Genomic DNA, 1,061,027 nt, shown 5'->3' on the forward strand with positions numbered 1-1,061,027 from the left:
TACTTTCCCAAAATAAAAAGAAAAATGTGAGAAGGAAAATAAGATTTACGTTTCCAAAGTAAAAAAGTAAAAAGAAAGGTATCATTATGGAAATAAAATTTCTTTTGTAAAATGAGTTAAATATGTGAGAAAAGATACCAAAATAAAAGTTGTAAAGTAAAAATGTGAAAAGAAAAAATTAAATTATGAAGAGTGGAAGTTATGACTGAAAAGAGAATGAAACAGCAAGGAACGCAAAAAATAAATTTAAAGAAGACTTAACACCAGTCTAGTACCAAGATAAAATTTATGTATAATCCTCCAATTACTCAGAGAAAAAACCGCAAATCCTTTCCTGAGATTATGGTTGTTTCTACGAAAGGTGATCAGGTCACATTATTTTAACAACCCGACAAACACTTACGACTGCACTAAATTCATTGCAATTAAGTTTCTATCATCGTAATTAAAATATAGTTACGTATTAAATAATTGTACAGTTGCATATTCTTAACTATTCAATTAAAATTAATATAATATAAAAAATTATGGGGATTCATAGCGCGTGATGACATCTTTTCTAAACAGAGTGGCTCAAAATGGCATATACTGCTGGTTACTTCAAAAGGAAAACGAAGCTTGAAGAGCGGTGGAAAAGAAACATACACTTCCTACTTCAAACCGCCCAGACGGAGAAAGTGGTTAGTAACTCATTCTGACTGCCATACTGAAGGGCCCGGGTTCGAATCCCAGAGTGTGCGGAAAAAATGTCACCCGGAAAAAAAGGAAACGGAAAGAATGTCCTCGGAAAATAAGGAACGGAAAAAATGTCACTAGGAAAATAAGGAACGGAAAAAACGGAACTCTAAAATCTCGCCAAATAATGTCGCCGATTGGAGTTGGGGAAACCTGCCAAATTCTAATTTAACGGGCAGGGTTATAGCAGGCTCTCTTGAGGGAGGTTTTAAGGGTAAGACGTTGAGCTGGCTGCAGCTGAGCAAGGTCATGTCGATGGCAGGTTTATCCAACTTGCCTGCGGGAAAATCGTATGTTCTCCCCCGTTTCTTGCTTCACCCGTTTCCTTTAGGAAACCGACCCACGTCACCCGGAAGGCAAAAATTCACGGGGAGCAAATGTTTCTCTTCTGTTAAATACCAATAATTGCCGGCCTTGAAACTAAATTTCATCCATCCCTAACTGGAAGCTAACAGTTTGTTCACAGTAAAGTGTTGATAAATGACGAATTGTCAGTAAAGACGGCACGCGAAAGCTGCTTGTTTGAAGGACTAAATAGCTTAATAATTTGATAAGCTGTAAAAATTTAAACAGAACTATTGGCGTAGTATAGTCTGTTATTTTTTATTACGGTTTAACGAATCTAGCAATAATATTATATTATGCATTCCGTTATTATTTAATCTATCCGTAATAGGAAATATAATTTTCTAAACATTAACGGTTTATCATCAGTTAATTTATAAAACGATAGGTATTTTATAGTGTCATTTTTTTTTACATTTTAACGGTTTATCATTAGGTGTTTTTTTTTTTTTTTTTTTAGTCCAAAGGGATTTCAGTCCCGAAGGACTATTGCTTTCGTTTTGGCATTTTGCGTCGGACTCATAAATGTCGGTTCACTTTTCAAACTGTTGCCACAAAATGTTAGAGTCCTGCATTATATTTGAAGAAATTAAATAATGAAAATTCTGCATAAATGTATGTATATTTCTCGTATTGTGATAAAACAACGGTACATAGAGTCATCGAATTTTGAATAACGTAATCCTCCAACGAATATGAGCATGTGGAAGACCAAATTTGAAATTTGAAATTTGTTTTACGATCGATTTCCTATTTTTTAAAACTTTGACGAATTTTTGATTAACAAACTCAAGGATTTCAAAGCGAGCAATGGCAACGTTATATAGAAAAAAAAATACTTTTATCTCCAGCTCGCGAGACTGTGTATATGGGAAATTCTAAAGATATGCTTAATTTAACATTATTTTGCGATATTGCTCTTGAACTGAATTTTATGGTTTAAGTGCAAAGAAAATGATATTTAATAAATAAAGGTAACACTCAAAACGTTAAAAAAACGCCCCTTTGGACGTAATTTAAAATCTGAAAAATTTCAGATTTTTTTTTTTTTTTTTTTTTTTTAATATTTATCTATTATTATATTATATCAGTATTCATTACTAAGTGTTTATTTTACTAATAAAAGTGAACATATTATAGGAGAAGATGAAAACTGCTCAGGAATCTACAGGATGAAAGTCTTAGTAAAACTAAATGGTTAACTGGAATTCTATCAGATTGTAGAGACATTAGGTTATTTTTCTTTCTTTTTTTTTTTTTTTTTTTAAGTCCAAAGAGACTTTGATCCTGGAGGACTATTCTTTTTGTTTTGCGATTTTGCGTTGAATCGCTATAAACGGCGAATCACTTTTCAAACTGTTGCCACCCAATGTTAGAGTCCTGCATTATATTTGAAGAAATTAAATAATGAAAAATCTGCATAAATATATGCATATTTCTCGCATTGTGATAAAACAACGGTACATAGAGCCATCGAATTTTGAATGACGTAATCCTCCTGCGAATATGGGCATCTGGAAGCCCAAATTTGAAATTTGTTTTATTATCTATTTCATATTTTGTAAAACTTTAACGAATTTTTGATTAACAAACTCAACGATTTAAAAGCGAGGAATGGCAACACTATACGAAAAAAGAATTATCTCCAGCGCGCGGAACTGTGTATCGGAAATTCTTCTAAAGATATGCTCTTTTTTAAATTCTTTTGCGACATTGCTATTTAAATGAATTTTATGGTTTAAGTGCAAAGAACATGATATTTAATAAATAAAGGTAGCACACAAAACGTTAAAAAAAAGTCCCCTTTGGACGTAGTTTAAAACCTGAAACCTTTAAGATTTTTTTTGTTTGTTATTAAGTTTTTTTTTTTTTTTTTTTTTTTTTTTTTTTTTTTTAATATGAATGATGGTCTCTCAGCCGACTTCGACTTGACCAGAAGCAGTTGTCACTTTATTATGCAGTCACCTAATAGGTGGGCCACCTTCGCCTACTCTGAAGGGACGGGCAATTAGAACTATGCATTCCCCTGGATTCGAACCCAAGACGTAAGGTATCGCAATTGGCTCCCCCAATCACTACACCGTCTGGGCGGCATTTATCATTAGTTAGTTTATAGAATATGATATTCTATACTAATTAATATAGTTATTTTAAAATAATTAGCTAAACCGGCTTGGCTAGTTCCCCCCCCCCCGCCAAATATTTATTTATTTGAGGAAATAACTTAATTATACGCTTTAACGGTAACATATATTTTACACTATATTTATTTTATATTAAAATTTTTCCTATATATAAATAAATACGGGCATACACGCAATCGAATCGGCTTAATGTACTTTCATTTATACAATAATGCACTTCAGAATGTGAACAGTGAACTTTCTTCTGGTGATTATCTTCCTATGATGATCAGTATTTCTGAGAACTTGGACATCGGTGCTGAGAGCTATTTCTCTAATTCGCAAAAGCCCAAAATCTTATAAACCTGTGGTCATCTTAGAAAGGGTTTACTGTACTTTCTGTCTCTAACTGTGGCAATTTATTGGTATGAAAAAATTTCTTGTAGTAGAATATAATCCATTCATGCAAGCCCTGTTATAAGAATAATTTAATAAAAGAAGCAAAATTATCATTTTATTCAAAATTGCATTTTTCGACCAAGGTAGTAAGGAGTTCTATCGGTTAAATGTTGCTATTTTCGATTTTTAACTTGCTAATTTAACATTTATTTATTTATTTATTTTTAGCCCAAAGGGGCGTTAGTCCCAAAGGGCTATTAGTCTCAAAACGAGATTTTGCGTGGTTTCACTTTCTGCGTTGATTCATTTTTCAAACTGTTGCTACAAAATATTATTGCCATGCATTATTTTTAAAGAAACTAAATAATGAAGATTCTGCATAAATGCATGAATGTTTCCGCATTTTCAAAAAATAACAGTACCTAGAGCCATCCAATTTTGAATAACGTAGTACTCCAACCAAACATGAGCACTTGAAATTCCGAATTTGGAATTTGTTTTATTAGCTATTCCCAATTCTGTAAAACTTTAACGAATTTTTTAATTAACAAACTCATCGATTTAAAAGCGTGCAATGGGAACACTGTACAAAAAAAGAAATGTATCTCCAGCGCCCGAAACTGTGTATCGGAAATTCTTAAATTTTGCGCTTTTTAAATATTTTGTGATATTGCTGTGGAATTGAATTTTATGGTAAAGTGCGAAGAACATTATATTTAATAAGTAAAGGTACCACACAAAACGTTAAAAAAAATCCTTTTGGGCGCAATATGAAATATGAAAGCTTTCAGATTTTCCTTTAAATAATGAAAAATAAATAAATGTATGTATATTTCTCGCATTGTGATAAAGCAACGGTACATAGAGCCATCGAATTTTGAATGACGTAATCCTCCTACGAATATGGGCATGTGGAAGACCAAATTTGAAATTTGGAATTTGATTTATTATCGATTTTATATTTTGCAAAACTTTAACGAATTTTTGAGTAACAAACTCAGCGATTTAAAAGGGAGCAATGGCAACACTCTACGGGTGGGAAAAACCTTTTTGTCTCCATCGCGCGGAACTGTGTATCGGAAATTCTAAAGATATGCTGCGGCATTGCTATTGAATTGAATTTTATGGTTTAAGTGCAAAAAACATGATATTTAATAAATAAAGGTAACACACAAAACATTAAAAACACGCCCTTTGGACGTACTTGAAAATCTGAAAACTCAGATATTTTTTTTTTTCCCCAGTGGCGTGGTAAAATGAATCATTAAAAACGAAGCTGAGCTTCTTAATTACATTTTGCAGCTTTAGAATGATACCGCTAATTTGATTATCCAGAACTCGAAGTATTGAATAAATTTGAGTTAAATAAAATTCAAAATTAATGCGAAAGAATTTGTTTTAGCAAATTTCGTGAGATAGATTATGTTCTGCTGTTCTGTAATTTTTAATTAGGACCGTAAAAGAAATGTTTCTTGACGAAGAGGTGAAAACTGTTGAAAACAGTCAATTTCCTATTTATGAGAAAATATTATAACTTTGGAGATTAAAAAGTACATATAAATATTATAGTTCTCATTTTTCGTGTTTAAATAATTAGTAAGAAATATGGATTCTAACGCAGCAGTTGTAGTGTATTCTAAATGAACTATTTATAACATTGTTATCAATGAAGCAACAATCGTATAATTAAAAAAAATGAATGCAAAATTCTATCATTATTGTTTTGAGCTCAAGTTCTATGTTTCAAGAGCTTTCAAGTCTGAATTAATTACTTTTCAGACTTAAAATTGCAGTATAACTTTTGTATTTAAAATTTTGTTAGCAGTTTCTTAGCAGTTCTAAAACAAATATCATGCAGAATTTTAGCAGTATTAGAAAAGGACTCAAAAAGAGCTGACAAGGAAACTTCCTATCCTTTGGCTTTTTTAATTCTTTAAGTATATGGAGTCAAAATTAAAGCTACTAACCAGTTTTTAAGGTTGTTATTAATTAAAACATCTGTAATTTTTAATAAGCATCATGTTTATGAGGAAATGGCAATTCAGATAATAAGTATTATCTGAATTATCGTTTCCTAGTCATTCCTAGTATCACCAGGGCCGGTGCCAGAGCATACGCAATCGGCGCGGCCGCACCGGGCGGCAGAATTGAGAGAACGCAAAATTTTTAGAACTTTGGAAAGAGCTGGGCGGCAGAATTTTGAAGTTCTAAAGCAGGCACCGTGCGGCAAAACGTCTAGCGCAGGCCTTGAGCATCATTCCAAGTCTTAGTAAATCAGCTTAGAAACTTAGTAAATCGGAACTTACTAAAATAGTCGATTTGTATAATTCCGCTAAGAGCGAGTATTGCTTAACTTAAAACAGTATAAAACTTGTTCTTTTCCTGCAGTGATAATTTTAAAAGTATAAATGAATTATTTTGTACACTTAAATAGAATTGGTGCTCGTTGATTGAACACGTTAACTTATTTTGTTATTACACATTGTACTGTAATTAATTTAAACTTTTGTTACCATCAATGCTTAAGTTAACTATAATGTTACTGTACTGAAATTAATTGCTTTTTCGTAGTCTGTTGTTGCATCTGCACTGCATTGTTAATATAATTAAATAATTTATTGTGCCTTTCTTTCTTAAATGAAATCTAATTCCATTGCATTATATTTTTTCTACGTGAATTCCTTTGCATTTCAAAAGCCTTATATTTTATTTCTTTTTGTAATAGACAGAGTTTTATGGATTTTTTATGGTAAGCCTGACTGGCTCTAAATCTCAGCGTGTGATGAATTTTGTAAGAAAAATGCTACTTTAAAAACAGGCAAAACTTAAACGAGAAAGGTCTGAGTTTAGTAGTAAAATTGTATGCATTTCAAAGAAATATAGATTAACTGTTGTAATATAGAGTACATAAAGTTATTGGATTCTACACTTTAACTAGTAATTTTATAGAATAACGATTTCCTAATCGTTAAAGAATTAGAAAAGACCCTTCGTCAAATTGTTAGTAAATGCCTAATCGTAAGTAAAGATGGTGTTAAAGCGTTAGTAAATGACGAATTGTTAATAAAGATGGCACGGGAAAGCCGCTAGCTAATGTAGCAATAATATTATATGTTCTGTTTTTCTTTATTATTTATAAATTATTCTATTCGTAATATGAAATATATTTTTGGAGAGAATTTTCCGCTTACCATTAGTTAATTTATCAAATAACGAACTTATTTTAATCTCAAATTTTTTATTTTTCACTTTACCGGTCTATCATTTGTTAGTTATAGTAGTATAACTAATTAAAGTGTGAAATTATTTATCAATTACATACTTTAACCGATTGGCTAGTTATTTCATTAAAAATCAAGTTTTTCTATGAAACAACTGAACTATACGCTTTAAGGGTAACATATATTTGTAAAGTTGCATCATTGATAACGTCCACTGGTAAGACAAGATTCATGATGCGAAACTTAGTTGAAAATATACTAGTCCTATCTATTTTCATGGTTTAAAATTTTAGCCATTTATGGTGGAATATTTTCAATTATAATGTATTCTTGGCAGTTATTAATTATGAATGAAATAAATCCTAATAAGCAGATTTCGTAGCATTGCCCGCTTTTGTATTTGAATACAAATACGAAAGTGTTTCATTAGGCAAATATTTGATTAAAGGTATAATTTACAACTAAGTGAGAACCCATGAATCAAAAGTAATGTTATACAATGTCGCTTCTCAGAAATTATAAGTAGAACACAATGATTTCTGAAAAATCAATCAAATTTCAAGTTATTCTGAAAATGTTTTCTACAACAAAATTTACTTGACAGAGCCATCGCATAAATGCTGCTTATTATTATTAAATCGTCATTTTGAGGAACTGGATTAGAATTTCATACTTCTTTTCATCAGTGGCATTTTGTTGTTCACCTTATGTCATTTGATGAACCGTACACAACTGTCCAGAAGTAATTTAGTCAGGTATTTTTTTTAAATGTTAATATGCAAAATATAGAATTAATACTAAATATGCATAAATTTTAGACTTGAGCCTTCTTGACGTGCTTTCGTGGTGTAGTGGTCTGCACGCTGGGCGCGTATTCCAGAGATCCGCGGTTCGATTCCCGGAGAGGGGGTTGCTCATTTTTCAAGTCTCCCGCTTCCATAAAATATCGAATGTCTCTGCAATCTAAGTGAAGAAATATTCGACATAACAGACATTTAACTTTTTCTTATAATATAAATTTTGGGTGGGAACAGTTTTACATTGAGCTGAAAATAAGTTTATGTATTCTGCAGTAAAAATTTACATTCATTCAATTAATTATTTATGTGTACTGAAAATTGTTTTTTCATTTTATGTAAAATTTATCTGGCGAAATTGAATTTAGAAATTTTCTGCATTGGCTATAATTTTCTTCCTTCTGCAAAGATTGGTATATACGTAAACGAGACATATTTTGTCGAATGCCGTTACAGCACTGCTGTATCCTTTTGTGTGAATATATTCAAAAATTTTAAATGCTATTACGTAAATTACAGCATTATATGTTACATGAAGGGGATTAAATTGAATCCAAATTCAAAATATTTACATGTCTTTTCACTCATATTTCTAACAATTTTATTTTCATAGGGAAAGTTACCAAACACTGATGATATAATAATATTCACAGTAATTTGTGGGCAAGGGGGGCATCTGTCCCTGGGCGCAGAATCCAAGGGGCGCCAAACTGATGTTACGACATTGTAGAATTAAATGTTTTCCATCCTCGGCAAGCAGTAAGGGGCGCGAAATCTTCAGTTGTCCCTGGGCGCTGAAAACCCTAGCTACGACTCTGGCGGTCGCTTAACACTGATAGTTCGACAGGGGCTCAAATCCCAGCAAACAAGCTGGTTGCAAGATAATTTAGTTATTTCTTCATGTGTAAGGTAAATACAATCAAGTTTCCCTTTCTCATACTTCGTTAACTCCTTCACGAAGGCATGCCTTCTCTTAGACAGACAGTTCCCGTGCTTTGCCATGATTAAAATAACCACCAAAGAAGAAATGAGGAGAAAATACAGTAGGTACTAGCTATTCAAGGGATAGAACAATTATTAATAGATGTAGAAGAGCATTTTTGAAATCATTTCTTGAGTACCAATTCCGGGGAGTTCTAAATCACCGAGAGTTCTTAAATGTTAAATAACTTCAGTGCCTTTAATTGAGTCTGAAAATTGGATTGATGGAGTTGAATTTTTTGAATTTTAAAATTAGCAAATTGCTAGAAAAGACGAATTTTCTGCTCAAGTGCTTGCAACAATATTGAAAATTCTAAATTTGCGAATCTATGGGCGACGTAGATCATTAATTACATCAAATGCTTCTAATAATTCTTCTAATAACTATTTTAGAGTTTAAGGACAGGTTGCGGAGACTGTAAATAATCTAAAGATATTTAGAAATACAACAAGATTTGACAGTTGAGGAAATTTGAAAAATACACTAATTATCATAAAAGATGAACTGAAAATAATTATAATGTAAGAAAGAAAAATTTTCTCCTTTATTTTTGTTAATTTTCACAATTTTAAAAAAAATGATATAAATCTAAAATTTGGTTACTTAGGGAAATTGCTATAAATTAAGCATAAAACAAATCAGTGCGAGAATGGTTTTGCATACGAACTGCGACTGCAACACATTTCAACCAGTTTTAACCAACCCATGCAGCCAGCCTATTTGACGGTTTTCGAAATTTGGATCGAACTACCAGTGTTCTGCGCCGGCTTATTCACGTATGCATCCACAGGATACTTCATAAACGTTAGAAATGCAGAAAATCTCAAAAACACACATGTAGTCAGCCCGTTCGCCGTTATTCGAAAGTTGGACCGAACTACCAGTTTTCAGCATTTTGCGATGGCTGCGCCCGCTATATTCACATATTCATCCAGAAGATACTCCATACACGATACACTTGCGTAAAATCACGAAAACACCCATGCTGCCAGCCCGCTCGCCGGGATTCGAAAGTTGGTCCGAACTACCAGTGTTCAGTGCTTTTGCGCTGGCTGCGCGCGCTTTATTAACGTATGCGTCCCCAATATCATGCATACACGATACACGTGTGGAAAAGCACGAAAACATCCATGCAGGCAGTCCATGGGCCTGGATTCGAAAGTTGGACCGAACTACCAGTGTTCAGCGACTCAGCCGCTAATGGGCCATTGTACGAAATATAATCACGAATATTTTCTGGTTTATTATTCCAAGAGTAGATCGCCGGGATCGAACTACCAGTGTTCTGCGGTTTTGCGCGCGCTGCGCCCGCTTTATTCACATATGCATCCTGAAGACGCTGCATACACGATACACATGCGGAAAATCACGAAAACACCCATGCAATCATCCCGCTCACCGGGATTCGAAAGTTGGACCGAATTACCAGTGTTCTGCGGATTTGGGTGGGCTGCGCCCGCTTTATTCACGTATGCGACCAGAATATACTGCATACGCGATACATATGCCTAAAATTACAAAACCACCCATGCAGCCAGCCCATTCGCGGGTATACAAAAGTTAGACCGAACTACCAGTGTTCAGCGGGCTGCGCCCGCTTTATTCACCTAGGAATCCAGAAAATACTGCATGCACTATACACATGCGGAATATCCCCAAAACATCCATGCAGCCAGGCCGTCCACCGGGATTTGAAAGTTGGACCGAACTACCGGTTTACATCGATTTTACCTGAACTGATCCCGCTTTATTTTGGTATGAAGGCATAAGATACTGCATACACGTTACACATGCGTAAAATCAAGAATACACCCCTCCAGCCAGCCCGCCGTCCGGGATTCGAAAGTTGGACCGAACTACCATTTTTCAGCGGTTTTGCGCGTGCTGTGCCCGCTTTATTCAGGTATGCATGCAGAAGATAGTGCATAAACGATACACATGCGTAAAATGAAGAAAACACCCATGGAGTCAGCCCGTTCGCCGGGATCGAAAGTTGAACCGAACTACCAGTGTTCATCGGTTTTGCGCGTGCTGCGACCGCTTTATTCACATATGCATCCAGAAGTCACTGCATAGACGATACACATGCAGAAAATCACGAAAACACCCATGCATTCAGCCCGCTCGCAGGGGCTTCGAAAGTTGGACCCAACTACCAGTGTTCAGCGGTTTTGCGCGGACTGCGCCCGCTATATTCAGGTATGCATCCAAAAGATACTGCATACATTATGCATATGTGGAAAATCACGAAAACACTCATGCAGCCAGCCCGCTCGCCGGGATTCGAAAGTTGGACCGAACTACCAGTGTTCAGCGGTTTAGCGCCCGCTTTATTCACGTATGCAAGCAGAAGATACTGCATACGCGTTACACAGACAGAAAATAACGAAAACACCCATACAGCCAGACCGTTCGCCGGGAATCGAAAGTTTGACCGAACTACCAGTGTTCCGTGACTTTACCGCTCAGCCGCTAATGTGCCGTTGTATAAAGTGCAATCTCGAAAATTTTCGCATTTATTATTCAAACAGTAGATTCGTTATTAAAATTCCTATATTTTTTATAAACTTCAATATAATCACACACAAAATTGTATCAATATATATATTAATGCAATTAATAATTCATAATTATTTATAATAAGAAAAGTTTCCATATACCATCTCCAAGCAACATATATTCAATTTAAAACCCTGAACGGAACTACCAGTGTTCAGTGACTTTACCACTCAGCCGCTAATGGGCCGTTGTAGAAAGTGTAATCGCGAAAATTTTCGGGTTTGTTTATTAAAACACTATATTCGTTATTAAAATTCCTTTACTTTTTATAACTTCAACAGAATCACACACAATACTATATTAATGCAATTAATAATTCGTAATTATTTCTAATAAGAAAAGTTTCCATATATCGCGTGGTTATAGGATCCATTTTAATTAGATTTTAAAATTTTAGTAAAATAAAAAATCTGAAAGGTTTCAGATTTTGAATTACGTCCAAAGGGGCCTTTTTTTTAACATTTTGTGTGTTACCTTTATTTATTAAATATCATATTCTTCGCAAACCATAAAATTCATTTCAAGAGCAGTATCGCAAAATAATTTTAAATTGAGCACATTTTTAGAATTTCCGATTCACAGTCTCACGCGCTGGAGATAAAAATGTTTCTTCTGTACAACGTTGCCATGGCTCGCTTTGAAATTCTTGAGTTTGTTAATCAAAAATTCGTTACAAAATATAAAATCGATAATAAAACAAATTCCAAATTTGGGCTTCCAGTTGCCCATATTCGCAGTAGGATTACGTCATTCAAAACTCGATGGCTCTAGGTACCGTTGTTTTATCCCAATATTTGGTGGCAACAGTTTGAAAAGTGAAACGGACTTTCAGAGTGATTCGACGCAAAATCGCAAAATGAAAACAATACTCCCTCAGGGACTAATAATTTTGAAATAAACCTCTTAATTTTAATAACTGTGGTATTCTTGTTTTCAAACTTAAGTGCAAAATTAAACAATTGTTTCCTGTGCAGATACGTTACTTTTAATTAAAATCAAATGAGAAAAAAAATTATGCGAAAATTAATTAGCTAAAAAATTTAGTACTATTCTTATCGCAAACCGTAACTTGAAATTGCATCTACAACTGTTTCTTATACCAAAGCTGAGGATGAATTCGTTTTCTGTTGTGCGTCAATAAATGTTTCACTAAACCGCAGCTTAAGGCTATAACTACATGCGGTGCCAGGAGAGTAATTACTAAAGACCTGACAATGACCGACGCTGGACAACCCACCTTTCCCCCTGGCTTCCATCGCGAAAGCTTTCCGCTCTTAAACAACCCTCTATTTTTAACCTTAACGAAGAAACCATGGAGGTAGGCTCCATGGAAGAAACAAGCAGCCAACACATCTTCTTGCTTCTACTCGCACATGTTTCCGGTCATCCGAAGTTACGGTTGTTGAGATAAAACTTTTATCACCCAGCTTGGCGATCTTTCTAAACATGCCTTATATTTCCCATTGCAAACGAAGGGTGACATTTATTCCGTTCCTTATTTTCCGGGGACATTCTTTCCGTTTCCCTTTTTTCCGGGTGACATTTTTTCCTACAACCCGAATCCCAGAGATGGCCACCGTTTCCGGCCTTTGTAGTGGTCAACGCCTATAAACGGCTGTAACCCACTATTGGGAAGGGGGAGGAAACTTCTACTTCCATCTCAATATAGCTGTTGTCATGTCACTTCCAGTTATAATCTGACTAACCAATATACTTGTGCTTCCGGTAATATCACTTCTGCTACATGGAGGCAAGGTCTTCCTATTTCTTTAGATAAAGCGTCATCGAGACCTATCATTCAAATTTCTATCCCGGCGCCATAGAAATAAGTAAAAAAAAAAAAAAAAAAACAGTTGGATAAAAAAACAAAATCTGAAATGTTTCAGATTTTAAATTACGTCCAAAGGGGCGTTTTTTAACATTTTGTGTGTTACCTTTCTTTATTAAATATCATGTTCCTCGCACTTAAACCATAAGATCCAGTGCAACAGCAATATCGCAAAATAGTTTTAAAACGAGCATATCTTTAGAATTTCCGATACAGAGACTCACGCGCTGGAGATAAAAATGTTTTTTCTGCACAACGTTGCCATTGCTCGCTTTGAAATCCTTGAGTTTGTTAATCAAAAATTCGTCAAAGTTTTAAAAAATAGGAAATCGATCATAAAACAAATTTCAAATTTCAAATTTGGTCTTCCACATGCTCATATTCGTTGGAGGATTACGTTATTCAAAATTCGATGACTCTATGTACCGTTGTTTTATCACAATACGAGAAATATACATACATTTATGCAGATTTTTCATTATTTAATTTCTTCAAATATAATGCAGGACTCTAACATTTTGTGGCAACAGTTTGAAAAGTGAACCGACATTTATGAGTCCGACGCAAAATGCCAAAACGAAACTAATAGTCCTTCGGGATTCAAATCCCTTTGGACTAAAAATCTGAAATGTTTCACATTTTAAATTACGTCCAAACGGACTTTTTTTTTAACATTTTTTTTTAGCATTTTTAACATTGTAACACTTTTATTTATTAAATATTACGTTCTTTGCACTTAAACCATAAAATTCAGTTCAACAGCAATGTCGCAAAATAATTTTAAAATGAGCATAGCTTTAGAATTTTCGATACGCAGTTCCGTGCGCTGGAGATAAAAAAAGAAAAAAGGTTCCCCCCCCCCGTACACTGTTGCCATTGCTGGCTCTTAAATCGTCGAGTTTGTTAATCAAAAAATTCGTTAAAGTTTTACAAAATATGAAATCGATCATAAAACTAATTTCAAATTCAAATTACGGCTTCCACATGCCCATACTCTATGGAAGATTACGTTATTCAAATTTGGAAGACTCTAGGTGCGGTGCCGCTGTTTTATCACAATGCGAAAAACATACATACATTTATGCAGATTCTTCATTATTTAATTTCTTTAAATATAATATAGAGCTGTAACACTTGGTGGCAACAATTTGAAAAGTGATACGCCGTTTATAGTGATTCGACGCAGAATTGTAAAACGAAAACAATAGTCCTTCAGGGAGAAAGCCCTTTTGGATTAATAAAAACTAAAAGAAACAAAAGGCAGTATGAAACGAACAAAATTCAACAGCAGGTTAAACAAAATTCAACAGCAACAAATAACTAAAATGTTTTAGGGGTAAATATTGCTATTGTAAGCAACAACAACAACAAAAAGGGGGGAATATCAATTAAATAATTAAATAAAATATTAGGCTAAATACAGTAAATTAAAAGCAATTAATTGAAATTCATTTAGGGAGCTCTTAAATTATAATTTAATTGCTACCGTTAAAATTCGGTACTAATTTAACTGATTAATAGAATTTCCAAATAATAATGGTATTCGCTAAGAAAATCATTGAAAAATTCTAAGCTCTTGCATTATTTGGAGTAAAATGAAATGAAAGAAAAACCAACTGAATACTTTCGTATGAAAAACTTGCATGCTGCATTTGAAATATTATCAAAAACATTAAAAATCAGAAAAAATATCTGCTAGCAATCATTTGAAAGAATAACATATTGTCGCGTAGATGAGGGGATTCATATCATAGATGTTGTTTAGAATTGATTTAGTAAGCTAAACCTTATCTCTACATTCTCCATAATCTAATTTGAGCGCCGCTAAGTTCCGAAACATTTAAAACGACTGAAGGAAAAAAAAAAGTTAAGATAAAAATAAAATAAAAGTTCAGTGGGAAGAAAACGTCTGTCATTAATTCAATGCCACAGCTATTTAGTCCACAGATGCTTGAACGATCGAAACAGCTGTACAAAATGCTAATTCGAACAAGTAACTTTCACCGAATCTCCGAATCATTCATCAAATTATGCACGCTCCGGATGACAACGAGGAGACCGACCAATGATGTTGTGCGGGCAAGAAAATTCCTCGAATCCCACTGTTGCTAAACCAAAATTAGACCATATCCCATCCGTAGCTTTCAGCTTTTAATTGAAGACCCACCTTACTCGTTTTACACCGAATCCGTCCTGTCTCTAATGGGTTTTAACATTACATGGTTGTTAAAGTTATTCTCGTTTATCTACGTCGACTATGAGTTTCAGAACACTTTTTCTTATCGTCCATGACATTAAAGAAGTAAAAAAAAAAAAAAAAATTCTTCCTGCACCTTTTCTGCTTTCCCATCATGTGTTTCGTGTACGCAACGGAGAAGGGGGTCTAAAATGAGATTTGAAAGGAAGCTGTAGAAGACTTGTCTCCAACTGGTTTTGGATGGTTGAAAATGTGATGAATGTGTTGTTTAGCGACGAGATAGCTTGCAGTATCATTGTGCAGAAGTTCTAAAGCTACCTTTGTGAGTGTTCCCAAAAAGAAAATGATACTCTTCGAAATGAAAACTCCGGCGGAAGTTAGGTTTCTTTCGCCATGTCAGCGTTTACTAAAGAATCTTTCTTAATTTATCATTTGTGTAAAGTGGGGACTTACTACATTATTTCCGGAAAGATAATAGCTTAATTCTGAATTTATTTTCTGTAGACTTTTTAACCAAATTTCATTGCTTTTAGTAATCCTAAATTCACATATATATTACTACCTTCAATAAGAAACAGGAATTTTTTTGCAAACACAGATATAATTACAGCGTCAGTGTTCAACATAGTTTATCACACACAAGACAGTAGTGGACTAATGCAATTACATAATAACCGAAATTCATTGTCACGGCCAAACTTAAAATCGATTCCTAAGTGTATTCAACTTATTTACAAGAGACGAAAACATACAGAAATATTCATTAGTATTACGCCAACGAGGAAACTCTTAGAAAGCACAGAAAAGTCTCTATTTAAGCCTTCGTGTATCCTTCTTTCCCCGATGAATCTTTCACGAGATTCATGGGACTTAAGAATTCAAATGCTCAGTTTTCCTGCTCTTTTCTTCCCCCCCTTCCCATCCTTCTTCACTCTCTCTCTACTTTTTTTTTTTTTTTTTTGCATGAAGTTTTTAATTTTAATATTTTCCTACTTGAATAAACCACTATTAGTTATTAAAAAAAAAAAAAAGCTGTGAGAAAACTTGCAGTTCAGGTGTTTACTTATTCATAAAGTATTTTCATATATGTTGTATTAATAAACGACTTCCGATGGATTTTTTTAGCCCAAAGCGGCAATTTGCCCAGAAGGACTATTAACTTTGTTTTGGTATTTTGCGTCGTCCACTATAAAACAGGGGCGTTTCACTTGTCAAATTGTTGCAACCAAATATTAGAGTCCTGCATCATATTTAAAGAAATTAAACAATCAAGAATCTGCATGAATGTATGTATGTTTTCGCACTGTGAAAAGACAACGGTACCTAGGACGTCAAATTCTGAATAACGTACTCCTCCACTAGAATATGGGTATCTGGAAGCCAAAATTTGGAATTTGTTTTATTATCTATTTCATATTTTGTAAAACTTTAACGAATTTTTAATTAACAAACTCAAAGATAACAAAACGAGTTGTGGCAACATCGTAGGGGGGTAATTAATTTCCAGAACGCGATACTCTGTATCGGAAACTTGAAAGATATGCTCTGTTTAAATATTTGTGATACTTCTGTTGAATTTAATTTTATGGTTTAAGTACGAAGCACACGGTATTTAATAAATAAAGGCAATATAAAAACTAAACTAAACTCAGTGGCGTAACAGCCCTAATGGGCCAAGGCCTGCAGTGCCGAAATCTGCTTTCTTGACAGTGGGCCCGGGATGCGTAAACATATGCCCTGAACAAATGGTCAGCTTGTCGCAGGACCCCCAGTGTTTAGTTCCCAAGCGAACTTAATACTCATTTTATCGACCCAAGTGATGGAAATCAAGGGATGAAAGGCTGAGTCGACCTTGCCCAGCCCGGGAATCGAACCCCGGACCTCTGGTGCTGCTGCGCGATGCGCAAGCGATTGCGCCACCGGGCCTTAAAAAAAAAAGGTAATATAGAAAACGTTTATATATATATAATCGCACTTAAACCATAAAATTCAGTTCAAGAGCAACATCGGAAAATAATATTAAATTTAGCAGATCTTTAGAATTTCTGATACGCATTCTCACGCGTTGGAGATAAAAATGTTTTTTTTTTTTTTTTTTTTTTTTTTTTTTTGTACAACGTTGCCATTGCTCGCTTTGAAATCCTTGAGTTTGATAATAAAAAATTTGTTAAAGATTTACAAAATATGAAATTAATAATAAAACAAATTCCAAATTTCAAATTTCGGCTTCCACATTTCCATATTCGCAGTAGGATTACGTCATTAAAAATTCGGTGGCTCTATGTGCCGTTCTTTTATCACAATGGAGAAATATACATACATTTATGCACATTTTTCATTAATTAATTTCTTCAAATATAATGCAGGACTCTAACATTTGGTGACAACAATCTTTAAAGTGATACGCCGTTTATAGCGAAACGACGCAAAATGCCATTTCAAGACTAATAATCCCTTTGGGGATTACAAAAAGTAAATATAAATTAATTTGAAAAAAACTTTCAGTGAAATATGTTTCGTCTTTTCTGCACAAAAGGCAGCCTCAAACATAAGAAAAAAGGTCCATTGTTTCAGTAAAATATTATAGAAGGCTCTAGAAATTTGTTTTCAGCAAGCAATGTATTTTATGAACGTAAGTATAGGAAGGAGGAACATTGTAGCTTGAAATCCACATTTAATTCAACAGAAATGTGAGACAATTTTATGAGTGTGTACGACTTTGTAATTAGAATTTACCTTCATCGTATGTAAGAACACCGTCTGTCTGTAAGTCCTATCTGGTCTTGTATCGCATATCTTGGTTCTTACACGGGCGTCCCAGGTTCAATTTCCGCGTTGTCACGTTGGACTCTGAATCCAGCGATCAGAACGTTATATTGCACTTTTATATCGCTCTCTCTTGAGGCTCATAGCCCTAGAGCAGGGATTCCCATTGGGATCGGTATTGACTCCCTGAAAGTTGATGAAATTTTAAAGGGGATCAATGATGATCAAAGATTCGACTGTGTGTCAGTAGTGGAAAATGCACTTGCAAATGAACGGCGAAACTAAGATTCCCATTGATAAAAAAAAAAAATTATTAATAAATCTGATAATTATTTGCTTATTGATATAAATCGTGTAGTAAGGATGAAATAAAATATACATGTAAGTGAAAAAATACGCAAAAATTATTTTATATATTGTTAAGTGCGTACGGGTTCGTAATAGACTGAATACACAGAACCCTTGAGAGCTTTGACCCACAAAAGCACTTGTACAACATTTCTCAGTGTCACAGAACACAATCAATAGTTACCACTTCAAACTATTAAGAAAGTTAAATCTTTGCAATGCAAAGCGGCATTTAAAGAGCAAAGTTAGCACGGAGATTTGCACTACTCCGAAGTGAACTCCGAACTAATACTCCAAAACAATACCAATACCCGAACTAAAAACTGAGAAGTGACGCTCTCTCCGGTCTTATATAGTTCCCCCGTCCGCCGAGAAATTTCCAGCACCTTCCGTTTCTCGAAATTACTCGAAGGCATATACTGTTAAAGTTACATATAAGAGCCGGATACGGTTACAGATACATAGAGGGATCAATCACAGTTATACAGGGATCTGACCAAAATGTCACCCAATAGCGGCCAAATTTGGCTACTTTTAAAGATTTCTCGCCAAATTCGGAGAGAAAAATTAGTCGCCGAAACCACTACCAGCTTGGCGATATCTCTCGCCAATTTAGCGAGACAGCTATTTACCCCAATGTTAAATACCCCTGTAATCTAATTCCCCCCCCCTGTAAAATGATACCCCAGTAATCTAATTTTTCCGGCAAAGCTTCGAGTTCATTGAGTCCGTTTATGTTACATTATACGATATTCGTAACAATATTTTTAAATTCTGTACTTTTATCGAATAAATAAAGCTTTTAAGCGCGTTGAAAGAAGATGCTTGGAAGTTCAAGCACGTCTTATAGGGTAGCTAAGTTTTGGAATTTAAAAGTCATCTGAGAGAAATATTTAAAATAAAAGTTTTTCCGAACAAACATTATTTTTCCTTTTTCTTACCTAGTGGAAGCTGGCTTTAGTCAAAGCAATATTTTACTACGCAAAGCAAGAAACAGGTTGAATATTTTTGGGTGAGGTGATTTAGAAATAAATTTAAGCAAGTTTATGCTAAATATAAGACAAAAGCTGCACCAACACACTGAACATAGCCATTATATTAATTAAAATCGAACATTTGTGCAATTAGAATCTGTGGTTTCATTTCTGCAACCTGTTTCTGTCTGTAAAATTAAAAAAAGAATGAAACATATATTAAAAAACTTTTTTTTTTTCTAAAAACTGTTGTTTATATTCTAGTCTAATAATTATCTTTTAATTCGTTTTGTTCAATTATTTGAATCATGATTACGTTGTATATTATAGAGCAAAATCTTTGAAAATCAATGAAGAAAACCATTCTTTTAAAACGATCATTGAAAGAAAAGGTCCTTGCCCAAGAGTTTTCTGCAAAGTACGTATTTTCGCAAAAAGCAGCAAGGCATTAAAAAATTAAGGTAAAGCAAAGTGGACATATAGGTGGCTATTTTGGTACGAATAAGAACTACAAAATTTTTTGAAACCTTGTGAGTGTTGGAATATATTAGTGAACAATTTAATTACTTCTATTTGCTCAATTTTGTTGTTTAATTATTTTTCATTAAGATATTTACTGTGTAGTTCAGAAACATGACTGATTTCTTACGTTTTGACGTAGCATCAGATCTTTCAAAAATGTTATGAAATATGAAACATATAGCCGTGAACATCGTTTTATTTTATTTTTTATTTTTATTTATTTCTTTATTTTGAAATCTTTTGATTTATTCTGTTCTCTCCTACGAATATATAATATCGAAGTATTAAGTTTCTGCTGTTCTGATAAGATTATGAATTTGTACAATTTATTTATATTACCATTGTTGCTGCGGATTTAACTATCATTAAAAGGTTACCAATCTCTAAGCAAAATTCAGGAACACATTATGCATATGGCTGCATTCAGCTCAACCGAATATTTAAAGGTACAAAAACAAGCTCGCCCGAACAGGGACTCGAACCCTGGACCGTTAGGTTAAAAGCCTAACGCTCTACCGACTGAGCTATCCGGGCTCGGAGAGAAACGTTTCAAAACTGCTTTTTCACTCAGTATGCTGGGTAAATGCCACTGCAAATTAGAAAAGATTGTTATAATGATCTTATCAGCGCACACCTGTTCTTTTTCTAAAAGTTTCTGATCGTATTCTTCGTTTGTTCTTATGTAAGTAAGGTTGATAAAAATGGTGTCGTAGAAACCATAGTAATATATTAAAAGTCAAATAATGGTTCCCCTCTCCGGGGGAAATGGTACACAAGCAATAAAGCAGAGGAATTACGTTTCCTGTTTTTTTAAAAAAATTTACAAAATTTAAGCAGGAAGTAAAATCATAGTTACTGCGTGTTCAACGTTATGTAAAATTAAGGAATAGCTATATGCTTATCATTTAAAACATAAAAAATTGTTTTGTTTTGCAACATCCTCTATATTTTTGACTCTGTACTTTTCTACGGAATATTTTTTTTCTTCGGTCGTTGTTGTTTTAAGGTAATTCTTTATATTTAAATATTTTGCATCATTTCGCTATGACACTTTGCACCTTTCTTTTGCATCATCTCTGAAGACATTTTGTTCATAATCGCCTTTTGTTGTTGCTTCTGAAGTTCTTTCAGTTCTTTTGATATGGTCCTTTAGAAATTCCTCTACGTGTTTCTTATTAATTCATAAGCCCAAGCCTAAGGATATTTAGATAACACAAAATTCCTCATTGTCAAAGTTCTTAGATTATATAGCTGGCGAATTCTTGATCCTGTAAATCAGTGGTTTCAATCTGGCAAGGTACATAAAGATGCATGGATAAGAGATTTGGCACTTTTTGTTGACTTAACCAAGCAATTAAATATTCTTCATAAAGAGCTGTAAGCAGAGAATAAATTTATCATTGGCATGTATGCGTGTATTAAAACTTTTAAATTGCTGGTTACGGGAAACACAATTTGAATCAAAATATTTAGCACATTTGCTATTCCTTAAATGTTATCCTATTGTTTCAAGTGGAATTGTCTCAAGTAAATGTTATCCTATTGTTCCTAATCTCAAAATTATGCAATAAAACAGCATTACTACAAATTTGAAGAAAGACGTATTGATTTTAATTATATGTAGTTTGATTTGGCATTATTTTCATTATTATTACAATAAACCTGAATAGAGTATTAAAAAATCCGCAAATGAAGATAATTAATTTGCCTGAATTATACAAATCTTATTCAGGCAATTAACCTGAATAATACAAATCTTATTCAGGTATTTAAAGATTTCATTAAGTTTTATTCATACTTAGGAATTTTTGCAATAAGTTTCATTTTTGCATTTTTGGAGTACATTTATGTGAACGTGTTATTCGCAGTTAAAAATTAATAAGTGTGAGGGAAAAAAACCCAATTGATCGATGAGCATCTGCAACCCGTGATGAAGATAATTTTTAATGTTTCTCCAAGGCTACAAACTTTTTCAGAACCGAAATGCCATCAAGCGCCAAGTTACAGTAAGAAATAAAGAGGTATATAATTCTTTACCTACAAATATATTCTTTACCTACAATTTTTTCTGTATATATATAAAAAAATATAATATATACATATACGATATATGTGATATTTCAGAGGTTCGCAGTTGTGATACGTGTATAGAATTACCCGGAGAGCTGCTTAGAGAAGATGAAACCAATCAACTTATTCATCATGGTCGAAGTGGTAATAGATGTGACATATATGCAGGTAGCGTAGTAAATGCCTTGAACTCTTAGAAGAATTATAAAATCCTTGGATAATCACAATATATCTTTATTACTTAACGATTATGCTGTTCAAATATCATATTGAGTCGCGCAGCCTAATGGGGGCAATCTGCTCCACAAGATTTTTAAATACGCACTCACTCTTTTAAAATAATAGAGAAAATAGACGAAACGAGAGACGTTTATTCAAGCAGCAGCAGGCTAGAAAAGGTGATGCGTACTAACTGCGGTCATATTTATAAGCCGGAAAGTCTTTGTTTGAATATTGAGCAGCGACTAGACTAAAGATTTCGCAGTGTAAAGAAATTGCGGGGAAAGAGTGATATTGCGTAAAAAGCTTGTGCACTCATTAGAAATTTTTTTTTTTTTTTTTTTTTTTTTTTTTTTTATATATATGGGAGACGAGAAAAATAAGCAGTAATAAAAAGCTCACTGAGACTCGAACATGGACCTCTCGAATATGCACCGAGTTTGCTACCGTTACACCACGAAGGCATGCAGAAAGGAGGGGGAAAATATAATCTTTCAGAAACGTTCCTTTAACAAATATGATTATATGGACCACAAAATACAAAATGCAATATTGTCAATACAAAATGGGGAGAGAAATACAAAATGGAATATTGCCAAGAAACGAAAAATCTCCTCATTCTCACTCTCTTTTTATTTTTATTTGTTACTTTTCCTTTATTTTTACTATTATTTTACGAGTATCCACTATTAAAATAACTCAACACGTCAAGTCACTTCAAAAGGTGAAAAAAAATCTTTTGCTTTCAATTGTCCATTTCACACCTGTGGAACCCCCCGGCTGTAATTGCCTGTTGTCGACGGGGCTTCCGATGTCTGTTAAAAAGAAGCCGCTTTAACACCCCCTGGGGTTAGGGGGTTCCTCTCCGCGTGAAGTGACAGCAAATAGCCCAATGAATGAATACTATCAAGAGGAGGAAATTGAATAAAATGCGCAATTTCGCTCACTGTATAATTATGCAGGTTTCTTCTGTATCTGTGCTCTTTGGGCCGATTTAAAGAGCTGTTTAAATTTCCTGCAGTACATTTTTTATCCCACTGAGGTTAATAAAATTAGGAAAATAATTATACATCTAAATTTGTTATTAAAATGATTTCTGAAGAAGTGTTTGTGCTTCAAATGAATGCGAATTAGATGAATCCGCTTTGTGCCTCAAATGAATGAACAGATTATTTCTTCTGGATTAACGGAAATTACTGTATTAACGAAAAGAGAGCATTCTGTAAAACCTTTAGTACAGCATTAACGAAAATAGAGCATTCTGTAAAACCTTTAGTAAACCGAAGAGGTTTGATTTTTATTTAAATGTTAACGCTTTTCTAAAGCACCTTCGAATAACAAATAATACAAGGAATTCAAAATAATACTAATGTGTAATAAAATTAAAATATTATAATAAATAAAGAGTTTCTGAATAAATATTATAATAAATAAATAGCTTTGTTGTTTGACTTCTGAATTAAATAAATAGCTGTTTATAAAGCAGATATAATGTATGTGCAGCGTGTTTGCATTTTCTAGGATCGAAGAAACCCAGAACTCATTGAAAAATTAAAATATGATGATGCTGCATTAAGCTAAGTTTTCGGAGACTCAACGTAAACAAAAAAGTATTAAGTAAAGTAATATTTTATTGTAGTTTCAGTTCATCGAATCTCGGCATCTACAACTTTTATATCTCTTTTCCTACAGCCTTTATATCTGCTTGCCTTACTATCAACCTTGTCGAATGTCGAGATTTGCGCTCTGCAATGATTGATTTAAAAGGCTCAAAATACAATGGTTGCTTGACTATTTTGAGTTACCTAAAATATCTATTAAAACTGTATTAAATCTGTGCAGTCTTTCGGCATTGAACTCTCACACACGGGACGGGTCTCCAAGGTGTTCGATACAGATGCGCAGGAATCGATGCAGCATTTAATAATCGATCTCATCGATAAGGGATTGATGGAAAGAGGTACCGTGTTTACTCGCATAATAGTCCCACTTTTCTTGCCAGTTTTCCATTGCGATAGTCTAGTTGCGACTATTATGTGACTATTATTTATTTCTACGATATTCTGTATTTTCAATTCAGAGACTTTATTATTTTTTCATTTTCGACAAACTAAAGTAGAATTTTCAACATTAGGATGAAGTGTATGTAATCCAAAAAACAACAAATACTAAAAAACAAATAGTCTAAAAGTCATATTAGCATTTTTTTTTCGTCCTTTCGTAATATCTCATTAAAGTCGAAGAAGTTCACAAAAAGTTAAGAGATTCTTGAAGGAATTGACTGTCAAAAAAAGTAGAGAAATCTTTGTGTAGTTTGTCCTCCCCCCCCCTTGAAGGAAGATTATCGAAAACCATATTTATTTGATTCCTCCGTAAACGTTAAAAATCGTTAAATAAACTTTTATGTAAAGTCTTGAGTACACATCTATATAGAGTTTATAGCGAGTGAAAGAGATTTCAGCAAGTTGCTTGAAAACGCACCCTATGGGTCTTTGTTCAGGAGTTGATGACTTTTGAAACAATTTCTTTTGATTTATTTCAGATAAAATTTACTTTTGTGATGGGGTCGTTTTAGATAGGGTCATAGAATAGTCCTGTATAGTGTAAAAAGTATATATTAACAGGTTTAAGTTACACACGGACATGACATTTAACTTTAAGAAAATTACAGAGCAAGAGTGTGATACAACCTATCAGGTTAGACACTTGCCTTTTACTAAGTCCTTCTCTGGCTACTCACCAGAGGGCACCCTCTGGTGGTTAGTCCAACAGTTTATGTTAAAGGATTGGTTACACTTTCTTTTAAAAGAGTTTCATAAAAGTGAACATTAACCGAAAATGGAAGTATCGAGATTTTGGCAGATTCAATGCGATTAGTACTACTGTAGATTCCAAATGTATTTTTGCCATTATATGAGGAAATTTTTTAGCAACTAATAATGCTAACAGTATTCTAGAAGAGAATTTTTGAAACTAGAGCTTTAAGGCTATTTATAAAATGACAGCCTTTTCACCCCCCTTTTTTTGGGGTGATGATTTTCCCCTTTGTACATATACATGCAGTTGAAGCATGTATATGTACAAAGGGTACATATACATGCTTCAACTACATACAGGTATATACATGCTTTAACTACATACAGTTAAAGTAAATTCGCTCTTATACTGAATTTCTCCAACTGCATGCACAGATAAAATAGAAAATGTCAGTTAGAAATCTGGAGGGAGGGGGAAGAAAAGTTTCGAAAAGGAACGAAGAAAATCCCTGTCGAAAAACGAGGAACCGGCACAAAAAGTACTTACACAGGACACAATTTCGTAATTCATTTGTTTATCTATTTTTATGACCTGTGCATTGAGCCCCTCCCTGTCTGGCGACCACATCTAAAAATGACCGATATTTCTGAGAACTAAGGGATATAAACACTGAGCACTAAGACGACCATATCCACAAGTGACTAAAAGCGCCTGGAATAATGGGTGGTTGTCTTAGAGAGTATTCATATATACAGCCAATCGTCTCGTGGCGATCGCCTCTCTAAGACGCATATATTCAAATGCGACCAGTATATCCGAGCACATAAACACTAGTATTGAATAACATCCTTTCAAAACAATCACTCCCCAAAGATCAAAATCGTAGACAATTTTGTTTTTCTGTGGAAGTGTTCGCATTAGAGAGGTGATATTCAATACGTCTGTTTATCTGTGCTTTCGGAAAGCTAAGAACATAAGGTTGCGTTCAGACGGCGGCGTAAGGCGTAGTCATAAGGGCATAAAATACGGGAATTCCGTTAACACTTACGAGAACGGGGTGTAAGCCGTGGCCAATGAGAGAAGCTAAATTTGCGCATGTGTGGATGTGTCTACAACTTTCCGGCGCTGTTCTCCTGCTGGATTGATTTCCCGCGTTCGCTCTGCTTGTTTTGTGACAAAATCTTCTGTAGAACGTCGCTTAGTTTTAGCTTCGCTCTGATTTGTCGACTCTTATCGCAAACTCGGCGTAAAGTTGAAAACTTTGAACCCTATGCCACGAGCACTAAACCAGATTTTGTGACGTAGTACAGACTGTTTGCCTTGGCAACGGAGCTCGGCTTTAACCACTTATGCCCTTTACACCCCCGTCTGAACGAAGCTTCGATGTTCCTTTTGCCGAGGCACATATCTCGACGCAGAGTAATTTGTACAACCCCGTATAAAAGCTGTTTAGAAGGAAATAAGTGAAATATTACATTGTGGCCTTTGATAAAGTATGGGTTTATCTAAAAAAATATTAGTTTTACCCGTAAAAAAAACTGGTTCCGACAATGTAAATAAAGTTTCAGTAAAGGTTTATGATTGCTGCAGGATTTTCTTACAATGGGAAATTAAAAATAAGAAAAGTGGGGGAAAAATGTTAAAATCAATTCAAAATACTATCAAGAGAAAGGTTTGCATCCAAGATTTACAGAAGATATTCCATTAAATAAATGACTTTCAAAGAGTGTAACTTCATCAAGACAAAGCAAAAGTCATATTTGAAAAAGTACCATGCATTTCTTAAAAAAAATGACAAGACCAATACAAGTATTGCACATGTACCTTTTAAAAGTATTCATGCGAAATCCCTTGACGTTTCACCTGTGGACTATTGTGTCTTTGATCTGAGAAGAGCTCTTTCTAAGCGCAAACCTATCACGATTCATGAACTCTAAGAAGTTGTGGAAGAAGAATGAAAATCAATAGCGCCAGAAATTTTACACACACAAAAAAAGGCTTCTGTGACGGAAATCATGATGCAGTCTCAGTCACGATCCCGAAAAAAGGCTAACAAATCGAACATTTAAAAAATGCCCATTACATTTTAAACTGAATTAACCCTCTGGCTGATCATCCCGCGATTTCCACAGCAACTCAAATGTAGCAAAATTTGCTCATCCCGCGATTTCCGCGGGCATATGTTTTTCTTCCTTTGTGGAGGAGCGCATCCCGTTTTTTTCCCGTTTAACCATTGAAATAAATTATATACAGTATTAGGTGTTTAGTTTACATTTTGGCCAACAAATATCGTTAGTTGTCCACTAAATTGCGGCATTTGAAGGCACGTGGTATTAGCGCTATTTAATTAAATTATTGAGTTATTGATTAGATTAATAATTAGATTGATTATTAATTAGATTTATTGAATCTGGTGCAAAGACTGTGAAGTTTGAACTCTATCATACTAAACTGCATTTTTACGGTATTTTCCCCTCAGCGCTTTATATTTTCTTAAATTTTATGCATTTTACTTTTTTATATTATGCAATAAATAGAAATTAACTGTAATTCGACTGAAATTTATTTCAAAGAAAGTTTTTTTTTTTTTTTTTTTTTTTTTTTTTTTTTTGATAACATCTCAAATTGGTTTTTCTGGCAACTTAGTTTCTCATGATAAAAATCTATATAAAAAGTATTTTCTAGAAAGAAAAAGTGCATTTTTCAATTCTGCTATATATATAGATTTAAAATAAGAAAGAAAAAAAAAAAAAAACGCAATTTTGGAAGCTATTTCGGTCTACAAATTGAGCAGTCAGAGGGTTAAACCTGTTCTGAAATGGTTCTAAATATGTGAAAACATCCTCTGTATCTAGGGTTTTATTTTACCAGGACTCGTATCTGTTAGTACTCGGGGAAAAAAAATCCTTCGAAATACACAAATTTTATGAAAAAAAAAAAAAAATATTACAGAACTCTTGAAAATATTCCATCGAACGTAGTCTGAATATCCTTGCTTTACACAGAATTTCAAACCCTTCGAGAAATGCTGATGATTTTGAGCATTCTGTGGCGTCTCTTTCAGCGCCGAAACATATAAAAGAGAGCATAAAGATTATTTAAAAAAAATAGGCACGTGATCGGGCATTCATCTTTGTTGTTAATACTAGTGTTAAGACCACACACACACATAGAAGAAAGCTCAGTGCAAATATGGCTTTTGCAACAGAGCCAGGTACTAGGCTATATCAATAGGCAGGTTGTTACCCCACCTCTGATCGACCCTCTCTGTTCTTTTAAGACTTTTATGATGGATTGCTCCTTTGGCTTGCAAAAGACCTGCCTCCCTCTCTTTGCGTTGCTGCTTTGTAAATGTATATAATGAATATAGAGCAGTTGTTATTATGTAGTAAGACACCTCCCCCCTTCCCGATTACCGGAGGTAATACGGCCGATATTATCTCGAATAAATGAAAAACTAAGATGAAACAGAAGGAACTCCGAATTGAAACCGGAGTACTCCTATTTATATATATTTGTTGTTAATGTTTATTAATAACTATAGCATACAAATTTTAAAGAAATTAGTTTAAGTAGTTTATTTCTTTGAAATAACTAGTAATAAAAAAATAAAAAAAAAGAACTGAAAGACGTTTAAAGGGGCTTTTTTTTTTCAACATTTTGTCTGTTATCTTTATTTATTAAATATCACGTTCTTCGCACTTAAACCATAAAATTCAGTTCAACAGCAATGTCGCAAAATAATTTTAAAATGAGCCTATCTTTAAACCGATACAGAGACTCACGCCCTGGAGATAAAAAAGTTCCCCCCCCCCTTAGAGTGTTGCCATTGCTCGCTTTGAAATCGTTGAGTTTTTTAATCAAAAATTCGTTAAAGTTTTACAAAATAAAAAATCGGTAATAAAACAAATTCCAAATTTGAAATTTTTACTTCTAGATGCCCATATTCGCAGTAGGATTACGTCATTCAAAATCGGATGGCTCTAGGTACCGCTGTTTTATCGCAATGCGAGAAACATACATCATTTATGCAGATTCTTCATTATTTTATTTCTTAAAATATAATACAAGGAGATAGTATTTGGTGGCAACAGTTTGAAAAGTGATACCGTCTTTTAAAATTTTCAATTCAAAATCGAGAAATGAAAACAATAGTCCTTCAGGAACAAAGGCCCTTTGGACTAAAAAAAAAAAAAAAAAAACTACCTCGAGCCTAAGACGTATTCCGCGTCTATTTATTATCCGATTATTTAATCTGTCTGTCCGATTTTATCTTGGAAGGAGGGAGGAAGCGGGCTTCAGATTCGAGTAAATAATCTGTTGTATAAAGGTTAGGTTATTTCATTACGGCAAAGCCTCGAGGGCTATCTGCCTAAGGGGAGGGATGCCTTCGTGGAGGACTTTCTAAGGGAACTGGCTCGTATACACGTTACACATGGGGAAAACCACGAAAACACCCATGCAGCCAGCCCGTTCGCGGGATTTGAACCTCGGACCGAACTACCAGTGTTCAGCGACTTTACCGCTCGGCCGCTGGTGGGCCTGTTGTATAAAGAACATGACTGTAGCTGGAATACTTACATAACAACACAAGTGAAACGGAAGTCTTTTACCGAATAAAAATGATGAACTTGCAAACCATAACTGTAGCTGGAATGGAACAATAATGGAACATATACACATATACATAATCCAAAATGGAACTGTACCTGCAATATTCCTAAACTAGCATCCGAATCGTATTCTATTCTTCTCACGCTTTTCTGCGCTACTCAGATGTCGTCTACTACATCGCTTCTGTAGCTATATATATAAAGAATTCTGTCAACATGTGAAAAACCAACGCCTTTAAAGTGTTGCGTTATGTTTATCTACGAATTTAGCTCCAATAAGGGTAATCTGTGAAAATTTCATCACGCATTTACTTCATTATCATCTTCACGTCAATGCTCCAAAAATGTTCACTATACACTGAAGTGACAAAAGTCATGGGATAGCAATATGAAATATACAGATGGCAGTAGTATCGCGTAGAAAATGTATAAATGCGAAGTGCTTTGGCAGGGCTTTCATTTGTGTTCAAGTTATTCATGTGAAGAGGCTTTGACGTGATTATGGCCGCACGACGAGAATTAACAGACTTTGAAAGCGGAATGGTTAGTTGGAGCTATACGCATGGGTCATTCCATTTCGGATATCGTTAGGGAATTCAACACTCCGAGATCCACAGTGTCAAGAGTGTGATGAGAGTATCTAATTTCAGGCATAACATCCCACCATGGGCAACGCAGTGGCCGACCACCTGCACTTAACGACCGAGACCAGCGACGTCTGCGTAGAGTTGTCAATGTTCACAGACAAGCAACACTGCGTCAAATAACCGCAGAAATTAATGTGGGACGTACGAGGGACATGTCCGTTAGGACAGTGCGGCGAAATTTGTCTTCCTTGGGCTATGCCAGCAGAAGACCGACTCGAGTGCCTTTACTGACAGCACGATATAGCCTGAAGCGACTCTCGTGGCTCGTGAGCATATCGGTTGGTCCCTAAACGAATGGAAAACCGTGGCTTGGTCAGATGAGTTCAGTTGGTAAGAGCTGATGGTAGAGTTCGAGTGTGGCGCAGACCCCACGAAGCCATGGACCCAAGTTGCCAACAAGGCACTGTTCAAGATGGTGGTGGTTCCATAATGGTCTGGGCTGTTTTTACATGGCATGGACTCGGTCCTCTGGTGCAACTGAACCGATCATTGACTGGAAATGGATACCTTCAGCTACTTGGAGATCACTTACAGCCATTCATGGACTTCACGTACTCAAACAACGATGGGATTTTTATGGATGACAATGCGCCATGTCACAGGGCCACAATTGTTCGCGATTGGTTAGAAGAACATTCTGGACAATTCCAGCGAATGATCTAGCTACCTAGATCGCCCGGCATGAATCCCATCGAACATTTATGGGACATCATCGAGAGGTCAGTTCGTGCCCGAAACCCTGCACCGTCAACACTTTCACAATTATGGACGTCTATAGAGGCAGCATGGCTCAATATTTCTGCAGGGGACTTCCAACGACTTGTTGAGTCCTTGCCACGTCGAGTTGCTGCACTTCGCCGGGCAAAAGGAGGACCGACAAAATATTAGGAGATATCCCATGACTTTTGTCACTTCAGTGTATATATCGGATAAAAATTTTTTATTTTTATCTGCAGATAATGATTCTGAATGCGCTGGAGACGTTTTTCTGTTAGATGCTGTCTTGGCCATATGACTAGACAATTTTAGGAATAAAATACAATTAAAATAATGGATAAATTAGTTTAAATTAAGAACTAATAAAAAAAATTTTGAAAGTTTCCAGATTTTACATTACGCCCAAAGCTTATTTTATCACAATGCGAGAAACATACATACGTTTATGCAGATTCTTCATTACTTAATTTCGTTAAATGTAATACAGGGCTGTAATATTTGGTAGCAACAGTTTGAAAAGTGAATCAACGCAGAAAGTGAATCGACGAAAAATGCCAAAACGAAATTAATAGCCTTTCTGAGCTAACGTTTCTTTGGGCTAAAATTTTTTTTTTTTATGTAAAGTTTTTATTTAAAATGGATATGATAATAAATGCACTAAAAGGAGAAAAACAATTTACGATAATGTTTAATGGGAATAATAGATTAAATAATTCTACTTACAGAATTCATCTAGAATTGTATATCGCAAATAATAAAAGCGGGGTGGGGAAGGCCTGAAAAATTTAAAAAGATAAAGTCTTACATTTGACAATGCAATTAAGTGAATAGAAAATTTTAAAAGATAATGGCTGTTGACGCCAAAGGGGCCATCTTTGAAAAATATGTAATATTTGTGTTCTAAAACGATGACGCTGATGTTTGTTTATAGCGCCTCCTTACGGCCACTTGTATTGAGTCAGTGTCTTCTGAGACGCCACCGAGAGATGTAAACTAACTATGCGGCTTTTTGAGTAATTAATAAATTTTAGTATAGAGTCCATTTTTGAGTTCTGGTATAAAAGGATTTATTTAATTATGAGTTTTACTGAGCTATTGACGGGCCCAATGGCTTATACACTTGGTAATGCAATTAATTTACAGAAATACGTTATTTAGGCGCCCAAGGATTTTATTATTCGATGCACAAAATTGTAGATGAATTCTGTAAAATGAGTAATTTAATCTATTATACTCTTTAAACTATGTGATAAATTATTTTTCTCCGTTTAGCCCATTATTTATCATATCCATTTTAAATAATAACTTATTGTATGAAAAGCTTCTTTTAATTATATTTTATTTTCTCTTGTTTAGTCTCAATTACACGTTATCAATAATAAAATTTTTAGTCGTTATTAAATCCCAAGCAATAAATTATAAGAAAATTATGAAATTAAAAAAAATAGCTGATCACCAAGAAGTCGCTTTGAATATTCTGTTTAGGAAACCGAATATAATAACATTGTTTCAATAAGCATTTTACTTGAAGCAAAATTGAAAAACAGAGAATCACCAATTCGTCAATAGATGCGCCAAGATAGCAAACTTTGTTATTAAATGCGCGAAGATCGCAAACTCAAAACACTTTTTTCTCCCGTCTGCTTTAGACTGTAACTCACTTTTTTTAGAGAAAAAGTAGAAAATCATTCAAATAATATATATATATATATATATATATATTTTATTATTATTATTATTATTATTTTTTTTTTTTTTTTTTTTTTTTTTTTTTTTTTACCATTCCTGCTTTAATAGAAGGCGAAACGTTTGTTTTATAATCTGCGAAAATTTCAAAATTTTATATCGGAGACATTTTTTAGATGTTCCAAATTTTAAAATTATAAATGTCAAATAATATAAAAAATCAGGAAATTTTAAAGTATTCGCCAAAAATTCAGAAATTAAGTTATGATTGTTATACAAATTTCATTGAAAAGATAATTTTTCCTCTGTATTCGATGGTGCAAACAGTAAAAACAAAATCGCTTGAGCACCTTATATTGTCATCAGCAAACTGTGTATACAAAATTTGAACTCGATGGCTTATCATGAAGTAAGTTAAAAATCAATGACAAAATTCCATCTATAGTGAAACATCATGAGTGAACTAAATAAAAGCTTGACAATGCCTTTATTTTCAGCAGTATTCGTAGAATAAGCTACGCTAAAGCAATACAAGTGCAGGTTACACATATTGATAGAATTGTCGAAAAAGGAGGCAGCAGACGAATTGTTCGTAGGGGGAACAGCTAGCGACTGAGAAGTACGAAGGTTACGTCATGGCTAGCGAATTCAGAATAGTAGAGTTACGTTCCGCTTTATTTCTTACTAGCTGGTTAAATGTTTGGTTTGTAAATTTACCATTGCTATTACATAAAAGACTTAGGTTTTTATCTTTCGTGTTATGTAAGTATATACGTCATTAGTACTATATAAGAATTATATGTACATTTCTATTGGGGGATAGAAAGAGGAAATAATAACTAAAGTAAAAACGGTCTTGAAAGATAGTTATAAATTAAAAATCCAAATTTTATCTTACATATATTCATGCTTACTTTGTGGTCTTTTATGCAGCTAATATGCACAAAACAAAAATGTGTTTGATTTTTGTAGTTACATTTTAAACATGAATGATTTCTGTGATTATCTTTCTTTCAAAAACTTGCAAATTGGATACTGCTCCTTTTCTAACAAGGTACGCATATATGAGTATATTTATGTGCTTATTTTTTAAAAAAGCTCCAAATGATTATTATTCTCAGTTCATTGATTTCGTACCCTGTAAAAATAGGAAATATTCCCATATGGAGGAAAGCAATTCCTGCAGGCCTCACGCGCAAGTCATCTTGTGAAATTGAACAAACTGTTTCCTTCATTAAATAAGTCCACAGATCTCCACGTGGCATTGATTTGCAATGAAATAATGTTATAGAGAATTTTTTTTGTCTACCATTTGGCATCATTTTAAATATATTTTTTTTTTTCCCCAGTTATTTAATTTCTAGAAGACTAACCTTTAAACTAGCAGGTCAATTATTACGGCTTGGCTTAAAATTGTTTCAGTTATTAAATTGAAATCTGCATGATAAGATCAAATTGCAGCTTCTTTTAAATCTTTGTATTTCTAAGCAACATTTTGAAGCTTAAGTGATAAGTACTTCAAAGAGATAAATAAATTAATATTGTAGTCATTATTACTTTCAAAATCTAATTTCCCTTTCTTTGTCTTCTTTCTTTCTCTATCTTTCTTTCTCTATCTTTCTTTCCCCCTTTTTTGTTTGTTTTATGTATGTGTGTGTCATCAAATATTTTTTTTTAACTTTAATTATATTTGCCATATAAGCTAGATTTTAAGTTTTGTTGCTTCCAATAACAACATTTTTTAATAAGCTTTCTACAGGCACATATATATTGCTCATTCTAAAAGCTGCATAGTAGCCACTTCCAAGAAACAAAATTAACAATACTTATTAGTGACCAAAAATATTAAGTGAATAAAATTAAATAGAAGTACGAATAAAATACAAACTACGCATCATCTAATGTTGCTATCATGGCAATGTGCTGAAGGAAAGTAATTATTTTTGAGAAGGATTTTTTGAGGAAAACTGACTCGTATTTTGTCTAACTATTAATGAACTAGATTTGTCATCTTTCCATCTGTTATACTTCGCTTTACGTACGAATATTCAGTTTGAATATATACCCCTCATCTTTTCTGTAAACGATGGATCAATACGTCTGTCATAATGAAGAGCACCCAATTAGATATAGTCACTGAAAGTGAATGAAAGTGGCAAATTAATCCATTTAGATCACAATACTTTCAAATAAATATTCAATTGACATTATCTATTCCATGGATTATTTTGAACTACTAACTTTTATTTATTAATTGCGGCCGTGCTTGGGAAATATACTCTTTCTGTTGCTAAGCTTGTTAACTTGTTTCTAAGGGTTATTTTCACCACTTCGATTGAAAATAAGGTAGTTAAGGTTTCACAATTCTTATTTGTCTGTGGGATTAAACATTATTTTAAACATCGTCTTAAATATTTTTCTTTACTAAGTCATTTTTTGTAAATGCTAGGCGTTTAACTCATAAACCGTTATAAACAGGACAGCCGTTTAATTTCATAATATTTTTGAACAATGCATAAATCCGTTTAAAATCATTCCGACTCATTATAATAAAATGCTTTTAAGAAGTCATAATGCAAAATGTAAGTTAAAGGAAGACAATTACAAATATAGGCACAAATTCAATTTTATATCGATATCAGTTTTTATAGAAAGCATGTATTTTGAGACAAGAAAACAAAGGGATTCTTCATCAAGAAGCGAAAATGCTTTACGCAGTGAGCGATATATATACATCGCCCCCCTATATATATATCACTTAAATAGATCACATAAAATAAGAAAGTAACAAAAACAAACAAGTAATATAAAAAATATTAAATTCCTAGTTAGGTCAACAAAGTAAAATTTTATTTTAGTTACTCTTTATTAACGTTATTAACATATTTTAGTTTCTAATATATGAGTATATATGAGTATATTTATGTGCTTATTTTTTAAAAAAGCTCGAAATGATTATTATTCAAGAATAACAGAAGCTGATAATGGTCTATAATTTCTCATTGTATCCATCTCTTGCAATGCTTCATTATTGCAAGGAACCTTTACAGCGAGTTTCAAGCAGTCCAGTTCTTCAATTAATATTCCATCTAACGATTTCATACGACTCAAGGCGACATACGCTTGACCTGCTGCGAAGAGTTTTCGTTCTAGATACATTACTGCATAATCTACAGTGCTATTTATTTATTTTAATAAGCAAGGAACATTTTAAAGGGTTATATTTTAAACATATATTATTATCACGATAATATAGAAATATGGGGAGAATTTTCGCTACATAATGGGATATAACATCCGTTTCATCCCACTCTATAAAACTACAGTTCTTTAACTACACTTAAAAAATCTTTAAAACTCAGTCTTACTGTTACTACTCATTTTTTGTTAAATATTACAATCCCATTTATCACAGTCATGTACTATTTATTACTTGTAAGTTGTTATAAAATTAATTTTTTACAGTACGTGAGAATTCCTAATAAATTATCATTATTTGTAAGTCTTTATAATATATTTAAAAAACAGCATATCTTTAGTTCCGATAAACAGGAATAAATAAGTAGAAAGTGACTTTAATATGTGAAAAAACTGTATTAACATCAAGTGTCATCCAGTACAAGTTTAAAAAAATGTATTTGAACATGAGAGAATGATTAAAAAGTATTTTATTAACGTTTGAAAAAGATATAGGGATAGCGTGAGCTAATAGTAGGAATTTAAAAAAAGAAAACAACAATCATTGCTTCATCTAGTCAGCAAAATAGAAAATAAAAAAGATTTAAAAAAATTTAATTTCAAAATAAAATTCTGAAAAATTTTGGAAAAACTAGACTGAAACTAAAAAACCATTCACTAAATCTCAGAAATTTTCTAATTAATTATAAACTGATAAAAAATGTTATTGTTTTATTTGAAAATTTATTTTGCAAAAAAATAATCTCTATAAAGTTGACAAAATATTCCACAAATAGGGGTCCTAGAAAATACAATAAAACAATTCGTTAGAAAATAAGGATCACTTTTTAGAACCAAATCTTTCTACATCGTTTCTAGAAAAACATTCTTCTTTTTCCAAGCGATTTTAGTCAGGACAACATAGATAGAGATGTTGTTTCTAATAATTATTTTGTGTTGCCAACATATTGGTTTCTTTTTTTTTTTTTAAACTTTATGCTGATAAGTAACATTGATGCTGTTGGGATACAACTATTTTTTGGACAAAATATAAAATGTTCTTTTTATTTTATTTCAAAATTTACTTTGCAGAATTCAAGGAAATTTTGAATAAATATTAAAAAACTATTTTAAAATATTTTATTCAAATGCACCATATATCTTTGCTGAAATCACTATATGCACAAAGGCAGAAATAACATACTGATTATGTATTTTGGAATACTGGAAGGTAAAATACATTTGAAGACTTTAGTATTTCTTGTTTTTACATTTACATAACCCGATAAGCAATGAAGATTTACTGATTGCATTTGCTTTTTCGCTTAATAGCAATTAATACTTTTTATTTTTTTATTTATTTATTTTTATTATTATTATTATTATTTCCAACGGCATGGCAAAAAGTTACAGACTTATAGTAGTTAATATATACTTATAGTACTTATAGTACTTACTTATAGTAGTAACTTTTTAGTTAGTATAGTAGTTAATATAACATGTAAAATATAAAATAAGATTGTCCTAACGGTTTTCTGTTTATAACCACATATTTTGTAAAAACGAAGACGTTAGTATGAATATAGAATTTAAATTGACATAGACAATTATATATATATTTACTATACACGTTATAAGATTAATCTAAATATGTCATTAAATTCAAATATTGTTGCTAAATTATTCATGGACTCTATCATTTGTATCTTGAGCGAGTCAGATTCAGTAATTCACGGTTAAAGGAATAGAAATGAAATCTTTTAGAAACTGCCGAAAAATGCAATAATTCTTATTTTAATTGAGAATATAAACGAAGAGCATTTAAAACGATAAAGTAGATGAAGTACTTTTAACTTTGCTAATTTTTTAAATATAAAAGAGTTAATCTTGAATTAAGATTTTATAATCGTGTTTCATTTCGTTTGATTGCAATGCAAAAACTAAATTTAATGTATGACAATTATGCCAGAAATCGTCTTAAATGATTAAAGAAAGAAATTGAGTTCACAGATAATATAACATTCCATGTGATAAGCTGATGCAAAAAAACCCGCCCGAACAGGGACTCGAACCCTGGACCGTTAGGTTAAAAGCCTAACGCTCTACCGACTGAGCTATCCGGGCTCAAAAACTTTTACTTATTTTTGCATCCACAGCACAGAAGCCTCTTTGTAGGGTATATATTGCTGAAAAACAAAATAAGAATGTTTTACAGTTTATTTATTTATTTAATTAATTTAATTAAATAGTATTCTATGTTATTTGAAATTATTTTTTAATAAATGGTATGATTATTTTCATGTTGTGTAAATGCTATATGAATAAATTTCTGTAGTATAAAATGCTATAAAAATAATTTGTTGTAAGCATTAAAATTATTTTGAAGTATTCATTCGCATTTTTCAAGTAAGCTAGAAATTACGCCTTGTGTCAAAATTGCATAACTATAAGAAATCGAAATGCGCTTAAGGCGCGAAAAGAAATTTGTAATATTTAAATCCGTCTTTACCTATATTTCACAAATTTTATTTTTTGATATAATTTTAATTTATGATATACAATAAGTTAGATTAACGCTTTCATAAATATATAACTGACAAGATGATTTAAAAATTCGAGTCTTCTGAAAGTCTTACGTACATTAATCTTTACTTATAATTACCTAATGATCGAATAAAAAATGTCTCTAGTGTCCTTCAGCGCTAGGCAAATAGCTTATTAATATTAATTTTTGACACATTTGATTCTCCATTATCATTAGTGTTCCAGCTAGTAGTTCGTCTGCTGGACCTTTTCTTAACAGTTCTTTAATTTTTTTTTTTTTTTAATATTCCAATCATGTAATTACTAAAATACATTTTGCTAAATTTAGAACAATATTTGGTATTTCCATCTGCAGTTTTTGTGTTGGAAACTTCGGAACTGTACAACTAATAATTTAACCAAGTCTTTAATTGTATGAAAGGTAATTCAGTCCATTCCCCAATAAGGGATTTAGTCAATTCCAGTTGTCAAACGTTGCTGTTAGAACGATTGGATTGAATGGAATGCAAATAACGATAATTATAAAGTTAACAAATAAAAATAAGAATTAAAAAACTTGATAAAAATATAGTATAGATGTTCAAAATAGTACAAACAAAGCAATATAATAATTTTAAAAAACAAACCTAACAAAGCTCATGAAATACTGAAAGCTATTAGTATCAAAAACGAATACTAGATGGCGCCGCATGTTATTAGTAGAAATAGTCTTGCCGCTAATCGTTGATCGTTCGGAAAAAAAGAAAATTTCGGAGTTTTGTGTAAAACAATTTTATTCCCTCCACTAATTAATAATGTTAACGGCCGGCTTACAGTTTTCAGCCTATAAAAAAGTCGGGAAAATATTTAAGCGCGTATAAAAGCGCGTAGCATGTAAAAGAGTGAAGAAAAAAATAAAACACTAAAATAAGAAAAAATACAATTACCTTGCCAGATTTCTCAGTTATCCACATAAAACGACAAATAATATATCAATAACAATAGCGAGCAAATTTTCAAATAAATCAAATAGTCAATTAAGTTGATCCAGAGAGCCAAGTAGTCAATTTAAAATATAAGAAGTATGAGAAAATCAAAATGAAAGAAATAAACTTTCAGATTTACAAGCACTTCTTTAAAAAAATAAATTCCGAACCTTAAAAACTGAAAATAAAATATGTAGAAAATGGAAAAAAAAAAACTGTCCTATTTTTTTTTTTTTTTTTTTTTTTTTTTGTCACAAGAAACAGTCAGTTTAACCAACAGTAGTAGTACTTAATTTCAAGAGCTGAAACATGATTAGTAGAAATGAAAAACCACTATAATTCAATTAAATCCATATATAAATAATTTAATAATCTAATTTATAAAACAGTTGCTACATAATCATAAGGAGTATGTAACATCATCAACAACATATATCCTGACTCTCACAATAACGAAGTTAGTTTATCTCATACACAATACTTATTTAATCAAAAAAGCCAACTTATATTGGTGTAGATATTTTTAATAAAACTCTGTCGATTTCGACGGCGATCAAATGTATGTCCTTCTTCTTCAGACTAAAAAAAAATTTTTTTGCCTATTCTGTACACATGTGACAGAATTTTTCAGAATCTCATTTTAATACTTAATTCATATAAAAAATAAAAAAAAAAAAAGATGATGAAAGGGGAAAAAAAAAAGCTAAAAAAAATCTGAAAGCTTTCAGATTTTATATTACGCTTAAAGGGGCGTTTTTTTTAAATGTTTTGTGTGTTACCTTTATTTATTAAATATCATGTTTTTCGCACTTAAACCATAAAATTCAATTCAACAGCAATATCGCAAAATAATTTTAAAATGAGCATATCTTATGAATTTTCGACATACAGTCTCGCGCGCTGGAAATAAAAATGTTTTTTCTGTACAACATTGCCATTGCTCGCTTTGAAACCGTTGAGTTTCTTAATCAAAAACTCATAAATGCTTTGCAAAATATGAAATAGATAAAACAAATTCAAAATTTGGGCTTCAGGTGGAGAAGTAAGTTATTCAAAATTTGATGGCTCTAGGTACCATTGTTATACCACAGCGCGAGAAACATACGTACATTTATGCAGATTTCATTATTTAATTAAGTGTAATACAGGGCTCTGATATTTGGTAGCAAGAAAGTGATGGACCGTTTACAGTGAATCAGTGCAAAATGCCAAAATGAAATTAATAGTCCTTCTGGGTAAATTGTCCCTTTGGGCTAAAAACTTATTTTTTTTATATTGTCAGTGCTCTTTTTTGTTGAATTTACGAACTGTTTATAATGTTGACCTTATTAATAACAACAAAAAGTATCGAAAATGTAGATAAATATCAAAATCGTAATAAAAATATTTTTTTACAACTAAATACTTAACAGTTAAACGGAAGGCTAACTGCATTCCACCTGGAAACTATGAAATTCCCTTTCCCAGAAAATCCCTCCTTATTGAGAACCAATATCTAAGTTTCAGGCAGCATATTTCACCGAAAATATCAATTTTGACAGCTGTCAAATGCAATATAACGATATTTTTGCCTGAAATCTGTACATAAGGACAGAATAAAAGACTCTTTTCCTCCAAAAAAATTATAAAACTGTTTTAAAATGAATTCTGAAGAGAATTTTTCGTGGTGTCTGTACGTATCTCGCATAGCTCAAAAACAACTAGCCTCATTACTTTGAAATTTTGTATATAGGACTGCTATAACATGTAGATGTGCACCTCGTATTTTGTTTGTAATCGACCGCATCAAACGCATATAAATATATTTATATATATATATACTCTGTTAACCGGCTCAGTGATCTCAGTTTCTTTACTCTTATATGTTTGTAAATTGTGCATTTTTTTCTTTAAAAATGATTGAATTATGTTGTTATTATCTTCCGGTTAAGGTTTTTATGCCTTTAGGAAATCTGCAAGAAATATTTGTAGAATTATCAACAATTTAAAAGCTGTTTAAGTGCGGTTAAGCCTAATTTTTAAATAACATGGCGGACATGTTTCTTTACATTTGAAACAGCAGAATAGTAGATTTGACCAACTACATTCTTCTCAACTTTTATTGCTCTCATAGAATATATCAACAGTTGTTGAATGTTTCATAGAATGTATCAACAGTTGTTGAATGTTTCATAGAATGTATCAACAGTTGTTGAATGTTTCATAGAATGTATCAACAGTTGAGAAGAATGTATCAACTACATTCTTCTCAATTGTTGATACATTCTATAATACATTTCATTCTACTTTTTCAAATCAGTCAATATTCTTTAAACAGGAATATTCAGGAAAGGGTCCATTTAAACCTGAGGGATCAACAAAAGTGAATATCTTTTGGTTTCCAGTCCTTCAGGATGTGTTAATCTTTAAAAAAAAATTTCATTACAGTAGATAATTAATTAAAATAATGCAATCCTTTCATCCTTTCAGTTTCAAATTTCGAATACAATCTGAGCTTAATAATATACAGTAAAACCCCGCTTAACGCGGGGGTTACTTTCCATGAAAGTAGAGCGTTATACGAAATAGCATTAAACGAGGTCATCTTATCATATAAATTATCGGATTAGGGGAGAATGGGTATAGAATTTAAAAAAAAAAAAAAAAAATATTCAAGTATTTTGTTATTTAAGTTCATTAGATATGTTTCGTATGACAACGCAAAATAAAAACATATTTCTTAGAAATATTGAAATATAACAAATAAATATATAGAAATAAGTAAAATTTAAAGCCAACATTTATATTTTAGATCAGTCACATTTTTCGGCGTTTCTAATTTTCTGTTTTTAGTCCAAAGGGATTTGAATCCCGAAGGACTATTAGTTTCGTTTTGGCATTTTGCGTCGGACGGATAAATGTCGGTTCACTTTTCAAACTGTTGCCATAAAATGTTAGAGTCCTGCATTATATTTGAAGAAATTAAATAATGAAAATCTGCGTAAATGTATGTATATTTCTCACATTGTCATAAAATAACGGTATATAGAGTCATCGAATTTTGAATAACGTAATCCTCCAACGAATATGAGCATGTGGAAGACCAAATTTGAAATTTGAAATTTGTTTTATGATCGATTTCCTATTTTTTAAAACTTTGACGAATTTTTGATTAACAAACTCAAGGATTTCAAAGCGAGCAATGGCAACATTGTGCAGAAAAAACATTTTTATCTCCAGCGCGTGAGTCTCTGTATCGGAAATTCTAAAGATATACATACTTGTTTTAAAACTATTTTGCGATATTGCTGTTGCACTGGATCTTATGGTTTAAGTGCGAGGAACATGATATTTAATAAAGAAAGGTAACACACAAAATGTTAAAAAAACGCCCCTTTGGACGTAATTTAAAATCTGAAACATTTCAGATTTTTTTTTTTTTTTTTTTTTTTTTTTTTTTTTTAAATCAAGAAAGTATCTATTGTCATTTGCATTTTTCTTTTGCAATCCGTAAGAAGTTGTCGATAAGGGGGACAAGGCATCCAAGACATCCCATCTTGCCTTTGAACTCCTATCAATCTCTGCGTTATTTTCAATAAATAAATCCATAATTTCCGTTATGGAAGATGAATATTAACTGATTTTTAAAAATGCCATAGAAAGTTCTTTTAGGTCTTCTTCAGAATAGCTATTTTTAATATTATTGTTTTCTTGATCCGCTAATTCCTTGAGCTCATCACCAGAAAGGCTTTCTCCTGTTTCTTGCAAAATTTCTTTGAGATCTTCCACATTTACTTCATCTAAACCTGTTTGTTTAGCTAATTCCACTATTTCTTTCTTATCAACAACAGAATCTCTAGTGTTTCGTCCTTGTTTGTTAATCGTCCTTGTTTAAATCTGGCAAAATATTTTTCCACACTTCTTTCAAGCATTTTTCCGTTACCTCATTCCAAGAAAAATTTATCTTTTCTATAGCATCCATGGTAATACACTTCCTCCAAAAATATCTTATTGATTGTTAATCATCATCGTCTGTTTTTTCAAACATTTGTCTAAGTGTTCACCGCAGGTAATAAATAAGCTTTAAAATTTGATATAACACCTTGATTCATCGGCTGGATTTAAGCAGTTGTGTTAGGCGGCAAGAAAACCACTTTGGCTGGAATGCATGTTATTAAGTCAGATAAATTCGTTGGGCGATTTGGAGCATTATCCATTAATATTATCACTTTTGGTTCAAGATTTTTGATTTCGCAATAGCATTTAACAGACGAGCAAAAATGTTCAATGAACGAACTCTAGAAAATTTTCATAGCTATCTATGATTTTTCATTAGACTCCTAAATTACACGTAAGGAAAATTTTGATATTCCTTTCATCGCTCTTGGGTTTTTGGAATGATAGACAAGAAATCTCCATTCGCGTTAGGACCCAGGAAAAGTTTTAAGCCATCTTTCGCAGTTTTAAATCCTTTTTTTTTTTTCCTTCACTGGATAGAAATGTATGTTTTGGAATTTTTTTAAAAAATAGGCCCGTTTCATCGACATTAAAAACTAATTCTGGAGGATACTTTACTCGTTCAATTATTGTTCTTAATGTCGCTGGCAATTCATCCGCCGCTTTTATATCTCCACGTGCTGCTTCCTCTGTAATCTGTATGTTATGAAGAATATTTCGATGTTTAAATCTATTAAACCATAGTTTTTGTAGTTGCAGTTGCTAATGACACTATTTTTTCTTTATTCTTGAGAACTGTCCTTATTGTTGAGTTTGACAAGTCCAATGAACACCAATTTGACTCTGATGTTCACCATTTCTAAGCTCTTGCATTTTAGTTTCTAGCAAAATGCTTTTTTTTTTTTTTTTTTTTTTTTTTGGTCGCTTTTTTTTTTTTCGTGTTTCTTATTATCACACATATTAAAAACTAAAAATTATATTTATCACTATATTAATCATTATATTACATAAATTTATGCTTACAATAACAGAAACAAGTGTTTGAAATAATAAAAATACCCTTGTGTAACATTACAGAGAAGAAGTAATACAGATAAATTACTTTCGATTACAGAAAAGACAATACTGCGCGCAGTTTCCAGGGAATCCCATTATTGCAATAAAAAGCGTTAAACAGCAATAGCGTTAAAAGGACCAGCGTTAAGCGGGATCTTACTGTAGTTTTAAAATTAAATATAAAATCTTAAATAAACGTGGTGCCACTGAGTGAGCAATAACGCTGAAAGTCTTCATGGCGGCACAGCTGCTCATTCAGTGATCTCCTGTCTTCTGTAGTTTTAAAATATGCAATCTGAAAATTTCAAATTACAGAAGCTTCATAAAAGAGTTAATTTTTTAAATTTGAAATAAATAAATAATAGAAAAAAATAATACAAATATTTGGCTTCTATTTTTGGGCAAACTTAATACCAGTTCTTCCCAGTTCTTAAAATTATATCTTTACTGAACTAAATCAAACCTAAACTTTAGAATGAAGGAGAACAACTCGGAATTTGTTTCTGCATTTCTTTTTTGAATAAAAAATAGTATAAACAGAAGAGTATTAAAATATTCAAAACGTATATTACAGTTTCAAGAAAATTTAAAAACGTAATAAGCTTGCAACTAATTATTACAATCAAATTTCGTCACAACCATTTTATTTCAAATGCAGATGACAGTACACAAAGATTAGACTTTTTCCTGTCAACTTCTTATATTGTGCAAAAGCGAGTCTTATACGTACATGTAGTATAACACTTGTGAAATATTGCTTGGAAATTCATATAAAATATTTTTTAAATGATTAATTTTATGTTCCATTCTGTTTTATTTATTGAAGTAGCAAGAAATATTTTATCCGTCCTTTATTAACAACACACTTAATCAACCACGGACGTTATTTTTAAAAAAACTGAAGCAAATAACACCTTAAAGACGACGTATTAATAAATCTTATCTTCGACGTATTGATAAATAACGTGTTTTCATTCAAATTCAGATTTAATTTTTATACTTCAAGTTGATAATGGCATTCTATTTTCGCTAACAGTATTTCAGGAAGCGACATATAGCGGATTAACAAGGAAACTCAACTTTTAATAATTGCTTAAAACTAGAGCTGAAACTAAAATTTCATCTTGCTGTAACTTAGTACACGTGATCTCTGTCCCCTATAATACATCATCAATTTCTAAGATATCAAAATTCTAGGAAAGTGACAGCACAGTGTACGAGATAAATGGGCTCTAACCTTCATATGTCAACCATATTAAACCTTACTCTGTACCACCTTACAGTACCTGATTCATTAGTGTGTCGAAACGCAAACTGCGATGAAAAAGAGCTAATAAGGAGACCTGTTTCACGGTCATTTCCACGGTCATTCCCGAGTACAAAAAGCTCAACAAAGACCCGCTTTGTGGACTTCAATCTGCCAGGACCCATCTGTCACGTGACGCTCCTGAACCGATGTGACCTATGGGACATCATTAGGACGCTGTCGAAGGCAAAGAACGTGGTTGACCTTTCATCTCATTCACTTCTCATAATACATAAGATGAGAAATATTCCCGCAAATAAATCAAGTGAGCATCTTTACACGTGCGAGTGCGAGTTCGCCTTACAATGAATCGTCTGTTGTGAATAAGCAAATAATGCCATTAAAAAATGAACGTTGTTCAATAATGTCTTGAACAGACTTGGTGTTTTAATAAAGTAATAACATTTAGTCAGAGGAGAGAGCAATAAAAAATTTTCAAGAAGTCTCTAACTAATTTGGGAAATAAACTCTCTTGTAATATTTCTCTTCAGTGTTTTAAAAATAATATTGAATAATTACTATGTAATAATTAATAATTCATGATAATAATAATTATTTATTAAATTTTCAACATTACTTTATTAGTAAAATTTATTTAATTAAAACTACATCAATAATATTTATTCATGTAAAATTAAAACTGTGAGTATATTTAAGTAACTGTTATTAAGAATTCATTTGTATTTAAAAATATAATTAAATGATATTTATGTAACGTTCATCGATTTTTATCCAAACATTTTATTTTTAAACTATATCTTACAACAAATTGGTTTTTCATTAAGTAACTCCATTTTTACTTGCTTGTACGAAGTAAAAAGGAAGTATTATAATCGCGAAAAATTTCAGGCATCATATTTTAAAGCAAATATCCATTTTCACCGCTATCGAATGCAATTTAACGATGTTTTTGCTTGACATTTGTACGTAAGGACAGAATAAAGGACTCTTTTCAACCAAAAAAGAATTGAAAAACTAATTTAAAATGAATTCTGATGAAATGTTTCGTGACATCTGTGCGTACGTACGTATCTCGCAGAACTCAAAAACGAGTAGCCTCAGAACGTTGAAATTTTGTATATAAAACTCCTATAACATGTAGATGCGCACCTCGTATTTTGGTTGCAATCGGCAACACCAGAAGTATATAAATATATGTATATATCCACTCTGTAACTCGGCTCAGTGATCTGCTTCTTTATTCTTATACGTTTGTAACTTGTGCATTTTTTGCTCTAAAAATGATTGAATTATGTTGTTCGTATCTTTAGGTTAAGGTTTTTATTCCTTTAGTAAATCTGTATGCAATATTTTTAGAATTATCAACAATTTAAAAGTTGTTTAAGTGCCGCTAAGCCTAATAATTTTTGCCATGATGGCCATTGCTTGTTTACATTTGAAACAGCAGAATAATAGATTTTTTTGCCAATCTAGAGAAAGTAAGCTTCGCAATAACAAAGATAACGACTCCTTTTATTATTGCGAATTAAATCATGCTTAATCCATTCTCTAATTTATTTGAGGAAATAAATTTTTAAGATTTACTTCATAATTTTCAATACCGACATTTTAAGTTTTATGCATTTTTGCCTTGTCGCGAAATGAGAACTGAATTAATTGAAAGAGAAATACTGAATCGTTTGCAAAAAACTGTTTTTCTTCTTCTTCTTCTTTTTTTTTTTTTTTTTTTTTTTCCCATATTTTTTTCTAAAACTTTAACGAATTTTTGAGTAACAACTCGACGATTTAAATTCAAGCAATGGCAACACTCTACGAGGGAAAAAAAGATCTTTTTATCTCCAGCGCGCGGAACTGTGTATCGGAAATTCTAAAGATATTCTCATTTTAAAATTATTTTGCGACATTGCTATTGAACTGAATTTTATGGTTTAAGTGCAAAGAACATAATATTTAATAAATAAAGGTAACTCACAAAACGTTAAAAAAGCGCCCCTTTAGACGTAATTTAAAAATCTGAAGCATTTCAGATTTGTTTTTTATTTCTTTTTCTTGGGGGGGGGTTGTTATTCTTTGCTTAATATCTTTTATACATCGTTTTACATTTATTACGGTATTTGAATAGAACATGTGGCAACGATTAGATAATTCTTAAGATGATATAAATTTCGATCATTTTGAGTTACAAAATGCATGAAATGTAACGCTGTTAAGTGAACCTAGGGCCAGAGTGTCGTTATGGTAAACAAATACAGTGAATTTTAAAGAATGCATTTATTCTATTGTGGTTTATGCGCTATCGACGAAGTAGATTTAATTCAATCCAATAAGTTTAAATAAAATGCAAGAAAAAATGCGTATAATTTAATATTCAAGGTACAAGGAAGTCATGTGGTGCACACATCAGATTTTTTTCTTTAGAATTCTAAATTTCTTTTGGAAAATGAACTAAAAATGTTTTCATTGCATATTATAGCCGTGGCATTAGATTTCATTTTACCATTATATAAGAATAAAAATCTGATGTGGACACCACATGACTTTATTGCAGGGCCTATTAAATTATGCACATTTTTGCTTCATTTCATTTAAACGTGTTTCACTTAATTTCATCAGAGATATATTTCTCATTCAATTAATTTAGTCCTCACTTCGCGGCAAGGAAAAAAAAAAACATAAAAGCTCAAAACACCTTCATTAAAAATTGTAAAATACGGAAAAACCTAAAACGACAAATTCAGTTAAAAATCTTTAAAAAAATTTTTTTACAATTAAAATTAGAGTTAAATTAATTAAAATTAGGCAGAAAGACAGAATTTTGGTGCACAAAACTTTTGGCCCCACTGAAAGGACACTGAAATTGGTGTAAAAACTGAATTGATTATGCTACTAAGTTTCAAATGTAAACAATGCGTCGTTAGGCTTAGTAGAACTTGAAAAAAATTAAATTGTTGATAATTCTACAACTATTGCATGCATATTAACTAAGGGCATTGGCTACCTTAACCGGAACATAAAACAATATAATTCTATCACTTTTAAAGCAAAAAAGGCACAATTCACCACCATATAAGAATAAAAATTTAGCTCACCGAGTGGGGTAACAGAGTGGATATATATCCTTCTATTACATACATACATATATATCTTTTTATTATTCGTCAGTTTACAAATTTATAAACATTAAATGTTTTATTCGAAAAACTAACTACTTTTTTCTGTTGTTCCCACAAATATTATAATCTTGTTTAAAAGCTTTAATTGAATGTTTACATCAGTAATCTTTATTTTTTAATGTTTATCAGTGCGTCAATTTATGTTCATGTCTCATATATATACAAATATATGAGCACAGACTTCTATAAATCAGAATATTTTTTTAATAATCTTAAATTCACGAAATGTATTTATAATGTAGTTTAATTTTGCTCTATAATAATGAGAGTTTTGTGAGTGAAATTGATTGCCTTTGTGATTTGAAGTATGGACAAGTTTTTCGCAGTTCGAGTAATAGATGATTTTCCAATTAAATAGACTCATATTAACAGTACATTCAAGAAAAAAATCCATACAACCAAACAAATTCTTCTAAAAAAAATTCCAACCCAAATTAAGCTGAATGTGTTTTTACGACTAAACAACTTGTTGTTGTTATCCCTATAAAAAATATTATTTGAGATTATTATGTGTTCTTATTCATTTTTAACACATAAATCATTTATTACGATTAGAAGAAACTTTAGGTCCGCGTTAGACTTACCATTGTTTATTTTACAGAATTTATAATAGCGCCTTTCTTTTAACAAGTTTATTCACAATACATTCTTTAAGGTAAAATGCTTTATGATTCACTAAAGTAAATTAATATAATTTCTAAAAGAACTACATTTAAACTCTGCATAATTTATATAAAGCAATAGTGTCTCTCCTTAATGTGTGTCCTATTACTGTCACCAAATACTTCAGTACATGAATATATATCAGACGTAAAATAGTTTTCCAGACCGCACAGCAACAAATTCAATGAGTGCTATAAGATTATTTTAAGATCTGTCTAAAAAAATGAAAGAACTTATTAGTGTATCTCTACGTACATTTCAGGATACATAATCGCGCTGAAAACTGCCCCAAAACACGCTGGAGGAGATTTTGAATTTTATTTCAAAGTTCAGTTTTTTTCTAATATTCCTTTATTTACTAATTCAGAAGTCAAACAACAAAAATCAGCGTTAATTTACAAAATTTTCACAAGACTAGTTTCGATAGTTTTACCGAACCATCATCTTCAGCTGCAAAACCGCAAATGAACAAGATAGGAAATAATGTTTAGATAAGATAAGAAAGCCTGGACAAGAATAAGCAAGTGGCGCCATCTGTTGGTGAAACCAGAACTAAAACATAATTTCTCTAAAAGCCGAAGGCAAATTTGGATTGGAATTAGGATCGTTAACTAGAACAGAAAGATTTTCATGAATGTGAAATGCCTCTAGAAAATCCAGTTCTCCAATGGAAGATGTTTTTTGAATAATTTTGGCAGCAAAAAAATTGAAAGTGTGATTTTCGGACCAACAATGTTGAGCAACAGAAGACTTCTGTGTTTCCTTTTTTCTAACATATGCCTCATGTTCTTTGACGCGAAATTTTAAGGCTCTCTTAGTTTGGCCAATGTAAATTAAACCGCACTGGCAAGGAATCCTATAAATACCCCAGGATTTCATTTCTGGAATGGGGTCCTTGAGTATAGAAGTTGGAATTTTATTGATGGGAGAGTAAACAACCCGAAAGTTAAATTTCTGCAAAATATGTGCAACTTTATAGCTAATTGATGGAAAGAAGGGAATGACAACAGAATTTTTATAATCTCCTAAAATAAGAGTGTGGCTTTTAGTGTGTTGAGATGAGAATTTTTTAACTGCTTGATTAATAATGTTGGGTGAAAAGCCCCTGTCAATAGCTATTGCTTTTAAATAATTTAGTTCTTCATCAAGGGCTAGTTTGGAGGAGCAAACTTGAAGAGCACGGAAAACATAGGAATAAAATGAAGCTAACTTTTGTTTAGTCGGATGACATGATTTAAAGTGTGGTGGAAGGCAAACCGATGAAGGTTTACGGTAAACTGTAGTACTGAAGTTGGATGTGTTACGTGTGACCAGAATGTCGAGAAACGGAAAAGAATTGCAAGTCTCAAGTTCAAAAGTGAACTGAATAGCAGGATCAATAGAATTCATTGTTGAAAGAACTCTATTTAAATCATCTTTATTACCTTCAAACAGGGTAAAAGTATCGTCTACGTAGCGGAACCATGCCGGGAAGTTTAAAGTTTCAAACAATTTTGATTCATAATAATGCATGTAGATATCAGCCAGGATGGGACTGAGGGGGCTTCCCATGGCTAATCCCTCAGTTTGCTTGTAATATTTATTTTGGAAAACAAAATGTGTTTGTTTCAAACAGAGTTGAGTGAGAGAAATTAGCTCATCAATTTCGATGCAAGAGAAAAGAAATTCGCGAAGTCTGGTTTCTAGACATCTTAATGCACCCTCCACTGGGACATTGGTGAATAATGATTTTACATCAAAAGAAACCATGAGTAAATTACGAGGAGATATGTTTTTAACCTTTTTTACAAACTCTATTGAATTTTTTATGGTGTAAATGTTATTGTCTAATAGAGTGGAAAATCTAGAAACTAAATATTTAGCTAATGGATACGAGGCAGTACCTAAATTTGATACAATAGGGCGGAAAGGAATACCACTTTTATGAATTTTGGGAAGAGCATATAATCTGGCACAATTCGCAACAGATGGGATAAGCGAATGTTTTAAGTTGCTTGAAATGATTTGCGAAGATTTGATCGCAGTTTTTATTTTGGATAAGTCCGAAGGTGAAGGATCTTTAGGGATCGGATTATATGGTCCTTCGTTTAAGAGTTTAGTGACACCATCGATGTAAGTGTTCTTATCCATGACGACTATCTGGCCACCTTTGTCGGCCTTTGAAATGACAATATCCGGGTTAGAATGAATCTCGCGCATTGTAGCTCTTTCTCTCGCAGTTAGATTTGGTTTCAAAGGTTTATTATTGAATTTCACATTATGAGCGATAAGATGCCTAATCATTTCTTTCTGTGAATCTGAAACTTTACTGAACTTGAAAGCTTTTTCGATAGGAGCCAAAATCTTTGGAATCGAGGGTTTACAGGTTTGTGAGAAGTTAAAATTATATTTTAGAATTCTCTCTTGTTCTTCTGAAAGACTAACATTAGAAATATTAACTATTGGCTTGATGTTTACAATGGGAAGATTTTTTGAACTACTTGAACTGGAAGACTGTAAAAGAAGTTTTTCGAATTTAACTGCAAGGGTGTTTTTATGACGGTTAACTGCATTCTCCGCTCTAGACCAAGACTTTTGTTCAAGGGCAGTGAATTTTGGATATGTTTTAGCGAGTTCCAGATGAAGCTTATAGAGTTCATGTTCAATTTTGGACCATTGTTGACGTGTATCCCTTATCACGGACCGAAGTAAGACAAGTTTGCAATTTAACAGAATTCTTGAAACGCGACTCGAAGGTTTTTGATTAGATTTGATTTGAATAAAATTGGGGATCAATTTTTTACATTTACATTTAAGTAAAAAGTCAAGATGATTCAAGAATTTTTGCCGTTTCAGGCGTAATTTAGTGAAACGATTAACGGATGAAGGCATGATAAACAATGCAGAAAATCAAACTAAATTAAGAGCAATAATAAAGTACACACAAAATAGCAGAAAAATCCCTCACTGAAATGAATAGAAAACAAAATGTTTGTAAGCAAAATGCATGAAATCAGACAAGCAAAGCACAATATCCAAATGTACAAAACATAAACATAACTTGAAAATTGCAAAAATGTACTCACCGAAACTAGTCCTGTGAAAATTTTGTAAATTAACGCTGATTTTTGTTGTTTGACTTCTGAATTAGTATTTATTCGGCGTGTTATTGTGTCTTAATTATAGAAGCCCCAAACAGGCTTACATTTTGCTTTCTTTTTTGCACGTTGTGTGGCCGCCATTTTGTGATTGTAGGAGTTTCGGTGAGTACATTTTTGCAATTTTCAAGTTATGTTTATGTTTTGTACATTTGGATATTGTGCTTTGCTTGTCTGATTTCATGCATTTTGCTTACAAACATTTTGTTTTCTATTCATTTCAGTGAGGGATTTTTCTGCTATTTTGTGTGTACTTTATTATTGCTCTTAATTTAGTTTGATTTTCTGCATTGTTTATCATGCCTTCATCCGTTAATCGTTTCACTAAATTACGCCTGAAACGGCAAAAATTCTTGAATCATCTTGACTTTTTACTTAAATGTAAATGTAAAAAATTGATCCCCAATTTTATTCAAATCAAATCTAATCAAAAACCTTCGAGTCGCGTTTCAAGAATTCTGTTAAATTGCAAACTTGCCTTACTTCGGTCCGTGATAAGGGATACACGTCAACAATTGTCCAAAATTGAACATGAACTCTATAAGCTTCATCTGGAACTCGCTAAAACATATCCAAAATTCACTGCCCTTGAACAAAAGTCTTGGTCTAGAGCGGAGAATGCAGTTAACCGTCATAAAAACACCCTTGCAGTTAAATTCGAAAAACTTCTTTTACAGTCTTCCAGTTCAAGTAGTTCAAAAAATCTTCCCATTGTAAACATCAAGCCAATAGTTAATATTTCTAATGTTAGTCTTTCAGAAGAACAAGAGAGAATTCTAAAATATAATTTTAACTTCTCACAAACCTGTAAACCCTCGATTCCAAAGATTTTGGCTCCTATCGAAAAAGCTTTCAAGTTCAGTAAAGTTTCAGATTCACAGAAAGAAATGATTAGGCATCTTATCGCTCATAATGTGAAATTCAATAATAAACCTTTGAAACCAAATCTAACTGCGAGAGAAAGAGCTACAATGCGCGAGATTCATTCTAACCCGGATATTGTCATTTCAAAGGCCGACAAAGGTGGCCAGATAGTCGTCATGGATAAGAACACTTACATCGATGGTGTCACTAAACTCTTAAACGAAGGACCATATAATCCGATCCCTAAAGATCCTTCACCTTCGGACTTATCCAAAATAAAAACTGCGATCAAATCTTCGCAAATCATTTCAAGCAACTTAAAACATTCGCTTATCCCATCTGTTGCGAATTGTGCCAGATTATATGCTCTTCCCAAAATTCATAAAAGTGGTATTCCTTTCCGCCCTATTGTATCAAATTTAGGTACTGCCTCGTATCCATTAGCTAAATATTTAGTTTCTAGATTTTCCACTCTATTAGACAATAACATTTACACCATAAAAAATTCAATAGAGTTTGTAAAAAAGGTTAAAAACATATCTCCTCGTAATTTACTCATGGTTTCTTTTGATGTAAAATCATTATTCACCAATGTCCCAGTGGAGGGTGCATTAAGATGTCTAGAAACCAGACTTCGTGAATTTCATTTCTCTTGCATCGAAATTGATGAGCTAATTTCTCTCACTCAACTCTGTTTGAAACAAACACATTTTGTTTTCCAAAATAAATATTACAAGCAAACTGAGGGATTAGCCATGGGAAGCCCCCTCAGTCCCATCCTGGCTGATATCTACATGCATTATTATGAATCAAAATTGTTTGAAACTTTAAACTTCCCGGCATGGTTCCGCTACGTAGACGATACTTTTACCCTGTTTGAAGGTAATAAAGATGATTTAAATAGAGTTCTTTCAACAATGAATTCTATTGATCCTGCTATTCAGTTCACTTTTGAACTTGAGACTTGCAATTCTCTTCCGTTTCTCGACATTCTGGTCACACGTAACACATCCAACTTCAGTACTACAGTTTACCGTAAACCTTCATCGGTTTGCCTTCCACCACACTTTAAATCATGTCATCCGACTAAACAAAAGTTAGCTTCATTTTATTCCTATGTTTTCCGTGCTCTTCAAGTTTGCTCCTCCAAACTAGCCCTTGATGAAGAACTAAATTATTTAAAAGCAATAGCTATTGACAGGGGCTTTTCACCCAACATTATTAATCAAGCAGTTAAAAAATTCTCATCTCAACACACTAAAAGCCACACTCTTATTTTAGGAGATTATAAAAATTCTGTTGTCATTCCCTTCTTTCCATCAATTAGCTATAAAGTTGCACATATTTTGCAGAAATTTAACTTTCGGGTTGTTTACTCTCCCATCAATAAAATTCCAACTTCTATACTCAAGGACCCCATTCCGGAAATGAATTCCTGGGGTATTTATAGGATTCCTTGCCAGTGCGGTTTAATTTACATTGGCCAAACTAAGAGAGCCTTAAAATTTCGCGTCAAAGAACATGAGTTATATGTTAGAAAAAAGGAAACACAGAAGTCTTCTGTTGCTCAACATTGTTGGTCCGAAAATCACACTTTCAATTTTTTTGCTGCCAAAATTATTCAAAAAACATCTTCCATTGGAGAACTGGATTTTCTAGAGGCATTTCACATTCATGAAAATCTTTCTGTTCTAGTTAACGATCCTAATTCCAATCCAAATTTGCCTTCGGCTTTTAGAGAAATTATGTTTTAGTTCTGGTTTCACCAACAGATGGCGCCACTTGCTTATTCTTGTCCAGGCTTTCTTATCTTATCTAAACATTATTTCCTATCTTGTTCATTTGCGGTTTTGCAGCTGAAGATGATGGTTCGGTAAAACCATCGAAACTAGTCCTGTGAAAATTTTGTAAATTAACGCTGATTTTTGTTGTTTGACTTCTGAATTAGTATTTATTCGGCGTGTTATTGTGTCTTAATTCCTTTATTTGTTTAAATTAATGAGCTATGGAAATGTACACAATAAATTCTTTCTAACAGAAATAACGAAAAGGTGCACATACTGTTTCCATGTAAACACTTTTCTTTCAAAACAATTACCGTACTTTTAAAAGTTTTAATTCATTCTCTAATCAAATACAAATAAACTATTAATATGATCCGTAGGTTGTTTAAAATACACGGGTGTTTATAAAGACCCGGATCCATTTTCATGTTTAATAACTCATAAAATAATGAAGATATAAACAAATTTATGGCATTTATTGATGGAATAACTTATATATTTTCCTTTTCAGGTTTGAATATCTTTTGTAAATATCGTCTGCGCGTGTGGTTAATTTCAGATAATTTCATTTTCCAGTCTAAATATCGTCTGCTTGTTAATTGCATTTTTCTCTCTTTTGTTTTTGGCAACTATTGCAATGTTATGTGTACTTTTGATGTGTTTGCTCTAGTACTTTTGTATGTGATGTTTTATTCGACCGGATATTAAGGAGAATGCATACACCACAAGAGAAAGCACAGATTTTATGGTGGTTCATGGAAACGAAATTCATAATGCAAACTTGGAGAAATTGCAGAAGAATTTACCAAAAAGATCCTCCATCCAAAAGCAGCATCTTGCGGTGGAAAAAGAATTTTCTAGAAACTGGAAGTATCGCAGATAAGAAACGTTCCGGACGTTCCTGCACAAGTGATTTTGATGTTGAGCGCGTCAGAGAGACATTTTTACACAATCCTAGAAGATCTGTGAAATCAGCGGCAAGAGAAATCGATATGCCAATTTCGATGGTGTACAAGGTTATTCAGAAAAAATTAAGACTGCATGCATATAAAGTTCAAATTGTTCAAGGTTTGGAACCGGACGATACGCCTAGGAGGAGGGCCTTTGCGACAGATATGCTAAGGAGGATAGAAGATGATGCTGAATTTCTGAAGCGCATAATGTTCTTCGACGAAGCATCCTTTCATCTTTCTGGCATTGTTAATCGCCATAATGTGCGCATATGGGGGTCTGAAAACCCTCATGAATACCGTGAGGCACAAAGGGATTCCCCAAAGGTTAATGTGTGGTGTGGACTAATGCACGACCGAGTCATTGGGCCTTTCTTTTTTACAGAAAAGATGGTCTCATCAATCGTATACTTAGACATGTTAGAAAACTTTATATTTCCACAATTAGAAGAGCTTCAGCCGCATGTCTTTTTGCAACAAGATGGTGCACCACCTCATTTGGTGCAAAGAACTACGAGCGATGGTACCCCAATGAGATGGTGCACCACCTTCATTGGGGTACCATCGCTCGTAGTTCTTTGAATTACCATTTTACGGGAAGATAGATTTGGTGAGGAAGTCCAATTCCTTGGCCACTCAGATCACCTGATATAACGCCGCTGGACTTTTTCCTTTGGGGATTTGTAAAGGACAACGTTTACAGGAGGAGAGTGTCGAACATTGATGACCTAAAAGCCGGAATTACAACCGCAATAGCCTCTGTGGATGCCGACATGCTTGCTGGTACCTGGCGTGAAATTGAATATCGACTTGATATTCTCCGTGCGAAGAAGGGGGGCACATGTGGAAGTTCATTGACAAGGGTCATGAAACTTTTTGAGTCTATCTAACCATTTATGTTATTAATTTTAATCTGTCTTTATTATTTTATGAGTTGTTAAACATGAAAATGGGCCAGGGACTTTATAAACATCCTGTATATTCCACACAATTCCGCTTAGCTTCCATTCATAAAATAAAAATTAATCTAATAAAGCAAACGCTGTTTCTCTTCGCTCTACTGAAAGCCTACAAGGTGTGTTTGATGTTCGTTACAAAGCCTACAGGGCGATAACTCGCCATTCCAAATATGACCGGCAAAGAGATATTTTATTCAACCGTAGAAGAGAAGATCTGTAGGCTTTGTGAATATGCTGCATGCATGGCATGTGTTGCGTTGGGAGTAAGGGTATATCGTTCACACAAAGTGGGAAGACTATCGGGCCAAGGATTGACCCTTGTGGAACACCAACTTTAATTTTGCCGGATTGTAGAATATGTATTTCGCAGACAAATAACAGTGTCTATCAGTAAAATAGGAATTAATTGTCTATGTTATGCAATCTGGAAAACCCAGAGTTATAAGTTTGTATATGATTCCCTGCAGCCAAAAACGATAAGAGGCCTTTGAAATATCAAGGAAGAGTCCCTCGGTTGATTTATGATTATTGAGTCCCTCCTAGATGCCATCAACAACCCGTAGGAACTGGTGGATCATTGAGTGCTTTGGTCGAAACCCACGTTGTTCCGGGATGATGATATTTGGCTCTCCAGCGAAGTCCAAAATGAGCTTGTGTATTACACATTCTGCAATTTTATTAAGACCGGATAGCAAGCTGATTGGCCGGTAGGAGCCTGGCTCTTCCCCAATGGTTTACCAGGTTTAGAAATAGGCGATACGACAGCAGTTTTTCAGACGAGGAAAATGAAGCCTTCTCCGTGATAAGATTAATAATGTTGGTAAATCTGCAGGTCATAATTACTCCCGTGTGCTTAAGCATCTTGTTGATGGTGCGATCGTTTCCAGGGCTTTTCTTGGTCTTTCTCTTCTCAGTAAAACTCAGAACCTCTGATCGCTTGACTGGGGCGGTGTTGTTTGTAGGTGGTTTTGAAAAGTATTCTGTAAGTGTATATGAAACAGTTTGTTGTTAAGTCTAGTATGTTATTTATGGTGAACTGAAAAGCATAGTAATTAGCTGGGGACTCAGCTGTCTCAATTCGGTGCATGCGATCCCATTTTGTTCTTTTAAAGTGGGAATAATAGTGTGGCATCATTTGTACCTAGAAACTGCTTCCCAGATCGAATTATTGTCCTGTGATAACGACTCTAGATATTTTGTCCCATTCTCCTGTACATGTTTTCTGGTAAGAGCCCTGACTTCATTGTGAAGTCGATTCATCAGAATTTTGTCATTTGAGCACTTCTTGCGTTGCCCGTACAGCGAGCTGTGTGTGTACAAAAATTATAAAAAAATAAAAATAATTATAAAATCATAAAACACATAAAAAATTATAAAAATCTTTAAAATACAAAAAAATATCAAAATTTATGGTATTAATTATTTTTTTCTACAGCTAATCTTTCTGGAGCTCCCTCTAGCTTTTTCATTTAATTTATTCTAATGTATTTTTCCTATTTCTGCTCACTCTTTAGATTTTTCTGATATGGAGGTAAATAGTCTTGAGCCGTAGGCACTCCATAAACTATAATCCATGGCCTTGTTCGTCACCTCGCCACGTATTTTTCTTCAATACAGAAATGCTTATCGTTACTTCACTTCGAACTTTATTTCTTCTGTTTTGTAACGTTAAACGTGTCGTTCCTACATATTTCATAGTCTGGGATAGGGATGCTGTCCAAGAACTCGTGACTTGTGGCCTGTAGCCACCTAAGTAGAGTAGCAAGCTTCTTTGGAAAATGGCTCAAATTTCGCTATAAATGGATGATTAGGTACTAACACTAGGACACCTAGGCCGGTTCATTTTTACAATTTTAATGTATAGGTCGATAAAGCCAGAAAAGCACATGTAGAGATTCTTGGGTAAAAGTTTACAATTGGGTGCCCCTTGTTTTTTTTGGCGATTCTTTTTTGACGCCAAAATTGGCGCCAAGAAAGCACAATTTCAAAATGGCCGCTACACAAAACCAAAATAAGTCAAAGAAACAAGTCAAAAAGAATTATACAAACAAGGTGTCCATCTACACATCAATTTATTTTCACTTAAAAAAACATCAGAGAATTGCACAAACTAGGCATTGCGCGCTCTGCCTTGATTTTGTTCATGTGCACCTCGATCTATTTTCACTTTAAAAAAATCAGAAAGCTAAAACCATGGTTACCAGAAATGGGGTTCATTTCCAAAACTGAACAAAATTTCTCGCTAATCGAAAGGAAAACCAATTCTACACTAGAGCTTGTGTCAAATGTATAGTAAAAATCCAATAAATAAATAAAAAAATTTAAAAAAAAAAAAAATCGAATTCATTTGCGAAATTTGGGGGGTGGTATTTACTATCACAGTTTTTAAATCTTACCTATAAAGAATAAACCATTTGAATACATTACGATTTTAAATATAAAAAAATAAGCATAATGGATGCACTCCTTCTCACTTGAGATTCTATTGCAAGTCCTGCAATCAAAGCCGTTTCTTTGAACCTTTTTTTAACTGACAACGCCCCTTTTTTCAAATATTTGTAAAAACGTTAACATTGAACGTTCTAAACACTTATATAGTGTTAATTAAATTTTTCCTTTGTTTTCAGTAGCATCATAGGCTAAAATTTTTGAATAATCTAAATATACATGCTCTGTATTCCGAAAAAATGGTCCATTATATCAAACTTAAGAGACACATTATTTCTAAACCCCGCCTACTAGCGCACTGTATTGTGTTGGATGTACAATTTGAACTTTTAGTAAAGTGAAAACTTTTGTTGGATGTACAATGTGTTGAACTTTTACTGAATTATTTTGAACTGAAATTCGATGGTGCATACTTTGTAAATTATAAAGTGATAAAAGTAAAAGCATAATATTTTTTTTTTTCTAATTACTTTTTAAGTATGTGCTGTTTTTCGAAAATTCTGAAACATTTTTTAGTATAAATACAGTGTAATAATTTGAGAAAATTATTTTTAAATTGCTTAAATAATGATTTCAACACGCGAGGTTAATTTTATGGTAGATGCAAATTTGTTAAGTTTAATAAATATCTATGTACTCATTACATTTATATAGCAACGATTTGGTTTATTAGTTTATATTCATCCTTAAACTAAATTTAATTTTAAAAAGGTTATTTTTTTTATATAAAATTACAGAAAGTAACTGTAAAGTTAAGTATAAATAAAGGATGACAGTGGAATATGGTGCTTTGATGCTTGTTCTGTACACTGGCTTGCAGCAGGAGATAGTTTACCCTTTGCAATACGATCGTGGATCTTCACTCATAGTGGAGTATTCGAACTGATGTATATTTCACATACATATTTCAAGCATAGTTATGTTGTTTCATAAAATCCAACAGTCTGGAAATACTTATGCACTGAGAGTGCAGTAAACTCACGAAGAGAAATAAAGTTTTACAGTTTTCTCTACAAGTGCTGCCATCTGCTGGTGAGAGAAATCATCATTTAGAACAATCGTGAGCGATAACAATTCGCAATTATAAGCATTGTTGTAACCCGATACATCACTATTTCATCCTTCTACGTACAAAATTTTTCATTCAAATCTGTCTTGGTCTTCATAATTCATTTGGTAACTTACTTTCTGCTTCATAATATATTTGGTAACTTCTTAATTTTTTACCGCATTTATTTATGATTATATTTTTCACATACATATATTTCTTGAATACAATTCTTGAGACTGCATACTGTACTTTAAGAAAGGAGAGTTACCAAGAGACACGCCAGGTGGCAGCACATTTGCCGTATCTAATAAGTGAGATTGTATTAGAGTTGTGTCTTTGTGAATTTTTCTAACCACTCCCCTTTTTGTCAGATATTCCTAAAAACTTTAGCATTGAAAGAACTAAACACCTCTATAATATAAATAAAATATTTTTCATTATTTTCGTAGCATTGTAGACTCAGAATTTTGTACAATAAATCTGCATCCTCAGTATTTCTCCCAAACGGTTCATGATATCAAACTTTAGCACCACTTTATTTCTAAACCACGCCTACTGTTCGCTGTGATCACCCCCAACAGCCGCCGGGGCCAGGTCGCCAAGAGCCGGTTATCCGAAAACTGCCGTAAAGGCGTAATATTTTGTTTTCCTAATTACTTTTTAAGTATCTCGTTACCGTTGAGAAAATTATTTTTGTAGTTCAAAATTTAACTGATAAATCTAATTTGCTTAAATAATGATTTTAATAAACGAGCTTAATTTTGCAGTAATTCTTGTTACAAATTTATCACTAACAAATTGTAAGAATTAAATGAAATCTTTAAATTTATATAGTTAGAATTTGGTTTGTTAGTTAATATCTTCAAATTAAATTTTTTTATAAAAAAGTAAATTTTTTTTTAAACATAAAAATGCGGAATGTAGTGAAAAGTAATAATAAATAAAGTATGACGTTGATAGACATTTAAAAATAATTTTAGGTCTATTCTTCCCCCTCCTCCTCGACAAATTTTTTTTCTCCCCCCTTCATTCTTTTGTTTCGTATTATTTCGCCTTTAGATCTATCTCAACTATCAGATTTATGATTAATAATATGATGAGAAATTTTGGGCGTAGTTATCCCTTACTTTGTACATTTTCCTCAGACAGAAGTTGAGAGTATTTTTATCTGTACACTGTCCCACCACTTCAGCCTTCTAGGTCTCATCTGGATGCATGAAACGCCAGCGAGCGTACGTACTTCTTTTCTCAGACCACTGCTTCGCCTTAATCAGGTTCCACAGTTTTATTGAGATTCTCGGAGATTCAATGACACCAAAAAAGTGCAAAATATTAATTCAGTATGACATATATGTGGGAAAAACATGGTGGGCAACATTCAGATAATAAGTTTTTATTAAATTGTACAAGATTTCGTTAGTAAATTTCATTATTTTCTTCTGGATAACTTGTTTCCGAAAATTCCATGAGCTGTCCCTCTCCGGTTTATTGGAAGCTAGAGATGCTGATGATAATTCAGAAATTTACATTTGAGCAATCTCCATGTTCGGAGATACAGTATCGAAACTATATAAATATTCATTCACAGAAATGGAAACACTACAACTCGAAAATCATGCGGATGATATTTTGTTACTTTCATTTTTGCCGGCGTCAGCATGAAATACACTGTTAGTGCGAACGGGTTCGTAATGGATTGAATGGACATAAAATCGATGACAGCTTGATAAAATTTGTTTTTACCAAAAGAAACACTTTAAGTCCTTGTCCAGTAGTAAATGCCGTCTTTTCTCAGTGATCAGACTGTATTTTTACCAGCCAATATCAGCTTTAGAAGTAAATCGTCGAAAACCACATACTTCCAGAAAGTTTTCAGTTCTAGAAAAAGGGTTTCTGTCTTTCTTCGTAATCTCGTTCAACGGGCGACAGTCAAAGCAAAATCTACTCTGACCATGGAGGTAGGAAAGGCTTACTTCCTACCTCCATGACTCTGACCAACCTTCTTTGAGACCAGAATGGTAGGAGAGACCAAAGACTTATTGATGGCTCGATAACGTCGCGCTCTTGTATGTCCTTTAGAAATTTTCTTATCTAATCTTATTTAGCAATCGTTGCCATCCAAAGAAATATAGATATTAATATTAGCAAAATGTTAATTTTATGAAATAATTAAACGCGAACAAAAATGAAAGTATTTGAAATTAAAAAGAATTATTACTCGCGCAATAATTGAGCCACTATACATCCTATAAAACAGTACAACCAAAACTTTGTTAATGAGAAGAGTTTGAAAAGAAGCGGCAAACAAGATACTTATTTCAAGAGAATCTGAAATAAATTCAGTATAACGAGATTTTAAATTTTAGCAAAAAGTGCCTTCCCGACTGAAGGAATTTTTCTTTTAAACATTCAAACAGAAGAAATCACATTTCTCTAACAGATTGTTGCTTGTTTCAGAAAGGAAGAAGAATGAACTGACTTTCATCCTTATCTCAGACCTCTCACTTCATCCATAACTTATTATATTTTAGCCGTGCATTCACTTTTTTTTTTACGGGGAACATTTGCAATGAAAAAGTATATTTCGCTAAAACGTGTCACTGCTTGCTATAGTATTATAGAATGGTGGCTGCAATTCAAAACACATGAAAAATAAAAAAGTGTACTTCCATAAATTTCCATTCGCAGAAACTCTGAAAGAAATATGCACCAAGAATATACGCCGAAAAGTATATTACTACTATTTAATCATTAGTAATTGAAATTGGATGAAAATTATGTTTTGATAAAAGTGTGTTATACATCTTTTGAACTTTTCGCATTTCTTTTGCTAATTGAATAATTGCATAGTTGTATATTTGGCCTCCCTATAGCCAAAGTTAGAATCCACCTCGCCTTCAAAGTTAAGCCAAAACAAGGCGGAAAGCATGCTCTTAGTAATCGGGGCTTAGTAGTATGCCTAATTGTACAACTACATCTTAGAAAAATACAATTTGAATTTAGCAAATATTCTCTCATTCTTATAAAGCTAATTTAAATTTAGATTTTAAATTATGAATATTAAATTGTATACAAATAAAAGATTAATTATTGCCGCGAACTAATTTGCAATATCATTTGAAGTAAGACAGCATGTGTAAATTAAGTGCAAATATCTAAAACCATGAAAAAATATTTAATAATCCAAAAAATTAATCCTAAAAATTTAGAGAATTTTTAAGACATTTAATTTGCATAAAATGAATAATTATTGAGCAGGCAGGAGACAGATCTTTTCAAGGGGAAGTTGCCTCGAAGCCTAACTCTTCAATTACTCAATTCGTGTTTCGTCATCCATATAGGCATGGGTAAAGTATTAATCAAACCAAAAGTAAAAACCGTATGTAATGAATTGCTTAAATAAGTAGTTACAATAGTAGTAGTTAAGTTTGCTTAAATAAGTTATAAATATGAAATTACAAAGTAAGTTAAATTGAAACTTACTATTTACTTGCCTTTTTATTTGCTTACTAAATTTCTCGAAATTCTTTAATAGTTAAAATTTCTTATTTAAGCAATTCACAACATTTGGTTTTTTTGGTTTTGAATAATACTTGACTCATGCCTATATGGATGACGAAACACGAATTGAGTAATTGAAGAGTTAAGTTTGGAGGCAACTTCCCCTTGAAAAGATCTGTCTCCTGCCTCCTCAACAATTATTCACTTTTATTAAATATTTCATGGTTTTAGATACTTAATTTACGTATACTCTCTGAATTTAAATAATATTGCAAATTAGTTCGCAGCAATAACTAATCTTTTATTTGTATGCAATTTAATATTCATGATTTAAAGTTTAAATTTAAATTAGCTTTACACGAATTTGTTAAATTCAAATTTCATTCCTTGCAGCAATGGCGCAAGAGAATTAATTATTTAAATTTAATTTAACTTTACTATTGTTTATAGAAAAATAGAATATATAATTGCGTGCGTTAGGGTCATAAATGCATCAACAGATGATAGGAGGAAGACCCTATAACAGGCAGCCGGTGCATTCGTCCATTTTTAATCTATAGCTACGCAATCTTGAAAAAGATCTTAGAAAATATCATTTTAATTTCCCTTGTCAAGGTTAAACATAAAAAAAACTTTCAGGCGCACTTGAGAAATTAACGGCTAATTTGCATTGAAATTTCTAAAATTTTATTAATAAACAACAACAGCATTAATTAAGTGTAATACTTTGATTAATTAAAAGGCTGATAAGCATCTACGGCAATTCTTCTCATCTCCATAGATTCGGTTTATCTGATTACGGCGGAAAACACCAGGGCTATCTGCGTATCTGCCTCAGTGGAGGACATTCTATAAGCAACTGGGTCCTGCAATTTTTGGACTTGAAAACTTTCAGTAGCTCAGGAGTCATAGGACTGCCGCCACACCCCTGATAGGACAATGCTAGTCTTCTGTCATCGCATCCTCACCCGCCAGTGAGATTTCAGAGTCTATGCGTCTCATTGTTTTCTTATTTTGACCATATGTCATCTTAAGATACACATTTTTGGACCAATCTGATGAGCCCTTATGTGTGAGACCCCTCGTGGGATTCTCTGATAAGTTGTGGTAAGAGCGGAATTAATTCCCGCTGTAAACCAGAATACGCAACCAAAGCAACTGGCTCATGTACGCGTTATACATATGGAAAACGATGAAAACACCTATGCAGTTAGCCCGTTCGCCTGGAATCGAACCCAGGTCAGAACTACCAATGTTCAGCGATTTTACCGCTCGGCGGCTCATGTCCATGGGATTACAAACGTTAGGATCGGACACGCTTTATCTTACTCTCTTTTATTGACCACGCTTCTTGCTCAACAGATTGCTCTCAAAAGTTAGAACTGTAACGACAAAACTATTATATAATGCTAATTAAAATTAAGAAAAAATTATTTTTATTGTTGTCATTAAAACTGTAACATGAAATTTTGCGAAAACTAAATCTACACGACTTGCATTTAGGAAAAGTGCTGTAATATTAAGCTCTGGTACTTATAAACTACACATATTTTGAACCCTGTTTTCAGGGATCTTCACACCATGTGTCTGCTTTTAGAGAAATTCAATGATGCATGTAAATTACAAATTGGTCATAACCTAGAGTAATTCTTCTTCTTTCTAATTGTTTTCATTGACGATTAGGTATTAGTTATGAGATTTCAAGCCGTAAGTTGCTGCAATATACTTTGTTTGATATCTAATATTTTTAATTTGAACAGCCATCGAATAAAAAATTGTAACCAAAAGCAAAACATTCCAATAATTATTAATATTAAAATTAAGCCAACAAATAACTTTAATTTCGAGTTTTATTCAAATCATGTTTTAAACTATTGTTTCCAAACTGTTGTGTATTTCCGTAACAATTGTAGAGTTTACTTTGAATATCACTAGCGTCATATTTACTATTCAGAGCTCTAAGTTTGTTTCATTTAAACATTTTTTTAAAATTTCCTAAAACGCTTATTTCTTTATATACATATTTTAAAGATTAAGAAAAAAAGCGCTTAATTAGCATTTGAAATCAAATGTCTTTTAGAAATATTTCTTTTAGTCTTGTACAGAGACATATAAATTTTTTGTCTATTAAATTTTTATTATGGGAGTAATTAAATGTGTGTGTTGTGCAATGAACTGGAGTAATAACTGGCGCGAGGCGCTGCTGTTCGTGACGTCAGCCTGCATGCTGAGTGTTTCGAATGGTTTGCTTGTAGATGAAACGAAAGCTGATCTCGGAAGAGTGATACTGTTTTGATGAAAATAAAGAATGGCTTATTAAGAATTTTTTGTCTTTATTCATAATGCACCCAACCTCGGGTAGAGGCAGCCCGCAACTGAACGAACTGTTTTGAATATATTTGATTTATATATTTTCTGTGTTCTTCGTAACATAGTGGTACCTTCGGCGGGACCGGGTGCTATGAATTAGAATTATCCGATTGAACTTTTGATTTTGAATTACGATTTTGAATATACTTTGAAGATGGATTTGATCGCTTTAAAGGCCCAAAGAAGAGGACTTAGAATTGCGTTTTCGCAAACCTCAAGGAAAACCGAAAGTGAATTAACTAAAGAAGTAAGTGATTTAAAAATAATTTCGATTTTGAAGCGTCAACTTTGTGATAAGTTCCAAAGACTTCACGTATGCCAGAGTGCTATATCGCAGCAGATTTTGCAGACTGAAGATGGAGAAAAATTATTTAGTGATGATTTTTAAGAAGCAGAGGATTACCGAGATAAGTTTCTAGAACAGTGTGCACAAATAGATGCGGAAATACAAGCCTCCTCTCTTCCAAGTAACTCCGAATCTAGGAAATTTAAATTGCCTAAAATTGAGCTTAAAAAATTCAGTATTGAAACTAAAGATTACCTGACTTTTTGGAGTCAGTTCCAGAAAATCCACGACGACAAAAGTATCGCTGATGAAGATAAGATGCAGTATCTGTTGCAGGCCATGGAACCCAAATCGAAAGCAGAACGCCTAGTCCTTAGCTTCCCGGCAACGGCAGCTAATTATCCCAAAGCGATCGAATAACTAAGAGAGCGCTTTGGACGTGAAGATTTACTTGTGCAAATCTATGTGAGAGACTTGTTAAGCCTAGTGATGAAGAACGCTGTAACCGGAAGAAGAGAAACTGATCTACCCTCCCTGTATGATGAACTAGAAGGAAAATTGCGAGCGTTGGAGAGTTTTGGGGAGAACCCAAGAAAAATATGGGGATTTTTTGACTCCCTTAGTGGAAAGTTGCTTACCAGAAGAAGTACTGATGGCATGGGAAAGAAGCAGAAATCACGACTTCATTGAAACTAAAGGGACTCGATCCTTGCAACATTTAATGAATTTCTTAAAACAGGAAGTTAAGGGGTAAGAGATGCTTCAACTCGCAAGAATTGGTTTCGCTTCCCAACGGAACCATCGGAAGAAAGACTTTAACCACGAACAGATAAAGCAAAATGAACCCGTAACAGCGTCAGCTCTAGTAAGTCTTGAGAATTCAGGTAAGAGTGTTCCGAACTGTAATTTTTGTGAAAAGAAACATTTCAGTGAAAAATGTTACTCCGCAAAAAAAATGACTTTAGCTGAAAAACAACAAATATTGTTGAAAAAAGGTGCTTGTTTTTCTTGTCTGAAAAGAGCGAGTCACATCAGTAAATTTTGTTCTTTGAAAGGTAAATTAAGTCGTTCTATTTGCAAAAGTTGTAATCATTTTGATGTAATGTGTAATCAAAAGCTAAAAAATAACGATTAGATACATATTTCAAAAGAGAGTTCTCTTTCTAACTGTGGCAGAAGCGAAACTGTATTTTTGCAAACGCTTTGCGTTCGAATTCGGTGTCAAGGTCGCGAGAAAATTATTCGCTGCATAATTGATAGCGGAAGCCAAAGTAGCTACGTTAGTGAAAGTATGATAAGTCAGCTTAAAAAGCATCTCCACTTTGGGAGGAGACAGTTATACATGCACTGTTTGGGGGGGGGACGAAACGAAACCTAAACAACATGAAGTGTTTTCGGTCGAGGTCAGCAATTTAAAAGGAACGTTTGCATGTAGTTTTGAAGCACTTTCTGAGAAACGGATTTGCGGTATTATTCCTAAGGTTAAAGATAAAGAGATTTTGAATGAATTACGTAAAAGAAAAAGAAATCGAATTTTCTGATCCATTGCGAAAGGAAACTGAAATTAACCTTTTAATCGGAGCAGATGTTATAGGAAAATTATTAACGGGAAATTCTATTGAATTACAGTCCGGTGTAACGGCTGTCGAAACGTGTGGACGGTATTTGGAAAACGAAATTCGGGTGAAAAGGATAATATTTTGAAAACATTTTCAATGCATGTCAGGAGAATTCCTCTGAATGAGTTATGGGAACTTGAAAAAATAGGAATATGCGCTCCAAACGAAACTGTTAAAATGAATGAAAGATTTAATTTATCTGAATTTGAGAATAAAATGAAAATTCTTCCAGATGGAAGATATGAAGTAGAACTAGTAGAACTTCCGTGGAAATGTGATACGACACATTTAACCGATAATAGAAAATTATCCTGGAAAAGGTATCAAAAGATGATCTATAAACTCAGATCTAGTAAATTTTTCGATGATTATAAAAATGTGTTCAAGGAATGGGAAAGGTTGAATATTATTGAACGCGTACCAGAAACCGAACTGAATAATGAATGTCATTATTTGCCGCATAGGCCTGTAATCAAATTAGGAAGTGAAACCACGAAAATTCGTCCTGTTTTTGACGCTTCTGCATCTGAGAAAGGGAAACTCTCTTTGAACGAATGTTTGTGTAAAGGAATAAATCTTATTGAATTAATACTTGATATTATAGATGTATCCGATAGGTATTAGTGCCGATATTGAAAAAGCTTTTTTAATGTAATCCGTCGCATCTAAAGATAGAGATTTTCTCAGATTATTTTTCCCATGCAATGAAGGGCAATTAATTTATAGGCATTGCAGAGTAGTGTTTGGAGTTTCTTCGAGCCCCTACTTGTTGAACGCATCTATAATGCATCTATTAGAAAACTGTCCACGTCAATATAGTGAAGTTCCTCAAAAATTAAAATCGTCATTTTATGTGGATAATTGTTTATCTAGTGTTTTTAGTATTGATGAAGAGTTTACGTTTATTGAACATTCCAAATTAATCATGTCAAATGGATGTTTTAACTTGCGCGGTTTTGAAAGTAATGTGGCTGGTACAAATGTTGACATTCAGGGGATACTTCCGTTTTGGGGGTAATTTGGAATTTGGATAATGATACGCTGAGGTGCTGCACAGATACAGATACATTGACCTGTGATACGAAAATCACAAAGAGGACAATTTTGGCAATTGTGCAGACAATTTTTGATCTTATTGGTTTATTAACGCCAACTACATTGCTTCCGAAACTGTTGTTGCAAAAATTGTGCAAAGTGAAAATTGCATGGGAAAATGAATTGTCTCCAAATGATGTAAATATATTTTTGAACTGGTTTAAAGAACTTAATGTTTTGAAAGATGTTACTTTGCCTCGATACTTGTTTATCAATGACACGTCTGAACTACATGTATTTGTGGATGCTTGCAAGGGGGCATATGCAGCGTGCGTCTTTGTTCGATCAGTATTTAATTCTGAAGTAAAAATAAATCTCGTAAGGGCGAAGTCTAGAGTATCGCCTTTGAAACCTTTAAGCATCCCTCGCTTAGAATTAATGGCCTGTTGTATAAGTTCTAGACTTGCAAATTCTATTATCGAGGCTCTCAGTTTGCCCAACTTAAAAGTTACCTTCTGGTCTGATTCCACCACTGCCCTTTGGTGGATAACAGAGCAAGGCAATTGGTCCGTTTTCGTCGAAAATAGGGTTCAAGAGATTCGAGAGTTGACGCGAGGTCATTCATGAGTCTATAGTTAGAAGTCTAGAAAGTCTAGAGTATCGCCTTTGAAACCTTTAAGCATCCCTCGCTTAGAATTAATGGCCTGTTGTATAAGTTCTAGACTTGCAAATTCTATTATCGAGGCTCTCAGTTTGCCCAACTTAAAAGTTACCTTCTGGTCTGATTCCACCACTGCCCTTTGGTGGATAACAGAGCAAGGCAATTGGTCCGTTTTCGTCGAAAATAGGGTTCAAGAGATTCGAGAGTTGACGCGAGGTCATTCATGGAGACATGTCCCAGGGAAACTGAATATTGACGACTTGTTATCGCGCGGATGTTTTGCGAAGCAAATGCTTCGGTCAAGATGGTGGGAAGGCCTCTGGTGGTTGCGAGAAGGCCCTGAAAACTGGCCCACTGGTGAGATTATTTGTTTGCATGAAGAAACCCCCAGGGCAGGGTTGACTCAGGAGGCGTCCTGGGAAGTACTGGTTAGCATCTGTACCTAGGCAGTCTCAACTACTGGGGTACATAAACACTCTTCACAGGACTAGAACCCGAGTATTGTACTCAGGTAGGTTCGGGTTGGCAGGGACCGTACTGGTACTGTCATGTCCGTTCTCTCGGCTGTTGTAGAGCAGATATGTAGATTTAAGTGGGGCTCTTTTTTGGGGGTTCAGCCCTCATAGTTCCCGTGACGGGGACTGACGACGCAAGGTAAGGCACCGAATGACAACTCGATGCTGAGGGAGTGGTGCCCCAAGGCAAAGATGACTTAGCGATTTTTATTTGTATTAAGACTTTCGTCCTTACTGAGGCTTAGTATAAAGCCGGGCAGGGACTGTGGGGCCTGCGCCTCCACTAATGAGTCCCTTCTGGAGCCCGTTTCATCTAACTCTGCAAGGAAATTCTGGGACTGAGGTTCGGTCTCCAGCGCACTGTTTGCATGAAGAAGTAGAATTGGAGAGGAAAAAGATAAAAATAGTGAATATTGATCTATCAAAAGACGCACCCCCTTGGCATCGAATCAGTGCATCCAATTATGATAAAATGATTAGAATATTTGCATGGATATTTAGATTTGTAAATAATTGTAAAGGTGGTTCTGAAAAGAATAGAAACATTTAACTTTCATAGTATGAAATTGAAAATTCTGAGAAAATTTTAATTCGTTTGTTTCAAAATTATTATCTGACTGATAATAAATCATATAATTTTATTGAAACTCTCATTGATGATGATGGTATTCTCTGAGAGTTAAAACGAGAATACTAAACAGAGATGACCATGAATCTTTTCTGTATCCAATACTGTTACCAGAAAAATGTGATTTCACTAAGTTATTAATCAGAAATGTACATAATAAGAACTGTCATGCTGGTCTTCAGATGATGCAATGTATATTACGAGAAAGATTTTGGATAGTCAGAGCTAGAAAGGCCATTAAAAATGTCCTCTTTAACTATATCGTTTGTAAAAGATTTAAAACTAAGGCTATGTCAAGCGAACCGACACCTCTGCCACCAGACCGAGTTACGGATTGTGCGCCGTTTGAAATCATAGGGATTGATTTGGCTGGACCCCTGTTTTTAAAAAATGGAGGAAAGGTGTAGATCGCGCTGTTCACCTGCGCTGTGTACCGTGCCATTCACCTTGAACTTGTAAATTCTCTTTCTAGTGATGCGTTTCTCCTGCCGCTTTGACGATTTGTTGCTAGGCGCGGACGCCCTAAAATAATCTATAGTGATAACAGGACAAATTTTCGGGGTGCATATAATGATTTATCAAAACTGAATTGGGCTAAAGTATTAAAGGGAACGGGAACTGAAAGGATACTCTGGAAATTTATTCCACCTACTGCAGCTTGGTGGATCGGCTGGTGAGAGAGGTTGGTTAGTACAGTAAAAGAATTGCTGAAACGTAATTTAGGTAAATCAGTGTTATCATATGAAGAACTTTATACTATTATTTGTGATTGTAAAACTATAATTAATTGTAGACCTTAACGTATGTTTCTGAAGATCCGCAGGAATTAGTCCCTCTGACACCCGCCATGTTTCTTATCGAGAAGAGAAATTCCAATATTGAAGATCTTGATAAATTAAATTCGTCAAGTCTTAATAAGAGATTAAAGCATAGAACTAAATTGTTAAATGATCTGAGACAACGATTTAGAAAAGAATACCTTAGTCAACTGGTTCAAAAGCATAATGAAAAACGGTCTCGGGAACCTGTAGTTGGAGAAATAGTACTGACGGGGAATGATAACAAAAACGTTTATTTTGGCCCTTAGCCCGAATTACAGAATTGATCCCTGGACGTGATGGAAAGATTCGCACGGTTAACCCGACATGGAATAGTTGAACGACCAATACAACGCATCTTTCCCCTGGAGATACAGGCCAATGATAGAAACATAATTCCTGATAAGAAACTGGGTGCAGAGAAATCTAATTCTAGTGCTGGATGTACGTTAGAAAGGGGAATTGCACTTGATAAAATGGTGATGCAACAATATTCCTCCTCTGGACGACTTGTGAAAGCTCCAAAAAAAACTTGATCTTTTAAAAGCGGGGGGGGGGGATGTTGTGAAATGAACTGAAGTAATAACTGGCGCGAGGAGCTGCTGTTCGTGACGTCAGCCTGCGTGCTGAGTGTTTCGAATGGTTTCCTTGTAGATGAAACGAAAGCTGATCTCGGAACAGTGATACTGTTTTGATGAAAATAAAGAATGGCTTATTAAGAATTTTTTGTCTTTATTCATAATGCACCCAGCCTCGGTTAGAGGCAGTCCGCTACTGAACGAACTGTTTTGAATATATTTGATTTATATATTTTCTGTGTTCTTCGTAACAGTGTGCTTAAAATAAAATAAATATATCTGATAAATGCAATTCAGAACAGCTGATACTTAAATGTGGGAATTAAAAGTGGAATGCAATATTTGTAGAATGAAAAAAAGAAGGAAAACTTGAAATTTCATGAATCTGAAAAGAGCAAGGATAGGAATTTCCTGCTGCATGCCAGAATTATAACAGTAGTATCAAAGTATCTTATTAAATAAAAGGATTTCTATTAAAACGAAACGCACAGTTTTTGTCTTCTAGGGATTAATCTTTTTTTTCAGTAGGAAGTTTACAGAAGGGACCTAAAACACAAAAATATTTTTTTTGAGTTTGTACGATAGACCTAGTTTACATGAGGAAACTATATTGTGCTGCCATCTGTTATTTATAGTTAACACTAAATGCTTCTCAATTTGAAAAAAAAAAAAAGTTTACATATATTCTGTATCAAAAATATAATTGATTTATGTAATATGTAACTTTTAATGAAGCTAATTCAGAAATAAGCTTAATAATTGTTAATTATCATTTACAGTAGTAAAAATTAAAAAGATTAATTCATTCCTACATATTTTAGTACTTGAAAACTAGCCAAAAGAAGGCAAATACATGGCATCTGTATTTAGGAATAAGGTTTTATCTCATTCGTCACTGTTGAGCAATAGTGTAATAGACGTTGACCGATAAGTGGTTGCAGAAGTTTGGAAAAGGGAAAAACCCGCGATAAATTTTGCAGAATAAATAAGAAGATATAACTATTGCTGGCGCCGCTTTTGTGATAAAAATTTCATTGATTGATTAGAAGAGAAAGTTCTTGGAAATTTTACTACTGTTTCTTCTAATATCTAGCATCAGAACATTCTAGAAAATTTGTTGCAATTTATATTTCATATTCAGATACTTTATATAATAAAATCTTCTTTGTACAAAACTTAAATCTGTTGTGAAGTAAGTTTTTAATAACAAAAGTAAAATAAGTTATAATTAACTCGAAATGCAAAAATAGTTTTTTGAAATTAAAAATAAATCGTAAGTGACATTATAAACTCTTAAAAAAAACAAGTGGAAATATTAACGAACGATAACTGATATTTAAAAAAAAATTAAATTTAATAGTAAATAAAACTAATTTACTTTGGTTATATAAAAATAGGTTGTAATAAACAGCAAAATCTTTACTTAACGTTAAGAAAACTGCTCAGCTTGAATATGGAAAATAAAGGCAATAATTTCAGACGTAGCAAAAGTAATTAATAAGGTACATTTGCGTAAAGTTAGCCACATATACCCATTTAGCTAACAGCTGCATGCTGCAGAAGTTGGATTGAAAGAATCGCAGTAGAACTTGAATTCCTCATACGTTGAAAGAATCAGAAACTAGACATTGCTATAATTAATCTCAATGCATTCTACTGTAACTGCATACTTAAAAATTATTTTCAATTTATTATTTTTTCGAAATATAACAAATAAGTTTAAAAAGTACTTTAAGTATTAAAAGTAGAGATAAACCATCTCCCTTATAAAAATGTATTTGAATAATTCACAATATTAGAATGAATATAAAAAGTAATCGTAATAAATATTTTTATAACAGCGGAACGCTGAAATGTTCGATAACTGTTAAAAACATTTTGATTGAAAAATACAGGTTCCACCGAGATTTGAACTCGGATCGCTGGATTCAGAGTCCAGAGTGCTAACCATTACACCATGGAACCTTACTTCCCATGCCGGGAATCGAACCCGGGCCGCCTGGGTGAAAGCCAGGAATCCTAACCACTAGACCACATGGGACTTATCAATTGTGAGCTCAAAAGCGTACAGGTAGAAAAATCCGAAGTGTTATACCTCAGTTCAAATTCTTGTTCTTTAAATCTTGTATTCTAAAATATTACACGATATTCAGTAGATTAAGAAGTAAAACTCCCATTTCCGATCGTCATTTAGATTTAAAGTATTTGAGCTACGAACTAATCTAATATTAAAAACTGATTAGAAATTATTTTATTCAAATTTATCTTCCGAAATTTGCATAAATGCACATAATTAGGAGAAATCTATTGGTATGTTTGATTCTAAGACGAAAAAAGAGATATATTCTCTAAGATGCATACTATCCTGCCAAGTAATTCTTAAATAAAATTCGGAAGTCAATTTTGATCAAAGCTTTACGTTTTACGAGTAAGTTTGCATTTCTTGAAACAACTATTTTGCAGATTCGCGAATTTGGCGTGTTGTTGGTATTATCATCATTTAATTTGTAACAGAAATGAAGTTCTCATAATACAGTTTTCCAAAACGACAATTTTCGTACACACAGGAACATGATATAGTAATTCAAATGGAATTCAGTTAAAATTACTTGATATAATTTTCATTCATTTTCAATTAATTAATGATCATGTATTTTATGCAAAGACTGAATTTTTAATTATAATTTATATGATTTAAATTAGTAAATTCTTTTACTGAAATAAATTTTGCCAAATTGTAGGTAATTAACATTGTAAAATTCTTTTAGAACGTGCATTTTTAATTAATAATTTGAACAAATTTTTGATGAAACAACTGATAATATCACTCACTCTCTGATATTAACTAAGAAACTACGCATCAAATTACTTAAAACTATTTTGTTCAATTTTTAATCAATTTTTAATATAAATATATATTTGTGACTACTAATTTAAATAAATTTTAATATAAATATATATTTGTGACTACTAATTTAAATAAATTTTAAATTAACTGACGGGAAACTTCTTGATTTAAACTAGGAAACAGTTTGCATTCACAGAAATTATTTTTCCTAGAATTAATAAATACATATATTTGCACAAAACATACATTAACAATTATTTATATGAGTTTCTACAACAATACGTCTATATAGCGGAGTCATTTCATTGTCTAAGGGCTGTGACATAACCAAATTCTGAAAGACAAGATTTTCCGTAGCAAAATGTCACTTGACACAGTTGAAATTGTTGTCGCTAACTGAGGCGATTTAAAAGCAGCAAACGTACTTCTTGCTAGTTCATATCTTTGCTCTATTTTTTAAATAATATGGATTTGTATAATTTTATAATACATTTAATTAATGCAATTACTAATACTTTGGAACGCATTTTTGCAGTTCTTGCGATTAATAAAAAAGCTTTTATGCTATTGTATGCAAATAATAACATCTGCGTTACACTTTTTAACATATTTAAGATAAAATTTACCTGTCATAAACAATAAATTAGTTGGTAATATGGTGTCTTTCTTTGATTCGGTAATGTTTCTGGGAATTTTGTTAAGCGTCGGAGAATGTTTATCAACGAAGTTTTTTCAGTCATAACCCTCTCATCACCACATAAGAAATTTAAAATAATAATAATAATAAATATCTGAATGTTATCAGATTTTATATTATGCCTAAAGGGGCTATTTTTTCTTAGACAATGAAGTTTTGTGTGTTACGTTTATTTATTAAATATGCTATTCGCGCTTGAACCATAAAATTCAATTCAACAGCAATATTACAAAATAATTTAAAAAGAGCATATCTTTAGAATTTCGAGTACACATTCTCGCAGGCTGAGTAAAATTCTCGTTCAGATATTTTTTTTTCCCCCGTACAGTTCTCGCTTTGAAATTGTTGAGTTTGTTAATCAAAAATTCGTTAATGTTTTACAAAATATTAAATAGATAATAAAACAAATTCCAAATTCTAAGTTTAGGCTTCCAGATGTCCATATTCGGGTGGATGATTACGTTATTCAAAATTTGATGGCTCTAGGTACCGTTATTTTATCACAATGGAGAAGCATACATACATTTATGCAGATTCTTTATTATTTAATTTCTTTAAATATAAAGTAGAGCGCTGACATTTGGTGGCAAAAATTTGAAAAAGTGATACGTCGTTTATGGTGATTCGACGCAAAATGTCAAAACGAAATTAATACTCTTCTGGGCTAACGCCCTTTGGCCTAAAAATTAGAAAGTTTTTATAAAATAAGCTTTTATTTCAAATTCATGAAACAATTAATAATATAAAAAAATATTATACAATTTAATGGAGGAAAGAGACCAAGTACTTCTTTATACGAAATTCATTTGCAAATTTATATCAGGAGCAATAAAAGCATGAAAGCCTAAAACTCTACCCATTAAATTATATAATAATTTTTTGTCCTTTCTGATCATCAATTATTTGAGTTTTAAATAAAAGCTTGATTTATAAAAGCTTTTAAAATTTTTTGTTCTCATCTTTTTACTCTCATTGATACATTATCACTCAAATTATTCAATTGAAAAATCGCTTTTCAGCTATGAAAAGTCAATCTTTTATTTCCAAGACTTCTGTTACGTCAAATGGTCGAAAACGTCCAGCGATTTTGCCCTCCCCCCACCCCCCCCCCCAAAAAAAAATTCAGTTCAAGAGCAGTATCGTAAAATAGTTTTAAATTGAGCATATCTTTAGAATTTCCCTTACAGAGTCTCGCGCGTTGGAGATAAAAATGTTTTTTCTGTACAACGTTGCCATTGCTCACTTCGAAATCTTTGAGTTTCTTAATCAAAAATTCGTTAAAGTTTTACAGAATATGACATCGATAATAAAACTAATTCCAAATTTCAAATTTGGGCGTCCACATGCCCATATTCGCAGTAGGATTACGTTACTCAAAATTCGATGGCTCTGTGTACCGCTGTTGTATCACAATGCGAGAAATATATATACATTTATGCAGATTTTTCATTATTTCATTTCTTCAATTATAATGCAGACTCTAACATTTGGTGGCAACAGTTTGAAAAGTGAAATGGATATTTATAGTGAACCAACGAAAAACCGCAAATCGAAAACAATGGTCCTTCGGGGACAAAGAAACCCCTTTGGACTAAAAAAAATCAACATTAAAATCGCATGTAAACTTCACTAAAAAGACTTGTTCTGCTCCATCTGATGGTTCAAAGAACAACATTCTGAGAGCTTTGGTTCGTTGATTAAACGAAGATACCTGCGTAAAATATTTTAACATTAAATTTAAAAAAACAAACAAAAGGAAGTCTGAAAGTCCTCAGATTTTACTTTACGCCCAAAGGGGTGCTTTTTTAACATTTATTTATTAAATATCATGTTCTTCGCACTTAAACCATAAAATTCAATTCAACAGCAATATCGCAAAATAATTTTAAAATGAGAATAGCTTTAGAATTTCCGATACACAGTCTCGCCCGCTGAAGATAATTTTTTGCCCCCCACTTGCAGTATTGCCATTCCTCGCTTTGAAATTGTTGAGTTTGTTAATCAAAAATTTTTTAATGTGTGACCAAATATGAAATAGATAATAAAACAAATTCCAAATTCGGGCTTCCAGATGCCTATATTCGGTGAAGGATTACGTTATTGAAAATTGGATGGCTTGTTAAGTATAGCATTGTTCATCTACATTCAACCAGTGTAATATTTTCTTTTTAGTTTTGCTTGAGTGGCAACAGCTGTAAAATGTTATTAAGTTGGTAGAATAAACATGTTTGGTTGTGTTTAAATTTTTGAAAGATTATTTAGGTAGAAATAAGTTGATGAATGGATAAAATGATATACATTTACTGTCGTATCTAACATTTGGTGACCCGGACGTGATTTGAACACGCAACCTTCTGATATGTTCTGAATGTTAGATACGACAGTAAATGTATACCATTTTGTCCATTCATCAACTTATTTCTACCTAAATAATCTCTCAAAAATTTAAACACAACCAAACATGTTTATTCTACCAACTTAATAACATTTTACAACTGTTGCCACTCAAGCAAAACTAAAAAGGAAATATTACACTGGTTAGATGTAGATGAACAATGCTGTACTTAACATGGCTCTAGGTACTGTTGTTTTATCACAATGCGAGAAACATACGTACGTTTATGCAGATTCTTCATTATTTAATTTATTTAAATATAATATAGGGCTGTAATATATGGTGGCAAAGTGAATCAAAGCAGAAAGTGAATCGACGCAAAATGCTAAAACGAAATTAATAGCCCTTCTGGGCTAACGTCCTTTGGGTTAAAAAAACTCTAAATGAGATTCCGAAAAATCAAATTACTAAATCGTTTGATTTTGATCCACCACATTATATTGTGATTCACAATAAGTGAGTGTTCAAAATTCAAGCTCGGTAGTTTATCAGGGAACAATTTAAAAATACACGACAGTGTTTTGACCACACTGGCAGATACCACGAGCGAGTTAGATAAAAGTTATGAAAACTCAGCTAGTTTTTAAAAAATTCTCAGTTCCAGCTACGACCCCATCAGCGACAGATGCCGCTACTGGAGCTCCCGAATCATCACAAGAAAAATGCATTAACTTCACCTAAATTCTTATCGTAAAATACAGATTCTTTACTCTCAATCAACTTGATCATCATGCGTATTATTATCAACTAGTTCTCTAAACAAATCGAATAATGCTCTAAATTAAAATGACCAACCAAAGTAGTTTCCTGTTCAACGTTCAACCCTTGTTTTCGATCCCCAGTGATCTATAGCAATTAATATTTTTGATGTGTTAATAATATTCATGTAATTCCTCCATTGTACGGAGGAACTAAAGTTTTTTGACTGCTGAATGTTGATGTAAACGCAACAAGCGCACGGAGAGAACTAAAATTTTTTTACTACTTAAATTATTTCTCTCGGATTATTTTTTATTACTTTCGAAAATATTACTTGTAAATGTAATCATTTTCTCGTTACTTCCACAGATTAAATTCTGCCACGGATATTTCCTCGCTATTACCTGTAACAACGCTAATTTCTGATTTTACATCCAAGGATCTGTGTGTTTACTCCTGTGACCAAGGAGGTTATTAATCTTAATCGCTTCTCTATTCGCTTTTAACTTTAATGTCACATTTATGTTACAAAATTCAAAAATGTGTGCGTTCTACTAAGTGGTTAGCGCTTTAGTCCAGCACTTCCTGGATTTAGCACCCCCTGGTTAGTTCCATGGAGGTAGGAAAGGAAGGAGGAGCCAACCGGCGCTAGAAGTGAAGCACTGCTTTGAAGCTTGGGTCCAACGACTTCATATAACATATAACTTCATATACTATCTCGTTGCTTGGGTCACCAGATGGGGGTGTTCTTTGTTTACATTCAGAAGCTCGCTTGACAGGGTTCTGATAGTATTTCGACACACGACAGTTCCATAAAAATCGAAAAAGAGACACTTTCGCATGAAAGAAACATTCATAGTGTGATGGATAATAGCAATTTGTATAGTTTAGTGACATTTACGCAAAAATCACATCTTGGTTATTTTTCGATAACTAACAACAGCGATTTTGATTATGAATTTGTTTTATAAAATTCTAAGCTGTTGAACTACAAAAATATATATTTTAAGAAAAATGTTATGCTTAAAGAATGAAAAACACCTTAAGGTACATTTAAAATTGTATACGTCTTTCGATACCCTTTATAGAGTATTCGCTACTTTTATTTTATTTTCCAAACGGCAAAATGTTTTAAATAAAACAAATTTTTTTTCACATCCATATATTATTTAACATGTACATCTTAAAATTTTTTAGAGGAGAGGCTTTACTGCTGCCCATTTTAAAACCATCGTTTTAATTTTATATATTTGAAAAATAATCACTTTGCGCTTACACGTTTTACTTATTTGAGTTAATTAAAAGTAAAATTACCATCAAATGCTGCAATCCTCGTCAAAATTAATAAATATACACACAAATATGCCAATAAGTTAGCTTTCCCTTGATTTGGAACCACACATTTGTGTAAAATTATGTACAGTTTTACACAAATGTGTGGAACAGAAGAGGGATACATTTTCGAATATGGCGGAAGTACCATGTGCGGTCAAGATGATGTGACCATGCGAACGTGCTACAAAATCAAGACAGCTTATTCAGAATTTGAAAATAGGGTAATTGACGGAGGTGAAAACATTTGTATATTCTGCCAAAGGAGGTCCGATCATGAATGGTCCTCTTATTGATTCCAGATTGTTAAATGTTTCCCACGCAAGTCTTTTTTTCTGGGAAATCCGAGTTTTATGCTGGCTTCTTAACGTACGCAGGTCATTAAATTGTTTATAAATGTATTTGAAATGAAGAATTTATTCACTTATAAACAACTGTGAAAGTACTGTGAAGAAATTTAATTATTAAATGTATCTAATTTATAATGATTATAAATGTTATCTAAATATATAATAACCTTAATATTGAATTGTAAACATAAATTGAAATCCTGTTGACAAATACGTTATAAAACTATTTAAGCATGAATTGTTCGTATTGGAAAGCAATCTGTTAAAAGGTATTATAAAGCAAATGCTATGAGATGCGCACTTAAGAACGTAATAAAGAGTTTTGGAATATGTATTGTTGAAATGAAGGGTAAAAAAAATGTGATAAGTATAATTAAAAAAATTATTCCCCTTACATTTTATAATAATTCAGTTGCAAGTTTTAAATAATACTTTAAAAAAAAAAAGTATTTTATTAACTTTCATAAATCTTCAGAGAAAGTTAAGTACTATTTAAAGTATTTCGCTAATTCCGAATAATTCTCTAATTTAAAATGAACCGAATAGAGCATTAATTATAAATTGACTTACATTTTTCGATTTAAAAGATGCCTCAGAAGCCACAAAATCATGTCATATTTAAGAAAGTATTTTAGGAAGAAGCTCTATAAATAGAAAAGAAATAATGCATAATTTTAATATTAATAATACAATAAACTTTGATCTTAATTTTTGTACCTTAACTGAATAAAATCGAATTACCTTAATTTTTTTTTCTAATGTAATTAACGAAAACTTGTGAAAATATTTCATTCAAATTAAACCATTCTGAGAAAACTGTCCTGTGAAAAGTATAGCGTTTACTTCCGTTCAGAATGAAATGCTGTTTAAAAATATGTTGTTTTCATATACTTAGGACTCTGAAGTGTTGTAGAAAAAGAAAATATATACATTTATATGTATATTTACGACGTAATAACAAAATATTTACATCCGAACGCGTCAAATCCCATTGAACTCAATGGTAAATGACCCAATGTTTTGGTCACCACGTAGGGATCGCCAGTGCTTCAGAGCAGGGTACGGGAGAAACTTGTTTAGGGCGACTCCATCTTACTTCCTACCTCCATGGTTAGTTCTAGGGGGTGTTGGTTAGTCTCGCGAAAGCTGGGTCCCAGGATTTCGCACACTACTCGCTATTTTTCAAAACTTTTAATATTCTTTAAAGTTTATTTTTTTCTCTTAAATTTTTGAAGTCATGTTGACGTTCTGTTTTATTTCTCCTAAACGCCAGTCGTATATTTTTACCTAATTCTGTTCACTATTTATACTTATTATGATGTGGAGATAGTTGGTACTCTACCAAAAGCACTTCGAAATAATTAGTCCTTGGATCCTTGGAACTAATGTTTTTATTATTGTTGTTCTTGTTTTAAAAGTAGGTAAAGCGTTTGTTTCATATTTTTCGAAAATTTCAAATCTTTATAAGAGATACATCTTTGGATGTTAGAATTTAGAATTTTAAAAGTCTCATAAAAGAATATTGTACTACCAACTAAAATAAAAGTTAGAAATTCAATTTTTAAAATGAAATATTGAGAAAAATATATATAAAATTATGAAATGGAAAAAAATTTAAAATAACGAGATAGGTTTCATTGTAAATAATTTTAAACGCTGTTGTTTTTGAGATTAAGGGCAATCTATCTATAAAAAAAGAGGGGATATAGCATTTATAAAATGGGGAAAACTTCTAGACTAGAAGATTTCTAGATTTTTGGAAGTAATTCTTTGTAGTATGAGCTGGCGAAATTAATTATAATAATAATAATAATAAATAAATAAAAATCTGAAAGCTTTCAGATTTTATATTACGCCCAGACGGATCTTTTCTATTTTTTTTCTTTTTATTTACAGACACATACGCATTTCGAGAGCATTTGGGTAACGCCAGTTTGGGCTACAAATATTTAAAAACAGCCTATCTTTAGAATTTCCGTTAGACAGTGTCGCACGCTGGAGATAAAATGTTTCATTCCCTACAGTGTTACCACTGCTCGAGTTGAAACTGTTGAGTTTTGTAATAAAAAATTCCTTACAATTTTACAAAATATGAAATAGACAATAAAACAAATTCCAAATTCGGGCTCCCAGGTGCCCATGTTCAAGTGAAGGATTATGTTATTCAAAATTTGATGAATATAGGTACCCTTATTTTTTCCACAATGAGAGAAACATACATACATTCATGCAAATTTTTCATTAATTACTTTCTTTAAATACAATACAAGGTGATAAAATTTGTGACAGCAATCTGAAAAGTGATTCGGACATTTAAAACAATTCGATGCAAAGTGCCTTTTCGAGAATAATAGCCCTTCTGGAATAATAAATAAAAATATCAATTTCTAAACGGAAGCAATGTATACGGAGGACGGTGGGGGCCGACTAGTGTGAGGAAAAGCCATCATAAACTTGAAAATATTTTTACTAGCAAAGCACATAGAAGAAATGATATTTCCCCTTCTGTTTCATATTGTAGCACACTTTTATGTTAAATGCAGATAATTGTTCAGTTAATAACGTTTTATAACTCTTGTTTTAAAATAGGTCGAAGAGTTTATTTTATAATCCGCGAAAAAATCAAAACTTTGTAACGGATGCATTTTTAGATGTTGAAATTTTAAAGTCAAAGAGTCGAAAAAAATTCAAGGGTTTTCGAAAATTCACCAAAAAGATCAGAAACTATATTAAAATATTGATAAAAATTTCATTAAAAAGAGTTTTTACCGCTCTATCTGGAAAGTGCAAATAGTAAATTTCAAAGATTTTTTAGGTTGTTTATTAAACGAAAATATGTGCGAAAACCATTTAGCCATCCATTTAAAAAATCTAAAACGAATTTTGAAGCAATCGCTTCATCACAATGCACTTTCATTCCCAAAAAGTGTGTAAAGAAAACTTGAGCTTGATAACTAGGAAGTAGGCTAAAAATTGATAGCACACTTTTGATCACAGCGTCAAACACTATGAGTGAACTAAAAGGCTTATAAAAATGTCTATAGCTTATATATAATATCAGTCATAGCTCACGGCAGTCCGGCTCTAGTATTCTTTTATTTCCCCAGTGAATCAAAATTTTTATCTCGGTATACAGTACTAGACCTTCAAGATTTTAGCGCAGTATTCCATTTCAAGATATGTCTTACACAATTTGTTATCTGAATTCTATAAATATTTCCCGACTTTATAAACAATTGACATGAGTTTTGTTATTGGCTCTCCAAACAAAAACTGAAATGTTTTATGGGATCAGAAATATGTTCAACAGCTTCACATTCTATATGCACAATTTAGGAAACTTAAGAAACCACAAAAATGAATGCGAAAAAATTTATGAATTTCTGTTCCAGCTGCATTTTCTTTTAGACAAATAGACAGTGAAATTTATAGAATTTAAATGCATCACATTTGGAAACAACTGTAGAATGACAACTCAAGGAGATTCTGGATTCGAAAAGACGTATAATAGCTATAAAATTAATAAACCGCCTGAATAAAAATCTGATATTTAATAAAATAAGCAAAGATTTTTCCTTTTTCAGCATATTCACGTCTCTTTCAAATTTATATCATTAATAGCTGATCTCTGCTTACTGCAGATAAGGGTAGCCACAGAGCATTTATAACACATATAACGAAAAAAAAAAAAAAAAAAAAAGAATGGCTACTATTAAAAACTGGAGAATTAGAAACGAACAAACGAAACATTTACTATGCGAACGGCATAACTATCACACTACAGTAAAATGCTTCGCAATCGACGACGATAAATACTAAAGCTGTTGCCAAATTTAAGTTAATTAGAGTAAACGTTTCTTCTTTATACGTTGCCTGGCCCACCAGCGGCCGAGCGGTATAGTCGCTGAACACTGGTAGTTCGGTCCGAGGTTCGAATCCCGCAACGGGCCGGCTGCATGGCCGTTTTCGTGGTTTTCACCATGTGTAACGTGTATACGAGTCAGTTCCCCTTAGAAAGTCCTCCACGAAGGCATCCCTCCCCTTAAGCAGATAGCCATCGAGGCATTGCCACATTTCAATAGTGAAAAGCGCAGTTTTAAATTGCAATACTATTCAGTTGATAGTCATACAATTATAATCTCTCTGAAACTTCGATTTTTTTCTTCTTCTAATAACTACAAGCGATTTTAGAACACTGACAGAAAACTTTCATGTTCATTTAGGTCTTCAACAGAGACTTAAGCCGAAATCGACAATATTGTAATATCTTTGGGAAAATCAATAGTTTTGGAACATTCCTGTAGAGAATAAATTTTATGAAATAATTTTAAATTATTTCCTTGAGATATTCTTAATTTTGTGATTCCGCAAATTCAATCACTGTCTGTATACGCCCTCAAAATAATATACCAAGCTGCCAGTTTATGCGTTTTGTAGAATTGTCTCCTTATATGAAGCTGTGCTAATTTCGGCTAAAGCATTTGCCAGTATCTGTACTCCGAAACATATTATTCTTAATTCTGAAGTCAATAATGACTAAACGTATTAGCGCATTGAAAATCTATAATAATTTGATTGATTATTTCAAATGCATTCCCAAAGTGGTTAATCCAATCGGATGAAAATGTCTTAAAGAGACCAAGAAATAATAGTCATAAAGGACGATACATAGTAGCAACAAGCTGTAACGTATTTTCTCTCTCCCCTTCCAGCATGCCTTTGTGGTGTAACGATAGCACACTCGCCGCATATTCGAGAGGCCCGGGTTCGAGTCCTGACGAGGGCACTGAAAATTTTCCCCTTTCCTGCTTTTTTTTTTTTTTTTTTTTTTAAAGACCTACTGACTCTACAAAGTAAATAAATAAATTTGCGAAAAAAGGTACCATTTCGAGTAAGGAAAAAAAAATTATTTAATATAGGAAATTAAAATAGTTTAAAACAAAGATGCTTTAAGTTTTATACTATGTGTTTAATCAAAGATTATTTATTTTTCTACCTGTTACTGGATTATACTAACGTCTTACTGGACTATACTAACGTAGTATATAGCTCAGGTGGTTTATATTTCAAATTTCCTGACCGTGCCCCCACCAGCGGCCGAGCAGTAAAGTCACTGAACACTGGTAGTTCGGTCCGAGGTTCGAATCCCGCGAACGGGCTGGCTGCATGAGTGTTTTCGTATTTTTCCCCATGTGTAACACGTGTATACGAGCCAGTTGCCTTTAGAAAATCCTCCACGAAGGCATCCCTCCCCTTAAGCAGATAGCCCTCGAGGCTTTGCCATAATTAAATAACCTAACCTAACCTTCCTGACCGGGTCCATAACGTATTTATTTGGGTAAAATTACAGAATTGCCCGTGTTTTTAGCTAATAACGTAATTATGACTTCAGCAACTAATAAAATAAAGAAATATAATGCTGATGTCATAGGTGATGGCAACAGGTAACTAAGTAAAGACTAAGCAGTCGTCGACCAACCCAGCCCGAGCATTGTGAGCAGCACCACCTAGCGGCGTACGATGATATTTGCGGTTACGGGGCGCTATACAGTCAACAATCCTTTTGATGTGCCCTATCTGTCCTTAAAAATCTTTACCAATATTTACGGGACACCCTGTATAGTTTAAACTCTAAGGCTACAAAGATTCTTAAAAAGTATTACTTAGAAACAAAAATCTCATAATAAAAAAAAAGCTAGAAATATAAATAAAAATGTTAGAGGGCAGAGAAAACAGATAAAACTACCGCTTATACAAAATTATAAAAAGATTACTAATTATAATACAAGAATATTTAATGAACACATAGTGTTCGCAAATATGCATGAAGTGTTACTGCTCAGCTATCTTTTCTTACTTTCTTTTGGAAGTGATTATTAAATCAAATGTACAGGTATTCCCTGTTTCTGCAGTAAGAATAGATGAACAAAGAAATTTTGAGTTTGCAGACTTAGTAGAAACTGCTGTGTCACGCAGGACTGAATGGCTTTTAGTTCTGTACCCTGCTCTGGTAATGTTTGTTGGCTGTATACAGTAAATAACGTTATGGCTCTCTACCTGAAAAGTATGTCTTCATGAATTATTTTTAAACCATACTTCTTCGTATTCATGTTACTTAAGGCGAAAGCAAAGGAAGTACTGCACAAGCCCCATTCAAAGGGAACCGAACTTTAGTTGAAATACGAGTGTTCATCAGTTTTATCCGCTTGTGTCAGCAGTCTGATTCGATAGTGGGCCAGTCTGCAAAGAACTCTTTCTTCCTTTTTTAAAATTTGGGTAGAATAAAATTCTACTAATTTTCATAATTATTGCCGTAAACTAATCAAAAACATATTTGAAACTTCATTCAGTCAATTAATAATTTGATTTACTCGTAGTAGCTTTCAGTTTTCAAGAAAATGTATCACCTTTTGAGGGGGGGGGAGATCGGATATAGAAATTGCTTTGAATAACAAAGAATTTATAAATTAAACTCCAAGAACACACACTTTTTAAGCAAAATGCATTCTTTTCCCAAAATTCTTCTTTTATTCTGGTAGAATTAAATTGAATAAATATTCATTTGACGATCAATGCTTTTTTTGGGGGGGGGATGAGTTTTTATCTTTTTATTTGTATTTTGCTTTTAAGGCAGAGGTAATCCTTGTAATTATCCTCTAATAAAAATAATACTTAAAAATAAGTAATGTACATCTCATCATATAGGAGCTGTGTTTAAAGTAGAATTCCACGGTAATCCTTGTAATTATCATCTAATGTAGGTATTCCTTGTAATTATCATCTAATGTAGGTAATCCTTGTAATTTTCATCTAATAAAAATAATACTTAAAAATAAGTAATGCGTATCTCATCATATAGGAGCTGTGTTTAAAATAGAATCCCACGGTAATGTATAGCCCTCAGCTGCCTTATTTGAACAAGCTAACTCTAGGGTTTTATTTTTCAAAGAACAGCATCTACCTAGCAGACATTTCAAAAATAGACCACTTGACATTTTTAGTGTGCAGTATGTGAAAGACTCTAATACTGCAGTTTGGACTTGGGCTTGATGTGCAATATCAAATATGGTTCATAAATATGAGCCATTCATCTGTTCCCTTTGTTCGTACAATTTCGGATGCAGTTTTTTTAGTTATTAGAATTTTATGTTCTATTTTGCATTTTATAACTAAATAGGGTATAAAACGTAGGTTAAGGTTAGACCTATAAAAAATACTACTAAATTTTTATTACTTTTTTTAATGAAAAATAAGTAAAATATACCACTGAATTTACATGTACAGGAAAACGCAATAACTCAAATACAAATCAATATATTCATATTTTCAAACTTGATAACATTGCAGTGATCTTTTTATGGGAATATACTATTTTTATTTTTTTTAATATTATATTATCCAGTAAGCTGCGATAATTAAAATACAATACTATAAAATGTTTCTTAAAGAATTTATATAATTTAGTTGAGTGAAACTTATCATGAGCGTGTAGTCTATTCAAATATATCTGCAAACTTTGATGGCATTTCTGTTATAATGTTTGATGGCATTTATGTTATAATGTTTCATTTCAAATAGAAAATTTTCACTTAAAGATAAAGAATATTCAGTCCAGTTATGGCAAAGCACACGAGGGCTATCTGCCTAAAGGGAGGGATGCCTTTCGTGGAGGACTTTCTAAGGGAAACTGGCTCGTATACACGTTACACATGGGGAAAACCACGAAAACGCCCATGCAGCCAGCTCGTTCGCGGGATTCGAACCTCAGACCGAACTACCAGTGTTCAGCGTCCTTACCGCTCGGCCGCTGGTGGGCCCGAATAAAGAATAAATAGAAATAAATAAAGAATCATTTTCAATGCTTTTACTATTGATATATTTTACCTGAAGTAATAAACTGCTCCAGTTTTAAAAATTCATTTTCTTTCCTATTTGAAAATACATTTTTGTTTTCTTCTTGAATGATTTAAAAATTTTCCCGCACATTTTTACGTGAGCGGTAGAATAATCTAGATAAACCGGATTCGAATGTCTGTAAAAATTCAAACATAATTTTTTAACTTTCCTGAGAACTTAAAGAATTGTTGTTAAATTGTATAGCAGCGTCATTTGTTACTCGTTTCTAAGTTTAAAAGGCAAACAAGTAACTCTTGTTTATACTTTTATGCCATATACAATTGCATTTTCTTTAATACGATCCTATGGAAGAGCAACTTCGGAAGCTGAGAAGGGAAAATATTTCATAAAATTTGTAAGATTCCAGCTAAAACAAAATTGAGGCCAGATCTTTTCTTGAACTGTGAAGCGACTTCAACTTGTATCAATAAGTGTACGTAAAAAGGATGGGAAGACACTTTTATGCATCTCAAGAACAATATGCACAGATGGCACTCCTGATGCGTACAGGGCCTCACCGATACTTTTGGCGCCAACTCAAAATAGAAAACGTAAAATTAAAACTAATTCCAGAGCTTAATTTCTAAAATCTGATGAGCTGGAGTCCTATGGAAGGTTGTCAGGATGAAGGGAAAAAATAAATAAAATTATCAAATGACTAATAATTAAAGTAATTAAATAATTAAATTAAATTAAAATTAAGTAAAATATAAAGATATAAATAAAATATAATAAGTTATTAAATTCATGATAAATAGTTAAATAAAAGAAATAAAATACTGGGCCTCATCTCACTCGGAGCGCCGGCTGGACTTACAATATCATTTAGAAACTAAGCAATAGCTTAGCCGGCCTCCAGCTGAGTTCGAGTCCTGAATATACGGTATTACGGTATAATGTACTATTTCAAGGGATAAGAGAAACAAAAACCATTCTTTTTCCAGCACAGTAATGGAAAAAATTAAAACAATTAAAGCGCCTCCAATGACAATAAAGTGAATGCTAGAAATAATATGAAAAAAAAAAAAAAAATTAATGAAGAAGTTTAGCTTCGGAAACAGAAAATAGTCCTACGCTGTATGACCTACGCTGCGTTGTTTGTCCTACTCTGTGTGACCTCGCGATATATTTTTAGTTGTCAAGAAGAATGCGATTGAGCAAAAAATAGTTTCCTTCGAATCCGATACGATAACAGTATGAGAACAAATGACAATGTTTGTCTTTCGTATTTGATTACATGTTCTGCATAGTTCTTCAATGAGAGGTCATTAGCGCTGAACGTACACGACCAAGATAATAAGTAGTTTCGAGAGCAAAACATTTTACCACGCTCTCATAAATTCATTTCACTACCCAGAGAATAAGCCTTTAACATGTGAATGGGGGAATTTCTTTCCTTAAAAGTATTAACACCTCCATTCATTTTTCCCCCCAGAGAAAAACAGGCACGCTTTTGGAAGTTATGATCGATTTTTAACATATGTTTATTTTTAAAATAAAAATTTTCATCTGAATCTGTGTTCCATTTATAAGGTATTTCTCCCGCCTTCTTAGCATGCCTTCGTGGTATAGTGGTCAGAATGCTCAAGGCGAATTTGAGAGGTCCGTGGTTCGAATCCCGGCGAGACCATTGCTCATTTTTCACATCTCCCGCTTCGAAATAACCTAATGTCTCTACACGTTTACATAAGCACAGTGCCTTTTATCTACAGGCTTCGATCAAGGCCTACTAGAATCATCATTTACCTCAGAAACTGAGCGCAATTTAAGCTCTGACTAATCGCAAGTTGAGTAATAAGCTATAGCTGCGCAGAGATAATTTAACGCGTAGTTGGCTCTTGGCTAATGCCACCGACGTAGACTAACCGGCAATTAATATGCTAGGTCGTAAAATAGCGAACTTAAGTAGCAGAGAAACAACATATTGAAAGGCAGAACACGTTCTGTCTGAAGTTACTCAGACACTGGCCTAAACAATAACCTTCTACCTTATTTTGCATAATGCACGAAAAATCTCATTCTGGCAAGAAAGCGTGGATTGAAAATTGTAGCTTATAGGAAAGGTTGCTTCCAAAATAAAACTAACTGTTAATAAAATTAAATGAAACCCCACAAATTTCTAAATCATAAATTTAGTTCATATTTGTTTGTTATTATTTATCAGTTTTGAAGAACAAGCAGAAAGCGTTTCATCACCTTCAATACTAAATGGTTTTTCATAAAACTGGACTTTTCTCCCGGTGTATTTTATTATTTTGTTTTTGAAAAGACAATTATATGACATAATTTGTAACATATCAGTGTCTTATAAGATGATAATTCAAATCAAAAAGCATGACCCAAGATTCAGAGCATATATATTATATAGTTGCCATGCTTCAAATAAGATTAACAAACAAAAATAAAGATACAAATCTCAATTTAAAAGTTAATAAAAGCCAACATATATTAAGTATAAATATTTCTCGAACTTAAATTTTTGCACTAATATTTCATGATATTTTTTAGAAATATTTGTTTTTTCCCCTTCGAAAGTAAAGAAAGAGATAAATAATCCTTCTATTTATACGTTAATGCAACACAACAAAGCATACTATCTACCCAAAGAGAGTGAGATTATGTAAAGGGCTTTCTAATATCAGTTGTATTTACGGCAGACACAAAGAAAAACACGAAAACTTTTATGAGTTCTCGGATCTTCAAACTCAATTTAATTCATTTATTAAAAGTAAAATTTCACACTGAATGGTACCTGTGCGAAATTTAAGTGTGCTTACTAAATGAATTAATTAAAGTTCGAACTTCCGTGTTGAGTTTTAAATTAATTAAACTGAGTTTAGAAATTTTAAAGAGATTTGCTATTATTTTCAGCATACAGCAGGGATTTGTCATTTGATACCTTATAAATTCGATGCACTTATAGAAATACCAAACAATGATATCGGACTGAAATGTATGTAAAACATGTGAATTTAAGTATAATTTTCTATATCATTCAAAATATTAAACAATTTTAAATCGTTAATAATCCAAAAACAGTTTTGGATTTAGTTTGGTTATAAATATGATTAAGGAAAAGTGTGATGATTAAGGATTATGATGAAGGAAGTATTATGATTAAGGAAAAGTGCATAAGGATGCTTTCATAATAGATTTATCGAGAGAAACCGATTAATATTTATATCATACAAAGTTTGGTGTTGTTTGGTTTATGTGATTCAACAAAGCTTCGAGGGCTATCTGGCTAAGGCGAGGGATAGCTTCGTGGAAGACTTTCTAAGGGAAACTGACTCGTATATACGTTGCACCTGGGGAAAACCACGAAAACGCCCATGCAGTTAACCCATTCGCTGGACTCGAACCCAGGTTGGAGCTACCCGTGTTCAGCGACTTACCGCTCGGCTGCTGATGGGCCTATATTATGTAAGGAAAAAATCATGAATCACCTATACAGTCTATCCGTTCGTCGGAAACCCAGGTCGAACGAGTAGGATTCAGCGGTCTTAGGCACTCGATCAATGGTAGGCAAAGTATTTTCCGATTACAATAATTTCTTTAAAATCTTTATTATTACATAGTATTACAGTTTTTTTAATCCTATTTTGTAGTTTAATTAATATGTTAATAGAGAAAATTTTATTCTGTTTTCCATTACTTTTCAATATATTTCAATATTTTCATTTTTTTTATACCATCATTAGGATTATTTCTTCGTTTATTTTTCTTTTCTTTCTTTCTTTCTTTCAAGAATCTAAACCTTCTTTTTCATGGCTTTGCTAAAAGAATTCATATTACTATTTCATTATAAACTTTAGAGTAGCTTAGAAAACACGAAATACACGCATGTTTTCTCTTTAGTAAGACATGTCTTATTTATCTATTATTGTCTTATTTATTTTATTTTAGCATTTCAGACTTGATAGACAACGAAATTCGTACCAATTTCCTTAATGCCTCTAGCATTGGTTACGCATTGGTTAGCTATTACGAGAATAATCGTAACTCATTATAAAAATGGAGCAAATACGATATATTTCATTTTCAGATATCTTCATAGAATAAACTAATGCTGTTTCAGTAGACTTTTGTGCTTCAGATATGCTGAAACAAATTCTAGACAATCCCAGCTCCCCCTAGAATCATTTCACGAACTCTAGAAATTCTCTAATGACGAATTTAAACCTTTTTGAGCTTCATCGGAATTTTTGAGCTTGAAAAATGAGGTAAGAACACTACACAATCCTGATAACAATGATAACAGGACATTTCCTAGTAAAATTCAGTTCATAAATTGAACGGCATGTATGGAGTTCTATACCATAAACGTAAACCAACGTAAATATGTCATTTTACTTTTAATGTTAGAAATTTTAAATTTTAATGCCGTAAAAGAATAACAGCATTGTAATATTACAGTTCTTTCAAAAACAGTATGCAATGTCCCATAAATCATTTTTAGAGTAAATTTTTAGCATTTTAGAAGAAGTTTTGAGCATTTTAAGCGCATAAATGCAGAATTTTTCGGAATAAATGTTCTTTGTTTTTCTCTTAATTCATGTGGATTATTTATAACACAATACTTTAACACCTTTCTGAGAATTAATGAAGATCTCACACTTAAAAATATACGTTAATGAAACTTCATCTCAGGAAGAAATCAAGTAAATCGGTTGATCTGTATTCAGATTACTTTGTTGCTCAGGTATGGAGATTCACAGATGTGCAGGTACAGGTAGAAGTTAGGACATCCCTTCTGTAGTACCACAGAATTCTAGTAGTACCAGAGAACCTTCTAGGTATTGTCGAACCTAGTTAACTGTTAGGCTTCCGCCCCGATTTTGAGGGCAAACATCCCGGGAGAGGTGTCCGAAGGTCTGTCATTCCTTTTTCCCTAGCACCAAGCTCTTGCTGTGTAAAGCCTCATTGCCGCATAGACACTATACGCTAACAGGTGTTACTAGCTACAGATAACAAGTGATACTTCCGCACCGCCTGTGAGAAACAATCATTCAGTCTCATGATTTACTGATAAGATTTTTTTTTTTTTCCGTTCTTGCTCTGTCGGTCGTTTTGAATGTTCCTTCTCTATTATTAATTTTTTTTCCAGTTCTTTTAGAATATTAAAAATAATAATAATAATAATTTCTTTCTTACTGTCAGCTAAAAGCGAACCATGCACAATATATTATAAGCACTATATTGGTATCGTCAAGTTTCGATTTAATATAAATTCTAAAGTGATAACGTGGAGTAAAATAAAAAGTGAAGTGAAAGAAATAAAAATGAAGGATGCAAAGGGTGGATAATAGCGCGCAATGAAGTAGTTTTGAAGGTTACGGAACATATCTGTAACTATGACTGACCTAAAGAGAAGTTATTATTAAAGTTCATTTGCCGAATGAGTGTAAAACGAGCAAGAAAAGAAGATGGCTCGATAACAAAAATACATAATTATGCGTGTTATGATTATATTATGCATTTATAATTATATTTTTGCAATGTATAGTTATACATATTTACAAACTTTTATTTATAATTATATTTTTATATTTCTTTACTAAGAGAATAATGTGCATTTACAGGATTTTAAGGTAATTGTATCTTTAAGTTAAGATTTCTCATAACTATATTTTTTTTACTAATATGCCTCTCGCTTTCAGCTTTCAGAAATTATCTTTAATTATGTTAAAAATATTCGATTTTTGCGTTACAAAAATTTAAAAAAATTATTATTTAAGAAAATATAAGTCTATTCTTTTTAACGAGAGTCATTTTAATTCTACAACACCTTTCTATTTCGAGGGGAAAAAAAATCGGCTAAAAATACTGATTTGTTTATAAAACGTTGCAAGGAGTACATAATATTATGTGGATGACAAAAAAAGATATTTATGTAAAATATTTTAATATTAAGAATATAAAATAAAAGCAGCAAATACATTATTAATGATATTGAAATAAGTATGCAAAATTTCACTGTCCTAAACCATTTTATAAGATACTGAGCTTTAGTAAAATGTGCTGCATTTGGGGGATATTTTGACATTTTAAAGGTAACTAACTGACTCCTTAAAGTATTTATCATTCTTTACACGTTGATACATATATAATATAAACATTTTCTGAAAATCTATGTTTGGACAGTACAGCAGCTTTAAATTTTGTAAAGCAAATTAATAATCCAAGTTATTGAAAGATAATCAAAGAGACGCGGTTTTGTAGGAAACTGCCATTAAATTGTACAAGCTATTATTATCCAACCAGCAATGAATGTTTTTTATGCCCTGCTTTTCCCTGATGTGTTCCTACTTTTTGATTTTTGCGCAAATGCCACTAAACCCTATACCCATTGAGCGGCTTGCAAATGTACAAAATGCAAAAACAATTATCTTAATTTTGGTATTTTTCACTTTCATTTTCAGCTCAGTCGTTAAGAATCACTAATGACCTTTGCACTTTGCGCCACTGAAAGGGCTTCCGACCTAAGGTTATAAGGTTTTTCTCCCGCCTTCTTAGCGTGCCTTCGTGGTATAATGGTTAGCACGCTCGGCGCGTATTCGAGAGGTCCATGGTTCGAGTACCGGAGAAGCCGTTGCTAATTTTTCACATTTCTTGCTTCCGAAAAATCCTAATGATTCTTCAGGGTGATACCTAACGGAAATAGCCCACCCAGTGGAAATTATTTATTGAATAGATACTTTTTACAGAGTTTGAATATTTTTGCAGGACAGTGATATTTTTACATGACTTTTACATGACAGCGAAAAATTATTTGCAATCTTTGCATTTGCATGCTACGGTAGTTCAGTGTTTCAAATGATCCATGTTACATTAGTAAATGTTTCAGATGATCTTGGTTGAGGTCTTGGTTGATTGATCAGAGGGTTTTGGTTGGTTGATATAAAACATCAATTATAGTTTCAATTTAGATCTTAGGTCGAATATTGTAGTCTTTTTTATAAATGATTTTTGATTTAAATTAATTTTAGTAATATACTAAATAAATAATAAAAATAAATAATGGATTCTATTGTTTAATATTAGAATCCAAAAAAAGAAATTAGTTGATGAAAATAACTGTTGAGATTATTTGTTAAGATTAATACAGTATTCTATTGTTTTTGAAAGTTTAATAATATAAAGCAGGATGTTTTAATAAATGTTGGGTCCATTCTTTCCAGTACTGATTTGAGGGTTTATTTAAGTGATGCTCATTTGTATATTCACATTCAAAAACATAATGGCCGAGACATCCTATTTTACCACAATTACAAATGTCAGTATCTTTGAGTTTGAATCTATTTAAATATGTTAGAAATGGACCATGTCCAGTTAAAAATGTTGTAATAGTAAAGGACGATGATAATAATTTAGTTGAAACATTTGGTATAAATTTTAAAGTTCTTTGTCCTGTTTTAGTATTAGTGCATCTTGACTGCCACTGTAATAATAGATCTTTGAATGTGATATGTTTAAGATGTGATTTGGAAAGGGTATTGTAAATTCTGGTAGATTTAATCCTATTGCTGCTTGATTAGCAAGCGAATCTGCTAGTTCATTACCTGACATACCTGCATGGGCTGGAACCCAATTTAGCATTGGTCTCAGTACTATTGTCAATCACTTATGACCATTGATTTGAACGAAGTTCTCGGAGTGTCCGAACGAAAGATCTTATTTCATGCAACTGTTTCCTGTTTTGACAGGATGCGAAGTTTGCGCGTGCTAGCAAAACTACCAGTTGTAAAAAATGCAAATACAAAAATCAACAAAAGTAAAAAAGTTACGTATGAAAAGTAAAATAATAATAATAATAATAATAATAATAATAATAATTTGAGACTGTTTAATTAGGGCCATTGTTATTAAATTTTACTACAATGTTACTTATATTATTTAAGAATTTTGACATTCATTTTCCTGTTAACAGAAGTGGAGTTCCTACAGGTTAGGAATTTCCAATTGAAAATTAGCACATTGTGGGCAAAAAACTGTTTTTCTAATCTGCAAGAATTTCAGTTGTGTGTGTAACCATGGACGAAGTCAGGACAGAAGATAAGTATACCGAACACGTTGAGTATCGCTAACTCTCATCATTTCGAAACTGGATAATTCGAAATTTCAATTAATTCAAACAAAAGTAACTGAAAGCTCAAAAATCTCAATTACGAAAAAAATATTTATAAATTTCTTTAATTCAAAATTATTTCTTTTCCACTTCGGAATACAAGAGTTTAAAGCCTAATTATGCATTAATTTTCGTCACTAATCAGGCCGGATTCCGAGCATAATGGCCTAGAAAGCCGATTATGGAAGAATGCTAGTCATGTTCTCAAAAGTTACAATGTTCTGGTGCAGAGTCATGGGTAAAGTACGTAGTATAAAGTACTGTGCCGTTTTGAGACTCGGAGGACTTATTTTTGAATACTCTTGTATAACAATTTACAGTTAATTCGACTTTCAAAAAAAGATAAGGAAAATTTCTTAATTCGTTACAATACTGCAGATTTAAAGAAGTTATGTTGAAAGCCTGAAATTGGTGGAAACATTAAATATTCAGTCTGTATTTCAAAACCATTAGAATTCATCAAATAAAACGAATGTTTGGAAATGGAAATGAATGTTGGAGCTCCAGTAGATTTAGAAAAGCAGTTTCAAAACATTTCTTCGAACCATTAGCACATCAAGCACTTTTCTTCAAAGAAGAAACATTTGAGCAGCTTAGCATGGTGTATATCAGTACGATTTTGTGAGGTATAGCCATTTCTTTATGATCCAGCTGTGACCAAATGGTTAAGACCTCTGTGAAACCAGGTTTATAAAAGCCAGTTTCCGTTTAAAAGTTCTCCATGAAGGCTTCGTAATGGTAGATGGCCCTTATTTGCTTTGCCGCATTTAAGCAAACAAACAAAAAAGCATTTTAACTCGACAATTTACAAGATTTCATTATCAGAGCGTCAAAAACATAAAATGAAGGTGTTCTCTGTATTTATACTAGCTAAAGCATCCGAGCTTTTTGCAAAGTGAAGGAGCTTCATTTAGAGAGATTTTCGAAATCTCAGGTATTCAGTGATTACCCTGTTAAGTGTAAGGCGAACTGGGCAAAATTTTACCAAACTCAAATAAAACTCTAGAACAGTATAGAACTGAAAATACACCATGTAATGGTTTTTAATAAGAACTGGTATTTGGTTTGTTATCAGTTATTTCTCTTTTCAGAAACGAGCTTTTGGAAAATCACCATCTATTTCGGCCGACTTCTTCGCTATTTCTCGGAAATATTCGCGAAAAAAATGTCAGAAAGCGTATTTAAAAAACACAAATCCCTCAAACACGACATTCCGTATAACTCAACAACATTTTAGGAACTTTTTTAAGCTATCTCAAGGGCAAACAGAGCAAATATTACATACAGTACACTGCGGAAAAAAAAGAGGGGGGGGACAGATTTATATATCTCGTTCTACTGGGACGATTGACGAAATTCAAATTGCGTTTTTCCATTGCTTTTCCAGGATATATATTAGATTTATATATAGCTTTGTTCTAATATAGGTATATTGACACAAAATGGGACTTTTCTGAAATAACACACCAATTTTTTCCATATTTCGATTCTACGACTGCAATTATGCCTAAATATTAGATTTTGTAAAATTTGGTGCGAAATTTAGGGAGAAATTCAAAAATGTAACTTGGCGTATTTTTTCAGTTTGAGCCAAGAATAATTCATTTGGCGAATTTCTTAATATATGGCAACCTATTTTCCTTTCCCTTCCATTGTTGTAGCAGCGGAAAAAAGTCATATCGTTCCTACCTTTTTACATTGTGGATGAGCGGGAAAAAAGTCACATTGTTTCTACTTTAAAATAATTTTGACAAAGTGCGTAAACATATTTTCGTTATTATCGCTTTCAACAAACATAACAAATTCCAAAACTTGCAAATATAATAAATTCAAGTATATCTTCGGAAATTCTAAATAAAAATCTCTAATTTTTTGTAGGTATGCTTAGAAATACACTTAGAAATAAGATTATTGTAAAAATTTTATAGGTTATAAATCAAAATTTTTTTCGAAAAATTTATAAAAATTATTTTAAAAATACAAATTTTAAAAATAAATAATAAAAAAATGGGTGAATTTTATTTGGAATGAACCTAAATTTCAAACTGTGTAGGAAGGAATCGAATAAGTTTAATAATAAAAAAGAGATATTAATAAATACATACCAAATTGAATTAACACTGAAAAGCTAAAATTTTGAGAGCTAACTTTTTAAAAACTACTCTAGTAATTTTTAAAAAACTTGGGGTTTTTTTCATAAAACTTGAGGATGTCGTAGAATCGAAATATGGAAAAAAAAATTGGTATGTTATTTCAGAAAAAGTACCATTTTGTGTCAAAATACCAATATTTGAACAATGTCGTAAGTCGCGCTTTCGAGACATGAAAGACGCAAGTTGAATTTCGCCAATCGGCCCTGTAGAACAGGAGATATTATTATTATTATTATTATTATTTTAGGAGTGTACATATAATTATTATTTTGTAGTACAAGGGAGAAACCTCAGAGAACAAGATACATGTGCGAAACGTGCAATGTGAGTCTATGCGTGTACCAAAAACGCAAAAGAAGCTTTGAACAGTGTCACAAAAAATTTGTTCTTTGACATTTAAAAAAAAAATCCATTTATCGGAACGTCCTTAATATGTATGTTCTTTATGTTTTCACTGCTATAGAAAATTTACACAAATGTTTATTTTTTTTTTTTTTTCATTTTTTCTGACGATGTACTTTGTAAACTAATGTAAAAAATTTATATATAATGCAAATCTTAAATACATTTTTTTTTAATTCGCGAATTTCGTCATTTATTGGAAATGCGCACGGGAAAAAGGTCAATTTGTTATTCCTACTACCACCGTAAGTTTCAAAGTCCTAGACGCGCCCTGGTGTCAGAATGCAACCACCATCCACAGATAAATGGGCAAGAGTAGATTTTTTAAAATTTATATATTATTTGTCTCTAGGATCATAATATTCTATTTCTAGAGTTTTTTAGTTAAAACGTTGTTAAAAAATATCGTGCGCATCAAAGGGTTAAATATTAAGAGTTCTGAAAAACCCACCACTTTATCTGTAAAACTCAACTTTTCGGAAATTCGACAGTCTCTCAGTTCACATTATGTCGAGTTTGCGGGACTCTGCTGTTTCAGCAAGAACTGAGAGAGAGAGAGAGAGAGAGCACAATAACGGCCACTAATTTCAAAACTGAAATGCGTAGAAATATTAAAATTTACTTTTTGTGAAAAAAACAATTATAAACTCTTTGTTTAGCATGTACGATTTCCGCTGATAAGGAAAAAGCAACAACAGAAATGTGAAACTAAGAGCGGTGATGTGAACGCAACGTTCTAAAACAAATGATTTTTCGAATCTTACGAAAACAGCGACCTTCCTTTTGTTTTGAACGTCAAGTGTGAAAATTTCATCAACATCGGAATAAAACTGTAGATGTGTGCGAAATAAATCAACATACATACCAAACAAACGGACACTTTATTCATAGACGATTTTAACGAATCCATTTAATGCAACTTCACGAGCCCTATTAGTAATTAATAACAACTGAAATAAATCTGGGCTTATTGCTTTTAAATCGCTTAGCTTGTTAATTAATAACAGAATAAATTTAAAAGAAAGATTTAACATCTAACGCTTTGCTGATTAACAGAACACCGCCGTGTGGAAGATAAAATTATCTTAATTCGTCGGGCAGTGGCAACACATTTCTTTAAAACCGCTTAGTTATTACGAGTATCAATACACTTCTACAAAGGCTGTACGCACATTTTTTATATAATTTTCATCGTATTTACAGAAACATTCTACCTAAAATTTTTGTGTTTTAAATATTTCATTTGATAACCCTTATTCTTCATTATCTTTCTACACCGTAATTTCCAAGACAATAAAGCTTTTTTAATAGCAGAAGAGTTATTTTATCTCATTCCTCTTGAGCAGCTTTCAAAGTCCAAGGAGTATTTAAGTCGACGTTTGGACAATCTGCTTGACACTTCAGGAGAATTAGTAGAGACCTGTTTCTTGTCCCCCCCTTTTTTTTAATCCCAGAAGTTAACAGCGGAATTTCACGGGCTTTATATATTTGTAAAATATGGCTTTTTGCGGGAAACTCAAAATTTTTCTGTTTGCCATTTGTTTACTTACTTATATAAGATCATACATGGCCTATCTGCCTAAGTAAGGAGGCCATTCTAAGGGAAACAGCTCGTATTCACGTTATACTACTAGGTGACAGAAAATTAATAAAACATTATGCGGCTACATACATAGCAGGGATTCGAACCAGGTTCTAAATTTATCTTTTGAAGAGAAAGTAGAATTTGTTAATTAGAAAACACAGTTAAGCTAATTAAAGCCAGAAAATTCAACTATATACGAATTTAAAAATGATATCAGTATGCTAAAAATTCATAATCCGCCCCGGATAAAAAACGCATGAAGCTAAAATGTGAGCAAAAATTGTGACCTACTTTTATTTCGTTTTTTTTTTCAGTAAATCTCTTTTCAAACTGAATTTCCAGACTATTAGTCCAAAGGCGAAATTTGCCCAGAAGGGCTATTAATTTCGTTTTGGCATTTTGCGTCGTCCACTATAAAACGACATTTCACTTTTTAAATTGTTGCCACCAAATAGTTGAGAACTACACTATATTTAATGATATTAAGTAATGAAGAATCTGCATGAATGTATGTACGTTTCTCGCACTGGGAAAAAACAGCGGCACCTAGAGACATCAAATTTTGAATAACGTAGTCCTCCACTCGAATATGGGTATCTGGAAGCTGAAATTTGGAATTTGTTTTATTATTGATTTCTTATTTTGTAAAACTTGAACGAATTTTTAATTAACAAACGCAACGATTTCAAAGCGAGCAACGGCAACACTATAAGGAAAAAAAAAAAAAAAAAAAAACATTTTTATCTCCAGTGGCGAGAGACTGTCTATCGAAAATTCTAAAGATGCTGTTTTTAAATGTTTTGTGATGTTGCTATTGACTTGAAATTTAATTTTTATATTTTTGAATTTTATATTTATTTATTGAATTTTATGGTTTAAATGCAGAAAACAGGATATTTAATAAATAAAGGTAACACACAAAGCGTTGGAAAAACGGCCCTTCAAGTGTAATATAAAATTTGAAAGCTTTTCAGATTTTTATTTTTTATTTAAAATTTTTTTTTAATAATTTGAATTGCTTTGCTGGTTTCTGTGCATTTGAATTAACGAAAATACATGAGATATTTATGTAATTACAAGCTCATATATTATATCTTCATCCCTATTTAGTTTTTCCTTCGAAACTATGTTTCTTCTAAACTAATTTCGGGCAATTACAAGCTTAAGGTTGAAATTAAGGGGGAAATATACTTTCTCAGCGTTTGATTTTAGATTGCCTTTTCACAGGATTTTAAAGCCACTTAACTCTATAAACCCCATTTTTATCAAGTATTAGTTATTGCAAAATTATTACATCAATTTCCTCCTTCCTTCAGTTTTCTAGTTCGCTTAGATCGTTTTTTAATGATGCAAAGAGTTGTAGTTTTAAGTCCGAAAAGCCATTATGACGTATTTCCTTGTTCAGGTAGATGATTTTACTCTCTTTTTTCAAAGGCTTTTACTTTCCCAGTTACTATGACTTTCCTATAAGAAAATATGAAAATAAAGCACACCGACAATTTCTTTCATTTCCTTAAATGACGTGAAGCATGTTTTTAATTATGATTAAGGAAACTCAAAATCTACATAAGGAATGAACTTCGATTTTTTCCTTCACGCAACCTAAAATGAACCTAGAACTAAAAATTGAATATCTTAGCAGACTCTTCATTGACAATTTTTCGAAAACTGGAATTCGATTAATTTTACTTTTTAATAAAAGATTACAGCTTTAGGAAATTATCTTTTCAGAAAATCAATTAATAGAAGATATTTTTATATGACGATTTCAGAAATCGAAAATCGATTTAAGACACTTCAAACAGCGATTTTAGAATTTAAACTTTTGACAGATGTGATTGCCAGCTGTTGACTTGAAACTTGTAGCTAATAACAGATAAACGGGACAGGTGCGGAATAACAACCGCCACTGCGAGCAAAGCGTGTGAATGTCTGTACATCATTCTACATTTTTGCTATAACGTTCTTAAAAGCGTCGAGCGATAAAGAGGAAAATCAATGCGCAGAAAATAATGCAGAAGCTTCTCTTGTTACTAAATTATCCCCCCCCCCCCCCCCCCGCATGGATCATGTCATTTCGAAGTGCGCATTGATTTTCTCTGAGTTTTCAGATTCCAGAGGTGTTGCGTTACAATCAAACTCCATGAGAAGTAAGTTTCTCTGTTACCGAATGGCAACGAGAGACAGATTGTTGTTCGAAAAGATAGATGGCGGCAGAATTCAGTTATAACGATTATTTTGTGGATATTGCGTATTGTAAATGAACCTATTACATCGTACTAAAGAGTAATCCAATTTTTAACAAACCGCTCATTATTTTCGCTTAAACTAACGATGTTTCACGACAAGAGGCGTACTTATTTTATTTGCGCTTTCTGCTTTCATATCTTTTTGCTCTAAATTTTTCATATTTAAATAACTGCTTAATAAATTACACTTATTTAATGCTTTCTAAACTCAAGTTTAATTCCTTATTTTTATTAGCAATTTCTATTTAAATAATTTTCAATTTAAATTCCATTATCTGAACTCCAGTCGAAATATTATATGAACTGAAATGAAATTATTAACTATTTCTCAAACTAATCTCATATGTTAAAAAACGAGTTATGTTCTAATAATTATTAGCTTGTGAATAGCAAAATGTTCAAATTTTGTATTTAAGGGCACAAATATACTACCAAGAAAACGGAAATTACTGACAATTCAACCTTTAATCATTCTTGGTCATTTAACCAATCTTTTAATATAATTTTCGTTAAAATATGCGAATTCTCCCACCTCCATTCTAAGTTAGATTCCTTTGAAGCTTTCCACATTCGTCAGAAATTCGTCAATTTAATGATTGCAATTTTAGAGCATTGATACATAACACAAAAGTCAATACAAGGTTTCTAATAAGGTTCGATCATTACCAACCTTGTTAGAAAGTCCTACGCTACTCTACCCCTCAAAAGTTCTCACTCTTCTCTTTTATTTACTGTGAAGAAATTTCAAAATATTTTTACCGCGATTATTCTTTATAAAACTTTTTATCTCATCATTCAAATATTTCATGTTTGCTAGATTAGATAATAACACCAATGGCATTAATGTTGTATCTAAAAGCGAAATTCAAGGGGTAGAAGTCATTGTTGTAATTTCATAAATATTTCAATCACGTGACTTCTGATCGCGTTTTCGGATCTAGAGAGGCTGAAATGGGACTATTTTCAGAATAGCCTCATATAAAAGAGCCTGAAATGGAAACATAAGCATCAGTTTACAGCTGTTAAAACTGTCATTTTTCACTTTTTTGTATTTTTCATTGCATTCTGAATTTTGTAATTAGTTTACAATTCTTAAAAAACTTATTTTTCACTTTTTTGTATTTTCTATCGCATTCTGCATTTTGTAATTAGTAAAAGGTAACATAATGTGAAAAATATAATTTTTCGCTTTATTTGTAGCCCACCAGCGGCCAAGCGGTAAAGTCGCTGAACACTGGTAGTTCGGTCCGAGGTTCGAATCCCGCGAACGGGCTGGCTGCACGGGCGTTTTCGTGGTTTTCCCCATGTGTAACGTGTATACGAGCCAGTTTCCCTTAGAAAGTCCTCCACGAAGGCATCCCTCCCCTTAGGCAGATAGCCCTCGAGGCTTTGCCATAATCACACACACGCTTTATTTGTAAGTCATATATTGCAAGTACGCATTTAACTACTGTAACGATCAGCTGTGTTGTGTTATATCACTTCAGGAAATAAGCATAAAAAATTAGAAAAACATAAAAAACTATTGTAGTTTAGTTCTAGTTTTTGCAATAGTTATGGAGATGGTAACAAAAAAAATCATACTATTTTAGACTTTCTTATTCCTTCTACAGGTGATAGCGTCAAAAATATGCAGTCTTGGCCTTTCTTTCGCACTGTAGAAAATTATTTTTTCTTTCTTTTTTTTTTTTCGCTCATAATTTAAAATGTATTGCGTGCGCAACAGACTGAATTCACAGACTCTGTATTAGATATATTCTCTTCCTGTCCATCGAATATTTATTACTGAGAAAAACCTCTCGTTGTTTCCTTTAAAAGCAGAAATTCAAAAATAAAAATCACATGTTTTAAAAAACCCGAAATAAATTGTGCGTGGAGCAAGAAAAATACGGAAAAAAGGGAAGTTGTTTTAAAGATTTATAGAGAACACTTATTTCAGCTGGAAAATCCTTTATTTGAACACTGTAACAAATCCTTTACTCGAATACATGTCATTTGCTTGAGTACATATCTTTCATACTAAATCCCTATAAATATCTTGTACATACCTTTATTTGAATATTATACTATAAGGACTGGCAGATGATTGTAAAAAAAATCCATTTCCCTTTCCCATCTTATAGATCAGTGCTTCTCAACCATTTTTGGGCCGTAGACCGGTAAAACTTAACGAAAAAATTTCCCGGACCGGTGGTTCCCCCCTTCCTCTCCCCAAAAACTTTACAAGGTATTCAAGAATTACTACATAAGTTAATTGTAATATTCTTTTTACCATTTGCCCACAATCATATTTAAATATAAAGTAAATATTGTAATTATTACATGTAAGTATAATTATCATATACAAGTAAATAAACCTTTGAGAAAAATCACACAATATTACAAAAAAATAATCTCAAAAACCCTTGCATATAAAAACGGATCAGTGACGGTCCCTGGAAAAGCGAATGAGGATCCCTTATCTACTATACCTGAAACACCACTTGTCAACCTCTTCTCGTCCTGAAGCGGCAACAACTCAAATACTCGGATTTCATAATAATGCTTTCGTTGGAAAGAACCTCTTTACAAACAACACATTCAGGTCTTGGACAATTTTCTTCTGGCTGTGGCCAAAGGGCGAAACCATATTTCAAATAGTCTGCGATATAGTGCCTTACAAAGCTTTTTCTTTTTTTCCAGATTGTGGTCTATATTCACCTTCATCTGTATCACGACGTACTTGGTTCTGGAGAATCCTCTCTTTGCTCAAAATTTAGTAATGTGCCTTAGGTTTCATTCTTACTCATCCTGGTTACTGATTTTTAATCTACCTAAGAAATAGTAGTTATAGCACAGTATTAAATTCAGTGGTTATTAAAAACTTACGCTGATGTATAGTTTTCAGTTGTCCAAGCGTGCAGAAGAATGCAAGCAAGATAAAAAGCGAAACCTAACCTAAGACGCCTTAAACACTACGATAGATATTCAGCGTTCAAGTAATCAGCGATACTCAAGGCAGACAGGGGCTAACTAACTGGTGTACTAAGTGTACAGCACGGCAATTTATAAAGGGCGATTAAGTACATAGTTGCCAGTTTGTTATATTTTTCATCATCGATCATATTATTTTCTAAGCTAGTAAACTATAGTTATTGTAATGGAGGCGATGCTGTAATATCGGTTATCGGCCGATGACACTTTGGGTTTTGGACAGATAGCTGGATATTTCGTGGACCGGCAAATATTTCTTACCGACCGGCGGTTGAGAAACACTGTTATAGATGAAACGCATAGTTAAAAAAAATTGTCAATAAAATAACTAATATATTTTATTAAAAACTGTGGTAGTAGTATCATTTAGGATTTTTATGAGCCCTTTGGAGCACTAATTAGATTTGACTCCAGGGATTCTTAACCTTTTTCTTGCATCGACGTCTTTTAAAGGAATACTTTTCTTAATTAACCTTTTACATTTTTTTCTATAATATGTAATATACAACATTATGATAATGCAAATAATTGCACATAAATAACTTAAAAATAGCAAAAAATCAGATTAAGAATAGGAATAAAAGCTTTGAAAAAATAATTTGTTAGATATGTGGTAAGTTATTTTTAGTCCAAAGGCGCAATTTACCCAGAAGGACTATTCATTTCTTTTTGGCATTTTGCGTAGATTCACAACAAGCGTTGTTTCATTTTTCAAATTGTTGCCATCAAATATTATCGCCCTAATTCAGAAGTCGAACAACAAAAATCAGCGTTATATTTTCAAAATTTTCACAGGACTAGTTTCGATGGTTTTACCGAACCACTATCCTCAGCTGCAAAATCTCAAATTAACAAAATAGGAAATAATGATTAGATAAGATAAGAAAGCATGGACAGAAAATAAGCTAGTGGCGCCATTTGTTGATGAAACCAGAACTAAAACATAATTTCTTTAAAGGCCGAAGGCAAAGATGGATTGGAATAATGTTGGGTGAAAAGCCCCTGTCAATAGCTATTGCTTTTAAATAATTTAGTTCTTCATCAAGGGATAGTTTGGAGGAGCAAACTTGAAGAGCACGGAAAACATAGGAATAAAATGAAGCTAACTTTTGTTTAGTCGGATGACATGATTTAAAGTGTGGTGGAAGGCAAACCGATGAAGGTTTACGGTAAACAGTAGTACTGAAGTTGGATGTGTTACGTGTGACCAGAATGTCGAGAAACGGAGGAGAATTGCAAGTCTCAAGTTCAAAAGTGAACTGAATAGCAGGATCAATAGAATTCATTGTTGAAAGAACTTTTTATTTAAATCATCTTTATTACCTTCAAACAGGGTAAAAGTATCGTCTACGTAGAGGAACCATACCGGGAAGTTTAAAGTTTGAAACAATTTTGATTCATAATAATGCATGTAGATATCAGCCAGGATCGGACTGAGGGGGCTTCCCATGGCTAATCCCTCAGTTTGCTTGTAATACTTATTTCGGAAAACAAAATGTGTTTGTTTCAAACAGAGTTGAGTGAGAGAAATTAGCTCATCAATTTCGATGCAAGAGAAATGAAATTCGTGAAGTCTGGTTTCTAGACATCTTAATACACCCTCCACTGGAACATTGGTGAATTATGATTTTACATCAAAAGAAACCATGAGTAAATTTCTAGGAGAAATGTTTTTAACCTTTTTTACAAACTCTATTGAATTTTTTATGGTGTAGATGTTATTGTCTAATAGAGTTGAAAATCTAGAAACTAAATATTTAGCTAAAGGATACGAGGCAGTACCTAAATTTGATACAATAGGGCGAAAAGGAATACCACTTTTATGAATTTTGGGAAGAGCATATAATCTGGCACAATTCGCAACAGATGGGATAAGTGAATGTTTTAAGTTGCTTGAAATGATTTGTGAAGATTTGATCGCAGTTTTTATTTTTGACAGGTCCGAAGGTGAAGGATCTTTAGGGATCGGATTATAGGGTCCTTCGTTTAATAGTGACACCATCGATGTAAGTGTTCTTATCCATGACGACTATCTGGCCACCTTTGTCGGCCTTTGAAATGATAATATTCGGGTTAGAATGAATTTCGCGCATTGTAGCTCTTTCTCTCGCAGTTAGATTTGGTTTCAAAGGTTTATTATTGAATTTCACATTATGAGCGATAAGATGTCTAATCATTTCTTTCTGTGAATATGAAACTTTACTGAACTTGAAAGCTTTTTCGATAGGAGCCAAAATCTTTGCAATCGAAGCTTTACAGGTTTGTGAGAAGTTAAAATCATATTTTAGAATTCCCTCTTGTTCTTCTGATAAACTAACATTAGAAATATTAACTATTGGCTTAATATTTACAATGGGAAGATTTTTTGAACTACTTGAACTAGAAGACTGTAAAAGAAGTTTTTCGAATTTAACTGCAAGTGTGTTTTTATGACGGCTAACTGCATTCTCCGTTTTAGACCAAGACTTTTGTTCAAGGGCAGTGAATTTTGGATATGAATTAGCGAGTTCCAGATTAAGCTTATAGAGCTCATGTTCAATTTTGGACAACTGTTGACGTTTATTCCTTATTATGGACCGAAGTAAGGCAAGCTTGCAATTTAACAGAATTCTTGAAACGCGACTGGAAGATTTTTGATTAGATTTGAGCTGAATGAAATTGGGTATCAATTTTTTACATTCACACTTGAGTAAAAAGTCAAGATGATTCAGGAATTTTTGACGTTTCAGGCGTAATTTAGTGAAACGATTAATGATGAAGGCATGATAACGAATGATGAAGGCATGATAAACAATGCAGAAAATCAAACTAAATCAACTAACCAATAATAAAGCACGCACAAAACCGCAGTGAGGGATTTTTCTGCAGTCCTAGGCAGGTCCAGTCATCACCAAGCCTAACTTGAAAAGATCTAGGATTATTTTAAAATCATACATCGCGATATATTTATTTGCTTTAGTACAAAGGCTATTATTTATTTAGAAGTAGTATCGGATTTGTCTATTGAAGCATTTCTAGCATGTCTTAGATGGTTTATTGCCAGATGATCCAAACCATCCATTGTTTGGAATGGTAATGCTACGAACTTCAAGGGAACGAAGAATGTTCTTCATAAACTCCTTAGAATTTGTAGATCGGATTCTATTCAGCGCTTTACTTCCGAAGAAGGTATAACATGGAGATTTATTCCTCCTTCTTTCCCCGCATTTTGGCGGATTATGGGAGGCTAATATAAAATCAGTGAATAGAATTTTGACAAAGGTCGCAAAAACAACAATCTTGAACTGTATACTGAAGAGCTGTATGCATTAATTACACAAAAAGAAGCTTGTTTGAACTCTCGATCTCTGTCACCTATTTCGGCTGATCCAACAGATCTTCAGCCTTTGACTCCAGGTCATTTCCTAATAGGAGCTCCACTTTTGTCGCTACCAGAACCGAATAATTCTGTAGATTCTTTGTCCTTGTCTTCTAGATGGACCTTAATTCAAAAACTTAGAGCTAATTTCTGGAACCGTTGGAGCGTGGAATATCTTAATCATTTGCAGACCCGTTCAAAATGAAATCAAGTGAATTCCAATCTCAAAGCAGGACAACTAGTCTTACTAAAGGATAAAAACAAGACACCTATGAAGTGGATACTAGTTCGCACTGAGGAGACCTTTCTTTTTCCAGGTGGACTAGTACGAATCGTAGACGTCAGAATTTCAGAAGGGATCTTTCTTCGAGCCGTCTCCAATATCAGTCCACTCCAATTTCCAAATGATGTTGGACAATCGTTCAACGGGGGCCGGCATGTTCCGGCTCGACTAGAAACTTGCCGATGTTCCGGTTTGATTAGAAACAAACTTTTCTCTGCCTCGGAATGGCAACAGTGAGAACTTGACTTTCGATTTGTTATGACGCAGTTGGAACGCTACTCATGAGATGTAACATTAGATTTGATTCTAGATTAGATTAATTTGTTTAGTATTTTAATAAATCCTTTTTAAAACTAGATTGAGTATTTTGATCATAGAATCATAACTGAACTACCACTTATAGAAATTTAGATGCTATGACGCAGCATAACATCACTTATAGAAATTTATAGAAATTTAGATGTGGCATTTAGATTAATAGTTAGATGCGTAGGCAGCGCCATTCGTCTATTCGATTAGTGTACATTAGTGCGTACAAGATCATTGTGGTAATCTCTCACATATATACCAAATATGTGACCTCTGATCGCATTTTCGGATCCAGAGAGGCTGAAATGGGACTATTTTTAAAATGACATCATATGGGAAAACCTGAAATGGGAGCGTAACTATCAGCTCCCAGTTGTTAAAAACTGTTATTTTAATTTTTTTTATTTTAATTTTAATTTTTATTGCATTTTGCATTTTGTAACTGGTAAAAGGTAACAATACGAAAAGCATAATTTTACGCTTTTTTTCTAAGTCATGTAATGGAGGTATTACACTTAATTTTTCTAAATTATCAAATGCCCTCTCTTCCATTTGAACCCAAAACATACAATTATTATGTTAGTTTGTTAATTGCACTTTGGCCACATCGTCTACCTAATGCTAAAAGTAGCCGGCCACTTCGTCTTCGGTTTTTGGCTGTGAACAGGGTTTAATAGAAGTGATTGAGTCACAACTTAAAGGGATGATAAAACATGGCAAAAGTAACAATTTTCGCAATGCAGTGTGGGATGGAATGTGAAATGTGAAAGCAGAAGCACAATATGTACGAAGACAGAGAACGAAAAGAAGTTTTAATCACCGACATTTACCACAAATAATATTTGATAGTTACAAAAATTGTTCACATGAACGATCAGTAACTGCAATTTATGTATCGCAATGAAGACAAATCTCGTTAATGAGACACATGTTGACTCTCGTTAAGATTCTGCAATCAGAAATACCGTCACAGTTACAGAAGTACTTGTCATGACGGGCATCTTACAAAGTATACTCCAGTGACTTCGTCGTTGCTGTGATGCAGCTGTTTTGTCGTCCATTTCAACAGTTCTTTTAAATATCAAACATTATGATTTGCAAATATTCATGATTAAAACGACGTTTAGTTCTCCTCATTCTTCGAACTAACTGCGTTTCTGGGTTCACATTGTAGCGTATATACGGGCTCGTGATTAATTGAATGCACACAGGTCCGATGATAGGTTGAAAAAATTTATTTTATCAAAAGAAATACTCCAGAGTTCAGAAACTTACCACAAAAACAGTCGTACAACTCTTTAAACTATCACAGAGAACAATCATAGTTACACTTTAAATTACTAAGAACGTTAAACAGAACGCAATGCAAAGCGAATAAAATCGCATTAAAGAGCAATAAAGAGCGAAGAGAACCAGGAGATAACTTAATATTCCAAACTCACGCTGAAGTAACAATTAACAGCTGAGAGCAGATACTTTCACAAGCCTTATACAGTTTTCACACGTCCCCCAAGAAATGTATAGTACTTCTTGAAATTATTGGAAGGCGTATGAGGACCGAGTACGGTTACGGTTGCATATGAAATCAATTACAATACCTATTAGAGTGATACAGGGAATGATATCAAAATGTCGCCAAAATGGTTTGGTGATTTCGCTCCAAATAGTCGACAAAAGTTAGTCGCCAAAATATTTGAAAGCTTAGCTATATCTCGTGAAATTAGAGAAATAGCCATTTACTCAAAGTTAAATAGCATTGCATCTCTATTCTTATTTTTCCGGCAGAGCACCATCTCTCTAGATTTTTCATGTTACATTATACAAAATATCGCAACATTTCCGCATATAATTGCACCAAAATCATCTATCTATGTAACAAAATTTGTAACAACATTATACAGTGCACTAACATTGTGCTACAAAAATTGTTACTTTTTCCATTCTCTATCGCCCTTTAAAGCTGTGACAGTGAGAAATTCTGCTCTTGATTTGTGCAGATATTAAAAGCAGAGAAAAGTCAAAACACTTATTTCCGCTGCTTGAATATATAGGGTACGGTTACACAAATGTGTCACAACTGTTTTTTTTTCTTCTTCTTCTTTTTTGTTTTGTTTTGTTTAAAGAAAAACTGTTCAAGTACGACACGATGATTGCTTCAGTGAGTTAAAAAAACCCATCTCTGAAGGTCACTTCCTGTTTAGTTTTATGAAAAATGTAGATGTAACCCTGCGACGAAACTCTTATGATTCCTTTCCTAGAGAGTTCCGTTCATGTGATGATTATGTCATGCTGTGATTATATTTTGTAAAGAACGAAGTGTGCGAATTCTGAACCAATGCCTTAACAAACAGGATTTACTACTTGCCACTAATTAACGATTAAATCTGAAGTACCGATAATATGCTTTATTTACTCTAATTTTAATTAACTTTTATTGTTATTTAATTGAATGTTAGGTATGCATTCAAAAGGAATTTTAAATAGAGGCTTGGTAATACTTACTGGTTTGGTGAGCAAAGTACGTTACCCGTGTGTTTGTGCTGCTATTAAGTCATTCGTATATTTAAATGACGCATTTCTGCGAAAAGACGCAAAATGATTTTGCTCTTTGATGAACAGGGATATTTATTAAAATCCCTCGGAATATATGTAATGAACTATTGAGCAGACGTAGAAGATATATGATGCGCCTTTCACAGATTACCTTAATTGAAGCTAAATTTCGTAGACAAGCATATTGAAGCATTGCAGACCGAGATTTGTTTCACGCTTTACCCAATTATGGATAGTGATAAAAGAGAACAAGTGGACGACATTTTAAAATCACAAAAGATTTGATGTGGACACTGCAAATTTCTTATGTACCATATTAAATTATACACATTTTTGGCTGCACTTTATCTAAACATATTCCCTTGAATTATTTTAACTTGAATAACCAAGTTGAAAATGACATCAAAAACACAAATTTTGAAATTAAATATCCGGTTAATTTTTGTGGTAAGAAAGTCAAACATCTTACAATTTTATTTTTTCCTAACTAGTATAAAACTTTCCCTAATATAAGTGTGGGAAATGGGACACAGCATTAAAAATTAGATTTCGTTATCTATCGAAAATTATTTTTTAAATTGTTTAATTATTTATTAATTCAATACACTGCCAAAGAATAAATTTCTTTCGTCATTTAAAACATTTTTATAACTAGAAATATACGATTACGATCAGAGATTGCGAAAATAAAGGCCCGGTTAAAGATTTTTAAGCGAGTGTTCGAGAGGTCCAGGTTCGAGTCCCGGCGACGGAATTGCAGAATTTTCACATCCCCTGCTTAAGTAGCCTAATAAAATCTACAATGCGCCCTAACTAAAAGGTGGTGGACAATAATTCGTCACCACCAGTATTTGGCGATTGGGTACCCTAACTCCAGTCGCCCTTTAAAACGGAGAGTATATAAAGTATTTTCTGCCTCCTCTAATCATGTCTTCGTGATGTAACCAAAGAACGTCTATGTAAAGAAGGACCGGCTCGTTGACGTAATGTAAAACAGTTTGTCTTCTACTCCGCTAGAAAAAAGAGGGAAAATTCACCAAGGGATTTGGTGACGGAACCTGTTGGCGAGAATTTCTCCCTCTGTGATGTACCGGACTTGGCCGAGATTTTCTTCCTGCGCGACGTGTACAGGAAATTGAGGAACACGAGTTAAGATGAATAAGAAAATTAGGTGAAGCTTCACTTTCACTGGCTGTTGAACTTGCACTATCCATATCGCAGTTTGATATCTGATTTTAGATATATCCGTCAGTATTGAGGGGGAAAAATGAAGTCACACAGCTTTAAACTCTTGATAAACGTGACTATCGAACCTGTTCGAACTTCGACATCAGCTTCGAGCTTTGGCGCTTTTTGGCGACAGATATTTCGCGCATGCGCAGCTTTTTCCCTTTTCTTTCGAAGGGAACCACTCCTGCTTCTGCGAAGTTTTCCTTTTTAACAATACATATTCTTTGGTGTAATGGTAGCACACTCGACGCGTATTCGAGAGGTCCCGGTTCGAGTCCAGGAGAGGGCATTGAACATTTTTCACATGTCCTGCTTCAAAATAACTTAATGATTCTACAGCAGCGCCCGAACTAAAAGATGGTGGACAAATTCGTTAAAAATTCGTTACCACCAGGTTTTGGCTATTGGGTCGCTCTTTAAAACAGAGCTGCTAGTGGGTACTAAGGGGAGAAAGGAGTTTGAGTTTAAGGGAAACCTCAGATACATAAATTTGAATGTTAAACGGCTCTAAAAGAATATTAATTAAATGATCTAAATGCCGTAGTCTTAGAACTTAAGCAAATATGCTTCCTTTTGACATATAAACAAAGAAATTAGAGGTAAACTATCTTAATATACACTCACTTCCAAAAGTTAAGCACGGAGAGGAAAATGCTAATTTCCGGAAGCCAATCATAATTGAAGAGGATGCAATTCGCTGCAGAGGTAGATGGAAGTATGCAAATATGTTAGCCAATCGCGCTTTCATGTCAAGAAGTATGCAAAAAAGGCAGTCTTGTAAGAAGCCAGCTTTATGAAGGGTTACAGAAGTTGATTGTAAGTGCTGATAGAAGGTGTTTAAAACTTTCGTACAATTTGTTTTCAAGAGATACGTGTTTCTATGACTTCCAGAAGACGAATGGAAGATTCTGAGCGCTTCCGTGCTGTGGGGAGCATTGAAGCAGGACAGTCGATCACAGATGTTGCTCTGTTCTTCTGAGTTCAGCATTCTGTAATTTCACGTTTATGAAAACAATTTCAAACCACACAGACAGTTGTTCGAAAGCCCGTAGCCGGTCGCCCAAGGGTTACAACCCGCGGAAGATCGATATATTGCTACTGTAGCCAAGCGGAATCGCAAAGCGACCTCCATACGTGTGACATCTATGATTACAGCGTCAATTGGTAAGGCGATATCTGCAGCTAATGTACGCCGAAGATTACATATGAGTGGACTGTACGCCCGGGTACCTCGAGTTTGTGTTCCTCTATTCGTCCAATCAAGAGGGGCACGATTACAGTGGTGCCGGGAACATGTCAATTGAAATGTCTCTGACTGGAGCAATGTCATGTTTACTGATGAGTCAAGATTTGCTCTGGAGCCAGATGACAAGCGTATAAGGATATGACGTGAACAACGAACACGCAATCAGTCCCAAAACATCACCGAACATCACGCATTCCGAGGTGGAAGCATTGTGGTGTGGGTAGGGATTTCATTAGGATACTGCACCGACCTGCACATCCTTAAACGGGGTTCTTTGACGGCTGTCCGGTATCGAGATGAAGTCCTAGAACCCATTGTGAGATTGTACGCTGCATCAGTTGGCCCTACTTTTGTTTTAATGGACGATAACGCACGTCCCCATAGATCTGACATCGTCAATGACTACCGGGAGAGTGAAGGGATTGCGCGTATGGCGTGGCCAGCATGTTCGCCTGACCTTAATCCCATTGAAAATCTTTGGGATGCTCTCGGCCGTGCTGTATCTTCCCGTTTCCCACCTCCAGACACTCTTATTGAGCTGGAAACTGCTCTACAAGAAGAATGGCGATTGCTTAATTCTGCGGTGGTTGACCACTTAATTGAAAGCATGGTCACAAGGTGTAAACTTTGTATACAGATGAGGGGGATCACTTACCCTATTAATGTCCATTTTCATTTTATGCTGTTTATTTTCACTTTATACATAATTTTGTTTAAGTCTCCAGTATATCATTATCTGATAACTTACAAAAATTTAATATCGTTTTCATTTCTGTATATAATTATTGATTTTGTTTTATGCATAAATATATATGCTACTTTCCTGCCGAAGTTTGTGTCAATCAAAGCAGTATTTGTTGATTTTTTTGCATTTTACTTCTTCGTGCTTAACTTTTGGAAGTGAGTGTATTTTATAAATCCTAAATCACATATATATACTACATATATATTTTTCAATATGGCACATTTTTCAGATGGATTTAGTTTCCAGTATGGCAATTTAAGGTGGGAAATTGTTTTATATTCCGATTAGTAGGGGAATACTATAAGCTCATCGGACCTTTTTCAGATAATTTTTTGAATGATTATCGTATTTTCCTGCGTCTAAACGCGCATCTGTAATTTCAAGCTAATTTTTTTTTTATTTTTAGGTATATTCGCCTTATAACGCGCACCTAACCGAACAGTGGTATACCGAATTGACAAGCGATAAGGGGAATAATATGTGTGTGGGTTAAATGCTTGAAGCAGGAAATATTCCAAAGAGGGTGGATTGAATTCAGTTCATATATCCAAAAGAATGCTATTGTAGGGTTTCGAGAAAAAAAGGGAACTATATCTTGGAGTAAGAATGCACTTCCAACCTGAATGAATTCATGGAATTAGGAATTTTCTCTTTGTGTAGTCATACGAAGCAGTGATTTTGAAGTAAAAACGAAGGCTTTAGTAAATCGCATTTGCTTTAGTTGAAATGCGGTTGATCTACTGTTTCTTTTAGTAGAACTAAATATGGCTAGTAAATATGGCTTCCGCAAAAAGAAGCAAACATAGTGCTAGTTTCAAATGCAAAACTATTCATTTTGGGAAAGAAAATGGAAATCGTGCTGCAGCAAGGGCGTTTGGTGTTTCTGAAAGATGGCGTGGATGATGATGATGATTTATTCATGGGTCAGAGTAACAACAATGATGAAGATGAAACAGAATTCGATGATTTGCCTGAAGATATAGCGAAAGACGAAGATGACGAACTTTTCACTTTATATCGATAATGAAAACTTTTAAATAAACAACATTTAGATACATGTAGAAATCTAATTTTTTGTATGCTCATTCCTTATTTTTAAATCTACCATTCTTATACCTGGCGTAAACGCGCACCCGTAAATTTTGATCTCATTTTTTTGGTATTGAAATTGCGCGTTATATGCCGGAATATATACGGTAAATTTAAATATAAACAGCTGTTTTAAATACATTATAGTTCGAAAAAATCAGATCACAGCTCACCACTTCCGAAAATATTTATCACCAAAAAATTATGAAAAATCATAAATACAATTCGCTTTTTCCTTAAATATTTCTAGTTGGTAATTCATAAAACTAGACCTCGGTAGAATAAAACTAAAATTCATATATAAAGAAATAATTGAAATTTTAAAAGATCCAGAATTTGTTTTTATCGAAATCTTAAAGAAATATATTACCATTTGAAAATAATAATAATAATAATAATAATAAAATTGGGTGCAGACCATAACGAATACAAATTAGAAATTTTGCAATCGACCTTTTACAGACTGTTAGAAAAGTTACTTTGTTCCCGATTTTTATACTATAAAATTATACTTGTTGCAAACTGTAATAAAATTGATTTTTAAAGGGTTACTTTAAGCTGTGTTCGGCAGCATACTTTTATAATATTGAAAGTAAGAGACAAATTTTACATACTGCCGACTGGCATCAACACCCTCTATTTATCGCGAACAAAACTGAAATTTGATTGAGATTTTTTGTTGGAGGAGTGAAAAGAAAAGAGTCTCAAAATTGAGAAAATATTTTTATATGTTTTAAGAACCGTCATAATCCTGATAAGTAATAGTGTAAGCTAAAACTGGTTCCCTTTTTAATCTTGTAGTTATGAAGCATGTTTGGAGCAGTTTGCGAGACTTGACTGTGATAAAATGACGGCTTCTTTTCTTTACTATTCTAGCCATTTTATTTTACTTCTTCAATTTGTTTACATTAAACTCCCTGTATGCTTCCATCATGTCTGGTTTTAATCGCTTGTAACCGCAACATTGCTTTCGTCAGTGTCGCAAAATTAGTCAGCATCAAGCAAATTATGACCTTGCTTCCGACTCGTTTATCTGTATATCACGTACCGGCAAGTGATTATTCGAAAGTGGAGTAGTCGATCGTCCTCGAACTCAGGAATAGGCAGGGAAAAGTCCAAACAAGGGAAAGCGAAAACGTTGAACTAATTATTTGCGTTTGACAATTACAGCTTTTAAAGAATGTCCCCTCCTCAAGCAGTAAGGTATTGGCGGTGTTGTAAAGTTTTCTTAATTAGCTGCGTGCCCTTTGATGGAAGTTTAACTATTATTAAATAATTGTTTAATTATTTTAGAGGAAAATTTATTTCGTGGTCATAAAAACTCACATTTAGCATAAATCAGAGTAGTAGTGCTTTAAAGTTAACACTTCTGGTTTTAACAGCTTTGGAAGAGGGAAAAAGCTATCAGTGTGAAAATTACAAATTATACTCTAACACTTCGAATAAAAATTTCCGATAAAAAAAATTTCTAACCAAAGAACGTATCGTATTTTAAAGCCCCTACTACTCCTTACAGGTAGCGAGAATCAGGTGTAATAATTAACAGCGCGATGTCAGTAAAGAATATTTAAATTTTCCTTTGAGTGAAAGACGGCAAAATTCTGCCTTGAAAGTGATGCTTATTGTTACAAAAGAAAAATATTAGCTGGGTACGCGGGATTTTGTTGAGGTCGTGGTTCGTGATGTTGAATGGAAACTATTGTGCTTTAAGAATATTTAAATACCGTAGTAAAAACTGTGAGCAGTTTTGGAAATGAATTCTTTTTTATGGTTTTGAGAGCAGAAAAATATCGAAAAAAATTAAAAATATATATTACTTTCTGAGTGAAATTTTAAAAAGGAAAGCTTACAATCTACATATTGTTTAAAATTTCATCACAGACATTGGATTATATTATGAGAGTGAACACAAATTAGAAATATTGCAGTTGACATTTTAGAGATTATAAGAAATCTATTTTATTTATGACACTCATAGTATAAAATAATAATTAGCACACAATAAGAACTTTTTGAAATATCCCTTTAAATAACTGACACTTTTTGCAAAATGTTGTTGAGGAATCCGGTGCCAGATGTCAGAACCCGTAAATTCTTTTATTCATGCTAATTCAAGCCCTATCGGTGTCAAAACATTTAAGCTTCTTGAATACTGGTAGTTTGTCCCAAGTTGAAACAGAGACGAACGGGCTGACTGCGTGGTTGGTTTTCCTGGATTTTCGCATATGTAACGCGAATACGAGTCAGTTTCCATTAAATATCTTTCACGAAGACATCCCTCCGCATAGGCAAATACCCCTTTATTCAAATAACCTTACCTAACATACCCACTGTATCCAATGGAGAATTCTAGAAGTTAGAACTTTAGGTAATTCTATTTTAAAGACTAAAATCTTGTACGCTTTCCTTTTTGTGTGAGAAGAGTTACGGTTTCTTATAATTCCTCTGTGGGCAGCATTCATATTTTCCCACTTTTCGTTTTCTTTAACTGAAATGTTATAAATTAGAGCATTTTAGAAAGAGGCTTAGTGAAACATGAAGAGTTAAACACTTTAGTCCATCTCCTCTCGTTGAATTTTTGAATAGGAAAAACGTATTCAGTTATTTTATTTCATTTTACAATTTTTAAAGATTGTAATAATTTATATATTTTTTCTGTGCAGTTTTTTCTTTTTTTTTTTAGCTCACGGGGGGGGGCGTTAGACATAAAACTTCACTTTCTGCGTCGGTTCACTTTATTTTTTCTGTGCAGTTTTATTTTTTATTACCCCCTTCTCCTCTTTTTTATTTTATTTATTTATTTATTTTATTTTTAAAGCCCACGGAGGGGGGGGGGTTAGACCCAAAGGACTATTAGTCTCAAAACTTCACTTTCTGCGTCGGTTCACTTTACAAACTGTTGCCATCAAATATTATCTCCATGTATTATATTTAAAGAAACTATGTAATGAAGAATCTGGAAAAATGTTTCTTGCTAAAGACATCAAATTTTGATAACTAGTCCTACAACCGAACATGGGCACTTGAAAGATCGAATTTTGAATTTCGAATTTGTTTTATTATCGATTTCAAATTTTGCAAAACTTTAACCAAGCAACGGCAGCACTGTACGGAATAAAGCATTTTTATCTCCAATGTATGAGACTGTTTATCGGCAATTCTAAAGATAGATTGTTTTAATAAGGTAGTTTCTTTTTTTTTTTTTTAAGCGTTAGTATGGGAAGGCATTACCAGTTGACCTATGGTACATCGCTGGTATCCCCCATTACTTTTATCTGTACCTGTGCCTGTTTTTAAATATTTTGTGGTATTGTTGTTGAACTGAATTTTATGTGGCTTAAGTGCAAAGAAGATGATATTTAATAAAGAAAGGTAACACACAAATTATTAAAAAACACCCTTTAGGGCGTAATATAAAATTTGAAAAGCTGTCAGATTTTCTTTCTTTCTTTTCTTTTCTTTTCTTTCTTTTTTTTTTTTTTTTTAAAGCCCAAAGGGCGTTAGCCCAGAAGGGCTATTAATTTCGTTTGGTATTTTGCGTTGTAAACATTAATGCGTTGAATCTTTTTTCAAATTGTTGCCACCAAATATTATCGCCCTGTATTATAGTTAAAGAAATTAAATAATGAAGAATCTGCGTGAATGTGTGTATGTTTCTCGCACTGTGAAAAATCAACGGTACCTAGAGCCATTAAATTTTAAATACCGTAGTCCTCTATTCGAATATGGTCATTTGAAAGCCCGAATTTGGAATTTGTTTTAGTTCATATTTTATAAATTTCGTTTTCGCATTTTGCGTACGTTCACTATAAATGTGTGTTCAATTTTCAAATTATTGCCACCAAATATTAGGGCCCTGCCTTATATTTAAGGAAATTAAATAATGAAAAATCTGAATGAATATATGTCCGTTTCTCGCTGTGTGAAAAAAAGCGGTACCTAGAGACATCAAATTTTGAATAACATAGTCCTCCATTCGAATATAGACATCTGGAAGCCCAAATTTGGAATTTATTTTAGTATCCATTTTATATTTCGTAAATCTTTATGATCTTTTGATTAAGAAACTCAACGATTTCAAAGCAAGCAATAGCAACACTGTACGGGAAAAAAAAAAAAAAAAAAAAAAAAAAACAATCTCCAGTGCGAGAGACTGTGTATCGGAAATGCTAAGGATATGCTCTTTTTAAATTATTTTCCCTATTGCTGTTGAATTGAATTTCATGGTTTAAGAGCGAAGAACATATTTTATAAAGGTAACACACAAAATGTTAAAAAAATCTTCTTTTGGCGTAATATAAAATCTGAAAACTTCCAGATTTTTATTTATTGATTGATTTATTTTAGCTAAAAGGGACGCTAACCCAGAAGGGCTATTAGTCTGGAAACGGCATTTTGCGTCGGTTCACTATAAATGTCCGTTTCATTTCTCAGTTTTCAAATTTTTGCCACCAAATATTATCGCCTTGTATTATATTTAAAGAAATAAAATAATGAAGAATATGCATGAATGTATGTATATTTCCCGCACTGTGAAAAACGTATGGTATCTAGGGCCATCAAAATTCGAATAACGTAGTCCTCCACCCGAATATGAGCACCCGGAAGCCCGAATTCGGAATTTGTTTTATTGTCTATTTCATATCTGTAAACGTTTTAGAAATTTTTAACTAAAAACTCAATTATTTCAAAGTGAGTGTGGCAACATTGTATGGAATAAAATAACTTTTATATCCAGCGCGCGAAACTATTTATGGAAAATTCTAGAAATATGCTGTTTTTAAATATTTTAAGGGGCATTAGCCCAAATGCTCTCGAAATATATAATGCATGTGTGTAAGTGTGTATGTGTGAGGTGGGGACGTCTCTGTGGCCGTAATATAAAATCTAAAAGCTTTCAGCTTTTTTTTTTTTTTTTTTTTTGTGCTTTGTTGTGTCTCTACCAAATCTTTAAAATATTTAATATTGTGTCTAAGGACAAGATTAAAAGACGGCATTAAAGGGAAACAAGATAATTAAGTTTCAGGAAAGAGCGTTCATAGCAAAGGCAGTTTCTGCTTTGGCCTCACCAAGGTCTCTTTAACCCTTAATGTTATTTTTAAGAATAAATTATTAAACATTGCGCAAAATAATTCCCATACCGAATTTCGATGGATTCAAAGCATCACCGAGTCAATGTTTTAAACAAGCAAATACTAGTTTCTAATTTTCGAAAGCCTTTCAGAAGTAACTCGTGTAGCCAAAAGTTGAAATGATGGCCTTTTTTAAATATGTACGAATTGTACATAAGTAAATAAGATGGTTCTTTCTTAAAATTAAATAGAGTTTAAGTATTCAATTTTTTATAAATTTAAATATTTTTTTAATTGATTTCAGATATCACTCGACTAAAACGTCACATTTTGATCAGTCCGAATAGGAATGTACTATCGACATTAATTTGACTTCTCAGTAGTACATCAACTGACTACAAGGCTGTCAAATATTTGAAGGCCAAGTTTTAAGGGTAATTTCTTATCCACAAAACTTCTTCCTTTACCCCCCCCCCCCCCGTCTATTGAGAATTCGTCCCCGACTGGCTGCGTGGTTAGTTTTCGTCGTTTTCTCCACGTGTAACGTGAATACGAACTAGTTTCCTTTACAAAGTCAGCCCACCAGCGGCCGAGCGGTAAAGACGCTGAACACTGGTAGTTCGGTGCGAGGTTCGAATCCCGCGAACGGGCTGGTTGCATGGGCGTTTTCGTGGTTTTCCCCATGTGTAACGTGTATACGAGCCAGTTTCCCTTAGAAAGTCCTCCACGAAAGGCATCCCTCCCCTTAGGCAGATAGCCCTAGTGTACTTTGCCATAATTAAATACACCACACCACACCTTTACAAAGTCCTTCATGAAGGCATCCATCCCCTTTGATTAACAAACATTCTATGCTTTGACACATTCAAATAACCTAACCGTTTTTTTTCCTCGTCACTTACGTAATTTTCCGGTTGCTTTTCTTTTTTTCAATTATTTTTTTACTAAACAAATTATAGCTTCCCAAACCTATATCTATCCACCCAAAATAAGAGCGATTCAACCGACTGAAATAATTATTAATCATTCTCTGCTGCATATTGCTTGTAAATATCGCTACACACATTTGATGAACTTGTGATAGTGCGTTTTAAGGAAAAAAAATGAATAACTTTTAATTAAAAATTGGTTTAAAATAATTATTTTAATATACCTCTTTTTGTACAGAAAGGGGTTTCAAGAGCAAGCACGTTTTGGCATTGGAGCGAATGGGAAGAATAATTTTAGCTTGAAGATCTTACGCCTAAATAAAGCAAAGGATTAAATTTTTTAATTTAACTTCATTTTTAAAAGCAATTTCTTTAACATTCGCCATTATTAAGATATATTGCAACAAAAATTAAGCACAATTAATAGAAAATTTAAGCTACAGTTTAATATTTAATAAACATAAATGCTTGCAGCTCTTAAGTGGATAGCGACACTGAATTTACGATCCAACAAAAGGCTGTTTCTTCTTGTTTTCATTGCTCACAAATCAAAGGAAAAAGGAAATGAATGATAGTAAACTTCCCCGTCTGGTATGTCAGCTTTTCAACCTTTAAAAAAAAAAAAAAAAAAAAAAAAAAACCTGAGCATGAGAACGATAAATGGCACCTTACAATAAATACTTGAACTTCTTAACAATAATGTTATCAACAACGCTTTAGTATTATCACTGAAATTCTTCGAAAACGAAACGGGCAATGTTTGTTTATTGACATTACGGTTGAAATGATATCTGCAGTAAGACTGATAAGTTTTATAATTTTCGACAATAATTATACTTAATTTTAGCATTAAAAAAAAACTTAAAAGCGTTTTAAATATAATATACTATGCAGAGGCTTGCCGATATATGTTAACAGAGATCCAATATATGTTAACAGAGATGTTAACTAAAGAAGTAGTCTGTAAAACGTAAGCATCTGCATATTCAACCCTTTTTATCATTATTATTTTATTTTATTGCCGATACTACAATCTACTATAACGATAAATACAGTCTTTTTTTTTTTTTCAAATTCCACATCTAATTTTAGAATACAGATTTTCACATAGCTAAATCTTACATGAAGTAAATGGTGTATAATCTGGCAAACTATGTATATGGTAATTGCACGAGGGAACAGCAATCGACATCGAGCATCGATCAAGTGTATATCATTTAAAAATTTATTTTATTTCATTACACAGCATTAATTTCAATTCAGACGTTCAAAAGTCCAATTATAAAATAATTAATAAAATCTTTGTACTAGGTACGTAATCGTTTTCTTTTCGTTATTATAAAATAATTATAAATTAAAACTGATTCCGACAGCGTTTGTTTTGCACTATTTTCCATAGTTGTTACCGCTTCTCTGGATACCTTAGATAAATTATACAGGCAGTCCTCAATACACTATCTGCACTCTGATTTCAGTGCCCAGGTTGCTCCTTCCATCATCGCAAGAGATGGTCCTGTTTCGTACTTATTACTCTATATAATTGATCGCTGCATTGAATTATTGTTTTTTTTTTTAAAATTCAGATGACTTATTTATATGGGGATTCTGTTTCTTTTTGTCAGTTTTCATAGCATTCTATTCAAACTTTCTTCTAAACAAACAAACAGGTGTGTCTTTAAGAACTGTAATAAGTGTAAAACACGGCTAAGTAAATTTGTTTCATACGGAATTGTACACCTAGATTTTTTTTGTTAGAAAACAGGTCTCCGTTTAGAACTTTCTAAAAGAAAGTGGCTCGGATGAGCGTGATACATAGGGAAAACCCCCAATTCTAAGCAATCAGTCTTCTCCCTCACCATGAATTGATCTTGAAATTGAATGTTAGTATTCAGAAACTTAAATTCCTCTGCCACTTGTGTGGGGAAGGGGGCGCAAAATGTTAGTAACAACCAAACAGCAACATTGTTCTTTTAGAAAAATACCCCTCTGCTGTGGGTGACATTTGATACTTAAGTTTAGAAGTGTTAAGTTGATGGAATGAAACTCAACATATTATATGTTGATAAATTTTTTTGAAATGTATATCTAACGACCAGTGCAGGATTTGCGTATAAGCTGCACAAGATATGGCTTAGGGTCCCCCCCCAAAAAAAATTAAAATATAGTAAATATAGCATTAAATATAGTAACACAGACTTATAAGGGACCCCATATCTCAAATAGCTTAAGACCTTATCAAGCCTAAATCCGGCTCTGCTAACGTCAGAAATTTCAGAAGCATCAGATGACAAAAACAAAAGTGTTCTTGCACTTTTTTCGGAGGGGAGACTGTATTTTCTTTTTCTTTTTCTTTTTTTTCATTACTTTACTTTATGGTTTATGTTTTATACATATCTGGCCATTGAATTTATTTTACTGTATGATTATGGAAGAGAAGAAAACTAAAATGCAGAGCTTAGGGACCACTTTTTAAATTTTACATAAAGCCTTCAGCTGGTGTAGCAGTGTACGTTTAAAATACATCTCCGCGATGTTACATTTTTCTATACTAAGTGAACGGAGAAAAGTACGCCTATTGGAGGGTTAATCCTGAATTCAGTCAATATTAGTTGTTATTTGCAGTAGTCATTTGTATATTGTGGAGCGTATTTTGATCTTTATTTAAGTCATTGCAGCTTTTTTCTAGGATTGATTATTGCCATTGCCGTGTGGCTGTTTTTTATGTCTATAGAAAAGTATCAAAGATGTATTCGATACAAAAGAGAACAGATATAAATCTTGGATCCTAATGATGCACGTTATTAAATTTCCTGCCAACATAATGTCTTGGTCAACATAATATCAAGGTAATATTTCTTGCACGATTTGTATATAATTCAGCTTTTGAAAATTCCCCAAATTTGTCTACTACAGAGGAACTGAACCATTGTCTGAAATAAATAATAATTAGAGTATAACAAATTCTGGAATTCTCAAGCTGAGGAAGAACTCGATTCTATTCAATAAACCCATATTTTTCATGGATTAAGCGTACTTTAAAGTTATCCCTTTACACCTGCCGAAAATTTCGAATATATAGATCTGATTTACTTGCTTCGTTGAAAGGAGACCTCAGCCAGGAGTTTCATTTTCATGCAATTGTATGGACTAAGGAAATATTGGCCATATACGGTCGTTCAGCCGGTATAGTGATTAGTGACGCTGACTGCCACAGCCTGGTTTCGAATCCTGGAGAACTGTCCGTCCCTTCGTGGAAGGCAACAGTGGCCACCTATTTGGTGCTTCTATAATGAAATGGTCACCACTTCCGGCCCTTGTAATAACGCAAGGCTATTAAATAAATCTCCAGGCCAGTTTTTTTTTAAAGTTGGCCATAAAGGAACAAACTTGCTATTGGTAGTAGTACAAAAGGTGATGTTTAATTCAATTTTAACCGCAGGTTGTTCTTGACTCAATGTCAACTCGAGAAACAATTTTATTTTAGATAAATGATTTTAAACATTATCGATTTTCATTTTCCGTACCTGAGACGAAAATTCCAATGATACATAAAAATATTTTATGGGATTGCATTTTGGATTATAAAACTTCTGTATAATTAATTTTACTCAAACTCGATTTCTGTTTTGCACATTTACAAGATTGTCTCAGCTTCTCATTATAGGAATGAAAAGGAGTAGAAATGTTTAAATGAAATTTAATGCTGTATTAATACTGACTGTATTAGGAAAACTCATAGGGTACTGTCAAGGAGGTTAGAATACATTTGTCCTGTTTTTTGTCTTAGTCTATTCAAACAGTCTTCTAGAACACCTGCTTTCAACGGATTTAGATATCACATTTGTTATCTGTTTGTGTTATATGAGCCCTCATGTAATAGTCATATACAACTGTCTTTCTACTTAGGTTTGTTATTTCTCGTCTTTGGAATACAGTTTGTACATCTTGACACTCGAGAATACGATCTGTGTGTATGTAGGCGAAAAGTTATCGTTTTTTTTTTGGTTGACAAATTAACGTCATAACTTCAACTACTACTATACACAACATTCTGCATACTGAAATTTTCTTCCAATAGTTGTTAATCGTCGGCCAGTTGCTTATTCTTTCATCTTATATGCTATTGCGTTCCGTTTCTTTCAAAATGATTATATTAGTGTTTACTTAAAAGTGTATTATTTTCTATGACAATGGTATCCACTATACCAGTGGCAGGTACAGTGTCTATTTTTAATACGCACGAAGATTCGAAGGATCAGATATTGTTTACACTTCAAATAGCAGTAAAACAGGTCAGTAATGCAGAATATGCAGTGTTGTTATTGTTTGTAAACAATTCACTGATGTAACTGGAATACAGTTATTAAATGTGGGTGCTTTCATATTTATCTCTTCAGAAATTAAGCGCGTATATAATGAGTTTACTCTAAACATGTTACATTATTGGATTATTTTATTTGTTCTTTTTGTCTGTTAAAGCGTTCTTTCTTATTACGGCAAAAATAAACTGTAAATAAAAATTACCTATCAATATGATTATATAAAAACTTTTATTTGTAATTAAAGCTTAAAATCTCAGTTTCTTGACGAGTGTCTAGAAATGAATCCGTAATTTTTTTACTCGGTTGTGTCTCATCAAAATTTGTATTTTCCTTCGTTCATTCCTTATATGGTATAGTAAATATTAGTTGTAAATTGGAGAGGGAATGTTTATAATATTGACCTTTTATTCTTGTATGCTGCATGTGTTGTATGTTTTGCTGTCTACTTGTTTATGATTGTTGCTGGGAGAATAATATGAAACATGATAAATTTATATGTATAACATATTAAAATTCATTTTGGTTGATCTTTACAATATGGTAACTGGTAGTTTGGCGACATTTTGGAGGCGATAAAGGTTACTACCTGGGACTTTGGTAATAATGTGAGCAGTACTCAGTTCCGATTACGCATTATTTTGTGTGAGGGAAATGAGAGATCATGGGATATGTCATGTGATATTAATGGACAAATTACGGTTCTTTAATCGGAAAAGGGGGGAAATCCGGAAAAAATCTGGAAATTTTGTATTTGACTTTATTCTGTGTTGTGTGAAACAGTGTTCGTGAATTTTTGGATCCCATGGCTGTAACTAAAGTGAATTCGAAATGGGTATTTATGTATATATTAATTTAATGTATGTGCTCATTTATATTTTAAGTAGTGTTTTTGAATTTAATTATATTTTAATTAAATGATAAGTAGTGTTTTTGAATTTAATTATATTTTAATTAAATGATAGTTATTTTGTGAATTTTATGTTTGTAGGAATTTGGTATACGTTTTAGTTGAAGTAAACGTACATGGAAATAATTTAAATATCTTACACTAAGTATTTGTAATGGTTGCGGTATGAATTCGTTGGTGACGTGTATAATGTAATAGATGATTTAGAGGTAAAAGTTTTTGGATATTTTATTTATTTTATATGTGGAAATGTTCATATTTGGAAAGGGTAAATACTTTTTCGCGATCAGGTAATTTCATATATGTTCTTTTTACCGGGTTTAAAGATTGAGAAAATTGTCATGTATTTTCGTGAAATTTTTCTAATTTATGAGAAAAAAGCAGTGTACATGGATATAGTGAAGAGTGTGCGCAATGCCATTTTTGTGCAATTCTGGGATTTTTTTTAAGTAAAAATAAGTCGGCATGTACATGGTTTATGTGTATGTGTTATTTTGAAAAACGCGTAAGGAGTATGGTATTGTGCACTCTTTCCCAATTTTGCAGTGAATATTTGTCATGATTAAGCAGTTTTGTTAGATAAAATTTCTAGCATAAGTGTAATTCGGCTAGTAGATTGTTGGAAGAAGTGTTCAGTAGATAAAAAGAAAAGAAACATGTCTTTACTTCGTGAAGACAAAATGGCGGCGGGAAAAAAAAATAGAGGGTTGCTGTAGGAGAGTTGGTCGCCAAAAAAACGCCAAGTTACCATAATGTAAAGATCAACCTTTTTTATTTTAATTTTTAATTTTTATTAAAAAATAATATATAAAACTGTAACATGAAAATAAAAATTATAAATATGTATGTCTGTACATATGAAATAATAGAATTAGGGATTTATTTTTCTTTATTTCATAATTTTTTCTTAAAGGACATTTTGTATTGTACAAAAGAGTGTAAATGATTGCTGAAAAATATTTTAAAATGAATTTATCACCAGAAGTCTGTAAGTTTAATAAATACTGCAGACAATAAACATTTGAATTCTGTATTAGGACAAACCCAGAACAAAATATTGTCATTAGTTTTTTCTAGAACACTGAAGAATATCTGTTGTAAAAGATTGGAAATAATATAAAATCATTATATATTGTAATCTTAAGAACCCACAATTGTTATTAAATTTTTAGCTGAGTAAAGAACTCCCAAGAAAACTTTGTGTGAAGAGTGCATTTTTTTTAATTGATAGAGAAACAATCTACAGTGGTTTTGATACAAAAAAAGGTGACTGTTGTACTGTGCTGTCATAAAGTTGTTACATTCAAGCTGCAAATTTTTAAAGTAGTAGTATTGTTTTATTTATATCATTATAAATTTTTAATAGCAAATTGTTTTATTTATATCATTATGAATTTTTAATAGCAAATTAATTGTTTTATTTATATCATTATGAATTTTTAATAGCAAATTAATTGTTATAACATTAGTATTAATTTTTTAATTTAAACTCTTAGTAGGATATAAGGTTAATCTTCGGATTATGGTAACTTGGCGAAAATTTGGCGACCAACCCTACTACAGCAACCTGCTAGTTTGTTTTTGGACGCCATTTTGTTTTCACGAAGTAAAGGCATTTTTTTTTTTATTCAACATTTTTTTTCAACAATCTGCTAGCCGAATTATACTTATGCTAGAACTTTCATGGAACAAAAGTGCTTAATCATGACGAAGATTAGGTGCGAAATTGGGAGAAAGTGCAGAATCGCCCACTGCTTGCCGCGTTTTTAAGAATTGCACATACACGGTATCCATGTACACGTTGATCTATTTTCACTTAAAAAAACATCCCAGAATTGTACAAAAATGGCGTTACGCACACTCTTGACTTTATCCACGTACACTGCTAAAGTCCTAGCTAGTAACCTTTATCGCCTTACCAATATGTCGCCAAACTACCTGTTACCATATTCTAAAGATTAGCCGAATATAATGTTATTATTTAGTTGATGCTTCTAATTTTGTCGAGAAGAATTTACAGAAGCATTACTTTATAGATTCAGCATTACAGTTGTCTTCAAAATCAAGACGATGGACTTTCAGCTGATGTGAAGGAAGTAAAACAACTTTGTGAAAGTCTTGATAAAGCACTTCTACATGGGTAAGTTTTTGAATTTCATAATTTAAGTACAAAATACAGCAAAACAAAGAAAGAAAAGCTGTCTATAAAATAACATTTACTTACCCTGATTAAGTGCTGGTGACTGTTGTTTGTCATGCAGTTAGCATTAGGCCCTGTCCAATTCCACTTTTGAACTTTTGATGTGTATTTTTGTTTCTCTTTATATCTGTGAAGCTGAAAATTGATTTCTGTAATTTTTTAATATGGTTAAGAAATTCTCAGAAGTTGCTGCATAACAAGCAGAAAGTACCTTGTACTAGTGTGCTGTGTATGCAATGAGTATTGCATAGGTAACTTATTACTGACTGACTAAATTTTTCCTTTTCTTTTTTACTAATAAAGGTATATGCTTATACAGTAACTTAAAGAAACAGTTTTGTGGTTTTGTATTAGGGATTATAGGAAATAAATGAAAATCTGCGAAGTTAAAATAGGGTACTTTTCCGTTTTGCCGGCGCAAGCGATAAAGTCGCCAATAATGGTACAACCGATGTCAAACGGAATATTCTGGCTGGTAACCTTTTACGCCTCATTTTCAAAACAAGTCGCAGCTTTTTCTAATCAGATTGATTGGTTCTTTCAATACTGGCATATAATTACATAGAATTTTTATCAGATAGTTCAGTTTTATGTCTAAGGCCATTTTCGGTAATTAAGTCAATTAGGATGCAATCACAGCTCTTACCCGAGCCGAAAATATAGAAAAGGGAATTCAAGGGTTAAATTCGTCAATTCTAATGAGAATGCATTAGTGAAGTAAAGCACTGCAGTTTTACATAATTTCTGAGTAAGCTATTCGTACGCATTGAAATATTTCTTGCATTTAAACTTGTGTTCCAAATTAAGATTTAACTTGAAATTAATGTAGATAATTACTGAGAGCATTAGATTTTTGTAGAGTAGTTTACGTGAGATGAGATCGCTTGGGGTCACGTGATATGAACCGGCGAATTAGGATGTTGAACCATGAAAGCATAGTAAATTCTTAAATTGAACGCATAGTAAATTCTTAAATTAATGTCTTTTTACAAATTTATTGTCTTTATTTATTGTCTTTTTATAAAGTTTTAAGCGATATTAAAATGTTTATGCCTTCAAAAAAAAAAAAAAAAAAATCTTAGAACTAAAATTTTTTTAATATTTTTTATGTGTATACTGTATGTTGTCGCCAATAAAGTCTGCTTGGCGAGATTTGCGCCGGCGAAATGGAAAAGTACCTAAAATAGTTTTAACATAAAGTATTTTAGTACCTGAACATAGAATCATACTTAAATTACATAAGAAAGAAACTTCACTAATTTTTGGTCAGGTTAGTTTTATATGGCTAAAGCATTGTCTGTTTTTAGTCGTACCTCGATAATGAGCTATATTTGTTATTTTTAAAAATTTGTATATAAATTTAATTTCTGTATTTTTTTTTTTTTTTTTTTTAATGCTTTGAATCTTTTCAGGTTAAAATATTTTGACAAAGGCTACTGGGCTTTTGTAAAAGAATTTACGCACAGTAACAATGTAAAGTTCCTAGAAAAGCTAGAGAATGTGGATACTGATGTTCAGTGTGGAAGAGCCTGGTTAAGTCTTGCTTTGAACGAAGCAAGTTTGGAGAGTTATTTTCGTTCATTTACACAAAACTTGCGTGTTGTCAAAAAGCACTATGAATCTCTAGCATTATTATGTGATGAACAGGTAATCAGTAAAAAAATTATTGGTTATGCTTTATTTTAATAACCTCTCATTAACTGTTTGGTAACTTATCCATGTAAACATTGTCAAGTCTATGAAACAAAAGCTTTACTGCAGTGTTGGATATTTTTTGCGAGATCATATTATATTTATAAAAAGTATCTGTTCAAGATTCACCTTGTCAACTCTGAAATCTGGCATAGAGTTAATATGCCGTATCTTGCAGTAAATAGCCATTTCTTTTGCAGCAACCCAATATCTACTATTTTCTACTCTGTTCACTAAACAACTAAAACAAGCATATATCCAAATTTTAATCATTCATTCATTTTATATTGAGCTCAACACTGGATTTGATAACGACTTTTTTAAAGAAATGATTTAAATTTTCTTTGTCTGAATTTATAACATATCAAGAGAGGCTCTGCCCACAAGTGAGAATTTAATTGTGATATTAAGTGTGGTTTTATTCCTTTTCTTTATATTTGCATCACGATAGCTGTGAAATATAAAAAGCTGTAATGTGATATATCTAGCTCTCTCTCTTTCTATGTAAAACCATGAAACTTCTCTATTCAGACAGTGAATATTTTATTAACAATTGTGTTGCCATATAAAAATATTTCGCTTGTGCTGTTAAGTTATATAGTATATAATTTGAAATATATGAAAATATCAGGTAGTTAGGAATAATTCTTCACCTTCTAATGCTACTTTATTTATTTATTTCTTCTGTTGCAGAAGCATTTTTTAAAAATTTTATAGTATAATTATAAAAACATATATATATGCTAAAAATACAGAAGTATGAATATTAATAATCATAAGTGTTTTTCCCAAAGCTCCAAATTAGAATTTAACCAATAGAAAAATTAAAAAAAGTTTATAGGAGCAAAATATAACAGTCATACAGTTAAAAATATGAAAACATTCGTAAGTAATAAATGGTAAAATGATCACGTGACATGAGAGACCTCGGTAACTTCGAGTGAGTACCGTATACGTTCATGTAATATCCGCACTCATGTAATGTCCATACCCCAAATTTACAGAAAAAATTTGTGTAAAAAAAATGTGATCCGTACAATGTCTGTACCCCAAAAACTAAAGAATTTCTTACTTTAAAATATATTTTCTTAATATCGCCTCTTTTCCCTTCAGTCAATAACATTAGTCAATAAACATCTTTAATGATAGAATATGCATTTGTTTTGTCTTTGGTAGGTGCCAGGAGGGAAAGCAAAGACTTTCCTTGCATTCTAGTGCAGCTGTTATTCAGTCATAACATCGGTGCCAGCAATCCACTGGGCAGACATGATAATAAATAAAGGCAGTCCAAACAAGTTTTCACCTCACTGGCTTCTAAGAAATACTGTTTTGTAATGAAATTACTTTCTCCTCCTTTCTCCTTGGAGTATTTGCACATCACTTTTCTCAGAATACACTTTTTAGATCCTGGAGGGTCAGGGAAGGCATTTGCATTTATAATTTGGTGTCCTAAGGCATCCCACACAGCCTCATTTGGGTTAAATTGGATGATTAAGCTAGCCAGTCCATTTGAATAGTATCTTCTGTTTTCAGGTATTCCGACAACAGAGGTGTTTGATGTATACTGTCATTATTATCTATAAGTAAAAGGTCGGGGTGAACAGCATCCATAAATTGCCTTACATGAGGTTCCAAGACCTTGCTGACATATCCATGACTGATTACAAAAGCTACATGAAAGCTATATAGGTGTTTGTATTAATTCAGTTTCAAACCATGGAAATGTTTCCATGAACGTTGAAAGGCAAGCTATGTGTTCTTATCCCCTATGGATCAGAAATATATCTAGGTTTCTAGATTCACAATTCAGGCTATATCTGGATTTGTCTGTAAACAGCAGATGGTCTCATTCCTTTTAGCTGCACTGAGCATGATTATGACATTTCCTTAAACAAGTCTTTTTCTTAATATGTTTATCTTCCTATTGTTTCCTATACTTTTCACTACACACAAGCATAGAGAATATCAAAAATGCTTCTAATCTTATCACATGGACAGGCATTTATAGAAAGGAATTTTTCTATTAATAAAAAAATGAAAACTGACAATTTAAAAGATTCATCTTGTATGTCTCAATGCATCATCAGTGGCATAGCAAAGTTGGGGCAAAGGAAGGCATGTGTCCCCGGGCGCAGCATTCATGGGCTGCCAAATTGATGTTGCAAAATTTTAGAATGAAATATTTTTCATTCTTGGCATACAGAAGGGGGTTGCAAAATCTTCATTTGTACCTGGGCGCTGAAAACCCCAGCTACATATTCGTGCATCATACACATGGCTGGCACTATACATTTTCCCACCTGATTCAATATCTGTAGATCCTAAATTCGAAAATTTTGCCATTTCTAAATTTTGTTCGTTGGTGTATCACTAAATTCTAAAACTTCTACTATGCTGGCTCTATAACCATCCCTTAGCATATATCATTTCATATTTATTCCAAATGTTCACATTACTAAAGAAATAAAATTAGCACCTTTTCCTATACAATCCACGTGCATTTAGTTTTTTAGAATAAGTAGATCCAAAAATTCTAAAATGAAGAGAAAACATCATGAAGAAAGAAACCAAATGCATAAAGAGAAAGAAAATTATTCTTCAAAGATATGTACAGTTATTATTATGTAAATTAAGCAGTCGTTTATAATTTCAGCCTTTGCTATAATTTTCTCTTTCCGTTTCCTCACCAGAATGAAAATCACTTAGACAGTTTTTTTAAACTAAGGTTTGGGAGCTGTAAGACAGAATTTGTTTCTGGCCTTCTCTTGCACCCTGCATTAGTTCCTATGAGCTCTGGTAATTTGTAATTATTTGTGTTTGCATTATCGCTGCCGATATTTGAATTTGTTAGGCGATAACTACGTTATTATGAGCTGAATTGCTTATGACGTGTTACTGAGCCAGCTTATATTAAAATTAAATTGTGTGGTCTTTGACTATTTGTCCACATTTGTAGTTTGAATTTGACTGTTTCTGTTTAATTAGATCACCATTAAGCTGTAGCTGATTTTGTTAGCATAAGAACATGCCTTTATGTTCTAAGGTCTATTTAAATAGGAGGTAGGTTTTTTTTTTAAACCTTTATCTGACTTTGTAGTTATTTTTAGACATAGTGATAATTTGCTTCATCTCTATCAGGGGTTTTTGACTATTTAACTCTTACCAGATCAAGTAAAACCTCATAGGTACTTTGTCGAGAGATTGCCATGTTAGGAGACAAAACACGCAGAAACTAGTGGGAATATTGGATTGCATATTGAAACAAATTTCTAATAGTTAGAAAAGATGCTTGAAGCGAAGGAAATTACAATAAATTAGCCAAAATGTCTGGAAAGGCTTGAAATTAAAAAGATGCATGAATATTTTGTTCTGTTGGTACAATATGTAAATGTTTTGTAGCTTTTAATGTGTAGTTATCGTAATATAATTTAAGAATCAGTGCCATAAATAATGTGTATTTTAAAATGCGACATGTTAATTATTTGCTATTTTAATAGTGCTTTTTAACAAATATTTTTAAAAAATAAATTTAATAGTGGCCATGTAAATCTGTGATGACTAAGGTTATTTGTAACGAGATAATTTAATTACTTGTAACTATCTGGTCACCCTTTAAAGTTATGTTTGCATATCAAAGTGAGTTATTACCTTTTATTAATCTTTACCATGGTCACAAGATACAGCACAAAAGTGTAAAAACTAACATGAAACTTAATTCTTTGCATCTAGTGAGATTTAAATTAATACAAAAGAGCGTATCACCTCTGGTGATTTAGTGGCTTTTTGGAACCTTAAAATATATTAACTGGGTTACAGCCCCAGGAACTCTACACGAAGTTATGACTGCGTCAGACAAGCAGAGCACAACTAACTTTCAAAACTTGCCAACCGTGCCTACATAAGGCTTTCAGGTTTATTCTGATCAGTAGGCCTCTCTCTAGGTAAGCAGCAGTGGTAGCAACAGCCAGTCTTCTGTAACGAATCATGCTGATTCTGACTTTGTTTCTCATTTTAACCTATGCCATTTGACATAAAATCTATCTGTTATTTACTAAATCTCTAAACTGAGCAAGTACATGACAAAATGAGACATAAAAGGAAAAAAAATCAACATAAAGCTAACTGTTAGTAAAACATTTAAAATGTCACTAATCGTCTTTCAAATATGACCAATTATTATAAGGGCAAAATACTTAATGCTACCTGATAAATTTTATAAAGTTTATTTTATACTCAAATTTGCCTTATAATTATGTTTATTAAATTATGTTTAATAATAATGTATTCTACTTGTGGATCTGTTTTATTCTTAAGATGGTATCACAAAAGTGATGTTCAGGCATAGCTGATATTTTTAATTGAATTTATTCAGTTCAGATTTGTTGATGAGCCCTTAATTTTTTTCAGTAATGGTCCTTAAAAGTATTTAATTTTCATGTGCAGAAATCTGTATGAACCCTGCTAAATCCAGCTTTCATGCAGTCAGTTTATGGTTTCTTTGAGCCAAAAAAGACAGAAAACATGTCTTCAGATGCAGTTATTGTTTTTATCATCTTTGACTAGGCTGTCTAGTAACTGATTTACTGGTTTAAAAAGTGGTTTCAAGTTCTTAACTCTTTGAAGAAACTTTTTTAATAAGAGGAAACTTCAAATCGTTGGATGATCTCCATTTGCAGTTGCTTCCACCCTTTCTGAGTATACTAGTATTCCACCACTTTTGCTCTTCACTTAAATGTGATTTTTGAGTCATAACTAATGAATATTGATCACTTTCAGAAACCATTTTAACTTTAAATAAAACTATGCATTCAAATTTCAACATACATCCATTGCACAATCCATTGTTTGTCACTTAATTTGCATGTTTCATTCTAATCTTTGCACAGCAGTCCAAATTTGCATTCACCTTACAGGTATTAAACATAAATAATTACATTGGTGGGTACTGAGTGAAAAGTTTTGTGTGAGTATATTAATTTAAATAGTTCTTTAGTTTTTGTCAACAATGTATAAACATGTGATTTCTTTGCTAAAAAAAAGTTCAGATAAAAAAAGTTACAGCAAAAAGCCAATGCCAGTTGTAAAATATATCACATATTGTAAACTATATCACACATTTGCAATATTTTTAAATCTGTAGAATTATAAATTATGTACATTGTGCTTCCCAGAATTGAAATGTACATTCTGTAGTTTACATCTATGTTACTTAGTTGTTTGAACCAAATATTTAATTATCATGTATGTAATAAATTTCAAATAAAACAAAAATGTAAAAAATTCTGATCTCTGTGATTGAATATAGAATAACTTTTTTTAGAGAATGCAGTTAGTTTTAATGCTGATGGCTGGATTGGAATATGTACCGATTAACATCAATGTAGTAAGTGCAACAAATATAAATACTCTATGATACTTTTAGCAGACTGCTGTTTGAAAATAAGTATTTAAAATATTTAACCTTTTTCAGGGGAAAATTAGTTATGGAACTGGTGTATCTTTCTTTGAAAACCAGCCAAATTTTCAAAATTCTGATATCTATGGATATTATAAAGTAAGTTTAAAAATTTCTTAATACATCAATTTATCATAGCACAGTAAAAGGATTACAGAGAATTTTCCTTGTAAGAAATATCTGAAATAATGAATATGAATGAAAGGTTTTTGTTGTTTTTTGATACTGTTGGTTAGCATGTGTTTTTAAAATAGAATTTTTAAATCATTAAACAAATATAAAAATCTGAAAGCTTTCAGATTTTACATTATGCCCGAGGGGGGTGTTTTTTAACATTTTGTATGTTACCTTTATTTATTAAATATCATGTTCTTCACCCTTGAACCATAAATTTCAGTTCAATAGCAATATCGCAAAATAATTTTAAAATAAGTATATCATTAGAATTTCTGATATACAGTCTCGCACACTGGAGATAAAAATGTATTTTCTCTACAACGTCACCATTGCTGCCCTTGAAATCCTTAAGTTTGTTAATCAAAAATTCATTAAAGCATTAAAAAATATGAAATCGATAATGAAACAAATTCCAAATTTGGGCTTCCAGATGCCCATATTTGGGTGGAAATGAATGTTATTCAAAATTTGCTGGCTCTAGGTACTGTTGTTTTATCACAATGCAAAAAACATACATACATTTAAGCAGATTCTTCATTATTTAATTTCTTTAAGTATAATACAGGCCTCTAATATTTTGTGGCAACAATTTGAAAAGTGATTCAACGTTTATAGTGAATCAACACAAAATGCCAAAATGAAATTAATAGCCCTTCTGGGCTTTAAAAAAAAAAAAAAAAAAAACCTTTATTTAACCCTTTTTTTAATTACTTACCATCTACATTAATCTAAAGGAACCTTAGATTAATGTAGATTTTTTATGCACCTTGTAAAGAGGGATCCATGCTAAATTGCCCTTGAAATTGATAGAGTTTATCCAAAATCAGTGCCAATCTAAGATAGCTATTTTTACTTAATATAAAATTGTTTTATATTGACATAATCAGTACAAGATTTTATACCTATATATAATTCTACATTTTTGCTTTTCCTATTGCACAATTATACTTGTTATCTAATGAGTGTTATGTATGCTGTTTTCTTTTTGGTGTCAAATGTTAAGTTTTTAAATAAAGATTAGAAATTTAAGGTTATAAAGTGTAAATATGCATTTTTTAAATATTTGTGTAAAATTTTTAATATGCATTTTAAAAATGAGTTTTTTTAAAACTCTTTTAATTTCTTAAACACTTTTATAAAATTTAAGTCTTTGGGCAATTCATTTTTTCTAGTGTTATTTTTTTATGCATGTTTATTTTTCCCTTTTATTTAGTGTAATTTTTTCCCCCATTTCCTTTTAAGAATTCACCTAACAAGGTACCTAAAAATAGTTTTCCAAGTGACGATACAGAACTTGCTGCATATGACAGTGCTGTTGAAGTAACGACAGATTTTGTAGCTTCAGGTGATGCAAGTCCAGAAAATCAAAAGTCAACTTTTGATATAGAAAATTCATTGCACAAACAAAATTCTGGTTTTGTAGAGAGTATTGCATGTCAAAACTTACCACAACAGGATTTAGAAAGAATTTCTCACTATATTAACATTGACACCAAAAATGAAACTAAAGTGACTGAAGATTTAGAAGTTATTCGCACAAAAGTGGTGAGGAGAGCAAAGAGGTCATGTCAAAAGTCATTTTCGGACAATGATAAAAGTGAGAATTCATTAACTAATCCAACAGGTAATGAAAAGAAAAGTCATTCATTACAAGAATATGATAATTCTCTCGATCATCGTTTGAGTAAAGCTACAAATGATTCAGGCCTTTGTCTTGAAACGCCATGCACATCTGATAGTGAGTCAAATGATTTTGCTGATGAAGCTGGAACTTCAGATGTTTGTCATTCAACATCTTTTAATGTTGGGGAATTTCATCCTGATTTGAATGTTACATTTTCCATTCCATTAAGAAATGAAATTGAACTTCATGAAATATCTACTCAAATGGCAGAGAACAGTAAACCTTCACTTGAAGAGAGAGGAATCCCAGAAGGTCAAGAGGATCCTATTAAAAACACATGCAAAATTCAAAATGTATCAAATCGTTTGCCCCTGCAGGTTGGTGACGATGGAGCGGAGGATAATGCAGAAGAGGAGGAAGAGGAAGAGATATCAATTTATGATATGTCTAAAATATCATATTTTACTCCGACTCCAAGTTCACCAAAAATTATTGACATTTCCAATGATGCCGAAGAAAAGCCTTGCCCAGGTACTTGTAAAGGAAATTCAGAAACTAAAGATATTGTTTTAGATGAAATCGAGAAGTTAGCTAAAGAGAAGCCTGAGGATTTAGATATAAAGTAAGAAGAGAGATTTATATTCTTTAAATTATTAAATTTCTTATATTTTTAAATTAAAGTCACTTGTGTAATTACTAATACAGTACAAAGTCTTTAATCTGGACGTCTGTAATCCGGAATGATCTATAATCCGGACCTCAAAGCTACAAACTTTCTGACAATGTGTAGCATTTACGCATGCGCATAATATATTTATGCATGCACGTTTAATGTATAACAGACAATATAAGCTAGGATAAATTATCTAATTATCTATTTCAGTTAATGTTGCAGATTGCGTTGTTCCTTAATCTTCTAATTGGATATGGCTTATTATTTTTTGCAGACTGTTAGAACAATTTTATAAAAAATAAGCTTGAACTGGCAAATCTTTGGAATATGGGAACAGGTAGTTTGGCGACATTTTGGTAAGGCGATAAAGGTTACTAGCTAGGACTTTAGCAGTGTACATGGATAAAGTCAAGAGTGTGCGCAATGCCATTTTTGTGCAATTCTGGGATGTTTTTTTAAGTAAAAATAGGTTGACATGTACATGGATAACGTGTATGTGCAATTCTTAAAAACGTGGCAAGCAGTTTGCGATTCTGCACTTTCTCCAATTTCGCACCTAATCTTTGTCATAATTAAGCACTTTTGTTCCATAAAAGTTCTAGCATAAGCGTAATTCGGCTAGCAGATTGTTAGAAAAAATGTTGAGTTAAAAAAAAAAAATGTCGTCCAAACAAAAACTAGCAGGTTGCTGTAGCAGGGTTGGTCGGCAAATTTTCGCCAAAAAGTCGCCAAGTTACCATAATCCAAAGATTAACCCTTGAACTTTCGATTATGTCAAAAAGAGTTTCCAATTCTGGAGCTGCCAAAGGATCTACAAAGTGAAAGCATGTTTCGATGTCCATCAAACAAAAAGTGGAATTGCTTCAAAAATGGATAAAGGCATGAAGAAAGTGACAGAGCGGTTAGTGAGAACGAAAAAATTTTGATTGACAAGTTAGTCGGTATTCTCGGCACAGCAATTAGAGGACTTGAACAGCGGAACTTTGTAACTGAACAAGCAATTATGTCTGTTTTTAAAATTAAAGAGAAAGTATTAGCACATAAAACAAAGCAATTTAAACAACTTACATTGAAAGAAATGTTTAATAAAGTAAACAAACAAATATTAAGCTTTTTTTTTTAGTAAATTTTGATACCCTTTATATCATAATTGCCCTTTATTTCATAAATTATGGTTTCATATTTTTAATTTTATAACTTCTGCGTGCCATCTTACCAGATTTAAATTGATGATTTATAATCTGGAAAAACCCCTAATCTGGAATTGCCGAAGTCCCAAAGAGTCCGGATTAAAGACTTTGTACTGTATATGTTTGATACATACTTGCATAATTTTGATACTCTATTAATTGTTTAATACAGTTTCTTTTGTTTTTGCGACTTTAAATTTTTAAAGATCAAATTAAAGACATAATTTCAAAGAGAAAAATTTTATATTGATTAGAAAGATCTAATTTTAATAATTAAAAAAATGGTGAATGCTAAATAACTTTAGAAGCATTTTAGGTCCATAACATATCTATTTACTTTGTATGTATATGTGTGTATATACCATTATTCATCATCATCATCTGTATCAGACCCAAAATTTTCTCTTTGCCTTATGAATCATATGGACACATCCTCATAAAAGTACGTAAGCAATTTTTTTTTTTTTTTTGTATTTTCCATTATAAGAAGACAGGCATCAAACAGTTTTCTTTCGAAAGATGTGGGTTAGTTGGATACTTAGTCGTATGTTAATTTATTCTTGCTTCTGTGAATTCATATGAAGACAGTAGAATAAAGGCTAAAAATTTGATTGAGCTTAATTGATATTGTTGCTTGTTGGCAACCTTTAAATTAAATATGTAACTTTTATCTTTTATAATGGCATTCTTGTTTTCAAGCTGTGCATTCCCAGTAAAACTTTTAAAACCAGTTTAGTATGTAACTGAATTTCAGTTCTCTGTATATTGAAATAATTAATCTATGAGACATATTTCTACTATATAATATAAATATACTAATAATTCAGATCAATTTATAATAAGAAATATTATATTAGTATATATATATTATGTACTATATATACTAATATATATATACATACTATATATTTTTCTACTACTGATTTTAAAAAAATTACTACTATGACATTGTGTAATGGGAAAGATCTAATTATTTATATGTCAATTTTTTTAAATTTTACATTGAGCGGCAGTAAATAGTATATAGTGCAAAGCTCAAAATCAAGAATCAACAAGACTTTGGCAATTTTGGAAATTTTCAAATTTTTTAAATCATCAATTAAAATTTAGTTAGATTATATATAAAAAATATAAAATTAAAAAAAGGAAAGATAAGTTGTGAAAAAAAAGTAAAGATAAGTTACAGTTTTTCACAACTTGATTGTTCAAATCTTGCAACTACTGTGTCAAGAATTCCCATTAAATAGTCAGTTGGAACCTTTTTCACAAATGCTTTGTCGCTTTTTCATAAATGATGGCAATATTTTCAGGATTTCAAACCGTACTACAGGTTTTGCTGTTCATTAATTGAATGATGACTGGGGCATTGTCATCTTAATAAAGATTTCAGCTCTCTTCTCTTCATTTAGCAGTTTTTCATGTAATCCATTAATTGGAAAATTTCATGTTCCTTTTGTCAAAACCACTTACTTGCCTCTTTTTTTGTTTGCAGTATTTCCTCACTGTTAGACGTCGTCAGTCTAGGTTTCTTTCCTGACACAGCCATGTTTTTCATGCAATCTAAGTTTACCCCTGCTAATTGAAATGAATTTTTATAATTTGGAATTTTACAAGAGATGGACTTGTGCTGTTAAATTGCTGTTATTCAATTATTTTTCAAGAAAGAGGCATGCTGCTCAAAGAAAGATTGTGTTTGAATAACTACTTCATGAAATTTAAATTTGATTCCAAGCTGAATAATGTATAAATAATGTATTTTCTGCCATTTTGTCTTATTGCAGATTTTGCTCTCCATTAATCAATTGATCGCTGTTGAATAATCTCAATGGATAATTTCAGTTTTATCATTTTCATTTTGCACTTTTTATATATTCCACTAATTAAAATTTTGCTTTTTGCTTATGAATTATCTAAAAATTTTCAAATAAACAGCTGTCATTAATATGAAATATGGTAGCTTGATTATTGACAGGTCCGGCTGCAGCATTTTGCGCTGCTGAAGGCGATTATTAAGTTTGATGCCTTGTAAAAATAAAGCATTTTCAAAATTCAAATTGAAATGTACATTGAATTTAATTGGCTTTTGTGAGACTAACTTAAATGGCATCTTTTAAATGTTGATACTGTAGGCAACTGCCTTCTTGTTATACCTGTGTAAGCATTAAAAAATTTATCTGCATACTTGTCCTCTCATGATCATGCAATGCTCTATAAATTCTGATTTTACATTGAGATATTCCAAGAATTCTTGGATGGTTTTATTGCTGTGTCAGTTATAAAAGGCTATTTTATATCTCCATTTCAATGCTGGCAGAATTCCAGTATTCATTGGTTGATTGATGGATATATAGTTTCTTGGGAAGATTAAAACAATAATATTTTAATAAAAGTGTAATTTTTATTTGATTAACAGTAATAGTAACAGTTTGAACAAAATAAAAAGATGAATAAAATAAAAAAGTTAATGAAAAGTGCAATTTGCAGAGCTAATTGAGCTTAAGTTAATTGGAATCTAATTTTTTATTTTCTTCCATAATATGCCTGCAAAAGGAAACCAATCCATATACACTGCCCCCCCAAGAAAAGGACAATTTGAATATTAGAATAAAATCAAAAGGAAAAATTATTAAAAAATGCTTTTCTTTAAATCCCCTTCCTCAAGTTTTTTTGTTTGTTTTAGTCAAAGATTACTGATTTCTTTCTAAGTTTCGTCTTCCAGATGTGGCTAGTAAGTTTAATATTCAATTAATTATGCAATATATAGTCAGTATTTATATCATTTATGTAAACTATATATATATACAGTACAAAGTCTTTAATCAGGATGCCCATAATCGGGAATGATCTATAATCCAGACCTCAAAGCTACAAACTTTCTGCGCATGCGTAAATGCATAATGCGTTTATGCATGCGCATATGCGTTTACACATGTGCATAATACCTTTATGCATGCACATATGCGTTTATGCATGTGCCATAATAAGTTTACGCATGCATGTTTAATGTATAACGGACGGTATAAGCTAGGCTAATATTATATAATTTACTATTCCTGTTAATGTTGCAGATTGCATTTTCCTTAATCTTCTAATTGGATCCGGCTTATTATTTTTTGCAGACTGTTAGAACAATTTTTAAAAAGTAAGCTTGAACTTTCGATTATATCACAAAGAGTTTCCGATTCTGGAGCTGCCAAAGGATCTACAAAGCAAAAGCGTGTTTCGATGTTCATCAAACAAAAAGTGGAATTGCTGCAAAAAATAGATAAAGGCAAGAAAGTGACAGAGAGGTTAGTGAAAACGAAAAAATTTCAATTGACAAGTTAGTCGGTATTCTCAGCACAGCAATTACAGTACTTGAACAGTGGAATTTTGTAACTGAACAAGAAATTATGTCAGTTCATAAAATTAAAGAGAAAGTATTAGCACATAAAACGAAGCAACTTGAACAACTTACATTGAAAGAAATGTTTAATAAAGTAAACAAATAAATATTAAGCTTTTTTTTTTTTTCTAAATTTTGATACCCTTTAGATCATAATTGCTCCTTATTTCATAAATTAAGGTTTCATAATTTAATTTTATAATTTCTGCGTGCCATCTTACCAGATTTAAACTGATGATCTATAATCTGGAAAAACCCCTAATCCGGAATCGCCGAAGTACTCGCGAGTCCGGATTAAAGAATAATTAGATAATTTTACCTATTGTCCAGAGATTTCTGGGATGTTATTTTATTAGCAGGCAGAGATAGTAATCGTCAACCAACTAGAAAATGAGAAGGTGTTAGTGGAGAAGGTTCATTGGGATCGGTAAACACGTAGGTAATTGGTCTACAATTAATCATTGCCTCGATTTCAATGAGCACTGTTTCAAGCTCTTTCACAGTAAGGGATGATCGACCAATAATTTTTCGCAAGCTGGATTTTATGGTTCGTACCATACGCTCCCAAAACCCTCCCCACCATGGACCCCTCTCAATAATAAATTTCCAATTTATGCCTCTAGCAGAAAATAATTCTTTCACGGATGAGTCATTCAAAGTTTTGAAAATATGTTTTAGTTCTTTGTCAGCTCTTTTAAAAGTCTTGGCATTATCGGAGTACATGGTGGTACACAGTCCTCGGCGAGCTAAAAATCTTTGGAAAGCTAGCAAAAAACTTTCAGTGCTGAGATCAGTTACTATCTCTATATGTAAGGCACAAGTGACCGCACACATTAACAACAGCATGTAAACTTTACCTTGCCCGTCTTTCGTAAAAAATGGACCGGCGAAGTCCAACCCGATCACAGCAAATGGAGGCAACTCTTGGATTCTGTCTGGAGGAAGTGGAGCGATATCCTGTATTTCTGTAACACGATTGTCGATAAATGGTTTCCAATTATTTGGCGAACCTTTAATCCAAGTAATGCCGATTTTGGAATCACTCCAAAAATAAACATCCTCAATTAAATCACCAAACACTTTTTTCAAATATTTATACATTCGAGCAGCCACGAGTGCTCCCATTAACTCTAAACGAGGAAGCGTGATTGATCTTAAAGGTGCAACTCTGCATTTCGACATAATAAAGGAAGTTTTAATTTCAGAATCACTCGTACGGTATCTGAAATATGCGATGGCCCCATATGCTTTAAGACTAGCGTCCGAAAATAGGTGAAGGCTTATATTCATTGGATCGTCATTAAAGAAATTTCGCTGTATCGATATTTCAGTTAAATCATTAAGTTCCTCCCGCCAAATGTTGAATTTGTTCTTAATCTCTGCAGGAAGGACCTCATCCCAGTCAGAACGGAACACCAGATTTCTTGCATAATAATTTTTGCCCGAATAACAAAGGGTGCAATAAATCCAAAAGGATCGTATATTTGGGCGATACTTTGCAAAAGTTTTCTCTTTGTAGTAAAATCGTTTCCAGTAGAAAAATCAATTAAATTTTTTAAATTTAACTTCATATTGGCCTCAATGGAATTCCAAATCATGCCTAAGAAATTCGATTCACTAGTTAATTTGTTATCTGGTTCCTTAATCCCATTTGAGACCCATAAATCGTTTAATGCTTTAGAATTAGTTCTTAATTTTCTGAAATTCATCCTAGCATCCTTAAATATGTTAACCGCATCTACAGATAACCGATATGCATCTTCAACTGTTCCTGCTCCAAAATATAGGTCGTCGACATAGACAGAAGAATTCAACATTTGGAAACTGTCCGGCATTTTATCTTTATATTTCCGAATGTGATATTTTATAGTGGCGGCCAAAATGAAAGGAGATACACTCAAACCGAAAGCTACGCGACACATTTGCATAATCTTAAAGGAGTCATTCTTTTCATTAAACCAAAGAAATTTTAGAAATTGTCTATCACCGTCAGCAATTCCTATCATCAAAAAGGCTTTTTCAACATCTCCACAAAACGCTATCTTAAACTTGCGAAAATTTAACATAATGTCTAGTATATTTTGGATTTAGATTAGGTCCCGATTCAAGGCAGTCATTTAACGAATTCGTGTCCTCTGTCCTTGAGCAAGCATTGTACACAATTCTTACCTTAGTAGTTTCACTAGGTCATATCACTGCTCGGTGCGGCATAAAATATCCCAAATTTGTATCATTATTCAGACATTCCTCCACAATTCCTTCTAATATCTGGTTCTCAATTATATTTTTATATTCCTGAAAAATCTCCGGAGTTTTACTTAGTTTATTGTGAAGGTTTGCGAATTGTTGCTTAGCTACCTTAAAATTATTTCCTAGATTACTGTATTTCCAGATTAAATTTGCCTCATGTCTACCGTTTTTAAACTGCAAATTTCTTTCAAACTGGTCTACTATTTCGCAGTCAATATCGGAATAATCATCAGAATCATTAATTCCCATATGTTCTAATTCCCAAAAACCTCTTAAATCTTTCAACACAATAGTGTTTGTCATTACCGCTAAATTTTCAGAACAATATTTGTTTTATTTTTTTCGATTCCTGCAGCAACCCAACCAAACACAGAACTGACTGCATACAACCCTTCAGATATTTTAATTCTTTCTGAATAAACTACATTCCAGAATTCATCCCTGCCAATTAATATCTTAACATATATGTTATTTTTTCTTGAGCAATCAGCGATCTGCAAACCCAGATGCTCCATGAAGTCTGCAATTTGTTTACTAGGCACACTGATGGGCGCCAAGGAAATAACATCAGAGATCAAACATTCAATTTTTATTTTATTATTTTGTTTCCAATTCTGAATTTCGCTTTCAACGACCAGATAGGAAAGTTAAATAGTCGGCCAATTTTTTCGTTGTAAAGGATCTGTGACTGCCTTGATCAAGAATTAATCTAGTTAATTTTGATTTATACTTAGAACAAGCATAAACTGTACAAGTTTGTAATAATATTTCCCTGGCATTACAGTCATTATTATTATCACCTTGAGGAACAGAAGCAATCAATTTTAAGTTTTGAACTTTATTTCTTCCCTCAGAATTCAAAGTCGGAGATTCAGTTTCATTTTCGGAGTAACCTTGTTCCGACTTTTTGTTTACAGGGGATTTATTAGTACAAATCAATTCATTGTGATACATACCGCCACATTGATTACATTTAGTTTTATTTCTACACTTTTTTGATGTATGAAATTTTTTAAAACAAGAATAGCAGCGGTTTTCGGATCTTAGTTTCTTTAATTTATCAGAAACATTCACTTCGCATTTAAATGACTTGTGCAAATTATCACAAAAGATGCATTTTCAGTTAACTGCAATATGAAATGCAGCTGTGGGTGTATTTTTTACATATTTTCTAGTTTCATATTTTGATTGATCGACTCGCGGAGGCACAGGATTTTTCCTTTCATCTAATACTAGATTTGAAACTTCCCTGTATTCTATTTCAGTTTTAATAAATTGTGTTAATTCCGAAACTTCAACTTTATCTTTCGATCTTCTTTGCCGATTAAATTCCAAAACTAAATCGTCCGGAATTAATTTTAATAATATTGGAATTAGTAAATGTCTATATGAGCCAGAAGTTACTTCTAAAGTTTCCAAATTACGAAACAATTTACGTAAAGCCTTTACGTAAGCAGAATTTAACGGCTTCTAAATTGAGAATTTTATTCATGAATGAATTAATGATCAGGTCTTTTCGACCATATCTGTCCTTTAGTGATGCTACACAACTATCATAATTACTTTCTGTTAACTCAAAGCCTGAAACAACATTCGTAGCTTGTCCCATTAAGAGTGTTTTTAAGTATGCAAATTTTTGTATTTTTGAAAGCGTTTCGTTTTTATCTATCGAATTTTCGAAACTATTCCAAAATTCATTCCATTGTTTGAGGTCTCCCCAAAATTTATCAATTATTAATTTTGGTAATTTCAGTGTACTACTTACTCCCTCTAGAACTGTAACTTACATGCAAAATTCCATTACCACTGGACTGGTTTAAATCAGAACTTTGGGGATTCCCCGCTGGCGGTACTGCTTTAACTGCACCTAGAAACTGCTTAATTTGACTACAAGCAATTATACATTTGTCATTGTATTTTTCGCTTATACTATAATCTTCTTCAATTAAGTTAACATCAATTAACTCTTGCATTTCATCATCAAGCGTTCTCAAATTATTTTTCTTTTCGGTTAATAATTCAAACAATTCCTGTAATTCTTTAATCGAATTTTCCTCCCCTTCAATTTTTAATTTATCTTCAACCACTTTAATTAACTTAGTAACAGACAATCTCAATGTGGAACGTTTACGTTTCAACCTATCTAACTTATCTTCCATTTTATTTAATTTAAATACACCCACAACAGCAATAATAAATACTTACTAATTTACTACAAATAATCACTAAATAATTAATTTAAGATTTCCCTACCTTTATTTGGAATTCCATTGTCCCTTGAATATGAAATATCTATTGTTAAATTCAAATCGAAACACTTAGATTGAACACCTAAAATCTTCACAAAGCCTTAATTTACGCCAATGCACCATCTAATAATTTTGTGCATTTCCAAATCAGATAATGGTGGATCAGTGAGTTCATTAATTTTAACACTTTTACAATTTTAACATTATTTTTATTCACTATATACAGAGTGTATTCTTAGGCCGTCGCCTTCAACATGAACTTTATTCTCTTTTAACTATGCGAGCAACAGCACCCTCTAGCCTTTTCCTTCAAATTACACAATAGTAGCTGGCCATAAATTATGCCAAGCATTTTTTAACGTATCTGGAGACACATCTTCCCACGATCTTGCGATGCTCCACAGAGCAGATTTTATGCTAAATAATTTCAAAAAGTCTTGAATAGTCTTGCCATTGTTCAAGAAATTTAACGTAGATTTTAAAAATGCTACTTTATATTTCCATTTCAGCACGTGCACTATTTCCATATCCATAGGCTGAATGATAGACGTACAATTTGGAGTGAAGAATAATATGGATACATTATCTTTCACAAAAACTTTAAGTGAAGTATTTGCCGAACAGTTGTCAACAATCAGGACTATTTTTGAGTCATCAGGTAAACCAACCGAATTCAAATGTCGCCGAGCCTCGGGTATAAAATAATTTTCAAACCAATCATTCATCAACGCTTGTGTCATCCATGCTCTTTTATTTGTGCGATATATAATGGAGAAAATCATTACTCCTTTAAATGCTCGAGGTCGTACATGTTTTCGATTACGAAAAGTTTGCACTTGTGTGTTCCTGCAGCATTTGCACACGCTAAAATTGTTAGTCTCGCCTTGGAATCTTTGACACCAGTTGAAGCCTTTTCAGTAGAGTTTGCCAAGGTATTTCGCGGTACTTATTGCCAGAAAAGACCAGTTTCATCAGCGTTGTCAATTTGTTCTGGAGATAATTGTTCACTAGTAATGAGTTCAATGAATTCATCTGAAAATTTTCAGCTGAAGCTTTTTCACCTGAAATTTTTAATTGTCTTATACCATGGCGATTTTTTAATTTTGTTAACCAACCTGTCGAATATGTGCATTCAGAGTTTAAGTTCATTTCTTCATGAAATATTTTGGCTTGAGCCATTAGCATTGAACCCGTCAATGGCACACCCTCACTGCGATGCTGTCTGACCCATTCAATCATCACTTTGTCATGATTGTCACTTTTAGCATAACGAACCCTTTTTCTGTTATTCATTGCAAGTGGGTGTCGGAATCCACAAAAAATTCAAAAAGTTCGTTTTTGTTTTTGCTTATGTCGTATACAGTTGACTTTTCAATGTCATACTCCTCGCATAAATTTGAGACGGATATGTCTTTATCCATTTTTTGCAGCAATTCCACTTTTTGTTTGATGGACACCGAAACATGCTTTCGCTTTGTAGATCCTTTGGCAGCTCCAGAATTGGAAACTCTTTTTGACATAATCGGAAGTTCAAGCTTAATTTTTTATAAAATTGCTCTAACAGTCCGCAAAAAAATAATAAGCCGGATCCAATTAGAAGATTAAGGAACAGCACAGTCTGCAATATTAATGGAAATGCCTTAGAATCAGTAAAGATAATTTTAGCCTACCTTATACCGTCCGTTATACATTAAACACACATGTGTAAAACATAAAAAAAAAAAAAAAAAAGTTTGTAGCTTTGAGGCCCATATTATAGATCATTCCAGATAATGGACATCCAGATTACGGACTTTGTACTGTATATCTAAGGTCTCTTTAATTCAGGTTGTCTTGCTAATTTCGTATATATATATATATATACACACATATATTTTCGTTTTTAAGAAACACGAATTTGAAGAAATTCTGTTAAATTGTTATTCTATATAATAGTGGTCAGAATTAGAAAAGAATTAGAATTTTATCATTAAATATCAAAATTTTTTAATGCTTGATTTAAAATTAATTTAACCTTCTGTTATAGCCAAATGAAGTAAAATGCTAGGAATAAAATCTCTTGAGATGATTAAAAACTTGTAAAATCATATACTGTATACTTCTGTGAACAGTTTTTTTTAGAGTTATTATTTTAGTCCAAAGAAATAACCTATAAATTAGTGACAGAAGTTGATTTCCTTTTTTTTTCTTTTTTTGAAGGGTTGCAAATAATATCATCTTATACTTTGTTGTTGAAGTATTTGAACACGAAGAAGAAAGTTTTTATAAGGTAATTATAATGCAGCATTTTATCTTTATTCTCTTTTGTTTTTATACGTTTTTTTGATTTAATTTATTTTTCTTGCAGCTATATTGTGGATATTCAAATTTTCCAGAAGGTTCAAGTCAAAGAATTTATTTCCTTTTGACTAATAAAGGTGTTTATTTTTTGAAGTCTGGGAACAAGCAGCAGAAGTTCTTCAAATCTCATAGCCTTAGATATAGCAGTATTGATTACATTGTGGTAAGTTTGTATTTATAAAATTTTCTTATTTTGCTATTTTATAAAAGAGAGATAAGTACATGGTCTACATCTTTTTCTAGGTGGATTTAAATTATCAAGGATTTAAAGTGGTGTCAAGAAATAAAGAAAGTTTTCCATTGTATACAGCTGATGAAGAATTAACTAGGTAAGGGTATGATGGGATTAATGTTAATTATTAGTATGATAGTGAATGTAAGAGATGTTTTTTCCAAAATCAAAGAATGTTCAGCAGTGAAACTGCCAGCTTCATTTTTGCATTCTTAAGTCTATATGAGAACTCGCAAATACCGTTAAATGCATGTTTTCATTTCCCCCCCCTTGCCACAAACCAGGGTATGTGAATCCAATAGTATTTTTTTTTAATTCAAATACACAGTTAGAAATTTCTTTGTTATACTAAGATTTTTTTTTTAATGACATGTAGTTAAAGTTGATATGTTTGATGGGCATTAAACAGGCCGATCAGCTGCACATTTGGCCTAAAGAACATCTTTCTTTTGGGCATATACTAAACTTCCCTGGCTCTGTTATCCTTTGTCAGTTTCAGAAATTTCCAGATTTCCCAGTGCTCATCAGTCATAGCTTTAAAACTGTAAAAAATAAAGAAATCAGTTTGGAAATGCAGAATGGGAAGTTTAAGGATATGTTGTATCCCACGACGTTTTGAGATCATCTGTTATTTGATAGTTCTATATCAACAGTTTACATATTTTTGAATATATTTAACTCTCGTGATATCATGTGCAGAACATATTATTAGTATGTTTGTAAACTGTTTCAGTGAAATAAGAGGACTGATAGCCTATCAAAATGAAAAACATTTACAGTGTAACGTAAATATTGTTCATTTAACGTAAGGCCACATTCCTTTCAGAGTGTCCGAAAAGAGTAACTTCAAAACATGTCCAACAAGAGCAATTTGTTATTTCTGACATAATTTCTGTCCTGTGAAAGGAACAGCACATCTCCAGAATATTGTTAACGAGCGTTTGTTGTATGCAGATTTCCATTGAAAAGAAATAGTTTTGTCAGGTGCAACTGATCGCTTATAAAATCCAATAAAATGCCATTTAAGCAAATATTGTTCTTTAAAAGAGTCGCATCCTCAGTGGTTCAGATTATTACCGTGATAACATCATCTGTAACAACTGCATGAGTGCCATGTTAGAATTAGCAGATATGCATCTATTATATGGTAATGGAAACAAATTGTAAATGGAAACAGACAGGAAGCACAATAATTGTAACATGAGTAATTTTTATGTTTCATATTCCATATTCTGTTTTTGCCAGTGTTGATTGATATAACGTGAAGCCAATTTATTCACTTTCCCAAAGAGAAATATGGTGTGTTAGTGAACTGTATGGATGCTAGAAATGGAAGAGTATGCATATCCTGAAGATATACAGCAATTTTTTCCACGGGTATGTGAGCAGTGGCATCTGACATTGGTATTTGTCATAATGCAATGTGAAATTTTGTATATGAGATATGCATGCACCTCCTTCATACAGAATTTCATTCTTTAAATTCAGATAACTGTATCTGCTGGCTAGAGTTCGTGATGTGGATGCTTCAGATGATAACTAACAATCTGCATTAATATTATTCAGTGATGAAGCTTCATTTACCAAAAAATATATTTTCAACACTTGCAGCAGAACATATTGGGCCCCTCATAAACACCAGTAGAGATTTGCTGTGAGCATCTGGGCAAGTATCTTTGGTGATTTCATGGTGATCCATACCAGTTTCTAAAATGTCTGATTGATGCAGCATACTGTGCCTTCTTGGAGCAAGCACTTCCTGGTTTGTTAAGGCTATTTTGCTCAGCACAGTGCTGGGCATATGGTTCATACGGGATATGGAAACTTTTGAGCAGTTATTTCAACAATAAGTGCTAACTTACATGCTTCATTCAAAGATTGTGAAATTTAAATTATCGAATGAGTGGGAGAGTGTGTTAGGATATTAATTCATGAAATAAACTTGTGCTTTACCCCTTATAACATACCTTTTCATGTAAAATCATATCCTTTTTGTAATACGTATGTCTCCAATAAAGTCTTACAAAATGTTTCAGCTTCTGATTGGTAATCTGATTTAAATTAAATGCAAATAAAAACTGAAAATTCTTTTTACATAGTGATGACATTGCCTGCTAGTATTGCTCAGGTTTAAAGAATATTCTCCTGTTTCTCATTTGAAAATGAAATATTCTGGGATTTAAAACAGCAGTGAAATTGGTCAGCTATTGTAAACTTCTTTGTGGAAGAGGTCAAGCTAAAGTGGAAGATGTATCTGCTGCTGTATGACCTTTAAATAAATAATGTTGGGGCTGCACTTGTTTAACTGTAAAAGAAATTTCTATGTTTTACTTACATCTCATAAAATAACCAAAAGCTTATTGTGATATTTATAGTGCTGCAATAAGTTTTTAGTTATTTACAAGTTTCTGTGAGTGGAAATTGACCAGCTGTGATTTTGAATGCCATGGCAAAATTTCTAAATATTTAATGTAATAACTTTTTTTAGGAGGGGAAAGGGTCTAATTTTGTTTTTATAATATTTGTTATTTTATTCAGTGCTGAGATATTTTCTTAACTTTGATATTATAAAATATGTCTTTTATTGCAGTTCTCTCTCTTATTTTTTTCTCTTTTATTTTTTTTTATTTTTTATTTATTTATTTATTTTTTTTTTTATTTTAGTAACACATGTTTATACAATTTAAAAAAAAATATCTCTTATATTCTTCAGTTTTACTAAATACAATTTGTAATATCTTTTTTCAGAGAAATACTCTCTAATTTTGAATTAGGAATTAGAAGGTTTATCCCAAAGTTGCCACTTCCTTCTGTTTACACTGATGCTTGTATTCAAAAGATTATCTTATCAAAGTTTGTAGCTTCACAGCTTAATTTAGAAGTATGTGGAACTCTTTTAATGCTTAAGTATATTTTATTTTTTTAGCATGTTTTTAGAAACTTGTTTTATTGTTGTTTTCTTTCTGAAGAAATTTTTTTTTTTTTTCTTTTCATAAGTTTTCCTGTTAGCAATTTGAATCATTTTTAAATGCACAGATGTCATCAAATTCTGTTTGTTGGTGTATCTATTTATGATTGTGTTTATATAATGTAATTTGTCATTTGTATGGCTAAAACTTATAAAACTGTATAATTAAATATATATATATAATTTATTTCTTAAACAGTATTGATTAATTGATTATATTATCTCCTAAGTTTAATTAAAGTAGAATTATTTGAAAAGTGTGAATCCATACTGGTAAGTTATATTTTGAAAGATGTTTTGAAGTAATTTGAAAGCAAAATGTTAATAATGTTTTAACGGGGACTGGAGTTAAATCATCATGAAGAATAAAATTTCAATTGTAAAAAAAATTTCAATTGTAAAAGGAAAAATTAAAACATGTAATCATTGTCATTGATCGGAAATTAGTTGACTTTTCAAGGGGAACAAACCAACTCCCATTCAATGAACAATAATTGATAAAAATACGTAAATACGAAAGTGTTTCGTCTTTACTATATTGATGACCTTATTACAATTAATAATTTTGGTAAAATTGAACACTCCGAGATTTATCCGAATTGTCTTACACTTAATAAAACTAATAATTCACAAAATAGCATAGACTTTCTAGATCTTCAAATCATTAACTGCAAAAAAATTTTACTTTTTGACAAAACAAGAAACTTCAATTTCAATACTAACAAATTAATAAATTGGAACTCCAACATATCCAAAAAAGTAATTAACAATACTATAATTAATCAAATACAACGAATTAAAACTATATGCACAGATACAATAGATTTACAATGCGAAATTTTGATCCTTATTAAAATTCTCAAAAATAATCTAATTCCCATTCAATTTATCAACCATTGCCTTAAAAGAGCAGGCATTAAATACTCACTCTAAATCATTTAACTGATAGGGATATGATAATTTATTCCTAAACCTGAGAAGGCGGTATAAGTTGGATGACTGTCAGTTGGAAAATTTGTATATAGTGTAATTATTCAATTGTATATATTGTAAAAAGCTAATTGTCTTCAGACATATACTGTTACTAAAAAAATGGGCCAATTTCATGCCTTTAGTCTGTCTATTAGCTCTTGGACAGTGAAAATTCCTTTTTCCTTTCTTAAATTCTTAATCATTGCGACACGACAATTAGCCAGAAATTAATTAGTTTCCATTCACTGGTATTTTCAAAAAAATCTTAACAGACAGTCTCACTCAGATAAGAACTCCACAAAATACATCCCTCAAGAATTCCAAGTCCCACCCACTACCATAAATTACTTCACCCAAGTCTTACCGACTGATATTATTCAAAGCCCCTACTGCCGCTAAGAATTTTCGGACGCCCTACACTTATGAGTCAGACACGAAGAGAACACTTTGCCAACTCCCCCACTAGAAAGAATGTAAGTTACTTAATACATTTTCTGGCCTTTATATCTTCATGTACATTCACTGATCTTATTTATATTATTTTCTATATTATTTTTATATTGTCTTTGATTTGTTTTTACAAAGTTTGCATTATTTATCTTATTTTGTAATCTTCTATGTTTATTTCAACTTTATTTTAACTCTACTTTGAATTCGATTTCATAATGATAATTTCCAATGTTTACTTTATACAAATAATATAGTACTCAAATGCGTAACGATGAAAGTGTCGGGGACGGTTACTCGAGTTTTACAGGATTTCTCTACAGTAATTGATTTTTACTCCAAATTGAATTGACTAAAATGCTTCATAAGAATAAGTTCTGTGAGTATCAGCATTGGTTCATAATTCCTTCTATTCGCGGAAATATTTGGCCTGACTAGAATTGCCGGTTTGGCTTTAACTTATAACTCGAGTAAAGACGAAACACTTTCGTATATACGTATTTTTATCAATTATTGTTCATTGAATGGGAGTTGGTTTGTTCCCCTTAAAAAGTCAACTAATTTCCGATCAATGACAATGATTACATGTTTTAATTTTTCCTTTTACAATTGAAATTTTTTTTACAATTGAAATTTTATTCTTCATGAGGATTTAACTCCAGTCCCCGTTAAAACATTATTAACATTTTGCTTTCAAATTACTTCAAAACATCTTTCAAAATATAACTTACCAGTATGGATTCACACTTTTCAAATAATTCTACTTTAATTAAACTTAGGAGCTAATATAATCAATTAATCAATACTGTTTAGGAAATAAATTATTATTAACTAACTTTGCAGCAATTGCGCAAGTAGCAATAACTTGTATTCACACTAAATGGATTTAAGATCATACAACATATATATATATATAATCAGTGCATTTTGTCTTGTATGGCTATACAAAAAGCATATATATATGTATATTGTGTATTCAAATACTATAATAGCATGTTTAAATTCTGAATCTCAAAAAAGCAGAAACATTTGTGTTAATATTTTCCCTGAATTCCAGGCAATGTAAGATATGATACATGTGAAGGTAGGTGTAAATGGACTGTTGCAGATAGGTGGCCAGTGAACTGTGTAATCATTTTAGTTTTTTCAAACACATGATTTGCAATATCAGTTATATGTACTTGGTCAGTATAGATGCTTCTATTGCATTTTTGACTGTGGTTCATTTGGCTTTATGACATTCTTGATGCAGTAATGTAGAAACAGCCAGCATATGCAGTTATTTTTAAAAATAAGAATTAGTGCTTCTGCTGGCTATCAGATTTCCTTGTTACTGTCAGATTTTAAACAGTAATATGCAGATTATTAGTATATACAATTTATAGTATGGCACCTTCTTAACGCTCTTCTTAACTTATTACTGATATAAGTAGATGTAACGTGGTAGTAGGTAAATCAAGTCTTGTAACACTGAACCCACATTTGAATTCTAGAAAAGCTATGATTATATGTAATGGTCAATCTCCCTTCCTTGTAGATGTAAAGTAAGTCACCCTTGTGGAACAACCTTGCAAAGTTCTTAATGATGAGACAGCATAAAAGACTGATGGGTCCAACCATTTTAGATGAATGCTTGAACTAGCAAATATCTGGCCATTAGATTAAAAACAATGTATAGTAGCTGCTTGTGACATTGATATCATGTTTCTAGTTAAAGATATATAAAAGTATTCTTAATGCTAAGCTATATTATTTATGAGCAGCATATATTATTTGTAAATGCATCTGAACTTAAGTAACATTTAATTCAAAATGAAATCATGTTTAAATTTGTGAAATTTGATGAAAGGAGTTAAATGCGAATAAGTTATGCATCAAATGTGTAAGTTCTGATAATAGATGAAAAACTGTAAAACAGAGGAATGCCTACATGAATATTATTTTTGCATTCTTCAATATTGAATTTATAGCAGTGATTAAGAACATAAATTGAAATTGATTGTTATTTTGTTCATTTAGAAGTTTCAAATTTTGTTTATAATTCCAATGTATAATCACAGTTCAAAATTTTTCTTGTAATTGAATTGAGATTATAGCTGGCAGTAAACACTTAAATCTATCTCAGCAATTAATAACAGAAAATACACTATGCTTATACTTTGCAAAAGCAGTTTATATGAGTTTATAATTTAAATTAAAGGACAATTACCGATAAGTCACTTAATACAAAATAAACCTCAAAATTAGTTCTCTCATTTAATATTTCATTCTTCATTTGAAGCAAAAAATTATTTTAGCTTTCAACTCCCAAAAATTCAGAGTAGAAAAAATATCAAAAACTTTTTTGCATATTTCTTGGTTGTAGAAGATTGAAAAGCTGAGCATTATTAATGGATAAAGCCAGTCATATTTCGAACTTTTCACCTGTTATTTTTAACTAATAACTCTGTAATGGATTTAAAATTAGGGAAGAAGGAGAAAACCTTAGTTCAGCATAGATTTTGAAAAAAACCGTATATTTTAAAAGTGATCAGACATAGATTCCTCAGGAGAAAAAAAATTTTGAAAACATTTTGCTTCTGAAAAAGAGGATTCTATCTCTTATTGACGTTGAAACTGATAGAATTTTATTCAAAATTATGACAAAATTTACATTGCCATGTTTTTCTCATTCAGTTAATATTTTTTTGTTATTAGCCAACATTTTTTAGGTAAAAATAGTTTAGAATCTATGATTTTATTCTTTGTTTATATTATTTTATTCAAAATAAAAAAAAAGTTTGTAAGTTTAAAAGTGCTGATCTGGAAGTAAATAAATAGATGAAAACAATAGTTATTCATTTATCTATCGGAGAAAAACTTCAGGAATTTCCTCCCTTCCACAAAAGCAGTTATGATATAGCTTACTTTAATAAAGTATGGAAGTGTGGAGGAAGAAATTGAAACTGATAGATTTAGAATCTAGTCATCTGATTATATTGAATTAAAACTAAGAATTGACTGCCACCCAAATAAGAAAAGTGAATTAATTGAATATATTACTGTAATCTAGTAGCAGACATTATATGACACATACATTAAAGAGAGGCTCATGCATATGCTTCTTATATAAATGTTGCTTTTGATTTATTTATGTAAAAATCTTTGGTTATTGCATCATAATGAACTGTTAAAAATAGAATGCACCAAGTGAATGCTTAAAATAGGGTACTTTCACATTATTCACCCAGTGTTTCCCTCAAAGTCAGCAATTGTTGATGACTAATTTTTCAGCAACCTGACATGTGGAAAACAGTAGCCATTTTTAAAAAAAAAGGATGGCAAGCTGAAAGTTGCATAAAACAACTTATGAATTAACGAAATTAAAAACGCAAAAAATATCGATAGTTAAACAGTGAGAATTACACAAAACAAATATCCATAACAAAACACTGAAAATGTCATAAAACAGTAACAGATTAACTAAATTAAAAATCTGACAAGCATCCATAATAAAACACTTGACTTTCTGTTTTCTCAGTCTGTGTATGCAGTCTTCTATTTTAACATAGGAAAAAAAATCAGAGAATTGGAGAATTCTTGGCATCGCAGAGCAACTTGGCACTACTTGCACCTTGATCTGTTTTAACTTAAAAAAAATTCAGAGAATAGAATTTATTAAGAGAAATCTATTATCACAGATGGGAACTACAAATATAATTTTCCATTTCCAAAGCAGGGTGCATTATGAACTGGCATAATGTATTGGCATAGTACATTATGTGGTTTGTAGCATCTTTAATGGTTTGTCAGATAAAATATATGTTCAATATATCCAGGGTTGCTTGTTCTAAGTGACACAGCACTTTGCTTGGTGATTCTTCTCAGTGCTGGGCAGAAGTGTCAAGAATAATTTTAATATTTGTAAAGTTTGAGTATTATGAATAAATTTTTTATCAGATGCAACAGAGAAATCATATATCTTATTTAAATCATTAATATGTACCTCATTAAAATCTTATCAGTGCCTTTTTTACTGAATTTACATTTTTATTTCATGTATTCTCCTGTGGATGGAAGTTAATTTTAAAGTGCAAGTATGCTATATTGGAGTAATTGATTTTCATTCGCTTTGTTTTATTTTATGGAATTTTTTTATTTCAAAGTGGTTTTGAATTAATATGCATGTGGTGACTTGCCTACTACAACTCAACGCTGCCAGTCTGGTAAGCCATAGCAACAAAAGACAAAATAATATTTTATTCTATTCTATTGTTATGATTTATTAACGATCCATCTCAATTATTGTACTACCATAATAAAAATTGTATTACTACAATTGGTGACCTGGACGTGATCAACACGAGCTTATAACTCGTGCTTCCCGGGAATTCCTCATTCAAGGGGAACAATTACAAGCCCCTATCCCCAGCATGAAGGAGGTTCAATGGGTTACCCAGTCCTGTTGGACAGGGAAAGCACACGCTGATTCCTTCAATGTAACGCGCGTGCGGCCCTGAACATCTAAGGGCATCTAAGGACATCTCAATTATTATACTACCGTAATAAAAATTGTATTACTACAATGCAAGTGAAAAGTTTTGTATTTCATAATTTCATTTCTCCTTTATAGAAATCAGATGTAAACCTGTGCCATTATGTGTTAGCTAGGTGGGAAGATTACACATCATCTTCTATAACTCCAACTGGACCTATTTACTATGATTACCTAATGTATAGACACAAATTTGCAAAAGATAATACGGCCACATCATGGACACCTGGATATTTTCTCTTGAAGTAATTTTGTTTTAATTATTTTTTCCAGTTTCCTGTTTATTACTTTTTCAGTTTCATTTGGACATTTTTTGAATAATATTTTGTTTCTTATCATCTTATTATCAGTATGACAATTTAAAAATGTTCAAAAATTTGCAAATAATCCTGACATGAGATAATTTATTTTTTTCCTGTAATATATCATTAAAATTGTTATCTTCTAATTAAAACCCATTGTTTAAGCAAATTGAATGTAAAAGATATTCACTTGCAAAAGATTGAAAAATATTGGGTAAAGTATTCAAACTGTTGTTATTAATGCTTTTGCAACAGAATTTTTGTTAGTGCTTGTATAAAATAAGTTCCTGTTTTCTCAGAGCTGGTGTATTATATTGCATGGATGACGAGAAGAGCAAACCTAACTTTGATATCCCTATGTGGTAAGCATATTTATTTATATGATACGTCAGTTTTTAATCTTTTATGAAATTGTTAAACATACTGGAATCTCTCATTTAATATATTTTTGAACTACAGTAGAAGTCCGATAATCCGGCACATTCGGGACCGGCTCGGTGCCGGACTACCGAAAATTCCGGTCTATCGGGCGGTAATTATAAGAACAATTAGGTTAATAATTAAACTAAAAATACAGTATGCAAATACATACAACAAAGTTTATTTTACATTTCATATAATGTATGTACACGTACTGTAAAACATATTTCACTTAGATTTAAAAAAGTCACGAATGTCTTTTTGTTTTCTTGACTTTTGGCGTTTAGTATAAAATTTATTTCTAATGATATGGAAATCAATAATTTCTGAAGCACTGTAGCTAGTACTAGCCTCGGCAAAAGAGATAAACTTATTTAGTGATTCTGCAGCTTCTGCCCAGCTGATTTTTTCCTTTTCTTCCGTTTCGGCATCTGAGTCATTTTCTTCAAGATTTTGAGTAGGCTGAGGGTTTACTACAATGTTGATAATGTCCTCATCGGTTAGTTCTTGTTCAACAGGCTCATTCTCGTCGATTAAAAGCCACTCCTCTACCTCATCTTCAGGCAGGTTTTTCAAGGGATTGTCAGTACTTCTAACGACATCCAAAACTTTGGTCAGAGCGTCTTGATGGTTTTCTTCCTCATCAGTCTGTAGAGTTAGGTCAGATGCAGGGTTTGCAGCTGGCCAAAGTTTTCTCCAGCATTTTTGGAGTGTTGTATTTTTTACCTGGTTCCAAGACTGTGCAATAGCATAGATGGCATCTTTTACTGTAAACTTTTTTTGAAAATCAGTCACGTCACAGTCGGCATGTAACAGGCTTTGAATAAAAGACCTTCTATAAAAGCATTTAAAATTTTGAATAACCCTTTGGTCCATGGGTTGAATCAAAGATGTTACGTTAGGTGGGAGCAGAGTAGCAACAATATTTTCAGAAACTAACTCATCTACTGGCGGATGGGCTTTGCAATTGTCCAAAAGAAGGATGGCTTTAGTATCTTCTGGTAGACCAAGGCTTTTGAAGGATTCCTTGACCTCAGGCACAAAGTGGTGAAAAAACCAGTCTTTAAAGAGGGCGGTAGTTATCCACGCATTTGATTGAGCATCGTATTGGACAGGCAAGTGTGTAACATTCTTAAAAGCCCTGGGTTTTGCAGATTTACCTATCACAAAAGGGGTCACTTGGTGGTTTCCAGACGCATTAGCACATAGCAAAATGGTTAATCTGTCTTTGTTTTTTTTTTAAAACCCTTGGCTGCTTTTTCTCCTCCCCCAGCTAGTGTAGATGTTGGTAAACATCGCCACAATAGCCCTGTTTCATCAGTATTGTAAATCTGTTCAGGTGTTAAATCATTATCAGCCATGATTTTCTCAAACTCATCTTTGTATTTTTCTGCAGAGTTTTGGTTTGCTGAAAGAGTTTCTCCAGTTACATCAAGTCTTCGAATTCCATGCCGAAACTTAAAGTTTCTGAGCCAACCATCAGAATAATTACATTCACTTTCAGCAACTCCTAAATCTTGGCCGAATTTCTTTGCCTTTTCAACAATCATTGGCCCTGTTACCAGCTTTCCTTCAGAACGTACTGCACTAAACCATTTGAACAATACACTATCTAGCTGTTCCAGTTTTGGTTTTTTTAATGTTTGTCTAGAAGCCAATTTTTCAGTTGTTATCGATTGAGAAGCAAACTTCATTAGTTCATCTTTTTGTTTTTTAATGTCATAAATAGTTGATGAGCCAATATTAAACTCATTCATTAAAACGTTTCTATTTTCGCCTTTTTCTAGCTGTTTGATGATTTCTAGTTTCTGATTGAGAGTCAGTGTTACGTGTTTTCGTTTCTCTCCTTTTGAACTCAAAGGCTTAGGTTTTGAAAACATGGTCACTGTACAGTTAGAACGAAAATCACTTTTTTTATAAACAGTTTCAAAAGTTACGTTTACTGCGATGTGAAAGGACACAAAACAACAACGCACAAAAAAATGGCGAAGACGCTTCGTGATTGATTAACGGAGCTGCACTGCACCTGAATTTGTTGTGACAGCTGAGACTAGCCGGCCGCCAATTGTTTCCGAACAATAACGAGCGCTTCCGGATGATCTCGAAGTACCCCGAAAACTTCCAAATAGCTCTCGAGCGGTTTTATTTGCTTTAAAGACACACTTTTGGAGAAAACCAAAATTTTTACAATTTTCCAGAGCGATGCCGGACTATCGGGCATTCCGGACTGTTGGATGTCGGACTAATGGACTTCTACTGTACCATGATTTATTATTTGCAACTTGTTTTTTACTTAACATGGCTCAAATAGTATTTTTGTAGAGTTATGATTGTAAAGAATAGTACATTTTTGATTCAAGGCTTAATCTCAAGAATCTTTTTCTATGCCTTTTTAAAGTAAGTTGCAGAGAACACAAAGATTTTCTAAGCTCAGACGTCCTTCTATAGATCTTTGTATACTGCCTTTGTAGACAATCAGTGAAATGGTCATTTAGCCTCTTTTTATTAAGATGAGTATTCAGTGAAGGTGGGAAGGAGTAACTTCTCTCCTTCACTGAGTATTCCAGTATAACCATGCAGTGTATTACTCCTTCACTGAGTAGTACACTGCATGGCTTTAAGGAAAAGTATGAAGAGAAAAAACAAAAATTGCTAAAGATAATTTTTTGTCAAAAAGGACAAAATCTTGTGTTAAAAAAATATTATTTAAATTTATTTATTTATTTATTTTTTATTTTGTATGAGAAATGAAAGAGAAATATAAAAATAGATATTAAGAACTGGTTAGGTGTATTACTGTATTTTATTTTGTGCATATTTGTATATTTGTTAAGGTGTTTTTGCTTAACATGCACTTCAAGGATTAATAAACTGAGAGATTCCTTTATTTCATACAAAGTGAAATGGAACATAAATATGTGCACATAAAATAAGTTTTATTTAGTTATTTATTTTTATTTTATATGCATTTAACATATATGTACAAATAGATAATTTTGAAATTTGTGGTCTCTTAATTTCTTTTTTAGTTGTTTTATATATTTTTTGTTTTGTTTTTATAAGGTTTTTTAATTTCTAATTTCGGTATTATAATTTTTCACAACAAAGTGAAGGAAGTAATTAAGGAGTTGTTTTTTTCTACTAGATGATTTAATAAGAGATAGTTTAAATAATCTGTATAAAGGAATGTTTATAAATGATTAAATACTGATAACTGTGGTTTTAACAATCTGTTGCAGATTTTGATAGTTTAAAAAAGTTGTTGAAATGAATTTAAAGGTAGCAGCTATTTTACTTTTTGAAGAATTTATATTGAATAAAATTAAATATGCAAAATATTAATATATCAGTTATCTGGTTTGAATTGTAGTGTCACCTAATTTTGAACTTCTGTGCTTTTATACAACACTTTAATGACTCTGTAATATTCTGTATAATAAGAGAAATAAGTGTATTGAAAAATAAAACTATTTCCTTTTATTTCTTTAAGTACTCCTCATTGCCAAGGATGTCGAAGAATTCATCTTTTGGATAGGCCGTATGCTTTTGAAATTATTCGCTCAAATTCAGCTTCTCTGCAATTAGCTGCAGCTGACACAGTTGAAGCTTCAAAATGGTTGCAGTGTTTTTTAGAAACTGTTTCGTTGGCAGGTCATGTAAGTATTTGCATGAAGTTTAAGTAATTAATTGAACTTTTGTGATATATTTGAATATAATAATTAATTGAGATTTTGTTATTTCATTAATAAATACTGAAATTTTATTGCATTAGAAATTTTAGGTCAGTTTATAAATTTTGTTTGTATGACTGATAATCTGAATCATAAAAAAAAAGGGATTTGCATTAAGAATTTTAAGTCATATAAATTTTGTTTATATGTGATAAATCTGAATAATTTAAAAAAATTTTAGTGATCTTATCTGAACATTTAGATAAGTTAACATAATGCTTTACTGGACTGTAATTGTCCTTTATTGATCTTACAATTATAAATGTAGAAACTCAAGGCTTCTGAGGAGCCATTTTACAGTCGCGGCTAATAAACATTATGGGCTTACATTGGGGAGATGCAGCATACCAACACGCCAGCTAGCTTTGCTATGCTTTAACCTTTTGATGGTCATCAATGAGCTCAGCTGAGCAATGAGTCGGCCACTAAGAATAAAAATTTAAGGCATTAATAAAATAAAATATTTATTATTTTCGAATTACTTTTATTTATTTGTTTGCAGAGTTTAGTATTTTTATAATGTTATGCTATTTTATTTTTGCAATTTAAAAATAGAAAATTGATATTTTAACAAACTAAATGTAGGATGATAAAATTATGTAAAGCAGTGGCACAGTAATATAAAACCATGGAATATTGTTTGTTTGCATATCTTTCTAAATTAAAATATATGTTAACTTTCTTATTTGTATATCTTTTCTGAACAGAGCCTATAAAGACATATTAATCATGCTTTACAGTATTTTCTCTTTTAATGCAGAATGTAGTTTTCAAAGGCATTGTGATGAATACTTGGTGACAAAGTATTCTTTCGGAAGAAATGCTATTTGAATAAATAAAATCAAATTAAAAAAATGAATAAACATGTTTAAAGTACACAATGTGAATGATTAAATAGAAATTTTTAAAATAACTGTTTGAAGAACTGTAAAACCATTCAACTCAAATAATGAAAGTGAAATTCTAAAATGATATAAATGTCTATGAATAGCAATCGTGATTAAAATATGTAGTATTAAGTGAATGTATGCAAGAAAAAAAGAAGAAAGAGGGGGAGGGGAAAGATACTTTTTCCACATAGAGAATGAAATAGAAATTAAAATAGGTTGTTGTAAACTGAGAAGGTTGCTAAGTGAATTATTCTTAGCACAAGGTAAAAAAAGTGTGCAAAGCTAAATTTCTGAATTACTGATTAAATTTCACTCTAAATTTTTTAAAATTGAGTTTTTAGGCATAATTACATGTTGTTCTGGATTCCAGAAGCCTGATTTTGTGTTGAAATAAGTATGTAAGAATATCACAATATATAATTCTAATGTGTATCTCAAGTCACGCTTTTGAGACTTATAAAACACAGGTTGAATTTCATGAAGTGCCCTTGTGGAACGGGAGATAGACTCGTCCCAATTTTTTTTTTTTAGACGTGTTTAAGTATTTGAGTGTACATTAAGTATTAATTTTATTTTCATCATGTTTAAAAGTACTTTAATAAATCAGAGCTTTCCTAGGCTACTCAGGATTTTCTCAGTATTAAAGTGTGAAAGAATTACAAAATGGAATTAGCCAAATAATACAAGATTTAGGTTTTCTAATTAAATATTAATATATTTTGCATCAAAATCATATTATACATAGTTGAATAATCTAAATGAGACATCATAAAGCAAATTTAGCTAATTTAGAGTTCTTTTGAAATGGTGCTGCTGTGCTGCATGAAAATCTTTTGGAAACTTCTGGCTTTTCATATTTCAAGGTAGGGAACTATGGTTATGTAAAACCTTTCTTTTGCCAGGATAATAAGTGAAAATTTCATTTTAAATGTAGTATAGTCTGAGAAGGAAAATGTATAATTATAACAAAACAATTAAAAAAAAACATAAATGCAATTTTTCAATTTCGGAATGCTACAGAGACAGATTTGAGGAACTCATGTGGTGTTGAAGATAGTTTATATATAATTTTATGGGTTGTGAGTATAGTTCTAGATATTTTTAAAGATTTAGAATACAGTTTTTTAAAGGGTATAACTTATACAGTTTTTCTTCTTTTGGTAAGCAGCATCATTTGGCTTTCTTTGCAATGATATAACACTTCCTAATTGTTCATTTGACTGCATGTACATCGTTTGGTTGTTAAAATTTCCGAACCACTGATTTTGTTTCCCCCGTTCCTACTTCTTTCTAAAATATGAATATTGATGTTATGTAATTATTTTAATCTTGCAAATTTATGCACCATCTGTACTGCTACTTTGTAGAATTTAGCTAATGCTAGCACCTTACTGCTGCAATAAATGGAAAGTATTGTCTTCATGTATGGTACTATTTAATTTAAACTAGCTTTGAACATGCAGTCTCACAGTTTGTCAGTATTTATACTGATTTCCATAAAATGCTATCTTTCGTAATATACAACCTCATTTGACGAAAATTAGTGCATTCTCGAGTGTTTAGCATAGTTTTGGAAAAACTGGATGGTTTTAGTTTCATCACTAGATATTGCCAAAATCTCATAATTATATGAGAAATAACTGTGTGAAAGTATGTATTATCTTTAACAGAACTCCTGTAGAGAGATGGAGTAAGTGGTCCATAAAGATTTTAAAGTGTAGGCAAATGCTAGTTATGATTTGCATGGGTGAAAGCAGATTGCAATTTTAAACATGCACATTCCATTTGAGAATACCAAAGAATTTTTTATAAAAAATTTCATAATGGTCGAAGATAAATTTGGTACGTAAGTACCAGGTGTATTTATGCAGTGAAGTAAATACCAGTTTAGTATGTAGCATAATATAAACAAAACAGCATAAGGTAAAATTTACAGACTTGTTTGTGTAGGAAATATTTAATCAATTAAACTTGTATTGTTTAGAAATTTAAATTCAGAGATTAAAAAATTTACCAGCACCAGATAAATTTACCCACAGTCATCATAAATTGCTTACACTAGGATATATTCACTAATTGAGGTTTTATTGTATTTATAAAAAGTAAATATTTAATATTTTTTGTTTGAATTCATATTTATGTGATATTTATTTCTGAGTGAATAAATAAGCTCTTGGCAAAGTATTCGATAAAATGCTACAGGAATTCACATATTATGAATAAATTTGTCGGACTATAGTTTCGAAATTTTATTTCTTTTATTACATTCTTTGAAAAGCTGCTTCATTGTTATTAAAGAGAAACAAAGTATGAGGATCTGCTTCTATTTAAGGTTGCATTTAATTATTGGATAATGATAAAATGATAGTCTACATTTGATTACTTAAATCATTAATTATATAAAATATTTATAAATTAAATTTTTCCTCCTTCCAGTACATTGATTCAGAAAAAAACGTGCAAAAACCTTGCTATGTTCTTCTGTCTAATGATAGCATTATTGTTGCAATGGATGAACCTCGCAAAAGTAGCTTGAAACCATTTGGAAAAGCAAAACTGTGTGATCTTGTAACAGTGTTCATTGATCCTCTGGCATCTACTTTTATTATGTTGGTATGTATTTTATTTTGGGGGAAGTTTATTATTTAAGATTGCATAGTCATAAGCTACAATATCTCGTGTTTATAGCTGTTATGTTTGTCAGTGTAATTCTGCATAACTGAGTGAAATTCTGCATAACTGAGTACTTTGAATTTAATTATATACATGGCATATATGCTACTTAAAAATTATTTATCTACTCTTTATTAAAGATAATAAGTAGTTTGAGAAGGCATTGTTTTCTATTAACTTATCATACTTAATCTTATCCTATTATCAGAAACTATTAAATTTACAAGCATGAAATTTTTATTGTATTTCAATGAAAATGTTTTAAATACTTTAGTGTTCTTTGTATTTTACTCATACAGTCAAAAGTCCTGGATACCCATAATCCGAAATGATCTATAATCCGGACCTCTAAGCTACAAACATTCTGCACGCATGCGCGTTTAATGTATAACGGATGGTATAAGCTAAGCTAAAATTATCTATTTCAGTTAATGTTGCAGATTGCGTTGTTCCTTAGTCTTCGAATTGGATCCGGCTTATTATTTTTTGCAGACTGTTAGGGCAATTTTATAAAAGTAAGCTTGAACTTTCGATTATGTCAAATAGAATTTCCGATGCTGGATACTGCCAAAGGAAGGATCTACAAAGCGAAAGCATGTTTCGATGTCCATCAAACAAAAAGTGGAATTACTGCAAAAAATGGGTAAAGGCATATCCTTTGTTTCTCTAACCATTCCAAAATCTTTTTATCAATTTCACGTTGCTCTGGGGGGGGGGAACGTCGAGGCGTGCAATGAACTGGAAGTTGATCTGTTAGCACTATCCTTATCTTCAGGGCAGATGTTTTTATTTTATTTGGCTTATAGTTCATTACTAAATGTAGTATTTCATCTGGATGTACTCTGTCTTTGATATGATTTAAATCAAATTCATTATAAATATCACGAATACACATCAAATAGTTTTCTGGTTGCAATTTTTGAATTTCGACTATGCGTAATGTATTCTTTACGCATACGCGCATTGAAAGAAATGTTTAATAAAGTAAACAAATAAATGTTAAGCTTTTTTTTATAAATTTTGATACCCTTTAGATCATAATTGTTCTTTATTTCATAAATTATGGTTTCATATTTTTAATTTTATAATTTCTGCATGCCATCTTACCGGATTTAAACTGATGATCTATAATCCAGAAAAATCGATAAACCAGAATCGCCGAAGTCCCAACGAGTCCGGATTAAAGACTTTTGACTGTAGTTGAAAAACATTATAAACAGAAAATTTGTATTTAATTATATTTTGAATTAAAGGAAACAAAATTACCTAGCATGTTAGCATGATTATACTATATGTCATAATTTTTAAATGCAACAAATATATTAATAAAGAGAAATATGGAGCTTTGTAAATCTTCTTACGAATTTGAAACTTATGTAAAATATTGTGCTTTACTGATTTTAGAATTTTTCTCTTGCTGTAGGAATTTGAAATTGCTGAAGCTAGCAAAAGTAGTGGAGAGTGGATAATTTATTTTGAAACTATTGCTGAAAAAGAAAAGTTCTTAGATATAATCAATCAGAAGTGGTCAGAAATGTTTCAGGTAATATAATTTAAATATCACAATGTGTGATTAACTGAAACAGTGCAACAGACAAATATTGAAATGATGTTTTTTTTTCCTTGAAATTCATTCCCGAAAGCTAAACATATTTATATATATGTTGCAGTATAAAGAAAAGTATATTTAAATAGTAATATAATAAGTAATATAATTTGCATTTCACTATGTCTTGACAATGTGCGGCAGTCAGTTGAAAAGTGCATACAGACAAAATATTTAGATAAGTTTTTTTCTCTTGAAATGCATGACTGAGAGTCAAACCGATTTTGTATATTGCAGCCTAATATTAAAATAGGGTACTGAATATATTATCCTGTTGGCTATGAAACTTTCACAAAGCATTATGATTTTGCACTAATTATGGATAAACATGATGTCACGACACACTCATAAACATCTGCGTTTTAATTTGATGCTGATTGATTCTTGATAATCCACCTTTTGTTTTTATGAAAAAGAATATAAATTATATGCTAATGCTGTATTTTTTTCTTCCATTTTGAAAAAATGAGTTCAAGATTTGTAGAATCATTTTTGTGATTGCACTTCGATTCATTTACCTCTGCTCAAGAGAATTAACCTTTGTTGAATATGAAAAAAAAAAAAAAAAAAAAAAAAGAGCTGCATATGGCCCACAAAAAGATAATGGATTGGAACAATCATATGCAAAAAGTTTTATACTGCTAGCATTTTAACTGAGATTCTGGTAAAATTAAAATCGATGGGACTATAGTAGCAATTCACAAAAGCTTTTTTATGAAGCTCAAAAATAAAGTCGGTTGAGTACTTTTCAACAGTGGCTATTTGTTAGATTATGCAGTGGGGCTTAATGAATGTTTTATTAAAAAATTGTAGATAGAAGTGTGGCTCATAATTCCTGAGACACAACTGCTGCATCTTTGATGACATCTTCACCAACTTTCAATGTTTTATAATAGCCAGTTTTCGGTTTGATAGGTAAATACCTAAAATAGTTTAACATTTATCCCTTAATTTTTACTATAAAAGGAATTATGTCTATTTAGTTTTACTTAGAATCTGACAGTGCCATCTTTATGCAAAATTACGCTTCCTTAAAACAAAATTTGAGAATCAAAATAAAGCCAATGTCAAGAACAGGTTATTTATTTGGTTCATAAAGTATGGTATAAATATTTTTATGTATATTATACAAAGAATAAAAATTTTTAGTATAATAACTAAAAAGAAAGGTAAAAAGCATAACAGAAAGTATATTTTGGACTTTGGTATTTGATGCCAATTATAACACTTTTAATTTTTCTCGGCAGAATTCTTAGTTTACATGTTGATTATCTGTTCCTTCATTGACATCATTCATGTATTGATAAGGACACTGTTGATCACAAATGGTTTTTTTATTATAACTTAAAAAAACATTTAGTTATAAACCTTCTAAAGATGCAAATACATAATTTATGGTAGCATTTGGATATGTATCAGTTAAACTGTTTTATATAAATATTTCAAAATGTCAAAGAAATATGCAATTTTATGAATTCTGTAAAATTTAAAAAAAAAAAAAAAAAAAGAAAGAAAAAAAAAAAAAATATTAGAACTTTTTTTTTAGCAAGAATTTTGACACTGTAACCAAAATAAATTCAATAAACTAAATTATATTTCATTAAAACCCTTTTAAATGTTAGATTTTTTTTTGATTAACTAAGTTTCAGTTAAAATGAATGCACATTGTAATTTAGAGGTAAACCCAAAATGCCGTAATGTTAATGTTAAACCCTTTTTATTGAACACACTAAGTTTTATATATCTGGTCATCTTATATGCAAGAGCTTTGGTACTGCAATTATTGAAGTTAATGCATTCAGAAATTTATCTTATTGAGTTCATTTCCTAAAGGGAAATATGAATTTATGATAAACTATTTGAAATCATGCCCTTTTTGGTTAGCTATATAATTTGTTATTTTTAGCTATAGTTAGTTGTAGTAGTTATATAATTTTTTTTAACACTGTGTGTAAAATGCATTTATGTATACGTATATCACATAAGAGAAGACTGCAATAAGCAGTGTTACCATGTATACAAGTTTGTATTGCTTACATATTGTAAAACAGTAGCTGCTGTCACTTAAAACTTGCTGAATTGAGGCTCCCCTGTAATAACATTTAGATTTTCGGTATTGTAGTTTTCACAGATTCATTGATTTGTAGTTCTTAATTCAGATTTATTGTGTTTCTACCACTGAATCCTAAATGGAGTAGGGATAAATTAAAATGAATTTATAAAATTCATTTAACTTGACATCTTGAATCAGGCCGCAACTGCTCAACTTGTCTACACATTAAATTTTGATTGAACAAGTCGAGCCATTTATGAATATTTTCAGAATAAGCACGATTGAGTGTGACATGTTGCACATACAGCTGAGTATTTCCTTAACATTTGTATATTTCAAATTATATAATAATTTCAAATTCAGAATTCAGCACTGATAATTCAGATTCATGTCATGTTTTTTATTATCACTGATAACATTATTACTAAACCAACTAGTGTTATAATTTACTAAATAAAATAATTAAAAATTTCAGATTTTCCTAGTGTTCCTTTTTATTATTTTTCATAAACCATGAAATGGTTACCACATGTGTTCAAATTTTGTGTTTAGAGTGTGAAATTCTGATGGAGTAAAAGAGGTGAAATTAATTTTAATCTGTGTGTTTTTTTATCCTTTTTCTCTATAGCCTGTGGGTTGGGTTATTTTCCATCTGCTGCATCAATGTATTTGTAACAGTTGGGCATGTAAAGCATTTATATCTGAATATGAATATTCAGCCGCTCTGTATATTTGTGACACTTTAAGAGTCTATCCTTGTGATCATGGTATGATTTTTCAGTGTTGAATGTTCAGTTCCAAATTTCCAGCACTATTAAATAATTCTTGATCAGTTAAAAAATATATTTTTAAGTATTTGCCTGTGATGCTGAGATGATTTTTCATGCTCATAAATTTTTGAGCTAAGAAACATTGCTTAAATCCTTCGCAAAACAACTTATTTGATACATTTTTTTAAATGTGTAAATATCTGTATAACGAGTAAAAAGTTTTAACCATTTTTCTCAGTATAAATTGTAGTTGAATTTTTCTTGCATTCTATCTACTTGAATAGTTGCCCATTGAGGTAGATTATGTAGGTTGACTTACTATAGGTTTAATTTAAGTATGTTTCTTTTATGTAATAATAAATATGCTTATTTTGTATTATATGAATAAACATGTTTATATAAATGCACTCTTAAAAAAAAAAAAAAAAAAAAAAAAAAAAAAATATCGAAGCACCAAGAAGGATTTTTGCAATTGTGATGAAATTTGGTATGGAAAAACATCTTGATCGAACATGCAAATGATCAAAGTTTCAAGGCAAATGAACAGTAATTGCAATCATAGCATGCATTTCTAGTGCACGATTCACAGAGTATAAATCCAGTAACAGAGGCGGAAAATTTATCCTTTTTTGTTGCTGCCATCGTAATTCCGTAAGGAAGCAACTAAAGATGCCATTATGATGATATTGAAGACCTTACAGACTACTAAATCACTTCGAACATGGTTGCTTTGTAGGGTCGTGTGAGGCTGGGTGGTCGTACTGAAAGCCGCCACCTACAGCGTACAGACACTGCTGTGCAAAGATGTTGGCAGCATTGCTACAAGGAAATTGCCGATGAAATGAAGACTCTGGAAGGACAAGGAGCACAAATGCGAGGCAAGATAGGATGACTTTAAACCAGGTTGTCCAGGCCCAAACCGCCGCAACGGTATCGTTGTCAACAATTCAACGCACTACAGCCATGTCTATACCTCCCGTGGTACTGTTCACCATCTCACAGCACTTGTCTGAGGCGGGGTTACACTCACAGAGGCCTTTAAAACGTTTGCCTTTGACCCCACAACATCGGCGGAGTCGTGTGAAGTGGTGTCATAGCCGACCATCATGGCTGCCATCAGATTGGCATCGTATAGTGTTCAGCGATGAATCCCACTTCACTCTTGAAACAGATGACCACCATGTTCGCTTCTGGAGAGGACAGAACCAGCGGTCCCAATCAGCCTTTGTTTTACAAAGGCATACAGCTATAACCCCTGGTGTGATGGTGCGGGCCACTATTTCTTATGACAGCAGACTATCTTTAGTCATCCTCCATACATCTTTTTAACAGCTCAACGATATGTTGATACCATCCTGTTGCTGGTTACATTACCTTTCATGGCACGTCATCCTGGGGTATTTTCCAACAAATAATATCAATATACCCGGACTGTCTCCGTGCGGTTGATACTCTTCCTTGGCCAGCAAGGTCTCCAGACCTTTCACCAATCGAGTGTGTCTGGGGCATGGTAGGCCGCCAGATGCGGGGACCACAAAATATCGCAGGTCTGGAGTGACGACTGATGAATGACAGGCAGAATGTGCCGCAGGATGACATTAGGAACCTCTACCACTCCTTGCCTCGACAAATTCAAGCATGCATTGCTGCCAGGGGCGGTTCGACCAACTACTAATTTGAACACTCATTGGGTGATTGTGAGCCATGAACAGGTACTATGACCTTGATTTTTTTAATCATTTTATTATCTGTGTAAGAGCTATGCACATATTCAGTATCATTAAAAACAACCACTTCCTTCGTGGTGCTTTGATTTTTTTGAAAAAGAGTGTATGTTTCTTTTGAAATATATTTTTGTTTTGTTTTATGCTTTTATGTGGTTCCTTCTATTATTTATTGATTTATTTGAAAATATTAAATATTCTGATTTACAGAAAATCTCATCAGAAGTATTTGCTACATTTATGTTTTACTGCAAATTCATGAATTCTTTTTTGAGAAAATACCAATCAATTTCTTTCAGATGAGCCTTACTGTAGAAAATATCAAAGACTTATATTTATTGAAACAGTGTCGGCAAGTGTCCGAAGAACTGAGAACTGAAAAATTAGCTTTACATGAGTATTGCGTTTGAAAATTGTCATGTATATATATGACTGAATTTTTTAATTCTTGTTTGTACCAAAGATTATGGTTATCTAGGTCATTAAAAGGTGGAATGTACAGTTATTGCCAGCGCTTCCTGAAATCATCACTGTATTTGTATGTTAATATAGTTGCTATGTACTGCTTTAGTTGTATTAATGTAAAGTGGAAAGAAGTTTAATTGGTAACCTTTAAGTATTTGCATATGGATCACTGATTAAATAGGCTTTTTTTTATTTTAAAGCAAGTTTAATTAAATAATTTATATCTATAGAAGTGAGATTCTAATTCTATAAAATATACTATACAATAATTTTTTGTTAGGCAAGTTATGTGGTGAATATTTTTTTCAGAAAAATTTATTTTTGAAAGTTTGCTGATTTTTTGAAAGTCTATGACTTGAGTTTTCATATGCTAGTCAATATTTTTTTTGTAATTTTTGTGCATATATGGGCTTCTTTTTTCTTTTTTTTTTTATCAGTGGTAGATTTTTAATGTTGCTATCCTAAGAAATTTGTGTGTTAATATAAGCAGTAGCTTTAAAATAAAGCAAATGGAATTGAAGATCATGAGATTTAGTTTAGTTGGAAATTAATATTTTCAAACTTAAGTTATTTTGTTTATTTTGAATAGGAAGCTTAGTGTTTATAAATACTGCTAAAAGTAAAGGTTACCAATTACTATTTCAAAATGCTTATTTATACTTCTGTATAAATCTGTTTTTATTGTTTGTTAACTAGGATTCAAATTATATCTTATCTTGACTTATACTAAATGCTTTATTGAGTCATGTAAAATTATTATATGTAGGTTTAAAGTTTTAAGTGTCAAGTTTATTGTTACTAGAATACGTATGTGATAAAATCAAAATCCCCTTAGTTTTACCTTGTTTGATATTCATGTTAAAAGGTTAAAAGGTAAAAACTTTTTACTTGTGTTGTCATTCATATGAAGTTTGTTTATTAAAATTGTGTGTAAAATGTTTTATCTTGAACAGTTTTATATTGCTGCTGAGAGTGCCTTTTGTGAAAAGTGTACATAAATTTGAAACTGCATTTTTAAGTGGGATTTTTGCAACTTTTTAAGGGTGCATTAATGGCTATTAGGGAATTAATTTTGAAAATCGTTCCTAGTTCTAAAAAAAAAAAAAAAAAATTATTTTAATTTGATTTTGAAGCATCTGATGAATTTTTAAAAAATAGTAGATCATTAAAAAAAATCTTACATGATTCTTGGTTTAGTCTTAACTGAATATATTTTATTGAAGTTCATATGTTTTACTCTGGAAGAACTCTTAATTGGAGAAATTTTTTTTCACATATTTCTTTGATTTTTTTTTCACATTTTGCATTTGAATACACATTAAAGTAAAGCTGTGTGGGAGATTCTGATCTACTGCAGCAGTGCCTTCATTTGGGAATGGTAAGAATATTGTCATTGTACTGCTTGTAGAGTTGCTTCCTGTATTTTGTAAATATCACCCTGAAGACTACATGAAACATTTCACTTAGAGATAGCTGATATTCTGTCTGCTTGAAAAATAAGTAACATTTTTATGTTTAAGTTATGTAAGTTCAAAAACTTATTTTAAAAAACTGTATTGCATAATTCAAAATTTAACATTCCTACTCTGAAATTTTAATGTATTAGAATTATTGCTGTCTTCCTTCTTCTTCTTCTTTCTTTTCTTTTCTTTTTTTTTTTTTTTTAACTAGATCATAAATCAAGTAAATGTTGTGAATTTTATTTTACTCATTTTTCTTTTTATACATTAATCAATAAATCAAATTTGTATAAAATTTTTATAATATATATATGTTTGTGCGTAAAAATTCATGTGCTTTAAAGAGAATAACAGTTAGAATTATTAGTCCCCAATCAATAATAGTATTTTATAATATAATACAGTAATATGATATTTTTCAGTGTCATTCAAGCACTTGATAGGTTAAAGCAAATTCATTCATCACTAGTACCATAATTGTAGTTTTCAGATTTTTGAAAAAGACAAAATTATGCAATAGTTAAATATTAATCTAGAAAATTAATATTTTTATTGTATGCAGTGAAATATCATTAAATAATATTTATAATTTGTTCAAGACAGAACTAATTAAAAGAAGTCAAATTCCACTTATATGCGTAGAAGATGAGAGAGATATACCTTTATGTAGGCTGACTATTTGTATTGCTAAAGCAGCTAAGCTAGCATTAAAAACAAGACCTTTAAAAGGAGTAGGATAATGATATGATTAGGAGTTTTGGATAAATGATCTGCTGAAACAAATGAAACAAACCACAGTGATTTTTTTAAAAATTATTATAAAAGAAAGTTTTTTTTTTAAACATCATTTGTAACACACTTATTTGAAAAGGCAAGCAAGGTTTTGAAACAGTACTTTATGAACAGGTAAAAACAGTACTTTGAAATAGATGGTTTTACTTTTTTAACTTTTGATATTTCTTGCAAATGAATTTGCAGGAAACTAATTAAAAGAAAGGACCAAATTGTGTTTTTTAAAATAGAATTCTTTTATATCAGTCCATTTTTTAGTCTCTTATTTAAAAAGCCATTGCAGTTTCAAGAACAAATGGAGTATTTAAATTCAGGAAAAAAAAAAAAAAAATGTATGGATGGTGGGTGATAAAATGATGAAAAGGGAGAGCATATGTATATATGTACAGAATTACTGCAAAAAGAAATTTGTCATAAAAATGCAGTTTATTTTAATAGTACTTAAAGTTGGAACTAGAGTAATTCATTAAGTAGACTTGCTATTGTATTAAATGGAAACCAGAATAATGCTGTTTTACATAATCAACAATTAAAAGTAGATGGTCTTTGTGATGAGGTTTATTTAATCATTAGTTAGTCACTGTTTCTGGGAACAGTCACTCATTCTGGAAACTGTCAAAAACAAATACTAAATTTTTAATGAAATTGTATGAAAATTTTGATGCTACTAAGATTGTAGATTAATTAAATGTAAAATTCTTGAGTTTAATTTCAGCTTTGGATAACATATCTGTTGACAAATTTTGGTGAGAAAATTTTAATATATGAATAATCTTTTTTATTATTATTATTAAAATAGGATTGTAAAGCTTATGTGATAAGATGACAATATGCTTGTATTTGGCATTATTTTTCAGTCATTTTCTTATGAATAATATATATATATACTATATGTAATGTAATTTAAAAAGGAAAGTATGCTTTTTTTTGGGAGCAAAATTATTAGTTTAGAGTTGCAGCTTAGATTTTATAGAACTTGCAGCTAATTTTCTTGCAGCTAAGATCAGAATTTATTTTATATGTGTATAAAATTCATGGTAGCATCGGCAACATTTTTGGCTGTGGGTCAAAAGCAACCAAAATGTGTGAAATTTTGGGTCAGTAATATTTTCATTTTAGCTCAGTCTTTCGTGTGAATAATAAAATAAGTTTTCTTAAAAAAATAATTATAATATTCTTTAAACATAAAATTATAGTTCTAAATGTTATATTTTCCTTTTCGGTATCAATGGCTACCATAATGCTGAAATTGTGGTGGGAATTGAGTTAAGTCTGTCTTATAGTTAGTTCTTTTAAGACAAATTCAAGCATCTAAATTTTTGGTTGTTAAGCTGCTTCTGTTCTTACTTAAAATAAATTTCATGTGGGAAAATATTTGTTCCCATTTACAAGTCGAAGCGAATGCAGACAGCCAGTTTTTTGGAATTCTGGATTGTGGATCGATGTTGCCAAACTTATAATTATTTCCTTGAAAGTATGTGACAGTTTTTATTTTTTAAAAATAAAAATGCATGTTCGTTACAGAAACTGTAATCAAACAAAAATGTTATGGTTATTATTTATTTTCAGTTTATGTTTTTATGTATTTGAGTGCTTGTTTTATATTTATGTTTTTTGATTTATTTTTATATTTTGTCCTTTATTTTTGGAACTCAAGTAATTCGCTTGAAATTATGAAATGGATCACTTGGTGACTCATAGGTCATAGGTTGCCGAGGCTTGGTTTTATGGTGCAAGTTTTTATGCAAGAGACCCTTTGATCGTCTAATGAGCTCATTAGATGATTGTAAAGGTTCATGGTGGTTATTGCATTGCATAGATATTTATTTGCATTTATATAATTATTATTATCATAATTGTCAACATTCAGTTGAGTATTATTAAGTAGAAAAATCTCATATTGGTAGCTAAAAGGTTAATTCTGTGTGTGCAGTGAAGGACTTATGTTAATTTTTTTTAAAGCCAAACATACCAAAAAATGAATTTCATAATTCAAAAAACAAGGAATATTTATTCTGTAAATTTTGTACTTTTCTCTAACATTTTTATAATTTTTGTTACCGTTAATTAAATTATTCATTTTAAGTTTATAAATGCTATTTCATAGATTTTAAAATATTAATTTATTAGAAATTCTCTCAGTGTTTTCAAGCTGTTGAAAAGTATATGTTTTTTAAAAGTGTGATCTGGTAAAGAAAAAGTAAGTTGTAAGCATTGTAAGAAACAATCATCTTGTGAATTCCATGTAAATGAGGTGTTAATTGTAACATTTAATGGAAGTGTGTTTGTTTTAAAACATTCTTAATAAACTGTCAATATCTATAATGCTTTTAAAGCTGTTTTATTTTTTTAAATTAGAAAACTGAAACTTGCAAATCAGTTAATATACATGATTTCAAAAATACATTTTGCATACTTTTAAAATTCTTGCTTGGAAAAGAAATATTTCATATTGCTAGCTTATAGTTCTAAAAATAATTTACTTATTTATTTTCATTCGTTCAGTATTATGTTTATCTGTCATTTTATAGAAAGACCAGAAAATCAGCCTTATCAATTATTCTAATAATAATTTCAAATAATTTATTCCACTTCCCTTATTTATACAACAGTAAGAAACAGTGATTTCATGCACAACACATATTTTGTTGCAAGAATGAAGAAGCTTTATAATATTTAAATTTTATGTAATAAAGCATTTTGACATTTTAAACATTTCTCATAATCTTCTAAAATAAAGTACTTGTAATATTCTTGAAAGTGTTCATTCATGTTTGCCCCTCCCATTTAAGCCTTTTTATAATGTTTAAAAATACTCATTGCAAAAGCTTTTATTTTTCATAATGAATGTGAAAGTACATAATGTAGACTTTCTATGTTAATTTTTTTACATCATTAAAATAAATTCCAGTTTAAAGGTGCTTTTCTTTCACAATGTTTTTGATAATTGTTTTGGTTTCTGATATTACACATATTTATTTTCCTTCATAAAGAGCTTGTTACAAACATTTTTGAAAAGCAAATTAGCATTAAATTTTAATTTGTGGGACTTGCAGCATCATGAGGAAAAATGCCATGAAAATACGAGGACTGTATTTTCATGACTTTTCAAAACTGTATTTATTATTTCAAACTGTATTTTTTAAATATCAATATTTTTTTGGAAATGTATGGAATCATACTGCAGGCAACAAAAATTTTTAAATAAGTGTTTTAATGAGTGCTCAAATTTTTAATTACAGGATAATTTTTGCTGTAATTGTTGTTTATGTGTGGAAGATTGTGTTTTAGGTATTCTATAAAATGGGAATCGTTACATTTTAGAAATATTTTTATCAACCAGAGTTTTGCTTAACTAAAGAATGTTATTGTATTTATAAATTGGAAAAATACTTGAAAATTTAATGGTTGATGTCTCAAGAATCTAAAACATTAGTTTTTAGTATGAAGTTGCTAAATATTTTTTTGATAATGATGATGTTTGTGGTTGGGAAAATAAGGTAATGTTGAAAAGTAAATGACATAGTTCATAAGTAACAAAAGCTCTTCTTTATGGTTTGGGCATATTTTTTTTAGGTTTAAGTTTTTAATAAAAGTGTTTAGTACATGCTTAAAGATAACTGATTTTGATGTGTTAGGTGAAAAGTGTAGCTAATTTTCTCTTTCTTGAAATGTATCTATGTTGGTCCAGTTGACACTTGCTATAACAAATGTTTAATATACTCTGATCAATTAAATTATTTTATGTTGGTTTTCATAATGGAATAGTCACTGTAATGCATTGTTTTTTCAAGGTATACTTACAGCAGTACATTATTGAAACACGAAAGTCAGTACCTGTATAGAAATAAATTTTTAATTCCCATAATCAATGCAATTATTCAATTTATTATATATTTACTGATTCCTTGTATATTATGCTTTCTTATTTTAAAATTAACACATATTGAAAATGAAATGTTCTGTTTTTATTAAAACAAAGCAGTGGAAAATAAATCAAACTGTAAACACGAATTTTAGTAAATTTTATTTTGTCTCATGCTTTCCATAAGTATGAGTAATGCTTTTTTGAACAATTTTATTCCTTTAATGAAAAATGCTAATACTAAAATATATTGTCCTGTATTTTTCCTTTTAAAATTAGATTTAAAAAATAAAATTATTGAGGTAAGACACTCAATTGTGCATATCATGGAAGAGGAAGGATTCCATATATCTTGTTTGTAATATAATATATGGCATCAGTTTTCTTAGCTGAAGCATATTGATATTACTTAAGATGTGTATATTATTTGTGGAAGATTACAATTCCTTCAGTACTCACTGTTCATATCTATTTTTTGTCATTCACCTTTTAAAAATGTCATTTGGTTATTATCTAAATTTATAAGGAATATAATTAAAATGCTTTTAAATATAAAGATATTTTTATAATTTGTTTTATGATTATTTCTATATATATCTTTAATAGATTAAATATTTTTATTTTCATCATACATGAAAATTATAAATATATATTTTCAGTTTTATTATAGATTTTTATCAAAATTTTGAACAAGTTACGAGATAAATTACAAATCCTGTGGTATATTATAGGAACAAATATTAGATCTATCTTACTACAAGTCCTTTTATAGTAAATTATGAGAAGCTTAAAATTATGCTTAAAAATTGTTGCACCGGGTAAACAAAAATGTTCTTGCCATTTTGGACAGTCAAAGGAAAGGTCATAAAACAAATAATAATCACCACTAACCCTCAAAGTAATCACCATCGGCATCCAGTGCCTTTTGCCAACGAGTGCCTAGCTATGCGATGCCATCACGGTAAAACTCAGGAGTCTTGGACGCAAAGAAGTCCCTGAAGGATTTCTCGAGGTCTGCCTGGCTGAAAAATTTCTCACAAAGATGATTGTCCAGGGAAAAGGTGGTAGTCTGTTGGCATGAGGTCTGGGGAGTATGATGGATGGGTAGCCCAGTCACTGGATGGTGTCCCTGGCTTCCCGAGCCACATGGAGGAGGAGTACACCCTTATGATTGACCAATGCTGGCTCTTTATGCAACAGTGCCTGATGCACACATTCTAACTGCTGTGAGTACAGGCCTGCCATGATGGTTTGGCCCACTGGCAGGAGCTCATAGGGCTCCACCTGGAGACTAGTCCACCAGATACAGAGCATGATCTTGCATGGGTGAAGAGAAGGTCTTGCAGTGTGATAGGGTCCTGTGGTGACAACCAATGTCTGGAACGCCTGGGTGTGTCATACTGGACCCACTTTCATCACTGGTGAGTACTTGATCAAATATAGGTGCAGTTCGGTGCCGAGTAAGCAATGACAAACAGGCAGTGACACACTGTTGCTTGTTTACATCAGGCAGTGAGTGGGGTACCCACTTGCTCAGCTTGTATGCCTTTCCTATGCAGTGTAAATGGAGTCTGATCATTTAATCAGATGGAAGTGTGCAGTAAGCTTACCACATCTTTGGCTACTGTCACTCTCTATGGCTGCTTTCAGGGCCTCATCGTCCAGCGTTTGTGTTGACCACCATGTGGTGCATTTCTAAGAGATATATTCCCTGACCTGAACATTTGGAATCCTTGTCTAGCAGTTCATTCATTAACGGCATCATCCCCAAAGGCCTGGCAAATTCGGCGGCTTCATTCTGCTGCTGAAGGGCCCACTTTAAAATCATACAGTAACAACTCTGAACGAGCGGCTTTGATGCATTCATTTCAATCAGTCGCTGTGTAAGGTATGTTTGAAGTACCGATGCAACACGCATGTATCGGTACTTCAAACATACCTTACACAGCGACTGATTGAAATGAATGCCCGGACTCCCATCCTAACCACTTCATCTCCAGGTTTGGCGACTGATTTTATGTTGGGGTTCACTCTTCCAATGTCATATCAGAAATGGCAAGAACTTTTTTGGTTGCCTTGTATATTATTGGCAGTAACAAGAAAATATGTTCTCTTAATCATAGAACTAAATAATTATGCTATCACAGCCATAATAAATATTTCCTTTATGGTCACTGAAGATTTTCATTGGAGATTCTTAGGACAGATGACTCAAATAACCTAAAATGATATTTATTCATTTTATGGCAGTAAGTTTGCAGCTAGAAGAAAATTTATTTCTTTTGTCAAAATTAGACTATGCAGCGGACACTTACACAGTGAATTTAAATATTGCTCTATGTTTCAAATGTTCTTTTAATAAGCAGTTTGAATTTTCTCTATGTGAACTGTTTTAAGAAATGTTTAAGTAAAATTTTCAGACTAAACTTTAAATACTTGTATACAGAGTGCATGAATTCCCTTCTCCGAAGCTGCTCTGAAGCTATATAGATGAAAACAATGGAGCAATTCAATCTGGTTATGCTTGACAAACCTTTAAAAAGTAACTAAGTAGGCTCCATAACTTTTATCTAATAAAGAAAACAGCAGATATCTTAACCTTTTGCTACAGATCCCTTGCCCCCTTTTTGTCTTTTTTTGATCGTATCGCAAAATTTGCCTAAATTTCTTGATTGTTATAATCATTTATTTGAAAACATTATCATCATTTCTCAAAGTAATGTTAATTTTCATTTGGATTTTCTTTCCTGGGTTATATCTTTCCAAAATTTATATATATAAAAATTATTTGAAGAGTTAAAAAAGGGGAAGAATATGCTAAAGTTTGTTTTGTGTATAACAAACTATTTGGTAGACTCTTAATATGCATATAGTAAAAGATAGTTGTATTTAGACTATGTAACACATGTTTCTATGTAATATGAGATGTAAATAAATTTTTTAGTAAATATATATTTTGAATTTTCTTGAAAATTTAATTGTATTAATATCTCATCTTCCTGTAGCAATGAAAGGGAAAAACATGCCCTTTTTGTTTAATTGAATCATATTATCTGTGAATGAATTTCTCAAAACCAGAATTTATGCAAAATATCAAGTTTCAAACTGCAGCTTTGTAGGATAGCATTTATTTCGTGTTTTTGGTGATTAGTCTGCAAGAATACATTTATATCACTGAATTAGATTTGATAATTTTTAAATGAGTTTCTTAAGTGAACAATTCTTAGCATAGGTTAATGAGTTACTGGAAAGATGTGAAGTTTTTTAAAGTTGAATTTTTAGCATTGTGATAGCATGGGTAGATTATAAATTTTTAACTCTTGTTATTTATTATATTTGGTCTGTACCTTCTAGTTTTTTTTTTCCCATGATGACCGTCTGAAATGTTTTTTTTATTTTTTTATTCTTGTATTAAATTTGAATATGATTATATTTATAATTTTTGTACGTTAAACTTAAAAAAAATGCTTTAGTAACTTTTTTATGTTTTTGAATAACTTAATTATTTATTTTAAAAGTGGTTTGTTAGGCGTTCCATTTGGGCATTTCAGACAAACAAAAATATCCCTAACCATTGTGTATGTGTACTATAAGCTTTTGTAAAAAAAAGTGTTTTAATTTATGTATGAAATTTGTGTATAAAGCAAAAATGTAGTTTTTATAGTCGGCTAATTTTTTTTTTTTTTTTTAACTTTTCTTTTTTTGTAGAAAAGTCTTGTGTTTCAAATGAGAGGCTTTAAAGTAGTTGTGTTTAATAGTAAAAGAAAACAAATAAATCTTAAATTACCTATTATATATTCTGTGTTTTTTCATCTTGTTAATTTTAATGAGTGTGTACAGCCGCATATCTCATCTCGTCCATTAATTTATTGCTTTCTATGAAAAGTTTAAAACTTCAGTGCACAAAAAAAGTCTTATGTTTTTAAAATGAAAAATTTTTTCATTGAAATAGTAAATTTCTTCTTGAAAATCAAATTAATTTGTTGCTTATTAAACTGTTGTAAATTTTATAGTGCAGAACGTTTGCTCACATGAATTACATTTCGAAAATTTAATACAGTGAAATGAATTTAATACTGCATTACCAATAATCCAAAATGCAACGCCATGAAGGAAGCATATAGTAGGTTTAAAACTACCATGCATTGACCTATGCAAGATAAACAAATGAAGAGCACTGCAGCACATATATAAAATTCTTTAAAACTCGAAAAATAATAGGAATGATAATAAAATCCCCTGCACCCCTCGCCTGATGCATTGCAAATCTGTAAAATTTAAAGGAAAAAGACATGGTGTTCTTAAAGAGATCAGTGCGAAACAAAAGAGTTTTGCAAAGCTGTGCCAGAATAACTTTAGGGTGGTGGTGGCAGATAAATAAAATAAATTAATTAAATAATTGCAATTCCTGTTGCATAGCCAAACATAAGGAAGCAGTATTGTTCTTATTTGAAAGATTTTTATGAATCAATGGTCTCATTGATTAATCATATAGTGGCTAGAAGACATAATATATTGGAATCTTAAAAAAGCATGTTAAACTGAAGGAAAAATTAAGTCAAAGAAAAGTTAATTTGTTGACTGCTAAGGGGCTTGGTATATTTTTTATTCAACGCTTATAAAAATGTTTTAGATATTATCAATAACCCATTAACTAATTTAATGACAAAAATGGAAAAACGAGGTGTTCTGTGCAGTTCTTTACTAAAACTCCATTAAGATTTTGAAAAACTAGAGAAAGAAAATGATTCCGTCAAGAAAACGTTTAAAAATAACAAATATGGCAGACGTATTATTATTAATAGATTATATAGTAATGGTAATTTCGATCGTGCTCTTTCATCTGTTTCAACAAATGCTGCTGTGAGTGTTGATGCTCAAGAAGTTTTAAATTTATCCCGATAGTAAGGCAAATCAGTTCACCAAAGCTTAACATCTGTTATACAGAGGGTGTTTACAGATTTTTAGTGTAATTCGGGACCGTTTAATTAACGTGAAATATAAAGAGTATTTTTTTAAATGTTCGCTTTGATAGCCTTTTTTTCTGGACTATACATCTGCACCGTGACTTCCACGATATAAGGGTTTTTCGTAAAGTTTTTAGCGGTATTTTCCCGAGTCCGTCAATCGTAGTGGGTTTGAGCTTACATGGCGGTTAGCTCTTTTCAAGAAACCAGGGGCACCATTGTGCATTGGTGAAGAGTCATTGAACTTCGCAAGAATACGCTGGAAAGGCACATTTGCTGTATCACTATACCACTTTATCAGTCTTCATGTTTTTATGGAATGCAATAGTACTTTTCGAAGTATGACTTGTTGCATTGTTTTGATGACATTTCAATCTTTAAAAGTCACCAGAATAAAGAACTAGAATTTCTTCCATAAACATCGGACGTAAAACTTTCTCTTGATAGTACATTCAGTTGATTTTAACATTTTTTCCCACTCTTCTTAATTTTAATCTCCCATTGTAAGAGAATCCTGCGGCAATAAAAGAAAAAAAACCCTTTACTAAAACTTTCTCTGCATTAACAAAACTAGATTTATAGAATTTTTTCCTCTTCGTTTTAGATAGTAAATAGCTGTGTTTTTGTTGCAGTCATTTTAAGTAAATCCAGGCTTCATCAAAGGTCACAATGTATTTCCATTTATCTCCTGTTAAATATATTTCAGACATGGACACACAAATTGTTCTGCTTGGGGCCACATGCCTTGGCAAGAGCTAGTGAACATTATGCTTTTTAACCTATATAAGTTGTAAATTTTGGTTTATTATTTTATTTATTGTTTCCACAGATGTTTTAAAGACTTTGCAGTTGGTTTTTGCCTAGGCGAATTTTTCTCTTGTCAAAGATTTAACTTTAGAAACATTAGGAATAGCTCGTACCTTTTCGAATATCCATTTGGAATCTTCTTTTGATATAAAAATAATGATTGACGTTTTTCCCCTTTCCGATTATTAATATTACTTATTTTGCTCGTAGAAATTTTAATACCATGCATTTCACAATGTTTTTGAATTATGGAATACTCATCTGAAACTGTAAGAACACATTCCTTTAATTTACAGCATGTTTATGTGCGGCATTTTGAAAGAAGAATGAATTTAAAAATAGCAGACGACGGTATTTCTCATTTGAAATAAAGAGCCAAAAATTTTTATATCAAAACATTCGTTTTTTTTTTTTTTTTTTTTTTTTTTAAATAAAGAAATTCTGTATCGAAATCATTCTAAAAATGTGTAAATACCTTCTGTTTTATCGAGAATCGTTTCAGTTCATTAAGGCGATAAATATTTGTAAGACATTTTTCAAAATAACTTCAAATTTAAAATGCTGGTGTCCGCACAAAATGAGAAGAATAATTTAAGTTGACACAGTTTTACCGAGATATTTAGCATACAAATAAATATATTCTGTATGTTGAAGGACTGTATTAATAACAATTGTCAATAATTGTATAACAAGTGCTATTTCTTTTTGCCCAACATAAATGAAAGAATTTATTAAAGTAATTTAAGCAGTTTATAAAACAACTCTACTTGTGTATTTTTCGTTTATTATTTTGCATGATTTTTTATCCTACCTCATTTTGTTTTTAACAAATCTTTAGTAAATTAAGCAATTTTTTTTTAAGAATTCCGAGATTCTTGAGAATTTTTGAATCTGGAATCTCAGAAATCAATTAATTATTGATCCAGAAATTTCGGAATCGTGTGAGAAAAGCTGAAGTTTGGGAAACTGTAATTACTATCCTTATCGGGCGCCGATATATCCGTCGTTGTCCCTAAGTAATGCGTGCCATCCTTTTAAAAGCTATTTGGTCGAATGACGCTATAAGGGAGTCTTACATTATCACATTGGGGATGGTGGCCGAAAAAGGATAAATAACCTAGATCAGCGTTTCCCAAATTTTGGGTCGCGATAAGACCTTGAATATGTATTTCTCTTTCATACAGTTTACAAAAATGAGATGTAGGCTTTAAAATCTTGATCAAAATCTTATATGGTAGCAACACGATTAAAAAAATAGCACTATACGAAAATAAGCGTCTGATGTCGAACCACAAGAAATGAAGAAGCAAAACAAACGTCTTTTTAGAAAACGTCAAATAGAAGATGAACTTTTAAAATGTCCTATAAATGAATATCAGAACAAAAATTTAAGGGAATATTTGATGCTATTTTAAGTTCCTGATTTACCTTGGTATAAAGCTGGAACAGATTTATTTGAGATTAAGAAAGATGTATACTTGTTAATTGTAAATTATTTTTCCAACTTTTTATACCATCCGTAGTTGAGTGGATTAGCAGAGCGTTCAGTACAAACGGCAAAGAAATTGCTAAAGAAAGCTCGTGAAGATCAAGTTGATCCTTAATTAGTGTTATTAGCTCACAGGAACGCTTCAGCTAATCAGATGTTAAGATTACCAAGTCGGTGACTTAATGAGTAGAACAATTGTTCGTACGTCAGAAGAATTATTAAAACTTCAAGTTGTGGAAAATGTAAGAGAAAAAAATCATCCAAAAGGAGTTAAGCAGAAGTCATATTATGATCGTCATACAGAAATATTACCATCGTAAAACAAAGGAGATTAGGTTAGGGTATATCAAGATAATCACTGGAAATTAGCATTTGTAGAAGAAGTATATAAGAAAACTCGATCGTATATACTGAGGTGAGAAGGAAAAGTATTTAGAAGAAATAGACATTAGAGACACTAAAGAAAACAGTTCAGCTACTGAAAAGAATATCAGAGGAACAGAACAAGGCGTTGATGCACAGAAAACAGATGTAGAAAAAGTATTATCCTAGATATTCTCAAGAGTAAAGTTTAGTAGATCCAACTACCAAGCTCTGCTAACTCTGAAACAAGGGATGGTGAGCAACGAACCAGAAGTGGAAGAGTGATTAGAAAGCCGACTAGTTATTTGGACTGATTTTGAACCCTTTAAAGAAAATTTTTGAACTGTTAAAAAAAGAACATATAACATTTAATATTTGGTAATCCATAAATGGAAACATTTAACATTTAGTATTTAGTTACTTGTGAATGGTAACAGTTTGGATTATATGTCAAAATAGAATTATGTTAGCATTGCAGTGCTCTGTAATATATAATATTCTAGGCTTATAACAAATAATTTAAACAGTTAAATGTGTACCTTCTTTATTTTATAAGCTACAATCCTAATCTTGTTAGCAACATAGTTAATGTGAGTGCTCCATGTGGGCCAATGATCGAGATAAAGCACCAGTTAATTAACCTAGTCTACTATCGGCGCTTGTTGAGCGAAAAGACTGCACTATCACATTTCGTACCTGTTTCTTCCGAATTAGAAGAAGTTTTGATTTGGCTATGTAAATTGAAATTTTCCACTTGAAATATCAGTCTTCGGTCGCAATAATAAAGCTGTAAGGTGTGTTGATGGCTCGATTTGGCTGACTTGACCTGACAGCTACCCCCGTATCATCTGCTTAATATGTCAACGTCGTATTATTGGTAAGGTTTTCCTGAAGAAAGTTTGCGGCATAAAAAAAGTAATCCCCTTCCCCCAAGGTACGAATCTTGAGGAATACCAGTAGAAATTGTCCTATATACTGAGCAGGAATCATCACAGTTGAGCGAGAAATACCTGTTTCTGAGGTAGGAGTTGACGAGCAGAATCAGTTCCCTGGAGAGTTAATTTGTAGGGAAATTTCTCATACTGTACGCGGTCGAAGGCTTGCATCGTATATAGGACCAGGAGAGTTGTACAACACTTGTACACGGTGGAACTTGCAAACTCGACGAATCGAATTGGTTGTTTAGAGATATACAGTTCGCTCCTGAATCCATACTGATCATCTGGCCGTAGGTGCATTTGGATCAGGATGATCCTCTGAATATTTTATTTCAGATGGGATGCAAACTAATCGGTATGTGTTTCTTCACCTTGGTGTTGTTTTGATTTGGTTTTGGGAGAATGTGTTAGCAAGCTTTCACTGCATTGAGTTATAGACGCATTGAAGATTGCTTCTAAGTTTGGTTATGGCATTCCTAGATAACTCATGTATCATCACATTCGAAAACTATCGATAACAGGAGCTTTCTTACTGTTAAGCTTTATAATGACAGTAGTAACTTCATTAAGTGAAGAGAGCTCGCTAGCATTTAGTGCTGCTGGAGTAAGGAGCCATTCTTGAAAGTGATTTTCATCCTATCGCACTAAGTTTGTATCCACAGGCATAATGTTCGGCATGAATTACTTCTCTTGGTGGGATGCAAAGACGTGACGTTTTTCTAGATAAGCGTATGCTGTAGCTTCATTTGAAACAATGGGCTTGGCATATTCATGCATCTTGTTCAATATTTTTGTTTACAGAAGCCATCATTGTTCATTTTTAGTTCGGCAATTTTGTATTTCATAATTCCTTTCTATGGGCTTGAATACTCTGTGTAATCATTTTACTAACTGTTAAATTCCGTTTTGATAAGAGGATCGAAAGTAATATTCCATCATCTGGGAAGCTTATTTCTTTCAGTAACTAGCTCCTTGATGAGTTTTGAGAATCTTGTGGAACTGTTGTCGTGGCTTCTTGATAAGCGTTATTTAGATTAGATCAGGAATCTGTCTATTTCAGCATCAGTATCGATAAGGTTTTTCAGCTGTGTTATTCGTGGCTGATATATTTTCGTTAGATTAGGATACAATCTCTTATCCGTGAACGTTTTAAATTTGACAGTAATCTCTCTAGAGATTCCCGATGTAGGCAGGAGAGGAATATCATCAGGGATAAGTTCTTCAGGTACATCTCGAATAATATTAATTCCAGTACCAGGTAGTATTGTATATAAAATGTTGGGCATGTGGCCACTTGTGAGCAGCCTATGCGTGGGTGCAACATTCCATCTGTTCTCCGAAACTGTTACGTAACATTTTTCCATTTGCATTAGTGCTTTTGCAGCTCCACTCTCTATACTTCTGTTGAAATCCCCATCAACATTCACTGATAGGAGTCAGAAGGATATTCGTGAGAGTCGGTCAGCTTGCGGGGTTGTAGAAGATTGCGAAGAGCGTGTACCCAAGTCTTCACATTGTTGTGAGAAGATCACAATCTCATAACAGTTAGCTCTATCAAAGGAAACCAAGCAGGGTGATAATTTACAGTGCACATGCACGATTATGCTTCCCTCTTCCAGGGCTACAAACAATCATATCGGTAGGATTTGTAATTTTTGATTCTAAAATTGTCTTCGGGGCAGGCGAAAGACTTTTATTAAGTGAACTATGTCTGTTTATCTTAAATTCCGTATTTATGATAGGCCCATTAACAGACAAATTGTAAAGTCGCTGAACACTAGTATTCCGACCGTGGTTCGATTCCAGGCTAACGGGCTGACTGCATGACATTTTCGTGGTTTTCTCTCTATATATACGAGTCAGTTTTTCTTAGAAAGTTCTCCACGAAGGCATCCGTTTTCTTAGTCGGATAGCCTCGCATGCTTTGCCATAATTAAATAAACTAAACCAAACCTTATTTCTAATAATAAGTGCCCTTCGAACGTGCGGATGACGAATGTAAAGAATCGTCGTCTTGCACATATTACATCTGTTACGCTGCCTGTTGCTCCAATCTGTGGCTTCGCTTAAGGTTACGTTTCCATGCTTAACTCCATGCATTCCTCTGATCCCGCCTACGCTACGAACGTTAAATTCAATTGCGGTTCATTATTATTTTTGTTACTCGTTGTGTTTATTTTTCTTTGTTCTTTCATCTGTCGTATTGCACCTGTATTAGGGATAAATGTTTAATAAAGACGTCGCCGATTGCAGACGAAAGCAAAACTTTAAACTCAAACTCAAGGAGACCGAAATGAAGAAAAGTGGTAAGGAAGTAATATGAATCTGTTTACTTACAGGATCTGTCCATAAAGTAACAAGATTGAATTTTTCGCGCCAAGCAAAAGGCCAAAGGGGTGGCGTTTGAGGGCGTACGGGCGGTGGAGGCTTTAAGCTACAAAGTGTGGCCAGTCAGTTGTCCTTGAGCCGTTGCAGGGCACAACTTGCTTGTGAAGTAGACACGCGTTTGAAAGTGGCCTTAGGTCTTCAAGAATGCAGTGGATTATGAAGCAGCGATACGCCATAAAGTTTTGTGTAGAAACTAAAGAAATCCGCTAATGAGACGCTTGCCATGTTACAAGAGGCCTATGGGAAGGATTCTTTAGTGTGTAGTTTAGGTGGCACAAAGCCTTCAAAGACAGATGAGAGGACGTTGATGACGAACAACGCACTTAGCATCCATCATGTTCTCGAACTTCGGACAATGTGGCTAAAATAGAAGCACTTTTAAACTCTGATCGTCGGAGTGTTCGAATGATTGTGTTGTTGCAACTTACACAATCGACTGTGCATCAGATCGCCAGGGAAGATGAAAAAAGGAAGAATTCAAAGGAAATATGCGTAGAAAATCAGAATGCAGAAATTTGTGCCAAGCTGGTTCCAAGTATTTTGACTGATGGACAGAAAGAAAACCGTGAGTCGATTTCGCATGAGTTGTTGGAGTGTAGTATATGATCTTAAGTTTTTGAAGCGAGGTGAAGAAACGTGCGTTTTTCAGTTTGTTCCTAAAACAAAGATACAGCCTGCACATACCCCAATCTCCTCGTCAAAAGAAGGCTCTAGTGAGTAAATTAAAATGAAGTCCTTGCTCATTGCCTTCTTGGCCAACAAGGAAATAGTGCACAAAGAGTTCGTAACCCCCGCACAAACGGTTAACGCAGATTTTTACAAGGGAGTGCTTTACAGGTTGAGGAATGAAAACGCGCGCGTCCGCTGGGAGTTCACAAACAATTGGATTCTGCACCACTCTAATGCACCGGTTCATACATCCTTCAAAAGAACTCACTTCCTTCCAAAAACAACGTCACAACGCTGCCCCAACAATCGTACAGCCCCGATCTGCCACCGCCAGATTTCTCCTGTTCCCTGTGTTAAAATCCATCTTAAAAAAGTAATCGTTTTGACATCTTGAGAAAAACGTAACACGTGTTCTGAACAGCATTTCAGTTGAAGAAGTACAAGCGGGCATAAATAGGTGCAAGAGGCGTTGGCAAAGTTTTATTACTGCAGCAGGAGACTATTTTGAAGAATATTAAGTAAATTATCTTCAAATAAAAATTGTTTCAAATAAAAGAATTTTATGGAATCAGTTTCATTACTTTTTTGACAGACGCTGTATCATTAAGGTTTTTCATCGAATGAAGATGAAGATAATCCCAAACCTGAGTGTTATTTGCAGTGAAGTATTTTCAAACGAAATTTTGAGCCCAAGTAAATTACATCGACACCTAAAGGTAAATCATCTCGATTTAAAAAAAAATCAAGCTTAAAATTTTCAAAATAAATGTAAATATGTTGAAAATATCAAAAACAGAACGTTTTCATTTAACCAAGATCACCGAAAACACTGCGCACGCTTCATATCTGATTAGTTATAGAATTACGAAAACTGGTAAACCGTACATAATTTATGCTCTCGGCGATAAAGGATGCAGCTTGAAAGTAAAAAGTGCTTATAAGAAGTCGAAACAATACGATTTTCAAACAAAACAGCAGCTCGCAGAATTGATGAAATGTCCCAGTGAGTAAGAAATCAACTGATACAAAAAGTACTGGAAGTAAATTTTCCTCAGTGCAAATGGAAAAATCTACTGATATACAAGATTTGTCTTGTACAAGATTTGTTTTCATGCTTTAGGTTTGGAACCACAAATTGCATTAAGATATGTTATTTTGTGAACCAGTTGTTCGAGGAGTGAAGAAATATTTAAGACTCTCGACTCTGATATAAAGTGCAAAGATTGGATAAAATATGTCAGCATATGTGCAGATGATGCTATGTGTATAGCCGAAACATCTCCATCAAAGGCTGTTCGAAAACTTTCAATAGAGAAATAAAAAATGAACAGGCCACAAAAAGATTCTCGCTCCAGTATTCGGTTGGTCATTAGAAAACGAGCCATCAGTATAGATACTTAGCTAGTCAAAGTTCAGAGTGCCTGTTGTTTAAAGTCTCCAGAGCAAGGTTGCGAAGAACCTCAGGAGTAGTATATCATTTTTAGAACGGAGTATTGAAGATTTAATTTCGTCCTTATTTCATGCGTTAGTCAAGGAATACGTTCTTTCAAAAACCTACTGTTACAGGGAGAAAAAGAGAACTCCTACAGTTCAGGACTCTCTGAATAAAACCCCTTTGTGTTTTAAGATTATAAGGAAAGTTCTGATAGTTTTTCCCAAAGACATCATAAAGATGTAATAATTCTTCGTATAAAATGATAGCTGTTTCTCCTCAAAGACTGTCTTCAATGATTTAATATTTGTCAGTAATAACATGGAGTCAATAGGCGTAGTTTTAACCGCGCCAGTAATAAGCCTGAGGGCTTGATTTTGTATGATCTCCAGCTTGTTATCAGACTTTCGGACATAGTTATTAGTGGTTCACAAGCGTACACTGACAGAATAAAAGCACCGTAATTAGTAACGTATATTGAACACGCACATCCCCAAAGATTCCATAAATAATTAAAAATAGACAGTAATCTTTCCAATGCACAATCCCCAAAGTGCCTCAGAAAATCAGCATGAATACCATCTTCTTCAGGGGATTTTCCTATTTTTAGACCTCTAAGAGCAAGCAGTAATTTCTATTTACGAAAAGGAATTTCAAAGACCAAGATTTTTGGTAGTCTCATTCGTTGATGCTAATTCAGCTTTTTACCATTTCTTCGTAATAAAAGCTTGACAGTCTCCCAGCAAATAGTTGTTTCCTTTGGGATTTAGAATAAAACTTTCCAAAAGCGTTAGCGATTTCACTGTCATTATGTAGAGTTCAATTATTCGAATGTATTGGCTGTTATAAGGGATTGGAAACCTTATTTTGAATATTAGAAAGGAATCTATATGTTTTTAAACTGTCGTTCACAGGTTATTTATGAAAGTATCAAACTTTTTTTTTTTCTCTTTTCAGGCAAAAGAGTCTTCCTCAAAACCACCGACTGTTTCCTCCAAGCAGTTACATCCATAGATCGAACATTAAGCACATCCTTTTTCCTAAAGCGATCTATCTTGGCCTTAGTCAGTTTAAGTTCAGAGGTCCAGAAACATTTATAAGTCTTTTGATTTCCTCTGGAGATATTTCTTTTGCCACAACGGAGGAAGATTTCACACAAGATATCAATTAGTTTAGAGGAGCGTTTTCAGAAGTCTAGCTTCTTAAGGGCTAAGTCTTCCTCAAGTTAGGGAAATGACTCCATTTAGCCCTGCGAAAATTCCATGACATCCTATTATAGACAACAAAGCTAGATTTAGGTATTTGTAAGCAGACGCAGGCACTAACCTGTGTCTATGGCCCGATCTTGATTCTAATTTCAATGACCATCCTCTTCGCAGATACTCCCATATCAGCAGAAACACAAAAGAGGTCAGGAGTTGTGAGAGTTTCATTATAAAGAAGAAATAATTTAGGGTCGGATATATTGTAAATAAGCATAAGAGTACTCAGTTCAGTAAATCCTCGACCTCTTTTCCAGCTGCATTAGACCCCATTGTTTGACATACAAAATTTAATGAATTAAATTCCTACCTACAGGGCATGGAAGATGCTGATATATTTGCAGCGCATGACAAAATTCGAAGATTCCTCAAAAATTTACTTTTATGGGGGAAAAATTTGAAGACTACAAAAATGAGAGCTTTGAAACATATCAGATTTTTATTATCGAAAATAATGCAAAATAATGCTTTCTGATAGCAAAATTACCAAGATCTCAAAATATTTGAATGTATTGAGAGAAAATTTTAATTTTTACTTTGCTGAAGAAATGATGAACTGCTAAGAGAACTGGATTCCGCATCCCTTCCATGGTAACATTTACTACTGGCATATTGTCGAAAGCTAATGAGTTTATCAACTTATTCGAAAATACATTATTGAAACTGAATTTTAATAGTTGTATACTGACATAGTTTTGGTTAATTGTCCCACAAATTTATCCTTATTTTTTCTATGATGATTTGAAGGTGTTACGGCTATTTGCATTTTCATACCTTAGTGAAGTTGACTTTTTGATAATGGTGGAAATTAAACCACGTATCCAAACACGATGTAGTTGTCGAAATCCTTGCGTCTGAAAATGAGCTGATCTGGACATTATTGCCACCATGAACAGCAGTCGAAAAATTAGCGCACCCTTCACGCATGCCTCATTAGCCAAAAGGGCCAACATTCCCGGAAGGGCTATTAATTCCTTTCTGGCATTTTGCGTTGATTCATTATAAACGGAGAATCACTTTTTAAATTGTTGCCACCAAATATTAGAGCCCTGTGTTATATTTAAAGAAATTAATTAATATAGAATCTGCATAAATGTATGTATGTTTCTCGCATAATGATAAGATAACGATACCTAGAGCCATCAAATTTTCAATAAAGTTCGTCTCCATCGGAATATGGGCATCTGGAAGCCCAAGTTTGAAATTTGTTTTATTATCTATTTCATATTTTGTAAAGCATTTATGAGTTTTTGATTAAGAAACTCAGCGATTTCAAAGCGAGCAACGGCAGCACTGTACGGGGGAAAATTAATAAATAAATAAAAATAAGAACAAAAACCCCGCTTTTATCTCCATCGCGTGAGACTATGTATCGGAAATTCTAAAGATATACTCTTTTAAGTATTTTGTGATATTGCTGTTGAATTGAATTTTATGGTTTAAGTGCGAAGAACATGATATTTAATAAATAAAGATAACACAAACATTAAAAAAAAAACACCCCTTTGGGCCTAATATAAAATCTGAAAGCTTTCACATCTTTTTAGTTTATATATATATATATATATATATTTGTAAAATTATATTTAATAATAAAGATTTTTTCCTTTACAAAATTTCCTTTTTGACCCATAAAACTTCTTTCCGAAAGAACGTGTTGTTTGCCCCTGAAAAATTTCAGTGCGCCGAGGATGAAGTGGCTCGCTATAAATTGGGTTTTTTCTAAAACGTGGGTGGTAAAGTTTAAAAGTTTCGGTACTAGCTGAGCTAGATTATTGCTTTGCTTCTTGAATTTTTTTAAACGCAATTTCGTTACTTGCAATTATTACACATATTATAACAAGTAAAAAAAAAAGAGTGCCTTAGCTGTATAATTATTGCTTAGTAATTGAAACATGAAAAATTACAAGAACTAAGAAAAGTATTTTTATTTTACAAAGAAAGGTAAATTGCAGATAAATGACTTTTCATACAAGAGAAAAGGAATTTCCCAAGATTCACACTAGATGGCAGCACTAGGAGAATTCCTTTTAAGAAAAATTTTATACAATCCAGCTATTTTACACATACATATATTGCACAACATATAAATATCATCACTGAAAATAAAAAGAAGCTGCATAGAAATTATTTCAGTTAGATGAATAATAAATAGGATAACCGTGTGTTATAGCGACAGACACTGAAAGAAAATCCCCCCCCCCCCCATCCGCGATTAATTGCTGACTGACAATACACCGTATTAAGCCCATCGTGCAGACAATATTATACTACTTAACAGTTATTTCACCGATTTTTAACTGTTTCTTACACCATTTAAAGGACGGGAGTTCTTCGCAAAAATATGTACACCACAATGTTTTTAGAAATGATAACCGGGTCAATTTATAATAAGAAAGCTTTTCTTCTCTCTCCAACTTTTAACAATGCACCTCCAAATGCTTTCACCACTGATATCTATGTGCATTTTATGAACATTTTCTCCTGTTCTGCTAAGGGTAGGCTCACAATATTTCCATAAGGCAAAACGGGATAATGGGAAACATAAACAGGGCGAAGATTAATCATGACAAAGAAAGATCACAAACTTTTATGATATAAAGATGTCAAATTTACTATTATTTTTTTCACTAAGAAAACTTTTTAATAATAAAAATTTAGATACGTTTAGAGATAGATGGATTATATCTTGCCACGACTGATTACAAATATTCTCGTATGCTTACTTTGCGTATGCCTTTCTACACTTTGTTATATACTTTTCATACTCCATGATAAATTTTTATATAAAAATTTCACATAACTTTCATACCCTAATGGTTGACATGAACTTCTCCCAGTTTCATTCCGGAAAGAATGAATTCCATAGCATTGCGAAAAATTTTGAAAACACTGGCAACTGTCGCTTAGTTCAAAAACATTCTGTACTCATCTCAAATACAAGAATGTTACGAATGGTATTTTTATTCCATAGAATCAATTACCTCTCATTTTTTAATAATTCTCTGAATACTGTGGACGTCAGAACAAACTATCTACACACTAGCTCAAGTGTCATGAAACACAGTTGATTCGTTAGCGCATATTTATAATTTTTACTGCAAACGGGACAAAGCTGTCATTTTAATAAAAATGTGGGTGAAGCTTATGAAATGCCGGAAAAAACAGTACGTGTGGTTAGCCTAACTACATGATGTAATGCCTTTTACTTGAAAGGTTACTAGTTGAAAGAAGAGTTCAGCTTGAGCCGTATTTAACAGAATTTATGTGCCGCCAGTGCATAGGATATAAAAAGCTTTCTAAGTCGCATTAACAACAACTGCAGAAATTACATGCGCTAAATTTTATGCTAGAAATAAATATAAGCGTGGTTTTATTACATATTACTCTTTTTCAGTACTTTCTTATAAATTACTTTTTTAAAAATCTGAAATTAAATACTTTTCAAAACTAATTTATTGAAATTAGTTTACAGTTTTTGTTATTTTTGTGCTTTCTATGTTGGCGATTTTTTTTCATGCCACACAGTTTGTGCTTGGCGATTTTCTTTCACAGTGGCCGCTACAACATAGACGTTCCAATAATGCATATAAGTATACAAAGAGAAGATCAGTTCTGGCATTGATTTAAATTCATAACTTCACGAAATGTATTCATATTTGTACATTGGTTACGATCGAAATGTAACTATAGCTTATGACTTAAGTGAAAATAATATAGACATGAAGCTCAGTGAAATTTTCCAACAGCGTGGTACAGTGAATTTAGCAAAGTTGTTGTTATACCGATTTCGATATAAATAACCTTGCAGTAAAACTAATTATTTCAGAAATGTATATACTTTTTAAAGAGTTTAAAAAGAAAATAAAAGAGACACAGATTTGTACAATGTGCTGCAAGATTTGAAAATAATAAATTAAATACTCAAAAATAGGAACGGAAAAGAGAGTGCCGTATTAAATGTTTAAAGGTTAATCCCATTTTCTCCGCGTTACAAGATAAACTGGTAAACGAAAATTAAAGAAAATTAAAAAATAGTAATAAAAAATCTTCACTTCAAAAAGGAAAAATATAAAAAAATTATAAATATGTACATATCAAAACGAAAACAATAAAAAATATTTTTTAAAAAAATCTCCTTAGTTTAGCTCTTTAAAGAGAACTTGAGGATTAACCTTCAAATATTTAATACGGCATTTTCTTTTTCGTTTCGACTTTTGAGCATTTAATTTATTATATATATCTATATAAGTACTAATACAATAAAAGTAAGAAGATATTGAAGAAAATACTAATACCTTACGCAATGGACAGTTAAAAGTGTTGATACAAAACTTTCCTAAGTAAAATTAACTTATAGTTTTTTCTTATGGGTAGAGAATGTAAAATCTTGCATATGCATGTAAAAAAAGTACATACTAATTATATTATGCATAATTCTTTGAACAGAACGATTTAAAGTACTGTAACGCGAATTTGTTGTTATAATAGATGTTTTTTGAAGTCATGAAATTAAGCGATTACAAGTTATAAAAATGCAAAGCATAAATTAAAGTTTTTAAAACCGAAAGAATATCTTGTTGTTTATTCGCTTAATAATGAATAAATAAGTAGGGATAAAACATAGGTGATAAGATATAGAATATAGATATCATTTAAACTGTTATGTCAGAGAGACTAAAAAATTACGAACAAATGTACAAACAAACCAAAGGAGGTGAAATCAAGCCAAACCGAGAAACAAATGGATCAAAAAGCTAACGAACAAAATAAAATCTTGCGGGGGTGGGGGAGAGATCCTTAACGAATAAATTCGCGAAAAATTAGAAAGCAAACAAACTAGCTGTCGAACGTAATTTTTTTGAAATTTTATAAACATGAAATAATTTTGGTAATTGAAATTTTCAGCTAAATATTTAAAGGAGTTGAAGAGCAAAATTTATTCTAGCCAAATAACATTATTATATAAATAATTTATTATGATAAATTTTGTATTTAAGTACAAAAAATAACGATACAATTAATTTTGATTTGTTTGCATAATGATAATTGAGAATACTATTTTGAAGTAAATGATTCAGGTAAAGTTTATGGGAATTTTGTGTAATAGAAAATCGAAGAAAATTAACAAAATCAAGTAATAATAAACAATAATTTTATTTACACTAATAAATAAGATTTCCATCTTCATCTGTTCTTTATAATTCTTTGTTAGATTATTGAAATTATGGTATCAAAAAATTCTGACTCGTGTAACGGTTGTCGATTAAAAGAAAAAGGTGAATTTAAAAATTTCCATAAATTAAACTTTTAACTATTATGTGATACTGAAACTGTAATATAAAATTAAGAAACTAACAATCTAGAATGAGAAAATAAAATTTAATGATGATTAGAATAAAAAGCGTTATCGATCGCTTCTTAATAGTGTGTGCTGAAAATTACAATGAATTTCTTTTTGATATCCTTCAATTTTTAAGAAAAAGTATAGCAGCATCGCCATTCTATATGCAGAATACTTTTTTTCAATTTAATTTTGAAAAGAAAATGAAGGATTTCTTTATAAAGTTATTTATTCATCCATTTCCTTGTAATTTTCCTTATTATTCAAAATTATTTAAATGATAAAATTTTGATAAAAATAAAATAATAAAAGGCCTGAATTTTGCCATTTTTTTAAAGTTCAAATCGCTTCGAGTCTAACGAACAGAAACAACATTTACTCTGTTCAAATTATAAATTCATAACATACTACAGTTTATGTGTATAATTCTATATAACAATTAAAATGTATTTTAAATTAAAAACCAGTTATTAAGATATGTATTGCATTATTTGAATTTTAAAAAATAGCACACCATTTTCGAAATTCCGATATACACACATATACATAAATACATATTTCACAAAAGTTAGGATATCATAATATGTGACAGAAATTTACATATTTACAACATATTTTATGTACATGTGTTGGTAATTAATTCTGCCTCATTTTGCTGTCTTTAATTTCTTTCAGCCATATTTACAATTATAGTGGGTATTTGAATTTGAATATATGTAGATATATATGTCATAAAGTTTTCTGTACATCTAAATATTATTTCTATTCGAAGACTGGTTATTACATCTTAACAGGGCGGAAATTCTCGTTAAATTTATCTAGAAATTTTTACGCTTTGGTAATAAGCAAGTCTCAACATGTCTGATTATCGAAATCGGTAATTCCACAACTTACTAATTAATTATTATTATTATTATTATTATCATGAAAGGTCCAAACATTTCAAGTAATAGTGTGTAGTTAAAGCAAAAATTTTCTTTGAAAGTTCAAAGGAAACTTTATAGATATAGGTTTTATATTTAGAATATTTCGTTCTTTAAGGCAGAACATATTTTCCTCCAATCGTATTGCTTGTAGATTTTGTAGACGATTCACCAGACAGAGCACTTTTTGCTTGGATTCATTCTGCTACCCGGTGGGCAGTTGTACGTTCGGGCGAAGTCATAGGAGTTAGAGAGTGGTCCTAAAACTCTAAAAAATATACAAATCGTATTATTAATAAATTATTATAAAAACAGTGTGTTATTAATAAATAATATTAATAGTAACAAATAATATAGAAATATACAAATACTATAAGGTAAATCTGATTCGAGATGTTGAGAAACTAGGGCCTCAGTTGAGATATAACTTGAAACCTAGCATTGAGTTGTAAAACTGTGTAACTTTAGGTTGGTATAACATACATTTTTAAGGAAAATGTAAATTATTAAGCATTTTTGAGCATAGTAACTAAGCTGCCTCTTAAATTTCTGTAATAAAGATTCTGTTAAAAAGAAAAGACCAGTCACTTGTTTGCAAAAATGCGTGTCTTTCACTCACTATGTGCTATCCTAACTATGACGTTCATGCGCCCGTTTCTTACGCACTCGGTCTTACGTTTAAAAGCAACACCAATTTTAACACCAATTAAAGCAACACCAATTTCAGATCTTTATGTATATGATTCATACCGATTAAAGTGATTCTATACAGTTTTACATCAGTATGTTTAGTCCTGTAGTCCGGAAATGCTTCCGTTTGCAGGTAAGTGTTGTTTCCTGCTTCAGTAGGCTGTTATTGATAGAAAATTATCATTGGCTGCTTTTGTTGCCCATGGAAGATCTTGACGAAACCTTCTACGGATATCCTTAGTAGTTTGGAACTGGTTACAAAGTCGAGAAACTGCATTTTGAGAGAAAAAGAAATTCATTACTTACGTTAGAGATTTATCCATTTCCAAGTGATCAGTTGCTGACCAACTCATTGATTCTTGTAAACCATGATTTGAGACATTTCTCGGATTCTTTCAGCAAAAGAACGTTAAACCTCATGCTGGTGCAAATGAAAACAACATAATATAGGATCTTCAATTCACCGTCGTATTCTTGAATTCTGACAATTACTTATTTCGAAATTACTGATGCTACTTTGCTAAGTCATCTTCTTCAAATATCTGAGCACTTACGTTCGTATTTAGTGGATTTTAATGTGAAAAAAAGAGCCGATCATTTAATAGATTTTTTGAGCATTGAAGAACGTGATGATGGTTTTTAGTGGGGTTTGTGGGAGTTGATCATATATCTTTAGAAATGCCGTGGTCAGTCCTTTCAGAATTTTCAATCTTAATGCTTGTGTTACTGTGATTTCTGTCATCTGCCGTTTTTCAGAATCGGTACATTCATTTCGTTTTGTAGGATATTTGTAGCAGTCGTTTGGAAATCAAATCAATCCCTCTAATTCTCATCTTAATTCAGCTGGATCTTTTATAATATAAAATTATTATTAACCCCTATATAGGAATTAATGGAACAATAAAAGTAAGTATAAAAAAGAAAACCCGAGAAGCTTCAGATTTTAAATTACGTCTAAAGGGGCGTTTTTTTAACATTTTGTCTGTTATCTTTATTTATTAAATATCATGTTCTTCGCACTTAAACCATAAAATTCAGTTCAAGAGCAATATCGCAAAATAATTTTAAAATGAGATTATCTTTAAGAATTTCCGATACACAGTTCGACGCCCAGGAGATTGTAGGGTTTATATTTATTTTAACTAACATTTATTTTAAGTTTAAACTATCTTTCCTGTCAAGCCTTACTTTCCCCTGGAACTGCCAATGCCAGAGTATGTAAATTTTTAGTAGAACGCGCAAGGATTCAAATTATCAGTGGAAGTATTCTGAGTTAAATAGAAAGGAAACGAGTTCGAAGTGTGCTTTTCTTACTTCACGAGCGCGGAGGTAGTCAGTCAGAAATTGAAGAACCACGCGTTTCGGCCTGTGTGCTTGCCTAGGCAAATTGTTAAACTTTCAACGTAATATTCAGAGTTTGCTGAAGTATCAGCGGTATTGTAAAACGCGGTGAGGTTAGTTACGTTTAGAGAGCCTCGTAGTTAGTGACTTGTTAGTATCTCTTTTAGTTTCTTATTTTTATTTTACCGCTGGGTCGGCGTAGTTTGTGAGAGTCAAGAGCACGCATTTGTAATTTCTAAAGTTGAATAAAAAGGGACTTAAACCCTTCTCAAGACTCTGTCTAATTCCCAGTTTCAGCAGTCACCACTTTGTTGCGTGCAGGTTGGAGGCGCGCAACTCTACAAGATAAAAAGGTTCCCCCCCCCCCGTAGAGTGTTGCCATTGCTCGATTTTAAATCGTTGAGTTTGTTACTCAAAAATTCGTTAAAGTTTTACAAAATAGGAAATCGATAATAAAACAAATTCCGAATTTCAAATTTGGGATTTCAGATGCCCATATTCGCAGTAGGATTACGTCATTCAAAATTGGATGGCTCTAGTTACCGTTGTTTTATCACAATGCAAGAAATATACATACATTTACGCAGGGTTTTCATTAGTTAATTTCTTCAAATGTAATGCAGGACTCTAACATTTTCTGGCAACAGTTTGAAGAGTGAACTGACATTTATAGGAGTCCGACGCCAAATGCCAAAACGAAAGTAATAGTCCTCTGGGGACTCAAATCCCTTTGGCCTAACAATAAAAGTATGTGTTAAAGAAACCTGATTGCAGTAAAGTAAAAGTGAATCAATTAACTCCCATTTAAATAATCTTGTTGCTTATTATGGGGTTAAAATACTAGGCTACGTTAAAAGGTGAACTCAGAGGAGTCATCCTGACTGAGAAGATTGCTACGAAAAGAATGTATGATGGAAATAATATAGGCACCCTTTATATATAGGAAAGAAGCATTAAGAATGCAGTGTTTTTTTTTATCATAAATAATGCTGATAAAATTTTGTTACTTTAAATACGATTTAAAAGCAAGTCTTTTTGATGTGTTTCGAAGTTAAGAACTAACAATCCTTTCTTAAAGTTTCCTTTCTTAAAAGGAATTTATAATTTTTAATAGCTAATTTTGGCGGACCCTTCTAATTTTTCACCCGATGCAGCTGCCTCACTCACCTCTGCCTTGTAACTAGCTTGCTTAGAAATATTTAGCTAAAGTTTTTGCAGTATCACGTTTTAGTCAGTTCATCGAACTTTTTAAATCTTAGGTTCACTAAAAAATTAGTATGAAACTTTATTTTTTAGAACACGTTTTCTTCTTATCCTTAACATTCATTGTATGTCAGTTAGTTTAAGGAAAATAAAAAAAATATTAAGTGTATATTGTTTCTCACCTGATGGGGCCTGGACTGTGAACTGAAGATCTTACTTTACTCAGTGCATCTTCTGGCCTCATGGATCCACACCAAATCTATATACGATATAAGTAATAAGTACTTTACATAAAAAAAAATTAAAAGCTTTTTTGTGTCCGAAACTAATTTATGATGAGTATAAAAACTTCACAAATAATAAATTTTCACTACTAAAAAATTTCCGAAACTTGTTTAAAACGTAACACTGATAGAATTTGTTTGTGTTCAATTATTAACTTTTAAGATTGCCGATTTCTAAGAAGAATACCTTTTTAGTTTTTTAATAGCCAAGCTTTAATAATGCAAGAACAAAATGAATTTTGGAAAAGAAAATATTACTGTTTTTTTTTTTTTTTTTTTTATAAAAATATCACGACGAGTATTCTGTTTGACAACTTAGTATTACGGAAGAGGAATATGAGAGCAGATGATCAGACACGCTTATGTTGTAAATATTTCTATAACATTACCATGTGTACAACAGTTTAAGCTATTAATTATCTATTACATGTTCGTTTAGTGATAAAAATATGTTCCTGCCATGTCTGTTACACAGTGTCCCAAAAGGTCGTTTACAAACTTTAACGTACTGCTGTGTCAGACCATGACAAACAAATTTTATACAGGGACTCAAAATCAAACAGTGAGGTGCTACAGCAACGTTATCGACACGCAAAGAAAGGGGAACGATAGTGTCGTGAACATGCACATGCTTCACAGCGTCTATGCATGGATTCACGGACTTATTCAATTTGTTCAGGAGTGTCATGGACACTTGCCGACCCTTCCATGATCTTGACAACGAGGTCGAAGCCAGATGTTAGAGTGTTTAGTATATCAGGTGCTTCATGTAACTTCATATGAAGAAACCTACAGGAGTAACCTGAGGGGATTATGGTGGCCTCTCAGTTTTCCCTAGCATAGCTTTCCTTACGGCAGATGGGCGCGTAGTATGTTGTCGGCTACAGCAAAAGAAAAGCAGTGGGCTTTAATGTGGCTGCTTACTCGAAAAGCTCTTGCCTCACTTAATCTGCGGTGCAATTGTCCAAACAATGGGCGATTTGGCAGACGTCTGTCTCTCTTTGGGAACAGTTCTCGGCATATGCGTTTCACAGCTTGTCCGTTTCTATTCACGGCACCATAAACATAATTCATATCAGCCAATGGCCGACCATCGGTCGCGTGGTAAAGTCACTAAACGCTGGTAGTTTGGCCCAGGTTTCAGATCCCAGCGAACAGGCTGGCTGCATGGGTTTTTCCTAATGTGTGAGGTGTATACGAGACAGATTTCCTTAGGATGTCTGCCATGAAGGCATTCCTATTCTTAGGCACATAGCCCTCCAGTGCTTTGCCATAATTAAATATACCATACCATATCAACCAATTCCTTTTTATTGAACAGATACATCCTTCTTCTGCAACTTACCTGAAATGATCCCTTTTTTTGCTTCCCAGTATGCCCGTGAACATCGCTCTCTGCGGCGGCTGGTCACAGTTTGACATAATTTCCTATGTAAAACTTGTTTTTCATGGTCTGACAGATAAGCCCGTAAAGTTTGTGAACAATCTTTTGAGATACCCAGTAGAGATTCCTCAAAATAAGACACTATGCTATTTTACGAACAGAAGGACTCATTACTGTCTCTTCTGTTGATGTCAACTATAATTAATGCAGTGATTTTATCGCAAAAAATATAGGCAAAATTTTTCCACAGTCGTGAAGTAAATCGTGAAATATCGCGGCCTAAGATTTACAACAATAATTTCATGATCGAGGACTGTCATATTTAAAAAATGGGTATATACTGAATTATGTATTTTAAATTCGATACTTGCATTATAGACTGCCAAATTCTGCCAATGATTTGAATCTGTTATATGAAATAAAAGTCTTCGTAAAGGTATTTTGATGCATTATACTGCATGAAGAGAATTTGTATTTTCTAAGATTATGCCAATGTCAGATAACACCATTTTAAATTAAAAACAAAAAGAATCATTCGATTGTTTGTATTGTTTGTACACTAGGTAATGGAGGGCAAGTCAGCTTTATATCCTAAAAGAATCAGCATCCGGCATTTAAGAGCACAGAAGCAAATGAAGGGCCAATTTATTTAATACTATTACTTAATTATGGCTAATTACAACAATTAGTAAATTTAGTTGCTTGCTATGCTGCTTAATTTGCAGAAATTAGTAAATCTGCGTTACTGTTGTTATTATGATTTATTTAGTTATTTACCGTTTCTATTATGATTTAAATCAAATAAGTCCGAAAGTTTAATTCAAGATTTCAGACTATAAATTTGTAGTGTTCTGCGGTACTCTAAATGTCAACATTCAGAACCATAAAGGCAGATAGATGACTTACCTTCTGAAGTACTATAAATACAAACTCAGATGAAGATTTAAAACAAGCCTATTTATTAATACGCCAGAGGGAACCAACAAATGTTCCTGTCAAACTAAAATATAAAGTAATACGCCTTTGAATAAGCTTTGGCTCTTCCCTAAATATTCATGAAGCAAATGCGGCTAGCGAAATTGATAAACCAATTCAGTAGCTAAAAGTATTATGAAGTAACCGGTCAGCAATAGCTGCCAAAAGTTGTTTTTGCAAGAATTTTGCTTTTATATACACTCTGGTGGGAGATGACGAATGTAGAAGTGGTAATAGAAATAAAATAATGAGATAAATGGGTTACCTAACATAAAACGCTGTAAATTAACAGTGGAAAATTACTACAATAATTTTTCATATTCTTTTTTCTCACTAGTTTTGTCTCCACTAATTTTAGCAAAGCAGACACTATGTATTCATGTAAAGAATGAATTTTGCTTAGGATATTCTCTCCTCTTTCTCCCTCCCCCCCCCAAATACTGTAATAAGATGTTAAATTATTTGAGGCTATACTGAGGCTTGCGACATTTATTAAAGTAATTTCAACAACACAGTCACCAAAATCAATAAGTACCTGAGCATAATTGAGGAAAAATAATTGATCATGAGTTAGATTCAGTCCCGGAAGTAAAGGTTCCTCTCCATGTCTCTTAACCCATTTTTTGTATGCCTAAGGAGGAAAGAGGATAAAATAAATAACTTAATAATGCAATGTAGACGTACAGACAATATAAAATATGAACTATTTTTCACAGAATTTAATTTCATGGACATGCTGGAGTACTTTGAAAGAATTTTTAATCAGGAATTCATTGCTTTTTAAGACTTTTTCCATCTAATTTATATTGAATATATTGTCAACACCATGCCTAAAATGCAAATCTGTGTTTTTTGCTATTCTCATCAAACGCGTCCAATCGGAGAGATAGCTATTCTCTGAAATTCATGAGTAAGAGTTATCATGATGTTATTACTGTTTATTTTCACAGAATGTAATTTTCTACTTCTAGAGAGAACAATAACTTCTGCTTTTAGGTGTTAATAAGGTAATACGTATGAATTTTATGATAGATTTCAACAATAACTTATTAATTACATTAATTCAAAGACTTGAAACTTGAATGAAAAACTACTAAAATGATATCCATAAATTTCTCTTTTCAGCTGAATCATTTGCTGGCTTTCAGGCATTTTTAAAATTCTTTTTGGAAGGTAAAGAACGTGCTTATCGCTCATGACACTAATTGCATATAGTAATTAATACACTAATTTCTTTATTTTGTTATGTTGTTTGTATTTTTCGGATTATGCGAAATAGTAATAGAAATACTATTTAATAATATTACAGTTTCATTCAATTATGTCTATAAAATAAAAGCAATCTTCTCAAATTCTGCCTTACCCGATAAGCTTGCTTCAGACCTCCGTTGTCTGCAATGTTTTCCCCTTGCGTCATTTTCCCATTGATCTAATGGATGCAAAAGAACAAATTTTTTTTTTTTTGCATTAAATATCTTTAGAGAATTAAACAAAGTTAACCATATCACTATAATTAGACACTGAAATTTCATTTAAATCTTTTGTATCAATAATAGTATATAGTATATATATATATATATATATGATTTAAATCTTGATGACATGTTGAAGTATAATGCAGTCATGGGCGATTTTTAATAATTCTTCTTATTCTTGTTGACTGACATTTAAGTCAACACAAATAAAGTGACGCAATAAGCTTCTGTTCTAGAACTTTTACATTTTCGAAGATGTGGCCGCAGAAGCGATAGCGATCTAATTAGCAAGACAAGCGGAGAGCAAATGCGACGTGTGGAAAAGATCTTGGTTCGAAAGGCTTAGCTGCAATTTACACTACCCGAAATTGAACATGCAACACCAAGAACGAGTGGCCCTAACATTATTATTCAAATTTCAAGGTACACTTTCATCACCGAGTTATGGGAATGATGTGAAACGCACAGCTCTCCAGCGCACGTTGAAAAAGATATAAGGGAAGAAACCTGCAGAATGTTCAATTTGCGTGCCGTTATTTCTGCTATGGAAATCATCGTAAAAATTTTGCTTTTGTGTCAGAGGACGCGTGTAATAGCAGAGAATGTCAGACCGTCGTCAACGGAGGCAGTTCCAGCAGACAGATGATTTTACAAGGGCCATGGTGATCTGACTGGGAAGGGCAGGTTGATCCATATGGCAAATCTCAGCTAGTGCACCTGCTGGGGCGACGATGGTTGGAACAAGGAAATAGGCAAGTTCGAGGGGTGCGAGTGCAACCAGAGCGACGTCAGCACTCATGGATCGCCGCATCCGCCGACAAGTGGTGGCGCATCCAAAGCCAATTCTTCCTCCATGCTGCAGCATGTTCAAGACACCCTGGATGTTCCCATATCGACCAGAACCATTTGCCGACGATTGGTGGCTAGTGGCCTCCACTCGTCCATTAAGAAGGCTGCCATTGACCCCACATCATAGACGCCAATATCTGCAATGGTGCAGGGCTCGAGCGATATGGAAGACGGAATGGTACATGGTTGTATTCTCAGATGATTTACGCTTCTGTTTCTCCAATGATAATCGCCACGCACGAGTGTGGCGTCGATGTGGAGACAGGTCCAATCCGGCACCAATTTTGGAAAGCCCTACCGCGCGACAATGCGGCATCATGTTTTGGGCGCTATTGCGTACGATTCCAGGTACCCTCTAGTTCGTATTCAGGGCACTATCACGATACGTTGACGATGTGCAGCAGCCGATGACAATTCCCTATCTTCAAGGAATGCCTAGTGTCGTTTATCAGCAGCATAACGCTCAGCCACACACTATTCGCATCAGCCAACGTGTTCTGCAGTGTGTGCAGATGCTTCCCTGGCCACCGTTCTCTCTTGATCTCTCACCAATCGAACACATTTGGGATGTGACTGAACGCCATTTGCAGACTCTGCCGTTGCCGCATTCAGAAGACGAGCTGTGGCAAATGGTTGACAGGGAATGTAGAGCCATTTCTCAGGACACCTTCCGTAGTCTCATTGATTCTGTACCTAAAAGTGTTGCTTCGTGTATCGCCGTTTACGATGGTCTTACTCTTACTATCTAGTGAGCCAATTAACCGCCATGGTAGAGGGATGGTGCCCGCGTCCTCCATAACTAAACTAAACTAAGCCGATGTTGTTCTCGCTCTATATTATGCATATTATTTCGAAATAAAGATAACTTATTGTTCGTTTCTCTCTCTGTTTGAGGAGTTTCATAATTTTCTGGCCGCTCCTTATTGGTGTTGCACTTTCAATGTCGGCTAGTGTAATTGGCTAACATTAACTGTCTGAAATTGTTATTAGTTGTCTGAGTTGAGGGCCAGATTAAGAGTGTTAGAGGTTTTAAGCACTTAACAGATTTTATTGCTCCCACATACTTTTACACTAGCTTCCCCCAAATGACTTCTCTCTAGGTCTTATTTAGCTGCACCACGATAAAAATGAAAATGGGAAATTTTTATGGTTCCTCTTTTCTTGAGACCCTAAGCACCTTTTTGCAGGGCCTTCTTTCCTCAGTGCCCTAACCACGTGCTAATTTTGCTTAACTGTTAATCCAATCCTGTTTGAGTTTCACTTTGCAAAATTATCTGCGTTATTAGCGTTATGTAAGAATCGTAGGGCAGCAATTAATTTTGAAATGATGCAGTTTAGAGAGGTCTAACATGAGCAGATACCATTTTTAGAATGGAAAACAGAAATATCCAATTAAAACGGAGAGTTAAGGGAATGTTGAAAATTTAACTTAGTGTTCTAATTTACATATTTTTTATTTTATATACATTTATTATTTATACATGTATATTTGTGAATAATTAATATATATATATATGTAATAATAAAAACACAAGGGAAAGGAAAAGCCGGAACACTGTGGATGCGTGATTAGACCCATATTGAAGAAGATTTTGATTGCGTAGTATGCTAGTAATGCTAACTTGGTAACATTTAAAGAACTTGGCAGTCGAGGCAGTTTTAATTCCATTTTTATTTCCAATTGATATTTGTGGCCACAATCACTTGGCACTCTAGTCGTGCCTTTCCACAGAAGATTTACATTTTTGATATTGTTGGGATAGAAAGCAAGCCAGCGAAATCACATCTTAGCACAGTAGCAAGCAAAAGCTGAAGTGCGTAGTTATGAAAGATGGAAGCACGCGAAGAGAAAAGTTTTGGTTTACAATTCGGTGATTGGTTGTCAAGAGGCATCTGGTATTAACGGTTACGTAAGATCGCATGATTAATTTGAATGACGCAATGCAGATAAGTTATTACGATTTTAGAATAGAGAGGAAGAATTAATGTTTATATTATAATAACACATAATAGTTATATTATAATTCTGATTCATACATTTTTATCTTACATATTTCCCCCCTTCAAAAAGAAAAAGGCGTAGCGACAGAGAAGCCTTTTTAAAGAGAAAGAGTTAAAGCACTAGCAAATAAAAAAGAAAAACATAAATCATAAAATTTTGATTCTATAAAAGTATAATTTATAAATATCAATTTTTTTAAAATAAATTTTTAATTTTTAGAGTCCTATTGAATTTTTCAACATTTCAGTCCAAAAGTCTTTTTGTTTGAGAATTCACATAATCATAATTCTTCAGGGAAGGTTCTTGATATCACAGAATATCACAAAATAAACTTATACATAATTATTGCTTATAATTAAACGTAATGCACATAAATATTTATGATACTTATCCATACTGATAAATTATAATTTAACATCATAAATAATAGGATTAAGATTTTCAGAATTTACGGTTTCACCTTTATCATCTTTCATTTACAATTCCTTTATTTTACCATACTGGAAGGCCTCGCAATACTTCTAAACAAACATATCCATCAATAAAGCTGTCCTCTTGAGCTAACCAGTGTGTTCTCTGCACTGGTGGCCCACGGTGCCTACACAGTTACTTGAATAGGCCTCCGTTCCTTGCATTAAGGTAACTGGCTTTTGAGAACTGCACTAATACATTCCATAATAAAAAAATATAATAATAATATAAAAAAAATTACAAACACTCATAAAATGAGAGCCTCCAACATTATCTTGCATGAAGAGGGTAAAAGGAACAACTGTACAGAGGTAATAACAAGCCTCTGTTGAAGGAACCAATACTCCCTCGACATACACTATACTTAACATACAATCACCCATAAATTTAACATGCATTTACCATAATTTCATATTACGTATCTGTAATAATTTTACTTATTTTTTACACCTACTTCATTTTTAGAATAATTATAAAATTAGTATTCAAAATTCTCAACAAAATTTCAAAAACATAAAAACTTATCTTAATATCCTTCCCTATGAATAATTTAAATAGCTTAAAATTAATTACTTAATTTGCTCACACATAACTATGAAAAATTAGAAAAATTAATGAACAAGAATTTCAGATTTTCTCAAAACAAATTGCAGAAATTGTTAACCAAAGTTGAAATGAAAACTATAGAATCCAAAGCACATTAAATAATTTAGTTCCTGAGCTAGATTCACACGAATGTAATAATTTTTGAGCTGTTGAAAAAGCAGAAGTGCAAATAATTTTCTGTCACACATACTTGCAAACACTAACTCGGATCGACCTTGAACCCGCTGTAATGCTGAATTCCTAAACGGTAATTCACTGATGATTTAAAGCACTTTTTTTCTAAATATTGTAGAGATCGGCGAAGCAAATTAAATATTCCTTTTCACTAGGCATTCGAACTTCTCAATTTATCGAGAGATTACTTTCAATCTGTAAACACTACGCGTGATTATTTTTTTGAAGCACTTGCAAAACACGACAGCAGAAGAATGATCTGTTATTTTTTAAACACTGAAAAAACAAATTTGATGATTCACTTCTCTCACATTATCTTGAATTTATCACAAAACGATGATTTGAAGAGCTGAATTAAATTTTCCATTGAGGTTTCAGTCTGCAGGAAACTATCCTGCCGACTTAATTGTCATAATAAAAGCACAAGGAAAAGACGGGGCACTGTAGATGCGTAGTTATCCTATATTGAAGAGGGAGTAATCTGATTGCGTCGTAAGCTAATGTGTTGACTTCGTAAATAAAACTTGGCAGTAGAAGCGATTTTAATTCCATTTTTATTTCCAATTGATATTTGTGGCCACAATCACTTGGCACTCTAGTCGTGCCTTTCCACAGAACATTTACATTTTTGATATTTTTGTTATAGAAAGCAAGCCAGCGAAATCACAGCACAGTAGCGAGCAAAAGCTGAAGTGCGTAGTTATGAAAGATGGAAGCACGCGAAGAGAAAAGTTTTGGTTTACAATTCGGTGATTGGTTGTCAAGAGGCATCTGGTATTAACGGTTACGTAAGATCGCATGATTAATTTGAATGACGCAATGCAGATAAGTTATTACGATTTTAGAATAGAGAGGAAGAATTAATGTTTATATTATAATAACACATAATAGTTATATTATAATTCTGATTCATACATTTTTATCTTACATATATATATTATTTGTATATATTATACACACATTTCAAATATATATATATATATATATTATATGTACACACATATTTCAAATATATGTAAATTAGAACATGAAATTGTCATTTTTTTAAAAAGAAATTTGTATTTTCTTTTGCTTTCTTTCTTATGTGAATTTTTATTGAAATGAAAACCAGTTTTACAAACCTTGTTTCTAGCACGCTTCTTAAACTTCAAAATTTGTGCTTTAAAAATCAGGGCAAATGATTTAAACATTTCAGTTTGTGATCCTTAGAATGTCTGAAGCAGGACTTAATTTTTAAAATTAAAAGCCTTGGAACTCTGTGGAAGGCCATCAAGACAGAAGAATGACAGTAAATAAATAAAATAATTAGTAAGTTATAAGGTATTTCTCCCGATTTCCTAGCGTGCCTTCGTGGTGTAGTGGTCAGCACACTAAGCCGGAATTTCAGAGGTCCGTGGTTCGATTCCTGGCGAAGGCTGTTGCTAATTTTTCATCTCTCTGGCTTCCAAAACATCTTAATGTCTCTACAGTGGCGACCGAACTAAAAGGGTGTTGGATGATGACTCTCCTCACCCAGGATTTGGCGACTGGGTCCCCTAAATACCCCAGTCGCCCTTTAAAAGGGGGAGTATATAAGGTATTTCTCCCGCCTCTCTAGCGTGCCTTCGTGGTGTTGTTGTCAGCACACTGGGCTGGTATTCCAGAGGTCCGTGGTTCCATTCCCGGCGAAGGCAGTTGCTAATTTTTCATCTTGCCTGCTTCAAAAAATACCTAATGTCTCTACAAAGTAATTAAAATTCAATAAAATGTAAATAGATAAAAGATTAATACATTATAAAATTAATGGTAAATAATTAAAAAAATACATAAAATAGGATTACATCTCATTTGGAACTCCGCCTGGAATACAATTCCACTCAACTAAGATATAGCTTTAGCTGGGTCCTCACTGAATTTAAACCCTATTAAATATAATATACTGTTTCAAGAGGTGACAAAAATAAAACCCATTTTTTTTTTCCAGCATGTCTATGGGGGAAATGGTTAAAGCACCTCTAGTAAGAATAGAGAGAATGCTAGAAACAGTATGAGGGTACGAAAAGCAATTTTAACAGAGATCTATCGATATGAAAACAAAAGAGATAACACTTACACTTTCTTACCGCGATCTCCTTCCGATATAGTTCTAGCAGACAAGCAAATTGTGACTGAGGCAAAATATTAGCCTCAAATACGAGAGAAGACACTAGCATTGAACTTGCAGGACCAAATGGTCATTTCGGGTACTTTTGGGAACGAAGAATTTACCCATTGTTATAAATTCAGTAGACATTCTAAAGAAAAACATATTTGATATGTGGGAGAGGGAAAGGACTTCCCTTTCCTCAAAAATCTCAACCTCTGTCAAGGGGTTTGTTTTCCAGTGAAACGCAGGCATGCATTTAGAAGTTAGAATCGACTTTTAAGGCTTATTTTATCATTAAAATACAATTATCGAGATACGAGCAATTTTCTGTGGAAATTGTGGTTCCGTTACGCATAAGAAAAGCCACAGTCCTCTTATTTAGGGTTTCGATGCTCTCCGGCTAGAATTACGATTTATGTGGAAAACTGAGAAGTACCAGAGCCAAGCTCCGGCGAAGTTTAAAATCTGCTCAATTACAATTTCACTCAATTGAAGAATAGCTGTGCCAGGCTCAGGTTGAATTTAAGGCCTAAATATACAATATAACGTAATATTTCAAGGGATGATAGAAACAAAGACTATTGTATTTCCAGCACTCCTATAAAATAAGTAAAATGGTCAAAAGCATCTCTAGAGAATACAGAGAATGCTAGATAGAATGAGCATGAGACCGGAAACTGGCCCTGAAATTCGACCTAAATTTGAAAGTCTTTAAACGTAAGCTCTTTCTTATACTGATTAACTCACTGGCGCAGTCCTGGAGGACATACAGAAATATCTCAGGAAACGAATAAAGAATTTTAGGTTTATAAGACCCTTAAGAGTATATGCAGCACAGACGTAAGGATTTGGGCAATATCATTTTTAAACGTACTGATACGGTTCGGTTTTAATGTTTCCATTATGTGATAACTGCCTGTATTGATACGAGATCACTCGAGCTTAGTGATAATAAAATCCTACATCGGCCACAGCAAATGATATACCATATTTCGTTTAGTAATGAAACCAGTGTCAAATTTTCTCGAAATGCATCGAGAATTTTAATAAAATTCACATCAGTGTAAAGATTGAATTTTACTTGATGTTATTAGTTTAATTTTAAATGAAGAAAATATCAGCTTGGTAAGGTGAAAAAGGTGAGACTTATATTTTGTTTTGATAAATAATTTTTTCGTTTTAAATATCAATCTTGACAACGCTTTATTTCTGAATAATCAACCAATGGGGATTATAATACAGACTTTCAAATTTAGACAAGCTATTTAAGGTTTTGGGCAACTTTGTTGTTTGGGCATGTTTGGAAACAAGGTTTTTAAATCATTTACTTCTAAATTGCTTTCCAGTTAATTTAGATTAAAATAACACGTCGAATAATGATTATTAGAGAGGTCAAACAACAAGAATCAGTGTTATATTTGTAAATTTTATTGGACTAGTTTAGATGGTTTAACTACAGAACCATCTTCCTCAGCTGTCAAAGTACAATTTGCACTTCGGCAGCTGTTGTGCATATTGAGACATGGGCTCACGATATTTCGCAATATTTTATTTGAAGCTATAAGCATGTGCTTGCTCTCTGAAATCTAAGTGTGTGCTGACTTTAGTTTCGATTACGTAACAATTTAGCTTCACTTAAGTAACGTGAACAAAATTTAGGAATTTGAAGTCTGTTGCATGGTCGCGACTTTCGGAAGGCTTCGCGCTTTTCCGTTCCAGTAATGCTCCTATATTCTTTTATATATATACAGAGGAGCCTTGCGCTCTAGTATGCGAGACGTCTTTGTCGTCTCCAGATGTTGGTCAGGCAGGATTAGGCGTTCCGGTCGCTGGATGGTTGCTACCGCCCAACATGAAAGCTGAAACGTCCACTAGTGGGCCGTAGGGACCAGGTTGACTATCACTGCTTTACAATGTTATCAACAGTTGTTGCACTTATCGGCTTATAATTGGATAAGGTTTTAAAGAGATTTTTTTCATTACGTATATATGGGTGCGCGTGTGTTGAAAAAATATCCTGACACTATTATTAATCAAACCAAAAGAATAAAAAATATTTGTAATAGCAGCAATGGTTTTAAAGTTTAGTATATTGATTAAAATGTTAAAAGATTATAAAATTCCCATTAAATTCACCAAAAAACAGCTAATTAAATTACTGCAGTTTTTCATGACCTAACCCTTATAGCGGTATAGTCTGGATGTTCTAAACACAGCTGTATTAGGCATTCCTGTCAAAATTCTTACATTAATACTTTTTCATTAGACTGCGTAATTTATTAGCAATTTCTTTAATTAACAAAATGGGGCTACTTCTGTTTCCAAGTCTAAAGAAAGCCCTCTTGAATGAGTTTTGTATTCTCTAAACAAATGAGAACTTATTTAAGTTTCTACATTTTTTTCTCTTTTATAGACACTGTCCTACATTCTTTATGTTTTAATACCATTTAGTACTTTTTCTTTAAATTTGTCTTTAATCCCTACACTAATTTTTAACTTCTTCAAAATGATTTTTTCATAACTTTTCCGGAAATATATTTATACTTAGCTCTACAAATTTTTTCGATGGCTGAAATTAAAAGTCTAATTAATTTTGATAGTAAGCATCACAACATTTTTCGCTCGTGGAACTGAGGCGAACTGAAACTTCACTTGAGCTTAATTTTTCGGCGGGATGCATTTGACTTTTATGGTTGTATTCAAGATTTTTAAGGTAATTCGATGATTTTTCCTATTACAGATTATTAATTTTTACTAATTTAATTAATTTATTAGTTTAATTAATTATTTTAATGTAATATTACATTAAAAGTTTTTGCAATTACTTTTTATATTATTAATCACTTAACAGAATTACCATTATTTTATGTAACAATTTATTTATTATTTCGGCTTTACTATCACTTCTCCTTTCAATTTTCTCACCAGAATACAAATCAGTTTGAGAGTATTTAAATCGGGAATTTTGGATTGTCATGTGTTGTATTACTTGTGTTTATTTTCTTTGTATTATAGACTCAGTCTAATAAAAACGTTTTTTTAGATTTTTAAATTTTTTAAAGCTTATGTTTAGGTTTTATGGTTTTAATGCTGTATTTTTACGCTACTTACGCCCTGTAGGGGTTGGACTGATAAAGGCACAAATAACTTTAATCAATTTTCCGAGAAGATTTTAAGTATTAAACTCTAATTTATAGTTTATGTCGTTGTCAGTTCAGAAACAGGATGCAGTTTTTACTTCATTCGCTGCAGCAACCTCTTAATGATGATAGAGCCAAAGATGTGAATAACTTTTCTCCTTTTTTCATTTTTTGTTTTAATATATTTTACACTTTTCATGCAATTTGCTACTGTGCTTCTGGTCGTTTATTATTGCACATGATTTGTTCCAAATTAAATATACGATGGATTTTAAACGGATTTACTTAATTTATTTTGCATTATTACCACCACTTGTTGCTGTTTGTAAGCGATTGGATTAGATTTTTGAAATGATTTTTACTTTTTATTTATTCTTTATATATCTATGAGTTGGAAAAGATCTTAATACTCACGTTGAGTCCTATATCTTCGAGAACGTAACTGGAGTATTGGTCTATGATGCACTGCGCTCTTTCGCGGAATCGGCGAACAGTAGCTTCGTTCCACCACTGCTTCAAGTTACCTTCTTTATCGAACTGACGTCCTAGGAAAAATATAACAAACGAACAAAATAAAGATGCATTTGTAATAATGTTTTTATACCTGATTTTTTCATTAATATTATATTTGTTAGGAATATTATATAGGTTGGAATTTTAGCGGAAATATTGCTATATATATATATACTATGAAACGGAAGCTGGTGTTGCTCATTATTTATATCCCATATAAGTTCATTACCTAACTTAATTCAGACTCTTTTTTACGATATTAAGTGTATGTGATGAAAAAATAAAGTTTCATGTGAGCTGAGGGTCTAAATTTGTATAGCTGCGATGTTCTCGGAAAAGATAGCCGTGCTGTTGGAAATATAAAAGTGGTTTCGATAAGATTACGCTCAAACATACTTGGAGCTCTATGAATGCGAATGTGAGGCTTGTATGATATGTCATATCAACAGCCTTGATAAGATATTGGCCGGATCGTAGGACCTGAAGTTGCGAACTTCGCAGTTTAAAACAATTAGAAGATCAAAAAAATTTCGAAAATTCAAAGCATCGCGGTAAGAAATAAAGCAGCTGCATGTCATTGTATGATGATCATCATATCATCTCAGACTTTCTGACTGTAAAATTTTAAAGTAAATTTTCGTGTATGATTCGTGAGCACAAGAAGGAGTTAGTAATATTTTCATTTCTAAATGTTTTACAAGCTTATCGAATTTCAGTTTAAGAGGAAGTTTTGGCACGCGTTCTATCCTAGATAAAAGAAATTTCACCGAGTGGCAATGGATTCATTTTTTTTTTTGCATTATCAAAACTATTCAAATTAGACAGCCAGAGAATTTATCATTTACATATTCTATAAATTTGAAACTTTTTCTCATATCCTATTTATCTCATTTTTTGTTAGTTTAACGGTACAACAGCCCTAATCCACAAATCTTGGAATCCTAATAACCTGTAATAAAACACTTTTACAAGATAAGAACTTAAAGAAAAAAAATTGTTGCCGCTGAAAAGTTCACATCAACCTAAATAAATTCCTCGTACTTGTGATTTTCAGATTAACAACTGAAAGACTTATTATGAAGGTATTTATTATTTACCAAGAAAATTCTTTTAAGTTACAAAATCTATTTAGCTCCAGTTATCAATAAAAAATTGAGTCTGGAACGAGTCATTTCCAAATCCTAGGGACTATTAACAAATTCAAGCATCTTAATGACAAAACTTCAAGCTTAAAGCTAAATCTTAAAAGTATTAGATTAATCTTGATTCGCAATATAGAGGATTTCAACTGGCATCGGGAAACGACTATTTGTTTGTCCGTTCTAATTTCAGACAGGCAGTCCCGGCGGGTGCTCTCATCTCCATAAATAGCATTAAAAAGTTACGTATACACTGTACTTTCGATTATGCGGGCTAATACCGGAGAAGTAGGTCACTGATAGTTGAAAAACAAAGATAATTCGAACTATTAATTTTCCTGCATATTAGATGTGTTTATTTCTTGAAAAAACAGTTATTTGTAATATTACTTTCTTTTTGAGAACGTTTAAATATTTTTCGTCTTTCGCAGCGTATTTTTCGTAGTGCTATTTTATCACTGTATTCGAATCCCATTTGGTCGACGAATTCCAATAGACTTTCAACAGAAGTCATTGCTGTTTCGCGACTAATGCAATTCTCAGTTTCTTCTTCACTCTCTCCATATGTGTTCTTGTGATGTTTCAAACTATATCCGTATCACTCGAGCCCGGTTAAAAGCCCGGTTGAGTTGAATCGCCATCGAACCATTCTTTGATGTTTTCCCAATCGAGATTTTCGAAAAATTTTATACTTTTAGTTTTTTGGCATACAACTTCAGGTATTGCCTCGAAATCTTTACAAATAGATAAATCTCCGAGTTCTATGTTAAGAAGAATCTTTCTACTTAATTGAACTTATACATGATTGGTTTTTACACACTCGTGAGCATAACGTTGAGTGTGTCCGAATAGTCGACAGTACACTGTATACCATATGAAATGAGATTTGGAGCATCAATGGACAATGTATTATATGACACCAGGAACAAACACTTGACAACAATTTTAGTGTCAGAATACCAGGAACAAGGAGTTGGCAACTATGGGCGACTCCAACAAACATAGGAGTAGAAACCTTCGCCTGTGAAACGCTGAAATTTGGATATGTTGCTGAGATCTTAATGAATAAACGTAAGTTCTTTTTTAGAGATGTGCGCAACGATTTTGTCAAACATTCGGAAATCAACAGAATTTCAAATATCTGAACTAATTGAGACCACAGCTCATCTGGATATCTGCTTAAGTGCAGTTCCCTCTATGGGCGATTTTGATTGCCATTGGGGAATAGGTATATAAAAAAAACACTTAAGATCTAAAAATCTGAAAATAGGCTACATTGCTACTATTTTTTGAATTTTAAAAGGAATTCTTTTACAATGCTTATTGGCATGTTTTTCTTAAGAATTTAAGCAACAGTAGAGTTTTAAACAACCAGACTAACAAGGACAACGGCCAGTTTGAATAATTCGGTCATCTTTTTCCTTCAGGTTTCATACGCATTTACGTTAATGCAAATAAAGGGAATTTCTTTTCTTCTAATACTATTTTATTTTAACAAAAATAATATAACATTTTTACTTCCATAAAACTAAAAATGCACTTCTTGAGACCAAGTATAACAATGAAATTATTTTCTATACAAGCCCGTAATTTCAACTAAATTACTATAAAGTTTTTATTTACGTAGAGACCGTAAAAGGAAACATTTATTTCATTAGCGCAGTAAAAAAAAATAAACTTTACTTTTATATTTACTATATTTGATGTTAAACAAAGAAATTTTATATTTGCATAAATAAAACGATGCAAAATGCTTTTCTGTTCAGTTGAAATTAAGCATTATATATTATTTATATAAAAATAATAAAATTAACAATATAGTACATATTATTGTCTTTTAATAGAAGAAACAAAAAAGCTGCTTTTCTATTAGCATTTATAGTCTGTATATGTTCTGAATTAACGTTTATAAGTTAATATAAACTGTTGTACATATCGTATGCATTCATTCATCTAAATTAATCTTAATAACATGTATTTTTTATCTCGATTAAATTAGCGAAAGAAATTAAGACACGTTAATAATTTAAGAAAGGGTTTAACTTTACTTTGGATAGAAGGAGCACTTTAGGTTACGGAGTTCAAGTGTACTAATTTATCAAACTAACAAATGTCTATTTTTTACGACCTAACTGCACAATTTTAGAAAGTATATAGAGTTTCAAAAATATTTCTTTTTATGTACTGTGAGTACTTAAGCCATAGGGTTTTCCTCACGTGTTTTATGCATGGAGAAGTAAAAGTAATGACACTTTAAGTATACTCATTATAACACATGAAATAAAAGCTTCATAACTTCTAAAATTTGAATTCCACGGTCTCTTTCAGAAAGGAGAAAAATATACTTAACTTGCGCTTAGGTAAGGTATTACGAACCACACGGCTTGATACATTTATTTGCTTATTCAGAAATAATATATCGTTCGTTTAAGATAGTTTCAAAATAATATTGTTTTAGAAAGCTAAGATTTAGTTTCTAATTTGATAAGAATCTTACCTTTGTCATCAAATCCATGAGTCATCTCATGACCAATTACAACTCCTATGCCCCCGTAGTTTAAAGACCTGGAAAAGGTTACGTGATTATTAGTTATTTCCTATTCATAACGTACCTGGTAATCTTGGCGAAAAATATTTCCTTATGAATATATTAAAATGCATTTTAATCAATACATTAAAAAAAAAGAGTTTTTAACTCAGAAGTTTTAAAGTAAATTAAATAAAAAATTAATAATGCATGCTAAAAATTATACATTTTTTAGTTCTAGAAAAGCATAAAACGCTGTATCATGAAACATGTGATTAATAAATTTTTGTTCAAATAAATATGAAAAACAATGTTAATTTGGAATACACTCTTTGCTGGCGTGAATGTAGACTTTGCACCTGTTATCCACTTTTGTAAACTAAATTGTCAGCTACTTCAAACTGAAGAAAGACACAGAAAATCATAACCGCCCCCCCCCCATTGCAGCTGATTTAAAGATCTTAGAAATTAACTTTTAACGTCGCCTAAACTTGGGTAGCATAAACGAACGAGACCTAGAAGACTGTGTGGAGAATTACCCTCAAGTCTTAAATATAACAAGTGAGTCACTTATATTAAGTGAATGAAAGGTATAAAGAACCCTTCATTCACTCAATATATGTTACTGATTTCCCCAGTTGGGGACATCAGTAATATATATTGAGACAGCGTTATAGTCCATTAAAAGAGAAGATTTGCTGGTTGCGGCGGCATAAGTATTGAGGAGGCCGTCCGTAAATGTCTGAACTGTATCAGGTTCTTCAGGAAACACTCGCAGCCTTGTGTAATCACCTAAACTGATTTTTGTTTAAACAAAGATTCCACAGCTTTATTAATTGCAACACAGTACCAGTTTCCTCCAGAATATTCTATACAGAAGGATAGCTTTCTAGGTAAATAATGCATGAAATATTTTGCTGCAGTTTATAAGCCAATCAACCATAAGCCATATGAAACTTAGCTTCACCGTACATTTATGTGCTCGAAAAAAGTAGCTTATGTTAAATTTTCGGCACTTACGCATTATCGCAGCCTCTTTTATAGAAGTCGCCAAATTTTCAGAATGTGCCAAACTCTGGCAACCATGCTGATAATAAGCGCTTCTGTCAAGCAACGTCACCATTTTCGTTTGCTTCCTTTTTATTACATTCAAAGTTCCAAAAGTTATTATAAGCAAATCACGGTATTTTTTTTTTTTTTTTTGCATTAAATTCATTTTTAAAATTTTGCTTGTGAAATTTGCCAGCAACGGGAACAACTGCAGCAAAATTTCTGCAGGAATACAATATTTTGAAGCAAAATCACTAAGGTGGAGAATGATGAGCTGCGTTTGTAGTTAGTTAACTGGTGCACATTGCCGAGTTGTGAAATTCTCTGGTTTTCTTTAGGTGAAAATGGACTTCTGTATACATCGAGGGAGGAAAAGCGTTAAAAAATGAGAAAGATTTCCCGGAAATGTGCTTTATTTACTTTTTAATGTATTTTACAATCTTTTAACAACCGAAGTTTGTACTTAGAAATTTCTAAGATTTGTTTACTTTTTATATGTTGATAATATTTGCCGACTTATTTGTTGTTTAATAATGTTTGCCGGTAAATATCGATAAGTCGGGAATATTTAAAAAAAAGCTTCGAAAACCACCAATTTGCATTTGATAAGTAACTTTTCATCTGTAAAAGATAGCCAAATCGCGCCAAGGAGATTGCGTCAGTATGTAAGTACCAATTTTGTTTTTAATGTTTATTGCAGGCGTATTCTTCCGTTTACTAACGTTCTTTAACGTGTAAGTCATTAGGATGTTTTGCAAGCAAGAGATGTGAAAAAATGAGCAATGTCCTCCCCGGAACTCGAACCACGGACCTCTCGAATTCGCGTCGAGCGTGCTGACCACTACACTACGAAGGCATGCTAAGAAGGCGGGAGAAATACCTTATAAATGTCAGTTCTTCATATTGTATATAGTAAAATTTCAGCTAGTAAAACAATCATTATTTTTTAAATAATTAAAAAAACAAAACTTCCCTACCTTCACTTGAAGAATTCACACAGACATTTAAGACCAAATGCACTTTTAGTCATTTTTTTCTGCATATTACTGGATTAAATTTAATGCTATAGGGTACAAATTTATAGAGTATCCATAAAATAAAAGTCGCTTATTTTGATGATCAACGGTCTTGTCTTGAATAAAAGAAAACTTCTAACCATCCTCTTTTATTCTTTTTTGAAATATTTATAACGTTCAGTTTCATAAACTTTGTGCATAAAAATATAGAATTTTTTCAATTTTTATCTCCTAAAGCAGCCTACAAAATATTCTGTTAAGTGGAATTTTTATTCTAAGGGACTATATTTTAAGGCAGTGGTCTCCAAAGTAGGATACGTCAAATGATACTTGACGATACGCCAAAGAAGTAAGTTCACGACCAGTTGCGAATATATGATCAGTTTTTAAGCGATCGTTGTGTTTGCTTTCATTTAGCATCTGAATAGTTTAACATCTTAACTGCATCAGCTATAAAGCGCATTACATGCATTACATTATATTACATTAGACTTCCTTATATTACATTATATTATGCTGTGTTATAGTATAATACATTATATTACATTGCGTTACATTATACTATATGATATGGTGTGCAACTTATAATTAAAAGGTTTGGAGATCGCAGTTCTAAGGGTCTATGATATACCTTTTTCTTAAGCATTTTCAATCTTGAAACTGCTTTTATGAAATTCTGCATGGTTTAAAGAAATTTTGAAATTAGAAGCATATGTTTATGATCAATATATAATTAAACAAAGCTTGCAATAACTATTTTCGAGAATTTACATGTAAACCTAAAAAAATATTAGCTAATTAATGTCCTTATCTTTATTACTCAATTAACCCCTCAGATATGAAACTGGTTTTTAGGTTTTACAAAATAAATGTGTAAAAATTCTTTATTTACGTTGTTACACTTAAGAGTTCTCCAGTAAAACTGTATTTACCAGCAATATCGAAACACAATGGGTTTTTGTAAATTAAAATCGAGAGAGATATGATAACGTTTAAGGATCACGCACTATTACTGTTCCGCCCATGTGTCTTCTCTAGATATGCTCTCTTCAGTTAAACAAAACTAAGTGTTGATAATGTAAAGTCTTTCTTTATTTCTGATTCAATATCATTTTTGAAGGAACAGTACTCGAAATAAAACAATGCAGCAGTTATCTGAAAGTTATCAACTGCAATAACAAAAAATTTAAGTGTAAGACAAGAAAAGGGATAAGAATTTAATTTTCTCCAGCCTTTTGTTTTTCAAAATAAAATACTATTAAATAAACAGAAGGCAAGAAAATCATCTTGTATTATTTTAAACCAATTAAAATTTCTTAATTAAGAAACTAATCTGTAAGTTACCAGTATGCTAAGACCCTAACAGCGGCCAACCGGTTAAGACGGCTGAATACTGTTAGTTCGTATGGGTTCGAATCCATGTGAACATCTTTCGAGTTGGCTACATAAGAGTGTTTCGTGGATTTCCCCAGATTTAACGTGAATACGAGTCAATTTTCTTTAAAACATCTTCCACGAAGGCGTTTCTCACTTTAGGCAGATAGCCTTCAAGTGCTTTGCCATATTCAAATAGTCGAACTTATCCTAGTCAATAATTAAATATTATCCCAGTTTTAAAAAGCGGAAATACATAATCATTTTTGTAAGAACAAGTCTATTTTAGTAGATGAGTCAATGATAAACCAATATGATAGGTATGACGTTTTCAGTAATATATTAATTAGTTGATTAATGAAGTTAAGAATTACTATATTAATACCTCTTTTGAATTTTATTTTGAATAAAGTAGAAAAGATATGCTTTTCGATGAATGTTTTTATACAAAGTTTCCAATTCAGTTTTAATTTAATTAAAAAAGATAAATATTCAAATTAAATGGAGTTAAATTTATTAAAAAACAAATGATGCTATCTCAATCCAAATGCTAACTAGACTTTAAATACGTTGTTTAAAGTCTAGAGTATTTGGATTGTTATTTAGTTCACTAAATGTTATGGTTCTTTTAATTTTAAATAAAGTAAGAAATTCTTTTAGTTTCAGGTGGCAACATGACAGCATTCTATTACCTTCTGCAAAGAAAATTTTCATTTTCAAGTGAACAATTTTTTTTTTTCTTTTTAAATTCTCTGCAACTATTCCTGTTTTAACCCTTTGCGGCACACCTAAAAATTTCCTTTTGTACGTACAAAAAAAATTGAGTGAAAAAGGATTTATAGGTTACTCTGAACCTTCTTTATTTGTAGTAGATGGCAGCTCAACACAAACCAGTCCATATATTTTAGCAATGTTTAGTTTTTTTAAGACCCTCAGTTTTCAAAGAAATTTTCCAGATTTTTTTAGGGTGTAAAAGGAATTGTTTGAAAAGAAATTTCTATGTTATTTTTTGGCTGTATGCTAATGTCCTTATTCTATATTGGTTTTAAATTTTTACCTTGAAATCTTGCCTAAAATCAAACAGCGAACCCTAAGTGTGCCCAGACCGGGCTCACCGATAATCTAGGACAACTGAGAGTCTGTATTCTTTGTTTCTCCGCATCTCATCGGTCACTTCATTGACAAAAATGCTCTTTTCAGCACTCTTTTCGAAGCTCTATTCAATCAGTGTGCCACTTTGGGCACACGCATAGAATTAAAACGATAAGTGCTATCTTCAAAAAATTTTACTTCTCTACTCCTCTAGGCCTAATTAAACTGCTTACTTTTATTTTTTATTTATCAAAACTCCGACTTTAAAAGATAGCGTGCCGGAAAGGGTTAAGAGCACAAAAATAGGAAGGATAAACTATCAGTCTGATTTTTAATGAATAGTCTTATTAAAGTAATAATCAGTTCTTGCTTCAAGGAAAGTTAAAAATTCTATTTTATTTCTTAGAAATATGATTTCAGATACCTGATTAATTACCTTTCTTTAAAAAAAGCGTAGGTTTCCAACGGTTTTTAGCTTAATTACCGTCCATGTCGATGCATTTCTTCAGAAGTCGGATTTGTTGTTCTTGTGCGTAACAGTCTCGGCAAATTTAATTCTATTCACTGCAGCCTTGGGCTTCAAGATGCTGCAAAATCTTTCCTACTCTATTGATCTGGCACTAGTTGATTATTGGCTTTTACGAATTTTGAGACTATTATGGATGTGAAAAAGATAACTAGAACCATCCTATTTTCATCTCGACAGTGAAGGAATAACTTGATAATTAATTATGACGATTATCGGGAATTATGAACAAAAAATCCGAGACCTGAATTCATACATTGAGATTTAAGATGATTACATAAAAAGGTTTCCAATAACTATGCTATCAATTAAAAAGTAGTTTACTACTTTTTAATTTAATTTTTTTTTTAAAATTAAGCGCACTTCTAAAGAGAAAAACAAGAACGCATATTGGCTGCAAAATTTAAAAATCGGATATCTTTTGGGACTGCAGCAGTCGGAAGTGTATCTGAATATATTTCAATATTGGTAATACTAATCGGAAAGTTATTGCCAGAGAAAAAATATAATTCTTTTTCCTTGGTATTATCCCGTAAGAATACAAAGCCTCTTCTAAATGTAATTAATTTAAATTATAACAACTCAAGATGTCTAAATACTTCTAACGGACTATTCACCTTTATAAGTTACCCCTATGTGTTGGCGAGTCCTCACTTTTCCTTAACTGTAGACCCGAGAACAACTCAAAAGGTAAAAGTTAACAAAAAATTTTATTTCTAAAAAATTGTGAGGATTTATAATAATGCAAAATAAATTAATCGCTTCTTGCAAACAGTGGCTAGCTGGAACTCTATTAGCTGGGTTGTAATTCTAGTAACTCTGATCGAAACTACAGCACTAATTGGATCGAACAGACAAAGTGCAACCAACTAAGCACTTGACTCTGAAAACGTCAGGCGTTCCCGTCCCCTCGGATCAGCCACTTTCTAGGCAAGCAGCAGCAGCTCCTACTCCGAAACTTCTATTCTGAATCATTTTAGGTTAAGATTTCTTTCTCATTTTAATTTACTCCGTTCGCTATAAAAGTCTGAAACTTCTAGACTGAGCAATTACATGGATTTGAACTCCGTAATTTATAATCATTGGCGTTGGCAGACTGAGCAAAACTGTGTTCTCTCTGGATGCTCCCGCCACTGCTGACACCGCCACGAAGTGTACTCTTCACGGTAGCTCATGGTTACCCATCTTCGCCTTTGTCACCACTTCTCCGCTCTCGTGGATCTCCATTGCCACAGACAGGGCAAAATCAAGTGTCGTTTGCGGCAGTAATTTCAACTGAGCTCGTAACATCACCCTTCGCATGAGAATTCAGCAATAGTTCAATACTGGTATTGGTAGACTGAGCAAGTATGTGACGAAAGAAACACAATGAAAAGATTCAACTTATGTTAGCTTAGTAAAACTTAAATCAAATGTCACAAAGTTTTTTTTTTCTTTAAAAGTTTTGAACTGAATCATAGCTTGTTATTTAATTGCGTATTTACTAGTTTTGCGGTCATTAGGAAAGAAACAGAAGTTAAAAAATTCAGAACAGCCCTAGTATATAAATATTTCGGCTATTAAAATTGGCGGCGAAAGTATTCTAATAGTGCTCCTACAAAGTTTCAGAATTTAATTCATCAAAACCCAGTGTTTAAAGTAAACTGCTATTGTTTAACTTTCTACATTTATTGCTTCTAATGCTGAATTTCTAGTGGGTACGTTCAAAGAACTTCCTATTTAGCCTTTTGTAGAAGCTAATTTTCGGAATGCTATTTCGTTCTCTTTTTGCGTCTCCTACAGATAGTTATTGTTTTACTCTAGTTTATAAATAAAATATTAATTTTCGTCTAGTAACGCTTGTTTACAAAAATTCGAGATTACTGTCTGTCATTTTATTTAAATCTTCACAGCATTGCATTTCACATTCTTTGAATTCGTACTACATATCGGCAATATAAACTCAAACCAAAAATTCCGTTGAAACATTGTGCATAAGAAGACGATATTTTAAAGTAGAAAAGTTAAGAGATAACTGCCCCCAATTACTACGTCTACCGGGATTAATTGAAATATCCATTCTTTAAAACTTCGTAAATTCATTGTTTGTTTGTTTGTTAATTTATTATATGAATTTCACAGTAAAACTTGCCAGGCGATAGATACTACTATCATATTAGCTTACAATTTCGGGTATGATCTTTTGTAAAACTTTCACATAAATAAAGGATTTCAGAACCTTTGTCCTGAACATACAGTCATTCGTAGATTAGCTATTTCGTTGTGGTTTTAAAATAGCTAATGTGCTTTGATTTTAGAACAAGTTATTTAGAAAATTAATTGATTAAAATAAAATTTGTTTGCATAAATCTTTGACTGCAAATACCCAATTACATGTATATGTATATAAAAACATCTACATGTACACTGCTCAAAAAAAAAAAAAAAAAAAAAAAGGGAAAGTGCTATATCTCCCGTTTTATTGGGCCGATTGACAAAATTCGAACTGCGTTTTTCATGTCTCGAAAGCGCGACTTAGGATATATATTAGATTTATATATAGCACTATTCTAACATAGGTATTTTGACACAAAATCGGACTTTTTCTGAAATAACATACCAATTTTTTTACATATTTCGATTTTACGACTCAAATTATGCCAGAATACCAAGTTTTGTAAAAATCGTACGAATAGTTTTTAAAATATTAGCTCTCAAAATTTTAGCTCCTCAATATTAATTGAATTTGGCAAATATTTATTAATATCTCTTTTTTTATTAAACTTTTTTGATTTTTTCTCTCACATTTCGAAATTTTGGTTCATTCCAAATAAAATTTACCCCTTTTTTGCGTTTTATTTTTTAAATTTCTATTTTTAAATAATTTCTATAGATTTTTCGAAAAAAATTTTGAATTGTAACCTATAAAATTTTTACCATCATCTTAAAGTAGGTGTATTTTTAAGCATATCTGCAAAAAATTAGACTTTTTTATTCAAAATTTTCTAAGATATACACGAATTTACATAATTTCGCGTTTTGAAATTTGGCACCTTTTTTTTGAGCGATAATAACGCCAAATGTGGTCTATGGATTTTTGCTACACTGAATTGCCACAGCTATTTTTAACCTTAAACTTCAAGTAAAATTTTACGGAGAATTAATTATATGACATTTTTTCCCTCAATGAAGCGTAATAAATATTTATTAATACTTTATGAAAAGCTATTTTTTTTTAAATTATAGATGATATTATTCAAATTTTTAACTATTTTTTTTTTAAATTTCTCTCTATCTTTCTTTTTTAAAAAAAATAAGAGTAAATTTTTGTAAGAGTAAAATTTACCTTCGGCGTTTTATCGTCTGCTACTTTACTTCGTTTAAATCGAATTGTTTAAAACTGAGAATTTTCGTTTGATATTTATTTGAATTTTATGACATTAACTGCATAATTTATTTCTAAACAAATTGTTGCTTTTGAAGTGGCTGAAAGAGCGGCTGATACTATCATCCACATTTTTAAAGCACAGTATATTTTTATAGAAACATAATATTTAGAATAATCATTTTTATAAAAGTCAAATTATGATATAAACATACAGCCCTCTAGAGACTGAATTAATGGAAGTTCAATGGTTATGTAGAAATGATCTGCAGCTACTTAATGGCTGGATAAGTCAGCAGATTCTGTGGACAAGTAAGAATAATTATATAAACGACACCAACATTCTGGATTCAATAAACAACGAGGATACGATGTTTACTAAATGAATTTAAGAAGTTTTAAAACATAAAAAATCAACTCATTTTTTTTCCTAAAATGTATTTTTGTGCGTAGCGTATTTTCATTATATCCTTAAAATTCTAATTTAGAATGTAATTGTCAAGAACTGAATCCTAATCATCAGTAATATAATAAGTAATTATTACGGTTATTAATAAATCCTTCTTATAAAGTAATTGCAAATATTTCAAAAAACTTTCTGTCTGAATGCAAACATTTTTCTATGCAAATATTTTTAATTTTATATTAATCAAGATTGCACACCATATTACTTATTTCCACTTCAATTCTTACCGTCAGTTCTAGTAGAATTTACCAATCAATTATATTTAATTAAGGATTGGATTGGATTATTTAATTATGGCAAAGCACACGAGGGCTATCTGCCTAAAGGGAGGGATGCCTTCGTGGAGGACTTTCTAAGGGAACTGGCTCGTATACACGTTACACATGGGGAAAACCACGAAACCGCCCATGCGGCCAGTTCGTTCGCGGGATTCGAACCTGGGACTGAACTACCAGTGTTCAGCGTCTTTACCGCTCGGCCGTTGGTGGGCTATTTAATTAAGGAATGACCATCAAGTTAAGAAACAGCGTACTGTAACAAAATTTCAATTATTGGCGCCGTATCTTTTATGTTACTCCCGATTGGCTAGCTACATGATTTTTAATGAGTATTCGGATTTTACTAGTAACTTCACTTGGAAATCGCGCTTAAACTAGGTTAGTTGGTTATTGGAACATAGAAAGAACATGGGAGCTATTTGATTAAGATGCTTTCATAGAGAATCTTTGTAAAGAGAACCTAAAAAACTACGAAAACCAACCATGCAGCCTGGGTTAGACTGAGCAGCAAAGAATTAGTATTTAACAATCTTTTTTTTTTTTTTTTCAAATGCTAGGCAACTGATGAGGCTCCAATTTAATATTTTATTTGTAAATATTTAAAATATTGTTGTATTCTTAAACACAAAAAGCAGAATTTAAGTTTTGTTAACTCGTTAGTAAACTACCAAGCCGTAGTGCAAATGAATATTCAATTTCTTTGGCAATAATTGTATTCACTTAATATTTTTGGAATATGAGCTAAAGAAGGAACGTTCTCGGAAGATTAAAGAAGTGTTTAAATCCAGTAATATTAGGTTTGTCTTACAAGCTCAGGATCAAAACGATTCTGCAATTGCCCGAGTAGTTGACTTGTAAATGGATGTGAATTAAGCAGATGACTTTTAATCTTACGTTATTCAGCCAGAAAACGTATTCCAAATGTTTTGTATTGCATGACAATGCATCTTTTCATTATTCAATAACCAGTCGGAGAACCGCTTGTGTTCCGAAAATAAGTATGTGTACTCAATCGTCTTGCATGTTCTTCAAATTTGTCTTCTTGTGATTTTTTTTCTTTCCCAAAAACTAAAATTGCCTCTCAAAGGAAAGTTTTTTGACATTGAAGAGACAAAATTAATATGACATCTACTTTTAGAGGCATGTCAAAAACAGATCTCTACAAACCTTCTCTTCCATTACATGTTGTGCAGTCAGACAAAAAGTTACATCAGCGTAAATTCTATAATCTATTTTTATTACACTCTGATTACTTTATTAACATACAGTGAATATATACTAAATCTTTTACTTTAGCTTAAGTAATTCGGAATTTTTAACGGAATTGTTGTCGGAACTAGGACTTAGAAGATAAGTCAAATTAAATATTTCGATAACCCAATAAATTCAAGTTCGAAATTTCAATATTTTATTTTCGGAGGGAGGGGAAATGTTTTCAGTTTTGGTCCATTATATTAAGTATATTTGCTTCGATTTTTTATTTTTCCATAAAAGCGAAAATTTTACGCATGGTATACATATAACGCATAGCTTCAAATTAAAATTTAATAATATACAGAGTGGTTATAATTAAAGTTCTACATTGAAACGGTCATAAAAGGAAAACTACTGGATCAAATGTTATAAAACTTGGAAATCGTGTAAAGGAGGTCATGGGAATTTATTTTCCGCGAAAAAAAGGAAGTTCGAAACCTCACCACCAGGGGGGGAAATGGCGCTGTATGCAATATTGTTAAACGAAATATGGGTCGGAATCTAACTTAACCTTTTGTTAAACGGGTTTAATATGTTGTATACCCTTAAGAAACTTTGAAGTAGGCAAATTACCATTTAAAGACGTTAAATTCGATAAATGTCGAGTGCGCCATCCCTGTAAATGAGAATTTCGTCCGTGAAAACCACGAATTAGCGATTAGAAAATGTGAGATCGCAAATCACTCTCACAAGTGCGTACAATCTGGAAATCGTTTTCTTACAGATCGCTAATTTGTAATTTTTTAAGCCTGAATTCGGCACTAAAACATGAAGATACTGATTCAAAACGCTTTTAATCGATTTGGGCCAAAGAAATCTCTCATGTTATCTATCTAGTTCCATTGCATTCTCCTACTGCATTCGATTGCATAACAGTCATTTCACACCGTTTACTGTTGAATGACAGCTAGTTTTATAACAGAACCATTTTTTTCTGAAGAGCAGTCGACAGCTGGACCACTGCGATTGCAGCTCACTTAGAGTCAATATTAAAATGTTTCGTGATACATGAACTGCAGTAACGTGGAATTTTAGATACTATGATTTTTATGCAGGGCTGGGCACCACCTCAAGAGTGTCGCATAGTTACTTAGGCAACATTTCACGAATGAACGTCTTATAGGCCAACACTTCCCCTCTTCCCACCAGACCTCAACCTCTGTGACTTTTGTCTATGAGGTTATCTCAAAAGCACTGTTTATGGTGATAATCTAAACAATTTGGCAGAAATGAAAAATGTGATACACTGATAACATTCCTCCTGATATGCTATGTGTAACGTATATACGAGCCAGTTTCCCTTAAAAAGTCCTCTACGAAGGCATCCCTCCCTTAAGGCAGATAGCCCTCGAGTGCTTTGCCGTAATCTAATAAACCAAACCAAAACCAAACCTGATATGCTAAGAGCTGCTGTTGAGAATGCAGTAACATGATTTAACTTGCTTTCGGAAAATGCTGGACGCTACATTGAACATGCTTTGTAACACGTTTCGGAAAATATTAAACACATTTTAAACAGATGTTTTCGTGTCTTATTTCATTTAACAATATTGTATACAGCGCCATTTTTCCCCTGATGGTGAGTTTTTGAACTCTTTTTTTTTCCGCCGAAAATAAATTTCCATAACCTCCTTTACACGATTCCCAAGTTTGATAACATTTGGTCGGGTAGTTTTCCTTTTATGACCATTTCAATTTGAAACTTTAATTATAACCACCATGTAAATTAAACTTTAAAAGTTTGACAGTTTGGTTCAAGTCCCAGCTTTAAAAATATATATATATAAATATAATCTTTTATATTAATCCTCTTAGAAAGAATGTTCTAAGAAGCTAATTTTTCTCTCGCGTTAGAGACTGTATAAAAAAAAACATGATCTTTAGTATGATTTAGATTGTTTCAGCCGATATAAGAATCGGGTCACTCGGTGGTACAGAATAAACCCTGCTGGACTGTTTTATTTCTTTGTCATTTAGCAAAAATCTTTTAATTAAAATATTTATCCTTTGGACTTCGCTTTAAACTTTATTTATAGCTAAAATGACTAGAAAATGAAAAGCTGTCTTTAGCTGAAACGCAATTCATATAATTGATATTTTAAAAAATTGACAAGAATGCAAAATGTATGGAAGTCTAGCAGTCGAAAAATCTTAATTTTCTTGTGTGAGCACTGAAAATAACTGTAGAAGGAAAGAAGAAAATTAGGAAGAAAAGTAAGCAAAAATTTGCAGGGAAATTTGGCTGTCAGACATACCAAGATGTTCAAAAAGTTGGACGCTTTCGAATATACTTACAGGATAATTCAAAGAATTTAAGTGTTCAAAGAGAAAACACTTGGACGTGTACACCAGCAAATACCATCAATTGAGCTTGTGTTAACAGAAAAGACAAAACGATATCATTGCAGATTAAAGTGAAGAGTGACTGGTGTTAAACTATATGGTTGTGTAAATTACGTTATAGAACATCATATCGTATCATAAATGGTGAATCCCATGATTTTCTCAGTCGAATTATTTGAAGATTCAGGAGTTTATCCATGATGTATGTGGATGTCACCTAAAGATGTTTTTTTTCCCTTCCTGATGAAACAGCGGCCGAGCACTAAAGTCGCTGAACACTGGTAGTTCTGTCCGAGGTTCGAATCCCGCGAACGGGCTGGCTGCATGGGCGTTTTCGTGGTTTTCCCCATGTGTAACGTGTATGCGAGCCAGTTTCCCTTAGAAAGTCCTCCACGAAGGCAACCCTCCCCTTAGGCAGATAGCCGTAGTGTGCTTTGTCATAATAAAATAAACCAAAACCTTTTGATGAAACCAGTCTTTACTTTCATCTCATACCTTCAAAATGTTTAGCCTCTAAAGACTGATAAAGGCTCTGACGAAATACTTCGTGAAGAACTTTCTAAGGGAAACCAGCTGTCATACGTGGTACACATGAGAAAATCCACGAAAACGCCCATGCAACCAGCCCGTTTACCGGGGTTCGAACCCCGGAGTAAACTACCAGTGTTCAGCAACTTTACCGCTCGGCCGTTTGTGGGCCTTTATGAAATGGAAGGCGATAACTTTATTTAAAATGATTGTCAGAAATACCAAAATGTTTCGAAAAGTTGGATACTTTTCAATATACTTTCAGAATGCTTAAAGAAAAAGAAAAGAAAAGAAATTTTTTCGTAAAATTTAGTATTCGTATTTTTTTAAATTTTAAACTTTTCAATCTTATGATATTTGATTCTTGCGATTTCAAAAATAAAATATTTGACTAAAATATGAATAACATTTTAAGAAACCAAATGTAGGATAAAATTGTGTAAAGCAATGGGCACAATGATAAAACTGTTTAAAGCAGTGTATGCAAGTCATCCTAAGTTAAAATATCGGTTATACATCTCTCTTATTTATATATATTTTTTCTGAACGGAACATTGAAAGGCGTGTAAAACTGTGCTTTACTGTATTTTCTCTTTTAATATAGTATGCAGTTTTCAAACGCATCGTAGTCTGGGTTGCAAAGTATTCTTCCGAAAGAAACGCAGTTCAAATAAATAAAATCAAATTTTGGAAAATTGATACTAATAAATATATTTAAAATGCTCAGTTCGAAGGAATAAATAGAAAATTTTAAAACAATTATCTGAAGAGACAATGCAACACAAACAATTAAAATAAAAGTATAAAAATTTAAAAATGACCTAAAATAATAACTATGACGAAAAATATATATAAAGAAAACTATTTGAAAAAAAAATAATAATAATAAACGCTGCACCTTTATTTACGCAGTTCGAATAGGTAAATAGAAATTTTTAAAACAGTTATTCGAAAAAAAAAAAAAAAAAAACCGTGCAACTTAAACAATTAAAATGAAATTCGAAAAAGAAAAAATTACTTAAAATAATAAGTTATAATTAAAAATATAATATAAAGAATATTATTTGGAAAAAAGGAACGATGGTGACTTTTTTTCCTCTCACGGGAAAGGAAACTAGGTTGCCATATATTAAGAAGTTCGCCAAGTAAAGTATTCTTGGCGCAAACTGACAAAAAAGTGCCAACATAAATTTGTGAATTTCTCCGTAAATTTCGCTCCAAATTTTACAAAATTTCATATTTAGGCGTAATTTGAGTCGTAGAATCGAAATATGTAAAAAAAATTGGTCTGTTATTTCAGATAAAGTCCGATTTTGCGTCAAAATACCTATTTTAGAATAGTGCTATATATAAATCTAATATATATCCTAAGTCGCGCTTTCGAGACATGAAGAACGCAATTTGAATTTTGTCAATCGGCCCAGTAGATCGGGAGATATAGGACTGTCCCATTTTTTTTTTGAGCAGTGTACATATGTTTGAGTTGTTGCTAAGCTGTTTGGCACAAGCTCATTTTTTGTTGTTGGTAGTTTTATAGAATTTAATTCTCAGGATTCAAATAAATCCTGAGCTTAAATATTATTTACTTTTTTTTTATTTCCTTGTGTGAAGATTATAATCGTGAAAAATTTCGGTAATCATATTTCAGAAGAAATATGCGTTCCTGAATCCATCTGGACAATTTTTTAATATATATATATATATATATATATATCGATATATATATATATATATATATAATAGGAAGAAATATTGTAGAGAGCTCGCTAAAAAGTTATCAGGAGCTGTGGCTCCAAGAAATAGTTCAACGCAGTATTTTTTTTTTTTTATATATATACACATACATATCCCCTTACTCAGCTTAAAAGTCCTTACCCAGCCTTTATTTACGCAGTCGTTGGTCACAGTCATATACTTACTCTTACAGAAGTGTTTTAAATAACGAAAATATTCATGTTTTAACAATGCCTAGAATTAAAACTAAAATAATTAAAAAAAATAACGAAATTTAACTTTTAATGCAGTCTCCTGGTTCCCATGATTATATCTGGAAACATTTTATACTCGATATGAAAAAATAAAATTATAAGAAGTTTGACTCTCTTCCGACAAAAAATGGCAGGGATGTTTAATTTCAAAATCTGCAGTTTTGTCATTTTCAATTTGTCTCGAGAAATTATTCCAAGTTCGAATAATTCCAGGAAATAAATTTAAATGAAGTGCGGGAAAAAGTGTGCATAATTTAACAAGTCGTACAAGGTCACGTGATGTTCCCTTCAGATTTTTTTTTTTTTTTGGGGGGGGGGATCATTCCAACCACGTAAGTTACTCTTATTTCTTCTGGTCGAGGTCTTGAATTACGAAACTCTCGAATTATCATATTAGCAGTAGTTCAATGGCAAGTCTCAACAATTTTTAATCTTAAAGGATTCTTATGCATTTGATTCAGCTATACATTAAAGCTTATTATTTATGAATAAAATTTCAGCTTAGAAATACATTTTAAATAAAGTAAATACGTAAATGGACGATTCTGTGTTAAGAGACGCTATTTCTCCTTAATGAAAACTACTATGAAAAGGAATGAAAATAATTTCCTTTCGCTACAAACGACATTGTTGTAGCACTTTTACAAACATTCTCGTTCCTTGATTTAATTCCTCACAAGTTTGTGACTTTTTATCTATTTAGTTAATTATGTCCAAGATCACGAAACAGCCAGGAATACTTCTGTGAAAAGTTTTTTAAAGGAAGCTGATTCATATCCACATTACAGATGGGGAAAACCATGAAAACGCTCATGCAGCCAAACTTTTCGCCAGGATTTGAATCCACCAAAGTCTATGATTTATTTACTTGTTAATTGTAGAAGTCAAGATTAAAACTGTGTAAACATTTTCATTGCAAATTCTAATTTACTATAACATTTTTTTTAAAAAGAGGGATTAGTTTTGAGACAAACAGAAGTACTAAACTCGAATACTTCTATTATTAAGTTATTAAATTAAAGAATACAATAATTATGTAAAGGTTTCGAAGAAATATATACAATGAAGAAAAGGAAATATAAGCTCTGTTCTTGCCTCGAGACATTGTTGAACGAGAAAATGTAACATTCGAGCTCTTTTATTTATTGAGAGTAACGTTTCGGTGAACAATTCCATCTGATGGAAGTGTGTTCAGCAAAGATTTAAATTTTTTAATACAGTTATAGATTTACACATTTAATTCTCATAGATGAGTTTTTTTGCTTATATTTTTGAAATACATATACAGAAGGAGAAATAAACTGGCTGTGTTGATATAGATAACATTACCTGAAGCTTTGTATTCCGTGAAAATCTTGTGTATCTTCCACAGAGTATGTCCATTAATTCATCTTCAAGCATTTAGTAAAATTCGTTAAACAGATCATATAAAAATGATCGTGTGCAAAATTAAAAGAATTTACAATTTTTTTCTGTTTTTACGAAAAGTATTGAACCCAAAGCACTAATTGTGCTGCCGAAGAATTATACAAATATTCAGAGTCGAATACGTAAGCGACACATACATGTCCTTCGAAGCTGTGATTGTGGATGGGATATAAGCGTACGAGGAGGGTTTTGGGCAGTTTGTATGTTCGTACTTCTTTACGACATTCGCCATGTTTCTCGCAAGAATAGTGTAAAATTTATAAGTTACCAAGTAAAAATGAGTAGCCACGAACGTAATGGATGACGAAATGAGATGGAGAATCAATCACAAGTTACACCAGGCCATTTAATCACCAGGTAAATCACAAGGGCTGGTGGCTGTAGAGCTCATTGTAACTCCCACCGTTATCTGCAGTTTGAGGAAACAGTTTCAGGACACCTACATGGAGAAGACCTGGATAAGGTCAACCAAGCTCCGCAACGACTAACGAGGATCGTTATTTGGCACTTTTAGTGTAGGGGACACAGGAATGCTATAGCTTTACAACTCTCACGTGAGCTGTATGCTGCCACTGGAACTCGAGTTTCACGGTCTGCAGTTGCCCGAAAGCTTTATGACGTAGGGCTGTACACCAGAAGACCCTTTGTTTGCGTCATGCTCACTGAAGCATACAAGAGAGTGAGCTTAGCATAGTGCAGACAAAATACACTTTAGACGAGACTTCAGCTGAGCACCGTACTTTTTACAGATGATTCGAGATTCAGCCTGGACATTGACCCTAGGTGCACCTGCATCTGGAGAGAGCCTGGGACATTATACTATCCGTCGTTCATCAGAGTAAAGATTATTGTGGTGGAGGTGTAATGGTTGGGTAGGGATTATGCGGACGGCCGCACACTCCTGTATGTGTTTAACAAAGGCTACCTCTTAGCAGTCATGCTAAGAAGTATAGACAGTAGATCTTAGAGCCTTATGGTCGGCTGTTCAGAGGCGCAGTTGGTCTTAGGTTTAATTAGTTGGTCTTAATTAATGGACTAAAACTCTAGTCCACATAGAGCGTAGTTGGTCGGCGATTACCTCAAAAGTGAGGATAATCGCAACATGAATTTGCCAGCCAGATCTCCTGACCTTAAACATATACAGTATGTCTGGGACTTTCTTGAGAAGCAAATTCAAGAACCATTCTGGAGTTGAAAACTGTGATTTTGCAGGAGCGAGATCAACTGCGAATCACGCTGTGCCATCTGTCTGGCTCTAAGAGGGGGACCATACCTCATATTAAACTCATTTTTAATTCGATATCACAACGTAGATTTTGAACATTCCTCTACTATGAGTTTTACTGATAATTATGTGTACACAAAATTGCTTTGGAATAGTACATCCTTTTTTTTGTTTTAAAGGTTTATTTACCATTAAAATCTGTTCATTAGTTTTTCTGAAATTCTACACAATGTGGAAATCGTTTTATTTTTGCACACTAGTGTGTGTACCTGTAGCATATATTCGCAAAATTTGGAGTTCAATATCTTCATGATTTCAAAATTTTATCACGGTCTGTACGACCCTTAGTTATTAGCACATTTAAACTTGATGTTCGTAAAGGAATCCCATACGGGAATTCATTTTTTATTTCAGCCATTGTATGTTCACTTATAATTATCTGATGTGAGAAACTATATAAGGAGCTGATAAGAGGTAAATTGAATGGAAGACATTCAATAAAATACAATAGTTTGATACAAGAGGTAAACTGAATGAAAGACATTTAATAAAATACAATAGTTTGATATAAGAGGTAAATTGAATGGAAGACATTTAATAAAATACAGTAGTTTGATATAAGAGGAAAAACTTACTTTGGAAAGTAATGACTATAAAACAAAGGTTGCAATATACCGGCCGGGAAGACTATGTCATTTTTGTTAGGATTATAAAAGGCATTCACAACAGCTGGCTCTGTAGTCCACCTTTAAAAAAATTACTTTTAGAAAATTTTTATATAACAATCGGTTCTTATTGTAAAGACATTTGCAAACTGAACTGTGGTATTGTGAAACGAAAGAGAGAAAGTTAATATGCATCAAGTAAGAAAATTTATCCGTGAAGCAGATTATTAGTTAAGCTCTTTGAAGTTGATCATTTGCCGGTAACAACTGAAGACTAGCTTGTTAACGGTAAAGCTAGGGGCATAATGCTAAGGTCCAGTCCTTGAAAATTTTCCTAGGCAACGATAACTATGGCTGGACTGAGATAGTCCAGGAATTGAGAACATATACCTATATATATACGTATATGCTTATATACAAAGTAAAAATGAGTTCAAAATCTAATCCAGTTGCATAAAACAAATAATGGTAATATTTCATAATAAATTAAATTAAAAATTTAAAATCCGTCCCATATTAAATTCAGAATAAATCAATGACTCAGAATGCAAAACCTATCAATGATTCAATCATATCAATTGATATCTGGATCAATATGTAGCAATTATATATTAAATTGATATCTGAATCAATATGTAGCAATTATATATTAAATTGATATCTGAATCAATAATTCAGATATGCAAAATATATATGAAAAGCATAGTTACTAAATGTATGAAAGGTGTGAAAACAGTTAAACAAAATATGAGGGAAAAACAATAGAAAACGGAAAGGTAATTTACATCTTTCGCCGTATCCTCAGCAGAGAGTTCTTTCGTTGAACCAAGTCCTGATGACGATGCGACGTAAGATGTCAATTACTTTTTACTTTTCCTAATCTGTTTTCACAATCGTATTTTTCGGGTACAGAAAAGCAGTTTAAATCATTTAATGAGTAAAGTCATTAAACAAGAAAGTGGAGGTAAAGCCTGTGTTATTAAGAGTCTAACAGCAAAGCTTGTTGGATGAAAAGATGCGACGACAATCTTTGTATATCCTAGAAATGATTTAAATTTTGCTTTTATTTTTATATTTATAGTAATGTTTAATATCGCAATATTATGCTTCAATTTTCATACATCGTGGCATAATTTTTAAAAAAGTTCTTGAGAAGTATAAATATATGTCTGTTTCCTTTGTTTTAGAAAGCGAGCACAAATTAGCCACCCTATATTTGGAGGAGCAAATACAACGAGGCTCCTCCAAATATAGCTATTTCTAGCAGATCTAGAAATTAAGTATTGATATCTAAAAATTAACATTATTGGAATATTTTTACACAGTGGAGGCTACAGTTGCATCAAAATAATAAACTTTTATCTGGCACTGTTTGGCGGAACACATGCTTGACACATAACACATCCCTTTGGCATAACACATCCCTTTCTGTTACTTGGCAAACATCAATGGAGCAACCTAGTTCGGATCAGATTTTCTACAGATTATTCGGGATAGTCCAATTTACAACTTCAGACATACTTTTCTGCGCCTCCTCTAGGATTATGGGTAATGGAGGTACGAACAGCCCAAAAGGAGCCTTAATGTCTCTCAAAAGGAATAAGTCACGAGCTCTTCAGTTCAGTGACCATGGAGACCATTTGCAGAACGCGCAATCATTTTATTCAGCTCGACATGTTCATCTGATTGGATGGTGCGAGCTGAGTAATTCGAGGACGGTGAGATGTTCTGCGCTGACTAATCTTGTTAAAAAAAAGTGCGAAAAAAGTCAAAAGTAATCACCCTTATTAGGCAAAATAGCCACCTTAGATTTGAATAAAAATCTATAGATTTCGAAAGCGATCTGACGTAGGTTCCTATTTTCAGGAGCAAAATATTTTTGATAAAAATTGCTTTTGCTTCTGAAGAAGTATCTATATCTGATAAAGCTAATAAAAAGGCCTATGGCAATAAAAGATTGCTTTTTGCCTAATTTAACATTTTAAATTGGAGCGTTTCTTTTCCAGTTACGTAAACCATTTGATTTACATTTCCAGGAAGTTTAAGTCGGTGACAGTTTGTCCTTCAAAGATAAACGCGCAATGCACAATCTGCTCTAATTCGACAAAAAACATGTTAGTTATAGTAAGATAGTCAAGTCCAACACCATACTGATTGTGAAACTTCTCATATCACAATGTGGCTGTTGATTTTAGAGTTAAGTGGAAGGTCTCTCCATATTTAAAATTAACTTTGACAGCAAGTTATCATCATTTTTCATTAACCTGGATATTTCTTCAAATTTCAAATTATATTTTATTGCCTTTCGGGAGTAAGTTTTGGGTTAAAGTTTGCGTATGATCTTGCTTATTGTGATTTGCGGGACATGTAACTTCCAGCTAGTTCTTTACATAAAGATCTTGGAGCTACGGAAAAGGCTTTCATTTACCTGAAGCTACGGAAAAGGCTTTTCTGACTCGAGACTGGGATAGCGCTTCGGCCCAGGAATATGCAGCTCGTTGGCTGCTGCCAGCGAACAGATCAATATCTTGCTCGAAACCGATGGATCTAACGGTTTGAATATCCCTTTCTCTAATCGCAAATGTAGAATTTATCTATGAAATTGTTGTAGCACTTCAAACTGGGTTTGTAAGCAGGAGAATATTCTACATTTAATTTGCTTCTTAAAGGCACACTGCAGAGTCATTAGCATATTCAAATTCTACCAGCAGCGTTGCTGGGGGGGGGACGCCAGCTTGAATTCTGCTGCCTTCTGATGGCAGGGGCAGTGTACAGAGATATTAGACAGGGAAATTTTTTTTTAAGTCAATCTACCTGAAATTACTCTTTATAAGAGTATTCTAATACGATTTAACTTTATAACTATTTGAAATCGAGGACTGTTTCTGTGCTTAGATCATACTTCTTTTTTCATCTAAAGATACTTAGTCGTCCATCATCTTTTGGATTTCCTGCTTCCGCAGAAAATGATTCGGGTTCAGCCTTCAATATGCTTATATTTAAAATGGCTTGTATTCAAATCCTGGTTTATTACAGTTCGGAAAGTAGTATTTTTTGAGTTGAATCACACAAACAGTTTACTGTAAGCAGAGAAAAATGGCAACCATAGAATTGCGATTTGCTAGGTTTGAAAAAGGAGTTGTCGCCACTAAGTTTTGCATTTTGTATATTAGTGTAAGTAGTCTCACTGAATTGCATGAATTTATAGATGAAAAATTGGATTATGGTATTCGTAATTAAACTTGGAAGCCTTGTTAGTCAAATGGAAACTGAGTATTAATCTTGTAGTTTGCAATACTTTTAAAATTTTTTATTTAAATAAAATAATTAAATATTTTGGCATATTTCAAAGTTCTTTCAATATATAATATTAACGTAATATTTGAAAAGAAATAAACATTTACCTGTCCTTGTTGACTGGTTGTCTTAGCTTCTTAAGGTTCTTGATTGCTTCGAACTCAAAAACATTAAGTATGTTCACCAGGAATAAGTCGTCATGAATAACCAACTGAAAATATATACAAATGGTTTTGCTAAACTATTAAACTGTACAATAACTTAAGTTCCTTAAAATGAAAATGAATGTATGCCATAAGCTTTATTATTAAGCTTTTAAAAATAACTCAAATTTTAGCATGTAATAATAAAGTTTTTTCACTATAACACTTAAAAATATATAATAACACACTATTTTTCCAAACCCTAAAATTAATCTCAATTTTAATATATGGTTACGATTTTTGTGTATATGTAAACAATTTTAATGAAATTATGCTTAAAATCGTAGTATGCCATGTATAATGTAACATGAAATGCCTCGTAAGCTCGCACAATATTTCGAAAGCAACTCTAAACTAAAAACTCAGAACTTTCAAGTTCTGAGTTCCGCTATAGACCGATAATATCGCACAGATGGTGTGACTTATTCCGACTCGGTTGAAATGGTGACCCTTGCGCTCGTGACGGTGAAGTCTCTGGACTGCGATTCTCCAAGGAGAGAGGCATTGACAATGCAGGAGAGGACCTTTACATCGCAGGTTTAAGAAATTATTATAGCATTTCATCCTAAGTTGTTATGCAATGACATTCAATGAAGATACAAATAAAGTAAATAAAAGATGAAAACGCTATAAGTCTAGATTGCAGATGCAAAGTATTTACAAAATAATTACATTTGACATAGGTGTGCACGTGACAAGCGGGACGTCATCATAAACTGAGAACTCTGTGCCCTCTCCGGTCTTAACTCCAGGATTGATTTCTCGAAATTGCTGGAAGACGTTAACAGTTGCAGTTACATATAGGGCCGGATACAGTTACAGCTACACAGGCATTTAGGACAATTACAGTTATACAGGAATCGGACCAAAATGTCGCCAAATGGTCGCCTATTTTTATCACTTTTATCAGTTTCTTGCTAAAATTTCCACCTTGACGATTGGTGATTTAGCCATTTACCTAAATGTTAAACGGACCTGCCCCTGTCTTTTGGATGCAACTTCGCTTTCTCGAAGCATTTCATATTACAATATACATGAAATATTACATTTTTACACATACTTTCACTAAAACTATTTACATATATACAAAATTCTTAACAGTAAACTATCGCATTTTAATCAGAAATGAAGTTACCTTATTATTTACTACTTCAACACATTTGAGAAAAAATATTTTGCCGATTAGAATATTTTTCTTATTTATTACTTCATTTAAATGTTTTGCACATATAAAGCTGAAATTTAAAGAAAAGCAAAAAGAAATTATACTTGTAATTACAACTATTTCTTAAAATTTCTGGCACCAGAATTTATATATTAGTAATTAAAGATAAAATTATTTAAATAATTGCTCAAAACTTGAGAGCATATTTTTAGAACTTTCTTTTAAGGCAGAAGAAAATTCAGTTAAAAAGCAATTTCGGAGCAAAATGCATAAAGATAAATGAAATGAAATAGGAAAAATTTTTAATGTTGAAAACAATGTAGTAGCTTTTTTGCTGTAATTCTCACAAGAGAATTCAATTCAAAATCTTTCATTTAAATCAGAAAACGCACAAACCACACAAATGCCTTACGTCAAATTAGTAGACTCCCCACCCCTTTTAAAAATATACATTTAATTTTTACTTCCCTCAGTTATTTAACATTTATTCTTTGAATTTAACTCTTATCATAGCAGGTACTGAAATCAATGGCTGTTAAATAAATAAGTTACAGAATTTTACGTATAGAGGGAACGTTTATCTGCTTAAAAATCGCTACGTGAAACATTTTCTTTTTTGGGCTGAAATTAGAGCAACTGCCAGTTTCGTTTTGATAAATTATTTTTTGTTTTTCAATGAATATTCGCAAGGTCAGTAGTCAGACACCAGAACGTTAAACCTTGAATAACTTCATCCCACTTGCTGTATTATGTACGGGTATTTTTTGACTTACAGGATGTGTAGGCGTGAGCCTAATTATTTCATATGGTTGAAGAGTGGGTATTAGTAATATAAATAAATTATGTATCTGAGTATCGATACTTATCCATTCATGCAAACGGTCACCTTTGGAATTATGGGATTAAAAAACTTCGTTCGAAATGAAACTTCATCCCCGTCTTTAGGTGTTCTGATTAACTTGCATTGCATTTTAAGGCTTAAGATTTAACAGCACAAATATTTCCCTGTAAAACATATTCCAAAAGGCATTTTTTTTTTTATCTATTTTTACATTTGGTCTCGGTACCGTCTTATATAGGAAACTGCCTGCATAGATTATTTTAAATGAATATTACAAAAAGTACGCAGTCTTTCTTATCCCAGGTTATATTTGTAAATATTTGCTAAACATAATAAACTGCAGCCCATAGCTCGACGTCACACCTTAAGATTGGGCCTCAGCGATACAGAAGATAGCAGGTACTGCTCTCACTAAAAACTAACACCCTCCCCCCCCAAAGTAAACCTTCAAAATATTTGCATTTTAACGGTTGGCCAAATATGGTTTATCAGTAGAGATTATCAATAAAAATGATCCAGGTTAAATAGAGAATAATTTTGAATATACATTTAATAATAACATGGGAACATTCTATTCTTCTGTATATTTGAAAAGTGAAAGCATATATAATGCGTTTCTATAAAAAAATTAAAATTAGATTTATCATGAATTAAATGCAGTTTTATTTAAAACAATCAGACAGAAAAGTAAAAAAATAATATTCTCAGTAACTGCATCTATCGCTCTTAAATAGCTTAGTTTGTTTATCAGTAGAAGTCTGATTAAATTTGATGGATCCATTCTGCCGAAGGCAACAGTGACTCGAATAAAAAGTGAAGCAACGGATTTACAGTAGACGACATTTAAAGTGAATCAACGAAAAACTGTGTTGCGAGACAAATACCCTTTTTATGCATTTGAAAATATTTCCAAAAAGCAATTAAACATAAAATCTATTGTTACGGATGTAACATGAACGGCCCTAAGAAATGTGAGGCTTTGCAGGAGAAATAAGATTACAGACATAAGTCTATTTAACATGAGCTAAATGCCTATCTCGTTAAATTGGCAAGATATCGCGAAGCTGGAGATGGCTTTTGCGACTAACTTAATCGCCCAAAGTCGCCATAGGCTGCATTTGGATGCGGTCGCTGTATAGCTGTAATTGGCACTGTGACTGAATAAGTAATTTATCCCTATATGTAACTGAAACCGTATCCGGCCCTTACATCTAACTTTAACCGTGTATGCTTTCCGGTAATTTCGAGAAATGGCAATCACTAGAAATTTCTCGACAGCATTGGAAAAACTACCTAAGAGCGGATAGAGCATCAGCTCTCAGGTTTTAATTCAGAGTTGAATTCGGAATATTGAGCGATCTCCGTGCGAGCTTCGCCCTTTAGGTAAGCTTTGCATTGTGTTGTACTTAACGTTCTTAGTAATTTGATGTGTAGCTGCCCACCCTGTATAGTGGTTAGTGACCTTGACTGCTGTAGCGATGGGCCCGAGTTCGAATCCCGGAGAAGGCATGAATATAACTGTCCGTCCCTTCATAGGAACAACTGTGGCTACCTATTAAGTGCTTCCATAATGAAATGGCCACCACTTCCAGCTCTTGCAGTAGCGCAAGGCTAAGAATAAAGCACACGGCAGTTAAAAAAAAAATGAAGTGTAAATACTGATTATGGTGTGGGATATTGAGAAGAGCTGTACGAGTACGTTTGTGAAAAATTCCGAAACGTGTTTCTTTTGGGAAAATAAATTTTACCAGGCTATCATCAATTGCCTATGCATTGAATCGATTACGAATCCGTACGCACGTAACACTAGTTAAAAAAAAAAAAAAAAAAAAAAAAACCTCAGCAAAAGGAGCTAAGAAAGAAAATAAATTATCATGCTTGGTTATGAAACCAAGCAATTATACCTCATTCCGTTTCCAGTATGATTATCACTGTAAATACACGGGTGGATGCAATAGTAGCCAAAAGAACAAAACAATGTAGAAATTTTATATCCTTAAATTAAGATCTGAGACTTTGTTGGTGCTTTTCCTTTATGCACCTGCCACTCTTTTTGGCGCTGTGAAAGAAATGCCAAATACATGTCAAGACCCTACGACAACGCCACCTAGGGAATAAATCATTTGTCGATTCAAGCACACACACAAGTATGTGGCGGGTGCATAACGGAAAATACCGCGTATATATGTAATAGCTGTAATGGATTGGTATTGTATTAACTTATATTGGTATTGTATTAACAGCATTGTATTGCTGCGTAGATAAAAGGATGGCACCTGAAGATAAATGTGACCGTAGATTCACCTCGTAATTTTTATTTTTACTAAAGCAATTCTGTAGATGCAATATCTGATTCACATCCTTATGGATGCTCCATCAATCCAGCAGTTTTGAAAATTTAGCCCATTTTCAGACAATGAACGATACAGAGAAAAAAAAAAAAAAAAAAAGGCGCGTACTAGAAAGAGCAAAGGCAAAACGGAAGAAGGGACTGCTGATTTAGAAAAAGCGTGAGATACAAATTTTCAGTTCTCGAAAAATTGATTTACTATAACATACCTGCATTGCTGTGCATTACGTAAGACGGCATGAAACGGATTGATTTTGAAATAATGCAGTTCATAAAATGTTCTTATAAACAATTACTATTTTTAGAATAGAGAGGAGAAATACCCCAATTACAGTTAAGAACTGGGAAGTTATTATTAATTTAAGCTATATTTTTGTTTTAATTATTTTTATTATATGTATATGCTTAAGTATTAATTTTTGTATCGGAAAAACAATTCTATATATTTATTACATCCTTCCAATGATATATTGCTCTCCTTTAATATACAATTTAGTCTCGTTTTATGATAATTCAAATATGCGTTGCGACCTAATTAAACAAACTGAGAAGTAAAAGAGCAAAAGCGTCAGGAAGTATTTAATTTTTTATGGCAAGTAAAAACATTTTCTACATAAAATTCCCCTAACTTAAATTTACTGAATTTAAAAATATTTTGATAATTAATTTTTAATCGCTTATGTGAAGTTCGTTGTCATTATCGTCTTTTTATAACCGACATATTTTATTTTACAAAAATTTAATACTTATGATGACTTCCCTACTCGTAAAGCAGGCTTGATAGCTATCAACTATGAAAATAGGTACACCTCAAAATGTAGTATAATTAACTTAAATGCTTATATAGAGAATACAAGTGCCTATTTTGAGTAAGCAATTGGGCAGGTTTAAAGTATGCGCAAAATTTCACCTGGAAGGGAAACGAACGGATTAAACATGCTTTGTTTTGATGAAAGTTCGCGTACACGTTTCATACCTTAATTACTTATTGAAAATCTTACGAACACCTTCACTACTGATCTTTCTTAACGAAGAATATCGACTATAAAGTAAAAAAATTCTCCCAGTTCCGATATATTCCTTTCCTTCTCCCCCCCGGCACTGTCTTCTGGGGCGAATTTTCACCTTATGTACTTTCGCGGCCATTGGAAAATTCCCTGTGCCACTTATTCTCAGCAGGGCGCGTTTTTCTTATGCCTGTGCCATTTTCACGTCCATCTGTGTTGCGCTCTACCAAATGTCACGCAAAATTTGATCGCATAACGTTTTCGGAAATTTCGTCGTTCTAATTTTACAATATGTCAGAAATAATCACATTGATTTAAATCACTATGAACTAACAATTTTTAGAAGTTTACCATTGCATTAGCGGACAATCAAAATTGTCTGTGGCTGGAATATCAACATATTTTGCTAAACTTAGTTTTTCGAGAAATAGTGTCATTACATTCTTTGTGCAAACAACATTTTTTCACTAAGATGGCATTATATTTTTACTTACCCCTTCATACTCTTTGGATAATTCTACAGGATTAGTCAACAAGTCTGGATAACCTATTCTTTCATTCATGGCATTTGCCTAAAACAATTAAAATTAAGTTCGTTTAATTAATAGAAATCCACCTAAGTTAATATAGATAAAGACAATGTTATAGTCAATACATAAAAAAAAAATTGTTCTTATCAGCTTCTTCAAATCTACGCAACTAACTGACAACAATTTTCTATTAATCTTAGAGGATTTTTTTTCCCGCTTTATCTCGTCAAAGAGCTAAAACGAAACTTTCTGATTAAAAATGGAATATGGGAATACCTTGTCTCTGGCAACTTCTCGTGTCTCTTTATCCATCCAAGCATTTTCTTCTAGAAGTTCGTTAAAAGCTTCCCGAATATTGAGAATCATTTCTTGAGCCTAAAAAGAGCAATTAGAATTCAGAACGCATTTTAGTTTTGGAAAGGTACAATAAACGTTTAAACAGTTGTTAATTTTATGAATTCCGTATCTATATTAAGAAATATTATTTATAAAGATACGTTATATAAAGTACTTAACAAAAATTTATAATAATATTGTTTCATTTCGCACTTAAAACTGTGAAATTTGTTTTAAAATTAAGCAAACAAAGCAATTTTAGTTTAGTGTAGATTTCTACGATTTTAAAAATCTACGTCAAATTAAGGTTTTCTTTTTTTTGGGGGGGGGAGCTAATTTTAAGTTTAAAATTAGGTTGTTTTCTTCCAATTGATCACGAAATTCGACATTTTGTTTTCCATTTCCATTTTAAATACTTTTATACTATGCGCATCACGTATTTATTTTATTTCAAATTTGTTTATTTCATATAAATTAAAATCTTATTTTAACTTAATAGGAAATAGTTGAAAGTTTTCGTTAATATTATTTGAATCCATTTTACAGGTTGGCGTAGTATTACAACATTTGTTTTTCTTAGTTTACCCTTATGATTTATGTAAAGTAACACAAAGCTAAAAATCTCTTTTCCTTTCATTTTTACATTTCATATTTTCTACAAATTTACTATATATGTTGTATGCATTCAATATGCCAGAAAAGTAGGAAAATATACACATTAGAAAATTTGATTGGTTATAACTGTCAGTAATCTAGCTTGCTTGGATCCTGTTTTCGAGTCTGGATCTCTTTCTCAGATTTTTCACGTCTATTAAACTATCGTCAGTCTACTAGTGGAGAAGAAACATGAATAAAACTAAGTGGTATGACCGCTTTTGTTCCACGATAGGCTTTGACGCGATTTAGCATGCATCATTTTGTTATATAAAATATTTCGTTCTTCTATTTACTTTAATGATCTAGCTGTTATCCTAATGAATGGAAGAGAATGAAAACACAGTAAAGAATAAGTTAATGATAAAAAATTATGTAATTCATGCTAATACAGCTGGCTATTCGTGAACAGGTCTAAACTCGGCTAAACTTGTCGCTCAGAGCGTTTATCAGAAAAAGACCTATCACTCGTATAGGATCTAATTTCAGTGTTGCTGCGCAAACTGGCAACATTGTTATTAATTCCCAACCGTCAAGGTTGTGAATTCAAAGCATTTAGTACAGAGCTAACCATACACCGTGTCTTCAAAAATCCTTACTCAGCTTTTATTTTCGCAAACTTTGGTCGTAGCCATGTATTTTCTCTTACAAAAATGTTTTAAATAACGCAAAAGTTCTTAATTTGGTATTTTAAGACTCAACTGTAAAAATTACGAAATCTAATATTTAAATATACCTCTATACTTATATTCAAGAAGATTTTGTATTCGCTATATAAAATGAAACACAAAATGTTTGATTCTCGTACTACCAAAATTGACCAATATATTTAATTTGAGAACTTACGAATTTTGACATCATCTTCAATTTGCATTGAGGGGTTGGTTAATAAATAATTTATACAAAATTACAGATTAATTTTCTCCTCTTAAATACCATTCAATGATAATGCTTTGTGATTTACTAGCATCTTTAATTTAAAATTTTGTTGGATTGCGTATACCGAAAGAATTTTCACAAAAGTAATTTAAAACTTTTCAGTCTGAAAATACGTTATTAATATTCTCATGAAGTTTTATTACTTTAGAATGATGACCTGGTGATCGTACAAAATTCATTAAGTAAAAATATTTTTCGTTTTAGTTCAAAAAATTTTAAAAGTTGCTAGTGTATTCTAGAACATGAATTCTCGAAAGTTCTGTGAATAAAATTTCTATTTTGACAAAAAAAAAAAAAAAAAAAAAAAAAAAAAAAAAAAAAAAAAATAAAATAAAAAAAATAAATAAATAAATAAATAAAATGAAAGCTTTTAGATTTTATATTTCAGTTTTTTTTTTTTTTTTCATTTACATACACACACATGTTTCGAGAGCATTTCACCTTACGTTCCTTTGGGCTAAAAATATTTAAAAACAGACTACTTTTACAAGTTCCAATAAACACTCTCGTGCGCTGAAGATAAAAATGTTCCCCCCCCCCGTACAGTGTTGCCATTGCTCGCTTTGAAATCATTCAGTTTGTTAATAAAAAAGTTTTACAAAATATGAAATACACAATAAATTAAATTCGAAATTCAAAATCTCTCGGCTTGCAGTTGTTTATATTCGGGTGGAGGACTACGTTATTCAAACTTTGGTGGCTCTGGGTACCGTTGTTTTTTGAAAAACGAAAAACCTGCATACATTCATGCAAATTCTTCATTATTTAATTTCTTTAAATATAATACAGGGCTCTAATATTTGGTGGCAATAATTTGAGAAGTGATTCAAACTTTTATAATGATTCACGCAAAATCCCATTTTGAGACTAATAGCCCTTCTGAACTAATGGCTCCCATTTTGAGACTAATGGCTCCTTTGGGCTAAAAAAAACACTGATCAATATTTTTCATAATAAAATGCATAGAAATGGTCTTCACGTAATATCTTAACGTCGAAGAGCTTTTTTTAGACGATATTTTATTTTTAGCTGCGTACAAATGCAAACATTTCGCCCTTCAAATTGTGTATGGCCGCAAATGTGATCTTTGATTTTAATATTAAATATCTCGGTCAGCTTTTGTCATACGGGAGTAAACTTTTTTTGTGTTTAAGGAGTACAACATTTTCTTAAAGGTCTCATGTCTAAATCTTTCTAAGTATAGGAACCGGAGGAACGTATAAAAAGTTAGATTTCACAGTCTTCACAAAACTTATTTTTTTAAATTTAAATATGCTGAAAATTAGATTGTTAAAACTAGCCCATTTTGTTTTAGGCTTGAGGCTCTTTTTTAGGCTTTATGTATAGGTATATAAATGTCAGACTGAATCTACAATTTTGCCAGTGGAAAAAGTGAAGATTTATCAAACTGTCCTATCAAATGATGATTGTGTTGTTAAATGAGATGATTGTGTTGTTAATTGTGTGTCGAATTTAAGCACAAGATCTGTAATACATGTGCTGTTTGCCATCTTGTGCTTTTTGTCCGTAACAAGCTGTTACTCAAGAATAACGAATATCGTACATTATATGCAAGGGACGTATAAACGTTTCGCGAGTACACTTTGTGATTTATCACTCATGAGTAGCAACCGCGCTGAGTGATGGCCATAATAATCTGAATCGATCCTGTATATCTTATACCTTTCTTACGTCATAATTTGAATTTTTGACTTTCAAGCAATATGCATGAACATTCTTTTAGTCTTTAACGGTGCTGAAAGCAATTTTTATTAGATATGTTTTTAAATTATGTGTGAGTTCAATATGTATATAACTGCAGCAATCTACTAATAATAAATGAAAATACCACCTAATATATAGTATAATGAATCTGGATTATTTTTAAATTTATAATGTAGAAATATCATTTTTGAATGCTTTCAAGTTTGTGTACTCACCGTTTCTTTACTTTTAGGATCAAAATTGTCCCGGATGAAGAGGGCGCCGACTGCCATACCCATTTTCTTGTTAACTAGATCAACGCACTGGTTCCAACGTTCCCTTTCTGCAGATATCCCTAGCAGAACTTTCTTGAACTCGGTCCGTTTTTGACTATATTCACCATCCAGAAACGGAATCATATGCTTAATGAGTCTCCAGATGGCATAGTTGTGGATTGTCCTGCGAAAAGGAAACAAATTGTTTAAAAATGATCAGGTACGAAAATACGAATGATCAGGTACAAAGTGCTCATTCTGCATCACCAAAAGTCACTGTTTTTTAATGGCGATACGTTTGACTACTATATTATCGCTTCTATTCTGCTTTTGTGTGTTTTTATGAGTTAATCTCAGGCCTTCAAAAAAGCTATATGCCAATTTTTTAGAACATTATGAACTAAAAGAGTTTTGTATGAACCAAAGAATCAATGAAAACCTACACGCTTTTTGTCTTTAGGTTATTTAGGTAAAATATTAATTTCTTTCAAAATATTACAATTATTTTAAAAGAAATGTAACATTATTTATTATCTATATCGTTTTGGGATTATTGTAACAAATACGGGAAAAATGCAAGTGACAATAAGAGTTGTACTTATAATAATAGGAGAGTTCGCATGCATGCGTACATATAATTATTACATATTACCAATAAAGCTGCATCCAGTGCAATGATTATGACTGTCTTTTACATATTAGAGAGTATTTAATCAATTTATATTATCAAATGTCATTCTACAGATAATGATTTTCCAGCACTATAGATTGAGTATGATATTTTAGGAAATCACTGTTTCTTAATGGTGATGCATTTGACTACCATTATGGCATCTTAAATGTTGCTTGTTGTACAGGAAACTAAAATTTAGATAATTATACTATTAAGAAGGCAAATTATATTATATGAAGTTGAAGTCGATGTGTATATTTTAAAATTAATATTTTCGTTCGAAAAATATAATTTTGAGAATTGTTTTCTCCATGTGTATTTTATAGTTAAAGGTACATCTTGAATAATAACGTCACACGCATAATGTTTTTTTATTATCTGATAAAATGATTAACTAAAAATCTGTAGAATTTTCAACTTTAATAGTATAAGAAAGTTCTGCCTTCCAAAATAGCAATATGGGGACTTCTTTCTATTTTGATGAATAAAAAATGGACGACATATCTATCTTATTGTTCATATGAAAGCAATAATAGTCTTTGTGTGTATGACAACTACCCATGACCCGCTGCTAAGATTACATTACAGGTGTATAAATGTCAGACTGAATCTACAATTTTTGTAATAGCTTTGAATGTAATAACATTAGGTGACTTCATAACGAGATACATTCCTCAAGAGAAGAAGAGAAAGAATGATCGTGTTTGCTTACATTAGCTATACATAAGTCACGTGATCTCCGAGGTCGTCTATCTTGTTTATTTAAATTAGTTAAGCATAAGTCACGTGGTCTCCGAGGTCATCAAACTGTATCTCATTAAGGACCATTAACTATACAGTAAATATGCACAAATAATTTCATCAGTTCAATAGAAGCAATAGGATCGGTCGATATATAAAAAAAGCGTGTTAATGTAGTTGCGGAATGCATTAAGAGGCTCTTGTAAAATACAAAGGAAAGCTGCAAGTATAGGTCCAGTATAGACTCGAAGATAGCTATAAAGTTCTTTGAAGATTATAGCAATAATGTAAAGAAACGTTTTGGTTTCACAATAATAAATGATGCAGTGTATTTTGGGATTTAATATATGAGGTACATTGAAAATCTTTTACAATCAAATCACTCACCGTCGGTTAGCTTGAGAGATAATCTGCCCCATCTCCTGCAGATATGGTAGAGCATAAACCACCACTGGCTCCTGGTCGTCAATTTTTGTGGGAAGAAATGTATTCAGATAGTAAACCCAGTCAAACTGAGAGAAAAATGCAAAGAAGATCGTGAACAAATTTACATAAATTATGAAAAGCAAATTTAGAAAAAGGGACAATTAATCATCCTATAGAACAATTTTATGATTTTTAATCTTGATATAATTTCCTGTGTTTAAATTAATTAGTAAATGCTGAATATTATGTAATACTATCATGTAATAGGATTCAACAAATATGCTATTGATGAAGTACTATAAGGCTAAAAGGTACTCTTCTGTTATCGGGACCGGACTTAGAAATGTATGTATGTATGTATACGTATGCGTATATGTGTGTCTACACATACCATACGTACACACATCTATACATGCATACATGTACACATACATCGATACATGCATGCATATGTAGATTTCTGAATCCGGTCTCGATAACAGAAGAGTACCTGCTAAAAACAACTTAGCAATGAAATAAATAATACAAATATATACATGGTCTTTCCGGAAAAACTAAGTCTTGGCGGAAAGTGAGAAAGGAAAGAAAATTTATCCAAAATAAGACAAGGACTGAAGACATCAAAATATGAGATTAGAAATTTAAAAAAACATGAAAGGTTTGCTAGTCTCAAAACTGGATTTTTCGCTGTCCACTATAAACGACAAATCACTTTTCAAATTGATGTAACCAAATATTATCAGCCTGTATTATTTTTAAAGAAATTAAATAAGGAAGAATTTGCATGTATGTTCCTCGCCTTCCTATGCATGTTCAAATGCAATGTTCCTATGCATGCACTGTGTAAAAACAACGGTACCTAAGGCCGTCAAGTTTTGAATGACGTAGTCCTCTACCCGAACATGGGAACCTGAAAGCCCAGTTTTTTAATTTCTAATTTTAATGAATTTTTGATTAACAAATTCAAGGATTTGAAAGCGAGCAGTGGCAACATTGTACGGAATGAAACATTTTTTACCTCCAGGGCGCGAGACTATCTATCGGAAATTCTGAATATACGCTGTTTTTAAATGTTTTCAGATTTTCCTCTCGAACTGGATTTTATGTGGTTCAAGTGCAAAAAACGTGGTATTTATTAAGTAAAGTTAACGCACAGAACGCTAATAATTAAAAGATAAAAAAATATTTTGCAAGCCATCTTAGTAAGTATCGTCTGAATACTATTATGATGAACTGAGAAAAGACTCAAAAAGTAGAAAAATGTATGCCAACACTTAACACTGCATAATTGAATTCTAAACATATGCTGCTATGCTGCTTTTAAAATTTTTGTAGTTTTACCGTTGAACTGGATATGACGAAGGAAATGATGCTTAATAATAAAGGTAAAATGACAAAAAGAAATCGATTAGCAGGAGTGCGTTTCATAGAAAACTGGTAGATTGCGAGCTCAACGAGGGCTTAAAAAACTTTTAACAAACGCTTTTGAACGACAGTTAAAATCTGAAATCTTTCAGATTTATTATTTTCAGGTTCATTTATTTATTTATTTTTATCCCTTTAACTTTATTATTAAGCACCGTTTTTTTTTTTCGCAGTTTAACAACAAATCACAAGATGTTTAAAAGCTGTAATTGTTTAGAATTCCCGTTATAGTGCTAAGTTTTGGCATACATAATAAATATTTAAATATAAAAGTATTTTCTCAGTCTTTTCCTGGTTCATAATATTAATATTCAGCTTTCTTACTAAGATGGCTAACAAAGAGTATCTTTTTGTGTTTTTTTTAATATTAAGTCTTTATCTGTTAACCTTATTTATTAAATATCACCCTCTTTTCACTTACACCACATCAAATTCAATTCAACAGCAAAATCCACAATATTTGAAAACATATATATTTGCAAAGAAGAGGAAAGTTTAAAAGCTAATGCTAAAAAATACATTTGACACTGTAGTTCCTGTGCAAAATAATTACATCATGTAAAAACAACTAACAATACTAAAGAAGTCTAAATTATCGTGTAAAAACTTAATATAAAAATTACGAAACGAGATAACTTCAAAATCAAAAAGGGATGAGGAAAAGCATTTCAAATACACAGTAAATATGTACAAAGAATTGCAAAAAGTGATAAATTAGCCCAACCCGAGGTTTGAATCGGACTTATCAAGGAAAAAGCGGCTCAAAACTCAAATTAAGTTAACACTGTTAGCGCGTTTTTTCAAACGATAAAAATTTTGACTGAAAGCGTAATTTCATTAATAGAAAAATCAAACTTAATTATCTTAATAAAGTAAGTCTCAATTCTATTGTTTCTTTTCCCGACGCGCTTGCAATTTAAATTGTAAATGTAAAACTTGTAACTATTTTGCACAAGAACTACAGTGTCAAATGTACTTTTTAGCATTAGCTTTTAAACTTTCCTCTTCTTTGCAAATATTTTTAAAATTTTGCAGCTCAATATATATATATATATATATATATATATATATACACTCACTAAAATCATTATATATATATCTCCTGATTTGAATACATGTTTATTTAAAACAAGCATATTAAAAAATAGAAAAAAAATTCCTAATAGCTCTATTTACTGGTTTTAAATCACTTAGTTTATTACTCAATAACCTTCCAGATTAAATTTGAAAATATCGTAGGTTTTAGTGAATGGCAACACATTGGTGGGTGGGAAATAAAGTTCTTTTATTTCCGGCCGCTGCAACAAGTTGCTTTCATAGAGCCAAAGTTTTTAATAAAAACTGAAAGATAAATATCTTACATTTTTCCGAACGGCAACAGTTTCGCGTGCTGGAGATAAAAGTGTTTTATTTCCAGCAGTTTTCCAAATCATCGAGTTTTTATTCGAAAATTCATAACAGTTTTACAAAGTACGAAATAAATTCATAAAACAAATTTAAAATTTAAAACTCGGACTTAAAGTTTTTTACATTTTCGGGTGGAGGAATACGTTATCCAGTATTTGATAGCTCTAAGTACAGTCGTCTTTTCACAAGGCGAGGAACATATATACACAGATTCTTCATTATTTAATTCCTTCAAAAATTCAAAAATAATACTACATCGGCTGTAGCATTTGGTGGCAACAATTTGGAAAAAGATTCGTCTTAAAGAGTAAGCCTGACGCAAAAATGGAACCAAGGAAATGTCAGCAACACGAAGTCAAGACTATAAACGGCAGTGCTAAGACTATGAAACATATTATTATATAAAATTACACTGAATTTGAAGGCAAATGTAAAGTCTGCAGGCTCAGTAACGTGTTTTAGGCATAATTTGTATAAAATACCATTGAAACACCCACTGACTTTCTTAGGTGTTACCACATATACATTTGCGTTACAGTTATCATTTACACATTTTCATGTTCTCAGATTTTATTAAATTTGAAAGCGTTATTTGCAGTCCTTGTGATTTTTCTATATGCTAAGCAGAAAATCATTTATATTAAGTATTAAAATTAGAAAGGGAGATTTATAAACATTTAATGATGAAAGCTAACACGTAGACAACACTGATTAGTAAGTAGAATGTAAAGAAAATCAACCAGTGACTCCTGTTTTCCTGTGACAACGGCCATGATAAGTCATGACATCATACCGTGACGTTTCATGGCTTCTTATCATTGCACGGGACATACGCAGGAGGCTTACTCTATCTGTTCTAGCCTCCTTGAGTGAACCGATGCAAATTCCATTTCGAGACTATTATCCCTTTTGGGATAATAAAAGTAAAACAAGATGTTACACATCGCGTTTTGTTTATTTTTGAATTATTTTATTTATTTTTTTCCTCTTATATTTTGATGCATCGAGTTCTTGTTTCTTTTTTGAATTCTTCTGTTTTGTTTTTACTTTGATTTGTTAAATTCTAGCAAGTCAACATTTTATTGATGGAAACTGTTATGAAGTTTTCATCAGATTAACAACTAGGTAGCAAATAAAATTTTTAAAATATTTAGGCATAATACATCAATAAAAAAGTATTGCTGGATGAAGGTCATGCTAACTGGAACTATCTGTGAATAAAGAATGCTGAGACTACACAATAAGGCGTAATATTTTATGTCACGTGAAGCTGGTAGCACTAAATATCCAATATAATATTTTAGCCTGTTTTGAAAAAACTTGAAAAAACTTCTTAGAAAATATTCCGCAAACGACCCATCCCAACGCAGATTATTCCCGTGTATTTTGCATAATCGATTTATTCATAGACACATCACTACTGCACTTAAATAGATGTCACTGAAATTGAATTTAGTAGTATCTCGAGGTTTGGTCAAAAAAACGACGTTACGATTTACAGCCTCCTGTTATTTTTCAGAATTGTTTTGTAAAAAATTCTTATTATCGTCTGGTATTTAAAACTGTACTCTGCTTGTGCAATACATAATAATTTTACAAAACATGGATAGTTCTTAATTCTACAATTTAGGGGCTAGCAATAGTCTGAAATGTATTACCCAATTACGAAAATAACTAAGGTTAACTAACTATAATGTTAAATGTTAGACATAATGTTTCGTATTTAATATTTGCCCTAAACTTATTTATCTCCATTTGGTTTTAACTTATTTGTCTTTTATTATCATAATAAATGTACTCTGAATCTTCATTATTAAATTTACCCTTATCCTGATACTGATAACACTGCTTAACATGATTGTGTTTTTGCACGTACCATGAATAAAAATTAGTTTTACAGTTATGATAACATTTTCTATTTTTCGTTTATAGTTTTGGTTTCCTATTTTTCATCTTTTTATTATTTATTTTTTATTAAGACTTAACATTAATTTTAATATTTTGATTCCGTTTGTTTTCAAATGTACAGATGTATTTTATTGCATATTTCATAAATAAACTATTAAATTGAGGCCACAGGTTAAAATTTTTAAACCTATTTTTGTAGACTAGAAAATAACTATTTTCCTATTAAACCTATTTTTTGTAGCTTATTATTCAAGTTTAGAATGACCATCGTTTCAGAGAACATCTCTATATAGTTCAAGGTAAACGGGTGCATCTCAATTTAACATGTCCTCATGCATTCTGAGAAATTCTGAGACGTAATAAAAAGAGATAAACGATTTCTTCTTTTCAATAATAAAATTATTCTCATTTATTTTTGCACAAAATATATTTCAATGCAATGTATTTATGTACTTATTATGATAGAGATAATCTGTCATAACAATAATAATCATAACATTTAAAATTTGGTTATTCGGATTTTTAATAATATTTGAATGCTGATATAAACTTGAAATTTTTCAGTGGGAAACGTATGGTTAGAAACTGAAATTAATTTTTCTAATAATGAGAAATAGTCACTCATATATATAATATATACAATCTTAAGGAAATAAGACTTTTTGATAAAAGAAGAGAATTTAATTTTTCTACAATGAAACTTATAAATTTGTACTCCAACATCTCTAAAAACGTTATAGCAAATACAGTTATTAATTAAATTAACAGAATTAAAAAAGTTTGCACTGAAATAGAACAACAAGAAGAAACTGTAATTCTCAGCAAAATTTTAAAAGATGAAATTGCAATTAATTTCATTAACAATCTTTAAAAAAAATTTGGAGTAGCCTAAACGTTATAAAATTTTTTGAAAGTATGAATTTTTATCTTGAAAGCTCAAATATTAAACTCTCCTTTTAGGAGATTTCTAACTTGTCTTCGCCAATGAAGCCAACAAGCAACCTTTTGGCGTTAATTTTGAATCTAACGGTTCTCCTCATTGTTGCGAAATTTAATTACGGTGTTCTTGCTTCATTTCTAGTAGATTCTATTTCTACATTTTAAATTTATTCAATTTTAATCTTACATTGTGTAAAAAATTTCTTAACTATTTATTTATTCAAATTTGAGATTTCCTTCAGTTGGATCTTGTTTACTATTATTTTACTTCCATATTTCTACTTCTTCCTCTAAGTAAGTTTTAAATTCATGTTCTCGGTTTATTTTTGTTATTTTTATTTCAATTTTAAATTCAGTGAAAAAGTCTAATTTTATTCATTTTCTTGAAATGACATTGAATTTTTCCTTGCGCCGAGGAGAACTTCAGAATTTTCGGATGAACTATTGCAATTAAAGAACTTTGAATAGTTCATCAGCTAATTTTGAATAAACGTAAGGGTTTTCAAGAAGAAGGGGTTTGTAACTGAGTCTCATGTATCCTCCTTTTAATAATGTTACGTCGGATTTAATTGAATTACTGTTCTTTATTTATTTTACTAGTATTGGTTTTGGTATATTTTTTCAGGTATTTACAATTTTAAGTTTTAAATTCACATTTCTTTAATTTTTATTTTTATATTTATAGGATATTTTGAAATTTATAGGTATTGAATTTCACTTCTTTTTTTTGGCGGGGGAGGCCTTTTGTAAAATGGGTTCTAAATTTCTTATTTTTTATTTATACTCATCAATTTTCAGCAGCATATTGCGCGAAAACACTTTGAATAATTATGTTTTTAATAAAAATATATATGTAAATAAAAACAAACTTTGAAGTACTGATGTAGGAATACTGAGAAGTAGAAACGCAGAAATACAAATGGCGCAGCATGTAGACAGCATTAGAACGTAGATCCATATTGAAGAGGAAGAATTCTGATTGCGCAGAATGCTAAAATATTAAATTCGTAATGACTAGGACACTTGGCAGCCGATTAGAGATTCATTTTTATTTCAATTGACTTTTGGGCTAAAATTCATTTGGCACTCTAATCGTGCCTATTTCCCTAACACTTAAATTTTTAATACTGTTATGACAGGAAAAGAGCACAGAGAAATAGCGTCTAAGCAGCAACTCAGCAGAACAGAAGTGAGCAATTATCTAATACAGAAGCTCACCAAAAACTGGTTTTGGCTTAGATTAGGAAGATTTCATTTCTTAAAATTTTGAGTTCAAGTTCCGAATTAGCTAGGTCATGAGCGTTACGCAAGCCACGTGACGTAGATTAATCTAGAAATGATGCAGTCCAGAAAAGTTATTACTACTTTTAGAATACAGAGAAGAAATACCCAAATTAAAAATGAGGAATAAAGAGGCTATTGCTAAATTAAATTATAAAGCTAATTTACATATTTTTATCTTACATGTATATGAGTGACTGTATAGAGAGTGACTCGTCCTTCGAGTCTTGGTTCTTTTAAATGGGCATTCATTGTACTAAGGAGCTTCCACACAAAACTTTGGAAATTTATATGTTCATTTTTATTAACACTACACAAAAGGAAAACTTATATTTTACATTTTATACTTTATACAGTGTACATAAATACCTTTTTTTTTCTTTATACAGTGTACATAAATACATTTTTTTTCTAGCTATTCTCGCGCACACATACCTTCTCGCCCGTTCTCTTCCCATTTCTCTGCTAGCCCCACCAGCTTTTCTGACTAATTTTCCCTGTCGCTACGTTACTTCCTCTCCCCAGAAGTTTTTTCTTCGTCACGAAGAAAAAGTTCTCGAAAGGGTGTTCCCTTATAGAGAATTTTACTCAGGGTGATTCAAAAGTAGAGGAACAAACTTCTAGGAGGGGTAGGCTACACCTAGATGATTTGGAATCCCGTAGCAATGCAGGATCGGAAATGCAATCCTAATGAGATAAGGGGGTGTCAGGGACTGTCGCAAGAAAACCGTCGACAGCCACCCGCAGAGGTATTATGATGGAAAACACTCTGAATACTTCGTGACGAAAACTGCCATTTTATGACCATAAGCTTAATATAAGTCACTCCTTTCGTAGTAATGAAGTTGTCTGAAGTTCTGTAACATAGACACCAAACGGAATCTCAGACATTTTGATATACGCCGGGCATTCGTTGATGTACGCGGTAGCCACAAAGATGCGCCATTTCAAAACACACGGTATATACCAAAACGTCTGAGATAATGGCGTTATACATCATGTAAACAAAATGTCGGGCAATTTTTTTCATCAGGAAAGTCAGGACTTATTATGATGAAAATCAAGGTCAGAAATGGGTGCAATGTTGTGGCTCTTGTTCATCCTGCTTCTAATGAGGAATGCGTCGAGTTAGAGAGTGACTCCTTCTATTATAATGAGTGTAGCGTATGATACAAGTCATCATTAAGAATTGTTGTTCATTAAGTTTGTAATAATTTGTGTTAACTTAATAGTTTACCTGATTTTCACTATTCAATTATTTATAACTTATAGATTAAAAACTTGGACATTTTTTTTTTGTTATACAGTTTGTTCAATAACAAAAGTTTAGTTTTAGTTCTTATCATTTGCCAAACAAATTGTATAAAAATGCATTTTTGTTTGGAAAAGGTAAATGTAGAGACGACAGTTTTTCTCATCTTTTTAATAATGCAACCTGCCCATATTTCCGGAAATTGTGCCTATATTACCTAAAGTATTAGTCAAATATGGACAACTGCAGAATTTGTTGCGGAGCTTCTTAATACACATAGCAATAAGAGTTAGAGATGTTTTCATATACCATTAAAGTTTGAAATGTATTAATTTCAGAGAAATGGAAAATGTTTTAGTGTAGTATATTTTCAAATTAAGTGTTTTGATGGTGCCCATATTTTTCAAGTTTACCTTACTCCTGGAAATTTTACCCAAAGTCTCCCTGTCGTGAAAATCAGGATGCACACTTATAGTGCAGAAACGGAAAGGCTATCAGACTGAATATTTAAATAAAAATAGTATTGCCAAGCATTAAATATATTATTATTATAAAAATCCTGAAAGCCTTCAGATTTCATATTATGCCCAAAGGGGCGTTTTTTAGCGTTTTGTGTGTTACCTTTATTTATTAAATATCATGTTCTTCGCACTTACACCACATAAAATTCAATTCAACAGCAATATCGCTATTTAAAAGCAGCATATTTTTAGAATTTCCGACACACAGTCTTGCGCGCTGGAGATAAAAATGTGTTTTTTTCCCTGTACAGTGTTGCCTTTACTGGCTTTGAAGTCGTTGAGTTTGTTAATCAAAAATTCGTTAAAGTTTTACAAAATGTAAGATAAATAATAAAGCAAATTCGAAATTCAAAATTTGGGCTTCCAGGTGACCATGTTCCGGAGGAATAATACGTTATTCAAAATTTAATGGCTCTAGGTACCGTCGTTTTTTCACAATGCGAGAAACATGATTACATTAATACACATTCTCCTTTATTTAATTTCTTTTAAAATAAAACAAGAGGATTATATTTGGTGGCAACAATTTGACAAGTGATTCAGTCTTTTAAAGGGAGTTAACGCAAAATCCTGTTTCGAGACTAATCGCCCTTCTGAGCTAACTCTCGACTGGGCTGAAAATACTTTTTACATTTTAAACATTGATTCAACGGCTTCAAAATCGTTCTAAATATGTGTAAAGCTCCTTCTGTAATTGAGATTCTGATGATTGCGAAGATCAAAGCTCTGTTAGTTCTCTTTAAAACAAAAGAAAAACTGTTTCTCGAAAATTGGGTATATTTAAATAAAAGAAAGCTTGAGATTATTGGTATGTGATGATAATGCTAAATGAAAGCAACCTTGGAGCAAATAAAAGGGGTGTCTCTGGTCAAAAAGACATTCATGTAAAACTTTAATACGGCAACTTTTCATACAGCTAATTGTTTTAGTTTAAAAATTATGCCGAAATTGAATATAGAACACAAAATATTATGTTTAAAACGAGAATAAATTAGTATTACATATTTCTAAATTTATAACGTGTAAAATTTAGAGCCGAGAAAATACTGATAAATTTCTCAATTTTTAGTTGGATACCTGTACATTTATTTTATATGTAAATAAATTTAAAGTGCTAATATATAAATTTTTTGGGTACTTGTTTTAATTAAATGCTTACATGACGTGTAATGATAATTTCTTACACAAATAAGTTGAGAGGATCAAACAATAATAGATAATGAGAATTTAATGTCTGATTATTCAAGCGTTCAGATGCAATAATTTCATCATTTATTATCTTAAATACCATCTGTCAAATAAAACTTATATAATTTTTTTTAATAAAATAACTTTTAAACTACATTCTTAATTATGCGCCCATGTTGTTAAAATTACTTTTTATAAAAGGATTTCTGAGAAATATAGAATAGATTTTAGAAAAATACATAATCTTTCCTTTAGGAAAAAATATATCAAAATGTTATAAACCTTAGGTAAATACAAAGAAAGTGAACCTTTCTTAAAATTATCATCCAGGTTTAGTGTGATTTTGGTCATCTGTGAAGACAGTCATTATTAATAATATTATCATAACAATTGTTATTTCCAGTTATCAAGGGCTCATTCTTAGGTTTCATAAAATGCATGTTGCTGAACACTATATATAAAAAAAGGATTTATGAATGTAAGTTAGAATTACATGTATTCGAATGTTGCCTGTAATATTTGCGTATTAATATTAAATATTGAGCAGCATGTAAAATAGTGAAATACACAAAGTAAAAATTAAAAATTCATTAGATTTAAAGTCTGAAATGCTGATACGTAATTTTTTTTTTATATAAAACTTGAGGACAGTTTTATTCTAGAGTCATAATTCAGTTTTACTTGATTGATCCATATCGCGCAATAATTTATTTCCAAGTAAAATCAGGAAATAAATTATGCTAATCAGTCATCAGTTTATCATCCTAGCGCCAGATAAAAGCTGAATACTGGTACAGTTAATGCTGATATCAGCACCACTGCACAAAAACACACTGAATTTGGTGCACCAACTGACTTAATTCACTAATTTTAGAGTTTAAAATTTAAACGAATGGGCACCTCATTAAGCTTACTGCCACTAAAATTTTTAAATTGTTGATAATTCTACAACTATTGTATGCAGATTAATTAAAGACATAAAAACCCTAACTGGAACGTAAGAATAATATAATTCAACCACTTTTAAAATAAAAATGCACAATTTAGAAACGTGTAAGAATACAAATAAGCTCACTGAGCTGGGTAATAGGGTGGGAATATGTATATATAAAAAATAAATAACACACATATACACGCGCACACACACACACATATATATATATACAATCCATTTCGACGTACAATCCATTTCGGTTTTACAATCCATTTTGGCAAAAGGAGTCCTTTATTTTGTCCTTACGTATAGCTGTTACGCAAAAAAATATTCAAATTCGGGAACGATAAAAATGGATATTTTCTTTAAAATATGGTTTCCCAATTTTTTTTGTGATTATAATTATAAGGTATTTCTCCCGCCTTCTTAGCATGCCTTCGTGGTGTAGTGGTCGACGCGTATGCGAGAGGTCCGTGGTTTGAGTCCCGGCGAGGGCATTGCTTATTTTTCATCTCTCTTGCTTCCAAATAACCTATTGTCTCTACACTATGCTCTCTTTGCTTTGTGCAAGGAAGTAAATACGGGTTTTTCTTGATTAGGATAATATTTTCGCTTCACTATGCAAAAGTATCATTTATTCCTATTTCAAAAAATGTGAAATATGTTCTTATCATGTGTATTTAACTAAACCATAGATTGTGTAATCCTGCATGAGATATTTTCGTAATTTACAGAAAAACATTCCTGATAAGCTCTGGTTATGAAAGTCTTAGAAAATAATGGCACTGTATTGTTTGAGCACGAAAGTGGTTATTTCTGATACTCATTTTTGTGGTACAAACGTTCATTGAACACTTCGCTGCTCATAAAATTTTACCTTTTAATATCTTAGCTACCATCTATCTAAAAAATATAATTTTTTTTGGTAGCAAATGTCTTTTTAAACTACATTCCTTAATGATGTCCTTATCTGGCTAAAAAGTGTTTTTTAAGTGGAAGCAAAATGCTCTAAAAGGTATTCCTTTTGAACAACGAAGAACTGATTAAAACTTCAGAGAAAACTCCAGTAATTACGTTCACATAAAAGAAATTTTTTAATGAGGATGCTGTGCAATTAATCTTCTTTGCTAAAAGGATGCTTAATAAAACTAGAGAGCGTCTAATGTACCTTAGAAAGGACACAATATTGTTCATATTCTTTTCGTGCAGTTTCCAAGTTAAAAGACTAAGTTTCTTGGAAAATTACTTAGAATTCACACTTCCGATACAATCCAGTTATAATGGAAATTTAGTCTGACAGAGCTCCGATAAGGGAATATACCTTGATAAAAATCGGTATAATTTTTTTCCGAGTTAATACACACTCATATGTGTGAGAAAGTTGGAAAAATGCTAAGAAAATTAAATTAAAGAAAAATTTTAATATAAGAAAAGTAAGTTAGTACAAAAAGTAAAGTAAAAAAGTAATTTAGTAAAAAAGCTTTTAGTTTTTCATAATCAGCTGTAGTCGCATTTACAGCCGTAGTCGTAGCCGTATTTTTAAAACAGTAACGCAATGGATAATATATAAATCATTACAGAAAATATTCGTTATTCATAAATCATGCAGAATTATAAAGTATATAATTACGTTAATTCTCGGTAAGTGCAAAGTAAATGAGTATTACAACAATCGTGTCCGACCAAAACGTGAAAAAGGGTAATATTATTGTTTTACTGTTATAAAATCCTAGAGAAGTATTCATAAGTATTTATTTTAAATTTATGCGGATACAAGGTTATTTTTAATTAACTTCCGAAGAGGTTCGGGGAGTGGATGAATTTTCTACTTGATTAGATTCTAACAACTCAAAAAAAAAAAAAAAAAAAAAAAAAAAAAAAAAAAAAAATCTTCTAAAGCGTTTCATACTTTTAAAAACAAATAAAAAATATGAAAAACTCAAAACCATACATATATTTCGCTTTTTAAATACGAAAATCCTGTTGAGAGTTTATGAATATTAGTAACTGATTTCTTGAATAATATTAAATATAAATTATATATTATATAATAATATAGTTATAATATTAATAATTAACTACATATTGTTACGAAATGTACAGGTACGGTAAGATAGCTTCCCCGCAAGTTTAGGGTTGCCATAAAATGGCAAGGGAAGGCATGGTTGCAACATATGGCGAGAAATCGCCCATTTGGCGACAAAAGTGGCGATATGCCAGGGACGGATGGAGAATCTTCTGGAATGAATTCTTACCGGTTTAGCCCAGAATGGTCTCGAACACAAGCCAAAAACTATAAAAACCCTGCTGGTACGCGGAGAGAGAGAGTGTGCCTCGTCTAGCGAGCTGATAGTCACTGAGAGAGTGTCTCGAAGTCTAGTGCCGAGTTAATCGTCGAGTGCATCGAAAAGTCTCTTAGTGCATCGCCAAGAGAGTGTGTTTAAGCTTCGGGAACGACAGAACCGAAGAGTCGGGAACTGTGCTCTGTGTCGAGTGCATCGCGAGTTACAGCGTGGAGATTCTCGAGAGTACGTGGAGTTCCGAGAACGACCGAGCAGAGTCGGGAGCTATACTCTGGTGCTTTGCAGTGAAGCTGTCTCCACCGTTATTCCCCGACAGTGTGAAGGCTATGTCTCTGATTGTTCCAGCGTGTTTATAGTAGTTCTTCGACGATTGTAAAAAGTGACTTTGGAGCTGTCCTGATTAATATTGTCTAAATAATGTGTGTTTCGATACTTCATCAAGTGTCGTCAATATTCACTCCAAATCTGCACGAACCCGTGAAGAAAAAAAAACGTAACAATATTATATATCTATATATTATATAATAATGTAGTTAAAATATTAATAATTAACTACATATCATATAGATATTATAGTATAATAATACAGTTATAATATTAATAATTAATTACGTATTATATTAAAATTATACATTATAGATATTTTATTACATATATTACATTAAAACACAGTACAAAGAGCATTTTCGCTTTAAAATCCTCATTTATTTTGGAATTTTTTTATGTATGTAAAAGTGGTGTATAATCTATCAGAATGTTAAAAAGGTATATTACCGTTTGAATAAAATTAAAAACAGAAAGCTATCTCTGTGTTATTAAAATATCTCTCAAGGATAGTTAGAAATTTTATAAACAGGATTCCTCGAGTTAAAAATTTATTTTATTTTCATGGGAAAAGAAAAACGTTTGTATTAAAATATTGCTAAAATATTCATGGGAAAAAAAGGTTTGTATTAAAATATTGCTAAAAATTCAAGTAATATATATTTTGAATGCTCAACTTAAATGTTATGTAGAGCTAAAGCACTTTCCTGCTACTAGAGGGAAAAATGTTATGCGTCAAAAAAAGGAAAAAAAAAAAAAAAAAACACGTCTATATTAAAGACGGCAGGAAAAAATAAGCAAGAAGAGGAAGAGGTTCTTTTTGCAGCATGCTTAAAAATAAATATGAAGAATATTTTAATGTTTGCAAAAGTTAGATATGTATGCGGTATATCGTTTTTTACAAGCGGTTTATCATTCCTCTCGTTTCGTAAATGTTAAATGGCGAAAGGATACTCTCGTCAGGTACAGAATTCATCATTTATTAGAAGATGTCTTCAAATTCATGGCCAAAATACAGCTAGAACTCATCACAGATTGTTTAACATCAATGAATTAAAAGAATTGATGATTCAATAATGTTATACTCAAATGAAATTTGAAATTTTAAGAGATACGAATTATGTGGTTTGTTGGCTAAATGACCAGACTGAACGGTTCTGGGCAACAAAGCATACAAGAAAACTGATAATGAATTGCAGAAAGTATTTTAATTTTATAAATTAAAATGTGAGAAAAAATATAATTAGTATATATATCTTACTTTTGCATACATTAAAACATTTTTAGTCCAAAGTGGCTTTGTCCCTGAGGGACCATTGTTTCCGTTTTGCGATTTTGCGTCGAATCACTCTGAATGTCCGTTTCACTTTTCAAACTGTTGTCACCAAATATTATCGCCCTGTATTATATTTGAAGAAATTAAATAAAGAAGAATCTGCATAAATGAATTTCTGAAAATTGGAAATTAAAGTAATAGATGCACACGCGTCAAATACCCACAATCTTCTAAAAACTCCATCTTCGTTCATTATCTCGAACAAAGAAGAGCAAGATTAGCTAGGGTAGGTGCAGCTGAGTTTACGCTTAGTTCGGTGAAAGAATCCTTGCCTTATTGTGCCAGATTAGTAGTGCGTTATATAAGTCACATTTATATTTGAATTACAAAATACTTTTCGCGCTTATTTGTCTACCAAATTATTACGTTTCATTGCCTATATTTCGAGCAAAAGATATGGAATTTATTCGCACAGATTTAAATAGATATGAGTGGAGATACTAAAACCAAATGCTGCTCTTGTAATTGCAATGCTTCAAAGCAGTGGTCTCAATCTTAAATTGCCAATCGGAAAACAGCTGACAAATTTGTTTCACAAAATGAAAATAAAATTATAAAGACAATAAAAGCTTTTTAACTAAATTTGAAATTTCACTTACTAATTTAGTCATTTAACTAATTATTAGTAAGTCATTTAACTAAGTATTCAAAGTATTCCAGTAAAATGAGAAAGCCACTCAAAAGCCTGATTAAGCTTTGAGCTCAAAAGCCCAATAAAAGTATGTTTCTTAGGGATAAGATTGACTTATCTTTCTAAATATTTTGCAGTGAAATTCAGTTTTGATAGTTATGCGTTTTGTACTGATCTAAGAGTATAATAATTGTTTCTGAAATGAAATTTGATGTTATACTTGCTGTTAAAAGATCACCTTTTAAAGAATACGTTTTTAGCAGTTTAACTTATTTTTTAAATTTTATTATTACGCATTCCTGTCCTTGAGGATTTCTTTGAAATAATTTTAAGCTCTATAAAAGTTCAGCATTCTCGCTATACTTTTTAGAAGAAATGGGATATTTGTTATATCTGACTCCGAAAACGCTTTGTGGAGCAGTTATTAAGCGCGTTGGAAATATTGTTTCCAATTATCCAACTGGCATAGTTTTTGATACACTTCCGCTAGCCCTTACCGACACGGGTTCCCAAAGCAACAGTAGATGAAACACTACATCATTCAAAAGCTTTGGCTGTATTTTACCTGCAACTTGTTTTGAATTTGGAAATACTGGACTGTTAGTTGCCAAAAAGTGTTTAATAGAACAATATTACACAAATTTAATTTATCCTGGCTGGTACATTTCTTTGTTTAAAAATAATATCTGAGACTAGCTGCAGAATTTCTTCCAAATCGAGAGACTAGCAGACGTTTTGCACGAAAATGAACAATGACTCAGATTTAACTATTTGCAATTTTTTCTGTGAGGGTGATTCAAAAAAGATGATGAACACTGATAATGCGACCCGAATTCGAATCTTAACGAAATGGTTGTTACATGGACGAAGGCACTCGTTCTCTTAAATTGAATGCCCTCCTGTGCTTTGCCAGACTCAATTAACTAACGACAATAAGCTAACTTAGGAAAAGGTATGCCAATGAAAACCACGGCATCTTGAATAAAAATAATACTTTCCAATGGATTTAATAATCTTCCGGAAAGGTTTCTGGTAACTGACAGTAACAAATGTCCGATGAGTTCGCCTAAGGAAGTATCTCGAAAACTCTGAAGTTAAAACAGATCTTTTAGATTGTGAAAACAAAAACTTCAAAACGTGTTTACAGGGCTTGTGCCAGAGGCATTTCAGTCGGTGCAGCAGCACGAATGGCAGAATTTAAGGGCGAAATAATTTTTAGAATTTAGAAAAGCACTGAACATAGTGAACAACATAATTTAGACATGGCAAAACGCTTAGAATTTAGGGAAGACACCGGAGCAGAATTTAGGACCATCAGAAATTGCACCGGGCGCCAAAAGATTTAGCTCCAGCTCTGTGTGAGCAAAATAATGTTACATTAACAAAATCGATTAAAAACGGTGTTAACATTCAAAATTAGTGAATAACTTTGTAAGGTATATCCTAATTTTATAACAGTTATTTTGAGTTTATGAACCTTTCCTATCTCTTTAAGCTTCAGCTTACAATTCTTTACTAGAATGAGTTTTTAAAATCGCGTTAAATGCAAATGAGAAGTAGAAGTAGAAAGTCTCTAAGTCAAAGTTTCACTGACTTCAAGAAAGAGAGTTACGATTCCTGAATAGTGTGCGTTTGCCTTTTGGCTACGTCTCTCTAACTGTTACTACGTTCAGCCGTATTACATGCCTTTTGATAGCTTTGCTGGATAATTTAATATTACGGGCCGATTTGTTTAGAATAGTGTTAGCTTCGGCCAAATCTCTTTAGTTAGTCATTAGTTAGTTCTTATTTCTTACATTTTGAGTTTAAGCCTAAGTGGAGGCTTTGCTGTACGTCCTGAGAAAGGGGACGAATGAATATCATTATTTGGAGCAAATAAAGGGTAATTAAACCTTGAGTTTACGTTTCTGTTCTTGGATTTAAGCAATTATTCACTCAGCAATTCTCTAGGTCCTCGACAATTACATTTAACAAGATAAAAGTGAGGAACCATAAAACTTGTTGCTGAAAATTTATGATCTGTATTTAATTTTCTAATTAATTATCTAGTATATGTTTTAGAAAATCTCGTATATATGTATTTTATTACATCAATGATAAATTTAAAAAATAGTCTAAAAATATTTAGTAAGAAAATGTCATAATTATTTTGTTTATTAGAAAAACCATCAATTATTTATTCATTTATTTAAAACTCTCGTTAAAAAATAATGAAAAATATTCTTTTCTTACCTCTGGTACAATTTCGGAAAGCTCTTGTAAAGACATTTTGTTGTATATTGCTCCAGTATCATGCCGGTCAGCTTCTGGTGTTGAAGCCTGAAAGAAGAAATGAAGATAGCTGCTTTTTTTTTTTTTTACTTATCAACCAGAAACACTTCACAAATACCTCAGCCGATAGTTCAATATATTTTTAAAGCCTGAAAACAGGTTTCCACTACTCGAAAATCACATCACAGCAAAACTCGCATCCTGTGAGGTTACATTAGATTATTTTGATTATGGTAAAGGGCATTATAATCTGCTTGTGGGAAAGGATGGCTTCCTAAAGAACTAGTTAAGGGAACCGGTCTACCAGCACTCCGTGGTTTTAGCCACATGTTTCTCTACCGGCTGTTGTCAATGTAGGCAGCATTTTTATTTCAAGCTCTATATCTATAAATAAGAAAATTTTTAAATTTTACCGATTATCATTTGTCTCATAATAACTGTCAGCCAACACTTCATAATTTTTAACGACATACTACAGATATGTAGGCGCAGCTCTTACGGGAAAGTGGTTAGTGACTCTAACTGTTGTATCGAAGGGCCCAGGTTCGAATCTCGGAGAAGGTATAGATGCAAATTGTCTGTCCCTTCCTAAGAGGTAACGGTGATCGCCTATTAGTTGCCTCCATAATAAAACGACCTCTGGCCTTATTAGTGCCTAAGCCCAAAATGACTAGTGCCAGCCATTTAAAAAATATGTATGTGGGAGCAAAGGTGCCATGTTGCTAAAAAAATAATATCAATTACTTGATGAGACTTTTTCAGTGCAGAGGTACAAATTTTGCCAACTTTCGGGCGTTACGTTGGTAATGTTTGTTTTCTGAATTTAAAGAGAATAGACAAATTTAAAGACTGTTTTAAATTGAATTTAAAGAATGTAAGCTGTAATTCTTAACTCTGGCAGATATCAAATTTATATCAGGTATTTAATAGTACCTGAAATCAACACAATTTGCTTTTAAAAAAGTGCAACTTTAAGTTCATCAACAATTAGTTTTTAACAATCAAGTTAGAAATCAAAATAAATCTTATAATTTATGTAAAAAAAATAAATCGTATAATTTATGTATGTTTTTATAAACCAAATGATTTATACTTAATGTTTATATATACAATATTAGCATAAATGTGATATATAAATTGAAAGTAGGTAGTTTATATAGAACTAAAGACAACTTATTCTTTCACAAATAAAAAATTATAATTATTATTCATTTTTAAGCAGAGTTTTAAAAAATGGCTAAAATATATATTTCATTTACTAATCTTAATTTGCTTGTATTAACGATCTAACTTAAAATTTTCTTAAATATTCCTGTAAAATGTTTAGTTTATTAAAAGTATCTTTATTCATCTCACTTCTTGGAAATAAGAACAAGAAAGAACCTTGATAACACATCTTATCTGGTTCTGCTTCAAAACCTATCTACATTTCTAATTCATTAAGTGGGTTATAGTTGATCCCCCTGAGCAATTAAGAATATTCGCGTAACTTTAAAGATGAATCAATATAATAAAGTCTCGAAAGATGAATCAGTATAATAAAGTCTCGAAAAAATATGATTCATCGTGAAGAAAGAGTGAAAAATTAAGGTTATTATAATGTTTTGTTAATTATAATCATTATTTGAAAACCAACAGATGTTCAAATTCCCCTGTTATAAAAAAAACAATAAATAAACCTTAAACTGGTGTTAACTGATAATGACAACTGAATTCTAGTTAGACATGCAATGTTAATGTTCAAGTTTTTTTTTTTTTTTTTTTTTTTTACAAATACTGTCTTTATTTCATATTTCAGCTTGTCTTTGTCACATAGACACAGGCTAAATTAAGAAACCGACGAGTCACATGTGAAGTTTCAGCACTTCATCTTTCAGTCTAATTTTAGAAAAAGGGAAATTTTCCCGTCTTTCTCTTCTTCTCTACTTGTAAAGACAGCTTCAATCAGAGACAGTCGAAACTTCTGAGGCTTGCTGCGATGTTCACTTTTATCTGCAGCTGTGTAAATCTGAGACACGTAATGGAAAATTCGCTTGGCATGTGCAGTGCATTTACTCGTACATTGTTCACATTACGCATTTTAGCTCGAGTACAAATGTAACATGAGTCTGTGCAATAGTATTAGACTACGAAACGAGTGAAGAAGAATGGCTGAAACTCAGTGGACTGTTATTCATACGAGAACGCAACGAAAATATGGTCCTCCGCATGACTGGACAGGTCCACCTCCATCAAAAAGCGCTGAGGTATATTACGGAAAAGTTCCGAGCAGTGTTTCTGAAAAAGATTTACTTCCTTTGTTTGAGAACGTTGGAAAGATTTATGAATTCCAGTTAATGATGAAATCCAAAAGTTCTCATCGTGGTTTTGGCTTTGTAACATATTCCAACAAAGCAGATGCTGAAAGTGCAGTAAACACTTTGAACAATTTTGAAATCAGGCCGAATCAGAGACTGATTGTGCAAAAATCCCTTGATGCTTCCAAGTTATACATTGGTGGTGTACCAATTTCGAAAACTAAAAAAGAGATTTTCGATGAAATTTCTAAGTATACTGAAAATATTGTGGATGTTATCATGCAGGACAGAGAACTTTGTGAGAACAGAGGATTTGTGTTTGTGAAATATGAAAGCCATCAAGCCGCTGCAGTAGCTAAACAAATATTGCTTCAAGGGAATATAAAGTTATTCAATCGAAACTTCACAGTGCAGTGGGTTGATTCAGAATATGAGTGTGAGACAGGAAGTAAGAAAGAGGTAAGATTTCATTTAATTATTTAAATTTCTGTTATAAAACTATATTTTAATTTTTAATTCGTCGTCTATGCTATTTTTTATAAGTTATCTTTTTTTTTGAGAGAAAGAAAGCTAAACTGTCTTAAGTGAATTATTAGTGAAACGGGGGGTGTTAGAAATGTTTACTGCCAAAATTGTGTTCCAAAATTAAAACCAAAATTATATTACGTTATAATTTGGAAATTAAATTATGAAATATCCTTAATGTTTACCATTTTTTTCTGTTACTTTTAAAAGAAGAGAAATAATTACGAAATATCAGTCTTATATTTTTCAGGATATGAGTGTTTTAATACCTTAGTTCTTTTAAGGGATATCAGAAATCCCTATACCGACAATGTTAAATTGGCCATTTTCGATGTACCTTTTCTCAAAATCTGCTGCAGATACAAGCTTGAAATTTTTTCTGTAATTAAAGTATACCTATCTGATTATACTGAAATGAACTTTTGAAACATTTTGAATTTTAGAGTAAATTACAGGATATTTTGTTATGCATAGTAAAATTTAGCACTTTTTTCAAACAAAAAAATTAAAAAAAAAGTTTTTTATAAGTTTATTACAAAAAGCTCATTTCAATAAATATTAGGGAACCTAATAAATAAGCCATAAAAAGTTTAGACATCTGTGAGCAGTAGTTCTTGAGAAAAAGTACATCGAGTATAAAAAAATCACGTTTGGAGAAAAACGCGTTTTTATGTAAAAATCCTCATTGATCAAAGCAGTTGATGACAAATTAAAACTAGATTTTTTTACACTTCTAATTTTCATAAAGATTAAAGAATGGTATTTTTAGAAAGATAAAAGTGTAGAGAATTTGAAAATGCAAAAATCCGAAATCACAATTTTTTGAAGATTTTGGGTTTCCAACTCCCCTTAAGTTTCTTTTGATGTAATTTTCTGTCTTTATATATATTATCACGTAATAAACCTAATGGTTTCATCTGATAGCGTTTATACCCAATAATCAAATCACCTTTTCTTAAATTTATTATTTTATTGTAGAAATAAATGACATTTAAAATTTATTTTAAAAATATCATTATTTATGACTTATTAAAATTGGGTTTTTGGATATTTTCCATTACTTTTAGATTTCTCGGCAAGAAAATTACACATGGCGAAAATACTCTTTTCTATCGAGACTTTGAAATAATTATTTAGCAATTACTTACAACATTCTAGAGATTATAATTATAAATGTGAAATGAAAATAAATTTGATTCGTGAAAGAGTATGGGTATGAGCTAAACGTACGTGTTCCCAAACTTGAACATACCAAGAAATTATGCAGAAATTTATTCCTCATAATAATTGTATGGTAATTCATTGAAAACGTTCTTATATCATTGAATTTTACACACAAATGATTCAAAATTACAGAAATTTAAGGTTTATGAAGACATATTTATTTTAACAGCTAATGTTCTTGGTGACATCTTTATCTTTTCATGCCCTTTCTATTTATCTCCCCATAATGAAATAATATTAATAGGCAATAATATTATACGGCAATTATAAGTAAAACCTCTGAAGACCTGAAGATGAATTTCAGGTTTAGTTTAGGATGTAGTTAGAGCCGAATAAATGAATAATCTACCAGCTTCCGAACGACAAAATCGCTTGAGCATTAGTAGTGCGACCAAGTTCAGATTACAGTCAACGTGTTAACTATAAAGGAGTTCTCATAGGTTTTTCTCTATAACTCGAATACGAGCCATTTCCCTCAGGAAGTCCTCCACGGAGGCATCCCTTCCCTTGGGCAGACAGTCCTTGTGCAATTTGCCAAAACTCAAATAGTCCAGTCCAGTCCAGTTCTATGCGTTTATCCGGGAGAGAAGGAAGACTTGTTTATAAGATCTCTCGATAACCCACTGCATTTTTCAGAAATTAGAATATATTCGTATCTGGAAATATTACTAATTCGTATATTGCGTTTGTTTTAAACACATCAATTAAAATTTTTTAATTATTTAACACCCAAACCTAGTTTATGAATTGACTTAAAATATTTTAGCCTGTGGACTTACTGCTATTTAATCTTGATCTGAATGCAGCAAAATATTTTTTATTGCTTTACCTATTCATAACATTAATAATGAATAAATTTCACTGAGAAGGTCCTCCTCGAAAGGCACATCTTATGCACGTGGTATAATTATTTGGTTTAAGATAATCTAATAAGAGCTATGTAACAGAAAATAAAAATATCTAAATTATGTAAAAAGGTTTGCTTACAATTTTGGTTAAAATCATTGAGAAAACTGCTTTAAGTTGTCACTTACGTTGTTGGACTTGTATGGCTTTTGACTTGCTTTGGAAATATTATGTACCCTAAATAGGAACAGGGAGCTTACTAAAGCTATGTTCAAGTATGTGTGGAATAGACGACACAAGCAGGAAGGGTGTACTGAACCCTTTATTCTCTATTAATTTATAGGTACTCCCGTACTTCGGGATACAGAGACCAACCACTTGTGGTCTGAACGTAAAAAATATAAAACTACTAACTAAAACTCTAACTAGAAGCTAACTTTAATTAGGTTACAAATGTCTGACACTAGACTGGCCTTTTTAAAAGGCTACGTAGGTAGCACCCAAACTGCCGAAACTACAATACGTTTTAAATATCAAGAGGACTAAACCTCTGGCCTTAAAGGTAAGCAGCAACTGATTGAAAACTCGTAAGAATGCAGTGGCGGCTCACTTCCTCTCTCTTTCTAACTCTTGGCAAAAAGCCACAATTTAAATACTTGGGTGTTAGCAAGTACAATTTGCATGAAAAACTTAAAGCAGTTAGTTCTGACCGGAAATGGAAAATAAGAAAAGATAGTAAAGGTTTAAAATAAAATAAATGTTAGTAAAATTTAAGATCTTTACAAAGTTTCGTAAATATTAAAGATCAATGGATTCATGATAGTATAAAGAAAACATATTTTTTTGTATAGGCAATATTACATATACTAACACTTGTATACTTGCCAGCTACAGTAGCCGAAGTAAGAGATGTGATATCTAATTTTTATTATAGACTATGATAAATTAAAAACAATAATTTGGGATCATTGAAATATTACTTACACAATACATTAGTTTGTTAAAATTATCAAGATAAAATTCGGTCTGCATTTTTGAACGGCTTGAGATTTTGAACTTATTCCTGCGTCATATTAAAAATTCATTTTCATGGTGACAGAGTACAGTGCATTCCACATAATTTGTTCTGTTAGTATGTTTATTAGGTCTAATTCACAAATTGTTATGTTGATTGCAATAATTCATGTCAAAGTTTTAAATATCATATTTGGTATATAGCTAGGCCATACGTGAACTCAAGTTGAATTACTAGAATAAAGCCATTTTACCTCTTGACCGTTGGTGGATCACGAAGTGTTATAGAAATTACCCTGAATCTTTTGATAAATTTTCTTACATTACTTTTTTCAACATTAAATACTTAAAATTACAGTTACTGATGCAAGCATATTTTTTAAGGAAAGTCTTAATTAATTATGCTGAAACATAATGAGAATCATTTTATGCTTTCCCAAAACAAATTAAATAAACGAAATATACAAAATTGGAAAATATTTTCCATTTGAAGAAGCACTATTTTAAAATTTCATTTTATTTCGAAAAATCAGATTTAGTGTCAGGTAAATATCAAATTTTTATCTTCATAAAACGAAATGACTTTAGAATTAGTTTTTAAAGACTATAATGAATTCAGTGGTTGATAGAAAAGTTAATAAGATGCAAATTAGCTAGAATTTTAGAATTATGAGAAATTGTGTAATTAAGTATTTTTTAATTAATATTTATCGACATTAAAGGGCAATAAATTCCACTCAGAATTAGTTGAAAAGAGTAATACACAAATATTTTTCAACAATAAGCAGCCTCACTTTGAAAGGCAAACATGTAAAATTGTAATAATAATTGGTATAAACCTAAATCGGAATCAAATTTGATACAAATGGTAGCATTAAGAATTCTTTTTTGCCTTACTATCTCATAGAATGCCATTTGAATACATTCGGCCTAATTAAAGAGTGTTTACGTATTTTTAGAGTGATTTCTGGGCCATTTTAATTATTAAAATGTTCCACCTGATAGCTTATTTTGTGGGCTATAAGTCTGCATCGGGATTTCTATGATAGAATGGGTGTTTGAAAAATTTTCAGGGATATTGATTTCATTCCGTTTATTAATGTTGTTGAGGAATTAACTTGCTTTGATTCCAATTTAATATTGACTTTAAATTCTTTAAGTTTATTTTACTTCAATCCTGCAGCTATAGCGCAGGACGGGTCATTGGTCGTAGTCATGTACTTTCAGTTACAGAAATGTTTTAAATGTTGAAAATATTCATGTTTGGGCAGAGTCAAATTTTAAAAAAGAATTATTTTCGACAAATAACAAAATCTAACTTTTAATGCCAATTGCAATTTCTTATAGTCATATATGGGAAAGTTTTATACTTGTTATGAAAAATAAAATTTTGAAAAGTACTCCAATACGACAAAAATTGACTCTAGTACAACAAAAATTGACCGGGATATTTAATTCCAAAATTCGCAATTTTTTATGTCATTTTTAGTCTGTCCTAAAAGAATAGGTTAATAAAGCTAGTATAATTTGAGAAAATAAGTTTAAATGAAGTGCAGCCCAAAAAAGTGTAATTTTTTAATAGGCTGTACAAAGAACTCATGGAGTGTCCACATTATGTTTTTTTTTCTGTTCGTTTTCAGGTATAAATAAAATTATTCGCTGTAATTATTTTAGCCTTTTTCTTTGATGCAGTCATTAACGTAAATCCTTCATCAAGGGTCACAATGTATTTCTACTTATCACCTAAAAACAGATTTCATAAAGGATTCTACAAATTGTTCATCTGCGTTGGGCTACATCCCTCTTCAAAAGCTGGTAAACATTATGTAATTTAGCTTTTTTACGTTCTAAATCTTGGTTGCGTATTTTATTTATTATTACTACAGATATATTTAGAGACTTTGAAATACTGTATTGGCGGGTATTCTCTTGTTACCAACAATTTAACTTTAGAAACGTTAGAAACAGTACGTACATTTTTCGGTTATCCGTTTGTAATCTTCTTTCCATGTAAAAGTAATGATTGACGGGTTTTTTCGTTTCAGGTTAATTATATTGTTTATTTTACATTTAGCAATTTTAATACCATGCATGTCACAACGTTTTTTAATTATGGAACGGGAATATTTCTCTTCGGAAAGCGCGAAAACAAAGCCTTCAATCCACAGCTTGTTTACATGCAGTGCCAGACGATATTTTTGATTTCAAACACTAAGCTATTGCTAGAAATTTTTATTTCAAAAGATTTGCTTATTTTTAATTTTTCATCGAAATCATTCTAAAAGTGCGTAAACATCCTCTGTAAATGCCTCTTTTTAATTTAATTTTAGTGCGAGTAATATTTAGTTAGTAGTTTTTGTTGAATAGTATCCTGTATTTCATTTTACTAATTTAGTCAAAAAAGCAATATGTGAAGAGTACAGATAATTATATACATACGTTTGCAAGTCGTATTTCAAGATCTAAGACATCTGACATGTCTATTTCTGCTGTTTCTCTCTCAGCACCGTAGAGTGTTGCAATTTCCACCATCAGTTTCAAGTATGCTTTTCTTTCACGTTCGCTGCTGTCCTTTAAAAAATATTCTCGACTTGGGAGACCGAACGTCATCTGGTCCAACTTAAAGATGAAAAAAAAAATTTATTAATATTTTATTGAAATTTTAATATTTACTAAACATGTAACTAAGTACGATAATAAAATGGAGAAATAGTAAGATATCACTAAACTATTTATTGCATTCTGGAAAAGCAAAGCGGAAAGAATTTTAAATTCGATTGGCAATTTTTGTTTTTTTTTTTTAATCTAATGGCCAGCACTTTCCTATTCAGCACTGACAGCTCCTAAAGCCAGAAGTGCTGGCCATTGTATTTTGGAGGCACCTAATAGGCTCCATCGTTGCCTCCTATGAAGGGACGGGCAGTTAAAATCCTGCCTTAATAGGCTCCCCTAACCAGTTTACCATGGGCGGCACTGACCACATTGAATCTGGAAATCAGTGGACTACTCTAAGGTACATATAAAATTATATATATATAATATACTCTAAGGTACATAAGAGAACATATAAAATTTAAGAACACTCAGGGGCTTTTATGATACCTGTTTGGATTTTCTGTCAATATCTTTCAAATAAAATATCTTTTTCTCGTACTGTAAATATCTTGGGCATAAAATATTTTGTGCAGATAAATTTTATTTATTGTTTCTTAAATATCGTTTCATTAAGCACATGCATAATTTTAGGTTTAAAAATTTAATGGTTTTTATGTATAAAACATTGTAGCAGGTTTTTGAGAATAATATTCTTTAAAATATCTTTAAATGTGAAAAGATTTGATAAATTTAATACCAATTTTTACATTTTATTTCTAAGAAACGATTTATTTGTTATTTTTATGCTAATTCAGCTTATTAATCGATACAAAAAACTTTAATATCACCTGACTTCATGAAGGTATTATTGAAGCAAAAGGAGATTTTCTAAGAATTTTTTTAAAGAACGTTTATCCTAAACGAATTAACAAAATAAGAATTGTTTTCTAAATTTGGGAAATTTTTGAGAGATGACATAACAGGTTTGTTTAGCAAAAGCATTACTGTTAGCTAAAATCATTATTTAAAAATACAAAATATGCTAAAATAGTACTTAGAAAATTATAATAAAATAGAAGCTGTAGAAAATTGCTGAATTAACAAACATGGAAATTTAACATATGAAGTTATGCTTATGTTCATAACTTATTTTTAGAACGAAAAATTAAAATTTTGAAAAGTCTGTTATGGATTTGTGTTTGGATGTCCACATTTGTGAAAGCATAAGTAAATACAATTTTTATTTGTTCTGTTATTAATTTTTCCGAAACTAAAACACATGAATTATTTTTCATTGCATTACTACATAGCAATCTAAATGCCAGAAAAATATTAGATCCCACATGAGTTTATAATATCCTGTATTTCATCATTAAGTGCTTCATCCATTTTTGTAAACTTTCTTGATGGAGTCATGAGACACAAGCAGTGTTTTGCGCTTTACATCTTGCTTTAGTAACTACACACAACATACACAGTTTTCTAGTAGCATCATAGACACATATTTCTATCTTAGCTCTTGTATATGAGTTTTCTGGATATTTTTTTTTTCAATACGAAACAATGAACATTGGGCAAGGTGCATAAATCTTCAGGTTTTATTTTTTGTATTACAGCTTTGAACATTTCTTGTTAAGAGGCATTTTATTTTTCTCATTTTTAAGGTTTTCTGCATGTTATTATTCTCATTTTTAAGGTTTTCTGCATGTTATTCCCATCACATTTAAGGGTTTTTTAAAGTCTTATTTTGGTAAGTGATGGTTAGATAAAAGAAAGTGCAATGGTGAAGGTTGGGACTCAAATTTTAGACAAAACTTGAAGGTTTATGACTATCGTGCCTATTGGGATAATGCAAGATCTGTGGATGTGAAAGACTTTTCATGCGGCTGGAGCAAAGGAAAATGTTTGAGATAGCCAGACACCGTTACTGGGTGCTCTTTGTTAAAACTGTGATAATATTTTGTAGCTGAAAGTTACATAATATACTGATTAACTTGTGATTGAGATGAGGTGTTTATGTTGTGCTTTCATTTGCCTACATCCCATCAGTAGCAGAACGGATAAAACTGCTGAGGACTGACTCTTCTTCCTAAATTTGATTCAAGGCTAATGGGGTCGCTGCAAAGCCTTTTCATGGTTTTCACGTGAGGTGAATGTTATCTAGTTTCCCTTAAAATATTCTAAAATGTATTCTTCCCTTACTATGTTTACATTTCTACTTTAGAACGTAAAGGAACTTATTATTTTCCAAATATTTTTGGAAAAACTAATTATTTAAAAGACTCAGTACCTAAGTAATATTCAGTATTAGTTTAGAAGTCAAACAACAAAAATCAGCGTTATATTTTCAAATTTTCACAGAATTTCGATGGTTTTACCGAACCATCCATCATCCTCAGCTGCAAAAGCGCAAATGAACGAGATAAGGTATAGTGATTAGATAAGATAAGCAAGACTGGACAGGAATTAAGCTTCTGGCGCCAACTGTTATATTTTCAAATTTTTCACAGGACTAAATTCGATGATTTTACCGAACCATCCATCATACTCAGTTGCAAAAGCGCAAATGAACGAGATAAGGTATAGTGATTAGATAAGATAAGATAAGAAAGACTGGACAGGAGTTAAGCTTCTGGCGCCAACTGCTGATGAAACGAGAACTAAAACATAATTTCCTTAAAGGCTGAAGGCAAAGGTGGATTGGAATTAAGGTCGTAAACTTGAACAGAAAAATTTTTTTAAATGTGAAATGCCTCTAGAAAATCTAATTCACCAATGGAAGATGTTGTTTGAATAATTTTGGCTGCAGAAAAATTGAAAGTGTGATTTTCGGACCAACAATGTTGGCCAACAGAAGACCTGTGTTTCCTTTTTTTCTAACATATGACTCATGTTCCTTATATGTTAGAAAATATGCATATGTTAGAAAAATTTTAGTTGCGTATGTTATTATATTTTAGTTTCCGTTTCATCTACTGATGGCGCCAGTTGCTTAACTCCTGTCCAGTCTTTCTTATCTTATCTAATCACTATATTTTATCTCGTTCATTTGCGCTTTTACGTTATGGTTCTGTAAAACCATCGAAACTGGTCTTGTCAAAATTTGAAAATATAACGCTGACTTTTGTTGTTTGACTGCTAAATTAATGCTTGTTCGGCATGTTATTGTACCTTAATTAATATTCAGTAATCACGGGATAGTATTATTCAGATTCATCGATGTGTTATATTGTTACAAAATATAATAACAGCATAGAATTTACATAACTTCGAAACAGAACATCAGAATAACAGTCACGGTTTCAGACTAGCATAAATTCCAAATACGTGCATTCGTAAAGTACGTTTTGTATATTATTGCTTAGTATTTTTCTCTATTTATATATAAGCACAGAATGTTGCATGGAACAATTGAAGGTTATAAAGCAGGAAAGCTAAGAAGTTTTTAACTCATGTCGAAATGCTAATTTAAGATACATATTACCTGTTGAGTACTAAGTGGGACCATAAAAGAAATATTATAGTGGCACTGTAAAATATAGTAACATTTAATACGAAAAAATTAGATCTAGATCATTCTCATCTGAAAGTAAGAGATCGCTATCTTAAACTCTTAAGTTTGAAACAACCGAAGAAGGTGGTTTCAGTAAAAGAGTGCTAATGCATGTTAAATCCAGCAGAATACCAAAGCGGGAAAAGCTACACATCTTGAAATTAAAACCGTGTACTCTTTTAAACGCAAAGTTTTCTGTTTCTCAAAGTTTTCGAACGAGAGTTTTTTTTTCACTCATGTCCTGCGCGTTCGCTTATTTGCAGTGCATTTTTGGAATCCGAAGAATTATCCTCTTTTAGTCCAAGAGGTTTAATTCTAAAATAGTGGTTCGTTACAAATATTATCCAGAGCTTTACGTAGCTCGTACCTGAATGACGTTGACAGAAGAGTTCTTGTCGTCAGGTCCCACCCATTGCTCGATGATGATTCCTTGATTGTAGTCGCCTCGTAACTGACCGAGAAGATGCTCAAGTGGCCATTCTGGTTCAACCCAATCTCTTTCTGCCACCGGCCATCCTCCAAGTTCTTTAACGACGTCACGGAGAGGCTTATCGCCGATAGCATCTATTTGAGCTGGGGAAAAAATTGAAGATCTATTATTAATTCAGGCTCCCTTTAATTTTATGTGAAGGCATTTGAAGCATTTAAATAATTACAATATGGGCAAGGATATAATACGGACCCAAAGAAAATACGTATTACATGTAGTTCAATTAATAAAATAAAACAGAATCACTTATTTATTTAAGAAAAGTAAAAGAAACGAAATGATTCGCTACAGAGAATACGTAATATGGGTGAGAAATAATTCTTTTTAAAAGAGTGTTTAAGCTACCAAAATAAATATATATCCTAGAATTTATTTTTTGAAAAAATATCCTCGAGATATCTGTTTTCAGGTGCATTCTTGCAACCAAGCATTTAAGTATTATAAAACACGCTGACACACGGCAGGTGGAATTACGGTTTTTTAATCACGAATATTTTATTTCATCTGTGTTATTGTTATGCATTTAGTTTCGTATAACGGCTTTTAAAATATTCTTATCAGAAACCTTGGCGAAGAAAGATCCAGATTTTTCGGAGGCCAAAATATAAAACTAATAAACTGGTTTCTCATTGCGGAAACTTCTTTACCCACAGGTGCGGTCACGTTTAAGATATGACATACAGCACCATCCTGCTGCATCCAGGTCATCGAAATCATCCAGGTCATTACCTTCAAATTCTAACAGCTCTGCCTAACACAGCATGTTTTGCTTCTTTTCGCCTTTCTGCTTGTTTCAGATTTATAATGAACCGGTTTATTCGAATTTTCTGATCTACGATTTAACTGAATTAACTCTAAGACTGTGAATCATTGGGGTGACTGCTATAGGACCGTACATCTCCATAAGAATCGCTGTTTGTGTTTTGCATAAAAAGCGCGCTGTTCACCTGTAAAGTGTTCCATGGTGACTTAAGTCCCAAGACTGACGTATCAGCGTCTACCGAAAACATCACGGATTGAAACGTCGCAGAGAAAACAAAGAAAAGAAGAACGTTGGCGCACAAAACATAAGTGTGAAGAAGTGTTTCAAGTGCCACTATTATTTTCTTTTTCTTTCTTTGCCAAGAGACCTCCACCCCACCCCCTAAAGACTGTTAAGGAAAGTCACTACTCATCTTTTTATTTTGGAATAAAGAGAATTTTGGTGTGCACGCTTTAAACTTATTTCTAGAAAGATGGGCACACCGAACAAAATAAGAGTGATTCTAGCGCATTAAAGCAGAAAATTAAGTAATTATTACATCTAACTCTGTAATGAATCCAGAGGAAAAGAAAATATCAATTAGAAAAATGTCCGTTAACTAATTACTATCAATCGTTACAGAGAAACTCACTAATGTTGAATAATTATCTGTCCACCTTCATGGAATATAAACCGATTACGGAATAATGGCGAATGTAAGAGAATACGGAATATAAGCGATTACGGAATTCGTCAAATATAAGTGATTACATAGAATACTGCAATACTGCAGGGTCATTCTGGGCATCTACTATTAAAGCAATAGTCTACTAAAGTGGTGGGGATGTGTATTCCCCCCTAACTGTGAGAGCCGCGTCAGCAGCCAGGTGACTGTGTTCAATCCAGACAACACACGAGACAGGAATAAAATAATTTACATCATGAAGTGTAACACGTAATTCTGCTATGTGTAGGTGAGAGGTAAAACCACATACCAGGTAACAAATCCTTATCGCCGTAGAAAATGTGCAGCGTACAGACGAATGAAAAAAATCGTCCACTAAGATTTCATAATTTAAAAATGCAGCCAAGTTTGCAGAAGTATATTAACTGCTGCCTTGTTGTAGAATTTCAGCTTAAGCTCCTTTAGGTATAATCGGGTACATTATCAAATTATGATGTAAATTTTTATTTTGGATGAAGTAAGGGGCACCAGTAGTAATCCGCAACAACTTGTTTTGCAGGAGTTGCAATCTCTCGAGTTCATTTTCTTTCGCATTTGCCCAATTTGGTGACGCGTAAATAAAGATCGGGCAGATTATGGCTTTATAAAGACGTAATTTACGGGCACGAATTGAGTCCTGAGTCACTTGAGAGTGATGGAAAAAGTTTGCAAATGATAACTTATGCCTTTCCATGTACACTATTATGTATATAAACAAGTGATTAATCTATTGAACCGAAGTCCTAAGTATTTAGCCGAACATACAGACAGGACTTGCTTTCCGAAAAAAGTCACTTTACAGTCCGGTTTAACTTGAACTTTATACTTTTTGATAAATAAGATTTAGAGTTTTTTTGGTTTGATTGTTATCTTCCATTTCTGGCACCATATTTATGTCCCCAGAATCTTATCCTGACATAGGATCGGAAACTTTGGAACAGTGTGGTTACAGAGATTAACTTCTGTAATATTTGATATTTTTTCTGTATGCAATAATACGTAATAAATACTTTGCTTACACAAAATTTGCCGTAAGTATAGAGGGGACACGCACGGCACTGAAGTTTTGTTACAGGCTAATATGTGTACCTTGTTTCCGTGCATAGAATGGCAAAATGGATAGTTCAATACACTAGGCACTGGAATTACTTGAATACCTGAAAATCTAAGCTTCCCCAGTCGAAGATCCTATTAGCCATCTAGGTGATAAAGCAAGTGCAAGGTACTAGTATGGTATCTGCTAATCATTTCATATCTTCTTATGACGTACAGTTTATGCTATCAGTATTGAGAAATGAAAATACTTAACGGCGAATGTAATCGTAAATATAAGAGTCGCTTGTAAACGATATGCGTAAAGGTTTCAATCCAGTTAACGTTCATCTGACAAAGCCATGAAAAATTTTGTATTTAGGTCAGATTACAATTTTCCAATTTATGCAAGTCCATCGTAAATTCACTGTAAATCGGTCTCATAGCAAGGCCTAAAAGCAAAACGTACAAAGCACTAAAATTAGTGCAAGTAGAAATTAAAGTTTCCAATGCTTAGTTAAATTAATTTATAATGTTTGCTGGAGAACTATGCAAAATGTAAGAGGCACTCATATGGGGAGCCACCTAACTGTAATGCTCTTAGCATGTGTTAGCAAAGTCCAAACTAGACCTTAACCCTCTGAGCGGTCAGGGTTTCGCTAAGAAAGCACAAATTTCCCAAAACTACTTCGAGAACAAATTATTTTTTTATTTTAATGTAAAAACTCTCCTGGTATTTCATACCTGGATTTGTTTTCTTTCGATATATTTCCTTAATTTCTTTAACATATTTTAATATGCACGTATACCTTCTTACAGATATTACAAAAAGTATTCTAGGCCATATATATACGGCCTTGCCGCTTTTAAGAAGCATTAGTCAATGTAGTGGACTACTAGTGCCCTCCTACGGCGGTAGTCAGTATATGCAAAGTGATTTTTTTCTTCCCTCCTATCTAGTCGTGTTTTGTTCCTCGTTTTGTGATCCAGCCGTGTATTCCGCTAGCCCTCCTGAGGCGGCGGTGTAGCAGTAGTAGATAGCTTCTGCAAAGAGGATTTTAATGCTGTGAGGCTAAAATCTTAAAGGCCAGGGGCAGCAGTCCTTTTCTGCAGCGCACAACAAGAATATTTTGTGCCCTCAGTAAACACCACCGTCTGAATTTTATCAGGTCTAGATGTTCAGGCATTCGAGTTCTTTTCTGCCCACCAGCGGCCAAGCGGTAAAGTCGCTGAACACTGGTAGTTCGGTTCGAGGTTCAAATCCCGCGAACGGGCTGGATGCATGGGTGCTTTCGTGGTTTTGTCCGTGTGTAACGTGTATACGAGCCAGTTTCCCTTAGAAAGTCCTCCACGAAGGCATCCCTCAGGCAGATAGCCCTCGAAGCTTTCTACCTAAGGGGGGATAATCACACACACACACTCGAGTTCAAGCTTGAGCAAGGTAAAAGCACGTGAATCAATTCTTCAACGAGTGTGGTAAATTTTGAATACTCTGCTTCATAGAAAAATTAGATTAGTTAACTTCTTAATTTTATACTCCAACACTGCAGTTACTTTCTCTTCGAATATGTGTAGAGTTAATCGGAGGCTTATTACATGCAATTTGGAATCATTTGTTCCGAAATAAAAGCGACGCATATAGATTTTCCACCTGTGGACTGTGTAAATGCAGTAAATTTTATGACTATAATAAGTTTTATACCTAAGCATTTAACTAGAAGTTCCACCCTGTTAAAACTTTGCCAATTTATTAGATGAAATATTCGAGCTCTGCGCAAGAATTTTAACTCTCTCTATCCCCTTTTAAGAACAAAGAAGCCACGTCAATGTTATAGTTTCCGAATACTTAAAAGTAAATGTTTTGCATATTAAGATCGAAATATTTATTAAATAAAGAGCTAGATCAAACGTACCTCATTAAAATAATTTACTCCAAACCAGGAAGGTTGTAAAATCTCGAAGCAGTTTCTTATTTCTTAGAATTGTAAAAATAAGCCTCCTTTCCCTAAATCCGAACTTAAACCATCAAGATGAAGGAGAACTTGCCCTTTTAAGTTTGAAATAGCTTTCATTATCTCTCCAAATAAAATACGATGCGAAGGAGGAAAGTTCAAAGAATAATTTACGTTACTTAACACTCGAGAACGGATATTTCCAAAGTATTTATATTTCATTCCTTTCTTTCAGTTGAAATATAAGGTACAAGATAATTAACCCTTTGTAACAAAGCTTTCTGTAGATAATAAATCAACTTTTATTTCGTTGTATTTTTGTATGCAAATTATTAATATTTTAGAAAAGTTATTTGAAGTGCGTGAATGTCATTTCCAGAGCAAACATAAACAACTTTATCTTCGGAAATATTTATCATCTTTTGTCTCTGAAAAAGGAAGTCAAATAATAAAATCCCTTAACTACGGAAAATGACGAAACTATTCATATTTTAATTAAACAAGACGCAAATTAACAATGTTTGTAGTCTGTTAAATGCTCATAATCTGAATTAAAAGTTCCACTTCTTGTGGATGGTAGTTTATTACACACAATAAATGATATTACAGCTAATATTTAATACGTTAATTATGGTTGTTTATATAATTTATAAAAACTTAAGTTTAAATTTTTACATTTGATTTTATCTATAAATTAGAGCATTTCTTTTTATTTAGTTATGTAACTACAGTTCTTATAGCTAAATTTAATTTGTTTCATTTCCACTTGTGCGTTTTTGAAAGTTCTGTAAAGCTAATAACTTCGTTACAAACTTTTGTTTTATATAAGTAAGTCGTTTATAAAAAGACTAAAGGCATTAATTGCATTAATTAACAGTTATAAATTAATTAAAGTAATTAAAATTATAAATGACTCAGTTTTCTTTTATAAACAACTTAGCAATGAAAAGTGTCTAATAAACTGTAGATACAAGAGAAAATATGTAGTTTCTGTCTGAAATATAAAATTATTCCCCTATATAAAATTTCCATCAAGTCATTTGCGAGTACGAGCCAATTTCTTTTGAATGTCCTTCACAAAAGCATCCATCTCCTTAGGCAGCTAGCCCTCGTATGCTTTGCCATATTTAAATAAATTAACCTAACCCAGCCGTAAAGTCAGCTACTTAAAAGTATGAAATGCATTTTTCAGCAAAATCCTTCTTGCTATTTAAAAAATTAATTAAGAAAATTAAAATTGAATTAAGCAAAATCCATTGGGGGGAAAACACTCACTAAAGATCGTTGTTTGTCGTTTTCATCCAGGCGCTAGTTATATATAGTTCTCTCTAGTCTATATAGTTCTCTCTAGTCTATATAGTTCTCTCGTAAGCTTTCTGTTGTCACTGGAATCGTAATTTCAAGAGTTAGTGTTTCCCAAAGGCTTCACGAGAAAAAGCTTTTTGGCAGAAGACCAATGATTTGCGTCTCGCTCGCTACACAGCAGAGCGCTTTTGGTACAGTGCAAAGAACATCAGCCTTGGACCTATCTTCAGTGGCTCAATGATGCATCTAGATTAATCCTAGAACTGATTCACGATATACTCTTCATCTGGAAAGAACCTGGTTTTCAATACCATTACTGCAACTACACAGAAAGGACCATTACGTCAGAGGAAGTGTAATGGTAGAGCAAGCAACTACTAGTTTATACATTCAAAAACCACTCCATGCATTTGCAGGGACTCTCTGACTTGCAGAAGTATACAGAGGACATTACAGAATCATGTATGCGACGTTTCAGAGGTGCAGTTATTCTCAATTTATTTTTGTAGAAGACAACGCTTATCCACTAAGGTCTCAACTGATGGATGAATATTTTCGAAGAGAGGTTATTCGGCAGATGGATTGGACAGCCAAATCTCCAGATCTGAACTCGATTGAATATATCTGGGATGCACTGGGAAGAACAACCCCAATTCGCCAATTACCTACAAAAGACATCCAAAAAGCTAACTGGTTTGGTATAGGAGTGAGTACGGCTACTTCAGGAATTCATCAGCTGTTTTTTTAATAATATGAAGACTCGCTGTGTGATATGTGTGTCTGTTAGAGATACCCTTTGCTGTTTGTTGGCCTCATTTTAGGTGCCATTTTGAATCTTAGGTTTGTATTTTCTTCCTGTAATTAGCATTATCGCGATCATGAGTGGTAGTTTGATTTTGTATGGTTAATGCTGTCTTAAAATACTTTGTATCCATACCAACTTTCATCAAATTCTGTAAAAATCTGCACATTAGAAGACAAAGGTTGTTGATAACGAGGGTGATTATATTATTGATTAAAAATAAAAACTTGTTAAAAATTTATTCGTTTGAATTTAATGTAAGGAAGCGACATTACATTTCGGTCCCCCTATTATTTACTAACAATACGATATATAACAGCTCAGGTTTTAATAATTTTCTCGCATTCTTTGTTTTTTCTTTCTCTGCCATTGAGAAAAAGGTAAATCTAGGTTTCACGTATATTTTGTTCAAGCTTTATGATAAGAAATGTTCATTTTATTAGATTTTTTTACCGTATACAGTTTTGTTATATTTTGTTTTCCCTTCAAGATATACAGATTCCGTAGCAAAATCTTCTGCATGCACTTAATGTGCCAACAAGTGTGCCATATAAAATTCAGTCAGTCTCGTGAAAATTAAAGTTGTCGACACTCAATTACAGTTTGTTACTTAAATGCAGTCCAGTCTTGATTTAAACTATACCCCTGATTTAATGATTGCTTTTAAAGATCAAGACCCATAAAATGAATGTAAAATTATTCTACATTAACCTTTTTAAAAAACGAATGCTCTTTCTCTAGACTTATGACTTAAAATTCAAAACGACTGTATAATTAGCTATTGCAAATAAGTATTTTAACGTAATAAACACCACATTTAAAATTAAATAGAGATGATCTATTCATTTAATAGTAATTTTCAGTAGTTACTTGACAATTTTTAAATCGGAATTTGACTTTAGTGAGAAAAATGTGTCCATTTTGAAATAGTTTCATTCAGAAGAAATGCATTTTTAATTCTCTTTTAGCTTTCTTACATTGAGACTGTATTTCTTGGACGCATAGAACTCGATGCATGTAATAATTCATGAGAATTTTAAACGCTTCTGAGATTCCCATGACTTTTGTTTTAACTTTGATTAAACCTAGGAAGACTGAACTTATAGTACTAGGACTTATAACTGGACTTAGAAACTGGACTTAGAAATACTGGACTTAGAAAACGTTTAGAAAGACTAAACTAAACATTCCCATCATTTTTTCTTTATCCCTGCTTAACCTGGAGAGTTTAGAATTGCTCTGTCTTGTTTGCTAAATTTCCAATATTAGCTAATTTACTGTTTCTTTGGATTAGCCCCTTGCCCCCAGTAACAAATTTAATTCATAGTCATTTTATCCGAATTTTAACTCAATAAATAGAATAGTTGTAGGATAACTTATTCATCGTTTCAAAAAGTTAAATTGCTTCGACAAGTCTGAAAATTAGATAATAGTTTCATACCTTAGCTACTTAGCTTTTAATGAATAAAAATACTTGTATTCAGAGATGAAAAATAATTCTTTTGAAATATGTTTTAACTTCTGTTGCTTATTTTTTTTACATTAAACTTTACTTTGCAGGGGAAATAATTATGAAGAATTTTGCTTTTTTATTTCGCTGAGTTCGGAAGTTCCGTATCTCTAATGCACATTTTTCTCTTTTGATGTGCTAAAAAAAAGAAACAAAAACAGAAACATTCCGTTCAAAAATCAGCCTGTAAAGCCCAAAATATTCCATTTTCTAGCAATTTGAATTCCATTTGCGAGAAAAGTACTTTGCGGTTGTAGGGGATTTTGCTATGCACTCAAACGAGTTCCTCTCTTTGATCGATTTCTTTACTTTCTTGAAAGAACAAAATGGATATCGAACTTTTTTATCGTGAGTTTACATTTCAGTAGAGTAGCTTTGTGCACTAGGTATCTTTGCGAGTGCATCGATTAATGCTCTGGGAATCGAAGTAGCATTTTCATTTCATCATTATCGAATGAGTTTCTCAATTTCTGAAGGTTTTCGAAGACAGTGGATTTATTTCTAATATTACTGTGAAGGTAAAATTAGCTTCAAATATGATGCATAGATTTACTTTGATAGTAAAAAAATATATCAGATATAAAATATAAAGTTAAGTGTTAGGTTAAAGCAAGAAAGAAAGACATGGTAATTTTGAATGAGAAAACCTTTGCACATGTTGCCAAAGATGTCTGAATCCAACATGATTATAAACGTGAGGTGTTCCTTTCAAATCCAAATTGCAAATTTATTCGAATCCTAATATATTCAATATATGATCTTCCTATGTCCAACATATTTCTCAATTTCGACTAAAATGGTTTATGATACCAGCTGATAGTTCTCCAGCGTTCATCCCAACAATTGCATGATTTGAATTCATGCTAAAATTCCTCATAATCGTGTTTTTAACTCATAAAAGGTGCAGAAAGTAAAATTTCTGGGACTTTGAAAGAGCACTGTGCCTAAGCCAACACACAGAAGTTATTCGCCTCTGCCCCCCCCGAAATCCTCAAAAATAATAATAACAGAATTTTAAATATAGTGAGTATTACTACCTAAAGTATACAATATTCTTTTTTATATTAATGGCATATAAATCATACGGAACATCATTATATAATTTACAAATATATTAAAACTAGCGGAAATACCTGATGCCAGTTAAGTTAGATCGAGAGTGATGTATCTAACAACAGACAGAACGATACCGCTGTAATCCTTCTCTAATAAGGATGCAAAAAATACGATTCATAGTCATACATTTTTCAGTCTGATGCGATAGAACCCACATAAAATATTTCGATAGAAAAGTAAACTAATTATCTCTCATTATATCAGCAACAATGGCACGCAGCTTTTAATGATTTTCATCTTTCTAATTAAATGGTCGCAAAAGCTCAAGTTCTACTCAATTTTTCACCTATGTTCAAGTTTAGTTGATTAAATGTGGCAAAACAATTGATCATAATTGATCAGAAATCAATAACGCGAACTAACAAACAAACAAATAAACAGGCATTCTTCTTTATATATAGAGATTTTATAAAACATATAAATTTTTGAATAACAAATTCTACGATTTGAAAGCGAGCAGTAGCAATACGTTTCGAAATAAAGCATTTTTATCTCCAACGCGCGAAACTGTTGCCACTCGGAAAACAGAGTGCGAAAATTAATGTTCAGAGTTTTTAATTAATGTCTCGGCTGACTAAAGTCGTACGAAGATGGGAATAGTCGAAATGGTTTCCCACGAATTTTTGGAATCGGGAATAATATTTAATGTTTGGCAATGTTATCTTTATTTCATATTTTGTAAAATTTACAAATTTTTTATTAACAAACTCTAGGATTTGAAAGCGAGCAGTGGCAACAACTTTCGAAATAAAGCAGATTTCATTTCCAGCTTGCGAAACTGTTGCCACACGGAAAAATGAGGGCGAAAATTATCGTTTTTAATTAATATCTCTGATTTTAGTTACTTTGTTTTTGGAAAAGAGTGGACATCAACCTTTTCCAAGACCCAGAAATTAGTTGGAGAAAGTTTGGTGACGATAGCTATAATAGTAACTGAGTTATTAGAGGGCAAACAAACAGACTTTCTTCTTTATGTAGATAATGAACAGATTTAAATTGACACCAAAATGTCAATGCGCGTGCGTTTAACTCATCTCAGAAATTCTGAACAGATTTTCTTGTCATTTGCTTTCAATTAATCTTTTGAACTAATTTTCCAATTTAAATATTTTCGGTCATTTGTTGCAAAGATACGGACACGAGAAACTTCAAACTTGGGAACTTTCATACTGAGTATAGTGAAACTCAGTCTTTAGAAGTTTCGTAAAATTCCTGATTCATTAATCTTTCTAATTTAAGTTGAAAGGTATACTAATCTACAACAGAGATTAAAATAAAGAAATCATAATTAGTTAGAGAAAAGTAGGGATTGCGGCAGGAAAATTATTTAAAATAAATTTTTATTTAATTTCATATGTTAATGAATATTAACTATAGAACCAAGATTTCACTATTATCATTTTAAAATTGTTTTCGGAATTTGACATTTCTGATAATATAATCAAATACTGAAAAACAAGGACTTTTTTTTCATCTGTAATTTTTCGTGTAGTAGTTGAATACAGTTCTGCATGTCAAATACGATTAAAAAATGTCAAGTAAAAATTGAAAATATCAAGTGAAAATTAAATTATCTGTAAATAGATTTCAAGCTCAACTATACTTAGAAAGACATTTAAATTATTCTTAAAAATATATTTAAATCATTCTGCGACAGCAAGACCTCCATTTCCATACAGCATTTTAAAATCATTCTTTGTAGAAAAGCAAATTTAAATGGGAAGGAATTATGAGAGATTGAAACAATGGTGTTTCGATCTTAAAACAGTCTTATCAAATGTTTCGAATTAAATTTTAATTTGTTGTTAGTAATTTTATTTTTGTATTAACAGCTAACAACTATTGTATGAAATGAAATTTAGAGTAGCACTGCAAATTTTCTAAAATAGAGGAATGGGAAGTCACATGAACATTAAATCGTAACTTATGTTTCATATACATCCTGCCTTCTTCAACGGTATGAAGGTTAGCGGAGGCTGACATATGTATTGTTTGGTTCGATTTCGAATTGTGAGTAAGGTATGAAAGCTTGATTTTAGTATCTTAATGATATGAGGACACTGAAAATCAGTTGTTTGGAAAGTCTGTTCAAGATGCTGGCGGTAGGAGGCGTAGAATGAGAGACTTTTTGATTTCATTCTCTGAAAATATGGGTGTAGTTTTATAGGGTTGTTATTATTATTTTAATCAACCATTTATTATAATTTGGACGTTTACTATAACTTCTCCTTTTCCGTTTTCCCCAGCCAGAAATGTAAATCAATTAGAGAGTATCTAAGATAAGGTGTTTGGATTGCTAAGACATAACGTGTTTCTGCCTGTCGAGGCCACGTTACTACGTTTCGTCAGCTCTGATAAGATTGTGATTATTCGGCTTTGTGTTTAGTTACCGTCATTTAAATTGTTACTCCGGATGAAGTACTAAGCCAATTTAGATTAGCCTTAATTGCGTACTCTTTGACTACTAGCTTACGTTTTAATTTTGAATTTAACTGTTACTTCGCCACAAGTGGTGGCTGATTTTGTCAAGCACGAGAAGTGAGCTTATGTTCAAGTTCTGATTTGAATAAAAAAGTTACTTTTTTAGTTACTTTAACCTTTTCAAGACTCTGTAATTCATTTCAGGCACAGCGATAATTCGCTTAACTTCTGTTAGGAGTTTTATACTAGTTTATGATCGCAAAGAAATCAAACTCTACAGATTAAGCAAACAACAATCGTATTTACGATAATTAATTCAAGCCAACCTATGCCGATCCATACCATTCTATTGATACATTACGTACCTGTTTGTATAACATCATTATCAAGTAAATCTAGAATTGTACGATATTAATAATAACTATAAAGCTCTGAAAATTGCATGCATTCATGTTATCAGACAGGAAACAGAGGTAAATAATAAATAAATAAATAAATAAATAAAAAGACGAGTCAATGAAAAAGTATGTTTTATACGAATGAAAATATTCTTTCCCCTTGATTATATTATGCTGATGCATGTGCTCAAGGAAACTGTAAAAGTGTTTCCTACACCTTTTTTCCTACACTTGGGAAACCTCACATACCGTAATATCGCATATGAATAAAATATGTGAAATTTAAGATCTGAATAAGTTAAATATTTAATTAAAAATGTGTCATTCAGGGCACGTAGAATATTATTTTTCTATCTGAATCTCTTGTTTTGAAAACAACAGGCAAGGAAAGTTTCCTCATTTTCATTTTTGAAACATCAGATATTTATTCCTAGAGCATCATCCTTAAATCTAATAATCCCTTTCGGTTACAGCTGAACGTAGTCCTGAAAAGTACAACTTGGCGAAACATCCTTTAACATTTGAGCATTTTAATTTAAAAAAAAAAAATAGTTTTCTTCCTAAGATCACTAATGAGGCTAACAGCTGTAGTAAATTCTAAGTTGTTAAACTAGTTGCACTGCTTGCCATACCATCCTTAAAAGTGGCACGTATAATTGAGTCATGCATAGTGACGTTACGAATATGTAGGAGCTAAGTGACCCATTTTTAAAGATTTTTTTAATGCAGATATTTATTCCATCAATCTTTCCATAAATCTTCAAGCAACTTAAACAATTACATCAAGCTTTTTACTTTTCTTTGTCTCTGCGATGAATCATTCCAGTATCATAAGGTTATCTACTTATTTATCGATCTCAGTAACATATTTACGTACTTAGAATATGTAACAAAGTGAATAAAAAGGAAACGCACAGGAAAAAAACGATTAAAAAGGGAAGACTTGCAGAATGAAAAGTATTGTTTTCAGATTACTCGTATTTCCTTAAAATGAAAAATGAAACGTTTTTTTAAGAATTTCGTTTCTCACTGGCAATGGAAAGAATCTTACGCTACAATTAGAAACTTTACCTTAGTTTTTTTAAAAAAACTTACTATAAATAAATAAATAAACAAAATAAAGTAAAATAAAATAAAAAATCTGAAAGGCTTCAGATTTTAACGGTCCCCAACAGGATTTGTTAAAGTTTCTTTGCTTTCTCGTTGAGTTCGCAGTCTACTTAGTCTGCTGTTGCACTCTCTTAGCTTCATAATAAAGCATAATTTTCTACACACTTACGCCATACCCAATTCGACAGCAAAATCACAAAATTTGTATTTAACAAAATTTAGAATTACCAATACAGTGATAAGTGACGGCATATATATTTATATATTTTCCACTCTTTTTTTCAGTTCATCATATCAGTGTTCAGGGTTCTTAGTAAGATGGCTAGAAAAAATGTTTAAACGTCATAAACGTTATTGCGTTTCTGTCATAAACGTTATTGCGTTAACTTTATTTATTAAATATCACGATCTTCGCACTAACGCCACATAAAATTCAGTTGAACAGTTAAAATCACCAGATATTTAAAAGCAGAATATCTTTAGAGTTTTCGATAGACAGTCTTGAGCGCTGGAGATAAAAATGTTTTATTCCGCACAGTGTTGCAACTGCTCGCTTTTAAATCTTCGAATTTGTTAATCAAAAAATCGTTAAAGTTTTACAAAATATGAAATAAATAGAAAAGCATTTCGAAATTCAGAGTTCGAGCTTCCAAGGTGCACATATTCGGGTAGAGAACTAACTGTGTTATTCAAAATTTGATAGCTCTATGTATGAAAGTTTTTCGCATTGCGAAAAACTTTCATACATTCATGCAGATTCTTCATTATTTAATTTATTTAAAATAATACAAGGTCATAACATTTGGTAACAATAATTTGAAAAGTGATGTGCCGGTTATATGAATTCAACGGAAAATTCCATTTCGAAATTTATAATCCATTTAGGCTTACGTTCCTTTTGAACTTAAAAAAAAAAAAAAAAAAAAAAAAAAAAAAAAAAAAATGAAGAAAAGAAGAATAAATTAGTCTTATAAAAGTTGAATTGTTAGTTAAAATCTTATAAATAATTTTTTAAACAACCATATGGATTTCATTCTTGTTTGAAGATTGAATTTAACAGGATCCCTGCTTTGATACTTTACAGATTTTCAGTAAACTGTAATTCCGGCAAAAGCACACTGAAGCCCCAAATAAGATGAGCTGCAGTACTTTGTCGTATAACTGAACAGCAATATTAATAAAAAAATTCTATTATTAATGCAGCATTTTGTTTAGTTGTTAGTAAAGGTGCTATTGACATCAGCTAGTGAATGCGTACTTTACTTACTGAATACTAGCTGATTTCCGTAGGAAGATCAAAGTGCACTGGAGGAAAGAATTCTTTAGGTTGATGTTGATGTTGATGTTGATGTATTTAATTATGGCAAAGCACACTAGGGCTATCTGCCTAAGGGAAGGGATGCCTTTCGTGGAGGACTTTCTAAGGGAAACTGGCTCGTATACACGTTACACATGGGGAAAACCACAGAATTCTTTAGGAAGAAGAATATTTATGGATTATATGTATCTGGTTGAGAAGACTTGAATTGAAAACTAAAATAAATAAAGTAGTTTATCTCCCCTGTAAGAGCACCATTCAAATTGTTTATTTCTGTTTACCAATAGCACCCCATCCTCTTTTCACTAATTTACCCACTTCTTTTTTTTATTATATCATTACATTTTTATGATACATTATTTTAATTTATAAATATTCTTATCTATCTATACATATGTTATATAATTTGTATTACTTATTCTTTATTGTTTTAGTTATTACGATTTTATATATTTTTAGTTAAGAACATAGCCCAAAATAACTCGGATTTCAATAGGGCCTGAATAGTTTTGAAAATTGATCCCTAGAATATGCAAATGCTGTTGTTTTAAATTTTCCTTCAATATTCCACCGAGAACAGGGAGCAGTGAAAGTTCTGCATTTTATGAATTTTTTCCTTCTCTTCCAATCAATAATTGAAAGCAGAATATCGATTTAACAAATATTTTTACCTCAGTTTGATGAAATGTGAACGATTCTACTTCCTGAAGTTTCAGTTTTTTTAATAAAGAATACTTCTATAGAGTTATAACGTATTTTCTCCATCCTTTCTGCATGCCTTCGTGGTGTAGCGGTAGCACACTCGGCGCGTATTCGAGAGATCCAGGTTCGAGTCCCGGCAAGAGCACTGCTCACTTTTACCGGCTCCAGCATCAAAAAAACCTAATGACTCTACAGTGATGCTCGAACTAAAAAAAAGTTGATGAATGATGATTCTTCACCATCAGAATTTGGTGGTTGTGTCCCCTAATTACCGTTCGCCCTATGAAAGGGGGGTTAAATATGGTATTTTCGCCATCCATTCTGCATGCCTTCGTGGTGTAGCGGTAGCACACTCGGCGCTTATTCGAGAGGTCCAGGTTTGAGTTCCAGCGAGGGCATTTCTCATTTTTCACCTCTCCAGCACCAAAATAACTAGATGAGTAAGCTCGATTAATTGTTATAATCAAATTACAAATGAGCACTGCTCACATGCAATTCGGAATAGCAATTACTCTTGTTTGCATTGGGGTAATAAATTAATATCGAGACTTTCTTCTAGATAATATTCTAACAACGACAAAATTCTTTATTGACCATTGACGAAATGAAGTGATATCAAACACTATTTCATAACCTTTAACGATGATGGACGTATGTCAGATATAAAATGTTAAGAAAAAATATTAAAATATTCATCACATTCTAAAACTTCCTTCATGCTATTGCTATAGAAAATTTTAGAATTTAACATCTTGATAAATTTACGATAAAAAATCTTACAAATATTCGCTTTTTTGTTAACTAAAAATAATACGTACTGTTGACAATTCATAAAATTAAACTGTTGAATAAAACTGAAACTAAGCTGGAAAAAAATTTCAGTGTCTTAACCCCATATTTTTAAACTCGTATTTCTGCGTTATTTTTCATAAACGGAAAACTATCGAAATATAAACATTAGTTATAAAAAACATTAGACATTTTTCTGTTTATAGCATTCACTATTACAGGAAAATTAGATATAGATGTTTGCGATCTGTATGTTACTAGAAAATTTCATCACAAACTGTTAGTCTTTATGTTGGATGCAGACAACGGCAGAGCTTAAATCAAACCGGAGTTTACCGGAGCCTGGCTGGGTCGTTTATCAATTTTTAAGGTAAATCGTAATTCTAGCCGAAGCGAAACGGGTCCCTAAATAAAAGGGCTCCGGCTCTTCTTTTAAATAAGTGAAACACAGTTTCAGTAAATAAAATTTAATTTTAATCCAAAATATGCCTAAAAATTTGATTACAACCCGACGCTAGTGACCTAACCAACTCCAGCCGTAGCCCCAAATAAGGGACGAGGTGCGATATTTTATGTCTTTTATTTGTTACAATTTATCAAGAATTTAAAAATTTCATAAATTGTTATTCATATCTTGGTATTTTGTTAATTTTCAATTTTAATTTAATTATTTAATTAATTTAATTATTCGTTATTCTATTACTTTGTTTGTTATTTTATTTATGTTTTCCCTTCTTCCTGATCACCTTACATAGGGCTCTGTTATTTCTGATTTAAGAAATTAAGCGGTGGATGACGGTATATATTAAAAGAAGCTTTACACATTTTGCAGAAAACTATTTACACGGCATTTAAACCTGCTTTATTTATGGCATACCTAGTATAAAATAATATTTGTTTAAAATGTTGCAAAGAATTTCAAATAAAAAGGCATTTTAAAGGGTTAATTTATACTCCATTCGACAACGCACTTTTATAAATCGAAGATAATTAGAAGATCTCATTCTTCATCGACTGGCAACAACAATCATTTACAACAGATAGAATTTGATCGCAGATTCTGAATAATAGCCATTCTTCGAAGTGCTTGAAGGAAAGCATAAAATGGTAGATGGAATATGACACGCTTTAAAAAAATTAAAAATTAAAAAGAAATAAAGGCTAAAAAAAGAAGTATAGAGAATAAAAGTTTTGAAGGAATATAGATTTAATTACACTTTCTTTCTTTTCTAAATAATTAATTATTACTTTAAATGATTTTTTAAAATTCCATTATCTTAACATTTAAGCCCAAAATGATGCCAGTTACAATTTATTTAATTTGTATGCAAAATATTTTTTATAAATTTATTTTTATCAGGTTCTACACGCAGAAAAGTTTATAATTTTTAAGTTTATTATAGGATTTTAGGCCTATTTTAGTCTTTTCTGATTTAACAAATTTTACAGTAGATTCCGAAAGTTTCGCTAAATCCGAACTTAATTGTATAGTAAAAGAACATAAAGTTACTTATTTTAAATTATCTAAAGACGTAAATTTTAATAAAATTAGAGCTTTTTAAAATAAAACAGTTTTTATGTCTTCCATTCAGAATAGACAACACTTGAAATGAATGCGGAGAAAATGCATGGTAATTTTTGTTATGTAAATGAAAAAATATGATAATTGCAAATTCAAGCCTTAATAAAAATAAAAATACCTTTAAATTACAAATAATAAGATTAACTTTAACTGCTTTGGAAATAAAACTGCAACTCGTATTCGGTATTACTTAGAAATTAGGTAATTGTTATTGAAATTTATTTGACAGTTTTTACATTTTTACAGCAGTTCAAAATTGATACTAATTAAATTCGAAATATGTTTTTGGAAAAATATTTATTTCATTGCATTCTTACTTAAATTATTTTATTAATTTAATTCATATAATACTAATAATTCGATCCGGTCTTTGTTTTCGATGGTTAAAACGGCTGATTGAGTTTCTTGATTATCCATACATGCAACGTAAAGATGAGGCAACTTCAGACCTCCACGAAGGTATCCCTTCATTAGGTTTATAATAATTCAATATTCTTTAATTCATATAACGCAAATATAAACATATCTGTCTAAATTTATACTACCGATTGCAGAGCATAAAACGCAGATTTAGAGCAAATATATCCATAAATATATCTGTTTAGATTTATCCTCCAGTTGTGGGGCTTATAAAGCCTTAGTTTTAATATTCCATAAAAAGCACAAATATAGTTGTAAATATGTTTGAAAATGTGATATTACCTGTTGATATGCAGGATTTGTAAAAGGTCTTTGCCTTGATTGTGGCACTGTTGTCGTGATTGTTAGCAGGTTCTTCCAGTAAACCTGGAAAAAGAAATTTACTGTTTCAATTTGAACAGAAATATTCTTACATAAAAAATTATACATGTACGGGAATTACACGCTATTTGTATGAATAAATAAACATAAAAAGGTGTCAGGTTGTTGGAATGTTGATAGGATTGCGCATTACTGCTGGTTGTTGCCTGAGAAAACCAAAAAGCATCACAGAATAAAAAATAAAAAATTCGATTTTATTTCAAAAGATTAAAGCAATATCAAACTCTTTGAACAAAATTCCTAATATATATACTTGTACTTTAATCTTTTATAAATATCTATATACAAGTTATTTTATAGTGAAATATATGCAGCGCGTTCTACTGAAGTCATTTTATTTGATTAACTAAGTTCAACAGGCTATGTGAGTGCATATGACCATCAGAAAGGGATTAATATTAATCCCTCCGGAAGTGCACTTCAGTGGAGAAGGGATGGATGGATAAGGTATTTTTTTTCCAAATTCAAAATCTGCAAAAGTTATAAACTTGGTATAGATTTTTTAAAAAGTTTTCACAAACTTCTCGGATCTATGTTACTGTTAATAATAATTAAAAGCCAGATTTAAATTTATTAAAATCTGAGGAACTCACCTTTCAATATAACTTGGAGGTCATCTGCCATGACCTCGAAGGTACTAATGCTACTCCTGTCTTGGGGAATCATGTGTAATTTATTCCATGTCCCACAGGCATATTGGAAAAAGTCGTCGCACGGATCTGAACTTTGGTCCATTGCATTTAGAAGCGAAGCCGCTAGCAATACAAAGCAACAGTTGTAACAGATCCAACGTTGTGGAAAAGTTATTGATCATAAATATGTTTTTATTTCGTATATGCACGTATTCAAAACTTTTTCCATATGTCTAAATTATGCTTACCTCTGAATTATTTCCATTTAACGTCATTGCATATAAATGCTTACTTATGCTATAAAAATGCGAATTACGTTGTAAGGTATATCCTAATTTTATAACAGTTTTTTTAAAGCTCCTTTCCTGTCTCTTCTAGCTTCAGATTACAATTCCTTACCAACATGAGTTTTTATAATCGCGTTAAATGCAAAAGAGAAGTAGAAAGTATTTAAGTTCACTGACTTGGACAGAGCGAATTAGATTTCCTGAATAACGCGTTTGCCTTTTGGCTACGTCTAAGCTATTACTACGCTGGGCCGTATTACGGGCCCTTGATAGCTTCGCTAACTAATCTAATATTAGGAGCGAAGTAGTTTAGAAATTGTGTTAGCTTCGGCTAAATCTCTTTAGTTAGTCATTAGTTAAGTTCTTATTTCTTACATTTTTGAGTTTAAGCCCAAGTGGAAGTTTTGTTGTACGTTCTGAGAAAGGAACCATCTGTCAATGTTTATTTTGAGCCATAAAGGGTAATTAACCCTTCTTGAGTTTGCGTTTTCTGTTTTTGGACCTAAGCGATTATTCGATTCCGCAACACTTAGTCAATAGAGATAAAAGTGAGGATTCCTACAACATGAAATAAAGCTAATGGAATCGTGTTTATGCCATTTTGGAATTATAAAATACTGCTCTAACAGTCTTAGTTATTGATACATTTACTTCACAATGAAAAGTAATCCTAAATTTCCGAAATGAAACTAATAGCTGACCAAATACACCACTTTTTATTCTACGTCATGTCAATATCTTTCAGTGCATATTGACAGACAAAATATATTTCTTCTTCGACAGCAAATTATTTTTTGCTAGTTAACTTTTGTTCTTTGTTTCCCGAGAAAAGTAAGGAAAAAAAATAAAAGTGAGGGGGAATAAACATTTAAGATAATTAAAACTTGTAAATAGGAATTTGACTTATGGACAGACAAAACTCTTGAAGAAGGTAGATCACTACCTTTTCAATTAAAATTTCGTATTTAGTGATTTTAGTCAGTGTCATGAAGCATAAATGAATTTTACATGTTATTAAAATCCATGGCTGTTAAAGATACAATCTGATGATAACATTCGCATTTATTTATATATGCCTTGCAAATGTATTTAAATCATTGTTATAGGTGTTTGTTTTATTCAGCCTGCTCTAAATTTTAGTATTATAAATTTCATTTAGTAAACATATCGCAGAAATTTAACACATTAAGTAACAACTGAATTCTAAAAGGCAAAAGTAAAACTAACTCACCTGTTTTTACACATTCTTGCGTCAGGCAAATATTCAGACCTAAAAGATGAAATTTAACAATATATTCGATTAAGCATAGATTTTTAAAGAAGTCATAAATTACTTCTAGAAAAAAAATCTGATAATGTTTCACGCTGTAATATATCCTTTGGCAGCAGCATTAATTTATTAGTTTGATCGTCCTTTTCATATAGAACGCGTTTCACGTTCGCTATCTTTAACAGAACGAAGACGCAAATTAGCAACGATTATGTGAAAAGTATGTAAATCTAGTAAAACTTGCACAATTTGATTTTTATTCGTCCCATTCTAAATTCTAAATGCTACTTCTATGATTTCTTCCTCAATTGGCAAAATACATTTATAAATGATATTATTATTTAGTCATAATTCTTTACATTATATTATTGTTTTATTTTTCGTTATATTTTGCATCTTTTCTCTTGGATACTACGCAACTTTCTTAAAATAAATCTAAACTAAGACTATCACGCTGTAATGAAATAGCATTTCAAAATTAGTGTTAGGTACTTTCTTCCATATCAAACTGTTATTTCTTCCGTGTCTTTTAGAAACCGAGCTGCGAAAGAAACGTTACACGTACGTGTAATTCAACTCTTTTTATGTCAGAATCGTTTCTCGTGTTCGATTACTATTTCATTTTGCAACAATTTCCTAAAACCGCTGACGTTAAACATTAGGAAGATTTGTTGCTTTATAACAATTCGCAAACATCAGAGTTGTTTTTAGATTATCCATGTCAGCAAATTGACCTGCCTGTCACTTAACGTAGGGAGACCACTTAATGATGTTCGGCAGGAAATGGTAAACAGACTGTTTTTACTTAATTCTGCTTAAATTCTATACCATCTAATTTTACACGAATTAATTAAAACTTATTTTTTATAGTTCTGATTTATTTCAAATCCTTACTTATGTTAGGAATGAATTCAATAATATTACTATAGATTATTTCAAGAGACCGAACCAAAGTAACTTTTCCTTTTTACACCTATAGTAATTTCATTAAGTATGTATATTTCCATCGATTCAAATTTTCATAGAATATTTTTAGAAGAAAAGTGTTATGTACAGTTTCCTTTCGATGCATTTTATTCAAGTTTTGTGTTACTTAAGTAAGTATTTAAATATAGTTAATCAATTCAAAAAGAATCTGCAGTCGAAAGATGTATATTAACTATCTAATTATTAATTATTTTAATAGTTTTAAGTTTTGTGGATTTAATTTAAAATTGCACCGAAACCAATTTATTGATTAATCTTTCCTCTCCCGTTATTACCTATCTTCTTTTCTTTCTGTTTCTTTCTTAATCTGATTGCCAATCAGTGCAATGTAATTGTTTAGTTTTGACTTGGGACGTTTTTGTAAACTTATCACAAAATTCGTGCTTCATAGGATCTCATTTTTTCAAAAACGTTTATTTGAAATTTATTGAGTGCATTTCTAATATAAAACGAACAATATATTTTATACTCTGCTATTCAAACGCACTGTAGCTCGTAAAATGAACCCTTTACCATATAGGGCCACAGAAGCAAATTATGGGTCGAAATGGAGAAGTTATAGTAAGGCACCCAGAATCTCTAATATTAAATCTAAATCCGCTACGTAGTGAGAAAATCCAAAAGAAAAGTAATACCATTGTTTAACATAACCAACCAGTCAGTGAACTCCTTCTCAGTTGGACAGGCAATCACGCGAACAAAAGCAATCAATAGCTTTGCTCGATTACGATTCCTAACAAATGAATGGAGGTGTGAACTTAATGACCAGTCCTAAGGAAACCATGCGGAAATGGCATCATTCAAGATCAGCCCGGGCAGACTTCAGATTGTTACCGCCAATAATGCTAGTGACCGCCCGCAACTAATTTCTTCGCAGAAAGCAATTATTTGATGGAAAGGGTTGACGAATAAAATGGAAAGGGCGGCGGCGGCAGGAAATGGGACATTGAAGCGGGTGATTACTCAGCGAGAAATCGATGCTTTGATCGTTGGTGAAAAGAAAATATTTGTCGAGAAAATGCTTAAAAGGGAATGATTTAGATCCTTCTAGACCAGTTTAAGGAATGTGGTAAAGTTGAAGCCAAAGTTCTTTCAAGCAATCTAAATTAGAATCAGAAATATTTTTTTTTTCTTTTGTTAATAGATGCACGCCAAGAAGTGAACTGATGGTATTTGAAACCATATAATGTAAACACTTCCCAGTTTCTTACACAGTTTGGAATTTATCCTAGAATTTATTATGGATCGATTCAGAATAGTATTACTAAAAAATGTCTTCTTGATATTCTTTAAATCCCGTCATTGCCGGAGACTAGATATCAGAGGTGTCTGTGTCGACTATAACTCATTATATTATTGCAATGAAAAGAACGTAAATAATTCGATCCAGGCTTAAACTCACGCGAACGGGCTGGTAGCATGACTAGTTTTCATAGTTCCCCCCCCCCCCCCGTATAACTTGAAAACGAAAATTCGCTTAGAAAGTCCTCTATGAAGGTATCCCGTCTTTTAAGCAGATAGCCCTCATGTGCTTTCCCATAATCAAATAACAAGTTGTAACAAAAAATTCCACAAATTAAAGCGCAATATTATTATTTGATAGTTTGCAAAGAATGAAAGGGCAATTATTGGACCAAAAGAAGTGAAACGAGTAAGATTTTTCGGTAGTCCGTGTTCAGTTAGAATTATTTAGATTGTAGCAAAGCCCATAAGAGCAATCTGCTTTAAAGAATTAATACCTTCGTGTGGTAAAAACCGATTCGTATTCAGATTACACATACGGAAAACCACGAAAACGTGTATGGGGGCAGCCAGTTAGCCGAGTTTGAAGACGGGTTGAATTACGGATATTCAGTGGTTTTATCACTCGACCATTGGTAGGCATGTTACACACTCGAACTACAGAAACTAGAATTGAAAATTAGACGATGAAAGATCGACAGGTTTCAAGGGTTTTTGAACTTTTTTTTAGTGAGCAAAACTATTCTGTTATTTGAAGTATGATACCTTCAGAATGCATAGAATTATTTTCTAGAGCGAACATCAAATTAAAATTAAATTTTAATCAAAATTGATTAAAAATTTAATCTTAATCAAGGGGATAGTTCTACGTATTCCGTTATACTAGGCCGAGTTGAAGAAATTCAACTTGCGGCGTTTTTTATGTCTCGAAAGCGCGACTTAGAATATGTATTAAATTTATACATAGCATTGTTCTAATATTGGTATTTTGACATTAAATGGGACTTTTTATGAAATGATATCAGAACTTTTATATTTCGATTCTACGACTCAAATTATGCCAAACTGCCAAGTTTTGTAAAAATCGCAAGAGTAGTTTTTAAAAAATTAGCTCTCAAAATTTTAGCTTCTCCATGTTAATTGAATTTGGTTATTAATCGCTCTTTTTTTTAATTAAACGTATTTGATTCATCTTTTCACATTTTAAAATTTAGGTTCATTTCAAATAAAATTGGCCCATTTTTTATGATTTATTTTTAAAACTTGTATTTTAAAATAATTTTTATAAATATTTTGAAAAACATTTTGAAATATAGCCTATAAAATTTCTACCATCATCATAAAGCAGATGTATTTCTAAGCATACCTGCATAAAATTAAGAGTTTTTTATTCAAAATTTCCTAAGATCTACGTAAATTTACATATTGGCGCATTTTGAAATTTGGCATATTTGTTATAAGATAAATGCGGTTGTGTTTTGGTTATAAGCTAAATGAAATAACGTCAAATGTGGTTTACGCTTTCTTTTAAAATTAGTCTAAATTATGAACGATGAGATTTTTTTTCCGCTCGTGTACAATGAAATAAAGGAAAGAAAAATACGTTGTCATTAATTAAGAAGTTCGCCATGTGAATTGTTCTTGGCACGAACTGAAAAAAATGAACCACGATAATATTTTGAATTTCTTCGTAAATTTCGCAGCAAATTTTACAAAATTTAATATTTAGGCATAATTTGAGTTGTAGAATCGAAACATGGAAAAAAATTGGCATGTCATTTCAGAGAAAATCCGATTTTGTGTAAAAATACCTGTACAATGCTATACCTGAGCAATGCTATGTACAAATCTAATATATAATCTTAAGTTGCGGTTTCGAGACACGAAAAACGCAGTTTGAATTTTGTCAATCGGACCAGTAGAACGGGGAGGTATAGAACCTTTTTTTTTTTTTTTTCTTCTTTTTTTTTCTTTTTCTTTTTTTTTTTTTTTGTGCAGCGTACGTGTCAAGTGTAAGTAAAATAAATAAAATCTAATCTCTATCCTATTAGAAGGCATAACAAAAAAGAAAGTTCATTTATAAACTTAGAAATGATTTCATTGATATAAATTAAAAAGCAAAACACTCGCGTTAATTCGCATAATATTAAGAGCATCTTTTAAATATCAAATTAATGTAATGAAAATTTTTCACATATTTCAGTATATTACCATCAACTCATCTTAAAATCAGTATTACAGAAGTTTCTCAGAGTCCAAATCACTCATTATCATGTACAGTGTAATAAAATCGAGGTTTAGAATTTATTCTATGTTAGATATCTGCAAAATTTCGTTGGATTAAAAATAAGCTGAAGATCAAGTTTTTTACTGAGCTCCGTGCATTTAAGAAGGTACTTATTCGTGGCCTCAAAATTTTCTTTTGGCTTCTTTAAAAATATGTAACCTCATTTTTGATTGAAAATATTATCAGATAAAAGTTCATCTATGCCACAGTAAGCGTTTTCAAAATCAAACAAACAACTGTCCCCCACCCCCCGAAAAAAAGAAAATAGAACTACGGGAAATAAATCCTCTGCGATACGTTTAGGAGAAAAGTTGTATCTACCATTGCAATGATAAATGTAGTTTAAAAGGTTTAGAACAGAGGCGGCCAACAAGTTGGTGCGATCGAATGGTTGGTCATGAAGCGACATTTGGTTGATTACAGCCGATAGAAGACAAATTCATCACTTAGCTGTAACTCAAAGAAATAAACGGTAGTCTCTTCTTTAGTATCATAGTTGATGCTGACGATTCGTTTTCCGCTCCAGCTGTCAAGAGAAAGGAGAATACGTCTTATTAACAAGCAATGCATCCGTAGCCGTTACTAAAAAAAGAGTAATCTAGAGAAATTTCTGTTTTTTAACTTTAAAAACACACACCAAAAGATTATCCATAAAAAGACACTTGAGAAAAAATCAAATTAGAGGTCTTAATGCTCAATTAAAAGCTCAATAAAAGGTTTTTGAAATGCCCATTCTGAAATCACGTGCAGTGACTATTGCATCATTCAAAATAAGCCGTACATTGGCAAAAAATGCAAAACATTTATGGGCGTGGAATTTCTAAAAGAAACTTTTATGAGTCATTAGGTTTATTTCGGAAGGCGAAACGCAAACAATCAGCAGTGCACTGCTTGGGAATCGATCTCCGAGCCCCTGCTCCCATTGTTAACCAATTACATCCCTAAACAATCATTGCAAGGAAGGAGAAATTTACTTATTATTTTCGTGGATATGTCAAAATAAATCTTTTTAAAATCTATAGTTGTCTCGAAATACTATAATGCGGCGGACTGAGAAAATGAACGAAAATATAAGAGAACAACATAATAAATGCTCCTGTAACAAGTGCGGCAGTGAAACGGGCGATTTGGCAACCCATTAAAAATCAAGTTACATTAAAAATCAGAAAGAGGGTTTGGTGCCATCTGGACAACAAATCTTTGCCATTAACCCTGATATCGGTATTCAGTCGAGATGGCGTCCAGAACCGCTGAACAACGCGCTTTTGCCATGAAGGCATTTTACAAAAACAATGATAGCTACGTGGCCGCGCAGCGTGTATTTTGTGCAATTTCGCAGACCATGCCCCAGTCCCGTCGGCGCATGCTAAAAAATTGTGGGTTTTGAACTTTGAGGAAACGGACTGATACGGTGAGAAAGAGGGGTAGAATTGCGAAACGCATGTGCACACCAGAGAATGTTGCAAACATGAAAGAAGCCTTCAGCCGAAGTCCCAGGCGTTCTGCCCAAAACATGCGTGTAGTATTGCACAAGGAACTGCAATACCACCCTTACAAAATACAGATAGTGCAAAAATTAAATGCGGATGAACCCCAAATAGATTACGCTTTTTTCGGGAATTGTTGGTACTCGTGAATGCCAACCCAGACCTGTACGACAATCTGATCACGAGCGATGAGGCCAATTTTTACTTGTCAAGCTTTGTTAACAATCAAAACTTCAGTTACTAGTCACGCGAAAATCGTGAAATGCTTTATGAAAAGACACTTCCCAGTCAGAAAGCTGTAGTGTAATCATCATTTGGAACCATTGGACCGTATTTTGTTTTAGATGATAGCGGCAAAGCTGTTACGATGAATACAGAACGTTATGCTCATATTTTGAACCTAGTGCGACAGCTTGCCGATCTTACTGTAACTGCAAACACATTATTCCAACAAGACGGGGCCACATGCCATACCTCGCGGATTTCCATTAACGCGCTGCAGAATATCTTTTCTAGTTATCTCATCTCCAAGAACGGGATATTTTCTGGCCTCCAATATCCCCTGAACTTTCAGCGTATGATTTCTTCCTTTGAACGTCATTTGAAATCTGATATTTTCGGGTGTGACTCACACCATCCAGAAACTGAAGAATCAAACTCGCGAGAAATTTAATAGAATTCCGGTGCCAGTCCTTCAAGATGTGATGTCTAATTTCTGTTAAAAGACTTGGAACGTGTGTGAAGGAAGATGGAGGCCACGTAAGTGATATCATTTTCAAGGGATGGACATTTTGTACCGTGGCATGTCTGTGAAAGATGTGCAAGGTGTTCAGAAAAATTCCTTACAAACTGCAAGCATTGTAAATTCATGCTGTATTTCTTTGATATCGCTGTGAATAAAAGCTATATTGTAATCGAATGCTGAAGAACTGAATGACAACGGACGAAGCATCATATTGTAGGAGGATCGCGATTTATTGAAACCCACAGAAGGACGGTAAGAGTACATATATTCTCTTAATTTCTTATAGCTCACTGTTTCTCCTTTGCTAAGTCAATTTCTCAGTTCCCACACAGAAGTACTAATCGGATGATACTAGTCAGCTGTTCAAATGGTGCAAAGTATATTTTGTCCAACGGAGATCCCTAGTTATTTACCGATTCTACATTTCTGCGCAAGATTGAACCTCTTACTAGAATTTAATGGACATCATTGATAAATTGCAGGATATCTAACGGGGGTGACCAAAATGCGGCTCGCGAACCTGATATGGCTCTCGCAGTCAATTTATGTGGCTCGTGCATATAAAATATATGTATGAAATATGGTAAACTAAAACTATTCAGTGTCCAAAAAGAAGTAATTAATTAGTTTAGACTCTTTTTACAAAGTTATTAGGGATTTCTTTCTATTTAAAACCTCCTCCACTACTTCCATAATGATGTAAATATGAACTTGTGGCTATTAGAAAATCTAGATGCGGCTCTCGAACATTCCTGAATTCAAACGTGCGGCTCTTACTGACATGACGGTTGGCCAACTCCATGGAGGTAGGAAGTAAGATGGAGTAGCCCTAAACAGGATTCTCCCGTACCCTGCTCTGAAGCACTGGCGATCCCTACGTGGTGACCAAAACATTGGGTCCTTTACCATTAAGTTCAATGGGTTGTGACGCGATCGGATGTAAATATTTTGTAATTACGTCATAAATATACATATAAATGTATATATTTTCTTTTTCTACAATACTTCAGAGTCCTAAGTATATGAAAACAACATATTTTTAAACAGCATTTCATTCTGAATGGAATTAAATGCTATACTTTTCTCAGAACAGTTTTCTCAGAATGGTTTAATTTGAATGAAATATTTTCACAAGTTTTCGTTAATTATATTAGAAAAAAATTTAAGGTAATTCGATTTTATTCGGTTAAGGTACAAAAATTAAGATCAAAGTTTATTGTATTATTAATATTAAAATTATGCATTATTTCTTTTCTATTTATAGAGCTTCTTCCTAAAATACTTTCTTAAATATGACATGATTTTTTGGCTTCTGAGGCATCTTTTAAATCGAAAAATATAAGTCAATTTATAATTAATGCTCTATTCGGTTCATTTTAAATTAGAGAATAATTTGAAATTAGCGAAATACTTTAAATAGTACTTAACTTTCTCTGAACATTTCTGAAAGGGAATAAAATAAGGATTTTTTTAAAGTATTATAAAATGTAAATTATAAAATTATTATAAAATGTAAGGAGAATAATTCTTTTAATTATACTTATCAGATTTTTTTTTACCATTAATTTCAACAATACATATACCAAAACTTTTTATTACTTTCTCAAGTGCGCATCTCATAGCATTTGCTTTACAATGCCTTTTAACAGATTGCTCTCCAGTACGAACAATTCTTGCTTAAATAGTTTTATAACGTGTTTGTCAACAGGATTTCAATTTATGTTTACAATTCAATATTAAGGTTATTATATATTTAGATAACATTTATAATCATTATAAATTAGATACATTTATAATCATTATGAATTAGATACATTTAATAATCAGATTTCTTCACAGTTGTTTATAAATGAATAAATTCTTCATTTCAAATACATTTATAAATAATTTAATTAATATTTATGCATTTTGTTAAACGCAGATACATGCTTTTTGCAAGCACATGCATAAATACCCATACATATTTCCTATTTTTCATTTCCGGCATGTGCAAATTTTTAATTTCTGTGCATTCACTATATTTTTCGAGTAAAGTAATTTACACTAATTTAGCATACACCCGAAAGTTTTACATAAAAAATATATATGAATATAATTTGAATGACGGATTGCAGCATTTGATGGTAATTTTATTTTTAATTAACCCAAATAAGTAAAACGTGTAAGCCCAAAGTGATTATTTTTCAGATATATAAAATTAAAACAATGAGTTTAAAATGAGCAGCAGTAAAGCCTCTCTTCTAAAAAATTTAAAAGGTACATGTTACAATAATATATAGATGTGAAAAAAATTTATTTTATTTAAAACATTTTGTCGTTTGGAACATAAAATAAAAGTAGCGAATACTCTATCAAGGATATCCAAAGACGTATACAATTTTAAAGGTACCGTAAGGTATTTTTCATTCTTTAAGCATAACATTTTTGTTAAAATCTATATTTTTGTAGTTCATAGCTTAGAATTTTATAAAACAAATTCATAATCAAAATCGCTGTTGTTAGTTATCGAAAAATAACCAAGATGTGATTTTTGCGTAAATGTCACTAAACTATACAAATTGCTATTATCCATCACACTATGAACGTTTCTTTCATGCGAAAGTGTCCCTTTTTCGATTTGTATGAAACTGTCGTATGTCGAAATACTATCAGAACACTGACAAGCGAGCTTCTGAATGTAAACAAAGAACACCCCATCTGGTGACCGAAGCTTCGAAGCAGTGCTTCACTTCTAGTGGCGGTTGGCCACTCCTTCCTTTCTTACCTCCATGGCCAACCCTGATATATAACTTTTCCAAATAACTATTCTTTTAATCCAATTATTTTTAGAAGTCTTACAATATATTTCCTTTATTTACACTACATGGTGGTCATCATGTAAAATATAGTTAAATTTAGATGTTCTTCTAAATTTCTAATCAGCTAAAATAATTGGAATAGAGAGAAAAAAATGGCAATTTGAAATTACTTTCATTCTTCCCCCATAGATTACGAAACCACGTAAAACGAATAGTACACAAACTGATTCAGCTAAGCGTGCGCAAACTTCTGAGACGGGAAGGTTGCACAAAAGCAAATCGTATTTACCTAGTAGTGCAAGATCACTCCTATGTATAGGGAATCACGCGTATGTATACATGAAAGTACGAAAGCTCCATGTATGTACAGAGGGAAGCCAGAATCCCTATATATTATACAAATACGTGCAGCAAGTTGGGTTTCTGCTGATATTAAATGCTAATGGGCCAGCATTATCGGGGACCACTCATCCTCATCCTTCTTCATATGGGCAGAATGAATTACCGGTTGTTTCCAGAGGACATCTTTTGAGAGCTATTCAATGACCAACAGTTCCTTTAGTAGCTGCTCCTTGCAGTGTAGCTCGTGAACGATTAAGTCCCGCTCATCTTAATAATGGCAATTACCATTACCTAAACATAGCACTTTAGTGAGTGAATCGGGCTTAGTGGTTTTGTTCATAACCTGTACTGTTGTTAAAGTATAAATTACTTATTTACTTCTTTTTAGGAAACATCAAAGGACTGGCAAACGGCACTTTCATTGAAGTGGATGAAGAACTTGTAGCAAACATTTCTGTAACTATTTCCGAAGTCCGAGACACGTCAAGAATTTTCCAAAATGTGTGTGATTCCTTGCGCGACTAATCTAATGCAACTCAGGTCTAAAAAAACTATAAGGCAACTCAAGTTAAGTGTATGTTCGCAGTTCATTGTAATTCTTTTTTTAACGGGACCACCAGCGGCCGAGCAGTAAGTCGCTGAACACTGATAGCTCGGTTCGAGGTTCCAAATCCCATGAACGGGATGGCTGCACGGGTGCTTTCGTGGTTTTCCCATGTGTAACGTGCATACGAGAAGTTTCCCTTAGAAAGTTCTTTTCAAAGGCATCTCTTCCCTTAGGCAGATAGCCCTCGAGGCTATGCAATAATCACATAAACCAAACCAAAACTTTCTTTAACACAGATATCTTGAGAGTAATAAAAAGTAGTTGTTTTCTCACATGCTGCTCTTTGTTTTCTCATGCTGTGACACATGAAGATGACATTTCCGACCTTGTACTGCTATAAGATTCCAGTTCATCTTTGTACCATATACCCGTTTCAAACGTTTGTACATGCTTTAGCTTTACATCTACTTATATTCTTGTAATCAACTTTTTCATCTCTTTACTTTGCTTAAACCGAAAGATTTTTGTTTGCTTCTTTACATTTTTTAACTATTGTATTCTAATAATTCACATGAAACTGACATTGAAAACGCATTGCTTATCAAATTTTGAACATTTTTTTTACTTGTTTTCGAGTATTACTTATCGCAAAACTATAGTATCATGTAATACCTGATTTTTGGCATTATAAAACATCTCTGAACAAAGTTTCGTCAAATATTTGAAATTTATGATTGCCGAACTGAATAAGCATGTGTTTAACTTTCAATCTTTATGTTATTTGGTGAAATATTTACCTATATCAAGTATTTGTATACGATTTTTATGCATTAAAGTTAATTGAAATTACAAGATTAACATATGAATAATATATAAGCGTGAAATAAATTGCAGCATTATATTTTCACGGAAACATAAAATATTTTTTCTTTTTTTTTATTATGAATGTAAACGATAAGCATAGTAGTAAGAAATGGAGAATTCATATTTCTTCACAATATTTTCCCCTTTCTGTTTTACCAGTTTGCTGGATGTATTATGCCATTTACTCTCGAATGAAGTTATAGAAGCCTTTATATGACAGGTCCGTAAATCAACTTCGTGCTGGAAACGAAGACTTACAAGAAAAATATGAAAGATTAAGGAATATAATTAAAAACAATAAACAATGTTTTTATTCGAAGTAAAATTAAACACTTTTCTATAAGCACAAAAAAGAAAACTAATTTAAAGTATTAGCAATTAAATTAATTAGCAGTTAAAGTATTACTTTTCAGCGACAAATCAAGCTGAAATTCTTTCTCTGAAGCTAACAAAGAACCATGTTCTTCATAATTTCGTACGATAACAGCTGGAGAGTTTCTAATGCAGCTCAGGATAGTTCACAATACAGCTGAATAATTTCATTTACAATTCATTTTTGGTCTTAATTTTATACATTAAATAATTCAAAATAATTATGATGTAAACTTGTTTCACAACTTTATTCAATACACTGATTAACTTAATTAATTTATCACGTTAACTAGCGATATATAATGCTGCCAGTTACTGGTAGCTCATAATTAAGGGTTTGACGACCACTGGTCTGCATTAACATGAAGATTATTCTAACTGCATCAGCAAGTGTAACTTACTAGGTCGGCCTGCTTGCAAGAAAATCATATAGAACAAAGCGCAGCAAGTTAATCCTAGTACTGCTATGGTCAGACTCAAGAAAAGTTCGAATGTTGTTCTGTAACCTGCCCGGAATCGTGATCCACATCTGGATTCACCTTTCTCTATACGTAGTTGTACCATATCATTTGGTAGAGGTGGCTTCTCCGTGTTCAGTTCAGCCAGAGGGTTTTCCTGGATCCTAACGACTGTTTTCTTTGGATCAAGTTCAGGTTTCTTTCCCGGATTGCCATTTGCTAGCATCTCGTATTCCGGGAGATTGTCTGTATGTCCGTTTGGAGAGTGTGTGCCTTTCAGGGCCATCGTCATTAAGGGCTGGCTAAAATTGGATGGAAAACCATGTTTTCCCTAGAAAAAGAAAGAGAAACATTTAATGAGTTTCACGTGTTTATTAAAAATTCTTTTCTTAATATGGGAAGAAACAACATACATTTTTGAAATAGTTTTACAGTATTCTTTAACAAAAAGTACGAGAAAAGTAAATAATAAATAATTAGACAAAATAATTCGATATAAATTCGTCTTCCCATTTCCCCTTTCATTACACAAGACTTGCCCGGCCGTTTATTACAAGACTTACAAGAAAAATATGAAATATTAAGGAATATAATTAAAAACAATAAACAATGTTTTTATTCGAAGCAAAATTAAACACTTTTCTATAAGCACAAAAAAGAAAACTAATTTAAAGTATTAGCAATTAAATTAATTAGCAGTTAAAGTATTACTTTTAATCGTTTATTAACTGCATAGCGAGGCAAATTGCCAGATGTCAGTGATGTGACTATTATGGTTTTCTTTGAAAGTCATTCATTTCTTAAATAAAAACGGCTAATTTTAAATTAAGTTAAAACAGGAAAACAAATTAAAAGGGTCCAACTAACATATATAACTTATTTAAAATTATAATATTATACTAGCTTATTGATCTGTATGACAGTATAGTGAACAGTTATGGTAATGATCCGTATGATACTGAATGGAGGTATTTAGCTCCTTGATGGACTGGTTTCGAGTTACTGGTAAGTATCGAATGTTTATAATCATCGCCTCCATGCAAAATGTCTTTCACAAAATCTGTCGGTGCATTTGTTTAGTTTATATACGAAATTAAACGTAAGAGGTAACCCAAATAAGTGTAGAAAGTACAGAATATAGTTTATCTAACCGTAAATTAAAATTTTTACCGTGATCGTGTTACAAAGTAAGATTGACTAGATTAGCGATTTTATCAATAGAAAGACGCGATACTACAGATAATATTGATTTTCTCATTTAATAAAATATTTTACGAACAAAATTATACGCAAAATTAACTTTGAATTATTAATAAAAATTTATTTAAGTTTTTTACCTTAAGTTATAGGGATTAGACGTTCTTTTCTTTTCTTTTTTAACAAATAAATGCAATGAGATTTTAACGCCAAAATTTTCGATTGACCCACAGAATAAAAACAGTCTACATTATAAATTATGTACTTAATTATGACATTTCCAAGAAGTTCTAATACTGTCTTCCTATCATTGATTTTAAAACGCTTTAAAACATTTCTCAGTCAGGGTAATAATTGTACTCAAGCTCTACTTCCCCATGATATTTTTGACAAAAAATTAGATTCTAGATGCGTTGAGAAAAGTCATAATATCACTACGGGTGCCCATAGATAAGCAATTAATGACAGATGCTGATTTTTCATAGGCATTTTTCAATAATGGATATGATATAAGCATGAACAGAAAAGGACTGCGTATTAACAATGTATTTTATTTACACTACTGAACATTTTCAAAATACAGATTATGTTTATCTAAATTTTTTCTTTTGATCTTTATGACAGTATTCGTTGAAGTGCTCCAGGAAGAGTATATGACAGTTATCTAAGCAGATATTTTTTCTTTTGATCCGTGTACTGGTTAAAGTATGATCTTATTTCTTTTCAAGAATCGAAATAGGTTTTATGGTATCACTTATGAAAGTTTATTATTTCTCTACCTTTTGCTATGTTATTACTACTCATTACTTTTTCTTCATCTTTATTTTCTTCGCTATATTTAAATGGAAACCCACAGCTTAGACAGTTTAACACCTCTCATCTCCTACAATTGTTCATGCGGGTAAATTCAAGAGTTTTATATCTCGGATCGACCGTTGGTCTGTGCTAAGGCAGGAAAAGAGATAATACGTTTTATCTCTTCTTTCTCTGTATCTTAGTACTTAAGAGCAAAATATTGTATTTTATGTTTCCGTTTCAAGCTCTTCCCGATTTAAAGTTCGTTTAGGAATTCATTTTTCCTTGAAAACGCTTTGTTTCACTGACTCGTTTGGGATTTTATTTAGATTTTTTTTATCCTATATTTTTTGGTTGATTAATTCTGCCAATAGGATGCTGGTATCAATAACAATAAACTTTTTTTTTTGTTTATTCTATTAAACATTCATTCTGATGATCATTTGTAACTTTAGAAATCAGATCATCTCACTGCATGGAAGCTAACTAGTTATTGCGTCTGCCTTATTGATGGAAAAAAAAGATAACAATTTTCCATTTTTAAAAAATATTTTTTTAAATGCTTTCATTTTAATATTTTTGAAACTGTACAACGCTACGACTTTTTCTGTTCTTTGATATATATTTGAAAATTAATTCAAAATTCTCCTTTTAGTTTTTTTATTGCATTTCAGTTTAATTTTTCTCTTTCTCTTATCCCTTCCCCTGCAAATTTATATTTTGCTTAGTTTGGTTACTTATTTTGGCTTTCATTCATTCCTTTACTAGTAACTGTCTGTAACTATTCGTAACCTGTATATATTTTCTTCATTGCTGGACACGGTCCCTGATAAATACTACAAGGTATTTGTATTTATATTTAGTTTTTAATTATTCTACCTTTACCCATCTTCTTAATATAATTCGTATTTTCATTATTAGATTATTAATTATTAGACTTAATTATTCTATCTGGATTCATCTACATAACCTAATTCTTATTTTGATTATTAGATTATTAATTATTAGATTTAATTATTCTATTTGAATCCGTCTACTCAATATAATTCTTATTTTGAGTATTAGATTATTAATTATTAGATGTAATTATTCTATCTGGATTCATCTACGTGCCAATTTACCTAGACACGAGTATCAAAGGATCTACCGGTGGTTAAGTGGCTTAAACTGAAGAGCACTTTTATTTCATTTCAAGTTCTCCTGCTTAAGACCGAACTGGCTGACTGCATGAGAATTCAGTAGTGTTTTATCTCCCACATATAACGTGAATACAAGACAGTTACACTTAGAAAATTCTTCGTGAAAATATCTTTTATCTTCAAAAGTTTGATCTGACATGTTTTGCGATATAATTATTAAACCAAATTTGATTAAATTAAAAAGTTTATGTTGCAGCAAATAAAATATTGTTGCGTTCTACGGGTTAGTGGATTTAGATTGATTGATGACAACCCTTGATGAAGAATCAAAACATAATTTATTCTTCAGTATTATACAAAACAGTTCCACTCTCCGAAAAATTACGAGAAACACGCTGAAACAATCAGTAACACAGCCTCCTAGCTATCACGGTTAAGACAGCTTCACAGCAAAGCACTCTCCGCGTACGGGCTTATATAGCGTATACGTAGACCTTTCGACCTGCCTTCGAGAACATTTTCGGGAAAACCGGTAAGAATTCGTTCTAGAATATTCTCACTCCGTCTATGACAAACCCCAAATGGGCGATTTAACGCCACATCTGGCAATTCTGCCTTTCCTTGCCACATTCTTGCAACCCTAACCCCGTTTTGCAGGGAAGCCATCTTACCGTAGTTGGGCATTTCGTAACAAAATGCCAGACTTACCGAAAGCGATCAGTTTGAAGGAAAGTCAGAAATTTAGATAGGAAGAAGATACAACTTTTCATTACAAAAGGGAAGAAAAGTCAGCAGGTAAAGAAAGGAATAAAAATTTCCTATTAAGTTAAATGCTTATTTTTAGGTAATTTATTAATTATTAAGTTATTTAATCCTAATATAAAACTGAAATTTTGAAAAAAATTGAATTTATCTTTTCCGAGATTTACTATTCCACAGGATACCCTTCATAGCATTAGAATATCTGCATCTTCTAACGTATCTGTTGCGATGTTTAATATCATCTTGTTTAAAGCATTGGGAAAATTTTATGCATCCTGTGCACATACGTTAAACTTATGGTTCTGTTCGTAATTGTAATTAACAGAACTTTCCTGTTGTAACTAAACGCCTACCAGCGACCGCGTGGCAATTTCGCTGAAATACTGGCAGTTCGGTGCGGTGTTCTAATCCTAGCAAACGGGTCAGCTGCATGGGAGTTTTCGTGGGTTTTCCCATGTGTAACGTGTATACGAACTAGTTTACCTTGGAAAGCCCTCCACAAAGGTATCCCTCCTTTTAGGCAGATAACTCTCGAGCGCTTTGCCAAGCCAAATAATAAATAAACCAAGCATATGGTAACTGAAGACGAACAGTTCTCATATACCTTACTAGTTATATTTCTTCAAATAATATTTGCTTTCAATGCCAGATGCTTTTGGCTTTTTTCAATGCTTTTGGCTTGACCTAGAAAAAATTTCAGTTGGATTTCGTATCTGATGAAATCTTAAATAATGTCACTTAAAGATTTTATAATACGGAATACAAGTAATATTAAATTAGTAATCAGGCCCGGATCAAATAGGTGCGGGGCCCGATTGGATTTTTTTTTTTTTGCGGGGCCCTCTCTATATATTAAATATTTAAATAAAATTCAAATTCAGTATATATATATATAAATATATTAAATGTCATGGATCATCAGACAGGTAAACTTCTACATAAATTAAAAAATAAAAATGTTCAAAATACAAAAACATTTATTGAATATAAATTTACATCACCGAATATGAATGCATGAATTTACATATTTCTAAGTTTTTGTTCTGTAAATTCTTCTAAAATTGTTTGAAAATCTAATTACCTTGCGTCTTCACTTTCAATCGACATAACTGCTAAACTATTTAATCTATTCTGATTCATTGTCGATCTCAGATAGATTTTATTAATAGCCTGGAAAATGATCTCTCTCCAGAAGCAACGCTTACTGGAATTGTTAAGAATATTCTGAGAGCCATAAACAAGTTTGGAAATGCCGTTGCCCTATCATTATCCGATGAAAATTTGAACATTTTAAATGGATTTTCGAAATATTTTGAAGGAAAAATAGATTTCAAAGCTTCCATTTCTACTAGCTATACATCCATCACTGGCTGGTACGGTTGCGCAGCTAGTTGCGCGTGCATATACCTGTGTAGTAGTTTACATACGTAAAGTAGTTCACATACGTAGTGCAAAATCTCTCTAATATAGGAATATCCCGATTAAATTCAATACATTTGACATGAACTTTTACGGGTATCAGTTTTCTATATTATAAAGTATACATTACATAATAATAAACACATTAATACATTTCATCCAGCAATGCGAACCTAAAATGAATAAATATTTAATTATTTGAATAATTCATAATTTAACCATTATCGTCAAAAGCAATTTGCGTTAAATTTCAATTTTTTTTTGTTCATTTTGATGGCAACGTGGGGCCCTTTCAAATGCGAGGCCCGATTGGACCCAATCGCTCCAATCGCCCTTTATCCGGCCCTGCTAGTAATTATATAAAAAAAAAATTTCTAGTATAAAGGAAAAATATACATAATTATCGTCATTAATCAACCTTCAAAAATTAAATTTTTATTTTCAGATTTCATTTCAGAAAATGATGAATAATATACTGGTAGTATCTTTTTTCATAGCAAGGACTTTTAAAGACCCTAATCTTTTCTGAATTTCGCAAATAACTTTCATTTCAATTTAAATCACAAAAAGATCTCTCCTCCGTTGCATGTTCATTTAAACTATTGATGTCCGTGCAATATTTAGAACACGGTATGTAGAATAATTAGGGTTTTATCGCTGCAGAAGAGGAGAAAAATATTCAGATCTCTCTTCGGGATTCGAACTCCAGACTCCCTAAATACGTGTCGAATGTGCTTTCAGTTACACTACGAATACATGCGGAATAGAGGAAGAAAATATTTTGAAGTACGTACATAGAGCTATTTAGATCTATACAAAGGCTGTTCGCACATATTTTAGGCGAATTTGGTAAGCGGTAATAAAAAATTCGTTTGCTACAAAAGAAGTAATTGCAATTGTACTATGTTTTTAAAAGTCAAAATTATCGTCTGTGGCTTGAAATTTTTGTTTTTATTCAAAATGGCGAATTTAACAAAGCAGTGGTTCAAAGGCTACATTTACCGCTTTTTCCGAAGAGAAATATGCATACTCCGTTATCCAAAAACGATGTGAGAGTCATGGTTTTGTGATATCTAAAGCGTCGATAGGTAATATCATTAACAAGAAAGGGAAAAAAAAAAAAAAAAAAACCCTCAAATTGGAGCCTCAAGTGGGACAAAAATTCCAAACAAGTATCCAAGGAAAAAAACGGATATCTTCGACTATTGCAAAGGTACGTTGCTTAATGTTAAAAGAAAATCCCCTATTCAAAGGACAGTAGCAGAATCATTAAAATGCTCGGTGTCCACTGTAAAAAAAATGATAAACGTTGATTTAAATCTTAAGAAAGCGAAAAAACGCAGTGTGCATCGTCTTCTTCCAAAGCATATCGCTCAACGCAGGACACGCTGCAGAATTCTATATGAGAAACACTTATCCAAAGAAAAATGGAAAACAATTGTCACAATAGATGAAGCATGGGTGTATTTAAACGATTGTAACAAGAAAAGAGCCATTTATTATCATAAAAGGGGAGAAAAAAATTAAGTACATGGTTCAAAGAATCGAAGGAAAGTTTTTCGAAGGGATTCATGATTGTTGCTGGTTTTTCTTATAATGGCAAGTTAAAAATAAAGAGAGTGCAAAAAAATGTCAAGATTAACTCCAAATACTATCAGGAACATATTTTATCGCCAATTTTTCTGAATGAAATACCATCGCTTTACCCACAGTGCCATCAATCTCTGAGACTCCATCAGGACAAAGCTTCAAAAGTCACACATGAAAATCCACTGTAAATTTCCTAAAAGAAATGGAACAAAAAACTGGTATCAAGGCTGATATCCCTACTAAATCCCTTCACTGATATCCCTACTAAATCTCCCGATGTGTCACCTATGGATTTTTGTGCTTTCGGACTTTTAAAAACTGCATTATCCAAACGTTGTCCCAAAACCCTAACAGGACTCTGGAAAGCTGTTCGGGAGGAATGGGATAGAATACCTCTTCTGCCACTTCAAAAGGCATTATTATCCTGGAAATTGCGGTATCGAAAGATAGTTCAGAATAAGGGATGTCATTATGTAATTTAGTTTTGTGAATACAATATACATCGTCTAAAAAATGTGTGAACAGCTTCTGTAGTTATGCCAACAGTACTTTTACTGAATAATATATCACTTTAGCTTTCAAAACATAATCATAATCAGTCTCCGAGAAAAGCAACTTCCAACTATTTATGATATTACAGGTAAAAAGTTTTCATTAGCATCAAGCTTCGGCATTCTCTCAAAATCCATCTTTTCGAATTTATAGTTAATTTTTCCTCTGAATTCAATATTAAAGATTAGAATTAAAGAAAAGGTAGAGAAAAAGAGTACTCTGTGAACTTTTATTTGGGAAGCACCAGTGGTGAGCTATACACATTTTAACAAAAGGCACACTTTATCATAAGCGCAAGGCCTTTATTAAAATCTAGTGTCAAACAAAGTATCAAATTCTAATTAAATGTTTTACTTTTTAAAAATTCGAAAATACCAAAAGTGCATGAACAATAAAATATTTAAAAGTATAATAATAATAATAATAATTCAAGCAAAAATAAGGAAAATCTTAAGATCCGGCAGAAATTACATTAAATAAAGATTATATTCAAACGCGCGGCACAATTTATGCTGGAAGCTGCCATACTTATTTTCATTTTTCACTTCAGTTTACTTTCCGAGAGATTCTAAGTGGAAGCGATGACTTTCAAAAAATTTTTTACATTTCGCATCTAAGAATATCATCATTAAATATAAAATATGTTGTTGAGTCAAAAATCTTATTTTGGAAATACTGTTCATTGAGCTGCACGGTCTTTCATTTTCAGTGACAATGATACAATTTCAAGTCTTTTACAAGGTCCTAGCCAACATCTTCTATATTCTCGAAGACTTTAATTCAGCCGAATACTACGATCGACCAGTAAAATCGCTGGACTCTAGTATTTTGAGCTGAGTTCAAGTCCCGTCAAACAAGTTGACTGCGTGGATGTTTTAGTGCTTTTCTCAATGTGTAACATGAGTACAAGCCAATTTTCCTTCGAAAGTCGTCCACGAAAGTATTTTTGCTTTTAGACAGAAAATCAGCTTGTTTTGCCGTAACCTAAGTAGTCAACATAGACTCTTCGGAACGGTGTTGACTAATAGTCTTACTGACTTTAGCTTTTTTTTTTTTTACTCTATCAAAACATCGTTAAGCTGTTTTCCTGTTAAAACCAAAGAGCCCTGAACAATGATATTTTATCCCAGGTTCGAATACAGGCGAATGGGCTAGCTGCACGTTTGGTGAGCAATAACACAATAAGGAAGTACTTTAAAGAAAGTCTCCTAAACTTAAGGAAACTTATTAACCCGATGTTGTAATGTGAGTATGAGCCAGTTTTTTTAGAAAGTCCATCACAGAGCCATGCTTCCTCTTAAACAAATACTATTCGTGTGCTCTGCTGTACTGAAGTAACCTAACCTAACCTAACTTGTGAAAGTCATTTGAGTGAAATTCGAGAAAAATAATATATTTATTTCATGTTTTACTATAAAATTGATGTTTGTCAAATTATGATTATGACAAGTTATAGTTTTCGCCGAGCCCCTTCTAGCTCACTATTGGGAACCACTTTCGTACGTGTAGGAAAAACTTGAAACTGCCTGAAACTTAATTTCATAAAAATTGTTTTCGAACAAAGTGAAGTATTACAGTTATGGATGATACTAGTTTGCATATGACACTGTATTATTCTGACACAGGAAAAAAACGCAGGAAATAAGTAATATTTCTTAGCTCAGTTAATTACAGCCATCTCTGTTTATTTTTCTGATATTATTTACTACCTCGATTTTCCCCATGAAATTTAAACTCCGAGATATAAGAAATATCTCAGAATTCAACAGTACTCAATTGGCCGAAACAACTTTATACGGTACCGATAATAGCTTTGTTAGGCACAGGATTATATCGTATCTTTAATTAGTTATGATTGTTCTGCTATGGGCATTTGATTACGATGCAAATGTACAAGGTGGCCAGAAAGTTCCTTTACATGTGCAATTAATTCATCGTAACTTTAATAAGTCTTACAGTTATTTGTCTAAAACTTCCGTAAACTTTATCCTGCACAATGTTGCCATTGTTCGCTTTAAAATAGTTGATTTTTTTAATAAAAAAAAATTCGTCAAAGTTTTGCAATATATGAAATAGATAATAAAACAAATTCCAAATTTCAAGTTCGGGCTTCCAGATGCCCATATTCTAGTGGTGCACTACTAATTGAAAATTTGATGCCTCTAGGTACCATTGTTTTTCCATAATACGAGAAACATACATACATTCATGCAGATTCTTCATTATTTACTTTCTTTAAATATAATGCCGGGCTCTAATATTTGGTGGCAACAATTTGTAAAGCAAACCGACATTTATAGTGAACCGAGGCAAAATGCCAAAACGAAGTTAATAGTTGTTCTGGGCTAACGCCCTTTGGGCTACAAAAAAAAGTTCATAATTCCAAATGCTACAAACATTCTTCATCAACTATGAGGCGGGTGGTTTATGAAGTCAAATTCATTTAAACTCTTGGCAAGTAGTCAGTTTAAGACATTTGAGGGTATTTACTGCTTCTTTTAATTGAGAAGTTGTTAAGTGGCCCTTGAAATGTTAGGCCATTTCTTGATAGCGATTTGTACATCCGCATAAATCCACCTATGGCAGTCAATAATTTTTGCATTAAATTAGAAGTTTTTGCGTTTTTTACGGAAAGGATTTGAATCACTCACGAAAAAAGAAAAATTATAATTAATTTAAGGGATGTTATGATGTTTGAAATGAGTCACACTTAACATTAAAGTTAATTCTAAGCCGCACATGCGCAGAAGCTGGCATCTTCATCTGCGCGCTTCTTGCTTCGAAGAGAAGAGTGCCGATCAATGACTCCACCTTTTAGCTGCAGCATTCGTTCTGTTTGCCCATCTAAGGATAAATTTATGACTCAAAGCAAGATATATGGATTATTTAAATTTTTCTGTTGCAATTCCCTTCATATCTTAAAATATGTTAATACTCATAAGTTATCTGAAGAGCCACAGAGTATATGTATAATGAAAGGTGTAATGAATTGGAAAATATATCATATCAGATAACCGTAACTGATATTTTCAGCGCGTTTAGGAAAATCAAACAAAATAATCAAAGGTAAGTAATTTTGCCACTTTCATATTTTTTCTTTTAATAGGAATAAATTGAATTTCATCAACATTTGAAGTTACTGTGCATGTATTTCATATAGGAATGATGAGTTGGGCAGTTGCGAGTAATTATGAACATCAATTTTTTAATATTTGTTATGTGCGCAAAAGTTGAAGCGAGAAGTGGTTATTACCTTCTTGTGATTTAGAGGTATAGTGAGTTTTTTTTTTAACATATGAAAGTACTTTGAGGCAGAATTGTCAGTGATATTTTTAAAAATATTTTATTTCTATCCCAGATCCTTCGGCTATACTCTTCGTATGTGGGAAACGTTAACTGTTTTATGAATGAATGTTTTTACTTTAAACAAAATCACTTTAAAAGCTCCACTCCTTAATATTTCTGTCGGTTCCGAATAATGTGAAATTACAGATACGCATGTTTTATGGCATTCACGAATTGACTGCATTTTATGACTATTAAAACAGCAAAATGTAATAGGCACAAAACTGTATTAAACATGAATTGTGATAGTATAATTTATTTATTTTAAACTGAACAATTTCTTTCATACATGCAAAGAAGTAGAATTTACGTAAACAAGTTTCAGTTTTATATAGAAGCAATTATGCAGTAACATAACCACCTTGGCACAATTTGGTGATTTTTACAGTTAAAAAGGTGAAAGCTACTTATAAGCTGCAAGTTGCTGGTTTTCTCATTTCTTTTTAGAAAGATTCCCAAACTATTGATATTCATCATGAGTCGGTGAACATTATCAACCTGTAAAAGGAAAACTGCTAAAGTGCAGAATCGTCCACTTATATGGCACATATTGATGTGTATATGGACAAAGTCAAAGGAGCGTGCAGTGGCAAGTTTGTACAATTCTCAGATTTTTTTTAAGTGAAAATATGTCGATGTGTACATGTATACTAAGTTTGTGCAGTTCTTTCACCAGTTATTTTCAAGTTGGCGATTTAGAGAAACGTGTGAAGCAGTGGGTGATTCTGTACTTTCCCCAAAGAAAACATATTTAAGCAATTTAAAGTACAATTTGAATTATTAAATAAGGTTTATGTGCTACATTAAAAAAATAAAACACTAAAATCCTTCTTCAAATCTCTCTGTAATTTTTCCTGTCATTCTTCTCCCAAGAAAAGAGCAATCTGTTTTTTTCTTTAAAAAAAAAAAAAAACAGAATTGTGGACACTTGACAACAGCAACTGTCTAGAAAATGCATTTTCTCAGTATTCCCTTTAGAAAATTGTCAGTGAAATTCTGTATTTCTGCAGGAATTTTACCACAGTTTCTTTCATTGCTGGCACAGTGGCTAGCATGTCACACAGCAGCATCATGGGCTGGGCAAAGTTGATTTACCCTTTCATCCCTTGAGTGGTTCAATAAAATGAGTGCTAAGTTCATTTGCGAACTAAACATGGGAGGTTCTGTGACAACTGTACACTTATCCAGGTAGATGGTCATCCTCCCTAGGCCGTGGCTCGCTGAGGGCTGTTGCACCATTAAGTTTAGTTTTCTTTCATTGCTGGCAAATTATTCAAGCTCATATTTTAAAACTAAGTTTAAGGTAAAAAATATCATGATTTGTTTATGAAAGCTATATGAACTTGGAATGCAGTGAAAATAAATATTACATATGAAAATGGTGGCATTGCTTGACAAACGATTGTTATGAGCATAGTTAGTGGAAGAATGGTTATGTGCATGGTTGCCAGAGTTTATCACAATCTGAAAATTTGGTGACTTCTACTAAGGTTGTTAGGTTATTGCATTAATACATAAGTACCAAGAAATAAAATTTGCTCACTGTTTTTTTTTTTTTATGAAAAAGTATTTTTTAAAGTTATAGAATTTATGGCCTAGTTTTTTTATTTAACTATTGTTGACTGTAGGCACATTTCTATCTCTTAATTCTCACTCCAGACAAGCAATAAAAAAGTAACAATTTATTATGAAAATTCAATACTTTTCTGTTATGTTTTATTTCAAAAAGTGCTGCCACTGTTCGCTTTCAAAGTTTGTAAATCAGAAATTTGTAAGTTTTACGAAATATGAAATGAAAATACCATTGTCAAGCATTAAACATATTACTTTTGGTTGATCTTTGGATTATGGTAACTTGGCGGAAATTTGGTGACCAACTCTGCTACAGCAACCCTCTATTTTTTTTTCGCCGCCATTTTGTCTTCACAAAGTAAAGACATGTTTCTTTTCTTTTTATTTACTGAACACTTTTTCCAGCAATCTACTAGCCGAATTACACTTATGCTAGAAATTTTATGTAACAAAACTGCTTAATCATGACAAATATTAACTGCAAAATTGGGAAAAAGTGCACAATCGCAAACTCCTTGCGCATTTTTCAGAATAGCACATACACATAAACCATTTACACATCGACTTATTTTTACTTAAAAAAAATCCCAGAATTGCACAAAAATGGCTCTTCACTATATCAATGTACACTGCTTTTTTCTCATAAATTAGAAAAACTTCACGAAAATGCATGAAAATTTTGTGAATCTTTAATATCATATATGAAATCGCCTGATCGCGAAAAAGTATAGGTAAAATCCTAGTATACGATGCAGTCTTGGCGCGAATTTGAAAATTATCGCCAACACCAAAAATGATCCAAAGAATGTTTATATATACACTATATACTATGTGTGTATATACATAGTATATATACTATATACATAGTATATACTATGTTTAACTATATATTTTCTTTGAATGACTCGTTAACTGCTCATCGCAATGTCCGGTTTTAACTGCTTAACATAATGTCGCCAAATCCCGTGTGCACCGGAACTAGGATTAAACCGAAGGATATACACTTTCCAAGGATGAACATTTCCATGTATAAAATAAATAAAATATCCAAAGACTTTTACCTCTAAATTATCTATTATATTATAAACATCACCAACGAATTCATACCTCAAACATTACAAATGGTTACATATACTTAGTGTCAAATATTTAAATTATTTCCATGCACATTTACTTTCACTGAAACGTATACCACATTCCTACAAACATATAATTCACAAAATAACTATCATTTAATTAAAATATAATTAAATTCAAAAATACTACTTAAAATATAAAAATCATTGCTAATAAGAATTTTCCAATAATACCATATTATTTTATTTACTCCTTACATTTAGAACAATGCATAAAAATAATATCCTCAAATAATTAAAAATATCAACTTATCTAATCTTCTTCAGAATCTTGATTACGTGGCCGATAAACTTTTCTTATTTCTTCCGCTAAATAAAAAGCAAGCGTATGTGCGCCTGTTTCAGGATCTATAAAATCATACTTATAGTTCACAGCAAGGTACCAGGTAAAATAAATAACTTAATAAAGCATCTTTACTTCTATCTTGCACAACCTTAAAAAAACACTTATTACTACCCCTTTCAATCTCACTAAATACCCATTTCGAATTCACTTTAGTTAGGGCCATGGGATCCAAAAATTAACCAAAACTGTTTCACACAACACAGAATAAAGCTAAATACAAGATTTCCAGATTTTTTCCTGATTTCCCCCCTTTTCCGAGTAAAGAACTGTAATTCGTCCGTTAATGTCACATGACATATCTCATGATCTCTCATTTCCCTCACACAAAATAATGCGTAATCGAAACAGTACTTCTCACATTATAACCAAAGTCCTAGGTAGTAACCTTTATTGCCTCCAAAGTGTCGCCAAACTACCAGTTACCATATTCCAAAGATCAGCCTTATTTTTATGTAAGGTCATATTCTGATGTTGAAGAGAGCACGCCATTGCATGTGACGTCATTGTATGTGGAAAATGTTTTTATTAATGTCAGCATTTTAAATAAATAACTGTTATTGGCAACTTTTTGTTTCAGGTTAAAATGATTGGCATGATATATTTTATTGATATTGAGAAAAATTTTTTATATTACATTAAATCATTATGGCATATGTATACATATTAACCTAAAGTGTTTAAAGTTTTTGTTTCTTGGTTTGGCAATAAAAAAATTACTGATAAAAATATATTTACTGGAGCCCCTTGGCGATAATTGGTGATTTTTGATGGTACATGGACATGACATCCACAAATTATATTTTTAGCAGAAATTTTAACTTTTCCACGGAATTTCATTTTACTTCATTTTTTTATTATTTCCTATAAAATAGTCTTTCATTTGAAAAAAAAAAAAAATGTCTTGACTTCATGCCAAATAGCTGTGCAGTTTATGGTTGAGTAGTATTTTTTTGCAAAAGAGTGGTAAAATTTGCTGGGGTACAGTAGTTGCTGCTTGATGTGATCATATTTGTCCAGAACTATTTTTATAACATTAACTGTATGATCAGAGCTAGGTTAACCATTAATTAAGTGCTAAGGGTTCTTAGGAATTGAGGAAAAGGCTTCTTAGGTTTACAGAAAGATTTTCAGGAACTCGCGAAGGAAAGCACCATAAAAATTTCCCATTTCCAGTTTTATTGTGGAATATATGATGTGGGTAAACCAAGACTGAGAGAGAAGGAGTGGGGAAACAGACGTAAATTTTTGGAAGGGGGGGCAGCAAAACCTTTTAAGTGCTTTGAGTCTTAATCTGGCCCTACAAATAATAACATTAAATTATGAGAAAAATATCCTTCAAAATATCTATAGAAATGAACTAATTTAATACAAATATAATTAATACTTGTAGGGTGTCCATCTTCTCGCCATTTGTAGGCAGTGCACCAACTTTATCGTTTTCTTCTGAAAGTATATCATCTGGCATACTTGGATTTCTTTCAGAAGACTACCAGCAGATACTTTCCTCTGTGATTGATGCAGCAACTTGACTTTTTTTCAAATTTTTTTACATGAAAAAGCAAGGTCATGTGTAATTCCATTCGTTATTCACTAATTGGGATTAATCTTTGTAAAAGTTGGAAAACAGACTAACCTTATGTTTGTCCTAAATCAAAACCAAGCTACTTGGCAATTTAACTCTTTGGAGGGTGGTGGTTACCTACAGTAACCATTTTTTCTATTGAACGTCTTACTCGTATGAGTGGTTTTCAAGACTGACCGTTTCTGAAGTTCCCTTGTAGCTCACTAGACGGCAATCAAAAAACATAAGCCAGTAGTTTATGCAACATTTCGTCTTCAAGAAAATAAGCATCAGCCATCAGGACTTTAAATTTTCATTTATTACACAAGAAATACTATATTTTATTGCATCATTGTTACTTTTTTACTTCCTTGTTCGAAGTAAAAAGTATTGTAATCGCGAAAAGTTTCAGGCAGCATATTTCAACGAAAATATCCATTCTGACCGCTATCGAATGCAATTTAACAATGTTTTTGCGTGATATCTGTATGTAAGGACAGAATAAAATACTCTTTTCCTTCAAAAAATTATAAAACTGCTTTAAATTAATTGTGAAGAGAATTTTCCTTGGCGTCTGTGCGAACGTATGTACTTATCTCGCATAACTTAAAAACGAGTAGCCTTAGAACGTTGAAATTTTGTATATAGGACTGCTATAACATGCAGATGTGCACTTCGTATTTTGGTTACAGTCGGCTGCACCAAACGTGTATAAATATATTTATATATATATCCACTCTGTTACCCAGCTCAGTGATCTCAGTTTCTTTACTCTTATATAATTGTAAATTGTACATTTTTTGCTTTAAAAATGACTGTATTATGTTGTTTTTATCTTCCGGTTGAGGTTTTTATGCCTTTAGTAAATCTGTATGCAATATTTTTAGAATTATCAATAAATTTAAAGTTGTCTAAATACCGCTAAGCCTTTTTTTTTTTGTGGCGGCCGTTGATGTTTACATTTGAAACAGGAGACTAGTGGATTTGTTGCCAATCTAGAGAAACTTAGCTTCGCAACAACAAAGATAATGCATTCATTTATTATTGCCAATTAAATCGTGCTTAATTCTTTCTGGAATTTTTTCAAGGACATAAGTGTTTAAAGTTTACTTTGTAATTTTTAATATAGATATTTTGAGTTTTTATGTATTTTTGCCTTCTCGCGAAGTGAGAACTGAATTAATTAAATGAGAAATACTCAATCGTCTGTGAAAAACTGTTTCTTTTTTATTTTGTTTGCTTAATTTCTTTTGTACATCATTCTAGCTTTATTATAGTATTTCAACAGAACATGTGGCAACGATTAGATAATTCTATTCTTTAAATGATATAAATTTTGTGCATTATGAGTTAGAATATGAACAAAATATATAAGTTAACTGTTATATAATTATTGGATTGTATAACAGTTAACTTAGTTTCTGTTATATAATTACTATATAAGTTAACTGTTATATAATTATTAATACTGTTAAGTGAATCTAGCGCCAGAGTGTCGCTATGGGAAACAAATACTAGAGTGAATTTTAAAGAATGCATTTATTCTATTGTGGTTTATGCGCTGTCGGCGAAGTAGATTTAATTCAATCCAATAAGTTTAAATGAAATGCAAGAAAAAATGCGTATAATTTAATATTTCGTACAAGGAAGTCACATCAGTACTGTGGTGTACACATCAGATTTTTATATCAAATAAAAGACTGTGTTTTCATCAAAATTACTGCAAGTCATGCCATTGCTCTCATTTATTTGTAAAACTTTGAATTAATGCTTACCTTGGCACCTCCAATAAGAACGTGACTTTTAGTCACATGACACTTTATCTAGCTACTCTCATGTATTTCTGCTCATTTCAGTCAGCGAGGAATCTCCAAACAGGCTGGACGTCTTTTCACAACGCTCCGAAGCACTAACTCTTTCTGTGCATCATTATTTAATCTTCTGCTTATTAGATCAAATGCATAACTAGTATTTATACCTGTGTATGCCTACCCTAATGCCTTTGTCACCTCGACCATTTTTCGCCTTCGGGTGAGGCGCTCACATGCCACTGAGTTAAGAAAAATAAATGCGAATGGCCTATGCCACAATAATTATAGGTTAAAACCCCTGGTGGTTGATACCTAATGTTAGAAAGGTGATTCTGATTCTGAAGCATCAGCTGTCGAAGATAACATTACAACGATGTGCACTCTGCAGCAGCAAGAAAAAGGCCTGTAAGAACAGTGTGGGAATGCAGCACATGCGAAGTTGCACTCTGCTTGAAAAAGAAAAACTGTTTCCATGAGTATCATAGACACTGATTTGTAGGGATTTGTTCGGGTGAGGCGCTCACGTGCCACAGAGTTAAGAAAAATAAATGCGAATGGCCTATGCCACAATAATTATAGGTTAAAACCCCTGGTGGTTGATACCTAATGTTAGAAAGGTGATTCTGATTCTGAAGCATCAGCTGTCGAAGATAACATTACAACGATGAGCACTCTGCAGCAGCAAGAAAAAGGCCTGTAAGAACAGTGTGGGAATGCAGCACATGCGAAGTTGCACTCTGCTTGAAAAAGAAAAACTGTTTCCATGAGTATCATAGACACTGATTTGTAGGGATTTGTTCTGTGGGTGGTGGTCACTGACACCAACCACCAGAAGTGGTCATTTTTTTCATGCGTCTTTGACAAAATACATGTAATTGTCGCAAATAATTTCATTGTAACACCTGGTATAGTAAATAAAAAAAAGAGTTTTACTGAAAAAGTTAATTGCCTTTTCCCACCTTTCAAAGAGTTAATCCCTTACTTAGCGACATGTCTATGCCATTTGGCAATTTCTTTACTGTATTTTGATCGTATTTGGCAATTTGACTTCACTTTAAAAAATTTATTCTATAGTGTTTTGAGAACATTAACCGAATTGTTGATCACAATAAGTGTTTCCTATGTTTTTGTATACAAATTGGCGAGATCACTTTTTTGATAACATTAACAGGAGTTGCATTAACCCGCACCTACTATAATGGAATTTTGCAAAATTTTTATGGCCTGGAGTCAAGCCCATGCCAAGCCTAATTGCCGTCATCGTGCAAATGTTTAGTGAGTGCCTTTATGCAGTGCCGATATTATAATGACATTGCTTATGATTAACATTTAAAATGAAGCATTATTAACATAGTAATATGAAAATAAAAAAAATTTACATTTTATCTTTTAATTTGTCTAAATATGCAAACACTTCGTGCTTTGTTAAAACCCACACTCAAGCATATTTATTGAAGAATGATACATACATTTATGTTATAAAAAGCTGCTCAACTGGTATAGTGGTTAGCGTTGCTGACTGCCGTGCCAAAGGGCCCGTGTTCGAATCTCGGAGAAGGTATGGATATTGGTAAATGCATTGTGTCCATGTGATGTGGTCCTCTTGTAGGTTGGTGGCAGGGGAAGAGGGGTGGGAGAAGCTTGAACCCGTCCCGCCAGGATGCTCTCCATCAAAATTGGAGTCAAAACTGAGCTAAATCGCACTGTCACCTGTAAGGTGCTCAAGGCTGTTGCCAACGACAGGCATATCTTGTGCTCCTTGCCACGAGGAATTTTGTGGGCTTGGGCGGACTATAAATCAGACAAGTGAGCATTAGTCAACAACAACAACATGTTATAAAAACGTAACACTGCAAGCGAAGCAAAATAATATACTAAACGCATTGGTTACCAAATATATTGCTGAACACTATTTACTATCTTAAAATTAAAAACAAATTAACTTAGATATGTGATAAGTTTGTACTGAATAAATTTTTGCTCGCGTAGTTTACAACAAGGTTCAAACTGGGATTACAACAGGGCACAAAAAATGCTCTAGGGCTGGGAATTTTATTTTTATTGATCATATTTTATCACATCTGTGTATACACTTAAGAATGTTATCCAGTATACTAAAAAAAGTACCATAATTTATGGAAGAAACACTGTTGCATTTACGTGTTAAAAACTTAATTTTCAGCGGGTGCAATGTTTCTAACCATGCGGTGCTTAGGTGCACTTAAAAAAGTATTTCCTATGATGTAGTTGTACGTAGTTTCGATGACCTTGTCATTGCACATAGTTTGGTGGTATTCCCACACAAAAGACCACTCAGTTGCTTTCTGTGAACTTTATTTTGTTTACATTCTTTCCCTTGAACGGACCTACATGCCATATTCACCCTAAATGGGATCTCAGAACAATAACATTCTTCCCTCTTTCAAATCAACATTCTCATCAGTTTGAATAGTGTCTTTTCCCTGCCATTGCATGAATCTTCCAGGACCCATCCTGTACCCTTCCCTGCCTTTTCCACTGTAAATCTACTGCAATTTTTTTCAGAGGTGCACACGACTATCGTTATTTTTAATATAGTATGAGTATTTAAAAATATGGGCTTCTTTAGTGGGTTCATGAACGTAAGTATAGTTTCAAAAATTTTTTACCCATAATTTATTTTTGAGTTATGGTTTCATTTCATGCATTTTTCTTAACTGATGTGCCATATTTCAGGACATAGGTCAAGATTTTGTGTCTATAAGGTCCATAATGATGTCACCCGCAATTTAATTTACTGCGGCATTTCTTCCAGAAATTATAGTAGATCACTTTATGCTTAGAAAAGGGGGGGATTGGGGGAAGAATAGTGTACTTATATATGGTATGTAATTGCTTTTCCTTTAATGTTTTTTTGGCTGAATATTTGCCACACAATACAGGTATATATTATATGTATTTATTACATTGCACACGTTTGTCAAAATTAATGTTTTAAGTTGTTAAAAAGATCTGCATTCTATTATATCTACCGTATCTTTTGACATTACTGTAACTTTTTATGTTGTAATATTATAGCTTTTTACATTATTTTCATCAATGAGAACATTATAAACATATAAATCAGTAAACTGTTGAGTTTTACTTGGCCTAGAAAGAACAAGCAGTCTAAATGGTTAGAGTTCTAGTACGCTTATGAAGCAAGTATATTGTACTTTAAAATCTACCATGCTTTGAAACAAAATTTGTTTTTTGTATTATTATATGGATTTTTTTTAATTGTTACATTATTCTGTGTTTAGATGGAGAATAAAGGTCAGTTATCAAGCTGTAAAAACAATTCCAATCAGGAGACTGTTAATAAACACTCAGGAACTGAAACAAGCTTTGCTGCTCAGAGTGCAGATGAACAATTTACAGTATCAGATACAATGCAGAGAACTGTTTGTAACTTAAGGGAAGTAAAAGACTTCATGCAGTCATCAAAATATTTAGACTTAGAAAGCTATACAAATCAGCGATATCATTCTATAGGCACAGGACTCTACTTAACAGATGAATTAGAAGATTTACCTCCTCGTTTCCGTGACAAGGTTAAATTAGCTTTTGAGAAGGCACTTGCATCAGCTCTTGCTTTAGCATCAGATATTTCTAAAAATATCCCTCCTCAGATGGCTACAAACATTTCAAAACCACCAGAATTTTCCAGCTTGTTTATTGATGCAATGAAAAGTGTAGAAGAAACTGGTTCTGTACCATCAGATATAGTGAGCTATTGTTTAAATAAGTTAACATCACCATTGTCCAGAAGTAATAATACAATTGAAAGACATAATTCTAACGAGCGTAACAGATGCTTATCCTCCTCCTCTTCCTCATCATCACATCAAAATAGTTCCTTTCATGACAACTATCATAATTATCCAATCCACAGTTATGAAAAGCAAAGTAATAAATTTGGTAAAAATCGACAAAGTCCTGATCATAAGCCAATTTATGACAATATTTCGGAAAAAGCAGATTCTGAAACTAATAGTATGTCTGATGTTTCTTCAAATTTTTCTAATGATCTTAACAAGGGGTGTAAAAGAGTTTTCAAGAAAAATAATTCTGGGAACTTTCAACACTTCAAAGATGAACAATTTTCTTCTATTGATTCTGGTACTGAAATATACCAGAACCGTTTTCAAAAAGCTACACATGATCATAATTGTAGCCCATCTAGTAACAAAGTGTTTCGTGGTGCTTCACATAAATTTGTTACACTACACGAGGAATATAACCATAATGATGCACTTAAAAGAGAGAGAACTAAATTTGACAAAAAGTATTCTATGAAAGGTCATAGGAATAAAAGAAACTCTTTTAATGAACTTACTGATAAACATTTAAATTTAGCCAGTAAAGATATATCTTTAGATTCCGTTAAATGTAGCACCACATCTGTACAGGTTAGTGATGAGATATTCTTAAAATCAGCGAAAAACAATGTCTTGAGGGGTGATAGTGAAAAGGATTATACTTCTAAGGGAAGTGAGAAGTGTTCTTATAGGCATGCTGGGGATTCAAAGACTATTACTGAACCAAATAATTCAGCTAAAGATGTTACAAACTCTTTTACTAAGCCAAATAATATGTTTGAAATTATTCCAAAAAAGATAGGAAAAAATATTAATGATGTATCAGAATATATTGGTAATATATGTAGAATAGCTAGTGAGAATGGTAGTGCAGTAAATGAAGAGAATATAGAAAATGACACATCTTCTAAAGTGCTGAATGAACAACAAAATTATAATAAATCTAATGTTCTTCAAACCCAATGTCACTTTCAAAGTATTTTAGCAGAAAATGACTCTGAGATTCAAGAAAATGTTAGGAAGAAAGACAATTTAAGTAATATTAATGAATCTCTTAAAGGTAAATCTGTAAAATTTCCACATAAATCATTAAAAGCTAATAAAAAACATACAGCATCTTATAATACCCCAAATTCTGGACACAATTTTCATTACTCAGGAAATCAACAGTTCTTAAAAAGCCGCTTTAGAGACTCGACAAAACCACAAATAAGAAGTTCTGACTGTGTGACACGTGTGAAGGATAATATTTCAGATAGTTCATCATATAAGTCTGATTTAACAGATTGTAGTGACTCGTCAGACTTAAAATTTCGAAAGAATTTTAAAGAATGTCATTTTTTAAATAAAAAAAGCAAGAAGTCAGACTTTCACAGAAATGCACAAAATTCTGCTTCTTTAAATAATTTTAAATCATTCAACAAGGAGAAGCCAGAAAAGACTGCAATACAAGAGTCATCAGGGAATGATAAATCATTGAATTCTCCAAAATGTTCTAATAATTTAGTTAATGAAGGGCTGGGTGCAGTTTTGGATGTTATCAATAAGAAGCAAGGAGAGTGTCCATTAAAATCTAGCAAAGACAAGGAAAAGGTAAATGTCAGTAATCCTGAGTTTCAAAATAAGAACAAGCAGCAAACTATAAGGTCTGAGGTAGCTGAGATCGAAACTTCAGTATTTGGCAGAAATGAAAATACAAGCATGAAGAGTAAAGAAATAAGCAACCCAATTCCGATTGAAAGCGAGTCAAATAATGCTAGACCATATCAGAAAAATGAGGGAAAACGTAAGGAACAACATAAGAATATCAAGCAAAATTTTAAAAACTGCATGCATGGAGAAGAAAAGCAAAACAATTATAGCATGGTTGGATCTGAATTACATTTTACTAAATCTGCTGTAAATGAGTTTGACAAGATAAAAAACAAGTGTCTTGAAGTAGGATTTTTCATTAAAATTAATGTATCAGAAAATGCTGCAGATTTAAAGCACTGGAAATATCTTTTAACAAATGCTTTTGAACATGATCGATTTACTATTGAACCTTGTTGCCAATTTACTGGTACTTTAATTTTAGAATTTAATTCGAAAAAGGATGCTCTTAATGCCAGAAATATCCTTAATGATTTAAAAACTCGGTCTAAAAAAATTAAAGTGCCACATGTGGTATATGTATCTACTTTACTGTGGCATTTGAAAAGACCGTGTGATTGTGAAGAAAAAATTATAAGTGATTGCCAAAAATATGTGTCTACATGTTCTAAGAAATATATAGCTGAACATGAGAAAAAAATTAAAAGTTTTACAGAACAGCTGAACAAATTAAAGGGGCCTCATAAATTGATTTCTGAACATAAATTAACATTAAGAGAGAAAGTAAATACTCTAATAGAAATGAAAGATGTTTTTAAAAAATTTGTTGATGACACGATGTCAAAATTAAGCAAAGCGAGTAACATGTTAGAAATCCAAAAGCTTAAAATTCATTTTAGCCGGGAATGCAATAGTCTCCAAAGATGTCTTCCAATTTATTCTAGAAAAACTGAGATTTTGAGGTTATTACGATATTATTCAGTTTCTGTTGTTGTTGCAGAAACTGGTTCTGGTAAAAGTACTCAATTAGTTGAATATTTCTTACAGTCAAATGCAGCAGAAAGAGGCACCATCATTTGTACACAACCAAGAAAAATTGCTGCTTTGAGTCTTACGGAGTTTGTAAGTGGTCAAATAGGATCAGCCGTGGGGCAGGTTGTTGGTTATGATATTGGAACTGAGAAAAAATATTGTTATAAAACAAAGATCATATTTATGACTGATTACAGCTTATTAAAAATGTGTCTAAGAAACAGGCATTTAAAGGGTATCTCATGTGTTGTTATTGATGAAGCTCATGAACGAACCCTATACACTGATTTATTACTTGGAATGATAAAAAACTGTGTTCAGATGAGACCTGATTTTAGAGTGGTTATCACTTCTGCCACTATAAATCCAGATGTTTTCAAGACATATTTCAACTTACCACATGAAGCGATCATTAGTGTTCCTGGACGAATGTACCCTGTTCAAGTTGTTTGGATGAAGAATGATGTGAGTGTTGGATGGGATCATGTTGAAGCATGTGTAAAAAAGGCACATGGTATCCACACAGAAAAGGGGCCAGGGGATATTTTAGTGTTTTTAACCTCTCCAAGTGAAATTGGGGAAGCAATTTCTATGTTTAAAGAATTATGCTCAAGTGACGATAAAACTGCAACGTTACTGTGTTTGCATGGGAAATGTGATATACAAGAACAAGTGAAAGTATTTCAGACTTCTACTGATGGTTCGCGAAAAATAATATTTGCAACTAATTCTGCAGAAACTTCGTTGACTATTCCAGGAATAAAGTATGTTGTTGATAGTGGCATGGCCAAAGAAATGGTCTTTTTACCTGAAAAGAAGAAAAATGCATTGGTGTTGTCTTTCATTAACAAAAGCTCTGCTGAACAGCGTAAAGGGCGAGCTGGTCGGACTCAGCCAGGAATATGTTATCGTATGTATAGTGAAGAAAATTATAAAGTGAATATGCCAGCTAGATCCCTACCGGAACTGCTGAGAACAAATTTACAAAAAGCATTATTAAAAATACTAGAATTTGGTATTCAACCTGAATGCTTTGAGTTCATTGAATCACCCCCCAAAGAAGCAATACTGACATCTTTAGACTCTTTGGAGCATTTAGGTGCTATAAAAGATAATAAATTAACGAATTTGGGTAAACAACTAGCCCAGCTTCCAATAGAACCTCGATTTGCAAAGCTTATAATACGAGGCATTGATATGGGTATTGGTTATGAAGCTGCAATAATTGCAGCTATTGCTTCTGAGACAGGAAAACTATTTATGAGGCCTATTGATAATAAAATAGAAGCTGATAATAAGAAAAGGGAATTTTGTTTAGAAGAAGGTGATCTGTGTACTTATTTAGATATCTATAAACGATGGCTTGCAGAACCAAGGGACAGAAGATATCAGTGGTGTATAGAAAATTTTATCAATTCCAAAGCATTAAATGTTGCTGCAAAAGTGCTAAATGATATTGTCATGAATCTGCGTAAAGAGTTGTGCATTAATCTGCTTAAGAGATATAATAATTTAGCATTTAAATCTCATTATGAAGCAATTATTTTTGAATGTTTTTCTGAAAACTTGTGCATTTTTTCTGGACATCCACAAACTGGATATTTATCTCCATACCTCTCAGAGATGTTTTTCCTGCATCCATCTTCATCTCTTTGTTATTTGGGAAAGGATAATCCTGAATTTTTAGTATATACTACCTTAATGGAGACGTCACGTAATTACCTTATGGATGTCACACCAATAAGTGAGGAAACTGTAAGAAAGGCTTATCAAAAAGGTATTTTTAAATTGCAGGTTGATATTCTGAAATATCTCCAAATGCATCAAATGATTTTGGGTCCATTTGGAGAATCAGTTTTGGTAAGGCATGTTCTTGGAAAAGGAGGTTGTAAAATTATGGATATAGAAAATCAAATTGAAAAATGTACCAGAACTAAAAATTTCAGAGTTGATGTCAAAGTGGATAAAGGATTGGTGGTAATATATATAGAAAAAAGATTTCATGTGAAAGTCAGTGACCTTATTAATGAGATTATTCAAGAGGCCCATCTTAATATGATGAATGAGGAAGATGCCATTCAAATTATGGGAAGTACAACATATTTTTGTTTGGGTGCTGGAGGTATTATCAGTGATATCATAATGCCAGGAGAATTTAAAGAAGTAATAATTGAAAATTGTCATAAAAATAAATCTGAACATTTTATTGATTTTCTAAAAAAATTTGGGCTTGTGCAGTCAGTAAAAATTGTAAAAAATATAAATAATACTGTTCGAATCAGTGTCACTTTTTTTAAGGCTGCTGATGCAGAAACAGCTTTGTTAGGCTTGCGTCAGCAAGAAGCAACACTATCTGTCCGGTCAACTGTTTGTCACCCCAGAAACAAGGATAAATCTAAACCCTTGTTTCGAGTACTTGTTACTTGGTGTCGTATTCCATCGAGTGGAACTGGATGGATTGAATTTTATACCCAAGAAGATTGTATAGCTGCATCTGGTAAACTGACAAATGCCTCTTTTTACATTGGTGATAATTATATACAGTTTACACCATCTCGCCATAATGTAAAAGAATTATATATGAAAAATTTACCACCATTTGTGACTGAAAAAGATATACGAGTTAAACTTTTAGAACGTCTTCCTGGTTTTCTGAAAGTGAGAGATGTAACTATTAAGAGAGAAAAGTCTGCTGAAGTCTCAAAAAAAGATATTGATTTTATAAAGCAAGATCTGTTGAAATTATTCAGTCATTTTACATCACCTAAAAATCTTTTAATTGATGTTAAGTTACCAAAAGCACAAGATACACAATGGAATGCTTCAGTTTATTTTGAATGTATAGATGATGGAGAAAGGGCTTTGAGAGAACTTGCTGGCAAAGCTAAGCTTGGTCAGCATTTGCTTCACATGCAGCAAATTCTCAAGTCTCATCTCAACTGCAAAATACTGGTTTATGAAGCACTTGAAAAAAATATTGCAGAGTTGGCTAAGGATTATAAACAAAGAAAAATATGCCAAGAATTTTCAGTCATCCCAAATGTAAAAGAAGGTACGATGCATATTACATTTGGATGCAAAAACATATCAGAGCTTGGTGATTTAAGGCGAAAACTTATGAAACTACTTCAAGGACGTGTTATAGAATGGTTTGGCAATCCTAACGCGTTTTTCATTTTTACAAAATATGGCCAAGTATTAATTGACAAAGTTGGAAACTCCACAAAAACATATATAGTTCTTAATAACATGCGAAAGTCAATATCAATTTATGGATCTGTGGATGAATGTAAAAATGCTGAAAGAATGATTCGTGACCTTGTAAACAATCAGAGTCAGTCAAATACCAAAGTTTTTGATTTGAATAACTCAAACATCCCATCTGGCTTTATTAAATGCTTATTTAATAAATATGGACTTGATTTACATGGCTTAATAGATGATTTTAATTTGAAAGCAGCACATTTGGATGTTTACCGTAAAAAATTAATGTTAGAAGGCCAATCAATAAAATTAAAAAAAGTAAGTTGGATTTTGTTTATATATTTTAACTGTTTATATTGATAATGTAGTTTATATTATGTTTATATTAATAATGCAGTGTTTTCATCATTTTTCTTCTGACTGCTTAATAGAATACAAATCTTCTGATACTGTGAAATTTTGTATTATTAATTGATATGAATATTGTTTAATATTCATAATATTTCATAATTTTTTAAATTATTGATATCTTATTTGAAATTTTCCTTATTATATTGGGATAGTATGTTAAACATAAATGTTATACAGTCAAAAGTCTTTAATCCGGACTCGTCAGGACTTCGGCGATTCCGGATTATCGATTTTTCCGGATTATAGATCATCAACTTAAATTTGGTAAGATGGCATGCAGAAATTATAAAATTAAAAATATGAAACTGTAATTTATGAAATAAGGAGCAATTATGATCTAAAGCGTATCAAAATTTACGAAAAAAAAAAAAAAAAGAGCTTAATATTTATTTGTTTACTTTATTAAACATTTCTTTCAATGTAAGTTGTTTAAGTTGCTTCGTTTTATGTGCTAATACTTTCTCTTTTATTCTATAAACAGACATAATTTCTTGTTCAGTTACAAAGTTCTGCCGTTCAAGTCCTGTAATTGCTGTGCCGAGAATACCGACTAACTTGTCAATCGAAATTTTTTCGTTTTCACTAACCTCTCTGTCACTTTCTTCATGCCTTTATCCATTTTTTGCAGCAATTCCACTTTTTGTTTGATGGACATCGAAACATACTTTTCCTTTGTAGATCCTGTGGCAGCTCCAGAATCAAAAATTCTTTTTGACATAATCGAAAGTTCAAGCTTACTTTCTATAAAACTGCTCTAACAGTCTGCAAAAAGTAACAAGCTGGAAAAGTAATAATCTGCGACATTAACTGAAATAGATAATTAGATAATTTTAGCCTAGCTTATACCGTCTGTCATACATTAAACGCATGTGACGAACCTGCATTTATCCATGGCGGCCCGTAGAGCAATCACAAAACATCCGGTGGTTCAGTTTTCTAATGCTATTTATTATTCGTTATATTTACAACTGTCCTATTGTTAGGTGGACTACCTTCGCAGAAATCATGTTGCCTAATCAAACGACATTTCGTTTCTACTTACATGCATTGCGCTACTGCCAAGCAGCGCCCTCTACTTCTCTCTTTACAACACTCCCCACTTGTGAACTCTTTAAGTTCACAGAAACCGAATACAAAATAAACCATAATTTCTAAATCAAACACAACATTTGAATACTATATAAACTACATCAAATTACAAATAACAATTAAGTAATGTTTAAACACGTTAAATCAACTTATAAAGTAATTACTAAATAAGAAACATTATACTAAATCAAAATTCCCAATAATTATATAAACTAAACTACATTTAGCAACAATCAATAAAGATATTCAGAAGATGATATATGTGCAAACAACAAATTAGATTATTACACTGTAACTCCTTACTACTAATTATGCACTTCAAAGTTGTACAGCAATTGTACTGGTCTCTTTAGATTACCTGTTTGAGTTTTAATGAGACAAGATCGAACCTGACCATCTCTGCCAGGATAAGTTTCTATTATCTTACCTAGTGTCCACAAATTCCTAGGTAAACGGTCGTCATGTACAAGGACTACATCATTAACATTAAACTGACCAGACACTTTAGTAGGTGGACATAAATTCACAGATCTTAAAGAAAGCAAGTAATCCTTCCTCCACCTATTCCAAAAGTGGTTTAACAAGGTTTGTTGATGTTTATACCTTTTGATCAAGGAATGTCTAGACCCAATCAGGTCTTCTCTGCACACTCTTGTAACTGGAAGAGAAAGTAAACGTTTACCAATTAAGAAATGAGCAGGAGTTAGAGGTGAGGGTTCTGAAGGGTCATTGTAGACATACGTTATGGGTCTTGAATTAATTATGGCTTCGATTTCTACGAAGACTGTTTGTAGCTCATTCAAACAGAGACTAGAACGTCCAACTATTTTCCTTAAACAAGTTTTGATCATTCTAAAATGCCTTTCCCAGAACCCTCCCCACCATGCTCCTTTTTCCACAATAAACTTCCATGTTATACTGTGGGAAGAAAACAAATTTTGTACAGATGGATGTTGAATACACTTCCAAATTTTTGCAACTCGAGATCAGCACATTTGAATGTCTTGGCATTGTCAGAATATATCGTTGAGCACAATCCATGACGAGAAATAAACCTGCGAAACGCTAGCATGAAATTCTCCACGCTCATAGAAGGGACAAGTTCCAGATGTAAAGCTCGAGTTGTAGCACATGTAAACAAAAGCAGATAATGTTTACTCTTGCTGTCCTTTGTAAAAAAGGGACCAGCATAATCCAGCCCTGTGACAGAAAATGGAGATGATTGAAGAACACGATCAGGTGGTAAAGGAGCGGTTTCCTGTGTATCGGCACGCACCTTGTATCGTTTACACAAAAAGCACTTACTTAACGTGGACTTGACGAATTGGCGTCCTTTTATGATCCAAAACTTTTCTCTAATATCAGCTAAGGTAGCTTCGACTCCAGCATGAAACAATTTGTTATGAGACTCAAAAATTACTAGTTCACTGTATCTATCTTTATAAGGTAACAGCCATGGGTGTTTTTCTTCGAAAGCAAAGTCGGAGAATTGAAGTCTGCCCTTTAAACGCAGAAGACCATGGGTATCCAATTCTGGGTTCAGTGAGTAAATCGACGATGTCTTTTCTAAGCATTTTCCACTTGATAAATCTAGAATCTCCCTCGCAAAGTATTTTCGCTGTGTAACTTTTACCCAATAGAGCTCAGCTCGCGAAATCTCAACAGAGCTTAATGGACCTTTGACTTTCACTGAATTTCGTTTTATATTGTTGGTAAACCGCATAACATAAGCCGTAATTCGATACACCTTCAGCAGCCTGCTGAATCGCGTTAATTCTAGTAATGCCGAAGATTCTACGTCTTGAACAGAAACGTGAAGAGATGTTTGTTGCACCCTTGCTTCGTTCTGAACGCTCTCCTCGTCGATGTTGGTCTGTTTATTTACTCGCCAAACACTTTCAGGTTGAGACAGCCAGCTAGGTCCCTGTAACCAAAGGGAACTTCTCACAAGATTAAAGGCATTTTCTCCTCGAGATAAAAGGTCAGCAGGGTTTTCACTCCCACTGCAGTGAAACCAGCATTCAGGATCCGTGAGTGACTGAATATCAGAAACTCTGTTTGATACAAAGGGTTTCCAGTTTCTTGCACATCCCTTTATCCAGTAGATAGTTATTTGGCTATCACTCCAAAGAAACTTTTGATGACACAGTTCAGGAAACAGCTTTGTCAAATACATAGACAATTTGGTGGCTACTAAAGCAGCCATCAACTCCAAACGAGGTAAAGTCATAGTCTTGAGTGGAGCTACGCGACCCTTTGCAGTAATGAAACTGGTGCAAATAATGTTTTCTGAATCAAGGTATCTAAAGTATGCTACTGCGCCATACGCTTTAGGGCTAGCGTCAGCAAATACATGAAGACTAACATTAGATTTTTCACTACTACCAAAATATTTTCTCGGAAGAGAAAAATCCTCCAACACCTGTAATTCAGCTTGCCAGCGACTCCAGTCCTTAACTATTTCTAATGGAAGGGTATCATCCCAGTCCACACCTAATGTCCAAATTTTTTGTAACAGAATTTTCATTTTCATCACAAAGGGTTGAAACACACCAATTGGATCGTAAACTTTGGCCACCATTTGGAGAATAGTCCTTTTTGTGGCCTCAGCACTGTCATGGGATAAATTTCCTAAAAATTCGCAATTCAACTTGATCTTATCTGCTTCAGAGTTCCAGATCATGCCCAAAAATTTTGACTCTTTAGCTGGTTCTATGTTATAACCTTTTCCAATCCACCAGGAATTAAGTTCCTCGGAATTTGACCTTAATTTTCTCAAATTCATCTCAGCGTCTTTAAAAATCTTAACCGCGTCTGAGGATAATCGACACGCATCTTCAATAGTGTCTGCACCGTAGTATAAATCGTCTACATATAACGAGGAATCTAACATATCATAACTTTCTGGATTTGTGCTTTTATATTTTTTAATGTGGAATTTTATCGTCATCGCTAAAATTGCTGGACTACAGCAGAGTCCGAATGGAAGATGTTTAAACCTTAAAACTTTATATTTTTCCTCACTATTCCCGAACCAAAGAAATTTTAAATATTCCCTATCCTTTTCTAAGATTCCTATCATTAAAAAGGCCTTAGCTAAATCTCCGCTGAAAGCAATTTCATATTTCCGAAATTTTAAAATTATGTCCAAAACCACGGGGATCAAACGAGGTCCAATGTCTAAAAAATCATTTAAGGACTTTACACCTTTAGTTTTAGAAGAGCTCGCGCCGTAAACAATCCTACAACTTGTGGTTTCCTTAGGTTTTATTATTTCCCTGTGCGGCATAAAATACGATGCCTCTGTTATTTCCTGTGAACACTTCTCAACTATACCCTCCTTCATTTGCTCTTCAATTACGGATTTATACTACTGATAAATCTCAGGATTTCTAATAAGTCTATTTTTAAGACTTTCAAATCGTCTTAATGCTACTCCGAAATTATTTTCTAATTGCCCTGCTTCCGATTTCCATAATAAACTGACATAGTACCTATTACCTTCTACCCATATTTCCTTTTCAAAGCTTTGAATCATTTCTCTCACCTCGTTAGAAATCGCTGAGTCATCGGTAAGGCCCATCAAATCTAAAGTCCATAACGATCTCAATGAATCAGTTACGCAAGAAGAAAGGTTTACTATTGCCATGTTTTGAGATACTATTTCGCTCTCTTTATCTTGAAGGCCAACTGGGACCCATCCAAACATAGTAGAAATCGCATAAATTTCCTTTCCTAATTGAATCTTTTCCCCCCTTACCATCTTCCAGTAATAATCCACACCTATTAGAATTCCAACGCTTCCTTTACATAAACAAGCGATTCGCAATCCGCACTCATTTATCATTTTTAGTGTTTGTTTTGACGGCACTAAAAATGATAAATGGTAATGACTAAAAATGATAATGACTGGTGGTCATATGCGCAGCCGTTATGGCGTCAGTGACGAGACAGCTGATTTTTATTTTGTTCTTTTGCTTCGCATCCGAAACACAGAATTCGACAACCTTATATGTTTTAGGTACTGCGTATTTCATTCCGAAAGAATAAATAGACAATGTTTCTTCTCCAACAAATTTTAAGTTTAATTTCTTAACTACACTAATATGAACAAAACTTCGTGTAGCACCACAATCGAAAATTAAATTAGTTAACTCCGACTTTCCGTCATAATGAGCTAACACTGAACAGGTTTGCAATAAAGCGTTTTTATTCAATGATTTATCACAAGGAACAACAGAAAGCGTGTGTTCTTTCGGAGAGTTTTGTATTTCATCTACTGAATTGTCTCGCGAGCTTTCGCACAATTCATTTATGTTTTGATTTGAAGTTCACGCTTTGTTAGGATTTGAACTACTCGTACATAGTGACTCATGATGCGACTTAAACCCGCATTTTAAGCAGTTAGTTTTATTTCTGCACGATTTCCAAATGTGATATTTTCGAAAACAAATAAAGCATCTATTTTCAGTACGTAACTTACACAATTTTTCTTTAATGCTTTTATCACAAGAAAATGAATTATGGGACTTTTCGCAGAAGATGCATGCACGATTATCAACAGCATTAAAACTGGCAGCCGTAGGTACATTTCTGTGAATTTTTTTATAATCAGACTTAGCATGTTTGAAACGTGGAGGCAAGGTATTTCTTTTATCTCGCGTCAATAAACTCGACGCTTCACGACATTCAATTTCCCGCTTTATGAAGTCCAACAAGTCTGAAACATTAATTTCTTCATTTGGGTTTTTCCCTCGATTAAATTCCAGAACGAACTCTTCTGGAATAGCTTTTAACAACACAGGTATTAATAACTGACCAAATGAACCTTTCGTAACTCCTTGCGCTTCCAAATTCCGAACTGCAATTTCGATTTCATCATATAACCTACGTAAAGCTTTAATATTATTTGAATTCCTTACTGGTTCTAAATTTAACAGTTTGTTCATGAATTGACTAATTATTATTTCTTTTTTCCCGAATCTATCCTTTAAAGATTTTATACTCTCATCGTAATTTTTTGCATTTAATTCTAATGAAGATACTACATTACTCGCGGCACCTGTAAGTAATGTTTTCAAGTATGCGAATTTTTCTATCTTACTAAGACTTTCGTTTTTGTCTATAGTGCTTTCGTAACTGTTCCAAAACTCCATAAATTTTTCAGGATCACCTGAATATTTCTCTAAAACTAGTTTTGGAAGTTTTACTGTACTTTGTACATTTTGCAGTCTAACCAAGTTTTGTTCAGGATCTTTAATACTTATTTTATCCTCTTCAACATTCGATTAATTCGTTTAATACCTCGAGAACATTTTTCCTGATATTCCTCAGAACTAACTACATCCGCTTCTAGAGAATCTTATCTCAATTACGGAATGAATTGCCCCGTCTAATTCTTTCAAATTACTTTTCTTTTCTATTAATAATTCAAGCACTTCGAATAATTCAACTGTATCTTTCTTTGCTAAGCTATCCTCGACTTTCTTTAGTAGTTTAGATACTACCGTTCTCAATGCGGTTCTCTTTTGTTTTAATCTATCTAGTTCTGCCATTATTTCGCATTAATACACAAATGTACCCAAGACTGCAAATTACCAAAATTCAAATCAAACACGTTCAAAATTTAATAATAATCATGCTCTTACCTAGGGCATGGTCTGGACACATACTTCCTCGTGAAGTTCACTTTAACAAATCCAAACTTTCCGTAAGATGCACCATTGTGACGAACCTGCATTTATCCATGGCGGCCCGTAGAGCAATCACAAAACATCCGGTGGTTCAGTTTTCTAATGCTATTTATTATTCGTTATATTTACAACTGTCCTATTGTTAGGTGGACTACCTTCGCAGAAATCATGTTGCCTAATCAAACGACATTTCGTTTCTACTTACATGCATTGCGCTACTGCCAAGCAGCGCCCTCTACTTCTCTCTTTACAACAACGCACATGGATAAATGTATTATGCGCATGCGTAAAGGTATTATGTGCATGCGTAGAAAGTTTTTAACTTTGAGGTCCAGATTATAGATCATTCCGGATTATGGACGTCCAGATTAAAAGACTTTGTACTGTAATATATTTGCAAATTGTGGGGTAGGTAGGTGAAATCTGTATTGGTGAGATAAAAGTCATTCAAATCCCACATCTCGAAAGTTATTTGGCCTAAAATGTTTCTTCTCACCTGTTTGTTTGCTTATGCTTTTTCTAGAGGCAATCTAAATATTGTGACAGAGTGCTAGTCAAAGTTATGTTCACAATGATTTAATGTATTATGTTCTTCAGTGTCAAATTTTAAAGTTGAACTGATTTGACCTTTATATAATGTATGTTGCTTAAGAAAATATTACCAGGTCCATAAAACTGAGCCAACACTTTTTAAAAAAACATTTATTTTTTATACCATTTCTTGTTCTACAAATTTTTAAATGCAACTATTTTTAAAACAGAAAACAATACTTAGACATTATGTCTCTGTGCACGTACTCCTCGTGAAAGGTAAATTCATTCTGGTTGCCACATTTCTCTCACCTTTTGAGTGGGTAGCTACACACTCAAAACATAAAACTTATAATACAAATCAGAATTATAGAACAAAAAGAAGTATCTAATACTTCAATCTCATTACTCAAAAAACAAAATTAATATTGAGGAGTAATAATACAAATAATACAGTACAATAAATTAAATTGGAGCAACTCAAATACATTAATTACACTAATTGTGGTTTCACAACTCTGCTACTACTGGAGGCGAAAGGAATTTGATCATCTTTAGTATTATCTATTACATTATCCAGTTCCGGTCTAAACAATCTCTGTTGTGGTCTCAAGGACTCAGAATTACTGGTTTTTACAAGAGCAACTCTTATGTGGCCATCTTGACTAGGGACCACACGTGCTAAGTTCCAATATGCACAGTTTTTATTCTGATCTTTCAGCAGGATAATTTGTCCTATGGAGAGATTTATTTTTTAAATTTTTGACAGATGGCCTTAAGTTTTGGCCTTAATTGCCCTAGATAGTCAGAGTGAAATCTCACTCTTAACATTTCTCTCATTCTCTGAAGATATTTTGCTCTTTTACTTAGTTTTTCCTTATCCACATTTTGTCAATGTCAGGCACACCAGACTGCAGATTTTGTGTGAAAATGATTCACTTGTTAAAGATGTAATGAATTCCATGTGGATTGTATGATAAACTGCACAGCTAAAAAGTGCAATATATGATTTTTTTCCACCCTTTAATTGCAAGGGTCCTGCAAAATCACATCCCACAATTTCAAAGATGGCTGAATCACAAACTCTGTCATTTGGTAAAATGCCTGGGATTGTGTAACTTCTTTTGCCTTGAATCTCTGACATGTTACACATTTTGTTATACAGTTAATTGTAGTTTTATTCAATTTTAAAATCCAATAATACCTTTCTTCTAAATGCGATATTAACATGTAGTACCTCCATGTAACAACTCTTTGTGTGCAATTAGTATCAATAATTTGACTACTAGATGCTCATTAGGTAATGTAGAGTTGCCAAATCTCCCGATTTAGGTGGGAGACTCCCAATTTTCGACCGCCCTCCCACCAACCCGATTTACAATATATTTCTCCCGACTTTTTCTTATTCTTAATATTTCTCACAATTTTTATGGAACTTGGATTAATACTTCGTTGTATGAACAACAACAACAACAACAACAACAAAAAAAAAAAAAAAAAAAAAAAAAAAAAAAAAAAAAGTGATTTTGGACGTCTGAAAGCAACTGAATTTTCTCTAGATTATATCTAAAACAAAACCTTGCGAATCAGATGAGAATTTCTGCTTTGTGAGTGACAGCATACGTATCCAGAAACGTCGTTCTCCAGTTCTCCAATGGGCATCAAGCTCCACTGCGTGTCATCTTACATATATTAGCCAATGAGCACAAAGCAAGCTCAAGGCCGTTATTTGGATGTTCTTTAGTTATTTCGTTCATCTTGTCCTGAGTTGTGTGAGTACACGTACCTTCGGGAAATAGTTTTAGAAATTATCATCTTTTGTGATGTTTGTGAGAAAGGTGAAATACTCGTGTACGTTTCAAAAATCGTACACAGTTGACTTTCCTTCCATTATTTCCTCAAGGAAATGTAATAAATTTGCAATGTGTACCATCTGTCGTTGCGATTTTTCGATTTCACATAGTGGAAGGGCGGATGTTCTCAAACATGTGCGTACACAAAAACACAAAGACAACATGAGTTGTTTTGAAAAAAACGAAAAATTAAATTTCTCTTTCGAAACAAAAGACCAAAAAGTGATTAATGCAGAATGTCTGTTCTCTGCCTTTTTACTGGAGCACAACCTGCCACTGAATGCATCGGATCACGCTGCAGCTTTATTTAGAAAAATGTTTCCTGATAGTGAAATCGCTAAGAAATACTTACGTGCAAGGACCAAAACAGATGCAATTGTTAAAGAAATGAGTTTGAAAAATAAATCTTTAGTTATTGATTGCATTAAAACAGCTCCATCCTGCCTCTTTATGAATGGAAGCAATAATACCGATTCAAAACTGTATCCATTTGTTGTTTCTTTTTTTTAATCTAGAGTCTTCCGAAACTGAGTGAAGTTTACTTTCTGTCCCCACTTTAGAAGGACATTCGACAGGCTTTAATATAGCAGAGCTAATTATTAAAACTTTAAAAGGAAATGCAGTCCCTCTGGATAATTTGCTTAGCACTTGGTGCCGATAATGCACCAGTAATGGTAGGCTTGAAGACTGGTGTTGCAGGCATATTAAGAAAGGCAAATTCAGATTTGCAGATTATGAGGTGCACCTGTCACCTCTTAAATTTAGCAGCTGAAAAAGGGGCAGTTTCTTTACCAATAAATGTGGATAAACACATTGTTGATATTTATTATTATCTTGAAAGGAGTTCTAAGAAAGGAAAAATTGAAATAGTTTCAACAGCTGCATAATACTGAAATGAGAAATAATTTTGAAACATGTGTGAACATGCTGGCTGTCTTTAAAGCGTAAAGAAATGCTTATCTTGAATCCTCGATCAGTGGAACCCACTTCTTGCATGTTTTCAAGAAGTAAATGCTTCGAGAGTTAAGATAAAAGGCTCTATTGAAAGTTAAATACCTAAAGTAAATGGAGATGTAGTTACTACTTCCATTGTTAAAAATAGGTTTGAGAAAAATAAATTTCTGCATCATTCAGCAATTCAACTGGCAGTTCTCAAAGTAATACTGCAAAATATAAGCGTAAACCTGATACAAATTTCTCTGAAAATAAAAAAATTGCTCAACACACAAAACATTTTCCGATTACTGTAAGTTTATCTTCTGAAGAACGAATATTTATGTTTTTTCTTCGGATCTTAACAAAGCTTTTTGCTTTTTTTTTAGAATTCATTTTGCCATCATTCGATGTTCTTAACACAATTCTACAAAGCAGAATTCCATTAATTCATGTTTTGCAATCAATGATTTATGATCTGTTTAAAGACATTTTATCAAAGTTTGTAAAAACAGTCTGTGTTTTGTCTTATAATTCTATATATGATGTGATTTATGGTGAAATAGAAAATCAGAAGAAAGATGAAGATTTGGTAATAGGAGCTGCCACTACAAAAGTAGTGGAAGAACTTTCAGAAGAAGACAAAAATAAGTTTTATCTTCATGTTAGAAGTTACTTCTGTTGAGTATGTGATTAGATACTACATAAATTTCCAATCAATGATGAAGTGATTTTGCATGCTAAAGTTTGTGATGTTTCTGCTCTAGCAAATGCATCTTTTTCTGATATAAGGTACTTTCTGAACAGATTTCCTGTGTTACATTTAGTCATGAAAGATGATGATATTGATGTTGCTACTGATATACTGCAGTTGCAATTTTGCAGTTTACAATTAGAAAACTTGGATAAAGTTATAAAATCAGCTAGGATTGACACCCAGTGGAGTTTAATTGGGAAACTGAAAGGTGCTGATGGAATTTTAAAATATAGTGAACTGTCTAGAATTATGTTGGCCATCATGACAGTTCCCCATAGTAATGCGGATTGTGAGAGGATTTTCAGTGTTGTTGCGAAAACGAGGACTAAATTTAGATCTAATATTGGTGATGACACATTAGAAAAACTTTTATTAGCGAAAACAGGCCTACGTGGCAATTTTTATGAACAAAATTATGAAGTTTCTTTCTTAACGAAAGCAAAATCTGCCACTGTTCATAACATTTGTACAAAACCTGATTAAAGTGTCTTTTTTTTTTTTTTAAACGATGCAAGCAATAAAAATGTTTTTTCTGTCTAAAGTATTTTTGTGTTGCTTGCATTTAAGACTTAGTAACTATTTAAAGTTAATTCATTATTAAAAACTATATTTTTATCATTTAAAAAGTCTTTTTAACATTGTCAAAAAACTGATTTCTTAAAAAAATCTCCTGATATTTGAGTGTTATAGGTTGGTAAGTATGGTAATGTAATTGGTAACTTAAAGCTGCTAGTCATCACAATAAGCAACATTAGACTTGTTTCTTATTAGACCTTGGCTATCAGCAAGTGGCTCGAGTTGTTTTAATTTATCATCTGTTTCACTAGTGAACATTGTTGTATTAACAACATTAAAGCTACTTCTCACTTTTCTCTTTCAGATATCGTCAAATCCTTAACAAGGTTGTCTTTATTATCCTTACATACATTATTATAAAATCTAAATATCCATGCTAATATTCTTACAATTTTCTTAAATTTTGAGAAATACTTATAGTACCAGTCAGTAGAATTATTATTTTTTGTCAGCGTAACAAATAACTGTATTGCATATTTCTGAGTGAACCAAATCTTCATCTGGTTCGTCATTAGATTTAGGCCAATTTGCCCCATCTTCCAGTAACCAAACAGTTCCTGTCACCATTTTTGTCCTATTAATTGATCCATAGAACAACTTCTAGAAAGTATATCTGCTGCATTGAGACTACTTGGGACATGACGTCGTAGGGTAAGTCATGATGCTGTAGAGTAGGTCAAAGACCTGATTTCCTGTGCACGATTAAAAACAAATACTCTCCATTGTCGATCTCGCCATATTCAACACAAAGCCATCGAGGAGTCAGTCCAACAGTGTATACTAACTTTATGCATTAATTAATGTGGTATCATGAAAAACTGAGGACAATAACCTAGCACCTATACTACAAGCAAGAAGTTCTAAGCAAGGAATGGGTTTTAAAAGTGCCTCTCTAGATCGTGTGTGTGTGAAATAAACCTTTATCTTTACCATTTTCGACTCTTAAAAAGACGCATGCACCATATGCACATTTACTACTATTACAAAAGAGATGTATACTTACAAATTCATTTATAGATTTGAGATCTACCCATCTAGATATTGAATACTAGAAAGCAAGTACAGATTTTGATGCCAGAATCTAAATTTTTTGTCTAAATCATCAGCAAGTGCATCGTCCCATTTAAGCCTTAAATTTCAAGTTTTCTATGAAAACAGTTTCGGAATCAACATTCCAGGAGCTGTGTTCTATAACATAAAATACTTGGTGAGCTATAACTAAAACATTTTTTTAGTAACTGGGTTATCCAATTTTAGATCTTGATGTATTTTACGAGTAAGGTATTTGTATCTGTATGTATCATACTTGTATTTGTATCACACAAGGCCCAAAACAGGCACATCTTCTCCTGTAGAGGAAACTTCCTCAGATACAATGTTTCTTATATTGGATTTCCAAAACCTTAAATTAAAATGACCTGAAGCCATTATCATTTGTGATTCATTTACAAACTTCCTCATTTCTATTTCCGAATCCATACTGGCTGCACAGTTATCTACGTAAAGGGAGGTTTTCAAAATCTCTTCTGTATGTCTTGAGTTTTTAGGAACCACACTTTAAATGATATTATATTGTAGTGGCTAATAAATATAGACTACACATAGTTCAAAAAACTATTCCTGTATGCTAATGCTGATACAATTCAACTTGTTCCTGATTATCCCTACTGAACCACATAAATCTTAAAAAGTTTCAATCTTTCCCCTTTACAGATATTTAAAAGAACGCTTTTTTTTATATCTGAAGTGACACCAACGTTGTTCTTGCCAAATTGAATCGGAATCAAAAGTATCATTTCAATCAAATTTGGTCCAGTAGATAAACAGTCATTCAGCAATGGGTAACCAGGTGAATGAAAACTTGCGTTAAACACTGTACTACTGTTTTCTTTTACAACTGCCCTACGAGGCAAATTATGGACACCCTTGAATTTATACTTACCTGGGACTTCTTCAATTATACCAAGAACCAACCATTTCTTGAAAACATCTCCATAAGCATCAAAATTTCCATAGTCACTAATTTTCTTTTAGTTTTTACAAGACATTTTTCTGCTATCACTTCGTTTTCGGGAAAAAACAAGTTATTGTAATGCGACTTCGTACCTCTCATCAGAATTTATTGCAAGAGTTTCTTCAAATTATTTTTTTGCATCTTCCTGCAACTGAGTTTTGATTTTACTCATGGAAGGGTTATTAATTCCTAAAACATCTAACTTCCACAGATCACTAATACGCTGGTCATTCACTAACAGAGAAGAAATACAAAAGAAGTAGTATTTACTGCAGTTGACTTATTGTTAGAATTGCAATTAAATTTGCCCATAATAGTCCAGTTTAACTGGGTATACACAGTGCTGACGCAACACATAAGAGGAACAATTTTCCCAGTTAACAACTTACCAGCAAATAATTCGGCACCAATTTACAATTTTATCTCTTTATCAGCGTAGCATGAACTATTTTTTAAATAACTTATTTGGATACCACATGACCATGAACTAAATGAGAGTTGTTTAATTTTGGAACAAATTTTGTTTTGCCCAAGTACCTCTGATTCGCACTTATATTTACCATCTGTTCTGCTTACTTAAATAACATAGTTTTTATATACATTTTCTGTAGTCTTGACTCCACAAAATAGAGATTGCTTAATTTTTGATTCATCAGTACACTTACAATTCAATTTCTGAGCAATGCCATTACAGAAATATGATTTCATAAAACCACTGTCATAAATTCCTCGTAGAAACATTTCGTTAGAACCATTTTCAATTTTTAAGGTGTACAAATGATATTTTAACATGATTATTTAGAGTGCTTGTTTTGCTTTCAGCATTTTTTTGAATTTGTTATGTTATTTATTTTATTAGAAGGCAAATCAGGACACATAATCACAAAATGTTGGTTTTTACATAGGAGAGACACTTATGTTAGACTTGCATTGATTTGCTTTGTGATTTCTCTCAAGACATAGAAAATAAAAATAAAAAATTCCTTAATGATATCTTTTTTATGCATCATTGCAATTATCAGACATATACAATTTTTCACAAAAAGTATAATATTTTTTATACTTTTGAAATTTTTTATTATTTATACATGCAGTTGAAACAACAGATTTCGTCTCAAAAAACTTATTTTTCTTATTACTTACTTTTTCGGAATCTCAAATATCATGGTATATTTAACTGTAAATTCAGTTTCTACTTTTTTTTTTTTTTTAAATTAATGAATCTAAATCGCTCTTGCCTGTTGTTCCAGTAGATGCACTTCATGGTCTTTCCCAACTTTTTATTAAATCGGTAGGAAGTGCTGATTCCACTTAAGGAAGAAAAACGCATGCAAATTGGTTTTTAGTTAAACCAAGGGATTCCAGTGAACGTAGTTGAGTTTATAGCTTGTCATAAAGAATTACTAAGTCTCTTTTCTGTTTGTCATTGATTACCAGTTTTTCAGTAGCATTTTCCAAAAGTTTCTCCTTTCTTAAAGTTTGTTTTCTTGTTCAGACTTTCATTCTATTATTAAATTTCTAAAATCTGTCAAGAGAGATTGTCTGTGCAAAATGAGGTTAGTACCATTCTAATACATGCAAAATTGGAATGGTATCCTAATTGTTTTGTATGGCAGTTTTGTTGTTGATATGTTTATTTTCTTGCTGAGTTGGCTATGAAGGATTATTTTAGTAATAAATTTAAGGATTTTAGTTTAATAATACTGCTAATAAAAATTTTTAAAATTTTATTAGCAATATTATTGAACAAAACTACATACAGTCAAAAGTCGTTAATCCGGACTCGTCGGGACTTCGGTGATTCCGGATTATTGATTTCTCCGGATTATAGATCATCAGTTTAAATCTGGTAAGATGACATGCAGAAATTATAAAATTAAAAATATGAAACCATAATTTATGAAATAAAGAACAATTATGATCTAAAGGGTATCCAAATTTACCAAAAAAAAAAAAGCTTAATATTTATTAGTTTACTTTATGAAACATTTCTTTCAATGTAAGTTAAGTTGTTTCGTTTTTTATGTGATAATACATTCTCTTTAATTCTATAAACAGACATAATTTCTTCAGTTACAAAGTTCCGCTGTTCAAGTTCAATAATTGCTGTGTCGAGAATGCCGACTAATTTGTCAATCGAAATTTTTTCGTTTTCAATAACCTCTGTCACTTTTTTCGCTATCGGATGCGAATTATAATGACGAGGAATTTGATTTAAATCATATCAAAGACGGAGTACATCGAGATGAAATACTACATTTAGTAAGGAGTTATAAGCCAAATAAAAACATCTGCCCTGAAGATAAGGATTGTGCTGACAGATCAACTTCCAATTCATCGCACGCCGAGCCCAAAATTGCTCTAACAGTCTGCAAAAAATAATAAGCCGAATCTAATTCGAAGATTAAGGAACAACGCAATCTGCAACATTAACTGAATTAGATAATTTTAGCTTAGCTTATACCGTCCATTATACATTAAACGCGCATTCGTAAACGTATTTTGCGCACGCGCACATGTATATTCGCAGTCGTAAAGGTCTTATGCGCATGTGTCAACGTTACGCATGTGCAGAAAGTTTGTAGCTTTGAGGTCCGGATTATGGGTGTCCGAATTAACGACTTTTGACTGTATTTTTGATGAATTTTTAGAACTATTTCTTATGAAGTGATAGTTTATGTATAATTAAAATAATTTGTTAAGGCTGAAGAAAACCTGGAAAAAATCTGTGCTGAGCTTTATGCGAAATATACAGCTTCTGAAGATAATCCAGAAGAAACCTGCCCAATCTGTCTGGATCCAATTTCATATGATTTCCAAAGACTTGAAAACTGTGGTCATGTTTTTTGCAAGAGTTGTCTTCTGTTACAAGTCAAATCCAAAAGCATACCTTTAATTTGTGTCAAACAGGTAATATTTATTCTTTTTTCAACTATTCTTTTGTAGATAACATTTTAATTAAAAATGAATTGATAATGCATGCATTCATCCACTCTTTTTATTAAAAAAATGTTCTTTTGACTATTAATTTGTGATTTTTTTAAAATTTCAACTGAAACGGAGACATCATATAGGATGTGAGCTCCAACTTCCAGCATTTCAGCTGGAAATTAGTAACACTGGGAACAATTCATTATCTCCTCCTTTCCATAATACACTTGTTAGATGCAATCCAGTATTTGCTTCTTCATCATGTGAATTTGTTACTTATGAAAATCATACCAGAGTCCTCATTGTCTGAAATGTCCTTTTTCTATTTTAAACAATGAAAGCCAAACAAATGCTCCTCACTTGGATTAGAATAACACTTGTATATATTATTAACTGTCTCTAACAACAGTCTGATTTTGAAATCATGGTCAAAATTCATATTAGCCTTATTCCCAACTTAGAAAATGCACTTCAAGATATTTTCTTATCTACCATCTGTAGTGAAAGCCAAGACATTCGGCAGTGGCACCCATACTGATTTCTTTTACTCTTGCAGCTATTCAAACTACTGCACATCATGATGTGAAATAGAGTATTCTGGTTCAACCAACTATAATATTATTTTCAAGAATGTAACTACAGTATCAAACATCGTGTGGCTCAGAGCCCATATTGCCTATAATGCGATCTAACTCACCTTATGAACATGGAATGACTACTGGTATTCGAAGAAATGTCAAAGTTTTGCTTTTTTTTTTAATTAATGTTCTATGGGACTGCATTATTATATGAGTGGTAATATTTGAACCAACACATTATTTCCAGTAGCGATGTGATTTGTGAACATATCTAGGCTTTTTTAAAATGCTGTCTTGTGCACTGCTGCGTGCAGAAACTATTGTTGAATTGAGGCATGTTACAGTGAGTATGAGATGATTTTGAATATCATTTCTAGTTTGTTATTGTCACTAAAGAATGCCATTTACAGCATTTTAAAAGAGAACTGCAAAACTTTGGCAAATTTTCCTTTTGATGTACTGCTGACAACTTTTTTTAAAAATTCTAACGTCTAATATTATTTTACGTTTTGGATATGTTGGGCTATGCGGAAAGCTCTGCAGTTTTCAAATCAAAGTGCAGTTTCTTCGAATTATTTTGCTACTGCTGATAAGGAGTGACCTCGATTGAAGTGGATGTTTAAGTACTGTGTTTTCTGCTACTGTTATGTAATTCTAGTATGTGTTATGACATGTTTTGTTGCAGTGCTAAACATGGAAAAAAGTTCATTTTCATTATATTATGCTATTTTATTTTAAAAAGGGAAAAATGCTAGTTGGCCTGCTCATAAAATTTATGCTATATATGGACATAATCTGTTTCTGATGACACAGTTTGAAAGTGCTTTGAGAAATATAGAAATTTCAGCCTCAAAGATTATGCCTGCTTTGGACAATCATCCTCTGTAAACAAGGAGCCGTTAAAAGGTGCTATCATGGAAAATAAGTATTATACAGTGCAGGAACTATTAGGCAGACAAAATATTCCCAAAAATACAATACATGATCATTTAAAGAAGACTGGACAGCTGAGGTGTATGAGTAGCCTATACTTTAACAGATCAAAGCATGTGATTCTTTGTGGAAAATAAATAAGGAAGCTTATTATTTTTAAACTGTTCATTATTGGAGATGAAACTGGATACTACTCAGAAATGTCAAAAAAAAATAGATCATGGGATAAGCGAAAAGAATCTGCTTTATAAACTTTGAGAAGGGGAACTGCATCTGAAAAAGATAATGCTTTGTGTATCATAGAACTACAAAAAATTTGTATACTGTGAATTGTTGCTATCACGCAGTAAATTCTGAAATATACTGTTTCCAAATGACATTTTTAAAAGTGGAAAGCAAGGCAATGTGCCTAGAAGTGACAATCATTAAGGTGTTGTCTTCCATCCAGACAATGCTTGGTCCCATATTTCAAGGAAATCAAAAGATTGAGTATGTTGGAATGTTATATATTACCTCCCGATATTCATTAGATCATGCCCTGTCAGACTTTCATGACTTCAAATCACTTCTTTTTTACGGATAAACCTAAGGATTTAAAAAAGGAATTTTCCAGCTGTCCGAGAAATGACAAAAACATCATGGAGAGAAATGTTGCTTATATTATTAAATGAGATTAAAAAAAATTTTTTTTAGTACTGTTTCATGTTATATATACACTGGTTATCATAAATTAAGGAAAAATCACAAAAATCACGATTACTGAAAAAGTGAAACTTACCCACAATATAGAACACATAGTAAGGTATCAAGTAACATAAAAATAAATTACCAGACTATTATGGTAGTATAGAAATTAGCACATGTATAAAATGAACAAATTGAAGGTGTCAGTTTGCTATAGGAAAAGTACCTTCAATAGGGAATATGGTCGCCTCTAGAAGCAATACAGCACATACAGTGATGCGTGATGCTTTCAATTATGCGGTCTATCAGTTCTATAGGAAGCGAGAGCCATTGCTCTTGCTTGCTGTTGCAACTGTGGCAAGGGTCTGAGGGGGCAGACTGAGAGCAGCTAGACGTCTCTCTAAATCATCTCAAACGTGCTCTATAGGATTCAAATCCGGGGATCAAGCTGGCCACTCCATGCGCATAATTGTTTCCTGTTGAAGATAATCATCCACGATGCGACCCCTGTGTGGTCTTGAGTTATCGTTCTGTAACAGGAAAGCATCACCTATTGCCCCAGCACATGGGTGCACATAAGCATCAATGATGCCATCTCTATAAACCGGAGCATTCACGGTTTCCGTTGGAAAGACATGGAGATCTGTGCGTCCATCAAAAGAGATGCCACCCAAAACACAGACACTGCCTCTTCCGTATGCATCTCTTTAACAGATGTTTGATGGATGATAATGGGTTCCAGGTTCTCTCCATCTCAAATAACACTTACTATTTTGCTTTCTAGACTAAACCCGGACTCATCCATAAGAACAATCCTCCATTGATGATCAGACATCCAGTGGACATATTGTCATGCCCACTGCAAACGGTCCCTCCTATGGCGTGACGTGAGTGGCACGCAAATGGCTGGTCGCCTCGCAATACAGACCACCTTTGTAAAGTCTTCTATGTACAATTGACGTTGACACCAACCTTCCGGTGGCTGCAGCAAGGGAGGATCTAAGAAGAGTCGGAGTAGCGGTTCTATTCCTGCGTGCACATGATGTCAAATATCGGTCAACAGCGCTCGTCGTAGCAGTTGCCCGTCCTTGGCTGAACCTCCTAGAGGCCGTATTTGTGGTTTGAAATCGCCTCCAAAGTCTATGAGCCACAGAAGGACTCACATTTAGCCATTTGGTCACTTCTGTTTGACTTTATCCTGCTTCTAGTCTTCCAATGGCTCTCCATCGTAGTTCAGCAGGCAAATGATGCCTGGAGGTCATTGTTACGAATTGGCTATCTCAGATTTCTGATGTTACTATCACAGTGAAATATGTGGGCTTGCTCTCAAACATGCACTTTTATTCTCCTTGCAGATGACGTATTCCGAGTGCAGCGCCACTAATTTGCATATTGCAGTTTTACTCAGCTACTCTTACTTGGCAACATATTCAGATTTTTTATGGTTTGGCTTATTTTTGAGGGAGTTATAGCTATTTTTGTGATTTTTCATTAATTTATGGTAACCAGTGTATATTAAATTGGCACGAAAGTAATTTCAGTTTGCACAAATAGATAGTGTTATGTTTTTTTTAATTCTCTTGTGGATCTTATAATTTTTTTCTTTTGAGATATGACAGCTGACATTATTAGGTTGCTATGGAAATGAATTCTGCATAGTATATTTTTTACAACTGTTAGTTTACAGTGAATTTAAATATGGGGGGAGGGTGCAAAATTAAACATTTTCGACATATTTCACTTTTTAGTTTCATAAAGGCAAAAAAGCAGCGGAGGCTCACAAAATGATATGTGAGGGTTATAGTGTTGATTGCAAAACAGAATGTATGTGTCAGAATTGATTTAAAAAATCTTTTTCTGGAGGTTTTTTGCTTGAATTTGACCAGTGTTCAGGCTGGCCTCCTGAAGCTGATGGCAATAAAATTAAAGCCTTAACTGAATTGACTTGTCATATAACAGTACAAGAGATTGCAAAAAGTTATATGTATTACGCACAACATTTGAAAGTCACATAAGATGTCTTCTGACTTGTTAAGAAGTTCAGTATTGGGGTTTTGCATGACTTGAAAGAAATTCACTTAATATGATTCAATATTTGCAATACGCATTCAATATGCAGAGTTGCCAACTCTCCCGATTTTCAACCACTCTCCCACCAACCCGATTTACAATATATTTCTCCCGACTTTTTCTTATTCTTAATATTTTTCACAATTTTTATGGAACTTGGATTAATACTTTGTTATATGAACAAAAAAAAAAAAAAAAAAAAAAAAAAAAAAAAAAAAAGTGATTTTGGACGTCTGAAAGCAACTGAATTTTTTCTAGATTATATCTAAAACAAAACCTTGCGAATCAGATGAGAATTTCTGCTTTGTGAGTGACAGCATACGTATCCAGAAACGTCGTTCTCCAGTTTTCCAATGGGCATCAAGCTCCACTGTGTGTCATCTTACATATATTAGCCAATGAGCACAAAGCAAGCTCAAGGCCGTTATTTGGATGTTCTTTAGTTATTTCGTTCATCTTGTCCTCAGTTGTGTGAGTACACGTACCTTCGGGAAATAGTTTTAGAAATTATCATCTTTTGTGATGTTTGTGAGAAAGGTGAAATACTCGTGTACGTTTCAAAAATCGTACACAGTTGACTTTCCTTCCATTATTTCCTCAAGGAAATGTAATAAATTTGCAATGTGTACCATCTGTCGTTGCGATTTTTCGATTTCACATAGTGGAAGGGCGGATGTTCTCAAACATGTGCGTACACAAAAACACAAAGACAACATGAGTTGTTTTGAAAAAAACGAAAAATTAAATTTCTCTTTCGAAACAAAAGACCAAAAAGTGATTAATGCAGAATGTCTGTTCTCTGCCTTTTTACTGGAGCACAACCTGCCACTGAATGCATCGGATCACGCTGCAGCTTTATTTAGAAAAATGTTTCCTGATGGTGAAATCGCTAAGAAATACTTAAGTGCAAGGACCAAAACAGATGCAATTGTTAAAGAAATGAGTTTGAAAAATAAATCTTTAGTTATTGATTGCATTAAAACAGCTCCATCCTGCCTCTTTATGAATGGAAGCAATAATACCGATTCAAAACTGTATCCATTTGTTGTTTCTTTTTTTTAATCTAGAGTCTTCCGAAACTGAGTGAAGTTTACTTTCTGTTCCCACTTTAGAAGGACATTCGACAGGCTTTAATATAGCAGAGCTAATTATTAAAACTTTAAAAGGAAATGCAGTCCCTCTGGATAATTTGCTTAGCACTTGGTGCCGATAATGCACCAGTAATAATAGGCTTGAAGACTGTTTTTGGAGGCATATTAAGAAAGGCAAATTCAAATTTGCAGATTATAAGGTGCACCTGTCACCTCTTAAATTTAGCAGCTAAAAAAGAGGCAGCTTCTTTACCAATAAATGTGGATAAACACATTGTTGATATTTATTATTATCTTAAAAAGAGTTCTAAAAGGAAGGAAAAATTGAAACAGTTCCAACAGCTGCATAACTAATATTAATGATGACGCATTAGAAAAACTTTTATTAGTGAAAGCAGGCCTACGTGGCAATTGATATGAACAAAATTAGGAAGTTTCTTTCTTAACAAAAGCAAAATCTGCCACTGTTCATAACATTTGTACGAAAACTGATTAAATTGTCTTTTTTTTTTCCTTAAACGATGCAAGTAATAAAAATGTTTTTTATGTGTAAGGTATTTTTGTGTTGCTTGCATTTAAGAATTAGTAACTATTTAAAGTTAATTCGTTATTAAAAACTATATTTTTATCATTTAAAAAGTCTTTTTAACATTGTGAAAAATCTCCTGATTTTTGAGTGTCATAGGTTGGCAAGTATGCATATGTAATGCAACTGACCCAGTTGCAGTTTTTAAAACGAATTCCCACTGGTGATGAAAAATGGATCCTTTACAGTAATATTAATGAAAAAAGGATCATGAACCAAGTATGATGAAAATTTGCATTAGAAAAAGATTATGCTGTCAGTTTGGTGGGTGACAAAGGTGTTGTGTATTTTGAACTGCTTCCAAGCAACCAAACTATTAACTCAGATGTTTATTGCCAACAACCTTTGAAATTAGAGGAGGCAATGAAAAAGAAAAGACCATAATTGGCAAAGGAATTGTGTTTCAACATGCGAGGCCTTGCACATTTTTAGCAATACATACGAAATTATTGGAGCTTGATTGATAAGTGATGTTTTATTCCCATATAGCCTTGACTTTGCATCATCAGATTATCATTTATTTCAAAGTTTAGAACTTCTTAAGTGTTAAAAATTTCAGTGATAATGATGATCTCAAGTTGCAGTTGTTTGAGTTTTTTGCTGATAAAGACCATGAGTGCAGAATCATGATGTTACCAAAAAGATGGCAAAACGTCAGTGAACAGAATTGAAAGTGTTTGACTGATTCAAGTTCATTTTTTTGTGTAAAAAAAATGTAGCCTTGTTTCACACTGAAAAAATGGAATTACTTTCTTGCCAACAAGATACAAACTGCCTAACTTTCTTAATGATCCAATATTTATAATAGCTTCATATTTTTGTAAACATCAAAAATATAATTATTTCAAATTGGATAAATTCTACTGTCCCTTACTTTGCTGAGTTAGGCATATTTGGAAAAGCCATGAATACTTGCATAATTGTTATGTATGTGCTACCATTTAATGTACGATATAGTTATGTTTACCTGTTGATAGCATGCCATAAAATAGTTTAAAAAAATTAATTTACATTTAAAATATAACATTTTTGCAGTGTATTATCATTGTTATGTTTCATTTCTATTATATTTTCAACTTTCATTTATTACTTTTTGTATGTATATTATTGTAGTTTTCTCAGGGATTTAGTAAATGAATTATTTAAGGCATTTGGCTCATTTTCTTATTAAAAGATATTTTTTTATTTCCAGAACTGTGAAAAGCCACTTTTTTTGGAAGATATCAAAAGAATTCTATCTGTGGGTGGAGAAGATGTTAAGAAGCAGTTTTATGATGCAGCTGTGCAATATCATGTGAAGTCTAACATGGGAAAAATTAGCTATTGTCCTACTCCAGATTGCCCAACTGTTTTCCGAGTTTCGAAAGGAGAAAATTCTGAATTCTTGTGTCCAGCTTGTGAAAATGTGATTTGTACACAGTAAGTTCCTTGTTTCCCCAGCAAAATTAGTAATTTTTTAATTTTAATATTTACCATTAAGTATGAGGATTTGTCATTAGAAATGGCAAAACTAGAAGCCTTTTTTTTAAAAAAAAAATTATAAGAAAGCTATTGCTGTTTTCTATATTTTAAAACTTATTGCTTAGGACAGGGATCGGCAACCTTTGACCTACCATTGCAAAAGCCCATATGTTAATAAGGCTTATGCGGCTTGCAGGCCATAGGTTGCCGATCTCTGCCTTAGGACAACAACTTTGTCAAGAGTTGATTAAGACAGCTCTGTAACGCTAAGCACAGCATTCTTAGCAAGCCTTCCAGTATCTTTTTTTTTTTTTTGGTCATTATTTGAATCCCCCCCCCCCCATTATGAGGAATTTAATAGGATCCTTTTGAGGTTTCCCTAAAATCTCAGCTTCTAGATCTGGGCTAGATGTTAGGGCCTATTTGAGTTAACTTTTTTCTGTAATAACTCAATTCGACTGCAGAATATTTCCCTTTCATAATAGATTGAACTAAATTTTCTAATCTTAAAAAAGTTTTATTAGATTTTGACTGCACACTTAGCTGTATTTTTGGTTGCTAGGAGGTACCTCTTACAGTAAAGTAGTTAAGTTTGATTGTGTACTGCTTTGGTTTTTGTGTTTTCTCTCAGTAGGTTGTTCACTTTTAAAAGTGTTCCCCTATGTTATCCCTTTTATGGCAAAATAACCCTGAAGTGTTTTTACTGTAACAAATAATTAACCTATGTTTTCTGAGGAACATTAGTTGAGTATAAAAATCAATGTCTCATTCATGTAATTTAACATAGATATCGTAACACATTGATAAGGTCAATTTTGGCCAAAAATGCCAATTTTTCTTTTATTCATTCATGGTACAGATTGTTTATTTAACTTTCCAAATGAGACTAGCCTTTCTTTTTGCATTAATTAGAAACCAAGGTATCTAGCATTTCACAAAGATGCAAAAATGGATAGTGGGTATTTAAATCGCTTCAAGTGTGCATTTAAAGAGCAGAAAAGTGTTAAAAATTTTACATAGTAAATAAATAAAACAGTAATAAACATAAAATAAACAGTTCCCTTCCCTTGAAATATAATTTAAAAGTTCTTCAAAGAGGCGGAATTTAGAAGGATAGTATTTGTAAATCTCTAATCAGTCTATTAACATGAAATTACTTCGAATAAAATGCAATGCTATTATTATTTACGTGTTGAAACAGATGTTTCAAACTAGTATGTATGTATGAATTTGATTCAAATCATTATACACTCTTTTGCAAAAAAATTGAAGCCCCAAGGACTTTTGCGATCGTGATAAAATTTAGTATGCAAAAACATCTAAATCGAACATGAAAATGATCGAAGTTTCAAGGCAAATGAACTGGAATTGTGATTATAGTGAGCATATCTAATGCATAATTCGCAAAGTATAAAACCAGTAACAGATGTGGAAAATTTATCTTTTTTTGTTGCTGCAATTGTAATTCCTTAAAGAAGCAACTAAAGATGCTATTACGATGATATTGAAGACTTTACAGACAACTAAATGACTTTGAATGTGATCGCATTGTAGGGTTGTGTGAAGCTGGGTGGTCATACCGAGCAATAGGCTGCCACTTGCAGCATATAGACATTGCTGAGCAAAGATGTTGGTAGCAATGGTTGCTATAAGGAAATTGCCGACGAAATGAAGCCTTTGGAAGGCCAAGGTGCACAAATGCAAGGCAAGATAGGATGACTGTTCGCCAGGCTCGAACCGCCCCAACAGTATCGATTATTCAATGCACTACAGCCACGTCTATACCTCCCGTGGTACCGTCCACCATTACACAGTGCTTGTCTGAGGCGGGGTTACGATCACAGAGGCCTTTAAGGCGTTTGCCTTGGACCCCACAACATCAGTGGAGTTGTCTGGAATGGTGTTGCAATCGATCATCATGGCTGCCATCAGACACTGGCATCGTATAGTGTTTAGCGATGAAACCCGCTTCACTCTAGAAGCAGATGACCACCGTGTTCGTTTCTGGAGAGGAAGTGGCCAGTGGTCCCAGTCAGCCTTTGTTTTACAAAGGCATACAGCCATAACCTCTGGTGTGATGGTGTGGGGCGCTATTTCTTATGACAGCAAGTCACCTTTAGTCATTCTCTGTACATCTTTAACAGCTGAACGATATATTGATACCATCCTTTGGCCGGTTGCATTACCCTTCATGGCACGTCATCCTGGGAATTCCAACAAGGTAATGCCAGGTCACATATCGCTCGCATATCTCTGGACTGTCTCCGTGTGGCTGATACTCTTCATTAGCTGGCAAGGTCACCAGACCTTTCACCAATCGAGTATGTCTGGGGCATGGTAGGCCGCCAGATTCCGGCACCACAAAATATTGCAGATCTGGAGCGACAACTGATGAATGCCTGGCAGAATGTGTTGCAGGGGGACATTAGGAACCTCTGTCACTCCTTGCCTCAATGAATTCAAGCATGCATTTCTGCCAGGGGCGTTTCAGTTACTAATTTGAACACTCAATGGGTGATTGTGAGCTGTGAACAGGTACTATGACCTTGATTTTTTTATTCATTGTATTATCTGTGTATGAGCTATACACATATTCAATTTCATCAAAAACAACCATTTCCTTCATGATGCTTTGATTTTTTTTTTTTTTTTTTTTGCAAAAGAGTGTATATTGCAATTAGATTTATATCATTCTTTGATTATTTTTAATAATACTGGAGTGAAAAGTTATAAAGTTATAAATGGAAAAGTTATAAAGAGAGTTGGAAATGTACTTGTGAATGTAAATGTGTAAGGAACAAATTTATGAAACAGGGTTACAAAGAAAATGAAAAATAATGCTAATAAAGCAGTTCTTACATTGAATGAACCAAAACTAAAAAAAACTGCTCATCAGCAGGAGAATTTTTGAAAGCGATTTATGATGTGAAAGATATTTGTGTTGTAAATTGTGTCTCCCAATAAGAATGCATAAGTCATATACAAAAGTGCCATTCAGGTTCAGAAAATTGAAGGGAAAACAAAAAGGTCTTTGGGGACCTGTCAGTGTTGCTCACTAATGAATGTCTTTATTGATTTGTTTAAAAATTACTGTAATCAGGAACAATGCATATAACTTACAGGGAATGCAAATTGCAGTAATTGCTCCATTTGTTAAAACCTGCTCTGGTGTGTGTGTGTGTGTGGGGGGAACTAATGCATGGCCAGTGCCTATTTCAAGCAGACAGCTGGTGTAAATACAGTCAAAAGTCGTTAATCCGGACTCGTCGGGACTTCGGCGATTCCGGATTATCGATTTTTCCGGATTATAGATCATCAGTTTAAATCTGGTAAGATGGCATGCAGAAATTACAAAATTAAAAATATGAAAACGTAATTTATGAAATAAAGAACAATTATGATCTAAAGGGTATCAAAATTTACAAAAAGAAAAAGCTTAATATTTATTTGTTTACTTTATTAAACATTTCCTTCAATGTAAGTTGCTTCGTTTCATGTGATAATACTTTCTCTTTAATTCTATTAAACAGACATAATTTCTTGTTTAGTTACAAAGTTCCACTGTTCAAGTCCTATAATTGCTGTGTTGAGAATACCCACTAATTTGTCAATCGAAATGTTTTCATTTTCAATAACCTCTGGGTCACTTTCTTCACTATCGGAAGCGAATTATAATGAGGAGGAACTTGATTTAAATCATATCAAAGACAGAGTATATCGAGATGAAATACTACACTTAGTACGGAATTATAAACCAAATAAAATAAAAACGTCTGAAGATAAGGATAGTGTTGACAGATCAACTTCCAATCCGCAGCCTGAAATTGATAAACAGATTTCGGATTTCAAAACATACTTTCACTTTGTAGATACAAATTACATATTAGTAAATATATATCGGAAATTCTATTTGACATAATCTTTCTAATCTATCATAATCTAATAATGACGTTTCTGCCCCCCCCCCTCTGCTGCAGAGCAGGGGGAAATTGATAAACAGATTTCGGATTTCAAAACATACTTTGGCTTTGTAGTAAATATATATCGGAAATTCTATTTGACATAATCGAAAGTTCAAGCTTACTTTTATAAAACTGCTCTAACAGTCTGCAAAAAATAATAAGCCGGATCCAATTCGAAGATTAAGGAACAACGCAATCTGCAACATTAACTGAATTAGATAACTTTAGCTTAGCGTATAACTCCGTTACACATTAAACGCGCATGCGCACAAACATATTCGCAGCTGTAAGGGTCTTATGCGCTCTCGAAAACGCCTGTGCGCATGCGTGAAAGCGACGCATGCGCAGAAAGTTTGTAGCTTTGAGGTCCGGATTATAGATCATTCCGGATTATGGGTGTCCGAATTAACGACTTTTGACTGTATCAGCATGCTGCATCAGTTGGAAAAATGTACATAGACAAATCCAAAGAATGTTATTAATATTCTCAAGCCTGTATTCTATATGAGACTATATGAGCAAAAGCTCTTATTAAAGTGTTTACATGGAAAGATGTAAAATGCAAACAAATGTTTTAATGACATTTTGTGGAAATTTATACTGATGGTTGTGCTTGCGGAATTACAAACTTTTAAATTTTGGCATAAAAGGCTGTTACACAATTTAACAGATGTTTCTTTATTCTTATTAGATATTTTAAATTGTATAGCTATATGGCATGGCAAATTTGCAATCGAAAGGTTTAGTAAAGCGAATAAGTGTATCACAATGTCACTGACTACCCAGACTTTAAATTGCAAGAAAAAACAAATAGGTTTACTGTAAAAAGCAAAACAGATAAAGCTGAGCAAAAGGAAAGTATTACCTATAGATTTGAGATTTCTAGGTATCTGGCATGAAGATTTAATAATATAAATGTAACGTTTTAAATTTTAAATCTTCTTTTCTCATTTATTTTTTCTCAAAATTTTTTTACTTAATGCAATATAGATAAAATTATTATTATTTTATTTTTACGAAACATAGTGTTCTTAATTTATGTATAGTTATCTAGAGAATGACATACTAGAATATACATATATTATGAACATTTTTGAAATCATGGCCTGTTATTAAAAAAAATGTTATCACAAATTTATTGAAAATCTCATAAACTTCAATAAACCAAAACATTTTTGTTTTAATCAATCCTAAAAATTTTATGTCATTCTCTAGATAACAGCATGTAATTTATTGTTGTATGACTTTTTTAAATTTGATTTTAAACTAGATGTTTTAAAAAATTTGCTTAAAATGCCATGTATATTTAATATATTTGCAAGATAATAATAGTATATATTAACTCTCGATATTCCACAATGAATCTTTTAAAAAATAAATGAAAAAGTTTTTTTAAAATACATATACTGTATTTTTTAAAAATATATGTTCTGAATATATTCGGATACCATAGTTTTAAAATCTATTTTGTTTTAGATTTTGTTGCAGTCCATTGTAAATGTGAATATTTTCCTTATATGCACATTATTTCGAATTTTAATTTTGAAATTCAGAACCCCCCCCCCCCCCCCAAAATGGAAAATAATATTTCTAGCCAAAAAAAGTGTATTATTAAATTTTTGAATAACTTTATTATTTAGAATCAAGTTAAAAAATTAATGGTATTTAATTATTAGTAAAAATTAATGATATTCAATTTTAAAACTGTTTACATGTAAATCATGTAGAATATCTTCTTAAAAAATTCATTTAAGTTTATAGAATTTTCAGAAATTCTATATTGGTAGGGTAATTTTGTTGTTTTTTTTTTTTTTTTTTATAGACGAAATTTCTTCTTCTTCTTCTTCTTCTTCTTTTTTTTTTTTTTTTTTTTTTTTTGCTTTGTTTGGTACTTACTTATATTCATCAAAATTACATATGTAAATCATCATTTTCAAAGATTTAGCATTTAATTTTAGATTTAAATATTTCTAAATTTCATTCTCAAACAGTTTGAAACTTCTTTTTAAAGATAATATATTTTTAATAATGTGTGTCTCTATGTGTATTGTGGTTTGTCTATTTATATACGCATAGGTATGAATCTGATTTCAAATTTACTCTCTTAATTTTTTTCGATTTATTTTATAGCTGCCAGACAATTTACCACTATGGAATATCCTGTGATATGTTTCAGAATTCTGAAAAGGATGAAGATTATTCATTAAAGGTTTGAAGCAATATATTAATTCAAGTTAATTTTATGTATATTAAGTATATAAATGATAATAGAATTCTTAAGCTTCCACATAAAGTAAAAAATTGGAATTGAATATATTTTTAAAACTGCCCCTTTTCTTTAATTCTTCAGATTTGTATGATGAAATTTTAAAAAAAGTTTTAAAAACTATCATTATGCCAGATATTCAGATTTTGCTCTCTTTTTTATTATTGAATTTTAAAGTAGTATATCAGAGAACATACTCTTTAGCAGCATCTCAATGTGGGTGCTATTAATGCATGTAATCAATGTGTTTTTATCCTAAACTGTAATTGAGAACTAGTTTTTGTAAAAGATTCAAGATTGAATAATTATTTTACGTATTTTGTAAAATTAATCTAACAAGCTGTATTTTCAGCTTTGGTAATATGATGAAGATTTATTGAGAAATAGGTTTTCTTTTTGTTGTCATTAATTTCCAAGAAAAAAGTAGATGCATAGGAATTTAATGCCTTTTAAGGATTTGAATCATATTTGGAATATATGTAGACATCGTAGCATTTTGTAAAACCACTTTTTTAAGTTTCAGTTCTTAAAAAAGTAAAATAAATTTTTGGTTGAGAGACATAATCATTCCTTTTAAATTGGTTTCTGATTTAAGAAAATTTTAATGGAATCTTATTTTCATATTTTAATGCATGTTGCCTATGTATTGTCTGCAAAGTGTGAATTGTACTCAGATAGTATTGTGATTAGTGGAGGTTGATTGCCGAGAGTGGGTCTAGATCTTGAATGAGACATTAGTGTTTGTGACTGCAATGAAATTTTTTTTCCTAATGGCGGGCACTTGCCTCTCCCAGTGTCGTCTATTCCTAAGGGGCCAGGTCGGTGGTCTCTTTAATATGGAGGTCCTCTTTCCTTAGTACCTTAATACCTCTTTCCTTAGTTTAATAGGTGGGCCACTATTGCCTCCTATGAAGGGACAGACAATTTTTACATCCATGCCTTCTCCAGGATTCGAACCCGGGCCCTTCAGTATCACAGTCAGGCTCCCCTAACCACTATACCGTCTGGGCGGTGTGACTGTAATGAATGTCTTTACAATATACGGGCATTTAAAAAATTCTGTTGGTGTGAAAGGTCTTTAGTGGCTTGGTACTAAGGAAAGAGGGATATGACACAGTTAACATTCAGTTATACAAAATCAGAATTGATTTTAGGCAGCTAGTTCCTGTGTGATTTTGCTTATTTCATTAATTCAGTCCATGCATATGCAATAATATCATTTCAGATTTTAACCAAGGCAATCAATTTCAATTTTTTTTTAAAATTGGTTTATGAGCTGTATCTGATTGGTTAAGAACATTTAAGTGTCACTCTTGTTTTTAAATCAATGCATAATAAAAGTTTTCTTTAAAAAATTTTGTTAAAAATGAAAATATGTAATGAAAATACAGGTGATGAAGTTTGTTTGGTCTGTTTTTTCATAATATATCTTATCTTATGTGTGATTCATTTAATAGCTAAAGGAGCTTTAATTTAAAAATTATGGTATGTTATGTATTTGAAAGTAAAATGCTATTGGATAATAAATATTTTGCAATTTTGTAAAATTTTGCTATGAACTGTAAAATTAGTTTTAAAAATTCCTTTCTCATTTATTTTATTTATACTCATCCTTTTAAATAATAAACTAATTTGAAATATTTGCATAGCAGTTTGAGTTTTAATTAATTGAAATTCTGCCATGATTTGTTGTTCCATTCATTTTGATAGGCATTTGTACAGGCATGCTAAAAGTAACTGTACTGGAAAACCACTGTCCATCATATTCAGGAGTAAAAATCCAGCTATAAAAAGTGAAAAAAATCTAGTTGTTCAGGAGCAAAATTTTTTGGAGTTTAAATGTACAGGTGCCTCTTTTAAGCAGAATTTTGTATTTGGAAATACAGATGAACTTTATTACCCCCTCGAAAACAAACAAAAAAAAAAAAAAATTCTGTAGGGAAGAGAGGGAAGTCTAGAATATTTTTTTAAAAATTTCTGGTGTAAAAATCTGCAATAGAAAGCAAAGAACCACCTTCTTTAGGTGTATCCAAAGACATATCAATTTATCTTTGCTTTGGATGTGTTTTAAGCAAAGACATTCTGATCAAGTTATATCCGGTTGTGTCTCAGTACATGTTATAAAAGTATCTACTGCATATTATGACCCAAAATAAGTTTGTGAAAATTAACTTTCTTTTTCACATGCCATGGAACTCACTTAAAATATTAGAATATTTGAGTGAACTTTGCCATTCAAGTATTTATGCAGTATATTTTTTAATAGTAAATGCAAAAACTAACATTAAGCAATATTAAGACACAATAACACACCGAACAAATACTAATTCAGAAGTCAAACTACAAAAATCAGCGTTATATTTTCAAATTTTCACAGACTAGTTTCGATGGTTTTACCGAACCACCATTGTCAGCTGCAAAAGCACAAATGAACGAGATAGGATATAATGATCAGATAAGATAAGAAAGCCCGGACAGAAAATAAGCTAGTGGGCACCATCTCTTGATGAAACCAGAACTAAAACATAATTTCTTTAAAGGCCAAAGGCAAAGATGGATTGGAATTAGGATTGTTAACTAGAACAGAAAGATTTTTTTGAATGTGAAATGCCTCTAGAAAATCCAGTTCTCCAATGGAAGATGTTTTTTGAATAATTTTGGCAGCAGAAAAATTGAAAGTGTGATTTTCGGACCAACAATGTTGGGCAACAGAAGACTTCTGTGTTTCCTTTTTTCTAACATATGCCTCATGTTCCTTGGCGTGAAATTTAAAGGCTCTCTTAGTTTGGCCAATGTAAATTAAACCACACTGGCAAGGAATTCTATAAATACCCCAGGAATTCATATCCGGAATAGGGTCCTTGAGTGTGGAACTCAGAATTTTATTGATTTGAGAATAAACGACCCGAAAGTTAAATTTCTGCAAAATATGTGCAACTTTATAGCTAATTGATGGAAAGAAGGGAATGACAACAGAATTTTTATAATCTAAAACAAGAGTGTGCCTTATAGTGTGTTGAAATGAGAATTTTTTAACTGCTTGATTAATAATGTTGGGTGAAAAAGCTTATTTTCTGTCCATTATCTTATCTGATCATTATATCCTATCTCGTTCATTTGCGCTTTTGCAGCTGACGATGGTGGTTCGGCAAAAACCATAGAAACTAATCTGTGAAATTTGAAAATGTAATGCTGATTTTTGTTGTTTGACTTCTAAATTAGTATTAAGCAATATATTTCTATTTTGTTTATGTTTCTTCCTAATGCAGTACATTTTAATTTAACTTCATTATCTTTCCAAAAATTTAATTTGCTTATTTTTCTTATTTATATCATTGGTTATGTTTTGCTTCACAATGATGCTAGTCCATTTTTAAGTCTAAACTTTTCTTCATTCCTTGAAACTGCATATGATATTGCATGGTTCTGTGCAGTGTTTTATCACTCTGTTGTCTGTTAATAAGCTAAATTTCAGAATTCTTTATGTGTATGTGTAAAAATGCATTACAAATACTAACATAGCATGCAGTACATTTTGTTATTATTTTAATATCAGTAGTCTTGTAATGCTGTATGCAAACATAATAAAATGTATGCATTCATAATTTATCTATTGAATTTCATCATATGAGGGTGAATCAAATATAGACAAGCCTTTTGTTTAATTTATGTTATAGAAAATATCTACATTTCTCCAAATTAATTTTCTAAATAATCTCCTACTTTCAAGATACATTTTCCTCAGCGCTTTGGTAATTTTTTATTCCATTCTCTTAGAATGAAGTTTGGTGGATATCTAACCAGTTGTGTATGAATGTTTCCACTTGATCTTTGGACTCAAATTGCATGTTTCCAAGTGCTTCTTTGAGGTGTCCATACATGTGGACATCGCATGGCAATAAGTTTAGGCTGTAAGGTGTATGATCAAGCATTTTCCAGTGCATTTCCATTAGTTTCTGCTGTGTTACACCTTCTATGTGAGGCCGGGCGTTATCATGAAAAATCAGCACTTCATGGATGGGACAATCTTGTCTTTTCCATCGATATTGGTCCAAGAGACCGTAGTAGTAGGTTGCATTGATTGTCTTATGTTTTTATAAGAAATCCACCATTAAGAACTCCCTCGAGTCCCAAAACGCTGTGGCCAACATTTTCCACGCTGACAATCGAGTTTTGTCTTTCACTGGGTGTCTTTCGCCTTTCCTTTTCCAATCCATGCTTGCATGCTTTGATTGAGGGGTGTAATAATGCACCCATGTCTCATCACAGATGAGAGTTTTATGCAAAAAGGCTACCCTTTCTTCAAATGAAGTTTCAAGCAATTGAGAAATATGAACTTGTTCAGCTTTTTTTTATCATCATTCAGTGACTTTTTAAACCAATGAGCTGAAACTCTTCTGATCCCCAAATGCTTTCTGATGAGTGGCTGGACACTTCCATAGCTGACTCCAAGTTCTTCCGAAATTTGAAGCTCTGTACAGCATAGATCCTGTCCAATAAGCTCACAAGCATATGCAATGTTTTCATTAGTCTCAGTGGTGCGAGGATGACAGGGATGACCTTGATTCGAATACATTCCCGCTCTTATATGAATTCATTGCACCAAACCTTCACTCTTGACCATGAAAGGGCACTCTAAAACCCAAGCATACAAGTCATTTTCGAGTTCTGGAAAAGGAACTTTTCCATGTCGCGATGCCTTTTTCGATTTCGGGATTTTTTGTAACTTTACTTTATTCTTGCGCCAAACGCGAATAAATTTTTCGTCAACCCCAAACTGACGAGAAGCAGCACAGTTATTAGTCTCTTCCGCGAAAGAAATAACTTTTAACTTAATTCCAGCAGCGTATGACTGACGTTTCTGTTTAACTACCAATAAATCAGCCATATCAACAACATTTTTTATTGCTCGATATTGATCAGTTGTTCGGGGGCCAAAAATTCTTTGGTTTAATTGAAACTTACTCTAGTTAAAGTATGAAACTCTGTGACTAGTTCGTCACATAATTTAAGTCATGAAATTACTTCAAGTGACTTATTTGATAAGTCGTCCGATTTGAGTGAGGGAGAAAACAACTGCATTACATAAAAAAATTTTTGAACTTCCGATTCTTTTAATTTTTTATGGCCCCACATATAAGTTTCAATCATACTACAGTTTGCAATCATACTACAGCATTACAAGACTACTGATATTAAAATAATAATAAAATGTACTGCATGCTATGTTAGTATTTGTAATGCATTTTTACACATACACATAAAGAATTCTGAAATTTAGCTTATTAACAGATAACAGAGTGATAAAACACTGCACAGAACCATGCAATATCATATGCAGTTTCAAGGAATGAAGAAAAGTTCAGACTTAAAAATGGACTAGCATCATTGCGAAGCACAACATAACCAATGATATAAATAAGAAAAATAAGCAAATTAAATTTGACACTTTGAAGTCTTTTTTTTGTCCAAAATATTTCGACTTATACACGGGTATATACGGTACTTTAAATTACAAAATTTTTCAAAATAAAGTACAGAATTTTATGTAAAGAACTTCATAACTTTGTCTAGAAGTTCACTAAGACAGAATTCATTTTTTTTATAATTTATAATATATTTTATATAATCTTTTTTTATATATAATCTCTCTTTATATAATCTAAAAAAATAGCATCGTTAAAACATTCATTATGCTCTAATTAATTAAAACAACTTCCACATATTTATGTATATAATTTGAAATATTCAAGAAGAAATTTTATGACTTTTCTTCAGTTTAAATTTGATGAAAGCTACAGATTTTCACTCAGTGGTTTTACTTTGTTTATTAAATTTTTAACTGGCAGTTTTGGTTTAGTTTAAATTATTTATTATTAAATTTGTAACTGACTCCTTGAATATTCTCCTCAACTCTAACATTTTTGCCTTAATCAATTAGCCAATGCTGCAAATATTGCACATTTGCAATTTTTACATTTCAAAGATCATATAGAAAATCAGAATTTTTTATGCTTGGAGATGTTATTTTTTCCACCTAACATTTTTGGCAAAATAAAATCCATAGACATGATGATGTCTCAAAAATTGACAGATAAAGAAAAAAAAAAAAAGAAAAAAAAAAAAAAAAACTAGATGTAGTGTTTATCATTTATTCACCAACAACTGAAACATATCAGGTCGTACATTTCACTTACTGGCTCCTCCACCTCCTGAATGTATCTTTACAAATACAGCCAGTAAACCAATTAGCCAATAAGATCCATACACCATTGTGTGACACCCAAATCTCGTTGTTTCCATTCTGTGAAACATAAGATCTTTATTTTATCTTAAGATTTAATTAATCTGTTATTTTAAAAACACAAGGTATGGCTATTAATATACAGGACTGACGTCACAGCATGAAACCGATCACTCGCCCGAGAGAGGTGCTGCTGGTATCTGGAAAGTAGTACATCTGCACATGCTCCCCACAGCGCGTGTCAGTTCTTGGCTGGGAAAGACGCGTGGAAATGTATTTGGTGAAGTGTTGTTGTCGAAGTGGGAAAGTGGTGTTGCGAAAGTGCTGAAATGGAACATAGGGTGAACATCAAATTCTGCTTTAAACTGGGCAAAAGTGTGACAGAAACACATGCAATGTTGAAGCAAGTGTATGCTGAGCAAGCATTATCCTGTTCTCACACATTTGAATGATATAGACGTTTTCGGGACGGCAATGAAAGTGTTGAAGATGACGGCCACACCAGGAGGCCGATTTCCATGTGTACGCCTGAAACAATTGAGAAAGTTCACGAGCTTGTAACAGTGGATCGGCGACTGACTATTAGAATGCTGGTCAGAATATCGACAACGAGGTGGTTCGTCAAATTCTGCCACAAGACCTAGGGAAATGCAAAGTGTGTTCCAGATTTGTTTCGCACTGTTTATCGGGCGATTAGAAGCAAGTCAGAATGGACACGTGTGGTGAACTCATCAACATGGATTCGATAGTGATGGGTGACGAATCGTGGTGCTATCAATACGACCCTGAAACCAAGAGATAGAGCACGGAATGGCATCCTCCCAGCTCCCCTAAACAAAAAAAATTTCGATTTCAAAAATCAAAGGTCAAAGTCATGTTAATTGCTTTCTTCGATATTGAAGGACTTATTTACCATTAATTTATCCCAACAGGCACTACTATTACAGGACAGTTTTATGCAAAAGTTCTTGCCCGACTCCGACAAAGAATTCACAGAGTACGTCCCCGTTTTCGACATAATGGGAGTTGATTTCTGGTGCATGACAATGCCCGCACCCACAATGTGTTGCCAGTGAAGAGGTTTTTTGCCAAGCATGAGGTCATGGAGCTGCATCATCCACCATACTCTCCTGACTTGGCCCCCACAGATTTCTTTTTGTTTCTCAGACTCAAAACTGTGATCAAAGGAACACGCTTTGTAGATGTTGAAGACATCAAGAACAACGTGACGTCGATATTGAAGAGCCTTTTGAAAGAGGACTTTAAAAGTTGTTTCCACAACTTATACAGCTGAGCACAGAAGTGTATTATGGCAGATGGGAATTACTTCGAAACATATTAAGAGGTTACTTTTTCACATCATCTGTTCTGGTGTTGTTAGAGCAGTCCTGGAAATTAATAGCCACACCTTGTACTTAGCAATTTAAAAGCAATAAGCTTATTTTGTAATAATTTAAATCTGTATATAACTTATTTAATAATGTGTTTATGAGGTACACTGCGCAAAAAAAGGGGTGGCAGTTCTATATCTCCCATTTTACTGGGCCGATTGACAAAATTCAAATTGCATTTTTCATGTCTCGAAAGTGCGACTTAGGATATATATTAAGTTTTTATATAGTATTGTTTTAACATAGGTATTTTAACACAAAATAGGACTTTTTCTGAAATAACATACACATTTTTTTCCATATTTTGATTCAGCGACTCAAATTATGTTTTGATATTAAATTTTGTAAAATTTGGTGCGAAATTTACGGAGAAATTCAAAAATTTATCTTGGCACAATTTTTTCAGTTTGCACCAAGAATAATTCTCTTAGCAAACTTCTTAATATATGGCAACCAATTTTCCTTTCCTTTCCATTAGGCCGGAGCGGAAAAAAAAGGCACCTTGTTGTTACCTTTTAACATTGCGCATGAGCGGGAAAAAAGTTATATCTTTTCTACTTTCAGATAACTTTAGCAAGGTGTCTAAACAGCATTTGGTGTTTTATCGCTTTCAACAAATATGTGAAATTTCAAAACACACCAATATATAAATTCACGTAGATCTTCGGAAATTTTGAATAAAAAGCTAATTTTTTGCAGGCATGCTTCAAAATACGTCTACTTTAAGATGATGGTAAAAATTTTATAGGTTATAATTCAAAATGTTTTCAAAATTTCTAAAAATTATTTAAAAATACGAATTTTAAAATTAATCACAAACAATAGGGGAATTATTTGGAATGAACCTAAGTTTTGAAATGTGAAAGGAAGAATAAAATAAGTTTAATAACAAAAGCGATATTAACAAATATATACCAAATTCAATTAACATTGAGGAGCAAAAATTGTATGAGCTAATTTTATAAATTTCTGTGATGGAAAAACTTGGATCAGTTGTCCTTTTTTGTATTTATTTTAAAACTGAACATAGACTTTCTTAATTAATTAGAAAGTAATGTTACAGCATTAATACAGAAGGGGAAAGACATCAGCTATCTCAATGCGTGATACATCTTACGTGTTTGGCAAAAAAAAAAAGCTATCATTGTCCTGTGTGTCAGTCCTCGTTTTAAATTATTCCACACACAGCAGAACTATTAAATTGAAATTTAATTACCTTCAGATAATTATTGCTTAATTTTCTTTTAAATTTCATATTTGTAATTTTGTTTTCATGTGTATAGTTATAATTTTGGTATTTTGCATGTTTCATTTATTTCTATTAATGTGATATTCTTTATATTAGTACATATTAAGAATTGGTATATTAAATACGTAACTTCAAAAATTGAGGTCATTATATTAACATGCTTATTTTATATGAATATTTTTGTAAAATTAGGCTAAGTACTGAAAATGTTTTGGTCGGTGTTGACGTTTCATTTCAGGGAGGTTCGGTCCTGTGATTGCATATCGTTCTCTGCACACTGGTCCTCAAGGTTTTAATGGTGTAACACAAAATTTTGGTAAACATTTTAGCTAAGGTGTATCTTATGCCAACAAAATTGCATATCTATGATCTTTAGGTGCAAATCACACTCTGATACAAATATTTTATATGCTTCTTTAAAAAGTGTTCAAATTAGTGAGACATTTGGTATTCAGTTAGTCTTTTTTTAAAGAGAATCCTCCTGTCCATGATATTGAAAGTGTTTTCATAACATTCTCTATTGTTTAAAAATTTACTGTTGGAAGTACATTTTATGATCTGTAATCAAGGAAACAGATCCAACTGTTAACTTTTTCAAATAGTGTGTATAGCATTATGTGCAATTAGCATTCTCTTAAAAAATACTGATTATTGTATGGCCCTCAATACAATTTAAGGAAGATTTTGATATTGTAAAGGTTAATTAAATGTGTTTTCTTCTTAGCAATTTAATGACTGGTCGTATATTTTAGGTTTGGATCAAGGAAAATGAATCTGCACGAAAACATTGCCCAAAGTGTAATATGGTTATTGAAAAGGAAAGTGGGTGTAATCATATGGAATGTGTAAACTGTAATTCTCATATGTGTTGGTTGTGTCTGAAAATCTTTCCTACTGGTCCAGATGTATATGACCATTTACCATATTGTCCTGAAAATCAGAATCCATCACTTGACGATGTAATGTAATTTCTAGTAATATGTAAAGTAAATGGAGATATATTATAAATCCAAATTAAAATGTTACTTTCAATTGAAATTTGGTACCAATTTCTAATCTATTTTTATAATTAAAAGTATTTATTTATTTCTCAAATTTAATTAATTTAATAAAAGTATGATTTTATTGTATGAAAATTTTTTTGGGGATTTAATTATTTGGAATTGATTAAATATTGCAGTGTGATTTCTGTTCATCATATATTACATCTGTACTTTACTTTCAGAAGATATTAAGGTAAAATGCAGCTACAGTGTACAATAGATTGCGTTCTGAAATTTTATTTTCAAATCAAATTTGTTACCAGCTTTTTAAGTTGTTTTTGTTCTTAAAAGATATTAATTTCTTTCAGATTGTATTTTAATGCATTTAGTGAAAGTATGTGATATTATTGGCTTCATATGTAATAATTTTTTTATATGCAGTTACATAGAATTAAATAACTACTAAAGGATTTTATAGAAACGGAAAAAGTCTTAAAAGCAAATGATAAAAAATTGTGTTGATTCATATCCATTACTCATAAAGCATATTTAATTTTTATATACCAAAATGAACCTGACAGGAATTTCTAGGATCGAAATGCTCAAAATAAGTAATATAGAATTTTTAAGAATTAAAAATTTTATATGAACTTACTACAGAATAGAATAGAATAGAGAAATTACCTTAGTATAATCCTTCAGTGTGAATGTGTAGCGACGCTGGATAAAACTTTCAAGACTTTATAATTAGTTTAATTTTTTAAATTTAATATTAAAGTAAATTTTAGCAGATATTTTATCCCTATTTGTGCATTTTAAGACCTTTTTGAGATAAAAGAGGTATTTCATATTTCTATAGTTATTATTTATAAAGGAAGTTATTTGTTTATCTTATTACAGCATGAAAGTTATTATCTTTATTTTTGAAATGTTATAAGTAAGTTTTACTTGTTAATATTTTGTAAACGATCACAAAAATTTTTTTTTTGACATTGTTTATCATATTTACAATTTACTGTACATGCTAAGCATCATAGATAGTCAAAATTGGAAACTTAAGCAGCTCTGTGTAACAAAAAGAGTTGATTATGCAAGTACAGAATTCTCTGTTTTGTACTTATGATTTCATTTTTTTAAATTACCAGAATCAACAAACATATCTCACTTTAATTGTTAATTTGTGTAGAAAAGCAAATGAATCTCTTTAAATTTTTTTTTTTTTATTAAAGTTAATGCTTGAACTCCTACCTACTTTTAATTTTATTATAGAAAAACATTTAAAAAAAATGCTTGTTATACTTACTCTTGTATCTGTTTTTATTTCTTGTGAAAAGTTTGTAAGTCTAATCCCCGCCTATCATTTCAGTGAAGGAAAAGTATTTCAGTTTTTATTAATTCTCTTGAGTTATTATTTTTTAAGTTACAGAATTCTTTTTTAGTTATATTTTGAATTGCATAATTTATAGGCTGTGACAGCAGACACTTTTGAGAATAGAGTTCTTTCACTTCTGATCATAATTATAAGCAAATATTTTTTCATCATTGCAAATTCAAAGTACACCTGAATGTCAGTTTATTTTAAGAATTTACTTTATTGATTTTGCTTTCATTGTTCTTTTTATGTATGTTTGAGGAAAATTTGTAAAATGGTCATGTGCATTAAATTCTTGTCTTATTAGCGAGCTTGTTAGCATTAAAATGAAAGAAATTGTTTTTGGTAGTTACTCACATTTTGAGGGCATTCATATATAGCAAACAAATGAGTCAATTGTTCATAACATGATCATCTGCCTAGATTGGAGAAGCTGAGACAGATGTTTCCCTTGTACATCTTCAGGCCTGCTTGCAATCTAAGAAGTTTTGGAAGAATCCATTTTCTAGGAAATTCTGGTTTCAGTCTAGAAATTCGAGAATATACCATTTCTTCAAATACGCTGTTCTGAAGGAATCTATTTTTTAAGCCATATTTCATCTTTATTTATCTTTGTTGAAATTGTATATTTGTACACTGATCTACATTTTCTGTTAATGGTCTTCAAGATAAGAAATTTAATTTAATGATCTAACTTATGTGTGCGATTGTTGATTCTAAGCTGTACCATTCACGCTGTTTGTTGTACTTCTGTCATTCTTATTGTCTTTCAGTTGTATACTAGTCTATATTTACATTTATTATACATAAACTTAAATTTTTTGAGTTCCATTTTATGTTTTTTCTATTTGCTCTTTTATCTTCACGCTTAGTATAGCTTGCAACATTCACAATATAACTTTTCTAATTCTTACTATTTGATTCTTCTTGATATCTCAGTTGTATATTGGACCGCGCTATCTGGACCTTCTGTTTTGTATGTTTTAGTTTGTTTGATATTATTTTACTGTATTACACGTATCTAAATGGAAGATTTCGGTATTTTTAGTTAACAATTCATTATAAATACGCATTGCATCTCTTGGAAGTTTTATTGTGAGCTTCTGACATGAGTATTATACAAAGTTAGTGTTATGTTTAGGCACCTCATTTATTTAGTAATTAATCAACATATATTAACTAAGAAGATAGTATATAAGATGGATCTATATTTGTATATAAACTTCTTGTACATTTCATGTAGTTATTGAAATGGAATTATATTTCTTTCTATGATATATAATTAATTTGTATATAACTTTGTACTTAATGTGAAATAAGTGTTGACTGTGATGTTGAGTTCCAGTGCTGCTCGGCATTTTATATTTTTATTTATTGTTATGGTTCTATGTAAATATGTTAAGAAGCAAGATATTCTAGTTCAATAAACTTTTATATAAATAGTGAAATCCATGTGTTGGCATTCACTTCATTTTGAATGAATTACATAGTTTAAAGATGTATGATATAATTAATATTGTCATATAGGTAAGTGAATTCAATGCTGATTAAATAAAACTAACACTATAGGTTATTTAGGGCAGAAGAAATTGAGAGAAGAAAAAAGCTGGTAATGTACAAGCAGATACATAATTACCCAACTGAAAACATTTTAATTCAGAAGAGTACAAATGCATTGTCCAAATTTTTTCGCCTTAAGTGCCTAATACTTTATCAGAATACCTAGTATTGCATTAGGTAACAAAAGAATACAAATTAAAATAGATTGCTGCCATTCAAATTAAAAATTAGAGGTACAAAGGCAGGGATAATCCAAAAGTTAATATATATATCCTGAATTTAGCAATATATAACAAAAATATTTATTTATTGGCAAAAGAAGATGTTTGAAAGATTTTTACAGTCATTTTTGTATTAACATGTTTTGGGTGCAGTTTATATGAAGTTTTTTTTATTTAACACAAAGGGAATTTTCCTTAATAGCGTTCAATTTTATTTAGCATGCCAAGAAATATATCAATGATAACTAAATTTTAGTAGATGAATTCTTGAAATTTACCTTCCTCTTAAAATAAGATCTCCCCTTCTTTTGCTACACTTTTGTTCTAAAATTTGGTAGGATCTTATAATTGCAGAATGAGAGGAAGAAGTTCACTATATAAAAGGAGTTAACTACTGCTAAATATAATAGCCTTGTCTAGTTGAAAACTGGTTACTGGTCTGCCTGAAAACAAATAGGTAATAATGTATAGTTAATTTCTTTTTATACCTTGACAATGTATTGTATTTAATTAGGTAATGTGGCCTTAATTCTAATAAAAAGCAAATGAATTTAAACAGAACCATGCTGTCATAAAATATTCACTTGTATATATTTTCCCTTAAAATTTACCCTGTAGTGTAAGGTGGTCTTATATTTGAGGGGATCTTGTTTTTTTTAGTAAATATGGTATATTTTGTCTGAAATTATTTGAGAACAGTGGGAGAAAAGGCTACAAACAGTGTGAGATTTGTATGAAAATAACTTCTGTTGTATAGGGCGTGCCAGAATTCATAATATCTTAGTATAGTATATTATTCATAGTATCTTGGGAAAGTATAAACAAAAAATTTTTTTATTTATTATATTTTATGCCAAATCATTATTATAGGAATGCCTTTTGTTATTTAGGACTTGATCTCGGTCAAATGGCAGTCCCACTACACCACATTGGCTGTGGAAGTTGCCCATTGCTTGTAATATATTAGTAGAAATATCAATGATGGACTTGTAATATGGTCCTTTAGCTACAATTTTATGGCATAATTTATTTGGAAAAATTTTCCTTGAAATACCTTCTGTATGAAAAAATTCGCTGATGTTGAATGGGGGACTTAATACAAGTTGATTGCCACCATAATGAGAAACATTTCTGGTATGAAAAGTCTCTGTATACCTTGGGCGTTCATGTAGTTGTTAGATGGTATATATTCATGCTCAGAATACATACTTGCGGTCACTGTTATCGCAGGCAATATGTTTTCTCAAGTTATTCACAGCTTCTAATGCTGCTTGGAAGAATGATCAGTGCATCAGGGATATGCTGTATTCAAATACTGTCTGATAAATGGCATTCCTGTAATACTATTTGACACAGAGAATGATGAATAGAAAGCAGTTGGTTATGCATGATTTTATTAATATGCTATGAAGTCTACCATATCCTGTAAAATGAATTTGTTGGGATTAGCCAGCAGCTGATTCCAGTCACTGAAGTTACGTTATGAAGAAATAGCAACAATCTTAATAACAGTGATTTTTGTCTAGCATGTAAATGTTTCTTCTTAAGTTTGGACTTCTGAAGAATTAAAATGATAGCTAATGATTTTTAAGGGGTGTCAGATACCCCTATACCGACAATGTTAAATTGGCCATTTTTGATGTACCCTTTCTCAAAATCTGGTGTAGATACACGCTTGAAATTTTTTGTGTAATTAAAGTATACCTATCTGATTATGCGGAAATGAGCTTTTGAAACATTTTGAATTTTAACATAATTTGCAGAATATTTTGTTAGACATAGTAAAATTTAGCACTTTTCTCACACAAAAAATTAAAAAAAAATTTTTTTTCTTAGTTTATCACAAAAAGCTCATTTCAGTAAATATTAGGAAACCTAATAAATAAGCCTAAAAAGTTTAGATACCTGTGAGCAGTAGTTGTTGATACATTTAAAAATGATTTTATTTTATTCGCTTTTAATTTGATAAGGGTTTGCAATATATTAGACCATTTACAACATATAATGTAATTATTTATATACAATTTAATTAGCATAGAAAGATATAAATTTATAATTATAAATATTTTTAATTACAAATATATCCATTAGGTGGCATTGTATCTTGTAATCCTGAATATGTGACTTTAGAACAGCAGTTTTTATAATCGGCAAGAGATTAAACATTGAATTTTGTGGAATTTTTCTGGAAGGAGAATCATTCTCTGCTCTTTCCCCAGTCAATAATGCGGAGAAACTTATGCGGAGAAATTAAAATAAATAACGTTATAAATTTTAGTATGAAGGATCACACATATCTCTAGATTTGATATTTTCATTTTTTTTGATTGGGGAGCTTCCTGAAGTTCAGTATACAGAGGACATACAGGTGAGTAACACTAAAAAAGAAGTTATCTGACCATAAAAATGATGTTTTATACAGTTCATATATTTCAATAGCTTGTTTCCAGACAATGAATGTTCATTAATGGTAGCTGCTACATTCAGCATTAAACATGATTCTAAAGTCGCAACTATCTAACTTTCAAAAACTGAGGAAATTTCAGAATGGGTATTAATGGCAAATAGTTTCAAAGGATGACATTCCTATTCTGTTACAATTAATGTTTCACTTGAAATTTCATTTCCAGTTTAAAAGCTATTTATTTGGTACAAGATGGAAATGAATTTTTTTCGAATTCTTATGATTCCTTCGGGAAAATACTAATTTTATTTAAGATTACTACTCATTTTTGTCTGTTTTAAAAATTATCTGTCTCATGAACTCTTTCTCTCCTAAGAATACCATATTATTTCAATACATTTCATGCTCTGTTTCTGTTAGTTCCTGCAATATTTAAAACTTTTCCACCAACATTTTGTTGAAATTATGAATAATAATCGCACAGTTGCCTCTTAAACGCTGAAATGAACAGAAGAATCGCACTTTTCGCGTTATAAATAAAAAGATTTTTTTTATCATAATCTGTTGTGAACTATGACTTCCTTGTACAGTCTATTAAATTAAACACAATTTTTGCTGCTCTTTTAAAATTAGTCTCGAATTATTTTAGCTTAATTAACCAACCCATTCTTCAAGACAAGTTGAAAATTACATAAAAAATTGCGAATTTTGAAAAATATCCCGGTCAATTTTTGTTGAACGGGAGTCCCATCATCTTATGATTTTATTTTTTCATTATAACCTTCATATATTCATATAAGGATTCATATTCATATTCTATATATACTTTCATATAAACATTCACTCTATATATTCATAAAACTTTCTCAAATGTTAGTATAGGAACTGAGAGACAAGCATTAAAAGTTGGATTTTGTTCCTTTTCTTTTTTTTTTAATTTGACATTGCCAAAACATAAATGTATTCGTCATTTAAACACTTCTGTAAGTGGAAATATATATTACAACCAACGATTGTGAAAATAAAAGTCTGTTAAGGGGATGAGTAACATATACATATATATATATATATATACATTGCGAAAAAAAGGGGGGGGGAACAGTTCTATATCCCTCGTTCTACTGGGCCGATTGATGAAATTCAAGTTGCGTTTTTCATGTCTTGAAAGCGCGACTTATGATAGGTATTAGATTTATATATAACATTGCTGTAATATAGTATTTTGACACAAAATCGGACTTTTTCTGAAATGACATTCCATTTTTTTCCATATTTCATCCGCTATTTTTTTCATATTCCATATATAAAATCTGATTTTGTGTCAAAATACCTTTATTAGAACAATGCTATATGTAAATCTAATACCTATCATAAGTCGCGATTTCGAGACATGAAAACGAAAGTTGAATTTCGTCAATCGGCCCAGTAGAACGGGAGATATAGAACTGTCTCATTTTATTTTGCGCAGTGTACATATACACTATTATAGAAATTTTTTACAGTAAAAATATTTCAATAACTTTGTGGTAATAGTTTGAAATTTATTACTATTTTATCTGGTAAATTTTGTAGGTTTTTTTGCAGCCCCATATACAAAATTTCAACGTTTTACGGCTAATCGTTTTTGAGCTATGTGAGATTTGTAGAAACATACATGCGACACAAAACAGTTCCTTATGAATCCACCGTTTTAAAAAAAAAGTTCCTTTATTCTGTCCGTAAGCACACACAAAAAGTTGTCTAAACGGCCAAAATTGATATTTCCGTTTAAATATGATACATAAAAGTTTTCAGAATTACAATACACGAGGAAAAGTGTCGAACTCTGAAGCCAAACTAACCCAAGCCAAAAGTTAACCCTTTTATATGAAGCAGAGGAATTTTGAATATAAAGGTTCTTGAAGGAAATTAAATGTTCTGCTACAGCAAAAAACAAATGGGAACAAGCTAAAGAGCCATGTTATTTTATATGCAATAATATGTAAATTGCCAGCATAACCCTTTTATGCACAGGGAAAACTATAAAATTCGCATGGCTTCTTTTATTCTAATATTCACATTTAAATGGTAGATAATGACCGAATACACAGTCAAGGCTAACAGCATAGAATTAATAAATTTACCGCATGTAATATGGAAACATTAATGGGAAAGAATTACGTACTGTATGTAGGCAAACTGTTCTTTGCATACTTCATGAATCATGGCTTAAGCTAGAAAATAGGCTAAGCAAACGTGGAAATGTTTTATCAATTTCTTCTCCATCCAAAGTGTTTTTATCTCGCAACAGTATGCAGCGTTTACACAAAATAAAGAACAATTAATTGCTTTATTAGAGCAGCAAAAGTAAAGACAACTATACTTTTATGTTCTATATTAATAAAGTTAAATTTCTTGTTTTATACTGATTGAAATATAAACGGTTTATATATTTGAGAAAATTAAATATAATTTTTGAAATTTGAAAAAAAAATAAATAAAATCTGAAAGCTTTCACATTTTATACTACGCTCAAGCAGGCGTTTTTTTTGTTTCATTTACAGACACATACACGTTGTGCTAAAAATATTTAAAAACAGCATGCCTTTAGAATTTCCGATAGACAGTCTCGCGCGCTGTAGATAAAAACGTTTTACTTCCTAAAGTGTTGCCACTGCTTGCTTTAAAATTGTTGAGTTTCTTAATTAAAAATTTTTTAAAGTTTTACAAAATATGAAATAGAGAATAAAACAGATTCAAAAGTCCAAATTCGGGCTTCCGGATGCCCATAGGTAGAGGACTAAGCTATTTAAAATTTGATGGTCCTAGGTACCATTGGTTTTTCACAGTGCAAGAAACGTACATACGTTCATGTAGATTCTTTATATTTAGTTTCTTTAAATGTAATACAAGGCGATATTTGATGGCAAAAATTTGAAAAGTGATTCGGACATTTAAAATGATTCGAAGCAAAATACCGTTTTAGACTGTGCGTAGAAAACGAACAAAAAAATTACAAAGCACATTTTTTTGTTCGTTTTCTACGCTAAAAACGAACAAAAAAATTTGCTTTGTATTTTCTTTTATGGAAGTAACAATTAATTTGTTTAACCGCATAATTGTTGAAATAAAATACAAGCCAAAAAATAAAATTTTCTTTCCGCTAGAACTAGACGGATTTTTTTAGTTGGGACGATTTAATTTAATTGGAGAAAAGTTTTCAAACATAACTTTTTCAATTCCTTTATAGTTACATATATTTATTTATAACTATTTGTAACTAATTTAGAAATATTAATTAATTGTTAATAGTTGTACAGACTTATTTATTATTATTGCACTATTACAATATTTTCCTTCTATTTCCTACTCTCTGAGCTATTTGTTTTTTGCAGTTATTATTTTCATATGATTCGCAAATGTTAATTTGCTTACGAAACACTGAAGTAAATACATGTTTAGTCTAAAGAAAATAGCAACCTAATTATTCGGATGATCTGTCATCTGGATAATCTCGATAATCGGAGATCAGATGAATGAACTATAACAAAGTAAATGTGAAAGTTTCAGAAGAAATAATAGATATTGCGGATATTAAATAAGTAGCATTGCCTGCCTTTCCTGACTTCTTTTAAACATAAACACACTATGGCTAGAAATACAGTATTTTCCACTGCGTGAAGGGGGGACATAAAGTCTTTAGCCACGACATGGCACACAAAATTTTTATTCCATTTCCTGTCATCGAACAGCGAGAGAGCAAAGTGAGAGGGGGCCAACGATCGCTTCTTTCCCAAATCCTTTGAAAACGGAGCTGCCGTCTTGATTTAAAGCTCGGCCGTTACCTTGATTCTCCCCCAGAAACAGAGAAACACGTCTTGTTTTCCCAGATCCCAATTTCTCTTATTGCATGGGAAGAAAGATCGCGAGAAAAAATCAGCTTTTGTTGTGGCACAGTACATAGTATATAGGCTTACTTTTCCAAAGAGAAAATGGGTTAGGCTTAAGTAAAAGAGGGAAATCTATAGCTTCGAAAAAAGAAAAGTGGACAAAAGCTTTTGGGAAGTAAATTTCCATTAATGGCTTGAGGAAATCTGATGAAATATAACCATTTTTGCAAAAGGCATAAAAATAATTATTTTTTATTTTTTATTTGCATCTTACAGACCTTAGGAGAGAGAAAAATTTCCTAAATCTATATTAGTAGACAGAAAAAATTTTTTTGATTATTTAATCGAAGACACCATTCTAGTTATGCTTTAGATGGGTGAGGAAAATATATTTAGTTTATTAAACAGAAAGCAGTGATTTTAATTTCCCTTCAGATGATAAAACATGATAAATAAGAAAAAATTTAACAGTAAGAGAGAAACACAGCAATACATGTTTTTAAAATTAAGCAAAATTTAACTTTAGACTGGCAGAAAAACTTTTATGTATTACGAGTGAGTATGATACAAATCCTTCATCTTCAAAGAGCAAAAATATTCTGTGTGATTTTTTCAGAAATGCATAGTTTAAATAGATCGAACAGGGGTTCTCAACCAGAGGGGTATGACAAACATCAGGTTTGACAAAACATCAGGTTTATAACAGAGAACTTCGTCTTCTCGGAACGTACAGTATGCGCTACAAAGGAATCAAGGAAAAGACACGTTAAAGACACCCCGCTTCGGCGGTTTCCGCATCACACGACGTGAAAGCTTCTCCTTCTGTAATTGTGCTGATATTTTACTTTTTATTTACACAAGAGAATTTGTGTTAAGTTTCAAAATAAATATTAAAAATGACAACTGGTCTCAGTATTTCGGCAACGTTACAGGGAAATTCCCCCCTAGAGGCGAATTCATAGTTTAAGGGGTGAGATAGCGGTCAGGCTTTTATTTATCTTTCAAGGGTTTAATTTTAGTGTACGAATATAAAAAAAACAAAAACAAAACTGTTTTTATTCGGTTTTTGGTACTTATCAACCTTTTTATATCCTTTTCCTCGTTTAATTTATGAAACACATTAAAAAACCATAAATTTAAATAAACGTATATGTATTTTTAGAATTTTAGAAGGAGGATTTAAGAGAATTATCGTCTAGCGATAGTGAACGGGTGCATGGGGCAAAAATTGTTGAGAACCTCTGAAATAAAATAAAGTAAGTAAGTAATAAAGAAAGTGACCTAGGGAAAAAAAAAAAAAAAAAAAAAAAAAAAAAAAACAGAAAATTGCCATCTATGAGAAAAAATAGAAAGAAAAGTTTTACAATTAAAAGATACTGGTTTTAAAATCGTTTGGAGAAATAGGTTTGGATTTAATATCAGAATTAAAAGTTGGTAGATTTTGAGAGAGGCTTCAGCGAATCTAAAAAGGAAGGAGTTTGACGGACGAATTTAGGTTGGAGAATACTTAGATGGTCTTACGTTAGAAAAGAAGATGAATTACTTCTCCACTAATGTAAAATTCTCCTTTTTGAAGGAAGAAGAATTTTCTATACAAGGGGCTTAAGGAGACTCTAATTCATTAACTGAAGTAACCTTTAGGAGTTTTTAATAGAACTGGGGATGGAAGAGAAAAGGTTTAAAGAACCAACATCTTTTCAGTTTAGAAGAATTATAAATTTCTCTTTTTCTCATTAAGATTTATATACTTTTAAGCAAAATTTTTGAGTCCATTATATTTGCCTTATATTTGCTAAGCGTGCTGGAACAAGGAATGTTATAAAATTTTCAAGAAATAATATTCGATAATTTTTCAACCAGCAGAAGGAGAAAAATGATATGATAATAAGATTAACTTAATGTTCTGAATAAAATGATATCAGTATGAAACTCAGTTGAACCTCCAATACGGAAAGATCTTGACTGTTCAGACTATAGCATCTTATAGGCTACAGCAACTGGGTGGAAAAACCGTGCACCGTCTTAGTTAAAATAAAAACTGAAAGCAACAAGCATTATTGTCATTTATATCAGGAAATACGTCAAAAACATCATTTTATGGCTATTTACTTCTTCCTTCGATTACTAAGCTACTAACGTGTTGGCATATTTGGGCATTTCATCTCTAAGGCACTCTTTTGCCACGCGCTCGACTCGAGTAATTCACTTGATCTTTGATGTAGCGACCTTGAAAAACTTGAAATCTTGACTCTTAAAAAGTCTCGATCGATCTTTCTCAAGCTCATTTTTTCATCTGATATAAGAATCCCTATGTACAAGGTCCCCGATATATGAATGGCCTATCCGCTCAACCAATCGCAATGAAATTTCAGATATTGTTGTTTGAAAATATGCGCCCGAGATTGTGATGATTTGAACCAACAGAGCTCTCACGGATATTGTTACAGTGAAAACATTTCGAAATTTTTGAATGGCAACATCCATTTTTTACCTGCGCAAATTGATCACCTCAGTAAAAAACCATAAATGACGTTAAAGTGATATGCGTATGATGAAAATTGGCGTAAAACATTTGCAAAGAACAATACTGGGAAGTACCAGTGAGAACACAGAGATGATGTACATTGCATAATTCACAAGGGTAAATAGTACAAGCATCAATCACAGAACACCATATGCAAAGCATTGCTTGCGGAAAACCTGCAATAAGCTGTGTCTGAAAACTGGTTCTTAACCTGGAGACTAGCAACAACGTATCGACTTTGCGAAAGTAATATATTATATTAAATAATAATAATACGAAATAATAAAGAAAATATTACAGATGGACAAGGTGCATTCTTGCTTAATTGGGAACATAAACTCCAAGAATTACATTCACTGGGCTGACGAAAATCCTCACGATGTGGCACTAGCGCCTTTTCACGAAGCTTAAGATATTGTGTGGGGCGACATGGGGTACCCAATCGTTCTGGAGCAGGTTTTTTCGAAGAAGTCTCTTCCATATGTATGAGAGTGTGCTCTACCACAAGTGCTCGGTATGCATCAATCCAGAGTTACATAATTCCAAAATTGCAGCTTCGACATGTCGTTAATAACATTCTATGGATGAAAGATGGTGTTCATCCACACGTCGCCCCAAGTGTTCAGCAAGCACTTTGGATATGGGATCATCTCCCGTAACATTGAAGTTTCGTGGATACTGTGATCTCCCGACCTCATTCTGGTGGATTTCTGGTTCTGAAATCTAAGGTTTACACATCAAATCAACGAAATTTGTGAGAATTGAAAAAGGCCATAAAATGTAAAGTGATACAGATTCCTCCTGCGATGTTACATTGGTTATTGTTGTCAACAATTTCCCGCATGCATTGCGTTATCTTCTGTGAAGGTGGGCATGTTGAAAACTTGTAATTCCAAAAAAATGTTTTTTTCTCTCTCCTTTCCTGAGTTGTCATTGGTCGTTTACAACGCTGTTCTTTGCAAATGTTTTACATAAGCAATTTTCGTCGCACATGTATGGCTTATGGTTTTTCAATCGGCATATCAACTGGCACAGGAAAATAAATGAGTTCTGTGTTTCGAAAATTACGAAATTCTTCATTGTAACTGTAATTGTGAGAGCTCTATTGTTTTATCATCGCAGTCTCGAGCGCATAACTTGAAATAACAATACCTGAAATTTCATTTCGATTCGTTGAGCGGATAAGCCGCTCAACGTTTCGAAGCGAACGTGTTAATTCCGCACCATTTAATTTCGCTGGAATCAGTAGAGCTTGGTGCTGTTACATGTCAGGTTATTACAAAAGAGGTATACAATTTCAATAATTTGCAAGAAAAACGCACTCAAAGAAATTACGATGGAACTTAAAGCGGAATGTTGCATACAGTTATGAAATTTTTTTCTTACGTTCTCTGCGGCGGTGCAGGTAGTCACTGTTTGTGACATGTCTTAGTAGACATAATTTTTTTTCACTAGAGAAAGCTTGCTTTATTATCGTCAAGAACGTTTAAATGCCGTTACAACTGCTGTTTATATAGAATGAATTTTCAGACACTTTTGTAAAATTTAGGTCATGAAATCTGATGTTCAATACTCGCCCTTGTTTCTGATTTGCCCAAACTTTGAACACGTTCTGTTTGTTCTGTAGACAGGTGAGCTCACCCAGTAAATTTGTCTTTGACCAAATAGCCCGTATTTAATTAAAAAAATGCATAAATTATGGATAAACTATTTTCTACGAAATGATTTTCCGAAGTTTAATTGAAATTTATGTTGGACCGTTAAAGCAATTTCTGTTTCGTTGAATTTTAAAACACAAAAAATATTTTTCTCTGTAGACATCGCCATTTTGCCTATACCGAGTAACGTGATACATTGGCGACCACCTACATTATCACATGAAATATCAGAAGAAACAAGTTACATCGCGATATTTTTCATGGTTTTTCTTTTCTTTCTTTCTTTTTTGTATAAATTATTGAAACAATATACTTTTTTTGTTACACTCTTGAATTTCAAGGGCAGAATAATATTTTTTAATTTAATGTTCAACATTATGATTCAGCTCAACATATATAACACATAAATTATTAAAAATAAGTATCAATATACTCCTTTAACTATTTTGAGGGATAAATTAAATGAGAAAAAAGAGTAATGAGGTATTCTTTTGTATTACTTTCATACATAACATTGTAAGGTTAAATATGAATAGTTTTCTAACTGCTTTATCTAGTTATCTAATTTCCTTGTTTCGAAGAATCGTCTTTACGGCTGAACAGAAATTTAACTAAACAAAAGGTAAATCTTAACTGAAAGGTTTATTAAATTCCTCATCATTGTTTACTCCAATACTAATCCTAATCCTATTCCTCATGAAGTACATGTCGTTAATTTTTTTTCAGAGTCTTCCGATTTATTTGAGAGGGAAGATTACATTCAGTTCATTTAAATTTCTGTTTAATTTTAAAATACTTTTTTTATCTCTTAATATCACGTAATTGCTATTAAATCTATAAGCTATTTTCTCCTTCCTTTCCGCATGCCTTCGTAGCGTAACTGGAAGCAAAATCTACGCGTATGCGAGAGATCCAAGGTTCAAGTCCCAGCGATGCCACTGCACATTTTTAACCTCTCTTGCTTCAAAAAGTTAATGACTCTGCATTGGCCCCCGAACTAAAGGAGGAGTTGGATTGTAATTCGTCATGACCAAGATTTGAGGATTGGGTACCCTAATCCCCAGTTGCCCTCTAAAAGGAGGAGCACATAAAAGGTATTTTCTTCCTCCTTCCCGTGTGACTTCGTGGTGTAACTGGAAGTATACTCGACGCGTATTCGAAAGGTGCAGGGTTCCAGTCCCGGCGAGAGCTTTGTACATTTTTCACGTACCCTGCTTCAAATATCCTAATGATTTTACAAGTGGCGGCCGAACTATAAGGTGGTGGACGATAATTCGTCACCAGCAGGATTTTGCGACAACGTCGCCTCATCCTCAGTCGCCTTTTAAAGGGGGAGGGATTATATAAGGTATTTTCTCCCTGCTTTCAATATGCCTTCGTGGTATAATCGTAGCACGCTCGGCCCGTATTCGAGAGGTTCAGGGTTCGAGTCCTGACGAGGTCATTGCTCATTTTTCACGTCTCCTGTTTCAAAGGAAAAAAAACCAAAACTCTACAAATTTTCTATTAAAAAATAATCTGCCATTTTCAGCAGCCATTATGGTTGCTAAAAAATTTGATCGATTTTAGAAAACTTTAAAATTAATTAGATATTTAGAAAAAAAAAATTCTATTGGGAAATAATTTTCTATCTACTTGACAATGCAAAGAGCGAAATTTTACGATGTAGTCTGATCTTAAACAAGGAAAGACAGAGAAATTCAACATTAAATCGGAGGATGCAGAACTATATCGAATAAAAAAAAACTCTGCACAATATTGCACTGTTCATCATAAATTCATAAGATTTAAACTTTCCCTCCCCCTGCAAATATAAGTTCGGTAAAAAGTGTAGTAAAAAGTTCATATCAAGATTTGACCGAAGCAAACACAGAAACCAAGCCAAATGTAACCGCAGAATAATTTTAAGGCTTACATAAATACAAATTAATTTCACGACATTATTTTTATTCATATGGAAAAAGATTATACATTTACTCAAATAAAAATAATTTCGTTATTTTATTTTGCCTAGAAAAGGATACATTTTATGGAATTTGTTTTAAAGCTTTGTATAGTTCTGGTTGAAATTAAGGAAAGATAAAATTCCCTCACTTGCTTTATAATAAGTAAGTATTCAGATTATGTTTGGGGGGGGGATAATCTTAATTATCCGGATTTTCTAAATATCTGGATGGTTTATGATCTCATTTAGCTTGAATATTTGTAGTTCTATTCAACTCTTATCTAATGAAGAGCGATAAAGCCAAGCTGTTCCTTAATAATCATTTTCCTTAGCAGATCAACCAAGTTTACCTCTCGTAATACAATCTCCTTGCTATGATCGTCGTACATGTAAATATATCCCCAAACATTCTCTTATAATGAAAGCAGGTTTAAGAGCCAGTTATAACCGTAAATTGTGTGTCACCAAATGAGGAAGAAGTAAGAGGCTATTTCTCCATGTGATATATTGCCGCTGGTGATAAATCTCCCGTGGACCTTCTGGTAAGAGGATTTGCTGTAAACGTGACCTGCATTTTGTTGCCGGAACAGCAGTGTTGAATAATTAAGAGGGGATCAACAACTAGGAAATCCAGTTCTCATGGCTGTAACTATGTGCACTGTTTTGAAAATCGTTATGAATAGGTAAATTAACAATCACTAGATCTATTCATGTGCTATTCTACACTAAAAATTTAAAAGTTACCAAGACTTTTTATTACAATTAGCACATAAAATATAATTATTCATTTTAAACCGCTACCCGCAAGCTAAAATTTAAAACCCCTTTTTTTGGGTGCTGGAAAAGTTTTTGCCTAAAATTTTTGTACCCATGAATGTCACATAAAAAATTTCAATTTTTTTTCCAAAACACTTGCACTCTATAAGGTATTTCTCCCGCCTTCTTCTCAGGGCTTCGTAGTGTGGAGGTCTGCCCGCTGGGAGCGTATTCCAAAGATCCGTGGTTCGATTCCCGGCGAAGGCTTTGCTCATTTTTCATCTTTCCTGCTATAAAAAGATCCTAATGATTCTGCAGTGGCTCCCGAACTAAAAGGGCGGTGGATGATGATTCTTCACACCCAGGATTTGGCGATTGGGTCCCCTAAATCCCCAGTCGCCCTTTAAAAGGGAGAGTATATAAGATATTTCTCCCGCCTTCGTAGTGTAGTGGTCAGCACGTTGGGCACGTATTCGAGAAGTCCGTAGTTCGAGTCCTGGCGAGGGCATTGCTCATTTTTCAACTCTCCTGCTTTCAAAAATTACCTAATGAATCTACAACTCTTCATTTGCTTTCCAATTTCAACTGATAGACATTAAAGTAATGGTTATGATAAAATAGTTATAATTTATATAAATTCTAAAACGTGTATTATTTCTTTTACGCTATTTAAACAGAAATAAAAGCTATGAAATTCAGTTTTTCGTGTTTGTATCGGACAAAATGTATTAAAAATAATGTAATTTAATTTTTTTTAAATGAAAATGAGCTTGATCTGAGTTATTCGGAAAAATAGGTAAATATAAAAAACTAAATTTACGTTTCCGGAAACGAATTCGACCCGATCAATATAACTTCTGGCCACTTTTCAAATGAGCCTGATAATACAAATTCTAAAGCTTTATTTGAAACAGACTGCACTTCAGTATAAACAGTTATAATAGAGAAGTGTATTACTCTGAACAGCAGTTTCTCTCCATTGAGGTCTTTCTCTGAAACGAATAAGATTTTTCGTAATATTACTTTCTGTGAATTCTATTAGTTTTATCTCTAAGTTATCAAGTGCTTTAGACATATTAATCAGCTGTTGTTAAAAGGGATTTCAAGCGTGAAATTGTGTTCCAGGAAATAAGCAAACATTTTGTTGTGTCTTTCAATCTAAAACAGCTGTATGGTCTTTTAAGTCACACTTCTTTAATTTTTTATGCTGTTTATTAATTACTTCTTCCAGTTCAGGAAATAGTTCCATCAAAATTCCTAACCAATAAGCAAACTTCGTATGCTAATCAACATTTCTCAAAATAGTTTAGAAGTAAATATAGTAATTTTAATAATGTTTTGCAGAATTTATTGAACTTTTATGGAAATAACGACAACAAAATTGGAGATTTGCTTAAAATTTGGTAAAAGAAATATTTCTCAGTAATTAACCCGAAAGGGACGTTAGTCCCTTAGTCACGAAACAGCATTTTGCGTTGAATCACTATAAAAGGCGTATCACCTTTTAAATTGTTACTACCAAAAATTATCGCTCTGTATTATATTTAAGAAATTAAATAATGAAGATTCTGCATTACTCGCATTGTGAAAAAACAACAATGGCACTTAGCCATCAAATTTTGAATAACATAGTCCTCCACCGGAAGAAAAAAATATTCTGCAACATGGAAACCGGAATTTTGAATTTCGAATTTGTTTACCATTTATTTCATATTTTTTAAAACAATAATGATTTTTTGATTAACACACTCGGCAATTTCAAAGCGAGCTGTGGCAACACTATACGAAAAAGAACATTTTTATCTCCAGCGTGCGGGACTATCCATCGGAAATTCTAAAGATATGCTGTTTTTAAATATTCTGTGATTTAGTTTTCGAATTGAATTTTATGTGGCGTAAACCCCAAGAACGTGATATTTAATAAATAAAATAAACACATAAAACGCTAATAATAAAAAGATTAAAAAAAAGTTTTGTGAAGCCACCCTAGTAAGAAAACTGAACATCGATATGATAAACTGAGAAAAGACTGAAGCAGAAAAATGTGTGCCAAAATTTGAAGCTGCATCGGGAATTCTAAATGTATACTGCTATGCTGCTTTTAAAATTTTTATAATTATGTTCTTAAATGTATTTGGTATAAGTGCGAAGAAAATGATGCTTAATAATAAAGCTAAAAAGACAACAAATAAAAAATGTTAGGAAGAGTGAGTGTAACAGCAGCCTGGTATACTGCTAGCTCAACGAGAACGTAAAAAAACCTTAACAAACCCTTTTGGGCGATCGTTAAAATCTGAAACCTTTCAGATTTATTTATTCATTTTTAAAAATTTGAGTCTGTTTTTAAACCCGTGCTAAGTTTTGTTTACCAAGTAATGTCGATTGATAATGAAAAATATTACTGGTAAATTCTGTTGTGCGTTTGAATATAAATGTGTATAAGAACGTTAAAAGTCAGATATTAATTGTATTTAGAGAAAATCTGCAAGAGTGAGAAAATATAATAAATTTCTTTTAGAAGAAATATATGGGAAACACATTAACCGTATTAAACGGGTCATTCTCCGCCTTAAATTACCTTCTTGAATGTCATTTTGGTCTTAAATGTGCAGCCGAGACCTCAAAAACATTTAAAAATATAATGGCAATTCATAAGCTTTTAAGTTATGAGAAAACGCAATTGATTACTTAGTTTTATCCGAGAGTATAGTGTTTAGACGCATACGTTTTATATAGAATATTATATAAACTCATGTAGGTAAAGCCATCTGTTATGCAGTCCTTTCACCAGTCCTTGGGAAATATATTTGTTTTAAATTTCAGTTATACAGAAAGCTATCTTATACTGGAGCTGGGATTATGAGCGAAAATATGTATACATGTTAAAGCTATGAAAATTCAGTTCTTGGAGTTCACCTTTAAAAAACACTTGAGAAGCATACATCAGTGTACCTTGAAAGTACATTGATCTTACCTTTAAAGTGTTCCACTTTTGCACATTTATACACTGATTCATATGCTTTCATATTTTTAGAAGCAGGCCTGCAACTGAGTTGAATACCTCTGCGGCATTCTACTGGATATTAGTTATATTAGAAAATATTTGTTCTTTCAGCATAGTTTTGAATTTTCGAAAGTAGCCAAAAATCGTTTTGAAGCTAAGTCAAGTGAATAGGGAGGATAATGTAATTGCATAATCGCTTTTTTTTTAGCTAGAAGTTTTGTCACAGGAAGCAGACTGCGTATGTCAGGCGCAAACTTCACAAAAATATTAAGCTCAAAATCTCTAGTTAAAATTGGCCTAACTATTTACCGATTATCTGTCATTCTTATCTCTCAATTTTATACTCATTTGTGGACCCCACAACATCTCACACTTTATTAATATTCGAGAACTATTAATATTAATATCCATCAGCCATTATTTTCAGGTCTCTACTTCCGTCTTCATCTACCATACCTTATTACTCATTTTAACATTTTTTAAATTCAAAAACACACATTCTTTTCGCATCTTCATCAAATGATACATGGTTTTAATGTCTGAATAGCAACTATTCAGATTATTCACACAGAGTTTAATGTTAGAACGCTGCTGTAACTTTCGATCGCTCATTATGTAGTGATGATAATTGCTTCAAATACTATCAAATTATTAAGTTTGAGAGGGTTTATGAGGACTGTAGTTTTGTACTGTGTTAGGATAAACTAATATTATTACAAGTTAACACTGGAAATTAAATCCGAAAGTTTTCAGATCTCTGGATCAGAGGCCATCTGTCACATTTTCTTCCCCATTTTTAAATTCCTTTATCCGCTCAAAAACAAACAACGTGTTCATGGTATTTTCCCCGAATATACTATAATCGTTTTTTGCGTTTCAGTAGCATATTTCCATATTCAATTCTCCATACAGAGTTTAATATTAAAATACTGCTCTAAATTTTAATCGTCTTTATGCCAGAGCTCACGCTATGATACCTATTACCTTCCCAGTTATTAATTAACCTCTACTTCTGTTGGTTTCCGAATTTTGGCAGTAGATTAAACATGTTCAAACACGAATGCTCGTGTGATTTGAGAAGATTACATCAAGGGCGACACTGTATGATTACTCCGGTAATCAATAATGTGCTTATATCTTAAATTCCTAAAGTGTTATGGACTCTGAACACAAAATAACACCTGAAATTTTTCATATTCTATGTATCCTTAACATTTTGTGCAAATAAAATGACTCTTAAGTACTGAAATTTCTATTATCTTTGTTTCAGAACTGTATTTTAATTTTAATTCTTCATTATCTTTAGAGCGGAAACATTTATTGAAAAATGCTTAAAAAATGTACCAATTGAAGCGCACCAATTATTATTATGCAATGGAATTAAAACCTTCAAGAAATTCCGCTCTGTTTAAACAATAGCTTTCTTAAACAACAAACCTCACGATATTAAGTAAATTCTTTTGAATATTCTCCCTGAAGTGTTGCTATTCATAACATCGCTGCTTTTTCTTTATATTCGCAAGATATACAAAAGCGTGAATTTTTCTTCTCGAATTCTAACCCGAGTATCCAACTGCCTTAAGGGACAGGAATCCAATTGACAATCAGAATCATGAGATATTCCTTCCTTTAACGTTTTTTCGGGCCCACATGGAGGGAAGAATTTTTCTTTGTTATGACTCTGTAGGAAGTCGTTTTGATTAATGGTTTGTCGCCACGAACTGGACATGAATATCGATGTCCTACTTGGAGAATTTGGGCAGAAGTGGCATGACGCAAAATTTTAAGGTGCACTGAAAATAGTATTCAATTTTTGAATGCCATAGTTCCAGCGTGTGGCCTGTAATTTTTCTCTTTTCATCTGAATGAAATTTTTAGGTTTCTTTTAATACTTGATTTCATGCCTAAAGATATAGATATATATTCTCTGAGATTCACGTGAAAAAATAATAGAGTATTGTTATCGCTTTTTGTATTAGCCATACAGATAACCATCGTAAAATCATTATTTTGCTCCGTCATCAGTTCCAGCTGCCTTTCAGAAGTCAAAGGAGTATTGTCACGTCTGGCGTTGTCAGTTTTAACGAAAACAATCCGTAGTTGGAATCTTAGAACCTTGCATCTCTTTTCTCATTTTTGTTATTTTGTGTTGATTGTTGGGCAGTCAGTTTCTGCCTTGATTACTGCCTCACTACCTTGATTAAAAATATTCCCTGAGATGGAATTCGAGTGTCTCATTTCCTTATTTAGCAACTTGTTGAGAAGAATTTTGAAATGATTATTTTAAGCGTTCTATTTCACAAAGAAAGTAAGGTGGTTATAAACATATCTACCTTATATGACTTTTGTGAGGAGAAGCACCCAGCGGACCAAACGGCCGGAGCCGAGAATCAAAGATCATAATTCCTTTTTCCCAAAGTGTTAAATTAATAAATGCGCTTTTCTGAAAACAACAGCCTTGCTTATTGGTGGTTTTAGTATCATACTGGAGATTGGTAAATTTCTTTGAGCAAACACATTTTGCTGTGCATATGCATTTGTAACTCTGGAAAGGGGCCACGGCCCCTTTCCAGAGTATTTCTGTAAAAGGGTATTTGTCTCATCTAACCTCTGTGCAGTGAAGCTGGTACTCCAGACCATTACATAGCACCATGCCCACACACAGAGACGTGGCACATGCGGCTACCAGTTGATGATGCACCATTCATGCGCTTCTTCATTAAGCAGCCTGCTCTGCTCAGAAAACTAAAACTCATAATGGAAAAACTGCAGGCTTTGGAACAGGACAATTGTCATGTCACCTAGTGCACTATAGATTCCTGCCCAGTTTTCAGTACTTACTGCCTTATTCCTGAGTGTCTCGTTGAATGGTACTACTGCTCTTGTGCGGTATGCTAGTGTGCTATTTAGTGTGTGTATGACAGAGCCCAGTACTTGAACATTCTAAAGTAACTAATCTATCCACAGCTAATATATATGTAAAATGCACCAGGGGGACTTATGTGTGTTTATTTATTCTGGTGTTATTAAAGTATAATATTTATGTAACAGATCCAGTGTGTGGATCAGTATACAATTATTGTATTGTAAATTACAATTATTGTAAAATGTTTAAATATCAGTTTAAAATGCTCAAATCTCAATATACAGCACCAACAAAAGTTTCTATTAAGCTCCTGACGCTGCGCTTCTGGGGCGCCAAAGAATTATCTCGTTGTACAGTTGCGGATTCCGGACGATACCCGAATAGTCCTAGTAAGCCGCCCCGGGTGTCCGAATCCGCTCTAACCTGCCACCTGTATATATATATGCATGCTCTTATATGCTGAACGTACACCTTAAAATCATTCAACAGAAAGCTTATTAGTCCAAAGGGGCTTTGTCCCTGAGGGACTATTGTTTTCATTTTGGCATTTTGCGTTGAAATCTTTAAAAAGCTGTACAACTTTTGCCACCAAATATTATCGCCTGTATTATATTTGAAGAAATTAAATAATGAGGAATCTGCATAAATTTATGTATGCTTCTCGCATTGTGATAAAACAAAGCAAAATGATTAACTAGAGCCATTCAGTTTTGCGCAACGCTCTTCTTCCAATCCAATTTTGAATCCAATCCTTCTGCGAATATGCGCATCTGGAAGCCCAAATTTGAAATTAGGAATTTGTTTTATGATCGACTTCATATTTTGTAAAAACTTTAAAGAATTTCTGATTAACAAACTCAAGGAATTCAGAGCGAGCAATGCCAACGTTGCACAGAAAAAAACATTTTTTATCTCTAGCGCGTGAGACTGAATTTTATAGTTTAGATGCAAAGAACATGATATTTAATAAATAAAGGTAATACACAAAATGTTAAGAAACGCTGCTTTGGACGTAATTTAAAAACTGAAACCTTTCAAATTTTCTTTTTTCTTAAAATTGTCTTTATTTTTATATTGTGATATTCCATCATTCTAATTTTTTATTCAGATCGAATACTTCAAACGGATGCAAACATTGGAGAAAATGTGAGAACTAAAGTTAGCTAATGCCAGTATTAACGTGCTCGGTTAGCATTATTATGATTAGCAAGCATTACTGTGACTTTACCACTTTGGTTAATATTGTTGATTTTCTTGTGAATTTGCTTAATTGTGTTGAGTAGGCGAAGAACAAATTGATATTAAGTTAACACTGGAATTAACACTAAATTCCTAGGAGGAACTTAATGACAGTAAATTTAGTCTGGAATGCCCCTTACGGCTATTTTGTGCTATTGTTATTTCGACTATGTTCAGTTAGGCGTCATCTACGTTTAAGCACAACTGATTTCAAACAGAACGATATTTTTTTAATTATAAATAAAAAGCATTTATAAATATTTATTTTGTAACAACATCAGTGTTGAATGTCCTTGAAATATTTATTTACTGTTTTAAGTATTTGCAGTTGAAAACTATCAAAATAGTGAGGACGACTAAATACATTTCTCAGTTCCAGACCAAGTAAGTCCCACAAGTTCATAGAATTGGTTTGTTCAACTATCTTGGGCAATATTATCTGGTTGCTGGTTAGTTTAGAAGACAGGTTTCCTTTTTTATCACCTAACATCAGAATCCTTTTCAGAGAAAACTGTCGGATTTTGTCATCAAATATGTCTAGGTTTGGTACAGCAGTTGTTTGTAACACATCGTGTTCGAAAATTTGGGATCAAGCATTCCAACACTCTGTAGAAAATTTTATTTTATCGAATCGTTTATTAACTCCAACTCACATTCAACCTGAATGGCATAATATATCATTCCAGTTTTAGAATATACCATATCGTGTAGAGCTAAGCCAAATTGTTATGTGCGAGTTAAGCCAAATTAAAATGTTCTAAGCTCTGTTCTGGTAAATGCAAGAAAAACAAGAATGTTGAGATTCTAGAATCTGTAAACATTTACACAAGCATGTTTCATAATTTTAAGTATTAAATACCCATTTGGGATAGGAAATAAGTGGATAGGATTAATTCAATACTTCCATTTGGGATGGGATTAATTCAATACTTCCATGGCAAATAATTTATGCAGTTAGAACGAAAATAATATAATGAAATATTACCAAATACAAAGTAAGTCGTCTGTGAAAGAAACGAGTTAGTATATATTGCAAGAATCATTAATAATAATATAAGAAATATAATCGTATAATAAAAGACGAGACAATGGATACAATGATACATGGAATAAAAATTAACGGATAATTAGATATTACATTGCTAGTTAAATAGGATTAACAGCATAATAAAAAAGTATGAATATTCTGAAAGATGTTATAAACATTTAAACGTAAATCAACGTTGATAAATATAGAAGATAATGTTTAAGAAGAATGCTGAAATGATGTATAGTTTTCAAATGTAGGCCAAACCTTTTGAAAATGAATGACATTACAGTCTTACCAAATGCAAAGGAAATTGCTTAGAAAGGATTGATGGGATAGAGGGTTGCCAAATATAGGCTAAAAAAGTCTGCGATTTTGTAAGAGGAATCGAATAAAATAGTTTTCAGGTTTAGAACACTGAAAGCTTTTAAAGTGCAAAGAATGTAGAATATAACGGATTACTTTTAGTTTCTAAATTTTACATCAGATTTTCCGTTTTAATATAGAATTTATTTTATACTGATTTATAGTTAAACTGCAATACTTCTTTATACCGTTAGCTTACCATTTATTTACACCTTATAACATACTTATAAATGATTATTTAAAATATTTATTTGCCGGTTATATGTGATTTTAATCTAATCTATTTACTATGGGTATTTCATTTTTACAAAATTTTATTGTTTTTGCAATGGTAGGTTTTAAGCCATTTCTAAACTGCTCTTTTTTTAGTTTGAAAATAAATTTTACTTGATGCTGTTTTTTGATCTGATAAAGAGCAGTATAAATATAATGATTACTTCTATGTGCTTGATGCTGTTTTTTGATCTGATAAAGAGCAGTATAAATATAATGATTACTTCTATGTACTAATAATTTTCTTTAAAACGTTGAATTATATATCATAAAACAAGATATCTCGATGGAGAGGGATTAAAATAATATCACAGCGCTTCTTAGTCTATATTTAAAAGAGAGTACTGAATATAACTAAGCAATTATTCACTTAATGTAAAAAAAAGGCGAAAGACTTAGGTGCAATAATGTCATTCCTTTTCTATTTATTCTTATAGGTAACATAGTTGCCAAGCATTCTAGGCCAGTTCTCGCAGATCTTTCATTTAATAGTTTTTTTTAAATTAAGCTGAAATTTATTATCATTTTGTAGAAATTAAATTAATGAAAAAAATCAGAAATCTGAGAATAATTTAATAATAAACTTTATTTTACTTGGCTTAAAAAGAAAACAAACGATTTGGACAGTTGGAGTTCCAGATATCTTTAGTCAGCAGAATTATACTATATGCTATATGTTTATCAGTATGTAAAGTTAAAAAAATCCTATTTGGAAAGATCCCGCTCAAAACTCATCTCTAAATCTACTTATCAGATAAGTCTTAGATATTTGTAATTTGGTTGCTTAACAAGACCCTTCATTCATGAATCATAATCTGGCATAGAGTTAAGCTGCAAGATATGGAAACTCTTAATAGGCAGATCACGTTCTATATGAATAATCACTCACTGAAAGTACTAGATTTAAAGTGCTTTTCTTCTTCTAAATGAATTTGCATTTTTTAGAGACAGGGTGAAGATGAAGGAAGGAAGAGGAATGAGATGGGTGGGAGAGAGTCTGAAAGATTTCAGATTTTAACGCTCGTCCAAAGGGTTTGTTAAGGGTTTTTTTACGCTTTCGCTTAGTTCGCTGTCTATCACTCTGATCTCGCACTCACTTCTTCTAATTCTAATATGTTTATTATTATTATTAAATATCGTTTTCTTCGCGCTTACGCCGCATACACGCAGTTCAACCACAAAATTTTTAAAAGCTGCATAGCAGTATATATTTAGAATTCCCGGTGCAGTGTTAAGTGTTGACATATATTTTTATATTTCTTTTTAGCCTTTTATCAGTTCATTATATCAATATTTAGTTTTCTTAGTAAGATGGCTAACAAAAAATGTTTTCCTGTCTTTTTATTTAAATTTTTTTTTGTGTTAACTTTATTTATTAAATATCACGTTCTTTTCATTTAAATTCAATTCAACAGCAAAATGGCAAAACATTTAAAACATAGAATATCTTTAGAATTCTCGACAGATTGTTAGAGGTTGCCATACCTATTTTTATATCTGCTACTTTAATTATTTAAGAACTAGTCGCCTAAAATAGTTATCACAAGAAAAGAAAAAGAATATAACGATTTTATGGAATCCAACTAATGTAAGTTCATAAAAATATTGAATATTTCTAATGAGACATTTCATGGTTTTAATACATGTTTATTTAAATAAATCACATTAAAAAGTAGGAAAAATATTCTTCAGATTGTGTTTATTGCTTTTAAATCGCTTAGTTTATTACTCAATAATCTTCGAGATTAAATTTGAAAGAAACTTAGGCTTCACTGAATTCCGACACGCTGGAGCGTGGAAGATAAAGCATTTTATTTCCGGCCGCGGCAACACATTGCTTTGGTAGAACTACATTTGTTAATTAAAATTGAAAGATAAATATCTTACATTTTCCTGGAATGGCAAAGGTCTCGCTCGCTGGAAGTAAAAATGTTTTATTTCGAAAAGTGTTGCCATTGCTAGCTCTCAAATCGTTGAGTTTGTTAATGAAAAATTCATTAATGTTTAACAAAATAATAATAAAATAAATAAATAAAAAAAACAACTTTATCAAAAAAATTCTGAAAGGTTTCAGATTTTAAATGAAGTCCAAAGGGGCGTTTTTTTAACGTTTTGTGTGCTACCTTTATTTATTAAATATCAGGTTTGCACTTTAAAATACAGTTCAATAGCAATGTCGCAAAATAATTTTAAAGTGAGCATATCTTTATAATTTCCGATACACAGTTTCGCCACCGCTGAAGATAAAAAGTCCCCCCCCCCCCGCCATAGATTGTTGCCATTGCTCGCTTTTAAATCGTTGAGTTTGTTACTCAAAAATTCGTTGAAGCTTTATAAAATATGAAATCTCATTCAATGGCTCTATGTACCGTTGTTTTATCACAATGCGAGAAATATACATACATTTATGCAGATTTTTCATTATTTAATTTCTTCAAATATAATGCAGAACTCTAACATTTGGTGGCTACAGTTTGAAAAGTGAAACAGACATTTATAGTGATTCAACGCAAAATTGCAAAACGAAAAACAATAGTCCTTCAGGGACAAAGCCCCTTTAGACTAAAAACTAAAAATTTTGAGATTTTACATTACGCCCAAAGGGGTGTTTTTTTAACGTTTTGTGTGTTACCTTTATTTATTAAATATCGTGTTCTTCGCACTTAAACCATAAAAATTCAATTCAACAACACTATCGCAGAATAATTTTAAAATAAGCATATCTTTAAAATTTCCGATATACAATGTTTTATGCTGGAGATGAAACTGTCTCTTTTTTCCATACAGCGTTGCCATTGCTCGCTTTGAAATTGTCGAGTTTGTTAATCAAAAATTCGTTAAAGTGTCATAAAATATGAAATTGATAATAAAACAAATTCCATATTAGGGCTTTTAGATGCGCATATTCGGTGGAGGATCACGTTATTAAGAATTTGATGGTTCTAGGCAGCGTTGTTTTACCACAATGCGAGAAACATATATACATTTATGCAGATTCTTCATTATTTAATTGATTTAAATATAACACAGAGCGATAATATTTGGTGGCAACAATTTGAAAAGTGAAACGGGCATTTGAAGATTTCAATTCAAAACGTCAAAACGAAACTAATAGCCCTTTTGGGCTAACGCCCTTTGAGCTAATAATAAAAGTTGGAGTTCCAGATATCTTTAGTCAGCAGAATTATACTATATGCTATATGTTTATCAGTATGTAAAGTTAAAAAAATCCTATTTGGAAAGATCCCGCTCAAAACTCATCTCTAAATCTACTTATCAGATAAGTCTTAGATATTTGTAATTTGGTTGCTTAACAAGACCCTTCATTCATGAATCATAATCTGGCATAGAGTTAAGCTGCAAGATATGGAAACTCTTAATAGGCAGATCACGTTCTATATGAATAATCACTCACTGAAAGTACTAGATTTAAAGTGCTTTTCTTCTTCTAAATGAATTTGCATTTTTTAGAGACAGGGTGAAGATGAAGGAAGGAAGAGGAATGAGATGGGTGGGAGAGAGTCTGAAAGATTTCAGATTTTAACGCTCGTCCAAAGGGTTTGTTAAGGGTTTTTTTACGCTTTCGCTTAGTTCGCTGTCTATCACTCTGATCTCGCACTCACTTCTTCTAATTCTAATATGTTTATTATTATTATTAAATATCGTTTTCTTCGCGCTTACGCCGCATACACGCAGTTCAACCACAAAATTTTTAAAAGCTGCATAGCAGTATATATTTAGAATTCCCGGTGCAGTGTTAAGTGTTGACATATATTTTTATATTTCTTTTTAGCCTTTTATCAGTTCATTATATCAATATTTAGTTTTCTTAGTAAGATGGCTAACAAAAAATGTTTTCCTGTCTTTTTATTTAAATTTTTTTTTGTGTTAACTTTATTTATTAAATATCACGTTCTTTTCATTTAAATTCAATTCAACAGCAAAATGGCAAAACATTTAAAACATAGAATATCTTTAGAATTCTCGACAGATTGTTAGAGGTTGCCATACCTATTTTTATATCTGCTACTTTAATTATTTAAGAACTAGTCGCCTAAAATAGTTATCACAAGAAAAGAAAAAGAATATAACGATTTTATGGAATCCAACTAATGTAAGTTCATAAAAATATTGAATATTTCTAATGAGACATTTCATGGTTTTAATACATGTTTATTTAAATAAATCACATTAAAAAGTAGGAAAAATATTCTTCAGATTGTGTTTATTGCTTTTAAATCGCTTAGTTTATTACTCAATAATCTTCGAGATTAAATTTGAAAGAAACTTAGGCTTCACTGAATTCCGACACGCTGGAGCGTGGAAGATAAAGCATTTTATTTCCGGCCGCGGCAACACATTGCTTTGGTAGAACTACATTTGTTAATTAAAATTGAAAGATAAATATCTTACATTTTCCTGGAATGGCAAAGGTCTCGCTCGCTGGAAGTAAAAATGTTTTATTTCGAAAAGTGTTGCCATTGCTAGCTCTCAAATCGTTGAGTTTGTTAATGAAAAATTCATTAATGTTTAACAAAATAATAATAAAATAAATAAATAAAAAAAACAACTTTATCAAAAAAATTCTGAAAGGTTTCAGATTTTAAATGAAGTCCAAAGGGGCGTTTTTTTAACGTTTTGTGTGCTACCTTTATTTATTAAATATCAGGTTTGCACTTTAAAATACAGTTCAATAGCAATGTCGCAAAATAATTTTAAAGTGAGCATATCTTTATAATTTCCGATACACAGTTTCGCCACCGCTGAAGATAAAAAGTCCCCCCCCCCCGCCATAGATTGTTGCCATTGCTCGCTTTTAAATCGTTGAGTTTGTTACTCAAAAATTCGTTGAAGCTTTATAAAATATGAAATCTCATTCAATGGCTCTATGTACCGTTGTTTTATCACAATGCGAGAAATATACATACATTTATGCAGATTTTTCATTATTTAATTTCTTCAAATATAATGCAGAACTCTAACATTTGGTGGCTACAGTTTGAAAAGTGAAACAGACATTTATAGTGATTCAACGCAAAATTGCAAAACGAAAAACAATAGTCCTTCAGGGACAAAGCCCCTTTAGACTAAAAACTAAAAATTTTGAGATTTTACATTACGCCCAAAGGGGTGTTTTTTTAACGTTTTGTGTGTTACCTTTATTTATTAAATATCGTGTTCTTCGCACTTAAACCATAAAAATTCAATTCAACAACACTATCGCAGAATAATTTTAAAATAAGCATATCTTTAAAATTTCCGATATACAATGTTTTATGCTGGAGATGAAACTGTCTCTTTTTTCCATACAGCGTTGCCATTGCTCGCTTTGAAATTGTCGAGTTTGTTAATCAAAAATTCGTTAAAGTGTCATAAAATATGAAATTGATAATAAAACAAATTCCATATTAGGGCTTTTAGATGCGCATATTCGGTGGAGGATCACGTTATTAAGAATTTGATGGTTCTAGGCAGCGTTGTTTTACCACAATGCGAGAAACATATATACATTTATGCAGATTCTTCATTATTTAATTGATTTAAATATAACACAGAGCGATAATATTTGGTGGCAACAATTTGAAAAGTGAAACGGGCATTTGAAGATTTCAATTCAAAACGTCAAAACGAAACTAATAGCCCTTTTGGGCTAACGCCCTTTGAGCTAATAATAAAACACTCAAAATTGAAAATACAGGCTTCCAGGTGTACATGTTCGGGTGGAGGACTACGATATTTAAAATTTGTTAAACCTAGTTACCATCGTATTTTACATTGCGAGTAACATACATACGTCCATGAAGATTTTTCATTATTTAATTTCTCGAAAAGTAATACAGGGCGATAATATTTGGTGGCAACAATTTGAAATATGATGTGCTGTTTAAAGTGAACCGATGCTAAATCTTATTTCGAGACTAATAAACTTTTTTTTGCTAAGACGTTGAACTAAAACCGTATTTTTAGTACAAATTATAATACCATTTCAGATAAATCGAAAAAGAATTAATTCGTATACAAAAATTTCGGAAGTCTGATGACTAATAATAATAATGATAACTATGCTTTTCTTTAAATATTACATTCAGAATTATAAGAAAATCTCGTAAAATGATTATTTATATGCATTAAGAATTAGTTACAGAAACTGTTAGAATGAAAGAATATTTAAATTTTCATTGACTAAAAACAAAGAAACTGTCCCTTGAAAAAATATCTGCAAGTTTAAACGTCACAATTGCGAACTTATAGAACAGTATTCAGAAACAAAATTAATGTGCAGCAATCTAAAATTCCTTTGAAATTAAATTATTTATTCAAAAGTGCAGTACTTTTTTAAAATGAATAATTACTTTCTTTATTTACCTTCCAGTTAATAGTTTTATATATTTTTACGGTACAAGATTTAATTTTTATTTCCCCTTTAATTTCCGCATTAAAAGTAACGTTAAATTAGAAATGTAGTTTGATTTAGAGATAGGTAGTCGTAACTAAAAAACTGAAATTTCTTTGCTTTTTTGCTTTTAAATTACTTGGGGCTGCGTTATATCTAACTTATCAGGAACTATTTTATCAAATTTAAAGAAAGGATGCCTCTGCATTTCTTTCAATGCCTTCACTAATATTGGCCTTTCCGATACTTTTTAACCTCAGGCATTATTTCATATCAAACTTTATATAAATTTATTTGCTTCAATATTCGATTATTGAGAAATTAATGATGCTGTTATCTTTTGAAGGATTTCAACGTAATATTCATTCAGTTATGATAATAGTGTCTATTCATAAGAATCGAAATGCTGCAGAATATTTGCGTTGTCATGATAAAGGCAACATGTGCGATCGCCTGCGTCAGAATATTTAAATGTCAGAATCGTAAAGAGTATGAAAGATTACTTGTATAGTATTGAACTACGACACAAGACTCCGAGGCTTCTAAATTTAATTTAAAAATTATTTACAAATGTGATCATAGGTATTATAACGGCTACAAAATATGTTTCATAGGTATTAGACTAATGGGACTACAAGTATCAGAGTAGAATGTGAATGGAATTCATAGCTATCAGAATCAATTAAAAAGACAAAGTAAAAAAACCGTGAAGGATTTCAGATTTTTATATTACGTCCAAAGGAGCGTTTTTTTAATATTTTGTCTGTTACCTTTATTTATTAAATATCATGTTCTTCGCACTTAAAGCAGTATCACAAAATAATTTAAAAAGAACATATCTATAGAATATCCGATACACAGTCTTGCGCGCAGGAGATAAAAATGTTGTTTTTTTTTTCGTACAGTGTTGCCGCTGCTCGTTTGAAATCGTTGAATTTGTTAATGAAAAATTCGTTTAAGATATACAAAATATGAAATAGGTCATAAAAAATTCCAAATTTGGAATTCCAGATACCCATATTCGAGTGAAGGCCTACGTTATTCAAAATTTGATGTCTCTAGGTACCGTTGTTTTTTCACAATGCGATAAACATACGTTAATTCATGCAGACTCCTCATTATTTAATTTCGTTGAATATAATGCATGGCTCTAAAATTTGCTGGCAACAATTTTAAAAGTGAAACGCCGTTTATAGTGAACCAACGCAAAATGTCAGAACCAAATTAATAGCCCTTCTGGACTAACTGTCCCTTTGGGCTCATAATTTTTTTCATATCCTAAATTATGGATCTCCAAGCTTTGATTATTTATATGCAGTTTTCTTAATTTTCATAACATATTTTGGAATTAGCAAGCAAGATAATTCCGATAGTTCTCTTGGCATCGTTATTCTTCAGCCTTTACTGAGAGGTAAAAAATTTACACCTACACTATTAACTTATTGAGGTTGCAGCGGTGGATAAAGTTTGAAAACTATGCTAATTTTCTACTATCGTGCATCAAAAATCAATAAATACTTTTCGAATAGAAATAAAGTTTTTGAGGTCTAATTAATATCTTATTGCTAATAGCCATAATTTGGAAATTTTTGCATTCATCTATTTTTCTTATTTTATATAAAGTTTTGAGAAAGTTTTTTGAGTCTATATGTAAGATTAAATATGATGTAAGATTTAATAATAATATGAAGTATACGGATAATTTATAAATATCTTTTAGATTTCATATTAAATATAAATGATGCATATACATGAAACCGATAATATAACTCATATTTAATGTATTGATGCCAATGCGTTCGACAGCTTTAATGAGAAGAAATCATCAGATTTAATTCTAATGATAGTTCGGTGTTATGAATATTGTTATACCCTGACTGAATGATATTATAATGTTTAAGTTCTATCTAATTATTTAAAATTTTTGCTCTGTTCTGTCTCTTTTGTTTTGGTATGGGCAAAAATTCATGCCGGAAGCTGTAAATTAGTACGGGGCATTGATTAGGAACACATATATATCTGGTTACAGCCGAAAACATCGCGGCAAAAACATCGCAGACGAAAACAATGCGGAGAAAACTACGCAAGGCGAAAACGTCGTGATACAAAACATCGTGGGAGAAAACATCGCAAAGAGAAAACATCGCAGTTCTAAAACATCGTGATACAAAATATCGTCGTCCAAAATAAAGCGGATCAAAAAATTCGCAGTTTAAAAACATCGTCGTCGAAAATATCGTGGTAAAAAAAAAGTATCGACAAATCATCGCAGGACGATAATATCGCAGACCTGCTTTTTTCAGGCTTTAATAATTGTAAATGGATATTTCCATAATGATTTGTGAGCGCAAAATGGAAAGAAGGATAATCTTTACTTTCATATTTTTTATTAACTAATAAATTTTTGCTCAAAACGTAAGAAGGAAATTTTAGCATAGAAAATTAAGGCAACTTATAGCACTTAATAGAATTTTAAACTGACACAGTTAACTAACAAAGATCATTAATAAATAATTTTTTATAAAGTTTTTACTGGTAATTTTTCATTAAAAGTATAATCTAAAAATGTTTAGAAAAAGGAAGCTACGTAACCTCGTACATGACCTTATCTATAAAAATTGCTAATTGTGGATTATTTTCTTTACTTTTGTCAATCTAATGCTCTTATAATGAAAATTATTTCTTGTTCTGCTTCAGTTTATTGTTAAGTATTAAGTTTCCTTCTTAATTTTTCAGAAAAAAATTATTAATTAATAAAAAATATGAAAGTAAAAATTATCTTTCTTTCCATCTCGCGCTCACAAATCATTATGGGAATATCGATTTACAATTATTAAAGCCTGAAGAAAGCAGGTCTGCGATGTTATCGTCCTGCGATGATTTGTCGATACTTTATTTTTTACCGCGATATTTTCGACGACGATGTTTTTAAACTGCGAAGTTTTTGAACCGCTTTATTTTCGACGACGATATTTTATTCCACGATGTTTTAGAACTGCAATGTTTTCTCTTTGCGATGTTTTCTCCCACGATGTTTTCTCTTTGCGATGTTTTCTCCCACGATGTTCTGTAGCACGACGTTTTCGCCTTGCGTTGTTTTCTCCGCGACGTTTTCGCCCGCGATGTTATCGGCGGACACCATATATCTATGGTAACTCAGATTAATGAACGAATTTGTGTTGATACGAACTGTTGTCGTGAATGCAATACTCCTCCCCTTTCTGCTGATTAAGTCTGATAGATTTCAAGTTAATTGCATCTTGCATGAAAAATGCAATAAATATTAGATAAATAGCCGTAAATTAGAGATTTATAATAGTTAGTTAAGAATAATACGCAGTAGAGTTTTAGGTGTTGAAATCTAAGAAGTCTGGTCTATTATTTCATTGATTATATATGGGTGTAAAGAATAGTATACTTTCATAGATGCTTTTGTAAGAGAAACTGGCTAATATCAATTTAAATGTGAAGAGAATCACGAAAACATTATGCAGGTAGCTTGGTTACGCCATCGAAAATAGTGGTTAACTATATATATCCCTTTGTCTTATGCACTTGAGCTCAAATGAACAAGTAAGAAAGATAATTTGTTGAGACAGAACGTTTAAAATGTACATTTGATTTTATAGGAGCTATGTCTATTAAATTTCTGTAAGATGCAAGTCCTAATGGTAACCAGAAACTCATATTTCATTTAGGTGCTACTTCATAACTCGACGTCATTTTAATAGAGTCATTTTAATAGAGCCATTGAGTCATATTTCAGCAGGCCGTTAGAATAATGTATGCTATCAGTTGCTTAAGGCTAGTCCAGTGATTCCAACCTCTTACTTGCAACGATCCCTTAAAAAGAATCTCATGTCGACACCACATAACGTCCTTGGACTGCCTGTTAAATTATACACTATTTTTGCTGAACTTCATTCAAATTTATTTCGTCGAATTATTAACTTATCCCTCAAGGCAAGTTGAGAAAGGCATCAAAAATTGCAAATTTTGAAATTAAATATCCTTGTCAGTTTTGTTATGCTGGAGTCCAACTTCTTATAATTTTATTTTTCCATTACGAGAATAAATCGTTTTCGAAATATTAGTATAGGAACCGGGACACTGCATTAAAAGCTAGATATCGTAATTTGTGAAATATATAGATACTGCCGATGTGAAATATATAGATACTGCCGTTTGGTACTGCCGATTGCAATATATGGTAATAAAAAAGGGACGGGTACAACTAGATTTTATAGCAGTCCCATGTACAAAATTTCAACTTTCTAAGGCTAATCTTTTTTTATGTGAGATACCTGTACATACATACGTACATACCTACAGAAGTCACCAGAAAATAATTTTTGAACTCATTTTATAATCTATATTGAAAAAAAAAAAATCATTTAATCTGTCCGTTATCGGTAAATTGAATTTCTTAAATTCGAAGAGTTAACTTAATTGACCTATTTTAGAATGATGCTAAAACCGCTTTCATTAACTCAAATTGTTTTTTCTGTTGAATATTCTTTTCTGGTTGGTTCAAATTCCGCTTTCAAAATTAAGCTGTACATCTCACCTCAAGTGATCAAAAACGTAATTAATAAATGATTAAAATTTTTTATCTTTAAGAAAAATATAATCCATTTCTCTGCAATAATTTACAATAACTTACACATCTTTAAAGGAAAAGATAAATTTCTAAAGTCTCCTTTGTATGTTATGTGGAGGACTTGATACCCTTGGACCACTTTTACAGACAAACTACAGCATCTACAGCTGGAGTTCGCCATTATACAGCCAGATGCAGCGTACCGTACATTAATGCTTCTGAAACACAAATAAATAGGCTAGGAAAATATAAAGTATTTGATGTATTGCCGACACTCCTGCTCTTCGTGAGCACGTATATTTTAAAAAAAAAATGCAGTACGTGAGCTGGAAGTTATAAAAGAGGTTGAGAATGTATGTAAGTCTCTAGGGAGTTTTCTGTAAATTAATTGTATTCCATTTTGGAATAGCAGAATTCCCTCTCCTTGGAGAAAAGTCGTTGTTTTTATCTTTATTTTAGCTAACGTCTTTGGAGGTTTTAGATTTTTCAATGCTACCTTGTTTTGTGAGTTGAATAGTAATCGTAGTTTTTATTGAATTGAGTGAAGTATTTTTATTCAGTTTAGTTACGGTTACAGCTACGAAAGTTAAGCGAAGAGAAATAGCATGGAATTATAAATTGAAGCTGAAGTTTTTGAAAAGGGAATTCTAATTCACATTTCACCTGAAACACTGATAACGCTGTCTATTATTACGTCAAAATATGTTATATGTAAAATATAATACTATAATTTAGTTTCGAAGTGTCGCTAGAAATTTTGCCTACGTTTCTGAGAAAATGCAGAAAAATTGTTTAACTAAATAATAGGAATAAGACGAATCTGTAAGTGTAAAAAATATGTTTTATTAAGATTATAATTAGCGTGAAAAAAGCAAAAATTGTCTTACAGTTTGGAAAAGGATGAAAATTTACGAAAAGTTCATTGTCTCGGATTTACGTCTATAACTTTCTGAAACTTTAGAAAAATTACTCAATGAAATGGAAAATTTGTAGAAGGGTTTATATTTATAAAATTACGCTAGTGCTTTTACAACAGTCTAATGTTTAGAAATAGGTTTTCAGATAACTATGACGTAATTAATCAGCGTTGTTTTACGTGTATAGTGAAGTGAAATATATCACTAAAATTCTTGTAATATTACATAATGCCGTTATATGAGTTTTTTTCTTTAAATGGACAGAATTTCGATAAATCATATTGTATACATGCTCAGAGTTTTTGCTTTAATTGAATTCTTCATAATTTATAACACTTATATAAATTCAGTGCAGGATTATTCAGTGATCGATGTTATTTTTTGGCTTCGGTTCTACTGAAAGAAGACTTTGCGTATCTTAAGCGAAGAATCCTTTTCTGTGTTCCAAAGTGTAGCAAACGTTACTTAATATGGAATTATTTACACTTGTTTCGTATGAAAAATACTGACGTATTGGTTTTCCTAGTCTTCAAACGTAAGCATGAAATAGGAATGCAGTGCATAGCAATGTGGCCAAAATCAATCAAAATAATTGTGGACATCTGAGGTAGTTGTCAAAGAATTTAGATCAAACAATAAAATATACGTTTTGAAAATATTCGTGGCTGGCTCACAACACAAGCACTTTTAATTCTCAAATAAAAACTCACAATGATTTCAACAAGTGAACAGAACTCAGACTAGACTCAAATCCCTTTAGTAGATCCGTCTAAAGTCTTGTGGTTTATAGCTCAAAGTTACTGATTTCATTTTGGAGTAGAAATACTTGGCAATGTATATTCTTCTCACAACTTGCAATAAATGTTACTATATTAATATTAATTAATTTAATTGCTATAAATAATAAATGTATTTAACTGTAAAAAATTCAGTAATTATAACTGGAAAAACGTATGAAATTCGAGGGTAAAATCCTAGTATACGGTGCAGCCTTGGCGCGATTTTGAAAATTGTTGCCAACACCAAAAATGACCCAAAGAACGTCTATGTATATACTATACACTATATACTATCACGATATACATAGCATATACTATGTATAACTATATATATTCTTTGAATACCCGTCAAAGAGAGTTTTTCTTATTAACTTTCATCATTTTATTTTTAACTTCAGAGCAAAACGACTCATTCACATTATAATTCAATTGTAACAGAAATATTTTTATTTTTTCAACTGTTGTAGTTATTAAACTATTTAATAAATTATAAAGCGTGTATTTTTTCTTTGATTTTAATTAAACATTAAATTTATTAATATGTAAAAGGAAATTTGAGTATACTAGATCACATGAAATTGCAAAAGATTTTATGTTCATAAATTGTTTAACGAAATAATGGCAATTTTACATTTTTCAGCTATTCGAAATAATAGCAGTTCAGAGTACTTTCTTTGATAAGGGTTCTTTGGTGTTATCAAAATAAAATTAATGAAAGGTAATTGAACAGAATAATCAAGACCTGGAGCAGACATACTTTTCTTTTGCCTCTCGAAATGTATTGTATCTTTACCCTTGCAGTGAAAGCCAAACAAAAACTAAATGTTACGAGTTATTAATATTAATCCTGGTGAGCAACTATTAATTTAAGGTTATTAAAAATTGACTCGTCAAAAGTATCTAAAGAGGAATAAAATTACTCATCAAATTTAATCATTCAAGAAAGGAATTAATTCATTGCTACGGACTTAATACAAACACTTAAACTGAAGGAAAATAAAACTAATCTGAGTCATGTATCGCAGTGAAGCAACCTTTCCCCATACTTCAAATGACAAATCTTTTTATTTTGCAAAAGCTATTTTTATTCCAGAAATTGAATTAAATCTATCCACTTTTCTTACTTTTTTATTTTAATACTTTTGCTATTGGAAGCATTTTGGAAAAGACTGTAGTTTTACCTTTGCAAGTTTTTATATTGAATTGAATTAATCAATTAAGATCTGATCTTGCTCTGTCTTTTCACCTTTTTATTCTTTCAGATTCATAGAATCACTCCTGGATTACGAAAATTAGATGGAAATAAGAGAATCCCAGGTTAAAACACAAAGGCTTCAAAGAGCTGTAGCACTGACCTTCGTTAGCACCATACATTACACAACATGTTGTACTGGAATCGGCTAACTGCTGAAGATGAACTTACATAAAGAACTATTTCTCCGTGAAAATTTAAGTTAATCTTCAGCGAGATCAGACGTTAACAAATTATACACAGTAATTAGTGGTTACTAGATTAAAAATAACACTTATCAAACAGTAAGTAACAAAAACATTTTTGTTATTATTATTTTAGTTACGTGATTATATGCTACCAGTTACTAATAAATGTTTTATTAGTTAGTTATTTAATATTTTAGAATTTACGAAAATTGAATCTTGTTTATATTGTGTGTGTTTGTGTGTTTATGTGTTCGATATTTTTAGTTTTGTGACGTTGAAAATTCCTGCGATCCAAATAGGTGACAGGCAAGCTAGAATACCAGGCAGATACAGGTAAAAATGGGCGGGGCACTAAAATTTCACCATTGTTCATACAGGTGCATTTCCACCGCCAGCACCACCCCTAATGTTTATGGAAACTACTCCAAGGGGAGTTCCGAGGATCTCCCACTCTTCTTTCCTTACCCGCAGTGAAGATCGCCAAATTTTAAGTGCACACATGTCGCACAGATATCACACGCTTACAGACATCCATACCTTCTCTGGAATTTGAATTCAGGTCCAACTATAGCTAGCAGCGCTAACCACTATACAAATTGTTGGCACCAATTGGAGTGCCAGTAAGAAGAGAGGATTAAGAGTAGGTAATATCATCTTCTTTCAAAAGAATAATTATTTATTTTAATGTTGCAAATAGTAAATGCTCTAAAATTTATAATCATGTAATTAATTTAATTAACTGGAAAATTTAATAACTAACAAATTTACGAGAAAAAAGCTTTCAAATAATGTACAAATTTCTAAATTTCCACCCTCCAGCGCCGAATGGTAAAAGCTGCAGAACACTGGTAGTTCGGTCCAGGGTTCCATTCTGGGTGAATGGGCTGGCTGTACGGACCTTTTGTCGTTTTCCCCTTGTGTAACGTGGGTACGATCCAGTTTTCTTTGAAAAATACTCCGTGGGGCATCCATCCATTTACGTTCTAATAGCGGAACACGTATAAATAAAAACTTCTAATTCTTCAGAAATTACATATATTAAATTTATTTATACAAAGCAATTTGGCCTATTTTACGAAGACTTGCTTTGGCTACCCTCATGCACACTTGCATTGTTTCTACAGAAATTATATTTTATTGTCAAAAGTAAACTTTCTTGAATTGAATCAAAGTTTCAAGTTGCTCTTTTTCAATAGAATATTTGCTATCATAATGTTTTAAAAACCTTGCGATATCCCATGCCTTCGAAACGCTGCAGCGTTACGAATTTGGAAAAAATAATCACGTTTCCGGTTATTAAAATAGCTAAGAACATCTTTCGGATTATGACTAGTAACTAAAATAGTTTCATTTTGAGATATTGTTTGATGAAATGAAATAAACCTTTCCCTTCCATGCCCAGATGTACTAAATAAAAAATCTGATGTGGACAACACATGACTTTCTTTTATGGTCTAATAAATTATACACATTTTTTGATGCATTTCATTTAAACTTATTCCTTTTCTTCGAATTTCATAAGAAATATATTTCTACTTCTATTAATTCAGTTCACAATTCACGGCAAAGCAAAAATACATAAAATCCTCAGAAATCTTCAGTAAAAATTGCAAAATACCCCCAAAACCCCCCAGCTATTACAATTAAAACAGTTAAAAGACAATTTTTACAATTAAATTAGTTTCTACGCAAAAGCAAACAATCCGGTCAGCTGGCAAGAAGGCAGAAGTTTCGGTGCACAGAACTGAAAATTTACTCCGTCTCACTCGGCAAAAAGACACTGGTGGTGCAGAAACTGACTTAATCCACTAGTCTACTGCCTTTCAAATGTAAACAAATGCTGATTTGTTAGGCTTAACTCGACACTTAAGCTTTTAAATTCTGGATAATATTACAACTATTCCATGCAGATTAATTAAAGGCATTAAAACCTTAACCACAACATAAAAAATGCATAATTCAGTCAAGCACAAAATGCACAATTTACCAAGATATATGAACATTTGAACGCCCTACCACTATTTGTTCTTGAGTTATGCGAGGTACATACATACGTACGAACATACAGATGTCACGCAAAAATTGCTCAAAAAATTTTGAGAGCGGTTGAAATTTATATTTCCGTTGAAATATGGTAACCGAAATTTTTCGCGGTTACAGTACTTCCTTTACTTCGTACAAGGAATTAGAAAGATCATTTAGATTCCTCTGATCGGGGGAACTAGTTTAAGAGCATTGCTTTCTTCCTTTATCGCTTGATATACCATTATTTTCTTGCAATGTTTTCCTTTAGATTTTATTTTGAAGTGTAAATGGATGGAGTTATAGAATGCTAAATGATAATACTTAGAGCCATAGCTGAGAATAGGTTCAAACAGAAATTATGAATCGTCATCTATGATGATACCTTTCCACCTACATCTTGACGTCATAAAATGAGAGTAAATTTTAAAGCATTTTAGTGCTCAGTTTCTTGACTTTTTTTATGCATTTTTATTTATTATTCTATATATTTTTATGCTTTTACGTAAGAACTCAAGACAGAATTTACTTTATTCTCGTTTAATTACTAATTTTAATATTTTTGATTTTTGATGAACTTTTCGAAGAGAAATTTTGTTTAAATATTTTCTTTAATTCTTTACTTCTTTTTCGGACCCCTTTTTCAAAATGTTTTTTGATATCAACTTTCAGTACTCTTCATAGAGTTTTAAAACTCGATAAATCATTGTTTTTATATTTGATTACTTCTATAATATTTAAATACAAGAAATTGCTCCTGTTGGCATCAGAATTATAAATTAAGTTATAGTTGAAATATATTTAGTTCTTAATAGCTTTCATTAAATGAGCTGTTATTTTATAAATTGTTTTAGCATTCAGCTAAAATTGCTGTAGAAGAAAAAATACCGCTGTTACTCTAGCAGTTTTCAAAAATATCGATAGCTATTTTGTATATCTCTGGCTTAACAAATGCAGTTGTCTTCTTTTTATTCGGGGCATTCCTGTACAAAATATTCCCTCTTTAATTAGAATGCAGTTCAATTCTTGAAATAAGATTAATCCTGTTAAACGGGTTTCTTTACGCGGCTAATAATCTAATAATATTGCAAAGAAACTAACTTTACAGTTGCAGAAAATGGGAGAGGAATGGAGTGGATATCACATTTCCAATGCTGGAAATTTTAATATACAGCTTATATGCCAGCCCGCGTTCTTTCAATTTACCAGACCACTTACGATCAATCGTTTAGTTGGATGCTGAATATCAATGATACATTCGAATGCAGTTTTTATTTCTAATTTAAACTGAAATAATAGTTTATTGATCTGCTGTTGAATGGATTTAAATAACTCATGCACCAAAAACTGAAGATTAAGCATCTTTTTTATAATACACAAGGTGATTTATGTTGTATTTCCTGTTTGCACGCTTCTACTTGTAGAGCCTTCTTGTGTGTTCTTGTGTGTGTGTCAACTGGCATGACCCTACTGAAAAACTGGATAGCGAATTCTCACTAGCTCTTGAAAGAACAGATAACTGCAGAAGAAGGTTATAATAACATTTTTTATTTTAACTAAACTGAACAAAAATATTCACTCGGTGCTAACAATTTAACCACTATTTTGTGGCTAATTAACATGAATAGAAAATAAGATGTACAATCACATTAAAGTAAGACTGCTTCCTTCTTTATCTAAAGCGCTAAAACGGCTGCATACAACAAAGCCAAGCCTAGAATATCAATATAATCTAAGGAATTTGCTAGCACCAACTATGCAACTACAAGATTGCTAAATTAACCACGCAGCATAAACTCAGAGCTAACCCTCCTATAGCAAACTCTTAAAACTCTACTTAAGTACTGTTTTCAACCCTCTTAAATTTGCACACACATCATTAAATTTAGATTCTGACAGGAAATTGAAATCAGAAGGGAAAGGAAAGTTTCTTTAAACTAAAAATAATTGGTTAGAATAAAATAAGGTCTTTACATACTTTTATATTCTAGTTCTGTAGGCGTTATTATTTTTTTGTAATATTAAAAACATCAGTCCATAGTTTATAAAGGCCCTAAAATAATATTGTATATAAAAAGGGTGACATTATTTAAATTTTCGAAATTGTTCGATAAGTAATATTTATAAGGATTTATCAGTAGCTTCTGATTACTGGTGTTTGATCTTGGTTAGAGTGCCAATCGCGAACTAAATGTTGAAAGCGTAACGCGTAAAGATTAGTTAAAATTTGTGGTTCCTCTTAGAAAAATATTCAAGTGTGAATTTTAGCATAGTCTAATGGACTGTTATCTGTGTATGTTTTGTTAATTTTCAAGTGGAGGTTCATGAATGGTTTAAGTTAAATGATACTGAGTTTTTGTCTGCATAGAAGCATCACTTCTCTGTAGATCACTCGGGGAAGGAAATCAGTGTCATCTGATAAGTAAAATCCACAGAGCTAGCTGTAATGGTCACAATAACCTCAACAAAGCTAAATAGCAGATGCCATAATTGAATACGTCAGGACATTTTAATGAAAAGCTTGATTAAGTTGCTGAAGCCAAAATAGCATACAGAGCTCATTATATAGTTAAAAGCATTAACTCGTTTCTTCGTTATCTGTATAATAAATAATTCAAGATGTGGAAGCCAAAATAGCGTATAATGCTCATTATATAGTTAAATAATAACTGTTTTGACTGATGTCATCTGTGTAATAAATATACTTTAAGTAGCTTTATCTTAAATGTTCCATTTTCAGTGGTGGATAATGCAACGTGTAAAAGCTTTAATTGTATTTCATGAAATAAAACTATTGCAATAAATGAACACAATATTTTGTTCCATGAAATTTTTATAGAAGGTTTTCGATATCAAATTTAAATCTCTTCAAAGTTGCAAAGAGATTGAATTTTACAGTTACAAGAATTCCTCCATATTTTTAACTTGAATAAATTATCTTGTAAAACCTGAACGAAGAATTCTTATTACCAACATAAAGAGCAGAAATTCATACCAAGATATGCCGTAATCAATGGAAAAAATTGCGGACCGAAATGGACCAATGGCAGAAATGCGAATACAGATGTTAAAACTCATATTTAAAACACAGTTTCCATTTAGTTCAGCGAATAATTACTCCATGTAATCATGAATGCATGGCAATCCTATAAACTCCTAACATATTGTTTTGCCATAGCACTTACAGAAAAAAAAATAATAATAAAAAAAGAAACAGAAAAAAACAAAGCTACGAATATTCACAAGAATTATCAATGGGAGATATTACGAATCACATGTATTTTCGTCTATGTAAACTCGGAGAATTAGAAAAGTAAAATAAGCATTTAAATCACGAGATGGAATTATTGTTTTTAAATAACTCAATTTGTTAATCAATAACAGAGAAATCAGAAAGCTAACGCAAAGATCTTTGTCAAATGGTAACATAAAACACATCTCTCTGTGCGCGAGGTTGAGCGGAAGATAAATTTAACGTCTTATGTTTCATGTAGGGGTAACATTTGCCAAGAGGTTCCATTAAATTCCTTCCCTTACTTTCACCCGTAAATTTCCGAGGCGTGATCACGTTTACAGTTTTATTTTGCTAAGACAGGATTTTATATATTTAATACATATAATACACCTTCTTCAAAGTGTAAAATAATAATAATTACTAGCGCAATATTCCGTTTATCACGTGTTTATACACTGATATGAAAAATTCAGGGAATAATTACAAAAACTAATGTAACTTGAATGATTCAATAACTATGAACATGGAACTTGGCAGAAAAGTTATTGGTACAACGTTTTAGAGATACATAGAAAAATTAATAACGTACCTAACCACTCCTGATCAAAATAGGATTTTTCATGCTGCGTATTAGATTGACTAATAGTTTATATGGTCGCAAAGTGTGTTCATTATGAACCTTGAAGCACTGCACCACATTCATGCACCTTGAAGCTCTGCAGAATGATAGGCGGAGTAGTACAATAATGCAAGTCGGATTCTTAGTGTGTCCAACACGTGTTCTATCGGGTTTAAATACGCAGAATTATGGGATCCAGTCCATTTGATGGTTTAAGATAATAGAGTAGCGCATTGGGAGCGAGCATTGTCGTCCATCAGAAGAAAGTTATTATCGATTGCACCCCTAAACAACTTGGAATAAGGATCAAGAACATCATCTATGTATACTTCCGCATTCACAATTGCACTGGTCAAATATAAAGGATTTAAATTTTATTTTTAATTAAGAATTTTCAACGATACCTTATTTTGTGAATAGCATTCGCAATTTTTATTGGATCAAGGAAGGTATTCTGTCTCAGTTTAGTTACGGTAGTAGTTGTCGAACTCAAATGAAGTGAAACACCATGGCATTTTAAATTGAAGCTGAAGTTTTTGAGAAGGGAATTTCTAATTGACATTTCGCCTGAAAAACGATAGCGTTGCTTATTATGATTTCAAAATGTAGTTACCTTTAAAATAAAATACTGCAATTTAGGCTCAAAACGTCGCTTATTTAAGAACAGAGTTCTCGAAAGTTTAGGCAAACAGCTTTGGCAGTGACTTTGATCGTCATAATATTTCCTGAGCAACACTGAGAATTACTTTAGACCAGCGTAGGCATACTGCTAGGTGAGTTTACCCGTACATGTAGAATAATTTAAGCCAAAGCTTAATGGGTTTTATTGGGTGGCTGAATTTCCAGAGTTAAATTACCTAATTTTATTTTAGATTTTATGTTAGCTTAAAATTCCGCAAGTAGTTGAGACTGAATTCTAGCACGAGCTGTGTGAATTTTTAAGTTTGTGGTTTTAATAAAAAGGTTGTTTAAGCCTTTTTTTTTGTTTGTTTTTGTTTTGAAAGACGAGGCGATAAACGCCTGGCAATCATCACAAGGAGCTCTAGTTAAGTTTATCAAATGACTGGTTCCTGTAACTTTGCATACTCTGCTTCTTTTTTACAATTAATTTTCTAGAAGTTTATGATGAAGTAGTTAGCAGTCATTGATGCATTTTTCAGTTACCATTTCCTAAAACGGCATAAGCTGTCTTTTCTTAATTAACCAAGCTTTCTTAAGAACGAAGAGGTGTTGCAATGTTTAGATATGGCTTTCGGGTATTTTAGCAATGTCAAATTCACTTTCCGCTGTATTGTACTGTGTCATAAAACAAGAGTTTTCCTGAACACATTCTTCATGTTCTAGTAATAGAATCATCAAGTTTGCAAACAAAAATCAATGACATATGATCCTTCTTCCGAATGATTCACGAAATCTAATTTCGTGAATCATTTGAAAGAAAGAGTTTAGAAGGAAAAGTAATCCTTCAAAGGAATCCTCGATTTCGACTTCAATATAGTTTAGGAAAGAACTTCTATCTCTTGCATTTCTGTAAAGTCTTTCTTGTCAAGGGCGATTTCTCTTCTTTGTATTATTTTCTGGCTTACTATACTAGTAATACGTTTGATATGTTACTTTTGAATCATTTTATTCTAGTACTGCAGGTTCTTGCAGTTGATTTATATTGTGTTATTATATTGAAACGGAAAGAAAAGATAGCAAATTTAGAAATAAATATTTTTGATAGTTTCCATAGCATATTTTTAGAAGTCCCTTCATTTTTTTTTGTTTTTATTTGCAAGTGAAAATATTTTTATGACATATTTTTGACTAACTTTACATAAAGTTCTGATATTTCTTGGATAATGTTTAGTAGTAGCCTCTTTCTTGAATAAATAACTTTATTACCAAAGTGATTTTGAAAGGATTTTTATTATTAATTGAAGGATTTATAGGAATCAAAATACCTTAATTGTAACAGGTGTATTAACGTTTTAAGTAAATACTTACAATAGAAATATGTTAAATTCAGCTACTAACGTTAAGAATTTAGAATTTTATTTAATGATTTAGTTCTAAATGAATGGTAAAAACAAGAATTCAGAGTTATTTAGTTTCTTCATGTATGTTGTATATCAGGACAAACACTGCTAACGGTACAAACACGCACGTTCGACCTTAACTAATGTATTTATTAAACATGAATAATGCTCACGATTTTCATAACAAAAATCTTTTGTGATTTTTTTCCACCCTTAAAACAATATAACTTAGTAAAAGAAAGACATTTTTATACGATAACTACTAAAAAATTCACAAAACTTTTAAAGCCATGCAATTGAACAAATCAACTGGCAACATCGCCCAACTGGCAACATTGAATTTTTTTTAATCGTCACGTTTTCTAATAAATGGATATAATGTTAGGAAAAATTCTGGCAATCTGCCATCGAGGGTCGATGGTCTTTAGTTGAACATTATAATTCATTAGTATTTATGTCATTATTGTACACATCTGATTCTCCTTAACGTTTCAGAATTCCGTAACCGTAACTTTTCAGAATTAACTAATTGCGTAACTTTTCAAAATTGTATTTGGATATTTTAGATTGTAGCAAAGTACACCATCTCTCTAACGTAGGGTTTCTTAAACATTTTTTAGTCGCGACCCCTTTTTATCACTGAGATTTTTTCGCGACCCCCAGGACCCCATACTATTTTATTTACGAAAATTTTGTGGGACACCATAAATATTGCGCAAATCCGACAAACGCGTGAGTGAAATTGTCAATTGTTTTCACTTGTACTGTAATATACTATTAATTATTAATTTTAATTTCTAATTTTAAGACATAGAACAATGTGAAAATTTTAAATAAGTAACAGACGAAATGACAGCTGCGTAAAAATATTTGGTAATTGTAAAATTATTATAAAAAGACATAAAAAACTGACCCCCTGCTGTAGGTTACGCGACCCACAGTTTAAGAAACCCTGCTCTAAGGGAAGGAATGTATTCTTGGATGACGTGGTATTATTCATGAGGAAACACCAAACTAACTTTTGGGAATAGAAAACTTTAAAGTTCAGTTTGAAAGCTGTAAATAAACGATACTAATACTAAACATTTTTATTTACGGCTACATGAGGAAAGCTGAATAAAGTTAACTATAAAACTTGAATTTAAACAAGTAAATGAACTTTCCAAGTAGCAGTTGCTCTCATCAATTTGATTCCTAATTCCTGGTAAATCCTAACTTCCCAACTGCCTGACTACGCAATTTTAGGCTCTTGTTGACTGCTAGTTAATGCTTGGTATTTGTTGCCAGTATTAAACTAACTAAATGGCATCTACGTAGTTTGCCTAATCTGCATTTTAGTTAGTTCTGAGATTAGCCACGCAGACAGACTTAACGGAGAAATCCTTTTACACCTCGTATTCGTCATAGACCTCAAGGGCCTGTGGTGACAGAATGACGTTCCTCTTTTACAAGCTTAACAAATAACACCCTGTAGGATCCCTTCCAGAGAGCAGAGAGGGTCTTAATGCAGCGGATTTTAAATTCTCTCATTTTGTATAAATATTACAATACAAAATTTTATGCGTTGTTCGAGACTTGAATCCAAGTTACTTGGAATGGCCAGGCAGGGTAGCTTAATCGAAGGGATACTGTGTCATAGTTTGAGCCTTTTCAGCAGTGTTTAAAATAAGTATATCCAAAAGTTCAGCTACGTTTAAAGTTATGTATTTATTTATTAAAACCTGCGCCAGATTGTAAATTAAATTTGTTTCTTTTTTCGAAACTGCCTCTAAATAAAAATGCTTATATTTATTTAAATGCAATTCAAAATTTCGCGATAAAATGTGTAAGTGTGCGTTCCATCCAAGCATGCGATGTTTTATAAACGTCCCCTTGGGGCACAAAAAAATTCTCTAATGTCTTTAACCAAAGTACCTAACATTCTTTATTCAAATTTTACTGCACTCACCTGAAATACAGGAAAAGCACATCCAAGGAAAATATAGTTTTAAGTGGTCGTTGAAATATGCATGAGCGCTTGGGCAATAAAATCACACAAGAATTGTGGATTTTGCTCGGTTTTATTTCTCGAAAATCTTTTTTCCCTCCTACGGTATAAAAACAAACCAAGTGACGTGGGGAAAGAATTTGAAATCGAGATAGTGTGTATTGCGGATGTTGGTATGCTGATGCTATCGAAGCAGTTTATTTTCCTTTTATTGTATTTTATTTAAAAGCAGTCAGTTTGAAATAATTCGCCAGAACCTTTTCTTTTCTGGTTTATTTATTTTATGAATATTGTTCGTTTCAGCGCAGAGAAACATTAGGCGAGAAAAGATAATCTCTGTTCTTTATGAGGTGTTACTGGCGCATTTCTTATTGGATTTTCAAAAGAGGGGAATTCCGCTTCCGTCTTTTTTCCATTAATTTTTGTGGGTAGAGAAACTATAGGAGAGTTAATACTTTTTATCTTTTAAATTCAAACTATTTGTATTGTTATTGCTTTTAACGTTATGTTTTTAAAGGTTTGAAAATGTGTAATATTGAATTTCATATGTGTTGATTTTGAAAACGCTGTTTCATATCAAATATTTAAAACATTAATATTTATGATTGATTTTATATTGTAAACTTTAATGTATTTAATATTTTGTACAGTAATTTATCAGTCTAATTAATTCTAAATGTACTTCTACAAAATCAAGTTTATGTTATTGATTGTCGAGTCCTTTCCCAAAGAATGGGTAATTTGCTAGCTAAGATTGCGTCGAGAAAGATAAAACCCATCGGTCATTTAGCGATCGCATCAACGAGAATGTTGCCCAGAGTGCACCACAGGGGACGCCCGAATCGCATCCAAGAGAAAGAGGAAATTAAGCCCATTTTTGTTAGATAACAATCCAAGTGATAGATTCGAGAGTCTTTACTTTTCTTCTTCTACCACCAATTTTTCAAGAGGTATTTCAGCTCGAAAATACTTTAAATGCCCTATTCCGCAAAAACGTTTCTTGCTTACAAACACCCTTTGCATCCCTAGAGAACCTAAGACCAAAGCCTAAGACTGTGCCAGCGGTCTAGCACCACACTAACAGGGCGGCATATTAAAAAAAATGAATTTCGGATTAGCTGATTAATTTACTAATTATTAAGTAAACATACACCTTATCGAAACTAAAAATATTACTACACATTTTTATATACATTGACTACCAATAAGTATTTGGACACCTATGCAAATGACGATATCTGCGGTTCTAAGGCACGTCACGGACTACGTCGGTATATATCGTGTAGGAAACAGCATCGGCTTTAGTCGCATGCAAGATGCCTCGCAGTTTGGAGCTCTCTGATTTCGAGAAAGGTATAATTATCGGGTATCACAAATGTGGCCGATCCTTAAGGGATATATCTAGTGATTTGAATTACCCAAAATCCACAGTGGCCTATGTGATTAAGAAGTGGAAGGTGAACGGTGATTGTCGGAATGTGCCCCGAGTCGGCAGACCAACGAAACTGGGAGATAGAGTGCTGTTCAGAGAAATTCGGAAGAACCGCACCCAACCGATGGCCCTCATCCGCGAGGAGTTTCAACAGGCATCCGGGAGTATTGTTTCAATGAATACCTTCCGTAAGGAAGCACATCTGCTTGGTTTTCATGGTCGTGCTGCTGCCCATAAGCCTTTGATCACAAAGTCCAACCGCGCTGCTCGGTTAATGTGGTGCAAAGCACATCAAAATTGGACCGCAGATCAGTGGAAACGGGCTCTTTGGAGTGATGAATCAAGGTTCACCCTTTACAGTTCGAATGGCAGGGTCTGGGTCTGGCGTCTATCTGGAGAACGTCTCCTGCCAGAATGCATTGTGCCAACAGTGAAGTTCGGCGGAGGTGGAATTATGGTCTGAGGGTGTTTCTCCTGGTATGGGCTGAGACCCTTGGTCTCCATTCATGGTAAGCTCAACTCCGATGGCTAATGCACTATTTTGGATGACAATGTGCTTCCTACGTTGTGGCAGTTTTACGGGTTGGACCCCTGTTACTTTCAGGACGACAATGCCAGTTGTCATGTTTCGACGTTAACCAAGGCTTGGTATGGTGCCAATGGAGTTCATCGAATGCACTGGCCTGCCCAGAGTCCGGACTTGAACCCTATCGAGAACCTCTGGGACGAGTTGCATCGCCGAATTTAGGGGTGCACTACCCGTGCAAAATCGGTGAAGGAACTTCTATGTCTTCTCCAAGCCGAGTGGAAGAAAATACCACTAGCTGTCATACAAAGACTTGTGGAAAGTATACCCCGGAGGGTCCACGCTGTAATTACCTCTCGTGGAGGCTCTACCAACTATTGATTTTGAATAAAGTTAGTTTTTCTTTTCTATCACATGTGTCCAAATACTTATTGGTAGTCAGTGTATATGTAAATAGTTTTAGTGAAATTACATGTAAAATTGAGTATCTAATGTGTAATGTAACATGAAAGGTTTAAGCGAGAGAAAGCTCGCTGGAAAAATATGGTTACAGGGGAAAGTCCCTCCAACATTGAGGCAAATGACTATCTCGTTAAACTAGTGACGAAACCCCAAGCTAGCGATGGTTTTGGGCGACTAAGTTTTGTCTCCAAATATGTCAAGAAACCCTCAAAACTCGCCAAACTTAATCATCTTTCGGCTACATTTGGGTTCGACCTCTGTGTAAATATAACCGGTATTATCACTATGCAACTATAACCGTATCCGGCATTATGTAACTGTAAAACAGCGAATGTCTTCCAACAATTTAGAGAAATCGAAGATTTTAGAAATTTCTGGGTAGCTGAGGAAAACCTATATAAAATAGGAGAGAGCATCATTTCTCAGTTTTTTAATTTAGAGTTAATTTTGTGTAGTACTGAGAGATCTCTGCGCGAGCTTCGCCTTTTAGATGGGCTTTGTTTTGCGTTGTGTTTAATGTTCTTAGTAGTTTAAAGTGGTAACTACTGATTGTGCTTTGCTATAATGAGAAGAGCTGTACGAGTACTTTTGTGAAAATTTCCAGAATAGTAAAGTGTTTCTTTTCGGGAAATAAGATTTATCAAGCTATCATTGATTCTATTGTAGAGTCATTAGGCTAATTGGAAGCAGAAAAGGTGAAAAATATGCAACCGCCTTCGCCGGGAATCGAATCACGGACCTCTGGAATACCGGCCTAGCGTGCTACCGTTACACCACGAAGGCACGCTAGGAAAGTGGGAGAAATACCTTCTACTGTGTGCATTCAGTCTATTATGAACCCATACGCTCTTAATAATATCTTAAACAGCTGAACATTCCATATCCAACAGTTAGAGTTTCCTGAGCAAATGGCTTTTATTTTTACCTTTCTGTACGTTTACACACTACATAATTTACTATGCCTTATAAAAATCACTTTCACTACTAGGAAAGCTCATAAACTATCTCTCACTCATGTAAATGTACATTGTCATAAGTCATGAAAACCTGTGAGATAAAATTAATAGTTTCTTTCTGTCAATAAAAAAGTTCTAAATTATCTGGTATAAACGAAATAAATAACATAGATACATTTATAATGATGCAAGATTTATTTTTACTTCGGTTGTTAGCATTTTTGGTTTTCTGTTTTGTTACATGTACTTGCCATTTAATTTCACTTGATCCATAAAAACACGTAAATTAGTGATTAAGGGAAATGAGTTTGGAAAAAGACGTGAAATGATTTGATTTTACCAGGCGACGACAAAGCTTCAGCCAAAATTTGCTGTATTTTCTTTTCCCTTGTGACCCACAGAGAAATAATTTTAGCTCATTTGCTGTGCAATATTAATAAGTGATCCAGAGGAGGTTGAAATAAGCAGATACAGGCAGATTTAATCAAGATTATTTCATTTATTAGTTTAGATGGACTGAATATCCAGTCAGATCTTAGTCTTCCAACACCTAATGTACGCTTGCAATTGCAGATACAGTCACTTTGGAATAATAAAAACCATTTTATACGGACTTTTTAACATTATTTTGAATCATGAGCATCATAAATAAAATAGGTTTTAAATAACCTATAAAAAGTAGTGTATTAAATTTATAATTTCTGCTCACTATCGTATGCATCCAAAATAAAATCTAATCGTTGTGATAAAATTTTATTACAGAAGTCTCTATATAACCTTTTATACTTTTGTTTATTCAAACGGCTATATGCTATTAGGAAACAAACTTTTAATGTATATGCTATTATAAAATGAAATTTTGTAATAGCAAAAAGATTACTATTAGCCCAAAGGGGCAATTTGGCCAGAAAAAACTATTAATTTCGTTTTGGCATTTTGCGTTGATTCATTAGAAGCGTTGTTTCACTTTCGAATTGTTGCCACCAAATATTATCGCCCTGTATTATATTTAAGAAATTAAATAATAAAGAATCTGCATAAATATATGTATGTTTCAAATTTTGAATAACGTAATCTTCCTGCGAGTATGGGAATCTAAAACTATGAAATATTATAATATATATTAGCTAACCCAAGGATTTCAAAGCGAGCAATGGCAACGTTGTACAAAAAAAAAAAAAAAAAAAAAAAAAAAAAAAAAAAAAAAAAAAAATTTCCAGCGCGCGAGACTGTGTTTCGGAAATTCTAAAGATATGCTCATTTTAAAATTATTTTGCGATATTGCTCTTGAACTGAATTTTATGGTTTAAGCGCGAAGAATATGATATTTAATAAATAAAGGTAACACACAAAATGTTAAAAAACGCCCCTTTGGACGTTATTTAAAATTTGAAATCTTTCAGATTTTTTATAATATTTTAATTTTTTTCTACATTGCTTTCATGGCTTTATTTAGACAATAATATCATTTATTTAATCAATTAACAATTTTCTTTTTACACGATTTTGCATCAAAAATAAGAAATGCAGCAACAAGCCAGAAGCTTTAGAAATTGAAGCATTCTTTTAGAAAAGTTTTAATGTTGTTTGTTAAATGATATATATTTAATCAATTATGCGTTTTCTACAGATAATGTTATTTTTATTTAAAGCGAGAAGCAAAATATTTGAATGATTTTTTTGTGTTTTAAATTTTATTATTGACTTTATAAGTTATTTTCTCCACCCTTTCCGCATGCCTTCATGGTGTAGATTGGAGGACGTCCGTCGCGTAATTGGAAGGTCCAGAATTCGAATCCTGGTGAAGGTATTGCGGATTTCTTCGAAAAATTTTGAAAAAGACTCTATAAATAGACTTCCAATTAGAAGGTGGTAGACTAGAATTTGTCACTACCAGAATTTGGCGAATGTGTCTCCTCATTCTCAGTCACCTTTTAGAAAAGATGAAATATATAAAGCATTTTCTCTCTTCTTTCCGCATTCCTTGATGAAAATGGAAGATGTCCGAAGCATAATCGAAAGATCCTGGGATTTAAATTCGAATCCGGCGGGACTCGGGCACATTTTTTATGTTTCCTGCATCGATGAAACATAATTACTACAATTTAAAATTTTAAAACATTTTAGCGCTGAACTTTTTAAGGTATTACTTTTCAGATTTAATTTTCTCTGTTGTTGTTTTAGTCTATACATAAAACAGTATTCTGTAACAAATCGTCTTATATAAATGTTTAGATTCATTTTGAACTGTTTAGTATATGAAGAAAAAGCCATATGTCAATAAGAACTTGGGAAAAATAAAGAGTCAAGCGTATTATTCTAGTTATGAAAATAGCTACCAGATAAATCTTTTAGGTAAATATCAACAATGAAATGAAAAGATAAATAGTACCATCCTTTGTCTCAGGAAGAAAAGCAAAAAATATAATTTTTTTTATATTTATCGGAATTTTAAGGTAACTTTACAGGGTATTTTCTCCCTCCATTCCGTATGCCATCGTGGTGTTATTGGAAGCATAATTGACGCGTATTCGAGAGGTCCAAGGTTCGAGACCTGCACATTTTTCACATCTCCAGCTTAATAATAATAATAATAATAATAATAATAATAATAATAATAATAATAATAATAATAAACCTAATGACACTACAAGTGGCGCTCAAACTAAAAGGTGGGGGAAGATAATTCGTCTCCACCAGGATTTTGCAATTGAGTCCTCTAATCCCCAGTCGCCCTTTAAAATGCGAAATATATAAGGTATTTTCTCCTTCCTTTTTCGCATGCCTTCGTGGTCTAATTGGAAGCATACTCAACGCGCATTCGATAGGTCCAGGGTTCAAGTCCCTGAGAGGGCACTGCAGATTTTTCACGTCTTTTGCTTCCTCTCCAGAAAAAAAAAAAAAAAAGAAAAAAGAAAAAAAAAAATCATTCTACAAATTTTGAATTTTTATAAAATATATGCATAAATATATTTTATCAAATGCAAATGTGGTATCACTCATTTATGCAATATGGATTTCATACATATTGCATAAATGTGTGAGACCACATTCTTGCTCTGAACTGATAGAAATGGACTAGGAGCTAACCCTCTATCACCAAAATTTTCCGAGAGAAAAAGTATGGTTTCAGGAAACTTAAAAAGTAAATTATATTTTTACTGGAAATCGAATTAGTAGTCTTCCAAATGATCTAGACGCTAGATTCTATGTGCTAGATGGATCTGCTAACTACACGAGAGGGATCATCCGAGGAAAGACACGAGTTTGTTATATTTTTCTATGACAGCGGTGATTGGTTCATTCCCTTAAGCAAACTGTATGAATTTTTTGCATTATTATATACTCCATTATGAATCCTTTTCATCATTACTAAACTGTTCTGAAAAAAAAAAAAAAAAAAAAAAGAATCTTTTTTGTTAAGTTTCTTGGTACCTTGATTTAAAAAATCAGAGGAAACGAAAAGTTAAATGCAAAGATGGGTCACTTCATCAGTAAATTTATCTCGATTTTAATTTTTTTCCCGTTCTAAATAAAATAGGGAATTGTACATAATTCGAATAGATTAATTACTGTACACATATTAGATAGGGTTTCATTAAAAATAATTATTCACCAAAGAGGGAACCTTATTTTCTGCTTCCTATAAGCTTTAAGGAAATTGGTATAATTCCTTTTTATGTCAATAGATTAAAAAATTTCAGTGCTCGAGAATCATAAATAGTCTAGATGTATTAGAAAATATCACTTTGATTTATAAAAGATAACTAATTTAGTAATATTTTGGTATTTATCTATAATTCTTTTGCTTTCAAATAATATACCAGATCATCTAAATTAATGAAACAGGTTATTAATTTATAAAGAAATGCAAAACATGTATTCGGCAGAGGAAACAACGAAGAAAAAGAATTAAAAAAACTTTTTACTTCAAGAGGATCTGCAATGGTGAAGTTGATAACATTACTGTAAACGGTAAAACATGTTGAGTGTTCGAGCATTTCAACCCTAGAGAGTTTTACCCGTACTAAGAATATTACGAAGTCTTTGGCATGTTGTATACAAACAGGCTCACTTGTGGCATCGAAACAACGGAGGGATATTTAGGACCTGTTCAAGCAAGGGAAACAAAATCCATTGCTGTCAAAAATGGATTGACAATATCAAGTTTGACTCTGGGTAGAAAGAGATTGGTTGTATACAAGTCTTTAGTTTTTTGCATTTATAACATAATACTAAAATATCTTTTAAAAACCTCTTTCAGGAAGACATATTTCTCAGTCAAGTTATAATTTTGTATATATTTTTAAGTGTTTAGAGTCATTGATTAAGTGTATTTAATTTTACTTATTATTGTATTTAATTAAGATGAATTCCAAGACTTTAACCAGTCCCAGAAGAAATACTCTCAATTTGATATTTTTAAATAAGATAGGATTGAGTAAGGCCTTAGCAGTATGCATTAATATCATGTTGAATGCATAAGAATTAATCCAATTTATTATATATTTATGTTATTACTAAAATTCAGTTCGAATAAATGGAGACGTAAAATGTAACTAAAATGTGTTAAATACCAAATGGGCACATTAGCGAAAGAATACATATTAAACGGATGCAAACATTTTTCTAATAAGATTTATTAATTATTTTCAAAGAATAAATTTTGCTCCATAGGAAACGCGAACCTAATATACTCCAGGGCCACATCGCCTATCATATTAAAATTTTTTTCATTAGTAAATTTCAGTTTTCGACCAAGCATAAGAGGAAAAAAGTGTCTTTTTGGTTTTGAAGCATAACAATACTTTCTATCTTTATCTATGAGTTTCCTATCAACCAGAAGAGAAATTAGCATAACATTTATTAAAATATAACAGCATGCTGTCTCTGTGGTTATAATATTATTAATTGAGTTCCCTACATTCTTGCATAAACTAAAAGGAGCTTAGTATTCATAATTTGAAAATAAATCTTTTAAAGCCATGTGCGAATTTGCCGAAACTGTTGATTGTTGCTCCACATGAGCATACTGGGAAGAATACTTTTAGTTTCTTACATACTCAGCCCTCAACCTAAAAAGAAATTCGGAAGACATAATAACGTCAAACTAAGAGATGCAAGCTGACGAACTATCTTTTGTTTCTTTAATTCGGACGCCAGAGATATTGAACTAGGAGCGCAAAAGCTATAAAAATTTGAAAAGAAACTTTGTCTTTACTCGAAGCCTACAGCAAGATCTGTAATGTGGTGAACTTGTATGCTAACTATGCCCATGTGCAACTATGCATGTAACTATGCCATGTAAACTGCTTGCATACCCATGTGCCACAGAGATACAAATTTTTGTAGCACATGGGAACGATATATTCAGTTCTTCATGCTTACGATTAAGAAACTGCTACAAAGCGATAAAAATATGGTTCTGTTCTGCAGGTATCGACATCCCAACGCTTCGCGTGTAGAAAATATAGATTTTAAGTAATTATTCTGCTTTGAATCATACAATAGTATATTTCAGGATTGATGTCGGCTATGAACAAGCTCATCAAAATGTTGACGAGTTTTTTAATAATATCTTAATGATTACCTTTGAGTTGATGTGTACCCAATATTCAAAATTGCGTGATTACATTTTTTAAAACGACTTTCATTATAGTATTGCCATTGTGTGGGAAACATATTTGTCAAATAAGCAGCGACAGGTTCATAGTTACCAGTTGTGTACATGTCAAACAGTGAATGCTGCTATGTGATTCATATATGCAGCTGTTTTAACCGCGGCACACAGGAATAATGCCATCTGAAAGAATACATTCCAATAAACAGTGTTCTTATCGTAATCATACCCATACTTGATCATTAGACCGATGTACACTTGTTCTTAGATTGCCACAGTGCCAATTTCCATTGCTCCCATACATAAGAAACATGAAAATACCGAGTTCATTAGAGAAACCGCATAAAGAACAGCTTTAAAATACAGATACAAAATGTCTATTACAGATTTCCATGAAATGCAAGACTCCATGAAACTATGGAATAACGTTCTAGGAATATAATGCTTGTGAACTTCGAAGTTTTAGAAGTGTTATTCATTTATATGCTTAGCTTTTATGCAGGAACTCATAGAATACACGTCACAATTTTCCTTCATTTTTGAACTCTCCTATCCGCATAGCATTTTGGCCTATTCGACATGAGTTTCTGGTCTAGCATTTCGCTTGTTTTGATGGTTAAAATGTAATATTCTTCTACTAGAAATGAAATACCCCCACAACTATTAATCTGCTTGTATATAAATGCTATGTATAATGTTATTTAAATGCCAATTTTCAAATATTTACCTTGCGTAAGAAACAGATTACAAATTCTCTTATAGTACAACAATGCACATTGTCACTTAGATGATTAATGTGCTTTGTTAACGGTAACATATTTTCTCCAATGATAATTCTCATCTTTCACGAGTTCATCCTTTGGCATCAGCAATAAATTTATTCTAGAAAGAGATAGCTTATATTATTCTGCAACATAAATCGAAATAACAACTCATTTTAAGATTGCACTCCATTCGCAATTCTTTCCTGAAACATGAAACCGTTCAACAATATATCATAATGTCATTTTGTATATCTCTTCTGGACGAGAATTCTGAGCAATCGATACTCTTTCAAGCACATGCATAACAATAATTTTCTAATCGATACGATCCACTCTATCAATCAGATGGTTCTAGAAGACTTAACTATTATCATCATATCATCGGATTAACCGGTTGGTTCCAGGGAGCTGACTGATGAGGCATATTACCGATAATCTCCTTCACCTTTGGAAAGCTTATCGAACTACTACATGATCGATGATTCAAAGTTGTCATTAATGCTGGAAGATGGTTTTATTTATTTTGTTCTTGAAAAGTATGGCTTCTTTTTCGTTTCCGTAGTTGCTTTTCAGCTTTACTTTTTCGTTTATTCTTTACGATTAGAGTTAAATCATGAAGTTTACGAATACAAAATGTGGAATGTTTGGCATTTACATTGCTAATGATTTTGCAGTTTTAGTCTTGGAAAATGTAAGCTCGTTTCTTGGTGAAATATGCATTTTTCGAAAAATCATGTATTGAAATTACAGCAAAGAAATTCGAATTATACTCATTTGCTTATTTACGAATTTCTTTAATTTGTACCAGTATTTAGAAGACGGTGAGCATTTAAAAGAAAATTAGACAAAGAGAAATTTTTACGATATTTAAAATTTTTATTTAAGGAATTACAGGAAATTCTGGACATAAGAAAACGCTATTCATGTATCTATATAATTGATTAAGCAAAATTGAACTTCTGCTTAGAATTAAGTTTTAAAAAGGGCTCAATGAAGTTCATAAAACGAGGTAATAATGGCTCTCTTTTAAAAAGAAATAATTTTGCTGTACATGCTATCATTTTATAATTTCTTAATGAAGATCTTTATTGTTTTCTAAGTGCTCTTTATAAAGTACCAGAACTGGGCGCAGTCACACCCACGTAAACAAACAAGCTGGTCTTATGGACGTAACAGGCCACACCCAGTTCTTTATAAGGTATTTTCTCCCTTTTTTGCTGCATGCCTTCATGGTGAAACGGTTAGCACACTCGGCGCGTATCCGAGAAGTCCAGGTTCGAGTCCCGGTGACGGCGTTGCTCATGTTTCATGTCTCCAGCTAAAAAAATATCTAATGACTCTACAATGGCGATCAAACTAAAAGAGGGTGGATGATGATTCTTCACCATCAGGATTTGGAGATTGGGTCCCCTAATCCCCAGTCGCCCTTTAAAAGGGGAAGTATATAAGTCATTTGCTTCCGTCATTTTGCGTGCCTTCATGGCGTAACAGGTAGCACACTCGGCGCGTATTTGAGATGTTCGAGTCTCGGCGAGGGCACTGCTCACTTTTCATGTCTTCTGCTTCAAAATAACTTAATGTTTCTACAACGTCTTTGCTACAATGTTCCGCAATCACTCATTTCCCTAAAAATATAAACAGGTGTAGAGTTTCCTTTGTGATGAATAAGCAAATGCACTTAATGGTGCTTAGGTGAACTGTGGAAGAAAAATTGTCTGGATTCTTTGTGACCTCAATATAATATTTATGGCAAAGTTCTGTTATTTCTATGATTGTTATAAGAAAATGGTATTTCGCACATACAAAATCACTTCATAATGCGAAAATTGGGTTAACTAAGTTCTACTCTGTTTCGTTTTGAAGAAAAATGTCATTAATTGAAATAAACATAATTGTTTAGAAAGAAACTTCCATAATATCTCATTTGTTTATATTTGTGAATATATTATCATTTCCCAACCAGCTGTTATCAATGTGTTATACATATGCATGTAATGGTGAATAAAACTGGGATAATCCCAACAGAGTCTCTGCAGTGATATCACGGTATCAATCGATCAATGAAGCATTACACCGCTTCCACTACAAGTCGAAAGGAGCTTAAAATGTGAAGAATACCTTGAGATCTCCAGTTAATGGACATATTTCTTCCGAAATCTCTTTTATTATAGTAAAAGGTTGCTGAATTTAATCCTGCTGTAATCCTTTTCGAGTAGGAATAAACTCCAATTGCTGAAATATATTGATCGTAAGTTTTTTTTAATCTCCGGAGAATGCCAATGATATGTTGTTAGACTTAATCTCTTTTTTAGTAGTTCTTATTAGGGTTTAAACCTATAGTAGAATTTTTTCTCAACCGTCATGATCATTTAAAAGAAGAGGAATAAGTTTTAATTATTATTATTACTATTTTTTGTTAAAACCTGTACATAATGTTATTGTGCAAAAACTATAAGTTTTAAGACGATGCTTCTACGGCATTTAATTTCCGGTTTTACGAATGTTTCACATCCGCTCGAACTCCCTTTTGTTAGTGAAAATTTACAAATATAGATAATGCATAAAATTGTTAAAAAAAACTATAATTTATAGGATTCGGATTTTCTTTTGTTGCGAATTCTTGTTTGGAGTTAGTTGTAACAGATTTTATAATTGTTCTCTTTGTTTAGTTTTTAGGTGGTCTAGCCGTTCAATACATATACTTTGTGAAAGTTCCTATCGTAGTAAAATGATTGCACAGAACATCTTAAATATCCTCAAGTGCTGTCCCGAATTTGAGGCAATTTGTTTTCGGAGGGCTTTCGGAACATATTTTCATAAATTATTAGTCCAAAGGGGCAATTTGCCCAGAAGGACTATTAATTTCGTTTTGGCTTTTTGCGTTGATTCAGTAAAAGTGTTGTTTCACTTAAACCTAAAATCACTTAAACTTAAAATTCACTTAAACTTAAAATGATTATAGTGAATCAACGCAGTTTAAAATTGTTGCCACGAAATATTATCGCCCTATATTGTATTTAAAGAAATTAAATAATAAAGAATCAGCATAAATTTATGTATGTTTTTAGCATTACGATAAAACAAGGGTACCTAGAGCCATCAAATTTTGAATAAAGTAATTCTCCTGCGAATATGGGCATTTGGAAGCCCAAATTTAAATTTGGAATTTGTTTTATTACCGAGTTCATATTTTGTAGGCCCACCAGCGGCCGAGCGTAAAGTCGCTGAACACTGATAGTTCGGCCCAAGGTTCGAATCCCGCGAACAGGCTGGCTGAATGGGCGTTTTTGTGGTTTTCCCCATGTGTAACGAGTATACGAGCCAGTTTCCCTTAGAAAGTACTCGACGAAGGCATCCCTCCCTTTAGGCAGATAGCCCTCGAGGCTTTGCCATAATCACACATACATACATACATATTTGTAACACTTCAACGAATTGATGATTGACGAACTCAAGGATTTCAAAGCAAGCAATGGCAACGCTGTACAGAAAAAAAAAATATCTCCAGCGCTTTGTGGCATTGTTCTTGAACCGAATTTTATGGTTTAAGTGCCAAGAACATGATATTTAATAAATAAAATGTTAGAATATTATTTTAATAAACAAAATTTAAAAAAAAAACGCTCCTTTGGACGCAATTTAAAATTTATTTTTATTTATTTTTTTATGAATATTGCTTTTATATTTTGTTCTTACTTAATTTGTACTATGGTACATGTGTTTATTATCTTGCAAATGTATATATATTTCTTTTGAATTTTTCATAATTTAAATTTATGCATAATTACCCTTTGTTTATTTGCATAGTTATTTGATTATATTCTGGTGTCGAAAGTTCTGTGCTGGTTTCAACCGCCCCAAAAAGACTTAGGACAATCTTTTCAAATCTTCCGAGCTTGAGGACCGTTGTATTAAAAAGGATTTTAAAAATTTTATGCTCATTCGAATTATGAAGACGTTCAGGAAATCTTTTCTCCAGCTACTTCCTTATTTAAAAGTTTAGAATACATTATTTTCTTCATACCAAGGCTAATCCGCCTTCATACCAAAGCTAATCCAACTAATGAGTGGTAGTTGAACTGGCTATAAAGCACGGGGTTTCCTGTGTTGTCCTATGTACAACATAATTATGTAAAGGCTTCCTTTAAATGCATTCTGTCTCTTCGTGAGAGAATATTTGACAATAATTACTTAACCAAGTGATTGATCAATTTTCGCTAGTTTCGTCATCTTTCGCGTTGGTGCTAAATCAAATTCAAATTTACTTAATGATTTGCATATGTATTAAAACTTTGCCTCAGTTTGTTACACTTGAAATTTTCTTCTACTAGAGCACCAGTTTGTCAAAACAGAAAATATAGATATATACTATAAAAAACTAAAATATTTTATAAATTTGAAAAGTATGTAGCAATTATTTTTGGCTATGTTAACACGTTATCTTTAAGCTGGCAGTTCTGCCTTCTTTTGGCTTTTGTCACAAACATTCCTTAGACCAAAAAGTTATGCATATTTAAATGAAGAAAAAGTGAGTTAAATACAAACGATTTTAATTGAAACTCATGGAACTTAGAGAATTGAACTTCCATCTATGTTTTAGGAAAATTATGATCTAGCCAATTGTGAAGTGTCCAGATGTTTTTTGGATCTTCTAGATATGAATTTTGTGATAGACAAGTAGTTTAACTGTAAATTTAGTGTCGCCAGAAGCAGATCCCTAGATGCAGGTTAAGTCTTGTAGTAGAAGCCGTGGTTTAATAAATTTCGTGTTGATTTAAACGTATAGCCGTAAAAGTCTTACATTCGATTAAAACAAAGATAAATTAGGGAGGCCTCATTATTATAACTTTAGAATAGAAGTGTATGGAAATTCAGTATAAGAGCATAAGTATAGTAGTGGAATTTAACAAGTTTAAAAAATACAGCTTTCTAAAGAGGATTTGCAACTGATATAAATAAAACACGAATTTTAGAAAATAACGTTACTGAAACACAATGAAATATAAATCTAGTATCATTAATCGATATATCAGTAATTAAATAATAATGATTTCTGTTAACGACAACTTTTTTTAAATATCCTTTAGCATTGATAAACATAAAATGACATTTATAATTTTACAATCAGACTAAGGAATCAAAAGGAATTTGCATATAAAAAATGAAAGCCTTTTCAAAAATCCATTTTGTATCCAGCTACTTTGTATAAATACGCATTGAAGGTATTTTTAACAAAGTTCAAGGTTTTTTAAATAAGACTTCAAGAGCCTTACTAATGGACTTGCTACCTGAAAAATAATAAATGCACCTCGTAATTACTTCAAAATCAATAGATAAAAGGCTCCGACAGGGAAACTTTATGAGAGATTTTTACAATGCCATAATACACTCAACCTTTAATTAGTATGCAAGCTCGTTTTCCTCAGTATCAGTCAATAATTAAGCACTTTTATCCAAATTTATGTAAACTTACTTTAATGCAGCTGTCAGTCTTCATTAGAGAGTTCTTGGCTTGACTGGCATGTTAATCCATATTATTTAAGTAATATTATCAAACACTAGATTTATGAAATAAAGGAAATTATGTTTTTCTTTTATTTTCCCTTCTTTCTGAGTTTAAAGTTTCTTTATTTCAGAAATGTTTACTCAAGTTTTTCTGATGTAGTTTCAAAGATGCAATTATAGTATTATCATGTTTGGAATCTTTAAATAACTTAATATTAAAAATGGAAAAGGCATCCTTGGCTTAGAAGTGTATAAAACGTTATCTATTTCGAAGGCGATTAAACATAAAAGTGTACTCTTTAACAGCAAAAACACTTTTTTGCCAATTTAAGGTTACTTTTTTTGCGTGATTTTTAATTTTACTGGCATGTGTTATTTCCAGTTAAAGTTGGTTTGGCTTTGTTTAGTTAGGGCAAAGAATTCGAGGTTTATCTGCGTAAGGGAAAGGATGCCTTCGTGGAGTACTTTCTAAGAAAAACTGGGTCATATACACGTTACACATGGGAAAAACAATGACACCGCCCTTTTGCCGGGATTCGAATCCCGTATCAAGCAAGACGTTCAGCAACTTTATCACTCGCCGCTTATAAGTCTTTCCAGTTAAAGAAAAAATAATTACCTCAGAACAAAAATGAAGTATTAAGCAAGGAAGAATGGGGTTTAGCTAAACTAAATCTGTGCTATTATTATCTATTTGTGTAAGTCACTAATGTAGACTACGTGATTTAGTTATATACATTTTACAGCGTACAAGAAAATTTCGGGAGCACCTAAAATTATTGTTGCGAAAAGATTAGCATTACAAAATAACGAAGCACATCATTTCAAAGACTAAACTTGTATGATTTTTTTTCTCATTGCTGTTTTAAGTATTTCAGAGTCATCTGGGTTATTGTAACCACTACAGCTAGCTCTATGGGTTCTAATTATTAGGTGCTTCTGATTTTCCTTACACGAGTTATCGTAATAGAAATGATATTTCCAGGTTCACTCAGACGAAGAACACGAAAAATATGTAACTTAAATTAATCTTTACATGAGAATTAAGATAAAAATGCAGATAAGAGGCCAGTTGACTATGCTAAAATACACACTTCTCTTTTACTCTAAGAGGCACCATACTTATAATTTTAACATGCCAGGCTTCCAACCATAGCTTACCGTTTTGGACAGGACTTCTCTGGAATCAGATAAATTTGCCAAGATTTAAGCATCAACAAACACCAGGTACTGCTTTCTCTCGGTTCTGTCCTCCAGCATGGTTGCCACACCGGAGCCCGGATTCCGACTGACGCTCTGCAGATAGCAGCCAACTTCAAATATCAGACAAATCTCTGGCTTGAGTCAAGCTACACCTACACTCGTCTCAAAAATCTGCATAACCATCTGGAGGGAACTAGCTGTGGACTAAGTCAATTATCATAGAAAAGATGCAAATTAAAAAAAAAAATGTTAGTTGAAAGTAAACTAAATTGCCACAAGATGTAGTTCCGTGAATCATTGCAAAGTGGTGTCATAATGAAGATTATGGTTTCCGAAATTGAGAAGGCTTTCTGTGTGCTAGAATGTGATATAATAAAGAGTACAATGAATGTCCAGCTAAAATTTAGGACGAAGTAAGAGAAAGGAGGACTATCTAATAAGGCAATATAGTACAACTGGCATATAAAGTTTCTTGGAAACTGGATGTTTGTGTGTCAAAAAGAAAAGTGGGCGGTCAGGTGGGAGTGCAAATGACACTGAACTTCTGAGAGAAGTTTTCACAAGAAGTCAAGAAAATCTATACCCAGAGCTTTACGTGAGTTGGAAATGCCAACACCGACTGTCTTGTTTAGAGCAAAAAAAAAAATTAAACTTAAAACCCTACCTTAATTACATGCTAAAGACAAAACCAGTTATTTATTCCTAAAGTTTTATCCTAAAAACAAAAAACAACGGTTCCAATTTTGCTTGGCATTGCAGAGGTCAAAGATGATCTTTTGGGAATTTGATAATTTTTTCGAACAAAGCAATATTTCATGCAAATCGAAAGGGAAAAAGGCGCAATTACAGAATTTAGAGTAAACCCATATAAAATTGTTAAACATGACAGAGATTCTTCAAAAGTCGTTTTTTGTGCCATGTCTTACCAAAAATTTTATAGGATAAAGATGTAACTGTAAAGTTCTTCCTTCAGATGTTGAAGAACTGATTAATGGCATTGTTGCACAGTGAGTCAGAGAACGTTTCTTTTGGTTAAACACCCCTACATATTTTCATCGTGATGTTAGGCATATTTGAATACAGAGCTCCCAAGTCTTTGGATTGGTCGTGGTGAAGCAACCGATCAATGTGTGCTAAAATGGCCTAAGTCCCTGGATATCGTCCCTTGTAACTTTTTATGCGGATGTATATGTCCCGTTTGTTCCACATGTCGTAGAACTCAAAAGAAAATTACTCAAGTAACAGCCATAGTTTCAGAAGACATGTTCGGCCATGTGTAGGGAAGAGTTCGATTATCGCTTTGACATATGTCGAGTCACATATGGCTCCCACATAGAGCATTTGCAAAGTTAGAGTTGTTGAAGGAATCTTGCAACTTTACCCTTTAAAATTATATAATTTGTTACATTGCAACGGTACTTCTTTGGCTACAATACAAGTTTTAAAAGCTCCCCTAATTTTGTTACATGCTGTGCTTATTTGTATATATTTGTTTCAATATAAATCACCATTTCCCAATTTTTACCTCACGCCAATATATACAGATAGGTAAAACGTGTAAAACGTGTTTGGTAATACCCGCCTCCGGTGATTTGAGAATTGCCTGTAATAATATATTCAGTAGTGACCGTAAAACAAATAAACAGTAAAACTATAACAAAATTAAATATATGTAAATTAAATGCAATCAATTTTTTCCAAGTACTTTTATTCAGATTTTAGCTTTTATTTCGCGTAAAAGTTATTACTTGGCCTTTGTTTCAGCAGTCGATGGTTGAAAAAATTAATTTTGTAAAAGTTACGAAATTTAACTTCTTATATTCTCTATAAAAATGAAATATTTTAGGAAAAGTTCCTCATGTCATTTGATAAAGTGAGGGGCATTGTTATACAAATTGTGGCGGACAGCACAGATCAACATAACTGTAGCCTTTTTCAGAAAGGGAAATCATATTGAAAGAATCTCACAGAATTCGAGTTCTAGAAAACCCTGAGAGATCTCAGTATTGCACATAGCTAACTAATAATATTGTTGCGGATTTGGTATTTGAATAGTTAATGTTAGTAGAATTATAAATAAAATTGTTTTATTCCCCCGCGCAATGCAGCGCGTGAGGAATATTATGAGAAAGCTAAGCCGGAAAAATAAAAAATACAGGAGCACGCGCATTTAACATGTAATAAATAAACATCTCTTTTTGATTTCAAGAAAGGTCCAGAAAATTCTCGCGCGCAATTTAAAATCTTATAAAAGGAAGAAAACCTCTCAGTTCGTGTGATTTTAGTTAGTTTGTTGTTGTTTTAAGAGTTTGTTTAGAAAACTGCTCTTGTTGATTGTAGCGAATTCGCGGATTAGCTTTCTTTAGCTCTTTTGAATTAACTTCTGTTGAACGTTTGAGTAGTTAAAAAATAACTACTGTGAGCTATTGTAATACTGAAAGAATATCTGAGGAAATTTAAGCGTGTTTGTTCGATAATAATAAATTTTGTCCATTTCTCATCGGACTTGTACATTCAATTCAACCGAAGCGGTACGCACGCAACAATATAATTCGCATAGATAAAATATGAAAAATATTTCTAGCTTAGTGATTTTTCTAGTGTGATTATTCCATTCGATGTTTTTTATTCAATGGCGAGCACTTGCCTTTTCAGTACTGACCACTCCTAAAGCCAAAAGTGGTGGACCTCTTATTATGTAGGCACCTATGCTTCCTATGAAAAAACGGACACTAACAACCCTGCCTTCTCCGAAATTCGAACACTAGCTTTTTGGTACCGCAATAGGTTTCCCTAACCAATATGCCATCCGAGCGGCGTACTCGATTATGGTTCTAAAATATTTTTACTATTTTAGAATATTAATAGCATTTTTTTAGAGTTTGAAAAGCTTATAAATTGCTTGTTTGTAAATTCTTTCGGTATACAAATTTTAATAAATTAATAAATTAAGGAATGGTACGCACTAATAAATTACAAAGTGCAACTGAATAGAATTCAGTAGGAAATAATGAACTTTGAGTTTTTCTAACTTATTTATTAACCTACCCCTTAAGGCATCAAACATCCAAAATTATGAAATTAAACATGTAGACTGATTTTTATCGTGGAGAATAAAATGTTTTGCGTTTTATTCTTTATAATGAATGTAAAGTTTTTCTAAATGTAAAAGTAAGTATAACGCATAAAATAATTTTCTTAATTTTATGAAATTGGTGTTTTAAAAAATACCACAACAAGAATATTTTCGTCATTTAAGACATGACATTTTTGTCGTTAAAATTATATGTGTACGTCCAACGGTTGTGAGTATAATGGCTGGGTGAGGATTTTTATGGATACAACGTATATTCGATACCAAGGAAACATAGAGTAATATTTATTTACTATTTAAATAATAGTGAATTTTTTTCCAATTTCAGAAGTTAGAGAAATTGCAAAGGGATATATCACATTTAGTCATAATTTTCAAACATTAAATCGTAATTTGAGTTAAGAAAACTTTAATTTAGCTTTCGCATGATCATTTTATTGCTAAATTGCCCTTATAATTGCATAATATTATAGAGTGTACGAAAGGAAATGTGATAGAAATTCAATTTATTTCCATAATCATGTTCAAAAATAAATTTAGTTTTAGAACCTCTTATAGGTTAAAAGCTTTTGAATTATTTTTTAGAGTTAATTAAAGTAGAATAAAAGTGCTAAGCGAAGCGCATAAACGAGAAAAAAATCACAAGAAAGTTTTTTCAGCTGATTTGCTAGTTAAGTGAAACACTTCGCTAAATGAGAGGAAATCAAAAGAGAAAAAACTTGAAGAAGCTAAAAAAATCCTTCAACTTGAACAAGCTCAATGAACCTGAAATAACGTCCTTAGAAAAGTATAACTTTTCTAATTTCCATTGAGAGCTTCCGAATCGTAATGCGTTCCCAACACTTCAAATTGTAATTAAGGAACGAAACATGGTTTACTTTTGACTTAATGACTTCAACTTTCACTTCATTTTGCTTTTCTACGTTAATTAAAGCTTTGAAAAAACCCTAGATGTTATAATTCATTCTGAAAAAATTCTTTCTGTGCCAATTTATTAATATTTCAAGAATGTGCCTTTTCGAGCGTCTGAATTATAATGAATTAAGTTGAAAAGAAAGGTACAAAGGTAGTATCTCAATACATATTATAAAAATTAAACAAAGGCTATTTTTGAAAATGAATGTTGGGTAAATTACTTGTTGTAACAGATACTATCTTCGCTAATCAACTCGGAGAAAAGCATGTTTTTATATCATTTCTACTTTATGTTGTGAGATTAGAACGACAAATACTACTCATTTTCCAAAGAACACAAAGTGGCTTATTCCCACTTGCCAGTATCGATTTTCGTTTGGGTATCGATGACAGAAGAAAATATTTTTGTAAGGTGAATAACTTTCTTACCCAAATCGCATTGCTGCAGAGAATCGAGAAAATGTCTATTTGAATCCAAACAGAACTGGAAGGGAGCGAACGAAGAAATAAAATTTTCTTTAAGCTAAATACAGTTTGGTATAAAATACAACGATAATATGATAATTTGGTATAAAATACAACGATAAAACACAATAAAATAAAATCCACAACAAATTAAGGGATAAGTAGTTTAAATCATTTTAAGGCATTTTTTAGCCCCGCTTAAAGCTACGTACAACTGTGGTGGCCGTCCAGACGATATAGTGATTAATGACGCTGGCTACCATACCAGTGGTTCGAATGTTTGTAAGTGTATAATGTTTGTAATGCATAATTTGTAAATATATAGCGGTATGGAAGCACTCAAAATATACGGTAAGCCGAAAATTCTCTGGAGCGCTTTGGTGGTAGGGAAAGAGCGGCTGCAGACTTTCGGATCCGTCCTTCAAAATTGGAGCAGAAATTTATAAAACCATAATATCATCTATATGGTGCTCAAGGCTCATGTCAACGGCACAGGCAATCGTGAGCTCCTTACTCCGATAAAATTAATGAATTGTTCTGATTAGGTCAGGCAAGTGAAATGAGAACATAAAATCCAAGTACAGTTAAGCCTCTCTAAGATGATTCCCCGTGGTTATAGATGATTTTAACCTTCGATATTCATAAAAAACCTAATGTCGGTAATGTGAAATACTGTTTTTTAATTACGTTCTCAACAATACTGATCGCTTTTCAGAAAAGATCACCTTGAAAAATTTTTATTACAGTTTGATAATCCGGAATTTATGCCGCCTGATCTGTAAGGTACTAGAAAAGGCAGTTCGCACGTAGGTAGGTTGGATTTTAAATAACAGTTGAGGTATGGTCACATGGGATAATAATGCAAGGATGTAAGCTCCGTTTGTACAAAAATCCTCACTAGAGTCTGGGGGTAAATGAATGGATATATACTGTACCCTAGTATAAGGTGTAATATACCCTCACACCAGCCACTTTGTGTGTCTTAATTGAAATTGGGATAATACTGGGCAGGAATAATATTGTCATCACTGATGCGTAAGATACTCAATGACGTAATGCATTCATTTCGTCATCCACTAACTTGGGCTCATGGATACGATTATCAACAGACATCTACTACCAGCATTTAGAGTGCTTAGAGAATCAAAATTTACGTCATGAAAATTACCTTAGCTTTGAGTTAAATATGAAGTTTAACCTATTTTCTAACACCTAACAAAAGTTATGCTCTTTATCAACATTATTCAATAGATACTCTTTTATTTCGATAGTTGACACATGATAAAATCAAATCGATGCATATTTTATTACGTATCTTTCATTTACTGGACTAGATTTCTATAAGCCATAACAATATTATTCATACCTCATTGCAGACTATGAATATAGCCATAAAGATGGAATCATCTAAATGACATGATCGAGATTTTATAAAGGATTAGGAATCATTTAACGACTTCACGCGAGGTAGAATGCTAAGAAGCCGGAGGAAAGATCCAGGCTGAGGAGCGTGGCTGCCGAATTTGAGATTATGCCTTGCACGGTCTCTCAGGTGTGGGCGACTTTCGGAACAACACGTACAACGTTTCAAGGACTGGTGGTAGATGCTCATAAACAACAATGCCAAGGAATCCCAATTTTATAGTCTTATAGGCAAAAAGTGCTAAACAGTTGGCAACATAAATCATTGCAAGCCAGCTGCACAGAAACAGTGGAGCCAAAATATTCTGGTTTACTGTGATCAAAAGGCTCCTCAAAGATAAATTATTTTCATAGCAACTAAAATTCTTAACGACTATCCTTCGGCCATCCAATTCTAACATCTATCCATCAGCCATGCAATTTTTTAACATTTAAACTTTGCCTTCACCGGGGCAGAGATTTCACAAGAATAAAAGTACAGGAAGACAATATAGTAGGGTAAGATACTATTTATTTATGAGATTAGGCTCTGCCTCAGCACTAATTTTGGAAAATAACTAATTTGGGGGGAGGTTGGCATACAATATCACTTTGTAAATATTACGGAAACTTCATTGATCTGTTGAACATCATTGACTAATATGCAATGCGATGTGGTCTGATCCGGGACGGCTTAAGCTGGATGAATATACAAAGCTGCATATGCGGGAATTAATCATTGAACGCTAAAGTAAGGTAATAATCGTGCCTTATATGTACATCTTTCAAGGCGTCACTGGCCTCAAGTTTATATTTATGAACGATAACAAGACATAGTAATAAATTCCATCCGCTCAGACGGTGTAGTGGTTAGGAGAGCCTACTGCGGTACCGAAGGGCCCGGCTGCCTAAGAAGGCATGGATGTTTGTAAATTTATAGTTTCTTTGCGGCATGGGGGCGCTCTAAATATGCGGCGAGCCAAAAGTTCTTTCGAGAGGTTGGTGATAGGAAAAGAGGGGTAAGTGTCCGTCCCTTTTGGGTGCTCTCCATCTGAATTGGGGGCGAAAGTGAGCGAAGTCGCACTGCCACCTGTACGGTGCTGAAGAGTGTTGGCAGTGATAGGCTCATTCCGCACTTCTTTGTCACGATGAATTTCGTGGGTTTGTTTTGATGCTACTTTTCGGCATGAGGGCATTGTAAATATATGTCTAGCCGAACGTCCTCTCGAGAGGTTGGTAGTAGGGGAAGAGAGGTGGGAAACTTTCGGATTCATCCTTTTCCCCGGGAGCTGTCCATCAAAATTGGGGGCGGAACTGAGCGAAGTCGTACTGTCACCTGTACGATGCTCAAGGCTCTTGCCAACGACATGCGCAATCATGCTCTCCTGGCCACGATGAATTTTGTGGTCTTTTACTGACGTTAGACAAGTGAGATATGTCACAACTAATAAATTCCAGCTGTTAAAATGCGAATGAGAAATCAAGAAAAATATTGCTCGATTTTATTAATATTGTTCGATGTTTTTGATAGATTTGGAGATATATTGCTCATTTGCTCTTTTTCATTCTCGTAATTTAAATCTGATTTAATACACTTAAGGCACCTTCTAAATAGTCAGCAGGCACCTTGTAATACGTTCTCATCTACCAGCAACAATTCAACAGGTGGAAACAATGTTGACAGGAGAACAGACAATGCTACTACAAGAATATGCCAACAACTTCCCTTTTAAGTATGTTTTTGTGGTGCAAAACATGCATAACCCCTCGAAATGATTATACCTTATACTGAAGACTATTTCGTTTCTCTGTTTAATATGCTCGCTGTCTTTTACGATAATATTCGTAGTTGGCTAACTGAGTTTACTTGCCAAGTACGAGATAACTCGTTATTAATCTTCTTACCTAAATCACCGAGTATTGCTATAGCAAGTGCATGCAAAGTTTAGGTGCTTGACCTATAAGAAGGAATTAAATAATACACTTGAAATGCTGAAATGGATAATTTATTTCTTGAAACTTAGATGCAGCAATTAAGTGTTTAGAACGCCGAAATTTCCCTTGGGAACTACTATAAACTCAACTTCTCAAATTCTTGTTCATCGATTCGTTTAAGACTAATGGAAAATAATGTACCGGACATACAGGAGTTTTGCGTGAACGCGCAGAACGGTTGAGTATTGTTTACCTAGTTCTGAATATCTCGTAGCTATTTTTTATATTACTTCATATGCAAATGCGAGTGCACCCGTGTGAATTTGTTTACTGCTAAAACTAATCTGTTACATCTATATTTAAATAAACACACACAAAAAAGAAACAATTTAAAAGCGTAAAAATATAAACAGCATTTTGGCACATGTGAACGGGACGCAACATATCAGTTTTGACAATTAATGTATTAAATTCTGTCTGTGAATAGGAAATCTATGCAAATAATACAAAACAATCACTTTTGAATAACGTGTTTTTACTTGTTTTATATTTATTATTGCTACTGTGCTGACCTCCACAGCAGTTCAGTATCATTTGAAATACTTATTATGGCTTTCAGTATTCAGGTCGCTTTAAAACTGCTGATGAAATCCTGATTGCTCCTTAAATTTTATATGGCAGTATATTTTAAGAATTTTTGGTACTTTTCTGTTATCGGGATCAGAGTCAGAAACGTATGTATGTGTGTATATACTATTATACATCTTACTGTACCCAACTATTACTGATTTAGTTGTAACTGAGAATCGAATCAAGATTACTAGACCTACATATATCATGGTTAAAAAGCATTTGAAAGCAGCCATTAGCCTGTATTTGTTTTAATAGTGCAATAGGACACGGGTTCATGCACAGGTTTGAGCTCTAGATACAGTACTAGTAGTTTGTCACTCTAAAGAGGACCAGATTAAACCATTGTAGAATCCTAAGCATGCACAACGTATCTTCAGATGCTCCAATACTTGCTTGCCTGTTTCTAGGAGGAAACAATACGAGAAATTGCAAAATGATCTTAGGGCCTTTTAAAATCTTTGGCCTTAGGCCAAGCTTAGGTGATAATTAAATTCTAGACCTAGTTGTTATTTAAATACCAAAATATATTTGCAAACAGAGCTTGCTGTTACTGTTTCTGAGATAATTTTAAATTAAAATCTGATGTGGACACCACGTGACTTCCTTTTGCGGCCTTTTAAATTATGCATATTTTTTGCTGCATTTCATTCAAGAGAGATATTCCCCCATTCAATTAATTCAGTTCTCACTTCGCGGCGAATCAAAAATACATGAAAACTGAAAACATCTTCATTAAAAACTATAAATTACAGAAAAACATAAAACATTTGAAACAAATTTGAACTGTTTCAAATGTATTTGAAACAGTTATAAAACACTTTACTTTGAAGGCGCAGAAACTGACTTAATTCACTTTTCAACTAAGTTTCAAAGGTTAACAAATAGCGATTCGTTAGGCTGAGCTCGTCACTTAAAGTTTTAAATTGTGGGTAATTCTATAGCTATTACATACAGACTAAATAAATGCATAATAACCTTACCCGGAACATAAAAATAACGTATTTCAATTACTTTTAAAACAAAAAATGCACAAGAAGGTAATAGTTGGATGACGTTTTACAAGTGATTTAATGTGAAAAATATGTAATTAAAAGTCTCTTCTTTCTTTTAGTATATATGCTAGGCTTTAATGAACATACTACTCTCTTTACGGCATTTTTGTCCTTTCTCTAACGAAACAAGGGCCTTTTTAGATTTTTAAGACATATTATAGTTCTATTGTATGAAGAATTTTGCCTTTTTTTAAACCCGGTGTTTCGTTTTCCTGAACTTTTAGCCAATATAAAAATTTTAAATTGTGAAATTACGTCGCCATATGTATACGATTGATGCAGCCGATTGCAACAAGGAGGTGCATAACTACATGTTATAGCAGTCCTATATACAAAATTTCCATGTTCTACGTCTAGTCGTTCTTGAGCTATGTAAGATCATACATACGTACGTTTTTATGTACGTACAGACGAGAAGAGAAAAAAAAATCTCTTCTGAAGTCATTTTAAAAACATTTTACAATCTTTTGGGAAAAAACAGTCCTTTGTTCTGTCCGTACTTACAGATGTCACACACAAGAACGTCGTTCGGTTTCGAGAGCGGTCGAAATGGATATTTCCGTTGACTTTATGATAACCGAAATTTTACGCCATTACAACACTTCCTTTAATTCGTATAAGGAAGTAAAAATACAAGTAAACCACCACAACAGAAAAGTAGGCAGGGAGGTTTTTTAAATTGTGATAAAAATTTTATTTAGTAGCTCAAAGATGACAGACATGAATAAATGTCATGTTTAAATTATTGATGTTTAGAACATGATGGATTAAATTAATCACACATTCTTCCAGCAAATCTTTTAGCAATTTTATACATTTTTTATACTGTCAAATATATAGATTAGCGTTCATTGGTTTTTAGGGAAAGAAATTAATATATTCAACTGAAGTCAAGAAATCTGATTTGCTTAAAATAAAATATTGGCATATTCTGACGTGTCGTATGTCAGTATTTGAGGGTATATTCTGAGACGAAATTTCTCATAGGGCATAGTTTCAGTAATTTAACACTATTATTGTTTGTTTACTTTTTCTTGCACTCCAAAGCAATGAACCGAAAGATAGTTTATTCCTTTTTTAAACGAGTGTATTTTAATGCAATGTTAATAATTATTTTCAATATATTCAATGAATTATAAATGAAACTGTGTTCAATAAGCTTCGAATTACAATTTATTGAATTGCAAAAATAACAATTATAAGAATAACAATTATGAGAATAACAATTATACAACAGAATAACAATATAATAGTTATTACAAGAATAAAAATTTATTGATATACTCAAGTGTAGGTTTACTGCAGTAAAGCAGTATGTAAAATGTTAAATAAATTATGCAGGATACATATATGGCATAATAGATTACCCTGTAATATAAATTAGGCAATTATATAAAATTTTAAATAATTTATGCATGGAACTTTTATGACAAACAGAGTAAATATTAATTAATTTATATTGTAAAGTAAATTAGATTTGTATTGCAAGTATTCTGTATAAAGATACTAAAATAAGAGTGTAATGGAATACAGTGAATTTTGAAGCCAATGTTATTTGTAAATTGAAAATTACACAATTAAATTCGGAGATGACGAACAATTAAATTCGGAGATGACGAACAATTAAATTCGGAGATGACGTCAGAGGCACAGTTGTCGCAGAGAACTCGATTCAGCTCTCACAGCCGCCTTTGGAGTAGGAGGCAAACTAGTTATGTTGTAGAGAAATTAGGTTATTTCGAAGCAGGAGGGATGGAAAACGAGCAACACCTTCGCCGGGACACGAACCATGGGCCTCTCAAATACGCGCCGAGCGTGCTGACCACTACACTACGAAGACATGCTAAGAGGCGGGAGAAATTCCTTATAATGTGAGACCTATCATGCTGGTCAGTATACCAAACGACCAGCTGCTTGCATTCCTCTCACGCCTGTGCATAAACGCGATTCTCTAAGCTGTAGTTTGAAACATCAACACCGAAGTTTGCAAGAGTGGGCCAATGTGATGTTCAGTGACGAATTTTAGTTTACTCTGAACACTGATTCTCGTCGGATAACTATATGATGAGAACGTGAAACTCTTGAATATGAGAAAAGTTGATTTTTCAATCATTATTATAATCAATAAAATATTAAAGAATGTGGTAGAATAGTGAAAGTTGTAGAAAGGGAATTAAAAAAAGTATCAAATCCTAATTCTGTTTTCTTTTTTTAAAGGCTAAACTTCAAAAAAGCCAAGTTACTCCATTTTTTATCTAAGGTGAATAACTGAAAATGCAATATATCTTGCTCAAAGTAATGGGTGCGCGCAAAATGAAATTTTAATTTGTATCAATAAATACAATATACTATACAGCAACATTAAGAAAAGCAACTATGAAAATGCATCGATTAATTAAAGTCAATCTGGCAATTTTAATTATTTTGTGATAACGTTTTCGCAATTGATTTTTTGGCGACTGTTTTCTTCAGCTGCAGCCATAGAATTACACTGGTGTCCAAAAAATAAGCATAATTCATACGTGGAAGAACAAGAGTAAATATTAATTAAATTGTTCAGAATCACTTGTGGAGAATAATTGTTTGAAGGTGAAACGGTGTGCGGTGAAAGGTTAGCGGCATATGCGAGACATTTCAGTCGACTGTGCGCACGTCAGAAGAAGTATAAATTCACATGCCCATACGGAATCAGGCAGGTTCTGACGAGGGATGGTACAAAGACCCCAAATGGACATGTTTTTGAATTACTGCAATGCAATGCTGGAGTGAGGGCGATCTCAAACCGAAGTGTCTCAAATTCTGAATGTGCTTCAGTGTGTGATCCTTGGCAGAGGTTTCACAGTACGGGAAATATTACTCGACGAACAGTACAAGGTCGATCAAGTGTAACAACCCCTCGTCAAGACCGATATTTGGCAATAAGTGCGCTACGTCAGAGGCACAGTTGTCGCAGAGAACTCGGTTCAGCTCTCACAGCCGCCTTTGGAGAACGAGGCAAACTAGTTATGTTGTAGAGAAATTAGGTTATTTCGAAGCAGGAGGGATGGAAAACGAGCAACGCCTTCGCCGGGACACGAACCATGAGCCTCTCAAATACGCACCGAGCGTGCTGACCACTACACTACGAAGACATGCTAAGAGGCGGGAGAAATTCCTTATAATGTGAGACCTATCATGCTGGTCAGTATACCAAACGACCAGCTGCTTGAATTCCTCTCAAGCCTGTGCATAAACGCGATTCTCTAAGCTGTAGTTTGAAACATCAACACCGAAGTTTGCAAGAGTGGGCCAATGTGATGTTTGACGAATTTTAGTTTACTCTGAACACTGATTCTCGTCGGATAACTATAAACTCGTTTTCACCTAAGAAACTTAGAGATGTCATTTTCCTTCAAATTTCTTTGAAAGAAAAATAAAAAGATCTTGAGCTAGTCGAAAATCGCAGCTGTCTGAGATCTAGCTATCTCCCAGGTCGCGTGAAAGATCTTATCGTTCGTGCAAGAATAACTTTTGCAAGGTCACGTGTATGAAACATTCTCTAGTAGCACAGCCGTAATATAATGTATGGGGCTAGCCAATTGGAAATATTAAGTCATAGACACTTCTAACAGGAGGAGAAAAATGATATGGTGGATTTTAAAGTAATGAATTATGATTGTATGTTTCCACCAAGAAGTAGAGATGGAAGTGAATTTAATATGAAAACTCAAAAGAGTTACGTACAATACGCAAATAATATACAATTATATCTTAAATATGTTACATATTCAAAAACATGTCACTTGCATTTAACACACATAGCTTAAATAATCTTGAAGTACTCGTTCTAAATGATTTTTTATTCCTAAAATGAAGTTATATACGAGAAAATCGTTACAAAGAATATTTAAAAAGTATAGCTTGTTTGGAAATATCTAAAGTGGTCAAAACAATAAATAAATTATAAAATATTTTGAAACTCACTTAATCACTGTTCAGGATATCTTAAATTTAATGAAAAATGCACAAGACAACATTTTATAAGTGTCAGCATTTCCATTAAAATATTTAGATCTTAAATCTACGTTTAGTTTGGCGTAAAAACACGTCAGTGTAAAATTTAAAATTAGGCAATATGTAATTATGATTTGGCGTAAATGTGAACAATACATAAACATGACTGATTTTGAGTGTGACCAAAAGCAAGTCCTTTGTCTTCAGAAACAAAAGTGTTTTTTCTAAATTTATTTTTTTTTTTCCGTAGTAAAAAAAATCTGCTCCTGAAAAAGAGAGATCTGTATCTCATTGCCCTCGAAATAGAGAGAATTTTACGCAAACTCAATTCCAAGGGAAGGTTGCTTGTGTGTAATTTTAACATCTATTTATTCATTTTCCATTGATCAATTTGAGAATCACTCAGATAAAAAAACATAAGGATATTACGCTAGCAAAAATGTTTTTTTGCTTAGAACTGGATAACAAATTTTGCATTGTAAACTTATGAAAAACGCACACTTAAAAGCATTAGTTCATGAGTTATACATCAGTTTTACCGAAATTCGATATCAGTTACACACTTTTAGCTTTTGCGAATCAAAAAGTACTATCACACGAAAAAGTTTGAAGAGGACTTTGGTGATGTCCATTAGACCTATCAGCACTTTGGAAATTTTCCACCGACAGCTATTCATATTCTGTAATGGATGAGGAAAGTGGTTATTCAAGGTTACGCTCCTATCATTTCTCAACCTATTTCTTGAGAAAATGCTGCGAATATAACCTTGAAAGGGAGAGAAAGAGGGCGAGAGAGAAATTTCTTGAATGGGTTTGGGACTCATTTATAAGAAGTGATCGATTACGGTGTTTGACATAATTTCTCATTCTTAAAAGCAAAGATTGATAAATTGCTTAAAAGCTTTCGTCCAAATGTTGAATAGGCAAGGGTATTCATATACATGGAAATGTTGTTTAATAATGCCTTATAATCTCCACGTTTATTACATGTATTAATTTCACTTTAAAATAGACCACGTTTGATTTTGATATATTCAATCGAAAACGACTTTCCCTTTACGCGACGTTATTTAGAAATACGCCATCAACCCGAAGAGCATAATCCTGAAGCATTATTGACTCAGTTATGAGCTTGCAATATTGCTGAGTCTGTTAGCGATAAACAATGTTATATTTGTCGTTCGGATGAAGCTAGCACTTAAATAATTAACAAATATTAGTGTTAACTGTTTGGCAACAGTGGCATCGAAAGCACTGTTTGCTTTTGCATTAGGCTCTCTGTTATTCGCTGTCGAATTATCTGCTTGGAATATTAAGTGCAGATTTCAGTAAATCGCTAATGAGTTTCTAATGATTAATAAAGATCCCAAATTATCCGGCCAAATAATGTTTGTACAGAATGATTCTAATTACTTAGTGGCAGATAAAACCATTTAAATATCCGTTACAGCGTTGTGCTGACATTTTGTTTGAGTATTTAAGTCAGTAGAATTCTAATTATGACATATTTACAAATGCAATAATGCAACGTGGGATCAAAAAGAAGCCCTGAATTCAAAAAGAAATTTACAGCATTTGGGTAAACAATGATTTAGGAAAAGTGCATATATTACTGCATAACGAAGTAATTTATTTACTTAGCTATCCTAGATATATACGTTTATTAATAGTATTATATTTTTAATAGAAGATTTCATTCATATTTGTAATTTATATCGTAAAAAGAACTCTTTAAGCTTAGCTGCCATTTTTGGGATTTTGTTACCTTTTGATGATAAAATTATAGTGTTTTGATATTGAGTAAAACTGGCGATTTAGGGAATGCTTTAAAAATTTTCATGTAATATATATATATATATAGTTCAAAGCCAAAAAATTCGAGCTGATGTACACTTACCTCGCGTACAGAAAATATAAAAGAAAATGTCGTTCAGTTATGCCTCAATTGCAACAAAGTCAGTATTAATTAACTTGGCTCCCATTATGAAAAAAATTAATGCTGCATTTTTAAGTTAAATAGAAATAATATGGCAATTATTGTTTTAAATGACACGTGATAGCGAACATCTAATGTTAATTTTTTATCATTATAAACTTCCCTGTTTTTCGCAGACGTTTTGGCTTTGGGTTATTTAATTATGGCAAAGCACTCGAGGGTTATCTGTCTAAAGAAAGGGAGGGTTTCGTGGAGGACTTTCTAAAGGAAAATAGCTCGTACACACGTTATACATAGGAAAAATCACGAAAACGCCCATGCAGCCAGCCCATCGACGGGATTCGAACCCCAGGCCAAACTACCTGTGCTCAGAGACTTTACCGCTCGTCCGCTGGTGGGCGGACTGACTTTACTGACTTTTATAGGTTCTTTATAATTAATGGTCTCTTTATAACATTTCTGATACTTCATATATTTCTAGAATGTGATTAATATTTCTGACTTCCCATTCTTATATCCTAGGTCGAAAGGACATTTTTTTCCAATCGCAGATTCTTATCTTCAGCTTTTTCCAGCTTGTGCATTACATATTTTTACAGTCTTCATTCTAGCAAACACGACGAATTTATCTGCTTAATACCGATCGCGACTCTAGGCTATTCATAGATTACCAACAGGAGACACGTTTATCAATGGGAAAATATCGATTACTAAATAACAAGACTTAAAAAATATTTTTGAGATACGATACAACAACAGTAATTATTAAATTTCAGAATCCCAAACTAAGAAAAACTGAGGGGGGGAATGCACGGTTTTAGTGATAATAGAAAATTCAGAACTTTAATAGTTTTAAGCAAGTTGTAATTTATAGTATTATTTTCAGCAGTATGAAGGTGCCTTTGGAACTTATATCGTGGAATAAACTTCTATATGAATGTAGTTTAAGCAGATAACCGTTTTTAATTATTTTTAATCCAACAACCTTTTGCAATATACTATTTATCAGCAGCGAACCCAAGGGTTGAAACACGGATAAAACTCCTTTTCTTTTGTTTTACACAGAAAAGAAAAAGTTAGATTCAATTCCCTTTGAAAGCTCTTCGAATTTCTGTCGGCGCTTTCTAGGGTTAGAAACGATTTCTGCTCATTTGCCTTGACAGTAGACACCCCCAGCGGACAGACAAAAGGCAATGTTTATCGATGCTGCGATATTGATTATCAACCGACAACTTCTCATAGATAACTTTGACATGAATAAGCTTCGTAACTATGTATCAGCTCCCCAATTATTGAATTTCGAAAGCTGAGAGAATATGAGTGGAACTAGAGCGTACAATTTCAATAATGCTCCAGTCTGAGTCCGAAGGAGTTTGAAGAATGCTATTGTTCTGGATATATGCGTTAAGTGTGTATTCAAAAAGGAAGCTAGAGAAGTCTCACAGAAGAGGCATTCGCATAGAAGTATTATAAAGTAAGGATACGAAAATTCGCCTTTTTTTATTTCGATAATGTGTATTTATATTTTTTTTGATGTGAGATAGCTAGCGAGAACTATATGTCAATGAAACTAACTGTCTTGCTTATTGTCCTTAAGTTAAGAGTAATAAGGCTTATTCGAAACACACGGCAAAGTTATTTAATTTGAACTAAATATGTCAAACCAAACAGCTTTAATGCTACTAATTCTTAAAGGGTTTATTTACAAAAGAATAGGGACTTTAAAGAAACTTTTAGTATTTATGTATAAGGTATTTTCTTCCTACTTTCCGCATGCTTTCGAAGTACAGCTGGAAGCATACTTGACGCGTATTCGAGAGATCAAATTTTCGAGTCCCGGGGAAGGCACTGCACTTTTTCACGTTAAAGAAAACCTAATGACTCTACAAGTGGCGCCCTAACTAAAAGGTAGTGGGCGGTAATTCGTCTCCACTGGCGAATGCGTCCCCTAATGCCTTTAAAAGGGATTTCTTCAAGAAAACCTAATGATTCTACATATCAATCATAACAACACATTGAAAAGCTATTTGTATAAAGAGAGCCTTCTTCGAGGATTTTCTGAAAGGAACTCTCTCGAAATCAAATCAAAATACCCTATAGTTTTAGTATTTATATTTTTAGAGTTTCTTTAGTCTATAATAAGTTGCCACAGCATTTGTAACCTGTCTAATGCCACATTTTGGAGTGTCGCCTTGAAACGTGGTATAAGACATTTATCTTTGAAATTAAAATAATGCATCTTTTAATATAGTAATTTGTAAACATTTATTCCTCATATTCATAAAGATTTCAAAAAAGGAGCATAAAAGACAGCATTCCTCAGTCTTTTATGATTTAAGGCTTCTGGAAATGTGTATGCGGCTGTCAAACACCTCTTTGTATCTACTAAATAAAATTATGTAAGTTTTGTATGGTAATAAAAATAAAATAAACTTATCTGTTTATCTCTTTCTCTCTCTCTCTCTATATATATACTCGCGCAAATACTAAATTTGGGTTTCGCAATATATGCGTATCGATACATATAAAAATGGCATTAACAGTTAAATGAGATTACTAAAATTATACAATAAAAAGTGTGTAATCAATGAGGTAGTTGCTGTAATTGCACTTATTAGTACCTGCACAGTTCATCAATTTGTGTATTGTCTTATTAAGAGAGTCTCCCAAGTAATCTTCAGTATGCAATCTGTTACTGTATTTCGTATTTTTCTACGAAAAGCGATTAAATATTAAAAGCAATTAAATATTAAAAGAAAATATCACGCAAATAACTGTTTTGCGTAAATTAACAAATATTTGATTGAAATTATTTACAAAGCTGGATATGTTTTTTCAACCAATAAACATTAATAAATGAGAATTTGGGAATGAATTCTACTTAAACAAAAGTTTTACCAGCAAGCTTATTTTTAGTGGTCAATGAAGGCTTATACGTTTTAAAGGACATACAAAGACGTCTCAGATGAAATTTTGTGTTTCATCAGAGTGTTGGAATATTGCCTGATAAAAATATAAAGAGTATTTAACAGTGGTCTCACACTGGCTGCCCGCAGGCCCCATGCGACTTCCGAAACAGTTTTATGCAGTTCTGGAATACATTTCAGTTATGCATTTGCTGCAAATACGGTGTTGCAAAGATTTCAAGATTTTATTTATTGGAAGTCCGAATTTACATTATAACAATTTACATGAATAACGCACGAGAAAATCTATTAAAGACGTAAATTTTACAAATTTTTATTCGCACTTGTCAAAAACAAATAAGCTCAGCTACAAATCTTTGAACAAAAATAAATCATTTGTGAAATACATATCACCCAGAAAAATCCATCTCAATGTTATTATACTACAAGGTTTGTTCCTTCGAACTCTTTTGAGCACGGGACATCACCGAGTTACAGTCTAGTCCAAAATCACTATACCTACATCCTTTGTGTCTGGGGTTTTCTTACTTCTAAGTGACGTCATTGAAGTCAAGCGTTGGGAAGAGCATATTTTATCTGTTCACCATTGTTCCATCTTACATTTACATACCTTCTTCACCGTAGCGTTCGCTTTTCTGGATGCTAAAGGGATCACAAAGTGGCAAAAGTCAGTTCAGGGTAGATATCGAGGGTTAGTTTATACGCTGTCGCAACTAATGAGAGTGCAGAACAGAAGCACATTGCTGTTGTGTCCAAGATTGTCACTTATGCCACCTTTAAAGACACACCCTTTTGTGAAAGAAGATATAGAGGATACATACTATTGGCCTTTGAATATAAAGCTTCTTCTCTACAAATCTTACGTATGCAGGATGTCTTGATTATATCTTTTCAAACGCAGAGGCAAACTTTGCAAACTGAAGACCTATCTGATTGTTATCTACTTATGAAGCTTACGTCTAGCTCATGATTCTGATAAACTCTCCGTGCAGTTGGGTGATTCTGATCTGATACACTGCAGTATTGATAGATCATTTATGTTGGTTCCATATTAACGCGCGTTCAGGACTCTCAGTGAGTTAAGATTATTGTTGACTTAAGGGGACAATGGGTTTACTACAAACGTATTTAAAACGAAGCTCATTTTAACAGTGGTCTTGGTGTTCAGGGTCCTTTGCATTTCTGAGAGACGTGCTATATCATACGATTTGAGTATTTGTTGCAAAATTTGTAAATCGAAAGAATTTAATTTTCTGCTTATATTTTGTATAGCTAAATTAATCCATTATGTTTCTAAGTATTCATATACAAATACTATTGCAGTTCGCCAAGTATTCTAAGATATTATGAAATTTATGCTTGTTACTTTATGTGTGAACGCCAATCTAATATGAAAACGTTAAAAAAATTAAAATGCAAATATATCTTTAATGTATTTAAAAAGAATGAAAGCAAATAACTTGAAAATATGATTTTTATTAAAGGCTTGTTAAAACTAGCTAACAGAATTATTCACTTCAAATTCTCTATTTAAGTAGCGTAACATTTTTTCTCTTGGAAAAGAAATGAGTGGAAATGTAACAGTCGATTTGCTTAAAAAATCGATTTTTATTCCTATTTTTGTTTCAAATGTAAAAGAAAAAAAGTAATCCAGTCATTTTCTAGAATTGGAAGTGACGTCATTTATAATGTCACATGACCGACTTACTTCATTCATCTATGTAAGCGAGAATGCCAAGTTTTATTCAATGATCTTTAACCGTTAGAATTCTGTATAGAAGTATCATCTTGAAATTTTTAGATTCAATAAATTAAGGGAACATTTTAAGCAGTTCTTGCAGGGGAAAGAATGTAAAAAAAAAAGAGGCATTTTTAAACTATACATTTATTCTTGAAATAGAAGCTGGATGAAATCCAGATATGTAGGAAACCAAACAGACATCTTGGTGAAAAAAATGAAAGAAAAAAATGCTTTATGGAATTTAGTAATCTCGAAACAAAAGGAGAGAGCGATTGAAAAAGAAGGAAAAAAAGAAATAAAGTGACACTAGATAGAGAAATAAAGATTAGTCTGAGGAAAAGAATGGAGAAGGAAACTAGGTTGTAAGACTTGGATACATTTTTAAAAGATTGTGGCTCAGTTCGCCTGAGGTTTTAGAAAGAATTTTCTTTCTGCGGATTGCTGTTGAAATGTTAACTAGTACAAAGAGTTTTGCTCATGACTTTTTTAATCTTTTTGTGCTACAAAAAAACTGAGATTTGTAACAAAAGTTTCGTTCATCGTTGTCTTTTCTTGAAAGTAGTTTTTTACCTTGATGAATAAAAGCCGATATCTTGAAAAACAACGTTTTAATTATTATTTTGTTTTACTCCAAAGCATTATGTCAAACAATGTTGTTAACATTTAGGCTTTTAATAAACAGAAAATTATCTTACCTATTTATTAAGAGCAAAAAGAATTGAGTTTACTTCATTGGCAACAAAAACATTCATCCTGGCGAGTCAACTATTTTGCATAAAGGATTAAGCATGTAGACAACAAGAAAAATATCGAATTCGGTGTATGAAGCATGTTATTTTTGTTATTTGTCATTTTATACTAGAAATGTAAATCATTTAGCACTTGATTTTTGTTCTCAAAATTACTTTGAAAAATTAATTACTGTTATTGCTTGCCATACATAAAATATAAATATTAACCACTTTAATGCATTTTAAAATAGTTTATATTGAGGCCCGTTTCTCTGTTTTTTTACGTCTTAGGTCAAATAGTTTGGCCTTCTCCTACAAAACCGAATTTCTTGAAATTTTTTTATATATGTATTTGTGATGAAAAAACAGAGTTTCATAGTTTCAATAGATACTGATTGCCTAAAATTATACGTTGAAGCAATTTTTTACGGAGTTTGTATATATCTTTGCTTAATCATAAAACTAATCATCGCTGAATTTCGGAATTTACATTGGCGAATGTATAAGAAATTAACCTTCCAAATGAAATGCTGTTTGAAAATTTTATTATAACTTACCAGTTTCCATACTTCTTCCATGAGTTTTTAAAAATCATAGATTTTCATACTGATCATATTCCTGTTAACTGTGACGTAGTTTTAAATAACGATTATGAAAGAGAAATTCAGTTGAATTTAATGTAGTCTTATAAACACTGTTAGATCTTCGGAACAGCAAACGAGCAAAATGAATTATAACCCTCTCCGGGATTCGAAGAACAGATTATGTAGTTTCTATCTGCTCATATTACCAGGCGCGCAGACGGTATAATGGTTAGAAGAGGCTACGGTGGTGCAAAAGAGTACGAGTTCGAGTCCCGGAGAAGGCATGGATATTTGTAAATGTATAGTGTCCGTGTGGCATATGTGCATTTTGAATATGCAGCGAGCCAAAAGTCCTCTCGAAAGATTCGTGGTAGGAGAAGAGGGGGTGGGAGATCCTCGGACCCGTTCCCATGGGTACTCTCCGTCAAAATGAAGGCGAAACTGAGCGAAGTAGTTCTGTCACCTACATGGTGCTCAAGACTCTTGCCAACGACAAGCGCAGTCTTGCACCTCTTGCCACGATGAACTTCTTGGGTTTGTTCTGATATTACTGTCGGGCAAGTGAGATAAGTCACAACAACACATAACAACACGTATTACCACTTACACCGCGAAAGAAGGGTTAAAGCCTCTGAATACGGAGCCACATCTGGTTGGATTCCAACGAACGAGGGCGATGCATGGTGTCTCCACATGTAAGATGAGAACGAGTCAGTTTGCTTAAAGAAGGTCATCTATCACGGTATCCTTTAAACAGATATTGCATTAAGACAGATCGTATATTCCCTGCCCTAACCAAATAAATAAATCAAAATAACCGGACTGGAATTTCGTTACTCATTCATTAACAGGAATTTTATTCCTCGTCCATGACCTTAAACGAAATATGTAAAGAACATTTTTCAAGCTACACGATTTTAACGAAATATATTAAAAATATTTTTTTTAAAGGATCGCAATATTTTTGGTCAAACACTACTAAAATTGAAATTATAGGATATCCATAAAAGAAATACAACGGGACATCAATATCATTTTAAATAATTAGAGTATATAGAAATGAAATATATAGAAATGATTATATTAAATTTCCCAATTTTTATTTAAAATCTGCAGTTGTTGGAAGCCTAAGATTTTATCTTTAGTCACATACGACCAAGAATGTTGTGATACCTAAAAAATTATTTATGTTCTTTAGAGCATTTGATAAGAATCGATTAATATAATTTCAGTTTTCAAATTTCCTTTTTAACAACGTACATAATTGCTTTGTTTCTTAAATACCAAAAAGGAAATATCAATGATTTGAGCCGGTAATTTCTCAAAAAGATATTTAGATAATACTATATGATGAATTTTAATTCCCTTTATTCCAAATTTCTGGAGTTTGATTTTTTTGGTAAATTAGTTAAATTGAAAGTATTTAATTTAGTTAATTAATAATACTTTTATTAATAATTAACTTAGTCGATTGATAAGTATTTTCGTTAGTAAATTTAAATTTCTTACTATTAGGCGTGCTTTCTTAAGAGTTTAAACTTAGTTTTTGATTTTTCGTAATTACCTGAGAGATGCTTTCTTAAACAAACGATGCTTTCTTAAATTACTGCAAATGCCTTTCACATCGCTCCTTTTGGAGAAATGATATGGCTGCTGTTTTTGGCAGGGTGGTCTTGAGAAACGAATTCAGAAAATATCCTTTTATGTTAGTTTCGTATGAAACGAATTTGCATTTGATTTTTCACCATAGGGATCTTCTCATAAAACGTACGTGAGTACATCAGGAATATGTGGTTAGTCAAATTCACTTTTCTTCCACTTTTTGCATATTTGTAAAGGTTCGAGTAGTTGTAGTTCCCCAGGCGGCCACTTTTTGAGTTCGTTCGTTGGTCTTAAGGTCAGTTTTGATTTTTGTTATGTTTCAGTTTGTTAGCCTTCAAAGTCCGCGGTCCCGTGAGATTGACTTAAAAACTGAACGTATATTGTCGATTTAATGGCGTTTAATCCCTTTGTTTATTTTCGAGGGTGTAGGCTGAACAGGAAGAATCGATGTTTAGTCAGCGGATAATATATTTTTGCGTTCCCTCCATCTGTTTCGCTTTTTAGATATTCGCCGAAATGAAATTACAGTCAATTCAGTCTGATACTTTCGATTTACATCTTATTAAAGTGTTGATCGGAAAATCATCTTTCCATTACGCTAATTGCCACAAGTTTCGCTTCACCATCATTGGTTAATTTCTTACTTTGTGCTTATCATACGTTCTACAGTTGAGCTTTTTTGAATATCCATCCACATTTTTCGTCATAAAATCTTAAAAAAGATTTTTCTAATTTTCTTGTTATTCGCAATAACCTAAGAAATGTTGCGCTCTCACACGAACAACATTTTTATTTAACGCTTTTTCCAAGGAATAATTTATATGTTAAGAAAATCCAAATTGATCTTTATATTTATATTTATTTATTTTTGCCTTTTCGTTAATTGTATTGTACAGAATAATGAATTAAATCAGTAAGCTGCTTGGTTTTTAATAACAACAAAAGTAGTAAGAAAACGAAAGTCAGAATAAAATTTACATAACTTACAATCAAAAGGAAAAAGAGAAAATAGGAAACAAATTGATGTTTTCATTTGTTTTACGTGATTTATCTCATGGGAGATTTTTATTATGCATTTATCTTAATGAGAAATGCCTCTAGTGGACAAAATAAAGTAATATTATTTCGTGTACTCATGTTTATGATATAGTATTTAGCTCTACCCAATCTGTTGATCAGAGTCATTTAGTTTAATACTTTAACATATTACATAAACGACACTGAATAAGATTTTAAAATTTAAACATACTATGGTATAATATACTGTGGTGTAATATGGTGAGGTTTCTATTTTAAACGCTTTCGAATTTTAAATAGCATATTATCCTAAAAAGTTAATTTTTTAAAGTCCTATTTACGTTTGGACTTGAACTCATTAAATTAATTTCGCTTGTTTTAGCTCATCAAACCCGCTGTGGATAAATATTAAATAGGCTAAATTTTAGAAATTTCATTAGATATTATAAATCCAGTATTTTTATACTGTTTTATTTTGTCTCTGCTGAGTTTTATAATTCATATCAGTCATTCAAGAATGCATGCAGATTTAGTGAGAACAAAAAAATCTCAAGGCGGGTGAGGTCAATACAGCAATTATCTAGGATCCTTATTTCGCTCGACTGCTAATGGTTCTTTTGCGATTTCACCTAACAATGCCGACTAGTCGAAAAAAAACCCGGACTCTTCGTTGTAAGTGAGCTGCAATTAAGTTTAATTCTAATTAAACTCGTTGAGAATAAAGTAAGTCACCCTTTAGTTCAGGGTTATTTTACGTAATTGTTATCTCGATGATTATTTAGTTCGATATCACTCATGACTCTCAGGAGCCACTCAGTTTGAGTTACTTTAATTTTGCGCTGTGGCTATGGGTAGTTATTTTCAATGAATAGTTTAATTACTAGTAATTTCCGCGTTTTGTTACTTTTTGACCAATTGCTGTCCCACATATTACCTGATGTCTTACCTGATGAGAATCAACACATTCAGGTAGATTTGGATTATTTAATTACACCAAAATACACAAGGAGTATTTGTCTAAGTAAAAGGATATCTTCGCAAAGACGTTTTCCAGAAAACTTCCGCACATTTTCGTTACATGTGGGTGAAAACACGGAACATCCATGCAGCCATCTCTGGGAATTTAAGACAGTTTGAAGGCAAGATAAATTTCTTAAGCCAAATTATAGAAACAAGTTTAACCCTTTGTAAATTTGGTTTTATTCTGCCTTCTAGTTTGTTAGTTATTAAACAGAAATCCAGTTTAATGGTTCGATATTCGCAGAAATTCTTAATTAGAGTCATTTATAAATCTTTAAGTCTATATAAGCATTCTTAATCTATCAAATTGCGGCTCTTTGATGAAATTGCTATGAAATGTACTTGGAAATTTTTATAACTTACGAGGCATCTTTCGATTACTATATTTAATCAATATTTATTCCCGTATTAAATTCTTTCAATACCTGTGAACTTCATTAACTTATAATATTTGTGTCCAATACTCTCTTTTGGAAAAAAATGTGAGAATAAAGAAGAAGAAGTAGAAAAAGAAACAGAAACACCATGAAAAAAGTGACTGTTTTCATTGAAATTAAATATGCATAAAGCTCATACGCAGGCACTGAAATGATTGAAAATTCAAGGCTATAGGGCTCGTCAGTGGCTAGCAATTTGCTCATTAAATGTTAAAATCAGTGATTGGTGGAACCCTTTCTCTGGCGGTGATGCATGCTTCTAAACGTTGAGATAAAGAGTGATAAAGTTTCCTAATCTCATGTTGCGATACATTCTGCCTGACATTTCTCAACTGTTCCTCCAAATCTGTGACATTTTGGAGTATCATAATCCTGCGACCTACTATATTCGATATATGTTTGATTGGCGAAAGGTCTAGTGACCTTGCTGGGCAAGGATAGAATCAAAGACAGTTCAGAGATATGCGAGGCAGGGGGCGGGCTCTAGCATTATTATGTTGGAAAATAGGCGTGCCATGGAGGATAACGCAAGCGGCCGCGAGACATCAACTACATAGTATCATTGAGCTGTTAAAGTTATATGCAGGAGGGCCAACGGTGACCAGCTGTTATAAGAGATAACACCTCATACCATCACATCAGTGTTAATGGTTGTGAGTCTCTATAAAACAGACTTACTGAGACCATTGGCTTGGCTCTCCACACACGGGAACGATGATCATCTGTTCAATCTGCTGACACTATGCGATGCCGTTCGGCTAGAAGATATGATGATCGGCCAAGACACCATTCCAGACGACACTGCCGATGTTATAAGTTTAAAGGCATACGTCTTAAAGATAGCTATGAGCGCAACCCCGTCTCAGCCGAATGTCGTGAGATGGTGGAAAGTACCATGAGTAGTATAAAAGAGGCTGTAGGGGCGCGTTGGATAATGGACAATGATGCCGTTGAAGCAGTTACGGCCTGTCGCACAATCGTCTAATCTTGCCTCGAATCCATGTACCATCGCCTTCCAGAGTATTGATTATGCCAATGAGTACCTTGCAGTAACTATTGTTGCCAGCACTTTGCCCATCCGTATTCGTGCGGTGCAGGTCAGGCCTATTCTTCGCTATGATTAGCCTGTTTCATACATATCTACTGTGTGACCTCGTTCGAATTCGTCCAGTTGTGTATGAAATCTTCGGCAACGGAAGTGCATTGTTGTGTCTCCAGGAAACTGCTGGGGCGGCAACGAGGAAAGATAAACCGTCCGCAGCTGTTCCCTGTTTTATATGATGTTAATAGCGCAGTAGAAACGCGCACTATGTCCAATATTAACATTCATTGAACTTGAAAATTTAATCATTTGCATATTTGATACAAAGGAATTTGCGTACAAAATTTACAGATCATCGGATTATTTTTAAAAGCGCTTCTTTTTCCTTTTATTTTTTAAAGAGCGTACATTCTGATTATCCCTTTATTGATGCTGAATAAAATATATTCAAAGCTGAATAAAATATATCGCCAAAATGGAGACTGTTTGGGCGACTAATTTTTGTCGCCAAATGTGGTAAAAAAACCTCAAAATTCGCCAAACTTGCCGATCATTGGCGACATTTGGGCCCGGTCCATGTATAACTGTAATTGGTATTGTGACTGAATAAATGCAATTGATTCTATATGTAGCTGTAACCGTAATATAATGTAATTTACGAGTGTACTGCAACCCTCCTGGCCGATAATAATCGGCCTCACGGTTAACGCAGCACACCTAACACAGATTAAAACAAAAATACAGCTAAAATACATCAAACCAAAATTAGCAATATTATTCTATTGGCATTTATAAAGTTCATAAAATGGCAAAAGCTGTAAGCATATCTTGATCTCATGTGCATTCCAGTAATTTTTAGAAGTGGAAGGTACTAGCGATTTATCGGCGGCAGTGGGAAAATTACATAAGACCGAGAAGAGCATCAGTTTCTGAGAAACTGTTTAGTTCAACGTGAGTTCGAAGTACTGAAATATCTCAGTGTTAGCTTCGCTCCTTAGATGCGCTCTACATTGCGTTGTGTTTAATGTTCTTAGTAGTTTGAAGCGTAAGTACTGACTATACTCGGTAATACTGTGAGAGCTGTACGAGTATATTTGTGGAAAGTTCCAGAACTGTAAAATGCTTCTCTTGGTAAAATAAATTTTGCCAAGCTATCATCGGTTTTGTATGCATTCAATATATTACGAACTCGTACTCACATAACAAGACTAATTTATGATATACCGTCGAAACTCAAACTATAACTGGACGTGATTCATCTTCAGTCTGTGTTTCTTTCTGTTCCTATCACTTATTTCCTCTAAGATAAGTAAAATGCGTAGTTTCTAAGTTTGAGGTGAACTTTGTCAGGTGAACAGGATCTTTACAATGCTCAACGTCACTCGAAATGAAAAAAATCGAAAAATTTCCTCCCTGCACAAAGTCGTTTTTTTAAATCTTTAAATAATAAACTTTTCGTCCTATATCGTCAAGCACTTATCCACTTCAAATGCAATGCAGTTGTCAAGTTTTGAACACTAGAAGACGGTAATGAAATTATTTATATAAATTCTGATTTAAAATAACATTAAACAATGATTAAAAGCTATGAAATTTAGGTCAAATATATACAAATATTTACCTCACTATGCTGCTAAAAATACCGGTTTTACAGTGCAACAAATATGTTTAATTTAGGAGGCAAAGTATTTCTACAAATACATTTTAAATGTTCAAAATACTTTTCTGCTACATCTTTCGTTCAAAATGCAGGAAAGCGCTATTAGTAGAAAATTTTATTGGTAATTTTAAAAATCTACCGCTTCCTTAAATCCCAGTTTGATATAAATTTTTACATGTGGTCCACAATCATAACATTCCACTCAGCAAACACATTTCAATTTTCAACTCACAGAATGAGATTTACATAGCATTAAATGCGCTGCAGATTTTGTCGAGTTCCCTTGTCTTCGGAAACTATTTTCATAATACCTCAGAGCCCTGTTTCCACTTTATAGCCCTTGAAACAAACCCTTTGGTCGTATTTAGGAAACATTAAGCTGATTCTGTGCATTTGTAATGGTTGCTTAAATTTAAAGGTAATGGTAATGATTATCAAGACAAGTCTTTTATGTCCGACATGTTTGACCACGGTAATTTTAACAAAGGATACCAAATAATAAAGTTAGAGACAAACAGTGATTATTTTCTATGTCCACAAGGCCTGGGTCTACTTCTCAAAATTTTAGGCCTTTGAATATTAAGCACAATAATTAATAATAAGAATAATAATAAGAACGTGTTATTAACTGAAATTTTGGAACATTTTCTTTTCTCATATACTCTTAAAGTTTACTTAAAGCTCATTGCACAATATTAGTACTCCCTCAGTGTAGGTTTCCAAAATTCAAAGTATTATTCTGACTTAGAAGTATTGCTTCATACCACAAATTCCTAACTGCTTATATTTCAGATATACGTTTTATGAATGATTTTTAACATATTTTACTCTTTGGTAGCATAAACTAAAGTAGAGACTGTGGAAGACGTAAACGAATTATCCCGTCCTGGAAATTACAACAGAGACTTTGAAAAGAGTGTAAAAGACCCTTTTATTAAAATCAGTAACTTCACAGGAAGCACTGTTCGTGCTTACAGAATCAGCCAGCATTTATGGAGTAACTCAAAATGAAGAATTTAAATTTCCTAAGTAAATCGTATCTTAACCCAAAGGTCACACCGGCAGAATGCGCGCAAGTCGGCTCAGATCTGAAATCGGCGTGACAAACCTAATAGCGAAAATAAAGCAACGCAGCGGAGAAACTGCTATCAAGAGAATCAACTAGTAATGTGGCTTTCAACATGCGAAACACGCTTTAATTCTACAATCTAAAACCTTCCTTTAAATACTATCTCTTTCTACCTCATTTGGATACGCGGAAACTAAAAATTAGAATTCTGCAGGAAAATGGAATGCGAGAAGATCAGTAACGCTAATTAACATAAAAAAATACCTTTGCCAAGCTTCTTGCGTACCAATTTCTTAAGTTTGTCAATAACCGTTAGTCTATCCTTGAACATGTATCAATGGATAAAATTCTGCGATTCTGTTATTTATCTTAGCTTTCGTATTTAAGATAATAAATAAATAAAATTCATTAGTGTGTGCATGTTTACCTGTTCTTAATTATGGAGGTTTAGAACTAGGATTGACAGTGTTATTTTACCATAATCATTCTATTTTAATACAGAGATGGATAATATTCTGAGAATGGAGTTCCAGGTTCTGGTATTTCTCTTATCTTCATGCTCTCAAGAGGGCTTTCAGAGTCTACTGTACAAAGACTATGCTTGCGCAAATATACTTGCCTTAACCGAGATTCAGACTGAGTTTATAGGATTAGTCCTCGCTTATCATCATACTAAAATCTTTGGTAAAGAAAATATTCATATAGTTATATCCAAGGAAAAAGTCTAATACGCCTGTCGTAAGCCAGTAAAATCTCGCACTGAATTTAAGTTCAAAAGCTGTACAGAATTAAAATAAAATTTAGGCTTTGGAAGACGGGATCATTTAAAAGACAGAAAAAGTTAAAAGAATATTTCTGTTTATTGTATACTAGAATGCATTTAAATTACAGAACCACATATATAGAAATTAAAGTTATCTTAAGATAAGTAAAGTAGCAAATGGTTGAGAGATTCGATTTCGTTTTGGTTATTTACAATACAAAACCATTATACCATACTTTGATAGACGACGAGATAAAAAAATGTGGAAAACGGATTGCGGAGTACATTTTGTTCCGGAAATGCATTATGCATGAAGATAAATGCAATTCCACTGGTGTTGTTCTTGTAGCATTTGACAGAATATTAACAACCATTCGCGTTGAAAATTGCCCCGAAGAAATCTGAATAAAATTCCTAAAATAGAACCGAAAACTGTAAACACAAAGATAGATTTCTTGCAATAGACGTCGAAGAATGGATAAGTATCTCTGGGATTTGTTTCCGGTTGGAATGCTTTCCTTGTGTATAATTGTAGGAGTATCTTCTGTTCTTCGGAGTAAAGTCTAAGAAAATGCATTTAAAACAATGACGGAAAAAGAATGTTGCTCCTGGGTATTTTCAACTTTTGTGTATTTAAATATGTTTCTTATATCTACATTCTGAAATATATTCAGGTTAAATTATTCCAGATTTAAATATTAAAAATTTTGAATGAAAGAATCAGGAAATCTTTGTTTCGAATTCAATGAACCGAATGCACATGTTTCCAGAAAATGGAGGTACAGGAAATCGTGTTTCAAAAGCTAAGAGCTATTGTTTAACTCTTAGAATGTAATGAATAAAATATTTTATTTTTCTAGCTAAGCTGGAAATTAGCCTCATGCTTCTAGTGGTTTAAGTAATGAGTGAAAAAGAATCTGGCATACTCAAAATATGCTAATCTCTCATCAGGTCTAATGTTTATTTATTTACGAAAGGAATTCCATTTCTAACTGAAAATCTTCTATGAACGGTACATGAAGACCTTGCACAATTTCTATCAGCCGTAACTATAAACGACGATTTTTTTAGCAAATTTTATTTTGTAATTGTTACAAGTAGACATTTCACACAAAAATTTATGCCTTGTCTGAGATTCGAAATCCAAACAAGCCCACAAGCGGCTGAACGGTATAGCCCCTGAATAATGGTAGTTCCAAAGAATTTCGAATTTCCGCGAACTGATTGGCTGCATGGGCGGTTTCGCTTCCCCATGTGAAACCTCAATACCAACCAATTTCCCTTAGAAAGGCCTCCATGAGGATATGCCTTCCCTTAGAAAGATAGCCCTTCGTATGTTTTGCCGTAATCAAGAAAACAAAAATCAAAACAAGACAGTGATGTTTGTGTATCTCTCCTACACAATGCTTGGGTAGCAAAACCAATCCATCTATAACCAAGCTGTTTGAGTCGAGTATTTTTACTCTATTCGAATTAAATATGCCGTGTCTGTTCTGTGCTGGTAGACGAATGACAAAGTAAGTTTCGAAAAATGTATGGTGAGTGGTAGGCGGAGAAAGTGAACTCTCCTTCAACAATGGTTTTAAAGATTTTTCTAAAATAACGCTTGAGCAGACTTGCAAATGAAAACGATAACACAGTTAAACTTCTTTAACAGTTAAACGTGGATAAAATATCACTCCGCGGTTATGGTCTTTGCTAAAGATCTAAAGTAGTTCAACTACTATACATATAACCTGTCTTTTCCCTTTGTCGACCTAATAACAGTAGTGAACCTAAACAACCCTAAAATGTATACGTATTAAAAATTACTAAAATGTATACGTACTCTGGTATTAAAAAAATGAGTAAAAAATCCAATTCTCTTTCTTTTGACATGGTGCGTGTTTTTTGAATTAGTTTCTGATTCTTTTTACTTTATTGAAGTTGCTAACGTAGATCGATTTAGAAGCAACTTTAGTTTTACAAACGGGGAAATTTAAGAAGGATTTGTTGATTAATCCCTCTTTTCAGATTGCGGGCTTATCAAGAAAGAGTTTATTCAGTTAAGAAATTTAAGCATGTAATGTTTTATTTGATTTTATAGAAGATCCTGCTCTAAGACATCTTTCTGCACAAGCTAGCATTATGTGCACCCATGCCCAAAATTATGCTTACATGCATGGAATCACGGATTTCTCAGAAACTGTGAATTATAATTTTATGAACATGTGTGGAATGGTATACAACACCAGGATACATAAATGCAAAGAAAACATTTGATTGGACTGCATATGATATAAAACTACAGCATGAAATAATTAAAATGGTAATAATGCATTACAAGGAGAGTTAAGAAAAAATTAACGTTTATGAAAATTTAATATGGAATAAGATCTAGCCTGTCTTGTACACACATATCACAATAACATTGTTAACAATGTAATAAAATGTATTATTGCATGCAATAAAGTTATAGTTTAGGAAATTAAGTTCCCATCCTCCAGCAATTCGATCTTCAGAACATTTATTTACATGTCTATTAACGGGAATCTCCCTGTAGCTGCTTTTACAAGGTATTGTCGTAAATTTTCTATCGGGCTAAAATCAGAAGATTTTGTTGGCCACGATATTAACTTTCAACAAATTCATAAACGAGGTTTGCTTGATGTGGACAACGATTATCATCTACAATTAAAACATTGCATACATATGCGCCTCTGGAAAATTTTATCTAAAATTCTAAAATCTCATCCCGTTAACTGTGGCTGCTGGCAGTTCCGCTGTTGAAAACGGGTAGGGACGTTACTTTCGTCGATCATTATTTCTCTTGATATCATCACACTTGCATTATCGATACACTCGCATTCCCATAATGATCGAAGGGAGATTTCGTGTTAATGACTCCTTCTACATGTAAACATGTTAGTATTAGATGTTAAACTAAACATGGACTCATCACTATGGGACCGCTGGTATGTTTACTCCATTTTTGATGTTCTTTACACCAATTGAAGCAATGCCGTTTTTATTGTGAAGACAGTGAAACACTTCTGGCATAAAGCCCTTTTTCATTAAGCCTCTTGTATACAGTTTGCTGTGATACAACTCTTCCAGTGGCAGCTGCAAGCTCAGCACTTAACTCCTGAACAGCAGACAACCTGTTGCCTTGATGTGCATATCAGAAACCGGTTGATCACTTTTGATTAGATAATGCTAATAAAACTTGTCTTTCACACATTCGAAGAAAAAATGGATTACATCGACTGGATATTTCATGGAATATTATAATTTTTGGATACGTAAAGATAAATTTGGACATGAATATATAGATATATATTTAAGAAAAAGATAGCTACCCGAGACACTGAAAGAAAAAAGAAATGCTCATGTCTTAGCAAAAGTGCTTTTTGTTAATGATGAGAAATAATAACAAAAAATGCTTTCACTTTAAGATCAACTCCGCTTAATACGTGATTGAATCAGTTTCGCGAGTGACATTATAAAGAGATCGGACTGTAATAAATAATAATAATTATAAATATAACTCATTAAGGTTTTAAAAGAAATTAACAAGTTCGTAATTTTAATGCTGATATTTGCTTTTCGGAAACTGTTATCTCTAACCCCGAAGTCACAGAAAAAACTTATCACATACCTAAATGTTAACTAAGATCTAAATAAAGATTTCCTGAGATTTAAAGGATTTAAAAGGGTGAATTAGGTGAAAAACATCAATCATATATGTTCAAATTTGCCGTTCACATAAGAATCCTACGTTGTGCCAATACCCTGCGTACAATATAATATGTACATTAAAAAATTATTTTTTATAATTCAAATTATTCTTTAATATTTTTTTACATTTATAATTTAACTCATATTAAGAAGCATAATAATACCTGAGTAATTAAAATGGATAACGATAGCTAATTTAAAGCATATTGGTAAATAGTGCACAACTATGTGTTAAATGTTAATCATCGTATTCTACTCCACGTTTTCCCGTAGATCTGAAAAACATAATGAAACAGTGGTCATAAATTGTGCTGGTATATGAATCATTCTGCTGTCATTTGTTCCACACAATCAGATGTTTATCTGTTATTATGCTGAAGATAATTAAACTGGAAATTAATAACATACGGGTATGTTGATAAATACGGAATATAAACTATCAAAACTATCAAACTGTATTTTATGAGGTTTAAAATATTTCATTTATGTATGCGAATTTAATTTCTTATTAATATGATAGCGAATTATTTAAATATAGGCTGAAATTTTCAGACCTGTTGTAAGGATCTTAAGTTTTACTAACGTTTATTTTATTTTAAATCTTTACTATCACTTCTTATTTTCTACTTCCGGCCAGAATTATAAGCGTTAAGGTTTTTATGCAAAGTTTGTCTGCCGAACGCCAAGTATTTAAGTTGTGGCTTTTTTGCCAAGCGAGAGAGAGGAAGCAGAGAGTCGAAGCAGGCCGCTTACCTTAGAAGTTACGCAGTTGCTTGTTGCCTTCCAGGCCAGAGGTTTTAATCCTCTTGATAAATTTTAAACGTATTGTAGTGTTCACAGTTCTCTGTACTACATACGCTTCCTGTTAATATAAGGCCAATCTTCCACGTTTATTATTCCAAAGTTAAATTAGAGTTTAGTTTTATTTTTATACTTTTACGTTTTGACCCCAAGTAGCGGGTCGGTGTATTCCGAAGTACGGAAGTCATTGTAAATAGAGAAAAATAAAGGGTTTTGTATACCCTTCTTGTGTATCCTGTTTACTTCCCACAGTTTTGAACATAGCTTTAGTAAGCTCTCTGTTCCGAGTCAGGTCCTTGCATGTTCCCGAAGAAGGTTAGAAGGAACATTGACCCTGATAGTGGCGCCCAACGAAGAAGAATAACCATGGCCGAGTTTCAAGAAGAACCTGTGCTGCCTGCAGAAACGGCTCAGAATCCAGAAATGCCAGCTGCCGCCCTGGAAGGATTTGGTTACATCGTCCAGACCATGCGCGCTTCGATGAAACCAGAAGCAACATTTAATGGAAACTCACCGGTAACCAGTTTTTTGGAAAAATTGGATGACCACTTCATGCTCTACCCCGTGCACGAATTTCAAAAAGTTACCTTAGCTACCAGCGCTTTGAGGGGCCAAGCGCTTAACTGGTTCAAATGTATAGGCAGAAGTCTCTTGGGTCAAGCAGGAAGTCCCACCTATACTTACGAGAATTTCAAGACTGCCCTACTAAAAAGCCTTCCCTGTTGTAAGGGATCGTGAGAAATTAGAAACGGAACTTTTCAGTATATATCAACAAAGAATCGAAAACCTCTCAAGCTTTATTTTAAGAAAAATTCATGTCTTCAAACTCTTGTATGGAAACCGTCCGGATCCTGAAATAATTCAAGTGATTTTGCCGAGGTTACTGCCCCAAGTGCAAGACTTTATTGAATTAAGAAATCCGACTACACTGGAAAAGTTATTTGAGCTAGCAATCCAGTTTGAAAGTAGAAGAACGGCGGACGTCGAAAGAAGACGCCAATATCAACAGCGAAACCAATTTGGTGCGCCAAGACTACAGCAAACTCAAGCACACGGCTACGGAAGCAAAGCGAATCAGTGGGCAAGGAAACCCGAGCATTCAAAAACAGCCGGCGAACGTCGACAGTTCAATAGCAACCCAGGAAAAAAGTCTCAAGGCCAGTGGAAAAAGAAGGAAAGCATGGAAAGGAAAAATAATTTAAACTAAAACGGATTTCTGCTGACGGGAGGGTGCGGAAATCCGAAGGCCACGAAAATCCCTCTTCCTACAAGTTAAATACAGTAATGGTGAAAAATTTGACTCTTCCGAAGATTGAAGTGTTGATGAATAATATCCCAGCCACCGCACTCTTGGATACAGGCGCGCAGTGTTCCTGTGTGGCAGAAGATTTTTTTAGGAAGTATTTTCGTAAATATCGCATATATAATTCGGATAATACGACAGTGTTAGCTGCGCAAGGAGAAAAATGTAAGTGCATAGGTAAAGTACCTTTGTATATCCGTATCAAGGACGAACAAGTAAAGGTGATGTTTTTTATACTAAAGAATCTGCAAGCACATTTAATCTTAGGAATAGATTTTCTTTCAGACGCACAAGCAACACTGGATTTTAATGAAGCGTCCCTTAAGCTGACAATGAAACCAGTTCTTGCAGAAAAGGCTGAACCGCCGATGTTAAAACTTGACCACCTCCCTAATGACGAGCAAGGAAGAATCCGACAAGTGGTAAGTGAATTTGCTTCGTTATTTAGTGATATTCCAGGTTTTACTCAGGCTACTAACCATAGTATTGACACCGGAGATGCAATGCCAGTTCGCCAAAAACCATACCGGTATGATAAGAATAAGGAAAAAATTATAGAATGGCATATTACCGATATGCTACGTAAAAAGATCATAACGCCCATCTCAAGTAGTTATGCTAGCCCGGTAGTTTTATGTAAGAGAAATAATGACTATCCTTTGACGCATCCAAAAAGGTGGAGATTCGCTATTGATTACCGTAAATTAAACTCCATAACTAAATATCCGGTATATCCGTTACCGATCATTGAAGAAATTCTAAGGAACATAAAATCAACCAAATTTATGACGACTTTAGACTTAACGACTGGTTATTTTCAAATAGGGGTTATACCTGAGGACGTGCCTAAGACTGCTTTTATAACCAAGTCTGGCACTTATGCATTTTTGCGTATGCCGTTTGGCCTTTCAGGGGCCCCGGCAACATTTCAGCGATGCATGGACATTGTGTTAAGACCTGTTCTTGGAAAGTCCACATTTATCTATTTAGACGATATCATTATTACTAGTGATAATCTCGACCAACATGTACAGGATTTAAGACAGGTGTTTTCTTTATTAAATGAGGCCGGTCTAAAAATTAATGTCGAAAAGTGCAAATTTGCAGCCCCTGAATTAAAATATTTAGGTTACAAAATATCTCAAAAAGGAATCGAGACAGACGAATCAAAAATAATTGCTGTACAAAAGTATCCGACTCCAACCACGGCGAAGAAGCTCTCTTCTTTTCTAGGACTTTGTTCATATTATAGGTCCTTTATAAAAAATTTTGCAGCTATTGCTGAACCATTGTTAAAATTAAAAAGGAAAAAGGCAAGATTCTCGTGGACGGCCGAAGCCAATAGTGCTTTCGAAAAATTAAAACAAGCATTAACGCAAGCCCCTGTGTTGAAATTTCCTGAAAAGGATGAGAATTTAGAAATTTCAGCGGATGCTTCGGATTATGCGGTAGGAGCGGTACTTTCGCAAAATCAGCAGCCCGTGGCATTTTTTAGCCGAACTTTAAATCAAACACAAAGAAACTATTCCGCGACCGAGAGAGAGGCACTTGCAGTTCTGTTAGCAGTGCAAAAGTTCCGAGTCTATTTTGGAAAGGCGCCGATAACAGTGTACTCTGATCATGCGGCGGTAACTAGATTGTACTCAGGGAAAAATTTATCCCCAAGGTTAATAAGATGGGCACCCAAGCTGCAAGAATATAATCTGGTAATCAAGCATACCCCCGGAAAGGAAAATATCGTAGCAGATGCCCTATCAAGAATTAAAATAGATGAACAAGGTAATACCGCAAAGGTGGCAATGCTCACAGCATGTACAATAAATTCCCGAGAAACGGTAATAACCGAACTGGGTAATGGAAGCATTTATGAGTATTTGAAGGATCCTGAAAATTTTAGCCACCAAGATATTGTGGCGATACGATATAGGGCGGCCCATTACGAACTAATAGATGGTCTGTTATTCTATACAAAAACTACGAATTCCAACAACGAATTTCGACCTGTTATCCCAGCTAGTCTTAGATTAAATATCCTGCAGGAGCTCCATGACAGCCCTTTAGCTTCTCATGCTGGTATTCGAAAAACTATCCAACGCGTACGCGAGGCAGTCTACTTTCCTGAACTGCAAAAATTAACAAGGGCGTATGTCCAGTCCTGCCCAACATGTCAAACAGTTAATTATATTAATTTCCGCCCGGCCGGGTTTCTAAATAGTATTAAATCCGAATTTCCAAATGAAATAATTGGCATCGATTTATTGGGCCCTTTCCCAAAAAGTCAGCTAAATAAAAGTCGCTATCTCCTTGTTATGGTTGATCATTTTAGTAAATGGACCGAAATTGGTCCCTTAAAACGAGCCTCCGCGAAATTAGTTACTGATTCTATTTTAAATAAATATATTTTAAAATACGGGGCGCCCCTAAAAGTTATATCGGATAATGGTCCTCAATTTGTAAGTAATATATTTGAAGACATGTGCCAAAAACTGGGCATACGTCATTTAAAAATGGTCCCGTATCGGCCGCAATCAAATATAGCGGAACGGGTCAATAGAAATATAGTGAAAATTATCCGTAGTTATGTTAAAAATTTTCATAAAAGCTGGGATAACTATGTCAATGAATTTGCTTCCGCCCTTAGGACCGCAAAACATGATACAACGGGCAAAACTCTTGCTGAGTTATTTCTAGGCAGAAAGATTATAACGCCGTTAGATAAATTATTTTATGTGCAACAAAGAGCCCCAGAATTTAAAATGGGTGATATAGAAAAACTAATTAAGGAAGCAAAGAAGAATACGGAAGTAGCACAAAGAAAACAGAAGCTCTATTATGATTTGAAACGACGGGGAGTAACTTATAAAGTAGGGGATGAAGTTTTAAAAATTAAGCATTCACTTTCTTCAGCACCAGAAGATAAAACTGCCAAATTTTTTCCACGATTTGAAGGACCATATGTTATAAAAAAATAACTCACGCTGTAGTAGTGTTAAAAGCCAGAAATGGTGAAACCTTCTCCGCAAACATTGATCAAATCAAACCCTACTTTGATCGTAATAAAATGCAAATATTTTCAGATCTTTTGCAGGATCCGGCACGGCAGACACCGCAGGCACAAGCTCCAGAGGTGGAAAAACGACAAGTACAAGGGCAAGCCATTAAGAGGCAGGAGCAAGTGAAAAGAAAATTTCCCCGCGGAAAAATTGAAGGTAGCAAGAATAAGAAGCCGTTCCACCGTCCAGAAAAGAGAGTTCACGAACACCCCCAGAATGAAGAAGGGAGAAGGACGACGTATGTGAAGAGAACCAGGAGAAATGACGGCAACTATAACCCGGCTCTAAAACGGAAGATCTACTCATCCGACAGGACTCTCCGCAGCAAATGTCGCCGAACTGCGGAAGGGCCATCAGCAGCGGAGGAAAAGTTACAAGAAAAATTTTAACGGCCAGCAACGAGGTCCAAGCAGGAACACGACAGAAGTTTCCCGGTTCCGCCAAGACCAGCTGCCATCAAACGGCCAAGACCACAAGCAGAGGAGAAAAAGAAGGTATTCAAGGGTGACCGAACTGGTGAAAAAAGGAAGCTTCCAGAGGAAGGCACTGAAGGGCGAGCCCGTACAAGAAGGAGGATAAATCAAACAACTGTCTGCAATACCTTTAAGGACTGGGCCCAGAAAAGGATGTCCGAATATCACAAAGATAAGTAAAATTTTATGTTACTTTGCAAACATTAAGTTAATCTTTCATTCTTACTGCAAGTGGCAGATTTCAAGAAGTTTTACCTCATGCGAGGTCTACCTTTATCGCCAAAAGGGCGAGAAATGAGTTGTGACCGATTTTGGTATTATGTTTTTCAACTACTCGCGCGTAAAACTAAAGTTGATGTATAATAGCGTTGTGTAAAGACTTAAATATTGTAAAAAGTTATTGTATAAATTTTATTTAAAACATTCTACCAAGAAAGAAGTTTTAGTCTGAAAGACTTTTTGAAATGTAGTATTATTTCAATGTAGAAAGAATTGGCACTTGCTTTGAAAAGAATAGAAGTTAACAATGTACTACTAATGTATGTTTTCAAATGTGTAAAATTAACGGCATGTTGATATGTTCTTATATACAATGTGAACTGTTATTTTAAATGTTAAGAAATACCGTGATATGGTAAAAGTGAATGTTAAAATTTTTTTTATTCGTGTGACTGTAAAAAGACTAAAGCATGGCGAATATGTGTTAAAGGTTGAATGATGTAGTTAGGCTCTCTGACGCTACACTTTAGAGTTAGCCACTTTTAGAATAGTACCTCAGGGTTTAGAGTTGAAATTAGGGTGTGTTAAGAGGTCTTGTTATGTTGAATTTTAACACGTTAGTGTTTTGATTGTAGGAGGAAGTGTTGAACACGTAGACAGAAACACATTCGTGTTTGGTGTTCTTTTACAACACATGTCAGAGAGCACGGGGAGAGATAATTAAAATAGTCATGAATGAAATAAGAATGTTAAGAGAAATATGCATGTTACTTGCCATTTCATTGTGTAACATTTCATTAAACTAGTTGTCCTTCCAGATCTCTGAAAGGAAACAGATTTGAATAAAAGCTCCTGTTTAGATGCAGTACAGATGAAAAAAATTGTGTATCCTGGGAGCTGCTATTGTAAAAACAAATTTCTTTCTTTTAAATTTCTAGTTTCTAGCGAAGTATATTTGTAAAAGATTGGCCTCGCGTTAGATTCTAGAGCTAAAAGTTTTCAACAAGGTCGTTTTAGACCTCAGTTTCAAACTAATTAACTCTGGCGGGAAGTATGTAAGGATCTTAAGTTTTACTAACGTTTATTTTATTTTAAATCTTTACTATCACTTCTTATTTTCTACTTCCGGCCAGAATTATAAGCGTTAAGGTTTTTATGCAAAGTTTGTCTGCCGAACGCCAAGTATTTAAGTTGTGGCTTTTTTGCCAAGCGAGAGAGAGGAAGCAGAGAGTCGAAGCAGGCCGCTTACCTTAGAAGTTACGCAGTTGCTTGTTGCCTTCCAGGCCAGAGGTTTTAATCCTCTTGATAAATTTTAAACGTATTGTAGTGTTCACAGTTCTCTGTACTACATACGCTTCCTGTTAATATAAGGCCAATCTTCCACGTTTATTATTCCAAAGTTAAATTAGAGTTTAGTTTTATTTTTATACTTTTACGTTTTGACCCCAAGTAGCGGGTCGGTGTATTCCGAAGTACGGAAGTCATTGTAAATAGAGAAAAATAAAGGGTTTTGTATACCCTTCTTGTGTATCCTGTTTACTTCCCACAGTTTTGAACATAGCTTTAGTAAGCTCTCTGTTCCGAGTCAGGTCCTTGCATGTTCCCGAAGAAGGTTAGAAGGAACATTGACCCTGATACTGTAACCATTAGATTTTATTAATGATTCTGAGTTTAAATGTATGAAGTCTAGACTTTAATTATATCTCTAAGTAATTTATACCATTTAATCTATTAAACAAATAACATTTTGCAGACAAAAATTGGAATAAAAACTTTAAAATTTTTTCTTTCATTTCGGTTAATCAGCTATTTTGGGATGTTTCTAATCCAGTCTAGTATTAGCAACCCAACCCATATTAGCAAGTATTAGCAGCCCGGTATTAGCAACAGAGTAATAGCAACCCAACTCTGATACAGTCTGCAGTCTTTTGAGAGTTTTTATATAATTATATACTGTTGAGATATATATGAAAAATAATGCATTTTTAAAGGTAAGCGTTCAAGGTATAAAATACCAGCTTCTTTTTGGTACTAAAGGGGGAAGAAAGGATAATGCTATTTACACATTTTAGTCTGCTGCCAGGCATTATTTTAGTCTAGCAAAAGTTTCTGGATGCCAAAACATAGGCATACGCTGAGGAATTCGAATGTATAGGTTTTTTATTTGGAGACAATTATTTAGTAGGTACTTGAGTTAAGTCTGAGAATGAGTTTAATCAAGTTATTTAACGAGAGACTAAATATAAATTAGAACAATGATTAAACATTTATTGCCAGAAGCAATATCAGTATAACTACGTTATTATCCTCATATGTGTTCGCCTTAAGATGGCTCAAGCCATCTTCTTTTAATTATTTTACGCTAGTTCCTGTCTCTCATTGCATTATTTACTCAATTTTGGAATTGTTCACATTCACCAGATGATAATTTGTTTTTACGATTAAAATACGAAATTAGTAGTTGAAAAACGTGCAGATGAATAATAATAACTAAAAAATTCACTGCTCGCCAATAATAATTAAATATAGGACTAAAAACAATCTATTAAAAAATCTGCTACTTGGAAAGAGACGAAACATTATGCGCAGCTGGTATTCAGTAGATATTAACTTTTAGTTTCCAAATATCTAACTGATCAAAAAATGAATTTTCTTAACAAAACTATAATCTAGGAGGATTGATTTTAATTCATTTGGTGTCGAAGATCGATAACTTCTTATCTGTAATAATTTCCACTGGAATTAGACTCCAAATAGTCAGGTTGTTATACTGTATTGAGTCAATGCTAAAAGACCAAGCGATAAAAAAGGAAAACTGCCCTTTTCTTGTGCATAATAGGAAATACTAGCTCATAATAACATCTCATAATACAGCTTTTCCATACCTGCGGAGAAAGTCACGGATTCTGAGAAATGAGAGAGAAAAAAACAGAGCAAACTAAAACTTAAATAATTTGCTGAACGTAAACCAAGAAGAAGCAAATGGATTTTCTGTTTTGAACTTTGCCTTAATAAAAACGGTTAATTTTTGCCAAAACGTATCATCGGCTTCTGATAAAGGGCTCAGTGCTTCATTCGTACGTCTATTCCTGTATTAATAATAAATTTTTATAAGAAATATGTGTATTCACGAGGTTTATCGGAGCAGACCACGTCAAAAAAGTGCAGTGCGCTTGACCAGGCTCGAAATCCATTCGATTGTCAGCCAAACGTGTTTCAATTACACCAAGAAGGCACGCGGTAAGCAGGGAGATTTCTTCCCCTTTAAAGGGCGGCCGGCGAGCGGGAGACCCAATCACTAAATCCTTACAGTGAACCTGAATTATCATATACCGCATTTTATTTAGAGCGCCATCTGTAGAGTCAGTTTTTAGAGTTTTGAAGTCTGGTTCATGACAAATCAGCAATTCCCTTGTCTTTGTATCTGCCGATTGCTAGCCAGACTTGCTTTTAGTTACACCACGAAAACGTGCCAAAAGAGGGGATACTTTATAACTGAAATAAAAATTTTGATTGTATGCAAATGAGCCTTTATTTCTTAGTAGCTCATCCATTACCTGCTTCACGAATGAAAGTTACTACTACTATGAAAGTTACTACTAAGTTCTTTCACTCCAAAGTTTTCTCGGAAAACTCAGTGTCACCTTCAATAGACCAGACTATCTGGTATCAGCTTAAACTGGTTCTTTTAAGTTTGAATTTGTGAGGAATCGGTCAAATCGAATAGCAAGATAATATTCAAGCATTAGAAACTACACTATCCTTATAAAAACTTTAAGAAATATAAAGAAGAAGTAAGCGAATTCAATGACATGAATGTAGTGGTTTTCCTATACGCATGAATGCAAAATGCGAATCAGAACTATCATTAAAATTTACAACAATAGGATTAAACATTCAAAAGATTCTGATACATTAAGAAGTAACTCTTTACATTGAACATGCTTTCTAAAACATTTTATAGGTTTTCTTTCTTGGGTGTTTTTGACCGAAAAGCTTGATTTCAGGAGCATACTCTTCGATTATTTTGTATCGTGTTTTAAAACTACCCATGAAAACGTTTTTTCTTAGACACCCCACATTTCTTTGCTATTAGTATATCCAAATATAACTAATGATTTTTAACTTTACAGTTACTATTCCAGACATTTTAAGAATGAACATTTTATAATCTTTACTCAAAATGGATAGAATGTTTTAAGGAATTATTTGGATTCAAAACTTACATTGCATATAATAGTGATATTGAAACAAACTTTTATAAATGCATTTCTATTCAAGGAAAGACGATAGAAGTATTTTTGTTATTAACATGCCTTTTTACTGAGACGGTCAATGCAGACATTTTTCTTGTTCATTCTTACCACCGTAAATGGTATCAAGAGGAGTGAGATTAACAACGAGGGCATTTAAGACCAGAAATAATAGCATACGGAGAAGGAAAATACCATGCTTTGTGCTTTGAGAATAAATCGTTTTGAAGTTATAAAATAAAATCCAGACAATAATCTGAAAAGCATGCCATAGGGAACTAGGAATGAATATATATTCCAGACACATGACGACAAATACATTATCATGATTAAAAACAAAACTTCTGCCATTGCAGTTCTATTCTTTCAATGAATTGCGAAGAAATATATTGGCACTAAATGAAACCATTTTTCATGAAACAGAATTCTAAGGCTTTTCTTATTGTAGGAAAGTTGTATCTGAAAAAAAAAAAAAAAAAAAAAAAAAAAAAAAAAAAAAAAAAAAAATGCACAACTATTATCCCCTAAGCGGCCTTCAGCTTTAAATATGTTCAATAAAATTACTGTTGATCGAAAAATAATTAAATAAACAAATGAAATTAGTATAATATTTACAAAGTAGATACATTAAGTATTACTACAGAGCAACCATTGATTCTCACGTTTTCAGCAACAAGCAGCAAGTGAACCGACAGAGAATTAAATTTCAGCTGCTTCATTAAATTACAACAGTTTATTGTGCTTCTTTTATCATTATTTCATTTTTCTGTACGGAATATCATTTTTAATTTTTAAATATCGGCTATTTATAAGACTGAGTGTAAGGAAGGATATCGAAGAGTAATGTATGCTATTTTTTGCAGCCAATAAATGGATTGAATAACATCAAACACATATACACTGGAATTTAAAATGCTTGAGACGACCTGCCGCTTCAATATCAGTATATCTTGTTTATAAGCGATTGGTTTCCTTCGGAAGACTGGTTGGACATTTTTTCAGCTGAATCGAAGGTTTCACCGTGTGGAAAATGTGGACTTGCGTAAATTGCGAATTTCTCTTGCGTTTCTTGATGTTCCTTTCTATAAAAAATTACAAATTATATGTTTTAGCTGCAAGACAGTAAAAACAAATGGGACAGTATCCCGTTTGTCCCGTTCTCTAGGATGACATTAGATTCTCTAAAAGCAGGCTTTAGTGCTATAGGCAGAGTAATGTTTGAGGAATTTGTGTACTGAAGTATATCGTTCTGTGTTTAAGTATGCAAACATGTTACATCTTGGCTGTGCAAAAATAAGTGACGTCTGAAATCACACCTTGAGCACAAATTATAGAATGAAGTGGATTATAAAGTTACTCAATCCAGACACAATTTAAAGTTTTCTTCTTTGTGATATAAAGGTAAATTTGTTACAGAATCATTTAAGATATTTTATTTGCAGAAGTTGTCTCACAATAAATCTCAGAAAAAAGATCGTCTTAAGGACTTATAATGATAAAAGACAAATACGTTTGAACTAAAAGTTCCAAACTTGAACATGGGTTGATGAATTGTTTGCAAAGTTTTTAAACAAGTGGTCTTTAGGTACAATGTAGGAATTTACGAATTATAAATTTTAAAGTACCAGATATTTCTATGAAAATTCATTAATTAGTGGTGGCACACATATTTACATACCTTACGCCAAATATTTAGGCCAAAAGTTTATGTTAAGTTTATAATGCCTTCTATTTAAGGGAACTTTCAAATTTGCAAGAGCTGATATGAAAAGGATATGCTACTAGTTGAACCAGAGAGAACAGCTCACATTCAAGGCACCTGGACATTATACCGTGAAGTAAGAAATCAATATTATATTAATTTTGTTTTAAGTTCTGTTCAAGTGCACTTTCCTTTTGATTCTAAATTAATATTTTGTTGGAAGCTACTTTTAAGTTATTCCTTGAATCAGTTTGAAATCTGAAGTTTTTATTCAGTATCAAAACGCGTATTTTTTGGTGTAGAGTGATAGTCTCAAAAGTTCATTAGATTAGAAGGAGGATTATTTTCCTATTAATCTCCTAAAGTTATCGTCTTTTTTCAAACTGCTTGTGAATGCAGAAGCTATATAGTAGCAGATTTGAAAATTTCTCGGGACATTTGGTTATGTATTTCTTCACGTCTTGCTGGCTGACAATAATGATATTTGCTAACATCATTATTAACAAAAGTAATAGCAATACTTTGCCTAAATTATGTTATCATCCTTTCGTTACTTAAATTTCTATTATTTCTGTAATAACGGTGATAATTTATTCTTGGTAACAATAATTTATAGTTAACAGCTCAATCCTTCTGCTAATAAGGACCACCAGCGGCGAGTGGTAAAGTCGCTGAACACTGGTAATTCGGTCCGAGGTTCGAATCCCGCGAACGGGCTGGCTGCATGGACGTTTTCGTGGTTTTCCCCGTGTGTAGCGTGTATACGAGCCAGTTTCCGTTAGAAAGTTCTCCACGAAGGCATCCCTCCCTTTAGGCAGATAGCCCTCGTGTGCTTTGCCATAATTAAATAAACCAAACCAAACCAAACCTTCTGCTAATAAGAAATATTAAAATCTGATCGTTTTTACAATGAAATCTAACAAGCAACAGCTAAGTTACCTTAGGGGGTATGAAAGTTTTTTCACGAAGAAAAAAAGATCTACTGTGCTTAAGAAGAGATAAATTAACAGTTTGTCACTCAAAACAGTCCATTAATTCTCGAATTTAAAGAGAAAGGGTAATGTTTTTCGAATATTTCTTTAATGCCTGTTTTTATTGTTACAGTTAATTGGAGAGAACACATTATGCAGAACAGTCCCGCATCTCACTGAAGTGTTTTACTGCGGGATATTCCCTGAAAAATATCATGAATTCTGTAAATATTTCCGAATTTTTTGGTAAGCATAGTGGACGGCTATTGAGCGTCGCTTTTATAAAATCACGATGATGTTTTTGTGGGATAAGAAATATATTCAATAATAAAATATTCATGCTTTGTAGATATATGTTAAAGGTAACTCACGAGGTCTATTGGAAGAAAACACGGATTTGTGAAAGAATTTCTGAATTTATTGTAGCTGCGATTCATGCATGAAAAAAAAAAAAAAAAAAGAACGAAATTAAATCAGCTGAAGGAATAGGAATGGATCATCTTTTGTAAAGATTGTAAAATACTTACAAAAGATATTATAAGGTATATATATATACATAGAAGAAATTTAGCTTTGAAGAGAAATTCATTTGACAAAGAATAATAACTGATACTAAATTATTTAATAAACTTTTGCATTTAGAAACATATAAAACACCGAAAATACCCGTATGTAAAACTAAAGATAAATAAAATGATGCAGAAAGTTTCCTTTAATAATAATAAAAAAAACACATTCCTTTAAATTTGCAACGTGAATAATTAAACTTCGCTTATTGGGAACAATTTCATTATTCTATTTTTGACATCCTGCATAAGTACACAGGGAGCCTCAAAGATATCTGGCAAAAATGTAAAGACAGGTAGAGGAGATCGAAACATTTAGGTTTTGTAATGGAACGTGTGCGCTAAAATGGCGCATGAATGGGGTACAAGACTCTTCTGAGTGAAAGATCAAGTTCATGTAACGTAAACTGTCATTCTTCAAGCGAGTTCCAGAGGTATGCATGGCTACGCGAACGCGAATTTCTCATTTAAACAACTTCTCCGTTTCTAGCTGCAGCCGTATAGATAAGATGTATGTCGGCAAGTTCAGTTCGATAATGATGCAGATCACTCGAAATCCACACGTGGAATGGCAATTAATATCAGCAGAATGCTTTTACATATCGTTATATAACGTCCTATATCCTATATCATCTTAGTGCACCATTTGGGTACACACATTTCGATACAAAATCTATTTATTTCGGTTTGTTCTACCTGCCCTTACATGTTTGCCAGCTATTTTCGAACGTCGTATATCTATAACCGTTTTATTGAATACACTGATAGTCATATTCTCGAAGGCGAGCATCGTCAGAGAAGAAATATATGATTGGAAGTTGTCGGGTCTGCTTGAATAAGCTCATTGTTACATATTAGTAACTGAAAAACTAAACTAAGAGTATTAGTTTATTTTCTCTTTCAAATGGCCCGATACCTGCTCGTCAAACATTTGCCGGCAATAGCAGAATTCATCCGTCATTTAGCTATCTCATCAATAAGCAAGCTTCTCAGCGTATTCAGCTGGGTAAAAGCCGATATTACACACGCAAGAAGTAGAATACACATGCAAGAAGTAGAATACACACTTTCCCATCAATTCCGGTCCAACGATAAAGCATCTAGCATCTCTAACTATCATACTGAGCAGAGTAACTGGGCATTAATCGTTTGAAATAACAAAATTCAAACAAAATGTTGTCTTTCATAGTTGTTAAAAATGTTTTTTAGATATTGACTTATAAGGTACTTCTCCAGTCTTCTTAGCATGCATGCCTTCGTAGTGTCAGCACGCTCGGTACTTATTCCGAGGTCCGTGGTTAGATTCCCGACGAGGACGTTACTCATTTTTCATCACATTTACCTCCAAAATACCTAATGTCTCTACAGACTAATATAGGAAATGTCTAGACGGAGTTAACGGTTAACTTCTTACCAGGTTTAAGTTCATTTTTACATTTACCCTTATGTCTACAAATTTACCATTTGCTAAAATTAGTAAAGGCTTCTTTCTTTGTTTGCGTAAGCCTATAGGTTTTCAGTTTAAGTTTGTGCAGGCAAGCCTCCACATTATTCAGCGTTAGGTATGTTAACTCGATCGCCGAATGACAAGGCAAAAAGATTGCAACAACCGGTTTCTCCCTCTTCAGCTGCTGGGGTCCAAAGGTGTAGGACGGCCACTGGCTGTCCTCACCCTGGTCGATACGATGTGCTATTTTCCTGTTCCTCGTTGCGGTTCATTCGATGCAGTCTGCTAATACATGAAACTCCTTTCCAGTGAGATGTCTTCAGATGAAGATGTTGAATAATTGTTCCAGTTTTCTATACATCGTTGCTGAAAACAATTTTTGTTCTACTTCTTCCTCCTTTCGAGAACTCTTCGCGCACACGTGTTTATAAGATCTGAAATTTACGGATTTAAAGAAGATAGCCCAATAATACTATGCTTATTCAAGGACGCTTAATGACTGCCATCAAAATTTGATTGTTCCTTTCATAACGAGTGTTTCGCGCAGATGGAAAAAGATTAACTTTATTCTGCGTGCTACGTTGTTCTGGTGTTACGCATCATTCGTGCTTGATATTCAGATTCTGATATACTCGTCTGTCTGGTTGATAATTTTTATTATTTTATTATTTATGTTAATGCTTATTTCAGTAACGAAGATGAAGAAATAAATTTAATTGATTTGGTAATATCTGTTTGTCATCTTTGGGGGGTAAGTTAACTTTAATTTCATATTCCCTTTTAGATCACACACTTTATTATAACATTTGGTGTCTGCATTATCTACACATTTTATTATTACACTTTTCAAGTATTATGGGTTATTGCGGTTCACATTTGGCCCTGTAATACTATTATATCCTTACATTTTGGATATTATAATATTTGGTGCCCACACATTTCTATCTCCACATTTTTGTCTACATTTAGTGCCGTATTTTCTCACATTTGGTGCCGTGCCACATTTCTATCTCCACATTTTTCTCTACATTGGGTGCCGTATTTTCTCACGAAGTTATACTTCAGTTTACTGTGCATAAAGTATACAAGAGAAAAGTTAACCATTATACAGCGAGCAGATTGATAAATAATCAATAATTTGTACAGATGACTAAAAATAGATATTTTTACGTAAATACCGTTGATTATCAATTGTGTTAAGGAATAAATGATAATTATTCTTACTTTGAAACTTAAACTTTTGGCTTTAAAATCGCTTGAAGTGTTTTTAAAAATTATATAAATAATTATATTTTTATCAAAATTGTGTCAAATGCAGATAGTGAGATTATTTTTAGCCCTTGATAAAAACGTAAACGCAGCCTCACAGAAATTTTTATTAAAAAGCTCTATATTTCTTACAGCAAAATTTATTGATTTGGACTTTTAATTAAAAACTGTTCACTAAACTAATTACCGACATCTCCCTTCATTATTAATTTAACATTTTACAAATTTTTGAGCAAAAAGTTTAATCGAGTTATAAGAAAATCATTAGAGAGACAGAAGAGGTTTAGGATATTGAGCTGGGATTATTTTGGGAAATTCTTCATTTATAGTTTAATTAAGTAGACTAGATATTTAATTACTTGTCTTATAAACAGCAATAGCTGACATGGTGTCTATCAATTTCCTCAGAGATAAACAAAAAATGCTTTGTTGCATAAATTTACGATGAAATAGATATATAGAGGATTTAATAGCATTTTGAAACTTATTTTGTAGAGCTATCAATAACTTACAGATCGTTGAATCTTGAATGATTTTGATTCTCTAGAATTTATGATGCAATATTTTAATTTGGGGCACCGAAAACATAGCCTTTTAAATTTTATAATTTAAAGAACGCTTTCTTTTTATATTTTCATTTAAATCGGCTTATATGAGTAAATGGAAAATACAGTTTCTTCCAGTTTTCTTGCTTTTGAAAAATATATGATTATTCATTTTTTTCATTGAATCGACAGGAAAATATAATCCATTTAATGTGACCAATAATGCTTAAAAGTTCCTGAGAGTAATAAAAGGTAGCAAAGCTTTATGTAAGATTCTTTAATGAATATGCGCAATATACAATATAGGGGCTTGAAAACAATTGTTATTAGTTATAATAGTTATGCAAGTGTTCATAAAACATATTACTACCAAAATTCTCAAAATAATTCTAAGAAATAGGTAAATTTTTTTGAATCTGGCACTTTGTTATACAAATCTGACACTTCGTTACACTTTGTTCAATGTAGATTCTCCTTTCGACGTCAGACGGTTTGGTTGTATTATAAGGTGTTTCTTCCCTCCTTCTAGCATGTCTTCGTGGTGTAACGGTAGCACACTGGGCGCGTATTCGAGAGGTTCAAGAGTCGAGTCCTGGTGAGGGCGCTGCTCATTTTCCCCTGCTTTACAATACCAAATGACTCTACAGTGGCGCCCGAACTAAAAGATAGTGGACGATAATTCGTCACCACCAGGATATGGCGAATGGGTTTCCTAATCTCCAATCGCACTTGTAAGAAAGAAAGCGTATTAGAAAAGAGTATATAAGGTATTTCCTCCTTCTTTACAGCATACCTTCGTTGTGTAACGGTAGCACACTTGGCGCATACTCGAGAGTTCCAGGTTCGAGTCCCAGGGAAGGGCATTGCACATTTTCCACTTCCCATTTGAAAAAAAAAAAAAAAATTAAATAATAACCCAAGCCATCTGCTTACTCTGGCTGTCGCCTTTCAAATTTAATTTTACTCAACACACATTTAAAATAAATAAATGAATAATAATAAAAAAATCTGAAAGCTTTCCGATTTTTTATTACGTCGACCTGCTTTTAACGTTTTGTGTGTTACCTTTATTTATTAAACATCATGTTCTTCGAACTTAAACCATAAAATTAAATTCAACAGAAATATCACAAAACATTTAAAAGAGCATACCTTTAGAATTTACGATGCACAGTCTCGCGCGCTGGAGCTAAAATTGTTTTTTTTCGCACAGTGTTCCCATTGCTCGCTTTGAAATCGTTGAGTTTCTTAATGAAAAACTCATAAATGCGTTACAAAATATGAAATTGATAATAAAACAAATTCCATATTCGGCCTCCAGATGCTCATATTCGGGTAGAGACGTATGTTATTCAAAATTTGATGGCTCTAGGTACTGTTATTTTATCACAATGCGAGAAACATACATACATTTATGTAGATTCTTTATTATTTAATTTCCTTAAATATAATACATGAAATAACCAAGTCAGATGTATTGTTATATTTTGAAAGATGGATTAAATAGTATGATGCTTAATCAGAAATATTTCTGCCAAGATGGTGTCACATGAGTTTGCAATTTATCGATTACCTGAATGTGGTGTGCGTAGAATAATGTCACGTAATTGTTTTAGAAAGGAAAGCTGCAGACGTTTGGAAAAATTAAAATAAAAAATCCAATTTATTTGCAGGAGCTATATTCAAATACTAAAGCTATATACCTTATACTATATTCAAAGCCGGGTCATAAACTCAGTTTGTAAGTGTACCGATCCTCGAAGTTTTTTCTAACATAATTGACGCCCAGGTCGTTATACTCTTCTGAATTTCTTCCCAAAGACAAACTTCCTGTAAAACGGTCCACCACAAGCCTTTTATAGTAATAAAATAGCCACTTATTTATTATCTATTTATCAGCATACTGGTAGAAGCTTTAAGTTGTGACTGTGTCCAGATATGGCGGTTAGCTCTTTCCTTGCTTTATCCGCCCATCCATCTTAAACGCCGTATTTTGGTATAATGGAATGCGCACTTGAGACCCCCCGAACACCCAATTCCAGCCCGTCATTCAGCGTAACTCGGGAAGTGACACTCATTTCGAGGAAGTATCACTTTTATGACTAAGGAATTGCAAGGATATAAGTGTCCAAAGGTAAGCGTGTGCGAAGTTGTGATAACACAGAGCCTCTATTCTCTCTGGACTCTAACCCTGTGAGTGTAAACAAACTGTAATTGCTTTTCTGAGGGGTTTATGAAAATAAGTGCCACTGGCCCCCGTCAGGAAATTGCTTACGGATGATTCTGGAACCCGCATCAGGACTTAGAGGAAGCTGTAATGAAGACCGTGACGGTGACGCTAAGTCGCAAGGACAAGAATCTTAACACATGCAAGGGTTTTCGATTAAAACAGCAAACGTTATTTTAATTAATATACGGAGTCAACGTTTGAAGTGTTTGCTTAGCACGGAGGAGAGAAATTTCTTCTAGTTATTCGAGTTTCCTGGGTAATGTAAGGGTTGCGAAGATTAGGTAAAGCCGAGAGATATGGGAAGTTAAATAGAAAGGGAAATTTGTAAAAGATTTGTGTTTGCTGCTCATTGGAAACATTGATTAAATATTAAATTGTAAACAATAAATAAGTAAATTGAAGGGATTATTTTCTAACGGACTGCGATGGCAAATATTGTTTGGAATCTGAAATATTTTGCGTATTTTTATTGCTTTTGGTCAGTTCAGTTTTCAGAAGTTTGCGTAGTCAATATTTTTATGATATTAAAGTTTGGTTTATTTTCACCTGAGTTATATTTTAGAAATATGTTTATCACTTCGCATTTTTATATGTTTTCTGAAAAGAAACAACCTCAATATGAAATTAAAAGCCGTCGAAAATGTGCTAAACGCGTGCTAATCTCATGTGTTTTCTTAATACGCTTTGTTTCTTACAAGTTATTTAAGAAATATACATATCCAGCATTACAAAATATTCATGCCTTATTGTTATCGCGGAACCTTTTGCGTTTCGGCACCTTAAATTGCTGCAAAGAAAAGAATTTCACATTTACAATAAAATTTTACAAAGTATTCACAAACATAAGGGTAATAGTCAAGTTAATTAAAATGTCTGCTCAGGCGCAACACATTTAAGAGTTACATTGTAGAAAATAAAATTGCTATAGCTATTATTTAATGTCGTAAAGAAGTACTATCCAGAATTATCTAAAGAAGTATTATCCAGAATTATCTAAAGAAGTATTATTCAGAATTATCTAAAAAAGTATTATCCAGAATTAATTTTCTATTATATTTTATACTGCTAATGTCGTAAAAAAGTATTTTCCAGAATTTATTTTTTATTACATTATATAACGCTAACTATTTTAACTACTATAATTATGCTGCATCTAAAGAAGCTTTCGTCGTTATGAGAATGCGGAACTACTTTATTTCTTATATACATATTACTACCAACAATGTCAGAAAATTAAGGAAATCTTACTGCTTGCCTTTGCGTATGAAAAATATGAGAAATCTTCGTGTACTATAACGATCCATTTTGAGGCAAATATTACTTCGCAAAATGAGATGCATTGTCATTTTGTTCTTTCAATGCTGTCAACAATTTTTATGTTACATTATAATTGTTACATTTGTTATGAAATAAGATTACAATTGATGGTACATTTTAAGGCAATTCATTGAAATTTCAGGCGGTAATTATAATATATAATTCCCTTAACCCCCTCCCTCAAAATGATAATTTGATAATTAAACACGTTATAAAATGAGAATGGAAGTGACTGGCTCTGTTTTATTAATTTATTTATTCACATCAAAATATAGATTTTGATTATTAAATTATGTTGCAAAAGCCCATATTGTATGGTATTAGAAATTGCTTCTGATAATTAAACTGCAATTAAAGGTTTTAGCATGTTTATGTGTTTTCCGACACAAAAATTCAGAAAATGTGTTGCAAATAATCAATATATTATTTCAATAATGTGAGAAGAACTCAGCCTTTTTATCACTTCCACCTGGCTTGTTAAGTTACATTAAGGAATTTAATATTGTGTTAACGCGAATCACAAAGTCTAGTGAGTGAAAAAATTGTCAACAACTGCGATGCGTTCAACCAAGGTAATTTGAATTAGTATTACTACCAATTTCAGAAATACAAAAGCAGTTGAATGGAACTGCTGAATCTTCAGAATAGAAAGGAAAAGTGTCCAAATTAAAAAAGAGGAATTAAAGGGCTATTGATAATTTTAAGTATAATTCAGAGTTAGATATTTTTTATCTTACATATATATAATGCAAAATAAATTAAAATAAAACAATACGTTTAAAATTCATCTCATATTCATTTCGGAACAAACTGTATGGAAAACAATGTAGAAGCACAGTAGCAAACTGCATGAAAGGCGCAAAAATGCCAAAACCAAAAATGAAAATGGAAAAAAAAATTGCATCTTTCGCTGCATCGTCATCAGGGGGTTGGTGGAAAGAAAGAAGTAAATACAACTTATTTCTGAACCAACAAAAACACAATTTAAAGTTTAATACTTAATAATCTCCAAAAAATAAGCGAAGTAATATGCATCTTTAAAAGTCTCAGCCTTACAGGCCGTAGCAAGTAGGCCAAAAAAAAATTCAAAATTATAGCATCAAAATCATATACAAGTTTAAAAAAGCTTAAATATAAATATTTATTTTTTAAAATTTTGAGCAGACCGAATCCGATAAACAAAAGATGTTAATATAAGTAATCCAACGCATGAAAAAAAAATAGAATATGAAAATTTGAAAACTGTACAGGCCGGAGGGAAAAATTGCAAAATCAGTAACAAGCAAAAAAAAAAAAAAAAAAAAAAAAAAAAAAAAAAAAAAAAAAAAAAGGTTTAAAAAAATCTAATAAAAATAAATATCTATTACGTAATTAGAAGCAGTTCAACATATGAAAAAATAATAAAAATGAAAATTTGATCCAAAAAACATAAACGAAAAAGAAAAAGAAGATATGAAAAGAAAAGCTAATTTCTAAAATCTGTATCATTAGAGAAACAAATGTTTAGAAATGAAAAAAATATTAATTCGACATGCCCCGTAGCAAAAGATTGTTGCTAAACTTAACTTGTGTCAAGTAATAAATTTAGATTAACTAAGAATTTTAAACTGATTAATAATTGTAAAGATAATTAGAAAAACTTTCGTTGTAATATTAAATATAATGAAGTAAAAATGAATTAACTGTAGAAGGGGAAAACATTAAATTATCTGGATTATAAACCCGAAATGGAACTCTAACTGTTATCCGCCGCTCTTTGTAATATATATATATATATATTATAATTTATTTTCTAGCAGATTATTTAATATATTATCTTCTCTATATACATTTTTACCGCACGATCAATTGTTATATTAACGATGATATTCTCCTCTGCTAAAAAAGAACAATGATGCTAAAATTAGCGTTATATGTAGCAGCATAATATGTTTGCCCCTGTAATTAATACCTAAAGCATTTTTGCAGCTTATAGCTACCATTGCGTTCTGGGAGTTTTCTATTTTTTTATTAGTAAAATGCGCAAAACACCGCTCGAATTCTATTGTTATGCATTTTCACTTTTTTCCAACTTGAAATATTCCGCTATAGAAATTACTAATGGGAATGAGCTATGAAAGCTTGTAGGGTTTACCTTAGTTTAACCTATTATTAAAATTTTTTTATCTTTCCTGAACTCCTCAACTTCCCATCGCATTTATTCGTCAGGATGTAAATTTAATGTTAGTTGAAGTGAGAATTTAAGCGGATGAATCTTGGAATTTATTCACAGCGTGTTTTCGCCAGCCAGCGCACGTTTCGTTTCTGATCTTGCTGTTATTCTGATACGCCTTTTAGCCATTTGAATAATTATCACTCCTGTTAGGTTGTCGTGTTAACTTAGTTTTGCCGTAACTTAAAATGCTGGACTAAAAGCACTATTCTTTTTAGTCTTGAACTGATTTGTGTAACAAGGCGTAAGTTCCACCGCAGGTTGTCGGTGTTATTGTAAACCACAAAGTACGTACACTGCGAAAAGAAAAAAAAAAAAAAAAGAGTGGGGGGCGCAGTTCTATATTTCCCGTTCTACTGGGCCGATTGGCGTAATTCAACTTGCATTTTTCATGTCTCGAAAGCTCGAATTAGGATATGTAGTAGATTTATATATAGCATTGTTCTAATATAGGTTTTTTGACACAAAATCGGACTTTTTCATAAATGACATGCCAATTGTTTTTCTATATTTCGATTCTACGGCTCATATTATGACAAACTGCCAAATTTTGTAAAAATCGCAAGAATAGTTTTTAAAAAAATTAGCTCTCAAAATTTTAGTTCCTCAATGTTAATTGAATTTGATATATACTTATTAATATCTCTTTTTTATTAAAGTTATTTGATTCTTCCTTTGATATTTCGAAAGTTAAGCTCATTCCAAATACAATTCGCCTATCTTTTACGATTTATTTTTGAAATTTGTATTTAAAAATAATTTTTATAAATTTTGCCAAAACATTTTGAACTATAATCTATAAAATGTTCCCCATCATCTTAAATTGAATGTATTTCTAAGCATACCTGCAAAAAATTGCAGTTTTTTATTCAAAATTTCCGAAGATATACGTGAAATTATATATTGGCGCGTTTTGAAATTTGGCATATTTGTTGAAAGCGATAACAACATCAAATGTGGTTTAGGCGCTTTGTTAAAATTATTTGAAATTAGAGACGATGTGTCTTTTTTCCGCTCATGCGTGATGTGAAAATAGGAACGCAGTGGTTTTTTTTCCCCTCTCCCGCACAATGGAAGGGAAAGGAAAATAGGTTGCCATATATTAAGAAGTTAACCAAGTGAATTATTCTGTGAGCCAAGTGAAGAAAAATGCGCCAAGTTAAATGTTTAAATTTCTCCGTGAATTTCGCAGCAAATTTGACATTTAATATTTAGGCATAATTTGAGTTGCAGAATCGAAATATGAAAAAATTGGTATGCTATTTCAGAAAAAGTCCGATTTCGTGTCAGATTACCTATGTTAGAACAATGCTGTATATAAATCTAATGTATGACGCTTTCGAGACATGAAATACGCTTTCGAGACATGAAAAACGCAATTTGAATTTTGTCAATCGGCCCATTAGAGCGGAAGATATACAACTGTCCCCCCTTTTTTTTTCGCAGCGTACTTGAAATGTGTATCTGAAATATGTTTTGACTTTAATACAAATTAAATCATTTAAATTAAGTGAGAGAATTTTGTGGTTTTATCGCCACTGGAGGACAGCTTATTTGCATCAAAACCAAGTACCTTCACAAGCCCCTACAGTAGTAATTCATTAATATTAACATAATACTGAGCTAGCGCAGAACTGCAAATGGTAATAATTGGTTCCATAGTTATACATAAAATTACGCAACCAAATACTTTAAATGGGCATCAGTCAAGAAACAGAACATTTTAATTTGAATTTCGTCAATCGGCCCAGTAGAACGAGAGATATAGAAATGTCCTTTTTGTTTGGCGCAGTGTACCTTTCTGTTCACAGTTGAAATTAATAAGGGGTTATTTTCTCCCTTCTTCTGTGCTGGTATTATTTCACGCCTGTGCGAGACGTCACCAGGTTCATTAGTAGGATCTAGATTAGTTTATGTGGCCAAAAAGACTTAAATCCTATAAGCTTAAGAAAGAATGTCGTAAGAGTTACTATCTTTCTTGTACTATCTTATAGCTTTCTTTGCTCTAAAATTAACACAGTTTATTTTAATTCTGATAAAGTTTGTGTAATGACTTAAAAGTCAAATGAATCTCTACCTGAAGAAAGAAGTAGCTCTCTTCATCCTGCATAACCGTTTTAATTTATCAGTAAAATTATTAACCTGTATGATTTAGGGGTCTAAAATATCAAATATTTCAGCTGCTAATCGCACAGATCCTTATGTATTGCTTTAGTCCAATAGTATATATCTTATTCAGTTAATTCCTTAACCAGACAAGAGATATATTATAGCTCGGAATGGATTAGATACATTAGGTTCCAAGAATATCAGTTCAGTACTCGATAACGCGTTTCCATAGTAGACACAACCTTCCGCCACGTCATCATCGAGGTCTAAGTCAATTTGGAGTAGCATAGGATCTTCATTCATGTGTCGTGCACCGTGCAGCAGTTAATGAAGGGTACCTGGAGATCAGAGAGAATATATAATCAACTGTGATTATACCGCGTTGATGAAGGTATGTCAGTAAAGATAGTTTGTCCGATATTGTAGTGGGTTAGAATATAAAATAGCTACAAAAGTGAAACATTGGTAAAATGAATATTTGAATTACAAAATTATGATGCCAGTTAACCAGTTAGTTACAGAAAGCTGAATAATTGATTATCGATAAAAGTTTTAAGTAAGCTATCCAAAAATATGTTTGTTTTGTAGACTCTAACTGGTATAAGTAATTTTGACGCATTTGCATATTATTTGGATATTTTGATATTATCACCAGCTACAGCCCACTATTTTTAATCCAAAGGGGCTTTGCTCCTAAGAGACTATTGTTTTCGTTTTGCGATTTTGCGTCGAATCACTTTGAATAACCGTTTCACTTTTCAAACTTTTGCCACCAAATATTATCCCCCTGTATTATTATATTTGAAGAAATTAAATGATGATGAATCTGCATGAATGCATGTATGTTTCTCGCATGGTGATAAAACAACGGTACCTAAAGCTATCAAATTTTGAATGACGTAATCCTACTGAGAATATGGACATCTGGAAGCCCAAATTTGAAATTTGTTTTATTATCGTATTTTGTAAAATTGTAACGAATTTTCGAGCAACAAACTCAAGGATTTCAAAACAAGCGATGACAACGTTGTACAGGAAAAACATTTTTATCTTCAGTCCGTGAGACTGTATCGGAAATTCTAAAGATATGCTCAATTTAAAATTATTTTGCGATATTGCTCTTGAACTGAATTTTATTGTTTAAGTGCGAAGAACATGATATTTAATAAATAAAGGTAACACACAAAATGTTAAAAAAACGCCCCTTTGGACGTAGTTCAAAATCTGAAACCTTTCAGATTTTCTTTTTTTTTTTCTTTTTAATTTTTGGCAGCGCTGTTTTTTTCTACGAAGACATTTATTATCAACGAGGAGAAGCAGATATTGTCATTCCAATATAAGTCAAGTAATATAAGATTTTTAATTTATGCCGGGAAAAAGACGGGAAAAAAGCAAGTTCACTCAGCCGGGAAAAAAGCAAGTTTGCATATTGTTTATATTTAATATTGAATAAGATATTCAAATTATCTTTCAAATTTTAACCGCAGTTGTTTAGCTAATTGAGGGATTTAAAATAAGTAAAATTAGATCTTAAGAAGTTAAAGCTTTACTTTTAAATAATACTATCGAATTTTCCTTAACACACCTTTAACTTTAGCGGATATTCGCTATTAACGGCTATTCTTGAATATCTGAACACTCTAAGCAGATGGATCAACGCAGACGTTATTGGATGCGGACAAAAGTCTTGTCCCGTATAGGTCTTCTAACAAAAGGTTCAAATGTGGTATTTAAAGTATACAATACATACTATATTTGACTAATGTAATTTATGCTAAAACTGAACTCATGTCCTTATAATGTATTTATTTAATATCTTTCATAAAACGTTTCGCCTTTTCGATCAGTAAAAGCTTTTTGCTTGTACTGATCACTTATCATGCATTTTGGTAACGAATAGTCATTTGCGTTCCTATTGGCAATAAATTTTCATATATTTTCGCCTAATATTTTTTTGGTAATATATAAAAACCAATTCTATATGATTAGAAAGAAAATGAAAAGAAAGAAAAATTCTGTATTCGGGTACTATTAAAGATTTGCATAAATGTGAAGAACAGGTGTCCAGAGAAGTGCAACGCAAGTACAATAAAACTGAAATGTTATGCTATTTTTCACTAGATGGGTAAGATTATAAGGTATTTCTCCCGCCTTCTTAGCATGCCTTCGTGGTGTAATGGGCAGCACACTCGACGCGTATTCGAAAGGTCCAAGGTTCGAGTTCCCGCAAAGGACATTGCTCATTTTTCATGTCTCCTGCTTCGAAATAATCTAATGTCTCTTCAATATAGGTTACACAAATAAATCTAAGAGCAGCAATCTGGAATAAAATAAAATAAAATCTGACTTTACAGTTCTCGGGTGTTTTAGTTCAAATTAGGGGTTGAAATTGTTTGCTCATATATTCTTGATTACTTGTACAATTCGGCAATTTGAAGTCACGTACTAAACCACATTCATCAAATTAAAAATAACTAAATATTTTATGTTTCACCTTGAACGTTTACGAAGGCGAAAGCCTGAATCCGTTTGCCATGAGTATGCATAATTAATTTAACCATAAATGAAGGTGATTTGAAGAAGAAAAGCCTACTTTAACACAGTTTGCTTCTTTTAACTTTTTTTATCATTCATTATTATTATTATCATTAGCGCAAAAGGGACGTTAGTCTCGAATGGGATATTAGTCTTGAAATGCCGTTTTGCGTTGAATCACTTTAAACGGCGCATCACATTTTGAATTGTAGCCACCAAATATTATCGCTTTTCATATTTAAAGAAATTACAAAAAATAAAGGTACCTACAGCTACTAAATTTTGAATAACGCAGTCGTCCACCCGAAAATGGGAACCTGGAAGCCTGAATTTTGAATTTCGAATTTGTTTTATTTCATATTTTGTAAAACTGTAACGGATTTTCGATTAGCAAATTCAGCCATTTCAAAGCCAGCAGTGGCAACACGCTCCGCAAAGAAACATTTTTATCTCCAGCGTGCGTGACACTCTATTGCAAAATCTAAAGATATTCTGATTTTAAAATTTTGTGATTTTGCTGCTGAATCGAATTTTATGTGGCGTAAGTGCCAACAGCGTAATATTTAATAAATAAAGTAAAAACAAACTGAGAAAAGATTGAAAAGAAATAGAAAAATAAAGCTAAATAAATATAAGAAATAAGGAAAATAAAGCAGCTCTAAGTATACCAGCACTTAACGCTGCATCGGGAATTCTAAACGTATGCAGCTAAGCTGCTTTTTAAGTTTTTGTAACTTGGCTGTTGCGCTGTATATAGCCTGATTGCGAAGAAAATGTCGCTTAATAATAAAGCTAAAAAGACAAAAAAGAATGGGTTTGTAGAAGTGAGTGTAACAGCAGAGTGGTAGATTGCGAGCTCACGTATAAAAACCTTAACAAACCCTTTTGGGTTTCACATTAACCTTTAAAAGTTCACATTAACCTTTAAAATGTGAAACCTTTCAGATAATAATAATAATAATAATAATAATAATAATAATAATAATAATAATAATATATTCGACTAGTCGCTGAATTATGCCAGTTCGTATATCACGTGGCTTTCTTGTGTGTATTTTAAATTGCAGTTTTGTTTAAAATGCAGATTTTCCAGATTATTTGCGCAATGCTGTATTTATTTAACATTAGGTAAAAATAGTGAAGAAATAGTTTAATTTTACATGGTTCAACATTCCAAAGATTTGCTTTTATAACAGAAAGTGACGACAGATGACATTATTTACTGGCCACATTAAAAAATTTTTACAAAATTATTCTTCCAGTAAATTCTGGTCCTTTATCCTATCATAATATCTGCATGTTTAACATGGTCTTTAGGGTTTAATATCTTTTTTGAAACTTAATTCATTATTAACCATCCTAAGAAAGTAAAATCTAATTTATCTCTATTATCCTTAAAAGTATGTTAAAGAATATGTTTAGGAAGTGCTAAAAAAACTTAAAAAGCTTGCGATATAAAAGATAATCTTGCAAAGAAAGCAATGAACGGGAAGGAATTTGCGAGGTTAAGATATTGAGGATGAACACTCTAGAGAAGGAAATGGATTATTTAATTATGGTTAAGCACTAAAGCGATCTGTTCAGAAAGAACTAAAAATAACCAGTAAAGGAATTTATTGAGGAATTAAGTAGATAAAATGAAAAAGAAGGAAATTGAGAACATAATTAGTAGAGAATCATTAAAAGGAAAAAAAATCAAAAGTGTAATTTCTACTAAAATTCTTGTGGATCTTTATTTATATTTAAAAGAATGGCAACAATTAGAAATAGAACATAATACTTAGAAAATGGAACATCATACTTAATTTCTACTTAAATAATGAGGAACTTCGATTAATTAATATGAGATCAAAAATTAGAGATTCTGTTATTTTCAGAAAGAATTGCGAAGCGTAAAACTCAACTGCATTTTTTCTGCTGTAAAACTTTCCGTTGTTAAACACCTGATTTATATTAAGATAAATCTGAGTTTTAATCAGTTCAAATTATATTGAATTTCAGTGTTAAAATTTCTCAAAAGCATCAATCAGTTTTACATTATATCCATTAGACAGAAGAAACTAATTTCTGAGACTAAGCAGATACTAAATTTAAATATCTCTGTCATTCTCTTTTAGTATGGTCTTGTGGTTAGCACGCCTGGTTAACAACTGGAACATCTAGTGTTCGATATCTGACTAAAACTGAATTGATTCTTCACAAATTTTAGTACGCCTCTAAAGGCCGAATAGTAATTACAGTGTAATAACCTATTACACAGTTTTATATAATATTAGAATCGTAATAAAATATTCCACTTTTAAAAATTTTTGATTTTTTATCATCTCTTTCCTATATACAAGTATAAATAGAGACAGCAAATCAGAAATCAGTGAATGAAACTTAAAAACTCTTAAAATTTGCTACTCTGACAATATATAATATTATTAATCTTTTTACGATTATTTCGTTAAAAAAATTTCGAATCTGATTTTTTAAAAAATTGATCTTATAATCTGAAAAAAAAAATCTTGTTGATCTGATGATGATTGATCTGAAAAAAAATCTGATGTTTGTATCGAACTCACATGCTAATAATTTTTAGCCTTCTCAAATTTGTTCCATCCTCTATCAATACACAACTGCCAGCATTTCTACAGCAGTGAGGGAAAATCGCTTGTCTACGGTCAGGGATACCTTTGTGGAAGACTGTCTCATATTCAAGTTACACATAGGGAAAATCACGAAAACGCCTATGAATTTAACCCGTTCCTGGTGATTTGAATCCCAGACCGAAATATCAGTGTTCAGTGGCTTAACCGATCGGCTTCTGGTAAGCCGAGAATCTACTCGTATGATAACATAAAAGGAGAGGCACATGGTTGTGCGGATATTCTTTTACCTAAATAACAGATGAATGCCCACAAATGACACTGCCAGGATCAAATTGTTTGAACAAGCATTTCAGTACCTCATTATCTGCCCTTGAAGCAGAAATTCATGGTGCGCTCCACATTTTGTATAAAAAAATGCGATCAACATTGGCTTTGTTTTCAATGGTTGTCGCTTCATTTTCTTCCAGCTTGAGAAGCCATAACTAATCGATTTAATATTTGCTGCTTCATTTGAGGGTTCCACTTGTAGCAGTAACGTTCTACTCCGAAAGTATGTAGAAGACAAATTATGGGATAGTTTCTAACTTTTTCCAACAGTTCGACTGCAATTTTTCTGGTTTCTACTCATTCGTTTGTCAATGTAAAAGGGATTATTTTCGCATTAATCTTCCGTTTTTTAAAATCATTTCGTAGAATCAGTTGACAGACATCTGTAATAAAGTTGAGTAGATCAAAAGAACAGTATTAAAACGCTGTTATTGACTTAGGTTTCTAACGCATTTGACATTCTTGAGCAATATGGGTTATTCAACGCTGATTTGATCGTGCATAGCCTTCTACTGATACCTTGTCTCTCCGAAAGTTCTTTTGCCATTCAAACACGAAGCCGCTTCAAAATGCCTGGTTAGTATAAGCCTGCTGTATCGCGTTTCAGGTTTCTGTAGATGGGTTACCTAGCTTATTACAGACTTTAATATTAATTGTCTGCTCCAGTTCTGCTTCAGTCAATATCACTCATGTAGCTCCAACTAAATGCGCATTATAACAAACAGAATATTTAGGCACAGTCCTGTTACTTCTTACGTTTATGTGGAACCACATTAAAGACCCAGTAAATGCACAGCACATATAAAGAGACTAAACAACATCCATTTTATATATTTTTAATATCATATTTAAATATCATTCCTGGAATTGCTTCTGCATAGTATTATTTTATTATAACCAAATCTGTAAGGGTCATTATAACTGTCTCAAATATGTAGCAACTGAAGTTAATATGTAGCCATAAAATTCTAATCGCAGACTAAAATGAAATATACTCGTAGATTTCGCAAAACGCACCAGAACAGCTTTTGCGAAAAATCAGTAAAAGAATTAGAATTTTAAAAGACAATACAACGTAGTAAAATAATGTCATCAGTAGGTTTAGAATTTATCAATGTAAGTTGAAAGAGAGAATTAAAATATGCAAATTTTTTTAGAAGGATAAAATATGTCTTCAGGCTGACATGGCTTTAAATTTAAACTTGTTACCATCTGTCTACTTGTTACTATAGACAGATAGTAACAAGTTACTACTATATAACAAGTTACACTAATATGACAGATAGTAACAAGTTACTACCAAACTTGTTACTATCTGTCTACCAACGAGGGTTAAAACCCTCGTTGGTAGACAGATGTGTGTTTTGATAACACTATGGTGATTCCGACCTTTTCAATCAAGAATTTAATATAGATTACTCTAATAAATATCTCCAGTGTAGTACTATTAGAGTGGGAATGCAAGTTGGAGATTATAGTGTGAAATAATTTATACTGTGTCTTCCGCTCTTAAGCTTATCTTTCATTGACAGTTTGCGCAGTCATATATGCAAGCGTATAATGAGCGACAGGCTATGTCTAATCTATATCGTCGAAAAGAGAAGTGAGAACCATAACACACAGTGAGATGCTCAAATGCAAAACATATTCCCATCACAAAATATTCACAGTATTATACTGAAAGGATAAATATATAAATATATATAAATGTTAAACACCTCTTTCCATTTTTAGAAATTAAGAAAAACTTCATATTATGCCCTTTCTTAAAATTTTAACTTCTGAAACCTAGTTAAATACACACGAATTAAAGTTTTTAGGAAACCTCAGGTAATAGTTGCACACTTAAAACTTTAATGCTTGAAAAATTATCTCTTTGCAATTTGGTTTCAGTTTTGTAAAACTTTTGCGATCGTTATGGAGAAATATACATATCTTAACCAACAGTGTTAGTAGCGGTGGATCATATAGATCACTTAAACTCGCAACCCTGTCTCCAGAATGCATAGTTTGCATGACATGTATTACTAAGACAGTCTCAATGAAATTATTATTAAGCTTTGTCAGCAAAAAATACTAGAATTAAAAAACTTCACGGAATAAGTAATCAGAGCCCTACTCGAGTGCATTTAAAAATGCTCGGAGTGCAAAGAATTAATTAGATGAAATGGGTTTAATTAAATCATTACCAGTGAAATTAAATCATCTCCATGGGAACTAATTTACAAGTGACGCAGACGCGCGCGTACACACACACACACGCAAAAAAAGAAAAAACCCTGAATTATATTTTTCAGGCAAGAGCAAGGTTGAGTTTTTTTCCCTTTCTCCCAGGCTTAAATGATTTTTATCTACTTAAGACTCCCTCAAATCAAAGTCACCCTTTTCTTTTTCTTTTAACTTCTTAAAATTAGATTTGCAGTTTTTTTTTCTTCTACTATTTTGGCAATTCATTTTCCCACAAATTAAAATTGGACCAAAGGAAATGACATATACATATGTCAATTTACTAAAAAACTTCTAAATTTTTTATTTATTATACAATTCTTAATTTTTTTGTTATAACTTTTAAAAAAGAAAACGAATGTTTGACGAAGATAAAATATGCATGATAAAATTAATAGATGGGGAAACGCATAATAAATATAAATAGTACTACTGATAATGCATAATATTTAATAATGCAGCTTTAAAAGCATGTAATAATAAGCAGCTTCAAAAGAGTGATATTAAAACATAATTAGCCATAAATAAACACATTTAGAAACATTGTTCTGCAGGATGTTGAGGATAGGCCCAACATCATTTAAAGATATAAACATGTTTTTCCCAAATAACTGTGGGGAAGCGGAAACATGAGCATGTGCATCTGAGGTCAGAATGTTCTGAATAGCCTGATACATTGTTCTGAATAGCCTGATACATAAAAGTGTTGCGTTATTGCAACTAGAGTTCACAGAGAAAAGTTCTCATTTGTGATTTTATTTTGAATTGTATTTTTATTTAAGTTTCAATAAATGCTTTCTTGAAACATTAACACGTCCTTTATTTATTAAGAATAGTGTAACCTCTTTAAACACACAGTTCTATGCGTAAAACAAATTCATTTTCAGAATGCTTTGTATTGTTTAAAAATGATTCTAGATTTATTGGAGTTTTTCATAAACTTTCTACCTTTTTGGTTTTTTTCATTTTCATTTTTGATCTTTTAAGGAGACCTAATTTTTAATTAATATAGTCTATTAACAAAAGAAAATATTTATTTAAAATTGGCATAAGTAAGGCAGAAATTTTATCTCGTCGCATTGCAAATTATCAAAATTTTCAGGTCAAAATTTATTTAACAGTTTCAAAATGCTTTCTAAATATTTTCGGAAAAAATTGCTAAACCGTAACGTAAACTATTACTTTATGAAATAAATTTGGTCTTGCTACTATTTTTAAAAGCTGACAGGTGAAACCTGGCGATCTTATGTTATTGAAGTAAGCGAAATTTTATCGAATTGCTGTCGTGTAGGATACATTTATAGAGCTGTATTGGAATCTTTATGACAACTGAAGGCTTAAGGTTTTAATTTAAATTTTGGAGTAGGAATACTTTGCTTTATATTTTACGTTTAAATTTTAATGAACATATGTACAAGGGGTGATCAAATGAAAAGGTACGAAACGATACGGTGGGTATAAATGTAGACTTTATTCAAAATATACACCATAGGCCTGAGCACAACCATCCCACCTGATGAACAAACCGCAGAATTCATGTGGCCGTGACGAGACCCATGTCTTCACAGCGTCATTGAGCACGTCGTCCGAGTTGAAGCGCTTCCCTTTCAGGTGTTTCTTTAGTGGACCAAACACATGGAAATCGCAGGGCGACATGTCCGGACTGTAGGGTGGATTGTCCAACGTCTCCCACTTGAACTGGGCCAGTTCCATGTGTGCGACTATGGAGACGTGTGGAAGCGCCTTATCATGGAGCAGAGCCCCACCCTCCGTGAGCAGCTCCGGTCTTTTGTTTTTGATGGACCTGCGTAGCAGTCGGAGTGTCTCACAGTACACATCGGAGTTATTGGGCTTTCTGTGCTCGAGGAATTCCAAAAGTAGCGGACCTTGAACGTCGAAAAAGACGGTGAGCAACACCTTGCTTGCTGACGGCACGGCTTTGAACTTTTTAGGGGGAGGTGACGACGCATGCTTCCACTGCATGCTGTCCCGCTTTCTCTCTGGCTCGTAGTGATGGCACCAGGTTTCATCACCTATGACGATCCGCTCCATGAAAGCGGGGTCTTCCTGATACCGAAACAGATGTTGCAGTGCTAGCCATATACGCAGCTCCTTTTGCTGGTCGGTGAGCTGCTACGGAACCCAAGCGGCACACACCTTCCGATATCGCAACCTGTCGTGAACAATTGTCCATACGGCTCCATAGACATCCACCTTCACCGCCAACATTCGGAATGTGACACGCCGATCACTTCTCACTAGGTCGTCCACCTTGTCGATGAGATCGCTCGTGATGACAGTGTTTGCCTGGCCTGGTCTTGGGTCATCACTCACACTCTCACGGCCTGCACGGAAACGGGCACTCCATTTTCTGACAGACTTGTCAGAGACACATTTCTCCTTGTAAACCGTCTCCGTCCAGCGATGAATAGCTGCCAGTTTCTCACTTCCGCTGCCAGGAATCGGATAACACCTCGCTGCTCCTCAGTCGCCGAATTTTGCAACGCGAACGATATCCTGTCCTCATACGAACTGCCGCATCATTTGGCCGCCGCTTTTGATAAGAGCCTCTGCTCTCTCCTGCGCATGCGGACGCCCGCCTATGCTCCGATCCCAATCAGAGACTCCAATCGCATCCCGAGATGCCAAACCTCGCCCTTGATCATCAAATTACAACAACTTTTACATCGCAACCCGCAGAAACATCTCTCCTTAACATGGATCAAGGCACATGCAGAAAATGAGGGGAATGAAGCAGCTGATAGCCTGGCCAAGCAAGCAGCCACTGATCCAGAAGCTGAAAAAATCACAATCCCAGCCCCTCCTTCCTACCTCAAAGGGCTATTACGGGGTCAAGGCCTAAATCTTTGGCAGGAAGACTGGACGCACTGCACAACTGGAAGACGTACATACAGCTATCTCCCGAAAGTCAGCACTGAACGCAATATTGCAATAGCTCCTCTTACGGCTTATATTACGGGACACGGCCCATTCCCGACCTACTTCAATAGACATGGCATAACAACCACGGACATATGCGCCTGCGGAGTGGAAGGCTCCCCAGACCACTATGTTTTTGAATGCCATCTGACAGCAGGAAATCACCTCCCTCTTCCTATCAACAATAGTGAAGCTTATCACCGCTTCCTTATAAAGCACAAACCGGCAGTAAATACAATTTGCAAAGTTGTTAACAAGCTCAAGAGAATGGGCCAAGATTTGTGCTCTCCTCATTAACCAAAACTCTCAAGACATGATACACTAACTAAGTCAGCATGCAGTTCCACATTCTCAGACACATAAGACTACTCCTAAAATTTACATAAGTCCCTATTACAGACACCTTTCAAATAATGCACAATCAAATGTATTTAACATTTCCTCTTCTGTATATGCATAATACTAATTTTTTTTTAATTTTTATTTATTTATTTTATTTTATTTTATTTTATTTTTTTTATTATTTATTTATTTATTTATTTATTTTTTTATTATTATTATTAATTTTTTTTCCCTATGAGCCTGTATTTTGATCCTATTATTTTGTAACTGTATTTTTGTATCTGTATATTTAATTTGTATTTTATTAGAATTTTATTGTGAATGTGCAAAATTACCATAGCAAATTGCAACAACAAATGTCAAAACGGTAAAACAAATGCAATCTGCCCTTGTATGGCCATGTAAATGATCTTGTTAACATCCTAAAAAGCTCCCGAGGCGGCCTCTTGAGGCCCCAGGGAGTTGTTCCTGGTTAGTGGAGGGCGCGGGACACATGCCTGTTTACCTCTGTTAGACATCAGGCGTCCCCGTCCTCCGTTACCAACCAACCAACCATCCCGAGATGTCTCGCTACGTTCTTCCATGGCGGAATATGCAAATATTTAACTGTTACGTTTTTACGTCGTTTCGTACCTTTTCATTTGATCACCCCTTGTAGTACTACATTTATTTAGTTAGAAAAATGTTTTAGTGAAGGTAATAGACATTGAAAAGTTGTCTTCAAATGTCTGAAATTTGCTAATTTATTACTTATTTGAGAAATCCTAGAAAATTTCCTTAAGTTCGTAAAAATAATCATATAAATTCATTTATTAATCTTATCACAAAAGAATTAGATGCTTTAGGAATCAACAGAAATTTGACAGTTGAGTACTTCGGCCTATAATATTGTTACGGATTTTGTATTTAGTTGACTATTTTTAGTAGAATTGTAATTAAAATTGTTTTATTCCCCCGTGCAATGCAGTACGTGACACTTAAAATTAGTGTAAGCTACGCCGGAACAGTAAAAATAAAAGAGCACGTGCATTTAACATTTAATAAAAGTTTATCTCCGTAACTGATATTTAATTTGAATAAATGTAATTTAATTTGGTTAACTGCAACTGTAATTCTACGCTTTTTGCTTTCCAGAAATTGCTAGAACTCTCTCGTGCGACCGACTTAAAAAGCTATAAAAGCCAGAGTAAGAACATCTCAGCTCAGTAATTGTTTACTTAGCTGCTGTAATTTTGAGATCGGATTAGCTTTCTATGCGCTTTGGATTGCGTTTCTATTTAACGTTTTAGTAGTTTAAAATATAACTACTGTGTGATATTGTGATATTGTACAAATATCTTTGAGGGATAAAAACATAGCGCTTTGTTACATGTCTTGTGATAAGAATAAATTTTATTTACTTTTTATCGGACGTTTGCATTCAATCTGTTACGAACCGGTACGTACGCAACAATATATAGAAATAAACAGTTTTGTTATACTTTTTATTTTAAGAAATGAAAGTTTTCTCTTTAAAATTATGTACTAAATATTTATTTATGCTAGATTTTATGACGCTGGGGTAATCTAATGATTTATTTGGGTATACGGGTGTACATAATGTATGCATTTTTCATTTTTCTATTTCAATTTCCATTTTATTTCTATCTTTAAATGCTCAAAAGGACATGCATAATGAAACTGTGATACTGTTCTCTCGGATTATTCAGGTTTTGATGTTTCAGATTATTACCCCTTGAGAAGTCAGTCTGGAACATAAAAATGTGAATAATCTATAAATAAATAAATTATTTAAATATAGTAAGGGATCTTCTTTAATTTATTTAAAAAAAGTAATAGGTTTCTTTACAGTTTTAGCACCTTCCTCGGATGGTTTAATCAATTTCTATTAAATTATTAATTGCTATATTAGACAGATTTCGAAAATAAACTGGAAGTGGGTGCTTTTAGAATTCACAGATAAGATTCGTATGCATAATTCTATACGAATTTTTGCTAGACGTTATAGTAATTATAAGATCTAAATTTAAACTAAATACACCAGGTAATCAAAAAAGTAATTTAATTTAAAACACTAATTTATTGTTGAAAAAGCAAATTTCTACAATATGCTATAATACAAAAATAATATTTCTAAATTAAGTTGAAAATCTGATTATACTCTGGAAAATATAACAGAATTGCCGATTTTGAAAAAGCTTAATTGGGAAGTTTCATTTTTATTTAGAAACTAATCATTAAATTTTTGAAGCACATTCTTTCAGGTATTTGCTATATGTTCTTATATAGATATATGTATACTAGTGGGCAAGACTGCTTCAGAGAGTTGGCTGCAGCCAAAGCAAAATTTATAAGTTCTATGTACATCTGAAAAGAAAATGTATAAAAACCTTTAAATATGAATGAAAATTATTCAGTCTTTACAAGCAACAACCAATTCATAGATATTTTTAGTCCAAAGGGATTCAGTCCCGAAGGACTATTGCTTTCGTTTTGGCATTTTGCGTCGGACTCATAAACGTCGGTTCACTTTTCAAACTGTTGCCACAAACTGTTAGAGTCCTGCATTATATTTGAAGAAATTAAATAATGAAAAATCTGCATAAATGATTGTCTATTTCTCGCATTGTGATAAAACAATGGTACATAGAGCCATCGAATTTTGAATGACGAAATCCTACTGCGAATATGGGCATCTGAAATCCCAAATTTGGAATTTGTTTTATTATAGATTTTATATTTTGTAAAACTTTAACGTATTTTTGATTTACAAACTCAATGCTTTAAAAGCGAGAAATGGCAACGTTATATAGAAAAAAAAATACTTTTATCTCCAGCTTGCGAGACTGTGTATATCGGAAATTCTAAAGATATGCTTAATTTAACATTATTTTGCGATATTGCTCTTGAACTGAATTTTATGGTTTAAGTGCAAAGAACATGATATTTAATAAATAAAGGTAACACTCAAAACGTTAAAAAAACGCCCCTTTGGACGTAATTTAAAATCTGAAAAATTTCAGATTTTGATTTTTTTTATCTTTTTTTTTGTTTGTTTCCAAACCAAATAATGAAACGTTTTGACACATTAGGTTAATACGTATGCATATGACGTCAGGATTTAAATTTAATGTAATATAACACCTTCTTCTCAATATAAATAAAAGGATTAACGTGGTACTAAAAGATCGTGTTTATTATCCTAACCTGAAACAGAAAAGTTGCCAACAACAACAATTTATTTAAAATGCTGTCATTAGTGAAGCATTTTTTTTATATAAAATGACGTTGCTTGTAATCGCGTGCTTCCTTGAACCTCAGAATATGATCCCAAAATATGTTTAGTGTTTGGTAATGCTATTTTTATTTCATATATTGTAACACAAATTTTTTATTAAAAATGTACCATTTGAAAGCGAGCAGTGGCAACACTTTTCGAATTAAAGCAGATTTTTAAATCCAGCGTTGAAGATTTTTAGATCCAGCAAGAACGTTGCCACTCGGAAAAAATGAATGCGAAAATTTGCGTTTTCAGAGTTTTTAATTACTATATCGGCTAATTAAAGTTGGACAAAGATGAGAATGGTGGAAATGGCTTCCTACAAAGTTTTGTAATCCAGGGGGTACCTCTCTCGAAATTGAATTCCCCGACGTTCCGGAGGGGATGATGTCATAAACAAACCAACAGACAGACGGGCGCCGATTTTAATAGAATAGATTTTCATATGTCGAAGATACTTTTTAATAATTTAAATAGATACAGAAAATAAGTGTTCCCTTTTAGAGAATAATAATATAATGTAGTATAATAATTTAATGTAGTACAGTAGATTATCTATGAAATTACAATAATAATCTCTAATGTATGACTTTTTATGTCTCCTTCGGTACGAAAGAAATTTAATCGCTCAGGAAATTTTAAAAATGATACACTGTAACAAGAAACACTCAATGTCTTCCCTTTATATTGGGTTGTGGTGTTGAAAATGTGACGGCTAGCTAATTTTATGCAGACATGATTGGTATTTGATACTCCTAGTATCACATCAGATTAGGAAGTCACATTTTCAATAGCATATAGGTGTAAATAGGTGTAGAATAATATTGCAGTTTAACGCAAGTAATTATATTTACGATAACGCGTAAATTCTTGAAACTGAAGTACCAAATACAATGGTACCTCAGTATACAACCGCTTTGAAATGCGTCCAGTTCGGTATACGTCCTGTTTGGAGGTGAAAAGGTTTGTTTGGTGAACTCTGTTTGTTTGGAATACAATTCGAGTTTGATGAATCACAATTCCGTGCTCTATATTTGTTTACCTCTTTTGAAACAATGCTACGGCAGCCCATGAGGTTGGTACGCCCGTTTCTTTTATTCAATAAACAATTCGAACTTTAGCTCTGAATTTTCAAGTGATTTTGTGCTATTTCTCATAAATATTTTATAAATTCATTAAAATTGAGTTTTAGGAAAATTAATAAGAAAAGTCAAGCAACAAAGAAATATTTAGGATAACAACGGAGATGAAGAAAAAGAAATTGTTGAAAAGTATGAAAAGGGCATGCGCATTTTGGACCTGACTATTGTGAACCGTATGCGGAGTACGGTAGTGTCTAAGACTGGGAAAAACAAAGATGCAGTTAGATCGGCTAACGTTGCGAAGAAGGTGGAGTTCATTACGAAACCAAAATCAGAGACAGGATAGGAGAAAAAACATTTATGTATCGTATTATGTGCAGTGCTTCATTTGTAGACATTATATATTTCACTACTGCATTTGTATTTTGGTATTAAACAGTGATATAATAATAACAGTGGGCTTTTTTTATATAAGAACGGATTAATTACATTCCTTTTATTTCGTATTGGAAATGCTAGCTTAGTATACATCCAAGGCTCTGGAATGGATTAATTACGTATACGGAGGTGTCATTGTACCAGTAAAAATCACCAAGTTCAGACTATAACTTAATATGCACACTATATTAAATTCAACTAATTCAAGTCTGAAACTTTTGCCTCATCTGTAATTCAATTAAAATGTGCATAAATTCGAGTAGCGAAGCGAAATCACATTAATCCACGTTATGCCCTTTAAAGGACTCATTCTTTCAGTATTCTCGCCTTGCTATCGCTATAGTTTTACTAGACCGTTAAAATTTAACGCACCAAAGACTACACAAGTAGCTGGCATATCTGATTCAAGTGGATTTATCATTTGCAGCACAGCCACGAAGAAGGGCGAAAGGATAAATTTAGAGACGGAAAGATCTTCCTCTGTCCCGTCCACAGATAAAGAGCTTCTAGAGCAAGTCCCTCTGAAATCAATCAAGCGAGGGGTAAATCGGCTTACGATGCATCTTGAGAGAGTTGGTAAGGTCAAGAACGGTTTAACTATCAGACTAATGGCTATCGCTCTGGGAGACTTCTATTATACCGTACCAGATTCCTCGGGTTTAATTCATTGCAGCAAGCTTCTAAGGTGATAACTTCCAATTGCTGCATTCGAAATCCATCGAAATGTTTATTACCTTTCCTAAAGGGTAGATAGAATACAAGATAAGGATAGATAGAACACGCAAGGATCCTTTGATCAATATGAAATAGCAGCATTAGCATTATTTAGTCTCAATAATAGATGCATTTTAGCTTTCGTAGGTCTTAAATGTATAAACTTTTGAAATTAATCGAAAGAGAGATTTTGACACCTTTAAAATAATATTTGATGGAAAAATTTATAAAATGTTTTATCAAACTTTTACGTACTTTATGATGTAAGGCAGGCTTCTTTTACAATGTAATGTTTCCCAACGAGCAAATACTTTTAACTGCATTTCAAGAAACCAAGATAAAATAAATGAACATGCAAGTTAGAACGTAGAAATAATTTTTGTTTTCAATTCATATTTCTGTTACTGGTACTATGAACGCACTAAAATGTATTAAATAGAGCACATGATTTTAAAGCCAAAATACATAATACTGCACCTCAGGTATTTCTAACTTGTGCTTACCTGCTGGTTAGTACTGATCTTCTAAATGGTTATATGTTTATTTTTTGAAGCGACACAATATATGACTTCTAACAGTAAAAGAAAAAAAAACTTAACGTAAGATAAAAAAAACTTAAATTTGAATTTCAGCTTTTAAAAAAGTTCGCAGAATTTTTTGAGAATCCGTGAAGTTTGTCGTAGATCTGGGACAAGTACATTTCAGAATTGATTTTAAAAGTTTAAAACTTTTACTTAAATTTAATTTTCACTGCATTTTATAATTTGCCATGTTAGTGTCATATTTATTTTACTTAGGGATAACATAGATTTCCTTATTTTCACGGACCAAAGTATTTTAAAGAAAGGCAGGGCATTTTTAATGTACTAGGCTTTTGTATTGCATTTATGGTCTGTATAACTGCAGAGTAAGATTTCTGAAATCTTACTCGTGTAGTTTCTAATGTGAGATTTCAAAGAAATCTCACAATAGAAATACACGCTTTACAATGTACTCTTTCGAAATTTAAGTAAAATCGAACACTTAAACTATTTTGCAAGGACGTCCAACAGGTTTGGCACTGGACGCTTTACCAAATTTCCATAGTTTCTTTTAGTATGATAACGAAACACTACAAGGAAGCTTATTGAAAGAGTGTGTGTGTGTGTGATCATGGCAAAGCCTCGAGGGCTATCTGCCTAAGGGGAGGGATGCCTTCGTGGAGGACTTTCTAAGGGAAACTGGCTCGTATACACATTACACATGGGGAAAACCACGAAAACGCCCATGCAGCCAGCCCGTTCGCGGGATTCGAACCTTGGACCGAACTACCAGTGTTCAGCGACTTTACCGCTCGGCCGCTGGTGGGCCCCTTATTGAAAGAAAAAAGAATGTTACAGAAATGTAAATGGTTTATTCACTTTCAAAATTAAAGTAAAATCGGAAATGTGTGAACTACTTTGGAGTGATGTTCGACATGTCCGACTCTGGAAGCTTTCCCAAATCTCTCTAAATAAGATAACGAAATATTATAAGAAAACTTAAAGAAAGAAAGCGAATATTGCAGAAATGGAAAATGGAAAAAACGTCACTACGTCATATATTATTAAAATGTTACATATTAAAGTCAACATACCGATATTTTGAGGGAGGTTAATAATTGAACAGAATTGAAAAGATAATATAAAAAGAAATTGTATTTGTTAACCTATAATACACTCTTTTACAGAAAAATCGAAGCACCATGAAGGAAGTGGTTGTTTTCGATGAAATTAAATATGTGTATAGCTCACACACAGATAATAAAATGATTAAAAGAAATTAAGGCCATACTGTTCATGGCTCACAATAACCCATTGAGTGTTCAAATTAGTAGCTGGTCGAACCGCCTCTGACGGCAATACTTGGATTCATCGAGGCAAGGAGTGGTAGATGTTCCTAATGTCCTCCTGCGACACATTCTGCCAGGCATTCATCAGTTGTAGCTATATTTTGTGGATCTGCTATATTTTGTGGTGCCCGAATCTGGCGGCCTACCATGTCCCAGACATGCTCGATTGGTGAAAGGTCTGGCGTCCTTGTTGGCAAAGGAAGAGTATTAACCGTACGGAGATAGTCCAGAGATATGCGAGCGGTATGTGGCTTGGCATTATCTTGTTGGAAAATGGCCCCAGGATGACGTGCCTTAAAAGTTAAATGCAACCGGCCGCAGGATGTTATCAACATATCGTTGAGCTGTTAAAGATGACTAAAGATGATCTGCTGTCATAAGAAATAGCGCCCCATAACATCACACCAGGGATTATTGGCTGCATGCCTTCGTAAAACAAAGGAAATTGATTGGGACACGAACACGGTGGTCATCTGCTTTAAGAGTGAAGCGGGATTCATTGCTGAACACTATACTTTACCAGTCTGATGGCAGCCATGATGATGGGCTGCGACACCACTTCAGACGACTCTGCCGATGTTGTGGGGTCAAAGGCAAACGTTTTAAAGGCATCTTTGATAGTAACCCCGCCTCAGACAAGCGCCGGTAGCACGAGAAATGTAGACATGGCTGTAGTGTAGTGCTTTGAATAGTCGACAATGATACCGTTGGGGCGGTTCGGGCTGGCGAACAATCATCCTGTCTTCCCTCGCATTTGTGCTTCTTGGCCATCCAGAACCTTCATTTCGTGGGCAATTTCCTTGTAGCAACCATTGCTGCCATCTTTGTATAGTGTTTTTACGCTGCAGGTGGCTGCATATTGCTGGGTATGACTACCCAGTTTCACGCAACCCTACAATGCGACCGCGCTCGAAGTCGTTTAGTTGTCTGTAAGGTCTTCGATATCGTCGAAATGGCATCTTTAGTTGCCTCTTTACAGAATTACAATGGCAGCAACAAAAAGATAAATTTTCCGCCTCTGTTACTGGTTTTATACTCTGCGAATTGCGCACTAGAAATGCTCGCTATGATCGCAATTCCTTTTCATTTGCCTTGAAACTTTGACTATTTACATGTTCGATCAAGATAGTTTTGCATACCAAATTTCGTCACAATCGCAAAATTCCTTCTTGGTGCTTCTTGTGCAAAAACGTGTAATTTAAAATGCAGCTAAGCAAGTTAAAAGCAATAAGCACACGTGATAATAATATAAATTTTTATTTGGTTTTTAATAATGTATCTAATTTTATCATTCAAAACACATTTACTTTGTAATATTCACGCTGGGTAATTTTTCCTAATGACTTGAGCGTTACTGGGATTAACAAAATATGTTTGCAGCTCTGTATATGTCCTTCGAATTTACCTCCTTGAATGTAAATCTTAGAATTATTTATACTATTCTTCTTCTCTAAAACCTTGGCATCGTTTTCAAATCAATTTATTTTACATCTGAAATTTAACAAGTTCGCTGAAAAAAAGCCAAGTTATTTTTTAACGTTATTTTTACAAGTTATTTTTACAAAGTGCAACTTTGGTGCCAAATTTGAGTGTCAAAGAATGTCGAGAACGTTATATGTACTTTGTCATTGCGGATTAAACTTTATATTTTTTCTTGTACTTGTAATTAGTAACTCGAATTGTTTTAACAAATTCAACTAATACAATGAGCCAAATTAATCGGCTGTTGGGAAGAATGTTGGTTGCAGAAAGATCACCTATAGGAAATATTCCGACGTCATTTGATTTCTGTGAATTTAATTCTTACTTATTGAAGTTATTAGATTCAGGGTACTGTTCGATGGTAACTGTTATGTAAATGCAAAAAGTAAATTTTAAAAATAAGGCTACGTTCTATAACTACTTTTTGTGCAATATGTATTTCAAAATTTCCATTTCCTTCAAAAGTTTCATTATACTAAAAGTTTTCACTTCGTTTTAAAGCAAAGCTAAATTAGGAAAAAATTTCTTCTCATGCACTTAAAAGTTTATTTTTATATTTAATTTCAATACATGCATTTAAAATTGATCAAGTTTTAAAGTGATGTAACATTTTATTCTGAAGTATTAAAAAATTCTTTTAAGTATTTTAATGTAACTAATTCTTAAAAATATTATTTGAATTTGAATCCTAATTTTTATACTTTTTATTTCAAAATTTTTTATGCCTTGTTTTACATGTTTTTTAATACTTATGTGTTTTCATAATTTCATATGATAAACGACGATAATTATTTTAATTTATTTCTGTATTAATATTAATAAGTGCAAAGATTTTCAAATATTTTTCGAGTTATAAGTGTTTGAATCGCTTAAAATATTGAAAAATATAATAAAGAAAACTTAATTTAAATTTTGAAAACTATTAGCTTTATTAGCTGTAGACATTTAATCGGAAAACGTTGTAAAATTTATATTAGTTTTAATATTGATAAACTACTTGTCGATTAGATTTTATAATATATAAACAAAAGGTTCTCTGCTGCTATCGGGATCGGATTCAGAAATGTGTTCAAGTATGCACGAATGCTTGGATATAAGTGCGTGTATGTGAATACACACACGTGTATACGTACGTACATATATACATGCATGCAGGGACACACACATCTATACATTCATGCATACCTACATACCTTTCTTAATCCGGTCCGATAACAGAAGAGTACTAAACAAAATAGAACCCCGAAATTGAAAATTTAGGAAGTTTTTAAAAATATCAAAATTTCGAGATCTTCCCCTTTCTTTTAAACACTTTTAAAGTGTAACCGCTTATGAATATATGCTTAAATACAATAAACCAGCGAACTATTCAAATTTGCATCCTCTGTTTCCACACTTATTTCATTTAAATTAAAGAATACTGTAAGAAAATTCATAACCTCTTAATTAGCATGTGCTTTCATCGCTGACATGGCACACCTCCTTAGAAAGCTTAAAAGATTGTTACACAGAAAGAAAACGGATGATAAAAGACTCGGAAAAAAATTCCTAAAATAACACCTTGACAAATGTATTTCAGTCACGTGACCATTTTCTTTCCTTTCCAAGAAACGACAGGAAGTACAAAAGACGAATTCTTTCAACCTTCCTATATTTCTTCTTCCTATATTTTAGTCACGAACCTTCGGCACTTTTTCATATCTAAAAGCAGACGTCTAGGAAACGAGCAACAGGACGACGTTATACGCAATGGAGCCATCCTGTTTAAAATCGCTAGAAGGTTGAACTGGGAAAGATAAAATTTTTGAGTAATGATATTGAAAATATTTCATTATCAGATAATTATTGTAGTTCTACATAAGCTCACAGCAAACTGCTCGTTGATTTTTAGAAAAAATATTTCCTCTGAATTTATAGGAGCACGAGTTCTTACCAAACAGCATTTTGGTTTTCGATTTGCATAAAAATTAGCATCCTAGTAAAGCAATGACCTTGTACAGCTCCGCTTTCATTAAAACAAAGTGAAGAGGCTGCTGCAACATAGTGATCTTATTAATATTTTGATACCTTTCAGCAGATGCAAGATTTCTTAAGAAAATATTTGTTAGAGTTATCTGCTACTTGACGTGATGCCTTTGGGATTATTTCCTACCCAGTATTAAGATACATACTTATATATAAGTGTGGTAAGGTTAATTGTGCTTAGTTTGTGAAATACTTCATTTAAACATTTGCAGCACTATTGGAAATAACAGAAGATATTATAAACAGCACTCGAACCAAATCGTATGATTTTTATCGCTGATATTTTCAAACAGTTTATAAGGTATTTCTCCAATCTTCTTAGCGTGCCTTCATGTTGAAGTGGTCAGCACGCTCGACGCGTATTCGAGAGGTCCCGGCGTGGGCATTGCTCATTTTTCATAAGTGGCACCCGAACTAAAAAAAGGTGGTGGATGCTGATTCTCCATCCTCAGGATTTGGCGATTGGATCCCCTAATCCCCAGTCGTCTTTTAATATAAGTATATAAGTATATAAGGTATTTTTCCCGAATTCTTAGCATGTCTTCGTGGTGTAGTAGTCAGCACGCTCGAGCATTGCTTTTTTTTTCAAATCTCCTCCTTCTAAATAACCCAAGTTTACCTAGTTTATATTTGTATTAAAAATGAAACCTAATAACACTAACAAAATCTTACTGAATTTGTTTCGATTAGCTTTAGGGTTTTTATTCAAAATTACTTAAAAGAGAAATTTTAATTTCCCGTAGATTCTGAATAAAGCTCTCTTAGTTTCGAGGGCAGTTAGACACAGATCGCTCTTTTTACGGAGCGAAGAAAAATTTCACGAAGTCAAATCGAAATCTACTAAAAATTAAAATTTCATTTTTGCCGAATTTAAAACTTCGCTTTATTATTACGTGATTTTATTAGATGATGCATTTTGTTTAAAAACAGAAACGAAATATTTACATTATTTCTGTTTGTATTTCAGTAAAGCAAATTTTAATGATGCTTTGTTCATCTATATACAGAATATATATACAAAAATGCATCATTTCTGTAAGCAGATGCTAAACTAGATTAGGATTACAGATTATGGTTTTACCGTTTATAGAGATAGGTATACCAGTCTATAAATAAGAAACCGTTATAAATTTAATGTTATATTTTCTAAGAAAATGCTAAAAAAGTCAATTCTTGAATCCATATCTTTTCTATTTAAAATCCCGACGCGTCACAATTGAATATACTTTTGGAACATCGGATGAGTTATGAAGGACACTGGATACGCAGCGGAACACAATTTCGCTGCAAGCGAAAAATAATTAAAAATTATTTTAAAAAATAAATTTTTAAAAATAATCAATGATTAAAAAATAAGCATTTTTAATTTTAACATTATTCGCCTTAAAATGTTTTAAACAGCTGTTTAAATGTTTTAAACAGTTGTTCTATTTAAATACAGTTTGTAATAGAAGCTCAAACGTATGTAAACTGGATTATTGTCAAAAGCCTCTTCCAGTTGTCATAGAAAACTGCAGTGAGAAAGAAACCTCACCTTAACCTTACATTGAGCTTTAATGAGCTATACGGGAAGAGAATAGTCAAAGTTATGATTATGGCTTTTCGTACAGAAAAGTACACGAGGGCTATCTGCCTAACGTAATGAAAGACTCCCTAAAGGTCACTTGCCCGCATTCACATTACACATAGGGAAATCTATGAAAACCAGCCTCACAGCCAATCTGTTCTCCAAGAATTAAAACCGAGACGAACTATCATTATTCAACAGTATACGTTAGACCACTGGTAAGCGAAATAATCAAGGAAAGTCGACGTCATGTACTACAGCTGTTTGTTAGGTTTTCGTGACAGGTTACAACGGCAGCACCATCTATCGATTAGAGTTAGAAGAGCCGTAGTTCCCGTACTGGACCATAGACCTCTTTGTCTTCGAGGCGAATATTATATTTTCATTAAAAACACGCATGCATTCCGGGTGTTACATACGCCATGTCTTTTTTTTTCCTGAAAGCAAACAAGATTATTACAGAATGAAGAAAATCTACACATTTAGAATTTGACTCAATTTCGAAAAATCCCCGTATCCTTTTGAGTGATCTTAACGTATATATTTTGGATTTTCTGAATATTAATTTCATATTACCGCTATATCTTTACATTTAAATATTTAGATTTATATATTTTAGTTCTGAATAGCATTCGTAATTTGATGAGTCAAATTATCTTATCTTGTCAAATTTACTATTTACTTAATGTCCAACATTTTAATCTTTCATTAATTTGGGGCAGGATCCATATCATCGATTTTAATGCTAAAACAGGAATGTAAAGATTAAATATTCCAGGCAAAGTAGCATTAATTTAATCTCATAAATTAATATTTTGGAAGTCCCTTTTACGTTTCATTGCGTAAACATTAAATTCAGTTGCGTGGTTCGAATCATTGTGATTGGGCAACTTGTCCACAATGAGACAATTCGTCTGGAAAGATTAGCAGAGAATAATGGTATTCTTTTGTTGTTCCCTTGTAAAGATTATTTGAGGCTTAGGAAAAATATGAGTAAACGTAGACGGATAATAAAAAAGCGTTAGAAATAGGGATAAATGAGAGTTTTAAATATTAGAATTTAATTTCTAATTATACTTCTTCCTCTGCCTGCGCTAATTAAGAATTCATTTCTGTCCAATTTGTCCCGCATATGTATCCATCGGAGTGTGAATACAAAATCTGGTTAATTTAAGCTAGAAACGAATCCAGTTAAAGTGGAATTTAAAAGTGAGTTTAAATATTTTAATTCAGAATACGACCAAGCTGTGATGCTTGTAAATAACCTGTGAAATGATTTTTGTAGTATGCATACTATGATTTGACTGGAGAGGTATCTGTTTTAAGTGATTTAGAAATATAAGCAAAGTAAATTCATTAAGTGGATTTTAACTTTTATTTGTTCATTTATTCTGTCCCTAATTTTCAAGATAACCTGTTGCACATAGAGATGCTTAGTTTGATACCTTATATTACATTTAGAATCGAAGTGGAAAGCTTACTAAATCTTATTGCTTACTTTTAAAAGTATTTGTCGAATTACACGCAATATTCTTCTTTTAATATTTAAGTATGATATTGTAAAATATCGTTTAAAAATCATATTGTATATGTTATGCTGACACTTATGCTTAGGAGAGCCATTATCTGTATTTATTTCTTATTCTATACTGAAAAGAATTGTTTTGCTTCAAGGAGACAAAACCTTCTTAAACGTTTTATTCACTAAAAGGAATGGTACTTACGTACTATCGAAACCATCTCAGTAGAGACAGTCAAATTTTCAGAAAGTGCTAAACTCTGGCAACCATGCGCATAACCATTGTTTTGGTAACCATGCTCACAACAGTCGTTTTAGTCAAGCAACACGCCATTTTTGTTGTTGTATTCCAATTTCCAACGGTTTTTATAGAGTTTTGTGGAACTCGCCAGCAATGTAAGAAACTACGATAAAATTTCGGCAGTAATACATAATTTTGGTGAAATTTTTCTAAAGGGAAATGCGTATTTGGTTAATCTTTGGATTATGGTAACTTGGCGATTTTTTGGCGAAAATTTGGCGACCAACCCTGCTACAGCAATCTGCTAGTTTTTTTTTTTTGGACGCCATTTTGTTTTCACGAAGTAAAGGCATTTTTTTTTTTTTTTAACTACTCAACATTTTTTTCCAACAATCTGCTATCCGAATTACGCTTATGCTAGAACTTTTATGAAACAAAAGTGCTTAATCATGACGAAGATTAGGTGCGAATCAAAATCGTAAAAAACAACCTTATATTTAGCGTAGGTATAATAAAACACTCAATCGATTTCGAGGGCAGCTAAAGGTCCCTCCTCATCAGGAGAAAGAAATACATAGAAAGAAGAAAATAGGAATCACAGAAACACGTGGTGCTTATCAGCACTGCACGTGGTTATAACTAGATTTTTAATCAGAGTTGCACTGGCCGCCTACTTTTACTGAGCCAGGCTGTCTGATCAAGCATAAAGAAATATTAGCGAAGTTAAAATAGGGAGCGAGGGGCAAATGCACATTACGCTCAAAATCTGAACTTCAAATAATGGAAAGCAACCACTGAACGGATTTTTATACCCTCTGGTAGTACCAAGTGCGAGGAGGTAACGCCATCTATCGGCAAAAATAATTGAATTAAGACAGTAGAATTTTAAAGGCATTAGGAAGGACTGGATTGGACTTCAAATCATTAACTAAACTTTCTAAATCTTTGTGAATGTGAAAAGCCTCAAGAAAATCCAATTCGCCTATGGAAGAAGCCTTTTGGATGATTTTTGCAGACCCAAAATCAAAATTGTGGTTAAAAGTCCAGCTATGATACGCTATTGAAGACTTGTTAATTTCCCCTTTTTTGACATAAGATCCATGTTCCTTGATACGAAACTTCAACGCTCTTTTTGTTTGGCCAATATATCTTAAACCACACTGACATGATATACTATAAATTCCCCAAGAATTCAAGACAGAAACGCAATCTTTTAGAATCGAAGGGTGAATTTTATTAATAGGGGAGAAACCGACTTGAAAATTGAATTTCTGGAGAATCCGTGCAATTTTATAGCTAACAGAAGGATAAAATGGAAGCACGACAAGGTCATTGATATTATTTCTAACAGTGGAATACCCCCCCCCCCATCAAAGATTCCCATCAAAGAAGACATTCCACTGTTAGAAATAATATCAATGACCTTGTCGTGCTTCCATTTTATCCTTCTGTTAGCTATAAAATTGCACGGATTCTCCCGAAATTCAATTTTCAAGTCGGTTTCTCCCCTATTAATAAAATTCACCCTTCGATTCTAAAAGATTGCGTTTCTGTCTTGAATTCTTGGGGAATTTATAGTATATCATGTCAGTGTGGTTTAAGATATATTGGCCAAACAAAAAGAGCGTTGAAGTTTCGTATCAAGGAACATGGATCTTATGTCAAAAAAGGGGAAATTAACAAGTCTTCAATAGCGTATCATAGCTGGACTTTTAACCACAATTTTGATTTTGGGTCTGCAAAAATCATCCAAAAGGCTTCTTCCATAGGCGAATTGGATTTTCTTGAGGCTTTTCACATTCACAAAGATTTAGAAAGTTTAGTTAATGATTTGAAGTCCAATCCAGTCCTTCCTAATGCCTTTAAAATTCTACTGTCTTAATTCAATTATTTTTGCCGATAGATGGCGTTACCTCCTCGCACTTGGTACTACCAGAGGGTATAAAAATCCGTTCAGTGGTTGCTTTCCATTATTTGAAGTTCAGATTTTGAGCGTAATGTGCATTTGCCCCTCGCTCCCTATTTTAACTTCGCTAATATTTCTTTATGCTTGATCAGACAGCCTGGCTCAGTAAAAGTAGGCGGCCAGTGCAACTCTGATTAAAAATCTAGTTATAACCACGTGCAGTGCTGATAAGCACCACGTGTTTCTGTGATTCCTATTTTCTTCTTTCTATGTATTTCTTTCTCCTGATGAGGAGGGACCTTTAGCTGCCCTCGAAATCGATTGAGTGTTTCATTATACCTACGCTAAATATAAGGTTGTTTTTTACGATTTTGATTGTCACATTAGCGTGTTTCTCTTCTAGTCTATTAGGTGCGAAATTGGGAGAAAGTGCAGAATCGTCCACTGCTTGCCGCGTTTTTAAGAATTGCACATACACGGTATCCATGTACACGTCGATCTATTTTCACTTAAAAAAACATCCCAGAATTGCACAAAAATGGCATTGCGCACACTCTTGACTTTATCCATGTACACTGCTAAAGTCCTAGCTAGTAACCTTTATCGCCTTACCAAAATGTCCCGAAACTACCTGTTACCATATTCCAAAGATTAGCCGCGTATTCTAGATAGCCATTGTTGCTGAAGATTACACGAAGCCGAGTCTCCTCAATTTTCTGATTTTTTAAAGTGAAAATAGATCGCTGTGTACTTGGGGAGAAGAATAACGGAAAAAAATTACAAAATGATTCGAAGAAGTATGTAAGTTTTTTATTTTTTAATGTATGACATAATCCTTATTTAATAATTCAAGTTTGTATTTTAAATTGCTAAAGTATATTTTCTCTTCCTATGTGTATATTGTTTACTAAACGTACTATAAATTTCGATAATTTGGGAATTTTTCCAAAAAAGAAGGTGCGAAAACCACCAACTTGCACTTTACATTTTCATACGTAAAAAACGCGAAACTACGCCAAGATGTTTGCAATAGTACGCAAGTGCCAGAGGAATTCCTTAGATACTCAGTAAGTATTTTAAATTTTAATCTACGGTTCACAAAACTGTCAACAAATCATGCTGATTATGTACAAATGCATTTTATTTTGTGACAATAATGCTTTACTAACAGCTAGATATGAGTCTATGGAATCCTTCTTGGCTTTTGTCACAATATTTACTCAAAATTATGTAACTTTTATAGTAAATGGCGTAATTTGAAAATAAAGTTAATTTTAGCCGTAAGCTTACTGGAGCTTGAGACAAAACGTTCTGTTTGATTAAATGTAATTACCTGCTGTGTGTGTGCAAGCGGGTTAAGGGTAGTTAGTCGCTTTAGTGTTATTACGTTGTTTCACGAATTTATATTTGACTTATCCAATCTAGGTGTTGAAGTCTTTGAAATTAGTACTGTATCAGTTGAAACTTATCAAAAAGTGGTAAGTTGTCTCATCTTTTACCTTTTTGTATAGCAGTTTATAATCGTTTTAATTTGTATTACGCTTTAGATTTTAAACCAATAAATATTTATTTGATTTTAAATTTAAATTTGTGTCTGTGTTATCACTTATACAGTTGTGAAGGTCTGGTCAAACTAGCCAGAACTCCGTGGTTGTCTCTTAGGCTAGAAGTCCAATTTAAGTTAATTCCACCATAGAAGTTATAACTTATTTTTTCGAGTTCTTTATATGCATACTTCTTATCAGCGTTTACATAATCCCTTACTTAATTTATAAAAAATTAATCTTGAAAAGAATAAAAAAAATCTTGAATCTTACTCAAAATGTAAATTACTAAAGCACGAACACACATTAAGGCACGAAATTCTGTATAAATGTTTTGGTAATTCCCAAATCCTCTGTATTACGGTGCATGTATACACTAATATATATTTGTATATGCAGAAATGTTAGTATGCACATATACAGGTTTATGCAGTAATGTATGAATTTGTTATAATTGAAAGAATTAGATAAACAACGCATTAAATGTGGATATATTTTAAGTCAAAATAGTCAGTGTGGCAATATTGACTACTTTGACTGTCCAAAAATTGGAGTATCATTTTAATTTTGAAATGACAACAGCCCGAGTACCTCAAGGTTAACTTTAGCAAAGACTTACAGCGTATATTTTATGTATTTTAGTGAAACAGACAATGCAATCGGAAGAAAACATTATCTAAAGTAATGTCTAAAGTAGCAAAATTTAAAAAGGATTTACTAGTTTACGAGGACTTTCATCCTATATTTTAAAGCTCTGGATTAATTAAAGTGGCAAACATAATATTTAAGAATATTATATAAATTCTGAACTTACTTCTATCTTTTAATTCGTGGCCATATGCCAGAATATAGAAGGGGAATTAAATTAAAAGATACAATAATCTTAAGGACAGTTGCTGTGTTTGTTCATCAATTACCGTCATATATACGATACTTTAACAAATAAGTTATCATAAAACTTGTATTATTTCAAAGTTATTCTTAAATAATAAAAGATAACTGCAATAAATTAACTATTGCTAGCTATTCGATATTTTAGTCAAAGTAGCTACCACAAGCTTTGCGCAGTTTTAAACTTTCACTCACTTCTGGCTGAGAAATGTAAAACAGAGGAGCAAGCCCTCCTTAACTGATGTCAAAAAGCCAATGTTTCTGTCACCTGTAATTAGCTCTGACACGAGAACATAAATTAGCATAATTGTTAAGAGGAGGAATTCGTAATTGCATTTACTTCGCTATCATAATTGCTTTCCTCCTCTTTCATACTCTGCAAGACATAACTCCTTTCAAGATTGTCATACCTTTTGTTGTAAAATATTCCCTCTAGGGTATTAAGTAAAGATTAATGAGAAAAGATCAAGAAGCCGTTTTTTGGACTTCGGAATAATTCATTGATAGCTGAGATGCAATATTGTATGTCTCCCATTTTAAGAATTTATATCTCTTCTTATTCGAGATCCATCCATTATTTAGTAATTAAGAAATTCGTAACTTGATAATCACAATGTTGTGTAGGGTATTTCTTTATCTAATATTGTATTTCTGGTGACATTTGACTTATAATTGCTTATCAGTTATTGAAAAGGCTACATTTATGTTTAAATCTTACAAGTTAATATAGGCTACTGTAAGAATAATAATTTGAAAAATTAACTGTTATAAGAATAAAAGGATTGTAAATTGGATTTAAGATGGATTCAGAAGAGATTTTTTACCTTGACATCTGCACGTACATAAGTATGTATGTATCTCGCAAAACTCAAGAACGATTGTCCGTAGAACGTTGAAATTTTGTATATGGAACTATTATAACATGTAGTTATGCACCTCCCCTTTAGTTGCAATCGGCTGCACCAATTGAGTGTAAATATGTATATATATATTGCATTCTGTTACCTGTCTCGGTGAGCTTAGTATTTTTATTCTTACGTATTAGTAGATTGTGTATTTTTTGCTTTAAAAGTGATTGAATTATGTTGTTTTTGTTTTTATGTTCCACTTAAGGTTTTTTTTACCTTTAATTTATCTGAATGCAATAGTTTTACAATTATCAACAATTTAAAAGCTTAAGTGGGGAGTAAAGCTTAATAAACCGTCATTTGTTTACATTTGAAACTCGGTAGAATAGTGAATTATGTCAATTTCTGCACCTTCATTGTCTTTTTGCGGAGTGGGACCAAAAGTAAAATTTCAGTTTTATAAAACGTAAAATCTGATTTCTTGACCCACTGGCTGAACTGAATGAGAATATATTTCTAATGAAATTCTAGGAAATAAGTTTAAACGAAATGCAGCAAAAAATGTGTGTAATGTAATAGGCCATACATTTGGTGTCCACATCAGATTTTTTTGTAAGACTTCTAGATCTTTTTTAGAAGCATTACACCAAGAAGATCAAAAGCGTTTTTTTTTCAGACACACCTGTTAAATGGAATTATAATAGCAGAATTGTAAACTGAATTATGGAATGTAAAAAAAGAATTGAAACTTTTGTTGCTTAATATGATTACTCAGCAGACAAATGAAATTCTGATACAACAACCTAGATTATACGAATCAGATTTTGATAGCCATTTTTTTGCTAATAGTTTTTCATCAAATATGTGCACAGTCAGCTGTCCTATTTGATATATATTGCAAAGAAAAAGGGAATTTTAATATAGCATACATACTGTAGTACAAGAAAAAAATCAGTTTATAGATTTTTTACAATAGAAAAGAAACGATTTTGATTTGATTTGGCATGCTTTGGAAGAAGATCAAAATTTTCCAGAAATGCAGCAGCAATAACAACAGCAATAAAAAAGAATAAGCCTTACCGATATTGGATCTGAAAAGGAGTCATATAGACGTCTGTTTTATGAAATAATGGATACATTGATACGAAACTGCATTGACACAATTTTAGATAAAAGATCTTTAGGACTTTTATCTCATATGGATGTTAATAATTTTAGAGATTACAAAAATTAATTTCCCGAAAGGAGTTTTAATTCTTTAAGTAAATTTTATGGAGAATGTTTTTGATTTATGGTAAATGCACAATGAACTGCAGTATTTATATTCATGTCAAGACTGTATTGGCATATCATTCTCAAACATAAAAATATTATAATTAATGCCGATCTGAACAAAGATGTAGTGAAAGAATCATGTAATTTAATATAACTGATTTTTATGTTTCCATAGACGATTGCATCTGCTGAGTGCAATTTTTCAACACAGAAGCATAACAATTCATACATTCACAAGGAACACCTATTCAGAGGAAAGATATTCATCACTAGCTTTGCTTTCAATAGAAAAAGGGCTTTTAAATTACTTTGGTGCAATGAATGTAAAGCGATTTTTATGATAAAGTAATAAATGACTTTGCTGTAAAAAATCGCCCTATCGAGTTATAAAAAATAATAAATATAAGTTCTTATATTTTGCTTCATGTAACTGTAGCTGTTTCAGAATCAAAATATATGAACTGTTTATTTTTGTTATTTTCAGTATTTATTTTTAGTTTTTATGGAAACAGAGCTCTGTAGCTCATGCTTTCCATTTTTCTATCCCCTTTAGATTACATTACGCTACGCTTCCAGAGTATTTATCTTCCACAGAGTTTCAGTTTGCCACAGAGACCGAAAACTGTTACCATTTCACATAATATAAGGTATTCAGTTTATCTTCCTTGAGGCCTGCCAAATAGCTAGGTTTGACAGGGTTATAATTCAAAGTAGCATAAAAGTAATAATTGTTTCTCAAATCACAACTGCTACTGAGTAACAAACTGAGAAATTTAAAAATTATAACCTCTTAAAATATTTTAAATTTATTTTTAATAACGTATTTAATCATATGTTTTGTAAAATATTTAATTGACATAGTTTTGTTATTATTCGCAGAATAATCAAATATTTTTATGTCATCGTTGAATAATATGCCACTTTATCAACATCCCAAAACTTTAATTTGCCTATCTATGTAGCTTTCTCCGTTTTATCGTCAGGATTCAAAAGAAGAATTCCGTTTACTACGTCTTTTTGAGCTTAAACTTTAACTCCATTATTATTTTCCTTTTTCGTAAAACCTATTCAACTGATTTGTTTTGATAAGTCATGAAACCAAGATGTTGTAGCACCATATTATGCATGTCTTGGTATAGTATAATAATTTTCTTGCTGACAGATAGCGAGTATTTAATACGCAGTCTTCTTAAGGAAATATATGTAACATATATTTCTTTAAAAAGGAAATGCAATTTTTAAAATCTCTTCTTTCTTATATGGTTGCCGTAATTCTATGCTTTACATAAACTTTAATTTCTACATAACTTAGGGTATTACTGCGATTAGAAAATATGTTATTCTAAGATATACATAATCTTTTCCAAATAGTATAAAATATATAACATGTATTTTAGTTACGAAGAGAGTTTTAAATCTTGTTCACAAAATATAGTCCCACCTTTTCAAATAGGTTTACAGTTGTTATCTAAGGACTTTTCAATGGCATTTCATTTTCCATTTAAGTAAGGAAAGAGAATCACGATTCATTTTATAAATGTCGGAAATGCTCCAGTTATTTGAAAGCTTTGACAGACTTCCCAGACCAATTCCGTGCCGTGCGCTAAATAAAGCGTAAGATTGGCCTTAGAGCTGTCATTTTACTGGAGATAACATCGAATCGTTTCCACAAATGAAATGTCACAATGCATCGTCTTTCGAGTTGATGTGCTTTAAACAAACTCTTTTCCATTTCTCTGGACGATATTTGTCGTCCTTTGTAGGGAGATATAATAGAAGAATGGTGAAATATGGCTTCAATAGAATTCGCATATTTGATAAGAAGTTGAAGCTGTAAAGAAATTTGAAGAAAGAAGTTTAAAACAGCCATGTATGAGAAACTACAGCTGCCAAATAATTTTAAAAAGTGTTGGTAGAATATTCTGTATTCATTTTCAATGAAAATGCACTAGTAAGAATATAGGATATTAAAATTCTTCATTACTCATTTATTATATTACCTGAGGGCTGCATAAGTTTGCAGCTCAATGCATTGTCACTGTACAGAGGTGCTCTTACCAGTTAAGCTATGCGAAACCAATAATCAGTTTCCGCTGCTTTTTACTTGATTATTAATACTTAATTAACCTTTATTTGACCGTGGTATCGTAAGTTGTTCTTTTGAAAAATCTCTTTTATTTAGGGTGAGATGAATCTTGGACAAGGCATTCTGCTCCTCAATTTATTTAAGTCAAACGCAATTGTCATGACCTTAGCTCCCGCTGGACTTGAAACCACAATTTCCTTTCCGCGGCTGATTAATTGATTACGGTAGAGTATGGGAGGTCTATCTGTTTCGGGAAGAGAATCTTCCTACAGGAAGTTGTAGGAAAACCTGGTTAATAGTAATGTTACGTACAGAAATATCCAAAAAATCCCATGCAGCTAGCATATTCGCCTGTTCAATCTGCCAAAAATCAGTTGTCACTTGTCCAGTTCTGAGATGTCAATTCAGCTGTCAAGTGTTCTCATAAATCGAGTTATTCGGAGGAGATAGGCAGATGGAACAATTCCGTTTTAACCATAACAAATCATGATATTTGACTTTGACTGTTTGCTAATCTGACAACTATGTCACCATTGTTTTGAAATCACCATCATTTAAATTTACTTTCAAAAGAGAAGAGAATTTTACTTGGGTCTAAGAAGTGATTCAAATAAAATTAAGGAGATGCTTGCCTATTTATGACAGAACTGGAATGTCTGAAACAATATTAAACTTAGGATAATTTTATTTATACGTTTAAATTCAAAAATTGTTCGATGGGCATTTTAAACATTTTTCACCCGAAATATTTAGCAGTGTGTTCATAGATTTAACTAACAGAGCACAATTAATTTCGAAATTTATGTTAAAATTTGTAACTTAGTATTCATGTTAAAACTATGAAAAAGAATAGTTTAGATTAATGTGCTAGTTAGTACAACGGAGTTCTATTTATATATCCTTACGAGACAACTAGGATTTGATTAAATGAAAAGTAATCCATTAAAAATTAAAGAGAATACGAATAACAATTTAAGGATTAGATGAGATATTAAAAGTTAATTCTCATTATACATGAAATTTAATTAAAAAAATTTTACACGAAATGATGCTGACGTATATTTAATCCTTAATACTGATTCGTTTCATGTTTTCAAGGTAACTGAAAATATGTTTAAATTCCTAACAATAATGATTTACTTGGTAAAGTACAAGAAGATTATGTTATTTTATAGAATATATGAAAAGTATTAGGAAACAAAACTACATGTACCCAGTTAATATAATGTAATTTGTTGTTTTGTTGGTCCAGTTTATTCCAATCCATTTAGACGTTTACATAATTCTGGAAGATGCCTTAATAATCATCGAAAATTCCGAAAAGATAACTGCAAGATAGATTCGGAAAGGTAACACATCTGAAATTTAAAAATAACTGATGAAAATTGTTTTTGATACGGGAGAATGGATTTTAGCGAATAGCAAGTGTACTTTACATACGCGAAAGAAGCATCCATAACTTGTGTTTCATTATTAACATTCGCATAGTTTTCTTCTGTTCGATACAAAGTCATTCAACTTTGAATCGTAATTTGTTCCAAAAAATTGTCTACCAATCTACTTATCTGAAATGTATAATAATAAAAAATTAGCTGTTAATATTCTGTAAAAAATCCTCCCAAATATATTAAATTTGAAGTTTTTGAACACAAATACCAAACTTTTGATGAATTTGATCACCAATAGCGAACTTTCTGATGAAAGTTTAATAGTTTGAGAAATCTTCAAAACAGCGTCGCATAGCCAAATAGAGTTAGATTTGTACATTTTCAATTTTTTACTCACACTGAATTAGCAGTTAATTTTTAAATATTATGCTTGTAAATAATCAAAAACACTTGATATTTTGGGCATTGCTTTTTTCCAACAATTCAAAAGTTTTATCGAAACCGCTGCCTTATGTTTTGTTCCCAAAAGCGGCCGTGGGATAAAGTCCTTGAACATCGGTAGTTCAGTTTGGGGTTGGAATCCTTGCGAACGGGTTGTCTGCATGAGCCCTTACGTGGTTTTACCCATGTGTAACCTGTATACGAGCCACTTTGTCTTAGAACGTCCTCCAGAAAGGCATCCTTCCCATTAGGTTAATAACACTCGAGTCTTTTGCTACAATCAAATAAACCAAACCATACCCAAACTCAAGATTTCAATAAAAATTACATTATGCACCTTCTTGAAATTTAAATGGATTTGAGGAGGAGAAAGAATTAATTCTATAACCTCGAAAGAAAATTAATTTTGTTAACTGCTGAAATTCTGTATAATAAACAAAAATGAAGAAATAAAAAGCTTTTAGTCACTAAAGGTAAATTATTTTTAAGGATTTACTCCACTTCAAGAACTCCTTCCTTCCGATAGTCGATTCCTTGTGATTCTTTGGTCAAGAAAATATTCTTACGAAGTTTCATCTTTCAAAACTTTGCGATCTGTCTTTTGAAGCTAATTATAATCAAATTCTTTACACTTTGTTTATGCTACTTTACACATATTTTATTAAAAGGTAAACTGCTGTCACTGTTCTGTAAATAATTTTTTCAGAGTGCAAATAACTTAATTTTAACTTGCAGTGAAGATGAATGCCTAAAATAAAACAAAATTAACGAATCACACTAAATTAAACTTTAAATTTTAAACAATATCTTTAGCTGAAAGCATTAAATATAGTCAATGTGGTTTTCCCGTTGTTTCAAGATTATTTAGTTGGACGTTTGACGTTAACAACGAAAAGATATGAAGCTGGAAATTCTGGCTTTTGTGGTTTTAAAATGATATGAAAGTCAAAGAAAATATGGTTGATGAAGTAATAGAAAATACTGTCGTGTCATCAGCTAAAGAGACTGACAGTGAATCACATTTAAAAGTCAATTAAGAGATGTTTCATCTAATAATGAATCTATAAACAGCCAAAATCTCCGGCGCATGATGGGATTATAAAAAAGCCGTAAAATTCTGGTGTACTATAAAACTGAAGAAGAAAGAAAATGTAACTTGCGATGTGTTTCTTCAAAATATATTTAAGCAAAATTTTGCAGCACAAATCTGGCACAAAAAATAAATAAATAAAAATGTCTGAAAGGTTTCAGATTTTAAATTAAGTACAAAGAGGCGTTTTTTTAACGCTTTTTGTGTTACCTTTATTTATTAAATATCATGTTCTTTGCACTTAAACCATAAAATTCAGTTCAATAGCAATGTCGCAAACTAATTTTAAAGTGAGCATATCTTTAGAATTTTCGATACACAGCTCTTTGCGCTGGAGATAAAAAGGTTTTTCTTCTCCCGTAGAGTGTTGCCATTGCTCGCTTTTAAACCGTTGAGTTTATTAATCAAAAATTCGTTAAAGTTTTACAAAATACGAAATGATAATAAAACAAATTCCTAATTTTAAATTTGGGTCTTCATATGCCCATATTCGCAGTAGGGTTACTTCATTCAAAATTGGATGGCTCTAGGTACCGTTGTTTTATCACAATGCTAGAAACATACAAAGATTTCTGCAGATTCTTCATTATTTAATTTCTTCAAATATAATACATTGCGATGGTATTTGGTGGCAATGATTTGAAAAGTGATATAGCCTTTTAAAGGTTTCAACGCAAAATTTCAAAACGAAAACAATAGTCCTTCAGGAACAAGTGCCCTTTGGACTATAAATAAATAAAAGAAACGAAGAATATTTTAAGAGATGGCTACAATAACTCCGATGCTAACTCGTCAGTTTACCGCAATTTTATCTCATGGAAAACAACCTGCATATAGGAATTTTACCATTCGGCCACCGATGGTCTTGCATTTCGGAAATTTGTAATTCGATTACGCTAAGTGCAACTGATGTAAAACGGATTACTGCTTGCTAATCCTCTTCTATGCTACACATTTAAATTCGTACTCAGCGTATTTCATATCACAGAAATTATGCATTATCTGTATCGTGTTTAAATGGCTACACTATGTGGCACCTTTCCGAAGTAAAATGATTTCCTGAATTTCTTGCATTCTGATCTAATTTTCCGAAGAGTATAAATTTCCAACAGTTCTATTTAACTTTCCCTTTTAAACTACTGTGCATTCATAGCCAAAATATTTAGCTTTTAATTTTTGTCTCTTTATTTATTATTTTACAATTTCCTTGCGTGAATCGATCAGTTTGATGACATTCCAAATTTTCAAAATGCATTTTTCCAGATAGGATTGTAGTGCCAAATTTTATTATTTTACACATTTTTATTGCATGTTTGTGCAATATTAGCAATTAATGTCTTTACTAGCTCTCAGCCAGCATAGTGGTTAGCGACGCTGACTGCAGTACCGATAAGACCGGGTTCGAATTCCGGAGAAGACATGGATGTTTGTAAGCGTACAATGTCTCAGAATGTTTTTTTACCAATGGCGGGCTTTCAGTCGACTTCGGCTTGGCCGCTACTAAGGCCAGAAGTTGTGGGTCACTTTATTATGGAGGCACCTAATAGGTGGGCCACTTATGCATCCTATAAAGGGTAACCATACCTTGTCTTCTCAGGGGATTCGAACCCGGTCACTTTGACATCGCACTCAGCTCTCTTAACCACTGTACAGTCTGGACGCCATTTCTTAAAATATACTGCGTACCGAAAGTCCTCACTAGAGGTTAATAATAAGTCAAGAGGGCAGACCCTCAGACCGGCTCCCGGGACATTCTCTCTCAAAACGTGAGCGGAAGATTACACTTTGCTACATTCAGCAATATCTCAGTCACTTGTGGTACTACAGATGTGATAATCTAGCTTCTTCCTATATTTGTTATGCATGTTTAAGCGAATTGATTCATATGTATGTTTTACAGAAAACTTTAAAATTCAAGGCTAGAGGACATTTTTCGTCACTAAGCGTTGAGGTTAATGCTTAACTAGTCAGGAACACTCAAGATCGACGTTTCGGAAGAACAGCATTCGTTGTACGTTAGGATAATTAAAAGTCGTGGGGATAATTAAAATTTTCACAGATATTTCAATAATAATAATATGAGATTTTCATTTATACTTCATTAATTCTTATTATTCGGGATGCAGGTTTTGATATTCGAAGTTTTTCTGCTGAGCAGAAGAATCTGTTGTTACTATTATACTCAGAATTTTACGAGGCTAATAGATTATTAAATTATAAGTAAATATTAAATGACAGAATAATACTGCCAAAACACTAAAGAAAATACTAGAATTAGGGCTTTTCCAACCCGCCTGGTAATCATCAGAAGTAATTTCTAAGTAAAGTTTAAAGAAGCCATCGTGATTTCTTTGTATAGAAACGCTCCCATCAGCGGCCGAGAGGTAAAATCGCTGTGACATTACCTTTACGTAACGTATGCACGAGCCGAGTTTCGTTTAGAGAGCCTTCTACGAAGCCATATAGGCAAATAACATTCGATGCTTTGTCATAATGAAATAAGCCAGACCAAACTCTGTGTGGAACCTTCGACTAGTCGACGCATTCATTGCCGTTATTTTATTATCGCTATTGTAAGTTCGTAGGATCTTGCCGAGTTCGTAAGTGAATGTAAATGATTAATTCTTTGCTTTTTCATATACAATAGAATGCTAGTCAACCAAATTACAATTCTTCAAATTTTCCAAATAACTATACAAAGTTTCATTCCAAAATAAAATGCAAATATGAATGATTTAGACATTCCAATCCAAATGACACAAAGCTCATGTTTTTCAGATAGGAGGGAAAGGATTCTGTATACTGTAGTTTTGAGTAAAAGCGGCTGCAATGTAATATGCTTTCAACAAAGTTTACACTGGTGGATATGTAAATCAGAATAAAAATATAATTAATGAGTCGTTAAATGTGGATACTGATGAGCTTTCAGTATTAAGTCGGAATAAAGTCAGTCCCAAATCACCATTAAATCAAGGGAATGAGAAAAACATGATATGATAATGAACAAAGTTTTGAAATACAAAAGTCTGTAAAAGCTTAGAAGTAATTATGAGTGGTTTCTTCTAAATAAACGAGCTCGTATTATAGTCACATAAAATAATTTCTCCATCAAAACGAACAATACATTGAGTTTTATTATGGATAACTGAAACAAAATTGAACGAAAATGATATTACTTGAGACTGCCCTGCACCTGTAACCAATGTAACACTGCTTGTCCATATATCATAACCATATAAGGTTATATATTCATATTTGGAAATTTCGCTGTTTTTGAAGACGTAAGGAGAAAGGGATTCATTAATGGGCATCTTTATTATTCGTCTCATGTACTCTTATGTATCTATTATCACTCGATTCGTCTAGTAATAGAGAACTATTATGGGCTATCGAAATGCTCAAAATTTCTGTAGAATATTTAGACGATGGTTACAGAGATATCTGAAGAGTCTCTGTGAAGTAATTGATTTCTTAAAAGCGATAGTGGTAAATTTTCGTAAGAATTTTTTAACAATTTATAAGGTTGTTTTAAATCTGAAAAACCATAAAAAATTTGTTATTTTATACATTTTATTAAAGTGTCTTAATATGAAAGTTATTTTACATTTGGTTTTACTTCTCCGTCTTTCTGTTGAATAATAGATGTTTCAGAAACAATGTATTATGAAACCAAACCCGTATTCAATTTGAAACTTTTGATTACTGCAAGGAAACCGAAGCAAATCGAACAAAAGCAAATATAATTTTTTTATAACATCCGGACACAAAAATTGGATAATAAAACATTGACATTTTTTACCTTAGAAAAATTTTAGATCTAAAGTCATCAAGTAACCGACCTGTTACGCAGTGGTTACAATCAGTTCCATTTTAAAACTTTGTCTATATTAATAATGTGTAGCTTGTATCATTCATCCACATTTAAGTTTCTTAGTAAGATTTAAAATTTAGGTCATTATAAAAGTCAGATATACATTTCGATAGCTTTTTAAATTTCTAGTTTTTAAATTTAAGTCTGAAAAAATGAGTGAATCTAAGTGTGAAAAATTTCTTTTTTCTTAAATGAATGAATAAATAAGTATGACCATATTTGTTGCAAATGAAAATAAATAAACAGACAAAATTTAATAAATAAGCAAATAAATACACAGAATATAAAATAAACTATGAATGTTTGTCTAGACCTAGTCTAATTTTAATACCAAATGGTTAAAAGTGTCTAATCAAATTAGATTTGATTTCCTCATGACATAAAATTCAATAACCGAGTAGAATAGGTTAAATTTCTGTCACTTTGTGATAGTTGTTGAGTTCATTCTGAAATTTAAATGAATCAGGTCAATTTAAAACACTTACTGGAGATGATTTATTGCCTTACTTCCTTTTAATGAAATACATTTTCACTAAAAGAAAATTAAATACAGAAAATTCTCATAAATGAATATTCGATATACTTAACGTTGTTTTTCAATGTTAATTAAGAACTTCTGATTTAATAAACATTCGGTTACTGGTAGCTGATTTAACTAAGACGCACAATTTTTCACAGTGTAATGCCATATCAAAATATTGCCATAATTTAAATGCATTTCATATATTCGTATTTTTTTGTTTGTTTATGGTTTAATATTTTTTTTTCAAGATTTTACTTAAATCGCAGTTTTGAAATTGAGGTCTGATAAAATTTATTATTAAATGCTAAATTTGGTTACTGATGTTATGATATCTGTTAAAGTTTCAAGGATGTTCGTTAAATTTCTCAAAATACCCGTACCTGTTTCTTAGAGTACACTGTGCCTACTCTGATATTGTATAATATTTGCCGGGCGATTAATACGCATATTAGGAAAGTAGGAACTAATATATTTCCTAATTTTTATTTTGACTCAAAATATATAATTATTCAAACATTAAAAAGTAAAAAGTATATTAGACCACCCTTGATCTTTTAATCGGGAATTTATGATTATCTCTTACAGAATGTTAAATGTTTTTATCACAAGCTTGAGCTGTCCAGACAGTGTAGTGGCTGGGGTACCAGAGTAGGACTCTGGTACCGAAGGACCCGTAGTGGGCATGGATGTTTGTAAATGTATGGTGCCTTTGTGGCATGGGGGATCTCTAAATGTATGGCTAACCGAAGCTCTAGAGAAGTTGCTGGTAGGCGAAGACAGGTGGGAGACTCTTGGTGCTGTCCATCACCTATACTGTATTCTGTATAAATGGTGGTAAATTTTCAACTTAAGTAACAATTCTCTAAATATTTATGTTATGAGCTTTATTGTAAACATTGCCATTTATGTAAACACCACAAGACCTGTGTAATATGTCTCTGTATGTCATATGTATATTTGCACAATTGTAACTTTGTAAAATTTTATTTCAAATAAATACCACTGATAGCGGATGGTAGATAGTTTCCATCAATAGAGCACAAAAGCTGAAAGTCGTAATGATGATGCAGTTGCTCTGTTGATGGTCTCCTGTCCTGTATAAATGGTGCTTAAGGCTCTTGGCAACGGCAAACCCAGTCTTGCTCTCCTTGCCACAACGAATTTCGTGGTCTTGTTCTGATTTTAATATCAAACGGGTGAGATAAGTCGCAACACAAAAAAACATTACCGACCTTTTTCTCATGCCTTGACATGTTGATTCCTTAAAGCTTTCCCTTTTATGATATCACACGTGATACACTTTTGTTCTTCTATAGCAAGTATGATACTGAACATAAGAGTTGCTATTGGTCCGTTGCATATGGTTTGATATGCTACAATGACATGTTCCATTTAAAATTTCAAAAGCTGATAGTTGGGGTTAGAATAATAAGAAACTTTGTTGAATGAAATACTCTGAGCATTAGCCTTAATACTGTAAGTATCATTTAATATTTTAGTATACGAATGTAAATGTGGTCTGAACACAGATTATTTTGAAATATATCCCATAGTGATAAAATATATGTCATAGTTTGAGATATATTTACCTTTATTTTTTAATTCTTTATGTTAGTTTTCTAGGTTTTCTGCTTCATTTGAACAGGTAAGCATATTATTAATCATAATGTTTTCTGTTTAGCTGTGGATTTTTACTACAAATTACGATTTTATGTTTGTGTATAAAATAATAAAATTTAAATAATTACATGTTTTTTATATAAACCATTATTTTTACGGCAATTCTTTCCTACTTCTCCATCAGTCGTCACCAAAAAGTAAATCAAGTACTATAGCTTAAAAGCATGTGCAGTTGTTACTTAATTAATTTGTTTTGGCAACTGATGTAGAATATTTATTTCGGGCAGAACGCTGCCGCTGTTTTAGACCGTAAACGGGGCGCAAGCTGTGTAAGATTTTATCTTTTAAATTTCAATTGATAAATGAACCCTCTTTGCTTAGAGGCGCTGCAATACTGAACATATTCCCCTTTTTTTCCCTTTTATTTTTTTGTTTTTCTTCTAATTTGAGGTAAGATAAATTTACATTCGCGATAAACATTCAGGATAATTAAGATACAGCCTTTCAAGAGATTATTGGCTGTCTCTATTGTTACGAATTGTACAGCCGCTGTAAGATAGCTTTCCCGCAAGGCTGTTTTAGGGTAGCCAGAAAATGGTAAGGAAGGCCAAGGTTGCCACATTTAGTGAGAAATCGCACATTTGGTTACATTTGGCGACTGAATTGGCGATATGCGAACGAATTCGGGAACGAATTCTTACTGGTTTAGCCCAGAATGTTCTCGAACACAAGCCAAAAGCTATATAAACCCTACTGGTACGCGAAGAATTAGTCCGCACGGAGTCGATCGAGTTGGTAGTCGGTCAGCGAGCGAGTGTCTCGTAGTCTAGTGCCGAGTTGGTCGTCGAGTGCATTGAGAGAGGCTCTTATAGTGTATCGCGAGTTAGTGCATCGTCGAGTTTGATCTTAGAAAGTGCTGAGTTCCGGGAACGACTGAACCGAAGAGTCGGGAGGTGTACACTAGTGTATCGTCGAATGCGAGTTGTAGTGTGGAGAGTCTCGAGAGAACGTAGAGTTCCGAGAACGACCGAGCAGAGTCGTGAGCTTTACTCTCGTGCTTTGCCGTAAAGCTCTCTTCCCCGTGATAGCCTAAAGGCTGTGTCGCTGATCGTTTCAGCGTGTTTATAGTAGATCATCGACGACTGTAAAACGTGATTCTGGAACTGGCCAATAAAGTAATACTGGACTGGCCAATAAAGTGTGTTTTTGGGTACTTCATCAAGTGTCGTCGTTATTCACTCCAAATCGCACGAACCCCTTAACGTACGTGAAGAAAACCACGTTGAAGAAAAAAAAAGTAACACTCTAAAGGATTTTACTCCGTTTTAGTTTAATCTTAGTCGGATACTACTTTCTTCTACTTTACGGCAAGATGCATTTGTATCCGTGATATACGTCCAAAATGATTACATTTCAACCTTTCAAGAGATGGGTGCTCCTATAAAGTGCTTTACTTCATTTAATTTTTCTTTCTTTTTTTTTTTTTTTCCTTCTGGGAATCGAGCTCATAAATTCTTAAGAGAAAGTAGTACCTAAGTCCTGTGACACCTAAACTTTGGAAACCATTCCGTGTTCCCATTTGAGACATGAGAAAAAAGAATATTTTTTATAACTTGGAGGTCAGTTCTAGAAATTAAAGCAATTAATATTGAATTGAGCTAAAAAGTAATCTTTTAAGTATATTTAATAACATTATGCATCTTTAACGACAGAAAAATGTGACGATGCACATCACTATTGATTCTTTCTGAGAGTATATACCTACCCGTTCCTAAGATTCTCTTTCCTCTGTGACTGTAAAAAAAAAAAAAAAAAAAAAAAATTCTTATAAATAGATCTTTTGACTAAAGCTTTAAAAGTTTTCAGCTCTGTAGTACGACCAACTGCTATTCCACACATATTAGATTTTGATTTTATTTCAAATACGTTATCATGTTACATATATTGCAAGTAATATGGATTCAAGATAAAAACACCTGAGACATAAAGCAAATATAGAAAAAGAATAATCCTAGTGTTTACAAGATCATAGTGTCAACGAATTTTTACAAGATTGTGAATTATTGCAAAGCATGCGAGGGAAATTTGCCTATGAGAAGGGATGCCTTCGTGGAGGATTTTCTAAAAGAAACTGGCTTCTATTGACTTTACATACAAAGAAAACAACAAAAGGGCTTATGCAAATAGATCTTTCTCTGGGATTTTTAACTCGGGTCAAACTACCAACGTTCAGCGATTTTTCCGCTTGGGCGATGGTGGGTATGGTTTCTTACAGAACAGAAGTTTAAAAGAAAGTAAAGTAAGATATTATCTTTTACTTATTTTCTTTTTTGTAACATCCTGAATGGTCCTAATCGCATATTATTTGAAAAAAATATTTTCGAAGTACCACTTTTTGGTGTCATATTCTGAAAGATAAAACGATACAATTTGGTTTTGGATTTGTAAACATATTTCATCACATATAGGTTAACAAAAGTCAATTTCTGAGAAGCGTCTATTGTGCATCTCCGAGCTCCTTTCATTTTATATGGCGGCAACCATTACATTAATTACGAGATAGCCACAATTAGTTAAATATTTAAAAGCATGTTTATAAACTAACCAAGTTCATTTCAGGAAATATTACAATTTTCTGTAACCATGATTTTTAACGATATTCTAATCAGAATTATTTATTATTTCTTGAATGTCTTTTAAACTTAACGATCTTTGTGAGAATTCTTGCAGCTGCGAGCTTAAACAAGCAAAAATAAACTTAATTAGAACACCACGATAGAAAATGTCTCTGTTTCTCATAAAGCCTGCGTGCGTTGCTGCAGTTAATTAATGGGTGTGATTACTCTCATGTGTTCTAATTTTATCGTTTGTTGGAGGTTGTTGGGAAAATACAGCGTCAAAATTCAGCGCAACTGCATGTCAGTTGTATCAGATGTTAGCAGGGAAAAGCATATAATGTTTTAATTAAACTGTTCACGATGGAGGTATTTTCTTATGCCTGAATGGTTTTCTAGTGTTTCTTTTGATTTCAGTATTTGTAAGCTACCATTATAGGTAGCCAAGTGCTCAATGACAGATTATATATAAGAGATAATTCAATATTGAAATCGTTTTAAAGAAATGTGTACGATTTTATGAGTGCAAAACCTGTGTTTAGGTATACGATTATAGTTTTAACATTTCTGGACTTAACATTATTCATTTTAGAGCAAGTAAGTTTAAAGGAAAACGTAGTGCGGTTGAGGTATATAAGTATCATCTGCTTTATGAAAATGCACTTAAAAATATTTCGCTTTTATGGGAGTTCTGTTTTGGCACATGGTTTCAATAACTTTAAAAAAATATAATTTCCTTTTTACGAAAACAGGATCACACATCAGCTGCAACAGATGGCTTCCTATATTGAGGTAGCTAGCCAAATCAGGTAGACACCACAGTGATTTGCCTTCTGATGAACTTAAGTGTCTTTGCGATATTGATGGTTAATCCTCTCCTTATCTATATTTACATCCGAATCTTTTATACATGTTACTAACTCATCTCTATTGACTCAATCTAACACATTTTCACCACGGTGAAAATAACTAGTATCAACAAAACTCAACATGGTGAATACGTCACTAGCGAAACAACACTAACACACAAAGAATGAAACGATAAAATGTCAATGCAAAGAATTTTTATCTCTGCATGAGGAATACTTCTGCAAAGTTCTATAACAGCTTTGTTTTTACCATGTTGTTTTGGTCGATGGGATTTTGAAATCTCGGAGTTTTGGTTTACGTTTTATTTTGACTTTTCAACACCATTAATTTACTGTCCCATCTCCCAATATTTACTTTGTGATGTCTTCCTCTGGCGTTGTTTCATCCATGATTTATTTACCTTGGATCACCAGCTACTATTTCGTTTTTAGAGTAAGCTTTTTATCATTGATTAAATGAGATAACATTCACAGATTATTTTAACTGCATGTAAGCTGTATATTTATCGAGGAGATTCAGGCTCTATACAGGAGATAAACAGCCAATGGCAGTTATTCCAAACAAAGGAAAAGAGCTATACATTATAAAATGAATAAATTAAAATTAAAAAACAATTTTTTTGTGGGAGTTTGTTAATTTAGGAATTGCATCCAATTTTAGCTAAGGCAGTGATTTCAGCATAGCTCTCCCTGAAACAATTTTATATCGGCCGCGAAGACATTTCAGTTTTCTATTTTTTGCAAATTACTTTGTAAAGATTTCGAGATTTTTGTTACATAAGTCCGAATTTATGATACTTTCTCTTCTGTTAAAATCAAACATGAATAACGTAATAGATAATAATGTAAAATGGAAGTAATTAAATTATGAAATGATATAAATCTTATTCAATGACTTGAGGATACAGATTTTATTAACTTTTTCTCATACTTATCAAAAATTAACTCAGTTACGAATATTTGAATTGAGAACAATCGTTTAGTTTGGGAATGCATTAATACGTGAATAACTTTTTCTACAATTGAAAATTAATAAGAAAAGAACACGATTAACTAACAATCATGTACATTCCGCAATGAAAATAATTCCTGAATGTTTCTGCCCAAGGCTACAAACTTTATCAGTATCAAAGCGCCATCAAGTGTTAAGCTGTAGCGATAGAGAATAAATTTTACATTTGAATTTTTTCCCTTTGAGATACGATTATTTTGGTCATATATTATAAGGCATTTTATACCTCCTTCTAGCATACCTTCGTAGTGTAACGGTTGCACTCTCGGCGCGTATTTACTTGGCGAGAGGTCCAGGTTCGAATCCCGGCGAGGCCAATGCATATTTTTCACGTCTCCTTCTTGAGGAAAAATAATAGTTCTATAGTATGTTTTAATAAATATTTAGTGAGTGAAATTTAAAATTATCTGAAATATTATTATTTAGCTAATATTTTTTAATATTAAAAAAAGAAAATTGCTGTCCTTCAGCCCTTTTTTAGATCATGGATTCGGCCCGCTTGCAATTTGTGTTTGAGATCACTGATGTAAGGTAGTACAAATTTTCCCAAATTTATGTATAAAGATTAATAGTTCTTAAATTATGTTAAGTTTTCTGTCTTATTTAAAAAAATCTATTTTAGAATATTTCACTATATAATTATGATTATTTTTAATTACAAATAATAATTAATCGTAAATTAATCAGATAAATGACTGATTATTCAATACAAATTCATTAATTGATTGGTTTGTTCGTCAAATATTCGAATTTTTATTGGGTTGAAAAAGTATATGCCCTTTTAGCTTTGCGAAACAGTAGATTTTAATTAAATAATTTCAATTAAATAATTGAGCTAAGAAGAATTTCAAGATGTGTATTTTTTAACATAAAGCTTAAAAATTTTAAAGCTTATTTATGCATAATTGCGCCCTTGCATTGAAACAACCAGTTTATTTATCTTACTTAAAATAGCTGCCAAAGAAGACTGCTCCAAATGGCAATGATTACTTATATAATATATTAATTTTCATTTTGTTTTAAAAAAGAAAGCTTTCACATCTTTGAGTTGGAGCAGGTGGTTTATTCTAAAGCCTCGCTATAACCAATTTATTTCTGTGTGTGCAATAACAAAAAAGATGCAAGTTGTATCATCTTCCCGACATAGCTGTTCAAAATTCCTGCAATTCAAAGCTTATATAAATTTGGTGCTGTCTACCGTTTTCGCAACCAGTCTGAAAACCGCAGGAATATCGTAACAACGCATTTTTGCAACTAAAGCTTTTCTTAAAAAATATGGAGAAGCAGTTAAGACCATTGAATACTAGTAATTTGACCTGATTGGAATCCAGCTAAATGGTCTAGCTGTGTGTTGTTATATTTCGTGTTTTTTCCCATGTGTAATGAAGTAGTTTACCTTAAAACATTCATCACGCCCTTCCCTTTGGTAGATAACCTTCATTTGCTGTGCCATAATCTGTAAAAAAGTAGCGAGTTATTAAAATGAATGAACTTTCATCGAGAATTCGCGCAGTAAAAGATTTAAATTACCACACATCAATGGTTTTGGAAATATAAAGTTGAGTGATCAATATATATATATGTACAAAACAATTCATTTTATGAAAAGTTTTGCTCATTGAAATGGAAAGTAACATTTTTGTATGAGAATTCATGCTTTGTTGTAAAACGCTGCTTCAAACTATTAGGCATCATGGCCTGATTGCTGAATGTTTATTCAGAAAATGCATGCACAGGAAAAGGATTTTTTTTCAACCCTTTTCCCACGAAAATGTATACACTAAATTATTTCCTAGGTATGTTAGTTTCTTTCCTTTTCTTGATTTATACTGTTTTACTGAAGCTGATAGTTTAGTATAGACTATAAGATTAGACTTGAAACAAGCAGAAGAACCCTACTATTCTCTTTCACTATCCTGAAGTTTACGTTTGAGAAGGAGTATATTCAAAGCGAATGCATCGAAAAATCACTATGAAACATAAAAACAAAAGTCGTGTCGGAAATTTGCAAAGCTAATTTCTAAAGAGAAATTAGAGTCATGTCTAATTTCTATTTAGAAATGAGCTTTGCGACATTTCTATTATGTTCCTATATACGATTCCGACATTTCCATATACCATATCAACAAAACTCACATAAACTGTATCTCTTAAGCTATTAAATCGTATATAGAAATGTTGGCTATTCCGACATTTCTATATACGTTCAGTCGAAATCTCTCGAGAATTTTCTTGAGATCGAGTCCAGTGAATCGTTGTCGGCAATATTTCCGAGGGACTGGTTGTACTGTCACCTGTTGGATGAAAATGTTAATTAGTCTACCCTCAGAAATCATCTATCGAAATCATCAATGCATCTATCGGAATCACCAACTCTCTTGCAGGAGAGTAATTAATTCGACTTGATAAATTTATTTTAAGTAAAGTCAGAAAAATATTTTCTACCTTTATCTCAATATATCTCGTTAAAGATTTGATCATTTAATTGTTATTAGATAAATTAAGCTTCTTATAAACGATATAATCAACCTTTATCTCTGCACGCATGCTTAACTGATAAATCTAGATTCTGCAGTGTTCTGTCTTTGAAATGACAGTATAAGGAGCAGAAAAAAAATCTATGTAAATTTTTGAAAGCTGGAATAATAAATTCCCTACAAGTTTAGCTACCAAAGCACCCACAAAGAAGTTTCTTTTCGAGCGTGAAACAAAGTTTTTAGAATTTTTGCATTTTGATTTTTGAAGAAAAAGTCTAAAGTAGTCAGTATTTTGAATGGTTTGTTACTCGAAAATCCTGATTGTATGCCTGCATATTTTTAGAGCGTGAAAATATATCGTAGAATTGACTGTATTTGGCTTGTGTACTCAAATACGAAATCGAAAAGTCAAAGAATTTTTATTCAGAAGTAGAAAAGTTCATGTCGAAAGCAACGTGGTTTGATCGATGATGATGTTTCATAGAAGAAGAACAGGCGTTATTCTAGCTTAAAATGATCCAACCACTGAAATGTAGTACCCCCAGAATTTCTATTTGATGATGATATGTTTTCTGATGTATGAATATATGATATGTGATTTATATACAATGATTTTAAAGATTTTTGAGAGACATTGTACTCATTTTAAAAATTCTTTTCACAGATTTATTTTCACATATAATCTCTGTCAAATTAAACACAAAGAAAGCTGAATATTTATTTGTTTGTTTTATTTAACATTTCTTTCAGAGGTAAGTTGTTTGAACTGTTGCGTTTTTTTGTGCTGATGCTTTAATTTTATAGGTAGATATAATTTAATTTTATAGGTAGATATAATTTAATTTTAATTTAATTAATTTTTAATTTTAATTAATTTAATTTTCTGTGAGTTAGAAAGTTTCATTGCACCATTGTACCAGGTTGAGTGTACCAGGTTGAGTCAATCGAAATCGTTTTCACTATCAGTAGAGTACATAACATATAATTTTTTAATAATTATTTTGATTTTATATCGATTGTAACACACTGTCTTACAAGACTTTCAGTGACGATAAAATTCATGATGAATTTTCAAGATTCTTCTCAAGAAATCTGAACATTTGCAATGGTTGATACTCCAGATTCAAGTCATCTGGAGAGAATGCTTCAACATTATTTCAAGAACTTTACAAACTTATGTCCTAAACACTTCAAAATTCAACTTTAAGTTAATTTCTGCATTTCATTTTCAAACTGTATTATATTAGCTCGTCTGGGCATCTCCAAAAAGAAGAGAATTAGGGCTATTGATAATTCGAAAAATTTCTCTAGACGCCTGTACTTGTGGCTTAGTTTTCCTGCTAGTATGACGTTTATAAAAAAAGAAATTTGTGAAAGAACATTGTGGTGTTCCCTCATTAATTCTCTACATTATGTCATCATGCATCCTTCTATTGCATCATGACATCATCTTTTCATGTGAGTGACGATAGAAAATATTCAAGGAGACTCAAAGTATAGTAATAGTTAATATCCAGTGTCTAGAATTATCTGTAGACTTTTATATCCACTGGTAGTGAAAAATTAATCTAAATTTTATATGAAAGTATAAACATTTACTGAAAATAAACAAAGTTAGAAAATTTTCGAATGCTTCTAAGAAAATGTGCTTATAATATAAGTAAAGGAGTACGAGAAAAGAATGAATGCAAAGTCTTAAGGCACAACAGGATATTCGAAATGCTAGATATTACACTGGAGAGATGAATGGAGCACGTAAAGATAAGCATTTTAGCTATAAAACATAACCTTTAGAACTTTAAGTATGTATTAGTTAATTATTATTTTGTTCAAACATGCAAAAGAGACAGTGCTCTTTATTCCCCCTTTTGATGACGGTCGCGTTACTTTCATTTCGGGAGTGTTAGAATCAATTTGTGGGAATATTTAAGTTTTTGTATGGCAGGGAATGGTTATTTGCACAAAAAGTGTCTTTTCTGTCAGATCACGATAAATTACATTTAGGAAGAATTCGCTATTCTTTAAGCGTGATAAAAAGAGAGAATAACAGTTTTGAACTTTTCATAGCTAATTTATATATTAATTGTTATTGGTATCTATAGCTATACCTATCTCTCTTTATATATACTGATTAAAAGGTATTGATTGATTGTATATATATTGATTAAAATTAATTCAGTGAATCTGAAATAGAATAATGTTACAATAAATTTTGTCAGCAAATACCTACGTAACATGTATATCTTCAGATGTAAAAACATTACAAAATTTAACAAATGAATGTTGTTATGTATTAATCTATCAAGCAAAAATAAGTGCTTCGCTTCAAATTTAAATTTAGAAGAATTAAATAATAGAAAATTATTATTATTTTTCTTTGCTTTTTCTGGAAGTGCGTGTTTTAAAATCACCAATTATTTGACTTTTTTTAAAGACAGAAGATATGAATACCATGACATTTTCTTTATTAAGCCAACCCTTCCTTAAAACAACTCAGATTGATGTAGATTTGCTAAAAGTTTCAGTGATTTCGAGATATAAATCCCTCTTCTTCAAAAGCAAAAATATTTTGATATAAAGGAGCAAAGGAGTTTGCTTCTGAACAAAAGAGATGATATCCGGTTGTTCTCAAAACCAATAGAGTTTCAGTGGATGATGTATGGACGGTTATTGAGAATTTTCAAGAGGGTTCTGTTATAATAGTTGAAATGAACCAAGTGCTTATAAAAGGTGGGTTTGAGACCCGAAAATGGTCTACAGATGAGACGTCAATGACAGCAAACTGAAATATAAAATTCGAATTAATGATAAACCTCATATGGCTGTGGAAATCAAAGTTATAACGATATTTGGCCTTCATTGGCACTCTAATAAAGATGAATGTTTTTGTAATTCTGGGATATCAAATTGTCAAGGCATACAAACAAAACGTACTTAATTATCATTGGTAGTAATAATCGATCCTTTGGGGTTGAATTGCTCCGTTTATCATATGAACGAAAATTCTTCTTCAAGAACTTTGGAAATTTAAACTTTCCCGGAATGATCTAATTCCAGAAGAAATTGAGAAACAGTGGAGGAAATAATGTGAAAAGAAATTCAATTCGCATTAATTTTGCAAAATCTGTTAAAAATAAAGAATAAACGCTCCTAGTGATTTTCCTGAATGTAAGAAAGATTGTAATTAGCATATTAAATAAATGAAATATCTGCGTGTAAACAGTATATGACTTTTCAGTAATATCTATGTAACATGTATGTAAACAAAACATACATGTTACATAGATATTACTGAAAAGATGTTGAAACACAATGATACTTTACGATACTGAATAATTTCGAAGACACTTTGCAAATCATGAAAGAGCTACGTATCATAAGTTTTACATGGCTTACAAAGTGAATTTCTGTTAAATTGTTGAAGTTGCTGAACTTCGAGTTCGAAGCAATCCATATGCATTGCCATTATGAATGGTTATTTATGCCTCTCATTAGTCACAGTATATTTATTAAAAAAACTATTCTAAGTATGACATATTCTTAAAATGTTTTTACATTTTTGTGCGCTTATACAGTCCTAACTTTTAAAACAGAAATGTTGAAACAGAGTTTTTAAAACTGAAACTCTCATTCACTTCTTTCGTCATGACATATTTATCGAACATATTTTAATTTTTTTAATTCATCTTTGATGATAAGACAGCAATATCGTTGCATGTTCTAAAAAGAACCTGAGACAAAAGCAAATATAAATTTAATACTTTTTTCCGAAATCTAATACCTCTTTCATGCTAAGTTAATACGATATAATTTTAATGTATAATTAATTTGGTAATAGGTCTTAGAACGTATAACTGATGGTAATGGAGCCCCCGTATGATTTTTACAATAGTATATTGTTTAAAGGGCAACTAAGCAAACTACCAATACTTTTAAGACCAAATTGCAAATAAATGACAATGGTTCTTTTTTGTTTGTTCAAGTGAGCGAAAATAAAAAATTTTTCTTTCGGGTTCGACTTTTTATTTTATGTATTTCTTATGTCCATCCTTTCTGTTTTCTTTTCCGATATTTTTCGTAATTCGTTCTGTTGTTATGTTTTCTGGGTAACGTAACAAGGCAATACTGTACCGAATTTTTTCCCTTTTCGTTTTGAGTGTTGTTTCACGCCTCATTTTCCTCAGTTGGCTTTCTCTTTCATAGATGAAGCGAAGCGAAGACTGCAGAGCCAAAAACTTCTGCCCTCTTGCCCAACGAACCATATTTTCTCACTCTCTTGTTTTATATATTTATTTGTATTTCTGTAGTAGTCTTAAAGGGAGAACTGATGCCTGCTTGAGTCTTATGAGAACTTTGACTGGGAAAAAGTTTCTGGAACATGAGTCATGAAAATATGTTTCAGTTTCTTGTCCAGAAAATTTAACTGAGTGCAATCGAGAAAATTTCTATACTTGAGAAATGTAATACAAAATTACGGGATATTTTCTGCATCTCCCATGCCGAATAAATTTTAAGTGATTAAAAGTTTGCAGACTTAAATGACCATTTCGTCTAAAAATGTATGTGTTGCGGTTTAAACTTTTTCAAACAAAGTTTCTTTTTATATTTGCTAACAGTTCACAAAGCAACATAATGCTGCAGCAGTCCTGACGTAGGTCATGAGATCAATGAAATTAAGCTGAAAAGTTAGTTATAAGACCTCAACAAGGTACAGGGCCATATGGTTAACATTGCATTAGACCACAAATGCATCATTGCTGCTCATTAATTAGGGATTGAGTGGGCTCAAACGGGCTAATCCTGATGGAAATCCTCATAGAAAACAATCGTTCTGTTACAACTAACTGACATATATGCAGTTTAGTTTATCTATTTTGTTTCTTTTTATTTTACTACGTTCGATTTCACAGGAAACGTAAGTTGTATAAAGGAACTCAAAATTATAATTTCGAATATCGCATATTGTGAATTATTTCTGCTATTAAGAAGTTATAATAGTAATAGAACCTAAAATTTAGATAAATACATGTTAACAAAAACAAAACATACATGTTACATAGATATTACTGAAAAGATGTTGAAACACAATGATACTTTACGATACTGAATAATTTCGAAGACACTTTGCAAATCATGAAAGAGCTACGTATCATAAGTTTTACATGGCTTACAAAGTGAATTTCTGTTAAATTGTTGAAGTTGCTGAACTTCGAGTTCGAAGCAATCCATATGCATTGCCATTATGAATGGTTATTTATGCCTCTCATTAGTCACAGTATATTTATTAAAAAAACTATTCTAAGTATGACATATTCTTAAAATGTTTTTACATTTTTGTGCGCTTATACAGTCCTAACTTTTAAAACAGAAATGTTGAAACAGAGTTTTTAAAACTGAAACTCTCATTCACTTCTATTGTTATACAATATTAAGGATAGTGCTTTATAAACACGAGACAGTACATATTATTTCAACTTAAGAAGGAAAGGGAAATATTTGCATGATATTCTATATATTTTGAATATTAAAATGTAGTATAGTAAAGTATAATGTTGATAGTAAAGTATAATGTGAATGCTTCGAACAACAAGTTTGTTTATGACTGCATTTCATAAAAATGGTAGGAAATCCTTTTGGAATGATGTAGCAGATGTTGTGTGATCTGTTTTCTTCCGAAATGCTGAAATACTATAATTAGATAAATTATACAAGATCTAAAGATGTAAATATCATAGTAAAAAACGTTCATGAAGCGAAAACAATTTTAGCTAAAGATTCCAATAATGAGAAAATTGTAATACATTCAAATGAGTAAGCATCAGAAACTCATAAATATTAGGCAAAAAAATGGAACTTAACAATGCAAGTTTTATTACATATTATATAAAAACATCTGACACCATACCTTAATTAAATAAACAGAGAAAAAAGAAACCTATGTTATATCTTTAAAAATATCACACTTAAAAATGTAGGATATCTTATTCCATCGTGAAGGGAAAGAAGTAATAAATAGGAACTCAAGGCAAAAATTATCAATAAAATGCTAATAATCTTGCAACTTTAAAAGAAACACGTCAGGGGAATATCTCAGATTTCAGAGTCAAATATTCAGAGTTTAATTATCCTAAATTTATCGAACATTCATGGAGAAGAAAACAAATATTTCATTTCCAAACCTCATGCTCTATTTCATAATTTTCGAGCAAAGAGTATTGGAAAGCAATTCCTTATGATATCAAATACGCTTTTCAACGTCTTTCACAATTTTCTTTCAGATGGAACGTTTGGGGAGGGATTATTATTCGAAAATTAGATTCTCTCCCCTCTATCGAATCATAGTCGAACACTTAATGGGTATTTAATCGCCTCTTTTCTCCCTCTCAAATTCTGAACCAGTTTAGATGTTTTATTTCCTTCCCCTTACTTCATTTTCCTATCTATTCATGGGAAATCTCCTTTTTCATAATTTAAGGAGGGGGAAAATTATTCTCTGTAGGAAAGCATTGATTCTTTATGCTTCTTAAGCATTTCGAAATTATGTGTTTTTCATGGTAAATCCGAGGGGAAGCTGTGTTAATTCTAAGGAAAGATTTAAAAGAAAGTACTTCAAGTTCTAATGAAATGCGCTTAGGGCGCAATGTGTGAAAAACATTTCCGTGCCTGATTCTCCGGCTAACTTTATCGACCCGTTAAAATGCGCCGCAAACTCACTCCCAGTTCATTTCTTTAAATTAGAGACACTTTTTTCTAGAAATTAAATGCATTTTCAATAAAATGTCTTTGTGTTGGTGTATCCTCTGATTCGTGTTTCGCAGAAAAGTGGAGTATTGCAGTTAAAGTTTATGTTTTGACGTGAATGAAGTGTTTATACAATGACTGTTTTAGTTCTGTAATGGAATAATGTGGAAATAAAAGATACAGCTAATTATAAGCATGCACTTAATTAATATCTTACATCAATTTGAGTTATATGTATCGATTAGTGTATTATGTTGCATTTTTTGATGTTATTGATATCTCGTCTGTTCGAAGAATAGACGTATTTAGGGAAACAAAACATATTTAAGGCGTGATGTTGGATAATGCTTTTAGTTCAATCTCTAAAATACTCTAGTACGAGCTGAAAAATCTGAGGTTCGGTACTAGACAATGGCAATTACGTACCTTCCAACTTTCATCGACAGAGGAAGCCACCATTATAATCCATTATAAAATCATACGTAATGTATCTACACTGTCATCGGCCCAAATTCACGAATTTACAGAACCATTGTTTCAAGAGTGATCCATTAAATTTGGGATCTATTAAAATGTCGATGTTGGGATAAAAACTTATTTTCTCTAAATATGTAATGAATTGAAATATTTTTTGTTACTCTTGTGGATAAATGGTTAACGCATCGAATAGTCCATTAGAAGATCTTATGTTCAACTTTACCTGGAAACAGGTTTTACTTTCAGAATTATTCCGACAAAAACTGCAATCATAATTATGCGAACTACGTATTCGTATTGAAAACGTAGTAATTCTTTTATATTTATTCCCTCTTTTAATTTACTGTTAACAAAAACAAAACAAAAGTTACAGTGAAAAGTTACAGTATTTCAGTGAAAACGAAGCATACCGAATCTCAATTGTTTACAGAGTGAAATAAATTTATACAAAATAAAATATTATATCTGAATATCATACTTATCATTAGTCACAAAAAAGGAAAGTAGGTACTTTGTCTTTAACAGAGCTTTAAATATGATTTATTTGTTCGTATATGGCAAAGCACGCAAGGACTGTTTGTCTTTCAGAGACACTCTCTTGGAGGATTTTGAATAGAAAGTCGATCATATTTGCGCTGCACGTACAGAAATTTATTAAAACTAGTCCATTATATGGAATTCAAATCCGGATCAAACTATAGTGTTTGGCAACTTTTAATCATTACTCCACTGGTGGGTTCATTATACTTAATTTAATCTTAAATAATGCTAATAGGCTAAATGAAGGATGTCTAAAGAACATTTCTAATGTAATGTTTTTATGAAATTCAAAATAAAATAAGAAAAATATCTTCAGGTATGCTATTTTCCAAAGTGAAGCAAAGCTTGAACAACCTAAGCCTGTAACAGAAGAAAAATAAAAACTCCAAAAAGTGTAGCATGTTTAATCATAACATGCTGTGACGAAAGCCTATGACCATTATATACTATTACATTACTTCAGATAAATAAATATATGCATATTAAATTTATCCAAATGCTATTATTTCCTTCAAAGAGAAACTTTTTGCCTCTGAAGCTAGCCCCAAGTTTACCATAGGGATTGTTCTTTTCCCCCCTTTCACCAGCTGTCAAGACCATTCCGAGCTAAATCAACTTGAACTTCCTATTTTTTACACTTGAGGATAAGTTTTAACTATATAAAAATGAAAATTTTTGTGTAAATATTTTGTCGCTCAATTACGCAAATCCCAGCCGACTTGAAATCTTGTCTACGGATCGGTAATAAGAGCATTTAGAACAAAGCTATAGAAGCATCTCAAACTTCAATCCTGTTTCAGAGATATACTCGAGAACGAACACAGTTAATGCTAAAAACGTCCATGAATTCCTAATAAGGATAAAAAATGATTCATAAGCTCTATATTTATTACAGGCAAAGCTAATGCAACATTTAACCATCAGAAACAGTATTTAGCACGTAAAACACTGTGCTAGTTCGAAAGCACTGGCCTTAGATTTAAAAAAACCTGGTGTTTAATGTATTAAGTATAAACGTAAAATATGTATTTCATACTATTATCAGAATTTAGTGGCTACAACCTGAAAAATACCTGAAAATATTTAAGAGCAAAAAGAATGCTTAAATCGTAAAATCTTTAAATGATTAATGAATGGCATTCATAAAAATTATAGAGTTAAACTTTTATTCTTAATTTTGCTTCTACCATTTTATATTATTCGCTCTATCATATTTATCCGACCGGAACCGGATAATATAATTAATATACTTACAGTATGATGCAGTGTGAACATTAAAGAGAGTTGCTGATAGAGAGCAATAATGGGTTAAACTTGGAAAAAAATAAAGAACTTATAAAAGGCTTTAAAATTAGAAAATTGTATATCTCTAGGTGGAAATGAAGCCAAAAATATGACTCAAGAAGCAAACTCAAAGTAACCGTAGAATAAAAATAATCAGAGATTCTTACGTTGCCTTCAAGTTTTTTCACTGCTATGGGTCCAAAACTTAATATTTAAACTTTTTATATCCAACTATAATTTACTTCTTTTAAATATAGCTCGTGAGTTTTACGACAGGGTATAAATGAAGCAAATGTGACACATTTTTATTATTAAATTTCTTTAGAATTTTCATTGGTGGATGCAATCTTTCAGTTTCTCCTCGAGCGGGGTTAAAATTCCAAATGAAACAACTTATGTGTTAATCCAACACAAAATGTTTGCCAGCATGCAAAATTTTGAGCTGATTCATGAAGTGCTGTTTGAGTGATAGCATAGCCAAAACTCTCAATAGTACATTGCTAAAGATTTCTTTATTTTAAATAGAAAACTATTGATTTTCAAACTGCAGATATAGATTTAGGTGTAATTCATGTTAATTAGTTCTGATAATATTTGTTAGGCTTAATAAACTAAAAGAAAATGTTTTATGCACACTAAAAAGAATCCATCACTGTCATTTTCAATAGTTTTTTGGAGAATTTTATCCATTAATTCTTATTTATGATCAAGCAAGCTGTTAATTAAAACTGTAAAGGTAGCTAATAAAAAGTATAATAACCTTCTATGCATTTTTTTGGTCAACATGAATATTTGTCATATATTTTATGCGTTAAATCTGTGTATAGTGCGCTGCGTTAATATACTTCATGGCACTTCGAATATTCTGCAATGTGGTATGTTTTCAGTATCAATTATACCTTAAAGGTAGTTGCATTATGTGCAGAGTGTTCATAAAGTTTTCACAGTAAGATAGATAAAAAACCTTTCCTATAATAAGCATTTCAAAACAAAGTTCGTATTGTTCTCGTTCTCAGTAAACCTTCACAAGAAGACAGTGTTTTGTAGGTGACTTCGCTGCTTTCATTAGCAATAGCATACCACTGTAATAGTTGACCATATGATTTCAGAAGTTTCAGAAGATATTAATCTTAATGACAATATGCTTTTAGCGAGTTTTCAAAGGTTTTTTTCAAATAGTTTCAAGTTCAGGCACATGTGGTTTGCTCACCAATAAGGAACAGTTTTGATTCTATGCGGAAGTTTAAAATGTTACGGTCTTTTCGAAATTGAAGGGCAAAATAAATAATTGCGAATGACATAGTTGTCGCATGGAATGAATTCATAAACAGACTAAAATCTGAAATCTATGCAAGATGACTATATAGAGATCTCTTGATCAAGAGAAAATGGGCACATGTCTTTTTCCTAAAACATACTCTGCATTAAAGTCATTTAAATACCTTAAATAAAGAAATAATCTATAGACATAAAGTTTCCATTTATACTAACTAAAGTGAATATTTGAAAATTCTTTAATGAATAAATTTTGGATTTGAAGAAACTTTAAATGGATGTACTATTTCACTTCACCTTTGAAGGGAAACGAAGTTTAAAATCTGCTAATATTTCTTCTAAAACTTCCATTAAGATCAAAGCCGAAGTAAGATGAGGACGGGGAATTTATGAATTTGCATAACTGAAAGAGTGTCTTTTTTTATTTTGAATCTCATGCCATTACCTTTCTCTTTCTTTGTTACAAGAGCGGAATAATATTTTTTACACCAAACAATGAATGCCATTAGCGAAATAATGTATCATACATCACAATTAAGTATGTGAGGAAATGCCATTAAATTTGTATTATTTAGAGAAAGAATTTGTTTTGTGCTACTCCCATTATTCAAGTATCATGCATTTCTATTAATGTAAATAATCTGTATTCATAAGCAAATATATTTTCTTATTATGAGAAACCTTTTAAAGCAGTAAATTAAATACAATCAAAAATTTTCCGAGAAACTAAAACTTTTCCCAAGTGCCAAACAAAGTATTCAGAAATTAAATTGTGCTGGAATTGAACTATTATTTGTAATACAAAAGAAGCATAGTTAATGCTCAGGACGTACGTAATGTAACAATCTAGCAATATTATTTAATATTTAAAACAAAACAGAATGCATCATTAGACTTAAAAATACTTTATGCATGTTTTTAGAAATGAGGTACGGATAATAATTTAATATGTTTTATACATAAAGTGTTAGATAAAATAAAATAATATTTTGTGCATTTCTTGTGAAGATTTGCTTCCAGTTTATTTCAAAGCACAACTAAAGTACATAACTTTATTCTATATTAACATGAAAACTATGATTGTTTAATAATTTTATTAATTTTTGAAAGACATGGCAAATATCAACATAGTTTCCTACACGAATAGTGTGCTTCCGCTTGCTTTCTCCATTAGTTTCTAGAAGAATATCTGAACGGTAATCTGTTTCAATCCATGTATGTTGCAGAATATGCGAAATTACATATAGGAAAGTTGCGGTAATGTGGTCCTTGATCACAACGAAAGACTTAACTTCTGTATTGTAGGTAACTTCGTTAACAAAGTTCCAGAGAAAAACTGCGTAAGGTGATCTTTATATTGAGACATCCATAATTTGAAAATTTACCTTTTTATTAGACTCCACCAGTACTGCCGTTTTCGGTATTTGAAAAAGTAAAAACTTGATAACCTGGAGATAAAATGTTTTTTTTTTTTTTTTGTCCCGTACAATGTTGCCTTTTTTCGAGTTTCTTAATCAAAAATTCGATAAAGTTTTACAAAATATAAAATAGATAATGAAATAAATTTGAAATTATGAAGTAGGGCTTCCAAGTGCCCATATTCGGATGGAGGACTGCGTTATTCAACATTTTATGGCTCAAGGAGCCGTTATTTTTCCACAGTGCGAGAAACGTACATACATTCGTGCAGATTCTTCCCTATCTTGTTTCTTTAAATACAATACGGTGTCATAAGATTTGGTGGCAATAATTTGAAAAGCCATTTAAAGCTTTTAGTGATTGGACGCAAAATGCCGTTTCGAAACTTATAGCCCTTTAGGACTCACGCCACGCTGGGCTAAAAATTTTAAGTTGGAAGTATGTCTAGAGTAAATATATAATGAAATAAAGTCTATAGTCTGCTTTATCAAATACCTTATGTAAAGGATTGTGGATCTGATAATATTTGCATTCAACTAAAAGGTGGAAGTTATAAATATTTTTTTCAAATTTTCCCCCCATAAATATTGTTCTTTAAATAGCATATGTTTGTTTGCAGTTTCGAAGTTGTCCCCCAAAACCTGGAATTCTCAGTTATTAAATCTTATAATACATAACCTAATGTAAAGAAAAACTGTAACTCACACCACTCTTCTATGAAGCTTGTTAAATAATAGGTTTCGTTGTTTCACAAAGGATAAAGAAAAAACATAATTTTCCATCGCATTTCAAGCATAATATCCGTTTAAAAACTTTATTTCCTTTTTTTTCTATTATAAATGCAAATTGGTCATTAAGCGTTTTTTCCACTCTTTCCTTTTATCACTCTTTTTTTGAAGAGAACAGACAAAAATTAGCAGCATGGTTAAACACAGATCTTTTTTTCTGGCCCTTTTTGTGCTTTTTGTGTGGTCTGGGAACACTTCGGATAATTTACCAACTTATTAAATATGTGCTGATGGGAATTCATGCTCCCCTTCCGCGTTTTTCCTTTTTTAGATACAATTCCTTAACGAGCAAGGAGCTTGTTTCGTTGGAGCGCAGTTTTTGCCCTCAAAGAAATTTTATTGCTCCAGAACGCAGCTTTAGCAGATTTATTGTGCCTCTAATAAGTTGGAAGTTTTCGTGTGACCGCTATTTTGGAAGTTTTTATGGAATAGAATGCTGACAGCAGCCGGCTTTGCTTCGCAGTCTATTGTTTCTTCAAGGTCTTTTATTAGAGCAAATTCCGAAACTCTTGGGTATTTGATCCCGAAATTGCAAATTATTGAGCATAAAAGAATATCTAGGAATATAAGAAGAAAAGTTAGAAAAGCCATTTTTCGCAGTTACTCATTAATATACAGCTTTAAGATCAGATTTCATGAGTCAAAACTGATATCCATGAAATGTTTGTACAGTTCTCCCTTTCAATACTAGGGTAAATTATTTAGAGAGTCTATACTTTCCATGGGCATATTTTAGCGTTTTACCTAATGCAATTTCTCACATTTCAAACTTTATTCCTGTAATCGTAAAACTGTTTCTTTTAGGAGTTCGCTCAAGACGAATTAATTATTCTAATTCGCCTTTGAAGAAAATAAATTCAATACTGTAGTAAAGGGCTGAAGTGGAACTTTGCTTTGGCGATAGCCATGCGAGGTTGGTGAGAAAATCGCGATTTATATTGCAAAATATTCAGCAGATCAAATTAGTAATAAGATGGAAACAACTACAAAGAAAAGTGATCAAAATAATGTTTGTGCTGTTTCTAATTGTATTTATGATCACAAGCACGCGTGGGCGATTTGTATAGAGTTATTTACAAAACGGAGTAGTCAGAAAGATTTGTAAGATACATTTTTTAGAAATTTTATTATCTTTTTAATTTGATTATAATTTAGTAAAAAAAGTGAAAATGATGCGATAACGATTGCATGCAAAATTAGCAATAAATACGTCATACCTGAACACATTCTTGAACCCCTTAGGATGCGCGCTTTTATGTTGTTTGTATCAAAGCTTTCGTCTGAAGCTTTCGTCTTGTCTCAGATAGCAATAAAAAATGTAAGGAATTTCTGAAAATTCTCATTATGCCAGAAAAGAAGAATCGGAGTAGCTATGTTGTCATGGTAAGCTACTTCTTGAATTCCAGAAGGTAATTACAAGAACAAAAGAATCACGTCAAAAATGCAGAAAACTAGTAAAAGTCTTTTGCGAAATGAGCTTCAGACGTGATAACGTGATGAAATGAGCTTCACATCGATAAACTCAAAAAACTCTCACATGAGCATTACAAATGCGTGCACCAGAAGGTTACAGCCGAAAACAACGCGGCAAAAACATCGCGGACGAAAACGTCGCGGAGAAAACAACGCAAGGCGAAAACGTCGTGCTACAAAACATCGTGGGAGAAAACATCGCAAAGAGAAAACATCGCAGTTCTAAAACATCGTGGTACAAAATATCGTCGTCGAAAATAAAGCGGTTCAAAAACTTCGCAGTTTAAAAACATCGTCGTCGAAAATATCGTGGTTAAAAATAAAGTATCTACAAATCATCGCATGACGATAAAATCGCAGACATGCTTTTTTCAGGCTTTAATAACTGTAAATGAATATTCCTATAATGATTTGTGAGCGCAAGATGGAAAGAAGGATAATTTTTACTTTCATATTTTTATTCACTAATAAATTGTTGCTGAGAAAATAAGAAGGAAACTTAATCATAGAAAATTAATGCAACTTATAGCACTCAATAGAATTTTAAACCGACATAGTTAACTAACAAAAGCCATTAATAAATCATTTTTATAAAGTTTTTACTGGTACATTTTCATGAAAAGTATAATCTATAAGTTGCATTTAACTAATTAATGCAATAATGTAACTTTTTCAGCAAAAATTTATTAGTCAATAAAAAACTGTGAAAGTAAAAACTATCCTTCTTTACATCTTGCGCTTACAAATCCTTATGAGAACCATATTTCCATTTACAGTTATTAAAGCCTGAAAAAAGCATGTGTGCGATGTTAGCGTCATGCGATGATTTGTAGATACTTTATTTTTTACAACGATATTTTCGACGACGATGTTTTTAAAGTGCGAAGTTTTTTAACCGCTTTATTTTCAACGACGATGTTTTGTACCACGATGTTTTAGAGCTGCGATGTTTTCTCTTTGCGATGTTTTCTCCCACGATGTTTTGTAGCACGACGTTTTCGTCTTGCGTTGTTTTCTCCGCGACGTTTTCGTCCGCGATGTTCTCGGCGGACACCCCACCAGAATGTACTGACATTTGAAAATTATAACCAAGGAAAAATACCGAAATTATGATAGAAAACAACGTTCCATGGCTATCAAATAAAAAAAAATTTGAAAGATTTCAGATTTTAACAGTCGTCCAAAAAAGAATGCTAAGGTTTTTTACGCTTTCAACTGATTTTGCAGTCTACCAAATCTGCTGATAAACTCACTCCTACTAACCCATTTTTTGCCTTTTAGCTTTTTTATTAGGCATAATTTTTTTCGTATTTTCTCCATACACAATTCAACAGCAAAATCACAAAAATTTTAAAAGCAGCATAGCAGTACACATTTAGAATTCCCGATGCAGCGTTAAGTGTTGCCATACGTTTTTCTGTTTTTCAGTCTTTTCTCAGTTCATCATATCAGTGTTCAGTTTCTTACTACGATGGCTTGTCTTTTTATTATTAAAGTTTTGTAGGTTTATTTTCTTTATTAAATATCATGTTTTGGGCGCTTATGCCTCATACAATTCTATTCAAAGGTAAAATCACAAAACATTTAAATACAGCGTATATATAGAAATTCCAGTATAAAGTCTCTTGCACTGGAGATAAATTTTTTTTCGTACACTCTTGCCACCGCTCTCTTAGAAATCATTGACTTTTTTTAATAAAAAATTCTTTTTTATAAAGTATGTTAAAAGTTTTATAAAGTATGAAATAGATAATAAACAAGTTCAAAATTCGGGCTTCCAAATGCCCATGTTCGGGCGGAGGACTAATTAAAAATTTGATGGCTCTAGGAACCATTGTTCAGAGCATGCAATTCAAGGCGATTATATTTGGTGGCGCCAATTTGGAAAGTGATACAACGTATTTGTTTCGACGTAAAATGCTGTTTCTAGTCTAATATCCTATTCAGGGCTAATATCTCTTTTGGGCTAGAAATGACTTCCTATAAAAAAGTAATACATTTCAAAATTTCTTCTATACTCATTGCCAAAGAAACGCGACCAGCCCGTCTTGTTGCTTTAGCGTACCTAGTGCAGTAGAAATACATTTAATATAAAAATTATAAATGTAACATAAAATGTATATTAATTTCATGTATGAATATTTCTTGTATGCTATCTGATTATAAAAAAGCAATAAAAGTTTTTTCTCTTCGCTATTTATAAGCACATATCGAACGATAAATCAGATCCACAAGTGCTTTAAACCTCTAAAATTCTGATGATCCTGCCAAGCGTAACACCAGTGATAATACTTTACGCCGTTTAAACTGAGAAAGAATTGTCATTTAGAAGTAAAAGGTAACAAACATGCGTACAGTTTAACTGCTTTCAGATGCATAATACTTTACAAATAGGTGAAATGCATAATACTTCCTGATGCATAATACAAGGTTAGCAAGAAATAAGTTCCCCACTTCAAAGAATCTGGAATGTGTTCTGTTGGTCCAAATGACATAAAATTTGAACGACAGATAATTCAAATGATGAATTTAGCACTTATTAAATAAAACGCTTCGACAAAAATCCACTTATAGGTGGCGCTGTAGTACACATAAAAATTAACATGCTTTTTAAGTTAAATAATAGAAAAAAAATAGCTCAATATGTCCCGATTCATGTTCAACAATGTGCTCTTATCGCAGAAGCATACTTTCCACATCTGACTGGATTGAGTCTGCAGGAATATCAAAAACATAGCGCTAAATGCTGTCCTTCAGATCTGGCACAGATGCCGTCCTTACACTGTAGATCTTCTCCTTTAGGAGACTCCACAACCAAAAATCGCAGAGGAGTGATAGAAAATGCCGGATGATCACCCTTCTATCTGGAAATGCTGTTTTAGCAATTACTTTATACGAGGATTAATGTGATGAGCGGCGCCATCCTGCAAGGAGATGATGTCCTGAAGGCATCCACGCTGTTGAAAGTTGTGGTATTACAAAATTTCTCATCATATCACGGTATCGTTGTCCTGTAATGGAAAATGTTTGGATTCCATTTCCAGTTATCTTTTACTAAAGTTACTAAACATTAATCTCACTTAATGCAGTTACTACATCGCGCTTACTTACTACACTTACTTACTTACTTACACCAGTTACTAAAAATACGGTCCAATGATAAAAGTAGCCATAAAACCACCACAGGTGACAGTAATCACCTTTTCAAGATGCAAGGCTATTCCTGAGAAGAGTGAGGGTTTTCCACTTCGACAATTCGGGGTGTTAACTTGCCCATTGAGGCAAAAGAGTTCTTCATCAGTCCACAGAATGTTTCATAGCTAAGTGACTTCAACCACGATTCGAGCATGGAACAGAAGTGCAAAATTTTTACTAACCTGTGCAAGTCCCCATCTTGCACAGGCTTGATTTTGTGGGGATAAAATTCAATATCTGCCGTAAGATGTTTCGTACAGTGGAATATGGCATACCCAATTTCTACGAGAAACAACTGGTACATTCACACTACCATGCGATGACTGAGTGCTGGCTTCAACGACCGCTGCGACCACATTTTCGAAGCTTAAGAAGACTGGATTAGCATTCTCCTTCTAACAGAAAGAATGCCAAGTTGCCCAGTTGTTTCAAATTTTATCATCTTGCGTAGGGTACATGCAGACACTGAACCTTTTTGTATTTGCTTCGTAAGACGGAATTCTTTTACAGCTGCACAGATGTTCTATAGGTTGTTATAGAACAATTGTATGAGGAGCGCTTTTCTTGCAACATAGGCATGACGCGCAGAGAAGTAACTAATGCTCCTGTAGAATCCGCCTTCTTTTTATCCAAAGAATAATGCTAACGGGCATGCGCTGTAACTTAAAGGATATTTCACATTTTTAATATATACAAGTGTTACAACGCCACCTATCGCTAATTTGTACTAAACGTTTTTATTTAATAAATTTCAAGCGCATTATTTGAATTATCTCTAGTTCTCATTTTATCTCATTTGGATCAATAGAAAGTATTCTAGAGCAGAGCCCCCTGAAGTGGGAAACTTATTTCGTGTTAACCATGTACTTAAATGATACCTTAATACGAATTATATCAGCTGATTGATATATTTTTCTTTAATTTTGTAACGCTACAGAATATTTACTAAAGTCATACAATTACCATATGGAGTTAAAAATATTTTCTACGTATATGTTCGTAATTCAAAATCTAACACATACTTAAATTTTCTAAAATTACCGTTACTGTTGAAATTCAAGTTACATTAAAAATGGAAACGACAAAAATGGCATTAATTAATCACATTTCGGAAAGAAAGGGAGTATTTTCCGAAAGCTGTATTTTCCATTTATTAAACAAAAATATTTTCAAAGCTTAGCGATTAACTATTTTCAAAGTCAGTTTTTTAAATTATTTCTTTGAATTTACTATGATGATCCCGTAAAAATATTAACTTGCCAATGTTTTAGAATAAAATATTTCCACATTTTCAGTTATCCGCCTTATGATATATTTGTAATAATAATAACAAATTTTACTTGGATATTTTTTAACTTAACGGATATACAAACCAGTTGCAATGATTTCTGAAAAATCCCTAAAAAATCCCCTTATTTCTACTAAGAAATTTCTGTTGAATAGCAAAATCTATTCGGTTACTTAGTATCATGGCCAATGAATTTAGATCTTAGTATAATAGTCAGTGGGAACGGTTCGAACTATCAATGTTTGGTGGTTATATGTGTCAACTGCTGAATGTTCTGGATTCGAATCCTTTGTAAGCATAGATTCTGGTGATTTTGTGCCTCTCCAGAGAAAGGATGCTTAAAAATCTTTAGTCTTATAACAAGAAAATAGTAAAAAAATAGCTGGTCGAGAAAACAGCGGAATGGCTTGCTAAACTCTTGTATCCCAGCTCCTTGGTGTGTTACGAGTATACAACTGATGTCATACTTTCACTAATCACTTATCTATGTGCCAAACGTCCTGGTCTCATCACTGGAATTCAATGTCTGTTATCAGATAGATGCACTCTGTCTCTATGATTCTTCATAAATCATGATCTATGATTCTATCATCATGATCTGCTTTCAAAGATTCAGAAAACAGGAAAACGGAAATTCATTAGCTCAGAGATTTATCGCTCTAGTCGGGCAGCCGCAGGATTTGCTTTAAATTGACTGGAGCTGCCAATCCTTAATTTTCTAAATTAGAGTTTTCTTATCTTATGCTTATTCTGGTGGAAACAGACGAAACAGCGGGACTGTAGGATAGATTTTAGCAAAGCAAAACGTGGTTTTTCAATGGTTACTTTACTTTAAAATATATTTCTGTTAAAACAAGGTCTTATAATATAATATTATAATACTAGAAATCGTATATTATCTTAATCTAATGTAATTTTGTAATATTAAAATATCTTATAATACTAATAATACTTATAATAGTATTTTACTTAACAACTTTTGTGTTAATCGTTTTTGCCCTGATCGATATAATGGTTAGTGTTCCTGGCTGTCTTAACTTTAGGCACGGGTTTGAATCCCAGAGAAGGCTTGGATGTTTGTTTCAAAAACCAAGCACTGAACAGGTTCCCAGAGAACTCCTTCAAAACTGGCGTGGAATTCGTGCTGTCGTCTAGGTATAAGGTTCGCAAGACCCATGTCAGTGATAAGTGCAATTCTGCCTTCCTAGTCACGATAAATTCGTAGATTTATAGATTATATTCGTATTTATAGATTATTCGTAGATTCTTAGACTGTCAGACAAGTCAGTAAGTCGCAGCAACAAAAGTGTTCATCTTGAAATATAATGAATATAAACAAATTTTCATCTAATGCGCAATGAAAACAATGGCATGAAGGCCAGATTATACAAATGTAAGACATATGCATATAATGGCACATATAAAATGGCATTTATGTTATGTAAAAATAGTGCAGATGTATAATGTTATTAGGTTTTGTAAAAGTAATGCACATGCAATGCTTCGTTTTTCTACTCCTCCCTTTTACGATTTCAGTGCCATTTGCAACAAATTACACAAATATAATGTTATTAGGTTTTGTAAAAGTAATGCACATGCAATGCTTCGTTTTTCTACTCCTCCCTTTTACGATTTCAGTGCCATTTGCAACAAATTACACAAATATATCGCATTAAAAACGCATTTAGTTCTTTTATCTTTCAATATAAAACAATCTAGGGTATTTATACACCTTTCATCAATCATACATACTCATTACCAAAATGAGGAAAATATTGCTCAAATTTCTCAGTTATTTTCCAATTTTCATTTAAAGAAATTTATAACAAATTTACTTTCACGTATAAATTAAAGAGATACACGCAAAAGCTCAATTAATGTTGCTTTGAATTAAGAATACTATAAATGAAGAGAAAATTGGAAGTGCTTCCCGGGCTCTCCAGCAGAATGTTTGTTTAACAGATTTCAAAAAGGAAAACATGTACTGCATAGTAAATATCTTTTAGTTAGTGCATTTAATATAGCAAAAGATTTAATAAAACTTTTCCTCCGTTTTCGATAATCTTCTCTTTCATAATTCGGTCTTTTATTTTCATTTATAACCAGATCACATGTGTAAAATTGAGGAAAAAGAAAAATCTCAGTTTGATGAGGAATTTAAATGAAACTCTTTCGATTTCGATACAAAATGACATAAATCTCTCTTCTTTAGGAGCAAAAAGGGGCTTGGTTTACGGAAAAGTTGGCAATTAGGTTTTTTGCTACTGCAGAATTTCTTTTCTTTTCCTTTATTGTTGGTTAAAAATTGTCATAACAGTATTTTAAATTTACTAAAACTACATAACCCGTGATCATGCGTCAACAAATCAGCTATCTAATCGGTCAGTCAATGAGTTTCTTAAAATGACTGAACTCATTTTTTTTTCCAAATTGGACTAAGCATTACCAAGGTTATTAAGATCATGCTTGAAACATTTTCCTGGAACAATGGTCTCATTGAACATTCCTTTTATTATTTACTAAAATTCAGCTACTTAGAGACACTACGGATCATTTTATTATATCTTGTGTCAGTGTTTCGTTTCAGTAAAGCTAATATATGTAACAGGAAAACGATAGTAATTTACTATCGTAAAAGAGGTTTCCAAGAAATGTGCTTGCAAAAGCTGAAAAGAGTTAATAATTTAATAAGTATAACATTTGTGTTATTCCATACTATCTATAATGATGGAAATACATATGTTTCTGTTTTTAGCTACACATGCTTACACTGTTATAATGATATACTCAGCGTATTGCTTTAAACTAAGCATGATTTAAAGCATGGGATTAATATCATATCTAAGAAAGATGGCGGAGGTAAAGTGTAAGGCACGGTAAAACTGGATAGTTTAAAACAATACATCAATAAATTTCAGTCATAAACTTTAAAGACTTGTAGAGATATTAGGCATTTTTGGAAGCAGGCAGGATGAAAAATTAGCAAACGCTTTCGCCGGGAATCGAACCACGGACCCCTGGAATAGCGGCCCAGCGTGCAGAACCACTACACCACGAAGGCACGCAAGGAAGGCCGGAGAAAAAACTTATATACTCCCCCTTTTAAACGACGACTGGGGTTTTAATGGACCCAATCGCCAAATCCTGGGTGTGGAGAATCCTCATCCAACACCCTTTCAGTTCGGGCGCCACTGTAGGGTCATTAGGTATTTTTCGGAAGCAGATAAGATGAAAAATTAGCAATGCTTTCCCCGGGAATCGAGCCACAGACCTCTGGAATACCGGCCAAGCTTGCAGAATCACTGCACCACGAAGGCGGGAGAGATACCTTATAGACTCACGACTTCTTTCAACTGTCGAGAAATTAATGAATATTTCAGTGCTGCATGCAAACATTTATATTATATTTTACCTAAATATTTGTATTTATTTTTTTATATTTTGTAAATATTGATACTAATATTGAATTTTACGCATTTTGTATTTTGCATTTCCTTCCATGTATTTATTCAGAACATATTTAAAGCAATTTTATGTTCTGTAATTTTGAATTTTTTATCATTTTATGATTATTTTGCATGCTTTTATTTTTTAAATTATTCTATAGAGCTTGTAATTCGCAGTAAATTACCTTTACATTGTAAAAATTGGTCTACAGGACACTAAGACAAAAACATAAGAATCTACCGGATGCACAGTTACCTAAGTACACATAAGTACGGCTACCAATAGAGGAGATTCGAATGCGGACCAATGGGCATCTACTGCTCTTATGTTGAATCTACAAAAACTGTTGTTTACATCTTATTTCGTGCTTGCGTCTCAGTTATCTGCCGTTTCCTGCATGCATATGTATTAATATCAAAATTATTTAAACCAGGCAGTGAAATTTCCATAATTATGCGTTGGAAATTTTCACACGAAATCCACGATGTATTTATTAACAGTTTTGTAGACATAGAAATTGCTACTTGCAGCCCATTGGTCAGTTCCAGAGCTACCTCCCTCATTTTTGGTTTGGTTAGTTGATTATGGCAAAGCACACTAGGGCTACCGATCTAAGTGGGTAAGATGCCTTTGTGGAGGACTTTCTAAGAAACATTTTCTTGTATACACGTTACACATGAGAAAAGCCACGAAAACGCCCATGCAACCAGCCCGTTCACCTAGAATCGAACCCAGGTTAGAACGACCACTTTAAGCAATTTTCCGTTCTGCCGCTGGCGGGCCTCCCTCATTTGTGATACGATATATACTTACGAATTATCCTACTGGATCTTAAAGACAAATTTTCACTGCCAAATTGACCAAATCTGGTAACTTTTCACCAAGTTAAGGACAATTTAGCACTTCTTGCAAATTATCTTTTGGAAAGCTAGGAGCAATTTTTATGGTTGTCAATAATATCATCCTTCTTTCGCTATGGCATAACATAAAGCTGTGATAGCCGATAGGCGGAGACAAAAAATGCAACAGGTTTTAGACGCCTGTTGTTGATCATTTTTGCTATTTGCTATTAGGCACTGAACAAAAAATTTGGGATTTATGTGTAAATAATCATAGCCATTAGATGATCAGAATACAAATGATGCACATAAGACTGCTTATCGTAAATTGTTTATGATTCGAACGGAACTTTGTTAAAAATAAAAAATACATAAAGAAATTTACAATTTACTCTTTCAATAATAATGAATTAGTCATTTCAACAGCTGAATTCTTAAATTTAAGCGAACGAAATAAAAAAGAATTAAAACACCGCTAGAGCCTATTGTATGATTTATAACTAAAGGACCGTAAATTTTATCAGCATTTTCAATACAAGTTTTTAGAAATATTTTTCTTAAGGACAAGATTGCGAAACATTTCATCCGATTACAAGAGGACATCAGTGAAAGAGTTCGAGAATTTCTATCTTAGACAATGAATAACAAGAATTATTTGCGTGTAAAACTCTTCACTATCCTATAATATTCAATTCATATAAAATGTTGTACAATCTAAAAGGTATGAAGCTCTTTTCTTATCATAAAATTAATCACGAGCCCTCCAAACACGTAACTAAATGTGTCTTTTAGCAAGCTTAAACAGCATGAACATTAATTCAGAAGACAAACAACAAAAATACAGCGTTATATTTACAAAATTTTCACAGGACTAGTTTCGATGGTTTTACCGAACCACCATCCTCAGCTGCAAAATCGCAAATGAACAAGATAGGAAAAAATGATTAGATAAGATAAGAAAGTCTGGACAAGAATAAGCAAGTGGCGTCATCTGTTGGTGAAACCAGAACTAAAACATAATTTCTTTAAAGGCCGAAGGCAAATTTGGATTGGAATTAGGATCGTTAACTAGAACAGAAAGATTTTTATGAATGTGAAATGTCTCTAGAAAATCCAGTCCAATTCTCTCACTCTGTTTAAAACAAACACATTTTGTTTTCCAAAATAAATATTACAAGCAAACTGAGGGATTAGCCGTGGGAAGCTCCCTCAGTCCCATCCTGGCTGATATCTACATGTATTATTATGAATCAAAATTGTTTGAAACTTTAAACTTCCCGGCATGTTTCCGCAACGTAGACGATACTTTTACCCTGTTTGAAGGTAATAAAGATGATTTAAATAAAGTTCTTTCAAAAATGATTTCTATTGATCCTGCTATTCAGTTAACTTTTGAACTTGAGACTTGCAATTCTCTTCCGTTTCTCGACATTCTGGTCACACGTAACACATCCAACTTCAGTACTACGGTTTACCGTAAACCTTCGTCGGTTTGCCTTCCACCACACTTTAAATCATGTCATCCGACTAAACAAAAGTTAGCTTCATTTTATTCCTATGTTTTCCTTGCTCTTCAAGTTTGCTCCTTCAAACTAGCCCTTGATGAGGAACTAAATTATTTAAAAGTAATAGCTATTGACAGGGGCTTTTCACCCAACATTATTAATCAAGCAGTTAAAAAATTCTCATCTCAACACACTAAAAAGCACACTCTTGTTTTAGGAGATTATAAAAATTCTGTTGTCATTCCCTTCTTTCCATCAATTAGCTATAAAGTTGCACATATTTTGCAGAAATTTAACTTTCGGGTTGTTTATTCTCCCATCAATAAAATTCCGAGTTCTATACTTAAGGACCCCATTCCGGATATGAATTCCTGGGGTATTTATAGGATTCCTTGCCAGTGCGGTTTAATTTACATTGGCCAACTAAGAGAGCCTTTAAATCTCGCGTCAAGGAACATGAGGCATATGTTAGAAAAAAGGAAACACAGAAGTCTTCTGTTGCGCAACATTGTTGGTCCGAAAATCACACTTTCAATTTTGCTGCTGCCAAAATTATTCAAAAAACATCTTCCATTGGAGAACTGGATTTTCTACAGGCATTTCACATTCATAAAAATCTTTCTGTTCTAGTTAACAATCCTAATTCCAATCCAAATTTGCCTTCGGCCTTTAAAGAAATTATGTTTTAGTTCTGGTTTCACCAGCAGATGGCGCCACTTGCTTATTATTGTCCAGGCTTTCTTATCTTATCTGATCATTATATCCTATCTCGTTCATTTGTGCTTTTGCAGCTGAGGATGGTGGTTCGGTAAAACCATCCAAACTAGTCCTGTGAAAATTTTGTAAATATAACGCTGTATTTTTGTTGTTTGTCTTCTGAATTAGTATTTATTCGGCGTGTTATTGTGTCTTAAGCATGAACATTTTCTATTTCTTTATAATAACTTCGGATTATAGAGCGTTTGTTTGCTTTTAAAACTCAGCTGACAAAAAATGAAACTTTTATAATACTACAGAAACTGAAGATGCAATATATTCTCTTATTTATATCCTTTTGGCACGGGAGGTTTCAAAACTTTTCACCATCGTTCTCATAAACTATGCTGTCAATTTTTTATAGCGCGCCTTGTGTTATGCCTTAAAAAATGAGACTGGACAAAGAACCGATCCAATGAGGGGTTTAGAATGTTATCATATATCCTGGCAAGTGAAAACACATTATTATTAAAAAATATCTGAAGCCAAGAGGGAGTAAAAAATGCTTTTGTAAAAACGGAAAAGGTTACTATCTGCGTGATTCATGAACACGATCAGGAAAAGCAACTTCTTCGCACCTCCATCCTTCATACAACACGCCATTTTCTGCTCTGTTTTCCTTCAACCACTTCCCCTTCTTACCTCCTTGCTATCAGGTAAAAAAACTCCCCTCGGAACCATTACCCGCATTTCGTTGAGTTGTATTCTTCCTTGCCTGTTGTAACTAAAGAAAGCTTAGACAAGGTAAAATTTATTTTCACTTGGAAAAGAGTACTTCACCTCCTTTGCTAGAAACTGTACTTATCTGGGTTATTTTCTTTCTCTCCTGTTAGTATCTCGTTAAGAGCGTGTGTGTGCGCTTTCTTCTTTTGTAAAGATTCCAAAATTCGTTATAGTTCTTTTTTATCCTGAAGTTTTTATCTCTAACCGCTGTTTAGGAACTTCAGAATGGTCTTGTAACAGCGATACTATTTAGCTAAGAAATAATGACTAATTTGATCTTCAAAAGCGGAGGGTATTTTTTATATTCCCTTTTTACAGTCACCCGTCTTCCAATAAGCTCATACATAAGATTCACACTAAAAAGTGTCAATTAACAGAAAAGAAGCAGCAAAAAATTATTATTATTGGCCTATAGTTATAATTTGTGATAACCTTGCATATAAGCCTGCAAAAAGAACTGAAAGTATTAAAGTAATAATTACTGTTTTTTAAAACGAAAGTCGTAATCTCAATGGTTACGCATATTGAGTACTCAGAATATTCCACAGAATTCCCAATACTAGGCATGAAAGGTTACTTGGAAGGTTTTGTAATCTTTACTATACACGGTACTAAATATTTCCTTGTTAAGTTTTCCACGAAAAGTTAAACATGCAATTTTGTGTACTTTTCTGTAAAGCAATCTGCATATTCAGAAACCTTTTTGCTAATACAGAAAAAGAGTTTGCTGATATACAGAGTTTCCAAGTAAGCCATGTTCGAAAACGGTAATGCCAACATAGTATAAAAACTTTTCAAATATTACAGTTATAACATCTCAGGTGAAATCGTAAAATGAAAGTTCATTCCAATGGTTAGCCATAGAAGTACCCTAAACCAGTGATTCTCAGCCGGTGGTACGCAAGAGAAAAATAGGTGGTGCCCAAAGAAATAAAGTATTTTTAACTATTAAATTCAAAAATCTCGTGAAGAAAAGGAACAATTGATAGAAATTTCTATGATCGAACTCTTAACTGAAGATTTCAAAAATAACACACTTCTTAACTTAAGGCTGAACAGAAAAAAAGAATTTTAAATAAAGCTATTAACTTTTTATCCCCTTTTTGCACAACCTACTTGTGTGAATAAGGATTTTCTACCATGTTATATTTAAAAAAATACAGAACAAAATTAAAAGTGGATCCTAATTTACGGTTAAAGTTAAGTGAAATATGACGAGACATTAAGAAATTGATCTCTCTTAAACAGGCCCAAATTTCCCAAATTTTAGAATTAAAGTATTATAACTAAAATTTTGATAATTAAAATGCTTATTAATTTTTAATCTAATATTTTTATGTGCATATTTAAAACAAATAACCAATAGGTTGTGTTAAATGGCAATATATATATATATATTTAATATTTCTATTCAGAAATTGAAAAATAATTATTGTAAAAATCTAGTGGTGGTACTAAAGTTTTGAAATTTTTGTTTAGATGGTTCGCTTTAGTCAAAAGGTTGAAAACCGCTGCCCTAAACTGCTGGTGAACTGTCTTCTTTAACAACTACTGAGTTGTCAACATAAAGAAATCCAAATGAAAATCAAGTAAATACTTTTTATCTCTTCTTTGTGAGTTACAACTAATATGACAATGCAAATAAAAGCGCTGACTTATCGTAAACGCATAATTACAACATCAGACTATTTGATCTATCTGATTATCTATACTAGGTTAAATTCGAAAAACACTTACCACTGCACAACGACTAATTAATGCACGAACAATTGCAGGAAATAATATTTAGCGAGATATAGCAGTGAGATCACAAAAGCTTCCATCATCTTATGGTTAAGATTAATCTTTTACCTTGTAAGGATTATGTTAATTTTATTAACAGTTAAATTTTAAGTTAAAGTTCCTTTCCTGTCAAATTATTAACTTCAACTTACTACTTCCGGCTAGAACGTAGTTTTGGAATTTGCTGAATATTTAATGAGAAGGAGCGGTATTTAAACCACGAAGTTACTTACTGAGACAGAGAGAGAATCAGAGTTTCTGAACTACGCGCGTCTGCCTTTTTGGACGCTCTCTCTCTCAAAGCTGTTTTTACGCTCGGCCGTACTCAGGCCTTTGCTAAGCTTCGCAGTAAAATAAGTTAAGGGGCCAACTCTCATTGAACCTTGATAGCTTTGGCTATACTTATTTAGTTAATCTTATTTTTAGTTTAATTCTTAGCCTTTTAAGTTCAAGTGCAAAGTGTGGACTTTACTTGTACACTCCCAGGCGGAGTTTTGTTAAATCTTATCGAAATAATAAAGAGTAAGCTACCCTTCTCTCTTGTTGTTTCTTGTCATCGAACTCTAGCGATTATTCGCTTATCAGTTCTTAGGTTCCTCACTTCCAACATTAACTTAGAATTCCAAAGTGAGGTACCTTACAACCTTTTTACTTAGCTGTATAACATAGCATTTGCATAATTTCTCGTTTGAGCGAATATAGTGACAACAATCAATATGGATAGGATAGAGTTAAAATTTTAAATCTAACTGTTGGTAAAACTTAAGATTAATTGTCACACAATGTTCTAGTAGCTACTTTAATTTTGCTCCAAATATCAGGTTATTAGACATAATAAAATCCTTTCTAAATTAAAGTGCAGAAAAATTTAGGTACATTATAAATCAGTGTTGAGAGCTATTTATCTTTGAAGACTACTTTTTTGGAGGGATAATTTTAATAAAATTTGGCTTCTCTATGCAAAATAATGATAATACACGAACATGAAATCGGATTCTCAGGAATGAAACTGTGAGCGAAAATTCAATTCCAATTCATTTCGTTTTAGTAGGTTTGAACTACTAGTGGCGTAGGACACATTATAACACTTAATTTGAAGTCTATTTTGTAAAAATCTAGCAGGTATCTTCTTTGTCACATTGACCAAAATTAAAGATGTCTTTTTCTAACAAAAGCATTGAGATTTGTGAAACAAAGTTACAGTAGCGAGTTTTTTTAAATAAAAAAATTTTGACGATACTTTAAAATTTTGCAAATCCCAGAAAAGTAGTCTTGCAGATCTATAGGAAATCGACGATATATATATGCCAGAAGAGTTGGTCTCTTAAAAGCTAATGGAGTTCGAGAGTATAAAGGTGAAAGATCGATACCTCATGGGGTATCTCCTGGGAAGTCACCTAAACATAGAAATGCAGGATTTCCATATCTAGAGAATAATGTTTTCTTTTCTTCGCATACAGCTTGTAAGTTACTTTCAGTTACAAGAAGTTCTTTAACACTTTCTTGAAGAATTTAATGAGCCTTCTTATGGAATTTCTTAAAATCTGTCCAAACATTTTCTTTCTGATTTCAAAATAATTATTGGAATGACCTATAGTGTTTTTGTCAGCAGTCTACGCTGACGACTGAAGTTCTCTTCTTTTATTATTGATGTAACCATTTAAAATTTTAACTAAGTAGTCACATGATTTTATTTCTATTAGAAATTATCAACAGTTTCAGGTAAGTAAACGTATGGGGTATACTAGCGGTGTACCATGGGTTAACCGGTAATGCCTTCTTATACTAATTAGCCCTAAAAATTGCAAGCTTTATAAGAATTGACAAAAAAAGTTGAGAAGATGAGCACTTAAAGTTTTCTAAATGGTATACCTATTATGCTATATCGTGCAATCCCAGTTAGTTCTTTCTCCAAATAATAATAATGTTGCAAATTTTTCATCTGTTTAAATTTATTTTGAACGCATTGCAAACTATATTCCTAGCTATATGAGGTTTCTCCTAGCCGGTTTTACTTGAAGTGCTTTTAATAGGGTGACGAAATTTATTCTTGCACCAGTTTAAAGCTCAGTATCAAAGTATCAAAGCTGTTTTCCAGTCTTCCAGATATCTTTGCTTCTGATGAAGAGAGAACCCGTATCTGTTTGCCTTCGAAATCGATAAGGTTCTTATCTAAATCTGCGTCATACACAGGACTACTACTTTGCTAATTTTAAATAACTTCATCTCACTCTCTCTATATATGTATAAATGTAGATATATATGTGTGTGTGTATTGGTGTGTAAACTGAGAGTTCAAAACTGGAAGACGTTACTTCTTAGATTGCTTCCATTCCTAAACTTGAGGTCGGACCTCGAAAGTAAGAGTATAAAGTAACTTCAGCAGAAGTGAACTGTGTATTAGGCAATTAGAAAAAGATGCAGTTTACGCAGAATTTGCAGTCCATTAAATCTCTTCTTCACATCAGTTAATTTCCTGGCGAGATTTCTAATTGTGCGCTAGAAATTTGATTTGGATAAGACAGAGCGAAAAATAGTGGTAAGGAGTTCATAGTAAACATTACGAAAGAATAATAATATTCTTTGTAAAATATTCTTAGAGTTACAATATTAAAAGGCTAGGTAACACTCCTAAAATGATTTATCATACATCAATCATGACTTGCTGTACATAGAACCTTGGAGGTTTAGAGATATGTTTCATATATAATTAAAATATGTACTATTTTCCTCTAGAAAATTCTGCAGGGCAACTATTCTAATGTAGATTGTATGTTATTTAATATTTTGTCATAATTAATATCTAACTCTTCAAAATTAAAAAAAAAAATGAATTTATTGTATGGTTTGAATTTTATGGTACTAGAAACCACTAACTTTATGTCAAAATTAAAGAAATTAGTAAACTTTTCATTGTTTTCTAATTTACATCAATACTAGTTCAAAGTTTCTTCTTATAAAATAATCCAGAAAACTTCATTAATTAAAAACACTCTTTGAAGTTTTTTTATTTTGATGTAAACTTTGGTATAAAGCCAAATATTACTCTTAATAGATCAGTAAAACTTTGAATATATTTCTTATACCATCTTTATTTGACAGAGGTCCAGATCTCAACTATCATTCTTCTTCCTACTGTAACAAGAAGAATCGATTACGTAAAATGTATCAAGTAAGAAGTTGAAAGGATAATGAAGCGGTCATACGAGTGTCTACATTTTCATAATAACATTAGAAAGATTCAAATATAATTAATGTAAATCGTGCCTTTTGAACACATCTTATACAAGAAAACTAGTTTTTCACTACAGCATTATTAACTTTGGTTATCAAATGTGTAACAACAAATTTGCCGAAAAATATCCTCATTGTCTGTTTGTGACATTATGAAGCATTCACAGAGACTTGGATGTCTTCGTAACAGGATAACTCTTCATTCTGAATCTTGATTTGATAACCATTTCATACAAGACTGATCTTGTTTAATAAGAGCAAAGCACGGGAGAGCAATCTGCCTAAGAAGAAGGATGCCTTAATGAAGGATTTTTAAAGGGGAACTTGCTTATATTCATGCTGCACATGGGTAAAAGATCGAAATCTCTCATGCAGCCAGACCGTTTGCCAAAATTTAAACCTTGGTTGAATTACCAGTGCGCAGAAATTCTATTGATCAGTCGTTGTTGGGCTTTGCTGAAAACCCATGATATTTTAAGAATTAAAAGATTTCAAATTCACCAGCACTTCTTTTTACAGGTGAGATTTATTTTCACATATAACTAAACAAAAGAGTAACTTTAGAAGAAAAAAACAAATATCCGAAATTGATGTATATATTTTCGTATGAAATAAAAAAAAAAATCAAAAACAAAATGTTTGAATAACTTTCATTGACCCCAACTAAATAATGAAAAACGCTTGATACCAGAATTTGACCAAACACGCTAATCTGCAATATTATATAACTGGTGCATTAGATTTCTTTGAGTCTATTTGCATTCATCTAAATCAATCTACTATATAAAAGTTACTCACCATTTTTCTAGTTATATATATTAACCTATTTAGGAGGAAAATATTTTTGCAATCCTTTTCTTTGCAGTAGATATCATTTAAATATTTGTTGATTTATTTTTGTAGCATTTTTACAAGTGAACATATGCAGAGTGATTTTTTGTTCTTTCTCCAAAAATGTGACGTCTTTTCCGCGTTGAAGTCAAATACAGAAATGACCAGCTGTAACTACGGAAAATAGCAATAGTCCCGTTATAACCCGGGAAACACTGTTCATCACAACTGAAATGCTTCAATTAAATTTATTATCATTTATAAAATGTGGCCTCGTGTTTACTATAAAGAAACACAGCAAATTCATGTAAATACACTTCATCATATTTTCTCGCATCCTTTGTTTTTATGTGTTTAACTAATTTGCTCCATATGCACGTTTCTCTGGGGGGAAAAAAGCTCTTCTCGCACAAACTGGTATCAGATTTGGTTAGCGGCGAAAATTGCTTCCCGTTTCTCTTTTTGGCGAAATAATTCTCATTAAAAGAGAGGGTCTGCAGATTCTCATTTGGTTCTCGTCTTCCCTCGAGGTGTGTTCAATCCTAGCGCCCAGCGTAACTGATTTATCGAGATCCATACGAATTAAATTTCTGGGCAGAATTGCCTCGTTGGGATTGCTGGACGGCGAGCAATTTTCCACTGTGTAAATCCTTTTGGGGAGTTGGTGGGTAGGTGAGTAATTTAGTTTGAGGTTCGCGTTGGCTGGTGAAGCCTCTAACGTGAAATTGCTTCGTTTTTGATAGATGGAGATACAGTGATTCAAATCATCACCTTCATGAGATGCAAATTTGATGTAGGAGTAATTGTGTGATAAAAAATTGTAAAGTTCGAAGCAAAAACGATTTAGTTTTCAAGTTTGATTAAAATAATAGCTTAGAGAATGATACAAACTTGGGGTCTTCAACCTTTCACGCCCGAGGGCCGCATCAATAAATTTTCAAAGATCCGCGAGCCGCATGTTGTTAAAAATGGTGTAGTCAGAAAATTTATGTAAAAGAGAGAGGTTTGTTTTACAAGACTACAGTTGATCCTAAGCAAAGAGATAGTGTTAACGGTTTGCACACACACACACATATATATATATATATACATTGGTTCCAAAAAGTCGAATTAAAATGTTTTAAACTTTTTTTAAGTATCAAAAAAAAGTATGAAGATGATTGTACAGAACGATGTTAAAAATGCATTTACAATAGAAAAGAAAAAAAACTTACATTACTGGTGGGACATGGTAGTTACTTTAGTTTTAATGTGAAATTTGACATTGTGTTTGCTTGATTAAAGCTTCAATATCTGGTTTAATCTGTGTTGTTGCAATTCGTAAGGTTTTCTTCAAATGTCTATCTGTCAGCCATGTTCTTGGTTTTGATTTTAGGATTTTCATTTTACTGAAACGAAGTTCACATATGTAGATACTACCAAAGACAGAAGACATGAAGAGTGCATGTTCACGAATTTCTGGATACTTGTCTTCGTTTACATACTTCGAATAAAATTGAATTAATGCAGGATTTTCAAGGAACTTGCATTTTACTGCAGAGTCACACTGTAGATCTATAAATTCTAATTGAAGTTCAGGTGGAACATATATTACATAAGATAAAGTGAAATTTTTCAAAATTCGTCATTTTCAAAATATATTATCTCAAATAATATCAGACACGTCAATAAAATGTTTTAAATATCAAGAATAAGAGAAAAAAAGTTTTTTTTTCGATAAAAGCTGACAAGGCAATTTTTCTTAAAATCAATTTTTTTTTAAATTCTTCAAATTCAAATATGAGGCCACTAAAATTTCTACAGAGGGTCACGGGTTGACTCCTAATATAAACTAACAAGTTAGGGCTATGTTACGCATTTCAGATCTAATGTTAATTTCTTTAAAGTCAACACCAAAATACTACTCAATTCAAATATAAAAATACATGACAACATTACATGACTTTAAAAAAGTCCAAAATTCTGATTGTTCTGGCTCTTATTTAAAGTAAAAAAAACTAATGGGTTTGGAGAAACACTCTCATGTATAGGGTATTTACATATTTTACAACGATTTGGGGGCCATTTAATTAGTGTTTAAATTGTACTTTTCAGGAACATTTAAAACAATACTTTTTTAAATGTTCCTGCTTTCTGGACTATAAGTCTGCATCATAACTTCCATGATAGAAGAACGTTTCATAGAATTTCCAGAGGTATTGATTTCCATTCTTCATTTACTACTTTCGGATTCCCGAGATACTAAAGGAACAATAATCCATAGGTAAATCGTCAGAGGACTTCGTAGAAATGAAATAAAAATGTATATATGAAACAGCTACACCAGTCTTAATTGTTTTCAAGGAATATAGTGGTACTTTTCGAAGTAAGACTTGTTACTTTGTCTTGATGAAGTCTCTGTGACAGAAAAATGAGAAATTTCTTCTGTAAATATCGAACGTAAAACTTTCTCTTGATAGTACGTTGATTTGATTTTGATATTTTCCCCCAGTTTTTCAATTATGGAATAGAAATATTTCTCTTTTGAAAGATAAAAAACATATCCTTCAATCCACAGTTTGTTTAGAGCAGAATTTTGAAAGAATAAATTTTAAAATTAGCAGACGATATTTCTTATTAGCTCAAAGGGCGTTAGCCCAGAAGGGCTATTAATTTCGTTTTGAAATTTTGCGCTGAAAAATTTAAACGTCCGTTTCACTTTTCAGATTGTTGCCACCAAACATTATCGCCCTGTGGTATACTTAAAGAAATTAAATAATGAAAAATCTGCTTTAATGTGCGTATGTTTCTCGCTGTTGTACCTCTCATCATACAGCGAGGATAAGTCTGGCAACAGCGGATGATATTCTATAGATTTTAATATTTTGATTTTGAGTCGACGTTTTCTTTTGCGATACTATTGCGTTAAAACATTTGAGTTTTGTGTGAATGAAATGAATCCGCTGTCCCGCTGCAGATATTAGTAAAATATATTTAGAAAACTAGCTGCGTTGGAAAGGAAAAAACCTTGTGGTTGAATTTGCGGTAATTTTCCTCCTAAAGTTGCGTCGAGTTCAGAATATTATGCCAGGCTTATTCACGCTGGTGCAGATAAGTTCAAATTTTGTTATTGTGTTTATAGTGTATAACATGCAAATATATGAATAGAATTCTATTAAATAAACATTTAAAATTCTGGAATGGTGTTTTAAAATTTTAGATGTAGAGTATTCACATTGCTATGTCGGAGCCAGTGGCAGTCAGGTGTAAAGTAAAATTGTTTTTGCTCCACGACATAACACTCGCATTGTGAAGAATGAACGGTACCTAGAGATTTCAGATTTTGAATAACGTAGTCCTCCACTCGAATATGGGCATCTGGAAGCCCTAACGTGGAATTTGGATATTGTTTTATTATCGATTTCGTATATTTTAACACTTTAACGAATTTTTGATTAACAAATTCAACGATTTCAATGGGAGCAATGGCAACTCTACGGAAAAAAAGACAGTTTTAACACCAGCTCTCGAGAGTGGTATCGGAAATTCTAAAGATATGCTCATTTTAAAATTATTTTGCGATATTGCTGATGAATTGAATTTTATGATTTAAGTGCGAAGAACGTGATATTTAATAAATAAAGATAACACACAAAATGTTAAAAAAAAACCCTTCGGGCGTAATGTAAAATTGGAAAGCTTTGAGATTTTGTAATTTTTTCCAAATAATAAACTCGTCAGAACATTTTAATTCCAAGCCATTTGCTTTTCTAAAATTCTGTATCGAAATCGGTTTATATCTAACATACATCTACAACTTCTATACATCCTAGGTTAAATAGGGGCAGTTTATTATTAACTTGCAAATTCTCTCACCCTAAGTATGACGGATTTATTTCTATTATTGAACGAAATTGAAGGTTAAATGGAGTAAAATTCAGCAGAAATTATGGGATGAAAGAGGTAATGAAAGAGTACACTAAAGTTACACTAAAGAAATTAGGTAATGAAAGAGTACACTAAAGTTGCTTTATCCAGGAGATCTTCCTTGTTTGTTTTCTACCATTTCTGATTTTAATCGTCTTTGATGAAAGGTTAGTGCTGACGTAGTACGTTTTTCAATCCTACAAAAAATAAATTTTTTCATGAGGAATTATATATAAAAATTGTCATCACTATGCATCCAATTGTCATTATTCTCTTTGTTAGTAATAATTTCTATTTACTTTCAGTATTTCTCAGTAAGTTTTCAATAACACAAATCGATCACCCTAGTATTCATTGATATAAACTCTTTAAATTTATAGTACTAACTCTTTATATATACATGAGCCAAACTTTTATGAAACAAAATAAACTCATAAGTAACAGGAATTAAACTGCATGCAACACTAAAATGATTTCATAACCTTTTAAGGTCTTAATTGTGTTTGTGTAAGTATTGCTCACGGGTATGTGACGAATAATTTGACAAAATTTTCTATTCATACCATCAAACCTCAAAACAATTTTATAACAAAGCGTTTCTTATTATTGGTTTTGTTAGCTACGTATTATGTCATGCCAGAGATGATTGATTTCAGTACAATTGATAGTAATGCATAAATTAAACTACCTGGATTTAAATTTTAAACATTGGAAAAATCTAAGATATATTACGTTTAATTTAAACATAAAAGTCTAAATTACATTTGCAATCCCTTTCTGAGTTGAGTATATTTAACATTTAACTAAATATCAAAGTGACCGGTTTCTCTTTGCAACAGCAAAATGAGTTCCTCAAAGCAGTTTGTTTTAAACTAATTTAACATTGCTTTTTACAAAATTTTTAAAGCTATGAATGTTAACTGTTTGTATTTTTAAGTGGAATTTGTAACAAATTTGACTTAATTTACAATTAATTTAATCAGAATAAAGAAGGATATTGTATTAAAATTGTCATAGCATTGCCCCAAGACTCTTCAGGTTATTAAAAATCTTTCATATTTATTTAAATGAATGTTTATTAATAATTTAAATGTAACAAATGGATCCATTTAAGCTGCAATTTTTATTCTATTTTACTTGTTTCTATTTTCCTTCACTACCTAAATATGCATAATGTTGCTCAATAGGAGATGACTCTATCTTAATAAAGCTGTCATTTTAAGATTGTAAAATTAAGCATTTACCAAGAAGGAAAAAAGAAAACTCGCTATAAGAAATGAATAGTTTTTGAGGTTTTTTAATTTACTGCTGATAGAGGAACCTAAACTAATTGAAACAAATGATAAAAAGCACTCTGATGAGTCAAAAGCTCTAATATTGCTTGGGGACGAGGAATGTAAACACTGCATCTAAAAACAATTCATAAATTTTTCATAAATATGATCATTTAATCATTATTCAAATTTATGCTCTTAGAATTGTCAAAATTTGATTTTCAAACTAAGACTTCTTGAAAGTTAAACTAAGACTTATTCACCAAAATCTTACAGTTTTATAGAATAATTCAAATTCCAGTTTCGTAACGTTTTGCTGAGAAAGATATGACTTTCTTGACGAAATATGTTAAGTCCTTTTCATTCTAAATTTAAAATCACTTACACGTTTTTATATTCATATGTTTATTTTAAATTATGTTATTATTACTGTTATGTCGTGCATTTAACACGGTTAAAACATTTTAGAACACTGTTCTCTAATTACCACAGTTTTATTAAAGAATCATAAGTTTGACTAACTACGAAATCTTTATTTAACAAGGTAGAGTATAGAAGCATTAGGTATATATTTTTGATAGCATTAAAGATGAAAAATAGCAACCGCCTTCGCGCGAATCGAGCCACGGACCTCTGGAATACTGGCTCCATTGTGCAGAACCACCACCACGAAGGCCCGCTAGGAAGATGGGAGAAATACCTTATAAGAGTGTTTGCTTAATTCAAGTAGAACACAAATAGAATACAAATCAAAGTTAAAAGTCTTTACAAACATTTAAATCAAAATATTGAAATGAAGAACTTACAAAATCTCATTTATAAATTTTAAATATCTCCTGATGATATTGCCAAATAATTTAAATATACGAGTATTAAGCAATATCATCAGGAGTATATTCAATAAAAGAAGGTAACATGCTAAAAAGAATGAAGCACAAAAAATAAATAATGACAGTACAAAATCTTTTCAAGACTTCTGCATAAGAACATAGATAGAATCCTCTCTCGCGAATATATCGTTTGGCGCTCGTTTGTTTTTGACTTTGCCGAGTTTCATTATGAAAAATTGATACTAATTTATTCTAACAATTAAATACAACAATTTTTTGCACTTAAATGAGTGTATTTATCAATAACGTAATTTTTAGTACTTGGCATCATTTTAATTCTATCTTTCTTGATTTGAATATTTATTTAAAAAACCAGTGTTACCAGATTATAAAATTTGTCGGCAGTCAGAATTTCTACATCTGTTACAGATGGCTTTTGGCCGAGTCTAACACATCAATAAATTTCTAGCTGCGAAGAAGCTAATAATAAATGGATTTCTTTCTCTCTTTTCCGGTATGCCTCTTCAATATCTGTTCTTTTCTTCTTCTCTTTTATTAGCTTTTTATCCGTGACAGAGAAATGATGTATTGATTTCTAGGGCTTAATATATGAAAGCTTGCAAGTTACGTTGAGTCCTAAAGTAAATATCTTCTTGATGCTGGATTCGAAAAGTGATAAATTAGTTGAGCGGAAGGTGAAAAAATATAAATATTGTCTTAGAGTAATGATGCGAGAAAGCGGTTACGATTAATGTAAATTTAAGAATATTTTTATCAATACATTTTGCACTATAAAGTAAATGGATATACGTATACGATAATAGATTATTAATAATCTTGTGAAAGTAGAATTAACTCCAACCGTATCTAAATTAACTAGAATTAAATAATGAATAGTTAAAAGTACAAAAGCAATGTAATAGACTCACAGTGATACAATCTTTTTGTTATCTGGATTTATAAAAGCATTTTAGACACATATTGGTGAATATTCTAGAAGTAAGACACAGGTATAACACGAAATTCTTCGAATATTTTTCCGAAATCTCGTTTTATGCTACTTCATAGTTTAGCTTTGGATTGCTTTAGCTCTTTTCGCAAACAGAAGTTTTAAATTTCTAACTGATATATCTAGAGAGAAAAACATTGCTTTGTGTACTATTATTTCTAGTTACGACATCTGAATGTAAAAGGATTGTGATATAATCGAGGTAGGTTAACAGTTATGCACTGTTATAAAATGCTGCAAAAAATTTAATTAATAGCTACACGCTATGTTATGAGAAACTAAAAAATTTCGTTTTTTATATCGCAAGTGTTAAAATAATTTTTTTTTCGTTTCAATGAAGCATGAAACCTAAGGACGAAATTAAATAAACTGTTCGTACATTTTTAGATGATTTTGCTTTGCTATAAAAAGTCGCCTGACAGGAAAATTTTTTTAACTGCAACTAAATTTTGGAAAGTATAAGTTATGGTCTGTTATTTGACAATTTTGATTTCATTCAAAATGGCGCTTTTAATGAAGCAATGAATGGGAGGCAAATTTATAAGTAAATTATACTTATTAGGTTACTAAACAATTCTGTGAAAGCCATGATTTTTCGATATTAAAGCAACGATAGATAATATTGTCTCTAAGAAAGGAAAAAGTCAAAGTTTGTCTTCAAGGTTAAATATTGTTCAAACTACATACCCTAAAAAAAAAAAACGGAATGTTTAGGATGTTGCAAAAGTAAGAAACTTAATGGCAGAAGAAAATCTTCGAAGTCAAAGCACAGTTACATTATCATTAAAATGCTGAGTGTCAACTGTAAACAAAGTGATTAATACTGATTTGAATCTTATAAAGGCTAAAAAGCTTAATGTGCATCGTATTTCTCCACGACATATCGCCGAACGCAGAACGCGCTACAGAATTCTCTACGTGAAACAATTATTTGGACAAAAATGGAAAAATAATGTCACAGTAAGTGATTCTCGGATATATTTAAATGACCGAAATAAAAAAGGGATACATTTATTATATTCAAAGAGAAGAACAAAATTTTCGAATATGCTTTAGAGAATCTAAAGAAAGTTCTTCAAAGGGATTTATGATTGTTCCTGGTTTTTATATAACGACAAATACGAATTAAAGCGAGTGCAGAAAACTGTTAAGGTCAACTTCACATAAAGAACATATTTTATACCCAGTTTTCAAATATGAAATACTTTCTCTTTACCCACAGTAGGCCCCCGGGGGTCGATGCAGAGAGCTCTGTGCAGTACTGGCTAGGATTTGTACCTAGGCAGTCTCGGCCACGGGGGTATAAAATTTATGAACTTAAGGGTTCCCGATGGTCCATGGGGTGGGTCCTATACTCACTCTTCATGGGCCGGGAGGTGTAAGTCCTCATCCACCAGGGTATTTGTAGCCAAATAGCAAACTGGACCATTGAGAATCTGGTCACTGCTGTTCTTGGCATTCCACGTAAAGCCTAAGGAGAGGAGCATCCCGCGTAGTGCTGGCAGGTAGCCAAAATGAACGGCCAGTCATCGCTCCAAGTTGTCATCAGCCCACTCCATCGTGGTCTCGGTCCGGCTGGGACGGTGGTTCTGACTGGCCCGTGTTTAGCGGTGGTTTAGCTAAACTTGAGTGTTTAGATGGATGGAGCTTAAAATTTGTTGGTGTCTCGGGGATGTGGGACCCCGGGCACAGCAAGAGTGTTTGACCATTCTTAGGGTAGCTCTGACTGATTTATCAGTCCCTGTAGTGCTATTAAGTTAGCGAGGCAGGTATAAATTTAGTTGATTAGTTACCCACAGTACCACCAATTAATAGAACTGCATCAAGATAAAGCAATTAGCCGCACATCAAAACCCACTGTTAATTTCCTAGAAAAAATGGAAGAAGAAACGTGTCATACTCTTCATTCATATCCCCACTAAATCTCCTGATGTATTATCCACGCAGTTTTGTGCTTTTGGATGTTTAAAACGTGGATTGATCAGACGTCGACTTAGAATCCTCCTTGGACTTTGGAAAGCTGTTCAAGAGGAATGGGTTAAAATATCTCTTCTACTACTAAAAAGAGCTTTATTGTCTTGGAAAATTATGGTGTAGAAAGATAGTTAGGAATAAGGGTTATCAAATGGAACATTTAAAACACTATAAAAGTCGTCTAAAAATGTGAGAACAGCCTTAGTTCATAAAGCTAAAATATAAATTTTGTTTTCATTTAGGTTGTAAATAAATACTATAATAAAATGACTTATTTTTTATTACAAAAACCAATTCTTAGAGCAATCATAGCCCCATTCATTTCGAAAAATCAAGCCCCTGCTGATGTAAAAACTATTTTTGGAAAAAAAAAAAAAATCTGAAAGGTTTCAAATTTTAACGGTCGCCCAATAGTAGTTTGTTAAAATTTTTTACGTTCTCTCTGAGCTCGCAGTCTACCACCCTACTGTTACACTGACTTCTACTAACGCACATTTTTCGTTTTTTAAGCTTTATTATTAAGCATTATTTTCTTCGCATTTACGCCATACACAATTCTACAGCAAAATTACAAAAATTTTAAAAGCAGTATAGCAGTATACGTTTAGAATTCCCGATTTTTCGTAAAGTGTCGGCATTTTTTTTTTTTTTTTCAATATTTTCTCAGTTTATCATATCAATGATCAGTTTTCTTACTAAGATAGATTTACAAAACACTTTTTGTCTTTTTATTACTAATGTTTTGTATGTTTGCTTCATTTATTAAACATCTCGTTCTTAGCGCTTACCCCACATAAAATTCGATTCAACAGCAAAATCACAGAATATTTAAAAACAGCATATCTTTAGAGTTTGTGACAGAAAGTCTCGCGAGCGGGAGGTAATTTGTTTTATTCCGTACAAGTTGCCACCGATCTCTTTGAAATCGTTGAGTTTGTTAGTCAAAAATTTGTTAAAGATTTGAAAAATATGAAACAGATAATAGAAAATAAACAAATATGAAATTCAAAATTAGGGCTTCCAGGTGCCTAAGTTCGGGCGGAGGACTACTTTTTTAAAATTTGATGGTTCTAGTTTATGCTGTTTATCGACAATGCGAGAAACATGCATTAAAAGATTCATTGCCGTTTCGAGACTTAAATCCCCTTCGGGCCTTTCGAGACTTAAATCTGCTTTGGACTGAAAAAAATAACCCCAAAATCAACTATTCGTAAAGCATTCTATATTTGCTTTTGTTTTTCTCCTTTTGTCTTTAGAGCTGATATTTTAGAGCTTAGCGTTACTGACTTGAAAATATCTAAACAGTCAATTAATTTGGCAAATTGAAAATAGTGGAATGAATACATATTTATAAGCTAGAATTACTCTGTAGTGATCATTTTTAAAATCCACCCATGGATTAAAATTTTATAAATATTCCAGAAACGAAATTTTTCGCAACGTTATTTTTGCCATTCTCATAAACATCTTATGTTACGAAGTAGAGAGAGGAAGAATTATGTAACATCACCAATGCTTCTAAACAGAAACAAATTGGGAGCCTTAATTGATCGATGATGTGATACAAAAATAGATAAGGCTGTAGAAAAGAAAGACTGGAAAGATTTAAAGCTAAATAACTTCCAAAAATATGATTATAATTTATATTGAATTTGAAAATAAAAGATGAAGATTGATACTGAAAATATCTTACATTAATCCTAATATTAACAGCAGTATTTTTGTCGCAACATACACATTTAAACCGACATCTTATTTTTCTGATGAAACTGCTTTTAGATTGAGTTCAGTAAACATTTTAATGTGGTGATTTAATCGTTATTTCAATGCGCATTGAATTAAAAATTAAAAAAATATAGGAAAATATATTAAAAAAATCTGAAAGTAATCGGATTTTATATTACGTCCAAAGGGGCTTTTTTTTTAACGTTTTGTGTGTTACTTTTATTTTTTAAATATCATGTTCTTCGCACTTAAAACATAAAACTGAATTAAACAGCAATATCACAAAATATTTAAAAGAGCATATCTTTAGAATTTTCGATACACAGTCTCGCGCAGAACATTTATTCCTGTTGAATGCGTGTATCCTAATTTCGTAACTATAGACAAAACGATCACTACTATCAAATGGCTACAACCGCAAAGCACAGAATCTTTATAAAGGTTTTGAATTCCTAAAGTTGGACAAGCCTCTCGTATGAAAGTTCGTGTTTTTCATCACATGTAACGTAATAACATTTTTACAACAGCAAAACACTGAACCCAAGATATCATGTTAAGTTCAGAGCACCACTTGACAGCTTTTTAATGGAATTCGTCTCATGCGTTGAGGAAATAGTTTACTCTTGAAATTTCGCATGACGTTATCGCCTAGACTGGTTATTTGTCTATTTATTTGACAAAAAGAGTGGGAGTCTTTTTTTTTTACCTCTCTTCAACCAATAGACCTACATACAAGGGAGTTAATGTTTTCGGTCCAAAAGTTCGATAGTGAGTTTTAAGTAAATAAGCAAAACTTACGGTCCTCACAAAAGGTTTTAATATTTTTAGAATGATGGCTGCTTGCATGTGTGTATGTATGTGATAATTTTGCTTCCACGCTAGCTCTTTTATCAAACTTTCAACAATTTCTTCTTTTCAGTTTTTAAGTTTCCAGCATTCACATAAAGAGCTGATTAAATTTAGAGTGAAACTGGGCAACCAGAAGTGGTATTTACTTGAAGCCCATATGAGTTTTTAATGGACAACCAGAAGTGGTTACATTAATGGAAGCCCATAACAGTTTCTAATCCAAAACTATATTGAAATGTAATTAAAAAATTTACTTTTAGTATTTAACATTTTTATATCAATGCGAATAACATATCATATTTTGTTGATAATCGGTGAAGTTTATTTTATGTTAATTAACTGACTATTTTATGTTCTGAATCTGTCACTTCTCTCTTTCCTTTTTCCTTCTAGAATGCAAATCAGTTCGCATATTTAAGCGAGAGTTTGAGATTGTTTAGACAGAGCATGTTCAGCCTGCTGAAAGGCCACGTTACTAGTTTGTTATTCTAGGATAAGAGATCTTGTCTTCAGCGTTGTTGTATTTTTGCCGATAATGCTTTCACGTCGGTGTATGCTTAACAACCAACTTTCGAGGTAATTTACTCTATGTAAGCTTTGGCTACTTGATGCTTAGATTTAGAATTAAATTTAAAATTCTGTTTTGGTTATTGCCATAATTGCTAGCGGATTTGTAAGCACCAGATGTGCCTTATTTTCTAAGTTTAGAGTTTTAAATAAGAGTCTCTTATGGCCTTTTCCAGTCTATGTAATATTTAAGACATATCGATGAGCCGCTTACAGTCTTATTAAGTTACTTTTAGTAAACTGAATATCTCTTGATTCAGACATTGTGGCTATGTTAGTCAGTATACCTAGGAATAAATATTGATCAAAACCAAACAAAATATGAATAGGAAGAATCCTACACGAATGACCATATGAAAGAAATATTTATAGAAAAAAAGATACAAAAAAAATGTAAATAACATACTTTTTTCCTCTTGGATTTATTTAATGAGATTAACTGTGATAAATACAGCGTGCACTCAACAAATAAATTTTAGATATTATGAAAATTACTATTCTTAAGGTCTGAAGCATAAAAAGTTTAATTTAATTTATTGTAGATAAATATAATTTTTCAGTTCATAAAAATGTCCGTTTTCCTAATATTTTACTGTAACTTCTTTATAATTCTTTTCCTTTTACATAATGGAAGCTAAAGTGTTTTAAAAAATAGAAGGCACACCATTGAAAGCAATAGACCTTCAACCACAAGCAACTGAAAAGTAAAGAAAATAAATATAACACACCGCCACTATATAAAAAAAGATTCCATCAACCGATCTTTCTGTAAAGAGCCTATAAATACAGTGTTTCAGTGCACTGTAACAGACAAAGTAATCCGTTAATCAACCCATCACTATTCAAGAGGTCCAAAGAAAAGATAGTTTTTCTGCTTCTTTGATCTTCCAGACCAGCTGGCGGCCTCCGCGCTCATTGAACTGTACTGGCTGCTATGGAATTAAGAGAAGAAAACCTAGTAAGCCCGCAATAAATAAGGAGTATATCAGAAAACGATAATGATGTTCGAGATAAGATTCGATCAAAGAAAGATAGTGCTATTGAAGTTTGTGCTGAAAATTCATGACAGAAAATTTTGTTCTAGAAAACATCCTACAATAGATCCTATTTCTCGTATTTTCGTACATATAGTTTTCACTCATGACACTTTTGTTTTGTGGGAACAAGAATATCTGTGTATTTCTCAAGAAAATTACAAGACTATATACATTAGTGTAAACCATCTAAATGGGAAAGCAACGAAGCTTTGCTTAAAAAGGATGAAAGAATGAGAATATGGTTACTGGTGGTTTAACTTCAATCTTTCTTTCATTAAAGAAATTTAACAATTTTACTCCTTGAAATAAGCATGACTTCATGTTAAGAGATTTTTGACATTATTACTAGTTTAGACTAAATTAGGTTGTTGTGATTATGACAACACACACGAGGCCTACCTATTTGTCTGTGGAGAGGAGGCTTTCACGAAGGCCGTTTTAAGGAAACTCTTGAGTGTTCATATTAAACTATGCGAAAAATACGAAACGTCCAACGTAACTAGCCCATTCCAGAAATGGTGACAGAAATGGGCAACTTATTCCATGCTGCTTCAAGTCTATGGCGCACTTCATCAACTGTATTAGCTGGAGAGGGGTGGCGGGCCAGTCTCTTCGCAGCCTATGACCAGATGTTTTCAATGACTGACAGATCTGGAGACCGTTCAGGCCAGAAAAATAATCGAATACTCTGTGTATCGAGGAAGGTCAGAACACGACGTGCAAGTTGTGGTCTTGCATTATCTTGCTGGAACATGGCGTTTGGGGGCCTCGAAGATAGAGCACAAACAAATACACTATACAACCTTTATGCAGTGCTTCAGATGTCGTTTATCCCTCCTGCGTCGTCTAAATGCGCTGAAATACTAATCATTCGCATATCCCAACTTCTTCCTTTCATGTTATTTTGACGTTCGCAAGATCATTCCTTTTTGGTGTTGCAATTTTAATGGCCAGCAGTGTAAATAGATAACTGTATAAAAATAATGCATTTTTATGTATTTTAACAAAAAATACCAATCTTATTTTGTTTCAAGAACGTTTGTTTTCTTTCAAGTTGAATACTTGTATTAATTATGTATTACAGAATGCCTAGAAGTCATAAATAACTAAATAACATAACCAAAACTATCGTGCATAGTTTCTTTTGTACTTTTAAAATTTCCTATTTATTTTAAGAAAATTTATATTTTAAAATAAACACCAATGTCAGATGTGTACTGTGAAATACTAAAATTAACAGTAAAAACTCATGTACTTATTATTAACGTAATTAACTGAGTAACAAACGTATTTTTCATAACATTCAGTACAGTGTCACGTTTCCCATTTTGTTTTATTTACTTTATCTTAATGAAATTTATTTTTAATGGTACCTGCATACGTCAGATATATATTATTATTAATTACTACAACTGAGTATTTTTCTAGCATATTTTTCAATTTTACTTTAAGGAAAATTCTTTTGTTATGAATTAGATGTACGTATCTTGTATGCATATCGCGTATTACTATCTTCCTTTTCTTTTTTTCTTAGAATTACAGCATTTATAATGCCTGTGTCACCATATGAGAAAATAATTATTTCCTTGAAGCTTCTTCTTGTCCTGTCCTGCATAGTTATTATAATCATTATTAATACATTTAATTCTTTAAATTTAATTTGTGTGGAAATAAAGTAGAGCTTCTAAGGAAAAATATTTTTCTACTTCCTGATGTTCTTATATTATTGTGGTTATATAATACCATGTAAATATTAAAATTAAGCAAAACTTGTAAAATATCCATGAATGCGGCTGAAAAAAACTAACCACCTGCCTTTCCATAAATATTCATGAATCTCTGTGCACTTAAAGACTCAAGATATGTAAAAACAACAAGAAAAATTCATTGGTTAGTAAGTTGCTTTTTATTTTAATTTAATGTACTTCTTGTTGATGAAGTTGGAATTCTTCTGTCTTTTTTAAATCTTCCAAAGTATTATTTAAATTCTCAAAGAAGTATTAGAAAAGGTTTTGTAGAATATTAGAATAAATTTGACAGCTATAAATATTAATTTTTCATTAAAAAAATTACACATTTTAAATGATGTTGCATGAATTTGAGTTAGGCCCAAGGCTCGAGTTCATTCTTTATTTTCTACAGATGAGCTCGCTACTGGTCAATCATTTAATCCTGAAACCCGGTGTCTCCTAATGTTCGTATACTAAATTTATCATCACGCTCATGCTATATAAGGTATAATCATGTCTTGACTACAAACAATGTGGATATTCAATTTTCTGTCAATGAGCAAAGAGTCTACTAATGCTCAAGTATCACTGCGGTATAATTTGGATAGCAGCTGTGATTCGAAGTTTGTATAGCTGGGTCATATAAAACTGTGCCTAAGTCTCTTAAGACTTACCTGAGATTTCATCAGCAGGCTACGCTTTCCTTCTCGTGTTTGAGTAAAGGGTCTTGCTAAAGCCTTGTAGAAGTCTTAATAATTGATCGTCTACTCATGAAGGCATTTACTTTACTTTGAGTTCCATGGCAAAAATCTGGCTTCGGACTACGACCCAAACGCAGAACTTTATTGGACAAGTGTAGCATGTCCAAATCAAAGCAGTATATGGTAGTAAGAGTTTTCTATTACCTTCTTGAACGCTTATTGACTGACTGATTTTCTACGATGTAACTATAAAGTTATTATAAGGGTTTTTGTCATTCTTTAATATGCATGAAGTTTTTATTTTTTTACATTATTCTTTATGAAGCTTTCATGAAGCCGATGTTGTCGTCATGCGAAGATTTTGTAGGTGCTTTAATTTTACCACGGTATTTTCGACGGCAATGTTTTTAAACTGCGAAATTTTTGAGCCGCTTTATTTTCGACCGCGATATTTTGTACCACGATGTTTTAGAACTGCGATGTTTTCTCTTTCCGATGTTATTTTTTCTCCCATGATGTTTTGTACCACCACAACGTTTTTGCCTTGCGTTGTTTTCTCCGCGACGTTATCGTCTGCGATATTTTTACCGCCATGTTTTCGGCTGCTAGCTGAACAACAGGGTAAACACACACTGATAGCCGAGATGCAGGCAGGTTCGTGCATGTGACATCACAATGTTCCATGTCACTCATTCTAAGGAATATTGCTCTCATTAAGGGAATCTTTTTTTTTTTTTTTTTTTTTTTTTTTTTTTTTTCCATATATATATTTTTTTGTTCATTATGAGAATCAGTCGTTAAGGGAGGTACTTGTTAAGCATGGTTTAACTGTAATTGTAGAACTCTCTTGACTGTTATGTTCTTACGTAATAATATTAATTACATTTAATTTTAAAATAAAATTAATTAAATTCATAATAATATTAATTATATGTAAATTTTATTCATAGTTAATCATCATTTTTATTTTGAGAACAAAAGTTTATTTATTTAAGGCAGTAAAAAATACAATATCCGAGCATTCAAAGCCGTAAATACATTTCAAACCATAGAAAAATTCTGTATAAAAATTTTCTACTCATGCATACTGTGCATCAATTAAAATTTTACTAATTGGAAATTAATGGTTATGACAAATGTGCTCCATTTTTTAATTACGTTAAAACGAAATCAAAGCGTAAAAGAAATGTAAAAATAATTATTTGTTCTGTACTTTTCTTTCAAACATTTATAATAAATTGAACGCCGATAAAATTTCTGACGTATGTCAAAAACATATTTGGAGTACATTATTAGAAAATTAATTAAATTTTTCGAAGTTATAATTTTGTTCATAAAAAGGACATTTTGATTACAAAAAATTCTAAAGCAAAGGATTATTTAGAAATAAACGTTGAAGATTTAAGCATGTGCTTTTAAGAAAATGACTATTAACGTCATTTGATTCGCCAAAGCAGAATCATTAAAACTTTTATTTGGTATCTTTGTTATTTGCGAACATTGTTGGAGTACAGAATAAAAATATTCTCAATAGAAAAGGAAAAAAATCGCATATTTATCTTTTAGCAGAGTAAAGTAAATTCTTTGTACTCGTTATGAGTTACATTCTAGAAAGCTGAACATATGAAAACCGTAAATACCATGTTATGTTTCTTTAGACAATGTAATGTATAATGTAGCTAAAATCTGATAGAAATTTCTGATCATTTAGTCAGTGCGTAACTGTATTTAAATTTAATTAATTAGGTTGTTTTATGAATTAATAATTTATTTAGCCTAAAAAGCTATGTTTTAATGCAAAATGTTTACCAAATGTCACATAAATAATAAGTTACTAAATTATTGTTATTAATGAATAACAAATTTAAAATCATTACGTAGCAATTTACCTACCGTCTCCCCCCCCCCCAAAAAAAAAAAAAAGGCGAGCGGCACCTAAAATAAGTAAATTATTACTTACCACATGATATCTTTAATATAATTTTCCAGTTTTGATAGAAATATAGGTACAAGTATAAGTGAACAGTAGGTATGCACGGTATGAAGGCAAGTATGATTTCCGCATTCCAGCCACGAATATCTAGGAAACAAAAAAGCATGGGGCATCATGTCAGCTCACTAACAGATTCAGATTAGTTTCAAGATACTTATGCAATCAGCACTAATGCGCATCAGAATCCTCCAATGGATAACCAGTCCCTCCTCCTCGGCTCTCAGAATTGCTTTTTTATTTAATCTTTGGACTTGACAAACTTATATTTCAAGCAAAACTCACTGAGCGTCTTTTGAATTGCTCTTGCCTGGGGTTAAGGATGTTCGAGGTGAACTCGTTGGAAAATTTTAGGACTGTAATAAACTGTAAGAGTGATACACCTCACAGTCGGTATAATAGTTAGTGACGCTGACGACCGTACTGATGGGCCCAGGCTCGAATCTCGGAAAAGACATAGATATTTGTAAGTATATCGTGCCCGTACACTGTGAGCCGAAAAACCTCCCGAAAGCTAGGTAGTAGAAGGAGAGGTGTAGAAAACCTTCTGACCGTCTCGAATGTTTTCTGTAAAAATGGCGGGAAGAAAGTTTAACAGTTAGCTAGATTCAGCAATACCTCAGTCACTTGTGGTAATAGAGAGATGTTGGCCTAGCTACTACTTGTAAAAGTGATGCTAAGTTCTGTGAATCTGAAAGTACATACCATGGAAATAGATTTATAATTTGAAAGCAAACTCTGATTAACAAAAGAGACAAGAACATGCACAAATTCGCACAATCGCGGAAAGAATAAATCGTAACAACATGGCACGATAACTGCATAATTGCAGCTTCTCAAGTTAGTGTATATGCTTATGTAAGAAGACTTGATAATCAAAATTTGTGAACAACTCATAAACAAATAAGAACAAGGGGAAATATACATAACAACAGCATTATGATGATAATATTTAATAACATACCAGAAACAGAAGGCATAGGAGGACAAAAAAGTGGATATAGAAATGTGTATAAGGGCTACAAAAGAAATAAAAACATACATAGTTTATCAGTAAAAGCAACGAATATAGGTAGAAGAATATTATGCTGCTTTTCACCTGCGACTGTAGTAAACTTATGTTATGAATGCCTTTGAAGAAGGCTCTATGCGGCTCGACATAGCTGAAGGACAGCTTAAGTAGGCAAGAGGACAGCATGACAGGAATCAGCCAATCTTATTATGTGCAATTCTGAATCTACGTTGACCAGTTTGTGGAAACTGGGTTATGAGGTAGTATTTTGACGTTTGTGGCCAGTCAGATACGGAGTGTGGCTATTCCTTCCTTACAGCATACACGAAGATCAATGACGCTTCGCAGGAAGTAGTGAAAGTATGCATGGAAGAACCGAGTACAGAGAAGAGCTGATTTATTGAAGAGTGACTGCTTCGTAGCTCTGCCACTTTTGGAAAGAAATAGTTAAGTTCTGGGACTCGTGGTAGCTGTGAGCCTTTTCTCCTGACATATTTTGAGCATACACTCCTGAAAGGTCCTCTTAAGTTGTGATACCGAAAAAAAAAGGATGAGATCTATCCTTATTTGCTGCCTGTTTCGCCAACCCGTCAGCCATTTCTACTTATTTCCTTGTGGGTAGCATTGAAAACGATATTAGGAGAAGGAGTTCCGAACATTTAGAGTATGTTAGCATCTAAAAACGGATTTCTGCATACACTAGATGCCACATCACTACAAATTGTGGCATTCAGACATGCATGAGTGTGTAGCAGACTGCACTACGCAGAGCTTAATTCCGTTTGGGAAATGGAATTACTCAATATATACTGCTAACACTCTTTGAATTATATCGCGCTGTAATCACGCTACCAGCTTGCACCTTACATCATCTTCATGAGTTGTTCCGCTATGTATATACCAAAATTTGCATATTTATACGGCTGAATTTTATGGCACTGCGTTTTCTATGTCTAGCAGTGTATGTACATATATATATAAGCTTAAAGCAACTAAATTTTAAATTGGAATCAAACCAAGGCAATTCTTCAACAATATTAATAATTGCAACCGTGTAGAAGAGGCTTAACACAATATCTAAACATATCAAAATTAAAATAATAATTCATTTAAAGAAGAAACTCGGAAAATAAAAATGCGAAAAGGAAAAATATGTGAAATTATAAAAATATAAAAATCAATCTCCTTTTCATAACTCATCAGAGGAAGATAAAGTTTCATAAAAGTCAATTAATATGTTTCAAAAACATATTTCCTTCTCTTGGTTCCTTTGAGATCAAAACCCGAAAAAAGATTCAATTAAAATTTCATTTAAGGCATTAAAATTCATATAAAGTCGAAAAATCAAATCTCAAATGTATCCAGAATTTTCCATACACGCTTTTGAAACATTTGGACAAAAAAATAAAACATTACATTCTTGCAAATTGGCTACTTAAAAAAAAAAAAAAAAAAAAAAAAAAAAAAAACCCATAAAACTTTACATTATGCAAATTGACCATTAAAAAAACTTGGCATATAAACATTATATGTAAATTCGATATTCAAAGGTAATTACAAATAAAAAGCAAAACAAATATACTAAAATTAAATTGCCATTTAAACAACACTCAAAAATTGGGTAGTCTCCGATTATGCTAACCTAAACTTTTAATACCAAGAAAACGAAAATCATTTCATAGAGATTTGTATAAATAATAAAATCTAATCTGACCCTTAAACAGCTGAAAACTTAAAACCAACTTCAAACAAACGTTAAAATTTTTTTTAAAGGCGCAAACTTACTGAATTCTTATCACGACCATCTTAAAGTAAACTTACTGAATTCTTAAGACGACCAAACTGTGTTCCTTTCAACAGAAAGTTGAATTCAAGGCTATTCTGGAGAAGTAAGTATTTTGTAGTTCTTGGAAAAAGTATGGGATAAGGTTCAAAGTGTCCAGTAGCAGAATTTACTATTTTAACGTGTGTTTAAAATGTCTTATCCAATTGAACTAGTGTGGGAGGGGGGGTCTCAAACGTTGGGTGCGGTCTGTAAAAATTATTACAGACGAGGAAGGTGATCATCAACTCCAAAACGGTGGCGTGAGAAACTTCTAAAAGATCTGTAAAAACTTAAAATGCGAAAAAAGAACTTGTTGTTCAAAGTTGAGGAAAAGGAAAAAGATAGGTTATAAAAGATAAATGTCTTTCCGTAATCGAAGTACAATACGTCTTTGAAATTAGAAGCTCCATTCTTTTAGTGAAAGCAAGATTTGCCAGCTATAAATTTACAAAACAGTATAAAGATAGTATAAATAATAATTAAAAGGGAAAGAAATAAGACTTTATCAATATTTACGTTAAATTTCCTATCGTAGTCATCCAACTATTACGTCCGATTAAGGTTTAAGTAATAATTACCATTTCACTTTAGATGAGAAATTTAAAAAAAAAAAGAATTTAATACCAGCTTTCTCTAAACATACAGAAATTTTGAACAGAGGTATTTTATTCTCTAAGAGAAATTTGACCAAGTTAGTGATTTCTTCTTGTAAGTATTCAACATAGTCGCAAATATTTTTGGAGATACTGGAGTGCTAATGGATAAGTTTTATAATAGGGAAATCAAGATCTCTCATTTTGTCGTAAATTTTAATATCTTTAAAACTGATAATTTGCAAATCAAGGTAATTAATATCTCCTTATTGAAAGTTAGTTTTATTGAGTTTTAAACACGAAGGATAAATGTGATCGTATTCTACTTTATCGAAGTTGTTGATTGCAATATATCGTCCATGTCTCTGTAAATGTTACAGTAATATGAACCTTGTATTTTAGATAACTGCTGTTGGAAATGAAATTAATTGATGAAAAGATGCAAATTACAATTCGCAGAACGTCTTCTAGTTCCCATCGGTATGATTTGTTTAAAAACACATTTTTAAATGAAATTTAGTTATTAAAAAGAATATTTTTTAAATATAGCTACCATTCTTCTTTGGAAATAACAGTAATAATTTGTGGAAATAAATCTGGCAGAGTTAGAAGACTGTCAGAGACTTCTTATAAAGGAAGAGCTGTGTTTAATTCTCAAAGCCGTATTCAATTCGTATATATATGTATACGCATAAATAAAAGTAATTAAATTTTAAGGTCAAAATTTAGGAAAACTAAATCAAATTGTTTAAAATGGTAATTTACCTAAATAAAGCAAAAAGGATGCTTTAAGATAATTTTTAGTTAAATAAAATGTTTCCAAACTGAAGAAATAGAGAGAAAAACTATATATGGCAGTAAGCCAAAATTTATGTAATAAATCGAAAGAAAATCAGCCCAAAAATTTGAGAAAAGAATTAATAAATAATAAATTTAATGGAATAGGAAAAAATGAAAAACCTGTCTGAAAATCTTTTCCTAAAATCCTTACAACAGTTTCCGCAAGAAGGGCAAGGCAAGATGTGATTGTATGAAACGAGACGTGATGATTTGGAAAGTAGTTGAGTTGTAGAATTATAGTTAGATAAAGTAGAAAATAAAAGTTCCAGAACTGAGCTGAGTTGTATAAATGTACCGTGCAAAACAGAAACAGGGGGCGTTTGTAATCGCAGTGATTAAATTATTACATTTAGATAAAGAAATCAAACTGTTTATTTACGAACAATTAAAGGAATTAAAATAAAAATTAAATTAAATTATGTCTAATTAAATTATTACTTGGAAGTTAAGCAACAAGAAATTATTATCTGTTAGATAAATTTATTGTGGGGATAAGAAAAACAAAATTGAATTTTTAATGAGGGAAGATTTGAATTAAAAAACAGAGTTTAATTTTTAATTTCAATAATTAAAATAAAAACTAATTTGTATTTAATTAGGAGTGTGAAGTAATGATCATAAAAAAGATATATTTCAGAGGAAATATTATTTTTAAGCCTTAAATTAGCAAAATTTCTTACAGTTGATGTAAATGTGTGAACTAGTAGTAAAAGTGAATTAATCTTCTTAAGAACGCTTATTATTTACTTGTCTTTTGAACTCACAAATAATGTAATTACCTACAGAGTATAAAAATAATTTTGTAGCCTAATAAGCCAAAAAAAAAAACTTCTTTATGTACACATCAAAATATCTCTATTTAGTTTCGGTAACATAGCATATTATGATAAGCCATTTTATGTATTTTTAAACCTGTTTAAATAATTCGGTTTTAGATTTTAAAATAGCAACAAACTCATGCACTCAACAATTCTGCGATTTACTGAGACTGAGCAGTCTAAGAACCTTCGCTATCATGTATAGAAACAATTTTATATGTAAGATGAATTGTCATACATTAGGTAATAAGGCTAAAATTACGTATTTTTCCATACTTTCAATTTTAAAATGATGATCTTTGTGAGGCACCTTTGTTTTCAGCAAATATAGTAATGTTCCTGTGATATCATTTAAATAAAGAATATTTAAAAATCCCACTATTGTCTAAAACATTTTAAATTACATATTTTTAGGTTTGAAATAACGTTTCATATTAATGCTTTAAAATTACATTATCTTTTTTTAAATAAGTGGAAATGGGTATTTTCCATTCGTAACTTTAAATTTTTAAGTGTTTTCATAATAGGGTTCAAAAACATTTTGCCTTCGATTTTAACATTATTTGGCAATAAATTCGTTTAGCATTAATGCTTATATGTAGAGACATCTTTAGATGAGTAATTTGAAAGTTTTTAGTTTAAAGGTTTAGTTCTATTATGATATTTAAAAGACGCCTTTTGAAAAGACGCCTTCTCCGAAACATTTAAAACTGAATATCGTAGAAGCATTAAATTTGGCTAAAGGAAGTTTAAATTCCAATAAAGTAACATTCAGATGTATTGCAGATGTGAACATAAGATGTGGGATTTCCTCTTTTTCACTGTGATAAAAGTAGTGTTAAAACAAAAGAATGAGTAAAACAATTTTGAGCAGAGGGAGAACCCATTGAAACTGATCAGCGTCAAGATTGGCCACTAGAGGCACTGACATCAGAACACATTGCTCTTGTCAGAGAAGAAGCGTTGAATAAAGGCGGTAAATGTCGAAGAGATATCAAAACAAAATATAAACCTCTTTAAAGAAATATTCTGCTCTTTGTACATCAGAATCTTGAAATGATATAAGGTCTCTGCAATATGGATGCACGGAATGGTTCAAGAACAGTAACAAGACGATTGCATGAAATTGCAGTTTTAAAGAATAAACCAGAGAACTTTTTACAAGAAATCGTGACAAGGGAAATTCATGCTTCTGTATTATGGTCATTTATCCATAAAAACTACTTGATGGGATGCGAAGAATGTGATACTTAATAAATAACATTCATAAAAGACAAAAAAATTCAGGCATCTTTATAAGAAAGCTTAATATTGATATAGTGAAGTGAAAAAAGAATGAACAAAATATAAAAATATATATGCCAACAGTTAAAAGTGCATCCCAAATTGTAAACAAATGCTTCTATGCAGCTTTTATTTTTTTCATATAATAAAGTTAAAAAAAGAAACTCGTTTAAGAAGAGTGAGTACAAGAGCAGAAAGATAGACTGCGAGCTTAGCGAGAGGGTGAAAAATCTTAACAAACTCTTTTGGGAGACCGTTAAAATCTGAAACATTTAAATTAAGAATTTTTTCTTCTTATTAAAGTTTGATCTTTTATTATTTATTATATTAAACATTACTTTCTTTGTAATTCCGCTATATAAAATTCAACAGCAAAATCACTAAATGTTTAAAAACAACTTATCTTTAAAATTCTTGATATAATCTTAGGTATTGCCATATATTTTTATATTATCAGGGTCAATGTTCCTTCTTACCTTCTTCAGGAACATACAAGGACCTGACTCGGAACAGAGAGCTTACTAAAGCTATGCTCACTAATTGTGGTAAGTAGACAGGATACAGACGAAGGGTATACAAAACCCTTTATTTTTCTCTATATACAATAACTTCCGTACTTCGGAATACACTGACCCGCTACTTGGGGTCTAACGTAAAAGTATAAAAATAAAACTAAACTCTAATTTAACTTTAGAATAATAAACGCGGAAGATTGGCCTTATATTAACAGGAAGGCGTATGTAGTACAGATAACTGAGAACACTACAATACGTTTAAAAGTTATCAAGAGGATTAAAACCTCTGGCCTGGAAGGCAACAAGCAACTGCGTAACTTCTAAGGTAAGCGGCCTGCTTCGAACTCACTGCTTCCTCTCTCTCGCTTGGCAAAACGGCCACAACTTAAATACTTGGCGTTCGCCAGACAACTTTGCATAAAAACCTTAACGCTTATAATTCTGGCCGGAAGTAGAAAATAAGAAGTGATAGTAAAGATTCAAAATAAAAATAAACGTTAGTAAAACTTAAGATCCTTACAATATTAGCTATATTATTTCATTACATGGCGATAACATATGGCATATATGGAGGTAACATATAGTGGCAACATTTTTATTTGTGTTGCCATATTTTTTATAATTGGCTATATTTTATCTCTAAAGATAATGCATAGGGATAATATTTCTTTGCAATATCCTTTTATTTGGAAAGTGATGTGGATACAAATGTAATACAAACAAAATGTGAAGTGTTCGAAACTAAACGCACCTATAATAGAGGGAAAAAATTGCTTAATATGGCTACAAAATATCAGCTTTCTTAAACCAAATGCGTGCTTAGAAACTGACACTTGATGGGTTTTCTCCTAATTGAAAAAACTTCTAACGTCGGTGTAAGTTCGGTTCTAACATTTGTGTAAATTTGCAGTAAATTTCTGTAAAGTCCGTAAAGTCGTCATTCTAAAGTGTATTTGTAATATGTAATATCGTAAGTGTATGTTCTGCTGCAAAGTAATTTGAGTATTTGAAATAATGTGCACATTACATAAATCACGTAATTGTGCCCTGAGCCACAACGACTACAACATCTTACAATGTGTATTTTATGTATCTCTTAATGCTGAATAATGCGGGGACGGGAGAAAATACCACCTAACCTCTCTACAGAATGATGGTGTCTTCGTCTACCTTAGCTGTCATCTATATCTATTTGGATAGATTCTGCTGCATTTCCTTTCATTATATGCACAATGATTAACAGTCTGGGACATGGTTTCAGACTACCTTTCCTGCAGCTGAGGAATATTTGTTTACTTTGTTAATTATGAGTCATTCCCGTGTAATTAGGAAATCGTTCGTTGCATAATTTTCCGCATTGTCATTTTACTAATTCGAGATTAAAATCGCTTATTATCAGCTTGTCCTTTATCAGAATTACATCATTTAACAACTAATGGTTTAATTCGCTCGAGACAGTTTTCCTAACGATTGGATTTCGCTCCAGACATTATCATTAACGTTCACGTTCTTTTATTGCTTCATCGAAGTGTTGGGAATAGAACGCTTATCTAAAAGGTACGCATAAGAACACAGTTTAAAAGCTAAAATTTTGATAAAACTTTATTTCAGCTATCTCGTTTAGTATGCATTTGCTAACGGATCATGTTAATGGACGATGCTGATAATGGTAAATTTAAAAGAAAGGAAAACTCATTTATAAAACGTCCTTTGAGGATTGGAATTGTTATCGGCTGACATTGATTGATATGAGAAATGTTCTGCGACAAGAAGCTAGTGAATATAGGCATACACATTGAGGAATAATTTTAAAATGTAAGGAACGAAGAAAATATTTTGCTTGCAGAAAACGATTAATTTTAACAGCTTTGCTAATTTAAATACTCTTGCTATTTGCTTACATACGTGTGCATACTTTGTATGTATGTACTTTTAACGATTATTTTGTATACGTTTTGTTTATTTTTATCTTACTTTATTATAAATTTGCGTATAATTCTTTTGTATGGAGGCTAATTGCACATTTTAGAATGATTACAATAAAAAAAAGCTTAAAAATGCAAATGTTTCGGAATAAAAAATTTTAGCAATAGCTAACTCTTTGAAATGAGAAACTCGTCTGCAATGCTGCACGTAAACAAGTTGTGGATAGAAGGATATGTTTCTGGGCTTTCTGAAGAGTAAAATTACTATTCCATATCTCCAAAAGCTTTGTGAAATTTATGGTATTAATATTTGTAAGCGCAAAATATGCAGTATTATTAATCGGAAACGAAAAAACCTTTAATCATTACTTCTACACAAAAACTAAAATCTTACTTCTACACAAAAACTAAAAAAGAATGCTATAAGTAAATCCTCGGGAAAAAAAAAAAAAAAAAAAAAAAAAGAAGCGTATTGTTTCTAATGTTTCTAAAATTAAATCGCTGATAACAAGAAGAAATCCGCTGATACAGAAATCGGTTGTAAAGGCTTTAAACACATCTGCAGCAATAATAAATAAAATAACAAACGAAAATTAAATTATATGTTTTTAGCTTAAGAAAGCTAAAAACTTATAATATCCACCAGATTTTGCTGACGCATGTGTCTCAACGGGAAACAGTTTGTAGGGTACTACATGAAAATTATTTAGCAAGAGAGAAATGGAAATACATAGTCATCCTAGATGAAGCATAGGTCTACCTAAATGACTGTAATAAAAAGAACTGTATTTATTATCCAAAACATACAGGGAAAAGTGCACGAATCTGGTTTCATTAATGCAAGGAAAGTTTCAATAAGGTGTTTATGTTTGCCGTAGGACTATATTACAATGAGAAATTAAAAATAAGAATAGTGAAAAGAAATGTTAAAATCATGTCAACGTTACTTCGTTTCTTTATCCCAGTAACTTTCAATCTAGGGCACTTGAACTTCATTAAGACAGAGCAACGAAATATATTCCGAAAAGTAGCACCACATTCCGTGAAAAAACGAAGACTAATATAGGTATTTCATATATACCTTTTCAACGTATTTCTACGAAGGCTTTCAACGCCGGCTGAATTTTCATGTATGGACTATTGTGGTTCTGGTCTTTTGAAAAGATCACTTTCTAAGCGCAAGCCCACTACGGCTCATTGACTCTGAGAAGTAGTGGAAGAGGAGGGAAAATCAATACCCATTGAAATTTTACAAAAGGGATCTTCTATTATAGAAATAACGATGAAAATTTACAGTCCAGAAAAAAGGCTATCAGATTGAACATTTAAAAAATTAGACTTTTCATTTTAAACATCCAATAAACGCCCCTAAAATAACCCTAAAATATGTAGAATGCATTCTTCCATAAGTAAAGTGCATGACATATCCTGTTAAAATCCATGTTATACAGGAAATGTCGTCCAGTTCGGCAAGTTTTACTGCAATTTATATTGTACAATAACAGGATTTAGTTCGGAGGCTAAGGAATGTTCTAATGAAATTCACCAGAAATTTCAGTAATCTTATAAATCTTACAAAAGGATGTGAGATTTGCCGATTTCGGTGGCTATTCACAATTTCTGGCCCCAAGAAATTATATCAAAGTATTCCAGTATCGAGAAAAAAAACATAAGGCAAGAAATAAAGTTCATGATTTTTTAATCTTAAAAGACATGGCCATTATGACCAAAAAAATGAGGGGAAGAAACAACGGCCAAAAGAAGTCACGAAGGTTTTTTTTTTTTTACTTTTGTCTTTGTGACACGACTTTTATCTATTTCAGAAACCATTTTTGGCAGAGCTGGTTGCTTCAAAAACCAACTCTGCCGAAAATGAAGTTATTGTGATTCTTGCTGAATCGTAGGTTAACATAATATGATATAATTCAGTTTAGCTAGCTGTGCAAAAAAAAAAAAAAAAAAAAAAAAAAAAAAAACATTTGATGATAATTCTGAATAATGTTTTAATAAAAAAAATCCTTTGCCGATATTTTTTTTATAATGCCTTCTCTAACTGGGAATTTGCTTCTGCATATTATATGGCTAGGTTTAAAGTAGGATTACTGGCTTCCTGCCTTTGAGTCCGCTGCTACGGATTTAGTTTGTTAGAAGTTACTATTAGGTAATTTTGTTCTTATTTCTTCCGGTTGCTCCATATTTCTCCTGTTGTCCTCCGGTTTCCACATAGCGAGCTCTTTAAAGTCCTGTTAAACTGATGGTAAGAGAAATAACAGGAAATGTTCTGTCAAACTGTTTAGAATGCGAAGTAGAAGATTAAACTCCAATGCGCGTCATTTTGTAACAAGACCTAAAAAAATTAATTTTTATGGGTAACTTTTCCAATTGGAAGCAATGTACGGAATGAGAGGAATCCTCATCCGCTAATAGGAACGATAAATTATTTCTTCGTGCCTTAATCGAGGTACTATTTGGAAGCGATTATCTAGCTAGTCAGCAAATTTTTAGAAATGTCCCTTCAAGTAAGTGCTGCAGAAAATTTTTATCTAGTTTGATTGCAGCTTTATTTGTCAGAGCTTTATGTATACTATTATGTTCAGAAACACACTATTTTCATAAAAAAGATTAGCATATTTTATAGGCTAGAAAAGCAGTGATTTCTATGTGATATTCGCAGTAGTAGTTAATAATAAACACACGCGTACTCTTGTCAGTTCGCTTCAATTCAAAGGGAGTTTTGCAGTAACTTAGTATGTTTTGAACCCAAGTTCCTTGAGAAAAAGTTCTGTCAGGTTTCTTGGAATTCAAATAAGTTGACTCTGAATTCGATACATTTGTTTTAGTTTTGAGATAATACTTACAGTACTATTAGAGCTATTGAAATTAAATCATCTTAATTACTTTAAGCTTTTTATTTATAACAAACGTCAGATTTCCCCTTTTATCTTATTTACTTATTCAGGTACGAATACGAATACGAATCGGCAACTTACAACTACGTTCATCAGCCTTACAGAGTATCACTGTAGCTACAACCAATTAACTAAATCAACTAAGTAAACAAACGGATTTAATGCAAACACCTTAAATTTGTTACTTCAGTTTGGGCTTAGAAATTTAAAACATAATAAGCAAATTTACTACAGTTCGCACACTACTAGCAAATTAGACAGGTTTCATCACCTATTTACAATAATACGCAAAATATGACCGAGAAGGAAAGACCTAACAGGTTTTCATGTTATTTAGAGTTTAATGGTATTCAAATTGCATGTTTTCACATTTTGTTACAAAAAGTTTGGATAAGCTTTACGTAGATTTATAAAACTGTAACGATTTCCATTTGCTCCCAAAAGGGACTTTGCATACCTTGTTTCCAAGATCGAAGAATCCAGTAACTAAAGTACTCGCCTACGATCTCAGAACTTCAGTGTTCAACGAAAAATCGCCATGCTTCCAATTATGTTCATAAGATATTGCCACCAATAATATCTATTATGTAAATATAGCAGACAGAGGCACCACGAATTATTTAAAAGTATTTAAAATAATAATAAATTCCGTCCGATTCGTCGGCTATCCCCAGGACTGGGGTTTGGAAGGCAGCAGTTACTCTCTACTGGGATGAAAATAAATTTTGTTTGGCTTACCACCAAGTTTAGAAACTATCTTGACGGTATGCAGGGTGCACAGGAGAAAGTACAACTATAAGTACAGCTATAAATGAGTTATTCGCATCATGTCCAGATTACCATAATATTGTTGAGTCACCATTATAAATCTAATTGCGCATTAAGAGTAATTTAATGAGTCTTCGTAAGAAGTTGGATAATTACATTTACCCAGTTTAAAAAAATAAAGATTTACCTGCAGTTAATGCAAAGTAAGAGCTATCTTCAGAGAAATGAGTTTTAGTGAACATCTGATTTCAGACAAGTGTCTGGTAGGAAGAATGAATAATATGATACCATGAATTATACCATAAATATTTGCGAGGGCACATTTATAGTAATAATAGTTTTTATTGTGAACATTCACTTAACATTTTTTATAAACTTTAGTTACTTAAAAATTTCGATATATGATCATAATTGCAGCAAATGGAGAATATCTAAAATATTGAAGAAATATCCATATTTTTCCATTGGCTTCAGATACTTTAATTATGTTCAGAGTGGTCACAATTAGCACTAATTAATCTATAGAGACATTAGTTATTTTTGGAAGTAGGCAAGATGAAAAATTCTGCTTTCGCCGGGAATCGAACCGTGGACCTCTGGAATACGCATCCAGCGTGCAGACCACGACACCTTATAAATGAATTAGTTCGCCCTGGTGGATTCATTATAATATTCCATTGCACAGAACGTTTTTTTGTTCACTTTATTTTCAAAATATAATATGTTTTTTAATTTAAGTCCTTTGGAAATTTGAACAATATTATCGCTGTCAAACAGATAGAAATCATCAAGTAATGAGTAAGGAAAAAATCATTAGATTCGCAAATAAAAAGTATTCTCTGCTCAAAATAATAGTGCGAATATTTGAATTTTTTATGATCAATATATTATTGAAGAAAACGTATAGTTTGTTATAGACACAGTATTTTTATACTGGTTTTCTAAACAATCTGGATATCATTTGTAGAGACATTAGGTTATTTTAAAACAGAAGACATGAAAACTGACCAAGATTTCTCCGGGAGTCGGACCTGGACCTCTCAAATACGCGCCGAGTGTGCAAACTGTTACACCACAAAAGCATGCAGAAAGAAGAGAGGAAATATCTTATACATTAATTGCTTTTTCGAATTAAAAAGTTTGACAAATGCTGTCTGCGAAAGTAATGATACCTAAAATCCCCTGGTCTACGAAAAACCGAGCTGTAAAATCGCTGAACATTAGCATATGGTCTAGGTACGAGCCAGTTTATCTTAGTAAGTCTTTCGCCAAAGAATTCTTTTTTTAAGATAAATAGCTCTAGCGTGCTTCGACAAAATTAGAACAAAAACCAAATCAGACCTAAATTCATCTTCAAATAAATTCAGTTCCTGTGCGACTACATCAAGCGTCTACATAAATTCTCGCAGTTTATTATTAATATCAGAATGTTCAACGCAAAACTCACGTGAATCTATCAATCATACTGTTATCCAGTGGCGCAACTACAGTTGTTCCGCTCGGGACAGTCCCAGAGTTTGCCGTCAGAGGCGGTCCCTGAATATGTCGTCCCTCTTGCTATACAAACAAATAACTAAAATAAATTCAGAATGACATATAGAGAAATAAATTAAAATTCTATGCTTATTTTTTGAAGAAAAGCTTTAATTCCAACATTTTAAAATATTATTATTATTTTTTTTGTTTGTTCTCAAAGCTATCAGTAAAATTTTTGAGGCCTACTTGAATACTCCAGTTGCTGTTACGTAGGCTCTAGTAGGCTCTATAAAAAGACTTCCTAAATGCAAAATAAATATTTTTTGGTGTACACTTCTTAAGTGACTTTTATTTAGAAAACTCTTCTTAGAACTAGAAACACTTACTGCTACAAACACTAGCAACAATTGCACTGGGAAAGTTCGTGTAGGTATTAAAATACCTGGGACATTATTCTGGAGATTATATTTTAGAATAAACTATGAAAATTCAAAGGACATGTTTCCCTTCCATTTTCCCTTCCATTCCTTCTGTTTCCTTTTCTCCAGTGATAACAGAAATAGAACACTGAGCTATATATCTCTCAAATAGGAGTTTTTCTATATTAATGTCAACGTAACCATAATTTAGCTCATATCCGTAATTTGCACTCAAAACTTTCAACGTAATTTAAAAAAAAAGGTATAATAAGAATATGTAGCTAATGAAATCTTGTGGTGATTTCTTTGAATTCTTTATCTAAAGTGAAAAGTATTTTTGTTCCCAATTTAATTTTGTATGGCAAGTCAGAGCCTCCTGTTCTTCAACTGCTCAACAATCCACATGACTAAACCCTATAAAATAACATTTTACTCAAAACAGCCATCCCAAAATATGTGCCGCCCGGGGCTTGGTCGCCCATTTCTTTTTCAGCCTCTTTTCTCGTTCTCTTTTCTAAAATGAGCGAATGAAATCACCAAAAAAGGTAAGGAAGAAACTAAAAGTATCAAATGTTTCCATCTAATGTTTCTATAATTTATTAAATTTTTCATCCATGTGTCAAATTATTAATTGATTGTAGTTTTTAACTAAATATTTGTGGCAGAAATATTAAAGTGTTTTAAAAATTTGGAACGAATAAAGCTATTTTACAATTAATTTTTTATTTTATTTGTCCACTGTGAGGAAATCTATTTAAAGCTTAATGCATTAGTTATACTTAAAGTTACACCAATATTAGAGCTGTTGAGCAATATTAGAATTGTTATAGAGTTGTCTATTAGAGCAATATTAGAGTTGTTACACCAATATTAGAACACAGCTGTTGTTAAAATAAGATTAGTAGTAGTTAATAATAGCATTATATTAACTGAAACTAATATCTGCTGAAGCTGTTTGGATATAAATAGTTAGACACAAGAGAATATATCTCATGATACATAACGAGGACATGAATTCTTTTTAAAATCGAGGTAGCGAAGTTTCTTAGTTTTTGCATCACTCTAGTCGTAATATATAATAAAAAAGTAGTTCCAGCTGTTATGAGAAACTTTTAAAATTCTTTTCTCTTGATGACTGCACAGGTGCTAGAAATGGTCTTTTATTATACAGTTTTTTGAAACTGAGGCTCAGAAAAATAAAACTTTTTTGGTGCAGATGTAGAAGATATTTATATGCTTATGTTTAATGTTAAAAATATATTGATGAATGTTGGCATTAGAAAGTTAAGCTATTTTCCAGAGGCTAGCTTTCAGAAACTTCTGTTACAGTCTTTTAGAAATATATATTTTACATGTTTTTTAAAATAGTTTCTGATTTTTTTTAATGAAGTTTCAATAAATATTGATTTCAAAATACAATACACTCAAACATCTGAAACACGCATAAACGTCATCCGCAGGATAGTAATGATATCCCGACAGGAATTTCAAAGATTATTTTCCAAATTCCTATGACACATTCTGAAAATTTTGCGACTATCAAAGAGATCTATGATGAATTTCAGATTTTTCTCTTCTGTTTTGCCTTTTTGTTCTATCATTTATATAAAAAGTTAGTGTTATTACTCTTACGCGAAATTTAGTTGTACTGTTAACGCATATTCTATGCATTCATTTTTAGTATTTACCACGTAATCAGCTAACTAATTCTAACTCGTTTTGGAGATGAAATTATTCTCTTATTTATGAATAACTAAACTCAAAAGAGGAGCGTATTATGATTCAAATATAATATCGGTTATGTAAATATTTTTATTTATAATAGAATTTGATGCAAGGCTTAGAAGCAGCTACTTTGAATAAAATATTAAAGAGAAGTTTTTGTCACCATGTAAATGTTTCATATTAATATCCCATGCTTACTTGTAGCATTATTGTATATTTTCAATATTTACAGATGATAACATATTACATGTTACATATTCAACATTTACAGATGAGAATAGCATATTCTTCCATACTGCTTCCCAATTACGCCATAAAGGTAAGAAGAAAGGAAATATCTTATAATTTCATAAATATTGTTTAAAAGAATGAGTGTACCAGAAACGGGCACTGTTTATTTAGCTATTAATGTAATTAAGTGATGGGTCATATATGAAATTAAGCTTCATGTATGAAAGGATGAGTCATATACGAAATTAAGTTTCATATATTAAATGATGAGTCATATGTGAAATTAAGTTTCATATATGAAACCGAAAATTTCTTTATGAAAACTCACATATGTATTCTGAAAATTTTACTTGTGGATACAGTTGCTAAATAAAAATTTTTCGTATATCAAATTTGTTAGAATGTAACTTGAAAGTATTTCACCTAAAGTTAATTTTTAACTGCAATATATTTCTATGAATTTAAAGAGATGGAATTCGATTTTAGATTTTTCAAACAAATATGAAAAATGAATTAGTATTAAAGATAAATATGGGAAAATTAAATTCCTTTAAAAATCTGGTTTTGGTTTGATTACTGCAAAGCATTCGAGGTCTATCTACCTAAAAGGAGGGATGCCCTCGTGGAAGTCTTTCTAAGGGAAATTGGCTCGTATACAGGTTACACATAGGGCAAACCAGGAAAACGCTCATGCAGCCAGCCCGATCGCGGAATTCGATCCTTTGAACGAACTATCAGTTTATTAAACAGGAAAAAGTGTGGTTTTCTAATTTCTTTTGTTCAGTGCATACTATCATTAACAACTACAATGACATGCAGAAAGTATTTCTACACAATATTTCTCTAGAAAAGTGATCGTATTGCTTATTTCCCGAAAAATATTAAGATCTTTCATATTAAATCGGTATTAAGGAAAGTTTGAATTGAGCCATGTGGTACATATTTTGCGTTCGCTAGCCCTTCTTCCATTTATTAAATGTAAAATTATAAAAAATAATATGCTGTCTAGATGCTTGTTATTGAATCGCGAAAATACCAATTGAGAGATCATTAAGATATTCTGTAATTAGGCAGGTAATAGGCTCATTAAAGACACATGTAATCAAGTATTATAAATTTATGTTTAGCTAAGGAATGTCTAAATAACTCTGCAAACAATACTATAGAAACATCCATGAATAATTTCAGTGACAATAAATGCTGCATATTCTTCATATTCATTGGTGAGTGAGCAATTATAAAACGTGAATAATAGAAACGTTACTGAATATAAGAAAAAAAACGTTCATTGGCGTAGATTTTTATTCTATCGAAGGAGATTTTAGCTATTCCAGTCATTTCAGTAGCAGTTGAAGAAGGCGAAAAAACAGTCAAAAACGCTTTTCTTAAAATAATATTCTGTGTCATTTAACGTTGTTTTCCTTACCCTCGGTTTTAATTGGTGTGTCATTCTTTTCCATTGTCCCAACAGAAATATTATTTATTCAAAAACTTCTTTTAGACAACATCCGTTTTATGGAAGCCAACATCGGTTTTAGATAACGGCAACATCCGTTTTAAATTCTTCTTTGATTTCGTTTCTAGAAGAGTTTGAAAGAAATCGGTCTATGAAACCGAAACGAATACTACCTAAAGATTTTAAAATCTGGTTAATCTCTACATATAATAAAAGAAAGAGTCTGTCTGTGTGTGTGTGTGTCTTTCCTTCGCGCTGCGCGTAAGCTAATAGACCCACGGCTACGAAATTTGGTACATAGGTGCATCTAGACAAGAGCCAGTGCACCTCGAAGCGATTTTTTTCAAACTTCGAATTAGAATTTTTTAATTTTATACTTTGTGACGAAATAACGTCATTTTGAGACATAATGGGCTATAGGAAAGCGAGATTTTACTCTACACACTCAATTTTCACATCGTCATTAAACGTAGGCACTTAGCTATTTTACGAACTTAAAAGAAATTTCGTGTTTCAATAAATCAATTAAATACGAATTTATTTAACAAAGGGAGCTTAACACCTTTTCAACGGGATTTTTCTAAAAAAGTTTATTTTTAAAAATGTACAATTTTTTTCTTTGATTTTTGGACACGTTAAACTTTCATCCTTGCGACTGCTTTTACAAAAAGAATTTTGGAAAAATGATAATATTTTGCATTTAAAAAAATTTTTTTTAAATGAAGCTTCCGAGTACATTTCTCACATCTCACATCTTTAAAAATGTGATTTTGGCAACAGTTTTCCTGTCTTATTGTTGTTGATAGATTTTTGATGAAATCGCATCATTTCGAATAGTTTCATTCTTTTAGAAATTTGGGTTTGGCAACAATCTTTCATCGTATTTCTTATGTCACTGTTTTTAAGAAATTGGCATATTTCATTGTCATTGATATATATATATAATACATTTTTATTGATTTTTTTTATAAAGTTGTTCTGCAGATTAAAATTCTGCGCGGAATTTTATGTTTTTGAGTTGTTTTCATGTTATTTTTTGCTTATTTTACTGTTTGGAAGATATTGAAAAGTTTTGAATGATTTTTTTTTCTTCAACGGAAAGTTGGTTATTTTTTTATTAGGATAATTAATAGTTGTATTAAGGGATATAGCTTATTTCATTGTAATTTTTTTCTCTTGAAAATATAAGATAAAATATCATTAATTATACTTTGCTTTTCAGAATTTTTTGTTTTTTGTATTTTTTATGTTATTTATTGCCCATTTCACTGTTTTTAAGATATTGAAAAGTTTTGAGTGATTTTTTTAGGAAACAAAGTTCTTAACCTCCTTTATAACATTTGATTTCTTAAGATTTTGCAAAGGGAAGTTGGTTAATTTCTTTATTAGGATAATTAATATTTGTATTAAGGGATATTGCTTATTTCATTGTAATTTTGTTATACGTAATTATTTTTTTTATGAAGTTGTTCTGCAGAGCAAAATTCTACACAGTTTTTAAATTTAACGTTTGGTGTTTCCTTCAGCCATTTTCCCGGTACATTTAAAATTCAGACGAAGGCTTTTCAGCGAAGCTGCTAGTAGATGAATAAAAATATTTAAAAACGATAAATGATTCTAACTATGTTTTGATTTTGTTTCTATCTCTTTACGTTGTTGGCAATAACATAGCTCACGTGGGGAACCAGATAAATTAGCTTGTAGTCTCAACTCAGATTTGTTTGCAGTTTGCATGAAAATAATTGTTCGGAACGAACAAGAGTGTGGAAGAACTGGTTATTAGTTTTAATTACATTTAATATACTAGGGAAAAAGTTTAGTTCCAAAATTATTTATGAATAATAACAGACAATAGGTGAGAAAAGAAAAGAAATTTGCTATGTTTGATAAACGACGTTTTAGATAGACGAATACTACAACAGATGTTTGAACACTCGGACAAAATGGCAAAGCACACCCACTTAGTAATAAAGTTAACGAATGTAAAATAGAGTGAACCTCCTTCAGACGATTTTGTTCTTTTGAGGAAGATGCCATGTGAAAGAAAATATTCATCGGTGATTATCAGTTTGCATAATAGTTTTATCATATTCAAGGCACTTGATGTTAGTTTAAGAAATATATTAAATCAGAAGTGGAATGTAAGGAATTGACAAGTAGAAAAGAAATCATAGTTAAACATAATGTTAATAATTTGAAAAACTGCATCTGAAACAAATTTTAAAATTCGTGAAATTTATTTTTAAGGCATAAAAATTGCCTTATTTGTAGTCATTATGAGACATTTTATTTCTGGGACTTAACAAATAGGTAATGTCCTGGGATTCAAACATTAGACCTCCATATTGCTGTCCGAAACTGCTTCCCAATTACGCCATAAGGGCCGTCGGTAAGGTGAAAGAAAATGTTTTATAATTTCATAAATATTGTTTAAAATAATCATTGTAACAAAAAGCAGTATAGCTTATTTAACTATTAATGTAATAAAGTCCGTCTAATTTATATTGTCTTTCCGTTATTCATTTATCTTTTTAAAACCTTTTTACTTTTAAAAAGCAAACATCTTTTTATCAATCATCTCATTTACAACCTCATATTTTAAACCTTGTTGGAGAGTTAGAGTTTCAGGGAAGAATCGAAACTATCTTTTTCGACTAGAATTTCTTTCGTTGTCTACTAGTTAGAAGTGCAGGCATTCAATATGTCAGCCAGGCATTTCAATATGTCGTTTTCGCACTCGTACCTTAACGATTGATTGATTGGTATAACTTTTAAAAACAGAAATGCACTTCGTTAGTACCATTTGAATTTTAATTTGTGATACGTTTTGAACTATTGGAAAAGATAACGAAAACATTAGAATAAGAACTTTCGGAATATGTATAATTTAAGGCGCTGTATCATAAGCCAAGTTTATCCTGTAAATTACAGCTCCTTGAGAAGGAGAAAAGTAATAGTTTAAGAATGATTAACTAGAACTTTCCATAAAATTAGTTTTTCAGCTGTAGTGAGAATTGGCAATGTTAAGTCTTCAGTTTAATTAATTAATAAAATATTTTTGTTTTATATTAACGTAATTCATTATAGTAGTCCTTTTAATTCTATACAATGGTCTCGATTCGGTTAAGGCATGGTTGCATTAGAGAAGAATACAGTAATTTTGTACATAGATATATGTTCTCAGAAATAGTGGTCATTTTCAGAAATATTGTAAATATTGGTCATCTGTTAGGAAGCAGGGCCGGATTTACGTATAAACTAACCAAGATTAGGGCCCCCAAAAATTAAAATATAGTATAAATAGTATTAAAATATATTATAATAGACTTATAAAGGGAACCATATTTCAAATATCTTAGGGCCTTATCAAGTCTAAATCTGGCTCTGATAGGAAGTAATTGTGGGAGAAGGTATTAAACCATGTTTACGTGTACAGTAACACTTTAAGATCCCTTTCGTAAATTAATGAGATTAACATTATACAAAATAATTAAAACTACTTATTTGTACTTACATTTAAAGAACATAATTTCTTATGCAGTTCAAAAGAGCATAAGTTTAATAACAAAACCTCATATTGCTACTGTTATATTTTAAAATGAAGTGCCTTATATCACATTTAAATTAAAAGTAAAAATAAAATGTAGCTAAACAAATTGCTTCATAATACACTTTCAGTAATTTGAAAAATTTGAGTGAAACCGAACCTAGCATCAGTATCTATTAACTTATCTTTTGGTGCAAACAACACGGAAGTACATAGAATAAATTTTAAAAAGTTTTAAAATTCTTAAAAAATTTTATTCGATAATTATTTATTAAAAGATTACTGTTTTAACCTCAAAACAAAATAGTATGCATAATTAATATATGTAAAGCATTTAGGTAATCATATAAATATCTATTTCCTGCAATGTGCGAATGTAAAAAATGAAAGCAAACCTATAATTACTATTAACAAATTTAAAATCAGTAAAAAATTGCAGAATATATTTAAATTTTAATACAGCAGATAAGAAATATGCCGTTTAATTATCAGGTCGAATCGCTAAATAAATACTGTATAGCCTAAGGCTGTTAAAATATCCTCAAAGAAAATGTCATTTGATATTTTCTTTTTTATTGATTAATGCGATAATAACATTTTCGATTTTGAATCATGTCTTGAAACTGCCGCAAGCAAGAATATTGTTTGATCTTGTGGTTAAACATCTTTTTCTTTTGGTGTTTTTGCTTTTCAAATGAGAACATCTATACTGCAATTAAGAAAGACGCAGCAATTATTTTTGATTTCTCTTTTAAGTGACATTCCTTTTTATCTGTATAAACGGCATACTTATTCAAAATACATATTATTAAGCTAGTAGTCATATAAAGTAAATAAAGAAATTAATATTTTAAAATTCTTTAATAGAATAATATATTTTTAAGCAAATGTTTCGTCCTAATTAACCGTTGTGATTATACGATAAAATTTCTGATTATTACGCAATCAACAATACCGAATACTCGCTGATTGGAAAAAACGATTATGTTAAATAAAATGAAACTTACATAATGTAAATAGATAAGACTATAAGCAAAATAAGTAGGATGAAGTGATGAAGAGGCTGAAGAGAGGAATCCGGCGTTTCTGCTTACCGACAAAGCTATTGGCTCATTAGAGATATTCGTGAAGAATAGTGTTTTTATATTTTTGGATTTAATGACAAGGAATTCTATAATTAGGTATTGGTTTAGGTTTGAAATTTGAAAACCATCTCATTGATTTTTACTGGTTTACTAATTTATTTTAAATCCCTGTATTTATCATGCTATCTGTTTTCAGTTTAATTTCGTTTTCTGTTAAGTACTACTAAGTGCATTTTATTTTTACTTTAATCTACTCATCTTTATTTCAGATAATGCCATTTGCTGCTTTTAAATCTTGTTTGCATTTGTTTAAGCTACTCATCTGCTCTTATTTTATGCCGAAGCAACTCTGAACGGCATAAGGATTATAACGTAGATTTATTCTCTTAGTCCAATAGTTTCAGACTCGAATTCAATATCAGGCATGGACGTTGGGACGTTGGGACATTGGGATTTCAATATCAGCATGGAAATAATAAAATCTGTCGAGCCTGGTGTTCTCTTAAGAGGCTGTTGACAGGAGAAAAAGCATAAGAACATTTAAATTCTCAACATTTAAAAAGTTTTAAATTGCAGATTTTTGGACGTCTGCAAATGAGTTTCCTGTTTATTTAGACGTAAAAATATTAATTTAATCACCTATATTTATTTCATTGCGATCTTGTACAGTCAGTCTCACAACAGAGCTTCTAAGTAACGTTTTTTGCTATTCTGCATATAGATTATTTAGGTATTCTTGCATACAGATTTGTATTAGTATATGACATGTTAAAATGTTCTGTTTCTTGACCGATGCCCATTTGAAGTATAATGGTTGTATAATTTTATGTATAACTCTTGAACTAGTTATTACCATTTGCAGTTCTATGCTAGCTCAGTATTATGTTATCTTTATTTTTCTGCTGACAAATACAAACATTTTTAGTAATAATTATCAATTACTACTGAAAGGGCTTGTGAAGGTACTTGTTTTTGACTCAAATAAACTGTCCTCCAGTGGCAATAAAACCACAAAATTCCCTCGCTTAATTTAAATGATTTAATTTGTATTAAAGTCAAAACATATTTCGGATACACATGTCAAGTACGCTGCTAAAAAAAAGGGACAATTGTATATCTCCCCTTGATCTTCAATGATCAATGACCAATGATCAATCAATGATCTTCTAGTGGGCAGATTGACAAAATTAAAATTGCGTTTTTCATGTCTCGAAAGCACGACTTAGGATATATATCAGATTTATATATAGCTTTGTTCTAACATAGGTATTTTGACACAAAATCAGACCTTTTCTGAAATAACATACCAATTGTTTTCCATATTTAGATTCTACAACTCAAATTATGCCTAAATATGAAATTTTGTAACATTTGGTGCATCATTTATGGAGAAATTAAAAAATTTATCTTGGTGCAATTTTTTTTCAGTTTACGCTAAGACTAATTCACTTGGCGAATTCCTGCCTTTCTATATTTTGCATGAGCGGGAAAAAGCGCCCACCAACTGCCGAGCGGTTTATGTTATCTTAAGTCGCTGAACACTGGTAGTTCGGTCCGAGGTTCGAATCCCACGAACGGGCTGGCTGCATGGGCGTTTCCGTGGTTTTCCCCATGTGTAACGTGTATACGAGCCAGTTTCCCTTAGAAAGTCCTCCACGAAGGCATCCATCCCCTTAGGTAGATAGCTCTAGTGTGCTTCGCCGTAATCTCAATAAACCAAGCCAAACCATGAGCGGGAAAAAAGTCACATCGTTCCTACTCTTAAATAATTTTGACAAAGTGTCCAAATCACACACAGTTACAAGTGTATGCTTAGAAATACGTCTATTTTAAGATGATGGTAAACATTTTATAGATTATGGTTCAAGCCTTTTTTCGAAAAATTCATAAATATTATTTAAAATTACAAATTTTAAAAATAAATCATAAAAAATAGGTGAATTGTATTTGGAATGAACCTGAATTTCGAAATATGAAAGGAAGAATGAAATAAGTTTAATTAAAAAAACCAGAGATTAGTAAATAATATATATTAATAAATAATAATATATATCCAACTCAATTAACATTGAGAAGCTAAAATTTTGAAAGCTAATTTTTTAAAACATACTCATGCGATTTTTACAAACTTGGTAGCTTGGCGTAATTTGAGTCGTAGAATAGAAATATGGAAAAAATTGACATGTCATTTCAGAAAAAGTCCGATTTTGTGTCAAAATACCTATATTAGAACAATGCTATATATAAATCTAATACAAGTTCTAAGTTGCGCTTTCGATATATGAAAAACGCAAGTTGAATTACGTCAATCGGCCCAGTAGAACGGGAGATATAAAACTGCCCCCTTTTTTTTCGCAGAGTACATATACATTTGAGTTTTGTAAAGAAATAAGGAAATCAATTAAAACGCTTTTAAAACTCGAAACTACTTAATGATATTTTGACCTCGAAATTTAGATTTTTCTGCAAAAATTATAAAAGTAACACTGAACACGTAACCACTTCACTTAAAATTTCTCCTACAAATGGTCAAAATATAACAGGATTAATTTTTTGTTCATACCGAACAAAAGGAAAACGACATTCTAATTTCTGAGGTATTAACGGGAATAATGGCAAAGATCAGATATCAAACAAAAACCTCACTATTAATGAAATTCGAAGGAATCAAATATATTTTTAAAAGATTTGTTTTGGACAAAAGGACTATTAATCCCGAAACAAGATTTTGAATTGTTGCACTTTTCATTTTAGTATGTTACCATTCAGGAAAGCGTAAGATATTATTTTACCGTATTTAATCTGTGTGTTATCAATTAAACTAAACTATTTAAAAGCAATACATGTAGCACTTAATAATATTTTAAAAACTTTTAATTTAATTGATTTAAATAAAAATGCATATAATTCATGATATATCTAATTAAAAGCATTAAGTATTTTTATAGAAATTATGTTACATATTTTTTCACTTCTTAAATACACAGAAGATAAGTAAAACAATTTCACAACCAGTAGAGGAATCCTCCTAGGAGGGAATTTCATAGTTTTGAGGGGGCAGTGCGGTCAATATTTTATTTAACTATTCAGCATTTTAGTTTGTGAATATTATAAAACTACTTTTATTCAATTTTATTATTAGTTTTTTAATATTTAGGAATATAAATTATTATATATTCTTAAATATAAAACTACTTTTATTTAATTTTATTCAAGTTTGGGTATTTATCAACATTTTCTATACTTTTTGTTGTTTAATTTATAAAACACATTAAAAATAATATAAATCTAAATAAATGTATATGAATGTTTTCAAGTTTGGGAAGGGAGGGAGGAATGAACTTTAAGTAGTGAGTAAAGGTGTGCACGGGGCAGAAAGAGTTGAGAACCTCTAATGTATAACGTTCTCATGGTAGTCTAAATGTTTAATCATCGAACATCCTATGAAATGTTTCGCTATTTCACCATTTGCATCTATAATGTCTACTGATAAGCCACATTAAACTTTCAAACAGCTCCTTTCGCACCGCGTTAAAACTTGAGCTTTTAAGATTTTATTATTATTTATAGTATCAGCATGAGACAAAGTATTTAAATGTAATCGTAATTATATATATTTTTATTCTTAAAACTGTTGTAAGTATTTAGCTATATATTAACTGATGTATTACGAGACTGCATTGTTCTTTTTGCATAACATTAAATTAACCGAGATATAAAAATGGTCTTGAAATAATTTAGCTAAAATTGATTCTGCACTATGAGCAATGATTGTCCAGGAGAGGTACAGGTAGAAGTGAGCAGTATATCAGAGTTTCTCCATTGGTCGTATAGTCCGACTGTACTAACTGTGCAATTCCACCCTAATTTCGAAGAGAAACACCGCAGGTAGTGGGCCGAAGGCCTTCTACTCTTGTTCCCCTACCATTGACCTCTCGAGAGAATTTTCACCTCGCCGTGTGTTTTAAGGGCCTACTTGCTTGCTGCACAGACACTATAAACTTACAGACATCCATGCCTTCCTCGGGACTCGAACTCTGGCCCATCATTACGGCAGTCAGCATCACTCTATCGGTATCTCATCACTCTATCTCATCAATCTATCACTAATCACTCTATCAGTAGGGAGGGGGCTATCGTCCAAGAGAATGTGAATCGATATCTCTCACGGTTTTATTGCAACATAAAACTTTGTTGCACTCACGAATCTAAATTCATATTCAAAGAAGTATGGCGGAAGCTCATGCATGTGATCAGCATTAATTTCCGAATTCGCAAGAAAACTCGTTAGAAATCTCTCCTTCTTTAAGCAGTCTAATTTCAGGTTCTTTGTTATTTCCAGCTATCAATTTGTTTGCTGAACACAGAGAAATGTAAACACTTTGCAAGTGGGGAACGCTTATGAAACAAGATGTGCATAACAAGGAACTGGCGAATCGCTTAGAATTTCAGGAGAGGGAATTTCATTATTTAGTGGCAAGAGTTAAACATCGCAGTTTTCGGGACTAGTTTTCAATAATTCATGGACAAGTGATCTCGACGGAGTTCGAGGAAGAGATTTCTGTTGCCAGATTCTGTTTCAAAACAACTTTCTTTAAATGACTTTGAATTCTTCGAAGATTTCGGAAGAAATTAGAAGACATTATGGAAAAGCGTTCTTTGTTAAAGAAAGGAAATAATGCAAATCTAGTTTAATGCCGGATGATTTTCATAATGGAAGTGAATTAGGAAGAATTTTAAATAATGCTGATTGTCAAGAAATGCTAATTTGAAAAATACGACGAAGGAACGAAACCTAAGCGGATTTAACAGCATTAAACATAGATACCTCTTAAATATTTCAAGCTGTGAAGGCACTGAAAGCTGAGATTGCATACTGAGACTCAAGCAATTACTCACAGAATAATTTAAAAGCACTAATGTGCTTCTGGTTTATACGCATCATTTAATCACTTAGAAGTAAAATAACAAAGATTTTTAAACTTTTCTGCTTGGAAAAGTAATTAAAGTATTTTAGGAAAAATAGCATAAAGCAATGGGAAAACTGGTGTCCAACAGTTAAAAAAATTATTAATATTGATCGAAGTTCCAAATTTGTACATATTTCCCTACTTCTAATCGTCTTAAGACATCCTTTATATAAAGCGTATCTGGAATTAGTAGCACAAGAATCTTAAAATAACCGATATTTATATTAGCATATATTCCTAAATATTTTCTAATACTGCTTCTTTACGAGTGTTCAGAAATTGATCGCCTACGGCATAACATCATGTCTAAACGCATTTTGCATAATGCAAGTTATTAACCTTCCGAGAGTTACGGGTTTAGACTTGAAATGTTTTTCAAAATGTCATGAGTAAGTGGTATTTTCTTGATTATAAATAACAAACGACTCTCCCACTTTATACCTCGATTCCTTTTTTTCCAATATATATCCAAACCGAAATTGGATACATTAAAAACTAGCAGAAATTTTAGGCATTTAAGAAAAAGGCAACTTCCGATTAAAACTGATTGCAGATACTGAATTCATAGTGTTGTTGTTGTTTTTGCGTGCACTTAAGCTAATGTTAATAGACCAAGTCTATAAGTCCCAGTGCTTTGAAGCCTTTAACAGCAAATTCTGGATATTTACTGAAGTGGTTTGTGGCTTCTCCGCATGTCATATGAATTCCTCTGCCAGTTTCCTTTACAAAGACCTCACGAAGATATAGCTTCCCTGTATGCTTTGCCGGTTTAATAAATAACTAGAAAGACTAGCTTAAGCTGCAGCCAAAATAGCAAAGAATGTAGGAGGAAAATGACCGAGCCGAATTATATTTACAACAAAAAAAGAATCAAGTCTCCGTAGACCTTAACACAAGCCTTCCGGCGGTTAACGTATGCGCATTTTTAGAAAAAATCATCTTTATCCAAGAGTTTCCCTTTTTATCAAAAAATAAGCATTTAAAGTTAATTCATCATCTAAATTAATGATCATTGATTAAATAATAATCTTGCTACTGCAGCGATAGCATGAAGAATATTTTATGCATAATTAAGGACCCTGAATGCACAAGTTGAAAAAGATGCAAAGCTTATTTGACATTCCAATTTCTCAAGATGCTACATAAAACTGCGCTTCAATTCGCGAACTTTCCTTTGAATGCAACATGATGCAGATAAAACTTCGAAAAACTTACGCAGTGTTAAGCAGGTTGAAAAGTATTTATACATCACAGTGAGAATTGATTAGGTGTTTAATTTGATGTAAACAATAAAAATGAAATTCACGAAAGTCAGAAACAAGCAACTAAATATATTTTTAGGTTTTCGAAATTTTAATAAAATTGCTAGAAGTCTATTTTAATTTCCCGGTTCCTCGATTAATTGTATTCATATAGCTCTGTTCAAACCACTCACCCCACGACATATCGCAGAATCGTGTCCTCCTAATATACCGAATTGTTATTAATATTATTTGAATTGCATCACTGCTATATTACATATGTTTACAAAATTACTGTGATAAGAAAAACAAGAAATTAAAAGAAAAGCATCTATGTGTCACTTAAAGCGTTTGACATAATTTCGTTTAGTTACATAAACAATCAATTAAACTAGTGTATTCTTGCTATACTTTCTGTAGGGTGGTGAATACATTATTACTGTACCTAGACTAGAAATTCAATTTTGCGAGATCGTGCAGGTTAGCACAAATATAGCATTTTTAACACAAGCTCTAAAGAATAGATCTCAAAGCAATTCGGATGATCTTGAAGGCGAAGTGTGAAACAGAATGTACCGAGTATGTTGCGGATGAGCCAAAGACAGAAAAATGCTATGGTGGGAACATAACTTTGATGATTCTCTAAAACTAGAAACTTTATAAATTTGATGCATATGAAATTAATGGGCAGTTGAGAAGTAAGGAATTCTGCTCATCTGAAAGCGAGTTATTCATTTGAATAAAGATTTATGTTATTTTTTATACTTTTGAACAATGATTTATTTAAGTTATTCAAGAATTTTGTTATATTCTCGTAGTTCAAAACAACGAAAACATTCATCACATTATAGAATTTCATTTTAGTTCATGATTTAACAAATTTTGAAGTTTCTAGTGAAAATATGTAATTTGCATCATTATTAATAAGCATAAGGCATCTTCAGAAGTTTTAAAGATAGTGACCAAAAAAAAAAAAAAAAAAAGATTTATTTGCAAACTCCATATACGAATGCTATACGTTAATCTTATTTATCTTATTTGAATATTTGAGACCAATATTTTCTTACTACGTATTTCAATTTCTCGCACAACACTCCTCTTCTCTCACAAAAAACTCAGAAGTAACTCTGTCTTTCTAAACAGATCTTCTATACCTAAACTCTACTTCGGCTGCATTCCGAAGCGCGCACGCGAAGACAGATTTCATAGAATCTTCGAGATCATTCGCCATCACAGTGTGCGTACATACACAAGCAGTTTACGCTACCTAATCGTATTCTCGAAGTGTTCAAAATTTTCGCGTCAGAATCATTCGAATCGTCGTAACAGTAGATAATCCAACATATGGAACAGGTTTATTACTAAAACGCTTCAAACTAAATAAGTACAGTTTCGAATTCTTCTGAAGAAAATAATGGCGAAAATTCCGAATAAAGACAATCTCAGTAGGTCTGTGCCGAATAAAAACAATCTCAGTAGACATGAATGAAAATTTAAAGTTTGACTGTTATACATATTTATTGATCCCAGACCATTTGCAATGGTGATGAATAAAAGCCTCCTGCTTTAAGCAAAGGAAACGTGAATGTTTGGGGTTTAAATGTTGTACATATTCATATTCTACAGATTAGTTATAATTACAATTCATAAAACAACCTTCCATTGGGCAAAATAATGATAAATTAATCACGAATATAATCTAATTTTTTATATTGCATAAGGTAGTTGTCAATAATTTTGAACTCAAATTTATAATTTAAATTCTATGCATATTTATAAATCACACTGTGATGAATAAAGATGTTCACCTTTTAATACAATAAACGATAGCGTTAATTTAAGTTTAAATACATAAACAAAGAAACTACATATCAATTATAATTGCTTTTTTAAGTAGTATGTTAACAACCTATGAAAATGAGATTTCTTATGTTGAATAAACAACGTTTCAATATATAATGAATTTAGATTTAAAGCTTAAATATTACGCAAATTTATAAATCATAGATTGATTGTAGTTATTAGATGCTTTTTTATTATTAAAATTTAATGACAAACGACTCTCACATTTTGTACAAATAACAACACTAAGCTTTGGTTTCTCTTATTGAGACAGAGAGCTGAATGTTTATTTATCATTATGTTACAGCAAAAAGTGCGAATTATACTACGAAAAAAATCGCAACAAATATCTAAGCTAGAAATTATTTATCTTCAGCATTTGAGATTATTCTTTGCTTAACTGATTTCAACGTTATCATAAAGTCGTTCAAAGAGATATAAAAATCTAAGAACAAAATGCAAAGATTTCGTAACCTTTTAATACTAATATCTTTTTTATACAGGATCCTGTTATGTCATACTATGACGCATTTATTTAAAGAATATATGACTTATTTTGATAAATAAAATTTTATTATTCATCAGATTATTAAGATTATGAAACAGATTACTAGGCAAACAAATTCTTATAGTCCTGTTCGCCTATTTAACTCAGTAGTTTTAAAAATGTGGCACTAAAAGATAGCAATCAAGCTATTAAATTTATATCTATAGTGTATAAATTAGTAAGTGTAAGAACTATATTTAGAAAAACCTGTGTGATGAATTTAATAATTTCTGAGTTTAAGAATTGTGAATAAGATACATAGAATGAAAGCCATTTGTTTTTCATCGAAACGTCTTTTAAACCCTATAAAATTAGGAAAAAGACAAGGCACACGAAGGTTATCTGCCTAAAGTGATGAACTCCCCCCCCCGCCTCTCTCTGTCTCTCTCTAGAGCTGAGAACTCTGGAGCGATTTCTAGTGGAAGGTGGATCGTACCCACTTTACACATGGAGGAAAACACAAAAACTCCCGCTCAGTTCGTTAGCTAATGTTTAACCCCAGGTCAAACCAGACCAATATTCAGTGATTTTACCACTTAACCACTAACAGCAATAAACTTATAGTATGAGGGAAGTTAAAACTGCTCTGAGTATTTCAGATAAATTGAAACTGTTTCTACAGTTTTCATATAAACTGAAATTACATTTTAATAGAGGTAACTCCTGGGTACCAATATTACCTAATTACTTAATGAACTTCTTTGAAGCTACACAGAGTAAGTTGTAAAACGCAAGACTGCAAAGTCGTGATGAAGTTTATTGCTTTCGACATACTATGGCATATTAGTGTATTGTTTGACTTGGTATGTCTTTAGCATCTGAGATTTAAACGCAGTTCCTTTTTACAGCGATTTTCACAGTAACTTATCCAAACCGTTAGGACTCTAATATTCTTGAAGTCGAAGTATAGTTAGCTGATTTAGTGGCTAGAAACTGTTTAACCAGATACTGTTTAAACAAGTTTATAATTTAGTAACTGTTATTTAAAGGAAAACAGATTATTGTTGTTTTCTTAATCGACGGCTACTAAATGCCTATTAAATCTTTGAGTCTAAACCGCTTCTTGGAAGAATAAAGTAAGAAACTTGTATTTTTAATTTTTTTGTAAATTATACATCCCCGAGTTCGAACCCTGGACTGGGCAAGATCGACTCAGCCTTTCATACATTGATTTCCATCCCTTGCGTCGATAAAATGAGTACAAAAGGACTCTTGGGGACTAAACACTGGGGGTCCTGCGACAAGCTAACTACTTTTCAGGGCATATGCGTACGCACCCCGGGGCCCACGGTCAAGAAAGCAGATTTCGGGGCACAGCAGGCCTTGGCTCATTAGGGCTGTTTGAGCCACTGAGTTTAGTTTTTAGTTGTAGTTTAAATTATCGATATTATTTTGATCAAAATTAAGGCTATTATGAATACAGTACATTTTTGCGAAATAATATGAGTATTAACTTTTATATAGCTCATTTCGATTCGTTATAAAGAAGATACCAAGTTCGTGTAATGTATTTTAGAAGGTTAAGAATAACCATTCTAAGTTATTAATTTACTTAAATAAACATGAAAAGGGAAGTCATAGACATAGAGCTGTGATTTATTTTAAGTATCAGAGCTTGTTAAACATTTTTATGTACTTTTCTGAATGAAAATAAACACGAAGAAATTCAAGTATAAAAAATATCATTTTGGAAAGAAATCTGAATCATTCAAAAGCACATTTTGTAACGGAAATGAAAAGGAAAAAGTAATTACTAAATTAAAATGATGTTAAAAAAGTAAGAAATAAATTTTAGTGTCCATAATATTTTTTTACAATACAAGATATTTCTGTTTCCAAAAATAGTTAGGGATTATCGAAATTTCGAATATTTTTTGCGTCGTGAAAAAAAATCTTCTTTTGCTATCTAGTCTTTGAATTTAATTTCTTCCTTTCGCGTTTTTGTCAAGTTAAATTATTCTTTTTTTAAGCTTCATTTTATTTTTAAAAATAACGGAGAAAAAAATTGAAGAGCGCAGATATTAGAGACAGTAGGAAATAATGTATTAAGAATCATAACAATTTTTTATCGAGGCTGTAGTCTCGAATGATTTGTTCAGTTTGAAAAAAAATTGCCACATTAAAGTTTTTGTTTTATTGGCGAATCAAGATTTTCTTCTGATGGAAGGTTGTATTCTTTTGCATTAAAATGTTCATAAGTGCTCTCTTCACGTCATTCAGTAGGATCTGATGTCTTTTCAGAGATACACTCATTGCGGTGATCATGAAAATTCGCATAGTTTGGAATGATATGTTGGGGTCTTATTAAGTGCGTCTAAGTTATGTTCGACAACATTGGTAACGTAACCGACCACTTGTTTGCGTATCGGATGGCTCTAATAAGTAGTTTCGTAACAACTGTGCATCGCAGTTCAGATCTGGAATAAATAAACTCCTACAGAATGTTTAGTGTTATATAATACTTCGAATTCAACGAATTTCGATCATTACACAAGCTTGTATCGGAGAACATTTGGAGAAGGAAGAAAGAACTTTCCGGCTCTTTAATTATTGCTGGGTCGTTCTCGTTTGCATAATATAAACATACAGTTTTGCTACATAAAAAGCAGCTCGATTATAATTCTGCATCCCAATTAACTATATATTGTTGCGAGGTCGTGGAGAGCTCTTCAAGTAAATAATACTCCAGATGAACCAGAAAGAAATTGACAATTTAATAATTTATTTCAATTAGCAGTACTACACAGGAAAAAACATAAGGAAAATGCAAAACAAATGATGCAAATTCTTCTTAACACACAAGAAATATTGTAGATTATTGATAATCCCACAGCATAAACTCTTCAACGCAATTCAGTTAACTCTCTTTGAACCACGGTCACTGAAATTTTATTCGATTCAATTATCGCCTTATCTTTGTCATCATCGACTTCAGAAGGTCGGCCGAAACGTTGGTAAAAATATCTCCAGATGAAAGTTTTAAACCAATTCTCACACAATGCATTCTGTTAGGCAATTAACGCTTATGATACTTCACATATCTCTTTGTGCAGCCGCTTTCTATCCCTTATGAAAATAAAAAAAGTAAACTATGTCGAAAATTGTTATGTTTGCATCCCATGTTAAAACTGACCATAAATTAACAGTAAACAAAAATACGTAGAATTTGTTTCTATAGCAACCTAAAAATGTCAGCTGCCAAATCTCAACAGGAAAATAAATATATAAACTTGACAGAAGAATAACAAAACGAACATAACGCTAACTATTTGTGCAAACCGAAATTACTTTCTTTCCAATCCATTATAAAATTTAGGCAGATTCATATTTTTACGGTAAAGAAACCGGGAACAGTTTCTAATGGGACTAATGTCATTACAGGGAAATTTTAAAGTAAACTTCTCAATGTATACACTACAAATAAAAATTAAAGTATGTCTTTGACAATAAAATGTATTTTCTGGAATATTCAGAGTTGTTGTTAAGAATAAACGGACAGCATACCGTTGAAGGAACTGATTAAGTGCTCTTTGGGGAATAGGATCAATTAAACGGACCAATTAGAGCAAGGACAATGAGTTCCACAAATGAGACTGCTAATGATGGCTATTATCTGGGACAGCTCAATTATTTATAGCGGCTAAAGTAGGAGATATTTTTTTTAATTTTTGTAGTCTTTGTTGACTGCTAACGTAAAACATATATTTCTAACGGTTTCATACCTAAACTTATGACTATACGTATCATTCAGTGTATTACTGCATACATCATTGTAGTTCTTATATTGTATGACATATTGTTATATATAACATTCAGTCATTAGGAACATTTGCTATAAGATTATACAGTTCCCCATAGTTATTAATATTACATAATATTTCCTCTTTTCCTAAAACAGTTATAATCGTAAGCATAAACACATGATCCTGACTCATCAACTTTTCAAATATGTCGGAATATTATCTTCCATATTGTACAGATCATGACTTGTAAAGATCGTGACTTGTAAAGATCGTGACTTGTAAAGATCAGGCCTTGTAAAGATCCTGACTTGTAAAGATCGTGACTTAAAGAGAACGTGAAATATAAATAATAGGATAAGAACTTGCATTTTATGGTGTGGCAACAAGAAAGGATTCGGAAGATTTTTATATTTTTTGTTTTAGAGAGTTTAATGTTTTTTAGTATTTTAATAGTTGTAAGAGTTTTAACTGTAGTAGTTAAGAGTTTAAAATTTTGATAGTTAAGAGCTGCAGTATTTATTTTTTTGAGTTCTGTTTTTAAAACTCAAATAAAAGTATTTTGTTCATTCTGAAAATTTAGTTTTGTTCTTCCTACAAGGTTCAATATCCATTATATTGAAATAAGGAAAGGAGTTTTACTGGCGCAGTCGACAGGATCGGGGTTTCCCCGCATATAATTAATATAATTAATTAATTAACCAAAATAACTCAGGTGGGAGCTCAATTTACCTTGTAAACGTAAAATAATTAATTAAGATTATGAAAAGTTAATTATTGTTTCCGTCATGGAATCTTAGTTTATTTACTTGTCAAAGTAATGAATATGCCAGTGTTCAAATGTAATTTCGTTTGACTCGCCAGAGTAGGTGAACAAACAACACATTAAGTATTGATTCCACTGATTGATTTTCGTGCCGAATAAAATTAAATTCATTGTGAATTATATTTAAATAGAGAAAGAAAAAAAATTGCTTTTTATAAAACTAAGAGTCTATTGACTGAATAAAATCAGAAATCAGTACTTGGCGTCAGCCAGCTGCTACAGTGTTACACATAGAAGCGATTTTTTTTTTGTTTCCCCAACGAAAGAGAAAACCTCAATCAGGGAGTTCATATTTTAACTAATGTTAATGATAAATTGAAGGACGCATTAACAAGAAATTAGTTTTTTTTATTAAATTTGCAAAGAATAAGGTTTATTTAAAATCGAGACATGGCTTTTATGGTACGTGGGAAAAAGAGGATTTGCTAGTTTTAGCAGATGAATTAGAAATTCAAGTAGATCCAAGTATGAAAATCGTGGCGTTAAAAAATGAAATAATTCAAAGTAATACATATGATGAAGCATTTGCTAAAGAAGTGTTTTTAACGATTGTTGAAGATAGGAAAAGAAAAGAAGAGGAACAGCGAAGGAAAGAAGAATTAGAAGCACAGCAGAAAAGAGAGCAAATGGAGTTTGAATTGAGGAAACTCGAAATTGAATCTCGTGTTCGACTAACACAAACTCCACCAACAAATGAAAATGGACATCATAATTTTGATTTAATTAAGCTTATCCCCAAATTCAATTTAAGACACGATGATATTGTGATTTATTTATCCTTATTTGAAAGACAAGCTAAAAGGACAAAGATTGATCCTAAAGATTGGGTTTCATGTTTATTGACTTTAATGCCATCTGAAATCATTCAATTAATTGGTAGGGAATCTGAAGAAAATTTTGAAGATTATGAGTACATTAAGGCCATTTTATTGAAGACATTTAAATTAAATCCTGAAAGCTTTAGAAAAAAATTGTAATGCACCAAAAGAGCGCTGAAAAATTATGGAGAGATTTTTGCTACGAAATTACAAGTTATTTTGAAGAATGGATCAATGGTCTTGAAATCACAAATTTTGCCGCGTTTAAAGACTTGATTATTACTGACCAAATTAAGAAAAAAGTACCCTATGAAGTAAGAGACCATCTTCTTGACGACTGGGCGAAGTTCGTTTCTCCAACGAAATTAGCTGATAAACTTGACGAATATGACAGTGTTCGTAATATCTCAAAATGGACTGGTGGTAATCCATCAACAGACAGAACTAATAAAAAATGGCAACCTCGTTCTCCCCTTCCAGAAAGAGCTTTCAGAAATAAATCGCTGTCTGCTGAAAACACGCCAAGAGTGTACCCATCCCGTAAGAGTGACGAACCACAAAAGCCTAGTTTCAAACTAACTTGCTATAATTGTGGAAAAGAAGGTCATACATCTAAGTTATATACCAAAATTCGGATACCAAGAAGTGTTTCTTTAACAGCACAAAACAACTTAATACAAACACAAGCACAGAAAAAGAAAAAACACTTGCAGAAAAAGAAAAACCAGAAGTGCTAACTGACAAGATCTCTATTCCTGTCTCAAAATCAGTGGACGTGTCTAGAAACATAGATGAATTAAAACTTGTCAAAGTTAAATGTGGAGATATTATTCTAAATGGAATCGTAGACACGGGAGCACAAATTTCAGTAGTCCGTGAGAAATTGGTTGACAACATACCTTGCGAAGGAGAAAGTAAAATAGAGATATCTTCTGCTTTTGGTGAAAACGAAATTACTCCATTAAAGGTTTTCCAGATGAAAATTGACGATGATTTTCACGGTAGAGTGTCCATTACGTGTGCTGTTTCAAAAAAGCTAGTTATCGACTTGCTATTGAGTTCTTCAGCTTATGAAACGCTCTGTGGAAATATTGAACTGTGGAGCAGTGATCGTCATTGGGGTGCATCCCCCTTAGAGTACAAAGAGACAGATCATGAAGAAGAGAAGACTATTTTGCAGGTGAATAACAGTGATGAAGAACCAGTAAGCAGTTCAAATGAGAATGATAATCCTGAGAGTAAGGAAGATGATGATGAAACTATCAATGTCGTTAACGACGAGGGAGTCAAGTCCGACATGAGTAATGATTTTCCTTACAAATTACCAATGCTCCCTCACAGAAAATCTGTGCTTGAAATACAGCTTAAAAAAATCTTACTTGATGAGTCTCACGTTAAAGAAAAAGATTCTGAGTTAGAGCGTATAAGAAGATTATCTCAGAGTATTCAAGGAGAGAGTTCAGCGATACGGAAGTTATCTTTGATGATGGAAGAAGAAAGTAAACCAGAAATTAAATTACTTGAAGTTTCGATAGAGTAACCTCTTATTCCAGAGGTGAAAGAACGTGATCCAAAAGAAATAGCTTTTGTACGAAATCTTCCGGTCTCCATGAAAGAAAAAAGGATGTATTTAAGTGGAGCCATATTTGCTGGAAAAGAGTCATGGATAACAAATGGGAATGGCAAATTTGACAGTGTTAAAGAAAAGGCACGGAATGCTTTACCAAATATGAATTATGGAATAAAACTTTGAAACTGATTGAAGGACGTTTCGGAGCTGGTGTTGTTTCGTACTTTCTCTTATTGCGATTCCTTCTTCTTATGAATACTATAATATTTTTGCTAAATTTTGTTTTTATTATCTTACCACATTTTGCAATCGCGGGAAATCTTAAAGATGAGAATTCTACCTCACAATTCCTGATACAAGATATAATAAACAGGGCTAAAACGGGACAAGAGATTTTAGATGTTGTTGAAAGTGAAGGAAATAGAACAGATGAGGAAATTATTGCTTATTGTCATCAAATGTACTTTAAAGATATAAAATCAGTCAGTCACGAAATCTTTCTAGATCATCTTCAAAACGTACTGCAAGGAACGGGATTTTTGGAGCCCACTCTGTTATTTCTTGGATCTTACGTATCACGGAATCTTCGTATCTATTACACCACTTACCATGTGCCTCTGGCATTTGTCTGCGTATTTGTCGCATCCATTCTGATTCCCTTTTTCCTAATGATCCAGTACTCTTCATTTGGTATGAAAGAAGCATTTATGGAAAGAAATGATATCTTTCCATTCTATGCAAATGAAATAATCTGCACTTGAAATCACTGTTTACTTCATACGAAAACTGCTTCGCTTCAACATAGCAGCCTAGTTTTAGCCTTGAAGAGCAACTTAGCTGAAGATCGACAAAAGAAAGAAATCGAGAAATGGTCTATTTCTACAAAGATAAAACTATACGCAATTCTATTTGTCATCAATTGCTTGATATTACTTTGGCTATTTCTTTGTTTCTATCTGATATACCTAGTTACATTTTACCAAATGAAGGAAGAAAAAGAAGGTCGGTTGGAAAAAAGTGGCATCCGAACTCTGGTTATTCAATACCTGTCAGCAGTTAATATAGTAATTGTCAATAGTATATCACCTGCCATTTTTGCTTTTCAAGTTTCTTTTGAAAATTATCATGGTCAGAAGCAAGTCAACCTTTTACTTCTCAGGAATGTGTTTCTCTCTCTGCCATCAATTATAGTCATGGTAGGCACTTTCCATCAACAAATTACTTGCCAAACAAGAGATATTTGTGGTTCTGGAACAAGTAAAAACTGCCGCTCTCCTAGATGCTGGGAAACTCATGTCGGCCAGCAACTTTACAAGCAAACCCTATCTGATTTATTTATTCGCCTCGGTTTACTTCTCTGCGTTGATATACCAAGACACCTTTTAGTGAAAAAATTTGACACATGGATTTTCGGTGCCAAAGTGCAGATTGTGTCTGATCACAATCCCCTCACCTACTTGACCCAAAGCGCCCCTCATGGTGCTAAACTGTCTCGTTGGGCCTTAGCGTTACAACGGTATAACATGACTGTAACATACTGCAAAGGAAGTTCACATGGGAATGCTGATGCTTTGTCAAGGTTAGCAGTTAACTCTTTCTCTGTCAATGAACTCTGAGCAGCATTGTCTCTACGGTGACGAATGTGCTTCTTGTGAGGGGACTTGTAAAGTTCATGACTTGTAAAGATCATGACTTGTAAAGATCATGACTTGTAAAGATCGTGACTTGTAAAGATCATGACTTGTAAAAATCATGACTTGTAAAGATCGTGACTTGTAAAGATCATGACTTGTAAAGATCGTGACTTAAAGAGAATTGGGTTTGTTCGATGCCATAATATGTTTTAATGATGGTGTACAAAGCCGGAGTAAAGTAATGGAATTATTAGGAATGCAACCAGGGTTTTATATGGTAAAGAGTCTGAGAAAAATAGATTGTCTTAGAATTCGTGAGGCCCAGCTCGCTTACCAAAAGCTTTCTAAAATGGCCAGAAAGAAAAATAAATTTATAAAACAAAAACAGTTTGATGTAGAAATGTCAATTCAAGATGATTATGGTGCAGGAAAATATTAAAATGATATTTTTTATAAATTATTAGTTTTTAAATGTTTTTTTTCGTTTTTCTCAAAATGTGTTTTTCTTAACTTTCGGTACATTTTTCTTGAAAACTATTCGACCTGGAAGGTGCCAATTTTCCATAGTTGTTTATCATTACTATTTCTTTGAAACTATGCAGGATATAAAATTTACGAGCATTAGTATTGGATATATTAATAATTTAATACTAATTTTTTTGTGATTTTTCAAAGCATTTTACTAATTTATTTTTAATATTTTTTCTTATTAAGTAAAATGTAAAATACTGCTTATTATTCTTAAATGATATATTTTTAACTACCATGCTCGATTTGAGGAAGATTGGGGCAGTACTTTTTAAGAAAAGTGTATCGAACTAGCACATTGTCCGATGAGATTCGTCAAAGGTAAGTGAAATTAAACAACTGGTTTTTAAAAATATTAGGCATTTAATATATATTTTATGTGTTTTCTATAATCTGTAATCTATGCATTTTAAATGAAAAAAAGAATTATGTGTATAAGTTTATTTTGAGAAAAGTTATACCTTAATAACTTTCGTCTCGAAATAGTTGCATTTTGCCAGTCGACATGTCACATGTCCCCTTAAGCAATAATCGAGAAACTCATTTGAACTTCATGAATGTCTCAAAACCGCTAACGTTTGTTAAGTTTTGCTACAGTGCTAAGAAATTTTATATGAGCTCAGTGACGGTTGTGTTTATAATTTTTAAATATATTTTAATCGATTTCCCGAGCAATCGCTATTTTCAGAGGCTATAAAAGGGAGACAGCTGTCCTACTTTTGTAGCATTTGCTGTAGAAGAAAGTGCAAACATTGGAGCCAAAAAGTGAAAAACATTCCTTGTAATCAAAAAAGGTGCTTTTCTGAAAAATCTCTGGGAAATCTTTTTATCCATTAGGTCAAAACAAAATACCCGCACTAATGTTAAAGAAGTTGGTTGACGTTGTAGAGACATTAGGTTAATTAGAAGCAGGAGAGATGAAAAACGAGCAAAGCCGTCACCGGAAATTGTTCTCTCTCCGTGAGGGAGAGGGAAATCGTCCGCCCTCACGGACCTGTGGAATACGCGCCCGGAGTGCGGACCACTACACTACGAAAGCATGCTAAGAAAGCGGGATAAATACCTTATATACTCCCCCTTTTAAAGAGCGACTGGCGTTTTTAGGGAACCCAATCTTCAATTCTTGGGTGTAGAGAATCATCGTCCACCACCTTTTAGTTCGGGCGCCACTGTAGACACATTAGGTTACACATTGGAAGCAGGAGTGATGAAAAATTAGCAACGCCCTCGCCGGGAATGGAACCACGGACTTCAGGAATACGCGCCCAGCACGCAGACCACTACACCACGAAGGCACGCTAAGAAAGCGGAAAAAATACCTTTCCATATCTAATCTTTAGCAAGACTGTAAATTTGTTTTAGGGAATTCTATTAGATTTTCACTAGTTTTAATGGAAAAAGACATAATTTTACAGAGATTTGTATATAAATCAAATCATTAAAGTCAAAGAATATTTTGCACATTTTTAAAATGTGATACTACCAGGCTTAGTGATATTTTGACAAGTCCTAATTTGGATTCCTATCCTTCAAAACCGATAATTGGAAGACATGAAAATTTTGGATATAAAAGTAAAACTTGTAGGCAAATTTTCTAATTTTGCTGTATTATGTAATACAGTACGTAACCGAACATTTGCATTTTCAAATTTTACCTAGGTTTCATGCAAATGTTTAGCTGTACAGACTAGAACAGTGCAACATTTTCTTTTCTGACAACTTTCGGAACTATATTTTATTCCACGGAATATTTTTTCACAAATCGTCAGTAGTCCTACTATCAAATTTAGTGCCATTCGAGCGGATAGACAGAGCTAGAGAAGGCTTTAGTTTAGTTTAAAGGCAAACTCACTATACTTTATCTTAAAACTTGTTCAAATGTTAATCTAAAATCTGAATACAAAGACTAGAATTAAGAATTTTTCATTTTTTAATATTTTTCATTTTTTGAAATTTTTAATGGTAACTTTTACTTTGATATACTGCAATATGAAGTTTTCAAATCCTAGTTTTTTAACCAGTGCTGTTTGACTTTAAAACTCTGTCCTGCTAATAGAGATTAAATATTTGCCTAAAAGTGATCAAATAAATAAGTTAGTTCATTACTCGTAGTTTGATCGATTCAAAAACTAGGCGAAGGTTAGGCTGTAAAAGCGTTCTAGTGTTTTCTCTCAACCCGTCAAAAAATTAATATAATTAAGTTTCTTTAGAAACTCTCCCACGACGGTATACTTCTCTTCGCATTATCCTCAATGCTTTATCATAATCAATAAATAAGGAAAGAATTTTCAGATAAGTACAGAAATGAATATAAATGTAGTTTCTTTCAGTTTATTGCAATTATAATGCACAACAGCAGTGTAAACTAAGAAATCTCTGCTTAATAGTAATCTATCACTCTGAATTAAGTTCTAAATTCCTAAGATTTTTCTCAATATATTAATCTACACATATTACGCTGAAAACATAACAATACTTTTGATAGCATCACCATTTACCTCTAAGATGTTCACTTACCCAAGCTGATAAGATGAAGTACTTCCGTCGAAGAACATTAGCATGTTTGAAAAAAAGACATAATAATTGAAGCAAAGATATATGATCCACACGAAAAAAAAAACGAAACTTCTGTTACCAAATTTATGTTATTAATTTGGTTTCTGCAGGGAATATGCCTATTAATCAAAAGTATTCACTAAGAAAAAGTGCTTTTTTTAATACATTATCGCCCCGAATCCCGAAGGAACAATTACAACATAACAGGGTTAGCTATTAATAAAGTGTAGTTCCAATTTTCTTACTCGGGACAAGCTGGTTGCATTAAAACCCTTCTTTTTGTTTTACAATTTTATGGAAAAGGATTTTGTTTTTTGTTTTTTATCCCATATATTACAGCCAATGGCACGTTTATTAGGATTAGTGTAGTCTCATGTACTCGCAATAATGATTCATATGATTAATCGAGATCTGTTAAGGTGAATATGGATGCACTATTTTCATCTTAAAATAAAAATACGGAATAAAAAAATGAAGTCTCTGTTAATGTATAAAATTGAAATGTTATCTGTAAGTCTGCCAATCATGTAAAGACTAATGAACTGACTCAAAATTTTGCACGTAACTATCTTATAGTTTACATTAGGACAGGAGTCCATAACTATTTTCTTGCTATGAAAGGAGTAAAAATTTTAAAAACTATCAAGAACGCGTCATTTAAATTTTGAAAAAAGAAATATTTCTACTTTATTTTCCAAAACATTACAGTAAAATATATATATATATATATGTTTCGAAATACACTCCTGCTTAAAAAATAAGCAACAAAGGTAAAATACGTAATAAAACAATAACTATGTAGAGTCATTAGGATTTTATTGGAAGCCGGAGAGATGAAAAATGAGCAATCGCCTTCGCCGGGAGTCGAACCACGGACCTCTGGAATATCGGCCCAGTGTGCAGAACCACTACACTACGAAGTGACGCTAGGAAAGTGGGAGAAATACTCTATAACTATTAATGGGTATGCGTGAAACTGCTTTAAGAGGTTGGTGTGGAATTACTTGAACCACACTGGAAACAATAAAGTAAAGAATACAAAAACCATCGTATCGCAAAAGATCGGAAGAATGTGCATCATGCCAATAACGGGTATGATACTCTCTAGCTGAAATGCATGCTTGACGAGAGTGAGGCAAGCTGGCAAAAGTGTCGTTGATCCCTTGTTGTGGCAGTAGCGCCCATCCCTGTAGTGATGCCTGTCGGAACTCATGAAAAGTGGGCGCACTGCGACCTGCTGTCCATCGTCCCAACATGTCTCACACTTGTTATATGGGAATTGTAAAGAAAAGTGGCAAGAAGACTGGAATAGTGGTGACATAGGGAGAAGGACGTATAACCTCCTACCAAAGGTAGACACGGAACATCTTATAACAATAGCCCCACTGACACAGTACATAACGGGTCATGGCCCATTTCCATCTTACTTTATGCGTTATGGCATCTCAACATCTGACAATTGTGTCTGTGGCATGCCAGGTTCTCCCGAGCACTACCTATTTGACTGCGGTCTAACAACAAGAACAATAGAATACGTCCCTATATTCCTGTCAATTTTAGACGTGAAGTGTTTAATGCCTTGCACAATTTGGCACATCCTGGAATCCGTGCCACCAAAAAGCTGATCGCAGACAGATTTGTCTGGCCAGCAATGAATCAAGACATCACAGAATGGACTCGTTCATGTATTAGATGTCAACGGTGTAAAGTATCCCGTCACACTCACAGCCCCATTCAACAATTTAACCTTCCAGCAAGACGCTTTGATCATGTGCACTTAGACTTGGTTGGCCCATTGCCTCCTTCAAATGGTTACACATACCTCCTCACTTGTATTGATCGGTACACAAGATGGCCTGAAGCCATTCCTATTGAAAATATATCCGCTGAAACTGTATCTCGAGCATTCATCTCCCAGTGGCTTTCAAGATTTGGCATGCCTACCACCATCACTACTGACCAAGGCCGACAATTTCAATGTCACTTGTTTGCATCCCTCACCTCTCTTCTTGGCATTCGCCATATTCGCACAACACCATACCATCCATCTGGAAATGGGATGGTGGAACGCTTTCACCGATCTCTCAAACAAGGTCTGAAGTGCCACAGTAGCACGCACTGGACAGAAGCCTTACCCCTAGTCTTGCTTGGTCTTCGCACAGCATTCAAAGAAGACATTGGTAGCACTTGTGCTGAAATGTTATATGGTGCAACCCTCCGTCTGCCAGGTGAATTCTTTCACCCAGAATCTACTCCAGTTATCGACCCTCCAACATTCCTTCAACGTTTACGTGAGACCATGAGCAATATCTCGCCAACCCCAGCATCTTCGCATAACCAGCCAAGCTATTTTGTACATCCTGCGCTTGAGACAGCTTCGCACGTATTCGTGCGCAACGATGCAATTAAGCCAACTTTAACACCTTCATATGATGGTCCATTCAAAGTTGTCAAACGAACACCGAAACATTTCACCATCATCTGCAATAGCAAACAATCAGTGATTGGAATCGATCGTCTCAAACCAGCATTTCTAATGCAAGATCCAACAACTTCCTCATCAACATCACTCCCGGAAGAAAGCTTACATCCCGTAAAAGAGCAATCTAAAACTACCAGATCTGGAAGAAAGGTTAAATTTAACCCAAGGTACTTATAACGTACCGATGGTACTTGGGGGGGGAGTACTGTGGCGTTCCGACAGATACTTCAACTTCTATTCATGGGATGGCGTCACGTGTAAAATCCAGTTCTTAATCGGAGCAGCAAAGCGACGTCATTACTCACTCAGACTTCTCGTGAGATAACTGTATGCGACGGTAGCATGAACTGTGTTCCGAGCTCTGTGTTGATCTCTGCAATGTAATTTAAATTGTAATTTAGTATTTAATATATTCTTTTGTTATAGGAGATTGTCTACTCTTATTTTCTTTAATTATATCATGCATTAAGCACACGACCACCAAATATATTACTTCTCCCTATTAAATCTCATTCTTAATGGTATATGTCTATCTCAATTACGATTGCTGCTTCTCCACGTAATGTTATCTATACTTTTGTAGGCACCTGTTACTCGCGCGTACCTCAAGGTTATATGATGCAGCTGAATATCGGTTTATGAACTAAATATTTCGTATTAATGTATTGGGTTACTATTAACATGAAAACTGAAGTTAAGTCCTGCAGATCTTATTTAACAAGTTAGCGAGTTATCCTAATTTCTGAAATGTTAAGACAAAGTCTTGGGAAGGTACCTTTTAATTTACTACTCTACTTTTCACAGAAAAGGCATTACTTGTGTTACAGACAAACCACTATTTCCGGCTATGTAAATTAACCGCTTAATGGCATAACCCGAGTTAATTCGTTATGCATAATGCATGCAGTTCACTTTATCCTGAAATAATTCGGACTGAACTGTATCAATCTTATCTAACCTGCTTATTTTCGGCCAGAGATACAGAATTATTGTACTTAACCGAATATATTCGAAAATAATTCGCAGATGTTCTAGCGCATGGCAGAATATTTTAAACAAAAGTGATGTCCCGTGCTTCTTTACCGACTAGAGAAATACTGTGAAATACGTTTAACGCGAAAACGCTTAAAACGAAATATCGGTTAACACGAAATAATGCAACGGTCCCGACAAACTACTATATATTTTCATGCATTTTGTTTCTCTTAACACGAAACAAAAATCGCTTAACACAAAAAGATATCCATCTGAAAATGAACAAAATACGAAAAACACCGACCTTGCAAGCGAGATTTAAGAGGAGTGTGAAATGAAAGAGTGTTGGTTTGACATTTTTCGTAGAAAGGAGGCTAACTTGGCTTTGAAATATCTTCGGAATAGCCTGCGAGACGATCCAGTTTTGTTTATCTAAGCTACTTTCCATCCACTCCTACAAACGCTACACAAACATCTCATCTCTCATCAGTTGGCTTTGGAATTCGGTGACGAGTACATCGCAGTGTGAGTACAAATCTGCGAGTTCCGTTCATATGTTGCACTCCGCACGTTTGTGTCTTTTCATATGTTAAACTCTGCATGGGATTCAGTGACTCCAGAGACGAATGAAAATTGTTTTCGTCATGCACGATTCTCAAAAGTATCAGATTTTTGGAGCCAAAAGAAATGGAGAAGGAGGATATTGAAACTGAGCCTACACTTAATGAAATATTTAGAACGTTTCTGTGTTAATGGACTGTCCTACTGTATGATCGGAAGAATACGTTGCAGTAGTTGATGATAATGTGTGTACAGCCTCAATTATGGCAGACAAAGACATTTTGGAGTTTGTTCAAAGCTAAAAAAATATCTTTGATGCAGATTCCGACGACGGAAATGAAATGAAATGAATAATGCAGCTCCTGTTCCCACGGCATCTGAAATTAGGAATATCATGAAAAGTGTGCGCATTTATTTAGGCGCACATTCCAAGGGTGAAATTCATAACAAAATGGACGACATTGAACAATTTGATGCTAAAAAAGAGAACGCAAAGAAAAATATCAGATTATTTTCCAAACTCTCAATAAATGTTTTGTTTTTCAAAAAACTTTAAAATTTTGTTTTAACTTTCATTACGTTCTTGTGGATGTTTTGTTTCTTCCTTTTAATTAAATACATGCATGTATACATATATGTGTAAACAAATGTACTCTAATAAACTTAATTTTGTTGAATGTATGTTTTTTTAATATCCTTTAGACGAAAAAATATTTCAGACCCCTCAGTTTCGTGTTAAACAATTTTCACTGTGTTCCTAATTATAGTTCAAAGCCTAATTATAATTGTAATTGTGTGAGTTATCTTACTTTTCTAACAATAATATCAGAACAAGTCCTCGAAATTCGTCGTGGCAAGGAGTGCAAGTTTGCGGCTTACTTTGAGCCTTGATCACCATATGGATTACAGTACGACTTTGCTCAGTTACGCCCCCAATTTTGATGAACCTGTCCCTCTCCCTGTCCCTCGGAAGAGGGACAGGTCCGAGGGTCTCCCACCCCTCTTATCACTAACCTCTCCAGAGAACTTTCGGCTGGCTCCATATTTAGAATACCTCCATATCGCAGGGATACTATACATTTACAAATATTCATACCTTCTCCGAAATGCGAACCCGGGCTTTTCGGTACTGCAGTAGGCTGTCATAACCACTTAACTGCACGGCCCAATTGTAATTGTTATTATAGTTTCCTAATTGTCAAAATCGTAATTGTAATTGCAGTTGTACCCAGTTATTACTCACACGTACTAGCTTTGTATTATAAGTAGGCACATTGATTTCTTTTCAAATCTAAAAATAAAACAAATTAAATTACAAAATAGTTAGGTTTTTAAGCGGTTATGCAATAATAGTCAGTCAAATTCAAACAGGGATCTAAGGCTACACATTCAAGAAAATAAGTTATAAGCTGGCTCAATATTTCCCGGCGCTTAAGTCGTAAACATAGACTAGCGAGAGAATACTAGAAACAGAAAAATCAGTTTATTATAGAGCTGGTTAGGGTTTCTAATAGCGCAGTGCAAGTGACAGAAGTTTTATAGAGTTACTTTTAATGGAATTATAAAGTTAATTTTGAAAAGTTAGTTTTAGTTTATAAAGTTAATTTAATGAAGTTAATCTTTTTCTTTTTATAAAGTTTAAAACTCTCAGAACTCTTAAAGTTAATTTGCATTTTGCTGAGGAATGCGGAAATAAGAAGTTATGGTAGAAATCAAAGTCACAATAATTAGTTAATTAACATAAGAACCTTATAAATGCATTAAGAGCATTACATGAAGATTTTTATACAATAATGTTTTTTAAACAAGCAAACTAAATGAATGAAAGTCAAATAGTATTTAGTTTGGAGGTTCATTAGGTAATATATGTAAGTATTTCCGTTACCAGGAAAATTAAAATTTAGGAACTTATCAATACTTTACAGATAAAATAGATAAAATAGATTTTCATCAATTTGGGGAAAAACTTATGATTCGGTGTATTTTATAATCCGAAATATATAATTTGGTAAAAATAACCATAGTGGGTCGCGTACTAACAGAATACCGGCTGATTGGTTGATACCTTTGTAAGCACGGTCTCAGTAGCCTGCTAATTTATGAGCTGGAAGGCTGTTTTCAAGAAATAAAGCAGCAAAGGAATTAAGTGGCTTGTTCTTAGTGCTTCCCTTGAGATAAATCTTCAATCAGAATAGTTTCCTGTAAAAGCATATATCATTTTATATTAAAATAGGGTATTCCTATTTAATCGTACTCTTAGTATTTTATTTATTGTGCCTAGAAGATAGAAGATATATACTTTATTAATTTTCAAGGCAGGCAATTTCAGAGTCATTATTTCTTTAACTTCTCTCAAAACTAACCTAACTTGCTCTTTACTAGAGCAAGATGAAATACATATTAATGTTGAATTATAAGACTTTATGTTTAACTATGTTATAACAAGTTTGTATATGCCAATCATTCAGTTTTATGACAGTTAAAAACAGAAATGGGCACAAAACCATCTACTAGTACACCAATGGCTCTCACTACTAGAACAACCGAGATTTATTATTGATTATAGTATGTATATATTTTTTATTTGTTTGTAGGGAAATGGAGGGAAGAAAAGAGCTAACTAGAAAAAAAGAGCAATAAGCGAACCTGATATAATATCTTCTGTTTAATAGTTAAGGAAGAAGATATTACCAGAATTATTTTGCAAAGAGGAAGAAAAATTAGTTACACATTGGCCCATGTATTTTTTCAAAGAAAGCAGCATTCTTCTGGGTATGAAAACTATATCATATGCTGGGTTTCCTGTTTTCTCAGGGAAAGATAAAACTTCAGGAAGAAAATAACGAGAGATTTTTAAAAAGCTATTCTGGCATCAAAATACAGAGAGGCTAAAATGTAACTACAACTAGACAATGAGAGTTACAAAAGTATAAACAATCGGTTTATGGAGGTTGGCCCTAACTCAATTTAAAGATGTTTCACCAAATCCATAGGAGAATTTCATCTCTGATGAGACTACTTTCTTTTTAAATTCCAAGTCAGAGAAAACAAGTGTTAAAAGATTAAAAAATGTACTAATTGTAGAAGTTGATTATTTGGTGGTTTATAGTTTAGCAGGCTAAAGATTTTGGAGATATGGTTCAGTAAATTTAAAATATTAAAAGTTATACTTTTAGGAGAAAAAAATCTTACATTTTGCTATAAGTATTTCATAGGAATCATTTTATCCCCATGTGAAAATACTACTCTGACGACTTTTTCAACTCTGAAAGAGCACATGGGATTGAAAGTGACACGTTGTCGTCAGTGTGTCTGATTGTAAGACCCTTCGTTTTCATTTAAGAAGAAATGATAGAGAGATTTTAATTTGGAAAGGTAATTTTCTTTAATTAATAAAAAAAAGAAACATCTAAAATTCATTGCTTACAATGTTTTTGAGTGAAAACTGCTTTAATAAATCTATAGGGTTGAAGATATCTTAGACCTTTCTCGTGAAGTAATAAACTTATTTCATTTTCGCTTGAAACATTAGAAATCATTTTTTCAGCTGAATATTTTATTGCTTTAAGTCCATTACTTTCATATCCCTAGTTACATAATCTTGGTATGAGATTTAAGTCACATTATATTCATTTATAGCCTCCAAATAAAGACAGTTTAGAATTAAAATTCTAATACATTGTCTACATTGTTTTAGACTGTATTGCAAGTTAATAATAAGGCCTTACCAAGTTTTTGTTTTAAAACAAGAAATGGAATTAAAAAATATTCGCAGAAAGAATAAAAACAGAAAGCATTTTTCTCTCCTGACTCTGCCATATAAAGTAACTATTTTATAAATACCATCTTTATATTCTCTGCGCTTAGGGAATTCTCATTACTGCATAAGGATAACTGCGTTTAGAAATAAAAGAACAGTATGAGACATAGTAGTAATTGTATTAATGATGAAATAAAAGAATAAAAATAAAAACTATAATATTTTTTACGATTTACTTTCACTGGAAACTTGATTTGAATTCGGAGCCTTAATTATTTTAACTACATATAGCTAATTCTTTACCGAGATAAAGTAATAATTTCCCCCGAAGTTTAGTTAATAACAAATTATACGATAATTCCAAGATTTTCTTATAATGCATTACATACATATTGCTTTTAATTTCTGTGTAGATAGGATAATAAAATATATTCGACGTCAGTTACATTTTAGCTAAGGTTCGTAGAGTAACTCAGGGGAACTTATTCCGCTTCAAAATGAAAATATAAAAGGAAAACAGATTATTGTGGTTTTCGATGTCGCTTTTATAAAAATTGTAGGGAAGTAACCTAAAACTATCAATTATAGGATTTATACTTAGTCTTCCCAACACTACTTTAATGAATTTATTATAATTTTACGTATTGGGAATATTCCATTCTTCCAGTTTTATTCAAAAATTACTCTCTCTTTTTTTAGATAATGAATCTATTTTTTCTTTCAGAGCTTTGGATTCAGTGTGTACTTTTGTCATATTTTTTAGCATCAAAACAAAGTAATATTATGTTATCAAAGCAAAACTCTACCAAACACGTGATTTCAAGCGATAGGTTGTAGTCATTCTATATGTGTGTGTTCTTAAATTTTATAGATGAGTGAAAGCATACATTTTCCTTCAGACGGTGAAGAATAGGCAGGATGGCAAATATGATGACCTACATATCTCAATTATACTCATGCTGCGTCTTTATATATCATTATATTTATACATGAAGCTTAACAATAAGGAACAGCTACTTAAATATTTCGGTTTAAGTACATCGTGTCTTCAGTTTGCTTCATTACTTACTGGATAATTGCCATTGCACGAAAAATCACATCTAAGGGTTATTTTTTTGTGAAAAACCAGTTTAGCCTTTATTCCAAAACACGCCTCTCAACAGATTGCATATGGATGACAATAAGCCTGCTGGCGGCACAATGATTATTTAGACATGAGAAGAAGATTGAATTACATTTCAAAAGATATTCAGAGTATAATCAAAATCGCAATAACAACCTTGTATTTAGCGTACATATATTAAATATATACAACGTTGTTATTGCGATTTTGATTGTCATATTGGCGTATTGCTCTCCTTATTCAGAGTATAGTTTCTTTTGTACAATATAATTGTAGAGACATTAGGTTATTTTGAAGCAGGAGACGTAAAAATGTGCAATGCCCTCGCCGGGACACTAACCTTGGACCTCTCGAATATGCGTCTAGTGTGCTGACCATTACACCACCACACCACACAAGCATGCTAAGAAGGCGAGAGAAGTACCTTATATTCTTTTAAAGGGCGACTGGGGATTAAGGGAACCAATCGCTAAATCTTGGTGGTGGAGAATCATCACCCACCACCTTTTTTTAGCTCGGGAGCCACTGTAGATTTATTAGGTATTTTTGAATCAACAGACGTGAAAAATATGCAATGCCCTCTCCGGGACTCGAATCTCAGACCTCTCGAGATACTCGCCGAATATGCTGACCATTGCACCGCGAAAGCTTGCTAAGAAAGCGAGATAAATCAATTATGTAATGTTATGATATATTTTCTTATTTTATCACATATATTTGCTTATACTATTGTCACATATATTATTATTTATATTATATATTTGCTTATTAGGCTTTGCGTTTGTTCTACCAAGATGTTTTATTTGTAAACATACCTAAGAAATCTTCATTTATTGGGTATTACGAAAATACTCAATGATAATTCAAATAGATGGAACATAGCACCACCAACAATTAGCTCGGCCAGTCGCTCAACTTAATTTATAAGGACCTTCGGACGTATTAAATACTAATAATCCATGTACCGAGTAAGAGATTATTTACAATTAAGCTAGTATTATTTAAAATTACATTTTATTAAACTTTTGTGGGTATTTTAAAGTTACAGTGCTAAGTAAATAGTTATAAACTCTTTTGATTCTTTTGTTATTGATGAGAATTATGCTCTTCTGCCGTCCTCCTATAATATTTTATTCTAGAAATCACTATGAGATATATAATTATTCTATAAAAGCCACTAGTCTGATACAAACTGATACTGCTTCGAAATGTCTGATAACGTCACAAGCGAATTCACGTTAAATTTGTGTTAAACTGACCACATTCATTGGAGTGACATTAGGCGACGAAATTACGGTTTGATAAAGGAGTAATATGTTTCACCAGATTCATGAAACTATTCCATAGAACTGACGCTCTCTGCAGCCTGCAGCATAGTTTCACAATTTAGTACTTATTTATGAAAATGTTTTACCCTGTAAAAGGAGATACATATTAGTTTTAAAACGATTGGAATTTGAATAACAAAATATTTCAATTCAGACTTACTTCTATTGATAATTCTAACAAAAAGTAATGGAAAAATAATTTGTAGCTCTTCTTCTTATGGTGAAAACAAATCCCTCGTAATTACAAGAACTTTATATATGAGTACAACCCATATTGAAATAGATATATTTATAAATGTATTTCAGTATAAAATGTACTTCAAAAAATTACTGTAGATTTTATTTAAGTATTTATCTTAGACATGCATTTCCAGTTATAAAATTTCTCAGACTAAAGTAAAGAATTTTATAAAAATCATTTCTGTACTAAGAAATCATTTCAGTAGAAGGTTTCTATAGTTAAACTCTTAAGGATTCTCGTAGATCACGAAATCTAATCATTAAATATATCTAATAACTCTTTAATAAATAAAGCGTTCATCTTCTTCATGCACAAAGCTGCAATAATATAAGCAACTAATATTTTCATGCGCCCCTCTTTAATTTATTTCTAAAACAAACAACATTAGTTTTGCAGTTTTCTCTAAATTCGGAGAAATTTTAATCGAAATTGTTTATTAAATGCACTAAAATGTAATCTAAGTTTGAGAACTCGTTCTCAAATATTTCAGGAAATTGTATTTTCAAATATATTGAATTTTGCATTTAAATGATTGTATTCATGGAATATCTTTCTAAAATATAATGAATATTTACCGCTAAGACGTTTAGTTCTGCCTGCAGTATATAAAATTGAATATATTAATATTTAAAACGCTTTCACTCCCAGCGTGCAGCTGTTCTCTTAAAATGTTCAACCTTATTTTGAGAAGATTTTTTGATCGGAAATACGTGTCTAGAGTGAATATTTGGGAAAATAAAAGCTCACAATCACCTTTTTCAAATACCCAGTGTAAACAGAATGCATTAAAATCTGTGGGCAATCATATATTACCTTGTTTTCTTAAGTTTTTAATTGTTTATATTAACTGCTTTAATTTAATTTATTAACTTACATTTGCTAGATTTTAAGATTATTTTCTTTGATGCTACATCTGAAATAATGAGGCACAAAATCTAAATTTGTATTTGTTTATAACTTTTTTCTTTGCTAATCACTATTTATTAGATTTAAACTGACTCTCTGATAGTATAAATATATGATACACGAAATTTAATGTCCAATGTAATAAATGGGAAGGATTCTCAATGGAAATTTAAAAAAAGCTATATGAACTCAGAATTTAGGCACTCACGTCTTTAAATTAAATATAAGAAACCAAGTGTTGTCTAAGAAGCGACCAATAAAAATGGAACAAACAAAATAGAAAATTGCAAATAGTACATTGTACATACACTAAAATCTTTGTATATGTATAACTATGCAAATTGAACTCATTATAATTAAAATCATTAAAATCATAAACCATTATTATTAAAATTATTAAAATATTTCAAAAACGTTTTAGCTGTTTATGAAAAGAAACTTTAGTTTGAGGATGCGTGATTTCAATCAAATGTATCATTCTGAGCTTTCATCTACTACCTTAGGACCATTCATATCTTTAAACTGTTATCAGCTTCAAGTTATTACTTGTCTTTACAACATCTCATTTTTTCTTTTCGTGACTGATTTTGATTTCGCTACTTCTAGAACTGCAAAATTTCTTTTTCTATAATTTTGCTTGTCTTAATACTAAGTACATATTTCCAGGATTATACTGTATGCAATTTCAAGCACCATTTCAGTTGTTTCAAACCTATGACACATCGATAAGCGTTATAATCGGGAAATACTGTCAGAAACAGTCTCTTAATAGTCAGTAAACTTAATGTTGAAGAATCAGAAAATTTACGATTGTTCCTCCCTTGTATAAAGCGCCCTACAAATGGTAAGATTTCTGAAATATCTTTGTATCTTTCCAAGAAGTTGGTGACACGAGTTCCAGAAGCGAGACTATATCTCAGCTGAATAGGATAATACGGCATTAAATAGGGAAACTGCGTATACTTAACCCAGAACTTATGCCCTTTCATCATCGTCTTCACTGATTTGTAGTTATCACGCAACAATAACAACAGGAATAGGAAGTTTCAGAAATGACTGGTGCACTAAGAGAAGCTTAGGAAATGTAGACTCATCTGAGGAAAGCAGGACATGGTTTCGTTTCATATGCAGATAATTGTCTTGGTTTCGTAATACAGAGATAATAAAGGTAGTGATAGCATTAGCTGTTATTAACTGCAGAGTATTTCTAGAAGGAAGATTATAAGCGAATTAAATACTCGTATGTAACTTAAATGCACTGGGAAGAATAAAAAATTTAGCAAGCTGGAGGCATATTTCCCATTGTTGCATGAGTGCGATTTCGTAATGGATTGAATGCACACAGAACCGATGATAACTTGCTTATTTTACTAAAATAAACACTTCATATTTCTGGGACTTCTCACCAAAATAGTCTTACAACTTTGCATAGTATCACATGGTGCAATCAGTAGTTACATTTCAAACTACTAAGAACGTTAAACACAACGCAATACAATACGCATCTAAATAGCAAAGCTAACCGGAGATATCTCAATACTTCGAACTCATGCTGAATAAAGAATTCCAAAGGTGAAGCTTTCTAGGGCCTTATGTAGTTTTCTCTCGGCCACCAAGAAATCTCAAAATTACTGGAAGGTATATGAGGTCTGAATATGGTTACAGTTACATAGCTAGATTAATTATATTTATTAAATCACAATACCAATTACAGTTATACATGGACCGGATTGTCGCCAAATGATCACCAATTCGAAGATTTTTGGAAAAAAAAACTAATTTTGTTCAAATTAGTTTGTCGCCTGCTTGGAGATATTTCGCCAATTTAGCGAATTACTCACTGTTAAATAAGCTTTGCACTGTTAACAACGTAACGTAAGAAATAGTTAACAACGTAAACAACGTATCAACGTAAGAAAACAGTGCAAAGAATATTTCTTACTGTTAACAACGTAAGAAAATAGTGCAAAGCTTATTTAACAGTGCATTTACTCACTATTAAATAAGCTTTGCACTATTTTCTTACGTTTCCAGAAAAGCTTCGCTTCTTTAGATTTTCATGTTACATTATACAAAAATAATACTAAAGTTTCACATATAATTTCACTTAATTATTTAAATATGCACAAAATTTGCAACAGTGTTTTATTTTTAGTCTCTTCTGTAACTTTAAAGTATTCGATAGGTAAGGCTTCGGGTTAGGAACTATAAACTGTATAACTGCAATTTTAAAAAGAAAAAGAAAAGCAACGTGTAAAACGAGCAAAGGAAAACTTTTCTCAGTAATTTACTTTATACCGTAAATTTCTAGGCATCTTTTCTAAAAATACTTATAAATTCGATCATACTCGGTAGCAGCGTTAATTTTAGAGCTAGAAAGTTAAATATCATTGTGAAAATTTTATGAGCCATTTGAACTAACACCTTAGCTAAATCATCAATAAAATGGATGATTTAATTTTAATGAGGAAATTTCAAAAAATATATTCGACCATAGGTAGATATACCATTACATTTATTAATTAAATTTCCTTATATCCTAAATGGAGTTGAAGAATTTGAATGTTTGAAAAACTTTCCTGCTATGCAATAAAGGAATTTATAGAATATGTGCTTGAGAGCATTAGAAATAGATTGTCTTTGATTATTAATAATAGCTGCAAGAAATATTTGCTTAATGTATATTTAAATTTTCTCATTTGTGTTCTACATTATCATTGAAGGGAAAATTGGCAGTTTTGAAAATACTTTTATGATACCATTTTAAAAAATTTGCGTTGTTTTCATCAATTAGATGAAAGTAATGCCCACGTTTCAGGATTTTCGACAATGAACAGTTCCATTTCTTGTTTATATTTTTATTATTTTGATCTCAAGGATATATCCTTACTAATTTGTTTTCTCTTTAATACTTTAATAAGAAGCATCACGTTTGTTTTGCTTTTTTTAGATTTTTGAATATCCATATTTAATAGGTATTCGGTCATAATAAAAATTATTTTCATCGTAGTTCCTATTGTTCCTGGAATCATCATTTTTAGTAATGATAGTAATTACTTATTCATTTCCTTACAAATGTGTTAGAAACGCTATAGTTTCGGTGACAGATATTTTTAGCAAATACTGCTTGCACAAAATTTCTCAATCTGAAGCAGGTGAAAAAGCATCATTTCCTTGAAGAATTTTCCTAGTAATAATAAATTTTTATTAATCAACCTAATGTGAAATTGTTTATTTTATTTCTTTTGTACAGCTAAAAAAAGATTTTTTATAAAGAATGTCGGACAATAACTATTGGTTGTTGCTTATTTCCTTTTAAAATTGTGAATCCTCGTTTTATTAGATTTATGCATTTGTTTCCTACAAATTGCTTCAGCACCTATAAATAAGTTTAAACTATGCTTTGAAGTTTAAAATGCTTTTTATTTTAAAGTAACTTTAAGTTAAATGATGAACTGAAATTAAAATAAAGAAAGATGTCAACCCATATACACTGATATATGAGCTTAGAAATAAATACGACCAATTGAAAAAATGTCTGAAACGAAACTAAATCTTTTTACTTCCTTGTGCGAACTGAATCCTTGTGCTAACTGAAGGAAGTATTGTAATCGCAAAAGATTTCGAGTATCATATTTCAACGGATATATCCATTTGCAGGATTTTTTTTGGGCTACATCCCTACGTATCTGCAGAGTAAAGGACTTTTCTTTTCAAAATGGATTTAAAACGAATTCAAAAGGGACTTTTTTGCAACATCTGTACATACGTATGGAGGTACGGAAATTTTGTATATGGGTTTGCTATAGCATCTAGTTATGCCCTTCCCTTTTTTATTGCAGTCGGCAGTACCAAACGTATTATGTAAGATAAAAAATAACGTAAACCAAAATTATAATTTAAATCAGCGGTAACGTCTTAATTTCCCCTCTCTGTTCTAAAAACCGTAATAATAGCTTTTCTAGACCGCGTTATTTCTAGATCAATCCATCTCACATGCCTTTTACGTAATGCTTATGACGTAGTTAACTTGGAACCCGAACACAAAATTTTGAGAAATGAAACTTTTCTAATCGAAACCAAAATCTTTCCCTAACAGACTGCCACACTGGATAAATTCGCACTTTAGCTTGAACTTCTGTGCTGCTTGGACGCTATTTCACTATGTTCTTTGCCTATCGCAATAGTATCAAAAATACAAATATTCTGAAAATAGGCAAGATTAGATGAATAGTGAATTGTGGCCACAAATGGCAACTGAAATAAAAATGAAGGTCGTCTCGGCAAGTTTTCCATTCCTTATTTATTACCATTCTAAGCAATCAAAATTCTTCCTCTTCAATATGGATTTGTGATCTGTCCTCTCTATGTGACGCGCAGTCAGTAGTTCTACGTTTCTGCATCTCAGTGTTCCCACTTCAAAACTTCTAAATATGTTTTTATTACGTACATATACCTACATTCATAGTATATATATACTCACCAATCCCCTTCCTCAGCCTTTAGTTTTGCAATCTTATTACGTAATCATGTACTTCCAATTAAAAAAGAGTTTTAAATGACGAAAAATATTCAAGTTTTGGCAAAGTAAAATTTAGAAAAAAAAATTAATTTTCGCCAAATAACGCAATCTAACTTTGGAATCGTCTCCCGGTTCCTGTATTTATATTTGGGAGCGTTTTATACTCGTTATGAAAAAATAAAATTATAAGAAGTTTGACTCCCATACGATAAAATTGACCGGATTGTTTAATTTCAAAATTTGCAATTTTAATAAAAATAAATATGTTCGAATTATTCTTGAAGGCACGTATATTCACTTGTTAAGTATAAAAAAAATTTCATATCTCCCTTTAAAAACTATTCCGTGAGAAAAACATCCTCCACGTTGCCCTATAGTAAATTTCGAAACAGGCTGAAAATATCATATTAACTTCCTCTAATTATTACGTTATATATAATTAGTACGAATATTCGATACGTACGGAAGCTAAATCATAACTAAAATATCTTAAAATGCATATATTTTTGTCTAACAATCTTTAACTAAGGAATATTTTTTCTTTAATATTTAAATTGGAAAGGTTGGTATGCAGCAAAAACGTTACACTGAACGGCAGAAAATTCCTTGAAATCTATTTAAAAACCTCAAGCCAGGGTAGACTGTATTTGAATGAAAAAAAGCAAAATATTGCTTTATGTAATGTAGTTTAAAAGCTATATACTCAATATTTAATAAAAAGAAGGCAAAGCTCTCAAGCTACATTTTTCCTATAAATTCAATTTAAAACTCATTTCAGGTTGTGCATTCGCCTTCGTTTAAATGCGGTCTTCGATAAATTTATTTTTATTTCAAATAATGTACTACCGTTGAATTTTTCATTTCCTCGAAAAGATGATAAAAATTGCAAGGATGTATAAATTCTAAAATCAGATTTGTAAGGCTTGAAATAAGCAAATAAAAAGAAATTGGAATTTTTTTTATTAAAATTCTTCAAAGATATTAATCATTTTTTGTATTTCATTTCACTAACTACATTCTCTGAAACAAATGATACATATTGATTAGAACTAGTAGGGTTATAGACCACCCAAAAGGATCTTTCAAACATCCAGCCCTATAAACATTTATTAATAAATACTGGTTTAGTTTTCCAGGAACATTTTGAACGTAAATTTAAATGAAATACAAATAAATTAAATTTAAATAAAAGTACGTTGGAAAAAATTACGTGTGATCTCGGAAATACTTTTAACTTCAAATATCATTTTACAGTAAGGATTATAATTTTTTTTGCCTAATAATACATAAATATTCTAAATATATACGGGTACTTGCTCTTTCTATATTACACACACATATGTAATACATAAGCATATACATATATACAGAGTAATTTAAACTAGAGGAACAAAGTTCTAGGAAGGTAGGGTACACCAAGATGACTCGAAAAACTATAATAATGAGGGGTAAGAAATTCAATCCAAACAAAATAGAATGTTGTTGGGGCTGTTGCAGAAAACCTTTCGAAAGCCACCGGCAAAAAGGAGGGATACTATGAATGCATCGTGATCGCAAATTGGTATTTAAAGACCATAAGCTTAAAGTAAATCATAACTTTCCTAATAATGATGTTGTCCGAAGTTTCATAACGTGGGCACCACCACGAGTCTCGGATATTTTAAAATATGCCGGGAATCTGTCGGACATTCGCGGTAACCACGAAGATGCGTCATTTCAAAACGCCGAGTGCATTTCAAAGCACCAGAGATTCCATGCCTTGCGCCGAATTACTTAAATAGTCTATGAAAGCCGGCCGGGTTTAAGAACTCTGCTGTCACCTGTTAACCTACCTTACGCCACGTTGCAGGAGACCTTCATCATCAGAAAAGTCAAGATTTATTTTTATGGTCTTTAAGTGTCACTTTACCATCGCGATGAATTCCAACAATTACTTTCCCTGCTACCTCTCATCAGCTGGAACATAAACTAAGATGCAGGAAGGGCAAACTAATAATTGGAGGAAAAGCTCTTTTTAGTGATAGTTTACAATACGTGTACACCTTTCAGTTTCACAAGTGTTTAATGTCCAGACCATACACCGTTATGCAGGTTTCACAGTGGTGATGTATGGACTTTCAAAAATAGCCGACATGTCGGGAACGTCTGCAGCTGTCACGCAGGTTCTTGTGGGAGGATCGCTGTTACAATCAACGGAAGTCTCGTACCATGGCTTTTAGGGTCTCCCACAGAAAGAAATCCAAGCTGTATTAATTGGGTAATTGTGGTGGCCATGGGATGGGTCCTGCACGCCCAATCCGCTGCTGCGCAAATGTATTGTTCAAGTAATAAGGTACAGCAAGAGCAAAATGACGTGGAGCTTCGTAATGCTGTTACCATATTGCACGCCGAATGGACATAGGAACACAGTCGAGTAATTATGGCAGTACATTTTCCAGCAAAGTGCGATATTATCTACCATTCAGCAGAGTTGTAAGAGATATGGTAATTACTAACAAATAACATCCGATTAATTAATAATTTATGAGCGGGTATTATTTGTTATTAATTACGCAATTTATTAAAAAAATAATACTCATCCATACATTCATGGAAAACTATCTTTGGGAAGCATATAGGTGCATATTTTGTGGTTTGCACTGATTCCACGCATGAACAGTATGCTGATTGAAGATTCCTTCAAGACAGGAAATATCTTAAATGAAAGACAGGAAATAACTTGAAAACTGAAAAAAATACAAGATGGAAATGCCGGGTTCTGGTTGCATTTGTCCACGAACCAAGGCGAAACATTCACGCTTCGCGGATGATCCTTAAACTGCAGTATGACTGGATTCGGTAATTCGGTGCACGTCTGTTCGAATACCCTACGGCACACAATCGTGCCGCAGCTCTCCCGTTGCAGTGACCTTCGCCATACACAATGTGCATGTCTGTCATTCCCGTATTCCCTAAACTCCCCCATGCACTCCTTACGCCCTCGGGAATTAATGTAATTAACGCTGCATTCCAGCTGCAGTTCTGGCGAACAACGTCCTCAAATATGATAAACTGTACATGGTAAGAACCAGGCACGTAGCCAGAAAACCTCTAGCAACTTCATTAATCGGGAAGGCCATGATTTATTTTAAGCTTATGATCTTTAAATTTAAATTTGCAATTGCAATATATTCACGTTTTTCATCATAACACCTTTGCGGGTGGCTGTCGACGGTTTTCTTGCGACAGCCCTTAACAATCCTCTTACCTTCTTAAGAGTGCATTTCCGACCCTGCACTGCTATGCGATACTAAGTGCATACTGGGTGCATCCCTGCCTACCTGGAGGAACCAAATCCCCTTATGACTCAGCTTGGCGTAGTCTAGCTATACGCGAATCGTCTAGGTGTACGCTACTCCTCCTATAAGTTTGTTCCTCTAGTTTTGAATCACCCTTCAGCTAAGTTCATTAACAAAAATCAACTGGAAGACTCATATTTATTTTCTGCAATTGATCGTTTGTCACGATTAATTTACGGTTCGATTATCAGTGTTGCGATTATTGACAATCAATCCATAAGATCACAGATATGAGACAAAGCATTAAATTTAGAGAAAATTATTAAGATTAAATGAAACGAAAGGGACTGTCAAGGCCTTTGATCATTGTTTAGCCATGGGATTTTAACCCTTGGCGCACTTGTTATAGATTCAATACATTCTTAAGTCGTCGGATGTTAAGGTAAACCGTCGTAATGTACCGTAATGTAATGCTCTAAAAGTTTTGGAAAAGCTTTGCTAATGATGCTCCAGACATTAATAACTTACGTGCTGAGAATTTTTTATTCTAAATCTGGAAGGGTATGAAAAGGAAGTCTGTGAATAAGTGACTTATATCCTAAATATGTATTCCTTTCTTTCAGCAAGATAATGTTTAAAGTAAGTAAAGCAAGAAACATTTTCGTAAATGAATATGGTACAGCAAATTGGAAATAGCTGAATGTACGATGTGTAGAATAAAAGTTTCTAGGCCTTTTTCTTGTGAGCTTTATTATTCTCACATTTAATTTTTAAGCAATTTTTAATTAAGATTTAAAAGTGATTTAAACTACCAAGAATATTAAGCATCAATAAAAAAGTATGTAAGGGTGGCTATAATAAAAGATTCAAGATATGGAATTATTTTACACGGTTTTATCATTTCGATAGGCACTTGAAGCTTTAAGTTTGAGGTAACTGATTAGAAGTAATTAATTTATAAATAAAAGATGCAAAACTTTTTTTGGTAGCTTGTTAAGTTATTAAAATGTATTCTTTTCGATACGCTTAAAGTTTAACAGGGGATTTTTAAGGTGACAAGAAACTGCTTTATTGTTCTCCTGGAGGGCAGAAACCTTATGATCTTTTTTCATTTAATACGGCATCTTTATTATTTAACATAGCCATTTGTCATCATAGATCTGATGTATGTTGAGCTATATACATTAAATTTGTTTTTATGTATATAGTTTATGTATATATCATATTCAATTTTCAGGAAGGAATGTATAGAGAGTACATTGATCAGTGTAATCTCTGCATTAGCATTTTTGTATCTCAATTTCAATAATTAAGCTTATTAAAAAACGTGCTGTGTGGTAAGTTACTAGTAACAAAGTAGGCATCTTCTATCAAAGTTATTAAAATATTACCAAAAGGTGATGGTTACTATTATTAAGGAAAAGTGTTCTGTGAAATCGTCCTATAAAGATTTAAAAATATAAGAATCTGAAATGCAATGAAGTTAACGATTATTTAGTGGGAAAAAAATACATTTCAACAATGATAGGTAAAACAACAATGAAACCGATACTTCATCTAAAGGTAAACGGTTGAAAAATAAGAATTATTGCAGTATATGTGTTATATTATTGCATTATATATTCCACTATATATATACGAAATGTCACACAGAAAAACGAGACTATGTGTGTAGCTCAAAAACAGTGGGGAGTTGGCAACAATTGTTTTGGTGACGTCATGCCACACATCTCCTCTACCCATGCAGCCTGTTTCGAATTAACCGACCATGCCAGTGGGAAGTACTGCGTCATTGAGTGAATACGTGCAACTGCATTCTGCCGGAAAAATGTCTAATGTAATAACCGAACAGGGAATCAATATCAAGTTTCTTGTGAAATTTAAGAAATAAGCCACGGAGGAAATATTTCAAATGTTAACTGACGCTCATGGAGATAAAACCTTGTCTCAAGCACTTGTATTTGAATGACATAAGCGGTTTTCAGGGAGAAGGGACAGTGTGGAAGATGGCCCAGCATGTTCATCATGATTGAATGGTTTCCCAGTGGTCAGACTGTTAATCAACACTACAACATTGAAGTACTAAAAAAATTCACAAAACAATTAGGAAGAAAAGGCCATAGATTTGGAGTGATGGATAGCTGTTGCACTAGGACATTGCATCCGCTCACATGGCCCCAGCTGTCAAGCAGTTTCTAACCAGCAAAAACATTACTGTGATGGGATATCCTCCTTATTCGCCTGATTTGGCTCCATGCGACTATTTATTTCCTAAAGTTAAATCTTACTTAAAGGGAACCTATTTTACCTCAGCTGAAGAGGTTAAAGCAAAAACAGAGAATCTTCTGAAGGTCCTTCCAAAACCCCTCGTTACAAAACTGTTACCAGCAATGGCAGCACCGAATATGTTATATAATATATTGCACTATATGTGTTATGTAATTATGCTCTATGTGTGTGATGACGTGGAGAATAAAATATGTTTTATATAATGTGTTTCAAAATAATTTTAAGGAATTGTTGCTGAAACGTGTATTTCTTGTCCATTCTGAAGAACTCAAATCAGTGTTGCCTAAAAATAATTTTCAAACTATGTTCAATGGGACCAAAGGATTCCATATAAGTCATCTTACGTTCCTTTTATCAACACCAAAATTTGAAAAAATCGTCGAATACGTGAACCACATATTTAGCTACCTTACCTTTAGCCTAAAGTATTATGAAGTAGATTTTTTTTCCTTATGCTTCTGCTTGGTCAGATATAAATAAAGAAAATTAGCGACAGCAAATAATTATTCGTTACTTTGTTTGTGTGTGGTTCAAAGCATTTCTAATATCTACTAACCAAAAGTACATTAGTACTTAAATTAAATGCGCTGATTGACATTATTTAATGCTTGCTTGTGAGCACCAATCGCTCGATGTTCTGGAAAACTTGCACAACCTGATTTCTAGCGAGATTTTAGGTTCATTTCCTGCCTAATGTGTAAAACTCTTATCACATCGGAGGAAAAATTGTTGAAACATTTAACCATCCGGATTATTTTTTAGAACTCTGGTTGATTTTCTTTCTCATGAATCGTTTGCTCGAGCTGGAAGCTAAGTAAAAATCATTTATTTCTCCATCTAGCATTCTAGAGACTGATTGCGGTTTACGGAGGCATCCATTGAAGATTAAATTGAACCTCAATGAGCCCAATTAATTGGAACGCAGTTCTATTTTTAAATAAATATGCGTATTCTATTTACATAATATAACTTAGATAATGTAGTAGTGACTAATAAATAAATATTTACACTTTTAAAACGTGTTGAAGTTGGTTAATGAACATTTATAAAGAAAAAGTGACTCCTTTTCATTTCCCGAACAAATTGCAAAATTTGATATATATATATTCAATTAATTTTTAACATTTACTTCATACTTACTTTTACTTCCATAAAACATACACACAAAAAATAAAGTGTTTTTTGAATGAGAAAATTTTAAAGATGTCTGCTATGTAGATATGCATGTAACGAATTTTGAATTTGCTAATAAAAGCCCTTAAGCTGTACCCCTGGAAATATTTGGATAAAATGTCCAAAAGTTATACAAGCGTATACAATATTATGGTTTATTTTGACCTTTACCATCTATTAAATAAAGTTAACAAAATGATTTTAATACTTGTGGATTCCAAACCAACTCCAAAGAAAACTTTCATCGCATTTCTTATACATGCTATGGCTCATGTTACGGACGTTTTATGGTTCATGGCATATAGTTCACGGTTTATGGCTCATGTTACGTACGTTTTATGGTACATGGCATATAGCTCATGGTTTATGGCTCCTAGTATGCTGCTTTGTGTATTTGCTGTTCATGTTCTAATTACATTAGCGTGCAAAATTAACAGAATTTGCAAAATATGTCTGCTTTTACAAGATGTATTCAGCCAAATGTACCAATTATGCTGCCTGAAAATTATGCAAATATTTCATAGTCGAATCCATAATCGTATACGTACGTGTCTACCGAATTGTGGAGGGGATATAAGCGTATGAGCGGTTTTCGGCAATTAATATGCTCGTATTCCTTCACTATATTCGCCATGTTTCTCTCAAGAGTTGTGTAAATTTTATAATGTGTCACATAAAATAAGTAGTCGCGAACGCATGGATGATGGAATGTGATGGAGAATAGTCGGTAGACTGAAGGCAGGCCATTCACAGGATCAGATGGTGGCAGAGCTCAATGTAACGAACGCTCTGTGCCGTCTGCAGTTTCTGGGAGCAGTTTCAAGACAGTGAACCATATCGAGAAGAGCTTGTGCTAGGTCGACCAAGATCCATACCGACGAATAAAGATCCATAGCTGGCACTTTCAGCTTGGCGATACAGGACTGCTACAGTTTTACAGCTCTCACATGAGCTGTATGCTGCCACTGAAACTCAAGTTTCATGGCTTACAGTTCCTCGAAGTCTTCATGAGATATGGCTGTATGTCAGACTTATTGTTGGATCCCCTCCTCATTACAGTACACAAGCGAGCGCGCCTTTAGTATGTTGCAGATAATGTGCGCCTTGGACCAGACTTTAGTGGAGCACCATGCCTTTTACAGAAAACTCAGATTAATTTAAATCTGAACCCAGTTACAAGATTCATCCTATTTTCCGATACCTGTATCTGGAGAGAACCTGGAACACAATACCATCCCTCTCTCATCAGGGAAAAGGATCATTACAGCGTTGGTGATGTAATGCTTTGGGGAGGCATTATGTGTGACTGCCGCACTTCCCTGAATGTGTTTGACAAAGGCTCCTGATTGCCATCAGGTATACAAAGGAACGCTTAGGGCCTTATGTTTGAATTATTGGTTCTGAGTTCCAATTAACGAATGACAACATTCGTCCATTTAGGGCGCAAATGCCTACGGATTATTTGGAAAGTGAGGGTATTGGCTTCACCTATTAGCCAGCCAGATCTCTTTACCTTAATCCTATAAAACATATCTGAGACACTCTTGGGAAAGCAATTTCATCTCACCATCCCCCCTCCAAGACTCATCTCGGAATCTTTCTGCAGATGTGACATCGATTACAACAGGGAATTGTCTGTTGCCTTCTGCCTATTATGACGTCATGCTGCGCAACCTGTTTGCTGTGAAAGGCACTGCTCCCCATATCAGATTCATTTTCAGTTTGATATCATAAAAGGGATTTTAGACCCCCTGCACTATGAGCTTTACTGATAATCATTGTATGCATAAAATGACTTGAATGATACATTTCATTCTCTGCTATAAATGTGCGTTCAGACATTTTCGCGCACCAGTGTATATCGATTTATTACATAACTGTTAATAAAAATTTCAAAATTACACCTTAAACTAGTTTTTAAATTCAAAGCTGTTGCAATCTAAATAATTTTCTATTCAAAATTCAGAAGTAGTTCGAAGTCCAGCCAATCTAAGAAAATAAAAACAGGCAATTCAGCTTTCTACATTTTCTATTTCTGAATTTTGCTTTATTTATCTACTTCAATAATAACTTGCGCTTTTAACCAATTAAGTTACATTATGAAGTTTTGAATAATGGGCAGAAATTATGATTTTTAAGGACTTCAGTTTCCACAGCGCAAGAGTAAAAATAATTACACCACCAGAGATTTCAGAGTTTATTTTGAAGAAGTTCATCATAATACTTGTACAAGTAATTTGTAAATGTTGTAAATTAAGAATTGCACATACAGTTCTGCCGGAATTAAGTTCCCTAAACGCTGCGATAAATTGTAAACATATGCACATTTCGAAAGCGCTTGTTCACTCTCCTTAATTAGTTTAGACGAGAGCTGTTTATGCCTTTGGCTGTCAGAGTAATTAACTTTGTTAATTAATTTCCATATTTATTACTTCCAAACCGTACTGCAACATAATAGTCTTTCTCAACTGGAAAGCAAATGAAAGGAATGCATTTATTAAAATTAGTAAATATGGGGTAACACACGAACATATTCCCTACGTATTTCCTTTTAGGTTAAAAATTCATCATAACGTTTTGTCCAAATATATCTAACTTCAGCTTTATACGAATATAGCAAAGAAAATGCAATATTTCTTTATTATAGTTTTACACAATTCTCTCAGTTCTCTGCTGATTATGCCAAAGTTTCTATGCCCTGGTTGCTATGTTGGCGAACTTCGAAGGATGTTAGCTCCACCCATGTTTTTGTTTTGACCAATCAGATCCGAATTTCCCCTATTTCGAAAACCCAGTCAAAGCATAAGTTCATTTCGTGTTAAATGTTTCTGCGATGCACAACAGACTTTCTTTAAGAAGTAGCAATAGAGCATATGACAAACAGCTCGGAAAGACTTTTGTAAGTATATTGTTATGTTCAAAGTTTATCTTATCACTCTATATACAGGACAATTAGAAAATAATCATAATTTAAACAATTACTAATATTTTCTTGAATTTGGATGGCAGTGCAATTTTTTTAAGCACACATAAAATGAAGGTTTTCATTTTAAAGAAATTTACTATGCAAATGTCCTAGTTACCATTATTTTCAGCATGAGCGGTTTAGCAAGAAAAGTGTTCTAGAAGTATCTGCTGTAAAAGAACTGCATCTAAATATTACTTTCATTGAACAAATAATCCGTAGAAGAATTCTAGACCTTGAAACAGTTATTATCAGTTTAAACAGTTATAGCTGTATATATATTTAAAAGGAACATATTATAAAATATTCATATGTACGCATGCGGAGCACTTCACATAATGTAGGAAATATATATCTATATGAAATAAATAACTGTGAGCATTGCAAGTGCATAATTCCCTGAACAATGTGGTAAGCATATTTTTGTTATATATTACAGTATAGAAAAATATCATAAAATTTTTAACAAAAGGACATTTGTAAAATAAAATGTAGTACAAATATATTTTAATTCCAATAGCATTACTTTATGAGAATTTTCGCTAACTTTACTGTAGCTTTTATACTGTATTTGAAATATTTTAAAAACAGTGTATGAGTGCAATATTTTAAATTTGTTGCATTACCATAACGTTTAGGAATAAATATTGTATTATATTTAAGCTACAGGTTTCATGTTACATAGTGTTTTAAATTATATTCCAGTTATGTATACATTTCTAAATGCAGAAATAAATTCAGGTTTAAAAATTCAATTCAGGTTGAATGTAAAAAAAAATTATTTCTCTATCCAAAAAGTATCTTACAGTGCAAAAGAATACAAAAAAATATAACGTTGGTATTTATATGGAGAAAACCAGAATCGCGATAAATATGTGTTTAAATTTTTAGGATTTCCTAAACAGTGCAATGAAATCATTTCCTGATATGACCTAGCATAGTCATTATTCGTGTAAAACTGTGAAACAGTTGTAGCCAAACCTTAAAAAGTACCTGTTTCTGCTTTATCAAAAATCATATCCCCTGTTCGTACCATACAGGTCCACAAATCATAAGTATTATGTATACAGGTAAGATTTAACTACTAGCATTACTATTTCGATATTTAAAATTATACAGTTCTAAAAATTGTACGTTCGTTTATATTTGTCTAGTTAATGAAATCTTATTCTCTGTCTATAACTTAGGCTTCAAAATAGTGAATCGATATTGCAAATATAGTTAATGGTAAATCTTCTAATGCATACAATTGTTCATTATAAAAAAACAAATTTAAGAATTCTTGGGTGGAAAACCCCCTCAAAACAAAACCCGCATTGAAGTGACAAATGGAATAAGATTAACATTACTATATTTCATAAATACTTTGAATAATTTGTCGTATTTATTGTTCATTGTTATATAAATTACATCTTTTGACACATTTTAAAGCTGAGATTTAGAAAGAATTATTTTTAAAACAATTACAGTCACGTTAACTGTTATATAAAGGTTTAAATTCTTAAAAGAAATAGTTTGATAAAATATGAATTAAATTACATTTGCAGCAGTTACTACGACACCGAGTTTAGTTTCTACATTTGTAACAGCTACTATATTGCATAGGAAATCGTTCGTTGTTAGTCACTTAACTTTTTTTAACAAAGCCGTTAGCTGGAAACGAATAGTAGTTGGAAGTGTAAGTTATTTACATAATTGGTTAATCTTTTTAATACTCGAATATTCGTAAATGCTTGAAGAATAAAGCATTTCCTTGACACATAATTCATGATATTTTCAGAGATAGTCCCCGATTAAAGTGGGACACTTCTTTAAATTAATATAAACTGCTAACAATTTTAAACCAAAATAATGTAATTTACTAAACTTAATCGAGTTAAATTAATGCAATAATTCATCCACAAATAGCACGTTTTTATAAATGACTAAAAAACAGCAATACATATTAAAGCACCCTGAAGAATTAAATTTTTCTTACTACAAAACTACTTACTTGGATTTTGCTTAATTCATATACAATATATATATAACGAATTGTTTTATGCCCAGTTTGGTTAATTTCACTCTTTTTAGTACACATTACTTGAAATAAAATCAAATAATAGATGAAATAAAGATTGCGTATTTTCTATTGCAATAAACAATAAATGTTATGTGAACTGTTACCAGAAGATAAATTTATACTTGAATTGACGATATTTTCACCGCAATAGCACTAAAATGATTTTTAAATAACTATCACAACTTGCAGTTGTAAAGCCTGTAAATGTATATATATTTATCTATAGAACAGTCATTTTGTTTACTTAGAAATCAGCAAGTATTATCTGAAATTCATATAGTTTAGACATGCACGCGAAATTTCAAATCACGTGCACCTACAATGCACATAATTTACACATGCACGTGAAACCTCAAATCACGTGCATCTGCGTGTACTTCAGTGGGACACTTTCCATATGCATGCAGGTAAAATAACCGAAAGGCTTACCTGGCTAGCAAGTTGCCAAAAAGTATTGCCTCTTGCGTCAATCTATAGTGCTTTCCGGAGACACGGGGATTTTGCACCGTCGAGGGAATCTCCGATGCTGTCGAAGAGAAATCTTTTTAGCACACTATTAAGTGATGTGCTCGGCTTCAACGGAGCTACTTTCGGAGCAAGTGAACGAAGCTACTAGCTTTGGCGTTTGCGTATGTTATTCTGGCTGAGACATCCTAAGGTTTAGAAATGTGTATGTCTTGGGGGTTTTGATTTTTCCCTCTCATGAAATCGATGCAGGAACTGTGTACGGCTAAGTGGAGAACGGATTTGGGAAACGGTTTTCCCCATTTAGAGGGATTTTTAAGTGACGGTAGGGAAAGGGTTGAAGCACCACGTTTTTTAATGTTATTTCCGTTTCTTTATTTGCATCTACTGAAATAGATTGAGGTTCGGAAGACGTCGTTTTTATGTGGAACGAACATAGTTAAAAGTTTTTATGTGGAACGAACATAGTTAAAAGTTTTTATGTGGAACGAACATAGTTAAAAGTTTTTATGTGGAACGAACATAGTTAAAGTAAAGTTTCATAAAAGGAAATTTTTTATCATGCAAAATTTTTGTAGCTCTTTCGTTTTTCATAGTGAAGGAGTCACTATTCGAGTTAATTAAGAAGATTAAATGTATGAGTATTCTTTGTCGTCATCTTAACATAAATTTAATGCAGTTTTTTACGTATTTTTTTCAGATTAAAATTGTATTTAGTCTGTGTTTTTGATAGAGGAGCTAACTACTCAAAAACCAGTTAACACCTCAGTTTTAAGATGTTGATTGTTTCGTTTTTGTCATATGATTAAAACATATTCACAAAAATGCAAAGCAATTTGCTTGATGCGAGGCTGATTGAGAAAAAATGAAATGAAGATGATTAGAATTTTAACGATAAAAATTTGTTTTAATTTTACTATAATTTCCATTCTTTGAAGGATTTTTTAATTTAAAGACTTATTCACAGGAAGGGACACTAAATGATAATAATTTCTAGATTCTGAATAAATGTTAACAGAAAATGAAACAAAATGTAATTTTGTTGCAGTCTACAATCGATTTCAGATCACGTTAACGAAAATGTAATTAATCATGTATTAAATTACTTAGCTTATTAATTATCTTTAATTTTTTATATGGGCTAAAATATTTCCTTATGGCAAAGTATTGAATGATTATCTGTTAATGCGATTTCACGAAAGAATTTATGGGGGAAACATGTATTTCTGTTACGCTTTGATGGCCATATTATAACGTTCGAACAGACCATCAGGGTGTGTGACTGTGAGAATTCAGGCATTACAGTTACTTGGACGCTGCTATTACTCAAATATATTTCCGTAAAATTAAGAAATTGTACAGACAATTCGAAGGACATATCTTGAATATGTTTGCGAATCTAATTTTGTTTGTCACGCATCGGAACTCTATATCACTATCACGTATTGCATATTTTATGTCTCTCCTATACTCTCCTTTACAATTTCTTATGTCATCTTGAAATTTTATCACTCTCTTGGCACTGACTTCAGGTTGATATTCCCCGATTTACTAGCTACGTCGCTGAAAGGTGCATCATGTGGGTTGGCCAACCAGTTAATAAAACTTAATTTAAACCAAATCATTCACTGATGTATGCATATCGATCACTTAATTTCGCCAAGTTTTCGCTCAGTAACTGCATTCTGCTTTCGTGCAGATTTTGTTAAACATTCCAATAGACATCACAATAAAACTAACCGTAACGATATCGATAAGCGAGTTTTGCACTTGGGTCATGAAGTTCTCAAGATATCTAGAAAGAACAATACCGTTCCATCAATGCCGATACTTTCCCGGAACTGATAATGTCAGCATTAAATCCTGACGATAGTTTTGTATTTTCTGGAACTGGGTTTGTGTTGTTCTCTTGAATTTATTTTTTAACGGAAAGGAAAGTTCTTTGTTGGTTAGATACTGTTTCTCAAAAAACATTAGCTATCAATTTTCCCAACACTTTAATTAAACAGCGATAGATCTGCAAAATGCCTTATTTGGCGATAGCCATCTCATGGTTATCATTATTTATCCAATTAACTAATCGATATATGTCGATGAGATTTTGATGTCACAAGACAAATTTTAATAGATTTTTTTTCCAAACGAAAAAGGATAAGATTATTTTATCACGATATGAAGTAGGTCGATTATTGGAATATGGTACAGCTCACGGGGCCAAGGTACCAGAGGAAAGCGATGGACCTACCTAAGGACTTTCTAGTCAGAAGCGTCTCATATTCCCGTTATACACATAGGGAAAATTACGAAAATCAAATATGCAACCAACCCGTTTACCTGAGTTTGAAACCAGGACGAACTACCAACATTTAGCGGTCTTAACCTCTCGACCGCCAGTAGGGCCAAAAAAAAGTAAAAGATTTCTCAACAAGGATTCGTTAGACTCATAGTAATGGGTTGTGGCTGAAACGTATCAGGCTTAAGCTTATCGTTTCGTTAAATTCAAGGCAAGGTGCACAGTCACTTGGGAACAATTTATCTGAAGATGGTGCACATGTTAATTCTCAAAATATTCTTTGGATAGAAGTTATAATACTCAAAATATTTTTTGAAGAGAATCTATACTTGATAAAATGGAAAACTACTAGGTCTCAGATTATTGTAATTAATGAAAATACATATTTCTTCAAGCTCAAATGTTTAATTAAATGAGCTACTAGGTACGGATATTGTCAGAAGTGAAGTAGGTTATAAATTCCGAATTACATTCATACTTACAATTTTAAAAGCGCATGCTAAAGACAAGTAAGGTCATCAACCTGAGAATGGACTTCAGTGATACAGAAATGATATTTCGACTGGAGATAGTGTGAACAAAAGCTTAGCTGTTGAAACAAAAGCTTAGCTGTTGAAACAAAAGCTTAGCTGCTGGAGCTTTTAAAATTAGAGACTAGTGCGAATCTCGATTAAGTATATTAAAAATCTGTCAAGGGCTTAGTGAAGTTCTTCATAATTTACATTATTTCCGCAAAGATAAATATCTATACACGCCAGCATAGATATTTATCGATTTCTTAGGGTTTTTCGGAGCAGGAAATACGAAATATCAACCGTGCCCACACAGGTGATCGAATTAAGAACTTTCAATTGCCAAAAGCATACGAGCTTTCAATTACACCTCGAAGGCATGCTGTGAGGAACAAGAAAGTTGTTTTTATTCTCCCCATTTAAGAGTAACTATGGAAGAGGCAATTCAGTTGCCAAATCAAGGCGGTGACGAATTATTTGATTTATCATATTTTTAGCCAGGTGCCACATTACTGCGGTTTAGAATTTTTTGAAGCCGAGAAACATAAAGAATCAGCGATGCTCTCGCCGGGATAGGAATCCAGACCTTTCGATTGCTAGACAGACGTTCTGCTAATTACACTATGTTGGTACGTGGTAAGAGAGGAGAAAATTACTTGAAGATTTTCTGCCTATATCTGAATTTTCTAAACATTTATGATTACCAAATTATTAGTTCGAAGCTCATTCAAGCTTCGGTACAGCAGTCAGCATAGCTAACCACCTTCCCGGTTGGGCCGCTCAAGAATTCCTTCATTCAAGAAAGACATTCGAGAAGTTTTATAAGCTTATAGTCATGTCAGGTATGATGCAGATATCTACATCATCTTGTTGAGCTTCGCAGTGGAGAGGACCGTCTTCAATGTAAAAGATTTTGGTGCTGTAAAATTTATTGCCGTAGCAAACCCATTTGTAGCCGTTGTTGTTTCTTGACGACGATAAAAATTGTGCTTCCACGCCACTGCGAGTCCCACTGCCAGGAAGAGCACATAGCCTATATTTATGACGCAAACCTTTCATCAAATGTCGCCGAAATTTCTATTAGAAAACATAGAACCTTCGGATAATTTGCGTGAGGCTGTTATGTAATTCTAAATGTTCCACTGTGGAATCTCACATATACTCTACTTAATGAATATCCATAATTATTCCTTATTGTCACTTGCTTAAGAGATCATTTTCTTGGTGAGTATAGCTGCTAGGACTTTGAGACTTACTTCCTTATTTTTTCCGCTTTCCTCTTCATAATTTTCTTGTGTTTCGTTGTGGTTCTGCCTTTTGATCTTTCTTTTAGGTTTTTAGTATTACTCTTTTGACCCAGTGTTTGATGGCAAATAAACTACCTACGAATTTGTTGTGCATGAAAATCTTTGAAAGGAAGATCCTAGCAGTTGAAAGGCGAGATGATGTCTCCAAATCATTACGTTGGTCTTCAATTAACAAACAGCATGAATTAGCTGCTCCCATTAATATTAATAGGCTGGTTACCAATCTTTGTCATTGCCTCCGAGATAAGCAGTCTAGAATTGCTGTTGTCATATCTCACTTGTCTGACCACCGGCCTCTCAGGAGGACTTTCGGCTCGCCTCATAATTTTGCTCGCACCGAGTGCCCCCTTGCCGCACTGACACTGTTCATTTACAAACATCCATGCCTTCTCCAGTATTCGAAACGAGCCCTTCGGTACAGCAGTCAGCATAGCTAACCACCTTCCCGGTTGGGCCGCTCAAGAATTCCTTCATTCAAGAAAGACATTCGAGAAGTTTTATAAGCTTATAGTCATGTCAGGTATGATGCAGATATCTACATCATCTTGTTGAGCTTCGCAGTGGAGAGGACCGTCTTCAATGTAAAAGATTTTGGTGCTGTAAAATTTATTGCCGTAGCAAACCCATTTGTAGCCGTTGTTGTTTCTTGACGACGATAAAAATTGTGCTTCCACGCCACTGCGAGTCCCACTGCCAGGAAGAGCACATAGCCTATATTCAGGCAACAGAGTCAGATCAAGAAAGATCTCGTTCTGTTGGAAATGAGGTTCAAAACGCAAACGTTACCAATACCAAAATCTTATACGCTACCAATATCAAAAACGTTACCAATACTTATCCAATACCAAAATCAGGAAATCTGTCTACGAATGTGAGTCATGCACACATGCCATAATATTAATTACATCTGCAATCAATTAGATAGTTCTTGGTGTGTCTACGAACAAGGAACCAATAAAAGCAATACAACTAAGTATCTAAAAAGGATACAATCACAAATTTTCGAAAAAGAAACTAAAAAACAGAATCAAACATCATTAAAAGCAGCAACAGATAAATAAACCGTTAGCAGCCACCCTAATACCCTGAAATTGTCGTGGTTTCAGTCTGCATCATACGAATAAAATGTTTGCTTTATGATCAAACTTAATGCTTTGCTGCAGGGGAACAAACAGTATCCTCAAATTTCAAACAAAATCAGGTAACTAAGATAGATAAACATTCGATATTAATAAAGGGTTACATATATAGAGATTATGCTAGTGATGGTTAAACCTTAGAACATATCATTAATATTTGTAAAATGCTCATTTACTGAACGTGCTTCCAAGCAATCACAGTTTAAGTCAATGTTCAATGGTATGTTTTAATTACTGTTTGCAAAGTAATCAACGAGACTTTGAAATAAACAGGGAAATCAGCTGCCTTCAACTTTCGCACTGGTCGCTGATATTAACCCTTTGTATTCTAGACATAACTCTCGGTCACCGCTTGATATGATGCAGTATCTCGATCAACATTCAGTTTGAAGCGATAATTCGAGCGGTAACGATATTTATTTAGATTTGGTTTCGACAATAGCGCTTCATGAGTGTATTCAATAATAAATGCGTACAAAACGACTTCCAGTCTTTAATAATGAATATATTTTTTAAATTTATTGTTATATATGCGTCTTCGTCGTTAGTTCAAATTCGACGGTTGTGGCAATAGGTAAACACGTAAAAGTGCATGGGGCACCAGAAACTTCACTACAGAATAGAACAGGTATTGCCCCAATACATTAACCAGCTAGAATATGAAAAACTTGAACTGACTATATGCTATTTCAAAGTAATACTGGGTTTATACATTGGAGGTGTTACATTTAAACATAAGAGAAAAATCACAAAAAATTACATACAAAGTTATATACATACAAAGTTACATAAATAACACAAACTGTTTGTTATATTCATTAAAATATTGGAGTAAGTGAAGTTGATATTTTGGAGAGCATAACGCTGAAACTTTTGCATTTTTATGCAAGTGTATAAATAAATATATGGGATTTGATTTTGTTAATATATTGTGAGTCTGGTTCTTGTTATGTAGGCATATTTGTTACAAGTAAAACTGTGCTGAGTTCAGATCTTTTAGTCCAAAATTCATAAAGTTCATGGTCTCAGCTCGGTAGGTTCGGTATTTTGGAGCATTGTGAAAATTGTTAATGCTGCGCGGAGTCAATTATTGGTGTGTAACACAGACATTGCTCTTTCCGCTTTTTTATTCTCGGTCCTAAGGTGTGACCTAGCATAGGTCCAGTACTAGAGCACAGAACTTTTAGCGTACTTTCATGATTTTTGGATATAGATGGCGTTGAGATATCCTCAGTCTCTTAAAGTTAAGATCTAAATTGGTGGATTTCCGAATTTGTAGATCACTTATAAATGGGCAGAAGAATAGATAGAAAAAAAGGTCTACATCTCCCTTTGGCTCCACAGACGCAATTGTCACTATTGCAGAGGTTCCTTTTGAGAAAGTTATCTGGATATGGGCCATGACAGGTGAGGTAATGCGTTAGGAAGGATTTGGAGCTTCTGATTTCTGCGCCGATTTTGGGAAAGAACTGGTGAGTGCGCCGGCTTGCTGTAGTATTATTCCACTCTTCTTGCCACTCGTAGCTTAGATGTTTGCTTAGGATAGAATGTTGTAGCTGCAATTACGGAAGCTTGATGTCGAGGAACTCGTCTTCTTGGGAAAGAGCTGCTATTTTTGCCAGAATGTCGGCGGTAGCCTTTTTATCCAAGTTATGGTTATTTCAGTTTTGAGATCTTTAGAGGTCTGATTAATTTCATGAAGCAGGTGAGAATGGTTGTCTAGATTTCGGATGGACAGTATGGCTGCTTGGCGATCTGAGTTAATGGATATTTTGTAGAAATTGTTTATTGATACAGTGTTGATGGCAGCTTTCATTGCTGAGATTTCAGCTTGATGTTTGCTATTGGAGTTGTTTAAGTACCCTTTCCATTTTATTTCAGTGTCCAGATGTTGTATTGGAAAGAATGCTGCGCATCCGATTTTTCCTTTGATTTTTGATCCATCAGTGTAAGCTTCAATTCCTTTATTTCTTGGGTCGATGTTCTTTTGGATTTTTATTTTGATATGAGGATCAACTGGATGTCTTTTGTGTGGAGGAGGGCGTTATTCGTAATCATCTGCCGAACAGATGCAGTCCTTGAAGTTGATGCTTTTTCTGAGTTGACGGACTGAAGAGTAAATAGCCTCATCAATTGCTTGAAGATGTAACGGCATAATGCCTGCCATGGAACTGAAGGCTGAGCTAGAGGTGGTACGAAAGCCACGCGTGGTGTTTAGCATGAACTGTCGCTGTATGGATGTTAACAATCTCTTTTTTTCTTTCCATCATCGGCAGGGCCCATATCGCAGCTCCATATAAGACGATTTTTGTGATGACTGTTTTGTAAAGGGTCTTTGTGATGTGAGGATTCAATCCCCAGTTAAATTCTTGGATTCTGTGAAGGTTTTGTCCAATTTGGTGGGTGCGAACCTTTGGAGATGTATGAAGTTGAATTTTTAGTCAAGCAGTAACCCAAGATATTTTATTGTTTTGACATTTCTAATTTTACTCAGAGTTGTTTTGTAATTTTCTGCCCCTGCTTATGAATTATCATTACTTGCGACTTGGGGATAAAGATTTCTAATTCATATCTCTTGCAGTGATGCTGGAATATATTAACTATTTCTTGACAATTTTGTTGAAGAACATTTTGTGTTCGCCGGCTGACCACGAAAGCAACATCGTATGCAAACGCTGTAATTTTGGCGAAGTTGAGCCATTGCTGGTTTATAATATCGTCAACGTGATGTTCCAAAGATCTACGCTCATGCAGGCTCCCTCGGAACATCCACGTGCTTGTGCTCTAGCAGTTAAGGTGTTGTTGTGGTATATAATGCTACTGCGGTCTTGGAGGAAGTTTTCAGTGATTTTCTAGATGATGAGTGAGCAGCGGATGTTGCGGAGAGACTGCAGGACGGCGGGCTACCATAATGAATCAAAAGAATTTTTGAGATCAAGACACAGGATGGCCGAATGAAGATTGCTAATTTTATTGATATTCATTGGTCTAGGACTGCTTGTATGGCATGACTTTTGTGGACTGCTTGTATGGCATCTTTTAGATGACAGTATGATTTTTGTCAAACCCCATCCCAATTTTTATCGAGAATTTCCAAGGGGGAGAACTAAGATTAATAACGTCGCAGCTCTCTTCTTCTAGGTTTCTCATTAAGTTCTTGACAGAATTTCAGCTAAATGGATTCTAAGTACTTCGGGCTTCAAGGAAACTACTTTTACAAACGTTTATACCTTTTACGAAACTCAAATCTGAACGCAACGTTAGGTAGCCGGCTTTAGTGACCAGGAAGGCTTTAATTTCAAGAGACCAAGATTGAATGATTTTAATTTGAAATATTCTGTTTTGTAATAATTAGTTTATGCTGAAATAGTAAAGGAATTAAAGTGATTTAAGTTCTTATAAAATTTAGCTTAGGTATTTTTGTTTTTACTTTTTAAGATTTTTTTTCCTAAGTTGTCGAGAAGCAGGCAGCATAATTGTAAACTTAGCACTAACAGGAGCAGATTTTATTTTATACGTTTTTTCTGAACCACATATCATGATTTAATAAACTGCTTAACATAAAATTTTAAGGGCAATTTATTTTCTTAAGAACGATAATTCGCAATCACATTTAATGGGTCACATAGGATGTTACACAATGTAGCAAAAGCTTAATGAAAGTCTAGCGTAAAACGACTAACTTATTTTAATTTTAATTACCAGTTCCTACACAGTTTTAATTAAGTTTCCAAACATTAGCAATTATTCATTTTATGCAAAATTTCTGCATATGTCATAAGAGATTTATATTTTAAAGACTAAAGTAATCGAATTTTTGTAATTATTAGAGTACTGTAACGAAGATTAAAATTGTTCAATAATAATTACATTCAGTAATGTTTCATGACATGTTTGAAACAATAACCAGCTTCTTACTCAAAGCTGTAACAAATATGAGAAATATTTAGAGTAATCTTATTAATTAGTTGCAAGCCACTAATCAGAAACTTAAATTTCTGTCGTTCTCTCTTATATGCGAAGATTAATGCTTTATAATAATGAATAGCTCTGCATAGAAATTTATTCAATAAAATTTGTCACTTTCAATACGCATATTTTCTATCAAATTCTTTTAAAGCTGAGATTCTGGAGAAATTTACCTCTTTAAATGTCAAATGTAATGATTTTACACTTAAAGTAAAGTATTAAAATGCAAGCTTTTATAAGAGTGCATTTTAAAAATTTCAAATATATGTAAAATAATTATTATAAATCATAAATGCCGACGACATTTATTTGTTTGTCTTCGCTAACTTTTTAAAGTTTGCATATTTAAACCATAAATAAGGCATAAAATTAATAACATTCTTTTATTATCTTGAGAAACTTTGTTATAGGTAAGGTTATGCTATTACTATAATTAGTAAAAGACAGAATTTCAATTATTCAATTTAGGAGAACAAAACCTATGCATATTAGAAAATCTGATTAATTTGGTTGTCTTCTTTTTAGACTATCTTTGCTCTAATTTAAGTGAGGTGATCTTATATTTTTCACATCTTATTTACTCCCATAAGGAGTATGCAGTTAAAACAATTTCGATAATTCACAAAGAAAAATTGATACTTTATTTTCAAAAACATAAAAGTATTGCAAAATATCAACGTTGCGTACAGTAAAAAGCTAACAACACGTAATTGACTATAATTATGTTCCTCTTTTTATGAATTTAAATTTCCATGTATGGTGAAGGAATTCATATAACATCATGTCATTTTAGCCCATTGTTAAAAAACGAAAACTTACAACAAGAAGAATAACAATAATTATTCAATAATTTTAGAATAAATAAAGCATAACACGTCTATAAAAGACTTATCGTGCTGAGGGATAGTGACAAAATAAGACTTTCTAAGAAACGCTATTTGCTAGAAAATCAGATTTTGACCAAAACTAAAATCTAAATCTGAATAATACGCGAAAAGAAATTGTACAATTACAATCCAGTACAATTCCAATTATCCGAATAATCAGACAACTATCCGAATCGCTTTCAGAATTTAAGACAAAGATCAAGACGGAAACGTAGTGTTGGACAATCAACGATTTCAGACAATAAAAGGAGCAAGCCTATACTTTTAAACTTTGTGTCACTGCTTGAAAACGAACATGGCGTTCTTCAAGAAAATCAATGCAGCAACAGACAAAAATTTAAAAGATGTCATTTTCAAGTGGGTTTTTCAGGAACGTTCTATGGGAAACCCAATTTCGGGTCCGATTGTTTATGAAAAAGCTAAGATCTTAGCTTCTTGATGATTTTCACTGTTGTATTAAATGAAATACTAACGAGATTTTGCATAAACTTTTCTTGAACACAGATATAAATGTAGCAGATCTATTGCCATCTGTATAGATGGGTTCGCGGAAGTATAGTGATAAGAATTAATGAGCTGGGAGACATCGTAGCACAGTGCGTTGCCTCTTTCAGAGATATTAGCATAATTGTCGAGTAGAAGATATTGAATAACGACTCTGGAGTGTTTAGCATCATAAAAAGAGGAGAAATGTGAACCCTAGAGCGCAATATTGAGAGCACAAATAGAAAGCTCAAAAATAAAATCATTTTACCTCGCCTTAGCATTGGTCACTTGGAAGTTACTCATGGAGCTCATATCCAAAATCTCAGTGAGAGTCTACTTGCACACATTGTAATATTAAGCCGTCCGGGTCTCTGGTTCCGCATACACCTGTCACCAGTCGGTGCGACAAGAAAAATCCCATGCCTTTTACAACAAAGTTTCCACCGAGCGCTTAATTTCAACACGATTCATAACCCGATTCGTTACAGGGAACGGTCCCTTTCCGAAATACTTCTGGAAAAAGGGGATTTGTTTCCTCTAATCTTTGTGTGCGCGGAGAGGCTGGATCTCCAGACCATTACAAAACATTGTGCCGCTAAACGCAGGTTGATATCTACGCATTTTCGTAAAATACCCAGATATCAACTCATTTTGTCTGAAGTAGTTTAATAAGCTATGACATAACTCTTGGGCGTATAATCGGAAAATAAATCAGGTTTAACTTAATTAAGTACTTTAAAGAGAGTAGTTGCTACGAGTTAATCTGAATCGATTTTAAAGTCGCTTTTACTATACATTTTAATGCAGTTTATGTAATGAGAATTTACTAGAATTTTATACTTATATTCATCTTTCCTGCTGCAATAATTTATTTCAAACTGCATTAACAAACTACTATCATTTTTATTGATCATACTATTATTCCTCATATTACTATTGTGATAATCCTATTATTATTATCATTCATTTATACTATTATTATTATATTCTTTTTATATATCAGATATTTCTCCCGCCTTTTTCGCATGCCTTTGTGGTGGGGTGGTCTGCACGCTGGGCGCGTATTCCAGAGGTCCGCGGTTCTGTTCCCGGCGAAGGAGTTGCTAATTTATCAATCTCTCTTGCCTGCTTTCAAAAATACTAAGTAGCTGAGTAACTGAAATAAGTGCTGACAGAAGGCTGATATTTTTAAAATTCAATTAGCAATTTAAATTAGTCATCAATATTATCACTTCGGAATTCTTATACATTAGTGCATGTCAATCTTGCACAGAAGTAAGGCTTCTGAAAAATTCATTGATCTTAATTATTTAGTTAAAACTTATCGGCAACACCGGGTGATAAAACGTAACTGTGATACGAAAGTGGTAAATACTAAATTCATTATAACACAAAATGGAATACCTTCCAGAGTCCGAATGGATTGGATCGTTGGATACAATTATACTTTGAAACCAAGTCAACTCCAGCCTACTGTCTGGCTCCATGAGCATTTTCATCGCATAAAATAGTAATATGAATATGAGACATTCTCCCTTCTAATGTTTTTCACTGAATTATCTTCTCCTTAAGCAGATGGTCACCGTGTGCTTAAGGAGAAGATATGATCACCGTGTCGCAATCGACTAAACAACTATTGTTATACAGCAACCACACTTGAGAAAAGGTCATACTTCTTATAATATAAATGCTCCATTTTCAACTCACTTGAAAGAAATGATAGAAAATTTATTTGGGATGAGTGTGTTTCAGCTGCCAAAAGAAGACTTATGTCAAAGATTTAAACACAAAACAGTTTTAGAGAAAAGTGCGGAGTAGCACTGTTTTAGTCTCTCCCATCGTAAAAGAAAGAAATTATATACTTCCTCGGAACCTATAATTAGTTAAATCTTTTCATAACTAACTAAACGATGCCTTGAAAACATGTACACCCGTTTGTGCTAATTCGGCGTATATCGCAAAAAATGCCAGTAGTTCTTAAGGTAGGGAAAATTTATAAAAAAGGCTAAAACTTCTTTTCCTACATTGATAACACGACGGTTTGCACAAATTCCCATTTTTTGTGCATTTCAGCTTCCGTTACTGTGGAAAATGTCTTTGAATTTCATAATAGAATAATAAATAAACTGTCTACATAACTTATTTTAAGAATCGATTTTTATGAATTGTCCTTTTTTTTATCTCAATATATCAGGAGGTACACTCCGCAGTTTCAGGCGTAAATAACTGCAGTTGTATCCCTTTTGATTTTTTCTGCGGAAGAGATTAGTTTTTCTGACTGGCTTCCAAAAGATATTTGGAGATATCACTCTACCATTTAAAGTTTATGTAAGGCGTGGTTGCGTTATCAGTTTCTATTAATAATTGATAAACTTCACATATAGGAAAAATTCATTAGAAAAAGGTGGAAAACAGGAGAATAAAGATGAAGAAAAAATGCAGAACGAGAGAGAAAAGGTCATTATAGATGGTACGAATGACCGGATTTTATTTTGAGATGAAAAAAAGCGAGGAAAAGGAATGGAAGGAGCAAGTTGATGACAAAAAGAAAATCTGGAATAAAAGGAGATAATATGGAATTTGCTTGATTAGCTTGGTTTCGTTTAGATATCATGAAATTGTTTTTGATGATTTCCTGAGAAAATAGAGGTAAATAGAGGTACAATGTTATAAAGGGAAATTAAATGTGAAGGAAATAACTGACTAACTTCAGTGTTTGGCGGATGTACAAATTATATCCCGCTGCCTTGTGTTGATATGAATGTAAGAACAGAATGCGTTTCATGGTGTAGCTTAGTATTGATTCCAACTTAGATGTCTCTGTACAATGGACTTTCACCCGAGTGGCATTACGATACGTTCTCTTCACGTGGCTAATTTCATACCATCTGTATGATTGTTAAACGTTGATGTGGGAAATAATTATCCCATTTACGCAAATTAAGTAGAAACTACCTTAAGTGTATTATGATTATTTTCATTTTGGCTTTGATGCTCGAAGAATTGGAAACTCGCCGCTGTATGTGATGTTTTATCGGATTATCTTTCCCTGACTACGACCCTTAATGTGTGAAGGAACAATTCTTTCTCCTGCAACTTAGCAGAGCACAACATTCCACTGAATTATCCGGTTTGACTTTGGCTTCTATGGTTCTGTGCTTGCCCAAATTGGAAATCTAGCAAAAATGACCCAACTTCTGTTTATTATTATTCCCACAGCCTACGTAAGTACATTTTGCTTTCATCTAGGGTACAGTATAATGTCTTGTGAAAGAAGATTTTGATTAGGTGCATTTTTTTAACTGTGCCTAGTAAGAATCGAATAGTAAATTCGCTATCAACATAATGATACTATCTATTGCTTAGGAGCTTAAAATTTTCTTAAGATATTTAATAGATATGTGCTTAATGCCACATTAAAATTTTTTTGTTAATATAAAGAGGATTAATTTAAGTTACTTGTAAATAGAATGAATAATCTAGAAGTCATTTTGAATGTATATTTGTGTCTCATTTTATATGTTAATGCTTAAGAATAAAATTTAAGTAGGTGCTTAAATTTTGGTTAATAATCATAACTGGCTTATGTTATTAGTAACTTAGAAAGCAATATTAATTATTCTTTCAAAACCAGTTGCCTGTTTTTATAAATACAGCAAAACCGGACATTAAGGGGGAGAATTTGTATTAATTTGAGAGCTAACTGAATTTGCATTAATTAGTTTAATTAATTATTACGTTCTTGAGTCTGATGTTAATCAACGTAAAGTTATCTTTTTTATACAGCATAACAGTAAATTATATTTTTTATCAAAATCTTATATTACATTTCTGATTAAATATTATGCTGTTTGGTTTGTTTCCAAAAAATAATTTATTTTATCTAAATATTTTGAAAGAATCAATGTTGGACATTCATTACCTACACTCTTTCACAATAATCCTGAAATTTACAATATTTTATTTATTTCTTTATAATCAAGATGCAAACTATTTTTCTACATTGTTTATGGAATATTTCATGTTTTCCAATATACATTTATCAGAGTATTTAAATAATATCCATCTGGATTTTTCAGAATTGTACCATTACGATATTAGAAAAAAAAATGTTACTACAAGAATATTTCAGTTTACCGCTATTTTTACATAACATGAAAGTATAATTATAAGAAATATGTAGAGATTTATATGAAAATGAAGAAGATTGTTTAGAAATACTTATAACAATTTCTATAAAGTATTAAAAATTGTATCTGCAAATTTAAACTTTCTGGCAACAGTGTATAATCTGAAATATGCAATATTGTTTGCTTTCTCGAAATTTTTTCCTGTTTAAAAAGTGTCACATGTAAACAAGCTATTTATCAAAACGTATATTTCTGCCCTTTTCGAATGGAAATATTCTTATTTTTCAATTCCAAACTTTTTTACAATCCACAACATTAAAATTTCTTGGTGCAAAATAAACAACATTAGTAGTCTTAAAGGAAAAAAAAACCTACAATCGTATTACTTTTACAAATGGAATAAAATGCCAAAGGAATATCAAAACAAAAATATAATATTGCTCGTAAAGTTTCTACGACTAAGAGAAACTCTACCTACGCAAAAATTAGTTGCTTTAAAATTGTCTTTAAATATAAATATAGCAAAGATAAATAAATATTTACAGCTTAAAAGAGATGTAAATAGATTTTTTCCTGAGGCATGTGGCTGAATGCAGGAACTTTTGCAGAACCTCGAACGATCATTGTTTAGCAGGTGAGAAATTTGAGTGCATAATGAGTTTTGAAAACGCATGGATTTAGCAAAATGCCTCTAACATGAAAATGTCTATTTATTATCGAAAATGAGGAGAAAATAATTCATAAATCTGGTTCTGATCATGAAACATTCCATTAAAGAATTTATCAATAATCCAAATTTCTTCTATAGTAGGGCATTAAAAATAAATTTTGTGGTAGAAATGCTAAAATCAACTCATCAGGGAATATCTGAAATTTTCAGATCACATCCAATTTTGTTTTTATCCTAACGATGGTGAAAGAGGAACGCTGCACCAATACAGAGCCAGTAGCTACACTTCCAACGTTACCCGATGAGTTTCTTGAAAAATTGAAGACTTCTGTAGGTATTTGGTATATACTATTTCAAAATATTCTTGTGAAATCCCTTGAAAACATGTATGAAGTTGTGTTTTTGGACTATTGAAAAGAGTTCTTTCTAAACGCAAGCCTATACGATTGATGAACTGTGGAAATTAGTTAATGAGAAGTGAAAAGCAATGCTGCTGATTATTTTACGATAAGCCATATTATCAAGGAAAACATGATGCTTACTTAAAATTAAAAAATACGAAATCGTACTGAATTTTAAAATAATAAGTATCTGCATTTTAAATAATCGTTAAATATCCTCAAAACTGTTCTAAAAATTTTCTAGAACTCTCTGTAATATTTTATTTGCATGTTCATAAGCATCTAATATTATAGAAACATGATAAACTCAATTACCAAACTCGTAATATCCCATAAAGAAAACGTAATCAATACTGAATTCAAGGAGATTTTATTTTGGTCTCAAGTCTGAAAATTTTTATGTTGACTGCTAGCGTATTTTTTCATTGTACAATAAAAGCTCAATAGCATTGAATTCCAATATTTATTATTTGCTTTTTTCTAAAGTAATCGACATTCGTCTTTCTTTCCACTTAGTTCACTCGCTTCCTAAAAGTTCGAAATGCAGTTATTTTCAATAAAAACATTTTTAAAACATAGTTAAAATGTTTTGTGGAAGCTAATAATTGATTTTGACTTTTTTGCTGTCAAACTGAGAATGGAACATAAATTTTGATATTTCTCAAACCAGGTATATGTAAACAGACTAGTTTCTTGACGGAACTTTGTATGATTTATTTGGCATTAGAATAAAATGTATTTCTGGCAGACAAACATCGGAAAAAAGATTTTACTCTGTTTGAACATGATAGCTAAAATAAACATAAATACTTGATAAACGAGTTAGTATAAATAATAAATAAGCTAACGTTTCTTGTTGATAAAAAGAAAAACGTGTAATAGTTAATAGTTTTCCAGCATATACAAACAGATTTTAAAACATTATTCATCTTAAATTTAGTAAAATTAATTCTGTTATATAACAGTAACATTTCTTTTCACACAATCAGCACGAAATACGAAAATTTGGCGAACTTTTGGCGACGAATAATTTGTAAACAAATCATCAAAAGCATGTCATAAAATACTGTCTAATCTGAAATTTCCACGACTATAAATTTAATGAATGTATAAACATTTAAAAAATGGCTTAAACAGTTATACTACAACAAAAAACAGCGATATATATATATATATATATATATACACAGCTTTTACTGTATTTCTTCATTTAAATCGGCTTCTATTTCCACAGTTCAGAATGTCACAGTTGCAGCTATCGCCATATTGAAAATTACCCATGATCCTTCAGAAGAAGAACTTTCGTCTGATTGATTGGTGTCTACGTGGAACATAGCTTCAAACGAAACATTTTCGGAAAAGTTTCAAAATGTTCCTCGTAGCCGAACACATTCCTTTCTCGGCTACATAGAACATCTCTCGGTAACCTCTCGTTTCAACCAGTGCTACTAGAATCTCTTTTCTCCGAAATATCCCTCCTGGCCGCGCGCATCGCTAGATATGATAGGGCTTTAAGGAACGTAACACTTAAGAAGTTTTATCTAAAGGAATCTGTTTCTCGTTATATGAAAGGAATTATAAAAGTATATTAGCAGACATCGCTTTCTTTTTCTCAATCCGCACGTGGAGATTACATTAAATCTAACGAGAAACTACGAGAAAGACGAAAAACATGTGTTCTCATTTCATAGCCTTATTCAATCGATTTTTGTTACTGTCGTCTGCCTTAGAGCTATGAAAAAATTATTTTTTGACATCGAGTAAATAACATTGTTAAAATTTGTAATTTCCGGTCTCCTTTATAAAATGTGTACTTCTTAATGATAAAGAACTGTACACCAACAAAAGTAGATATTGATTGAAGAAGGAAAGAAATCTTACATTCACTTACTATTCCTGTCTTCATTTATTATTGAACAACTGTACATTTCTTGTTCTCATAGATTGTTAAAAGACAAAATCATTTTCGCTGTAAGTCAAAAGGTGATTTATAGAAATAAATTATGTTTAAATTTCAGAAGCAAATCATTTTCAACGATGATTATTTTACAAGCACACTCGCTTTGATTTTTACCATTTATATGACACCAAACACATGTTATTATTTTCAAGTAGTTCACAAAGTGTACAAAACCCCTTTTTTTTTCAGTTTTGTTTTAAAATTAAAAAAACCTAACAATTGCAGTACTATCATCCCATTAAGAAAAATTTCCTTGTTAACTTCAAAATAAAACTTATAAAAGCTGTTACATATTTAGTAATTTATGCACTGCAAAACTACTAAGTTAATTTATTTCCGTAATATTTTCCTGTTTCACAGTCATCATTTTATGATGCAAATGATTATAAGATTGTTAATATTTTGTACTGATTAAAAATATATTTTCTGAATTGTACCTTTAAATAATAATATTAGAGTATAATATTTTGGATATGTCACTTTTACGCATTTTTTGTGATTTAAATTCAAAGACTATAATATGCTTAACAGCTATCGTGGTAACGTTTCTGTCAGTCTGCATAGAAGGAGATGTCTAGAAATTTATTACTATGCTGTACGTTTATATATGTTTAGCTAGGCTGAATACGCTGATAACAGTTTAAAATATTTCCACGAAGGCGTTAGAAATCATTTCTAGAAACTCTTCAGTTTTAACTTTATTACCATTAACTAGTTCCTTAAATGTCTTTCAAGTGACTTTCATCTCACAGTTCTTGTATTTCAATTCCCATCATCCATTTTATGTGATGTAAACAATTCATATATGAAAGTATATGATATATGTATATAGTTGATATATGGAATAATAAAATAGTGTAAAAAAGGATATGTATATAGTTGATACATGGAATAATAAAATGGTGTAGAAATGTATATGATATATATGTATATAGTTGATACATGAAATAACAAATGGTATAGAAAAGTATATTGTTAAGTTTTTTTTTTCTCCTGACACCAGTTGTTACGTTATTTTCTTCCTTCACGTTCGTACCGATTACCAGTTGTTACGTTATTTTCTTCTTTTACGGTTCGTAGATTTGGAGTGAATAACGACGACACTTGATGAAGTATCGATACACACTTTATTTAGCCAATATTAACCAAGACAGCTCCAAAGTCACGGTTTACAGTCGTCGAAGATTTACTATACACTCGCTGGAACAATCAGCGACACAGCTTTCAGGTTATCAATGTATAACGGTGGAAAGAGCTTCACTTCAAAGCACCAGAGTACAGCGCCCGACTCTGCTTGGTTGTTCTCGGAACTCCACGTACTCTCGAGATTCTCCATATTACGACTAGCGATGCACTCGACGACACATAGAGCACAGCTCCCGACTATTCGGTTCAGTCGTTCCCGAAGCTCAACAAATTCTCTCGACGATGCACTAACCGCAATACACTAAGAGACTCTTTCGATGCACTCGACGACCTACTTGGCACTCGCTCCTGGCTGTCAACTCCATAGACACGGACTAACTAACTCGAGACTAACTATCTCGCACTCACTCTCCGCGTACCAGCAGGGTTAATACAGCAGGGTCTTAGACAAAAAAAAAAAAAAAGGGCACCAAGAAAGAGTTATCCGAATGGGACGAAAATCGGTAGAAGTGATGTACATGTACAGAAAAACAAATGGTTAGAGTTTAAGAAAAATTAGATGATATATTGAAGTGACAGAGCTTCACAAAGTGAAAAAGTCAGTAACGCGTTTGTCCACCTCTGGCCCTTATGCAATAAGTTATTCGGCTTGGCATCGATTGATAGAGATTGCGGATGCCCTTCTGAGGGATATCGGGCCAAATTCTGTCCAGCTGGCGCGTTAGATCGTCAATATCCCGAGCTGGTTGGAGGCCCTGCCCACAATGCTCTAAACGTGCTCAATAGGAGGGAGATCAGGAGACCTTGATGGCCAAGGTAATGTTCGGTAGCAGTAGAAACATGTGCAGTGTGGGGGGCGGGCATTATCTTGCTGAAATGTAAGCCCAGGGTGGCGTGACATGAAGGGCAACACAACGCGCCTTAGATCTTCGTCAATGTATCGCTGTGCTGTAAGGTTGCGACGGATGACAACCAAAGGGGTCCTACTATGAAATGAAGTGGCCCCCCCAGACCATCACTCCTGGTTGTCGGCCTGTCTGTTGGAATCAGTCAGGTTGGTATCACACCGCTGTCCCGGGCGTCTCCACATTCGCCTTCGCTGGTCATCGGGGCTCAGTTCAAAACGGGACTCATCACTGAAGACTATTCTACTCCAGTCAGTGACATTCCAGTGCGAATGAGCCCGACACCACTGCAAACGGGCTAGGCGTTGTACAGAGGTCAACGGTAGTCGGCGCAAGGGGTGCCGTGACCTCAGCCCCCTTTCTGTGAGCCGTCTATGAATGGCCCTTGCGATCACTGAAGCACTAGTTGCACGTACAATCGATGATAATGATGCATCTGGGGCTGTGAGTGCCGCTCTGACGACTGCTCGGTCTTCACGTCTGTCGTTTCCTAAAGCTTCCTTCTTGACGTTGTGTGCGGCCATGGTTCACCCATTCCTGATAACATCGTCTAATAGTGGCATCGCTCCTGCTCAAATGTCGGGCTATTCGTCGATAAGACCAACCGGCTTCTTTGAGCCCAACTACACGACCTCTCTCAAATTCTGACATCTGCGCAGATCATTCGCGCACCTATATGTGAGGCATAGTTACTGTCCATTGAGTTCAATCGGGGATTGACGCAGGCGAACGCCTGGGAAGTACTGGTTAGGATCTGTAACTAGGCAGTCTCAACCACGGGGGCATAAAATCAAACTTCACAGAAGGCCTGAGAGCTCTCGAGACAGAGTAAGCCTCGGCGAAGACTGTATTGGTACTGCCTTGTCAGCCCTTGTTCTGTGGGGTCACAACATTGTGGATTGATCAATGGCACTTAATTCCGGTAGGCGCCTGTTAAGCCGCATTAGGACGGAAGCTGTCCCGTTCCATCAGCGTTGTCTACCAGAGTACACGGAATGAAATTTGTTAGGAATTCATGACCTGGAATCATAATTTCTCCTCTTAAATATCCTGCCTGTTGCGCAGATCAGATGCGCTGTAGCGACAACCGTTCATTCATTGGCAGCCAAAATGTAAAATTTTGCATTTTCCATCGAAACCTGTATGCATAGCAATTTGTGTCTTTGCTTTATATCTTCTCGATGCGTCCTTTTTTTTTTTTTTTTTTTTTTTTTGTCTAAGAGTGTAGTTTTTGTTTTGTGTTCGAGAACATTCTGGGCTAAACCGGTGTGAATTCGTTCCAGAAAGATTCTCCATCCGTCTAAGGCATGTCGCCAAATGGGCGATTTCTCGCTGAATGTGGCAACTTTGCCGTACCTTGCCATTTTATGGCAACCCTAAAACTGCTTTGCGGAGAAGCTATCTTACCTCGCCTGAACATTTCGTAACAATATGATATATGTATATATTTGATAAATGGAATAATAAAATGGCGAAGAAAAGTATATGATATATGGATATGTTAGGGTGAAACACCGAAATCTGGAGAATGTCAACATTCACATAGTCACTTGGTGTATGTCCGAGATATTTTCCAAATACTCTTATTTCTGACTTACACCGGTGAATGTCGACATTCACCATGTACTAATGGTGAATGTTGAACATATAAGAATATTATATTTCCTTCTCCGTAATTCATTCGTGAAAAAACGCACTTGAGACTTGAATAAGAACTTAAGAACTTAAAACACACAGTACATTCAAAATGAGAAAGGAAAATAATAGAAGTTATAAACTTACCAAATTATGTGATTCAAACCTTATTTATTGCAGCAACTTAAACTATTATGACACTTTGAATTGCACAAGAGGCCCTTGCTTTTACTACTGCATTTATTTGTGGAACACTTCCTTTTGGAATGGCAGCGTGTACATATACTCCTCTCTTTTCGACCTACACCAGAGCATATATGTGATTGTCGGCATACACCGGTGAGGGTCCGAATGTACAAGAATGTAAAGAAATATTCGATCTTTCACCGACATATTTGGTGAATGTTGACATTCTCCGGTGAAAGTCGACATTCTCCAATTTCTGTCTTTCACGGTAACATATATAGTTGATACATGGAATAATAAAATGGTGTAGAAACGTATATGATATATGTATATAGTTGATACATGGAATAATAAAATGGTGTAGAAACGTATATGATATATGTATATAGTTGATACATGGAATAATAAAATGGTGTAGAAACGTATATGATACATGTATATAGTTGATACATGGAATAATAAAATGGTGTAGAAACGTATATGATATATGTATATAGTTGATACATGGAATAATAAAATGGTGTAGAAACGTATATGATATATGTATATAGTTGATACATGGAATAATAAAATGGTGTAGAAACGTATATGATATATGTATATAGTTGATACATGGAATAATAAAATGGTGTAGAAACGTATATGATATATGTATATAGTTGATACATGGAATAACAAAACGGTGTAGAAACGTATATTACGGTGTTATCTAAAGAGTAATGCGGGGATTAATCTATGCCTGACATAACTCTGTACCGTATATAATTAGCCGTCTCAAGTTGGCCTTGAAATTTCAAAATTCTTCAAATTATGAACAAATAGTATTTTCTTAATTTTAATTTCAAAACGATCTTCTCACTTTGTAATTTGACTCTCTTTCTTCTAACAAACATCCAGCCCGAAATCGAATACATTAGGAATATGCAGACATTTTTGCGTGTAACGAATTGGATAGCTATTCTTCTATACGCAATTTTACATCCATAACGCTTTGAGGGGTAGTGTTCAGGTAAAGGTTTAAAGGTCGTCACTTTTTAGTTATTATTTATTTTTGCTTCTTATTAAGTTTCGTTATGTATATATTTATATATAAATTTCATTGGCATTTCGCTGAGGCTGTATTAGAATTTTTCCCTTATAACTGTTTGACCAAAATTTTAATCTGACAGTTCTGCTAAATATAACTTGATAGGTTAATTTTGAGATTATTAATATATTTTAATAGCAATACAGTAAAAGTTTGGTATTAAATTTTAAAATGTTTTTAAAGCATTTTCTAAAAGGTTTAAAGGACACAGATAAATTTTTAGATTATTTTTAATTGTTGATTCAATTAATAATTATTAATTCAGAATTTAATTCATGTGATTTTAAAAAGGAATATTTCTAATTTACCAAATTAAAGAGTTAAATGTACTGCCATTGTATAAATCTTCTAATTTACCAAATTAGAAGATTTATACAATGGCAGTACATTTAACTCTTTTCATAGTGAAGATCCTTCTATTATAACTGTTATGAAGATAGCAAGGAATTATCTCAGATGTTTTTTATTGGCGATTCATTTAATGAGAAAGTAATTGGAATTTAACTGGAGTAAATCAAATCTTTTAACAACCCATTAAGTATTTGATTTCGTAGAAAAATAATGTAGCGAACTCCTAGCTTCTTTTTTTCATCAGATTTGTTGTATCCATGTTATTCTTTAAAACGTTTTTTGCTTAAAAATATTTAATTAAAACACATTAGAATAACTTTATCAGACATCAATGAATACTTGTCTTGCTAAGATATTATAGGAATTCGGTAAGATAATTAATACGAGAAAGTTTTAATACAATACACTCTAAATTTGTTTTCTGGACTTTGAATATGTATAACGATGTTAAATTACATTTTATGTTACAACATTGTTATTATTCTCTTTCACGTTTTCTACTTAGGAATACAATTTTTATCCTAAAATGTATATCTATTTTGTGTTAATGTATAGATAAAAGCATAAATCAATTTAGAACTGTAATTGATAGAATTATGAACTTTGGAAAGGAACGACAAGTTTATCAGTTCTGTAAAAATCAATATATCCATTAGGCTTCAGTTACGACCAAAAAAAAGTACCTTCAAAGAGTTTTTATAGAGGTATGAAAAACATTTATCATCTACATATTCCACAAAATTAACGAAAATATCAGCCTAACATGAAGATCGTTTTGTAAGAATGTGCAAAAACATCCATTAAATATTCAAACTTTATCTTTATAACACTACTAAATATTAATAATAATATTTAGTAGTGTATAAAAAATATTAAGTTGAGGACGCAGTTAGTTCCGCTCAGTGACAGTAGTTAGTAGTTGTTGTCAACTGCATTATTATTACATAGTTTTTGCCCACCTTTGATATCTAGTTCCTTGTTGTATCTTTTCATATCTATTTAAATATAGAAGAACATTGAATTTGCTGGAAATATTCTGCAATAAAGCGAAATTCAAGAAAAAGCTGCTTAATGGTGTTAGCTCAAAAAATACTCAGTAGTTTTACTAAGATGTTACTAAAATCATACTCACTAGCTTTACTAAGATCATTAGTTTTTCATTGGAGCAGTAGACGTGAAAATTGTGCAATATCTTTGCCGGGATTCGAGCTCCGAATCTCTTGATTTCCAGCCGAACCCGCTTATTATTATGATGGCAAGCGTTAAGGGGAAGAAAATACCTTGCGCACGCTTCCTCTCAAAAGAGGGACTGGAGTGGAGGGATCCATCTGCAAAATCCTGGTGGTGACGAATTATCGTCTACCAGTTTTTAATTTGTGCCCCACTTGTATAGTCATTAAGTTTTTGATCAGATCAGGAGGCGTAAAAAATGTGCGTTGCCATCGCCGGGATTCAAATTCCCAACCTCCCTACTGCCAGCCAGACGTGCTTTCAATTACGTGTACAATGTTGTGTATAAGCAGTGTCCGGCAACAAAAACCGGTATGCTGAATTTAAAAGACAAAAGTTCGTTGTATCACGTTTAAAGCACGCTTTGCTTATGAATGGCGGTAATATCCTCAAAGAAGAAAGATTCTGCTTTTAAATGCTCCAGTAATCGTTGAAGTTATCCCTGCGTTTTTATTGTTATCATACGCGATAGGAAACCATTCAATATTTTTAACAATGTCTCTTTTGTACCTTTGTAGCAAGGTTCTTGAACTTAATTGCAAAGACATTAACTTTTCTGTCCCATCAGCATTTCAACGAAGAAAAACGGTTAAATATTCTTAATTCATTTTTCTTTCACATCAACTATGAGTTTCATTCGAGAGCAAATTATAAGTAGATTAGCTTCATCTGCCACCTAGACGGTATAGTGGTTAGTGGAACACACTGCGATACCGAAGGCCCCGAGTTTGAATCCCGGAGAAGGCTGAATGCTTGCAAATGTACAGTGTTTTTGCGGCATGAGGGCAATCTAAATGTATAGAGAGCCGAGAGTCTTCTCATGTGGTTTGGTGGAAGGGAAGAGGGGTGGGAGAACCTCGGATCCCCCTGGGGTCAGACAAACTGATTTACATTACGTCTATGGAACCTTTCCTTCTTTACATAGACTTTCTTTACTGGGGTTGCTCTTCCTCAAAATTAGAGCGGAAGTAGTAGAAGTCCAGCTTCCTTGAGGCTGTGGCCATCGAGTCTTCCATGAAATACATGGACAAGGCCACAACAACATTAGCTTCATCTGCACAGATAATGTTCCTATCAGAATAATCTTCTGACAGGGAGCAGACAAGGAGCTTCCTAGTTTCTTTAACTAACGTATGATATCATTTGATTCGCTAACTATTGATTTGGTACAATACCTCATGGAACGGAATTATTATAAATTATTTTGAAGGCTGTGAAAAATTCCTACTGCGAATGAAAACAATTCCTAAAGTTCTTAGGACTGATTCATTAAAGCAATGTACCAAATAGTAAGATACTGAGAAATTACTAATCTGAATCTTCTTCACTTTTTTGAAGTTTGCTCATAAAAGTGTTTACTAAATGGCAAAATAAAATTCAAAATTTTTTAAACCACTTTTACGAACCATCTTTACGCTCATCATAAAAATGACATTTTAAGCATTTTAACGAGATGAACATCAAGATTTGAAAATTCTTTTTAAACTTTTTTTTTTTCATTTTTAGAAGCATTTGCAAAAAATACTATTTTAAAGAATTCAAATGTAAAACTTTAAGGAATTTAGCTTCTTTAAAATTGCTACAATATCTCAAAATATTATATATTTCTGTTGTTTAGAAGTCCTCGTATTCATAAGAACAAAACGTTTTAAACGCAAACAATTTGAAATAAGTAAAACAAGTAATAACACAATTAGATTTAGCGTTGGAATAAACGAGAGTTTAATGAGAATAATCATAATACAAAAATTGCGAAACCAGCCAACGTGAATGAAAATTCATGCTCTTTTGTGTAATAGAAACAGGTGTTTCTAATCACTTCACATAATAAAGAAAATTTGTTGGTTATTAGATAAAGCGAAAAACGCATGAAGGCTCTCTGTCGGGCAAAGGATGTTTTTGTGTATATCTTTCTAAGGAAAACATTTGTATTAATGTTACGTATATAGAAAATTGCTATAGTGGGATAGAAGAGTCTCTGGAGATAACAGAATATCTCTGAATCAAGCAATTTTCCTTTGAAAATGCTAAAAATATTTTTGTGTGTTTCTGAAATCCCTTTAGCTACATTATACAAAACGTTTTGAATTTTCTCACGCTAGTATATGCGGAATGAGAGTTCATCGTATATGGCGTTACAAAAATATTTTATTAGTTTCAACAATATATTCGTATTAGTTGGTTATATTAATACTATAAATGCCGGCGGTAATACGAAATGACCGTTGTTCTAGATATTTTAAATTGCAATTAAATTGATTTGTGCAAAGTTGTCTGCTAATTCAAATTGAATTACCCAGGGCAGGCGTCGAGGACGCCCCTTTACTTACTGCCCCACGGGGTTTCCCCCTTCTACTTGCTTAATTGCTTAAAGTAGAGTGCAATGAAGGAAACTACTGGCGGTACATTTCTTAAGAGCCACCGCTAGCTCAATAAATAAAGGTGATTTAAATAATAAAATGTTAATTCACATGTCAAAGATCTCTTTGTACACAACATTTCTTGTGTAGATCTTTCCATTATTTTTCAGCTCGCCTTGCAGAGGACCATCCATTATTTTTAATTTTACGTCCGTTCTTTCACGAATTTTTGAACAGGCAACATAAAGTTGACCGTGTTCAAATGCAGGCTCAAGTAAAAATATGCCAACATGCTTAAGCCTTTGGTCATGAGACTTATTGAAGATCGTAGCAAAAGCAAGTTTTACAGAAAATTGTCTACGTCTCAATTGAAACGGCAACCAATGCACCTGCTCTTGTATTTTTAATTTTTCCTCCTTAGCTTTCTCATAATATTCGTCACGCGCTGCACCGCACGGGGAATGAAACACTTTACAGTTAGGCAAGCAACCAATAAACTATCGGCGACAAACACATAAGCCGCTTATACATATAAAGATTCATAATTCCTAGTATTGGATACATTAAATATTAAATCTATTATATTAAGTTTACATGTTACCGGCAAGGTTTGAAATTCGGCATTCTATGCAATGCACAATGTCTAGGCATTATGTACAAAACCTAAAACCTGCAATGCATGAAACGACTCCTATTTCACACATTTCCTAGTCATTCTATGGAATATCAAATAAAAAACGTGTGAAATACATTTCCCATTCGTTTCAAACAACCGAAACTACTTACCAGAAGTTAGTAAATGACGTAAAAAGGCGATAATGGCTATTAAGAAGGAACCACGGGACTACTAGCTGCTGAATTGCAAGCATGTGATGTTTGCGGAAAACAAAAGCACTGTACTTTCATTTAGCCTGTTAAAGAAAGCGTCAGTACTGTACAGTATTGCATCACGAACGCTGAAGTATTTTCCGTATTTCATGAAAATTTAATTGACACTGCACACAAACGACGTGACAGAATGTTGAAAGAATTTTCAATCAAATAGAAAAAGTTACACGTAATGATATGGAACTGTACAATCACCTTTGTGACCAACTGCCAGCAAAAAACAAAAAGGTATTAAAAATCGCATGAATTAACGTGAATATTTCTGAATTTAATTTTTGTTGTCAGGTAAATTTTACTGATTCCCAGTCTCATCCAGATAGGTAATGTAAACTTATGTTGAATCAAGATCATCTCGCTATTTTTTTACATGTTTCGAATAACAGTTTTTTAATGGCACTCTTTCATTAATTTTTCAAACTAACATTTGTATTTTTGAGTAACGAAAGTCTTTTAAATAATAGCCTTATTATAATCCTTTTTTTCATACTTTGCCTAAAGAGCATTTGTCATTTTATAGAAATTATATACTTTGAATTTATAGAAAATTTTATAGAAAACCTAAATATTATATACTTTGCCAAAACGTGCGGAATTATACACAATGTCTAGGCATTCTATAGAATGCCGGCGTCTTATACTTTTCCGGCAATATATATATATATATATATATAATTAAAAAATAAAACAAACATTTAAACTATTTAGAAATGCATTTATTATTTTCAAATCATTCAATTTACTAGAAATGTATTCATAATTTAGAAAATATTGTAAACTCACACGTGAATTACCATGCTTTGAAATTAGGTTATTTTACAGATTAAAATATCCAATATTTAAAATAAATTGGAGATCATTTCTTTCGTTGAAAGTGAAAACACATACCTCTCGTGGATTATGACGACGTAGTAACGTAATGTGACATGACATAATCTCTAAAAAACTTGGAAAGATTTTGCTATGTTTCTAAGTTAATATAGAAGAATCCTATATAGTATAGTCCAAATAACTGTTGGCGAATCATTTCTGATACACTTACTTCTTCCGCTTCGTGTACTGCTTTTGGAGCTGTTTTTGCTATCAGAATAGAATTAGGATGATGAAATAATTCTGCTTTCTGTATACAGTAGACTCCCAAATTAACCGAGATTAATATAGAGAATAACATCTACGGTTAATCCAAACTCACGGTTAATCAGGTCTAAGTTACAAAAATACAAGAAATGGGGAATAATCTATATTATAATTTATAGAAAATACTATTAACGGTTTATCCTCATTTTTAATTACTTTAATTCCGAATTTAAGTTTACTTTGTAGAAACATTGGGTATTTTTGGAAGCAGGCAACAGGAAAAATGAGCAACGCGTTCGCCGGGAATCGAACCGCAGACATCTCAATTACGCGCTGAGCGTGCAGACCACTACACCACGAAGGCTCGCCAAGAAGGTGGGAGAAATACCTTATAACTTGGTTATGGAAGTTCAATCCGAAGTCAAAACAAAAATTTACTTTAAAACACATATAACAGTTTTTATTTATATTACTCTTGAATACCGATAGATGTCAATAGGAAACAGAAGATTAATATCTGTACACTTGTTTTGTTACTGAGATTTAATGAATGATTGAATAATATTTATGTATTCTTAATTGTGTGCAATTCCATTGCTTACTCTTGTGGATCAAAATGTTTCTTAAATTTTGAGACAACACCTGTTATTAACCGTTACCCCCAGGCATTTCTTCTTCTTTCTGTTTCCCGTAGAAATTTTATTTTATTCTGATGGTTTTTGATAGTAATTTTTGTATGGTTTCACAATTAAAAATTAATCTTGTTTTACACAAGCCCCACTTAATCCCGAAACCAGTTTATCCTCCTTCCCTGGTTAATCACACATTGACAGTACATATTTCAGTTATATGTCCATAAGGAAATGTTTGTGCGAGAATTTTTGGGTTTATTTTAAAACTCTCTTCCGTAACTGAAAAACTGGTAATATACAGAATTCTTAATCACTTTACCGCAACTTTGAAAACGATCAGAATGCCGTAATGTTTCAAAACAATTTTTGCCGAAGAAGAGAATTATCTTAAGACATATCATTCAATAAATATTGCATCTAGCAAAATGTGTAATACCTGGAAATTAAAAAGATAGTTCAAAAAATAAAATTCAAATTGATATGAAAAAAAATTGTTTATTAGTATGTTAGCAAAAATAATTTTGCTCTTGAAGAAGGAGCTGTATCTGATCATCTTCGAAATCTATTTAGTTTTTTCAAAATCTGTGCAAAACTAAAATTGCTTTTTTTATCTAATTTTAATTATTTTTTCAAAGAACTATATTAAAATTTAGCAAAACTGTGCGTATTTAGGTAAGAAATAATATATGGGCTGTAGAGTTCCTCATTATTTTTTCTGCTAAATTAATTATCGAGGAACTTATTGAACTGTTAAGCGAATTATCGCTTAGCCCAAAGAACAAAAATCATAAACCCAGGAAGGTTTAATTACCCTTTATTCACTCAAAATAAGATGAACAGTCGGCCCCTTTCTTGGAGCTTACAGGTGACAGGTGACGGAGAACGAGGACGCCTGATGTTTAACATAGGTAAACAGGCATATGCCCCGCGTCCTCCACTATCTAGTGGCAACTTCCCTGGAGCCTCATCAGGCTGCCTCGGGAGTATATTTGAATCTTAATGAGAAAGTTACATGGCCAGTGCAAATATGGTATTAATGTATATACATGATGCAGAACAAATATAGAGCTAATTAAATGACATGGTGCTGAGTAGATGCAGTACAGGTGAAGAACGAGTAAATACACTTGGTACAAAGTAAATATGATGCCAATAAATATACATGGTGCAGAGCTGATATGATACTAATGGCAAAGCAGATATATTACGAATAAAACACATTGTGCAAATAAATATTAATCTTGGAGCTTACAAGAAAACTCCACTTGGGCTTAAACTTAAAAATAAGAACTAACTATAACTAACCAAGAGATTTAGCCGAAGGTAACAACGCAGTTGGCCCTTAGTTTCAAAACAGCTGGTAAACTGTCAAAAGGCACGTAATAATACGGTCAAGCATAACAACAGTTGGAGATACTTAGCCCAAAGCAAACGCGCACTACTCAGGATTCTTAACTCTCTCTTACGAAGTAAGTTGAGACTTCCTTAAATACTATTTCTTACTCATTTGCATTCAACACGATCCTAAAACTCATTCTGGTAGGGAGTTGTAAATTGAAAGGAGGAACGACAGGAAAAATTAACTAAATTAAAGTAACTGTTATAAAATCAAAATATACCTTTCAGGGCAACTAAAAAACTCAACTAAACGTCAATAATCTTAAATTTTCATAACCACAAAATACAATATTACTGAAGTATGCAAAAGGTTTGACTTTAAAGATAAAAATAAAGAACTCTTGGAAACATTTAAAAAATCTTTTAGAACATAATATTCTTTGAATTTCTAAGAGTTTCTTTATTCTCCAGTTTTCTTTATTATTTAATGTAATGACACAATAAAAATACTCAAGTTAAATGTTTACGACATAAAGTTACGTTTTAGAAATTGCTTATTTTGTTGGCGATTGAAGTTGTTTCCACTCGAAACAGGTTTAGAAGATCTGATCATTTTATCTTATCCAAGCCAGTTAAACTCAACCGCCATTGATATCAATCCTCTTAGTTATAAAGCGGAGAATGCTTTTACGCTATTTCAGCGCACAAATTACGCAGTCCTTTCGTGGTTACAAAGTTATTTATATAAATACCGCACCCTAAAATTACACTGTCAAATGAAATACACGAATACCTCATTTATTTCTTAATGGTTGTGTAATTAAAAAGCGTTCCGGACATCGAGTATCACTTCGAAATCTTCTTTACATACCCCATTACTCATCACGCTTTGTCGTTTATTGCCCTCCCTCTGATGCTTAAGAACCTACTAGTACTGCAGAAGCAGATATGTCTTTGCAATAACGGACAACAGATGGGTAGAGATATTTTATGTGTAGCGTTGTCTCGCATTGTTTATTAACTATCGATCACGTTTACTCCCGAAATTAAAAAACTTTTTGTTTTCATTTTCGGCTGCTTCTTTTTACTTGAGCTGGCTTGGGTGAGTGCCAAATGTCTGGAAAATTTAATTTCAGGTTTTTCTTCTTTGATTAGAATTTCGCTGGGACAACAGTTTCATTTTACCTTCCCGCCATAAAGCATTCCGTTAGGAAAAAGATGTTTTGCATCGGCGTTTATTTTTCTTGCTTTCCAAAAACATTATTGACTTTTCGAAGGTGGTCTAAATTCTAATTTTATGCTTTAAGGCCAAAGGTTTCGTTAATCGTTTTTTCAACTTTGTATTCATTTGTGTACCATTTTACGCTTAATAAGTATACTACTGCATAATGAACTAATTAGAAAATATCCCTTCGATTTAATTTATAGTGCAATAAAGTAGAGATATTTTAAAGTGAAAGTAATACTACAGTGGTGGCCAAAATTGTGGACACTTTTGGAAATTTTTATGTTTTTGAACTTAGTATGCTTATAGAAAACGTTGCGTTTCACAAAATGCAAACTTGTACATATCATTTTAAAGAGAATTTATTATTGAATTCAATACAAAACACAAAATTCAATTATTTGCAATTCAAAAAAAGTTAAACGATAATAGTTATCGATATACATTAGATAGTGATGATTGCAGTGAGTTATGTAGGGTACCCTTTATTTCTGATTACAGCAGCTTCACATCGACGTTTCATTGAGCTGACAAGAGTTTAAAGCTCTTCTTTCGTTATTACATGATGCCAGGAAACAATTATAGCCTCAATTAGTTCCCTTTTATTTGATGGGCGCCTCATTCGGACAAGAGTTTTCAAACGGTGCCACAAATTTTCGATAGGATTGAGGTCAGGATTGTTTCCTGGCCATGACAACAATTTAATGCTCTTTGTACGAAACCACTCTTTCGATATTTTAGCCGTGTGGCAAGGAGCAGAATCCTGCTGAAAAATAAACGAAATATTGTTGTGAAAGAGATCTCTGATGGAAGGTAGAAGTTTTGGTTCTAGAATAGTGTCGATGTATTTTCTGGCATTCAGTGTCCCATCGATGACATGAAGGCGACCAATACCATCTGCTGACATGCATGACCAAATCATAACACTAACTGGGTTCTTCATAGTTGCTTGAATGCAGTCAGGATGTAGCTCTTCTCCTATTCTACGTCTTACATATTTTCGCCCATCACTACCGAATAACGATATCTTAGTTTCATCACTCCATATAATTTGTGACCACTGATCACCTGCCCAATTAATTTATTCCTTTGCCCACTGTAGTCTTTTTTTTCGTTGCTGAAAATTAAGATAAGGCTTTTTTCGTGGAGTTCTACCTCTTAGTCCAACATCTGTTAATCTTCTCCTGATTGTTCTTGAACTGACAGAAACACCAGTATCATTCAGATCACTTCTGATGGCCGCTGATGACATTTTTCTATCTTGGAGACATAGTCGTTTTATTCTTCTGTCATCAATAGATGTGGTGCCTCTTTTTAGGCCTTTTCCTTCTTTGTTTTTTATTGAATTTGTCTCCTGATATCGTAAACAAAACTTTTGGACTCCAGATGTAGTCACTGAACCACCCACCTGTCTTGCAATTTCAGCATAGGAAAGACCACTTTCTCTTAACATAATAATATTACATCTCTTTCTAGGTGTCCAATCTACTCTTTTATTTGATGTCATTGCTTCTTGACTAAATATTAAAAATTTTTACAAAAATTTCTACTTGTAATTGCAGTGTATAAGAAACAAGTCCTCCTTCCACAGAACAAAGCAAAATAATGAATTGTTTCAAGTGTAAACATGATGTCAGCTTCTACTGGCAGTTACTAACATTTGATTGGTGCTCAGAACAAGAACAGTGATTGGCCAGGAAAGCTAGACATTACAAACCACTTCATAACTGTGTTTTTTATTTATATTAAAGTACATGTAACTTTTTTGTATTGCAAATAATTGAATTTTGCGTTTTGTATTGATTTCAGTAATAAATTCTCTTTAAAATGATATAATGATATATACAGGTGACAGGTGACGGAGGACGGGGACGCCTGACGTATAACATAGGTAAACAGGCATATGTCCCACGTCCTCCACTATCTCGAAGAAGCAACTCGCTGGAGCCCCGTGAGGCTGCACCAGGAGTTTACATGGCCATACAGGGGCTAGATGTCGGGTAGTTTTTACATAGGACGTTGTTAATAACACAAAGTAACTTAGAAAGAATATAAAGGATAGCATTAAAACACTAAAACACTCATATAAGCTGAAACACATAGATATACAAAATTAAACGTAAAAGCATAAAAACACACTCGTAATTACGTAACATAAAGACATAGAAACACACACGAAAATACATATCATGACACATAGAATACATATGGAAACACGTAGAGCACATAAATGCAAATATTACACTCAGAGGAAACATATAAGACGTAGTAAGGTGTGCGTAAAGCAGTAGTGCTGTGCGGAAATATGCTCAGTTCCCATAATACATAATGTACATACTTTCATTAGGGGCTTCTGTTGCATGAATTACATATTTCGTTGCATACACTACATTCGTGCATTGTACGGATATTATATATTTCGATTTACGATAACACATCATTCCATTGGGTGCCCAGTGCTTCACACTGATAAACATGTCAGTAACATTATATCTGCAAGTTGGTGGCTATTGAAAGCAGATGTTAACACGAGGCTCGAAATTGAATGTGGAATGTGTATTACAGAATGTGCACATACTGCGAATATCTAATAGTTGAGTACATTGTCTGCAGTACCATGCTACTGTGGCTCGCAAATGTCTTGCCCTAGGGCGTTGATTTGCTGTACAACTGCGCAGATGCTCCTTATAGCTGGCGGGTGTTTGATTATGAAACGATAGTAAAGTGTTCTATCATTCGTTGGATGTGGTAAGTGGTGGTTTGTTGTTAGACTGCAGTCAAATAGATAGTGCTCGGGAGAACCTGGCATGCCACAGACACAATTGTCAGATGCTGAGATGCCATGACGCATAAAATAAGATGGAAATGGGCCATGACCCGTTATGTACTGTGTCAGTGGGGCTATTGTATAAGACGTTCCGTGTCTACCTTTGGTAGGAAGTTATACGTCCTTCTCCCTGTGTGGATATATACAGGTTTATGATATATACAGGTTTGCATTTTGCGAAACGTAACATTTTCTATAAGCATACAAAGTTCAAAAACATAAAAATTTCCAAAACATTTAGTCCAAAGGGATTTGAGACCCAAAGGACTATTACTTTCGTTTTGGCATTTTGCGTCGGACTCCTATAAATGTCGGTTCACTTTTCAAATTGTTCCCACAAAATGTTAGAGTCCTGCATTATATTTAAAGAAATTAAATAGTGAAAAATCTGCATAAATGTGTGTGTATTTCTCGCACTGTAATAAAACAACGGTGCCTAGAGCCATAAAATTTTGAATGACGTAATCCTCCTGCGAATATGGGCATCTGAAATCCCAAATTTGAAATTTGGAATTTGTTTTATGATCGATTTTATATTTTGTAAAACTTTAACGAATTTTTGAGTAACAAACTGAACGATTTAAAAGCGAGCAATGGCAACACTCTAAAAAACTTTTTGCGACATTGCTATTGAACTAAATTTTATGGTTTAAGTGCAAAGAACATGATATTTAATAAATAAATGTAACACACAAAACGTTAAAAAAAGTACCTTTGGACGTAATTTAAAATTGGAAGCACTTCAGATTTTTTTTTTTTTTTTAGTTTTATTTCCTTGTACGAAGTAAAGGAAGCATTGTAATCACGAAAAATTTTGAGTATCATATCATATTTCAACGAAAATATCCATTTTGACCTGCTATCGAATACAATTTAACGATGTTTTCCGTGACATCTGTACGTTAGGACAGAATAAAGAACTCTTTTTTCCCTCCAAACGGTTAATAAAATGGATTCAGAAGAGGGTTTTTATTGTGTGTGTGTATGTATGTATCTCTCATAGTTCAAAAAGAAGTAGCTTCAGAGCGTTGAAATTTTCTATATAGAGAGGACTGCTACTATTACATGTAGCTGTGCACCTCCCCTTTGGGTTCAAATCGGCCGCAACAAAAGTATATATATATATATATATATACTTTTGCATATACTTTTGTACTATATACAACTCGGTGAGCTCAGTTTTTTTTAATCCTTATATATTGGTAAATTGTGCATTTTTGCTTTAAAAGTGATTGAATTATGTTGGTTTTATGTTCTGGTTAAGGTTTTTATGTCTGTAGTTAATCTGCATGCAATTAATGTAGAATTATCAACGATTTTAAAGTTGTTTAATAATAAAGCAGCCGTGTTTGTTTACATTTGAAACTCAGAAGGATAGTGAATTAAGTTATTTTCTGCACCCTCAGTGTCTTTTTCCCAAGTGGGATTAGTAACTTTCAGTTAAAGTAACTTTCAGTTTGTGTACCGAAGTGTGTGGATAAGTAAACTTTCAGTTTGTGTACCGAAAAATCTGCCTTCTTGACCGCTGGCCGAATTGCTTGATTTTGCGTAGAAACTCTAATTTTGATTGTAAAAGAAATTTCTTTACTAGTTTTAATTGTATTTTGTGTTGTATGTTTTTCTATATTTTTCAAATTTTAATGAAGATGTTTTGAGTTTTTGTGCCTTTTTGCTTTGCCGCGAAGTGAGAACTTAATTAACTGAATGAGAAATATATCTCGAATGAAATTCGAGGAAATTAATTTAAATGAAATCTAGCAAAATATGTATATACTTTAATAGGCTGTGCAAAGAAGTCATGTGATGTCTACATCATTTTTTTATTAACATTTAAGAATTATTTTATTTATTAATGCATTTATTCATTCTTTCCAAGCAAACATCATCATTTCTATTACAAAACCATCTTTACTTCATGACTGTCAAACTGATTATTGAGAATTACCGTTAAATAGTCTTAATCTAATTTCACATATTATATATGTCATAATGTATTTCAAATTTTGATTATATTCACAAATTATCCAGCTTTTTTATGTTTTGAATACCCATAGAGCAAATTTAGTGCTTTTGAAAACATATTTAACAAAATATAATTTTCTTTTATTTTCAGGCGTTTTGGATGGAGCCAGTGGCATGAAAATATTAAAATGAAGATATCGTTAAATGGTGTATCGTTAAATTGGAGTGTATGCCGTGTTTTCTTTCATTTACTAATTTATTTGGCGATATCAGTTTATTTGAAGTATCCTCACAAATAAAATTTAAAATATATATGAAATAATTTGAATGTTGAAGACAGATGTAGATGGAATTGTTTGTTAAACATGACAGGCGATGCATAAAGTAGATGTTTCAGTCATGACCAGTTTTAATATTTCTTTATTTTCGTTTAGAAAACTTTTTCATGTATTACCGATTAATTCGTGCTAAGAACGCTTATTCTTCTATTAGTTTTACATTTTCTTGAAAGAATTTTATGAGAAGCATAGAGCGAATGCTTCTTCTCCAAGGTACATTCTGCATAAAAAAAGGACAGTTCTATAACCGCCGTTATATTAGGCCGATTGACGAAATTTAACTTAACTTCATGTCTCGAAATCGCGACGTAGGATATATATTACATTTATAACATAGGTATTTGACATAAACTATGACTTTGTTCCAACATAGGTATTTTGACATAAAATCGAAAATTTTTTAATTATGTACCTATTTTTTCCATATGTCGATTCTACGACTCAAATTATGCTTAAATATTAAATTTTGTAAAATTTAGTTGGAAATTTATGCAGGAATTGAAAAATTTATCTTGGAGTACTTTTTTCAGTTTGCGCCAAGCGATTATTCACTCGGCGAAATTTTAAATTTATAGTAACCTAATTTCCTTTCTCTTTTTTAACTGTGCACGAGCGGAAAAGAAAAGTGCATTCTTTAAAATAATTTTAACAAATTTCGTGAAGCACATTTGGCGCTATTATCGCTTAGAACGTATATGCCAAATTTCAAACCGCGCCAATATATAAATTTACGTATATCTTTGGAAAGTTTGAATAACAAACTCTAATGTTTAGCAGGTATGACTAGAAATACATCTACATTATGATGATGGTATAACTTTTATAGATTATAATTCAAAATATTTTCAAAAAATTTATAAAAATGCTAAAAAATTCATATTTAAAACTAAATCAGAAAATATCTGCTATATCTACACGCACAAAGAATGGATAAAATACCTTATATACTCTCCCTTTTAAAAGGCGACTGGGGATTAGGGGACCAAGTGCCAACTCCTGGTGGTGACGAGTTCTTTTCCATCCTCTTTTAGGGTGGGGCGCCACTTTAGAGTCATTAGATTTTCTCGAAGCAAATGATGTTAAAAATATGCAATGCCCTCGTCGGGACTCGAACCTGGTGCTCTCGAATATATGCCGATTGTGCTACCGTTACATCCCCCGAGGGCAGTCAGAAAGGAAAGCAAGAATGCCTTATAGTATCTTAATACAATTTGCAACCATTCTGATAAAATTTATGTTTATTTCTGAAAAAGGTGTATGCAACAGTAGAATGAAATTTTGAGAACATTATATTATATTTTAGTATAAACCTGAACAAAATTTAGTACATTTTTAGTTCAAAACTTTTAGAAACTAAGCAAAAGTCTTGCAGTTATTCTAGACGTAACCGCAAAATAACTGTTGACGTGAGCTCAAAATGAATAATCTTTTATAAATATTTCAGGACATTTTTGCTGGATTTAAATTGCGTCATGAATAACATATTCCGATTTAACATGAAAAGCTGGTCCTGTGGAATGTGCGCTCTTTCTTATGCTTCGAATTCTAACGTGTTTCGAAGATTTTCGTACAAATGAATCGATTCGTCTTTTTTTTTAGAAAAGAGGGCGGTTAAATTACCGTTCCAGTTTTACATTATTTGTTCAAAATCGAACACAAGCATTCGTCTCCGAAACTCACAATAAAAAAAATCGATTTAAAAATTAAATCTGTTTTCCCTTCCTAACGTGGCAGCTAAATTGCTTATTTAAAAAAACAATAATCTTAAAGTTGATCCATTAGTTATGCCCTATAGATTAAAAATGTCATACTAAATAAGATTTTATATCATTAAGTAGACTAGTATAAATTCAGTTTTTTGCTAATGAAAATTTTGAATCGAATAAGAATTCATTGTTAATGTGAAGACAATAATATCACAATACTTAATGGGCTCACGAGATGTAAAATCGCAACCATAAGTTCACAGAGTGAGTGACTTCAATAAGTAATAAAATAATAGTGAATTTACTCAAGCTCTTGTCGACACTTCGTTTTCAGTTATAGGAAAGAGGAACCTTCAAGACTAATGCACCATCCCCACTTTGACAAAAAAATACCTGAATAATTATTTGTAGCTGTCTACAATGTAGACAAATGAAAAGAACTTTTGAGCATACACATTTAGCGTGCATGTCAGATGAGCCTCGGTACCCACACACATAATTCTCTCAACTATTAACTCGTTTTATTACAATATGGACAAAAGGCGTTATATTATTATCTTTTACTAGAACATATTCCATATACTAATTCAGCAGTCAAACAACAAAAATCAGCGTTATATTTACAAAATTTTCACAGACTAGTTTCGATGGTTTTACCGAACCACCATCTTCAGCTGCAAAACCGCAAATGAACCAGATAGGAAATAATGATTAGATAAGATAAGAAAGCCTGGACAAGAATAAGCAAGTGGCGCCATCTGTTGGTGAAACCAGAACTAAAACATAATTTCTTTAAAGACCGAAGGTAAATTTGGATTTGGAATTAGGATCGTTAACTAGAACAGAAAGATTTTTATGAATGTGAAATGCCTCTAGAAAATACAGTTCTCCAATGGAAGATGTTTCTTGAATACTTTTGGCAGCAGAAAAACTGAAAGTGTGGTTTTCGGACCAACAATGTTGAGCAACAGAAGACTTCTGTGTTTCCTTTTTTCTAACATATGCCTCATGTTCCTTGACGCGAAATTTTAAGGCTCTCTTAGTTTGGCCAATGTAAATTAAACCACACTGGCAAGGAATCCTATAAATACCCCAGGAATTCATATCCGGAATGGGGTCCTTGAGTATGGAACTCGGAATTTCATTGATGGGAGAATAAACAACCCGAAAGTTAAATTTCTGCAAAATATGTGCAACTTTATAGCTAATTGATGGAAAGAAGGGAATGACAACAGAATTTTTATAATCTCCTAAAACAAGAGTGTGCCTTTTAGTGTGTTGAGATGAGAATTTTTTAACTGCTTGATTAATAATGTTGGGTTGAAAGCCCCTGTCAATAGCTATTGCTTTTAAATAATTTAGTTCTTCATCAAGGGCTAGTTTGGAGGAGCAAACTTGAAGAGCACGGAAAACATAGGAATAAAATGAAGCTAACTTTTGTTTAGTCGGATGACATGATTTAAAGTGTGGTGGAAGGCAAACCGATGAAGGTTTACGGTAAACCGTAGTACTGAAGTTGGATGTGTTACGTGTACCAGAATGTCGAGAAACGGAAGAGAATTGCAAGTCTCAAGTTCAAAAGTGAACTGAATAGCAGGATCAATAGAATTCATTGTTGAAAGAACTTTATTTAAATCATCTTTATTACCTTCAAACAGGGTAAAAGTATCGTCTACGTAGCGGAACCATGCCGGGAAGTTTAAAGTTTCAAACAATTTTGATTCATAATAATGCATGTAGATATCAGCCAGGATGGGACTGAGGGGGCTTCCCATGGCTAATCCCTCAGTTTGCTTGTAATATTTATTTTGGAAAACAAAATGTGTTTGTTTCAAACAGAGTTGAGTGAGAGAAATTAGCTCATCAATTTCGATGCAAGAGAAATGAAATTCGCGAAGTCTGGTTTCTAGACATCTTAATGCACCCTCCACTGGGACATTGATGAATATTCATTTTACATCAAAAGAAACCATGAGTAAATTACTAGGAGAAATGTTTTTAACTTTTTTTACAAAGTCTATTGCATTTTTTATGGTGTAAATGTTATTGTCTAATAGAGTTGAAAATCTAGAAACTAAATATTTAGCTAATGGATATGAGGCAGTACCTAAATTCGATACAATAGGGCGGAAAGGAATACCACTTTTATGAATTTTGGGAAGAGCATATAATCTGGCACAATTCTCAACAGATGGGATAAGTGAATGTTTTAAGTTGCCTGAAATGATTTGCGAAGATTTGATCGCAGTTTTTATTTTTGACAAGTCCGAAGGTGAAGGATCTTTAGGGATCGGATTATATGATCCTTCGTTTAAGAGTTTAGTGACACCATCGATGTAAGTGTTCCTATCCATGACGACTATCTGGCCACCTTTGTCGGCCTTTGAAATAATAATATCCGGGTTAGAATGAATTTCACGCAATGTAGCTCTTTCTCTCGCAGTTAGATTTGGTTTCAAAGGTTTATTATTGAATTTCACATTATGAGCGATAAGATGCCTAATCATTTCTTTCTGTGAATCTGAAACTTTACTGAACTTGAAAGCTTTTTCGATAGGAGCCAAAATCTTTGGAATCGAGGGTTTACAGGTTTGTGAGAAGTTAAAATTATATTTCAGAATTCTCTCTTGTTCTTCTGAAAGACTAACATTAGAAATATTAACTATTGGCTTGATGTTTACAATGGGAAGATTTTTTGAACTACTTGAACTGGAAGATTGTAAAAGAAGTTTTTCGAATTTAACTGCAAGGGTGTTTTTATGACAGTTAACTGCATTCTCCGTTCTAGACCAAGACTTTTGTTCAAGGGCAGTGAATTTTGGATATGATTTAGCGAGTTCCAGATGAAGCTTATAGAGTTCACGTTCAATTTTGGACAATTGTTGACGTGTATCCCTTATGACGGACCGAAGTAAGGCAAGCTTGCAATTTAACAGAATTCTTGAAACGCGACTCGAAGGTTTTTGATTAGATTTGATTTGAATAAAGTTGGGGATCAATTTTTTACATTTACACTTAAGTAAAAAGTCAAGATGATTCAGGAATTTTTGCCGTTTCAGGCGTAATTTAGTGAAACGATTAACGGATGAAGGCATGATAAACAATACAGAAAATCAAACTAAATTAACTAAACTTGTTTATTCTCCCATCAATAAAATTCCGAGTTCCATACTCAAGGACCCCATTCCGGATATGAATTCCTGGGGTATTTATAGGATTCCTTGCCAGTGTGGTTTAATTTACATTGGCCAAACTAAGAGAGCCTTAAAATTTCGCGTCAAGGAACATGAGGCATATGTTAGAAAAAAGGAAACACAGAAGTCTTCTGTTGCTCAACATTGTTGGTCCGAAAACCACACTTTCAGTTTTTCTGCTGCCAAAAGTATTCAAAAAACATCTTCCATTGGAGAACTGGATTTTCTAGAGGCATTTCACATTCATAAAAATCTTTCTGTTCTAGTTAACGATCCTAATTCCAATCCAAATTTGCCTTCGGTCTTTAAAGAAATTATGTTTTAGTTCTGGTTTCACCAACAGATGGCGCCACTTGCTTATTCTTGTCCAGGCTTTCTTATCTTATTTAATCATTATTTCCTATCTGGTTCATTTGCGGTTTTGCAGCTGAAGATGGTGGTTCGGTAAAACCATCGAAACTAGTCTGTGAAAATTTTGTAAATATAACGCTGATTTTTGCTGTTTGACTTCTGAATTAGTATTTATTCGGCGTGTTATTGTGTCTTAATTATATTCCATATATTTTAAATCTCAGTTTTTTGTAAAATTTTAATGATACCATAAGCTTGAAATGATGAAATCAAAGATTAAATTCGATCAAAGATTAAAAGCTTCTTGTGATCATACGGGTTATGCATGGGATGCCTTTAGAAAAGTAAGTAGAAGAAGAATAAGTTTAAAACACTGTTATCATTGCATTTAAATGACTATAAAATCTGGCAGATAATCGAAAAATTGGAAGTGAGACAGACTCAATAAGAACAAGTATATGTAAAACGTTTAGAAAGACAAGCAATGTTTTTGATACTAAAAACTGGACGGTCTAGGAACCACAATCACGCCGCTGGACGTGCCACGCCTTTAAAAGCAAAGGGAAACGAATGGATGACAACAAAATCCATTCCTCGTAAGCATGATGCATTCTGTAACAATATTCATAAGAAATTTCATGTGAGTATTACGTTGGGTCAAGAACGCTCTTCCATCAAACTATTTCTGGGTTTCTTTCCTCTCAATTCAGCATTTCTAATGGTGTAGAGAACGTCTCAAGTTAATGGTGAGAAATTGAACTATCGCCTAAGAAATTTAGTTAAAACTCTCAAATTTTTTTAATCAGTTATTTCTGAATATTGCACGATATACTTCGTATGCAAAAATAGTAGAATTTGCACATTATTTTGAATTTCTGAAAAACCTAATGAACAGAATTTAATGAAATTACGTATGCATATACATCTATAACAGGGAAAGAAATGTACCACAGAACGGTCATTATATATATACATGATTATATGTAAAGCTCATAATGCAGTGATGTTCAAAATCCAAGTTGTGATATCGAACTGAAAATGAGTCTCGTGTGAAATATGATCCCCTCTCAGAACCAGGCAGGTCTCGCAACGTGGCAGCATACTAGACAGAAAGCAGTTAAGAAGTCCCTGAGGCAGTCGATCCCACTCTCCTGCAGCAAGGCAGTTTTCAATTCCGAGATGGTTGTCAGAGGGAGATAGCAGGATGAAATTGCCCTCCCCAGAGCGTGCCAGACAAGCTAGACAGGGTCAAGAAATCTCGCTGGCGAATCCATGCGCCGAATAGCTTCATTTTCCAGATAATCGTCGGCCAACTCACACCTATGTCGAGGAGGGTTGTCATCCATTAACAGGAACTCAGTACAAATTGCGCGCCTGAAAAGTCGAACACAAGGCTCTACGATGCTTCTCTACACGAAGGAGCCTTTGTTAAACACATGCAAGAGTGTACGGCCGTCAATCACAATGGCTACCCAAATCATTACGTCTCCAAAACCTTATGGAATTCTTGTCCATGATGAGGGAGGGATAATATATTGTTCAAGGCCAAATCCAGATATGCGTACGTCGAGAATTAGGGTCCAGGATGACTCTGTAAAACGCATGGTGTTCCACTGAAGACAGATATTGTCTGCACCATGCTAAACGAACATTCTTGTATACTGCTGTGAGCGGAGCGCAAACAGCAAGCGTAATACCCCTATCTCAAGAAAACTTCGGACAACTGTAGGGAATTCGGGTTACAGTGGTGGTATACAGCTCACGGGAGAGCTCCTTCGTGAAGCTGTAACAGTCCGGTGCTGCTATCTGAAACTGACCCTCTTTAGTGGTTGTGTATCTTGGTTGACCTTGTCCAGGTCTTCTCGATATAGATCCTGCGTCTTAAAACTGTGTCCTGAAACTTCTAAAAATTGCAAATGACACTGGGCATTACACTGATCTCTATAGCCATCTACGCTTGTGATTAGTCTGCCTACAATACCGACAATTATTCGTCTCATTTCGTCACCATATGTTCCTGTCTATTCATTTTACCTTATAAAATTTACCCAACTCCTGCGAGAAATGCGGTAAATGTCGTGAAAAAGTACGAACACACAAATCGCCAAAACCTTCCGTGCGTTTAATATCCCCTGCACAATAAGACATCCACAGAAGCGAATGTGTATGCTTACGTGTTCAACTATGAATGTTTGCATACTTCTTTGGGGGCACAATTAGTACATTTTGTTCAATACATTTTGTAAAAATAGACATTTTGCAAATTCTCTTAATTTTCTACGCGAGCGCGATTTCCATGTCCGTTTTCAGACATAATTTCGAATAGCTGTAATACTCCTTATCCTTTTGACTACAATATGTAGGCTACAGCCGAAAACATCGCGGACGAAAAGGTCGTGGAGAAAACAACGCAAGGAGAAAACATCGTGGTACAAAGCATCGAGAGAGAAAACATCTCAAAGAGAAAACATCGCAATTCTAAAACATCGTGGTACAAAATATCGTGGTCAAAAATAAAGCGGTTCAAAAACTTCACAGTTTAAAAACATCATCGTCAAAAATATTGTGGTAAAAAAAAAATACGTACAAATCATCGCATGACGATAATATCGCATACATGGGTTTTTTAAATTGCATAGTGACATATTATGTAACTGAATTTTGTCATAACTAACAAATCGACTTCCAAAAAATTGATTGCATGCTATACATGAAAATGTTAACGACACTTTAAGAATCGACACTTTAAGAATAAAAGGAAACAAAACAATATTTAATTTTTATTAAAACAATTTCAGATTAACAAATGTGAAAGAAAATAATTTAATCATTAACTAAGCAATTTTTATAGAGGTAAACTTATGCAGTTATTTATCTTCTTTTTCCTAAGCAATTTTAGACTGTACATTTCATGAAAAAATTGTCAATTAAACTTCATAAAGAAAGCTTAATTCATTAATGATCTTTGTTAATTAACAATATAAATTAAAAATTCTATTAAGCTTTTAATTTGCATTACTTTTTACTTATTTTAAGTTTTTAAATGCTTAAGTTTCCTTCTTATTTTTTCAGCCAAAATTTATTAGTTCGTTCAAATATATGAAATATAAATTAAAAGAATCCATCTTTCCTTCTTGAGCTCTAAGATCTTTATACGAACATGCATTTCTATCTTTCAGAACCTGAAAACGCATTTGTGCGATATTATTGTCAGGCGATGATTTGTAGGTACTTTATTTTTTACCACGATGTCATGACGTGATGACCACGCGTGCGCAGTTTAGCCGAACGGCCTGCAACGCCTCTCTCTCATGAGACTTACTAGAGAAGAGTAGTTAGTAGGTAGTAGCGAAGTAACGAAGGAAACGTGTTGTATGTCAGCTTGGATGCAAAATACGAAGTTATACTTGTGTGTTAATCGTTTGTACTTATTATTTTTATTTGTGTGTTAATAAAATATTGTGCCGTTAAAATGGCTGTTTTATGCAACGCACACAATACGATACGTCTACGGTAGGAAGTAAATACATATCCAGAATCTACACGCCCAAGAAAAAGAAGGATATGACATTGGTGACAGAACAGGAGGATATGTCATTCTGCAAAGTCCACGGATAAATGCGTAAGTGATTCTTCAGAAAGGTAAGAAATTTGTTGAATTTATTTTGTGGTAAAGTGGAATTCAAGGTTACAAAAATGGCTGAAGATCTAACGAAATCTAAGAAAGAACGGAAAGTTATTCGTTCAGCCATTACTAAAGTAACAAATGCTATTGAATCATTAATTGCAGCCGGTAACCTTGAAGACCTTGAAGAATCACTGGAAAGTTTAAAAGTAAAAGCTATTTCTTTGAGAGCGTTAGAAGAAAAAATTAAAACTTTGACTGATGTTAATGACATTGAAACCGAAGTCGAAAGTGCCTTGGAATACGAAGAAAAAATTGCGAAATGGAGCTTTAGAGGCACAAAATTATTGAAAGAAAAACGAAATAGCAATAATTCGCTAGTTTGTAATGGTTCTTCTAATGATAGTAACAATTTATCTATTTCTGGTGTCGATAAAAGTTCTGATTATAATGTTAAATTGCCGAAGATTATGATTGATAAATTTTATGGGAATGCTGAAATGTGGCAGACATTTTACAATTCTTTTGACACGGCAATAAATCAAAACGAAAAACTATGTAAAGTAGATAAATTTAATTACTTGCTTAGCCTGTTAGGCGGTGCAGCTTTAAAAACAATAGAAGGCTTTTCTTTATCTCCAGAAAACTACGACGAAGCTTTTAAAATTCTCAAAGAGAGGTATGGTCGAAAAGATCTCCTTATTAATTCTTACATGCATAAACTTTTAAATTTACGGCCTGTCCGAAGTTCTAATGACATTAATTCTTTGAGGGAATTATATGATACCTGCAACGTACAAGTAAGGTCACTAAATTCGATAGGGGTCAAGACCGAATCGTATGGAAAGTTACTATACCCTTTGTTAATGAAATGCATACCTCAGGATATAACGCTTGATTTTGCTCGTCAAAACGCAGATGAGGAAACTTTTAATGTCGACAACTTCATGAAATTTCTAAAACGGGAAATTGAAAGTCGCGAACGAACTTCATTAAATTTATTTTATTCTAAGAGTCACGCTAATTCTCTTGGAAGGCATTCACAACCAAATGAAAAGCGAACAACTTCCACACTCGGAATTCATTCAACGCCAACAAATTTGGCGCCAGCTATTCCCCTAATGTAAGCAAAATTGCAGTTGTTCGAACTTTCCCTTGCTTATTTTGCGAAAGCGAAAATCATGCTTCGGAAAAATGCGTTATGTCTCCGGAAGAAAGGAAAAAGAGTTTAAGGGCTTTTAATCGGTGCTTTCTATGTTTCGAAAGGAATTGTAGAATAAAAATTTGCCCTTCTCAATCAAAATGTAATTCTAAGTATCATAATATATTGTTGCATGAAGATAAGGAAAGGGTTACTAAAGAAGAAATCAAGAATAATTCTAACGCCGTAACTGCAAAGATTTCTTCTAAATATTTTACTGCGAATCAAGAGGTTAAAGAATTAATAGATGACTTGCCAACCGTTAAACTTATATGTGATGGTAAATTAATTAATGCAGTAGCAGATACAGGGACGCAATTGACCGTTGTCAAGACCGACATTGTACCAGAAAAATACCGTACGCCACATGGAAGTGTTATCCTCACGTCAGCTTTCGGGCAAGCTTTAAAAGCTCCTCTCATTAACCTACCTTTAGTAATATATTCTGAAAATGATAAATTTATGTCACCTATTTTTATAACATGTGCAATGGTGGATAAGTTATGTAAGGATTTACTCTTGTCGTTAAGTGCTTTTAATGAGTTAAGGGGAGATGATAAAAGAAAGTTTAATTTTGAATGTAAAAATGTAAACATTACTACTGATAGTTTCGGTGAAATGCCTTTTCATGAAACTGAAAATTTTGACGAAATACTTAACCATGATAGGGAAAACCTAATTAATGAAAAATGTAATGAAACTGTTAAGAAGATAATAGAATGTTGTGCGCTTGTATATGAAGATACAGGTAAGGATGATTCCAAAGGTAGCACGGGACACGATCAATGTGTTTCGGATTCAGAACTGTTTCGAGTGCAACAAATGAATGACCCATCTTTAAAAACATGCTGGCAAAATGTTAAGAACGGAAGTAATAACTTTATTGTTATTGACAACTTTTTGTATCATAAAGATAAAGTTCTAGGAGAAAGAGTTTACCAGTTGGTCGTTCCCAAAGAAAGAAGAAAACAGATTTTGGACTTGGCTCATTCTAGCTTGTGGGGAAGTCACCTGCGGACCAAGAAGACAGCTGAACATTTGAGCTATTCGTTCTATTGGCCGGAAATCAAGAAAGATGTAAATGAATACTGCAGTGCTTGTACTTCTTGTCAACTTCAAGCGAAAAAGCGTCCCTTTGATGAAGTTCCGATTACGCCAGTAACACGTCCTAAAGAACCATTCCAGGTAATTAATGTGGATATCCTAGGACCTGTAGAGCCAAGCTGTAGAGGTTAAAAATATGTTCTGTGTGCTGTTGATCAATGTACAAGGTGGCCCGAAGCGGTACCATTGAAGAATTTGAATGCCAAAGCAACATGCGATGCATTGTTGCAAATCTTTTCACGCACAGGAATTCCTCATATTGTTGCTTCAGATCAAGGAACTAATTTTACTGCTTCGTTGACCCAAGAGTTTTTGAAAAGGATCGGATCGTCCCCAAGGTTCTCGACTCCTTATCGTCCAAGTTCAAATGGCCTGGTAGAAAGATTTAATGCTGTTTTAAAAGGAATGATACATCATACCGTTAGAGAACATTCGAAAGATTGGGAGAAACATCTACCGTATTTACTTTGGGCTTACCAAGAAGTTCCTAATGCTACGACTGGTGTTAGTCCGTTCCAAATGCTTTATGGAAGACGTCCTAATGGCCCGTTGTCTATTTTGAAATCATCATGGACTAATGAAACTCCTGTTCCTCATTGACAGTTAAGTTCAGTTACCGATTATATGAATGATTTGAAGAGGAAATTGGAAAAAGCTGCTGAATACGCAGGACTTACAGATGTTGGAAAGCAACAAGCTTATGCATTCTATCGTAACCGAAAGACTCGTCATAAAGAATTCTAGGAAGGTGACAGGGTCATAGTTTTAATCCCTGATAGCCAAAACAAAGTTTATGCCAGATGGACCGGACCTGCTACGATCATCAAAAAGTATACTGATTATAGTTACATAGTACAAATGCCTGACAATTCATCGAAGCACGTTCACGCAAACAAGATACGAGAGTTCAATACCGCTGTGAATAATGTCGGTGTGATATATGATACAGATATTGATTTCGGCGAAGTTGAAAACGTTCCAAGAATTGTTCCACGGAAAGCAAAAGAACACTATTCTAATGAGGAATGTGATTTTACACACCTTGAACCGCATAAAAAGAAAGAAGTTATGGAAATTTTAAGAAGGCATAAGAACCTAAGAACTGGTATTCCGAAAATCGCCAATATGAGAGAACACAGCATCAAACTGAAACCTGGAAGTATGCCAGGAAAGCAGAAACCGTATCGAATACCTGAAGTTCTAAGAAATGAAGCTGATCGTCAAATAGATAAGCTTTTACAGCTAAAGCTAATCGTTGAATCAGAAAGTGAATATGTGCATCCAGTAGTTTATGTGTCAACAAAATATAACGGTAACATGTGCAGACTAAAAGACTATGCTGAGTTTATTGATGACGTGACTTAAAATGACATGATTATATTTCCCAGTGAGTGAAGCATGACTGATGTTATGAACTATGAACTATAAGACATTTTGACTGTTTAGTTTGAATTTTTTTTTTTTGCTAAAATGCTAATTTTTTTTTAGCGTTAGGTAATGTGTTTATAGATTTAGCCAGGGTTTGCTAAAGTATTATGTTTAATTTTAAATGATTGATTTGTATTGTCTCGTTTATATGATAACTGCTTATATGATTATGATTATGTGAAGGATTTAAGTTTGAAAAGTTAATTGAATGTTACATCCCTTTTAAATGAATAGGATTACTGAATTTATGTTGAAGTAATTTTAATTTAAAATGGTGAGAATTGGTTAATTAAATTCGAAAATTTCATGAATGTTATTTTATTTTGTTTCAAGAAATGTTTCTATATGTGGGTTTGACAGGGCATTGAAAGACGCAATCAAATCTTTTCGAGGGAAGGTGTCATGACGTGATGACCACGCATGCGCAGTTTAGCCGAACGGCCTGCAACGCCTCTCTATCATGAGACTTACTAGAGAAGAGTAGTTAGTAGGTAGTAGCGAAGTAACGAAGGAAACGTGTTGTATGTCAGCCTGGATTCAAAATACGAAGTTATACTTGTGCGTTAATCGTTTGTACTTATTATTTTTATTTGTGTGTTAATAAAATTTTGTGCCGTTAAAATGGCTGTTTTATGCAACGCACACAATACGATACGTCTACGGTAGGAAGTAAATACATATCCAGAATCTACACGCCCAAGAAAAAGAAGGATATGACACACGATATTTTTGACGACGATGTTTTTAAACTGCGAAGTTTTTTAACCGCTTTATTTTCGACCACGATGTTTTAGAACTGCGATGTTTTCTCCCACGATGTTATGAACCACGACGTTTTCTCCTTGCCTCGTTTTCTCCGCGACGTTTTCGTCCGCGATCTTTTTGCCGCGATGTCTTCGGCGGACACCAATATGTAAACCTTCATTAGCTGTTAAAATAAAGCAAAGGAGAGCTCTTAGGGAAAATACTTTATAAAGTTGGCTTTCCCAATTTTCAAAATATCGAAACGTTGCTGAAATATTTCCTTTGTAAGGTTCTTAAAATAAAGTGCGATTTAACGACTTATTCAAACTGCTCATTTCAATGAAATAAATCACTTGGAAAAGACAGAAATGTAAACGCAATATCATATTCAATGTATTTGTAAATGATATGAAGTCAATATCACATTAATCTCCCTAAATTCTAGTTTATTAAATTGAAAAAGAGACTTTCATTTCTTTACTAGATATTTTTTTCTGAAAAGTCAATATTTCAAAGGCAACGCACGACTTGCTTCTCTCTCTTTACATTAAATTCATATGAAATATACTCTTACTGAATGCTTTTATATACTTCTCAGTGCTTTTAATTTTCACTTTATATAGAGACCAGGGAAACCATATTTTCTGATAACCTTTCTTATATTAAAAAGATTATTTTCAGTGTCAAGGAATATCACAAAATGTTTGGAATTACTTTAAATCCTCTATGGAAGAAACATAGCTCAAGTTGCTCCTGCTGCTTACTACATCAACCAAGGACAAAAACAAGAAAGGAATTATGCACGATATTGATCAGTAGCCTGATAAATTCTTCCTGTAGAACTGATAATAATCAGAATAATTTAGGCTTGTTTTTCGAGCTGACCTTAAAGATAAACTATATAAAAAATGTGATATATAATGTGTGTATATCATCTACTGTATAAAAAATGTGAAAAAGGTATTTTTAAAACAGAGAAGCTTCTGTTATTGAGACAACCACTTTCTCATAATTATCAGAAATATTATTATAATTACTTACTAAATTAACAATTACTATTATAATTGTTTATTAAATTAACAACTGTTAATTATTTATTAAATATGATACATTACCGATATCAAGTTAAATAGGAAATTAGAAAACTATTGAGAGAAACTTTTGTCTAGAGACTTTTCATCCACTCACCTAAAATACATTAAATTCTTTTGCTTTCTAATGAAAAGGGATTTCTTTTTATTGCTCCAGTGCCAACTTCATCTGACGGCTAGATCAATCAACTGCCAGACATATTATAGTGCATTGTAATGTTTTCACGAGTTGTTTTAGTATGATTTTATCAGGCAACTCCCACACAGAGAAATGATAAAGTGAAAAAAATGGCAAATTAACCGCAGAGAAAAAGTTTCATATGGTGTAAAAATAAATTCGTAAATGATGACTGTTTGTAATAAAATGTTATAAATGCGTTACTGTGTTATTTTTCGTTCTTTGGTGTTATGCATTGTTATACATTTCCAAAAAAGAAGTTTTAATACAGAGAGATAACAATGTTTGGATGAATAAAATTGTGTAATTTATTCACTATATTTGTTTTCTTGTGATATTCAGTTTAATGAAGAATTTATTTATATTAGAGATATAATTATTATGGAAATTAATTCACTATGCCACTTTCTCTTCTACGCATAATGAAACTCAATATTTTTATATATAACTGTAAATTATTGATTATAATAATACCGTAAACTCCCTTTGTAGCGAACCCCCGGTCGCCCAACCGGTATAGTGATTATTAACGCTGACTACCGTACCGATGGTCTCAAGTTCGAGAAACGTTTATTCTTTTCGGTATCTGTGCATTCAATAGATTTTTGCAAGCCTAATTTTCGATTATCGACATACTCTATTATCCCAATACCCTTGTGTTAATTTGAATTAACCGTTGTACTAATTCACACGCAAATGAAAGGATAATCACTACGACCTCACCTATTTTAAAATAGAAGAATACAGAAGGCATGGATAATCTAAAGTTAAAGTAATTATATTTTTCATATATTCATTTAGTATCTTATTTATAATTTACATTAGCGAAATTAAAATAATATAATTTAAGCTAACCTATACAACACATATGTATATCAGAACCTCTAGATTCGTACTTTTTGGAGACAGATATCATAATCATGAGGTTTTGTTATCACAACGCACTGGGGGGAAATGGTGTAGCACCAGGGTGCCTGAGTCAAGGACCCTACCTCTTGTAGAACAGATTTGTTATTTCGAATACTGTCATGGGTAACTAGTATATAGTTAGAATTTATAAGAGAATAGATAAATTAAAAGATAAATTTCTAACAGACTAAAGTGTGCGTCAAGTTTCAATAGACCTGAAGTGCTATCTGAGAAGGCCGAGAAAAGAGGAATGAGCTGGCTATAGCCTGATGCAGAAAAAACATTCGTATAAATAATAGGCAAAGTAGGGTGAGTTTCTTGGTGCACTAGTTTTAATTAAACCTTAAATCTATAACACAATATTAAGTGGTACATATTAGATTAAAAATGTTTTACAATATGGGTACTAAGTATGGCCATAGGCCGTTTACTATAATTTGGGTCATTAAAGTCATAATCGTAAATCCTTATAACTGGGTTGTTGATATTAACAAAATTGGCATAAAAGTTCCGGGCGAGCCGGCAGTAAAAACACTTAAGTTGTTCTATACCCAATTCTTCATGTAACTTTTGATTTCGAACGTACCAGGGCGAATTGGTAATCTGTCTTAGGACACAATTTTGAGCCTGTTGCAATTTTTTTCTATAAGATTTGCATGAATATGCCCAGACCGGGCAGGCATAGCATAGTATGTGACGCAATACGGTTTTATAAATAAGCAACTTGTTATCTATTGAAAGTACACTTTCGAGAAATTAAGGGGTGAAGTGTGACTTTACTAACTCGAAACTTATTAAGGATAGATGTTATGTGTGGGTACCATGATAGAGTTTTACTGAGGATCACTCCAAGATAAAGGACTTGCTTGGCCCATGGGATGACTTCTCCAAAGAGTTGCAGGTTTTGGTTGAATTTAATCTTCTTGGTGAACAGAATTGCATGAGTCTTGTCCACATTAACTTTGATTTTCCCTTTTGTCAGCAGTCTCGAGTATGTTTATGTAGTCCTGTAGTCGTAGTCGTTGTATTGCTGGGCTAACAAATGCACTTTGTGAGAGGATGGCAGCGTCATCAGCATACATTGCGAGTGTTGTGTTCTGTGCCGTGGAAATGTCGTCCACGTAGATATTGAATAAGGCAGGCCCAAGCAGACTTCCCTGGGGGACCCCAGCAAGGATTGCCTTACGTGTTGTGAGTGTATTTGAGACGCGAACGACAAAGTGTCTACCGGTTAGGTAGGATTTAACTATGTTGTTATCATAGCCATAATTATGAACTCCAAAAAATATTAATTCTTAAACGTAATCTGTGGATATATTTCCAAAAATTTTTGGACGCTTGTAATTCAGGCTACAGGCACTTTTGCATGTTTTTATTATTTCTAAATACGTTAGGCAATATGAAACAATAATGTATGTGAGGCGAAATTTATGAAAAGCTCTTCTGCACCTTCTTGAGGCCTGTTACTTTAAAATAGGCTCTTTTTTATTCCCCACTTCTGGCTTGCCTCGTAACCATGATAATGAGAGTTGCATGAGATAGTAGAGTCCTTGCTAAACATTCTTCTGATCTCTAATTAGGAGATGAAGACATACGTTATGATTATCAAATGAAAGGATGATCACTACGGCCTTACCTATTTTAAAATAGAAGACTATAGAAAACATAGCTCAGATAAAAATTTTCATAGCCTGATAGTTTAAAATTTTGTATTTGGTACAAGACAAGATCTTTCTATATGCAGTCAGAGAGCATGTAATTATTCCTTTGCCTTCATGTGCAGAATAATATATACAGCTGAATCAAATAACGCCAAGCAGAAAAGCTAGTATATAAATACAGAATATGACAGAAATGACCTTATGCTGATGACGTATTTGGGTACATAACTCTGCCAACGAGATCTCCCAGATTTGAAACCCATGTATACATGGCAACATAAATCCTATTTTGAATTTTATTTTATCATCATATAGAATAAGGTTTGCCGTTTTGTTTATCACATTATATTGAATATAATATCTTTTAAATACGAATAATAAATTTTTGTAGTGTCACACAAAACATTAGCATTATCCTCCTATAGTCTATTACTTTAAAATAGGTAGTTAACGGCCGTTGCCATTTCTATTCATTTGCGATCGCAATGTTTGTTGTCATCATCTCACAGCACTTACTATCTTCACCTCATCTGAGACCGTAGTTAAAAGTCAGCCTTCATCTTCTTTTCATTACGCTAAGCACACTAAAAGAAATGAAGTGGATGAAAAATATTAGGCAGCTGAGATCACCTGTTGTAGCTGTCGTTTCTACGGTTGCAAGCTAACAGGCAAATTGTGAGATGGAAAATAACCTTGGAGTTCTTTTAATAGACTACGTTTCTGCAGAGAGTACTTCTGCGATCTCAATGAGAATAACCCTTTTTAGTTCCTCAGCTGTTTGGGGTCTGTGCTTAAAATTTTAAGCTGCCATACAAAAAATGGCAAATGTTCTGATACACGGGCGAACTTGCGCCAGATATGTTCATTTCTGATCATATTCTATGAAAATAGGCTTCATGAGAGTATAATTTGTAAAAGAAAGTATATGGGAAACATTCCTTTTAAAATCAATTAATGAAAAAATGGCAAGCATCGTTCTGAATGATGTTAAAAAAATTAATGTGGAATTACAATTTGCCTCCCCCCTTTTTCGGTTGAGGAGATTTTTTTTCCTTTCTGTCTATACATATTTATATAGATAGATTTAGATACGTATAGCTATATAAAAATAGATATATACAAAAAGACATATAAATAGAAAAGTATAAACAGAGATGAATTGAATTAAGAAATTTAGTAATTTCTCTAATAATGTAAAGAAGATTTATGAATTTCATATTTGAATTAAAGAATATAACAGATTCACTTCTGACATATTTCCTTTCATGAATATCATTTTTAATTCAAAGCTTCTATGCCATTTCACATTAGTTTGGATCAATTGATCGATAAAATAACTTTATTTACTTCAAAGACATGAAAGAACTATGAAATGCACAAAAGTCTTAAAAACTTTTCTGATGGAAAAATGAATTCATTTTCTCTTCGAATTACTTCCGAATTTAAAGTTTTTCTTTCGATACCTTTACCGAACTAAAGATTATTTTTGCTTCAGTTTAAAAGAAATATGCAGCTCTTTAACAGTTTTCTGACGTTCTGCTTCAAAAAAGTTATTAATGAATATCATGTATTTTCCTTAGGGCAGTAAAATGTTGTTTTAGAAGTTTAAAATATATATGTTTTAAACTAAAACTTCTCTTTCCTATTAATTGTGAACACAGCTTACTTTCTGTCGCAAAAAATCCCACAATTTTTTATATATATACTAATCATTTTATATGACCTCATTAAAATATGCAAACTCCAGCTCGTACCTGAAAAATAAAATTAGTTGTTTCATCAGTGTATCTTAAGCACTGAAATACAGTGTAGGAAATTAAAATCAATTCGAAAGAAGCACCGAGGCTCAGCTATGTTATCAGAACTGTTCTATTGAAAAACTGATGAGAACTATTTATAGATTCTCTAGAAGAAGAGAACTTTTTAGAGAATCTCCACTACATGATTTTAGTAGCGATTTAAATCGTTATTTCTATTATTACCGTTTAAAAAATAACTTTGTTTCGAAAACAGTATGTCTGATGACAAGATTTTCTTGCTTTCTAGAGCTAAGCCTTAATCGCGTCAGAATGCTAAAATTCCTAAGTACGAGTAGTTCAACTGGTGTACGAATCCTGTCGGAGGAGCTGGTTGAAAAAGAGTTTTCGTAGTTTTCCCCCCGCATACAAACCAATCTCTCTCAGAAAGTCCTCCACGAAAACAGCTCTCCTTTCCGGCAAATAGTCCACGAAACCTTTCCTGCAATCTAAATAATCACATCTAATCTACAGGTCACATTTTTCTAATTTACTCTTACATTGTAATCTGTAATGCTCTGTTATTCTCATTTTCGTAAGTAATAAAAAGTGACTATCGTTATAGAAATTAACATCATTTCTAAGAATTAGTTTTAAACATTAAAAATGTCTAAACATAACTGCGTCTAAACGTTTCTTCCAATATTGAGATAATGTGGTATAACCTAATATATAGAACCTACTACTTTTATGCAGTTTTTTCACTCTGCCACAAGGGTTTCAAAGAAATAATCCACTGTTTCTGTACATAGAGTTCCTTTTAGGTAGGAGCTCTATTTACCGTACGACCGATTTTAGCTCTATTGGGTTGCCTTGTTTGAATAATGATGATGAGAATGAGAATCTTGGTATTGATTGCAGTATGTGTATATAAACATATACATCCACAATGGGAGAGAAATGGTGGGCGTTTTCGATACATTGTTATATTGTAAGGATCTTTAGTTTTACTAACGTTTATTTTATTTTAAATCTTTACTATCACTTCTTATTTTCTACTTCCGGCCAGAATTATAAGCGTGAAGGTTTTTATGCAAAGTTTGTCTAGCGAACGCCAAGTACTTAAGTTGTGGCTTTTTGCCAAGCAAGATAGAGAGAGGAAGCAGTAAGTCAACGCAGGCCGCTTACCTTAGAAGTTACGCAGTTGCTATTTGCCTTCCAGGCCAGAGGTTTTAATCCTCTTGATAAATTAAACGTATTGTAGTGTTCACAGTCTCTGTGCTACATACGCTTCCTGTTATTATAAGGCCAATCTTCCACGTGTATTATTCTAAAGTTAAATTAGAGTTTAGTTTTATTTTTATACTTTTTTACGTTAGACCCCGAGTGGAGGGTCAGTGTATTCCGAAGTACGGAAGTTATTGTATATAGAGAAAAATAAAGGGTTTTGTATACCCTTCGTCTGTATCCTGTCTACTTACCACAATTAGTGAACATAGCTTTAGTAAGCTCTCTGTTCCGAGTCAGGTCCTCGTATGTTCCCGAAGAAGGTTAGAAGGAACATTGAACCTGATAGTGGCGCCCAACGAAGAAGAATAACCATGGCCGAGTTTCAAGAAGAACCTGTGCTGCCTGCAGAAACGGCTCAGAATCCAGAAATGCCAGCTGCCGCCCTGGAAGGATTTGGGTACATCGTCCAGACCATGCGCGCTTCGATGAAACCAGAAGCAACATTTAACGGAAACTCACCGGTAACCAGTTTTTTGGAAAATTGGATGACCACTTCATGCTCTACCCCGTGCACGAGTTTCAAAAAGTTACCTTAGCTACCAGCGCTTTGAGGGGCCAAGCGCTTAACTGGTTCATATGTATAGGCAGAAGTCTTTTGGGTCAAGCAGGAAGTTCCACCTATACTTACGATAATTTCAAGACTGCCCTACTAAAAGCCTTCCCTGTTGTAAGGGATCGTGCGAAATTAGAAACGGAACTTTTTAGTATATATCAACAAAGAATCGAAAACCTCTCGAGCTTTATTTTAAGAAAAATTCACGTTTTCAAGCTCTTGTATGGAAACCGTCCGGATCCTGAAATAATTTAAGTGATTTTGCCGAGGTTACTACCCCAAGTGCAAGACTTTATTGAATTAAGAAATCCGACTACACTGGAAAAGTTATTTGAGCTAGCAATCCAGTTTGAAAGTAGAAGAACGGCGGACGTCGAAAGAAGACGCCAACATCAACAGCGAAACCAATTTGGTACGCCAAGACTACAGCAAACTCAAGCATACGGCTACGGAGAAAATGCGAATCAGTGGGCAAGGAAACCCGAACATTCCAAAACAGCCGGCGAACGTCGACAGTTCAATAGCAACCCAGGAAAAAAGTCTCAAGGCCAGGGGAAAAAGAAGGAAAGCACGGAAAGGAAAAATAATTTAAACTAAAACGGATTTCTACTGACGAGAGGGTGCGGAAATCCGAAGGCCACGAAAAGCCCTCTTCCTACAAGTTAAATACAGTAATGGTGAAAAATTTGACTCTTCCGAAGATTGATGTCTTGGTGAATAATATCCCGGCCACCGCACTCCTGGATACCGGCGCGCAGTGTTCCTGTGTGGCAGAAGTCTTTTTTAGAAAGTATTTTCGCAAATACCGCATATATAATGCGGATAATACGACAGTATTAGCGGCGCAAGGAGAACAATGTAAGTGCGTAGGTAAAGTACCTTTGTATATCCGTATCAAGGACGAACAAGTAAAGGTGATGTTTTTTATAGTAAAGAATTTGCAAGCACATTTGATCTTAGGAATAGACTTTCTTTCAGACGCACAAGCTACACTGGATTTTAATGAAGCGTCCCTTAAGCTGACAATGAAACCAGTGCGTGTAGAAAAGGTTGAACCGCCAAGGTTAAATCTTGACCACCTGCCTAATGACGAGCAAGATAGAATCCGACAAGTGGTAAGTGAATTTGCTTCGTTATTTAGTGATATTCCAGGATTTACTCAGGTTACTAACCATAGTATTGACACCGGAGATGCATTGCCAGTTCGTCAAGAACCATACCGGTATGATAAGAATAAGGAAAAAATTATAGAATGGCATATTACCGATATGCTACGTAAAAAGATCATAACGCCCATCTCAAGTAGTTATGCTAGTCCGGTGGTTTTATGTAAGAAAAATAATGATTATCCTTTGGAGCATCCAAAAAGGTGGAGATTCGCTATTGATTACCGTAAATTAAATTCCATAACGAAATATCCGGTATATCCGTTGCCGATCATAGAAGAAATTTTAAGGAACATAAAATCAACCAAATTTATGACGACTTTAGACTTAACGACTGGTTATTTTCAAATAGGGGTGAGGCCTGAGGACGTGCCTAAGACTGCTTTTATAACCAAGTCTGGCACTTATGCATTTTTGCGTATGCCGTTTGGCCTTTCAGGCGCCCCGGCAACATTTCAGCGATGCATGGACATTGTGTTAAGACCTGTTCTTGGAAAGTCCACATTTATCTATTTAGACGATATCATTATTACTAGTGATAATCTCGACCAACATATACAGGATTTAAGACAGGTGTTTTCTTTATTAAATGAGGCCGGTCTAAAAGTTAATGTCGAAAAGTGCAAATTTGCAGCCCCTGAATTAAAATATTTAGGTTACAAAATATCTCAAAAAGGGATCGAGACAGATGAATCAAAAATAATCGCTGTACAAAAGTATCCGACTCCAAACACGGCAAAGAAGCTCTCTTCTTTTCTAGGACTTTGTTCATATTATAGGTCCTTTATAAAAGATTTTGCGGCTATCGCTGAGCCATTGTTAAAATTAAAAAGGAAAAAGGCAAGATTCTCGTGGACGGCCGAAGCCAATAGTGCTTTCGAAAAATTAAAACAAGCATTAACGCAAGCCCCTGTGTTAAAATTTCCTGAAAAGGATGAAAATTTAGAAATTTCAGCGGATGCTTCGGATTATGCGGTAGGAGCGGTACTTTCGCAAAATCAGCAGCCCGTGGCATTTTTTAGCCGAACTTTAAATCAAACACAAAGAAACAATTCCGCGACCGAGAGAGAGGCACTTGCAGTTCTGTTAGCAGTGCAAAAGTTCCGAGTCTATTTTGGAAAGGCGCCGATAACAGTATACTCTGATCATGCGGCGGTAACTAGATTGTACTCAGGGAAAAATTTATCCCCAAGGTTAATAAGATGGGCACTCAAGCTGCAAGAATATAATCTGGTAATCAAGCATACCCCCGGAAAGGAAAATATCGTAGCAGATGCCCTATCACGAATTAAATTAGACGAACAGGGTAATACCGTAAAAGTTGCAATGCTTACAGCGTGTACAATAAATTCCCGAGAAACTGTAATAACAGAACTGGGTAAGGATCCTGAGTTTGGAAGTATTTATGAGTATTTGAAGGATCCTGAAAATTTTAGCCACCAAGATATTGTGGCGATAAGAAATAGGGCGGCCCATTACGAACTAATAGATGGTCTATTATTCTACACAAAAACTACGAATTCCAACAACGAATTTCGACCTGTTATCCCAGCTAGTCTTAGATTAAATATCCTGCATGAGCTCCATGACAGCCCTTTAGCTTCTCATGCTGGTATTCGAAAAACTATCCAACGCGTACGCGAGGCAGTCTACTTTCCTGAACTGCAAAAGTTAACAAGGGCGTATGTCCAGTCCTGCCCAACATGTGAAGCCGTTAATTATATTAATTTCCGCCCGGCCGGGTTTCTAAATAGTATTAAATCCGAATTTCCAAATGAAATAATTGGCATCGATTTATTGGGCCCTTTCCCAAAAAGTCAGTTAAATAAAAGTCGCTATCTCCTTGTTATGGTTGATCATTTTAGTAAATGGACCGAAATTGTTCCCTTAAAACGAGCCTCCGCGAAATTGGTTACCGATTCTATTTTAAATAAATATATTTTAAAATACGGGGCGCCCCTAAAAGTTATATCGGATAATGGTCCTCAATTTGTAAGTAATATATTTGAAGACATGTGCCAAAAACTGGGCATACGTCATTTAAAAATGGTCCCGTATCGGCCTCAATCAAATATAGCGGAACGGGTCAACAGAAATATAGTGAAAATTATCCGTAGTTATGTTAAAAATTTTCATAAAAGCTGGGATAACTATGTCAATGAATTTGCTTTCGCCCTTAGGACCGCAAAACATGATACAACGGGCAAAACTCCTGCTGAGTTATTTCTAGGCAGAAAGATTATAACACCGTTAGATAAACTATTTTATGTGCAACAAAGAGCCCCAGAATTTAAAATGGGTGATATAGAAAAACTAATAAAAGAAGCAAAAAAAAAAAAAAAAATACGGAAGTAGCACAAAGAAAACAGAAATTATATTATGATTTGAAACGACGGGGAGTAACTTATAAAGTAGGGGATGAAGTTTTAAAAATTAAGCATTCACTTTCTTCAGCACCAGAAGATAAAACTGCCAAACATTTTCCACGATTTGAAGGACCATATGTTATAGAAAAAATAACTCACGCTGTTGTAGTGTTAAAAGCCAGAAATGGTGAAACCTGTTCCGCAAACATTGATCAAATCAAGCCCTACTTCGATCGTAATAAAATGCAAATCTTTTCAGATCTTTTGCAGGATCCGGCACGGCAGACACCGCAGGTACAAGTTCCAGAGGTGAAAAAACGACAAGTACAAGGGCAAGCCAATGAGAGACAGAAGCAAGTGAAAAGAAAATTGCCCCGCGGAAAAATGGAAGGTAACAAGAAAAAGAAGCCGTTCCACCGTCCAGAAAACAGAGTTCACGAACACCCCCAGAATGAAGAAGGGAGAAGGACGACGTATGTGAAGAGGACCAGGAGAAATGACGGCAACTATAACCCGGCTTTAAAACGGAAGATCTACTCATCCGACAGAACTCTCCGCAGCAAAAGTCGCCGAACTGCGGAAGGGCCATCAGCGGTGGAGGAAAAAGTTCAAGGAAAGTTTGAACGGCCAGCAACGAGGTCCAAGCAAGAACACGGAAGAAATTCCCGGTTCCGCCAAGACCAGCTGCCATCAAACGGCAAAGACCACAAGCAGAGGAGAAAAGGAAAGTATTCAAGGGTGGCCGTACTGGTGAGAAAAGGAAGCTTCCAGAGGAAAGCACTGAAGGGCGAGCCCGTACAAGAAGGAGGATAAACCAAGCTACTATCTGCATTACCTTTAAAGACTGGGCCCAGAAAAGGATGTCCGAATATTACAAAGATAAGTAAAATTTTATGTTAGTTTGCAAACTTAAGTTAATCTTTCATTCTTACTGCAAGTGGCAGATTTCAAGAAGTTTTACCTCATGCGAGGTCTACCTTTATCGCCAAAAGGGCGAGAAATGAGTTGTGACCGATTTTCTTATTATGTTTTTAAATTACTCGTGCGTAAAACTAAAGTTGATGTATAATAGCGTTGTGTAAAGACTTAAATATTATAAAAAGTTATTGTATAAATTTTATTTAAAACATTCTAGCAAGAAAGAAGTTTTAGTCTGAAAGACTTTTTGAAATGTAGTATTATTTCAATGTAGAAAGAATTGGCACTTGCTTTGAAAAGAATAGAAGTTAACAATGTACTACTAATGTATGTTTTCAAATGTGTAAAATTAACGGCAGGTTGATATGTTCTTATATACATGTGAACTGTTATTTTAAATGTTAAGAAATACCGTGATATGGTAAAAGTGAAAGTAATGTTAAAAATTTGTTATTCGTGTGACTGTAAAGATTAAATCATGGCGAATATGTGGTAAAGGTTGAATGATGTAGTTAGGCTCTCTGACGCTACACTTTAGAGTTAGCCACTTTTAGAATAGTACCTCAGGGTTTAGAGTTGAAAGTAGGGTGTGTTAAGAGGTCTCGTTATGTTGAATTTTAACACGTTAGTGTTTTGATTGTAGGAGGAAGTGTGGCACACGTAGACAGAACACATTCGTGTTTGGTGTTCTTTTACAACACATTTCAGAGAGCACGGGGAGAGATAATTAAAATAGTCATGAATGAAATAAGAATGTTAAGAGAAGTTTATTCTATATGTTATTTGCAATGTCATTGTGTAACATTTCATTAAACTAGTTTTCCTTCCAGATCTCTGGAAGGAACCAGAATTGAATAAAGCTCCTGCTTAGATGCGGTACAGATAAAAAAAAGATTGTTGTATATCCTGGGAGCTGCTATTGTAACAAATTTCTTTCTTTTAAATTTTCTAGTTTCTAGAGAAGTTATGTTGTAAAAGGTTGGCCTCGCGTTAGATTCTAGAGCTAAAAGTTTTCAACAAGGTCGTTTTAGACCTCAGTTTCAAACTAATTAACTCTGGCGGGAAGTATGTAAGGATCTTAAGTTTTACTAACGTTTATTTTATTTTAAATCTTTACTATCACTTCTTATTTTCTACTTCCGGCCAGAATTATAAGCGTGAAGGTTTTTATGCAAAGTTTGTCTGGCGAACGCCAAGTACTTAAGTTGTGGCTTTTTGCCAAGCAAGATAGAGAGAGGAAGCAGTAAGTCAACGCAGGCCGCTTACCTTAGAAGTTACGCAGTTGCTATTTGCCTTCCAGGCCAGAGGTTTTAATCCTCTTGATAAATTAAACGTATTGTAGTGTTCACAGTCTCTGTGCTACATACGCTTCCTGTTATTATAAGGCCAATCTTCCACGTGTATTATTCTAAAGTTAAATTAGAGTTTAGTTTTATTTTTATACTTTTTTATGTTAGACCCCGAGTGGAGGGTCAGTGTATTCCGAAGTACGAAAGTTATTGTATATAGAGAAAAATAAAGGGTTTTGTATACCCTTCGTCTGTATCCTGTCTACTTACCACAATTAGTGAACATAGCTTTAGTAAGCTCTCTGTTCCGAGTCAGGTCCTTGTATGTTCCCGAAGAAGGTTAGAAGGAACATTGAACCTGATAATATAATGTAAAAATATTGTTCAACAAATGATTCCTCCCCCCTCCAAAATTACCTAAATAATAAATTGCCCAAATAAAAACTATATGTTATGCAAATCCTTCACTGGCAAATATGTGCAGATGTATAACAGCTACAAACTTTGAGTTCTTTAATCTTTTAAATATGCTCTTAAATAACATTTGTTGTCTTTCAGCTTTGTCATCTTATATCGCTAAAACTTACCTAGGTACTTATTAATTTTCCCTTGATCTGTTTAAATATGGTGTTTGCTAATTAATTAGAGGTCTAGCTAAACTGCAGTAATACAGATAAGAGATAAAGATTAACTGAAAGTTTTATTAAAACATTTGATTTGTTCTATCATTTGCTGATAGAACAAATCAAAATTAACAAATACTAGCCACCACTTTTTGCAGGATTTCAGTAATTCGAATATTATTTAAATAAGTTAAGTTTTAAAAGCTTTCGAGTACTAAATAACTACGTTCATAATTAACTTCTTATTCATTTTGCAAAAGATCTGTTCTGTTTTATGCAGAACTGATAGAAACTAAGAGAGGACAGAAGTAGAAACTAAGAGAGGCCAGTACAGTTTTAAAATAAAATAAACTTGATGATAAGTGCAAAGTTTTTGTATAGAGTTACAATTCTGATCCACTTCTTCAGGTGTCTTGGAACAAATTTCAAAGATCTGAGCATCACTTTTTTATCTAATGGCTTATTAATATAACGAAAGAATATCTTGTGAATATAAGTAACTTTAGCATTTTCAGTAAACGTGCTTAGAGTTTGTTAAAGTAAAATTATTAAACATTCCTATTAATAATTGTAAAGGTACTTGAAAGGTGTTGATGGACATGGTTATTTGTAAGAATATCTCTGGCTTATCAGTGGCTTATGTAGTTAGGTCATCATTACGAATTCCAAGTTCAAATGTATGCACATTAACACATCAGAAGTCCAAAACATTCCCTGCTTAGTATTTAGTAAAGTAATATGGTGTAGAAAATCGATATACAATAGAATGTTCTCAAAGTATTCGAATTTAGATTTAAATGCCAATCGAGTGAGAGATTGTTATTTAGCTTTTTTGAAAGCTAATTATCATCTTTACCATTCTTAGATTCGAAATAAGCTCTCTGTATAGAAAATATATAAATGTAGCTATGCAATTAGATTTGCTTTCCATAATAAAAAAAAATTGCTAACTTTAATCTTCTTTCTTGGGAAAATTATGCAGAAAATATAATTATCCTGCAGCGCGTCAAATTTTTAGCCGTAAATTTGTGACGAAAGATGTCATAAACACTCTATTTACTAATTAAATTTAACTTATAACTCATTAGATCTTTAAGAATGTTTCATAATTTAATACGAGGCACAGTCGGAAAACGGCAGAGTTAATTTGCATTGTATCCTACGGAATTTTTTCAGTTTTAAAGACTGATTTTCGATTAGTGATTAACATTTTTATTTTCAAAATGTCTGCATATCTTCCTTTTCTTCTTATAATCGTTCAAGAATTCATATAAAGCTCTTCAAATAGAAGCTGTCTAATCTAGAGCAAAAAGCAAGTAAAAGATTATTAGAAAAATTCTAATTAACTTACTTGAACTTTTCTCTTACCACATTTCTGCGAACTTATATACCAATACTTGCCGCATTTTAACCAATACTTTCCTTCTATATATTATACTTTTAATTCAAAGCTGAGGTAGAAAATAAAGCTATAAAAATTCTATTTACCTGTTTAATTCAGAGCTATTTTTTGAATATTATTTTTTTCCGAAAATAGAATGATTATATGAACTTTTACCAAATTTTACTATTACGTCTAATAAGTTTTAAAAATTATAAAAAACAAGAGAAAGAGATTGTGAATTTAAAGTTAATATCTAAAGAATATACTGAGTGTCTGTCACATTGCGAAAACGCGGGATAATTTGTTTCATGCGGATTTTGTTAAGAGCTATTTCCATCTTAGATATGCACTGATAAAACCACTGTTGTACAGAAATTTGAAACTAAACATAACTTTGTTTTGTTTTGAACCGACTGTTAATAAATAAAGTATCTGCGTAAGACATTTTCACAAGACACCTACAAATCGAAAACTCAAAAATATCTACCAGTAAATCTTTTTGAATATCGAATCCAGCTAATACTATAAATCTTCAGTGTTTTAACGTACGTCATTATGAATTAATTGATATAATTTGTGAGTGGCTTAAATGATGAATTGAGTACTGTGTAATAGCTTCACATAATAGTTTCAAAATTATGTACTAAACACATTTTTCAAGAAAACTTATTTGGTAATTGATCTAATTAAAGGGCAAAAATTTTAATTGCAAAATTAAAAGGAATATTAGCGTAATTTTCAGTTTCTTTCAAAATTAAAATATACTGGAGTCCAAAACTTAAGTTAATTTTCTGATTATGTCGGTAATTCCGAAAAAACAATTAAGTACGATATGAAATTCATATAACAAGAGCGCAATATAAAATTACCACCTAAAGGATGAGGCAACTGCCGTAGCCAAAATACATTAATACAGCGCATATAGTACGAAACGAATAGAAAAAGGCTTTATTGACAGAATGGCGTTAGTACAAAACACTCTGTGACCAAGAGGGAGAACAACAAACCAAAGAACCTTAATAAGGGGTATGAACTCCCTAACTACAATAGATGTGTTGCACTGTATGTCGATGCTCCACCAGATTATCCATTTCACTTTCCTGCAAATCTAAAATATTTCCTTACCATTTTTTCCTCCAGAAATAAACTTTTTCCGTCTGAAAATGGCCTCAGAATATTTCGCCAGCTGTGATGATTAAGTTCTCTTCAAATCAGCTTGAACCACATAACAGTCACATTCAAGGACGCTGAATAATGACACCCTACGGTAAACAGAAACAGCAATACATTAATGGGACAGAAAACATTTTATTGAAAGTTTGTACTACAATAGGTGTTCGAAATTACGACCAGAAGTCGTCAGGCAGGCCTGAAAGCAGCGTCGGGCAGGCCTGATATTCCTTACGTTCTGAAGGATTCCTCCCGGCAGTCTTGCAATTGTTCGCGCTGAACAGAAGGTTGCGTGAACAGCGATTCTGCTGGAATTCGTCATTTGCGATCCATTTCCAAAGGTAATACTGGCTAATAACTCCTGCGAATCTTGCGGTATATGCAGGGATTAGTGAAACTACTCATTTATTAATTCAACCACCATACTGTACTCGTCCCTGAATAAAAGACTTGCCGGCCTCACCAGCAAATATCTTTATTGAAAAACAATATTACATAAACAAAATACAATCTTCTCGATTATCTTTAACAATACAAAAACAATCCAACTAGAATAATAATACAAAAACTTAAATACAAATTTTATTACATAAACAAAATTTTATAATCATCTCGATTATCTTTAATAATACAAAAATCAATCCAACTAGGATAATAATACAAAACACTTAGTTACAAATCTTTGTTGTAATTATATATTATTTACAATTTTCTTCTACATAGTATTTTAAGAAGATTGTATTACAATTCTAATCTATTTTGCAAATAAAGTCTTTTAAATTCATTAACTTTACTGAGAACTTAAGAACAAATATTCTTCTGTTTCTGTAATAACTTTCATAATACCTTTTATTCCTTTTCTTGATTTTTCATCCATGTAGATTTTAACTACATCCGATTCGGATCTCAATTTTGGTACAAAACTAAACCATCTTTCCTTTAATAAAGCACAATTAAGTACATGTTCAACATCTGCTTCTTTAGATCCACATTGGCACATAATAGATTTAATATTAAATCTATTGTAATAAAACGGAACATGAGCATGATTTGTAAGAAATTGATTCAGATAACTATTTCCAAAACATCTTTTTGTTTTAATTTCTTTTAAAAACTTATAAATAAATCTGCCTTTCAATTCTGTATCCCATAATGATTGCCAAGCTTGTACGACTTTAATCTTTAAAGAATTCTTAAACGAAACAAACGAAGTTGGAAGAATATCATCTATAACCTCTTTTTTATAAGCCTGTTTTGCATGAAAATCTGCTAATTCATTCCCTGAATGACCAATATGTCCACGGATCCAATGAAAATAAATATTTCTTTTCTTAGAAACTTCCAAAAATAAGTTATATGTTTTAAAAACCAAATCTGTATAAATCTTAGAGGCAACAATAGCTTGAATTGCACTTTGGCTATCTGAATAAATATTAATTTCTTCTTGAGAATTCTTTCCCAAGATCCATTCCAAGGACTTTAAAATAGCGTAAACTTCCGCTTGAAAAACTGAAGATATATTATTTAAACGAAATTTTTGAACAGTACTTATTTCTCCACTTGAGAATGCAACAAAGGAGCATCCAATTTTTCCTGCAATCTTTGAACCATCAGTGAAGATTTCTAGGCCTTCACCTGAAGGAACTTTGTTATCCCATTCCAAATTTGAATATAATGCAGGATGCTTAACATTCTTTAAACTTAAAATTTCAACATTATTTATGTCTTCAGGAAAATCAAAATCAGTTTCAATTTCAAAACTTTTACCATTCTTTAAATTAAATATAACACATTCCCTTTGTGCTATCAAATAAATAGGCTCACAGCCACTTAATGTAAATAAACTAGCACTGGAAACAGTTCTAAAACATTTTGTAATGCTAAGCATAGCAAGTCTTTGAATCTGAATCATCAAAATGTTAATTCTCACATTATTTCTCTACCAAGCAGGATAGGCATACAAAATCTTTCTTTCAATTCCTCTTTTTGTAGAAAATCTTCTTAATATCACTACTAAGTCCTTTAATAGCATAAAGTTTATTCAAAATTGCACCACATTGTAGTTTAATCATCTTTAAATGAGGCAAGAAAGAAAGTTGATCATCGATCAATACTCCAAGATATTTAATTTGCCTAACACACTTTAGCGAATGCCCATTAAGTTTCCCTCTAGGTAATGTAATCATTTTACCTTTCTTTGCAATACCCATTATTGCACATTTTCTATGATCAAATTCCAATTTAACTTTTTTGGACCATTCATTAATCAAGTCCAAAGTATGGTCAATGTCTTGGTCGATTGTATGACGACCACTAGCAGAAACTATCACAATTATGTCATCTGCATAAGCTTGAATTGCAACATTATCTTTAAAATGTAATTGGAATAAAGAATCACAAAGTAAATTCCATAACAAAGGACCTAAGTTTGATCCTTGAGGACAAACTTTGCTGTACTTTCTTGAAATACGAATATTTCCTTCTTGAAAGATTACTAATCGATCGCTTAGATAATCTGAAAACAATTTAAATAAATTCATTGGGCATTTAAATCTCTTTAATTGATGAAGTACATACGGCCACCATACATTATTAAAGGCACTCCTAACATCAAGAGAAACCAATGCAGTATGCAAATTATTCTTTTTATTTTCTTTTACTTTTTCCAAAAGATCCTGAATAGCAAGTGTAATACTTCTACCTTCCATAAAGCCATATTGAGAAGGATTCAAAGCATGACTAGAATTTAAATGGAACGAAAGCCTTTTAGTCATAAGTTTGTCCAAGATCTTTCCAAAAACAGACAAAAGGCAAATAGGCCTATAGGAGGAAGGATCACTCCTCTCTTTACCCTCTTTATTAAAAAGTATAAAGTTCCAAAGGTAAGTGACACGTGACGGAGGACGTGAGCACCACCATCTACTGTAGCGGTTAATTCGTATAGTACCGCACCCCCCTTGTCTAGAGCACCGCAAGATGGTATGGCGAAGAGGGAGGGGCCACACGCCCCCTCACACAAGTCGCCGGTTTAAAATAATGCGAAGGTTTGTAGAGCTTGTCCACTACAATCTTGAGGTAAATACCATATGTAACGGTGTTATCTGTGAAAACGTTTTGTCATGAACTTATTTTCGCTTGGATAATCATCCGCTTGTATAAAGTCTTTTCTTTTTGAAAAATCATGAGAGTGTATTTCATTTTCCGAGGATGAGTGCGTATTCAAACGATGAACTTGTCGACAAGCTGATCATGTATGGATCTGCAGATTGTAACGGGCAAACACCGCTCGGCGGTTGCACCAGGAACGTTCCCCGAACAGGAGTGCTCCACATCACACGACTTTCGCAAGTATGAACAGAAGGTTACTTGACACTTTAACGAGAGCTACAATGAATCGACAGCAAAGAGGTGGTGTATTGGTGTATTGAGAATACGGCAAAGCACACTAGGGCTATCTGCCTAAGGAGAGGGATGCCTTCGTGGAGGACTTTCTAAAGGAAACTGGCTCGTATACACGTTACACATGGGGAAAACCACGAAAACGTCCATGCAGGCACCCCGTTCGCAGCAAACAAAGAGGACACTTTACAATGAGAAGACGTTCTTACGTCTGGCAGAAGGCACTCCAAGTATGAGTACTCGAGCTACAGCCCAGCAAGTGGGTTTATTTCAATCCATTTTCTGCATGATACTTGCAGCAAACCAAATGTGCGCATACCATCTTCATCGCGTCCAATTATTAGAGCCTGACGATTATACACTCCACAGGACGTTTCCTACATGGTTCCTACAGCAGACTGCTATTGCTCATTTGCTGCGTCCGTATTGTTCACGGAAGAAGCATGCTTCACTGCTTCACACAAGAGGGAGCCTTCAATCAGATAAATCCCATGTGTGAACTTTGGAGAACTCTCATCGTACTCAACCACGTGCAGCTGAGGAGCGTATTTCGGTCAATGTTTGGACCGGCATTCTTGGAAAATACCTCATTGGACCTTCTACCCAGTCCTTTGGACGGTAGGGAATACCTGATCTTCTTGCAACAAGTCCTACCCAAACTTCATGACGCAGCATATGCTCCACCGTCACTGAGCCGCTACATATGATACCAGTATGACGAGGCTCCTTCACATTAAACTTCACATTAACATCGATGTAATCTTTGGACAGCGGTGGATAGGTCGTGGTGGCCCGGTTCTTCGGCCTGCCAGATCACCAGACCTATCACGCATGTACTTCTTCTTCTGGGGTAACATGAAGAGTTTGGTGTACGAGACGCCTATTCCTTCAATTGAGGACCTAGTCGCTGGAAAATCAAATATCCGAGAGGATACGTGACATGCTAGAAATCTTCCATAATGTAAGGAATACCATACAGCGCCGCTGTCAGATCTGCCTGAAGACTTCTGGTAGTAATTTTGGACACTTGTTGTAGTATAACCTTTCAATAAAACGTTTTCTGTCTCATTGATGTGTTGCTGTTTCTGTTTTTTTCCTCTGCTTCTTTGCACCATAGCTCACATCTAAGGCATTTGCGATCCTGCATTCCTATGTGATTCCGAGTCGTCTCTGTAACCACTACACACCCTAAAAGTTTGTTGGTTTGGTTGTCCTTTACTTCGTGCAAGAAAATAATAAAAAATAACGTGTAAAGAAAACAAGAAATTCCTGAAGAAATCAAAATTAATATAGAAATTCTTTATTTATATTTATCATGGGGGTGTAGATTAGGCTATTGAATGTCACAAGGTATACGAGAGTTTGTCTGAGAGGAGGCGCGATTTCATAGAGTATTTTCTAACGGAAACTGGCTCTTATTTGCATAATTTCCATTTAGTCGGATGCATTATTTATATACTTTACTGAAACTCAATATTTCGGTCCTTTGCATAATTTACGATAAAATAGTTATTGTTTATACAGCCATTTCATTGCTGTTTAAAAGCATTTTATACATATTTTTAAGTCAATCCTTCGTGTAAAAGTAAAGGGAAAAAATCACGGTTGGGATCATAAAAAAGTCAAAGTAGCCGACTACTACATCGGTCAAGTATTTTCATTTACTTCATCTCGAATATGAAGTATTGAAAGCTCTGGAAGCGCATGAGACAATGTCTTTGAAACAGGCTAATTTTTATGCAATACTTTTTAAAATATATCGAAATAAAAAAGTGCATAATATCGAAAATATTTTACACAAAATATATTTATTCATTTAGGAAGAAACTAAAAATATAATATAGGAATCCAAATTTTATATATTACTGTTGTTTCTTTAAAGTTCTCAGATTTTTAATGTTCCCAGTTAATGAGCTTTAAAAAAATAGAAAAAGACCGATTAAAAAGGAGAATATTAATTAATAGTTCAAGTTTTGAGAAAGGAAATGTAACTTCGAAAATTTCAGTTCAACAATGTCATTCATAATAGGCGCGACACAGAAAATGAAATTTAAACCGAATACTATTTCCATCTATGCAGTTAAGGTGGTGCTGTACGGATAGTATGTAGTACAAGCATTAGCAAGGCATACAGCTTTTCAAACTGGTTCGGAATCAGCCGCAAAGAAATATCTCAGAGTGGACGTATAAATATATTGTTAAAACTCATTCGCAGCTATGTAAAAGGTCATCATTCACGCTGAGATAGCTGCGTAATGAACTCGCATTTGCCTTGTGAAACGGTAAGAAAGAGCGGTCGAGAGAAAGTTAATAGAAAAAATCAAGAAAAAAATAAGTCTAAACATTGGCAGAGTGGGCTTGCTAACATCGATCTGATAAAATGATATTTTGAGATAGTTGATAGCACATGTTTGAAAATACTTTACGGGAATCACCTTCGGTGAGCAGGGAAGAGCCAGCTGTAAAGACTGTATCTGTAAATAGCTGTAACTGTAAATTCCATCGACGTCGAGAATGCAAGTCTAGGAAAGAAAACGAAAGCTAGATGAAAATGGTGAAGGGGAAAAGGCAAGGTCCAAGTAAACCCAGATAAAAAAAAGCAGTCTGTTGAAGGATCAACGTGCATGTTACCGATGAACTTGGAGAGTACTGAAGGCCATCCTTAACGGCATCAGTGTAAATAAGTTTAATTTAAAATGAAATATCATTTTAAATGTGCCGCTTTGTTTTATGCCGCTGACCTGTATGTTGCCCCAAAATGAGCCACTCATGGGTGACAATTGTCTTGAACGGTTTCAGTGGTTTCTCATTTAATTTAAATATTTTTCTAAAGTTACTGCAATGTTCCTTATGAGTTAACCCTATATGATCCTTAAGCTCTACATCATCAATGACAGATATTCTTTAAACGTACCTAAGTGTTTTTTTTTTTTTATTTTGATTTAAATATCTAGCCCCACTTTATATCAGAAACAGATATTTTGCTTAAAATTCTTAAGAATGAAGAATCATCATCATAATACAAATTCTTTACAAAGTGAATAAATATTTTTCACAATCAGGCAATCTATGTAATTGAAAAAGAAACTATATATTTGAATTTAATGTTTATTTGTAGATAACTTAGTTTTCTTCTTACAGGAGCATAATCTTATATTTGTCTAATAACAATAACATTTCTCAGTATATAATATATAATATATATATATCACATCCTCATTATGGTAATTAATATGGTCGGACTACGACTTAAGTATCCCTGTTGTCAAAAGCATAATAAAGTGAATGTTCATTTGACAAAATATTTGGATATTAAAATGTAATCAATAGATATAAGCAGAAAGGAAAATGTAGTCATAACCTGATTCTTGCCGAAATTCTTTGCACATTCTCAAAGAGAATATTATATTTCGTTGTTTATAATTAAGTCCATTCAATAAAAAGTGTTGCAATTGCAGAGAAACATGCGCCGTTATTATAAAAAATAAGGAATAAAGTTTTGCATTTTTCCATTCAATGAATAATCCAATCGATTAAAATACTATTAGACTAAAGGTATCCTTTAATTTTCTGCACGATTATCTGTTGATTTATATTACCTACTGAAACTTCATTCCATGGACGAGTTGCTCTTCTAATGCTCAGAGAGGAACGCTTTGAGTACACTTAATTCAACAAAAGTAAAATCCACTTATTATTGAGGCACCATCACAAAATGTCTTTAGAAAATCACTTTAGGTTATACTCTTGATGATTTACCTTTAATTTTTTAATAAAAGAAGGGCACTTTTAATAATAAAACATGTGTAATTTATCCCCTTATTTTTAAATCTGAAAACAGTTAATACAATAGACTCTAAAAAGACAATATGCTGCAAAAATCATCCTTTCTAACCCCATTATTTGATTTCAATAAGAGCGCGATAACTCAGTAACAAAGTATTCTTTCCTCGGAGCACATTTCAATGAGAATTTTCGTAAGTGAGTTACATCCGCTAGGGGGCAAAAATATCGTGTCCCTCGATTCATTTTATTTTATCAACAAACAGAAACAAATTACCGAGCCTTCTGATGCCTCTGGGAGTTTTCCTTTTTCGCATGATTCACTTTCTCCTTCATCATTCTGCTCTTAGACGACAAAGAGATTGTAGAAAAAAAGAGGAAGGTTTCAGAAAATAATTTCCTGTAGAGCTGAAAAAAAGGAATAAAAAAATGAAACCTTTTTTTAACGTTTCTGAGGTTTTCTATGATGGTTATTTTTTCCTGGAATTTGATGTTTGCTTCTGTTTAAAGAGGAAACATTAGTAATTATGAAAACATAAATTGTACGAATAGCTGTATAAGTACGTGCCTTACACTTCAGAATTAAACTACTGTATAATTAGCTTAACGTTTGCATTATTATTGAAACTTGTGTTAAACTATGTAAAGAATCTACAAAAATTAACATCTTAAATTTTTATAATGTTTTGACCAGCATAAAAAAGCATATCTTTTCGCACTTTACCTAGGAGAACAGCAAGATCAACCATCATTTTGTTTGGCACTATTACACAAAGAGTTTTTTGAATGAAAGCAGGGGAAGAAGATGAGGAGAAACTGGTTCGTATTCACATTACACGTGGGGAAAACACTCATGCAACCAACCCATTCGCCAGGATTAGAATTCTGGCGAAAGGTGTTTGAAGCCCAGCGAACGGACTGGGATTCAAACCCATGCATGGTGTTTACGAACGAACTACCAGTATTCAGCGTAGTTCCGACCCCATCGCTCAGCCGCTAATGGGCCGTATTTCTACTTAAGAATCACGCTTTCTTTCTTAAAAGTCCTTCTGAAAACAGTGTCTGTCTTACAGTCGCAACCTAATACTTTACTTTACACCGAGCCCTTTTATCCTAACTGTTCTGAGAACATAAATAAACATCTGTACTGAATCTTCTTTAAGAAAACCACTTCCGCAAAAAAATAGTCTAAATATACGGGTGGTCGTTTCGGAGAGAGCTTACTGTAAGGTATTTATGATATTCCTTCCAACATTTACTACAAAGAAAATATATTTAGTTAGCTTTTTCTCAAAATGTGTTATTTTTACCAGCTAGTTATCTTCCTTGTACTTTTAATAGTAAATGACAAAATCATACAATGCGAAGCCATCTCACATGCAATACATTTGTCATTGCAAAACACTTTCAGAAGTACAGAATCATCTTAAATATAAGATGGGCTTATAATTCAGGTTATATTACACCTACAATAATTATGTTTCATATTTTACTTAATAATCAGTTTATTTCAGTTACTGATTATTTGGAACTAATAAAATTTAAATAGTTTATTTTAACGAAATAATGAAATTTCATTCTGTTTTATTTGTTATATGTAAATGTTCCTAGATTCCTAAATACAGGTTCCTATGTTCCTAAATACAGGTTCCTATGTTCCTAAATACAGGATCATCTTATAAATAAGATGGTCTTATATTCAAGCTACATTACACCTAAAATAGTTATGTTTCAGATTTTACTTAATAATCAATTAATAATCAATTTATTTCAAGTACTGATTATTTGGAATAAATAAAATTTAAATAGTTTTTTAAACGAAATTTTATTATGTTTGATTTGTTACATGTAGATGTTACTAAGTTGTAATGATTCCCTTATGATTAGTAAATTTTCTCTCATAGAAACTATACAAAAATTAAAATAATTTCTGTGAAAATTTTAATACATTGAGGAAAATTATATAATGGCATTCCAGAGATTAGAGTTTCGAAGACGCAGTGTCACATCATTAGTAAAAGCACACGTATAAACTATATGTATTTTGCCAAAAAAAAAAAAAAAAAATATTTTTAAAAACATCAGGACTGTTTTCTATTCGATATTCACATTTTGCCTATGAAGCTGCGGTGGAGTTGTAGAAAATATACAAATTATATTTAAAACTAGCAATCTGGAAACATCAGGTTCATTGTCTAATACGTCGATGAATTTAATACTGAAAAATTTCGAAAAAATGTTTTCAAATTTAAAAGTACAAAAATCATAAAATAAATTACAGATAAACTGAAATCTCATTTTTATATGAAAAAACAGTTCAAAATCTAAAGCAGTTTGGAATTAAATAATTATAATAGGCATACCATTTTAATAATTAGTCTGCCAAAAATAAAAAATACAGATATGTATATACCGGGTGGCCATAATTAGACTGACAGTTGTCACAGTGTTCTGTAGCGCGATCTATTTGCGAGAATGACGCCACATTTTGTAGGAAGATTAAATAAGACGGGAGACAAAGGATTCCGCGAAAAAAAATTAGTTCCAAAATTCACCGCTAGGGGAATATTTGGCGCTGTGTAATAGAAAATAGAGTGTTAACAAATGCAAATTAATATGGAATAAAATTACCTTTTATTATGGATATGCCTTACAGTACGGTATGGAAAATCTTGCGAAAGATTATCAACTTCTATCCGTACAAGATCAGCCATGTACAGAAGTTACTGTACCCCGACCATGATAAGCGATTGACTTTTGCTCTCACCTTTCTTGCCAGAATGGAGGTGGATGATGCTTGGCCGTCATGCTTGGCCGTGATGGATAATCTTATGAGGAGACGAGGCCCACTTTTACCTGAATGGAACTGTGAATACCCAGAACTGCCGAACTTGGGATGACAAATCACCACATGCAGTCACAGCAATTCCCTTACATTCACCAAAAATAACTGTTTGGTTTGGGTTCACAGCGGAATTTATCGTAGGTCCATTCTTCTATGAGAGCATTACCCCGACAGGACCGGAAACCTGTTCTGTTACCGGAGAGAAATATCGCTACATGTTGAACAGCTTTGTTATTCCGGCACTTCAGCAAAGACAATGCCTTGGGGAAATCATTTTCATGCAAGATGAAGCCCCTCCACACGTTGCTATACGGGTGCAACAGATGCTACGACAGAAATTCGCAACAGAAAGAGTCATTAGCCGCTACTTTCCAACTGCATGGCCACCTCGGTCGCCTGATCTTACCCCATGCCACTTCTAACTATGGGGTTACCTTAAGTCCAAGGTCTATCAAGGAGTGGTCCAGGACCTGGCTACGTTGAAGGATAACATATCACGGACTGTACGGGAGATTCCTGCAGACATGTTACTTTCTGCTGTTGTGCATACTGTGCACAGAATGCAATATGTGGTCCACAATAACGGCAGCCACATTGAACCTCATTTGAATGCAAAATAAAAGGTAATTTCCGTATTGATTTGCATTTGTTAACACTCTATTTTCTATTACACAGCGCCAAATATTCCCCTAAAGGTGACTTTTGGAACTAATTTTTTTTTCTCGGAATTCTTCGTCCCCCGTCTTGTTTAATCTTCCTACAAAATGTGGCGTCATTCTCGCAAATAGGTCCCTCTACAGAACACTGTGAGCACTGTCAGTTTAATTATGGCCACCCGTTATATATAATTAAAAACACTTTAATTTAAAGTGAACTTTTGAAAATGGCAAAATTATATGGTAGGACAAAAATGTTTTTATAATGTTTTTTCCTCATAAATTAATGCCATTTGGAGACTTGTGCCCATATTTAATAAAGAAAAGACATAATTATTCAAGATGTTACAGTGACATTATTTCACTGAAACACTTGTCCATAAGATTTGCATTAAACATATTCTTGAAGTGGCAATAATTCCTTATTTTGCCAGGATAAGAAATCAGAAAATCGAAAACAGTAAACATCTCAAAATTGTTTCTTTCGAGCTGTTTAATAAAACTATAATTGTAACTGAATTCTTTAGGTAAAGAGCTCAAACTTTATAAGGTTATACTTGGTCTAATTCTGTAACTTTAATCCGAGAACCTTACTCGACTAAATGCGAGTTATAGTTATATCTAAAATAGCAAGACAAAGACTTACAAAGGTTCATACATATAACAATCTCTTGTAGCAAAACGAATTAAACAGTTACATAAATTAAACATTAAGTTAAATAAATTTGAATGTTAAATCTGTAGTCAAAGACTACATGGTTAAACATCTCAGCTACAATCTGGCTAAAGTCATTTATCGGCGGATAAGTTTAGTATCGGCTGTGAGAGAACTCAAAGTAGAGATAATTACATTTAGTTAGTGTTGGCAGAATTCTAACCAGAAACTATCTCTCGAAGATCCAAAAGCCCTTAGTTTAAATCACTACAAAATAATATGCAATCTAGTGAGGAATATAGAAAGAAGAAGTCAAAAGATCAAAATCACAATGGTTGGTTAGTTCATTACCTTACATTAAGAACCTTACATTTTTCCCCACCAGAATTTAAGTAATTGCAACGGAGGTCTCTAGAGATCTTATCTAAAATTTTTAATTCTAAGACCTAACAAATTACATTACCTTTCCAATCATGTAGTTAAATATATAATTTTCTTATGCACGAAATTCTGGCTTGGAACAAAAATTTAATGCTCAGTACTTCAAGTCTCACCTCCTTCCAGATATCTGGAAGGAAAAATAGTTTAGCCATGGACATGTTTAAAGTTGAAACCTTTTAGCTTGCCATTTACGATTTCAAAGAAATTTTTTTCTTTGTTTTTTATCTAAATTCACTTTTCTCACTCCCGTTCTTCAGCACCGTAATGTGTGAACCTTTGCGCAATTTTTGGAGCTACAGCAGCTACCTACTAACCAAATTCCTAATAACAGCTAATAATTTAAGCGCATTTAGACTTCAAAACCACCCTATTTCAAGAATCTGTACTTAATGTCTTAAACTCAAATGTCCATTAACTCCATAACATTAGAATATTGTAGGATTTTAATTTATTTTGCTAATAGTTATTTCTTATTTTTAAGGCAACTTTACTTCCTCATTTGCCTATCTACGCTTGTCTTCCAGAATGAGTGCTCAGGTTCACGCTGTATGCACCAGTGCCATTAATTTTGGGGATTGACATTCTACGCGCAAAAGGTGCAAAATTAAATTTTAAAGATGCTATTTTACAGCCTCAAATGAGAATCCAGCAGGAAGAAGACCAAACGCCAAAGTGGATCGCAGCCACTTGCCGAAAGAGGAAAACGAGAAGTTAGAAACCTTACTAAGGAAATTTTATAAATTCCTCGATTCTAAGCCCGATTTTTTCAAGTTGTTAATCACAAAATCAATACTGGTAGTGCTACTCCCGTAAAATACAAACCGTATCGATATGACAGGATTAAAGAACAAATTATTGAAGAACACATTCAAGAAATGTTTAAAACTAAACTCATAGTCCTCACAAGTAGTCTTATTGCGAAATAAGAATAATGCTCCACCTTCGGATCATAAAGCATAGGTATTTGCCCTGGTTTACCATAAACAAAATAGCATTACTATGTATTCAGTTTATTTGTAAATAATAGACAATACTATTAGAAAACTAAATTCTACGAAGTGCGTGACTGCATTAGACTTGATTTCAAGTTCTCTCTCAAACTGGCGAAAAGCCCAAGGACGTTCAGAAAACAGCGTTTATTACTACTAAATCAGGCGTGTATGACCTTTTAAAAAATGTCATTTAGTCTACACGAAGCTCCAACATTTCACAGTAAGATGGACATTGTGTTAAGTCCTGTACTAGGAAAAAGCACTTTTATGTATCTGGACGATATAATTATCATTAGTAAAACAACTGACGAACATATTCAACATACAGCTGAAGTATTTTCTTTGTTAAGAGAAGCTGGTCTCAAAATATGCTGGCCTCGAAGGCAAATTCACCGTAAAAGAATTTCCTTATCTCTAAAACGTTTTACTAAATTCCAGAATTGGAAAATTCCAGAATTCTTGCAATCCAGAATTACGCTCCTCCAAACACAGCAAAGTAATTGGAATCATTTCTCGCCATGTGTTCGTATTAAAGATCATTTATGGTGGTGTTGAACCTTTATTGGTTTAAAAAATAAAACTACATTTGCATGAACTGACGTGAACACGGCATTTGAGCAACTTAAGCATCTATTAATTAAAGTTCTAGTATTGAAATTTCCGGAAGGAGACCAGAACTTAAAAATCGCTACTGATGCTTCGGATTGTGCAGCTAGGGCCGTTCTGTCTCAAACGGTCAACCAGTACTATATTTTAGCAAACCGCTGAACCCAACTCAAAGAAACTATACCGCTGCAGAACAGGAAACATCGGCTGTACTTTTAGCAGTTCAAAAATTCCAAGTATGTTTTGGAAAAAAACGCAATAACAATATATTCAGACCATGAGAGCGATAATTGTTTGTATTCAGGCAAAAATCTATCGCCTAAGCTCATAAGGTGGACTCTTAAACTACAAGAGTATAATCTTATTATGAAGCATATGCCAGGAAAAGAAAATGTCGTTGCGGACTGTCTAGAATAAAGCTAGATAAAGAGGGGAACACGGTCAAATGCGCTATGCTAACCTTAAAAGTAATCAATTCCCGAGACAATTGTTTCTGAATTGAAACAATTGCGTCTTGACTCCGAGTTTAAAAATGTTTATACTTACCTTGAAGGTCTTAAAAATTATGGACATGCATACATTAATGCTATCAAACGTAAAGCGGCGCACTACGAAAATATCGACAGATTATTATACTACACGAAAGTAACTAATGAAAACTTTGAATTCAGACCAGTTACCCCAGTTAATTTACGTCTAAGTATTTTACATGAGCTGCATGATTACCCTATCTTAGGCTATTTTCGAATCAAAATGATGATTTAAAGAGTGCACGAGGCCGTTTATTTTCGGCAATTGCAGAAAATTGTGAGTGTCTATGTCAGGTCGTGCCATATGTGTTAGTTAATTAATGATATTAGCTATAGCCAGGCCGGCTAACAGTATTAAAATCACCTTTCCTAACGAATTATTCGGCATCGATTTGTTAGGTTCCTATCCTCGAAGTGAAAAAATAAGAATAAATATCTCTTGGTTATCATGGACGATATTTCTAAACAGGTAGACATAGCTGCTCTCGAATGGGCTTCCACAAAAATCATTTCTGACTCGTTTTTAAATAAATATATATTCAAATATGGGCCCCAATTATCAGTAACTTCCGATAATGGCAAACAGTTTGTCAGATATTTTGAAAACATATGCTCAGGGCTTGGCATACGGCATTTAAAGATGATTCCGTATCGTTCTCACTCTAATATAGCGGAACGAGTGAATAAAAATATAGTTAAATTATACAAAGTTACGTGAAAAATTACGATAGTCGCTAGGATGACTGTGTCAATAAATTTGCTTCTGCAGTTAAAACAGCAGAGGACGATACCACGGGTAAAATATCCTCTGAATTATTTCCTGGGAGAATGCTATCAATGTTCGAGGATAAGAGATGTTAACTCCCTTAGACAAATTATTTCTTGTGCAACAGAGAGAGGCGAAGTTTGAAATGAATGTTATACAGCAAATTATTGATGAAGCAATAAAAAGCTCAGACGAGGCTAGGGAGGAAGCAGAAACTGTTCTACAATCAAAAGAGAAGGGAGATGGATTTTGACGTATGTCAAAAAGTGCTCAAAGTAAAACATACATTATCGTCTGCTCAGAAAAACAAGGTTGCAAATTTCTCGGAAAAGTTTGAGGTGCCGTTTATAATTGAAAAAATTATGATACACTATATCTCAAAGATAAAAAAGGGACAGCTTTGGTTGGAGAATATCGATCATGTTAAGTCATACTGTCATTGGAATAATTTTCAAGTGATGAAAGATCTTTTTCAGAAAACTGAAAGGGATCCAAGTACCAGTACAGCGGAAACTTCAGAAGGTTACGCTACAAAGAACAAAAGAACGACAACTTCTCCCCCAGGTCATCGCCAGAATACAAATGAAGGTAGACGCCAACGAGGAGAAGAGAAAGCATTCAACAAACGTGGATATAAAACCAGCGAAACGAGTTCCTTGCAGAGCGAAGAAATGTCAAACGCCGGTCATTGAAGTTTTCTTCTCCTTCGGAGTGCAAGGTACAAGCGCGCAGCTGAGTTCACAGCTCCACCACAGACAGGGAAGGAGAAGCTAACGAAATTCAGTTCCGAGGAAGTTCCAGAAGCAAACCCACCCGAGACGGCAACAAATAGTCCACAGGCTGCGAAGAGGAGGCCGGAATTCCAATTCCCACAGATCCAAAAAAAAAAAAAAAAAAGTATGGACGGTTTACTAAGAAAGGCACTAATTGAGTGGATCCTCCACAGCATTCTGAAGGTTGGCCTCAAAGAAGAATAAGACTCGAGCGGTTATCAAGTTTTCCAATGTGGGAGCAGTTCTTGGCGAAAAGAATAGCGGACTTCAAAAGAGAAAGAGATATGCAAAATGTTTTCCCTCTTAGTATGAAAACTCAGTTTGATTTTTTATCGTGTGCAAAAGTTACTGTGTAATTTTACTCCAAGTGAGCTAGCTCATTTATATTAAGCTGTTAAAAGCAAAAATCTTGAATTTGTTTTAACAAGTTTGTGATAATTTAATGTATTGTTGATTTTAATTGAAAAGACTCAGATATTGGAGAATCAAAATTAGAATTGTTAGCGAAATTTTGTAAGGAATGTAAAGCAGCTATGTACTATTGATGTAAAATTTAACTTAACGTTGAAATTTTCTTAGTATTTTGTGCAAATACGCATTAAGTATTGATGTCGTATTATGTTTCAACAGTTAATGGTTTCATGCCAAAATTAAAATGCTTGAATGTTTAACTATTTTTGATGAATTTAAATAATTTACATATAAGCAAGTGAAAAGTTGAGTAAGTGTAAGTTAGGCTGTCTAAACTACACTGAAAGTTTAATGCACATTCTCGGTTAGCAGTTGAAGTGTATTATGAATGCAAGGTGTTTTTGAGGTCAAGAGTAGCAGTCGTCAACCCTTAGAACTTCACTTACCATTCATTACATATATAACTATTAAATTATATTATCCGGCGGAATTAAAAAAAGGTAATTATATTTATACAATAATAATCAGCAAACTACATATATTTCGTTCACATTGAAAAATTACACGGAAAGTATCTTACCTTCTGGTATAGAAAGTTTCACATTTCCATATCACTGAAAAGGAAGAACTTCACAAAAAGCAAGAACAAACCGGCAAACACAAAGCAATATCAATAAACGAAAGTGTTATGCCGCCAATTTTTAATTATTGTAAACATAACAATCATCGATTTCTCAGCAATGACGCAATCGATCAACAGTTAGACAAAACATAAGCGGAAACATCCAGTGATGCAATTATAAACAAGAATGTAGATGGCTCTCATAAAAATCCATGAAGATGCCTATTGAAACGGAGAAAAACTGTTTTATTAACGACCGCAAAAGCATATGTTTGTAATACTCAAAAGGAAAGAGAATTCCAGTTCGCTCTATTATTAATAAAGGCAGCATATCCATGGATGCCAACTCTCACTTTCAAATGTCGCTAGATACACCCGCATAAGTAGCTAAAAAGTCGCTACATTCAGATGGAATTTCGCTAAAGGTAGTAGCTAAAATTTAACAAAAAGTCTAATCCATATTCCATAATACATTTTTGTTAATCGTCATTTTTTAAACTGAATCTTCATAAAAATATAAATAATGTCCCAACTTTTCTGCGGACCATCAAAAAGTTTTCACGGACCACTAGTGGTCCGTGGATTACCGATTGGCGACCGCTAGTCTAGAGAGTCAAGCTGCTTAACATTTAGGAAGATGTTATGATGGTGGTGGTTTGTTGTCTAGAGAGTCAAGCTGCTTAACATTTAGGAAGATGTTATGATGGTGGTGGTTTGTTGTCGGCATCACATGTTAGAAACACGCTCGAAATTTTTGCAGAACAAGCTTCTGGAGAGCGGTGGAGTAATTAAATTTAATGATGAGTAAATGAAAATTGTATGAAAGTGAAGTAATTGTGGTGAAAAATTAAATAAATTGTTATCGTAAAATGTGACTAAAGAAGCACTGTTCCTTCTAGATCTGTTATGAGGAGACAAAGCTGTTACAAGAATTGATGTATGCTCCAGAAAGGAGATATTAATTTGTATATCTTAAATGATGTGTTAGATTTATCTTCCTATTGTAAAAGTTGGCTCTTAAAATCCTAAGCTGAGACTTTGAAACTCAGAATTTTAAATTTAGAATTTGGATTTATGACTTAGGATTAGAATTTAATATCTCAACAAGGTCATTTAAAGACCTTCGTTTTCAAGTATTTAAATTCTGGTGGGGAACGTTGCAGGGTTTTCCTTAATTTTACTAGTAGTTATTTTTTATTTTTAAGACAACTTTTCTTTACTTTCTCATTTTCCTACCTACCCTTTCCTAACAGAACGAATTTTCAGTTTCACACTTTATGCAAAACAGGGGAGAAAGTGCTATTTAGGTTGAGGCCTGTGCTACTTTACTTACAGAGCCAGACATCTAGCGAGAGAAAGAGAGAGAGCGTGTTGTGCCTTTCGCGGAAACGTTGTACGAGTTAGCACTTGCTAATTTATGGCCCTGCTTACTAGGTGCCTGTTAGTCTGCGCTGGTGATTTTTAGATAAGAACCAACTACGCGGTGCAGCTTAGGCTGTTCGGTTATAATTAGCATTAATTTAATTTTACATTTTCTACTTTAAGTCAAAAGTGTTGGCTTCCTGTACGCCCAACAGGGGCCGTCTGTGACTATCTTGAATTCAAATAAAAGGGTATTTTACTCCTTCTTCGGAGTTGTTATTCGCACCCGAGAACTTAGCGAATAGTCACTACATAGTTCTATTAGGATCTACCAGTTAAAGAACTTTATCTCAGTTAGAACATAACAAAGCATTCTCTTGAAAGGACTTTTAACTAATTTCAGTTACATAAGGCGAGCTTTACATTAACAATACACGTCATCACAATACTTTTAACTTTTACAACACGGCTAACATAACGTACTTCAAAGAATATAAAAAATTACATTTTATTGTCGTACTATAGTTCAAGAGATTACTTAATTATAACTTTACATCATTTGTACAGAAGTTTCTAACTTTACTTTGCAATAGCGCCAAAAATTTTACTCTCTTAACTATAATCTCTTGGACTAAAGTCGCAGAATCCTGCTTTAACACACAAAATAAAAAATTCTTAAAGATAAATGCATATATTAAACTAAAACCTTTTGCTGAAGAAAATTATGATGTCCTTGCTTGAGGCAAAGCTCAACGTAATACCTGTTGCACTAAGACTTAAAATAAGGAAATGAAGTAAATTTTCACTTTTTCTTTGGAATTTTCCATCCATTTTTGAACAAATTACTCTCAGAAGGGCAAAGCACTGTTGTGATTAAATCGGATCCTCCATTGAGACCGATGGCTTCCCTAAACTTCTGCTGGTCACTTGCGTTTATGTGAAGGATATTTTTATACGTATTTTATTACGTATATATCTTCGCTGGAGTTGAGGAAGTTAGGGTGTAGCAGACGCTTCGATGACAAACGATCTGTTGTCCGAGATTTGCACTTGCTTGTTTTCTTGTATTTGGACGACTACAGCCCTTCTTTCGGCTGCTGCTTCAAGCGCAGATTTAGAGTTGGTTGTGCGGTTATTTTCTCGTCGCTGTAATTTTGCTATTGGCCTACTTTACTGCACCTTTGTGTTCTCAGACCTTGCTCGTTGTTGAACACATGATTTGTAACTACATCTGAGGGATCTTTGAACTTTTTCTTGAACCTTGGATAAACTCTTTGTTCTTTTCCTTCTTCTTACACCCCTCCGTTTATTCATATTATTCATATCTGTAGAAAATAAAGAACTTCCTGCATTTTCTGATCTTTTTTTTTTTTTCTTTTCGGCATGGGGCATCATTCAGTTCCTTTAAAACCCTTAATCTTAAACTCCTTGGTATAACCAGTCTTAAGTCATTATTATCAATTTGTATATCAGTATAAGGCAAAAGATTATTAATCATTTCGTAATTTTAAGCATTTTAAGCCCTGTTCTTAGTTCCTGTAATATCATGTTGTCAATACTTCATTCGGCAAAAGCTTTGCCGATGGAAGTTTCCAAAAAGAGAGTATTATCAATCGGTATTTTGCTTTTACCGAAACCACTGTGATATGTCTCAATTGAGTTGATATTTTGCTAGTAACAGGTAAGACAGCAGTTTACAATTTTTTCAAACTGCTTGTAAGTTAACTGGTAAGTTTTAGCTTTGACAGGATGGTAACTGGAGGGATTCATTGGCTCTTTCCTCTAGCTTACCTTTGGAAATAACAGCAACTTTCTTCCATGCCTTGGTAAAGGTGTACTCCTTGCACATTAAGTCGTTGAAAGGAAGTAAGGCAGTCATTTACGTACAGAGAGATGCTTCAAATTTTCATAGCTTATATCATCTGGCTTCAGCTAGAACTATGTGTCTGTACCGACACTCTGTTCAATTCAAGCATGTTAAAATCGCTACTGTATGGCTCTGAGCTGGAAGAGTTAAAGATAAGGAGAATTTTATCACACTGCAGCTTGACAGAAGGAAATGCTGGCTGGTAGTCGCTGCCATCATAAAGTGCAGCAAAGGTCTCATTAATAGAAATTTCCTGTATGGTGCTAGTCATTTGACCATGTTTTTTTCAGAAAGTAAAGAGAGTGATCATTATGTGTTTATCATACTTTCTGAACTCTTTCACGTAAGCGTTTATTTAGCATAGAGGGTATTCCAGAACATGGGATATTCACTAATTCCTTTTGCTCTGACGTCACATTTTTTAGGCTATGAAATTTGACAAACTGAAGAACGTACGTAAAACTCTCAGATCTTTTCTCTATTGTTTTGGCGTTTCTTTGTACTCACAATTTCTACCTTGACTTTAAATATTTTCTCATAGATATGATGTTTTCCAGGTATAATGACTGTAGCTACCTGAATAGTAATATGATCCACAGCTTTTACTGTACCATGGACAGGAACACCATGTAATATTTCTTCCGGAAACTCCTCAAGAAGTAAGAAGATTCCGCAATCTGCAAAGTAAAAATTATGGACGTTTTGATACGGGACTCACTCCTTCTCTTGGAAACGATACAAAAATGGGAAATGATCGCAATTACAAGGATCATTTCGAACACTAATTGTATCACAAGGAACAGATCTCCGGTCAATTACTTAATTTATCTATTTTGAAGATTTGTTTCTTTATTTCCTCAAATTTCCCATATAGCCATTAAAGTCGATTAAGAAACTGCTGTATAATGGTCATCTAATCCTCTTCAACAATTGTTTTCTGTATATTTTAATTTGTTGAAAAAATTACAGAAAAAATTTAAACGAAAATTTATTTATGTAGCAACAGCTCGGAAGCTTACTCTTGAACGAAGCACATTTGACGGATAGAGAAGTGAAAATTAAGAGACCTACACCACCCCTAATGTACACAGCTATCAGATAGATTATCTTTCCTGGTGAAAGAACACTTTCAAAGTTTACCTTAGTATTACAGTTTTCCGTACTGCCAAGTAAACAGGATGATGGATATCGATAATATCTTTGCTGTTATGAGATTATAGAAGCTGCAAAATTTCTATGAAATAAGAGCTGCCATTAAGCATGTTTTCCTTTCGGTGCCGTCTTTCTGTTTGACGATAAAGTAGATGTTTCTGTTAAATCACTTTAGTAGTCTTTGTGATGTTTAATTCTAATGATAATTTTTAATTCCTTATTAGAATTCTTTATCTATTTAGTTTTTAGTAAGAATATCTTGTCTCAAATTATTTACGTAAATCCATAATAATCCTAATAATGTTAATAGCTTGGCGTTTAAATAACCAAATTTAAAATCTAAACAATGATTTTATGGAGAATATTATAACAATAACAAGCGGTTTAGAACGTTTGATAAGGGAGGGGTATCCTCTATTTTTGTGTATTTCAAAACGTTGCCCATTTGAATTCGATCTAATGAACCAGGAAACTTCGAAAAAGTAGCAGTTTTGCCTTTTATGGAGAAGAAAATTTCTCTTTCCGTGGAAAAGACATCATCTTGTGAGAGCTTTGCCACTTTTGGCATAGCGACGTGACTCGGCAATAAATTAATTCTTCGGGCCGGATGGTCAAAGTGAAAAGTGACAGACTGCACAGACAAACAAAGGCCGTGTGGCAAGAGCGGAAAAAGTGGAGCAATGCCCCAAAATCTCTCCATCCCGTGTCGACGAGATTCATTCATCCAGGATTGCGAAGAAGAGAGTGACAGTAGGGATACATAAGTAGAAAGTCATAGCAGCATAGAAAGGGCAGGATGCCAAATATACCGTTATCGGCGGTCGGGTTCCTTGCGGTAATAAGACAGCGAAGATGAAGTTCCGAAGCAAAGACCAAGTGCAAATTTCCCCACTTCTTGATTAGATCAAGCTGTTTGTTTCGGGTCAATCACATTTCCTTCGCGAGTCGGATAATGTTATTAATTTTTTAGAGAAGCGAAAGAAGGGTGCTGCCTGACAAATGCACCAAGTCTTTATCTTTAATGACTCCAGAATGAATTCTACTTCTGTTCAAGGATCTGATAATACTAAAGTACGTTAATGCCGTCTTGGGTTATCCTCGTTGGGATATTATCAGCATATCTAAACATGGATATTTGTGACTTGTTAAGTAACTACGATTTGAAGAGAAATATTTCAATACTGTTACTGACCTTTCTGCATTCATAATATATGTAGGTGCTAAGTGAAATTCTATAAAAAGAAGATCGTCAATTGATATTATGAGGATATATTTCAGGGTTTGTTCTTTCCTTCTAATTAAGTACAAAATTACATAATTTTATTCCAATAATTATTGTTTAATAAAATAAATTAGTATGTTCGAAAGTAGTGTATTATGCGAGAATTCACTGGATACTCAAATGGGTTACAAAAATAGAAGTATTTAAACATTTTACGATCAAAGGGAAATTTATGGATAAGATAAAAGTTGTTAATTATTTTGAATAACCTGGATGACTCAACACAAAGCGTGATTTTTCTTTTATATTATTTTATGAAATTAATTTTTAATTAAAAACGGCATAATTCCTCTTCATAACATTTCAAGGTATCTAGTCTCTATTCTACACCCATCTCAGTCATGATCAAAACTAGTGCTCTCATCATGATCCCAAACTAGTGCTGACAAAGCAGCTCACGCTCGGTTTCTGGGAGAATATTTTTCTTCATGATTCATATTTTCTGCTCACGTTCATTTATTCATTTTATATTTCGCGTTTTTTCTATGGTTGTTTATACAAGATTTTCTTATGAATTTGGTAATCATTGTTTTTCTTGTATATTTTTTCTGACATCTGTGCTTCTGTTAATTTTACTGATTTTGTGGTTTTGCACCACTGCGTCTCTGCAACTAATGTTCTAGCTTTAATATATGTCTTTCGTTATCTGCATTACCTGTTCTGATTTCAATTTTAGGCATAATCGAAAAAGTGTTATGTGCTTCCCTTATTCCAATAATCAAAGTCGCGGCCTTCCACAGGATATCCACTTCTATGGGCATGTGAGTTTGTCTTGATTGGACATTTTCCAGGAGCAAAGCGCTGTCATTAAAAGCACCGTAAGGGTTTCGGAAGACGACACTTTGCAAAACAGTTTATTTGCGCAACCTAAGTAGTTTCTCATAGACAAATGAACAGGTCAGAATTATGTGTTTCGTATTAATTTATTGACATTCTTAACTAATTACGTCACAACTGTAATTCAGTGTAAGCCTCAAACATTAATGTCGATTTTCGAGGAAGGTGGTAAACTTAATTGGAGAAACTATTTCAATCAGAAGATCTCCAGAGCATAGCTGTTTGATGTTCTCTGGTTATTTAATATGAATGTGTATATTTATTTATCAGGAATGCCTGCTGAGTTATTGATAACAATAAATCAGTGAATTTTTTATCAGGTTTGGCATTTGCATTTGCTTTCACCTTTTTGTATACAGCAGTATTTTTATCATTGCTTTGCTAATTAATAATTATACGGTTAATTAACACGGTTCGTGTTAGACAGAAACAAAGATTCTGACGTGATCTCCTCCACTTGAAGGCAAGCACACATTTTTCAGCGCCACAGCTAAACGGACCTGTACGATCACTGAAGGAACACAAGTGGATTTCTCGAAAACAGAAAATCTCGATCACTTATCCCCATTCTTCTGACTAAAGACTACCGACGATCCATTTGATACTAGTGGGTACGCCTGGATCCTGTATAAACTGAACCAGAGGCCAAAGCTGTGTAGTGGGACAGTACTTATCACCATGGGAAAGCCGAAGATAAAGAAGTGTAGCTGCCGACCTATGCCTCGTTATACAGCTAATTTTATTTTACTTTCTTTGGTTACTAATAATAGTTCTGTTATATCTAAAAGTTTCGACACCAAGGTTAAATAAACTTCAAGGTACCATGTTATATCTGAAATTCCTATATGTTAAATGTTAAATATGAAACTACTTGCCGTGAAAAGGTTTCTTCTTCCTCTTAGGGAGGAAAACTAAACTCTTAAGAATTTGCCTACTAACAAGCTTTTAGTGATCGTATAGTGAAACGTGTACAGCATTTTTGCGTTGTGAAAAAAAATGCATCCCGGGACCGCGCCGTGAGAGGATCGAAACATAAGAAAAACATATACAAGAAATATAGGAAAAAACATATTAAATATATAAAGAAAACATACTATAAGAGGTTCCAGATTAAATATCAGTTTATTCAATTACATCACAATAAGAAAAATCTTAACCTCATCTGAGAGTCTTTTCATTTAAATTCATAAAAAAACTTAAGGTTTGTCTGGTAATTTAAAAGAAAGGAAAGGGAAACAATTTAAGGCATGAGAGTTAAATTTTAGATTCGACGTAGTTTTTACTGCTAAGGACGTTTTGAACAGCTTGCCTAAAGTTCAAACACACCAAAAAAAAAATAAAACTTATCTTGAGGGGACAGCTTGAAGTGGAGGACTCTTATCTTATCTTGACACTGGTTCTAAAAATGTAGACTCCACTTCACCACTGTAGAACAAAAACAGGAGCACTGCTGCCCAGGACGGCTATCCGCTTGGTCCTGAAAGTCCTATGTCAACACACAGGTAACTCGTTCAAATTTCGCCTCTTTACCAGCACGCCGCAAGGAAGAGGGTTTTCAGCCTCAGGTCAGAAACGTTGCTTCCAGGCAATTACGGCTCGCCTGTTCTTACTCATCCCAAGAGCAAGCTTCACGAGTAACGTCCCAAGTAAGTTCCACCCGCCAGTCAGTAAGAGAGAGAATCCAACTCGAATTTCCTTCAAGCCAGTTTTCAAGAGCAACGTCCACAAGTCCAGCAACCCCGAAAGTCAGCGAATCCAAGCGTGAGTGCGTAAGCGAGTCGCCTCTTAACCCAAAACGCGGCCGGGGAGCATATTTGCCGCTCCCCGCCGGGAAAACATTTTTCATCGTAATTACATCTTCTCTCTCGCTTTTTCAACCTGTTTTCAAGAGTAACATCCACAAGTCCAGCCAACCAGTAAGTGAGCGAGTCCAAGAGTAAGTGAGTCCATAGTAAGTGTGTATCCAACTCGAATTTCCTTCGTCTCCTTCCCAAAACGGGCTCCCACTATGGCTTCACTTATCGCCCCCTTAATTATGGCAAAATCTTCGTTTTCAACTCCAGAATGCGGAAATAAGGGTGATCGCGCATGCGCGCCCTTCTTCACTTAGCCAACAACCGGACCCTCAATCGCCAAAAACCTGAATGACTTCCATTGAAAGACAAGTAGCAACCTTTGACCTTTCTGTCACATACTTTCCTCTCTTAAGGTCAACTAACAATGAAAATTCTTTCTCGAACATTCTAAAGGACAAAGCGCGCGAAATCATGACTTGGCCAAAGAATTGCCTCCCCTTCCCTGCTTCTTTCACAATGAATAAAAGTTTGTACAAGATTTGCAAATAAAAGAAAATAAATAATATTCATTTATACTAAATAATATTTCCAGAAGCATCTGTTTCTCCCCAAAATTAAAGCCTTAAATTAAATAATTCAGAATCAAAATAAAATTTAAATTTCCATAAATCAGAAAATCATTCACCTAGTTTTTATAACGCTATCAGATAATTTCTCTACATAACAGTTCCTAGAGTAAGAATTTAATATTATCTAAGTTTTTTCTAGAAATTTAACACTCTGTACTACTACTGTATTCGAATGTCTGGCAATATTCTCTTTAAATGTCTGTAAAGTATGGTCTTTGTAAAATGTATTTGTAATGTGTACTATTGTATGTATATATTTTGCTGTAAAGTAATTTGAGTGTCTGAAATGATATAATAATCACGTAAATTATGTAATTCTATTCCGAACCACAACGGCTACAATATCTTACAATGTTATTTAATGTATCGCCTAATGCTAGATATGTACGGACGCGATATAATACTGTCTAACTATTTGGTAGAATGCCGGTGTCTCTGTCTCCCGTCAACTCTCAACCCATCCTCCGAAGAAGAAACAATATGAGAAAAAAGAAGGATATAGAATGTAATAAAAGAGAAGAGGTAAACAGGAAAGATCATTGGGACCCGAGGTCATGACATTCGTGTTCACCAAGTAGGTGACTTGAAGGTGGAAGTACGATGGAGCTATTTGTATACAGATAAGATATTCATTTTACATTAATATCTAATACATTTTCTAGTTCATAGTAAATAAATGAAATATGATAAATTAAATAAGTTGAATGCAAATAAACAACAAGGTCGATTTACTGTTCTGGAATAAGATAGAATTTATTTTATTGAAATTAAACCAAAACAAAAATTAGGTTTAATAATTAAATCAAAACACAGATTGGGTTTACCTGACAGCTAATTCCCCCGTAAGTTCAATATTTTATACCAATAGAACTCATTCTGATCCTAAACAAGGCAATAAAAAGTGCATTTTGCACCACCGAAAACTTAAAAAATGACTTATTACCCACAAATTCTAAAGTAGTAACTAAACTCCCTCTGTGCAGCATCATGTTACATTTAAAAGTAAAATCAAATTTGTCACCAACCGACAAGTAAGAAAGACCCTGACGTACACGAAATGCGCTGAAGCAATGAACTTCGCTGTACGTATACGCGATTCCATATCTAATCTCAAATTTAATTCAGGACCAATGAAAATTAGAAAAATTTCGTATCTGCAAAATTCTAAATTGTAGGTGCATGAGTTAGACTACCATGCACATGTTGTTTTTTGCCTTTAGTTAATAGAAGATTTTGTTACCAGCTAGTTATAGAACTACAGTATATCGTTTTCATAACAGGATTTCGTTGTACTAAGAGTTTCGTGTATCTAATTTATGTAGGAACTAAACTCCTTCTGTGTTTAGTAGAAAAATCAAATTTTTCACCAGCTTATAAATTAAAGACTCTAACGTATACGAAATGCGCTGAAGCAGCAAACCTCTCTGAATGCACATGCGTTTCAATATTTAATCTCAAATTTGAATTCAGGACCAACGAAAATCCTAAAATTTTTTATCGAGAAAATTCTAAATAGTGAAGTTCATAAGTAAGCCTGCTATGCCTTATGCTTTTACTTTTCGTTTAGCTTGTATTAAAGGAGAAGTGGTTATTAGCTAGTTATACAAGTACAGACTATCATTTTCAAAACAGTACTTCGTTGTACTTAAGCGTTTCGTATCTGTAATTTATACTTAACCTAGTCAGAAAAGGCGAACTGTATCATTACCTAGTTAATGTATACAAAATAAAAGTATTTCATGCACTGAAAACTCGTAAAGTTAGAGTTTGAAAACTTAGTATTCCGCACACTTTAATAATAAAAAAAACCTTTCTTGTGTCACTATTTCATAACGAGCAAAATGATCTTCAGTTTTTAATATACCACGTTTATAATCACAAGGATTCTTGTACTGCCCTTGGGTTTTCAGTCTTTTATTTATTTTAGTCACTTCTTCGACTCCCATTACGAGCAAAGATCGATATATTGGGGAAATACATTAGAAGGTAAGTAATAAATGTTCCTAAAATGAGTTTTACAAACTATAACGTCTCTCAAAGGATTAAAACTCGTAACTCTTACGATGTATAAGAGTTACATACGGCATTCTCTTTCAAGTTAAAAGATAATTTTTTTCTTTTTATAAGGAACTATCAGGCTGCTTCTTAATATTTTGTCTTCGAAAATGAGCTTTCTATTATTAAAAGATATATGTTGTCATAAATCTTCGGGTTGCATCAGAAATCTTTCGTAATGATAAAATATTTCATTACAAAATATGCAAGAAAATAAGTCGTTGTCATTCAGTACTGTATTGTAAATTTTTAGGAATTTATTATTCTTTGTTGATCGTTCAAGCTATTAGAAAAATGTTAAATGATCAAAATTGTTCTTCCCGAGCAAGGAAAATTTAGAAACCCTCTCTCTATATATATATATTGTTTTTATTTCCAGGTTCTAAAGAAAAATTCAAGTTTAAGTTTTCAAAAAGTTTTACTCTTGAATAACTGTTACTATACATTTATGATATGGTTATTGGATGATGTCAGCCTTTATGAAAATTTAGATGTAATCTTAAAAAATTTAAGATGATTATGTCTCTTTATAATACATATTAACAAGAAAGAGAGATAATTACATGCAGTATGTAATGGTTACGGATGATGCTTTCGTGAAGAATTTCAGAGAGAAATTGCCCCAGGTCGCTATTCAACACGAAGGAAATTATAAACACTTTTACAGAGTCTTATAATTCTGTCACTGATAAAAACAATGTCAGGTGTACAATGATATCATGATTCAACTAGGGTCAGCTCTTCTTCCTGAAACATAGAGGGTATGTTAAGAAATCTGCAAGGGAACTAACAACCAGTCGTACTATCTGGTAAAATCATAATACTATCCCAACTTCAACCTACTACCTCTTCGTTTCTGACAACTAAACTGGCACATATTCTGAGTTATTGATGTGAATCAAAATGATTAAAATGAGCAAGGTTAAGCAAATTAAATGTAAAAATCTTTTATAAGTCAAATCGCAAAGATGCAATACAAAATTGTACAATTTTTGCTTGTACGTAAAGAATCGTGAATAGGCTAAAGCCAACTCTGTTTCTGTGAAGAAACTTGATACTTTCCCGTGCATGTCTGAAGAATACATAACTATTATAAAATACTTTTTCATAAATCAAAACGCGTCATAAGTAAATCGGATTAATTTATTTTTCTCCCCTCTTCCGTGTGCTTCGAGGCCGACCAATTAAAACAAGCGTTACTGATAATATTGTTAAATCGCATATACTAAATCAGAGAAATGCTATACTTAAGGTAAACTTTACGAAATTCAGAATCTTGTATAAATAAACCGTTTTCCTCCATATACTTACTTTACAAAAGCTTCGTAAGGTATCAAATCGTGAAATTAATTTATCTCAGTGATTGGTTGAATTCACTCCACTTTCAAACCCCAGAAGGTACTTTAATCAAAGTTTTCTACGCTGTCCTAAATCCTCCTATAATTAAAACAAACTTCCTTTAAAAGCCACTAATGCTTTCTCTCGCTTTTCAAGCATCTCCATCGATCAAATTGTGAGGCTGCTCTGAGGAACACGGAGGTGAGAATTTTACCCCAAGAAATTCCCTAAATGCCCGTTGCTCCAAAATAAGATAAGCCCCAAGAACTCGTCGTAGTTTTTTTTTTTTTTTTTTTTTTTTTTAACTCTTATGAAGATTATACAAAAAGTAGTAAATCGTTCACAGAATAAATGTTAGTTCTGAGATATTTTAAGTCGTAGAACCTCATACTTCATTCAGCGTTCAGAGTAGGATATAAAATTGTAAAACATTTGAGAAAAAAGGAAAATTAAACGTGTACGATTAGGCACTTGTAAATTAATTATTCATTGCTGCTAAATTTGCGATTTGTTAAAAGCTTATTTGAATTCAAGGGGTGAATAATCGGATTAACCATAGGAAACTAAATTATTTTTCACTCTGGTGAGATCCGGTGCAGCAACTTACTCTCATTATTGCCTCCCGAATTAATCATTTTGCTTCATTTACAACAGAAAGAAGCACGTGTACAAAATATACAAAATCTAAATTAACTATAAGAGAACTGCTGATTTCATGTACTCAACACACTGAGCCTTCAACTTCTCTCACTGAAAGCAGTCTTGACATAACTATTCTCATTCACATAGAGGGCGGTACTTACTTTTCACATTAATGCGAACTATCTACTACATACTCCAAAACGTCAAATTTTAATCAGAATGAAAATGTAACAGAACTTCTCAGTCACATTTAAGAGAAATGTTTACTGTATAATTTTTCCAAACGTTATAGTAATATTTGCTGAGATAATGCATGGTACAATTAACATATACAAGACACAAAATTTGGTAACCTTTTATTCATACTGGTCTACTAACGTTATGCAAATCTCAGAAATATGGCCATTTAATCGTTTTATAATGTGTGGATCAAATCGATATATTTCTAGAATCTTTTGCATTTCTCTCACATGTTTTTACAAATGTACAACATTTTAAGTATTCTCTAAAGAAACGCATGCCTTTGATTAAAATATGTTAAGGTGGTTGAATTTTTTAAATCCTTCTATGGAAAATGTTGGAGCTGACTAAGTGAAATCGACGCGCAACATTAACTTGCATAGAACTACAGTAGGGTTTATCACATTTCTTCGAAATATTAGAAATCATTCTGAAATAAATTGAAACATTCATATCTGGATCAGTTAGCGGCAATAACGTCTTAGTCAATAGACACATTTATAGTTATATATTAGTCAATAGATAATTTTATACGTTTGATAAAGATAGTCCTTTTTAAGGAAATGTCAACTTACCTTGCACTAACCACCTTCTCGTGGTAAAAACTTATTTGGAGGATGTCTGCCATCAAAGACAAAAATAAAATTAAATTATGGTTTGTTCTTGATATAAAACTAGATTATATTTATGCAGCTTAAATATACAGGTAGTCCTATTAAGACTGACCAAACTTCGCACAGTCAGATTAGTTACTTGGAATACATAAAAAATAACTACATAACTGTACTGGTACAACTTATTTTTTTCGAGATAAATGAGAAAGTAAAATACGACGATGTCATTTACGGTGTAAGGAAAAAAAATATTGGAACATTGATCATCGGTATTTGCATATGCTTACATAAGAAGACATTCAAAATGTCCACCTCGCATATCGAGGTATGCATGCTTGCGCTGTAGAATGACGTCAAGCCGTCGTTTGAATTTAAAAGGCTGCATCTAGTAGCTATCGGTAATCTTTGCATGGTAATAATGTATTCTGTACATGATTGGCTGGATATGGAATACTCAAGCTACTAGATTGGACGTGGAGATCCAGTTTTAAAGACTTCAACGATTGCAAAATCTGATACCTTAGCTACTCGTCTTCAAGGTGTATTTTGGTGGACGGTGTATTTTGGTGGACACCATACTGTTGCAGCGTGTGCAGTCAGCTATCCACGGCGGGCGCATGCGTGCTTCGATAAACAGAGTGAAAATTTTGAACATTATCCCATATACACGTATGCAAATAAAATACTGATGTTCATGTTTCCAAAAAAAAACTTTTTTCCCTCTCACTGAATATTCTTTTCTTTTGCATTTATCTCAAAACCTGTAGGTCGTACAGGTACATTCAGGCATTTTTTATGTATTCCAAGCGAAGAATATGGCTATACAGAGTTTCGGCAGTCTTGATGGGTCACTCTATATAACAGAAAACTTCTGAGTGAGAAAGTGCCACACTCAAGAAGCGGCACATAGGAAACCAAAAACTGCAGTAACTAACAACGGAAAGATATAAATGTTTACATAATAGGTAAAAAGCTTAAAAACATTTTTTTCTCTCCTAAATTGATAAATGAAATTTCCTGCTATGTTTTCAGGGACAAGTATAACATCATTGGGTGGGCTATAGCACAGACTACTGAGTCTGCATGAAATGTTAGTTTTGAAATTTTGAACAATGAACATTCGCTTAAGTGCTATTGGATCAACCGTCTTTAAATAATAATAATAAAGATAAGTCTAACACTCTATAGAGAATTATTGAAAGGAAATGAAAAAACTTAAAAGTTTTTGAATTTAAAAAAAAAATAATTATTATTTGAAAAATAACCAAGTGTAGTGGAGGCGATGGCCAAAAGCTTGCTCTTACGCCAAGAATTGCAACGAAAAGCTGAGAGCAAGGAAAAGTAAAGTAAAAGGAAGGAGAGTGAAAAACATGGTAAATTAAAAACAAAAAAATAGGGAGGAAAACATTCTTTATGTTTGCTTCATATTTGGTGCTCCTATGCCAGAGACAAGTTAATATAACGTTGTAAAATCTGTTTGGAATGAGTTAAAATATTACCTCTTCTGAATATTAATCATGATAAGCAAGAGTAAAAATTTTAATGATTATTTTGATCTGCTACAATATTGTTATGTAGAGAAATTATCTGATAGCGTTATAAAAACTATGTGAATGATTTTATGATTTATGGAAATCTTAATTTTGATACTGGGTGAACGAGAGAATGAATGAAAATGAATACCTATGTGCCTGAAATGATTATATAATTAGTTTCTTTCCACTGTGCATAACAATATTAAAACTTCAATAACCAATCAATAAATCGGAGATCTGGAGCGGAAAACTGCTAATTAATTAGCAATCTGATGTATGTAAACAAAAGAGGAATGAATGGGTATGCTGTATAATGTAGCTAATCTAGAAGTAATAAATTTTTTATAGTCCTCTTGCATGCAAACCCATCTTTCAGAGACAACGTGCAATTAAAATAACGACTTTTCTAAAAATATTTTGGGAAGCGCAAATAAAGTCACAGAAATATGTTCATGTATTGAAGAATATGCAGCAATATTTTTAAAAGCTATAGAGAAACATTCTTACTTAAGTAAAATGTAGGGAAAGTAAAGGAAATTTATCACACCATCTGAGAAAAGCAACTGTGATTCAGGAGAAAGTTTGGACTAACTTTTTATTAAAACCTAATATTTCTTAATCAAACTTCATTGAAACTTAACGGTTCATGCTTACAATTCAGTCTCCGCTACTTACGGAATTTAAGCTTATGTAGAAGTATAAGTAAAATTAAAGTATTTAACGCTTTCATTCATATAATTTATTCTCTTATTTCTAAATTTGAAAGCAGATGGATACAATTGAGCCTGAAGAAATAATGTAAGAAGAAAACTCAAGCCTTCCTGTTATTTAATTTCAGTAACGGTTCGATAGCGCAGTAACAAAATTATTCTTTACCTACCAATTTAATGAGAATTATAGTAAGTAAATTATATCTGCTTGGGGGCCGAAAAAAAAGAATCATATCATGCTTTCCCGTTCAGTTTATTTTATTCAACAAACGAAAGCAAAATTTCGTTTTTCTTCCGGTCCCCTGCCTAACCTTCAATCTCTCTGTGCCTACAAAAAAATCTTACGTAGACACCACATGACTTCCTCGCACGGCCTGTTAAACTACATACATTATTGCTGCAGCAATAAACTAATATTAAATATTGTTTGCTGTTTACAATAATAAACTAATATTAAATATTGCTAGATATTAGACTAACTACGTTTATGAACTATTATTATGCATGTTTTTCATGCACGTTTATTATCATTTTTTTTATTTGACGTTACCAAAACATAAATATTTTTGTCATTTAAAACTTAAAACATTTCTGTAATTGGAAGCACATGACTATGACTAATGATTGATATACATATATATATCATTAAAGACAAAAAGTAAGAAATTTAGAACTAATATTTCACAAAGACCAGAATCTGAAATTCATAATTAATAAATTTCAAATAATCATATAAATGCAACAACGAATTTAAAAATGTTAAAACTAAAACATTTCAAACAAGCAAAAACTCACTTCAAAAAATTAATGAAATTTAAAGAAAAATGAACAAAAACGGAAGAGAAATTCAGTCAAGTCAACCGCAATGCCACTTCATCAGGGGGGAGGAACTTTGAAATTAATTCGAATCTCTCTTCTACAAAATTCTTTGCATTTCTGTATCCAGAATTAGTCTTTGAACCATTTCAATGTATTTTAATTATAATAGTTCACCCGAAACTTCTGGCCCTTCCCCAAAGGCAGGAAAAAAACTATAATTAGAATAATTATAATCATCTTAAATAAAGAGAATTCTGCCCTTTTAAAAGAATTGAAAACGAAAGGGAAAAAACAAAATAATTCAGAGAAAAATTTTAAATCAAAATGTTTACCTATAAACAGATAATCCAATGAATTAAGATGTGACTGAATTCATAAAACATAGTTGAAAAAACATAATTAGAGCACACAAAAAGTAATAAGAACTTCGATCTCTCTCATTAGATACTATTCTAAACATGAGATGCGAAGTTAAGTACAGGTTTGCCGTTTTGGCTTCATTCTAAATTTCTTATTTTTTACAGTTCTAAATACAGTTTTTACAGTTTCTTACAGATGTTTACAGTTCTAAATTTCTTACTTTTTGTCTTTAACGGCAATTTTTCTGCCACTTAATGCTCGAAAATACAAGGCATGTTTATATTCTGTTTTCAAAAGAATTGTTTTGTAATTATATATATATATATACGTCTGGTACTTCCGGTTGCAATAAAAAGGAAGATACATTACTATATTTTATGGCCGTTCCTTATAGAAACTTTTAAATATTCAACGGTTAAGCTTTTTTGAGTTATGCAAGATATATACATACCTACATGCATACGTATTTACAGACATATGAAAAAATATATGAAGACATATGAAGACTATTTCAAATCCGTTTGAAAGAAAGAAAAAAAAAAAAAAAAAGGGTCATTTGTTCTGTGCTTATGTACAGACGTCATGCAAAACAAATATCCAAATGAGTTAGGGAAAGGTTAAAATGGATATTTCCGTTGAAATATGATACTCGAAATTTTTCGCTATTACAGTACTTCCTTTACTCCGGACAAGGAAACAAAACGAACACATTTCAGAAAATAATTTTCTATAAAGTTTTAAATAGATTCGCAAATTCTATTATTTTTTCCAAGATGTTTTCGATTTTAATCGCCGAAGGTTACTTTTTGTTGAAACATGGAATTTATTTCCATTTGAAAAGAAATTACTTTTGTTTCGAAGAATCAGTTTTAATATTCATAAAATATAGTTTAAATACTTTGATATAAATGACTTTTTATGTCGTTGGAAATTTATTCACACTAAAACTCTAATTATTCTTAATGCAGTTATATAGCACTCCAATTATTCAACTCTAGTTATCTCCATTGCTTGCTGCTGTTTATAAATAAATAAAATTCAGCTGTTTGCCACAGTTTTGTACATGTATATAATTTTTCAATTAGCTTAATATTATAGAAATATATATTTCTTGTCAGTTTATTTTATTTGCTTATGCATTATCCTTTTAAGTTAATTAAAAATGTGATATCCTAGCTTAATTTTAGTTATTTAGGTAAAGGTTTTATGTGTTGAATAACTAAAAAAAATTCTTACTTTTACAGAGAGCAGTAAAATTAAAAACTAAAATTTTCCTCTTTATTTGGAGCCTACATAAATTTAAGAAAATTTCCTTGTATTTCAAACAGATGCGTTTTCTGAAACGAATAAAACTTGATTTAATTTTTATGTCATTCGCAAAAGTGTGTAATATTTTATATTTTTTCTGCAGAAATAAAATTTTTTATTTGTTTTTTAGAGTCTACGTTTTGTTTAAATAACATAAAAAATAAAAATAATAAATTTATTTCATCTTGCATTATAGTAAATGCAGATTGAGCTTGTGGAAATTTTACGATTGTTATGTATCATTATACAGTGCTTAGTAATTATATAAATTTACAGTAATAGTGAAATTTCAATGTTCATATTTGAGAATTAACTTTTTAATATATTATTGCTTAAACTTTTTTTTTTTTCGTTTGAATATGGTAAAGCTCTTATTAAGCTAGCAGAAAGTCTTATACAGCTAAAGACGAGTAATTTTCTTCGTTTCTCACGAAGTGCTTATATTGGGGTCAAAGATCGGCGGCCAGCTACCTTTTCCCTTCCCTTATCTTTCGAGGTTGAACACGTGTTTTGCTCGTTTGCAGGCGAATAGCCGGCGCACTTCACAGAATTGAGGGTTGAAAACTTTGCATATTGTTTGCGCGGGAAAAAGGGTATGTCATTTTAAAAGAAAGGACTGATTTTTTTCTAATTGAGGTTAATTATTGCCTTTGTTCCAGCTGGTTAGAGTGGGTTCCAGTTCTGTGTCGGATTGGGTAGATTTAATTTTATTGATATACCGAGCCAATAGTGAATATTGAGGCGGATCCTATTCTATTCTGAGGTTTTAAAAATGGTTGCACGAGAGGCCTGAGATGATTAGCAGATTTCCTAGACTTTGGCAGTATTTTCACCTCTGAAAAAAGGACAATTAGAAGTGAGGAGAAAGCGAAACGTTTCGAGCGTAGCTATCCCCCCCTGCGGCCCTATGGGTTTGCGCATGGAGGTAAGAAAGGAAGGAGTGGCCAACCGGCACTAGAAGTGAAGCATTGCTTCGAAGCTTCGGTCACCAGATGGGGAGTTCTTTGTTTACATTCAGAAGCTCGCTTTACAATGTTCTGATAGTATTTCGACACACGACAGTTCCATACAAATCGAAAAAGGGACACTTTCGCATGAAAGAAACATTCATAGTGTGACAGATAATAGCAATTTGTATAGTTTAGAGACATTTACGCGAAAATCACATCTTGGTTATTTTTCGATAACTAACAACAGCGATTTTGATTATAAATTTGTTTTATAAAATTCTAAGCTGTTGAACTACAAAAATGTAAATTTTAACAAAAATGTTATGCTTAAAGAATGAAAAATACCTTACGGTACCTTTAAAATTGTATATGTCTTTCGATACCCTTGATAGAGTATTCGCTACTTTTATTTTATGTTCCAAACGCCAAAATGTTTTAAATAAAATAAATTTTTCTCCCATCCATATATTATTGTAACATGTACCTTTTAAAATTTTTAGAGGAGAGGCTTTACTGTTGCTCATTTTAAACTCATCATTTTAATTTTATATATCTGAAAAATAATTCCTTTGGGCTTACACGTTTTACTTATTTGGGTTAATTAAGAATAAAATATAGTGAATGCACAGAAATTAAAGATTTGCACATGCCGGAAATGAAAAATATGAAATATGTATGGGTATTTATGCATGTGCTTTCAAAAAGCGTGTATCTGCCTTTAACAAAATACATAAATATTCATTAAATTATTTATAAATGTATTTGAAATAAAGAAATTATTCATTTATGAACAACTGTGAAGAAATCTAATTTATAATGATTATAAATGTTACCTAAATATATAATAACCTTAATATTGAATTGTAAACATTAATTGAAATCCTGTTCACAAATACGTTATAAAACTATTTAAGCAAGAATTGTTCGTACTGGAAAGCAATCTGTTAAAAGGCATTGTAAAGCAAATGCTATAAGATGCGCACTTGAGAAAGTAATAAAGAGTTTTGGAATATGTATTGTTGAAATTAATGGTAAAAAAAATCTGATAAGTATAATTAAAAGAATTATTCCCCTTACATTTTATAATAACTCAGTTACAAGTTTTAAATAATACTTTAAAAAAATCCTCATTTTATTCCCTTTCAGAAATGTTCAGAGAAAGTTAAGTACCATTTAAAGTATTTCGCTAATTTCTAATAATTCTGTAATTTAAAATGAACCGAATAGAGCATTAATTATAAATTGACTTATATTTTTCGATTTAAAAGATGCCTCAGAAGCCAAAAAATCATGTCATATTTAAGAAAGTATTTTAGGAAGAAGCTCTCATGTCGCAGACCCATGGAGGTAGGAAGTAAGATGGAGTAGCCCTAAACAGGTTTCTCCCGCACCCTGCTCTGAAGCACCGGCGATCCCTACGTGGTGACCAAAACTTTGGGTCATTTACCATTGAGTTCTATTTGATTTGACGCGTTCGGGTGTAAATATTTTGTAATTACGTCGCAAATATACAGATAAATGTATATATTTTCTTTTTCTACAACACTTCAGAGTCCTAAGTATGTGAAAACAACATATTTTTAAACAACATTTCATTCTGAACGGAATAAAATGCTATACTTTTCACAGGACAGTTTTCTCAGAATGGTTTGATTTGAATGAAATATTTTCACAAGTTTTCGTTAATTACATTAGAAAAAAATTAAGGTAATTCGATTTTATTCCGTTAAGGTACAAAAATTAAGATCAAAGTTTATTGTATTATTAATATTAAAATTATGCATTATTTCTTTTCTATTTATAGAGCTTCTTCCTAAAATACTTTCTTAAATATGACATGATTTTTTGGCTTCTTTTAAATCGAAAAATGTAAGTCAATTTATAATTAATGCTCTATTCGGTTCATTTTAAATTAGAGAATTATTAGGAATTACCGAAATACTTTAAATAAGTTGTAGCGTTGCGCGCCTCCAACTTGCACGCAACCAGGAGGTGACTGTTGAAACTGGATAAATGACAGAGTCTTGCTAAGGGTTTAAGTCCCTTTTTATTCAACGTAATAAATTACAAGTGCGTGCTCTTGACGCTCACAAACTACGCCAACTCGGCGGTAAAATAAAAATAATAACCTGAAAAGAAACTAATGACAAGACTCTAAATACGAGGCTCTCTAAAAGTAACTAACCTCACCGCATTTTACAATACCGCTGCTAATTCAGCAAACTTGAAGATCACTTGAACGATTAACAATTCTTCCAGGCAAGCACACAGGCCGAAACGCGGGGTTCTTCAATTTCTGGCTAACTACCTCCGCGCTCGTGAAGTAAGAACAGCACACCTCGAACTCGTTTCCTTTCTATTTAACTCAGAATACTTCCTGATAATTTGAATGCCTTGCGCGTTCTACTAAAATTTACATACTCTGGCATTGGCAGTTCCAGGGAAAAGTAAGGCTTGACAGGAAAGATAGTTTAAACTTAAAATAAATGTTAGTTAAAATAAATATAAACCCTACATTTGCCGCTGCCAGAATTTGGAAAACTTGGAAGCAGGTCCTACAAACGACCTGTTGTAAGTTTCTATAATTCTGGTCTAACTCTCGAGAACCTCGTTTACACAAAAAAAATCTTATGTAACAAATTGTATACTAAAATTCTGTGTATACTTATAACTCTCTCTTCTTACAGCAACTTTTCCTGGACTTCATCAATCAATCTTGGTCTTTTCCTTCCAGCATCTGGAAGGAATAAGTATCAGTACCTTTCCAAATACATTATAATTTACACTTTCTTGACACAATAAATTTTTGCTTTTAAACGATTCTTTTTCCTTAGTTATTGCTTAATTCACATTCATTCAATTTTTCAAGCATTAATTTAACTTTACCCTGGCTCTCCACCATGTGTGGTGTCAAACGGGAATATTCGTGTTTTAGTCTTACAACATTTCCCCTAACCACCATGATTTGTTAGAATTCAACGACCAAATAGACACACCTTACTCGACATTCTACAACTCAATGAGCTACTTTAAGATTCTTAAAAATTCAAGTGTAGGTGGAGAACCCTACAAAACACATTCATTCTAACTTCCCCCTCATTCATCTTTAAACATACAGGCTTTCGCTCTAAAGCATGACTTTATCTACAGTTTAATAATTAAATTTTGAATTCATTCCTTTTGAGCATTTTACTTTTAGCATCTAAAATTTTATGCTTCTAGACTAAATTCTACTTTTACATAACATTCAAGTATTTACGTACATTTACAAAATTTTAATACATATGATTTTTACAATTTACCATAAAATGAATAAGAGAAATAAATTTTTACTTTACTCATTCTTCGCCAAGCTGGCGGCACTGAAACTAAAATTCTTATTAATACAAGAATACGAAGTTATTTTTATCTTCGGTCAAATTTTGGCTTTAACATAACAGATGTAGTCTTTCGACCAACAGAAAATGCTTGTTCTTAGCTTTTATACTTAAAGAAAATAATACTTTCGCCTTAGCTAAATAAAGTAAAACAAAACTAAGTCTCAACCGAGACATATTGACTTTCGTCAAAACATAGAACTTCGTACTTATGCATAACATTTCGGAACAAAAGAGAAAAAAAATTTTATAGAAGATTTTAACTTATCTTTGAGTTTTCGATGCTTGAAACTCCGTCATTCTTTTGTGGCAATATTGTTCCCAAGTTATAGGTGTCATGGACGTCAATCTTCTCCTTACTGACCTCCGAGTGTCGTCCACATTAGTATTTCTTTTGCGTCCTCTGCATGCTGGCCTCTTGGCGGAGTAATCGTCGGCTGTTGTCGTTTCCGTTTTTCCATGGGACGGCTGGTCTTGACGTCCTCCGGCCTGGAGTCCTTCTTGAATTTCTTCTGTTGTTCGTGGTATTTTTGTTCCTTCTGTTGCCGTTTCAGTTTCCGGAACGGCGGCCTTGCTGGCACCTGACTCTCTGGCCCTGGGCGCGTTCTCCTTGATGTATAATTTCTCCTGCGATCAGTTGTAGGTGGTATTTTGCTCTTTACCAGGGTTTCTTTACGCGGTGCATCTGTATTCTTGTTTTTCTTAAATGCTGGAGCTTGAAAGTTTTTCTTTTTTCTTTTTGATACCGTCGTCCGGGTTGTAGAAGGGCTAGGTCTCTCTTCAGTTCTCTGCTTCTTAGGTGGTGGAACAGTTGTTGTTATCTCTGGACCTTCTACTTCGTTTAGACTTGAGTCCTGCAAGAAACTTTTAAGGATTTCAAAATCATTTTGATTATAATATTTTTTCACCTGGTCGGGACTTGCTTTATAGATTTCCCCTCTCTCGTTCTTAAGGTACAATACGACTCCCTTGATTTCCTGACTTACATAGGGGACTTCAAATTTTGGAGCTAGCTTTGCAGTAAAATTGTCTGGGGCACTTGATAAAGAAAATTTCCGCTTCAACACTTTATCTCCAACTTTAAAATCTGCTTCACGGCGTTTTCTATCATAGTATAATTTTTGTCTATTTCTTGCCGTATCCGAGCTTTTAACCGCCTGGTCAATACGTTTTTGCACATCTTTCTGTTTAAACTCTTGCTCTCTTTGTTGCACAAAGAATAATTTATCTAAAGGCGTAATTAACTTCCGTCCTAAAAATAATTCTGCTCGGGTTTTTCCCGTAATATCGTGATTTGCCGTTCTTAAAGCGTAAGCTAATTCATTTATGTAGCCATCCCAGCGCTTGTGATGTGTGCTAACATAACTTCGAATTATATTTACAATATTTTTATTAACTCTTTCTGCTATGTTTGCCTGTGGTCTATACGGAACCATTTTGATATGGCGTATGCCAAGTCCAGTGCAAATGTTTTCAAATATTTGGCTAACGAATTGTTTACCGTTATCGCTAATGACTTTTATCGGTGCACCGTATTTTAAAATGTATCTGTGTAAGAATGCATCTGCGACTGTTTTGGCTGACGCGCGTTTAAGTGGAACAATTTCTGTCCATTTTGAAAAATGATCTACTATTACTAAAAGAAAACGATTTTTATTTAACTCGCTCTGGGGGAAGGGACCAAGAAGATCTATGCCTAAAATTTCATTCGGAAATGTAGCGCGAATGCTAATTAAGTACCCGGTCGGGCTGTAATTAATATCATTTATTAACTGACATTGATTGCAGGACCTGACATACGCCGTTACTATTTTGTATAATTGCGGGAAATATACCGCCTCGCGTACCCTTTTCAAAGTCTTTCTGACCCCTAAATGACCCGCTGTTTTCGCGTCGTGAAATTCCTTCAAAATGCTTACTCGAAGCGAGGCTGGGATGATTGGTTTATACTCAAGATTTTCGTTTGCTGTTTTCGTAAAAAGTAATAAATTATCTATTATTTCATAGTTTTCTGCTCTATTTCTTATCGCATCGATATTTGTGTGCTCAAAGCTTTCGGGGTCTTTCAAATATGCATAGCTATTTCCAAATTAAGGATCAGCTTTCAGTTCAGTGATAATCGTATCTCTAGAATCAAAAATTTTTGAAGTTAACACAGCGCATTTAAGTTCATTTCCTTCATCGTCCAGTTTTATACGAGAAAGTGCGTCAGCTACATTGTTTTCCTTACCCGGTTTATATTTTATTCTGATATTATATTCTTGGAGTTTTAAAGCCCATCTTATTAACGCCCACCAGCGGCCGAGCGGTAAAGACGCTGAACACTGGTAGTTCGATCTGAGGTTCGAATCCCGCGAACGGGTTAGCTGCATGGGCGTTTTCGTGGTTTCCCCATGTGTAACGTGTATACGAGCCAGTTTCCCTTAGAAAGTCCTCCACGAAAGGCATCCCTCCCTTTAGGCAGATAGCCCTCGTGTGCTTTGCCATAATTAAATACACCAACACCAACCCATCTTATTAACCTGGGCGTTAGGTTTTTCCCCGAGTAAAGTCTACCAACAGCCGCATGATCCGAAAAGACTCTTACTGGCGCTTTGCCGAAATAAACTCGAAATTTGTGTACAGCCATTGATACGGCTAATGTTTCTCTTTCTGTAGCTGTATAATTCCTTTGTGTCTGATTCAATGTTTTACTAAAAAATGCCAGAGGATGGCTATTTTGCATAAGAACCACACCCACCGCATAGTCTGACGCATCTGCTGCAATTTCCAGGTTTTAGTCCCCCTCCGGGAATTTTAAAACAGGGGCATTGATGAGCGCTTCTTTTAATCATTCAAAAGCTGTGTTTGCTTCCGCTGTCCACGTAAATTTACCTTTCTTTCTTTTGATTACTAAGAGTGGTTCAACAATATTAGCGAAATCTTTTATGAAAGACCGATAGTAAGAACATAACCCAAGGAAAGAAGAAAGTTTCTTGGCGGTGTTGGGCGGTGGGAAATTCTTGATAGCTTTTATTTTTGAATCTTGCGTTTCTATACCCTTTTGCGAAATTTTATAACCGAGATATTTAAGTTCTTTAGTTGCGAACTTGCATTTTGAGGCGTTAATTGTAAGACCGGCCTCTTTTAATAATTTAAAAACTTGTTCTAGATCATTAATGTGTTGTTCCAACGTACTACTCGTTATAATTATATCATCTAGATAAATTAAAGTTGATTTTCCTAGGACAGGCTTTAGAACAATGTCCATAGCTCTCTGGAATGTTGATGTGGCCCCACACAACCCAAAGGGCATGCGTAAAAATGCATAAGTGCCCGATTTTGTTATAAACGCGGTTTTATGTATGTCTTCGGGTCTCATAGCTATTTGATAGTAGCCAGACGTTAAGTCCAAACTAGACATGTATCTCGTCGATTTGATCTGTCTAATGATTTCCTCTATAACCGGCAAAGGGTAAACTGAAAATTTAGTAATACTATTTAGTTTTCTGTAATCGATAGCAAACCTCCAAGCCCTTTTATCCGAAGGAGGAAACTCGTTCTTTTTCCTACATATTACGACTGGACTCGCGTACTCACTATTTATGGGCGTTATTATTTTATTCTTTAACATCTCCTGAATATGTTCTTCGATGATTACGTCTTTTTGTTTGTCGTACCGATAAGATTTAGTCCTACAAGGTTTTTCGGCCGTTACTTGTATCTTATGCGTAACTATCTGACATTTTCCCGGTTTTTCTGAAAACAAGTTAGCAAAATTACTCACCACTTGCTGGATGGCTTGCCTTTCATGGTCATTCAGATGGCTAAGGTCCATTTGCGATGTCTCCACAGGTTCCACTACCCTCTGGTCCATCTCCAGCACCACGGAACTTTCTTGAAAATTCAATTTGGCCCTCGCGGCCCTTAAAAACTCCATACCTAAAATAAGAGAATTTTGCAGATTTTTCACTACAAAAATTAATACTTTGAGTCTTTCCTCTTTTACCTGTATGTTTAATGATAATTTCCCGATGCAGTGACATGTTTTTCCTTGCGCCGCTATAATTTCCGTATTTTTGGTTTTAAATAATCGTACCCTATAAAAATTCTTCTTGAAGAAATTTTCGCTCATAAAATTTCCTTCTGCTCCTGTATCGATGAGGGTTTCTACTGGTACATCGCCAACCAAGACTTGTATAATTGGTAGATGTGAGTTTTTTACGATGACCGTATTTAAATGTCTTTTTGAGGGTTTTTTTTAAATCTTTCGGGGACTGGACCCTCCCTTTCACAGGCCCCTCTACTCGTTTAAAGCTTTCCTTTCAAGTTGTGCCTTCTGGGTACGCGGATGTTTATCTTCGAATTTTCTTTTTGGGCCTTGACCTTCGAGTTTCGATGAGTTAGCTTGATAGCTCTTTCCCCCATAAGAGCGATTTCCATTTCTGGTTTCCTCATTTGAAGATTTTCTTTGGGTACTTTGAGAATACGTTGCCCCTCTAGCTTTTTCCGCTATTCTGCGATTTTGAAACTTCACCGCCAATTCGAAGAGGTCCTGCAATGTGCTTGGGTTTCTAATTTCGAAGTAGTCTTGAACAGCGGGTAACAATCTTGGTAAGATTATTTCAATAATCTCCGCATCGGGTTTCTTCCCATACAGCATATCCGTCAGCTTAATTTTTCGTAGAATAAAGTCCGTCAAATCTTCTATATCCCGTTGATAGAAATTATATAGTTCGGCTTCCAGCCTTGCTCGATCTTTCACTATGGGGAAGGCCTTTACTAACGATTTTTTGAAATTTTCAAATGTGTATGTCTGGCTACCAAATTCCCCTAATAAAAATTTGCCTATATTTTTCCACCATAGCGCGGCCTGTCCTCTTAGTGCTGATGTGGCGATGGCAACTTTTTGTCTTTCAGGAACAGGGTAGAGCTGAAAGTGGTTTTCTAGACCTTCTACAAATACAGCCACCGAATTTTTTCCGTCGAAATGGACGTTTGGCTTGATTGACGCTCACAAAGTCTGGACCAGGTATCCAAATCCTTCCAATTGGCTTGTCATTTCTTGATGTTGTCCAGCGGCTTCCATCCAATTTTCGGCCATTTCAGTTCGATAAATGTTCAGGCGCCAATGTAGCGTTGCGCGCCTCCAACTTGCACGCAACCAAGAGGTGACTGTGAAAACTGGATAAAAGACAGAGTCTTGTTAAGGGTTTAAGTCTCTTTTTATTCAACGTAATAAATTACAAGTGCGTGCTCTTGACGCTCACAAACTGCGCCAACTCGGCGGTCAAATAAAAATAATAACCTGAAAAGAAACTAAAGACAAGACTCTAACTACGAGGCTCTCTAAAAGTAACTAACCTTACCGCGTTTTACAATACCGCTGCTAATTCAGCAAACTTGAAGATCACTTGAACGATTAACAATACTTCCAGGCAAGCACACAGGCCGAAACGCGGGGTTCTTCAATTTCTGGCTAACTACTTCCGCGCTCGTGAAGTAAGAACAGCACACCTTGAACTCGTTTCCTTTCTATTTAACTCAGAATACTTCCGCTGATAATTTGAATCCTTGCGCGTTCTACTAAAATTTACATACTCTGGCATTGGCAGTTCCAGGGGAAAGTAAGGCTTGACAGGAAAGATAGTTTAAACTTAAAATAAATGTTAGTTAAAATAAATATAAACCCTACAAAGTATTTCGCTAATTCCCAATAATTAAATAGGTATTAAATAGTATTTGACTTTGTCTGAACATTTCTGAAAGGGAATAAAATAATTTTTTTTTTTTTTTTTTTTTTTTTTTTTTTAAGTATCATTTAAAACTTGTAACTGAGTTATTATAATATTATAAAATGTAAAGGGAATAATTCTTTTAATTATACTTATCAGATTTTTTTTTTACCCTTCATTTCAACAATACATATTCCAAAACTCTTTATTACGTTCTTAAGTGCGCATCTCATAGCATTTGCTTTACAATACCTTTTAACAGATTGCTTTCCAATACGAACAATTCTTGCTTAAATAGTTTTATAACGTATTTGTCAACAGGATTTCAATTTATCTTTACAATTCAATATTAAGGTTATTATATATTTAGATAACATTTATAATCATTATAAATTAGATACATTTAATCATTAGATTTCTTCACAGTACTTTCACAGTTGTTTATAAGTGAATAAATTCTTCATTTCAAATACATTTATAAATAATTTAATGAATATTTAAGTATTTTGTCAAAGGCAGATACATGCTTTTTGCAAGCACATGCATAAATACCCATACATATTTCCTATTTATCATTTCCGGCATGTGCAAATCTTTAATTTCTGTGCATTCACTATATTTTTCGTGTAAAGTAATTTACACTAATTTAGCATACACCCGAAAGTTTTACATAAAAAATATATATGAATATAATTTGAAGGAAAATTATAAGTATTATTTTTAATACCCACTCAAAGGTCAGTTTTTCTTCAAAATTCCTCCACGATGGCATCTCTCTCTTTAGGCAGATAGTCCTTGCATGCGTTACTCTATTTAATAAAAACTTAATCTGACCTATGTGCCTAATTACAAATATTTTAACATACATAATTTTATATTTACATTTAGCCATCAAGTTTCAAACTTTTCAAATCTTCTAGAAAATAAATTTTGGCAGAGCTCTTAGCAATTTTCTTAAAATCTATATTTTTGTAGTGCAACAGCTTAGAATTTTATAAAACAAATTCATAATCAAAATCGCTGTTGTTAGTTATCGAAAAATAACCAAGATGTGATTTTTGCGTAAATGTCAGTAAACTATACAAATTGCTATTATCCATCACAGTATGAATGTTTCTTTCAAGCGAGAGTGTCCCTTTTTCGATTTCTATGGAACTGTTGTGTGTCGAAATACTATCAGAATCTTGTCAAGCGAGCTTCTGAATGTAAACAAAGAACACCCCGTCTGGTGACCCAAGGTTCAAAGCAGTGCTTCACTTCTAGAGCGGAATGGCCCCTCCTCCCTTTCCTACCTCCATGGTCTGCGAGTCCATTTATTACCGCCTCCCCGTGGCTTGAGGTCTGCGGGACCGGTCCGCAGCCCTCAAATTAAAAATAAGTAAATTAAAAATGCGAAATTATTGTTTAAATTTTCTAAATAGTTAATTAAGGACATTTTAGAAATTAGGTTTGTGAATGTGCTTTTAAATAAATGCATTAAGCAAGAAGTATCCCAATATGATTTAATTAATATACATAAAGCACTCGACTGCTATATACTTAAAGGAAGGTATACTTTGGTAAAAGGCTTTTAAAAGAATCTGGCTCTTTATCAATTATTAATCATTTATGATTATTAATCATGAAGAAATATGGATTCAGATGTGGAGAGGTATGTAAATAGTTCAGAACTCAGTTTTAAATGCCCAAATTTATTTCAATTTAAGTAGGGGACATTTCGCTTTTGATGAAAAATTTGTAATCCTTGTGATCTCTGAAAATTTGATATACACTGAAAATTTTATATTAAACTTTTTCGATTAAATCCTTTGCGTTGCATTAGTGTATAACAATTTTTCTGCGTTTGTTTAAATTTATTTCATTGAATTTAAGTTTCTCTAGTTATATCATGTCTTTATTTTAAAACCCGAAATAGTCTCACTCTTAATTCCTTTTAGTCATAAATAATAGATGAAAGGTTTCCTGGAGAAGCCAAATGATAACTATTGGAGAGAAGATTCATACACAGAACGAGTCTAAAATGTAGCCATAAATTTAAGAAGCTTATAAAATTACCTGAATATAACAAACTTCAAGTAGGAATCAGGGGTATCCAAAGTAATCAGGAGTAATGTTTGAGATTTCTCGACATTTTTCATTTCGATAGAAATAAAATGGAGTTTCTCGAAAAACATATTAATAATGGTATACGTAACTAAATGCAGTTTAATTACGTTGCAAGCGGATATTTAAATAATCAGACATCAATTACTTACTACTTGCTGCATACTGAAGGTAAGAATTATGCATCACTCATTAATTTAAATAAAAAAAAGTTTTAAGATTTTAAATTACGTCCAAAGGGGCGTTTTTTACCGTTTTGTGTGTTACCTTTATTTATTAAATATCCTATTTTTTGTATATAAACCAAAAAATTTAGTTCAAGAGCAATATTGCAAAATAATTTTAAATTGAGCATATCTTTAGAATTTCCGATACAGAAACTAATGCGTTCGAGATAAAAATGTTTTTTCTGTACAACGTTGCCATTGCTAGCTTTGATATCCTTGAGTTTGTCAATCAAAAATTTCGTTAAACTTTTACAATTTATGAAATCGATAATAAAACAAATTCCAAATTTCAAATTTGGACTTCTACATGCCCATATTCGCAGTAGGATTACGTCATTCAAAATTCGATGGCTCTATGTACTGTTGTTTTATCACAATGCAAGAAATATGCGTATATTTATGCAGATTTTTCATCATTTAATTTCTTCAAATATAATGCAGGACTCTAACATTTAGTGTCAACAGTTTGAAAAGTGAAACGGACATTTATAGTGAACCAACGCAAAATCACAAAACGAAAACAATAGTCCTTCAGTGACAAAGACCCTTTGAACTAAAAAAAGCGAAAGTAGTGTATTGTTTGATTATTTTAATGCTATGCGTATGTATACGTATATATCAAAGATACAAACATTTAAATTTTAAAAGAATCATAAATGTACTGTTTTCATCATTTTTTAATTTTTATATAATAAATAAAAAAGCTGAACCCTCTTAAAATGTGATGGACAATAACTTTGGCCGACTAATTCTCTATCAGCTGCCCTTAGCGGAGGGAATGTAAGGAACTTCAGACATACCTCTAATGTGTCATCTTGGTGTAATTATCAACTCATTTAAGTAATTAATGGGGTATTTTGACGTCAGTTTCCGGGATAAGTATGTCTATTGTTAAGATTTTTTGTTAAAAAAGAGCAAGCGATTATTCAAAGAATTTGTGTTGGCTTATCGAATTTTCTCTCTCTTTTTAAAGGAATGATAAAACAAACAGCCACATAAAAACTGTATTCTGTTTGCGAGGAGCTATACTGACACCTCACATAAAAAACGCAATTTGTTTTACTAGGATGATATTCGTTACACGAAACGTTTGTTAAGTGCAACGTCCTTTTCCGTATGTTAAAAATAGAAATAACTTCATTCTGCTTTTAAGACTGTAAGATTTGTCTCTATTATTCTATTCCACATAAACTAAACTAGATCCTACAATGAACCTGGCGAATTCTGGTTACAGGCGTAAATGAAATACCAGCACAGAAGAAGGGTGAAAATAACCCTTTATTAATTCAAATCGCAAGAGAAAGACACGGACTTAGGTGCTTTACAGTAACACCGACCAGTTGCGGTGGAACTTAAATGTAGAATATAAATCAAATCTAAAATAGAATAGTACTTGATTAGCACGTTACGTTACGTTTAACTTAAGTTGACCCAACAAAAACCTAACAGGCGGGACGATAATCCGAAATGGCCAAGGGGCGTACTAGTATGCCTTCCAGTATGCCTTCGTGGTTTAACGGTAGCACACTTGAAGCGTATTCTGGAGGTCCAGGTTCGAGTTCCGGCGAGGGCACCTCTCCTTTTTTGTGTTTCCTACTTCAAAAATCCTAATGATTCTATAGTGGTGCGCAAACTAAAAGGGGGTGCACAATAAGTGGCCACCACCAGGATTTGACGATTGGGACCCATTACCCTTTAAAAGGGGGGCTATATAAAGTATTTTCTCCCTCCTTCCAGCATGCCTTTGTAACGGTAGCACATTTGGCGCGTATTAGAGTGGTCCAGTTTGGAGTCGCGAAAAAGGCATTGCACATTATTTAAGTCTTTCTGCTTCAAAATAACCTAATGACTCTACAAACTAGTTATTATAATTTGAGTCTTTAATATCAATTCTCCATTCTGTAATCCTCACCAGAATGCAAATTAGTAATGAGTATTTAAGCTAATTTGAATTTGGAACAAAACAGTGTTTCTGATACAAGATACGTGGTTAGTTCTTACTAGCTCTAACAGTTGTAATTATTCGGCTTTGTGGTCTTTGTCTTTGTTGTTGATGACATTTTATATCTGACGCACCCGTAACGTTATTGAGCCAGTTTAATTTAAATTATGACTGTACTAATATTTGCAGGTTAATGCTGTTCTCAAACACACTGTTAACTCGCTTACATCAGTTAGTGTTATATAACTTCTTACGTAGCATTATCAAATCAAATAAAACCATATGTAAACACTCTTGTAGATATTTAGCTCAGTTTATCTTGAGACTTCTCAGTCTTCCTTTCGATGTGGAAGCTCTTTTTTATTTTCTTGACTGTCAGTGTTTAGTTTTTTAGAGATCCAAGTTTTCAACCAGTAATCTGAAGTGATTTGCAAGCTGATGAATTTGTTGAATACAAGGCCATTGCTTGGCTGTAGCCTGGATTCTCTCCTCACTTTTTCAAAGGATACTTAATGTTTATATCGGGCAGGGATTCTCTATATTTTCCTCATCATCATTAGAAAAAACTTATATCTGTTTTTTCTTATGTTCTTTCTGAAGCAGGATACGCAGTTCTTTAGTCGCAAATAATATATTATTAAGAAATAAATTTAGTTGCCCTCTCTTTTTTGGCTGTCACATGTGCATTTTTTCTTTTATATTTATGTGTCGCCGAAACAGAAGTAAAATAAATTTAACTGTACGGTTAATGTATGATGGATTCGTAATCAGTTCGCAGTGCAGGACACGTTTTCGCACTTGCGCACATTCATTACATCGAACATTTGTTATATTAAGCACAACTGTTTATTTTTAGTTCAAAGGGTAGCAACTTGCCCTTGAATGACTATTCATTTCGTTTTGGCATTTTGCGTTGAAAACTTTAAAAAGCTGTATCACTTTTCAAATCTTTGCCACCATATATTATTGCTCTGTCTTATATTTAAAGAAATTAAATAATGAAGAATCTGCATAAATGTATGTATGTTTCTCGCATTGTGATAAAACAACGGTACCTAGAACCATCAAAATTTGAATAACGTAATCTTCCAAACAATGTGGGCATGTGGGATCCCTAATTTGAATTTGAAATTTGTTTTATTATCGATTTCAGATTTCATAACACTTCAACGAATTTTTGATTAAAAAACTAAGCGATTTCAAAGCGAGCAATGGCAACACTGTAAGAAAAATAAACATTTTTATCTCTAGCGTGCGAGACTCTGTATCGTAAATTCTAAAGACGTGCTCATTTTAAAATTAATTTGCCATATTGCTGTTGAACTGAATTTTATCGTTTTAGTACGTAGAACATGATATTTAATAAATAAAGGTAACACACAAAACGTTAAAAAAAGCCCCTTTGGACGTAATTTAAAATCTGAAAACTTTCAGATTTTTTTTTATAATTATTTTATTCATATATGATGCAATGTCTTTTTTTTTTTTTTTTTTTTTTTTTGTTCTCTTGCTTTGTTTGTTTTCTCTCAGTGTCGCAATCTAAAGTCTGAAAGTGCTTTTATTGAACATCGTGGCTAAACTTGATTATTTATAAGAAATGTGCGTTCGTTTTGTAGTAATAAATAATTAAAGAGATTAGCAGCTACATAAATTTGTATGCATTTATAATGTCTCAATACTCCAACAGGTACTCTGCATCTATATGGTTTCATAATGTTGTGAAGAAAAACAGAAAGGCTGATGTAGCCGTTGCTTGACATTTTAAACAATAAAAGCAACAATATTTTATGCCCTGATTACATATATGCTAATTCTTTTAAGTTGCTTTTAATATTCCTAAGCTATGAAGAGCTTTTACTAGTTTTGTAATTGGTATAGATTTCTGGAAAACTTTCCATTATATAAGGAAACTTTCGTCTATCAGTGTACTTGCATAATTCCCACCTTCCAATCTGTTTTTGTAAGCTCAGATGTATACAACCGAATTTTGTCCGGACCAAAGCATACATTACAAACTTCGAATTTTTGTCAAAAGGAATAACTTTATTCCATACTAAACAACTTATGCACTATATTAAATTTCAGAATTAATTTACCTTTCTGATTCGCTGAAGTCACTTCAATCTCCCGAAGGCATATTTTAATCAATGCTTCCACACTTTCTCAGATCTTTGCACAATTCACACAGCTTTCTTTAAAAGCCACTGAGGCTCTCTGTTGTTTTCCAGAAAGTCAATGAATTAACTGCTTTGAAAAATATGAAGCTAAATTTTACCCCACAAAATTTTCTAAATGCCTGTCGCCGCGAAACAGGATAAGCCTTGCAACCCGAAGAACTCTTTGTTACTTTTCTCTCTCTTAAAGATTATGCAAAAGATAGTAAATCTTCTAGATAATTAAACCTGTATCTTGAGATATTTTAAGTTTTTGAAGCGTACTCAGTGTTTCGTATGTGTTCTAAAATTATGAAACATTTTGGCAATAAGATTAGATTATTTAAATTTCTGATTTGTTAAAAGGTGAATTGAAGGAAAATGATGCATAATCGGATTAAATTTAGATAATCATTAGATGCCTTTTCAACTAGCCTGTTTATGAATAGTTATGAAGCTGAAATCGGAATTCTGTGATGAAAAGCAATGAAAATCTTACGCCTGATTTATTAAAACGAACGTTTTATTTTCTTATTAAGTAGCTAAATGTAAACAGAAATGTTAGTATTAATTAGATACCTAAACCAAACAGAAGCTTCCATTCGTCTATGCATTTGAATTATAGATGTTAATAGTTTAATGTAATTTAACACTGAAAAGGAATCAGAAGCTATCTCCCCCTAAAATTTTATTTCTATGCAAATATTAAAAATTCTTTTTTTTTATTAACCATCTTATAATTTTTTAAATGTTGCGTTTTAAATCTGTTATTAATGATGAAAATTATTCATTGAAAAAGTATTCAGATTTTTCTATCAGATATGTTATATTGCCTGCACGTTCATCCTTTTCTAACAATTTAGATATGTAACATAAATAGGTATACATAATGAAGTGGCGGAAAAGCTGGTTTAGATAAAGCTATGCAAAATACATTGTAACATTAATAACGTGTGTTGATGTTTTACGTCCACCGCATATTTAAAACGATAGTCATCTTTGGAAATTTCTAGAGCTGTTTCCTCCTTAAGAATTCCAGGTGTTTCGGATTTAAGTAATCTTTAATGCCATCTAATAGCTGTATCTCAAAATAAATAATAATAATAGATAAAAATGGATAATAGTATTTTGGATATAAAGGTAGACATTGGATTTTCACATATGACTGTTTCTAAAGAATACCGAGACAAAATAATTCCGAAGAAAAATTGAATTTACATCAGTTTAGGCGCAAAATAACTCTGTATGAATATGATCAGCATCAGCCGGCAATTTTCCTTTTAAGATAAAAGTACAGAATTTGTAAGTTTAAACCTAATTAGTTATTAAATTATACTACGTTCAACCTTCCTTTGCTTCCAACAAATTCATATTCTCATTTGATTAGCAGTTTAAAATTTCAAGGACACAGACACGAGGTAAAACTTAATAAAAAATTTTTATTAAATCTATGTCTTGTACAGTCAAAATGATGATATTATCTCGGCTTGCATTCTCTAATTCTCAAATAGAATAGATACAATCAAATGTAGATACAATCAAATGCAGATACAATAAAAATGTAGATACAATCAAATGTAGATACAATAAAAATGTAGATAATTATCTCGGCTTGCATCAATATAATGAGATAATTCTCATTATATTAATGCTTTCATGAGACAATTCTCATGTAGATACAATCAAAAAAATAAAATTATCTCGGCTTTGCATTCTCTTGCAGCCTATACTTTAAACGTACTCGCCTGTAGATTATTTGAGCCAGCTTGTAGCTTAGTTACTTGACTGGGTAGTCGTAGACTACTTTATCTAAATTTTAATTTAAATGTATTTTATTGCTTATTTTTACATATAGCCATAAGCAGTGATTTATCCGTAGCACCAGTTGAGCCTGTTTTCTTAAACGTTCAATTTAATAAAAATCTTTGCAAGTCTGCGTCGTAGTATTTCAGGCATAGGAATAACTTGCTGTTTGTCAAGAAGAGTTGTGGGACTAAAATTCAAGATCAGCTGAAATACCAACCTCGCAGCCTTCTGTCACCAAATGAATTATCCTCATGAATGAATTATCCTCATGATTGCTACAATTTTGAGCTGACTTTCTATTAGATGGTAGGGCTGACGTCCTGCTATATTACTACCTACGATTATTTTAACACAGTCATGTCTTAGCTCTCAGAAATTGTTTTACTTGATCAAAATGCAAGCAGTATTTAGCAGCATCTTTTATTTTCAATTCACGACGAAAATGGGCATACGTTCTATAAAACGAGATACAAAGTATATAGTTTCCATTTTGCAGAGCACAGCAAAGGAATGTTTGATTGATTTTCAGTACCCTATCCATTCCTTCAAAATTTTATTTATGCATTCTGTTTATTGTCATAAATTTATGTTTTATGTATAATACGCTTTATTCTTCGTTGCATCATCAGCTACTTTAAAATTACTTAAATCAAAATTTAAAAAATAATTTTTCTTAATTTGTTGGTAAATTTACTTCATCTTTTGAGTACACTGAACATATTTGTAATGTATTATTTTGAAAGAGCAATACTTTCCACTTCGTCTTCTTAATTTTTAACCCAAATACTCATCATAGTCCAAAATTTAAGAATTTTTAAAAAAACTACAAGAAGTTCTCTGCGACACTGGATATTTACTGCCAATTGCATTAGTAATAAAGATAACGATTAACAATCAGGTCAGATGTATAATCGAGTCCAGAATGAGCAATCAGTAATTTCACAATGTATATACTAAATGTCCCTATAAAATTAAAGAATGAAAAACATCTGACGACAGATCTTGAGAGCGATAAATTGCGTTTTTATACGCTTTTACTACGTCTACGAAAGGAAACCGGTAAGAACTCTAAATTCTGAAAACTTGACTGAATTGAATGGGTTTTTGAATGAAATGAATGGAAACTTAGTGGATATGATACTTTGTTATTTCGTTTGAAGAAATGATAATAAGAAGGTATACTAAAAACCTATGACTGAATAGAAGCAACAAGAAATTCCAGGGGATTTGATAATATCCAACAGTCACTCTTAAGAAGCGTACTAGTTCTTTTAAGTAAACATGTTCAGAATCTTTCTGAATTTTTCAATCTATGAATAAATAAGATTCTTAAAAGAATTTAGTGTATCATAACATTTCCAGAAAAGTCAATATCAAACGTTAATTACCTTCCAAATAAATAAATAATGGGCAGGAATTTGTCGGACATTCGAGATATACACAAAACAACGATTTAGAAATATTTATATAAATTTATGAAAATACTAGCTGTGCTTTAGAATTTAGAGTTCAGAAGTTTTCTCTAACAAAATTATCTGAATACCTCATCTTACTCAAGGAAGTAAACTTCCGTAGAGCACGAAGAATACTTTTTTAATATTTTAAAAATATTTATTCTTATTGCACCTCTCGGTCGTAAGATATAACTCATCTCCAAGTTGAAAACAAAGGAAATTATCTTTCGGTGCTCTCTAGGCTTTTAGATCTTTGTAATTTATTTCTGCATTATTTTTCGGACAAGCTTAATAAAACTCTTTTGCAATAAGATTAAACATTTGTAAACGGAGATTTTAAAATGCACCTCTATTTCAGAAGCGTTTCAGACAGAAATCTTCTCTTAATCGGATTAATGAAACATACTGAAATGAAACGTTGTTTTAAAAATTATGAATTTCGTCAACTAACTGGAAGCAAAATCTCTACTGGGAATTTAGATGAATATTTTAAAATTCTTGTTTCCTGTAATAATATCATGAATCGATTCCTCTACGCAAATGCAAACTTAAATATGAAATTGTAACTGCGTTTCAAATGTAGCAGTCGCTTAAGTATTCTTTCACACTTTATCGTTAAATAATAATGAATTTTTAAATACTTTTACCTGCGTACAATTACTCATTACCTATAAATATGCACAAAAAAAGTGCAGTGTAATTTTATGCAAAATCCTCTTTTGTGATCAAAATTAACTGTAACCTTAAGCTTCTAGTTAAATATAAAATTACCGAAATTAAAATTATAATACTGCCTTGATGTAACACGAGAATGATATGCAAATTCAGCTGCGTTGTATGGACAAAAGGATTGGATTGGATTATTTAATTATGGCAAAGCAAACGAGGGCTATCTGCCTAAAGGGAGGGATGCCTTCGTGGAGGACTTTCTAAGGGAAACTGGCTCGTATACGCGTAACACATGGGGAAAACCACGAATACGCTCATGCAGCCAGCCCGTTCGCGGCATTTGAACCTCGGACCGAACTACCAGTGTTCAGGGTATTTACCGCTCGGCCGCTGGTGGGCGTATGGATAAAAGAAAGGAAACGTTAGGGGGTGGAAACTTAAAACACGAATTTTGATTTCATCCAAAGACGAATACAGGATTTGTGATACATACAACTTAACATACAGTATTTCTTCTATTGTAGTAAGTAAGTAATATAAGACCACGTAGTAAATAACACTATACCATATAAGTTAAAATGCCTTATTCTCTTGGAAATATTCACAAAATAGTTAACATGCATGTTACAAGTGGCATAAACTCAAGATAACCCAGATACATCATCAAATGTGCCATAGAATATTTGGTTTGAAAGCTCTTTGAACTTTAAGCCAAGAAGGATGAACGGTAAAACGAATTAGTCACACAAATTTGTGTGATATTATCTTCGACTTCTATTAGGAGTGTGATCAGATGTTAGACTTCGAAAAGGTGCTGTATATGACAGAAAGATTTGAAACCTTGTGATGTTATGTTTTTATTACTTTAAAACTAGAAATAAATGTGACATATTCTAAATCTTCTAGAATACAAATATGAAATTTAAAAGGTTTTTCGGATTTCTCGAATCCTTCATAAGCGAATAATACGAAAACAGAAAAGTTTTACCTTACTAAGAGCTTTTAATTAAAGAAAAATTGAAATTGGTATTTAATATTAAAATATTTAGGACTCAATTTAAAATTATATCTCTTTTTATTATGAAGATGCAAGCAAAATTTATTAAAAGAGATATATAATTAAAAATTTTGCGTTTTGAGGTTTATTTTCTTAATATAATTTGACAAAGGATAAAGCGAGTAGCAGTTTCACACTTCCCCAGATTTCTTCAAACTGGAGCAATTGTAGAGAGATGGTAAAATTATTTCAAGAGCTAAAGAATTAAAGACATTCTTGCTACACGTTTTTTCTGTCAACATATCTAGCTGACAACTGGAAGATTCAGGTTTTGTGTCTGACGAGAGCAGAGTTGATGTTGCATGCTTTCTTGCTTCAGAGTCGTCTAATAATATATGTACAACAGGAGTGAGAAATTTATGCAACCATTTTTGCCAAATTGACTGTGCCTTCGAGTGGAGTTGAACGCGGGATCTCTGGAAAACAGGTTTATTGTATCATTAATTGTTGCACCACCGAAACACATGCGAACAATGCTTTAATTTCACAAAGTTTAAGAAAAATTTTCGTTTGCAAATATTTGAAAATGAACTTTAACAAAATCTTTTGTTTTCAGCATCTCAATCAGCCAGTTAGAGACCGAGTGATTAAAACAGCTGAATACTGGTAGTATGATCCAGGTTCTGATCTCGCTAAACGAGATTATTGCATTGTTGTTTTTTTTACCGTAGTGTAAAAAATATATTAGCCTTTTTTCTGAAGAAATTCCTTCTCAAAGGCAACCTTACCCTTTGGCTGATAGCCGTCTTGTACTTTCTGTGTGTCAAATTAAGAAGCAAGAAAGTACGCATCTATATCACAATTATATAAGTAAAAGAAACGTAAAAAATCATACACAGTATCTAAAAAATAGATAATACCTATATGAACTTATTACTGAACTATATTACTGAATTAAAAACCTTGAAACTGGTTGAAGTTTCATATCACATGCACTTTACTGACTTTGCTCAATTTGGTTATTGGTTGGCATCAATATACACTTTACTGAAGAAATGAAAGAAATAAACATCATCCGGAACAGCTTACTTTGTGTTATAGAGCAAACGCTACTATCACCGTACATTTGGCAAATTTCTTACCTTTTGACTCCTCTAGTTTTTCTTATTAAGATCACTTTACGAGCTCAAAATTTTCAAAGAATTCAAGCTATCCGAAATGAATTGACAACCTGCTTACGAGTACGACAGACGCCAAAAGACACATTTTCTAATACTTCTAACAATGTCAGGCAGCCTCTGTTAGCCTTCTGCTGTTAAGACAGCCTTCTCCTGTTGTTGTAATTTATAATTCTATCCAAATTTTTTCAGCTTAGAAATTTTCTTTATAGTCCTCTTTACATATTAAACAGTCATAAAGCATGCATTATCTCCTTTACGTATATCGTTCAAGTTCGTCAAATGTGTTTTTAGGTATGTAGGCTGTGCTTTTTACCTCCATTCTGAACACCAGCAAACTGAATTTGCCGTCGGAGTCATTTTATTTTTTTATTTAACCTGTAACATTGAGCAAAGATTAGTCTTGGGATTGTACTGCTCACTGTTAAGAGCATCTTTAATTTAGAAAGAAATGTAGCTTATTAATTTTGTTTTTGCATCTTAAAGCTCAAATAAAGTTTTTCTTTTCAGATATTCTTCTGCTATAAAATTCTTTTGTTCATCAGTTTCTTTCTAATTCTCTTTAAGCTGAATTCTGCAGTGAGCAAATATTTGAAAATTCACCTAGGAGTATCTTAGAAATGGATTTCCAGTTCCGTTCAATAGACAAGTATGTGTTTTCTAGAAAACTCTGTATTTATTGTGTTGACTTAAATATCTTCAGATAGCACGGAATCGATGAGTTTTTGTAAGGTTATTTTTCTGATAGCTGTAGAATTTTATAATTTGATAATAACGGTATATTTTTTCTAGTCAACGTGTGCTAATAAATTTAAAATAAAAGGTCTCACAATTTACAAGTAATAATGATGAAGTAAAAAATTTATTCGGACATTTTGTTTTTCGAAACTATTCATCCATCCTGTGTTAAAAAAGTAACTTTTCAGAAAATTAAAAAACGAAAAATCTTTCTAAAGGAGATTGAGCTACATGGAAGATACTCGCGAAATCTATTATGATTCGCCTTGTGTTGTTAAGCTGCATAGAATGTTTTTGCATTAGGTCAAATATCATTAATATTCAATTAAGAGCACCTTGAATTAAAATTTAGTGTTTGAGATGTAATATACGTTGCTGTAACTACCCTGATCGATATAGATTTTAGCGACGCTGGCTGCCGTACTGAAGGGCCTAGACTCGAATGCCAAAGAAGGCATGGATGTTAGTAAGCGTATAGTGGCTGTGTATATTTGAAATACTTGCATGCCAAAGTCCTCTCCAGTCGTTTGGTGGTTAGGGAAGAGATGTAGCAGACCTTCGGGTCCATCTGCTGGAGTTATTTATCAAAATTAGGGCTCAGTTGCACATTAGTGCAGTGGGAACCAGTTAGTGCGCATCTGTAAGACCAATAGTGAAATTTTGATGTCCCGCGCCTTTCTGCCTGTAACTTTATATCGTTGTAATTTTAATAATTAGCAAATGCTTTTTTAAAAAGACTCGAAAAAATTCGTAAAATTGTAACTGCGCATATGTTTTCCATAACATATATATGTAGTTTAAGTTTTTCAACAGGAGACAAAATAAGAAAGCCTTAAATGCAGGTTTTATGTGTCAATTAAATGTACAGGGTGGTTATAATTAGAGTTCCCCTTTGAAATGGTTATAACTTAAGAACTCCCGGAGCAAATGTTATCAAACTTGGTAATCGTGTAAAAGAGATCATGGAAATTTATTCTCCGCGGAAAAAAAGTTCAAAAATTCACCACCAGCGGGAAATAGCATTGCATGAATTTTTGTTAAATGAAATAAGGGTCGGAATCTAACTTAACCTTTTGTTACACGTTTTAGCATGTTGTATACCCTTAAGAAACGTTGATTTAAACAAAATTACCATTTAAAGGCATTAAAGACGATAAAAGTTGAGTGCGCCATCAGTGTGATGGAGAAATCCGTCGGGGAAACCACAAATTAGTTTTTAGAAAATGTGAGATCGCAAACCACTCCCGAAAGTGTGTGCGTATTCCGGAAATCGTTTTCTCCGTTAATTTGTGTTTTTTTTAAGCCTGAATTCGGCCTTAAGTCAAGAAGATATCAGTTTAGAACGTTTTTAATCGTTTCCAAAACGAAACTGTTTATGGGGTTATGCAAAATCGCGTTGGCTTGTAATTGGCTTACAGCGGCACTGTTTATATTGGTAATCTAAACAATTTGGCCGAATTGAGATGCGATACACCAACATGTCTGTAACATTTCTCCTGATATGCTACGAGCTGCTGTTAAGAATGCAGTAATACGATTTAACTTGGTTTTGAAAAATGGTGGACGCCACACTGAGCTTACTTTGTAACACGTTTTAGAAACGATTAAACACATTTTAAACCGATGTCTTCGTGTCTTATTTCGTTTAATAATATTAAATACAGCGCCATTTCCCCCTGGTGGTAAGTTTTTGAACTTTTTTTGCGAAAAATAAATTCCCACGTCCTCCTTTACATGATTACCAAGTTTGATAACATTTGGTCCAGTAGTTTTCCGTTTATAACCAATTCCAAGTGGAACGTTAATTATTACTACACTGTATTTCAAGGCTTAAAATATATTTTTATGTAATTAGTGTATATTTACTGTATTTTGCTATTTTCCACAGGAATAATATACGAAAATATATATGCATATACTTTCAGATATTATTCTTAAAATCTTCTATTTTGTATATTTAATCTTTTATAAGTATACTATTTCTCATATTACAATGTATAAAAATTAAAATGCCAATACTCCATGTTTTGTTGGCTCTCGTACATGATTATAAACGAATATTTTATTCTTTAGTAGTAGAACAGCTTGTGTTTTAATCAAATGGAACATAATCCGGTTTCTATTTTTTCCAAGCTAACTGGAATGGAGACTTTCATGTAAATGTTTTTTCGAAGGAGTGGTAGAAAATTTTTGTTGTGAATCGCAAGAATTTTCGTATAATTTTTTTGACAAAATGTAACTTTTGAATACGTTTGATGTAAAAAGAAAATGCTTTAAAATTTTTTTAAACTTTTACTTTTATGCAGATGATACAGATGACGTAACATAGAGTAATCGGTAATTTTAAAAAAATGTTCCTTTTACCTTTATTACAATTTTAATTTTAAAATTAGGACATTATGGACGAATAAATTTTAAAAGTGCAGGATGAAAGTCAACAATTTTTGTCTTCTTAATTCATGAGTTTTATAGGAAAAGAGTAACTTAAATTTCAAAGACAATTCAGCATACTATAAATAATATCAAGTTCCCAGTTTTAGAATCTTCTCTTGAAATCCTTTCAACATGAGTGGTAACCAACTGAAAACATCTCTAACAGAACTGGAAAATTTTTCTTGGTATGTTTTTAAAAATTATTTCTACTTTTACTCAAACATTTGATATTTCTGCTTTTTTGGAAGATTCCCAACTTCGAGATTACTTTTTTAATATAATGTACATTTTAATTCACACGATGTAGGTCTTCCTAATTCATTTCCTTTGATATCTTACTATTTTTTCATGTAGCACACTGAGGTTATTTGTTTTCATTAAAAAATACTTTTTGAGTTTCTTATTTAGGCACATAATCAACCTTTAAATTATTCTTTTAATACAGCACATTGTTAAATTTACGTAAGGCGTTGCAATGGAAATTGGTACTTGAAAGTCATTTTTTGAAGATAGAACAGTTTTGCACAGTTTACAAATGTTTGTATGCAGTACCATTTTCAATAGAAGACACTTGTCAACTTTTACAGAATGGAGTTGTGAGAATAGGCTGAATTAAAAGTTTTGAAGATAAATGTTTCTGATTTATTGATTTAATATTACTTTACATGCTCACTTCGATTCAGCCGAAATTCGGTTATATGTAATTTTCTTAAACGCGATTTATTTTATAAGCAAAGCGAGGGAAATGTAAGCAAATATGTACATTAAAGCACTTGTCATTCAATTGTTTCAAGGGACTTCTCAGAAAAGACTTATATTTAAGAACGACGTATAAATGAATATGAATTTAAGAATGCAGTAGGTATATTTCAGCTTTAGAGTTTTAATCCTATTACTGTACTCCTATGAGCACATGTTTATGAGCCTCGTTTTATTCTGGTTTAAATTTCTACATTTTAAGAGCTAAAATATTTCATATTTAAAATCATAAGAATTATAATTATGAATTATTTAATATAATGAGAACAAACACATCTTTATTTCAATTTGTTAAATTAGGATGATACTAGCAAAAATACACGACAGCTATCTACCTGAGGAGAATAATGCTTTCTTGGAGGATTTTTAAAGGAAACTGGCTTGTATTTATATTACGCATGGAAATGCTTTATAAGAAAAATGTTTGCGTGCCATTTAATTAAAAAAAAAAAAAGAAAATTTATATTCATCGCAGAAAAGAAAATCTACATTAGACAAGAAGGAAAAAATGCATTCCATTTAAATGATTGGCATAAAATTTTTTGCAGTGGTTACTACAAACACAGAAATAAAAGTAATTTAAGATTAAAATAAACATCTCATTTGTATCAGTAGATCTTCGAAAATTAGTACAATACTTAAATGATTATTTAACTATTTATTTATTTATCCTTCATACGATAGCCATTAGCCTTCATTCCATCCTAAGGTCCACAGTTCCCGTTGATCAAGTTCCTTAAAAGGACGAACGAAAACCATTGATTCCAACCACAGACCTCCTGAGAGGGAAGAATGTACGTGGAGCTTAAAATGTTGGATGAGTGGCTTAGATGAATTTCGTGCCATAGACATCTTCCGACTCACAAGCAACAAGCTCTTTAAAGGGCTTCTTTTCCAAATCTTTAAGATTTGTTAAAACGGAAATCATAACTTACTAACGTTGCTCATATCAATAGCATTCGTCTGCACAGGAGAAAACCAAAGGTGTTCCGCTATTGCTCTGGTAGCTCATAGTATGCAGTCCTGTACGAATAACGCTCGTTGAAAGAGAATGGGATATTTTGGATCCTTTCCCCATCTTCGCTCCTTCTTCGTTATTACATCTTCCTGCTTGTTCATCCATTCTGTCACCCTAATGCGGCACCTCCTCTGTTTTTAGACAACTTTTTTTATTGAAACTACGGTGCATATGATTCCCAAACAAGAAAACAAATTTTGATATTAAATTGCAAATTTGATGCAATATATATCATAAAACTATAGTAGTATATCTAGTATTTTCAATGTAGTCTTATTCTTCAGATTTCAACTTAATATCGAAGAAGTATCATAAATTCCTATACCTACAATGTGAAAAATATAAATGTTAGAAACTTATAGATGATTAAAATCTACATATGCTAAAATGTCAATCATTTTCGAGAACTGTACTTTTTAAAGAGAAATATTCAGCTATCTTGAGTAACATTTTAGTATCGCTAAATTGAAAAGAAAAATAATTCAACAACCCAGAAGTTTTTACAATTTTGACGCACACTTTCTTAGGCTTTGTTATTGGATATCTAGTAAAACACCTGCTTTATTATGTCATTTAACGAGTGACCTCGTTTTTGTTTAACAGCAAGGATTCGAAAAGGATTTTATTATGAGTTATTTATTGTCCAGTTAAATTTTAACCCAATAAAACTGGCGAGATGAAAAATTCAAATAATAGAAAACTTAATAGTTATTATGCAAAATAAATATAGTTAATTCTAAAGAAAATGTATGGAAAAAAAGCTACGATCTTTTCAGTAAAAACATTTGAGAAATTAATTTCCTTTCGGACATTTTCGGACATTTAACATCGCTCTTTTTTCTAAGAACAATCAATGATAGACTTTAGTCTTCGTGCAAAAATTTTCCGAAATCAATAAGTAAACGAAGTCTTACACTTTTAATTAGTGTAGAACTTGAGCATGCTTGTTATTGTCCAAAAATATTAATTCACGCCGAAAACTGCACTACAGCTATCATCATATCTTTGTCCGCATCAAGTTCTTGAATTTTCTTTTGGAGGGGACGGGAACTATTGGATTATAACAAAGTGCTTTCAAGTTATCTTAAGAAGGGTGTGGATGTCTTCATGGAAAACATTCAAAGAGAAACTAGCTTATATTTGATGTTACACATAAATAAAATTAAGATATTGTGCAGTCAGTTCATTCGCCGGATTTCAACCGGCGTTCGAATAATAAGTGTTCAGTGATATTATCCAATTAGTTACTGGTGAGCTCCATTCTGTTCTGATCTGCACTTAGAATTTATGGCATCAATTAACAAAAATACAATCTCATAAATAGAAATTTTAAGGTATTAATCACTTTAATGCCGTCTTGCTAAATTTTAATAAACATACCTCCACGAAAGGTATCCCTTCGCTCAGGCAGAAAGTTTTTGCTTACTGTTCCGCATCAAATAAACATACAAACAACTATACTTGAGGAACTCTTATTTTACAAAATTCCAGAATTTTAGTGAAACATAGATAAAAAAATTGCATTTGGTGGAGAGATCTTGAAATTTTATCAATTTATCCCTCGTAAAAATTACAGAGGCATACCTCTGCAGAAGGGATTCTGAGTCCTCTGAAATTTTCATTCTTTTAAGAAATTTGCTTGTTAAAATAAACAGTAAGTTGAGCTAAGCAACCTTGAGTGCATAAGCAATTTATCATCTGTAATATTTGTGTCATTGCCTATAATAAGCTGAAAGCGAATCCATCTTGCATCCCTATTTCTTCCCCCACTCCTTTAAGAATTTACCTTTTGAAGAATGAAAATCAGCGAGTTGAACAAATGAATTTCTTTCAGTGAAAATCTCAGATTTTACGAAATATCATATTGTGAAGACTATTAAGATTTCCGAAACGAAAAATCTGAAATACCAATGGCCCCCCCCTGGGATTTTAACTTTGCATCTTCCAGTTGCTATCTAAATGCGCGAATCATTTGCACCACAAGAGCATGAATGGGAGAATGAGATAGATCCTCATATCTTTCCCTATTAAAAGCCTACCGTGGAGGAGCACAAGGATCAGCCAACCAAAGGCAGGTGCTGACGAGTCATCGTTCCCCACATTTTATTTCGACTGCAATTATAAACAATGTTAGATTTTCGAAGTAAAAAACAGGAAAAATAAATCGCACCTTTGTCACAAGAATTCACGCCGAATCACGCCATCTTTTATTTGCTAGCTGAAGCGCTAACTACTAACTCCAGAAAAGCCCACAAAGGAACTATGGAAATTCTTTGCAAAAGAAATGTGTAAAGTTTTTACCGTAAAGTCTGCATCTAGAAAGCTTTCATTAAGACTACAAATTCCTTTATCAATATAAAAACTAATTTCTTACTCAAGTTCGAAAACACGACGCATTTTAATACATGAATATATTTCCTCGCGAAAGTTTATAATGTTAGCATACAATTAAAGAACCACATTTTAAATCCCTAACGTAACATATCGAAAGGTCTAACTGATGTTTAATTAAATTAATCGAATTTGCAGGTTTGATTCAAATCAGAACTAGAACGTTAAAAAATTATAATGGCTAATAGAGTAAAACCACATCAAAACCTATATCGAGGATTAGTGCTTTTTTGCCACTGTAACAGTCAGGCACTGAATGAGCACAATTGTCAATACATAATGGTATATCCAGCAACGCATTGACAAATATTGTTTTACCGTTTTTACACTTACGTATATCTCTGCAAAAAGAAGCTTAAAGCAAAAAAAAAAAAAAAAAAAAAAAAAAAATGGGGGGGAGGGGAATTGCGTCTGTTAATGTTATCAAGTGAAGATTTAATATTATTTGAACAAAACAAATAAATCTATTCTTATCATCTCTAACTGTCTAAGCTGCTAGTAGGCATCGGGTAAAAACTACTGCAATAACTCACTGATTCCTGTTAAATCTTGAAAATACTTCTCAGAATATATTTGGGAAGGCTTGTATTTAAAATATTTCACCACTTTAAACATCCGATGTGCATTGCCAGATACCTTAGTAGTAAATTCAGAAAAAGTATCTCAGTATGTAAATCCCAAATATTCGTTTTTGAATTTTTTATCAGCTTATAAGGCAGCATAAACTGAGATATATTACATGCCTTGATATGTATGTAAAATGTTATAAATTGAATTATATTAAGTATTAGCGTTAAAAAATACGCATTCTTTTCCAATGACTTCTTTTTATATAATAAAATGCCCTATTACAATGCTCTATTTAGGCAATCAACAAAATTGATGACATTATATTATCCAGTGACAACATTTCTGATTTTTGTTCTTAAGAGATTTTTCGGGAAGAAAAAGTAACATTATACGTCAAGTTTTTAATAAGAACGTGCCTTTCTTTCTTTTTTTAAATATTTTGGACTGGTTCTTCACAGTACAGCGAACGTAAAAATGTATTACATGAAACATTTAAATTTCAATTTACTTGACTATTGTATTAAAATAATCAGCAAATTCATTTCTATGTATTTCAGATTCTTGTGTACAAGTTTCTTATGCAAAATCTATTCTTTTGAAAGCCACAAATTGAAGCATCTGACTTCAAAGAATTCTGAAAATAACTTTCATCTTGATCGCTATAAATCCTTTCTCATTCTAATCTTCACGTGATCTTGAAGTGGACGGAAATAACAAAGAGGTGTTGCCAAAAAAACTTACTGATGTGCTTAATTTTGAGGCCAAAACAAGCTTTGCTTCATTATACAAAAGAAGATTTAGCCTCGTGCTTAATTTAACCCTATCATGCAAGAACTATTTTCTCTGAAAAGGTTTTAATTAAAGGGTCATCCTAAACTTCAAGATTAATTAAAATTTAATCAAGAACTAATTTAATTCATAAGAAAATTCGCCGCCATCAAATCTCAAATGCACTTGACGTACGTCGGCGCAGGTTGGAGTTGAAAAATATCGTTCTAGAAGCTTTCGATGTAATTAAAATTCCTTTAATATCTTCTGTTTTCTCATTTTACATGTTGTTCTTGTTGTTTATCAATAGAGAGTAAATCGCGAAACGCAATTCGGATCGAATGATGTTGCTTTGCTTGAGTGCATAACGAGGAAAATTAATAAAGATTACTTTCCATAAGCATAAATTGGCAACAGCAGATAATGCTTTGTTGTCAAGGGTTTTGAATGTTTTAATTATTTCAATTAACTCCGATGAAGGCGTAGAAGAGAAATGTCATTCTGTCTTAGTTAAATTATCTAATTTTAATTTATTGATGCGATTACCAGGGATTGCAACACATTTTAAAGTTGCAAAAGTTCATTTCTGTCTCAAATAAAGAAATGTTATAAGTTATTTAATTCCTTACCCCTTTTCCCAAATTAAACTGAAATTATGCTTGTGTTGGCAGCGTGTGTAGTCTAATCTTCCTATGTTTTGCTTCGCGTTACGAAACTATGGCACGCTCTCATAGTTTGTCCAATGTAAATTAAACCACACTAGCAAGGAATCCTGTAAAAAGCCCAGGAATTCAAAACCGGAATAGGGTCCTTGAGTACGGATCTATATGATTTCTTGCCAGTGTGATTTAATTTACATTGACCAAACTAAGAGAGCTTTAAAATTCGGCGTTACGGAACGTGAGGCATATGTTGGAAAAAAGAAACACGAATGTCCTCTATTCCCGAGCATTGTTGGTCCGAAAATCCCACTTTCAACTTTTCTGCAGCTAAAACTATTAAAATATTAAAAAGCACCTTGAATTGGGGAATTAGATTTTCTAGAAGCGTTTCGCATTCAAAAAAATCTTTCTGTTCTAGTTAACGACCCTAATTCCAATCCATCTTTGCCGTCAGCACTTAGGGAAATTAGTATGTTTTTGTTATCGTTTCACCAATAGATGGCGCTAGTAGTTTAACACTTGTCCAGCCATTCTTATCATATCTTATCTTGTTCATTTCAGCTTTATCAACTGAGGATTATGGTTCAGTAAAGCCATCGAAACTAGTCCTGTAAAAATTGGCAAATATAACGCTGATTTTTGTTGTTTGAATTCTAAATTAAATTAATATTAAAACGCAAATAGAAATCTGAAATTTTGTATTTGTGTTGTAATAGTGTTATGAATTTTATGTAATGTAACATGAATGACCTAAAGAAAGCGAAGCTTTTCCAGAAAAATAAGATTATAGTTCAGCCAATTTAACATTGAGGTAAACAGGTATCTCGCTAAATTGACGAGATATCGCCAAGCTGATGATGGTTTTGGTGACAAATTCTTCGTAACAGAGAGTTAATTTTGATACAAGAGAGTGTCGCGAAATTTGGCGAAAAAATTGCCTCACGGTCGCCATGTTTGGTGACTTTCGGCCGGTCTCTATATAACTGTAACTGGTAATCGACTGAATAACTGTAACTGATACCTATATGTAACTATAACCCTATCCTGTCCTCATATGCAACTTTAACAGTAAATGTCTTATGGTAATTTCAAGAAATGAAAGGTACTAGAGATTTCTCAGCGGCTAGGGGGGGGTGAGGGAAACTACATAAGATTGGAGACAGCATTAATTCTGAGTTAGTTTCGAGTTGACTTCGAAGTCTTGAAAGATCTTCGTGCGAACTTCGCTCTTTTAATGCGCTTGGCATTACGTTGTTTTTAACGTTCTCAGTGATTTGAAGTGTAACTACTGAGAAGATCTGTACGAGTACTTTTCGTGTAAAATACTCGTAAAATGTTTCTTTTAGAAAAATAAATTTTATGAAGCTATCATGAGTTCTGAGTGCATTCAATCCATTACGAATCCCTAAGCACGTAACAAGTTTTAATGTCAGAAGTGGGGTTGAATGCCAATGACAAGACTGATGGAGAAGAAGCTGAATCAACCGGTGGCAGCCTTTGCTACGTTTAAAGAACAGAAAACAGCAGGCCAAGAACAAATTGAGGCAAGTCGATAGAAAATAAAAAGAGAAATTACTAACTGCCATAATAGAAAACAATCTCGAAGCTATGGTAGACAGAATACACATGGTTAAATTAAGGTTGGAGAAACTTAAGAAAGAATTTCTGCTGCCGAATAACAAACTCCAGAAAGAGTTCTGTTGTCAAAAAACAAATCGAAGAAAACTTTTTTGCTCTAACAACAAATCGATTACAGAGTTGCTGCTGTTGCCAAGGACATTAACAGCTTAAAATCCACAGTTGCAGCAGGAAACAAATCTGACGCTTTAAAATTCATAGCCATATATTCTCGTCCTTCTCTAAAGCCATCTATATATGATGGAAAGACCTCCTGGCAAATATAGAAGACCCAGTTCTTTATAGCGTTGGAGCTGTGCTTTGGCGAAAAGTGTTTAAAATACAATATCAGGTTTTAGGTAAAATCTCGCCTAGAGAGGCCCAAGGAAATACTTATCTCGCCACAGATGTCGAAAAGCTGTCTCATCTCACCCTTTTAGACTGCCCCAACCGAAACAAGGAAAATCCTGTCCCTACACTTCATCGATGGCATCCGGGATCCTGAGATACAGCGCTTTGATGTACTCCATGAAATTCTAGGCAGTCCAGCAGGCAGCTCGTAGAGACCATCACCCAGTCAAAGTTGCTCACAATGCATTAAAGCAGAATATCAACATCAACAAACTGATCCTAAAGAGCTGCAACTGCGATGGTGAAGGTCACGAACGAGAGGACTGCAGAACACTTCAAAACATAGGAGCTAAAATCGTTCTCAACAAAAAAGAAGGGAAACTAATTACTGGTCATCCGTGAGATAATAAGATCAGATAATGAGAAACGCCATTTTAAAGCTCTTCAGGTTTCTGAAGTGAGTAGCGGCAGTAACGGATTCTCCATCATGGAATATACAAATGGAGTTCCCTACAGTATTATCATCGATACAAGAGCCAACATTACCCTCATTCGAAAAGATTTGGCTCAACAATTAGAAGGTAATCTCATCTGGATCAGCCCTGCGTTTCTCTCCAGACTGTGTCCCGGGATAGAATGGATAGAAAATTGAACATTAACATCACGTTTGGAAGTACCGCTTATCATCACACGGCGTATGCAGAGAGTATTACAGACCTTTCATACTCATATTAGACTTTCTAGAGAAATACAACTTTTCCTTGGACTTTAACATTTAATGAACTGCATTCTGCTTATGAGAACGAGTATATTTGTAATTCAAAGACTAAAGCGTTAAGTTCGTCTTCAAGTAATAGCTAAAGATGATATCACAGTGCCAGCAAGAATAGAATTTTTGCTATCTGGATCCGTAACTGAAAACAGAAATTTTCGATACGGCGTAATCTAATATCCTAAAAACAGTAAGACCTCGAAAAAAGTCCTAGTATCCTCGGCACTCGTCGATCTCTCGAGGATCGTCATCCCGTTGAGAGTTGTCAACGTATGAGATAAGGCAAAAGTTATATAAAAGTTATGTGGCCGAAGCATGTGCTCTATTGAAGTTAAACGAACCAGTAGTCCTCATTAGTCTGTGTCTTCGGACAGTCTAACGTCGGAGTTATTAAAGGATGCAAAACTGAGCGATGAAGACAGAAGTACTGCATAAAGTGTTATTCAAGAACTTCAAGATATTTTCTTTCGCACGTCTTCTGGCGTAGTTCGAACCAGTTTGGCACAGCATACAATTGAAACGGGAGATGATCTACCACTCACGCAACATCTAAGACGTCTACCGATTGCTAAACGGGAAAAATTAGGAAACATTCAAGTGCTGAAAGGTAAACATGGTGCCAGTCTTGCGATGCGTGGTCGAAAGGACCGAAGTAACGCAGCCGAGGAATGCTACAATATTAGAATATAGGTGCGCCTTTTGAACGTCTTGCCTTTCACTTCTGCCAGGATATGCTTATGGCAACAAATACCTCATTGTTTCACAGATTGCTTTACAAAGTGACCTGAAGCGTGTCCTATACCTGATCAGGAGGCTCTTACGGTAATAGAGGTAATGATGCTGCGCAGGATTTCCAGCTTTGGAGTGCTTCTGCAGTTACACATCAAGGATGGAATTTCATGACGTTTACGTTTAAAGAACTATGTAAATGTGCGTATGTGATTATGGCAAAGCCTCGAGGGCTATCTGCCTATGGGAAGGGATGCCTTCGTGGAGAACTTCTAAGGGAAACTGGCTCGTATACACGTTACACATGGGAAAAATCACGAAAACGCCTATGCAGCCAGTGCCTCGTCCACGAACATACCGGCTTTTGCCAATTTCCGATTCTCTTCGATTGTAACCTTTGTTTGCCTTGTGATCTGTGGTTTTGTCGTCCTTCGGATGCTCCTTCATCGCCAGTGGAGTACATGTAGGATATTCATGCATGGTTTGAAGTGACGTACAATTTTGCATAAAAGCGACACGAGAGCTACAGGACATCGACTCAGAAAAGATGACAAGGTGTGCCTATCAAATCCAATTCGAGGGAAAGGATTTTCTTCTAAACTATTTCTGATCCAGAAGTCAACAAATTATAAGCCTAAAATCGCTCATTACGACAGGCTAGTCCCTTACAATGGCCACAGTACGGAACCTATATCATGTATATAACGTAAATAGTATACTAAGATCATGGTCCTATTTTTATGCAGATGTATAAATTTATGCATTTATTTACTGATTCTGTATTTTATTTGTGGCATGCCATTTATTCAAATTATTATTTTAGTACTGCTTTGATTTTTTTAGTTGTAAGAATGGCTTCTTGTCTATAAATTGTACTGCCCTGGAAGTGCAGTCATTGGGAAAATGACAATGCTACGAATTTTGTATAATGTAACCTGAACGATCTTAAGAAGGGTGTGAAATTCACATGCCTATTTACACTTTGCTCCAATTTTATTCTGCTCCTTTAAAACTAAGGACACTGAAACCAAGGACACACTGAATTTATGTGTGTTAGTATTATAATACTGATCTTTATTGCTATGATGAATTCACATTATATAAAGAAAGAAATACCAGTCATGGAAAAGCTTGAAATCAGAGATAAATCAACCACGGAATTCTTCCTTTGGTTTGCCTCGTCTCCGGAGATGTGTTACAATCCCACTGTCTCTTAAAACGTGCAGTTGATAAGTACGTAAGACTAAGGTGTGATAAGTCATAAGAACTTATTCTTGTTTAGTAGGATTAGGCAACGTCATACATAGTAAATAAACGATTGGTGATCACTAAATAAAGTCCTTCATGCTTGGGAACGAATTTTCGACTTTTCTTATTTTGTGATCTACTAATAGGATGTTGCTATAGACATATAGTGTCACTTGGTTTTTCAGGAATCCTTTTATCGTTGACGATCGTGATATGTTTTCCTACTCCTGTTTGTCTTGCTTCTGTTCGACATAGAATAGACAAATCGTTTGAGATATGAGATTATTTCAGTCACGAAGTTATCGTTGTCTATTAGTGCTCTTAGGTTGTGGATAACATCATTTGTTCTTAATTCTTTGCCAAATTGTAAAAATCGCAAAGCTTCTATTAAGGTTGCACGGAATCTGGACGATTCTTAAAACCTTCACTGAATCTGGATTATTTAGCCAAAATTGAATAGAATGAGGTGATTCCACTCAAACTTCATTGAATTGGGATGATTCATCCAACTGCACAGAATCAAGATGATTCACTCAAAACTTCAAACCGCACAGAATCAGGGAGATTCTCTTCAAACTTCACTCAATCCAGATGATTCATTTAACTGTATAGAATCAGGTTGATTCTATTTCTTTCAAGCATCACTTCTTCGTTTGACTAGTAGGCCGTGAACTTCGCTTATGTGAGACAATCATCCGTGCGTGGTAAAGGGTACATGACTGCAGTGGCATTTAGTTTGTGATAGGCGCGCCGACGTCTTATGCTACCGTTTGGTTTAGGCATCAATACAACATTACTGGCATCTGGAGACACGCATTCTTCAATTATTCCATTAGCCAGGAGTGAATCTAATTCTTTTTTCAACGATTTCCTTTTTGCAGGACTCATTCTGTAAGAATGTTCTGCAACTGGTAGACTGTTTGCTGTATTAATACAATGTTTACTATATGGATTTGGGTCTCCCACTGGTACGAAGCAAGTCTTGAATTCTTTCAGTAAGCGATTTAGCTGAGCACGTTGTTCTGTATTTAGACGTTTCCATTCGTCACTTCAAAGATTTGCTAGACAGATCTTTTCAAAAACTTTAAATGAATTGGAAGTTTCTGGAGTTCTTTTCTGAGAGGGAGAACTGGATGTGAAATTTTCAGTCTTGGATTCCTAAACACTAGTCTTTGTCAACCCGATAAATCATTCGGGTCCCGCGTTGGGCTGCCCTTTTAAAACTTGTTAGTTTCTTAAATATTTTATTCTTCTTTAAAACTAACATTGCACTGAAGTATCTGTGTTGGTATTAGAATAGAAATCTTTATTGCTAAAATTCATTTCCATTTTATTATTCCCATCATAATAGAAAGAATTAACAGTCAAGTAAAAGCCTAAAAGCTAAAGACAAAATATCCACAGAATTCCTGCCTCATCGTTGACACTTCGTTGTCTGTACACTTCAACATCTTTACAAAGCTGTTTATCATTTTTATCAGTAACTGTTATTCTAAAAATCTTTTTTCCTTCTAAACATTTTCTTACTGTTGTCATTTACTATTTTCTGAACTCTACCTTGCCATGACCACGCACTTGAAAGCCGTTGGGTTATACACAGTAGAAATGAAACTGAGTGAAATGTTTCATACGCTAGAATACAGTGAAGGTATACAGTGGAAGGAGAAGATAATATGGCAAAATGAATATAAAACATTTAGTAGCCACAGATCATTTAAAATAATCTAAGCTTATTAATGAACTTCCTTCTAAATGTCAAAATATCTGAGTTGCTAAAAAGACATATTTTTTTAATTATTGATTGTATTGTAGAGACATTAGGATATTTTTGGAAGCAGGCAAGATGAAAAATTAGCAAACGCCTTCGCTGGGAATCGGACCATGGATTTCTGGAATACCGGCCCAGCGTGCAGAACCACTACACCACGAAGGCACGCTAGGAAGGCGGGAGAAATACCTTATAGTATTTTGAACATTCAATAACATAAAATAATTTGAAGAAATTTGTGAACTTATTCAATCCATCGCGAGCTTTTTTGTAATAAATGTTGGTTCACAGAGCACATCTAATGCCAAAATATCAGCATTAAAATAATTGACGCAAGAATCTGAAAAAGCCCTTTGTAGTTTCGAGGCCTAGTTTTGGCTTAATGCTATTTGGAAATGAAAAAGAAATGCAGTAAAGAAAAGTAAAATCAGCACAGGAAAAAGAAAAAATCTGCTGCAAAAGTTTCATAATCCGATACGTTGAGAATTTAACGATTTTTGGATTCAAAAATACACAGGATAATCGGATTAAAATTTTATACTGCCACAAAATTATATTTTTCCTCATTGTTGAGTTTATTGAAGAATGAAAAAATTACATACTGTATTCTGAAAATATGTTTAAAGAGATAAACTTATTAGTAAACCATTTTTTCTTAGTTTTATATTTAATCAGTTTTTACTCTGAAATCATCATTACCATCAGCGCATGAAGATGTTTCAAATAAAGTTCGAACGTCCATTGCTTCGCAGATTCCATTCTTTAAAAAAAATCGCTGCTAGAATATTAGAATTCATTTTTTTCTAATATTTTAGTTTTAATGTTTTCGTTTCTATAGCAACAACTTCTATTCTCAGCTTTCTAAGTACATCAATATACCAAACCTTTGGCGAATTTTTATAACCAAATTTCTCCTTTTCTATTCCTTTATCAATATTTTCACTTTTGAAAATATTTTTATATAAACAAAGTAAACTACGTAAGAATATGAAGATTTAAACAAAAGGCTAGCAAAAATGGTAATACCATTCAAAGCAATGGCTGAGCATTTCCTAATGTTGCTAAAACTAAGGGAAATATTTTATTTTAGGAATATCGATGAGAAGATGTCGAATTACAACCCATGTTGAACCATAGGTTGCCAGATTATTGGACTTTTACTGTACAGTTAATAACGCGTTTAAAGATTTGAATTCTAATAATACGAATAGTTATCTTTTTCTGCTTTGCATTTAAAAGCAGAAAGTAAAATAAATGTTTGATCTTTAGTGAATGAGCTTCGACAAAATAACGTTACAGTTTGAATCTTAATAATTATGTTCTTTACAACTGTTTAAAAAAAAATAAAATTTCATAACTAAAGAAATGGAAAATATAAAACTTATTTAATTGATTCTTTTTAATTCAATTAATTAAAATTAAATGCATTTCTAAAATTTTAACCTAATGTAAAGTTTATACCAGTTTAAAAGTTTAAATTTAAATATCTGTTTATTACAACATTTTATATATAAATAAAATTTCTCAAAAATTGCATGTTCTCTTTAAAGTTTTAAATTAAAAATGCTTACTGAAAATATTTACGTTGATAATAAATTCTTATTTTTACATATAAATATGATTCCTCAAATACTGCATATTCTCTTTATAAGCCCAGAAGGGCAATTTGCCCAAAAGAGGTATTAATTGCGTATTTTGCCCCGAAGAGGTATTTTGCGTCGTCCACTATAAAACGGTGCTTCATTTTCCAAAATTTTGCCTCCAAATACAGAGCCCTGCATTATATTTAAAGAAATTAAATAATGAAGAATCTGCTTTAATGTGTGTATGTTTCTCGCATTGTGAAAAATCAACGGTACCTAGAGACTTCAGATTCTAAATAACGTAGTCCTCCACTCGAATATGGGCATCTAGAAGAACAAATTTGAAATTTGGAATTTGTTTTATTATCGATTTCATATGTTGCTTAACTTTAACGAATTTTTAATTAACAAACTCAAGGATTTCAAAGCAAGCAATGGCAGCACTGTATGGGAAAAAAAACATATTTTATCTCCAGCACGCGAGACCGTGTATCGGAAATTCTAAAGATATGCTCTTTTTAAATATTCTGTAATACTGCTGTTTAAATGAATTTTATGCTTTAAGTGCGAAGAATATGATATGTAATAAATAAAGTAACATACAAAACGTTAAGTAATGCCCCTTTGGGCGAAATATAAAATCTGAAAGCTTTCAGATGTTTTTTAATTTAAAAAATTCGTATACAGAATATTTAAAGGTAATATTGAATTCTTTGTCAGTTTCAGAAAATCTTGTAGAAAATGTGTACCTATTTTTCCAATTTTTTTTTTAAATTTCTTATCTGTACTTTTATGTAATTTCATATCTAAATACGTAAGAATATAGTCCTAGAGTACTTTGTTGTAATCCAATAAAACAGTCGTTTAAGAGGAATCTTAATATCCGAAAAGGAGACATAAATGTGCACATTATTCAAAGTTTTTTTCAAAAAAAAAAAAAAAAAAAAAAAAAAAAAACATAATGTTTCCTCTCCAAGGATTATTTAGCAAAGTGCACTTAAGCTTCTATGAAACAGTCTAAGGAGAAAATGTTCTTCAAAGATTTAAATTGTTCCAACACGCCTACGAAAAACAAAGTTATGCGCATAGCATCGTAAGGCTTTTAAACATTTTAAGCATATGCGTAATTTTTCTCCTGTGAGTAATCAAGCTGTTTAAGTGCCTTGCATCTTGTTTTGTTTCTAGAATATTTAATTCACATTTCTCCAGAGAGGACTTTTGCAGACAAGTTTTGCTGTTCAAAAAAGAATTTTTGTCGAATTTTTATTCCATTACATTCATGTTGCTTTTAAATAACGTTTTAGTATTAATATGTTAGAAGTATTTTCGGTTGGGATTCGATCCCAAAATCTCCTCGTGTGGCTGACCAGTTCTTGTATGCTACCTGGAAAGGTAACCAGATTTTCTAAATGTTTGCTTAAATCCGTGTACAACCTCATTCCGGATAACACGTCTGGATATCAGAAAAGCATACTTTAGTCACTTGCAATGTTGACAAGATGATCTTGTCTGCATGCAACATGTCGGGAGACGAGACATGTCTCCCATTATGCACAACGCTCAGAGTCGATCGTGTAAATTTCCACATGCTGTTTACTTACGAGGCGCTAAATAGACCTTCTTTCCTTGTACTGAATTAATTACAAAAAAGTTAAAATAAAGATTCAGATAAAGCAACAAACTTTCTTGATTTGAACGAATGTAAAATTAGAAAATGGCATTCTATAATCATTTGGCTTTCTCAGAACAGTTATAACATTATCGAAACTTTTAAATAATTACAAAAATTTAACTAAGAAATATATTTCTTTATTATCTTTGTTATGATATGGCTAGTCATGTTTATTCATTATAGATACTATTTGTGATTAGCACCAAAAGTGTTATTAGTCTCGATCCTCATATTTTTGTCCGTATCATGTTTCCAATAAAAGGATTTTAGTACCAAATATTTTCAAGATTTATTGCTTTTAAAGAAATAATATAGCGAATAAAAAATGTATGACAAAACAAACAAAAGAATGTTGACACCGAATGTTATCCATACGTGTAAGCTTTAAGGACATAACGTAGAGAATATCAAAAACAAAAAACTTATGCCAGCACTTTTAACACTCTCGGGAGTTCTGAAGATATGTTGATTTTCAATATTTTATTGTTTTGTTGTTGAATTTTATGTGGCGTAAGTAAGAAGAAAATGATGTTTAATAAATAAAGTTAAAAAACGTAGACAACAAAAAGGCCAAACAAGTTATGCAGGTCTCTTATTAGGAAACCTGAACATTGATATGATGAACTGAGTAAAGATTAAAAAAACATTAATGACTATACTTAACCCCTTCGGCCCTGTTAGTGGCGTTTGCCACCTTTATACGTGGAAGTCTGTTTTATCGGTAGTGAAGGCTGTTTACGGTAGCACGATATGATCAGCTGTAGTTCAGGTTGTCGAATAGATTTTTAGAAATTTATTTTAGCAAACGAAGACAATTTAGCATTCTCTGGATTTGATGCCTTTACGCCATCAAGACAAGGTAGGCTGCAATCAAGAATCCCTCGAATTTCCAGCAAAACGTCAGAAGCCCTAAGTAATTCCTGTACAAGTACAGGTTAAGGCTAGGTCAGCATCTCCGTAGTACCATAGGTGACTGAAATATAACTGAACCTAGCTAACTGTTAAGCTTTAAACATCCCCAGGGTCTTCTAGAACATGATGTAAGATACGACAGCATTGGACAGTAGGCAGTACATGAAGATGGGCACGAACAGAGTTGTTAACTGGAAACTTGTAAAGGGCGTTCAAAATCCAGTATGAAAAATGCAAAGTATTGATGTTCAACAAAATATAAAAACTGTTCCAAAGTATTTCATGGATAAGGTAAATATTAGTACTATTATCATCTATGTTTATATTTTCTTGAATTTTTACCTTGACCTTGAATGAGACCTGATGGTAGAAATTGCCAAGACAACTTAGTTCTACAATTCAATTAGGAACTTGCTAATTTGATTGTCTTTCAAATAATATTTTGTAGATTTATCTTTTCGATCCTCAAAATATCAAGACCTGAGAGAGTTAACACTATATCGGAATTTTAGACATATATTATTTTTTAACGTTTTGTGGTTTTGCTGTTGAATTTTAGGACACATATGCGAGAAGAAAGCTATGTTTAATAATAAAATTAGAAAAGACAAAACAAATAGTGTACATCATCTTATTAAGAAAGTTGAGCATTAATACTATGATAAACGTTGAAAAGATTGAAAAAAATGGAAATACATGGCAATACTTAACATTGTAAATCATGAATTCTAAAAATATGCAGCACTTATAAATTCTGCGACAAGACTTTTCTTTTGAGCAGCGAAGTTTATTGATTAAATTTGAAAGACATACAAATATATTCCTCTTTGCCTTGTGGTAACACTTTTCTTATAAACAGCTACATTTTTAATTAAATATATAACATACATGTATCTTAAGTTTTGCCGAGTGAGAATACATCGCTTTTAAAGCACTGAATTTCTTAATCGAAAATTCTTTATATTTGCACAGAAATATATATGAATCAAATTCGAAATTCAAAAATTGGGCTTCGAGGTGTACATGTTTGAGTGGAGGATAACGTGCATTAAAAATGTTAAATCTTACGTAGGGAAGGGCAAGAAAAACTGTGTTTAATAATAAAATTTAAAAGACAAAAATAAAACTTGGCGTTAGCAGGACTGAGTCCGATAGTAGACTTATAAACTGCGAGCTCAGAGAGAGCATAAAAACCTTAATAAACCCCTTGGTTCAAAATTAAAATCTGAACCCTCTCAAAATTTTAGGCAATTTTTAATTTATTTATTTATTTAATATTTCATTTTTCTTTAATTATGTTGGTATGTTCTTTAATTATGTATGTTAATTGGGGTCGATTTTTCATGCATTTTCTTGCTAAATACCTTGAAGAACAGCCTCTTCAAGGTGTGCATTGTTTTAAGTATACAATAAAATTACATCTGCTTAAATCAGCGTTGTTCCAAAATGACCATAACATCTTTAATTTATCTTCAATATTACTGTAGCGATATCACTTATCGCTGAAATTATGTACCGTATGTTTGAGAACTTACGCTTTTAGACCGGTAAATAAAATTATTTGTTCATGAGTCTAAAAATCCGCGATTTGATGCTCGTCAAAAGGAATATGACGCTTCCAACTAATCTCGATAAATGATGCCATCATCGTAATATACTATTGCATGCGTAGGTGTTCGTAATTGATTGAATGCACACAAAAATGATGATAGTTCGAAAGAAAAATTATTTTACCAAAAGAAATAGTTTATAGTTCTGAAACTGTCTGCATAAATAGTCTTATACCGCTTCTCAGTATCACAGTTGATACAATGATGAAGTATAATGAGTAGTTACCCTTCAAACTATTAAGAACGTTATACAAAGCGCAGTGCAAAGCGTATCTAAAAGGCAAAGTTCGCAATACTCTCAATACTCCGAAGTCAACTCTGAACTAACAACTGTTGGTTTCTCCGAGCTTATATAGTTTTCCCCCGGCCGCCGAAAAACCTCTTTTCCAGGCTGCACATATAAAGGCCGGCTACAGTTGCACTTACAGATAAGGATAAATTACAGTTATACAAAGAACCAGAACAAAATGTCGCGAAATTTTGGCGACGTTTGGGCGGTTTCTCGCCAAATTTAGCGGAAAAATTAGCCGCCAGAACCATCGCTTTGGCGATATCTCCACAAAACATAGGTTATTGCGCTTTCATTTTATTATACGCGATTGCATTTTCTGTTGTCTTATACCAAATATATCCTACCACCTGAGCATCTCTTTTTTTACTTCCACTTCAGATAAACAAGTTGTAGAGTGCCTTACTTTGTAAATGCTAAGTTATAGTTGAACGTGAAGAATCTTAAGAGCTGATAAGCAAATAATCGCTTGAGTTCGTGTGACAAGAAAGAACAAGATTGAAGAGTAAATAACCCTTTATTATTCAAGTAACATTTAACAGAACTCCGTCTTGGAGTGTACAATAAAAGCCGACACTTCGGCTTGAACTTAAGAGGCTAAGAATTAAACTAAAACTAATCTAAACTAAAGAGATATAGCCGAAGCTATCAAGATTCTAACCGAGTTGGCCCCTTAACGCTAACTGACTTCGAAGCTATCAAGGGCATAAAGTACGGCCGAGGGTAATAATAGCTTACGAGATAGTAGCCTAAAAAGGCGGACGCGTGCAGACAGGGTACCTGGTAACTCTCTCCCTAAGAGCGAAGAACCTTGCGGTTAAATACCACTCTTCCTCATTATGTATTCAGACGTGTTTCTAAAACTACGTTCTGGCCGGAAGTAGTAAGTTAAAGTTAAGAATCGACAGGAAAGAAACGTTAAATTAAAATTTAACTGTTAATAAAATTAACATAATCCTTACATAGTAACTAAATTAGTCTCTTTCATAGTCATTAATTATGATTACTAATCGCTTACGTAGCCAGCCGCCTTAAAAATTTACTACAAAAAAAGGAAAACTATGTAATAATTTTAATCAAGTATGTCAGTGGTCAATTTAGGAATTACTAATTAAATAGAGATGAAGAACTCTTTATTACATTGAAGTCACTTAGTTTATTATTCGTAAGAGATAAATTAAATATGAAAGAAAAATTAAATATCTTAGGCTTTGCCGAATGCTAACAAGCTGGCTAATAAAAGATACAAACATATTATTTCAGGCAATGTCAAGACTTTTCTTTTAAGCAGCGAAGTTTATTGATTAAATTTGAAAGATATATAAATATATTCCTCTTTGCCTTGTGGTAACACTTTTCTTATAAATAGCTATATTTTTAATTAAATATAACACACATGTATCTTACGTTTTGCCGAATGAGAATACATCGCGTTTAAAGCAATGAGTTTCTTAATCGAAAATTCATAATATTCGCATAAACATAAATATGAATCAAATTCGAAATTCAAAATTTGGGTTTCGAGGTGCACATGTTTGAGTGGGGGATAGCTTGCATTCAAAATTAGGCGGCTTTAAGTGCGACTATTCTTCTACAATGTGAGGGACATACAGACACACAGATTCTTTATGACTTAATAATAAAGATTAAGATGCATTCTTTTCCCATATTGGTTTGTCTTTTTTTCCATGCACATTCCATGGAAACATAGCTTTGATTAATTTTACTTTTTACACATTCTGTGCAATAAGGATATGCAGCATTTATTTGTCTTCGCAGTATTTGTTCTCTTTAAACGTGACTGTTTAAAATACGTTGGTTCAACTACGTTTTATGAATTCATACTTCCAAAGTAAAGTAAAAGTAGGAATTCCATACGGATAGTTCGGAACGCAAAGATTACCTTTCAGTAATACTCTTAGGTAGGGATTGCTAAATAAAACAAACTATCTTAACTTTAAGAGCTATTTAATTTATTGAATTAATTACATTAAGAACTAATGTAGTTAATGAACTCTCTGAAACATTCTTTCTGAGATACCTGGCTAAAAGAAGAGATGCCTTTGTGGAGAGTTTTTTTTAAAGAAAACCTGCTTATTTCACTGTGTACATAAAAAGGGTGAACACGAAAATGCCTGTGCAAGCAACCATTTTCCCAGAATTCGAACCAGGCCAAACTATCAGTGCTCTTCGGTCGTACATACTTGCTCAGTAATGGGCTTCTCAACCCGAACGCCTATGTGTTTCAAGAAAAATCCATTCCTATGGCTAAAAGCATATCAACGCATTAGAAAAAATTACATTGCTGTGGCTTATGAAAGCTTATGAGCCTTCATTTCCTACGGTCTAAGAACGTTGAAGAAGAAAAGGATGCTAAACACTTTCTCAGTTTAGATTTGAAAGGGCTCAAGAATTATGAGAAATTATACGATAAAACGTACACATAATCGTGCATATATTTTAAATAAACACATCCACTTATAACTTTGCTTAACTATTAGGTACAAAAGAGCGCACGTGTGTAGCGTATGATAGTTCAGTTTTTTATTCTAGCTAATCAGTGCATTGCCTTGTACCTTGCTAAAGATTTTGAGTAATAACAAAGTAATATTTCCATAGTAACAACTATTTAGAAAAGCCAGTTTGCGTGTGTAAAATATGCAAACATTCATTTTCTGAGCTAAGGATGAAGCAGATAGTTATTCTTAAACATTTTAGACGCGTGAAACGAATTTTAGAATCATGTTTTATATAAATTTATTTTATACAAACATGAGCTGCAGCAGTTGGTAAATCAAAACAGGACATAAAAGTTCCATTATATTTTAATTTCTGAGGTTTTTTTCCCCTTCGTGTTTGCCATCAAAACTTTACCTAATTTGCATCACTAAAACTGTATGCGTTGTCTGCCCAACTTAATACTCTCAAAAGTCTTCAGAGTACTTAAGAATTTTAGAAAATATTCGTCTTGCTACAAGTCCTTCTGAATTTTAAGTATTATAATTCGTCTCAGGGGAAATTTCCTAAACTTTTTCCCTAAGACACCGCTATCTAAAAATCCCCAAGATGCCAGAATTTCTGTAGAAAGGATTGAAAAACTGAAAAGCTTTTTACCTTCGCTCCATTCTTCTGAAAAACTCTTTTTCTAACCCTCTTCCAGAAAATCGTGCACGTCAAGGTTATTTTTACTTGGCTTTCTCCAAAATTCCTTGTTTCTCGCTTGAGCGAAAATGGGAAGGAAAGAAAGCCTAAAGTTAAATCTCTTTTTCCTGATTTTCTTCTCTCCTTTGCATTCTTTCCTTGTAGTTGTCTTGGGTCTGGGATTTCATTGGTGGGAAAGGTGAGGTAAGGTGGGGATATAGACGTGTTGGTGAAACACAGAAGGGGACGATCCTGCGGTCGGAATTCTTGATGCAGTTCTGAAAGAGGGTAAGTGATGAAGAGGAGCAAAAATAAGTGATGGAGAATGGATGTGGGTCCAAACAACTGTGAAAATTTGCTCAGTTATTTTGGTATAGATTCAATGATACGTCAAGCTGACTTGGTGGGATGATATTTAGTTTAATTAGCTTTGATCTATTTCTCCGTGTTTTTTCGAACTATTTCTCCATGGTCCTCTCGGTGTTTTTCTTGTATACTTTTCAAGCGTACCAAATTTCCTCCAGGTGTGTAAAAAGCACTAAAACCACTTACAAGTAGAGTACAAAGAATGTTAGATTTGGCTTTCGGGTACCAATTCTACCGCAAAAAAAATTCGTTTATTTTACTTTATTTCTTCTAGTTTCTATAGCAATGTTTCTCAAGCATTTTTCACTTGAGAATAACTATTTGCTAACAATACTGAATAGAATCCAACCTTGTCTATCAATATTTAATCGAAAATACTAAATCGGAGGCGAATACCAATATTACTACGTATACATTACTTATTTATATTCTTTCTTTCTGAATTTTATGCCAGTAAATCTCAGACGTTTTTACTCACAGCACATCATTATCTGCACACTTTCTATTCACAACACAGTATTTTTTATTCTCCTAATTACCCCAAAGTATTTTAATTTTCCTTATTGTTCAACTACTAACTTTTGTGACTCGTTAACCTAGCCCGGCGTTACTTCTAAGGAACTGTTACTTTGAACATTATTTTGAGCTTTATATTATGTACTATATTTCTGGTCTAGACTTTACTTTTTAACTATCACTACTGCACTTCATTTTTTGAATGCAATAAGACTTTATTTTTTGACTGCAACTAGATTTCATTTTCGGACACCTGCTTTACTTTACATTAATGGATTTTAATTTATGAATCACCTAAGACATAGTCTCAGATTATTGAACTTCTTTGACTGTTTTAATTAATCTTTTTGTCGCTCTAAATAAAACCATCATCACTAATTTTTTTAAAGCGTTTGCTGAAAATGTTGAAGTAAGATAACTATTTCGCAAATTGGACAAATAAAACTTTTTCCTTACAAATTGAAACGCTTACGAAATTTTTAAATGATTGAAGCATAGTGTAGTTGCTGATTGCTATAAGTAACAAAAAAAAAAAGATATTTTACAGTGTAAATGAAAGCAGTATGTTTAAGTTTACAAAATACAAATCTAAAAATATGTAAAATACGAAATGCTCAGCAATTTAGTACTCAAAGTCTCCTATTATATTTTCGTCTTCATTTATTCTCCCATTATATTTCTATTTTCTCACGGCATAGCTGAGAAATTTTGCCACACACCTTTTTGGAACCATTGCTTCAAATAAATATAATTTTTCTAATAATTTAATCTAATATTTAGTCTAATAATTTAATTCAATTTCCTGAATTTATATTAATGAAATTTGCGAGATTGGATACGGATTATAAAGTGCTTATGGGCCTCAGAAGGGGCTTGAATAAGCTAGATAAAATTAAACCATTAAGCACATGACTTTGATGAGCTCGAAGAAAGGTCAAGAAAGTGAGGTAAAAGTGCGGAAATCATTGTCTCCTGTACTGCATATGTGTGAATGTAATGGACAGCGACGAGAGACAAAAGTCACGCAGCGCAAGAAAACAAGTAAACGTTAGCAGTTGGAGGTTACGAAGTTGTGATCTCTAAGTATGTGAGTAGCTAATGGTCTGATCAAATTATCTTCTGAAATGATTTGGTAACCAAGAACTTCTGAAAACTTTTCAAAGGCACAGTTAAGTCCAGTTTTGGAGAAACGCTTATTAAGTTTAGTATTGTGGTCCGCTATAGCGTTCATTTTCAAATCGTTATGGATCAGTTTGTTTCTAATCAGGTAATGCGCATTTACATTTTTGAGAATCTTATTCTGTACTACCTGCTGAAGTCTGCCTTTGAAGCTGCCCAGGCTTCAGATGCGTAGTATAGAATTAGCTTCATAATGCACAGGTATATCTATGCTGGAAACAGTCCAGAGTAATTTTTGAGGAGTACAGAAAGTTGGTTGGGGATACCAGAGGCCTTTTCGTATGACGTGACTTTTATGACAAGTCCACGTGAGCTACTGGTTTATGATAATCCGTAGATAGCTTTAGGTTCTCAGGTAACTTAGATTCACAATATCAATGAAATTTAACTTATCAGTCTTAACAGATTTACTAACAAATAATAATTAAACTACTAGATTGCTTGGGCATTTTCACAAGATTCTGGCTAACTGATCTAAATTGGTTTTTAAATTTTATGATCTTCTTTTGCGGGGGGTGCAGGTCTTACTCCTGTTTTACTTTGTCTTATGTTATTATGTAGCTTGTATTATCAGTACACAACGTGCTGTTAAAAATCTTTAAATTTTTACTTTTATGAAATTCTATATATATCGAAATCGTTCATAAAAATATTACAGATCTTCCATACTTATAATAAATAAAATGTCAAAGGATAAATAAATGTCAAAGGATGATTCTTCCTAATGATTCGTATAATACAAGGTCCATTTCTACCAATAACTTTACCAGCACTACGCTTATTATAAGCCGGAAAAACCGTTTCAAAGCACGTACTTGGGAGAATACGCTTTTCTTATGAATATAGTAAAATCATTGCAAAGAAATTAATCACACATGTCTGTCTGAAAGAGTACTTGAAAATGAGAGTAGCGTCGTTATACGTTGAATTCAATAAACCTGTTCTTCTTATTCTCACTAATTCAATTAAATTTAAAATACTAAACTTTACTTAATACATTTTAAGCATATAAATACTTTACTGAAATATGTCTTGAACTGAAATCTTAACATATATGTTTATAATCTTATTTATTGTTATACAGTTTTGTTTATGAGCATACTGATGGAGATAATTTGAAATAAATGTAATTGTCCTTTTCTGAGAATCCCGCATAAGAAATTTTCTGCTTTCTTATCGAGAGCCTTCATGAGTAATTGGAAAGTACTTTCGGTTAGCAACTGGAAAGACCAAAGTTCCAATCCTGGCAAGAGCACAGCAGATTCTTCATTCCCGAAGTAAAAATATGACAGACGATAATTCGTCACCATGAAGATTTGGAGACTGGTGTCCGACTTTCCAATAACCTATTGACTGGAGAAGAATGTAAACCATTTTCTCCCTTCTTGTCACGTTCTTTCGTAATGTAAGTGGAAGCACGTCCGACTAGCAATCGGAAGGTCAGAGTCAAATCCCGGTAAGAGCACTGCTCAATTTTCAGGCTACCTGCTTCGACAAACGTGATGACTCTACAATGCGGCCCGAATTATAATGTCATGGCCGATAATCCATCACCACGTGGATTTGACAACTGAGTTTTTTCTTACCAGTCGGCCTTTAAATGAGGAAGAATGTAATGGAATTTTATCCATCCTTACTTCGTACCATCGAGGTGTATTTAAAAAGTACATTTGGCTAGCAGTCCGAAAAAAACCAAAGTTCAAATCATCCCGACGAGGACATCTTTGATTATTGATATTTCCTGCTTCAACAACCTTAATAGATTCTATATATGTATATATATAGCATTCATACTAGCTTATTATACACACAAGAATATGATTCACATGTGCATAATTAATTTAAGACCAATAAATGATATTCTAAGGCAATATCTTAAATATTTGCTCAACTAATTATTGTATGACAGCAAATATTCTAAAATAGCTCATGTAAGTTCTACAAGTTAAATCACCACTACTGTTCGCTGTATTAACAAATTTCTGAAATTAACAAACCAGTGTTGAGTAATACTTCTGAATACTATGTTTAAAGTTCGATCCGAGTTCGTTGTATTTTTGGATTTCGTGTTTTTCCTAGCGTGTAATTTGAATATGAAGAAATGCATTTTTTTTTCCTGGCGTGTAATTTGAATATGAAGAAATGTGTTTTTTTTTCCCTGGCGTGTAATTTGAATGTGATTTGTCCCTTAGAAAGTTCTTCCCAAAGTCCCTTCCCTTAGACAGATGGACCTCTTCCCATATGCAATTTATATAACCACATAATTATGCCAATCTTTCCCATTAAGCTATGAGTGTTAAATTACTAATAATGAGCGATCTGCAAGGCAGCTCTAGTCTGCAACTTTCTTCAATGTGAAAGCATTCCTACGATAGTCATATTACTTGATCTTCAGTACCTACCAGTATATTCTAGTACCCTAATGAATAAAAACAGACTACGTTATTTTGACATGGATCTGGTTCGAAGTTTTAACCCCCTGACCGGCCGGGAATTTCGCTAAGAAAGCACAAATTTCCCAAAATTATCATGAGAAAGAATTTTTTTCTTGACGTCAAAATGCCCCTGATAATTTTTCCTGAATAATCTTATGTATAGGTATAGTTGTACGGTTTCGTTTATAAACATGCTTATGGAAATAGTTTGAAATAAATGTAATCAACCTTTTCTGATAATCTTGGTGTTCTCCTTCCTCACCGCGCGCCGTCATGGTTTAATTAGAAAGCACATTCGGCTAGCAACTGAAAAGCCCTAATTCCGAATCCTGACGAGAGCATAGCAGATTCTAGGCTTCAAAATAATTCTAATGCTCTCTAAAATTGAATCCCGAACTGAAAACATGGAAGACGATAATTCCATTCATTATCATGAAGAGTTGGAGAGAGGGTCTCCGCCTTCCAAATAACCCATTAAGTAGTGAAGAATGCAAGGTATTATCAACATAAAGGGTCTCTCTCTCTCTCTCTCTCTATATATATATATATATATATATATATATAGTAAGAGAGATACCAGTATATTCTATTTATATTTTGTAAAGATCTCTAACCTAGGCTTTTACACTAGCGTACGGTGTGAGAAATCTTTTGTATAAAGAATGCCTCTCCTGCCTTTTCTGTTGGTCAGCGCAAGTTCTACTTTATTTAAAAATATTGAACTTCGATAACATAGTCGGCAAGAGCAATCTGTCCATTAGAAGACAGATCTTCACAAAGCACATTTCAGAAATATTGCTTTTTTATCTTCGAATACAATCATAGAATTCAGTTAACTCTCCACGTACGGCTTCCATGATTTTAGTAGAGGTTTGAAATACGTTCCCTATTACAGTTCGCGTGAAAATCGTTGGCGAAGATTCTTTTAACTTGATTTTAATACGAATCTCGCTTTTTCCCTGTGCAGAGTAAAATTCTCTTAGTGATCATTATTTCGGCGCTAGAAGGATCTACGGGTTCCGTTTCAATGTACAGAATTAGCGTAAAAGGTTCAAATTCGGCCATCAAAATGCTGCAGTGACACAGTCTGTTTTCGTTGTGTAGAAAGGCATTTTGCCATCCATATACCACCAGATCTTATAAAAAAATAACTTAGAATACAGTGTTTTGTGTATTGATCCAATAAACTAAAAAATTAAAGAAAATATCTAAAAAACTCGCTTTTGGTGAAGAGTGTCAAGTTGGATTACCTTTGGAGCCATGATTCAGATTTTATCATATGCTAAAATCTTTGCATAACAATTATGAGTAAAAATAACAGTGCTAGCGTATTTCTAAGGTAGACATAAATCATTTGTAATAAGTTTCTAAAACTTTTTTCAGTCTTAAGCGTTTCTCTTTTTGTTATTATGTAATGCAATATAAAGCAAGTATGATTTTTTTTTCAGAAATTTTATTTTTTTCACTTTATTGCAAAACTTCTATAAAACTTTTTCCATCATATTGGTTAAAAATTAAATTAATTTAAAAATAAATATACCGTATGCACGTTTTTAACTTACAAAATATGCCCGCTAAATATGCCGACTTTACAAACTATTTTCCATAAGAGCGCTGGTTTATTTTAACAAGTACTGAAGTTTTACATACTGTATCAAAAGAATCAGGAAAATTACAGCCATTTGAAATTATGTCTGAAAACAGACATAGTAAATACACTCGTACGCAAAATTAAGAGAATTCGAAAATTATGTTTATTTTTTATGGAACGTATTGAACAAAAGGCCGAGGTATTATGCCACCGAAGAATTACGCAAATATTCAGAATCGATACACTTGCCTGTCTGCGAAGCTGTGACTGTGGAAAGAATTATAAGCACACTAGAAGTTTTCGGCGATGTGTGTGCTCGTACTCCTTCATGACAATCGCTCTGTTTCTCGAAAAGAGTTGGGTAAACTTTACAAAGTATCGGGTAAAATGAGTAACCACGAACATATGGATTACGTATTGAGATAGAAAATTATCTGTGGAGACAGGCTAATCACAAGCGCAGGTGGTTTCGAAGCTTACTCTAACGCCCATTGTCATCTGCAATTAGTGGAAACAGCTTCAGGGCACTGAGTCTATATAGAGAAAACCTGGACAAGGTAGACCAAGATCCACAACGACGAATAGAGATCGTTATTTGTCACTTTCAGTGTGACGACACAGGATTGCTGCAGCTTCCCAGCTTTAACATAAGCTGTATGCTGCCACTGAAACCCGAATTTCAAGGTATACAGTTTGTCTACAATTGACTTTATGAGATAGGTCTGTATTCCAGAAGACACGCTGGTTTCATCCCCTCACTTTGGCACACAAGAGAAAGCGTTTAGGATGGTGCAAATAACATGTGACCAGACTTCAATTCAGCACCGTGCTTTTTATGGATGAGTCGAGATTCAGCTTGAACACTGATTCTCGGCGTACCTGCATCTGGAGAGATCCTGAGCATGGTCTCTCTCACCAGGAAAAAAGGCCATTACTGTGGTGGAGTGGAGTGGTTTGAACAGGCATTATGTTGGACGGCCACTCACTCCTGCATATATTTGAGAAGAGTTTCTGACTGCTATGACATAAAGAGAGGAAATCTTAAAGCCTTATGTTCTACTTTTCAGGGATTCTATTTGTCCTGGTTTTCTGCTAATGAGCGACAACACTTGTCTACAGAGGGCTCAGTTTATCGATGATTACCTGGAAAGTGAGGATATTTCTCGCATGGATTGGCCGGCCAGACCTCTTGACCTTAAATCTCTGTTTAAGACGCTTTTTGGAAGACAGTTTTACCTCTCTATCCCCCTCCGATAACAATCCCTGAATTCAAACTGCCTTGCTGCAGAGGTGGGATCGGCATTCACAGGGACTTCCCAACTATCTCCTGTTTAGTATGTCATCACGCTGCGCGATCTATCTGGCTGTGAGAGAAAGCCATGCTCCATATTAGACTTATTTCCAGTTCGATATCACAACGTGGATTGTGTACATCTCTGCACTATGAGCTTCACTGATAATCATGCGTACATAAAATGACTTTTGAATGATACATCTCTTTTTCTGTTTTCAATGTATATTCATACAACATTCCATCAAAATCTGTCCAGTAGGTTTTCAGAAATTGGACTTAATGTGCAGACTCCATTTTTTCTTCACGGAAGTGTCATTTAAATCCACAGAGTATGGACACGTTTGAGTGAATTCTACCATTCACGTAATCACCTTTAAGTAAAGATTTAAAAAGTGTGTCTAAATACTATTTCTGTAACAAGTCCATTGCATCATGCGTTCAAAGGAAAACAAATTTCTGTACTGTTTAAAAATTTTAGATAAGAGGGGAATAGTGATGAATGTAGAAGGAGAAAATGTAAAACAATCATCTCAGGTTTTCAGAACTGGAAAGTAGGAAAATGAAGCTGTACGCGAAGAATGTAGTAAATTGATCGTACATTCACAATTAAGTGAAAATAATATGAACTAACCATACATATGAAATAGAATTTATCATTTTGCTCATTTAAAAATCATACATCAAATTGAAACCCTTTTCAAAATAATTTTTCCCTTAGTTTATTTTACATTTCTGAAACGTAAATGTGCAATAGCACTATATAAAAGTAGTATCTGAAACGTAAACGCATAGTATTATTCTTTAATAGTTGCGTACAAAATACAAATTTATAATACTATTGCAAAGCTCTAATCATTTAATAAATACATCTAAGCAATTAAAACCTGTGTGTCAGTTCCTAAGTTTTTTCATACGCTTAATAAATCGCCAGAATATATAGTTACATTAGCTTGTAATGTTGCCCGCTCCCAACCTGCACGCAACAAAGTAGTGACTGCTATGAACTGGGAAGTATACAAAGTATTGAGAAGGGTTTAAATCCCTTTTCATTCAACTTTAGAGATTACAGATGCATGCTCTTGACGCTCACAAACTACGCCGACCTGGCGGTAAAATAACAATAAGAAACTCAAAAAAGAATAATAACAAGTGACTAACTACGAGACTCTCTAAACGTAACTAACCTAACCACGTTCTAAGATACCGCGGACAATTCAGCTAACTTCTGAATATTACGTTGAAAGATTTAACTATCTACTGAGGCAAGCACACAGGCCGAAACGCGAGGTTCTTCAATTTCTAACTAGCCACCTCCACGCTCATGAAGCAAGAAAGCACACCTTCGAACTCGTTTCCCTTCTATTTAACTCAGATTACTTCCGCTGACAATTTGAATACTTTGCGCGTTCTACTAAAATTTACATACTCTGGCATTGGCAATTCCAGGGGAAAGTAAGGCTTGACAGGAAAGATAGTTTAAACTTAAAATAAATGTTAGTTAAAATAAATATAAACCCTACATTTGCCGCTGCCAGAATTTGGTAAACTTGGAAGCAGGTTCTAGAAACGACCTGTTGAAAAGTTTCCACAATTCTGAACTAAAATTTAAGAGCCTCGTTTACATAAAAAAACTGTTTTTTCACAAAAGGTAGAATGAATTTATGTAGATACTTATTTAAACCTCTCTTTTTACAGCAACCTTTCCTGGACTTCAGCAATCAATCTGTTCTCTTCCTTCCAGCATCTGGAAGGAATAAGTATCAGTATCTTTCTAAATACATTATAATTTACACATTCTTGACACTGAATAAGTTTTTGTTTTTGATCGATTTATTTTCCTTAGCTACTGCTTAATTCACATTCATTCAAGTATTCAAACATGAATTTAACTTTACCCTGGCTCTCCACCATGTGTGGTGTCAAACGGGAATATTCGTGTTTTAGTATTGCAACACTTCCCCTAACCACAATGATTTGTTAGAATTCAACGACCAAATAGACACACCTTACTCGACATTCTAACATTCGATGAGCTACTTTAACATTCTTAAAATTCAAGTGTAGGTGGAGAACCCTACAAAACACATTCATTCTAAATTCCCCCTCATTCATCTTTAGACATGCAGGCTTTCGCTCTAAAGCATGATTTTATCTACAGTTTAATACTTAAATTTGAATTCATTTCTTTTGAGCATTTACTTTTAGCATCTAAAATTTTATGCTTCTAGACTAAATTCTACTTTTACATAACTTTCAAGTATTTACGTATATTTACAAAATTCTAATACATATGATTTTTACAATTTACCATAAAATGAATAAGAGAAAAATAAATTTTTACTTTACTCATTCTTCGCCAAGCTGGCGGCACTGAAACTAAAGTTCTTATTAATACAAGAATACGAAGTTATTTTTAGCTTCGGCCAAATTTTGGCTTTAACATAACAGAATTAGTCTTTCGACCAACAGAAACTGCTTGTTCTTAGATTTTATACTTAAAGAAAATAATACTTTTGCCTTAGCTAAATAAAGTAAAACAAAACTAAGTCTCAACCGAGACATATTGACTTTCGTCAAAACATAGAACTTCGTATTTACGCATAACATTTTCGGACAAAAGAAAAAAAATTTTATAGAAGATTTTAACTTATCTTTGAGTTTTCGATGATTGGAACTCCGACATCCTCTTCTGGCAGAACTTCTCCCACGTTATAGATTTCATCGACGTCAGTCGTCTCCTTAGTGTCCTTGGAGTGTCGTCCGCGTTGCTTTTTCTTTTTCGCCCTCTGCATGCTAGCCTCTTGCAATGGTAGTCGTCGGCTTGCTGTCTTTTCCGTTTTGCCCCTGGACGGCTGGTCTTGGCGTCCTCCGGTCTGGAATCATGCTTGAATTTCTTCTGTTGGTGGTGGTCTTTTCGTTCCTCCTGCTGTCTTTTCGTTCTCGTGAACGGCGGCCTTCTTTGCACCTGACACTCTGGCCCTGGAGGCGTTCTCCTCGATGCAGAATTTCTACTGCGATACGTTGTAAGTGGTGTTTTCCTTTTTACCAAAGCTTCTTTACGCGGCTGCGTTGCTTTCTTGTATTTCTTAAATGCTGGAGTCTGGACGTTTGCATTTCTTCTTTTCGGTACCGTCGCATGACTTGTAGAAGGGCTAGGTTTCTCTTCAGTACTCTGCTTCTTGGATGGTGGAGCGGGTGACGTTACTTCTTGACCTTCCACTTCTTTTACGCTTGAGTCCTGCAAGAAACTTTTAAGGATTTCAAAATCATTTTGATTATAATATTTTTTCACCTGGTCGGGACTTGCTTTATAGATTTCCCCTCTCTCGTTCTTAAGGTACAATACGACTCCCTTGATTTCCTGACTTACATAGGGGACTTCAAATTCTGGAGCTAACTTTGCAGTAAAATTGTCTGGGGCACTTGATAAAGAAAATTTCCGCTTCAACACTTTATCTCCAACTTTAAAATCTGCTTCACGGCGTTTTCTATCATAGTATAATTTTTGTCTATTTCTTGCCGTATCCGAGCTTTTAACCGCCTGGTCAATACGTTTTTGCACATCTTTTTGTTTAAATTCTTGCTCTCTTTGTTGCACAAAGAATAATTTATCTAATGGCGTAATTAACTTCCGTCCTAAAAATAATTCTGCTGGAGTTTTTCCCGTAGTATCGTGATTTGCCGTTCTTAAAGCATAAGCTAACTTTTATGTAGCCATCCCAGCGCTTGTGATGTGTGCTAACATAACTTCGAATTATATTTACAATATTTTTATTAACTCTTTCTGCTATGTTTGCCTGTGGTCTATACGGAACCATTTTGATATGGCGTATGCCAAGTCCAGTGCAAATGTTTTCAAATATTTGGCTAACGAATTGTTTACCGTTATCGCTAATGACTTTTATCGGTGCACCGTATTTTAAAATGTATTTGTGTAAGAATGCATCTGCGACTGTTTTGGCTGACGCGCGTTTAAGTGGAACAATTTCTGTCCATTTTGAAAAATGATCTACAATTACTAAAAGAAAACTATTTTTATTTAACTCACTCTGGGGGAAAGGACCAAGAAGATCTATGCCTAAAATTTCATTCGGAAATGTAGCGCGAATGCTATTTAAGTACCCGGCCGGGCTGTAATTAATATAATTTATTTACTGACTTTGATTGCAGAACCTGACATACGCAGTTAATATTTTGTATAATTGCGGGAAATATACCGCCTCGCGTACCCTTTTTAGAGTCTTTCTGACCCCTAAATAACTCGCTGTTTTCGCGTCCTGTAATTCCTTCAAAATGCTTAATCGAAGCGAGGCTGGGATAACTGGTTTGTACTCGAGATTTTTGTTTATTGTTTTCGTATAAAATAATAAATTATCTATTATTTCATAGTTTTCTATTCTATTTCTTATCGCATCGATATCTGTATGCTCAAAGCTTTCGGGGTCTTTCAAATATGCATAGATACTTCCAAATTCAGGATCAGCTTTCAATTCAGCAATAATTGTTTCTCTAGAATCTAAAATTTTTGAAGTGAACACAACGCATTTGAGTTCATTTCCTTCATCGTCCAGTTTTATACGAGAAAGTGCGTCAGCTACATTGTTTTCCTTACCCGGTTTATATTTAATTATGAGATTATATTCTTGAAGTTTTAAAGCCCATCTTATTAACCTGGGCGTTAGGTTTTTCCCCGAGTAAAGTCTACCAACAGCCGCATGATCCGAAAAGACTGTTACTGGCGATTTGCCGAAATAAACTCGAAATTTGTGTACAGCCATTAATACGGCTAATGTTTCTCTCTCAGTAGCTGTATAATTCTTTTGCGTAGAGTTTAAAGTTTTACTAAAAAATGCCAAAGGATGGCTATTCTGCATGAGAACCGCACCTACGGCATAGTCCGGCGCATCTGCTGCAATTTCCAGGTTTTCGTCCCCTTCCGGAAATTTCAAAAAAGGGGCATTGATGTGTGCTTCTTTTAACCTTTCAAATGCAGTATTTGCTTCTGCTGTCCACGTAAACTTACTTTTCTTTCTTTTAATTGCTAACATCGGTTCAACAATGTTCGCGAACTCTTTTAAGAACGGCCGATAATAAGAACATAACCCAAGGAAAGAAGAAAGTTTCTTGGCGGTATTGGGAGGTGGGAAATTCTTGATGTCTTTTATTTTTGAAACCTGAGTTTCTATACCCTTTTGCAAAATTTTATAACCCAGATATTTAAGTTCTTTAGTCGCGAACTTGCATTTTGATGCGTTAATTGTAAGACCGGCCTCTTTTGATAATTTAAAAACTCTTTCAAGTCTTTAATGTGTTGTTCCAACGTACTACTCGTTATAATTATATCATCTAGATAGATTAAAGTCGATTTTCCTAGGACAGGGTTTAGAACAATGTCCATAGCTCTCTGGAATGTTGACGGCGCCCACACAACCCAAAGGTCATGCGTAAAAATGCATAAGTGCCCGATTTTGTGATAAACGCGGTTTTATGTATGTCTTCGGGTCTCATAGCTATTTGATAGTAGCCAGACGTTAAGTCCAACGTAGTCATGTATCTCGTAGACTTAATCTTTCTAATAATTTCCTCTATAACCGGCAAAGAGTAAACTGGGAACTTAGTAATGCTATTAAGCTTTCTGTAATCGATAGCAAACCTCCAAGCCCTTTTATCCGAAAGAGGAAAATCATTCTTTTTCTACATAGTACGACTGGACTCGCGTACTCACTATTTATGGGCGTTATTAACTGGTTCCGCAACATTTCCTGAATGTGTTCTTGAATTATTTGTTATTTCTGTTTATCATAGCGATAAGGTTTAGTCCCACAGGGTTTGTCGGCAGTTAACTGTATCTCATGCGTAACCATTTGACAACTACCAGTCCGTTCTGAAAACAAGTTTGAAAAAGTACTCACCACTTGCTGGATGGCTTGACTTTCATGGTCATTCAAATGGCTAAGGTCGACTTGCGGTTGTTCCACTGGTTCCACCACCCTCCGATCCATCTCCAGCACGATAGAACTTTCCTGAAAATTCAGTTTGGCCTTCGCGGCTTTTAAAAACTCCATACCTAAAATAAGTGAACTTTGCAAATTTTTTACTACAAAAATTAATACTTTAAGGCTTTCATTTTGAACCTGTATCTTTAAAGATAGTTTTCCGATACATTGACAAGTTTGTCCTTGCTCTGCTATGATTTCTGTGTTTTTATTTTTAAATAATCGTAAACTATTAATGTTCTTCTTAAAAAAAATATCACTCATAAAATTACCTTCTGCTCCTGTATCGATGAGGCCTTCTACTGGTACATCGCCAACCATAACTTGTATAATTGGTAAATGTGAGTTTTTTACGATGACCGTATTTAAGTATCTTTTTGAGGGTTATTTCAAAACTTCCGGGGTCTGGACCCTCGCTTTCACAGGCCCCTCTACTCGTTTAAAGCTTTCCTTTCAAGTTGTGCCTTCTGGGTACGCTTGTTTTCAAATTTCCTTTTTGAGCCTTGACCTTCGAGCTTCGATGAGTTAGCTTGATAGCTCTTTCCCCCATAAGAGCGATATGCGTTTCTGGTTTGCTCATTTGAAGATTGCCTTCGGATACTTTGAGAATACGTTGCCCCTCTAGCTTTTTCCGCTATTCTGCGATTTTGGAACTTGACCGCCAATTCGAAGAGCTCCTGCAATGTGCTTGGGTTTCTAATTTCAAAGTAATCTTGAACCGCAGGTAGCAATCTTCGTAAGATTATTTCAATAACCTCCGCGTCGAGTTTCTTCCCATACAGCATATCCGTCAGCTTAATTTTTCGCAGAATAAAGTCCGTCAACTCTTCTATATCCCGTTGATAAAAACTATATAGTTCGGCTTCTAGCCTTGCTCGATCTTTCACTATGGGGAAGGCCTTTAAAAACGATTTTTTGAAATTTTCAAATGTATATGTCTGGCCTCCGAATTCCCCTAATAAAAATTTGCCTATATTCTTCCACCATAGCGAGGCCTGTCCTCTTAGTGCAGATGTGGCGATTACAACTTTTTGTCTTTCAGGCACAGGGTAGAGCTGGAAGTGATTTTCAAGGCCTTCTAGAAATATCGCCAACGAATTTTTTCCGTCGAAATTGACGTTTGGCTTGATTGACGCTCTCATCGTCTGGAATAGGTATCCAAATCCTTCCAATTGGCTTGCCCTTTCTTGTTGTTGTCTAGCAGCTTCCATCCAATTTTCGGCCATTTCAGTTCGACAAGTGTTCGGGCGCCAATGTAATGTTGCGCGCTCCCAACCTGCACGCAACAAAGTAGTGACTGCTATGAACTGGGAAGTATACAAAGTCTAGAGAAGGGTTTAAATCCCTTTTCATTCAACTTTAGAGATTAGAGATGCGTGCTCTTGACGCTCACAAACTACGCCGACCCGGCGGTAAAATAACAATAAGAAACTCAAAAAAGAATAATAACAAGTGACTAACTACGAGGCTCTCTAAACGTAACTAACCTAACCGCGTTCTAAGATACCGCGGACAATTCAGCAAACTTCTGAATATTACGTTGAAAGATTTAACTATCTACTGAGGCAAGCACACAGGCCGAAACGCGAGGTTCTTCAATTTCTAACTAGCCACCTCCACGCTCGTGAAGCAAGAAAGCACACCTTCGAACTCGTTTCCCTTCTATTTAACTCAGATTACTTCCGCTGACAATTTGAAGACTTTGCGTGTTCTACTAAAATTTACATACTCTGGTATTGGCAATTCCAGGGGAAAGTAAGGCTTGACAGGAAAGATAGTTTAAACTTAAAATAAATGTTAGTTAAAATAAATATAAACCCTACAAGCTGCACAAATATCATACCCAACAAAATTCAGATTTTTTTGTTTGGGTCAAAGGTAATTAATTGCTTTTATTTTTTTATCTTATTTTCAAACAGCTGTGCAAGAAGCAAAAAAGCTACATATTCTTTCATTCTCTTAATCGAAAGCTCTTTCTTTTGAACTTCAGGAAACATTTCTTTATCTTTTCGTCCTTAATTCAAGTAGCTGAAGTTTCATTTGAAAAAAGGAAGTTTGTTTAGGAAGGAAAAAAAATGTTTTTACTACAAAACAGTATCATGTCCTTATCTAAGGAAGAACTAAATTACAATGCAGTGAGATAGTCTAGCGTGTATGCGTCAAATAAATTAACGTTAGGTTTAATTGATTCAAGTTACAATGGACATGTCTGTAAGTTTTTAAATGAGGACATTTGAAAGATTGATATTTTTTAAGAACATTTGAGCCAACAACTTTTTTTATTGCAAAATGCTATTTAATCTCGGGTGCGGTTTTAATTTTAAGAAACAGAGATTCCCAATGTTAAAGAAATCCTGAAGTATTATAATTCACAAACATAAAATAAGGCGATATTAGTGCAATTTAAAATTAGAATAAACAAGATAAATAATAGTTTCACAGTAAAACATTCTAATTATGATATAATATTACCTTATGAAATGATAATGTTCAGTACAACAAAATTATTAAATTAATTTACTATAATAAACATATTAATCAAACTCGAAAAGTTTGCTTTCATTAGTGATAAGATAAATTAAAATTTCTTCGGCTTTACTTTCACGGTGCTCACAAATATAATACAGCACCATTTATGCAACTTTCATGGCATTGCTCAAAAAATGATATATAAATGAGAAAGAAGTATAATCTAGCTTAAAGTCTCTTTAAGAGTAGTGATATCACGTAATTAGGAATATCATCTTTTAGAAATATATAGGCTGAGAAGATATTTCATCTTTGAGCGCACCAAGTGTGTCAAATAACAATACCTCAGGTGAGTTTTGCTCAGAGTCTGAACCACTTACGTGAAATCCGGAAGATCATACAAGTTCTGACAATAAAAAAATGCATCAGAACCGAATGGAATCGACAAAATTATCATTTGGATCATACACAAAACCTATAAAGACATTTTCGTGAGTTTTATTTAAACATTTCTGGAGAGATCAACACTCACCGAAAGAAATGAAAAGATTTTAGACTTTTCCCTTAAACAAGGAAACGCCCTCCCAACTCCAGTTTCTTACAGACGTCTACCTACTGCCAGCATTAGGGAACATGCTGCAGTTTTAATACACTTAATCATCATCATTATTCCATTGACAGCATCCAAAGCAAATTAATGCTTAAACATCTAATGATCACGCCATCCGCTGTCGTCTTTGTCAGATCAAAGTTAGCATATCCTCTAAATTTTACTTATTTCGGTTGATATAGTATAATGAGGTAAGTTCAGACGTATAGTACAACCTTATAAACAACAGTCGAGGCTGCATTACGAGACTTATCTTCAGCTAACTGGGTGATAGCAGCTTGCATATTGCTTCAAACAAGGCAGTTTCCTTAAAAAGTGAACAAATGTACGCACAGGGTTCATGTCTGGGCCCACAATGCGGAACATAGTGGTCAACTCTGCCTGGTAAATCTATTAATATAAGGAGTACATCGGTTTAGTTAAATTTTCAGTGGTAAATCTATTAATATAAGCCGACGACTTTATTATAATTAGCAAGCAAAAATCCTTAAAACGGGTTCACGTTCTGTCCAAAGACTACCTTGGAACTTCGGCACAATAAACAGAGACTTACAAACTCACTATATACCTAGATTATGTTTATCGAACACAAATGTAGAGCCTGAACACATTTTATTCTTCTACGTAAATGAAACTGAGTTTCGTTAATTTCTAATTAAGATATCTAGGCATTATGATCGTTCATCGTCTGTCACAGCGTCATAGTTGCCTCTTATAAACTGCATGAAAACAAGGCTAAACATTTTCACCAACTCCATATTGAAGATAGTTTCTTTTATACGGGCTGTTTCGGCTATCACACAAAGCATTCAGTACAGAGAGCAGAATGCTTTGTGTGATAGCCGAAACAGTACGGGGAGCTGAACGTATTTCTCTAATTTCGTTGCCTGGCTTCTCAATTGAAATAACTTCTAAGCTTTTAACTAAAAGATGGTATCTGTTGAGTATCCACAGGGCTCATAGAATCGCGCTAACCGATGTACTCCTTGTTTTGCTAGTCTTCCTCCTTTAGATCTGGTTGTAGGAAGAAAATCCCAGATTTCAGTATCATAAGCTTTCCTTGCTTTGCATACTGTGGAGGTGATCTATATGTCTTTTGTGACTGTGAGAAACGCTTCCTGTTGTCTTCATGTCATCCTGCTAATAATGACTTACTCTGAGCAATGTTCCGCCTGACACATACACAAATACACAGTCTACACAGTGATGAATGTGAGATACTGGAACAGGATGTAGCTACTGTGTGATGAGAAAATATATTGCTAAGCATTCTTCATATTGTAGACTGGATAATGACAATTTAGTCTTTCAGGCAGAGTGTTGGTTGTTATCAGTATAGCCATAATCCGTGCAAAAATCCCTTACTTGCCTGTACTCTTATTCTACAACCAGCTTCTAGCTGGGAGCTAATGAAGGCCATCGGAGTAAGAGCCCGTCCGTTAAGCACGAAAAAAAAACTTCTTACTTTCTCAGTCTTCATCAGAATACACAGTGCTGGATTCCGGCTCTCACAGAAAACGACATGGCTGACGAAACGGACAAACGCATAGCCACGTTTTCAGATGTTACTAAAAGGGGTATTCACATCACTTTCTTTCAAATTAAAAAGTGACTCTTCAGCCTTTATTCTTAAGTGAGAAGAAAGATGGGACACAAATTTAATAGGCCAAAAACCTTGTAGTTTCTTTTCAGCGCCATTTTACTGAGTACCATCTTAGCCTTTCCACGTTTTTGTACTGGTCATACCGCTCATACGTTTTCGCCTCAGAGATATGGAACAATGCCGTTGCACGGACATCAGAGGCTTTTTATAACCTAATCTGACTGTCTGTACATAAGTTCCGTTCATTTCAAGGAATTCTTAAGCACTTGCTTTTTGGCATGGGCAGAAAACAGCAAAACCCTGAGAAAAAGTAACAGAGACCATTCGCATTGTTTCCAGCTTGTTTAATACTTCAAGTCCTGATATTTTTAACTAAGACGTTCATTTATCAATGGCTCTAGCACTGCTACAATATGAGCACTTACGCTTCGCTCTCTTTATGATACTCATGAATGTTTTCAATTACAACCCTGCAAGGTACAAATTGCCTTCTTCAAAACTACAAACTATTCATATCATTGCATATTGTCGGTGCTTCATTTCATAGTCTTTTTTTGGCTAATTTTGACTGGAGTTTTAAAAGTGTGTGTAGTATAACTGTGGATATGTATACACACCTATATGGGTATACATAAATGTGATACAAAACATACGCTCAGAAGTGCATGAGTGTGTATGTGTTCGAGGAATATATTACTTTTCCGCTGACTTAATTTCGTCTCTAAATAATACTCTATGTGTATATGCACTATTATTTTATTATTGTTACATATAAATTTTCATTGTATTTATAGATACATATGCGTGCATAATGTCTTTATGTGTTTGAATGTGCTAGTATAGACTAGTCTCCGAGCTGTGTAATATGTGTTAAATTTAAATTCGTAATAATGTAATGTGAAAAATTTTCACTGAGACTAAAACCTACAATTAAAAACTGTAAAAACATTTAAATTGGAATCTACCAATGAGAAATAAGTTCCTCGTAAACAACTCGTCCTTTAGCCGCTCACATTTCTTGTATTAAGGTAATGTTCACGCGGTTAGTTTAGTCACTTGTTTATCATTTTTAGTACTCGCTCTATATTTAATGTCTAATTGGATTCGAAGGGCGAAACTGAACCAATGTGCTGCAGTTTCGTTTCCCATTTAATATCTACCTCATTTGGAGAAAATATCACTTAGGATTCCACACTCATCAAGCCCCACAAGGGATTGGCTGCGGAACTGGTAAAAGTATGAAAATTATTCTTCTGCTGTAAACCAGTACACAACCAAAGTATCAAGGAACGAAGCCCATTCCGCAAGTAGTAAATCGAAAAACCAAAACCAAAGTCTGCAATTAATTTAGAAAAAGTAAAATTGTGCACATATAGTATCGGCAGATCATATATATTTCGGAAACCTACCTATTTCAAGAATAAGTGCGATAGTGAAGGATAAGGTTGTGATGTTGGGAGGCCCCAACTTGTCAGCAATAGTAGTAGTGACTGCTATGAACTCGAAATTACACAGACTCTTAAGAAGGGTTTAACTCCCTTTTTATTTCACTTTAGAAATCACAGTTGCGTTCACTTGACGCTCACAAACTACGCCGACCCGGCGGTTGAACAAAAATAGAAAAGTACAACTAAAAATAAATGACAGGATGAATAACTAACGAAGTCACTACCTATGAGGCTCTATAATCGTAACTCTCTTAACCGCGTTCTAAGATACAGCTGAGATTCAGCAAACTTTCTGATTAAGAATTTGATAGATTCAACGAACTGTCGAAATAGGCACACAGGCCGAAACGCGCGGTTCTTAAACTTTCTACCAAGCAACCCTCACGCTCGTGATTCAAGAAGCACACCTACAATCTCGTTTCCTTCTATTTAACTCAAATTACTTCTGCTAAAATTTGAAAACTCTACGCTTCTACTACGATTTATATCCTCTGGCATTGGCAATTCCAGGGGAAAGTAAAGGCTTGACGGAAAAGATAGCTTAAAATAAATGTTAGTCAAAATAAATATAAACCCTACATTTGTAAAGGCTTGACGGAAAAGATAGCTTAAAATAAATGTTAGTCAAAATAAATATAAACCCTACATTTGCCGCTGCCGGAATTTGGTAAACTTGGAAGCAGGTCCTAGAAAAGACCTGTTGAAAAAGTTTCCATATTCTGATCTAAACCTCAAGAGCCCCGTTTACATAAAACAAACTGTTTCCTATAAAATTACAATAATTTCTGTAGATGTATAACATTACCATATCTTCCTACAGGATCCTTTCTGGTTTTCAGCAATCAATCTTTTCTGCTGGAAGGAATAAGTATCAGTATCTTCTAAATACATTATGATTTACACTTTCTTAACACTGGATAAAGTTTTCGTTTTCGATCCTTTTGTTTTCCTTAATTAAGTGCTTAATTCACATTCATTCAAGTATTCAAACATGAATTTAACTTTACCCTGGTTCTCCACCATGTGTGGTGTCAAACGGGAATCTTCGTGTTTTTGTATTACAACACTTCCCCTAACCAGAATGATTTGTTAGAATTCAACGACTAAATAGACACACCTTAATCGACATACTGAAACTCGATGAGCTATGTTTAATATTCTTAAAATTCAAGTGTAGGTGGAGACCCCTACAAACCACATTCATTCTAATTCCCCCTCATTCATCTTAGACATGCAGGTTTTCGCTCTAAAGCATGATTTTATCTACAGTTTAATACTTAAATTTGAATTCATTTCTTTTGAGCATTTACTTTTTGCATCTAAAATTTTATGCTTCTAGACTAAATTCTACTTTTACATAACTTTCAAGTATTTACCTATATTTACAAAATTCTAATACATATGATTTTTGCAATTTACCATAAAATGAATAAGATAAAAATAAAATTTTACTTTACGCTTTCTCCGCCAAGCTGGCGGCACTGAAACTAAATTTTTCATTAATACAAGAATACGAAGTTATTTTACTTTCGGCCAAATTTTGGCTTTAACATAACAGAATTAGTCTTTCGACCAACAGGAACTGCTTGCTCTTAGATTTTACACTTAAAGAAAATAATACTTTTGCCTTAGCTTGTAACGTTGCGCGCCTCCAACTTGCACGCAACCAAGAGGTGACTGTGGAAACTGGATAAAACACAGAGTCTTGTAAAGGGTTTAAGTCCCTTTTTATTCAACGTAATAAATTACAATTGCGTGCTCTTGACGCTTACAGACGGCGCCAACTCGGCGGTCAAATAAAAATAATAACCTGAAAAGAAACCAAAGACAAGACTCTAACTACGAGGCTCTCTAAAATAACTAACTCACCGCGTTTTACAATACCGCTGCTAATTCAGCAGACTTGAAGCTCACTTGAACGATTAACACTACTTCCCGCCAAGCACATAGGCCGAACGCGGGGTTCTTCAATTTCTCGCTAACTACCTCCGCGCTCGTGAAGTAAGAATATCACACACCGAACTCGTTTCCTTCTATTTAAATCATAATACTTCCGCTGATAATTTGAATCTATGCGCGTTCTACTAAAATTTACATATTCTGGCATTGGCAGTTCCAGGGGAAAGTAAGGCTTGACAGGAAAGATAGTTTAAACTTAAAATAAATGTTAGTTAAGATAAATATAAACCCTACATTTGCCGCTGCCAGAATTTGGAAAACTTGGAAGCAGGTCCTACAAACGACCTGCTGTAAGTTTCTCTAATTCTGAACTAACTGGCGAGAACCTCGTTTACACAAAAAAATCTTAAGTAACAATTTGTATACTAAAATTCTGCTGCTCGTTATAAAGCTCTCTTCTTATAGCAACTTTTCCTGGACTTCATCAATCAATCTTGGTCTTTCCTTCCAGCATCTGGAAGGAATAAGTATCAGTATCTTTCTACATACATTATAATTTACACTTTCTTGACACAATAAATTTTTGTTTTTAAACGATTCGTTTTTCTTAGTTATTGCTTACTTCACATTCATTCAATTTTTCAAGCATTAATTTAACTTTACCCTGGCTCTCCACCGTGTGTGTTGTCAAACGGGAATATTCGTGTTTTAGTCTTACAACACTTCCCCTAACCACCATGATTTGGTAGAATTCAACGACCAAATAGACACACCGTACTCGATATTCTACAACTCAATGAGCTACTTTAATATTCTTAAAAATTCAAATGTAGGTGGAGAACCCTAAAAAACACATTCATTCTAACTTCCCCCTCATTCATCTTTAAACATGCAGGCTTTCGCTCTAAAGCATGACTTTATCTACAATTTAATACTTAAATTTTGACTTCATTGCTTTTAAGCATTCACTTTTAGCATCTACAATTTTATGCTTCTAGACTAAATTCTACTTTTACATAACATTCAAGTATTTACGTACATTTACAATATTTTAATACATATTATTTTTACAATTTACCATAAAATGAATAAGAGAAAATAAATTTTTACTTTACTCAATCTTCGCCAAGCTGGCGGCACTGAAACTTAAATTCTTATTAATACAAGAATACGAAGTTATTTTTATCTTCGGCCAAATTTTGGCTTTAACATAACAGAATTAGTCTTTCGACCAACAGAAAATGCTTGGTTTTAGCTTTTACACTTAAAGAAAATAATACTTTTGCCTTAGCTAAATGAAGTAAAACAAAACTAAGTCTCAACCGAGACATATTGACTTTCGTCAAAACATAGAACTTCGTACTTATGCATAACATTTCGGAACAAAAGAGAAAAAAATTTATAGAAGGTTTTAACTTATCTTTGAGTTTTCGATGCTTGAAACTCCGTCATTCGTTTTTGGCAAAATTGTTCCCAAGTGAGAGGTTTCATGGATGTCAATCTTCTCCTTATTGCCCTCCGAGTATCGTCCACACTTTTTCTTTTGCGTCCTCTACATGCTGGCCTCTTGGCGGAGTAATCGTCTGGTTGTTGGCATTTCCGTTTTTCCCTGGGACGGCTGGTCTTGACGTCCTCCGGTCTGGAGTCCTTCTTGAATTTCTTCTGTTCCTCGTATTTTTGTGCCTCCTGTTGGCGTTTCAGTTTCCGGAACGGCGGCCTTGCTGGCACCTGACTCTGTGGCCGTGTGCGTGTTCTCCTTAATGTGTAATTTCTCCTGCTATCCTTTGTAGGTGGTGTTTTTCTCTTTACCACGGTTTCTTTACCCGGTGCATCTGTATTTTTGTTTTTCTTAAACGCCGGACTTTGAAAATTATTTTTCCTTTTTGATGCCGACGTCCGGGTTGTAGAAGGGCTAGCTCTCTCTTCAGTTCTCTGTTTCTTGGGTGGTGGAATAGTTGTTGTCTCTGGACCTTCTATTTCGTTTAGACTTGAGTCCTGCAAGAAACTTTTAAGGATTTCAAAATCATTTGGATTATAGTATTTTTTCACCTGGTCGGGACTTGCTTTACAGATTTCCCCTCTCTCGTTCTTAAGATATAAGACTACTCCTTTGATTTCCTGAATTACATAGGGGCCTTCAAACTTTGGAGCTAGCTTTGCCATAAAATTGTCTGGGGCACTTGATAAAGAAAATTTCCGCTTCAATACTTTATCCCCAACTTTAAAATCTGCTTCACGGCGTTTTCTATCATAATATATTTTCTGTCTATTTATTGCCGTATCCGAGGGTTTAAGCGCCTGATCAATTAGCTTTTGCACATCTTTTTGTTTAAACTCCTGCTCTCTTTGTTGCACAAAGAATAATTTATCTAAAGGCGTAGTTAATTTTCGGCCTAAGAATAATTCTGCTGGAGTTTTTCCCGTAGTATCATGATGTTCCGTTCTTAAAGCATAAGCTAATTCATTTATGTAGCCATCCCAGCGCTTATGATGTGTGCTCACGTAACTGCGAATTATTTTTACTATATTTTTATTAACTCTTTCTGCTATGTTAGCTTGTGGTCTATACGGAACCATTTTGATATGGCGTATGCCAAGTCCATTGCATATGTTTTCAAATATTTGACTAATGAATTGTTTTCCTTTATCGCTAATGACTTTTATCGGTGCACCGTATTTTAAAATGTATCTGTGTAAGAATGCATCTGCGACTGTTTTGGCTCACGCGCGTTTAAGTGGAACAATTTCTGTCCACTTTGAAAAATGATCTACAATTACTAAAAGAAAACGATTTTTATTTAACTCCCTCTGGGGGAAGGGACCAAGAAGATCTATGCCTAAAATTTCATTCGGAAATGTAGCGCGAATGCTATTAGGTACCCGGCCGGGCTGTAATTGATATCATTTATTAACTGACATTGATTGCAGGACCTGACATACGCCGTTACTATTTTGTATAATTGCGGGAATTATACCGCCTCGCGTACCCTTTTTAAAGTCTTTCTGACCCCTAGGTGGCCCGCTGTTTTTGCTTCGTGCAACTCCTTCAAAATGCTTAATCGAAGCGAGGCTGGGATGACTGGCTTATACTCAAGATTTTCGTTTGTTGTTTTCGTATAAAATAATAAATTATCTATTATTTCATAGTTTTTTGCTCTATTTCTTATCGCATCGATATCTGTGTGCTCGAAGCTTTCGGGGTCTTTCAAATAAGCATAGATATTTCCAAATTCAGGATCAGCTTTCAGTTCAGTAATAACCATATCTCTAGAATCTAAAATTTTTGAAGTCAACACAGCGCATTTAAGTTCATTTCCTTCATCGTCCAGTTTTATACGAGAAAGTGCGTCAGCTACATTGTTTTCCTTACCCGGTTTATATTTTATTGTGATATTATATTCTTGGAGTTTTAAAGCCCATCTTATTAAACTGGGCGTTAGGTTTTTCCCCGAGTAAAGTCTACCAGCAGCCGCATGATCCGAAAAGACTGTTACTGGCGATTTGCCGAAATAAACTCGAAATTTGTGTACAGCCATTAATACGACTAATGTTTCTCTTTCTGTAGCTGTATAATTCCTTTGTGTCTGATTCAATGTTTTACTAAAAAATGCCAGAGGATTGCTATTTTGCATAAGAACCGCACCCACCGCATAGTCTGACGCATCTGCTGCAATTTCCAGGTTTTAGTCCCCCTCCGGGAATTTTAAAACAGGGGCATTGATGAGCGCTTCTTTTAATCTTTCAAAAGCTGTGTTAGCTTCCGCTGTCCACGTAAATTTAGCCCTTTTTCTTTTGATTACTAAGAGTGGTTCAACAATATTAGCGAAATCTTTTATGAAAGATCGATAGTAAGAACATAACCCAAGGAAGGAAGAAAGTTTCTTGGCGGTGTTGGGCGGTGGGAAATTCTTAATAGCTTTTATTTTTGAATCTTGCGTTTCTATACCCTTTTTGCGAAATTTTATAACCGAGATATTTAAGTTCTTTAGTTGCGAACTTGCATTTTGAGGCGTTAATTGTAAGACCGGCCTCTTTTAATAATTTAAAAACTTGTTCTATATCATTAATATGTTGTTCCAACGTGCTACTCGTTATAATTATATCATCTAGATAAATTAAAGTTGACTTTCCTAGGACAGGCTTTAGAACAATGTCCATACCTCTCTGGAATGTTGATGGGGCCCCACACAACCCAAAAGGCATGCGTAAAAATGCATAAGTGCCCGATTTTGTTATAAACGCAGTTTTATGTATATCTTCGGGTCTCATAGCTATTTGATAGTAGCCAGACGTTAAGTCCAAAGTAGACATATATCTTGTCGATTTGATCTGTCTAATGATCTCGTCTATAACCGGCAAAGGGTAAACTGGAAATTTGGTAATACTATTTAGTTTTCTGTAATCAATAGCAAACCTCCAAGCCCTTTTATCCGAAGGAGGAAACTCGTTCTTTTTCCTACATAGTACGACTGGACTCGCGTACTCACTATTTATGGGCGTTATTATTTTATTCTTTAACATCTCCTGAATATGTTCCTCGATGATTACGTCTTTTTGTTTGTCATAGCGATAAGGTTTAGTCCTACAAGGTTTTTCGGCATTTAATTGAATCTTATGCGTTACTATTTGGCAGTTTCCTGGTTTTTCTGAAAACAAATGAGAAAAATTACTCACCACTTGCTGTATTGCTTTACTTTCATGGTCATTCAGATGGCTAAGGTCCAATTGCGGTGTCTCCACAGGTTCCACCACCCTCTGGTCCATCTCCAACACCACGGAACTATCTTGAAAATTTAATTTGGCCCTCGCGGCCCTTAAAAAGTCCATACCTAAAATAAGAGAATGTTGCAGATCTTTCACCACAAAAATTAATACTTTGAGACTTTCCTCTTTTACCTGTAAGTTTAATGATAATTTCCCGATGCAGTGACATGTTTTTCCTTGCGCCGCTATAATTTCCGTATTTTTGGTTTTAAATAGTCGTACCCTATAAAAATTCTTTTTGAAGAAATTTTCACTCATAAAATTTCCTTCTGCTCCTGTATCGATGAGGGCTTCTACTGGTACATCGCCAACCAGGACTTGTATAATTGGTAGCTGTGAGTTTTTTACGATGACCGTATTTAAATGTCTATTTGAGGGTTTTTTTTAAACTTTCGGGGTCTGGACCATCCCTTTCACAGGCCCCTCTACTCGTTTAAAGCTTTCCTTTCGATCTGTGTCTTCTGGGTACGCGGATACTTATTTTCAAATTTTCTTTTTGGGCCTTGACCTTCGAGTTTCGATGCGTTAGCTTGATAGCTTTTTCCCCCATAAGAGCGATTTCCATTTCTGGTTTCCTCCTTTGAAGATTTCCTTCGGGTACTTTGAGAATATGTTTCCCCTCTCGCTTTTTCCGCGATTCTGCGATTTTGAAACTTCACCGCCAATTCGAAAAGTTCCTGCAATGTGCTTGGGTTTCTAATTTCAAAGTAGTCTTGAACAGCGGGTAACAATCTTGGTAATATTATTTCAATAATCTCCGCATCGGGTTTCTTCCCATACAGCATATCCGTTAGCTTGATTTTTCGTAGAATAAAGTCCGTCAATTCTGCTGTATCCCGTTGATAGAAACTATATAGCTCGGCTTCCAGCCGTGTGCGATCTTTCACTATGTGGAAAGCCTTTACTAACGATTTTTTGAAATTTTCAAATGTATATGTCTGGCTTCCAAATTCCCCTAATAAAAATTTGCCTATGTTTTTCCACCATAGCGCGGCCTGTCCTCTTAGTGCTCATGTGGCGATTGCAACTTTTTGTCTTTCGGGAACAGGGTAGAGCTCAAAGTGGTTTTCTAGACCTTCTAGAAATACCGCCACCGAATTTTTTCCGTCGAAATGGACGTTTGGCTTGATTGACGCTCTCAAAGTCTGGACCAGGTATCCAAATCCTTCTAACTGGCTTGTCATTTCTTGGTGTTGTCCAGCGGCTTCCATCCAGTTTTCGTCCATTTCAGTTCGATAAGTGTTCGGGCGCCAATGTAACGTTGCGCGCCTCCAACTTGCACGCAACCAAGAGGTGACTATGGAAACTGGATAAAACACAGAGTCTTTTAAAGGGTTTAAGTCCCTTTTTATTCAACGTAATAAATTACAATTGCGTGCTCTTGACGCTTACAGACGGCGCCAACTCGGCGGTCAAATAAAAATAATAACCTGAAAAGAAACCAAAGACAAGACTCTAACTACGAGGCTTTCTAAAATAACTAACTCACCGCGTTTTACAATACCGCTGCTAATTCAGCAGACTTGAAGCTCACTTGAACGATTAACACTACTTCCCGCCAAGCACATAGGCCGAAACGCGGGGTTCTTCAATTTCTCGCTAACTACCTCCGCGCTCGTGAAGTAAGAATATCACACACCGAACTCGTTTCCTTCTATTTAAATCATAATACTTCCGCTGATAATTTGAATCCTTGCGCGTTCTACTAAAATTTACATATTCTGGCATTGGCAGTTCCAGGGGAAAGTAAGGCTTGACAGGAAAGATAGTTTAAACTTAAAATAAATGTTAGTTAAAATAAATATAAACCCTACAAGCTAAATAAAGTAAAACAAAACTAAGTCTCAACCGAGACAAATTTACTTCCGTCAAGACATAGAACTTCGTATTTACGCATAACATTTCAGAACAAAAGAAAAAATTTATAGAAGATTTTAACTTATCTTTGAATTTTCGATGCTTGGAACTACGACATCCTCTTCTGGCAGAATTGATCCCAAGTTATGGAATTCATAGAAGTCAATCTTCGCTTTTGGGTTTTTCGAGTTTCCTCCATGGTGACTTTTCTTTTTCGTCCTCTGTACGCCGGCCTCTTGGGAGTGGTAGTCTTCCGGTTCCTGTCTTTTTTGCCACTGGACGGCTGGTCTTGGTGGCCTCCGGTCTGGAATCTTGCTCGAATTTCTTCTATTGGTGGCAATCTTTTCGTTCCTCCTTCTGTGTTTTTGTTCTCGTGAACGGCGGCCTTGTTTGCTCCTGACTATCTGGCCCTGGAAGTGGTTTCTTCGACGCAGATTTTCTACTGCGGGACGTTGTAACTGGTCTTTTCCTATTTACCAAAGATTCTTTACGCGGCGGCTTTGATTTCCTGCATTTCTTGAATGCTGGAGTCTGACCATTTTCCTTCCTTCTTTTCGGGACCATAGAATGACTTGTAGAAGGGCTAGGTTCCTCTTCTTTTTGTTTGAATTCTTTCTCTCTTTTTTGCACAAAGAATAATTTATCTAATGGCGTAATTATCTTCCGTCCTAAAAATAATTCTGCTGAAGTTTTTCCCGTAGTATCGTGATTTGCCGTTCTTAAAGCATAAGCTAACTTTTATGTAGCCCTCCCAGCGCTTGTGATGTGTGCTAACATAACTTCGAATTATATTTACAATATTTTTATTAACACTTTCTGCTATGTTTGCCTGTGGTCTATACGGAACCATTTTGATATGGCGTATGCCAAGTCCATTGCATATGTTTTCAAATATTTGGCTAATGAATTGTTTTCCGTTATCGCTAATGACTTTTATCGGTGCACCGTATTTTAAAATGTATCTGTGTAAGAATGCATCTGCGACTGTTTTGGCTGACGCGCGTTTAAGTGGAACAATTTCTGTCCATTTTGAAAAATGATCTACAATTACTAAAAGAAAACGATTTTTATTTAACTCACTCTGGGGAAAAGGACCAAGAAGATCTATGCCTAAAATTTCATTCGGAAATGTAGCGGGAATGCTATTTAAGTACCCGGCCGGGCTCTAATTAATATAATTTATTAACTGACATTGATTGCAGGACCTGACATACGCAGTTACTATTTTGTATAATTGCGGGAAATATACCGCCTCGCGTACCCTTTTTAAAGTCTTTCTGACCCCTAGGTGGCCCGCTGTTTTTGCTTCGTGAAACTCCTGCAAAATGCTTAATCGAAGCGAGGCTGGGATGACTGGCTTATACTCAAGATTTTCGTTTGTTGTTTTTGTATAAAATAATAAATTATCTATTATTTCATAGTTTTTTGCTCTATTTCTTATCGCATCGATATCTGTGTGCTCGAAGCTTTCGGGGTCTTTCAAATAAGCATAGATATTTCCAAATTCAGGATCAGCTTTCAGTTCAGTAATAACCGTATCTCTAGAATCTAAAATTTTTGAAGTCAACACAGCGCATTTAAGTTCATTTCCTTCATCGTCCAGTTTTATACGAGAAAGTGCGTCAGCTACATTGTTTTCCTTACCCGGTTTATATTTTATTGTGATATTATATTCTTGGAGTTTTAAAGCCCATCTTATTAACCTGGGCGTTAGGTTTTTCCCCGAGTAAAGTCTACGAACAGCCGCATGATCCGAAAAGACTGTTACTGGCGATTTGCCGAAATAAACTCGAAATTTGTGTACAGCCATTAATACGGCTAATGTTTCTCTCTCAGTAGCTGTATAATTCTTTTGCGTAGAGTTTAAAGTTTTACTAAAAAATGCCAAAGGATGGCTATTCTGCATGAGAACCGCACCTACGGCATAGTCCGGCGCATCTGCTGCAATTTCCAGGTTTTCGTCCCCTTCCGGAAATTTCAAAAAAGGGGCATTGATGTGTGCTTGTTTTAACCTTTCAAATGCAGTATTTGCTTCTGCTGTCCACGTAAACTTACTTTTCTTTCTTTTAATTGCTAACATCGGTTCAACAATGTTCGCGAACTCTTTTAAGAACGGCCGATAATAAGAACATAACCCAAGGAAAGAAGAAAGTTTCTTGGCGGTATTGGGAGGTGGGAAATTCTTGATGACTTTTATTTTTGAATCCTGAGTTTCTATACCCTTTTGCAAAATTTTATAACCCAGATATTTAAGTTCTTTAGTCGCGAACTTGCATTTTGATGCGTTAATTGTAAGACCGGCCTCTTTTGATAATTTAAAAACTCTTTCAAGTCTTTAATGTGTTGTTCCAACGTACTACTCGTTATAATTATATCATCTAGATAGATTAAAGTCGATTTTCCTAGGACAGGCTTTAGAACAATGTCCATAGCTCTCTGGAATGTTGACGGCGCCCACTCAACCCAAAGGTCATGCGTAAAAATGCATAAGTGCCCGATTTTGTGATAAACGCGGTTTTATGTATGTCTTCGGGTCTCATAGCTATTTGATAGTAGCCAGACGTTAAGTCCAACGTAGTCATGTATCTCGTAGACTTAATCTTTCTAATAATTTCCTCTATAACCGGCAAAGAGTAAACTGGGAACTTAGTAATGCTATTAAGCTTTCTGTAATCGATAGCAAACCTCCAAGCCCTTTTATCGGAAAGAGGAAAATCATTCTTTTTCTACATAGTACGACTGGACTCGCGTACTCACTATTTATGGGCGTTATTAACTGGTTCCGCAACATTTCCTGAATGTGTTCTTGAATTATTTGTTCTTTCTGTTTATCATACCGGTAAGGATTAGTCCTACAGGGTTTGTCGGCAGTTAATTGTATATCATGCGTAACAATTTGACAATTACCAGTCCGTTCTGAAAAGAAGTTCGAAAAAGTACTCACCACTTGCTGGATGGCTTGGCTTTCATGGTCATTCAAATGGCTAAGGTCCACTTGCGGTTGTTTCACTGGCTCCACCACCCTCCGATCCATTTCCAGCATAATCGAATTTTCCTGAAAATTCAGTTTGGCCTTCGCGGCCTTTAAAAACTCCATGTCTAAAATAACTCTACTCTGCAAATTTTTGTCCAAAAAAATTAATACTTTGAGGCTTTCATCTTTTACCTGTATTTGTAATGACTTAAACACAGTCTTCCCAGCAGACGATCCGGACGATGACACGCCAGAGCAAAGGCACACAAGGGGAAACACCACTATCCCAGAGACTTCAGACGACGAACCATTTGAAATGGAAGAGATCAAGCAAATCTTTCGACAGCTTCCAGTCAAAAAGGAACCAGGTCCTGACGGCCTGGATTATGCAATAATCAAGGTCGCCTTCAACGCTCGACCCACTTACTTTAAAGTTCTGTTTAACAAGCTTCTACATTGTCAAATCTTCCCTACTGCATTCAAACAAGGACAGGTCGTCCTGTTTTTAAAAATCATAAATCCGCGGAAGATCCAAGATCCTTTAGACCCATATGTCTGTTATCTGCATTGGGTAAGATCTACGAAAAACTGCTAGTCAACAGGCTGAAGCACCATCTATACCGACAAAACTTTCTTAGCCCACATCAATATGAATTCAGAACAGGCACATCTACCATCCATGCTCTAGAACACATTCGAAAACATATAAATGGCAACAGAATCAACAATCTACATTCTGCATTTATCTCTTTAGATCTTTAAAGTGCCTTTGATACTCTCTGGTGGCCTGCAATAAAGCAGGCCCTCAGGGAGGCAAAGTGTCCAAGGAACCTTTTTAATATCTTCACTGACTATCTCCACTCTAGAATTATAATTATAGTCAATAATAACGGTGTCGTCACTAAACAGCAGGAAAGAGGGTGCCCACCGGGCTCATGTGCCGGGCCTCTACTGTGGATAATCACGTTTAATTCCTTATTACAAATCAAATGGCCTACCCATACCAGAGTGATAGCATATGCAGATGATGCGGCATTGCTAGTCTCTGGCCGCACAAGAGAAGAACTCGAACGAAATGGTACGGAAACCTGTTCCATATTTTCAGATAAATGCAGTAGACTTAAATTGATCATTTCCGCACAGAAGTCAACGGCAGTAGTCATCCCACGACCGAGAACTAATCCAACGCGACGGCCGTGTATAAAATTGATGGGACGAAATCTAAAGATCTCAAAAACCATAAAGTATCTCGGACTTACATGGGATCAGGGTCTCACATGGCTGCCCCACCTTCAAGACATCAGAGTCAAGACAGCAAATATAGCTAAGAAAGCCAGACAATTCCAGGGAAGCAACTGGGGGCAAAACCCTCACATCCAGAAACTGCTATATCTAACGGTAGCGGAGAGAATTGTTCTTTACGCATCGGCTATATGGGCGCAACCAATGAGCAGTCGCAAGATCAAACTCTTGACAACAATACAATGGCCATTTGCTCTAAACATAAGTAGGGCATATAGGACAACGGCATCAAGTGCAATAACGGTCCTTGCGGGACTAACACCCCTGCACATAAAGGCCAGCATAGAAGCTGCATATGAGCGCCTAATTAGGCTAAAACAAGATGCCAACTTTGCAGGCACCGCCTTCCATGCAACACAGTATGAATTACCAGGGAGTGTGCAGTATGTGCACCCGGCACACAAAAGTAAAGGCATCCATGTCGTGACAGCACAACACCCAACGCCTCTCAGAGAAACTCCACATGTGAACTCACGATTCTACACCGATGGATCAAAGCATGACAATGGAGTGGGATGCGCCTTCGTTCACTTCAAAAATGACCAAGTGGAAAGCAAATGGAAAGGCCATCTCGCTACCACAACAGCATTTTCCAGGCAGAAGCTGTGGCAATAGCAGCTGCAGTTCAGTATGCTCAGGATATCAATCTAGCAGCAACCGAAATTCACACAGACAGCATGTCAGTGCTACAGGCAATCATGAATCACCACCATACCTCACCCAAAATTATAGCAATCCAACAGCTCCTGCGTAACAATATGCAAATACACATCAAACTAATCTGGGTGAAAGGACATGATGGCATAGAGGGTAACGAGATGGCAGACCAGTTAGCAAACGAGGCGGCACTCAACAACGACGTGCAAGAGGTGACAGCTCCAATCCCGACTTCGTATTTAAAGCGAACGCTAAGAGAACTAAGCAAAGAACAGTGGCAACAGGAGTGGGATAACTGTGATACAGGAAGAAGGGCACATGGATTCTACCCAATAGTAGACAACGAACGTCTCCAGGCCATTGCACCCTTGACATACTATATCACGGGGCACGGCCCATTTCCATCCTATTTTCAAAGACATGCAATTTCGATGACAGATATATGCGTCTGCGGGGCAACTGGCTTCCCCGACCACTACATATTTGAATGCAGCCTTACATCCAACTTACACCTACCACTCCCAGCCACAAATATAGAATCATATAAACGATTCATCATTAAGCACCCACCAGCGGTCAAAAAGATCTGCCAAATAATTAGGCAGGTCAACGACCTAGGGCAAGATATCTGCCAACCAAACTAGCATCAATTAAGGCGTCTCATAAAGCAACCACAGTCAGCTTTCACTACCAAATCATCAACAGAATTCTGACAGTCTCTTATACTGACAATCAGCTGAATGCAACTTACAATATGTTTAAATTATGTGCTGCGCTTATAACATAACTGCACTGTAACATAACTGCAGACATAGCTGCTTACTGCGTACAGTACTCACTTACGGCGTATAGAGCAAACTACTGACTATGAACAGACTGCTACCTGCATTGTGTCTCTGTAGTAGTTACAACGACTGAAATATCTATAGAAGTATTTCCTGGAATAACCACAGTTATTACAACAACTGCAAGTTATATATCAGTGTATAAGGTACTGTGCGCAGAGTAATTGGAACGCCCTGACAAATCGTGTACAGAACTTATCAACAGTGTACAGAGCTCAACACTGACTAATCACAGGTTACTACTTGCATGTCCATGCTAGTCCATGCTTAACTGAACAGTGTAAAACAAATGTGTATCCGACTTTGCATTGTGTAACCATTCTGTAAGCATTGTGTATACAACAAGCATCATGTATCTATTACAATACTAATATGCACTGTGTATTCTACAACATAGTGTTTCTCCTACAGTCATTGCCAGTACTGTATTACACAAACGCGTTATACAAACTATCTGCAATAAATATGCACCTCATTCTGCACTGAATTTGTCAAATTCTGCACAGTATCTGCTGTATATAAAGCATATAATTACTATGCAACTATCTACACTGCGTGTGCATTACCTGCAATACCTTACAACCTGTTGTGTATCTGACTTTGCACTGTGCATTTGTTCTGAGAGCAATGTGTATATAAAAAGTACTGTGTACCTACTTTAATCCAATAAACACTGTGCATCTAATATAATATAAAATAAGCTCAGCGCATTCTATAACATAGTGTCTCCACTACAGTTATTGCCTGCACATCATATCTGTATTACTCAAACTATCTGTATTATATCTGCACTGTATCTGACATATGCATAATGTATAATTCATCTATATCTATCAATATTGTATCTGCATTACCTGTATAATCTCATAGCTTCGCATAGGAATATATAGCTTGGCAACATAGCATGCATGGTGCTGCGTACTATAATTGTGTGTATACAATAGTATAGATATTTTTTAATGTGTAAGTATAATTGTGTTTATATAATTGTGCACAATTGTGTTATATACCGTAGTATAGTGTTTTATTCTGCGTTTTAATACGTTAGTATAATTGTGTTTGCATAATTGTACACCATAACTGTGTTGTATATAGTAGTATAGTGTCTTATTTCGTTTGTACAATTGTGCGCAGTATAAATTCTAATATCTAATGCTTTACAAGCATAGTGTATCTGTTTTTACATTGTGTATCAATTCTGTAAGCATTATGTATATAAAAAGCGCTGCATATCTATTCAAATTAAATAAGTATTGTGTACCTGATATAATGTATTGCATAATGTATTCTCCAGAGTAAAGTTTCATCTGTAATTACTATATCATCTAATAACAAAATTTAATATTCTACAGTGTGCCTGCATGCTTTATGTATGTTTATTTGCGCATTTTACATGTGATATGTGATCTAAATGTGTCTTTAGTGTAAGTGTATACTATATATTAGCTTAAATATGTTTCATTATAAGTATGTGTTTTACTTGTATAAGTGTGTGCAAACTAGTATCTAATTTCTATTTTTATATAATGTGCTTACATGTTTTATATGTGTTATATATGTGCTTTTATATGTGTTTTACAAGTGTTTTGTATGTATCTTTATATGTGCAATTGTATGTACTTGTATGTGTATGTATATGCTGTAATTAGTGTCTAACAGTGTCTAAAAACCAAGATGTAACAAATCATCCGCCTGTCGATCAAAACTAATGTATTTCTAAGACGCCTCTGTATGGCCATGTACAATTACGTAAAATTCTTCAATAAACTCCCAAGGTGGCCTCATGAGGCTCCTGGGAGATGCTGCCACTAGATAGGGGAGGGCGCGGGACATATGCCTGTTTACCTCTGTTAAACATCAGGCGTCCCCGTCCTCCGTCACCTGTCACCTGTATTTGTAATGATAATTTCCCAATGCATTGACAGGTTTTTCCCTGCGCTGCTATAATTTCTGTGTTTTTATTTTTAAATAATCCTAAACTATTAAAATTCTTCTTGAAAAATGTATCACTCATAAAATTACCTTCTGCCCCTGTATCGATGAGGGCTTCTACTGGTACATCACCAACCAGGACTTGTATAATCGGTAATTGTGAGTTCTTTACCACGACCGTATTTAGGTATCTTCTTGAGGGTTTTTTTCGAAACTTCCGGGGTCTGGACCCTCGCTTTTACAGGCCGCTCTACTCGTTTAAAGCTTTCCTTTCAACTTCTGTCTTCTGGGTACTCGGACGGTTGTTTTCAAATTTCCTTTTTGGGCCTTGACTTTCGAGCTTCGATGAGTTAGCTTGATAGCTCTTTCCCCCATAAGAGCGATTTGTGTTTCCGGTCTGTTGATTTGAGGATTGCCTTCGGAGACCGTGAGAATACGATGCCCCTCTAGCTTTTTCCTCTATTCTGCGATTTTGGAACTTGACCGCCAACTCGAAGAGTTCCTGCAAGATGCTTGGGTTTCAGATTTCTAAGTAATCTTGCACAGCAGGTAGTAATCTTCGTAAGATTATTTCAATAATCTCTGCGTCGGGTTTCTTCCCATACAACATGTTTATCAGCTTAACTTTTCGCAGAATGAAGTCCGCCAAATCTTCTATATTACGTTGATAAAAACTACACAGTTCGGCTTCTAGCTTTGCTCGGTCTTTCACTATGGGGAAGGCCTTTAATAATGATATTTTGAAATTTTCAAAGGTATATGTTTGGCCTCCGATTTCCCCTAATAAAAATTTCCCTATATTCTTCCACCATAGTGAGGCCTGTCCCCTTAGTGCAGACGTGGCAATGGCAACTTTTTGTCTTTCAGGCACAGGGTATAGCTGGAAATGATTTTCTAGGCCTTCTAAAAATATGACCACCGAATTTTTTCCGTCGAAATTGACGTTTGGCTTGATCGATGCTCTCATCGTCTGGACCAGGTATCCAAATCCTTCTAATTGGTCCGCTATTTCTTGTTGTTGGAATTGTACAGGAGCTTCCATCCAGTTTTCGGTCATTTCAGTTCGTAAGGTGTTCGGGCGCCAATGTGATGTTGGGAGGCCCCAACTTGTCAGCAATAGTAATAGTGACTGCTCTGAACTGAAAATTACACAGACTCTTAAGAAGGGTTTAACTCCCTTTTTATTTCACTTTAGAAATCACAGTTGCGTTCACTTGACGCTCACAAACTACGCCGACCCGGCGGTTAAACAAAAATAGAAAAGTACAACTAAAAATAAATGAAAGGATGAATAACTAACGAAGTCACTATCTACGAGGCTCTATAATCGTAACTCTCTTAACCGCGTTCTAAGATACAGCTGAGTTTCAGCAAACTTTCTGATTAAGAATTTGAAAGATTCAACGAACTGTCGAAATAGGCACACAGGCCGAAACGCGCGGTTCTTAAACTTTCTACCAAGCAACCTTCACGCTCGTGATTCAAGAAGCACAACTACAATCTCATTTCCCTTCTATTTAACTCAAATTACTTCTGCTAAAATTTGAATACTCTGCGCATTCTACTACGATTTACATACTCTGGCATTGGCAATTCCAGGGGAAAGTAAAGGCTTGACAGGAAAGATAGCTTAAAATAAATGTTAGTTAAAATAAATATAAACCCTACAAGGTTATGTTCTTGAAAAGCGTGCAAAATTAGGTATCCTAAAGGGCACAGGTGAAAAGGTAGCATAAGGTTCGGAGGTGGAAAATTTTTTGTCTCATTGGATCGAGGATGTGCCACAGAAGGAGATATCATTGAGGTTTCCGATTTTCCAGAAGACTACATCTTTACATAAAGATTTAAAAGAGAAGGCTGGTATCATGGATTGAGTAGGGATTCAAAGCTAGCTCTAGATAGTTTGAATGATTCAAGAAGCTAACGTATCTAGAGTCAAACTGATGAATGAAACAAAGCCACCAACCTATCGCAATCTATTTATCAAAGGGCTATAGGAACTTTCAAAATCTGTTGTTGAGGTGAAAGTTTTCTCAAGCAATCAAGACCATTAGTAGTTATTACGATGTTACTGCACATGATTTATGGAAGAATTAGAATGTCTTTAATGCATAAAACATCGGGACAGCCTAGGACGAAATTTAGAGTGCAGTATGAACGCAGTATAAAAGAAAAGTGACTGGAAATGATGTAGATTTATGGGAAGAAGAGCAGGCAGTGACTGATTTGGTTATTAAAATCCAAGCAAACTACGGAAATACATGCGAAATTGGAGGAATAATACAGCTGAATGGAAATAACGTTCTGCATCATGAGCTTCTTGTAGGTCACTATGAAAAGTTTATTAATGATAACATTACTCGATTGGGCATTCTTCGAAATTTCGAAGAAACTGCGGACTGAACCAGTAATAGCAGATATTAAGAAATTTTAAAATTCGGGACTAGAAAAGCTTCTAAGCTGAGAGACATGGCACTAGCAAATTTAGAATCGAAGGATCAACATCCTGCATTTCGAGAATGTTAGCAACCGTATGCATTCCGATATAACAGCTATCAGGCCGTCTACGATCACCAAAATAGGAGACCATAAAATCTATCTAGCCATATTTGTCAGATATCATTCCCAATTTAATTAGAACAACTTAGATGATCCCGACTTTCTTCAGGCTTCAGCAATCTGCATCATAAATCAGCCACCTCTAGAGCCAGTTCTCCGGCAGCAGAGAAAAGTTAGCTGTAGCAATACAGCTTCTTTTCATTCGAAAAGTGTTATTTCAGTCTGTTTTTATATTCTTTTACATATTTTTCATACTTTAGTTTATATCCAAATAAATACTGATGCATAATGTTTCTTTTTTATATCATAGTCATTAAATGTATGCATATACATAACAAATACTGCAGTTTCTTACATAGACCTTGAACAATTTATAAATTCTACTTACGTAAAATTATAATTGCCTAAAAGTTTACGAAACGCATTTCTTATGTACCGCAAAGGGAGGGGTTAATTTATATGTATATAATACTTTCTATTGTGATATTTCAATGCACATATTAATTTGTATATAATGTATCACTTGCAACGTTAATAACTGTAATCCTTTATTTTAACCATATCAGGGAACGTAGCATAAAATACTATCTGGTCTGCCATCCTGGACCTAAGCTGTGCTTTGGCGAATATTTAAATTCTTTTCACTGGGATGACTCTCTCACACTTGGAACAAAGTCATCTCGAAAGCGCAAAAGGGAAAAGTCTTTCGAAGCCTTCTCGATAGCACAAAAAATAATCGCGTACTCGAAATTTCAGTTTACAAACAGTATACGTATACTTTAGCAATCTAGGTTTAATACCAGTACTATATTATAAAAGTTTGATTTTGTGATTTTAGTTTTATTTCTTTTCTGATTCCTTTCCATCCTGATTTTCATTTTATTTCTTAGTTTATGAGAATTCTAATTTTGTAATATTTAATGTAAAAACGGGAGAGATCGTACCTGTAGAGCAGTTTCTCATCTTGAATAAATAGGCCTTTTTCTTAGTAAAATTTAACAGACGTGCAGATTCTTTCTTACGAAAAACATCTTCAAGGGCTGTCTGACGGCTACTTGATATTACTAAATAAGAAAAGAGCTAAAAGCATTAAAACAGTGCAATTGAAACATGGTTACCATATACTAGAAGCGATTGTCAGCAACAGCAAATCTGTTTGGTAGGCTCATCTAGTTGTATAACAAAGAGTGTTCAAACTGTAGTATATTTACCACTAATGGGCGGTATAATTTGGACCCAGAAGGTTTAAATGAATGTAAAATGACGCCCATTTTAAAACGTTTTGTTTTAATCTTTATTATTCATATATATGTATATATTCCTGTTTTTGGCAGCTCTTTTAAATTGGTGCCTCTTACATCAGCCCTCGGGATTAGTATTGAAATGAGTAATAGATTTTACCATGAATTGGCGAATCGTAGCTTCACTCCAGTTCATATTTTTCCTTACCTAATGCTTCCTTTACTTAATAATGATCCCTTACTTTGTTTCCTTAGTAATGATCACCAGTATTTACATCTCACCATCGGACGACCCCACCTCGACTCTTGATTTGCCTAGGCATCAAGTTCAGAACTTCAGTTGCCCACTAATCATCAGTGGAGACTTTAACTGTCACAGTACACTTTGGAGCTATTCACGCACAAACACAAGAGGTTTGCAACTGGAAGAATTCATCAACTCCAATAATCTAATCTGAACGCAATCCTAGGCGCAGCTTTCCTAAAGGATAACGAAGATGATGACACGGAAGAACAGAAGATTATGCGCAACAATAAGCATCCTCCAGACTCAGCATTCACTCAGGCTAAGCTCATTCAAATTATAGAAATCCTAATGACAGGCAGGAAAGACCAAGGCGTCGATGAAGCGATAAAATCGTTAAACTTATCCACTATACCAACCCCGACATAATTCTACAATTTTGCAACCAATGCCTGTAACTTAGCATCTTCCCAATATATCTTAACCCTTTCGTGGGCCATTTATTTCTCTTTTGAATTTCGCCCTTTTTTTATGTTAAATTATCAATTAAACAATAGCATTTAAGGAAATATATTTTATTTTGCCAAATTTTTTGTTTACATTTAAATTCTAGGGGTGGGAAGTATACTTCCCAAGGGACCTTTTATGGTCATAGAGAAAATTCAATTTAAAGGCGATTATTTGCCGTGAAAAGATGAGAAACATGTTACAATGCACAAGGGTACTTCAGATACTGCACACATATAGCGGGTCCTCTTTTCTTGGGCCTCTGTGCTACATTTCTTACATCGTCTATAGTTGGAAACCATCTTACATCAGCGTACATCATCCGGAACTGCACACCGTTTTGCTTGGAAGCTAGTATGACGGCTTTTCTTTTTTCGAGGAATATCTGTCTATTAGTTGACGAGCTAATGCTATACGGAATGTTAGCTGGTCTAAACTTCTCTTTCTCTTGTTTCCTTGCCACAGTATAAAACTATTTACGATGCCAAGATCAATAAGAAAATAAAAAATACGATGTCACCATTCTACAGATCTTCTTCCTGTTTGGTACCTTTCTTTTCTTTGATCGAAGAAATCAACCCCTCCCATGATATTGTTATATACGGCAACAGCTTTAGGGCAAGGTATTTCTGTTTTAGTACCATCCTTTTTGTACGATTTACAGATGTAATAATCGCTGAATTATGTGCAGTAGTCAACAATGTAACAGCCTTTTTGTCCATCCACTTTATTGCAGCAACACCTTCCTTAGTTAGGAACACTGATTCCCCTCTTTGTAGTTTGTTATTAGCGTTCAGTATTGGTGGAAGATCCTTTCTTTGCGACTTCACAGTCCCCACAGAAAACAGACCACTTATAAGTAGACTTTTTGCAAGCCTAAAAGATGTCAAATAGTTATCATAGGCTATGACCTGTCTGTTTCACATCTTCCGTTAGTTTAGTTATTACTGCTTCTCCTAAGCTCAATATTTTATCCTTATTATCAGAAGTTTCTTTTCCACAATAAATTTCAAATTTTTGAATATACCCAGTATTAAAGCTGCTAAACACCACACCTTGTAACCTCTTTTTATAGGCTTCATTGGCATATACTGCTTCAATGAAGTTCTCCCTTTGAAAGCTATCATACATTCATCTATTCATAATGTTGTCGAAGATCGAGTTTATCATGCCCAAATTGCCCACATGGATTTGTGCTGTTATCGTTTACATGTAAAGTCTTAGTTATTTTTTGAACCACTTTGCGATTATTATTTTTGCTACTGATTGAACATTGAGAATAGGGTCTGTGCTCCAGTAGTTTTTCAGTTCACGCAATTGATGTATACCCATGAGTATATGCATACCTACCCATGCTTTCAATTCTTCTGATGTGATTTCTTTCCAGTTCAGGATAATGTCTTTTGTGGTATGACACAATCTCTTTCTTTTCTTAGGCTGCTTTGCATATGAGTTTGTTTCGACAACAATATTCTGTAAAATTTCCTCGGTAAAAATCATTCCAAAAAAAATCCCTTTTTTTCTCAGTAGAATTGAATGATATTTTCAAATGTATTTTCAAAAATATTCTAATTTTTCCAACATACCTATTGCACGTGGCTTTTATACATGATGCAATAGCATTTTCACTTTTCACCCAATATTTATTATTCAATATCAGATAGTTACTGCAGAAATATACAAAATAAGAAAACGTTATTATAATAAAAACAGTGTTTTACTTACATTTGTAGCAGAATCGTATAGCACTGCAAATATCAAATCAAAACAGGTGTCTCAGTGAAACAGATCTCACACAACGCGTTCGAACTTTCAAAACAAATGTGGTAATTCTGTTTTCAATCGATTGAACACAGATGGCAGCACAATACTGAAGTGGAAATTAGAGTTCCCAACGTTATAATAGCAAAGCCAATATATTATAGTGGGTTTTGCGCTTCCCACAGGTGTATTTCCCAGGAACATGTAGGTGGGAAGTAACCTTCCCACGGCCCACCAAAGGGTTAAAACTGGTCAAATCACCCTTTTCTTGAAGAAAAATAAATCACTTGGTAGTCCAAATGATTATTGCCCAATAAATCTGCTGCCTGTTCTGGGTAAAGTTGTGGAACGCTGCGTTTCTGGAAGGCTGAAGTACCATTTCCACCATGAAGGACATATCAGCGACCACCAGTATGGATTTAGGGAACAAAACTCCACACCTCGATCCATACAAGCAGTCCTATACCAGGTTAATATCAATAAAATAAGCAATCTGCATTTGGTCATCCTATGTGTTGAACTCAAAAAAAGTTTTAGATTCATTATGGTGGCTCGCCATCCTCCAGTCTTTCCGCAACATCCGCCGCCCACTCAACAATTACAAAATCATCGAAACCATCCTCCAAGACCGCAGTAGCACCATATTCAACAAGAATACCATAACTGCTAACGCACGTGGATGTCCCCAGGAAGCCTGCATGAGCTCAGATCTTTGGAATATCACGTTCAACGATAATATAAACCAGCAATTGCCCAACTTTTCCAAAATTACAGTGTTTGCAGACAATGTCGTCTTCGTGGTCAGCGGGCGAACACGAAAGGTTCTTCAACAAAATTGCCAAGAAATAGTTAATATATTTCAGTATCACTGCAAGAGACATAAATTATAAATCTCCATTCCCAAGCCGCAAGTAATGATCATTCATAAGCCGGGACAAAAAATTACAAAACAACTCTCAATAAAATTAAAAACATCAAATCATTAAAATATCTTGGGTTATTTCTCGACCAAAATTTCAACCTCGTAAAACATCTCCAGGATATAAAGATTCGCAACCACCAAACTGTATAGGACTTTCGCAGGATGCAAGTATTTAACGGGATTGAGTCCTCAGATCATCAAGATCATATACAAAACCGTCATCACAAAGATCGTCACATGTGGAGCTGCGATAAAGGCCCTGTCGATGACGAAAAGAAAAAAAGATTGCTAACATCGATACAGGGACAGTTCATGCTAAACATCACGCGTGGTTTTCGTACCACCTCTAGCTCTTCCTTTAGTTTCTTGTCAGGCATTATGCCGCTACATCTTCAAGCAATTGATGAGGCTATTTCTCTTCGGTCCTTCAATTCATAAAAAGCATCAGCTTCAATAATTGTATCTATTTCTGAAGATAATTCCGAACAACGCCCTCCTCCATACAAAAAACACTCAGCCGATTCCTATACAAAATAAAAATCCAAAAGAACATCGACCTAATAAACAAAGAAGTTGCAGCTTACACTGATGGTTCAAAAACGAAGGACGAGTCGTATGTGCAGTATTTCTTTCTAATGCAACAACATCTGGACTCTGAAATAAAATGGAAAAGGTACTTAAACAACTCCAATAGCATACATCAAGTGAAACTCTCAGCGATAAAAGCTGCCATCAAAATTGCTTCAATAAATATTTTCTCCAAAATATCCATTAACTCAGACAGCCAAGAAGCCATACTCTGTATCCGAAAACCAGATACTTAAATAACCATAACTTGAATCAAAGGGCGCAGCGGCAACTTTGGCAACGATACTGTCGACAATCTGGCAAAAATCGCAGCTATTTTCCAAGAAGACTAGTTCCTCAACATCAAGCTTAAGAAATCGCAACTACGACAAATCCTAAACAAACATATAAGCCATTAGTGGCAAGAACAATGGAATAATGCTACAACAGGATGGCGCACTCAGCAGTTCTTCCCGAAAATCGACACAGAAATCAGAAAGTCCAAGCCATTCCTAACTTCTTACTTCACCGGTCAGGGTCCATATCTAGATTATTTTCTTAAAAGGAACCTCTCTAATAGCGACAATTGTGTCTGTAGAATCAAAAGTGATGAGGACCTTTATCTATTCTTCTGCCCTCTTAAAGTGACCTATACATTCGGAAACCACCAATCTAGATCTTAAATTTAAAAGACTGGGACTGTCTCAACGCCACCTAATCATGAAAGTACGCTAAAATCTCTGGGCTCCAGGACTAGACCTATGCCAAGTCACACTTTAGGACCGAAAATTAAAAAGTGAAGAGAGAATGTCTACTACATCTCAATAACTGACTCCGAGCAACAATAACAATTTCCATAGTGCTTCAAAACACCTAACTTACTTAGCTGAGACCATGAACTTTACTTATGAACTTTGAGCTGATAGACCTGAGCTCCACATGGTCTTATCTGTAATAAATATCTTCACATAACAAGAATCAGACTCCCAATATATAGTAAATTAAATCCCACGTGTTTATCCATACACATAACAATGCAAAATTTCCAGCACAACAGTTTCAAAAATATCAACTCTTCTGTATTTACGTAATACAATATTTTAATGAGTATACTAAACAGTTTTTATCACTTATGTAACTTTGCTTAATTTTATGTTATTATCCTCTTATGTTTAAATGTATGTGACTCTGATGTATGTGTTACTTAGAAATAACATATAGTTAATTCAACTTTTTAATATTCTAGCTGGTTAATGAATTTGGGTAATAGTTGTTGGATTCTGTAGTGAATTTTCTTGTGCCCCATGCAGTTTTACCTGTTTACCTAGTACTTATTCCCTCCCGATAGATAGCCGCATGCACACAAATTTCAGTTTGAACAAAGAGGTTCACAAATTAACTGTAGTTGGCCGATTCTGAAAGAATGTGCACCATGTCAAAAAGTCTTAACCGATTTGCTCTTGCTGTCTTTGCTAGAAATTTAAAAGTACAAAGCTAGAATTGCAAGACTATAAGGAGCGTATCTGACTCTTATTTTAATTCATTTTAACAAGTACTTTTTTATCTAGTTTTCGTCTATATTTATTCATTTTTATTCGTTTTTAAATTTAATTTATGACTGAAACTTTTTTATGCTGACTTAATTCTTTAATATGCACTTTTGTATTGTTATTTACTTTGTAGGCTCATTCTTGTTATAATGGACAAACGGTTAGGAATAAGAAACAAAAGAAAAATGACTGTCAGAAAATATGAAATAGCTAGCAGATCTAGTCTAAACCCTGAATCTCACGAAGCAACCAGAAAACAAAATGCTACTACTGCAAGAAAGCGTAATGAAAATTATTTGGATTTTTTAAAGGGGCAAAGATAGAAATGGTGTATTACTTGTTATGAATAGTTTTGGAATCACTCTGTAAGGATCTTAAGTTTTACTAACGTTTAATTTATTTTAAATCTTTACTGTCACTTCTTATTTTCTACTTCCGGCCAGAATTATAAGCGTTAAGGATTTTATGCAAAGTTTGTCTGGCGAACGCCAAGTACTTAAGTTGTGGCTTTTTGCCAAGCAATATAGAGAGGAAGCAGTGAGTTCGAAGCAGGCCGCTTACCTTAGAAGTTACGCAGTTGCTATTTGCCTTCCAGGCCAGAGGTTTTAATCCTCTTGATAAATTAAACGTATTGTAGTGTTCACAGTCTCTGTGCTACATACGCTTCCTGTTATTATAAGGCCAATCTTCCACGTGTATTATTCTAAAGTTAAATTAGAGTTTAGTTTTATTTTTTTACTTTTACGTTAGACCCCGAGTGGCGGGTCATTGTATTCGGAAGTACGGAAGTTATTGTATATAGAGAAAAAATAAAGGGTTTTGTATACCCTTCGTCTGTATCCTGTCTAATTACTACAATTAGTGAACATAGCTTTAGTAAGCTCTCTGTTCCTAGTCAGGTCCTTGTATGTTCCCGAAGAAGGTTAGAAGGAACATTGAACCTGATAGTGGCGCCCAACGAAGAAGAATAACCATGGCCGAGTTTCAAGAAGAACCTGTGCTGCCTGCAGAAACGGCTCAGAATCCAGAAATGCCAGCTGCCGCCCTGGAAGGATTCGGTTACATCGTCCAGACCATGCGCGCTTCGATGAAACCAGAAGCAACGTTTAACGGAAACTCACCGGTAACCAGTTTTTTGGAAAAATTGGATGATCACTTCATGCTCTACCCCGTGCACGAGTTTCAAAAAGTTACCTTAGCTACCAGCGCTTTGAGGGGCCAAGCGCTTAACTGGTTCAAATGTACCGGCAGAAGTCTCTTGGGTCAAGCAGGAAGTCCTATACTTACGAAAATTTCAAGACTGCCCTACTAAAAGCCTTCCCTGTTGTAAGGGATCGTGCGAAATTAGAAACGGAACTTTTTAGTATATATCAACAAAGAATCGAAAACCTCTCGAGCTTTATTTTAAGAAAAATTCACGTTTTCAAGCTCTTGTATGGAAACCGTCCGGATCCTGAAATAATTCAAGTGATTTTGCCGAGGTTACTGCCCCAAGTGCAAGACTTTATTGAATTAAGAAATCCGACTACACTGGAAAAGTTATTTGAGCTAGCAATCCAGTTTGAAAGTAGAAGAACGGCGGACGTCGAAAGAAGACGCCAATATCAACAGCGAAACCAATTTGGTACGCCAAGACTACAGCAAACTCAAGCATACGGCTACGGAGAAAAAGCGAATCAGTGGGCAAGGAAACCCGAGCATTCAAAAACAGCCGGCGAACGTCGACAGTTCAATAGCAACCCAGGAAAAAAGTCTCAAGGCCAGGGGAAAAAGAAGGAAAGCACGGAAAGGAAAAATAATTTAAACTAAAACGGATTTCTGCTGACGAGAGGGTGCGGAAATCCGAAGGCCACGAAAACCCCTCTTCCTACAAGTTAAATACAGTAATGGTGAAAAATTTGACTCTTCCGAAGATTGAAGTCTTGGTGAATAATATCCCGGCCACCGCACTCCTGGATACCGGCGCGCAGTGTTCCTGTGTGGCAGAAGTCTTTTTTAAAAAGTATTTTCGCAAATACCGCATATATCATGCGGATAATACGACAGTATTAGCGGCGCAAGGAGAAAAATGTAAGTGCGTAGGTAAAGTACCTTTGTATATCCGTATCAAGGACGAACAAGTAAAGGTGATGTTTTTTATAGTAAAGAATCTGCAAGCACATTTGATCTTAGGAATAGACTTTCTTTCAGGCACACAAGCTACACTGGATTTTAATGAAGCGTCCCTTAAGCTGACAATGAAACCAGTGCGTGTAGAAAAGGTTGAACCGCCAAGGTTAAATCTTGACCACCTGCCTAATGACGAGCAAGATAGAATCCGACAAGTGGTAAGTGAATTTGCTTCGTTATTTAGTGATATTCCACTATTTACTCAGGTTACTAACCATAGTATTGACACCGGAGATGCATTGCCAGTTCGTCAAAAACCATACCGGTATGATAAGAATAAGGAAAAAATTATAGAATGGCATATTACCGATATGCTACGTAAAACGATCATAACGCCCATCTCAAGTAGTTATGCTAGCCCGGTGGTTTTATGTAAGAAAAATAATGATTATCCTTTGGAGCATCCAAAAAGGTGGAGATTCGCTATTGATTACCGTAAATTAAATTCCATAACGAAATATCCGGTATACCCGTTGCCGATCATAGAAGAAATTTTAAGGAACATAAAATCAACCAAATTTATGACGACTTTAGACTTAACGACTGGTTATTTTCAAATAGGGGTGAGGCCTGAGGACGTGCCTAAGACTGCTTTTATAACCAAGTCTGGCACTTATGCATTTTTGCGTATGCCGTTTGGCCTTTCAGGGGCCCCAGCAACATTTCAGCGATGCATGGACATTGTGTTAAGACCTGTTCTTGGAAAGTCCACATTTATCTATTTAGACGATATCATTATTACTAGTGATAATCTAGATCAACATGTACAGGATTTAAGACAGGTGTTTTCTTTATTAAATGAGGCCGGTCTAAAAGTTAATGTCGAAAAGTGCAAATTTGCAGCCCCTGAATTAAAATATTTAGGTTACAAAATATCTCAAAAAGGGATCGAGACAGATGAATCAAAAATAATCGCTGTACAAAAGTATCCGACTCCAAACACGGCAAAGAAGCTCTCTTCTTTTCTAGGACTTTGTTCATATTATAGGTCCTTTATAAAAGATTTTGCGGCTATCGCTGAGCCATTGTTAAAATTAAAAAGGAAAAAGGCAAGATTCTCGTGGACGGCCGAAGCCAATAGTGCTTTCGAAAAATTAAAACAAGCATTAACGCAAGCCCCTGTGTTAAAATTTCCTGAAAAGGATGAAAATTTAGAAATTTCAGCGGATGCTTCGGATTATGCGGTAGGAGTGGTACTTTCGCAAAATCAGCAGCCCGTGGCATTTTTTAGCCGAACTTTAAATCAAACACAAAGAAACTATTCCGCGACCGAGAGAGAGGCACTTGCAGTTCTGTTAGCAGTGCAAAAGTTCCGAGTCTATTTTGGAAAGGCGCCGATAACAGTATACTCTGATCATGCGGCGGTAACTAGATTGTACTCAGGGAAAAATTTATCCCCAAGGTTAATAAGATGGGCACTCAAGCCGCAAGAATATAATCTGGTAATCAAGCATACCCCCGGAAAGGAAAATATCGTAGCAGATGCCCTATCACGAATTAAATTAGACGAACAGGGTAATACCGTAAAAGTTGCAATGCTTACAGCGTGTACAATAAATTCCCGAGAAACTGTAATAACAGAACTGGGTAAGGATCCTGAGTTTGGAAGTATTTATGAGTATTTGAAGGATCCTGAAAATTTTAGCCACCAAGATATTGTGGCGATAAGAAATAGGGCGGCCCATTACGAACTAATAGATGGTCTATTATTCTACACAAAAACTACGAATTCCAACAACGAATTTCGACCTGTTATCCCAGCTAGTTTTAGATTAAATATCCTTCATGAGCTCCATGACAGCCCTTTAGCTTCTCATGCTGGTATTCGAAAAACTATCCAACGCGTACGCGAGGCAGTCTACTTTCCTGAACTGCAAAAGTTAACAAGGGCGTATGTCCAGTCCTGCCCAACATGTGAAGCCGTTAATTATATTAATTTCCGCCCGGCCGGGTTTCTAAATAGTATTAAATCCGAATTTCCAAATGAAATAATTGGCATCGATTTATTGGGCCCTTTCCCAAAAAGTCAGTTAAATAAAAGTCGCTATCTCCTTGTTATGGTTGATCATTTTAGTAAATGGACCGAAATTGTTCCCTTAAAACGAGCCTCCGCGAAATTGGTTACCGATTCTATTTTAAATAAATATATTTTAAAATACGGGGCGCCCCTAAAACTTATATCGGATAATGGTCCTCAATTTGTAAGTAATATATTTGAAGACATGTGCCAAAAACTGGGCATACGTCATTTAAAAATGGTCCCGTATCGGCCTCAATCAAATATAGCGGAACGGGTCAACAGAAATATAGTGAAAATTATCCGTAGTTATGTTAAAAATTTTCATAAAAGCTGGGATAACTATGTCAATGAATTTGCTTTCGCCCTTAGGACCGCAAAACATGATACAACGGGAAAAACTCCTGCTGAGTTATTTCTAGGCAGAAAGATTATAACACCGTTAGATAAACTATTTTATGTGCAACAAAGAGCCCCAGAATTTAAAATGGGTGATATAGAAAAACTAATAAAAGAAGCAAAAAAGAATACGGAAGTAGCACAAAGAAAACAGAAATTATATTATAATTTGAAACGACGGGGAGTAACTTATAAAGTAGGGGATGAAGTTTTAAAAATTAAGCATTCACTTTCTTCAGCACCAGAAGATAAAACTGCCAAATTTTTTCCACGATTTGAAGGACCATATGTTATAGAATAAATAACTCACGCTGTTGTAGTGTTAAAAGCCAGAAATGGTGAAACCTGTTCCGCAAACATTGATCAAATCAAGCCCTACTTCGATCGTAATAAAATGCAAATCTTTTCAGATCTTTTGCAGGATCCGGCACGGCAGACACCGCAGGTACAAGTTCCAGAGGTGAAAAAACGACAAGTACAAGGGTAAGCCAATGAGAGACAGAAGCAAGTGAAAAGAAAATTGCCCCGCGGAAAAATGGAAGGTAACAAGAAAAAGAAGCCGTTCCACCGTCCAGAAAACAGAGTTCACGAACACCCCCAGAATGAAGAAGGGAGAAGGACGACGTATGTGAAGAGGACCAGGAGAAATGACGGCAACTATAACCCGGCTTTAAAACGGAAGATCTACTCATCCGACAGAACTCTCCACAGCAAAAGTCGCCGAACTGCGGAAGGGCCATCAGCGGCAGAGGAAAAAGTACAAGAAAAATTTGAACGGCCAACAACGAGGTCCAAGCAGGATCACGACAGAAGTTTCCCGGTTCCGCCAAGACCACAAACGGCAAAGACCACAAGCAGAGGAGAAAAGGAAAGTATTCAAGGGTGGCCGTACTGGTGAGAAAAGGAAGCTTCCAGAGGAAAGCACTGAAGGGCGAGCCCGTACAAGAAGGAGGATAAACCAAGCTACTATCTGCAGTACCTTTAAAGACTGGGCCCAGAAAAGGATGTCCGAATATTACAAAGATAAGTAAAATTTTATGTTACTTTGCAAACTTAAGTTAATCTTTCATTCTTACTGCAAGTGGCAGATTTCAAGAAGTTTTACCTCATGCGAGGTCTACCTTTATCGCCAAAAGGGCGAGAAATGAGTTGTGACCGATTTTCGTATTATGTTTTTAAATTACTCGTGCGTAAAACTAAAGTTGATATATAATAGCGTTGTGTAAAGACTTAAATATTGTAAAAAGTTATTGTATAAATTCTATTTAAAACATTCTAGCAAGAAAGAAGTTTTAGTCTGAAAGACTTTTTGAAATGTAGTATTATTTCAATGTAGAAAGAATTGGCACTTGCTTTGAAAAGAATAGAAGTTAACAATGTACTACTAATGTATGTTTTCAAATGTGTAAAATTAACGGCATGTTGATATGTTCTTATATACATGTGAACTGTTATTTTAAATGTTAAGAAATACCGTGATATGGTAAAAGTGAAAGTAATGTTAAAAGTTTGTTATTCGTGTGACTGTAAAGATTAAATCATGGCGAATATGTGGTAAAGGTTGAATGATGTAGTTAGGCTCTCTGACGCTACACTTTAGAGTTAGCCACTTTTAGAATAGTACCTCAGGGTTTAGAGTTGAAAGTAGGGTGTGTTAAGAGGTCTCGTTATGTTGAATTTTAACACGTTAGTGTTTTGATTGTAGGAGGAAGTGTGGCACACGTAGACAGAAACACATTCGTGTTTGGTGTTCTTTTACAACACATGTCAGAGAGCAAGGGGGAGAGATAATTAAAATAGTCATGAATGAAATAAGAATGTTAAGAGCAGTATAATTCTATATGTTACTTGCCATGTCATTGTGTAACATTTCATTAAACTAGTTTTCCTTCCAGATCTCTGGAAGAAACCAGAATTGAATAAAGCTCCTGTTTAGATGCAGTACAGATGAAAAAAAGATTGTTGTATATCCTGGGAGCTGCTATTGTAACAAATTTCTTTCTTTTCAATTTTCTAGTTTCTAACGAAGTTATGTTTGTAAAAGGTGGGCCTCGCGTTAGTTTCTAGAGTTAAAAGTTTTCAACAAGGTCGTTTTAGACCTCAGTTTCAAACTAATTAATTCTGGCGGGAAGTATGTAAGGATCTTAAGTTTTACTAACGTTTATTTTATTTTAAATCTTTACTATCACTTCTTATTTTCTACTTCCGGCCAGAATTATAAGCGTTAAGGATTTTATGCAAAGTTTGTCTGGCGAACGCCAAGTACTTAAGTTGTGGCTTTTTGCCAAGCAATATAGAGAGGAAGCAGTGAGTTCGAAGCAGGCCGCTTACCTTAGAAGTTACGCAGTTGCTATTTGCCTTCCAGGCCAGAGGTTTTAATGCTCTTGATAAATTAAACGTATTGTAGTGTTCACAGTCTCTGTGCTACATACGCTTCCTGTTATTATAAGGCCAATCTTCCACGTGTATTATTCTAAAGTTAAATTAGAGTTTAGTTTTATTTTTTTACTTTTACGTTAGACCCCGAGTGGCGGGTCATTGTATTCCGAAGTACGGAAGTTATTGTATATAGAGAAAAAATAAAGGGTTTTGTATACCCTTCGTCTGTATCCTGTCTACTTACTACAATTAGTGAACATAGCTTTAGTAAGCTCTCTGTTCCTAGTCAGGTTCTTGTATGTTCCCGAAGAAGGTTAGAAGGAACATTGAACCTGATAACTCAATAAACCCATCGCTTCTGCTAGGCATTTTCTAAATGAACACATGCGTTCAACTGGTAAATCTTTCTACATTTTTTTAACCAAAACAGACTAAAACGAAACCTAACACACGTTCAATTCATTCCTTCTTGACAATTAACAAACAAGCAGTTGAAAACGTCATATATGGTTAGTGTGAGAATTACTCCAAACTGCAGTAGTAAATACTGTTCCAAAATATTTATTATTACCTACAAATAAATTGCGATGTGTATTTTTGGTACTGTTGCAACAGTCAAACTGAATGTTGTTTCTTTGTCAGATGGCTATCTTTGTGACGAATAAACGGAATTACACCTCAAGTGAAGCTCGGAGCGTATTCTGGTTATAAGGAAAGAGGCTTATTCTTTTCATTAATCCTCATAAGTAAAAAAATTGCTATTATTTACTTTTACGCACTATTTATTACAATGCATAGTATACTCATAACTGATCGCAATATAAAAGTTTCATTTAGAAATACAACTGATAATATAAATTTTAATTTTTTTTTCCTTTGTTTATAAAGACTCCATTTAGGATACATTGATTAATCAGAACTGACCCTTTGTCGAGAGTTTACCTGAGTCAGCTGCACATCTAAACATGCGCAACTTTCTTTCCGAGAATGGTTATGGCCTTAATCTCTATTAAACAAATGTGAACGAATTTAATTACTTTTATGCCTTAAACTGCAAAGTTTTATGACTTAAAAACGCTTCCTCAGAACTCGTTGCCTTATACTGTAGAGTTATTAGGACTTTTTTTGAAGCATGAGACATGAAAAATGAGCAATACCCTCGTCGGGACTCGAACTTCGGACCTCTCGAATACGCGCCGAGCGTGATGACCATTACACTACGAAGGCATGCTAAGAAGAGAGAAATACCTTATATACAACCCCTCTTAATGGGTGACTGGGGATTAGGGGACCCAATCGCCAAATTTTCGTGGTGGAAAACCATCATCCACGACCCTTATTAATTCGGAAGCCACAGTAAAGTTATCAGGTTTTTTTTTTTTTTTTTTTTTTTTTTTTTTAAAGCAGGAGAGATAAAAAATGTGCAGTGCCTTAGCCGGGACTCGAACCACGAACCTTTCCAATAAGCGGCGGGAGTGCTCACAATTACACCACAAAGGTATGCTAAGAAGGCGGAAGAAATGCCTTACAATGTTTCCCTGGTTAGCACAAATGTCCGTTACACCGAAAGCCTCATATTTGACATCATGAGAATGCATACTTTTTACCTCCGCTAACCTATATATTTAGGCAAGGGAGGTAATGTTTTCGGTCGTGAGTTTTCAACGAATAAATGTAAACAATATGGTTTTACTATTTTTTCAATGATGTTTTTCTATCTGTGTGTCTGTATGTGTGTGACGATTTTTTCGTCCACGATAACTCTTATATCCGAACTTCGAAAAATTTCTGTTGTCCGTATTTAAGCTTCCTGCATTCATATATAGAACTGATTAAATGTTGGGTAAAATTGAATTGCTGGAAGTGATACTTTACTTGAAGCACATTGCAGTTTTAGGGAAAAACTATATTAAAATATAATCCACAACTTCTCAATTTTGGTATTTAAGACTTTTATATCAGTGGGAACAACATATTAGATTTTAGCTAAAATTGATAAAACTAAAGTGATATTTTACTTGAAGCTCGGAACAGAGTTCTATGAAAAGATATATTATGGTATAATCCAAAAATTGTCAAATTTGGTATTTAAAACTCAAATCTTTTACGATAATGACTATGAACAACGTATTAGATTTTGACTTTATATCATAAACCGGTAGTGATTATTTAAGAATACCATAAACTCTTAAGATATTTTCATGGGAAAATATAGAATCTGTATAATGCAACGCATATTAAGGGTATTTCTGTTACATTTAGAAATCATGCTACAGAAAAGAAATATTTTTATAACAGTGTTTCATTTACAGAACTTCTAAATTCTTGGTAACGTGCTGGTCACATTAGATTTTCTTCTAATTATTTCTTTCTCTTACATTTTAATTCATAATGCACATTTTACAGCTTTTAGAAAAGCCTGGAAATTGATATATATTTCAAAACTCAAATTTATATTTAAAGAATTCTCAAATTATGCTTTTTCCTCAGAAAAGAGAATATCACAAGCAAAAGGAAGACATGAATGAATCTACGTAAGCGAAAGATAAGGCTTTAAAAGATTCAAAATTTAAAACAATTGCATTAGGTACCGAGTGAATTACATTAGATACTAAGTTGTATGAGAAGAAAAATCTCTGTCGAGTTGCTATGCATTTTTCCGTAATTATTGCATTTCTCATCTAATAAACTTAGAAAAGTAAAATTTTCTTCCTTCTGTAGTTTGGATTCTGTGTGATGTCAACCAGAGAAGAATTATGAAATAATAGTTAATTCGAAATCTGTAAGTTTTTATCGGGTTATTATTAAAATTATTGCATTAATAATTTCTCAGAAAACATAATGTTCTAACTCAGACAAAAAATCCTAGTTAATTTATTATTCATAAGACAAGCAACTACAAGTTTAAATGTCTCTAATGTAAAGCATTTATAAGGTTTCCGAAATCTCACTAATGGAAAAGAAGTCTGAGTGGATGTTATTGAATTTACATTACAGGATTTATTTTATTTGCATCTTTCAAATATAGGAAAGGGAAAAAGATTTGTAGAAATAACACTGAATAATTTATTGCAAGAAATAAATATTGAGAGAACATTACTGTATCTATTCTTAATGTTTTATTAATACCTCATAAAAAATTCCTATCCTAAGAAAATAGTCACTTTTTATGATTAAAAAAGGAAGCATTTTGAAAATACTAAGAGAAAGGAAATATAATGTCACATTAAGTTGCTCGGTCTGATAAATCTGAAAAATGATTAGTTTCGCGGGTAAAGTAATGGGATTAGTCTTATTTCTACAATTCGTTTCTTCTTTGAGAGATGAAACAGTATGTTTGTCTTTGTTCTCTATATTTCTGTTAAGCAAGCATCTCAGTTTAATTAAATGACTATAATAGATTATTTATATTCATTTGAGTTACAAACGATTACTGGTACTTATTTGCATACTCGATGCAGTTACACCTGCTAAAACTACAACTAAAGGATCGAGTAACAAATAGAATTTGGACAGATGATTAGGGATATTAACAATGAACTAAAGTAGAGCAAATGTAGCTATCACAATTTATGAAATTTACATATGTAGGGTGTAGTAGCGTTCATAGAGTATTTTACCTCATAGTACAATAGATGTCACACATACTTGTGGTCTGAATGTTGCACCATTCTTTTGTTAATGAGCTGTCATTTTGCTTAGTCTTTCAGTATCGAAATCTGATTGTTGAAAGCAGTATTATTGCCCTTGAAATTTAATACACGAATAACGATTCTATAATGTCTTATGAGGCCATCTCAAGAACAACATATATAGACCATATTTAAACATATATAGACCACTGCTACTGCTACAGTTATTTCGCAGTTTCTCTATCTAATGTTCAAATTAACTAGGAATATTCCATGAAAGTTAGGAATATTGTTTCATTTCTCAAATTACCTAAATAATCAGCAAACTACCTAAATAATCAGCAAATTACCTAAATAATCAGCAAAATACCTAGATAATCTGCCCATTACCTACTAGGCACTCTTTAAAGTGAAAGTAAAATCTTTGCTGGAACAACAGCAACGTTTCTATACACTTAAAACAGTTGCAACTTACACCTTTAAATTGTTGGGCAGAGTTTCAGAAAATGTTACTGCAAATCTAAATATGCCTCAAATAAGTGTGTTTGTCGCAAAATCCAGTTGCAATGTAATTCAAAGTGTCAACAATCTTTAAATTGTACTAATAAGGGAGCATAATTTTATCATACGTTTTGCAAATTCACTTCCTTAATTTTAATAATATTTTAAACTATTTTATCCTTTATATTATAGTTTTTTGATTGACTGATTTATTCAACAAATTTGTTGATTTTTTTATTTTATTAACTTGATATTTTAGATATCGAAAAATAAATAAAAATCATTGTGTTAATTTAAACGTACAGAAATGTTGCTGTTATTCTAGCAAAGACCTTTTTTTCAGTTTGATTAGTGTCTAGTGTGTAGATTAGCGACTGCCTAGTAGGTAATGCGCAAAGTGGAAGCAGAGGGAAAGAAATGAGAAAAACTAATCTTCGAACTTTAACAATACGGAAGCCGTTAATGTGCCCATTACCTAGGTAAATTGAGGAAAACTCTTCATTCGCATTTAACGGAGCAAATTAGTTAATCCCCAGATTAGCTAGGTAATGAGCACATAAACGGCTTTCGCACTTTTAGTGGTAACACCACCATACTGAAAGACCATATCAGAATTTCTTCACTTAAATCCGTGAGAGTGCGTTAGGATGAACAATGTAGGGCGCACAACTTCGCTGAAAAGTATGTGTGGTGCAGTACAGAGGACATTAGCTATAAACTTTATTAAGAAACTGACTAAGGCACATCATTCTTTTAACTGCTATTAGACAAAGATTATTAAACAAAAATTGTTGTTCGTTTTGTTGTACGTATAATCTTATTAAATTGCTATCACAACCTCTACATCCTGTACGTATAATTTTACCTGTATCTTAAAGCTTATTTTACATAAAAAGTGAGTTTTGCTATAGTTTACAGACTGAAATTTTTAACGCAGATTAAGCGTAATCGACCCTTTTCTATACCCTTTCTTTCACTTGAAATCAAGTCAGAAAAATTATATGGTATCAATGCTGAGAAAAGTGTAAAGGAAGAATGTAATGCGATGCTAGCCATTTCTTGGACTACAGTAATCCCTCGATGTATGTTATACTCAGCTTACGTAAGATTGTAGCTCCTAAATGCTCAAAAACTGCACTGAAATCCTCAGATTAGAAACTGTAAAAATATTTTAATTGAAATCTTCCAATTAGAAATAAGGTATCTGTAAGCCATTTCTCCTTTAGACGATCTATACTTCTTACATTCGTACGATATTTGAGCAATTCATATAATCACTTCAGTAGTCGTTGTATATTTAATCTTAATGGAAGCACAAAATCGAATGCGCTTGGTTTGGTTTATCTGGTTACGGAAAAGCTGTCGACGGCTTTCTGCCTAAAGGAAGGATGTCTTCGTTAAGGATTTTTCTAAGGGAAACTAGCTCGTATACACATTACACATGCGGAAAATCCTGGAGTTGAAAAAAACTTGCATTCATGAGGTCGAAGAAATTATATCAGTAGCATCTCGGGATGTAAATCGACTTACTTCAAAAGTAAATACGATAGGAAGGATGAAATTAGCATTGTTAAAAGCAGGCAAGGTGCGTTAATGTTGAAGGGCACACTCATCACTAATAGAAAACTGGGCCCGATTTTCAGAGGTAGAGAAGTTGTTGTCTACCTGGATCTAGGGTCTAGGCCCAAAGTAGATATTACTGAATTTTCCAATTTTCCAGAAATAGCTAGGTCTTTATATACAGATTTACAAGAGAAGGCCGAGATTAATCTTACGGAGTGTGCATTTAAATCTAACGCTGGATGATTTGAACGATAACGAACAATACAAATCTACATAACATCAACGTCACGAGTGAAGCAGAGTACCCCAATAAATGCAATGTGTGGATCAGGGTGGTACTGGGACACTCAAAGCTTATTATCTGCTGCGTATATTTTCCTAAGCAATGAAAATATTGACAAAGAAAGAATAATAATATCATTGATGCTACCAGGAAGATCGAAAAAGTATAGAAAGGTGTTACGAGGGCAATAGTGAATGCTGTATGGAAGAAACCCTCCCGAGAAATGATGCGAATCATTTAAAGAAAGGAGATCAGACAATGACCGATACGATTATTAAAATCACTCGAGAATCAAAGTAAGTGACGGAGACATGTGTGCAACTGTAGCAACAAATACAGGTACAGGTTGGATCAAAGTCGGCACCTATGCATTCCAGAAGGTGTATTAGATATCGTAGAGTTTTGGTAATTGTTACGCTCCGCTTCAATTTTGATAAAAAAATCTTATGGGCAGTCCATGGGTCTTCTACCCTTCTTTGCCTACCACCAAACACACGAGAGGACTTTCCGATCTCCCCGTATTTCGAGTGCCCTCTTGTCACATAGACACATACAGATACACCTGCCTTCTCCAGGATTCGAAACGGGTTCATCAGTATGGCATTCACTAATCACTATACGATCTGGGAGGCACAGACAAATTATAGCAAGGAAGGGAATAACTTTAATGTTAGCAAATTCCTTCTGAGTCACCATAAAGAACTTATTAATGATGACATTATGTAACTGTAGGTCCTCTAATATTCAGAAGAAAACACTGTACTAAATGAACTGATAACTCCAGATATTAAGAAATTTACGGGAATGGGACCCGCTATGGCTTTTAACCTGATAGACACGGGAGTTAGCAAAATTATAATCGATGAATCGTAACACCGAGCAATTCAATAATACTAGCAGTCGCATCTTTTCCGATATGTCTAATTACAAATTCAACTACATTGACACAAAATGTGGGAGCACATAATTTACTCTAGATATATTTTTAAGGTGTCGCTCACAACTACATCGAGGCGTAAACTCAGATGATCCTTCAGCCTTCAACCATCGAGAGAAGTTGCCAGAGGAAACATTTTATTTTCATTATTAGTCGCCTTCAGCGTCAACAGTTCCACAGTGCAGTCAAATTAGCTGTCGTAAGAAATTTTTTTTATTTGAAACGTGTTATTTCAGTTTGTTTTTATATTCTTTTATGTGTTTCATACTTTTATAGTTTATAGCCAAATAAATGGTGCATGATGTTCCCTTTTTTAAATTATGCTGAACAAATAATACACTAGTGGGTAAAATTTTAGCAGCAAATTCCTTTTTCAATGTACAACCATGCATTTGGTGAAAAAGGCCTTTCGTAATCAGCGTAACGAAATGGCAGTTCAGTAGAAAGGTGATGCAAATGCAAATATCATCCCCATGACGTCAGAGGGTACATCAGAACACCCAAAACGCGAAGAGTCAATGACTGCAATGAAAGGCAACTTAAAAAGAAAAAAGGAAGGTGCATTTTCAGGCATTATTTCTTCAAGTGAAAGTGAGATTGCATGTACAGTATGGCTACAAGAAAACATCTCGACGCCTTTACACATGGTACATTAATCGGCAAGCTTAAGGAGAGGCATAGTTTCCCGAAACTGATAAAAGTGTTGTTTCAAAACTGTTGTACTTGTCTTTTAAACGACCTGTGCAGCTATAAGAAAGGTTAGTGATGCTCGCCCAAGGAAACAAACGTTGACTGATGGCAAACATATCGCCCTGCAGGCAAAAAGAGATCAAAATCAAACAGCGGGCAACTCAGAATTTTGGCTAGGCAAATGGACGACAGGTTTCCCGGTTAACTGTGGCCATACTACTTCATAAGATTTGGCCTATTCGCCCGCCGTTCTGAACGCTGGATACCACTGACAGCAGTCTATGGGCAGCACCGTTTATAGTGGTGTAGAAAACACAAAACTTTTGATACCTCATCAATGGAGTTACGTACTCTTTACCAATGAGAGTCGTTTCAATCTGACAAAGGATTTTCGGGACACTTGGATCTGGAAAGAGATAGCGACACACTGTCGTCCCTCTAACATCAGGGAAAAAAACTGTTGGGGTGGACTGTGTGCTTGTATGGGAAAGCATTTTGATGAACAGATGAAGTTGCACATTTTCGACAGAGTTTCACTTACGGAAAATCGTTAATGTGATGAAGTTAACCTCTCTCTCGTGTGACCTTTCCAGGTGCCGTTGGAACAGAGTTTGTTTTTGTGGATGACGATGCTCAGCTATACAGGTCTCATGCTGTTGAGGAGCTCCTAGAACGTGAAGATATCCACAGAAAGAATTATCCAAGGTCCTTCCCTGATTTGATGCTTGGAAGTGCCTGAAGATGCTTGGAATACTTTAAATAGACGCCTGGTAGCACGATCTTACCTTCCAGAGAACACTAGACAACTGAAACAGATGCTTTTTAAAGAATGGCCACTCTTACTTCAAGAAGAATGGTAACTGTTAGGTAATCTAGTTCTGAGTATTGAAAGACCGGAACGTAACGTTGCAATTACAGGAGGTCGTATCTCTTACTAAGGATCATTGGTTTGTTCTCCCTGTTTGTCAGACAGGTTTGTACCAAAATCATTCTCTCGATAGAGTCGCTTTCTATTCGTTCAGCACTGTATGCGTCCTGTTCCTTTTCTTTCTGCTATTCTTTTCTCATCCTTTAAGTATTGCATTATGCTTTTGAAGAATGAATTTCATGTCTTCCAGTTAATTTTTTGCGGAATTATGGCCAAAATCAGAAACGTTGTTTAATTTTTGCACACTAGTATATATATATAGAGAGAGAGAGAGAGAGATGGATGGAGAGATTAAGTTCAAAGAGCAAAAGATACGGTTATCCTATCTAAGGAAAAAAGTGTAGGGTAGGTATATTTAAGATGTTTTAAAGTAAAAATGGAAATTTATTTAAGTACGAAAGGCAAATATTTGTTAAAACTTTGATGAAATCATCAAAATTAAAGCAGCAAAGAGAAAATAATAAATGAAAAAATAAATTAACATGTCAAAAATTAATCATTGCTATTTAATGTTTCAAACAGAACTTGTAAAGTGGTAAATATTTAAAACATGAAACCGAGTTGATTAACGAGTGCTGCATAACGTGTTTTGATCTTCGCGACAATGGAAGGCTCTGAAACGTTGTAAATTAATTTACTTTTTAAAAAATTATTTCTCAGGTGATCTTACACTGTTGAAGACTTCCCCAACATGCTATTCAATCTCTTCGAATTAAAATTAAATTAAGAAGAAAAGCTTTATTGAAGAAAAATTTTAAAATAAAAAAGTTAAAATTAAAACAAGGAAAGTATAAAAACTCATAAAGTGTGAAAATACAGAAAACTGCAAGAAAAACTAGTAGAACTGTACATATAAATTCCGAAAACATTATTCATATAAATTACTAACCTGTATCCAAACATACAATTAAAAGAGTTCTGCTTCTTAAATTTGAAGTCCTATCTTGTTTAATAATTTTTTTTTATTTTTTTATTTTTGATAAAAATGTAATTTTAAGGCAGAACACGCTGTTCAAAAAACGTCTAAGCTCTACTGAAGTGACTTTAAATACTGGTTTCTACCACATTTACATAAAACGCGATACTGAAAACTCGTTCTGTCAGGGAATTGGAGATGGGAAACAACGAAGAAAAGGACGGCTTATTCAAAAATAAAAAATAACTATTAGGAAATTAAGATAAACCCCTACAATATATATATATAGTTTAAAAATTTCAAAATTAAATTTATTATTTCTTAAAGACACGCAGCATACTGCGAAATTAATTAAATCGTCAAGAGATAATAATTAAATTAGAATTTGGTGGCTAATTAGCTAATAGGAAGAGCACAAATCAAAATTGAAACAAAAACACCAAAATTTGAAAAAGACCGCAGGATTTGTTATATTATTATTTTTATATCATATTATAATTTTTGTATAATTTTATTAAATTGCTTCGTTTTTGTTTCGATTTTGATTTGTAGCTAGCTTTCTATTAGCTAGTTAGCCACCCTCCCCGTTTTCATTAACTTATTATCTATTGATTATATATGTTTAAATATATATGATATTTAAGAGGTTCGCGGTCATGGTACATTGGTAAATCTTAGCAGAGAGCTGACTAAAGAATATGAAACTAATCAGTTTTTACTCATGGCTGAGAAAACTGCTGCGAAGATGTGACTGGAGGAAAAATCGCAACTGGCTTGATGTTTAAAGCAATTTTTTATTCGTTTTTAACAGGAAAAATTCTTCATAAATACATTTTTGATTAAATTATTACTATACTAGGGATGATAAACATGCTCCACAATTTCTACATACGCAGTTTGCATTTTAGATAATAGAAAAAGAAGATTAGCGAAGAGACCTTTCTTTCCTAGGCAGGGTAAGCAGGTGAAAAGGTGATGCAGTCGTATTTATAAGCTAGGAAAATCTTTGTTTTAATCCTAAGCAGCGAACGAACAAAAGATTTCGCATTGGGGTTACTGCAGGGAAAGTGTTATGTACCATGGTACAGTATGGGGGCCTTGAAGAGGGGATGTGTGCAATTAAATTTATGACATTAACGGACCGTTCTAATTAAATTTAATTTGGTAATAAATTTTTCTTCTTATTTTGTATACATATCTTACACATATATACAACCACTCCAGGAGCATAAAACTATATCTCCTGGCTTTATTAATACCTTCTGAAAATTATTTTCAGCACAGAATCTCAATAATCTGCTCCTCCCATTCTTCCTTTCTTTGTCTCCATGCAAGGAAAGAGCGAATCATTTTAGCTAGGATTTTGAAGGTTTAATTGAGTGGCTTTGAAATGCTGCAAAAGAGCACTTCTTAAATTGTGGGTTAAGTTATAAAAAAATCAAAAATAAATCCGAATAAATAAAATGTTTCTAAATGACACACTAACATGTTTAAAATGGAATTAGGCTAAGAGAAGAACTACGTGAGTGAATGGATACTTGCGAAAGAAAAAGATTTTTGTTCAGTCATATGGATAACATATGGGTCATATGGATTAGTCATGTCATATCTTCGATGCATTCCATTCTGAGAGATAAATGAAACAAATTAATAATTCTAAAAGCATAAAGAGTTTTTTATAGAATGTTATAAAGTACTAATAAAAAATGCTTTTCAAGATAAAAAATTCAAACTCAGAAATTAAATCTGCTGCCTGTTCTTAATGACAAAAGTTTTTGTTTTCCTCCATTTAAACGTTTTCCGTAAATTAATGTAAGAAGTGCCGTTAATTATTTCTTAAATTAAAAATTAATGAATTTCTCATTAACGCAGTCACATCAAACTAATCTCTAAACTGAAAATGCCAGATGTAAGTAATGGATAAATTTTTCGTGTAATATTAACGAAGCATTGCGAATACGTATGCATAGTAAATATTTTAAAAGCTTATTCTTTGCTAAACATTAGTGGGATTATTACCTATGCACCACAAAATTCTTCTACTCTTATTTGCAAAAAGTAAAAAAAAAAAAAAAAAATGTCTGGGATTTCCCGTGATCTGAAAGATATATATTTCCTGTGTTTTAAAGCCATGAAATCTTTTTAATTTTCTCACGCAAAGAATTCTAACAAATATTCAGTAGTACTAGCTTTGTAGATTTCGTTTTCTGAAAATGTTAACACAGGCAATATGAAAATGAAATAATTATTTCTACTGGAAAGTTGCTTTAGAATATGAAATTTTCCCTAATTTATAATATTATATTTACACAGAGAAAAATAAAATGCCTTATGCTTGCAAACTAAGCAATATAAGAATCGTTATATTGTTGTCAAACATATAAGGCATGGCATCATAAAAATCTTTAGTTACAGGGTCTCATTATCAAAGTTTCCGTATTCAGAGCTGTCTACTTATGTATTCGTTCATCACAAAAGTGTGAAATTTTGAGTACGATGATAGGAACGTCTTCAGCAAGAAATCTAACTAGCACCAAATATCGCCATCAGAGAGGGCATTTTTAATGTAATGTAATATATGAATGTGCTACAACCCTCCTGACCGATAATAATCGGTTAATGCAGCACACCCAACACAGATTAAAACAAAAATATTGTTAAAAAAGCCAAATCGAAATTCTCAATATTGCTCTATTGACATTTGTAAAGTTCATCAAATCCTTTGCATATCTAAACTTTTACCTGAGGCAACAGAATTCCTTTATGTTACCATGTTTTTCCTCAACATGTCGCAAGAGCGCATTTGCGTAAAATACTCGAAATACATGTTGTGTCGCGAATTTTAAGTGTGTTTATGTTTTTAAGTAATCAATAATTAAGTATTTTTATTTGTGTTTCATTTAAATTTGAAATTGTAAAGAGTATTTGAAGTGTTAAAAGCTTTAACTGGTTATTTTTTCAACGGTATGATTTTGTAACAAAGTCAGGAAACCTTTCTTTTGGGCATTTCTAAGAACGTAAATCTGTTTAACGGCTTTTACAGTAGAGCTGAGGGCAGTATAGTGTGTTTTTGAATGTCTTTGCTAGGGGGTTGTTGCGATGTAATGTGAATGAACTAGATACCCGTCCTCGTTTTAAACACAAACTTATATTAAATAACTGCACAATACAAGTATAAACAAGAAAATGACATATAAAACTTATAAAAACGAGAAAAGAACAAAAATAGTGAAAAATAGACAGCATTGCAGCTGCCTTGCGAATGCGTTTGTCTGAGCCTGACTGTTCAACTGAATTCTATGTTCTTTTGGCATAATTCCAGAAGCGAAAGAGTCAGGTTGAGTTGTTCTGTTCTGGTGCACCGGAACAGGAGGGGGTTGCTAATGGGCAGTAAAAGGAAGTCGTAAATTTAGGCTTTCTTTCGCACTCTCGTTTGTATATGTTGTAATAATTTTTTATATGTTGTAATGTAATGTAATTATAGGAGCTCCAAATATGTTGTAATGGTTAACTAAATCAATTTTTTTCCGGACGAAAAGGGCATCTGTAAATTCATTCATTTGATTCTTATCTGTAGTTTTTCCGTTGTTAACTGGGTGTCACGTTCGGGATGTACCTGGTCCGGAGTTTCTTTGTAAAATTGTCTTCGTGTTGATTCGTTTGAAGGGGTGAAATTTCTCAGCTAATTAATAAGTCTAGGATTGGTGAAGTTTAATTTTATGCGACATTTTTGACGTATGGTTTCTAAGGGGCTGAGAAACCAAGTCTACTTCGATAATTTGCAAGAGGTTAGAAGTCAAACAGATTTTAGAGGCAGTGTTGTAAGGTTCAGTTTGAAAAGATCTTGGGGCCTTTGCTGAGTTGCGGACTTGCCCTGCTGCGGGCGGTGACAATGTTTTTCTTTATGCATTGGACCATACTTCATTCCAGGAAGTTTGATGCTTGCATTCGCTCTTCGTAACTGACCCACATAGCACAAATCGCGGGATATGCGCACATCCTCAGGACATCCCGCGAACCTCCTAAACACCTCCTCCCGAGTGCTTAATGTCACATCCCGGGATATTCTCAGGACATCCTAACCAAGTCCCATCGACAGCGTGCGGGATGTTATTAGGATATGAACTCCTACTTACTACATCCTCAGGACATCCCGGGATATCCCACAAACCTCCTAAGCACATCCCATTATATCCTAAAAACATCCTATCTATGTCCCATCGACAGCATATGGGATGTTATTAGGATTTAAAGTCCTACTTACTACATCCTCAGGACATCCCGTAATATCCCAATTTCCTCCTAAACTCATCCTCCTGAGCGCTTAATGTCACATCCCAGTATACCCTTAGGACATCCTATCTACGTCCCACCGACAGCGTATGGGATGTTATCAGGATTTGAAACACTAGTTACAATATCCCTTTAACCTCTTAAATACATACTCTCAACTGCTTAGTGTCACATCCCAGTATATATACAGAGGAAAATTCCAGTGAAAGTATGTGAAGGTGTTATGATCTAAAACCTACTTTTTTTACACAGATAGTCTCAAATCCTTCTCCTATGGTTACTATGGAAAAATCAGAAATGTTGAAAATATTTATACAACTTATTTTGTTTTTAAATCTGAATTTGTGAATATATTAAAACTGAGCAAGGAAATTAAAATGAATTATTAATACAAAATATTAAAACTGAAAATTTTGCTTTTATTTTTAAGATATTAAAAATCTTTTGATCATTTTTAAACATCCAATAGCCCCCAAATTGAATTATTCATAATTAAATTGTTTTACAAAATCAGTTTCTAATTTCAATTAATTTGTATTAAAAATTGAATAATAAAATTAGCCATTTAATAATCTTTACATTAATGAATCATCTTTCTTTAAAACATGTAAGGAATTTATAGTGTTTTGATGACACTGTTGGGAAATTGTTAAAAGGAATAAATTGTATTTTTAAAACTAAATCAATTCCTAGCCTCAGAATAAATAAATATGTTTTTGGAACATGAGAATGCTGCAGGCTTTTTTATATATTTAATATTTAGTTGTAAAAATTTGACATTATGTTAACAATTCTTTATATCATTCAAAAGGTAACTCAAGAAGCTCTTCTAAAATTCTATCTTTCTGCTCATACAATTAAAAAAAAAATCTGAAAGGCCTCAGATTTTAGCAGTCACTCAAAGAGGCTAAAAGTTTATGTATGCATAGATTATCAATACAGATGGGGCAGTGGAAATAGCAAAACATTTTATAAGATACTGACACCAGAAAGTTATATATCTTCTATATATTTGAAAACTGAAGAAATATATCATGTAATTATGTAGAAATATTAAAATGTTTTCAATTAGATATATCATGAATTAAATGCATTTTAAATCAATCAGATTAAAAATTTAAAAAAGCATTGTTAAGAACTGTGTGTAATGCTTTTAAATAGCTTGGCTTGTTAGTCAATAATACGAGGGCTATCCAGAAAGTAGATTACGTTTTGGAATAAAAAAATAAACAAAGTATAGGAAACAAATTTTATTATATACAGATGAAAGCCACACTCAAATACTACTTTTCTACATAGTCACCATACAAATTAAGGCATTTATCGTAGCGATGTACGAGATTGGAAATTCCTTCGTCGAAAAATTCGGCCGCCTGCGCCTTCAACCACTTCGTTACCTCTTCTTGCCTTCCATCTTGCACAAAACTTGTGGTAACCAAGCTTTTCGCTGATGATTTCGTGCAACAAACTTCGCGAAATTTGTGGAAAACTCAAAGAAAGTTCCGTTATTGTGAAATTTCGATTTTCACGGACTTTAGCATCGACTTTTTCGAGAAGTTCGGCGGTCACTATGCTGGGTCTCCCACTTCGATCTTCATCGTGAACATTGGTTCGGCCATTTTGAAATCTTATGACCCACTGACGCACTCCACCTTCAGTGATAATGTTGTCCCCATACACTTCACGAAGCTGCCGATAGATTTCTATCGGTTTACAGTTTTTTGCAGTCAGAAACCTTATTACTGAGCGCACCTCGCGGGATTTTCAATTAACGCAGACATTTCAAACCGTCACAGTATCTGAACGGAGCACAGCACGAACCTCTCACTAGCACGGCTAGATGCAGACTGAGCTGCGCAACGCTCTGACCCCAAGATGGCCGCGCTAGCCCCGCCCCTAGCGGACACAGACGGAAACGTAATCTACTTCCTGGATGGCCCTCGTATATTAGATTTTAAAGATAAATATGTTAAATTTTGCCAAATGGCAAGACTTGAATGAAAAGCGAAACAAGTTTACGACTGACGATATGAAGTCACATTTCAAAACTAATAGCCCTTTTAGATTAAAAAAAAAAAAAAAGTTCTGAAAATAATTTGCAATGGTTCATTCGTATTATTTTACGCAAAATTCAGTAAAATGAAATTTACCTGTTGAAATCAGCACCAAATTAAACTTTGTAAATTCTAGCGCATGTTAAAGGTTGTCTCATCCAGAATTTTATTACTAACCATTCATTTCAGAGCAAAATAAAACAGTAATTGCCATTTATATGACAATCAATATCAAAAATTTAAATCTGCATTTTACGCAACATAGAAAAACTTCAAAAGATCTGTTTACCATGCAATTAAGGCATTTTATTCTGCAATCAACTCTACCAATTATTAATTCCATTAAGTATATTAAGTTTACTCTTTCTGCTCAATATATGCTATGTAAAATTTTCCATAAATTTATTAATTCATTTTATTTTGAGGTGAGCTTTTATTCAACTCTCAATGTCAACGAGAATGTTTAGTTCATTTTTTATTCGGTCTCAAAAGAGAAATCAAAATACGTCGATTTATGTACGTGTATTTATGAATCAAAATACATGAGAAATCACAGTGAGAAAAGCACTGCTACCTTAAATTGTGATTATATATAACAAATGCAGTGAATTATAGTTAAAAAATAGTGAAAATATTTATATTTCTGAACAATTTCATATATAACATTTTCAGTTTCGCATATGTGGCAATTTAAGAACTTTTTTACGTATACCAATTTTTTGAAATATCTGCAAATTTTTGTATCTTTAAGGAAAGCTTATTCTTTCACCTTTAGTATATAAGTAATGGTAATTTACCAGATAAAATTACTTAATGGGGAATACAGAAACATATCTAATCACTTACCTTTGTGACTTCATCTGCAGAGAGACTAAAAAGGTAGTTCAGCTAAATCTGCTATAATTAATATTTATAATAATGCTAAATTATGCAATATCTATTAATATGACAAATTTTTGTAAAGCTATTTATGTGGATGAAAACTAAACACATTCAGAAATTTATGGCACTATATTATGATTAACAGAGGAAAAACACTTTTCAAAATTCAAAAGTTTTCATTAATCCAATTTATCACATTTTATTTGAATTCATGAAAAACAATCTTATATCCATGTATTCTTATGTATATAAGAACTCTTGATAAATTGGATCTCTGTCATTGCCTTTCATAGCACCTAAAATAAACAAACACTCACAATTACTATATGTGAATATAATTCAAAATTAAATTTAAACAAATGACTATTACAATGCAAATTAAAGGAAGCATTTAAAATATTTTAACATTTAATACCTATAAACAGAGTAGCAATTATTTGATTTTTCGATTATAGTAAAATAAACATGGGGGATGCCTTTTAAAATTTTTTATGTCAGAAAATAAACTCAAACCACCAGCTGAACATATGAGCAGTTTTATCAATCAGCCACTGGTAGGTAACCTGGATACTGAATCAACATATAAAGTTGCCAAGATAAAGAGAGAAACAAAATTATGATAATCACATCTTACCTATTCATAAAACTATTTTAAATTTAATGTGTAGGCAAGTCCAAAAAGAGTGAGAATGAATTTATTTTGCAACACAAAGTAAAGTCTTGCAGGAGCAAAAAAAACTTGTCTCATGAGATTGGCAAGTAAAAAATAATTAACTGCATCTGGTAACATTTATCTGACAACACATATGTAATTGTTAGCTACGTGCAGAAAATAAAATCTGATCAGGGGCGTAGCTAGAGGGGGAAAGAGGGGCATCTGTCCCCAGGTGCAGAATCCAAGGGGCGCCAAACTGATGTTAGAACATTTTAGAATTAAATGTTTTCCATCCTTGGCAAGCAGTAGGGGGCACGAAATCTTCAGTTGTCCCTGAGCGCTGAAAACCCTAGCTATGACTCTGAATCTGATCATGTTAATGCAATTTTAAACTTTTGAATTTAACCGCAGAAATTTACCAAAGAAGTACTTGTAACAGTAGTAAATGAAGATGTGGCTAATCTTTACTGTATGGTACACCTTGGTTTCTGTCTGAAAAAAAATCGCAAAGTGGTTGTTTGTGAAATGTGGAAGCCCATTGCGTCAAATAAGTTTTTCAGTAACCCTAATGTTGATAATGTTGGCGAAAGTAGCCTTTAGGAAAAAAAAAAAAAAAAACTTTTTTTTTTGTCAATAAAAAGGAGTTATTTCAAATATTGCCAACGTGTTGTGATAAATTTAGTTTTGAGCTACTTTTTTTAATAGTAAACCTTTTGTACGGTCCCAGGTTTTTGGTTCTTACCATTCTTTTCAATTGCTGTGTTTGGTTGCACGGAAGTGGTATGGTCTTGTATTTTGAACATGCTATTTATTATTTTTGTGTGGGTACCATCGTTTGAGTATGTCTGAGGTGACTAAGAGATGAAAAATTGAATTGAATTGCTTACCTGGAGGATGGTGGTGGGAAGCCTAAACATATGCATGTGAAAAAAAAGGTACGTGAAAAAAATGACTTTTCATTTATTTTTTTGTCTCTGTGTGTTAATTTTTGTTAGAAGATTTGTTGTTTAATGTTTTTATGTTAGGAAATATGTATTTTTGGTAACTTATTCCTCTCTGTTTGTGTATTTTTGGTTGTCTGTATGTTAAGACAGTGGTGAATTTTTTCTGGTAACTATGATATTTTTAACTTTCTGATTTTCTTAAAGTGAAAATAGATCAATGTGTACATGGACAAAGTTAAGGCAGTGCACAATGCCCAGTTTGTGCAGTTCGTTTTAATAGGTCGATGTGTACATGGACACAGAGTTTGTGTATGTCTTTGACTTCTTATTTTGGTTTTGTGTAGCGGCCACCTTGAAATTGGTGCCGATCCTCTCAGGTGACGATCTTGATATAAAAAAAAAAAGAAACGATTCGCCAAGGGTTACAGTAGAGTAAATTTTTACCAAAGATGTTCTACCATAATCACCATTTCAGTGGTTTAAACACTAGTGGAGCAGTATGCAGAGATGAAGATTTGAGTTTTGTTTACACAGCATGATGGTTTAGGCACTCCAGCCATTACAGTGAACAAAATTATAATAAACATAGCCACAATAATTGCCTATAAATATTGATGTATAACACTGCATTAACTAATATATTTCTTATGCTAGTATATACAGAATCCTTAATCGAAGGGAAAATCAGAAGACTGTGCATACATTTTCCTTTAACTGAAACATGGATTTGACCATACAAATCTCAGTCTTACGAGACATGCCACACTATGCAGATAGACAGTAAAAAGTGCTTGTGTTGTTTTTATTTGTTAGAGGTATGAAATAAATATACTTCTAGATTTTAATTTTTTCTTTTCTTGTTTTACATTTGGATTACCTATCAAAAAGTAAGGAATTTTGATATTATTACAATATCGGAGTTAAAATAACAATTATTGGACATGTTAAAGTAATGAAAATTTTAAATTAGGTTAAAAAGTAACCCTTAATGTGGCATATTTTTGAATTAAACTCTATCGACATTAAAAACAACAAAACGTCCCTCTTTATTAAGGACTTTAATTAACTAATTTTAAATACGGAGCTATGAATGAATTTTTTCCTTTGCATGTTATAATAACTGAAAATTACTCTGATACAGTCAAAATTCCTAAATGCAAGTACATAAAATTTACTTTAGCAATTTAAAGAGATGAGACACACTGAACACATGAATAAATTTCTATCAAAGAATAATTTATTAAATTTGGCCCGTTCCAAAGTAAACTTTAACCATTAGATTACATTATTACACCATGTTATCAGTTTGAAAAGCAAGTCATATGCCAGATCTTGGATGTAAAAGAAATGCACAAAATAATATACAGGTTATTGAAAAATGATGTATACCAATGTTTATAGATATGATTAAATGTAACAGAAAATTTACTGTCACAACCACATTTTTAAGTGAAATGTATTATTTTAACATTTTACAATATTTAAGGTATGGCATTAAATGCAACATTATGTGCCTGGACATAAGTTAGTAAATTTAAAAAAAAATAATAGTAATCAAAGAATGAATGTCATGAAAAATTTCAAAAACAAGCAGAATTTAATTTAGAAGACCTTTAGACACTTATGATAAATAAATTTGAGAATTCTTCACCCAAAATTAAATTATAATTAACTAAAACCAGTTTGACTGACCTTCTACAAAATCCTTCAGCTGCAATTTTTTCTAGCTTGAAAACCAAATTCTTCTCCACATGGTAATAACATCTTAACCAGTTGAAATTCCTGCAGAAAGTTTGATAACACAGTAATAGAATTAATAGAATAGAAAAATTAACACAAAAGTATAGAACATCATTTAAACTTAACATTATTACAAATTTTGGTGCTTTCTGACTATCTGCAAAGCTGTGAAAATTGGCAAAATGGTTAGTTTACGGTTCATATCTACTGCTCTGTTCACAAGTAGTAATTCAAATAAGCACTTTATAAGAAACAAGAAATTTTAGGATGCACACACACAAAAATATATATATTGGGTCAATATTCACATATTTTTCATCCAATGGAATACTATTCAGAAATAAAGATTAAATATAAAGCATGTAAATACATGTGTGTGGTATGCATATTCATAGTTTGCTATTATTGTGTGCATACTCTTGCTGTTTTAGCATAAGTTGAAGCTGTGAGGGCAGATGATAAGAAAGTATCAGAATTTTTCATGTATAAGAAAAGATTGCCCCGAAAATAGTATCTCAATTGTTTAGCACTGACATTTACATAGCGCATTAGAAATATATAGTAATATATGTATAATAAAAAGATAATTGCATATTATTAATTCATTTTTTTTAAATGCCAAACTTTAACAATTCTTTCACATATAATTAAAGAGAATTCTTTCACATGAACATCTAAAATCCATTCTTAACTAAAGAATAAATAATAAAACCATGCAAATTTCTTATCAAGCCCATCATTTCCAAAATGTCTACTTCTGAAAGTTCCCAGCATTTCTCAATATATTATTGAATTTCTAAACTAAGCATCAATGATCGTCATGTTCGCTAATGTGGCAATATCTTTCACACTTCTTTGTTACCACAAGTAACAAGTAGGCTTCAATAAATCTTTAACTGTTACATGCTACTTTTGTCTAAAATTTGTACAAATAATAAAATTAAATGGGCTCTTTATAATATGCTCAAAGAAATAATTTTGTATGAAAATTTGTATGTTATATATTGGCCTGATTAATGATTCAGGAAATAATTCAGGTTTTCAAAGTGCTTCCTAATAATTCAAATTTCAGCTTGTGTCAAAATAAAATCTATAACACAAAGATTTCCTTATGAACAATGCATTTTAACATTATTCAATCACTGGCAATCACACAGTACTGATTGCTTCAATAAACATTACTGTAACTGTGTTATTTAAAAAACTGTAATGTTTTAATTATTTCCTTAATTAAAACATTACAGTCTTTTCCTCCTTCTAACACCAAAAGAAAACCCAGATAAGAAATATAAAAATATCAGTAAAAATAAATTATATTATTGAATGACACTTTACATTAATTACACTTATGCATATATTATTTTATTATAAATTATTTCAAAATCAAAGAAGAGAAGGAGGAGAAAATTTAATATTGACATTTCTAAAATGATATAAACATTAATCATTTAGCACAATTTGTTATTTCAGGCAAAAAGAATTCACTTTTCTGGATAGCATTTATATTTCCATCTCACTTTCAATGAAACATTAAGAGAAATGCATATAATTTAAACACCAGTTTATTTTATTTATCAGACAGATTATGTCAACTCGAAAAAACCTATCAGTAAAATTCGGTAGTAATAATTCTGAATGTTAGGCAACTTGCAAGATTCAACAAAAATTATCAATACTTTTACTATAATGACAATGCTACAGTAACATGAACATAAAATTAAACTGCATATAACTATAAAATAAGCCAGCATATAATAATGGTGCATTGGTTTCTAAAACAATGGGCTCGATGAAAAAATACATGTATTATGGTAGCTATTCATATTCTTCAGCTTTCCTAATATTCTCATGTTCACTTTACATAACTAAAGTATCTAAAATACAATAAAAATGCAAACAATATTTATGAGAAAATGATAAAAGCATTCATAAGCATTTGATTGCATGATCATATTTTGTCTTCCTGCAAGTCGAATCTTAAAATGATATGCAGTTTGAAAAATGCTTAATCCTTTTATAAAATATTCAAAAAAGATTAAAAAAAGGTACTGTTCTGTTATCAGGACCGGGTTCAGAAATGTATTTATGTATGCTTGTATATTTGTATGTTTGTGTGTCTACATATACACATCTATGCACATACTTACGAACACAGGTTCATACATTTCCGATTCTGGTCCCAATAACAGAACAGTACCCCCAAAAAAACTTGAATTACAAACTAGATTAAGATAATGTTTCAACCATACATATTTTGGACAAAACAATGCAAACTCTTATTTTTATACAATTGTTCAAACTATTTAACATAAATTTATTGCTGCAATAAAATAATAAGCAATCTGATCACACATATTATTTTGAAACTGAATGCTTAAACTAGACTAAAAAAAATTCAGTCATAAACATTTGGATAGCAGGGCAAATTAGATATTTGAAAAGACAGCCAGCCATTGAGATACACGTAATTCACGACAGAATGGTAACAATTCATAAAGCTGTGAAACATTTAACTGTCAAAATGACATAAATAACATAAATTCGAAAAGCAAAAAAAGTAAACATACAAGTATTGCAATTGAACTTACCTTTCATGCAACAAAAAATATCCATACAAGTTAACCTCATGGCGCAGCCATTTTGGATTTCGTTTCAAATCAGACAGATGTTTACGGATTTGCGGAAGAATACGAGGAACTAGTAGTTTGCCGGATACAATGTGAAATGACGCGAAAGAATATAGTTCTGTAGAACTTCCTACATTATTCCGTAATAAACAGTACTATTTCCTATTTTTTTCTTTATCTAATTAATTAATTAATAGGGAAATAGTTAAATAACGCCGAATTCATTTTTAATGAAATGTAAAATTTTGCATGTATGGGACGACCACCTTCCATCCAATGTTTCTGAGAATATAAACAAATTTTGGAATCTGAGAGTATCAGTAAATAAATATATAGAATATCGCCTCTCAAACGACCACTTCTGAAAGTGACCAATAGTTCTGAGATTATCAATAAATATTGATATTAAGCATTATTTCTATAAGACGACCATCTCTATATAAGACCAAAGTTTCTAGAATCTTGGATAGTCATCAGAGATGTATCTTTACTGCGAAATTATCGCACGACTGTAATTCAATATCAATAACAGATCGCGCGATTGAAAAACATTTTCTGTCCTGTAATTAGAGGGAAAAAATTTTCCTTATGAGGTATTTCTCCCGCTTTCCTAGCGTGCCTTCGTGGTGTAATAGTTCTGCACGCTGGGCCGGTATTTCAGAGGTCCGTGGTTCGATTCACGGCGAAGGCGGTTGCTAATTTTTCATCTCTACGGCTTCCCAAAAAAATTCTAATGTCTCTACAGTGGCGCCCGAACTAAAAAGGTGTTGGATGAGGTATATCCACACCCAGGATTTAGTGATTGGATCCCCTTAAAAAAAAGTCGGCCTTTAAAAAGAGAAGTAATATAATGAAGTTATCCGAATCATTCCAGGAAGTTTGATGCTCCCATTCGCTCTTCATAATTGAAGTTATCCGGATCATTCCAGAAATTTGATGCTCGCAGTCGCTCTTCGTAGGTGAAGTTATCCCAGCGTTACCAGCCGTTTCACTACCAGCATTCCGGTTATAGGGTCGAAAAAATTCATCTTGTGTCGTCTCGTGCAGTCTTCGTCGAGCTTTCTGCCACTCTTTTCTTTCTGAATTCCGGAATTCAAGGAGATTTATCTAGTGTCTTTTAAGTGAGATGATTCCTTTTTCAACCTTGTAGCTGCTTGTGACGAAGGGTTCCTGTCGACTAACTGTGAGTTCTCTTAATTTTTACTTTGTGTTACGAACTGAAAATTTCGGGTTTTACTTTTAAAGCTTTAACCTTCTAACTTAAGGCGCCGGACAAAACTAATCTTAAAATCAAAATAATCACAATAATCAATTTCATATATTATAGGAATTATCCTATCGTGACCTTATAGTTTGACAAGTACATTAAGCGTTGTGTATTCGCACCCGGGCACTGCCGCTGGAAATGGCTTTGTTAATATTCAGGTTCCCTTTAATTTACATAATAATCCTAATTCATAGTAGAAACAAAAATTTTCTAACCAACATAGCCTACCATTCAATTAACACAAATCACACAATAATCATTTAAACTGCATGCTGATTTTTTAATTATATTCCGATCAAAATGACATTACATATTATTTTTAGATTTAATCCTCCGGAGGTTAAAAAAAGAGAAAGATAAACACACAAATTTAAGGAAGGTAGTTAAGATTACATATTTTCCTCTTGATTAATTTAGACCTAGGTATTATTTAAAAAATTTCGATATTCATTTCCTTGTTATTTCAGAAAATCTTAAAAAAAAAAAAAAAAAAAAAAAAAAGTGATAAGAGACAGATTTATATAATCGTTAGAATAAAGAATGAAAACAAATTTTAAGGTGAGAGAAAAGAACTAAAAAACTTAGCTGGAAAAGGTCCAGGAATGGTCCGCACACTGTTACATCACGAATCAGGTCATCACTCATGGAAACACACTTTCGCCTTTTACCAAGCTTCTCTGAAGAACGTCAAGGGGTCGGTCAAAACTCCGGTAATTCTTTCTCTGGTGTCATAAGTGAGTCATCCTGGAACACGTAGCTCTCGTTGGCACCACTTCTTCTGTCATCTCCTTGGCGTCACTTTTCAAAAAAAATTTTGGAGATCACTTGGAATACACCATCGTGGCGGTTCGGTGGCTGAGGCTAAGTAATAATCCTTTTTCGTAGACGAAGCAAGGGAAACGCACATTCCTTAGAGTTCTGTAATAGGCTAGCAGATAACAAACAACGAAGACGCCCGCTAAGAATCTTCTCGAGCGTCACCAAAATCCAGAGTAAGCACGGATAACATTTGTTTCTGTGGTTGTAAGCAGAACAGCGAATAGCCGCTATACTCTTCTCTAGTTCTAGTTACCAAGGCCACATAATTTGACAAGAACCAGTACAAAAGCTAAGCAGTGCTAAAGTACTAAAGCTTGAATAACAGTAGAATTTTATAATCATAAATAAAACTAAGTACTTAAGGGGTATCAGAAACCCCCATACCGACAATGTTAAATTGTCCATTTTCGATGCACCTTTTCTCAAAATCTGCTGTAGATACAAGCTTTAAACTTTTTCTGTAATTAAAGCATACTTATCTGATTATACCGAAAAATAAAAATAATATATCTGATAATACCTAATAAATAAGCCATAAAAAGTTTAGATACCTGTGAGCAGCAGTTCCTGGGAAAAGGTACATCGAGTATAAAAAAAATCACGTTTGGAGAAAAACGCGTTTTTATGTAAAAATCCTCATTGATGAAAGCAGTAGATGACAAATTAAAACTAGATTCTTTTTACAGTTCTAAATTTCATAGAGATTAAAGAAGGGTATTTTTAGAAAGATAAAAGTGTAGAAAATTTGAAAGTGCAAAAATCCGAAATCACAATTTTTTGAAGATTTTGGGGTTCCAACTCCCCTTAACACCTAAATGAAAGTTTGACCATTTCCCTCCCCCTGAAAGTATCAAATTTCTCCCTAGAAAGGAATTCTATTGTTGAGAACGACTGCATTATCGCAGTTAGGAACAGCGCAGAATTTTATTATTCTTCTTCTTGAAAAAGCAGGATTTTTGTTAGACTGTACAAATCAATAAAAGTTTTGTGTTGAATAAATGCCGACAATAAACAACTCATAGATTATATATGTAATTTGCCTAATGTTCGGTGTGTTTCTCTTGCATTTAGTTCTCCTAACTTCTCATAATTTTAACAAATAGCTTTTAAAGAAATCTGGAGAGAAATCAAATTTACATGAGTCAATGTTTTTGTTTATATGAGTCAATGTTTCCTGCCAGAAATATTGCAATTTTCACTTTAAAAGTTAAATCGTTACTACAATTTTTGCAAGGAAAAATTTTTAAATTATTCTGAAATAAAATTTAAATACGAGGATTCTTGTTGCATATCACAAATAAGTGCATTTTAATTTTTCTTTATTAAATTGAGAACAACTGGTGCTCTTCTTGTTATATCATTTTTAAATACTTGCACAAACTTAGTATGTAGTACAATGGTAATTAAATTGAGAGATGGAAAAGATTTTCGGAGAAAATTTCTTTCGCTAAAATTTGAATATGAAATGCTTTAATGAAACAGTGTCTTTACAAATTTTAAATAAACCAGTTTCGTTGCAGTTCTAAACTATGCACACATTCAGATGAATATAATTCACAAAACTTGTGAAAAAAAAAAAAAAAAAAAAAAAAAAAAACGAAGAACCTGTCATTTAATTCAAATCAGTTTCTATTAATGCCAAAAGATGGCAATACATGTTAAATGACTTTATGGAGCAATGCAACTGGGCAAGAATATTCAAAAATATTTCTGGCCTTCATAAAATTATTTGGTCACTTATACCTAGTGATCTTAGAGAACGTGAGGACTCACTCTAGCCTTTTGTTAATTTTTTCTCAAATCTGAGAGTTCCTTGTTCTTTTTTGTTTTCTTGCGTATTTATTCCTCATGCTTAGCGAGTCATAATCATACTTTGATTTTCATAAATTAGTCTTTGCCTTCTTGATAATTTGAATCGCGTCTGATTTCGTTTACGTTTGATCAAACATGTTGCAGATAACCTTAAGATTTAAACAGGAGGGAAAATGCCTATATTTAAGAGAATTTGGTCCAGGCCTTTTGTAAAATCGCTTTTGAAAAATTATCGCTCCGTCTTAAGTCTGAGTCTCCTGGAAGGTCGACATAAAAAAAATAGAAGTAATGTGTGGCAGTTTCTGGCCTGTATTAAGTATGAAAAAAATTTTTCTGAGTTGCTTAAAATTTTAATTTAAAACTAGGAATAGTTATGATTAAGACACAATAACACGCCGAATAAATACTAATTCAGAAGTCAAACAACAAAAATCAGCGTTATTTTGTAGGTACAACGCTGATTTTTGTTGTTTGACTTCTGAATTAATAGTTATGATGTTACTCTTTTTTATTAAAAATCAGTCTCTATGATCTGGATTATACTTATATGATTACGAAGAAAGGGAAACCCTCACTGCAGAATTTGACACCTTTTAACTTAAAATGAAAGCCCAAGTATTTTACGATTCATGCAGTTTTTCAAAAATAAAGCATTGAATAATGCATTAACAACTAATAAAGAAATAAAAAATCTTTGATTCAAATGACAAAAAAAGAATATGATGAATGAATAAAATTTTAATTTAAAAAAAAACAGTTTTAATTTTAAATAAAAGTCTAAAGTTATAACATCTACGAAAAATTTTAGAAGCAAGCACAACAATAAAATAGGTATTAAATATAATCGAAAAGAAATAATAAAATCAAATTCAAACGTAAGGTGTGCTAATAAAATGTAATATAATAGCAATAACAAACAATCAAAAAGCATTAAGAAGCAAATAGAAATAAGCAAACATATAAAATAAACAAATTTAAGAATGTAGAGTTCGTCACATTGTAAATGCTAAGTTATTGTTGAATGTGAAGAATCCTAAGAACTGATAAGCGAATAATCGCTTGAGTTCGAGTGACAAGAAACAACAAGATGGAAGGGTAAATAACCCTTTATTATTCAAATAAAATTTAACAGAACTCCGTCTTAGAGTGTACAATAAAAGCCGATACTTGGGCTTGAACTTAACACACAGATCGTATTTTATTCTCAAGTGTCAAGATGTAGAAACATCTTTTTACTCGACTTCTGATAAGAATCAAGTAGGAGGAGAAAGAGTAGTGTGGAAGGAAGTGTGGGAGGCGGAAAAAGAGTCAGGTCCGCGCTAGCGGCTGCGAAAAAAAAGGGGAGTAAGTTCAGCGTCGTTATAAGAAGTAGCCGCGGGTGGTAAATCGCAGAGTCAGTTTAGAGTGAATGAGTCAATTAAGGTTGTAATTCCTATGTGGGTAGGAATGTTTTAAGGATGTCACATGGGTACCGATGTTTTTCATTGGGATGCGGGGAGTGTCTGAGAGTGCTAATAAAGCTATTACTGTGGGTTTGTACTGAATAAAAGAAGTTGACCGCTAATCGTTTAATATACTCTTGAATAAGTTCGATTTGAAGTTTTCTGTGAATGTAGATGTTTGGAATATACCAAGGAGCATTGATAATTTCTCCTAGAATTTTATTTTGCAGAATTTGTAATTGTTTAATATTGGTTTTAGCTGCATGTCCCCAGATCGAAGCTGCATAAAGGAGGGCTGGACGAAGTATGAATCGATATAAAATTAATTTGTTTGTGGTAGATAAGTTGCTTTTTCTACCAAGAAAAGGTCGCATAGTAGCTGTGGTGATTTTAAATTTTTGTACTACGGAGCGGAAGTGGGTTCTGAAGGTAAGTTTTTGATCAAGGGTGACTCCAAAGTATTTGGTTTCATTAATCCAGTCTGTTTCTTCGTCAAATATTTCAGGGGGTGGAGGATAGTATTTCATGTTTCCCTTATGGAAAATTTTGCCTTTGTTTTATCAGTGTTAATTTTAATCCTCCAAAGGGTGAGCCATTTTTCCAGTTTTATGTGATAGTTTCGGAGTTGGTTTCTTACGGCAATAACTGTGCAGACTTTAGTAAGTATGGCGGTGTCATTGGCAAAGAGTGCAAGATGAACAGAAGGGTCTTTAGGGATGCCTTGTGTATAAATATTAAAAAGGTACTGCGAAAGTGCCGACCTCTGTGGGACACCAGCATTGATTACTCTGGTGGTTGATTAAGCAGTACCAATTTTGATTCTGAATGTTCTGTTGCTGAGAAAAGAGGCTATTAAGCGAATAAAATGATCTGGAAAATTGAGAGTGATTAGTGGTTGATTAAGCAGTACCAATCTTGATTCTGAATGTTCTGTTGCTGAGAAAAGAGGCTATTAAGCGAATAAAATGATCTGGAAAATTGAGAGTGATTAGTTTGTAAATAAGGCCTCGATGCCATACCCTGTCAAAAGCTTTCGCGATATCGAGGAATATAGCACCGGTCTGAAGCTTGCAGTTGCAGCCTTCAATGATAATGTTGATAACTCTAAGAAGTTGGTGGCAAGTGCTATGATGATTACGAAGACCGAATTGTTCTTCTGGGAGAAAATTCAAGGAAGGGTGAATTTTTTGGATGTGGAAAAGTAGGATTTTCTCAGTAACTTTAGACAGATGGCTAAGTAAACTGATAGGGCGATAGTTCTGTGGGAAGGTTGGATTTTGTTGCGGTTTAGCAAAAACAGTTATTATAGCTTGCTTCCATGAGTTAGGAAAATGAGCGAATTGGATAATGTTGTTGATAATCTTAGTTAGGCAGGTAAGAGCGTTCGAAAGATGTTTCAGTGCTTTGGTCGAGATGCCATCGTGCCCTGGGGCTTTCTTCGTTTGTAAGGAGCTGATGGTGTTGGCAACGATTGTTGGGTTAGTCAGGAAAGTGAAGTTGTACGGAGCAGGGGTATTAAGGAAGTTGCTTGAACTTAAGAGGCTAAGAAGTAAACTAAAACTAATCTAAACTAAAGAGATATAGCCGAAGCTATCAAAGTTTTTATGGAGTTGGCTCCTTAAACACGAGATGACTGCAAAGCTATCAAGGGCTGAGTACGGCTGAGCGTAATAACAGCTTTGAAAGAGAGTAGCCAAAAAGGCGGACGCGCGGTAATCAGAAACTCTGCAAGTAGAACTACGCAGTCTATATCTATGTCTATGTGGTAACACAATTAAGAGGCAATCGGCCTAGTGCGGCCTTTACCAATATATTATAAGTAGGGTGTCTTTAGTGATGAGATGAATTCAATAAGATGGAATGTACCTTTTGCACACAGTGCAGCTTCTCAAGAGAAGTAAACGTGGCCCTACGATGTGAGGATCTGCAGCTTGAAGATTTCTGCCGCTCAGCTATGCTTGTCTTGAGAGAAGCTGCGAATTAATCTTGATCTGCAAAGTTCAAAATAATCTCGAAGGCATGAAAAGCTACACAAAGTTTCTGCATATTTGATTTAGCTGATTTAATTTTCAGAGCTATTGTGGTTATTGATTTCATGAGATAAAGGGTTTTCTGATCTTTGAAAATGTTAATGGTTTCTGCTAAATTTTCCTGCGGGTTTTTCTGCTTAACTTTGTCACTGTAAACGTTTTAGGCATTTCGTGATTAGTTTGGCCTGGAGCTTGAATAAATTCGGAGAAGTCATCTTTAGTGGGAATTTCTTGTGGTTTTTCTATCTTCACTAAATGATCGAATCTTTTTCTGTATTCCTTACAACCACGATAAGAAGAAACGTGACTTTCGTGACAGTAACTGCAAGTTGGTTTTTCCTCTGGTTTTAATTTACAGGTATTGGATCTGTGATTTTGTCCGTACTTACAGCATCTGACCTTTTTAAAGCAGTCATTTTGGAAGTGCCCGAACTACTGGCAATTGGAACATAGAATTGGGCGTTTTCTGCGCTGCTAAAAATGCCCCATAGAAACCAGTAACACTTTTTATGGGTACCCATAAGCAGCGCCGGCGGTAGGTTATCCGGCGCCCGCCCGCAAAATAGCTGAAGTCGTCCCCCCCACTTCTTCTAAATTTTTGTATAGGAGAAGGAAGTTTTGAAGAAAGCATTTGTTGAAATTGATTTTAGCAATTTATTGAGAATAATTTATTTTTCTGCATTTCATATTTACAAATTTTTCTATAATTTCTTTTGCATTTAGTTCTTGACAGATTTAATTTTCAATGGCAATCAAAGCTAAATTTATGAGTCTTTCCTGCGATATACTTGAACGTAAATATGTCTTGATCAGTTTTAATTTGGAGAATGATCTTTCGCTACTAGCAACACTAACAGGAATGCTAAGTAGTATTATCAACACGATCTTCAAGTTCGGGAAGCACAAATTATTTGACACAATTAAGTTCAAAATATCGAATGGATCATTCATAGCGGCTGTAAAAATATCTTTCGAAGCTACTATTTCGTCATAGATTTCTTCTGCGTTAATATCTTTACTGGCACCACACTGAAACAATTTTTCTAATTTATCGCATTTTATTTTCAAATTTGCGTTATCGATTTCTGATAAATTACCCAGGAAACTAAAGTTATCGCAGTGATTTTTCATTACATCAAATCTTTCGTTTAATGATGTAGCAAGTATCCAAGCAGTATCCAAAATTCTAAAAAAGACATTTGCCCTAAACTTTTGTTCTGGAGATCGAGAGGATTCGTCAGCCTGTTCGTAATCGAAGTGACATTTCTTTTTCCTTCTTCGGACTTCTTCAACAGTTTTAAATTGTGGCTCGCCATCCACTTCTTCACTAAGTTCTTTGGCTTTCCCAAGAATACTTTTGTAATAGATATCACTTTTATATTCTTCAATGAATGTTTTTAATTTACTTATTGCCTTTAAGGCTAGTGTAACACTGACACCCTTTACTTGCCATTGTTTGCTGATAGGATTAATTCTGTTAAGCAAATCGTGCCAAACTATCAAGGTACAAATAAATTTATAATGCTTGATTTTGGTGCACAGACTTCGTGCTTGATGTTGCATTTCGTTTGAAAAGCATTCATCTTCGGATACTTCGAAGAGAGCATCATAGATTTCTCCTAGTTGATATCTTATGAGGTTTCTATTGACTTTTACTGGTTTCTGTTGGTCTCTGTGAGTTTTTTTTACTGGTTTCAAAATGACCTATAAAAACCAGTAAAACTTTCTACTGGTACCTATAGAATTTTTGATGGTCTCTACTGACTTTTACTGGTTTCTATTGATCTCTGTGGGTTTTTCTTACCAGTAAGATTTCTTACCAGTTTTTCTTACCAGTAAGATTGATACCAGTATCAATTGACACCCATACAACCAACATTTCAATGGCAGAACTTTGTACTGGTTTGTATAGATTTATATTGACTTTTACTGGTTTTCTTACTGGTATCAATATAATAATAAATCTTCTGTTGGTTTATATGGGTTTATGCTATTTTCTTATCTGACGTTAATAGACTTGTTCTAAACAATAAAATTAACAGAATGAAAATATGATCTCTTTAAGACCATCAGAGTAACCTGGAAACGCAGGTGGTCGTTTTAGAGAGGGTTTTTAATAAATATGCTTATTTATTTGATTTAAAATTTTTTTCGGAAACAATAATAGTAATCATATGCACCACACACGACGAGGTCTCTCCAAGGGGACCAGCCGCAAATAAAAATCCATCTTTGCAGGTGGTCGCCTTAGAGAGGTGATGCTCAATACCAATATATACTCACGTTCTCATATGATACGTTTATCTTTTAGAGGTGGTAGTCTTAGAGAGATTGCATCTACGGAATGAATCTCTCTAAGGCGACCAGACACACTTGCAGAATTTTCTTTGTGAATGGTCGCCTTACAGATGGAATATTCAATACCAAAGTATACTTATGTTTTCAGAAATACTGTCTCTTTCAGAGGCGGTCGTCTGTTATGATGCTACTGCACCAATGTTCTGTTTCTATACTTTGCCGTAAAAATCATGGGCACCAATGCAGTGTTACTACTTCCTCTTAGGGAGGAAACTAATGCAGAAACAGACAGGTGAACCCGTAACTAGCTAAATATCAACTGAGAAACTAAACTCTTAAGAGTTTGCTAATTACCAAACTTTTAGTGATCGTATAGGTAAAACGGTAATGCATTGCGTTGTGAAAATGCATCCGGGACCGCGCCGTGAGAGGATCGAATAAACAACATGTAAAATCAATATATATATAAGAAAAACACATAACAGATATAAAGAAAACATAAGTAATAGGTTTCCAGATTAAATACCAGTTTATTCAAATTCCTCACAATTAAACTTAAATCTTATCCTAATCCGAGAGTCAAACTTCTTATTTTTGTTACAGTTACAATTTTCTTATTTTAGACACAGGGAATACATCAATTTGTCATTTTCTTTTGTTACATTTTAAATTCATGATTTGCAAATCTATTACATGACTCTTTTAATTTAACGGGTACCCGATCTATAATTTCTAAGAGGTTAAGGAAAACATATTATTTGCAATTCACATCTGTTCTAAGGAATATTACACAAACAACTATTATTATTACACCCTAATTCATATAAAAACCTTAAGGTTTGTCTCGGTAATTTAGAAGGGGAAAAAGGAAGCAATTCATTTTCAGTAGACTGAATTTAAGATTCAATTTTAGGTAAAGTTCTAATTTCCAAAAGTTCTAAGAAAAATTGAGAAAGCACTTATCTGTGATTTTGACGACTTGAAACGCACCCGGAAAGGTATTGGGCTGGCCTTGCATTCTGGGAGAAAATTCAAAGGATTATAAGTCACACCATAATTTCTGGAAATTCATTCCGTAAGGGGAACACAGGCGTCTAAGGAGTCTCACGCTTTTCGGTGTCACTGGCCGCAGGTCGCACAGCCTTGCAGAAAACAAGCCCTCGAACCAGCACCCGAGCAGAATCTTCAAGCTCGCAGTCAGGATGTCGAGTATAAAATCTCCCGTTGGCCGGGGTGGAACTTGGCCAATAATTTTGGAAATTAATACTCGCTGGATCATTTTTTTTTCTTTTCGACAGCAAAGCGACGGCCGGATAGTGTCTGCCGTGATCCGCCTGACTCACCACTTATTCATCCACAGAAACTTAACAAATCTTTCAGCCTTGGAAGTCCGGTAAAAAGTCTTAATACTGAAAGTCTTAAATCCTTCAACAAAACTCATCCAAAGTCGGGCAAAAAGTAACGTCCAAAAGTAAGTTCAGCAAGCAAGTACGTCTCGCCAAATCTCGCACGAAAAAATGTCACACCGAAAAGTGATTCAAACTCGAATTTTCTTCCTCTCCTTCACAAACGCGGGCTCCCACTATGGCTTCAATTATCGCCCCCTTAATTTTGGCAAAATTTGCGTTTTAAACCCCTGAATGCGGAAATAAGGGTGATCGCGCATGCGCGCCCTTCTTCACTTAGCCAACAACCGGACCCTCAATCGCCAAAAACCTGAATGACTTACATCGAAAGTCAAGTAGCAACCTCTGACCCTTCTGTCACGTACTTCCTGTCTTAAGGTCAACTACACAATGAAATTCCTTCTAGAACATTCTAAAGGACAAGGCGCGCGAAATCATGACTTAGCAAAAATTGCTTCCCTTTCCCTGCTTCTTTTCACAATGAATCAAAGCTTGTACAAAAATTGCAAATAAAAGAAAAATAAATAATATTCTTTTAAACTAAATAATATTCCCAGAAGCATCTGTTTTTCCCCAAAATTAAAGCATTAAAATAAATAATTCAGAATCACATAAAATTAAGATTTCCATAAATCAGAAAATCATTCACCTAGTTTTTAAAACGCTATCAGACAAATTCTCTACACGACATTCCTTTCCCGTAAGGAATTAAATTTTGGTATACCAAAATTTAGAAGCCAGACACTTCTTGAAATACCATGACTCATACTGTGCAATAAGGCTAAAGGATAACATAATGTACCAATATTTCACACGACTCCTTGGTAACAGTGACGTTACTGACGCATTAAATTTCAAGTCCAAAATGTGCAAGGAAAACAAGAAGATTAATCGAAGCAATTACTAATTAAAATAGTCAAGGAAGTTCATCAAAAACAATTAATCAAAAACATCAATTAAATCACTTAATTAATTAAACCTAGAAATATTCAGAACATACAAAAATAAAAATAAAAAATTAAGGCGTTAATCACAAACAAAATATGTCTAAGATCAAGAATTCAAGAATTTTATGACAAAAAGAATTTTTCTTTTTTTTCTCAGTTCATTACATCACACTAATGTTGCAGTCTCTGTGTGGCCACATTTCTGAACATTTATTTATCTATTCATTCTTTTTTTCTTCAGTCCATTAATGTAAACAATTTCACCTGAGGTCGAGCACATTCTACTATTGTGACAATTTCTGCTGAGCACAATCATGGAGTACATTAAATGAGTACGGAGTTGTCAATGTAAGCGAGGGAAAACCCTGTAGTTAGAAATCATTGTGTTAGCAACTCCCCCCTGCAGCCTTCAACGCGAGAAAGTGAAAGCAACAACCCCGTAATGTGAACTCAGCACCACAATACCCCTTAGTAGAGGATCACAATGCTCGAAAAACAAACAGCTGACTGACCGTTTAGTAGAATACAAGCCAAGAAACTTGACCTAAAAAGAAACCAGATTTCACCTCCCTACGTCTCACTTTCGACCAAGGAAGAACAATCCCTCTTCAAAGTTGAAGAAGACTTTATCTGTCAATTTTTCCCTGACGATAGATAACCCACTGAATGTGTTCGGATACTCACACCCGAAGAAAGAAATAATCTAATCCAATTGTTCACACCAAAAAAAATGAAATAAATAAAATTAAGATAATTAACGCGCCTCAGATACATAAAATAAATTCCTGAGAATATAAACACACTAATAATTCAAACAATTCGAAATAAAATATGTCACATGAACGTATTCAAACAAAGAGTAAAGATCCCCCCTAAGTACTACGAAATTGAATAACTTCCAGGAATGAATGCCAAACAATCCAGTCTAAGAACAGAAGCGGCCTGATCAGGGCCAAGCATTAGAAAAGAAAAGAACGTTACCACACAAGGAACCTCGGAACCAGCCGCAAATACTCCACACAAAAATCAGAAAGAAGGAAAACGTGATTGTCCAAAAATTCAATCCAACCAAAATGAATTCCGAAAATTAACATAACGAATACGCTGTGCAAATACCAATTAGAATTTTATCCAAGACACACACAAAAAAAATAATAGTAATAAAACCTAATGCATATACAAAATAACGTTTGGCCAAACTGAAAAAATCAAACTATATACAAATATATATATATATATATATATCGCTAAATTCTGATTTACTGAGTCCAAAAATAAAAAATGTTTGCAAAGCCCTACATTAGTAAGCAACAAAACCCTGCGAATCCCTACGTCTCAGGTTATAAGGAATATCAGCACATTGATTATGAATTCTCTCTATAGCATCATAGTTGCACGTCTGCAATGAAGGAAAGTTCATACGTTCAGGTACCTTTGTCAATCTATCCACATGTACTACCTGCGACTGCTGTGGGCTCGTAACTGACTCAATTTTAAAATTCACTTTGGTGACCTGTTCGACCACTCTAAATGGACCCTTATTAAACTTCGCAAATTTCTTAGTCAATCCAGGCCGCAACACAGGAGTATAAAGATACACCATATCCCCTATTTTACTATTTTTTGAAAAAACAACCTTGTCTCTAATCTTTTCCTGTCTTTCAGCCGCCTCCGTTAAGTTTTTATTTAAAGAGAAAACCCTGCGGCGTCTTAAAATTAAATCCCTTGAATAAGTGTCTGTGTCACGATAAGTCTTAAAGTCTGTTTGTGTCAACAAATCAATAGGTAAATTTAAATCTCTTCCATAAAGAAAAAATGCTGGGCAGTCCAGTAATGCGCTATGCCGTCCAGTTCTGTGCGGTAAAAGTGCGAAAGGCAAGTGTCTGTCCAAATCTTCCTGTGTCTCACTCACAATGTGGCTGAGAGAATTTATTAGAGTAGCATTTAAGCGTTCAACGACTCCGTCAGACTGCGGGTGGTAACTGGTGGTGGTGTGCTTAGTGATGCCTAATTTCTGATATACTTCTTTTATTGCATGTGAAATAAAATTCGAGCCCCTGTCAGTAACTACGTGTAAAGGCACACTGTGAGCCGAAATAAAAAGTTTTAGTTTTTCTATGATAGATTCAGAAGTAAAGTCTTTCAAAGGATAAGCCTCGGGCCACCTCGTAAAATAATCAGTGATAACTAAGATGTATTTATTTCCCTGTAAAGTAATGGGTAAGGGACCAACAATGTCCATGGCTATTCTTTCTATCGGACGAGAAGCCACCGGCATTCTCAGAAGAGGAGCCTTGTGAGAAGGCCGGTGACCCCTCCTTCCGATACAGGAATGACAAGATTTTACATAATTATGAATGTCCATGCCTTTCCAATAAAAGGATTTTTGAATACGTTGCAGTGTGCGATGGAACCCGGAATGCGCTGCCACCGGCGAATCGTGGTGCTCTTGCAGAATACGTGAAACTAAAGATCGTGGAACAACCAACCTGTGCAGTTTTTGCCAACGGATACGTTGCTTAGCATATTCAATATATAAAATGCCATTACGCATAAAAAATTTCAAAAAACGAGGACTAGGAGTCAAATTTTTTTTTATATCTGAAATAATCTGCTTACACTGCATATCTGAACCCTGCTCTTCTTTGAACGTCTGTAATAAGTCTGGACTGACAGAATTTTGAAGAAGATGCGTTACATTTACTGCTCTAGACAAGAAATCAGCTGTTACGTTCAATTTCCCTGGTTTATGTATTATTGTATAGTCGAATTGGGACAAGCCCATAATCCACCTAGCTATCCGGGAAGTGGGATCCTTCAATTTTAGTACGTGGGACAGCGACGCTTGATCTGAATAAATTGTGAACCTTTTCCCTAAAAGGTACTGGCGAAAAAACGGAGTTGCCCAAACTACTGCTAAAACTTCCCTTTCAACTGTACTGTATCTGGTCTCCGGATCTTTTAACTTCCGGCTTGCGTAACAAATTGGATGCAAGAACCCAGTATCATCCTCCTGACAAAGAACATCTCCTAAGGCTAAATTGGAAGCGTCCGTACAAAGCGAAAACGGTTTGGAAAAATTGGGTAGAGTTAAAATAGGTTCCTTTAAAAGTTCATTTTTAAGAGTGTCAAAGGAATTTTGAGCTTCATTTGTCCATTTAAATACAACTTTTTCTTTTGTTAGCTGTGTAAGAGGAAGAGCCTTCTGTGCGAAATTAGGTATAAATCTTCTATAAAAACCTACAAGCCCGAGAAACCTTCTAACTTCTTTTCTATTCCGAGGAGGAACAAATGCTTGTACAACTTTTAAATTTCTGTCATCTGGTTGTAAGATACCTTTTGATACTTTAAATCCTAGATAAGTTATTTGGCTTTTGAGAAAATGACACTTGGACGGTTTCAACTTAAGATTATGATTTCTGAGTCTGTCAAAAACTATTTTAAGCTTTTCAAGGTGTTCGTCAAAAGTACTCGAAGCTATCACAATGTCATCTATGTATATGCCTATTTTTAACGGGGACAGATTGGCTAAGACAACAGACATGAGCCTTTGGAAGGAACTGGGTGCATTGCGCATACCGAAAGGTGTCCGAAGCCATTCGTAATGCCCGGAAGGGGTCGAAAAACCAATTTTAAATGTGTCATCTGGGTGGATCTTCATTTGGAAAAATCCCGAAGTTAAGTCCAACGTAGAAAACAAATTCGCATCACCCAATTGTTCCACAAGCTCGAGCATATTAGGAAGAGGAAATGAATCTTCAACAGTTTTTTCATTAAGTTTCCGAAAATCCGTCACTAGTCTATAAGTATTATCAGCTTTCTTTACAAAAAAGAACCGGCACACTATATGGACTATCGCTTTCTTGAATAATATTGGAATCCAATAATTCTGTTATTTGCCTATCTAATTCCTCGCGAAGATGAAAAGGCACTTTGTATGGCTTTTGTCGAACCGGAATACTATCCTTAAGATTAATATTGTGTAGAATTGTATCGCACCCCGTTAGCTGAGTTACAGAAGAAGCGAAAATGTCATTGTAATGGCTTAAAAGCTTAGTCAGGTGCTGCTGCTGATCCGGTGACAAGTGAGAAAGGTCAAATTCTCCCCCCCCCCACGACTCAAAATCCTCTCCTTTCTGCATGGTCGTCGTGTTATTCACGCAAGCAGTTTCTATTGAAGACACAGTAACAGTAAGAATAGATGCTAACTTAGTTCTTTTGTTAATATGAATAGTCTGAGGAGTAAAATTTGCTATCTTAACGTTAAAAGTCTTAGAATCATTATTTAAATTAACTGATCTTGCCACAGAGAATTTTCTATGAGAGTTTTTATCAATAGGCCCTAATAGGACTGTGTCATGCGAATCATTAAACGTAGGAGCAATTACCTTTACTATATTCTCAGAAAACGGCAAAAGTTTATGTTTACGAACTGCATAGCAATAATCCAAGGAATCTATCGGTCTCGGAAAGAGACAATTTGAACTGTCACACCAACGTAAAGCAAAATTTTGCCCAAGTAATTGTTTAGTGCTAAAATCCAGAATGAGTGCATTATCAAGTAAAAACTGTGTTCCTAAAATGGCACCATAGTGCAAAGAAAAATCCTTGTCCTTAATGAGAAATTCAACAGGAAAAATCCTGCATTGCAATACTACGGAAAGTGAAACTTTTCGTGTGATTAGAACATTCTAACTAGAAATTCCTTTTAAATAAAGTCTACAAGGAGAAAATGAAACTTTATCCCCTAACCCTGCAATAATTTTTTCCTCTATAATATTAACCGTTGCCCCCGAATCTATCAAAAATTTAATTTCTGTCTGTAATATAGAACCCTCTACTATTGGTAATGAAGATTCTCCTGTAGTGACTAAAAAGACGGATGGCACCTCCAAAAGGACATTCGAGGATGAAATGGAAGTGTGTTTCTCCCCACCCTTTTCTAGTTTAAATTAAATGTCTGAGCTTTGTGATTCAATTTGCTACCAGTTGCACCTCGATCCTGGGATGCTACCGCCAAATGTTCGGGTGCCATATGAGAATTAAGTCTATTCGCCGTTCCTGCCTCTCTTTGTCGAAATCTGTGATCTGATCTGCCCTGCTCGTTATTAGACCTGCCATTTACATAACAATTTCTGCTTATGTGTCCTACCCGGTTACAACGGAAACATCTAGGCTGTAAGGATCTCGACCGAGGATTATGCACCGTCAAAGATTGCATTTGGCTCTGCAAAGTATTCATCATCTGTGTCAACTGGGTTAAGTTCTGTTGTTGCAATCTAATAGCCTCTACAAGCTCTACATTTTCACCTGAAATGCAAAGAGTGTCCTTGGAATTTACTGTACCCATAGTATGGACCGCCTTAACTTCAGCTGACTGAAAATCTGTTTCAGCATGGTTTTTTATCCACATCTCTTCCTCCAAAACTGCGTGGTTTTTCGCTGCTACAAATGATTTATGATTATGGGGCAAAAGCAGACGTCTAAAGTGCAAATGCAATCCTTCTAGAAAAACAGATAATAGCAATTCCTGTCTCTGAGTCTCTGCTGCCGGATCGCCCATCCTTTCTACTGGCACTGTTTTATAAGATAAAGCCTCGATACGCGCAGCGAATTGTCTGACTGACTCCCGCGGCTTTTGAAATGCCTGTATAAGGGAGCGAATATGGGAATGTAGACTTTGAACTGTTGTAAACTTGTCCTTCAAGGCACCTACCAGGTAGGAAAAGCCAGCTTCGCTCCTCAAACGCGGATTATTCCTAACAAATTCCGCGGCTCCCCCCCCCCAAGTTTAACCCGAATTACCGTAACTTTATCTGACTCCGTCCATCCTACATGTGATGCTATCAGTTCGAGTCTATCTAAAAAATCAGCTAGGCTAATGCTATTTTCTCCTCCCGTAAAAATAGGAACTGACTCCAGTGGGTCCAAGCCAAAAACTGAATTACCCTTTACGCCCGGGGCTGTCTCTTCCAACATCTCTACTGATGGGTCAGGCTGTCTAGCAGAAAGGCGCGTTTTCTTCGACATATCGCCCTCTAATAGTTTTGAATCATTCAAACAAGTTTCCAAATTGTCAAGCTAATTTAATCAGCTGCCAGTTACGCGCAAAACTTAAAAAAAAACCTCCACTCATTGACAACTCCGGTACTTTTACAGAAAACATAAGTATCGATCCTTACATCTAAAAAACATACTGAGTATTTCGAAAACCTCAAAATTTGAAATTCACAAACCTTCTTAAAACATAATACTTTTGTACTAGTAACCACCTAACATGCACAGTATGAAATCATCGAATCACACCTACTAAAACACTATGTTTTTAGTTAATTTTATACCAAAACAATTTACCTAACCTTAAATTCAATTCTTAAATTAAATTAGAGAATTAATATCCTGCAATAACCAGTAAGCAAACATAATTCAAATCAAAACCTTAATTAGTCCTCACACATAAAATTTAACACCTTCTTAAAACAGTAAGTTATACGAAATAAATAAATTCAAAAAATCAGTTACTGATTCGATCCTTCACTAAGCAGAGGTCACGGCACCAATGTTATGATGCTACTGAACCAATGTTCTGTTTCTATACTTTGCCGTAAAAATCATGGGCACCAATGCAGTGTTACTACTTCCTCTTAGGGAGGAAACTAATGCAGAAACAGACAGGTGAACCCGTAATTAGCTAAATATCAACTGAGAAACTAAACTCTTAAGAGTTTGCTAATTACCAAACTTTTAGTGATCGTATAGGTAAAACGGTAATGCATTGCGTTGTGAAAATGCATCCGGGACCGCGCCGTGAGAGGATCGAATAAACAACATGTAAAATCAATATATATATAAGAAAAACACATAACAGATATAAAGAAAACATAAGTAATAGGTTTCCAGATTAAATACCAGTTTATTCAAATTCCTCACAATTAAACTTAAATCTTATCCTAATCCGAGAGTCAAACTTCTTATTTTTGTTACAGTTACAATTTTCTTATTTTAGACACAGGGAATACATCAATTTGTCATTTTCTTTTGTTACATTTTAAATTCATGATTTGCAAATCTATTACATGACTCTTTTAATTTAACGGGTACCCGATCTATAATTTCTAAGAGGTTAAGGAAAACATATTATTTGCAATTCACATCTGTTCTAAGGAATATTACACAAACAACTATTATTATTACACCCTAATTCATATAAAAACCTTAAGGTTTGTCTCGGTAATTTAGAAGGGGAAAAAGGAAGCAATTCATTTTGAGTAGACTGAATTTAAGATTCAATTTTAGGTAAAGTTCTAATTTCCAAAAGTTCTAAGAAAAATTGAGAAAGCACTTATCTGTGATTTTGACGACTTGAAACGCACCCGGAAAGGTATTGGGCTGGCCTTGCATTCTGGGAGAAAATTCAAAGGATTATAAGTCACACCATAATTTCTGGAAATTCATTCCGTAAGGGGAACACAGGCGTCTAAGGAGTCTCACGCTTTTCGGTGTCACTGGCCGCAGGTCGCACAGCCTTGCAGAAAACAAGCCCTCGAACCAGCACCCGAGCAGAATCTTCAAGCTCGCAGTCAGGATGTCGAGTATAAAATCTCCCGTTGGCCGGGATGGAACTTGGCCAATAATTTTGGAAATTAATACTCGCTGGATCATTTTTTTTTCTTTTCGACAGCAAAGCGACGGCCGGATAGTGTCTGCCGTGATCCGCCTGACTCACCACTTATTCATCCACAGAAACTTAACAAATCCTTCAGCCTTGGAAGTCCGGCAAAAAGTCTTAATCCTGAAAGTCTTAAATCCTTCAACAAAACTCATCCAAAGTCGGGCAAAAAGTAACGTCCAAAAGTAAGTTCAGCAAGGAAGTACGTCTCGCCAAGTCTCGCACGAAAAAATGTCACACCGAAAAGTGATTCAAACTCGAATTTTCTTCCTCTCCTTCACAAACGCGGGCTCCCACTATGGCTTCAATTATCGCCCCCTTAATTTTGGCAAAATTTGCGTTTTAAACCCCTGAATGCGGAAATAAGGGTGATCGCGCATGCGCGCCCTTCTTCACTTAGCCAACAACCGGACCCTCAATCGCCAAAATCCTGAATGACTTACATCGAAAGTCAAGTAGCAACCTCTGACCCTTCTGTCACGTACTTCCTGTCTTAAGGTCAACTACACAATGAAATTCCTTCTAGAACATTCTAAAGGACAAGGCGCGCGAAATCATGACTTAGCAAAAATTGCTTCCCTTTCCCTGCTTCTTTTCACAATGAATCAAAGCTTGTACAAAAATTGCAAATAAAAGAAAAATAAATAATATTCTTTTAAACTAAATAATATTCCCAGAAGCATCTGTTTTTCCCCAAAATTAAAGCATTAAAATAAATAATTCAGAATCAAATAAAATTAAGATTTCCATAAATCAGAAAATCATTCACCTAGTTTTTAAAACGCTATCAGACAAATTCTCTACACAACACGTCTTCGGGAGGTGATTTTTGCTACGAGTTGGTTCTCTGAATACACACACATAAGCACTTACATTTTTGATATTACAAATAAACACCGGTATCAACCAACATCTCTTTTAACGCGAACAAGTTCATTCACAATCGGAAAACTTTTCTCCCTGTTTACGCTGACGTGAGGAAAAAAATTCCCCTCCATCCCCCACTCTCAGAAGTTTCTCAAACAAGTTATTGTTGTGCGATGGTGGTGTTATTTTCTTCGTGGTTGTATTAATGCAATATATTATTTACTAGGATTTACTGTATTACAAATTTTATTATGTTTTACTGTTTAGAAATTAGTAATAAATAATAAAATACCAACACTGACTATGAATATACAACTAAAGCCATGCACGTGTAATCGTGTCTAATGTTTGAGAGAACGTTGCTGATAACTGACTAGTTGTGAAATGGAGTTTCTGTGCGTGAAATTGATTTTCCTTCTTTACTTTTAACCTGAAAAACAATGTGCTTAAAGACTGAAAAGTGATAATTTCAGACTTGATAATTTGGTTCAGTGTGCAGATGCAGAAATATAGTTTTTGCATTCTATTGAAACTGTATTTTGGAAAATTTATTTTTTTGATCAGTTTAGAAATAATTTTTTTAAAGCCTGTTCATGTAGATGCTTTATCATTTGAATATTATGTACCAATAAATCTGAGCATACCTTACTTAAAAATGATATTGCATGATTCAATTTTCAATTTTTCGACTAATGTGATGTGGCCGAGTAAAAAGAATGTTTTTTTATGTTTTAAAAAATGTACTAATTATATTTCGCGAGCAAAAAAGGTAAGTTTTATTAATGAAATAAACATTGAAATATTTAATGGGTTTATTACTTATTGAATGGAGTAGACAAGACATAAAAAGCTTAAGGAATCTTTTTTCCACTACTAAAATTATGTGAAAATTTAGTTGATCATAGTAGCTTACATTGTTTTTTCTTTTTGGTCTATTTTTCTTTACAAGTATGAGACTAGAACCATATTTTTACATTAAATATTTTGTGCTATTTTGTTAAAACACATATAATCATTTTTATGCATACTTTAATTTTCATTATTATTAGTTTGATGAAGAAAATTTCAAATGTGTTTTTCATAAATTGCTTTTGAAATAGAAATAGATTTGTGAATAAGATTTATGTAATATTAAATGTACTAGTCTTGGGAGTATAAAAAGTGAATTATTTATTTGAAAAAAAATTACATTAAGTTGAAACCTCATATAGTGGTTATTTTCTTAATTGACCACTTCTGATAATGGCACATTTTTCAGGACAATAATTAAATAACAGGACTTAAAAAATCCTTCACAGTTTTGTCAGGCTACAGGAAACTGACATTATCTCGAATTGTGGAGTTGATTGTTTTAGGAACGTTTTGCTGTATAATCAATTGACTTCGGTGTAGTAATTTTTACGTGGGTATGAATTTTGCAGAAGTAATTGAAAGTTTTTACGAGACAATTAAAACCAAAGCTTTTCGAATCATGAGTCTTATAAGGGCACTGTTATAGCATTGCTTTCAAATATAGTTAGAGTAATATTTAAAAATTATTTTCGGAAGCACTTCCACAGAGAATCCGGTTGTTCTCTGCGGATGAAAACCCATATAAATAAATCTTCTGTACAGCCTTATACAAATGCAGTTAAAATTACTGTCATTATAATTAAGCGAATATAGCTACATTTGTTTACAAAAAGTTATTATTGCTAAATACTGGACTATATAAATTTCATTTGGCATTGTAATTTCAGAAAATGCTCAGCATGAGGTATTTTTATATTATATAATCTACTGTCAAAAACAATAGCTACCTTTTCAGTACTTTAAATTTTACTATTTAGAATTTTATGGTTCAAAATAATATTTCTACACGTTTTCTAAAGTATTCTTTCTACAATAGAAATCTAAATAACTTACACCTAAAACACTGACTCAAATTTATTCCAATAATGCATCGCTTTAATTAAATTTATGTTCCTTTGAGATGATATATGAAAAACCTTGTGTAATAATAAATTATTAATATATATAGGTAAATGATATTTTTATATATTTTTTCGGGTAAAGTGCAGAATCGCCCACTTATTTATTTGGCACTTTTTACAAAAGTAAAAGGAATTGGATTTTTTTCAATTTTCTTTTGACATTTTAAGGGAAAATAAGTCGATGTGTACATGAATAAAGTCAAAGGAGTGCACAATGGCATTTTTGTGCAATTCTGGGTTTTTTTTGTAAGTGAAAATAGGTCGATGTGTACATGGATACCGAGTATGTGCAATCCTTAAAAACACGCCAAGCAGTGGGCGATTCTACACTTTCCCCATTTTTCTATAGGAATTTAGTTTCATTAAATTAATTATTTAGTATAATAATGTGTATATGAGTATATTCATACTTATTCACATAGATGGAATTTTTACAGTACGAAAGTTGATCTTTTTTACATCAAGAACTACATATAGTATAAATACCCATTATGTTATAGATTTTATTTATATAAAATCTGTGGAAGATTATATAGCACTAAAAGTGAGATACGGAATAAAACATTATACGCTATGAGATATTTCCTTAATTCCCGAACTGTGCGTTGAGAATTGGTATTTGTTGAAACTTGTAAATTTTTTTTATTTGTTTTGTTACAATATAATTTATTGTTGTTTGGGTATTATTAAGTTTATTTTATGTTATCTTCATGTTTCATTTAACTTTTGAGAGATACAGGTAACATTCAAAGTATTGTAATAAGGGCTCGACACAGTGTTTGTATATTATTATTTCTTCACTACATTATATTCTAGGATTCATCCTTTCTTCCACGCAAAACATCTATGTGTATGCGTGTCATAATAAGCTGCAGGGTGTTACTATCATTGGTAAGCGAGCTTTAAGGGAATAGCAAGTATGCTAAATTTGAACTCTATGTTAAGTTTCTAATTTGCAAGTCCCGTATTCTTTTTGCTTGATTGTTAATAATGTTTCTCTTCCTGAAAATTTGGGTTTCTTCTAGTTTTGTTTTTTAATTTGGTTTAGTGCATTGCAGGTAACTTAAAATTTAAGCATATGCTAGAAAGTACCATCCTTTGGCAATACATTTCTCATTAGGTATCAAATTGTTAAACAAGCTGATGTAATTAAATACAATTGTTTAATTTCTCAATTAAAGAACTGAAATACAAATATATGCAGTGAGATACAGTACTATATGTATATATTTATAATGAAATCAATAATATATATGCAGTAAAAGTAATGATTCGCAACCATCAAATGAAATGATATTATATATATATGTAATAGATTCTGTAGTCGAATACAAGCAGGGCCGGCAGAAGCGGGCCCGCAAGGCCTTCTTTGCAGGCGGGCGCCGACCAACGGAGGGACGCCGACCAGCGAACGATACAGAGTTTTTTTTTTTTTTTAATGCAAAAGAATGTGCACTTATCCGGGAAGAAGAAAAATGTTCCTTGAATGCTTACACAGGACAGGGACCATGGGAGTTCGCGGCCCCTCCCCACCTTTCCTCTCCAGCTCATCCGTCTGCCTTGTCACTCATCCGTCAATCGTCAGGGATAGTATCATAAAAGAAGTTCGAGTTGGGAATTCACGCTGTGAGCAAGTTTAAATCTAGGTAATACCGTACTTACACCGACTACATACGCAGACGTTGTTCATTACTCACAATGACCCTTTTGCGCATCTAGTACCAGATAACGGTCATTTTCCATGTGTCTAGAAAGCCACGTGTTATGTATCATCTACACATTCCATTTTTGTATTTACTGAGTCACTGAGCAGTTGGCGAAGAAAATTTTCGATGCGCAATAACCTTACTACTATTGGAAAAGAAAAGTCCATTTGATGAAGTACGTTCTTATTTTATTTTACTTAATATAATTTCTATTTATCGTTATTTTATCGTTTTTATTATATTTTTATTTAAAATGTATTCAGTGAAATACGGCTTTTTTTTTTTTTTTTTTTTTTGAAAATTTCTGTAAGGGTGGGAAGGGGGGAACCGATTAGCCATTTCTATCAAGGAAAATTTGCCATTTGTAAGAATGAACACAGGCACCAACTTTTCATTTTCTTCACGAGAGTTGGAGGGAAGGGCCAGATTTGCATGGGTGAAAACGCAAAAGTCTATAGAGAAGTCTATAGAGAACCTTTTTTAGTCCGCTGACCGGTAAAACTTACGAAAACATTTCGCGGACCAGTGTGTTCTTTCCCCCCCCCAAAAAAAACTTTACAAAGTATTCGAGAATTACTACATACGTTAATTGTAATATTCTTATTACCATTTGCCTACAATCATATTTAAATATATGTGCCTTTCGTTTCCTTCTTACTCATCCTGGCTATTGATTTTTAATCTACCTATAGTTAAAGAAATAGTAGTTATAGCACTATTAAATTCCATGGTTATTAAAAACTTACGCTGATGTATAGTTTTCAGTTGTTCAAGCATGCAGAAGAATGTAAGCAAGATAAAAATCGAAACCTAACCTAAGACGCCTTAAACACTACGATAGATATTCATCGTTCAAGTAATCAGGGATACTCAAGGGAGACAGGAGCACACTAACTGGTGTACTAAGCGTACGACACGGCAATTTATAAAAGGTGATTAGATACCTAGTTGCCAGGTTGTTATATTTTTCATCACCGATCATATTATTTTATAAACTACTCAACTATTGTTATTGTAATGTGGGTGCTGTTGTAATAACGGTCATTTCGGTTTTGGACAGATAGCTGGATATTTCGATATCTGGATACTGGTATAGAGAGTTTATTTTCTATTGCGGGGGAGGGGGGGAGGTTGCCGATGTTTATAGTCTAAGTCCAAATTCTCAACATTTATACAATTTATTTAATGACTAGACTCCCCAATTAAGCATCTTGGTGTGTTCGCGAACGCTTTTGTACAGAAAGACAAAAGGCATATAAAAAGGCCGCTTGAGGAGCTTACCCTAGGCACGTCGACTGAGATGCCCGAAGTAAAGAACTGAAGATTTATATTCAGTTATTTTTGTAAAACGTTGAGAATATTTATTAGATTTTTAATATTAAGTTGGCTTCTGGGGCTACACCCAAGGACAACTAGATATCTATAGGCCTGCTCCATCGATTTGTGACGCCACAAGCGAAGGCGTTCGACACATATTTATTTACGGCAAAGCACACTAGGGCTATCTGCCTAAGGGGAGGGATGCCTTCGTGGAGGACTTTCTAAGGGAAACTGGCTCGTATACACGTTAAACATGGGGAAAACCACGAAAACACCCATGCAGCCAGCCCGTTCGCGGGATTCGAACCTCGGACCGAACTACCAGTGTTCAGCGACTTTACCGCTCGGCCGCTGGTGGGCCTCACATATTTATGTCACTTTTTATTTCAAACACAAAAGTCAAGTGAAATTAATTTTTACAACTTAATATTTTGAATTTTAGGATTAATAACTTGCTATATTATATCGTAATATTTAAATACTTTTCTACCGATTTATCAAACAGAAGATAAAATAAGATTTGAGCGATATTATAAATTTAGCGAAGCAGATTTAAATAAACTGAAACGTATCTGAACTTTTATACGGAAATAAAATTTGAAAAATTAAACGTAAACATATGCACAGAAAAATATTTATAAAAATTATACAGTATGTTAATATCAATGAAAATATAACATGTATAATGAGTTCAACACAAGATGATTTTCATTTCGTAATAAAAAGAAGAAAATGTATCTTAGGCTCTCCGATTAATCTATATTGCTTAAGTTAAGCAGACTGATTTATACTGCTTAAATATTAAAAAACGTATAGAGCATTTCGTAACAAAATTAATATCAACACGTTAATTCTAATATACGAGTAATAGAATATTGCTTCATAATTATGTTTTTCTGTGCAATGATATTGAAGATAAAGGGGCTATTTCTGTTCTTTATTCCCTTAAAGATTTTTCAATATTCAATCCGAGATCCTAAGATGCGTTTTAATAATAAATACACAAGTGGACATTAAGTGAAATACTTAAATCGTATTAATATGTTATCCTAGTTACTAGATCTTAAGTTGAATCTACATATTGAAAAAAAAGAAAAAAGGGTTGATCCTAAAGATGCTTTATAAGCAAACACGTTATACAGTAAATATTATAGCATATCCAAAAATATATTACAAATTCTCTAAAAACAAAGTAAGATCATAACTATGCAATCAATCCCAATGAGCATTATATCATGCTCTAAAACTTCTTATGAAAGAAAGTACATCTGGTCACTCTACATTTATTTGATGATAGAGAAGAGTAAAAAATGCCCACAACATTGCAAACATGCACAGTGGAAAAGGGAAATTGGCTTTCTAAGGGAAATTGGCTCGTACACAAGTTACATATGGGGAAAACAACGAAAACACCCATACAGCCTGCCCGTTCGCCGGGATTGAAATCGGTACCGAACTTCAGCAATTTTACCACTCAGCCACTGGCGGGCCGCAGTATGTTTCTATAGCTCAACTATGTACAGTTTGCAGATACTTACTATATAACTTTAAAATTTAATATACTGGAATTTATTACATCTAAATCCAGAATTATTTTAATTTACATATTTTTCTTTTTTCGTCATTGGTTTCCTTTAAATTGTTATTTTTACTCTTACAGTAATTATTCAGCGATATATTGCAAATACATGTAGCACAGCTTTTCAACAAATCGTGCAGTGATTTGCCACGCACACAAATACTTTTACTCATCCCAAATAATGCTTTCTCCGTGATGAGAAACATTAATACAGAAAAATTTGATTGTTTGACGAAATATATAACTTGTCTTACATTTTAGATATTAGGATTGTAAATATTTTGAATGCAGAGGTATTTATGAATGCCAAGAATTAGTTTTTTTTCTGCAGCGATTACAATTTCAATGCTTCAATACAGATCTACAAACATATCCATAAATGTAAATTAGACACACTATATCTTTTTCTGTAATACGTATTAACATCATATGATTGATGCAAAACATCAATAAATTCATCATCAATAAGATGATCATGATTAAAGTCTTCAATATCATGTCAAGGAAAAGGTTATAAAATAAGTGAGCCTGTAATGTTCTTAAGTTCACTAAGGTTTATTTTATTTTAACACTTTACTGTTTTTTCTTATTTTCCACTTCCGAAGATAATTAAACGCGTTAATTTGGTTATGCAAATTGTACTTGCTAACGTCCAAGTATTTAAGTTGTGGCCTTTTGCCAACGATATAGGGTTAGCGCGCGCGAGAGATAGAGAGAGAGAGATCCTGTTAATTCTATTATTTTCTGGTATTAGAGTTATAATTCGATAGCCACAAGACTATGTAGAGACATTAGTTTAATTGGAAAAGCCGTAGAGATGAAAAATTAGCAATCGCCTTCGCCGGGAATCGAACCACGGTCCTCTGGAATACCGGCCCAGCGTGCAGATCCACTACACCACGAAGGCACCCTAGGAAAATAGGAGACATACCTTATAACTGTACATAATCGAGTACTTGTTTTGTAAACATTATAAGGTATTTCTCCCGCCTTTTTTAGCATGCCTTCGTATCATAAATGTTTGCATAATTCTTAAATTTAAAAAAATTACTAAATCGAAACTTATTAAATTAAAAACAATTTTAATAATTCTTAGTAACTTCCTTGGGCCTGTCTTGCAGAGCAAAGTTTTTCGAAGGAAGGTTTAATATTAGAAATAGACACTCTCAGTTCTTTTTCTATATTTAGCTGAGATCTATATTTTGTCTTCAATGAAGCCACCGTAGAAAATTCAGTTTCACAAATGTAGGATGTTAAAAATGGTAATAAAATGCGAAATGCCCTTGTTTTTAGTGCAGAGAACTCATCATTCACTCCTGCCCAAAACTAAAAGAGTGATTTATTACTAAATTGTCTTTTGGTTTCTCCACTTGTCATGAAGTCTATGAGGCTTCTTCCTCGGCAATTGAGAGCCCTTCCGGAGTATTTTGAAATGGATCTCTAACCCACTCGTAACTTTCTATCAGTTTGCCGTCAGCAAGAAAGTAATTTTTAAATTCTTTGTCAGCATGGCTAAATGATTTTCAATGGTTACAAAAATCACTTTTACATGTTGTTCTTCGGCCTTGTAAGTTTTAATAGAATCATCCACATTTTTACACATTGTTAGGCTTTTTGCTTTACATTTCTGCTCCACAAATCTAATTTTCTACAAAAAGCATTAACTTTATCAATAGTATCCAATATATGTGTATTTGCTCCTTGGAGTTAAAGATTCAAGTTATTTAATTTCTCGAATATGTCGACCAAGTAGCTGAATTTCATCACAAATAAACCATCGCGAAAATTCTCGGCTTCCGGTCTGTTTTCCTCTTGTAGGAAAATAGCGATTTCATCTCTTAATTCATAAACACGTTGCAAAAATTTCCCACGTGATAACCATCTTGCCTCACAATAAAATAATAACGCTGAATGTGCTGCGCCCACGTCTTTACAAAGTGCGGAAAAGATTCTTGATTTCAGAGGTCTCATTTTTATATAATTTATTACGGTTACAACGGTAGTTAATATAATATTCAGACCAGGACTCATTTTTTTTTTTGGAAGCTAGAGCTTCCCTGTGGATCATGCAATGTGTCCAGTTGCTCTGGCGATTTTTGCTTTACAAGTGCTTGTATACTTTGGAATCTTCCTGATATTGAACGAGCACCATCGGTGCATATTCCGACGATATTTTTCCATTCTATATTTGCTTCGTTCATAAAATCATTTAAGATAGCAAATAATGCGTGTGCTGTTGCTTTGAGTTCTATTGGTTTGCAGAAAAGTAGTTCTTCTACTATTGACATATCATCTCAAAATCGAACATAGGCAATGAAATGAGCGTCTTTATTACTATCTGTTGCCTCATCAAAATGTATTGAAAATAGTTTGTCACGCAACTTCGAGAAAAGCTGACACTGTACATCTTCAGCTATATCAGTAATTCGACGGGCAACAGTATCATTTGAAAGAGGTATGGACTGCAATTGGTTTGCAAAATTATCTCCAAAGATAGTTTCTACAATCTCAATTGCTGCTGGCAAAATACGCTTTTCACCAATGGTATGAGGCTTTTTACATCTGGCTATTTTATATGAAACTTTGTAAGAAGCAATTAAGGCTTTTTCATTCAAAGTTTTTTTTTAAAAAATGTCTTTTGCTTTTCATATGATTTTAATTTAATTTGAAAAATTCTCTGGGTTTTTTGACATACTCACTATGAAGTATTTCCAAATGTCTTTGAATTTTATTAGGTTTCATGCTGTCTGCTGCCAGTATTTTTGAGCAAATGATACATAATGGTCTTTGTTCTTCATTTACTTTAGTACTGGTAAATCTAAAATTTAAATATTCTTGAGAATATTTTCTTGATTTTATTTTCGGAACCACGTTCGTTTGTGTACTTGTTGATGCTTGACTATCGTCTAATGCTCGCTTACGCCCGCTTAAAAATCTATCCATAATTCTGCATAAATCTGCCGCACTGAATTTTTAATACGGTGAATTGCAATTAACACGAAAACATATAACGTAAACATTCACGGTAGAATATATAGCGACAGAAGGATAGACTCGAATGAGATTGGCTGGAATTAAAACTGGCGCTATCGAATTTCCTCCTTCTCCCTATAGAGAAACATTTTGTGATATCTGCGCGTGCTTGAGACGGCATCTTGGCTCCATGGACCTTATAAGAAATAGACTAACCCAAACGGATTTTCTGCCTCGTCTCAGGCGTTGCCGGCTGTCACCTTGATCACATCCGGAGGAGTAGGGACGACTTGCAGAAATTTAACATTGGTTACCTATTGCAGCGTGTATAATTGTAAAAAAAAAGCTGGTTGTAGCGCCGCATTTCACAGATTAGAATTTCTACATATTTTTATTTTTGAAATTGAGATTGATTTTCAAAAATTTAGCATATTTATCAAGTATAATTAACGTTCCAAATAATTATAAAGCTATTGCATGCTTTCAGGACTGGATATTCCTTTAGCTTTTCCTATGCTGTAAGGAAATTTGTAACTACTTCTTTTAGAAAATAATATTTTAAATCTGAATTAATAGAAAATTTCAAACTAGCAATTTTCTCTTGCAATTTTTATTTTTTATTGGTGAAAATAAGTAAAAATACTAAAATATTTAAAAACGAATTTTTGAAAGTTTTGTTTAAATTTCTAAATTGTGCTGCTTTTTTTAAATTATAGATGAGTATTATAGTACAATTTCTATAAAGAAATTTTATTTCAATTATATTTCATAATACATCATACTGATAAACACTTTTGACTCCTTAAAAATTTTTATGCATTTAATTCTAATATTAAAATTGTATTTAACCGTAATAATTAATTATGCTTGTATTTTATAGTGATTATTTTTTAATTTATATTTAGTTCTGCATAAAATTCTTTTTATTTGTTGTTAATTTAATTTATTAGCTCAAAGGGGCGCTAGCCTAGCAAGGCTGTTAGTTTCGAAGCGGCATGCGCTGTTTTAGTATAAATGTCCGAGTCTTCTTCCTTGCAAATTGTTGTTACAAAATATTATCGCCCTGTATTATATTTAAAGAAATTAAATAATGAAGAATCTGCATGAAAACATGTATGTTTCTCGCACTGTGACAAAAACGACATGATATTCAATAAATATAGGTAACACACAAAACGTTAAAAAAAGGTTCCTTTTGGGAGTAATATAAAATCAGAGTGCTCCTAGATTTTATTTTACCTTTTCTTTTTTTTTTTTTTTTTTCTCTTCATTACGCTTAGAAAATTTATGCTCCGAATTTTATACATTACTAAAATAAATAATCCATTTTAATGTTAATAAGTTAATGATGATATAATCAAATAAATGATTGTTTTGTAATGTTATTATAGTTTTGAAAATGGTCATTAAATTAAAAAAAAATTATGAGATCTAGTTTAATTTTTACCTTATTTATTTCAAAGCATCACGTACTATCAATCTCATTTAATTTTACTTTATTTGTACGCAAAATCAAGTTCATAAATTTTGTGCTTAGAGTTTTTGCCGTTTTACCAAATAAAAGATGTTTGTACAATTACGCGAGAAAAAAATGCTCGAAATGCATTAAAAAGTGCTTTAATGAGATATATTAAATCATATCTGGAAAAAACTGTAGCTTTCATAATCTCATCACTATACAACGTATCACATTTAATAATAAAAAAGTGTTATGTGATACAAACGCCATAGGTTTCAGTGTTAAAGTAAACTAGATCGTCTCTACTCTTTCTTCCGGACATGTCCGTGACGCGTGCCCCGCCCACTGGGTTAGTCTATTTCTTATAACGTCCATGCTTGGCTCCAAAAACGGTAATCGTTGCGACATGCAGCGCCATCTAGCCACGCAGCGATATGTAAACAAACAGACATTCACGCAGGTCGTAGTTTAATTAAGTAGTAAATAATTAGTAATTAAGATTTAGCGCCAAAAATGCTAAAAATACATTATAATTACATACACTTTATAATATGTGGGGGGGTGTGATGAAAATTGTGGCTGAAAATTGGGCCGCGTATACTGAAAGGTTGAAAAACACTGGTTTGAGGTAAGACTTAGCTAGTGTTTCTGGAGAGAGAGGTTTTTTGGTCATTGTACACAGAGCCCTTGGCAAGCATTAAGTTTGACCCATCACACGGTCAAACCTTTCCTTATCGTTTGTTAGAAAGATGCTAATACTTCCCAACCGCTCGAAAATGTTATCATAAAGTTTATTTTTTTCATTAGCTTCATTTTTCTTTTACTTTTCATCTTTATTCTATATTTAGCAGATGTTACGACTTATTTTTAAAAGAAAGATTAGATATTTAAAATTTAGAATTGAATTTTTAAATTTCAGTGTGAAATTTTGATAACATGGAAACAAAGAAGAAATCATCCGGTGCACTGAATCGTAAACGCAAATCTGAGAAAGATGCTGCTCTTCAGAAGCAGGCAGACGCAATGTCTCATTTCATAAAGAAGATGAAGACTTCTTCGGGCGTAAATGATGCTCACACTGAATCAACATCAGAATCAATTACAAAAGAACAGACATCATCCAGCCAAAGAACATCAGCTGCATTGGATGAGGTTATTGAAAGGACTGATGAAACTCCAAAGGAAGGGAAAGATGATCCAAGCATGGAATTAAATAAATCGGAAGTTAGAGATTATCCAGGTAATTCGATGGAAGAGACTGGCATAAATGAAAATTCCTTTCTGTATATTGATTTTGATGATCCTGCAAAGTAGCCAACTTTTAGCGACAAAGTGAGAACGACTTTGTCTGAAATTAGGCCTATTCAAATGAAAGGTTTAATGTATCCGAAAAGTAATAATGGACGTAAATTTAGTGATACATATTATAACAGAAAAATGGAAAACGGAGAATTAGTTCCCCGTACATGGCTATTATATTCTATAAATACAAATTCTGTTTTCTGCTTCTGTTGCAAGACATTTGCATCAGTTGACAGCAGTAGCCTCGTAAAAGGCTATAATGATTGGCTAAATGTATCTAAAGCCATGCATAGGCATGAGATTAGTAGAGCACATATGAAAAATTTCCTAAAATGGACAGAGCTTGAGAAAAATTTGAAAAATAAAACAACAATTGACTCCCAAACACAAGAGATGTATGAAAAAAAAAAAAAAAAAACATTGGTCAAATATCTTAGGGAGACTGATTGAGATCACAAAATTTCTTGGCAGCCAGAATTTACCCTTTCCAGGCTCATCTGATGTGCTGTTCCAAAAAGACAAAGGAAATTTCTTAAAATTAGTGGAATTGTTTGCAAAATTCAACCCTGTTATGAAATTTCACATAGAAATAGTATTACAACCTAAAGGTAGCAACAGCAAAGATCATTATCTAAGTAAAGATAGTCAAAATGAAATGCTTCAAATTATTGGCACTAGTATAAGAGAGAAAATCTTAATAATCTCTTCGAAAAGCCAAGTATTATTCTATAATTTTAGATTGTACTCCTGATATTAGCAAAACTGAACAGATGAGTGCCGTCATACGTTTTGTCCTCTGCAGTGATAGAGTGGGAGAAATCAAGGAACATTTTTTATGCTTTATTAAAGTTGATGATTCTACAGGTAACGGGCTATGTGAGACAGTAATGGAAATGTTGAAAATGTGGAACATTCCCCTTGATTATATAAGAGGCCAGGGGTATGACAACGGCGCAAATATGAAAGGGAAGAAAAATAGTCTACAAAATAACATCTTAAAAATAAATCCTCGTGCGTTTTACGTTCCTTGTGCCGCTCATAGCTTAAATTTAATGATTAACGATGCAGCAAAAGTAAATGCAGATACAGTTAGTTTTCTTTCGACAATTCAAGAATTATACAATTTATTTTCTTCTTCTCCTAAGCGATGGGCAGTTCTTTTAAAAACCATTTCCTGTTTAACCTTAAAACCCCTCTCAAACACTCGATGCGAAACCAAAATTGAAGCTATTCCTATATCAACTAGGAGAAATCTATGATGCTTTCTTCGAAATATCCGAAGATGAATGCTTTTCAAACGAAATGCAACGTCAAGCACGAAGTCTGTGTACCAAAATCAAGGATTATAACTTTATTTGTTCCTTGATAGTTTGGTACGATTTGCTTAACAGAATTAATCCTGTCAGCAAACAATGGCAAGTAAAGGGTGTGAGTGTTACACTAGCCTTAAAGGCAATAGGTAACTTAAAAACATTCATTGAAGAATATAGAAGTGATATCAATTACAAAAGTATTCTTGGGAAAGCCAAAGAACTTAGTGAAGAAGTGGATGGCGAGCCACAATTTAAAACTGTTGAAAAAGTCCGAAGAAGGAAAAAGAAATGTCACTTCGATTACGAACATGCTGACGAATCCCCTCGATCTCCAGAAAAAAAGTTTAGGGCAAATGTCTTTTTTAGAATTTTGGATACTGCTTGAATACTTGCTACATCATTAAACGAAAGATTTGATGCAATGAAAAATCACTGCGATAACTTTAGTTTCCTGGGTAATTTATCAGAAATCGATAACGCAAATTTGAAAATAAAATGCGATAAATTAGAAAAATTGTTACAGTGTGGTGCAAGTAAAGATATTAACGCAGAAGAAATCTATGACGAAATAGTAGCTTCGAAAGACATTTTTACAGCCGCTATGAATGACCCATTCGATATTTTGAACTTAATTGTGTCAAATAATTTGTGCTTCCCGAACTTGAAGATCGTGCTGATAATAGTACTTAGCATTCCTGTTAGTGTTGCTAGTAGCGAAAGATCATTCTCCAAATTAAAACTGATCAAGACATATTTACGTTCAAGTATATCGCAGGAAAGACTCATAAATTTAGCTTTGATTGCCATTGAAAATTAAATCTGTCAAGAACTAAATGCAAAAGAAATTATAGAAAAATTTATAAATATGAAATGCAGAAAAATAAATTATTCCTAATAAATTGCTAAAATCAATTTCAACAAATGCTCTCTTCAAAACTTCCTTCTCCTATACAAAAATTTAGAAGCAGTGGGGGGCGACTTCAGCTATTTTGAGGGCGGGCGCCGGTTAACCTAGCACCGGCGCTGGGGCTTTGTTAAAGTTTCACAAAATATATCAGTATACGCTGGAACAATCGTGATTCATCTATTTTTCAACTGGTCTAGCCAGTTGTGGATCACGATTTATTTGTCCTATTCATTTCAAACAACACCGTTGAGGTAGGAGAAAGTTTAGAGCATCCGTGTTTGTCTACGGGTGAATAACGGGTCGCCCACTGAACGCAATGGAAACGTGTTGTTCGATCTCTCATCTCTCAACATGAGCCTGCTTTAGACGACCTGTGAAAGTCTTTCCCGTTTCGTTTCCGTTGCGTCCATGCTGTAGACCCAGCCGGGTACAAGTGTCCTTATTCTAGAAAGTATTAACCGGTTTTGTGTTTCATTTCATAGCTATGACGATTTATTTTTTTCCTATTCATTTCAAACAACACCGTTGAGGTAGGAGAAAGTTAAGAGCATTCCTGTTTGTCTACGGGTGAACAACGGGTCGCCCACTGAACACAATGGAAACCTGTTGTTCGATCTCTCATCTCTCAACATGAGCCTGCTTTAGATGACACGTTTGAATTTTTCTCTGAGATCCTTTAGAAATAGGTCTCTCAGAGTGATGTATACAGACATTCCGCTTCAGATCAACATTGCCCAATTTTCTCATAGCTGTATAAGCGAATTGTAAATTTGGACTCGTAGCTCTCAAAGTGACGAAAATTAGATCTGCCGAACGAAAATCACTTGAGTGAAGTCGGCACTCGGGGCGTTCTAGTATCGACTCAAAGGATAGATTCCCCCCCCCGCCAAAATATTCAAAGGATAATATTTTGAAAATTCATAAGTCATTTCATTGGAATCTCCTTCTTTGATCAATAAATAGCTTCGAAATGCGAAAAGAAACATCCAGCTCATCTAAGGTTCCGAAATGGTAAGAGATTCTCAAAGAATTCGACTTGAAAAAAAAAACATTATGGGTTCCATATTTGGGTAGAGAAAGATAGCCATCCGTCCAATGAAAACACCTCCCAAGAAGAAGCAATGTTCCCATACCTCCACAGAAGCTTTTCTCCAGGACAGAGTAGCGTGTATCTACGTTGAGTGCACAGCACAGACTGATCTGAAAGCTGAAACGCGAGTGCTTTAAATAGATAAGCGAGAGTTCCTTCTAGAAACAATTTCACAATTTGACTTTGTCTTGTTTTGATTTTCGAGTCGAGAGGAAGAACCCTCAGAGCTCTGTAAAAAATTTCTGAGTGGCTGAGTTGTTAAATAAAAAAAACCTTTTGTTAAGTTTCATTATGTCTTTAGACATAAAAATAAACTGCATACCCTTTTTGTTTAATATGATGTCTCACCCTTTCTAAAAATAAATCATGACTCATCCTTTCTAAAAATAGAATTCCAAAAAAACAATGAGCTATGGTCTATTTTCGGAAAGGTGAGTCATCATTCCCAGACAAAAGGGGGGAGATCGTTAATTTTTATTATGTCTTTAGACATAATAAAAATGAACAAAAAGTTTTTTTTTTCTTTTTTTACAACTCAGCCGCTCAGAAAGTTTTCTAGAGCTCTGAGAGTTCTCCCCCCTCTACACGAAAATCAAAACAAGGCAATAAAAAATTCTTTCTAGAAGGAATTCACACTTATCTATTTATACCAGAGTTTCGACTTCCAATCAGTCTGTGCTGGGGATTCGACCTAGATACACACTGCTCTTTCCTGGAAAGATCCATTACGAAGGTATGTGAACAATTTTCTCAGCTGTTAGATTTTTTTCCCAGCCGACTCGATCGACGAGACATCCCTCTATTTTTAAGAATGAACTCTCTGTTATCTATGGAAGTCTTTCCCGTTTCCCTTCCGTGCAGTTCGTGCTGTGGACTCACCTGGATATCTATTTTCTGTCCCTCCCCTTCTGGAAGTTCCCACAGCTCTTTTGGATTCTCGTAACTTTTTTTGCTGCTTAGCTTTTGAAAGCAAATCTGAAAAATGTTTTTGTTGAGAGCCTTTCGAGTTTTGCTTTAGCTATACCAGGGTGATCTTAGAAAACTAGAACAAGATCTCTCAACACGATCTTTCTCAAGTGGTCAAAAAGAGGGGTATCGTATGGTGACAACATTAGGAACTAAAAATATTTTTAATGCAGTTTCACTCTATAAACACAAAATCTGACAATATTTCACTCGGAAATGTTTAGAAACATACTTTAAACAACGACTTGAGAAATGAGAAATGGGACATGCCTTTCATGAAAATTATTTATATCCAGACGAAAGCAGGAATAGATTTCTAAAAGCATTTTCAACCTAGAGCAACGTCAGCTCTCGGGACTGACTCAGAATTTTTTTCTGAGCTCTGATAAATTTTTCCCAGCCGACTCGATCCCTTTCACAATGTTAACGGAAAAAAAAAATCCTCTAGCTCGTCTCTCATATCTCTCTAAATCACAAGAGTATTGTCTGTCGTGGAAATGGAAATAAATATCACAAACTGCCCCCTCTCACACCTCAATAGTCAGCCTAAACGGAGGGACCTGTAGAACGGAAAGGATTTCAGTCCAGACCGTTTCGCTTGAGACCTCTTTCAGTGAGTTCAAAAAAATAAACTATCTGTGCGAGATTTTGTTTCTCTGAGCTCAGAAAAAAAACCAATCTAAAAAAAATGTCTCTCGGATCCTTTAGAAATAGGCAATAGAAGCATTTTGCTTTAGATTCTCGTTGCTGATCCGTGAAGGTCTTTAAGAAGACAGTTTTGAAATCACAGCGTAAAAAAGGGGGGACAGCCGAACAGAATTCCTTTTTCCCCACGATACGTTGGAAAAGATATCCAAAAAACTAAACATCACACATATGTTTTAAAATAATCATGCGTTTAAGGGAGGGGCCCGAGGAAATGATTTCAACTCTCTCTTCATACAGATACTTTCTACACTCCTATTTAAGAAGGGAGAATCAGATCTAAAGAGTATAGTGAAATATATGAATTATGCCCGGTATGACAATAACATTAGGAACACAAAAAATTGTTTTTATAAATCTATTACATCTTACAATGCTCTACTAGAAAATGTTTAAAAGAATAGTTTGAGTAAAAATATTTGTAAAAGACTTAAGTTTCATGAAGACCATGTCTATCCAGACGAAAACAGGAATAAATTTCGAAAACGTATTCTCATCTTAAAACTCTCAGGACGCAAATGATATTTCCTTTTTTGTTTTCCGATTTCAATAGATTACATCCTTAAACAATTCCATTGGAATCTTTTTCTTTGACAAAGTGCTTCGAAATACGAAAAGAAATATCCAACTCATCAAAGGTTCAGAAGTTGTCAACAATTCTTAAAAGAATTTCCTCAAACATCATGGGTCTGGATTGAGTAGAGATGTGTCGTCTTTTCAACAGCCAGCACGGATCTGCATTGAAACGCGGAATGCTTTTATAAATAAGCGAGCAATTGATATCCAACTCATCTAAGGTTCAGAAGTTCTCAACAATTCCTAAAAGAATTTCCTCTTAAAAAAACATCATGGGTCCAGATTGAGTAGAGAGAGAGAGATGTGTTGCTTCTTGAACAGCCAGTACGGATCTGCAGTGAAACGGTAAATGTTTTTATAGATAAGTGAGGAATTGAAAGTGAAGGTAAAAAGCCAAATCCTCTTGGCTGTCGACTGGGAAAGAATTCTCAGAGCTCAGAAAAAATTCTGAGTCGCTGAGTTATTAAGAAAAAAAACTTTTTGTTAATTTTTATTATGTCTTTAGACATAATAAAAATTAACTACATACCCTTTTTGTTTAGGATGATGTCTCACTCTTTGTAAAAATAGATCATGACTCATCCTTTCTAAAAATAGAATTTCAAGAAAAACAATGAGCTATGGTCTATTGATAGAAAGGTGAGACAAAAGGGGGCGATCGTTAATTTTTATTAAAAAATTAACAAAAAGTTTTTTTTTAACAACTCAGCGACTCAGAATTTTTTTCTGAGCTCTGAGAATTCTTTCCCACTCGACAGCCAAGACGATTTGTTTTTTTTTACTTTCCCTTTCACTTCCTCGCTTATCTATAAAAACATTCCACGTTTCTGTTCAGAACAGTGCTGGCTCTCGAAACTGCATCATGCTTTCTCTCTCTACCTCTAGCTCATCTGGACACAGGATATGCTTTCTCAAGAAAAGGAATTCTTTGGGAATGTTTTGCCATTTCTGAGCTGGATATTTCTTTCTACACGAGCTGGATATTTCTTTTTCATATTTCGAAGCAATTTGTCAAAGAAGTGTAAAATGTAATGAACGGAACATTTTGACGAAAAAGCTAAACTATTTTTCTAGTCTCACGAAAGCTCATTCAACTCGAAACATTTCGTACTCTTAAACCTCGATAGTTTGAGAACCACTCTTTTATTTCTCATCTCAAACCCTGATGGTGGGAACAGCTATTTTGTTTCTCATCCAATGAGGACTTTCTGAGGAAACTGTTGTGTTCTTTCTCTCTACGCGAGCCAAGATGGGATGCAACGACTTTTTCTCGGCACGCAAACCTGGATCGTTTGATCAGTCGTTTTGTTTCCCACTTCACCCAGATAGGTCATGTATTTTTTCCTATATCTAGACAAATTTGACGTGAGCCACCCTTTTATTTTCCCATCGAACTATGATGGATGAATGAAACCATTGTGTTCTTTCCCTCTTCGCGAACCGAGACGGGGCGTAGCGACCTTATTTTTTATTTTTCTCTGAGCGCAAACCTGGATCACTTGAGCAACCATTTTGTTTCCCAGCTCACTCAGATAGGTCGTGTTGTATTTTTTCCTACACCTAGCCGAATTTGACACGAACCATCCTTTTGTGTTTCCCATCCAAATGATATAGACTCTTGAGACCCTTTTGTTTTTTCGCTCTTCGCCAACCAAGTGGGGCCGCAGGGACCGTTTGCGTTTTTCTCTGCTCGCAAACCTGGATCGCTTGAGCAGTTATGTTGTTTCCCAGCTCACCCAGATAGCTCCTGTTTTTTTTGGCACATAGCCAGGATGGACGTCAGCCATCTTTTGGTGTTCTGATCGAACCAAGATTGACACGAGCCACCATTTTGTTTCTCAACTCTTCTCTTTTCTATAAAAGCATTCCACGTTTCTGTTCAGAACACTGTGGGCTGTTGAAAAGGCAACACGCCTCCCTCTCTACCCTAATCGGGCATCCTGATCCAGGTGTCCCCCGCTTCACGCTACCCATCTTCACCCATTTCTAAAGAATCTCAGAGAAAACTAAAAGCGAGATTCCAAAAAAAGAAATAGCCTCCAGTGAACACAATTCCAACGACAGTGGATAGCTTTTTGGGGTCCTTCCAGATATATTACCGGTGACCGATAGGTTGTTCATGGTCTACAGCACAGACTCAATGTACCCCCTTTTGTCTGGGAATGTTGTCTCACCGTTTCTAAAAATAGACCAGAACCCATTCTTTTCTTGGAATTCTATTCTTTAGAAAGAATGAGTCATGGTCTATTTTTAGAAACGGTGAGACAACATTCCTAGACAAAAGGGATTAGTTAATTCTTATCATGTCTAGAAGACATGATAAAAATTAACAAAAAGTATTTATAATATATATTATATAATATATATATTATATATTTTTTCTTTTTTTTTTCTGACTCAGAATTTTTTTCTCGGCTCTCAGAAATTTTTCCCAGCCGATTCCATTTTGCTTTTTGATTTTCACTTTCAATTCTTCTCTTTTCTATAAAAGTATTCCACGTTTTTGTTCAGAATAATGTGGGCTGTTGAAAAGGCAATATGTCTGGTCATCAAGACGGTCCGGGGACGACTTTGTTTGGACTCAACGATGACATCATTTCTATATAGATGGTGGAATTTGTATAGGAAGAGTTTAGAAACCGACTCGAACGCCTGTTTTCAGTATATTGCAATACAAATAGGGCTGTCCACACAATAAAAAAAAGACATCATTTTTTTCGTAAATAGAGCTCCATTTGTATAGAAATAGTCTAGAAATTGACTCGAAAGCCCGTTTTCAGTATATTACAATACAAATAGGAGGCACTCTCTCATCTAACCTTGGGAGAGAGAGAGAGAGAGAGAGAGATCCGGTTTCCATAGTCATCCTGTCCATTCAAAAAGACATTCTTTTTGTTTCTGAATGCAACCGAATGTATATAGGAATATACTAGAAAGCGCCCCCCCTCCAAGCCCATTTTAAGTATATTTCTATACAAATTCGGTATAAAATTGTCCGGGGACGACTTTGTCCGGAGACGACTCTGTCCGGGGACGACTCTGTTTGGACTCAACCATGACGTCATTTTAATATAGTGGAATGTGTATAGAAATAGTCGGAAAAAGGACTCGAACGCCCGTTTTCAGTATATTCCAATACAAAATTGATTGTCCACAACATAAAAAAAGACATCATTTTTTTCTTGGATAGAGCTCCATTTGTATTAGAATATACTGAAAACCGACTCGAACGCCCGTTTTCAGTATATTCCCATACAAAATTGGCTGTCCACAACATAAAAAAAAAGACATCATTTTTTTCTTGGATGGAGCTCCATTTGTATTGGAATATACTGAAAACCAACGTGAACGCCCGTTTTCAGTATATTCCAATACAAAATTGGCTGGCCACAACATAAAAAAAAAGACATCATTTTTTTCTTGGATGGAGCTCCATTTGTATTAGAATATACTGAAAACCGACTCGAACGCCCGTTTTCAGTATATTCCAATACAAAATTGGTTGTCCACAAAATAAAAAAAAAGACATCATTTTTTTCTTGGATAGAGCTCCATTTGTATTAGAATATACTGAAAACCGACTCGAACGCCCGTTTTCAGTATATTCCCATACAAAATTGGCTGTCCACAACATAAAAAAAAAAGACATCATTTTTTTCTTGGATGGAGCTCCATTTGTATTGGAATATACTGAAAACCAACGTGAACGCCCGTTTTCAGTATATTCCAATACAAAATTGGCTGGCCACAACATTAAAAAAAAGACATCATTTTTTTCTTGGATGGAGCTCCATTTGTATTAGAATATACTGAAAACCGACTCGAACGCCCGTTTTCAGTATATTCCAATACAAAATTGGTTGTCCACAAAATAAAAAAAAAGACATCATTTTTTCCTTGGTTGGAGCTCCATTTGTATTAGAATATACTGAAAACCCACGTGAACGCCCGTTTTCAGTATATTCCAATACAAAATTGGTTGTCCACAAAATAAAAAAAAGACATCATTTATTTCCTTGGATGGAGCTCCATTTGTATTGGAATATACTGAAAACCAACGTGAACGCCCGTTTTCAGTATATTCCAATACAAAATTGGCTGTCCACAACATAAAAAAAAGACATCATTTTTTTCCTGGATCAAGCTCCACTTGTATTGGAATATACTGAAAACCGACGTGAACGCCCGTTTTCAGTATATTCCAATACAAAATTGGCTGTCCACAACATAAAAAAAAGACATCATTTTTTTTCTTGGATCGAGCTCCACTTGTATTGGAATATACTGAAAACCGACGTGAACGCCAGTTTTCAGTATATTCCAATACAAAATTGGCAGTCCACAAAATAAAAAAAAGACATCATTTCTTTATTGGATCGAGCTCCACTTGTATTGGAATATACTGAAAACCGACGTGAACGCCCGTTTTCAGTATATTCCAATACAAATTGGCAGTCAACAAAATAAAAAAAAAGACATCATTTTTTTCTTGGATCAAGCTCCACTTGTATTGGAATATACTGAAATCCGACGTGAACGCCCGTTTTCAGTATATTCCAATACAAATTGGCAGTCCACAAAATAAAAAAAAAGACATCATTTCTTTATTGGATCGAGCTCCATTTGTATTGAAATATACTGAAAACCGACGTGAACGCCCGTTTTCAGTATATTCCAATACAAATTGGCAGTCCACAAAATAAAAAAAAAAGACATCATTTCTTTCTTGGATCGAGCTGCATTTGTATGGAAATATACTGAAAACCGACTCAAACACCCGTTTTCAGTATATTCCAATACAAATTGGCAGTCCACAAAATAAAAAAAAAGACATCATTTCTTTCTTGGATCGAGCTCCATTTGTATAGAAATAGCCTAGAAATCAGTTCGAACGCCCGTTTTCAGTATATTGTAATACAAATGAAATGACATGAAAAATGCAAAAAGAGGAAAAGTAGCCTACCTTGACGGAAATTCTATTCCAAAAGGGAAAAACTTGTATCCAGGTGGGCCCACAGCACGGCCGGAACTCAAGCGAAACTCGATAGGTTGAAATCGATCCATTAAATAACATTCTTAACAAACAGTAAAGTTTTATTCACATCGAGTCGGCTGGGAAAAGTTTCTGAAAAATAAATTACCCCTCCTTTTTACTCTGAAAATTTGAAAATTGATGTCTTCAATTTTTAAAAAATCAATTTTCAGACTAAAAGGGTTTTTTTTTTTTTTTTTTTTTTTTTTCAGCCAGAGAATTTTTTCTCCGGCTCTCAGAAATTTTTCCGCACTCGACTGGATGAATAAAACATCCCCGTTTCTTTAAGAATGGGCTCACTGTTAACTATTTCAGCATTCGACGTTTCGCGTCCAATAATAACTGCCGGGAGTTCAAGAATGCAGATGCACCTACTAGATTTTCTACAGAGAAGCTTGACTGGATGGAGAGTGGATGACTTTTTCCAAGATTCTCGACTTTGGACCGTCAAGAGGTAAAGGATCTTTTTGTTTTTTTCTTTTAAGAAAATTTATGGATAGATTCATTTCTTTTTGAATGGACCTAGAAAAATAGGACAAAGTTCTTTCCCAAGATTGGATGAGAGAGGGACCCAAAAAAATGGGTCTCGGAAGGAATCGAATGCATTTGTACTCATTCCTTCCAAGACCCATTTTTTTGGTCTCCTGATTCGTCTCTCTCTCTCTCTCTTCTCAGTCCATTTCCATAAATATAGGGAAAGCGGAGAACCTTTCCCTACTTATTTCTAAAAATCTTTTCTTTTTTTTTTCTCCTGAGTTTATGTATATATCAATTCAAATACTTTTGAGAACGGTCATCACAATTCTCTGTCGTCTTTTCGGTTTCATCGTCCCAACACTCAGTGGACATAGTCTCAGTAGATTTTGGAGCATGGGTCGTTAGTTCATTGTCCCAACATTCAGTGGACATAGTCTCAGTAGATTTTGGAGCATGAGTCGTCCGTTCATTGTCCCAACATTCAGTGGACATAGTCTCAGTAGATTTTGGAGCATGAGTCGTCCGTTCATTGTCCCAACACTCAGTGGACATAGTCTTAGTGGATTTTGGAGCATGAGTCGTCCGTTCATCGTCCCAACACTCAGTGGATTTTGTCTTTGGATCCTCTGAAGATATTTTGGGGTTCTCATGAGATTCTTTGGAAGGTTCGTCCCAACAGGCTGCTGGATCGTAATGGGGAATATTTTCAGGTATGTCTCCCCAACCCTCCGTCTTCCTCGAGTTATTGGAGGAAGTTGACGACAAAGAAGAAGTAGAAGAGCCCATCAAGTGGAAAGGCGTATGCTCATCCGGATGTTCCATCACTTGGAAACAGGACAGATTATCCCATTTCTGGATGAGGTTATCGTACGCTTTTGGGGACGGATCCTTCTCTAACTGATCGTAGGCCTTTTCAAAAGCTTGCAGAGGATTGTCTGCTTCCTCCTGAATCCTCTCCTCTTTCTCCGTTCCGTCTGGATAGACGTGATTGATATGAAAGTCTCCTTCCGTAATATGCCATCCATAGTTGCGCACTTTGTTTTCGGCACAATGGAAATATTTCCTCCTTTGATGATGTCGGGCACATTTTTCCCGATACTTCCAAATGATTCCATCTGGCACATAAATTTCCGTCACGGGTTTTTGATAATCCAAGGCTTTAGCAAAGAATTTAGCTTTCTGGCATCCCACCACATAAATCGTGGAGAAGCTGTGAGTGAGCGATTGGAGAATGCGTCCTAAATGGTTGTAGGGAATATGACCCTCGTTCCAACGAAGTCCGTGCCGGTTTCTTGTCAGCCAGGCATTCGTCTTTTGGTTTTTGTCACTCAGTTGGTGGAAAGGGTGAGGAGGAGCAAACGTCGACGATCCCACGGTCAAAAAATCTTTTGTCGCATAGCCCAATTCTTTTAAAACGTAGGTAAATTCACCCTTCTTGTGGTTGTAGGACTGGAAACCCTCTAGATCGAGCACGATAAAGTTTTCTGAACACGCCATGGCGATGAATACGGTGATGTCTCCCACAAACAGGAGCAAAAAAGAGAATCGAAAAGGTATATATGTATAACAGGGAAGATCTAGAAAGGGAAAAAAAAACAATAAAACGTTTTAGAGTCGTCGTCTTGAAAGACACATTTTTCTTTTCAAAGAGTTAAGAAGTTTCAAAAGTCTTTTTAAATGAATTTATGATTATTATGATTATTAAAAAAAAACAAAGAATCAAATCGATTTTATAGATAACCATATTCATAGGACCAAAGGGACTTACCAGCTCAGTTCACGTCTTCTTCTGTTCTCTGAAGAAATCTCGCGGAGGACACACACTTTTATACTCGCACGACATCTGTCGGGATCGCGACCCCATCTAAATGTCAGGGTCATTCCAACCTCTTAAAAGGATCGGAATGAAAGAAACACTTTGATAAAATATATATTTATGAAAAGATATCTGAGGGTCGTGGTGAGAACATTTTCTCTCTCCCCCCGCCTATTTCAAAAAAAAAAAAAAAAAGTCTTTCTTGGATCGCGTCAAGATTACAAAACAACTCACAGGACTTGTTTATCTCGATCTCGTCAGGGTCACCGTTTCACATAAGAAGATGGATGGACCCTGAACTTTAGACATGATAAAAATTAACTCTACCCGCCTTTTGTCTGGTAATAGGGTCTCACCGTTTCTAAAAATAGACCAGATCCCATTCTTGGAATTCTATTCTTTAGGAAAGGAGGAGTGATGGTCTATTTTTAGAAAGTGTGAGACAACATTCCCAGACAAAAGGGGGGGGGTAGAGTTAATTTTTATCATGTCTAAGACATGATAAAAATTAACCAAAAGTTTTTTTTTTTTTTTTTTTTTTTTTAAGGCTGAAAAATTTTTCTGAGAGAGCTGAGAAAGATTTTTCCTCCCAATCTTTTTCGACGATGAAAAGGGAAAAACTACTGATCCGATCTCCCTACGCTTTAGGGAAAAAAACAAAAAGAATACTTATGAAATATTCATGTGTTGAAATTGGCTATTCAAATAAGTGACATTTTGTTTCTCATTGGAACTGTTCAACGGCGAGTCCATTCGTCTCATTCTTTGGGGTAGGGAATGAAAGTACAGCGGTTTGTTGAAATCGATGATAGTTTCCTCTTTAGTCGGCGGAACTGTAAATCTATCCCGTCTTAACTCTTCTAATCACTTTGAAAGTCTTTCCACTTGCTCTGCTAAGGTATCCTCGGTACTCATGATCTCTCTTAGTTTAGGGAAGTCTTGACGTATTGGCTAGAGAACAGAGGGTTTTTTTTCTCTATATACATATATCATGTGGGAGCGTGTAATTTATAAATCCTTGTGAAATCTTTCTACGTCTTGTGTAACTTGGAAGATTCGTCTTGTGTAACTTGGAAAATTCTTCTTCTTCTCGTCGATTGGGCTGGAGTTATGGAAAAGAAATGGGATTGGAAAGAAATCAACATATTACAAAAAAAGGAACTTTTTTTTTATTTTTTTCTCTAGGGATTTACATACCATTTCATTCATGAACATTCAAGGGTTCTCTCCAAGACCAAATTTTAGAAGAGGACCACAAAGAGTACACTTGAGGATCCTCTTTCAGGTCTAGGTGAGATAAGGGTTGAGACCAATATTCTTGGGTCTCTAAAGCATCCCAACTTAGACATTTATTATTATTATTATTATTAGAAAGTTCATCCTCCTCCTCCTCATCCTCCTCCTCATCGTCGCACGAGTTCTCCTGGGGAGATTCTTCCGCCTCCTCTTCGTCTTCGACAGCTTTGCTCTCGGAGGGGTAACAATGTAATTTCCGGAAAACGTAACTACCTTCCATCAAATGGTATCGAAAATTTCTCACCTTGTTCTCGGCACAATGAATCATCTTTTGGAAATATTGGTGTCGCGTGCATTTCGACTTGTTCCGCCACTCGGTTTTCCCTGGGATGTAAAACTCGTAAACGGATCGCTGGCAGAGCTTGCTGAAAAATTCGGCTTTATCGTATCCATTGACGTAGATCGCCTCCACATTTTCGGTCAGTATTTTCAGGATCGTAGGAAGATGCTCGTAGGAAAGACGACCCTCGGTCCATTGCAGGCCGTGTCGGTTATTTGTAGTCTGGTTGACCACAGCTTGATTGCGGGACGATAAGTCATCGTAATGGACAGGAGGGAGAAAAATAATGGATCCGCATAAGGTTAAATCGCAAGTGATGTAGCCCAGTTCTTTCAAGATGAAACATATATCTCCCGTCTTTGGATCATAACAGTGAAAGTATTCCATGTCCAGAACAATGTAGGAATCTTTGAGAGGTTTGGCACTCAAAATGTCCATCTTCTTCAATTGAGGAAAAAAGAAAACAAAATTCTCTCTCTCGCTCGCTGTGTGTCCTGAAGGAAAAAATGGATAGCGTTCTCTCGCCGTCTCCTCTTTTATAGAGAGAGAGAGAAGGTTGCACGTGACAGGTCGTATGAATTCTGGGAAAGGTCACATTCGTATATATATTTGTTTTTTGAATAATATCGTGCGTATCTCAATACACATCCATCATAATAATAATAAAGGTCACCTTGGAAAGAAAAAGAAATAAAAAACATGGAACTCGTGCTCGACTTTGAAGGTTTCTACGATTCTCAAGGAGCCTTTATTGTGAAAGAATTGGCTTACGTCACATTGGACGGTACTTCTCGAGGGGTATTTGTTTTTAAACCCCCGTTTCCATGGCAAATGCTCATCGAGAAAGAAAAACGAACCGCTGTGTGGGCGAGTGATTATTATCACGGCTTGTCGTGGTACGAAGGAGAAATTTCGTACAGTTATTTTCCATGGGTGTTAACGATGTTGACGGAAACTTTTTCCATGATTTGGGTGCGAGGAGAAATGAAACGGCGGTTTTTAGAGAAATGGTTGCAAAGATCCATTTATTGCATTTCGGGATCGACGCAAGAGATTCTCAAATACAATGGGATCGAACACATGAATTGTCCTAACCATACAAAAGGTTTTTTCCATTGCGCTCTAGAAAAAGCGGTTCGGTATCATTATTATTTAAAGACACAGAGAAGAAATTCGCAAGGTCGATCCTGCACAATTCAATCTTGACAGAACTCATTAAAAAAATACATATATCACGTTACTTCTTCAACAGCGCAGATGGTTCTGAAGCGAAACTTGGAATTTTGAAATAATAGATCAAGGAGAAATCATTCTTAAAAACAAATGGTAAAGTCTCGAATCGGCTGGGAGAAAAAAAAATTTCTCATAGCTGAGATAAAATTCTCTAATGAAAAAAAAAAAAAAAAAACTTTTGGTTAATTTTTATCATGTCGTAGACATGATAAAAATTAATGACCCTCCCTTTTTGTCTGGGAAGGATGTCTCACCCTTTCTAAAAATAGACCATGACTCATCCTTTCTCTAATGGCAATCATTCCATGAATGAATCACGATTTGTTTTTCAAAAGAGAGACAACATTCCCAGACGAAAAGGGGAAGGGGGTCGTTAATATTTATCATGTCTATAACATGATAAAAATTAACAAAAAGGGTGTTTTTTTTTTTTTTTTTTTTTTTTTTTTTTTTTTTTTGAGTTGTAGAATTTTTCTCAGCTCTGAAAATTTTTTTCCAGCCGACTCGAGACTTTACCATTTATATTTACGAATAGTCTTTGGATTATTTATTTATTTTCTTTCAAAAAGAAAAATTCTGAGCTAGACCTATCTATTGGCTTAACATTCTGGTCATAGAAACAGTCTAGAATCTAATTTTTGTTTCGAGGCTAATGCACGGGTTCTCCAATCAAAAGGGTTACTATAAAGAGATTGGTTTGAATGCATTTATCTGCAAATGTTGTAGGATTCTGTTGTTGAGAAGGGGGTATATTATTATTATTATTATTATTATTATGATGATGATGATTGTGGCAGATTCGTTTTCTACATGGAAGTCTAATCTCCTCCGAAGACCTTTTCTGGGGATCGTCGATAGATGATTTTTCAATAGGAATCGTTTCCCTCGGATCCTCAAGAGATAGAGGGGGGGTCCTGTCTTGAGACATGGAGCGGTCTCTCCTCCTCCTCCTCCTCCTCGAGAAGTCTTGAGAAAGGGAGAGGATTTTCGGTTCCCTTATTCTCGAGGGGTCTTGAGAAATTGAGAGGTCCCTCCTCTTCGAAAGAGAGAGAAGTTTTGGTTCCCTTATCCTCGAGGGGTCTTGACAAATTGAGAGGTCCCTCCTCTTCGAAAGAGAGAGAAGTTTTGGTTCCCTTATCCTCGAGGGGTTTTGACAAATCGAGAGGTCCCTCATTTTCGAGGGGTCTTGATAAATGGAGAGGTTTTTCATCTTCGAGGGGGTTTGATAAAGGAAGAGGTCCCTCCTTCTCGAGGGGTCTTGAGAAAGGGAGAGGTTTTTAATCTTCGAGGAGGTTTGACAATGGGAGAGATCTCTCCTTCTCGAGGGGTCTCTCTTCCTCAAGGGGTCTTGAAAAAGGGAGAGGTTTTTCATCCTCGACGGGTTTTGATAAACGGAGAGGAATCTGAACAGGCTACTCCTCATCCCCATCATTATCGAGGAGGATGAGGATAAGCTTTTGGAAAGGTTTTTTCTTTTTCTTCTGAACAGGCTCCTCTTGATGCTCGGGGAGAGGGATGGGGTTGTTTTCCACCATTCTATTTTTTCTTGCTCGAGGATTTTTTCAAAAGTCGTGGCCTCCTTAAGATGAGACGAAGGAGGAGAGTCCTCGAGAAGAATATAATAGGTATTCTTCCCAGTCTTCTCGATCGAGAGAGGTTCGTGCAGACATTTGTGCAACCATTCACTAAAATGAACGAGAATCCCTTTTGTCTTCTCAAGACGATCCATAATCCTATTCATTTGCGAGACGGTTAGAAAGTGGGACGTGTAAAAATATTTGGCTCGTTTCATTAACAAAATTTGTGCCTCCAAAGGTGGAATGTCACGAGCCATCAACACGTTTTCGTCGGATAAAAATTCGTCCCGCATCTTTTGATAACTCCCCACGGTATGATAACCCGCGCATTTTGAAAAATCGGAGGCTTTCAGGTAAACGACTCCTTGGATGATATAAAAGGAAAGATCAACATATTTATATTTGAAAGGAATACACGTAGTGAGCTGGGGATGCCTCCTCATGATCCACTTGGACAAAAATACGACTTTGGGGCTCTCCCCTTTTATTTATAAAGAGAAAGAGAGTGTGACCTTCCCTTCCCTCCTCCTCCTCTCTCCCTGCTTCCTCTATCTCTGGACGTCCTTGGATTGGAAAGGGTGACATTGAAAAAAAAGAAGGTCATGGTTGGATAATTTTTTGTTTATTAAATTATTACTTTCACTTCCTCATTCTCACACACATTCATCTTTTAAGAAAAGAAAAAGAGGTCATGGAGATAAGATTTCTTGGAAAGAAGAGAGAGAGAGAAACAAAAAAAACAAATAAAACGGACGTCATAGAGCCTCTACGTGTGTCTGTGTGTGTCTATATATATAAAAAGGCGAGAGTACTGGGCGAAATCATTTCTTTTCCATTGGGAGCCATGTCGCTATTAGACGTTTTTCCAACTCAACGGATTTCGAACGGGGAGGATTTGAAGACGCTAAAGCAAATCTCCAACTTGAAAATTTTTTGGCGTGTCATTGTGCGACATTTATTCCGCATTTACCACCTCATCAAGCGATCGTTTCTTTCAACCAAGATGTCGAATCCTCCAACCTGCTCGTTCAGAATATATACAGAAATTTATTCGAATCGCAACAAACGAAAGAGGAATCTCCCTTCTCTTGGAATCGGATGGATCGAGCTTTAAGACGGCCCATTCAAACAGACCGGCGATATACGGATCCGCGCACGAGTTTTCGGTGGAAGAATATTTTTCTCACGAAACGATATTTTACGTTTGGAGTGAGAACGACGGCTGAGGACGAAGTTCATATTGTTCAGACCACAGCCGCTCCTCTCGCCTATTACGAATCATCGTCCCCCAATCTGAAGGAAAGAAGTTTTAAAGTCAGCGACAGGATGAAATATAAGAAATATATTCTAAGACCTTTTCAAAACTATGTCGTTCCCCCGAAAACGCAATATCTCATCGTCACAACCCAGAACAGTCTCTTTCTCGTCGATCGGTGCTCGTACTCGCTTTGGAAACAGTTGAAAAAGGAGATTTCTTTCCAATCGCCGATGATGTTTCAAGAAAAAGAAGAAGAGAACCCTCCGCCACCTTTACCCATCCCTTCCTTAGATGATAAGAGGAGCTGGACCAAACCGTTATTTCCCGAAACAAAATCGACCCGGCAACGGAATGAAATTGAAGTCATCACGATTGAAGATGAGGAGGAAGAAAAAAAATTACCTCTTAAAAAACTGTCGACTTACCGGAACCTACCTGGCGTGCAAGATCCTCTTCAGAACCCAGAAGCTTCTTCTTCTTCCCCGACTTGTTCAAACAGGCAACCTCTTTTGGACTCCTCACAGACAGAACCTCTTCCAGTATCCTCTTCTTCTTCTTCTTCTTCTTCTCCTCCAACCTGTCCCGACATCGTAGAGGTAGAATGTCAGACGGGTCCACAAGTTCCAACGGGTCCAGAAATCATGGAGGCAGAATCACAGCCGGGTTCACAAGTTCCAACGGGTCCAGAAATCGTAGAGGCAGAATTTCAGCCGGGTAAACAAGTTCCAACGGGTCCAGAAATCATGGAGGTAGAATCGCAGCCGGGTCCAGACATCCTAGATCCCTCCACTCATCCCAAAGAGACTCCAAGTGTTTCAAGACAGCCTTGTGAGGATCCAACCCTTCCCGTATGGAATGATTATATGGACTTACAAAATTTGGTGCAACAGGAAGGAGAAGAAAATAATCATACGGATGGGTGGGTATGTTTAGATCATTTAACCTCGAATGAAATTGAACTGTTATGGAATTGCATTTCTGAAATCACATCGGAAATGGGATAAAAACCAAAACAAAAAAAAACAATTTTTTTAATAACAAATTGGAGGAGGGTCATGATGTCAATTAAAAAAAATATTATATAGAGTCCAATCTTGGTGGTTCACTTCAGTTTTCCAGCATGAGGTGATCCATATTTCCCGAAATATGGATCCCATTCCAAGATAGATTGTGTAGAGCCTCCACTTCAGTTCTCTTTTTTTTTTCTACCAAGAGGAGAGGGTCCCCAAAGGGCTACCCATGTCCAAAGAGAGAAAGTGTAGAGCGTACATTTCAGTTTTTTTTTCAAGTTTAGGGGAGGGAGGTCTCAAAATGACACCCCCCATTTTCAAAGAGAGATAGTGTAGAGAGTTCATTTCTGTTTTTTTCCAAAGTTAGGGAGTTTTCAAATGACTACCCATTTCAGAGAAAGAGAGAAAGAGAGAGAGAGAGAGAGAGAAGGTGTAGAGCGTTCATTTCAGTTTTCCAAGGTTAGGATGGTGGTGGAGAATCCTCCAAAATGGCTACTCATGTCAAAGAGAGAGAGAGAGAGAGAAAATGCGTAGAGCGTTCATTTCAGTTTTCCAACATTAGAAGGTTCCAAAATACCTTCTGAATTCAAAGAGAGATCGTGTAGAGCGTTCATTTCCAGTTCTCCAAGATCAGAAGAAGAGGGTCCGCTTTTCCCAAAATGGCTTTCCGTATTCAGAGACAGCGAAGTGCAGACTTCAGTTTTCTCCCTCCCCAAGAATAGAGGGTCCCAAAATGGCTTCCCATTTCAAAGAGAGAGGGAGAGGCGTTCATTTCCATTCTCCAAGATAGGGTCGTCTGCTTTTTCCCAAAATGGCTTCCCAATTCAAAGAGAGAGAGAGAGAGAGTGAAAGGGTGTGTAGAGCGGTCATGTTCATTCTCCAAGATAGGGTCGTCAGCGTTTTCTCAAAATGGCATCTCCTCATTCAAAAAGAGATCGTAACCAATTTTTTCCAGTTTTTTCCAAGATGGGGGGGGAGAAGAAAACCTAGGATGGAATAACACGACACACAGAGAGAAAGAGAAAAAAAACGCCATCTAGTCATTTTCTGATAGGGTACCGGTGTTCGAATACGTTTGTGACCGACTGTCTGATTATACTGGGAGAACCATAAAATCGGAAAAGCGATGGGTTTCACAGTTAACGAGGCAATCGAAGACAGACTGGGAAAGAGAGATCCTTTTTTTTTTAGCTGAGAAGCAGATTGCCCTGGAAATCCGTGACTCTGACCATATAATTTCTCCATAGACTCTTTGAACGGTATTCAGGAGACATCCTCCATGAGGGAAAAAAATCTCCCCTTACCCTTCTAAATCGACTGGAAAGAGAATGAGGTGGAAGAGATCCATCCACGAGAGATCATACTCTTGAACGTCAGACAAATATGAAGTCGAATAGCTTAAACAAAAAGTGCTTGAAAAGTCATCGAGTCTCAAAAATCTAGGTCTCTCTCTGAAGGAAATGAGAAAATGGGAATCTGCGTTTTTCTTCCTCAACGGCTGACATTCATCTGAAGTGACACTCGAAATGTTTAAATAGATAAACGAGAGTCCATTCTTAAAAAAATGGCGCTGTGTCGTCAATTGGAGAATCGAGTCGGCTGGGAAAATATTTTGAGAGCCAGGAAAAAAAATTTTTCTAACTAAAAAAAAAAAAAAATTTTGTTAATTTTTATCATGTCTTTAGACATGATAAAAATTAACTACCTTCCCCTTTTGTCTCGGAATGTTGTCTCACCGTTTCTAAAAATAGACCATCACTCATCCTTTCTAAAAAGAATAAAATTCCAAGAATGGGTTCTGGTCTATTTTTAGAAACGGAGAGACAGCATTCCCAGACAAAAGGAGGGTAGAGTTAATTTTTATCATGTCTAGAAGACATGATAAAAATTAACCAAAAGTTTTTTTTTTTTTTTAGAGTTAGAGAATTTTTTTTCCCGGCTCTCAAAATTTTTTCCCAGCCGACTCGATTCTCCATTGACAAGACAGCGCCATTTTTTTTTAAGAATAAACTCTCGCTTATCTATTTAAGCATTCCCAGTTTGGCTTTAGATGAGTGTCAGCCGTTGAAGAAGAAGCATCCTGTCACTTGGGAGAGACATATTTTGAGGAGTTAACATGTTGTGTGGACCGTTGAGATCGATTTTTCTCTTCCCATTGTGTGGACATTGTTGACCTTTATGTGAAGCTTTGAAAGAATGGAGGGGTTTTGATGGAGAATATTTCTTTTTATTGAATTTTTAAAAAAAGATTTAAGAGTGACATTTTATAACAGGTTTTACATGGAAAGAAGGTTTTTCTTCTAGTTTGACGATTTCTTTTTCTTGGCAGATGTTTCTATTGGAAAGATGGAAGGAAAGACGATTCCCACATTGAAGAAGGTTCATGAGAAACTCGTACGGATCTTGGTTCTCTTTTCGAGCCGATATATCATACGGAATCCGGGACATGTTTTGCAATCGCTCCAGTTCCTCCTCGTATTTTTGCTTGCTCGCCAATTTCATGCGGGGACGAAACTGGTCCAGAATATACAATCCCTGGGGTTGAGTCACTCGAGAAAAAGCGACATATTGCTGAAATCGATTAAAAGGTCCGTGCATGTAAATTGCGATCGACGGAAAGGTGGCTCCTTGGGCTTTATGAGCCGTAATCGCTTCGGCTAACATCAAAGGAAACTGTTCGCGATAAAATGCGAGTCTTTTCGTCGAACATGTGTCAATACGAATGGAGACGCGATCGATAGGAGCTAGACTATTGGAAAATTGCAGCCAGACACGCGTCACAACTCCGTCTTCGTCCTGGTCTATTTGGTGTAGTGTTCCAATCGCTCCATTCATCCATCCTTTGGATCTGTCGAGCGTTTTAGTCAATTGATATCGCGCTCCTCTTTGTAAATGGAGGACGGATTCGAGATTCGCCATCTGAGATCGATGTAAATGTCGACTCCGTTTCATCATCCTCTTCCGCAATTTTTCGCTCTCGGAATAAATCACGTCTCGAGCCAGACACGAACAGTACGTCCCTCGGGATTGGAGACGTTTCATATTATATTTCTCTGCATCCTTGCTCGAAAAACAGAGAATAATAGCTTCGCGAGGAATTTCGTCGAAACTGCGAACGCGGGACTGGAAAAATGCCACATCGTCCGGTTCTAAAAAGTGATTTCTCGTTAAACGATCGAGTCTCTCCTCGTAATCCAGAGAGAATCGCATACATTCGACTAGTTCATAGTAGAGCGTGGATTGAGGCGTCCACCACCCTTCAGAATAAAAAATGGGCGTGTCGCGAATCGGTTGGAGCTGCTGCAAATCTCCGAATTTAATCATATGCACATTCCAAAACGGCTTATCAGGCACATGACACAATTGTCGAAGTTGTTGGTCGAGGCGCGAAAATAAATTGGATCCGATCGTGGAAACGTCATCCAAAATCACCATCCGTAAAGGAGCATACAGGGGTCTGTAATAGTCTAAAGTCTCTTGGGTCAGAGGTCGAACAAAAGTCCCGTTCATTTGAAGACGCAGGGCATGATGCAAAGTATCTCCCGTAATGTAGACCGCTCCTTGAGCACTGAGTGCGAGTTTGAGAACCGAGCACGCTTCGCTAAAAAGAGGCGTTCGAATCAGAGTTTGGTATAAAGCTTGGATCAGGAAAGATTTACCCGTTCCGGCAGATCCTTGCACAATAATATCCAGAGGAGGGGGACGTTTCGATTCAGGTAACGCGTAATAGGTGTACAAACGAACGAGAACGTAGATCAGGAAATTGTATTGCTCTTTATTACATTGTCGAATACATTTTTGATAGGCTTCTTCGGACCACATATCCTTATACTGCAAATTCGTATAGCTTTCCCACTGCTTGGGAGGAAGATGTTTCTTTTGCGGTCGGGAGTTCTTTTTAAGAACAGCATAACGTTCCCTTTGAAGTATTCGTTCTCGCTCTCGATTAGCTGAATTGCTTCGCCAGCGTCGTTTCTGTTCACGCATTCTTTCCCTAAGACGTTCTCTACTGGATAGGCTCATCGTGACACCACTCAAAAAAGTGAAGTGTGTGTATGAAAATCACTTCCTTTAATTTATATATATATAATTTTTGAGGAGGAGGAGGGAGGTGTGTGTGAGATGACCTCGTCTCGAAACGAACCAATAGCACTTCGAGAAGACTTGGAACGAGATAGGTTTCTTAGAGAGAGAGAGGGACACAAAAAAATATATAAAAAATCAGAATGATTTATCCGTCGACCTCTGGGCTAAAAGTAAACAAACAAAATTTGAAAAGGTCAAGGTGTACTTTCACTGAATTCATCTTAGAAATCAGATAGGAAAAAAAAATGAGGGTACCCATGTTTCCTCTTCAACAACATAGACTCATCTAAAACGAAACTCGGAATGCTTACACAAATAAACAAGAATCCATTCTTAAATAAAAATGGGGACGTCTTGTCGATCGAGTCGGCTAGAAAAAATTTCTATATCTCTGAAAAAAAAAAACTTTTGGTTAATTTTTATCATGTCTTCCAGACATGATAAAAATTAATGAACCCCCTTTTTTGTCTGGGAAGGATGTCTCACTCTTTCTAAAAATAGACCATCACTCACCCTTTCTAATAGCAACAATTCCAAGAATGAGTCATGGTTTGTTTTTTTCGAATGGGTGAGACATCCTTCCCAGACAAAAAGAGGGGACAGTTAATTTTTATCATGTCTATAAGACATGAGAAAAATTAACCAAAAGTTTTTTTTTTTTTAACTCAAAAATTGTTTTCTAGTCGACTTGGCTGGACAAGACATCTCCGGATTCTTTCTGGAATGCACTCTATGATCTATTTAAACATTTCGAGTTCCGAGTTTCGCTTCAGTTGAGTGTGAGCCGTTCAAGAAGAAGAAACCATCCTGTGACTGGATAGAGAGAACTATTCCTTTTTCCATTCACCCGTTGTGTTGAACCGTTCAGATATTTGCTTTTATTAATATTTTTTTTCCTAACCTACCCGTCTTTAAACAATGGAATAGTTTGAAAGGGTCAACCCATTTTATAGATATCAACCTCATACCCTCATCTCAACGGGTCTCGAGTGGGAGAAGGAAGGAAGGAGCAGGCGACGAGAACTAAGCATGTCTGTTTATCGAGTAGACGCATCGGGGAAAGAACGATACCCGACCGACCCCCAACATCCTCATTACGAATTATACGTTACGGATCCTGAAGGAAATCCTATCTTGGCTCGAGACGAAAACGGTCATGAGTATTACGCGGTAGATTTAAACGGAAAACAATACATTTTAGCTCCTCGACGGTATGCCCGAACGTCTTTTGGACGAGAATACTACCCGAAATTTCAAAATGGGGACGAGTATTCGCTTTATACGTCTGTTTTATTCCCTTATGCCAAAGACGAATCGGGGCATGAAATGTATCCTAAAAAGGCGGATGGAGTCGAATATTGTTTAACGGCCGGCGATCGAATTCGTTATGCTCGCGATGCTTGGGGAAACGAGTTTTATCCTCGAAGAGCGGATCAGCAAACGGAATACCTCTGTGAAGAAGTGGGATATGCGAAAAGAGCCGACGGATCCGAAACGTATCCTAAATTTTATATCTACACTTCTGGTTAAGATCTCTCTCTCTCTCTCAAAAGAGAAGAAAATAATAAAGATTGTGTTACTGCAATAGAGCATTCTGACGCGGAACCTGTTTCGTATTCCATTTGGTGTGTGAAATGCCGAGCCAAGACCGATACGGTCGACGTCCACTATCGCATGTCGAAAAATCGACGGCCGATGGTCACGGGAAAATGTCAGGCGTGTGGAAGCAAGAAACAACAGTTTATTACAAATGCTTCCGTTCCACCTGGAATTCAGTTCCTGGATGAGGAGGAAGAAAAAGGAAAATGTTCCGAGTAAGAAGAAACAAGTATATTCAAATCAAAAATTGAAAAAAGATGGATCTTCCTATTATCTGCTCTCCTAAAACGGGTGGTTCTCCTTTACAGTTTGGCATACAGACGGATTCGCATAATCCGGTTCCAAGACTCGTGAATTTTCCTCAACCGGCAACTCCACCCTTAGATACTTCTTCTTTGAATGAGTTTTCTAGCATTCTGAAAGAATATCTAAACGTCGTGAGAGAATTGATTCTTCCCCTGCATCGAAATGTTGAAGAAAAGAGCTCTGAATGTGGAAGCAAGGACACGGATCCAAAGCCAAATTCGGAGGGTTGAAAGGGATAGGTGAAAGTCCATTATTAAAAAAAAAAAAAAAAAAAACAATGGTCATGTCATGTCTTGTCGATCGAGTCGGCTTGAAAAAATTCTCTAGATAAGATTGAAAAAAAAAACTTTTGGTTAATTTTTATCATGTCTTACAGACATGATAAAAATTAACTCTCTTCTTTTTTGTCTGGGAAGGATGTCTCACCCTTTCTAAAAATAGACCATCACTCACCCTTTCTTAAGGGAATTATTCCAAGAATGAGTCATGATCTATTTTTAGAAACGGTGAGACAACCTTCCTTGACAAAAAGGAGGGACAGTTAATTTTTATCATGTCTAGAAGACATGATAAAAATTAACCAAAAGTTTTTTTTTCTTTTTTTTTTTTTTTTCATCACTTAGAAAATATTTTCCAGAGCTCTGAGAATTTTTTTTCCCAGTCGACTCGATGATCCAAACAACAAGACATCCAAAATTGTTTCTAGAAGAAACTCTCGCTTCTCTATTTAAACCCCTCGCGTTTCCAACTTCAGATCCGTGTGTGCTGTGCACTCAACCTAGATACGCGCTTCTCCTCCCTCCTGGAAAGAGCCTTTTTTTCTGAGCTCTTAGCATTTTTTCTCAGCTTCATTTCCATTCTCCAGGTTTCTGTCTCCTCCTTTCCGTTAACACTGCAAAATTTCTAAATTTCTCATCACTCGGAGCTTGGAAATCTGTCATCAAAAAAACATGACATAGCTCTGCTTTCAAGGAGTCGGTTTAGATTCGTCAGGATCATGGCTGATTTTCCATGACAGTTCTCCAACCTCAATATTAGAGTGTGAAAGGAATAAGGTAAAAAAGTTCGTCCTAGATATCCAACGAAACGTAAAAAGAGCGACGAGGATCTAAAAAATGCTACGACCCTTTCCAGAAGGGGAGGAAGCAATGGATATTCAGGTGAGTCCACAGCATGGACTGCACGAAAATGAAACGGCTTCCGCAGATAACAGAATGTTCGAGATGTCTGTCGTCGATCAAGTCAGCTGGTAAAATTTTCTAAGAGCTGAGAAAAATGTTCGCATACTTTCACAGAAATTCTTTCCACGAGGGAGAAGTGTGTATCCAGGTCGAATTCACAGCACAGACTGAACTGAAGTTGGAAACACGAGTGGTTTAAATAGAGAAGGGAGAGTTCCTTCTAGAAACAATTTGGATCTGTCTTGTTTGGATCATCCAGTCGGCTGGGAAAAAATTCTCAGAGCTTTGGACAAAATTTCTGAGTGATTGGAAAAAAAACAAAAAAAAACTTTTTGTTAATTTTTATCATGTCTTCTAGACATGATAAAAATTAACTCTCTCTTCTTTTTGTCTGGGAAGGATGTCTCACCGTTTCGAAAAACAAACCGTGACTCATTCTTGGAATAATTGCCATGAGAAGAATGAGTTTTGGTTTCGTTTTCGAAACGGTGAGACATCCTTCCTTGACAAAAAGAGGGGACAGTTAATTTTTATCATGTCTATAAGACATGATAAAAATTAACAAAAAGTTTTTTTTTTTTTTTTTTTTTTTTTTCATTACTCAGAAATTTTTTCCAGAGCTCTGAGAATTTTTTTCTCCCCCAACCAACTCAGTGGACTAGACGATGAGTTTTTAAGAATGGACGTTTTGTTATTTATGCAGATATTCCGAGTTTCGCGTCAGGTAAATGCGCGCTCACCTTAGATTGGATTCCCTTCAGACAGGTTTAGAGATTGGATAACCCATCAAGAATTCTTCGACAGGTTTTTGGAAAAAGAAATCGTCAAGAAGAGAGTATTGATTTTGATATTTTCTTTTCAACCTTGGGTCAGTTTCTAGTACATTCCTATACTAATTCCATTGTATTTAAAAAAAATAATGTCAGCACGGACTGATCTGACCCGAAACGCTTGCCCATCCAGTTGGCTGGAGGGAGAAAAAAAAAAGAAATTTGTTTTGAAGGATATATCAGTTTTTTTCTAAAAATAGATTTCTAAGAAAAGAATGAACCTTTGTTGGAAATCTATTTTTAGAAACATGTCTAGACAACATGTTGACAAGAAAAAAATTCTTTTTTTTTTTTCCTGAGAGCGAAATGATTTTTTTCTTTCCACCCACTGTCATCTCGAACGAGCTCATCAATGGGAACCTCTCTCCCGTTTCGAAGAATGGTTTCGGGACCCGGAGCGTATGGAACAAATCGTCCAAGAAACCATGTGCTATTTATCCTGTTACGATGGAAAAATCCTGCATTATTTTTCGTCCATCGAAGCTTTCAAGCATTTTGCTTTCCAATCGATGATGGAGGCAGGAACCTTTCGCTTACACGCTTATCTGCGATGGGAAAATGTGATCGCCGTCGATGCTGGAACCTTTTTAAAACTGTTTTACGTTTCACCCGAGTGGGTTCATATTCTTCAAACCGGAGAAGCTTCCATCCGTCTTTATGGATGGGAAATGGAATCAGAAGCCGACGGGTATCGTATGATTCCCTATCGACTGCGAGCTCGCTCCGTGTACATTATTCACGGACCTCTTTACTACCAACTCCAATTTCATGACAGGACGGTGTTTGCCGTAGACGCCCTCTCCAGGAAGAAAATGGAGCCTTTACGGGCGTTGCATCCTGAACAGCATTTCCAATTCCCTGCTCGCGAGGAAGAGAGGAGAAGGAAAAGATCCAGAAGGAGGAGACACCTAAAGAGGTACTAAAAAGAAGTCGGAAGGTAGAAGCATATTTTTTTTTCATTAACGGAAAAAAAACTGTGGATCATTCTTTGTATATTTCTTGGAAAAAAAAAGTAAAAGACTAATAGTCATAATAGAGGGAGTTAGGAGGGACCCTATCTATATATAGCTCTCTATATAAATCGGAAGCGTCAACAGGACGGTCCACCCAAAACAATCTACCTTATCTTTCTCAGAGCAGAGTGGAAGAAAGGCCAAGATGCGTGGATTCATTGGAAGCAAAAATTCGAGTGGTTTAAATAGATAAGTGAGAAAAGATTTTGAGAGGTGTTGTTTTATGGATGGAGCTGGCTGGGAAAAAAATTGGCAAAGCTCAGAGAAAAATTTCCTGAATTGAAAAAAAAAAAAAAAAAAAAAAAAAAAAAAAAAAACTTTTTGTTAATTTTTATTATGTCTTACAGACATGATAAAAATTAACTCTCTCTTCTTTTTGTCTGGGAATGATGTCTCACCGTTTAGAAAAATAGACCATCACTCATCATCCTTTCTAAAATAATAGAATTTCAAGAATGGGATATGTTCTATTTTTCGAAACGGTGAGACATCATTCCCAGACAAAAAGAAGAGAGAGTTAATTTTTATCATGTCTTAAGACATGATAAAAATTAACCAAAAGTTTTTTTTTTTTTTTTTTTTTTTATAACTCGAAATTTTTTTCCAGAGCGCTGAGAAATTTTTCCCAGTCGATTCACTCATCCAAACAAGACATCTAAAATTGTTTCTAGAAGGAGCTCTTATTTTTTTCTATTTAAGAAACTCGAGTTTCGGCTTCCCATCAGTCTGTACTGTGCATTCAACCTGGATACCCATTTTTTGGAGATAGGGGGGAAACTTTCGCAGTTTTTTTTCTGAAACTCTCTATGGATCAGAGAATCTCACACATATCCTCCTCCGTGGATCGAAATGGACTGACCGCCACATCTGTTTTAGATAATAGTTTTGAATTTTCCACCTCCTCCCCAAGATTGGACTATCTCAATATTTTTTTTAAAGAAAAACGAAATTATTTTTTATCATTATTCTACAATTTTTAGTTTTTCTTTTCCCCCACACTCTTTAAGAAGAATAAAAACATAAAGCACATTGAAACAGTTCCGATAAATTTTGAAACTGAAAGTCCATCACCTTGTTCTCCACGGTACTAAAATAAGTTTCCCCGGTCTGAGAATCTTCTTGGATTTGAAGAGGTTTTCTCATCACACTCTGAAGCCAGGTCGAAAAGAGGAGAGCGTCTGGACCCAAATCGTTGAGCAGTCTTTCCAGGGAATCGAAGGTGATAAAAGGGGTATGGCGGAGAATCCGGCTGGGGCGGTCCGACGTATCGATCCAGAGATCCGTCGTTAAGGATCGGTAAGGGCGAAAAGGGGCTCGAGATATCCATTGCTGAATAGTCCGTTGACCTTTCGGACTCATCCATGTCCCTTGCTGGGAAAGGCAAGTCACGAGTTCCGATCCTCGAAAATAGAGCGTGCCCGACCCCAAGTAAAACGTGAGGGGAATTGTCTTGGCGAAACGGAAACGAATCGCGAGGGAAAAAGACTCTCGCCGTAACCACTCCATGGCGTTTGGTTTTCTCTCTCTCTCTCTCTCTTTCTCCTGAGGATGAGATGGAAAAAAAGAAAAGACAACTTTTCTCTCGGTTTCTTTTATATATAGGAAGAGAGAGGGGGGTAGGGTTCTCGAAAAGACTCATGGGAAATTTCCTCCTCTTCTTCTTCTTTTTGGGGTAGGTGGGAGGAACTCGTTTTTTTTGGCGGAGAGAATGCGTCGGATGACATACCGAGACATTTAAAAAAAGAATAGATAGGATGGATTCTTCAAGTGGGAAATGCGGGGTGGTTAAGGGATCTTATTTTAAAGAATATTATTACCATTCTTCTAGGGTGAGACGTCTTACCATTAAGTCAGGTAATCCGAGATTATGAGCATTCCTTTTGACATGCCTCATATGTTTTCTAATAGTTATGTAACATAAATTTTCCAGGCTAAGAATACGTGGTTCAACAGCATAATTGAGTAACCGCATATTTTCCTCTTCCAATTTTCCATTTTTTCGCCAGTGTTCTAAAACTGTTTTGGGATCGCAACACCGGACATTTGCACCAGCAAGCAACAACATATCCACGATGAGTTTGCATCGTAATTGACAGGCATAGTGTAAAGGGGTAAAACCAAAAATATCATGTTTGTTCATGTCGCATCCAAGAAGAATCAGTTGCCGAACGATATCATCCATTGAGAACAAAATAGCGAAATGTAAAGCATTTCTTTTCGTTAATCTGTGTTCATAAAAAACGGGTGGTTCCGCGTTTATTATTAATTTTGTGAATATCCATTGATGAAAACTGTTAGAAAAACTCATATTGAATTCAACTCTATTAAATTTACGCGTAGCTTCTTTGATAGATAGGTAGGAGATATCCTTAAATTCTTCACTGGACGGGGTTCTTGAGAAGAGAGAGTAGAACCATGTTGGAGAGCACACACTCATTCTAAAAGGAAACACGGATTGAACTAAGTGAAACTCGGAATGCTTAAATAGATGAGCGATAGTCCGTTCTTAAAAAATTGGATAGTTTTGTCCATCGAGTTGGCTGGGAAAAATTTCTGAGAGCCAAGAAAAAATGTATAAGCCTTAAAAAAAAAAAAAAAAAAAAAAAAAAAAAAAAAAACTTTTGGTTAATTTTTATCATGTCTTAAGACATGATAAAAATTAACTCTCTCTTCTTTTTGTCTGAGAATGATGTCTCATCCTTTCGAATATGTTTCTAAAAATAAATTTCCAAGAAAGAAATGAGTCATGTTCTATTTTTAGAAGCATATCGAGACAACAGGTTATCAACATCATTTGAAAAAGAGGGTATAGTTAATTTTTATCATGTCTAAAGACATGATAAAAATTAACAAAAAGTTTTTTTTTTTTTTTTTTAAGGTTGAAAATTTTTCTGAGAGAAATATTTTTCCCAACGACTTATCTTTTTTACTCCTACCTACTTTCATTCCTTCCCTCTCACTCTTTCTCTATATAAACGATTGCAGAAGGAATCGTGGCTCATTTTCTTGAGCAGATAGGTCGAGAACAGATGGCTACGGGAGACTTAATCATGACGTGTGAAGACGATGATGAACCCTGTTTGGACTTGCAACCTTCTTCGCCTTTATATGAATGTGTTTCTTCGGAGAATGAGTATATCACGTCGTGGTCTGATATATCGCCAACTCCTTCTCCTCCACCTGTCCGCCGTAGGATCAAAAAGAAGAAACCTAATCCAATTCGTGATACTCCTTCTCTGAATTTCAATCCGCCGTTATCGCCCATTTCGTCTCCTTCCTCTCATTATTCAGAAATAATGGACCAATCCTCTCCACCACACATGCGTTCTACAATCGAAGAAGATCTCCTCATCTCATTCTACTTCTTCTACTAAAAAAAAGAAATATCGAACTGAAATTCATCCGAGTGTCATAGGTGTGCTGGCCATCACATCTGATGGATACACTCTGACAAACAGTGTCCGGTTTGCCTCTAGAGACATGAAAACGTATCGACCGCATACCAAATGGATTCAGCAATTGAATGAGGATCTGCGAAAACTTCATATTCAAAGACTGTATGTCGCGAATGAACATTGTCGAAAAAAAATTTATCAATTGCTCCGTGTTGAATCTGTATAGACAGTAAGCTATAAACCTTCTCGTCGTCCACAGCAATGTGAGTATTGTGGAACGAAATATTGTCATCGATTTATGGCTATGACCGCCCTGCAACAAATAGTGAAATATGGTGTCAATAAATATATTCATTGAAGAACCAAATGAAGTGTCTTTTTTTATAGATGATGATTAGTATTTTGTCCAACCTCCTCTGTGTTCTATGACAGATGCAATTCGTCGAGGCATGGACGCGATTAATGTTTCAAAATAAGTTTCTTCCAAACTATAAAAAGCATCGCGGACCAAGTCCCATAATTCCAATCGGTTTCGAGCTACCCGATTCGCTAATCGACGTTCTAATTCCGCCCAAACATTTTCGACGGGATTCAAATCGGCTCCTTTAGGAGGCCAGTCTTCGACCATAGGAATTTCATGTTCTCGAATCCATTGTGTGACGCGTAAACTCGTATGGATCGGAGAGAGATCGTGCATGAACAAGAGACGGTGTTCGGTGATCAAAGGGTTTAAAGAAACATCGGGAGGTTGACTATGATCGAGAAGCACTGGCTCTAAAATATTAGAGAGGTAATAGTCGGCATTTAAATTCTGGATCCCGATTCGACGGATTTGGTTGGGAAATTTTCCGCTCATGCACATCCAGACACTGAGATTAAAACGACCGGAACATTGACGGCCTTCTAACGCAGAAGAAAAATAACGTTCGTCTTGATAACGCAGGACCTGTCGAGGCCGCCATACGCGAATAGGACCGTACCCGATCGAACTGAATACTTTCTCGTCGGAAAATATAATGCGGGACCAATCGTCAACCGTCCATTCCGCACGCTGTGAAGCAAAGTCGTAGCGTCGTTGACGATGAATCTCCCGCAAATAATCTTTTCGGACGGGGATGCGCGACACTAATCCTTTTTCTTTTAATCGACGACGAACCGTTTGAGCGGTGCAAGGCACTTGTAATCGACGACCAATATCCGTCGCGGGTGAAAAGGGATCACCCGTCGACATTTCAAAAATACGTTGATCCATTTCTTGGGTCGTGGCTCGAGGTCGGCCGGATTTGTGTTTGGTTTGATAGTTCTCCTCATTTTCCGAGGAGCGGGAGATCCAATATTGAACTGTGGAAGGAGCGACATTCAAGTGTCGAGCAATTTGACGAACCGTTTGCCCTCGTTCATAATACGAACGACGAATTTCCCGTCTTATTTCAATAGGTGTATACGGCATGATAAGAATAAGAATAATACAAGTAGGATCTTGGTTACCATGTTCCTTGATTTCATTTCAACGTGTCACGGTCCCGATAAAATCGTAGCAGTTGTCAATGGTCAATTGCAGTGCACGGAATGTGATCAAATTCAAGATGCGTATGCTTTTATTTTACGAGCGTCTTTTCCTGATGACAGTGATCCGTTCTTATCGGCTCGTCTAGCTCGAGAATATGCGAATTGAACGGGAGATTTGAACGTACCCTGCACATTTCCTCTCATAGGGATTCCTGGTATTTTACCGATCCGTAATGTTTCCGTCACGTTACGTATTTTATTAAACGGGATTCGATTATTACAATGCGTGAATGCCCCGTTTCGATCCCAGGCCGAACCTTTTGAATCGTATGAATCGCTCGAACGGTTCATGATCGAATACATGGACGAATACGCCCAGCATATTGAAAAAATCGCCAATGAAGAGAATCACTCCCAAGTCGATAAAGCGGCTCTGCATGCTCTTTTCACCAACATGAAATCGCTCATGGAAAATGTCCATCAAGACGAAGACCAACCTTTCAATTTCTTAAGTTATTATCACAAAGTCCTAGCTCCCTATGTAAAAATATGTGATGGCGACGATGCTTCGTTCCTTCTACCTCCTACTTCCAAGGATGTTGAAAAGGATCCCGCTTATCAATTATGTTTGGAAATGAAAGCCTCGAATCAAATTCGGGCTCGTTATTCTCCGTACACGACCCTATTTGATCTTGTGCACATCATGATTTATTGCAATTTATGCCGGAACGAACTCAACGTGGTGGCGAATTTCGTGTTTGAGTTTGGAGTTCGCATTTGTCGTCGCCCCTTCTTCTTCAAAGAATCGTTCTTGACCCAGCAATTGCGAAAACCGGTCACTTCTCAAATTACGTACCATCGGAATACAGAATTCTACTACCTCCTTCGAGAGATTCAACAAGGCGGCACGTGCGATGCCTTATCACTAGAATTTATTGAAAAAATTAGTCGAATCGAAACCTTTTTAGCGAAAGTGTTCCTAGGAAAAGCGGATGATCGAATAAAGCAGTTTGCGTTCAAACAAAATTTCCCCTACGTCCTGTTTGTTCCGAAAGAAGACGAAGAGACGACGAAAAAAGCCACCCAAATTGATGAGTACCTCGGATATCTTTTTGGGACCGGGTTTATTATTTCAAAGTTCAAAGGTAAAGGATTAGTGAAAGGTTCGATCGCGACGGGTAAGAAATTTTACCGTCTTGTACAGAAAGTGGCCTTGAAAATACGCGAATTTGAAAAATCCGACGAAGAAATTTTCTGGACGATGGAAATGGTGAAACTGTTCTTATGTTCCGACGGGTATATGGAAAAAGAATTGAGAATGTTACTCAATGTAGCGACGAAGGAATCTCAAGTTCCCTCTCGTCAAGAAATATGTCAAGGAGGAGGAGGAGGAAGAAGAAACGAAGACGGCGAAGAGATGGATATGTCATAATCAAGTAAATCATTGGGAAAAATGGCAGACGCAGAGGAAGAAATCTGTGGAATTTGCCTGAAGGCCTTCAAAGAAACGAAACGCCATAAAGTTTACAATCTCGATTGTGAGCATTCTTTTCATATTAAATGTATAAAGAAATGGATTCGAGAGTATGGTAAAAAGAAATGCCCGACCTGTCGGACTCGTATCAGCCAGGATGATATGCTCTATTTCACCAGCGGAACATTGCAAATGGAACATTTAAGAATAGATTCGGATGAAGAGGAGGAGGAGGAAGAACCAGAGGTGGAAGAACCGCCAAGGCAACGACGAAGACGAAGACCCGAAGAAGAATTAGTCGATCTGGGAGGCCATGGTCTCATTTTTTCAGGGCCTAGTACCAGTCAGACGAGACCCAGAAGACAGAGAAGAGAAGATTTAGTGGGAGATTATGCTTATATGGATACACCTAGACAAAGTTCACCTACCTCAGATGATGAAGAACGGGAAGTCAATCCTTATTTTGGTCGACCGAATGCATTTTGGAGAGAAATGAGAAAAAGACGAAGTAGAAGGAATTAGATGATTCTTAAAATAAAAATAAAAACAGTAAACAAAAATGGAAAAGTAAGACTGATGACTGGTGTATAATATTTCGTTATCAACAGATCCATCTCCTATACATCGTTATATCAACAGATCTATTTCCAAATGGAAAAGTAAAACCGACCGACTGTTGAAAAATATTTCTCAAAAAAAAAAAAAAAAAAAAAAAAAAAACTTTTTGTTAATTTTTATCATGTTTTTTAGACATGATAAAAATTAACTGTACCTTCTTTTTTATTTTGAATGATGTCACCTTTTCTAAAAATAGATTTCTAAGAATGAATAATGCTTTTCTTGGAAATTTGTACTTAGAAACATGTCTAGACAACATGTTGACATTATTCCAAACAAAAAGGAGGATAGAGTTAATTTTTATCATGTCTACGACATGATAAAAATTAACAAAAAGTTTTTTTTTTTTTTTTTTTTTTTTTTTTTTTTTTTTTTTTTTTAATACCACATTAGATTTTTTTGAGAAATATTTTCCACCAGTCGGTCGGTTTTACTTTCTTTTTTTGGAGATGTTGATAACGATATATAAGTCGATATATAAGTTTCACTCACTGGGTTCTGATTCATTCGTTTTCTCCTTTGCTTTCACGAGATATCGAGACCGCTTCAGCATTTCGAAGGAAGCCCCTTTGATGTTATACTGTTTCTTCAATCGTCGCTTTAGATTAAATAAATACTGGTAATGATTTTTTCCAAATAGTTTGGATGGAGGAGCATTGAAAAGAAACTGGAATAACTTTATCTGATTTGGATCCTTATAGGCTTCTAAAGATTTAGACGCAAACGCTTTTCGTTTCTCTGGATCATCGTTTAGATAGCCCACGATGTGAATCATCCTCAATTCCGTTTCTAAAAGTAATAAGACTATCAGCGACAGTTCATCTGTTTCATAATTGGAGAGACAGTGATTACGGATTTGATTCATCTGCTCTGCTGTAAAACGTTGGTGTTTTCGACGACGAGGTTTCTTGACCACCACCTCATCTGCAGAAGGTAAGAACCATTTTCGTCGAATAGCATTTAAAGCATTTGAAATATATTTCGCGGAACGTTGTTTATGATCGATAAGATATTGGTGATATTCTTGAAGTGTTTCGGTATGATTTAGATCTTTATGCATTTGTAAACACCAAGTTTCATATTGATTTTCATAAATAGACTAATTTACTAGTTTTTGAGGGAGACATGATGCTTCTTTTATTTTTGGTATAATGAAGAACTCTTACTTATTTATAATTTTTTTAATAGGTTTTTGAATCAAAAAAAAATATTTATAATAATAAGAAGAAACAGTAGAAACAAAATGGCCGAATGTTGTCCAATTTGCTTAGACGAACTCATTGCCGAAGATGTAGAAACCATTTCTACTTTAACGTGTCAACATCAGTTCCACACGAAATGTATTGACATTTGGAGAGAAAAAGCATTGACGTGTCCTGTCTGCCGAGAACCGTTTGAAGATGCCCTGCAGAAATTAATTTCTATGTTTCTCCCTTTGCGACGTTCTTTTTTATATGATGTAATTTACGATTATGAAAACCGCATCAGGTTTTCAGACGATGAGGCTGATTTAGATGATTTACTCATGTATGAATTATTGGGACCTTGGGAAACTTCTGAGGAGGAGGAAACAGAATCAATCGAACCTGAGGAAGAAAACCAGAGTGAGGAAACTAATTGAGACTGGAAAAAGGAATCGAGACCATAGATGGGTTTGAGTAAATTAGCCGATGACGGATGTAGGGATTGGACTCGAACCGATGGAATGGATTGGGACTGATATTCATCCCATTTCTTTAATCCCATCCGAAGATTTAAAGCCAATGACTTTTTCATATATTCGGAAAGAAGGAATCGCCAGGTTTTGGGACGATACTTTCCAACAATCTCGAGAGCGTTTAACATGCTGAGATAGCATTCTTGAGCTGTCCGACACAGTTTCAAATGAAAGACAACATCCATTTCATTCTCGACTTGCTTCCACCATCTCCCAGTTTGATATTTCCTTGGGTACAGCACTTCATTGTGTGGATATATTTCAGCCTCATCTTCGATCCACGGTTTCATGGTACTGGAAGGAAGGTCGTAGGGATCGCCTAAATGATAATTCAGTAACTGACAATTAGATAAATTGAGATGAAGATGGCTCGTGAAAACAATGAGACGATCGGCATAGGCTGGTTTGACCACCGAGTCTCCAAAATTCGGTTCGATTCAGATGAGAAGATCGCAATGCGTGCCGTCGCATTCATAAGACGAATCTAACCCGCTGACGAACCAATCGTTGGAATCGTCGAGAAGAATATGGACCGTTTTATGATGTCGAACAAAAAGGGTTTCCAAATGATAGGATAAGAGGGAAGGATGCCTTCCTAAATTACCTAATACAACGGTCACGGGTGCATCTTGACATTTCTTGAAAAGATCTTGAATGGAACCCATGCTGGTTGTTCCGCATACTTGATTCCCGAGACGAGTCAGAAAAGATCCCATGCTTCTTATTCTTTATTTTTTTAACGCAGCTCGCATATATTCTTGATCTTTCTGGAATTCCGATTCAGGATAAGGTGGCTTTTGAAGACTGGCATTCACTTCATTATGAAATTGAAACCAGACGTGGGCAAAGTGTTCGCCTAAAAACCGTTCTTTATACGTTTTGAGTTTGGATAAGTAATGATACACACAAATCCCGCATCGGAGAGTTCGATATAAAGATTCTGTCACAAAGTCTCGCCAAAGAGTTTTCGCGAGACGAATATCCTCGTCCTGCTAGTCCTGAACTGAAAACGCTTCGGCCATCCAATGTAAAAGCCGCCAGTAATAAGGACCAAAGACCAACGTGTTGTGGTAATTGATGTGATGAAAATAATCTTCGGCTGAAAAAGGTTGTGGGGATACGGAAATGCCGATCCGGGTCATCAAGTCTCGAATCGCCTGACTTTTCCCCTGGAGTAATTCAATCACCGCTTCGTCTAAAAAGAAAAAGTATTCGCTCTTCCATCGAATACGGTACAGGAGCGTTAAGACGCAGTACGTGGTCAATTTAAAGAGTTGAATCCAACTGTATTCGCCTACCCAAGCTCCAGGTCGTAGAAACGTCCGTCCCCATTTATCTTGGTTCATTAAATTGGCCATGAATAATAAATAGGTGACGACTACTACGTCTAATCGTTGTTGGGGCTCTTCTTCTCGGAAAGCGGTCGTAAAGTGGGTGACGTCAATACCCGGAGGAGGAGGTGGAGAAGAAGGGGTTTTGAAGTGTAAAAGTTCGTGAATTTTATGAGCCAGGAACGGTGAAACACGAGCCTGGCTTTCTTGGAGTTCGTTCGAAACGATCGGTTCATCTTCTAAATAAGTTCGTTTTAAACGTTTAAAGGTTTGAGCATCCATTCTCTTTACTTAAACCACCATTGACAAAAACGGCAATACCAATCTCCCACGTCTTTATTTTGCACCAAACTGCCGAGCAATTCCCCGAAAGTTGTAAAAATCGTCAGCTTGCGAATGTATCCAAAAGCCAGAAAGAGAAAAATGAGTCCGTTGATGAGGAGGAAAAGGAGAAAGAACCAGCTTTGTGTTAAAATGAGACAAAACAGGATCACGAAGGACGTATACGCTCCAGCGACTAAAAGCGTTCCTAATGTTAAGGAATCCATTTGTTTTTTTTCTTCTTCTTCTCTATTCTTGACCTAATGTCTCGTAATAAAGGGTCCGATACGTAATATTCTGGTAAGCATTATAAACGGGATGGTGGATAAAGAGAAATAATAAAATCCATAAGAGGATCGATACCATATTTTTGTTTTCTTTGTTCTGAGTCAGAAGAGAAGAGATAATAATAAAGTAACTCATATTAATTTAAAAAATGGTTCGAAGGGATAAACCCAAATCTGATAAAGCGGAACGAAAATTGCTTCGAATGGAAGCAGCTCCTCCTAATCATGTAGGAGACCCAGTCGTTGACAACCCCCTTAACAATCACCCTCCAAGCAATCCATCTAACCATCCTCCTCCAATCCATGACAATCCTCCTAATAATGATAATGTAGGCAATATTCCCATGGACGTGGATGAGGCTCCTGAATTACGAAGAATACTACCCCGATCGAATGAAATCAGATAAGCGCTATGCCAAATTGGCTGACGGAAATGAGATTTATGCTAAGAATCGACAAGGAGATGAATTTTATATGCTGGATCCCGATGGAAATATTGTGTTTGCAAAACTGTAAGGATCTTAAGTTTTACTAACGTTTATTTTATTTTAAATCTTTACTATCACTTCTTATTTTCTACTTCCGGCCAGAATTATAAGCGTGAAGGTTTTTATACAAAGTTTGTCTGGCGAACGCCAAGTATTTAAGTGTGGCCTTTTTGCCAAGCGAAAGAGAGGAAGCAGTGAGTTCGAAGCAGGCCGCTTACCTTAGAAGTTACGCAGTTGCTATTTGCCTTCCAGGCCAGAGGTTTTAATCCTCTTAATAAATTAAACGTATTGTAGTGTTCACAGTCTCTGTGCTACATACGCTTCCTGTTATTATAAGGCCAATCTTCCACGTGTGTTATTCTAAAGTTAAATTAGAGTTTAGTTTTATTTTTTATACCTTTTACGTTAGACCCCGAGTGGAGGGTCATTGTATTCCGAAGTACGGAAGTCATTGTATATAAAGAAAAATAAAGGGTTTTGTATACCCTTCGTCTGTATCCTTTCTACTTACTACAATTAGTGAACATAACTTTAGTAAGCTCTCTGTTCCTAGTCAGGTCATTGTATGTTTCCGAAGATGGTTAGAAGAAACATTGAACCTGATAGTGGCGCCCAACGAAGAAGAATAACCATGGCCGAGTTTCAAGAAGAACCTGTGCTGCCTGCCGAAACGGCTCAGAATCCAGAAATGCCAGCTGCCGCCCTGGAAGGATTTGGGTACATCGTCCAGACCATGCTCGCTTCGATGAAACCAGAAGCAACGTTTAATGGAACCTCACCGGTAACCAGTTTTTTTGGAAAAATTGGATGACCACTTCATGCTCTACCCCGTGCACGAGTTTCAAAAAGTTACCTTAGCTACCAGCGCTTTGAGGGGCCAAGAGCTTAACTGGTTCAAATGTATCGGCAGAAGTCTCTTGGGTCAAGCAGGAAGTCCCACCTATACTTATGAAAATTTCAAGACTGCCCTACTAAAAGCCTTCCCTGTTGTAAGGGATCGTGCGAAATTAGAAACGGAACTTTTTAGCATATATCAACAAAGAATCGAAAACCTGTCGAGCTTTATTTTAAGAAAAATTCACGTTTTCAAGCTCTTGTATGGAAACCGTCCGGATCCTGAAATAATTCAAGTGATTTTGCCGAGGTTACTACCCCAAGTGCAAGACTTTATTGAATTAAGAAATCCCACTACACTGGAAACGTTATTTGAGCTAGCAATCCAGTTTGAAAGTAGAACGGCGGACGTCGAAAGAAGACGCCAATATCAACAGCGAAACCAATTTGGTACGCCAAGACTACAACAAACTCAAGCATACGGCTACGGAGAAAAAGCGAATCAGTGGGCAAGGAAACCCGAGCATTCAAAAACAGCCGGCGAACGTCGACAGTTCAATAGCAACCCAGGAAAAAAGTCTCAAGGCCAGGGGAAAAAGAAGGAAAGCACGGAAAGGAAAAATAATTTAAACTAAAACGGATTTCTGCTGACGAGAGGGTGCGGAAATCCGAAGGCCACGAAAACCCCTCTTCCTTCAAGTTAAATACAGTAATGGTGAAAAATTTGACTCTTCCGAAGATTGAAGTGTTGGTAAATAATATCCCGGCCACCGCAATCTTGGATACCGGCGCGCAGTGTTCCTGTGTGGCAGAAGTTTTTTTTAGAAAGTATTTTCGCAAATACCGCATATATAATGCGGATAATACGACAGTATTAGCGGCGCAAGGAAAAGAATGTAAGTGCGTAGGTAAAGTACCTTTATATATCCGTATCAAGGACGAACAAGTAAAGGTGATGTTTTTATAGTAAAGAATTTGCAAGCACATTTAAACCTAGGAATAGACTTTCTTTCAGACGCACAAGCTACACTGGATTTTAATGAAGCGTCCCTTAGGCTGACAATGAAACCAGTGCGTGTAGAAAAGGTTGATCCGCCAAGGTTAAATCTTGACCACCTGCCTAATGACGAGCAAGATAGAATCCGACAAGGGGTAAGTGAATTTGCTTCCTTATTTAGTGATATTCCAGGATTTACTCAGGTTACTAACCATAGTATTGACACCGGAGATGCATTGCCGGTTCGTCAAAAACCATACCGGTATGATAAGAATAAGGAAAAAATTATAGAATGGCATATTACCGATATGCTACGTAAAAAGATCATAACGCCCATCTCAAGTAGTTATGCTAGCCCGGTGGTTTTATGTAAGAAAAATAATGATTATCCTTTGGAGCATCCAAAAAGGTGGAGATTCGCTATTGATTACCGTAAATTAAATTCCATAACGAAATATCCGGTATATCCGTTACCAATCATAGAAGAAATTTTAAGGAACATAAAATCAACCAAATTTATGACGACTTTAGACTTAACGACTGGTTATTTTCAAATAGGGGTGAGGCCTGAGGACGTGCCTAAGACTGCTTTTATAACCAAGTCTGGCACTTATGCATTTTTGCGTATGCCGTTTGGCCTTTCTGGGGCCCCAGCAACATTTCAGCGTTGCATGAACATTGTGTTAAGACCTGTTCTTGGAAAGTCCACATTTATCTATTTAGACGATATCATTATTACTAGTGATAATCTAGACCAACATGTACAGGATTTAAGACAGGTGTTTTCTTTATTAAATGAGGCCGGTCTAAAAGTTAATGTCGAAAAGTGCAAATTTGCAGCCCCTGAATTAAAATATTTAGGTTACAAAATATCTCAAAAAGGGATCGAGACAGATGAATCAAAAATAATCGCTGTACAAAAGTATCCGACTCCAAGCAAAGAGAGCAAAGAAGCTCTCTTCTTTTCTAGGACTTTGTTCATATTATAGGTCCTTTATAAAAGATTTTGCGGCTATCGCTGAGCCATTGTTAAAATTAAAAAGGAAAAAGGCAAGATTCTCGTGGACGGCCGAAGCCAATAGTGCTTTCGAAAAATTAAAACAAGCATTAACGCAAGCCCCTGTGTTAAAATTTCCTGAAAAGGATGAAAATTTAGAAATTTCAGCGGATGCTTCGGATTATGCGGTAGGAGCGGTACTTTCGCAAAATCACTTCATTATGAAATTGAAACCAGACGTGGGCAAAGTGTTCGCCTAAAAACCGTTCTTTATACGTTTTGAGTTTGGATAAGTAATGATACACACAAATCCCGCATCGGAGAGTTCGATATAAAGATTCTGTCACAAAGTCTCGCCAAAGAGTTTTCGCGAGACGAATATCCTCGTCCTGCTAGTCCTGAACTGAAAACGCTTCGGCCATCCAATGTAAAAGCCGCCAGTAATAAGGACCAAAGACCAACGTGTTGTGGTAATTGATGTGATGAAAATAATCTTCGGCTGAAAAAGGTTGTGGGGATACGGAAATGCCGATCCGGGTCATCAAGTCTCGAATCGCCTGACTTTTCCCCTGGAGTAACTCAATCACCGCTTCGTCTAAAAAGAAAAAGTATTCGCTCTTCCATCGAATACGGTACAGGAGCGTTAAGACGCAGTACGTGGTCAATTTAAAGAGTTGAATCCAACTGTATTCGCCTACCCAAGCTCCAGGTCGTAGAAACGTCCGTCCCCATTTATCTTGGTTCATTAAATTGGCCATGAATAATAAATAGGTGACGACTACTACGTCTAATCGTTGTTGGGGCTCTTCTTCTCGGAAAGCGGTCGTAAAGTGGGTGACGTCAATACCCGGAGGAGGAGGTGGAGAAGAAGGGGTTTTGAAGTGTAAAAGTTCGTGAATTTTATGAGCCAGGAACGGTGAAACACGAGCCTGGCTTTCTTGGAGTTCGTTCGAAACGATCGGTTCATCTTCTAAATAAGTTCGTTTTAAACGTTTAAAGGTTTGAGCATCCATTCTCTTTACTTAAACCACCATTGACAAAAACGGCAATACCAATCTCCCACGTCTTTATTTTGCACCAAACTGCCGAGCAATTCCCCGAAAGTTGTAAAAATCGTCAGCTTGCGAATGTATCCAAAAGCCAGAAAGAGAAAAATGAGTCCGTTGATGAGGAGGAAAAGGAGAAAGAACCAGCTTTGTGTTAAAATGAGACAAAACAGGATCACGAAGGACGTATACGCTCCAGCGACTAAAAGCGTTCCTAATGTTAAGGAATCCATTTGTTTTTTTTCTTCTTCTTCTCTATTCTTGACCTAATGTCTCGTAATAAAGGGTCCGATACGTAATATTCTGGTAAGCATTATAAACGGGATGGTGGATAAAGAGAAATAATAAAATCCATAAGAGGATCGATACCATATTTTTGTTTTCTTTGTTCTGAGTCAGAAGAGAAGAGATAATAATAAAGTAACTCATATTAATTTAAAAAATGGTTCGAAGGGATAAACCCAAATCTGATAAAGCGGAACGAAAATTGCTTCGAATGGAAGCAGCTCCTCCTAATCATGTAGGAGACCCAGTCGTTGACAACCCCCTTAACAATCACCCTCCAAGCAATCCATCTAACCATCCTCCTCCAATCCATGACAATCCTCCTAATAATGATAATGTAGGCAATATTCCCATGGACGTGGATGAGGCTCCTGAATTACGAAGAATACTACCCCGATCGAATGAAATCAGATAAGCGCTATGCCAAATTGGCTGACGGAAATGAGATTTATGCTAAGAATCGACAAGGAGATGAATTTTATATGCTGGATCCCGATGGAAATATTGTGTTTGCAAAACTGTAAGGATCTTAAGTTTTACTAACGTTTATTTTATTTTAAATCTTTACTATCACTTCTTATTTTCTACTTCCGGCCAGAATTATAAGCGTGAAGGTTTTTATACAAAGTTTGTCTGGCGAACGCCAAGTATTTAAGTGTGGCCTTTTTGCCAAGCGAAAGAGAGGAAGCAGTGAGTTCGAAGCAGGCCGCTTACCTTAGAAGTTACGCAGTTGCTATTTGCCTTCCAGGCCAGAGGTTTTAATCCTCTTAATAAATTAAACGTATTGTAGTGTTCACAGTCTCTGTGCTACATACGCTTCCTGTTATTATAAGGCCAATCTTCCACGTGTGTTATTCTAAAGTTAAATTAGAGTTTAGTTTTATTTTTTATACCTTTTACGTTAGACCCCGAGTGGAGGGTCATTGTATTCCGAAGTACGGAAGTCATTGTATATAAAGAAAAATAAAGGGTTTTGTATACCCTTCGTCTGTATCCTTTCTACTTACTACAATTAGTGAACATAACTTTAGTAAGCTCTCTGTTCCTAGTCAGGTCATTGTATGTTTCCGAAGATGGTTAGAAGAAACATTGAACCTGATAGTGGCGCCCAACGAAGAAGAATAACCATGGCCGAGTTTCAAGAAGAACCTGTGCTGCCTGCCGAAACGGCTCAGAATCCAGAAATGCCAGCTGCCGCCCTGGAAGGATTTGGGTACATCGTCCAGACCATGCTCGCTTCGATGAAACCAGAAGCAACGTTTAATGGAACCTCACCGGTAACCAGTTTTTTTGGAAAAATTGGATGACCACTTCATGCTCTACCCCGTGCACGAGTTTCAAAAAGTTACCTTAGCTACCAGCGCTTTGAGGGGCCAAGAGCTTAACTGGTTCAAATGTATCGGCAGAAGTCTCTTGGGTCAAGCAGGAAGTCCCACCTATACTTATGAAAATTTCAAGACTGCCCTACTAAAAGCCTTCCCTGTTGTAAGGGATCGTGCGAAATTAGAAACGGAACTTTTTAGCATATATCAACAAAGAATCGAAAACCTGTCGAGCTTTATTTTAAGAAAAATTCACGTTTTCAAGCTCTTGTATGGAAACCGTCCGGATCCTGAAATAATTCAAGTGATTTTGCCGAGGTTACTACCCCAAGTGCAAGACTTTATTGAATTAAGAAATCCCACTACACTGGAAACGTTATTTGAGCTAGCAATCCAGTTTGAAAGTAGAACGGCGGACGTCGAAAGAAGACGCCAATATCAACAGCGAAACCAATTTGGTACGCCAAGACTACAACAAACTCAAGCATACGGCTACGGAGAAAAAGCGAATCAGTGGGCAAGGAAACCCGAGCATTCAAAAACAGCCGGCGAACGTCGACAGTTCAATAGCAACCCAGGAAAAAAGTCTCAAGGCCAGGGGAAAAAGAAGGAAAGCACGGAAAGGAAAAATAATTTAAACTAAAACGGATTTCTGCTGACGAGAGGGTGCGGAAATCCGAAGGCCACGAAAACCCCTCTTCCTTCAAGTTAAATACAGTAATGGTGAAAAATTTGACTCTTCCGAAGATTGAAGTGTTGGTAAATAATATCCCGGCCACCGCAATCTTGGATACCGGCGCGCAGTGTTCCTGTGTGGCAGAAGTTTTTTTTAGAAAGTATTTTCGCAAATACCGCATATATAATGCGGATAATACGACAGTATTAGCGGCGCAAGGAAAAGAATGTAAGTGCGTAGGTAAAGTACCTTTATATATCCGTATCAAGGACGAACAAGTAAAGGTGATGTTTTTATAGTAAAGAATTTGCAAGCACATTTAAACCTAGGAATAGACTTTCTTTCAGACGCACAAGCTACACTGGATTTTAATGAAGCGTCCCTTAGGCTGACAATGAAACCAGTGCGTGTAGAAAAGGTTGATCCGCCAAGGTTAAATCTTGACCACCTGCCTAATGACGAGCAAGATAGAATCCGACAAGGGGTAAGTGAATTTGCTTCCTTATTTAGTGATATTCCAGGATTTACTCAGGTTACTAACCATAGTATTGACACCGGAGATGCATTGCCGGTTCGTCAAAAACCATACCGGTATGATAAGAATAAGGAAAAAATTATAGAATGGCATATTACCGATATGCTACGTAAAAAGATCATAACGCCCATCTCAAGTAGTTATGCTAGCCCGGTGGTTTTATGTAAGAAAAATAATGATTATCCTTTGGAGCATCCAAAAAGGTGGAGATTCGCTATTGATTACCGTAAATTAAATTCCATAACGAAATATCCGGTATATCCGTTACCAATCATAGAAGAAATTTTAAGGAACATAAAATCAACCAAATTTATGACGACTTTAGACTTAACGACTGGTTATTTTCAAATAGGGGTGAGGCCTGAGGACGTGCCTAAGACTGCTTTTATAACCAAGTCTGGCACTTATGCATTTTTGCGTATGCCGTTTGGCCTTTCTGGGGCCCCAGCAACATTTCAGCGATGCATGAACATTGTGTTAAGACCTGTTCTTGGAAAGTCCACATTTATCTATTTAGACGATATCATTATTACTAGTGATAATCTAGACCAACATGTACAGGATTTAAGACAGGTGTTTTCTTTATTAAATGAGGCCGGTCTAAAAGTTAATGTCGAAAAGTGCAAATTTGCAGCCCCTGAATTAAAATATTTAGGTTACAAAATATCTCAAAAAGGGATCGAGACAGATGAATCAAAAATAATCGCTGTACAAAAGTATCCGACTCCAAGCAAAGAGAGCAAAGAAGCTCTCTTCTTTTCTAGGACTTTGTTCATATTATAGGTCCTTTATAAAAGATTTTGCGGCTATCGCTGAGCCATTGTTAAAATTAAAAAGGAAAAAGGCAAGATTCTCGTGGACGGCCGAAGCCAATAGTGCTTTCGAAAAATTAAAACAAGCATTAACGCAAGCCCCTGTGTTAAAATTTCCTGAAAAGGATGAAAATTTAGAAATTTCAGCGGATGCTTCGGATTATGCGGTAGGAGCGGTACTTTCGCAAAATCAGCAGCCCGTGGCATTTTTTAGCCGAACTTTAAATCAAACACAAAGAAACTATTCCGCGACCGAGAGAGAGGCACTTGCAGTTCTGTTAGCAGTGCAAAAGTTCCGAGTCTATTTTGGAAAGGCGCCGATAACAGTATACTCTGATCATGCGGCGGTAACTAGATTGTACTCAGGGAAAAATTTATCCCCAAGGTTAATAAGATGGGCACTCAAGCTGCAAGAATATAATCTGGTAATCAAGCATACCCCCGGAAAGGAAAATATCGTAGCAGATGCCCTATCACGAATTAAATTAGACGAACAGGGTAATACCGTAAAAGTTGCAATGCTTACAGCGTGTACAATAAATTCCCGAGAAACTGTAATAACAGAACTGGGTAAGGATCCTGAGTTTGGAAGTATTTATGAGTATTTGAAGGATCCTGAAAATTTTAGCCACCAAGATATTGTGGCGATAAGAAATAGGGCGGCCCATTACGAACTAATAGATGGTCTATTATTCTACACAAAAACTACGAATTCCAACAACGAATTTCGACCTGTTATCCCAGCTAGTTTTAGATTAAATATCCTTCATGAGCTCCATGACAGCCCTTTAGCTTCTCATGCTGGTATTCGAAAAACTATCCAACGCGTACGCGAGGCAGTCTACTTTCCTGAACTGCAAAAGTTAACAAGGGCGTATGTCCAGTCCTGCCCAACATGTGAAGCCGTTAATTATATTAATTTCCGCCCGGCCGGGTTTCTAAATAGTATTAAATCCGAATTTCCAAATGAAATAATTGGCATCGATTTATTGTGCCCTTTCCCAAAAAGTCAGTTAAATAAACGTCGCTATCTCCTTGTTATGGTTGATCATTTTAGTAAATGGACCGAAATTGTTCCCTTAAAACGAGCCTCCGCGAAATTAGTTACTGATTCTATTTTAAATAAATATATTTTAAAATACGGGGCGCCCCTAAAAGTTATATCGGATAATGGTCCTCAATTTGTAAGTAATATATTTGAAGACATATGCCAAAAACTGGGCATACGTCATTTAAAAATGGTCCCGTATCGGCCGCAATCAAATATAGCGGAACGGGTCAACAGAAATATAGTGAAAATTATCCGTAGTTATGTTAAAAATTTTCATAAAAGCTGGGATAACTATGTCAATGAATTTGCTTTCGCCCTTAGGACCGCAAAACATGATACAACGGGAAAAACTCCTGCTGAGTTATTTCTAGGCAGAAAGATTATAACACCGTTAGATAAACTATTTTATGTGCAACAAAGAGCCCCAGAATTTAAAATGGGTGATGTAGAAAAACTAATAAAAGAAGCAAAAAAGAATACGGAAGTAGCACAAAGAAAACAGAAATTATATTATGACTTGAAACGACGGGGAGTAACTTATAAAGTAGGGGATGAAGTTTTAAAAATTAAGCATTCACTTTCTTCAGCACCAAAAGATAAAACTGCCAAATTTTTTCCACGATTTGAAGGACCATATGTTATAGAAAAAATAACTCACGCTGTTGTAGTGTTAAAGGCCAGAAATGGTGAAACTTGTTCCGCAAATATTGATCAAATTAAGCCCTACTTCGATCGTAATAAAATGCAAATCTTTTCAGATCTTTTGCAGGATCCGGCACGGCAGACACCGCAGGTACAAGTTCCAGAGGTGGGAAAACGACAAGTACAAGGGCAAGCCAATGAGAGACAGAAGCAAGTGAAAAGAAAATTTCCCCGCGGAAAAATTGAAGGTAAAAAGAAAAAGAAGCCGTTCCACCGTCCAGAAAACAGAGTTCACGAACACCCCCAGAATGAAGAAGGGAGAAGGACGACGTATGTGAAGAGGACCAGGAGAAAGGACGGCAACTATAACCTGGCTTTAAAACGGAGGATCGACTCATCCGACAGAACTCTCCGCAGCAAAAGTCGCCGAACTGCGGAAGGGCGGAGGAAAAAGTACAAGAAAAATTTGAACGGCCAACAACGAGGTCCAAGCAGGATCACGACAGAAGTTTCCCGGTTCCGCCAAGACCAGCTGCCTTCAAACCGGCCAAGACCACAAGCAGAGGGGAAAAGGAAGGTGTTCAAGGGTGGCCGTACTGGTGAAAAACGGAAGCTTCCAGAGGAAAGCACTGAAGGGCGAGCCCGTACAAGAAGGAGGATAAACCAGGCTACGGTCTGCAGTACCTTCAAAGACTGGGCCCAGAAAAGGATGTCCGAATATTACAAAGATAAGTAAAATTTTATGTTACTTTGCAAACTTAAGTTAATCTTTCATTCTTACTGCAAGTGGCAGATTTCAAGAAGTTTTACCTCATGCGAGGTCTACCTTTATCGCCAAAAGGGCGAGAAATGAGTTGTTACCGATTTTCGTATTATGTTTTTCAATTACTCGTGCGTAAAACTAAAGTTGATATATAATAGCGTTGTGTAAAGACTTAAATATTGTAAAAAGTTATTGTATAAATTCTATTTAAAACATTCTAGCAAGAAAGAAGTTTTAGTCTGAAAGACTTTTTGAAATGTAGTATTATTTCAATGTAGAAAGAATTGGCACTTGCTTTGAAAAGAATAGAAGTTAACAATGTACTACTAATGTATGTTTTCAAATGTGTAAAATTAACGGCATGTTGATATGTTCTTATATACATGTGAACTGTTATTTTAAATGTTAAGAAATACCGTGATATGGTAAAAGTGAAAGTAATGTTAAAAATTTGTTATTCGTGTGACTGTAAAGACTAAATCATGGCGAATATATGTTAAAGGTTGAATGATGTAGTTAGGCTCTCTGACGCTACACTTTAGAGGTAGCCACTTTTAGAATAGTACCTCAGGGTTTAGAGTTGAAAGTAGGGTGTGTTAAGAGGTCTGGTTATGTTGAATTTTAACACGTTAGTGTTTTGATTGTAGGAGGAAGTGTGGCACACGTAGACAGAAACACATTCGTGTTTGGTGTTCTTTTACAACACATGTCAGAGAGCACGGGGAGAGATAATTAAAATAGTCATGAATGAAATAAGAATGTTAAGAGAAGTATATTCTATATGTTATTTGCAATGTCATTGTGTAACATTTCATTAAACTAGTTTTCCTTCCAGATCTCTGGAAGGAACCAGAATTGAATAAAGCTCCTGGTTAGATCCAGTACAGATGGAAAAAAAAAAGATTGTTGTATATCTTGGGAGCTGATATTGTAACAAATTTCTTTCTTTTAAATTTTTCTAGTTTCTAGCGAAGCATTTTTTTGTAAAAGGTTGGCCTCGCGTTAGATTCTAGAGCTAAAAGTTTTCAACAAGGTCGTTTTAGACCTCAGTTTCAAACTAATTAACTCTGGCGGGAAGTATGTAAGGATCTTAAGTTTTACTAACGTTTATTTTATTTTAAATCTTTACTATCACTTCTTATTTTCTACTTCCGGCCAGAATTATAAGCGTGAAGGTTTTTATGCAAAGTTTGTCTGGCGAACGCCAAGTATTTAAGTGTGGCCTTTTTGCCAAGCGAAAGAGAGGAAGCAGTGAGTTCGAAGCAGGCCGCTTACCTTAGAAGTTACGCAGTTGCTATTTGCCTTCCAGGCCAGAGGTTTTAATCCTCTTAATAAATTAAACGTATTGTAGTGTTCACAGTCTCTGTGCTACATACGCTTCTTGTTATTATAAGGCCAATCTTCCACGTGTGTTATTCTAAAGTTAAATTAGAGTTTAGTTTTATTTTTTATACCTTTTACGTTAGACCCCGAGTGGAGGGTCATTGTATTCCGAAGTACGGAAGTCATTGTATATAAAGAAAAATAAAGGGTTTTGTATACCCTTCGTCTGTATCCTGTCTACTTACTACAATTAGTGAACATAGCTTTAGTAAGCTCTCTGTTCCTAGTCAGGTCATTGTATGTTTCCGAAGAAGGTTAGAAGAAACATTGAACCTGATAAAACAAATCTCTCCCATCACCGGTAAAATAACCCCTGTCTATGCCGTCGATCATCTGAACCGTTCTATTTTACCCGTCGACGCCCAAAACCGTCCCGTGTATGGATTTGATAGTGATGGGGAACCCATGTTTCCCATGGAAAACGGAAAAATGGTGTATCTGTTCTACGGACGAAAAGAATGCTATCCGGAAAATCCTCAGACCAAAGAACAGGTCTATGCTTTAGACGAGCACCATCGACCCTATTTTGCCAAAGACGAGCATCAAAAGCCTTACTATGCTCGAAAACTCAATGTCAATCAATTCCCTATCGAATATGCCCCTCTCGATTCCAACGGTCAACGGATCTATATTCCCTTAGAGAACAATAAATTCCAATACCCGTTTAATCTCGTCACAAAACGACCGCTGTTTGAACTCTCTCCGGATCAGGACGAAATGTATTTCCGAAACAATACGCTAGGCGAATATTATCCCGTCAACGAATTCAACGATGAAATTTACGCTCGAGATGGTTTGCACAATGAAATGCCGGCTAGGAACATCGATGGAACCCCTTATTACGCTAAGAGAGCGAGTGGGGACGAATACTATCCCAAGCAACTCAACGGTCTCGAAACGTATATTCGAATTGGAAATAGGGACGAACCGGCCTTAGATGCTTTAGGAGGAGGCATTTATGCGAAAGATGAAAACTTGGACGAATATTATCCGAGAATTTACCATGACGACAATGACGAATAAAGCAAAACGATTACCAAAAGATCTTCGATGGCAAAAGATGAGTATTATGCAGTCGACAATCTTGGAAATCAACGATATAGAAAGGATCGAAGGGAATTTGAAACATATATTACCACTGACGATCCCAGTCTACTGTATGCCCTAGACAAATATAAAGTTCCCCATTATGCTAAAAAACCCGTGTATATCGGTGGAGAAAAAAAATTTGAGGAGTATTATGGAAAAATCAATAACTTGCCCGTCTTTCTAAAGTACCAGGGTCGAGAAATTTATGCCAAAGAGCATTCCGGGGCCGAGATGTATCCCAAAGATTTGTTTGGGAACGACATGATTGCTCGAGATGCCGACGGGCGGTATTATTATGCTAAAGATGAGACAGGAAATGAAAAATATCCCTTGTTCGCCGACGATACGGAACACAAGCCCGAATACATGTCTTACGCCCTCGATAAAAACGGTATTCCGTTCTATCCTATCAATTCTCAGGGTAAACCCATCTATCCTAAAAATGCTACAGGCGATGAATTTTATCAAATCCTTCACCCTTTCACTCAGCAAGTCATCTTTGGAAGAGATACCGATCAGAACCAAGTGTATGCGCGGAAAGCGGATGGAGGCGAAATTTACCCGGATAGCGGTCAATTCGCCATGACGAAGCTGAAAGAATTCTTTTATGCTCATGATAAGAACGGGGTCATTATTTACCCGGTCGATCAACACGGCAACGAACGATATTTAGTGACGGACAAAGGATCGTACGATCAATTGATGAAAGATCCGGCCGTGAAACGATACGCCAAAGATGCAGACAATAATGAAATCTATCCGGAAATTATTCATGCCGATAAGCGCATTACCCAAAAACCTTTAGGAAACCGGTACGCTCAAAATAAATTGGGTGAATATTACTACCCGGTCGATCGATACAATAACGACTACATTGTCCAGTTCAAGAAAGTGAGTGAGGAACAAATCTTTGCGAGTGGATACCCCATCACGTGTGATCAAATCATCATTGTTCCCAATTTAAATGACAAGCCCTGGACGCCTGCGTTTATACGAGACCCTAGAATTGAACCCGAAAATTTGATAGGCTACTTGTACCGATGGCATCCGAAACCGATGGATTATTTGACCAATTTGAGATCTAAACGCGCTTCGCGACACGGGTTCCAACCCTATAAAGTTATATATAATAACTCGGAGGGTAAAGTGGTCGAGAAAGTGGAAAGCGGTCTTCCAGGACAGGAAGATCCAGTGGAAGAGGAAGAGAAAAAGAAGAAAAGAAAGAAGAAAATATATGCCAACCCGATACAGTCTGACGAAAATAATCATCAATCCACCACCAACTGGACTAAAATCATTCTTTCTATGATAGGTATCTTGGCCATACTTGCGTTCCTAATCTGCATTAATATACTGTTTAAAAACTAAAGTCGTGAGAGAAAGAAAAATATCTGAAACAATCCATTCTTAAAAAGATTGGGATGTCTTGTCAATCCAGTCGGTTGGAAAAAATTTTTCAGAGCTGAAAAAAAAAAAAAAAAAAAAAAAACTTTTTGTTAATTTTTATCATATCTTCTAGACATGATAAAAATTAACTATCTACTCTTTTTGTCTAGGAATGATGTCTCACCCTTTCGAAAATTAGACCATGACTCACCCTTTCTAAAAATAAAATTCCAAGAAATAAATGAGTCATGGTGTATTTTTAGAAACATGGTGAGACATCATTGAAAACAAAAAGGGATAGTTAATTTTTATCATGTCTAGAAGACATGATAAAAATTAACAAAAAGTTTTTTTTTTTTTTTTTTTTTTTTTTTAATAGCTCTGAGAAATTTTTTCCAGCCGACTGGATTCACAAGTCATCACCATTTTTTTTAGGAATGAACTCTTCCTTATCTATTTAAGCATTTCGAGTTTCGCTTCAAATGTGTACGTGCTGTTGAAGAGGGACCCACCTAGATCCTAGTTGACTCATTCATGGGGAAGGAAAAAAAAAGTATTCTATAACGTGTTGGATAATGTTGGAGGTAAGTCTCTTTCTTTTTCATTTTTTTCTAAAGATTTATGAATGACAAACGGAAAGGTTTCTTTCTTGTACTCTTGAAGGCGATGAAAATAAAACAAAGCTTCTTGGAAAGCACAATATTTGGTCCGACCTATATGTTTCGGACAAAACGATGAATATTCATAGTTCATTGGTATGGGCGCGGTATGAAACGCCTCCTTGTTCTTGGAGACGAAATTGAAATAAATAGGACGGGCCAGTATCTGGTACAAAACATTAATTTTCCAATAATGAGGGCAGTAAATGTTTTTATATCCTGCCGTTAGAGCTACGAGAAACGGTTTTAATTGATCGTACGGCAAATGACCCTCATTCCATGAAAAGCCATGCGTTATATCCGCTAACGGTAAATGAACACTCGATACACTTTGTTTGGCGGAATAGGATAATTCAGACCACGGTATGGGTGGTTCCACGTAGATAATGCCTTGGGAACGATCATGGGTGATATAAGCCACTTCTTTAATAATATAGTCGGAAAAGTCATCATTATAAGAAAGATTGAGTTCTTTGGCGAGAGGATCACCATTCAATTCGAAACCTTCGAAATTGAGAACGATATAGGATTCCATGTTTTATTTTTATCGGTCATCTTGTTTCAGGAGAACATTGAATCTAAAATCCTCTACGGTTATCACATGAAAATCTCTCAATTTGCCTTTTAGATAGGTGGCTCCAACTAAGTGGATGGATTGAGTTCCATATTTTTTCTTTAATTGTTGGAAACAAATCCGCTCTGATACTTGTACTGCAATAGGTCCTAGACGTATCTTATTCTTGCGAGTGAACAGAGTTATATATTCTATACCCACTCGATGTTGACGAAACTTTTGTAGAAATTGTATTAAGGACCAAGATTGAAGACCCAAGGTCGATTTTAAATCTCTTTCCAAATTAAACGTGGCAGTATGGGAAATAAGAACAATATATCGAAAGGAGGGACCTATTTGTCGATTGAACCGTTCGGTGATTCGCCATGGAAGAAAGGTTGAATGATTCATTTTTTTTTCAATTTAATTTAATTTTTTTTTCTTCTTCTTCGGTTCGAAGGATTAAACAAGCATGGCAGAGTATTACGATATTTCTGTTTTGAAAACTATTCAATTACCGATTTATCGACTCATCCGATTCGTGATTGGGCAAAATCCTCAACTTGAAAACTATCAAGCGACGTACCGGTTTCTGAATTTATTTTTTGAGATTACGCCTCGACTCGTTCGAGATTTTCAATCACAGGCCGTTGCTCATATCCGTCACGTGTTAGATAATATGTCGCAATATGGACACCTATATCTTTTAATCGATCAGCAGCCCCTGTTTAATGCCCTGGAATGGAATGATGAAGAATTTATTTTATCGAATGAAGAAGTCTTAGACCCTATTCGCAAAATGGCCAGTCAGTTTTTTCCTAAAGATTCTGCTCATTACCATATCACTTGCATCTATCTCTTATATTTTTACGCACTGCTCGCGAATCCGAAATATACTTGGATCACAATGGATTATTTAATGCACGGCAATAAATACCATCAATATTTATTAGCTAAACATGCTCACGAAGAAAAGTAAAAATAAAATCATTAGACGAGAAATTTATTTTTGAAAAGATAAAGCAATATAATGGAATTTTATCCGAATCGATATGGTAGCGAATATTACAAATATCGAAAAAAAGATCCAGTCTTTGTGAAAAGTGAATATGGTCATGAAAGGTATGCCATTCACTCCCAAAAGGGGGAAATCTATCCCGACAAAGGTGATCCTTTCGCTAAAACCCGAGACGGCCTTCCATATTATGCCAAAGATCGGAAAGGAAATGAAAAATATCCTCTACAACGTAAAAAATCCCTCGTTATTCAAATTCAAAAACGAATTCGTTCTGGCCAAATACGCGGACGGAAAAGAACGATACCCGGTGGATTTCCGAGGGAACGAATATTATTTAGTGAAAAATGAAGAACTTTACGTCCTGAAAGATGCCCAAGGTGAAATCTACTTTGCTAAAACATGTAGTGGAAAAGTCCTCATTCCCTGGAATTATTTTGAACAGTACAAGTATCTTCTCTCAGAACATTATAAACGCACATGCGATGCTGCAGGAAACTGCGTTTATCAATCCACGGTACCCGTTGAAGAAATTCTTAAAAAGTTGTTTCCATGCCTCTGTTTGTGCTTAGCTGAAATACCTACAATGGCTTTTATTCTAGCAGCTACGTTAATGTCAATACCAGGACTGTAAGAACAACGTTCTTATATATAGTCAGTGAAAAGAGAAAGAATGACTCAAAGCTGGCTGAAAAAAAAAAAAATCCCCCTTTTTCTTCCGAAATTGATGTCTTCAATTTTCGAAAAATTGAAGACATCAATTTTCAGACTAAAAGGTTTTTTTTTTTTTTTTTTTTTTTTTTTTTTTTTAATCTTTAGAATTTTTTCTCAGCTGTTAGAAATTTTTTCAACCCGACTCGATCGACCGGACATCACCCTTTTTTAAGAATGGACTCTCACTTATATATTTCAGCATTGCGAGTTTCACTTTACATGATTCTGTGTTTTTGAAGAAGAAACATCTTGAAATCTGGCTTTCTTCAGTCAACTTTTGTTTTTTCCAAGTCATTACACAATGAAATGTTGGGAACCTACCTCATGCATATGTAAAAAGGTTAGTAATTCTTGTCTTTTTTCAGATTTTTGATGATAACATTATCGTAATAAATAACTTGTCTTTTATGCTGAGGCAGATCAATGGGTTCATCGTCCACTTTTAAATGTTTCGTGGTTGAGTGTTCTCCCTCTTCGTCGTCATGCTTTCGTTTGAGAGACGAATTCAATTCGGCATTTTCAAACTGAAGGGGTTCTACTATATCCAAAGACGAGGAAATATTATTTTCGGCTGAAAAGGAACTGAAATCCATTTCGGTCCGTTTCAAATGTCCAAATTCATCATTGAAACGCATAATGAGTTCCGTTTCGTGGATGGAGGTGTCGCGCATCGTTTTCAAAAATTGTCGAATGGCCGATTTCAGTTCGTTAAAGGTCGTAACAGAACCGGGAATGTTTTGTACATCGGCATACTGTTTGAATTGTGTAAAAATATCGGTCGAAGATAGAAATTCTTTTTTGAATTCTACTAATATTTCAGGTTCGGAACGGTAACGGATCATGCCGTCCTCCATGTTAATATTGTGGGCCAGATGCAGATAAATCATTAAAAAGAAACCTTTATAGGAATCTTCGACGATAGAATCTTTGGTTTCGAGTAAATATTGATCCTGCATCACTTGTTCTGAGGTGAGGGATGGAGCATTTTTCGTAAACACGGCGTCAAAAGGAATTGCTACCACGCGATCATTAAACGCCTCTGTGGCCGTACACACTGGGAACGTATTGGTAGAAGCCATGAGTTTGGCACTGGGAATCGCTCCTACATTTTGCTCGTACAAATTCCGAAAACTGGTGGTCGAATTACCCGTGATTTCTTTCACGAGGTTTTCGTTTAATTTTCCCGACATTTCTTCAACAGTCACTACCCGACAACAAAATAACGAAGAGGCCAGTTCGGGTTGGGCTGATAGTCCTTGACCACTCGTCGTTTGTAAATTGACGGCTCAAATACCATGACTATAGCCTCCAAAGACCTTCGAGATCATTTGAAAGAATTTACTTTTTCCATTGCGCGTGTTGCCTTTCAAAATAAAAAATTTGCGACCGTAATTGGTCGCAATGAGAAGACTGGCCAGGACATCTAAAAGATACATGAACAGATCGTATTCGAAACACGTATATTTACACATGTGCACATAAAAATGAAGCATGCTTTGAATGAGCGGGTTGGTTTCTAGTTTGTCATGAAACTCGCGCACTTTTTCCCGCAGCGTATCCAGTAAATCGTCCGTGAGGTCGAGAAAACAGCTTTTCAGGTATTGTAGAAAAAATTTCCGGTCGGTTAATAAACGATAGATGGCTATCAAATCCGGATCGTGACGAAATTGTATCAACTCGTGTCGACTAAAATTGATGCCCAAACGTCGATCCGATAGGTAAAATTCCGGAACCGTCCCTCCTACATGACCCGTCAAGAGATTCAGAACCCCATCGTGGGTTCGAATATGCCATTTATGTCGATCCATTTGAATGATTTTACGATCAATGTTGGTTCGACTCAGAATGGACGAGACCACATAATTAATGTTGACCTGTTTCATAATGTCTGTGAAAGGACACATGTTTTTAGTTTTATCGGCAAACTGATTCCGAGCATAGGCCTGAATGGAGGACCAGATGGCATTCATCAGGTTTAGAATTTCTATCTGGTGGGGCACTTCTTGCCAGTACTCGTGGATATTATTCCACATATAGCGTTGAGGTTTCTTGCAGGAATTGTGCATGGTAATGACGAGAATCGGAAAATATCGCTCTTGAAGTCGATGAATTTGTTTCACGAGCTGATCTCCAGACACCTAATATAAAATAACGCCTTTCATGGTTTTGATAATAGCTTCCAGTTTATCTTTAAATTTGTAAATTTTAGGATTGAGATTCGAACCACAAAAGAGGATCGTGTCGAGAGTAAAATCTTGGGAAATGATATCTATAATTTTACTGTTGATTTTTTCCACAGAATCTATGAGTTCGTGAGATTCTAATATCGTACGCAAATGGGATGCGAGTGTATGGGAGGACATTCGTAAATGTTGACACAAGGCACAAAAGACAGGTAAAAAATAGTAACCTTGATTGTACTGCATAATCGTACGAAGGGGATTGGGATCGGAATGCAAACTAGGATTGTCTAACTTGAGAGCTTGATTCACCGTCTGGAATACATCGTTTTCGATGACGATAGAATTTTGACTTTCCCGGTACCATCGTTTTAGAGCCCGGTTATTAGATTCAAAGTCTGAAATCACAAACCCGTTAAACTTGATAAAGTAAAACGTTTTTAACCAATGATGACCTTCGGTTCCAAAATCCTTCCCTTTGTAAATATACATCGGGGTTTTTAGTTTATACACAAATGTAGCCACTTTTTCATCGTTGGGTCCAGCTTCCTCATCTTTGCTAATAAGAGTGGGATACGATACTCGATACAAAGGATCGTACAGTGTCACCACAGGCATCATATATTCATAAAGTTGTTTTTGAATATCCATTGGCTGGAGATGGAGCAGTTTACGAAAAAAGGAATTGGTATTATCCTCGCGACGTTTAAATTTTGATTGAATGCCTAACAATCGCATGCTGAAAGCATTAGGATTGGTCAAATCTAAACGCCAGGTGGTTTGTTCGTCTACATAAATAATCAGCATGGGTTCGTATTTATTCGTATAGGGCTTGGACGAATTCACAAGCGTCGCATTCGCTAAAACGTCCAACTGGAAAACAAATTCAGATGTTTCGTGATAGAACCGGGGTTGAAGTTGGCTGCAGAATTGAATATAATCATCATGAGCGATCGAAATTTCCGGCAAATGGACATGAATACCACCTCCTGGACGAATAGCCACAATAAAAGTAAAATGCTTAAGGGATAAAAAGTAAAATTTTAAGGTTGAGAGAATAACAGAATCTACATAATCGTAGAGCATAGATGAAGGAAGGGATGCATCGCATTCGGTTTTAATATCAATATCTAGGATAAGGGAATGATGGGTCGTCGAGCAAAGATCCATCGTTAAAAAAAGATTTTCGGCAGACGTTCGAGTATAAAATCGAGAAAATTGTGCGTAGTCTTTTCAATTACAGTAAAAGATTCCTCCCGACATCTGGTAGAAAATGTAAGCATTGTTGGGCGCATCTCCAACCGAATTAATCCTTGTTAAATAATGGAGGCTCTGCGACATGATTATATATCTTTAACTTGATTAATATTTCTTAAAAAAATACAAGCAATGCTTTGTAAGTAAATATCCTATAAAATCTCCACGTGCTCCTCTAAAGAATAAATAAACTGAGCACTTTTACCTTCATAAAGTCTGTTCCTATATAATGTTGAATTCACGGCACAGAATGATTTAAAGTGAAATTCGTTTCGCACGTCTTAAATAGATAAACCAGAGTTCTTTCTAGCCAGAACTCAGAAAAAAATTCTAAAGTAGATATTAAAAAAAAAAAAAAAAAAAATTTTGTTAATTTTTATCATGTCTTTAGACATGATAAAAATTAACTACCTTCCCCTTTTGTCTGGGAATGTTGTCTCACACTTTCGGAAAATAGAACATGACTCATCCTTTCTAAAAATAGAACTCCAATAAAAGAATGGGTCAAGGTATATTTTTTAGAGAGTGAGACATCCTTCCCTGACAAAAAGAGGGGACAGTTAATTTTTATCATGTCTAAAAGACATGATAAAAATTAACAAAAAGTTTTTTTTTTTTTTTTTTTTTTTTTTTTTTTAATATACATTTCAGATTATCTGAGAAATTTTTCCCAGCCAGCTTTTACTTTTCTAGACATAAACGTCCTTGTTTATGTCCTTGAATGACGTCATCTCTCATGTATATATAAAGCGTGTAAGTTGGCTCTGTAGACTTATTCCTTTCGAGGAAGAAGGCGAGATAAAGTAAGCTCTGTCATGGATAATGAAAAGTACTACAATGTTTCGGATTATGTGGAAGCGTATGGAAATGTCTATAGACAATATTATTTTATAGCTATTCGTTTCAAACTACCCATCTTCCATGTCGATACTTCGAAGCATTTTAGCCCGGGTCTCGTTCGAGCACCTTGTATTCTCGTGGTCAGTGAAAATCGACTCATTTTCCAAGGAGAAAATGACAAAGACTATCCGTTTCCTCGTGGGTCTCTAGTCTTTTGCGTGCATGGAACAAAAGAGGATCCTCGTTGGATTAACGTCTCTAGAGATACGACCGATCAGTTTTTACAAAGTTTATTTCCCTCTCGAGATTTTATCAAGGTCTTTATTTGTTTGTTCGACCATCAATCCGTTTTCTTTGTTCTGGAAAGTACTTCCTCGCAATATGGCTTTTCGCGCCTTAAGCGATCTGACGATGACCTACATAAAAAGAGAACCTTTCCAGTTAGAGCATTGCATGCGCCTCCGATTTTTCAAACGAAATACGCACGTCTGGGAATCGTGGTCCAACTGGTATCACTATTTACATCCCATGCTCATCCTCCACTTCATACATTTAACGGGACAAGCTGCGAGTGCTCAATTGGCTGCCAAACTTCATAAATTGTGGAAACGCTCCCTTCCACCTTACCTGCATACGGATTCTATTCCATCGGACTTTTATACTTGTGAAATTACTTTTGACGACACGAAATTAACCGGTGTTTGGTTTGTCGTCTTGAATATGTCTTTAGTGATGTATGTTTCGCCCATGATTGCGTCATTCCATCATGAAACGTTCCTCGACGTGAATCGTGAACAATGTAATTATTGGCTACCGTTTTACCGAAATAATGAATTATGGACCCGAGAAGGATTTAAAATTAACGTTTCCCACTTTAGAAAGAATCGTCGCTACTTGAAAGAAGTCATGATTTGGTTATCGTCCCGCTCCGAAGAAAAATATCAATATATGTTGCTCGATTTGAACAAAGTAGCCTACCTTTTAATGATTTAAAAAAAAGCAAAAAGAAAAGAATGTTACGAGAACTGGTTCGATGTCTTATTCAATACCAGTCCGACCCCACTTTTATATCTTTAAATGTTGTCGATGGTCTCAAACAAAATCTTCGAGACGACGTGATCGATGCTTTTCTCCTGAGTCGACCTTTACTCCATCTCTATCCTCAACTGTATAAAAAGAGTTCGAGCATCATCGATTTCTTGTTTCGCATTTCGGGCTTGCATTTGGAAGAGATTGTTCCGATGGAATCGCAGGACCTGGAAAACAAAATCGCTTCTTTGGAAACTCAATTGGAGGCGGATCGGAAAGCTTTCGAGAAACAAATCGAGACGCTCCAACAAGAGCACCGGAACGAAATGCGTTATTTTCTAGCAGAAAAAGAACAATATGTGAATACCGCTCGATTCGGAAAAGAGCATTCAGTCGTGGATTTGCAACGACAATTGGAACGCCTTACATGGGAGAAAGAAACCCTGCAAACTGAGTTGGAGCAGCTGAAACGGAATCACGAAACCTTACAAACTCAGTGGGAGCAATTGAAACGAGATCACGAAACCTTACAGACACAAATTCGAACGCACGAGTCTGAAAAAATACAATGGCAGAGGCAAATAGTAGAACAACAACAACAACAACAATTGAATAATAATAATAATAATAATATCGAGTTTCCAAACCGTTTGATGAACGAATGGCAAATGCTCCACCAACGCTACGAAACGGGACTTGAAGAATGGATGCAACGAACGGAAAGTTTAATCCGCCCTTTGCAAATGGCTTTACAAGAAACGATCGAGCAACTGAAACTTCCTCCTTCTTCTACGACTACGGTCATTGAAACTTTACCGCTCGAATCGCCTCCTTCTCAGCAGCTCATGATCGAGTCGTCGCGATCTAAATTAGAGCAATTACAAGAAACCCTCGACCAGTTTTTAACATCGTATCAATCGGAACAAAAACAGCACGTCCAGCAATTGAACGAGGAACTGAAAGGACAATTGACCCTTTGTCAAAACGAAAAACGGATATTGGAAAAGCAGTTGGAGCAGGGTCAGAAAGAACGAACCGACCTCCTGCAAAAATGGAAAATCGAGTCCGAAACACATTTCCAGGAAGGTATTCAACGCGTTCTTGACACGCTGCAAAAGAAAAATCCTCATATCGAGACGATTCTTTGAGACGAAATGGCTAAACAAATGAAGGAGTTCCACGAAACGCAGTTTATGACGTTTTTACAGACGATCGTTCCCCCCTCATTTTGGAAACCTTTAGGTGCGAACCAAGATTGGAAAACGTTTTTCTTCCAGCAAATTCAAACGTATATCCAGTATTTACAAAATTGGCAATCCCAGCTTTTGAACCAATTAACACTTCTCGGGAATGCTTTAAATCAATCGCTAACGCCCGACAATTTAGCTCATACCATTCTTCACAGTCTCCCTTCTTCCTCTAAAAGCATGATGGAAGACACGACCCTCTTGCAACGACTGCACGATCTTCAACAATCGATTGAGAACCAGAACGAAGCGAAGGAGGTCCTACAACAAATCCAAGCTCAACTCCATCGGGATCGTAGCCAAGAACATAAAAAATTACAGCAGAGTCTAGAACATGAAAAACGGCAACGCGTCGCTTTGGAAAAGAAATTGGAGGTCCTGAAAACGAATTTGGTAACTCTGATACGGACTAAATGGAATGCGTATTTTGGGGCCACGGATTACGATCAGATTCTCGCGGAACTCGAAAAAGTATTCCAATTCAAAGAAAATCTAGAGAGGACCCACGAAACGCAATTGGCGCAACTGAAAGGTCATTTTCCCGAAATACCGGTCGTTCAATTCGATAATTTGGCGTCGAGCATGATCGAATGGGCTCGACAGGTCGAGAATCACAACGATTGTGAAGTCGAGCTCCGTAAAACCAAAGAAAAACTTTTCGAATTGAAACAGAAACTCGATCAAGTCGAAAGTAATTATACGAAATGTAATGAGTACCTCCTCTACGCCAAAACGAAATTGACCACGTTCCTAAAAACGATCCTTCAGAATGACCCTAGTGATCAGAGGGAAGATTGGCCGCAAGCCGTTGTCCATCAACTCCAAAACGTGATTCACGAGCATCGACAATTTCAAGATCTCGTTTATAAACAAATTGTCACGCTTCGAGCCCAGTTTCCGAACATACCGGATCCCACTGAAGAATTGGCGAATTCGGTGATTTTATATTTCGAGCAGGAACGAGACCTATACCGACGGCAGTTGGAGGAACGTCCTCACATCACCGAAGTGAAAGAACCCACTACTGTACCGGCCATTACGTATCCTACGGATCAAGTGGAGGAATTACAGCGGGAAGCGAAAGATTTACAAAACCAACTGGAAGTGTCTCGGTCTCGAAACCAAACTTTAGAAAACCAACTGGCTAAAGCTCTCGTAGCTCCGCAGGATGTAGAAATGTCCGATACTTCGAAATACAAACGAAAGCACGTATCGACGGTCGACGAACACTATGTAAGAGGTCTGTCATTGGATTTACAAGAGGCCAAACACGCTTTAGATCGATGTCTGGACGAAAAAGCCCACTTGCAAAAGGAATTGGAACACATTAAAACCGAACCAACCCCTTCTCCCTCCGTATCGTCCGATTTCAAAATGCTCAGCGACCTGTTTTATCAATTATACGTGTCCTATTTTCGATTACGATTTGATGTCGTGTACGGAAAAACCGTTTTTTTGTCGGAGGAATATACTAGATCCGTGCTGAATAAATTGGATTTCGTGGATCGAAGCATTCGATCCAATATGACTGTGAAAGAATGGACCGATGTTTTATTGCAATACATCAAATGGGACGTACAAACTCTGACAGGAGGGTTAGATTGGCAGGGGTCGCATACAGCCTACATTAAAGATGAATTCTTAACCTATTGCATGAATCAAACGATTGAAATCATTGACCGGTACGCGAAAGAATTGAGGAAACAGACCGAGATGTTTAGAAGTCCATAAAATAATAATAAAGGGGAACTATGGAATATTCAGAGTTAATCGATCGTATTCTTGCGCACCCGATTTTAAAAGCGGGGATTGACGAAATCGTTGAAAATAACCCGAGAACGTTAAACCTCGTGAGCCGGGAATGGAAAAATATATTAGCCAACAATCCTCAGTTTCAAGATTTTCAAGCTAAAGCGATCCCGTTCCAGCATCCCGTAGAAAAAGGTTATATTCAGATTGAAAATATTAAAGATTTCAATCATCATTATAATATTCTCGTAGCGGGTTATTGGGTTCTCTGCGCTACTAATTATAAGAGGAATCTGAATGCCCATTCTTTCATATGTAAACTCTGTCCTCCTCTGGTGGACATTACCAAAGCCGTGGCCGCCGATCATTCCCAAATGCTGATTTCAGAACAATGTCGGTTCTTCATTGAAAAATGTAGACCTTCTCTCTGTAAAGCATGTCGGCAAATGAGTCAACGAAATGATCTGAATTCTCAGATGTCTCAAAATCAATGGTGTTTACGCAAAACCAAAGTGTTTGATGGAACGACCCTTTTAAACGTGTTTCAAGAAACCCTGGACCAAGAATTTGTGAATAACGATATGTTTATTGGTATTTTAAATATTAAAATTAATTCGCGGTACTTTTACAAAACGGACGCTTTGTATTGTAGAGTAGGAGGCATTTGTAGAGATATGATTCTCTTTCAAGAAGATGCTCTGAATATGATCGAAAAACCCGTGTTTCAGTTAAATATTTTAGAACCTTCTTCGAGAAATATTATTAACGAAACCATTTCCACTACCTTCGATAAAGAGAAAATCAAAACTGAAAAGGTGGATCCAGACCAGGTTCCCATCAAAAGCAAGATCAATCCAGATCTGTGCAAACCATTCAAGAAAGAGAAGCCTAAGAAGGAGGCTGAGGATGTAAAAGGCAATGAGGATCTAGTTTATTTAGGTGAGGTTTCTGCCAGTTCTATGAAGAACAAGTTTAGTAAATTTGCGTATAAACCGTACGCTCTCAGGTCTCGTCGTGATCTGGATGATCTGGATTAGAAGTTAAAAAAAAAAAAAAAAAAACTTTTTGTTAATTTTCATCATGTCTTTAGACATGATAAAAATTAACTACCCTCCCCTTTTTGTCTGGGAATGTTGTCTCACCCTTTCGAAAAATAAACCGTGACTCATTCTTGGAATGATTGCCATTAGAAAGGATGAGTTATGGTCTATTTTTAGAAAGTGTGAGACAACATTCCCAGACAAAAAGGGAAGGGGGTTGTTAATTTTTATCATGTCTAAAAACATGATAAAAATTAACAAAAAGTTTTTTTTTTTTTTTTTTTTTTTTTTTTTTTTTAGATTTTAAAAATTTTTTCCAGCCGACTCGATCAACAAGACCATCATTTTTTTTCAAGAATGTGTTCTCGTGTTCTCACTTATCTATTTAAGCCATTCAAGTTTCATTTCAGATCGTTTAATGCTGTGGTCTGTGTACAAGCTTCTACATGATGAAAACAGATTCTGTGTCAAGGTATATTACCATTTTGTTTTTTTTTTCCTTTTTACATAATAGAAATTTTTCTGTACTGACTTTTTAACCCCCCCCAACCAAATCAATTTTTCTCTCCAAACCTTTTCGCATTTAGCAAGTTAGGAACCGCGCATCAGAAAACTGCATGGCATTTTTCATAATGAGATTATCGGGCAAATCCTTTCTCGTCAATTGTTTATTTAAAGCCGTTTCTTTGGGATACGTGATGCATTTGGATTGATAGAGATACGAAGATCCTGTTTCTTCTCCCATCACAACAATCGGTTCAGGGTGACAAATATCTTCTAACGTATAAAACCCAACCCCTTTCTTGTACGCGACATTCGAAATGACGGTTTCGGGAACGAGGTCTAAATTGGGTAGTTTATGAAAATCGAATAAACAATGCGCCAGCAGGAAATTGTAAAAAGGAGAGAATTCCGTTTTAGGGTCGACAAAGAGACCTCCATTCGCCATGTCGCATACCTTTATCTTGTCGAAGAGCGTCGCTACATTTGAATTATTAATATAGTGGTATAAACCGCAAAGACGTTGCTGAAGCGTGCTCTTGAAATGAACCATCATTTCTTCTTGCATCTTCGTGGTATTGTTCACGCCTAAACCAATTTCGTTCGTGTTGCCAACACTTAAATTCCGTAGCAGTTCGTAATGGAAACGCCGATCAAACACATCCATGGCGTTATTGCGTTTCAAGTCGGTCGGGTCTTGAGAATACAGGTGGTTGATATAGTGCTCGATGCACGGGTTGAGTTTAAACGTGAGATCGTCCAACTGGACGTCGTGTAAATCGGGTCGGAAATGTTTATCCAGGAACTCGCGCGTCGGTAAAATGACAGTATTTTTCGGAAACGAGAAATTTTCCTTCACAATCAGGAAAGGTCCAACGACCTTGGTATGCGATTCCGATTCCATTCGATGATAATAAATTTGCAATCCATAAGGATTTCGAAGATGGTTCAGGCAGAGAATATTCCGAAACGCCGAAATATTGTCCGACCCACAAGGAATTTTTCGATTACTAAAAATACAATTGGATTCGTTCATTGTCTTGGTTTCTGAAAATCCGGCAAGGGTCAAGAGACATGCGATTTTTTAACAAGTCTGGAGGCAAAGTCGCTAAACAATTTAAACGATTCGACATTCCTGTCAAACGAGCAGGGGAGGTCGCTAAAGTCGTCGCGAAGAATAAACCCCTTCAAAAAGCTTTTGATAAAGTGTTTAGTAAGAAAGCTCTTCTGACTGCAGGAGGGGTGACGGCCGTCGCGCTCGGTTCTCAATATGTCAACCAATACATTCTGGACAATTCGGGCTGTTTTCTCTACAACGGAGGGGACATGGTTTGTAAACTTAAAGAATTGAGTTGTTGTCAACCCGAACCTGTTCACGGGATCGAATCGTGCACGGGATTTCCTATTCAGCAATGGAATGCGTGTGAAGGGTACGACAACGAGAAAGAGGATACGTGTTGTCGATTATGTGATTGTCAATATCACGATTGTACACCGACGCAAGAATTGAAATGCCGTCGACCCACGTTCGGAGAAGCTTTAACGCATTTCAGTCAAGACGTGACGGGTTCCATCACGAGTGGTATTTTGGATGTTTTGGGTAATATACCGTACCTAAAACCAATCTTGTTGGGAATCGTTCTTGTCATCATCGGCCTTATTATTTGGAAATTCGTATAAGAAAAGATGGATATCGTTACACTTCAATCCTTAAAGACTCCTATCGATCACCTTCTTCATCATAAATATCGTCCTCGACTGAATACCGTGGTACCTCAATATATCAAATTTCATAAATTTCCGCCCTTCACGAGCCTCGTCACGCTCGAACTGGTGCGCGATCCAGAAGTACGGGAAGCGGTGCGAGACTATATTCAAAGGCTGTTTCGAGAAAAAGAGAAATACGGCTATTTGTATTTTTTGAGTGAACAAAACCTCGTACTTCCATTTACAATTCAATGGAATACAGAATTGGTCGTGGATCCATTGAACCTTTTTACTATCATTACGGAAATAGATCAGATAGCCGACCAATTCGCTCAACGGGGAGATATGACGTACGAAATAACTCGCGTTGAAATACTCTGTTTTTTAGTGTTGATTGTGAATATTCAACTCAATTGGATCACGGTCGATTATTTGCTACGATGTAATCAGATGTATGATTACTTGATTGCTGCTCCTAATCGAATCTTGACAAATTCCGAAATGGAAAAGAATACAATATGATCTCCAAGTTACGAAATGCTTCTTCTTCAACCCTCCTGAGCAATCTGAAGTAAAACTTGAAATGTTTAAATAGATAAGCGAGAGTCCATTCTAGAAAGAATTTTGAGATGTCTTGCCAATCGAGTCGGCTAGGAAAAATTTCTGAGAGCCCAGAAAAATTTCTGTAGATGAAAAAAAAAAAAAAAAAATTTTGTTAATTTTTATCATGTCTTTAGACATGACAAAAATTAACTCTCTCTTCTTTTTGTCTGGGAAGGATGTCTCACCGTTTGAAAAAAACAAATCACAACTCATCCTTTCTCATGGCAATCATTGCAAGAATGAGTCACGGTTTGTTTTTCGAAACGGTGAGACATCCTTCCCAGCCAAAAAGAAGAGAGAGTTAATTTTTATCATGTCTTAAAGACATGATAAAAATTAACAAAAAGTTTTTTTTTTTTTTTTTTTTTCTTTTTAGAAATTTTTTCCAGCCGACTCGATTCACAAGACATTTCAAGATGACGTCATCGTTTCAAGAATTGTGTATATCAGTGGATAACTTTCGCACTTCTTGTGAGTTGAGTTCCTAGCTGAGCTAAGGGAATCACCATCTCTCAGTCTACAGATATTTGCTTCGTTTTTTTTTCTCTTTACAACAGAACACATGGAGAGGAAACTGGTCGTTCCATAAATTCAATTCTTAACCGGACAATATCGAGAAATTTTCGAGCTTCCCGACTTAGGCGAATGACGATCGGGGACGATGAATTTCTTGGTACAATGATACCTTCTTCTTCTTCGGTTTCGACCGTTTCGGCCGAAAAGCATATTTTATGTCGAGCCAAAGTTAGAGCCAATTGAAAGAGTTTCAGATTGCCGTACCTGATTTCTGGATCCGTGGAACGATTCTGATGATAAAACTCCAGCCATGATTGAACCAGGTAAGGTAGATGAGCATAGGGTTTAGCAAGTGGAACTGGTTTTTCTTCTTCGATTTTGGTCAGACACCATAAATCATGAGGAATGGAAGCATATCGAACTCGGTGAAGCGCATGCTGACAATCGTATTCGTAACTCTCGAGAAACGTCAATTCGCTCACATCTGTGACGGGATGGAACAGACACGCCGTGTTTCTATTAGCAGGTTGTTTCGGATGAGATTCGAGCATGACATAACTTACACATAAGAAAGCCTTTTTGTATTCAAACCCGATGACCGTCGAACAGAGTACGACCGGTTGGAGTGGATACGTGGTTTCTGGTTCGTAAAGAATAGGAATCCAGTGCACGGTCGTGGGGATGGCTTGATATTCCATGTACCGCTGATACGGTGATCGAACGTATAAAATCGTTTCCGGTTCAGAACCGTTGACGACGAGTCCAATGCATTTCCCGTTAGGATTCGATCGAGTAGCATTTTCGAACCCGATTTGAAACGGGTATTCGATCAAGAGTCCGACCTTCTCAAGCGAATTTCTCTGATCGTACGTATTCAAAATATCTTGGACAATATATTGAGGATGGTGCTGATACGTCCATTGTTTTTGAATGAGCGCTGTACTCTTATTGTACTCAATGGGAAACGGGATGGGTTTCTCAGGATTCACGGACGGTAAAAATTCAATAAAGAAGACGGAAAAGCCGTTCGCGTTTTCAGAGGATCGTAATAAACGTCCGGTCGATCTTTCCATTCGTTGATGAAATTATGGACGAGGTCATTCTCGTGATGGACCTGGTTGGACAAAAAACAAAGACGATACCTTTTCCCTCCGTCATCTTCTGGTAAATGTAATCTGGGCCCGTTATCATCATCAAAGTAATGTCCTCCTGGATACGGTATATCCCATTCGTCTAAATATAGAATTGTATGATTATTTTGGGAGCGGTACACGTTTTCGAACACGGGATTTTGTAAATACCGTTCGATCGTTTTAGGATCTTTCACAAAAAATGGTGTGGCGAAAAGTTTGAAAAGATTGTGGGAGGATTCCGATGAATTTGGCATCGTGGGGAAAATGACCCGTTCGTTTTCTAAAAGAAGGATCCATGACGCATTGCGTTGAAGAAAAACGGTACACGATAAGTCCGACATTTTACAATAGGCGGCTAGGGCGAGAACGAGTGGTTTCTGACTCGGGACGACTTTATCGAAATGAACGAGTTTTCGAATCACAGAAGGTTGAAGCCGCATATGGGCTAAGGGAAAAAAAATCGTATCTTGAATCACATTGAATCCTCCTAAATGCAAGCCATGAAATTGGCTGTAAATTGTAGCGTATTTATGAATATTCATTATCCTTTGTTTTTGAGAGGGTCGGATTAAAAAAAGAAGAAAATAGACATCTGAGAAAGTATCCGCAAGTGGAAAAGCTTACGATGAGCCGATTTTATAGTTGGCGTAGTATCCGAACTGACATTCGCTAAGGGGTCTAATAAAATCTAAAATCCATGGCTAGAGAATAGATGGGAAAGTCTTTTATGCTTCTGATAAAAACCGCTCGTTGTAAATCCAGAATCCATTGGTTAGAACAGATGCGGGAAATGTATTTGGAATTCTAATAAACAGACCAAACTGCCTCGAATATCTGCAAGTAAAAAATCTTACGATGAGTCAATTTTATAGTTGAAGTAGAATCTTGGATCCATTAAGGATATTGATAGAACTTGTATGTAATTAGAGAGAAAGGAATGAACAAGATAAAATGAGTTATCAATCATTTCTCCGATCCGTTTTTGGATCTAATTATAAGACATTTATGCCTTTTATTCATACTATTCAGCTTTACTGTTTATTTGTCATTACATTAGTGATTTGTCTGACCATCTACATGATTTATAAAACACAGCAAGATAAACATTAGGAAAACTATGTTCCCCCTTCATGGTATTTGTTTTTCAGACATATATATTATGGATTAAGTTATTTCTTTATCAATAGCGTCAGATCCTGGCACCCATTCAAAAAATCATTAATAATAATTTAATATCATTAATAAAATTTTGAAACCTTCTAGTATAAACCTTTTTATCAAATTTTTAGTAAAATAAAAAAGATCCTAAAATCCTCACCTTTTAAATCTAGTGTGTCCCATAGGACAAACCGGTTTGTCCTATGGGACACACTACATTTAAAAGGTAAGGATTTTAGGATCTTTGTTATTTTACTGTCAAGGAAAATTTAAAAGTTTTATGGAATCCTTATATTTTTTTAATCAATTTACTTTTTAGGTGCCAAAAAAGGATTAGATTAAAAAATATAAGACGAAGTGAAAAATAATAGATAATAATTAATAATGAAGGGTAGGAATCAAGATGGATACTGAGGAACCTACAACTTTATCTGAAAGGAAAAGAAAAAGAAAAGCATATTTGAAACATTATTGGTCACTGGAACGAGTAAAAGAAGCAAATCGATGGAGAAAACGAGAAAGGCGAAAAGATCCAAATGTTCGATTCAAAGAAAAAGAATACCAACGAATGAGACGATGGAAATGTTGGGATAACGCTCTTCCTAAACATAGACATAAGCCTGACAATACAGTATTCAAACAATGTCCGTCGATGGAGGAATGTCAAAATATTATTAAACGTATGAATATTTCGGAAGGAACACGAGCTAAGTATGAATTTTATTTTAATGAATTCTATGATTGGTATCGAAAACATGGTGACGGTATAAAATATCATTATAAAAGAGCACTAGAGATATATGAAAAGTATCTGACTGAGGAAAAGAGGAAATCGTATAATAAAATAAAAAATAAAATTCTGTTTTTATACCGTTTGCTCGGTGAAAAAAGGGAGCGCTCGAAACAAATTCATATTAAAAGATGTCAAGGTCCTCTTCTTACATTAAATGATCTCAAAAAACTTAGAAAAATAGTTATAGATCGCTATGAATATGAAGAGATGGCTTTATTTATTCTTGTCATTCTTGAAACTGACTTAAAAGCAAACGAAATTTTAAAACTTCTGAACGAAACAGATCTTCGACGACATTATGCAGAAAAGAAATTGGCATCGTCCAATATATGGGATCAACGTAATCGGTTTTTGTATGAATTTTTGGCTTGGGTTATTGCCGGCCCACTTTTCCCTCGATCATTAGATGGTTGCTTAAGAAAATTAAAACGATTCTTTCAAAAGTATTTTCCGAATCGATCCTTAGTCCTTCCTTTACCATCGTTCTATGAAAATTGCAGGTTATCGTAAATATATACAAGAAGAAGCTAAAAAGGAGATGGAATCAGTAACACAAGAGTCTATTCTTTAAAAAACTTTCAAAAAATATAGGGATCATTGCTTTTATGGATTGAAAAAGATAACCAGATTGGATCTTCAAAAGCACTTCGTAATCTAAAGTAGAACTCAAAACACTTAGATAGGTTCAAAAAAAAAAATAGGATAATCATTTCTTTCTAGTAAAACGAAAAATAATTAAGAAGGAAAAATCTCTTACCTTTATTGAAGCATTTGTCGTAACGTAGAAGCTGCGTTGAAAGATGTTACCTCTTCAGCAGTACAGACTGATCTGTAGGGAATGTCGGATTGTTTAAATAGATAAGTGAGAGTCTGGATAATTAAAAAACCATAAGGATCAAGTCGATTGAATTGGTAGAGAAAAAAAAATTCTCTCTTTTCGTCCGAAATTGATGTCTTCAATTTTTCGAAATTGTGAGACATCATTTTCGGACGAAAAGAGGGGTAATTTCTAATTGCACCCAATGTAAGATAGAGTCACGGTTTGTTTTTTCAAAAAATTTGAGACATTTTCAGACGTACATTTTTTAATGATCCAGTTCATTACGGATCCCGATAAAACCGAGCTATATTCCTATGCACACACTGAGGTTTTCCTTGAATCATAGCCTTTACTTGTGGAAATTGACACATGCATTCATGCTGATTGAACCCCCTATAGATAAATGTACCATTTTGACAAACGTCTTTCGCCAATTCTCCACAATCCGGTCCATTGTAAAAAGCTGGATCCGTACAGTAACACGCCCACTGATAGAATCCATTTTTTTCGGTAAGAATAATCATACCCCCTTTTTCAGTTTGACACGGGTAAGGATTCAGTTTGGGCATACAGAGTCCTCGAACACATTGCATTTCTTCCCCGTTTGTGCAAAGAAAATCACATGTATCCACGCACCAGACTTTTTCTCGTCGACAATCTTTAAGCGGTATAGATTCGTTCATGGGGATGGAATCCGATTCTATGACAGAAGTAGGAAAGAAAAATAGAAAGAGACCAAACATCATCAAGAATATATACATTTCAGCCATCTTTTTTTTTCTTTGGAAAAAAACAAAGGATAAGGATATGGAAAGACGAGTTGATCAACACGAAGAACGTCGATCTTGTCGTCGAACGGCTCTTCAGTCTAAAATTAATACTTGGCGAGATGCTTGTACGGCATGCTTTAAAATCATGGATGATTGGGCCACGATCGATTTTAAAAAACTCCATTTCATATTTGAACGATGGGTCTCGATTCTCAATCGTATCTTGGAAAATCCAATTCGTCGATTGGACCGTTACGAAATGTCCATGTATTATTGTGAAGAGCCAGGAGGACCCAAAGAGGTTATTCAGTTATATATTAATGAAACCGAAACCGAGGAAGGAAAAATTCCCGTCTACGTTATTTTTAATCTTTTCGAGTTTATTAAAATTCATCGCAATTACTGCTTAAACTATTCCACTTCGAACAAGATGCTGGTAGATCAAAACAGGGGCACGATCAATATGAACACCTATTATGCTAATCAGGTCAATGTAGATCAAACTCGATTTTATCGTAATGAAACGACATGGCAATTATTATTCATTTTTACTTTACATGCCTTGGCTCATTTAGATGTGTTTGATTTATACGATCACGCTTACTATGATACACACCAGCACGTTGGAGATTCAGTTTTCTTCCGATTATATTTCTATGGACAAGTCATTTGGGAAATATAAAGCAAAAAAAAAATGTCTTATCCTTCCAAAGTTCCTATTGAGTATGTTCAAAAAGTGTTAGAAGAGAAATTAAATCGAAACGTGCGTCGTTCTGAATTGACAGGGACATGTTCGTTGGGGCACGTTTTATTCGACTTGTCTCATTTACAAAAATTTTTTCCCCGCTATAGTCCAGAAGAGTTTATAAAGTTTCGAGACGATAAATTTATAATCATTCCGGGAAATTACTGGTATGACGCTATGAGTGAAGAACCTCGTGTCCAAGACTATGTAAAACGTTTCTTAAACCGTAATAAAGTAGAAATAAATCTAAATATGCGGCGTCGATCTCAACGTCAACGTTCTAGAAGTCGATCGAGAAGTCGATTTCAAAGTCCAACGAGAGTCCGAACACGATCTCAAAGTCCAACAAGAGTCCGAAGTCGATCTCCAAGTCCAACAAGAGTCCGAAATCGATCCCGAAGTCGCTCTTCGAGTATAGATATACCCATTCGGCATTACTTGGCATCTCTACCCAAAAAAAGAGGGAGAAAGAGAAAGTCCAAACTCAAAGCTCGTGTTGGCTACGATCAAAAGTTTATAAAAGCCCTCGAGACAAACGAATCAGGTCTGATTCTAAAACCGACTCGAGGAATGGCTCGAGATTTAAATTTGCCGGGATCTATTTGTCGGGGTATTCGCCAAGTCTGTCGCTACAAGGATCCTCAAACGAAACGTTACATCAATTTTGTTCGTGACGGGAGTGAAGACGATGAGTACGTGCTGCAACTGGAATATTAACAAATGATGGGATTTTCTAACGGATTAAAAGCCAGCGGGACAAGAGCCTTCCAGTGATCCGAATAATATAAATTATAAGGATCGTAATCATATACATAAGATGGTAAAATGGCTTTATCGGTATGATTCTTCCAAGCATAATCATCTCGAAGGGACAATAATACTGATTTAGAAGTGCACGGTGACAATAAACCTTGAATCATGCGTGTTTCCAGTAAAAGAGATGAACGGGGTCCAAAATATTCGGGATCCATAATTTGATGAGTGATCTTGGCCGTTTTATAGTTATACACCCATAGTCGTATGGACTGGGGTAAATATCGAGTACTTTCGTCGTGAGTTAAGTTCAAAAATTCTCGAATGGCAGGAATATTACTATTCAGATACGTTATGAAATTATAAATTTGTTCTTCGAACATCTTGTATTTAAACATATCAAATTCAGCAAGATGGTGACTGGACAGTTTAACACGAAAACAATTTTCCGGATATTGATTTATATTAAAATCTTTAGGATCGATTTGTCGTCGAATAACCAATTTACTACTCTCGTCCGAAGTGATAAATTCCAGTTTATATGGATTGGGTTCTTCTAAATATCTTTGATTGAACTCGAAACATGGGGAGTCGAATCGTTTTACTTTCCCATCTGATTTATAAACCTCTTTGTAATAAATATCCATGACCACATAATCCAATAAAATGGGATATTTTTTCTGTTTCAATAAATCGAGGACGAGTTGTTTATAATCCATCTTCTTGTTTATCTCGCAGAAAGCCACGTTCGAATGAGTTGACGAATAGGCTCATGGGGCATGAGTTCTTGAAAAGTATCTAAAACCTCGGCCAGACTGCGTTGTCGACTTTTACAAATCAGTTGATGCGTTACATCGTTGAAGACGACTTTCTCGGAGAGAATGCATTGACCACGACATTTCTTCTTAAAATAATCCGGATGCATGAGTTTCACGTACCGAATAATGTCTCGAGTCGTTCGTCGTTTCAAGAACCGATGCCATTTCTTCTCGTTTAAAAATTCTCGATGACCGATGCGTTCTCTCTTTTCCACATTCAGAGCTCCAATATCCACGAGCACGGGATGATGGTCCGTGTACACAAAAGAACATAATTTTAAAACGGGAGCCGTTCCTCCGAGTCGATAACAAATACTACACAAGAAAACAATGAACGTGTAAAACGTTTCTGCTAAATATTCCGGTTGAAGAATGCGAGCACTATAAAGTCCAGGATTCATTTCAAAGAGACCTATTGTATATCCCGAACGTTCTCGGAAATGCGTCGCAAAAGGCAACGCATACTCCGAACTCAATTGTCAATGAAGAAGGATCAAATCGAAAAAATGTTCGGGCAAGTCACAAGAGCTGCTGGCACTGTAAGATCTCCATTGCATCGAGTGGGAAGTAAACAGGCAGTGGAATCGTCTTTGATTGAAATTATTTAAAATGAGGAAACAGGTATAATCAAAATGCCAAGGACATTTGGAAGGAGCATAATAAACAATTTCTTTCACGTGTTCAATAATAGTATGAGTGGTGGATCGACTCATCTTCTTCTTTCTTTAAAAAAGAAAGATGGTGGTGGTCTGTGTCTTAGATATGGATGAGACGCTTGGATACTTTGAAGGAGAAACATTTCAAATTCGACCCAAAACCAATTTCCTGATCCAGTTTTTACGTCTCTGCAATATCGATATCATTTTGTGGAGTAAAGGTTCGGATGATTATGTCGAACGAGTGATCAACAGTTCATTGCACGATATTGCACGATATGCGTATCGGATATTTGGCCGCACGCAATGTGAAAAGTCGTGCCGAAAATATAATATTTCAAAATGTTCGGAACATATCAGAGTCTTGTACGATTACGACATTCTTTTAATTGGGGTCGATGATAACGTCAATGAAAATATGGACGAGTGCTATGATTTAAGAATTCACGTGAAGCCGTACAAGCAGATAGATCCCCGTGATCAAGAACTGTATAAAGTCGTGGAAAAAATTACCCAATTTTGTATAGATCATCAACGAGAATTGTAGATGAAGCGAGATAGGGTTTTTGCTATGTCAGCTGGGAACCCCATTTCGTATAGAGAAGTGAGTACGAGAAAGTTATGTGTATATAGTTCTTGAAGCAATGACGTCATTTTTAAACAAACCAATAGCGAGCCAGTTTTAAAAAATGATGATTGGGAAAAGGTCGGTTGAAAATCTGCTGGAAAAAAAATCTGTCAGGAAAAATTTACAACTGAAAAAAAAAAAAAAAAAAAAAAAAAAACTTTTTGTTAATTTTTATCATGTTTTCTAGACATGATAAAAATTAATGACCCCCTTTTTTGTTTTCAATGATGTCTCAGCACCATGTTTCTAAAATACACCATGACTCACCATTTCTAAAAATAAAATTCCAAGAAAAGAATGAGTCATAGTTTATTTTTAGAAATGGTAAGACATCATTCAGAGACAAAAGGGTGGTAGTGTTAATTTTTATCATGTCTTAAGACATGATAAAAATTAACAAAAAGTTTTTTTTTTTTTTTTTTTTTTTTTTTTTACTCTCCAGATATTTTTCTTCCAGCTCTCACAAAATGTTTTTTTCCACTCGACTTCATCAACCAAACAAGACATTGCAAAATTCTTTCTAGAATGAATTCTCGCTTATCTATTTAAGTCATCCCATTTTCGCTTCAAATCAGTTTGTGCTGCTGAAGAGGTAACATCTAAGGCCAGTAGTCTAATAACCAAGATACTACATTCTACTTTGTTCGAAAAGAAGAAATCTATTGAGTAAGAATGGATTATTCGTTCATTATCAAGAATATTCTTTCTTCTCCCATCCTTGAGAAAGCTATCGACGAATTAAAAGAACGTCAAGGTGCTCTCAACTTAATATGTCCCGACTGGGAAGATGTTTTAAATCACGATCCGCTGTACGAGACACATTGTCAACAAAAAGTTCAATTTTCCAAAGGAACTCGAACAGATACTGTTCACATCCGAAACATTATTGGTTTACAAAATTGCTATAATGTTCTCGTGGCTGGTTATTGGTATTTGAAACCGGGGGAGAATAATAAAACAGGAACTTCGTTCATCACTCGACTGTGTGCTCCTTTAACTAAAATTGGCGAAAGCATCATGGACCGGTGCGATCCCGCGTTTTGCTCTGCTTGTAAAGGAGCCCAAGATAAATTTCAAATTCATAGAAATATGTGGTGTATACGAAAGAGTCGGATCTTTAATGGAGAGGGTTTAAAAAATACTTTTCAGTGTTCGATTGAAAATATGTTTGGTACGACGACTTCTTTTCTAGGTATTCTAAACCTTCAAATTTCTAACCGGTACACGTTCGGAGAAAATTCGTACAAGGTAGGAGGTTTAGTTCGCGAATTTATCTTATTTAAAGAATCTGTTCTGTTCTCGACCGATCTGGATATCGAAACTCCTCTTTCCCTCCCTGTAGTCGAAGAGATGGAAGAAGGGGAAGAGAAGTGTCCCGAAATTATCGGCATTCCCAATTACTTCAAACCCGTTACTCAATTTTAAATAAGAAGAAAGCATTTAGAAATGGATTTATGGAAAATCCATCGTCGACATTTATTATCCAAACGACGTTACCGATTTTTTGCCAAGATGGCTCAAAAAGAAATGGATCAACTTCCCTGTCTCACCCCTCATAATATGTTTATTCATCGAGGTTTATCGGAATCGCTGTTGAGTAACAGTTTTGTGATTACCGATCATATGCTTTCCAGCATTATACACCGAAAAGATAATATTGATCCTCAGTACAGTCAATATTTGAACAAAATCGTTCCTTGCCGCAATTTTAATCAACCTCTCCTCCTTCAGTTAATAGCCACCTCGATCGCGGAAAAGGTGAAAACGGAACAGAAAGAATTACCGATGGACACAAGAGGACTTCCTAAAGACCCAATAGAGGATCCAAATGCTAGGAAAGTAAGTGTTATTAAGGGGGGTCCAGGAACCTCCACGGAGGATGCACTGAATCAAATGTTTGGCGTAAACAAGTAATTTAAAAAATAATGGACGACCCTGTCAAAATGGTGAAGGTTCAACGAAACGATATGGTCTACAGTGTTCGAAAAAATTTATTATCGATCCAGAATCTACAAACCAAATATAAATTTTTGCAATATTTTGAACAAATAGGGGCCCAACGAGATAATGCCGGTCTGGTGCATGAAGATCGAGGCGATAAAATAAAAGTTGTGAACCTCTATTGAAAAAAAGAAGATGACGGTTTGGATATTTCTTCTCGTCTTTTATCTTTACCTGATCATGATCTACCTGTTTCGAAACGAGTCACAAACGACTACAACCCCTCCTTGGCAATCCATTACTTCTCAGCGGACGACGCTTTATTCGACTTGCATTCACGCAACCGATTGTGACGACGATCAAATAGGTTTTCGGGGTGAATGTCTTCCCAAACTCCTTCCCCATACCACTTGTTCTTCAGCTACGGGAGAGTGGGTTCTGGTGAATCAAAAAGGATTGAAATTCGCGACCTGTTTTTGTAAATACCCTCATCTCGTCACGCAAAAAGAACGCGGGGGGAATTGTGACGTAGACATTGCTTGCGGACCTCACGGTCGATTAGAAAGTTTAGACAAAGATCCTTTGAAAGAAGGTAAATGTGTTTGCGATTTTGGATACAAGCCGCTTTTGCAAGGTTTCGGGTGTGAAGAAATGACCGCTCACGAACGATTAGCATTTTCGAAGGAAGAAGAAAAAACAACGTATGGGATCCGACCGTATTTTCCGAAAAGTATCTCGCGTCTTTCCAAAAACCCGGTTACTTCCAGCAGCCCTGTTCCTTCGATGCTTTTACAGGTCAGCCTTTAAAACATACTTTTTATCATGCAGAATTTGGAAATTGTGTGTGCGATCCGAGGTATGGGAATATCGGGGTGCGACTCGATCATCCCTATTATTTGAAAAATAACGATAAGGGCTATAATGCTTGCGCGAATATTTTTAAAAGCGAACCCGATTCCCCGATCCATCATGTGAAACTGTTTGCCTATTTCTACATGTTTGATTATTCGCCGGTCGCGTTCATCGAATTTGAGAATTTAGACCCGACTCAATTATCCTATCCTTTCAATTATTACGTGGTCCAATCCAAGAAACACCATCTACAAATCGAAGAAACGTGGCCTTTTGACTACATGCAATATGTTTTTAAGTACCTTCCCTTTACGGTGCATACGCGTCACTGCCACGAAGATCCTATTTTTCATGTCAAAACGTGCTACGAAACCATTATTCGACAAAACCAGCTCACGCGTTGCCAGTTGATCGAGCAAGAACTGGATGGAAAATTAAGTCAACACGCGAACGCCTACACGCTCCTGTATCGATATCCCGTATGTCTTTTTTCAGAGGAGGATCGACGCGTTCCCGAAATTTATCAAAGCCATGTCGTTCTCAATCCTTTCCATTTACTGTTGAAAACCCTCCCAAACCTTCTTCGATCGAACGAATGAGGAAGGCATGTGGCATGTCACGTTTGCTCGAGCTCCTTATGTAGAAACATATGCGGCGACGTTAGATCCAGCCGTCTTTCTCGATATTAAAGGAGAACCCACGAAAGCGTTGGAAAAAAATCATATCTTTTAAAGAGAAAGAGAGAGAAAATCAAAATAAAAGAAAGGGAGACATATAATCAAAATAAAAATGAAACGCGCTCATGAAGAATCCGAAAAGGAAATGGACCATGGAGAGGGGGAGAAGGAGGAAGAAGAACCTATCCATAAACGAATTAAAGAGTCGGACGTGTCTCTATTATTAGAGCTTCAAAATAAACACACGGATCCCGGTCAGCAAATGAATCGAGAATTGGAAACGGCTCGCGAAAAATATCTCGTTTCTTATCTACGGAAAGTCATTGAAAAACTGCCCATGAGTAAACATGTTCTAGATTCAACGACCGAAATTCCAGAAGGCTACGAAGGATTTTTAAAAATGTACAGTATCGCTAAAACATGCGTCCATTCGGAAATTCAGTTAAAAAAATTGATGGCGTTTAATTCCATCTTTGACATGTTGAATGGCGTGATCGGGAAAGTCATTCACGATAAATATATCGCTCCATATTTAACGAAACTAGTCACCGATCACGATTTGAATCGGGCTTTTGCCGTATTCCAAGAAACTCTGCAAGCAGACGATACGAACGTATCCACAGAACTCCATTGCGTTTCGTTTTTGATTCAAGACGAATTGTCGAAGAAGGAACCTCTCAAAGTCCCCAATCCTTTGTATAATCGTTTCACGCAGCAAATGTATGCCGTCAGTAAATACGTGACAAGTATATTAATGGCGATCGCAGCGAATCATGCAACTGCATCTACGCCTGACTTTGAAATGATCGGAACACCTAGAAAAGGAGAAAAATAACCAATGAAAAAAAAAAGCTTAGGAATACGAAAGTCCATTAGTAACAAAACATGACAATGTCAGTTGGAAAAATTTTCTAAGAGCTGGAAAAAAAAAAAAAAAAAAACTTTTTGTTAATTTTTATCATGTCTTTAGACATGATAAAAACAAGAATCGTCCGTTGTTTATATCACGAAGTTTCCAAACGATCGGAATCTCTTCTCTACGTGGATGTGATTCGACGTACTATAGAAGAAATAATAAACACTACACCTTCTACCAGTGATGAAGTAAGCGAATGGGGTGCATTGTATTTAAAGTATCTTGGAGAGGATCTATTTTCAAATATATTTTACGAAATTAAAGTCTGGAAGACGAAAGAATTGGAACAATACCAGGCGAAAAAGAATCAACAAGAAAATAATTCTCAAAAGAGAAAGAATGTGAGAGAGGATCCTAGAATCAAGAAGAAAAACAGAAATAATATGTCGGACCCTACTTTAGCTTCGAGTGATTATTTCGACCCTTCGATTGTCGATTTACAACCTGTTCGTTATCCTTCTCCCAAGAGTCCACCTCCATCGGAAAAGGGGGAAGAAGATCCTATTTCTCCCGAGAGTCCACCTCCATCGGAAAGGGGAGGAGAAGATCCTGTAGAAGCTTCCTTCGAAAGACTAGAGTGTGAAGACGAAAATGTAGAAACTACAAGTAGTGAACAAGGCAAAATGAACCCCTAGAGACTCGGAACATTTTTTCCATGGCTCTTTAATGGAATATAAAGAGTGGACAGTCCAATAATACATTGAAGGTATGTGGGAGACTATATATATATTTTTTGGAATAGATTTAAATACTTTACATGCACAAATATTAGACGAAATGAACTTGTTTTTGTCCTTTACAAGAAGAACTACTAACCATGATAAAATGTTTTTCGAATAGCATCCTTTCCAAAATATTTTTTCATCAGGTTCCATCCTCAACTGTAAAAACTGATTTTGACAAGATTTTATAGATAAGATAGTTCATTAAAAAAAAATTTTTGAGAACTGGTTTTTATCGCTATTCCATACGCAACTGTAAAAACTAAAATTTATAGGATTTTATAGTTGAGACAATTTATTTTTTATTAAAAAAAAATTTTTTTTCGAACTGGTTTTTGTATATGTTCCATACGCAACTGTAAATACTGAATTGAATCTCATTTTATACTTGTTACTATATAAAAAAAAGATCCTTTTATTTTTGTTGTTAAAAAAGCAACAACATCGAACATTTTTTTCAATATATAGGAACAAAGCCCTCCTTCAAGATGAAATGGGATTCGTTTCAAAATAGAAATGAATATACTGTCACTTCTTACGATCTCGATCACGCTATTCGGTATGCTCAAGAAGTGACTCAACTCTATATTTACGAACAAGCTCTTCAAAGTCGGTACGCTTTTATTTTTAAACATACCACCTTCCAAATAAGAAAAGCCGACTCCAAACGGGATTACTACATACCTAAAACTCTCGATCCGGAACAATGTCACGTCGTCGAAAAATTTGTTTTTACGCAAACGGGATGTGACATGATTGCCTGCTTCCCTTTCCAAGAAAATTTAGAATCGTGTTCCCCGGAAGATGAACCGCGATGGATTCGACTCGAAACGGGTTTCAGTTTAGCTTGCCAACCCGCCTGCGATCGTTTATATTCCAACACGCAGCAGAGTATGGACACGGAATATCGAAATGGAAAATGTGTAGCCGTAAATCTCGCCAAGAAATTATTAGCTCTCTTGCCCGAACAAGTTTTCTTTCAATCGAATCATCCTTCTCTTCCTCGTCATCATGCCGGCCTCAATCTCGTCGAGGGTCATTTACGACTCAACCAGCCTTATTGTGAAGCGTACGGTCTTGTTTTCAACGGGTCTGATTGTGTGACGACGACGGGGCAAGATATTGGCGAATTGTTCTTGGGAAGCAGTATCTATCAATCTATTTCCACTCTGCAAAAAAATCATACGTTACCACCATATCCTCCTCATCTTCCCGACTTTGTACAAAACTGGCCCAAGAAACATGTGAAACGGTCCTTGGTTCATGAATTGGCGATTGATGTAGGGATCGATATCGGATTAGAAGCCGCGCAAAAAATCCTTGAAAAACGGATGCCTAAACTCTTAACCAAATTGAGTATGCAGTCTCTTCCCATTCAATCGGCCATCCTTCAAGCCGTCGTTCGGACCCAATTAAGTACGCTCGCAACACTTTCTAGAATCGCCGCGACAGGATTCTCGGTTACTTCCAATGTGCTGACGGGTATAAGTATTCAGTCCGCCGTACTCGATATATTGGATCCGTTTCATTTCAATAAAGTGCTGACCGCTCGAACTCTTTACGATATCGACTGGCGATTAGACGTTCAGTTTTATCAATCGGAAACGGACCATGTTCTAGAAATCACACCCGATCTTCTATGGGACGTGTTAGAAGAAGATGCGAGCGATCGATACCTCTTCTTTGCCGAGAAAGTGCAAGAATATTTAGATGCTATCCATAAAGTGCCCATGACCGATCGACCCCAAACGCGAATGTCATTTCTCCACAAATCACGAACAGACGAAAGAACCCCGAAAAATTGGATTTATTTCACGATAATTGTTTATTTGTTAACAGGATTCACCTTCCTATTTCAACCCTACATGCATTACTTATGCGTGACCATCTTTTTCCTATTTGTGTTTTATTTTTATCGTCATTCTAAATGAAAGCTGAAGATTTTTGGAGAGAAAAAAAACGAATGACTTGGAGGGGGAGTAACTAACCAGTGAATAAACTAAACAATCAGTTAGTACTTACAAATTATAAGAAGATGTTTCTTCTTTCACAGCACAGTGTGATCTGAAGTGAAACTTGGAGTTTAAATAGATAAGCAAGAATCCCTTCCAGAAACAATTTTGACATGTCTGGTTTTGTGGATCAAGTCGGCTGGGAAAAAACTGTAAGAGCTGAAAAAAAAAAAAAAAACTTTTGGTTTATTTTTATCATGTCTTTAGACATGATAAAAATTAACTACCTCCCCCTTTTGTCTGGGAATGTTGTCTCACACTTTCTAAAAATAGACCATCACTCCTTTCTAAAGAATAGAATTCCAAGAATGAGTCCTGGTTTGTTTTTTTCGAATGGGTGAGACATCCTTCCCAGACAAACAGAGGGGACAGTTAATTTTTATCATGTCTATAAGACATAATAAAAATTAACAAAAAGTTTTTTTTCTTTTTTCAGCTGTAAAAATTTTGAGAAATTTTTTCCCAGCCGACTCGATGGACAAGATACCATTTTTTAAGAATGGACTCTCGTTTACCTATTTAAGCTTTCCAAGTTTCGTTTCAAATGAGTCCATGCTGCGGATACTGTTTTCCTGAAGATCTTTCAATAATACCACTTTCTCGGATAAAATTCATCACCATTCGCTTTTTTAGCATAACTTAGATAGATATAGAGAAATTCCTCGTTTTTATGATCTTTCGGGTAATACTCATTTCCATTTTCGTCTCGTGCATATCGGATGTAATTCGTCTCTGGCTTTTCCCGAATTCTATCCTGTATATAATATTCTTTTCCAATGCTGGATTTAGGATAAATCTCTCCTCCCCTCGCATTGACAGCATACGTTTTCACATTTACATCCAATGAATTTAACGGGTATTCTCCTCCATTGTTTAATTTAGGATAAAATTCGTCTCCGGAATTGGATTTGGCGTACCGACGAGGAAGCGCTATATATTCATGACCCCGATATTCCACAGCGTAATATTCATTTCCATGCTCGTCTTTGGCAAAAATAGGTCGATTGTCATTATCGAAGTAATACAGCTCCTGTTTAGGTTTTTTAGGATCTTTTGGATATCGTTCTTTTCCAAATTCATCTATGGTGTAAACCGAAACCATGTTTTTTTCCTTTACCGATCTTGATATTTACATGAGTCACCTCCGATTATCCAGTTATCTTTTGATACATCTTTCGAATCCAGTCTTCAATCGATTGGCCCGTCATTTTGAGATGTTCGGAATTATGAACGGTCAAATAAGCCATGTAAGCGGCTAGACCAAACGTGAGGACTAATAAAAATAAAAAGATGAGCCGGTTCGTTAAGAGGGTGACTGCGACTAGGATGATGCTGATATAAGCCGTAGAGTAAAACAATATGCCTTGACCTAAATAACGATCCATTTTTTTTTACTTTATTCCATTTGAATCAACGAGTCGGCCGAGACCGGATAGTCATCGGTCGTGACGGGCTTTTCGGTCATTTCACCCGTGTACAACAACGTCATGTCAGGATCGGGGAGGGCTTTTAATTTTCGGTCTTCCCAGTAAGCTGAACGAGGATGCGTGACGAGAATTCTAAAAAACAATTTCATGTCGCGCTCGGTCCAAATTTCATAGACTGAGGTAAGGAGGGGAATACCTTCGGGATGCTGCGTCGCATCAAAAACAGCTTCTCGTCCATCTATTTTATATCGCGCTCCATGTTCCGGTATAATACGACTCAGCTCTTGAACTTCAAGTCGAAGGGTTAATCCAGCCGGTAAAATTCCTTCATAGGCTTCTTCTTTGGGTACGCATACGTGATACCCGTACGGAGTGGCTCGAATTCCTTCTGTGGAGGAAGAAGGACAAAAGACAAAAGGTTGACGCCAATTACAAGTGGCGTATAATACGGAATCTGGAATAAATCGTCCCGATCGTATGCGATGGCCTTCACGACACGTTTCGGGAACACTATAAGTCGAAGCCTGTTTCACGAATCGCTGCGACCAAAATTTCAAACCTTGCCGTCGAACGCGTTTCTTTCGAATTTTTCCCTTTTCGAAAAGACACATGTGAGGAGAAGTGGGTAAATAAATAGCCGTTTTCAATTGTTTGAGGAATGGGTACGGCGTGCAGTCGGGATGAGAACAAATATTATAACCGGTAATATAAACTTCTTCGTTGGTTTCGTCACAAGAGGCACGAGGTTCATGATCAAGAGTCGTCCAGGGCCAAATCCAATTCGCAACGATCGATAAATGATCGAATTTAAACACATCGAGATGCCGATACTGAAACGCGCCGGGGATGCGCGGTCGACATTCATTTCCGTCAAAAAATGTTTGAGGAGGACACGTTTGAATTTCCCTCCGAGCGCAATCAAAAATATCGATCGCTCGTATCACCTATCGCGAGTTTTGACGACGACGACTTATCCTCACAAGCCCATTCAACCGTATAGTGATCCGACACTCGATAGCCTGGTTCTAGAACCGTACGTTTTCGGGTTGGATCACACGTGTAAGCTACAGCTCGATCCAAAGATGTTGAAAATGGATAGGACGGGAGATGTTTCGTATACTCGTGAGCGGGAACGACAGTTTCTTTTGAGATCGATTGAACATTTTCACAGAAAAGAGGCGGTTGGCATGTTTGGGACGTTTCGTCGTACACCATTGGTAAATGGAATAAGGCATCGCCGATCCATGTATCCCAGGAAAGAGGACAGGATATAGTGTCGCGAACCATTCCGTTTTCACAAATCGCGTAACCCGGAGAGTACAGAAAAGATCCTTTTTGGACGATGGGGAGAGGTCGTTGCGTATTATCCGGAAATCCGTCGCAGAGATCAGACACGCATCGCCGATAATGTGTCGAATATTTTTCTCCGGGCGAACATCGAATCATTTTCGGTCGATGGCCACGACACTCGATATACGTCACCTCGTCAATCGGAAAATGTTGACCGTCTTCACAGTAAGATACGAAATGTTTTCGCGAAGTGCAAGCGTCGTAGTAGAAAAATGTCTTGGGCGGACAGGCGATTCGAATCGGTTGTTCGTTCTGGCATTCGTAATAAAAACGTCGATTGGTTGGATCGGGTAAAACCGATCCGTCATGCTGATCGATGCAGGGATTGAGGGAAATGCAGGTAGAAGGAGAATGTTCTTCTTGACACATGAGCACGTCTAGAACACGACCGTGCCGACATCGATAATAATAATACATCATGGACTTTTCGCGGGGTACAAAACTCTGCGATCGTAATAAAAACAGGTAGAGGTTTTTCCCCGTTGCGGGGAGCTGAGTATCATCGGGCTGTCCAAAACATTCATCTTTTTCCCAAATCTGTCCTTCCGCGAAATAATATTCGAGTGGGAGAGGAAACGTCCATGTTTTTCCCGTGGAGGTGTGAAACGAAACCTCGTTGTCGTTTGAGGTCTCGATCTGATATTGGAAACGCGTCGTTGTCGTCGGAGGAGAAGAAGAAACTTTCGGGGACGGGACCGAAAAATTATAGAAATACAAGTAGCAGTAGTATAAACCCAAAACGAATAAAAGTATGGCGAGCATCCAGCCTTTATTCATAAACGAGATGTGCCAATTATGGAAAGAGCAAAAAATTCCGAAAAAGGACGCAGCAGCGTGTTGTTCCAAACCGAATTATCGACATTTTTTAAAACAAGATCGCGCGTTGGATGAAATGCCGGCTCTGTATCGCGAATGTTTATCCTGTCAACAAAAAAGAAAGATCTTGGCGCGATAAAAAAGTAAGTCAGAATGGATTCGTATCGTCTAACCCGACGTTATTTTCGTCAATTGCAACGGCTTCACTTCCTCTCGCAAATGCGGCAACGCGATTGGTATCATCATATCGTCATCCAATACGTGATGGATCCCCAAAAAGGACGCCATTTCACACTTTTTCATCCGGCTATGGATACCCATACAGAAGAGTCGCTGGTCTTCTTTGGAAAACGTCGCTTGTTTCTTACGTTTATGTTGAAACGGATCGTTCACCAAGGTTTGAATGCCGAACAACGGTTACAACCGAACGCGTTATTACCTCTCAAATCGCTCGACGATCCCGTCTATGAAACACAACGCAAGGCTATTCAAAATATTTGGGAGGTCGATGCTCATTGGTATACTACGGAGAATAAAAACGATATTGCCGTGAAGAATACGGCTCCTTTCATCAAAACCGAACCTCAAGCTTTGTAATTTAAAATATCCATCGGATGGGTGAGATGATTCGGATACGACACGATTTCAATCGTATGAGGCCATTTTAGCATGTATTTATAATGTAAAAGATCGTGCCGTCTCAGCGTATCGAGCCGGATAGCTGAAATATAGGTTTTTTCTTCTTTGGTTTTCTCGTACAAATAACAAATACCTTGATCGACGAACACGTAAACGTCTTGAGGAAACAGTTGCAGAAGCGACTTGTCCTTGGAAAAGTGTCGAATCACAGTATAATGAGAACTCGTAGGGATCGGAACCGGTTCTAATTTATAAAGGAGGAAAGAAAGAAAAATGATACACCCGAGCGCGATCATTCTATGCATTGTATTTCTAGTGACTCTCTTGAATCTTTTTTATAAACCCGATCTCCGGATGCCTTCTATTCCTCCCTCATCATCATTAGCCTTACCAGAAATTTCAACCGAGACGTATTGCCCCTTCCAAATCTTTCAGTGTCCCGATAGCCATTGCGATTGTTCTCAGCTCTGTGAAACAAATCCCACGTTTTACGAAAAACTCACTCTTTCTGATAAAACATGGAATCATCTCGAACCGGGTACTTATTGTATTCCCCAAGGAATCCGGACCGCTTGTCTTTCTTCCTCAGAAATTCCTATTTTTTCGGCCTCGGGATGGCTCTGTGCTCCTCGTTCCTCTTTCACCCATCCCTGTCAACATCCAGAAGCCCGTGATCCTTCTCTCAATGTTTTAATAGATCGTCGAACCCAACAACCCGCTCAAGAAGTAGCCGATTATTACGAAACGTTAGAAGATGGATCGTTCCGATACCAGTGTCAATGCCATTCTTTAGATCGACGAGGTAATCGAATTCAAACATCTCCGTGGGTCTGTTCTGTCGATTACTGCGTTCGAGATTTGTGGAACGTGCCCGGACTAGGATGGGACGCCGAACGACACGTCTGTGAATGTGGACCCTACGTGCATCGAGTCCTGGGCGATCTATCTTCCCCCTGTGTTTTGGAATATACACACATAGACGAAAAGCATAGGTTAACGGGAAAACGAGAATGTATGACCGACCAATCTGTTGAATTCCGACCGATTTATTGTCCAGAGAATCAGTCGGTGTTACGGTTCACAAAACGGGTCTTGCGAGGCAACACAGCGTACGATTATGTCATTGTACATGGAACAAGTGTTCCTAAAATTTCGAGAGGCCAAGAATGACATCTCATTTCAAACGAATCTAGAAAAATTTTCAAACGGACCAAGAATTGAGTCGGTTTGAAAAGGAAGACGAAAGCCCCAAAGAGGAAGGATGGTCGAAGAGACAAACGTTCGCCATTCATTTACTACTGGTAACGGCAGGTCCTACGATTCTTTTCGCTTTACTGGGCAACGTATTGAAGATTCATTATTATGTCGTCTGTTTAATTCTATTATTTTACTTTGGAGCTCTGGCCTACTTGATACGATACCGATTTCAGTGGCTATTGCAAGCTTTTAAAGAAAGCCAGAAATATATTCGTTGAATATGGGACTTGAAGAGTGGATTATATAGAAAAAACTTTGAAAAAAAATGAAGAGGGAGAAGAGGAATAAAAAAGGAAGAAGCAATAATTTAACCATGGCGATGGATCCTGTACTTATTCATCTATCTCCCAAAAATTCTGAAGGTAAAGAGTTAGATTTGGAAATATGGATAAACCCCGATGATACGGATGACAAGATTATAGAAATACATCGTCATGATCGCAAAGACAAAACGAAAGAATTTGAACCCTGTTGTCAAAATCCTTTTTTAACTCCCGCTATCCTCCAACGTAGAGAAAATGAAAAGAATAAGACAATAGATAAAACATTAGAATTGACCAAAGAAGCCATTCACATGTTGAAAAGTCTTTTCGGGAAATGGAGAATTCAGTACAATGGAATTTGATGCATCGTCCACTGAGATAAGAGCTGATTTTAGACAGCCGACCAAAGAACCTGAAGTTGAGAAAGCAACAAGTTGTCAAGGTCGTAAGCATAAGAAAAGAGTTAATAAAAAGAAATAATACATTTAAAAAGACCTCCCCATCTTTCCATGAATTTCTTGAACAATGAACTGTTTTCACGAGACATAATCCACATCTTTGCTGGATCTAAAGAGAATCTTGAGAGAAGACATGGCTTAAACTGTTTCCAGGAGAGTTGAAGTGCAGGCTTTTTCAACAGCACAGAGGGATCTGAATCAAAAATTGAAATGCTGAAATATATAGAACAGAAATTCCATTCTTAAAAAAAACTGGGATGTCTTGTCAATCGAATCGGGTAGAAAAAATTCTTGGCTGAAAAAAAAAAAAAAAAAAAAAAAAAAAAAACTTTTTGTTAATTTTCATCATGTCTTTAGACATGATAAAAATTAATTCTACCCTCCTTTTTGTTTTGAATGATGTCTCACCTTTCCTAAAAATAGATTTCTAAGAATGATCATGTTTTTCTTGGAAGTCTATTGTTTACAAACATGTCTAGACAACATGTTGACATCATTCAAAACGAAAAGGAGGGTAGAGTTAATTTTTATCATGTCTAAAAGACATGATAAAAATTAACAAAAAGTTTTTTTTTTTTTTTTTTTTACTGAAGAATTTTTTTTCCTAGTTCTTAAAAATATTTTTCAACGATATCTCGATACTCTACCTATTTTATTCCCCCCCCCTCTCTTAGTATATAAATGGTTGAAAAAGAAATCGGGGTTCATTCTGTTTCGTAAAAAGATAGCGAACACATGGCAACGGATAACTTAGTCATTTCATGTGAAGAAGATCCCTTTGAGGATATTCCAGATACGGAACCCACTTTTTATGGACCATTTTCATCCGTTTTTAGAGTACCGAAAAAGTCTTCTCCTTCTCCAACTTATTCTTTGGAAATACTGTCTTCTCCTCCCTCGTCATCCACTCATCAGCGCTCTAGAAAGAAGAAGTCCTCACAGACCAAGCTCCACCAAAAAATTGTTGGTGTGTTGGCTGTCACCTCTGATGGATATACTCTTACGAACTGCGTCCGGTTTATAGCCAGAGACCTGAAAACACATACGAAGGAATTTATTCAGCAATTGAATGCGGATCTGGAACGACTTCATAATGAAAAACTCTACGTGGCGAATGAACCCACTCGAGAAAAAATTCATCAAAAGGTACATCTCAAGTTTTTATGGACTGTTATTTACAAACCTCAACATCGTCAGCCACAGCAATGTCCATCTTGTCGATCGAAATCTTGTCATCGATTTATGGCCATGCTAGCACTCCAACAATTAGTGAAATTTGCTGTTCATAAATGTATTCATTGAGTGGATAGGTAATCAAGGAATTTTTCTCTCTTTTTCCTTTTTTCAGATGATCCAGAGAAACAAATACTCTACTTCATATGGTTTAGTGGTAAAGACCTCATCAGGACAGGTGGTGATGATTCATCGAAAAATGCCATACTGTTTTCAAAATTATTTAATTCAGCTTTTAAAAAATAAACGTATCGAACCACCCTTCGATTTGGAAAAAATATCGGTGCTTCAAGATGAATTTGAAAACCATATTTATCCGACTCTCCATCCCAATTTACAAGACGATTATGATCGGTACAAGGCTAAATTAGCTTATGAAGATGAATGGGATTTCCCGCATGGACAAATGGATAAAAGACGCTTCAAGAAAGACGACGACCCTCGATTCAAATGGTTCAGAGTCGCGTATCAGGAATTTGAAGAAGAGTCCGGCTACCGATTCGCCTACCAACCCTCGGACGTGGCTCAGTATCCCTTAATCAAACTAGAATTTACGGGATTAGATCAATGCATTTATACACAATATTTTTTTATAGTCGAACATCCTAAACATTTACGCCGTAATACCTACTTTGATAATTATTCTCCTTTCCAATCTCAAGCTGCTTATAGAATGGCTCTCGAACGCAATATCGGGAGTATTGATGATCGGATGGTCTATCGGGGTTACTTAATTAAAATCGAAGAGGCTCTAAAGTATCTAACACGTCAACAGGAAATGAAAAAGGACGGGAAGGATCAAGTGTTGCTATATTTTTTAGACGGAGATAAATGGAATCCACCCGATTCTATTTGTTATTTAGAAAAGTAAAAAAAAATGGAATAATATCCCTTAGCCACCCCGCATTTCTCACTTGAAGAATCCATCCTATCTATTCTTTTTTAAATGTCTCGGGATGTCATCTGACGCATTCTCTCCACCAAAAAAAAAACGAGTTCCTCCCACCTATCCCAAAAAGAAAAAGAAGAAGAAATTTCCCATGAGTCTTTTCGAGAAGAGACTCTCTTCCTATCGAGAAAAGAAATTCCTTCCTTCGAGAAAAGACTCCCCCCTCTCTCTTCCTATATATAAAAGAAGCCGAGAGAAAAGTTGTCTTTTCTTTTTTTTCCATCTCGTCCTCAGGAGAGAGAGAGAGAGAGAGAGAAAACCAAATGCCATGGAGTGGTTACGGCGAGATTCTTTTTCCCTCGCGATTCGTTTCCGTTTCGCCAAGACAATTCCCCTCACGTTTTACTTGGGGTCGGGCACGCTCTATTTTCGAGGATCGGAACTCGTGACTTGCCTTTCCCAGCAAGGGACTTGGATGAGTCCGAAAGGTCAACGGACCCTTCAGCAATGGATCTCTCGAGCCCCTTTTCGCCCTTACCGATCCTTAACGACGGATCTCTGGATCGATACGTCGGACCGCCCCAGCCGGATTCTCCGCCATACTCCTTTTATCACCTTCGATTCCCTGGAAAGACTGCTCAACGATTTGGGTCCAGACGCTCTCCTCTTTTCGACCTGGCTTCAGAGTGTGATGAGAGAACCTCTTCAAATCCAAGAAGATTCTCAGACCGGGGAAACTTATTTTAGTCCCGTGGAGAACAAGGTGATGGACTTTCAGTTTCAAAATTTATCGGAACTGTTTCAATGTGCTTTATGTTTTTATTCTTCTTAAAGAGTGGGGGAAAACTAAAAATTGTAGAATAATCATAAAAAATAATTTTGTTTTCTTTTAAAAAAAATATTGAGATAGTCCAATCTTGGGGAGGAGGTGGAAAATTCAAAACTATTATCTAAAACAGATGTGGCGGTCAGTCCATTTCGATCCACGGAGGAGGATATGTGTGAGATTCTCTGATCCATAGAGAGTTTCAGAAAAAAAACTGCGAAAGTTTCCCCCCCTATCTCCAAAAAATGGGTATCCAGGTTGAATGCACAGTACAGATTGATGGGAAGCCGAAACTCGAGCTCCTTAAATAGAAAAAATAAGAGCTCCTTCTAGAAACAATTTTAGATGTCTTGTTTGGATGAGTGAGTCGACTGGGAAAAATTTCTCAGCGCTCTGGAAAAAAATTTTGAGTTAAAAAAAAAAAAAAAAAAAACACTTTTGGTTAATTTTTATCATGTCTTATAGACATGATAAAAATTAACTCTGTCTTCTTTTTGTCTGGAAATGATGTCTCACCGTTTCGAAAAATAGAACATATCCCATTCTTGAAATTCTATTATTTTAGAAAGGATGATGAGTGATGGTCTATTTTTCGAAACGGTGAGACATCATTCCCAGACAAAAAGAAGAGAGAGTTAATTTTTATCATGTCTATAAGACATGATAAAAATTAACCAAAAGTTTTTTTTTTTTTTTTCAATTCAGGAAATTTTTCTCTGAGCTTTGCCAATTTTTCCCCAGCCAGCTCCATCCATAAAACAACACCTCTCAAAATCTTTTCTCACTTATCTATTTAAACCACTCGAATTTTGTTTCCAATGAGTCCACGCATCTTGGCCTTTCTTCCACTCTGCTCTGAGAAAGATAAGGTAGATTGTTTTGGGTGGACCGTCCTGTTGACGCTTCCGATTTATATAGAGAGTTATATATAGATAGGGTCCCTCCTAACTCCCTCTATTATGACTATTAGTCTTTTCTTTTTTTCCAAGAAATATGCAAAGAATGATCCACATTTTTTTTTCCGTTAATGAAAAAAAATATGCTTCTACCTTCCGACTTCTTTTTAGTACCTCTTTAGGTGTCTCCTCCTTCTGGATCTTTTCCTTCTCCTCTCTTCCTCGCGAGCAGGGAATTGGAAATGCTGTTCAGGATGCAACGCTCGTAAAGGCTCCATTTTCTTCCTGGAGAGGGCGTCTACGGCAAACACCGTCTTGTCATGAAATTGGAGTTGGTAGTAAAGAGGTCCGTGAATAATGTACACGGAGCGAGCTCGCAGTCGATAGGGAATCATACGATACCCGTCGGCTTCTGATTACATTTCCCATCCATAAAGACGGATGGAAGCTTCTCCGGTTTGAAGAATATGAACCCACTCGGGTGAAACGTAAAACAGTTTTAAAAAGGTTCCAGCATCGACGGCGATCACATTTTCCCATCGCAGATAAGCGTGTAAGCGAAAGGTTCCTGCCTCCATCATCGATTGGAAAGCAAAATGCTTGAAAGCTTCGATGGACGAAAAATAATGCAGGATTTTTCCATCGTAACAGGATAAATAGCACATGGTTTCTTGGACGATTTGTTCCATACGCTCCGTGTCCCGAAACCATTCTTCGAAACGGGAGAGAGGTTCCCATTGATGAGCTCTTTCGAGATGACAGACGGGCGTGATTTCCACCAGGGTAGGTAGAACTGCAACGGCATCGGTCGACATTTTAGTTTTGCTTGGTTGAGAAGGAAGAACGAGAATGAACCCTGTAGGCAGAAAAACTCGGATCTATATAAATACTAGTGGAAAAAAGGCGGGGGGGGAAGGGAAGTTCTTCCTTCCTCCCAAAGAAAGAAAAGTGGGTGGAAAGAAAAAAATCATTTCACTCTCAGGAAAAAAAAAAGAATTTTTTTCTTGTCAACATGTTGTCTAGACATGTTTCTAAAAATAGATTTCCAACAAAGGTTCATTCTTTTCTTAGAAATATATTTTTAGAAAAGAATTGACATATCCTTCAAAACAAATTTCTTTTTTTTCCCTCCCTCCAGCCAACTGGATGGGCAAGCGTTTCGGGTCAGATCAGTCCGTGCTGACATTATTTTTTTTTAAAATACAATGGAATTAGTATAGGAATGTACTAGAAACTGACCCAAGGTTGAAAAGAAAATATCAAAATCAATACTCACTTCTTGACGATTTCTTTTTCCAAAAACCTGTCGAAGAATTCTTGATGGGTTATCCAATCTCTAGACCTGTCTGAAGGGAATCCACTCTAAGGTGAGCGCGCATTTACCTGACGCGAAACTCGGAATATCTGCATAAATAACAAAACGTCCATTCTTAAAAACTCATCGTCTAGTCCATTGAGTTGGTTGGGGAAGAAAAAAAATTCTCAGAGCTCTGAAAAAATTTCTGAGTAAAGAAAAAAAAAAAAAACTTTTTGTTAATTTTTATCATGTCTTATAGACATGATAAAAATTAACTGTCCCCTCTTTTTGTCAAGGAAGGATGTCTCACCGTTTCGAAAACGAAACCAAAACTCATTCTTCTCATGGCAATTATTCCAAGAATGAGTCACGGTTTGTTTTTCGAAACGGTGAGACATCCTTCCCAGACAAAAAGAAGAGAGAGTTAATTTTTATCATGTCTAGAAGACATGATAAAAATTAACAAAAAGTTTTTTTTTGTTTTTTTTTCCAATCACTCAGAAATTTTGTCCAAAGCTCTGAGAATTTTTTCCCAGCCGACTGGATGATCCAAACAAGACAGATCCAAATTGTTTCTAGAAGGAACTCTCCCTTCTCTATTTAAACCACTCGTGTTTCCAACTTCAGTTCAGTCTGTGCTGTGAATTCGACCTGGATACACACTTCTCCCTCGTGGAAAGAATTTCTGTGAAAGTATGCGAACATTTTTCTCAGCTCTTAGAAAATTTTACCAGCTGACTTGATCGACGACAGACATCTCGAACATTCTGTTATCTGCGGAAGCCGTTTCATTTTCGTGCAGTCCATGCTGTGGACTCACCTGAATATCCATTGCTCCCTCCCCTTCTGGAAAGGGTCGTAGCATTTTTTAGATCCTCGTCGCTCTTTTTACGTTTCGTTGGATATCTAGGACGAACTTTTTTACCTTATTCCTTTCACACTCTAATATTGAGGTTGGAGAACTGTCATGGAAAATCAGCCATGATCCTGACGAATCTAAACCGACTCCTTGAAAGCAGAGCTATGTCATGTTTTTTTGATGACAGATTTCCAAGCTCCGAGTGATGAGAAATTTAGAAATTTTGCAGTGTTAACGGAAAGGAGGAGACAGAAACCTGGAGAATGGAAATGAAGCTGAGAAAAAATGCTAAGAGCTCAGAAAAAAAGGCTCTTTCCAGGAGGGAGGAGAAGCGCGTATCTAGGTTGAGTGCACAGCACACACGGATCTGAAGTTGGAAACGCGAGGGGTTTAAATAGAGAAGCGAGAGTTTCTTCTAGAAACAATTTTGGATGTCTTGTTGTTTGGATCATCGAGTCGACTGGGAAAAAAATTCTCAGAGCTCTGGAAAATATTTTCTAAGTGATGAAAAAAAAAAAAAAAAAGAAAAAAAACTTTTGGTTAATTTTTATCATGTCTTCTAGACATGATAAAAATTAACTGTCCCTCCTTTTTGTCAAGGAAGGTTGTCTCACCGTTTCTAAAAATAGATCATGACTCATTCTTGGAATAATTCCCTTAAGAAAGGGTGAGTGATGGTCTATTTTTAGAAAGGGTGAGACATCCTTCCCAGACAAAAAAGAAGAGAGTTAATTTTTATCATGTCTGTAAGACATGATAAAAATTAACCAAAAGTTTTTTTTTTTCAATCTTATCTAGAGAATTTTTTCAAGAAGACTCGATCGACAAGACATGACATGACCATTGTTTTTTTTTTTTTTTTTTAATAATGGACTTTCACCTATCCCTTTCAACCCTCCGAATTTGGCTTTGGATCCGTGTCCTTGCTTCCACATTCAGAGCTCTTTTCTTCAACATTTCGATGCAGGGGAAGAATCAATTCTCTCACGACGTTTAGATATTCTTTCAGAATGCTAGAAAACTCATTCAAAGAAGAAGTATCTAAGGGTGGAGTTGCCGGTTGAGGAAAATTCACGAGTCTTGGAACCGGATTATGCGAATCCGTCTGTATGCTAAACTGTAAAGAACCACCCGCTTTAGGAGAGCAGATAATAGGAAGATCCATCTTTTTTCAATTTTTGATTTGAATATACTTGTTTCTTCTTACTCGGAACATTTTCCTTTTTCTTCCTCCTCATCCAGGAACTGAATTCCAGGTGGAACGGAAGCATTTGTAATAAACTGTTGTTTCTTGCTTCCACACGCCTGACATTTTCCCGTGACCATCGGCCGTCGATTTTTCGACATGCGATAGTGGACGTCGACCGTATCGGTCTTGGCTCGGCATTTCACACACCAAATGGAATACGAAACAGGTTCCGCGTCAGAATGCTCCGTTGCAGTAACACAATCTTTATTATTTTCTTCTCTTTTGAGAGAGAGAGAGAGATCTTAACCAGAAGTGTAGATATAAAATTTAGGATACGTTTCGGATCCGTCGGCTCTTTTCGCATATCCCACTTCTTCACAGAGGTATTCCGTTTGCTGATCCGCTCTTCGAGGATAAAACTCGTTTCCCCAAGCATCGCGAGCATAACGAATTCGATCGCCGGCCGTTAAACAATATTCGACTCCATCCGCCTTTTTAGGATACATTTCATGCCCCGATTCGTCTTTGGCATAAGGGAATAAAACAGACGTATAAAGCGAATACTCGTCCCCATTTTGAAATTTCGGGTAGTATTCTCGTCCAAAAGACGTTCGGGCATACCGTCGAGGAGCTAAAATGTATTGGTTTCCGTTTAAATCTACCGCGTAATACTCATGACCGTTTTCGTCTCGAGCCAAGATAGGATTTCCTTCAGGATCCGTAACGTATAATTCGTAATGAGGATGTTGGGGGTCGGTCAGGTATCGTTCTTTCCCGATGCGTCTACTCGATAAACAGACATGCTTAGTTCTCGTCGCCTGCTCCTTCCTTCCTTCTCCCACTCGAGACCCGTTGAGATGAGGGTATGAGGTTGATATCTATAAAATGGGTTGACCCTTTCAAACTATTCCATTGTTTAAAGACGGGTGGGTTAGGAAAAAAAATATTAATAAAAGCAAATATCTGAACGGTTCAACACAACGGGTGAATGGAAAAAGGAATAGTTCTCTCTATCCAGTCACAGGATGGTTTCTTCTTCTTGAACGGCTCACACTCAACTGAAGCGAAACTCGGAACTCGAAATGTTTAAATAGATCATAGAGTCCATTCCAGAAAGAATCCGGAGATGTCTTGTCCAGCCAAGTCGACTAGAAAAAAATTTCTGAGTTAAAAAAAAAAAAAAAAAACTTTTGGTTAATTTTTCTCATGTCTTATAGACATGATAAAAATTAACTGTCCCCTCTTTTTGTCTGGGAAGGATGTCTCACCCATTCGAAAAAAACAAACCATGACTCATTCTTGGAATTGTTGCTATTAGAAAGGGTGAGTGATGGTCTATTTTTAGAAAGAGTGAGACATCCTTCCCAGACAAAAAGGGGGGTTCATTAATTTTTATCATGTCTAGAAGACATGATAAAAATTAACCAAAAGTTTTTTTTTTTCAGAGTTATAGAAATTTTTTCCAGCCGACTCGATCGACAAGACAACCCCATTTTTATTTAAGAATGGATTCTTGTTTATTTGTGTAAGCATTCCGAGTTTCGTTTTAGATGAGTCTATGTTGTTGAAGAGGAAACATGGGTACCCTCATTTTTTTTTCCTATCTGATTTCTAAGATGAATTCAGTGAGTTCACCTTGACCTTTTCAAATTTTGTTTGTTTACTTTTAGCCCAGAGGTCGACAGATAAATCATTCTGATTTTTTATATATTTTTTTGTGTCCCTCTCTCTCTCTAAGAAACCTATCTCGTTCCAAGTCTTCTCGAAGTGCTATTGGTTCGTTTGGAGACGAGGTCATTTCACACACACCCCCCTCCTCCTCCTCAAAAAGTATATATATATAATTTAAAGGAAGTGATTTTCATACACACACTTCACTTTTTTGAGTGGTGTCACGATGAGCCTATCCAGTAGAGAACGTCTTAGGGAAAGAATGCGTGAACAGAAACGACGCTGGCGAAGCAATTCAGCTAATCGAGAGCGAGAACGAATACTTCAAAGGGAACGTTATGCTGTTCTTAAAAAGAACTCCCGACCGCAAAAGAAACATCTTCCTCCCAAGCAGTGGGAAAGCTATACGAATTTGCAGTATAAGGATATGTGGTCCGAAGAAGCCTATCAAAAATGTATTCGACAATGTAATAAAGAGCAATACAATTTCCTGATCTACGTTCTCGTTCGTTTGTACACCTATTACGCGTTACCTGAATCGAAACGTCCCCCTCCTCTGGATATTATTGTGCAAGGATCTGCCGGAACGGGTAAATCTTTCCTGATCCAAGCTTTATACCAAACTCTGATTCGAACGCCTCTTTTTAGCGAAGCGTGCTCGGTTCTCAAACTCGCACTCAGTGCTCAAGGAGCGGTCTACATTACGGGTGATACTTTGCATCATGCCCTGCGTCTTCAAATGAACGGGACTTTTGTTCGACCTCTGACCCAAGAGACTTTAGACTATTACAGACCCCTGTATGCTCCTTTACGGATGGTGATTTTGGATGACGTTTCCACGATCGGATCCAATTTATTTTCGCGCCTCGACCAACAACTTCGACAATTGTGTCATGTGCCTGATAAGCCGTTTTGGAATGTGCATATGATTAAATTCGGAGATTTGCAGCAGCTCCAACCGATTCGCGACACGCCCATTTTTTATTCTGAAGGGTGGTGGACGCCTCAATCCACGCTCTACTATGAACTAGTCGAATGTATGCGATTCTCTCTGGATTACGAGGAGAGACTCGATCGTTTAACGAGAAATCACTTTTTAGAACCGGACGATGTGGCATTTTTCCAGTCCCGCGTTCGCAGTTTCGACGAAATTCCTCGCGAAGCTATTATTCTCTGTTTTTCGAGCAAGGATGCAGAGAAATATAATATGAAACGTCTCCAATCCCGAGGGACGTACTGTTCGTGTCTGGCTCGAGACGTGATTTATTCCGAGAGCGAAAAATTGCGGAAGAGGATGATGAAACGGAGTCGACATTTACATCGATCTCAGATGGCGAATCTCGAATCCGTCCTCCATTTACAAAGAGGAGCGCGATATCAATTGACTAAAACGCTCGACAGATCCAAAGGATGGATGAATGGAGCGATTGGAACACTACACCAAATAGACCAGGACGTAGACGGAGTTGTGACGCGTGTCTGGCTGCAATTTTCCAATAGTCTAGCTCCTATGGATCGCGTCTCCATTCGTATCGACACATGTTCGACGAAAAGACTCGCATTTTATCGCGAACAGTTTCCTTTGATGTTAGCCGAAGCGATTACGGCTCATAAAGCCCAAGGAGCCACCTTTCCGTCGATCGCAATTTACATGCACGGACCTTTTAATCGATTTCAGCAATATGTCGCTTTTTCTCGAGTGACTCAACCCCAGGGATTGTATATTCTGGACCAGTTTCGTCCCCGCATGAAATTGGCGAGCAAGCAAAAATACGAGGAGGAACTGGAGCGATTGCAAAACATGTCCCGGATTCCGTATGATATATCGGCTCGAAAAGAGAACCAAGATCCGTACGAGTTTCTCATGAACCTTCTTCAATGTGGGAATCGTCTTTCCTTCCATCTTTCCAATAGAAACATCTCCCAAGAAAAAGAAATCGTCAAACTAGAAGAAAAACCTTCTTTCCATGTAAAACCTGTTATAAAATGTCACTCTTAAATCTTTTTTTAAAAATTCAATAAAAAGAAATATTCTCCATCAAAACCCCTCCATTCTTTCAAAGCTTCACATAAAGGTCAACAATGTCCACACAATGGGAAGAGAAAAATCGATCTCAACGGTCCACACAACATGTTAACTCCTCAAAATATGTCTCTCCCAAGTGACAGGATGCTTCTTCTTCAACGGCTGACACTCATCTAAAGCCAAACTGGGAATGCTTAAATAGATAAGCGAGAGTTTATTCTTAAAAAAAATGGCGCTGTCTTGTCAATGGAGAATCGTGTCGGCTGGGAAAAAATTTTGAGAGCCGGGAAAACAAATTCTCTACTCTAAAAAAAAAAAAAAAAAAAAAAAAAAAAAAAACTTTTGGTTAATTTTTATCATGTCTTCTAGACATGATAAAAATTAACTCTACCCTCCTTTTGTCTGGGAATGTTGTCTCTCCGTTTCTAAAAATAGGCCAGAACCCATTCTTGGAATTTTATTCTTTTTAGAAAGGATGAGTGATGGTCTATTTTTAGAAACGGTGAGACAACATTCCGTGACAAAAGGGGAAGGTAGTTAATTTTTATCATGTCTAAAGACATAATAAAAATTAACAAAAAGTTTTTTTTTTTTTTTAAGTAGAAAATTTTTTTTTCCTGGCTCTCAAAATATTTTCCAGCCGACTCGATTCTCCAATTGACGACACAGCGCCATTTTTTTAAGAATGGACTCTCGTTTATCTATTTAAACATTTCGAGTGTCACTTCAGATGAATGTCAGCCGTTGAGGAAGAAAAACGCAGATTCCCATTTTCTCATTTCCTTCAGAGAGAGACCTAGATTTTCGAAACTCGATGACTTTTCAAGCACTTTTTGTTTAAGCTATTCGACTTCATATTTGTCTGACGTTCAAGAGTATGATCTCTCGTGGATGGATCTCTTCCACCTCATTCTCTTTCCAGTCGATTTAGAAGGGTAAGGGGAGATTTTTTTCCCTCATGGAGGATGTCTCCTGAATACCGTTCAAAGAGTCTATGGAGAAATTATATGGTCAGAGTCACGGATTTCCAGGGCAATCTGCTTCTCAGCTAAAAAAAGGATCTCTCTTTCCCAGTCTGTCTTCGATTGCCTCGTTAACTGTGAAACCCATCGCTTTTCCGATTTTATGGTTCTCCCAGTATAATCAGACAGTCGGTCACAAACGTATTCGAACACCGGTACCCTATCAAAAAATGACAAGATGGCGGTTTTTTTTTTCTCTTTTTCTCTGTGTGTCGTGTTATTCCATCCTAGGTTTTCTTCACCCCCCCCCATCTTGGAAAAAACTGGAAAAAATTGGTTACGATCTCTTTTTGAATGGGGAGATGCCATTTTGAGAAAACGCTGACGACCCTATCTTGGAGAATGAACATAACCGCTCTACACACCCTTTCACTCTTTCTCTCTCTCTCTCTCTCTTTGAATTGGGAAGCCATTTTGGGAAAAAGCAGACGACCCTATCTTGGAGAATGGAAATGAACGCCTCTCCCTCTCTCTTTGAAATGGGAAGCCATTTTGGGACCCTCTATTCTTGGGGAGGGAGAAAACTGAAGTCTGCACTTCGCTGTCTCTGAATACGGAAAGCCATTTTGGGAAAAGCGGACCCTCTTCTTCTGATCTTGGAGAACTGGAAATGAACGCTCTACACGATCTCTCTTTGAATTCAGAAGGTATTTTGGAACCTTCTAATGTTGGAAAACTGAAATGAACGCTCTACGCATTTTCTCTCTCTCTCTCTCTCTTTGACATGAGTAGCCATTTTGGAGGATTCTCCACCACCATCCTAACCTTGGAAAACTGAAATGAACGCTCTACACCTTCTCTCTCTCTCTCTCTCTCTCTCTCTTTCTCTCTTTCTCTGAAATGGGTAGTCATTTGAAAACTCCCTAACTTTGGAAAAAAACAGAAATGAACTCTCTACACTATCTCTCTTTGAAAATGGGGGGTGTCATTTTGAGACCTCCCTCCCCTAAACTTGAAAAAAAAACTGAAATGTACGCTCTACACTTTCTCTCTTTGGACATGGGTAGCCCTTTGGGGACCCTCTCCTCTTGGTAGAAAAAAAAAAAGAGAACTGAAGTGGAGGCTCTACACAATCTATCTTGGAATGGGATCCATATTTCGGGAAATATGGATCACCTCATGCTGGAAAACTGAAGTGAACCACCAAGATTGGACTCTATATAATATTTTTTTTAATTGACATCATGACCCTCCTCCAATTTGTTATTAAAAAAATTGTTTTTTTTTGTTTTGGTTTTTATCCCATTTCCGATGTGATTTCAGAAATGCAATTCCATAACAGTTCAATTTCATTCGAGGTTAAATGATCTAAACATACCCACCCATCCGTATGATTATTTTCTTCTCCTTCCTGTTGCACCAAATTTTGTAAGTCCATATAATCATTCCATACGGGAAGGGTTGGATCCTCACAAGGCTGTCTTGAAACACTTGGAGTCTCTTTGGGATGAGTGGAGGGATCTAGGATGTCTGGACCCGGCTGCGATTCTACCTCCATGATTTCTGGACCCGTTGGAACTTGTTTACCCGGCTGAAATTCTGCCTCTACGATTTCTGGACCCGTTGGAACTTGTGAACCCGGCTGTGATTCTGCCTCCATGATTTCTGGACCCGTTGGAACTTGTGGACCCGTCTGACATTCTACCTCTACGATGTCGGGACAGGTTGGAGGAGAAGAAGAAGAAGAAGAAGAAGAGGATACTGGAAGAGGTTCTGTCTGTGAGGAGTCCAAAAGAGGTTGCCTGTTTGAACAAGTCGGGGAAGAAGAAGAAGCTTCTGGGTTCTGAAGAGGATCTTGCACGCCAGGTAGGTTCCGGTAAGTCGACCGTTTTTTAAGAGGTAATTTTTTTTCTTCCTCCTCATCTTCAATCGTGATGACTTCAATTTCATTCCGTTGCCGGGTCGATTTTGTTTCGGGAAATAACGGTTTGGTCCAGCTCCTCTTATCATCTAAGGAAGGGATGGGTAAAGGTGGCGGAGGGTTCTCTTCTTCTTTTTCTTGAAACATCATGGGCGATTGGAAAGAAATCTCCTTTTTCAACTGTTTCCAAAGCGAGTACGAGCACCGATCGACGAGAAAGAGACTGTTCTGGGTTGTGACGATGAGATATTGCGTTTTCGGGGGAACGACATAGTTTTGAAAAGGTCTTAGAATATATTTCTTATATTTCATCCTGTCGCTGACTTTAAAACTTCTTTCCTTCAGATTGGGGGACGATGATTCGTAATAGGCGAGAGGAGCGGCTGTGGTCTGAACAATATGAACTTCGTCCTCAGCCGTCGTTCTCACTCCAAACGTAAAATATCGTTTCGTGAGAAAAATATTCTTCCACCGAAAACTCGTGCACGGATCCGTATATCGCCGGTCTGTTTGAATGGGCCGTCTTAAAGCTCGATCCATCCGATTCCAAGATAAGGGAGATTCCTCTTTCGTTTGTTGCGATTCGAATAAATTTCTGTATATATTCTGAACGAGCAGGTTGGAGGATTCGACATCTTGGTTGAAAGAAACGATCGCTTGATGAGGTGGTAAATGCGGAATAAATGTCGCACAATGACACGCCAAAAAATTTTCAAGTTGGAGATTTGCTTTAGCGTCTTCAAATCCTCCCCGTTCGAAATCCGTTGAGTTGGAAAAACGTCTAATAGCGACATGGCTCCCAATGGAAAAGAAATGATTTCGCCCAGTACTCTCGCCTTTTTATATATATAGACACACACAGACACACGTAGAGGCTCTATGACGTCCGTTTTATTTGTTTTTTTTTGTTTCTCTCTCTCTCTTCTTTCCAAGAAATCTTATCTCCATGACCTCTTTTTCTTTTCTTAAAAGATGAATGTGTGTGAGAATGAGGAAGTGAAAGTAATAATTTAATAAACAAAAAATTATCCAACCATGACCTTCTTTTTTTTCAATGTCACCCTTTCCAATCCAAGGACGTCCAGAGATAGAGGAAGCAGGGAGAGAGGAGGAGGAGGGAAGGGAAGGTCACACTCTCTTTCTCTTTATAAATAAAAGGGGAGAGCCCCAAAGTCGTATTTTTGTCCAAGTGGATCATGAGGAGGCATCCCCAGCTCACTACGTGTATTCCTTTCAAATATAAATATGTTGATCTTTCCTTTTATATCATCCAAGGAGTCGTTTACCTGAAAGCCTCCGATTTTTCAAAATGCGCGGGTTATCATACCGTGGGGAGTTATCAAAAGATGCGGGACGAATTTTTATCCGACGAAAACGTGTTGATGGCTCGTGACATTCCACCTTTGGAGGCACAAATTTTGTTAATGAAACGAGCCAAATATTTTTACACGTCCCACTTTCTAACCGTCTCGCAAATGAATAGGATTATGGATCGTCTTGAGAAGACAAAAGGGATTCTCGTTCATTTTAGTGAATGGTTGCACAAATGTCTGCACGAACCTCTCTCGATCGAGAAGACTGGGAAGAATACCTATTATATTCTTCTCGAGGACTCTCCTCCTTCGTCTCATCTTAAGGAGGCCACGACTTTTGAAAAAATCCTCGAGCAAGAAAAAATAGAATGGTGGAAAACAACCCCATCCCTCTCCCCGAGCATCAAGAGGAGCCTGTTCAGAAGAAAAAGAAAAAACCTTTCCAAAAGCTTATCCTCATCCTCCTCGATAATGATGGGGATGAGGAGTAGCCTGTTCAGATTCCTCTCCGTTTATCAAAACCCGTCGAGGATGAAAAACCTCTCCCTTTTTCAAGACCCCTTGAGGAAGAGAGACCCCTCGAGAAGGAGAGATCTCTCCCATTGTCAAACCTCCTCGAAGATTAAAAACCTCTCCCTTTCTCAAGACCCCTCGAGAAGGAGGGACCTCTTCCTTTATCAAACCCCCTCGAAGATGAAAAACCTCTCCATTTATCAAGACCCCTCGAAAATGAGGGACCTCTCGATTTGTCAAAACCCCTCGAGGATAAGGGAACCAAAACTTCTCTCTCTTTCGAAGAGGAGGGACCTCTCAATTTCTCAAGACCCCTCGAGAATAAGGGAACCGAAAATCCTCTCCCTTTCTCAAGACTTCTCGAGGAGGAGGAGGAGGAGGAGAGACCGCTCCATGTCTCAAGACAGGACCCCCCCTCTATCTCTTGAGGATCCGAGGGAAACGATTCCTATTGAAAAATCATCTATCGACGATCCCCAGAAAAGGTCTTCGGAGGAGATTAGACTTCCATGTAGAAAACGAATCTGCCACAATCATCATCATCATAATAATAATAATAATAATAATAATATACCCCCTTCTCAACAACAGAATCCTACAACATTTGCAGATAAATGCATTCAAACCAATCTCTTTATAGTAACCCTTTTGATTGGAGAACCCGTGCATTAGCCTCGAAAAAAAAATGAGATTCTAGACTGTTTCTATGACCAGAATGTTAAGCCAATAGATAGGTCTAGCTCAGAATTTTTCTCTTTAAAAGAAAATAAATAAATAATCCAAAGACTATTCGTAAATATAAATGGTAAAGTCTCGAGTCGGCTGGAAAAAAATTTTCAGAGCTGAGAAAAATTCTACAACTCAAAAAAAAAAAAAAAAAAAAAAAAAAACACCCTTTTTGTTAATTTTTATCATGTCTTAGACATGATAAAAATTAACGACCCCCTTCCCCTTTTCGTCTGGGAATGTTGTCTCACTCTTTTGAAAAACAAATCGTGATTCATTCATGGAATGATTGCCATTAGAGAAAGGATGAGTCATGGTCTATTTTTAGAAAGGGTGAGACATCCTTCCCAGACAAAAAGGGAGGGTCATTAATTTTTATCATGTCTACGACATGATAAAAATTAACCAAAAGTTTTTTTTTTTTTCATTAGAGAATTTTATCTCAGCTCTGAGAAATTTTTTTTCTCCCAGCCGATTCGAGACTTTACCATTTGTTTTTAAGAATGATTTCTCCTTGATCTATTATTTCAAAATTCCAAGTTTCGCTTCAGAACCATCTGCGCTGTTGAAGAAGTAACGTGATATATGTATTTTTTAATGAGTTCTGTCAAGATTGAATTGTGCAGGATCGACCTTGCGAATTTCTTCTCTGTGTCTTTAAATAATAATGATACCGAACCGCTTTTTGTAGAGCGCAATGGAAAAAACCTTTTGTATGGTTAGGACAATTCATGTGTTCGATCCCATTGTATTTGAGAATCTCTTGCGTCGATCCCGAAATGCAATAAATGGATCTTTGCAACCATTTCTCTAAAAACCGCCGTTTCATTTCTCCTCGCACCCAAATCATGGAAAAAGGTTCCGTCAACATCGTTAACACCCATGGAAAATAACTGTACGAAATTTCTCCTTCGTACCACGACAAGCCGTGATAATAATCACTCGCCCACACAGCGGTTCGTTTTTCTTTCTCGGTGAGCATTTGCCATGGAAACGGGGGTTTAAAAACAAATACCCCTCGAGAAGTACCGTCCAATGTGACGTAAGCCAATTCTTTCACAATAAAGGCTCCTTGAGAATCGTAGAAACCTTCAAAGTCGAGCACGAGTTCCATGTTTTTTATTTCTTTTTCTTTCCAATGTGACCTTTATTATTATTATGATGGATGTGTATTGAGATACGCACGATATTATTCAAAAAACAAATATATATACGAATGTGACCTTTCCCAGAATTCATACGACCTGTCACGTGCAACCTTCTCTCTCTCTCTATAAAAGAGGAGACGGCGAGAGAACGCTATCCATTTTTTCCTCCAGGACACACAGCGAGCGAGAGAGAGAATTTTGTTTTCTTTTTTCCTCAATTGAAGAAGATGGACATTTTGAGTGCCAAACCTCTCAAAGATTCCTACATTGTTCTGGACATGGAATACTTTCACTGTTATGATCCAAAGACGGGAGATATATGTTTCATCTTGAAAGAACTGGGCTACATCACTTGCGATTTAACCTTATGCGGATCCATTATTTTTCTCCCTCCTGTCCATTACGATGACTTATCGTCCCGCAATCAAGCTGTGGTCAACCAGACTACAAATAACCGACACGGCCTGCAATGGACCGAGGGTCGTCTTTCCTACGAGCATCTTCCTACGATCCTGAAAATACTGACCGAAAATGTGGAGGCGATCTACGTCAATGGATACGATAAAGCCGAATTTTTCAGCAAGCTCTGCCAGCGATCCGTTTACGAGTTTTACATCCCAGGGAAAACCGAGTGGCGGAACAAGTCGAAATGCACGCGACACCAATATTTCCAAAAGATGATTCATTGTGCCGAGAACAAGGTGAGAAATTTTCGATACCATTTGATGGAAGGTAGTTACGTTTTCCGGAAATTACATTGTTACCCCTCCGAGAGCAAAGCTGTCGAAGACGAAGAGGAGGCGGAAGAATCTCCCCAGGAGAACTCGTGCGACGATGAGGAGGAGGATGAGGAGGAGGAGGATGAACTTTCTAATAATAATAATAATAATAAATGTCTAAGTTGGGATGCTTTAGAGACCCAAGAATATTGGTCTCAACCCTTATCTCACCTAGACCTGAAAGAGGATCCTCAAGTGTACTCTTTGTGGTCCTCTTCTAAAATTTGGTCTTGGAGAGAACCCTTGAATGTTCATGAATGAAATGGTATGTAAATCCCTAGAGAAAAAAATTAAAAAAAAGTTCCTTTTTTTGTAATATGTTGATTTCTTTCCAATCCCATTTCTTTTCCATAACTCCAGCCCAATCGACGAGAAGAAGAAGAATTTTCCAAGTTACACAAGACGAATCTTCCAAGTTACACAAGACGTAGAAAGATTTCACAAGGATTTATAAATTACACGCTCCCACATGATATATGTATAGAGAGAAAAAAAACCCTCTGTTCTCTAGCCAATACGTCAAGACTTCCCTAAACTAAGAGAGATCATGAGTACCGAGGATACCTTAGCAGAGCAAGTGGAAAGACTTTCAAAGTGATTAGAAGAGTTAAGACGGGATAGATTTACAGTTCCGCCGACTAAAGAGGAAACTATCATCGATTTCAACAAACCGCTGTACTTTCATTCCCTACCCCAAAGAATGAGACGAATGGACTCGCCGTTGAACAGTTCCAATGAGAAACAAAATGTCACTTATTTGAATAGCCAATTTCAACACATGAATATTTCATAAGTATTCTTTTTGTTTTTTTCCCTAAAGCGTAGGGAGATCGGATCAGTAGTTTTTCCCTTTTCATCGTCGAAAAAGATTGGGAGGAAAAATCTTTCTCAGCTCTCTCAGAAAAATTTTTCAGCCTTAAAAAAAAAAAAAAAAAAAAAAAAAAAAAAAAAAAAAAAAAACTTTTGGTTAATTTTTGTCTGGGAATGTTGTCTCACACTTTCTAAAAATAGACCATCACTCCTCCTTTCCTAAAGAATAGAATTCCAAGAATGGGATCTGGTCTATTTTTAGAAACGGTGAGACCCTATTACCAGACAAAAGGCGGGTAGAGTTAATTTTTATCATGTCTAAAGTTCAGGGTCCATCCATCTTCTTATGTGAAACGGTGACCCTGACGAGATCGAGATAAACATGTCCTGTGAGTTATTTTGTAATCTTGACGCGATCCAAGAAAGACTTTTTATTTTTTTTTTCTTTGAAATAGGCGGGGGGAGAGAGAAAATGTTCTCACGACCCTCAGATATCTTTTCATAAATATATTTTTTATCAAAGTGTTTCTTTCATTCCGATCCTTTTAAGAGGTTGGAATGATCCTGACATTTAGATGGGGTCGCGATCCCGACAAATGTCGTGCGAGTATAAAAGTGTGTGTCCTCCGCGAGATTTCTTCAGAGAACAGAAGAAGACGTGAACTGAGCTGGTAAGTCCCTTTGGTCCTATGAATATGGTTATCTATAAAATCGATTTGATTCTTTGTTTTTTTTAATAATCATAATAATCATAACTTCATTTAAAAAGACTTTTGAAACATTCTTAACTCTTTGAAAAGAAAAATGTCTCTTTCAAGACGACGACTCTAAAACGTTTTATTGTTTTTTTTCCCTTTCTAGATCTTCCCTGTTATACATATATACCTTTTCGATTCTCTTTTTTGCTCCTGTTTGTGGGAGACATCACCGTATTCATCGCCATGGCGTGTTCAGAAAACTTTATCGTGCTCCATCTAGAGGGTTTCCAGTCCTACAACCACAAGAAGGGTGAATTTACCTACGTTTTAAAAGAATTGGGCTATGCGACAAAAGATTTTTTGACCGTGGGATCGTTGACGTTTGCTCCTCCTCACCCCTTCCACCAACTGAGTGACAAAAACCAAAAGACGAATGCCTGGCTGACAAGAAACCGGCACGGACTTCGTTGGAACGAGGGTCATATTCCCTACAACCATTTAGGACGCATTCTCCAATCGCTCACTCACAGCTTCTCCACGATTTATGTGGTGGGATGCCAGAAAGCTAAATTCTTTGCTAAAGCCTTGGATTATCAAAAACCCGTGACGGAAATTTATGTGCCAGATGGAATCATTTGGAAGTATCGGAAAAAATGTGCCCGACATCATCAAAGGAGGAAATATTTCCATTGTGCCGAAAACAAAGTGCGCAACTATCGATGGCATATTACGGAAGGAGACTTTCATATCAATCACGTCTATCCAGACGGAACGGAGAAAGAGGAGAGGATTCAGGAGGAAGCAGACAATCCCCTGCAAGCTTTTGATAAGGCCTACGATCAGTTAGAGAAGGATCCGTCCCCAAAAGCGTACGATAACCTCATCCAGAAATGGGATAATCTGTCCTGTTTCCAAGTGATGGAACATCCGGATGAGCATACGCCTTTCCACTTGATGGGCTCTTCTACTTCTTCTTTGTCGTCAACTTCCTCCAATAACTCGAGGAAGACGGAGGGTTGGGGAGACATACCTGAAAATATTCCCCATTACGATCCAGCAGCCTGTTGGGACGAACCTTCCAAAGAATCTCATGAGAACCCCAAAATATCTTCAGAGGATCCAAAGACAAAATCCACTGAGTGTTGGGACGATGAACGGACGACTCATGCTCCAAAATCCACTAAGACTATGTCCACTGAGTGTTGGGACAATGAACGGACGACTCATGCTCCAAAATCTACTGAGACTATGTCCACTGAATGTTGGGACAATGAACTAACGACCCATGCTCCAAAATCTACTGAGACTATGTCCACTGAGTGTTGGGACGATGAAACCGAAAAGACGACAGAGAATTGGGATGACCGTTCTCAAAAGTATTTGAATTGATATATACATAAACTCAGGAGAAAAAAAAGAAAAGATTTTTAGAAATAAGTAGGGAAAGGTTCTCCGCTTTCCCTATATTTATGGAAATGGACTGAGAAGAGAGAGACAGAGAGACGAATCAGGAGACCAAAAAAATGGGTCTTGGAAGGAAGGAGTGCAAATGCATTCGATTCCTTCCGAGACCCATTTTTTTGGGTCCCTCTCTCATCCAATCTTGGAAAAGAACTTTGTCCTATTTTTCTAGGTCCATTCAAAAAGAAATGAATCTATCCATAAATTTTCTTAAAAGAAAAAAACAAAAAGATCCTTTACCTCTTGACGGTCCAAAGTCGAGAATCTTGGAAAAAGTCATCCACTCTCCATCCAGTCAAGCTTCTCTGTAGAAAATCTAGTAGGTGCATCTGCATTCTTGAACACCCGGCAGTTATTATTGGACGCGAAACGTCGAATGCTGAAATAGTTAACAGTGAGACCATTCTTAAAGAAACGGGGATGTTTTATTCATCCAGTCGAGTGCGGAAAAATTTCTGAGAGCCGGAGAAAAATTTCTCTGGCTGAAAAAAAAAAAAAAAAAAAAAAAAAAAAAAAACCATTTTAGTCTGAAAATTGATGTCTTCAATTTTTCAAAAATTGAAGACATCAATTTTCAAATTTTCAGACTAAAAAGGGGGGCTAATTTATTTTTCAGAAACTTTTCCCAGCCGACTCGATGTGAATAAAACTTTACTGTTTGTTAAGAATGTTATTTAATGGATCGATTTCAACCTATCGAGTTTCGCTTGACTTCCGGCCGTGCTGTGGGCCCACCTGGATACAAGTTTTCCCCTTTTGGAATAGAAAAAACTTTACTGTTTTTTAAGAATGTTATTTAATGGATCGATTTCAACCTATCGAGTTTCGCTTGAGTTCCGGCCGTGCTGTGGGCCCACCTGGATACAAGTTTTCCCCTTTTGGAAAAGAATTTCCGTCAAGGTAGGCTACTTTTCCTCTTTTTGCATTTTTCATGTCATTTCATTTGTATTACAATATACTGAAAACGGGCGTTCGAACTGATTTCTAGGCTATTTCTATACAAATGCAGCTCGATCCAAGAAAGAAATGATGTCTTTTTTTTTATTTTGTGGACTGCCATCTTGTATTGGAATATACTGAAAACGGGTGTTTGAGTCGGTTTTCAGTATATTCTAATACAAATGGAGCTCGATCCAAGAAAGGAATGATGTCTTTTTTAATTTTGTGGACAACCAATTTTGTATTGGAATATACTGAAAACTGTCGTTACGTCGGTTTTCAGTATATTCCAATACAAGTGGAGCTCGATCCAAGAAAAAAAATTATGTCTTTTTTTTATGTTGTGGACAGCCAATTTTCTATTGGAATATACTGAAAACGGGCGTTCAGGTCGGTTTTCAGTATATTCCAATACAAGTGGAGGTTGATCAAAGAAAAATATGATGTCTTTTTTTTTTATGTTGTGGACAGCCAATTTTGTATTGGAATATACTGAAAACGGGCGTTCAGGTCGGTTTTCAGTATATTCCAATACAAGTGGAGGTTGATCAAAGAAAAATATGATGTCTTTTTTTTTATGTTGTGGACAGCCAATTTTGTATTGGAATATACTGAAAACGGGCGTTCACGTTGGTTTTCAGTATATTCCAATACAAGTGGAGCTCGATCCAAGAAAAAAAATGATGTCTTTTTTTTATGTTGTGGACAGCCAATTTTGTATTGGAATATACTGAAAACGGGCGTTCACGTCGGTTTTCAGTATATTCCAATACAAGTGGAGGTTGATCCAAGAAAAAAATGATGTCTTTTTTAATTTTGTGGACAACCAATTTTGTATTGGAATATACTGAAAACTGTCGTTCACGTCGGTTTTCAGTATATTCCAATACAAGTGGAGCTCGATCCAAGAAAAAAAATTATGTCTTTTTTTTATGTTGTGGACAGCCAATTTTGTATTGGAATATACTGAAAACGGGCGTTCAGGTCGGTTTTCAGTATATTCCAATACAAGTGGAGGTTGATCAAAGAAAAATATGATGTCTTTTTTTTTATGTTGTGGACAGCCAATTTTGTATTGGAATATACTGAAAACGGGCGTTCATGTTGGTTTTCAGTATATTCCAATACAAGTGGAGCTCGATCCAAGAAAAAAAATGATGTCTTTTTTTTATGTTGTGGACAGCCAATTTTGTATTGGAATATACTGAAAACGGGCGTTCACGTCGGTTTTCAGTATATTCCAATACAAGTGGAGGTTGATCCAAGAAAAAAATGATGTCTTTTTTTTTTTATGTTGTGGACAGCCAATTTTGTATTGGAATATACTGAAAACGGGCGTTCACGTTGGTTTTCAGTACATTCCAATACAAATGGAGCTCCATCCAAGAAAAAAATGATGTCTTTTTTTTATGTTGTGGACAGCCAATTTTGTATAGGAATATACTGAAAACGGGCGTTCGAGTCGGTTTTCAGTATATTCTAATACAAATGGAGCTCTATCCAAGAAAAAAATGATGTCTTTTTTTATGTTGTGGACAATCAATTTTGTATTGGAATATACTGAAAACGGGCGTTCGAGTCCTTTTTCCGACTATTTCTATACACATTCCACTATATTAAAATGACGTCATGGTTGAGTCCAAACAGAGTCGTCCCCGGACAAAGTCGTCTCCGGACAATTTTATACCGAATTTGTATAGAAATATACTTAAAATGGGCTTGGAGGGGGGGGGCGCTTTCTAGTATATTCCTATATACATTCGGTTGCATTCAGAAACAAAAAGAATGTCTTTTTGAATGGACAGGATGACTATGGAAAAAGGATCTCTCTCTCTCTCTCTCTGTCCCAAGATTAGATGAGAGAGTGCCTCCTATTTGTATTGTAATATACTGAAAACGGGCTTTCGAGTCAATTTCTAGACTATTTCTATACAAATGGAGCTCTATTTACGAAAAAAATGATGTCTTTTTTTTATTGTGTGGACAGCCCTATTTGTATTGCAATATACTGAAAACACGCGTTCGAGTCGGTTTCTAAACTCTTCCTATACAAATTCCACCATCTATATAGAAATGATGTCCAAACAAAGTCGTCCCCGGACCATCTTGATGACCGAATATGTATAGAAATAGTCTGAAAATGGGCTTGAGGGCCGGTTTCTGGACGATTCATCTACAAATTCGGCCGCATCCAGAAAAACAAAAATACATAATTTCTTTTTGGGTTGACAGGAGATAATAATTTCTTTTCTCTCTCTCTCTCTCTCTCTCTCTTTCAAGATTGGAGGAGAGAGTGGCCCAAAAAAATGGGTCTCGGAAGGAATCGAATGCATTTTGAAATGCACTCATTCCTTCCAAGACCCATTTTTTTTGGTCTCCTGATTCAACTCTCTAGTTTATGGAATAGGGAAAGCGGAGAACGTTTCCCCTTCTTTAAGCGACTGGAGACCATAGCGCATCATCATTATCATCATCATCACCATCATCCTCTTTCTGATACTTTTCAACGAAGGCTTGATGTCTCTGGATGATTTTGGGGAGATGATGGATCCCGAATTGAGTGATGAAAAAGAGAGGACACTTTTTCCTTTCTTGTTCGTCTTGCACAGTCTCTCGGAGGGTGATATACGTTTCCCCGTCCTCCTCAATTTTCGTCAGAGGTCTCATGAATATTTTACACATCCAAGGGAAGAGCTACTTGTTATGCAGGGATTTCGAAGCGACGAAGGCCGCTTCTTTCGAAGTGAGGACAATCTGGTTCGGTTGACCCCATTCTTTGGAGTAGTTGTCCAAATCGCCTAGTCGAAGAAAATGGTGTCGATTAGGAAAAAAGACTTGGAGAACACTCGTCGTATGCGAGACGTTCGTAGGCAAGAGAGTCAAGATATCTTTGGCATTCCAGTACAGGAATCCTAGATCCACATACGCGTGCACGTAATAGTCATCGTTATATTCCAGTTTGAGCAGCATGGCTTTTGTATTTTTTTTCCGTTCTCAAGGCGAAACACTCGTCTGATATGAACAAGAGCTCGCTGGCGATCCGTTTATATAGACTCCTCAGAGAGAGAGAGGGAGAGGGGAGGAGGAACAAGGTTGATGAATTCTAAAATAAAAAAATGATAAAACATGAGTGTTTGTGAAGGTCATAGAGAGATGATTATAAAGTTGTTTTATTTTTTATTTCCTCAAAAGAAAAAACCAAAAGGGTCCCATTCCATACGACATAACCTTTGAGAAGGTGACGGGGTCATGTGTCTACAAAGTTGATAAACTCTAGAATAAAAAAAAAAGCTTTCATCACGTAGCTCTCGAGAAGAAAATGACAGGGGTCTCTAGGAGAAGGTCATAGGTAGTATACAAAGGATGGTTGTTTTTTTCTTTCGTTCCTCTCAATCCCATGACCTTTGAAAAGGTGACGGGGTGTCCTTTAAGAAAAAAAATAGAAGGTCATAGAGAGAGAGAGGTAGACAAAGTTGATTTTTTTTTCTAGAAGTCAACCGTCACGTCGCCCATCACGTGGTCTTTTCGTATATATAGAGAGACGAGTGGAAAACAGACTCTATTTCCCAGAGAGAGAGACTGCTGTGCGTAGCTGTATTTCTACTCAAGATGATGATCCGCGTCTTATATAATGAGTTTGTGAGCATTCGCTGTTATGTGGATGACGGAAGATTGTTTTGGAACGCTACGGACATTTTGCCTCTGATTCATACTTCCAGTAAAAGAACCTGGGACATTCTCTCCGTGTTTTTCGACGAACACCACGTCTTCAGGAAAATAAAAGATCTTGAGAGTCTCGGCAGTTCTCAAGAGGGATATGTCCTCTCCAGCGAAGAAATGTTACATCTGGCCGAAAAGAATCCTAAAAATAATCAGCTTCTGGCCTGGGTGTATAGCATTTTAACTCAGCCGCTGGTTCGAGTTGTACCCAATCAACCCGTTTACCGACTGCTCTATCCGGGGGAGAGATTTCCCTTCATCACCCTCTTTAATCTGGGAGTACCGCCTCATCCAGGCATGACGGATTCTTCTACTTACCCTAAACAATATGCCAGCGCTTATTGCCAGACAGACCCCCGTCAAGAAAAGGTCGCCGAGATTCAAACGGATCCTCTGGTGGTCTCTTTAAATGTCACTAAAGTCATCACCTTCTAAAAAAAACAACCACCACCACCCAAAAAAAATTTGCTCCTCCTCCAAATTTTTTTTATCTTCTCGAAAGAAAAAAAAAGAAACTTTTCCATCTAGCCTCTTTCTTTCAATCCCTCTTAAGAGAGAGAGGGAGGAGAAAAGAAAGAGAGTTCTGAGGAGGCAAAAGAAATGGGTCTGGAAGGAAACGGGTGCATTGCGAGAAAAAGAGGGTTCTCTTTTTTTTTTTCTCGAAATGCACTCTTTTCCTTCCAGACCCATTTTTTTATCACTTCTTCAAACCAATCTTGGAAAGGGGGGGACACAATAAATTGTGCGTAAAGTCCATTTCGATCAAGACTGGATTTTTTTTTGAAAAGAAAACATAATGTTATATATAGATAGCTAAATCTATATCATGATATTCTTTAAGAATTTCTTAGCCATTTGTAAAAGAAGGGGACTATAATTGAAGAATTTATGAATTTGGGAACATGTCACCCATGGCAAATCTAAAATCTTGGAAGTGGATACTGGAAAGCCTCGCTCTGATTATAATTCTGAGTTCTAGCATGGGACATTTTTTAGATCAATAAGCTAAACTATTTTTCAAGTCTCATATTCTCTCGTGACTAGGATTCCAGATTTGGGTAGAGAGAGACACTGTTCTGAACAGAAACGTGGAATGCTTTTATAGAAAAGTGAAGAGTTGAAAGTGAAAGTCGAAAAACGAAATGGGATCGGCTAGGAAAAATTTCTCAGAGCTCAGAAAAAAATTCTGAGATGTAAAAAAAAAAAACTTTTGTTAATTTTTATCATGTCTTCTAGACATGATAAAAATTAACAAAAAGTTTTTTTTTTTTTTTTTTTTTTTTTTTTTTTTACATCTCAGAATTTTTTTCTGAGCTCTGAAAATATTTTGCCAGCCGATCTCATTTCGTTTTTCGACTTTCACTTTCAACTCTTCTCTTTTCTATAAAAGCATTCCACGTTTCTGTTCAGAACACTGTGGGCTGTTGAAAAGGCAACACGCCTCCCTCTCTACCCTAATCGGGCATCCTGATCCAGGTGTCCCCCGCTTCACGCTACCCATCTTCACCCATTTCTAAAGAATCTCAGAGAAAACTAAAAGCGAGATTGCAAAAAAAGAAATAGCCTCCAGTGAACACAATTCCAACGACAGTGGATAGCTTTTTGGGGTCCTTCCAGATATATTACCGGTGACCGATAGGTTGTTCAGGGTCTACAGCACAGACTCAATGTACCCCCTTTTGTCTGGGAATGTTGTCTCACCGTTTCTAAAAATAGACCAGAACCCATTCTTTTCTTGGAATTCTATTCTTTAGAAAGAATGAGTCATGGTCTATTTTTAGAAACGGTGAGACAACATTCCTAGACAAAAGGGATTAGTTAATTTTTATCATGTCTAGAAGACATGATAAAAATTAACAAAAAGTATTTATAATATATATTATATAATATATATTATATAATATATATATTATATAATAAATATATTATATATTTTTTCTTTTTTTTCTGACTCAGAATTTTTTTCTCGGCTCTCAGAAATTTTTCCCAGCCGATCCCATTTTGCTTTTTGACTTTCACTTTCAATTCTTCTCTTTTCTATAAAAGTATTCCACGTTTTTGTTCAGAATAATGTGGGCTGTTGAAAAGGCAATATGTCTGGTCATCAAGATGGTCCGGGGACGACTTTGTTTGGACTCAACGATGACATCATTTCTATATAGATGGTGGAATTTGTATAGGAAGAGTTTAGAAACCGACTCGAACGCCTGTTTTCAGTATATTGCAATACAAATAGGGCTGTCCACACAATAAAAAAAAGACATCATTTTTTTCGTAAATAGAGCTCCATTTGTATAGAAATAGTCTAGAAATTGACTCGAAAGCCCGTTTTCAATAATACAAATAGGAGGCACTCTCTCATCTAATCTTGGGACAGAGAGAGAGAGAGAGAGATCCTTTTTCCATAGTCATCCTGTCCATTCAAAAAGACATTCTTTTTGTTTCTGAATGCAACCGAATGTATATAGGAATATACTAGAAAGCGCCCCCCCCCCTCCAAGCCCATTTTAAGTATATTTCTATACAAATTCGGTATAAAATTGTCCGGAGACGACTTTGTCCGGGGACGACTCTGTTTGGACTCAACCATGACGTCATTTTAATATAGTGGAATGTGTATAGAAATAGTCGGAAAAAGGACTCGAACGCCCGTTTTCAGTATATTCCAATACAAAATTGATTGTCCACAACATAAAAAAAGACATCATTTTTCTTGGATAGAGCTCCAATTGTATTAGAATATATTGAAAACCGACTCGAACGCCCGTTTTCAGTATATTTCCATACAAAATTGGCTGTCCACAACATAAAAAAAGACATCATTTTTTTCTTGGATGGAGCTCCATTTGTATTAGAATATACTGAAAACCAACGTGAACACCCGTTTTCAGTGTATTCCAATACAAAATTGGCTGTCCACAACATAAAAAAAAGACATCATTTTTTTCTTGGATGGAGCTCCATTTGTATTAGAATATACTGAAAACCGACTCGAACGCCCGTTTTCAGTATATTCCAATACAAAATTGGTTGTCCACAAAATAAAAAAAAAGACATCATTTTTTTCCTTGGATGGAGCTCCATTTGTATTAGAATATACTGAAAACCCACGTGAACGCCCGTTTTCAGTATATTCCAATAAAAAATTGGTTGTCCACAAAATAAAAAAAAGACATCATTTATTTCCTTGGATGGAGCTCCATTTGTATTGGAATATACTGAAAACCAACGTGAACGCCCGTTTTCAGTATATTCCAAAACAAAATTGGCTGTCCACAACATAAAAAAAAGACATCATTTTTTTCTTGGATCAAGCTCCACTTGTATTGGAATATACTGAAAACCGACGTGAACGCCCGTTTTCAGTATATTCCAATACAAAATTGGCTGTCCACAACATAAAAAAAAGACATCATTTTTTTTCTTGGATCGAGCTCCACTTGTATTGGAATATACTGAAAACCGACGTGAACGCCAATTTTCAGTATATTCCAATACAAAATTGGTTGTCCACAAAATTAAAAAAGACATCATTTCTTTCTTGGATCGAGCTCCATTTGTTTTAGAATATACTGAAAACCGACGTGAACGCCCGTTTTCAGTATATTCCAATACAAAATTGGTTGTCCACAAAATAAAAAAAAGACATCATTTCTTTATTGGATCGAGCTCCACTTGTATTGGAATATACTGAAAACCGACGTGAACGCCCGTTTTCAGTATATTCCAATACAAATTGGCAGTCCACAAAATAAAAAAAAGACATCATTTCTTTCTTGGATCGAGCTCTATTTGTATTGAAATATACTGAAAACCGACTCAAACACCCGTTTTCAGTATATTCCAATACAAATTGGCAGTCTACAAAATAAAAAAAAGACATCATTTCTTTATTGGATCGAGCTCCATTTGTATTGAAATATACTGAAAACCGACGTGAACGCCCGTTTTCAGTATATTCCAATACAAATTGGCAGTCCACAAAATAAAAAAAAGACATCATTTCTTTCTTGGATCGAGCTCCATTTGTATTGAAATATACTGAAAACCGACTCAAACACCCGTTTTCAGTATATTCCAATACAAATTGGGAGTCCACAAAATAAAAAAAAAGACATCATTTCTTTCTTGGATCGAGCTCCATTTGTATAGAAATAGCCTATAAATCAGTTCGAACGCCCGTTTTCAGTATATTGTAATACAAATGAAATGACATGAAAAATGCAAAAAGAGGAAAAGTAGCCTACCTTGACGGAAATTCTATTCCAACAGGGGAAAACTTGTATCCAGGTGGGCCCACAGCACGGCCGGAACTCAAGCGAAACTCGATAGGTTGAAATCGATCCATTAAATAACATTCTTAAAAAACAGTAAAGTTTTTTTCTATTCCAAAAGGGGAAAACTTGTATCCAGGTGGGCCCACAGCACGGCCGGAACTCAAGCGAAACTCGATAGGTTGAAATCGATCCATTAAATAACATTCTTAACAAACAGTAAAGTTTTATTCACATCGAGTCGGCTGGGAAAAGTTTCTGAAAAATAAATTACCCCCCCCCTTTTTAGTCTGAAAATTTGAAAATTGATATCTTCAATTTTTGAAAAATTGAAGACATCAATTTTCAGACTAAAAGGGTTTTTTTTTTTTTTTTCAGCCAGAGAAATTTTTCTCCTACTCTAAGAAATTTTTCCGCACTCGACTGGATGAATAAAACATCCCCGTTTCTTTAAGAATGGGCTCACTGTTAACTATTTCAGCATTCGACGTTTCGCGTCCAATAATAACTGCCGGGTGTTCAAGAATGCAGATGCACCTACTAGATTTTCTACAGAGAAGCTTGACTGGATGGGGAGTGGATGACTTTTTCCAAGATTCTCGACTTTGGACCGTCAAGAGGTAAAGGATCTTTTTGTTTTTTTCTTTTAAGAAAATTTATGGATAGATTCGTTTCTTTTTGAATGGACCTAGAAAAATAGGACAAAGTTCTTTTCCAAGATTGGATGAGAGAGGGACCCAAAAAAATGGGTCTCGGAAGGAATCGAATGCATTTGCACTCATTCCTTCCAAGACCCATTTTTTTTGGTCTCCTGATTCGTCTCTCTCTCTCTCTCTTCTCAGTCCATTTCCATAAATATAGGGAAAGCGGAGAACCTTTCCCTACTTATTTCTAAAAATCTTTTCTTTTTTTTTCTCCTGAGTTTATGTATATATCAATTCAAATACTTTTGAGAACGGTCATCCCAATTCTCTGTCGTCTTTTCGGTTTCATCGTCCCAACACTCAGTGGACATAGTCTCAGTAGATTTTGGAGCATGGGTCGTTAGTTCATTGTCCCAACATTCAGTGGACATAGTCTCAGTAGATTTTGGAGCATGAGTCGTCCGTTCATTGTCCCAACACTCAGTGGACATAGTCTTAGTGGATTTTGGAGCATGAGTCGTCCGTTCATCGTCCCAACACTCAGTGGATTTTGTCTTTGGATCCTCTGAAGATATTTTGGGGGTCTCATGAGATTCTTTGGAAGGTTCGTCCCAACAGGCTGCTGGATCGTAATGGGGAATATTTTCAGGTATGTCTCCCCAACCCTCCGTCTTCCTCAAGTTATTGGAGGAAGTTGACGACAAAGAAGAAGTAGAAGAGCCCATCAAGTGGAAAGGCGTATGCTCATCCGGATGTTCCATCACTTGGAAACAGGACAGATTATCCCATTTCTGGATGAGGTTATCGTACGCTTTTGGGGACGGATCCTTCTCTAACTGATCGTAGGCCTTATCAAAAGCTTGCAGAGGATTGTCTGCTTGCTCCTGAATCCTCTCCTCTTTCTCCGTTCCGTCTGGATAGACGTGATTGATATGAAAGTCTCCTTCCGTAATATGCCATCGATAGTTGCGCACTTTGTTTTCGGCACAATGGAAATATTTCCTCCTTTGATGATGTCGGGCACATTTTTCCCGATACTTCCAAATGATTCCATCTGGCACATAAATTTCCGTCACGGGTTTTTGATAATCCAAGGCTTTAGCAAAGAATTTAGCTTTCTGGCATCCCACCACATAAATCGTGGAGAAGCTGTGAGTGAGCGATTGGAGAATGCGTCCTAAATGGTTGTAGGGAATATGACCCTCGTTCCAACGAAGTCCGTGCCGGTTTCTTGTCAGCCAGGCATTCGTCTTTTGGTTTTTGTCACTCAGTTGGTGGAAGTGGTGAGGAGGAGCAAACGTCAACGATCCCACGGTCAAAAAATCTTTTGTCGCATAGCCCAATTCTTTTAAAACGTAGGTAAATTCACCCTTCTTGTGGTTGTAGGACTGGAAACCCTCTAGATCGAGCACGATAAAGTTTTCTGAACACGCCATGGCGATGAATATGGTGATGTCTCCCACAAACAGGAGCAAAAAAGAGAATCGAAAAGGTATATATGTATAACAGGGAAGATCTAGAAAGGGAAAAAAAACAATAGAACGTTTTAGAGTCGTCGTCTTGAAAGAGACATTTTTCTTTTCAAAGAGTTAAGAAGTTTCAAAAGTCTTTTTAAATGAAGTTATGATTATTATGATTATTAAAAAAACAAAGAATCAAATCGATTTTATAGATAACCATATTCATAGGACCAAAGGGACTTACCAGCTCAGTTCACGTCTTCTTCTGTTCTCTGAAGAAATCTCGCGGAGGACACACACTTTTATACTCGCACGACATCTGTCGGGATCGCGTCCCCTTCTAAGTGTCAGGGTCATTCCAACCTCTTAAAAGGATCGGAATGAAAGAAACACTTTGATAAAAAATATATTTATGAAAAGATATCTGAGGGTCGTGAGAACATTTTCTCTCCCCACCCCCCGCCTATTTCAAAAAAAAAATAATAAAAAGTCTTTCTTGGATCGCGTCAAGATTACAAAATAACTCACAGGACATGTTTATCTCGATCTCGTCAGGGTCACCGTTTCACATAAGAAGATGGATGGACCCTGAACTTTAGACATGATAAAAATTAACTCTACCCGCCTTTTGTCTGGTAATAGGGTCTCACCGTTTCTAAAAATAGACCAGATCCCATTCTTGGAATTCTATTCTTTAGGAAAGGAGGAGTGATGGTCTATTTTTAGAAAGTGTGAGACAACATTCCCAGACAAAAATTAACCAAAAGTTTTTTTTTTTTTTTTTTTTTTTTTTTTTTTAAGGCTGAAAAATTTTTCTGAGAGAGCTGAGAAAGATTTTTCCTCCCAATCTTTTTCGACGATGAAAAGGGAAAAACTACTGATCCGATCTCCCTACGCTTTAGGGAAAAAAACAAAAAGAATACTTATGAAATATTCATGTGTTGAAATTGGCTATTCAAATAAGTGACATTTTGTTTCTCATTGGAACTGTTCAACGGCGAGTCCATTCGTCTCATTCTTTGGGGTAGGGAATGAAAGTACAGCGGTTTGTTGAAATCGATGATAGTTTCCTCTTTAGTCGGCGGAACTGTAAATCTATCCCGTCTTAACTCTTCTAATCACTTTGAAAGTCTTTCCACTTGCT

At 33.6% G+C, this 1,061,027-nt stretch overlaps 4 protein-coding genes, 2 long non-coding RNA genes and 4 other non-coding genes across 20 annotated transcripts; 4 read left to right on the forward strand and 6 right to left on the reverse strand.

The window, feature by feature from the left end:
- Nucleotides 1-20,257: 20,257 nt before the first annotated feature.
- TRNAK-UUU (transfer RNA lysine (anticodon UUU)) lies at nucleotides 20,258-20,330 on the reverse strand. Its single transcript has one exon. It is a non-coding gene; the product is annotated as a tRNA-Lys (tRNA).
- A 17,403-nt stretch (nucleotides 20,331-37,733) lies between these two features.
- On the reverse strand, nucleotides 37,734-37,806 carry TRNAK-UUU (transfer RNA lysine (anticodon UUU)). The gene has a single exon. It is a non-coding gene; the product is annotated as a tRNA-Lys (tRNA).
- A 36,577-nt stretch (nucleotides 37,807-74,383) lies between these two features.
- TRNAQ-CUG (transfer RNA glutamine (anticodon CUG)) lies at nucleotides 74,384-74,455 on the reverse strand. Its single transcript has one exon. It is a non-coding gene; the product is annotated as a tRNA-Gln (tRNA).
- Nucleotides 74,456-74,459: 4 nt separating this feature from the next.
- TRNAE-UUC (transfer RNA glutamic acid (anticodon UUC)) lies at nucleotides 74,460-74,531 on the reverse strand. Its single transcript has one exon. It is a non-coding gene; the product is annotated as a tRNA-Glu (tRNA).
- A 52,519-nt stretch (nucleotides 74,532-127,050) lies between these two features.
- On the forward strand, nucleotides 127,051-197,314 carry prd1 (pleckstrin homology domain-containing protein pruning defect 1). 2 transcript variants are annotated; one of them, XM_035355234.2, is made up of 16 exons: nucleotides 127,051-127,303; nucleotides 130,277-130,380; nucleotides 131,853-132,087; nucleotides 137,453-137,515; nucleotides 137,603-137,686; nucleotides 139,007-140,010; nucleotides 151,335-151,404; nucleotides 151,483-151,638; nucleotides 151,719-151,804; nucleotides 154,456-154,588; nucleotides 160,707-160,873; nucleotides 161,230-161,292; nucleotides 164,841-165,006; nucleotides 168,408-168,584; nucleotides 170,068-170,187; nucleotides 195,390-197,314. In XM_035355234.2, exons 1-16 carry the CDS (start codon nucleotides 127,196-127,198, stop codon nucleotides 195,444-195,446), a joined length of 2,793 nt encoding a protein of 930 aa, XP_035211125.1. In that variant the 5' UTR covers nucleotides 127,051-127,195; the 3' UTR covers nucleotides 195,447-197,314. The 2 variants fall into 2 exon arrangements, with proteins under 2 accessions (XP_035211125.1, XP_035211124.1); XM_035355233.2 differs by lacking the exon at nucleotides 195,390-197,314 and adding an exon at nucleotides 175,097-185,172 and having other exon boundaries at nucleotides 127,052-127,303.
- Nucleotides 197,315-197,604: 290 nt separating this feature from the next.
- On the reverse strand, nucleotides 197,605-680,306 carry LOC118181699 (neprilysin-1-like). 2 transcript variants are annotated; one of them, XM_085820105.1, is made up of 20 exons: nucleotides 680,054-680,306; nucleotides 319,427-319,814; nucleotides 307,316-307,354; nucleotides 305,759-305,920; nucleotides 305,067-305,150; nucleotides 286,739-286,944; nucleotides 282,663-282,842; nucleotides 274,279-274,365; nucleotides 256,559-256,683; nucleotides 254,719-254,941; nucleotides 251,126-251,224; nucleotides 250,814-250,891; nucleotides 244,861-244,964; nucleotides 241,427-241,537; nucleotides 222,830-222,897; nucleotides 219,095-219,225; nucleotides 209,202-209,267; nucleotides 208,374-208,469; nucleotides 205,378-205,454; nucleotides 197,605-202,229 (listed from the first exon to the last, which is right to left on the reverse strand). In XM_085820105.1, the coding sequence occupies exons 2-20, from the start codon at nucleotides 319,773-319,775 to the stop codon at nucleotides 202,130-202,132; spliced, it is 2,385 nt and encodes a 794-aa protein (XP_085676231.1). In that variant the 5' UTR covers nucleotides 319,776-319,814; nucleotides 680,054-680,306; the 3' UTR covers nucleotides 197,605-202,129. The 2 variants fall into 2 exon arrangements, with proteins under 2 accessions (XP_085676231.1, XP_085676232.1); XM_085820106.1 differs by lacking the exon at nucleotides 305,759-305,920.
- Nucleotides 254,847-389,482, forward strand: LOC118181698 (uncharacterized). Of its 2 annotated transcripts, XM_035350885.2 has the most exons (7): nucleotides 254,847-254,977; nucleotides 276,116-277,073; nucleotides 339,990-346,694; nucleotides 362,937-363,143; nucleotides 370,299-370,525; nucleotides 376,660-376,738; nucleotides 386,432-389,482. In XM_035350885.2, exons 2-7 carry the CDS (start codon nucleotides 276,465-276,467, stop codon nucleotides 386,645-386,647), a joined length of 8,043 nt encoding a protein of 2,680 aa, XP_035206776.2. In that variant the 5' UTR covers nucleotides 254,847-254,977; nucleotides 276,116-276,464; the 3' UTR covers nucleotides 386,648-389,482. The 2 variants fall into 2 exon arrangements, with proteins under 2 accessions (XP_035206776.2, XP_035206777.2); XM_035350886.2 differs by lacking the exons at nucleotides 254,847-254,977; nucleotides 276,116-277,073 and adding an exon at nucleotides 329,775-330,003.
- Nucleotides 613,097-731,900, forward strand: LOC146996158 (uncharacterized). 8 transcript variants are annotated; one of them, XR_015041971.1, is made up of 4 exons: nucleotides 677,416-677,496; nucleotides 695,693-695,816; nucleotides 716,841-716,916; nucleotides 731,062-731,900. It is a non-coding gene; the product is annotated as an uncharacterized LOC146996158 (long non-coding RNA). The 8 variants fall into 8 exon arrangements; XR_015041973.1 differs by having other exon boundaries at nucleotides 695,693-695,812; XR_015041975.1 differs by lacking the exons at nucleotides 677,416-677,496; nucleotides 695,693-695,816 and adding an exon at nucleotides 613,097-613,169.
- On the forward strand, nucleotides 617,791-652,328 carry LOC146996159 (transmembrane channel-like protein 7). Its single transcript, XM_085821330.1, has 6 exons — nucleotides 617,791-617,815; nucleotides 625,601-625,687; nucleotides 646,739-647,207; nucleotides 647,375-647,978; nucleotides 648,027-648,626; nucleotides 652,299-652,328. Exons 1-6 carry the CDS (start codon nucleotides 617,791-617,793, stop codon nucleotides 652,326-652,328), a joined length of 1,815 nt encoding a protein of 604 aa, XP_085677456.1.
- A 166,327-nt stretch (nucleotides 731,901-898,227) lies between the features above and the next one.
- Nucleotides 898,228-904,079, reverse strand: LOC146996160 (uncharacterized). Its single transcript, XR_015041864.1, has 2 exons — nucleotides 901,363-904,079; nucleotides 898,228-898,367 (listed from the first exon to the last, which is right to left on the reverse strand). It is a non-coding gene; the product is annotated as an uncharacterized LOC146996160 (long non-coding RNA).
- Nucleotides 904,080-1,061,027: the final 156,948 nt, after the last annotated feature.

The sequence above is a fragment of the Stegodyphus dumicola genome, chromosome 7, assembly GCF_044657685.1.
Source record: "Stegodyphus dumicola isolate Sdum_Otavi_A_Nest chromosome 7, ASM4465768v1".
NCBI classification, from domain to species: Eukaryota; Metazoa; Arthropoda; class Arachnida; order Araneae; family Eresidae; genus Stegodyphus; species Stegodyphus dumicola.

Coding starts and splice junctions, on each gene's coding strand:
- prd1 (XM_035355233.2), top strand. CDS start 127,196: ATGACAATGGTATCCACTATACCAGTGGCAGGTACAGTGTCTATTTTT. Junction 132,088..137,452: donor CATTATTATGTGATGAACAG/GTAATCAGTAAA, acceptor AACTTTTTTTAG/AGAATGCAGTTAGTTTTAAT. Junction 151,805..154,455: donor GCTGATGAAGAATTAACTAG/GTAAGGGTATGA, acceptor ATCTTTTTTCAG/AGAAATACTCTCTAATTTTG.
- LOC118181698 (XM_035350885.2), top strand. CDS start 276,465: ATGGCTGAAACTCAGTGGACTGTTATTCATACGAGAACGCAACGAAAA. Junction 277,074..339,989: donor AGACAGGAAGTAAGAAAGAG/GTAAGATTTCAT, acceptor TTCTGTGTTTAG/ATGGAGAATAAAGGTCAGTT. Junction 370,526..376,659: donor GAAAATGTGATTTGTACACA/GTAAGTTCCTTG, acceptor TTTATTTTATAG/CTGCCAGACAATTTACCACT.
- LOC118181699 (XM_085820105.1), bottom strand. CDS start 319,775: ATGACGATGGCCCTGAAAGGCACACACTCTCCAAACGGACATACAGAC. Junction 305,921..307,315: donor GCAAGAATGTGTAAAAACAG/GTGAGTTAGTTT, acceptor TTGTATTGCTAG/CGGCTTCGCTTCTAAATGCA. Junction 209,268..219,094: donor TCGAAGATATAGGACTCAAC/GTGAGTATTAAG, acceptor TGCATCCATTAG/ATCAATGGGAAAATGACGCA.
- LOC146996159 (XM_085821330.1), top strand. CDS start 617,791: ATGTTAATGGACGATGCTGATAATG. Junction 647,208..647,374: donor TTACTTGAAGTTTCGATAGA/GTAACCTCTTAT, acceptor ACAGTGTTAAAG/AAAAGGCACGGAATGCTTTA. Junction 647,979..648,026: donor ATGATATCTTTCCATTCTAT/GCAAATGAAATA, acceptor CTTCATACGAAA/ACTGCTTCGCTTCAACATAG.